Source organism: Lithobates pipiens, unplaced genomic scaffold, assembly GCF_037356315.1.
Source record: "Lithobates pipiens isolate NorthernLeopardFrog02 unplaced genomic scaffold, aLitPip1_a1.2 Scaffold_19, whole genome shotgun sequence".
Classification (NCBI taxonomy): Eukaryota; Metazoa; Chordata; class Amphibia; order Anura; family Ranidae; genus Lithobates; species Lithobates pipiens.
The window spans coordinates 248,945,196-250,042,139 of record NW_027507764.1 but is presented as its reverse complement, the minus strand read 5'-3'; the positions used below and the strand labels follow the sequence as shown (position 1 = coordinate 250,042,139).

The window sequence follows — 1,096,944 nt, the reverse complement described above, 5'->3', positions numbered from 1 at the left end:
ACTGCGTCTAAATTGACATGAATGGAACTGCAAGCAAACACAGTTCTCACATGGGTGACTGAGGAAGCATATGCAATCAATGGCATCTGAGTAAAGAATGCAAATATTCAACATTAATTGGTATTAATCCTGCATAATCCATGATGTTCATGTTAACCTTCAGAAATACTTTCATTTCATTAGAGCAGCTGGTTGTATATATTTATTGTGCTTTTTTTTTAACATAATCCCGTATGTAACATACCTAATATTAAAAAGGTGTTTGTTTTAACACAAACTTTCTTTTTGTACAGTATTATCTTAGATCATGGTATTTTATTTATTTTGTCAATCTCGGTCTAAATCATACTGTATACTGTACAATGTATTTCCAGCCTATTAATGAAAAGTGTGAAAACGAGGGCAGTATTGGAGATAGAAACATTCATTCCCATGCTATTAAGCCCTCTTGTGCAGAAAATATTTTTTATGAGTTTCTAATTTGTGTGGGTGTATAAAAGCTGGAGCCAGGCAGATAAAAATGTCTTAATGAATATTATGTTCTCAAGATCCAAAAAATGAAAAACAATACTTTTAGCCTTTGTTCCTATTTCTGAGTACAATATACTTTTGCCTCAGTGTTTGAATTTATCATTGTAATTTATGTTCATTTTCATATTACATATGTATGAGTGAAAGTACCAGGTATACCGTAGTTGGAATTGCTTTGCATGATGGAAAGTCTCGTTTATTTACTTTTTAAAAAGCAGGAAACCTTTCTTCATTCATCACTGTCTTCAGGAAATGTGTGACTGGGGTCTGAATCTTGTTACCTACAGTTCATGTTTATGCAAAATCAATTTAGAATTGAATAAAAAACACATTTTTAAGGCATGCAAGTGCTTTATTATTTAAATGTGATCATATTCAAAAAAGAAGTGTGAAATAGAGCCTTGATGGATGGGTGCCATTACAGTAGTTTTAAATAACCATAACATTTTCTAATGTTTACTACAGGTGATTTAAACCAAGAACAAAAACACACTTCCACATCCCCACAGCCATACATATAGAAGTACAATAAAAACAAACCTTTTGCATTCGGAAAACAACTTAAGTATACATTAAACAAATTATTAACAGCAGTATTATTATAAAAGTGTTCAAAACAATCCTTTTGGTAGCTTTAGACATATTGGGGTTGATTTACTAAAACTGGAGAGTGCAAAATTTGCAAAATCTGGTGCAGCTGTGCATAGAAACCCATATGAAATTTTTGTCCTTTTTTTCACACAAATAGAGCTTTCTTTTGGTGGTATTTAATCACTGCTGGGTTTTTTATTTTTTGCATTAGAAATCAAAAAAGACTTAAAATTCAGTAAAAAAAAAAATATATAAATATTTGTTTCTGTTAAAATATATTGCAGGGTATTGGCAAGTATTGGGCGAGTATTGGTGAGTATTGGAGAGTATTGGCAGAGTATTGGCAAGTATTGCAGATTATTGAAGAGTACTGCAAAGTATTGGCAGAGTACTGCAGATTATTGGCACTGAGCAGCATTGTGGGTACTACAGATCCTGCCCACAGCGCTGCTACAAACAATCTCTCCCCCTCTCCCCTCACACTGTACAGATCGGTACAGAGAGGGGAGGGAGGAACCAGCGTCATGGTATGACGCTTGTTTGTTTACAAGTGATTGCTCCATCATTTGACGGAGCAATGACGTGGTAAACGGCCGCTACCAGCTCCACCGTGATGCGCCGGGTCTTCTGGATATTTCCGGGAGTGCGCCCCAGGGGACGCACAAGAGCAACATTCTGGGAGGATGTCCATGGACGCCCTCCCAGAATAAGCCGACCACGCTATAGCCTTCTTTCGGCTATGGCCCGGTCAGCAAGTGGTTAACTGAACAAGCTGAAGTTAGAAACTGATTGGCTACCATACACAGCTGCACCATATTTTGCACTCAGTGCAAGTAAATCAACCCTATTACAATAACTCTAACTCTTCTGTAAAGCAATTTTGTGCAAACTTTCATCAAAGTGCCATAAAAGAGTTATTTTGGTAGCTTAGAACAATATAGCTCCCAGTTCTCTCCCTGCAGACATGAGCACTGCAGGTCACCTTCACTGACTGGCCATTCACAAATCCTGTTCCCAGATGTTGGGGATTAATTAAATGACTAAAGCATTTGCTTTGTGCTCCCAATGAAGAAATATTGGCAAAGCTCTTTTTCCCATATTTCTCCTTTGGGGTCACAGGGGTGCATTTAATTCTGCACTCCTGTGTAGTAATGAGCTCAGGCGTGTTCGCATGGTCCATGTGCTGAGCCCGCCAGGAAATCGGTGCAGCAAATCACAGGCAGTGAGACATTGCCCAATCTATGCAACCGCACATCGGAGCAATGTCTCACTGCCTGTGATTAGCGCAGCGCTGTGCCGACTTCCTGGCAGGCACGCGGACCATGCACGTGGACCATGTGAACACGCCTGAGCTCATTCCTACACAGGAGTGCAGAATTAAATGCACCCCTGTGACCCCTGTGACTTATCCTTACTCCTGTGACCCAGACTTAGCTGACAGCGGAATCCACACAGATTCCTGACCGGCAGCTGGCTCAGCCTCTCAGCTTGCCTTTGAGAGACTGAGCCAGCCTCTCCTTCACCCTCCACAGTTAGGTACTCTAGTGAGCACTGGAGGGGCAGAGCAGAGAGCAGTTATTGATAGTCACCATTCTCTGCTTAGAGCAGACCTGAGAACTGACTGATAAGCTGTCTTTAATCTCTCAGTTCTCAGTGTAGAGCCAGCGGGAGACACCTGCAGCTTGGATCGATGCTGCAGAGATCTAGGTGAGTATGTACAGTATGTTTTTTTTTTTAGGATCCCACACTTAAAGTGGTTGTAAACCTCAGACATAAAATATGAACAAAGCATATCGGGCTCCAGTCACAGAATGTCAATTCACTACAGCTTTGTGGTATTTACCGCATGAAGCAAAAACGCTTGGTAAATATTGCATATAACAAGAGTGAATTCACTTCACAAAAATGCATGCAGTAAATAAGTAGTGGTCCTGGTATGCCATATTTAAGGAACCAGCAGCTGCTGGCATCCTTAACAACCAGTAAACGGGCAGCCACTGCTGGTTCCCCGCTGACAGCTGAAAGTAAAAAAACAAACAATTGCAGGCAATTTTTTAAAAATCGTAAAAAAATCTTGTGGAGTCCTCCCACCAAATCCATACCTGGCCCTTCAGGTCAGGTTTTTTTTTTACAAAAAAAAAGTTGTCTGCCAGGGGCATGCTGGGTCAATAGCATCACAAAGGGTCAGGCATCATGATTGATGATAGATGTACATAGGGGGAATTTTTTTTTTATTTGTATCTTTTAAATAAAGGACTTGTCAAAAATTTGTGTTGTGTTTTTATTTACTTATACACTTTTTTGGTAAATGTGTAGGGGTACTATGTACCCCATTCTAGTACCCCATACTCATTCACATAAGGGGTTGGTTCTGGGGGCCTTCTTGTTAATAAGGGCTTCTAGATTCCAATAAGCCCCCACCCGCTGTCCCCCAAACCAACGCCCAGGGTTGTGTGGTAGAGGCCCTTGTCCCCCATCAACATGGGAACAAGGTGCTTTGGGGGAGCAGAGCCCCCCTGCCCCAAAGCACCCCCCATATTGAGGGCATGTGGCCTAGTATAGTTTGGGGGGTGGGACGCTTGCTCCTCCCCTCCCTTTCTTGACCTTCCAGGCTGTATGCTTGGATAAGGGATTTTGGGAGGATCCAACACCCTTTTTTAGAAAATATTCAAAAAGGGTCTAGTATGGATTGGGGGGGACCCCACGCTGTTTTTTTTTCACATTTTTAAATTGCCGGCAAATGTTTTTCTTACTTTCAGCTCTCAGCGGGGCCGTCCACTCCTTAGAAAACGTGTAGTTTAGTGGTTATTAGGGAGGCGGCTACAGTCTCCTTGACAAAGCCTATTTTTTATGTTAATGAATACACCGGCTACTGCCAGGCATTCGATTACCGCATATGTTCACTACTAAAATACTGCATGACTTCATAAAATAACGCATGCAGTATTTTAGTTATTTTAGTAGCGTTTTTTAGTGAATACTAAAAACATTTAAAAAATCGCTATGTGGTATCTTACCGCATACTCGGATGCGGTAAGATATCACTTTATGAATGGAGCCCATCCTTCTATAGTGTGTACTTATCTCTAGTAAATGTAATTTCTGCCAGCTGCTTTGTTCCTCTGCTATCAGCATGAATCACTTTTGACAAGTTTTCCTGAGACCAAGGAAAAAAAGATGACAGGGAAAAGAACTCCAGCAGATTGACAGTCTCAGGTCTTTTTCTGTGTGCTGTGTGAAGAGGGGTGAGTCCCTTCTCTCCAATCAGCTGTCAGAGCTCTCCTCACTGAGCTCTGCATAGTGTATTTTCAGCTCTGCATCTCCTTTTTTTCTGACATATCAGACAAGCTTTATAAATTCTGGACTCTGAATGGATGTAGATAAGAGAAAGCAACAGATAAACTGGTACAACTTATGTAGGAGGATTTGTTTTGTCTCTGTGTATCTCCTGAGGCAAGTCACTTCGCTGGATACACTTAAGGGTTTACAACCACTTCAAAGAGCGCATTTCAATACAGAGCCTAGTGTAGGGGCATGGGCGTCCGCAGGTAGGGGCAAGGGGGGTAAAGTGCCCTCCCCTGGAATCAGGGATCAGATCTTAAATTCAGCACAGTTGCATTGCTACTGGGGTGCGGGCAGGCCGCACCCGGGTGCCACCCACCAGTGGAGTAACACCATCAAGGTGCTGTCAAGCCCCCCCATCAGTGTAGTGTGTCCGCGGGCTCTTTTTCATGCTCAGGCCAGCAGAGAACTCGGCGTTGCTGTGACAGGAGAAAGGCGAGCTGTGGGCTATCAGAGGTTTCCCTCGCTCACCCCCCCCTTCTCCTGTCAGGGACAAGAGACAGCGGGTCTCACCAGGTTCCCCACCCAGCTTCCTGCTCACTCCATTCCTTCCAAATTGACCATAACTGATGGCCAATCAAAGGAGACCAGGAGAGGAGAGCATCATGGGACATGTAGTCCCAAAGATTGGTGGCCCCATTTTTCACAGGGAGGAGGCTACAGCTCGATCAAGAGAGAGATTGAGAGACTGCAGCCTGGAAAAAAGCTGGGGGAGAAAGCGCTACAGGACAAAGAATGAGGAGTATGCAGGGCGGAAGCCAGAGAGAGAGAACCACGCTGCCCGGGACCACCAGAGAGACAGAGACGCTGCCCAGCACCACCAGAGAGAGAGACACGCTGCCCATCGCCACCAGAGAGAGCCACACTGCCCAGCGCCACCAGAGAGAGAAGAACTGAGCCACTACCAGGGTACAGACATGCTACACGACTGACCAGAGTTGCCCCGGGGAACCCAGAGTGAGCGATTGTCCAGCCGGAGGGATCACTGCTGTAGTTTCGCTGAGTCTGGTAAGAGGGCCTGTTGGCCATTATCAATTACTTATCCTAGGGACTGGACTACGTCTGCAGACTCTGACCATGATAATGTGATCATGACATTGTTGAAAAGGGGCGGTGCATGGGTGACCCTAAAATGATGCCCCCCCTTGAAAAAAGTTCTGTGGACGCCCATGTGTAGGGGCCCTAATAGCTAGAAAAATGATACCCCTTTTGTAAAATCTTTTTCAAAGACATGTCTGAATAAAATTGGTAGATTGTTCTTTTTTTAAAATATTCACCTTTTACTCTAAAGAGTAAGATGTAACAAAAAACATCCCTTGGCTGACAGGTTTAGTATATCTCCTACTACCATGTAGGGGAACAGATGACTCACCCAAAAGGGAGTCACGTGAGCATGGGAACGGAGTTCCTGTACTTTTTCCACAATAGGAACTCAGTTCCCATTAGCAGCCGCGTCCTGCAAGACATGAAAGTATGCGAGCTGTGTGACAGGTGCTACACCAGCAGCTGCAGACACAGCTCGCAATAGTAAGTGCAGCACACCTGACCATTCAGGCATTGCCAGTAGGGGGCCCCATGACAGCTTCTGCTTTGATCTACCTGTCAATCACAGCTAGATGATGGGTAGATCAGGTCTAGGTCTAGCTGACAGGTAGATCAGCTATTCTGCTCACAGGACATGCAGGGAGAGAGGTGAGCTGAGGGAGGAACATCAGTTTGGGGTGGTAAGCTGAGCACAATACCTGGCAAAGTTTAATACCAGGAGGGAAGTTTATGTGGAAATATGTGAAGGGTTGGAATAGCAGCTAGTGTGTGTTGGAGCCCTGCAGAGTTTGCAGCCCCCCAAGCTAACATACATCTCCTAAGCAGTAATACATCACTATCTCCCCAAGCATTCTGTCCAGATAATGTGCAGTTAATTTATGATCTTTCCGTTTAACCCTATGTTATCCAAATTCTGTTCAATGAAAAGTATAAACTCACCACATAAGCACTCTATATACAAAATAAAATTGCCCAATAAAGATCAGAACATGATGTTCACATTTGCATGGAAGCACAATTGAATGAATGCTGATTATTCAGAGAATTACCGTATTTATGTTTATTGAAGATTGTTTTTTATATGTACTAACAGTTAAGCTTCATACACACAATACGAAAATTGGATGAAAAATATCACTTTTGAAGCATTCGTGCATATGAGCCTATCTTTTTTTTTTTTTGGTCGGGGAGTGGATCTTGGGTGGGAGTTCCCACACTTTTTTCCCCAGGACTTGACCCCTCCACGTGAGCGACGAAGTGCAATCTGTAAGCCTCTAGAAATCAAGGCTTCTGGATACTGACATTCCTTTAATCTATTAGTAATGATGGTACACTCTGCCATAAATGTCTGATTAAAATAATGGTTGTGCCTGGCTCTCAAAAGATTTCCAAGAGGTATTGCTTTTAGTGTATGATAGGGGTGACAGCTAATTGCTAAAAGAATGGAATTACCCAAACATCCCTTATGAAATGTCTTCATGCTGACAATACCTGTTTCACAATTACCCTCCAGAATAACATCCAAAAAATTGGTCCCCTTTTTTTTATTAACCACCTCAAGTCCAGACACTTTTGCCCCCCTTCCAGCCCAGGCCAATTTTCGGCTTTCAGAACAGTCTCACTTTGAATGGCAATTACTCAGACATGCAACGCTGTACCCAATTAAATTTGTATTATTATTATACAGATAGAGCTTTCTTTTGGTTGTATTTAATCACCACAGTTTTTTTGTTATGTAGCAAGATATCCAGCCTCCTTCAGTCCAATGAGGACCTCCAGGACCAGAGATAGCCGACATCCTTCTGTATATGGTGGGTTGTGAGGCATAGTGGGTACAAGGTGGAAGTTATTGGGTGCCAGACACTTCTTGAATGCAAAAGAGATGTTTATTTCTCTTACAAACTTTTATGGGGGAAAGAGGGTTAGGGCCAGGACACCCTTACATAGGTGCAAGTTCAATTAGCAGACTCTGAGACTTCAATAGAAAGAAAGCAGTGCAGGGAAAGGCCTCCAGCAAGACGCTACATCTGCCAAGTGCAGGGATGCTGTTTCCTATGGCAAAAGTCTTTAACAGTTCCTAACACAAAATGCAACAGTTCCTTCACTTCCACTACAACTTCTCCTGGTAGTTCTTCAGCACACTGAGCTCCCGGTCTCTCACTAGACCCACTGATTCACTGCCACTGAATCCCTTGAGCTCCTTCAATCTTCACGGTGGTATCTTCCTCAAGCATCATGCCCACCTCTCTGCTGGGTCCCTAGCTTGGCACTCCAGATACTTCTCAAGCTTGACACACATGGCTCCTCTGCAAGCGTCACCTCTGTTGGCTGGGTCCCTGACTTAATCACCATCTGAAGTTTCCCAATTCTCCACCGTGCCCGTTCTGTGAGAATACTGCTTCAATTACTCACAGTGGTCCCTGGTAATAAAGCGGATGGTCCCTTAGTGATGACAGCTTTCCCTCTACGTCCGACCATGCCAGGCTCTCCGGCCGATAGAATAGTCAATTCTGGTTGAACTGCAAGCCACTGCTCTCTTGCTTCTGGATAGGCCCTCAGGCAGCCTAGCAGCCAGATGGGCCCAATCTCCGGCCTAGCAGCCCGTGGCAATATGACAAACGTCCACCCAGACAGCCGTCCAGGTGCCACAGAACACAGATTACCGGATTCCACCCAAATATATAGGCTCTCCATGCAGGCCAAGGGATTCAAGAAAACCCTAACCCATTGGCTGAGATACCCCATATACCCATAACTTGACCTTGGGTTGCCCTTCTCATATCTAGTAAAACCAAGTACCCATCCATATAGCGGTAGAAGAGAAAAGTGCAACAAGGCAAAACTTAGAGAGAAATCCATAGATCTCTAACAACCAACCAACTAGGACAACTACTCCTGGCAAGTAAATTTGTGAGGAGCAACCCCGCCTAAACTCCAGGGTACTTCAGTTTTAGAAATTAAAAAAGACCAACGATTTTGGAAAAAAAAGTTTTATTTTAGTTTCTGCTATAACATTTTTGAAACAAATAATCATTTATTTCATAAATTTAGGCCAAAATGTATTCTGCTACATTTCTTTGGCAAAAATAACCCAAATCAGTGTATATTATTTAGTCTGCGTCTGCCACAGAACACAGATTACCGGATTCCACCCAAATATATAGGCTCTCCATGCAGGCCAAGGGATTCAAGAAAACCCTAACCCATTGGCTGAGATACCCCATATACCCATAACTTGACCTTGGGTTGCCCTTCTCATATCTAGTAAAACCAAGTACCCATCCATATAGCGGTAGAAGAGAAAAGTGCAACAAGGCAAAACTTAGAGAGAAATCCATAGATCTATAACAACCAACCAACTAGGACAACTACTCCTGGCAAGTAAATTTGTGAGGAGCAACCCCGCCTAAACTCCAGGGTACTTCAGTTTTAGAAATTAAAAAAGACCAACGATTTTGGAAAAAAAAGTTTTATTTTAGTTTCTGCTATAACATTTTTGAAACAAATAATCATTTATTTCATAAATTTAGGCCAAAATGTATTCTGCTACATTTCTTTGGCAAAAATAACCCAAATCAGTGTATATTATTTAGTCTGCGTGAAAGTTTACCAACAATGGTATATGGAAAACTGGTTGGTCCTGATCTACTGACTCCCCTGTTCATTTCTTGAGGCCCTAAAATGTAAGGATATTACAGATACCCCCCAGATTACCCGTTTTTGAAAAGCAGCTAATTCAAGGTATTTAGTAAAAGGCATGTTTTTTTTTTGGTTTTTTTTACATAGTTGTCATATTAACAAGTTATTTCTCCCACACAGCTTGTGTGTGGCCATGATCAGGGACACTGTGACTGGTGCAGTGGTGATTAGGATCACTGACTGGTGACAGTTTTTTTTTATATTTATTTATTTTTATTATATATACAGGTGCATCTCATAAAATTTGAATATCATCAAAAAGTGCATTTATTTTACCAATTCAATAAAAAAAAGTGAAACTCCTATATTATACATAAATGTGCTACACACAGCGTGATATACTTCATGCATTTCTTTCTTTTAATTTTGAGGATTATGGCTTACAGCTAGTGAAAACCCAAAAATCTGTATCTCATAAAATTTGAATATTACAGAAGACCAATAAAAAAAGTATTTTTAATACAGAAATGTTGGCTTGCTGAAAAGTATGTCTATGTACAGTACATTATGCATTCATTACTTGGTCAGGGCTCCTTTTGCATGAATTACTGCATCAATGTGACATGTCATGGAGGCGATCAGCCAGTGGCACTACTGAGGTGTTACGGAAGCTCAGGTTGCTTTGATAGCAGCCTTCAGCTCGTCTGCATTGTTGGGTCTGTTGTCTCATCTTCCTCTTGACAATACCCCACAGATTTTCTATAGGGTTCAGGTCAGGCGAGTTTGCTGACCAATCAAGCACAGTGAGCCCATGATCATTAAACCAGATATTGGTACTTTTGGCAGTGTGGGCAGGTGCCAAGTCCTGCTGGAAAATGAAATCAGCATCTCCATAAAGCTGGTCAGCAGAGGGAAGCATAAAATGCTCTAGAATTTCCTGGTAGAGGGCTGTTTTGACTTTGGACTTGATAAAACGCAGTGGACCAATACCAACTGATGATATGGCTTCTCAAATTATCACAGACTGTGGAAAATGTTGCATTTAATTTGGAAATCAAGGTCCCAAAGTCTGGAGGAAGAGTAGAGAGGCAATGAATTTAAGTTGCATGAAGCCCAGTGAGAAGTTTCCACAGTCAGCCAGTCAGTCTGAACTGGATAAAAATATCTATCACCTGATTTGAAAGGGAACATTAGTGCCGCAAAAGCCTTGGTGGATAAAGTCTGCAACTGTTCTAAAGTAAGTTTAGCACAAAGATCCTGAAACATAAAAGACTGAACAGAATAATCATCATCCAGCTCATACATACCATCATCTGATTCTAGAACATCATTGTCAACATTTTTCATAAGAAGGACATCTCTAATAAAAGTGATTCACATCTAAAACAATACTAAACAAATCAAAGTGTTTTGTGGGGGAGAATGAGAGACCCCTAGAGAGGAGAATTCATTCCTTCTATGCAGCGCTTTTTTTTGGCAGGAACTAGGGGGAACTCAGTTCTACCATCTTTGGCTCAGGTCTTCTGCTTCCTGCTCATCACTATCATTTGGTAGTGCTTGGTAGAAGCAGCTAAGAGACCTGCGTCTATGTGAATGAAGCTAAGAGACCTGCTTCTATGTGAGTTCCACAACTGAAATATTAAAGTGTTATTAAACCCACCACAGTAAAATCTGTCTGTATATGCAGAATGGCATGCTTGTTATACTCACTGTGGAACTTAAGGGGTTAATCCTCTGCATTGTGTAAAAAGGCTCTTTGATCCTATATGCACAGATCCTCCCCCTCCTGCAAGGTCTTTCTTCAATGCCAGATGAGACACAGTGAGGGTGGTAAAGCTGCACATGCTCAGTTTGGTCTCTATTACTGGAGAGAACAATTCTTTGTTGAGCTGAACTTTTCAAGTCACGATATTGACATCACACATTTGGGTTTGTATACAGCTCCTAAATGACAGCCTCCTCCTCCATGCTCAGTAACTAAAAAAGAACACAGTGGGTGGGATGTCACATCTTGATTCATGAATGATCTGCCTCCCATAATAGCATGAGAACACAGGCTATAGTGGAAATCTCCTCCTACCTGAACACTCAGCACGTGGGCAAACCCTGCAGTGTATCACGTGACCGTGGTATACAGATCAGCCAAAAAGGTATATAGTGGCAGTATTTTAATGTAAAAAGAAGATTTACGAGCTGGTCATTTGGCTCCCGGCCGGAGTGTTCTGATGGGGGACCGTCTCCCTGACAGAACACAATAGCACAGCAGGGAAGATAGCTGTACTAACATCATATTGAGTTGGTGTTTATGAGGCTTTATTCAGGTCAGAGGTTCCCTCGCTTTCAGGGCTTTCACATTGGAGAGACAGCAGTGGTTCTTTCAGGGCACTTTGCAGGTGCTATTTTTAGCGCTGTAGCACCTGCAAAGTGCCCCAGTGTGAAAGGGGTCTTAAGGGTAACTCCACTTTTGTGGGGGGAATAGCAAATAAAGAAAAAATAATATAGCACATATAATTGGGACACTAATCATATTGTGATTGAATGTTATTAAAAATGACCCTTCCTTTTCAATCTGCAGCCACTGTAATTTTCTATCAATGCAATGCAATGTGGCTACCTAGACTTGTTCTCTACACTGTGTACAGAAACATAATTTCCTGCTTGTGTGATTGGCTCACCAATTTTCCCAGAAGTCTGCCTAAGATACAAGTCAGATTTCAGGCATCCCCAGCAAAAGAAATGTCATTTTTGGAGAGATACTTTCAATAGGAGCACATCTAAAGGAATGCAGGCCCAGCAGATTTCCTCATTAGTGCAGCTGCACACCTGACAGTTAATTATGAAACCACTCCCATTAGACCCACTCAGTACAGAGGCATAGACAAACACACATGGATTTCTTCAGAATAACAAAAGGTAGGAATCCGCAACAAATGTTGTTATAATCCTTGCAATGTACATAGATCACAGAGAGGAGAATGTTTTTTTCTCAACAAAAGTGGAGTTACTCTTTAACCGCTTCCCGCTCGCCCTATAGCCGAATGACGGCTATAGAGCAGGCGCTTTCGTCCGGGAGGCCGCCCCTGGACGTCCTCGTGTGTACTTCCGCAATGCGCGCCGCCGCGGGCACTCATTGGGGAAGTTTTTTGTTTGCTGTGTCCCCCGGAGACAGGCAAACACAGATCGCTGTAAACGGCCAATCAAATCGGTCGTTTACAGCGCGATCGTAGCTGCCAATGGGAGATGATCTCAAATGTAAACATATGAGATCATCTCCCATTGCCCTGTCTCTCTCTCCTCACACAGAGACAGCGTGTGAGGAGAGAGAGGATCTGTGAGTTATACAGTGATGCAGTGTATAAAATCTGTCATCCCCAGTGCCATCTGTCAGCCCCAGTGCCATCTGCCAGTGCCATCTGCCAGTGCATCTGCCAGTGCCATCTGCCAGAGCCAGTGCCATCTGCCAGCCCCAGTGCCATCTGCCAGCCCCATCTGCCAGAGCAATTAGCCAGAGCAAATAGCCAGCGCCATCTACCAGTGCCATCTGCCAGTGCCATCTTCCAGTGCCATCTGTCAGCGCCATCTGCCAGCGCCATCTGCCAGTGCCAGTGCCAGTGCCATCTGCCAGTGCCATCTGCCAGCCCCAGTGCCATCTGCCAGTGCCATCTGTCAGCGACATCTGCCAGCGCCATCTGTCAGCGCCATCTGTCAGCACCATCTGTCAGAGCAATCTGCCAGTGCCATCTGCCAGTGCAACCTGCCAGCACCATCTGCTTCCAGTGCCATCTGCCAGTGCCACGTGTCGTCAGTGCCATGTGTCGTCAGTGCCATGTGTCGTCAGTGCCACCTGCCATGTCAGTGCCACCTGCCACGTCAGTGTCACCTGTGATCAGTGCTGTTAGTGTCACCTGCTAGTGTCACTTGCCACATCAGCGTCACCTGTCTGTGTCATCTGCCACATCAGCGTGACCTGTTAGTGTCATCTGCCACATCAGTGTCACCTGTCAGTGCCATTTGTGATCAATAAAAATGTCACAAAGGTTATATTCAGCCGAGGAGGCATACGATATTCTTGTAGCCGACAAGAGCAACGGGGAGCTCTCCACTTCGGATTCCTCCTCATATTCAGATTCTGAGTCTGACGTGGACTACGAGCCTGTCCTCAGCAGCGGTACAATGACAGCCTCAGAGGAGGAAGATGATAGTCCGCCCGTCAGACGAAGGCGTACTGGTGAGGAGGCAGTACCATCCACCAGCACCGCAGAGCCATCCACCGGCAATGCAGTGCCATCCACCAGCACCACAGTACCTCGGCAAAGGCCAAGTACCAGTGTGTCAACTCAGCCCCAAAGGGTTAGGTCCCATGCCAGCCTTCCATATTCCCTTCAGAACCCCTTGTGGCTTCCTCCTAACTCAGGAGAAGCTAACGTTCCCCCTTTCACTGCCAACCCAGGAGTCCAGGTGGACACACACAATTTTTCCCTGATGGACTTTTTCCACTTAATTTTTACCGAGGACATGCTTGAATCGATTGTGGTCCAGTCCAACCTATATGCCCAAAAATTTATTGAAAGCAACCCAACGTCCTCTTATGCCCATCCCTATGAGTGGAGAGCCCTAACAGTGGAGGAGTTGAAAAAATTTTTGGGCCTCACATTTTGTATGGGACTAAACAATAAAAAAGAAATACGTGCATATTGGTCATCCCGCCCCATCGATCACATGCTCATCTTTTCCTCAATAATGCCCCGGACCAGATATCTCATGATAATGAGATTCCTACACTTTAACGACAATTCCCAGTGCCTTCCCTGAAATGACCCAAATTTTGATAAACTTTACAAAATTTGGCCGCTAATAAATTATTTTTCTGAGATCTTCCCCCAGTTGTTTACCCCAGACCAACACATATGTGTGGATGAGTCCCTGATGAAATTTTCTGGCAGGCTGGGCCTAAAACAATTTATTCCCTCCAAAAGGGCCCGCTATGGGGTGAAAATGTATAAATTGTGTGACCGAGCCACAGGGTATACATATTCCTTCATGGTATACGAAGGGAAGGACACCCAGCTACATCCCCCTAATTGCCCCGAATACATCGGATCGAGTGGGAAAGTTGTTTGGGAACTCATAAACCCACTCCTGGAGAAAGGCTACCATCTCTATGTGGATAATTTTTACACAAGTTTACCCCTGTTCCGCAACCTCCATAGAAAGAAAACTCCAGCATGTGGCACCGTAAGGACTAACCGGAAGGGCTTTCCTCAAAGCCTCGTCAACAAAAAGTTAAGAAAAGGCGAAGCGGCGAGTTTACGGAACTAGGACATTTTGGCTGTGAAGTGGAGGGACAGAAGGGATGTGTACATGCTTTCTTCGATCCACAACAATACATTCGTTGAGATCACCAGGAGGAATGGAACAATACAAAAATCCAACTTGTATCCATGAGTACAACATCTTCATGGGGGGTGTTGACTTGAACGACCAGATGCTCGAACCCTACCTTGCCATAAGAAGAACATACAAGTGGTATAAAAAAATTTCAATTTATTTCTTTAATTTGGCCATATACAACACATATGTAATCTATCGAAAATCCACAGAAAGACCCATACCCTTCCTTGGCTACCAGGAGGAAATCGTCACTGCCCTTATATACCCCAACGGCCCACCAGAAAACATTTCGATCCAATGTAATTAGCAGACTCTCTGAACGCCACTTTCCTGATAAAATCCCTCCCAGACCAACGGGCCGAAGACATCAGAAAAAATGTCGGGTGTGCAGCAAACGAGGATTGAGAAGAGACACCACTTATCATTGTGCCCAATGCCCTTCCCAACCAGGCCTCTGCATAGGTGATTGTTTCCGCCGTTACCATACTTCAGTGAATTATTAGTGAAGTATGGTAACCATAACCCTCACTTTCTGCCATTTACCTTCACACCCCTTATGCCTCTGCTTGCTCTGTAACTGACCCTGGCTTGTTATTCGACCACGCTTCTGCCTACTGATTTTGTTTATGTCTCTGCCTGATCTGGAACTGACCCTGAACTGTTATTCGACCATGCTTCTGCCTACCAATTCTGCACATACCTCTGCCTGATCTGGAACTGACCCTGGACTGTTTGACCATGCCTCTTGCCTGCCTCTTGGACTGATCTTGTACCCTCTCAGTGGACTAGTGGGATTCATAACAGGGGTATCACATATGTGAGGGGCTCCAGAATGACAATCTCTGCCTGCACTGACCTTGGACTGTATATGGACAGTATCCCTGCCTGCTGCCTATATTGACTATGGACAGTATACCTGCCTGTTGCCTGGAAAATTGTGTTCACTTTTGCTGACCAAGTCCCTGCCTGCTGCCTGGACCAGTGCTATCATCCTGTGGACAACTGAGCTGCTAAAACCACAGGTAATCTTTTGTTTACTCTTTGCTCAGCAGAATGTATTTTGGGTTGTAATTCTTGGTATGTGCATGCTATGTGTCCCTGGAACACCTAATGGTGTTCCTTGCATGTTGGGCCTCTGTCTGTGGCCAAGTTGTGTAAAAGTCTCACACATTTGTTATTGCCATACTCAGGAGGAGTAGCAGAATGTATTTTGGGGTATCATTTTTGCTATGTACATGCTATGTGTTGGAAATATCTTATAAATGAACAACTTTGCGTAAAAAAAAATGCGTTTTAATTTTTTTCCACATTTTCCCAAAACGTCTGGAAAAAAAATAACCATTCAAAAGACTCATTATGCCTCATAGATTATACGTTGGGGTGTTAGCTTTCCAAAATGGGGTCACTTTGTGGGCGTTTCCATTGTCCTGGTTCTCCAGGGCCTTCAAAAATGTAATAGGTGGTTGAGAAATGAGATGTGTAATTTATGCTCCTAGAACGCCTGATGGTGCTATTTCAATATTGGGCCTCTGTATGTAGCCAGGCTGTGTAAATGTCTCACACATTTGGTATTGCCATACTCAGGAGGAGTAGCAGAACGTATTTTGGGGTATCATTTTTGCTATGTACATGCTATGTGCTGGAAATATCTTATAAATGGACAACTTTGCGTAAAAAAAAATGCGTTTTCATTTTTTTTCCACATTTTCCCAAAACTTCTGGAAAAAAAATGAACCATTCATAAGACTCATTATGCCTCATAGATTATACGTTGGGGTGTTAGCTTTCCAAAATGGGGTCACTTTGTGGGCATTTCCATTGTCCTGGTGCTCCAGGGTCTTCAAAAGTGTAATAGGTGGTTGAGAAATGAGATGTGTAATTTATGCTCCTAGAACGCCTGATGGTGCTATTTCAATATTGGGCCTCTGTATGTGGCCAGGCTGTGTAAAAGTCTCACACATTTGGTATTGCCATACTCAGGAGGAGTAGCAAAACGTATTTTGGGGTGTCATTTGTGGTATACACATGCCATGTGAGAGAAATAACCTATTACATTTAAAATTTTGTGAGAAAAAAAAAATCTTCATTTTGCAAAGAATTGTGGGAAAAAGATGACAACATCAAAAACCTCACCATGCATCTTAGTAAATACCTTGGAATGTCTACTTTCAAAAAAGGGGTCATTTGGGGGGTATTTGTACTTTCCTGGCTTGTTCTGGTCGCAAGAAATTAGATAGGCCACCAGTACATCAGGTGTGATCAATTTTTTATGATTCGCACCACAGCTTGTGAACTCTCTAACTTTCACAAAGACCAAATAATATCCACTAATTTGGGTTATTTTTACCAAAGATATGTAGCAGTATAAATTGTGGCCAAAATTTATGAAAAAAAAATAATAATTTGCAAAATTTTATCACATAAACTAAGAAAAATGCGTTTATTTTCCAAATTTTCGGTCTTTTTTAATTTATAGCGCAAAAAATAAAAAACTCAGAGGTGGTCAAATACCACCAAAAGAAAGCTCTATTTGTGGGAAAAAAAAGACACAAAATTAATTTGGGTACAGTGTTACATGACTGAGTAATTGTCATTCAAAGTGTGAGAGCACCGAAAGCTGAAAATTGGTCTGGGCAGGAAGGGTGGTTAAGTGCCCAGTAAGCAAATGGTTAATGTATGTTGTTGTTCCTCATAACCAATGTCTTCCAGTCCCCTTATGAGCTTAACTGCCCTTCTGTGCACTCTCTCCAGTTCCAGCATATCTCTCCTGAAGAGGGGTATGTGGAGACCAGAACTGGATGGCATACTCAAGATGTGGCTTAACCAGAGTTTTTTTTTATAGAGGTATAATTATATTCTTATCTCTTCAGTAAATACACTTTTTAATGCATGCTAACAGTCTGCTAACTTTGCTTGCTGCTGCTTATCATTGCATGCTATTGCTAAGCTTGTGGTCTACAAGGACCCCCAGGTCCTTTTCCATCCTGGATTCCCCCAGAGGTTCTTCCCCTTGTGCATAATTACATTTATTTTTTAGTAACCAAGTGCATTCCTTTACATTTATCAGTATTAAACCTCATTTGCCATGCTGTTGCCCACCCCTTTATTTTATCATGGTCTTCTTGTAAAGTTGCTATATTCCGTTGTAAGATTAATACCCTGTCTAGTTCTGTATTGTCTGCAAACACTGAGATTGAACCATTTATTCCAATTTCTATATAATTCATGTACACAGTAAACAGAATAGGTCCCAGGATAGAGCCCTGGAGCACCCCGCTCACAACTCTAGACCATTCAGAAGATGCTATTTTTCACCAACCTTGGGCATGCTCCTGTAATCAGTTTTCTACTCAGGTACTGTACATACACTATTGTCAATGCCAATAGACCTCTATTTGTAAATTACGAGAGAAGTATGGATCTTTTTTTTCAGAATCATACTTACCTAGGTGGAGGCAGCATCTTTCCTGCACCGTCTCCTAGACTGAGAACCAAGCAAAAACTGCTAATCACTCGGTTCGCAGGGCTCCCTGAGCAGAAAGCTGGTGGCTGTCAGTCACCGATGTCCGCTCTGTCCATCTGCTCTGTCCACCCCCTCACTTACTGGAGCGCTGGGCTGTGGAGGGGAAGGGAGAGGCCGGCTCAGGCTCTGAGTGGCTCCCTAAGAAACTGAGCCGAATGCCGGTCCAGGCATGTGTGATCTTGCCTGAGCCTGGACTGGCTCTGTGACATCAGCCAACAGCAGGCTCTAGCCTGCTGTTTCCTGAAGACAGGTCACACGAGTGCAGAATGATCCACAGGAGAAGTACAGCCAATGGAGATTTTATGGAGCACTGTGTCAAATGCTTTGGCGAAGTCCAGATATACCATGTCCACAGGGATTCATCCATTCAGATTATAGCCTATCTACCCATAGAGTGTTAAAAGGTTAGTCTGGCAAGATTAATCCTTCATAAATCCATGCTAGTTACTACTAACGATACCATTTTTATTATCAAATTCAGTCCCCCATCATCCCCTTGAATTGTTTATTTACTATTGATGTTGGGCTGACTGGTCTATAGTCTCCAGGTATGTACAGTATCTCACAAAAGTGAGTTCACCCCTCACTTTTTTTAAATATTTTATTATATCTTTTCATGTGACATCACTGAAGAAATGATACTTTGCTACAATGTAAAGTAGTGAGTGTACAGCTTGCATAATGCCCCATACACACGGTCAGACATTGCGATGGAAAATGTGCGATCGGAGCTTGTTGTCAGAAATTCCGACCATATGTAGGCTCCATCAGACTTTTTCCCTTCAGAATTTCCGACACACAAAGTTTGAGAACTGGATCTAAAATTTTCTGGCAACAAAATCCGATTGCGTAAATTCCGATGCACAAAGTGCCACGCATGCTCAGAATAAATTACGAGACGGAAGCGCTCGGTCTGGTAAAACTAGCGTTCATAATGGATATAGCACATTCTTCAAACTGCAATGTTAAAAATTGTTTAATGCAGCGCATTCTCTTTTTCTTTATAATGCTAGAAAAATAAAGTTGTTTTGCTGTTTTCACAAACTTCTTTCTTTATTATTTCTCGTGATTTCATGAATCTAATATTTATATTCATCAGATCTCCTAAATAATTTCTATGTTTTAATATTTTTTAAAATTTTGTGGTTGTTTTTTTAATCAAGATTTTCTGTTTTTTTATTTTGGTGATCTCCGTCATTTTTTTTTGTGTGTTTTGTATGTCAAGTTTCCACAACACCATTATTATCTTTTTTTAATTATTTTTATTTTTTTTTAAATCTCGAGGAGGTTGTTTGGTGTTGGTGTCCCTTGTTAATTTGACTTTGTATTTTTAAAATGTGCCTGCCTACTCACATATAAACTGTCCTTTTTGAAGTAAAACACATAGTCAAGTATTTCTTTAACAAAAAAAACCTTTATTAGGGGTCATAACCAAATAAAGAGGAAGGCAACGCTGGAGAAAAAGCTGAAATTGGCGAAACCTTTGGCCCCCAGGACACACATCAACTCTTTTAAGGCAAAATTGGTGGCTTGAGGAGTCCATATATAAGGGAGTACAATCTGGTCCAGAAGTCCAAGAGATCAGGAACAGCAGCTGATGACATAAATGTCCCCAGACTGTGGTCATGCAAGAGCCTGCATCTTTTGTCAGACCAGACTGAACCCAGGCCATCACTCTCTGTTCTTCCTTCCACGCTCCCTTCCTGGCTGTGGTTGTGGTGTTGGAGGTGTGGCAGAAGGAGCAGGAGAAGGAGGAGGGTGGTCCAACTCACACAGGTGTTTTTTTGGTGATTTCACCTCTCAACCCCTTATTTAGTGTGAGATAAATGATTTCCTCACACAGGAGGCGTTGCCCCTCCTCAATTTCCTGCAGTTTGCATGCAGCCATGGAGGCAAAGGCCTCTTGAAGAGTGGGGGTGGTTTTGAGGGCAGCAGAAGCCCCCCCAATCAGCCTGAGCACTTACTCCTCCACATTCCTCCTCTTCCTGGGCCTTTTGGTTGGAAGGTGGAGGGGAGTGGAGGGGAGGGACCTGGGATTCTGTGAGGCTCCTAGGCCTGCCCAAATCCTGGCTGCCACTAAACCCTGTCTCCTCCTGGCTGTCACATTCCACATCCACCTCCTCGCTGCCACATTCCACGCCCTCCTCCTGGCTGAGGTCTTCCTTTGCATGGAAAAGGGACATAATTTTAGTTTTTGGTTCATCAATCACACACAATTTTCAGCTCATGGCTGTTGCCTGTGGCTCACCACTAGGTACGTGACAGTATCAAGCAGCCATGTCTGAGCCCGGGCAGGGAGCCTCTCTGTTAGATGAACTATGTTTGCATTTGGCGGGCCTGACACAGGCAGTTAAGAATCTCCAAGAAAGCTACTCCCATCTGGAGGAACGTGTTCAAGCTCTCTCTCCGCCGGCTACTACCCAGGGGTCACCACCCACTTCTGCCAACATGCCTGCTCCACCAGCAGTAGTGATGTTACCCCCCGAACCTCGAGCGCCTACTCCTGAGAGATTCTCTGGTGAAAGCAGCAAATTCAGGGCCTTTCGCAACTCCTGTGAGCTCTACTTTGCCCTTCAGCCACGAACATTTTCTTTGGAAGCCTCCAAAATGGGCTTTGTAATCTCCTTGCTTCAGAACGAGCCACAGCTCTGGACGCATCGCCTTCTTGAACAAAAAGCTGATGAATTTTCCAACCTGACCACATTCTTTGATGCTATGGCCCGAATCTATGAGGACCCTCGGCTCTCAGCAACAGCAGAAGCTGCTCTCCATGCATTACAACATGGCCACAGGGCCACAGAGGACTATGTTGCAAAGTTCAAGCATTGGAGTGCAGACACCAACAGGAATGATACTGCCCTCCACTACCAGTTCCGGTTAGGTCTGTCTGACCCCCTTAAAGATGAACTTACCCGAGTAGGGGTTCCTCAGACCTTGGATGGACTTATTAACCTAGCCATACAGATCGATAGACACCTACGTGAACGCAGGTCGGAGAGAACCACAGGTCCGACACGTCCAACCTGGATGTTGCCAAGAGTGCCCAGCTACTCCAATACTACGCCACCAGCTCAGCCTGCTCCTACTTCAGATGTGCCTAAGCCTATGCAGCTAGGTATGCAACGCCCTACACTTACACCTGAAGAACGCCAACTTCGCCGCATGAATGATCTGTGCTTGTATTGTGGAGAACCTGGGCATTACGTGAGATCCTACCTTGCCAAGATCCGTAAGTGTCATCCTCTTTCTGATGATCAAATCCTCACAGTCACCAATGCTTCCCCTCACCTTGCTCTTTCCATTTTGTTGCAGCTCCCCAGAAAGAACATCCAGGTTCCTGCTATCGTTGATTCGGGAGCGTGCAGCTGCTTTATGGACTCCACTTTCGCAGCAAAACACTGCATTCCTTTATGTTCCAAGACCCAAGGACTACTTATACATCTTGCCGATGGATCTGCCATTCGGTCTGGTCCAGTCACCCAGGAAACCATTCCTATTTCTGATAGTATATGCAATCTTCACCAGAAAATGTTATGCCTCAATATCATCTCTTCGCCCTTGTTTCCAGTTATCCTGGGTATGCCCTGGCTCCAGGCCCACAACCCCTGCATTGACTGGACTACCAGAAACGTTACCTTCCCTTCTCCATACGGTTTCCAACATTGCCTTCCAAAGACTTCCAACCAGCCCGCAGCTTTGATGTGCATGGATTAGTGATGGACGAACTTCCGACGGGACGTTTTGCGGCCGATAGTTCGCGAACCGGAACGTTCGCGGCGGGCCCCATTGACTTCAATGGGAGGTGAACTTCGCAAACCTACAGGTCAAATTTGCAGCCACAAAATAATTAATAGCTGTGCAAACATAGTCGCACCACATGGCCAATGACATAACACATGTATGAGGTGAATCTGGGATCGACAACTACAAGCATTCTTTTTTTATATGGGAAATTGTTGTGACAATTCAGGACTGTGGAGCGCATGAAGGCAATGGAGGAGAGGGAAGGTCAGGGATCAGGGTAGGCAAAGAAGAGGGTGCAGGAGATGATCACCAGCAGTGTGACATACAGCAATGACACCTGCACCGTGATAGAGTCATCTAACAACAGCACCGTGATAGAGAGCACTGACATCAGCAGAGTGACATAAAGCACTAACACCAGCACTGTGATAGAGAGCACTGACAGCAGCACCGTGATAGAGAGCACTGACATCAGCAGCGTGACATAAAGCACTAACACCAGCACCGTGATATACAGCACTGACAGCAGCACTGTGATAGAGAGTACTGACATCAGCACCATGATATACAGCACTGACACCTGCACCATAAGCAGCCCCAGGAGGAAGTCAGCATAGCACAGGGATGGTGGGAGCCCCTCATAATGAGCATAGCACAGGGATGGTGGGAGCCCCTCATAATGAGCATAGCACAGGGATGGTGGGAGCCCCTCATAATGAGCATAGCACAGGGATGGTGGGAGCCCCTCATAATAAGCAGCCCCAGGAAGATGTCAGCATAGCACAGGGATGGTGGGAGCCCCTCATAATAAGCAGCCCCAGGAGGATGTCAGCATAGCACAGGGATGGTGGGAGCCCCTCATAATAAGCAGCCCCAGGAGGAAGTCAGCACAGCACAGGGATGGTGGGAGCCCCTCATAATAAGCAGCCCCAGGAGGAAGTCAGCACAGCACAGGGATGGTGGGAGCCCCTCATAATGAGCATAGCACAGGGATGGTGGGAGCACCTCAAAATATGCACAGCAGAGGTACAGCCCCAGGAGGAAGTCAGCACAGCACAGGGATGGTGGGAGCCCCTCATAATATGCACAGCAGAGGTACAGCCCCAGGAGGATGTCAGAGGTCAGCAGTAGTGCACCTCAACCCTATGTATTGTGGACCTATACCAGTCCTTATAAAATAGCAGACTGTAACTCACTCAACCCTATGTACTGTAGTACCCTATACCTTACCAGTCCTTATAAGGACCTTTGTGCAACAAGTAGGTTGTGTGTGAGTGATTAGCAGACTGTACGTCAGTCCCTATACCGATGAAGGACTGATGCAGTATAGGGCAGCGGTCAGCAGTAGTGCACCTCAACCCTATGTATTGTGGACCTATACCAGTCCTTATAGAATGGCAGACTGTACCTCACTCAACCCTATGTACTGTAGTACCCTATACCTTACCAGTCCTTTTAAGGACCTTTGTGGAACAAGTAGGTTGTGTGTGAGTGATTAGCAGACTGTACGTCAGTCCCTATACCGATGAAGGACTGATGCAGTATAGGGCAGCGGTCAGCAGTAGTGCACCTCAACCCTATGTATTGTGGACCTATACCAGTCCTTATAGAATGGCAGACTGTACCTCACTCAACCCTATGTACTGTAGTACCCTATACCTTACCAGTCCTTTTAAGGACCTTTGTGGAACAAGTAGGTTGTGTGTGAGTGATTAGCAGACTGTACGTCAGTCCCTATACCGATGAAGGACTGATGCAGTATAGGGCAGCGGTCAGCAGTAGTGCACCTCAACCCTATGTATTGTGGACCTATACCAGTCCTTATAGAATGGCAGACTGTACCTCACTCAACCCTATGTACTCTAGTACCCTATACCTTACCAGTCCTTTTAAGGACCTTTGTGGAACAAGTAGGTTGTGTGTGAGTGATTAGCAGACTGTACGTCAGTCCCTATACCGATGAAGGACTGATGCAGTATAGGGCAGCGGTCAGCAGTAGTGCACCTCAACCCTATGTATTGTGGACCTATACCAGTCCTTATAGAATGGCAGACTGTACCTCACTCAACCCTATGTACTATAGCACCCTACACCAGGTTATTACCAGTCCTTATAAGGAGCTTTGTGGAACAAGTAGGTTGTGAATGATTAGCAGACTGCAGCAGAAGGGCAGCAGTCAAGTATAATATTCTTTCTATATTTGGAAGAAAGAATATTATACGTGTACAAGCCTATTACCATACCACTGATACCAGTCCTGAAAAGAACCTTTGTGGACCTAATATAGTAACAGCTACTGATTAAACTGACTCTCACTGCCTTACACACTGCTTCCTGCCTGTCCCTATATAAACTGACAAAACAGAGGCTACTGGAACAATAACTGGAATAGCACTTTTGTGGACCTGATAGTAACAGCTAAACTGACTGTCCCTACAGCAGACACACCATCCTGTCCCTTTCTCTAAACTGACAAAAGACACTCAGGCTGCTGCAACAATCACTAGCACAGCAAACCTATATCCTGAACTGTGAACTACACCTAACACCTATACCAGTCCTGAAAAGAACTTTTGTGTACCAAATAGCTAGCGATTTGGGTCACTACAATCTCTCCCTGCTCCACACAGCAACCTCTCCCTATAGTGACAGAAGAAAGAATGTAAAATGGCCGCCGGATCGGGTCTATTTATAAGTTAGGGGGAATGTCCAAGTGTCCATGTGCTGTAATGTCTCAATTGGCTGTCCTGTACCCCATGATGGATGTGTCATCATAGGTCAAAGTTCTTTTACACAGTAAACACGGAAGTCCGCCGGGCGAACGGCACCAATAGTCCGCCGAACGGGCGGACCGCGAACAGCCGAAATTCGCCACGAAACGATCGCCGGGCGAACCGTTCGGCCATCACTAGCCTGGATACCGAAGCTCGCCAATTAGTCCCAGTGGCATACCACGACTTCATGGATGTCTTTAGTAAGAAAGGTGCAGAGACTCTTCCCCCCTCACCGGGTCTATGACTCCCCTATCGAGCTCCTTCCTGGGGCGAAGTACCTTTTGGAAGGATTTTTCCTTTAACTGAACTGGAGCTGGCAGCACTTAAAGACTATATTGATGATAACCTTAGGAAAGGATTTATCCGCTCATCTACATCCCCAGCAGGAGCTGGCATTTTCTTCATGGAAAAGAAGGACCTTACCCTTCGGCCGTGTGACGATTATCGGGAGCTAAACAAGAAGACTATTAAAAACCGTTACCCTCTCCCTTTGGTACCCAAACTTTTCCAGAGACTGGGGGCGGCAGTCCTCTTTAATAAATTAGACCTTCGGGGGCCTATAACCTGGTTCCCATTAGGAAAGGTGTATGAATGTAAGACAGCTTTTCGCACCCGATTCAGACATTTCGAATATCTTGTGATGCCATTTGAGCTTTACAATGCCCCTGCCACCTTCCAGCATTTTATAAATGACATTTTCAGAGACTACCTGGACTTATTCGTTATCATCTACCTAGATGGCACCTTGATCTTTTCCTCCTCCATTAATAGCCATCGCCAACACGTCAGGTGTGTGTTAGAGCGGCTCTGACAACATGGCCTTTATGCAAAGCCTGAGAAATGCGAATTTGAACAACAAATCATACAGTTTTTGGGACTAATCATTTCAGTTGAAGGCATCAAAATGGACCCCCAGAAAATTTCCGCTATCCTTGAGTGGCCTGTTCCTATGGATAAAAAGGGATTTCAGCTGTTTATGGGCTTTTCAAACTTTTATTGGAAATTTATTAAAGGATTTTCAGACATCATCTCCCCTATTACCCAGCAAACCAAGCAGGGAGTTCGTTTCCATTGGACTCCCAAAGCCCAAAGTGCTTTTGACACCCTCAAGAGACTTTTTACTTCTGCTTCTGTGCTGAAACACTCTGACCCGGCTCTCCCGTTTGTCTTGGAGGTCGATGCATCCAAAGTCGCTGTTGGGGCAGTACTCTCACAGTGACAAGGTCCCAAGGCTCTCCTGTTTCCCGTTGGCTTCTTTTCATGCAAGCTAACTGCTCCTGAAAGAAATTAAGATGTGGGGGACCGAGAACAATTAGCAATAAAAGCGGATTTTGAGGAATGGCGGTACCTTCTGGAAGTAGCAGCTCACCCAATTCTGATCTATAAGGACCATAAAAACCTGGAATACATTAAATCTGCAAGAAGGTTGAAGCCTCGTCAAGCCAGGTGGGAGCTGTTCTTTTCCAGGTTTGCCTTCCATGTCACCTACAGACCAGGGTCTAAAAACACCAAACTGGACGCTTTGTCCCGCATGTTTAATGACCCCAAAGTGCCTACCTCTCTGGACACTATTCTGTCAGCAGAAAACGTTCTCCTACTACAAGAAGATCTTTTAATTCGGATTAAGCAAGCTTCCAGTGAAATCCCCCTTCTGCAGAAGCAGGGCTGCTAGCGAAAGACGGTCTGTTCTGGCTTGATGACAAAATATTCATTCCAGAAAATCTCCGGGTCACCATGCTCGAGCTCTGCCATGATCATGTACTAGCCGGGCACTTCGGTGTTTCCAAAACCTCTGATCTAGTGCAACGCACATTCTGGTGGCCGCAAGTTGCAAAGGACTGCAAAAGATATGTGGAGTCATGTACCATCTGTACTCGCAACAAAGGTAATAAGGCCAGAGCTTGGGGCTTGCTCAAACCTTTACCTGCTCTAGAGAGGCCTTGGAAATTAATTTCCATGGGCTTTATTGTTGAGCTTCCCCCTTCAGAAGGCCATACTGCCATCTTTGTGGTAGTGGATCGGCTGTCCAAAATGGCACACTTCATCCCCTTGAAAGGAACACCCTTGGCACCAGAAACTGCACAAGTTTTTATCAGGGAAGTCGTCAGACTTCATGAAGTACCAGCCAACATAATTTCGGATAGGGGAGTTCAATTTACCTCTTGGTTCTGGAAAGCACTATGTTGTTCCCTTGGTATCGAGTTATCTTTTTCTTCAGCATACCACCCTCAGACGAATGGACAAACAGAGAAAACTAACCACTGACTCTTGAGCAGTACCTTCGCTGTTTTTCTGCCTCTTCTCAGGACGACTGGTTCTCTCTGTTGCCATTGGCCGAGTTTGCGTATAACAATTCTACCCACTCCATCAAGCAGACCCGTTTTTTTTGCCAATTATGGTTATCACCCATCATTTCTGCCTAACTCTGTTCCCAAATGTTCCGTACCAGCTGTTCTCAAGACTGTGGATTTTTTCATGTCAGGAAAGGCTGGCTGGTCACAGTGGTCAACCACCTGTCTGTGAGCGCCTGTGGGCACCTAGGCCCATGCGCATGCGTAAGAGCGCACGGCAGCGTGTGCAGGTGCGCGCGCACACACTGTTATCGGCGCCAGGCGGGCTAACTATACCCAGTTTTCCCTTCAGATCTTGCTGCTTGATCTACAGCGTTCCTGAGTTTATCTTCTGACCCAATGTGATCTTGTGTTGACCCGGCCTGACCTGTGACCTTCCCTGCTTTCTGCCTGTGTCTGACCTCCAGCTTGTCTACGACTCTGCATCTGCCTCATCCCCTGGTCCATCCATGCTCATCTGTTACCGACCCGGACTGCTCCACGATCCCATCTCTGCCTTCTGCATCTGTTCCTGCACTGACCGTCTGGTTTGACCCGGCTTGCCTGACTCTTCTCTGTGCCTGCTCCAGAGGGACCTATCTGTTCCTGTGTGTTCAGTGCTGTCTGCTGGTTCCTGTCCGCTGCCTTTAAGGTCTGCTTATCCAGCTACAATTTCCTGAAGACTGCCTGATCCATCCTTCGGCTGTTGATCCTGCCAGGGCACTTGTGCTACCTTAGACTCCCGTGCCTCCTGTCTCCACTATCAGTGGCTGCAAGACGGAGACGCAAGAGAGGTCTCTTTCTGCATTCCGGGCACACTGCTAGGTACATGACAACACGTTTTGTCGGTGCAACCGCTTCCTCGCTACTAAAATGGCTGAAATGAAGGGGTTGCATTCCCAAAACACGTCCATTGATCCCCCATGATGGGAGAGAGCACATGTTGACATTAGGCATGGGATCAGGGGGGAAATGCCCAGTTTAAATCCCAATTTGTGTGCATCTTCAAAATTTGGCTTTTACAGGGGTGACATCACCCAATCTGATGAAGGCAATATCAACACAGTTTTGACATACTAATGTTTGATATTGCCTTCACTTTTCAAAGTTGAACTTTGTAAGTCCTGAGTTGTATATGTTATGCTTTGAAACATTCTTCTTTTAACAAAAAAGGCTAGTTATATTAACCCTTTCCCGCAGATCTGTGTACTCGGCTTCCGGGGGGTATACCGGGATGATGCCCACACCTGCAGGCATCATCCCGGTACCGTTTTGTTCAGCTGGCGATTGGCTATCCAGGCATAACAACCGATGCGGCTAAAAGCCGCTCGGCTGTTATGCCGGAGGAGCGGGAGGGGACGTCCCCCCCTCCCGCCGCCTCCCGCCGCTGTTACCGGTGCTCCTGCTCGATCGGGAGCACTGAATTAAATTCTGCTGCCTTCGGCTGCTGGGCAGGGACTGGAATGAAGCCGTAATCGGCTTCGTTCCAGTCTCCTCATCGTAAACACGGAAGCGACGTCATGACATCACTTCCCGTTTACTCGGCTGCCAATGGCGCCGGTTTAAAAAAAATATCCAGTATTCAGAATCGCCGTTTTCGGCGATCTGAATACATTGAAGTGTAAAGGAGGGGTGGGGGGTCTTTTAGACCCCCGATCCCTCCATAGAGAGTACCTGTCACCACCTATTACTGTCACAAGGGATGTTTACATTCCTTGTGACAGCAATAAAAGTGATCAATTTTTTTTTTTTTTTAAACAATTTAGTCATTTAAAAAAAAAAAAAATGTTTAAAGCGCCCGCCGTCCCCGCGAGCTCGCGAAGCAAAGAAAACGCATACGGAAGTCGCGCCCACGTATGTAAACAGTGTTCAAATCACACATGTGAGGTATCGCCACGATCGTCAGAGCGAGAGCAATAATTCTAGCACTAGACCTCCTCTGTAACGGTAACCTGGTAACCGTAATTTTTTTTTTAAAGCGTCGCCTATTGAGATTTTTAGGTACCGTACTTTGTCGTCAATCCACAAGTGCGCGCAATTATAAAGTGTGACATGTTTGGTATCTATTTACTCGGCGTAACATTATCTTTCACATTAAGCATAAAATTGGGCTAATTTTACTGTTTTTTTTATTTATTCATGAAAGTGTCCCTTTTCCCAAAAAGTTGCGTTTAAAACACCGCTGCGCAAATACCGTGTGACATAAAATATTGCAACAATCGCCGTTTTATTCTCTAGAGTCTGTGCTAAAAATATATATATAATGTTTGGGGGTTCCAAGTAATTTTTTAGCAAAAAATATGGATTTTAACTTGTAAACACCAAATTCCAAAAATAGGCTTAGTCATGAAAGGGTTAATGTTACAAAAAATAATACACCAAAGATGTTGGTTTGTTGAAAAACCCTTTTATAAACGCACATGTGAATATGCTTTGAGTAAAAAGTTTTATTATCATCAACAATGTGTGGCTTCTTCTTTAAATGCTCAAAAGCAGTTTTTGTAGTAGTTGGTGTTTTCAGTGACAATGGGGGTTATTTACTAAAGGCAAATCCACTTTGCACTACAAGTGCAGTTTCAAGTGCACTTGTAGTGCAAAGTAGATTTGCCTTTAGTAAATAACACCCACAGTGCTTTTTAATTTTCCCCAATCATGCCATTTTCATGACTCCCCAAATTTCTGCCATGGTGCTGAAAATGATGAATATTTTTGTCAGTAATGCACTACATACATTAACAACAAAAACAAGGTAGGTATGTGTGTAGCAGACCCACAACATAATAATAATAACATAATAATAGTTGAAGAAAAGATTGTCGACCTCATGTCTCAAAGAAATTTGGTTTGTACTGTTGAAGAAAAAGGCCCCAAAATAAAACAAAAAAAGATAACCTAGGAGACAGCTAAATGAAACCCAAAAAAATGTATTTAAAAAATGTCTCAGACATTGTCTGGCATATCAATGGCCCACCTACCTGTAAAGTACTCCATGTATCTTCTTCTGACCTCGCGGGGCTTTGGGGGGGGGGGGGGGCAAGCCAGGACAGCCAGCTTCAAGTGCCGTCTGGGGTTGTAGCATCTGCAAAGTTGGCCTCAGGCCCAACTGAGGCCAGATAGTTTGTGGAACTTTTTCTTAGAAAATTATGCAGAATACAGCAGGCAACCGCAATATGATTCAGTTTATATTCCGCCATGTCTATCGGTGTCAAAAATAGGCAGAACCGGCTGGCCATTATCCCGAAAGCATTCTCCACCACTCTTCTGGCTCTGGCCATCTGGTAATTAAAAACCTTCTGGTCCAGGGGAAGGGTCCTCATAGGGAAAGGCCGCAAAGGTCCGCCAGTGCAAAGGCTTCATCTGTGACAAAGACGAAGGGGAGTCCTTCGACATTGTCTTCTGGAGGTGGCTGTCAGAAACCATTAACCAGACCGAGGCAGAAGTACAATTAAATCACACTTGTTTATTAATAAAAAATAAAAAGGTAAGTAGAGTAAGCGTAGTCAAGGCATAGCCAGAGTCCAGTAACCATATCGAGTAGTCAGCCAGTCCAGTGTTCAATAACCAGATCAGGTAATCAGCCAGGCCAGAAGTCAGGGATCCAAGTGGAGCAACAGCAAGCAGGATAAAGAGCCAGAAGGGATGTCAGCAAGCCAGTCTTTAAACAGAACCGCAGGAGATGGTTTCTTGTGATGTGACCAAGGCGAAGGCAAAGATGAAGTGGGCTGGACAGATTTAAGTAGGCAGGTCAGACAAGCAGGATCAGGAACAGCTGGTAACTGTGGAGAGAGATGAGATCTGGCAATTAGCCAACAGCTGAGTAGCCAGCCCAGAGAAGGAAGGGCTAAGCCAGCCCTGACAGTACCCCCTCCTCAATGACCCCTCTCCCTCGCAGGGCCACCGGGCTTGAGGAGAAACCATCTATGGAACTCACGGAGGAGAACAGGGGCATGTACGTCAGAGGATGAAACCCAGGAGTGTTCCTCTGGACCGTACCCCTTCCAATGCACCAGGTACTGTATGCGCCCACGGAACCTACGAGAGTCAACAATGGATTGTACCTCATACTCCTCATGGTTCTCAACCAGAATAGGGTGAGGACGTGGCACCGAGGTGGTAAATCTGTTACAGACCAACGGTTTCAATAAGGAGACATGAAACACATTAGAGATGCGCATACTAGGAGGAAGGTCCAACGCATAAGCCACCGGGTTAATCCTGCAAAGGATACGGAAAGGCCCACTAAACCGAGGTGCAAACTTCAGTGAGGGAACACAAAGTTGGAGGTTGCGAGATGACAGCCAGATCCTGTCCCCAACCTGGTATGAAGGCACAGGCAGGCGTCTGCGGTCAGCATGGAGTTTGTACCTATCATTAGCATGACGTAAAGCCTCCTGGACTTGTACCCAAGTGGAACGAAGACCACGGAGATGCTCCTCTAACGCGGGAATACTCTGCGGAACAAACGAGTCAGGCAGCATGGAAGGTTGGAAACCATAATTCGGCATAAATGGAGACAATCAGGAGGTAGAATTCAAGGCACTGTTGTGAGCAAACTCTGCCCATGTTAATAGGCATGACCAGGTGTTATGGTGGTCAGAAATATAGCAACGTAGGAATTGTTCCAAGGACTGACTGGCTCGCTCTGCGGCCCCATTAGATTGCCTGTGATACGCAGAATAGAAAGCAAGCTGGATTCCCAACTGTGAACAAAAGGCTCGCCAGAACCGGGAGACAAACTGACTGCCCCTGTCCGAGACAATAACCTTTGGTAGCCCATGTAAGCAAAAGATCTCCCAAGTAAAAATGGAAGCCAGTTCCTTGGAAGTAGGCAACTTCTTAAGTGGAATACAATGACATATCTTTGAGAACCGGTCAACCACCATAAGGCTAACAGTGTTGCCTTGGGAGTTGGGCAACTCCACAATGAAATCCATTGACAGGGCCTTTCTCCATTGGGTATGGGTTGTAGGAGGCCCCCGTGGAGTCTTACTCTGAGCACACACGGAACAGGCAACTACGAAGGCAGTAACATTGGCCCGTAGACTAGGCCACCAGAATTGTTGGGAAATGGCCCAAATTAGTTGATTCTTCCCAGGATGGCCAGCTGCCTTGGGAGAATGGTAAGTCTGGAGCATGGCAGTACGGAGACTCTCTGGGACAAAGCAGCGGTCACAAGGTTTCTCAGGAGGCGCGTGGACTTGAGCAGCAAGAATTATGTCACCCAAAGGAGAAGTAAGACTGGTGCGAACAGTAGCCAAGATACGATCAGGAGGAATCACAGGAACCGGAACCGACTCCAACTTCAAGTGGAGGAAAATTGTCGTGACAAGGCATCAGCCCTTACATTCTTAGTACCGGGTAAGAATGAGACAATGTAATTAAAACTCAACAAGAAAAGAGCCAATCACGCCCCTTCTGGGAGAGAGGCACTTAGCATTAGACAAGAATGTAAGATTCTTATAGTCAGTAAGAATAAGAACCGGCACAGTGGTACCTTCAAGGAGATGTCTCCATTCTTTCAGGGCTAAAATGAACAAGAGCTCTCTGTCACCAATCTCATAATTGCACTCAGCAGGTGACAATTTCTAGGAAAAGTAGCCACGCGGATGCATAGCGCTCTTAGATATAGGACATTGAGACAGAAGGGCGCCAACTCCAGTCTCAGAAGCATCAACTTCTAGGATAAAAGGCAATGTAGGATCAGGATGTGCCAACACAGGAGCAGAAACAAAGGCAGCATTGAGGGTCTCAACGGCTTTAATGGACTCCGGAAACCAACTCTGTGGATTACCGTCCTTTCTGATCATATCAGTCCAAAAAATAAAAAGGTAAATAGAGTAAGCGTAGTCAAAGCATAGCCAGAGCCCAGTAACCATATCGAGTAGTCAGCTAGTCCAGAGTTCAATAACCTGATCGGGTAATCAGCCAGGCCAGAAGTCAGGGATCCAAGTGAACCAACAGCAAGCAGGATAAGGATAAATATTTACAAAAATGTGAGGGGTGTACTCACTTTTGTGAGATACTGTATATCTTCTCCAGCCATGCACTAGTGACATAAACCTCCTACTCGATTGGCAGAAGAAAATATAAAATCTCATAACGTCCGAGGATGAAACCCAAGAGCGTTCCTCCGGACCGTACCCTTTCCAATGCACCAGGTACTGTATGCGCCCATGGAACCTACAGGAGTCAACAATGAATTGTACCTCTTGTAGACTTGTTTGTAAAATCTCATACTATGACCAAAGATACCAGTGGCATCTTCTATTGACAGTGAAAATCGCAAGCCAGCTTAAGCTTAGGAAAAAAAAAACAGGTGAATACTATACAATCAGTCTGAGCTAATTGCAGCTCTGCCAAAAACAAAACAGACAAAGTAGCCTCTGTATAAGACAAAGGGGCTACACGTATATGATGAAATCCTTAAGTAGATAAAACATCCGCAGGTACAGTAAAGAAGGCCCAGCAAGAGCACACAGCTGTCAAACACCATAAACTAGAAAAAGCAAAACATATTTTTTCCAAAAACAGCTTATAACTAGCGGCCTCATTCAAACCTGCAGGTGAGGTGCCACACAATTTCAAAAATCCACCGCACCTCATTGAATTAACCGTCAGTTCCAGTCACCACCATGGTGGTTCTTTATGGACCCTCTTAAGTGCAATAAACAACATGTGAGGTATATGATAGTTGTGTTGAAAAGCAATGTGTCTGCTGATTACACAGCTCAAACTACCCGCCCACATAGCATACATGTGATCTTGTGTACGCATCCAAATCTTCCTTATTTTTTTGCCAATGTAAAAAGACATTCACACCGAAATAAGCAAATGACTCCCGTGGTCTTACAGTTCTGGTCTGGAGCACTAATTTCTTTTAGACTAGTTTATAATACATGCTGTTGATAATGGCTCTGAACTTTTTCAGTGGGATCCAAAATTATGCATTCTGAAAGATGTAAAGAAACTGTGGAACTTTAATAGGACTGTGCAGTCTCTTGGCAGTATGATCCAATGCAGAAACATTGGTAATTAATAATTTGTTACTAAGACCATGCTTATTTTGGAGAGTTAAATGTGGGACTCTGGAAAACAGAAACATTGTCTAATATTGTGAACATGTCCCAATAGATCAGTCTAAGATATCTCCTCAAAAAAAGAGAAAAGAAAAATATTTTTAGTATAACTTGGTGTATTACTAAGGAACAGTGGTGTACCTGGAGAGAAAGGGAGCTAGGGGACTGCAAACAGAACTGTGTTAGCTGAAGCTCTTCAGTAATAACCCCAGCAGCCAAGTAATGTCTCATGTGATGCATCAACTCAACATAATGGAGCAGATTTCTAAATGGCATTCTGTGTAATGGAACACATTTAAAACAAGATCAATGATTTAATGACCTTGATTTCATTTAGAGATGTGCTTTACTGTTCTAGGTTCCCTTTGGTCTCTGTGTTTGAAACATGCTCATACATTTTATAGATTTAAAAGACATCTCTCAACATGTATTTGTGTAAAAATACAGCCCAATGCAGGGAACAAAATTATATTAATATGATCCTCTACTAAACAGTTGTGACTTCATAATACACATGCCTAGCTTGACATTACATGGGCCCCAAATGGGCAATTGTACACAATATACACAGGAAACTGTAAACTGTTACAATATGCAGGCAGCAAATAGACGATTATTACAATATGTGGTCATAAACAGCCAAATGTGACAATATGAAAGTAACAAAAGTACAACGTAGCAACATGATAATATACTTATGACAAATGGGCAATTGTAAGTATATGGGGGCAAAAAAACTGGCAATTGTAACATTATGCAAACAACAACCATCAATTGTTACAATATAAAGCAATAAAGACAATATATGGACAACAAATAGACAACTATGACACTATATTGCAAAAAAAATATGTTACTCCCCTACTGTCAGTCATAACAATAAGTTGGAATGCTAGGAAAAGAGGGCATTTGAAAATCCTGTTCTGGTGATGCTGAGACTAGTGTGGTGGCAATCAGGAACACTGTTCCTGGCTTACACTGGTTGGGTGACACTGCGACTGATGTGGCAGGCAGCAATCAGAAACACTGTTGCTGACTTAAACTGGTCTGGGGACACTGAGACTGGTATGGCAGCAATCAGAAACACTGTCGCTGGCTTACACTGGTCTGGTGACACTGGGATTGGCGTGGTAGAGATCAGGAACACTGTTGATGGCCTACACTGGTCTACTGGTCCTGGTGTGATGTGGCGGTGATCAAGAACATAGTTTATTGCTTACGCCTATCTGATGACACTGGGACTGGTGTGGCAGTGATCAAGAACATGGTCGACATCTTATACATATCTGGTGAGACTGGGACTGGTGTGGTGGTGATCAGGGACACTGGGGCTGGCTGCACTGGTATGGTGACATTGTACTGTATGGCAAGTGATCATTAACACTGGCTGCCTGAACTGGCAAACAGTGTCATCAGAGCAGCCAGACAGTGCCCCTGATCACTAGCCATCCCTTTACAGTGTCACTATAATAATACTGTACTGCTCTAGTGATTTTTTTTTAACATACTGAATTATTCCTATAGTTCCAACTCTAAGCCCTGTAGAAAACACTCTGTTTGCTCTTACAGCTGATCCCTGTGTAAAGAAACAAAAATCTGCAACATGCAGCCTTTGTTTACAAGTGTGATGCTGTGATTGGTCACATGGAACAAGCCACAGTGACCACAATGTGTTCTAGGGGCATAAATCACGCATTTGATTTCCTGACTAACTCTCACATTTGTGGAGGCCCTGGAGCACTAGGACTACAGAATCACTCACAAAATGACCACATTTTTTAAAGCAAACACACCCAGGCATGGTGAGTCTTTTGAAGACTTCATTTTTTTTTCACGTTTTTGGAAAATGTGGAATGAAAATATAAATGTATTTTTGTACACAAAGTTGTCAAATAATACGATATTTCTAATGTACAACATAGGCATACTTAGGATTAGACCCCAGAACACATTCTGCTTTTCTTTCCGAGTATGGGGATACCACATGAGTGAGACTTTTTCACAGCCTAGTCACATAGAGAGGCCCAAAAATCTAAAGTACACCTTTAGGAATATATGGGCATAAATTACGAAACAAATTTCCTGACTACCCATCATATTTATGGACACTATGACTAGCTGAACTCTTATACTGCACACAGACGATCGGAATTTCCGTCAACAAATATTCAATGCAAGCTTGTTGTCAGAAGGTCAGACCGTGTGTAGGTTCAATCGGACATTTCGTCGAACAGATGTTTGAGAGCTGGATCTCAAATTTTCCGACAAAAAAATCCATTGTCGTAACTTATGAGCGTGTGTAGACAATTCTGACGCACAAAATTCCACACATGCTCTGAATCAAGTACGAGACGGAAGCGTCCGGAAGGGAGATAGCACATTCATCACGCTGCAAATGTTTTAATCTTTTAATACAGCGTATTCTCTTCTTCTTTATAATGCAAGAATAATGACGTTGTTTTGCTGCTGATATTCACACAGAGTTCTGACAAACTGATTTCTTTATTATTTCTCATGATCTCCTGAAAAATCTTTATATATTTTTTTCACCAGTTCTCCAGAATAATGTTTAGCATTATATAGTGATCTACTTTTTTTTTAACCAAGATCTCCAAATTTTTTTTTCTACTGATCTCCATAATTTCTTTGTCTTTTTGTGTGTCAAATTACCACAACACCATTATTATCTTATATCTTTTAACCTCAAAGAGATTGGTTGGTGTTGGTGTCCCTTGGTCATTTTAATTTGACCTTGTATTTTTGAAATGTACCCGCCTACTCACAAACAAACTGTCCTTTTTGAAGTAAAACGCATAGCCAAGTATTTGTGAAAAAAATTGACATTTATTAGTCATTACAAAATAAAGAAGAAAGCAACGCTGTATAAGCTGTTGAAATTGGCAAAGGCTTTGTACGCCAAGGCAGACATCAGTCATTTTACAGGCAAAATTGATAGCCTGAGGAGTCCATTTAATAGGGAGTACAATCCGGTCCAGGACTCTGACAGATCGGGAGCAGCAGCAGATGACAGATCTGAGGCTGTGGTCTTACAACAGCTTGCGTCTTTTTCCAGACCAGACCAAACCCAGGCCATCACTCTCAAGACTTCTTTGCACGCCTCCTTCCAGACTGTGGCTGTAGTTGTGGCAGGAGGTGGAGGAGGAGTATGGTCCAACTCACATATGTGACTTTTTTGTGAGTTTGCCCATCACCCCCTTATTTAGGACCTGATAGATGACTTCCCTTTACAAATGAGGCGTTGGCCCACCTCCATTTCCTGCATTTTGCTGGCTGCCATGAAGGCATAGGCCTCTTGAAGATTGGAGGTGGTTCTGAGGGCCACAGTAGCCTGCCGAATCAAAGAAAGTGCTGACTCCTCCACGTTACGCCCCTTCCTAGGCCGTTTTGTTGGAAGGCGAAGGGGAGGAACCTGTGATTCCGTCAGGCTACTGGACACAGCCACCTCCTGGCTGACACTTTCCATGGCCATTTTCCTCCGCCTCCTCCTGGCTGATACTTTCCATGGCCTCCTCCTGGCTCAGAATTTCCTGTGTATGAAAATGGGACATCGTTTTAGTTTTTTGGTCATCAATCAGACACAATTTTGAGCTCATGACTGCTGCAAATAGAAAAGACTATCATTCTGAGCCCAGCATTTTTCATTCTTGTCCTAATCATTTTTGGCTACTATAGTTCTATTGATATGTAAATCACTTTGTTAAATTAGAAATTAGTGATCAATAATAGCATCTAGTTAACATCACGAATTTTGTGACGAGCAATATGTTGAACAATGCTATGCCTGATTCAAGCTGGTTGTATGTCGGAAGCCTCATCTGATATGAAAGGAAGAGTAGAAGGAAGAGTGGAAGGAAGGTTTGACATTGATGGTCTGATTTCAGTCTGGTCTAACAAAAAATGCAGTCTGTCATAGTACCAGAGCCTGGGGACATAATCGTCATCTGCTGCTGCTTCTGATCTCATGAAATCATGGACCTTTTTGCGCTCCCTATTATATGTGCTCCTCAGGCCACCAATTTTGCACTTCAAATAGGGGATGGTTGCTGTGAGAATCACCGGCTTCACTAATTCTAGCAATTGATCCAGCGATGCCTTCCTCTTTATTTTTTTATTTTTTTAAAAGGGTGTTTCACTTGTCATAGACAGGGCAGCTCTCTGTTTTTATCAATGAAGTTGGGGAGAAAGTCATGATCATTGAATCTATCCATTTTATCTGCAAGACACAACACAAGACAAACCCTAATATCAGACTAAACTCTCCTAATCTTGTCCCAATATATGCCTCAATCTATAAGCAGTATAGGCCACTGATGCCCCAAGTTAAAATTGTACCTTCGTTAGCTCGATTGTTGCTTACGCTACTCCGTCCTCCGTTCATAGATCGTATGTACGACGCACTCGTGTTATGCTTTATATACACTGCGTATGTGTGAAACTCTGCCTGCCCCTGACCTTCTTTCAGTGCAGTGGTAGAGCACATGGCGGAGATAGAGCAGGTGCATGCAGAGGAGAGCAGCAACGATGAGGAAAGCCCAGAGCCACAAAAGTCCTGATCCAGAATATTTAAGGCCTCAAATATGTCTTTTGTAGAGATGGCGGGGATGGTGGACATCTTGAAGAGGTCCGCCTATGACAGGACAGGAAACTCTACAGAAACCCAAATGTGTGAAAGGCCAAAATCATGAGTAAAGTTGTGAAAAGTCTGCAGAAGAATTTTGGGGTACGGCGATCCAAGGATCAACTGAGGAAATGATGGTCAGACCTCAAATTGAGGGAGCAGGATCAGTACGGAAGAATCAAAAGATTGCTGCAAAAAAGTAAGTATTTGTTGTCTGTTCCTATTATTATTATTATTATTATGTACATGCTGCTCCATGTGCTTTTCCTTACTGTTGTACAGTTTAAAATGACATTTAAAATGGCAAGTTTCAGTTTCGTGGGCACAGTAATCATTCATAGTAAACATCGTTTGTTTGCCCACTAAACAATGTTTTTGGCAGATGCAGATTAACTACATTTGTTCATGCCTATTTGTATTAAAAGAAGTTTGTTGTCTAGATGGGTTTGTAACTAGAATGAAATGCAAACTTGATTCAGTGTAAGGAGAGGACACTCAGCAGTTGTTTACACCTCTGGAGGCAGGAGCACTAGTATGGGACACCAGAACACCCTTTTTAGAATGTCCCACACAGGTGCTCCAGTGAATACTAGCGGTCTCCCTATGTGTGATACTTTACCAAAAAAGGTAAGTATTCCACATTTAAGAAAGGGAAGAAAGCATGCCTTCAGCTTGGAATTCTGCTAAAACAGACAATTGTACAACACTTCCAAGCAATGTTTCATATTCCTATTTCTTGCCTCAAATATCTGTGTGCTAAGTATACCTTTTTTGTATTCACATAGGGGAGAAAAGACATCAGAGAACACCAGGGGCCCCCAATCTCCTAAAGAAGGGGAAATCCTCACACCAAAACCTGAGGATGCGGAGGGAGGAGAGGTTCATGACGTGGTTGAAATAGTGACTACAACAGGTGAGTGTCTGAGAACACAGCCTCAGGTAATAGATGTATGCCTGCATATTTATAATACATGGTGTGTTTTATTCTTTTTAGGTAATGTGGATGTTGTGGAAGAAGAAACTAATTTCACCAGTGCAAGTGCACACGTCCTCATTGGTGAAATCATGGTGTGCAATTGTGATTTAGAAGGAAAACATCTATGATGTTCAACAAAAAAATGAAGAACCTCATTGATGTTTTAGGCAGAATCTAAAACACACAAAAATTGTACTGTTTTGTTGAGGACTTTTTTATTTTACATCAAGTTTTAAAGTATTTTAAAAGCCGTCCATTGATCCCCCATGATAGGAGCTAGCACATGTTGAAATTAGGCATGGAATCAGGAGGGAAATCCACAGTTGACTCCCAATTTGTGTGCATCTTCAAAATTTGTCTTTTACAGGGGTGACATCACCCCATCCGATGAAGGCAAGATCAATACAGTTTGGACATACTAATGTCTGATTTTGCCTTCACTTTTTCAAAATTGAACATTGTAAGTACCTGAGTTGTGTATGTTATAGTTTTAAACATGCATGTTTAACCAAAAAAGGATATTTATAATGTCAAACAAAAAATGTTATACACCAAAGATGTTACCCGCAAAGTACTCCAGATATTTTTGTCTGACTTTGCAGGACGGCCAGCTTCAAGTGGCGTCAGGGTTGATTAATCAGGAAATCTGGCCTCAGTCCCAACTGAGGCCACATAGTTCGTAAAATTGTGCATAGTGCAGCAGGCAAGCACAATATGGTTGAGTTTATATTCCGCCATGTGGATTGTTGTTAGAAATAGGCAGAACTGGCTAGCCATTATGCTGAAAGCATTCTCCACCACTCTTCTGGCCTTGGCCAGACAGTAATTAAAAACCCTCTGGTCCGGGGTGAGGTTCCTCATGGGGAATGGCCGCATCAGATGTTCTCCTAGCCTAAAGGCTTCATCAGCAACGAACACAAACAGAAGACCAGCCACATTTTCTTCCGCAGGTGGCAAGCCCAAGCCACCATTCTGGAGCCGTCTGTAGAACACCATCTGGGTGATGACTCCACCATCCGACATCTGGTCATTCTTCCCCACATCCACATTCAAAAACTTGCATGTCACCGACACCAACACCAACATCACTATACCATTAAACCCCTTGTAATTATAATAATATAAGCCCGTGTTGGGGGTGGGATGATGTGGATGTGTTTCCCATTGATTGCCCCTCTGCAGTTAGGAAAGTCTCACCGCTGGGCAAAGTGGGATGCCACAGTCTGCAATTCCTGTGGAGTTGAAGGAAATTGTGGAGTAAACAAGAAAAACAAAAATGTGTACTTTTGCACATAACATTGCAAGTAGATTAGACACAAACATTCTTGGCCAACATCAGTATAACATTTATTTTAAGGAGTATTTAAAGACAAAAGTATAAGGTCCTCTTATCAGATTTCTCACCCCTTCTGATGGCTCTTTGTAAAAAAAATTGGGGGGAGATGTTTTGGACAGGTAACCCTCTCCACTTCATTGAGAGCTGAATGCATAAATAACGTGTGCTACTTTTACCAGCCCCTCCTTACTTACACCATTGATAGCCCACTGGACAGGTAGGAAGTGTCATAATACAAAAATATGAATACACACTGTACAAATTGAAGCACATTTTACATTCTGTAATTACCTATCAAGATAATAGGAGAACAAAACTTTAAACAGTACCATTTGAAAGTATTCAGGCAGGCCTTTTCACTACATGCTTTGGTGAATTCATCCATAAATATGAACACAAATGAGGTAGGTATAGTGTGTATGGATTTGGCAAAGTCAGCAGATTATTGGTATTGGCTGACTTAGCGGTTGAGGGGGAGGGAGGGTTACAAATGAGTTTGGGCCCCCCAAAAAAAGCCTCTTGCACTCTACCTGAATTTAAGGGCACAAATAACATGTGTAAAGATTTTAGGGGGTGTTTAGGGTAAAACACTACTATGGAGCTGACAAAATACATTGTTATGTGACTAGGCTAGGTGTGTATGGGCCCAGGATAGCATGCTGGGGAGGTTAGTGGAGGTAAATATGCATGAAGGACAAAAAATGAGCATTAAAAGCTTCCAGCATGCATGAGGACAAAGAGGACATTCACAGCATATTACAATCATGGTAATTAGGGAATGATGAAATAAATACAATAGATTAGCAAACATTAAATACATAGAATGTGATGTTAAAGGATAAAACTTACCTTAATAAAGTCTTTCTTCAGGACCTGTATGACGGAAGAACAGGTCTCTGGAATAATGATTCCCAGAGCCTGGGATTAGATGCCTGTTGAGAACTTGATGTCCTGCAGACTTTTCCCCATCGCCAAGTAGTGCAAGTTGGTGACGAGCCTTTATTCCGGAGTGATGGCTTGCCGCATGCAGGTGTCCTGCTTGGTAACATAAGGGGACAGCAAAGCCAACAGACGGTGAAAAACTAATAGATAATTCCTGAAATCATCAGAAATATTCTCCTGGATCTCCCGCAACAAAGGCATATGAGAGAATTGCACTCTTACTATACATTTGTTAATATGCAATGTATTTTTGTCTGTTTACTATTTGAAAACATTTTTCTGTACGTTATGCAACAAATCGCATATACCCCTGATGAAGAGAAAGTGGCTTTTGTAAATCTTAAAACGCGTCGGGTACTTCTGCTGTGCTTACCCTCAGCTCAACAGATCCTGTGCGAATATTGTCTGTACATTGTTACTGTATCTGTGTGTTTACCAGCCTCCAGATGATCATCACATGATGTTTCTGTATATTATGTACGTGCTATATATTTTAAATATTTTTCATCAAAAAATGTATATTTTTTATACTTCTTCTACATTTCATTAGCTATCTGTTCTACGCCAAAGTCCCCCTCAGAGAGGAAACTTGTTGTTCAATTGTTTATTTTTAGGAATGTAGGGCAGATTAGCATTGCTTTGTGACAATCAGCACAATTCTTAAATTTTCTTATAATTCACAGATAGTAGATATCCATTCCTCGCTTCGTGCTTTACTTGTCACTGTTTTGACACTCGTTAAACTTAAATATATTAAAACAAAAAGGGGAAAAAAGGGGGGATAATTAGGGCGGGGGGACTTTATATGAAATGCACCACTCAGGGTAGGCTGAGATATAAGTTATAGTACATGTAATGTTCTGGAGTGGCAAAAATGGGCATAGGGCAGTATTTAATAAAGAAAATTTAATTAAATGGATAATATGGTACATAGTAGATAAAAACATGATACATGCAATATATTAATTAGATCAATGGTACAAAAATATAAAATTAAATAAAATACATAATTAATACATTGTCTCATGATCAACAGATATCATACAATATTTCATAGTCAGAATTAATACCATGATGGAAAAATATCTCATATAATAAAAGTAAAAAATAAAAATAATCACTGTCAGCGGTATGCCCATAATAGACACACACATAATGAACATAATAAAAAAAAATAATAATAAATAAATAAATAAATAAGAAATCAATATCTCAGCCTTTTAATAGAACCCATGGTATAATATATGGATAATGTGACATAGCAGCAAATATGACAGCTCGACGCGTTTCGTGGATTTTTATCCACTCATCAGGAGCAGCTGGTTGGGAATATCTGTAATGGGTTATATACAGGTAATTAGTAAAAAAACAATTCATATAGGGAGAGAGGGAACAACGTCTGTATTCCTAACACTCTTACCTAAAAATTGTATGATATACTGGTAGAATCAGGTACAAATGAAAAACAAATGAATCTTTTGATCAGGTATATCGTGGGGTAATAGACCAGGCGTCCACCCGGGAGCTGAGGTTCCGACGAAAAAGGCAGCAGGATAAGCCAACGGGAGAAAAAGAATAGGAGAAGTACTCAACCAAGATGTCCCTTCCAGCAATGTGATATGCGATGTTGTATCATAAAGGTGTACTGTAACAAAGATATATATATATATATATATATATATATATATAGTGTAAGCACGTGAATATTATAAGTGAGAACTGAAAGAGGGTGAGATGAAACATAGGAACAAGAAAAGAAAAAGAGAAAGAAAGAAAAAAGAAAAGTGAAATTACATAGGTGATAAGGTGCATGTAAAACGTAAAATAAAATCCACAAAACGCGTTGAGATGTCATATTTGCTGCTATGTCACATTATCCATATATTATACCATGGGTTCTATTAAAAGGCTGAGATATTGATTTCTTATCTATTTTTTTTTTTTTTATTATGTTCATTATGTGTGTGTCTATTATGGGCATACTGCTGACAGTTATTATTTATATTTATTACTTTTATTATATGAGATATTTTTCCATCATGGTATTAATTCTGACTATGAAATATTGTATGATATCTGTTGATCATGAGACAATGTATTAATTATGTATTTTATTTCATTTTATATTTTTGTACCATTGATCTAATTAATATGTTGCATGTATCATGTTTTTATCTACTATGTACCATATTATCCATTTAATTAAATTTGCTTTATTAAATACTGCCCTATGCCCATTTTTGCCACTCCAGAACATTACATGTACTATAACTTATATCTCAGCCTACCCTGATTGGTGCATTTCATATAAAGTTCCCCCCGCCCTTATTATCCCCCCTTTTTTCCCCTTTTTGTTTTAACTTACTAGGGATGGAGACCCAGGTACATTAGGTTCAAGGTCTCATACAAAGTCCCAAACAATTCGCTTTTTTCAAACTTAAATATATATTTGATTTTTTTTATACTCTGTTGTTTAGTTAATTATGACGAACTATGCAGGCTCTAATTGGGACAATGCCATGCTGGCCCATTACAGGAATTTCGTGTCCAAGGAACAAAAAGATGCTGAGTTAATTTTTCCATTTTTCCTGATCTAAGGAGATTATTGGAGAAAAAGTCTGCGAATCACTGGCACATACAATCGTTTAATAACTATTTAAAAAATAAAATTAACCCTCTTGGATTACGGGTCCAGATTTTCCCCACCATGGAGAATGTGGGAACGGCATTCAAGGAATGGGAGAACGTCCTATGAACATGCTCAAATGAAATGATGTCTTTGCTTATTGAAAAGTACCAGAGAACCATTACAGAACTCGATAAAGAACTTGAAATAATATGCACGCAGTTAACAGCCTTTAACAAGCACCCTTTGAATGCTAAGTATGATAATGAGCTTAACCAGCACCTTGAACAGTTTAATACGTTTCTGAGAGATCAGAGGGCATTCCATGAACAGAAAGCATACACATGGAAAAACCCGCAGGTGAAAACTAGGGCAGATTTTAGATCTAAAATAAAAAGTCTCCAGAGACCTTCAGGCAGACCCATTGTATTAGGAAATGGCTCAATCTCAGAGAAACTCAGTGAGTACGTGGATCGATATCTTCACCCATATGTGGAGCTCCCATACAATAGACAAACCAGATATTTGGGGGGCACACCCTAAAAAAATGCATAACGATGGTGCTGCCATAAGACCATACAACAGAACAAAAATATTACAGCGCACACACTAACACTAACATTTACCTCCAGCAAGGCTTTTTAAAAACACCTAGGCATTTTGAAAAAACATTATCAAAAAATATGGGGATTTGGTCACACCATATTGCTATACGGTGCTTGTACACCGTATAGCAATATGGTGTGACCAAATCTCCATATTTTTTGATAATGTTTTTTGAAAATGTCTAGGTGTTTTTAAAAAGCCTTGCTGGAGGTAAATATTAGTTTTGCATGTGTGCGCTGTAATATTTTTGTTCTAGTTTCATACAAGACACCATAAAATTACTTCAACACATCGATGGGATTTGCATCCCACCAACGGCCATGTTGGTGGCGATTGAGGTGGAAGCATGATAGAGGGCTTTCCACATGATAGAGGGCTTTCATGCATCAAGCATATTCTATTACATGATAACAGCTTGGATCTTTCAACCATTAATTTCATTCTGGGTGCCCTGGAATATATTCTTCACCATAATCACTTTGTCTTTAATGGGTTCCACTTCCTCCAGGTGCAGGGTGTTGCGATGGGGATGTCCTGTGCCCTATCGTATGCCAATCTGTACCTGGGGGAGGGGGAACATGTGATTAATGGAGATGACAACCTGATCCCTTTCATGAAACATGCATTGATGTGGATGCGCTACATCGATGACGTGTTCTTGGTTTGGGATGGGTCTGTCGAATTATTAGACAAATTCATGATCAAGTGTAACCACAATGAGTTTAACCTCAAATTCACTATGGCACATGACAGCTCGAGCATTACCTTCCTGGATATAACTATACATAAAGATGAGAATGGCCTACTAAGCAGCAGCCTCTATAGAAAACCATCGGCTGGAAACTCAATTTTACATACGAATAGTTTCCATCCACATGCGCTTATAGCTTCCATCCCTTACAGCCAATATTTAAGGATTAGAAGGAACTGCTCGGACAGTGATGTATTCGAGAAAGAGACAGACCTTTTGAGGACAAGATTGCTCACGCGTGGTTATTCCAAGACCTGTTTGAAGAAGGAGTACAACCGGGCATGTATTAGTAATGATTTACTGTACAACCCTTCGTCGAAAAACCAGAAAGGACAATCCAATATCCATTATTACGGGATTTTCGAACCAACATAAGAAAATTCAGTCAATTGTGCAGAAGTATTGACACATTCTTACAATGGACACAACGATAGGCACGTATGTACCTAAAACACAGATGTTTACCTTTACACGGGCCAGGTCGCTTTGTCACCAGCTCGTGTCAAGTGAATTCAGGAAGGGTGGCCACAGGGACCCCTGTAAACATTTTGGCACATTTCCCTGCGGGGGGTGTAACTACTGTCGGTACATCAATACTTCAAATAACCTAGCATTACCCAATGGGGAAAAATATTCCCCATGTCATTTTGCGACTTGTAGCACACCTGGAGTGGTCTATCTTCTTTTATGCAACTGCGGATGCTTCTACGTAGGCAAAACGGCCCAAGAAGTTTGGAGACGAGCCTAGCGTCATCTTGCAGCTATGCAGCTAATCCCAACCTCCCTCTTGGGAAACATGTGACCAATGTTCACGATGGAGTTTTCCCTAGAGTCTCGTGTATTATCCTTGACCCCATTCATCCTGGAATACCAGGGGGGATTGGAACAGGACTCTGCTCCAGTGTGAACAACGATGGATATTCAGTTTAAGTGCCACTTCACCTGGGTTAAATGGGTCAATATCATTCAGGCCGTTTCTAGAGTATTTCACCTCTGGAGGGTCTGAATAGGAACCACCTGACCCCACCAAATAAATACAGCACTAGATTGTTATGTGTGTTGCTATACACATGGCTGCGTAAATAAGTTTCATAATCAGACTTTTTCTATAGATTGAGGTGCTAAACTCTATTGAAAAATGTATATACTATGTTTTTTGTTGCTTGTGTGTCCTCATGTGTGCTATTTGCCCCAGTTTTTAGTCGTTTGGCTCTCTCTGCCCCACGCTCACTGGCACATATGAGGCTCCTTGCGGTGTTTTCGTTTGTTTTCGTTTGCCACCTGGTTTCCTCACTTGGTGCACAGGGGCCGTCTGTGCTCTATCGTCCCTTTGTTTACACTGTGTCATGTGGCCTGAAGTTTTTTAGGGTCACGTGACCTCTGTTCTTTGCGTCGCGGGAGGATGACACGTGGCGGTGCAGCCCATACACAGATCCTGGCAGCGCCAGTCGGGATTAAGGGCGTGATGTCACAGCACAGTTCCTCTGAGGCGGGACGCCATTCTTACCATCTCCCTGTTGTTGTGGGAGGCGTCGCCTGCACGTCACTGTCCCGGAGGACACACCGTGAGTCCCCGCCCCTCCTAATGGTGTGTGCAGTTTTATTGGCTCACACACATATAAACCCCTTGCTTACCTCCCGTTTTGTGCTATTGGCGTGGTAGAAGCAGCAGGGATCTGTGTATAATTTGCGTTGGTATTGTTCAGTTAAATGGAATACTATTACCTGATTTGTGTAGCTGGGGCTGAACTATAAATGTTTTTGGCATATATACTTCATTCATGCCTTTCTTTTCTTCGACCCCTTTTTTTGAGCTAGTAATTAGGTTGTTTAATTTTTTGCCTACTATTTTACACTTCAGGTTCCTTGGTCGACCTCCTTCTGATCTCCCAGGCTTCCTGGTCTTTACTCTATCATATGGTTTATACTGGCAACACCTTGGACTGCTAACTACTGCTCAACCATACTCTGGGTCCCCCCTCTTTGATAAGGTAGCTTTATATGGCCCTTTCTTTGTGTTTTGTGTATATATCTAAACACCCATGTGAGGTTACCCTATGCCCTATACATATTGGGCTATTTAAGTTAAATTTAATATTATGCAAAAAAATCTTTTTTTTCACCCTGCTGCAGTGGAGTTACCCGTCAGAGGGTGCTATTGGGGTGTCCTCTGTGATGAAACACTTCCCGTGGTTTGTTATGCAACTCTATCGCACTCTGCATGAGGCCATTTGGGCTGAGAGCCACAGCATTTTTCAAATCTGGATACAGGAGAATACACACAGTTTATACAGATTGTACGGTCAGTTTTTAAAGTAATTATCTTCATGTTAAGCTGTGTTGATTTATGTAATCTGTAAGCTGCACTCTTATGCCGTGTACACACGATCAGACTATCCGGTGGACTTTGCAGTGGAGGTCCGCCGGACTTTCCAAACGAGCGGAATGCACACACGCCCACACATGACCGGACTTTTCCGGCGGACTAGGTCCGGCGGACAATCCGTCAGACTATGGGGGGGTCCGCCATACTTTTGAAATGAACGGACTTGCCCACACACAGAGTAAAGTCCATTAATTTTGAACGTGGCTCCAGGTAGACGGAACATCAGCGAGATTGACACCTCGCTAGCCCCGTCACCTGGTATGGATTTAAAGGGGAACCCCTATGCCAAAAAAATAGCGTGGGGTCCCCCCAAAGTCCATAGCAGACCCTTATCTGAGCATGCAGCCTGGCCGGTCAGGAAAGGGGGTGGGGATGAGCGAGCGCCCCCCCCTCCTGAGCCTTACCAGGCCACTTGCCCTCAACATGGGAGGTGCTTTGGGGAAGGGGGGCCCTGCAGCCCCCCCACCCCAAAGCACCTTGTCCCCATGTTGATGAGCACAAGGGCCTCTTCCCGACAACCCTGGCCGTTGGTTGTCAGGGTCTGCGGGCGGGGGGCTTATCAGAATCCAGGAGCCCCCTTTAATAAGGGGGCCCCCAGTTTCCGGCCCCCTACCCTATCTGAATTAGTATGGGGTACGATGTACCCCTACCCATTCTCCTGGGGAAAAAAAGTGCACATAAAAAAACACAACACCAGTTTTTAAAGTACTTTATTAGACAGCTCCGGGGTCTTCTTCCGTCTTCATGGGGTCTTCTCGCCGGGCTCCTCTGCTATCTTCTGCTCTTTTGCTAGCTCTTTTACTAGCGGAGGAGCCCGACTTTCTCCTTCGTCGCCGCTGCCGTCCGGGGGTCTTCTTCTGACTTCGGGGGCCTTATCCCGCTCTTTGGTTCTTCTTGCCGGGCCTCCTCTTTCTTCTTCCAGCTCTTTAACTAGCATTGGCCCAGTCTTGTCGCTGTTGCCACCTTCTTCTTCTTCTTGCTTTACGATGTTGACACGATGCTCTCTCCAGCCGTAATGGCAGGGACGCGTTGTGCGACTTATATAGGGATAAGGGGCGGGGTTACCGGGTGATGTCACATGGTGACCCCGCCCTTATAATGTCACAGTCCCGGAGACCGCACAACGCATCCCTGCCATTAAGGCTGGAGATAGCGTTGTGTCAACATTGCAAGGGAGAACAAGAAGAACAAGGCGACAGCGACAAGACCGGGCCAACACTAGTTAAAGAGCTGGAAGAAGAAAACGGAGGCCCGGCAAGAAGAACCGAAGAGCGGGACAAGACCCTCAAAGTCAGAAGAAGACCCCCGGACGGCGGCGGCCCCGAAGGAGAAAGTCGAGCTCCTCCGCTAGTAAAAGAGCTAGCAAAAGAGCAGAAGATAGCGGAGGAGCTCGCGAGAAGACCCCATGAAGACGGAAGAAGACCCCCGGAGCTGTCTAATAAAGTACTTTAAAAACTGGTGTGTTTTTTTTATGTACACTTTTTTCCCCAGGTGAATGGGTAATGGTACATCATACCCCATACTCATTCACATAGGGTAGGGGGCTGGAATCTGGGGACCGCCTTATTAAAGGGGGTTCCTGGATTCTGATAAGCCCCCCACCCGCAGACCCCGACAACAAACGGCCAGGGTTGTCGGGAAGAGGCCCTTGTCCTCATCAACATGGGGACAAGGTGCTTTGGGGTGGGGGAGCCGCAGGGCACCCCCCATGTTGAGGGCACACAGCCTGGTACGGCTCAGGAGGGGGGTGCTCACTCATCCCCACCCCCTTTCCTGATCGGCCAGGCTGCGTGCTCAGATAAGGGTCTGCTATGGACTTTGGGGGGACCCCCACTTCGTTTTTTCAGCGTAGGGGTTCCCCTTAATCCATACCAGGAGACGGGGCTAGCGAGGTGTCAATCTCGCCGATGGAGGCAGTGACATTGACTTCCTTCGCTAGTTCCGTCTACCTGGAGCCACATTCAAAATGAACAGACTTTACTTCATGTGTGGGCAAGTCCGTTCATTTCAAAAGTCCGGCAGACTAGCACACAGACGGGCGGATTGTCTGCCGGACTGCCGAGTCTGGCGGACAATTTTGAGTAAAGACTTCTTTCAAAGTCCGCCAGACTTTTGGGTCCGCTGGAGCCCACACACGGGCGAATTGTCCACCTGGACTCTGGTCCGCCGGACCAAGTCTGCCGGATAGTCCGATCGTGTGTACGCGCCATTACTGTACATTTGTTAATATGCAATATATTTTTGTCTGTTTACTATTTGCAGATGTTTTTCTGTATATTCTGCGGCAAATCGCATATACCCCTGGTGAAAAGAAAGTAGCTTTTGTAATTCTTGAAAAGCATCGGATACTTCTGCTGTGCTTACCCTCAGCTCAACAGATCCTGTGCGATTATTTTCTGTACATTGTTACTATATTTGTGTGTTTACCAGCCTCCAGATGATCATCACATGATGTTTCTGTGTATCATGTACGTGCTGTATATTTTAGATACTTTTCATTAAAAGATTAATATTTTTTATACTTCTACATTTCATTAGCTATCTGTTCTAAGCCAAAGAGGAAACTTGTTGTTCAACTGTCTATGAGACTATTGGTCACGCTGGAGCAACCAATTCTTGGGCCATGAACTCATCCTCCCCCTGTTCATGGACTGGACTTGGGTCAAAGCAAGGACCCCAAAACCAAGCCCCTGCATAGCACGAACTCTATGACGAGTACGTAACTGCAACATGGCTTCAAAATGGTTGACTGGTTAGAACAGAACGCACTGAAAGTCAGAAAGGCCTGAGAAGAGCGAGCTGAAAATCAGAAACGAGCGGACAAGAACACACAGAAAAACAGATACGAACTGACTACATGCACTAAAAAACAGATACGAACCCACAACCACAAACTGAAGAGCAGTAACAAACTGAAAAGTTTGAGGCTGAAAAGCACGAATCATCTCTCACCAAACTTCTACTAACATGAGATTAGCAGAAGGAGCTCAAAGCGTGGTGCATTTGTTATTGATCTTCCTTTTTATAGTCCCGTCATATGTGTTGTACGTCAGTGCGTTCTTGGCGATTGGAATTTCCGACAAAATTTCTGCGACCATGTATATGCAAGACAAGTTTGAGCCAACATCCGTCGGAAATAAATCCACGGTTTTGTTGTTGGAAATCCCAATCATCTGAACACGTAGGGCTTGTTCACACATGAGGTTGGGTTGCGGTAAAACTTTGTGTTTGAGCTGCAATTTTACTGCCCCTAACTTCTATCCCCTTTAGCCTCAGAGGCAGCAGCTGGGGGTCTACACATGCTGTGGCTGTGATGCTTTGCTTCGCAGATGTTACAGAGATGCTATCCTTGTCACATTTGGTGGGCATACGACCCGCCAATCATAAAGGAGGGAGGTTGTGTGGGGTTCAAAGGGTTAAAATAGAGGGTGACAAGTCAATAGAACACCTTCTCACTGTATGTCAAATGCTCTCTGAAGAGCGATCTGAGCATGGATTGCTGTTCAAAGAGCACCGCACATATTGTATGAGGCCTCATGGTGACACGGTGACTGGTGTGGTGGTGATTGGGGACACTGTGACTGGATGCACTGGTATAGGGACATTATACTGCTGTGATGGTGATCATGTACAATAGCTGGCTGCTTTGATGACACTGTATGTCAGTGTAGCCAGCTATTGTCTCTGATCACCGCCATTGGAGTACAAGGTCAACATATTATAAATAAATATATATATATATATATATATATATACCGTATATACTCGAGTATAGGCCGACCCGAATATAAGCCGAGGTCCCCAATTTACCCCCAAAAAACTGGAAAAAATTATTGACTCGTGTATAAGCCGAGGGTGAGACATGCCTGTCCATCCCTGTGTGTCGTCCATCCCTGTGTGTGTCCATGCATCCGTGTGTGTGTGTGTCCATGCATCCGTGTGTGTGTGTGTGTGTCCATGCATCCGTGTGTGTGTGTGTGTGTCCATGCATCCGTGTGTGTGTGTGTCCATCCATCCCTGTGTGTGTGCATGCATCCGTGTGTGTGTGTGTGTGTGTGTGTGTGTGTGTCCATGCATCCGTGTGTGTCCATCCATCCCTGTGTGTGCATGCATCCGTGTGTGTGTGTGTGTGTGTGTGTGTGTGTGTGTGTGTGTGTGTGTGTGTGTGTGTGTGTCCGTGCAGCCTACCTGTGTCCAGCCTGCCTGTGTCCGTCCAGCCTGTGTCCGTCCCGGCCTGCGTCCCGTCCCGGCCTGCGTCCCGTCCCGGCCTGCGTCCCGTCCCGGCCTGCGTCCCGTCCCGGCCTGCGTCCCGGCCTGCGTCCCGTCCCGGCCTGCGTCCCGGCCCGTCCCGCAGCTCTTCGTCGGTGGCCATTCTAGGATTCAAAAGCCGCGCCTCCGTCGGTGATAGGCGGAACACTCAATTTCCCACTGACTGCTGGGAAATTGAGTGTTCCGCCTATCGGATGTCCGTGATAGGCGGAACACTCAATTTCCCAGCAGTCAGTGGTCCGCCTATCATGGACGTCCGCTCATCCTCATACTACGGACGAGGATGAGAGGACGTCCGTGATAGGCGGAACACAGACTGCTGGGAAATTCAGTGTTCCGCCTATCACAGGCGAAGGCGGAGACGGAGGCGCGGCCTTTGAATCCTAGAATGGCCGCTGTCTGTCTGCTCGACACGCTGATCGGGCAGACAGACAGCGATGACTCGAGTATAAGCCGAGGGGGGCACTTTCAGCCTCAAAAAAGAGGCTGAAAATCTCGGCTTATACTCGAGTATATACGGTATATATATATATATACACACACACACACAGTATCTCACAAAAGTGAGTACACCCCTCACATTTTTGTAAATATTTTATTTTATCTTTTTATGTGACAACACCGAAGAAATTACACTTTGCTACAATGTAGTAGAAGTAGTGAGTGTACAGCTTGTATAACAGTGTAAATTTGCTGTCCCCTCAAAATAACTCAACACACAGCCATTAATTTCTAAACCATTGAAGACAAAAGTGAGTACACCCCTAAGTAAAAATGTCCAAATTAGGTTCAATTAGACATTTTCCTTTCCCGGTGTCATGTGACTCATTAGTGATACAAGATCTCAAGTGGGAATGGAGAGCAGGTGTGTTATATTTGGTGTTATCGCTCTCACTCTCTCATACTGGTCACTGGAAGTTCGACATGAAACCCTGAAACTGAACTGCAGACCATACAGCAGTTTAACAGTACAGGTTCCACTCAGAACAGGCCTCGCCATGGTCGACCAAAGAAGTTGAGTGCACGTGCTCAGCATCATATCCAGAGGTTGTCTTTGGGAAATAGACGTATGAGTGCTGCCAGCATTGCTGCAGAGGTTGAAGGGGTAGGGGATCAGCCTGTCAGTGCTCAGATCATACGCTGCATACTGCATGGCTGTCATGCTAGAAGGAAGCCTATTCTAAAGATGATGCACAAGAAACAGTTTGCTGAAGACAAGCAGACTAAAGACATGGATTACTGGAACCATGTCCTGTGGTTTGATGAGACCAATATAAACTTATTTGGTTTAGATGATGTCAAGCGTGTGTGGCAGCTACCAGGGGAGGAGTACAAAGACAAGTGGGTCTTGCCTACAGTCAAGCATGGTGGTGAGAGTGTCATGGTCTGGGGCTGCTTGAGTGCTGCCGGAATTGGGGAGCTACAGTTCATTGAGGGAACCATAAATGCCAACATGTACTGTCACATACTGAAGCAGAGCATGATCCCCCCCTTCGGAGACTGGGCCGCAGAGCAGTATTCCAACATGATAACGACCCCAAATACGGCTCCAAGACCACCACTGTCTGGCTAAAGAAGCTGAGGGTAAAGGTCATGGACTGGCCAAGCATGTCTCCAGACCTAAACTCTATTGAGCATCTGTGGGGCATCCTCAAATGGAAGGTGGAGGAGCACAAGGTCTCTAACATCCACCAGCTCCGTGATGTCATTATGGAGGAGTGGAAGAGGACTTCAGTGGTAACCTGGGAAGCTCTGGTGAACTCCATGCCCGAGTGCCAGAAAATAATGGTGGCCACAAAATATTGACACTTATATTAACACTTTGGTCCCAATTTGGACATTTTCACTTAGGGGGTATACTCACTTTTGTTGCCAGCGGTTTAGACATTAGTGACTGTGTGTTGAGGTATTTTGAGGGAGCAGCAAATGTACACTGTTATACAAGCTGTACACTCACTACTTTACATTGTAGCAAAGTGTCATTTCTTCAGTGTTGTCACATGAAAATATAGAATAAAATATTTACAAAAATGTGAGAGATGTACTCACTTTTGTGAGATACTGTATATATATATATCATACTGTCGCCAGAGCAGCACAGTGTCACCATTGAGAATGGAGACCATGGATGACTACATGATCAGAGACAATGCCTGCTGCACTGGCATACAGTTTCACCAGTGTAGCAGCCAATGTCTTTGATCACTAGGTTTGATCACTAGAAAGAGCAGCACAGGGTCTCCGGTGACATTGTACTGTTTTAGAGATGGGGGTTTAAAGACCGCAGGAATGTTTACACATGTGATGGCTGTGATTCATCACAGCAAAAATACAGTACAGGACCATCATTGACTGGCATTGCTGCTGCTCCTGTCTGGCATTTTATGTACATGGTTAAACAACGAGGGGGTGGGGTAGAAGCACTTGTCTTTTTTTCTGTTGAATGAGTTTCAATATATTTGGTGGAACAGGTGAGTGATCTGCATTTTAATAGGGGCAGGGAAAGAATCACATTCTATATCAACTAGGGTTGCCACCTTTTCTTCAAGTCAAACCCGAACACATTAGCAGCGCACAGCAATTCTTTTATTTATAGTATAAATGTATAAACTATACATATATTTAGCAATTAAATAACATGTCTAATCATATGAAGTTAATCATGTGTTCCTCTTTTACTTCTGAATCCACAGAGTTCCCCTTTTTACATCTGAACTCGAATAGTTCCCTTCCACAGTAAGGGGAGACTCTGCAGTCTCTGATGTCATCTAATGTCTCTGATGTAAGGAAGAACTCTGTGGACTCTAACATAAGGGATGCTCTGGGAACCCTAATTTAAGGGGGAACACTGAGAAATCTGATGTAAGAGGGAACACTGTGGGTTCTGGTGTAAAGGGGAACTCTGAAGTAAGGGGTGCTCTGAGAACCCCGATTTACCTTAGTTTACTCACTCAGAGGTAAGAGGGAGAAGGATGGTGAGCTCACTCATCCTTTGGCAGTCAGCGCCTCTCATCCAGATGTATCTGAGGTTGCTGGACTTCAAATTTCCGGCCCCAACTTTCCTTTTTTGAGGCACAGTGCTGAGGATTAGAGTGTGGGCAGACACAGAGGGGTAGGGGTGGGGTGGAGAGGAGGATATCGAGCTCTCTCTCCTCTCCTGTTTGTGTGTGTGGGGAGGGGGGGCGAATTGTTAGTTCTGGCTTTGGGCGGTGTGAAAGTGAGTGTAACAGACATTCTCAGCTTAGATAACTGCAGCCAGCAACCCTGCTGGGAAGCAATGGTCCAGTCTGAATAATGTGTCCGGGTTTCAGGTAGTTTGAAACCCGGACACATGATTCCAAACCCGACCTGTCTGGGTGAATCCTGGACAGGTGGTAACCCTAATATCAACATAAGTGTGTCTTTTCTTTTATTGCTGGCTGACCCTTTATAGATCACCTTTCTGCCTGCTGCCAGGACCAATCATTTGCCTATTTATTGACCTTGTTTTTGCCTGGCACATATTCGATAGCCATCTGCATGTCCCATGCCATCCCCGTGAACAACTGCACTCCTTTTTTTTTTTTTATCAAAACATTTTTTATTGAAACAAGCTCATATAGAAAGTACACAAACTTTTCAAAGTACAGTCTTGTGAACAGAATTATGTTTCTTACAGGTTCAGCATTACTTATGCGTATATCACATAAAACCTCCTACCAACCCCTTCCACTCAGTTTCAGTGATTTTACTATGATTTCCCCCTCCCATGGTGCTTCCTCCCCCATTCCACATTACTCTGCTGTTGTGTTTAACTGAGGAGGATGTCTATTATAAGGTCTACTGGGGCCAAGCCAGGTGTATTCAGCCAAGGGGACCATACCAGATCAAATTTTCCCGGGGATCCTCTGTGTTGGAAAATGTATTTTTCTAAATGTAGTGTCATTTGGGTCACCAATTCATTTAGTGTGGGAGTCTCTATCGCTATCCAGTGCCTAAGAATTAGTTTGCAGGCTTGGAATAGAGCCCTCCTAATAGCCTGTTTGGGGTTTTCTTCTGAGATGTGTTCATCCAATATGCCTAGAATGCATTGTTTGGGGTCTAAGGGTACCTTTACATGAAATACTTGGTTAAGTGTCATTATAACACCCCTCCAGCAGAGGTGTAATTTTGGGCATCGCCACAGTAGGTGTATCAAATCCCCATGGTTCCCAGTGCAGCGGGGACAATCTGCATTTTCCCTTCGTCCCATTCTATATAGTCTAGCAGGCGTAAAATGCACTCACATGATGATAAAGAGCTGGGATAAACGTTGCGCCATGTTGAGAGAGCAGATCTGTGTTTAGCGCCTCCTCCCATTGGTTCTCTCCAAACGTGCCCACATCTCCCTCCCATTGGGTCACAATTTTAGTTGGGAAATTACCTTGTTGTAGGGCCATAAGCATGGAGTAAGAGCTAGAGATAAAGCCCTTAAAATGAGACACTTCTACCATGTAGTGGAAGACAGGGGCTGGGGACCGTGTCCACGGCTCACCGCCTGCCTGTGTTCTCACCACATGATATAACTGTAAGTAGGGAAAATACATGGACTGGGGCAGCCCAAATTTAGCCTGAAGTTCTGAGAAGGAACTCAGTTTTCCATATGCTATTATATGTACCAGGTGATTCACAGTCTGCTCAGAGACTATCACTTGATGGACTTTAAGGAGGAAGAGGAGGTCTGAAGATGTCCCCTCCCCCCCCCACCCTCCCCCCACCACGATGTATCCTTTGGCACTTCAATAAAGCTTCAGGTCTGTGAACTCTTTTTCCCCTCCCTACCCCACCTTCTCCACCCCCCCCCCCCCCCCAATCACACCTGTTGCTTATTGAAATGCCATTTGACTTTGACTATGACAGTATGACTTGATTTTTATGACATGTTTTCTGTAATGCTTTCAGGGTAATGCGGCGTCATGCATGATGTGATGTTTCGGGGTATTATTACTCTGCACAACACATCAGGCATCATACCGCAGGATGAATGTAATTTATTTGTATGCTTGGAACTGTATTGTTATGTAGTGTATTTATGCGCTGCGTCGCAGTACAGAGTGGAATGTACCCTGTTCAAAGTATTTGTTTTTTGTATATTTTCTTGCAAAATAAAGTATACATTTTCAATCAAAAAAAGGTGTGTGACTCCAAAGGACTTCCACCGTGCGGCGCACGGTAAGGACTGTAACACCTCATAATATCTGTTATCCCAAATCGGGCTATATCCAGTGAAACCACTGATCCCCTGAAGCTGCCTGACCTTGTTCCAAATCTTTTGCATTAATACATACGTGGGATACAGCTTATTGGATTTGATAAATGTTAGTGCCTCCATTCCTTTAGCAACATTCTGTGTTCTCGTGAACTGCATGAGCAGGGCCATCGTTGGATCTCCTCTATTCTCCTCCCCATTGCTCTCCTTTGGGATTGCCCTGGCTATGTGTTGGAGCTGGGATGCTATGTAGTATAGCCAAAGGTTAGGTAATGCAAGCCCCCCATTCTCCTTGGGCTTTTGGAGGTGTTCCAATTTAATCCTTGGGGGTTTATCAAGCCAAAGAAATGATCTGAACATGGAATTAATGATACAGAATATTCTAAAGCCGCGTACACACAACCAGACTTTCCGGCAGACTAGGTCCGACGGTCTTCCCGACTGACTTTTGGCGGAGTTCCGACGGACTTTCCAAATGAACGGACTTGGCCACACACGAACAGACTAAGTCCGCTGGAAAGTCCGTTCATTTTGAACATGAAAACGTAAGAAGGGACTAAAAAAGGAAGTTCAATAGCCAGTAGCCAATAGCTTCCCTTGCACCGTATTTGGTCCGTCGGACCAGCATACAGACGAACAGTTTTCCCGATAGGAATTGAGTCCGTCAGACAGATTTGAAACATGTTCTATTTCTAGGTCCGTCTGATTTTTTTAATTAAAAACTATCAGATTAGCCCACACATGTTCAGATTGTCCAACGGACTGATTCCGTCGGACCTAGTCTTCCAGAAAGTCCGGTCTCGTGTACGCGACATAAGGGTTTCTACCATGGGTGTATTATGCAGCATGTATAAAAGATGTGGCATAAAACATTTTTTGTTAAATTTACTCTGCCTACCATGGACATTTTTAGTTTGGACCGTACTTTAATCTTTTCTTTGATACGGCTCAATAATGGGTTTACATTAAGTGAGACGTAGTCTCTTGGCTGCGGGGTAACATATACACCTAAATATTTAAATTTAGGGGTAGTGGGGATATCCTGACTTGTGGGACTCAGACTGTCCGGGGCAAAGTCTAATAGCATGATTGATGATTTTGACCAATTAATTACTAGGCCTGAAAACTCTCCAAATTTTCTTATAATTGTCATAGCTTCCTTCAGGGAGCCATCTGTGTCTCCCAGTAGCAGCATAGTGTCGTCCTCGTAAATCATAATTTTTCTTGGAGCTGACCATATTTAAATCCAGTAATTAAAGAATTAGAGAGAATCAGAGCTGCCAGGGGCTCTATGGCTATGACAAACAATACAGGAGACCGAGGGCATCCCTATTGGGTATCCCTACGTAGGGGAAAGGTGGATGACACATAACCTGCCTCTCTAATCTCCGCTTTAGGGGAGAAGTAAAGTAGCTGCACCCATGACAGAAACCCTGGCTCGAATCCAAATCTTTGCATCATCGCCCACAAATACTGCCATTCAATGCTATCAAATGCCTTATGGGCATCTAAAGATAGCAATGCCCTGTCTCCCATGTTATCTGCCTGGGACTGTATGTTCACAAATAGCCTGTGTAGATTAATGGCTGTGGACCACTCTGGTATAAAGCCCGACTGGTCAGGGTGGATAAGGGGTGCTATTTCCTTATTTAACCGCAATGCCAGTACTTTAGTTAATATTTTTATGTCCGTTTGTAACAATGAGATAAGTCTGTTGGAGCCCGGGTCTAAAGGGTCCTTGTCAGATTTAAGCAGGAGGACTATGTTGGCTGAGTCATTGAATCAGGTAGGGTCTGTTTGTCTCTAGCTGTGTTCAGTGTTTTCAGCAGGTGTGGTAGTATGGTGTCACTATATTGTTTATAGGCCTCCACCGGGATACCATCATCCCCCGGTGCCTTTAAGTTAGGGAAGGAGTTAACTTCCATCTGAATTTCTTCTATGGTAATTGGTTCCTCTAGTCTGTCTCTGTATGTCGGTCAAGCTGGGCAGGTCAATCTCCAGTAGGTATTCCTGTACTTCCCCCTCTGTGAATAGCTCTGTTTGGAACTGTAGAGATCAGACTAGAATCCCACCAATTCCCTCATTATATCAGTCAGGGTGTTCACCAGTTTTCCCTCTTTGTTGGGCAGGGGCCCTATGGACGGAACAGTCTGGTTTGATTTGACTATTTTCACCAGCAGCCTCCCGTCTGCTCCCTTTCCTCATAAAAGGCGAATTTGTTGAAGCAATACTTCTTATCAGCAGATGACCTATCTGTGTGGTTCACTGCATCTTGGGCTGCTAACCAGGCCTCCCTAGTGCCCTGTGATGAGTCAGCTATATACTCCGCTTCCAGTTTTTTAACCAGCCAAGCTGCCTGGTCCCTTTGAGCATTAGTATTTTTTTTAATGGCATTAACCTAGGTGACAAATATACCCCTCAAAAAGGCTTGAAAAGCATCCCAGACACTATTAGCATTCGGGTGATCAGCATGTCTCCTCCAGTACTCAGAAATTTCATTAGAGATTTTGTCATTGGAGGTAAACAGGTTCAGCCAAAAAGCATTTAATTTCCAAGGGGTCCTAGGTCAGTGATGGCGAACCTTGGCACTCCAGATGTTTTGGAACTACATTTCCCATGATGCTCACACACTCTGCAGTAGTTGAGGTAATGTGTTGGCCGGTTTGGAATTCAAGTGCATCAGAATGGGGGAGTGGTCTTAGATACTCCTAGTCAGATATTGAACATTTGTGATGACTGGGGAGGTCCACGGCTTACATAGACACAGGTCAATTCGGGAGAGGGATAAATGTTTTCTTGGGTTGCGGAGGCGCCAGGGATCCAGCCATTCCACCTCCTTAATGAAGGTTTTTAATGTGGACCTTGGATGTCCCTGTTCCCCAGGAGGGGGGTGTTTGTCTATCATAGGGTCCAATACGCCGTTGAGATCACCCACCACCAGTAAGGGGGTATCAGGACTGCGTAGCTGGTACATTACTAAGTCCCGTAATGCCTCAGAGTTAAACGGAGGAGGAATATACACTATTGCTAGTATACAGGTCCACTGAAAAATTCTACACCACAAAAAAAACACCCTTAAGGGTAAATTTTTTATCTATTATCTGGAAGTCCAATGAGCGGTGTATTAGCACACTCACCCCCCCCTTGAGTAAGAGGTGTGCATTGAGTGGTATGCCCACCCCACCCGCGCAAAATTTAAACAGGTCAGAGTCTCCGGTGTCAGGTGAGTTTCCTGCAAGGCACATACCACTGGTGAGATGCTTTCTAAGCGCTGTAGATACCATTGTGCATTTCACAGGATCATTCATGCCTCTGATGTTCCAGGACACAACATTTACAGTGGTCAACATGGGGCTTTGTATGAAAAATGGTGCCCCAGTGTGTTGGCCTGGAGGCAGCACCTCCTGAGGTGGGACAGTTCCATGTCAGACATGGATGGGTGTGTGAGGGGCCCAGAGAGCCCAGTTATACAAGGCATTCAGTGAAACATATAAAGTGGCCTATTGAAAATAGAACATGGGAAGAGGTAACCAACCTCACGGGACTTTTACCGGTATCGTGAATTACATAATATAAAGGGAATAAGGATCACACACAATAAACTATAAATAAAAAATCGTAGAAATTGATTACAGAAAAAAGAGATTAACAGATTTTGCTAAAAAAACACCATCGCATATACAAATCCATCCATCCATGATGATTTTGAAGAATCGTTTTAGAACTCAGTCACTATAATATGATGCTCGACATGTTTCACTCATAGATGAGTTTCTTCAGGAGCTTTAAATATCAATGACATATGTGTACTGTATGGATAAATACATAAAAAATGTATTAGATATAAGGTGCGTATTTAGTGTTACAATTAATTGTTTCCAAAATGGAAAAACATATGGAAAAACATAAGCGTAATTAGGTACAAAAAAACGAAACAAATAATATACAATAACAGGGACATCTGGGTCGTTAGGGATCAGAAGGCTGGAAGATCCAACACTCACCCACTGAGAGTACAAGGAATAATTCAATCAATGATAGCCAAATGGGGTAACAAACTAATTAAAAGCCTCAAGGATGAATGAATGGGGAGCATCCGGACATTTGACAGAGAAGGCTAGTGAACTCGTGGACGATTTCCTTCGCCCTCATGTTGAGCGATTGTCCCCTATCTACAAGACACGCTCGATCTACTAAAAGCCTTGGATGTCATTTCAGTTCCTGAGGGTGCTTGGCTTGTTGCCCTCGATGTTGAAGCCCTCTACAACTCTATACCCCATGAGTTGGGGATGCGAGTTGTGGAGGGCTTAATTTCCGAGGGCGGCAACTGCACTCATGAATATTCTAATTTTGTTTTAAACCTCCTCAGATTTATCCTGGCAAACAACATCTTTATGTTTGGTGGCTCCCACTACCTCCAGGTGCAGGGGGTTGCGATGGGGACTAAATGTGCCCCATCGTATGCCAAGCTGTACCTGGGGGGTGGGAGCGACACATTTTAGCGCAGGAGAACCTACAAGATGCCTTTGATCAGGTCCCGATTTGGAGGCGCTACATAGATGTTTTTTTTGTGTGGACGTGATCTGAGGGGGACCTTCTGGCCTTCTTTGAGAATTTAAAAGTTAACGAGTTTAATCTAAAATTCATTTTAGAGAAGAGCCAGACTTCTCTTACTTTTTTGGATCTTCAAATTTTTGTCAATGCTGACGGCAGTTTGGGATCCACTCTCTTTCGCAAGCCCTTAGCGGCAAATACAGTACTACATGCCACTAGCTCCCATCCCCCTTCCTTGATTTCCAGTATACCCTACAGTCAGTACCTCCGTTTGAGGAGGAACTGTAGTGAGGAGGCCCTCTGAAAGGGAAGCAAAGTTATTACAGGAACGTTTGCGACAACGTGGCTACAGCCACAGGTGCCTCAAGCGTTCCTATCTTCGAGCTAAAAAGCAGGACAGACTAACTCTGATTCATGGTAATAAGGTTACCAAAAAGGATCCAGGTATCAGAGTGATTACTCGCTTCTCGGGGCAGCACCAACAGATACGTGGGATTTTGAAAAAGTATTGGTATCTCTTACTTGCTGATCCCAAAATATCGAAGTTTGTAGGTGACTGCCCATCAATCACGTATAGACGGTCTCAATCTCTCCGTGATAGACTGGTACGTAGCCACTATGCTCCGGGAGTTAAAACTAAGACTAAAGAAACCCGCAGTAAACCCTGCCATAGGTGCAATTTTTGCCGCTTTCTTCTTGCATCTAGGCACATTTTATTACCAAATGGACAGACGTATAGACCCAAAATCTTGGCAACATTCCAGTCTATTGGAATAGTCTACTTAATGATATGTGACTGTGGGGCTTATTATGTAGGGAAGACAAAGCGTCCCTTTTTTTATCGCATCAGGGATCATGTATCCCTGGTGTGAGCTAAAAAGATGGAGACACCTATAAGCAGACACATGGGCCTCTTTCATTCTTTTGATGAGACCTGTATGCATTTTTTTGCCTTGGAATCGAATCCTCCTGGTGAGAGAGGTGGGAATTATGATCGCATACTTTTACAGAAAGAGGCACGCTGGATTTATACTTTAAGAGCTACATGTGCCCCAGGGTTAAATGATGCGATGAGTTACAAACCTTTTCTTTGATGGTTCTATCTTTGTGTTTTATTTTTTATTTTTATGTTCAATAAATATGTACTGTCTCAATTCTTTTTTTTTTAAATCAAATAAGTTTTTATTGTAAAACACTTATGGTACAAACCAAACATAGGAGTAAAGTACAGTCTTACAGTAGCATTGGTTTTTACATCCAAAAATATACAGGAAATATAAAAATACAAATAGGTTCGGTTTGAAGACTGTTGAGACATGGAAAATAACAATAAAACCAAAAAATAAAGAAAAAAGGAGGTAAGAAAAAGGAACCAAAAGTAAAAACAAAAGTAACGTTCTCTCATAGACCACTCCGCATCAGGAAACAGCCACATAGGTACCTTAAATATATACTGCGGCCCACAGCCCATCACGCAGTCCCACTGGAGTCTCCCTACACCCCGTACAATTACCGGATAAGGGAGAGACATAGAATTAGACCCACCCTGGAAACATGACCATTTATGTACCTCCATGTACCGGTCCTAGGACCTTCAGTCAACCCTGTAAAAGTCTGTCCTGTATAAGTTGGTGGGGAGCTAGTCCCGGGACCTCAAGCCAACCCCCCCACATGGCATTAAATTTGTGTGGTGCGTTTCTGTGTTGGTATGTTATCTTTTCTCTGATCAGCATCTGGTTCACCTGTTCTATCCATTGCTGCCTGGTGGGAACCCTGTGGGTCATCCACAATCTCGCTATCAATTTTCTAGCTACATATAGTAACCTGATAATGGCTGTATGGGCCGAGGGCGTCAATGATTCCTCATCCAGGGCCCCCAACAGGCAGACCAACGGACACCGCGGAATACTAACAGAGAACACTGAGGATATAGTGTCAAAAATTCCCGCCCAATATCGTTTTAGTTTCGGGCACCTCCAGAACATGTGCATAAGATCCCCATGGTCCCGCATACATTTAGGGCAAAGGGGAGACCCTCTAACACCCCAACTGTGCAGTTTAACTGGAGTTCTATAGGTCCTATGTAGTAAATATAGGTGGGAGAGCCGATACCGACACCAACGGAGCGGAGGACAAGCAAAGGTTCCAGGTCTCCGCGTCCACGGGCCCCAGGTCCGCCTCCCATCTCTGCCGACATGGAAGACGTGCCGGGTCCTGCACCGCGTCAAGAAGCATAGCATACCCCCTAGAGATCATGCCTTTACGGTCAATCTGCATGAATATCCCCTGCACCACAGGATGGTCTGTTAGGGAGAGCTGCACACTCCGTGCCTGTGTCTGCAGCGCATGACGTAACTGTAAATATTTAAAAAAATCCCTACGTGGGATGTCAAACTCAGCTTGTATTTCCATGAAGGACTTCAGTACCCGTCCACTATACAGTTGCGAGAGATACTGAAGACCACTCCTACTCCAATTACCAAATCCCTTGAGCTTAAAAAGTTCACCATAATTAGCATTCCGCCAAATAGGGGTGAGGGCAAGGAAGCCACGTATTCGTAGCAGTTTTTTAACATGAGACCACAGGGTATTCAGCAGTGTAATAGTCGGGGAACCCCTGTCCATATGAGGGAAGCCTGCCTCCAATCTAGACAATGCTGTGTCCGAGGCGACCGTGTCAGCCAGTATCCTTCGGATCGGGTCCAATGGGTCATCCAACCCCCACCCACCCAGGTGCTGGAGCTGCGAAGCCAAAAAATACATCCTAGCGTGTGGAAGTGCCAACCCCCCTTCGTCCTTATTATATTGCAAGGTAAGTAAACTAAGTCTGGCCGTCTTTCTACACCATATTAATTCCCTAAACTGAGAGTCAATTTTATCGAACCAACGTTTCGGGATCCAGGTCGGGGAGTTATGACAAATATAGAGCAACTGCGGGGCCCACACCATTTTAATGAGGTTTACCCTGCCCACCACCGATAACGGTAGTTTGCACCAGATCTTACATTTATCCCTGAACTTAAGTAACAATGGCATAAGATTCAGTTTGGCATATTCCGTCACCTCGGGGGATATCTGCACCCCCAGATACTTAAAGGATGTAACCGTCTGGATCATGCTTGCACAAGGGGGTAAGGGAGCCGTTAGAGGGGACAAGGGCATCAGCACAGATTTGTCCCAGTTAATCTTAAAACCTGACAATGTACCAAATAGGGTAATCAGGTTCATGGTGGCCGTAAGGGAGCCCTGTGTGTCCCCCAGGTATATAAGCGTGTCATCAGCGTATAGCGATACCACATCCATTCCAGTGGGCCTGCAGAAACCCACAATATCCGGAGCCGATCTCATTCTGGCTGCTAGTGGTTCAAGCGCCATGGCAAAGAGCAGGGGCGACAGAGGGCACCCCTGTCTCGTGCCTCTATACAGCACGAATGGGTCGGAGAGCTCCGCATTAGCTCTGATTCTAGCCGTAGGCTTGGCATATAACAGTCGGACCCAACTAATAAATGTACTGCCCAGCCCCATCCGCTCCATCACTTTCCACAGATAAGGCCACTCAACACTATCAAAGGCCTTAGCCGCGTCCAGCAAGAGGATGGCCTGATTACCGGGGTTATCCACAGGGACCTGTAGGTTTAAGAATAAACGGCGAATATTTAGGGCAGTGGAACGTGAGGGAATAAATCCTGATTGATCCCTATGGATCAGTTTGTGTATTACCAGAGATAATCTCGTTGCCAAGACCCGAGCCAATAGTTTAACGTCTGTCGTGAGCAAGGAGATGGGCCTATATGCGTCCGGTGATGTTGCTACCTTGCCCGGTTTCAAAAGTACAATTATAATTGCTTCATTCATAGAAGCAGGTAGGACCCCCGTCTCTAAGGCGTTGTTAAACACTTTCAAAAGGGTTGGCAAAAGAACACCGGCATAACGCTTGTATACCTCGGATGGGAGACCATCCGCCCCCGGAGCTTTGTTATTATGAGAGTGTTCCAGTGCAGAAGCCAATTCCTCCTCCGTTAAGGGGGCGTTCAACAGCTCTCCATCCGACGCAGACAGGCATGGAATATCACAACCATTTAAAAAGTCCACAATCTCCCCATCACCGGTCTGCATAAAAGGATCGAAATACCCGCAAGATCCCAGGGGTGTCCGAGTGGGTCACTCCCTGCGAATCGCACAGTGAGTGAGTCATAGGCGCGGAACCCTGGGCCCTCGCCAGCAGAGCCAGCATATGGCCTGTCGATTCCCCCTCCTCAAAGTGTGTTTGTTGTAGAAAAAACCTTTTATTTTCTGCCAGTTGTAAAGTTACCTGTCTAGACATAGATTGCGCCCCCAACCAAGCCCTCTTAGTGTCCTCCGAGGGGTTGTCAACATAGGCCTGCTCCGACTCTCTAAGTGCTCTACCGACCTCCATTTCCCAAGCTTTAGTGTTCCGTTTTATATCAGTTATAGTAGTGATAAATTGCCCCCTAAGGAAGGCCTTAGCTGCATCCCAGACTACATCTATAGATGCCGAGCCTAAATTTTCCTGCAGAAAAAGTTTAAGGGCACTTGCAATGAGGTCAGGCTGTGGGAACAGTGCAAGCCAAAAGGGGTTAAGCTTCCAACTCCTAGGTGCGAGGTCAGTAGACAGGGACATCTCAATCCACAAAGAGGAGTGGTCGGATACATGTCTAACCCCATAACCAGAATCTCTAATTAGGGGGAGGAGGGCGGAGTTTCCCAGTCCCAGGTCTATTCTGGACAAGCTCCCAAACGCTGGAGAGCAACAGGAATATAAACGGGAGTGGGGGTGGGCTCTCCGCCAGACATCAACCAACCCAAGTTCAGCTAACAGAGCTGCAAAAGGAGTATCACCATTAGGGCGTGAGGGGACTACAGGAGGAGTTGGAATCTTATCCCACAGGCCGTTGACATAGTTGTTAAAATCACCCATCGCCAACAGGGGTATGCCAGGGAACTGTGCCATGAACCCAGCTAGGCGCCTAAGAATCTCTGCCGAATACGGCGGCGGGATATAAACATTGGCAATAATGCATTGTATAGTAGCAAGCTTACACAGCAAAAAAATGTACCTCCCCCCCGGATCAATAACCTGTTGGGAGCAAGAGAAACGTGCATGCTGTCTAATTAGGATACTCACTCCTCTTGCGTAGGCAGAGTATGTGGAATGGTATTGGTGGATATACAGTCTAGAACCCAGGCTAGGAGTACCCGCAGGAGCAAAATGTGTCTCCTGCAGACACACAATGTCAGCTTTCATATCTTTAAGGTGCCTAAGCACCGCCAGCCTCTTCACCGGACTGCCCAGCCCCCTAACATTCCAAGAAAGAAATCTAATCTTAGCCATCAGGAATACAAAACATAAGTGCAAGTAGGAGTAACCATAATAACAGTCGTAAACCACCAGGGAGGAAAAAGGCAATTAACACACATTTATCAGCGACTAGCGACTGGGAAGTCGCATCACCTGAGATTTCCCAAAACTGGAGACAAAAAAGTCCGACAGGAGCTGTCGCAGCTAGGAAGAGGCGCCCAGAGGGGTGCAGACAGGCCGGAAAATAGTCCTTGTCCGTTGCGATCCTGAGAGAGAAAAAATGAACCAAAAAGAAAAAGAAAAGAAAAACAGTTAAACAGCAAAAAACCGTAGCATCTTCTGTATTAAAGCCCATGGGGCTGACACACGGGAAAGATAGCAGAATAATAGGCCCCATCCGAAACTTGGGGGCTGGGGGAAGGCCATGGAAACACCCAGAGAGGACTCTCCCAGATGACAAGCGGGGTTTCACATATGTAGGCATGTTGCAGTTCTAGTAGGGTTACAGTGGAACCACAAACCTCAGCCTTCTGCCGGTCTTGTAAAAGTGGAAGTCCAGTCAGCCTGTCTGAAAGTGCCGTTAGCGTGTAGGAGATCTTTGAAGTTTGGCGGCTTTGAGTGCGTTGTACTCCTGGTCAAGCCACTGTGCTGCTGCCGCGGGGCGATCAAAAAAGTGCGTTGAACCCAGGGCCGTAACTCTGAGCCTGGCTGGATATAGCATTCCATATTGAACGTTAAGGTCCCGAAGGCGTCTCTTAACTTCAAGAAATGTTGCACGCTTTTTCTGGAGCTCTGCTGAAAAATCCGGAAATAGTGAAATCCTGGAATTCTCAATCTCCATCTTGTCCGACAACCCCCGCGCTTTAGAAAGAATGGTGTCTCTGTCTCTATAGTTGAGGAGTTTAAACAAGAAGGGCCTGGGACGATTGCCCGGAGGTAGGGGGCGAGACGGTACCCGGTGGGCACGTTCCACTGCAAAAAGCGGTGACAAGGATTCTTTACCAAAGGTGGCAAGCAACCAATTTTCAATAAAGTCTACCGGGTTTTTACCCTCAACACGTTCCGGAATCCCCAAAGCGCGAATATTATTGCGTCTCATGCGATTTTCCATCTCATCAAGTCGCATAGCGTGCTGTTCAGTAAGATGGCAATTATATTTTAGATCCCTTTGCATGGGGGCCAGGTCATCCTCTACTGTGCTCAGTCTGCCTTCCAATGCAGCCGTTCTCTCCCTGAGCTTTTGCATGTCATGGCGGACAAACGTTATTTCAGCTTTAACCCCTTTAATGTCCTCAGAGAGGGCTGCAATAGAGTGATTACAGGAGGTGACAGCAGTGAATATGTCCCTTAGTGTAGGCTCATTTTCCAGCGCTGGGGAGGGGATGGTCTGTGTTTCAGGCCTAACACTATCCCTGGGTGTACTCACTGTTTGCCATGCTGCAGACAATCCATCCTCATCCTCCAAGGGGACTGTGTCATCTGCCTCAGGAGAGCCTCCAGGGGTAGCTTGAGGAGAGGGCTGGCCCGCCAGGGCATCCTTGTATGATTTACCGCCATAGAGGAGCTTCTGTGCTGCTTCCTTGTATTGGTCTTTGGCTGCACGCCGCGCTTCGGCGCCATCTTGGCCTGGGGGGTCCGTCAGCCCCTTCCCTCCGGTATGGCGTCTGGACATCACAGCGGGGGTCCCGGGGTGTACCGCGGTGGTCCGGGATGCTTCACCTAGCGTGGCAGGAGGTAGGGGCCCCGAAAACGGCGTTTCAGGGCAGACTGGAAGGATGGAATCACGGATGGCCGGCGGAGCTCAAGGTAAGCACGTCTTCCTACATCAGCCGCTAAGCCACGCCCCCTACTGTCTCAATTCTTGATATATTATATCATAGATTGGTCAAGTTATCAATTGGCTGAAATATTCACAATACCCACAAAACCTGGTTTGTTTAGGTTACAATTATTTACTATATATTTTTTTCTTTGACCCGGTTTTGAATAGCCTCCTTAAAATATGCAAGGAAAAAAGCCTGTTTTCCTTTTTTTCTCAATTATATATTATTTATCATCACTATGGGGTACCTCTGGACTTAGCTTGCACGGGCGTATGGGGCTTTAATACAATTTAGGCATTATCAATCAATTTGTGCGTTTCTGTATTCATGTAAGTCCCTTCCTTTTCCTTACATTCAATTGTCTTTTTTTGCCATTTAACTTAGATTTTTTCTCCTTCACCTCGGAGCGCTGGATACGCTCTTTGGTGAAAGCAGACTCGATCCTCTTTTGGATGCTGTTGTGGGTTGAGGGTCTTTTGTTTCAGGCTGGTATTTTATTCACTCCATCTCCTCTGTTTGGTTTTCCCTCTAAGGTTAGTGTAGTGGTATTCCCGGCCTGCTCCCTCCCCCTCTTCTCTACTCTAGCCCTTGCATAGTACAATGTGGCCCATCCAATAGTTATTCTGGCTTTCCTGCCTGGTTGATGCAATGCTATTGCCATCCAACGCAGGTGCAGGAGCGGTTTGTATGGACTCTCCTTTCTGCCATCACTGTGGATGGCCGGAGGACTTTCCAAAATGGCCACCGTGCACGTTCGACGATGGTCTACGTCATTACGCGCATGCGTGGAACGCTCCTCGGGTTCCTCCGAGATCGAATGTCGGGGCACTTCCGCCCGCCATTCGACGGCAACGTCAGACGCCACCGTGATGGGGGAGACCCTTTATAAGGCAGTGCATTTCTGCCTTTCACTCTCTCTGAGGAGGATGTTCTTTTTGACTGTCTTTTGACCTGTGAAGTAAGGTAGGTAGATAATTGTCTCCGCTGTACATTTTGGCTAACTAATTCAATGGATTTATTCATTAAGGCATACCATAGCTAATATGTGCTTTCGGTTTGTGCTTTGTTTTTCTTTATTCATTTTCTTATTAGATTTGACCTTTCTTGTGCACTTCAAAGTGAAACTCTCTCTCTGGGTCTGAGTGGCTGGGGATTATATCTCCCTATTGAGCCACAGATCGGCCACGGTTGCCTTCCCGTTTTGGTTTATTTTTTACCTAATTGATTCTACCAGGTAATTTCTTTCTGATTATTTATTCTATATAAACTCTGTGAAATCTCTATATTTGCGATTTTTAATAGGTATACTCTTTTTATTAGATTTTTTTATTTTATTTATTACTGAATCTAGACCTATACTTTGAAGAGTCTCCCTGCAAGCAATAAATGTCCGGACGCTCCCCATTCATTCATCCTTGAGGCTTTTAATTAGTTTGTTACCCCATTTGGCTATCATTGATTGAATTATTCCTTGTACTCTCAGCGGGTGAGTGTTGGATCTTTCAGCCTTCTGATCCCTAATGACCCAGATGTCCCTGTTATTGTATATTATTTAGGGAGGGGGGGGGGAATAGGATTGGCGCTATACCCTTTAAAAAATTGGAGACTTAGGTATACACTTATGGTCTTTAAAGGATACAATAATTGTTGGTTGACACTAACTGACACATACACAGTTATTCATATCTATTTTATTTTATTATCCAGCCTGCTGGAAATTTCTTGCTAATTGTATACCTAAGTCTCCAATTTTTTAAAGGGTATAGCGCCAATCCTATTCCCCCCCCCCTCCCTATTTCCTTTTATTCCTTCCCTTACTGGGTAGGAATTTAAATAGGGGCTGCTCTTACCCAAACCACAATCCATAGCGCGACCTAAAACCCCCTTACTTTTATTGTATATTATTTGTTTCGTTTTTTTGTACCTAATTACGCTTATGTTTTTCCATTTTGGAAACAATTAATTGTAACACTAAATACGCACCTTATATTTAATACATTTTTTATGTGTTTATCCATACAGTACTACATATGTCATTTATATTTAAAGCTCCTGAAGAAACTCGTCTATGAGTGAAACATGTCGAGCATCATATTATAGTGACTGAGTTCTAAAACGATTCTTCAAAATCATCATGTGCTGGATGGATTTGTATATGGGATGGTGTTTTTTAGCAAAATCTGTTAATCTTTTTTGTCTGTAATAAATTTCTAAGATTTTTTATTTATAGTTTATTGTGTGTGATCCTTATACGGTTCCCTTTATATTATGTAATTCACGATACCGGTAAAAGTCCCATGAGGTTCGTTACCTCTTCCCATGTTCTATTTTCAATATCAAATATTTGGGATGAGGTATCATTTTGTTTTGGTAGCTTCACTTCGTTATTTCAATTATATAAAGTGGCCTGACAAGTGACACGTTAGGATGGCTAATAATAAAATAATTTTTGCTGCGGTGAGTGTGTGAGGGCATCCCTCTTATCAACTCCGTCTGATCATCATGTTCAAGAAACAAGTGGTAACCCTTATAGCCATACACAGTGACTTCCCGTTCCTGAGAGGGTGTAACGCAATGTGATAAATGACAGTATAACCAGTATGGATATAAACTGAGATAACTCAAACTTGTGGGCCCAATGGGGCATTCCGCCTGGCCCCTGCGCAACCAGGCAGCTAGGGGCTGGAAACTTAGCAAATATATTGTAATCCAATGTCCCATAGTCACATTAAATTACTTGCTCTTGACTCCTTTAGGATGTACATCTCCGGGTTACATCTTTAAATTTGTGCCTGAACTGCACACTATTTTCTGCCTATTTCAGCCAACAGGGCCTATTTGTTATAGTAACTTTATGTTATTTATTGTATCAGTCAGCTTCCTCTGCATGGCGACCCTCCTGTCGAAGCAAATATTCGTTGACATCCAGCCAGTTGGAGGCTTCAGCAGCTGAATCAAAAAATTGGGCCTGGCCTCTAACCCCCACCCTGAGCCTGGCAGTGTATAGCATGGTGTAGTTGGCCTGATGGCGTTGAAGCCTTTTCTTAACTTCCACAAATTTGGCCCTGCTGTGCTGGATTTCTGCCGAGAAGTCGGGGTAAAAGGAGATTCTACATCCATTGTACTGGATGTTGCACTGTTCTCTGGCAATCCTTAGGATTCTCTCCTTGTCTTTATAATTAAAGAGTTTGACTAGAAGGGTACAGGGAGGATGCCCGGGTGGTAGTGGTCTGGGTGGGACTCTGTGTGCTCACTTGACAGAATAGAAGGGGATAAATGCCTCCTTACCAAATACCTCAATCAGTCATTTTCCACAAAGTATGTGGGATCTCTGCCTTCTGTTTTCTCTGGGAGACCCACTGTGCAGACATTGCTCCTCTTAAGGCGGTTCTCGATGTCCTCTCCTTTAAGTTCACTTGCTCAGGCTATGCAATTAGTAATTTGGACTTCTCTGATAAATGGCGCCAGTTTGTCCTCCACGTCACTGACGTGGCCCTCCACCGCTATGGTGCGCTCTCTGATCTTTTGAAGATCATGGCGGATCGAACCCCCCATCTCTTTCAGACCCCCAAATTGTTCTTGCAGCATATTCACAGATGCTGTGCATTTATGAACAGCCCTATATCAGCCAGCGTGGGTTGCTCAGTGTCAACATCCCCCTCATCCTCCTTCTGCTCTGGGGATGGCTGGTCTGGGCTATGTGTAAAGCTCTGCCTAGAGGCCGTCCCTTCCCCTGCAGCATTAAAGATAGCTGGGGTAGCTTCTAGGTCCTCCTCAGGAGACTGCTGCAGTGCCCCATTCAGCTTCTGGGTGTAATATACCATGTCCCTGGGGTCCTCTTTACCTTGATGTTTAGGGCTTTTAGGGTGAGTCTTACCAGCTTCTTTTGTCTTGTCCCCTCGTGCTTTCTGTGAGGCCGCAGTGCTATTTTGGACTTCAGGGTGCATGTTGTCCTCTTTAAGTTGTTTCCTGGTAAGCATGCCATTTTGCAGAGGTTCGTCTGGGTGCCCACAGGTTACGGTACTTTCCTTGTGTGGCCTGGTGTCGGTTCTGGCCTGAATTGTGCCCGGAAAAAGGATCGGTACAGGATTTTGTCAGGGAGCTCTGTGAGACATGTCTGCTCACATGTCACTCTTGGCCACGCCTTGTAAATGCTGAACAACTGCACTCCTGAAACCACTGGAACTCTTTTGTTTACACTTTATTCAGCACCCTGTACCTCCTGCCCAGTAAACATGACATTCCTGGGACAGGCACAGGCTAGACATGCTTAGCTAATAGGAAAAGGGACAGCTACAGGTGATGCTACACTATGCTATATTCCTTGACCACTCATACAGAGATGAACATTATACTCTACAGTACACTCTTTTTGATATTTTGGTTGATTTTTGTGATACACAAGATACAAGGTCTGGTACATAATCCATCCAAACATGTGTCTTACGCATGTGGTATCCCCATACTTGGGAGAAATAGCAGAATGTGCTTTTGTGGGGTAAAAATCTTTGTATGTCCATGCTGTGTGTGAAAAATATCTTAATAAATTAACACGTTTGTGTAAAAAATGTTTCTTCATTTTCTTTCTGCATCTTACAAAAATGTATGGCAAAAAAAATGGAATCTTCAAAAAACTCACCATGCCTCTTAAAAATACCTTTGTGTTTAGTTTCTAAAATGTGCTAATTTTCAGGGAGTTTCTACTGTCCTGGTGCTCCAATGCCTCAAAAATAGTGGTAGGTAGTCAGGAAATTAGATGCTTAATTTACGCCCTTGAAGATGCCCCTTGGGCCCCTCTATGTGATTAGGATGAGAAAGACTCACATATATTGGTATCTCCATACTTGTGAGTAGTAACAGAATGTGTTTTGAAGTGTAGTTCTAAGTCAGCCTTTTTCAACCAGGGTGCCTTTAGGGGTGCCTTGGCAAAATGCCAAAAAATTGCCAAAAAATTGTATACAAGTCAGCGGGTGGATCAAGCCTGCCGTTTAGTTACACAAACGACAGGCTTTCATTGTGCACCATTGCAACCTCCTAGCTGCCTACATCCTAACAAACAATTACGTAATCGATTGATAAGGAACAACATTCGTGTTTCCTCCTTCCCTGCCCTCTCCATAAGCACTGAGGTCACATTAGAAGAGGGAGGGAGAGAAATTGAGGGAGAATAGAAACCCTGTAATACTAATCAATACCAGTGTGCAAAGGTGCATATTCTTTGGAAGAATAAATCACCTCTAACGTTGGGTGTCCTACATGTGTGGATGTTGCTGCGTAATGTAAAATATTTTTTTTCATTTTATACATTTTAGAATGGGGTGCCTCATTATTGTGCATAATTTTAAAGGGCACCTTGACTAAAAAAAAAGTTGAGAAACACTGTTCTAAGTATACCCACACTTATACTGCGTGTTAGGAATATCTTGAATTAGTAACTTTGTGTAAAAAAAAAAACAGTATGCAGGCCTCGGCTTTAAGGGGTTATACCGGGATGATGCCTGCAGTTGCAGGCATCATACCTGTACCTTTTTTTAGATGTGGCGGTCAGCTCTTTAGAGATAGCAACCGATGTGGCTAAAAGCCGGTTGGCTGTTATCCCGAAGGAACGAGAGGGCACGTTCCCCCCTGCCCCTGCCTTCCGTCGCTCTTCCTAGGCCTCTCTTCCCACAGGGAGATCCAATCCACGATCCGGCACTTTCGCTGGCTATAGCGAGACTGGAAAGAAGCCGGAAATGGCTTCCTTTCAGTCTCCTATGTGTAAAAATGGAACCGACGTAATAATGTAACTTCTGGTTTACTCAGCTGCCAATGGCGGCGATTAAAAAAAAAAAAGACAGTATTCAGAATCACAGTTTTTGACGATCTGAATACTTTGAAGTGCCAAGGAGAGATTTGGAGTCTTTTAGACCCTGATCCCCCCCATAAAGAGTACCATCCTTGTGACAGCAATAAAAGTGATCTTTTTTTTTGCAGCAAAGAAATCGCAAACGCAAGTCACGCCCACATATGTAAATGGTATTCAAATCACACATGTGAGGTATTGTTGCGATTATCAGAGCAGAGCAAAAGCAATAATTCTAGCACTAGACCTCCTATGTAACACTAACCTGGTAACTGTTAATTTTTAGTTTTTTGTATTTTTTAGGTACCAAAATTTTTTCCATTGCACGAGTGGGCACAGTTTCAAAGTATGACTTGCTAGGTATCTATTTACTTGCAACATTATATTTCATATTATACAAAAAAATTGAGCTAACTTTACGGTTTAATTTTTTTTTTTAATTCATGAAAGTGTCCTTTTCCCCTAAAAATTACGTTTGAAAGACCGCTGCACAAATACAGCGTGACATAAAATTTTGCCATGATGCATGCTAGAGGCCCACATTACGGTTATACCGAAAGAAGGAAAGGACAACACACAAGTACAGAATTACAGACCCATTTCCCTCTTGAACGTAGATATCAAAATTTATGCCAAAATTCTAGCGAATAGACTATCCCCACTTTTACCCAATCTTATCTCTTTGGATCAAGTGGGCTTTGTCCCTGGAAGGGAGGCTAAGGACAACACTATCAGAGCACTAAACCTTCATCACTGGCTTTCAACATCCAACACTCAGGGTTTCTTCCTGTCTCTAGACGCTGAGAAGGCGTTCGATAGAGTGGCCTGGGATTACATGCACGAGACCCTGAAGGCAGTGGGCCTCCAATCTCGCATGCTGGCTCATATCTCAGTGCTATACTCTTCTCCGAGTGCGAGTGTGAGAGTTAATGGCCACCTATCGGACGCCTTCTCCATAGGTAACGGAACACGCCAGGGCTGCCCCCTGTCCCCGTTAATCTTTGTCCTGATATTAAAACCCTTCCTCAATAAATTAAGAGATAATCCCGATATAAAAGGCCTCTGGATACAGGATAGGGAATACAAAGTAGCTGCCTTTGCAGATGATATTCTGCTGTCCCTCACCTCCCCCCTTATCTCTATTCCCAACCTGCTGAAAGATATAGAACATTTCGGAACCCTGTCACACCTAAAGATTAATTATGCGAAATCCCATGCCTTAAATGTCTCCCTACCCGTAACAGAAGTAGCACGCTGTCAGGAATCCTTTCCCTTCCTGTGGAATCAGAAAGCCATTACATATCTAGGCATTCAAATCACAACAAAATTGACTAACCTATACAACGAAAATTTTCTGACAGCCCTGAAAAAAGCCCAACAAGACTTGAAAGACTGGGGGAACCTTAATGTCTCATGGTTCAGGAGGTCAGCCCTCTTGAAAATGATAGTGTTACCACAACTCCTATATCTCATCCAATGCATCCCCATCAGCCTCCCAGTATCCTTCTTTGCAACATACAAGTTAGCATCTTCATTGTTTATATGGAGAAATTCCCCGCCACGCATTAAATATACACGTTTAACACGCCCCAAACCCAGAGGTGGTATTGGGCTACCAGACCTCTATAACTATTACTTGGCGAGCCACCTTACTCGACTTGTCGATTGGTGCATTCATGAGGCTGGTAAGATCTGGGTGACACTGGAGAAATCTTTTATGCATCTCCCTCTTAGGTCCTTGCCCTGGGTTCCCTCCCGACTTTGGCCTGTAGAGGTCGGGTTCACAGCCAATCATCTAGCCTTCTTTAGAAGCCTTTAGAAAGGCAACAAAATTGGCTGCGCTTTCCTCTGTGCCCGGTCCCCTGACACCCTTAAGGGGGAACCCCGGCTTTACACCGGGTATCTCATCCTTATTTCTTAGACAGGAGTGGCCACAGGAGGAAATCCTAGCTTATCAATTCTTTGCCCAAGGAGCCCCTCGCTCCTATGAGGATTTAGTAACAACGTCCCCTTCCAATTCTATTCCATTCTGGATATATAGACAGATCTGACATTTTCTCTCCACTCAGGCGACGACAGAGACTTGGACAAGACACCTGACTCCATTTGAGTCGATCTGCACGCGCCTCCCCCCACAAAGACACCTGATCTCCGGTATCTATGAGATACTTATGGATGAAGTCCCTAGTTATCCGGACCCAGCTCGCGTAGCTTGGGAACGTGACCTTCAGGCACCTCTCACAGACAATAATTGGGCCCTTATCAATGAATACGTCCACAAGGGATCTCTCAGTGTTGCCATCCAGGAAAACTGTTATAAAATTGAAACGCGTTGGTATAGGACTCCTTCACTTCTACATAAGTTTTCCTCATCCATTCCAGATACATGCTGGAGGTGTAAGAAGGCGAAAGGAACCATGCTCCACATATGGTGGGAATGTGAATGCCTCCAGCCATTCTGGAAGGAGGTGCATGAGCTTATTGCCCACATCACGACTTACACTTTAGATTACTCTCCAGCACAGTACCTCTTACACCACACCCACCTGACCAAAACTGAATACTATAAGTCCCTCGCCATGCACATGGTAAACGCGGCGAGATTATGCATCCCGGTACATTGGCGAACTACACACACTCCAACAATAGGCAAATGGTTTTTGAGGATTTCCAGGATAGAGGAAATGGAAGAACTAGTACATATTTCTCAGGAACGTATTCAAAAATTTACAACAACATGGGCCTGCTGGACCAACTTTAAATCTATGCAACGCTTTCAGATTTATGGCACTTGAGCATTAGTTGCTCCTGGAATATACCGAGGTGGTTAGCCCGCTCTGGACCGTATTGCCTATGGGCATATGACCTTGATAGCAACTGTACTTTACACCCCCCCCTCCCCTTACCCTTTTCCATCCCCAGTTCCTTTTCTTGCTCCCCATTCTCCCCACCCCTCTTTTTCCTCTTCCTTCGATATTCTTCCCCCCCTCTTTAAAATCTATCCTCCCTTCCTACTCGTGCATCCCCCCCCTTTTTTTTCTCTCTTTCTTTCTCTTTTTTCTTCTTCATTTCTCACTTACTTTTCTATCTTTTCTCCTACCAAGTATGACAGCGTGAACCCCCTTCTGGTTCTGAACTGTTAAGAGGGATTCCCAACGGGCTTAATATCCACATTATTACCATACTTCATGCCGATGCCCTGGAATCTCTGCAGATAATGTTTTTTGTTTTCTGTTCTGAACGTATAAGCTGTTATGTGCAAAATCTAATAAAAATGTCTTTGTGGAAAAAAAAATAATAATAATTTTTTTGCCATGATCGCCCATGTTTGTTTTCTAAAATTTACTTTTGTGGATGTTTCTATGGTCTTGGTGATGACTATGATAAGAAGTCAGGAAATTAGATGCAATGGTGCTCTTTAGATTTCAGGCTACTCGCTCTACAACTAGGCTTCAAAAAAGTTTAACACATGGTATCTCCATACTCAAGAGGAGCAACATAATGTGTTTTGGGATGTAATTCTAAGAATGTCCTTTCTGTGTGGTAGAAGTATTTTAAAAATGTACAAATTTGTGTAAAAAAAATAATTCTCATTTTCTTTTTGCATTTTCCAGAAGCTTGTGGAAGAAACATGAAATCTTAAAAAAGCCTGAACAAGTTTCTTAAAAACTAACTTGTCGGTTTACTCACCAAAATTTACAAATTTTGTGGGGGTTTCTGCTGTCCTGGCACTTCAGGGCGTCCAAACATGTGATAAATAGTTGGGAAATCAAATGCATCATTGATGCCGCTTGAAAGCCTAAAGGTGCTCATTGGAATTTGCCCCCCCCCCCCATGTGTCTAGGTAGCAAAAAAGTATTACACATGACATTACCCCCTTATTAGGGCAGAGTACAAGAATGTGTTTTGAGGTGTAATTATAAGTATGCTCATGCTGTGTTTGTTATGACAACTTTGTGAAGTAAAATCTAATTTCATTTACTTTCTACATTTTCCAAAAAACTGTGGCAAAAGATTACAATTTCAAAAAAATCACAATGCCTCTTACTAAATTTACTTCCAAAAATTGGTAATTTTGGGGGTGTTTCAACTGACTTGCTGTTGGAATCAAACAGGAATTAATATTATACATCTACACAGCTGTTTGTACAGCCGAACTCGGCCATACTGATGCCATGCAGTCTCACATGTTTAAAAGCAAGGAATGTGACACCAAGACACAATTTGAATAGCAGAATGAGTTCTATTCAGCCCACCTGGAATGTACTAAACTTCAAAGACATTGATGACGAAGACGGCCCAGGGCACATCAAATGCAATACTGGCCACAGAAGCCAAGTATGGCAGGACAGTCAGTAATTTTAGGAGGGCTGTCATGTGAACACTGATTGGTCCAAGCAAATGGGACTGGCAGTAGGGTGTGGTATGGCTGAGGTATGTTTAACAAAAAGGGTTGCAACAATGAGGTCTCTCTCTCTCTCTCACTTCCATCATGAGGCTTAGCTGCGAAGGTCTGATAAGTATGGCTTATATTGTACTTTGATTGTATGCTATGTATTATTGTAACTTCTATCAATACCTTATGCACGCTTTATTATTTCCTTGGGAAATAAATGAGATTTGATTGATCTTAGACCGTGTATTGATTTCATAGCCAAGGGTGGTAGTATTGTGATATTAACAATAACATGTGCCTGGCGTATTTGAGGCTTAGCTGAACTATAGGGACTAGACAAAGGAATACATAACTGATGATAATAATAATTGATTAAATTGATCAGGTACTTCATTTGGCACCCCAGAAGGCATGTAAAACGTATTTTTACACAGAATCCACAAAAATCAAATGTATTTTTGTTCCTGAGTCCCTGTAAGTCACGAGGACCCTCAAAGACACCCAGAACCGAAAGTCATCTCTAGTGTGGACAAGATTGGCGCTGGCTCGCGAATTCTGAAACCACGCTTGGATGAGCAGGAGGATTCTGTGAGATATTTCACTGGTAAAACGCACGCGTAAAACCTGGTGAGAACTGTGACTGATATATATATATATGTACGTATTGTTGTGTTTGCTGCAAACTTGTAACCAGAGGGCAAATTGGCGCACTGGCGAGAGAGGGACTGATCATCCCTGGTTATGTGATATAACCGCAGATTGACAGGATAAACCATAAAATTTTGAGGGAAAAGTGGAAATATCCACGTGATTGTGAAAAAGCTTTCTGTCCCAATAGAAATTCCCTATGACCTGCTATCGGATAGGAGGGCATTGAATAAGAGTGTGTTCTCCTAAAGAAATTTGTGGGTAAACGGATTTGTATTTGTTTTTTTTGTTTTTTTTTGTAAAAAAAAAAAAAAAAGTGGGGGAAATATAGGTTTTATTTCTACCCACGTGAGAGTGAAATAGCTCTGTTAAAATAACCTGCAGCCTAAGGCATTAAGAGTGTGCCTTGTGTCTTGTATGCTGTAGAACCACAAGTCACTGGAAATTTAAACGGTTCGTATCTATTTATTTTTATTTTTTTTGTTGGTAGGACTAGAAGGTAGACTACTTTTTAAACAGCTCTGTCTTTGTGGGGGTTATCTAGTTGTTTGTCTGGTTTCTATTGTCTAAGCAACTGGTGGAGCAACCGTAGTGTGGATAGGCTAATTAGCATATCAATGGAAGCCATTGAAGGTTTCATTAGCAAGCATGGTGGGATTAGATTTCAACTTACTCACGAGACTAGGCTAATGTATCAATTCAATGATCTTTTGAGACAATGTAATACACATAACAGTCTCATAAGTAATAAATCAAAAAAAGGCAGGAAACAGAGAATGGCCAATGCCTTATGCATGTTAATGAGAATGAAAGAAATTGCGGAACAAAAAGAATTAGAATGGTTTGCTGATAGAGAAAAAGTGATGGAACAGGTAAGTGATATAGCAATGAGGATTGAAAAGGCTGATGCAGATGCTCATAGTCGGATTAAACAGTTAGTGACTGAGAAATGTGTATTGCAACAGAGATTAGATGAATTAGAACAAACGTGCAAATTAAGAGAAAGTTGCATTGCCTCTTTGAATCAAAGGGAGGCTGAGAATTTGCAGGTTATCACAATGCTTAAGGCACAAGCAGCCATAATGGAGTTATCCTCCAAGTGTGCAATAGTGGAGGTAACCTCCGCACATGCTCAGTGTACAGAAAAGCTAGAAGTGAAACATGAAGAAAACCCGTATGCTATTATCACTGCAAATGATAGTACTGTGATGGGAATCGATGTGGAAGAAGCAAATAAAGGTGGGATAACTGCACTTGAAATTGACTCAGGAGTTGAAACTTCTGATGACTCCTCAGACAACGAAAGTGTAAAGTCTGTGCAGTCCAATCGCAGTAATAGTATCCAGCAATGTGGGTTTCCAGCGCCATATGCTAAAAAAATGGCCTATGCAGGGAAACCAGAACTAAAATGTTTTTTGTGTAAAAGGGGGGGTCACATTTCAAAATATTGTCGGGTGGCGAATAATGATATCGAAAGGAAATTATACCCGAAAACGACCCCAAGGCTTCAGGTGTGTTATTCAGCAAGGTGGGGTAGCCATCCAAAGCATGGAACCCATAGTAATCAAACCCATTTCCCGTGTAAAACGCAAATGCGGGGTCTACAAACTAAAAAGCAATATGTAGGACAGTTGCGTAGAGTCAAAATGGAGATAGACGCATGGTTACTCAAATATAGCACTGGGGGAAACAATGTTAGCAGAACTTAGTGAGCTGCAGGTATGGTAAGAATATTCTGGTCAATGTTTCCCGGCTATGAAAAAGGGTTGATGTAAGTTTCAGGTTCAGAATATGATAGAGGACCTTGATATAGATATTCATTTTTTGGTTTGTACTTTCAGGGATAAACCTCTGAATTGGTATTATGTTTTTTTGTGGGGTTAAAAGATGTTTCAGTTATGAGTATTGTCTTTTCTTGTGTTTCTTTACTCTTCTCTTATTGTCAGTCTTTGTAAACTTTTCCTGAGTAAGATCCAATACTGCTGATTAACATAAGAATTGTGTTTTCCAGAGACCAGGAAGAAGTTAAACTGGTTCGTATACGGACATTTGCATTTGTTTGCAGGTCTCTCAAAGTGAGAACAGTGGGTAAAATATAGCAGAACATGGGTTAGGTTATTGTAAATGCATAATCGATTATCACATGGTACCATGAGCTCATTAGTTAGTAATTGTTTGCAAACAATGAAAAATAAATAGTACTAAAAAGAGTTACAAATGAAGCTAAAATGTTGTGATGATACATATGCTTTGTTTTGTTTTTGTTTTTCGTTTTCCCCATTAACTAATTGTATTTCAGATTGGAATAAGCACTCTTTGCAGGAGAAAAGTCCATGGATATTAACTAAAAGTTGAGTGTTTGTCATTGTTGTATGATGGTTGTCTTGTCGTATGATGGTTGTCTTGTCATGTTGTTTGTGTGATCATGGCCAGATTTTTAATTTTTTTACATTTTTTTTTTTCTTCTAAAAATTTTGTTTAGTCCTCTATTTTAGTTATATTTTTATTCAGGTGGAAAAGTAGTAGGTCTAATCCACCTGAAAGGGAGGGAATTGACAATGCCCTCAGTTAGAACCAGTCACCTGAAAGGGGGTAGTGCATACATCGTAAAGATACAGATAGATGCATTGTTTTTGTAGCTTGTAGAATTTGAAGTTTTTGAGAAGCAACATTGACGTTCAGTTTTAAACATTTTTTGATCATACCACGGGGATCCATTTTACAGTGGGTTCAGCCTAAAGAGGTCATGGTTGTTTGGATAGTTTGGTCAGAGTTGCAGAAGCCAGGAATACTGAGGTCCTGGGCTCCAAGGAGGGAACTATAAGTAAACATGGTAAGTGGGCAGATATTGTGGATAAGAATTTGATACTGCTCTTGTTTTTCACTTCCAGAATCCTAGTGGAGCGAGAATTGGAGAGGCTTCTGGAACATGGATGACAGATGATCATCTGGTTGGCAGTTTGTCTGTGCCACACCATACCACAAATTAGTTCCGATAAACATCAGGAGAGAAGGAAAACTGAAAGATTCAGATTAATACCTGTTTTTTCGTATGGACAATTTCGTGCTAATGCTGAATCTGAAAGACTGTGCCTAGCAAGAGAACTTGTGAAATATTTTTGCTGAAGTCTCTCCTGATGAATGCAAACATGTTATTTATACATGTGCAATGGGTTGGAGGTTGGGGAAGAATTATGACACATCCAATCCGTCAAAACATGAAAATGTAAAATATGTGTTTTTTGCTGGAAGGAGGAATTGAAAGAAGAAATATTTTAGTGTATTACATGTATTGATGTAACGGAGGTAATATGGTGTAGGTACCCAGGAGGCAGGCTGGCGCTTATGCATAATAAGGTAGCTGTGGGTCAGACTAAAGGGTGCCAGGTGACACATCAATGGGGGAAAACTTCCTCGTAGGGGTGGTGTCTCAATCCTAGCGGTCCTAGAGAGAAGCTTTCGGTTACTGGACATGCGGGACACCAGAACTAGACATGGGGAAGATATGCCTGGTTGATGTCTTACCTGAGAGGTTGAGACCCTGCACAGATAATGCCAGTGAATACACACAGGAGCATGCTCCGTTAAAATAAAAGGAACAAACGCTGACTACCAGGGTACCGTAGGACTTCACCACAATAGTGCTGCAACATCTCACGGTGGTTGACAAAAACCTACCACCCTATATATACACTGAATCAAGTGCGGTCATTGTACCAGTGACTTACTCCCAGAGAATGAGGTCCATGCAGGATGCTTATTGCTGAGGAGTAACCTGAAAGAGGAGGGATGTATTCAGCACTATATTGGGGGGGGGGGAACCATAGCTGGGATGGGTGGTGTTAATGGAGGGGACATCAGCCTCCTGAGGAACAAACTCACAGCCATAGCTTCAGAGAAGGAGCGTGACTTTGTTACCCCGGGAGATTGGTGGCATCCTTGATAACATTCAATGAAGTCACAGAAACACTCAGGTTAGAATGGCTCCGGATTTTGTCAACCATGTTGAGAGGTTGGTAGGGAGGACAGAAACCTGTCATTGGCTCTGTGGCAGGTGGAAATATCAGCCAACATCAAGCTGATTGTACCGTCTCTGTATGAAGGGGCAGTGGCCTGATGAGTTAGCAAAAGTAAGATTTTGCCAAAACACGTTGCTTACACTAATCCAAAGTAGTGGTCGAATGCCTGTATGGGCTGTAAGTTGGATTGTGAAAGGTGTTATGCTGTATGTTCTCATATACAGAAGTACAGACTCGGTCTGTATATTTGGGTGGCATCAATGGGCTTACTGACTGGGGATTCTATCTTGTTGCATTTGAGACTATATCACACATGTGATCAGAGAAGATGAATGCTGGAGGCAGGTGGATATTTCCCTTTGTCGGAAACATGACCATGATGTCCTTTGTATGCCAGGTCAATACGTGGGGATGAACAAGTAATGTTGGGAAGTTATTTCTCTCTGTGTTCTGGATGGAGAGATCATTGCTGGGAAGAAGGCACCCAGGTATTATTTAGGACATAGGCGAGTTTATTTCGTTGTCCTAAAGAATACCGGTGTAGTGTTAGTCATGGAACTAGAGGGTTCCTTGAACCTAGCCGTAGGTAGAGGTGCATGGTATACAATGGGCATGATCTCTGAAATCCAGGCACAGGGGTGGAATTGTGTGGGTTTGGTAATTGTTGTAAACTTATATGTGTAGTTAAGCGATATTTATCTAGAAGGGTCTCCCATTTGTCTATGCAAGTTGAGGGACGATTTGACAGTAAGCTCTCTGTGTACAAATTGGAGACGTTGCTGCCAAGTCAGAGCCCTGCAACGCCGCTGCGAGCAAGCCTGCCTAATCCCGACCCGTATTTACAGTAAAAGGTTATAGGAGGTTGGGAGCGGGGTGCGTAATACATATATATGTATATATATTATGGTAATAAGTTGATTTATGTTTGTGGTAGAGAGTGACCTATGGGTATATTAGGCTAGTAGTATGGGCAAGAAAGGCCCTCCTCAAGACTCTGGGTCTGAAAGCTGGGTGATATGTTGCTCTGAATGGGTGCTGGTGAATGGTGAATGAATGGGCACCCCTTGCCTGTACTGCCGTCCTGAAGATACCCAAGATGCAGAATGGTGACATGGAAGCTGTCGCTGAAGAATGGTGGAGATGTGTCACTCAGTGGCAAAGCAGCACGTGTTGGGAAACATCACATGGTAAAACAATTATGGACTGCTTCATAGGACCTGTTTCTGCACACGTTGAAAACCCAGCGTGGTAAGACAATTGTGTACTGTTCCTGGAGCGCTCGTTGAAAACAACCACGCGTTACACAAGCTAAGGACTGTGCCACAGGTACTGGTTCAGAAGCACATGTTGGGGAACTACACACGTTAAGACAGTTATGGACTGTTCAATAGGAGCCGTGTCTAAAGAAGGGTGGTGTGCGCCTTTTAGGCGCAAAGCGGATATGTTGGAATCAAACAGGAATTAATATTATACATCTACACAGCTGTTTGTACAGCCGAACTCGGCCATATTGATGCCATGCAGTCTCACATGTTTAAAAGCAAGGAATGTGACACCAAGACACAATTTGAATAGCAGAATGAGTTCTATTCAGCCCACCTGGAATGTACTGAACTTCAAAGACATTGATGAAGAAGACGGCCCAGGGCACATCAAATGCAATACTGGCCACAGAAGCCAAGTATGGCAGGACAGTCAGTAATTTTAGGAGGGCTGTCATGTGAACACTGATTGGTCCAAGCAAATGGGACTGGCAGTAGGGTGTGGTATGGCTGAGGTATGTTTAACAAAAAGGGTTGCAACAATGAGGTCTCTCTCTCTCTCACTTCCATCATGAGGCTTAGCTGCGAAGGTCTGATAAGTATGGCTTATATTGTACTTTGATTGTATGCTATGTATTATTGTAACTTCTATCGATACCTTATGCACGCTTTATTATTTCCTTGGGAAATAAATGAGATTTGATTGATCTTAGACCGTGTATTGATTTCATAGCCAAGGGTGGTAGTATTGTGATATTAACAATAACATGTGCCTGGCGTATTTGAGGCTTAGCTGAACTATAGGGACTAGACAAAGGAATACATAACTGATGATAATAATAATTGATTAAATTGATCGGTTACTTCACTTGCCGTTTTAGGGCCTCAGAAAATTAGAGAGGCAGTCAGAACATCAGGGTTGATAAATAAATATACACCATAGTTTATAGACTATATAACTTTCACAGTCGAAATAATATATACTAAACTGTTTTTTTTAAGAAATGTTGCAGAATATATTTTGGCCTACATGTATGAAGAAATATTATTTATTTGCAAACTTTTATAGCAGAAACTAAGTAAAACAGTTTTTTTTCAAACATTACATTTTTTTTTTCATATAGTAAGATTTAAAAAACTCAGTGGTGCCTGCAGAAACCTCTCCTTGATCCAGGTGGACATCATATGACATCCTCCCGGATAGCAGGGCTGTGTGAGGACGCAAACTCTCACTGGCCTGCTTCCGGTAACATGTGACCGCTGTAACCAATCACAGCAGGTCACATGACATTTTTGCTCATTCTTCTTTGAAAAATAGCTGAAGCTCTGTCAGATTGGATGGAGAGTGTCTGTGAACAGTAATTTCATGTCTTGCCACAGATTCTCAATTGGATTTAGCTCTGGACTTTGACTGGTCCATTCTAACACATGAATATGCTTTGATCTAAACCAATCCATTGTAGCTCTGGCTGTATGTTTAGGATCATTGTCCTCCTGAAAGGTGAACCTCCACCCCAGTCTCAAGTCTTTTGCAGGCTCTAGCAGGTTTTCTTCTAAGATTTCCCTGTATTTGGCTCCATCCATCTTCAAATCAACTCTGCTTGCAGCTTCCCTTTCCCTGTTGAAGAAAAGCATGGCAGTGACATGATGCTGCCACCACCATGTTTTGTGGTGGGGATGGTATGTTCAGGGTGATGTGCAGTGTTAGTTTACTGCCACATATAACCTTTTGCTTTTAGGCCAAAAAGTAAAATTTTGGTCTCATCTGACCAGAGCACCTTCTTCCACATGATGTTTTTTGTGTCCCCCACATGGCTTCTCGCAAACTGCAAACAGGACTTCTTATGGCTTTCTTTCAACAAAGGCTTTCTTCTAGCCACTCTTCCATAAAGGCCAGCTTTGTGGAGTGTATAACTTATAGTTGTACTATGGGCAGATTCTCCCACCTGAGCTGTGGATCTCTGCAGCTCCTCGAGAGTTACTATGGGCCTCTTGGCTGCTTCTCTGATTAATGCTCTCCTTGCCCAGACTGTCAGTTTAGGTGGACAGCCATGTCTTGGTAGGTTTGCAGTTGTGCCATACTCTTTCCATTTTCAGATGATGGATTGAACAGTGCTCCGTGAGATGTTGGAAATTGGATGCTTGTAAATTTTTTATAACCTAAGCCTGCTTTAAGCTTCTCCACAAACATTATCCCTGACCTGTCTGGTGTGTTCATTGGCCTTCGTGATGCTGTTTGTTCACTAAGGCTCTCTAATAAACCTTGGAGGGCTTCACAGAACAGCTGTATTTATACTGAGATTAAATTACACACATGTGGACACTATTTACTAATTAGGTGACTTCTGAAGGCAAACCCAGTGTTGGTTAAATACCACCAAAAGAAAGCTCTATTTGTGTGAACAAAATGCAAGAAATTTAGTTTGGGTACTGTGTTGCATGACTGGCCATGCAATTGTCATTCAAAGTGTGACAGCACCGAAAGCTGAAAATTGGCCTGAGCAGGAAGGGGGTAAAAGTGCCCAGTATTGAAGTGGTTAAATAAAACCAAAATAAATCTACCGTATATCTCCAAACAATTATAGAAATTACATTTGGGTACAGTGTTGCCTGTCTAAGCAATTGTTAACCAAAGTATCACAGTGCTGAAAAAGGAAAAATGGCCTGGATAGGAAGGGGGTCTGCAAGTAGTTTAAAATATTTACATCCATTTTCTAGGTTAATAGGCAAAGCATTGTCAAACAAATAGCACAGACTGGACAATGCCATGGGTAACATGTACCAAGACAAACAAAAGAATATTTTGTTTGGCTGGGAGCTGTGATTTTAGTAATGCTTGAAGTGAAATATCAAAAATGCTAACTTTCAAACTTCAAAAATAACAATAAACTATATACAGATACAGTTAGTGCTTGCTTCCAGTCACTGCTTACTGCCAGATGCTTGGCAGTGCTTTCTCTGTGTTAGATAAGTCACGTTTGCTTTAAGTGAGTTAGCAGTTGAGACCCTAACAACAGCCTGAAGGTGGGCATCAATTAGCCTAGACCTGGTTCTAAATTTATTAAAGCTGATAGTGGAGAATAATTTTTCACACAGGTATGTACTTCCAAAGGTACTACCAAATAAACACATGACACTTTTAAATAGTTTGGACAGCTCTGGAAACGTATCTGGTAACCCTCTCAAAAAACTGAGCTATAATTTCTGTGTTTCCCTGTGCATCTCTGAATTTGGCTTTGAGGTCAGTGCTACATTGCAGATCTATATGTTCCATTTGCAGCACATTTGGAGCACTGTTCACATCAAAGGAAAATGGGTCTGCAAACATCTGGCAAGTTGTGTTGTGGATAGTGAAGTCAGAAAACTGCTGATGAAAGTCATGTTGAAGGTTCTCCATGGCAGCGACATATTTATCGATGCAAAGCACAGAAAGATCTTCACTCTTTTCTTCAAATACAGACTTGAATGTTGGAAAATGGCTGAGGTTTTTTTTTTTTGATGATCTGTGTTTTCCATAATTACAGCTTTAAGGTGAATGCTTTCACATTGTCATAAGCCACAGTGACAAATTGGTTTGGGCCCTGCAGATTCAGATTCAGTTTGTTCAGCACCTATGTCATATCAACCAAAAATGCTAAGTCCATGATCCACTTGGGATCATCAAGTTCAGGAACATCCAGTCTTTCATCCATCAGAAATGTCTTGATTTCCTGCCTTAGTTCAAAAAAACACCTTCAAGACATTGCCTCTGCTCAACCAGCGTACCTCTGTAAAGTACAGGACATCCCTATAAGCTGCTTCAATTTCCTCCAAAAAAACATGAAATTGGCGGTGCTGTAAGCCCCTTGACCTGATGTAATTAATACATTTTACCACAACTGGCATTTGCTGCAAAGTGCCTGTTGATGAATAATGCAGTGCAAAGCAATAGCGGGATCTGCATTCTCTTCTTCCAGTTTTCTTTGTATCAGCGCCACTCGGCCAATTCTTTTATCTGTGGTTATTCCAACCCAATTTATCCCATGGCAGTGCAGAACGATCAATTACATCACAGAGATGCTAAAATATGTTGCTGCCTGTAGTCTGCCCATACATTGCAATTAAACTGAGCAACTCTGCAATCACTTCAAACTGGTCATTAATTCCTCTGACAAATACAGCAAGCTGAGCAGTGTCACTTATGTCAGTGCTTTCATCAAGAGGTAGTGAATAGAAACATAATGTTGTACCTTTATCGCACAATTGATCATATATGTTATCTGACAACTCACTGATCCTCTCTGCCACTGTATTTGCTGATAGGCTGATGTTTTTGAACAGACTTGCCTTCTCATGCCGCGTACACACAATCAGACTATCCGGTGGACTTAGCCTGGCGGACAAACCTCCATAAAGTCCGCCGGACTGTCCAAACGAGCGGACCTGCCCACACACGTGACTTTTCCAGCTGACTATCCGCCGTACTTTTGAAATGGACGGACTTGCTCACACATTTTGAGTGCGGCTCCAGGTAGCCGGGACCAACGAATGATGCGTCGCTGGCCCCGTGACCTGGTATGGACTTAAAGGGGAAGCCCTACGTCGAAAAAACAGCATGGGGCCCCCCTAGGTCCATATCAGACCCTTATGCGAGGACGCAACCCAGCCGGTCAGGAAAGGGGGTGGGGATAAGACCCCCAAAGTCGGAAGAAGAGGGCAGCGACGAAGAAGAAAGCCGGGCTCCTCCACTAGTAAAACAGCTAGCAAAAGAGCAGAAGATAGCGGAGGAGTCCGGCGAGAAGACCCCCAAAGGCGGAAGAAGACCCCCGGTGCTGTGCAGCTATTTTTAACCCTTGTATGTTGTGTTTTTTTTTTTTTTTTCACAGGTGAATGGGTAGGGGTACATTGTACCCCATACTCATTCACATGGGGGGGGCGGGATCCAGGGGCCCCCTTATTAAAGGGGCTCACAGATTCCGATAAGCCCCCCTGACCGCAGACCCTTGTCCTCATCAACATGGGGACAAGGTGCTTTGGGGTGGGGGGCCGCACGGCCCCCCTTTCCCCAAAGCACCCCCCATGTTGAGGGCACGCGGCCTGGTACGGCTCAGGAGGGGGGGCGCTCGCTCGCCCCCACCCCCTTTCCTGACCGGCCGGGTTGCGTGCTCGGATAAGGGTCTGATATGGACCTACGGGGGGACCCCACACAGTTTTTTCAGTGTAGGGCTTCCCCTTTAAGTCCATACCAGGTGACGGGGCCAGCGACGCACCATTCGCTGGTCCCGGCTACCTGGAGCCACGCTCAAAATGAACAGACTTTTCTCCGTGCGGGAAAAGTCCATTCATTTCAAAAGTACGGCGGACTAGCACATACACGGCCGTTTTGGGTAAAAAAAGTCAGCCGAGCCCAGACACGGAGGGGATTGTCCGGCGGACTCGAGTCCACCGGACTTTTCCACCAGATTGTTTGATCATGTGTACGTGGCATCAGGACAAAGGATATCGGCAACCTTTACCATGCAAGCTTTAAGAAACTGCCCTTCAGTAAATGGCTTTCCAGCTTTTGCAACTTGCTCACACACCACATAGCTAGCTTCAACTGCTGCATCACATTCCTTTTTTGCATGCTTAACTAGATGCTGACAGCCGACCATCAAATGACGGCCAGGCGGCGCACCAATTGTGGTGGGAGGCCATCATATGACGGCCTCACGTTTAAACAGGAAATGCGCGCGATCGTGCGTGCGCATCCCTGTTTCTTCGGTGGCGGCGTGTCACGGAGACACCGCTCGCCACCGAAGGGTGTGAACAGCCATTGGTAATGGCTATTTACCACGTGATCGGCCGTGATGAAGTCACGGCCGATCACAGATGGTCACACCCCGGCTGTGCACGGCGCATGCGCGCGATCGCAAGCGTGCACGTCGGTGGCGGCGTGTTCCACGGGAACACTGCTCGTCACCGACGCTGGTAAACAGCCATTGGCCGGCTGTTTACCCACGTGATCGGCCGTGATCGGCTGTGATCACTAAAATGTAAACAAACCGCGGTAACGTGATGTTACCGGGTTGTTCTCCTCCTCACACACCGATCGTGTGTGAGGAGGAGATTGCGGTAACATCTCGTTACCGCCTAGTGTACACCAATCACACTGATTGCCACCCCCCCAATAAAGAGGACCTGTCACCACCCCTCATAGTACCTGTCAATCACAGTCCATCAGAGTACCTGTCACAGTCCATCAGAGTATTTGAGTAACTGTCCCAGTCCATCAGAGTACCCAAGTACCTGTCACAGCACATCAGAGTACCCGAGTACCTGTCACAGCCCATCAGAGTACCCGAGTACCTGTCACGGCCCATCAGAGTACCCGAGTACCTGTCACGGCCCATCAGAGTACCCAAGTACCTGTCACGGCACATCAGGGTACCCGAGTACCTGTCACGGTCCATCAGAGTACCTGAGTACCTGTCACAGTCCATCAGAGTATCCGAGTACCTGTCACGGCACATCAAAGTACCCGAGTACCTGTCACGGCACATCAGGGTACCCGAGTACCTGTCACGGTCCATTAGAGTACCTGAGTACCTGTCACAGTCCATCAGAGTACTCGAGTACCTGTCACAGTCCATTAGGGTACCCGAGTACCTGTCACGGCACATCAGGGTACCCAAGTACCTGTCACGGTCCATCAAGGTACCCGAGTACCTGTCACAGTCCATCAGGGTACCCGAGTACCTGTCACAGTCCATAAGGGTACCCGAGTACCTGTCACGGCCCATCAGAGTACCCGAGTACCTGTCACAGTCCATCATGGTACCCAAGTATCTGTCACGGTTCAACAGTGTAGCCGAGTACCTGTCACAGCCCATCAAAGTACCCGAGTACCTGTCACAGCCCATCAAAGTACCGAGTAGCTGTCACAGCCCATCAGAGTACCCGAGTACCTGTCACAGCCCATCAGAGTACCCGAGTACCTGTCACAGTTCATCTGAGTACCCGAGTACCTGTCACAGTTCATCTGAGTACCTGTCACAGTTCATCTCAGTACCCGAGTACCTGTCACAGTCCATATGAGTACCTGTCACTGCCCTTCAGAGTACCCAAATACCAGTCACCAAGCCAACAGAGTACCTGTCACCAGGCCATCAGAGTACCCGAGTACCTGTCACCAGGCCATCAGAGTACCCCGAGTACCTGTCACCAGGCCATCAGAGTACCCAAGTACCTGTCACCAGGCCATCAGAGTACCCGAGTACCTGTCACCAGGCCATCAGAGTACCCGAGTACCTGTCACCAGGCCATCAGAGTACCCGAGTACCTGTCACCAGGCCATCAGAGTACCCGAGTACCTGTCACCAAGCCATCAGAGTACCTGTCACCAGGCCATCAGAGTACCAGAGTACCTGTCACCAGGCCATCAGAGTGCCCGAGTACCTGTCACCAGGCCATCAGAGTACCCGAGTACCTGTCACCAGGCCATCAGAGTACCCGAGGACCTTTCACCAGGCCATCAGAGTACCCGAGTACCTGTCACCAGGCCATCAGAGTACCTGAGTACCTGTCACCAAGCCATCAGAGTACCAGAGTACCTGTCACCAGGCCATCAGAGTACCAGAGTACCTGTCACCAGGCCATCAGAGTACCCGAGTACCTGTCACCAGGCCATCAGAGTACCCGAGTACCTGTCACCAGGCCATCAGAGTACCCGAGTACCTGTCACCAGGCCATCAGAGTACCCGAGTACCTGTCACCAGGCCATCAGAGTACCAGAATACCTATCTCCAGCCCATCAGAGTACCCGAGTACCTATTTGCAGCCCATGTCTCATAGAATATACGTTGGGATGTTTGCTTTCCAAAATGGGGTCATTTTGTGGGTAATTTCACTGTCCTGGTGGTCCAGGACCTTCAAAAGTGTGATGGGTAGGAATGAAATGAGATGTGTCATTTATGCTCCTAGAACGCCTGAACGTACTACTTCAATGTTCGGCCTCTCTATGTGGCCAGGCTGTGTAAAAGTCCTACACATGTGGTATCACCATACTCAGGAGGAGTAGCAGAATGTGTTGTGGGTTGTAATTTTTGCTATATACATGCTATGTGTTAGAAATATCTCATAAATTGACAATTTTGTGTAAAAAAAAATGCGTTTTAATTTTTTTCCACATATTCCAAAAACTTCTGGAAAAAAATTAACCATTCAAAAGACTCATTATGCCTCACAGATTATACGTTGGGGTGTTTGCTTTCCAAAATGGGGTAATTTTATTGGAAATTCCATTGTCCTGGTGCTCCAGGGCCTTCAAAAATGTAATAGGTGGTTGAGAAATGAGATGCGTCATTTTTGCTCGTAAAACGTCTGAAGGTACTACATCAATGTTGGTGCTCTGTATGTGGCCAGGCTGTATAAAAGTCTCACACATGTGGTATCGCCGTGCTCGGGAAGAGTAGCAGAATGTATTTTGAGGTGTAATTTGTTGTATGCATATGCTGTGTGTGAGAAATAACCTGATAATATGACAATTTTGTAAAAAAATAATAATAATAAAAAAAAAATCTTCATTTTGCAAAGAATTGTGGGAATAAATGACAACTTAAAAAAACTCATCATGCTACTTACTTAATACCTTGGAATGTCTACTTTGTAAAAAGGGGTCATTTGGGGGGTATTTGTACTTTCCTGACTTGTTAGTGTCTCAAGAAATGAGGTACACCTGATGTACTGAAGGCCTGATCAGAAGTGATCAATTTTCAGTGATTGGCACCATAGTTTGTAGACTTTATAACTTTCACAAAGACCAAATAATATATACTAATGTGGGTTATTTTTACCAAAGATATGTAGCAGTATAAATTTTGGCCAAAATGTATGAAGAAAAATTATTAATAGCAACAATTTATGACAAAAACAAAGAAAAGAGCATTTTTTTCACAAAATGTACGTTTTATTTTATTTATAGCACAAAAAATGAAAAACTCACTAGTGATTAAATACCACAAAAAAAAAGCTCTATTTGTGTGGGAAAAAAGGACGCAAGTTTCATATGGGTACAGTGTTGCATGACTGAGTAATTGTCATTCAAACTGTGAGAGCGCTGAAAGCTGAAAATTGGTCTGGTCAGGAAGGGGGTGTAACTGCACTCTATTGAGGTGGTTAAAGAAGAGATTTCGCTGCATGGACAGTGCTTTCTGAAGTTGGCCAATTTGTCTCTCCTTTTCTTTTCCCTCATACTTTGCATAGTGATCAGCATGTTTAGTATTATAATGCTGCTTAAGGTTATAATCTTTAAGAACAGCAACCTTTTCATTGCAGATCAGACAAGTAACCATCTTATTAAATTCCACAATAAAATAATCATTTGTCCATCGCTCTTGAAGTTTCCTCTGTTCAGCTCAGCTTTTCTTTTAGATTTAACGAACATTATGGCACATTACAAGGTCAGAGAAGACTGTCCACTTCCAGATTCAATTTGCACTTTGTGCAATACAAGCTAAGGATATAATTAAAAAGAAAAAAAATCACTGTGGGGGTTATTTACTAAAGGAAGATCCACTTTGCACTGCATTAACCCCTAGCATTTGATCAGCAAACAAATTATTAACCCCTAGCACTGGTGTCAGCAGACACATTTTTAAACCCAGCACTGGTGTCAGCAAACACATTATCCACTTCAGCCCCAGACCATTTTGCTGGTCAAAGACCAGCCCACCTTCTGCGATTCGGCACTGCGTCGCTTTAACTGACAATTGCATGGTCGTGCGACATGGCTCCCAAACAAAATTGACGTCCTTTTTTTCCCACAAATAGAGCTTTCTTTTGGTGGTATTTGATCACCTCAGCGATTTTTATTTTTTGCGCTATAAACAAAAATAGAGCGTCGATTTTGAAAAAAACGCATTATTTTTTACTTTTTGTTATAATAAATATCCCTCAAAAAAAATATATAAAATTTTTTTTTTTCCCTCAGTTTAGGCCGATACGTATTCTTCTACATATTTTTGGCAATAAGCGATTATTGATTGGTTTGCGCAAAAATTATAGCGTTTACAAAATATGGGATAGTTTTATGGCATTTTTATAAAAAATTTTTTTACTAGTAATGGCGGCGATCAGCGATTTTTATTGTGACTGCGACATTGTGGCGGACACATCGGACATTTTTGACACATTTTTGGGACCATTGTCATTTATACAGCAATCACTGCTATATAAATGCAGTGATTCCTGTGTAAATGACACTGGCAGTGAAGGGGTTAACCAGTGGGTGGCAGTGTAGGGGTTAAGTGTTCCTAGGGGTGTCTTACTAACTGTTGGGGGCTGGGCTTTAATTTAGTGAACACTGATCTCTGCTCCAATCACATGGAGCAAAGACCAGCGTCACTAGTTGCTAGGCAGAACAGGGAAATGCTGTTTACATCAGCATTTCCTCGTTCAGCCACCCCGTGAGACGATCACGGGTATGCCCGTGGCGATTGAGTCCGCGGGACCCGCGACTGAACTCACGGGGGTCCCGACCAGCACGCGAGTGCGCCGCTGCCGGCGCTTTTGCGATGGCAGGGTGGTATTAAAGATTGGACTACCTGTTCTGCCGACGTACATCAGCGTGCGCTGGTTGGGAACCGGTTATTAAACCCAGCACTGATATCAGCAAACGCATTATTAAACCCAGCACTAATGTCAGCAAACGCATTAATAATCTCTTGATGTCCACGCTATAGCCAAATGATGGCTACAGTGTGGACCTGAATTTCTGGGAGGCCATCATATGATGTCCACCCCTTTGCACGCCCCCTGCAGGGCACGCGCGGTGCACACTGTGATCACCGAGTCACCGAGACTCGGGTGATCACAGATCCGAATAAGGGGCCGGTCCAGGCCCCGTACCACGTGATCAGCTGTCAGCCAATGACAGCTGATCACGTGTGTAAACAAAAGCTCGGTAATCTTTTTTTTTCTCCTCACGCTGTCAGTGATCACTGGCTTATGTGCAAGGGACATTGGTCCCGAAGAGGTTGCCAATAAGTACCCTCATCTGTACCAATCATCTGTGCCAATCAGTACTCCCTGTCATTGCCACCTGCCAGTGCCCACCAGTGCCACCTATCAATGCCCACCAGCGGTGTCAATCAGTGCTTCATCAGTGCCACCTAGTAGTGTTGTCTATCATTGTAACCTACAAGTGCCGATCAGTGCCCATTATTGCCACCCATCAGTGCCCATCACTGCCACCTATCAGTGCCCAATACTGCCAGCTATCAGTGCCACCTATTAGTGCCATTTCTCAGTGACCACCAGTGCCACCTATCAATGCCCTTCAGTGCCACTCTTCAGTGCCACCTCTCAGTGTCACCTCTCAGTGCACACCAGTGCTGCCTATCAGTGCCCACCAGTGCCACCTATCAGTGCCCACCAGTGTCGCCTTATCAGTGCACATCAGTGCAGCCCATTGTTGCCCATCAGTGCAGCCCATCTGTGTCCATCAGCGCAGCCTATCGGTACCCATCAGTGCAGCCTCATCAGCATACATAAATGAAGGAGAAAAATCACCTGTTTGCTAAATTTTATAACAAAATATATTATATTATATATATATATATATATATATATTGAATACCACCCAAAAAAAGATCTATTTGTGGGGAAAAAATTTATTTGGGTACAGTGTTGCATGACCGCGCAATTGTCATTCAAAGTGCAACAGCTCTGAAAGCTTAAAATTGGTCTGGACAAGATGGGGGTTTAAGTGCCCAGTAAACAAGTGGTTAAACCCAACACTGATGTCAACAAACACATTATTAAACCCAGCACTGGTGTCAGCGGACGCATTATTAACCCCCAGCATTACCCCCTACATTGCAAAAATAGCCCCCACACTCCATAAATAGCCCCCACACTGCGCAAATACCCCCCACACTGCAAAAATAGCCCTCACACTCCCTAAATACCCCCCACACTGCACAAATATCCCCCACTGCAAAAATACCCCCACATCCAATAAATACCCCCACACTCCACAAATAGCCCTCACACTTCATAAATAGCCCCACACTGCACAAATACCCCCACACTGCACAAATAGCCCCCTTCACTCCATAAATACCCCTCACATTGCACAAATAGCCCTCACACTCCATAAACACCCCCACATTACACAAATAGCCCCCACACACAAATAGCCCCACACACTCCATAAACACCCCCCACACTGAACAATTAGCCCTCAGACTCCCTAAATACCCCTCACACTGCACAAATACCCCCCACACTGCACAAATACCCCCATACACAAATTTCTACCCCAGTCACCCCATTATGGACTTTGCTCAGCCTCAGTGTGATGGCTCACTCACCTCTCCTCCTGGCAGTCAGCTGGTGGCCTGATCTTCTGCCTCCCAAGTCCTCTCCTCCTGTCAGATCCTGGCTTCAACACAGGCCTAGTGACAGGGCACCCAGAGAACAACACAATATCCCGCCCTGAGTTGACAGCAGGACTCTGAACCAGGGGCTCTGGTCGATCATCAGTGCCTAGGTGGGCGGGGCGATGGACAGATCCTTCCTCCGCTTTGTTCTCTTTCTTTGCTGTGTCTGTTTCCAGCTGGGCTGCAGCAGTGAGCAGTGAAGAGGACACAGGAGAAGGAGAGATAAAACTCTTTAGCGCCTTCCCCTTTGCAGTTCCTGGGCGCAGTGCACACCCGCCCAGGATCGTGCCTGCCTACGGGCCATTTGTAACTGGTCAGCAGGATGCAAATGGCCCACAGGCCGGTACTTTGAGACCCCTGTCCTAGGCACTAGGTAACCAATAGGATTACCTGTCGTTTTGGTCTATCGGGAAACAGGTCTCACGACCCACTTGCTGATTGGCGGGGAGGAGATTTAGTGTGAAAATAGAGAATATTAATTAGCTATTGTCACACAACTGGGTGGGATCAGGGCGCAATGCTGTGTGTCCCGAGCCCATCCTTTTTTGAAGCATATTAGAGCCTCTGGCTCTAATCACATGCTTCAAAAAAACACCCCTCCATTGGAATCCATAGTCCAGCACCCTGTATGTAGATCAGGGGGCTGGATGCATGGATGGGGGGGTGGTGCAACCCTAATGGACGGGCCACCACTGCTCCTCTGGGCTATGTCCTCCCTTTCTCTCGTTTCCTTCCATCTGCTTTTCACCTGCTCTTTCACCCACTCTCCCATATACCCCCACCCCATACTCTTCTGCTTTCTATCCCTTCCTTTCCACCCCTCCCTTTTTCTAAATCCCCCTCCCCCAAACAAACACACTTTTTTTTTGCACCTAGACCTACATGATGTTCAGTGGGATGGGATGTCTGTTGGCCCCTATATGCAGTTAACCAGCTAAAATATTTGCTGAACTGACATTACTGTAACATAGTGTATTTGGTAAATGTCTATACATCTGTACTCTCTACTGTGCTGAACTGACATCACTGTAACATATTTGGTAAATGTCTATCCATCTGTATATGCTACTCTGCTGAACTGACATTACTGTAACATATTTGGTTAATGTCTTCTTCTGTCATATCTTTCAACTTCCATGTTTAATGCTAGCTATATAACAACCACACTACAATAGCAACATTACTGGTGAAATGCATGCCTGCTCAGTCTCCCTATAAATTTAAAGCAGCCTATGGGGTGGCGCAGGCAGTGACAAGGCGCAGACATCATGGCTCTTTCCTGAGTGGCTCTGTCATGAGTGATGCGCAGTTTCACTGCCGCAGTTTAACGAAAGCAGGATAACTAAAGCTGGATGAAGATACAACTAGAACTCTGCTCTACTCTGCAAGACGGCAAGCAAACCAGCATTTGACATTTATTTTCTATCAAGTTGGATTCCCACTCTATCCACTAACATGCTCCTGATTTTCTTCCTTCTCACATCAGTGTCTTCTATCCTCAAATTATCCCTACTCTACCCCTCCTCTCTACTCTGCAGCATGCACATATCACCCTCACTCCTACCCTCTCCCTACTACTGCACCCATCATCTCCTGCATTTGCTGCACCCACATGCTGACATAAACACCAGGGCCACTAGACATGTGCGCTCGTGCACATCCCACTCCTACTCTGACTTCCTTGCCCTCCTCCTTCTCCTAGTCTCAGGTGACATTTCTCCTAATCCTAGTCCACCATTTTCCAACTGCAAGCCACATATCCAATACTCCCCTCCTCTGGCAACTACCGCAATACACTCAGTTTAATTTCTATCCCCTGCTTCCTCAAAGCAGCCTACCTATCTCATGCGCCCTTTGGAACGCCCGCAACATGACCTCTTCATCTCTCATGGCTTTAACATTCTCACCATAACAGAAACCTGGCTTAAAAATTTGAAATCAGTTTCTCCTGTTGTCCTCTCCCATGGTGGCCTCCATTGGACTCGCTTCCCCAGACCCAGCAGACAGAAAGGAGGTGGAGTTTTCCCCTATTTCTCTGAGGATTGCAGCAATTTATTGGACTCCTGGACTGGTAACGCTCTTTCATGATGACTTTGCTGCCTGGCTAACCTACTTTCTCTTCTCTGAAATACCCATGATCATTCTTGGTGACTTCAACATTCCTGTCAATGTTAACAGCCCAACTACAGCTTAACTTCTTGACTTAACCTCATCTTTTGACCTAACACAATGGACACATACTTCCACACAAGGTAATACCTTTGAACTTGTATTCTACCATCTCTGCAATCCTGAAACCTCACAAACACCCCTTTTCCTCTCTCTGATCACAACCTCATTAGTTTCACTGTATCCTTGCCTCCAACCACCCATTCCCCCAAGCAGCAAACAATTAATTGTAGGAGCCTTCGCCACCTTAACCCTTCTCTTCTCTATTCTGCTACTGACCACCTATATGACATAATCTCTCCCCTGTCCTGTCCAGACCTGGCCATCTCTGTCTACAACAGTTTACTCTCATCATCACTAGAGACTTGCTCATCTAATCACATGCAGAATCAGGCCCCAACCCTTACAACCCTGGCAAGCTGACAATACTAGAAATCTCAAGAGACATTGTTGTGCTCTTGAACGACTGCCCTTCTAAAATACAATTCCTGCCTCTATGCTGCCAAACAAGCCTACTTTGTTTCTCTTATTAATACTTTGTCATCCAGTTCCCATCGTCTCTTCTCAACCTTTAACTCTGCTTCTTCCCCTACCCTTCCCCCCCACCCACTAACTCACTCACTGCCCAAGAGATTGGCAATCACTTTGAAGACAAGATTGATGCAATTCGTGAGGACACCTCCACTGTGCGTACATCTTCCCCACCCAATATACCTTGCCTAACAGCACATTCAACACTCTCCTCTTTTGAAATGGCTACTACTGAAGTGGTTACAAAACTTTTCTCAGATGCCCACCTAACCAATTGTTCCTTGGATCCTGTTCCCTCACAACTACTACTGTCACCCTCTTCTTTTATCCTATGCTCCCTCACTCACATCTTCAATCTATCCCTCTCTAGTGGCACCTCCTCCCCCCCCCCTCTAAAATATGCACAGATCACTCCCATACTTAAAAAGCCCTCACTGGACCCCACCAATCAAGACAATTTAAGACCCATCTCATTTCTCCCATTCACCTCTAAACTTCTAGAAAGCTTAGTGTACAACCATCTTAGCTCCTACCTCAGTGAAAATAACCTTCTTGACCCATTACAGTCTGGTTTTCACTCGCAGCACTCCATGGAAACTGCCTTATTAAAACTTACTAATGATTTACTAACTGCTAAAACCAACAGCCAATACTCCATACTCCTACTACTTGAAATCTCTGCAGCCTTTGATACTGTTGACCTTCTCAGTAAACTACATTCCCTTGGCCTCCAAGATTCTGCTCTATCCTGGTTCTCTGCCTATCTATCACAGCGCTCCTTCAGAGTCACCTACAACTCTGTCTCCTCCTCTCCATTGCCCCTTTCTGTGCGGGTCCCCCAAGGCTCTGTTCTTGGGCCACTTCTCTTCTCTATCTACACCTCCTCCCTTGGTCACTTGATAATCGCCTAAGGCTTTCAATACCACTTATACGCCGATGACCCCCAAATCTATCTGTCTACTCCTCACCTCACTCCTTCAGTCTCCTCTTGCATTACTAACTTACTAACTGACATATCAGCATGGATGTCACACCACTTCCTTAAACTAAATCTCTCTAAAACTGAGCTATTAATATTCCCCCCTGCATATGCCCCCTTTCATGACTTTTCCATCAAAATCAACAATGCAACTATCAATCCCTCCCCTCACGCCAGGGTACTAGGTATAATTCTAGACTCTGACTTGTAATTTCAGCCCCAGCCCCAAGTCCAATCGTTGTCAAATTTTTGTAGAATTCACCACCGTAACATCTCTAAAATTTGCCTCTTTTTAACAAATGAAACCACCATTCTCCTCTTTCACTCTCTTGTTATCTCTTGCCTTGACTATTGCAATTCCCTTCTCATTGGCCTGCCTCTCCATAGGCTATCCCCTCTTCAGTCTATCATGAATGCTGCTGCCACACTTATCCACCTTACCAACCACTCAGTGTCTGCCAACCCTTTTCTCCAATCCCTACACTGGCTCCCAATCACCCAGGGAATTAAATTCAAAATACTAACCACAACAAAGCCATTCACAACTCTGCCCCGAGCTACATCACCAATCTTGTCTCCAAATATCACCCAAATCTTCCTATCTGCTCTACTCAATACCTCCTACTCTCAAGCGCTCTCCTCCTCCCAGGCTTTCTCCAGAGCCTCTCCCATCATCTAGAACTAGCTACCTCCACTGGTCCAGCTATCCCCTACTCTTGCTACCTTCAGGCGATCCCTGAAAACTCATCTGTTAAGGAAGTCTCCAAATAATCTCCTATCCCTTCCATCAGCTCATTCCCCACAGTTACAACCTTTTGTGCCACCTGCCCCACCCTATTAGATTGTAAACTCTTCTGAGCAGGGATCTCTTAATCCTCAGTTTTTTTTGTATTGTAACTGTTTTGTCTCCTTTTATATTGTAAAGCACTGCTGTTGGCGCTATATAAATCCTGTATAATGATAATAATAACCATACGACCCTCATTTTTATATTGTACTGTGTCTATGCCAACAGTGTCTGGTCCTGTGCTGCCCCCACTCTCTGATCTGTAACACCTGTTTTTCCACTTTTGAGGTATAGTACCAATTTTTGTTATGCAGTACATGTTTATATATACATTTATTTTTGGATTACTTTTCTACTACATTTGCACTGTTATTCAAAAACTTTTCAATAAAATTAGATTGAACATAAAAATTAAAAACATTAAATAACATGTCCTAATACTTCCTGTGAAGTAGTGCACCTCTGTGATGTACACCAGGGGTCATCAACCCCTGGGCCGCGGCCCACTGCCGGGCCGTGGCCTGCTTGCAGCCAGGCCGTGAAGGCTGCACTGTCTCTGATGAGCGGCGGCGGAGCAGGCAGAGAGATGACATCATCTCTCACCGCTCGCCCGCATCACCGCTGTTCCGTGCTCACAGTGGGGCCGCTATACGGAGGTGAGCGAGCAGAGAGATGAGATCATCTCCAACCGCCCGCCTGCATTGCCGCTCTTCCACGCTCACAGCGGGGATGCTATAATGCTGGAGGTGAGGCGGGGAACAGAGAGATGAGATAATCTCTCACTGCCCACCCACTTTACTGCTCCTCTGCCGACACAGCGCGGCAGAACACTGATACACTGTCATCGATCATCTCACCGCCCCCCCTCCCCCCTCCCATTACCGCTGTTCTTCCTTACTACCCACTAGTCCAGGCTTGCCTCTGAACTAATGTGCACACATGTGCTGCCACCACTGCAGTGACAACCGTGGTGGCAGACGACAAGCTGCATCTGATGGCAGGGGACGTGGCAAATGACAAGCTGCATCTGATGGCAGGGGACGTGACAAGTGATAATCCAAATCTGGTGGCAGGTGACGTGGCAAGAGACAAGCTGCATATGAAGGCAGGCGACATGGCAAGTGACAATCCGTATCTGGTGGTAGGTGACGTGGCAAGGGACAAATTGCATCTGGTGGCAGGTGACAATCTGCATCTGGTGGCAGGCGACACGGCAAGGGACAAAATGCTTCTGGTGGCACTGGCAAGTGACGTGGCAAGTGACAAGCTGCATCTGAAGGCAGGCGACATGGAAAGGGACAATCTGCATCCGGTGACAGGTGACGTGGCAAGTGACACTCTGGCACATTCTGCGTTATGGTGAGTTGAACTATTTAATTATATATTACAATGTAATATGAGAAATAATGCGCTTCAATCATCCTAACATCATATCAATGATGGTGCCGGGATGATTGAAGCGCCAACGCCAGCCATTGCCCCAATCAATTGCGAAAAGCCGCATACCTCCCCCTGGGCCTTGGCACAATTTTCTTCAACTACGCCGGTCCCCGGTGCCAAAAAGGTTGGGGACCACTGATGTACACTACCTATTACAGCAGCATTGACACTTAAAGAGAAAAAAGTGTGTTTGAATTGATGGCAAAATGATAGCTCCATAGAGCTGTATACAGGGCCTTGAAAAAGTATTCATGCCCCTTGAAATTTTCCACATTTTGTCATGTTACAACCAAAAATGTAAATGTATTTTATTGGGGTTTTATGTGATAGACCAACACAAAGTGTCACATAATTTTGAAGTGGAAGGGAAATTTTAAATGGTTTTAAACATTTTTTACAAATAAATATGTGAAAAGTAGGGTTGCATCGATAGCACTTTTTTAAGAACGAGAACAAGTATCGATACTTTTTTCAAGTACTCACCGGTACCAATTACTGATACTTTTTTTTTAATGTCATGTGACAGTGGCACTAATATGCAGCACTGATGATGCGTGGACTGTATCAGTAGTTTTTACTTATTTTTTTTTTTTTTTTTTTTTACAATTACATTTTTTACAATTTTTTTTTCTCTTTTTTTTTTTTTTTTACAATGCTTTTTTTTGGGGGGGGGGGGGGGGGAGAGAGTGGACAGTGTCAGTGTGTTTTTTAATTAAAATTTTTATTATTTTTACAATTTAACCTTTTCAATATTTATTTATTAAGAATAAGCATGGAGAGGGACTGGAGCATGGAGGGGGACCGAGGAGCTCTGAGGGGGACTGCAGCATGGAGGAGTGCACCTCTGATGTGCTGGGTGAATCAAGTTTCTCCACCTCAAACTCGCTCATCCATGTATTTATGGACCTTGCTTTCTTCACTGGTCCAAATCATTTGGTGGAGGTGTGATTATGGTGTGAATTGTGTTTTAGGGGTTGGACTTGGCCCCTTAGATCCAGTGAAGGGAATTCTTAAGGCATGAGCATAACAAGACATTTTGGACAATTTCATGCTCTCAACTTTGTGGGAACAGTTTGGGGATGGTCCCTTCCTTTTACAAGATGACTGCGCCCCAGTGCCCAAACAAGGGGGCCGCTATACGGAGGTGAGCGAGCAGAGAGATGAGATCATCTCCAACCGCCCGCCTGCATTGCCGCTCTTCCACGCTCACAGCGGGGATGCTATAATGCTGGAGGTGAGGCGGGGAACAGAGAGATGAGATAATCTCTCACTGCCCACCCACTTTACTGCTCCTCTGCCGACACAGCGCGGCAGAACACTGATACACTGTCATCGATCATCTCACCGCCCCCCCTCCCCCCTCCCATTACCGCTGTTCTTCCTTACTACCCACTAGTCCAGGCTTGCCTCTGAACTAATGTGCACACCTGTGCTGCCACCACTGCAGTGACAACCGTGGTGGCAGACGACAAGCTGCATCTGATGGCAGGGGACGTGGCAAATGACAAGCTGCATCTGATGGCAGGGGACGTGACAAGTGATAATCCAAATCTGGTGGCAGGTGACGTGGCAAGAGACAAGCTGCATATGAAGGCAGGCGACATGGCAAGTGACAATCCGTATCTGGTGGTAGGTGACGTGGCAAGGGACAAATTGCATCTGGTGGCAGGTGACAATCTGCATCTGGTGGCAGGCGACACGGCAAGGGACAAAATGCTTCTGGTGGCACTGGCAAGTGACGTGGCAAGTGACAAGCTGCATCTGAAGGCAGGCGACATGGAAAGGGACAATCTGCATCCGGTGACAGGTGACGTGGCAAGTGACACTCTGGCACATTCTGCGTTATGGTGAGTTGAACTATTTAATTATATATTACAATGTAATATGAGAAATAATGCGCTTCAATCATCCTAACATCATATCAATGATGGTGCCGGGATGATTGAAGCGCCAACGCCAGCCATTGCCCCAATCAATTGCGAAAAGCCGCATACCTCCCCCTGGGCCTTGGCACAATTTTCTTCAACTACGCCGGTCCCCGGTGCCAAAAAGGTTGGGGACCACTGATGTACACTACCTATTACAGCAGCATTGACACTTAAAGAGAAAAAAGTGTGTTTGAATTGATGGCAAAATGATAGCTCCATAGAGCTGTATACAGGGCCTTGAAAAAGTATTCATGCCCCTTGAAATTTTCCACATTTTGTCATGTTACAACCAAAAATGTAAATGTATTTTATTGGGGTTTTATGTGATAGACCAACACAAAGTGTCACATAATTTTGAAGTGGAAGGGAAATTTTAAATGGTTTTAAACATTTTTTACAAATAAATATGTGAAAAGTAGGGTTGCATCGATAGCACTTTTTTAAGAACGAGAACAAGTATCGATACTTTTTTCAAGTACTCACCGGTACCAATTACTGATACTTTTTTTTTAATGTCATGTGACAGTGGCACTAATATGCAGCACTGATGATGCGTGGACTGTATCAGTAGTTTTTACTTATTTTTTTTTTTTTTTTTTTTTACAATTACATTTTTTACAATTTTTTTTTCTCTTTTTTTTTTTTTTTTACAATGCTTTTTTTTGGGGGGGGGGGGGGAGAGAGTGGACAGTGTCAGTGTGTTTTTTAATTAAAATTTTTATTATTTTTACAATTTAACCTTTTCAATATTTATTTATTAAGAATAAGCATGGAGAGGGACTGGAGCATGGAGGGGGACCGAGGAGCTCTGAGGGGGACTGCAGCATGGAGGAGTGCACCTCTGATGTGCTGGGTGAATCAAGTTTCTCCACCTCAAACTCGCTCATCCATGTATTTATGGACCTTGCTTTCTTCACTGGTCCAAATCATTTGGTGGAGGTGTGATTATGGTGTGAATTGTGTTTTAGGGGTTGGACTTGGCCCCTTAGATCCAGTGAAGGGAATTCTTAAGGCATGAGCATAACAAGACATTTTGGACAATTTCATGCTCTCAACTTTGTGGGAACAGTTTGGGGATGGTCCCTTCCTTTTACAAGATGACTGCGCCCCAGTGCCCAAACAAGGTCCTTAAAGACGTGGATGGGTGAGTTTGGAGTCGAGGAACTTGACTGGCCTGCACATTTGTGAGGTCATGCATTAATGTGGATGAGAAGGCCTGGTTTGCAGTCCCCTCACTAATTTATCCCAAAGGTGTTTTATTTGGTTGAGGTCACGACTCTGTGCAGGCCAGTCAAGTTGCTTTTTATAAGAATAGAAAAAAAGTTCCCGTGTATGAATCTAACTGAAATAGCACCTAAAGAGTCCTAGTATGCTCATTCTCATACGTGTTGCCTAACTTCAGTTTGTAGTTTCACGGGGGGGGGGGGATTTAAAGCGAGACACGCATACAGGTAGAATTTAACCTCCTTTGTTCATATAATAACATTCACTATAATCCTTCATCTATATTCTATATATATAAATACAAATCACATTTCTAGTCAACACTTCCAAATTCCAAATGTGGACTTGTTTTCCCAGCTCAATGTTGTTGTTTTTTTTTTTAAATCACTTATGGCTGGAACTATAGAAAAGATGAGCATTCACAGTTGCATTCTTTGTCAAACATCATACATTTTTAAATAACAGTAGTGCATGACTGATATCGGGGAACTGGAGAAAGTGCAGAGAAGGGCAACCAAACTGATAAGAGGCATGGAGGAACTCAGCTATGAGGAGAGATTAGAGGAACTAAATTTATTCACTCTTGAGAAGAGGAGATTAAGGGGGGATATGATCAACATGTTCAAATACATTAGGGGTCCATATAGTGAACTTGGTGTTGAGTTGTTCTCTGTACGGTCAACCCAGAGGACACGGGGGCACTCTTCACGTCTAGAGGAAAAGAGATTTCATCTTCAAGTACGGAAAGGTTTCTTCACAGTTAGAGCTGTGAAAATGTGGAATAGACTCCCGCCAGAGGTGGTTCTGGCCAGTTCAGTAGATTGCTTTAAGAAAGGCTTGGATACTTTCCTGATGGTACATAATATAACTAGGTACTAACATAGGTAAAGTTGATCCAGGGAAAATCCGATCGCCTATTGGGGGATCAGGAAGGAATTTTTTTCCCCTGCTGTAGCAAATTGGAGCATGCTCTGCTGGGTTTTTTTTTCGCCTTCCTCTGGATCAATTGTGGGCATAAAATTGGGTATCTGGATTGTACGATTATTTTTTATTTTATTTATTTGTTTTTAGGGTTGAACTGGATGGACTTGTGTCTTTTTTCAACCTGACTAACTATGTAACTATGTAACTATGACATAGGTACATAGGAAGACTGCAACTTTGATTAAAGTGCTGCTTCATTCTACAAAAATAAAGGACAATAGAAATTATAATTTGATATGTAAGACTGCAATCCTTTTTGTATTACATAAATTCTCAGTATCTTATTCTGGGATCCTTTCTAAGATTATAATTTACATTAGCTCAAATAAAAAAATAAAAACTCAGATAAAACCAATTTAAGCAGTGCACTTTGCGTTGTTCATGTTGCTTATACGGCAAATGAGTTCAGATACTATATGGAAAAAATGCTGTAAAATATTTTTGGAAAGAACAAGATTGCCATCTGGTGGTATTCCATACACATTAAAAGAATTGCTACCAACAAGAAAGTGAAATATAAAGGTAACTGGAAAAGGACATTTGAAAAATAAATATTCATTTAGGTCAAAGCTCTTAAAGATGTTCTTATACTTCCTGATGTAGATGGGCTGTTAAGAAAATGATCTCTCTCAGCTCACTATTTCCACAGGTGAGTTGAGGGCTATATGAAGGGTCAGCCTTTATCTGGTATCCGTTACCAACCCTATACTGTTCACTATGTGTTGGGCTGGAGGGTTTAGGGGGTCCTTGAGAATTTTAGAAAGTGTGTATATCGTTGGTATCTGACTACTATTAGGAACTAGATATTTCCTCTTTGTTTCAGTTAGCACAGTCATACGGTAACCAAATTCCACAAGGCTGGTTAATTCTCTTCTATACTGGTCAGTAGGATCCCTGTCTAATTTTACAAAAGTGTTCTCATCAGATAAAATCTCAGCTGTCCATGATAATTACTCTCTTTAGACAAAATAACTACCCCCCCCCCCCTTATCAGCTGGACAAATAATTATGTTTTTCCATTTTTTCCAACTGTTTGATACCTTTCTAGAGATACCTGGGATTAGTATTCTTATTTGGGACAATCTTCTCCAAATCTCTCAATACCTGACCTTTAAAGAGCTCTAGATGGTGGTGTGCAGAGCTTTGATGGTTAAAGCGGTTCTCCACCCTAAAGGGGAAGTTCCGCTAATCTGATCCCTCCCCCCCTCCGATGCCACAATCGGCACCTTTCAGGGGGGAGGGGGGTGCAGTAACCTGGATAATCCAGGTATCTGCACCCACTTCCGGGACAGACCGCCGCAGACCCCCGCAGACGCCCCCCCCCCCATTGTGTTCTGGGAAACACACAGTTCCCAGGACACAGCGAGGACCAGAAGAGACGTGCAGCGCAACTCGCGCATGCGCAGTAGGGAACCGGGCAGTGAAGCCGCAACGCTTCACTTCCCGATTCCCTGAGAAAGGATGGCGGCGGGGGCAGCAGAGAGATGAGCAAGCACTCGTCATCTGCCGCCGACATCGCTGGACCCTGGGACAAGTAAGTGTGATTTTATTAAAAGTCAGCAGCTGCAATATTAGTAGCTGCTGGCTTTTAATATTTTTTTTTAGGTGCAGAACCACTTTAAACAAAGTTTTTTTTACACAATTTACTCTCAATCCCTATTGTTGTCTTCTTATTCAAAATTTCTGGGGTTGATGTCATACTCAAAAAATATTTTTTCATATTGCGTTTCCTCATATACAGTATTTATGTACGTTCACATACACATCAAACTTACTAATCAGCTGTTTAATTCCAAATTTTAGACCTAGGTGTAAAATATTGGGTTCCTTATGTGTCAACTCAACTCTACTTAAATTATATATACCACTTATAACCTGTTTCTTTTTTTTGCTGCTGAACTCTTCATCCTGCACTACAACCTCTGCTCCTTCTCTCCTTAGTCCTTCCTGAGGTGCTGTGGTTCTATATCTACTGTATATCTGATCAGTGGATTAAGCTATGATGTTGATGTGAAAATGTGATTATAACATTGTTGTTTGTAAGTGCATTTTTTTTAAAATAAATGTTTACTTGAAAGGGATTACGTTATCTTTCTTGTAATAAGATCAGTGATTCCTGGAGCATTCCCAGTACGAGTGACACCAATCCCTTGTGAGTATTGGACAACATTATCAATAAAGGCGTGTAGATTATGGATTTCTGGTGAGTTTAAACTCTTATGGGAGTGGGACTCATATGGTGACAGTATGGTGATTGGAGGATGGAATACATGGATTTGAGGACTTTGTATACATGCACTGGGTATTCTTATGAACTTGTGTGGATAACACATGAATATCAGTCAATTCTAGAGATTGACGGAGCTACACTATTGTTGTTTTATAGTTTATAAAGCAATTTGTTTTGTGCATAATGTACTTTATAGTGGCAGTTATTTTAATGACAGATAGAAGTATTTATCCATTGTCTACTGCATATTGGCGCTGAGTTGAGTACCATAGATACTTCATACACAAGTTTAAAGGTTTATAATCAATTAATTATCTTAGCAGCCATGGATGTAGATTTTTAAGTAACAGACAGGTCAATTTGGATAATCTGTTTGTGGTTAATGAATACACTGACAACCGAGAGGATTGTAGTGGCATTTTTACAGCTTTGGGTAGTGCTAATTTAATCAGAGGAATACACTCCAACCACCTCAAAGTAGAGGAGAGAAGAATTCAAGGAGAGGGGGTAGATGTTGAGGGGGTCTTCAACCATTATATAATCCCTCACCACATAATAATGTCTATTCAGTCCCTACTAAATAGATTTGAGCCCTTATGGGACTTTTGCAAAAAGGTATGGACCACAGTTACCACATATGTTTTTATGTAGGGGAAGGGGGGGGGGGGGTGAGATGAGAGGGCCAGGGAACCCTTTCTTTGTACTCCTAATCTGGTTACCGCCACACATGCTTGACACCATCTGAACCAAACACGTTTATCATGGTCTCATTAGACCACAGAATATGGTTCCAGTAATCCATGTCCTTAGGCTGCTTGTCTTCAGCAAACTGTTTGCGGGCTTTCTTGTGCATCATCTTTAGAAGAAGCTTCCTTCTGGGACGACTGCCATGCAGACCAATTTGATGCAGTGTGTGGCGTATGGTCTAAGCATTGACAGGCTGACCCCCCCCCACCCCTTGAACCTCTGCAGCAATGCTGGCAGCACTCATACATCTATTTCCCAAAGACAACCTCTGGATATGACGTTGAACATGTGCACTCAACTTCTTTGGTAGACCATGGCGAGCCCTGTTCTGAGTGAAACCTGTCCTGTTAAATCACTGTATGCTCTTGGCCACCGTGCTGCAGCTAAGTTTCAGGGTCTTGGCAATATTGTTATAGCCTAGGTCATTTTATGTAGAGCAACAATTCTTTTTTTCAGATCCTCAGAGAGTTCTTTGCCATTAGGTGTCATGTTGAACTTCGAGTGACCAGTATGAAAGAATGAAAGCGATAACACCAAATTTAACACACTTGCTCCCCATTTACACCTGAGACTTTGTAACACTAATGAGTCACATGACACTGGGGAGGGAAAATGGCTAATTGGGTAATTTTTGGACATTTTTACTTAGGGGTGTACTCACTTTTGTTGCCAGCCGTTTAGACATTAATGGCTGTCTGTTGAGTTATTTTGAAGAGACAGCAAATGTACACTATTATACAAGCTGTACACTCACTATTTTACATTGTAGCAAAGTGTCATTTCTTCAGTGTTGTCACATGAAAAGATATAATAAAATATTTACAAAAATGTGAGGGGTGTACTCACTTTTGTGAAATACTGTAAATATATGAGGAAACTCAATATGAAAAACATATTTTTGAGTAAGGCACCAAACCCAGAAATTAGCAATAAGAAGACAATAGAGATTGATAGTGGATTGCATAATAAATCTTTGTTTAACCCTCAAAACTCTGCACACCACCATCTAGAGGTCTTTAAAGGCCTGGTATTGAGTGATTTGGAGCCGATTGTTCCAAATACGAACACTAGTCCCAGGTATATCTAGGAAGGTATTGAACAGTTAGAAAAAAGAAAGAACATAATTATTTGTCCAGCTGATAAGGGAGGGGGTTAGTTATTTTGTCTAAAGCATATTATCATAGACAGCTGACAGAGATGTTACCTGATGAGAACATTTATGTAAAATTAGACAGGGATCCTACGGGCCAGTATACAAGAGAATTAACCAAACTTGTATGATATACGCACGTGATATATATGCACTTCCTAAAATTCACAAGGACCCCCTAAACAATCCAGCCTGAACTATAGTAAACAGTATAGAGTCAGTAACGGCACATTTGGGACAATACCTTGATACATTTTTACAAAAGTCTTGAGGACCAAGTCATATCTTAAAGACACAAATCATTTTTTACAACTGTTTTATAACTGTTGCGGGAAGTGGATTTTTCATAAACATTAGAAGTATATTTAGTGACGGCAGATGTATCATCACTGTATACAATTATACAGCATGATGATGCTTAATTGGCTCTCAACTGGGCCTTAAAGTGGAGTTCCAACCAAAAGTAGAACTTGTACTTTAAGGACTCCTGACCCCCTGACATGCCACATCTGGCATCTAATTTTTTCTTGGGGGGGGCGCCAGTACCTAGTTTTGACATGTACCCAATTCCCACTTCCGATCAGGCTGTCTAGGCGACTCAAGCGGAAGTTCTCCTCTCCCCCTCCCTCCCTGCAATCTTCTGGGACGTGTCACAGGTCCCAGAGGATTGCTCGGTACAGTGCACACCTGGCTGTGAAGCCGTAAGCTGTCACAGCCGGGTGCCCACACTTGTGATGCTGGCACAGAGGAGAGGCGGGGGAGAGAACCGAGGCTTCGGGCAGCCGTATTGCTGGACAGTGAGACAGGTGAGGGAGTGTTTATTAAAAGTCAGCAGCTACACTTTATGCAGCTGCTGACTTTTAATAAACACAAAAACAGCTGGAACTCCACTTTAAGCCAGAAAGGACATCCCACATGCCCAAAAGATTGCTTTACCAGAAAGTTTTAGACTTTTGTCTTTCCCACAATTATTTTTGGTACAACAAAGACTTTTCCTCCCAAAAGAGAGGAGTTGTGATGGGCGCAAAATTTGTGCCAAGCCTCACAAATCTTTTCATGGGAGAATGGAAGGATAATATACCATTCCCAGAAAAATATACAGGTTTCTATTCAACAGTTTGTGATTTGCAAAGGATGGTGGTTGGTATCCAATTACAGATCCGAAGATGTTGAACTGTTTTATCCTCTTATGCCGCGTACACACAACCGGACTTTCCATCAGAATAAACTCTGGAGGTCTTTCCGACCTAGTTCCCACTGAGTTCCACTGAAACGGACTTGCCTACACATGATCACACCAAAGTCCATTAGTTTAGAACACAATGACGTACGACGGGACTAGAAAAAGGAAGTTCAATAGCCAGTAGCCAATAGCTGCCCTTGTGTAGTTTTTGGCCCGTCAGAATAGCATACAGACGAACGTTTTCCCGATAAGAATTGATTCAGTCGGAAAGATTTAAAACATGATCTATTTCTAGGTCTGTCAACATTTTTGAAAAAAAGTCAGATGAAGCCCACACATGATTGCAATATCTGATGAATTGATTCCGTCGGACCTTTTCTACCGGAAAGTTTGGTCGTCTGTACGCGGCATTAGAGTCAATTCAAACAGTGTAGCTAGATGGCTAGATGCTATTATTACTGGACCTTCCAGAGAAAACGGGGACAGTCAGGATAGGAATTCTGAGGACAGTAGCCTCCACCTTTTTGACAGCTTCTCAGTGTCTCAATCTTTTGGGCACAATGTTGTCATCCCTTGGGCGAACTGGCACCAGTACTAGTTTCAGCTGGGATTAGCTCAATGGAGGATACAGAATCTAGAACAGTTACTAACAGTGTCACTCAGTATGAGTAGGAGTCTGCAGTGGTGGTGGTTAGACTAGATCACTGTTATGAATCATGTTGTCAGCAAGACAGCCTGGAAAGCGCACTGCTAGGAACTGTCAGTCAAGGCAAGTAGAGATTCCCAACTAAGGGGGATGGTCTCGAATGCACTGGAAGTTTAAGCAGACTTTTTAGCACTTTTCAACCTTGCTACACAGAATCAAGGGAAGACCATTCCCTGTACAGTTGGTCAGCAGGGCAGTGGTTACTTATATTCAACACTAGAGAGGAACTTGTAGCAAAATGCTATTGAGAGAAGTGAAACCCACAACGTCCGGGACAGAAAATAACCTACAAATTCCAAGAACAGTTTACCTCCTAGGCAATCTGAACATGCAGACTGACTTTCATGCAAGCTTCCTAGATCACGAGTGGGCCCTATGCCCCAGGTCTTCTTTGAATTGATCCACAGGTGGGGCTTACCACAGGCAGACTTCTTCACTTCCCACAGCAATCACAAACTTGGGAAATGTCTGACCCAGTTTTTGCCCCCCCGGCAGATATGGCAGATGCTCTGGTCTCTCCTTGAACTGCAATCTAGCCTATATATTTCCCCCAACATCTCTCACAATGAGATTCCTTTTGAGGCTGTCAAGAGAGAATATGGTAGTCATAGTCATTCCTCCATATTGGCCACAGAGGCCTTGGTTTTCCCTGGACATTCACTTCAGGATACAGAAGCCAATTCCCCACCGCACATATGCAGACTGGAGCTGAAAGTATGGTGGCTGAAAGGGGAGGCTGGAGAACTTGGTTGTTTCCAGAGTGGTCTATTCTATTGTGCCTCTGGTGGCAGCTATTCTGGATTGCCTCTAGGCCGGATTAGACATGGGCCTTAACCCATACTCATTTAGGTTGCAGGTGTTGGTTGTATCGACAATAACAACGTTTAAAGGGGCCAATGATCCTTTAGTTGCACAGTTTTTGAAGGCAGACATGAGAATTTAACCACCAAGAAGGAGAATCTTTCCCAAGTGAGACCCAAGTGATTTCCTGTCAGTTCAACCAGTTGCTCCAACAGAGCAGCGTCTAGTTTGGGACATTACTACAAAGCTGTATCTATCGCAGTATCTTCAGGCAGAAGGATGTCCAAGATGCAAGCTCTTGGAGCTCCAGAAAAACATATTGTTTTCTTTCCAGATAAAGGAGAGTTGCATCCTGTAGGCCATCTTGTACCAAAGGTAGCAACGGCCCTCTATTTAACAGACATCTGTGCACTACCTAACTTTCCAGAAGATCACACAGTGCACAGATGTCTGTTAAATAGAGGACCGTCACTACCTTTGGTACAAGATGACCTACAGGATACAACTCTCCTTTATCTGGAAAGAAAACAATGTGTTTTCTTTCCAAACTTTAAAGAAGTATCTGTTCACTAGGGATGAGCCGAACACCCCCCCGGTTCGGTTGCGGCCCGCAAGTTCATTCAAACATTCGAACACCGTTAAAGTCTATTGGACCCGAACGTGAAAAATCAAAAGTGCAAATTTTAAAGGCTAATATGCAAGTTATTGTCCTAAAGAGTGTTTGGGGACCCGGGCCCTGTCCCAAGGGACATGTATCAATGCAAAATTGTTTTTAAAAACTGCAGTTTTTTTGGGGAGCAGTGATTTTAATAATGCTTAAAGTGAAAAAATAAAAGTGAAATATTATTTTAAATATCCTACCTGGGGGGTGACTATAGTATGCTGTAACGTGGTGCATGTTTCCCATGTTTAGAACAGTCCCTGCACAAAATGACATTTCTAAAGAAATAAAAGTAATTTAAAACTGCTTGTGGCTGTAATGTAATGTCAGATCCTGGCAATATGGATGGAAATTATTGAGAAAAACTGCATGGGTAACCCCCCAAGCCCATTACCAGGCCCTTTGGGTCTTGTATGGATATTAAGGGGAACCCCACAACCAAATAAAAAAGTAAAAGACATGGGGCCCCCAGGCTTTCAACAGCAGTATACAGGCGGTCCAAACAAGACAGGGACTGTAGGTTTGTTCTTAAGTATAATCTGTTTGTAATTTGGAACATGTACATTTTGTAAGTGTAGCTTCAGCCAAAAAAATCTATTTTTACGCCTTTTGGATAACAAAGGAAGCATTATCACCCTTGTAACATTTGTTTTGCTGTCTGTGCCCCTGTTCAGAAGATTTCACCTCACTTTCTGTCCCAATGACAATTGGATTTTGAACATTTTGAGATATTAGGGAAACAAGGATTGGTGATAAAACATCAGTGGAGACACCTTTTTCCCATATTAACTCTTACAAGAGAGAATTTCCCTTCCTAGGGGTAGATTTCCTCTCACTTCCTGCTGTCTCCCTCCGTTTGTAAGTAGGAGTTATTTGTAAGTCGGATGTTTGAAAGTAGGGGACCGCCTGTATATACTATACAACCTGCCCTATATACTCAGTAGAAAATCGGGCCTTAGGTGTTGGTGGTACCAGAACACTGTAAGCCGCCAGAGTTACTCTTGGTGGGCGCAGGAACAGGCCCTGCTGTGAAATATTACAGCAAAAATTGTAATTACATGCCCCTGTTAAACAGGGGCAGAAAAATTGGACCTTTGGCACTGGTGGTGGTGCCACAACACTGCAACCCCTCACCGATACTCTAGTTGAGCGCAGGAACGAGCCCTGCTGTGAAATATTACAGCAAAAATTGTAATGACATGCCCCTGTTAAACAGGGGCAGAAAAATTGGGCCTTGGGCACTGGTAGTGGTGCCCTGAAACAAAAATGTTCTTAGAAGCTATCAACATGAACATTGAGGAGGAATAGAATAGTCACTTAGCATAACAGGTTAGTCACTCAGCATAGGCAGCCTTCAAGGGATCTCACATTCATAGAAAAATGAATCAGTTACATTAGCATCAGGTGCTTGGTAGCTGGTGATCTAAGACTATTTCATTTTTATGAAGGTAAGCCGATCAACTGAGTCTGTGGACAGGTGCACTCTGTGATCAGTTACAAAGCCTCCAGCAGCACTGAATGTGCGTTCAGAAAGAACGCTGGATGCAGGACAAGCGAGTAGTTAAATTGCATATTGCACAAGCTCTGGCCAGTGATCCATCCTCAACACCCAGTAACCCAGTGGATTTTCGGTTTAAAGGACTCCAAGTCTGATCTTGCCCCTACGTATTCTTGCACCATGTAAATCAGACGCTGGCGATGGTTGCTGGAACCGATCAGACCTTGGGGCTGTGGACTAAAGAATTGTCTGAACACATCGGTCAGATGGCCACCTTCTCCACTGACTGAAGCCTCAGCAACAGGAGGACCAGGAAATTGTAACCTCCCAGGCTCTGGAAATGCATTGCACAAACCTTTCTGTGAAGCCTCCTGAAGATCTTTTAACCTCTGCTCCCTCTGCGAAGGCTGGATAAGTTCCGCAACCTTACCCTTGTAACGTAGATCAAGAAGGGTTGCCAGTCAGTAATGATCCCTCTCCTTGATACTACAAATCCAAGGGTCCTTTCGCAGGTTTTGCAGGATCAGGGAGGCCATGCAGCAAAGCTTTGCTGAGGAATTTGATCCGGAGTCCTGTGTGCAGCCACTGCAGCATGGCAAATGTTGAGTTCCACCTGGTGGGCATGTCACAAATGAGGCGGTTCTTGGACAGGTTGCATTCCTTTTGAAGGTCAGCCAGGCGAGCATTGGCATTATATGACTGGCGGAAATGCCCACAGACTTTCCTGGCCTGCCTTAGGAGAGCCTGTAAGCCTGGGTACCCACACAAGAACTGCTGTACCACCAGATTAAGGATGTGAGCCAAACAGGGAACATGGGTCAAGTGTCCCTGTCGGAGGGCGGAGAGGAGGTTGGTGCCATTGTTGCAAACCACCATTCCTGGCTTAAGCTGGCGTGGCATCAACCACCTCTCGGCCTGCCCCTGCAGAGCTGACAAAACATCCGCCCCAGTGTGGCTCCTGTCCCCCAAACAAACTAGCGCAAGCACGGCATGGCATCGTTTTGCCTGCGTACTTGCGTAGCCCCTGGAACGCCTACGGAGCACCGCTGGTTCTGAGGACAGAGCACTGGAAGAGGCCATGGAGGAAGAAGAAGAGGAGGAGGTGGAGGAGAGAGGTGTGTCACAACCAATAGTAGCATTTTGGAGGTGTGGTGGCTGAAGCTGGCGTGGCATCAATCACCTCTGAGTCTGCCCCTGCAGAGCTGACAGAATCTCTGCCCCAGTGCTGCTCCTGTCCCCTAAGCAGACCAACCCAAGCACCGCATGGCATCTTTTTGCCTGAGTGCTTGCGTAGCCCCTTGAACTCCTACGGAGCACCGCTGGTTTTGAGGACAAATCTGCAAAGGAAGAGGCCATAGAGGAAGTAGAAGAGGAGGGGGTGGAGGAGAGAGGTGTTGCATAATCACCACTACTAGCATTTTGGAGGTGTGGTGACTAAACATGCACCAACAATACTGCACCCTGTCCTGCATACTTCCCAGCCACCAGCAGAGTTACCCAGTGTGCCACCAAAGAAAGGCAACGTCCCTGTACATACCTGCAGGCCCATGAGTCAGCGGTAATATGCACCTTACCATTGACCGCCCTCTCCAACGAGGCCAAGACATTGCCTTCCACATGCCAGTAGAGAGCCGGAATGGCCTTCCGTGAAAAGAAATGGCGTTTGGGAACCTGCCACTGAGATACCGCACATTCCACAAATTCAGGGGGGCAGAGTCTACCAGCTGAAAAGGCAGCAGTTGGAGTCCTAGCAATTTAGCCAAGCTAGCATGTAGCCGCTGAGCATGTGGATATCTGGGACCGAATTTCTTTCTTTGGTGTGGGTCATTTAAGTACTGTTGCCAACGGACTGCATGGGAGGTCGACATATGTCTGGTCAAGCCTGTGGTGTCCAAATGACTGTTTTTTTGGCCACGCTTGGCCACGCTTCATACGCTTCAGAAATATGTTGCAAACGGTGCAATCTGCTGCACACGTATCAAAAAAGGCCCACACCAAAGAACTTTTCAAAATATGTGGGGAGTCAGCAGCACCCTGCACATGCGGAGCTTTGCAGTGTGATGCAGTCAGGTGGCTGCCCTTAAGCTGGTCCCTGGAGGGCATCCTGCCTCGTTGGAGATGTACCTCCTCCTCCCTTGTATCAGGCACTCATGTAGATCATCATCCCCTCCCTCCTCTTCACTGGAGCAAACCTGGCAGTATGCTGCAGCTGGGGGAGCATGACTGCCAGTTTCTTGTCCTTTTTGGGCGCCCCCTCTCTCTAGGGTCGAACAGTTTGGGGGACTCCTCCGTGCATGATGGTGGGGCTAGGGAACAGCTGATGACATTGAACCGATGGAATAGGCCACTCTGGCAGATGCATTGGCAGGCAAACTACTCTGAGTCTGGGTAACAGAGGATGAGGAGGATGAGGACGGCTTAGTTATCCACTCTGCCATCTCTTCTGCATGTTGTGGATCAACATGGCCAGCTGTGGAAAAAAAGGACAAGTGTGCCCCACGGCCACGTGCTGAGGATGCACCATGTCCATGACCAACACTGTTGGCTGTAGACACAGAGCCTGCTTGCCCTCTTTTAGTGGCCTGTTTGTTTTTTGATGAATGGGTGAACAGCCAATGTTCGAGTTGAACGCATGTTCGACCCAAACAGAAAGCTCATCCCTAGTAGCTAACAATGTGTTTACAAGACCAGAGAATGTGCAATAGGTTTCCAAGTGTCAGGTTCTTTTAAATGCATATCTCTGAATGTTTTAAAAACATAATCATTACCTATGATGTAGAAATTACAAAATGCACTAGAAAATGCAAACTGCTTTTGTGTTTTTAGAAGTAGTATTCTGTGAGTATTATAGCAAAAAGTATGTTTCTATCTTTGTAGGATTCATTATTAGTTGTTTTCTGGTGCCACAAAACCAAACTTATACTTTAGGTGGTGACTATTGTAATAGATGAAGTCTCATTCACAATATGCTTTGTGTATACAATCACCATTTGATTACTATACATTACTTTATAGCAATTTTTATTTCTCATATTTAATAATATTAAAAGAGAATGAATATACTGGAATCTACCAGGTAAGCCACTATGTCCAAATGAGTGGTAGACTTAATTGGCTGTTGATTAGTGGTACTACACCCAAAACAATGTGTAGCAGTTAATCAAAAAGAAAGAGTGAGCTGGCCAATGAAAAAGTGAGTGTAATATGGATCAGAAAGGAAGGCTGGATAGGCTGAGAAAGGATCACATGATGCTCTGGAACTATAAGCAGGTGTGTTACATGGTTAAAAACTTTCTTCTTCAACAAAATTGGATGCACAGCCCTTGCATATCGATGTGCGTTCTCCATAACTCTAAAGCTTTCCTCGTGTGCCAGGATACTTCTTTGTGCCATTTACAATGACTTTCTCATGCTTAGTGTTCTCTGCCATCACTGTTTATGGTGCTCTTAACATTTCTTGGGATTTTCCAACCTATAGCAACTGTAATATCAGTTATATTTTCTAAAACGCAAATTGTGGAGTTCTTGGTTTATTAAAATATCACTGGTGCCAAAGCAGGTGGTCCATGAAACATGAGATGCATGTGCAACCCTACCCTAATTATGAGCCTTGTGGTGTGTCAGTGCTCCTTTTTTAAACACTCTTAATACACCCAGAAATGCTGAATCAGTAAAGTGAAATCAAACACAAAAATAAGCTGAGCTGTTAGACTTGTGAAGTGTGAAACAGGAAAATGACTGTAAGATTAACATATAGACCTAACAGACCAACTGCAGGAGATTGGGGAAGCAGATCATGAAAACTTCTAGTGGTAGGGATTTTAAAAACATTCTTACCCTTGCTATCAAGCATGATGAAGATTGAATACAGAGTAGTAACCCACTGTATTCAAGTAATGTAAAATAAAATGAAAAAGGACAGGCAGATATTAAAGGTACTGTATATTCCAGTCTAATTGGAAAAATATAGGGTATTGAATGTTTTTATTATCATATGTAAGATGTGATACAGAAATTGAGAAAAGTGAACTTCCTTAACAGGTTGCTACAGGATAACACTCCGAAAGAATAGGTGTGACATTCATAACACCATAGAAATTTGTCCAAATTATAAATTGATATAAAGTGCCACATTTAACATAAACAAATTGCTTTACCATACAGTTCATAAAAATAAAATAAATGATAAACAATATATTTAGTCCTTTAAATCATCAATCTTTAACAATTATTCCTTGCTTCACATGAAAAACTTCAATAATTCACCAATCTGCGCTGCTTCTATTTTTAGTGCCACCAGCACCAGATGTGCTCTCCTCTGGAGCCCATGACCTTACATATTGTGCAGGGTCATAAAGCACTTGTGTTCCTCTTATGTGGACTATTTTCTGTTAAATATGGTCTTTCCAGTTGGTGGGTCTTTAAAGTCTCCAATCTTTCATACCATATTCCTTCCTTTTGTCAACAGTACTCTCTTTTTGTCACTCCCCAACTCTCCAAAATTTCCATAATAGTCTTTTATCCTTAAAACTATTTATTTCATCATACAATTGCAGAAACACACTTACATTTAAAATGTGCTAAATTGCACCAGATATTGCCAGCATAAAATATCTGAATGTAGTAATAAATACAGCAGCGTTTTCCGATTTATTTACCACACTTCCGCATATTCCGAGCTTCATGACATCATGAAGCAATCCCTTCCCCTACACGTTACATCACAAGGACACTTTACTTCATCAAAGGAGGGGGTGGGAAATTTATGTTAAGCATGGCACTTTATATTCTTTTATGATTTGGTCACTTATACATATATATGAACGTGTGAAGGGTGAAATAGAAGTGTAATTTCCCATTGTAAGATTAGATTGTAACATAGCAGCTGTCAGGTCACCTGAGACCAGGTGACAGATGCACTCCATAGGGATCGGAAGTGCACCACTAAGATAGTGGACCCCAGGACTGACTGCTGTGGATTGTACCCAGGGAGGTTCAGGAAGCAGGTCTACTGGATCATAAATACAGATCCCAGTTGGAGCTAGAGCATAGATTCTCCAGGGCGCAGAGTCTAAGAGCCAGCAGGTGTTCTCCAGAGTATCTAGTGGTGAGGATGGACTGCTCTGCAGTTTGGCTCCAGGTCGTGGCCCCTAGGGTCTCACAGCTCATGCCCACGATTGACTACAGGAGAAGGAAACAGCAGGCTGGAACAACAATGATAGTAAAGGGATAAGGCAGAGGTCAGGGCAACTAGCAGACAAGAACAACAGAGTACACGCCAAAGGTTCAGGGTCACAGGCAGACAGGGATAGTCGGGACATGCCAATAGGTCAGGGTCATGAGCAGACAGGAATAGTCGAGAACACGCCAAGGTCGGTGACAGAGACAAATGTAGAGCACACGGCAAGCAAGAAACAGGAAGCCAAACACAGTGAATACACAATGGTTGATCATCACCGCTGGCTTGCAGTGCACAGGTTAATATAGGGTTCCCCAATAGGGCCTGGGGTAGAGCCATGCTTAGAGGAGAGGTTATAAAAACCACCAGGTGGAAGTGGCTGGCCTCTTAGTCTGAACACACGAGGAGAGGTAAGTAGACAGAGGAAGATTACTGCATAACCATAACAGCAGCTCACAAAGTAATAACGTAAACCATAGAAATTTGTATTAAGAAATGTACTTGTTAATTTGTGATTTCTACAGTATACAGTATCTACTTCAATAAATCACACAAAATACAGTATATCAAGTTTATTACCTTTATTTAGGAATGTATAGCAAATATTTTACCGGATTTATTCACAGACACAGTCAAGATCTTATCTATGTTTCATTTACGTTATTTTACATTCCCCTCTTTTTAGTGGTATTTTTGCCAGAAGTCTTGACAAGCCAGAATCTCTTCATACTAATATGTTACAGTCTAAAATACGAATATATTCCCTTGCACCATAAATTAAACATGAGTACACACTGTTTGCAAAATCCACGGCTCTTTACATCATTTTAAATTCAGAAGAGAATAAATAATATCAGGTAGATAATGCCAAACACAGGAAATCCATGGAATCAAATATTAAAGGACTTCCATATTTCTGCTGTAAAAGAAACAGAAATAGAAAGGATAGAAAAAACATGCAAACAGTGGTAAATATGCCATCACTTTTTAAAGGGTCAGTCCATCAAAACTGTTATTTCAGTTTTTTTGCAGATGCTACAAAGGTAAATCACCTTTCAATGTGATGCCCATTGTGAGAGCTTTTGTTACATTTCCTGCAGACTTTTTTTTACTTTTGATCCTGGACAACGCAGCATGGGGAGCACCTAAAGCCGCGTACACACGGGCGGACTGTATGGCCTACTTAGTCCGTCATACAATCCGACGGACAGTCCGTCTAACTTTTGAATGAACGGACTTGACCACACACGGATGCACAAACAGTCCGTCGAAAGCTTGCGCGATGATGTGTACAGCACGTACGACGGGACTAGAAATAGGAAGTCCAATACACAGCAATGCACCCTTCCGCCGTGTAAATCCTTTCTGAGCATGCGCCATTCTTAGTCCGTCGAACTAGCCTACTGACGAGCGGATTGCTTGCTGAAACCAAAGTATGACGGACAGAATTTTGAAAAATCCGAAATACTTAGTACGCCAGACTGCACGCTGAAAAAGTCAGCTGAAGCCCACACACGAGCGGACTGTCCGCTGAAATGTGTTTCGACGGACTAAGTAGGCCATACAGTCCGCCTGTGTGTACGCGGCATAAGACTTCCAGGTTGACAGAAACAGATTAAGAAGTGCAGTTAAATGGTTATGTTACCTCCAGGATGTCTTTCTTTAACAAAATTAACATTTACGGTTTTTACAATCTTTCATTATAAGATTTTTCTTTAATCTCCTATTACTTAGTTGGCTGTTTTTCAGTCCTTTCCAAAATTCCTATATATTTTTTTTCACCATTTTAAATTTGCAGTTGATCCTCGCATGTTGCAATTTTGTTAAGACCCTTTTGTAATATGTTTCTATCCTATTGGATTTTAATAAGTCATCTCCAAAATTACAATAACTATTCTTTGCCCAACATCAAGATTGTTCAGTGTTATGTAGTATTTTGACTTATTTTGAAATACTTTGAAAACACAATTTAGGCTTGCATTTCTATAAATATCCAGTTCTATTTTTGTATATTTCCTAAAAATGTAAAGGCCACATATTTTTGTTTTTTGAACACGGTAGGGAATAGTTTCTTTTTGTAGTATATTTTTATGGCAAGAAGATCTTGCTGTTTAAACAGAATCTTCACTCAAGCACTGTGGTGTCCTGAAGCTCCCCTGCTGGCTGCAGACATCTTCAGTCTGTTTGCTGGTACTGGTTTTAAACTATCCATGTCCCCTGCTGATATCGCTGCTTGTGGAAGAGAATTCCACATTCTTACTGCTCTGACAGTAAAGAACCCTCTATGCAGTTTAAGGTTAAACCGCTTCTTGGCTTTTCTCCAATCAGCTGGTACCATTCCAGTTGGTAAACTGTCAATAAAAATTAGGAACAATGGTCTAGCTATCACCTGGCTGAGTTATTTAAGGACCCTCCGGTGTAAGCCATCTGGTCCTGGTGGCTTATTCAAGTTTTTCCAGTCTTTTTCTGATACTGTCTTCTGTTAGCCATGAGGGTTCATTCTATGACATTGTATTAACATTACAGTCTTGGTTACTATACCCCCCCCCCATTTCCTTTGTGAAAACTGAGGAGAAGTATACATTTAACACCTTTACCTTCTCTATATCTTTTGTAACCATACTCCCTTCATCATCCTTTATGGGGCTAATATGTTCTGGCCCACTTTCTTACTGTTTGCATATTTAAAGAATTGCTTTTTTTTTTTTTTTTTTACACTCCTCTGCCATGTGCCTTTTGTGGTCTATTTTAGCTGCCCTGATTGTGCTCCACCATTTCATATTGCATTCTTTGCATAGTTGGAATGCTGACAATGACCCCTCAGGCTTCAGCTGCTTTCAGCTGCAGAGTAGAGACACAGTGGGGTTGATTTACTAAAACTAGAGAGTGCAAAATCTCGTGCATCTCTGCATAGAAACCAATCAGCTTCCATTTTTTTTTGTCAAAGCTTAATTGAACAAGCTGAAGTTACAATGCACAGCTGCATCAGATTTTGCACTCTCCCGTTTTAGTAAATCAACTCCAGTACGTCTCTGCATTAAAAATCCTGCCTATTCCACATTTTCTTAATTTCTACTTTAAAGTGGTTGTAAACCTCAGTGATGAAATCTAAGGAAAGCACATACTGTATATCTGTAGTGGTTACTCATTTCTCTCCAAGGCTCCAAGTGTTGTTTCTCTCAGGTGCTTCAAACCTCTGTTATCAGCATGAGTCACTTCTGAGAAGTTTACTTGACACATGAGATAAAATTTGTGTCGGGAGGGAGCTCAGCATACAGCTTGTCTATTCACAACCCAGTTCTTCTGCTGTGTGAAGGGGAGGTATATGCCTTCCCTCCAATCAGTGCTCACACACTGTAACTGCAGCCTCTCTGCCCTCTCGAAGGGATGTAGGGAAGAAAGGGCTGTAGACACATACAGTCCCTTGCAAAAGTATTCACCCCCTTGGCATTTTTCATGTTTTGTTGCCTCACAACCTGGAATTAACATGGATTGTTTGAGGATTTGCATCATTTCATTTATAGAACATGCTCACAACTTTAAAGAGTTTTTTTTAATTGCAAACAACAAATAGGACAAAATAACAGAAAAAGTCAATGTGCATAACTATTCACCCCCCTAAAGTTAATACTTTGTAGAGCCACCTTTTGCGGCAATCACAGCTCCAAGTCACTTTTGATAAGTCTCTATGAGCTTGCCACATACGACTGGGATTTTTGCCCATTCCTCCTTGCAAAACTGTTCCAGCTCCTTCAAGTTGGATGGTTTGCTCTTGTGAACAGCAATCTTTAAGACCCCTTTCACACTGGGGCACTTTGCAGGCACTACAGTTCTAAAAATAGCGCCTACAAGTGCGCATGCGCGGGATCTCGGACGCAGACGTGCTCTGAGAGAGCTCCGCACGATCCGGCCCAAATTTAGCTAAAATCAGCGCAGCCAGCGGGACAGCAGTGGCGAAAACGGCGGAGGGAAGTTCCGGAGAGGGTGATGAACAGGCGGGCTCGGGGCCAGCCGAAAAAAGGACAGCGTAAAGCCCTTATATTCACCGGGGGTCCGGGTCCTCTCCGGAGCGCAGGCCGCAATCCAAGATGGCGCCGGGACGCCGAGACACGCGAGGCCCGGCCGGAGCTGCAGCCTTCCTGAGGGATGGAGCCAGCAGAACACCTCTGAAGATCCCCAGGGATCCGTTCTCCTCGCAATCTTCCGGGGACATGGAGGAAGAACAGCAGGGTGAGTCCCGCTCACATCCCCCTTCCCCAGCCATAGATGAAGATGCACAGGAACTGGTGGGCTCCCCTGAATCCTCTATGGATAAGAATATGGCTGAGCTGGCAGAGGCCATGTCTAGCCAACTTAGCTCTGCTTCTATAGCACCCCAGCCAGCTTACTATTCCGGGGACACAGTGTTACTAGCTCGGTTCTCCACAATGCTACAACAGGAGCTTTCTAAGGCCTGCACTCTGCTTACCACGGATCTAAAGAAGGACATCCACAGTATTGGTGAGAGATTTGACATTGTTGAAGCTAAAGTTGAAGGAACTGTTAAAAGGGTTAATCAGAATACCCATATGCTCACAGACCTCCAGGAGAGGCTGGAGGATGCCCTCGCTAAAATAGAGGACTTGGAAAATCGCTCTCGTAGATACAATGTGCGTATCCGTGGCCTGCCTGAAACGCATACCGATTTGGAAGGGGCAATGCAGGAGTTAATGAAGGACTTAGTCCCAGACATAGCACCGCATCACATGGAAATTGACTGCATTCATAGGGCCCTTACTGCCCCTAGACCTGATGGCCTGCCTCGTGATGTTATTGTTAAACCACACTACTACCAAATTAAGGAGAAGTTGATGTTTGCTGCCCGCAGCCGACAGGACTTGACTCTAAGGGGGTCGTCCATTCAGCTGTTTACCGACCTTGCCCCTTCAACGGTACAAAAGCGCAGAAATTTGAAACCCCTGCTGCAACATCTCATCAACCAACAGATTAGATATCGGTGGGCCTTCCCCTTTAGACTGTCTTTCACCTATAAGGGGAAATCCTATTCATTTTCCACGTTGCCGGAGGGAGAAGAATTGCTACTTAGTTTGGGCATCATCTCAAGGGACTCATCTGCCTCCTCTCCTCCGACTCAAGCACACCGCTCACTCTCCCCACTTTGGACGGAGCGTAAGCGGAACCCACCTAGAGGAGCCCCCCGGAAGACCAGGAATCCCGAGAATACACTTTTATGCCCTCCTTGAAATTCTGGACTGGCCGCTTGCGGCTGAAGGGATACTACTATTTTTTTTTTTTTTGCTTGAGGGACACTCCTGAGTCCGTCTGTACCTACGTGACTGCGTAGTCACCCTGTTAGCACAACCATAGTGCAGTTTCCTATTTTTTGGATTTACTCCACCCGAAACGGTTCTTCCATGACTGACTTAAAGTTAATGTGCTTTATCTTTATTGGTTTTATTTTTATAATTACTCTATATTTTTGGACATGTTCTACAGCGTCCTCATAGTTTGAGGTTTACACTTTGTTTCTATATAACATGGGGAAATGGGGTCTGTCCTATGGAGAGGCCCATGGGCCTCCCCCGGGGGAGGGGTGCTGGGGCGGGAGGGAACCATTAGGTGCCTGCTTGCACTGGGGCCGTTGCCCTCGAGGTGGGATGACTCGCGAAGCTAGTGTAACTCATTGTCCGACAGCATGCGAAACCTAAATCCACGCCGCTGGCATGCTATGGAGCTAGGGCCCTTTGGGCCGGATCGGGAATCCATGCTGCTCCTTTGCAAGACTACCTTCTCTCTCTGGAGAAGAGGTACCCTTGCCACTACCGGAAAGGACACTCTATCCGTCAGGGATTATTTCCCACATTGTTCTACAGTTTACACGAGTTTACTGGCATAAGTTTCTGGGCCTACGGCCCTTGTCCTGTATGTTCACTAATTCTCTGTTTTTTCTCATTTTTCTCTTTTTCCTCTCTCTTTCTACCTTCTATCTTCCCCGAGCTGTAGTCCTGAATCTAACCTACGTGCGCTGGTATTGGAAGCCTGCGGAAGGTGATTCCCATGTATTGAAGGCTATGCCCGATCTTCCGATGCAACAAGGTAAGAGTGCTCTGCCCTACCACGATGGCTAAGTCGTATTCGTCCGACTTTTCAGTGATCACACATAATGTCCATGGCTTTAATTCCCCTACTAAAAGGACTAAAGCCTTCCAATTTTATCACAAGCAGAAAATAGATATTCTATTACTGCAAGAAACGCATTTTTCTAAGACGTCAGCTCCGCGTTACCTTAGTGTTAAATACCTGCAGTTTTACCTGGCAAATGGACCCGATAAAAAGGAGGGGGTGGCTGTGGCTTTTTCTAGACGTACCCCTTTTACGCCCATAACCATAATTAAGGATAAAGGCGGCAGATACATCATGGCCGTGGGACGTATACATGACCAACTGGTATCCTTTATATCTTATTATGCTCCAAACTCAGGACAGGTGGAATTTTTTAACAAAATGTTGAGGACATTGATGCCCAAAGTCCAGGGGCAGGTGATTTTGGGGGGAGATAGTAATGTCCCGCTGGACAGAATTATGGATAAATCCAACCCTGACAGACCCACTCTCAAGAGACCACCGACTGGGAGCAATAGGGTGGCTAGGCTCTTACATCTCTACGATTTAATTGACGCTTGGAGGGAGTCCAATCCCACGACTAGAGATTATACGCATTATTCGCAGGTACATCATACATATTCCAGGATAGACCATATCCTGGTCCGCACGCCCCTACTCCCATATCTAACGTCGGTATCAATACTGTCCACCCCCTGGTCGGATCATTCTCCGATCAGGATGTCATTGACTGGGTTATGGTCCAAGGCTTCCCCGGCCCCGTGGCGTCTGAATGCTAGTCTGTTAAAAGACCCCGTTTTGTTCGCTGAGATAGACAAAGCATTACAGCAGTTTTTTGCGGGTAATAAATCCTCAGACACATCACCCGCGATTAATTGGGCAGCTCACAAGGCCACGATTAGGGGCATTATGATACAATTAGGCTCTAGACAAAAACGAGCACGTGACCATGCGATTCGGCAATTAGAAACCAAATTGGACCAGCTACTCCGGGAACAACATGCTCACCCGCACTGCGACATTAGACATACGATTGATGATGTTAGACTGGAACTGAACTTAGCTCTGACGACTCAGGCTGAAAAACATATTGGCTGGACTAAGCATAGATACTATACAATGGGTGACAAACCGAATACTATGCTGGCCAGGAAACTGGTTCCCCGACCACATACACCTACGTTGCCAAAACTGAGGCTTTCTACGGGTCGCTCTACGCAAAACCCTGAACTTATTTTACAGGAATTTTATAAGTTCTATTCCAAGCTTTATGGCTCACAGACTGCGTACGATTCTCGTAAAGCTGATCTCTTTTTCCGTGATGTTCCGCTGCCTCAATTGACACGAGCACACGCGGATCTAATGGAGGCGGAATTCACGGAATTAGAGATTAAAATGGCGATTAAGTCACTCCACCCCTCGAAGGCACCGGGACCAGATGGATTTCCAGGCCAATATTATAGGAAATTTCAGGATGTTCTGATTCCTCACCTGTGCTCTTATTTTAATGAGCTCCGGAGGGGAAGCAAGATACCCTTACATGAAAATGTGGCTTATCTTAGTGTCATTCCTAAACCGGGCAAGGATCACGGGGACTGTGCGAACTATCGACCGATCTCCCTGATCAACACTGACCTAAAGATTTTAACGAAAGTCTTAGCATTTAGACTTAACACTTTTCTGCCAAACTATATTCACCCTGACCAGGCCGGTTTTGTCCCGCTTAGACAGGCATCGGATCAGACCCGCAGGCTAATTAATCTTATATCAGCAGTACAGTCGGACTGGGATGGTGGAGGCACTAGACGGGGAATGCTGCTATCGTTGGATATTAAGAAAGCGTTCGATTCCCTTTCTTGGGAATATTTATTTGCGGTCCTCAGTAGGTATGGTTTTGGTGAGCGCTTTCTGACTCTCCTTGGTGCGCTTTATGACACACCATCGGCATCGTTGATGCTGCGGGGATATTCCTCTGAGCCTCTACCGATTAGACGGGGCACGAGACAGGGCTGTCCACTGTCCCCGCTCCTGTTTGTTCTTGCAATAGAGCCACTGGCCATTAGGATCAGGGAATGTCAGGATGTTCAGGGGATTAGGTGCGGAAATAGAGATCATAAATGCCTACTGTTTGCTGACGATCTCATGCTCACGCTGACGTCACCAATTACTTCCCTCCCAAACCTATATGCGATTCTTCAACCCTTCTCCGAAATCTCAGGGTTAAGAGTTAATCAGTCCAAATCTAAAGCGCTCAATCTTTCCCTGTCAGAGGCCACACAGAAAGCTATAGAGAGCACATACCAGTTTAAGTGGGAGTCGGAGGCCCTGCCTTATCTTGGTGTTAATCTGACCTCGACTATCCAGCAGTTATACAGGCAGAATTACCCCCCACTCTACAAGACACTGGCAATGGACCTAGCTAAATGGCAGCTACACCCTCCATCGTGGTTCAGCAGATTACACTCTATTAAAATGAATGTGTTACCTAGAATACTGTATCTGTTCCGTACCCTACCAGTGGCTATTCTGCGGAGGGATCTACAACTGTTGCAAAATGATATTCTTAGGTTTATTTGGGGACACAAGAGGCCCAGGGTGAACAGGAGTACAATGTTCACCCAAAGGAAGCAGGGGGGTCTGGGCCTGCCGGACTTGCAGAAATACTATCATGCGGCTCAGCTGGCCCATCTTACTAGATACCACTCTAGCCACGCACATGCTATCTGGATGGACATGGAATCTTATTCCTGTCGCCCCTCACAGGTTTCACAGTTACTATGGCTTCCAATGAAGGATAGACCGCTGATATTGTGTCCTACCCTGTCACTGGCTCTGGCTATATGGGACAGGCTGTCCAAATTATACAAATTCAGATCGCCCCACAACCCGCTGGCGCCACTACTAAATAACAATGAGTTCACCCCGGGCCTCTCTCCTCAACTGTTCAGTTGGTGGACAAATAAAGGGCTATTGCGCATTGCAGACCTATGTGACCGTAGGGGTATACTTTCTGAACAAGCTCTAACTGAAAAATTTGATATGCCGTGTTCGGAGAGGTTTCGATGTGCCCAATTAAGGCATTTTGTGCAGAGTATGGTCCGTAGAGGAGACCTGGGTTCCCTGACTCCCATGGAACAGTTGAGTATGCAATATGACAAAATAAGAGGCCATTTATCTGCCATCTATGCATTACTTAGGGGGCCAAGGAAGAAGTTGAGTTATATGCTTCAGTGGGAGCAGGACATTCAGGAATCCTTTGATTTAGATGACTGGTGTACACTCTCCGAGACGGCATATCGCTCTCTCGCCAACACATCGGTGATAGAGGCCAATTACAAGGTATTGTTGCGGTGGTACATGGTCCCAGCCAGGTTGGCCGCTTTTGTTCCGGGAGCACTGTCCCATTGTTTTAGGGGATGCGGCCAGGTGGGGACCACCTACCATACCTGGTGGTCATGCCCGAAGGTCAGAAGGTTTTGGATTAGAGTCTTTAATTTTGTCTATACTATCACAGGATTGAACCTGAGGAAATCACCTAAGCTGGCCCTCCTGGGGGGCAAGGCGACAGAGGCTTCCAGGCCTCAGCAGCGGCTCCTTACCTTTATATTTATTTCAGCGAAGATCACTATAGCTCGTAACTGGAGATCAGCCGCACTACCGATAGCCCAGCTTAAACATAAAATGTCATGGCTAATGCTAAACGAACGGTTATCCGCATTGTCACAAGACAGGATGAAAATGTTTCATAAAATTTGGGATCCATGGATTGTCTATCTAACTAATGGTTCCGGGACACATGCTGTTTAAAATTGTCATGGTAGCATGAGTTTGTGGATCCAGGACTACGGCTCCCCCCCCCCCCCCACTCAGTTCTTCCCCTTTCCTTCTTTTTTCTATCTTTTTCCATTCGCTACTCTTTTCTCTTTCCCTGCTATAGGGTCCTTCTTCTTTTCTTTACTGTTCTATGTTGAATTCTTCACATCTCTCATTCAGCGGTGTTAGCAAAATAATTGGGTATTTCCATAACTCAAGAGGCATCAGCTCCGGCGGCTGGGATCCTATGTGATCCGGGGTTACTGGATATGGCACCTAATTCGAAGCCGCCAACATGTTTACGGAGCGGACTGGTGTGTTAGCCCATTTTACATTATGCTTAATGTACTAAGTTGCCGCATTAATGAGACTATTGCTTGTATTGTACTGAAAACCTTTAATAAAAATTATTGAAACATAAAAATAGCGCCTACAAAGAGCCCTGAAACAGCCGCTGCTGTGTCTCCAGTGTGAAAGCCCCGAGGCTTTCACACTGGAGCGATGCTCTAGCAGCATCTTTGGAGTGGGGAAGGAGCAGTGTATACACCGCTCCTTCACCTCTCCTGCCCATTGAAATCAATGGGGCATCACAGCTATACTGCTGGCAAAACGCTGCTGCAGTAGCGTTTTGTGGTGGGTTTAACCCTTTCTTGGCCGCTAGCAGGGGGCTAAAATCACCCCGCTAGTGGCCGAATACCACCACTAAAACTACGGTAAAGCGCTGCTAAAAATAGCGCTGTTTTACCGCCGATGCCGCTCCTGCCCCAGTGTGAAAGGGGCCTAAGTCTGACCACAGATTTTCTATTGGATTGACATCTGGGCTTTGACTAGGCCATTCCAACACATTTACATGTTTCCCCTTAAACCACTCAAGTGTTGCTTTAGCAGTGTGTTTGGTGTCATTGTCCTGCTGGAAGGTGAACCTCCGTCCTAGCCTCAAATCACACACAGACTGGTACAGGTTTTGCTCAAGAATATCCCTGTATTTAGCATCATCCATTTTTTCCTCAACTCTGACCAGTTTCCCAGTTCCGACTTCTGAAAAACATGGCGTTCTTTGGGTGATGTGATGTGTTGGGTTTGTGCCAGACATAGCATTTTTGTGATGGCCAAAAAGTTAACTTTTAGTCTCATCAGACCTTCCTCCATACATTTTGGGAGTCTCCCACATGTCTGTTCGCAAACTCAAACGTGCCATTTTGTTTTTTTGCAGAAAGTAATGGCTTTCTTCTGGCCATTCTGCTATAAAGCCCAACTCTATGGAGAGTACGACTTATTGTCGTCCTATGTACAGATACTCCAGTCTCTTTTGTGGAACTCTGCAGCTCTTCCAGGGTTACCTTAGGTCTCTGTGCTGCCTATCTGATTAATGCCCTCCTTGAGTTTTGGTGTGTGGCTGTCTCTTGGCAGGTTTTCTGTTTGCTGACATACTGTATGCACATGCCAATTATCAGTTTTTAATTTCTGAAAAATAGTTTTATGTATATATTTTTCTAATTTTACTTCACCAACTTAGACTATTGTGTTCTGATCCATCACATATAATTCAGATTACAAAAAAACATTGAACTAAAGGCTGTAATGTAACAAAATGGGTAAAAAGCCAAGGGGGGTGAATACTTTAGCAAGGAACTGTATGTAGGAGGATTTGTTTCATCTCTGTGTATCATCGGAGGTTGTTGACTTCACTAGGTATATGAGAGGGTTTATAATCACTTTATGTATTCAAGACAAATAAGATGCCAGGGGCTGACTCAGCCCATCAAGGTTTACCTAGAACTGAAATATTACTTGTTTGGTGATCTGACCCTTAAAGTACAACATAATAAATAATATTCAAAATAAATATGGATTATACTCAAAATAAAATTTTGCAAATTAACAAAATCAAAAAGCACCATATTCAACAGGATTAGCAAAACCCAGTTACTTTTAAAAATGTACAACCCCTTTTGTGTAAAAAGCAAAATAAATATAAAAGACATGTTGTAATTTTTCTTATTTCTATGACACATGAGTATCAGTGATACACCCTCAATGTATCTCATTCTTGTGCTGGTAAGTTAAGGGAATATGTGGAAGATTTCTCTTCACTTTATGCCCAAGAGGCATAAGACAAAGTAAAATGAGATATTTAAAAGGAAGAGGATATCTCTCCTTAGACAGTTGTCACCAGAAAAGGTTTCCTCATTAGATGATTTCCCTCACTTTGTCTATGACAAGTATTTTGAATTCTCCATTATTTTCTGTATTGGGGACAATGGTCATAGGACAAATAGAGCAGTTGAGTTTCCTCAAAGGGGATGGAGACGGAAATAAAAACCTTAAGAAGTCCTTACCCTTCCAGATTCTATCCAAAACCTAAAAAAATAAATAAAAAAAGGTTCTGGCCTTCAATATACTACAATTGCACCTCAGACTTATGTTTGATGTATACACCAGAACAAAAGCTGTCACCAAACTGAAGACAGAAATAACAACACAAGCTCATGCCACTGTCTGTACTGGCTCCTAATACCCACATATGTGTAATACATAGACTTTAAATATAGACCTCTCTTGCTAGCTTATAGTAAACTTTTTTAATAGTTTCTACAGACTGTCTGTGATTTTAAGGACAGTTTCCATCCTTTTGTTAAAATGTTTGAGCTGGACAAAAAATTTTAGGCTCAATTGTGCAAAGAAAGCTTTCATTGTTTTGCAAGGTGCAAACTAAAATAACAGTTAGCAAATATAGTGGAGAGGTTGGAGATGGGCATATAATTTTCCAGGCTACAAGTTTTGGGATGCAGATTAGCTGTTCCCCCATTGAAAGAGCGTAAAATATTATAGCTCATATTTTTGAGTGAACCTTTTTTTTTACCTTTAGGCGTTCACCTTTAGGATTGCAGGCACAATTACCAGAATGGTGTTCTTCAACTAAGGCCAGTTTTGAGATTACTCGAATAAACAGATATTAAGGGAATGCATAGAAAACTCACAGCCCAGTGAAAAAAAGTGGCTCAGCTATGCTATGTCTAAGGAGAACTAGATCCTCCTATCCTTTCATTAGCCAAACACAGTGCCATCTTGGTCTCTATTTAGATTTGGATGTAGCATACTTATAAAACCATTAAATCTGTGGGTTTAGTTCTGCTTTAAGAACAGGGTGAAATCAAAACCTCCCCTGTCCTTCAAATATTGAGAAATCTGTTTTGAATGGAGCTAATCTTTAAATATTGTTATACCCTTTACATGATATACATTAGTCAGTCCATCCTTATCTTATTGTATATTACATGTGTATAATATGATAAGTGGTCAGACAGGCTAGGCAGTGAGCGCCTTATGAAGATACCACATACAACAATAGGAAATGTAGATATGACCAGAACAGAAATCTAACTTTGTTTAGGGCCCATTTCTACTGATGAGGTTTAAAAACACATATTCTGCTTCCAGTTTTCCATGCAGGGACATTGTAAACAAATGAGAGTGTATTTTTTTAAAAACAGATAAATTGCTGCAGTTTACATTTTGCCACACCACAACAGAAAAACATAGAAGGAAAATGAACCATTAAATACAGTGGTAGCGACCCTTTCTTGCTGCTTTAGTGCAATATACAGGCAAACTGCCACAGTGGAAATGGTCCTTCGAATTCAAACTCCATCCAAAACAGTTTTGTTACACTTGGAATACAGTTACATCATATCAGGTTTTATTGAGGTCTATGTCCTCATTGAGGAGATGTTCTCTCCCTTGGGTGGTCAATAGGACAGGGAGTAAGGGGAATATCTTCAATGGGGAAATAAAAATCTGAGAGATGATAATTTTCTTCCTCACTGCATACTAAATAAAAACATAACGTCGAAATTGGATTTCTATTTTAAAAATATATTTGTTACCTTTTAAGCTAAGAATGATTCATTATACATACAGTACATTGAACATTTTTTTTTTCTCAAACCGTATATTACATTCTTGTATTCTGCACATATTTAAATATAACTTCCAAAAATGTATTTAAATACAATTATTTTATTTTTATCAGTTTATATTTTACTGTAATAAAATATTTTCATATGATCAATGATGCCAGTCATTGGCTGATTTTTTTTTTTAAATGTTCTCATTTTGAGATCAGTATATAGAGTCAATAATGTTTACCCATTTGGCGGGAGCCAAATGTCATGTATTATAGCAGTATTGTTACCTCTATTATATATTACAGCTTCCCCCTGTCTATTGTTTTAATGGACGCAGGCAGACAAAGGCATTGCCAAGTCCTTCACAACCAGTGTCATCACTGCCCCTATTTACTTACATGGCTGGGAATCATGGTCCTGACCACATGTATGGTCAATTACATCATTGGGAGATCCTGCCTACTTGTATATAACAGCTGTCATCCACTGGACTTTCCATTCAGTGGGTGACACACAAATAAGCAGGTTGTGCCTCAGTGGCCGCATTTTTTTTTCTTTTGGCATGTTGTTGGCCAGTGGGGCATTGTGACTGACATGAATCTGCCTCACTGGACAAAATTATTATTGAATATGGATTTACAACAAGGGACTCATTTGGGGGATTTATATTTCTCTTAATGAAGGAATTTTCCATCATTTGGGTGTCTCTATTTCTAGACTACAACTTATTTGGTAACTGAGTAGGGGTAACCCATACACATTCACCTAGGGGGACTGGCAGTATTGGTTATTGCTATTGTTAAATTAAGCTTCCAGATTCAGATAAGCCCCCTCCCCTGCCTGCAGACTCCCACAATTACAGGGCAAGGGAAGAAGACTTTGTCCTCATCATCATGGGTACAAAGTGCTCTGCCAGGGATTCCTATATGGCACATGGTCATCTACACAGTTCCTGGCCAGCCAGGCTGTATGCTTGGATTAAGGGTTTGGTAAGGGTTTTTAAAGGGACCATGTGAATTTTTTTTTTGTGTGGTGTCCCCTTTAAAATCTGTATGAGACCTAAATGGTCTGGTGTGTGAGGTACCTCCTTAGAAATCATACACTCAAAGAGTCTGGCATGTAATTTTTTAGATCCTTGTTGTAGGTTGTGGTAACATTAGCAAAGAAAAAAACACAGACCAAATGTTTCCCAAAATACATGGCAGACCCCTCCTAGCTGCTTGAAAAGCATGTGATAAAAAAAAACTCCCCACTAACCATGTGTTTTTATCAACACCCCCCCCCCCCCCGACCGCAAATCTAAACAAGTGCGGACATAAACAAACTAAAAAAAGAAGAGACACACCAAAGCACACAGGCCTTGTGAAACATGTGAGACAAGCATAACAAAGGCACTTATCAACTTGTCAATAGTATTTTTATGCTTCACACTTCCCAAGACCTCTGAACTTTAGCGTGTGTTACGCACATTTTTACACTTTGTTTTAACCCAACCCAAGACTTACCATAGCACATGTTCCAACTCATCCAACTTATCTGGTAACTTTTTGCTACATGTGTCTCATTTGGGAAGATTTTCCTTTAAAGTTCCGTAGGCAGAATATGAGAGGAAATCTCCCAAATTGAACAGAAGTCCTGTCCCCACTGCAGAATATTCCCTTACCTCATTTTTTTGTGATAACTAAATGATGTCCCCTCACTCTCCCTATCAGTCTCAGTGGTAACCAGGACCAGTACTGGGAAGTTGGATATTAAACTTTCCCAGCTCTATCCAAAGCAAAAAAATAAAAAATGCCACTTTAACACTTAACCCCTAATATAATCCTAAAACAAACTTCTTATGTTTCAAGACTTATTTGACCCAAACCTTAGCCTTAAACGTACTATTAAAATACCTAACACTTAATCATTCTTTTAGAACTAAAATCTATCTTTCAAGCCTAAAATTTAACCTTTAACCTAAACCTACCCCAATCCTCCACCCTACCTAACCATGAGCTTATACTGGGAACGTATCTCAACTACATTGCTGAGACAAGATGATCAATTTTGCAGGCCTATACCAAGTATTCCCAAATATTTCAAGCATCAGTTAGTTTCTCACTTATTGCATTAATATACTCTTCTAGGGTCAAAATTGAAAGGCTCCCTGTTTGTGAAGGTGTTTTGAAAATTGTATGTACTAAATGTGAATATGACAACTTAAAGTGAAAAATTGCATATAGACCGTCAATTTCTAGAAGTGAAGTTGAATGTAAATCAGATTTACTGCATCACTCCAGAATTCATCCGTAGCAACAGGCAAGGAGCCACTATTTACAGTGAAAGCTGCCCCTGCCCCAGCATCAGCAGTAAACAAAACCTGGTAGACATAATGATATGTTTGGAACAGTAATGTAGAATGCTGTTATAAGCAAAATATGGCACAAATAAAGACATTTGCATAAGGATTGCACTGATTCCATTGCTGACTTAGAATAGTCTTTGACCTTTACCCTTACATTATTTTTGTGCACCTTTTCTTGTGATGATTGAATAGAGCTACATTTTCTGCTGTTTTGGTTTCCTTTTGGTTTCTTTGGAACATTATTTCTCCAGAGATTCCTTGTTGCTGTGTACATTTTGTTGAGTCTCTTTTTGTATAAATGACACTTCTGTGCCAACTCTCAGCAAAGATGGGTAAGATGAACATGGTGAATTCAGCAGGTACATTCCGAACGTTGTCTGCAAAATAGTAAAAAGAATAAAGCAGGTTATAGGAATGTAAAACAGCTCTACAACAATAAGGCCTAGGTGACACTCAGGGTGAATTCTGGGTCATGCACTCCCATGGATTTCACATTGGGAGCAGTGGCTGTGTCTGGACAGTCCCCATGTGTCTCAAGTCAGCAGACAGTTATGGAACTGCTGGCATGGGGGATGTACATAATACCTGTGCATGCCTGTTCCGGTAAACACTGCCCTGCACATGGCATGGATATACACATGTGTATGAGGGCTAATAAATAGGAACCCTTTTATTTTAAAATTTTAACTTGTAAAGTTGCTTTAACTGATGCCATTTCCGGATCAAAGGTCAACACTTTGATCTGCTATCAATAAATCAAAGTATGTACAATGTAGCAAAATAACATTGCTACATTGTAGTCCACTATGATTTGCTGTTAAATGTGGCCAGGGAGCTGCAGTGCAGGAGGAGGAGCTGGGTGTACCACACACACAAAGTATTTACATAATGTTTTTTGGGTGTGTGTGGCAGCTTAGTCCAGGACTGATTAACCCATTGTTATAAAGGACTGTCAAACCTCAGTGCTCACTTAAGGATGGTATTTTTAGTGATGCTGCTCTCCTTGAGAAACACTAGAAACATAAAAAAAGGAGCAAACCCCTAGTGCATTACCTTTGACACCTTCAATTTTTTTTAATGAATTACCTAACCATTAGTTATTCCTAATCAACTCTTTCCTTTCCTTCTCCCCAAAGCTATTATTTTGCAGCTGATTTCTTTTTATTTATTTTTTATAATTATTTTTAAATGTTTTATTCATTTATTGACTTACATTTTTGTGGCACATTTAAAAAAAAATTTGATTTAATTTGTAAATAATATGATGGCTACAGGGCGGTTGCTTGACTCTGGGAGCACATACTATGACGTCCTCCCAGAATTCCACTCTTGCGCGCCCCCTGAGGCACGCACTCAAGAACATCCATGACGGAGCGATCACTTGTAAACAAACCGGCATCATGTCATGATGCCGGTTCCTCCCTCCCCTCTCTGTATCGATTAGTACAGTGGAGGGGAGAGATCGGTGGCAGCAGCGCTGTGGGCTGGATCTGTAGTGCCCACAGCGCTGCTCACTGACAATTAACCCTGCAATTCCCTGCCAATACTCTGCAATACCCAGCAATACACTGCCAATACTCTACAATAGCCAGCAATTCCCTGCCAATACTCTGCAATAGCCAGCAATTCCCTGCCAATACTCTGCAATACCCAGCAATGCTCTGCCAATACACTGCAATACCCTGTCAATACTCTGCAATACCCAGCAATACCCTGCCAATACTCTGCAATACCCTGCCAATACTCTGCAATACCCAGCAATGCCCTGCCAATACTTTGCAATACCCAGCAATACCCTGCCAATACTCTGCAATACCCAGCAACGCCCCGCAATTACCCAGCAATAACCTGCCAATACTCTGCAATACCCAGCAATACCATGCCAATACTCTGCAATACCCAGCAATTCCCTGCCAATACTCTGCAATACCCAGCAATGCCCTGCCAATACTCTGCAATACCCTGAAATACTCTGCCAATACTCTGCCATACCCTGAAATAATCTGCCATACCCTGAAATACCCTGCCAATACTTTACAATACCCAGCAATACTCTGGAATACCCTGCCAATACTCTACAATACCCAGCAATACTCTGGAATACCCTGCCAATATTCTGCAATACCCTGCCAATACTCTGCAATACCCAAGAATACTCTGCAATACCCAGGAATACTCTGCAATACCCAGGAATACTCTGCAATACCCTGCCATACCCAGCAATACCCAGACATACTCTGCAAAACCCAGACATACTCGGTGATACCCTGCAATACCCAGCCATACTATGCAATAACCAGCCATACTCTGCAATACCCAGACATACTCAGTAATACCCTGCAATACCCAGCCATACTCGATGACACCCTGCAATACCCAGCCATACTCGGTGATACCCTGCAATACCCAGCCATACTCTGCAATACCCAGCCATACTTTGCAATACCCAGCCATACTCGGTGATACCCTGCAATACCCAATCATACTCGATGATACCCTGCAATACTCTGTGATACCCAGCCATGCTCAGTCATACCCAGCCATACTCAGCCATGCTCAGCCATACTCAGGAATGCTCAGCCATGCTCGGCTGTACTCGGCCTCTGTATGTGGCCAGGCTGTGTAAGTCTCACACATGTGGTTTTGCCGTACTCAGGAGGAGTAGAAGAATCTATTTTGGGGTGTCATTTTTGGTATGTGCATGCTATGTGTTAGAAATATTGTATAAATGGACAACTTTGTGTTAAAAAAAAATGCATTTTAACCACTTCCCGCCCGCCGGCCGTCATATGACGTCTTTGATTTTGTGCGGGGATATCTGAATGATGCCTGCAGCTTTTTCAGCCGGCGATTCCCTACACCATAAGAGGGATCATAGCAGCTGTTCTGTTGCTTGATTGTTCTTATGGGAGGCGAGAGGGGACATCCCCCCCTCCCTCCGCCCTCCGGTGCTTCTACCGACTCATCGCTACGATCAAAGCCATAATCGTTTTTTTTTTGTTTTTTGTTTTTCAGGCTTCCCAGTCTAGAGGTGAGATGTGGGATCTTATTGACCCTACATCTAACTGTAAAGAGGACCTGTCATGCCATATTCCTATTACAATGGATGTTTACATTCCTTGTAATAAGAATAAAAGTGATCAAAAAATGTATTTTTGGGGAAAAAAGTGTCAAACTAAAATAAATAAAGTAAAATGAACAATAAATTATTATTATTATTTTTTTTAAGCACCCCTGTGCTCGAATGCAGAAACGAACGCATACCTAAGTCCCGCCTACATATGAAAATGGTGTTCAAAGCACACACGTGAGGTATTGCTGCAAACATTAGAGCGAGAGCAATAATTGTGGCCCTAGACCTCCTCTGTAACTGAAAACATGTAACCAGTAAAACCAATTAAATGTCGCCTATGGGGATTTTTAAGTAGCGAAGGTTGGCGCCATTCCACGAGTGTTCTATGTAATTTTCTAGCAAATAAATTATGATTTTTACATGTAGGAGTGAAATGTCAGAATTGGCCTGGGTGCTCCAAGAATGCCTGATGGTGCTCCCTGCATGTTGGGCCTCTGTATGTGGCCACACAGTGTAAAAGTCTTACACATGTGGTATCGCCATACTCGGGAGTAATAGCAGAATGTGTTTTGGGGTGTCATTTGTGGTATGCATATGCTGTGTGTGAGAAATAACCTGATAATATGACAATTTTGTGAAAAAAAAAAAGGAAAAAAGAATCTTGATATTTCAAAGAATTGTCGGAAGAAAAAAAAAACGTCAAAAAACGAACCATGTCTCTTACTAAATACCTTTGAATGTCTTCTTTCCAAAAAGGGGTCATTTGGGGGGTATTTGTACTTTTCTGGCATGTTAGGGTCTCAAGAAATGAGATGAGGCTGTCAGTACATCAGGTGTGATCAACTTTTAGATTTTGGCACCATAGCTTGTGGACTCTATAACTTTCACAAAGAGCAAATAATATACATCAATTTGTACTTATTTTTACCAAAGATATGTAGTAGTATAAATTTTGTCCAAAATTTATAAATTTTATAACAGAAACAAAGAAAAAATCTTTTTTTTTACAGAATTTTCGGTCCTTTTTCTTTTATAGCACGAAAAATAAAAAACCCAGCTGTGATTAAATACCACCAAAAGAAAGCTCTGTGTGAAAAAAAGGACAAAATGTCATATAGGTACAGTGTTGCATGACTGAGTAATTGTCATTCAAATTGTGAGAACACCAAAATCTGTAAATTGGTCTGGTTATTAAGGGGGTTTAAGTGCCCAGTGGTCAAGAGGTTAATAGAAATGTCATGTTAGTGTTGTTATAATGGGACAAATTGTAGAATAAAATATGCATATTTATTAAAAGTAAAAAAACAAATATGTTAATTTTGGTGAAGGAGTAGCAGCACAAAAAATCAATTAATCATATTAGTAGGAGTCACAGAGATAAGCTCATCGTGGTCCAACTTCTGCTTTTACTGTCCCCACACAGGTAAGGAGTGGAAAGTGCAAGTGAAACTGCACCAGAGAAATATCAGGTCACCTTCCCTGACAGATAGGGGGACTGTGCTGTGTGGCAGAGAAGTGTAAATCTTGTAAAGACTGGATTAAAAAATTTATTGGCTAGGAAATAGATCTCATGTTTATATTTAATTTTTGCATTTAGCAGTTTGGCCTGAGTTCAGCTTTGAGTTCTTTTGTTACTGCAATGGAACATGAAAATATTAAGTATTTTTTTTATAGCTAAATCATCTTTTATTTGCTATATGTCTGTTGGGTTTACAGAAGTTGTCACTGAAAAACTGCACACTGGTGATCAGTGAAAGTAAAAAAAAAAAAAAGAACTTTCCATTTTCGGTCACTGGGAAGAAGACTGTCCCCTTACATTGGTGCTCAGTGGAGACATGCTTTTTTGCACTAGTGGCAAGCAAGAGTTTAAATGCAAATTTATGGTGGTCTGTGGGAAGAAGAGCATTACCTTACATTGCTGGTCAGTGGAAATAAAAATTCACCCTTTTATTGCTATTCACCAGGCAGAAAATTGCCTCCTTACATTGTTGATAAGCAGGAAAAAAAAGGATGCCACCTTAGGGTGGTGGTCAGTGGAAATAGGAATACCCCCCTACATTGGTAGTCAATAAGTGAAATTGACCCTTTACACTGGTAGTCAGCATAAATTGGTTGGTGAAATGATGTAAATTGATTGGTGAGCAGCTGGAAGAATAATGAACACTTATATCAGTAATGGTTAAAAAGAAGAGTGTCACCTTACATTGGTGGTCAGTAGAAATAAGAATGCTCCCTTACATTGGTGGTCAGTATGAAGAAACATGCCCTGTTACATTAATGGTCAGCGGGAGTAAAAATGTAACTTTACATTGGTGGTTAGTGGGAGAAAAACTTCTCCCAAACATTGGTCATGAGAAGGAGTATACACACACACACACACACACATAATCTAACCCATATATTACAAAATACACATTGAATACATTACAAAGGATTTCTGGTTATCTTTAACCACTTCAATACCAGATACTTTCCCCTCTTCCTGCCCAAGCCAATTTTCAGCTTTCAGAGCTGTCGCTGTTTGAATGACAACTGCACGGTCATGCTACACTGTACCCAAACAATTTTTTTTAATTTTGTTCCCACAAATAGAGCTTTCTTTTGGTGGTATTTGATCACCTCTGGGTTTTACATTTTTTGCTAAACAAATAAAAAAATAATATTTTTTTCTTCCTTTCTGTTATAAAAATTTGTAAATAAGTACCTTTTCTCACTAATGGGGTGGCACCGATGAGGTGAAACTGATGATGGGCACTGATATGCAACACTGATGGGCACTGATAGGTGGCATTGAGAGGTGGCAATGATATGCAGCACTGGTGGGCACTCATAGGCTGCACTGATGGACACTCATAGGTTGAGGGGCTCCACGATGCTTGTTTAATTTGGAGGAAACTGTTTTGGTAAAATTTGGTTAAGGACCTGGACCCTGAAGATTTCATAGTGATCTGGCTGGGATGAAATCTCCAGTCCTAGGAACAGGTTTTGGGAATAGCCGGCACATTGATTGTGCAGGTGTACATGGATCTTTTTGTAGAGTCATAACCAGGGTGGGATAAAAATCTCCAGGTGTGTGTGGGTCTTTTTGTAGAGACAACACAAGGGTTCTGGGCTCCATCCTTGCACAGTGTCCATGTGGGTGCAAGGGAGCAGCCTGAAGTGTGTGTTTCTGCACAGTGCAGGTGTCAGTAGTGCAGCAGGGAGCTGCAAGAAAGAGTGCTAACAGAGGTACAGCATTTGTGCGTGAACAATGGGACATTGTGTTACATGGTCATTGGGATTGAGGGACAAGGCCTAAGCAGTGGTGTTGCTAAAGAGACACAGGAGCCTGAATCTTATGTTAATTTGTGTAGATAGTGGAAACCCCTGCGTAGGCAACTGTTCTTTTTGTTGGACATTCCCTTTCTTTTTAATAAAAGTGGGGCAACAGGCACTTAAGACGGCATAAGTGACGTGGACTGCGCTAGTGAGCGCTACACTGAGCTAAACACCCCCCCAACTTTAATATATATATATATATATACACACACACACACACACACACACACTTTATTGGGATGCGTGCCTTTACACGCACATGAACTTTAATGGAATCCCAGTCTTAGTCCGTAGGGTTCAATATTGAGCTGGCCCACCCTTTGCAGCTATAACAGCTTCAATCCTTCTGGGAAGGCTGTCAGCAAGGTTTAAAAGTGTGTCTATAGGAATGTTTGACCATTATTCCAGAAATGCATTTGTGAGGTCAGACATTAATGTTGGACGAGAAGGCCTTGTTCGCAGTCTCCTCTCTAATTCATCCCAAAGGTGTTCTATTGGCTCTGTGCAGGCCAGTCAAGTTCCTCCACCCCAATGGAGAAGGGAGTTTGGGGTGGGGCAACTTGACTGGCCTGCACAGAGCCCGGACCTCAACCCGGTAGACTCATCTGGGATGAATTAGAGTAGAGACTGTGAGCCTTTCTCATCCAAATCAGTAAAAGTAAAATATGAAAAATATTGCTCTACCCTGTGAAAAAGAAAAGAGCAACTACACACAAATGTGACAAAAATTCATACTAGACAATAGGTGAAAATGTAGTGCTGATATAATCAAACAGTAAAAATTTTAAATTCAACTGTGAAAAAATATATAAATAAGTCCCAACTGGATAAATGTGAGGACAATGAATAAGTTCCCAATAGGTCAGTCCAACCAAAAGGAAGTTCCACCCAAACTGGAAATGGGGTAACGGTTGAAATGGTATAATATCCGTGGAGCAATAATATCCAAGATCCAATGGACCTGGGTACCAGGTCAGACAGGCATAGATAGCATGATCGACAGGTCAGCAGAGACAGTCCAGGGGGTCCTCTGAAGCCAGGAAATCTCTCGGTGGAGTCACATTGGCAGATACAACACATGGACCATGGATGACCAGATGAAACCGTAAAGCAGGGAGATGGAACATGAATATGCAAAGAAGAAAAGCACTTCGGATGGTGCAGGTCAAAAACAATGTTTTTTTTTATTTCCATAAAAACCAATTTACAAATAAAAATTGTGATCACAAATAAAAGAAAGTGGCAATATGAGGAGCGGAGAAACCCTCCCTGCACGTTTCGTCCTAGAGGGACTTCAACTGGGGCATCTAACAGCTCCCCCATATTGCACATATATTTATACATTTCTAAAAATTATTACAACCTATTAGGGCACAATCAAGACAGGGAGATAACAATCTCATGGATAGGAGGAACACAGGTCACATGTCAATCCCTGTTCAATCCCCCTTAGTATGAACCAATCACCGCTCATGTGTAACTGGCCCCAAACTACCTATGGAGTAACCCAGAAGTGAACATAAGACAAACGACTCAAACAACGTGTGTAAAAAGCCCACAAAAGCGGACCGGAAATGCCACATGGTAGCCGCCAACAAATCACAGTTGGTCCGGTGAGCGCAAAGGGGCACAAAGCGCACAAACACCAATCGGGATGTAGACCGGTCAATAACACTGGACAGAAGTCAGCATCAGCCTCATAACGAGGTTTGGATGAACATACTTCTGCCGGAAATGACATAATGAAACACGTCAGCGTCATGGCGTAAACATTACTAAAAACAACGAACATGGACAAAACGGAAGTGAACCTCCTCTATAGACCGGTCATTAGTCACCTGACCAGGACAACACACAGCGCCCATCAATAGTAAGGATGACACATTGTGAGTCCCGATCACATGACAAACAAAACTCGGAAATGCAGCGGAATACCTTGCCATACAGCCAGCACCATGATGGTCACTGGCACAAAAGGGCAGACAGAAGAATAACCTAAAGCCCCGTACACACTATCAGTTTTTCTGCAGAGTTTTTCCTTCAGGTTTACCAAAACCATGTAGTAGAAGGGTCTGCCTGATTGCATACAAGTTGAAACTCCTAAGGTTTGACCTCATATTATATGGTTTTGGTAAATCTGAAGGAACAACTCAGCAGAAAAACTGATAGTGTGTATGGGGCTTAAGTGTGCCTAAAATGCCAATGCATAATATGTTAAATATGATGCAGACAAAATTAATAATACCCAAGAAAAACAATGATATATGAGAAAATATATATAAAAAAAAAATTTATTTTTAAAATAATGTTTATATATATATATATATATACACACACACACACACACATTGTTTTTTATATATATTGTTTTATTATAAAAGCTTTTATTTTGTTGATTGATATTTATTGATTTTATAAATGGCAGTGACATATATTTTTATTTCTGGATGTATTAGCCTATGAGTTGACTGAGTGACTTTGTCATTGCAACCCATCGGATGGATGCTGGCAAATAGATGGTTGTACACCTTCATTTTTTTTATTATATATATTTTTATTTTCTTGTTTTAATAAAAGATTTTCTGAACTTTATTACTACTATACCATGGGAGCCATCTTTTATCTCTTTTGAAGACTCCATTCGAGTATACCTTTATATATATTTAAACATCAAAAAATGAAAAAGAAGGGGGGACCCTTTGGTAAAGAAAAAGATCTTGGAGGTGTGCGGAGTAGAGATAGCATCTGCAGGAGCCGAGCAGGTCCAGCTGGAATAATTGGAATTACATGCCCATTACCCCTGCCGGGGTGCGAGGATCCGGTGAGAGGGGACTCTTGAGGGGGAGCACTGAAGTCACTGAAAATTTCTCCTAAGCACTAAAGTCACCTTCGTTCATGATCTCTGGATTTTGCTGGACTCTTTCCTGCACATTAATTTGATTTAAGAATATACGGACATTTTATTTATTTAAGCACACAGGTTACATATAGTCACAATTTTGTTGTTTATGTCATTAAGGAGTCACAGACACTCAAACTTCTAATTTTTATTATTATTAATATTATCATTATATTTATTCACTCAGATATTTTGACATAGGGGTGTGATTCAACTATGTGGGCATTTAGGAACTTGTTTGCCTAAATACTCCGTTGCCCTATTTTTATTGTATTTTTTATTTTTTTGGTTTTATTCACTTAGTGCATCTTCATATATATATATATATATATATATATATATATATATATATATATATATTCCCTTTTTTTTGTAACGTACCTATATTGTTTGGTAACAATTACATATATGCACAGGGTAAGCATAATCTATATGTGACACAGTTTCTATATGCAAGGTGCACAAATTGAGTATAATAGTATATATTGGTATATAGTCAGTATATATATACGTTTCACTAGACCATAATTCCTGAGGAAGAGACCAGGCAGGTTTTAAATAAGATCTCAAAATTAGAGTGTATTATTTCACTGAAAAAATAACTGAAAAAATATGCAGGCAATGCACACTTTAGTAGACTGTAGTCCGAGAGAGAGACCAGACAAGTTTTATTGTGAGTGTCAGGAACAAGGTGCTAGGCATCAGGCTAAAATACTTTGTCTGGCTAATGTGTGTGCACATAGGCTTAGGCGTGCACATTTCTATGAGCATGGACGATGGACTGCATATTTATCATTGCCCACACAAATCAGTGTGTGCATGTCCACTGCTGCCAAGTGGCACCTATTTCCATTTGCCTCTCGGGGATCAGGAAGGAATTTTTCCCCCTGCTACAGCAAATTGGATCATGCTCTGCCGGGATTTTTGGTTGAACTAGATGGATGCGTGTCTTTTTTTTAACCTGACTAACTACAGTATGTAACTATGAACCCTGGACAATCTCTTGTCTGTATGGTCTTTAGCCTTTGTTTCTATGACCCAGTTTCCTCTCTTACCTTGCTCTTGGATTACCTTACTTTCTACTGTTTGCTGTCTGCCTCCGTTACTGATTCCTTCTTGGACTACTGACCATGCTTCTTCCTAGTGACTCTGTACCTTGCTGCCCGGTTGTAGCAAGTTCTGAGCTTTCAGAAACATCTTTACACTGCAACCACAAATGTTGGCAATATAATCCACCAAGGACCACACATTTGGGTTTCAGCAATAGTAGGAGTAGCATATCCCATCTTGAACACTACTAATTCCTTCATTATTGACATGGCTCAGCTTTAAGATGCCCCTATGCTCTGCAACTGCCGAATCCACATTTCATCACTTCATTCCCTTTATGCCCTTCAGCAAGGTTGAAAGGCTTTTTTCTTTTTCTCCCCTGGGTGGGGGGAGGGGGGGAGAGGGTAGGAAAGGGTTGTTTAATTGGAAAGTAATTTGTAAGAAGAGGCTGTGAAAGAAGACCTCTGAATAAATTGTATAAAATGCTTTTACAAACTGTATGTATAAAGAGGGAAAAAAGAAAAGAAAGAATATATAAAAAAAAGCAAGGTTGAAAAGGCCAGTTGAACATTTTACAGCAGAGCTCTGACATTGAGTGGAATTGATACTGCTTCCTGTTATCAGTACCATCTTGGGCTCTCTGATGAATTAAAAGATAAACTAGCCTGAATTGAAGCACCCAGCTCACTGGAGAAATTTATCAAGATCTGCATTCAAACTGACCATTGTTTGAGAAAGTGAAGATATGAGTGAGTTGGGTCAGTTCTGTTCCACCTGGATGCTACCCAGAGCCCCTCCTTCAACAGCTACGTCCATTCCATTATGTTCTCCTGCTTCACCTGAAATTAGCGAACCTTTTCAAGTGACAACACTGAAGAAATTACAGTTTGCTACAATGTAAAGTAGTGAGTGTACAGCTTATAAATTTTTTTTTTAATTTGCTGTCCCCTCAAAATAACTCAACACACAGCCATTAATGTATAAACTATTGGCAACAAAAGTGAGTACACCCCTAAGTGGAAATGTCCAAATTGGGCCCAATTTGCCATTTTCCCTCCCCGGTGTCATTTGACTCATTAGTGTTACAAGATCTCAGGTGTGAATGGAGAGCAGATGTGTTAAATTTGGTGTGACTGCTCTCACTCTCTAATATTGGCCACTGGAAGTTCAACATGGCACCTCATGGCAAAAAACTCTGAGAATCTGAAAAAAATAAGTGTTGGTCTACATAAGGATAGCCAAGGCTATAAGAATATTGCCAAGACCCTGAAACTGAGCTGCAGCACGGTGACCAAGACCATACAGCAGTTTAACAGGACAGGTTCCACTCAGAACAGGCCTTGCCATGGTCGACCAAAGAAGTTGAGTTCACATGCTCAGCGCCATATCCAGAGCTTGTCTTTGGGAAATAGACTTATAAGTGCTGCCAGCATTGCTGCAGAGGTTGAAGGGGTGGGGGGTCAGCCTGTCAGTGCTCAGACCATACGCTGCACACTGCATCAAATTGGTCTGCATGGCTGTCATCCCAAAAGCCTCTTCTAAAGACGATGCACATGAAAGCCTGCAGTTTGCTGAAGACAAGCAGACTAAAGGACGCAGATTACTGGAACCATGTCCTGTGGTTTGATGAGACCAATGTAAACTTATTTAGTTCAGATGGTGTTAAGCCTGTGTGGCAGCAACCAGGTGAGGAGTACAAAGACAAGTGTGTCTTGCCTACAGTCAATCATGGTGGTGGTTGTGTCATGGTCTGGGGCTGCATGAGTGCTGCTGGCAATGGGGAGCTACAGTTCATTGAGGGAACCATGAATGCCAACAATGTACTGTGACATACTGAATCAAAGCATGATCCCCTCTCTTCACACCTCCAAGCTGACCACTGCCTTGCTGAAGAAGCTGAGGGTAAAGGTGATGGACTGGCCAAGCATGCCTCCAGACCTAAACCCTATTGAGCATTTGTGGGGCACGGTCTCTAACATCCACTAGCTCTGTGATGTCACCATGGAGGAGTGGAAGAGAACTCCAGTGGCAACCTGTGAAGCTCTGCTGAACTCCATGCCCAAGAGGGTTAAGGCAGTGCTTGAAAATAATGGTGGCCTCACAAAATATTGACACTTTGGGCCCAATTTAGACATTTTCACTTAGAGGTGTACTCACTTTTGTTGCCAGCGGTTTAGACATGGCTGTTTGTTGAGTTATTTTGAAGGGACAACAAATTTACACTGTTATACAAGCTGCACACTCACTACTTTGCATTGTAGCAAAGTGTAATTTCTTCAGTGTTGTCATATAAAAAGGTAGAAAATATTTATAAAATGTGAGGGGTGTATTCACTTTTGTGAGATAATGTAGCTGCGTGAGTCTATCAGATAACTTTGGGGAGACAAGTTTACAAGATGCAAGGACATCTTCCCAGTCCTCATCCTACAGCTCCCCCACGTCCATCTTCCACTTTTAAGTTGAAGGGTCAACTCAGCTGCTGTGGGTTGCAGAAGGCAACTGTAAAATGCAGATATTAACTTTTAGGGATCAGTGCCCTGGGAGATCTGAAAATGGAGCTGTATCAGGGATAGAGTACCTGAACTGTCCATGAACTGGGTACGCAGTGTGTGGCAAAGCTGGAGGAATTGGAAGAATATAATTTTAGGCAAACTGAATGACGACTTGAGATCCTGAAATGACCTAACTCCACTACTATCAAATACTTGAAAGAGAAATACAACCCCACGGGCAATCCACAGTTCCGTATCAGGGATGGTAAGTAGTTCTGGGAGATTAGGGTTGTCCCATAGTGCTGTGTGGGCATGAGTGCTGGGAGCTTTTAGTTTACTTAACGTGATGTCCCATAACCCGCTGACCCCCCAAATATATTAGTTCTTGAGTATCTCTAAGTAAAATTTTAAAGGGGTGTATTGTTAGACCAGGGGCTTCTGCGCACACTAAGGCTAGATAACAGGCTTTGTTGTCCTCATCAAGATAAAAGAAATGGGAGAGCTGGGCAGCTATGTAGTAGGAGTGGAGATCGGAAGGAGAAGAACCTGTAGGGTTTTTATTGGCCCGCCAGAGTTTGTTTAGAGTGTCCCCAGATGAAAGAATTGAGGATAGAGTCCATTGATTTGAATATGCGAAGTGGTAAATAAAGGGGATAGTGACAAAATATGTAAAGAAGCCATCTAAGTAAAGAACCATCTTTGCCAGATTAATATGCCCCATATCCCCTAGGGGGAGTCGAGACCAGTTTTGAGTTTTCAATTTGAGCATTGTGTATAGGGGTTCCACATTAACTCACTAACTGACCTGAACACCCAGATATTTGATTTGACTTGCGCGTAGTAATGGTATATTGGCTTTGTGGGCAGTGGGGGGTCCAATGTCTAATGGGAGAATCTGAGATTTATAAAAGAACTGCCCGCATCCTCCAGATACAGCATCATGTCATCAGCGTACAAGCTGATTGTCTCTATCAGAGTTCCTGCTCGCAAACCTATAATGTCCTAGTGTGCTCTATTGGCTACCGCCAATGGTTCCACGACTAGGGCATAGAGAAACAGGGATAGCAGGCAGCCCTGCCGTGTGCCTCTACTTAGGGAGAAGGGATCAGAGATCTTACTGTTAACATGGATCCTAGCAATGGGAGATTGATATAGCAATTGTACCCATATGATAAATTTTGGGCCAAACCCATAGCTACGCAGTCATTCCTAAAAGTATTCTCACTCAACTGAATCGAATGCCTTACCAGCATTCAAACGTGCTATATTATGCAGCAGTGTAAGTAGTTGAAATTGTACAGTTTTAGAGACTATAAACATCACCCCGCGAGAGTGGGAGGTGAAGGGGGGCTGAAAAACCTTGCCTATCCATGGCTTCCTAAAGGGCAACCTGTGACTGACCCATGAGTTAAGTCTCCAGCAGAACCACAACATCAGAGATTTGAGATGGGAGAGGAGTGCATTTAGCCTTGCCCTCAGGCCCCTAACGTTTCATGTGAGAAATTTCAAGGGGGCCATGATAAAAGTTGGGGTACAGGTGAGTGCATGTGGACCCTCAGGGGCTGAGTCATAACATAATACATAAAGCAGTGCATTAGTAGGCTGTCTAAGGTTAACGATTGAAATCTGGGTCCATGTTTTGCATATCCATGAGAAACCCAGTGAACAAACTTTACACAGTAGAGCAAAAGAAAAGGCAATAGAGCTATCCTCGGAGCATTAGGAGTATACCTTAGTACCATCCTAAGAGCATTGTCTTGTATGTACATATAAACCATCAACCAAAACAACAAATAAACAAGAAAAAAAATAAGACGAAATGTGAACACTGGACCAGTGGCAGTTAACACAGCAATACAAGCTGGGCATTTACAGAAACTTGCAGGCTGGCCAGGGAAACCAATCTTGAACTGTGAGAAGGTACCATAGAGGAACACATAGTACCATCACAAAGTAGAAAAGAGATTGATTGCTAGGCCCTAGGGTGGCAATCAGGACACCCACAATAGAAAAGGTGCCACATCCTGATAAGGATTTGAAGGATAGAAAAAAGAAATGGACTTTAAAGGAATATATAAAAAATTATAACAAATTTTAATAGTTCACAATTATTGTATACACATATTGAATAATATCAATTAGACAATACAAAGAAAAGAGGACCCATTGATCAACCCCAAAGATGAATGTCGCAAATACACTTCCTGTGGGGTATTTGTAAGCAAGTCAAGGAAGCCTCCACTAGGGTATGGCATGCATTGATGGGGTGTTCATAGGTCCCGAAGATTTAAAAACACTGTGCTCAACATGTTTCGCGATTTTCAAAATATCGCTTCTTCAGGAGCTTCTGTATTTAGAATTTACAATTATACATGCAATATACATGCAGTAATCATGCATGAAGTATCAATGCGTAATCATATATGCATGCAGTGTGAACTCACCACACTTAATGTTCAACAAAATCTCGAACTTGCCTTGCCGACAGAATGCCACTGCTGCCCCACCAAAGAAGCCCCTCCTGATGGATAAGAGGAGACAACCCCAGGGGCCCACCAAAGCCCCCTAAGGGGACCAGCGTATCAGGAATTCAGGTTGTGGGGGTACATCAGGTAACTAAAAATATATATAAGGTATGCTTATTAGACTGGACTGTGTTGTAACAATCTGCTGTTGCCAGCCAATGCCAAAAGGTGGAGATAGGGGGTGGGGGTGATGAACTTAGCAAAGGGAAGTCCATAGAAGAAGTATCAGTAGGTAGATTAAACTTAGTTGCATCGAGCGGTGCAAGCTAAAGAGAGTCAAGGAAGTCGCTGGATTAGTAGGCAACGAAGGCATGTAGCAATGCTTGATGTAAAAGCACGAAGATATACACTTCAAGATGGTGCAGGTCTTGCAGTATCTCGCCTCTCCAACTACTTGAGAATAGCCTCAGGTTCCTCAAAAAAGTGGCTTGGCTTCTGTGAATTGGGTGTGACAACACTGTACCTCTGCTGTGACGTCTGGGTATATTGCTACCTTAAAGAGGCAGTCCACCCGAAAAAAAATATTAAAAGCCAGCAGCTACAAATACTGCAGCTGCTGACTTTTAACCACTTCCCAACCGGCGCACGCCGATGTACGTCGGCAGAATGGCACGGGTAGGCATATTGGCGTACAGGTACGTCCATTTCTATATGCCACCCTGCCATCATGTGTGCGCCTCCGGCGGCATGCTCGTGTGCCGGTCAGGACCCTCGTGAGTCCGGTCGCGGGTCCCGCGGAGTCTATCACCGCAGGGATACCCGCGATTGCCTCACGGGGCAGCTGAATGAGGAGATGCTGTTGTAAACAGCATCTCCCTGTTCTGCCTAGCAACAAGTGACACTGATCTCTGCTCCATGGTTGAGCAATTGCTTGGCTCTTGGCTGCTGCCGGCGCCATTCTCGGTGAGGGAATCAGGAAGTGAAGCATTGCAGCTTCACTTCCCAGTTCACTACTGCGCATTCGCGAGCCGCGCGGCGCAATGGGAATAGTCCGTGCTGTCTCTGGGGCCTGTGTGTGTCCCAGCAGACTGTGTGGTGGGACAGGAAGAGGTATAAACTCCCATGGGAGTCTATGCCCGGAAGTGGGTGCAAATACCTGTCTTGCAGTGGCGGAGGCTGTTCTCCATGTCATCCTGCTTCTGTATAAATGAATGTAGCTGGTGTTGGAGCTATTCTGTCAAGACCTGTAATGGATGAATCTTGTCCTCCACATGGTTAATCCTCCTCTCTGATTCTGTCACCCATTTCCGCAGTTTGTGAAAGTCTTGGCAGATAAGAGAGATATCTACCTTTTACTGCCTCGATTTTGGATGTTAGAGCGGCTGTATCACTGGTGGCTTTTCTCGGTCTTCCTTCTCAGCTCCATGCTCCTCATGTCAGAACTTGTCCGGCTTTACAGCGGCTCCTGACATTTGCTTTGGGGGATTGCGGGGCGATGTTGTAGAGGTGTATTTCCGCAGTCAGGTGGGAAAGTTAACAGGCATTGGAACCCCAGGATTCTTGTATGCAGGATAGATGAAGAGATCTCAGTCAAAGTTCCCTCCGCCATGCTGCTCCAGACCACGCCCCTCAACACTGGGACTTTTGCATCTTCTACTCCCTCTGTGTAGATGCTAAAAATTATTTCTGCCTGTACTGTGGAGGGGTCAGCCACAATGCAAACACCTAACAAGACCAAAAAGTCTTGTTCATCTCTACATGACACTCCTGTGACCACAGCAAGGTCAGCTCATATTGCTCTTCCTGTCTCCCTACAGCTTCCAGGAGGGCCACTTTAGATCCAGACTGTAACTGATTCTGGTACCTGCAGCTGCTTTATTGGTTCCACCTTTACACCGCAACACTATATCCCATGGAATGAGGATCACAAAGACTTTCTTTCCAATTACCCGATGGGTTGGTATCAAGTCAGGACTGGTTACAAATGAGAACAATTCTTTGTCTGCCACTGTCCAGAATCCCAAGTAACATAATTTCTGATCAAGTGGTCCAGTTCACCTCAAGATTCTGAAAGACACTATGTGGTGTTTTGGGTGTCAAATTTTCTCATCAGTATACCATCCACCAGCGCTCAGTATTTACAACTTGACATTTTTGCTCTTTCCTCACCTTTGCAGTCCCTGTCTTAACATCCAGGGGTGCATGGACAGTACTGTGCAAGAGGCCACCCTTGTCATCTTAGACTCTGCATATTGGTATGCGATGAAGCTATAAAGAAAATTATCTAAAAAATTTGATAGTGCTGCTGCAATCTGACAAATAATACATAAATTCAATAATATGCAATAAATACATGTGCTGAATATATATACAATCCAATAGTAAATGTTTAAAAAGTTGATTGAAACAAAAAATCCTCTTATACAAACAATGTACATTTTTTACTTGAGAAGCAACTTTTTTTTTCTCGCAGTGTAATTTATAATCTATATAAGATTTTTTGTTTCAATCTCCTTTTTTATACATTTTCTATTGGATTGTATATTTATTATTTGTCAGATTGCAGCAGCGCTATCACATATTTTAAATATTCATTCATTGTTGTTTTGTGATAAAATCCTGGTGATAGCAGAAGCTAGATTTACTGCACATGGTTTATGTCACACAGTTTCTGCATTTATTGGTATTTTTGTATTCACACACCACTAGTTGGCAGCGCACAACTACCATATATACACAATAAAAAAATAACAGTGCATTATTTCATAGACAACAGACATAATTATAGTACACACTGGAGGCCCAGTGTGCAAGCAGTTTTATTAGGCCATAACTTAAAAGGGAGAGATTAGGTAGGTCTTATCGTGAAATAATAGTTTGACTGTAGAATTATATCCAACACATTAGTAGGCAGAAGGTTTAGGGCTCATGTACACACACACACTAGGTTGTCTGCCAGCAATGGGAAAATGTACAACTTGTTTTGCATCCAGCGGTCAAAACATTCCTATCCTGTACACAATTCTTTCACATTCAAGAGAGTGAAGGTTGAGGGAGGTTGAAGCTCCCCTAACCGCAGCAGCTTCTAAGCAGCTCTTGTAAAAACCTATGCGTACATGGACACAAACTTTTATGAAGTTGAGTTTAGGAGGTTTGGCTAAAAACTCAAGTTTAGAAGCTGTAGTGTATATGAGCCCTTAGAGGGGAAGACCAGGTAGATTTTATCTTAAATTAAAATCTAGAGTGTATTGTTTCTGAGGCAACAGACAGAAATACTGTAAAAGGCAATTTTTTGTGGCTATGAGCTGAAAATTTGTCTGGTACAATTAATTATCTTTGCAAGTTAGTTATAAAGAAAAGGCCTTATTTCATTTTTGTAAAAAAAAAAAAGTGAATGAGCAAAACAAATAAAAAATGTAAATAAAGATTTTAAATAATAATGAAAAAAATTGAAATAATAAAAAATGGCAAACAAATAATAACTAATGGTGATTGGACTTAACCAAGGTTTTTAAAACTTTCAATAAAAACATGTTTTGTTTATTTATTTATTTTTAATTGGTTAGGTTGCTTTAACCACTTGACCTCTGGAAGATTTACCCTCCTTGATGACCAATTTTTTTAAAAAAATTTTTGGCACCACGTTATTTTTTCCACAAATAGAGCGTTCTTTTGCCATTATTCACCACTGTTTTTTTTGTTTTTTTCGCTATAAACAAAAAAGACAACATTTTTTGAAAAAACACACAATATTTTAACTTTCTGCTAAAAAACATCCAATAAAAATGTTTAAAAAAAAATCAAACTTCTTCATAAATTTAGGGCAATATGTATTAGGCTAAATATTTTGGTAGAAAAATCCCAATAAATGTATATTTATTGGTTTGCATGAAAGTTATAGTAAATCGGAAAACTGGAAATCGTATTTATTTTTTATACAGCGTTCAGTGACTTATAAGAGGACTGCAATTGTGCGACAGGCAATCTGACACTTTGTGGGAACCAGTGCCATTAATACAGTGATCACTCCTAAAAATATACACTGTCACTGTACTATGACAGTGACTGGGAAGGGCTAAAACATCTAGGGCAGGCATGTCCAAAGTCCGGCCCGCGGGCCAATCGCGGCCCGCGGTCCGGTTTTGAACGGCCCGCCTGGTGTGCTGCGGGATCAGGGCTGTCAAATGAGCCGATCCCCGTCACTGTGAGAAGCTCCGTCGGCTTCAAAAGTGAAAGTAAAGTGCAGAGGAGTGTGCTGTGCTCTCTGCTTCCCCCTACAGTGCAGTACCCGGCTGAATAAGGAAATGGAATGGAAAGGTACTGTACTACAAGCTAGATTCGTTTTAAAAAGGCTTTATTTATGTGTATGTGTGTGTGTGTGCATGTGTGTCTGTATGTATGTATGTATGTGTGTGCATGTGTGTCTGTATGTGTGCATGTGTGTCTGTATGTATATGTGTGCATGTCTGTCTGTATGTATGTGCATGTGTGTCTGTATGTATATGTGTGCATGTCTGTCTGTATGTATGTGCATGTGTGTCTGTATGTATGTGCATGTGTGTCTGTATGTGTATGTGTGCATGTGTGTCTGTATGTGTGTGTGTGCATGTGTGTCTGTATGTGTGTGTGTGTGTGTGTGCATGTCTGTCTGTATGTGTGTGTGTGCATGTCTGTATGTATGTATGTGTGTGCATGTCTGTCTGTATGCATGTGTGTGCATGTGTGTCTGTATGTATGTATGTGTGCATGTGTGTATGTGTGTGTGTGTGTGCATGTGTGTCTGTATGTATGTGTGTGTGTGCATGTGTGTCTGTATGTATGTGTGTCTGTATGTATGTGTGTCTGTGCATGTGTGTGCATGTCTGTATGTATGTGTGTGCATGTGTGTCTATATGTGTGTGTGTGTGCATGTCTGTCTGTATGTATGTGTGTGTGTGTGTATGTGTGTCTGTATGTGCATGTGTGTCTGTGTCTGTGCATGTATGATTGCATGTGTGTGTGTGTCCATGTATGTCTGTATGTATGCGTATGTGCATGTGTGTCTGTATGTATGTGTGTGTATGTCTGTCTGTATGTGTGTGCATGTATGTGTGTCTGTATGTGTGTGCAGCATGTGTGTCTGTATGTATCTGTGTGCATGTATGTGTGTGTGTGTGTGTGTATGTATGTCTGTATGTGCGTGTATGTATGTGCGTGTATGTATGTATGTATGTGCCTGTATGTATGTATGTATGTATGTGTGTGCATGTGTCTGTATGTATGTAAGTATATGCATGTGTCTGTATGTGTATGCATGTGTCTGTATGTGTGTATGTCTGTGTGTATGTGTATGCATGTGTGTTACTTTTAATCCAGACCCCCCCCCCCATTCTTGTACCATCAGAACTGCTTTTGTGGTGCTTGTGTGTGTGATAGCAGCCAGGATTGCTGCTCCTCTGAAAAGCAATCCATATACAGATCGCTTTTCAGAGGCATTTGAAAGGTGGTAAAGAGGCATTATGTTGCCTCCTCACCACCTGTTTTAAGCCCGTAAATGTAGCATCACTATACCGCAACTGTGCAGTCTACACAGTTGCGGGGTAGTTGCAGTGCAGGCCCATTCACCCTGAGCATACCTCCAGCTGCAGCCACAGCATGTGTACACCCCCAGCTGCTCCCTCTGCAGCTAGAGGGGGAGAAGTTGGGGGTGGTAAAAACAGCTTAACCATGTAGTTTTACTGCCCCTCCAATAAGCCCTTGGTTCACATCTGCATGGCTGCATGCTGTGAGTAGGGCAGCCCATGCATTTCAATGGGCTTCCATACCCACAAAAATGCAGGGAAAGAAGTCCCAGAGCTTTTTTTTTTTTTTTTATTGCGCTGCACCAAAAGCACCCCATTTTTCCAATGTGTGGGGTACCATTAAGACTTAACGGTACCCCTAAAGAACAGAGCATTCGTCTGTGTGTCGGGCAAACGAGCGCAACAAAGGCACGAGAATTTTTGTTGGGCCAGGTATGAGTGCTCGAATGACCGAATTTTAATGGTTCAAAGAATGTCAGGCAAAATGGTCGGCCCTCACACATGTTCACTTCATCGAATCTGGCCCTCTTTGAAAAAAGTTTGGACACCCCTGATCTAGGGCAATCAAAGGGTTAAATGTGTGCCTAAACCAGTATTTATGTGTGTACTGTGAGGTGCTTTCACTAAGGGAAGTGCTGGTTTTTGTTTCCCTGCTTTGCAAAATCCGACACATTCCGCTGACAGGACAGAGATCTGTATTGTTTACATTGACATAGTAATACAATAGTAAAGTTACATTGTATTTCTGCATTATATTTCTGATTAATGATTACAAACACAACATACCGCCTCACTTTACAGATGTAAGTCCAGAGACACAATTTATATATATATATATATATATATATATATATATATATATATATATATATATATATATATATATATATATAAAGATATTGTTTGAAAATTGTATGTTTGTATTGTACTCCACCAATTTATAGACACTGCACATTTTCCTTATAGCGTGTGGACATAGATCATTGATTGTGATTTGGTGGGGAAGCAATAATATATATATATATATATATATATATATATATATATATATATATATATACATACATATACATATACATAAATATATATATATATATATATATATATATATATATATATATATATATATATATATATATATACATACATACATATATACATACACACACACACATATACACACCTAGAGTTGGGCTTTTATATGAGATACTATGCTTTATGGATTTTTAAAGAGTGTGAACAGTAAATACATTTTTTAACAGTAACAAGTACCTGTTCCCATGGTTGTCTGAAACATTCATATGATGAAAAATATGAGCATTCAAATGCCACTAAAACCAGAGCTTTGTCAGGTTTGGATACAATGGAAAATGATTAGCAAACTAAGCCCTTACACATGGCCAGAGATTCCGACAACCAAATCTGTCGGATTTTGTCCGACGGATCTTGTCCGAAACTGTTGCATACACACGGTCAGACAAAGTTGTCGGAAAATCCGATCTTTCAGAACGTGATGACGTAATTTCGTTACGATGGGACTACGTTCAGGCTAGTAGCCAATAGGTTTGATGTAAGAATTTGATCTGAGCATGCGTGGTACTTTGTCCGATTGGAATTCTCTACACATGATCAGAGTATGTCCGATCGGAGCAGTTTGTCGAAAAATATTTCCAGCAAGTTGGAAAATTTGTTCCGACAGATATTCCAACGGAAACAGTCCGATGCAGACCACACACAGTCGGAATATCCGACAAACCGCTCCGATCGGACACATTCTGACGGAATCTCCGACCGTGTGTACAAGGGCTAATAGTGTGTGAATCCACTGAAGTGTGAATCAAGCATTTTGGGGACTTTCCTGGGACAGAAGGTGAATTATCCATATTAGAACGCAGATGACAAAAAAAAACCTCACAGATGACAAAAAATAACTTGCATGGGTTCTAACCATTTCTTACTCTCTCTAAACTTATAAAATATATAGCTTGTCCATAAATATTTACCTGTCCCTGCTAATTTTCTAAGCCAATTCTGGGACCTTAAAGAAGAACTAAAATATTTATAATCCCTTTTTTTTGTTAAAGTCACTACACAGTAGTACAAATATGCTGCCAATTTGCCTTTCAAAAATTCCACACAATTCTACATCATTTATCTTGTTAATATATACTATACCTACAATTTAAGGCTTTAGGATTAATGCCCCATACACACGATAGGACTTTCCGATGGAAATTGTGTGATAGGACCTTGTTGTCGGACATTTCGACCGTGTGTGGTCTCCATCACATATTTTCCATAGGAATTTCCGTCACACAAAATTTGAGATCTAGTTCTCAAATTTTCCGACAACAAAATCCGTTGTCGGAAATGTGTGTACACAATTCCGACGCACAAAGTGCTACGCATGCTCAGAATCAAGCAGAAGAGCAGCACTGGCTATTGAACTTCATTTTTCTCGGCTTGTCGTACGTGTTGTACTGCCTTCTTGACGTTCAGAATTTCCGACCAACTTTGTGCAACCGTGTGTATGCAAGACAAGTTTGAGTTAACATCCATCGGAAAAAATCCCATGGATTTTGTTGTCAGAAAATCCTATCCTGTGTATAGAGCATGAGACTTTTTTTTGCCCTCCAATGAGTTTAAAGTTTTTTTTTTTATAAATATGCTCACCTTTCCCTCTCTGCTAGATGATAAAGTCTGTAAAATTTCTCCCCTTTTCTCACCAGTTGACTGGTTAATGCAAATGATTTGGCATCTGGTACATTTGCCTGAAACCTAAGGAGAACAGAAACATGTAAGAACATTACCTTATAAGGTCTTTTTTTTATTTTACCCTTTCAAACATATTGATTAAATAAGCATCTCAAAATTTCAGAGATCATTTACAGAATTTGCAAACTATCCTTTCTCCATTATCCTTGCTTGTCCATTGTCCAACACCTGTGATTTCAATACAGCTATTATTGCTTCACCATTGTGAATTAAAGAAAAGCTACTGGGTGGGTTAGAATGTATGCCTACACCACCCATAGTTTCCCATTGTGATATATGATGTACTATAAGTCATGGCATATGAAGGTGGCGAGAAGGAACAATGAATGTCTACATGTTCAAGGTGACTAAGATTTTGCATTAGTTAGATTATATTTCAGTGTTTGACTGCCATCAAATGGTTAAATCCAGCATTTCAGACAAATACTGAAAGCCTTATATTCAAGAAACCTTCCTCTTTTGTGTACACATTTCCTGATTTTATTAAAGCAAAATGTTCAGTATGGCATGAATTTTACTATGACATTGTAGTAAATGTTGGTTTCTTGGTTTGAGAGTTAGCCCAGCAAGTTGTGTTCCCCCTCTTCCTGTACAAATTGTTATTTCCTTCTCCATGCTCTATCACTATCCCTAACTTTCTCCTCAGTCTATTGCCACTTGTCATCTTCAAACAAAACAGTCACCTCATTCTGCCTATTTTATATGAGTCCAGCCTGTTGTTAACATGGAAGTGCGTCACAAAGCAGACTGGGCTCATAGTATCACAGGACTGAGAGGTGCTCACATATTACATGATCAGCACTAAGTCCAGGTAGAATTACCATGACAGTAAGCAAGGGACCATTGAAAACCCTACAGGAGTTTTAATCCATACTCACTAAATCCAAAACATATTGAATAAACATTTCTCTAGACATACAAGTTGCTTTTCTTACCTCTCGAAAAACACAAAATTGTTGTGAGAAGGATACCTACTTGCTCTACTCAAATGTATAACCTATTCTTATTCATAAACATACCTTTATCAGAGAACTTATGACTATTACAGCAGAAGATATCTTATGACTCCTCTGTCAGAAGAGACTAGGAACCAAAAAATTCTCTTTTTGGCCAGAGTATACAGCCTTATTTACAGTCTTTTTATTATCATATGCAAGGATCTGTGGACTAGACTTGCTATATCTTCCTTTGGACAGTTTGATGAGACAACAACTCTAGTTCCAACTATGTTAGCAAAACAAGTGATTGCAAAGGCTTGGAAGAAAACAGCAGTCCTTTTTCATGAGGTCATGACAAGACTAAATGTAACCATGGTAAATGAAAAACTGACAAGCATCTTGAGAGACACCCATAATATATTTTTGTAGGTATGGAAACCCTGGATTATTTCTGCCCATCCTAAACTGTAAACCAGTTTAACAAACTTATAGATCCTGGTCTATTGTGACCTGGGGAGGGGACAGGCAACTCTTGATTCCTCTTCCCATACCCTTCTGTTCACCCTCACCCCCAATAACTCCTGCACTTGTTATCCCACTCACTTTCTCCTCTCCCATTTTTTTGCCCCTCCCTTTTTTCAACATCTTTTCTCCTCTCCTTATCTTACTCTCCTATTTAACCAAAATAGCACTTTCCGCTCCACCACCAAACCATTCTAATCATCCTGTCTTAAAACTAATCAGTTCTGACATCACTCCAATATTGCTCATCTGGTGGTTTCTGCTGCTGCCCATTTATATGAAAATAATTTCTTTGAAATTGGATGTACTGGGCTTTAACCATCTCAAGTCTGTAGCTAGCTTTAGATATACTGGTTCTAGATATATTTGAAGAGACAAAGGAGGCTATTTTAGGACCAGAATAAAAAATGGCAATCATAGTGCCATTAGTATAATAAAAGGATATTGTGTGTGTAGAGCACCTGGTAAGCGGTTTCCCAAGTCAACATATTGATAGAACATTTATCTAACATGGACCTTATGGTCTACCAGTCCTCCCAAGTTTTTGTAGTGGTCAAATTAAACTCACATTTTTATTGCATACTCATGGAGGGCTGTGAAGGTGTCAGGAACCATGAAACAGAGACAGAAAATTCTGTAAAAAATCACGCCTTTTAGTAAATTGGTAAAAATGGTACAACTAGTAAAGGTAATCAAAACATAGCCAGGGTTCGGTAGCAAAATTGGGTAGTCAGAACAAGCCAGGAAATCAGGAAGCCAGAGATCAGCATAGTCAGAGGCAGCAGACAGGATCAGGAACAAGAAGGGACGTCAGCCAGGCAAGTCTTCAACAGGAACACAGCAGAGAGTCTCTAGATATGTTGACCAAGGTAAAGGCAATTGATGAAATTAACCAGGCAGTTTAACTAGCCAGAAGGTGCTGGCTGTGGGCTTGACTGACGAGCAGGAGATGATCAACAGGTGAGTCACTGTGGAACGTTGAGTAGTGGCAATTAACCAACAGTTTAGTAACCTGAGCACAGGAAAGGAAGGGTTGAGAGCCCAGCCCTGACAGTACCCCTTCCTCAATGACCACTCCCCCTTCGAGGGCCATCAGGTTTGAGGGGAAAATTTATTTTGAAAGCACGGAGGAGGCCAGGAGCCTGTACGTCTGAGGATGAGACCCAATAGCTTTCCTCCTTACCGTACCCTTTTCAATGAACCAGGTACTGAATGCGCCCGCAGAACCTATGGGAGTCAATAATTGATTACATCTTACACTCCTCATGGTTCTCAACCTGCATCAGGCAAGGGCGTGGTACTGAAGTGGTAAAGCGGTTGCACACCAAAGGTTTTAATGAAGAGACAAGGAAAAACATTCAAAATACACATGTTAGAAGGAAGGTCTAATGCGTAAGCCACTGGATTGATCCTATGTAGAATACGGAAAGGCCCAATAAATTATGGTAACAGTTTCAGTGAGGGAGCACGGTGTCAGAGGTTTAAGAGATGACAGCCAGACCCTGTCTCCAATCTGGTAGGAAGGAGCAGGTAGGCATCGGTGGTCAGAATGGAGTCTGTACCTCTCATTGGCACATCGCAAGGACTCCTGGACCTGCACCCAAGTGGAACGAAGATTGTGGAGACGCTGCTCTAAGATCCCTTTCATACTGAGCCGCCACTGGCGCTATTTGGCCACTTGCAGGGCGGGTTTAACCCCCCACTACCGGCCAAAAATGGGTTAAATAGCATTTCAATGGGGAGCAGCGGTGGAGGAGCAATTAGTTCACCGCTCCTTCACCACTCCAAAGAAGCTGCTGGCAGGACTTTTTCTGATGCCCTACCAGTGCACCGCTCCAGTGCGAAACCCAGAGTGAATGGAGCAGCTGTTTTAGGGTGTTTTGCAGGCGCTATTTTTAACACTATAGCGCCTGCAAAATGCTCCAGTGTGAAAGGGGTCTTACACAGGAATTTTTGGAGGAACAAATGAGCCAGGCAACATGGTTGTTTGGAATCCATAATTTGCCATAAACTGAGACAATAAGGAAACAGTATTGGCAGCACTATTGTGAGAAAATTCCGCCCAAGGTAGGAGGTCTGACCAGTTGTTATGGTGGTCAGAAATATAGCAGTGTAGAAACTGCTCCAAGGCTTGGTTGGCTCGTTCTGCTGCCCCATTGGACTGCGGTTGTGTCAGAAACCATGAATCAGATCGAGACAGAAGTACATTTATATCACACTTGTTTATTAAATAAAAATAAAAAGGTAAATAGAAAAAGCGTAGTCAAAGCATAGCCAGAGTCCAGTAACCGGATAGAGTAGTCAGCCAGGCCAGAGTTCAATAACCAGATTGGGTAATCAGCCAGGCCAGAACTCAGGGATCCAAATAGAGCAACAGCAAGCAGGATAAGGAACCAGAAGGGATGTCAACAAGCCAGTCTTTAACCACTTGCCGCCCGCCCTATAGGGAATTGGCGGTGGCAAAGTGGTTGCATAATCCTGATCGGACGTCATATGACGTGATCAGGATTATGAGCCACTGCGTGCCCCCGGGGGCGCGCATCGCGGCGATCGTTGTTGCGGGGTGTCAGTCTGACACCCGGCAACTACAATCTCGGTAAAGAGTCTCAGACGGAGACTCTTTACCACGTGATCAGCCGTGTCCAATCACGGCTGATCACAGTGTAAATAGGAAGAGCCGGTGATCGGCTTTTCCTCACTGGCGTCTGTCAGACGTGAGTAGAGGAGAGCCGATCGGCTGCTCCTCTGACAGGGGGGTCTGTGCTGATCGATTACCAGCACAGCCTCCCCGAGGATGCCCACACTGGACCACCAGGGAAGCCACCAGACCACCAGGGATGCCCAACAAAAGGTAATCCTCCCTAGACCACCAGGGATGCCAGTCAGTGCCACAATGAATGCCAATCAGTACCCATAATGGATGCCAATCAGTGCCCACAATGGGCATCACTGATTGGCATGCATTATTGTTTGGCACTGATTGGCATCCATTAGTACAGTATAACAATACAATGCCGCCTATGAGCGCCCACCTGTGTCGCCTATCAGTGCCCACCTGTGACGCCTATCAGTGCCCACCTGTGACGCCTATCAGTGCCCATCCGTGCCGCCTATCAGTGCCCACACATGCCCATCTGTGCCGCCTATCCATGCCCATCTGTGCCGCCTATCCATGCCCATCTGTGCCGCCCATCCATGCCAATCCGTGCCAGCTATCAGTGCCAATTTGTGCCACCTATCAGTGCCCATCCGTGTCGCCCATCAGTGCTGCCTGTCAGTGCCCCCTATCAGTGCCACCTATCAGTGCCGATCAATGCCACCTCATCAGTGCCACTTCATTGGTGCCACATCATTGGTGCCCATCAGTGCCACCTTATCAGTGCCCATCAGTGTAGCCCCATCAGTGCCCATCAGTGAAGGAGAAAACGTACTTATTTACAAAGTTTTGAAACTGAAACAAAATTTTTTTTTTAATTTGGTATTTTTTTATTTGTAGCACAAAAAATAAAAACCGTAGAGGTGATCAAATACCACCAAAAGAAAGCTCTATTTGTGGGAAAAAAATGATAAAAATGTCATTTGGGTACCGTGTAGCATGACCGCGCAATTGTCATTCAAAGTGCGACAGCGCTGAAAGCTCAAAATTGGTCTGGGCAGGAAGGTGTTTAAGTGCCTGGTATTGAAGTGGTTAAACAGAACCGCAGGAGATGGTTTCTTGTGATGTGAGCAAGGCGAAGGCAGAGGTGAAGTGAGCTGGACAGCTTTAAGTAGGCAGGTCAGACGAGCATGATCAGGAACAGCTGGTAACTGTGGAGAGAGATGAGAGCTGGCAATTAGCCAACAGCTGAGCAGCCAGCCCAGAGAAGGAAGGGCTAAGCCAGCCCTGACAGTACCACCTCCTCAATGACCCCTCTCCCTCGGAGGGCCACCGGGCATTAGGCGAAACCATCTATGGAACTCACGGAGGAAGACAGGGGCATGTACGTCCAAGGATGAAACCCAGGAGCGTTCCCCCGGACCGTACCCCTTCCAATGCACCAGGTACTGTATGCTGCCACGGAACCTACGGGAGTCAACAAAGGATTGTACCTCATACTCATGGTTCTCAACCTGAATAGGGTGAGGGCATGGCACCGAGGTGGTAAATCAGTTACAAACCAACGGTTTCAATAAGGAGACCTGAAACACATTTGAGATGCACATACTAGGAGGATAGTCCAATAGTCCATAGTAAGCCACTGGGTTAATCCTGCCAATGATACAGAAAGGCCCAATAAACCGAGGTGCAAACTTCAGTGAGGGAACACGAAGCCGGAAGTTGCAGGATGATAGCCTGACCCTGTCCCCAACCTGGTAGGAAGGCGCAGGCAGGTGTCTGCGGTCAGCATGGAGTCTGTTAGCATGACGCAAAGCCTCCTGGACTTGTACCCAAGTGGAACGAAGACTACGGAGATGCTCCTCTAATGCAGGAATACTCTGCGGAACAAACGAGTCAGGCAACATGGAAGGATGGAAACCATAATTCTCCATAAATGGAGACAATCGGGAGGCAGAATTCAAGGCACTATTGTGAGCAAACTCTGCTGCCCATGGTAATAGGTCTGACCAGTTGTTATGGTGTTCAGAAATATAGCAACGTAGGAATTGCTCCAAGGACTGATTGGCTCGCTCTGCGGCCCCATTAGACTGCGCATGATACGCAGAAGAGAACGCAAGTTGGATTCCCAACTGTACACAAAAGGCTCGCCAGAACTGGGAGACAAACTGACTGCCCCTGTCTGAGACAATCACTTTGGGTAGCCCATGTAAGCAAAAGATCTCCCGAGCAAAAATGGAAGCCAGTTCCTTAGAGATAGGCAACTTCTTAAGTGGAATACAATGACACATCTTTGAGAACTGGTCAACCACCATAAGCAAGGCGAAGGCAGAGGTGAAGTGAGCTGGACAGCTTTAAGTAGGCAGGTCAGATGAGCATGATCAGGAACAGCTGGTAACTGTGGAGAGAGATGAGAGCTGGCAATTAGCCGACAGCTGAGCAGCCAGTCCAGAGAAGGAAGGGCTAAGCCAGCCCTGACAGGGTGATAAGCAGAGGTGAAGGAAATTCCTAACTGTGCAAAAAAGGCTCGCCAAAACCTGGAGACAAACTGGCTACCCCTGTCAGAGATGGTAACATGGGGTAGTTCATGTAATCAAAAGATCTCCTGAGCAAAAATGGATGGCAGTTCTATAGTGGAATACAACGTAACATCTTCGAGAACCGGTCAACCACCATAAGAATAAGTGTTGCCCTGGGAGTTGGGTAACTCCACAATAAATTCCATAGACAGGTGGGTCCAAGCCCTCTTTCCATTGGGCATGAGTTGTAGGAGGCCCACTGGAAGGTGATGTGGTGTCTTACTCTGTACACACATGGTACAAGCAGCTACAAAGGTGGTTACATCAGCGCAGAGACTAGGCCACCTGAATTGTTGAGAAATAGCCCAAACGAGTTGATTCTTCCATGGGTGGCCAGTCACCTTGTAAGTCTGGAGCAAAGCAGTGCACAGATTCTCAGGGACAAAGCAGCAGTTACCAGGTTTCTTGGGAGGGGACTGGATCTGAGCAGCACAAATTCTGCCAAAGGTAAGGTGAGACTGGTGCGTACAGAAGCCAGAATGCAATCGGGAGGTATTACAGGAATAGGCACCGACTCAATCTTGGAATGCGTTAGCCCTTACATTCTTAGTATCGGTTAAAGAATGAGATTATGTAATTGAAGCTTGACAAGAATGTGAGCTTCTTATGGTGAGTCAAAATGAGGACTGGCACAATGGTACCTTCGATGAGATGCCTCCATTCTTTAGGAGCTAAAATGATAGCTAATGATTCTCTGTCCCCGAATTTATAATTGCATTCTGCAGAAGACAATTTCTTAGAAAAAGTAGCCGTAAGGATGCATAGCGCTCTCAGAGGTAGGAATGTTGAGACAGAAGGGCGCCCACTCCAGTCTCAGATACATAGGATCAGGATGTGCCAACACAGGAGCTGAAACAAAGGCAGCCTTGAGACTCAAAAGCTTTAATGGAATCTGGAGACCAATTCTGTGGGTTACCATAATTTCTGGTCATATCAGTCAGAAGTTTGACCAGAGAAGAGAAGTTCAGAATAATTCTCTGATAATAATTTGTCAAAGCCAAGAAAATGTTGTAAAGGACATAGACCTATGGGTCGGGCCACTGTAGAAATGCAGATAATTTCTCTGGGTCCATCGAAAAACCGACAGTAGAAATGTCATAACCCAGAAATGTAACCAGTTCATGATGGAATGCGCACTTCTCCAACTTACAATACAGGTTATTAACTCTCAACCTCTGTAGCACACGGGAGACATTTGTGTGGTGGCTCGCTAGGGATTTAGAATATATAAGAATATCGTTGAGATAAACCATCACACATTGCTGCAACATATCTCAGAGGACATCATTGATGAACTCCTGAAAAACTGCAGTTTTTTAGTATGCCCCTCTCAGATTGAACTTTGTGAAAATGGTTGCTCCCTTGAGGCAGTCAAATAATTCCGTAATCAATGGAATCAGGTAGGTGCTCTTAATCGTGATGTGATTGAGACCTCTATAATCGATACAGGGTCTCATTTCACCATTCTTCTTTTTCATAAAGAAGAAGCCAGCACCAGCAGGAGACAAGGATTTGCAGATGAACCCTTGGGAAAGTGCGTCAGCAACATAGTCCTCCATAGCTTTATCCTCCGAGACAGAGAAAGGGTAAGCCCGGCCACAGGGAGGCATAGCACCAGGTGGAAGGTGAACTGCACAATCATACGACCATTGTGGAGGCAAACTACGGGCTTTATACTTGTCAAAGAAATTGCCAAATGTGCGGTACTTCTCTGGTAAGGAGGATAGGAAGAGGTGCACAAGACCTTAGCCACTTTCCAAAATCATGTCTTACAGCATTGTGGCAACCAGGAAAGAACCTCAGCACAAAGCCAATCAAAAAAATATGTGTATATACACCAGTTTTTTTGAGCTATGAGTAAGCAGCTGACCTTGGTATAAAACATGCAAGCTGATACCTGTAGTTCACCTTTGTATCTGGAACTTGAATAAAAAATTGCATAGGAGTGCTGCCGTCCAGATTTTCTTTCTTCTAAGTATCTGCATACAGGGCTCGCACCTTCCACGTGGGATAGAGGCTTTTTGGAGAAGCAGGCTATGATAAAATAGGCTTGTGCAATTCATTTCGTAACGAATCGAAATTCGGACGAATTTTGCATCTTTCGGACATTCGGATGCATCCGAATGTCTGAATAAAAAAATAACAAATTACAACGAATACGAAAGAAATATAATGAATGAATTCGAATGAATTCGACATGATTTGAAATTATTTCAACCGCATTCGAAATTATTTCAACATGATTCAACATTATTTCAACTGCATTCGAAATGATTTCAACATGATTCGACATTATTTCAACCGCATTCGAAAATATTTTGTGACCCGATTTTAGGGCCATGTATCTCGGGGTCACTTAGTGCTAGAAACTCCAAATTTGTATATGTTGTAGTGCTAGTACTATTGTGTTTGCATACCAAATTTGGGGTTTCTAGCTATAAGTGACCCCGAGATATGTGGCCCCAAAATCGGGTCGCAAAATGTTATTAGTTATTAGAGCAGAGAATGACATTTTGCGACCCGATTTTGGGGCCACATATCTCGGGGTCACTTATAGCTAGACACCTCAAATTTGGTATGCAAACACAATGGTACAAGGACTACAACATATCCAAATTTGAAGTGTCTAGCACCAAGTGACCCCGAGATACATGGCCCTAAAGTCGGGTCACAAAATATTTTCGAATGCGGTTGAAATAATGTTGAATCATGTTGAAATAATTTCGAATGCATTCAAAATGATTTCAACATGATTCGACATTATTTCAACTGCATTCGAAATGATTTCAACATGATTCAACATTATTTCAACCGCATTCGAAAATATTTTGTGACCCGACTTTAGGGCCATGTATCTCGGGGTCACTTAGTGCTAGAAACTCCAAATTTGTATATGTTGTAGTGCTAGTACTATTGTGTTTGCATACCAAATTTGGGGTTTCTAGCTATAAGTGACCCCGAGATATGTGGCCCCAAAATCGGGTCGCAAAATGTCATTCTCTGCTCTATTAACTAATAACATTTTGCGACCCGATTTTGGGGCCACATATCTCGGGGTCACTTATAGCTAGAAACCCTAAATTTGGTATGCAAACACAATAGTACTAGCACTACAATATATACAAATTTGGAGTTTCTAGCACCAAGTGACCCCGAGATACATGGCCCTAAAGTCGGGTCACAAAATATTTTCGAATGTGGTTGAAATAATGTCGAATCATGTTGAAATCATTTTGAATCCGGTAGAAATATTTTCGAATTTCGTTGAAATATTTTCGAATGTGGCCGATTTTTCGAATTCGGTAGAAAAATAAACAAAATCCGAAAACGAATTTAAGGAAGTTAACGAATATAACTAAACGAAATTAATGAATTAACGAATTAAAACGAAACGAAACTAAACTAATTTTTTCCTTTTGCACATGTCTATGATAAAATGCCTTAGAGCAATGTACATGTACCAATCAAAAGAGGGGTTGTGCCTCTGTAACTAAAGATAAACAATAACCACCAGATAATGAGGAGAGGAAATTATTTGAAATTGGATTATCTCATAGTGAACAGCCCCTACGGCCATGGTCAACTGAACAGTCTCATGAGTCACATGGGCAGGCTGTAGAGGTCTCCCATCAATAGCCTCAATGGCAAGTGGAGTGGCACGAAGCTGCAGTGGAATCGTGTGCTTAGACACAAAGGCACTGTCTATGAACAGGCCTGCAGCCCCAGAGTCGATTCAAACCTGTGTATCAATGGACGACTCAGACCACGAAAGGGTAACCGAAACTAGAAGCTTATCCTTCAAGGTAACTAGGGACGTAACACCACCTAAGGTCTGTCCCCTACAGGACCTTAGATGCAAGCCTTTCCCAGGATAGGACAAGACTTCAAGATGTGACCTGCCTGGTCACAAAAAAGGCATAATCTCTCCCGCATCCTAATCCACAGAAACGTGTAAAGCCCAACTACATGGGTTCTACTTCACTGGCCGACTCAGTAGAAGGAGGCATGGTAGGTGAGGGAGGCAAGGGTGGGACTGTAAAGTTTGGAGCCAAATGTACAGGAGGCTTCCGGAAGCACTCCTTAAAGGAGAGTCTCTTTCAGAGTCTGGAGTAAATGAGAATGGCAAACATGATCAACTTCTCCAGATCTGTAAGAATGTCTTGGACTGCTATCTCATCTTTATTGTTATCTGAGAGACCATGAGAAAAAGTAGCCACGAGGGCCTCACTGTTCCAAGCGACCTCTGCTGCCAGAGTATGGAATTCAATTGCGTTCTGGTACTTTGTTTGATGGACATGAGGCTCTTGGCAGCAGAAGTGGAGCATGCGGGAACCTCAAATACCCTTTACAGGAAGTCACAAACTGTGGGTAACTAAGGACAGGTTTTTGCTTGTCCCATAGAGGGTTTACCCAGGTCAGGGCTCTATCAGAAAGCAACGAAATGATAAAGCCTACTTTTCTTCTGTCCATGGGGAACGCCTGGGGCAGCATGCATCTCAAAGTATATCCCAACCTGGTTCAGAAACCCTCTCCATTGAACTGGATCACCCCCAAATCACTGGGGAAGTAGGGCGGAACCAGACATACCTCTTACAGAGGTAACATTTGAGGTGAGAGCAGCAGCAGGGACGGCCTGCAACACAGGTTGTACCAGAACAGCCACAGTGGGAGGATATAGATGAGCAGTGTGAATCAGGAGCCTCTGTAACTGTATGGCAAACTGATCTATGTGGTGATTCTGCTCATTCAACCGGGAAAAAATATTACCACTAGGTGGATTGCCTGCATCTTCTGAATTCATGGCCTTCGACTACTGTCAGGAACCATGCAACAGATGGAGACAGAAAATGCAGCAAAAAACACACCTTTTAATAAAACTGAAAAAATTGTACAACTGGTAAAACGTAGTCAAAACATAGCCAGGGTTTGGGTAGTCGGTAAAACCAGGAAATAAGGAAGCCAGAGATCAGCATAGTCAGAGGCAGCAGACAGGATCAGGAACCAGAAGGGACATCAGCCAGGCAAGTCTTCTACAGAAAAACAGCTGTTGATATGTTGATCAAGGCAAATGATTAAATGAACCAGGCAGTTTAAATAGCCAGAAGGGGCTGAGTGTGGGCTTAACTGAGGAGCAGGAGATGATCAGCAGGTGAGCCCCTGTGGAACAATGAGTACTGGAAATTAACCAACAGCACAGAGCAGGAAGGGCTGAGAGCCCAGCCCTGACAGGAGGCTAATGTTACGAATGCTCCATGTATTGCAGGTATGGTGCCCAGGTGCGCCAGAGCATTCTTATTAACAAAGATGTTCATAGGGAGAGGGGGGGGGGTAAATAAAGGCTTTAGTTTAAGAAGTTTGGAAATACAGTGACATAGCTGAGGGTACATGTTAGGGGTGCTGAAGCTGCATTGATACATCATGATTCGGGTGTCCCTTATGCGGCATCGATGCTTAAGACCCGGCAAATTGATTGCGGGTGACGTCATCCTGACTTGCCCCGCCCCTCCCGGGAAAGCGCTCTGAGCGTATTTTTAAAATTACTTTCTTTTAATAAATGCAGAGTTACATTGAATGATGTGCCCCGCTGTATGTGCTTTTTTTAAAAATATGTCGCTTCATACCAAATTTCACAGTAAATGCATCTCGATCATGTGACTGCTCTGCTCGGATCGGCCCGGCCCGCCTCTCTCCTCTCACGTTTCGCATCTCTCGAATCCAGACATCAGCGGGGAATTCTCAGAGGGTGGGGCTGAGAATTCCCCACTGAAGTCAGGACTTGAGAGATGTGTAACGTGAGAAGAGAGAGGAGAGAGGTGAGAGGCGGGCCGGGCTCGGCACATGATCGGGATGTATTTACTGTGAAATTCGGTATGAAGTGACATATTTTCTTAATAAGCACATACAGCGGGGCACATCATTTAGTGTAACTCGGCATTTATAAAAAGAAAGTAACAACATTAAGTAGAGTACAAATGGGTTTGTACCCTACTTACACCTCACGCTGGCTGCATTTGATGGGCACAGCTGGCTTTATTTAAGGGGCACAGGTGGCTGCATTTAATGGGCACAGGTGCCTGCATTTAAGGGGCACAGTTGGCTGCGTTTAAGGGGCACAGGTGGCTGCGTTTAAGGGGCACAGATGGCTGCGTTTAAGGGGCACAGGTAGCTGCGTTTGACAGACACAGGTGGCTGCGTTTGACGTGCACAGGTGGCTGTGTTTTACGGGCACAAGTGGCTGTGTTTGATGGGCACAAGTGGCTGCGTTTGACGGGGGAGGTTCAGTGTTTTTCAGTTTGTTTGCACCCCTCCATAAATTTTGAGCCTCAGCTGCCATTGGTCAGCATAGACACAGTACAGGGAACTTCACGGGGCTGTTTGTTAGCTGTGAATTGTAATCCCTCCTGACCTCCTAGCAGCAATGTGTGTGAATGCCTGTACCCTGTAGTGCACCAGATTTGTGCACTTTTTAAGGGAGTGAGGTTATTTTTAATTCAAAGCAGAGCTCCAGTCAATTTTTTTGTTTATTAAAAGTCAGCAGCTACAAAAAAAAGTGTATCTTCTGACTTTTAATAAAAAGACACTCACCTGTCCCACAATCCAGCGATGTGGCCACCCAAACCCTGCATTCTCTCCCCTACCTGTTCACAGCGCTGGCAATACTACTGTGGGCACTCGGCTGTGACAGCTTGCAGCTTCAAAGCTGGCTGCGCATGTCTACCTGTGCTGTCCTGCATAGCCAGGCATCTTTTGGGAACTGTGATGTGTCCCAGATGATTGCAGGGTGGAAGGGCCACCTAGGCGGCCCAAGCGGAAATGGAAGCTCCTCAGTAATTGTGATGCATCGTGATGCATCACGGAATTGATTAGAATCGTTGACCAGATAATTGTAATCAAATCGAATCATGAGACCAGTGAAGATGCGCACCCTTAGTACTTGTAATGTTCCATGCTGGCAATATGAAAGCTGTCTTTATAGTTTTGGAAGCTAAAGAAGCCCTTAGAAGAGAGGAGTTGGTATAGATTTTGTAATTTAGGAATCCACCAGGTAGACTAATGAAGACTGTGGGAATGCCCAGGTTTGGAGGCTATTGTTGCAAACCTTTGGCATGATACAGCGGTCAAGAAAGCTAATTTGCGCAAGAAGTTTACTCTGCCCCAAATATAGAGATAGTTTCATTAAAAAGCTTAGTCAAATAGGTCTATCTGATGGTAAAGTCCAAGGTAGGGAGTTAATAGGAATTAGGCGAGAATTCAGAATCACCAAAATATACTCATAAAGGCAAATCTGTGTGATTGTGGAATTGGATTAGTTGTGCTATTTTGACAGAGTAAAGCTGGCCATAAATGATTTTTTTTTTAGTCCAGCCAGCAGTTGGAACAAAGGGTTCTCACTGGTTATTAAGGAAGCAGCAGAAAATCTTGGGCATGGGCACACATTTTTGATCAAGGTCTTAGAATGTCAGCAAGGAAACATTTAGGTGTCTGGATCCTGATCAGGAATAGGGTATCAAAGATGAACAACTCATTTATACTGGATTGTAGTCAGACCATGGTGTGGAGAGGATTTCAGTGAAGGCTACATTAGACAGAATCAACTAAATATGGACATATCGAGAAATCTGGTCATGTGAAAAAAACAACCCATAGGGTTTAGTGGTTGGGTTACATTCTCTGCAAATACTGATTGTATAAAACATATCGAAGATATTCAGGTCACTGGAGGAGATGGCCCGGTAAGAGATAGTTTTGTTCTATCTATTGTTGGATTTAGCTACATTATGCAATCACCTGCTAGTAAGAGAATATTTTACTATATGAATGAATCATTCCTAGTAGAATTGCTAGAAATGTTGTTTGGTAGGAGTTAGGTGTATTGTGTTGTCACAGCAGCCAGCACGTTTACTTTTGTACATTTGGTACATTCCCCTGTTCTACCTCCTCTTTGTCTCTAGCTAGTACAGTCCATAGCAAAACAGCCCTGCCTCTCACTATACTGCTCAGTTTAGTATTTTTTTCAAATGAATGGGAAAACATTTTATTTAATATACTTTCTTTAAAGCTCCTTTAAAGTGACCATTGTCACTGGCACTGACAGTAAGGGAAAAAACAATTTCTTCTCAGTTTGTTTTGTTGGGACTAAAAGTGAAGGAAAATCTTCCCAAGGGGTGCAGATGTTAAAAAAAAAAACACAAAACAGATAGAGGTTTAACCATTCCCCAACTGATTTAAAGTGATTGTAAATCCTTACAACACACTTTGACCTACAGGTAAGCCTAGATTAAGGCTCACCTGTAGGTCCAAGAAATATCTCCTAAACCTACAAGGTTTAGGAGATATTTGCTGAAAGACAGGCACCTCTGTCTACGGCGCATGCGGCGTAGACAGCGGCGCACAGGCGCACTGAGCCCGCCGTGGTCAGCGGCGATATGCCGCGAGTGGCGGCTCCCGTGCGCATGCGTGGGAGTGATGTCATCGCGGCTTCGCCGAATGACAGCGGCGGAGCAGCGAGACCCACCGAGAAGATGGATGTGGCAGACTACAGGGGACAGTGGTGACTTCGCTGGCTCCTGTGTCAGGTAAGTGACACATAATGGGCTACTATGCGATGTATAGTAGTCCATTATGCTTTGCCTTTGCAGGGAATGAAAGAGGAAGTAGACTCATCAGGGTTTACTTCCTCTGTAAAGAGTATTCTAAGGATATCAGCTTACATAATAAAAACAGACAGCAACACCAAGGGATTTATACAGTATTTGTAAAGCAGCAAATGTGACATTTACCAATCATTCACTGAAAGTGAGTCTACTGGTGCATGTGCTTTAAATACCTGCGATTGATTTACCTGCAGTAAATGTCTGGTGAGTGTAATATTCATGCCTTTGTAAATATGCCCTTTTTTTATGGAGGGAAGATTCAAAATGGCACATACTATATCAGTAAACCACATTTCAAGCTTTCTCTAAATAATAAAATATTCTTTATTAAAACATATGTTTAACTTGAAAGCAAGTGCTGAAATGTCCTAGTTACATAACAATTAATCCAGTCAATTCCATCTGCACAGCTTAGTACAGTATACGGTATCCTGAGAAAATATTCCCTTACAGGTTTTAAATCTTCTCCAGTAAGCTGAGCATAGAACAGCTCACACTGCACATTTTTTGAACTGTGATATCCTATTCAGTCAGCACAGTTCTATATTCTGCGGGTGAAGTATCAGCAAAATACAGTACAAATAAAGCTGCTTAAAAATGTCTGAGAAGGATGTCCGCAAAACAATCACTGATGTGTAAGAAATCTTTTTTTCATTTTTTTTTTTCATTTTAAGTTGTATAATTTGTCCTGTATGCATAAGGTAGGCAAATAAATAACTTTATGTCAAAGTTTGGAAATCCAAAAGTTTAATTTCCCTCTTGACAAATCAAATACTTGCTTTCTCCCAACTCTTGTGTATTTCAAGAACTTAAATTGTTATCCACACTTTTTTTTATATGTTATATGCTGTGCATCTGTCAGCTAAAGGAAGAAGGGAAAACATAGCATTTTTTGTTCATATTTGTAGCAATGTGGACTACAATTGCAGAGCATAGCCATTTCCGTCATTTCTATGTACTGTATTGTCACTCTAGTGCCCAGTATCACTAACTGACCTCATATCTGTAAATTGATCCAAAGGGATTGTGGGATTAGTAATTCCTTGGAATGACAGAAGGAGAGCAGCCCATCTAAGTGCAGCATTAAGACATTTTATTTCATTCTGATGTACGTCACTTCTGGTTGGAGAGAGAGCGGGGAGGAACACGCGTTCAGAGCATGCTGATAGCCTGATGAAGAAGCACGCATGCCATGAACACGTGCTCCTCCCCGCTCTCTTTCCAACCGGAAGTGACATACACTGCTGTCTGTGAGCCATCCCAAGTGTCTGGAAGCACTGGGAACCACTGGTATCCCAGCTGCCTCTTCACCAGTGAGCAGATCGTCTTTCCCACAAGTGGATAAACCACATTATTAATCCCACATGCACTGATATCTCATACATCTTGTGAGTTACCAATTGCCTTTAATGGAATAAAATGTCTTAATAATGCTGCACTTAGATGCCACTGCTCTCCTTCTGTCTTTGCCTTCCACAGTCAGCTTATCTAAGAACACTTCAACTGTCCATGTGCCCAAATGTACCCCTCCACAGGAACTCGATGTGAAATTGCCCACTCTCACTTTATTCAGCTGATCGAGTGCACATGATCAAATGTACTTTCCCTCGGAATGACAATTACTCTGTATGACTGTACCCAGACTTATTATCCTAGGGCTCTTCACTATCATCAGGGGGAATGCTGGGAAGGGCATAAAAGAGACCAGAGACGCATGCTAGGCTCTCTTCCTCCTGGGCATGGTGTGTTGCGGACCTCTCCATTCCGAGAGGGTGAGGTCACAGCCTACCACACGGTGTAAGACATTCCAACCTGGCCGAGAAGGGCCCATCCCTGCTTGCTGATCATCAGGCATCTATCCAGCCTCACCCTGAAAGTCCAACAACCTGCGCTTTGTGCTGTTCATCGGATGATCTTCGCAAGTGGAACCACTACAAGGACACCTCTTCAGGAATCGGTGTTCAGAAGGCACTGAATCAAACTGGTCATTGGTGAAAGGGCCATTGCCCACCTTTAGAACATTTTCTTTGCTGCTTTACTGGGAAACTGTGCACAGACAGCTTTACTCTGAGGAAAAACTTTACTGCATCTCTATTTGAACATTGTACATATACAGTTGTTGCATCAACCCTTTTTCCAAGAAGTATCATTACCTTGTTGTTGCACCCTATTGGATATAGTTAAAGAGCTCCGACTGCTAGCGAAAAATAGAGTATGAGAACTGTTGCCAACTATGTCACTGAATTCTGTACTCTGGCAGCAGAGGTTGCGTGAAACAATGAGACCCTCATGGCTGCTTTTTTAATGATCTCTCGGATACTATCAAAGATGAGATAGCAGCCCAAGATATACCAACTGAGCTAGAGAAGTTGATCATCATCATTGACTCCAGACTTAGAGAAAGATTCTCTTTTAAGGAGCGCTTGCGCAAGCCTCCTGTATGTTTGTCTCCGAGCTTTGCAGTCCCACCCGTGCCTCCCTCACCTCCCATGTCTCCTAGTACCTAGTCGGGCAGTGAGGGTGGACCCATACACTTGGGTTTCACACGTCTCTCTCTGCAGATGAGAGAACCTTTATGCCCCATACACACTATCAGATTTTCTGCAGGTTTACCAAAACCATGTAGTGCAAGGGCCTGCCTGATTGCTTACAAAGTGAAACTCCTAAGGTTTGACCTCATATTATGTGGTTTTGGTAAATCTGAAAGAAAAACTCAGCAGAAAAACTGATATGTGTGTATGGGCTTCAGGAGGAGGGAGAGATTGTGCCTTTATTGTGGCCAGGCAGGTCGCTTTTTGAAGACTTGTCCTACCCGTCCAGGGAACACCCAAACCTTGAGGTCCTGTCACAGACAGTCCTTAGGTGGCATTGTTTCCCAAGTTATTCAGAAGGATAAGCCCCTGGTTTCAGTCACCATTACTTGGGCTGAGTTGCCCGTCAAGATACAGGTTCTAATCGACTCTGGGGCTGCAGGCCTGTTCATTGATGCTGCCTTTGTATCGAAGCACTCAATTCCACTGCAGCTGTGTGACACTTCATTTGCCATTGAGGCTCTTGACGGGAGACCTCCACAGCCTGCCCATGTAACTCATGAGACGGTTCCATTGTCCATGGCCGTAGGGCCTCTTCACCATGAGATAATTCAATTCCACTTATTTCCTCATCTAAGTTTCCGCTGGTTATTGGTTATCCTTGGTTACAGAGGCACAACCTCTCTTTTGATTGGCTCCATGCTGAGGTTCTCTCCTGGTCAGCACAATGCAGTGAGACATGCTTCCAGAAGGTAGCCATGGTCCTGTGCACCTCTTTACTCTTCTCCCTGTTGGAGGAGTACTGCGATTTTTGCAATGTCTTTGACAATGATCAAGATGGTAGTTTGCCTCCACACCAGCCATATGATTGCGCAATTGACCTTCAACCTGGTGCCATACCCCCTCGTGGCCGGGTTTACCCTTTGTTGGTCTTGGAGGATAAGGCCATGGAGGAGTATGTTGCAGACGCACTTTCTAGAGGTTTCATGCACAAATCCTCATCTCCTGCTGGTGCTGGCTTCTTCTTTGTGAAGAAGAAGAGTGGTGAACTGAGACCTTGTATTGATTATAGGTTTCTCAATTGTTTCACGATTAAGAATGCCTATCCGAATTAGGTGATTAAGGAGTTATTTGACTGCCTCAAGGAGGCAACACTTGATTTGAGAGGGGCATACAATCTCGTTAGGATTAAGGAGGGCAATGAGTGGAAAACTGCGTTTAATGCCAGACCAGGCCATTATGATTACCTTGCCATGCCTTTTGGCCTTTGTAATGCCCTGGCAGTTTTCCAGGAATTTATTAACGATGTCCTCCGAGATTTGTTGCAGGTATGTGTGGTAGTTTATCTCGATGATCTCCTCATATTTTCCAAGACCCTGGAGAGCCACCACACAGATGTCTGTCATGTGCTTCAGAAACTAATGCCCCGTACACACGAGCGGACTTTTCGACATCCAAACTCCGACGGACTGAGTCCGGCGGACTATCCGATCGTGTGTGGGCTGCAACGGACTTTAGCGAAGCTAAAGTCTGACGGACTTTAGAAATGAAGCATGCTTTAAATTTTCCCGACGGAACTCCGCCGGACCCGGTCCCCTTTGAAAAATCCGCTCGTGTGTGTGCTACTCCGACGGACTAAAACCGACGCTAGGGCAGCTATTGGCTACTGTCTAGGAACTTCCTACGTCGAATCCAGTCGTACGTCATCACGTTCGACTCCGTCGGAGTTTGGTGTGATGGTGTGTGGTCAAGTCCGTTCGGTCGAAAAGTCCGCCAGAACTCCGTCGGAACTCCGGCGGAACTCCGGCGGAACTCCTTTGGAGGTCTGTCAGACTTAATCCCTCTCGTGTGTACGGGGCATAAGAGAGAAAAATCTCTATTGTAAACTGGACAAGTGCGAGTTCCATCGTGAACAGGTTAATTTCCACTGCTGATTTTTCGATGGACCCAGAGAAACTTTTGGCAGTCCTACAGTGGCCCCGACCCGTGGATTTACGTCCTCTGCAGCATTTCCTGGGCTTTGCTATTATTGGCCCCTGACTGATATGACCAGAAAGGACGGTAACCCAGAGAGTTGGTCTCTGGAGTCCGTTAAGTCCTCTGAAAGTCTCAAGGCTCCTTTGTTTCTGCTCCTGTGTTGGCACATCCTGATCCTACATTTCCGTGTATCCTTGAGGTTGATACTTCTGAGATTGGAGTTGGCGCCCTTCTGTCTCAATGTCCTAACTCTGAGATTGCTATGCATCTGTGTGGCTACTTTTCCAAGAAATTGTCACCTGCTGAGTGCAATCATGAGATTGGTGACAGAGAGCTTTTGGCGATCATTTTAGCCCTGAAAGAATGGAGGCATCTCCTTGAAGGTACCACTGTGCCTGTTCTTATTTTTACTGACCATAAGACTCTTACATTCTTGTCTGAGGCTAACCGCCTCTCTCCCAGAAGGGTGCGATGGGCTCTTTTCTTGTCGAGCTTTAATTACATTGTCTCATTCTTACCCGGTACTAAGAATGTAAGGGCTGATGCCTTGTCACGACAATTTTCCTCCACTTGGAGTCGGTTCCGGTTCCTATGATTCCTCCTGATTGTATCTTGGCTACGGTTCACACCAGTCTTACTTCTCCTTTGGGTGACAAAATTCTTGCTGCTCAGGTCCATGCTCCTCTTGAGAAACCGTGTGACCGCTGCTTTGTCCCAGAGAGTGTCCGTACTGCTGTGCTCCAGACTTACCATTCTCCCAAGGCAGCTGGCCATCCTGGGAAGAATCAACTCATTTGGGCCATTTCCCAACAATTCTGGTGGCCTAGTCTATGGGCTGATGTTACTGCCTTCGTAGCTGCCTGTCCCGTGTGTGCTCAGAGTAAGACTGCACGACACCTTCCAGTGGGCCTCCTACAACCCATACCCAGTGGAGAGAGGCCCTGGACTCACCTGTCAATGGATTTCATTGTGGAGTTGCCCAACTCCCAAGGCAACACTGTTATCCTTATGGTGGTTGACCGGTTCTCAAAGATGTGTCATTGTATTCCACTTAAGAAGTTGTCTACCTCTAAGGAACTGGCTTCCATTTTTGCTTGGGAGATCATTCACTTACATGGGCTACCCAATGGGATTGTCTCAGACAGGGGCATTCAGTTTGTCTCCTGGGTCTGGCGAGCCTTTTGTACACAGTTGGGAATCCAGCTTGCGTTCTCTTCTGCGTATCACCCGCAGTCTAATGGGGCTGCAGAGCGAGCCAATGAGTCTTTGGAGCAATTCCTACGTTGCTATATTTCTGACCACCATAACAACTGGTCAGACCTATTACCATGGGCAGAGCTTGAATTCTGCCTCCCGATTGTCTCCATTCATGGAGAATTATGGTTTCCAACCTTCCATGTTGCCTGACTCGTTTGTTCCGCAGAGTATTCCTGTGATAGAGGAGCATCTCCGTGGTCTTCGTTCCACTTGGGTACAAGTCCAGGAGGCTTTGCGTCATGCTAATGATAGGTACAGGCTCCATGCTGACCGCAGACGCTTGCCTGCGCCTTTCTATCAGGTTGGAGACAGGGTCTGGCTGTCATCTTGCAACCTTCGGCTTCATGTTCCCTCACTGAAGTTTGCACCTCGGTTTATTGGGCCTTTCCGTATCCTTCGCAGGATTAACCCAGTGGCTTACGCGCATCTCAAATGTGTTTCATGTTTCCTTATTGAAACCGTTGGTCTTCACCTCGGTGCCACGTCCTCACCCTATTCAGGTTGAGAACCATGAGGAGTATGAGGTACAATCCATTGTTAACTCCCGTAGGTTCCGTGGGCGCATACAGTACCTGGTGCATTGGAAATGGTAAGGTCCGGAGGAACGCTCCTGGGTTTCATCCTCGGATGTACATGCCCCTGTCCTCCTCCACGAGTTACATAGACATTTTCCCCTCAAGCCCGGTGGCCCTCCGAGGGAGAGGGGTCATTGAGGAGGAGGTACTGTCAGGGCTGGCTTAGCCCTTCCTTCTCTGGGCTGGCTGCTCAGCTGTCAGCTAATTGTCAGCTCCCATCTCTCTCCACAGTTACCAGCTGTTCCTTATCCAGCTCATCTGACCTGCCTACTTAAAGAGGGATTCCACCTACAAAAAAATATTAAAAGCCAGCAGCTATAAATACTACAGCTGCTGACTTTTAATAAATGGACACTCGCCTGTCCCGGGGTCCAGCGATGCCGGCAGCCGAGGCCGATCGATCGCTCGGCTCTCGGCTGCTGCCGCCACCATTCTAGGTGAGGGATTCAGGAAGTGAAGTGAATCGGCTTCACTTCCCGGTTCCCTACTGTGCATGCGCGAGTCGTGCAGCGCAATAGGAATTGTCCGCGCTGTCTCTGAGACCCGTGTGTGTCCCAGCAGACAGTGCGGCAGGACAGGAAGAGGCATAGACTCCCATGGGAGTCTATGCCCAGAAGTGGGTGTAAATACCTGTCTTTGACAGGTATCTCCACCCCCCTCCCCCCTGAAAGGTGCCAATTGTGACACCAGAGGGGGGGAGGGTTCCGATTAGCGGATCCCCATGAAGAAGTCACATGACGTAACGCGTAGGGAGTGGCCATAGGACGAACCGGAAGTAGAGTAAGACGGGCAGGAAGTTGCCATTACACCCTCTTCCTGATTGTGTTTGTTTTTTGCAATTTAAATGTGAGAGTCTTTACTGCTTCTTAATAAATCTACCTGCCGTTTTTTAACTACTACACTATGGAAGTCTCCTGTTTCTCTCTCTCCCCCTCCTTTCTCTTATTTTGAGCCATACACTGTGGAATAGAAGTGAAGATCCATATTACCTATTCTATAAGCTGGGACTGGCCCTCTAGTGGCGGAATTGTATCATTACATCCCTCCTTTGGATTTCCTGATGGCTATTATTAATGAATGAAATAAGAGAATCCTGGAGTTTGTTTGATTTGTTTATTCATTTCGTTTGAAGGTGAGAGTTCTGGGAGCCTTGAGTAGCGGACATTCTATCAGTATTCTATCATTGATCCCTTCTCCATTTTTTATATTTTTACCCGTGCTGTTTTATGAACTATATATTTTTTTTCACGGCATTATATGTATGCACATATTTATATTCGTTTGAATTTGTGTATTTATTTGAGTGGCACGATTTGCGCAGGACCCACCCCTCTATATGGATTGCTGACATCCCTTCTGGCTCCTTATCCTGCTTGCTGTTGCTCTACTTGAATCCCTGACTTCTGGCCTGGCTGATTACCTGATCTGGTTATTGAACTCTGGACTGGCTGACTACTCGATCCGGTTACTGGACTCTGGCTATGCTTTGACTACTCTTTCTCTATTTACCTTTTTATTTTTATTTAATAAACAAGTGTGATTTAATTGTACTTCTGTCTCGGTCTGATTCATGGTTTCTGACAGGGCCCCACCCAACAGACAGGGAGTCTGTACATGGGAGTCTGATGGACTCCCATTCCTCTGCAGGAGTCAGAGGCTGCATGGGTACAGCCAAAGCATGCATGTCTGCAGGAGGCAGATGTACTTTGTGACAGAGCAGCAAGGCACTCATCAGGAGTAAGGAGAGCGCTTAACTAGGAAAACTCTTGTTCTAAGGAGCAGACCTAAGGCCACGCTGCAGGCCTGAAGCAGCTGTGTAGCAATAACGTATGCCAAGAGGCTGAAGCATTTGCAGTCTCTAAGATACAGTAATGGTGGAACCCCCTGCGTGGGCTACTGATGTCTTTGTGAACCTTTTTTTTCGTTCTTTTAAATAAAAGTGGGCTACCACGCCCTTAAAATACAGTTTTGGACTGGTATACTCACTGGAAACGCACCTACCGCTTGAGTCTGATCACCCCAATCTTACACTATATATAAGTATACTGCTATCTCCAGATTGTCTTAACTTGTAATATTGTGGAGCAATTCTTCTTCTGAACTAGGACTGTTATCCGAAGTTCATTTGATCTATTGTCTCTTTTGTGCAACAAAATCTTCCTTGAGTTATTCAATAAGTGTTAATAGAATATAAACTCATTGAGTGGTTTGATTTATTACTTTAAGGTGGTGCAAAGATGTCTCAACCCAGAGTGTCAGGTGGGTTGGAATGTTCTCAGGGTCATGATGGTGCAGATGAGTAGATAAATCTAAGCAGTCCTCAAGTGGGCAGTGCTACATATTCTTTGAATTTATATATATTTCATATGTTGTTCTTTCTTTAATATAGCTAATTCCGGTAGCTTGATACCATGCACTATTTAGACTTGGCAATTGTCAATTAGAATAAAGTGCATGTGTCAACGGGCTTTGGGCTTGTGTAGAGAGCATCGGATTGACATCAATTTGAGATGCTTGAGAGATAATTCATAATTCGTTGACAGGTGCATTTACCTGTAGTTGACCTTCTCCTAGACTAAGGAAATGCAAAACCTGCTTAAAGCAAACTAAAGCCAATCAACACAGGCCCTATATTAGTTATTAGTTATGAGTAAACAGATCATACAAAAACCCTGTTATACTAAATTTAAATCCCTGCATATGAGAGCATGGAGCTGTACAGTGCCAATTTGGGGCATATTTCCCTGCCCAGGAGCTGCTGGTACAGCCAACGCCATAGTAACGAATGGTTGTACCGTATTTTTCGGACGATAAGGTGCACCGGATTATAAGGCGCACTAGCAACGACCGGCTAATGTAATGGATATTTCCATATATAAGGCGCATCGGACTATAAGGCGCACTGGATTATAAGGCGCATTTAATGAAACACAACTCGGATGCGGTACTGTAAGTCAAATTTTATTCAACTCTTTAGCAATAACCATAAAATGGTCTATAACAATAACTCTTAACACTGTTCAATTAAATACAAAACCAGACAATTATTTTTTCACTTTATTCTTCAATAACTATTAACACTGTTCAGTTACCGGTGAATACCGTACAAAACCAGACACTCACTTTTTCACTTTATTCTTCTCCCGCAAATCCATCAAATTCTTCATCTTCAGTGTCTGAGTTTAACAATTGGGCGATTTCGGCATCAAGCACGCCCGTATCCCTCTCATCATTCTCATCAGTATCCGAGTCAGGCTCGTTGCTGTCATCGGTACCGGTACTTAGCTGTTCAGTGATAATTCCGGACTTCTTGAAAGCTCGGATTACACTGGTGACTGATACCTTCGCCCAGGCATCCACGATCCACTGGCAGATAGTGGCGTAACTCGCCCGGCGTTGCCTCCCTGTGTTGGTGAATGTGTGTTCGCCTTCTGTCATCCAATGCTCCCACGCAGCTCGCAGTTTAACTTTAAACGACCTGTTGACACCTATATCTAGTGGCTGCAGTTCTTTGGTTAATCCACCTGGAATGATGGCAAGCACCGAATTAGTTTTCTTCACTTGGGCTTTGACAGTATCTGTCAGATGGGCGCGCATGGAGTCACAGACCAATAGGGATGGAGATTCGTGGAAAAAGCCGCCCGGTCTCTTGACGTAAACCTCTCTCAGCCACTCACTCATCTTCTCCTCGTCCATCCAGCCCTTCGGGTTAGCCTTGATGATGATGCCAACCGGAAACTTTTCTTTTGGCAGAGTCTTCCTCTTGAAAATTACCATGGGTGGTAGTTTCTGGCCATTAGCCTGGCAACCGAGAACTACAGTGAAGGATGACTTTTCGTTTCCTGTAGTGCGTATAGATACCGTACTGGTCCCTGTTCTCTCGACAGTACGGTTTACAGGGATATCAAAGGTAAGGGGGACCTCGTCCATGTTGGTGATGTGCTCTGGTCGGATTTTCTGTTCATTGATCTTGTTCTTGCAGTAGGTATGGAAAATGGCCATCTTTTCTTCGTAATCCTTTGGCAGTTGCTGTGACATAGTGGTTCTTGTGCGGATAGAGAGATTCCGCCTTTTCATGAAACGGAAGCACCAAGAGGGACCTCCTCGAAAGTCGTTGATCTCCATGTCGCGTGCGATCGCTGTTGCTTTGAGTCGAATAGAGACAGTAGAGACGCTTCTACCTGCGGTTCTCTGTTCAATAACCCACTGTTCAATTTTGTCCTCCAACCGTGGCCATCTTGCTTTGTTTCCTCGGAAACTCAGTTTGGTCTTCTTTACCTGGCGCAGGGCATCTTCTTGCTTCCTCCACTTTCGTACCATTGATTCATTAATGTTGAATTCTCTCGCAGCTACTCTATTTCCATGCTCTACTGCATGACTGATAGCCTTCAGTTTGAAATCCGCTTCGTAAGCATGTCTCTTAACAGGAGCCATTTTTGGGGCAGCGGGTATACCGTAGAAAATGAACGAATGAATGCGCACACCTCCTGACTAAGATGGCCGTAATGCTCACGAAGCTGCACTGCTTGGATTGGGCATTACGGCCATCTTAGTCAGGAGGTGTGCGCATTCATTCGTTCATTTTCTACGGTATACCCGCTGCCCCAAAAATGGCTCCTGTTAAGAGACATGCTTACGAAGCGGATTTCAAACTCATCGCTATCAGTCACGCAGTAGAACAACCTAAGAGAGGTTTACGGTACGTCAGTTTACGGTAAGAGACCGGGTGGCTTTTTCCACGAAGGTCATATATAAGGCGCACCGGATTATAAGGCGCACGGTCGATTTTATGAGAAAATTTAGGCTTTTACGTGCGCCTTATAGTCCGAAAAATACGGTATGCTGCTGTACACAGAGCTAGGCTGGTATTTGCAAAAAACCTGCACATGTAAAGCCAAATGTCTCTGTATGCAGAAAATCTGTTTCCAAGGTAGTACACCCATACAGTATGCATAACTGGGTGTATACATGTACCAGAGTATACCCACAAACAGTCATTCATTACTATGGTTGGCTATACGCAGCAACTGTGTCCCCTAGGCCAGGGAATTCACCCGTAACTTACATGAGGAACATTTTGTGCATAGTAGCCCCCAGGAAACCCAGCTTCCTGCCCTCTGTCCATTATTCCTTGCCCCCTTACACTTGTTGCTACAAAGCCTGTGAAAAAAGTTGAGAGACTTGTTCACTCCCTTCTTCCACAATACATCATATTCTGTGAGCGGGTGGTGAAGCAGTTGAATGACAGGATTCCACAGTTCATTCAGAGAACATAATGCATTGTTGGAATGGGGTTTGGGTTACTTTGGAAACGTATTTTTGAGTACTTATTACTTGATACACTTTAGGGTTGAAAATTATGCAAATATATTGCATCTTATTTTTAGACTCTCCAGCATTAGAAAATGTTATGAATATTTAACCACTTCAGCCCCGGACCATTTTGCTGGCCAAAGACCAGACCACTTTTTGCGATTCGACACTGCGTCGCTTTAACTGACAATTGCACGGTCATGCAACGTGGCTCCCAAACAAAATTTACGTTCTTTTTTCCCCACAAATAGAGATTTCTTTTGGTGGTATTTGATCACCCCTGCGGTTTTTATTTTTTGCGCTATAAACAAAAATAGAGCGACAATTTTGAAAAAAAACACATTATTTTTTACTTTTTGTTATAATATCCACCAAAAATGTATAAAAAAAAATTTTTTCCCTCAGTTTAGGCCGATACCTATTCTTCTACATATTTTTGGTAAAAAAAAAAAAAAAAAAAATCGCAATAATCGATTAATAATTGGTTTGCGCAAAAGTTATAGTTATATTTATATATTTTTTTTTTTACTATTAATGGTGGCGATCAGCAATTTTTATTGTGACTGCGACATTATGGCGGACACATCGGACATTTTTGACACATTTTTGGGACCATTGTCATTTATACAGCAATCACTGCTATACAAAGTGATTCCTGTGTAAATGACACTGGCAGCGAAGGGGTTAACCAGTGGGTGGCAGTGTAGGGGTTAAGTGTTCCTAGGGGCGTGTTACTAACTGTTGGGGGCTGGGCTTTCTTTTAGTGAACACTGATCTCTGCTCCAATCACATGGAGCAGAGATCAGCGTCACTTGTTGCTAGGCAGAACGGGGAGATGCTGTTTACAATGGCAATTCCCAGTTCAGCCGCCCCGTGAGACGATCGCGGGTATGCCCGCGGCGATCGAGTCAGCGGGACCCGCGACCAGACTCACGGGGTCCCAACGATGGCAGGGCGGCATTTAAAATTGGACGTATCTGTACACCAATATGCCTGCCCGTGCCATTCTGCCGACGTACATCGGCGTGCGCTGGTCGGGAAGTGGTTAACTACTGTTTTCTAGTATAGATTAGTTTTGAGAGATGTAAGTTAGTCTACTTTGTAACATGTTTTTCTGAATTGCCAATTGCAGTGAGTGTGCTCTCAGCACAGAAACTTTGTTGCCCTGGGACGCATTAAAGCCCACCCTCTGCCATTTCACATATGCATTATGTGGACATCAAGAGGTTAACATAATTATCTAGTAGTAAATAACTCAGTATTTTTCTGCTGGCCATATAGGATTCATTTTTTTTTCAATAAAGCAGCTGGTTGAACTAAGAAAAATTAGCATATTTCCCCATACACACATGTAAAGTGGACCTGGGGATTAATTCCCACTGCGACTGCGGTATACTATTCTGACAGTGGGGGAACCTTCAGAATACACTGATCAGTGTTGCTGGCTATAGCCAGCGGCACTGATCATTTTGAAAAAACCTGGTAGGCTGGTAGTACAACCAGCCAGCCCATACATGGATTAAAATGAACATTTTTCATCCACGTATGGCTGGCTTTAGGCATAAATTGTTACATTGACATTGCCATACAGATCTGGGGACATGATATAGTTGTTCAGGAACAATTATAACAGTAGTTCTCAACCTGGGGTCACATGATGATTTGCCAGGGGTCACCGAATCCTGGGCTGTTCTTGAAACCCGCACCGCTCTCCCAGCCTTTTTGCAGCTGCCCAGGTGAGCTGTTCCTGGAGCCAGCGGCTGCCCACTCAGCCTCTTTGCACCACCCATTCAGTTCACGGCATGGTTGGGGGGCAGAAACTAGAGGTCAGCTGGCTGGTGAGGAATGCAAAATGGGAAGGGCTGGGGGAGACCCTATCTACTGATTTTGGTATAGGTGTCACTGCTACAAGACACCATAAAGTCGGAGACACAGTGAGTAACACTACCTGTGACTCCCCACTACTGTTCCGAGATCAGCAGATGACCTTGATCAAGAGCACCTAAGTTGGCCATTCAGAACCCTCTCCAGCACTGCCACTGATCCCACCCCCCACCAGCACTGCCACTCATCCCAACTCCCTGCCAGGACTGCCACTCATCCCAACTTCCTGCCAGCACTGCCACTCAACCCATTTCCCCCACCAAGGTGTAAGAGAAGGAATAAAAATAGAGAATACATGGAAGGGAGAGGAAAAGAGGGGGAGGAACAAAGAAAAAGGGAGAGAAAGAATAAGAAAGAGAACAAGAAAGTCGGCTAGAGAGAGGGATGGGGAAAAAAAAAAAAACAAGAAATTAGGATAGAGATAGATAAAAGGGAAAAAAAGGAGAACAAAGAGAAAGAGTGGTACATCCTAAAATGTACCATAAGGGGTTTTAACACTGTACGAGTGAAAGGGACTCAGGGAACGCTAAATGTCCATGGGTACTTGTCTTGCCTTGGGTGCTGACAACCCACGCTACAAAATAATTTTACTGTTAGGAGTCTCCACAACTTGGGAAATTTTATCAAGGGGTCATGGCACTAGAAGGTTGAATTATAACCATCAAATAATAGATTATTATGAAGCATTAGATGACCAACTAAACAATTGTCCTAATCTGTAAACTAATGCAGAAAAGTACCTGGAAATGTAAACTTCCAATGAAAACCTCTGCCCACTCCTCCTCCTGAAAAGGTATGTTGCTATCCATTACCAGGTTGGCTCGGAATCGTTGGGTCATCTGATCAATATGATTTTCTTCTGTGTGATCTGTCTGGTCACTAAGACAAAGACAAAGAAGACTATTTAGATATGTTACACTACATGTAAAGAACGTAGACACAAGCGGTATGTCGCCAATCAAATTAAAAGTTTCAAAGCTCCTACATGTAAAAATCATAATTTTCTTGCTAGAAAATTACTCTGAACCCACGCAGCCATACCTCACATGTGTGGTTTGAACGGCATTTTCATATGTGGGTGGGACTTGCGTGTGTGTCTGCTTCTGAGCACAAGCTACTGGGGACAGAGGCGTTTTAATATTTTTTTTTTTTACACTTTTTTTTTTAAGTGGGTCGGTCTAACAGCTCCTCCAGGGCATTCACGATTGTTCTGCTTTGGATGCATGCTACAGGAAGCTCTTTTCTCATCCTGTCATCGCCAGCTCTGTATGCTCCAAATCTATGGCACAGCAGCAGGCATCACCCACTGCTCCCCCTGCCCCAGAATAGGATTATTGGGAGATTGAGCCGTGCCCTCAGTGACACCATCCCGCTGTGCAACTCTGTCTCGGTATCAGCACATGGAGAGCATAGGACATCTCCCTCCCTGTGGGTGGTATTTAGATCCTCCTTGTCCACTTCATCAGCTGGATAGCTCTGCATTACTTTGACCTCCCTGACCAAGAGGTGACAGAGGGATCAATCCATCCAGGTCTGTCTTACTCCTTTCTCCACAGCTGACTGGTTGTCTTACCTTATATATTACCTTATTTACCTTTTATGGACTATTGGTTTTGTTTTTAGCAGTTTTTTTTATGCTTGTGCAATTTTGCCATGAAATAAACATTTGCTTGTAGACCACAAGATTTTCTTTACATCAGGTTCACACAAAAAATTTGGACTGAGCCATTCTCACACAGATGGTACTTTGGGCTTCCTATAGGGGCCATATTCTCTATGCCAATGGATTGATTGAGTGACATTTTACCATGTATGGGCCTGTGATTTTTATTGTTTCAAGGAATATTTTAATCTCACCCACACATAATTGGCCCTCACCAGGCCCTTAGAGATCATCAGGCATAGGTTCTTTTGAGCCGAAAGTTGTGTGTGTTGCTTATATCTTCTTCTCTAGACTGCCCAGTCTCTAGCCCCTCGACATCTGCTTGATTTCTCCAAGGCCTCTACCATCCTCTGGATCTCCTACTTCAAACTTTCTGTATATTTACTCTTTCCGCCTTTAGGCAATCCCTGAAAACTCACCTCTTTAGGAAATCCTATCATACTTCCACCTCCACAAGACTGTACTTTTATATTTTCCACAAGCTCATCCCCTCACAGTACTACTTTTTGTATCACTTTCACTTCTATTTTGATACAAAGAGTGCCATCCTAATCCCCTTATCTTGAATTATATTGTAAGAGCACTGTCTCACTTTATTCTGTAAAGCACTGTGTTTATATGATGATAATAATAATAATCATTATACAAAGGGGTGCTGGGTGAGCAAAGTAAAGGTAGGAATAGGCAGCTGAGGAGGGGCACATTAAAGTAGATATGTTGCTTTGCTACGCAAGGACAACACACAGATTAATTTAGGTCGATCGTGACAGATTCTCTTTAACTGTCCACGACTCCAGCATGGCATAAACACTAATGATTCATTATAGACCCCACTACTGTATAACTTACTCTTTATATCTTGTATATAGAGAGCAACAACAACCGATTTTTCAGTTCAAATGAGAACAATTATTTATTTTAACTTTAGACCATCTTACCTTAATGGGATTTGTTGACTTAGTTGAAAAATACTTGCTGTGTTAACAAGAAGGTATTGGGCTTCATTGACTAAAGATAGTGAGGGCAATGTTGCCTCCAACAGACCTGAAGAAATAATTTACTATTTAATATTTTACAGAAATGGCACTTGTAGTAGGGTTAACTTAATACTATACAAGTTCTAAACAGGATAATATTTATTGTGACTTTATTCTATAATTTTATTTTTTCACTGCTAAGCTTTAACAGTCACAATAGCCTTCTACCAAGTCTGTATTTCTAAAAATATAAAGATTTTTGCCTTTGATGAACAAATGATTATTGGCCTTAATCAAACAGTATTATACTCTGTCAATCAATAAATGTTCATGCCTTTATGCATGGTGGGAATCAATAGAGGAATCCAAGATTCATCTGCTGTGAACATACAGAGGCACCATGTCCAAACTATTCAAGCTAGATCAATGCTTAAAGTGTTTGTAAACCTAAAAACAACAAAAAAAGTTTCCTGTCTCTGTAAGCCTCAATAAACTGTATGGTGATCTTGCTATGTTATGTAGTATTCCATGTTGTACAATACCTGGTTGATCCTGCCTGTTCCTGAATTTCTGTCTGTAACCTGACCTGGCTCTCTGTGTACCATGTCTGTATCTCCCCCTCTCCCTCCTTGATATTTCAGTGATCTGTGTGAAGATGATCACCTTCCCATCTCTCCCTGTCTCCCCCTTTCTGGCTTGTGTGACTGAGCTTTCCCTGGCAGCTGCTCCTCCGCCTTTGTTTGACATTATCATACATATGTCAGTGAGCAATAACAGCCTCTCATACGGGACTTCCTGCTGCTCAGAATGAAAGCAAAGAAAACCATGTCAACTCAGAGCAGCAGTATTGGAAAAACTTATTTAGCAATATCATATAACAAAAAACAAAACAAAAAAATACTGTAACTACTGTAGCACAAAAAGAGAGAGGATATTAGGAGTTTCTGTGGAGACTTTACAACTACTTAAAATGTTGCGCTCAGTGTTACACCTTAAAATTTGGACTTCAGCTTTTTTTGGGAGGAATCCCGCAGAAAAACATTATCCACAATTTACAAGCCCCAGCAAATGACTGTGCATCATGGTTTGGACAATCTCAGCACCTTTTGGTTGGCAGAGCTGTCACATTTGGATGTGGAGGATTGGGAGGACATTTGTGACTCCCCTTTTCTTACCTCGTTTCCTACAGGGATCGTTTAATCCAGTTTAAAATACTGCACAAATACTACTATATGCCTTATAGATTGCACAAGATTTACCCAGAATGTATACCGCATTGTTGGTGTTGCCAGGCTGACTCAGCTGTTTTTTTGCATATTATTTGGCCCTGCACTACCATACAAGCCTATTGGTATGATCATAAACTTAATGACCCGCCTTACCACTATTCCCGTACACCAAAAGCTGGAAATCTGTATACTGGGCCTGGTAGATGCTTTAACCCCCTCAAGGGCAATTTGCACATAATTGGGGTTGCTCCTCTTTTATGCCCGGAAACTTATTGTACTTTCTACCTGCTCATTACCTGATTAAATGGTCCGGACATGACTTTGTTTTGTGCTTGTCAATGTTTTTCTATTTGTACGCGTATACCGTAAGTATGCATATCATAGCCATTTTTAAGTGGCGAGCTATGGGGTGTTTAGTTTAGTTAAGTTGTTTACTTTGTCTATGTTGTGTAACTATATGAGCCGGGGTATACCCAGAGGTTCTGCTTTCTACTATTATATATTTCTTTTACACAATCAAAAGAATTTGCAAAAAAAACATTTTGGACTTCAGATTGCTGTACCATATTTTAATAACTGCATAACATATCCAGATTTTTATATTCTCCCTATAGTGCCTATCTGTTTTTTTTATTTTTTCAGGTACACTTATCTCAATCTAATGTCAATGTTGGGGAAAATTAAAACCTGTTTCTTTTGCTATTATTTTGACCAAGAAAAAATAAATCCTAACCCCTCTCCATTGACAAAAAACTTGTAAGGTCAGCAGAGTCAATACTAAAGTTATATAGAGTCTCTGCACGGCCCATGACACAGCTCCTCTGAGAGAAATGGGATTGTGTGACGGCAGCAATGACACTTTCGTGTCTGTGGGCAGCTTTAGCCCCCTTGACAAACAGCTGTGAGATAAAACTTTAGACATAAAAAGAACGCACTGTTTTAAACCAATGTTCAGACTGGCAAACTTACAGAGAGAGGAGCAGTAAACCACAAACATTTCCTCCATTAATAGCAGGTAGAGGTTCTTGTAAATCCAGTCAACAAATATTGTGTATACTTTTATCATTTGTATTGATGACTCTGAGATGATTTTATAATATACCGTTTCAATTGTTCATGCTTGTTGTGCTATATTTACTGTAACTGCTTCCCCTCCGGCCTATAGACAAATTATGGCAGGCTCTCTCGTTCTTGGTGGACGTCAAATGACGTTCTCCCAGGATCGCACTGCAATGCGATCTGTCACCCGCTGTGTCCACCACACACAGAGGATGACAGATCAATGTACCATGTCACTGCCATTACCATGTGATCACATGACAATTGTACACAATGGATGTGCATAAACATTTGCATTATTAATGTACACAATGGATGGTTTTCATTCATTGTATACTATTCTGATGATCTCTGTGATTGGTCTCAGTGATCACATGGTAAAGACAGGCCAGTCACAGTCACAGTCACAGGATGTGTGAATGGATTTCATTCATAAAAAAAAATGGTAGTTTATGTGTGTGTGTGTGTGTGTGTGTGTAGTGTGTGTAAAAACAAAAAAACCCACAGTGTTACTATTTCTAATCACAGTATGTAAAAAAAAAAAAATATGACTTTAAAAAATAAAATAAAAATAAAATATTAAAAGAAAAAAAAAATGATTACATTTTTGTTTTACATACTGTCACCAGTCAGTATCCCTGATCACCGCCATACCAGTAATGCCCCATACACACGATCGGACTATCCGGCGGACAATCCGCCGGACTTCCCAGCGGAGGTCCGCCGGACTTTATAAACGAGCGAACTTGCCCCCACAAGACCACACACGAATGAGCTTTCTGATGTTGACACGATGCTCTCTCCTGCTGTAATGCTTGGGACACGTTGCGCAGTGACTTATATAGGCATAAGGGGCAGGGTCACTGGGCGATGTCACATGGTGACCCCACCCCTTATGATGTCCCAGCATCCCCCAGGACTGTGACATCATAAGGGGTTGGGTTACCTTGTGACATCGCCCAGTGACACCGCCCCTTATGCCTATATAGGTCATCGCGCAACGCGTTGCAGGCATTACAGCAGGAGAGAGCATCGTGTCAACATCAGAAGAAGAGAAGAAGGAAGAAGAAGAAGAAGACGGCGGCGGTGGCGTCAAACGAGAAGACCGGGCCAACGCTAGTAAAAGAGCTGGAAGAAGATAGCGAAGGAGCCCGGCAGAAGAACCGAAGAGCAGGAGGCTGGAAAGGGTGTAGAAGTCGGAAGAAGACCCTCGAAGTCGAAAGAAGACCCCCGCACGGCAATGACGCCAAAGGAGAAAGCCGGGCTCCTCCACTAGCAAAAGAGCGGTAAAAGAGCAGAAGACAGTGGAGGAGCCCGGCGAGAAGACCTCCGAAGTCCAAAGGAGACCCCCGGGCGGCAATGACGACAAAGGAGAAAGCCGGGCTCCTCCACTAGCAAAAGAGCAGAAGACAGTGGAGGAGCCCTGCGAGAAGACCCCCGAAGTCGGAAGAAGACCCCCGGAGCTGCCTAATAAACTACTTTAAAAACCTGTGTTGTGTGTTTTTTTATTGACACTTTTCCCCCCAGGTGAATGGGTAGGGGTATGATGTACCCCATACTCACTCACATAGGGTGGAGGGCTGGGATCTGGGGGCCCCCTTATTAAAGGGGGCTCCCAGATTCCGATAAGCCCCCCCGCTCACAGACCCCAACGGCCAGGGTTGTCGGGAAGAGGCCCTTGTCAACATGGGGACAAGGTGCTTTGAGGTTGGGGGGCGCAGGGCGCCCCTGTCCCAAAGCACCCACCCCCCCTGTTGAGGGCACGCAGCCTGCTACGGTTCAGGAGGGGGGGCGCTCACTCGTCCCCACCCCTTTCATGACTGGCTGGGCTGCGTGCTCAGATAAGGGTCTGGTATGGACTTTGGGGGACCCCCATGCCATTTTTCGGCATAGGGGTTACCCTTAAAAACACATACCAGGCGACGGGGCTCGCAAGGTGTCAATCTCACCGATAGAAGCGGCGACATTGACTTCCTTCGCTAGTCCCATCGTACCTGAATTCACGTTCAAAATGAACGGACTTTAGTCCATGTGTGGGCTAGTCCGTTCATTCGGAAAGTCCGGTGGACTAGCACACAGACGGGCTGATTGTCCACTGGAAAGCTGAGTCCGGCGGACATTTTTGAGCCAAGTCTTCTTTCAAAGTCTGCCAGACTTTTGGGAAGAAAAAGTCAGCTGGAGCCCACACATGGGCGAATTGTCCGGCAGGCTCTGGTCCGCTGGATAGTCCAATCGTGTGTGGGCGGCATTATATGATAATGCTGTATTGCACTGGTGAGAGTATGAGAAAAAAAAATTTTTTTTTATATTTCATTTTCCAAAAAAGTGACATACTTTACAACATCAAAAAATTTGCAATGCCTCTAACAAAATACCTTGGACTGAAAATATTTTGCACTGATTTGGCTTATTTTCAAAGAAGTGTAGCAGTTTACATTTTGGTCTAAATTTATGAAGACATTTATTTGCAAAATTTTATAACCAAAACAAAGGAAACCTTTTATTTTTTCATTTATTTTTTTGCGTTTTCTTAGTTTATTTAGCAAAAAAAAAACAACTATCACCAAAAGAAAGCTCAATTTGTGTGAAAAAAAACTAAAAGACTAAAAACTGTAAGGCCGCGTACACACGCGCGGACTGTTGGCCCAACTTTGTCCGTCCAACAGTTTGAGCGAACAGTCCGCTCAAACTTAGCATGGACGGACATGGCCACACACGACGGACGAACAGTTTGCTGAAACCGTGCGCGATGACGTGAACGGCACGTACGACGGGATGAAAAATACGACGTCCTATACACTGCAATGCAACCTTCCGACGTGGAAATCCTTTCTGAGCATGCGCGAGACTTAGTTGGCCGAACAAGCCTACACACGAGCGAACAGTCCGCTGAAACCTTGTTTCAGCGGACAGTTTTTCGGAATTTCCGTAAGACCTTGTTCGGCCAACTGTCCGCTGAAACTGTCCGCTGAAGCCCCACACACGAGCGGACTGTCCGCCCAAACACTGTTCAGCGGACAAGGTTGGGCGAACAGTCCGCGCGTGTGTACGCGGCCTAAGACTTTTATTTGGATACAATAGTGCATGACCGCACAATTAAATTAGAATTGTGACAGTGCTGAAAGGTGACAATTGGCCTGGGCAGGAAGGGGATGAAAGTGTCTGGTATTGAAGTGATTGAAGTGATTAAAGTTCATTATTGTAATGTTGACCTTCAATGTATTAATTTGTTTTGTCTGCATTAGGGATGAGCCGAACACCCCCTGGTTCGGTTTGCACCAGAACTTTCGAACGGACAGAAAATTTGTGCGAACTTTAGAACATTGAAGTCTATGGAACTCGAATGTTCGAAATCAAAAGTGCTAATTTTAATGGCTGATATGCAAGGTATTGTCCTAAAAAGGGTTTGGGGACCTGGCTCCTGCCCCAGGGGACATGGGTCAATGCCTAAAATGTTTTAAAAAACTGCCATTTTTCGGGAGCACTGATTTTAATGACGATTAAAGTGAAAAAAAAGTGAAATATTCCTTTAAATATCGTGCCTGGAGGGTGTCTATAGTAAGCCTGTGAAGTGGCACGTGTTTCCCGTGTTTAGAACAGTCCTTGCACAAAATGACATTTAACGGAAAAAAAGTAATTTAAAACTGCTTGCGGTTTTAATGTAATATCTGGTTCCGGCAATATGGATGAAAATCTTTGAGAAAAATGGCATAGGTAGCCCCCCTGCCCATTACCAGCCCCTTTGGGTCTTGTACGGATACTAAGGGGAACCCCGTACCCATATTAAAAAAAGGAAAGGCGTGGGGCCCCCAGGCCCTATATCAGTGATGGCGAACCTTGTCACCCCAGATGTTTTGGAACTAATTTCCCGTGATGCTCATGCACTCTGCAGTGTAGCTGAGCATCATGGGAAATGTAGTTCCAAAACATCTGGGGTGCCAAGGTTCACCATCACTGCCCTATATACTCAGGAGTACACAGGCGGTGCAAACAAGAAAGGGACTGTAGGTTTGTTGTGTTAAGTAGAATCTGTTTGTAATTTTGAACTGGTACATTTTTAAAGTGTAGCGCTAGTCAAAAAATCTATTTTTAAGCTTTTAGGAAAACATAGGGAAGGGTTATCACCCCTGTATAATTTTTTTTGCCATCCGTCTTTTTTCATCTCACTTCCTGTTGTCTCCTTCTGTTTGCAATTAGGAGACGTTTGTAAGTTGGATGTTTGAAAGTAGGGGCCTGCTCTGCAGAAATGGGGGCCTAAGGTGTTGGTGTTGCCACAACACTAAGCACTCAAAGTGATTCTTGGTGGGCGCTGGAGCGCCCTTGTCACGTACCTGGTGGTAGAGCCCGACTTGCAGGAGGAGACCTCTCTTGCAGCTCCGACTCGAGAGCCCTGGTAGTGTATACAGGTGACTCAGGAGTCAAGAGGAGCACGAGTGTCTGGCAGGATCAACAGCTGGGTAAGGAATGCTGGATCGGAGGGGAGCTGGAAAGCAGGCAGGTGCAGGAAGCTGAAGCAGGACAGCAGGCAGAGAGGTTGTAGCCGGACACAAGTGCAGGAGTTCTGGCAGAGGTAGGACTTCAGGCAGATGCTGGAACCAGTACAGGAGATGGGCAGCGGATGGCACCGGAACAGAAGGCTGGAAGCAGAGTCGTCAGGCAAGCCGGGTCAGAGGTCAGGCGGACAGCAGAAGTACCGAGGATCAGGCAGGTGGATGGTCGGACGAGCCGGGTCAGTAAGCAGACAGGCAGCAAGGTACCAAAGGGATAAACAGAAGGGAGGTCAGGCAGGCCGAGGTCAGATGCAGGCGGATAGCAGGAGCAGTAGGTAAACAAGCCGGGTCAACAGGTCACAGGAAGCAGGTTCTCAGGATCAGGGTACTAGCACGCTGTAGATCAGACAGCAAGAACTGGATGTGACCAACAGGACTAAATAGCCCGCCTGGCGCCAACGAGCGCACACACGCGCGCACCCGCGGACGAGCGCACCCGCGGACGCGCGCACCCGCGGACGCGCGCACCCGCGAACGCGCGGCGGAAGGTCCGGGCTGATCGCTGCTGGCAGGATCTTCGTGACAGCCCTGCTGTGAACGATTATATCAAGAATTGTAATTACATGCCATTGTTGAACAGTGGTAGAAAAATTGGGCCTTCGGTGGTTGTGGTGGTGGTGCTGGTGCCACAACACTATCACAGTTACTCTCGGTGGGCACAGGAACGGGTCCTGCTGTGAAATATTATATCAAGAATTCTAATTACATGCCTCTGTTAAACAGGGGCTGAAAAATTGGCATTAGGCACTGCTTGATGGTGCCACAACACTGCAATCTCTCCCAGATACTCTAGTTGGAGTGCAGGAATGAGCCCTGCTGCAAACCATTGCATCAAAAATTGTATTACATGCCCCTGTTAAACTGGGGCTGTAAAATTGGGCCTATACATTGTAACCTCTACCATATACTCTAGTTGGAGTGCAGGAATGAGCCCTGCTGCAAAGCATTGCATCAAAAATTGTAATTACATGCTCCTGTTAAACTGGGGCTGAAAAATTGGGCCTTAGGCACTGGTGCTGGTGCCACGACACTGCAACCTCTCCTATATACTCTATTTGTAGTGCAGGAATGAGCCCTGCTGCAAAGCATTGCATCAAAAATTGTAATTACATGCCCCTGTTAAACTGGGGCTGAAAAATTGGGCTGGTGGCATCACCCAGAACCAAAAATGTTTTTCCAAGATATCAGCGGAGGAGGAAGAGGATAGACAGTCAACATAACAGGACAGTAACTCAGCATCAGCATAGGCAGTCTTGAAGGGATGTGATATTTAAAAGAAAATTATTGAGTTACATCAGCTTCAGGTGCTTGGTAGCTGGTGGTGATCCAAGACTGATTCATCTTTATGAAGGTCAGTCGATCAACCGAGTCGGTGGACAGGCGCACCCTGTGATCAGTTACAAAGCTACCAGCAGCACTGAAGGTGCGTTCCGAAAGTACGCTGGATGCAGGACAGGCCAGTAGCTCAATTGCATACTGACCTTGCCCCTAGGTATTCCTGCACCATGTAAATCAGACGCTGGCGATGGTTGCTGGAACCGACCATACCTTGGGGCTGTGGACTAAAAAATTGTCTGAACGCATTGGTCAGGCAGCCACCTTCTCCACCGCTCCTTCTGACCGAAGCCTCAGCAGCAGTTCAGGGTTAAACACAGGATAGTCAGGAGAATAAGCCAAGGTCGGGGCAACTAGCAGACAGGGATGGTCAGGAAGGCACACCAAGGTCAGGGCAACTAGTAGACAGGAAGGATCAGAAGGCACGACAAGATTGGGGGAAAACTAGCAGAGAGGAATGATCAGAAGGACACAACAAGGTCGGTACATGGAAGTCAGAGATAAACATACAGCAGGATGCCACACAGAAGCCTAAACACAACTGTTGCTCAGGCAAGGCTGGCTTGCAGTGCGCAGGCTTAACCAGTGTTTCCTGTTAGACGCTGAGGTGGAACCATGCTGAGAGAGGATTACTTAAACACTTAGGTGTGAGGGCACAGTCCCTAAGCTGATACACACACCAGATAGGTAAGCAGACAAACCGGACATGAAACATTACTGCAGATCCATGACAACAATCTACTGAGCTGGCCAGAAACAGCTCTTGAGGGAGTCTATTCCACATTTTCACAGCTCTTACAGTGCAGAAGCCTTTCGGTATGTGACTGTTAAAATTCTTTAGGGGGAGAATCCCTAGGGGCTTCCAGGATGGGGAAGGATCTAGGGGTCCTAATAGAAGACAGACTGAGCAATAGCATGCAGTGTCCAGCTGTGGCTACCAAAGTCAGCAGAATATTAGCATGAATTAAAAAGGTTATTTACTCCAGGGATAAGAAATTATTCTGCTACTTTATAAAATGCTGGTTCGGCCGCATCTGGAGTATTCTATCTAGTTCTGGTCATCAATTCTCAGAAAGGATGTGCTGGAGCTGAAGAGAGTTCAGAGAAAGGAAACTAAATATGTGGACAGGACCTCAATTATAAAGAACGACTACAAATCGCTAAAATACCTATCCTGGAGAAGAGATTGTGATATACAAATATCTCAATGGTGATCCCGACCTAAGTATCAAACTTTTGCGTAGGTTTTTTTTTTTACTTTTCACAATGACGCATACACATGATCGGACTTTCCTGCAGACTTTCCTGCAGACTAGGTCCGATGGAATCAGTCCGTCGGACAATCCCATCGCGTGTGGGCTAATCCGATCATTATTCATAAAAAATAATCCAACAGACCTAGAAATAGAACATAGAAAAATGGGGTTCCCCCGTGCTATCAAAGTGAAAAATATCTGAATGTGGTATGTCGGTTAGATTGCTGCTTAACCTAAAGTGTATACCATGCACTTGAACAAAAATAAATAAAAAAGGTGATCAGTGAAAACTATATACCATATATTACTACAAAGATGGAATATCCTTGTTTGATATGTATTCTACCTCATAGATAAAGTACAATAAATCAATAATTATACCAATACTAATGGTGAGTCCTAGTGCAAATTGCTGCTGTGCATGCAATTATTTAGCTCCTATGCAAACTATGCAAATAAATTATTTTCTGTGCATGCAATTATTTAGCTGCTGTGCAAACTGCTACTGTGCAAATTACACAAATAAATTATTTTCAAAAAATGCGCAACACATTACCATAAATCCATAAAGTAAATAAAATAGTTGCTGCTGTGCAGATTATTAAAACAAACAATATAGTGCAAAATCGTGAAAATCATCAGGTGCTAAATATTAAATAATAATTGAACGCACACTAAATAATGCAAAATGGTGCAAGAGTATCATAAAGTGCCGAGGATCAAATGATCCTTTGTGTACACCTTTAAGTGTGTAGGTGTACCAATACAGTCCTATTTATATTGAGTAGTGATACCCATAAAAGTTCATCCATAAACAGTAAACATGAAAATTAGTGCAAAAAGTGCTGGTGTGCAGCAATGTGACAGGCAAACTGTTCAGGTGACATCCACTGTGTACTCATCGTGTGCTCCACTCAGTGCTCTCTATGCGCTTACCTCTAAATGGGTAAGAAATGCCACTCAGATATTTTTAATGATGAGCCTTCCTGAGTGTGGTAGCCAGGGATGATGTCCTTAATGCCGCGTACACACGTAGCGGACTATCCGGCGGACTGTCCGCCGGACTTTCCGAACGAGCTACTTGCCCACACACAGCACTTTTTCAGCGGACTAATGTGGCGACTAAGTTCACCGGACTATCCGCCGTACTTTTGAAATGAACAGACTAGCCCACACACGTGGAGGAAAGTCCGCTCATTTTGAGCGCATCTCCAGGTAGCCAGGGCCAGCGAAGGAGGCGTCGCTGGCCCCCTCATCTGGTATGGACTTAAAGGGGAACCCCAACACCGAAAAAAATCAGCGTGGGGGTCCCCCCTAGGTCCACATCAGACCCTTGTCTGAGCACGCTACCCAGCCGGTCAGGAAAGGGGGGGACGAGCGAGCGCCCCCCCCCCCCCCTCCTGGGCCGTACCAGGCTGCGTGCCCTCAACATCGGGGGGTGCCTTGGGGAAATATTATTTAATATTTAGCACCTGATTATGATTCTCATGATTTTGCACTATATCAATTGTTTGTTTTAATTATCTGCACAGCAGCAGCTATTTTATTTACTTCATTAATTTATGGTAATGTGTTGCACATTTTTTTTAAATAATTTATTTGCGTAGTTTGCACAGTAGCAGCTTGCACAGCAGCTAAATAATTGCATGCACAGCAGCAATTTGCACTAGGACTCACCATTAGTATTGGTATAATTATTTATTTATTGCACTTTATCTAGAATACATATCAAACAAGGATATTCCATCTTTGTAGTAATATATGGTATATAGTTTGCGCTGATCACCTTTTTTATTTAGAAATAGAACATGTTTCAAATCTGTCCGAGGGCCTCAATACTTATCGGGAAAACCGTTTGTCTGTATGCTGGTCTGATGGACCAAATACGACGCAAGGGAAGCTATTGGCTACTGGCTATTGAACTTCCTTTTTTAGTCCCATCTTACGTCATCACGTTCAAAACGAACGGACTTTCAAACGGACTTAGTCTGTTCGTGTGTGGCCAAGTCCGTTCCTTCGGAAGTCCATCGTAACTTCACCGAAAAGTCAGTCGGAAAGATAGTCAGACCTAGTCTGCCGGAAAGTCTGGTCATGTGTGCACGGCATAAGTATGTGGAACTCTCTTGCACAATCGGTGGTGCCAGCAGGAAGTATGGATAGTTTTAAAAGACCCTTGGATGTGCATCTTAACGAAAACAGTTTAATGGGGTATAGGAAATGATTTTTACACACACACACACACACGCACACACACACACACACACACACACACACACACACACACACACACACACACACACACACACACACACACACACACACACACACACACACACACACACACACACACACACACACACACACGCGTTAAACTGGATGGACTTTTGTCTTTATTCAACCTTACCAACTATGTAAAAATGGTGCATTGAGATAGGCTTGCAAGTTGGAGACATCCTGTAATGATGGTATTTCACGGAATAATTTACCGTCATCTGCAAACACTGATACTGTACTTTCCTGGACCTCCCCATGTCAGCCTACTATGGGTCAGCTCCACCCCCTCTTACCCCTCCAGGACCACCTTTTTCTTAGCCCATAAAGGGCACTGTCTGCCCACACCAGTGTTCTTTTTTCGTCCTCGCTCCAGATGCCTTTTAAAGTTTATTTTTATTTATTTATCTTTATTTATTTATTTTTCTTCTCCATCCACCCTGTTCGGGTTCAGCCTCTCCCGGATCAGAAGATCCCCCCATATAGGCTGTAAATCTCCTGAGGAGGTGGGTTCCCGTGGTGCTGGGATTATATGGTACAGTATAAATGACTGTGCATTACTGGCAGGAAAGCGGGTATGTGCATCTTGCTTCAAGGAAGCGGCTCGGGACAATGCTGCGAATGCACGCCAGGTTAAATCCTACATTAAGTACGCAGTCAAGGAAGGGTTAAACAGTGTTTCAAGGAATCCTGCTGATCCTGCTGTATCTTCAGCATCTGCAGATTCAGATCATGTGTTTTCAGTGCGTTTTAACTCTGATGTCAATAGCGATTCAGATCCATCTGAGGTGAGATGGTCTCAGAATCGCATATGTTTGATTTTTGCACTGGTTCCCCCTTGGTGGAGGCTGTTAAACATGCGATGAAGTGGCAGGAAGAATTGTCACCTCCAAAGAAACAGCAGAGATGCTACCCGTATATAAAGAAATCTTTACCTTCCTTCCCATTTATTTCTGAAATTAAAGAAGTATTTGACGATGAGTGGGTAGGGCCTGAGAAGAAGCTCAATGTGCATAATAGAGTATCGAAGCTGTAACTCTTGGGACACTACACCTAAGGTGGATGCTTCATTACCTAGATTCGCCTGCTACATTCCGCTTCCGCTGGAGGATTCGGTCTTTAGGGATCCTATGGATTGCAGAATAAATGCAGACCTAAAAGGTTGTATAGTTTGCCCGGAGCAGCCTGCAGGTCAGCGGTAGTGCTCACTTCTGTGACTGCAGCACTTGGGTTGGATTCGTACCTGTGCGGTTTTTGGTGCATTTTGCAGTTTTGTGCTACCGTTCATTTACCATGGTCTCCTATGGGACGTGTTCTGTGGTGCGGGTCTAGGGAGTGCTAGGAGTGCATGGGTGTGAATCTAGCCTTAGACTCTGGGTAGCGGAGCTGGTGGATGGATGTTCAGATGAAAGTCTGGGAAGTGGCAGTTCTTCTCTTTTGCAGTTTTCAAGACTGCTGTAGACTTTGTGGCTGAAGTGGCTGTTGACCAGGTCAGGGAGCCAGTTCAAAAGATGACAGCAAAGATAATGGCTCATTCCATCACAGCCCGCAGAGCCTTATGGTTGAAGCATTGGTTGGCTTTTAAGCACAGTCTATATTCGTTTCCATGCGACAGGAAGTTACTCTTCGGGAAGACTTAGAATCATCACTTCAGCGGGTTTCCGGCGGCAGATCTAGCCTAATAAAAAGACAACAACAGCCCTTTCGGTTTAACAAGAGATCCAAAGAAGGATTCAGAGAAGCCAGTACTTACAGACTGTTTTCCATGGAAGGGAGCCGGTTCAACCTTCCGGAAACCTTCCAAGCCCAGGGCCAACAAAGCTTCTAGGGCTTCAAATAAGTCCTTCTGAAGGTAACTCCACTTAATCCTCTCAAGTAGGAGCAAGACTAGCCCAATTCGGGGGGGTTGGGTGGACAAATTACAGGATGCCTGGATTGTAGTCGTCATTTGATCACATTATCGTCTCGAGTTCAGAACAAGGCCCCCTCAGACCTTGTTCTTAGAAACTGGGCTTCCTACAGATGTTTGAGAGGATATATAGGAGAGCTGTTGGCAGCAAAAGGCCATCCTTCCAGTTCAAAGGCACAAATTGGGTCAAAGAGTATGTTCCCCTCTGTTTTTGGTCCCAGAGGCTTCAGGGGGTTTCGGACCAGTTTTTGACCTCAAAGTCCTGAATTCTCACATGAAGGTTCCACCATCCAAAATGGAGTCATTGGAAAAGATCATTTCAGTTGTGGACTCAGGAGACTGGATGGTTTCCATTGATCTGGTGGATGCGTATCTTCTTGGTTCCATAGACGCATCTCACCATCGCTTTCTCAGGTTTTCTGTGGAAGGCTCTCATTTTCAATTTTAATGTCTCCCATTCGGTCTCTGCATGACTCTGAGAAAGTTCTCAAAGCTACTGTCTGCTGTCGTCGCGACTCTCAGGGTCGAGCGAGTGCAAATATTCCATTATCTAGACGACATGCTATTTATGGGTCCGTCAAATGAGCTCCTTCTACTGCATGTGAATTACACCTGCAAAACACTAGAGAGTTTTGGTTGGTTGTTCAACTTTCGGAAGAGCCAGATGCATCCGACCCAAATGTTGGAGTATTTAGGAGTACAATTCAACACGTATCAGGGTGGTGTTTATCTTCCTCTGAGGAAGGTCCAGGAGATCCAGTCTTAGACAAATACAGTGATAGCCAGGCCTTCTATGATGGTTAAGGAATGCATGCTGTATCTGGGGGTTCTATCAGCCACAGTTCCAGTAGTCCCGTGGGTCAGGTGGCGCAGAAGGAAGTTTCAATGCAACTTTCTTCCTCAGTGGGATTGTCACTCCTTGTTCCAGAAAATCTATCTGCCAATTCCGATAATCTGGTCCCTGGTTTGGTGGTCAGTAGCGTTCCCGCGGAGTTCCGTTGAAGGCCTCAGAACCAATAGTGGTGACAGCAAATGCCAGTCTGGCAGGCTGTGGGGCACACTGCCTGGAACAGCAGGTTCAAGGCCAATGGAACTTTTGTGGGGTGAAGAGTTTCAATTTGCTGGGATTGGATGCTGTCAGACGAGCTGTCAAGGTTCTTTGGACAACAACTACGGTGGCTTATATGTCTCATCAAGGGGGCACTAGAAGTCGCCCTCTTCTTCAGGTGGCATGTCAATAATTCTTATGTGCAGAAAAGAATCTCGGCTCTCTTACAGCATCTTATCTCCCAGGGCCTGGGAATGTTTTAGCAGATCACTTGAGTTAAGGCTTTGAGGATCACAGCGAATGGGGCCTGAATCAATAGATCTTATGGCATTGGAGGAGAATTGTCAACTGCCTTGCTTCTTCTCCCTGACCTGGCATCCACAGGCATTGGGTCAGGGTGATCTGTCCAGGTCTTGGAACTTCCCCTTGGTGTATGTGTTCCTGCTGCTTCCATTGGCTCTCAAAGTCCTGCTAAAGATTCAGCGAGAAAGGATCACAGCAATAATAGTCTTACCTTACTGGCTCAGGGAGCCGTGATTCCCTCTGGCTTGGAGGATAAAGTTGGGCTCGCCAATCCCACTGCCTCCTTTTAAAATCTCCTTCTGCGGAGTGGGGCCTGACACCCGAGGAAGATGAAGTTAATAACTTGGAATTGAGATGGAGGCTTTAACTGGCTTGGGTCTCTCAGCTGGTGTAGTGGAGACAATTATTACAGGCTCGTAAGAGGTCCACAGATGTAACCTATCACCAGATCTGGAATATTACAGAAAAGGGTTGGGACCTTGGATCTCCTTCAGTATCTAAACATTTTGGAGTTTCTGCAGAGTGGTCTCTAACGGTTTGCTTATAATTCCCTGAAGAGTCAAATCCCCGCTTTGTCGGCTATGTCCTGTACAAGATATGCTCTACATCCTTTGGTGATCAGATTTTTAGGGGCAGCCATACAAATCAGACCTCCATTGAAATCAAAAGAGGACTTAACACTTGTCCTGGGAACATTACTGGTTCCTCCATTTTGATCAAGCTTTCTCTTGTTCATTATTTCTTTTAACAGTTTTTTACTAGCCGTTGCCTTGGCCAGAAGAGTCTCCGAGTTGTGCGCCTTCTCATCTAAAGAACCATATTGTTTGGTTCTCCCAGACAAGATAGTCCTTAGGCTGATACCAAGCTTACTACCTAAGGTTGCCATATAATTTTATAAGGGTATGCAGGCAACATCCAGAGTTGTGTCTTCCTGATTTGTCAAAGACCATACATATTGCATACAAAAAACTGGGCCTTCCTCCTCCTTCAGAGATCAAAGCACATTCGATGGGGGGTATGGCAGCATCCTGGGCAGCATACGCAAAGGTCACCCCTGAGGTAGTTTGCAGAGCAGCAAGCTGGAACGCGCTTTTATTAAGCATTACAGGCTTAATTTGGCTTGTCCGCCTGAGGAAACATTTGGCTCTATGGTTATTATGGCGGCTGTTGCCCATTAAAAATTTGAGTAGCATTGCATTGAGGGTATGGCTTAATTTTTGTCTTCCCTCCCTTTTTAATATTGCTTGGTACATCCCATATTAGGCTGACATGGGGAGGTCCAGGAATAAGGAAAATTGTTATCCATACTTACCGTAATTTTTCTTTCCTGGATCCTCCCCATGTCAGCCGGAGGATTCCCACCCAGTTTATCCATCGCGAGGTGGGTATTTTTTGAACACTGGTATGGGCAGACAGCCGCCCCTTTATGGGCTAAGAAAAAGTTGTTCCTGGAGGGGTCAGAGGGGGCAGAACTGACCCATAGTAGGCTGACATGGGGAGGATCCAGGAAAGGAAAATTATGGTAAGTATGGATAACAATTTTCCTTATTTAATCCCAAGCCCTATATCATTTATAAATATGATAAAATGTAAGTGTCCCAACACTGAACCTTGGGGTACACCACTTAGCACCTTAGACCATTCAGACTATGATTAATTAATCACTACTCTCTGAATACGGTCTTTTAGCCATTTTTTTATTTATAAACTGAATTTTCTAAGCCTGTAGTCTTTAACTTACATATTAGGCTTCTGTGAGGAACTGTGTCAAATGTTTTTGCAAAAGTATAATATATCCACAGCCACTCCTTTGCCTACGTTTTTGCTTACATCCTCATAAAAAGAAATCAGATTTGTTTGACAACTTTGGTTTTTCACGAATCCATGCTGAATATTGCTTAACCACTTAAGGACCGCCGCATGTAATTATACGACGGCAGAATGGCATGTACAGGCACAATCACGTACCCGTATGTGCCTGCCTTCCAGCGGGTGGGGGGTCCTATCGGACCCCCTCCCGTTGGCTGCGGCGGTCCGTTTCGCTTCAGGATGAGGGGATGGCCGTTGGTTTCTGGCACTCCCCTCTCGATCGCTCCTGGCGAATGAGAAGCTTCCCCTGCCTGTGTTTACACTACACTAGTGATGTCACTCTCCTCTGGGCGGTCTTTTTGACCAGACTGCGAGGAGAGAAGACATAGTAAGTGTGCACCAACACTACACTGACATGTAGGTACACATAGGCACACTGTCACCCCCCGATACACCTCCCTTAGTGGTATATAATCTGAACAGATCAATATCTGATCTGATTAGATCTATACTAGCGTCCCCAGCAGTTTAGGGTTCCAAAAAACGCATTGTTAGCGGTATCAGCCCAGATACCTGCTAGCACCTGTGTTTTGCCCCTCTGCCCAGCCCACCCAAGTGCAGTATCGATCGATCACTGTCACTTACAAAACACTAAACACATAACTGCAGCGTTTGCAGAGTCAGGCCTGATCCCTGCGATTGCTAACAGTTTTTTTTTGGTAGCGTTTTATATTTAAATCCTGAAGGCGGTGCTTGGTTTTCGGGTCCCCAACGCTGCTAGGCTCCCAAAAAGTCCCCCACATGTGGTATACTCAGGAGAAGCAGCAGAATGTATTTTGGGGTATAATTTCACATATGCCCATAGCATGTATGAGCAATATATCATTTCGTGACAACTTTGTGCAAAAAAAAAAAAAAGTTTGTAATATTCCCGCAACTTGTGGCAAAATATAAAATAGTTCATGGACTCATCATGCCTCTCAGTAAATAGCTTGGGGTGTCTACTTTCCAAAATGGGGTCATTTGGGGGTTTTAGTGCTATTTTGGCATTTTATGGCCTTCGAAACTGTGATAGGTAGTGAGGAGTGAAATCAAAAATTTACACCCTTAGAAATCCTGAAGGCAGTGATTGGTTTTCAGGGTGCCGTACGCGGCTAGACTCTCAAAAAGTCCCCCACATGTGGTATCCCCATACTTAGGAGAAGCAGTAGAATTTATTTTGGGGTGTAATTTCCCTTATGCCCATAGCATGTGTGAGCAATATATAATTTAGTGACAACTTTTTGTAAACTTTTTTTTTTTTTTTTTGTCATTATTCAATCACTTGGGACAAAAAAAAGATTCAATGGGTTCAACATGCCCCTCAGAAATTTTCTTGGGATGTCTACTTTCCAAAATGGGGTCATTTGGGGGGGTTTTGTACTGTCCTGCCATTTTAGCACCTCAAGAAATTAGATAGGCAGTCATAAATTAAAAGCTGTGTAAATTCCAGAAAATGTACTCTAGTGTGTAGACGCTATAACTTTTGCGCAAACCAATAAATATACGCTTATTGACATTTTTTTTTACTAAAGACATGTGGCGGAATACATTTTGGCCTAAATGTATGACTAAAATGGAGTTTATTCGATTTTTCTTATAACAAAAAGTAGAAAATATCTTTTTTTTTCCAAATTTTAAGTCTTTCCTTTTATATCGTAAAAAATAAAAATCGCAGAGGCAATCAAATACCATCAAAAGAAAGCTCTATTAGTGGGAAGAAAAGGACGCAAATTTTGTTTGAGTACAAGATTGCATGACCGCGCAATTACCAGTTAAAGCAGTGCAGTGCAAAATTGTAAAAAGACCTCTGGTCCTTAGGCTGACAATTGGTCTGGGGCTTAAGTGGTTAAAATATTTTCTAGCAGAAACTATTCTATGCAGTCTTTTATTAAACTCTCAAGTATCTTTCCAACTACAGAAGTTAAACTAACTTGTGTAGTCTGTAGCTACTTGGTAAAGACTTTGATCCCTGTTTAAATGTAGGTACTACATTGGCCTTATGCCAATCCAGTGGTATCATGCCAGTCTTTGAACAGTCTCTGAAAATTGTGGGCAGCACAGTGGTGTAGTGGTTAGCACTCTCACCTAACAGTAAAAAGCGTCACTGGTTCGTAATCCCAACCACGACACTACCTGCCTGGAGTTTGCATGTTCTCCCTGTGCCTGTGTGGGTTTTCTCCGGGTACTCTGGTTTCCTCCCACACTCCAAAGACATGCAGGTAGGTTAATTGGCTTCTGTCCAAAAATTGGCCCTAGTATATGAATGGGGACCTTGGATTGTGGGCTCCTTGAGGGTAGGGACCAATGTGAGTGTGCATTGTACAGGGATAGGGTTAAACACTCACTCAGGTTGAACTAGATGGACTAGTGTCTTTATTCAACCTTACTAACTATGAACTATGAATTGGAAACAATGACTTAGATACAACACAGAGCTCAACTCTTTAACCACTTAAGCCCCGGACCATTTTGCAGCTAAAGGACCAAGCCCCTTTTTGCGATTCAGCACTGCATTGCTCTAACTGACAATTGCGCGGTCTTGCGACGTGGCTCCCAAACAAAATTGGTGTCCTTTTTCCCCACAAATAGAGCTTTCTTTTGGTGGTATTTGATCACCTCTGCGGTTTTTATTTGCAATATTTTTTACTTTTTGTTATAATATCCCCCAAAAATATATAAAAATACATTTATTTTCCTCAGTTTAGGCTGATACGTATTCTTCTACATATTTTTGGTCCAAAAAAAAAAAAAAATCGCAATAAACGTTTATTGATTGGTTTTTGAAAAGTTATAGCGTCTACAAAATAGGGGATAGTTTTATGGCATTTTTATCATTTTTTTTTTTTTTACTAGTAATGGCGACGATCATCGATTTTTATTATGACTGCGACATTATGGTGGACACGGACAATTTTGACACATTTTTGGGACCATTGGCATTAATACAGTGATCAGTGCGATTAAAAATGCACCGATTACTGTAAAAATGTCACTTGCAGTGAAATGGTTAACCACTAGGGGGAAGTGTAGGGGTTAAGTGTGTGCGTGTGTGCATTTTTTACTGTAGGGGGTGTGGCTTGGCGTGTGATGTCACTGATCGTCTTTCCCTATGACAGGGAACAGACGATCAGTGAGAAGCACGGGGAGAGGTTTATTTACACTTACCTCTTCCCATTCTTTAGCTCTGTGACCCGATCGTGGGACACCGGTCGGCGATCGGGTCCGCAGGTCCCACGGCCATGGTCACAGAGCTCAGGACCGGGTCATGAGTGCGCCGCCGTACCCACAGCTGGGCACTTAAAGGGCAGCGTACCTGTACGTGCTTGTGCCCAGCCATGCCATTCTGCTGATGTATATCAGCGTGAGGCAGTCCTTAAGTGGTAAATGACCCTTAGGCCGCGTACACACGGGCGGACTATCCGTCCAACTAAGTCCGTCAGACAATCCGACAGACAGTCCGTCCTACTTTTGAATGAACGGACTTGACCACACACGACGAACAGACAGTCCGCTGAAAGCTTGCGCGATGACGTGTACAGCACGTACGACGGGACTAGAAATACGACGTCCAATACACTGCAATGCAACCTTCGGCCGTGTAAATCCTTTCTGAGCATGCGCCATACTTAGTCCGTCCAACTTGCCTACTCACGAGCGGACTGTCCGCTGAAACCAAGTTTGGACGGACAATATTACGGAAATTCCGAAAGACTTAGTCCGCCAGACTGTCCGCTGAAAAAGTCCGCTGAAGCCCACACACGAGCGGACGTTTCAGCGGACCAAGTCCGTCAGACAGTCCGCCCGTGTGTACGCGGCCTTAGATGTAAGCCACCTGGTCCATAGAGGTGCTTTATTGACCTCTATTTTGTCTATATGTCTCTGGATCATGTCAATTTTGAGCCATTGTGGATTATTTTGGGGTATATCAATACTACCTCATTAAGGATTTGAGCTCCCCCCCCATGTTCCTTTGTATACACAGAGCTAAAGAAGGCACATGCATACATTGGTATAACATAGTGCATTGTATTATAAGTACAGTGGTCTCATATAACAATACAAAATCAACTCAATAAGAGCGCATTACCCTACAAAAGGGGTGTACAAACTTTTTTTAAAGAGGGCCAGATTTGATGAAGAGAACATGCGTGAGGGCCTACCATTTTGCTTGGCATTCTTTGAACCATTAGAATTTGGTCTTAAGCCCCATACACACTATCAGATTTTCTGCTGATTTTTTCCTTCAGATTTACCAAAACCATATAATATGAGGTCAAACCTTAGAAGTTTCAATTTGTATGCCATCAGGCAGGCCCTTGCACTACATGATTTTGGTAAATCTGAAGACAAAAATCAGCAGAAAATCTGATAGTGTGTATGGGGCTTTAGTGTGTTCGTCTGAGCACTAATAAACTGCCCAACAGGAAATCTCTTGAGCTTGGGCATGTTATTTGAATATATAGATTAAAAAATATATATATATATATATATATATATACAGTGGTGTGAAAAAGTGTTTGCCCCCTTCCTCATTTCCTGTTCCTTTGCATGTTTGTCACACTTAAGTGTTTCGGAACATCAAACCAATTTAAACAATAGTCAAGGACAACACAAGTAAACACAAAATGCAATTTGTAAATGAAGGTGTTTATTATTAAAGGTGAAAAAAAATACAAACCATCATGGCCTTTGTGAAAAATTGATTGCCCCCTAAACCTAATAACTGGTTGGGCCACCCTTAGCAGCAACAACTGCAACCAAGCGTTTGCGATAATGTGCAATGAGGCTTTTACAGCGTCCTGGAGGAATTTTGGCCCACTCATCTTTGCAGAATTGTCCTAATTCAGTTACATTAGAGGGTTTTCGAGCATGAACGGCCTTTTTAAGGTCATACCACAACATCTCAATAGGATTCAGGTCAGGACTTTGGCTAGGCCACTCCAAAGTCTTCATTTTGTTTTTCTTCAGCCATTCGGTGGTGGACTTGCTGGTGTGTTTAGGATCATTGTCCTGCTGCAGAACCCAAGTTCGTTTCAGCTTGAGTACACGAACAGATGGTCGGACATTCTCCTTCAGGATCTCTTGGTAGACAGCAGAATTCATAGTTCCTTTTATCACGGCAAGTCTTCCAGGTCCTGAAGCAGCAAAACAGCCCCAGACCATCACACTACCACCACCATATTTTACTGTTGGTATAATGTTCTTTTTATGAAATGCAGTGTTCCTTCTACGCCAGATATACTTGGACACACACCTTCCAAAGAGTTCCACTTTTGTCTCATCGGTCCACAGAATGTTGTCCCAAAAGTTTTGGGGATCATCAAGATGTGTTGTGGAGAAATTGAGACGAGCGTTGATGTTCTTTTTGCTCAGCAGTGGTTTTCTCCTTGGAACTCTGCCATGCAGGCCATTTTTGCCCAGTCTTTTCCTGATGGTGGAGGCATGAACGCTGACCTTAACTGAGGCAAGTGAGGCCTGCAGTTCCTTGGACATTGTTGTGGGGTCTTTTGTGACCTCTTGGATGAGTCGTCGCTGCGCTCTTGGGGTAATTTTGGGCGGCCGGCCACTCCTGGGAAGGTTCACCACTGTTCCATGTCTTCGCCATTTGTGGATAATGGCTCTCACTGTGGTTCGCTGGATTCCCAAAGCTTTGGAAATGGCTTTATAACCCTTTCCAGACTGATAGATCTCAATTACTTTCTTTCTCAATTGTTCCTGAATTTCTTTGGGTCTCGGCATGATGTGTAGCTTTTAAGGATCTTCTGGTGGACCTTACTGTGTCAAGCAGCTCCTATTTAAGTGATGCCTTGATTGTGAACAGGTGTGGCAATAATCAGGCCTGGGTGTGGCTAGAGAAATTGAACTCAGGTGTGGACAACCACAGTTATAGTATGTTTTAACAAGGGGGGCAATCACTTTTTCACACAGGGCCATGATGGTTTGTATTTTTTTTCACCTTTAATAATAAACACCTTCATTTACAAATTGCATTTTGTGTTTACTTGTGTTGTCCTTGACTATTGTTTAAATTGGTTTGATGTTCCGAAACACTTTAGTGTGACAAACATGCAAAGGAACAGGAAATGAGGAAGGGGGCAAACACTTTTTCACACCACTGTATATATATATATATATATATATATATATATATATATATATTATATTATACTATATTATATTATACTATACTATACTATACTATACTATACTATATTATATTATACTATATTATATTATATTATATTATATTATATTATATTATATTATATACTATACTATATTATATTATACTATATTATATTATATATATATTGTGAGGAGGTTCGCTCGGTAGCGGGTGTGTGTGACCCCCTGGATGGGTTCACAACACAAAGTCAGGCACAGCAGACAGCGGTGTAGGTGCAAAAAACAAAAGATCCGGTTTATTTAGGCTACATGCAGTGATACATATAACAGCCAAACAAAATAAAACAAGAAAATAAATCCTGGTCAGCTTGACCTCTAACTACACACGTAGACTCCCTGTCTAACAACTGGGTACAGCCTTGTGCTTTACCAGTCCCTGCCTTTGTTGTAAAGGTTTTGCCACACAGGCGTTAACTCACCGCACAGTACAGGTGACACACTCCCCAGTCTATACAACACAAAACTGGTTCCAGGATGGAGCATCTCCCTATGCATGCTGGGGTTTTTTGTAGAGGTCTTAATGAGCCCACTTACTACAGCTGGGCTCATTAACTCTTCCCCTCTAATTGTAAAAGTCTGCATAAAGCCTGAATCTAGGACACACATATTTCCCATCCTGAATACAACCAGGTGATTTTACCTGCGTGCTGCCACAATATATATATATTTGTATATACCGGATTTATCGGCATATAACACGCATCTTCACTTTAAGAGGGAAGTTTCAGGATTTTTTTTTTTTTTATTTTAAATCAATAACTGTGAAGCAAAATAAGGGGTCAGTGCCCATCTTCAGCCTCACCATTGCCACAAATGCAGCCTCACCATTGCCACAAATGCAGCCTCACCATTGCAATCGATGCAGCCTCACCATTGCAATTGATGCAGCCTCACCATTGCCATGAATGCAGCCTCACCATTGCCATGAATGCAGCCTCACCATTGCCATGAATGCAGCCTCACCATTGCCATGAATGCAGCCTCACCATTGCCATGAATGCAGCCTTACCATTGCCATGAATGCAGCCTTACCATTGCCATGAATGCAGCCTTACCATTGCCATGAATGCAGCCTTACCATTGCCATGAATGCAGCCTTACCATTGTCCTCAGTGCAGCCTTACCATTGTTCTCAGTGCAGCCTGATCGATGCCCATCTGCAGCCTCGGAGGGGACTGGGAGGGGGGCGAGACACGCGCCAACAGATTACATACAGGGGAATCTCCTGTTTACTTGGTGCCTCTTTAATACAAAGTCCCGCCTTCTATGATAGACAGAACAGTTGTCCAATGGCAGCCCAGGAGATGGGACTTTCTATTACAGTATTACAGATGCCGCATATTCTCCTGTATGTAATCTGATGCGCCCCCCCCCCCCCCAAGGCAGCATCAATAAATATGATATATACCATATTAAACAGGAACGTGGGCCGCAATTGGCACATGGGCTAGACTTTGGACATGCCTGCCCTACAATGTTATTTACAAAAGAAATCAACATGGCTTAAGGCCAGTATGGGTATCCTCTGATCTACATCTAGGGCCTAAAGACTACTCAATTAGGTGGAGAATAAGTACGTCACTAGATTGGCTGCATAAATTCATTATGACCTTCAAACTTTTTTTTTTATATGAGATTCCCAGTTGAGCATGCTTGCTACAACAGATTTCTCTTGTTTTAGCATGAGTACAGATTTGTAGATTTTCCCTCTTGTGGATGCCCGTACATACTAATGTGGGCTTTTCACCCTTGCTAAATGATAATTGAGAAGACAAATATCACCCACATGGTGTGTTTGTTATTGTAAATGAGTTAGATTTACATTAGGAGTAAACATACTGTACAAGAACAGTGCTTCACTATTAAGCAGGAAATATAGCTTCCATAGATAATAGGCAAGCAGGACTGTCTTTATGTGCAGATAACATTCTTATGCCTCCCTTACTAGTAAAACAGTTGGGTGAAATGATGCTAAAAAATATGGGCCATGTATGGGCCTCTCCTTCAGCATGCCATAGCTGGACAGGACTTAACTAGAAATTAAAGCTATGTTCCCATAATGTGAAAAAAAAATCCCCTATTTTAACCTGTGCTTAATCAGGATGTCTGTAAAAAAAAAAAACCCTGTTCTTCAGCCGTTCCTCTACTACCAGGAAAATAAGTAAAAGCATAAACTAACCAAATTTAGTCATTTAAACAGATCATCATTTTTACACAGTATCCAACATTTTCATTTGAAGTTCTTCCTAAACCATACCGATTACGGTACATCTTCAGCAGTTACATATTCAGCTTTAGGGCCTATTCACACCAGTGTGTTCACTATGCGTTTTGGCATGCACAGTAATGTGGATTTCATGCACTTTCCTTTTCTTTTTACATTTTCAGTGCATTTTTCCTAAGTGTGCATTTTCTTCCATCTTCATACTCCTTTGGGATTTTATGTGCACTGCACTGCCTTGCTGTGCATTTTAATGCATTTATGTGCATTTACAGTGCAGAAAAATGCAGCAGACTGTACTTATTTTTACTGCACTGTAATAGTGTGAATTATGCCCATAAGATAACCTGGATTTTGGACTGTATGCAGTTGGAATGCAGTCAAAAATGCATCCCCCTACATCTGGTGTGAATGGACCCTAAGGTTAGATCTGATTTTGGCTACTACAGTTGGAGCAATGAACTTTTCAGACTTTATTTTAAAAAAAAAATGAAGTGAACAGGAGAAGTTTTCATCGCAAGCAAGTATGCAATGTTGTGCAATAAACTCAATATTTAGAAACTTGCATGAACACAACTGGATGTTTGAAGTGAACACCATTCACTAATAGCATAATGTAGCAAATCAGGCCCTAAGGTTCTGCCCCTATGAAGGCTATAATTTTCCTGTAATTGTACCCAACCAACAGTTTTAACCAGGTAGGTATGCTATTTTGGTATTAAATATTAATGAAATGTGGAACACAGATATCAGCTTATCATTTAAATGAATACACACAAACCTTGAAAGTGTTGCTACGTGTGAAAGCTGCGGAATATTACTCTTAGTAACTTTTTTTTCATTATAATATTTTTATTTTAAGAAACATAAAATAACATTGACATACCTTTCTTTTTTGCACCTGCAATGCGACTAAAGACCGATGACTGTCTTATCAAACGACATTTGCGCCCAAGAACACTAGACAGCCAGTTTGCAGATTCATCCCCGCAGTCATATGTATGAACTCTACAAAGAATACAATTAGTACAGTGTATAGTGTAAAATATACGTTTATTGCGCAGTGTTTAACTTGAAAGAACTTTCAATGTGCCTCTCTCATATTTTTATGTGTTCGTTTTCTATATACTGTATTTTATTGTATTAAATGTGCAGACTTGTAGATTAGCCACTAGAGGGAGGGTAGTTTAGCCACTATATCTATTCCACCTTCCCTTCAAAGTAAATCTAAACCCAGTCTCTAAAATCCTATATAAGCTTTAACATGTGCAAGTTTCATTAAAATATCACCTATTGATGGTCCTTGTTCTGCCACTTCCTGGGTTGGGATTGCAATATCTCCCAATTGTACTCCTGCATTGTCACCCATGAATTTCAGACTGAGGCTAGGTAAAGCTAACTTGGCCTTTCCTTTGTTTTTTACAGTGTCTTGAAAAGGTATTCATACCCCTTGAAATTTTCCACATTTTGTCATTTTATAACCAAAAACGTATTTTATTGGAATTTTATGTGATAGACCAACACAAAGTGGCACATAATGTGAAGTGGAAGGGAAATGATAAATGTTTTTCATTTTTTTTTACAAATAAAAATGTTAAAAGTGTGGTGTGCATTTCTATTTAGCCCCCCTGAGTCCCCCAAGTGACTTTGTAGAACCGTTGTTCACTGCAATTACGGCTGCAAGTCTTTTTGGGGATGTCTCTACCAGCTTTGCACATCTAGAGAGTGACATTTTTGCCCATTCTTTGAAAAATAGCTCAAGCTCTGTCAAATTGGATGGAGAAACAGCAATTTTACAGACTTGTCACAGATTCTCACTTGGATTTACGTCTGGACTTGACTGGGCCATTCTAACACATGAATACGCTTTGATCTAAACCATTTCATTGTAGCTCTGGCTGTATGTTTAGGGTCATTGTTCTGCAGGAAGTTGAACCCCCAAAGTCTCAAGTCTTTTGCAGACTTTAACAGGTTTTCTTCTAAAATTGGCTCCAGCCATCTTCCTATCAACTCTGATCAGCTTCCCTGTCCCTGTTGAGGAAAAGCATCCCCACAACATTATGCTGCCATCACCATGTTTCACAATGGGGATGGTTTGTTCAGGGTGATGTGCAATGTTAGATTTCTTTCACACATAGCGTTTTGCTTTTAGGCCAAAAAGTTACATTTTGGTCTCATATTACCAGAGCACCTTCTTCTAAATTTGTTGTGCCCCCAAACTGCAAACGTGACTTCTTATGGCTTTCTTTCAATAATGGCTTTCTTCTTGTCACTTTTCAATAAAGGCCATATTTGTGGAGTGCATGACTAATACTTGTCCTGTGGACAGATTCTCCCATCTGTGCTGTGGGTCTCTGCAGCTTATCCAGAGTTACCATTGGCTGCTTCTCTGATTAATGCTCTCCTTGCCCGGCCTATCAGATTAGGTGGATGGCCATGTCTTGGTAGGTTTGCAGTTGTGCCATACTCTTTCCATTTTCGGATGATGGATTGAACAGTGCTCCGTGAGATGTTCAAAGCTTGGGATATTTTTTTTATAACTTAACCCAACTGTTATTATACTGAGACTAAAATACACACAGTTTTTTCCAAAAAAGCTGCGCTATAATGATCCAAGAATACTATGTGAAATAGATAAATAAATAAATCAAACAACAGTTTGACAAAATATAAACCAAAAATATATGTGTTCAAATATTAGTCCATATTCCCCATCAGCAAAGATTCTGATTGTAGTCTCCAATGTGTAACACACCACACCAGTAAAGGAAAAGTGTCATCAGAGTTGCAGAGACAGGCTTCCACCACCAACACTACTGCCGCTTACCAGCTAGACTGATCCCATCACAGAGACCAGATATCGCCAAAAGTAAAACACTCCCTCTGAACATGGACCGCCTGGAGGATGTATCACTATTAGGCACTCGGTTCAAGTAGTTGGAAAGATCCTACGGCCACACCGATCATTGCCCAGCACATATATAAACGAGAGGAATCGCCATAGTGTAATAAAATCTTAGGTTTAATAAATAAAAAAAGAATTGCACTTACATCAAGTTGAAAAAAGGTTCACTTTTTAAAAGACAAGTTTGCCGGCCGGCTTCGTAAACGCTGCCCGTCGCTTCCGGGTTCAGCGTGGATCGCGGTGACGTCAATACGCCACTCCTCCCTACGCCGTTTCGTTAAAAGTAACGTCTTCCAGGGGCATAGGCGGCGTATTGACTCACCGCATTAAATAACACTGCATACAATTAGTTCCGCCCCACTCTGAGCTTCTGATGGCCATATCAAGTAAGGGCGAATCTACTTGTTGTATGGGCGGATATTAGAACACTTTCGCCACATATAATCAACTATGTTGTAGACGATCGTATCCTCAATCTTACACTGCCTGCCCAAACGAAAAGGTAAAATACACACAGGTGTCATCTATTTACTAATTAGGTGACTTCTGAAGGGAATTGGTTCCACTACATTTTAGTTACGGGTATCAAAGTAAAGGGGGCTAAATACAAATGAACGCCACACTTTTCCAATTTGTTTTGTAAAAATTTTTGAAAACCATTTATCATTTTCTTCTACTTCACAATTATGTGTCACTTTGTGTTGGTCTATCACATATAATTCCAATAAAATACATTTACATTTGTTTGTAACATGACAAAATGTGGAAAATATCAAGAGGTATGAATACAGTGCCTTGCAAAAGTATTCAACCCTTGGCATTTTACCCATTTTGTTACATTACAGCCTTTAGTTCAATGTTTAGCTCATTCTCTGAATGATATCTGATGGATTAGAACACAATAGTCTAAGTTGGTGAAGTAAAATTAGAAAAATATATATATACATAAAACTATTTTTCATAAATAAAAAAAATGTATAATTGGCATGTGCGTATGTATTCACCCCCTTTGTTCTGAAGCCCATAAAAAGCTCTGGTGCAACCAATTACCTTCAGAAGTCACATAATTAGTGAAATTATGTCCACCTAAGTGTCGCATGATCTGTCATTACATATATACACCTTTTTGAAAGGCCCCAGCGGCTGCAACACCTAAACAAGAGGCACCACTAACCAAACACTGCCATGAAGACCAATAAACCCTCCAAACAAGTAAGTGACAAGTCAGAGTTTGGATATTTTTTATAACCTAACCTTTGATTATCCCTAGGAGCATCATCAAATCTATCATAACCAAATGGAAAGAACATGGCACAACAGCAAACCTGCCAAGAGACGGCCACACACCAAAACTCACGGACCGGGCAAGGAGGGCATTAATCAGAGAGGCAGCACAGAGAACTAAGGTAACCATAGAGGACCTGCAGAGACTAGAGTATCTGTACATAGGACGACAATAAGCCTTACATACCATAGAGTTGGGCTTTATGGAAGAGTGGCCAGAAGAAAGCCATTACTTTCAGCAAAAAAACTAAATGCCACATTTTGAGTTTGCGAAAAGGCATAAGGGAGACTCTCAAAATATATGGAGGAAGGTGCTCTGGTCTGATGAAACTAAAATTTTACTTTTTGGCCATCAAACACTATGTCTGGTGCAAACCCAACATATCAGATCATCCAAAGAACACCATCCCCACAGTGAAACACGGTGGCAGCATCATGCTGTGGGAATGTTTTTCAGCAGTCAGGACTGGGAAACTGGTCAGAATTGAGGGAAAGATGGATGGCCCTAAATACAGGGAGTTTCTTAAGCAAAACCTGTACAACTCTGTGTGTGATTTGAGGCTAGGACACAGGTTCACCATCCACCAGGACAATGACTCCAACACACACTGATAAAGCAACACTTGAGTGGTTTAAGGGGAAACATGTAAATGTGTTGGAATGGCCTAGTTAAAGCACAGACCTCAATCCAATAGAAAATCTGTGCTCAGACTTAAAGATTGCTGTTCACAAGAGTGAACCATCTAACTTGAAGGAGCTGGAACAGTTTTGCAAGGAGGAATGGGCAAAAATCCCAGTGGTAAGATGTTGCAAGCTCATAGAGACTTATCCAAAGTGACTTGGAGCTGTGATAGCCACAAAAGGTGGCTCTACAAAGTATTGACTTTAGGGAGGTGAATAGTTCCGCACATTGACTTTTTCTGTTATTTTGTCATATTTGTTGTTTGCTTCACAATAAAAAATAAAAAAAATCTTCAAAATCGTGGGCATGTTGCTATAAATAGATTAGCACAAAGCTAAACTAGTCACAGGCAAGCTCTGCATGTGTGGGGAGGGGGTGTGTGCCTTTCCTCCAATCAGCTGTCTCACAGTCTCTCAGAGTATATAGCAAGTATCTACACCTACAGGGGAGCCAGGTAGTGGAAATTCTAACAGGACGTGCACTTTCTAAACAGTGTATAAAGCTGACGACAGAACATGTAAAACTTATATAGAAAAATTTATTTCATCTCTGTGTATCATCCGACGGCTGTTCATTTCACTGGGTATATGCGAGGGCTTACATTCACTTTAAAGTAGTTTTCTTTTTTTAATGCAAGTGTAGCTACCCTCTCTTAAGTAGGAGTGACAATCCCTCTAAATGCATAATGTATAATGTATGTTTTTAAACACAGGCCATAAGTGACAGTAACAGAGTAAAAGTGACAACCCTGGCTGAAAATACATTTTGTTAATTTAATGTACTTTATTACCTTTAATATTTTCCCATATATTTACACTTTACAGATCACTTACCTATCTCCACAAACTTTGCTTTGGCATATTTGAACAGTCATTTTGCTTTCATCATTCAAAGGTACTTCTAGCGGTGACATGCCTACACACAGAAAACAAAATGTCTAGTATATACTGTACATACATATATAATAAAAATAAGGAAATGAATTACCGGTAACTACTCTCTTTGGTTCACTATAGAAATATAAATTTGCAATCCAGAAGGTGGCGATAAAAGCTCAATTCATACAGTACAAATGGATGACATTTGAAGTGGTATAATTTGCATCCATCTGTTTGATTTGTAACAGCAGAGAATGTGGTGAACATCCCAGAATATACAAAGGTAAAAAAGGAAACAAACAGAACATTTGATCACAATGGTTCCCTAAAAATATACAGTACAATTATAAATGTTATTTGGCAAACTGCTGGGAATTTTTCAAGCACTGAAAATAACACTTTTCATACATACAGTACATTCCCACAATTATCAAATGATTCTGAGGGAGAGCTACCTTCAGCAGTCTATGTTCCCCTCCAGCAAGTCATCAGCTTCTCCTTTTACACCAAGAAAGCAATAAGACAAAAATTGAATTGATCTTTTATTTTGATACTTTGATAAATAAGAGCCTGACACTTAGTTACAGAGCTTATTATACCTAAAACAAATCAGTCACCTAATTTAAGTTTTTAGTTACATGGGAAAAAAAGTGTTAGGCTTGGTTCACACAGGGGCGGCGCGACTTGCACACGATCAGCGGCGACTTGCAAAACTACTTCTGTATAGAAGTCAATGCAAGTCGCCTGAAGTTGCCCCAAAAATAATACAGGAACCTTTTTTCTAAGTCGGAGCGACTTGAGTCGCTCCTATTAGAACGGTTCCATAGTACAGAACGGAGCGCGACTTGTCAGGCGGCTAAGTCGCCTGGACAAGTCGCCCCTGTGTGAACCGAGCCTTAGGTGTTCATATACAAATTTAAAAACACAGGTAAGAAACTTTTATATGTTCTTAACAATGTTACCATTTTACGAATTAAATGGTACTATGTTACACAATAGCAGATTTCAGTGCCACTTGACTTTACGGTTAGGTTTTATCAATACTAGTTTAAAGAACTACAGTATATGTACAGCAACATTTTCAAAGCTTTTTGGCCAGTTTCAAGCATGTTTCTTGAACCCGTTAAAACATGCCCCCTTTTTAATTTAGGGGTTTAAAACTTATCTTAGTAGGAATGCTGGCTGTCACTTTACCAAGCTGTTAGCATGGATTCCAAAAAGGCTTCAAGGAAAGCTATCCTGATACAGCTACATATGCTGACATAATTGACCAAGTTCACCTGGATGTCATAAAAAAAGGATTTCAGGTGTTCCATCAGATTAGGCAACCCATCAGATTTCATAACGGAAGTGACTAGGGATGAGCTTTGAGTTTGAGTCGAACATAATTTTTTATTTTTTTTATTTTTTTTTCCCACCTCAGTGAGTTCATACAGGAGACTTAATTCACCTTAGAGCTCATCTTTATCTCCTCCCAGTTTGCACATCATCGTGGCTTATTTATTTAAATATTTTCCTTTTTTACTTTCCTCTCTTCTTTTCCTTTTTATTTAAAAGAGTTGATATACATCCGAAAACAGGTAAACAACCAAGATATCAGACCCCGCTACCTGTTGTTCTTTTTAACCTAACCACCATAGTTATTTACCTTATTCTACTCCTAGGTGTGTATATTCTTTTTTTATTCTACCCGCTTCACCCCTCTCCCACCCCCCCTCCTCTCAATCCCACCCCCACCCCCCAGCGCATAGGAAGACACACTAAACAAAAGAGTACATAACAAGAGTAACTAGGAGAAATCTACAGACCGAAAGGCACACGTTCTATCTCAACTACTTATAAGGAAATCCCCAATTTCACCAATCCGGAGCCCCATATCCTTTCGAACTTCTTACTATTACCCTGCTTAATAAAAAAAAAACCTTTCATTACTAATTATTTTCATTATATTAGCCAACCATATTTCAGGTAATGGGCTAGAATGTGACTGCCAATTTTGGGCAATTAACTTCCTTGCCTGGAAAAGGCATCTAGTAACTGGTGTAAATATATTTTTAGGGATTTTATATCCCTCCGGTATAGCCAACAAGCAAGTCCTCACTGTTGCTTCCAATGTCAAACTGAAAATTCCATTTATATGGCCTATAACCCGTGTCCAGTATCTAAAAAGTTTCGGGCACCTCCAAAACATATGGATGAAATCTCCAACCTGGCCACATCTAGGACACTGATCATTATCTCTCCACCCCATTTTAAACATTTTCCTGGGTGTATGATATACCCGTGAAAGAAGAAAAGTTGAGAGGCTTTCTGTGACGGAGAAATAGAAACCTTGGTTCCCTGTTCCATTATCCAATCCCAATCAGGTATGGACACTGGGCCCACGTCCCTCTCCCATTTCCTTTTACTTTTAATCATACCGTTTCGATCTAATAGTTTATCCCCCAGCCTAGTATATAAGAGTGAAATCAGGCCTTTAAGCGTGTCTCGGGACATAATTTGGGATAACACCGGGATCTGGATCAGCTGCACCTCTTGGAATCTAAATTGGGCCTGGATTGCATGTCTGATCTGGAGATATTTATAAAATGAACGGTTCGACAAGGAGAACTCAGACTTTAAATCCGCAAATGACTTAATATCTAAACCCTGAAACATTTGCACCAGTTTATGTATCCCTTGATTTACCCATTCCTTACATCTTTCAACTTTAAATAGCTCATCTAGATTCCTATTATCCCATAGGGGAGCCAGCACGGATACCTTCTGGTATACCAGTAGGACCTTGGCTGTTTTCCAGAGTTTAGCAATCTGAGTAATCGTTGGCCAATGCATTTTGAACGAGTTTGCCTCAAGCGCTTCCATAAGCGTATTATGTGGACATCCTAACATTAATAACTTATGACAGGGACTAGCTTCATTTATTGCTACTGCTCCAGCTAAATGTTGCAACTGAGCCGCTAGATAGTAGAGTCTGGGATATGGAATCGCCAACCCCCCCTCTTCCAGCGGCAGCTGCAGGGTCCACAAGCTAATCCTCGGTGGGCCCTTTTTCCATATAAATAGTCCAATAAGGATTCTATTTTCTTAAACCACCTTTCCCCAATCCATAATGGTGAATTGTGGAGAAAATACAAAATTTGAGGAAGCCATACCATCTTAACCAAATTGCAAAATCCCGCCATCGAAAGGGGGAGGCGACTCCAAATATCGGACTTTTGTTTTAACTTTACTAGGAGTGGGGATAAGTTATCTTCCAGATAGGAATTTACATCCCTGGTAATCCACACCCCCAGATATTTAAACTTCTCCACTTTCTTCAAATTCACGATATCCTGGGGAGCATAAATAAAGCCCCTTTCCAATGGGAGTAGAGCGGATTTATCCCAGTTAATAGTTAGTCCTGATATAAGACCAAATTCTCTAATCATCTTCATTGCCACTTTCAATGAGGTTTGAACATCCCCTAGGAAAAGCAAAACATCATCGGCGAACAATGTGATTTTTTCCTCCGACTGTCCTCTCCTAAATCCCTGTATGTCAGGGCTGACCCTAATGGCAATGGCCAACGGTTCCACTGCCAAAACAAACAGTAGGGGGGAGAGGGGGCACCCCTGTCTCGTGCCTCGTTCCAGCAGGAACATCTCAGAAAGCTCGTTGTTAATTTTTATTTTCGCTCTTGGGTCTGTGTAAAGCAGTTTTATCCATTTAATAAAGTTTGGTCCAAACCCAAATCTAATAAGAACTTTAAACAAATATACCCATTCGAGGCTGTCGAATGCCTTGGCTGCATCCAGGGCCAAAACTGCTCTGGAGCCTCCGTTGTCTACCAGAATCTGAGCATTCAAAAAAAGTCTACGGATGTTAGTACTGGTAGATCTATTCGGGATAAAGCCCGACTGGTCGGGATGGATAAGCTTATGGACACTTCTTTTTAAACGTGTTGCGAGCACTTTTGCTAAGATTTTTACGTCCGACCCCAAAAGCGAGATCGGACGATATGAGGCCGGGTCCATAGGGTCCTTATCCTCTTTAGGGATAACCACTATAGTGGCTTCCAACATCGAGGAGGGCAAGGTTCCACACTCCAAGGCCTGCCTCAATGTCTCCAACAATTGTGGCAACAGGACCTCCCCATATCTCTTATAGACCTCGATTGGTAATCCATCGGGTTCTGGTGCTTTTAAATTAGGCATCTCTGCCACCGCTCTTTGAAGTTCCTCAATAGTGATTGGGGCCTCCAATGCTGCTAAATCTTCTGCTGTTACAGTTGGCATATTTAAATTCCCCAGAAAAGCAGCCGTAGCTCCCCCTTCACTCCCCCCTTGGGATTTATATAGTAAACTATAATAGCGATAGAATGTATTGTTAATAATGGATGATTCAGAGGTGGTCTCTCCCTCTGGAGTCCTAATTGATAATATCGCTGGGGGGCCGTATTTACTTTAACCAGCAAAGACAATATTCGTCCCACTTTCTCTCCCTCCCCAAAATTTGCTTGTTTCTGCAATATGCGTCTATTATCAATCTTACGCCTAGTAATTATCTTATACTCTTGCTGTTTGTCTAGCCAAGCCTTCTGTGTAGTAGGATTCGGATTAGTAATATACTGTCTTTCTGTCGCTAGCACCGCCTTAATGACTTCCTCTTCCTGTTTTTTCATCTCAGCCTTATTTCTAGCAATTTGTTGGATAAAAAGACCTCTTAAAAAAGCCTTTAAAGAGTCCCAAACCACACTCGCTGATGCTGTACCCGTGTTAACGTAGATAAACTCTTTTAACTCAGTTGTCACTCGATCAGTATCCTTCATTAATTCCAACCATGAGGGGTCAATTTTCCATTGCCCAGAATATTGTTTCTTACCTACACAAAGTGTCAATATTAGGGGGGAGTGGTCCGAGACTCCTCTCGGACCATATTCTACCTCATCCACTCGTGGCAACGCACTACTATTCACCAAAGCCATATCGAGTCTCGATAAAGTGGAGAAAGATGCTGAGCAACAGGAATATTGTCGCTCCCTCGGATACCAGGTGCGCCATGCGTCGCATAAGCCAACTTCATGTAGGAAGCGAGCTAGCCTCGTTGCATCCCTCTCTATTGATGTATTTACAGTTGGGAATTTGTCCAAGATTTCGTTAAAGTCCCCTACTGCTATAACAGGGATACCGGGTTTATCTATTACGAAAGATAGTAACTCATATAGAATCTCCAATTTAAATGGGGGAGGGACATACATGTTGGCTATCACGTAGGGATTATTTTCAATTTGGCAATATAAAAAAATGTACCTACCCTTTGCGTCTATGCGACTATTATAGCAGGAGAACAAGACCGCCTTATCAATAAGGATGCTAACCCCTCTTGCATAAGTTGAAAATACGGAATGGAATTGGGTCTGGAATTTCCGACCTTGGAGACACCGAATCGTCTCACCCGTTAGATGCGTCTCCTGAAGACACAATAATCCGGGTCCTTTGCCCTCTAAAGCTGACAAACCCACATTTCTTTTGGTCGGGTCTCCCAGACCCCGCACATTCCACGATATTATCTTAATTCTTTTCGCCTGCATCCCTACTTAACGACCTATAAATTAGGCAGTTTTAACAAAGAAAGAAAAAAAAGTGAAAAAGTATAGTAATACAAAAAAGCCTTCCCCTTTTTCCCTTAACTTTACATGCGTGTATCCTATATAATACATAATATTTTCTCCCATCACCCTCTAGTGCATCTCTGAATTTGTGTATCCTTGTATTATTTTTATTGTTATTCCCTTACCACACCTTCCCATCCCATCTCTCCCACCCCCCCTCTTACCAAACTCCCACCCCCCCGCCCCATAGGGCTTCCCCCTAGGGGTACACTTGTGACCTTCTTACAATACCCCCACCACTCACCCATACCAATCCTACTGGGTGCTTTCACCCAAAGTCTACACCCACACATGGGGACCCTTTGTCCCCCACTACACATACCTACTTGTATTCCACACTCCCTTGCTGCTCAACCCCTACCCCACACCTACTTTGTGCACAGTACAAAATATAGAAATTTGCAACGAACTTGCCCCCTATTCCTACCCACCCCCCCAAAAATATGTACCCCCAAATCCCTTGAAATTCACCTAACTGCCCAGTAATGTGTATTTATAGGTCCTTTTTATTTTCGTCTAACCATTGGACTGCTTCCTCTGGCGTGTTGAAAAAAGAAGTCCTTCCTGATGCAATCACCCTTAGGCGAGCTGGATAGAGGAGCGTATACTCTAACTTGTATTTAACCATTTCTCGCTTGACTGGTATGAATTTGGCTCTTCTTTTCTGAAGGTCGGGGGAGAAATCAGGATATAAAGAGACCCTAGCCCCCTTAAACCTAATATCTCCCCTCATTCTGTCCTCCCGCAGTAGGGACACTTTATCCTGGTAATTAAGGATCTTAATCATTATAGGTCTAGGGCGCTCCCCCACATGGCGAGTTTTTACCGGGGTACGGTGTGACCGTTCTATTGCAAATATCGGGGTGAATGTTGTAGCCCCAAAAAGTTCTCGGAACCACCCATCAAGAAAACCAATCAAATTAGTCCCCTCGCAGTGTTCAGGGAGGCCTAGCACCCTGATGTTGTTTCTTCGATTCCTATTCTCCATCTCGTCGAGTTTATCCGCTTGTGTAGTGACTATTTTTTTGAGTGATTCAACTTCCTGCCTCACAGGCCTCAGCTCATCCTCTATCGCGCCCATGCGTTCATCAAGCTCGGTAGTCCTTAATATAGTCCTATTCAATTCCTGCCTCATAGACAGTAGTTCCTCCTTTATATATCTTAGCTGTTCATCAAAACTGGATATCGAATCTTTACATTCCTTAATTGCATTCAAAATGTCTCTTAATGTAGGCTCCTCATCCAGGTTGCCCGGCATCGGTAAATGGGAGCTGGTTAACGTTGCTGGTTTACCTCCCCCCCTCCCTTGTTGCCACCCAATTTAGCAACTGATGGAGTGGGGGGGTTGGCCAAAGACTGGCCTTGACTCCTATCGGCGGAAGAGTTTTTGGTGTCTTTATTGTGTAGATTTACCTGCTGAGAGCTTGACTTGCTGGGTGAGGCTGGGCCAGAATGAGCATAACGCTCCAATTTTGCCGCCGCCGCCGCTGAAGCCATTTGGTTAGTTTTGTCCTTAGCAGCGCGAGTGATTTGTTGACCCTCTGAGGGTATTTGCTCTTCAGGGGATCTTTTTCTTGACATAATTAGATTAGATACCCACGTAAAAAACCCGCCTTGCAAGTAATCAGTTTCCACTTACCAACTGATCGAGCAAGGAAGAAGTAGTATATCTCGCTCTATTGCATTAAATTGTATTTGATTTTAAAGCGCGGAGGAAGAAAAAAAAAAAGGGAGAAGGGGGGAGGCAGCAATATTATGGCGTCTCCCCTAGTGTAAGTAACACTCACTCGCTTATCGAAGGAAACAATACTGATTAACAACTGACCTCCAGCCTCAGCAAATGACCCTTCAGCAAAGGATTCGCTGCTATATAATAAAGTATTTATATTTGTATACACCTGCATATACTCAGAATAGGGCAAATCAGGTCAGGGGTTCACTTCAATGGTATTTAGAAGCAAGAAGAAAAAAGGGCACTTATCTCAGTTGCTAGTTCATAGCAGCGTAGTATTCCATAGATCCATAAGAAGAAAGTATACAGGGCATCCAAGTCTTCCTCTCACTTCCCCACAAGATATAGTACTGGTTAAGCAGGCAGCGCTGTCACTGTAGTTTCATTTCATTTCATCTCACGATCCACGCTGACAGATAGGCAGGGGGGGATAGAGAAGAACGAGTGAGAGGGGGAGAAAGGGGGAGAGGGACCTCTATACAGGAGTCAGCTCTCGCCTGCACAGCAAGCGTCAACTGACCAGAGCTTAGGACGCTAGACATGCCATCCGACCACACGTGTCAGCGCGCCAGGTTCGAACAGAGCGGAGGGAGGAGCGCAGCGGTGTTGCGGGAACACAGGAGCTGTTCGAGATCTCGCGAGATCCTCAGCGAGATTCTCAGCCCCTGCTCCACCAATAGCCCACCGGCAACAGCGGGCCCCGCGCTCCAGCAGCAGACACCGGAGCCCCAAAGGCAGCAAGCCACAGAAACTCAGGTAAGCGATATCTCCCTGAGCATGGAGGCCACGAAAGAGCGAGGTACAGAGAGGCCTTTAGGCAGTGCCGGATAGCCCGGGGAATGAAGGATCAGAACGAGGATCTCAAGCTAGGCAGGGTGAAAAGGGGGAGAGCCGCACCATGCTCTCACTCCTCACTCGTACTCACTCCCATTCACATCCGGCCACGCCCCCCCGAGTCGAACATAAGTTAGATTCGACCATCGGGTGTTCGCTTGTTTGTCGAACAGTAAATTTTATGGGGCGTTCGTGGCAAATTTGAGCTCCCCATAATGCACTGCAAGACCGCAAATGTCCTCAGAATTTCCAATCTCTTGCAAACCCGAGAACTGAGCTTGTCTGGCATTGTCAGCCATTGATCTATACACATTACAGATTCTCCTAACAGAATAATCTGGCTTCAACGTGGAAACCGCCGCACAGCAAAGTTCCCTGAGTGACCATGTTGTCACACTAACTGAGGTTGTTCAAGGCTTACAAGCACGAGTGCAATAGTTACAAGGAGAAGTAATTAAATTGCAAACACAACTTGCGCAGCAACGCCAACAACTACTAACAGTGATTCAAACCGCTTCCCTTTGCCTGATAAATTCAGTGGGGATCCTAAACTCTACAGAGGCTTCCTGAATCAATGTCGACTGCACTTTCAGCTGCTACCTTACCAATTTGCAACCCCACGCTCCAAGACAGGCTTTATTATATCTCTGTTCGTTGAGGAGGCCATGGCATGGGTTTCCCCATTCTTGGAGAAGCCCATGAGATTCTAGGAGATTTCAAGGGGTCTGTGACAACCATGAATTACATTTTTGATGATCCAAATCCCAGCGCAACTTGATAACTTTATTAAATATAGCATTAAGATCAATAGACGATTTATGGAGAGATGATTTGAGAAACAAAGATCTGTTGACTTTAGGTCCTCGTTCGATCGTCAACCAATGGCTAAATCGTTTGCCAGCTATGAACCTGAACCTATGCAGATTGGAGCCCTCGGGTTTGCTGAAAAGAGACGCAGGCGTGAACTGAACCTTTTGTCTCTATTGCGGTCAGTCAGATCACTATGCCCACAGGTGTCCAAATAAATCAAGACGAGCAAGACAAACTATTGCAGCAGCCGGTCAAAGAGAATTGCCCACTTCTAGGGAACATGTTGGATCCATTACACAACCCTTGTCTTCCGTAACACAAGGAGAAAATTAAATCGTCTGTCATCACCCACATTTTTCAGTAAGCGTCACTCTTTTTTTTTTATTTCAATACATTTTTATTAATTTATAAAGGATATACAAAGGCGAGTGGTACAGGACATGTTGACTTTTACAATTGTAATTAACAGTCAATGTAATAGAGGGAGGGAAGAGGGGAGAGGGAAAGAAAGGGTGAAAAAGAAACGGATAAGTAGGTGGTTACATAAACAATAATGCAAATACTGGTTACTACACAGGATATATCTTATCAGGGTTAAGATCTAGTTCACAGAATTCTTATATTTGTTGGTCCAAATTTTCCATTGCTTATCAAATAGATCGCACTTCAATGCATTTATGGCAAGAGCACGCTCTATAGTGTGGTGTTGGTTCACTCTTCTAATCAGGTCAGAGATGTTTACCGTCATGGCAGTTTTCCAATGTTGTAATATCATGGATCTAGCAGAAAGAAGGATGTTGGAAATAACAATCCGCATATCATGCGGAAATTGTTCAATACCCATATGTAAAATTCCTAGGGATGGATTGGGGCGAGTGACAATACCCGTGAGCGATGTTATAAGTTGGAAAACTTGATTCCAGTAACTAACCAAGTTGGGACACTCCCAAAACATGTGCAGTAGATGTCCTAGTTGTCCACAATTTCTCCAACATGTATTTTGGGCAGATGGAAAAAATGTTGCCAGTCTACACGGTGTGTATTGCCACCTGTTAATTATTCTAATAGTCATTGCCCAATGATTAATAGAGCGGGAGGCTTTTTGGATTTCTCGAAATGTGGTTGTCCACTGATCATCTGTAAATGATTTCCCTAAATCCGTCTCCCATTTAGCAATCGGTTTTGTTTTCACAAAAGATTGTTTAGCATGTAGAAGGGAGTAAAAAAGCGAAATGCCTTTCCTGGTGGGGCGTTCTCGAGTTAAGAAGTTCCACGCACTGGATGGCATTGTTATAGTAGGGGGAGGGTTACGTTTTAGAAAATGTGCCACTTGGATACATGTAAACAGGTACTTGTTGGGGAGATTATATTGAGACATAATCTGTGTGCTGGAAAGAGCTGTACCATTAGACAATAGGTCTTGAATGGTATGTATACCGTGGTTGGGGAACTGTTTTAGGGACAGCATAGGGATTTTATGCTCTAGCAGGCTAAGCGGAAATTTGTATTCCACAGCATTTTGAGAGTTATGGGTATGATGTATGAAGAACCTCCATGCTTGTAGGGAGGCTATAAGGGTGGGAGCCATGGAATGGAGAGCCCAGGGTTTCCAGACATCACTCGCGAGTAGTGCCACTAGATCTGGTATTGGGGCTATATGCCTTTCCAGCTCAACCCAAGGTGGTGAATCTATAGTTTTGAACCAGTGTTGGAGTTGGTCCAGTCTAGATGCCCATAAATAATCAGAAACATCAATCAGTCCTACTCCACCTACTCGGTTATGCGGAATCAGGTTGCTAGGAGAGCAGCGAGCTTTTTTACCATTCCATATGAATTTCCACAGAGTAGTAGACAAGGTTTTAAGGAAATGGGTTGGGATAGGTATAGGTATGGATCTGAACATATACAATATGAGAGGGAGAACTAACATCTTACATGCTGCCAATCTGCCCATCCAGGATAATTCGGTCTTGGCTATACATTTGAGCGTTTCATCTATCTTTAGAAGCAATGACTTAATATTGACGGAGACTAGAGTTTTCATGGAATTAGTAATTGTTATACCTAAGTAGGGTATGCCATCTTCTTTCCATACATATGGAAGAGTGGTTTGAAGTTGGAGTTTGATACGTTTGTCAATTCCTAAATCTAGAATCAATGATTTGGTGAAATTAACTTTATAGTACGAAATCTCACCAAAGTTTTTTAAAGTTTCATGGACTAAGGGGAGAGATCTGGTCGGGTTTGTCAGCATCAGTACAACGTCATCGGCAAACAGGTTAATAACGTGGTTACGAGATCCTAACACGTGTCCAGTAATATCGGCTTGGGATCTAATGGCCTCCGCCAGAGGCTCTATCATAAGGTTAAAAATGGTTGGAGATAATGGACACCCCTGACGAGTGCCATTAGAAATAGGGAAAGGTGTTGAAAGCATTCCAGCTGTTAAGACTTGGGCGGATGGATTGGAATATAAAGCCAACATTGCGTTAGAGATAAAACCTTGAAAGCCAAATTTTTGTAGAACTTCCTTCATGTAACACCACTCCACCCTATCAAACGCCTTCTCTGCGTCTATGGAGAGCAGCAGAGAAGGAGTTTTAGTTAAATTAGCATAATGAACAATGTCAATAATACGTCTTGTAGCATCAGAAGTTTGTCTCCCCCTGATGAAGCCCATCTGGTCACTTTTAATTAAAGAAGGCATAAACTCTGATAGTCTAAGGGCGATAAGTTTGGCGTAGATCTTTATATCTGTGTTCAGGAGAGAAATAGGTCTAAAATTACTAGGGGTAGTGGGATCTTTACCAGGTTTGGGTATAGTGGTCACGTATGCTTTTAACATTTCATTTGGAAAGGATGCTGAGTGTGCTGCCTGTGTGAACATCTTTTGGAGATATGTGGAAAGAATAGTGGAAAAGGTTTTAAAATATTCATTATTTAGTCCATCAGGACCTGGGGATTTCCCATGAGGGAGTGAAGTAATGACTGATGTTATTTCATGGTTTGTGAACGGTGAATTCAGCAATTCAAGCTGTGATTCGGAGAGTTTAGGGAGATCTAAATCTTTGAGAAAATGCTGTATTTTGGGAACAGTGGGTTGAGGAGTGTGGGGGTCGGTGTTAAGGTTGTAAAGCTCACTATAATATTGTGCAAATTGGTTTGCGATTTATTGAGGATTGATTACTTTATGAAGGGATGTAGGGTGTATCAGATGGGAAATCCTAGTTTTGGTGCGTATTGCTCTAATCCTATTGGCAAGGTATTTACCTGCTCTATTCGCACAGGCATAGGTACGTAACTTCAAGCGTCTAAGGTAGAAATCATAGTTTTGGGCCAAGTGATCTCTCAATTTTTCTCTAAGAGAGGTTATTTGGGTAGTCCGCTGGTGAGAGGGAGATGCTTTGTTGAGGGTTTCTAAATTGTGGATATCGGAAGTAATGGAGTCTATGGTTGCAGTATACTTTTTTTTAGCTCTAGCTCCTAGCTGGATAAGGACGCCTCTAATAAACGCTTTGTGGGCGTTCCAGAGTGTGAAGGGACTCTCTACTGAATGTTCATTTTGTTGGAAATATGTTGTAAGGTTTTGAGAAATCAGTTCTTTGGTATCGGGGTCCTGTAGTAATCTAACACTGCAGCGCCAGATGGGTGAAGAGGGAGAGACACCCTTCTCATGAATAGAAAGTGATATGGCAGAATGGTCAGACCACGTAATATCATGTATCTCAGAGGATGAAACATTTTGTAAGGTCCATTGATCCGACAAAAAAAAGTCTATTCTGGAAAAAGACCCATGTACATGGGAGAAGAAGGTAAAGTCTTTCTCGTTGCCATGTGTGCATCGCCAGACGTCGTACAGTTTTTCAGAGTGCAGGACCGTATTTAGGCAGGTGTTGTTGTTGCGTTTAGCATTAGAAGTGTCAAGTTGTGGGTCGACAATGAGGTTAAAATCGCCACAAAGAATGAGACTACCGTATTGGATAGGTTGTATTTTACGGAGTAGTCTATTTGAAAACCTAATCTGTCGGGTGTTTGGAGCATATAAAGATACAATGGTGTACGGTTTAGAATTAATATCACCCTGAAGAATAATATAGCGACCATTGTCGGCTGTGATGGATTTCTTGAGATGGAAGGAGACCGTGTCACGGATGGCAAGAAGGACACCTCCACTTTTTTTATTCGGGTTATTTGCCAGGAATATATGTGGGTAGTTTTTATGTGTACATTTGGGATGGTTGTCCTGTTGAAAATGAGTTTCCTGTACACATAAAATATCCGCTTTTAGTTTCTGAGCTTCTGTCCACAGCGAGTAGCGTTTCACAGGGTGGTTGAGGCCTTTGGCATTAATGGAAACAAAGGTAATAGTCATTTTTCAGGTAAGAAAAAAAGATGTGTAAGTGTACTCACAGAATCCTTCGAGAATTATTAGAGTCATCTGAGCTCCAGGAGATTGACAGAAGAGATGCCGCTATGGTATTTAGAGATGTAGTAGAACAGGGGATGAAGAGTCCATCACGTGTAGGTCCAGTGCTAATGGAACAAAGGGTGTAACCACAAAAATAAACAATAACATATAGAACAATAAAAATAGAATCATATAAGCGATCCATATGCAAACAAAGCTGCAAAAATGACAAATGTCAGGGGTAAGAACAAGGAAAGATGAAGAAATCCTTGTGCCCAGGGAGAGAACATATTTGTCAACGGTGTGTGATTATTTACTGCCATCAGTGACATTTTTGGGGGCTCTTCTGTGTGAAACTACTTGCCACTCATCCGGAATAGGGCGTAGTTGTGTTGCAGGTGGTTCCAGAGGGTTTTGTTGTGGAAGTATGCCCCATTGACGCAGGAGTGCGATACCTTCAGCTAAAGTAGTAACTGTGTGCGTGGTACCATCATGTGAGATGGACAATTTTTTTTTTGTTTAGGCGCAATTGCAGAGTATGTCTTCATAGGTCAGGGAGGAGGATCAATTCAGCATATTGAGATATGTTGTTGCCTCGAGTACGAAACGCAGTCATAATTTGTTCCTTGATATGATAGTAATGCATCTTGAGCAAAACATCCCGAGGGGTACCTTCAGGTAGAAATGCTGGCTTGGGGATTCTGTGAATCCTGTCAATGGTCAGTTCCTGAGGAGATAATGTGGGGATAATGGTGGAAAATAGCGTGTGTACATACTGCATTAATTGGTTTGGAGGTATGGCTTCAGGTATACCTCTGATTTTAATATTGCACCTCCTAGAGCGGTCCTCAAGGTCTGCTACTTTACTCTTTAGCCATGTTATTTCTTCATCATGGGATTTGTGGGCCTCTACTAAAGTATTGAAAGAAGTTGTGCATTCCCCTATGTTACGTTCCATTTGGTCCACTCTATTACCTAGTGCCAATACTTCTCTATGGCAGTTAGTGATTTCTACAGTGAGGTCAGCTTGTATGGAGGCTTTAAGTGACATAAGCATCTCCTTAAGGACCGTATCTGAGACCGGTCGATCGGATGTGGGGTAGGCCGCAATCAGGTCGGATGCCGGTGGATGTATAGCGTGGCCTATGGGAGCGGATCCGCTTACCTCCATGTCCGCTCGGTTTACCTCAGGAGAAGATATCCGTTGCCTTTGTTTGGCTGGGCTTCTAGTCGTGGGGCTATTCGTTCCTGAGGAGGAATCGCTGAGGGAAGTCGTTCGGAGGTGAGATTGTTGCGAGGCCTGCTCTTGAGTTTCAGTCACGCACGAACCGGCGCCATTTTGTGTTATTCCGTGCGCCTTGAAAAGGTTCGGAAGTTTCCGCGGCGGTTGCTGACTCTTTCTATTTTTTGGCATCTTCCGTAGAAGCGAAGGTGTCTACCCTGCATTATAGATAGGTTTATGTGGAAATATGTCACCAATGGAGTCGTTATAGAGTTGTTCTCTCCGGTGGTCGAACGGAGCTCTCAGCTCAAGCGTCCATCTTAGCGCTCGGTCGCCACGCCCCCCAGTAAGCGTCACTCTTAAAGAGAAAGACCAGTTATTCTCCACCTCAGCAATGCTGGATTCCTGGGCTGGTGGTAACTTTATGGATTTGAAGTTTGCTGAAAAAAAATTGCATCACCGAAATACCTAAACCTTCCCCAGTACATATGGAGACAGTGGATGGCTCTCTACTCACCTCTGGAGTAATCACTGAGACTGCTCCTCTGCAGTTAAAGTGATTGTAAAGCGTTGATTATTTAAAAACAAAAAATAACAAACATGTCATACTTACCTCTACTGTGCAGCTCAGATTGGCCCCGAACACTGTCTTCTGGGGGCCCTTGGCGGCTCTCGCGGCTCCTCCCCATCAGATAACCCCCTAGGAGAAGCGCTCTCCCTGGGAGTTACCTTGCAGACGAGCTCCAGAGTCCATCATTCGGCATCCATAGCCGCAGATTTTATGACTTGGCCCCGTTCCCCGTCACCCGCATCATTGGATTTGATTGAAAGGGAGCCAATGGTTGCGCTGCTGTCAATCTATCAAAGCAAGAGCCGAGAACCCAGGGAAGAGGGACAGCGCATCCCCACCAAATGAAGTTCCAGGGCTCATGTAAGTAAAATGGGGGGGCTGGGGGGCCAGTCACTGCCAAGTGTTTTTTTCATCTTCATGCATAGGATGCATTAAGGGGAAAAAAAGACAAGAGTTTACAACCCCTTTAAGTGTCGACCCTGGACATCAAGAGTTAATATTTTTCAACCTGATTTCTTCTCCTCAATTTCCTGTAATCCACCAAGAGATTTACACATGGACTTTCATGAGGGCCGCTGGACCTTTCAAAAAAGAATGTATGTCCCTGAAGAGGCACGACTTATAGTCCTTTAGCTGGTGCCAGTTTCAAAATCTGCTGGTCACCCTGGAATTAGGAAAATGGTAGACCTCCTTGCTCATACCTTTTAGTGGTCTTTTTATCAGCAAGATGCAAAGAAGTATGTGCACTCATGTGAGACTTGTGCCCGACACAAAGTACCATGCTCCCTACCTTCAGCTGAAGACACTGCTGAAATATTAGTACGAGAAATTTACAGACTGCATGGGCTCCCAGATTAAATATTATCTGATTGAGGAGTCCAATTCACATCACGATTATGGAAAACATTCTGTTTTACTCTAGGAATTAAAGTTAACCTATCATCCACAATCAAATGGGCAGACAGAGAATTAATCAAACTTTAGAGCAATGTCTTCATTGTTTCATCTGCCATCTTCAGGACGACTGGACTGAATATCTACAGTTAGCAGAATTTGCTTACAATAACTCTAGCCATAGTTCCATCTCTCAAAGCCCATTCTTCGCCAACTATGGATGTCCTCCATCTTTACCAACTGTTAATCCAAGGGTGTCTGCTTTACAAAACAACCAGGAATTACTGAAGAAGACCTTATGCGAAGTTCAAGAATCCTATAACGAAATTGCAGATAGAAACAGATGAACCTTTCCTCCCTATGTATTAGGTGATAAGGTCTGGCTATCCACTAAACACTTACAATTTAAACTTCCTTCTCAGAAACTTGGTCCTAAGTTCATTGGGCCCTTCAAAGTAATTGCAAAAATGAATACTGTGTACTACAAACTTAAACTACCACCTTCTATGAAGATCCATCCTTTGTTTCATACGGCTCTTTTAAAAACTTTCAGACGTAATTCTTTTTCTGGTCGTACACATCCCCCACCAGACCCTGTCCAGGTGCAAGAGGAAGAAGAATTCATATTGGATAAAAGTCTGGACTCCTGTATTCATCTTGGTAAACTACAATATCTATTAAGATGGAAAAGCTATGGACCACAAGAGGATTCTTGGGAGCCTGAGGAGCACGTTCATGCCCCCAGATTTATAATACAATGATATTCCCACGCTACCAAATGTGTGCGTTTTTTAACAATATGCTGCAACACTGAAGGAAATATCAAAACCAAGAGAATATATAAAGTGAAGGTAGTGCTGTGCTATGAACCTAAATACTGTGCGTAATAAAGTGCAAAGGTGCTCAATGAAAGATATGGTTGAAAGAGGCAATGTTCAAAGGTCAATATATATCCAGTTCTAGGCAGTATAAAAACATGTTGCATGCCCTGTATGTATATACTATACCTGCCCTATGCTCTTGGAAGCTGGAAATAACTGAAGTAGCAGTCTTTACTTCAGTTATTTCCACTGGCTGAGCAGCCAGCCTAATGCATTTAAATACAAAAGGTCAGCCATCCAGCACGGGCAGAATTCAGAAAATGCTTTACAATTTCTATACGAAGACAAAGCATTATCTGATGTAATGAGGTGGAGAACATTGCAGCTTTACTTCTCCACTTCATCCAATCTGATAATGTTTTGCATTCATTCAGAAAATGCAACTATGCTGAGTTGCTGACCTCCTGTATTTCACAATGCATCAGGCCGGCCACTCTGCACAAAGCCTAGAAGCAAGTGGATATCACTGAAGTAGAAGTGTCTACTCCTGTAAATTCCAGCTTCCCAGGGCATTGGCCAGGTATGGAATATGCTGTACCCACCCCCCTGCCACACTGCCATTCACTGGGAAGATCGGTGTACTGCTGTTTCTCTCCTTTTAGCTCTCTGTCAGTTTCTACAGCAAGGAGACCAGACGCATAGCTGCACATGGAAACTGAGACCAGAAGAACAACAAGGTATATATCCTAAAGTGGTATTTATTTACAGTGAAAAAACAGCAAACCATGAACACAGAAAACACAGCACACAGTAAACATGAACAACCCCAAACAGAAGCAAAAACCACGATAACAAGAGCTGTTGAACCTGAACAATTAAATATATATATATATATATATATATATATATATATATATATATATATACAGACCAAGCTAGGGACAAGCATACAAGGAATGCAAGGCTGCAAGGAAGGGGGATCACAGCTGGGTACAGAGCAGAGGGAGGCAGGAGCAAGGCAGAGGGGTGCAGACTAGACCAGGCAGCAAGGCAGGGGCCAAAATCACGATGCGCCGGGGGAAGGGAGGAGCATCCTTAAGTAGCCCCCTGGCAGCTGAACACTAATGTGACTGATTAGTAAGCCTGTTGGCTCCTGGGAGACATCTTCTGGTGGACGCTGGAGCTGCAGCAAACTGCCCAGAACAGCATAGTGCCACCAGCAAGTGAATTCCATCCTAACAGCACCCCCCTTCAGGAGCAGCCTCCGGACGCTCCATAAGGTTCCACCACTGGCGTCTGCATGTTGACTGGACACCCAACTACCAGTGTCCACAGGCTTGGCGATGACCATGCCGCCGGGTCCCAAAACTTGTTAGGTACCACGTAGGCCCGATTTCCTGAGACATACGACATGTGATCCCTCAAAACAGTAGGCATCCCAACGCTGGGGTACCATGGGTCATCCAAAAACTTGGGGCCCTGGGGTCATGTGATAACACTTGCCTGGTTTCCAGGAGTTGTTCCACACATCAATGGCCAACTAGGTTTCCCCAAGGCAATGGTTACCCAACCCAGGTTCCCTAATGCGCCTGGAGTTGTGGAACACTCAGTAGCAGCTGTGGTTGCTAAGGGTAACAGAGGAAGAGATTCTTGATTCTTAGCTCTAACTTTATGTGACTCATCTAGCACTGGGGATATGATCTCTGACCAAGCTTGTAGCAGAGGTTGAACTAAAGTCAGTTTGTCTCTCCCTTGCTCACATTGCTCAATTAACAAATGCACAGCAGCAATGCAATCCAACACCACCTGTTGTGAATAGGCTGAATATTGCTGAACAAAAGAACCTGCACAATGTTCCAGCAACCATCCCAAAAATCCAACCTGGTGCATAGTAAATGGGGAAGTGAAAACATCCTGGTCTTGAGAAATAACCATAAATATTAGCTCAGAACAGACCTGAATCAAAGGTTGTACTTTGCTAAGTGAGAACCTGCCCTCAACAGCTAAGAAATGTGCTGTCAGAATGCTCCCCAACAGTTCCTCCACAGTGAAATTCTGCCACATGAAGCGACAATAATCTTTATCTATTTCTACTGTGAGCTGTACATGACAGATTACCTTTGCTCCAAGCATCCTGACAAGGCAAAAAAAGTGGGTTAAATATTATTTTCATATTTTTTTTAAGGTCTTCACCTCTAACTTCTGGTACAAATCGGATTCTCGTGTTTTGTCTTCTGCTGCGATTTTCTTGGTCTTCTAATCTATATAATAATCTCCTCTGATTTTGCTGGGAGAGTTTGACCAGTTCCTTCAGTTTAGAGACCTCCTGGGCCTGGTTCTCTAATCTTTCCTCCGTCGCCTCTACTCTTGTTAACAGGTGCCCCAAATCTGCACGTAGCAAGTTGATGTCGGCTTTAATAGAATTTTCCAAACACATGAGCATTTCCATCACATCGCCTTTTGTTAGTAAATGGTCCTCTATTCTTTGTTCCTCCAATTATTGATTCCTCTCTGGACTGATCTGGGGTCTCTCCGGATTTTCCCTCTGTTCCTTTTTTCCTTGCTGTTTTGGGGTGTTGTTGTCTAATTCCTTCCTGATTTTTGGGACTTAAACCTTGAGTCATAAACTGTCTTACTGAACTATCGTTCACTCTGTCCTTTGGAATTTTCAGGGGCCCCCCTTTGTTTTGCTCGTAGATTTACTCATGATCGCTTCCTTTGCCCTTCTTATTCGTTTCCCCAGTTTCCCGGTTTCCCTTTTTATTTCTCTCCTAAAAAGGAGGGGTCCTTCCCCTTTTTCTTACTTGTCCCTTTTCTCCTACTTGTAGCCTTTCGGACCTAATTTCGCAGTGGGCGCAATGTCCCTCTCACTGGGGGTCTACCTTGACTCCTGATTATCAGGGGTCGTCCCAAAGAGATTACTGACCATATATCGCTTGTATCTCCTCGGTTTATTCCTGCTTCTGGATGTTCGAATTATTTTTTTTTTCCTTTTTTAACCAAGTGCTATCGCCGACCCCGTATAGATCCCCTGCCTATATTATTACGGCTATAAAGTTATGAATTTTTTGATTCAAGAGGTTCACTATTAGGAAAGTAATTTTTCCACCAATAGGGGTTCGCTTTTATGTCTTTTCCTTCCCTCCAAAGGAGAATGCGGATACCAGCGATTTATGGGGGTCTTTACTCAGTCTCTCACCCTTTCTTCCCTGGCCTATGCAGGGGGATTCCGGGCGGTGATATAACTAATATCCTTGCATCTTTTCTGTATAGGTAAGGAGGAAAAAAAACAAAGACATCCAGCTTGGCAGGTTCTACGTTCCCTGATTTAACGGGTTATCAGGGCCACACTCCCGGGCTCCCTTGTCCCCGCCCACTCCTCCATGGAACGACAGTTCAACAATACAATGTATGTTATAAATATTACCGTTCCTCCTGGGAGTATATTGAAACTTCTGAGATATCAATCCACTGATTTCCTAATCCCGCTCAGCCCCAAGACCTCTTTCTCATTTCGTATAGAAAAAAAAGAGAAAAGAACAGTATCCACGGCACTTTCCTTTTTGGGACAGGCTTAACTTAGTCCCCTTTTGCAGCTATTCAAATACCGGAATTCTTACAGTTTTTTTGCTGTGTTCAAGAAAAAAAAAAAAAGTCTCCTTCTTATACCAGGTATCTCAGACCTCATTCAACTCATATCATTTAGTTCAGTTCTTCACCATCCTAGTGCCTCCTGTCCATCCTGAATTTACTGCGTTTCTCCAGGGATCACTTATCTAGGTTATCTCCCAGGCAGTAATACAAACAACAAGCAGAGATTCAATATAATCAACGAGGCATAGTCCATAGAGACAGGCTGGGGGATAGGAGGGGGGGGGGTGAGCCGCCGTACACCTTACCACCTCGGATGCCCCTGCTGTTAAGATTTCCTTCGGTCTGCCGCCGCAGACCACAGCATACAACCGAGCGCTCCGGTGGTTCCGCCGCTCGTCGCCGGCTCGGGGTCTGTCAACATCCAGCCCGGAGCCTCTCACTCTCCGGCGCTGCCAGTTCCTCATAGCCCCGCTCGCTCTCCTGCAGACACATGCTGGCTCCTCCCTCCTGGTCAGAGGTCACGTCAGCACGTCATGACGCTCCGTGCAAAAAGGATCTTTAGGACTTCTGTCTCTTTCTGTTCTACACATTGTGATGACTTAAAAGTAGCTTCCAAATTCTTCTGCTATTGAAGGAGGGAGAAAGAGCGGTTTATCACCTGAGACCATTTTTGCATATAAGAACGGGATGTGTCAGTAATAGGGGTTGTGTTGTGTAGGAACCTGTAGATGTCAGTAATGAGATGAGTCTGGTATGGTCCTTGAGCACATAAGTGTTTAAACGGGGTAGGTTTATCAAGGCTTAAAGTAGGGGATTTAGAGGCAAAGTAGTGTCTAATTTGAAGGTAAGAGTAGAATAATTGTTTAGGGATCTGGTATTTCTTTTGCAATTCTTCAAAGGGTAAAAGCGTTCTGGTAAGGGGGTGCACAATGTTTCGCAGCTGGAATATACATGCCTGTGTCCATGGAAGCATTCGATCGTATGATAGACTGTCAGGAATATCAGGGTTGAACAGTATATTTAACAGTGGGGGGCATGGGGAAGCAAGAGGGAACTGAAGTGAGCATTTCTTCCATATGTCAAGGGAGAATAGTGTTGGGCCTAGACATATGCTTCTGATTTGGCACATGGAAGAGCTTAGATCTGTCCAGACCATAGCACATATATGTGCTGTTCTAGATACAGGAAGATTTACCACAATAAGGACACAACTAAGTGGTTAGCACTTCCACCTAGCAGCACTAGGGTCTCCGGTTCAAATCCCAACCATGATATTACCTGCCTGAAGTTTTCATGTTCTCCCTGTGCCTACGTTGGTTTACTCCATGTACATGATTAATTGTCTCCTGTCTCAATTAGACTTCGTATATGTGTGTTAAAGACCTTAGATTGTAAGCTCCTTGAGGGCAGGGACTGATGTGAATGTATGATATATATGTAAAGCACTGCACAAATTTACAGCGATATATACGTACCTGTAATAAATAAAAAAATAAAAATAAAACATAGCAAAGAAGATATTGTTCATTAGTGAAATGATGTATGCATTTGTTCAGCAAGCTACAACCCATAGTCCATAAAGTCTATTAAAAGTGCATAAACAGTTTACTCTTGCTTATGTACAGATGAGCTGGACTGAAAGAAAACAGATGGCATATTTGTATTAGGAAATTATATTTAGTTAAAAGAAAACCTAAAATGGCTCAGTATGGACACTTAAAATGGTATCAATTATATTGAAGCCAACAATCGAATACCGCCCAACTTTAGACTTACTGAACATAAATAGAGACAGCCTGGAGAAGGGGAAATGCAGTGCATAAAGGGCACCTTGGGTGAGCTTGGCTACACAGCATTGAATATTGGGCATGGTTTGAATGAGTATGGTTAGAGTCTACACACAGCACACACTGTGCCTCTTTGTCACAGTCCATTTATCACTGCTGGGCTACTTAGTAACCAGCAACTGTTCAAATCGCAAAAAAAATAAATTGCTTATAGATGTGTAATATATATCACAGCATAAAGATTGCAGAAGTTAAGATTATGTAACAGTGTCCCTTATGCCGCGTACACACGATCGGACTATCCAGCGGACTTAGTCCGGTGGACAACCCGCCGGACTTTGCAGCAGAGGTCCACCAGACTATCCGAACGAGCGGACCTGCCCACACACGACCGGACTTTTCCGGTGGACTAATCCACCAGACTATGGCGGGAGTCCGCCGGACTTTTGAAATGAATGGACTTGCCCACACACGGAGTAAAGTTCGTTCATTTTGAACGTGGCTCCAGGTAGACGGAACTAGTGAAAAAGGTCAATGTCACCGCCTCCATCGGTGAGATTGACACCTCGCTAGCCCCGTCACCTGGTATGGATTTAAAGGGGAAGCCCTACGCTGAAAAAACAGCGTGGGGGTCCCCCCTAAAGTCCATAGTAGACCCTTATCCGAGCACGCAGCCCGGCCGGTTAGGAAAAGGGGTGGGGAGGAGCGAGGGCCCCCCTCCTGAACCATACCAGGCCACGTGCCCTCAAGATGGGGGGGTGCTTTGGGGAAGGGGGGCCCCCCACCCCAAAGCACCTTGTCCCCATGTTGATGAGGACAAGAGCTTCTTCCCGACAATCCGGGCCGTTGGTTGTCGGTGTCTGCGGGCGGGGGGCTCCCAGATCCCAGCTCCCCATCCTATGTGAATGAGTATGGGGTACAATGTACCCCTACCCATTCACCTGAGGGAAAAAGTCTTAATAAAAAAAAACACAGGTTTTTAAAATACTTTATTAGACAGCTCCGGTGGTCTTCTTCCGTCTTGATGGAGTCTTCTTGCAGGACTCCTCTGCTATCTTCTGCTAGCTCTTTTACTAGCGGAGGAGCCCGGCTTTCTCCTTCCGACTTTGGGGGTCATGTCCCGCTCTTCGGGGGTCTTGTCCCGCCCTTCGGTTCTTCTTGCCGAGCCTCCGCTTTCTTCTTCCAGCTCTGTCGTGTTGCCATTGCCGCCTTTCCCTTTGATAGCGGCCTTCAGCTCATCTGCATTGTTGGGTCCGGTGTCTCTTATTTTCCTCTTGACAATACCCCACAGATTCTCTATGCAGTTTAGGTCAGGTGAGTTTGCTGGCCAATCAAGTACAATGATACCATGATCATTAAATCAGGTATTGGTACTTTTGGCAGTGTGGGCAGGTGCTAAGTCCTGCTGGCAAATTAAATCAGCATCTCCATAAAGCTGGTCAGAAGTGGGAAGCATGAAGTGCTCTAGAATTCCCTGGTAGAGGGCTGAGCTGACTTTGGACTTGATAAAACAGTGGACCAACAACAGCGAATGACATGGCTATCCAAATCATCACTGCCTGTGGAAACTTCACACTGGACCTCATGCAACTTGGATACTGTGCCTCTGCACTCTTCCTCCAGACTCTTGATTTCCTAATGAAATGTAAAATTTACTTTTATCCGTAAAGAGGACTTTGGACAACTGAGCAACTGTCTGGTCCTTTTTCTCCTTAGCCCAAGTAAGACTCTTTAAATTCGTGAATGGCCTTTGCTTCACAATCCTCTCAAGGCTGCAATTATCCCAGTCGCTTGTGCACCTTTTTCCACCCATTCAACTTTCCATTAATATGCTTGAATAATACGTGAACAGCCATTTTCTTTAGCAATAACCTTTTAAGTGGGAAAAGTTTTAAACCAAATGTGGTTTAAATCATATTCACTCTTTTAGAATAAAATGAGGGGATACCATTATGGGCCATGACTTCTGTCCAACCTCTAACTCCCCCTTCTTTTCAAGATATGGTGTCGGCATACTGGATTTAGGGTTTTCATAAGCTGAATCATAATCATCAAAATTAAAAGATAGAAATGCTTGAAATATATCACACTGTGTGTAATAAATCTATATAATATGAGTTTCGATTTTTTTTTGTATTGAACTACTGATATAAATGAACTTGTTGACGATATTCACATTTTTTGAGATTCACCTGTACTTTACATGCATCTTATTGTGCCTAACACACTTCAGAGTGGCTGGAGCAGCTTCACACTCCATCTACTATAGACAAACCCCCTAGCCTTGCTTGTATTTGTTGTTCCACACATACAGAAGAGATTCAGGTGGTGTTTATCCTGAACCCTTATACTATGTCATTTATTGCAGAATATGGCTGCTAGGGATTCATTTCCCACCACTACAAGCCACACACATCTGTTTACTTTTGCCCTGTTCCAACAAAGCAATTGTTAGTGCCCTGCATTAAAATCCTAACACATGAATCACTCAGGAAGGTAAATGCTCCACATGAAGCAGAGTAAAGTGCCATACTAGAGTCACAAACAGCTCTGGACTATGGGTCAATGACGGCTCATGGTGCATGGGGGTGGGGTCTACAACAGACAGGTGGGCCAGAGGTTTAACCCTGTCACTGCAATGAAATTAAGCCGGGTAATTCAGTTACTGCCATTGGGTGCTGGAGCAAGCATTCCAACACCCAGTGCTGGGGCATAGGGAGGGTCATGGGACCCCAAGTTTGGATTCAAATCCAGGGAAAGCAGAATGATTGAGAGGTATGCATCTTGATGAAAACAGCTTAGGAGCTTCTTCATGCTTTTATTCAGTGAAATAATGCATGGAAAGGGAATTGGAAGGAAACAAATATTATCATTGTTACTTCAACGTTTTCTACTAAAACCCTCCTGAATCTGAATCTGAGGAGCTTGTTTTTCATATAGACTTCAGCTTCTAGGTTGGTTCAATTGCAAGTGATTGACCCTTACCTCCACCTTCCCCAGAAATGCATGCCTCTGTTAAAGAATGCATTAGTGGTATTACAAGTTCCCTGTCTGCAACCTGAAAGTTGTCAAAGGCCACTGATCATGTGCAGCTCTTTCTGATTGTATTGTTTTATTATTATGGGTCGCCTGCCTCTACTGGAAACATTCTGTGGCTGGATGCACATCCCTGACACTGTCACTACACATTGCGCGTGTGCAGTTTTTTTCTCTCAATGCAGTTACGAACACCTGCTAAGGTCACATGACCCAGACATACCCTCTCCATGGCCACAGGGTATTTTACTCCTCTTCTCTAGACAGTGAGAAAACCTACAGCAGCTGTATCTCCCCTTATCTATTTGCAGGGAAGCAAACATGGGTTCCTATCAATGGCCCTCAGTGAGCCTCAGGCTGTGATCCCAGGATACAGCCTATGCAGAGAATTCCAGTTAAAAAGTGTGACTGGCCCAGGAAATCCGGGACAGTTAGCAAATATGCCCTGGAAGTGGACCCTCACATATTAACAGATCCTTACCACTGTGTGCCAATACAAAAGTGTGAAAGGGACAGTGCTACATTCTTGAATTTCTACTGTTAGAATGAACACACAGAACTACTGCCTTTTATAGCAAACATCTTTGGCATGTCACAATAAATGCTATGTATGTATATGTTCTTGTCACCTTGTTTCCACACAATGCTTCTAAACAAAGGGTAGTATAAATATTGTAAAAAACCTGCAAACACCACTAACAGCAAATTATCCCTGGTAATTATTTAAAATATGTATCATTTTGTAAGAGCCTATCCTTTAGAATAATGTTGTGTTGTAATTTAAGGCAGGGACCCAGAAGTATTATACAAACTACATATTCCATTGTGATAGCTCTTATAATCTGTAAGTAGCTTAGACAAAAAAAAAACTTCTTTTAAGTCAGTACTATTTCCTTTGAACTGGTAACACGAGCAATTAAACAGCTGCTGAAGAGCAGCGAATATGCTTTTATCACACAGCACTCTACCTTGTGGCAGGAAAAGGCTTCAAATAATCAATGGCGTTTTTTCCAATTGCTTTATGCTTTAGAAAATGTGTGGCAATTCCCAAATGTACAAGATATTATGAAGCATTTGGTGTTTAAGGGAATCACATACTTTCCTTTGACATGCATTGTGTTTATCAGCAGGATTTTAAATGTTAAGCTTAAAAAAAAATCCCTAGAAAGAGCTGAGCAACTTTCTTCCCACGCCCCCATGTGAATGAGTATGGGGTACATATTACCACTACCCATTCACCAAAAAAGTGTCACAAAGTAATAAAAACACACAAAGTTTTTGATAATACCTTTATTAAAAAATTAAATAACAGTGTTCCCTGAGGTAAATCCATTGTCAATCACTCCACCCACCGCGCCTGAACAAGAAAAAAAAACAAAAAACACTCCCGCCGTCAGTGAAGGCTGGCCGCCTAATACAGGCTCAGTCATTTGACATTTCCTATATAGGTATGGGGCGGGCCACCTGGCTACATCACCTGGTGGTCCCTCCCCTTGTGATGACACCGACCTGGCATGCGTGGTCCATGACATCAGCCAAGTGGCCCCGTCTCTTATATAAGAAATGTCAAACGGCGGAGCCTGCAATAGGTGGCCAGCCTTCATCGACGGTGGGAGCGTTTTTATTTACTTTACTTAAGCCACATATGAGGACCCTCGATCGGTCGTAGCCTCCCCATTTGGTCAGACAGCTCGCCGTACATGGAACTGATAAACAGTAGACCAGCGAGCTGCTGGAGGACTGAGCCCCCCCGTCAGATACCCTACACAGACTCCTCGGTGGATGGGTGGATGGATGGCTGAGCGGAGGAAAGGGAACTACACAGGCAGCAACCCGGAAGTCAGCTCATAGAGGTCCCAGGAAGGTGACAGATAGTTTAACACCCAGCACTGTTGTGGACGCAGAAGTGGTGAAGAACCAGAGCAAGGCAAGTGAGCACGAGGTGGATGAAGCCGACACAAAGGTACTGTTGTACTTGAACTGTGTTAGGCAAATGTTATAGTAAATACTAGACTGACTGTACCCGTGCTTATCAGCTTCTCTGCCAGCCGACTATTAGAACTCTCTGATTGTGGGATTAACTGTCTGCTTGCTCTCCTGCATTCCTGCATATCTGTCAGCTCATAGAACCGTGGGGTGACCCTCCCTGTAATGTCTGTGTGTTGGCCCGGGCAGATCAGCTGCTAACATTGCATTGCATCTTTTATCAGCTTATTCCCACTCCTATTGGTGTACACAATTACAGCTTGCTATATTGTCACTCTTCATAAGACTTCTTATGGGATCTATATGACTTAGTCTGCAATCTTTCCATCTGTACATTGGCTAAATCTGATACTAGCTGATACTATACAGTGGCCAGAGGTCATAGATACTGGACTATACACATCTCTGACTTATCAGCTAGCTCAGCAAGTTTTTTACCCGGCAAAACTGGTCTACTGGTATATTTTTAAGACTATACATCGGCTAGTATATATATTGGTTGCTTAACTTGTTGTCTTAAGAAAACAGCCGAAAGGGTTACAAGAGAAGGAAAAAGACACCGGGAAAAAGCAAGCAAGACCGCGGACCAATCCAGATATGAAATAAGTACAGAAAGCAAAATGGAAACAAGTAAAATGGATGAACGAAATACGGAAGATCAAATTCCGACTAAAATTGAGATGATCGAGATGTTTTCAAGAAAAATGCTGGAAAATGCTATAAAATTCAAAATCTCCACGTTACAAACCGATCATGGACAATTGCTGAAGCGAGTAGAGGAGACAGAAGAGCAAACGGACAAACAAGCTCAGGAATTAAGAAACGTAAATTAAACAGTTAAAAAAATGTAATTAGACCAAAGGAAAATCTTATATAAATTAGTGAAGAGAATCAACATCACAGACAAAACTTGAAAATCTGTGTGCTACCCGAAGAGAGAAGGGAAGATCTGAGAAAAATCATGAACATAATATTTAACCCTCTGCTGAATAAAGGGGTGGAAGATAGTCTCAAGATTGAGAGAGACCATCGGCTTAGAAAACCCAAAAATATTGCAGAAGATCGGCCGAAAGACATTATTGTCAGATTTCAACTGTATGACAACAAAGCAATAATTTGGGGGAAAATGGGGGGAAACCCACCCATAAAATATGCAGGGTCTGAGCTCCAAGTCTTTACAGACCTGGCCCCGAAAACTCTCACCAAGAGACGTCTCTTAAAATCCCTACTGGAGCAAATGCGGATACAGAATATCAAATACAATTGGGGATTTTCAGTGTGCCTAATAGGCCAAAAAGACAGCAGATCAAGTAGACTAAGGTTCCCAGAAGAATTACGAGAATTTTTTAACCGGCTTGACTTACAGGTTCCAGTTATTCCAGGATGGGAGGAGGAAGAAACTATATATCGGACAGAAGGGATTTACAGGAAATGATTGACTAATTAATTTTTAGAAAAAGTAAAGTTTGAATAAGGAGAGGAAAAACAACGAACTGTGCTGGGGTGGCGGGGAAGGGTGGGGTATGAGTGAGGGGGGTCTGGGATTGACACTCAAATGGTTCCCTTGAGCATGCATGGCCTACACCTGCTCCCCTGGATCAGGGGAGTGGGTGGCATGGTTGGAGCCACATCTCGGGGCTGGAGAATCAAGAGTGGGAATGGTCTGTAGTCTCACCTATGGTTCTGGGGTCAGTTTGTGGCCGGGGGGGGGGAGGAGGGGTAGGGAGGAGAGGGGATGGGGGAGAAGTACCTTGAAAGGAAGAATAGTAATAAGGAGAAGTATATTGCAAGGACAAACAGAATTCACCCACTGCAGACAGAATTTACATCAATGGGTTCAACATCCTCAGATTCGCAATATGGAACGGCGAAGGCCCCACAGATGCCTAATAGGAAAGGGATTCCTTCGGAGAGCACCAAAAGTAGTTGAAATCTAGATGGGCGGAGAGAAACAAGAAGGGGCAGGGAACACAGATGACTGAAACAAACTTTCAGACGTCTAATGTCCGAGGTTTAAATATCCCAACCAAGAGATATAAAATCTTAAAATAACTTAAGCAGTACAGAGCAGAAGTGGTATTTTTACAGGAGTCCCACCTTTCTCAAGAAACAAATGTTAAATTATATTCTAAAGATTTCCCAACCTGGTATTACGATGACTCAACAACTAAGAGGGCCAAGAGGGTAGCAATTGAGTTCGCGAAAAAAATGAGATTTACATTGGAAGATAGGATGACAGACCCCGAAGTTCGATATCTCTTTTTGAAGGGTAGACTGGGGGAGATTACATGTACTGTACATTGGCAAATATATACTGCCCCAATAGGAACCCAATAAAATTTCTGAAACAGGTCATGGGAAAGTTAACAGACTTCAAGACGGGGGATGTTATATTGAGTGAATATCTGAATTTCTGCATGGACCCGATTTTGGATAGTACGTCCCATGTGCAGGGGGACAAAAAATGATCTGCTAAAAATGATAAAGCAGAAAATGTCAATTGATGGATGTGTGGAGGGTCCTGCACCCGAAGACACAGGCTTACACATTTTACTCCCCTGTACACGGGACGTACTCGAGGCTCGATTATATAATGGTGGATCATAGGTTATTGGAGCGGGTAATTAAAAAAAAATAGAGAAATATCCACATTATCTGACCATTCCCCTGTGTCAATGAGGATGAGGATATTAGGAATCCAAAGACAGCCGTATTCATGGCGACCGAATGAAGATCTTTTACAAGATGAGGAAGTAGTAGAAGTGGTCAAAAAGAAATAACACAATATTTTCAAAACAATGATACAGGGGGGCCATGTCCAACTGCCGAGCTGAATGGAAGCCTGACTCCTCAGCTCCTGCACTAAACGGAGAAACATAGCTGAATACCGCTAACCTAACCAGCGAAAATGAACCACATAGATCCCCACATCCTGGGGAACCAGCACGGACTCCCGCAAACGAAAAGAATACCGTCACCCCAAGAAGCTAACGGACTTCTTCTCCTTCGGAGGCCGCTCTCAAGATGGCGCCCGCGATCACACACCGCGAGGCGAACGGGCCTACACTGACCTGCCTGATGTGGATGCCCTGAATATCCAGTCACAGGAGAACGGTACAGATCCCATATCCCCACTGGGACCACAGTCGGCCACCAGCAGTCTGGCTAAATCGTGGATGCGACTCAAGATCCGGAGGTAAGGCCTGCACTGGACAGTCTCCTCCCGCAGACACCAGCTTCCTCCCCTATTGTGGCCTTCCCCACTACCAACCAACCGGTGATAGATACCTTGTTAAAAGACATGCTGATATCACTACACAGCTCTTTATTTCATCACTATTCACAGCGTTCAAATCTGAAATGATTACCATGGGTAATAAAGTGGGACACATTGAAAGGCAAATGGGCACTATTACAGACACAGTTAATGACTTGGTTGACGCTCATGACCACACAAGAGAAGAACAACAATGGATCCGAGCCAAAATGGCGGACCTTGAAGACTGCTCGAGGCGCAACAACGTAAAAATAAGGAGGATACCTGAAACAATCTTACCCTCAGATTTACAATCTTATGCTAGAAAGATGATATCCTCAATCCTACCAGATTTGCCTCCAGTAGAAACGATCATTGATCGTATCCACCGATTACCAAAGCCTTCTCACCTATCTGTGGAAGTTCCACGAGATACCCTCATGAGAATTTATTTCTTCCACACTAAAGATATGCTTCTAGCCAAAACAAGACGTATGGAACATCTTCCTCCACCATATCAGAAGCTACAATTTTTTGCGGATATCTCCCAGTACACACGTCAACAACGGTGCCAACTACACACGATTACCAAGCCGCTAAATAATCACAAGATCCTGTATCAATGGGGTTACCCCACCAAGCTGTTGCTCAATAGAAATGGGAAGAAATACAGCATCCATACAGTGGAGGAAGGCATACAGCTGCTCAAAGAATGGGGCATCGTTCCAAACAACATAATGCCCACCCAGAAGCCACCTGCTGACAACCAGTACCCTGACTCCACAGACTTTGGGACCTACTCCAACAAATGATAGCGAGGTTAGTGGTATCACTGTTTTGAACTCCACTATAGCCTCCGTTACAGTACCTGCTCGTTGCAGATTGTCCACAAACTTTTACCCCCCGAATATTGCTCAGTAGTACAGTTATTATACTACTGACCTTTGCCTTATCTCCCCCTCCTCATCACCCCTCCTTCCCTGTTATTTTTTGCTCTTGTTTCAGCTTTGTTACATCAATTGTTCCTTTTGTCATCCCTTTACCCATCCCTTCCTTGGAGAGTGAAAACAGCAGAGAAGCACTTCTCGCCACACCTATGACAAGCGCCAGCCAGAGGATCCACCACCCCTGAAGATTCCTTACCAACAACACAAGATCGTACACGAACTGTGAGTACTAAAGCCCCCACTGCCCATACACTCTTCCATATACAATGCCCAAATTTTTATCACTAAACGTAAAAGGACTCAACCATCCAGCCAAGCAGTCATCTCTGTGGAAAACCACACTAACATCACACTGCGATGTTCTTTGCGTTCAAGAGACGCACTTTAAAACCGCAGCTGAACCCTTCTGCGCAAACAGGATCTTTCCCAATGTCTTTCGAGCCTCAGGACCTGACAAAAAGAATGGGGTTTTGATAGCGATAAAAAATACTCTATCTTTCTCACTTCACAACAGCCTAGTGGATACAAATGGCAGATACCTAGCAATAGACTGCTCTTTGAATAACACCCGATATAGCATCCTAACTTTATACGCCCCCAACAAGAAGCAAGTTCACTTCCTCTCCAAACTTATGAAGAAGATAAACAGATTCAAACAAGGGAAACTCATAATTTGTGGAGACTTCAACATAGTCCCTGACATCACCATTGATACATCCTCCCGCACTGCTAGGCCCGCCTCGCCAATGGGATCATTTATAAGAAACAATGATCTCTATGATGTCTGGCGCTGTCATCACACCACAGAAAGAGACTAGTCCTACTTCTCCCCACGCCATAACTCCTATACCCACGTAGACTACTTCCTAGTGGACAAGTGGACTTTACCCAAAATCTCTGCCTCAGAAATTTCCACCATTACATGGTCCGATCATGCACCAATTACGATACATGTGGAGGATTCCCTGTCTACCTCCAAAACGTGGATCTGGAGAGCTAACGCTTCGCTTATCCATTCTCCAACGTATTCAGCACACATCAAACAATCTCTAAAATAATTCTTCTCCCTCAATACGGGCTCTGTCAGTGACAACTCTACGCTATGGAACGCCCACAAAGCGTTCAATAGAGGAATATTTGTGCAACTGGGAGCTAGAAAGAGGAGGAGGAGATCACAGCGTCTAGACACACTTACATCAGAGATCAAAACCTTGGAAAGCCAAAATCAATACAACCCTGACCCCTCCAGCAAAGTTAAATTAGGCCTACTTAGACAAGACTTAAGAGCCCACTTACTTGAATCCTATCAAAAAGCACATACCTACTTTCGAGCTAAACATTATTCCACTGGCAACAAAACAGGGAAAGCCATGGCTGCCAGACTTAAAGGCCACTACTCCAAAACCAAAATCCCATACATATTTCACCCAGCCACGAATCAAAAACTGACAGATCCCTCTGCCATAGCTGACGCATTAAGTTACTATTACGAATCACTCTATAACTTGAAAAACGACCAGCTACCATACAACCCTCCCCACAAGACATAGCTTCCTTTCTCCAAGATATAAAACTCCCACAACTCTCAAGGGACCAACTTCAACCACTGAATGCCCCATTCACCTCTCAGGATTTTTTTAATACCATCTCTGCCTTTCCATCCAACAAATCTCACAGGTGAATATTATAAAAAATTTGGCTCAATCCTTACTCCTTACTTATCTAAAGTGTGCAACGATGCTGCCTCATCCTCCTCTCTCCCTCCAGAAATGTTATCTGCCTTGATTATTACGTTACCGAAGCCAGGGAAGGACCCCTCACACACGCAAAATTTTAGGCCCATCTCTCTTCTAAATATAGATACTAAGATCTACGCCAAACTTATAGCAAATAGACTAATGGTCCTGATGCCCCTTCTAATACATAGAGATCAGTCCAGTTTTACCAAGGGGAGACAAGCCTTTGACGCTACCCGCAGAATCATTAATATAGTACATAATGCTGGACTGACTGGAACGCCTTCTCTGCTTCTATCTTTGGATGCAGAGAAGGCATTCGATAGAGTCCATTGGGACTATATGAAGGCAACCCTACTTAAATTTTGCTTCCAGGGAATGATCCTATCTGCCATCATGGCTTTGTACTCATCCCCATCCGCTCGGGTATATACATCAGAAATGCTATCTAGACCTTTCCCAATTACTAATGGCACACGCCAAGGATGCCCCCTGTCTCCACTTATTTTTAACTTGATAATGGAACCCTTAGCCGAACACACTAGAACACATTGCACCATAAAAGGATTCACCATTGGCAAGATGGAACATAAAATTAATTTATTTGCAGACAACGTAATATTGATGATTTCAGACCCCTTACCTTCCCTGGCTTCGGTTCAACTACTATTGAAACGGTTTAGTGATGTATCTTATTATAAAGTAAATGAGCATAAATCCCTTATATTAGACATAGGCTTGGGCGCGATCACTAGCAACCTACTTAGAAACATGTTTCCTTACTCTTGGGCGGATTGCCGTACCTAGGCATCCATATCACTAGATCCACGAAAACACTCTTTGCACGTAATTATGCTGATGTCAAACAAATGCTACTCCGAGAAATGGAAAAGATCTCGAAACATGAATTTTCCTGGGCGGGTCGTTTGGCTGCCTTCAAAATGATGGCTCTACCTAAGCTGCTATATATATTTCATATACTCCCTATACCTATTCCGCACTCATACCTTAACTCTCTACAATCTGCACTGACACAATTCATTTGGCAAGGTAAGAAATCAAGGTGTAGTCATTCAAAGCTTACCAAACACAGATCAGTGGGTGGTATGGGGCATGTAGATGTTAAGGATTACTATCTTGCTACCATAATATCCCAAACGAAAGAATGGCTCAATACAAACACCACTACTTTATGGGGGGACATCGAGAACATAATGACACCAGGTTCTAACCTATCCAACTGGTTATTTAGCACAACCACCAAGTCTCCACAAATGTCCCTTTACTCTCCTACCATACAAGCCACAGTTAAAACCTGGAGAACGCTACATCACACTAAATGGACGAATCTTCCTTTGAGAGCCATACCTCTCGGGACACTGCAATTGCTTACTCCTGACCTGCACATCCCTACTTGGGTAACTGATCTAGCGACCCACACGTCTGAACTTCGCTCTTTAATTAAGACCGACTCACATCCACCCATCCAACAACAATTCGACGCCCACGCAAAGGATTACTTTACATATTATAGAATACAACATTGCCTCACAGCACACCCGTCTCTGGAAGGCTCGCTACCACTGAACATATGGAAGTTCCTCTTCCAAAACAACCACAACACTAAGGGGACCTCCATCATATACTCCACTCTACAGGAAAAACATACGTTTTACAAACCCAAATCCCTCACAGACTGGGAAATAGATCTACAGGCACAATTCTCAGATCAACAGTGGCAACAAGCAATTAAGTCTCTATACAATTACACTGCTTGCTCCGCACTATGGGAACTCACACAAAAACTTCTAATGAGGTGGTATATGACACCTCAAAGAATGACCAAATTTAACAAACATGCAACTCATACCTGCTGGAGAGAGTGCAGCCTACCTGGCACACTCATTCATATTTTCTGGTCCTGCCCACGCATAAAACAGCTCTGGTCCGAAGTAGAAACACTATTACATGACATACTGCACCTCCACATTCCACTTACTCCACAATTGGCGATTCTCAATCTCACCATTAATGAAATACCGCCCAACCTCTGTCTACTCACCACGCACATCCTTTTGGCCACAAAACTCCTGATAACAAGAAAATGGAGGACAACTGAAATCCCCAAACTAGAAGAAATTGTTATGGTAGTTCAAACTCACTTTACATATGGGACTATCCTCTCTAGGGGGAAATGTAACCACTTTCACCTAAAGAACCTCTGATATCCTTGAAAATTATGGTATGAACGTAGCCACAATGTTTGATTCAATCTTTGATTCATGATACTGTTGCAGCTCTCCTTTCTCTCTTCCTCTCCCCCTTTCCCGTCCTTTCCCCCCTCCCCATTCCCACTCCCCCACCCCATCCTTATTTACCTCCCTCCCTTCCCTACCGTCACTCCTGCTCGTATGCTGATGTTCTTAAGCTATATATACTCCATTCATCAATATATTGTACCTATTGTTTACTTGCATAATTGTACAGTTGCAAAAGTCAATAAAAACTATTTTGAAAAAAAAAAAAAACAATGATACAGGGAAAATTTCAGAAGCTGTTCGGTGGAAAGCCCATAGAGCCTATATCAGGGGTATCCTTATCTCTATAGGTGCGGGGGGGAAAGAGCGAGACTCAAAAAAATGAACACCCTAATAGAAGAGATCCACCGATTAGAACAAGAACATAAAAATATAAAGGCTAACATCAGGAGTTATTCCACCAATTAGTTAAAGGGATTGTAAAGAGAATTTTTTTTTTTTTAAATAACAAACATGTTATACTTACCTCCACTGTGCAGCTCGTTTTGCACAGAGTGGCCCCGAACCTGCTCTTCTGGGGTCCCTCGGCGACTGTCTCGGCTTCCTCCCTCAGATGCTTCTCACGTTCATGCGAGCTCCCTCGTATGGTGAGAAGCATCTGCGGGCGCGCTCCCGTGATACAGCCGGCGGCTATAGCCGCTCGCTGTATCACACGGCCCTGCCCCCGGCGCTCCGCGTCAGTGGATGTGATTGACAGCAGTGCAAGCCAATGGCTGCACTGCTTTCCATCCATCCACTCCAGCCAATCAGCGGCCAGGCTGAATGGTGGAAAGGACGTTGGGGGATGAGCGCTGGATTTTCGAGGCGTCAGGTAAGTAAAACGGGGGGGGGGGCTGGGGGCGCCGGCACTGTCAGATGTTTTTTCACCTTAATGCATAGAATGCATTAAGGTGAAAAAACATTTACCTTTACAACCCCTTTAAGAGAGATGAGCTTAAGGATATCATGGAACAGGAGTCAAAAAGGACATTTAACAGAATAGCAAAAGAAAGATATCAATGGGGAAACAAAGCGATCAATTAATTATATAGAAAAAAATCCAAAATAAGAATGGGAAAATGATATATTCAACCAATGAGATAGCGAAAGTGTTCAGGAGCTACTATGAGGTTCTTTATTCCGTAAACAGGAAATAGAGAATAGAGAAATGTTTTTTTTAAAGCACCAGATTGCCCCACCTATCAGAAAGTGACAGGGCTATACTAGATAAGCCGATAACTGTGGAGGAAATCCATAAAGCATTAAAAGAATCAGCCCTGGGCAAAAGCCCAGGACCAGATGGGTTCACAACCTGTTACCTCAAAAGTATCAAGAGATTCTAGTCCCGAAGTTAGGCCAATATATGAATGGGCTAGGAGTAAAATATGAGATGTGTGGGGAGGACTTGTCGGTGTCAATAACGGTCATCTTGAAGGAGGGGAAGGATGGCACGCTCTGTTCAAGCTATAGGCCAATAGCCTTATTGAATGTGTATACAAAACTATATGCTAAAGTATTAGCGACTAGGGTGAAGGAGTGAAGGAGTGGATGAACGACCTGGTCCATCCTGACCAGGTCGGGTTTATCCCAGGGAGAGAAGGGAGGGACAACGGTGTGAGAACGTAGCTCCTCCTCCAGTCCATAAAAATAAGCAAGTCCCCAGGTCTTTTCCTGTCGATTGATGCTGAAAAAGCATTTGACAAGGTAGGCTGGGGATTTATGATAAAAACATTGGAAGTTTTTGGCCTAGGCCCAAGAATGATCAACTGGATCAAAGTATTGTATAATCATCCATCTGCCTCTATAAAAGTGAATGGCGTGCCATCCTCTCCCTTCGTAATGGAAAATGAAACTAGACAGGGGTGTCCTTTGTCACCACTTCTGTTTGTGTTGACACTGGAGCCCCTTCTTGCCTCAATCCGTAATAACTTAGATATTAAAGAGATCAAGATTGGGGAAGAAGAGCATAAATTGTCAGCTTTTGCTGATGACGTGTTGTTTTACACTGCAAACCCCAGGATCAAAATGCCAAACTTATTAACCACTTAACAACCGGCCCATAGCCGAATAACAGCTACAGGCCGGTTGTTTAACTCTGAGAGGCCGTTAAATAACTGCCTCCCAGAATTCCGCTCTCGCGCGCCCCCTGGGGCAACTGTGACCACTCGAGAGCATCACGGATCATGGTAAACGGCCGCTCCTTGTGGCCCATAGCCCATGTTATGACACCGGTTCCTCCCTCCCCTCTCTGTACCGATTGGTACAGCAGAGGGGGAAGAGATCGGTGTCAGCAGCGATGTGGGCTGCATCTGCAGTGCCCACATCACTGCTCACTGAAATTTAACCCCTCAATTCCCTGCCAATACTCTGCAATACCCTGCCAATACTCTGAAATACCCAATACCCTGCCAATGCTCTGCAATACCCTGCAATACTCTGCAATGCCCAATACCCTGCCAATACTCTGCAATACCCAATACCCTGCCAATACTCTGCAATACCCTGCCAATACTCTGCAATACCCAATACCCTGCCAATACTCTGCAATACCCTGCCAATACTCTGCAATGCCAGCCAGTACTCTGCAATACCAGCCAATACTCTGCAATACCAGCCAATACTCTGCAATATCCTGCCAATACTCTGCAATATCCTGCCAATACTCTGCAATACCCACCAATACTCTGCAATACCCTGCCAATACTCTGCAATATCCTGCCAATACTCTGCAATACCCTGCCAATACTCTGCCAATACTCTGCCATACTCTGCCATACCCTGCCAATACTGTGCAATACTCTGCAATACCCTGCCAATACTCTGCAATACCCAATACCGTGCCAATACTCTGCCATACCCTGCTAATACTCTGCAATACTCTGCCATACCCTGCCAATACCCTGCCAATACTCTGCAATACCCTGCCAATACTCTGCAATACCCTGCTAATACCCTGCCAATACTCTGCAATACCCTGCTAATACCTTGCCAATACTCTGCAATACCCAATACCCTGCCAATACTCTGCAATACTCTGCCATACCCCGCCAATACCCTGCCAATACTCTGCAATACCCAATACCCTGCCAATACTCTGCAATACCCTGCCAATACTCTGCAATACCCTGCCATTTTTTTTATTTCAGGCTTCCCAGCCTAGAGGTGAGATACTCTGCAATACCCTGCCAATACTCTGCAATACCAGCCAGTACTCTGCAATACCAGCCAATACTCTGCAATACCAGCCAATACTCTGCAATATCCTGCCAATACTCTGCAATACCCACCAATACTCTGCAATACCCTGCCAATACTCTGCAATATCCTGCCAATACTCTGCAATACCCTGTCAATACTCTGCCAATACTCTGCCATACTCTGCCATACCCTGCCAATACTATGCAATACTCTGCAATACCCTGCCAATACTCTGCAATACCCTGCCAATACTCTGTAATACCCAATACCGTGCCAATACTCTGCCATACCCTGCTAATACTCTGCAATACTCTGCCATACCCTGCCAATACCCTGCCAATACTCTGCAATACCCTGCCAATACTCTGCAATACCCTGCTAATACCCTGCCAATACTCTGCAATACCCTGCTAATACCTTGCCAATACTCTGCAATACCCAATACCCTGCCAATACTCTGCAATACTCTGCCATACCCCGCCAATACCCTGCCAATACTCTGCAATACCCAATACCCTGCCAATACTCTGCAATACCCTGCCAATACTCTGCAATACCCTGCCATTTTTTTTATTTCAGGCTTCCCAGCCTAGAGGTGAGATACTCTGCAATACCCTGCCAATACTCTGCAATACCAGCCAGTACTCTGCAATACCAGCCAATACTCTGCAATACCAGCCAATACTCTGCAATATCCTGCCAATACTCTGCAATACCCACCAATACTCTGCAATACCCTGCCAATACTCTGCAATATCCTGCCAATACTCTGCAATACCCTGTCAATACTCTGCCAATACTCTGCCATACTCTGCCATACCCTGCCAATACTATGCAATACTCTGCAATACCCTGCCAATACTCTGCAATACCCTGCCAATACTCTGTAATACCCAATACCGTGCCAATACTCTGCCATACCCTGCTAATACTCTGCAATACTCTGCCATACCCTGCCAATACCCTGCCAATACTCTGCAATACCCTGCCAATACTCTGCAATACCCTGCTAATACCCTGCCAATACTCTGCAATACCCTGCTAATACCTTGCCAATACTCTGCAATACCCAATACCCTGCCAATACTCTGCAATACTCTGCCATACCCCGCCAATACCCTGCCAATACTCTGCAATACCCAATACCCTGCCAATACTCTGCAATACCCTGCCAATACTCTGCAATACCCTGCCATTTTTTTTATTTCAGGCTTCCCAGCCTAGAGGTGAGATACTCTGCAATACCCTGCCAATACTCTGCAATACCAGCCAGTACTCTGCAATACCAGCCAATACTCTGCAATACCAGCCAATACTCTGCAATATCCTGCCAATACTCTGCAATACCCACCAATACTCTGCAATACCCTGCCAATACTCTGCAATATCCTGCCAATACTCTGCAATACCCTGCCAATACTCTGCCAATACTCTGCCATACTCTGCCATACCCTGCCAATACTATGCAATACTCTGCAATACCCTGCCAATACTCTGCAATACCCTGCCAATACTCTGCAATACCCAATACCGTGCCAATACTCTGTCATACCCTGCAATACTCTGCCATACCCTGCCAATACCCTGCCAATACTCTGCAATACCCTGCCAATACTCTGCAATACCCTGCTAATACCCTGCCAATACTCTGCAATACCCTGCTAATACCTTGCCAATACTCTGCAATACCCAATACCCTGCCAATACTCTGCAATACTCTGCCATACCCCGCCAATACCCTGCCAATACTCTGCAATACCCAATACCCTGCCAATACTCTGCAATACCCTGCCAATACTCTGCAATACCCTGCCATTTTTTTTATTTCAGGCTTCCCAGCCTAGAGGTGAGATGTGGGGTTTTATTGACCCCATATCTCACTGTAAAGAGGACCTGTCATGCCATATTCCTATTACAAGGGATGTTTACATTCCTTGTAATAGGAATAAAAGTGGTCAAAAAATGTATTTTTGGGGAAAAAAATGTCAAACTAAAATAAAGTAAAATGAACAATAAAAAAGAAAAAAAATGTAAAGCGCCCCTGTCCCCATGTGCTTACATGCACATATGAAAACGGTGTTCAAACCACACATGTGAGGTATCGCTGCGAACGTTAGAGCGAGAGCAATAATTTTGGCCCTAGACCTCCTCTGTAACTCAAAACATGTAACCAGTAAAAACATGTAAAGCGCCGCCTATGGGGATTTTTAAGTAGAGACGTTTGGCGCCATTCTACGAGCATGTGCAATTTTGAAGGGTGACATGTTAGGTATCTATTTACTCAGCGTAACTTCATCTTTCACATTATGCAAAAACATTGGGCTAACTTTACTGTTTTGCTTTGTTTTTAAGCACAAAACAGTTTTTTTTTCCCAAAAAACAGGGAACAGACCATCAGTGACAGCATCAGTAGGAAGCCCGAGGAGAGGTTTGTTTACACTTACCTCTCATCGTTCTTCAGCTCTGTGACCCGATCGCTGGACACCGGTGGCGATCGGGCCCATGGCCACGGTTACGGAGCTCAGGACTGGGTCGCGAGTGCACTGCCGGCGGCACGCTCGTGACCCACGGTTGGGCACTTAAAGGGCAATGTACCTGTACGTGCTTGTGCCCAGCCATGCCATTCTGCTGACGTACATCGGCATGACGCGGTCCTTAAGTGGTTAATGAGGCTTGGTTGGGGACCAAGCTCCCAACCTCTTTATCTCTAAATTTCTTGATGATGGTAAAATTTTCTACACACTCTTTATCACCATTACTGTTACAGAAGAGTTAGAAGAGTGGGTTAGAAGAGTTAGAAGAGTGGGTGATGTGTGGCATAAGCTTCTAATGTTGTGCATAAAATACCAGGACAGTTCAAGACCCCCCGTACTCAGGAGAAGCAGCAGAATGTATTTAAGGGTGTAATTTCACATTTGCCCATGGCATGTTTGAGCAATATATCATTTAGTGACAACTTTGTGGAAAAAAATGTACTGTCATTTTCGCGAAACTTGTGGCAAAATATAAAATATTCCATGGACTCAACATGCTTCTCAGAAAATTCCTTGGGGTGTCTACTTTCCAAAATGGGGTCATTTGGGGGGGAGGGGGTTGTACTGCCCTGCCATTTTAGCACCTCAAGAAATGAGATAGGCAGTCATAAACTAAAAGCTGTGCAAATTCCAGAATATGTACCCTAGTCTCAGACGCTATAACTTTTGCGCAAACCAATATAAGGTTATTGAATTTTATTTTACCAGAGACATGTGGCTGAATGCTTTTTTGGTCTAAATGTATGACTAAAATTGAGTTTATTGTATTTTTTTATAGTAAATAAATAAGAAAATATCTTTTTTTTTTCAAAATTGTAGGTTCTTTTTTAATTTCTATTGCAAAAAAAAACAAAAACGCAAAGATGATCAAATACCACCAAAAGAAAGCTCTATTTGTGGGAAAAAATTATGCAAATTATGTTTGGGTACAGCATAGCATGACCATGCAATTACCAGTTAAATCAGAGCAGTGCCAAATTGTAAAAAGTGCTCTGGTCAGGAAGGGGGTAAAACCTTCCGGGGCTGAAGTGATTAAAAGCCCCTTTATGCTGATGTGACAAAAATAATAATATTAATAATAGTTGTATAAGGTATAGAATACTACTGAGACTTCAAGGCTGGTAAGATTTCTGGATCAAAGAAAAGGAGGGGGAGGGGAAGAGAGAAGGAGGAGAACACATGTAAGGGACAGAAGGTTTAGATGATCATGCTGACTTCTAACTCTTCGTTCAAGCCTTCGAGTGAGAGACTGTTGAGTTTGAAGATCCAATAGGTCTGTCACGTACCTTGCGGCGGAGTCCAAAATGACGAGGGCGGCCTCTTGCACGGTCCTGGTCCTAGCACCCCTGGAAGTTGAGAAAGGAACTTCTAGGGCAGTGGAGGGGTGCAGGTGGCTGGGGGGGGGGGGGGGTGTATGTTTTAAGTTTGGGGTCATTGCATTGAATCGCTCAGTGTTTAGCAAGAGTCTTCTTGATGGCCCAATGTCTATTATTATATTTGGTAATGAACTTGGGATCTTTGTGGATGGAAGGTGAAGTTACTTTGTTGTTTTCCATTCCAGCTTTATCCTCAGGGTGGAACTCCGTAGAATATTTATTAAGGTATTTTTGAAAGGCAAGGTTGATATCTTCTTCAAGGTGGACTTTCTCTAAGTTTTTTTATTAAAAATAACCTGAATCGATGCTTTGTAGGTCTCAATGGAACTACAGTTGCGTTTCAATAAGCAGAATTGGCTGTATGGAATGTTGCAAATCCATTTTTTTATGTAAATAGGAATTACCAGCTGTGGGTTTAAAATGAGTCCAGGAACATATTTTAGAATCTTGATCATGATATAAATTCTAGGTCAAGGAATATGAGCTCATTGAGATCTGTAATTGATATAAAAAATGGATCCCAAAATCATTATTATGGGAGAACATTTTGAATTAAGTGGGTATCTCCTTGTCAGATGACGATAACCTCATCACTGTATCTACCGCAGTAGACCAAATAGCGTGAGAAGGGGTTCCCGTCCCAGATTTTAATGTCCTCCCAGTATGCCATAAAGAGATTGGCTGGCGTCCTCCCAAGTTCCCTCGAGGCTGCAGTTCCCGCTGCTAGATGGTGCCTGTGGATCAATCATAATCCATCCTAGGGAAGTGTGTCATCTTGCTGGACAAGGAAAGCTTCCACCTACTGAGCACTATGTAAGTGCATTTTACACTGGAATAACCCTTTTTCTTTTTTACACTAAATGCTTCTCTCCTTTTTTTTCTCCTTTTACTATGCATACAGTTCTCAGGTCCTCAGCCTGTGCCTGAAGCAGCCTTGCCACCATTTACATCATTTCTTCACATAATATCTATCTAGGGGCTCACACTCCCCCACAACAATCTTCTAGAACATTGACTGATTTAAAATATTGACTGTCAGGGTTGGGCTCAGCCCTTCCTTCTCAAAGCTGGCCACTGAGCTGTCGGCTAATTGCCAGCTCCTATCTCTCCACAGTGACTCACCTGTTGATGGTATCCTGCTTGTCAGTCTTGCCTACTTAAGCCGTCCAGTCCAGATGATCTCTGCCTTCGCTTTGGTCTCATCTCCAGAGATGCTCTCCTGTGTTCCTGTTAAAGACTTTCTTGGCTGACATTCCTTATGGCTCCAGATCCTGCTTGCTGTTCTACTACGCTCATCTCTGATTCCCTGATGTTTTGGCTTGTCTGACTGTCTTTTCCGGTTCCTGAACTCTGGCTATGTTTTGACCATGTTTACTCTGTTTACCTTTTTTTATTATTATTAAACAAGTGTGATTTAATTGTACTTCTGATTCATGGTTTCTGACAGTAGGCGAAGGCCATGAATTCAGAAGATGCAGTCAATCCACTTGTTGGTAATATTTTTTCCAGATTGGATGAGCAGTATCACCGCATGGATCAGTTTGCCATGGCATTACAAACGCTCCTGAGTCGCACGGCTCACCTGGAATCTCCCACTGTGTCTGCTCCAATACAACCTGTGCTGCAGGCCATCCCTGCTGTTGCTCCAGTCTCTGAGCATGCACCTGCCTTGAGTATTACCTGTATAAGAGGTTTGTCTGGTTCCGCTCCTCTTCCCCAGCGATTTGGGAGCGATGCAGTCCAATGCAGAGGGTTTCTCAACCAGGTTGAGATATACTGTGAGATGCTAGCCCAGGTGTTTCCCACGGACAGAAGCATAGTAGGTTTTATGATATCTTTGCTTTCTGAGAGCACCTTGGCCTGGGCAAACCCTCTATGGGAGATGCAAAAACCTGTTGTCTTGAGTTACCCTGAGTTTGTAACTTCTTTTAAAATGATATTTGATGTTCCCACATGCTCTGCTTCTGCTGCCAAGTGCCTCATGCCCATCAGAGTACAAGAACTGTTTCTGATTACACCGTTGAATTCTGTACTGTGGCAGCAGAGCTTGCTTGGAACAATAAGGCCCTCGTGGCTGCTTTTTCTCATGGTCTCTTGGACACCATCAAGGATGAGATAGCAGCCTGAGATATACCCACTGAGCTGGAGACGTTGATCACGTTTGCCATCCTCATCTACTCCAGACTCAGAGACAGACTCCCTTTTAAGGAACGCATGTCTCTGTGGATGAGAGAACCTTAGGAGGGAGAGATTGTGACTTTATTTTGGCCAGGCAGGTTACTTTTTGAAGTCTTGTCCTACTCGTCCAGGGAATGCCCGAACCTTGAGGTCCTGTCACAGACAGACCTTAGGTGGTGTTGTTTCATCCCTAGTTATCCAGAAGGTTAAGCCCCTGGTTTCAGTTACCCTTTCTTGGGCTCAGTCGTCCATCGAGATACAGGCTCTAATTGACTCTGGGGCTGCAGGCCTGTTCATTGATGCTGCCTTTGTATCGATGCACTTGATTCCGCTGCAGCTGCGTGACACTCCACTTGCCATTGAGGCTCCTGAAGGAAGACTTCTACAGCCTGCCTATGTGACTCATGAGACTGTTCCACTGTCCATGGCCATAGGGTCTCTTCACCATATGATAATCCAATTCAATGTTATTTCTTCCCCCAAGTTTCTGCTGGGTATTGGTTATACTTGAATACAGAGGCACAACCCCTCTTTTGATTGGCTCCGTGCTGAGGTTATCTCCTGGTTGCCACAATGCAGTAAGACATGCTTCCAGAAGGTAGCCAAGGTCCTGTGCACCTCTTTACTCTCCTCCCTGCTGCAGGAGTACCGTGATTTTAGCAATGTCTTTGACAAAGGTCAAGAAGGTAGTTTGCCTCCACACTGGTCCTATGATTGCACAATTGACCTACAACCTGGTGCCATACCCCCTTGTGGCTGGGTTTACCCTTTATCAGTCTTGGAGGATAAGACCATGGTGGAGTATGTTGCAGACACACTTTCTCAAGGTTTCATCCGCAAATCCTCATCTCCTGCTGGTGCTGGTTTCTTCTTTGTGAAGAAGAAGAGTGGTGAACTGAGATCTTGTATTGATTATAGGGGTCTCAATTGTTTCACAATTAAGAATACCAATCCGATTCCATTGATTACAGAGTTACTTTACCGCCTCAATCGAGCAACGGTTTTCACGAAGCTTGATTTGAGAGGGGCATACAATCTTGTGATGAATAAGGAGGGCGAGGAGTGAAAAACTGCATTTAATACCAGAACAGGCCATTATGAGTACTTTGTAATGCCTTTTGGCCTTTGCAACGCCCCCGCAGTTTTCCAGGAATTTATTAACGATGTCCTCCGAGATTTGTTACAGTTATGTGTGGTGGTTTATCTCGACGATATCCTCATATTTTCCAAGTCCCTGGAGAGCCACCACACAGATGTCTGTTGTGTGCTTCAGAAACTAAGAGAGAACAATCTCTAGTGTAAATTGGAGAAGTGCGAATTCCATTGTGAACAGTGTTAAATTCCTGGGTTATGTCATTTGAACTGTTGGTTTTTCGATGGACCCAGAGAAACTTTCAGCAGTCCCACAGTGGCTCCGACCCATGGGTTTACGTCCTCTGCAGAGTTTTCTTGGCTTTGCCAACTATTATCAGAAGTTTATTTGTAACTTCTCGTCTCTGGTTATGCCCCTGACTGATATGACCAGAAAGGATGGTAACCCACAGAGTTGATCTCCGGAGTCCATTAAGGCCTTTGAGAGTCTCAAGGCTGCCTTTGTTTCTGCTCCTGTGTTGGCACACCCTGATCCTACGTTATCCTTGAGGTTGATGCTTCTGAGACTGGAGTTGGCACCCTTCTGTCTCAATGTCCTACCTCTGAGAGCGCTATGCATCCTTGTGGCTACCTTTCCAAGAAATTGTCACCTGCGGAGTGCAATTATGAGATTGGTGACAGAGAGCTGTTAGCGTTCATTTTAGCCCTGAAAGAATGGAGACTCGAAGGTACCACTGTGCCGGTTCTCATTCTTACTGGCCATAAGAATCTCACATTCTTTTCTGAGGCTAAACACCTCTCTCCCACAAGGGTGCAATGGGCTTTTTTATTGTCTAGTTTCAATTACATTGTCTCATTCTTATCCGGTACTAAGAATGTAATTGTCATGGTCGTCCCCAGAATCCAGTGGCATATGGGAGGCCTACCCGCGGAATCCCCACGTTGAGAACTAATCAGTACCCATGGGTGCGCGTTGGCGCGAACGGACGCACACGGGTGCGTGTTGGTACGAACGGGTGCACGCGGGTGCGCGATGGTACGAACGGGCGCACGCGGGTGCGCGGGGTCACGAACGGGCGCACGGTTACATGCGGGCGCGCGCAGACACACCGTGCGACCGTTCTTGGCGCCCAAAGGGCTACTTAAGGAACCTGTTACTGTGCCTCCTTGCTGTCCAGTCTACAGCGTGTCCCGTTATTCTCCTCTCTGCTACCTGATTGTCTCTGATTCCTGTTACCTGGCTTTGTTCCTGATGACATTTGCTTGCTGCCAGCCACCGACCTTCGGCCTGTCTGACTACGCTTCTGCTTCTTCCTGTGTACTGTTGTTGCCCGCCTGTTACCGACCCGGCTTGTACTTTGACCTTGCTTCTGCCACCTGCTGTTCCAGCCTGACCACCTGTGCCTGCTGCTGTCTGCCACCTGCTGTTCCAGCCTGACCGCCTGTGCCTGCTGCTGTCTGCTGTCTGCCACCTGCTGTTCCAGCCTGACCGCCTGTGCCTGCTTCCGTCTGCTGTTCCGACCTGTCTGCCGGGTGTCTACATTCCAACGCTCCTGTGGATCCTCCGCTCCTCAAGGTCCGGACCAGTCCTGCACCAGTTTGGCACTTGCGCCCTCTGAACTCCAGAATTCCTGTTCCCACTCCCAGGGATTCTCGAGCCAGAGGCTTACGAGAGGCCGCTCCCTGCATTCTGGGCTCCTATACCAGGTACGTGACAGTAATGGCTGACACTTTGTCACAACAATTTTCCTCCACTTCCAAGATGGAGTTGGTTTACGGTTCCTGTGATTCCTCCTGATCTCACTTATCCTTTGGGTGACAAAATTCATGCTGCTCAGGTCCATGCTCCTCCTGAGAAACCCTGTGACCGCTGCTTTGTCCCAGAGAGTCTTCATACTGCTGTGCTCCAGACTTACCATTCTCCCAAGGCTGCTGGCCACCCTGAGATGAATAAACTCTTTTGGGTATTTCCCAACATTGATGGGAGCCTAGTCTACGTGCTGATGTAACCTCCTTCATAGCTGCCTGTTCCATGTATGCTTAAAGTAAGACTCCACAACATATTTTGGTGAGCCTCCTACAACCCATACCCAATGGAGAGAGGTCCTGGACCCACCTGTCTATGGATTTCACTGCAGAGTTACCCAAATCCCAGGGCAAAACAGTTATCCTTATGGTGGTTGACCGGTTCTTGAAATGTCCCATTGTATTCCACTTAAGAAGTTTCCCACATCTAAGGTCCTTCTTCTGTTCTTCCGATGTTGACACAACGCTCTCTGCTGCTGTAATGCCGTGGACACGGTGCGCGGCAACTTATATAGGCATAATGGACTGTGACGTCATAGGAGGCGGGGTCACCGGCCCATTATGCCTATATATGTCGCCACGCACTGTGTCCACGGCAATTCAGCGGGAGAGAGGGTCGTGTCAACATTGGAAGAATAGAAGAAGGAAGCAGAAGAAGAAGGTGGTGGCGTCGACGGTGATGAAGGAGAAAGCCAGGCCACCGCTAGCAAAAGAGCAGAAGATAGCGGAGGAGCCTGGCGAGAAGAATCGGAAAGCACGGAGAAGTCAGAAGAAGACTCCCGAAGTCAGAAGAAGACCCCTGGAGCTGCCTAATAAACTACTTTAAAAACCTGTGTAGTGTGTTTTTTTATTGACACTTTTTCCCCCAGGTGAATGGGTAGGGGTGCGATGTACCCCATACTCATTCACATAGGGTGAAGGGCCCCTTATTCCGATATTCTGGATTCCGATAAGCCCCCCGTCTGCAGATCCTGACATCCAACGGCCCGGGTTGTCGGGAAGAGGCCCATGTCCTCATCAACATGGGGACATGGTGCTTTGGGGTGGGGGGGCACAGTGTGTTTTTGGTTGCCAAAATTAATATAAGACCCAGGCTTATTTTTGGGGAAGCACGATAAAGTCTCCTTTACTTAAACTACTCAAAACTAAAAAAAGTGCCACTTGCAGGTTTATTAATACTTAGGGTTTGCAGGTCATAATGCATACTAGTATGAGTGACTTATCTAAAAACAAAGCCCTTCAGCCCTGGACTGTCATGGCTTCTATTGGTCCCCGGCGCTTTCATGTTAAACCGGTCTTCCCACTGGGTTTCACATTTTCGGTCGCTTAAATGTTCGGGCTGCGATGACATCAATCTCGCTCATATGTATGGGAGTCACTTTACCGTGGCAACCAGAGCAGGCCGTGAATATGGTCTGAGCTTCGCATGCATGGCTCAGGCCACATTACCCACTTACAGGCAGGGGGATATTTATGACTGAAGAGACTTCTAGGATCTCTTCTGTTCTAAAAACCCTACCTGCCAGTGGGTTTTTACAAAACAGAGTTTGCTACCACTTTAAGAACATTGATAAGTTTCCTGAATCTTGTTTATGCTTTGACTGGTAAGTGACTGAAATGGTACCAATTGTAAGCCAATTATGTGCAGGCTTGCTGTACAGTAAACTTTGCCTAGTTAGAGGAAAGTAAACGTTTAAGAAATAAGCCGCATTTTCTAATATAGTGATATACTGCATACTGTTTATCCTTAGGCATATGAATGATATGGATAATAATACACTATCTTGGCAAATGGACATTAATAAAATCATAATATAATGCAATAATAAAATAACAAAGTTTTAACGACCATTACCAAGAACTTTGAAACCATTGTTTTGAAATACCATTGCTATATAACTTTATTGCAATATCAGCATTATACTTTTGGTATTTAAGGTACATTGCCTTGTGATTTTCTAGCTTTTAAGAAATTGAAAAAGAAAATAATTTTTTTTGATTTGATATCTATATCTATATATATATATATATATATATATATATATATATATATATATATATATATATATATATATTTCTAGGGAAGATGTGCTTTTTTTTGACAGAGTGGTGAACGTTTAGACCCTCTGTTAGAATATTATTGCTGTTCAGGGCTCTACAGGGTTCTCAGAATGAATAAACTACAAGTTCAGTTTTTCACCATGGCAAAAAGACAAATTTTAATGGACTGTGAGTGTGCTCATAGTTCATTCACACTTCTTACAGCTCTGAAACTGACAGCCTGTACATAGGTATGGCACAGAGCTGTAAAAATAGTGTGCAGGAGCCTGACATTGCACCTGCAAGCCCCTGTGAAAAAATAATAAATGCACATTTTTTTCCAGTAAACATATCTTTTAGGCTGGGTTCACACTGCTGCGGGGGGAGATGCGGATGTGATTCGCACCGCAAATCACATCCGATCTCCGTAGCGATGCGAGTACAGCCATACAGATAGTATGGCTGAATTCGCATCGCTCCCGCAGCAAACTCGCACGGGACCCTTTTTTTGGTCCGCAACAGAATCGGATCGCATGGGGGTTCACACCATGCGATCCGATTCCTGTGCGAGTCGGCAGATCGCACTGCGATATGCGGACGGATCTGGGGGTGTCATTAACATATCATTGACACTCCCAGCCGTCCGCATAGGGCAGTGTGAACTGCCGGCGGGAGTAATGCGATGCGGGAAAACGCCGCGGATTCGCGGCGTTCCCGCATCGCAGCGGTGTGAACCCAGCCTTAGACAAACATGCTATAAACGAGTTACAGAACAGTGGCAGAATTCCTGATCACTATATTTCTTCCAGGTCAAAGACTCAAGGCTTTGAAGCCAAAGTATTAGCATGGCAGCCAGGTAATTTACAATCTCTCAAAGTCAGCAATGGCAGCTCCAATACCTTTCTCACGTATGAAACATGACAAAGTCAGATTACAGGTGCATATCAGCATAACGTCAGTGGACTGGATTGTCTTATTTGGTAACTAGGGAATATGCATTATGTTCAAATGAAAGTGTGGGTGGAAAAATGCAGTTTGATTTTACCGTATGCATGAATTATCATGATGTTCTGAATCAGATCAATTGAAGGACGGATAAGACACAATTTTGTCTCTTGCTTTTGACTGAGACATACTCCATTTTCATTTACAACCATCCATGTCCGATCAAATAGTAGACCCTGTTCTACCACAGGCCACTGGGAAACCTGATAAAAAGAAAAGAAATAGGATACAATTATGTTAATTAAAAAAATTATCAATAACTATCTCTACATGCAACAATTATGTTGAAAATGGCTTAACCACTTGCAGACCGGACCATTTTGCTGGTCAAAGACCAGACCACTTTTTGCGATTCGGCACTGCGTCGCTTTAACTGACAATTGCGCGGTCGTGCGACGTGGCTCCCAAACAAAATTGACGTCCTTTTTTTCCCACAAATAGAGCTTTCTTTTGGTGGTATTTGATCACCCCTGCGATTTTATTTTTTGCGCTATAAACAAAAATAGAGCGACAATTTTGAAAAAAACGCATTATTTTTTACTTTTTGTTATATTAAATATCCCCCAAAAATATATAAAAAAACATTTTTTTCCCTCAGTTTAGGCCAATACGTATTCTTCTACATATTTTTGGTAAAAAAAAAAATCGCAATAAGCGATTATTGATTGGTTTGCGCAAAAGTTATAGTGTTTACAAAATAGGGATAGTTTTATAGCATTTTTATTAATAATTTTTTATTATTTATTTTTTTACTAGTAATGGCGGCGATCAGCGATTTGTATTGTGACTGCGACATTGTGGGGGACCTATCGGACATTTTTGGGACCATTGTTATTTATACAGTAATCACTGCTATATAAATGCAGTGATTCCTGTGTAAATGACACTGGCAGTGAAAGGGTTAACCAGTGGGTGGCAGTGTAGGGGTTAAGTGTTCCTAGGGGTGTGTTACTAACTGTGGGGGGGTTGGGCTTTCATTTAGTGAACACTGATCTATGCTCCAATCACATGGAGCAGAGATCAACATCACTAGTTGCTAGGCAGAATGGAGAAATGTTGTTAACACAGCATTTCCTCCATTCGGCCGCTCTGTGAGACGATCGCGGGGATGCCCGCGGCGATCGAGTCCGCGGGTCCCGCAACCGGACTCACGGGGGTCCCGACCAGCGCGCTCCCGATGGCAGGGCGGCATTGAATATTGGACGTACCTGTACGCCAATATGCCTGCCCGTGCCATTCTGTCGACGTACATCGTCGTGCGCTGGTCGGGAAGTGGTTAAACAAAAAACTTTCGGTCCATTGGCACTCAGTGATCCTATTGCTGGCAACAGGACCACTCAAAGACTGCTTACCTGATTCTACTGAGTCTCTATATTGCTGTCCCCTTTATTACAAACAAAAACAGGAAAAACTGAGCCAAAGTGCTCTAATATTGAAACAGCTGCACGCACTACTGCCTAACCACAAACAATTAAACATTTATGAACCAAAATCGTGTTGCTCTGTCTCTATATCACAGTAGGGTTGATTTACTAAAGGCAAATAGTCTGTGCACTGCAAATGCACGTGCAAGTGTACTGCAACTGCAGTTGCGCTAGATCTGAGGAGAACATGCAAGGAAAATAAATAAATAAATAAAATAAACTTTTGCTTGCACATGATTGGATCATAGAAATCAGCATAGCTCTGTGATATAGTTCCAAGATACATCCCTGGGAATTACAGATCAATTACAGATCATTGAAGCCGAACTTCATTTTATGCAAGCTCTTGGAGGGGATGATGAGGGACTATATACAAGATTTTAGTAATGAAAACGGTATCATTAGCAGTAATCAGCATGGATTCATGAAGAATCGCTCTCACCAAACCAATCTATTAACCTTATATGAGGAGGTGAGTTGCCATCTAGATAAAGGAAAGCCATTAGACGTGGTGTATCTGGACTTTGCAAATGCATTTGACACAGTTTCCTATAAACATTTACTGTACAAAGTAAGGTTTGTCAGCATGGACCATAGGGTGAGTACATGGATTGAAAACTGGCTACAGGGATGAGTTCAGAGGGTAGTGATAAATGGGGAGTACTTGGAATGGTCCGGGTGGAAAGTGGGGTCCCCCAGGGTTCTGTCCTGGGACCAATCCTATTTAATTTATTAATAAATGACCTGGAGGATGAGATAGCAGCTCAATCTCTGTATTTGCGGATGATACTAAGCTAAGTAGGGCAATAACTTCTCCGATGAGGTAGGAACCTTGCAAGAAGATCTGAACAAATGAATGGGGTGGGCAACTACATTGCAAATGAGGTTTAATGTAGAAATATTTAAAATAATTAATTTGGGTGACAAAAATATGAATGCAATCTAGGGGAGAACCTCTGGGGGAATCTAGGATGGAATTAGATGATGGGCTCAGCAATGGCATGCAATGCCAAGCTGCTGCAAGCAAAGCAAACCGAATATAGGCATGCATTTAACCACTTAAGGACCACCGCATGGCAATGTATGTCGGTGCAATGGCACCGACAGGCACAAGCACGTACATGTACGTGCTCGCCTTCCAGCGGGTGGGGGGTCCGATCGGACCCCCTCCCGCTGGATGCGGCAGTCCGTTTCGCTGCAGGAGCAATCCGGGATGAGGGGATGGCCGTTGGTTTCTGGCCATCCCCCCTCGATCGCTCCTAGCGAATGAGAAGCTTCCCCCGCTGTGCATAGTAAACACAGGCAGGGAGGAAGTGATGTCATTCTCCTCGGGGCGGTCTTTTTGACCGGACTACGAGGAGAACAGTGAAAGTAAGTGTGCACCAACACTACACTGACATGTAGGCACACATAGGCACACAACCCCCCCCGCCCCCCCGATCACCCCCCCCGATATTTTTTTAGGTTCACGCCAGGTTTTTATAGCGCTAGGTACCCCCATATACTACCCAATAATGGTTTTAACCCCCTGATTGCCCCTAGTTAACACTTTCACCCCCTTTTGCCAGTGTCACCAAGTGATCATTTTTCTGATCGCTGCATTAGTGTCACTGGTGTAGCTGGTTATTTTTTTAGGTTCACCGCCAGATTTTTATAGCGCTAGGTACCCCAAATACTACACAATAATGGTTTTAACCCCCTGATTGCCCCCTAGTTAACCCTTTCACTAGCAATCACTGTATAAGTGTCACTGGTGACGCTGGTTAGCCAGTTAGTTATTTAGGTTCTCCGTCAGGTTTTTATATAGCGCCAGGGACCCCCATATACTACCTAATAAAGATTTTAACCCCCTGATTGCCCCTAGTTAACCCTTTCACCAGTGATCACCGTATAAGTGTTACGGTGACTCTGGTTAGTTAGTTTGCTTTTTATAGCATCAGGGCACCCACCATTTATTACCCAATAAAGGTTCAACCCCCTGATCACCCGGCGGGTAATATCAATTAGGTTTTAGTCTGCATCGCCCCAGGCAGCGCTAGGTTAGTGCCAGTACCGCTAACACCCACGCGCAAAGCATAAACCTCCCGTAGTGGTATAGAATCTGAACAGATCAATAACTGACTGATCAGATCTATACTAGCGCCCCCCGCAGTTTAGGGTTCCAAAAAAATGCATTGTTAGCGGGATCAGCCCAGATACCTGCTAGCACCTGCGTTTTGCCCCTCCGCCCAGCCCACCCAAGTGCAGTATCGATCGATCACTGTCACTTACAAAACACTAAACACATAACTGCAGCGTTCGCAGAGTCAGGCCTGATCCCTGCAATCGCTAACAGTTTTTTTTGGTAGCGTTTTATATTTAAATCCTGAAGGCAGTGCTTGGTTTTCGGGGGTCCCGTACGTGGCTAGGCTCCCAAAAAGTGGTATCCCCGTACTCGGGAGAAGCAGCAGAATTTATTTTGGGGTGTAATTTCACTTATGCCCTTAGCATGTGTGCGCAATATATCATTTAGTGACAACTTTGTGCAAAAAAAATAAAAATTGTAATATTCCTGCAACTTGTGGAAAAATATAAAATATTTCATGGACTCAACATGCCTCTCAGTAAATAGCTTGGGGTGTCTACTTTCCAAAATGGGGTCATTTGGGGGGGGTTTGTGCTATTTTGGCATTTTATGGCCTTCGAAACTGTGATAGGTAGTGAGGAGTGAAATCAAAAATTTGCATCCTTAGAAATCCTGAAGGCAGTGATTGGTTTTCGGGGTGCCGTACATGGCTAGACTCCCAAAAAGTCCCACATATGTGGTATCCCCGTACTCAGGAGAAGCAGCAAAATATATTTTGGGGTGTAATTCCACATATAACTATGGCATGTGTGAGAAATATATCATTTAGTGACAACTTTTTGTAAACTTTTTTTTTGTGTCATTATTCAATCACTTGGGACAAAAAAATAAAAATTCAATGGGCTCAACATGCCCCTCAGCAATTTTCTTGGGGTGTCTACTTTCCAAAATGGGGTCATTTGGGGGGGGGGGGGGGGGTTTGTACTGCCCTGCCATTTTAGCACCTCAAGAAATGAGATAGGCAGTCATAGATTAAAAGCTGTGTAAATTCCAGAAAATGTACTCTAGTTTGTAGACGCTATAACTTTTGCGCTAACCAATAAATATACGCTTATTGACATTTTTTTTACTAAAGACATGTGGCTGAATACATTTTGCCCTAAATGTATGACTAAAATTTAGTTTATTCGATTTTTCTTATAACAAAAAGTAGAAAATATCATCTTTTTAATCAAAATTTTCGGTCTTTTTCCATTTATATCGCAAAAAATAAAAATCGCAGAGGCAATCAAATACCATCAAAAGAAAGCTCTATTTGTGAGAAGAAAAGGACGCAAATTTAGTTTGGGTACAACATTGCATGACCGCGCAATTACCAGTTAAAGCAGTGCAGTGTGAAATTTAAAAAGACCTCTGGTCCTTAGGTTGACAATTGGTCTGGGGCTGAAGTGGTTAAAAGGGGATTAACACCAGAAATAAAATTATAATTCTCCCACTCTACAAGACTCTGGTCCGGCCACACCTGGAGTATGCTATCCAGTTCTGGGCATCTTCTCAGGAAGGATGTACTGGAACTGGAGAGGGAGAAGGACAAGAAAACAAATAAAGGGACTGGAGGACCTAAGCTATGAGGAAAGGTTGTGAGCACTGAACTTATTCTCTGGAGAAGAGATGCTTGAGAGGGGATATGATTTCAATGTACAAATACCATACTGGTGACACCACAGTAGGGATAAAGCTTTTCCCCTGAAACTGAATTGAATAAGACATGCAGCCATTCACTAAAATTAGAAGAAAAGCAGTTTAACCTTAAACTGCATAGAGGGTTCTTTACTGTAAGCCCTTGTACACACGGTCGGAGATTCCGACGGAATGTGTCCTATCGGACCATTTTGTCGGATAATCCGACTTTGTGTGGTCTCTATCGGACTGTTTCCATCAGAGTATCCAACGGACTAAGTTTTCCAACTTGTCCGTAAAATTTTCAGACAAAATGCTCCGATCGGACATACTCCAATCATGTGTAGCCTACTCTGACGGACAAAGTGCCACGCATGCTCAGATCAAATTCCTAGACCAAAGCTACTAGCCTGAATGTAGTCCCGTCGTAACGAAATAACGTCATCACGTTATGTACAATCGGATTTTCCAACAACAAACGGATTTGGTTGTCAGAATGTCCGACCGTGTGTACAAGGGCTTAGAGTGGTTAGGATTTGGAATTCTCTTCCACAGGCAGTGGTTTCAGCATCGATAATTTAAAAATTAGATAGGCACCTGAATGACCACAACATACAGGGATATAAATGTAATACTGACATAAAATCACACATATACTTTGGACTTGATGGTCTTATGTCTTTTTTCAACTTCGCTTACTATGTAACTATGTAAAATAATGCCACAATTAATAATAAGTGTTGTTATCAAACTACTGCACACTCTTCTTATAGTGAATTAGTGTTTAACAACAGCGATAATAATAAAAAGTTCATCCATGTGATTAAAACAATCGTGTATCTGTAAACTTCATGCAAAAGCATCTGCAAAGTTGTAGGCGAAGCACAGGCAGTTCCATTATTTCAGACTCTAGTAGGTAGTCTAGTAGTAAGAAAACCAAAATTAAAATTTGTCGATGAGCACAACTGAAAGAATAGTAAAATTGGGATGGCTTTTTATATTTCTATAATCATAACTGTATAGAGCAGGGGTGTCAAACTCAATTTCATCATGGGCCGCATCAGCATTATATTTGCACTCAAAGGGCCGACTGTATTTGTAGGACTATATCAATTTACCCAGGCCTGGCATTTTTGTCTCAAAGAAAATGTGCAGGAACTCAACCCCTGATGAATGGCATTGAGTGGTGGGTGTGGCCAAATTGCAGTGGGAGGCTCTTAAAGGGGCAATAAATAAAGTGCATTATGTGTGGCGTTCAGGGGTGCCCTTTAGGGGTGTGCTATGCATAATGCGCATGGTTCAGCTCTCTTGGCTGTCCACATCTCACTGTCACCCCTATCCCCTACCTTTGTACACATCCCCCCTTCCACTAAAAGTTTCCTTGCATTTCCCCTACCTGGCCTTGCTCTAGTACCTCCTGCCAGTGTAAGCGGGTACATCCCTCTCTCACTTGCAGGAAGATCATTGGTTGAAATCTGTGCAACCGGGCACAGATTGTGATCACAGTGCAACTTACCACGTGATGCCCCATCCCACACTGCACCTGCCATCTGAATATTCCTTGTCCCTGCCATAAGTGCATGGCAGGCAGAGATCTGTGAGCGTTTCCACCAAAAAGACCCGGGTGCAAGGGCCACATGAAATTGCCTGGAGGGCCAGATTCGGCCCACGGGCCTTGTGTTTGACACGTGGTATAGACTGTTGGCACTTGACATTTTATGTTATGTAACTTTGCTGAAGCATACTAATATATTTGTCGATGAACCATTGAAATTTAACGCACATTTCTAACTGTATATAAATATATAGAGACAAATTGCATGAGGAAAAATTAGGCAAAACATCAATGTGCGACCCCAGCAAAATGTATAATCAACTATCAGGCTATGAAAATAGCTAATATTTGACACCAATGACATACAAAATGCAATAAGGAAGAATGCTAAGGAAAGAGCTATATACACTCTTTATAATGTTCCTAATGGAAAAACCTAAATCTTCTTTAGATATCTAGTCCTGCTTTTTTTTTCTAAAAGCAGTTTAGGTGATTTGATTAATAGCTCAGGACAGATAAGATCCCTTGGTGTGTTGTGTGTCCAATATGTCAGAGTGAATCTGCTCACTAAATGCATACTCATATTGCATATGCATATCATATTACCATGATCATTTTCTTTAACCCTTTCGCTGCCACACTAAACACTCTAAAACCATTATTAGCAGCTAAAAATAAATTTTACAAAATTCCTAATAAATATAAAATCTTAACCTGTATTGAGTTAATAAATAACAAATATTTGTAACTTTTAAATTGCGCCTTTTTGCGAAATGGTGAAAATTGAACAGATGCAAAAGTGTAAATATCCAAAGTTCTCCAAAAATCTGAAGGTTTTAATTTTTCCCTTACAACTTTCAGAATTTGTGAAAGATCCCCAAAACCATATCTCTTCTGAAAGCATATGACCTCTAGAATAAAAAGATGGTGCTACTGATTTTTTAGACCCCGCAGTATTTGCGCAAATGTTTATTAAACCAATATATTTGCAAAAAATACACTAAAACCATTAGCATATAAAAACACAGCTAATTTTACAACATTTCTGCTAAATCCCTACTAAATATGAAAGCTTAACCTATATGGAGTTAACAAATAACAAATATTTGTAAATGTTAAATCACGCCTTTTTGCAAAATGGTGAAAATCGAACGTACCCAAAAATTTCTCTAAAAATCAGGAGGTTTTCATTTTTCACTTACAGCTTTCAGAATTTCCATCTGACCGTCCCATAGAGAATAGCGAGCTGTGTTTGCTCTGCATCAGTGGAGAAGACGTGGACCTGACAGATCCCCCACTGAGCAGGCAGAACTGCTTGACAGAGTCCGCTCCATGTGAAAGGAGTCTTACCAGGAGCAGAGTTTTTTTTTTTTCAAGCCACATGATTAAAACCTAATTGGCTTGAAAAACGTTGCTCCCTGAGAGCAGAGCATTGCACCCCGAACCCACCCACTTGTGACAATAGCGAATTAATATTCACTATCGTCTTCCGGCTTCTCCACTTGGCCAATCAGGACAGATCGGGTTGGCCGGGAGGAGAAGCTGAGGTACTGACACCAAGGAGGGGTGAGTGTGGGCGGACCTGGGGGGTCTTACTGTGTTTTTTTTTTTTTTTACTTTTTTAGCTTTGGGGGGGGGGGGGGGGGGGGGGTTGGTGAGATATCAGAGGTCTAAACAGACCCCCCATATCTCCTTTTTTGAGAAAGAGAAAGGGACTGAAGATAGTCCATTTTCTCTGTATCACTTTTTCTTGAATGAATGAAAAATCAGTATAGAGGTTTCCCTACCTTCACCCCCACCCGCACCGTTCCCCCCCTCCCCACGATCTCCAGCCTGACAGATCCCAGAGATCTGTACAGGGAGAAGCTGCAGGCAGATGGGAAGGAGAGATGCAGCGGCCTTGGATCGGGGGTGCGGGGGAATTTGGGGGGGCACATCTGGACCCTGAAGCTGGCGGGAGAGGAAAGGGAGGGATGCTGGCTAATGATGGTGACTGCAGGGAGTGGGTTTGCAGGGGGGTCGGATTGGGTGGAGGGGGGGTAATTAGTACTGGGGGAGAAGGGAGGTAAAGGGGATAGGACAGGAGAGCGGGGGCCGGTTTTAGATGAAAGGGTGCAGCGGGGGTGGAGAGGCAGGGGACAGGAAAGTAGTGGCATGGGTGGGGTGGGGGGTGGTCACATTAGGGGTTAATAACTCTGATCAGTGGGTTGTAATCTGCTGATCAGAGTCTGCTGAACAATTCTGATATAAGCTTATGGTCATTGACGTGACCATAAGCTTATAGAAGAGGGAGAAAGGAGGTCAATACGTCGAACTGACCTGGCCACCTGCAGGCACTTCTGTATACGGACTTGGCAGTGAAAGGGTTAATGTTGAATTTCTATTACAGTAGGTCAGAATAAAGAATCTTCTGACTAATGGTTGAATGGGGCTGGGGATGAAACTTCTGTTGCTATCAAGCTGTTGGCTGCTAGGGATGAGCCGAACCCCCCGGTGCGGTTCGCACCAGAACCTTCGAACGAACCAAAAATTCGTACGAACTTTAGAACCCCATTAAAGTCTATGGGACTCGAACGTTCAAAATCAAATTTTAAATTTTAAAAGGCTAATAAGCAAGTTATTGTCCTAAAAAGGGTTTGGGGACCCGGCTCCTGCCCCAGGGCACATGGATCAATGCAAATTTTTTTTTTTAAATGGCAGTTTTTTCGGGAGCACTGATTTTAATGATGCTTTAAGTGAAAAAAATGTGAAATATTCCTTTAAATATCATGCCTGGGGGGGGGGGTGTCTATAGTATGCCTGTGAAGGGGCACCTATTTCCTGTGTTTAGAACAGCCCCTGCACAAAATTACATTTAACTGAAAAAAGTAATTTAAAAGTGCTTGCGGTTTTAATGTAATGCCTGGTTCCTGGCAATATGGATGAAAATCAGTGAGAAAAATGGCATGGGTAGCCCCCCCTGCCCATTACCAGCCCCTTTGGGTCTTGTACGGATATTAAGGGGAACCCCGTACCCAAATTTAAAAAAAGGAAAGGCCCCCAGGCCCTATATACTCAGAACAGCAGTATACAGGTGGTGCAAACAAGACAGGGACTCTGTAGGTTTGTTGTGGTAAGTAGAATCTGTTTGTAATTTTGAAGTGGTACATTTTTAAAGTGTCGCTCCAGTCAAAAAAAAAATTTTTAAGCTTTTTGGAAAACATAGGAAAGGGTTATCATCCCTGTATAATTATTTTGGTCGTCCGTCTTTTTTCATCTCACTTCCTGTTGTTTCCTTCCGTTTGCAAGTAGGAGACGTTTGTAAGTTGGATGTTTGAAAGTAGGGACCTGCCCTATATGCTCTGCAGAAATTTGGCCCTAAGGTGTTGGTGTTGCCACAAGTTAACACCGTAAGCCCTCAAAGTGACTCTTGGTGGGCGCTGGAGCACCCTGCTGTGAACTATTATATCAAGAATTGTAATTACATGCCATTGTTGAACAGTGGTAGAAAAATTGGGCCTTTGGTGGTTGTTTTGGTGGTGCTGGTGCCACAACACTGTAGGTCCTCACATTTACTCTCGGTGGGCACTGGAATGGGCCCTGCTGTGAAATATTATATCAAGAATTGTAATTTAATAAAATAATAAAAAATTGGGCCTTAGGCACTGGTGCGACAACACTGCAACACCTCCCAGAAATTCTAGTTGGAGAGCAGGAATGAGCCCTGTTGCAAAGTATTGCATCAAAAATTGTAATTACACCCACCTGTTAAACAGGGGCAGAAAAATTGAGACTTAGGCACTGGTGCTGGTGCCACAACACTGCCACCTCTCCCAGATACTCTAGTTGGAGCGCAGGAATGAGCCCTGCTGCAAAGTATCGCATCAAAAATTGTAATTACATGCCCCTGTTAAACAGGGGCTGAAAAATTGGGCCTTAGCCACTGGTTGTCGGCGCCCAGAACCAAAAATGTTCTTCCAAGCTATCAGCAGGATCATTGAGGAGGAAGAGGATAGTCATTCAACATAACAGGATAGTCACTCAGAATCAGCATAGGCAGTCTTGAAGGGATGTGACATTTCCCAAAAAATTATTCCGTTACATCATCTTCAGGTGCTTGGTAGCTGGTGGTGATCCAAGACTGATTCATCTTTATGAAGGTCAGTCGATTAACCAAGTCGGTGGACAGGTGCACCCTGTGATCGGTTACAAAGCCTCCAGCAGCACTGAATGTGCATTCCGAAAGAACGCTGGATGCAGGACAGGCCAGTAGCTCAATTGCATACTGTGCAATCTCTGGCCATTGATCCAACCTCAAGACCCAGTAACCCAGAGGATTTTCGGTGGGAAAGGTGTCCAAGTCTGACCTTGCCCCTAGGTATTCCTGCACCATGTAAATTAGGCACTGGCGATGGTTGCTGGAACCGATCATACCTTGGGGCTGCGGACTAAAAAATTATCTGAATGCATCGGTCAGACACCCACCTTCTCCACCGCTCCTTCTGTGACTGACCAAAGCCTCAGCAGCACGTTGTCCAGGACCAGGAGTTTGTAACCTCCCAGTCTCTGGGAACGCATTGCACAGACCTTTCTGCAAGGCCTCCTGGAGATGTCTCCCTCTGAGACGGCAGGATAAGGTCCGCAACCTTACCCTTGCATCGTGGATCAAGGAGAGTTGCCAGCCAGTAATGATCCCTCTCCTTGATCCGAAGAATACGAGGCATTCGGTCCGGAGTCCTCTGGGTCACTAAGGATGACATGATCCGCAGCCACCTCATCCCAGCCACGTACAAATCCAAATCCCAAATCTTGGGACTGTAATCATCCCTAGAAGACTGCTGCTGCTGATGCTGAGTGCCAGGCTCCACCTCCATGCTGACACAATCCTCCTCCTCCTCCTTGTCCTCTTCCTGTGTGATTGGCGGGACAGCAGGAACACTGTCTGGATAAAGGGGGCCTTGAGAGGCAAGGAAGTCCTCCTCTTCCTGCCTCTATTCTGCCTCAAGTACCCTGTCCATTAATCCACGCAGCGTATGCTCTAACAAGTGGACAAGAGGTACAGGACAGTGTATGCATCCCTGATCATGCCCCACTGGCGTTGGGAAAAAAAAACAAGCTACCCTGACCCTGTCCTGGTGCCGTAGTTGCACAGGTATTCATTGATGGCCCTTTGCTGCATGTGCAGCCGCTGCAGTATCGGCAACGTTGAGTTCCACCTGGTGGGCATGTCACAGATAAGGCAGTTCTTGGGCAGGTTCAACTCCTTTTGGAGCTCAGCCAGCCAAGCACTGGCATTATATGATTGGCGGAAATGTACACAGACTTTCCTGGCCTGCCTCAGGACATCCTGTAAGACCGGGTACCTGCCCAAGAACCGCTGCACCACCAAGTTAAGCATGTGAGCCACACAGGGCACATGGGTCAATTGTCCTTGCCAGATGGAAAGGAGGTTGGTGCCGTTGTTGCAAACTACCATTCCTGGCTTAAGTTGGCATGGTGTCAACCACCTCTCAGCCTGCCCTGCAGAGCTGACAAAATATCTGCCCCAGTGTGCCTCCTGTCCCCCAAGCACACCAGTGCAAGTACGGCATGGCATCCATTTGCCTGTGTACTTGCATAGCCCCTTGAACGCCTACGGAGCAGCTCTGGTTCCGAGGACAAAGCACAGGAAGAGGCCATGGAGGAAGAAGAAGAGAAGGGGGTGTAGGAGAGAGGTGTGTCACAACCAGTAGTAGCATTTTGGGGATGTGGTGGTGGAAAAACCTCCAACACTACTGCACCTTGTCCTGCATCCTTTCCAGCTGCCAGAAGAGTGACCCAATGGGCCGTGAAAGATAGGCAACGTCCCTGTCCATGCCTGCTGGACCATGAGTCAGCAGTTATATGGACCTTACCACTGACCACCCCCTGTCCAGCGAGGCATGGACATTGCCTTCCACATGCCATGAGAAAAAGTGGCATTTGGAAACCTGCCACTGAGGAATTGCACAAACTCACGGAAGGGGGCCGAGTCTACCAACTGAAAAGGCAGCAGTTGAAGTGCTAGCAATTTAGCCACGCTAGCATTCAACCACTGGGCATATGGATGGCTGGGAGTGAACTTCTTTCGACGGCCAGCAGCTGGGGCAGGGAAATGTGCCTGCTACAATCAGACGCCGGTGTACTGCTAGCAGAGTGCCCGCAAGTACTTGGCTGTGACACACCTAATTCTACACCTTCATGCCTCTCAGTGCAGGTTTCAGAGAGGACTGAACGTATAGTGGGGTTTGAGATCCCAGCTGATGAGGAGCAAGGAGAGGTCCACTTTGTTCTTTGGTGTGGGTCTTTAAGGTACGCTTGCCAATGACCTGTCTGGTAAAGCATGTGGTGCCCAAGCGACTGATGTTTTGGCCACGCGAGATACGCTTGAGACATATGTTGCAAATAGCAGCGGTGCAATCTGATGCACTCGTCTCAAAAAAGGCCCACACCAAAGAACTTTTGGAATAACGCGCAGGCGGAGCTCTGCAGTGTGGTTCAGTCAGTGTGCTGCCCTTAAGCTGGCCCCCGGAGGGCATCCTGCTTCATTGGAGATGTGCCTCCTCCTCCTCCTCTCTCCTATCAGGCATCCACATGGAGTCAGTGACCTCATCATTCTCTCCCTCTTCTCCACTGGAGCAAACCTGGCAGTATGGTGCAGCTGGTGGAACATGACTGCCAGATTGCTGTCCTTATTGAGCATCCCCCCTCTCCGGGCTCACGCTACTGCCTTCCTCTATCTGGGTATCATCATCAGAGCCTTCAAAACGCTGGGCATCCTCCTGGAGCATGTACCCAACACTGTGCTCAAACAGTTCGGGGGACTCCTCAGGAGGACATGGTGGGTCTAGGGAAGGAGTGACTGATGACATTGAGACGAGGGAATAGGACACGTTGGCAGCTGCTTTGCCAGTATCCTGAGCCTGGGTGAGAGAGGATGAGGAGGGCTTGGTCATCCGCTCTACCAAGTCTTCGGCATGTTGTAGCTCAACACATCTAGCTGCAGAAAATAAGGACAATGGCCGTGTGCTGATGAGGATGCACCGCGTCCACGACCAGCACTGTTGCCTCTAGACACAGAGCCTGCTTGCCCTCTTTTATTGGCTCGTGACTGTCTGTCTCTCCTTGTTGGCCTTCCAGACATACTAATGGCCTGCAGGGAGATGAGAAAACCAGCAATTGGGGTAGCTTTAGGTGCACACTGAGCAGATGACACAGTACACCGACTGTAATTACTGCAGCTGCCTGCCTGTGGTATAGGATCTGAAGAACACAAGCAATTGGGGTAGCTTGGGGTAGGCATCCTGTCTGTGGCCAATTATGGCTCTCCTTGCTGCCGGCGCTGTGATTGGCCAAGCATGCAGGTCACAGTGCATGCTTGGCCAATCATCAGCCAGCAATGCACTACGATGGCGCAGTGCATTGTGGGCCATGCACTTGACTCAAACACCCAGCTCATCCCTATTGGCTGCACAGCTGACTAATGTCTTAGCTAGCAATGGCTTGAAAATGCACTGAGAATGGAGTGTCTGCAGTAAGGACACTCTTACCTCAGTGATGTCCCCTCCAGGTGAGAGATTTATATACCTGCTTCCTGCAGCAACAGTTGTCATGTGGAGGAGAGATGGAATTCTTTGGTGTCTAGTACACCCTTTATGAGTTCCCCCAGTGCCTTTCTAATTAATAAGTACAGTGCCTTGCAAAATATTCATCCCTTTGGTTTTTTACCTATTTTGTTATATTACAGTCTTTAGTTCAATGCTTTTTTTAATCTGAATTATATGTGATGGATCAGAACATAATAGTCTAAGTTGGTGAAGTAAAATTAGAAAAATATATACATAAAACTATTTTTCAGAAATAAAAAAAACAATAATTGTCATGTGCGTAGGTATTCACCCACTTTGTTATGAAGCCCATAAAAAGCTCTGGTGCAACCAATTACCTTCAGAGGTCACATAATTTGTGAAATGATGTCCACCTGTGTGAAATCTAAGAGTCATGTGAACTGTCATTGCATATACACACCTTTTTTGAAAGGCCCCAGAGGCTGCAACACCTAAGCAAGAGGCACCACTAACCAAACACTACTACGAAGACCAAGGAACTCTCCAAACAAGTAAGGGACAATGTTGTTGAGAAGTCAGGGTTAGGTTTAAAAAAAATATCCAAATCTTTGATGATCCCTAGGAGCACCATCAAATCTATCATAACCAAATGGAAAGAACATGGCACAACAGCAAACCTGCCAAGAGACGGCCACACACCAAAACTCATGGACCAGGCAAGGAGAGTATTAATCAGAGAGGCAGCATAGAGACCTAAGGTAACCCTGGAGGAGCTGCAGAGTTCCACAGCAGAGACTGGAGGATCTGTACATAGGACGACAATAAGCCATAGAGTTGGACTTTATGACAGAGTGGCCAGAAGAAAGCCATTACTTTTAGAAAAAAACAAAATGGCACGTTTTGAGTTTGCGAAAAAGGCATGTGGGAGACTCCCAAAATGTATGGAGGAAAGTTCTATGTTCGGATGAGACTAAAATTGATCTTTTTGGCCATCAAAGAAAATGCTATGTCTGGCGCAAACCCAACACATCACATCACTCAAAGAACACAAACAGTGAAACATGGTGGTGGCAGCATCATGCTGTGGGGATGTTTTTCATCAGCCATGACTGGGAAACTGCTCAGAGTTGAGGGAAAGACAGATGGTGCTAAATACAGGGATATTCTTGAGCAAAACCTGTACCACTCTGTGTGTGATTTGAGGCTAGTACGGAGGTTCACCTTCCAGCAGGACAATGACCCCAAACACACTGCTAAAGCAACACTTTAAGAAATATGTAAATGTGTTGGAATGGTCTAGTCAAAGGCCAGACCTCAATCCAATATAAAATCTGTGGTCAGACTTAAAGATTGCTGTTAACAAGCGCAAACCATCCAGCAAGATGGCGCAAACCATCCAGCAAGATGTGGCAAACTTATAGAGGATTATCTAAAGCGACTTGGAGCTGTGATAGCCGCAAAAGGTGGCTCTACAAAGTATTCAATTTAGGGGGGTGAATAGTTATGCACAGTGACTTTTTCTGTCATTTTGTCCTATTTGTTGTTTGCTTCACAATAATAAAAAAAAAAACACGTTCAGTAAATTAAATGACACAAATCCTCAAACAATCCATTAATTAATTCTAGGTTGTGATGCAATAAAACGAAAAATGCCAAGGGGGGTGAATACTTTTGCAAGGCACTGTAAATTTAAATTTCGACTAAGAATAGAAGCATACCGTGTAAGGGTTGTATGCTGTACATCCATGTGTTTTTAGCTCTTTCTTGGTTAAGTGAATTTTTTTTGCATTTCAGGCCGCGTACACACGGGCGGACTGTCTGCCTAACTAGGTTCGTCAAACAGTTTGACAAACAGTCCGTTCAAAATTTGCATGAGCGGACTTGACCACACACGACGAACGAACAGTCCGCTGAAAACTTGCGCGATGACGTGAACGGCACGTACGACGGGACGAGAAATTCGGCGTCCGATACACTGCAATGCAACCTTCGCCGTGTAAATCCTTTCTGAGCATGTGCGGAACTTAGTTTGACGAACAAGCCTACACATGAGCGGACTGTCCGCTCAAACCAAGTTTCAGCGGACAGTCTTTCGGAAATTCCGAAAAACTTTGTTCGTCAGACTGTCCGCTGAAACTGTCCGCTGAAGCCCACACACGAGCGGACTGTCCGCTGAAACACTGTTCAGCGGACAAAGTTGGACGAACAGTCCGCCCGTGTGTACGCGGCCTCAGTGTTTTACATGCTAGTCCTAAAAACAAGAACATAATTTCAAGAAATATTTCCTTCTTTAACAGCTAGCTTTATGAAAATACTTGTCTGTCTCTCTTGTTTGGTGACACAGATATTTTGCATTTGTATAATTAGGCATAATTCTCAGTGGGTTGTAGAGCTGAAATCACTTGGGAATCATCCTTTGCATCTCATACTGTAGATGCTGCTGTCAGAATGTTTTTTTTTCTCATTTTCGCAAAGCTGCCAAATCTTGTAGGTTATTACTAAACCTTTCTTAATGTAGCATCGTTGTTCATAAAGAAGAATGGAAAATTAAGCCATCGTCTTCCAATTGTAACTCTCATAAGGGATATTCAATTTAAGATTACGGCTGCTTGCTAAATTGACAGAAAAGCAACATCAGTTGAAGTAAAAGCATTTTTAGCTACAGGGTTATGTTAATTTCAATGGAAAGCCTATGTACGTACTGTATGTGTGTGTATATATATATATATATATATATATATATATATATATATATTGTACAGTTTAGGGGTTGTTCAGCTCAGTGTAGAGCTCACCAGTGTGTATGGTCCATGCAAATCATGCTGTTTAAAACCACTTCAATACCAGGCATTGCCCTCTCCCTGCCCAAGCCAATTTTCAGCTTTCAGGGCTGTCGCTTTTTAAATAACAATTGCATGGTCATGCTACACTGTACCCATACAAAATTGTTATCATTTTGTTCCCACAAATAGAGCTTTCTTTTGGTGGTGTTAGAGCACCTCTAGGGTTTTTATTTGTTGCTAAACAAATAAAAAAGTTTTTCTTTGTTTCTGTTATAGCATTTTGTAACAGTTTCTCTTTCACTGATGGACACTGATTAGGCTGCACTGACGGGCACTGATAAGGCAGCACTGATGGGCACTGATGAGGTGGCACTAATAGGTGGCACTGATATGCAGCACTGATGGGCACCCATGGGTGTAACTGATGGGCATTAATAGGCGACACTGATGGGCACTGAAAGGCTGCACTGATAGGTACTTATGGGTGGCACTGATGGGCACTAATAGGTGGCACTGATGGGCACTAATAGGTGGCACTGATTGGCATAGATGGGCACTTATAGGTGGCACTGATAGGTGGCCCTGATGGACACTGATGGGCATTACTGATAAGGAGGCACTGACAGGCATTACTGATAGGCACTGATTGACATCATTTGTGGGCACAGATTGGCATCCCTGGTGCATATGGGTGGCATACCTGGTAGTCATCAGTGGTGGGCATCCCTGCTGGTCCTGGTGGCATCCCTGGTGGTCCTATGTGGGCATCCTTGGGGGGTTCCACTGATAATCAATCAACGCAGACCTGTCAGGATAGCAGCGATTAGCTCTCCTCTAGTTGCGTCTGCCAGACGCAATAGCGGAAAAGCCGATACACGTCTTTTCCTGTTTACACTGTGATCAGCTGTGATTGGACACAGCTGATCACATGGTAAAGAGCCTCCGTCAGAGGCGCTTTATGGGTGTGCTAGAGAGCCAAAACCTGGGGGCTGCCTCCCAGTGCAACATCCACAGGATAGGAACATCCCCTTAGGAAGTTTCAGTGTTACAGTGGCTAAATAAACTATAGATAAGTCTTATGCCGTGTACACATGATCAAACAATCCGGTGGAAAAGTCCGGCGGATGAGTCCGCCGGATAAAACCCCTGTGTGTGGGCTCCGGCGGACTTTTTTTACCCAAAAGTCCGGCGGACTAAGAAAGTAGTTTTGCACCAAAATATGGCCGTGTGTGTGCTAGTCCGCCGTACTTTTGAAATGAACAGACTTTTCCCGCACGGAGAAAAGTCAGTTCATTTTGAGCACGGCTCCAGGTAGCCGGGACCAGCGAAGGAAGCGTCGTATAGAGTTAAAGGGGAAGCCCTATGCCAAAAAACGGCGTGGGGGTCCCCCCTAGGTCCATATCAGACCCTTATCCGAGCATGAAACCCGGACAGTCAGGAAAGGGGGTGGGGACGAGCGAGCCCCTCCTCCTGAGCCGTACCAGGCCCCCCACCCCAAAGCACCTTGTCCCCATGTTGATGAGGACAAGGGCCTCTTCCCGACAACCCTGGCCGTTGGTTGCCGGGGTCTGTAGGCAGGGTGTTTATTGGAATCCGTGATGCCCCCTTTAATAAGGGGGCCCCCGGATCCCGGCCCCCCATCCTATGTGAACGAGTATGGGGTACAATGTACCCCTACCCATTCCCATGTGAAAAAAATGTAAAAAAAACACAACACACAAGGGTTAAAAATAGTTTATTGCACAGCTCCGGGGGTCTTCTTCCATCTTCGGGGGTCTTCTCGCCGGACTCCTCCGCTATTTTCTGCTAGCTTTTTTACTAGCGGAGGAGCCCGGCTTTCTTCTTCGTCGCTGCCCTCTTCTTCCGACTTCGGGGGTCTTGTCCCCCATTTTGGTTCTTCTTCGGGCCTCCACGCCTTCTTCTAGCTCTTTTACAAGCAGTGGCCCGGTCTTCTGTCGCTGCTGTCTTCTGGGCTTCTGTTCTTCTCTTCTCGTCTTCTCTTCTTGAGCTGTTGACTCGTTGCTGTCTCTGGACACAATGACAGGCACGCGGCGTGCGGTGACTTATATAGGGACATCGCCGGGTGATGTCCCAGCCCATTATGATGTTTAAACAAAAAACACTGTGCAATACAAAAAATATATGAAAAAAATAAAGCTGCCAACACGCTAAAACTAGGATTTCTTTAGCTAGAGAAAATGTCAAAATGTGAAGTGTAAGCGCTAAACTTGTGCTGATATAATATTCAGAGAAGTTTTAAAGCATAACATATACAAAAGTGAACACTATACGTGCCCGAAACAACAAATATATATATATATATATATATATATATATAAATGACACAAAAAGTGTCAATGTGACTGTGAGTTATATTATAAACCCATATATAAAGATAACATCTTAAAGCAACAATAAAAGAATTTGTTTATAAGCAATCAAGTCCATATATTAGTGATCATAGATGTACGGATATCTCAACAGTAGTGGTGAAAACAGCAAATCCAAATTTGAAGTAACCATAAAACAATTCCACCGTCGTGCCAATCCCACCACCTTACGGAGTACAGGCTTACCGGAAAAAAATGACCCAAATAGACTTATGTCTAGAGAGTCAACAATAGCTTTGCAGTCCCAGCTGCTGAGGCATTGGGTTCAACATTCCATATTTGCGTGGATCACAGGATGAATGGTCTTTGCGGTGTAAAGGACTGTATATGGTCACCGTTTTTTAGAGAGACAACTCCGGCATCAACTCGAACATGGAGGACGGAAAGATAAGGCCAAGATAGTGTGATATCGTTTAAAAATTTTTTTTTTTTTAATAAAGAATAAAATATCAAACTCACATTTCCATGGATAAAATAGACCAAAAAAATGGGCAGTGGTAGAGTCTTCCCGACGCGTTTCGACCTATGGGTCATCATCTGGGGTTGACCACTACCACTGTTACACTGCCTTTTATAGATAACATACCTTAATGCAATAAAATAAAATCAGGCTCCCCCCTGTGTGTCACTGATGTTCACTTCCGGTATTAACACAATGGCGGCCCGGCGTGCGTTCCACGCCTCTATTCCGTTGCGTTCCACCTCTATTTGTTTGCGTTCCACGCAGTAAACTACACGATTTTACCCAGTAAGTGGAGCGCCATATGTTATGGGCAGATGGCCTATCTATAAAAGATGATGATGATGAATAGAGGTCAGGCCGCCTTAGAAAAAACCCGTTTTGTTTTGCCAATTGTGTATCCTTAACATCTATATTTGCTATATTTGTTATTACGGATGGACCCGAAACCGGAAGTGTATACCTATTACTTCCGGGCAACCGCGCATTGATTGGCGCAGCGTCGCCACCCATGGAGTGCCCAGGGGAAAGGTCACACCTACGTCAGCGCGACAGGAAGTACAGCGCCGGAAGTAAACCGTTACTTCCGGCACTTCCGGTACAAAACCAAAACGAGGCTTGGATAACACCAAGTCACATAATATCTCGCTTGGTAACAGAGGTATGGAGTTTTGCTGTCTACACCCCTCTAGTGTCAAAAGAGGGAACAACTGGCAAAGGAGCCTAAAAAAAGGGAATAATGGAATAAGAAAAGAAAATATATAAAAAGAGTGAACGATCTATAAAATGTTATTAAAGAAGCCTGGGAATAAGTGTATACTCAGGACCGGTGTTTCACATATGTGACTGGAAGAGAATCTAATGATTTCTCTCCTGTCAATGGTCTACAAGGAACACAAAAGGAATTAGTAGGCCACCAGCGGTGGTCAACTCCATATAAAAGCCCCACCGAATTCTATCCAAAAATGACCAAGGCAAAGAATATCACTACCTGGTCAGCTTTTTAGCTAAAAAATATAGCCCATTATGATGTCACAGTCCCAGAGGATGCTAGGACTGTGCACCACATAATGGGCTGTGCATCTAGCATCAACTTCTAGGATAAAAGGCAATGTAGGATCAGGATGTGCCAACACAGGAGTAGAAACAAAGGCAGCCTTGAGAGTCTCAAAGGCCTTAATGGACTCCGCAGACCAACTCTGTGGGTTACCGTCCTTTCTGGTCATATCAGTCAGAGGCTTGACCAGAGACGAGAAGTTACGAATAAACTTCCGATAGTAGTTGGCAAAGCCCAGGAAACACTGCAGAGGACATAAACCCATGAAGCCCAGAAATGTAACCTATTCACGATGGAACTCGCACTTCTCCAGTTTACAATAGAGATTGTTCTCTTTTAGTTTCTGAAGTACACGGCAGACATCTGTGTGGCGGCTCTCCAGGGACTTGGAAAATATGAGGATATCAGCGAGATAAACCACCACACACAATTGCAACAAATCTCGGAGGACATTGTTAATAAATTCCTGGAAAACTGCTGGGGCGTTACAAAGTCCAAAAGGCATTACCAGGTATTCATAATGGTCTGTTCTGGTATTAAACACAGTCTTCTACTCGTCGCCCTCCTTAATGCACACGAGATTGTGTGCCCCTCTCAGGTCAAGCTTCGTGAAAACCTTTACTCCCTTGAGGTGGTCAAATAACTCAGTAATCAATGGAATCGGGTAGGCATTCTTAATCGTGACACGATTGAGACCCCTATAATCTATACAGGGTCTCAGTTCACCGCTCTTCTTTTTCACAAAGAAGAAACCAGCACCAGCAGGAGACGAGGATTTGCGGATGAAACCTAAAGAAAGTGCGTCAGCAACATACTCCTCCATGGCCTTATCCTCCAAGACCGACAAAGGGTAAATCCGGCCACGAGGAGGTATGGCAACAGGTTGAAGGTCAATTGCGCAATCATAAGGCCGGTGTGGAGGAAAACTACCGGCTTGACCTTTATCAAAGACATTGCCAAAATCACGGTACTCCTCCGGCAGGGAGGGGAGTGAAGCGGTGCACAGGACCTTGGATACCTTCAGGAAGCATGTCTCACTGCATTGTGGTGACCAGGAGAAAAGCTCAGCACAGAGCCAATCAAAAGAGGGGTTGTGCCTCTGTAACCAAGGATAACTAATAACCAGCGGAAATCTGGGCGAGGAAATAACTTGGAATTGGATTATCTCATGGTGAAGAGCCCCTACGGCCATGGACAACGGAACCGTCTCATGAGTCACATGGGCAGGCTGTAAAGGTCTCCTGTCAAGAGCCTCAATGGCAAGTGGAGTGTCACGCAGCTGCAGCGGAATCGAGTGCTGCGAAACAAATGCAGCATCAATGAACAGGCCTGCAGCCCCAGAGTTGATTAGAGCCTGTATCTCGATGAACGACTCAGCCCAAGAAAGGGTGACCAAAACCAGGGGTTTATCCTTCTGGATAACTGGGGACAAAACAACGCCACCTAAGGTCTGTCCATGACAGGACCTCAAGGTTCAGGCGTTCCCTGGATGGGTAGGACAAGACTTCAAAAAGTGACCTGCCTTGCCACAATAAAGGCACAATCTCTCCCTCCTCCTAAAGGCTCTCTCATCCGCAGAGAGACACGTGAAACCCAGGTGCATGGGTTCATCTTTACTGACCAACTCGGTACCAGGAGGCATGGGAGGTGAGGGAGGCATGGGTGGGACTACAAAGCTTGGAGGCAAATGTACAGGAGGCTTCCGCAAGCGCTCCTTAAGAGAAAGTCTTTCTCTGAGTCTGGAGTCAATGAGGATGGCAAACAAGATCAGGCTCTCCAGCTCAGTGGGTATATCTCGGGCTACTATCTCATCCTTGATGGAATCCGAGAGACCATGAGAAAAATCAGCCACGAGGGCCTAATTTTTCCAAGCAACCTCTGCTGCCAGAGTACGGAATTCAATGGCGTAGTCAACAACCGTTCTTGTACTCTGTTTGATGGACATGAGGCACTTGACAGCAAAAGCGGAGCGTGCAGGAACGTCCAAAACCCTTTTAAAGGAGGCCACAAACTGAGGGTAACTCAAGACAACAGGTTTTGCGTCTCCCATAGAGGGTTAGCCCAGGCCAAGGCTCTCTCAGAAAGCAAAGATATCACGAAACCTACTTTGCTTCTGTCCGTGGGAAACGCCTGGGGCAGCATTTCGAAATATATCTCAACCTGATTGAGAAACCCTCTGCAGTGAACTGGATTGCCCCCAAATCGCTTTGGAAGTGGAGCAGAACCAGACATACCTCTTATAGAGGTAATACTTGTGTCGGGTGCCTGAACAGAGACTGACGCAGCAGCAGGGACGGCCTGCAACTCAGGTTGTACCGGAGCAGCCACCGTGGGGGATTCCAGGTGAGCTGTGTGATTCAGGAGCATTTGTAATGCCAGGGCAAACTGATCCATGCGGTGATCTTGCTCATCCAATCTGGAAAAAATATTACCAACAAGTGGATTGACTGTATCTTCTGAATTCATGGCCTTCACGTACTGTCAGGAACCATGAATCAGACTGAGAAAGAAGTACAATCAAATCACACTTGTTTATTAATAAAAATAAAAAGGTAAAAAGAAAAGGCGTAGTTAAGCATAGCCAGAGTCCAGTAGCCAGATCGGGTAGTCAGCCAGTCCAAAGTTCATTAACCAGATCGGGTAATCAGCCAAGCCTGAAGTCAGGGATCCAAGGAGAGCAACTGCAAGCAGGGAAAGAAGCCAGGAAGGATGTCAGCAAGCCAGTCTTGAAACAAACAGCAGGAGATGGTTCCTTGTGATGTGACCAACGTGAAGGCAATGGAGAAATTAGCTGGAAGGCTTTAAATAGGCAGGTCAGAAGAGCATCATCGGGAACAGCTGGTAACTTTGGAAAGAGAAGAGAGCTGGCAATTAGCTGACAGCTGAGTGGCCAGCCCAGAGGAGGAAGGGCTAAGCCAGCCCTGATAGCTTTATAGTAAGTTTCATAGTTTAGGGAAGTTGACTCTTTTGAAATTCAGTTTTTGTATTCCCCTTAAGTTTCCTATTTGTGTGATTTATACTGAAGCCAATTGACCTGTGATCACGGTTTCCTAAATTGCCCTGTATTTTCACATCCGTGATCAAGTCTGCATTGTTGGTAATCAGCAGATCTAGTAATGCTTTATTTTAGGGCTGTTACTGATTAAAATTTTCGTGCTCGATGAATTGATTTACATTACAACTCTGCATTAGTCAGTGGTAAATGTGGTATACACTATATACAATCACCCGACACTAGTTAGTTTCCACAATCCATGACTTAACTTCACAGTTCACACAAATACTTTTTAAATTCAAACTGTAGCACTGATGTAAGTAATTTTTTTTTTCACAGTAGCGTGACAATCCCTCCGCCTCCGGTCTAACTAATCACTCTCACCTTATGGCATGGACCCCTGTGCAGGTGGTCATTCAAGTGGGTATCAAAAGGGTTAACATGGACCATAAATTTCTCTCACGTCTCCTTAGATCTCAACAAGGATACCAGGTCACGGGTAGAAAGAAAAGATCTAAGTGCTCACTGCTTAAGTATAATATTTAATTTTTGTGTTCAAACACAAACTACTCACATAAAGATGATAAAAACACAGCACGTAAAGCCGACAATTATGTTAGTTCCATAGGGCAGCAGCGGGTGATGTCATGTGTAGCTCCTCCCCCGTACACGTTACGTTCAATCAGAACTTCGTCACCGGACTTCTCCCCCTTCCCTTCATTAGCAGATGGAGGCACTTGGGGAGGGGGGGGGGCCCAGTGACATCGATGTCTGTGATGTCACCGGATCTCCGACGGAACTCCCTGAATGCCCGGAAGCCGGTGGAGAGGTGAGTACTGATAAAAATAATTTTGATCGATCCAAAAAATTAATTGATTAATCGAGGAATGAATCTTTAATTTCCACTTTATTTCTACTTTAAAGTATTGCATGAGTTCTGAAAGTGGGTACATTTGTTCACATATCCTAAATAATGCATCTGAGATGTCATACCTATCATATCTAAATTCATACTATCAATAAAGCTCAATATTTGAAATGTTGATTACCTTGGTAACATAAATACATCTTATTACCAGAAAAAAGCAAGAAATTTTGTTTAGTCACAGGTTTTCATTGGTTTTGTCTAGGCAACTTCACTGTGCATCCTGGGAAAGCAGGGGATCCTAAATCTGGAAGCCCCCTTTTACACCAAGGGGGCACCCAGATACCACCCACCATATAAACAGAATTTGGCAAGTCCATTAATAAAAGAAAAACTGTAGATCCATATCAATCAAGATAAATGATGCCCACCAAATCACCGAGTTTAACATCTAAGATTTCAATACTTTGGGAGAAATCTTCCCTCAGCAGGGTGCTTTCACCTAATTCCATTTCTCACCACTTGCCATCTGAATCACAAGTGCTTCAGAGTGGAGTACATGTTACACTGCCAGCCGGCCAGCTGGGCATTTTGTGCTATTATCCTCAATGGGACAAAGTAATTGTCTTGTTCTCCATCTAAGTAGATGCATCTCAGCTTAAAAGAAAACTCTATGTGGGTAGACATTAAAGGGATGTTTACCCCTGGTCTTTTTTGGCTGAGCCATACTGTATGTGTCTACAGACACACACAGCATGGCTCAGGAGTGCATGGCTTGCTATAGGGGCACAGATAGGAGTTGAGGACAGTGCTGGCAGGGGATTCCAGAAGAGGAGGAAAGGGACCACTCTGTGTAAAAAAAAAAAAAAAAAAGTGCCTTTACAATCACTTTAAAGGAGAAGTACAGCCAAAGCTTGTTTGCAGTTCACTCTGGAACTCCTGTGACCAGTTTTGAGCAGACGGTGGTCGAGGTAGGGACAATGAAGTCAGGATCCGCCCACATGTCTGGACCGGCATCTGGCTCAGCCTCTCTGCGAGCAGCTGAGAGCCTAAGCAGGTTGATCCCACCCCCTCCACAGCCTAGTACTCCAGTGAGGGGGGGGAGGGAGCAGAGAGCAGTGACTGGCAGTTATCAGCTCTCTGCTCAGAAAGCTCTTAGAACTGAGGGATTGGTGCTGTTTGATCCCTCGATTCTCAGTCTATGACAACTTCATATAGTAAGTCAATCAACAAATTGAAAAAAATGAATGTCCTGTTTATGTACTTCTAACTACTGTGGGAGATCACCAAGTAGAAAGTAATCCAAGGGAGAAAGGAGGACCAGAACAGTCCTAGCACACTTTTAACATACATTGAGGACAAGAACACACTGAAACTAGAACATGAATATGTCAAATTCAGGGGTCTATTTATAAAACATTAGCTTTTTGAATGTTGTTGCCTAACAAAACTTACAAATAATATCCATAATGTTTGAATCAAAAACAGCCTAATAATATTGGCTAAGAACATTCACACAAAAAGGGAAATAATATGAGGGGGACCTCAGCACTGTGTACACATTCTATAGATTTTTCTGGGCAAATGGACAAATGGATGAGTGTTCAGCCAAACAAACTTTTAGGTTTTTAGGGAGCTGGCACCCACCAGCATCCTAACCAAGAGTGACTCATCCCTGCTCAGCACATGCAGTTGTCCAGAGGCAAAGTCCTCCCTCTAAAATTCATAATATGCCCTTTAGATCTGGTATGGATTGGGGACCCCATACAAAAAAATGGCATGGGGTCCCCCCATATTCTATATTAGACCTTTATCCAAGAATACAGTCTGGCATGAAGAGGAGAAAAAGGGGAAAAGAGTGTGTTCCCCCAATCACCCCTAAACCATGTCAGGCAACATACCCTTAACACAGGGGGTTACTTGCCAGGAGGGACCCACCTGGCAAAGCACCTTGTCCCAAGGTTACTAAGGACAAGGGTTCCTTCCCCACAACCCTGGCCTAGTGGTTGTGGAGGTCTGCAAGTAGGGGCATACCAGAATCTGGAAGCCACATTTACCATAAAGTGCCCTCAGATAATGTGAGAATGAGTATGGGATACATTGCACTCCTACTTATTCACCAAACAAATGTAAACAATATGTTGTTGACAAGACCTTTAATTGAAAAAAACACCAAAGATAAACAGCCTGCCACCCATATATGGTCAGTGGTGTCACCCAGGAAGTACCACCTCTGAGTTTACTTTAACAGCATGGATTAAACTATGTAATTTGGCAGGTGTCAAGCAACAGGCTTGGATATATCATATTGGTGGGTTTTGTTTTTCTTCCTTTTTTGTGAATGGGGTATATATTATCCCTACTCATGCTAATTCACATTGGGTGCCATATTTGGGTGCCACTTTATTACTAAAAAGCCTTCCAGGTCCAGATAAGCCCTCTTGCTCACACAAGCTCACAACCACTGGGCCAGGGTTGTGGAAAAGAGGCATTCACAACAATATGAGGATAAGGTGTTTTGTTAAGAGTATGTTAAGAGTAAGGGATAGGCCAAACGACCCCCTGTTTGATTTGCGCCAGAACTTTTGAACATCGCAAAAGTTCGTAGCTGAACAAAAAAAAACATTAAAGTCTATGGGCCCGGCAAAAAATCTAAAGTACCCATTTTGAAGGAATATTTGCAAGTTATTGAGTATACAAAGGGTATGGGGGTCTGGGTATTGGCCTGGGGGACATGTATCAATGCAAAAAAAAAAGGTTTTTAAAAAAGACCATTTTTAAATAAGCATTAATTTGCTTACTTGATGCTTAGATGCTTAACCATTCCCCTTCCTGCCCAGAGATTTTCAGCTTTCAGCGCTGTCGCGTTTTGAATGACAATTGTGCAGTCATGCAATAAAAAAAAAAGCTTTTCTTTGTTTTTGTTATAAAATGTTGTAAATAAGTAATTTTTCTCCTTTACTGATGAGCACTGATGAGGATGCACTGACAGGCACTGATAAGGTGACATTGATGGGCACAGATGATGAGGCACTAATATGCAATACTGATGGGCAGTGATAGGTGGCACTAATGGACAATGATAGGCGACACTGATGGACAATGATAGGCGACACTGATGGACACAGACAGGTGTCACTTGGCACTGATAGGTGGCACTGATGAACATTGATAGATGGCTCTGATGGGCAGCACTGATGAGGAGGCACTGGCATGCTTTAATGCTGGGCACTGATTGGCATCTACAATGGGCACTGATTGGCACTGATCTAATGTTCATACCTGGAGGCCATGGGTGGCATCCCTAGTGGTCCTGGGTGGGCATCATTGGGAGGGCTGCGCTGATAATCAATGAGCGCAGACCCCCCCCCCCCCCCCCCTGTCAGGAGAGCAGCCGATCTGCTGTCCTCTACTTGGGTCTGTCAGACGTGATAGAGGAAAATCTGATACATAGCTTTTTATGTTTACACCGTGATCAGCTGTGATTGGACACCGCTAATAACTTGGTAAAGAGCCCCTGTCAGAGGCACAAAGCATTAGAACACCCACAAAGCAAGGCAGTCTAGACAGTCTTGCAGAGATTACACTTAATTGGCAACATCAGCATCAGGGGCTTGATAGCTACTGCTAATCCAGGAATGAATAATTTTGATAAATATCAGCTGGTCAATGGAGCCTGTGGACAGACACACACTTTTATCTGTCACAAAACCTCCGGCAGCACTGAATGCGCATTCGGAAAGCACGCTGGATGCAGGGCAGCTCAGCAGCTCAATTGCATACTGGGCAAGTTCTGGCCAGTGGTCTATTCTCATGACCCAACAACCCAGTGGATCCATGACTGGAAAGCTCCCAATGTCTGTTTTCCCCCATAAATTATCTCCCACCATATGATGCAGATGCTGCCCATGGGATGTGGAAGCTAATAGCCCTGGGCGCTGAGGACTAAAACATTTCTGAAATGCATCACTGAGGCGGCCCCCTTCTCCACAGCTCCTCCTTTGACCAACCATGATACTGTAACCTACCAGAGTCTGGAAAGACATTACAGAAACTCCTCTTTAAGGTGTCCGCAAGAAATGTTATCCCTTTGCTCTCTCTGTGGGGACCAGATGAGTTCTGAGACTTTCCCCTTGTAACATTGGACAGTACAGTGCATGCATCCTTTATCATCAGCCATTGACTTGGGGAAAATAAGAAGAGCCTCCCTGAGCCTTTTGTTGTGCCATACTCACAGGTACTTGTTGATGGCCCTCTGCTGCATGTGCAGCCACTGCAGCATTGCCAAAGTTGAGTTCCATCTGGTGGGCATGTGACAAATCAGGCTGTTTACGGCAGGTGGAATTCTCATTGAATTTTAGCCAACCAAACATTGGCTGTGGATGACCACCTGAAATGGCTACAGACTCTTCTGGCCTGCTTCAGAAGATTGTACCTATTTAAGAAATGCTGCACAAAATTGAGGACATGTGCCAGGCATGGCACCTGTCAACTTTCCCTGTTGAAGGGCAGACAGGAGGTTAGTGCCATTATCCCACACCACCATTCCTGGCTCCAGCTGGCATGGCATGAACCACCTCTGGGCCTTTCACTGAAAATCTGAAAGAATCTCTTCTCCGGTGTCCCATAAACAGACCAGCTGAATCACCGCATTACATTTTTAGTCTGACTCATTGAAAAGTCCCATAAAAACTTAAGATGTACTGGTGGTTCATAGTGCAATTCAGCATGAAGGAGGAGGTGGAGCTAACAAATCTTACATCATCACCACTAGCTGTATAGAGATGTGGTGGCAAAACAAAGCTCCAGCACTAAGCCCCCTGCATCCTTCCTAGTTGCAAGCAGAGTTATAAAGTGTGCTGTGAACGAAATATAGCATCCCTGATCATGCTTTCTGGACCAAGAGTAAGCAGTAAAGTGGACCTTGCGGCTGACTGCTTTGCCCAACGATGCCACAACATTGCCTTCCAAGTGATGGTGCATAGCTGGAATGGCCTTACGTGCAAAGAAATAGCAACTGGGAACCTGCCACTGTGGTAAAGCACATGCAAATTCACAGAAGGGGCATCATTTACCAGATGGAAAGGCAGGAGTTGCAAAGCTAGTAGGTTGGATAAGCTGGAATTTAGATGCTGGGTATATGGTAGCACTACTGTATTTTTGTTTCTCGCTGCAGCAGCTGGGGCAGAGAAATTTGCCTGCTATACCCTACAGCTGGTGGTGTGCTGCTGGCAGACATGCTGCAAGGACCTGTGACACCCTTTGCTATACCATCATCCCTGTCAGTGGAGGCTGCTGAGAGGTCATGAGATATAGCAGGGTTGACCTGAAAGATAAGGAGTGAGGAGGAGAAGAATTACGTTCCTTTTGTGTGGCTTTCAGGGGCTCTTGCCAATGGGCTGAGTGTTGGGAGGTTAAATGCCTTGTCAAACGTGTGGTACTCAAATGGCTGATGTTTTTGACATGCTTGATCTCCTTGAGGTAAAGTTTGCAAATTGCAACAGTGTAATCGGCTGCACATGTGCTAAAAAATGTGCTAAAAAAGGCCCAGACAGCTAAGCTGTGGGAAGTGGGCCGAGAAATAACAGCTCCACAATCTGATAGAATAAGGTGACTGCTCTCTACTTTTCCATGATGACTGCCTCTGGAGGATATCCTGCCTTGTTGGAGTTGTACCTCAGCCAAACCTTCCTCCTCTGCTCTATTCAGCACCTTGGCAATACACTGTGGCTGCGGGAACGTGACTGCCAATTTGTTCTTTATGAGTGTCCTCCCCTCTCTGGATGCCAGAGATATACTGAGAGACCCCCTATTATGGGATATACTGACATACTGACAGAGAGGCCCCCCACCCCATATGGGATATACTGAGAGAAACGCTAAGGGGAGAAAAAAAAGAAAGAAAGAAAGAAAGAACTTACTTTTAGTCTGTGCAGTCTATTCAAAGTGTGGCAGTCAATAGACTAAAGGCTTTTGTAGGTGTTAAAACTCTTATGCCTCATACACACACGGTCAGACATTCCGATAGAGCCCACACATGATCGGATTTTCTGACAACCTAATCCGATATGACTTTTTCTGTCAAAATTTCCAACCGTGTGTATGGGGCATTAGGCTACTTTCACACTGTTTTGCAGGTGCTTTGTGACTGCTAGCGGGGTGCTTTTAACCCCAGCTAGTGGCCAAAGAAAGGGTTAAAAGCGCCCATGTTGTGGCATTGTCGAAGTGCTTTGCAGGCATGTTTTTGCCAAGTTCATTCTGAATGTGAGGAGTGCGGAAACCAATATCATACAAACAGATATATATTGAAACACCAAGGATAACTATCACTCTGCTGGTCATTTATGTTGATTGGACATTTTGTGGAAAACTTAGCATAAACCAGCGACTGTGAAGAAACTATACAGCTATATGTGTGACTAATGACGAATTATGAGAATTACCTGCAGTTTGTGGGAATTATTCCATATCAGTATAAATAAGGAATTAGTGTTATGGTCTCACACGACAATAGAAGTACTTGTTACGGTACATAGAGTTATTAAAATAGTCCTTGGAATATCTGAAAACTCCTTCCTTTCTGAAGTTATATAATATAATATCGCTCCTTCTGGGTGAGCCTCGATCCTGGGCACACCATCTGTTGTACTTTTTCCATCTAACCATAGAAAATCTGCAGATAATCTATAGGTGTATGGCCAGAGAACATTCCCTTGCAAAGTGCACAGCTTATTTACTTTCAGTAATCAGTAAAATGAGCAGGGCTTTTTCACAAACCACTGTCTGATCTCTGAAAAATCCCTGCTTTGTGTTCAGCTCTGATTGTACAGCACTGCACAATCATTCAAAAACAAATGTTGGGTGACTGCAGCAAAACATGATTGCCAATTAGATCACGCAGAGAATGTCAAGAAAAAAAAAAAAGAGCGTGATTAACACATCTGTGTTTGAAACAGCTGAAATTAGACAATAGTAGATGACCCCTTCCTCTGAACTATGGGTTACCTGGTGTTTTTATGAGTGAAATCAATCTCAAATTACCAAATGCTCACCTACAGGTCTTTGTCTGGAAAATATATAATGGTACCAATTCGTTTTACTGTCATTTGTTAAAGCCACTAGCAAGGAAAGAGTGAAATTGTACAAATATTTTAAAGATGCACTTGTGTCCATGGCCATTCATCATGTATTATTGCTATTCAGTTTCACAGTGTTTGTTTTAGAATATGATCTGTTATTTGGAAAACTATCTTTTATATTTGCGTGATTTGTCACCACCCCGGTATTGCCCTCAATTTCCAATTTACTGGAAGAGTGTGACCTGAACTAGTAGGTTATATGGAGAATGCTCCACGGTTATTGACATTCATTTATTCAATCCACACAGCTGTGCTGGGTACTATTTGATGCCAGGTCAGTGTGCGGGCCGTACACCTATTTCGTCATGCATTATTCAGCTAAGTCACTGCTAAGGTGCGCATATTATTAACTTGGCAAAAAAAAAAAGCAATTAATATCTTCAAAGAAAAGCATTTCAAATAGTTCAACAGTATTTAAATGTCATATTTCTGCTGCAAATATATTTTTAATGATAACATTTCTTTGTAATGTAAATCTGACTCCTCTTCTCAATTATAACATGTTAATCAAGTTATTGCTCAATTACTGAATGGACATCAGTAGTTTTAGAGTGGAATATCGCTGTTATGTTGGTTTATTATTCATTAAATATATTGAATAATTGGTACTGCAAAGAAAATTAGTACAGCTGTGGAGATAATTCACCCTGACAGCAAATGATTGATATAACCACATTTATACAAAACTGGTCATTTAATGTAGGTAGCAAGAAGTAACATCTTTTTTTATCCTCTAACAATGTTGTATTTAACACTTCCTTTAACAGTCAGATGATTTAGGATGATTCAGATGATATTATTGCTTTTTTAAGTGATCTGCTTCATGAGTATGTACATAATAATGTGAATTCACCCTGTTTAAACAGTAGTTTGTTTGTAAGATATGCTAGGGTCAATTAAAGCTGAACTTCAGCCTTACATTTAGTCTTGCACAATTGTACAGCTGCCTCTCCTGTACTTAAATTGCTTACTCTGAATCTAATGCACTCTATGAGCTTCTTACAGTATGCATTAGGAGACATCCAGCATCATCTAGCTTTTTCCTCTCTAGCCTTACTGTTCCTTTCCAGCTCCTTTCATTTATTCGATTTCAGCTCTTCCCATCTTAGAGCATCAACATCACCTGTGGGTGTTGACTAAGAATGCCCATTCCTACAGATTGATATCTACCCATCATAACTCCTCCGACAAGGTGGCTTACTGCTTGCTTTAGGGTTGAAGGCTCTTGAAATGAGTACGGAGACAGGATACGGTTATGTTTTTAGGAACCAATGTACATATCCTTACGAGCTCCTCCCAACAGTCATGGTCTGCTTGCAATACATAAAGAAGCACTGAGACCAAGTGATTATAGTACTAGGTCTAAAATAAGGTATGTATTGAAAACAAGTTTTATTTATTTTATTATTATTTTTATAAAAAAAAAGATTGCTGATGAGGAACCAGAGAAGCCAAAATATATGCATAATAAACTTTGGCTTCATTAAAGAGTAATGTCACTTGTTGAGAAAAAAATATTCCGCTCTGGGTGATCTATGTATATTGCATGGATTTCAACAAATGGCTGTAATGGGAGTGATTTCATAATTATCAGCACCTGCAGGGCTCCAATTAGGAAAGTGGTAAGGTCTGCATCCCTTTAGTCATGATTTCCCTTTGGGAGTATCTCGCCAAAAATGCAATTTTTGTTGCAGGGGATGCTTAAAATCTGATTTACATCTTAGTGCAGACTTCTGGGAAAATCCATAAGCCAATCACGCAAGCAGGAAATGACATGCTGGATGGTGTTCTTTACACCATCGGTGTACAGAACACCTCCAGGTTGCCATATTGCATTTTACAGAAAATTTCAGAGCTGCAGATTCAAAAGGAAGGTAATTTTTAATAAAATTTAATTACAATATGACTTGGGTCACAATTGTATACGTAATTTTTTTAATTTGCTAAATATACTACAGCAGGGTGGCCTGGCTGTGCAAAATCACGTACCTGTACGCGATTTTGTGCACGCTGTGAAGGGGCGTGCGAGTGCCGACAGAGTGCTGCTCCCGGGTTCGGTGCCCGCAATGGCCGCTGCAACTCACCAATCATTCAGCGGAGATACGGCGCATCGCTGTGCCTATGTAAACAAGGCAAATCTGATCTGATCTGTCAGCGGACAAAAGAGATCTTTGTTTCATCTTGAGCTGAAACACAGATCTCTCTTTTTCTCCAGTGTATCCATCCCTCACACAGTAAGCACCTCCCAGGGACACACTTAACCCCTTGATCACCCCTGATGTTAACCCCTTCCCTGCCAGTGTCATTTATACTGTGACAGTGCATTTTATTTAGCATTGATCACTGTATTGGTGTCACTGGTCCCCAAAAAGTGTTGCATGACTCATGACTTAGCAATTGCCAGTTAAAGCAATGCAGTGCAGCATCGCAAAAAATGGCCTGGTCAGAAACTGGGTAAAACCTTCCGGAGCAAAATGCTGTGATCTAGAACAACCAATCATAATTTTTTTTCTCTAGTCAGACATCAATAAACTGAAAAGTGATTGCTGTGGGTTATAGCAATCTTTACATCATTTTTACATCTTTTGAAATATTTTAGTGTTTTTTTTTATTATTCATTTTTGATGTTTAAAGACACAAACTAAACTACCACTCCTGGCAATCCGCAGCACACTAACAAGCTGTGGTTTTATATTACTTGGACTAAATGATGGCATAGTGTGTATTTCTTTAAATCCCTTTAATCCTCGGTAAAAGGCACATTTGATACAGACAGAAGCCCATCCTGAACACCAAATTACATGTATACCCTTAGGGAGACTGAATGCAAAGATAAAACATTTCTTACCTGTACAGCTTACCTGTAAAATCCTTTTCTTTAAAGTACATTACGGGACACAGAGCCATAGTAATTACTATGTGGGTTATAGGCCACCTTCAGGTGATGGACACTGGCACACCCTAAGACAGGAAATCCACATCCTATATAACCCCTCCCACTACTGGGAGCACCTCAGTTTTTGTAGCAAAGCAATACACGTGTAAGAAAAGGATTTTACAGGTAAGCTGTTATAAAAATCCTATTTTCTTAATCATACATCACGAGACACAGAGCCATAGTAATTACTATGTGGGATGTCCCAGAACAATACCAACTGAGGGGAGGGAGACACAACAAACGTAGGGCACCACAAGACCAGAGGACTTATACTGCTGCCTGCAGCACACTACGCCCAAAGGCAATATCCTCAAGCTTTTTTACATCCACCTGATAGAATCTGGTAAATGTATAGACTGAAGACCAAGTTGCAGCCTTGCAGATTTGAGCCATGGAGGCTTGGTGATGCACTGCCCATGAAACACTAACAGCCCTTGTGGAGTGCGCTTTTATTTGAAAAGCTGGAATCTTTCTCTTTAAACCATAACCTTGAGCAATTACTTGTCGAATCCATTTAGAAATAGTAGATTTTGATGCTGCCTGTCCTCTTTTAGGACTTTCAGGCAATACAAATAAAACTTCAGTTTTTCTAATCTGAGCAGTCGCCTTCAAGTAGACCTTGAGTGCTCTCACCACATTAGGAGAATGTAGTGACTTTTCTTCCGTAGAACCAGGTTCTGGAAAAAAATGAAGGTAGAACAATATCCTGGTTTAAATGCAAACTTGACACTACCTCCGGTAGAAAGTTAGGATGAGGATGCAATACTACCTTATCCTTGTGAATGATTAAATATGGCTCTTTGCAAGAAAGAGCAGCCAACTCTCATACCCTTCTTGCAGAAGATATGGCTACCAGAAAAACGAGTTTCCTTGTCAAAAGGACCAAGGGAATATGCTGTATCGGCTCAAAAGGCTGTTTCTGTAATGCTGGCAGAACTAAATCCAAGTCCCACGGGTTCAGGGGTGACCTAACCGGAGGATTAAGCCACGTTACCCCCTGAATAAAGCTAAGAACCAAAGAATGCGAAGCAAGTGGTCACTGAAATAATACCGATAAGGCCGAGACCTGGCCTTTGATAATACTCAAGGCCAGCTTTATTTCTAACCCCATTTGCAGAAAGTCAAGGATTCTACCTATGACACACTTCCTGGGGTGCCAACCTCTGGATTCACACCAGGAGACATATGACTTCCAGACTCTATAATATATAATTCTGGAGGCTAGCTTCCTTGCATTAACCAAGGTAGATACCACTGAACTTGAAAGCCCATGCTTCTTTAGAATGTGGGTCTCAATAGCCAAACCATTAAATTTAGCGTTTGCAAGGTAGGATGGAATAACAGACCTTGCGAGAGAAGATCTGGATGTGGTGGTAGGGTCCTTGGGTCCCTTACCACCATCTTCATGATCTCTGCATACCAAGATCTCCTGGGCCAGAAGAATCACTGACTTCCCTTCCTGTTTGATCCTGCAAAGAAGTTGTGGTAGCGGCAGAACAGGAGGGAATGCATAAATCAATGAAAACTGATTCAATGGGAATACCTAGGCATCTGTTCCGCAAGCTAGCGGATCTTTTGTCCTTGACACAAAGTTGTCAATCTTTTTGTTAAACCTGGACGCAAACAGATCTACGTCTGGAATCCCCCATCTTTGACATATTGTCAGAAAGATATCGGGTTGAAGAGACCATTCTCCTGGGAACAACTGCTAGTAACTTAAGTAGTCCACCTGCCAATTCTCTATTCCCGGAAAGAAGAATGCTGATAGGCAAGGTACATTGTTTTCTGCCCAAGTTAGGATCTGATTCACCTCTCTCTGGGACGCATGACTTCTCGTGCCCCCTTGATGATTGATATAGGCCACTGCTGTGGCATTATCGGATTGGATCATGACAGAAAAACTCTGTAACCTAAACGTCCAGGCCCTCAGGGCCAAGCGTGCTGCCTGAATCTCTAGAATATTGATGGGCAAGGTCATTTCTGATCTGGACCATGTCCCTTGGACAGTCGCCTCTTCCAGGACTGCCCCCCCCCCCCCAACCTGAAAGGCTGGCATCTGTTACCACTTTCCAGGTAACTGATTTTGTCCTCTGCAGATTCTTGCTTATAAACCAACAACTAGGCTCTGGTGTACCTTTGGAGACAAACACACTGGGAAATATAGAGCTTGAACCTTCTTGTTCCAAGCTGATAAGATACTGTTTTGCAGCAGTCTCTAATGAAACTGAGCATAAGGAACGGCCTCGAAATGAAGCCACCATCTTTCCCAACAACCTCATGCAAAGTCGAATAGAAGGATTCTTCTTTGCCTTGACTATCTGAATCAGCTCCTTTATGTCACTGATCTTCGCCTAGGGTAAGAATACCAAGAATACCCTGTTCTGAGTTATATCTATGATCAGACCAAAGTATTCCAATCTCCTTGATGGTTTTAAGGAAGATTTCTCTAGGTTGAGAATCCAACCTAGGTATTCCAGGTAGTTGACTGTGGTGACCATACTTTGGTCTAAGCGGGCTACCGACTGGTCTATCAAGAGTAGATCATCTAGGTATGCTATAATCGTTATACCTTGGGCCCTTAATCTGGCTAGAGGAGGAGCTAGGACCTTTATAAACACTTGAGGTGCAGTAGCTAGACCAAAAGGCAGAGCTACAAACTAAAAATTACGATTTTCTACCTCAAAGCATAGATATTTCTGGTGAGTGGGAAAAATCGGCACATGGAGGTATGCATCCTTCATGTCGATTGATGGCAGAAGTTCTCCTCCTTGTAGGATGGAGACTACTGATCAGATTGACTCCATGCGAAAAGAGCGGATATTCAAAAATCGGTTTAGATCTTTGAGATATAGAATGGATCTGATATCTCCATTTGGTTTTGGTACTGTGAAAAGGTTTGAATAAAACAGCAATCCCTGCTCTTCCATGGGGACTACCAATATCACCTTTTGAGACAAAGATGGTTCAATGCTTGAAAGAGAGACTCCTTTTTCTCTGAATCCCTGGGAACGTTTGATCTGAGAAAACGAGGAGATGGGGACTCTCGGAACGCTAGTTTGTTCCCTAGAGTTATTGAAGAAGCGAACCATTTTACACTCTTCTTGCCAGATCCTTGAACCGCAGACGTCTTCCCCCCACTCGAGCGAGCGGGGGCACCCCTTGATAAGGACACAACAAGTTAAGGTGCAAACATCACATAATAATATGCTCAAAGAAGAGGCTGTCTGTATAAAATTATATGAAACGATAGTACATATGAGACCCGAACGCTCAGGAAACGCGTCGCCCGCCGTGACGTCACAATTCCGCGACCCGCGTGTTACAGCAAACCAAGCCTCGCTTTGGAAGAACATCCCCTGCGTCCACCGAGCCGGCTTTTTTTGAACAACAAACCAGTGGTAACGCCAGGAGAGGACAACAGGACACTTGCGGACCGGAATAGAAGTGACGAACTAAATCAGATGACCCCTCTTATTCTACATGCCTGCTTATTTTATGGAAAATGTGAGTGCAAAATCTCTCTGTTTTAGAATGACTTGTGAATAAATAGCTTTTTTTAAAAATCTACACCCAGAGGCGCCCCCTTCTTCTTTTGTGCCCCTTCATAAGGAGGCTTTAGTATTTTGTTTTGTAGGTTTCCTTCTCCAGGACTTCTTTTGTCCATGGGATTGACCCTGAGGTTTACCTCTTGAATTTGATGGTAGAGGCCATTGTGGTTGCCTGGAGGCTGATGCTCCTGGCACTGGAGAAGAGGCTCAATTGAATGAAATATGCTTACTCCTTTTTCCTTACTGGCAAAAGGGTACTTTTCTCATTAGAAATTCTTTGGATGTACTTACCCAGATCATCCCCAAATAGCCGTTCACCGTTAAAAGGAAAACTAGCCAGGAGCTTTTTGCATGGCGCTTTGGCTGACCAATTTTTCAACCATAGTATTCTACGCATATGCACCAGCCCAAGAGTAAGGCATGAAGCCTAGAGAATAGAATCTGCCATAGCGTCTATTGCAAAACACTCCTGGTAGCACAGCCAAATCTTGGACCTACTGATCAGGAATTGGATCTCTAAGAATTTGAGCATTGTCTAACGGACAAGTCAAACTTTTATTCATAGAGGATATAGCAGCGTCAATTGCTGGTATCTCCCATTTTTTAATAAACTTTTCTTCCATAGGATAAAGTGTTGAAAACTTTTTAGCAGGATAAAAATGCTTATCTGGGTGATCCCACTCAGAATACATAGGTTTTTCCAGCAATTGATAGGAAAGGCATGCACAGCTTGGGGAGGCTTTAGCAAACCCAAACAAGAAGTAGGTTTATCAACTCAGTTAAGGGTAGCATAAGTGTGGAGCTGACCAATTCAGTTAGAGATTGTACCATCAATCTTTCAGATTGTGAACCTGAGCCTTCTGCATTTGACCCCTCAGAAGAGCAGTCATCAGCCTCTTCACAGTTCCCTGAGAAAAATTCATCATCTCCTGGGTAACGGAAGGGGACCTATCGTGCTTAGTCCCACTCTGGGATGCGCTTAAAGCTGCTAAGCTCTGCTTCAATCCTAATATGGTTGAGGAAAAAAAGTCTTCAGTAACATAGACAGGGGCTACAGTGTTGGAAACAGTTGTAACACCTGATGGCCCTGATTGGCTCACTCTGACCAGCCACTTCAGTTTTCTCAGGGAAGGATGCCATTGTAGAGATGAGTTTAGGCTTTTTTAAACTCGAAGGAGTCCCCCTTGAGCCATTTTTGGGGTGTTTCTACCCCCTTCTGACCATAGCCGATGCACAAATGTAGAGGTACTACCAGAAGAAATTGCATCCACTGCTTGAGCAATAGTCCAGCAACTGCTGCTGCTATTAACACTCAGCCTGATGCTTTTAGTAAATGTGACAAGGGAATGCCCGAGCCACCAAACCTCTTACATGCCCCTTTTTGCTCTTGTGTCCCTCAGACAGCTGCAGCCAGCAAAAATTGAGCTTTTAAAACATACTCCCGCGCTGGATGTTGCCGCATACCAACACTGCTCTAAGCCCCGCCCCCTTCGTCACATCGCACCCTCCCTCTTTTCAAAAGAGCGTCTTTCCCACACAGGCACCACCCCCGATCCGATGGGATCTGCATGTGTATGTGGGGAGGGTGGCGAGGAGGAGACCTTTTTAACCGTGCAGGGGCGGTGAAAAACAGATGGCATCGCCGATTGTTTTGGCTTCCCCTTATCCAAGGAGAGGGGGAGAGCTTTGTCCAGGTGGGGGAGGAGCGTGTTTTTTTGGAAGAAAATCCCCTCCAATCTTACTGGGGGCCTGGGATGCTAGCTGGAGGGAATCTGCAGCTTCTTCTGACACAGCGTGATCTTTGAGGAAAGCATGACAAGTTGCATGCTCTATACAACCCCCAGTGGTGACTTTTAGGCATGACAACATTTGCTTTTTAAAGGAGACAATTCATAAGAAACCTAAAAATTCCTTAGAATCTCCACTTATCTTTCCCACCGCAGGGATTTCTGTGGTAAAACCAACAGACCCAATCTTCACCCCTCACAGTAGGCTCAGTTTTTGAAAACCTTCAGGAACTGAGGCCCCTTTTTATCAGGGGATCCACACTCCTGGACCCATAAAAGACCCCGCCAGAAAAACCTTATGGGTGAAAAAAACAAAAGTACTGGATCCCAGGGTCCAGCTCTCTGAAAAAGGAGTAGTGTTACGGACTAAACCTTGTTTCTTCCACCATGAGGCCCAGGTACCATTCAATTCAGCCCAAAAGACACTTTGAATGGCCCCCACAAGGATTGCTCCAGTGGAGCTCAGCACAGCACATCTTTATTCGTGACCAACACCTAAGACACTGGCGAAAAAACTGAGGTGCTCCCAGTAGTGGGAGGGTTTAAATAGGGAGTGGACTTCCTGTCTTAAGGTGTGCTAGTGGCCTATAAGCCACATAGTAATTACTATGGCTCTGTTTTCCATGATGTACGATTAAGAAATACAGACTTAAACAGTGTAAGTAACAGGACTGAAAGGGGGCAGCTGAGTATCTACCTAAGGGTAAGTCCATTTAAGGCTGGGGGGTCCTGGGGTGTGTGTGTGTGGGGGGGGGGGGCTCTACAAGGCGACGAGGTAACCCAAATGCTGAAATGGTAGCAGAAGTGCAGGATGTGGGCAGTGGCATTCAGGGTTGGAGAACTGATGACCTGCAACAGGGGAGGATGATGGGTATTGCAGGATGACAAGGTGTCCATACTGACAGAAATTATCCTATGATAGATTAAAATTGAACAGTCAGGTAAAATGTCTTGGGTTATCTTTAGTTCAAGATATGAAGATATGAAGGATGAAGGCTGTTTATCTGTAGCAATTTCTTCTGTAGATCTTCTAAAAAACACAGCTCAAAGGATTTTTTTCAGCTCTAGCAGCAGGAGGCAAATACCTATTGTCACACACACTGCAAAGATAGAGTACCGTATTTTTCGGACTATAAGGCGCACGTAAAAGCCTAAATTTTCTCCCAAAAACGACCGTGCGCCTTATAGTCCGGTGCGCCTTATATATGACCTGTTGACATCGCTGGAGTTCTTTGTTAACAGTATCTGTCATCTTGACGTAAACCTTCGGACTATAAGGCGCACGTAAAAGCCTAAATTTTCTCCCAAAATCGACCGTGCGCCTTATAGTCCGATGCGCTTTATATATATGGAAATATCCATTTTATCAGCCGGTCGTTGCTAGTGCGCCTTATAATCCGGTGCGCCTTATAGTCCGATGCGCCTTATATATGGAAATATCCATTTTATCAGCCGGTCGTTGCTAGTGCGCCTTATAATCCGGTGCGCCTTATAGTCCGAAAAATACGGTACAGAGATCTCTGATATCTGGCAGCTGATTGGAGGAAAGGGACACCCCCTTCTACACAATCTTACATGCTCATAGAAAAATACACTGAGATAAGGCTATGAGTCACCTGCTGTGTGCTGGAGGGGAATGGGTCATCTCCCTCTAGGCTGTTGTGCCAGGAAAAACTGTTAGCCTTTGTACACATGGTCGGACATTCTGATCACCAAATCCGTCGGATAATTTCTGACGGATTTAGTCTGGAACTGGTGTTGCATACACACAGTCAGACAAAGTTGTCGGAATTTCCGACCGACAAGAACAATGTGACATAAACTGCATACGACAGGACTAGAAAAGGGAAGTTCAGCACCACGTGCGGCACCCTTTGGGCTCCTTCTGCTGATCTCGCGTTTATCGCGTGTTAGTAGAAGTTTGGTTAGAGATGATTCGCGCTTTTCAGATTTGTGCTTCAGATCATTACTGCTCTTCAGTTTGTGCTTGTGGGTGCGTATCTGCTTATCAGTGTGTGTAGTCAGTTCGCATTTGTTGGTCATTGCGGACTATATCTTGGTATAGTACGCTTTGATTTTGAGTGCTTATTGTCCGCTCGTTTCTGGTTTTCAGTTCGTTCTTTCAGGCTTTGCTGTTTATCGGTGCTTTCTGTTGTCCATTCTGACCAACCAACTGTTTTGAAGCCATGTTTCCTGTACGTACTCGTCGTAGAGTTCATGCTGTGCAGGGGCTTGTTGTTGGGCTTTTAGCTTTGACACAAGCCCAGTCCATGAACAGGGCAAGGAGGAGTTCATGGAGCAAGAATTGGTTGCTCCAGTGTGACCAATTCTCGCACATGCCTTTGCTTTGTGAGATCAGAGGGAATAATCCTGATGATTTCAGGAATTATCTCCAGATGACGGACCCCGTTTTCCACTGTCTGCTGACTTTGCTGTCCCCTTATATTAGCAGGCAGGATACCTGCATGCGGCAAGCCATTACTCTGGAGCAGAGGCTAGTTGTCATGTTGCGGTACTTGGAGACAGGGAGAAGTCTTCAGGACCTGAAGTTCGACAGGCATCTCCCCCCAGGCTCTGGGAATCATTATTCCAGAGACCTGTTCTGCCATCATACAGGTCCTGCAGAAGGACTATATTAAGGTAAGTTTTCTCCTTTAACATCACATTCTATGTATTTAATGTTTGCTAATGTATTGTATTTCTTTCATCGTTCCATAAATACCATGATTGGAATATGCTGTGCCCCTTTGTCCGCATGCATGCTGGAAGCTTTTAAATTTAAACTTTTTTTTTTGTTCTTCGTGCTTATTTGCCTTCACTAACCTTCCCAGCATACTGTTCTGGGCCCATACACCTCTAGCCTAGTCACTTAGCAATGTATTTTGTCAGCTCCATAGTATTGCTTTCCCCTAACCACTTGACCACTGGGCACTTAAACACCCTTAATAACCAGACCAATTTTCAGCTTTTGATGCTCTCACATTTTGAATGACAATTACTCAGTCATGCAACACTGTACCCATATGAAATTTTTGTCCTTTTTTTCACACAAATAGAGCTTTCTTTTGGTGGTATTTAATCACCTCTCGGTTTTTTATTTTTTGTGCTATAAAAGAAAAAAGACCGAAAATTCTGTAAAAAAATGAATTTTCCTTCGTTTCTGTTATAACATTTAGCAGATTAGTAATTTTTCTTCATAAATTTTGGCCAAAATTTATACCACTACATATCTTTGGTAAAAATAAGTACAAATTGGTGAATATTATTTTGTGTTTGTGAAAGTTATAGAGTCCACAAGCTATGGTGCCAATATCTGAAAATTGATCACACCTGAAGTACTGACGGCCTATTTCAATTCTTGAGACCCTAACATGCTATAAAATTACAAATACCCCCTAAATGACCCCTTTTTGGAAAGAAGACATTCCAAGGTATTTAGTAAGAGGCATGATGAGTTTTTTGAAGTTGTCTTTCGAACGCGTTTTTTTTGGGGAAAAAACTGTTTTGTGCTTAAAAAAAACAAACAGTAAAGTTAGCCCAATTTTTGCATAAAGTGAAAGATAAAGTTATGCTGAGTAAATAGATATCGAATATGTCACTCTTCAAAATTGCACATGCCCGTGGAATGGCGCCAAACGTCGCTACTTAAAAATCCCCATAGGCGACGCTTTAAATCTTTTTTTACTGGTTACATGTTTTGACTTACAGAGGAGGTCTAGGGCTAGAATTATTGCTCTCACTCTAACGTTCACGGCGATACCTCAAATAGGTGGTTTTAACACCATTTTCATATGTGGGCGGGGCTTACGTATGCGTTCGCTTCTGCATGCGAGCACATGGGGACAGGGGCGCTTTAAAATTTTTATTTATTTTTTTTATTGTTCATTTTACTTTATTTATTTTAGTTTGATTTTTGATCATTTTTATTCCTATTACAAGGAATGTAAACATCCCTTGTAATAGGAATACGGGATGACAGGTCCTCTTTACAGTGAGATCTGGGGGTCAATAAGACCCCACATCTCACCTCTAGGCTGGGAAGCTTGAAATAAAAAAAAAAAAAAAAAAAAAAGATTCTGGCTTTGATCATATTGGCGAGTTGGTAGAAGCACCGGAGGGCGGTGAGGGGATGGGCGTCTACGGCTGGGTATTGCAGGGTATCACCGAATATGGCTGGGTATCTCCGAGTATGGCTGGGTATCTCCGTGTATGGCTGGGTATTGCAATTTATGGCAGGGTATTGCAGAGTATTGGCAGGGTATTGCAGAGTATTGGTGGGTATTGGAGAGTATTGGCGGGTATTGGAGAGTATTGGGGGGTATTGCAGAGTATTGGGGGGTATTGCAGAGTATTTGTGGGTATTACAGAGTATTGCCAGGGTATGGAGGGGTTAAATTCGGTGAGCAGCGATGTGGGCACTGCAGATCCAGCCCACAGCGCTGCTGACACCGATCTCTTTCCCCTCCGCTGTACCGATCCGTCATTTGATGGAGCGATCACGTGGTAAACGGCCGCGATAAGCCGTGATCCGTGATGCGCCGGGTCCACTGGACCCGGCGGTCACGGATGCTCTCGTGTGTGCGCCCCAGGGGGCGCATGAGAGCAGAATTCTGGGAGGCCGTTAATTAACGGCCTCTCAGAGTTAAACAACCGCCCTGAAGCCGTTAATCGGCTATGGGCGGTTGTTAAGTGGCTAAACACCCCCTAAAATGTGTACAAATGTTATGTGTGTGCTTAAATTTGTGCAGAGTGCCAGAGGTTTTTTTTTGGTGGGCCAAACTCATTAGGAACCCCCCTCCCCCCAACTGCTAGGTCAGCTGATAGCAATCCTCTATCTGCTGACTTTGCCAAGCCCAATACACACTATACCTACCTCTTTTGTGGTCAGATTTATGGATGAATTCACCAAAGCATTTAGTGCAAGGCCCTGCCTCAATACTTTCAAATGCTACTGTTTAAAGTTTTTTTTTCTCCTATTATTATCTTGATAGGTAATAGCAGAATGTAAAAATGTTCTTCCATTTGTTCATTATTTTTATTTTATTTTTGTATTATGACACTTCTTACCTGTCAGGTGGGCTGCCAATAGTGTAAGTAAGGAGGGTCTGGCCAACGTATCACACATTATTTATGCATTCAGCTCTCAATGAAGTGGAGAGGGTTACCTGTCCAAAATACCCCCCCCCTAATTTTTTGCAATGCACCATCAGATGGGGGGGATGGGGGGTGAGAGATCTGATAAGGGGACCTTATAGTTTTGGCTTTAAATACTCATTTCCAAAAAAGTTATACTGATCTTGGCCAAAAATGTTTGTGTCTAATCTGCTTGCAATGTTGATGTGCAAAATGACAATTTTTTTTTCTTGTTTGACTCCACAGTTTCCTTCAACGCCACAGGAATGGCAGACTGTGGCCTCCCACTATGCCACCCGTTGGGACTTTCCCAATTGTGGAGGTGCAATTGATGGGAAACACGTCCGCATCGTCCCACCCCCAACTCGGGGTCCTACTATTATAATTACAAGGGGTATAATAGTATCGTGATGTTGGCGGTGGTGTCAGCTACCTACGAGTTCCTGTATGTGGACGTGGGGAAAAATGGTCGGATGTCGGATGGTGGAGTGATCGCGCAGACGGAGTTCTACTGGTGTCTCCAGAGTGGCAGTCTGGGCTTGCCACCTCCAGAGGAGAATGTGGAAGGACTCCCTTTTGTCTTCATCGCGGATGAAGCGTTTGCTCTGGGAAACCATCTGATGCGGCCTTTCCCGATGAGGACCCTCACCCCAGACCAGAGGGTAATTAATTTCTGGCTGGCCAGAGCCAGAAGAGTAGTGGAGAACACTTTTAGGATAATATCCAGCAGGTTCCACCTATTTTTGACTCCAATCCACATGGCGGAATATAAACTCAATCATATTGTGCTTTCGTGCTGCAATCTGCACAATTTTTTGAAGAACCACTCACCGAACTATGTGGCCTCAGTTGGGCCTGATGCAGACTTACCAGAAAATGCCAACCTGACAGCCCTGAAGCTGGCCGTCCTGGCTTGCCCCCCCAAAGTGCCCGTGAAGTCAGAGTTCTTTCAAACTCCAATAATCTTTGTTTTCATTTACTGCTTGGCTTTGTTTTAGGTTTTTTTTTTGGGGGGGGGGGGTTTGGGCCTTTTTTTACAACAGTGCAAACCCAATTTCTGTGCGAGATGAGGTGACAGTCTCTTCTTCAGATAATATTATTATGTTGTGGGTCTGCTACACACACACACCTTGTTTTTGTTGTTAATGTATGTAGTACATTACTGACAAAAATATTGCTCATGTTCAGCACTATGGCAGAAATGTGTGGGGTCATGAAAATGGCATGATTGGGGAAATGTAAAAAGCATTGTGGGTGTTATTTACTAAAGGCAACTCCACTATGCACTACAAGTGCACTGCAAAAGTGAACCTGAAACTGCACTTGGAGTGCAAAGTGGATTTACCTTTAGTAAATAACACCCATTGCCACAGAAAACAACAACTTTACTACAAATACTGCTTTTGCGTATTGAAAAAGGAAGCCACACATTGTTGATAATTAACATTTTTACTCAAAGCACATTCACATGTGCGTTTATAAAAGTGTTTTACAACAAACCAACATATTTGGTGTATATAGAACATTATTTTTGGTAACATTTATATAACTTGGCGTTTTTGTTTAAAGGGGTATGTATCAAAGCATAACATACAGAACACAGGAACTTAAAAAGTTCAACTTTGAAAAGTGAAGACAATATCAGACATAGTATGTACAAACTGTGTTGATATTGCCTTCATCACATGGGGTGTCACCTCTGTAAAAGCCAAATTTGTAAGATGCACACAAATTGTGAATCAGAAAGTGGCCATTTTCCTCCTGATTCCACACCTAATGTCAACATGTGCCCCATCATGAGGTATCAATGTACGTGTTTTGGGGGTGCAACCCCTTCATCTCAGCCACTTTAGTAGCAAGGACGGGGTTGCACCAACAAAATGCGTACATTGATCCCCCATGATGGGAGATAGCACAGCTTGACATTGTGTGAATCTTCCAAATTTGGCTTTTGTAAAAATATAAAAGTGTTTTGGAAAAATGAAAATGGATGCTAGCTAGTTTTGGGTCTTTCAGATTCTCCCTAAAACTTCAATGATGTTCTTCATTTTTTGTTGAACATCATTGATGTTTTGCTTGAGATTATCTAAATCGCGATTGCACCCCATTATCTCCCCAATGAGGATCTGGGCACTTTCACTGGTAAAATGCGATTCTTCTTCCACAACATCCACATCACCTAAAAAAAACAAAAAAAAAACACTGTGTATCATAAATATGCAGGCATACATTGATTAGCTTACCTGAAGCTGTGGTCTCAGACACTCCTTACCTGTTGTGGTGCCAATTTCGCCAATCTCTACAATCTCTCCTTCCTCCTCTGCTTCTGGTGTTGGTATTTCCCCTTCTTTGGGAGGTGTGGGGTCCCTGATGTCCTCAGACGTCCCGAGTCTTCTACTTAGCACACAGATATTTGAGGACAGAAATAGGAATATGAAACATTGCTTGGAAGTGTCATACAATTGTCTTTTTTGGCAGAGTTCAAAGGTGAAAAAATTATTTTTCACACTTTTTAAAGCTGTAATATTTACCTGTTGTGAGAACAAATGTAGTCAAGTGCAACTTGCCAAAACATCATCTTTTGAGTGGGCTAACGAACGATGTTTATTATGAATGATTGAACCCATGAACATGAAAGTGGGCATTTTAAACTGTACAACATTAAATAAAAGCACATGGAGCAGTATGCAAGCAATAATAATACGAACACACGAAAACTACTTACTTTTTTGAAGAATTTGCGTGATCCTTCTGTACTGATCGTTCTCCCTCAGTTTCAGGTCTGACCAATGTTTTCTCAGTTGATCCTTGGATCGTCGTACCCCAAAATTCTTCTGAAGACTCTTCACAACTTTAGTCATGATCTTGGCCTTTCTGAAATTTGGGTTTGGGTAAGGTCCATACTTCCCATCATAGTTGTTCCTCTTCAATATATCCACCATCTCCAACATCTCTCCAAAAGACATATTTGAGGCCTTAAATCTCCTCCTCCTGGATTAGGACGTTTCTGGCTCTGGCCTTTCCTCGTCCTCCTCCTCGTTAGTGGAATTATCATGCCCCTGCTGTGTCTCCCCACTGCGCCGAAAGAGAAGAGGGCGGGGAATAGACTACAAAAAACATCACGCAGAGTTTCATGCATGCACACTATATATAAAAACGCAACACGCGTGTGTCGTGCGTACGATCTGTGAGTGGAGGAAGGAGCTGAAGCACCGATCATTAGAACGAAGGTACAATTTTAACTTGGTACATCACTAGCCTATACTGCTTCTAGATTGAGGCTTATATTGGGACAAGATTAGGAGAGTTTAGCCTGACATTATTAGGGTTTGTCTTCTGTTGTGTCTTGCAGAGAAGATGGATCCCTTCAAGGAACCACATTTTCTGGAGCTAATCATTGATATGCTCAGGGAGCTGCCCTGCCTGTGGCAGATGAACAACCCCCTTTCTAAAGACCTAAGAAAGAGGAAGGCAGCGCTGGAGAAACTGCTTGGTTTGGTGAAGATCATGCTCCCCACGGCAGACATGACCTATGTGATGGCCCAAATTGGTGCCCTGAGGAGTACATATCTGAGGGAGCGAGAGAAGTTCCAGGATTCCCTGAGATCAGGAGATCCAGATGACATTTATGTCCCCAGGATGTTGTACTATGAGAGGCTGCATTTTCTGGCAGACCAGAGGGAACCCAGGCCAGCACTCTACAGTCTTCCTTCAAGGCTTCCTTCACCCACAGCTGAGGCTTTCAATGTCCAACCTGGGCCTTCCAGGCAGCAACATGTGGGGGGGCCCAGCTTGAGACAGGTATAGCATTGTTGAACATATTTATTGTCGTACATTTAATGATGTTAACTAGATGTTATTATTGATTAGTAAGTTGTGATTTAACAAAGTGGTTTACATATCAATAGACCGTAGTGACCAAAAATGATTGGGATAAGAATGAAAAATGCTGGGCTCAGAATGATAGTCTGTTCTATTTGGTAACATTTAATTTGCAACAGTCATGAGCACAAAATTGTGTGATTGATGACCAAAAAACTAAAACTATGTCCCATTTTCATACACAGAAAGACCTCAGCCGGGAGGAGGCTGTGGCAAGTGGCAGCCGGGAGGTCGACCATCGCCCTCCTCCTCCTCCACCTCCTGCCACAACTACAAGAGCAGAGCCACAGCCTGGAAGGAAGCCTGGAGGGAAGTGCCTAAGGAAGACCAGAGAGTGATGGCCTGGGTTCAGTCTGGTCTGATAGAAGATGCAGGCTCTTGTATGACCACAGCCTGGGGATATAGATGTCATCTGCTCTTCCTGATTTCTTGGACTTCTGGACCAGACTGTTCTCCCTTTACATATGTACTCCTCAGGCCACCAATTTTGCATTTAAAAAAGAATTGTTGTCTGCCCTGGGGGCCAAATACTTCGTCAAATTGACCAGTTTCTCCAGCGTTGCCTTCCTCTTCATTTGTTTATGACACCTAAATAAAGTTTTTTTTTTGGTTCAAGAAATACTATGTGTTTTACTTCAAAAAGGACAGTTTATTTGTGAGTAGGCAGGTACATTTCAAAAATACAAAGTCAAATTAATAACAAGGGGCAATAACACCAAATAACCTCCTAGAGATTAAAAAAGAAAACAATAAAATAAAAAGATAATAATGGAGTTGTGTTAAGCTGACGCACAAAGCACACCAACATTACGAAGATGACCAAAATGTTATAAAAGGAGATCTTGATCAAAAAACCAACCACAAAATTTACAGAAAAAAAAATCAAAAATGATTGGGAAGATCTGACGAATTAAAATATTGTATTCATGAAATCAGGAAAAAGAATAAAGAAATACGTTTTGGAGAAGTGGGTGTGAATATGAGCAGCAAAACAACTTCATTCTTGTAGCATTATAAAGAAAAAGAGAATGTGCTGCATTAAACAATTTTTAACATTGCAGCGTGACGAATGTGCTATATCAATTACGAACAGTAGTTTTACCTGACCGAGCGTCTCAGAATTTATTCTGAGCCTGCATGGTACTTTGTTCGTTGTTCTAGGCTATACATGATCGGAATTGACGCGCATCGGATCATGTTGTTGGAAAATTTTAAAGAAAAAGTCAGATGGAGCCCACACACGGTCGGATTATCCGACAATACGGTCCAATTGGACATTTGTACAAGGGCTTAGAAGTGACTCATGCAGAGAGCAGAGAGATAAAAAAGGATCCACACTTGGTGCTTTGGATTCAGGTTAGTGTACACTATACTGGGATTTGATCTATTCATTTTTCATGTCTGATGTTTACAACCAATTTAAATAAAATGGCTACATATTGATATAGCAACAGGAGGGGGGGGGGGGGCAAAAAGACCATAGAGCTGTATATAATCCAAGTGAAAATAATGTGTGTAATGATGTAATTGAACATCTGTGCAAATTCAATGAAATGTTTATGTGCAGCCAAGAATCTACAGGTACCTATATCAGTTTCTCTTTATAAATATTAGCATATATTCTTACTTGAAAATACCTTTTTATTTGGGTCTTTCTATTGGTGCTTTATATTTATTTCAATTATTACTTATATACTGTATATGTATTTTCTTAAGCAGTTACCCAAATGTTATTTTATTTATACTAGGGTTGCATCAAAACCATTTTTTTAAACACTGAGTATAAGTACCAATCCTTTTTTTTTAAAGTACTAGTTGATACAAATTACCAATACCTATCACCTAGAAAGAGTAGGTAGAGTGGTGGTTTTGGAGGTGGGGGGGGGGGTTGTTAGGGAGTTGGGTGAGGGCAGGGGGATTAGAGGGGTAAGTGAGGGCAGGGTAGTTGAGGGTGGGGTAAATAGGGATTGTGGGGGGGAGTTGGAATGGAAAAGGCTATGATCACTGGGGGGATAAGGATGGGGATGGGAGGGTCATTGGGAGACATGGGGGCAGAAGTGACTGGTGGAGGGAAGGAGGAGGCAACAGGCAGCAGTGACATCAGACATGGTACAGGAGACAGACTGTGGACATGATACAAGAGATGCTCAGAGACTGCAGACATGATCAGAGACTGCAGACATGGTGCAGGAGATGATCAGAGGCTGCGGACATGTTCAGAGTCTGCCGACATGGTACGGGAGTCAGTCAGCGAATGCAGACATGACTCTCCGTGGTCATCATAGGGAATAGAAAAGTATCCAGACATTCATTCACTGTAATCACAGTGGGGAACAGCTTAAGTTCAAAAACATGAACATTTCTGTAACTTCTGACCTGTATTTTTCTGTAGCATGATCATCGTCTTTCTTCTAATACATTTGCACTGCAGGTTACCAGCTGAGACCGCCTTCCCCCTCCCCGAGCACAGCCAAGCCAAACCCACCCCCTCCATGCACAGTCAAGCCGAGCCCGCCCCAGCACAGCTGAGCCAAGATCGCCCCCCACCCAAACACGTCTGAGTCCACCCACGCTGGCCCACAGTGGAGACCGCCCCCCGGCCGAGCACAACCAAGGTGAGTTGAGACTGCCCCCTCGTCGCTGTGCCAGAGCACCATTGAGCCAAGGTGAGCTGAGACCGCCTCCCTGCTCGAGACCAGCCTGCCCCTGACAGTTACTTTAGGCTGCCTTATGGGGGTGCCAGTCCCTCCCCCTCCAGGCCAATTACACCCCATAATTTACCACCAGGGACTGTATGTGTGCGGGAGGCAGGAACAAAGACAAAGCGCTGGGAGGAGGAGGCGGGGATGGCAGAGGAGACTACTTCCAAGTTGCCACTTCCTGCATTGGCTTCAGGTATCAGAGCATTTTTGTGAGTACCGATACATGCGAACATGTTTAGGATTGGCACTGATACCCATACTGGTATTGGTGAAACCCTAATTTATATTTTCAATATTTTTATATATATTGTATTTACATTTTTAAATTCTACTTAAACCATTGGGTGTCATGGGGGTTGTTCCATAGGCTAAGAATACTTGCTCTGGCAGCATTTACTTAGTGAATCAATAGTGAGCTCTTGTGTTTTTTTTGAGGGGATAGCTCGATTAAATAAAGAAAATCTAGAGGGGAAAGTAATACTGGGAGTATGCTATAGGCCCCCTAACTAGAGGGAGGAGGGGGGGGGCGGACCTACTATCACAGTTTGAATTTGTGGCAAGGATGGGAAGTGTCATTATAATGTGGATTTTTTTTTCAAAAGTTTTTATTGGGAATCAAAAGACAATCGTACAGATAATTGACAGTCAATTTTGATAATGATCTATTGAACAAAACAGTAAATTACATAAGTCAGAAACAAAGCAAATGGCTAGTATTAATGCTGAAAGACTATCCTTACGTGGTTGTAGAAAAGCTTTATAAAGCAGGAAATCTCACTTGGTGAGGTTATGAGAGACCATCATAAGTAAACACAGGCCTAAAGCAAAGACACTGGATGGATCTGTCTACGAGCCCCTGCTATTAAAAGTGAAAAACAAGAAAGGGGTATAACCGGGGTAGCAAAGGAGGGAGAGAAGGAAAGGGGGGGATGTGGATGGCGGACAGCGAGTCTTAGTGGTGGTGGTTCACGTAGGTGCTCAACCATTGTGTGACTAGAGAGAAGCATAGTGAATGGAGAATGGAACTTCCTTTCTTTAGTCCTTTGAGGATGGCTCGTCATAAGAGAACGTGAATTGCTCGAATGTGGCTTGGTCAGCCAGGGGGAGGGCCGAAAGAATGAAGGTTTGCCATCTGTAGAAGAAACAAGCTTTAGGTTTAGGTTCTTTGAAGTCTGTGAGAAGTCGTTCTCTAAATAAGAGGGTGAGGAGGTCTTTTTTGAGTTGGTTAATAGAAGGGCCTTGGGGTGAAATCCAGTGTTTAAGGATGCGCCTCCAGGCGATGAGCAGACATAACAAGGTCCAGTCTTTGGAAGAGCAGTGCTTGGAAGTCGCACCGAAGGAGGAGTCTTTGGAAGTCAGGGACCAAGGTAGCAGCAGAGGGTCCCAGTATCCAATCAGGAGTAAAGGGTCTTTGGGTAACTTCAGCAGAGTGACTTTGAAGATAAATGAAATGATCTTGATCCCAAACTGTAGAGATAGAGGGGCAGAATCGGTGTGAGAGAGGTGGTTTGGATACCTGACATAGAGGGCATGAGGCCCCCGTCTCGGTTGGTTTTGAAAGAGAGAAAAGGGATATGAGCCCGGTGGGCAATCTTGAGCAGGGTTCCTCTCCATATTTCGTTGGGGGTTAGTCTGAGTACTTTCTGTAGTCCAGTCAAAATTTTTTCCACTAGGTTGGGGTCCAGGAAGTCTACACCCCAGTTGGCATTGGATGAAGAGGATAGGGGCAGAGATAATTCCCACAAGAGAGGTTTGTATATATCTGAAATTTTGTATTGGCCACACTGCAGCAAATGATCTGTATAAACTTGGTTTAAATCTCCGAGATTCTTCTTTGCAGGTGCTAGAAAGGAAGCTGATGCAATGGTTATAGTAGAAGGCATGGGAAGGAGGTAGAGAAAAAGAAGCTGCCAAGGTTTGAAAGGGCATTGATTTCCCAGTATCCAGGTTGCACATGGAGGTCCCATTTTGGCCATTCCGAGAAGGATATGTAGTGAGGAACGGGTAGAAAATTGGCTGTCTTGAATAGGTAGGTGGAAGATGAATGGGGAAAATTTGAGGATTTTCCTGGTTTCTCTCCAGGCTATGGCCGTGTCCTGTAAAAGAAGGTTGTGTTGCTATGAAGGGGGAACAGATTTCCATCTGCAGTGCAGGAGAGCCACCAGAGAATAGGGGTGAGCCATTTCAGATTCCAGGCTATAGTTGGAGTACCGGGATGATTGGGCTATCCAGTCAAGACTGGTCCTTAACAAACATGCTAGGTTGTACAATCTTATGTTTGGTAGACTGTTGCCACCGTTGTTCCTAGGAAGGTGTAATTTTTTAAAAGCTATAGGAGGTCTCTTGCCATGCCAGAGAAATTTCGAAATTATGGAGTTAAGGGATTTCTTGTGCTTTAAGAGTAGCGGGATAGTTTGCATAGGATACAACAATCTGGCAAAGCTTATCATTTTTACAAGGTGGCACCTTCCCAGGAGCGAGAGGGGGAAATCCATCCAGTTAGACAATTCCTGAGAAAGTTTATCAAAGAGGGGTGGGTAATTAAGATGGCACAGAGAAGAGGGTAGTTTCTTGATCTTTATTCCCAAATAGGTAATGTAAGAGGAGGCTACTGTGTATGTGGAGCGTTGAGCCCAGTGAGGTGTGGTATGTTTACCAATGGGGAGAATTTCACTTTTAGAGTTGTTAATACAAAGACCCGAGCAGAGCTTGAAATCGTCAAAGATGTTTTTAATGGTTATGATATCTTTGGAGGGATTGTCCATAAAAATAAGGACGTCATCAGCAAAGAGTGAGGTGCATAGTTCTGCATTGCCGATCTTGATACCCTGCAGGGGAGCTGTGTGGGATAAGTATCTGAAGAGGAGTTCCAAGGCAATGTTAAACAGAAGGGGAGATGGGGGCAGCCCTGTCTGGTCCCCTTGTGGAGGTGGAATCCTTCTGAAAGGAGACCAGCTGCAACCAGTCTAGCTTTGGGTGATGTATACTTGGAGTCAATGAGGTGGCAGAAAGGGCCTGTAAACCCAATTTTAGAATGAGATAGTGATAGCCAGTCAAAACTTACATTATCAAAGGATTTTTCTGCGTCTAGGGTAATGATGGCGTAGTCACCTTTAGGGTCTTGTTTGGCTTGTTCAAGGGCCAGTAAAACTTTGCGAATATTCAAAGTGGCTGTGCGCCCTTTCATAAAGCCAGACTGGGCAGGATGTATGAGATCAGGGAGGATGACAGCAAGTCTGGAGGCCACTATCTTCGACAGGATTTTAACATCCAGATTGAGCAAGGAAAGGTGCCTATAAGACCCCGGCTCCAGTGGATCTTTGCCCTTCTTAGAAAGGAGCTTGTTGACAGCTTGGTTACCTGTTACCTGTCAGAAGATAGGGGCCACCTGCCCAGATGTTCGAGTATACCGAGTGGAGGGTAGGGGCTGTGATGTTAAGGATGGTTTTGTGAATCCGTCCCGGCCGTGAGCTTTAGAGGTATGAAGGTCGTGGATGGTGAGTTCTATTTCATTGAGTGAAATAGGCGCATTTAGGGTCTCTAATTGGGTGGGTGAAATAGTCGGCAGTTTCATTCTCTAGGAAGGATTGGTCTTGATTTTCGTCTATTGGGTCGAGGGCATACAAGGCCGTGTAGTATTGTAGCATGGTTTTGTTTATGGCCAGAGGAGTGGAGTGGGTAGTCCCAGTGTGATCACATAAGGAGGTGATATGAGTCGGTCGGGCCATGCCCTTGCAAAGCCTGGAGAGGAGCTTACCGGCCTCATTTCCAAACTTATGGAGAGTGGCATCCAAGTGTGCTTTTTTGGTGAGTTCAAGCGTGTCTGTCCATGTATTGATGGTGGATTTGGCAGCTAACCATTTGTCTCTGTCAGCAGGGGAGTCTGAGGTAGCGAGGGTTCGTTGTGCATGAAGCAATCTATCACTAGCTAATTTAAATTTTGTCAGGGCGTTCCTTTTGAAGGAGGTGGCATAACATATGATCCGACCCCTAAATTATGCTTTACCAGCATCCCAAAGGAGATTCGGATCCTCAGCGTGAGGGGCATTGGCAGTGGAGAATTCTGACCATGATTGTTCCATGTATTTACGGAAATCAGCATTATTTTGAAGGAAGGAGGGAAAGTGCCAAAGATTGGGGTGGGGGGGGGGAGATCTAACTTGTCCAGCATGAGAGATATCGGGGCATGGTCCGAAATGGCTATGTCCCCAATCTCTGAGTCAGAGACTAGAGGGATAAGGTTATCGAAGCCAAAAAAATTGGCGATTCTAGTAAGGATCTTGTGGGGGTTAGAGTAAAAAGTGAAGTCCCTGTCTGCCGGATGTGTTAAGCGCCATAGGTCTGTAAGATGTAAGGAATCCATAGTGGAAGCAAACAGAGTGGGAGTGGATGGAACATGTCCCGGTGTGGGATGTTTGAGGGAGGATCTATCCTCTGATGGATGCATAGTATCATTAAAGTCTCCCCCGACTAGGTGGGGAAGATGAGGGGTGGTAAGAAGCCATGAGGAGAGTTTGCAATAAAAGGTTTTATTGGGATTGTTGGGGGCGTATATGTTGGAAATTACCAGTTCTTTGAAGCTTATTTTAACCCGGATGAAACAAAGCGCCCTTAGTCATCTGTGTGTGTGGAGAGGATTGTGCAGGGGGAGGTTCTTGTGGATCAGGAGGAGGACACCAGCTTTCCGTCCAACTGATTCTGCTCCTAGGACCGTTCTTACCCAAAGTTTCTGCATGCGGTCAGAAGTCAGATTTTGGAATATGGGTTTCCTGTAGTAGGGCTATATTAGTTTGCCTTTTAAGGTGGCAAAGAATCTTCATTCTCTTGTTAGGAGATCGAAGACCCTTCACGTTCCAAGGGACTACCTTAAGAATATAAAAAATAGCGGGAATACATACAAAGAACTTGTAACTTTAACAGTACATGATAGACAGGAGAAGTATAGCTTCATCAAGGGAAGAAAAGGAATGTATGTCCATCAAGCCCTTAAGTGGAGGGTAGTTAGAGATGCATAGATGAGGACTAGGGAGAAGGGAGGGAAGGAGGGGAAGACACGGCAGAATAAGCCAACTAAATAAATCACACATTCGAGTGAACTTCTCTTTTTTTCACATGAGTTCACTGTGCAATGCGGCTCCTCATATAGGACACTGCATGGAAAAAAAGAAAAGATGCCTGAGCGCCCTAAGGAGGCCAAAGAAGCCTGGGAGAGTCCTGGAGTGCACAGGGAATGAGGAGCCAGGGATATTACACAGTGAGACCATGGAGGAAGACCGTAAAAACAAGAAATAACATGACAGGGATGTAAGGCTGTTTAACTAGAAGCAGCGAACTTGAATACAACATTTGAAGAACAAGTAAAAATGAAGGAAAAACCCTGAAGTCAGGGATCAGTGGCCAGAAGAGAACAGGGGGTCACCGTAGAAAAGATCATAAGCTGTGGGTAGAGTACCAAAATCAATGAATGCAAAACAAGTCATATGACCTGAGAAAGTTGTGTAGATGAACCATGGTGGTAGAGAGGATTTCAGTGTAGGGAGCTGTGGTTGTGGTGGTCCGGAGCTGAGGGCCAGAAGCGTTTGGGGGAGTCTTTTCGTGGGCTTCTCTGTTCCAGAGATCGGAGGCTGGAAGCCAACTTGGATGGCGTGTGAGGATGTGCATCTGGCATCTTTTTAGAGACTTCGATTGAGTAGTCAGCAAAGATTAGAATTTTAATGCCGTCGATTTGGAGATTGATGGAAATTCTGGAGAATGAGGGCCTTGTCAGCATAGTTGAGATACTTGGCAATGATGGGACGGGGAGATTTGTGTTCAGCATTGAACAAATCCATGAGGTGTGCATGTTCCACTGTGAAAAGGCCTGAAAGACCCATGGCCTCCGGAATGCATTTTGAGCAAAATTCAGAGAGAGCTGCCGCAGGTAGCGACTCAGGGATGCCAACAAATCGCAAATTGCTCCTTCTGGATCTATTTTCTAAATCATCCAGTTTTTGGATAATGTATTGATTTGTTTTGTCCTGCGACTGTTCCGTGGCTTGTGCTTGATATAATTCATCTTCTACCTCTGATAAGCGGTGTTCCACATCATTTAATCTAGAAGTATGTTTGCTTAGTTGGGTTTTGATCTGCTTCATACCTGTATTAACAGCCTTTTCCACCGAGGCTGCAATCATGGGGGTGGGGAGGGCTGCCACCGCATGTGCAATACGGTCCGTGTGCCCATCGTCTCCGGCAGGGGTAGAGACACAGTCTCCTGGCATGTTTAGGGGAGTAGGTAGAGGAGCTGACCCCATGGAGGAGCGGGTGGAGGAAGCGGTGTTGAGCTGTGAGGAACCTCCGCTTACCTCCATGCCCACCGTCTGCATGTCCGCCGCATTTCGTGGGTAGGCCGAAGCCGGGGGCTCGATTTGTGGCCTGCCCGGAGGGGCCGCCGCGGCCGCGCAAGATCAGCCCCCCGTTTTTTTCTAAAAAGTGGTCCATCTGGTGCGGGGAAATGAAGGGGACACCCGGTTGTGGCAGGGAGGCATGGGGGGCCACTCAGGCCAAATTTACAGGCCAGTTAGGAGTCCTGCTGCGGGAGCTGTGCAGAACCGGAAGTGGCGATAATGGGGATTTTAATTATCCATACATATACCTAGGCGGAAGGAACTGCAAATTAATCTAAAGCTTGCCATTTCCTAAATGTCTTGCAGGACACTTTCATGGGTCAGATGGTAAATGCACCAACAAGAAACAAAACGTTACTAGACCTACTGATTACCAACAATACAGACCTGATCACAGATGTGGAAATAGAGGGCAATTTAGGAAACCGCGGTCACAGGTCAATTTCAGTATAAAACACACAAATAGGAAACATAAGGGGAATACAAGGACACTGAATTTTCAAAAGAGCCAACTGCCCTAAACTACGATCCTTGCTAGAAGATACTAAACGGGATAAAATCTTAGGAACAAATGATACAGAGGAAAAATGGATATGCTTTAAGAACATATTAAATAAGGATATTAGCCAGTGCATCCTAATCAGAAATAAATTTAAAAGAGCTAATAAAAGTCCTGGGTGGCTTAACGTAAAAATGCATATAAAAGCAAATGAGAAGGCCTTTAAAAAATACAAGGCTGAGGGTTCATCATCAACATTCCAAAGAATGAAATGTCTCAAATTATTGTTATATACCCGGATCTACCATATCCTTCTTACCAACACTAAATATTCAAAATAATCGATACCTAATGTATTTTTTACCAGAGAGAGAGAGAGAGAGACCCCTGATGGGAAGGGGAAATTATTAATTAACAAGGAAAGGTTATTTCTTCCTGTGTTTGTTTAGTATTTAGGAATATATTGTGAGTGCTTTAATTCTATAAGTGCCAGATAATAAGTCCTTCCCCGATCCAGGTACATATATTGACTAGATAGGTGAGTGATGAGGGAGAAAAAAAATTGATAAACATTTTTGATAAAATTAAGAATCCACAACCCCAAACCACAAAATGTCTCAAATAAAATGTAAACGTATCTCATACCATCTAATTCCCCCCAAAAAACGATTTTCCCTAAATCTGGTCATTCTTGAATATTAATGTACTATGGTGATTTTTAATCTATTTGTGTGCATTGTGTCTTGTGCGTATATGCATCTGCCTGCCATTCCCACCCTCTTCCACCCCCACTATTTCACTATTCCCAAATGTGTTATTGGGTGAATAGATCCTATTATGTATAGCTTGTGTATCCTGATTTAATTCATTGCTCTGTTTAAGTGCTCAACCCAGTGAGGAAAAAACAAAAAAGCAAAAGGGGGGAGGGACCCCCTCCTCTCCCAACCCTAGTGATTCTTAGTAGGGCCTTAGTGTTATAGTACCTTTTTACCCCTAATCCCATTTATGTGTGTTGTTCAAATATGCTTCTTCATTCCCTTCCCTTTCCCACCCTCTTCCCCTATTATTCTGACTAAGTTGCTGTTTTAGAGCGTGTATTCCCTATTGATAGGGTTGTGTATCCTACCATAGTGTCAATAAAAGAGAAGAGAAAAAAAAAGTAAGGGGGTATTCAACCCCAACCCCCTACCACCCATTATATACCCTTCTATCCCTCTCCTCCCCTCTTTCTCATCCACCAACTAGCCATCTCCTAACCTCCCATCTCAAAAAATAAAAAAATGTAATAATTCTCTCCACTTTAAATATTTTTCCCTATATTGTTCTCAGTCTATAGGATGGTATCCCCTCCCCTCGATCTTCTTCCCCCTATCAATTCAATCTACTCCTGTTTTCCTCTTCTCCCACAATTTCTCCCATCTACTCTATCCCCTATTATTCCTCTTACTAAATATAAGGTGGTAATTACTTCCCATCTAATTTCCCTTATCTGTTTAACTCCCTTCTATTTTTACCACCACTTTAATAGGGAATGTTTTTAGGGAGGGTACTTAAGGGAGAGAGAACTTAAGGAAACAATAGGGTATCTAATCCAACAAACAATATATCCATATCATATCATAATCCTAATCAATCACCTTCAAATTGTCGAGAGATTCCATATAGCAGTTACAGACATCCCATTGCCCCCCCCCCCCAACTTTAGTAGTTCAAGACTTAATAACCCCAGTCCTTGATTCTCTCCCACCCCTCGGTTCATACATCATATATAATAAATCAATTCATTGTAGTAGTCTGAAAATATTAATAGAACTATGTGTTCGTCAGCAGTCCGATATCTCATGATCTGTGTAATCTAAAGTCCCTAAAATCGAAGTCCCTAAAATTCTCTTCCGCAGGCAGTGGTTTCAGCAGGGCACATCGATAAAATGAAAAAACTATTAGATAGGCACCTGAACGACCACAACATACAGGGATATACAATGTAATACTGACATAAAAGCACACACACAGGTTTGACTTGATGGACTTGTGTCTTTTTTAAACCTCACCAACTATGTAATGTAACTATGTAAAGCGGCATTAATTAGCAGTGTACCCCTTTGCATTATACAGTGACAGAAGGGCTTTGGGGGTATATTCTGGTTAGTAGATCAGGGGTTCTAGACCATCTCATAAGCAGTTTATTGCCCACTTTCTGAACTTTTTTAATAGATGGTAACTTTGTGTGCTAAAACAAAAAAAAATTATATTTGGCTTTGTGTAGTCCCAGACTTGAATTGTAGGGAGAGTCCATGGATAGTTGAGTAGGCCAGGGAGAGAGAGTGTGTCTGTTTAGGGATGAACCTAAATATGTCTTCTTGGAGGCAGTAGTAGGACACAGAAAAACTAAATTGAGGAATTTATTGAAAAATTGGTAACATCTGGTTGTATGCTACCCTTCAGGTCTGGTGTGGATTGGTCTGGAACTGTATTGCCAGCAATTTAAATATCATATAATTTCATATATATATATATATATATATATATATATATATATATATATATATATATTCATGTGCGGGGTGGGAGGGATTTAAACAATGCTTTGGGTTCTTGAATTGCTTTTATTGAATTTAAATGACTGATTATCTTTAAGGCTACGGTTTACAGGCAGACTAAGGAGAACCCCTGGCAATATGTTTAAAGGATTTTTTCATTTTCATTGTTGCACTTTAATCATCATTAAAATCAGTTCTCCTGTAAAAAAAAAAGTAAAAAACAAAACAAAAACGAATTTGCATTGATATATGTCCCCCAGTGCAGTACCCAGACCCCCATACCCTTTATGGTCATTTACTTGCATAATGTATAAGCCTTTAAAATGGGGACTCTTGATTTTTTTTTTTTAAGTAGGGTCCCATAGACTTTAATAGGGTTTGCCATTCGGGTCGGAAGTTTTTCTCCATTCAGGAGTTCTGGTGCGAACTGAGCAGGGGGGTGTTCAGCCCATCTCTAGTCAAAAATTATTTGCCTGCTTTTTTGTCCATTAGAGGTTCATCTCTCTTAGTTGGAGTCAAGTGCTTGCTTTATCTGCTTCATTATCCAATATTTCTTTATCGTACATCACAGGACACAGAGTCATAGCCATAACTATATTGGTTAGGTGATGGACACTGGCACACCCCAGACAGGAAGTTTACTCCCTATATACCCCCTGCCCTTACTGGGAGTACCTCAGTTTTTTCACCAATGTCTAAGATGTTGGTCAGGAGTAAAGATGTGCTGTGCTAAACTCCACTGGAGTAATCTTTACTGGGGCAAGCTATGCAGCCAGATTTATTCAAAGTGTCTTTTTAGCCAAAATGAATGGTACCCGGGCCTCGTGGTGGAAGAAACAAGGTTTAGTCTGTAACGCTTCTCTTTTTCGAGAGCTGGACCCCGGGATCCAGTGCTTTGGTTTTTTCAGCCATAAAGCTTCCTGGCAGGGTGCTATACTGGTCCAATGGAGTGGAATCCCAGATAAAAAGGGGCCCGATCCTTGAAGGATTTATAACGGAGCCTGCCTTGAGGGGTGAAGATTGGGTCTGTTTGGTTTACCACAGAACCCTGCAGCAGGATAAGGTAAGTGGGATTTTTAAGTTCTTATGGGTTTTCTCCTTTAAGTAAATGATGCCATGCCTAAAGTCCCCACCGAGGGCTGTCAAGAGCACATCCCCCACCTGGGCTCCCCTCTCCAGAAGGCAGAGGGAGTCCAGAGCAATCTAAGGTATGTTGCTACACTTCCTTTTACACTGCTGTAGACGGTGGTTCTCCTTTTCTGTCCTCCTCTCAGGTAGCATCGGCTCTCCTCCTCTCCACCATCCTCCCACATGTGGAACCGGTCAGATTGGAGGCCGCACGTGTGGGAAACAATCCCTTTTGAAAAGACTGGGGGGTGCGGTAGGAAGATGGAGGAGGATAGGGGTGTGGATTAGCACAGCGTCGATGTGCTTTAACATCTACACGCAGGACTATGAAGGCTTTAAGTTCAATATTTGCAGGCTGCATTTAGCTGACGGAGGGACACAGAGCAGACGGGGGCATGTGAGTGTGGTGACACAGGCATTCCTCAGGCACGTCTACTGTGAATCAGGCTGAGCGTTAATAGCAGCGGCAGTTGCTGGACTATTTGCTCAGCAGTGGGTGCGCTTTTTTTTGTCAGTACCTCTGCATTTGTGCTTGGCACTATGGTTGGCAGAAGGGGAGGTGCAAACTCCCAAAAAAAAGGCCCAAAGGTGTTACCCTCAGGCTCTGAGGACCCTGGTCTTGTCTCTGCAACACAATCCTCCCCTGAAGGAACTGGGGGGGGGGGGCTGCTCAGAGTGAGCCATCGGGTTCAGCAAGTGTTGCTATTGGTTCCAACATTTCAGCCTGTCTATATTACTGAGGATGTTTTCTCCTCAGCCTTGGTGGGATTGGAAGAAAGGTTAACGGCTTTAATCACATCTTCCCAGAGTGGGAGAAAATGCGATAGGTCCCATTCTACCACCCAGAACCCTTAAACAGAGGAACAGTGGGAGTGAGAAGATTAATTCCTTTCGGGGGATTATGAAGAGGCTGATGACTCCTTTTCCCAGGGGTCAAGTGTGGATGAACCTCCTTCAGCTTCACAATCTGAGAAATTGCTGGTGAAATCTCTTACTGAAATGGTCCGCTTCTTGTTTGGGTTCACTAAAGCCTCCTCAAGCTTTGTGCGTGCTTTTCTGGTCCATTCATTGCTGGACCAACTTATGTATTCTGAGTGGGATCACCCAGATGAGCATTTTTCCTCCCAAAAAGTTTTCAACACTTTTTCTTATGGAGGAAAAATGTACTAAAAATTGGGGTACACCAGCAATTGATGCTGCTATTTGCTCTGGGAGTAAAAGTTTGACTTGTGCGGTTGACAACGCTAAAATGCTTAGGGATCCAACTGATAAGAAGTTGGAATTCCTGTTAAACATTTTTTCTTTGGCAGGTTCAGTGGCTCAATCTGCAGTTACAGCAATTGGGGTATGTAAATCCTTGAGGGACCAGTTGAAACAGGTGCTCAAGGCTATCCCTGATCAGCAGGCCCAGGATTTAGCCGAGTTGCCAGGGGCTTTGTGTTTTGCAATTGACACAATGAGAGATTCTATTCTTCAGACCTCTCGCCTTATGCTTGGGTTGGTGCATATGCCTAGAATCTTATGGTTGAAAAGTTGGTTAGCCGAAGCACCATGCATATAGCTCCTGGCTGGTTTTCCTTTCTGCGGTGAAAGGCTGTTTGGGGATGATTTAGACAAATATATCCAAAAATATCAATTGGAAAAATTACCCTTTTGCCAGTTAAGGAAAGGAGTAAACGTCCCTCATTTAAACGGGCACTTTCTCCAGGGCCAGGGGCATTAGCCTCCAGGCAGTCGCGATGGCCTCCTCTGTGAGGTTCAAGAGGTAAACCACAGAATAAACTGCAGGGACAAAAGGAAGTCCTGGGGCAGGAAGCCTACAAGACAGACTTCTGTTGTTCGCAAGGGTCTGGCAAGAAGAGTTTCGAGACAGATGGGTGGTCTCCACAATAGCTCTAGGATACAGAGCTTCATTCGTAGCTATTCCCTATGCTCAGTTTCATTTAAGACTACTGCAAAACTATATCCTGCTTGGACGAGGAGGTCCCAGCACTTTTTCTAATGCGTCTGTCGCCAAAGGTGCGCCAGAACCTCTGTTGGTGGAGGATATCCAAGAATCTGCAGAAGGGGAAATACTTCATGCCAGTTACCTGGAAGGTGGAAACATATGCCAGCCTTTCAGGTTGTGGAGCAGTCCTGGAAGAAGCGACTGTCCAAGGAAAATGGGTCCAGGACTGAAAGGACCTTGCCCATAAGCATTCTAGAGATTCGGACAGCATACCCCATAAGTTATTACCTGAAGTCTTGGAGGCTAATTCATTCGCCCATAGATGCCCCACCAACGTTTTAATGAGGAAGGTATGGCAGAAAGCAAAGCAAAAGTTGGGTTATGTGGGAGTAACCGATTACACTCCCTTATGGCATAACCGCCATCTGAGTGAAGTAAACAAGATAGATAGATCTCTAGAATGGGACAGACAGGGGATTAACAGACTGGTGCACTTATATGAAGGGAATGTAATGAAATCTTTTGAAGATATTAGACAGGAATTTAATATTTCAAATAGGACGTTTTATAAATATCTACAGTTGAGACATGGAATTCAAGCCCAATATGGGTCACTCGCTATTGAGCGGACTGAAATCCCCTTGCTTCAGGGACTTATGGCCCGAAGGCAAGTAAAAGGCCAGATCTCGCGGTTATATACGAAGATCAGAGGAAGGATCTTGAAAGGTGAGGGCCCAGCTAAGAGCAGACAGGGCTGGATAGGGAACGTAGGCCCGATAACCCAAGAACAATGGGATGAGACGCTGGAGCAGGGGAACGTGGTCTCTATATCTCCATCCCAGCGAGTGTCCCATTTGTTCCTTATATATAGGGTATATTATACCCCCTATAAGCTGTGGAAAATGGGTAGGAAACCTAGAGACGAATGCCCCAGATGTGGGGCATCGGGAGATCTCTTCCATATGGTATGGAAATGTCCAAAATTGTATAGCTACTGGTTAGAAATATCTCCATCCCAGCGAGTGTCCCATTTGTTCCTTATATATAGGGTATATTATACCCCCTATAAGCTGTGGAAAATGGGTAGGAAACCTAGAGACGAATGCCCCAGATGTGGGGCATCGGGAGATCTCTTCCATATGGTATGGAAATGTCCAAAATTGTATAGCTACTGGTTAGAAATAGTTCTCAAAATAAACAGGGTTTTTAAGACCACCCTGAAACCTGAGGCCAGGATTTGTCTATTGGGGATATTTGAGGAGGATAGAATTTCCCCTCTAACTAAACAGTCCGTTCTGAGGTGTTTGTACCAGGCCAGACGGCTGATAGCAATAAATTGGCAAGCCAAAAATCCCCCGGTATTTAGACAATGGGTCAACACAATCAATTCTACAGTATGGTGTGAAAGAGCAATGTTTATAAAACAAAACAACATAAAAAAAATTGGGATATTATGGAACCCCTGGCTGACCAGCATGGGCTACCCCCTGTATAGGTCTACTGAGAAGGCGGACTAGCTCCTGCTTGGTGGGCAGGAGGTGGGGGGTCCCCTTCCCCCTCCCTCCGAATGGGCTCTCTTGGGGGGAGCCCTTGGGAGGGGTGGGAGGCCTCTTTGCCTGTTTCTTCTCTTTACCTTTTTTTTCCCCTCCATGTTGTTTGGTGCCCATCACTATCCAGTTGAGACCGGTATGATAGGTGCCAGCAGTGTGTGCTCGAAGTGAGGTGGGGGGGAGGGTGGTTGGGACGGGGGGGGGGGTTGAAAAGGAGCATGGCGCGCTTATGGTAACGGGTGTGTTGGACGCAGCTTCGCCACTGAATTGCCTTGTATGAAACAAAGATCTTTTTGTATTGTATATAATATTGTTACAACGTTACTTTGTATTTGAAAAATCTTTAATAAAGTAGTATCAAGTGAAAAAAAAAAAAAAAGAGAGATTCGGACAGCATGCTTAGCCCTAAGGGCCTGGACATTCAGGTTGCGGGATTGTGCAGTCAAGATTCAATCCGACAATGCCACAGCAGTGTCTTATATCAATCACCAAGGGGGCACCAGAAGCCAAGCAGCCCAGGGAGAAGTAAACCATATCCTAGCCTGGGCGGAAAAACATGTGCCATGCATATCGGCAATCTTAATTCCAGGGATAGACAATTGGCAGGCGGACTACTTGAGTCGCCAGCAGTTGTTTTCTGGGGAATGGTCCCATCACAGTGACATCTTCCTGATCATATGCCAAAGATGGGGGGGGTCCCGGATGTAGATCTGTTTGCATCCAGGTTCAACAACTAAGTCGACAACTTGGTGTCAAGAACAAGGGATCCGTTCACGTGCAGAAAGGATGCCTTAGTGACCCCGTGGGATTGGTTCTCACTGATTTATGCATTCCCTCGTATTTTTCGCAGGATCAAGCAGGAAAGGAAGTCGGTGGTTCTTATGGCCCCAGCGTGGCCCAGAAGGTGTTGGTATGCAGAGATTGTAAGGATGGAAGTAGGGTGCCCATGGACCCTACTGCCATGTCCAGCCCTGCTCTCGCAGGGACCAGTATTCCATCCTACCTATCTACAAATGCTAAATTTGATGGTTTGGCTATTGAATCCCAAATTCTGAAGAGTTGTGGGCTTTCAGGGTTTGTGGTATCTACCTTGATTAATGCAAGCCAGCTTCCAGAGTCATTTATTATAGAGTCTGGAGGGCATATGTTTCCTGGTGTGAATCTTGGGGTTGGCATCCTAGAAAATATGCTATAGGTAGAATCCTTGCCTTTCTGCAAATAGGATTCAAGATAAAGCTGGCCTTGAGTACCATCAAAGGCCAGGTCTCTGCCTTATCGGTATTGTTCCAATGACCACTTGCTTCACATTCTCTGGTCCGTAGTTTCATACGGGGGGTAAAACGGCTTAATCCTCCGGTTAGGTCACCCTTGAAACCTTGGGACCTGAATTTAGTTTTGTCGGCTTTACAAAAACAGCCTTTGGAGCCGTTACGGAATATTGATCCTTATGACAAGGAAGTTTGTTTTTCTGGTTGCCATATCTTCTGCAAGAAGTTTATCAGTGTTGGCTGCTCTTTCTTGTAAAGAGTCATATTTATTATTTGCAAGGATAAAGTGGTATTGCATCCTCAACCTAGCTTTCTGCCAAAGGTGGTGTCAGGTTTTCATCTAAACCAGGATATTGTTCTATGTTCATTTTTCCCAGAACCCTGTTCTAAGGAAGAAAAATCACTACATGCTCTTGATGTAGTGATAGCAGTCAAGGTCTATTTGAAAATGACTGCTCAGATTCCAAAATTGGATGTTTTGTTTGTGTTGCCCGAAGGTCCCAGGAAAAGACAGGCAGCGTTGAAATCTAATATTTCTAAGTAGATTCGGCAAGTAATTGTTCAAGCTTATGGTTTGAAGAAGAAGGTTCCACCTTTTCAAATAAAAGCGCACTCCACCGGGGGTGTTAGTGCTTCATGGGCAGTGAATCACCAAGCCTCCATGGCTCAAATCTGCAAGGTCTTCAGTCCATACATTCACCAGATTCTATCAGGTGGATGTAAAAAGACAGAAGGATATCGCCTTTGGGCGCAGTGTGCTGCAGGCAGCAATATAGGTCCTCAGATCTGACGGCACCCTATTTTTTGTGTCTCCCTCCCCTCATTGCTCTGGGACATCCCATATAGTTATGACTATGGCTCTGTGTCCTATGATGTATGATAAAGAAAATAGTATTTTTATAACAGCTTACCTGTGAAATCCTTTTCTTGGAGTACATCACGGGACACAGGGGCCCCACCCCCCTTTCTGGTATACACGTGTATTGCTTTGCTACAAAACTGAGGTACTCCCGGTAAGGAGAGGGGTTATATAGGGAGAAAACTTCCTGTCTAGGGTGTGACAGTGGCCATCACCCAAAGGTGGCCTATATAAACCATATAATTATGACTATGGCTCTGTGTCCCGTGATGTACTCCAGGATTTTACTGGTAAGCTGTTATAAAAATCCTATTTTTTATCCCAAGGCAGTTATTTTTTTATAATACTGGAACCGCCATTTTCTTCTTTAATATAATAAAAGCCTGAAAAAGCCTATTAAACCCTGAGTAGATTGGTGAGAGATGTAGGTGCCGTACGCAACTGAATATACTAATATACAGTGTAGGTGTATGTCAGCCAAAAAGATCGGTATGATTCAACGGTATGATTTTTTCTTTTACAAATAATCAGAAATAGTTGGACACAGGTTAAACTGCCTTTTAAAAATTCTAATTAATTTATTGGATCAAGCCATTGGGAGAAGTATACCCATTATTATATTAATGTATAAGTAAATGTTACTAATACCAATACATACAGTATCTTACCTGGAATGCTGCACAAGATTTGATTGGATAAAGGTAGATATGACTGAGTGTGATTGGCTTGTCATTTTTAGATACATTTCCTCTTCCTTTACAAGCACAAATATTCTCTGCTTCAGAAAATCTGGAAAAAGTAGGATTTGTGGGGGCAATCACATCTTCTGAGATTTTGCCATTGATGCTGCTGATTTGTTCTGAATTGCTTTCTTTTTGAGACTGGTTGATTCTGGCAATCTTTTCAACATCATAAATTTTGGCAGTACAATATGATGATCTTTTAATGAATGTGTTTACTATAAACTTTAAAAATACTTGAGCATCTTCAAATGTAGACATAAAACCAAATGATATTCTGATTGAGCCTGTTGGCCGGCCATTAACGATATCCATGTTATCACCACATATATGTCCAGCCTTTGTGGAAAAAAAAATAGCAAAATATTATTCAATTTATATAGCTTATATATATATAAGTATTCTTTTTAAACAATTTCAATAACCAAACTAGTCATCAGTGATTAAATTAAAACTAGGGATAATTGTGTCCTAAATAAACATGTTGTGGTCTATTTTTATCTGGAAATGCAGTGATGAAATCAATAAGCCATCTTCTACCTATAGCCATTAGGTTAAGAACTTGAGGGTGGTTAAACTTGATGTCTATATGAAGACAGAAACTCCCAGCCACGACGCAACACTAAAGTTAAATTATGTATATAGGCTACCAAGAACTAGTACACAATTTTTTTCAATCACGAGAGTCTGTAATATATTTAAACTAGAAAATCTGCTAGCTGACAAAACTGCTAGTTGACAAAATATTTTGAAATATGGTGACAATCCATTACAAAAAAATTTTCAGCTTAAAGCCCCCTCGTTCAGGTCCGTCTGCCAGTCTTTTAGGCGGACCTGAACGGACGATCCATGCAGGTCTATGGATCGACGGATGTCAGCGGTGACATGTCGGCTGACATTAGATCTGCTCTGATCTGCTGAATCCAGATGGATGGGAACCCTATTTTCCATCCGTCTGGTGGATCAGATCAGATGAAAATAGACAGGTGGTCTGTTTTCATCAGATCCCCCATAGAGGAGTGAGGAGCTCTGACAGGTCCATCTATGCACAGTGAGCAGAGACAGACCTGTCATCCGCCGGCTCAGTGCGGATCAACAGAGCAATCCCTGCAGAGCAAGTGGAGCCCGTCAAATTGGACAGCACCATGTGAAAGGGGCCTAAAAGAGAAATGTGGGATTTAAAAAAACAAAACACTCATACTCACCTAGGTGGATGCAGTCCCCCCCACCCCCCCTTACATTGTCATTCACTGGCTTTCTGCTCTGCCCCTTCAGTGCTCACTGGAGCACTGAGTTGTGGAGGCAGTGGAAGTGGCTGGCTTAGGCTCTCTGAGAGCCTTAGCCAGCTGCTATTTAGCAATCTGGATGGATCCCGGCTTTAAAGTCAGAATCTCTCCAGTGCCTGGACCAGCTGACTGATGTCAGCCGACAGCGGATTTTAGCACGCTGTCAGTTAAATACGGGCCACAGGGGAAGTAGAGCCAAAAGAGCTTTGGCCATACTTCTTCTTTAAAAAGAGAAGTATATATTTTTTTGGATTCATACTTATCTATGTGAATGCAGCATCAGGCCAATGCTGTATCTGCCCCCCCCCCCCCCAGTGTTTCTGCACTGAGAATCGAGCCACCGATCATCACTGATGGCTCGGTTTTCACAGATCCCCGGGAGGAGAGCTGCTGACTGTCAGTCAGCATCTCTCCTTTCTGCTTCTCCACGCTCAATGGAGTGCTGAGCTGTGGTGGGATGGGCAGCGGCCATCTCAGTGGCTAGCTGAGATGCTGAGATTGCCATCAATCAAGGCAGCTGGCAGATCCAGAGTTCCGAAGTTGGAATGATGTGCTGCCTTGACTGATGGCAGTGACGTCAGCAGAGAGGGGACTTCAGACCGCTCTCCGCTGAAAACAGGTCACAGGAGTGCAAAACTGATTGCACTCCTGTGACCCAGAGGAGAAGCCCAGCCTAAAAAGCTCAGGCTAGACTTATCCTTTAAGCTGACAGTCTGGGATTTATAAAGGTGAAAATGACCATTCTGTTTAATGTATTTCTTAACAGAATAAAAACCTAAAAGAAGCTAAACAAAGCTGAACTCTAAGCAGATATAAAATATGCAGCTCTGCAATCATTAAATATATATTTTTTGTTGCAAGCAATGTAAGATTTGATCTGGTACTGTATTAAGCTCTTGCTGTCCCTGTACAGCAGGGCTGGAGTTTGAGAGGAATAAGCAGTACAATGAGACAATCTGTTCATGTGCTGACAAAAGCATGCTAGTAGGAAAAGCAAGCAGAGTAACAGAGATTAGCTCATCACTGATGCTTCTTTTTTTTTTTTTTTTTTTTTTTTTTGTGATGCAGGTCCAGGATAACCAGAGCTTGGGTTCAGTTATGCTGGCCATCACTATGAAGCCTTTGTAGTGCCAGAAAAAAATTATGTGGGGGAAATCTTGAATGAATTTCCCTATTCTCTTGACTTGGCTGTGTATGGCTGGAGGTGCAGGTCTCAAAGGAGCATCCCCTAATGGCGGTGGTGTGTTATTATTACCCTGCATTAGTAACTGTTTATGATAGTATGCAATGTCAATAATGTCAAATGCAAGGGCACGTTCACTTTTAGCATAGATGTCAATTTTCAGCACTCTTGAACAAAAGTCTGTACTTAAGAAAAACATTACCAACTGCTTCACTAATTTTAGGGAAAGGACCCTAGAGGTGGGCAGAAGAGCACCTTAAATTTCATATATTAGTACTCATAAAAAAAAATATATATATACACATACACAGTTGTGCTCATAAGTTTACATATGCTAGCAGAATTCATGATTTCCTGGCCATTTTTCAAAGAATATGAATAACCATGTATGAAAGACAGTTTTTGGCTGAATCCATTTATTACCAATCAACTGTGTTTACTCTTTTTAAATAATAATGGCAACAGAAATGATCCAAATTACCCTGATCAAAAGTTTACATACCCTGGTGATTTTGGCTTGATAATATGCACACAAGTTGACACAAAGGGGTTTGAATGACTATGAGGCTGGGATATTGGTCTGGTCAGTTAAGTAGCAGAGAGGGTTGTTAATCATTTTCAGCTGCTTTGGTGTTAATGGGTTCAGATCAGGTGACATACAGTACTTAGCCACTGAATCACTTTCACCCTGTTCTTCAGAAATGCAAATGTGTTAGATGTGTGTTTTGGATCATTGTCATGTTGGAAAAGTGCATAGCGACCAAGGGCATAGAGTGATGGTAGCATCTTCTATTTCATTATAGAGCAGTACATCTGTAAATTCATGATACCATCAATGAAATGCAGCTCCCTGACACCACCAGCACTAATGCAGCCCCACAGAAGGACATTGTCACCACCATGTTCCACTGTAGGTATGATGCATTTTTCTTTGTACTCTTCACCTTTGCAATGGCATACAATTTTGAAGTAATCAGTTCTAAAAACATTTATTTTGGTCTCATCACTCCAAAGTACAGAGTCCCACTAGTCTTCTTCTTTTTCAGAATGGGCCCTGGCAAATTCTAGGTGGGTTTTTTTGTGCATGGGCTTTAGGAGAGGCTTCCTTCATGCACGACACATGCCATTCCTCTGCAGTGTACACCATATTGTGTCATGGGAAACAATCACCCTAGTTTGGCTTTCTACTTTAGCTAACTGCAGTAAACTTGCATGGTGATTTTCTTCGACCCTTCTCATCAGAAGACACTGAGGTGTTAATTTTGATGGTTATAGTACAGTATTCTGACTGATAAGTAAATCTTTGCTAAGCTTCTTGTAGCCTTCACCCTTCTTGTGTAAAGAAATTATTTTCTTTCTCAGGCCTCAGGCCTTGTGAAATTTCTCAGGCCTTGTGAAATTTCTCTTCCATGTGGTGCCATTGATGACAGCATGAAATGAGAAGGGGTTTTCTTTAAGTAACGCCCTTTTATAATCAACTGTCTTCTGGACACCTGTTTAATAATTACTCATCTGTAGTTGAATTCTTGTTAATTAGGATTTTTGGGTCTAAAATTTAGCTTTGCTCCTAATACCGCGTACACACGACCGGACTTTCCGGCAGACTAGGTCCAAGGGTCTTCCCGACGGACTTTCGGCGGAGTTGGACTTAACGAATGGACTTGGCCATACACAATTACACCAAAGTCCGACGCATTTGAACGTGATGACGTATGACCGGACTAGAATAAGGAAGTTCATAGCCAGTAGTCAATAGCTGCCCTAGCGTCGGTTTTCGTCTGTCGGGCTAGCATACAGACAAATGGATTTCTCGACCGGACTGGAGTCTGTCAGAAAGATTTGAAACATGTTTTAAATCTAAAGTCCATCTGATTTTTAGACAGCAAAGATCTAATCTAAGATCTTTAGACCACACACAATCGAATTGTCCGGTGGATTCATTCCATTGGATCTTTGCCGTCAAAGTCCGGTCATGTGTATGTGGCATAAGACTTTCATTGTGGTGTGTTCATTTTTGCAACATGGTCTTGAATAAATTTGTTAGGAAACTTTTTTTTTGTGTGCAAATCAACAAACCTTGGTGGCAATCAATGACTCGTATTTGTGGGAGTATTTTGTAGTATAGTGTGCCATAGAAAATGTTGATTCTGAAAGGTAAAGGTTTTCTGACAAATCTGTTAGCTCTTGTACACACGGACAGAAATTCCGACAACCAAATCCGTCGGATTTTGTCTTTCGGATTTTGTCTGACGGATTTTGTCCGAAGCTGTTGCATACACACAGTTGGACAAAGTTGTCGGAAAATCCAACGTGATGTCGTTATTTCGTTACGACGGGACTACGTTCACGCTAGTAGCCAATAGCTTTGGTCTAGGTATTTGATCTGAGCATGCGTGGCACTTTGTCCGATCGGAATTCTCTACACATGATCGGAGTATGTCCGATCGGAGCATTTTGTCAGAAAATTTTACCAACAAGTTGGAAAACTTGGTCCGTCAGATACTCCGATGGAAAAGTTCCAATGTAGACCACACACAGTCGGAATATCGGACAAAACGGTCCGATCTGACACATTCCGTCGGAATCTCCGACCATGTGTACAAGGGCTAAGGGTGTACTCATATATGCTGAGCACTGTATACAGTGTGTGTGTGGGTGTATATATACATTTTTTTATACACACGGTGCCTTGAAAAAGTATTCATACCCCTTGACATTTTCCACATTTTGTCGTGTTACAACCAAAAACGTAAATGTATTTTCTTCTAATTTTATGTGATAGACCAACACAAAGTGGCACATAATTGTGACGTGAAAGGAAAATGATAAATGGTTTTCAAGTGTTTTTACAAATAAATATGTGAAAAGTGTGGCGTGCATTTATATTTAGCCCCCTTTACTCTGATACCCCTAACTACACTCTAGTGGAACCATTTGCCTTCAGAAGTCACCTAATTAGTAAATAGAGTCCACCTGTGTGTCATTTAATCTCAGTATAAATACAGCTGTTCTGTGAAGCCCTCAGAGGTTTTTTAGAAGACTTGTTCTATCATCAATCCATCAATCATGTTCAATCCATCTTCCGAAAATGGAAAGAGTATTGCACAACTGCAAACCTACCAAGACATGGCTGTCCACCTAAACTGACAGGCCAGGCAAGGAGAGCTTTAATGAGAGCAGCAGCCAAGAGGCTTATGGTAACTCTGGAGGAGCTGCAGAGATTCACAGCTCAGGTGGCAGAATCTGTCCACAGGACAACTATTAGATGTGCATTCCACAAATCTGGCCTTTATAGAAGCGTGGCAAGGAGAAAGTCATTGTTAAAAAAGCCATAAGAACTCCCGTTTGCAGTTTGTGAGAAGCCATGTGGGGGACATAGCAAACATGTGGAAGGAGGTGCTCCGGTCAGATGAGATCCTCCTCTTCTATACTAACACTTGAGAAAGGAGCGCACGTATCTCGTACGGACTTCGTGCATGCTCAGAAATGCGTTGTATCCCCTGCTGACGTCACACGCTGTCTCCACGAGTCTCTTCGCATTTTGCCGAGCGCAAGACACAGCTGAGCTCCCTCCCAGCGTCTTGTGGAACTCCTTACAGCTTCTTGGACTTTTGGATACTCGTTTGTGATAGCAGCCGCTCGCTTATGTGTAACCCTGTGATTTTAACCTCCCTGGCAGTATGATTATTTCAGATCTTAGGTTCTGAAAGAGGTACAATTATTTTGCATGAAAATTTGGTGTTTTATATTGTAGTCCTGTAATTCTTAGGAATAACTCACTTAAATCTGTCCAAACCAGAGTCTAGTAGACATTCCGGGTATGATAAAGTTTGAAAAATGAAATCATAAATTATAATATAATAATAACTATAAATAATGATACCAAATAATAATATAACAATAATAAAAAAATATTCAATAATGTAATCAAATCAAAAACACAGAAATTTGCTCAGTTGCAGAATTGTCACTGTCATTACTTTTCAGTATTTGATGACGGATCTCCCCACAAATCACTATCGCTCAATTCTGCGAGTGATTACAATTTATTATCGCTGTTTTCTAGCTGGTCTAAAACCATTTTTGATGTAAAGGGACAATTTTGGTTGCTATGGACAATCTCCAGTTTCCAGGTATGAAGAACAGTTTTTATATTATAAAACTGCATGCAGGGCACTGGGCAGAACATTAGGGACAAAAGGGATGTGAAATACTTACATACAGCAATGTAATCTGTAAGATTACACTATACTGTATGTAATGTGTGTCTTTTACTTTTTGAATTTGGCATCGTTCTCCGTCCCCGTGCGTCGCAACGCTCGCAGGCAACGGAGCCCAGCGATGTGAGAGTTCGAGCGGAGGACGGGTCGCTCGTACAGCAGGGGGACATCGATGGATCCAGGGGACAAGGTAAGTAAACTCATCCTGGATTCAGCGATGCGGTCCCGAGTCTGGCTCGGGGTTACCGCTAATGGTACTAAATTTTCACCCAGAGCCAGACTCGGAAATACCGCCAGGGGGGTTAATATGTAAGTGATATTATACGTTTTTACAAACAAATTAAAAGCATTTTTACTGAGTGGCGCTCTTATATCTTTTATGTTTTCTCTGTCAAATGAGATCAAGATTGTGGCCGCTCGCCCTGTTTGACACCTGCATGACACAGTTTGTAATCCTTAGGGGACTATTTCCTCTCTAAGGTGTGTTTTTCATTGATGGCATTGTCCATACCGGGACAAAACAGCTTTTTCTTCTATCAAATTGCATACTAGTTGTTGAAGTATTCCTCTCCTCATTAGTGACAGGATTATTTGTTGAACTTCCCTTCATCTTTGACCATATGCTTGAACAGGGTTCACTTAACCGGTTCCCGACCGGCGTACGCCGATGTACGTCGGCAGAATGGCACGGGCAGGCATATTGGCGTACAGGTACGTCCAATCTTTAATTCCGCCCTGCCATCGCGAGTGTGCCGCCGGCAGCGCACTCGCATGCCGGTCAGGACCTCCGTGAGTCCGGTGGCGGGTCCTGCGGACTCGATCGCCACAGGGACATACCCGCGATCATCTCACGGGGCGGCTGAACGGAGAAATGCCGTTGTAAACAGCATTTCCCCGTTCTGCCTAGCAACTAGTGACGCTGATCTCTGCTCCATGTTATTGGAGCAGAGATCAGTGTTCACTAAATGAAAGCCCAGCTCCCCACAGTTAGTAACACACCCCTAGGAACACCTAACCCCTACACTGCCACCCACTGGTTAACCCCTTCATTGCCAGTGTAATTTACACAGGAATTACTGCATTTATATAGCAGTGATTGCTGTATAAATGACAATGGTCCCAAAAATGTGTCAAAAATGTCCGATGTGTCCTCCATAATGTTGCAGTCACAATAAAAATCGCTGATCGCCACCATTACTAGTAAAAAAAAAATATATTAATAAAAATGCCATAAAACTATCCCCTATTTTGTAAATGCTATAACTTTTGCGCAAACCAATCAATAACCGCTTATTGCGATTTTTTTTACCAAAAATATGTAGAAGAATACGTATCGGCCTAAACCGAGGGAAAACATTTTTTTTTATATATATTTTTGGGGGATATTTATTATAACAAAAAGTAAAAAATAATGTTTTTTTTTCAAAATTGTCGCTCTATTTTTGTTTATAGCGCAAAAAATAAAAACCGCAGGGGTGATCAAATACCACCAAAAGAAAGCTCTATTCGTGGGAAAAAAAGGAGGCCAATTTTGTTTGGGAGCCACGTCGCACGACTGCGCAATTTTCAGTTAAAGCGACACAGTGCCGAATCGCAAAAAGTGGTCTGGTCTTTGACCAGCAAAATGGTCCGGGGCTGAAGTGGTTAAGGGGTTTACCCTCTCTATGACACACTAATACTTTGCTGGGTTGCCTGGGGGTCTTACTAGTCTTCTGGAGCTGTGCTTACATCTGGGTGATACTGTACCTAAAGTCTTGCAAAATGTCACATCACTCTATCCCCACTGTAAAATATGGTGGTGGCAGCAGTTTAGAGTAAAGCATATTCCTGTGTTAGAATGGCCCAGTCAAAGTCTCTACCTAAATCCAATTGAGAATCTGGCCAGACTTGAAAATTACTATTCACTATTCACAGACAATTTGAAAGAGCTTGAGTTATTTTGCAAAGATGAATATGCAAAAATGTCACACTCTAGATGTGCAAAGCTGGTAGAGAGGTTAGAGTAGCTGGGATGCATTACACCAACATGTTTGTCACAAGACAGTCTTAACCGTGACCTTAACTGGCTTGTTTTTAGCTGCATAAAATTAACATAACCCGTGCTTCTTATGGCAACTCTAGAGTCCTCAGCATTAAAGATACTAGCTTTCAGCTGTATAATGTATAGAAAGCAAATAAAAGTCCAAATACATAGCAGAATTAGTAGTAGCAGCAGTCATCTCATCCAGCCATGCAGGGAATTATCTTCTTCCTGTCCACATTAAACTCAGGGAAGCCAACATAAAGCTAAGACTGCCTCATCTTCTTCCCATTTCCTTTTCCACTTCCTCAGTCAATAACCCTGCATTGTCTCTTAATGGGCCCACTTCCAAAAATGACAGAATATATACCTGTTACCAAGGATATATCCAAGGATATATCCCTTCTGACTGGTAGAATAAAAATTATATATTTATAGTAAGGGGAACATGCTCAACTGGTATTGGCAGTGGTAAACCATGTGCAAGACAGGGACACCCGGGAACAGTCTAAGCAGTTTTAAACTGCACTTTTAATCAGCACAGCAGCAAACAAAAAGTGTTTAGTCCAGTATAGTTTTTTTTTTTTTTTTTACAAGTCTAGAGCATAGAAAACAAAACATTGGCTTGTCTGAGCCACTAACTATACACTCAACTCAGCTCCTGACTAACAGGGTGCCCTCCAATGGGTTAGTCAAAACAAACAGGCAACACCTGTACCTTTAACCACTTCCCACCCGGCTAATGCACATATACGGCCGGGTGGGAGCCGTCTACTTCTGATAGGATGTTCAGGAACGTCCTTCAGAAGGAGCAGGATCGCGCGCGCGTGCCCGCGCAGCGGCACGATCCCTATGTGCTCGTGTCACCCGGATACGGCGCATCTCAGATCAGCAGGAGGGCTCTGTGATTGGCCCTCCTGATCACACGACGGCCGTGTCCAATCACGGCCGTCATGTGATGTAAACAAACAACCGGTTGCTAGGCAATCTGCTCCTCCTCTCCTCACACAGAAGTCATCGCTGAGGAGAGGAGAGCAGATCGCTGCAGCAGGCTGATGATCAGTGAGTATGAGCTGTTTTTTACAGCTTTTTACTCACTGATCACCAGTCTAGTGTAAACACACAACACACCACACAGTGTAAACACAATGTCCCCACATATGTCCCCAAAACACACATGTCCCCAAAACACACATGTCCGCAAATAATAAAAACACATGTCCCTAATAATAAAAACATGTCCCCCACATATGTCCCACTAAAATCACATGTCCCAATGATTATCTGCACACATATGTACGTGATCACCTGCACACATATGTACATGATCATTTGCGTACATATGTCCGTGATCACACAAACCAATTATTTGTTTACAAACGATTTTTATTTGGTACATAGAGGAAGTACAGAGAGTAAGCATAGATATAACATAATACATGCAATGTATGTCCAGTTAAACATAGAAAATCACCATAGATACAAAATTTGTACAAAATTCAGTGCATATATATTGCAATAGTTTGTGATTTAATTTGGCATAGTGATAGGCTAGAGCCGCAATAGTGCAGTAAATCGTAGACAGTCATGTATAGGAGACCCAATTTCAGGGAGTATTAAAAAAGGAGGTAGAATGGTTAAACCAGGGATCCCATTTCTTACTGTATAAATGTGTGGTATTCTGTATAATATGGAATATCTTTTCCATCAGATTAATGTTGTTAATTCTGTTTTTAAGGTGATCCAAGGGGACAGAATGCGATTTCCAATGGAAAGCAATTAGCCAATGAATTGCGACGCATATTGTATGAATCAATCTCATATTGTAGGTGGAAAGAGAGGGGATAGGGGCATATAGGAGACAATTCTGTAAGGTTAGTTTTATGTTATTATTTGAGATCACTGAGGCAAAATTCTCTAACTGTTTCCATATATATGTGATTTTGGAACAGTCCCAGAAGATGTGTGAGAATGAGCCTGGGGAATTACAGCCTCTGAAGCATGTACGAGGTGATGTGGGGTATATTGAATGTAATTTTACTGGGGTATAGTACCATCTGGTAAATAATTTTAGTGCGGTCTCTTTGACTGTGATTGATCTCGTGCATTTGTGTAGATTGCTAATACAAATGTCCCAGTCGTGAGATGAGAGCAAGAGATTTGTTTCCTGTTCCCATTTGATCATGTATGGGAGTTTGGTTATTTCAGTGTGATTGAGAAGGTTAAGATATATTTTTGAGATGAGTCCGGGTTTTCTTGGTGCTTTAAGACAGATATTTTCAAAAAACGAGGGGGGAGGGGGATTTGTTGTTGGAAATATGTATTAAAGAAATGTCTAATCTGTAAATATCCACAAAATTCTGTATTTGGGATCTGATGTTTTAATTTAAGAGATGCAAATGTGGAGAAATTGTTGTTTTCTATAAAATTCGTAAGGGAGGTCAGATTATGGTTGATCCACCATGACAAGTCAACCATATCATTGTTGTTCTGTGGGGATCTTGGATCTCCTACAAAGGAGGCGTGGGGTGCAGATCTAAAAATAAGATTGAATTTTTTATTGTGTAAATTCCATAATTGATATGAGTGTGAGACTATTTGGTTGAGAGCATCAATAGTGTTTATTGGGATTTTGTTGCCCCAGAGAATACCAGAGATAGATAGTGGTTTGATAGATTCTTGTTCAAATCTGACCCATGGTATCTTAGAGTTGTAAATATGCCATTGGGCCATTTGCGCCCATCTCGCAGACAGATAGTATAACCAAAAGTCCGGGAGGCCTAATCCTCCATTTCTCTGTGGTTTGTATAATACCAGTCTGGGTAGGCGTGGGTGGGAGTCAAGCCATACATATTTATTAATAATTGTCTGGAATCTTGAGATCATTATTTTATTTAGTCTGATTGGTAGTGCTCTAAATAGATATACATTTTTTGGTAGAATGGTCATTTTAACTGCTGTGATTCTGCCTAAGAATGAAATTTTAAATGATTTCCACATTTTGAGGGTTGATCTTATTTTATTAATTAAAGGTATATAATTTTTGGAATATAAATCATTGATGTTGGGGGTAAGGGAGATGCCCAGATAGGGGAGTGATTCTAGTGACCAGGAAAAATCAAATGTAGAGCGTAGGGTATCTAATTGAGATGGTGGGATATTAATCGGCATACCTACAGACTTGGAAACATTTACTGTCAGCCCTGATAGAGACGCAAAGGTGTTAAGTGTTTGTAACAGGTTCAGTAGGGCAATATTTGGTTGTGTAAGGAAGAGGATCATGTCGTCTGCGTACATACTTAATTTATATGTGTTGTTGTTTGTAGTATAGCCTTTAATGTCAGGGTTTAGTAGAATAGCTGTTGCTAAGGGTTCTATCGCTAAAGCGAAAAGTAATGGGGAAAGGGGGCAGCCTTGTCGAGTGCCTCTCCCTACATTGAAAAAATCTGAATTACAACCTGGTAGTCTTATTCTGGTAGATGGGTTATGGTATAGTGCATGGAATGCATGTGTAAATTCCCCTTTAAAAACATATTTATCTAAAATTATATCTAGAAAGTTCCATGATACGTTGTCGAAAGCTTTGTTAATGTCCAAACTAAATAGGAGAACTGATTTGGAGTTAATATTGGCATCTTGAATAACATTTGTAACTAATCTTATATTGTCTGTGATTTGTCTGCCTGGGATGAAGCCTGATTGATAGGGAGAAATTAAGGAGGGGATTATTGATGCTAATCTATTTGACAAGATTCAACTGAATATTTTAAGATCATTGTTTATTACTGAGATTGGTCTGTAGTTCTGTGGTAATGTATGGTCTTTATTTGGTTTTGAGATGAGTGACATATTTGCATGTAACATCTCCTCTGGGAAGTGGTTCCCTTTTAGGACATTATTATATAGTTTTATTAAATTTGGTATTAATATTTGGTGAAATTGTTTGTAATAAAAGGAGGAGACTCCATCTGGACCTGGGGCGGAGTTTTTTTTGAGGGATTTGATTATTGTAAGTAGTTCCTCTTCTGTGCATGGGGCATTTAAATTATCTAATCGTGTTTGCGTACGTTTGGGGAAGGGAAGGTTGTCCAACCAAGAGAGTGATGTGGGGGGGATTGGTGAGGATGGGGTTAAAAGTAAATTTGAGTAAAAATTCTTGAAAATGGAGAGTACTTCTTGTGGGTGAGTGATTATTTGATTGGAGTTATTTTTGAGTTTATAAACATGTGTAGGCTTGATGGATTGGTTAAGCTTTCGTGCGAACATTGTGGAGTAATTGTTGCTAGATAAGAAAAATTTAGCCTTCGACCATCTAAGTGCTTTTTCAGCTTTAAACATTTATAAGGAATCCAGTTCATTACGTTTTTGGGATATCATATTAAAGATATCAGGGTCGTGAGGGTTTGTATGGACTTTGTATAATTTGTTAAGGTCTTTAGTGAGAGCATGGATTTTATCCCATTTCAGTCTGTTACTTTGGGCAGCACGTTTGATAAGGTGACCTCTTAGAACTGCTTTGTGTGCCATCCAAAGTGTAGATGGGGAAATATCTGGTGTTGAGTTTAATGAAAAATATTCTTTTATTTCCGTTTCAATTTCATGTTGGTGGGTTGGATCTGTTAGTAGAGATTCATTGAGTCTCCATGAGTAGGGGGTAGAGGTTAGGCCAATAAAATGCGTACTAAATGTGACAATATGATGTTCTGACCAGGAGCAGGGAAGTATAGTGGCGTCTTTTGCATTAGCTAGGATTATTGGGGTACATAATATGTGGTCAATCCGGGAATAAGAGTCATGTGGGTGAGAGTAGAAGGTGTACTCTCGTGCACCTATATTCAGTGCTCTCCAAGAGTCAATCAGTTGTAAGTCATTGATGTGTGAGGTGGTTGTTTTGGAGAAAGATTTAGAATTAGGGTTTTGTTTGCTGCGATCGAGACTGGGTTGGGGGACCGAGTTAAAGTCGCCTCCTAAAATAATATGTGGTGAGTGGAAATGTTGAAGTGTATTAAAAAATTGTAAGAAAAAAGTGGATTGGGCGTCGCTAGGGGCGTATATATTAGCAATTGTGATGTCTCTACCTGAGAGGGAACCTTTAATGATTATAAACCTACTGTCTTGATCCTTGTAAACCTGTTGAACTTCTAGTGGAAAGGAATGGTGTAAAAAAATAGCAACTCCTTTGGTCTTGGAGGAGGAGGTTGTGTAAAAAGATTGAGTGAATGTTTTATGGAAAAAGGTAGGGTGATTGTCCTTCATGAAATGAGTTTCTTGTAGCATTATTATTTTTGCATTGAGTTTTTTATATTGTACGAAGGCTTTTTTCCTTTTGTTCGGGGAGTTGAAGCCCTGAACGTTATGTGATACTATTGTTATAGTCATTGTAATTTTTTATGAGTCTTGGAATTAGCTGAAAGTAAGGGTAATGCAAAGTATTCAGTGAACTCATGCCACAAATGATGAAGTGTGGTTGGGTGTATTAGTGTGTATGATGAATTAACCAATATTATTTTTCTTCTTAAACTATGCATATCTAAGCTTAATAGAAAAGGTGTACCATATATATAGTTATACAAAAACATTAGAAATGATTCAGTAGATTTTTGGTTCTGCCAAAAATGATCATGTAATAATAACCAGCGTAATAACAATGAAAGTAATGATAATAAAAAAAAAAGTTGTAAGGGGTTGAGAAAAAAACGGTTCCTCAACCGACAGAGAAATTTGTTTAGACCAACCGGTCTAAAACTCAGTGTAAGAAAATTACAAAAAAGTACCAAAAACAGTATAATATATCTGATTGTATAAACTTTGGAATCAAAATAGGGTAATAATTGAGAAGTCCCTATATATAGGGAGAACATAGTAACTGCGTGGGGGTAAATCATGACAGCATAGGGCGGAGCAGCCACATTGGTTAAAAGTAATATATAATTTTGTGCTGCCTGTAAGAGACGAGAGTAAATAGTAAAAATGAGAAAAAAGAGATAAAAGAGAGAAAAAAAATATGTATATATATGCTAAGAGTAAGCCTGAGTGCAAAAAAGCTTAAATAAAATTAAAAAGGTGGGGGGGAAAAAAAAGAAGGGGGTAAGTGGGAAGGTAATAAGAATAAGAAAATCTTTGAGACATAAGACAATGTCTCTGGGGGGTTTGTCAGGAGGAGGTTTAGCCCTCAGAGCGTGGTGAATTCGGTCACATTTAAAGGAGATAGGGTCTTGGTCAGGAAGTAGAGATTGGAATAGTTTAGTGGAATAGGCGATCAAATCTGTGATCGATTCTGGAGCGCCTCTGATTCTAAGATTGTTTCTTCTGTTACGATTGTCCAAATCTTCCACGTGCGCTTGTAACTGTATAAATGCAGAAGAAAGTGTTTCATGTTCCCGTGAGAGATCATTAAAAGCAATTGCAAGCTCATCATGTTTGTTCTCTAATAGGTCTGTGCATGTTCCTATGGCTGCTATCTCCTGAGACAGTGTGTTTGTAGATTTTTGTATCTCAGCTTGAAAGTTGGAATTTAGTTTAGTATATAACGCCTCTAAGCTAGCATCCAGTTCAGCTTTTGAAAGCGTCCTCTGCGACCCATGCGGCAAGATCCTGGCGGGGTCCGGGGTGCATGAAGGCTCCTGGTGGCTGCCTAAGTCCCGCGGGGGCCCCCGAGTTGGTCACAGCTCCACACTGTCTCCCGTACTACTCCCGGAGAGGCATCCGCGTCTAGTAGGCCGAAAGATGGCGGCGGCAGGCCTCGATGTAGGTCCGGACCGCGCGATCAAGGCAAAATGCCAAAAATTTGCTTGCGGACACCTCCCGCAGCGGCTCAGCTACCCCCGGTACCTGCGGTGGTTGAATTAAGCCGTTTGTGGCTGTGGATTGGGTACGGTGGTGAGGAGCTCTGTATCCACACGTCTGCTCAGTTGCACGTCCGGCCACGCCCCCCACACAAACCAATTATTATACACTTAACGGAATATTTTTTACCAAAAACATGTAGCAGAATACATTTTGGCTTAAATTTATGACAAAATTTGATTTTATTGGATTTCTTTTAAAATAGAAAAAAGAAAATATAGTTTTTTTTCCAAATTTCCGCTTTTTTTGCGCTTATATCGCAAAAAATTAAAAAACGGAGTCGTGAATAAATAACACCAAAATAAAGCTCTATTTGTGCGAACAAAATGATAAAAATTTCATTTGGGTACAGTGTAGCATAACCACGCAATTGTCACTAAAAGGGCTAGAGCGATGAAAGCTGAAAATTGGGCTGGGAAGGAAGGGGGCGAAAGTGCCCTGTATTGAAGTGGTTAAAGTAGTTGTAAACCCTTACAAACCACTTTGACCTACAGGTAAGCTTAGATTAAGGCTTACCTGTAGGTCCAAGAAATATCTCCTAAACGTATACGGTTTAGGAGATATTTACCCGAAGACAGCCACCGCTGTCTACGGCGCATGCGCCGTAGACAGCGGCGCGCAGGTGCACTGGGCAGGCCGCAGATCACGGCGATATGCCGCAAGTGTCGGCTCCCGAGTGCAAGCGCGGGAGTGACGTCATCGTGGCTCTGGCGAATCACAGCGCCGGAGCAGCGAGACCCAGAAGTCGCTCCGGGATCCATGGCCCTGGCGAAGAGGAAGACGGAGGACCGCTTCGGGGGCTTCGTTCTAAGGTAAGTTATTCATAATGAGCTAGTATGCTATGCATACTAGCTCATTATGCCTTTGTCTTGCAGGGTAAATAAAACAATTATAATGAATAAAACAATTTAAGTCAAACTCTCATTTAGACTCATAGGCACTGCCACCATAGTTTCATATATGATAGTTCCACCATAGTTCCAGTATGATTCTCGATGACTGAGTTGTCGGATAAAATTACCCCCCCCTCCAATGTTTCTTAACTCTCTCAACACCCCAAAATTTTAGGTGTTTGGGGTCACAATTATGAAACAATTTAAAATGCTTATAAGCATTATGGGTTATGAGTCCTTTCTTAATGTTATTAACATTCACTAATTCTAACAAGTAACGATCTAGAGGTTCTAAATACATATTGCAAGCCACACTCACATTCCAACATATATACAACTCCTGTAGTTGCACAAGTAATCAACTCTTTGATTTTATAGGTCTTATTGGTGGCGGCTGCCACAAAATCCTTTTCTTCATATTGCCTCTGGGCCTGTCTACAGGCTGGGCATCTCCCGCATGCATAGAAGTCAGTCATAAAAGAAAAGAGCCTATTCTCTACTTGAGTAGGGGGGTTAATTACCCCTTGCACTAGTCTATCCCTGAGCGTGGGTTCCTTCCTGCAGATAAACTGAGGCCTTTTGGAGAGGACTGAACCCAAAATCCTGTCCTGTTTTAAAATTGGCCAATGTCTCCGGATAATTTTTTGAAACTTTTTATATTGGATGTTGTAGTCCAGAACAATCTTCACATTAGTATAGGTATTTTCATTGTTATGTGATACGTTGGAAACCAAAATCTTTCTATCCATTTTTCTTAGCATTTCCATCTCCTTCTCAAGGCCTAATCTATCATACCCTTTCTCCTGGAATTAGGTTGACAGAACCTGAAACTGGACAATGAAATCTTCCTCTGAGGTGCAGCTTCATCATAGAGGAATAAACTACCCTCTGGGTATGTTACACAGCCATTTGGTATGATGACAACTCTCTATTGGAATGAAAGAATTCCAATCTGTTGGCTTAAAATGATTGATCATCTTAAAAGTATCACCTTCTTTCATCTTTAAAAATTTCTAAATCGAGGAAGACTATCCGCTCAGTACTAATGTTCCAAGATAAAATAATAATTTTATTGTTGGCATTTAATTTATTCATAAATACCTCTAAACCAGATCTTTCACCCACCCAAATCATAATTACAGGCGGTCCTCTAGTTACAAACATCTGACTTACAAATGACTCCTACTTACAAACGGAGGGAGACAACAGGAAGTGAGAGGAAATCTACCCCTAGGAACGGAAATCCACTCCTTTAAGAGTTATTATAGGAAAATTGTACCTCCACTGATGCTTTATCTTGAAGGCTTGTTTCCACAACAACCCACAATTTTCAAAATCCAATTGCCATTGAGACAGAAAGTGAGATGAAATCTTCAGAACAGGGGCACAGACAGCAAAATAGATATTTTTTTTGGCTGGAGCTATACTTAAAATATATACCTGTTCTGACTTACAAACAGATTCAGCTTAAGAACAAACCTACAGACCCCATCTTGTTTGTAACCCGGGGACTGCCTGAATCATTGATATAACTGTGGTAGCATACTAGCTCAGGGGGTTGGTTTTTAAACACACATTCTTCCTCCAAGTGGGCCATAAATAAACTGGCCACACTGGGAGCAAACCGAGCCCCCATGACAACTCCCCTTGTCTGGAAGAAGAACTGCTTATTGTACCAAAAGTAATTTCTCGACAAACAAAAACTTAAGACAACTGAAAATAAATTTCTTATAATTCCTCGGGAGCAAACAACTCCCCTTATCTGTAAGAAGAACTGCCTATTGTACCAAAAGTAATTTCTTGACAAACAAAAACTCAAGACAACTCAAATTAAATTTCTCATGTTTCCTTGGGAGGTCGGATGACAAAAAAGCCCATCTGATCGAAGATAAAGCGTCTTCCTGACTAATAATAGTATACAGCGAACTCACATCCGCTGTGATTAAGAAAATGTGATTAAGAAACTTGCTGGGGAGGGTTTAAGGCTCTCTAGAATCTGAATAATGTGTTTTGTATGTTTTAGGAATACCTCAGTGTTAATCACCATGGATTAGAGAAAAGTGTCAATGTACAGACCCAGTCTAGATAATACAGAGTCAATGGCATCAGTATTAGTAAATAAACCCAACTGAGGAATCAATATCAATATCTTACTGACCTGCAAATTACGCTTTACTTCATCACTGCTAATCCCCAACATTTTCTGGCAGGCACCAGAATTGCAGAAACAGCCTGTGCGAAAATGGATATTATATAAACTGGCCATCTTGTCAACCTGCAATTACAAAGAAAAATATTTAAATAATGGAGAAAAAAAGCATTAATTGAGCAAACAATAATTAATATATTTGAATTGTTCTGAACAGTCACATATAGAGTACCATGATCATTATTGTCTTATCCTACAATGGACTTGCAAGAATATGCAATAATCACTCTTTAAATAAATAAACAATTTTTTCTTTTTTTTTGCATAAAATGATAAAGGTAGGCAGAGATAGCTTTCCATCTGTCGATCAAGTGATAGCTACTCAAGGACCCTTAAAGTGGTTGTCCTGGAAAAAAAAAAACACCCTGCACGATAAAGGCATAATGAGCTAGCATTAGGAATTACTTAGCCTAGAACGAAGCCCCTGCAGCCGTCCTCATCTCCCCCTCCGACCATCGACATCTATCCCAGAGGTTACTTCAGGGTATCGTGGCTCCATGGCTGTGATTGACCAGAGATGACGTCACTCCTGTGCATGTGCGGCATGTGCGTGAATGACACAGTACAACTGAAGCAACGGCACGTACGTGCCGTTGTTTCAGTTGGCTTAAGTGCGCATGTGCCACCTGATGTCGGCACATGCAAATATGGGGATATCTCCTAAACCGTGTAGGCTTAGGAGATATCCAGTGTAGCTACAGGTAAGCCTAATTATAGGCTTGCCTGTAGTTTAAAGTGGTTCTAAGGGGTTTACAACCACTTTAAAAATTGTCATTAAGCTAAACCTTCTAAACTGCTATTAAAAAATAATAAATGCAGGCACCTAGAGGTCCTTATTGTAATGCAACTTTTTTTCTGAAAACCTGGGGACCCCCAAAACTTAAGGCATACAGTTTCTGAAGTTGGAACTCTGACTTGTTCCCTTCTTACCAATCCGTAAATCCTTTCCAACACCTGTCCCCTTCAAACAACCAGTATAATATAATGCCGCATACACAAGACCGGACTTTCCGGCAGACTAGGTCCGACGGTCTTCCCGGTGGACTTTCGGCGGAGTTCCGATGGACTTTCCCAACAAACGGACTTGGCCACACACGAACAGACTAAGTCTGTTTGAAAGTCCCTTCGTTTTGAATGTGATGAGGTAAGACGGGAATAAAAAAGGTAGTTCAATAGCCAATAGCTTCCGTTGTGTCATATTTGGTCTGTCGGACCAGCATACAGACGAACGGTTTTCCCGATAGGAATTGAGTCCGTCGGACAGATTTGAAACATGTTCTATTTCTAGTTCCGTCCGATTTTTTTAATGAAAAACGATCGGATTAGCCCACACACAATCAGATTGTCTGACAGACTGATTCCGTCGGAACTAGTCTGCTGAAAAGTCCGGTCGTGTGTGCGCGGCATAAAACATTTTCTTTCCAGAAAAAAATTGGCATATACAGAAACTAGGAAACAGTTTGTTTATGCAGTATTCCACATAGGGGCTACCACGGAACCTTTTCCCACACTCCCCTTGAGTGCATCCGTCAGTATACAGCCTCCGCCAGTCTGAACATCAGAGATCAGATATTATAGCCAAACATACAACACTTGCTGGCACTAGCTTGCAGGAACATGGAATATTTTATTGGACAAGGATACAGGATTTTTATACACTTGAAAAGTATGTCAGCCCCCCCACATACACAATAACCCAAATATTTACCCAAAGCATCACACAATGGTTTAGCCAACAAGGTAGGGCTGACTCATGGCTACTCCCCCCTCCTCTAGCAACTTCTAGATGACAATGATAACATTTACATTCTAATTAACGCAGCTCTTAAACTAGGCAAGGGGAACAGACTGCCCGGCAACAATGGTAAAGCAGAGGACATTATACATTATCCTAAGTATAAACATAGAACATCTTATTAAACAGACAATAGCAGGAGACCCCAGTAGCAGACTGTTCATCTCCTACTTACAATAGTCTGAGGCAAAGCTCATACAATGTTCCATCATTCTGATACAGTGGAATTAATGTATCAGATTTCTGGAGGGATATTGCTGATAAATATTACTTTCCCATCTGCAATAATCCAAAAGCACGTTCTCAGTGTCCATTAAGTAGTTGTCCATCATTAGAGAATGATCTGCTCTCTGCCATAGCCCATAGTCTGTAGTCAAGAGGCTAGCATTTAGTCCCCTCCAAAAGCTTCTGTTCCGGGTGAGTCTGTCACAGGGGCCAAATGATTTACTACTTGTTATCAGATTATCTGTAGCATGAACATATTTTGATTTCAACACATTATCAAGAACTGTATTTATTTAGGCACCTTATCAAGCTTTAGCTTCTCGGCATACAGATGATTAGAAAAACATTTCTTTAATCATATATACACATACAGTATCTCACAAAAGTGAGATACATGGGAGGAAGAGACAAGGGAGCTTGAGAGCAAGAGGGCTTGAGAGGAGCAGAGAGGACGGACATAATTTACTGTCCAATATAGGAATTTGCCACACAACTCTCTCCTCTCAGTCCAGGGATTCTCCAACCCTCCCCCAGTCCAGGGATTGTCCACACATTTCCCCCTCCTAGTCCAGGGATTCTCTACACAACTCCCTCCTTTCTTAGTCCAGAAAATCTTCACACTCCTCTCCCAGTTCAGGGACTGCAGGAAGGCTCTCCCCTGTGAGATATACAGAGTTGAGAACCTTCCCTGCCTCACTCCTATCAGACAAGGTGTCAGGGCACAGCAGAATGATGCTGTGTGGGTTTGGCCTATTCAGGAGGAGGGCAAAGTTGCACCAGTGCTGAATCACTCCTTTCTCTCTGCCTGCTGTCCTGGCACCATTCTGTTGTGCCTGTTTGGCCAAAATCTATATAGAGGGATGATGACTCCACTTTACTCCTCCTATCCTATCACAGAAAAACTTTCCTGTGCAACACTGCTGGAATCTCCTTTTACCCAGACAGTCTGCTCCTGTGACTGTAGTCTAGTGTAGCCAAGCCTCTACATGCACTAGCAAAACTTACATTTGAGTTGACTGTGAAACCCTTAGAATTGTGGTAATCTTTATGGGATGCACCGCAAGCACCCTAGGTGCACTACTGCCTGACGCTACGACTGTGGATGCTAGCTCAGACATTTGATCAGCTGACAGGGAGCAGACCAACAACGCCCTTTTCCCAAAGTTGACTATTTATTTTAGCCAACACTTCCATCAGGTCTCCATAAACCCTTTTATACCTAGCAGTTCCTTCCTCGCCTTTTGTTGCAGAAAGTCAACCAGGTAGCAAGTGGAAAAAAAGCCTTTGAAAACAAAACCAATAGTATTCATTGTGAGTCACCATGCATTATCACCCATTTATTCTATGTTTATTTCAGTCCTGTTTATGAATACATCCCCTTTAACCACTTGCTTACTGGGCACTTAAACACCCTTCCTGCCCAGACCAATTTTCAGCTTTCGGTGCTCTCACACTTTGAATGACAATTACTCAGTCATGCAACACTGTACCCAAATGAATTTTTTGTCCTTTTTTTCCCACAAATAGAGCTTTCTTTTGGTGGTATTTGATCACCTCTGGGGTTTTTATTTTTTGCGCTATAAATGAAAAAAGACCAAAAATTTTGAAAAAAAAACGCATATTTCTTTGTTTCTGTGACAGAATTATGCAAGTTATTATTTTTTCTTCATAAATTTTTGCCACAATTTATACTGCTACATATCTTTGGTAAAAATAACCCAAATTAGTGGATATTATTTGGTCTTTGTGAAAGTTAGAGAGTCTACAAGCTGTGGTGCGAATCGCACAAAATTGATCACATCTGATGTACTGGTGGCCTATCTCGCTTCTTGTGACCCGAACAAGCCAGGAAAGTACAAATACCCCCCAAATGACCCCTTTTTGGAAAGTAGACATTCCAAGGTATTTAGTAAGGGGCATAGTGAGCTTTTTGATGTTGTCATTTTTTTCCCACAATTCTTTGCAAAATTAAGATTTTTCATTTTTTCTCCACAAAATTGTCATTGTAATAGGTTATTTCTCTCACATGGCATGTGTATACCACAAATGACACCCCCCAAAAAATTCTGCTACTCCTCCTGAGTATTACAATACCACATGTGTGGGACTTTTTCACAGCCTGGCCACATAGAGAGGCCCAACATGCAGGTAGCGCCATCATGTGTTCTAGGAACATAAATTACACATCTAACTTGTTGACTATTTATTACACTTTTGAAGCACCAGGACAATGACACGTGACACTAATGACAGATGGCACTGATACGTGGCAATGATGACACTTATACGTGGCACTGATGACACGTGGCACTGATGACAGATGGCACTAATATGTGGCACTGATGACAGATGGCACTAATATGTGGCACTGATGACACGTGGCACTTATACATGGCACTGATGACACGTGGCACTAATACGTGGCACTGAAGACACGTGGCACTAATACGTGGCACTGATGACAGATGGCACTAATACGTGGCACTAATACGTGCCACCGATGACAGATGGCACTAATACATGGCACCGATGACGCGTGACACTGATGACAGATGGCACTGATAAGTGGCATTGATGACACGTGACACTGACAACAGATGGCACGTGACACTGACAGGTGGCACTGATGACAAATGGCACTGATACGTGGCACTGATGACAGATGGCACTAATACATGGCACTGATGACAGATGGCACTATGTGGCACTGATGACACGTGGCACTGATGACAGATGGCACTTATACGTGGCACTGATGACAGATGGCACTGGGGGCAAACGGCACTGACAACAGGTGGCACTGGGGGCAGGTGGCACTGGGGGCAGGTAGCACTGGGGGCAGGTAGCACTGGGGGTGGATGGCACTGGGGTGGATGGCACTGGGGGCGGATGGCACTGGGGTGGATGGCACTGGGGTGGATGGCACTGGGGCGGATGGCACTGTTGGGGGAGGATGGCACTGCTGGGGGAGGATGGCACTTTTTTTTTACTTTTTTTTTATCAAATCAAAGCAGAACGGCTGTCGCTGCAGCCATTTATCTCTCCCCTCTCACACTCTGTCTGTGTGAGGAGGGAGAGCGGCGCTGAGAGATGATCTCATATGTTTACATATGAGATCATCTCCCATTGGACACGCCGATCGCGCTGTAAACGGCCGATGTGATTGGCCGTTTACAGCGATCTGTGTTTGCCTGTCCCCGGGGGACACGGCGAACACAGAACTTCCGCGATGCACCCCCCGCGGCGGCGCGCATTGCGGAAGTAAACATTAGGACGTCCAGGGACGGCCTCCCGGACGAAAGCGCCTGCTCTACGGCCGTCATTCGGCTATAGGGCGGGCGCGAGGTGGTTAAGAATAACAGTAAAATGTAGAGTTAAAACCACATTGGAGGTCACTAATGCCTGCCTACTAAAGTGGTGCTTGCCACACTCTTTGGGGTTGATTTACTAAATAAAAATAGGCTGTTCGCTTTGCAAGGAAATGTCCCCTTAGCTTAGTGAATGAAGTGAAGCTTTGTTGTCGTCCATCATACAAACATGATTGGGTAATTTTTACTAAGTGAATTTTTCCACAGTCATTAATCTAAAGAAAAATTCCCTTGCAAAATGGACTGCTTATTTGCCTTTAGTAAATCTATCCCTCAACGTCCAAAGCATTTACATTGTCATACCACATTCCTATAGTATTGAATGTGTATGAAAGTCCTTGAACAAACATGGTTTAGAGCAACTCTGTCACTAGGCAAAGCAAACTGCAACAGCAGCACCCTGTACAAAGTTCCTGCACTACATATTACTCTTTAGGATCTATAGCGATGGGAACTAAAGATGCAGCAAAATGGTTGGACAACAGGTTTTCGCAGGGAAACATGAAGTATATTTTGAAGTTATAGATGACTGAGTTAGGGGAAGAAAAAGCAAAAGCGGGCTTAGAGACCAGGTGGTCCTCAAGGCCAAAGATCCCATACTGGACAGGAAGCTTTCAGTCACAGAATTTACATTGGCCTTTGGCATGTTGAGGGATGTCATCTGCTCAGCCTCCCCCAGCAGGAGGGAGGAGCTGGATCGGTACTTCCACACTGTCGTAGACCTTGGCTACAAATATGGGGGTTTTGGTTTCTACAACTACCACCGCTCCTTCTCTGCTAAAGCGGCCGCCAGGCTCCTGCAGTTCCAGACGCCTACTGACTGGAGCGTCATGGACACCGAGCTGTTCTGCCACCACTTTGCGGGCCTACGTTCTCCCCTCTGCACAATTTGCCAGTCGGCCACCCACACCGCCACCTGGTGCGCTAACTCGATAGCAGCTCGCCCCTCAGAAAACCCTTCTACCTTGGGTACAGCTCAGGGCCAACAGGCCCCCCGCATGCCTGCCTCAGCTAGATAAATTTGGGCGCCCGGTCAAGACCATAGGAGGAGCAGCAATCTGCAATAATTATAACTATGGCTCATGTAACTTTAGCCAATGCCGGCTGCTCCATATTTGCACCCGTGCCAAAGGGCTCACCCCAGGCTCATGTGCGAGGTTAAACAGCTCAAGAAGTCGTGACTAAGCCGGGTCGACGTCTCATGGCTCAGCTTCTACCTTGCTTCACACCCCACTCCCTCGCTGTCCATCTACCTCGTTCAAGGCTTCACCCAAGGCTTCCACACAGGTCTCATCTCTCTCCCTCATGTCACATATGAGTGCTGGAACCTACGGTCAGCAGCCATCGACGAACAGGCCATAGATCAGCGCCTGCAAGCTGAGTTAGATCGGGAGTTTATGATAGGCCCTTTCACTCAGCCCCCCTTCACGGGCACCTGGCTCTCTAAAAACGATATCTCGGATGCCTTCAAGCTCCTTCCCATCCACTCGTCTCTTTGGTGCTGGCATGGCATCAAGTGGAGGGAGCTGTATTATTTTGCTACCAAGCTGACCTTCGGGTCTAAAAGCAGCCCCTGGCTCTTTGACACGTTTGCACAGTCGCTTACGTGGATCATTCTACACAAAGTCCAATGTCAAGAGGTCATACACTACCTGGATGACTTCCTGTTGATTGAACCACCCGGCTCACCTCCAGGGGACCTGGATAAGTTGAGGGTGGTATTCAGGAACCTCAATGTCCCTATTGCGGAACACAAGGTGGATGGTCCTGCTCAGTCCATCACCTTTCTCGGGGTTAACTTGGACACCAACATCATACAGGCCAGCCTCCCCCCGGATAAACTGGCCCGGATCAGGGCGGTCCTGAGGGACTTCACCCACTCCAGAGTGTGCACCAAGAAACAGCTGCAATCCCTTCTCTGCATGCTGAACTTTGCCATGCGTATCGTCCCCCAGGGTCGCTCCTTTGTGTCCCGCCTACTGGTGTTACTGTCCCACACGCAGGATCCTGAGCAGGTCCTCAGCCTCGATTCCGCGGCGATAGCGGACCTCTCTCTGTGGGAGGAATTTCTGTTATCCTGGAATGGCGTATCCCTGTTCATGCCCTCGGTATATTCCCTTTCACCCCAGGTGGTGACCGACGCTGCTGCCTCCACAGGCTTCGTGGCAATTTTTGGCCACCTCTGGTTCGCAGCTCCCTGGCCTCCCCAGATACTGGTAATACCCGGCTTTTCCGAAACGTCCTCCCTCTTTGAGTTGTACCCCATTGTAGCAGCAGCACACATCTGGGGTCACAGCTGGTCGGGCCAAACCGCCTTTTCGACAGATAACTTGGCCACTGCAGAAATCATTAATAAAGGCAGGTCCAAGTCTCTAGTGGTGATGTCCTTCCTGCGTCGGCTGGTTCAGCTCTCGTTACTATTTCAGTTTAATGTCTACTGCTCATTTATCCCTGGTAAATGCAATCTGGCAGCAGATACCCTCTCTCGCTTTAATTTTATCTCGTTTTTGGAACAGGTGCCCAAAGCCGAACCAATGTCAGCAGCTATCCCGGCCTGGTCTCACCTGACCCTGGACTAGCCCCACACCTTCTAGCAGCAACTCAGCTCAACAACCTTTCCCTCTCACGCAACACCCTCAAGGCCTACCAAACGGCCTGGAGGGCCTTCAACCGTTTCATGACACGCCACGGTACTGAGACATCCCATGTCAAACAAGTCCTGGCCTTTCTCTCCTACTGCCACTCGGAACTCACATTATCCCACAATACAATCCGGCTGTATCTAGCCTGCGTCCAACATTTCATGTCCCTCCAGGACCCTACTGAACCCTCGTTGATTTCTTACCATGCTGTACGGGCTGTCTTGCGTGGTGTCCAGAGGCGCCAGCCAGTGATCAGCACCAAACGCCTGCCCATTACAGGAGATATCTTCAGGAGCATGTCAGATATCCTGACCACGTCACCCTTCGGTCTTCATCCTAGTGTGGTCTTACAAGCAGCCATACATCTGTCCTTCTACGGCTTCTTACGGCCAGGAGAGTTCACCTGTAACAACCCCGCAGAACGTATGCTTTGCAAACGCCACCTGGTCCGTTAAGAAGACCATTTCATCTTACATCTAGCAGTCTCCAAAACACAACAGGTTGGCTCTGGTACGGACATCCATTATTATAAGACCAACAACAGCTGGTGTTCAGTCTCCACTCTCACCCGCCTGTTGTCCCTTCTGGCCGATCAACCAGACGCTAGTCCACTCCTGCCGTTCCATACCAAGCCCCTAAACGCTGCTCGTTTCATGGAACATATTAGGATACTTCTACGTATCCTTCAGCTCAACCCTGCTCAGTACTCCGGACACTCGTTCCGTATCGGGGCAGCCTCAACAGCCTCCCGCCAAGGGGTCCCGGACCACGTAATCAGGAAACTGGGCAGATGGAAGTCCACCTGCTTTGCCCGCTATATTCCCAATCCACAAGTAGAGATGGCCCAGGCCTTCGTCAAACTCACTCAGTAACTAGATTAAGTCAATAAAGCACAATCCCTACCTGAATGTTTTTGCCCCCTTATTTTGGTATACTGTACGTCAGACCAGGCACACTTTCAGGTCCATTTCAAGTGATAAGTTTGTGTTAACCCTGTTTGTCATCCTTATCCGTACCGGCCATAGGGCTCTGAACCATACATAAGAAGGCCAGTATGGTGGCATGAATTTATGGGTGGAGCCCGGAGGGGTATTTAATCAGCCCCTTCGGCTGTGTTCCTTGTTGGTTCCTGTGCGTGATACCCACCCTCCCATCCCCTTTTTAGGGCATTTCTCAAGGCATCATACTCCTCACAAGAGTACTCATTTCACTTCATCTTATGTTCATTTCATTATATATATATATATATATATATATATATATATATATATACACTATATTACCCAAAGTATTGGGATGCCTGCCTTTACACACACATGAACTTTAATGGCATCCCAGTCTTAGTCTGTAGGATTCAATATTGAGTTGGCCCACCCTTTGCAGCTATAACAGCGCTAACTCTTCTAGGAATGCTGTCAACAAGGTTTAGGAGTGTGTCTATGGGAATGTTTGACCATTCTTCCAGAAGTGTATTTGTGAGATCAGGCCCTAATGTGAATAAGAAGGCCTGGGATGCAGTCTCCACCCTAATTTATCCCTGTTAATTGTTGGCGTCAGCAATTGACTGAACGATTATTTTGAGTAATTTTTACCAAAGCAGAAATCTTTAAAAGACACAAATCGATCAATATGAATGCAGACTAAATATGGAATAATATTAATATGTATTCACTAGACATGTATTCACAATAGTTACATTTATGGATGGACTTGGACAACAATTTTACATAAAAATAATAAGATAGTATAGTATTCAACACTCGCTAAGGTATATTGCTACATATAGGAATACAATGAAAGGATCAATTTCTACCTGTGGACAAAGTAACCATATATATTGATCACTAAATATCTCTAGAGAGCTCCAGGACATCCGCAAGCAAGTGTACACAGTCAAAGAGGGGGTGACAGATCTAGAGGAAGCCTCTACCTCCACAGACACATGCTTCACTGCTTTGGAGGCTGATCAGCAGTCACTCCGCCACCAATTTATAGATGTTTAGCTGTGGCTGGACAATGGCAAAAACAGTAACCAGCAGAACAATCTACGCCTGAGGGGGGGTTCCTGAAGCCACCATGGGCCAAGACCTGCTCACTACAGTGATGGCACTTCTTAACCAACTACTGGGGAAATGGGTGCAAGTCCCTCTTACACCTCCATCATACCAGGAGACCTCTGACTCCATTATTCACCCATGTGATGTCCTTTGCAGGGCCCATTTTTTCACAGGATAAAAAGGAGGTGATCCTACACAAAACCTGAGCCAGAGGCCCCATTGACTTTGACGGGGTCCTTGTTTGAGTTTACCCAGATCTATACAGGCAAACCCAGGCCATCAGGAGATGCTTCATCCTTTTCTCAAAGTCATACGTGAGGCAGATGTGACTTATTGCTGGGGCCATCCTTTCCATCTCATCGTGCGGAAACAGGGGACTGAGTTTTACCTGTGTTCTCATGACCAACTGCCTGCTTTATTCAGCTTTCTGGACAAACCTGTTGTCGCAGTACCCAATTGGTTTGAATTTCTGCTGTGCCCAGAGGCCTTCAACTGGTTTGTGATCGTTCTTGAGCCTCCAGTCGGGAGCCACGTGGATCCAAACCGGCTACTCCGGAAGACTGATCTAACATATTTCTCTCCTATAAACTTGCCATGCCCGGCCAGGTTTCATAATCATTTATTTTGCAGTTGTCTTTGACCTGTTGGCCTTATTTTTGATAATGGTGCTTTTAAATGACTTTGACATTGTATGTCACTTCTTTCAGTCTCGCCTGCTGCTGCCTGCGACACCCGTGGGCTCTATATAGATTTTGATCCCCCACCTCAGCCATTGTACCTATCGAGGCCTGGTTGGCCTTTGTCCTCCCTCACACATGGTCATGGAATTTTGATGGCATATCTCTTGTTGACAGCTTCATATGCTAGATGCCTGGGGATGCCATGGCTGGCTTAGATCTTGGGATATCTGCTTGCACGTTTCCATTCTTTTTGAGTGAAACTGGTGACCAAGCAAGATTATAACTGTTTGGCTGTGGACTACCCCCTATATTTGTATGCCTGCTAAGCTGACAGTGTTTATGGGTCGGCATCTAAAGTGCCATGGGAACTTTTGAAATTCTGGTTGTAGTTTCCTATATTTTTGTTCTCCATGTCTGGGATGTAGGCCTTCCTAGTGGGGTTATGGGATCTGTCTTGTAGACTTGTTTATATATTGGGCCTAACCATATAGCTCTAGAAAGGTCTATTTGCTCTGCAATCTGCTGATCTGTGCTGGGCTGATGGTCTCTTTTTCTTGGTGCTGTCGGGCTGGATTCTGTGGGCAGTTGCTTGTCCTTCACCCTGTTCACAGTGTGGACTCTTTTTTTTTTATTTATTTTTTTATAAATTATTTTTATTTGTTTTAAAAGAGAAGATTACAGAACAGAGCCTTGGGGCATTCCCCGGCTCGAACAATACCACACAACAGGTAAGGCATAACACCTAAAAACCATCAGCCTAACCCAAAGAACATACAACAACCAAACCCCATAGCTTGCTGCTAAAATTGACAGGAGTAATGTAATTCCCAGTAATCAACTTAAGCTTAGTGATGCACTACAGGCAGTCTACAAACAAAAGTCTACAAGTGGGCGTCAACCGGACACTTGGGCAGCACAAACGCTACCCCAGACAGAGCTTACTAGAGGAGTTGTCTACTAGATTGGGTTGACAATCCAACAGGGCTGTCTTGCTCCACAACCGTTGTCTCAGACTCCAACAGTGTGGACTCTTAAAGGCTGCATCTGGCCATGGACTACCCCCCAAGGCACCAACATTATCTTACCCCTGCTCATAGGTGTGCGAAACCTATTGCATTAGGGTGTGCACCCCAAAGCTCAAACACACATGAACGCCACCAGCTGTCACAAGGAAGAGGCTCTGATGGTGGGAGACAGTTGAATGGGAGCCTATTACCTTACATCCTAAGTATAGGTGTAATGTGTTCCTACAGTTGAACCTAGCCTTTAATACAATGGGGGCATTTACACTGGCCATCAGCACTCCGACCACCCACTTGGTGCCACCCCTGGATAATGCTAATGCACATGGGGTGATTAGGGTGTGCCCAGGCACACCCTGTGCACACGCCTATGCCCCTGCTGTAATTGTTACTCTACATTTTTTGGCTTAATTATGTTTGGATTATTATGTTCTCTTAGTCCTTGTACACACGGTCGGACATTCTGACAACCAAATCCGTTGGATTTTGTCCGACGGATTTTGTCTGATGGATTTTGTCCGAAACTGTTGCATACACACGGTCGGACAATTCGATTGTACATAACGTGATGACGTTATTTCGTTACGACGGGACTATGTTCAGGCTACTAGCCAATAGCTTTGGTCTAGGAATTTGATCTGAGCATGCGTGGCACTTTGTCCGTCGGAGTAGGCTACACATGATCGGAGTATGTCCGATCGGAGCATTTTGTTGGAAAATTTTACCGGCAGGTTGGAAAAGTTGGTCCGTCGGATATTCAGACGGAAACAGTCTGATGGAGACCACACACAGTCGGAATATCCAACAAAGCGGTCCCATAGAACACATTCCGTCGGAATCTCCGACCGTGTGTACAAGGGCTTAGGATTTCAGATCCGTGCATCTCTATCTTCAACTTCCTTGCTTTCTAGCCATCTCCCAAAAGGGCGGCTCCCTGACTGGATACTTGGTGTGCTCACCTAGGGACCCGAGTGTTATGTGCTTTGTAGACTTCTCCCATTCTCCCCTCCTCCTTGCTCTCCCCTACACCTTCCTCTCTATCTCCTTGTTTTCCCTCTCTTCTCTCATTTAATTGTCTGATCTCTGTTTCTCTCACCTAGAGCCACCTTGTGCAGTTCTTTTTTGTCTAGCCTACTGTACTATTGATCTCACTGGTTTGCCATAAATCGTCTCAAAGTCACCTCTGTTAATGTGTTAATATCCCAGAGAAACGCTCTTGGCTGCTAGCTAATCTATGGAAGAGTAAAACTCAAGTTGCCTTTCTACAAAAAACGCACTTCAGGAGTGATAATGTCCCTAGGTTGACCAACAGAGACTTCCCATTGGCGTACCACAGTCCCTCGCCTGTTACAAAATCCAAGTCAGCATTCTGGACACAAAGTCGGTGCCATGGTCCTTTGGTGAGGTGCGGTCGCATGCCCAGGGCCGCTTTCTCTTACTCAAGGGAAAGATTCTGGAAGTGCAGGTCACTTCTGCCAACATTTCTTCAATGCGGATCAATTTCAGTTTCTGCTGGACCTCATTCTGGTGCTCCAGGCATTAACAGAGGGGCTCCTGGTCTTCAGAGGGGATCTTAATTTTGCAATGGACCTTTTGCGTGATGTGTCATGTGGTTCCTCTCATCTCTCTTATTCTTGTCTGAAACAATTAAAGGCAGACCTGCAGCTTCTGCATTTGGTTGGAGGGTACTGTATCCCCAAGAGTGGGACTATTCCGATCTTTTGCCAATCCATCATACTTACTCGTGTCTTGACTACCTTCTGGTCACACACAAAGATTTGCCCAGAGTCGAGTCTGCACATATTGATGTAAATTGGCTTTCTGATCATGTTTCGTTCCATTTGACACGCCAAGTGGGTCCAGTTACACTGAGTTCCCCTTCTTGGGGGCTGAATGAGGCATTGTTACAATCAGAGGATGCAAGAGCTGAGCTACAGACTGCCTTGACAGAGTATTTTTCCCTCAATCGTGATTAGGTTGACAATCCCCTGGTACTCAGGGAGGTGTATAAACCAGTTGTCTGGGGTGTCTTGATGAGGATTGGGTCCCGCCTCAAAATGATTCATTGTTTGAGCATCTACAAATGTAATACTAAAAAATAGAAAACTGTATTTATCCAACAACAGATTTATCTCCACATTAAGGAGTTAAAAATCTTGGTTTGTGACAAAGTCAACAAGAATACCATACTACACTGTTTCTGAAATTCATTTGTTTGAGGGACACAAACATATTGAAGTATGAAACCTATTTTTAAAGACTTGTCAAGATGAAGATGTATTTAACAAGCTTGTCATAAAAGTAAAACAAATGGGATGTGACATAGCAAAGAATTGCCAGTGCCTCGCCTTGTCAAGAAAAAAACAACATCCAGAATTTACCATTATATTCTGCACAGTAATATCACAGTGCTCCTGTTCTCATCTGGTTATGAAATCTGAGCTATGAATTTTAAATGAAAGTTTTGGAAATCGCAAAAAAAAATGTACTTGAGATGTATTGTTTGCCACGTAAGTTTTAGTAAACACTACATTTCAGTAAAGAACATAATGAAGCTCTGTCATTTCTCAAATGGTATGATTTTGCCCAATGTTTATCAGTAAAGTAAGTGCAATTAAAAACAAAAAAAAAAATTATAGTTCAATATACTGTTTCTTTATATACGTACCTATTACAATGCTATTGATAAGTGTATTGAAAATGTACTAAAGCTCATATAAGAATATCCATTGAATTACCAATTTTAGCACGTATCAAACACAGTTCTAGTGACCAAAATGGTTTAATTTTAACCACTTCAGCCCTGGAAGATTAGGCTGCTCAATGACCAGAGCACTTTTTACAATTTGGCACTGCGCTGCTTTAATCTCCCTAGCGGTGATCCCGAGTCTGGCTCGGGTTGGGATTTTAGCAACATAAGCGGTAACCTCGAGCCAGACTCGGGATCACATCGCTAGATACAGGGAGGACACAGGGAGAAGTTACTTACCTTGTCCCCTGGATCCAGCAATGTCCTCCGCGCTGTGTGATCGAGCTGTCCTCCGCTCGATTCACACATTGCCCGCGTGCCGCCGAGCTCCGTTCCCTGCGACGTTACGGTACATGGGAGCGGAGATTGGCGCCAAATTCAAAAAAGTAAACACACAAAACACACACAGTACTGTATAAAAAAATGACACATCCCCTTTGTCGCCAGGGGTCTGTGCAGTGCCCTGCATGCACTTTTATATTATAAATATAGTTTTTTCTGCCTGGAATTTGGAGATTGTCCATAGCAACCAAAAAGTGTCCCTTTATGTCAAAAGTGATTTTAGACCAACTAGAAAACAGCGATAAGAAATTATAATCACTTGCAGAATTGAGCGATAGCGATTTGTGGGGGAATTCGTCATCAAACACTAAATCTAATGACAGCAACAATTCTGCAAATGAGCAAATTTCAGTGTTTTTGGATTTGATTACATTATTGAATAATTTTTATTATTATTTATTATATTATAAACTTTATCATACCCAGGATGTCTGCTAGACTCTGGTTTGAACAGATTTAAGAGAGTTATTCCTATGAATTACAGGACTACAATATAAAACGCCAAATTTCCACGCAAAATAATTGTACCGCTTTCAGCACCTAAAACCAGAACTAATCATACCGCCAGGGAGGTTAACCACTTAACAACCGGCCCATAGCCGATTAACAGCTTCAGGGCGCTTGTCTAACTCTGAGAGGCCGTTAATTAACGGCCTCCCAGAATGCGCGCACTCGAGAGCATCTGTGACCACGCGACATCGCGGGTGTTTACCACGTGATCGCTCCGTCACTTGTAAACAAACCGGCGTCATGTTATGACGCCGGTTTCTCCCTCCCCCTCTCTGTACCGATCGGTACAGCGGAGGGGGAAGACATCGGTGTCAGCAGCGCTGTGGGCTGTATCTGCAGTGCCCACATCGCTGCTCACCGAAATTTAATCCCTTAATTCCCTGTCAATACTCTGCAATACCCTGCCAATACTCTGCCATACCCTGCCAATCCCTGCCAATACTCTGCCATACCCTGCCAATACTCTGCCATAACCTGCCAATACTCTGCCATACCCTGACAATACTCTGCCATACCCTGACAATACTCTGCCATACCCTGACAATACTCTGCCATACCCTGACAATACTCTGCATTACCCAATACTCTGCAATACCCTGCCAATACTCTGCCATACCCTGCCAATACTCTGCATTACCCAATACTCTGCAATACCCTGCCAATACTCTGCAATACACGCCAATACTCTGCAATACCCAATACCCTGCCAATACCCTGCAATACCCTGCCAATGCTCTGCAATATCCTGCCAATGCTCTGCAATACACGCCAATACTCTGCAATACCCAATACCCTGCCAATACTCTGCAATACCTGCCAATACTCTGCAATACACGCCAATACCCTGCCAATACTCTGCAATACTCTGCCATACCCTGCCAATACCCTGCCAATACTCTGCAATACCCTGCCAATACTCTGCAATACCCTGCCAATACTCTGCAATACCCTGCCAATACTCTGCAATACTCTGCCATACCCTGCCAATACTCTGCAATAAACTGCCAATACTCTGCCATACCCTGACAATACTCTGCCATACCCTGCCAATACTCTGCCATACCCAATACCCTGCCAATACTCTGCAATACCCTGCCAATACTCTGCCATACCCTGCCAATACCCTGCCAATAATCTGCCATACCCAATACCCTGCCAATACTCTGCAATACCCTGCCAATACTCTACCATACCCTGCCAATACCCTGACAATATTCTGCCATACCCTGCCAATACTCTGCCATACCCAATACCCTGCCAATACTCTGCAATAGCCTGCCAATACTCTGCAATAGCCTGCCAATACTCTGCAATACCCTGCCAATACCCTGACATTTGTTTTTTTTATTCCAGACTTCCCAGCCTAGAGGTGAGATGTGGGGTCTTATTGACCCCATATCTCACTGTAAAGAGGACCTGTCATGCCTATTACTATTACAAGGGATGTTTACATTCCTTGTAATAGGAATAAAAGTGATCAAAACATTTATTTTTGGGGGAAAAAAAAGTAAAATGAACAATAAAAAAAGAAAAAAAAACATTTAAAGCGCCCCTGTCCCCATGTGCTCACATGCAGAAGCAAACACATACGTAAGTCCCGCCCACATATGAAAACGACGTTCAAACCACACATGTGAGGTATCGCTGCGAACGTTAGAGCGAGAGCAATCATTTTGTCAATCATTTGCTCCAGAACGCCTGATGGCGCTCCCTGCATGTTGGGCCTCTGTATGTGGCCACACTGTGTAAAAGTCTCACACATGTGGTATCGCCATATTTGGGAGTAATAGCAAAATGTGTTTGGGGTTTAATTTGTGGTATGCATATGCTGTGTGTGAGAAATAACCTGATAATATGACAATTTTGTGAAAAAAAAAAAGGAAAAAAAATCTTGATTTTGCAAAGAATTGTAGGAAAAAATTAAAACCTCAAAAACCTCTCCATGCCTCTTATTAAATACCTTGGAATGTTTTCTTTCCAAAAAGGGGTCATTTGGGGGGTATTTGTACTTTTCTGGCATGTTAAGGTCTCAAGAATTGAGATAGGACGTCAGTCCTTCGGGTGTGATCAATTTTCAGATATTGGCACCATAGCTTGTGGACTCTATAACTTTCACAAAAACCAAATAATATCCACCAATTTGTACTTATTTTTACCAAAGATATGCAGTAGTTTTTTTTTGGGGGGGGGAGTTTGTGCTATCTGGACATTTTATGGCCTTTGAAACTGTGATAGGTAGTGAGGAGTTTACACCCTTAGAAATCCTGAAGGCGGTGCTTGGTTTTCGGGGTCCTGTACATGGATAGGCTCCCAAAAAGTCTCACACAGGTGGTATCCCCATACTCAGAAGCAGCAGAATGTATTTTGGGGTGTAATTGAACATATGCCTATGGAATGTTTGAGCAATATATCATTTAGTGACAACTTTGTGTAATTTTTATATTTTTGTCATTTTTCAATCACTTGTGACAAAAAATAAAATATTCAATGGACTTAACAAGCCTCTCAGAAATTTCCTTGGGGTGTCTACTTTCCAAAATGTGGTCATTGGGGGGGGGGGGGGTTGTACTGCCCTGCCATTTTAGCACCTCAAGATATGAGATAGGCAGTCATAAACAAAAATATACCATAGTTTGTAGACGCTATAACTTTTGTGCAAACCAATAAATATACCTCATAAATGACCCCATTTTGTAGATACCCCAAGCTATTTGCTGAAAGGCATGTTGAGTCCATGGAATACTTTATATTTTGCCACAAGTTGCGGGAAAATTAAAAATGTATTTTTTTTTGCACAAAGTTGTCACTAAATGATATATTGCTCAAACATTTCAAGGGCATTTGTGGAATTACACCCCAAAATATATTCTGCTGCTTCTCCTGATTACGGGGATACCACATGTGTGAGACTTTTTGGGAGCCTAGCCATGTACAGGACCCCAAAAACCAATCACCGCCTTTAGGCTTTCTAAGGGCGTAAAATGGTGATTTTACTCCTCACTACCTATCACAGTTTTGGAGGCCCTGAAATGTCCCAATAGCACAAAACCCCCCCAAACCCATTTTGGAAAGAATACACCCCAAGGTATTTGATTAGAAAGCATTGGATGTCTACTTTCTGGGATTTAAACAACATTTAGAAACTTATGTACAAGGTTAGGCTCCTGAAAAGTCTCACACATTTGGTATCCCCATACTTGGGAGAAAGCAGCAGAATGTATTTTGAGGTGTAATTTCACATATGCCCATGGCACGTTTGAGCAATATATAATTTAGTGACAAAATTGTAATTTTCCTGCAACTTGTGGCAAAATCTAAAATATTCTGAGGACTCAACATGCCTATCAGCAAATAGCTTGGGATGTCTACTCTTTCCAAAAAGGGGTCATTTGGAGGGGGAGTTGAACTGTCCTGGGATTTTATGCACAACATTTAGAAGCTTACGTTACACATTACCCACTCTTCTAACCACTTGAAGACAGCCCTTTCTGACACTTTTTGTTTACATAGTTACATAGTAGGTGAGGTTGAAAAGAGATACAAATCCATCAAGTCCAACCTATGTGTGTGATTATATGTCAGTATTACCTTGTATATCCCTGTATGTTGTGGTCGTTCAGGTGCGTATCTAATAGTTTATTGAAACTATAGATGCTCCCCGCTGAGACACCCATGCCGCTCTTACAGTAAAGAACCCTCTACGCAGTTTAAGGTTAAACTTCTTTTCTTCTAATTTTATTGAGTGGCCACGAGTCTTGTTAAACTCCCTTCAGCGAAAAAGTTTTATCCCTATTGTGGGGTCACTAGTACGGTATTTGTATATTTAAATCATATCCCCTCTCAAGCGTCTCTTCTCCAGAGAGAAAATAAATTCAGTGCTCACAACCTTTCCTCAACTAATATCCTCCAGATATTAGCTTTGTTGCCTTTCTTTGTACTCGCTCCATTTCCAGTACATCCTTCCTGAGGACTGGTGCCCAGAACTGGACAGCATACTCTAGGTGCGGCCGGACCAGAGTCTTGTAAAGTGGGAGAATTATCGTTTTATGTCTGGAATTAATCCCCATTTTTTTTTTTTTTTTTTTTAAAGTATTTATTGAGAAATGAAACAGACATAATAGTACATATGCAACAAAAGTAAGTGCAGTACAGTAGGACCATCATCGCAGATGAGGTGCGCGAAGAGAAGGAGAACAGAGTAAAGCTGCAACATATTAATCGTACATCACATACTGTAATAAAGGAACCAAATAGCAAGTAATAACTCAAGTAAAACAGAGCAGCAAAACTAACAATAACTGGATGGATCCTGAGGCAAAATGTTGTTGCGATAGCAATATAGAGTTAACCAAGAAAATGACATTTCCCAAGATTTAGTAAAGATAAAAAGGGGGGGGGGGAAGGGAGGAAGGGACACAAACAGGAAAGGGCAAACGGGGGGGGGGTGAAGGAGGGGGATGGGGCAAGGAGCCATGGGTTCTCGTGTCTAGTTCCAGAGGCGGGGGGGTTCCGTAGGGTGGATCCTGGGGGGTAGTGGGTTGTTAAGAGCAGATTAGCCATTAGGGGGGGGGGGGGGCTGACCCCCAGAGCAGATGGAGAAGCGCCATAGTAGAAAAAAGTGTAGTGATCCAAGTTGGTAATGTCCACCGGGGAGAGAGTGAATGATATGAAGGGAAGCCATAGCGCGTAGAAGCGAGACTTTGCTTTTTCGTCCCGAAAATTTGCGTTGCATCGGTCCTTGTAGAGGAGTGAAAGGAGGTCTTTCTGCGTCTGATCAACGGAGGGGGGAAGAGAAGAAGTCCAGTTTTTCAGAATAGATTTCCTGGCTAGTAGCAAGCAGAGGAGAGCCCAGTCTTTGTGGGAAGGTTTGCAAGGCGTGCCGTTAGGGGGCACGAGGCCACCAGTGGGAGACCACGGAAGCAAGAGGGGGTCCCAATAACCAAAAATGAGGAGGAGGGGGTCCTTTGGTAGTTTCAATAAGGTAACTTTGAAGATGTAGGCGAGTATCCGATCCCACAATGATGAGATGTAGGAGCAGGACCAGAAGCGGTGAGCCAGCGAGGGCCTGTTAAGAAGACAGTGGGGACACTTGGTGGTGTCCTGGTCAGTGGCAGATGGAAGGAAGGGAAGGTATGCCCGGTGGGCAATTTTCAGTTGCGATTCTCTCCAAAGTTCGTTGGGAGTCAGACGATATACTTTGTTGAGACCTTGCAGAATTTTGTTTACTAGATCCGGGTCAGGAAAGTCTTTCTTCCAATTGGCGACAGATGAAGATGTCAGGGGGGAGGAACATCGCTGGAGCAAAGGTTTGTAGACGTCTGATATTTTGTAGGTATCATCTCTGAGCAGACGGTCCAAGAAAGTTAGGGTGAAGCGTTTATGTTCCTCTCTGCAGATGCCGTTTAAGAAGCTGGTACATTGCCTATAATGAAAGGCATGGGCTGGAGGGAGGGAAAACTTTACTGCTAGGAGAGCAAATGACAGAGGGCGGCCAGAGTCCAGGTCACAAAGTGTAGCAAAGCTTGTGATGCCCTTCTCTTTCCAGAGGTGGAATGTCTTGTGGAGAAGGCCAGGGGAGAAAGTAGGGTTCCCCTGTATCGGGAGGTGCCTGGAAACAAAAGGGGGGAGCTTGAGGCACTTCCTGGTTTCTCTCCAGGCTATGGCAGTGTCCCGGAGTAGGAGATTGTGTTGGAGCAGAGGTGGTACCGATTTCCACCGGCAGTGGAGGAGAGCTGTCAACGATAGTGGAGAGACCATGGCGGCTTCCATAGAGTAGTTGGAGTATTTGGAGGATTGGGATATCCAATCCAAGCCAGTGCGTAACAAACATGACAAATTATACAATCGTAAGTTAGGCAAGCCAATACCCCCCTCGTGTCTGGGAAGATGCAACTTTTTTAGGGCTATACGTGGGCGTTTGCCCTGCCACAGAAAGGAAGAAAAAGCTGACTCTAGAGTCTTGATATCCTTGTGGAGAAGGAGCAGAGGGATGGTTTGGAGTGGGTACAGTAGCCTGGCAAAACTAACCATTTTTAGAAGGTGGCATCTTCCCAGAAGCGAGAGAGGCAGATCCATCCAGTTAACCATTTCCTGAGAAATTTTTGTGATCAGAGGGGGGTAGTTAAGGTGGTAAAGGGAGGAGGGCAATTTACCAATTTTAATACCAAGGTAGGTGATGTGGGAGCTAGCGGTTGTGAAGATGGAGTGTTGCGTCCAGGGGGGTGTACGATGGGAGCCTATCGGGAGGATTTCGCTTTTGCCGTAATTTATTCGAAGCCCTGAGCAGGATCTGAATACATCAAAGACCTCTTTAATGGTGATCATGTCGGAGGCAGGGTCCGACGAAAAAATGAGCACATCATCTGCAAAGAGGGAGGTGCGCAGATCATGTTGGCCTATGCGGATACCGTGAAGGGGAGCCTTGTGTGTTAGATATCTGGACAGGGGTTCTAGGGCGATGTTAAAGAGGAGCGGGGAAAGTGGGCACCCCTGACGAGTGCCCTTGTGCAGGTGAAATTCATCTGAGAGAACACCAGCCGCTACTAATTTAGCTACAGGAGAAGAATACATGGCTTTGATAAGGTGGCAGAAGTGGCCCTTGAAGCCCATTTCGGATAGGGACATAGAGAGCCAATCAAAACTGACATTGTCGAAGGCCTTTTCCGCATCTAATGTTATAATGGCAAAGTCCCCATCAGGGTTGTTTTTTGCATGTTCCAAGGCGAGCATAACCTTACGAATGTTCAAGGTGGCAGTTCTGCCCTTCACAAAGCCAGATTGGGCAGGATGGATTAGGGAGGGAATAATGGCAGCTAGTCTAGTGGCTATTATTTTGGACAGTATCTTGACATCCAGGTTGAGGAGGGAAATCGGCCTATACGAGCCTGGTTCGAGAGGGTCCTTCCCCTTTTTGTAGAGGAGTTTAATAACAGCCTGGTTCCCAGAGGGGAGATATGGACCACCGGACCAGATGCCATTATATACCTTGTGTAGTGTGGGCTCTGTGATGGAGGAGAGGGTTTTATAGAATTCACTGGTGTAACCATCGGGACCGGGAGCTTTGGATGGGGTTAGTGTGCGGATCGTGGAGGAGATTTCGGCGAGCGAGATGGGGGCATTAAGGGCTTCTAATTGTTCAGAAGTGACTTTTGTTAGGGGCACACTATCTAGGAAAGAGCGGGCAGAGGCATTATCTATAGGGTCTGGAGCATAAAGGGCCGTGTAGTAGTTTAGCATCACCTTGTTAATTGCTTGCGGGGTGGAGTGAAGGACACCCTTTGAATCTTTAAGAGAGGTGATGTGCGTCGGGTGAAAGGGGCCTTTGCATAGCCTCGCTAGGAGTTTACCCGCCTTATTACCAAACTTGTGGAGCGTTGCGTCAAGTTGAGATCTTTTCGCGCGTTCGAGTGTGTCCGCCCAAGTGTCAAAATCTTGCTTGGCTGCCTGCCATTCGGCTCTATTGTTGGGGGAGTCAGTAGTGGAGAGGGATCTTTGGGCTAGATGTAGTCTCGCGCTGGCCCGTTTATAATGGGACAGGGCGTTTCTTTTGAAGGAAGATGCATAGGAGATGATTCGGCCCCTGAGAAACGCTTTACCAGCGTCCCAGAAGAGGTTGGGGGAATCAGAGTGGGGGGAATTCGCTTCCGAGTATTCACGCCAGGATACCGCCATAAAGTGTTGGAAGTCAGGATTATTGTGGAGATAGGAGGGGAAGCGCCACAGTCTAGGGTGTGGTGGAAGATCTAAGTTGTCAAGTCGAGTTAAGATCGGGGCATGATCAGAAATAGCAATGTCGAGAATTTCTGCTTCAGACAGATTGGGGATGAGGTCGTCGGATCCGAAAAAATAGTCGATTCTCGAGAACATGTTATGGGGGTGGGAGTAAAAGGTATATTCCCTGTCTGCCGGGTGAGACAGGCGCCACAAATCACGAAGATGTAGGGACTCCATGGTGGAGGCAAAAACGGAGGCGTCAGAGGGAGCACTTTTTAATCTATGTCGTGGGGGAGGGGATCTGTCGTCTGCGGGGTGAAAGATGTCATTGAAGTCACCGCCGACCAAATGGGGTGTTTGGGTGAAACGAAGGAGCCAGGAGGTCAGACTGCTGTAAAAGGATTTACCGGGGCTATTGGGAGTGTATACGTTAGTGATCACTAGGTCTTTGGTTCCCAGGCGAATATGCACTGAGAGGAGCCTGCCCTGAGAATCTGAGTGTGTGGACAATACTTCGCAGGGGAGGTTTTTATGTATCAGCAGGAGAACACCCGCCTTACGGTTAACGGCATCGGAGCCTAGGACCTTTCCAACCCAGAGTTTCTGCATGCGATGAAAGTCTGGAGCGGATAGGTGGGTTTCCTGTAAGAGGGCAATGTCTGTTTTCAATCTTTTTAGGTGCCGTAGGATCTTCATTCTCTTATTGGGCGATCTTAGGCCTTTCACATTCCAGGATATTATGTTCATGTCAGGGGGGGCGAGAAGGGGAAATGGGCCGATGTTGTATATTTAACGCTAGCCGGTGGACCGAGTAGGCTAGATTGTGGATTGGATAGAAAGAATCCAGTGTAGCAGTGGAACCCGTAGAGTGTGACGTAGAGAGGGGGGACGTAGTCTCCAATAGAAAGATAGGGGGGGGCAGGGGGGATGGGGAATAAACTGAAACACATACATAAACAAAAACATTGGAGCGAACTTCGCTTTTTTCCGCATGGAGTCACTGTGTAGGCCAGCCCCCAATGCACGACCCAAGGCATGGAGCAAAAGCACTCGGGTGGGAGTATGAGCACGGTAAAAAGTGTTAGGGGAGAGCCAAAAAAAAAAACAAAAAAAAAGAATACGTGCCATGGTACGGCGCTAGTCTTGCACAGTGAGTCCAGAGGGAACACAATATCGTCATAAGTCATGTAAGTCATGTAAGGAGGGAGCTTCATATAGGTATGAAGCTTAAGCATTTTAGGAAAAAGACCCAAAAAAGAAAACAGGGTAGTTTACGGGGGGAGCATATATATAGAAGAAAAAGAAAATGTGGACCGTAGAAATATACGTATCAAAAGAGCATATAAAAAACAAAGAAACATACAAAGATACTAGTGTAACCAAAAATTACAACATATATAATGGCCGCAATAGCGGCAGGGCCACGTCTAAGCGAGGACAAAGAGTCAGTCGATATAGAGGTGGCCAGGAAGACAGAACAACGGTGGTTAGATTGCTACATAAGAGCATAACTTGGCACGGGGCCTTAAAATAATAGAAACCGGGTATGCATCAGGCAGAGCAAACATCCTTGCCTGGTCGGATGAATGAAAACCTAACAAGGCAACTTACAAGTCTGATGGACCCGGCAAAAGGGTCGCCGGAAAGGCGAGCAGAGGAGGAATCCGGGAGACTGCCATGTCCTCACCGAGGGGTATCACGGGGATGGCGGTCCGGGGCAGAGGGCCTGAACCGTTTGGGCGAGTCTTTCCGCGGGCTCCGTTGGTCCAGGGAGCGGTTGAGCGATGATGGCTTGGATGGGGTGTGGGGGTGCGAATCCGAGTGAAGAGAGCGTAGAAATGCCTCTGCTTCGGAGGGATCTTGAAAAGTTAGCTGGTCGCCGTTTGGAGCTTTGAGGCGCAGGACAGCCGGAAAGGCCAGGGAGAACTTGAGTTGCATTTTGAAAAGTTCCGAGCACACCTGCTGGAATGCTTTCCTCTTCTTGGAGACCTCGATGGAATAATCGGCGAAAATCAGGACCTTGATTCCATCCAATTGAAGAGAACGGGTTTGTCTGAACTTCTGTAGGATCAGGGCCTTGTCAGAGTAATTGAGGTACTTTGCAATTATGGGTCTGGGGGATTTGCGTTCAGGTGCGGCGGGACCCATACGGTGGGCCCTCTCTACCGTGCAGGGGCCCGGGAGGCCCAGGGCCTCTGGGATGCGGATCGCACAAAAGTCAGATAATTCGGAGGTCTGAAGCGACTCAGGGATGCCAACGAATCGCAGGTTACTCCGTCTGGCCCTATTCTCCAAGTCATCGAGCTTCTGTAAGATGTATTGGTTCGTCCTGTCCTGGGAGCGTTCAGTGGCTTGGGCCTGGTACAATTCCTCCTCCATGTCTGACACGCGGTGTTCCAGGTCATTTAGTCTGGTGTGGTGTTCGCCTATTTGGGCCTTTAACTGTTGCATGCCTGCATTTACGGCCTTTTCCACCGATGCAGAGATCATGGGGGATAGTAGAGCAGCCACGGCCTGGGCAATGCGCTCCATAGTTGAATCACCAGCAGGGGTTGTGGGGAGAGTGCCCTGGGATGGAGGAGCTGGAGAGGTCAGTGGGGATTGTGCAGGGCGAGGGGAGGATGGGTCACTGCTCACCTCCATGTCTGTAGAGCGCTGTGAGGAGAAGGTAGCCGAGTAGGCCGAAGCCGGGGCCTCAATTTGCGGCCGCGCCGCGGTCGCGGGCGGCGCCGCGTTCGTTCGCGCGCCGGACTTCTCCAGGTACTTGTCCATGGCTCAGAAGGCTATGAGAAGGGTGGATTGGTGGTTTCCCAACCGCTCGGCCGATTTTATAAGCCGATTACAGGGTCGCGCTGCGGGAGCTGAGTGAAGGAGCAGTCACTCCATGCGGCGCCGGAACCGGAAGTCTTAATCCCCATTTTAATGCATGTCAATATTCTGTTTACTTTGTTAGCAGCAGCTTGGCATTGCAAACCATTGCTTGAGCCTATCATCTACTTGGACCCCCAGGTCCTTTTCCATCCTAGATTGCCCCAGAGGTTCTCGCCCCAGTGTATAGACTGCATTCATATTTTTGCCACCCAAATGCATTATTTTACATTTTTCTACATTGAACCTCATTTGCCATGTAGTTAATTAATTTGTTCAGATCTATGTGCAAGGTTTCCATATCCTGCGGAGAAGTTCTTGCCCTGCTTAGCTTAGTATCGTCTGCAAATACAGAGATTGTACTGTTTACCTCATCCTCCAGGTTGTTTATGAATGACTTAAACAGGATTGGTCCCAGAACAGAACCCTGGGGGACCCCACTACCCACCCCTGACCATTCCGAGTATTCCCCATTTATCACCACCCTCTGTACTCACTCTTGTAGCCAGTTTTCAATCCATGTACTCACCCTATGGTCCATGCCAACAGACCTTATTTTGTACAGTAAAGGTTTATGGGGAACTGTGTCAAATGCTTGCAAAAAAACACATTGAGGTTTCTCCATGGGGTTTTTTAGCAGCAAAAGTAAGTAAAAAAAATAGATTTTTTCATAAAGATTGCTGAAAAATAGTGATGCGCTAAACTCAATATTCCACCACAAATTTAAAGTGCCAAGTGCAATAAGACAAGTGCCTCAAAAAAAAAACCCATACCACACAATCTATAAAGGAAAATGTACCAAACTACCCTTACCAATGAATAGGTAAGAATGGATAGACCGCAATGTTACAACTACAATAACATCAAAAATAAATGAATTCTGTGACTACAAGGAACAATAAGTGATTAAAGTGCAAATAACTAACTGAGCCTATAAGGAACAATACACCTAAGGGGAGAATGAAAGAAACCCCCACAAATCCCTACTGCTGTTCATCTTGTTGGTAATTCAATTTTCCAACAGAATATTCCAAAAAAATAGATATATAATGCTGTATAAATAAACATGACTAGATGTGAATATTAGAACCAGTGATAGACTAACTAGTCAAAATTTATATCCAGTAAAAAAATTCATTAATAGGCAATAAAAATTGTGTGCAAACTAAACACGATAATATTAGGGTGATAAATCACTCGCAAAATTGGTGCTTAATAAATACCAGTATTCAATAAATAAAATAAATACACAATAAAATGAATAATACCGATGTGCAAAATAAGCAATAAATGATATCAGTATTAAGGTGAATCACCTACAAAAACAATGACAATAGGGCTTGCTAGTCACAGTGCAAAAGCAGCCAGTTCCAAGGATTTATACAGTAAGGCTGGGTTCACACTGCAGAGATGCGGGAGCGCTGCGGGTTCCCGCATCGCATGCCTCCCGGCGGCAGTTCACACTGCCCAATGTGAACTGCTGGGAGTGTCAGTGAAACGTTAATGACACCCCCAGATCAGTTCGCATATCGCAATGTGATCTGCAAACTCGGACAGGAATCGGATCGCATGGTGTGAACACCCATGCGATCCGATTCTGCTGCGGACCAAAAAAAGGGTCCTGTGCGAGTTTGGGCCGGATGCAATGCGAATTCAGCCATGCTATATGTATGGCTGAACTCGCATCGCACAGAGATCGGATGTGATTTGCACTGCAGTGCGGTGCGAATCACATCCGATCTCATAAACCGCAGCAGTGTGAACCCAGCCTAATTAGTGTATTAGTGTATTAGTGTATTAGTTAATCCCTCCACTTCACTGCTAACAAATGATTACACTTCAAGCAGGCTCTCTCCCCCTGTCTAAGTTGGGATTCTACAAGCCATTGGGAGAAGCCCGATGATTAAATCGCACGGTGCCACATGCACCAATTCCATAATCAAAAGGTGACTAAAAAGTGGCTTGCTCATGTGATAATTGTTCACGTACAAGTTTCTGAATAAGGGGGACACCAAGTCCCACACAATCTTACCAGTGCTCTCTATGTTGTCTGGGCAGTTCTCCAGCTCTACGTGACTGTCTTTTCCCTCGTAAACCATAAAACTATATGCATAGCCTGTTGGCCTGTCACAGAGTTTATACATCTTGACCCCATATCTGGCACGCTTGCTGGGAAGATACTGTTTACTAGACAAGCGGCCAGAAAACTTAATCAGGGACTCATAAACACAGACAACTTGATCGGGAGTAAACAAGGCTGCAAACTGTTGGTTGCAGCGGTTTACGAGGGGCCGAATTTTGTAGAGCCGATCAAATCCAGGGTCATCCTGAGGACGACAGAGTTCATTATCATTAAAGTGCATGAACCACAAGATCTGCTCGTATCATGTGCTGGTCATGGAGGCAGAGAACATGGGCATATGGTGAATTGGGTCAGTGGACCAATTTGACTGCGACTCACTCTTTTTAGTCCATGAGGAGGGATAGGCCCAGGAAGGTCTTAAATTCGGAGACCGTAATAGGTCTCCAATCTTTGGCAAGGATCAACTGGGGATTAGTGGTGATGAATTGACCAGCATACAAATTGCTTTGGTCCATAATAGATCTATAGAGAGCTTCCATGAAAAACAGTGAATAAAAATCAAGTGATGTAAAATCAACTGTTTCCACCTGAATTCCGGGTTGGCCAGTGAATGGGGGAAGTGCGGGTGTTGCAGAAGTGATGGGCTCCCAATTAGGATTTGCAAATGCAGCAGGAAGGGCACTATGGGCTTGACAGGCCTGTGTTTGTCTTCTTCTTGGTGGCTGCGGTACACTACTCCTGCTAGCCACCTCACCAGCTTGAACTGCACTTATGGGACTCGCCACATCAACAAGTGTTACTGCAGTGCTGGATGTATGACCAGGATGTACTGCCCAGTATAACTGCGGCAGTTGGTCCGGAACTGGTTCAAATACATACTTTTAAAAAGAAGAAGAAAAAAACATGAAGTGAAGCATTTTTATTAAATTGTTATGTTAAATATCCATTGCTGTCAAAAAAAAATGTCTGATGAAATATTAGGGATATGAGATGTATTCAAATGCACGTAAATATCTAATTAATACAATATAATTAAACTAAAGTAATACGTTTATGATGTATTAGAAGTGATTATGGGATATCATGCTTATTTTTGGGAACTTAATGAAAATTGCAGCTGACAACACTTGAAAATAGAACTCAGCTTTCTCCATGCAAGATTTATCCAGTTGTCAGGTTTTCTAGTATAATTGTTCTGCATCTCTGAAAGCTGTCTTTGTTAATTCATTATACATATGCATCACACACATTGGGTTTGTCAAACAAAATGATTTTTTTGCCATAACAAATTTTCACTAGTTCATGCTTCTACCATGAACAATCCTTAACACCTCTTACTAATGACAGGTTCTAGCCCAGATCGTTGCACTGTACAGATAGATAAATGCACGAAAATTGGACAACTGCACTCTGAAGAAAATCATTTGCTTTATTGTTCTAATGACATCTTCAATAGTAAAAGGAAGAAATTCTGTGGGCTGAAGGAAAAGCCCACTCTCCTTTAGCCCACAAAGTATCATGCTTTTACTATTGAAAAGGTCATTACAACAATAAAGCAGATGATTTTCTTGAGAGTGCAAGTGCAAGCTTCCTGTATTTACTGTATTTACTTTCTTTTCCTCGTCTAAGTCATTCCTCAAACATATAATATATGGAGAATATATTTTGTATCCAAAAAGAAAATGTTATGCAGTAAAAGGCCAATGGGGTTGATTTACTAAAACTGGAGAGTGCAAAATCTGTTGCAGCTCCGCATTGAAACCAATCAGCATCCAGGCCATCTAGGCCATTCACCCTGTTACCAGTGAGGCTCCATAACCTGTTTAAAATCAATCCCTTGGGATACATTGAATACAACTTTTTTTGATCTTCCCTGGTTAAAAAGGTGTCATATTGACACTGAGCTAAGGAACAGTGGCAAATTGAAAGGGGGGGGGGGGGGGGTGCTGAGATGGCACAAAGTACCTTGAAGTTTGCATTTGGGAAAGGATATGAATATTGATCGATCGATCTGCAAAACTTCTTGAGACAATAGGTGTGACTATAGGGCAATCGTTCTCCCCTCATTTTTTGTGGCACAGATATACCCCATTGAACCTCCTGGTGGGTCTTGGGGATCCATTTGGAACCATGATCACTTTGAAAGGTGGTAATGTATTAATAACAAGGTCCTACAAAAGCTCCAGAAGAAGCCACGTTTGTGGCAAAACATGTAGAGGCAATCACACTTTTGTACTTTGAGCACTGGGTTGTTTTTTGCCAAATTTTATAAATAGTTTAAATTATCTGTGTAATAAAAATTCTATATTTTTTGTAAATTTGACTTTGATTGATTTTCTTGCACCTTAAAACAACATTTTTTGCTCTCTAGGTATATACTTTTCAATCAGCATCCATTTTTTTTTCTTTATGAAAGCTTAAATTGAACATGATGAAGTTAGAAGCTGATTGACTACCATGCGCAGCTGCACTAGATGTTGCACTCTCCTGGTTTAGTAAATCAACCCCAATGCATTTGGTAGTTCTGACGATCCAACTTTATCAAGACTGAGAAATGCTGAACAAAATGTGTTCTGGACTAATGTAACAGGAATGATTCTGAGGAGTAAATTAGAAATCAGTGCTTGATCCATTCTATTGGCGACAATAAAAGGTGACAGAGGTTCAAACCCTTCTTCATTCTATCCAAAATCAAATATTTTGCTTTTACCTAAACTTAAAGCTGCCTACACATAAAGAATACTACATGCTATACTCTCTTGAGTACCTTGAAGAGCCACTCATCCTGCATTACTGCTACAACTCAGACCATAACTCACAACTCAACACAACTCTATATTCAAATGCTAGATTCAATTAGTTAAAAGGGTTGTAAAGGTAAATATTTTTTCACCTTAATGCATTCTATGCATTAAGGTGAAAAAGAATCTGACAGTACTAGCCTTCCGTTTTACTTACCTGACCCCTCGAAAGTCCTGCGCTTGCCCTCAACGTCCTCTTCGCCGCTCAGCCTGGCCACTGATTGGCTAGAGTGGATGGATTGAAAGCAGCGCAGCCATTGGCTCGCGCTGCTGTCAATCACATCCAGTGATGCGGCGCGCCGGGGGCGGGGCTGAGTGATACAGTGAGCAGCTATAGCCGCCAGCTGTATCATGGGAGCGCACCCGCAAATGCTTCTCACCATGCGAGGGAGCTTGCATGACCGTGAGAAGTACTTGGGGGGGGGAGCCGAGATAGCCTCCAAGGGACCCCAGAAGACCAGGTTTGGGGCCACTCTGTGCAAAACGAGCTGCACAGTGGAGGTAAGTATAACATGGTTGTTATTTAAAAAAAAAAAAAATTAACTTTACAACCACTTTAAGTTATAACTCATTGTTTGCCACACTAATCATTATTTTGCACTAATGTGATTGTTATGTTCAGATCTTATTAGCTCTCATTGCTAAAAAATAATTATTGTGGCAAATAAATATTGTTGAAACTTAGTGAATTGAGCATTTATGTTAAACAAATCAGCATGTGCCTGTTACTCAAGAAAATACTGTAAACATAAATGGACACTTTTTTCGGTAGAAGAAATAAGGAATCCCAGCATTTGCTACATATTAGAACCGTAGTATGCAAATATCTTGTATATTTTGTTTTATTTGTTTAAGTCCTTCTCACCCACAATCTGTAAATAAATGTCCCCCAGTATGATACTTTGTGCTGTGGATATGTTTTAAAATTCCTCCCATTGAGAGCAAGCAATGTTTTTTTTACAGCTGCTGGCTCTCAATCCCAGCTGTTATCAAAAGCTTAGGTATTCACTGATGATAAGAAACCAATCGGAGTGATTATCAATCTTGTGATCACCATGTCAGCTTGATTATCATATGAAGGCTTCACTGAAGTAATCAAATCCTTCAGGCTGCGACATAGCGTGTTGCAAGTGCGGATACTGAACTGTCACCTACAGCCTTAGGTGTTGTACTAATGATCAGGAACCAGGAAGGCCAGCTCTCGTTTCCATGATAGCTTTGGCTTTTACAGTGAACAGTAATTGTAGAGCCCACTCCTATACTCATTTACCTCTTGAAAAGAGTAAAAAATACATTGAGAAAAATGTAAACCAAAAAGGTTGTGCATAAATAATTAGATAAATAGACAAAATATCTAGATTAGGCCCCCCCCAGTAGAATCTGTCAAGAAGATCTGTCTGCTCAGCAGGGGATCTCTCAGCTAATCCCCGCTGAGCAGGCGGATGACAGGTTCATGTCCATTCTGATATGCAGAGCAGACACAGACACAGCCCACTGTTATCTATGGGCAGGTCGGATGAAAACAGACTGCCTGTTAATTTCCACCCAACTGTCTTCCAATCCGATCCGCTGTTTTTAGTAGACCGGATTGGATGCCGGTAAGTCTCAGAGGATACATGTCTGCTGACATTTGTCACTCCATAGAGCACAATGGGTGGTCTGACCGGGTCTGCCTGAAAAATGGCCCAAAAAACTGCACTTTAAAGGGAAGGCAGGCATTTCATTCCCATCTTCAAATCATATAGCGCTTTTCATTGCGGCAAACTATAATACAGTCTCTATGAATGGAGGAGAGGGGCAAAAACTTGAGGAATAGCCAGCACTCTTGGTGAGAGCCTATGACAGGTCCAGCATCTTTTATTGACCCCCACAGCATCAGAAGATTACCACTGTAGGGGTATTGGGAGGGAGGGGGCAAAAGATTTCAAGTAAGACACAGTTGCCACAAACCCAAAGGATACTTCTCATTCAATGCAAGTACAATCCTTTGCAGATTGAAAAAAACAAAAAACAAAACAAAAAACTAAATCTTTAAGATTTGTTTGGAACTTTGTCTTTAAGGCCAATTCCTCTGGGTTTTTATTGGGATGTTTTCTAAAATTGGTTTATATGCTGAGCTGTTTAAAGCCCCTCTTAATTAGTGTTGGGCAAATGGTTCGGCCCGAAAATTGGCTGTTTGCCCCATTTGGGGAACACCCGAATTTGCAGGGTGTTCAGCATGTGCCTGCCCCACCGAAAGCCCTGCAATGCACTGCGCGCTGCATAGTGCATTCTGCACCCTGACTGGGCAAAGCTTTGGGTCTGGTATGGACTCGAGGGGAACCCCATGCTGCTTCATTTTCTTGTTTTTAAATACCGGCAATTGCAACCACAAGTAAATTTAAATGTGACTTGACTTTTTTCTTTAGAAATGCTATTTTTGCTGCAGCATTTCTATACTTGCTACATATGCGCCACTTTACAGGCAGATTAAGGGGACCCACCCCCCAGACACTATATTTAAAGGAATTTTACATTTTTATTGTTGCACTTTAAGCATCATTAAAATCATTGCTCCTTTAAAAACATAAAAAAACAACAACATTTGCATTGATACATGCCCTTCAGGGCAATACCCGGACCCCCATACTGTTCAGGTCAGAACTTTCCCCTGTTCTGGAGTTCTGCTGCCAACCGACAGGGGGGTGTTCGGCCCATCTCTACTCTTAATAAATATAGATATTTTTGTAAATATTTTATTATATCTTTTCATGTGACAACACTGAAGGAATGAAACTTTGCTACAATGTAAAGTAGTGAGTGTACAACTTGTATAACAGTGTAAGTTTGCTGTCCCCTCAAAATAATTCAACACACAGCCATTAACGTCTAAACCACTGGCAACAAAAGTGAGCACACCCCAAGTGATAATATCCAAATTGGTCCCAAAGTGTCAATATTTTGTGTGGAAACCATTATTTTCCAGTATGGCCTTAACCCTCTTGGGCATGGAGTTCACCCGAGCTTCATAGGTTGCCACTTGAGTCCTCTTTCACTCCTCCATGATGACATCACATAGCTGGTGGATGTTAGAGACCTTGAGCTCCTCCACCTTTCATTTGAGGATGCCCCACAGATGCTCAATAGGGGTAAGGTCTGGAGACCAGTCCATCAACTTTATGCTTAGCTCCTTTAGCAAGGCAGTGGTCATCTTGGAAGTATGTTTGGGGTCGTCATCATGTTGGAATATTGCCCTTTGGCCCAGACTCTGAAGGGAGGCAATCATGCTCTGCTTCACTATGTCACAGTACATATTGGCATTCATGATTCCCTCAATGACCTGTATCTCCCCAGTGCTTGCAGAGCTCATGCAGCCCCAGACCATGACACTCCAACCACCATGCTTGACTGTAGGCAAGATGCACTTGTCTTTGTACACCTCACCTGGTTGCCACCACACAAGCTTGACTCCATCTGAACCAAATACGTTTATCTTGTCCTCATCAGACCAAAGGACATGGTTCCAGTAATCCATGCCCTTAGTCTGCTTGTCTTCAACAAACTGTTTGCGGTCTTTCTTGTGCATCATCTTTGGAAGAGGTTTCTTTCTGGGACTACAGCCATGCAGACCAATTTGATCCAGTGTGCAGCGTATGTTCTGAGCACTGACAGGCTGGCCCCCTCACCCCTTTAACCTCTGCAGCAATGCTGGCAACACTCATATGTTTATTTCCCAAAGAGAACCTCTGGATATGATGCTGAGCACATGCACTCAATTTCTTTGGTCGACCACGGCAAGGCCTGTTTTGAGTGGAACCTGTCCTGTTAAATGGCTGTATAGTCTTGGCCACCGTGCTACAGCTCAGTTTCAGGGTCTTCTTATAGCCTAGGCCAGTGTTGATGAACCTTGGCACCCCAGATGTTTTGGAATTACATTTCCCATGATGCTCAACTACACTGCAAAGTGTAGTGCCAAGGTTCGCCATCACTGGCCTAGGCCATCTTCATGTAGAGCAGCAAATCTTTTTTCAGATCCTCAGAGAGTTCTTTGCCATGTTGAACTTCCAGTGACCAGTATGAGAGAGTCAGAGCAATAACACCAAATTAAGCACACCTGCTCCCCATTCACACCTGAGATCTTGTAACACTAACAAGTCACATGACACCAGGGAGGGAAAATGGCTAATTCGGCCCAATTTGGACCTTTTCACTTAGGAGTGTACTCACTTTTGTTGCCAGCATTATAGACTTTAATGGCTGTGTGTTGAGTTATTTTGAGGGGACAGCAAATTTACACTGTTAGGCCTCTTTCACACGGGTGGCTGCTCTGCCGATGTTAAAAGCATGTTTTGTTATTTTTAAATTCCAAAACTCCAGACACAGCGATCACTTGCAGTTGCAAATTGATATTAACAGTGTTTACGTGCGATTAAGTGCGATTACATGTGGCTGTCTTTAGCTGTGGTGGAACATTCTTGTCATTTCTGATGTGCTTCCTGTTATACTGCGATTACCTGTGGTTAAGTGTAGATAACTGCGCTAAATTGGTCCTGGATGCAGTCAAATGTATTTTTTCGAACCGCACAAAACCCCATGTAACAAAACCGTTGCTAAACACAGTGTGTGAATGAGGCCATAGGAAAGCATTGTGTGAGCTTAGGAGCAAGGACTTCATCTATCTGCAGCTAAAAGCTGAATTTGATCCACCTGTGTGAAAAGGGCCTTATACAAGCTGTACACTCACTACTTTACATTGTGGCAAAGTGTCTTTTCTTCAGAGTTGACTACAGGCAGCACAGTGGTGTAGTGGTTAGCACTCTCACCTAGCAGTAAAAAGGGTCACTGGTTCAGATCCCAACCCCAACACTACCTGCCTGGAGTTTGCATGTTCTCCCTGTGCCTGCATGGGTTTCCTCCGGGTATTTCAGTTTTCTCCCACACTCCAAAGACATGCAGGTAGGTTAATTGGCTTTGGTCCAAAAATTGGCCTTAGTATATGAATGGGGACCTTAGATTGTGGGCTCCTTGAGTATAGGGACCAATTTGAGTGTGCAATGTACAGGGATAGGGGTAGACACTCACTCAGGATGGACTGGTGTCTTTATTCAACCTTACCAACTCTGAAAAGATATAATAAAATGTTTTAGAAAATTTGAGGCGTGTACTCACTTTTGTGGGATACTGTAAAATATATATATATATATATATATATATATATATATATATATAGAGAGAGAGAGAGAGAGAGAGAGAGAGATACAGTATCTCACAAAAGTGGGTACACCCCTCACATTTTTGTAAATATTTTATTATATCTTTTCATGTGGCAACACTGAAGAAATGACACTTTACTACAATGTAACGTAGTGAGTGTACAGCTTGTATAACAGTGTAAATTTGCTGACTCCTCAAAATAACTCAACACACAGCAATTAATGTCTCAACTACTGGCAACAGAAGTAAGTACACCCCTAAGTGAAAATTTACAAATTGGGCCCAAAGTGTCAATATTTTGTGTGGCCACCATTATTTTCCAGTATGGCCATATACAGGCAGCACAGTGGTGTAGTGGGTAGCGCTCTCGCCTAGCAGTAAGAAGGGTCGCTGGTTCAAATCCCAGCACTCATACATCTATTTCCCAAAGACAACCTCTGGATATGACTCTGAGTATGTGCACTCAACTTCTTTAGTCGACAATGTTGAGGCCTGTTCTGAGTGAAATCTGTCCTGTTAAACCGCTGTATGGTCTTGGCCACGTTGCTGCAGCTCAGTTTCAGGGTCTTGGCAATCTTCTTATAGCCTAGGCCAGTGATGGCGAACCTTGGCACCCCAGATGTTTCGGAACTACATTTCCCATGATGCTCATGCACTCTGCAGTGTAATTGAGCATCATGGGAAATGTAGTTCCAAAACATCTGGGGTGCCAAGGTTCACCATCACTGGCCTAGGCCATCTTTATGTAGAGCAACAATTCTTTTTTTCAGATCCTCAGAGAGTTTTGACGTATTTCTGGTGGCACTAACATCATCTCCTGCTCCTTGGAATGCACTTCCTGGTTTCTGGAACGCACACCGTGAGCAGCGTCCGAATCCATCTCTAATCTCTTTACATGCCTGTTTTTATCAACTATTTTGCAAGTGTCCATTTGTATATGAAATAAATCACTTTTCAAACGGTACTTTTCACTATCAGTTCCATTTTTAATCCTTTGTTGGTGCCTGGTGATTCTGCTGAGAAATTCCAACAAGAAATCCTTTTAGCTGATGTGCACAACACCACTCCTGAGCTTCTCTGGATACCATTACATAAGCCTGAAGTGACCCCCAGACTGCAAAGCTGGGGGTAATCGACATTTGGTGAGTGGGGACAAATGTGGCAGTGCCGTGTCTGCACCTGAAAAGTCCTGAGCGTATGCGGTCCATTGCACTTCAAACGCTTTTTTCCCGTTGTGGGACAGAGCATTCAGCACATTTATTTGGACTTTATTTAGGTTTTATTTTTTTTTTGCTTTGTTTGATAATATTTGCGAGTGTCACATTTCCATAATTTTTCAGAGAGTTCTTTGCCATGAGGTGACATATTGAACTTCCAGTGACCAGCATGCGAGAGTGAGAGCGAGAACACCAAATTTAACACACCTGCTCCCCATTCACACCTGAGACCTTGTAACTCTAATGAGTCACATGACACCAGGAAGGGAAAATGGCTAGCACTCTCGCCTAGCAGTAAGAAGGGTTGCTGGTTCAAATCCCAGCAACCCTTCTTACGAGTCACATGACACCAGGAAGGGAAAATGGCTAATTGGGACTTAGGGTGTACTCAGTTTTGTTGCCAGCAGTTTAGGCATTAATAGCTGTGTGTTGAGTTATTTTGAGGGGACAGGAAATTTACACTTTTATACAAGCTGTACACTCACTACTTTACATTGTAGCAATGTGTCATTTATTCAGTGTTGTCACATGAAGAATAATAAAATATACCAAAATGTGAGGGGTGTACTCACTTTTGTGAGATAATATATATAAATATATATATATATATATATATATATATATATATATATATATATATATATATATATATATATATATATAAATATATATATATATATATATATATATATATATATATATATATATTATGTATAATACATGCTCAAAATGTACTGGAAGTGCACCCCTCTAAACTGAAGTAAATTTTTTCCCCAAAATATTGCAGTTCTCTGTCCCTAAAATGAAATCAATCCTCGTTTTTCTTTCAAATAACCAGGATATGATTTATAATGCACTTGTTAAACTGTATTTGCAGCTATTGAACACAAAATGCAGAATGATATGTATACTATATATTTCTCTCTCTTGACAGTCCTCAGGATGAAACCAGTTAAAGGGGTTGCAAACCCTCAGTTTATTTTTAAATAGCAAGCATATCATACATACCTCCACTGTGCAGTTCATTTTGCACAGAGTGGCCCCGATTATCGTCTTCTGGGGTCCCTCAATGGCGCTCGCGGCTCGTCCCTGCATTGGTAAACTCCCTAGGAGAAGTGCTTTTGCATCCATAGACACCAAATGCCAGACTCGGCCCCACCCCCTTGGTGCCCGTGACATTGGATTTGATTGACAGCAGCGGGAGCTAATGGCTGCTCTGCTATCAATCTATCCAATCAAGAGCCATGATCCCTGGCCAGAGAGGTAGAGCACATCTCTGGCGGGGGAACAAACGGGTTCAGTTGAGTAAAATGGGGGGCTGCTCAGTGATAGAAGTTTTTTCACTTTAATGCATAGGATGCATTAAAGTGAAAAAAACATGAGGGTTTATAACCCCTTTAAAAGAAGGTTATGTACACAAACATTTAAACCACCCATACTACTGTAGTAGACTGGAGTGTGGGGAACAGGGAGCATGGGGTGTGGGGAACATGACTTTTGTGGCTTGCATGCCTGACAGTAGTGATAATCCCTGGGAAATAAGAAAACTTTTATTGAAAATCTTTTATATGTTTATGTGTCACATGAAATGTTAATGTATAACAAAGTATTTGAGTTAACTTGTACAAATTGTGCTCAAAATGTGTGGTATGGGTTTGTATTAAAACACTGTACCAAATAAATGTATATGTTCTTATGTGCACCATTTAGGAGATGTTTACATTTGTAGCAGCCCATGATGTCACCGACATATGAACACTGTGCTCTGAATGAATGACACACTCAAATGTGACGTCTATTTAGAGCACTGTTCCACGATCGTAACTTCTGTGCGCATCCGTAGGAGTGATGTCATTGTGGCCCGCCCAATCAAACAGCCAGAGCGCGTGAACCCAGGAGGAAGACCAGGTGAAGATGGAAGCCATGTCATTTGTGAAAGCCAGGGTTGTCTTTATAGCATCATGGACAAAGTAATGCTCTGGGGCCCCTACAATGGAGACAGCGCAGGTAAAGAGACAAAAAGTAGGTAGGAGGCAGACAAGCGGAGTTTCACCTTTTGGGTGGAGCTCCGCATTAATCTGTACAGCCAAAGAAACTGTGGGAAATACTACATACATAAAGTAACAAAGCTGTCCTATACATGTAATATATCTGCTAGATTGATTCCTCCCCAGCACTATGGCCCCTCTACACCCTAGATATCCCCCCCAGCACTGAGACCTTGCTACACACCAGATATCCCCCAGTACTCAGACCCCTCTACATCCCAGATATTCCCCCAGCACTCTGGCCCCTCTACACCCCAGATATCGCTCCAGCACTCTGACCCCTCTACACCCTAGCTATCCCCCCAACACTATGACCCCTCTACACCCCAGATATGCCCCCCCACACTCTGACCCCTCTACACCCCAGATATCCCCCCAGCCCTCTGACCTCTCTACACGCCAGATATCCGCCCAGCACTCTGACCCCTCTACACCCCTAGATATCCCCCCAGCACTGTTACCATATATCATAAGATACCCCTTGTATTGTGACCCCACTACATCCCTGATACCTCCTACACTGTGGCTTCTCTACATCCCTGATACCTCTAGCACTATAGCCCGCCAAGCTACTCCAAGCATCGCTTCCCCCCTATACATCCCTGATCCCTCCTCAGCATTGTTTTCCCCCATACACCCTTGATATCCCCCAGCATCATTATTCCATTATTCCAGTGGAGATACAGTGCATGTAAACTTTTGGCTATGTGCGTACCTCCAGCACTGGACTCACCTATACCAATCAAACAGGCAGAAGGAGGGACGGAGGAGGGAGCATCCCTACGGGCATTCCAAGCCCTTCGGTGCAAACAGTGCTGGACAGCTGGGCTCACCATGACACCATCCACAATGCTACTTCCACAGGTGAGCTCTCAGGGCTGCCGACTCAGCAGCTCCCACTCCAGCTCCTACCCCACAGCCTTCGAGTTCCGAGCATTCAAGCTGCATGGGGTGGGTCAGAGCATCACTGGCACTCTGGCCCTGCCCCTCCCTGCTGGCTGTGAAATAACAGGTATCGTTCTGCACAGCACAGCACACCGCTGCCAGCCTGCCGTTCCTGTGTATCCAACACTCTCAAGGCCATCATGGGGCCCCCAATTTTTCGGGCAGCATGGGCTCAAGAACAAGCTGCTTTAGGGAAAGTGCCGGGGTACCATTTTAAGGAATGCATAATATTCATATAGATACTGTTGAGTTAGCTGATACTGCTGAATTTGGCCTTGGCATCTAGGCATCAATGCCCTCTAGTCATTAAAGGGTAATGAAAATATGACTAATGTCTTAAATACCATATACCAAGTACAGCATTTCAGTCTTGCATATACTTGTGTTTCATCAACATAATTTTCTAAAGTTTTCTAAAATGAAAGCTTGCAAACAGCTGAATCCAATTAATAATCTGAGTAGAGTTTGTAACTGATTGTAGTTTCTAACTTTTTATTGCATTTATGAGAAATGCCATCTGTTCTCTGCATTTTATAAGCATTTCATTGGAGCAAACATAAAAGTACAGTTTAGGAAATAGAAACCTAGCGATATTTTGAGAAACAAAATGGTGTGTGCATATATACACTATATTACCAAAAGTATTGTGACACTTGCCTTTACACGCACATGAACTTTAATGGCATCCCAGTCTAAGTCCATAGGGTTCAATACTGAGTTGGCCCGCCTGGGCCTCTGGGAAGGCTGCCCACGAGGTTTAGAAAGGTCTCATGACACTTCATGACACTTCATGACAGCTCATGAAAACCCCAAATCCACAATCTCAGAAAATTAAAATATTGTGAAAAGGTGCAATATTCTAGACTCAAAGTGTCCCACTCTAATCAGCTAATTTAGCCATAACACCTGCAAAGGGTTCCTGAGCCTTTAAATGGTCTCTCAGTCGGGTTTAGTACGAATCACAATCATGGGGAAGACTGCTGACCTGACAGTTGTGCAGAAAACCATCGCTGACACCTTCCATAAGGAGGGAAAGCCTCAAATGGTCATTTTAAAAGAAGTTGGGTGTTCCCAAAGTGCTGTATCAGAGCACATTAATAGAAAGTTATGTGGAAGGGAAAAGTGTGGAAGAAAAAGGTGCACAAGCAGCAGGGATGACCGCAGCCTGGAGAGGATTGTCAGGAAAAGGCCATTCAAAAGTGTTGGGGAGTTTCACAAGGAGTGGACTAAGGCTGGAGTCAGTGCATCAAGAGCCACCACACACAGACAGATCCTGGACTTGGGCTTCAAATGTCGTATTCTTCTTGTCAAGCCACTCTTGAACAACAAACAACGTCAGAAGCATCTTACCTGGGCTAAAGAAAAACAGACCTGGTCTATTGCTCAGTGGTCCAAAGTCCTCTTTTCTGATGAGGCAAATTTTGCATCTCATTTGGAAACCAATGACAGAGTATGGAGGAAGAATGGAAAGGCCCAAACTGCAAGATGCTTGAAGTCCAGTGTGAAGTTTCCACAGACTGTGTTGATTTGGGGAGCCATGTCATCTACTGGTGTTGGTCTTCATTAAGTTTAAGGTCAACACAGCTGTCTACCAGGAGATTTTGGAACACTTCCCCAGATGAGTTCTATGGGGATGCTGACTTCATTTTCCAGCAGGACTTGACACCTGCCCACACTACCAAAAGCACCAAAAACCTGGTTCAATGACCGTGGGATTACTGTGCTTGATTGGCCAGCAAACTCGCCTGACCTGAACCCCATACAGAATCTATAGGGCATTGCAAAGAGAAAGATGAGAGACATGAGACCAAACAATGCAGAAGAGCTGAAGACGCTATTGAAGCGTCCTTGTCTTCCATAACACCTCAGCAGTGCCACAGGCTGATAGCTTCCATGCCACGCCACATTGAGGCAGTAATAGCAGCAAAAGGTGCCCAAACCAAGTACTGAGTACATATGCATGTTTATACTTTTCAGTGATCCAATATTGTTCTATGTACAATCCTTGTTTTATTAATTGCATGCAATATTCAAATTTTCTGAGATTGTGGATTTGGGGTTTTCATGAGCTATAAGCCATAATCATCACAATTATGACAAATTGCGGCCTGAACTATCTTGCTTTGCATTTAATAAGTATATCTCATATATTAGTTTCACCTTTTAAGTTGCATTAGTGAAATAAATTAACTTTTGCAAGATATTCTAATTTTTCAAGTATCACCTGTATAAATACTGTACATATATCAAACAGTATCAAGTTAGCATTTCCCTTAGCACCCCTATTGAGACTTGTTTTATTCTAAATCATTTTTTCAAACAAAATGCAGAACTATTATATGTATTTTAATTGTGCATAGTATTTTTTTATTTACCATAAGTTAAATAAAATAAAACACTAACTTTGTATTTGGGGAAAAAATGTAAGGGGCACCAATAATGGGGTTGATCTACTAAAACTGGAGAGTACAAAGCTGGTGCATTTTTGTATGGTAGCCAATCAGCTTCTGACTTCAGCTTGTTCAATTAAGCTTTGAAAAAAACAAAACTGAAAGCTGATTGGTTTCCATGCAGAGCTGCACTTTACAGCCTTAGTAAATCAACCCCAAAGTCTCAATAGTGGTGTTAACAAATATGTTATTTGGAAAGGTAGCACACAAACACAATTTCATGCAGGAGGGCTTTGCATGCATAACTCAGCAATAAACAAACAAAACATCTACTCATCCATGCCATAAACTAAACTATCCCCGACTAACAAAGTGCCCCCTAAAGGGTTCCCAAAAACAAACAGGCAGACATCTACCTTTTTAGTGTTCTGTTGGCACTTTGCCTTTTCAACCAGCAGCAACCTCCCACAACAGAGACAGTGGGCAAGAGAGATCACATTAGTCAGCTCACTTATATAGAGACCTGTGGGAAACTGAAACTAATAATGAGGCCTGACTACCAAGTAAGTGGAAAAATTGAAGCTTTATCCCAAAACTCTGCAAAGGCTCTGGGTCCCATCAGCCACAGCAGAACCCACTAGAATTCTGAGAAAACAAAAGGTCTGTTTTCTCCACATCCGTCATAAACCCTGGAGCACTTCAACAATCCTGAGTTACACATACACAGCATCCACAATCCTGTCTTACCCTCCATTGTGTAAGTGAGAAACCTAGGTGAGACATACACTGAATTCATAAACTTTTCAACTAATGCCTTCGATACCCTCTCCCACTCCTCAGACCAGTGGGAAGAAGCACAACATGCTATCATACACAATAGTTTATCAGCCTTGCCTTGCTGGTTCCCTGGTTTGTGTTCCATAAAAGATGCAAAGTTTTTCAGAGATAGAAACTATCTTCTAACCCTTGCATTAGTCTCTTTGTTCTAAAACATTCCCAGGCCAAAATCAGAGGGGTCAATTTGAACTTCTTGACTAAAGTTGAGAGGTGGCTAACACTGCCCCCTCATCAATATTACCTTCAGCTCTTGAAAATATCTCTTAACCTCTTCATTACTTTTCACAATGGTGGATTTGGCCCATTTGGTGAGATTCATAAGGGAAGCTACTATAGTAGCAAAATTAGGCATACACCTCCGGTAGTGCCCTACAAAGGCTTCAATTTGTTTTTTGACACTGACAAGTCAAATTGTATTTGCTTTAATCTTATTCAGAGGCTTTTGGCAGGTCTATTGCGCATTTTTTTGGACTACTAATTTGGCCTTACAAATTGAATCTAAAGCTGTCTGGACCTTCTATAGGTATGAATTCCAGTCAAGACTGAAATGAGAATACATTATCTTCTAGACATGCCAAAGCATATGGTTTGTGGGGCTTATGAAAGCAGGGGTCCCCAAGTAAGCCAAAAGGGTGGACCATGTACTGGTACAGCTTAGCTAGTGTCACAAAAACTGTATTTTGCTTTGTTCTGGCTTTTATCGAAACCTGACAATACTCCTTGGTAAGATGTAGGGGTAGTAAGGGTAGTAATGTACCGGGGGGTCCAACATTCTGACCAATTAATACACTCAAAGCACGGAATACACATCACATTTGGATATTGCATTTAGTTTACTGAAGTCAGAGAAACTGCAGGCTGACATCTTACTTAAAGATGAACACTATCTGACTTCACCACCTGCGGTTAGCATTTCCTATAACCCCAAGAGCTAACATTTACTGTATCTTTTCTGAAATGGATTTTCTCTGAGCTTCAAGTACTTGATAAGTTCCTACATTTAGTTTGAAGTAAAGGTTATGTCGCATTGAAGTTAGTTGATCAAGTAATTATAAATGCACTTCTTAATTTTTCTGCAAAAACTTTTTATCTTCTGAAACTGAGTAGCAACTAGGGCCTCTAACATTCTAAACTTTGGTATTCCTTTTGTTGGTGATACTTTAGGATTGTTTTCAGGTGAGAGAGCCACCAGATACTTTCTGTTTTATTTTTTATTTTTTTTGTACAATAGTTTTGATTGGATTTCAAACAATACAAATGGATAAATGTGTCAGTTAACATAGTGGATGCAACCTCCAACAATTATACTGTATATTGCACCTAGAAAGTACCAAGGCTATTCAAGTGTAAGCAGAAATAACTGGTAGATACAAAGAGAAGCACAAGATCACAAGGAGAGAAGCACAAGAACTCTGAATGAGCACACCTCTTGATTGGACTCATTAAAGTGCCATGTGAGCCACTGAATAACTTATGGGCACAAGCCTGGATAAAGCTAGTGGCATGACAGGAATAAATTAGCTACAAAAGCAGTAATGACAATTAAACAGAAGTAAAAGAGTCCCAGTCAACCCAAGGTTTCCAAGATATTTCAAAGGAGAGGAAGGAATCAGATTTCAAAGCCAATAGTCTTTCATGCAAGTAGTTTTGGTGGATAATATTCACAGTTTCGAATGGATTAGGGGCCAGGTCAAGCTTTCAATGTCTTGTGATCATGAATTTGGCAGTTAGCAGGATATTGGTGATACTGTACATTTCTGAAGGCCTGTAGAAAAGGAATCTATGCCCAGGCTTAGAATAGCTAACACTAGGTTTAAAGGGGTTAATATATTCATGAGAGAGGAAATTATCTAAAAAATTCTCTGCCAGAAGCTGCGAATATTGTAGCATGACCACAAAATGTGTAGGAGAGTACCTGTGGAACCACAGCTACGTCAGCAGAGGGATGTGGAAGTATGAAACATTTTCGCTAGCCTATATGGAATGAAATACAACCTCATAAGTATTTTAACGGCCAGTTCCTAATGATTAGCGCAACGCGTGGCTAATTGATGAGATCTGGTCACTTTGAGCCATTGGGAGTTGGAGAAGGAAGTTTTCAGCTCCGTTTCCCATTTGAGCATAGTGCTGTTTTTTTCAAGCGTATATTTGTGGTGAAATATATATATATATATATATATATATATATATATATATATATATATATATATATATATATATATATATATACATATACAAGTGAAATTTCCTTAGTGGCTTTCGCCAGATTGGAAAGGAATTGTCAGATTTTTAGGTGTAGTTTAATGGGGGCATCGGAGATGGCAATAAAAAAATTACGAATTTGCAGAAGGTGAAATAGAAGTGTTGGGGAAGGTTGTATTTGCACATAAGGAACTCTGTTGAGCAGGGCACTCCCTGAAACAAAAGGTCATCTATCCAGGGTATGTCAAAACGGTCCCAGCCTGTTAACAATAAGTGTGGGATTAGTTGTGTCAGTATAGTTAGGGGGAATTTATTGTCAGATCTAACTATCAAGTCATCGGAAAAGTTGAACATAATTATCCATGCTAAAACTGCTAAAACTGAAGCTCTAGTGTTAATCAGCAGTGAAAGTAAGTCATGAGGACTCCACAGATCAGCATAAAGCAGGTCGCACAGGTTATCAGATTTGCTCAACCAGCAACCAACCATAGCAGTACGACAGGAGCAATAAACCACTACTTTATCTGGTCTAGATGGGAAGCCGTGTAGTAGTCATGTAGGTCAACCATACCACCAACAGATGAAGTTTCACCAGATATGAAGCGGGGCATCTAGTCCTTTTCCCCTGCCAGATAAATTGATCAAGTAGACGTGAGAGGGCCTTCAGGTAATGTTTTGACATGATATGAGGAATATGTAAAAGCTGGGGAAGAATTTGCATTGTGCAGGCAGCCAGTCTTCCTATCCATGATAGTTCCACCTGGGACAACTGGTTAAGTTCTCCTTACAGTTTGGTTATAAGCAGTTTTTACAACTCCCAAGGTATACTCCTGTCCACCCAAATGTATAGAAGCTTATTTTTTAAGGATGAGATCTGTTCCAGGAGGGATGCCTAGGTTCAGAAACAGGGATTTAGTGAAGTTTACCTTGTAGCAGGACAAAATGCTGAATTCTGACAGGATTGTGTGAGCATGGGACAACAAAACCAAAGGGTTAGTTAGCATAGGAATGACATCATCTGCAAAAAGATTGATGGCGTGGGATCTGTCTTTAAACTTGAAGCCAGTGATTCATGGGTGTGAATGAATGCTCTCAGCCAATGGATCGATCATCAAGTTAAAGATTGTTGGGGACAAGGGGCATCCTCATTGAGTGCCTAGATATTAAAAAAGGCTTTGAATAAGAGGGTAGCCGTATACACTTGGGTGCAGGGTGTAAAATATAAAAATAAGACCAATGATAGTATCAGACCCTTAAAACCAAATTTGGTTAACACCTGGGTCATATAGCCCCAGTGTACTCTGCCAAGCGCTATTTCCATGTCGATAGAGAGAAGAAGGGAAGACTTTCAACTTACGGCTGCATGGTGGACAACATTCTATATCCTATTGTAATCACAGCACTGTCCTGCAATCCTGTCTAGCATTACTTAAAACATTGTTTAATGTGACCTACAGTGCATAGTATGAGATAGTATGAGACACTAAAACCTGCTTCATCAATCCAAAAAAAACTAAACTGAAAAAAATATACAGTATATGCAATAATCCTTATACATCAAATAAGTTCATCCAAGATTGTATGGTAAAATTCTGTGACAAATTGTCCTTCTTGTAGTGCTGCTTATTCAAAGTGCTCCAGTGCATATACAAGAAAAGTGCTTCAGTGCTGTAAACTCTGTGTGTCCTCCACCACTCTGTCTGTTATAACACTCATCAGATTCTTTTGGCTTTGTGCCTCTTAGCTACAAATTCTCCATGGGCATGTGGAAATAACCCTCCAGTGTCTTTAAAAAGCTCAGGAAACTCCTCCTCTCCTTCAGTTTAAACCACAGGGAATACACTTTTTTTCATAAATGAAATCACTTTGAGACCAGGAAGCGCCACCGCAGCATGTGTCCCACTGGCCGCAAATTATGTCACTGGATAGTCCCCCCCAACGTGTTTCACCAGCCAATCAGGCGTCTTCAGAGGCATCTGACCAATCGATTTAATTTTGCGCCAGAAAGCCATGAGGATCTTCTACTTTATTTGATAAAAATGCATTCTCAGCAGAACGTCTCTTGGGATCTCTCAAAAAAGGAAGATTTGGGGACTCTGTGGATCCTGTCTATGGTGAGGTCCACAGATGACAAAGAGGGTACTACAGCAAGGAAGAGTTCACACACACAGTGTGGGAGTTAAGATGATGGAATCAATTCAGAGATCCCTCTAATTTTGAGGTTGCTGCTCTCTGAGAGGTGTCCTCTAAATCCGCTACCTTTGATTTCAACCAGGCAATCTCCTCACTCTGAGTTGCAAGAGTGTCCATCACTGCATTATAAGATGTGGCGTAGGTGTCCATGGTATCTTCCAGGTGGTTAACCCTTTTGCCTAAGTATTGTACTTCTGCAAAGTGTTTCTTAAAGCATGTTAATATATCAGCTTGTAGTGAGGAGCATAGGGAGAAGAGCATGTCTTTCAACATGGTGTCAGAGATCGGTCTGTCTGCAGTAGGGATGAGCCGAACACCCCCCGGTTCGGTTCGCACCAGAACTTGCGAACGACCCCCGCGTTCGTTACGAACGTTCGAACCCCATTGAAGTCTATGGGACTCGAACGTTCGAAATGGAAAGTGCTAATTTTAACGGCTAATATGCAAGATAGTGTCCTAAAAAGGGTTTGGGGACCTGCCTCCTGCCTCAGGGGACATGGGTCACTGCAAAAAAAAGTTTTAAAAACTGCCGTTTTGGCGGGAGCACTGATTTTAATGACGATTAAAGTGAAAAAAAAAAGGTGAAATATTCCTTTAAATATGGTGCCTGGGGGGTGTCTGTAGTATGCCTGTGAAGTGCCACGTGTTTCCCGTGTTTAGAACAGTCCCTGCACAAAATGACATTAAACGGAAATAACACCATTTAAAACTGCTTGCGGTTTTAATGTTATATCTGGTTCCTGCAATATGGTTGAAAATCATTCAGAAAAATGGCATGGGTAGCCCTCCCTGCCCATTACCAGCCTATTTGGGTCTTGTACGCATATTAAGGGGAACCCCATACCCATATTAAAAAAAGGAAATGCGTGTGGCCCCCAGGCCCTATATACTCAGAACAGCGGTATACAGGCAGTGCAAACAAGACAGGGACTGTATAGGTTTGTTGTGTTAAGTTGAATCTGTTTGTAATTTTCAACCGGTACATTTTTAAAGTGTAGCTCCAGTCAAAAAAACTATTTTTAAGCTTTTTGGAAAACATAGGGAAGGGTTATCACCCCTGTATAATTTGTTTTGTCGTCCATCTTTTTTCATCTCACTTGCTGCTGTCTCCTTGCGTTTGCAAGTAGGAGATGTTTGTAAGTTGGATGTTTGAAAGTAGGGGCCTGCCCTATATTATAGCGGTATGTACTGGGTACAGAGCACGCAGACAGCACGCACTATCTCCTAACACTACTGACTGCAAGCTCTATTATTAACCACTTGGCCACTGGGCACTTAAACACCCTTAATAACCAGACCAATTTTCAGCTTTCGGTGCCCTCACATTTTGAATGACAATTACTCAGTCATGCAACACTGGACCTATAGGAAATGTTTGTCCTTTTTTTCACACAAATAGAGCTTTCTTTTGGTGGTATTTAATCACCTCTCAGTTTTTTATTTTTTGTGCTATAAAAGAAAAAAGACCGAAAATTCTGCGAAAAAATGAATTTTTCTTCGTTTCTGTTATAAAATTTAGCAGATTAGTAATTTTTTCTTCATAAATTTTGGCCAAAATTCATACTACTACATATCTTTGGTAAAAATAAGTACAAATTGGTGGATATTATTTGGTCTTTGTGAAAGTTATAGAGTCCACAAGCTATGGTGCCAATATCTGAAAATTGATCACACCTGAAGTACTGACGGCCTATTTCCTTATTTTTTTTTTTTTTCCACAAAATTGTCATATTATCAGGTTATTTCACACACACAGCATATGCATACCAAAAGACCCTGGAGAATACAATGGTGGTCGTTGCAAATTTTTATTTCACACGGTATTTGCACAGCAATTTTTCAAACGCGTTTTTTGGGGGGAAAAAACAGTTTTGTGCTTAAAAAACAAACAAAAAAAACAGTAAAGTTAGCCCAATGTTTGCATAAAGTGAAAGATGAAGTTATGCTGAGTAAATAGATATCAAACATGTCACTCTTCAAAATTGCACATGCCCGTGGAATGGCGCCAAACGTCGCTACTTAAAAACTCCCCATAGGCGACGCTTAAAATTTTTTTTACTGGTTACATGTTTTGAGTTGCAGAGGAGGTCTAGGACTAGAATTATTGCTCTCGCTCTAACGTTCTCGGCGATACCTCACATGTGTGGTTTGAACACCGTTTTCATATGTGGGCGGGGCTTACGCATGCGTTCGCTTCTGCATGCGAGCACATGGGGACATGGGCGCTTTAATTTTTTTTTTTTTTTTATTGTTCATTTTACTTTATTTATTTTAGTTTGAAATTTTTTTCCACAAAAATATATTTTTGATCACTTTTATTCCTATTACAAGGAATGTAAACATCCCTTGTAATAGGAATATGGGGTGACGGGTCCTCTTTACAGTGAAATCTGGGGGTCAATATGACCCCACATCTCACCTCTAGGCTGGGAAGCCTGAAATAAAAAATAAAAAAAAAGATTCTGGCTTTGATCGTACTGGCGAGTTGGTAGAAGCACCTGAGGGCGGTGAGGGGTGGGGGGCGTCTATGGCTGGGTATTTCAGGGTATCACCGAGTATGGCTGGGTATGGCAATTTATGGCAGGGTATTGCAGAGTATTGGCGGGGTATTGGCGGGGTACTACAGAGTAATAGTAGGGTACTGCAGAGTATTGGGGGGTACTCCAGAGTAATGGCAGGGTACTGCAGAGTAATGGGGGTTACTGCAGAGTAATGGGGGGTACTGCAGAGTAATGGCAGAGTACTGCAGAGTAATGGCAGGGTACTGCACTGCAGAGTAATGGCGGGGTACTGCAGAGTAATGGCGGGTACTGCAGAGAATTGGGGGGTACTGCAGAGTATTGGGGGGTACTGCAGAGTAATGGGGGGTACTGCAGAGTAATGGCAGGGTACTGCAGAGTAATGGGGGGTACTGCAGAGTAATGGCAGGGTACTGCAGAGTAATGGCGGGGTACTGCAGAGTAATGGCGGGGTACTGCAGAGTAATGGGGGGTACTGCAGAGTAATGGCAGGGTACTGCAGAGTAATGGCGGGGTACTGCAGAGTAATGGCAGGGTACTGCAGAGTATGCACTGGTATTGCAGAGTATTGGCAGGGAATTGAGGGGTTAAATTCGGTGAGCAGCGATGTGGGCACTGCAGATGCAGCCCACATCGCTGCTGACACTGATCTCTTTCCCCTCCGCTGTACCGATCGGTACAGAGAGGGGAGGGAGGAACCGGCGTCATAACATGACGCCGGTTTGTTTACAAGTGATCACTCCGTCATTTGATGGAGCGATCACGTGGTAAACGGCCGCGATGAGCGGCCGTTTACCGTGATCCGTGATGCGCCGGGTCCTGTGGACCCGGCGGTCACGGATGCTCTCGAGTGCGCGCCCCAGGGGGCGCGCGAGAGCAGAATTCTGGGAGGCCGTTAATTAACGGCCTCTCAGAGTTAAACAACCGCCCTGAAGCCGTTAATCGGCAATGGGCAGTTGTTAAGTGGTTAAAGCTAGATCACTAGCTATATAGGTGAGGTGAATATAGTGGTGTATACCGCGGTCAGGGCACAGACAACAACCACTACACAGCAGCAAGATAGGAAATCAGCCAAAAACGATTGGTGTGTACTGTGTTGAAGGTACACAGAACACCCACTGCTTCAGATGCTAACACACTACACGAGGCCGCCTCAAAGGCGGCCTTATATAGTGTGGGGCGTGCACTACACAGCCTGAGCTATGATTGGCCACAGGCAGGATGCCTGTGGCCAATCATGGCTCTCCTCGCTGCTGGCGCTACGATTGGCCAAGCATGCGGGGTCACAGTGCATGCTTGGCCAATCATGAGCCAGCAATGCACTGCGCCACCGCTGTGCATTGTGGTCTGCGCGCGCCACTCAAATTTTGACGCGAACGGCCCAAACGTTCGGAATTCGCCGAACGGCCGAACAGCCAATGTTCGAGTCGAACATACGTTCGACTCGAACACGAAGCTCATCCCTAGTCTGCAGTAGGAAAGGAGGTAATGGGGTATATGTGCTGGAGGCAGGGCTTTTTTTCAATGGGAACGCGGGGGAATGCCGTTCTGGCACCTCCACCACTGAATGTATGTAATGGCAAGGGGTGCTGGGTTGTGCTACAGTGTCTATTGATGTTGGCTACTGATGGATCTATTGTTGCTGGAGGGGATCTATTTCTGCAGAAGGGTTGATTGCTGCTGGGGAGGTCGATTGTTGCTGGTGGGGGATCTATTGTTGCTGGGGTGGGTCTTATGTTGCTGGGGTGTCAGTTGTCGCTGGGAGGGATTTACTGTTGATGGAGCAGTCTATTATAGTTGGCTGCTAGAGGGTCTATTGTTGCTTGATGGTATTTTGTTGTAGGTGGTCCATTGCTGCGGGTGATCTATTGTTGCTGGTGGGTCTATTGTTGTTGGCTGTGGGGGGTCTATTTTATTGCTTTTTTTGTTATCAATAACAAATTCCATACAAATTACTTAGTACCACAAATGTTACTTGGTTCTGTATTCTCTAAAAGGGGCAGTGCTGGGAGGTGGGTAGGGGAAGGAAGCAAGGACTGGTGCTCAGAGGTAGGTAGGAGCAAAGACAATGGTTAACTCCCAAAAGGGGGAGTTCCTGCACCTATTCTCTGAGAAAAAAGCCCTGGCTGGAGGTCAAATGTTGTGTGGGTATTTGTGCCACATACCTCCATGCATGGTTGTTAATTTGGATCATGAGACTGAGTACCTCCTGGAGAAAGATTTGGCTGGGCTTCTCATGGTGTGGGAGAGGGGTGGAGTGTCACAGCCCACCTCCATGTATTCTGCAGCTTCAGGGTCCACAGCTCTGCTTTGTGAGGGGGCTGTCTGTCAGGGAAATAGGCGTTACCTCGGAAGATACGATCGTGTTAACGAGCGTCAGCGCTCACGAAGACGCAATGTGATTCCCAGACGAACGCCTGATGTAGCTTCTGTTCAAGTGCGAGTACGCGGGGTAGGACGAACGCATAACGTTACACGTCGTAGGCGTACGAACGCGATGGCGCGCTCACGACGTAACCCAAGCGCCGTGCCTATTTAAACGTTCACCTGACAGTGCCGCATTGCTGGTTTATCGTCAGCTTCTCCTGAGTACCTGTGCCTGTTATCCCTGCTGTCTGATCTCCTGTTTACCGACCCGGCTTGTTTGACCTGCTTCTGCTACTCTCCTGGCTCCGACTTCTGGCTTGTCCCTGATACTCCTTGTCTGCTCCCGGCACCCGACCTCGGCTTGGCTTGGCTTCCGTTTCCTGGTCTCCAGCCCAGGATCCATTGCTCTCACCTCCGGATTGATCTCCCGTGTTTGACCTTCGGCTTGACCCTGACCCTGCCTTGGACTTCCTTGCACAGTTGCCTCCAGAGACTGTCTACTCAGCTTTCCACCTGCTGCTGCTACCCGGCAACCTGTGCTACTGTGGGCACTGCATCCCTGTGTCACCTTCAGGGTTGTACTGCACTCGGCCGCAAGGGGAGCCCTCTCAGCATCTCGGCCTCCTTACCTCGATATAGACAGTATAAACCAGCCATATGTCAGAGGCCGACAGAGGTAACTCCCCGATAGAGGCCATCCTACGGGAAGTCATGGCCCTTACCCCAGCGATTCAGGGACTCCAAGAGAAATATCTCCGGCTGGAGGAACGTCTGCAGCACCCTCCTGAGTCACCTATCCTCTCTGGCCAAGGTTCTACCACTATAATCTCAACCTCTCCAGAGCCACGAGTCCCTGCACCAGAGTATTTTCATGGGAACCGAAGAAAATTTAGGTCCTTCAGGAACTCATGCTATTTGTACTTCTCCCTGCAGCCTCAGACTTTTTCTTCTGAAGTGACCAAGGTGGGTTTTACCATCTCACTACTAAGGGACGATCCCCAGACATGGGCTCACGGCCTACTGGAGCAACGCAGCTCCTTCATTAGTACTCTGGATCAGTTTTTTCAAGCCATGGCTCGCTTATATGATGATCCCTTTCGGACAGCTACAGCCGAAGCAACCTTGTACTCCCTTCGCCAGGGTGAGCGGCCTGCAGAGGACTATACAGTAGAGTTCCGTACTTGGTCTACAGATGCTGGCTGGAATGAGGCAGCTCTAAAATATCAATACCGGATGGGGTTGTCCGAAGCCCTCAAGGATGAGCTAGCCAGATTGGAGGTTCCCTCAACACTTGAGGAACTTATCCAACTTACCATTCAGCTTGATAGGCGCCTACGTGAACGCCAGTCTGAACGCACTTGGACTCTTAATCCTATCCAGGCTCCATCCCCGGTCTGCCCGGTGGCAACCTCTGTTCCGAATGGCCTGTTCCGCTCCCCCTTGACCATTGAGGAAAGGCTTCACCGCCGTCAGGCACACCTCTGCTTCTATTGTGGGGAGTCAGGACATCGTATTAACAACTGTCCCACAAGACCAAGTAAACCGACCCTCTGTGCTCCATTTCACCTCCAAGTAACGAAGCCCGCTTCAGCCCACATCACCCTTCCTGTCACACTGATGGTGGCAGGTCAGGAGGTCCACTTACAGGCAATACTTGACTCTGGGGCCTGCAGCTGCTTTTTGGATTTATCCTTGGCTGAAAGTCTTGCTCTCCCGCTTCTCTTAAAGAAACAAAGACTGACTGTCCGTCTGGCCGATGGCTCCCTACCTAGCTCTGGCCATGTCACCAGGGAGACAAGACCCATTCTAACGACCACAGATTCAGGGCATCGGGAGTTTCTTAAATTTGACGTCCTGTGTTCTCCCATGTTTCCTGTCATCCTAGGAATCCCGTGGCTTCAGGCACACAACCCTCGGATTGATTGGTTCAAGAAAGAAATAACCTTCACTTCTGCCTACTGCCAACAATACTGCCTGGATCCCGAATCAAGAAACTTGTCCAGCTGTTTGACCGTTCAACCCGTACCCAGTCCTGCTCCCAACATACCAGCAGCTTACCAGGAATTCAGAGATGTGTTCGACAAGAAAAAGGCGGATATCTTACCCCCGCATCGTCCCTATGACTGCCCCATCGAATTATTGCCAGGAGCTCCCATTCCCTTTGGCCGGATTTTCCCTCTTTCTGAGACTGAACTTGGGGCCTTGAGACAGTATATAGACGAGAATCTGGCAAAGGGATTCATCCGTCCTTCCTCCTCCCCTGCTGGTGCAGGCATCTTTTTCGTAGAAAAAAAAGACAAGACTTTAAGACCATGTGTGGACTACAGGGAATTAAATAATATCACCCTCAAGAACCGCTACCCACTTCCGCTCATCCCAGAACTTTTCCAAAGGTTCCACACTTCCCGCGTTTTTACCAAACTTGATCTACGTGGAGCCTACAACCTTGTCCGTATTTGGGAGGGGGACGAGTGGAAGACGGCATTCAGAACAAGATTTGGGCATTTCGAATATTTAGTCATGCCCTTCGGATTGTGCAATGCCCCAGCAACTTTCCAGCACTTTATTAATGACATTTTCCGGGAGTACTTGGACCACTTCGTCGTCGCCTACTTGGACGACATTCTTATCTTCTCGACCACTCTGGAACTCCATAGAATACATGTTAAGAAAGTGCTAGGTATTCTCAGGACCCATGGACTATTCGTTAAAGCTGAGAAGTGTGACTTTGAAAAAGAATCCATTCAATTCCTGGGACTCATCATCACCACAGGTGGAATCGCCATGGACCCCCAGAAAGTGAAATCCATCCTAGACTGGCCCGCTCCTTCTGACAAGAAGGGCGTTCAGAGGTTTATCGGGTTTGCAAACTTCTACCGAAGATTCATAAGGAACTTCTCCACCATCGTAGCACCCATCACGCAGACCACTCGTCAGCATACCAAGTTCCTCTGGTCCCCAGCAGCACAGTCCGCCTTTGACCAGCTCAAAACCCTCTTCACTACCGCACCTATCCTGCAGCATCCAGATCCTGCCTTACCCTACGTACTGGAGGTTGATGCCTCAGAGGTGGCCACAGGGGCAATTCTATCCCAGCGTCAAGGTCCCAAGGCATTATTGCACCCCGTAGCTTTCTTTTCACGGAAGATGAGCTCCCCAGAAAGGAACTACGATGTAGGTGACCGGGAGCTTCTGGCGATCAAGACCGCCCTTGAAGAGTGGAGGTACCTCTTGGAAGGTGCCGCTCACCCCATTCTGGTTTTCACTGATCATAAAAACTTAGAATATCTCCACACGGCCAAACGTCTAAGACCCCGACAAGCCCGATGGGCCTTATTCTTCTCGAGGTTCAATTTCCATGTGACCTATCGTCCAGGATCAAAAAATGGCAAGGCAGATGCCTTGTCCCGGATGTTCCCAGATTCCTCAGAAAAAATTACACCCAGTACTATCCTGTCTCCTCAGAATTTCCTACTAATCCAACCGGATCTAAGGGCTTCGTTAGTACAGGCCTCTAGCCAGTGTACAGAAATAGAAGCTTCTTCCCTGAGAAGCCAAGAAGGGCTTCTATGGCATCAGAATAAAATTTTTGTTCCTCAGCAAGCCAGGTTACTCGTATTAAGGACCTTCCACGACCATCAACTAGCCGGCCACTTCGGAGTTCGGAAGACGATTGACCTTGTGCAGCGGTCCTTATGGTGGCCTACCCTAAGATCTGACTGTAAAAAGTACGTTAACTCCTGTACAACCTGCCAACGAAACAAGGGGTCTAACGCTAGATCCTGGGGCCTGCTAAGGCCGCTACCAGTCCCAGAACAACCTTGGAAGGAAATCTCTTTGGACTTCATTGTGGAGTTGCCCCCTTCTGAAGAGTACACTACCATCTTGGTGGTGGTGGACCGTTTATCTAAGATGGCGCACTTTTTGCCGATGAAAGGGACCCCCTCCGCCTTCGATACCGCAAAAATCTTCATTAGGGAAATTGTCCGATTACATGGTGTACCTGACAGCATTGTATCAGATAGAGGGGTACAATTTACCTCCAGGTTCTGGAAGGAGCTCTGTAAGTTGTTGTCAATTAGAATATGTCTATCCTCGGCCTATCATCCACAGAGTAATGGACAAATGGAAAGGACCAATCAGACGCTTGAACAATATCTACGATGCTTCTGTTCCTTTTCCCAGGATGATTGGGTTTCCTTGCTTCCCTGTGCGGAATTCGCGTACAACAACTCAGTACACGCCTCTACCAACCAATCACCCTTTTGGGCAAATTACGGGTTCCACCCTTCATTTTTACCCAATACCATTCCTGAATCCACGGTCCCAGCAGTTCAGGACAGAGTAAACCTTATCCAAGCTAACTATCAGATGCTCCAGGATACTATGAAGAAGGCTCAGGAGGAATACAAGAAACATTATGATAAGAGGAAGAGAATTAACCCTGCCTTTAAGATAGGGGACAAAGTGTGGCTCTCTGCAGTGAATCTAAAATTGTCATGTCCATCTCGGAAGTTGGGACCCAAGTTCCTGGGCCCTTTTGAGATCAGACGTGAAATTAACCCTGTAGCATTTGAACTTGCTTTACCTAAATCTTTCAGAATTCATCCCGTTTTCCATGTCTCTCTTCTCAAACGTGTCATCTCCAGTCCTTTTTCAGGAAGAGAAGAAGTGCCCCCGCCTCCGGTTCAGGTTGGTGACGAAACCGAATTTGAAGTCGAATCTATCCTTGACTGTCGTCGGAGAGGTAGGACAATCCAATTTCTAATTAAATGGAAGGGGTATTCTGCTGAAGAGAATTCTTGGGAACCTGCAAGTTTTGTACATGCACCTAGGCTCATACACAGGTTTCGTAGTCTTCATCCCGAAAAATGGGCTCGTTTAGGCATCCGGAGGCTGCCCCTTGGGGAGGGGGGGCACTGTCAGGGAAATAGGCGTTACCTCGGAAGATACGATCGTGTTAACGCGCGTCAGCGCTCACGAAGACGCAATGTGATTCCCAGACGAACGCCTGATGTAGCTTCTGTTCAAGTGCGAGTACGCGGGGTAGGACGAACGCATAACGTTACACGTCGTAGGCGTACAAACGCGTAGGCGCGCTCACGACGTAACCCAAGCGCCGTGCCTATTTAAACGTTCACCTGACAGTGCCGCATTGCTGGTTTATCGTCAGCTTCTCCTGAGTACCTGTGCCTGTTATCCCTGCTGTCTGATCTCCTGTTTACCAACCCGGCTTGTTTGACCTGCTTCTGCTACTCTCCTGGCTCCGACTTCTGGCTTGTCCCTGATACTCCTTGTCTGCTCCCGGCACCCGACCTCGGCTTGGCTTGGCTTCCGTTTCCTGGTCTCCAGCTCAGGATCCATTGCTCTCACCTCCGGATTGATCTCCCGTGTTTGACCTTCGGCTTGACCCTGACCCTGCCTTGGACTTCCTTGCACAGTTGCCTCCAGAGACTGTCTACTCAGCTTTCCACCTGCTGCTGCTACCCGGCAACCTGTGCTACTGTGGGCACTGCATCCCTGTGTCACCTTCAGGGTTGTACTGCACTCGGCCGCAAGGGGAGCCCTCTCAGCATCTCGGCCTCCTTACCTCGATATTGACACTGTCACTAGAGGACCGCCACCATTTTGTTGAGGCTCATGCTGCATAATCGGGACGAAGGCCAATCATTTCTGCAGCTGTATGTCTTCTCTCCATCTCCAGGACATCACAGCAGGTATAGGCATGACTTAGTAGGTGGGGGGGAGCTGTGTGTGGCGTGGATGTGGTGTTCCTTGGTTTGTCAGACAGAGCTCAGGGCTTATGCTGCCATTTTGGACTAGCGGCCACTACACCCCTTCTTCTAACAGGGTTTTATTAGGGTAACGTTGTATGTTTGGAGGGGCTTTCTCTTTCCAGGTTGATTTACCTAATAGTTGACATTACTGATCTCTCTAATTTCATAGGGTTCTTGTCACTTTACCAGAAATGTACTTTCTAAAGTGGGCACCAAAACTAGGATTCTGTCTCAGTGGTTAAAAACTCTGGCCGGTACCTCTTGGGGTTGCTGCATATGCTCCAAAAAAAATATGGGCATGCCTGCTGCTATCCTATTCTGCATTGTGTTTGATTACATTTTGTAAGGTGTGTCCTGAGCTACTTTTTAAACAGGGAAAACCCTGTAGATGACTATGACATTTCCCTTACTGAAAATCTCAAATCTCTCAATCTTTATACTTCTTTATCAAACATTATTGTAATCACAACATTAAGAATTCTATTGAACCATTCTACCTGCCCATCAATTTAGGGCAGTGCACTGCAGTGCATAAGTGAGTATTTTTCAACAGTTTGCACAGTTCTCTTGTTGCTTTTGAGGAGTTCCTTGGTCTGGACAATTATTTTTAAGGAATACTAGGGTAACAGCTTTTTCATTATAATCTTTAGATGATGTGTTTCTGGCACTGGGTGCCATAGACAAGGACTACCAATATGTGCTGGTGTCCCATCAGTCTTCGGCAGGGGCCACACCAGATCCATAGCAACCCTCTCAAAATGGACCTCAGTTGAAAATGTGGTTGGCTGTATAAATGACACCCAAGAAAAGATTTACTCCTTAACTGTTTTGGAAATATTGGACCAGAACAACTCCATTCTTTGTTTTGTTTTTTCTACCCCTAAATGACCACCCAATGCACGAGAATATGCCAGGTCCAATACCATCCTTGTGTGAGACTGGGAAACTTCCATTTACACTTCTGGTTCCTGAGATCCTATTTGTCACTTTTACATGTTAAAACTTAAAACTGCAGGACTGTTTCCTAAGCACTTATGATCCATCACACTGCAAGGTATAGAAAACATTAAACACCAAGTAACAGTGCTTACAAACCAGATGATTGAGGCAACATGTAGTGTCCCCATCAGCACCCCCTTACATCAAAGTGCCCCCCCTCTCCTCCCCCTCCCATGTGTACACAGTTCTGAAGGCAGCTTCTCGTTCCTCTCTCCAGTCATGTGATAAGTGACAAGTGATAAGGGAAGAGAGGAAGGAAAGTTTTCCGGCTATCTGCCCCTGCAGACTGGAGGGAGCAGAAAGCTTAATCCTCACTCCAGCAAGTGTCGGAAGCTGCTCCTTGGTGACAGGAGTGAAATCACAATCACTCGGTCAGTGAGGAGCGGCTCCAGATCTGTGCCTGTCTGGCCCACTGAGCCATCGGCCCACCGGGAAACTCCCAGTAGTCCCGATGGCCAGTACATGCCTGTTTATAGCTCTTAGTGGAAGAATTGAAAAAGTCCTGAAAGGCTGATTTCCGGGATCAGGATGAGGTCAAGTAGGACCGCAGACATTACTGCTCCAGGCAGTATTACAGATCTTTCACTGGCTGTGGATGCATTCCTAGTGGGATCTGTTCCTCCCCACAGTATCCAGATACAAATAGACTGCAAGTCCACTGATTTTTTTCCTTGATATCTTACAATCATTATTGCAAATACTGCAAGCTCACAAAGCCAGACTGTGGCACATTGCTTACCACCAGATCAACTCTTTGATGCATTTATCCCAAACAAGGGCTTGAATAAAATAATAATATAAAATAATAATAAATAGAGGTCTCTATTTATGACTAGGATCCATGCAGTGACACAGAACTTCATTCCTCAGTGTTTTAACCTTTTCCGTGCAGACCAAAGACATTTAGCAGCTCCTGTTGCTGAGTCCACACAGCCGACTCATAAATGTGTCTTCAGAGACTGGGTCACTCAAGAGGCTGTGCCAAGTCTCTAGAGCTGGAAAAGTCAACGCACTTAACTAACTCATTACAAAGGGTAAAATGCTACAAGTAGGAACCCAGTACCCCATGCCACATTCCAGGCTGGCCCTGCAAATATCCAGTCCAGTGGAGTCTTCAGTCCTGCTGCTTAGGATGCATCGATCCAGACATCTGTATAGGTTACAAGCTTAAATTGTAATTCCAATCAAAGCCTAAGCTAAAATCTATTCCCAACCTCATGTTAAGCCTATTGTAACTACCCTGTAAAAGGAAAGATGTCTATACTTACCTATTCTGAAGTCACTCAGGTTTGGTCACATTATTTCTCCAGCAATGGCTGCAGTGTAGAGGAGAAAGCAGTGACAAGGGCTACAAAGCCTGGGCAATGATATCACCCATAGGCTTACTATGGGGCATATGTTTGCAGCTGTCCCTCCTCTAAGTTGAAGCCAACACTAGAAACTGATCATGTAACTGAACTGGAGCAACTTCAGAATAGGTAACTATAATTATCTTTCCTTTAAAGGGTAGATAGAATAGGGTTAGAATGGGGATGGTAATGGGGTCTTGTTACAAGTATGAAGAAACCTATGCCAGGGTCTCATTAGTAAGCAGGGTATTATAAAGCCTGTCTTGGAGTGTTGTGTAATAAACTGGGCAAGTTACAGTTAGATATGAAGTCTAAATAAGTTTATGAAGCCTCTGTAATGTTTAGGATTGCCATTAAATTTAACAGGCAATGGAAGGCAGCTCTGCAGGATCACTGGCTATAGTTTTTTACTGTTGTAAAAATTGTGATTGCAAAGCAATTACTTGGCTTTGTAATTCTTGCAATTGGTGACTGTAAACCTTGAATCACTTGGTCTTTGTTTTGCCTTTTCTGGCCCAGATTATTCTTTTAGGACTGTACTCGTAGAGAGTGGAGACCAGTGGCCAAAAGCTTCAAGACATGCAATCAGTATTGGGGTCACAATCCAAGGTCAGTTCGGGTGACTAAGAATCAGCACTGGAGTCAAAAGCCAAGGTTGGTGCAGATGCAAAAAATCATCACTTGTGTCACAAGTCAAGGTCTGTTACATGTAGCAGTAGACGTATCACAAAGAAGAAAGCAGGATTATGTATGGAGCCCAATGATCTGGCAAGGAAATAGGAACCATGGTGTATTTAAAGAGGAAGTAAACCCTTCCAAACAACTTGGACCTACAGGTAAGCCTAGATTAAGGCTTACCTGTAGGTCCAAGTAATATCTCCTAAACCTATATGGTTTAGGAGATATTTGCCCGAAAATGGGCACCGCTGTCTACGGCGCATGCACCGTAGACAGCGACGCGCAGGCGCACTAAATGCGGCAAGTCCAAGAATGGATTTGCCTAATTTGTCGACTCCCGTGCGCATGCGCGGGAGTGACGTCATCGCGGCTTCGCCGAATGGAAGCGGCGGAGCTGCGAGACGCGACTCCCGTGCGCATGCGTGGGAGTGACGTCATCGCGGCTGCGCCGCTGTGATTCGTCGGAGCTGCGAGACGCCACCAGCAAGATGGATGCGGCGGACTACAGGGGACAGCGGCGACTTCGCTGGCTCCTGTGTCAGGTAAGTGACACATAATGAGCTACTATGCGATGCATAGTAGTCCATTATGCTTTACCTTTGCAGGGAAAAAAAGAGGAAGTAAACCCATCAGGGTTTACTTCCTCTTTAAATAACTGGCCAATCACCCTACATGGCCACATGATCAGATACAGGTGAGACTCATTATAGCTGCAATTCAGTTCTGCAGAACTATGACCTTTCTATTAATTAAAGCAAAGGCTACAGTGGCAGAACACTTAAGTCATGCTCCAGTTTGTGTTACACCTGAGTTCAAGACCAAGCAGACTAAGCTCCTGACATACATCCTTCTAAGACACCAGCAAAACACTGAGGCATGCAGGGTGCGGGAGGGTTTTTCCCAGGCTGGTCACTGTTTCTTTGTCTCCCAGTGTCCAAATCCACCTGTAGGTGACAGTATAACCCAAATATCATTGAACTGTGTGTGCCTCAAGAAATGAAAAATAAATAATTTTTAAAACACAAGCATACGTGAAACAACTATTTACATTTAGCTGATTTTTTCACATCTATAGCTAAATAATTAAAAAACAAATAAAAAGGCGATAGGACCTCTTAAAGGAATGTGGGTGTGTGGGCAGATCTACGTGTCATTTTTGAAAAGCATTTGCAAATTGATTCACATGTTGACTTTAAAAAAGCAGATTAGTGGATTTTATTGGTATACACCTGGTTTTGCCCACTTTTCTACCCTGCACCACATTTTCGCTGGGGTGTAGTCATGATAGTTGGAACAGTATAACTTAAAAACTATATAAAAAACACAGTATTTTGTGGTACCTTCCCCCCAATTTACTTTATTTAAACATTAATCTGACTAAATTTACCTTTTTTAATATTTCTATATAATAGGCTAAACATAAAAACACACATCATCATGGTGCCAGGGCATGTAAAGCCTACTGGTATAATGTAAAGTAAAAAAATATTTAATTTCTTCATATGTAACTATAGTAAATCATAAGGGTAGAAAAGATTCTCACTCTACAATTCTAAAAACCAACCAGCACACCACTCTGGGCTTAGCCCATTAGAGCGAATTTAGAATATAACATTTTCAGTAAACAACATACGGTTAAAACAGACAGCCACCAAAAGGATTTCCTGAATGGGTGAAAAGATGGAAATCTGTTTACAGATTGTTTATGATGAATTTGTAGATAGTTAAGGTTTTTTAAGGCACCGAACATGTTGATTCATTTCACTGCTGACTTCAAATTAGCCCGAGATAAGTTTTCTTAAAGTAGTTTAGTAGCAAAAAAATGTTGCCATAGATTCATATGTGACCTAATCTAAATTTCATTTCATGCATGACTTGGAGAAGAGAACAATGATAATAGCTGGTTATGCTTTTGTAAGAAAAAAAGTGTACATCACTTTGTTTTCAAACACGACTCCTTTCTGTTATGCATTACTTTCTGGGAATCTAAAAATCATACACGCATATTTTATTAATACAATAAGTTATGTATAAAATAATATATTATTGATTCCGCTTAAATGTGAAGAGTGTCAGCTGAGGCTGCAGACCATGAAAAATTTGTTGCATGTTTATTAGTAAGCAACAGTATAATTGCCTTTATTCTTTGTTGGTATCAAATGTTTTTTGGTCAATTTTAAAGTGTATGTAAAGGCAAACGTTTTCTTTTTAGATTTGGAAAAGAGTGAGGAAGGTTATGAGCTGACAAAATGGCATTTTAGGACAAAATGTTTTCATTATAAGGATATTAATCTGAGCTTGTTCCTTTACTTTATATGCACACTGGCATATTGCAAAAATAATTCTAATGACTACCCGAAACTTATTATTTATGTTTGAAGAACCAGTGGCAAAGCAAATTCCTGGAAAACCCATCTGGCTGGCTATTTTTTGAATGAAACCCAAAGCCACAAGAAATAAACATCCTTTAACCACTTGCTTACAGGGCACTTAAACACCTTCCTGCCCAGACCAATTTTCAGCTTTCGGTGCTCTCACAATTTGAATGACAATTACTCAGTCATGCAACACTGTACCCAAATGAATTTTTTGTCCTTTTTTTCCCACAAATAGAGCTTTCTTTTGGTGGTATTTGATCACCTCTGGGGTTTTTATTTTTTGCGCTATAAATGAAAAAAGACCGAAAATTTTGAAAAAAAACGCATATTTCTTTGTTTCTGTGACAGAATTATGCAAATTATTAATTTTTCTTCATAAATTTTGGTCACAATTTATACTGCTACATGTCTTTGGTAAAAATAACCCAAATTAGTGGATATTATTTGGTCTTTGTGAAAGTTAGAGAGTCTACAAGCTGTGGTGCGAATCGCACAAAATTGATCACATCTGATGTACTGGTGGCCTATCTCGCTTCTTGTGACCCGAACAAGTCAGGAAAGTACAAATACCCCCCAAATGACCCCTTTTTGGAAAGTAGACATTCCAAGGTGTTTAGTAAGAGGTATAGTGAGCTTTTTGATGTTGTCATTTTTTTCCCACAATTCTTTGCAAAATTAAGATTTTTCATTTTTTTTTTTTCTCCACAAAATTGTCATTGTAATAGGTTATTTCTCTCACGTGGCATGTGTATACCACAAATGACACCCCCCAAAAAATTCTGCTACTCCTCCTGAGTATTACAATACCACATGTGTGGGACTTTTTCACAGCCTGGCCACATAGAGAGGCCCAACATGCAGGTAGCGCCATCATGTGTTCTAGGAACATAAGTTACACATCTAACTTGTTGACTATTTATTACACTTTTGAAGCACCAGGACAATGACACGTGACACTGATGACAGATGGCACTGATACGTGGCAATGATGACAGGTGGCACTGATGACAGATGGCACTAATATGTGGCACTGATGACAGATGGCACTAATATGTGGCACTGATGACGCGTGGCACTTATACGTGGCACTGATGACACGTGGCACTAATACGTGGCACTGATGACACGTGGCACTGAAACGTGGCACCGATGACAGATGGCACTAATACGTGGCACTAATATGTGCCACCGATGACAGATGGCACTAATACATGGCACCGATGACGCGTGACACTGATGACAGATGGCACTGATAAGTGGCATTGATGACACGTGACACTGACAACAGATGGCACGTGACACTGACAGGTGGCACTGATGACAAATGGCACTGATACGTGGCACTGATGACAGATGGCACTATGTGGCACTGATGACACGTGGCACTGACGGCAGGTGGCACTGACGGCAGGTGGCACTGACGGCAGGTGGCACTGGGGGCAGGTGGCACTGGGGGCAGGTGGCACTGACGGCAGGTGGCACTGGGGTGGATGGCACTGGGGGCAGGTAGCACTGGGGTGGATGGCACTGGGGGCAGGTAGCACTGGGGTGGATGGCACTGGGGGCAGGTAGCACTGGGGTGGATGGCACTGGGGGCAGGTAGCACTGGGGTGGATGGCACTAGGGGCAGGTAGCACTGGGGTGGATGGCACTAGGGGCAGGTAGCACTGGGGTGGATGGCACTGGGGGCAGGTAGCACTGGGGTGGATGGCACTGGGGGCAGGTAGCACTGGGGTGGATGGCACTGGGGCAGATAGCACTGCTGGGGGCGGATGGCACTGCTGGGGGCGGATGGCACTGCTGGGGGCGGATGGCACTTTTTATTTCATTTTTTTAATTTTTTTTTTTTCCAGAATCAGAACGGCTGCCGCTGCAGCCGTTCATCTCTCCCCTCTCGCACTGTCTGTGCGAGGAAGGAGAGCGGCGCTGCGAGATGATCTCATATGTTTACATATGAGATCATCTCCCATTGGACACGCCGATCACGCTGTAAACGGCCGCTGTGATTGGCCGTTTACAGCGATCTGTGTTTGCCTGTCCCCGGGGGACACGGCGAACACAGAACTTCCGCGATGCGCGCCCGCGGCGGCGCGCATTGCGGAAGTAAACATCAGGCCGTCCAGGGACGACCGCCCGAACGAACGCGCCTGCTCTACGGCCGTAATTCGGCTATAGGGCGGGCGCGAGGAGGTTAATGATGACTTTTTGATGAACCGTGATCACAAGGCAATTACCTCAATGCTTGCTATAAACCTATTAATCTTTGATTGGTCAATTTTATATCTTGCCACAACCTACATTACATACGTCAATCTGATTATTTAATCTGAAGCGCCAAAAATTAACGCAGATCAACTAATTCAAACTTCTTGACTCTGTCTGGTCTCCATGTAGCTACATATTTCTTATTGAATTAGGTATCACTGACTAACAGGGATCAGGTAGCTGTACCTGAATTGAAAGATCCCATGTCAGTTATATACTCTGTCAAGTTGTTATTGCTTTCCATGTCCCCATTTGGATGATTCAACCTCTGTTTATTCTGGTTAGCTTTATCCCTAGGGTAGAACGTAAGGGCAAATCAAACATGGTGTGGATAAATTACTGAATAGGGATAGTTGTTTGGGTAAAAACTGTCTAAACAAGGGAATTTCTGTCTCTTTAGATAACTCTCCTCTTATTTCAATGTGCTTCCCCAAGACAAGAAGTAAAGAGAAATCTCTCTAGCAAGACAGAGACAGCAAAAGATAACTTAATAGGGGTTTTAAACCTTCTTTCACTAGCCAGAAAAAAAAAAAAAAATAATAATATTTCCTATAGGTACATTTTAATCTTGTTTAAAAATTTCAGTTTTTATAAGCTGATGTATAATGCTTCATGACGTTTGCAGAGGATGCTTGTCTAAAAATGTGGTGTTGCGTTGTGATATGGCTAAAGATGACAGGGCTCTGATGCTGTTGAGCCTTTTTATTTATTTTTTGTTTTTCTGGGTGTTTTTTTATTGCAACAGGTAGCAACATATACAACAAATCTGTCCATGACACAAAACTCTAAATTCGACCTACCTAATAGCACAACATGTATGCCCTGTATTTAGAGTAGCCGTATACTAAAGAATTGGATTTCTCTTTGGAATGCATTATCATTCAGGAAAATGCATGTGTTTTACTACAAGAGAAAGTGAGTTTAAAACATAGCAAAGCATTGCACTTGCAACGTGAAGTGACCTAGTCAGTAACCGAAGATTTAGTAGGTGCATTATCAGTGGATTTAAAATGAATTGACTTGTCTTAATGCAATGCAAAACAATGAATCTCAATGTGTGTGTGGTCACACTGGCAATATGTAAAGGGGAGGGGGGGTGGAGGGGGCTTTGGGGGGCTTAGAATTTTTATTTTTCATTAGATGATTAGAAATGACCATCAAGGCATGTTGAGATTTTAGGGTTTTTTGCAGTTTGTTGTAACATGCATTTTTGACATGACATTTTATATGTTTTTTTGTAAATTTTTGTTTATTCAATATGCAAAATGAGGGAGAAACATATAGAACAAGACTTGCCATGATGCAGATTAATTTTGTGCTTTACCATTATTTTTAGTGATCGAATGGACCTCTTTAATGCGTCTAAATGCACAATTATTTTCATGTGCTGTTTTAACTAGCCATATAAAAAAGAATGGGCTTTCACCTTGTAATGTATTTTTATGCAGAAAAATGTATCTGTTTACTACAAAAGCTAGAACATGTATGAACACAATCTGAGGTAGTGAACTCTGAAGTTTACAACACAGCAAAGCATTCAATGTGCAAAGTGACCAAGTCAGGAACCTATGGCCTGTCAGGTGTCTCCATGTCTGCCTTTAATCTTTGGGAAAATATATAATCTAGATATATAAACTCGCACTGATGGTGTAAAAAAAAAAAAAGGGTGATAAAAAAATGAACGAAGCTGCTATACACAAAGTGCTAGACACCTGGACATAGTAATAAAATATAAATACACCGCTCACAAACAAAAATCCATAATAAGTGATGGCAAAAACATAAAGTCCATATAAAACTGTGAATGTGCTTCACAAATAAAGCATGCAGGGAATGCTTCACATCTGGTGTGCATAAAGTGCAGAGAAAATGTTGCAGAATTTTTTTCAGGTGTACCCAGACACCCCCACATGTGTCCCCACTCCCCAAATCACAATGACACCCAGCTTTGCAGTCCGGGAGTCAAAATAGGCTTATAGCAATATAGAAGATGCTGTAGGATGGCAGGTTCACTGATGAGATGATAAATGATCCTTTAATATTAATACTCAGCCATACAAAAACAGGTACCCAAAAAGGAAGAAAAAAAGGGGGGCCAATAGTGAAGTATGTTCAGACTGGAAATTTATTGCGCATAAAAGGTTATACTTATAAAAAAAATATATAATAATAATAAGTTAAAATCAGGCATTGAAATGATCAGAGGATGCAGCAAACAACCTTCATTAGCGTTTCCCACGAGACAGGAAATTACGTCAGTACCGGAAGTGTGTCATGTCAATACATTTCGCCTCCCACAGGGCTTCATCAAAGGATTATTACTATTGCCTTTAACCTTTGTTTTAGTTTCATTCATGTACACATTGTAACAATATTGTTACAGCACTACAGGAAGGAACAAAAGTAGCACTGAAATGCAGTAGAGTCAGGAGCATCATGGTGTGCTCTGGAATGGAGGAGTGGGCACACCTGAAAAGGGAAGGGAGGCATAGAGGGAGGTTTATGGCAGCCACATGGTGCCCTGTGTTTGGAACTGTCAGTGGTGGCCACGTTCCCAGACTCCTAACCTGGATGTAGCAAGTGGGCTCTGTTCCTGCCTCTTTCTTTCTTTTAGGGATAATTTTGCACCAGTTTGTTTTCCATTATTAATGGCGCATTTCTTCAAAATAAGAACAAATATCTTTAGAGTTGTGCTAGATGTCTATTGAGTGTACCATCAGGGGACAGATGTGTTGTGCATATCCTGTTGATACTACCTTTTGTAAGTATTGTGGCAGCACGCAGGTAAAATCACCTGGTTGTATTCAGGATGGGAAATATGTGTGTCCTAGATTCAGGCTTTATGCAGACTTTTACAATTAGAGGGGAAGAGTTAATGAGCCCAGCTGTAGTAAGTGGGCTCATTAAGACCTCTACAAAAAACCCCAGCATGCATAGGGAGATGCTCCATCCTGGAACCAGTTTTGTGTGTATAGACTGGGGAGTCTGAGATCTGTTCTGTTCTGTGCGGTGAGTTAACGCCTGTGTGGCAAACCCCTACAATAGAGACAGGAACTGGGGCAGCACAAGGCTGCACCCAGTTGTTAGACAGGGAGTCTACGTGTGTAGTTAGAGGTCAAGCTGACGAGGATTTATTTTCTTGTTTTATTTTGTTTGGCTGTTATATGTATCATTGCATGTAGCCTAAATAAACCGGATCTTTTGTTTTTTTGCACCTACACCGCTGTCTGCTGTGCCTGACTTTGTGTTGTGAACCCATCCAGGGGGTCACACACACCCGCTACCGAGCGAACCCCCTCACAGTTGGTGGAGAATGCGGGCAGTTTTTTTTTCAATTTTTTTTTAAAGGGCCAGCATGGAGGAGATACTGAGACAGCTGGCTCTAGCAAATGCAAATCAGCACCAAGCAAATGCAAATCAGCAGCAAACAAATGCGGCTTTACAAAAGAGCCTTGCAGCTCAACAACAAGCCCAGCAGCAGGCAAATGCAAATCAGCAGCAGACAAATGCAACTTTGCAGCAGAGTTTGGAAGCTCAGCAACAAGCCCAGCAGCAGACAAATGCAACTTTGCAGCAGAGTTTGGAAGCTCAGCAACAAGCCCAGCAGCGATCTGAAGCCCGCTTCATAGACCTGTTGAATTTTCAACAGCAAATAGAGACATTGATACAGCAATGTCCGCAGACCAATGAAGCAAGTGGGTACAATAATACCGCATCCTTTGGTGTGAGCCGTTTACTGACAAAAATGACTGGAGAGGATGATCCGGAGGTGTTTTTGACCACATTTGAAAGGACTGCTGAAAGGGAAAAGTGGCTTAAGGAGCAATGGGCTGGACTGGTGGCCCCTCTGTTAACTGGGGAATCGCAGAAAGCTTATTATGACCTAGAGCCTGACCAAGCAAAAGACTATGTGGTGCTAAAAGCAGAAATATTGGCACGGCTGGGTGTCACCCTGGCAGTCCGGGCTCAGCGTGTGCATAACTGGACTTTTCAGGTTGGAAAACCTCCCAGGTCTCAAATGTATGATCTCATTCACCTGAGCAGGAAGTGGCTGCAGCCAGAGATTTTGACCGCACCAAACATTGTGGAACGTGTGGTTATGGATCGTTTCCTGAGAGCTCTTCCTACTGCCATCCAAAAATGGGTAAGCCATGGAGACCCAGAAAATGCAGATAAACTTGTGGATCTGGTTGAGAGGTACTTGGCTACAGAGAACTTGACCACCTCTTCCAGGGACTCACGGACTTTCCCCCCTAAGACCAGATCATCCCCAGTGGCGGGTAAGATGACTCCAAGGGGTGAGGGTGGAGAGAGTGAGAGGGTGGGAGTTCTACCTAAGGTCTGGCGGGAGCAGCCCAGGAAGCCCATGCTGCAAGAGGCAGCGAAAAAAATTATTTGCTACCGCTGCCGGCAAGAGGGACATATTGCAGCCAATTGCCCAGTTGTGGATGAGCCTATGCAATGTGACTTTATAAGGGAGAGACGTCAGTCGCTGTTTGCGACAGTTGCATGCACGGCCATTCGGGGACCTGAGAAACATTTATGTAAAATGTGTATTAATGGTAGACATGTTGATGTGTTGCTAGATTCAGGTAGCCTGGTAACATTGATAAAAGCTGAATTAGTTACTACAGAGGTCTCTGGGAAGAACAAGGTGGCTGTTATTTGTGTGCATGGGGACACCCGAGAGTATCCTGTAACTTCAGTGTTTTTTGAGACCCCCAAAGGTAACCTCTCTCATCAGGTGGGGTTAGTGTCTCAGTTACCACATGATGCTATTGTGGGAAGGGATTTTCCAAAATTCTGGGAACTCTGGGATTGTCCTGAGGCCCCCATTGGTGCCCCTATAAACCAGGAAGATGACCAGAATTCCTCTGGGAGTGGTGAGGACTCTCCTGAATTTCCCTTGTCGGTATTGGCGGGGGAAACTCGAGAAACTGGGGAGGAGCCAACATCCTCAGATGAAAACATGCCGTCTGTGGAGTTTTCGGATCTTGAGGTTCACAGGGAAAATTTTGCCACAGAACAGTTAAAAGACCCCACCCTAATAAAGGCACGGCAAAATGTGGTGAAAGTAGATGGCGAGTTAGTGAACCCAGATAAGACTTGCCCTTATCCTTACTTCACTATGGAAAGGGACCTGCTATATCGAGTGGCTCAAAGGGCAGAAGAAACCATTGAGCAACTTGTAGTACCCAAACCTTACAGGAAGTTGGTGTTAGAATTGGCTCATGGACACATTCTGGGAGGTCATCTGGGGACAGAGAAAACCAGAGAGAGGGTATTGCAGAGATTCTATTGGCCTGGGGTCATGAAGGAAATAGAAAAGTATTGTTCCTCCTGCCCTGAGTGTCAGAAGTCGGCACCTATGCCACATTTCCGTAACCCACTGGTACCTCTTCCTATCATTGAGGTCCCCTTTGAGAGGATCGCAATGGATTTGGTAGGTCCGATAATGAAGTCTGCTAGGGGGCATCAGTACATTTTGGTTATATTGGACTATGCCACCCGTTATCCGGAAGCAATTCCTCTCCGAAATACCTCGGCCAAAACCATAGCCAAAGAGATATCCCTTGTTTTTAGCCGCGTGGGTATTTGTAAGGAACTGCTTACGGACCAAGGTACACCCTTTATGTCCCGGGTTATGAAAGAATTATGCAAGTTGTACAAAGTGAAGCAATTGCGTACATCTGTGTATCACCCCCAAACAGATGGGTTGGTTGAAAGATTCAACAAAACCCTAAAACAAATGTTAAAGAAGGTGGTGGAAAGAGATGGAAAGAATTGGGATTGTCTAATACCCTATCTGATGTTTGCCATTAGGGAGGTACCCCAATCCTCTACGGGTTTCTCACCCTTCGAGTTGCTCTATGGGAGACACCCAAGAGGGCTGCTGGATATCGCCAAGGAAACTTGGGAAAATGAGAGTTCTCCTCACAGGAGTGTGATTGAGCACGTCGCCCTGATGCAAGATAGAATTGCACAGGTAATGCCAATCGTAAAGGAACATTTGACCCAAGCGCAGTTAGCACAGCAGAGAGTGTACAACCGTGGGGCCAAGACCCGTACTTTTTCCCCGGGGGATAGGGTCTTGGTGCTAGTCCCTACGGTTGAAAGCAAATTTCTGGCCAAATGGCAAGGTCCATATGAAGTAATTGAAAAAATTAGTGAGGTGAACTACAGGGTTAGACAGCCAGGAAGGCGAAAGCCGGAGCAGATCTATCACGTCAATCTGCTGAAAGCCTGGAGGGATAGGGAATCCCTAGTCGCAGAGACTTTGTCACAAGTACAACCTGATTGCTTAGTTCCTGAGGTTGGAATAGCAGACACCTTATCGAAACCCCAACAACAGGAGGTTAAAGAGTTTGTACTTCGTAACAAAGAGATTTTCTCTGAGCTTCCGGGACAAACATCTGGCGTAGAGCATGACATTATCACCCCGCCAGGAGAAAGGGTAAAACTAAAACCTTATAGAATACCAGAGGCAATACGTGGGGAGGTTCAAAGGATGCTGGAATTGGGTGTGATAGAGGAGTCCCAGAGTGACTGGTCCAGTCCTATTGTACTAGTGCCCAAACCTGATGGGAGCTGGCGGTTTTGTAACGATTTTAGACAATTAAATAAAGTTACAAAATTTGACACCTACCCCATGCCACATATAGATGAGTTGATTGACCGGCTGGGAACAGCCCGATATATGACAACTCTTGATCTCACCAAAGGGTATTGGCAAATTCCCCTGGCCGAGTCGGCCAAGGAGAAAACTGCGTTTGTAACCCCAGATGGGGCATTCCAATATAAGAGAATGCCGTTTGGGTTACAGAATGCACCGGCAACATTCCAGCGGAAAATGGATAAGATTCTGAGGCCCCATCAGAAATATGCTGCAGCTTACCTGGATGATGTGATTATCCATAGCACAGACTGGGTCTCACATTTGCCAAAAGTACAAGCAGTCCTAGACTCTATCCGGGAAGCTGGGTTTACGGCCAATCCAAAGAAGTGTACCATTGGACAGGAGGAGGCCAAATATCTTGGGTACACTATTGGGAGGGGGGTAATAAAACCCCAAGTCAATAAAGTCGAGGCCATACAGAGTTGGCTACGTCCCAACAGCAAGAAACAGGTACGAGCCTTTCTGGGAATCGCTGGCTATTATCGACGATTCATTCCCCATTTTGCTTCTCAGGCTGTGCCCCTCACCAACCTGACAAAAGGGAAAGAGTCGGTTATGGTTAAATGGTCCCCAGAGGCTGAGGAAGCATTTCAGTCCTTAAAAACAGCCTTATGTAGCCAGCCAGTGTTGTACTCACCAGACTTCTCTAAGGACTTCGTGGTACAAACTGATGCATCAGACGTTGGGTTAGGAGCAGTGTTATCCCAGGTCTGGAACGGGGAAGAGCACCCAGTCATTTACCTCAGCAGGAAGTTGAAGTCCCATGAGGTAAATTACTCCACGATTGAGAAGGAATGTTTAGCAGTGAAGTGGGCTCTAGATTCCCTTCGGTACTATCTGCTAGGTAGGCACTTTGACCTGGTGACTGATCACGCTCCTTTAAAGTGGATGGCTCAAAACTAGGAGACCAATAGAAGGGTAAATAGGTGGTTCCTGGCCCTACAGGAATTTAACTTTACAGTTAAGCATCGCCCTGGTGTTAAAATGGGGAATGTGGATGCTTTGTCTCGGATACATGCGTGTCTGGCTGCTTGTGTTACAACCCCAAGGTTGAAACAAGAGGGGGGGGGGTATGTGGCAGCACGCAGGTAAAATCACCTGGTTGTATTCAGGATGGGAAATATGTGTGTCCTAGATTCAGGCTTTATGCAGACTTTTACAATTAGAGGGGAAGAGTTAATGAGCCCAGCTGTAGTAAGTGGGCTCATTAAGACTTCTACAAAAAAACCCAGCATGCATAGGGAGATGCTCCATCCTGGAACCAGTTTTGTGTGTATAGACTGGGGAGTCTGAGATCTGTTCTGTTCTGTGCGGTGAGTTAACGCCTGTGTGGCAAACCCCTACAATAGAGACAGAAACTGGGGCAGCACAAGGCTGCACCCAGTTGTTAGACAGGGAGTCTACGTGTGTAGTTAGAGGTCAAGCTGACCAGGATTTATTTTCTTGTTTTATTTTGTTTGGCTGTTATATGTATCATTGCATGTAGCCTAAATAAACCGGATCCTTTGTTTTTTTGCACCTACAACGCTGTCTGCTGTGCCTGACTTTGTGTTGTGAACCCATCCAGGGGGTCACACACACCCGCTACCGAGCGAACCCCCTCACAGTATGAAGGCACATATTTGGTACTTGGGCTAAAATGTTACTATATATTTAGGAATATAATGTTAACATTATAATAAAATAGTTATACGCTAATATAAGACCTTTTCTAAAACAGTTTGAAAAATGCCAACATATGTAAAAATGTGTATGTGAGCCTTGGAGCAATTAAAAAGACTGGGCCCTGAAAAAGTGGCATGAAATGCATAGATTTGATTCATCCCAGGAGAAGATGATGCCATGATATGTTATCTGGTTGGTAATAGTATCATCTATATCAGGGGTCTCAAATCCAGCTGTTGCGGAACTACAAGTCCCAACATGCCTCTGCCTGTGGGAGTCATGCTTGTAACTGTCAGCCTTGCAATGCCTCATGGGACTTGTAGTTTTGTAACAGTTGGAGGGCCACCAGTTTGAGACCCCTGATCTATATACATGCTATGTGCTTTTATTCATTTTGAGGGATGATCAAATGTAACACCTGCTCTGTGCATTTTTATCTGGAACAATTCAAACATGCTTTTTATTATACTGTGGGTGTACAAAATATATATAGTACCATCTTTCAACAAAACGGTTCCTACAAAATTGTTACAGTGTCTTCAAGTTCGGGCATATGTGCAAATCACTTGCCCTTCAATCTACACATAGGGGGTCTATTCATAAAAAATAAAAAAAATGGCTGAATGCTTCAAGCATTTAAACAGCTATCACACATAGTCCCTGAAATTTTACATGGTCGTCAGCACTATCTAGTGGTCATAATGAGGTATTTTCCGAATTTAAGTAATTCAAGGTAATACTAGCTGCTAGGTAAATGATTATAGTAAATAAACATATTAGGAAATTCATGGTGATAATTTGTGACAGCTGTGTAATTGCTTGAGATATTTGCACAGCAGATTTGTTATAAGTAGACCCTATGATGTCCCTTCCAGCAAACTTACAATTGTTAAAAATGTTTTTTAAAACATTTTTCCTTTTTAAATACAAAGTGGTCCTCATTATACTCATTAAATATTAACTATCTCTCAAGAAGTCTATTTTACTTTTTACTGTCCTTGCTGCAACAGCTATTTTTTTATTTTTTTTAAAATGTTTTTTCACCCACATCCAAACTTTGTTTCTCGTTTTGTTTGTTCATTTTGGAGTGCCACACTAAAAAAAAGGCAAAAATATATAATAAAATAATCAAAAATTGTATATAGCCATATAATATAGATTTAAAAAAATAGTTTTGGAAGAAAAAATACTTTTGCAATTTAAAAAGAAAACAGAATATAACTTTCAGTTTTGCAAAAAAAAAGACTGAGAAGTTATAACCTTTCTCCCCCGGAAAAAGAAAATAACTTGGTTTTTATACTGTATCCATTTCTCGACCCCCTGCTGAAAATGAATGTAATTTCCCTTCTGGCAAGTTCCCTGGCAAGGATTTTGTAGCTGGAGACCCAGACTGATTGATCTGTAATAACTTTGAGTGGAGGCAAATTATGTGATCACCATGATTAGCGAATCATGGTGATCAAAGGAAAGTTTTTGCACGGTGAAAAACCTGCTGTCTCTTACATTGTGTAACTACTTTCTGCTCACATCAAATTTAGCCATAAGGAAAGAGGGGGAGCTCCATGATGGGCAGCATACAGGGTGAAATAAAATTGAAAAAAAAATCAACTTTTTTCTAAACCATCAGTGAATTATTGAACTTTGAGCACAATACTGGAAAAAAAAACTATGCTAAAACTTAAACATATCAGGGGCCCATGTACTCAGGATAAATATCACAAACATTTAGGCAAAATTTAGCAAATTATATCAATTATACAACAATGTTATGCATCAAACATACAAAAAGGGCATTAACTGGACAGGTATGTCAAATAACAGAGTATTCTAAAGCCCCGTACACATGATCAGATTTTCCGCTGACAAAACCTCAGACTTTTGTCCGAAGGCATGTGCCTGGATTTTGTCTTGCACAAGTAACGGCAAGAAATTTGTCATCCAACAAACACGAAAGTAGTGACGTACTACGTGCTTTTTCAGCTCTTTAGCACCACCCTTTGGGCTCCTTCTGTTAATTTTGTGTTAGTAGAAGTGTGGTGAGTGTTGATTCGCACTTATCATTTTGCGCTTTTCATTTAGCAATTTTCAGTTTGTGCTTTTCAGGTTGTTTCCGAACAGCCGTTCGTCAACCAGACATGTTGAGGAATCGGAAGAGATAACGTGTTATTTATTATTGTTCTTGGAGTTATTGCTTTGACCCAAGTCCAGTCCAGGAACAGGAGGAAGAGGAGTTCTTGGACTAAAAATTGGTTGCTTTATTAATCGTGACCATTATGTGTCATATGCCTTTGCTGCAGGAGCTCCAGGAGAATAATCCAGATGATTTACTCTGGATGATGGACCCCTGCTTTCATCAACTCTTGGCATTGTTGACCCCCTATATTAACCACTTCAATACAGGACATTTATACATCCTTCCTTCCCAGACCAATGTTTAGCTTTCAGTGCTCTCACACTTTGAATGCCAATTACTCAGTCATGCAACACTGTACCCAAACACATTTTTTATGTTTTTTTTTCATACAAATAGAGCTTTCTTTTGGCAGTATTTAATCACCACTGGGTTTTTTATTTTTTGCGACATAAGTAAAAAAAGAGCGAACATTTTGGAAAAAAAAACTTATTTTTAGCTTCTAACTATAACATTTTGAAAATAAGTCATTTTTGTTCATACATTTGAGTCAAAATTTATACTGCTACATCTCTTTGGTAAAAAATAACCCAAATTAGTGGATATTATTTGGTCTCTGTGAAAGTCAGAGAGTCTAAAAGCTATGGTGTGAATCACTGAAAACTGATCACACCTGATGCACTGATCTCATTTCTTGAGGCCCTGAAATGTCAGGAAAGTACAAATACCCCCCAAATGACCCCTTTTTGAAAAGTAGACAGTCAAAGGTATTTAGTATGAGGTATGGTGAGTTTTTTGAAGTTGTAATTTTTTTTCACACAATACTTGGGAAAATTAAGATTCTTTTTCTTCCCACAAAATTGTCATAATAATAAGTTATTTCTCACGCACAGCATATGTATACTTTCAATTACACCCCAAAACACATTCTTCCACTCCTCCCGAGTATGGCGATACCACATGTGTGTGACTTTTACACAGCCTGGTCCAACATGCAGGGAGCCCCATCAGGGGTTCTAGGACCATAAATGACACCTCTAATTTCCTAATGACCTATTACATTTGTGAAGGCCCTGGAGCACCAAGACAGTGGAATTACCCACAAAATGACCCCATTTTGGAAAGTAGACAGTCAAAGGTATTTAGTATGAGGTATGGTGAGTTTTTTGAAGTTGTAATTTTTTTTCACACAATTCTTGGGAAAATTAAGATTCTTTTTCTTCCCACAAAATTGTCATAATAATAAGTTATTTCTCACGCACAGCATATGTATACTTTAAATTACACCCCAAAACACATTCTTCTACTCCTCCCGAGTATGGCAATACCACGTGTGTGACTTTTACACAGCCTGGTCCAACATGCAGGGAGCACCATCAGGGGTTCTAGGACCATAAATGACACCTCTAATTAGGTATTCGGGTACTCTGATGGGCTGCAGATAGGTACTCGGGTACTCTGATGGGCTGGTGGCAGGTCCTTGGGTACGCTGATGGGCTGGTGACAGGTACTCGGGTGCTCTGATGGGCTGGAGATAGAGGCTTGTTTACTCTGATGTCCTGGTGACAGGTACTCGGGTACTCTGATGGCCTGGTGACAGGTACTCGGGTACTCTGATGGCCTGGTGACAGGTACTCGGGTACTCTGATGGCCTGGTGACAGGTACTCGAGTACTCAGATAGGCTGTGACAGGTACTCGGGTACTCAGATGGACTGTGACAGGTACATTGATGGATGGTGACATGTACTCTGATGGCAGATGATGGTTACTCTGATGGGTTGTGACAGGTACTTTGATGTTTCTTGACAGGTACTCTGATGGGTGATGACAGGTCCTCTTTATTGGGGGGGCAGTCAGTGTGATTGGTGTGTACTGTAAGTGGTAGCGAGATGTTACCACAATCTCCTTCTCGCACATGATCAGTGTGTGAGGTGGAGAACCCGGTAATACCTCTACCCTTTATTTCCACCCATTAGGTCGAATAAAACGTGTAAAGGAAAAAAAGGGTATACGTGGCGCTATCCCCTAATACATCCAAATGAGGAATATGCTGTCCAAATTCTTCTGCCAAAATATATCTTTCTTAACCACTTGCTTACTGGGCACTTAAACCCCCCTCCTGCCCAGACCAATTTTCAGCTTTCAGCGCTGATGCACTTTGAATGACAATTGCGCGGCCATACAACACTGTACCCAAATTAAATTTTTATCATTTTTTTCCCACAAATAGAGCTTTCTTTTGGTGGTATTTAATTACAGCTGGGAGTTTTATTTTTTGCTAAACAAACAAAAAAAAAAAAATCATGTTTAATAGTTTGTTATAAAATTTTGCAAACAGGTCATTTTTCTCCTTCATTGAAATGCGCTGATGAGGCGGCACTGGTGGGCACTGATAGGCTGCACTGGTGGGCACTGATAGGCACGGTTAAGGTGGCACCAATAGGCACAGATAAGGCACTTAAGACGAGGCTCAATGAACACATTGGCAACATTAGGAGGGGCTTTGATAAACATCCTGTGTCACGCCATTTTGACCAAGTACATAACAGGGACCCCTCCAACACGCTATATGTGGGCATTGACAAATACAGACCCCATTGGAGGGGTGGGTCACTCGTTAGGGAGATTTCTAAACAAGAAATGGCCTGGATATACAAACTCAAAACTTTTGTTCCGTTTGGTTTGAATGTAGACACGGATGTGAATGCCTTCACTAATAATTCGTGAGGGCATCCACATCCCTACCACATCTTTCCAATTGTGTGTCCATTTTGTGAACACCCTCTGTAAAAAGAGGGAGCTGTATCTTTATTAGCGACTGCAGCCGATATGCTGTGGGAACTATTTTTTTGGTTCTCAGTCTATTTTGGATATTTTTTTATTGTATGGTCGTTTCTGTTTTCCAATAGAGATAATCTTTATAAATGGCAAACATAGTCACATATGGTCACCTATATTTTTAAGTTTATGATATCAGTTATTTTGAAGTGTTGCATTATTACGTCTAATTGATGATATTTTGAGCTCCCCCTACTTGATCTACACTCTGGGCCGGCGGCTTCATGGCGTATGTCCATAGGGGATATCTATGGGGGTCTCCAGGGCCACAGCTATGGGGAATTTTTGATATACCTCGTTTCTGGGGTCTCAATATGGTTCGGCGTATGCTGAGGCGTTATAGGAATTGGTTAATAGTGTTTTGTCCATTATTGAACAATTTTTTAGTGATTACTGAATGGCAGAAATTCGGTAATTATTGAATATTTTTGTACATTATCGGTATCTTACATAGGATACTAACGATGGCTTTTTCATGGCCATTGTTATGGGGGTTTTTGATGGCTTTATTCAATTATAGGGTGAGCCCCCATATATTGGATACAATACAAATTCACAAATTCCTCTTACCTATTATTATCCATTAGTCCTTTCCATCTATGGTAATACATCTTTCACTTTCATTTCATTTTTAATTTTTTATCTCTTTTTTCTCATAATTTTTTAAAAAAATTTTTTTTTCACAATTTTTTATTTTTTATTTTTCCGATTTTAATTCATTTTATCTGTATATTCTTTCTCACATGCTTCCTTAGCCTTAAGAATATGTAGACTGCTCTTTAAAATAGCCTGGAGCAGATACTTGGGTTGGTGTGTGCGATAACTGCCTCCGAATTTTAGACTGTTAGTGCAATGTTTGACCTATGCGGAATGTATGCCATTCCGTGATGTGGTTGTTGCCTATGTTGGGGACATCGAATCGTTCGTCCGTGCGGGCGGTCATTGGACGGCGGACGGGTTATACCGGTGACCATAGGCTGTTGGAAGCGAGGCTTGGGTTTTGTTACAGGAAGCCGCGCATCGGATGTGACATGCTGACATGGGAGTGAGGCTTGGTCTCACAACCCCATGCTGGATATGACCTATTGCAGCGGTGGGGAGGTGTGGCTGGTTGGGCCATAATCATTGAATGGTGGTGCCAGACCGGAAGTTGGCAGAATCTGAAAACGAGGCTTGACTGTGGAGGATGGTCGTGAACCGGAAGTGGGGCGGGTTAAACACGATTACGGTGTTCTATGTCTTTCTTTTTTCTTCTGGTGTTTTGGTCCTATCAGTTTTGGATACATACCAACACGGATGGGCATGTAACACAATAAATACAGTGGAACATGAAACACCAGGAGTTTATACACCATATCATGCTGGACCGGAAGCCGCCTGTGCTTGACAACGAGGCTTGGTCAAACCGGATGTCTACAAACCGGAAGTGGGGTGGGATGTTTGTTACAACATGGTGTCTCATGCTCCTCTCTCCCCTTATGCTAATAATTGGAGGTATGTATTGGTGTGGAGGATCATGAGACATAGCAGTCACAGTTGGGTTAACAGACAATAGCAGTTTGTACATCCAATCACTGGCTCCACCACAGTCTGGATAAGTACTAGGAACCAATCGGGTCGGTTGCTCGTATGGGGGTGGGCTTTTGACCCGGGCTTAGATTTTGACTGGTTGATGGGGTAAATACCTGACGAATCAGGTGTGGATATCACAGAGAGGCTTGGTTTTGGCGGGAACAGCCAGGTGCCCAGAGTGAGGTTTGGAAGGTAGAGACAGTATAAATGGAGGTGACGCAGCGTGCCGCTCGTGCCCCTGGATGACGCAATTTTGTTGCAAAACGCGTAGGGCTGAGTGGTACGCTATACATCACCTCGTGTTTGTGACAGCTTCCAGGAGAACGGGTCTGTCTGTGTGCGTCCGGCCGGAACCGCAGACTTAAGGCTTTTTTTCTTCTACACATTTGTAAGTGTATTTTTACTTTTTTTATCGTGAGCAATAAAGGGTTTTACACTACTTGGAGTCTTTTTCCCTTTATGGTTCCTATATTCCTGTATTTGAACCCGCCTGTGGACCTGTGAGGAGGACGCCCGGAAACAGGTCCCCTTCCCTACCCCTATTGGAGTGGCAGAACTAGGAGGACACGGAGGATCCCCCTTTCTTGTGGCCAGGAGTGACATCTATCCTTACAAGTCTCGTGTGACCCTCTGTAGTGGGGGGTCATGTCGTTCTGGTAAGCGGCAAATTTTATCGTATGGTGGATCGAATATCCCTTTCTGTTTTCTGTTGAACCGAGAGGTGGATACCTATGAATACTGTGGTCTAATTTTGGAGGACTTTATTTTCAGTTATTTCATAACCAGTTTTCATGCACATGGACTCACTATTTAAACACTGGGTGTTTTTGTTTTATCTTGTTTGCTGATAAGAGCCTTATACTTTGGGAACTTATATTGCAAGACTTAAGTTTTATATTTTGGTCATTTCTATGTGTGTTGTATATCATAGATGTTGTAAGTAACACTATTCATATATGGCTGTTATATTTATAATTTTTTAATTTACGTATAATCACTTGTCTATATAGGTTAAGCACAGCTTAGTATTTTTTCACAGATAAGGCGGTACTGATAGGCACAGATAAGGCAGCACTGATGGGCACAGATAAGGCGGCACTGATGGGCAAAGATGGGCACAGATAAGATGGCACGGATGGGTGGCACGGATGGGTAGCACGGATGGGTGGCACGGATAGGTACCACTGATAGATGGGACTGATGGGCACTGATAGGTGGCACTGATAGGTGGCTCTGATAGGTGGCACTGCTGGGTACTGATGGGCGGCACTGATGGGCACTGGTAGATGACACTGATGGGCATGGATATGTGGCATATGAGGTGCATCACTGTTGTTGTGGCACTGTGGGCACTGATAGGTGGCACTATGGGCACTGATGGGTGGCACTATGGGCACTAATGGGTGGCACTATGGGCACTAAGGGGTGGTACTGATGGGTGGCACTTTTACTATAAGTAGGTTGCACTGGTGGGGGGCAGGTGGGCACTGATGATTTGGCCGTGATCGGGACTGAAGTCCCTCTCACGGCCGCCGGTGATCGGCTTTTTTTTTTCTCCTCGCGCTGTCAGCGCAAGGAGGAAAAATAGCCGATTACCGGCTCTGTTGTGATCACATGTCATTGGCTGACAGCTGATCACGTGGTAAGGGGTCGGAATCGACCCCTTGCTCTGATCTGTGATCAGGCGAGTCTCATAGACTCGCTGATCACAGAGCGCGCTGTACACGCCCCTCAGGGGGCACGCAGGCCGCCCGTGCACGGGACGACGTCAATAGACGTCGTCCCAGCAAAGCAGGTCCGCGCTGTAGCCATCATTCGGCTATACCGCGGATCTCAAGCGGTTAAGTTACAAAGAAAAGTAAATTGAGAAACTTTTTGTTGATAGTGTTAGACCCCCTGGTGGGTTTTGAATTACCCCAAAGTTTGGAAAAAAATCCTTTTTCCCTTAAAAGACCCTTTCCAGACAAACTCCCCAGGTCTTTTGTATAAAAAAGAACCTGTGCAGTAATTATAAGTGACCAAAAATTGTTGCTACCAAGGAAAATCAACAAATAAGTAAATAAAGGTGAACAGAAAGCGGGTTAATGTTCTATATTTAAATGTGGGGTCCTAAGCCTAAATCATAAAAATAGCGAATTTATAGATAATAAAAATTGAATTATAAAATGCAAAATGGAAAACCAAGTCCTGTGTTTAACCCTCTGTCTAGTGTTGGAAATTTGTGGCTGCTACCTATATGAATATGATTATTATTACAAGCCTACGTGCCTAATCAATACCTTATTGTGATATCCAAACCATGTATTAAGGAACATATATTAAAAAGTTGTGTGAGGTGTTAGACCCCCCCCCCCCCAAAAAAAAAAAAGTTTGATTTGTTCTATGGCTCTAAATGGAAGAGTTGACCTACCATTTGAGGTATCTAGAATGGGGTTAAGTGGTACATTGAAGTCTCCTTCTAGAACGAGGATGCCATCACTCAGGTGTCCGTCACTCCACCAGCTGTAGCAACAGATAGAGTCTCACACCAATTGCAAATCAACCACATAAAGGTCTACTTAGAGATGAGGGACTTAAAAAATCATCTGCCCGTCCGTCTGGCATTCCACGAGCAGGGTGACCGAAAACCAGGGGCTTATCCTTCTGGATAACTGTGGACAAAACAACGCCACCTAAGGTCTGTCCATGACAGGACCTCAAGGTTCGGGCGTTCCCTGGACGGGTAGGACAAGACTTCAAAAAGTGACCTGCCTGGCCACAATAGAGGCACAATCTTTCCCTCCTCCTAAAGGCTCTCTCATCCGCAGAGAGATGTGTGAAGCATGGGTTCATCTTCACTGACCGAATCAGTACCAGGAGGCACGGGAGGTGAGGGAGGCATGGGTGGGACTGCAAAGCTCAGAGGCAAATGTACAGGATGCTTCCGCAAGCGTTCCTTAAAAGAAAGTCTTTCTCTGAGTCTGGAGTCAATGAGGATGGCAAACGAGATCAAGCTCTCCAGCAGAGTGGTTATATCTCAGGCTGCTATCTCATCCTTGATGGAATCTGAGAGACCATGAGAAAAACCAGCCATGAAGGCCTCATTGTTCCAAGCAACCTCTGCTGCCAGAGTACAGAACTCAATAGCGTAGTCGGCAATAGTTCTCGTACTCTGTTTGATGGACATGAAGCACTTAGCAGCAGAAGCGGAGCATGCGGGAACATCAAATACCCTTTTAAAGGAGGCCACAAAGTCAGGGTAACTCAAGACAACGGGTTTTTACGTTTCCCATAGAGGGTTTGCCCAGGCCAAGGCTCTCTCAGAAAGCAAAGATATCACAAAACCTACTTTGCTTCTGTCCATGGGAAACGCCTGGGGCAGTATCTCAAAGTAAATCTCAACCTGGTTGAGAAACCTTCTGCATTGAACTGGATTGCCCCAAATCGCTAGGGAAGCAGGGAGGAACCAGACATGCCTCTTATAGAGGTAATACTCAAGGCGGGTGCCTGCACAGAGACTGGTGGAGCAGCAGTGACGGCCTGCAACCCAGGTTGCACCGGAGCAGCCACAATGGGGGATTCCAGGTGAGCCGTGCAACTCAGGAGTGTTTGCAACGCCATGGCAAACTGATCCCCGTGGTGATCTTGCTCATCCAATCTGGAAAAAATATTACCAACAAGTGGATTTACTGTATCTTCTGAATTCATGGCCTTCGCCTACTGTCAGAAACCATGAACCAGACTGAGACAGAAGTACAGTAAAATCACACTTCCCGATTGGATTATGTTTTTTTGACGCAGGCGGACCTGCCATGCCTACGGGAAGCCACTATTGAAAATATGGTTCTATCCGACCATCATCCCATTACAATGTCCCTAGTATTCCCTGAAACTGTGACCTCTTCCAAGCTTTGGAGACTGGAATGCATCCACGTTGACTGATCCCGGGGACTTAGCAGACTTGCAATTAGGCCTACGGGAGTTTTTCACGCTCAACGATACCCCTGATGTCTCGGCAATGACCCAATGGGAAGCACATAAATGTGTAGTGAGAGGCCAACTATTAGCGATCTCCGCGAGGAAGAAGAGAGAGAGTCAAGCCCTGATCCTAGATCTTACTACCAGACTGCGCAAATTAGAGACTGTTCACAAGCGCACTTTGGCGGTAGAGACTGCGCAGGAACTGGTGGAAACTCGGTCACGATTGTGGGAGGAAATTCATAAACGGGCACGGCGACGCAATATTCTCGCACATAAATTGTTCTATGAACAGGGCAACAAGCCAGGCCGCTTATTAGCAAGAGCCACTCAGCAACGTAAGACCGCATATACTATTCATCATTTAGTGGATTCTGGCGGTACGTCTCATTCCAAAAACGACGATATAGCGAAACAATTTCGGACATTTTATGATAAGCTCTATAACTTGCACCCGGAACACCTGGAACCGGGAGTAGCAGCCAAGCGAGCGAATTTGATTGGAGAGTTCCCTAAGGCCGCGTACACACGCGGGGACTGTTCGCTCAACTTTGTCCGCTGAACAGTGTTTCAGCGGACAGTCCGCTCATGTGTGGGCTTCAGCGGACAGTTTCAGCGGACAGTTTGAAATCCCGAAAAACTGTCCGCTGAAACTTGGTTTGAGCGGACAGTCCCCGCGTGTGTAGGCTTGTTCGTCAAACTAAGTTCCGCGCATGCTCAGAAAGAATTTATACGCCGAAGGTTGCATTGCAGTGTATAGGACGTCCTTTTCTAGTCCCGTCGTACGTGCCGTTCATGTCATCGCGCAGGGTTTCAGCGGACTGTTCGTTCGTCGTGTGTGGGCAAGTCCGTCCATGCTAATTTTGAGCGGACTGTCTGCTGAAACTGTTTGACGAACAAAGTTGAGCGAACAGTCCCCGCGTGTGTACGCGGCCTAAGGCGCATAGTCCCAAAGCCCTCTCGGCAGTCGACACCCAAGCTTTAGAAGCACCATTATCCCATGAGGAGTTTTTGGCTGCACTGAAAGCTACAAAACCGGGTAAGAGTCCGGGCCCGGAAGGATTCACGGCACTGTATTACAAGACGTTCGCAGAGATCTTGTCCCCTAGATTCCTCCGAGCGTTCAACTCCCTTTCCACTAGTTCCTGCGCATCGGGAAGACTACTGGAAGCTTATGTGGCGGTCATCCCCAAAGAGGGGAAGGATCACACTAATGTAGCAAGCTATCGCCCAATTTCACTTTTAAATGCGGACGTAAAAATATACGCTAACATTTTGGCATCTCGCCTAGCTCGCCATGTACCTGCATGGATAGGCTTGGATCAGGTGGGCTTTGTCCCTGGCCGCGAGGCCAGGGACAACACCATTAAAGCGCTGAATCTACACCACTGGCTCTCCTCTTCTTCCTCGCAGGAAGGCTTCTTTCTATCATTGGATGCGGAGAAGGCGTTCGACAGGCTGGCCTGGGATTACATGGACGCGGTCTTGGGCACAATAGGCCTGAGACCTGGTATGAGGACCCGAATTATGTCCCTGTATGCTAATCCCAGTGCTCGGGTCAAGGCTAACGGCTGCCTGTCGGACGCCTTCTCTATCCACAATGGCACCAGACAGGGTTGCCCATTGTCCCCTCTCCTTTATATTCTCTCGCTGGAGCCCCTCTTGCGTTGTATACGAGCCAACCCAGACATCAGGGGTATTCGGGTGCATGACCATGAATATAAAATAGCCGCTTTTGCGGACGATATCCTCTTCTTTCTCTCCTCACCCTTGACTTCCTTGCCCAACCTTTTGAAGGTCCTTGATCAATTTAGCTCTCTTTCAAATTTGAAAATTAACTATACTAAATCCTTTGCACTCAATATCTCCCTTCCAGTGGAGCTGATGACGCAATGCCAGCATACCTTCCCCTTTCAGTGGAAGCAGGTTGCGATTCCGTATCTAGACATTCAACTCCCGGCTGATCTGTCACAATTATATAACAGAAACTTTCTGACTGAAATCCAACACATGAGACAAAATTTACAAAAATGGGACAAGTCCAGTATCTCATGGTTCGGAAGAGCGTCTATCCTTAAAATGTCCATTCTCCCACGCTTTTTGTATAAAATACAGACCTTACCCATACACTTGCCGGATTCTTTCTTTGGCTTGTACAAATCAACATGTAGGGCCTTCTTGTGGCATGGCAGGCCCGCACGTATCAGTTGGGATAAAATGACTCTAACTAAAGATAAAGGGGGCATAGGCTTACCTGACCTACAACGCTACTATTGGGCGGCGCATCTTGCGCGCATTGTTGACTGGAATATACACGCGAGATGTAAAGCTTGGGTAGATCTAGAGAGACAGATGGTTCACCCGGAACTACATTATCTACCGTGGTTGGCCAAGGAGCACATACCGACCAAGGCATGGGCTCATCCTCTTACGGGACCGACCTTGACCACCTTTGACAGGACCTGCAACAAATTTGACATTTCGGCGAAGGTCTGCCCTATCACTCCAGTTCGCTACAACCCAGACTTTCCGCCGGGCTTATCAGAGTCTTTTCTAGGAGCGGAATGGCCTCACGGCCAAATGTTGGCCAAGCATTTTTTTTATAGGGGCCGATTCCTTACGCAATCGGCTCTAGCGAACCTTTCCCGCACAGGCTCCTTTCCGTTCTGGCCCTTCATCCAATTAAGACATCTCCTGGACCACCCCACCCGTAGAAGAGGGTTTGGCAGGAATCCAACAGTGCTGGAATCTCTCTGTACAAACGCCTCCCCCCAGAAACACCTTATTTCCATTCTGTACGGGACCCTCCAAGGGAAAATGCCGGCGAGTCTGGTGGCGGAGCGCGCATATTGGGAGAAAGCTCTTGGGACCGAAATAGGAGATGGGGACTGGGACAGGATCAACTTTTTTTTACACAAGGGATCCTTGAACGTCTCGGTACAAGAGAATGGGTACAAGGTGAGAACACGCTGGTACAGAACACCAGAGGTGCTCCATAGATTTGCTCCGGATGTACCGAAAGAGTACTGGCGTTGTGGTGCGGAGACGGGCACGTTCTTCCATATATGATGGGACTGCCCCTCTCTGTCACCATTATGGCAGGGTGTTCATGAGGTGGTGACGAAGGTTTCTACCTTTCCTTTAAATTTTTCTCCCGCGCAATATCTCCTACACCTGTCTGAAATTCCCCGTAAACAATATCACAGATCACTTGCACTACATATGATCAATGCGGCTAGAATGTGCGTACCGATCCACTGGCGAGCGGCTTCTGTGCCGACCTTAACTGAATGGTGTCATCGCATTAACAGAGTAGCGGAAATGAAGGAGCTGATTCATACTTCACTGGATAAAACTGCTTTGTACGCTGCAACTTGGGGTGACTGGTTGTCCTTTAGGGCCTCCCAGATGTATCAAACTATCATGGAATTGCCCACCTCTAGCAGTAGGTTGACCCCGTAAAGAGTCTTCCTGGACGAAAGTGATCCCCAGTTGGCCGTTGTACATTGGAACTGTTGTCAACTGTGAGCCTAGGGCAGGGCAGCTGGTGAAGTTCTCCCCCCCTCCCCCCCTCTGTCTTCTTTCCTCCCTTCTCTACAAATCTCATCCCGGAGGTCATCTCCCCCATGTTCCTCTACGCGTCATAACGCACCCTTCCCCCCCTCCCCACCCCCCTCTCTTTCCTATGTCTACCCCTTTCTCTTTAACTACCCCAGTACATGAAGTGGTTAGTGTTTACTTCTACATTTGACTTGGATTGGTTCATTAGGGGTCCTCGGGCCTGAGGCTCAGATATTCGTAACTGAATTCACAGTATCTCTCTCTTTAGATGTATATTATATATGTTTTACTTTTTGTTGATGTATACATGAGTCTTAGGCGCGATCTAGCATAACTGCCTGTTTGTTTATATGTAAAAACCACTGGCTGTGTTTACTTGCTCCTTATGTGTATGTCTCCTTACTTTCAATAAAATGTTTATGGGAAAAAAAAAAAAAAAAATCACACTTGCTTATTAATAAAAATAAAAATGTAAATAGAGTAAGCATAATCAAAGCATAGCCAGAGTCCAGTAACCAGATTGGGTAGTCAGCCAAGCCAGAGTTCAGTAACCAGATCGGGTAATCAGCCAGGCCAGAAGTCAGGGATCCAAGTAGAGGAACAGCAAGCAGGATAAGGAGTCAGAAGGGATGTCAGCAAAGCCAGTCTTTAAATAGCAATGCAGGAAATGGTTTCTTGTGATGTGACCAAGGAGAAGGCAGGAATGAAGTCAGCTGGAGAACTTTAAGTAGGCAAGACTGACGAGTAGATCCACAACAGCTGGTTAACTGTGGAGAGAGATGAGAGCTGGAAATTAGCTGACAGCTGAGCAGCCATTTTAGAGAAGGAAGGTCTGAGCCAGCCCTGACAAGCAGAAAAGGTGAGCGCTACCATCTGTGTCATGCCAACAGTAAAGCATCCTGAGACCATTCATATGTTGGTTTGCTCTCGGCCAAGGGAGTGGGCTCACTCACAATTTTGCCTAAGAACACAGCCACGAATAAAGAATGGTACAAAATCATCCTCCGAGAGCAACTTCTCCCAACCATTCAAGAGCAGTTTGGTGATGAACAATGTCTTATCCAGCATGATGGAACACCTTGCTATAAGGCAAAAGTGATAACCAAGTGGCTTGGGAAACAAAACATCAAAATATTGGGTCTGTGGCCAGGAGACTTCCCAGATCTTAATCCCATTGAGCATTTGTGGTCAATACTCAAGAGGTGGGTAAACAAAAAAAAAAAACACAAATTCTGACAAACTCCAAGCATTGATTATGCAACAATGGGCTGCCATAAGTCAGGATGTGGCTCAGAAGTTGATTTATAGCATGCCAGGACCAATTGCAGAGATCTTAGAAAAGAATGCTCAACACTGTATATAGTGACTCTTTGCATAAACTTAATGTAATTGTCAATAAAAGCCTGATGCCAAAATGCTTGTGATTATACTTCAGTATACCATTAGTAACATCTGACAAAAAGATTTAACAACCCTGAATCAGCAGACTTTGTAAAAATGAATATGTGTGCCATTCTCCAAACTTTTGGCCAGGATGTGAAGAAATGGTAAAAAATCCATTCTGGTTTACAAAGTAGTTAAAACGTTTTTGCTGTGTAAACCAGGGCATACAAAAATTAAAACAAAAAGTCTGGTCATGAAGATTTTCTCTTCCTTTACTCCTGGACTACAAAAGGTTAAAGAAACTCTGTTTAGTCATAATGAACATAATAAAACAGAATAAGTCAGCTTACAAAGCTGAATTTCAGATATCTAGCTACCCTTGAAATTGCAAATCCCTCTTCCTACGTTCTGTTAAAGAGGAAGTAAACCCTGATGAGTTTACTTCCTCTTTCATTCACTGCAAAGGTAAAGCTTAATGGACTACTATGCATCGCATAGTAGCCCATTATGTGTCACTTACCTGACACAGGAGCCAGCGAAGTCACCTCTGTCCCCTGTAGTCCGGCACATCCATCTTATCGGTGGGTCTCGCTGCTCCGCCGCTGTCATTCTGCAAAGTCACGATGACGTCACTCCCACGCATGCGCACGGGAGCCGCCACTCGCGGCATATCGTCGTTGACTGTCTACGGCGCATGCGCCGTAGACAGCGGTGCCTGTCTTTCAGCAAATATCTCCTAAACCATGTAGGTTTAGGAGATATTTCTTGGACCTACAGGTAAGCCTTAATCTAGGCTTACCTGTAGGTCAAAGTGTGTTGTAAGGGTTTACCCTTACTATTCTTGCAATCCAAAATGTTCAGCACCAGTGGTGTCAAGATATCCCTTGGAAAAAGGGTGCTCCTTCCTGGTACCATGAGAACCTTCTATATTACTGCTGTCACATCCATGTGGGGAAAATGGACTATGTTATTCAAATTATTCATTATTATGCAAATGCATAAAAAAGTGTCAGGCAGCATGTGCAATTAGCCTGAGGGGGAGCGTAGGGTGGAGTTGGTGCTGTACCCCAGGCACGCTAAACACAAGCCATTCACACAGATATTCACAGTGGGAAGCTCACACTGGGAGTCTCAAACTACTAAGTCTGCCAACTGCAGCGACTGGGGATGTAATTAAAGAATTACAGTGGGGCAGAGGCAAGACCCATGGCCAGGGGGATATCCAGCATAGCGGCCACTGATCTTACAACATGAATGTAACACGAATGTCACAGCCCTGATTCAAAAAATTCACACTGGATTTCTCACAAATTACACAATGGGGAAATAAACACATTAAGGTAACAAAGCACCAATACTGTCAGGGGATAAATTCTCTGCCCGTAGTTCAGCTTTAACCATGCCTAGAGAGTCAGGCCTACATGAACCCTATATAAACTATCTAAATGTTTTTTTTTTTTTGCTGTTTAGCACTCTGCTATTTTAACTGGTAATTGCACAAATAATGCGATGCTGTACCCAAACACAATTTATATATATTTTGTTCACAGAAATAGAACTTTCCTTTGGTGGTACTTGCGATATAAACAAAAAAAGACCTAAAAGAAAACAAAAAAAACAAAACAATATTTACATTCCCTTACGATAGACCTCGACAGACTTTACCACCAACATGGCCAATCCCCTACTTAAGATTTTCTGCATCAAATCAATCAAAAGAGAAGTGCTCTGGATACCCTGCTCTCGGAGCAGACAGAAAATTCCCTCCACTGGTCCAGGGCTCGCTTCCTTTTGCATAGCAATTCAGCCTCGGCTATGTTTGTGAAAAAGTTAAAGTAATCAATTCAACCTACACACTCGTATAAACTCTGTGGTGCCAATGTTAATATCACCTCTCACCCTAAAGAGGTTTTAAAGCTGTTCTCCTATTATTAAACACTGCTGGTAGACCCACAGGCCTCAGCTGCTTCCACTCCTCAGCTGGATACCCTCTCACTACCTAAGATCACTGACGAACAATTACAATCCCTGAATGTACCCTGCACAGAAGAGGAGATAGCCTTGATTATTTCCTCTTTGAAACCTTCCAAAGCCCTGGGCCCTGGCGGCTTCACGACCTTATATTACAAAGAATTTGAGGGACTGCTAACCCCCAAAATGACAAAACTATTTAATCGTATCATTAAAGGTATTCCCAACAGATATGCTCATGGCAAATAATTCACTGGTCCCAAAACCAGGCAAGGACCACACCCTCCCTCAAAACTACTGCCCCATATCTTATATTAATAAAGACCTGATGTTAGGATTAAGTTCGCCTGCTGGTGGCACTATCCTGCTCTGGGCTGTTTGCTGCAGTTCCTGTGTCCACCAGCAGGTGTCAACCAGGAACCAGCAGGCTGGTGTAATCAGGCTAATTAATGTTCAGCTGCCTGGGGGCTACTGAAGGCTTCTCCTCCCTTCCCCCGGTGCTTCACAATTCTGGTACCTTCCTTGCTGGCTGTGTCTAGCTTGATCCAGTCTGTACTTCTCTGCCTTGTTCCTGCATTGCTTCTATTTGAGTACTCTGTTGAGATCCCCCTTCCTTGCAACCTTGCATTCCCTTATCCGTGTCCTTTAGATGGTTTTTGTATATAGTTAGTAGTTAGGTTCCTTTGTTATTTGTCTTTTGGGGTTTGTTTATGTTCACATTTACTGTGTGCTGTGTTTGCTGTGTTAATGGTTTGCTGTGTTTCACTATAAAAAAAATGTTACTTTAATATATATATATATCCTTTGTTTGGTCTCAGTTCCCTTGTGTAGCTACGTGTCTGGTCTCCCTAGCCGCTGATCCTGACACCTGAAGATTTTTGGTCGTGTCCTAGCAGACCGCCTAGCATCAGTTATCACAACATTAATTTCCCCAGATCAAACTGGCTTTATATCAACCAGACAAATTACAGATAGCAGGACTTTGAACATTATTCAAGACACAGATATTAACTAAAGGTCTTGTTTTTGAGCCTGGACATAAGCAAAGCCTTCAATAGCGTCCTTTGTCCTTATCTTGACACTATTGTATCCAAATTTGGATTTTCTGGAGAGTTTATTAATGGTTTTTGAGCTCTGTATTGTCAACCTCGTACCTATATTAAGCTCCCTGGTTGCACTTCAGACTATTTTTCCCTGGGTTGAGGCACAAGATAGAGATGTCCCCTAGCCTCCCTCCTATTTGCCCTCACAATAGAACCTTTGGCACCCTCTATCACCTGCAACTCCAATATTAGAGGATATGTTAAGAATAACCATGAATTTAAGTTGAGCCTATATGCAGACTATGTCCTTTTCCTAACTGACCTATTAATCTCCATACCCAATTTAGTCACCACCTTAGACACCTTCCATAACCTATTGGACTTAGGAGGAAACCCTTCTAAATGCATTGCCATGCTAGTTAATATTTCGTACTCTTTGCTGACTTCCCTTGAGGACAGGTTTAAATTCTCCTGGAGCTCGGGTTCCCTACAATATTTGGGAATTCATTTGGCCCCATCTCTACAATGGATGTACACTCACAATTACCCTCAGGCCTTCTCCACCATCAAACGTTTGCTTGACTAATGGACATTATACCGAACTGCACTTTTTCAAAATATCCTCACTCAAGACAGACACTCAAGACAGAGATGAAGCCAGAACACCCTATGAAAATTTATGTCATGAGGGGTCTAGAGATAGGGGGACAATTTTTACCCTTTATCAATACCTTAACGACCACCATACCACTGCAAAATCCTCGGCAATGCTGGGTTGGGAGGCTGAAACTGACCCAGGAACATCCTGCAGAGGATTGGCTTGATATGGTCGCCAATATGCATATGTACCCACTGGGTTGCCGTTAAAGAGACTGTGGTCAAACTTAACAGATGGGGATGTGGTGAAAGAGGTACACTCCACCATACCTTCTGGAGCTGTAAGGCTCCACGATCTCTATGGCAACATACCTCTAAGACGGTGCTCCAGATAACTGGCACACCTATCAATTTGACCTACCAGATGTGGATTCTGTTTGTAGATCTCCCAGGGGTCCCCCAGATGAAAAACTGGCTCACACTATTTAGCACTATTCACTGAGTTATAGCTCTGAACTGGTGATCCAACAGTTCCTTGGACCCTGGTGCGTCTCCGAATGGATTCTATTAAATTAATGGAAAGAATACACCATACTCTCATAGACTCCATGCAAAATTTCGACCGCAAATGGGACTCATGGCCAGCTCATTAGATAACCAATATGGACAAGGTTCCTCCTATTTTGCTCGGCCAAACCTACTGGATAGGCCAAAGGAACTCGGGCCTCGGGTTCGTACTTTTACCCCTAGATAAGTTCTGACACCACAGCTTATGATGGCACACCAAACTATCAAGTATATGCAGATGTATTCTTGTTTTGCTCTATACACGCATGATTATTTATGACTTCTTTTCGGTTAATGTTATGATTTTATCGTTTATACTGTTGCTTGGAGAGTGACACTTAACTACCATGATTTCTTTTTCTTACCTTATGTATGTATGTTCTGTATATACAGCACTCTAAAAGCATGTTGTATTTTCTTGTAACTACCTTAATGAAAACGTTTGTAAACAAAAAAAAAAAGAACAATGTCCTGCAATTTTCCACACTGGAACACACTGCAAATACCATGTAAATGCAAGAAAACACTGTAAATGCATGTAAACACACCACAAACACACAAAAACACACATAAACACAATGTTAGAAAACATAATGATTATAATATATTTATGAAATTTAACCTACCACGAACCCCCCAAAAAAATGCACCATAAATGTATTGAAAATGCATTGCAAATACATGCAAATGCACAATGGACATGAGGTATGTGGTGAAAATGAGCCCTTAACCACTTCCCTCCCAAGGTACGTCCAGGGACGTCCTTGACTTTACGGGGTATATCTGAATGATGCCTGCAACTACAGACAGAATTCTGATATCATCTTTTAGTGCTGGTGATTCCCTACACCATAAGAATGATCATAGTGAGTGTTTCACTGCTTTATCTTTCTTACGGGTGGCGAGAGGGGACTCTCCCCTCCCGCTGCCCTCCGATGCTTCTACCGACTCAGCGCTTCAGTTTGTCAGAGACAGGATCCACCGGCCCTGGATGGTGATCATAGAGATTTCTGGTGGACCAGATGGTCGCCTGAGTCTCTATGATTGTTCGGAGGCCAGGCACGATGTTATGACATCAAGCCCGGCCTCTGCATTCAAACGAATGGCGGCGCCTTGGCTGGGAAGCCATGATCATTCATTTTTTTTTTTATTTCAGGCTTCCCAGCCTGGAGGTGAGATGTGGGGTCTTATTGATCATGCCATATTCCTATTACAGGGGATGCTTATATTCCTTGTAATAGGAATAAAAGTGATAATTTTTTTTAAAGTGTCAAATAAAAAATAAAAATAAAATAAACAATAATAAAAAAATAAAAATAAAGCAACCCTATCCCCATGTGCTTGCACGCAGAAGCAAAGGCATACGTATACGTAAGTCCCGCCCACATATGAAAACGATGTTCAAACCACACATGTGATGTATCGCTGTGAACGTTAGAGCGAGAGCAATAAATCTAGCATTAGACCTCCTCTGTAACTCAAAACATGTAACCAGTAAAAAAAAATTAAAGCATCGCCTATGGGAGTTTCTATGACCCGAAGCGTGTGGGCTAACTTTAATATTTTGTTTTTTTTAAAGCATCAAACATTGCTGCGCAAATAATGTGCGAGATAAAAAGTTGCAAGTTGGGGTGGTACAGTGGTGTAGTGAATAGCACTCTCATCTAGCAGTAAAAAGGGTCACTGGTTCAAATCTCAACCATGACACTACATGACACTACCTGCCTGGAGTTTGCATGTTCTCCCTGTGCCTACGTGGGTTTCCTCCGAGTACTCCGGTTTCCTCCCATACTCCAAAGATATGCTGGTAGGCTAATTGGCTTCTGTCCAAAATTGGCCCTAGTATATGAATGGGGACCTTGGATTGTGGGCTCCTTGGGGGTAGGGACTGATGTGAGTGTGCAATGTACAGGGATAGGGATAATTGTAGACACTCACTCAGGTTGAACTGGATGGATTAGTGTCTTTATTCAACCTTAGTAACTAACTATGTAATATGCAACGACTGCCATTGTATTCTCTAGGGTCTTTGCTAAATAAATAAATAAATATATATATATATATATATATATATATATATATATATATATATATATATATATATATAATGTTTGGGGGTTCTATTTAATTTTCTAGCAAAAAAATTATAAATTTTACACGTAGGAGAGAAATGTCAGAATTGGCCTGGATGGGAAGTGGTTAAATACGTTATTTTATTTTTTTTCTAGTTTTTAAAAGATTTATTGAAAATTTCAGACAATACAGTAAGTGTCAAACAATACAGTGTTGAGTACAACATAGAGCCACCTAGTTCTAAGACAGGAGAATTAAAGCAGTAACAATTATATCAACAAGTAAAAACTGTTTCTGATCATGTAAGTCTCGGTAGAAATTGCTTAAAGTGTGGCTTTAGTAAGTAGGCAACCCTGGTTCCTGTGGTTGTATCAAAGAGAATCCTGTCTACCCAAAAAAGCCGGCATTCAGGGCTAATCATACTGAAACCTGGAGGTAAACAGAGTTAAAGGTCGGTATTTACTCTGTCAGTTGTTCCCCCTGGGAAGCTTCAGGCACCCCACCCCTTTGGGAACTCTATATGGTGGTGCCTAGGTCCCCCTGGGTCCCATGCCTCCCCCCTCCCTAGTTCAGCCCCCTGTCCTTAGGGAAGGGCGACTAGTGTATCATTGGTTGTGGGTTTACTCTGGCCCCAAGTACCCCCCGATTACAGTTAACAGGGAGGACTTCGTTCAGGATGCCAGCCACATAAAAGTTCTTCTGTATACTTTGGGACTGCAAGAAGCCTTTAGGTAACAGAAGTGAAGATACAGAGTGTCCCAGACAGAGAAGAGGAGAAAACGTGTGTAGGAGAAAGGAAAGAAAAGATAGTGTTGGAAAGTGGGTTCATGGTTTTCCAGAATCTGCCAACACTCTAGGTGGGATGCCTGGCAGATTGAGATATTGCCATAGGATGCCCAGGGTTCCCAGATTTCCCTACCATATTGTGAAGTTCCGCTACTATATTTTCTTGGGCCATTATCCAAGAAACTTTCCGCTTGAACCCCTGGGAGGATACCGTGGGGGTTTTTCCAGGCTTTGGCTAGCGTAAATTTTAGCACCTAGTAAAGCGTAGAAAGTCAGTGCCTGCTGATGTTTTGGTAGCCATAGTATGAAGTGGTATAGCAGTGCTATGTTGGGGTTTGGAGTGACCATGATATTTGTTAGGACCCTAATGGTGTGGAATAGCTTTCTCCAGAAGGATCTGATGCAGGGACTTGTCCACTATAGGTGGAACATTGGACCCTCTATCTCACAAACCCTAAAGCACAAGGGAGAGGTCCCTGGGTATATCCTTGCCAATCTGGAGGGCACATAATACCACCTCGTCAGTACTTTGAGGCTGGCTTCTATGAGAGAAATGTTGAGGATACCTTTAAATGAGCGCTGAAACCAGTCCAAGGTAGTCCAGGAGCAGCCGGTGTCCTCCTCCGAGGCCCGAGCATATGACGGAGTGTCTTCTTTTTTTTTTTCAGGGCTCAATAGATCAGCGAGATGCCTCCTCTCTGATCCACACTGTTTGAGCACCAGTGTTTACCTGGGGTGATTGTGGGGGGATCTTTTTTATTGGGCCAAATGCAGTGTAGGGAATTAGATATTTGGGAGAATCAAAATAGTTCAGAATTGGACATTTCTAACTTCTTCCTGTAGTGAGTTAAGGTAAGATGGCCAGCCTGGGAGAAAAAACGTCCTATTCCGTAAAGGCCTTTGTCTGTCCACCATTGGAAGGATTTAATATTTAGGCCTGGTGGGAATCTTGTGTTATAGAACATGTGCGATAATGGCTTCAAGGGCAAGATCAGCGAGTTTTGTGAGTAGAGTGTGGAGCACAGGGCAACAGAATGGGAGAGGGCAGGTGACAGGATTGCAGGTCTGGATTTCAGTTCACACCGAAGGAGGTAATTTATGGTATTTAAGGGAATGGCTTTTCTTTCCATGGATACCCAATCAGGCTTCGGACCCCCAGAAAAAAACTGTGGCTATTTGGGACAGTTAGGCGGCTTGGTAACACCACCATAGGTTTGGCAAGCCCACCACGACCTGAGATTTTTGTCTAATTAGAATACTTGTCTGTAGCCTTTGTTACCCCAGACAAAGCGCACTAAGGAGGACTGGAATTTAGTAAGGAATATTTTCTTAATCGGGATTGGGAGAGAGTGAAATAAGTACAGTAAGCAGGGGAGCAGAGTCATGTTAACTGCATGAATTCTGCCCAGCCAGGACAGACCACACTTGGACCACCTCTCCAGGTCCCCCATACATTTATGTATAATTCGCTTGCAAGGGATCATAGATATCAGGGGTAAGTTTGACACCTAGATACGTTATTATGGTGGGAGCCCAGGGGAAGGCAAAGTTGTGTGTAAGCTGTTTAAGCAGGTCCGAGGGAACTAATATACTTTATTTAGAGCTATCGATTTAGGCAGCACTAGGGTTATAATAACATACAAAAGACTGGTGTATGTGAAAAAAAGTGAAACGTATCAAAAAGGTATAACAGTGACTACAAAGTCCCAAGAAATGAATATAAGTGTCCCAAAAAATTAAATATAAGTGTCCACTGATATCTGTTCAAATCCTGAAGGTCAAATGTTCCAATATCCAAAGCCACAGGGAATCTTGCAACGGGCTACTAAAACGTATCAAATACAGGTGGGTACTTTTACCATGTGCGTTGGACATGGGGAGCAGAAATATGTAAGCAAAAATCATGTGATGTATAATAGAAAAGAAATGTGGGAAGCAGAAATATGCAAGCATATTTCTGCTTGCAGCATTACTTTTCTTTTATACCTCATGTGATTTTTTATGTATTTTCAGTTGTTTGGTGCTTTTATATGCATTTTTATAATAAACCTTCGTTGGTTGAACTACGCGATGAGGAGCGCCTGTATGTGCTTTTCTTTTTTATGTTGGGCCCTTGCTGAATCATCTCAGACCAAGTTTTGAAAAGCTTGAACCTTGGGTTGCTGATCCATCCCTCGAGTGGGCACTGTGTACCTCTAACGGAAGTGAACAGGGACCAAATCCATTTGGAGGAGAGGCATCATCTGGCTGGATGTCCAGTGGCCTTGGCTATCATAGCCACTCTGTGCTCTTATGACACATTGCTGTAGGGTAGATGTGTCCAAAGCCCATGGTAAGAGTACCCACCTGTATTTGATACGTTTTAGTTGCCCATTGCAAGATTCACTGTGGCTTTGGATATTGGAACATTTGACCTTCAGGATTTGAACAGATATCAGTGGACACTTATATTAAATTTTTTGGGACACATTCATTTCTTGGGATTTTATAGTCACTGTTATACCTTTTTGATATGTTTCAGTTTTTTTTCACATACACCAGTCTTTTGTATGTTATTATAACCCTAGCTCTGCATTTTATATTTATGTTAACCTGCAATCCTGAGATCTTGCTAAAGTTTTGCAGTATTTTATAGACTGTGGGCATAGATGTCAGTGGTGAGGTCAGAAAAAAAGAGTAGGTCATCCGCATACAATGTGCACTTACGTTCCTGGTTTCCACAGAGTACCCCCTTGATGTCAGGACTCTATCTGATTGCTATGGCCAAAGATTCTATGGCTATTGTGTAGAGTAGGGGGGGAGCGGGCATCCCTGTCTGGTACCCCGTCTAATAGGGAAGGGTTCAGAGTATCTGCTCATTAGGCGTACTTGGGCGAGCGGGGTTGAATAAAGTGAGTGTATTATGTTCAGGAAGTATGGGCCAAAGCCCCATCGACTCAGTATCCCAGACATGTAGGCCCAGTTTACTGAATCAAAGGCTTTATGAAGGCCTATTGAGAGTAAAAAACCCTTTTGGGGGGGCCCTCCGTTCCACTGTGATTGGAGTAATGATATGATATCTATTGTTCTCTGGATTTGATCCGGTCCCTGTCTCCCAGGGATGAAGCCCACCTGATCTCTGAGAATGTAGGAAGATATAAAACTAGCTACTCTATTTGCAAGAATTTTGGTCATAATCTTTATGCCATTGTTGATAAGCGAGATTGGATGGAAGTTTCTGACCTCACTTGGGACTTTCCCGGTTTTGGGATGATCGATATATATAGGCAGATTTGAGATCAGTTCCAAGAGGGGCTCCATCCCCGAGAGAATTAAAGAACCGTCAAATTTTTTTGTAATATGCGGTGGAGAATCCATCCGGTCCAGGTGAGGATTGTCATTTAAGGGACTTAATGATGTCTGATACCTCCTCGGGAGGAAACAAGCTCTCCAATAGTTCTCTATGGTCCCAGGCCAGTGACAGCAAAGGGAGGTTATCCAAGAAAGTATCCTGAAGGGGTTGGAAGGGAGTTGGCATAGTTTTGTACAGATCAGAGTAGAATTGTAGAAATGTGTCCATTATTTTTGTCGGATTTTGTGTTAAGGCGCCCGAAGCCGAACTAATTTTGGGAAACGCTAGTGTGCGATGTTTAGGGCTCAGCTTGACCTCAAGTCTGGAGCCAATCCTGTCTTTTTGGGAATACTATTTAGCCCCAGACCATCTGAGGTGTTTCTCTGCTGCAGTCGTAAGGGACAGATTGAGAAGTGCGTGAGCTGTGTCTAATTTCAATTACAATGATTCCTGTGAAGGCTTGTTTTTGTCTGCCTTCACTAGATGACAGAATTCCTCCGTCCGTTTCTGGGTATCGGCCCTGTGTTCTCTTCTAAGTTTCAATGCAAGCTGAATGAATTTCCCCCTGAGTACCGACTTTTGTGCCGCCCACACAGTTGACAGAGAGACCTCATTATTATCATTATCCAGAAAGTATTCTTTAATAGCCTGCTCAATTAAGGAGCATTGTATCAGGTCACTCAGGAGGGCCTCATTCAGACACCAAGGATATGGTCCCCTGAATCCCAACAGTCTCTGCAAAACCAGGGTTACTATCGAGTGATCTGACAGGGGGGAATCTACAATCGATGATCCTCTGATTAATGGGATCATTGTGGAGTGTGTGAACATGTGGTCTATCCTGGCGAATGAGCAGTGGGGAGCTGAGAAGTGGGTGAAATCTTTCATATGGGGATTACATTCCCTCCAGACATCCACTAGCCCCACCAAGTGTAGCAAGTGGGCAATTTTCACGCTTTGTTTAGAGGGGCACTTGGGTTTTGGTTTCCCACCTGCAGATTTGTCTAGGGAGAAATCAAAAGCAGTGTTAGAGTCTCCGCCAATGAAAACTACACCCTTAAAGTGCTTCTGTAGTTTAAAAAGCAGAGTTTAAAAAAAATGTTTTTGGCCCTTATTGGGGGTGTAATAGGTAACAAAACTATATGTCTCCCCATCAATAGAGCCAGACACCAGAAGGTAGCGGCCTGATGCAAAGCAGATAGCCACCTCCTTCATTTTGTTGTCTGCAGAGGCTATAGAAAATTGGGGGTATCTCTGATGTAGGAATGTAGGTTTATATGTATCTGGGAAATAGGTCTCTTGTAAAAAGACAACATCCACGTGCATGGACTGGTACAGTTGGAAGAATTTCCTGTGTTTGATGGGGGAGTTGAGTCCCTGGGTGTTATGGGTGATAATTTTGAGAGTTTGGGGTGTAAGATTTGTGTTAGTCAAGAATCAGAGGTGAGGGACCCGTGGGAAATATATGTATCCTACCTTCTCCTGGAGAGACATAGACAAGCAAAAGCCAAGTTGACCATTGGGTCAATGCCCGGGAACCCATAGAGATAGGCCAGAGGTGGTTGGTGATACTGGAGTAACTTGTACAAGGGAAGACGAAGCAGAGAAAGAGAGGGGTGTAAAGAGAGAAAGGTTCAACAAGAATAATCATGTGTCAAACTGCTAAAGTAAGCAACATAACTGAAGTAAGACAGTACTCGGGGGTCCCCTGACCCCCACCCCGGGGAAGGGATGTATGCACCATCCCTTACCCCTTAACCTGAGAGGACCGGAACGCCCCGACTACAGGGATTCTAGGGAAGTCTCCTGGGACACAAAAGTTGTCCACGGAGACTAACGTAGGTGCACTGGGTCCACCACAGCCCCGCCACCTATAAAAATAAGCTTGAATTAAACACTCATAATATAAACTGTACAGAGCGCCCTATATCAGGAGCTAATAATAAAAGAAAAAAAGGAACAAGGACACCGGTTCGAGGGAATTATTAACTCTTTTAGCCTGTGTCGAGGTAGCTCCTCATTAGTATAGCTGGTACGGGCTCTTGTACCACTGGAGAAGCAATCATTAAGGCCAAGTTGGAGGCGGGGGTAATGTTATATGGAAAATATTAACCATGAAATAACTGTTCCCCCTAATGGTAAGTAAAGGCCAAGAACTCCCTCTAAAGGGGCAAGAACACACAATAAACTAACAAAAACAGAAAAAAAACTCAATATGCAACAAGATACTATGTTAGTGTGGAATGCCGTCCAGTAAAGGCAGTCAGCAGTCAAAAGGTGCCCACTCAGGGGCTCAAGGGGTAAACTCCTTATCCCTTAGTAAAAACCAGTACTGGAGTTCCCTGTGGCTCTATTAGAACAAAATCTGTAGGGGAGAAGGGCGGGAATTCCTGCTGGGTCAACGGGTAGGAGAAGTCAATCCTGGAGGGGAGTCATCGAGGTGTAGCCCCGGGGTCGTACCCCAATCATGTGAGGAGATAAAGTCGCAGACCATAACCCTGGTCTAATTGGGGTTGCTTGCTTGCTCATCATGTTGTCAAGTTTTCTTTGGATCTCTTTGAGTGTTGTTTCTGCCAAGTGGGTTGCAGTGGGCTTGCTGGGGATAGCCTCTTAGTGGAAGAGAGGGGGTCCCTTGTTGGTGTGGATGGGGGGGGGATTTCTTGAGAGATCGGGCCAAGGTGTAGCAGTATGCGCTCTCCCTCTGCAAAAGTGGAGAAACTGTAGCCTTTGTTCCTATAGGAGAAGTTCAGGGGGAGCGCGAATGACCATCTGTAAGTGACTTCCTTGTTGAAAAGGATCTGAAGTAGGGGTTTAAGCAAACGTCTTTTCTGCACTGTGTAAGGAGAAAGATCTGCAAATATCTGGATTTTGTGTACGTGTAAAGTGAGGGAGTCAAAGCTTCTGGATTTCCTCATCACTTCCTCTTTTATTGAGTAAAAATGGGGCTTTACAATGATGTCTCTGGGGAGGCCGCCAGTGCTGGGGGGTTGCAGGGCCCTGTGCGCCCTGTCCAATTGCAGATGGTGCTTTGCAATATCTGAGATGAGACCTTTAATGAGTGATTTGACTGCTGACTGCACCTCCTTTTCAGATTCAAGGAGCCCCCTTTTTAGCGTCTTGATCTGTTCTCGAGGTCATCGATCTTTGCGAACACAGTTTCTAATTGATCTTGCACATCCTGGAGTCTGGCAGAGCTTTGGTTAATTCTTGCTACAGATTGATCAGCTTTTTCTTTATCACATCAATCCTCATTCCTATTTGCTGCAAATTGGCATGAATAGATGAGGTGACTTGGGCTGCATTTAAAGCTAGGCTCTTTGAAAGCATGTGTGAAAAAAACCTTCATCATAGAGGGAAAGTTAGTGGGGGAAGGAGCAGATTCCTCATTTTCACAGGCAGCCAGGAGCAGGCCTGTGTGTGGGTCCATCATGGGGGTGCAGGGGATCCCTGAGTTCAGTCTGCCCAGCAGGGATTCAGTGGATAAGAGGGAAAAGTATCTGGGTGTAGGGGAGGCTGACTGGTACCTGGAGATAGTGGAGGGATTAAGTTCTGATCCGCAATGGAGTCCTCCTCCTCTGTGTCCCCCTCATGGAGCGGTGGCCACTTTAGCATAGCTGGAAGGGCCAGCCGCGGCCGTCATCTGGCGATTAATGCTTCTCCTGACTTGCGCTCGGATGCCCCGGTGTGTTGTGTGGATGGGCACTCAGAGCTCTGGCGGCTGCTACGGGGCCGTGGTGGAGTGGAGCTCTAGATGGTCACAGCCATCTTAGGAGCTGCTGCAGTTGCGCCTGCTTAAATGCGTTTTTGTTGTATACATTCGCAAATAGTTGTGAAGCTACATTGCCGAATCAAGGCTTCTCTGTAAAGTGTGGTCCTTAGCTCTAAACTAATTTAAGCTCCCAAAAAATAAAACAAAATACAGTGTATTAGATAGCACAGGTAAACACCTTTTAATAAATTACAAAATTAAATTGCCCTTACAAAATGAAGTCGTGATCAGGGCATATAACCAAAAAGGGCCTCTCCCAAGGGTCCTACTGAGGAAGCCTTGGAGGTGTATAGGAATGGAGTCAGCACATTTGATCCCACCACTGGGCAGGGTGAAGACCCTGCAATGATATGGCGGTTTACTTTTATACTATAGCACTGAGAGTCCATTTGTGAGTGTCCAGTTTTATATTTAATTAGATTAAATTAAATTGTTTTAAAACATATGGAGAGGACTATTCGTTTTATTCCTTTTGTATGAATGCATTATAAATGGAGAGGAGGAGGTTGAACAGAAGCTCCAGTCCATGTCTGTCAGTGCCTGTGCTTGTTACTGGGAGCCAGGAGCCAGTTAGGGTATAACCCTAAAGGGGCAAAAGTGTGCTTGACCATAACTATTGATAAGGTCCAGCCCAGGGGGTGAGCGCATATGGTTCACTGGGTGTTATGCATGTGACACGTGGGTGATCCGTTAAGACTGATATCTGGAATTCACTGGTGGTTTGCCACACATACATATTTGAGGACTTTTTTTGTTTCATCATTTGGGACTAATTTATTTAAGAGACACTGTTTCAGGTGTGCTGCATCATTATTTGTATCATATCTAAGCCCCTGTACACACGGTCGGAGATTTCCACAACCAAATCCGTCGGATTTTGCCCGTCGGATCTTTCAGAACATGATGACGTAATTTCGTTACGATGGGACTACATTCAGGCTAGTAGCCAATAGCTTTGATGTAGGAATTTGATCTGAGCATGCATGGCACTTGGTCCGATCAAAATTCTCTACACATGATCGGAGTATGTCCGACCCGCCCAGTTGGTCGGGAAATATTTCCAACATGTTGGAAAATTGGGTCCGATGGATATTCCAACGGAATCAATCTGATGCATACCACACGAAGTCGGATTATCCGACGACACGGTCCGATAGGACACATTCCGACGGATTCTCCGACCGTGTGTACAAGGGCTTAGAGGGGTGGAGTGAAAACGCCTTATGGTGCTGGGCAGCAACTAATAATTCACAGATTTGTGAGCACGTTGATTTATTTGTGATTTATGTACATTAGGTTTGTACAGTATATCACAGATAGTTTATGGTATTTTGTATTAATAGTGACTGTGCCGATTGCCTTTAATTTTCCACATACTGTATCTGCATTTGTTGATTCATCTGTCACTCGGTAGCCAGCAAAGGGAGACATAAAATCAGGGTGGGAAACCGGTCAGTGAATTGCAGGTTAAGTATAAGACTAGGTGATGGAGCAGAGGGTGGGGTTACCCTGTTATAACTCTTTGTTGCTTCTATATCATTAAAAATATTTGCTTTAACTTTAGTTCCTGGAAACAAAAGAGGAAATTAACAATGTTAGGGAAATTCCACTCTTATGCATTTGTCTTTGGTATAGGTGTCCCCTCTGTTGACAACTCAAACATTTTTATTTTTCCATCACTTTCTGTAGCATTGCTAGGAGAAATTGAGAGGGTGACTCTAACTGACACTATTGAGAGGGACACAGACCATGAAAAAAAAAACAAAAAAAAAAAAAAAAAACATCTAATGCTTTACCCAAAATTAAAAAAATGCTTTGGCTACACATACATTTTAAGAGCTATTGAAAAAATGTAAAACATTGAATTTCATCATGAAAATATATATTTTTGAAGCTGATAAACAATGATTTAAAGACAGGTCTTAAGTAACAATTTAATTTATGAATATGAAGATTTTTACTCATGTTTAATAGGTTTACCACACTGCAAAGAACATTACATGGCATACATCCAAACTTTGAGCAAAACAGAAGAAGATGATGTAAATAATAAATCAGTAAACTAAGGCACAGCTTTTTTATTCCCTTGCATAGAATGTAATAGAGGAGATTTAGACAATTTCTCATCATGAAGTTGTTCTTGATATTATGTTTGCATTCCATGCTGCATGTTCACGACCTGACCCAAGTTTCCTGAATTCTAACTACTAAATCAATATATTAAATCAATAGCATGCAATCGCCTCAGTAATTTTAGGTAACTGTTGGGAATCTGGCCAGAGCTTCCATTAACTATGCTATTATTAATTTTCTTCCTCTGAGTCATCACATTTAATGCAATAAATGGATATTCTCCTCTGAACATTAGTGAAATGCATTCAGGTTCCTATAGCTGTTTCAGTAGAAGACAGGTCGATTTCAACAATATTTTTTCTCCTAACGGTCTCAGTAAAAGCTTTATGGAATCATGTTTTTGCTCTCAAGGCTAAAGGAAATTAAAATTTAGTGGTCAAGTGACATATTTTGAGGGCATGGCCAGTTAAACTTCAGGTTTATATTTTCCATACATTAGTAATATTTTGTTGGAAAATGAAAGACTGATAATAAACCATTTGCGGAATAAATAAAGCCTATCACAAGACATCTATGTTAAACCCATACAAAAAGTGTGCATATGTGTAAGGCGCAAAATATTGATGTTTAGTGAGACCACAATCACAAAAGACAATTCTAGACACCTTTGAAACATTAATAAAGGACAGTTTCGCTCAGGCTTTTTTTGGAAGATGGATAGGATGATTTCTTTCCAGGTAGTCTATTCAGTGCAGTTATCATGACTTTTTCTTTCCCTTTAAATAGATATTGCAACTAGCTTACACCCCTTTTGCAATATCAGTGTAGGGTTGGGAGTGAGTAAAACGGAAATGACAGGAAAAGGGATCAACGATTTACTTCCTATAATTAATTATATAAATTACTCCATGGGTCTAATTTGAGTACAATAAATGACGATCACAACTATTGCTGCTTGAACTAAACAGTGTTCACACTTCCACCTGTGCAGTAAATAAAAAGTAATAAAAACTGTGCATGTGCAACATAAGTTACTAATCTGTATCTGCAATCCTTAAACTGTGCAAATCCGGGACTGTGACATCATAAGGGGCGGTGGACAATTTTGAGTCAAAACTTCTTTCTAAGTCCACCGGACTTTTGGGAAGAAAAAGTCCGGTGGAGCCCACACATGGGCGGATTGTGCACCAGATAATCCGATTGTGTGCACGCAGCATTACTCTCATCTAACAACAATATTTACCCAAACTGACACAGGTGTCTTTACAAACCACAAATAATACCATTGCTGATGTAAATTTAAAATGAGTCACAATTTTTTGTGCTTTTTATTATTTCCAAATAATCATAATATGAGCCCAAACAATTTGATATGTGTACCAACATCAGAAATCAAAATGTAATTCCCAAAAATTTGAGGGTAATACCACTGTTCTACACTCACCTCACAAATGCACTTGAAAGAATGGTCAAACATTCCATAGACACACTCCTAAACCTTGTGGACAGCCTTCCCAGAAGAGTTGAAGGTGTTATAGCTGCAAAGGGTGGGCCAAATTAATTTTGAACCCTACGGACTAAGACAGGGATGCCATTACAGTTCATGTGGGTTTAAAGGCAGGCGTCCCAATACTTAGGCCAGCATATTGTATATTGCTTGTGACACTGAGCATGGCTATGGACTTAGGGTTGGTTCACACCACAGGGATGCAGAGAACATGTGTTCAGCTCCCTGCTGGCTAAGTGGGTAGCAATTCTGTGCAGCAGCACTAGGGTTGCTCATTTCCCCAATATCCTAATGCTTGTGTCAAAGTTGATATGCTCTCCCTATGTGGGTTTCTCACTACAATCCAAAGACATACAGGCATTTTATTTGTCTCCTGTCAAAATAGTCTATAATGCAAGAAAGTTAGTTTTGGACTCTAGAGTGGAAGCTCATTGCAGCCAGGAACTGATGTTAATGTTTGTTAGCACTAATCATGCGCAGGGATTTGAACATTTAAAATTGTAGGGTTTACACTGCACAGGTGCATATGCTTAGAAAAACAGTTGCTTTATTTATGTGCATGCAAATGGACTTCCATCTTTGACCTGTAGTTGGAGATTTGATGCACATAGCCAAGGGCTAACACAGTTGCAAATAGTATTATGTGTACCTGCCCATCAGGTGCAATCACTTTAGACATACATGAACAGATAGATTGAAAGAAACTGGTGGGCGCATACTTCTATTGGGCATGTGTCAGTGTGCTAACAATACAACCTACCTTATATAAAGGGCTGCAGTAGGGGGTTCATTTGGCCTGAGAAGGCCAGGTTTTTTGCTGTGATTTGTGGGGGAGAAGGAATGATATTGTGCCTATTGACAAATGCCTAACTAGAGCTTTTTGTTTGCTGAAATTCTTGTGCATTTTTTCAATCAAAAGTGGGTTTATGTGGCCATGCTGTCAATGTTGTGTGTGTATTGTTCCTGTGTGATCATGCAAACATGGTTTGGGAGCATGTGCTGACCTTCTACTCTTTGATCTCATTGCTTAATCAGAACACAGATCAGATCAGTACACAGAAATGTAGCTTCCAGCAGAACATGGTCACCAATGTATGTGTGTGAATTTGTGGGGTGGTGGCAGGTGTTATATTTTGAACATATGGCTTTTTTAATATTATGTTGGAATGCTTTGTAAGAATAACAACTGTTAAGTATGTTTCTATAGTCTTGCAAATAAAAATGTGAATGTAAAGCTGTGTACACTCTAAGGATTAGACAAATTTTAGATTGTAAGCTCCCTTAGGGCCCTTAAAACCCAATTGCTAACTGTTTTGCTAAATGTAGCATCATATATCCTGTAGAAATGTTTTTGAAGCTAGTTAATGAATGTGCATAATTCTGTTTATGCTGCTAAAAGTACAGTATTGAGCTTGTTTGTTGTGTGTTTTTTTTTCTCTTTTCTTTCTTCTTTTTAATTAGTTTTGGGGGTGGTGGTTTTGAGGAAGTGCAAGATCTTTTATATCTTAGACTGCTTTCATACTGGAGGCGCTTTACAGGCGCTATAGCCCAGGAATTGAACCTGTTCACGATGGAATTCACACTTCTCCAATTTACAATAGAGATTGTTCTGTCTTAGTTTCTGAAGCACACGACAGACATTTGTGTGGTGGCTCTCCTGGGACTTGGAAAATATGAGGATAACGTCGAGATAAACCACCACACATAACTGCAGCAAATCTCGGAGGACGTCGCTAATAAATTCCTGGAAAACTGCCGGGGCGTTACAAAGGCCAAAAGGCATTAAGAGGACCTCATAATGGCCTGTTCTGATATTAAATGCAGTTTTCCACTCGTCGCCCTCCTTAAACCTCACGAGATTATATGCCCCTCTCAAATCAAGCTTCATGAAAACCGTTGCTCCCTTGAGGTGGTCAAATAGCTGCGTAATCAACAGAATTGGATAGGCATTCTTTATCGTGAAACGATTGAGACCTCTATAATCAATACAAGTCTCAGTTTATCACTCTTTTTCTTCACAAAGAAGAAACCAGCACCAGTAGGAGATGAGGATTTGCAGATGAAACCTTGAGAAAGTGCATCTGCGACATACTCTTCCATGGCCTTATCCTCCAAGACCAACAGGGTAAACCCGGCCATGAGGGGGTATGGCACCAGGTTTAAGGTCAATTGCATAATCATACAACTGGTGTGGAGGCAAACTACCGGCTTGACCTTTGTCAAAGACATCACTAAAATCGGGGTACTCCTCCAGCAGGGAGGAGAGTGAAGAGGTGCACAGAACCTCGGCTGCCTTCTGGAAGCATGTCTTACTGCATTGTGGCGACCAGGAGAGAAACTCAGCATGGAGCCAATCAAAAGAGGGGTTGTGCCTCTGTAACCAAGGATAACCAGTAACCAGCGGAAACTTAGGTGAGGAAATAACTGTAAATTGGATCATCTTATGGTGAAGAGCCCCTATGGCCATGGACAAGGGAACAGTCTGATGAGTCACATGGGCAGGCTGTACAGGTCTCCCGTCAAGAGCCTCAATGGCAGGTGGAGTTTCATGCAGTTGCAGCGTAATCGAGTGCTTCGATACAAAGGCAGCATCAATGAACAGGCCTGCAGCCACAGAGCTGATTAGAGCCTGTATCTCGACGGACGACTCAGCCCAAGAAAGGGTAACCAAAACCAGTGGCTTAGGCTTTTCCTTCAGAATAACTGGGGATGAATCAATGCCACCTAAGGTCTGTCCATGACAGGACCTCAAGGTTCGGGCGTTCCCTGGGTGGGTAGACTTCAAAAAGTGACCTGCCTGGCCACAATAAAGGCACAATCTCTCCCTCCTAAGATGCGTGAAGCCCAAGTGCATGGATTCATCTTCACTGACTGACTCGGTACCAGAAGGCATGGGAGGTGAGGGAGGCAGCTTTGTCTGCAAAGCTTGGAGAAAAATGTACAGGAGGCTTTTGCCTTAAAAGAGAGTCTTTCTCTGAGTCTAGAGTCAATGAGGATGAAAACGTGATCAACTTCTCCAGCTCAGTGGGTATATATCGGGCTGCTATCTCATCGTTGATGGTATCCAAGAGACCATGAGAAAAAGCAGCCACGAGGGCCTCATTGTTCCACGCAACTTCCGCTGCCAGAGTATGGAATTCAATGGTGCAATCGGCAACAGTTCTTGTACTCTGATGGACATGAAGCACTTGGCAGCAGAAACGGAGCATGCATTAACGTCAAATACCCTTTTAAAAGAAGCCACAAACTCAGGGTAATTAAAAACAACAGGTTTTTGTGTTTCCCATAGAGGGTTTGCCCAGGCCAGAAAGCAAAGATATAATGAAACATACTTTGCTTCTATCTGTGGTAAACACCTGGGGCAACATCTCAAAGTATATCTCAACCTGGTTCAGAAGGACGGATTCGCCCCCAAATCGTTGGGGAAGCGGAGCGGAACCAGACATACCTCTTATAGAAGTAATATTTGAGGCGTGGAGCAGCAGCAGGGAAGGCCTACAACACAGGTTGTGCTGGAGTAGCCACAATGGGAGATTCCAGGTGAGCCGTGCGACTCAGCAGTGTTTGTAATGCCATGGCAAACTGATCCATGCAGTGTTCCTGCTCATCCAATCTGGAAAAAAATATTACTAACAAGTGGATTGACTGCCTCTTCTAAATTCATGGCCTTTGCCTACTGTCAGAACCCATGAATCAGACTGAGACAGAAGTACAGTTAAATCTCACTTGTTTAATAATAATAAAAAAGGTAAACAGAGTAAACATAGACAAAACATAGCCAACATTCAGGAACCGGAATGGATAGCCAAAACGTCAGGGAGCCAGAGATGAACGTAGTAGAACAGGAAGCAGGATGTGGAGCCAGAAGGAATGTCAGCCAAGCAAGTCTTTAACAGAGATGTGACCAAGGTGAAGGCCAAGATCATCTGGGCTGAGGCTGGGTTCACACTGCAGCGGTGATGAGATCGGATGTGATTCGCACCGCACTGCAGTGCAAATCACATCCGATTTCTGTGCGATGCGAGTTCAGCCATACAGATAGTATGGCTGAATTCGCATCGCATCTGGCCCAAACTCGCACAGGACCCTTTTTTTGGTCCGCAGCAGAATCGTATCGCATGGGTGTTCACACCATGCGATCCAATTCCTGTCCGAGTTTTCAGATTGCACTGCGATATGCGAACTAATCTGGGGGTCATTAACGTTTCAATGACACTCCCAGCAGTTCGCATAGGGCATTGTGAACTGCCGCCAGGAGGCATGCGATGAGGGAACCCGCAGCTGATTCGCAGCGTTCCCGCATCGCTGCAGTGTGAACCCAGCCTGAAAGGCTTAAGTAGGCAGGGCTGACGAGCCGGATATCATTAACAGGTGAGTCACTGTGGAGAGATAAGAGCTGTCAATTAGCCGACAGCTGAGCGACCAGCTCAGAGAAGGAAGGGCTGAGCCCAGACCTGACAAGGCCACAAAGAATGCAGAGAATCTAGAATGTTATACTGATACTCAGCACTCACAACATGAATTTTTTGTTTATATTGGAGTCTCAAAAATAACTATTGCTTGCATTGCTATTACAATGCTGATGTTATAAAATATTTTTTTACAACTTATGATCTTCAGAGCGCCAGTTCATAAAAGATAATACAGGGAGATACAATAATTAATCAGATTGCCCTCAGGTCGTGAAGGAATGCTTTCCTCACATGTAGCAAAACTGGCAACAGATTGATTCCGTGAGAGTTTTGTATTTTCTTCCTTTGGTCTAAAATGGGGGGAGTGAACCTAATTAACTATGCCCACATATGCCAAGGTTTGCAGCAAATAGTCTATAATGAGCAGTATATTTTTCTAGTATTTACTTTGTTTTTTGTATTTTTGTTTTTAATACGCATATGCAGTTGCAGCATTTAGAATTAAAATCTGTATTGCCAAAATAGAATAACGTTCCTGTAGTATCTGCAATGCCCCGTACACACGAGCGGACTTTTCGACATCCAAACTCCGACGGACTGAGTCCGGCGGACTATCCGCTCGTGTGTGGGCTGCAACGGACTTTAGCTTCGCAAAAGTCTGACGGACTTTAGAAATGAAGCATGCTTCAAATTTTCCCGACGGAACTCCGCCGGACCCAGGTCCGATGTAGAAGTCCGCTCGTCTGTATGCTGTTCCGACAGTCCTAAAACGACGCATGCTCTGAAGCAAGTACGAGACGGAAGTGCTCGGTCTTGTAAAACTCCAGTTCGTATTGGAAGTAGCACATTCGTCATGCTGCAAATTCTGTGCTCGTTTAAATGTATAGCGCATCTTCTTTATAATGCTAGAAGAACGAAGCCTTTTGATTTATAATGCTAGAAGAACGAAGTTGCTTTGCTGCTCATATTCACTCACAGAGTTCTCACCAAACACATTTCTGTTTTATTTCTCCTCATCTCATGAATGATCTTGTTTTTATTTTAAAGCCCCATCTGAATTTTTTTTTTTTTTTTTTTTTTTTTTTACTAATTTTTTTTACTCCATATTTTTGGTACAATTCTTTACCATGTTTTTCTTGTGATCTCCATATTTAATTATTCTGTCAATTAAAACCCCCCCAAAAAAAAAAGTTGTTAACTTGACCGAATAATTAAATATGGAGATCACAAGAATAAAAATGTTAATGATTTCACCCAAAAATATTGATCAAAAAATTACTCCAAAAAAAAATAAAAAAAAATGAAAAAATGTTGGTGACTAATTTTTGGCCTACATATTTTTGGTACAATTCTTGACCATTTATTTTTTATTGTGATCTCCATATTTAATTGTTCCGTCAAGTTAAAACCAAAAACGTTATTTTTTTTTTTTTTTTTTCATTACCACAATAACCTTTTTATTTTTATTCTGGTGACAAGTTACCACAATAACATTTTTATTTTGTTTATAACCTCAAGGAGGTTAGTGTCCCTTGTTAATTTCACATTGTCTTTTATAGAAAGGTATTTGACCAAAAAACACATAGGCAATTATATTTTCAAACAAAAATATCCATTTATTCTGGTTCTACAAACAAAAAAATGAAGGCAACACTGGAGAAAATTGTGACATTTCTGTAGCCTTTTGGCCCCAGGGCAAACGTGAAACTATGTGGACAAGAAAATTCAAATTTTACAAAATCAAATATGGTCCCAGAATCCCAGACATCAAGAGCAGCATCAGATGGTATATATGTCCCCAGGCTGTGGTTGGTCGGACCAGAGTGAAGCCAGGTCATCACCTTCTTCTCTTCGCTCCACCCTTCACTGCACCCTTCCCTGCAGACTTCCCTGTAGCCTTCCTGGGAGGCTGTGTCTCCGATGGTGGACTCGTGGCAGGAGGAGGAGGAGGAGGAGGAACAGGAGGAATTTGCTCCACAATAGTACTGTTGGCTGATAAATCTCCACTGAACCCCTTCTGTAAGGACAGGAAAATCAGCCTTTCGCAGTGGAGACGTTGGCCCATCTCTAGTTGCTGGAGCCGGCTGGCAATGTAGCAGCCGTAGGCCTCTTCTGCGTCAGGGGGGCTGTTTAAAACATTAGTCGCCTCTCTAATGAGTCGCAGGGATTCCTCCTGTGCCTGTGTATTTTTTTTGGCCCTTTTGGATGGAAGACGGAGGGGAGGCACTTGAGAAGTCGTCATCCTTCTACTAGGCCCGGCCACCTCCTGCCTGACAGAGGGCATGGACTCCTCCTGGCTGAGAGTGGGCATAGCCTCCTCCTGCCTGCCACTTTCCTCACCTTCCTCCTGGCTGAGCTCCTCCTGTGTATAAAAAAGGGACATTGTTTTAGTTTTTTGTTCATCAATCCTAAACATTTTTCAGCTCCTGACTTCAAAATTCGGTTAATACATATAAAAGAGTATCATTATGACACCACTATTTCTTGTTTCTGCTGGTGACAAACATTTGTGGCCACTACTGTAAATTGATATGTCCAAATTTTAACTATTTTTTAACATCAATAATAGCGTACAAATTCGAATAACATCTAGTTAACATCATTAATATTCTGAATCTCACTATTTTTGATAAAAAAATACCTGGCTCCAGCTGGGTGCATCCGCTTCCTCCAGGATGGAAGGCTCATCAGCCTCTGCTGAGGTGGAGGGAATGCTGCAGGGAAGGGTGGAGGGAAGGGTGGAGGGAAGAGTAGAAAGCGACTCCCTGGGTTTATATCGGTCGTCCAGGAACCGTAGCTTTTCAAAGTACCACAGCCTGGGAACATACACATCACCTGGTGCTGCTCCTGATGTTTTGGATTGTTGTATTTTCCTCTTTTCCTTTCGGAACATATTTTGCAATATTTGAATTTTCTTATCCACAAAGTCCACGTCTGCCTCTGGGATCCAAGGCTGCACAAATGTCACAAATCTCTCCAGTGTTGCCCTCCTTACTTGTTTATTAAAATAATCCTTGTTCTTGGTATGCCACAGATTAGACATTTCTTTATACTTGTCTATAAAGAGACTTAAAAATTCTGGATCCCGGAATTTTTGATTCATTTTTCTGCAAGACAATACACAAGCCAAAAAACATAATGTTAGCTCAGACTCTCCTAATCTTAGCCCAAGATAGACTCCAGGATCTGCCACTTATTTGGGGAAATGGTTTAAACTTACCTTCGTTTTTCTTGCTCCCAACTTCTGTTCCTATTTTCGCAAACGAACATACGACATGTGATTTTTGTCGTTATATACAGTGCGTCCGCGTAGAACTACGCCTGCGTTGCCCGCCCCTGACGTTCTTTTAGTCAAGTTCATGGTTTCCCGCCCTTTCTGCGCACTTAACGTCCGTACGACATGTGCATTTTGGCGTAAGACCCAGTGCGTCCGCGTAGAACTACGCCTGCGTTGCCCGCCCCTGACGTTCTTTTAGTCAAGTTCATGGTTTCCCGCCCTTTCTGCGCACTTAACGTCCGTACGACATGTGCATTTTGGCGTAAGACCCAGTGCGTCCGCGTAGAACTACGCCTGCGTTGCCCGCCCCTGACGTTCTTTTAGTCAAGTTCATGGTTTCCCGCCCTTTCTGCGCACTTATTAACGTACGTACGACGTGTGATTTTGGCGTAAGACCCAGTGCGTCCGCGTAGAACTACGCCTGCGTTGCCCGCCCATGACGTTCTTTTACAAGAATATTTCCCGCCCCCTTTTCTCAACGGTGCGCAGTAGGAGAAACATGGCGGAAACACAACAGGTGCTTCATATGAACGACTCCAGTAGTCTGGAATCCCCGGAGCCACAAACGTCCCGATCCGGAAAGAGGAGATTTAAGGCCTCAAATATGGCATTTCAAGAAATGGTGGAGATGGTGGGAATCTTGCGAAGTAGGGATTATGATGGCAAGCATGGACCATACACCCATCCGAACTTGCGCAAGGCCAGAATCATGGCCAAAGTAGTAAAGACCCTGCATAAACGTTTTGGGGTACGACGGTCAAAAGACCAATTGAGGAAACGGTGGTCCGACCTGAAATTAAGGGAGCCGGATCAATACAGAAGGATCAAGAAAGTTCTGAAAAAAAGTAAGTACTTGTCGTGTGTTCCTATTTTATGATTATTGCATACAGATCCATATGCTTTACCTTTGTACAATGTAAAAAATTGCTGCTTTCATGTTGGTTACAGTAAAGAATCGTATCGTTTTAACAAACCCTCGTAAATTGTTCGTGGCAAACCTCGTTTATGATACAGGGTTTGAACAGCATTTTTTGGGTGTGTAATTTTTAGGACACAACAAATGATTAGGACATTGTGGTTTAGATGTGTTTCAAAATACAATGACTAGAAAAGAACATTCAGTGTAATTGAAGGAGAGGACACTTGGCAGCTGGGTAAAAACACATCTGCACTCATGAGCAAAGGTGTGGGACACCAGAGAACATTTATTAGGGTAAACCACACGCCACACAGGGTTCCCTGGTATACTTGGGGGGGGTTGGGCATGTGTGAACCTTGGCACAAAAACCTACTTATTAGCTTTTTTGGCAAAGTGAATTGATTTCTCATGTCTTCACATTTTGCATCTCTTCATAAACCGACAATTGTACAACACTTCTAATCAAGGTTTCATCTTCCTAGTTCTGGCCTTAAATATCTGTGTGCTAAAGTATACCTTTTGGTTTGTTAATTTCTCATAGGGGAGAAAAGCCTCACAAAGCAAGATCCCAGGGACCGCCATCCTTGCCAGGAGGAATGTGAGGTTAGCCCCATCCCCCCCGTGGATGTGCATGTGGAGGAAGGAGAGGTGGAAGAAGGAGAGGAGATGGGCACCCCACCAGGTGAGTGTCTGACACCACAGCTTCAGGTAATCGATGTATACCTGCATATTTCCAAACACATGTTTTTACATCTATTTTAGGTGATGTTGTGGTTGTGGAAAGCGACACATTTCCAAGCACCAGTGCCCCCCCCGAGGATGTCGAGGAAGGAGAGGTTGAGGAAGGAGAGGTGGAGGAAGTAGGGGAGCTGGGCACCCCACCAGGTGAGTGTCTGACACCCCAGCTTGTTGAAATCCATGTATGACTGCCTAATTTTTGACCCAATTTTTCACATCTATTGTAGGTGATGTTCTGTTTGTGGAAAGGGCCCCATTTTCCAGTGACAGCGCACAAAGGCTGATTGGCCAGATAATGGGCTGGAATGGGGAACTAGATGACATGCGAACTAGCCTGGATCTCATGAAGACTCAGATTGACAATATGCAGCTGGAAATGAAGAACATGATCGATATTTTGGGGAGAATATAATCCGTTTCTCCAGAATATCGATCATGTTCTTCATTTCCCTTGTTTTAAAGCAAAGATTGTTTTACTTCACCAATTTTTACGATTGTGGCTGATTGTTGTTTTATACATTTTTCATATTTTTACTAGAAAAATAAAAACCACCAAAAAAATAAAAAAAATATTTAAAAAATTGAAAAAAAAGGAAACCAAAAAATGTTTGGCAAAGAAAGTTAAATAAACCCCCCAAAAATTTTACATCACTAAATATTCAATGGCACATGTGAATGTGGCCAAATTAAAATTTTGAAGAATCAAGAATGTGTGGCGTATTCTTTCAATGCTTAATACCAGTTTGGGAAAAGGGATTTTGTGTATACAGTGACAATGGGCCTTATTGAATTTAATGAAAATACACTTGGCACTACAAGTACACTAGGATAACATAGGAGACAGCACAAACCAAAAGCAAGCAAGAAAACACATTTCAGATTTGAGGTTATTTTATTATTTTCCTCTTTTTTAAAATTAAATATTGGGGGGCATTGCAATGGCCCCCCTACCATTAAAATAAGTGACATATCTCTCACGCACTTCCCGTGCACTTTGGGGGGCCAAGCCAGTACGGCCAGTATCCAGGCCTGTCATAGATTCTGGCCCAACTCCAGCCTCCGGCATTATTCCTGAGAAATATGTCGTTGAATTTTTGTGCAAAAAGTTGTGCAAAATGCAGCACGTAAGGATGACATGGTTCAGTTTGTATTCCGCTAGGTTGATATCCGTCAGAAATACACGGAACCGGCTGGCCATTATGCCAAAAGCATTTTCCACCACTCTTCTTGCTCTGGCCAGCCGGTAGTTGTAAACCCTCCTCTCCGGGGTGAGGGCTCTTTGGGGGAATGGCCGCATTATGTGGTTGTGCAGAGCAAAAGCCTCATCCGCAATGAATACAAAGGGTAGTTCCTCCACATTCTCCGAATCAGGTGGCAAGCCCAGGCCACCTGTCTGTAGACGGCGGTAGAACTCCGTCTCGGCGAAGACTCCTCCATCCGACATGCGGCCATTCTTCCCCACGTCCACATAGAGAAATTCATACTGTGCCGACACCACCGCCATTAACACAATACTGTGAAACCCCTTGTAATTAAAAAAGTATGACCCCGAATGGGGTGGTGGCACAATGTGGACGTGCTTCCCATCTATGGCACCACCGCAGTTAGGAAAGTCCCACCGGGTGGCAAAATGGGATGCCACAGTCTGCCATTCCTGTGGCGATGAAGGAAACTGGGGAGGCAAAAAGCAGAAAAAAAACAAAATAAGTACTTTGGCACATTAAACATTGTACATTACAACACAAACTTTATTTCACGCTTCTGCCTAGTCACATGACACCGATCGTCTGCTCCCTGTCATTGGGAGCAGTGATCAGGGTCATGTCACTGCTAGCCCATCCCCCAGACAGTTAAGAAAAACACTCACCCAGAACACACTTTAAACCATTCCTTGGCCCCCTTGTGCTTAATAAAACACCTTCACTGCATGTGACATTTTTACAGTAATCAAGACAATTTTTGACAGCATTGATCACTGTATTAATGACAATGGTCACAAAAATGTATGGAAATTGGCCAATGTGTCCGCCATAATGTGGCAGTCACCAGAAAAAAAAAAAAAAACCAACAAAAAAAAAAAACGTTATCAACGCCATTACTATTTTCAAAAATGGCAACATTTTAAAAATGCCAGCAAAATAGACCATATTTACTAAACGATAGAACTTGAAAAAAAAAAAAAACAAGAAACACTTAAATTGAGTTTCATTTTAACACATTTTTGTGTACTAAAAGACTACGTATCAGCATCAAATGAGGTCCCCAAAAATCATGGTGAGATATTTTAGTGACTATCTTTCTTTAGAGCGAAAAGAGAGAAAAAAAAGCATATTTAGAAAAATGCATTTTGTGTTTGTTGGTGGTTAATCACCAAAACTAAAAAAGCAGAGGTGATCAAAGACAACCAAATACAAAATCGCTTTGTGCTAATAAAATGAAGATAATTTACTAGGAGGAGCCATGTTACAAGGACGCACAATTGTCAATTCAAACAACGCACTGCCAAATCACCCAAAAAAGTGATGAAGGTCAGGAAGGGGGGGAAAATCATTCCAGGGTTGAAGTGTGTTAAAAATACAAGATATAATTCAACATTAATTTAAGGACACACAGACTCGTTGGAATTATATTAAGTGTGTGTGTGGGGGGGATCCAGTTAAAGGACACACAGACCATTTGGGATACTATTAAATTAAGGGGGGGGGGGGGGATTCAGTTAAGGGGACACAGACCATTTGGAATAAGCTTTAAAATGTTTGGTTTTAGGATAAAGCAATAGAATGGAGCTGACAAAAGACATTTTAAGTGACTAGACTAGGTGGATATGGGCCTACCATAGCATGTTGGTGAGGTTTAATGAAGGCAAATATGCATGAAAAAGAAAAAAGGAGCATTAAAAGATTGCAGCATGCATGAGGACAAAGGGGACATTCACAGCATATTGCAATCATGGTAATTAGAGATTGAGGAAAGAAATACAAGGCATTAGCAAACATTAAAGACAATAAAATGTGATGTTAACTGCGAAATCTTACCTTAATATAGTCCTCCTGCAGGACCTGTATAATGGCAGAACAGGTCTCTGGGATAATGATCCCCAGAGCCTGGGGGGAGATGCCTGTCGAGAACTTCAAGTCCTGAAGGCTTCTCCCTGTCGCCAAGTAGCGCAACGTGGCGACGAGCCTCTGCTCCGGAGTGATGGCTTGCCGCATGCAGGTATCCTGCCTGCTGATATAAGGGGTCAGCAAAGCCAGCAGACGGTGAAAAACGGGGTCCGTCATCCGGAGATAATTCCTGAAATCATCAGGATTATTCTCCCGGATCTCACGAAGCAAAGGCATGTGCGAGAACTGGTCACGCTGGAGCAACCAATTCTTCGTCCATGAACTCCTCAACACCCCGTCCAAGGACTGCTCTTGGGTTGCAGAATGAACTACAACACCAAGCGCAAGCAAAGCACGAACTCGACGACGAGTACGTACACGCAACATGGCTTCAAAACGGTCGGATTGTCAGAGCGAACTTAACAGACGTCACTGAAGAACAGCAAGGCCTGTGAAGAGCGACCTGAAAGTCAGCGAGCGCAGTTAGATCGCACTGCAAAATACAGACACGAACTGACTACACGCACTAAAAAACAGATACAAACCTCACAAGCACAAACTGAAAAGCAGTGAAAAACGTTCTGGAAAATACGAGTCTGAAAACCGCGAATCGTCTCTCACCAAACTTCTACTAACACGAGATAAACACGAAATTAGCAGAAGGAGCCCAAAGGGTGGCGCACTTGCTATTGAACTTCCGTTTTATAGTCTCGTCGGACCTGGTGTACGTCACAGCGGACCAGACGGGCGGACTTTAGTGTGATCGTGTGTAGGCAAGTCCGTTGCGTCGGAACTCTGTCGGAACTCCGGCGGAACTCCGGCGGAACTCCGTTGGGAACTCCTTCGGAATTAAGTCCGCTCGTGTGTACGGGGCACTAGAGCTATGCAATTTTCTATTGATATAATGATTCAAACACAAGAATAAATGAGGGCTCTTATGATGAACTTTGCTATTTGAACCTTTTTTTTCTTCACACGACTAGCCTTTAATCATTGACCACAAGCCTTACAAATGTGTATTTTATGGTTTGTCATAGTGAAGAATAATTTTAAAAAGAGCTGAAAAGTATAAGTGAAATTAAAAGACACTGTTATAAACTCATTTTAAAGCTTTTAAAAAATAGACCTTTGTAATTCATCAGTGTTCCAAAAAAACTTTCAAACTGACATTTCTCTATCTATGTTATTGGTTTGAATCTGAAAGAATTGCATTCACATTTTTGTAAATATTTTATATTATCTTTTCATGTGACAACACTAAAGAAATTACACTTTGCTACAATGTAAAGAAGTGAGTATACAGCTTGTATAACTGTAAATTTGTTGTCCCCTCAAAATAACAACACACAGCCATTAATGTCTAAAGCGCTGGCAACGAAAGTGAGTACACCTCTAAGTGAAAATGTCCAAATTGGGCCCAAAGTTTCAATATTTTTGTGTGGCCACCATTATTTCCCAGCACTGCCTTAACCCTCTTGGGCATGACGTTCACCAGAGCTTCACAGGTTGTCACTGGAATCCTCTTTCACGCCTCCATGATCTCATCAGATCACAAGACATGGTTCCAGTAATCCATGTCCTTAGTCTGCTTGTCTTCAGCAAACTGTTTGCTGGCTTTCTTGTGCATCATCTTTAGAAGGGTCTTCCTTCTGTGACAACAGCCATACAGACTAATTTGATGCAGTGTGCGCCATATGGTCTGAGCACTGACAGGCTGATCCCCCACCCCTTCAACCTCTGCAACAATGCTGGAAGCATTCATGAGCTATTTCCCAAAGACAACCTCTGGATATGACGCTGAGCACGTGCACTCAACTACTTTGGTTGACCATGGCAAGGCCTGTTCTGAGTGGAACCTGTCCTGTTAAATGGCTGTATGGTCTTGGCCACCGTGCTGCAGCTCCGTTTTAGGGTCTTTGCAATCTTCTTATAGCTTAGGCCATTTTTATGTAGAGCAACAATTCTTTTTTTCAGATCCTCAGAGAGTTATTTGCAGTGAGGTGAGGTGCCGTGTTGAACTTCCAGTGCCCAGTATGAGACAGTGAGAGCGATAACACCAAATTTAACACACCTGATCCCCATTCACACCTGAGACCTTGTAACACTAATGAGTCACATGACACTGGGGAGGAAAAATGGCTAATTGGGTCCAGTTTGGAAATTTTCAATTAGGGGTGTACTCACTTTTGTTGCCAGCAGTATAGACACTCACTAATTTCTTCATTTCTTCAGTGTTGTCACATAAAGAGATATAATAAAATATTTACAAAAATGTTGTCTTCTATTCCTTACATACATGCTCTCTGGCTTAGGCTTCCTGTGTTAAAGAATGCACTTGTCGTTAATTAGTGGTAAGGAACCTAGTGGAACAGACAAGCAAGTGACACTAAAAGCCAAAAGCAGCTCCAGCAAAAAACGACCTTTCAATTTAAATTGAAGTAACCCTAATTTTTTTTTTACGTTTTGGATAGAGTGGTCAAAGGTCAGAACATAATTAGCTTTTTAAACTTTGTCTATGATGCCAGAAAGAAGATGCACTCTTTTATTTGTCATGGTGACCATTACTCCAAAAACAGTAAAAAGTAAAAATTGAGCTGGTCATTGGTTCAGCGATAAAGAGCTCTTTTAGTGGGACCCCCTAATTCAGTGAAAACTGTCTAAGAGGCAATTTCCCTCACTTTGGTGAGATTCACTTACATTTCCTGATTAAAGCTGAGCTTGGGCATCCTTCAAACATATCTCCAGCTGAACTTTGAACCCAATTTTACTCCAATTTGCTATGGGTCAGCTCATTCCCACCCTGCAGCTCACATAAACAACCTGACCTGTAGCTCATTGGAATAATAAAAAAAAAGGATTTGGCTAGAGATGAGTTTGGAATATGACCGGTGTCGACAGGACAGTAAGCCAATGGAATTCTTCCCAATGGGAAATAAAACCTTGCAAGAATTTTAACCATTTCCAATTTTATTCAAAATAAAGAAAAAAAAAGGTTTTGGTTTTGCATATATATGCTTTAAACCTTTTACTGCGAGAACCGGCACTCCACTTTTAACCTCAGACCATTTTTGAAATGTTTTCATCTTTTCCTTACAGCTTACAGAGTTTGTAAATGACACTTTAACCATACAGTTTCCAAAAGCACACAAATTATAGAATAAAAAAATGGTGCTACTGATTTTGTAGTTGTGCAATTGTTTATTAAACCACATTTTGGATAAAAACACACTCAAATTTTTATTAGTGCACGCAAACACAACAGAACTTGCTAAATTCCTACTTAATGTAAAAGATAAAACTGCTTTGTGATAATAAATTACACATATTTGCAAATTTTGCCTTTTTGCAAAACTGTAAATAAGTAACTTGTGCTGCACGTCGTGAGGTTACCATTTTCCTCTTTCAGGATTTTATAGTAGACCCCCAACTATACTTTTTCCAAAAGCATGGGACAAATAATATAAAAAAGATGGTGTAACTGACGTTGTAAGTCCTGTTATAATTGCGCAAATGTTTATCAAAACATTATTTCAATAAAAATACACTAAAACCATCACTAGGACACACAAACACAACAAACCTTACAAAATTCCTACTAAATATAAATTATAAAACTGTGTTTGATTAATAAATAATAATTGTACATATTAAAACTGCTTTTTTGCAAAATGGTAAATACTGAAGATACAAAAACTGTAAATAAGCAACTGCATAATCTAGAGATTGGTGTCACACCTACAGTGCCTTGCAAAAGTATTCACCCCCTTGGCATTTTTTGTGTTTTGTTGCCTCACAACCTGGAATTAACATGGAATGTTTGAGGATGTGCATCATTTAATTTACAGAACATACTCACAACTTTGAAGATTTTTTTTTTTATTGTGAAGCAAACAACAAATAAGAAAAAAATAACAGAAAAATTCAATGTGCATAACTATTCACCCCCCTAAAGTCAATACTTTGTAGAGCCACCTTTTGAGGCTATCACAGCGCCAAGTCACTTTGGATAAGTCTCTATAAGCTTGCCACATCTTACCACTGGGATCTTTGCCCATTCCTCCTTGCAAAACTGCTCCAGCTCCTTCAAGTTGGATGGTTTGCACTTGTGAACAGCAGTCTTTAAGTCTGACTACAGTATTTCTATTGGATTGAGGTCTGGGCTTTGACTAGGCCATTCCCACACATTTACATGTTTCCCGTTAAAACCACTCAAGTGTTGCTTTAGCAGTGTGTTTGGGGTCATTGTCCTGCTGGAAGGTGAATCTATGTCCTAGCCTCAGATAAAACACAGAGTGGTACAGGTTTTGCTCAAGAATATCTCTGTATTTAGCAACATCCATCTTTCCCTCAGCTCTGACCAGTTTCCCAGTCCCGACTGCTGAAAAACATCCCCACAGCATGATTGTGTTCTTTGGGTGATGTGATGTGTTGGGTTTGCGCTAGACATAGCATTTTCTTTGATGGCCAAAAAATAAAATTTTAGTCTCATCAGACCAGAGCACCTTCCTCCATACATTTTGGGAGTCTCCCACATGCCTTTTCTCAAACTCAAAACATGCCATTTTGATTTTTGCTGAAAGTAATAGCTTTCTTCTGGCCACTCTGCCATAAAGCCCAACTCTATGGAGTGTACGGCTTATTGTTGTCCTATGTACAGATACTCCAGTCTCTGCTGTGGAACTCAGTAGCTTTTCCAGGGTTACCTTAGGTCTCTGTGCTGCCTCTCTGATTAATGCCCTCCTTGCCCGGTCCGTGAGTTTTTGTGTGCCGCCGTCTCTTGGCAGTTTTTTTTTTTAAATCTTTTTATTGGGTATAAGACATACAAACAGACAATTAACAGGTAACAGTAAACCTGCCACAGCTTCGGGACTAGACCCACGCAGGGGTCAGTGCCAACTGGCAATTGGGCTGCTTCCATCATTATTGACATACAGCTGTAGCATGTCCACAAAAAAGAACAAACAAACAGCTTAGTGCTGGATTGGCTACTGCTCAATTCAAATATCTGAGTGTCAAATCATGCAGTCGGGACCCAAGGAACAATAATAGAAATCAAATAAACCTGTATCAGATATTATAATACAAAAAAAAAGAAGAAGAATAAAAAAAAAATACAAATCACCCACTGCAGCAAATCGCATCCACCTGCGTGTTTTCCATAGCAATATTGACGGCGGGCATGTTTTTTCCAGCAGAGAGTGATCATTTTCCTGGCATAGTCCTATCAGAGTCCTGAGTCCTCTCCTCTATCCTGGGGGCTAATTCTTCTACTAAGCCTAGAAGGCATATATGTGGGGTTGGGGCTATATCTATTTCCACCACATTATTGTGGGATACCAGGTGATTGAAGGGGTGTATGGCAGTGCTGGTGGTGAGGTCAGATATGAGTTTAATACCACATTTGGCCCATATTTTGGGGTCTAGTAGTGAGTAGAGACGGGGTAAGGTAGGGTTGTTCCATAGGGGGGCATGTGGGGAGATTGCATTCTGTGGGAACTTCTCAAGTCCCAGTCCCACCCTCCAGGCCCTCAGAGTCGTATGCATGGAGGTGGTCAAGTCATATGGAGCTTTGGGACCCCAAAGGAGTAAATGTGTTAGGGCCTCCACAGAACGGACCGCAGCAGCCTCCAGAACTTCCACAGGGTTGGACGCGTCCGGCACTAGCCACCAAACTGCCGTGACCAGCTGAGCTGGCAGAAAGTATTTCTGGCAGTCCGGAAACGCCAAACTACCCCGTGACACCGGACGCATCAGTGTGGACATTTTAAATCTAGGGGGGTTTGAGCCCCAGAGGAAGGAGGAGAACATGCGGTTCAGTTTCGTAAACAATGAGGAAGGTATTCATTGTGGGGAATTACGGAATAGGTAGGTAAATTTAGGTATGATTTTCATTTTAATTAAGTTAATTCGGTTTAATAAGGATAGAGGAAGGTTCTCCCAGGCTTTTAGTTTGGCCTTGACTCCTTGGACCACTGGTTCTAGGTTAAGGGGGATAAAGCTGGATGAGTCTCTCGAGACATGCACCCCCAGGTACACCATTTTGTCTACCCATTGCAGTTGGAGATCTGGCGGGGCTAGTCTTTTTGCCTTAGGGTCAATAGCTAATAACTGGGATTTTGTCCAGTTCACCCGTAATTCTGTTATTTTGGAGAATTCAGTCAATACTTGCAGCGCTCCTCTAAGGGAGGAGTCTGCGTCGTACATAAAGAGTAGGAGGTCATCTGCGTACAGAGCTACCCTCTCCTCCAGCCACGCTATTTTTAGTCCTTTTATGTGGGGCGAGACTCGCAATGCCTCTGCCACCGGTTCCATAGCTATTGCAAACAATGCTGGAGAGAGAGGACAGCCCTGCCTGGTACCCCTGGACAGTGGGAAGGGAGGAGAGACGTCACCCCCCAGTCTGATGGCCGCCTTTGGGGATTTGTATAAGGTTTGCAGCCACGCAATAAAAACCAACGGAAATCCCATCCTCCGCAGAGTTTCCCAGAGAAATGGCCATTCGATCGAATCGAATGCCTTTTCGATATCGAATGAGGCAACCATTCTAGTGCCCACAATTGTCATGTATGGCATGCAGGTTGGTGAATGGTCTGCGGAGGTTGATATCTGTCGATTTCTGGGCCATGAACCCAGTCTGGTCTGTGTCTATAATGGAGGGCAGAAGTGGGTTGAGTCTAACAGTAATTCATTTAGATAAAATTTTGAAATCAATGTTGAGAATTGATCTTTATTGGGGTTAAGGATTAGAATAATATGTGCGTCTGCCATGGAGGGTGGGAGCACTCCCTCCTGCAGACACTGAGTATACAGGTCTGCCAACAGGGGGGCCAGGAGATCCGCGCGAGACCGGTAGAATTTAACGGGTCCTCCCAGTTGCCAATGAGTTAATATTAGCATGTACTTCCTCTGCAGTGATAGGCCTGACCAGATGGGACCTCTCCTCGTCTGAGAGCCACCCCAAGGCCAGGGGGTCCAGGAGAGGCGCCATTCTGCCAGGAGTCATATTCCGAGGGAGAGTGGTACTGTATAGAGTCTGATAGAAGGTCTGAAACTCCCCCAGGGTACCCTCCTGGGATGTGATAGATTCCCCAGTAGGAGAAACCAATTCGGGGATCAGAGTCATATGGGTGTTGTGATTAGACATCATTGCTAGTAGTCCACCATTACTATCACCCTGCTCAAAGAATCTTTGTTTGGTGTGGAATAACTCTAAACCTGTGACCTTAGTGAGGTGGAGTTGGAGATCACTTTTAGTGGACTGTACTGTAGCCGCTCGAAGTTGGAGACCGAGGGGTCAGACTCAGAACCGTACGTGGCTGACACCTCCTCAATCTCCCCCTCCAACCGCGTTGTATTGGCTTGTTGATTTACCTTCACTGCCTTAATTGCTGACATATAGTGTCCTCTAGTGAACGCCTTGAAGGCGTCCCAGACTGTGGGAGGAGAGGATGACCCCACGTTATATTCCCAATATTTACGCAATATTTGTGGGGTCTGCCCCGCTATCTCGTCATGGGAGATCTAATGGGCCCCGAGGCACCACATGGAGCCACTGTGTTTTTCTTGGGTCCGCATAGTGATCTTGAGGGGGGAGTGATCAGAAAGCCCACTAGGTAGGTATGTTGCCTCCACTATGTCAGTTAACATAGGTTGATTTGCAAATGCATAATCAATTCTGAAGGAGGTTTTTTATGAGGTAGAAAAACATGAGTAAGCTTTAGTCTGTGGATGTAACCACCTCCACACCTCAGTAACCCCTGCCAAGTGTGTCCACCCCAGCAGGTCCCCCTTAGAGGGCTTTGATGGTGTGGGCCTGTCAAGATCAGGGGAGAGGGTGTTGTTGAAGTCTTCTAGGATTAACAATTTAGTTGGACAGTATGGGGTAATCCTCTCCAAAATAGTGTACAACACTTCCAGTTTGAAAGGTGGTGGGATGTAAACTCCTACTATAATATACCTTTGTTGCCAGGCCGTCAATACCACAATTACAAATTTGCCACGGGGGTCTGTATGGACAGCCTCAACTGTACACAGATAGGATTTATTTATCAGTATTGAGACCCCCCCCCCCGGCATATGAGGAATACATGGCATGAAAAGTTTTCTGAACCCAGGGTTTTTTCAAAGCCATCAGCTTGCCACCCATCAATCTCCTGTAGGATCAGTATCTGCGGGTTGTGCGTCTTGACATACTGGAACATCAGTGCCCTTTTAAACTTAGAGTTGAGGCCTCTGACATTCCAGGATATCACTGACATTGTTCCCTGATCACGTGACGCCATGATCCCAGGGGAGAATTGCTAACTTCAGGGTGAATGAGTCCCATCTGTGTCCCACCTGCTGAGTGTTTTTAGAGCAAGGCCAACCGCACATAACATATAGGAACCATAGAAAACAATACAACTTCCCAAGCACTGGGTGGTTTTCCTACCGGTACCCCCCAAAAACACTGGGGATGGGTCGGGAACCGGTCTATAGCCAAAACTGAACACAACGTTGTGAAGCGGTAACCTAAGAACTAGGCCACACTACAGTCCTCCGCAGAGCTGCGGCTCGACCTTAATTTTTTTTTACTCTGCAACAGGTCAATGCTGTGCGTGAGAACTAATGGAAGTTCTCCGGGAGGGCATGCAGGGGCAAGTTAGTAACAACCCTCCTTGATATACCGAGTTTCTCTGAGGTGAGTTTAGATTGAGGGGGACTTGAATCCACTCACGGCAAGAAGACCTGATGATATTTCCTCTAGGTAGATGGAGAGCACCAGGTCGCTGACTTTTGTGAACCAACCCAATCATGGGGGTTCAATGTGGTTCACTTGTCTAGGTACTTTTGAGGTGGCTCTGGTACTTACAGGAAGTTTTAGCGGATATAACAGGCAAGGATGGGGGAAATCCATGCATCAGATATCTTTATGGGGATAGGTCATCAATGCAAGGTGGTCAGCCAGTCGTCAGCATCCGTTGGGTTATCAAAGAACCAGATTGCTCCAGCATGTTGGACACGCAGACGGCTGGGGTAAAGCATGCCATATTTTATGTTCTTATCCCTGAGTCGTCTACAAACATCGTTGAAGGTTTTTCTCTTCTGCTGCTACTCGGCTGAAAAGTCAGAGAAAAGATGAATGGAGGTGTTACCATAATTGAGAGTGGGATTGTGGGCTTCAGAGAGAATCTTGTCCCTGTCCCATAATTAAGGAAGTGGACCAGAAAAGGTCTGGGGAGGTTCCCCAGGATGGCGCGGCCGGAGGGCACCCGATGGGCCCTTTCAACCACGTAGGTAGGAGGGACCTCAGTAAGGCCCAGGAGATTTTTAAAGAACTCCTCCGCGAATTCAGCCGGGTGGTCTCCTTCCTCTTTCTCAGGAAGCCCCAGGACTCTGACGTTGCTCCTAAGTCGGTTTTTTGGTGTCATCTGATTTTGCGAAAGGGACTGTACCGTGCGCTGCAACTCAGCAATGGAGGAGGCATGTGTGGCGGTAAGATCTTCAGTGGCGGATACTCTGGTCTCAGTTTCAGTCATTCTCCCTCTTATATTGTCGAGGTCATTCCTGATAAAGTTGCACTCCTCAGCAAGATGGTCAAAGCACACAAGCAGTGAGGTCCTACTCTGCTCGATCACGGCGAGGATCTTGGCTGTGCTATCTTGCAACAGTGTGGCTAACCCCTCTGTCACTGGAGCCTCCCGGGACCCATCTCCAATTCGGATAATAAGGTCCGGAGTCAATCAGTATGGGGTCTGACTGACTGGGGTCTGAAGAGAGTTGTGGCTGCCGGGGTGATGAGCCAATCCCAGTGGCCCTGGAGTTCCTCTTCCCCTTTTTGGAAGAGGTGGACACCTGAAGAGTCACCAAAGGGGGGGACCCCGACAGAAGAGCAACCTGTGCCGACAGCAATGACCAGCAGGCAGCCATGGTTAGCCCAGGGGAGCAGCGGGTATTTAGCTAGGGAGAGCACAGTCCAGGCAGACAGACAGCGATCACCCACAGCGGCCCTACCCACAGCAATCCCCCAAGCAGTGGCAGTTCAATAAGGATGGATATCTGGGAGTTTGATCAGGGAAGGCAAAAAGCAGGGAGGGACCCAGGCAGAATGATGGCAGAGACACCAGGCTCCTGTGCACCTACACTGCCCCATACAGCAGTCTCCACTGGTCAGCACACTAGGCTACTGCAGGGAGAAGGATGGATGATGAGGCAGGTAGGGGCCACCAGATCCTCGCTCTTAATTTGGGGCCTGCCGCGACGCACTTCAGCGAGGCAGCTGCTCAGGAAACAGCGGCGTCTGGCAAGCTCCACTGGGCCGCACTAGGCCGAGGCCGCTGCAAGCGTTCCCAGCGGCCCCGGAGGTTATCAGACCACGGCAGGCAGGCGGAGGGGTAGGCAGGAGGGAGGATGGAGCACAATTCCTTGGGAGGATGGCAGTCGCTGGGATCAGCTCGCTCCGGCCGGGCACAAGTCCACAAGATGATGGCGGCTGCAGGTCTGAGCAATGCACGGCTTCCCACGGCAGAATCTCTGCTCAATATCCACTTAGGGCTCGGGAGGGGACAGAGAGGAGCAGAATAGCAGGTTGGCTGTGTTGTTTTGGGTTGATAGACTTGTGGATGGCAAAGGATTGTGTGTAGGATACCTGGAGCTCCTCTCAGACATGTCTGCTGCCACTCACATCCGGACACGCCCCGTCTCTTGGCAGGTTTGCTGTTGTGCCATGTTCTTTCCATTTGGTTTTGATAGATTTGATGGTGCTCCTAGGGATCATCAAAGATTTGGATTTTTTTTTTATAACCTAACCCTAATTTGTAATTCTCAACAACATTGTCCCTTACTTGTTTGGAGAGTTCCTTGGTCTTCATTGCAGTGTTTGGTTAGTGGTGTCTCTTGCTTAGGTGTTGCAGCCTCTGGGCCCTTTAAAATGGGGTGTATATGTGATGAAAGATCATGTGACACTTAGGTTGCACACAGGTGGACATCATTTCACAAATTATGTGACTTCTGAAGGTAATTGGTTGCACCGGAGCTTTTTATGGGCTTCATAACAAAGGGGGTGAATACTTGCACATGCCAATCAGTTTTTTATTTCTGAAAAATTGTTGTATGTATATATTTTTCTAACTTTACTTCACCAATTTGTATTCTGATTCATCACATATAATTCAGATAAAAAAAAAAAAAAACACTGAACTAAAAGCTGTAATGTAACAAAATAGGTAAAAAGCCAAGGGGGGGTGAATACTTTTGCAAGGCACCGTATGCATTGTGGTAATGCTCAATCTGTATTGCCATGTGTGCTCCATGTTAGTGTGTATTATTTGTATGTAGTGTGTATTATTGGAACGCAGGTGCGTTCCATCAATAGTATATTTTTTCCACAACTGTTCATCTTATGCGTTGGGGTTGAGGACTGTTGTGTTTTGGTTCCCTGCACGCATTGAAGCTGGTGTGTGTTTTGTGTGTGATGTCCATAGTGGGAAGTCCGCACTGCTGAGGGTCTGGTGTGTTAGATGTTCCAGACCTTCCCCTCTTGTTTGTGTTGTCTCCGGGGGGGGGGAGGGATCTGGGGATTGTCTATTGATGGATTGGTTGGTTTGGGGCTTGCATTTTGCCCTGCATTGGAGGTCCATGACCGACCGGAAGTTCTCGGCTGGTGGTCTGGACAGAAGTTCCGGTCGTTGGAACGCAGGACTAGACCGGAAGGCCCACACAAGGGGAACATACGTCACTTCCGTGGAGACTGTACAGCTATTTCGGGCGGATGTCTCAGTATTAAAGCTTTTTTGAGTGGAACACTTATTTAGAGATAGTGTCTATATTCTGGTGGATGATTTGTAGGTATTGGAATATCAGGGGGATGTAAAATCTATTGCTCTCCGTGTTTTAAGTTGCTTCCGGCCGCTGGAACGCATGGCGAACCGGAAGTTCCGGGTATTGGAACGCATGGCGGACCGGACGTTTTGCATTTGGTTTGTTTTATTTTTTATGTGTTGGAACGCACGCTAATCATGGCGGGCATACACACTTTGAAATGGCGGTCTCCTTCACAGCTTGATGACTACACCTGTAAAAGGTTAACCTTTTTTATTGATTACTTTCTTCTAAGATTCTTATATATAGCTCTCACTCTATTGTCACGGTCATGCCCCTAAAGACGCACGTTTGTGACGAAACGTCGGGCGAATGAGAGACTTGTGACACTAGAAGGAGCACGGGAGTGGTTTCTATCCTCATTGTTGAATGCTGCTAAATACTATTTGATGCTGTTTTTACCTCATCTGAAATGTGAGTTTAAAATTTTATTTATTAAAGAGTTATTGACTTATCATGAAGTCTGCGCAATGAGACCATTCTTTTTATATTTTTTATGTGGCCATTGGGAGAATTATTTTTCTAAGAACGCTTTTTGAGGAACTCTTGGGAGTTTTAGGTGAGGAGGAAAAGGATTTTCCCTTATGGCCTTTGGACGGTTCCCTTTAAGTGGATCAATCACGTGGTAATAAGGAGAAGTCGGGAGATATGATCTTCTTTAATTCAATCTTACATGCGTTTGATTTGCAGACTGACGGTAAGAGTCAGTAATTTCGGGTGTTGGTGGTGGTTCCCTTTGTTCCTCATATGAATTTAAAGACAACCATTTCGACCAGATCACTTTCCTGGAATCCGTACATTAATAATTTGAACTTTATATTTATTATCATTTAAAGCGCTATATCATAATTTATATTTGTTTTTATATTGTTTCCAGCAATATTTGTGTTAGCTGCTATATTTTCTTTGTTTATTACTTTTTTATGCTTTTAGCGCAACAAAACTTATTTTTATTATTTTAAAATGATGCATTTAGCAATACAATGCAGTGCATGCTCGTTATGCGAACCATAATGTGTGCCCATTTGTGGGACTAGACCCTTATTTGACAAATAGACTGTGCACTTTGCCCTTAGAGATAAGGCTTTACTCTGTAAAGAGTACCCAATCACGTGCAATGAAAAAAGAAATGCATTTTTTCTTGCACTTGATTGGATGATGGAAGTCAGCAGAGCTTCTCCTCATTTACTAAAACTCTGGAGCAACTGCACTTTGCAAAGTGCACAGTCTTTTTGTCTTTGGTAAATCAACCCCTTAAGCCAAGTACACATGGTCGAAATGTTGGGAGACATCGGCTGGTTAAAAAAAAAACGTCCGACATTCGGATCATGTGTTTGTCGGTTTGTCGGACATGCATGCTGGAAAACCAGCACCCTACCAACAACCGATCAGCGCTCTCAGCCAATGGCAGAAAGTGCTGATTGGAGTGTTCTGGCGGGGGGTCCCCTTGTCAGAACACAACAGCTCATTTGTACCTGGTTTTAGTGTGTTGGACAGCAACACACAAAACGTGTCACTATAATATGTGCATAAGTTATGTGTGTGTAATTTGTGTGTGCCAAGGGGGGTGGTGTTTTAAGCCTCATTCACACAGTCTCAAAGGCCATACAGCACCAGGATGCAGAATACTGTATCTCTGTGCCTGGGAAACACAGGACTTTGTATATGCCATGAGCATCAGTCTGTACAAACCAATGTCAGGATGACAGTCCTTCTGCCCACACAGGACACTTTGTAATCATTTCTGATTATTCTGTATAGGGATCATGTGATCATTCTGACCACTTAGAGACTCACCCATTTAACTGGATGGATCATTAATAGCTTGGGTTATGTACAATAAAATTTAATATGATTATTTGAACTGTGTAACGAGTGGCTTGGATACATATGTGAATTTAGCGCTTTTCTTGCCATAAGTATATATGAGTTACATGAGCTTTAAAAAAAAAGAAAAAGAAACCTGTTGGCAGATCAAAACTTTTTATTTAGATGTTTTTCCAACAATAGGTCATTCTGAATGTGCTTCAGCTACTTGCTAGAGGTATGATTTTAAAAAAAAGTGTTTTAATCTTTTGACCCTTATGACTCCAGGGACAGGCACTCTGCAGTTGCCAGGACACAGGATGAAAAAAAAACCTTTATTTTATTCATACTATAAGCAATCAGCAAGTGTGCTTGGCTCTGTATTATCAGTGTGTGGCTTTGCAGGGACTTGAGTCCACTACTTCAAGATACTTCAAGATAACTCCCAAGTCTCTCTTCTTTCACACAGCACTAGCAAGAATCCCTGCAGAGTTGGACACTGATAATAACAATGCAGAGGCTAAAAGTAGGAGTCCCTCACTTAAAGCGTCAATGAATGAACGCGTTTTGTCATCCTGTGGTCCTGACCATGCTGTAGAAGCTTTTCAAAAGCTATCAGGGCCACAGAAAAAAAAAAAAAGTACTTTCATTCATATATATTATCAGCAAGAGGCTTAAACACTGACAGTATGAGCTGTGACAGCTGCAGGGGAACCTGAAATATAGTAAAAACCAACACTCCTGATAGTGTCCGATTCCTATTAGTTCTGAAGAGCTTATAAATAATAGAAAAAAAACATAAATTAAAAAAAAATGTTACACATGTATATATTATGCATCATGCTTCATAAAACATTTGAAATAATTAAAAAAAAAAAAAAAAAAACTTCTACCAGTGACAGTTACTCCTTAAGGCATATTTTGTAAGTACAAAGATTGTGGCATATGTGTGCAATGTCTTAGGTCCTTTAAATCCCTCCCACTGCCAGCACAATGTGGCCATGCCCACTACACATATTACATCAAGATTCCAATTGAAGTGCCCAGCGGTGCCCCAGAACTTTTACTATTCTAGCAAGCTCCTAGTTTACTGTATGCAACATCATGCTGTTTGATCAATGCAGTGGGTTATATTAAACAGTGACAGTTAGCAGTATGGTTTAACCACTTAAGGACCAGAAGAATTTGCCCTCTTAATGACCAGGCCATCTTTTGCGATAAGGCACTGCTGCGTTTTAACTGACAATTGGTCGTGTGACGCTGTACCCAAACAAAATTGATGTCCTTTTTTTCCACACAAAAAGAGCTTTCTTTGGTGGTATTTGATCATCTCTGCGTTTTTTTTTTTTTTGTGCTATAAACATATAAAGACCATCAATTTTGAAACAAAAACAATATTTTTTACATTTTGCTATAAAAAAATAATAAAAAAAATGTTAAAAAACAAATGTATTCATCAGTTTTGGCATATATATGTATTGTACTACATATTTAAAAAACAAAACAAAACCAAACAAAAAAATGCAATAAGTTTGTATTGATTGTTTTGTGCAAAAGTTATAGCGTCTACAGCGGCGGCTGGTTGGCAAGTTGTTAATGTAGCCTTCCCCAAGTTCTGCAAATATTTTTTTTACTGTGGAGTAGCTTTTGCTTTGTGTGCCACTTTCTGTAATTCACTGCCTCTAAAGATCAGTATACAGATGTGATCTCTATTTTTTTGTCATATTTTTAACGTGAACCTAATATAAGAGACGTATGCATTCTCTGAATTGAATTAAAAAACCTTTCAAATGTTGCTCCCACAGCCCTCCCAAATACCTGAGCCTGATCCAGCACTTTGCCCTGTCACTCTCTCCTCACTGGACATGGAGGCAATAGCGGGAGCCATTGTCTCCTGCTGCTGTCAATAAAATCCAGTGGGGGGGCATGCTATGTATGTCTATAGATACACACAAGTGCCTTGCTACGGGGGCTCCCCATCCAGGCCAATTGAGAAGTTTCTGGATGACAGGTGTAGAGCTATGCAGATGGCAGCATGAATACTGATACAGAGAGGCAGGCTCTGAAGGCATGCACTGGGAGACTGTATTTATTCTGGGAACACACAGAGCCCTGGGTCTTGTCCCAGAGTGGAGGAGTCCAGCCTGAGGGGGGCTTGCTGAGGGGGGAGGAATGCTGAGATCCAGGTGATTGGAAGAAGCTGACTGAGCAGCGCTGTTTGCTAAAGATCTATATAGATCTATCTGGTATCACTGGAGGGCATTGCTTGGAAGATTGGAAGGAGGCATCTATCTGTCATTGGGCCTTGTGAGTACAGACATTGAAAGATCTTGAGGACCTTGTACTATAGCTACCACTCTGGCGCCTAGTTATAGTTAGCTGTGGGTCTATTAAAGGGGACACTGACTGGTGTCCTGAAGAGCTCTGTCATATGTTTGCCCACTTAAAAAAAACTCTAGTGGCTCTACTACTACATAAGCTGAAGTCTACTCTTTATTAAGAGCCTGGACTTCACTAAAGCTTGCTCAGAAAAAAAAACAACAAGTCCTCAGTTGTACACTGTTCTCATCTATGGAGCAGCTCATCACCTTCCTTATCCTTATCCAAGTTCTCCAAAAATAAAAACAACAAAAACAACATCCCCTAGACTGGTCTTTGGAGTAAGAGTGAATTAGCCTGTTGTGTGCCTGGCATTGGCAAGACCTGGACAAGTAACTCACGCGGCTCCTACTGAAGTAGCGCTACACAATTAAACTAATTTAGCTTTAGTATTCACTTTAGTATCACAACTGCGGTTATTGATGTCTGTCAGTTCATACATACACATATAGTTTGCATGCTAGAGCCAAGATTTTCGATTAACTGCAGGTCAGTTCTTAAAAAGCACTTCACTGTTCAGTATACAGGCAAAATCCCCCCAAATCTAGTAAAGTGCTTGCTACTGTTATAGACCCTACAATTACAATCACATTACATATAATGTGAATATATTGTACAATATAGTGGGATTGAAACACCTATATAGAAGATGGTAATTTATAAATTATTCTCAGTATCTCTTTATTCAATGTTACAGTTGAAAGACATGATTTTAGGCCTGGATGAAAATGTATTATTTTCTAATGGAACGAGGCAGGGTTGCCCTTTATACCCTCTCATTTATGTCCTCACATTAGAACCATTGTTAAGATGCATCAGAGAAAACTCAGATATTGAAGGTATTGACATACAGAACCACAACTATAAAATAGCTGCTTTTGCGGACGACATCCTACTGTTCTTAACAAATACATTAATTTACGATCCCAAATCTCCTCAAAACTCTTGACCATTTTAAACTTTTATCTAATCTTCAAATAAACCTTACTAAATCTACCGCTTTAATCATATCTCTTACCAATAATAAATTTTTACAATGCCAAAGGAACTTCCCTTTTAAATGGAACACCCAAGCTATAACTTATCTTGGTATACAATTAACCACCTTGATCACTGACTTCTACTTAGCAAACTGCCATTCCCTCCTTCAATCCACCTCAAATGACTTAAAAAAGTGGTTGGGGGGCCTCTTCTCATGGTTTGGCAAAGCAGCCATAATCAAAATGAATGTACTACCCAGATTGTTATATCTCTTCCCAACAGTCCCGATCAAACTCCCTCTAATTTTTTTTCTGTCTACCGTAAAACATGTACTAAATTTATTTGGGGTACATCATGCCCACGAATAAATTATGACAAACTTACAATACCAAAATTAAAAGGAGGAATAGGACTTCCTGACATTAAAAATACCAACAAGCATGTCACCTGACAAGAATTGTTGATTGGAATATACACTCACAAACCAAAGATTGGGTCAAATTAAAAAATTCCTTAGATCTCATTCCACTAGCCCAAACCCCTTGGATGCAGGAAAAACATATTCCGACTAAATCAAAACTCATCCACTTATAGGCCCAACAATTGCTACCTATAAGTATGCATGTTCAATATGTAGACTTTCATCGAACAAAGGTCCATTGCCTCCTCTAAAAATGAACCTGGAATTTTCACAAGGAATGGATCCATCTTTTCTAGAGGACATATGACCGTATACAAACATTCAAGCCACTCATTTCTTCAATAATCATACACTCATTACGTATTCTGAATTGAAAAATGTTCTAAAACCAAAGACATCATATTGGACATATCGACTAATTAGACGATTTCTTGACAAAGTAATAGAACATTCCGATTTGTGTCGCACTCTTACCCCATTTGAAGAAACATGCCAGAAAAAAGAACCACAAAAACATCTTATTTCCCTCATGTATACACTCCTTTGCTCAAGCCAAAACTCCATACACGACTGGACCAAATCTCAATGGAACAAAGACCTATCCTTAAATATCCCATATAAAGATTGGGAATCGATATAAATGATTGCACATAAGGGCTCCTTAAATGTTAATGCACAAGAAAACACTTACAAAATAGTATCAAGATGGTACAAAACTCCTCTTAAATTGAATCTATTATTTCCATCCATTTTCCCGCTTTATTGGAGATGCGGAATGGAACCATGATCTTTTTTTACACATATGGTGGTCTTGTCCCGAAATCCAATTGTTTTGGAAAGAAGTACACAAATATATACACCATATCACTACTCTACAAATGGATTTTAAACCAGCACTATTTCCTCTCCATTATCCGACACGGCTGCCGAATAAATATGTACGATCCCTACCTATGCATATGATTTCAGCTGCCAACATGTGTATCCCTCCCAAGTGACGTTCTCCAGACCCGCCATGTATTAAAGATTGGTTCATTCAAATACAGAAAATTGCATAAATGGAAGACTTAATACACCAAGCCAGAGACCCTCCTTCCAAATTTATCCATTCATGGTCCTGTTGGTTACATTTCCTTAAAACTGATACTTATCTCAAAATCATTAAGTAACACTATTCCATTTTCTTTGTCACCGTACTTATTGAATTCATGCATTACACTCACCGATACCTCTCCTATATAATCATATTTTTGCTATGCTCCCTCCTTAACACTCGTTAATATGAAGTTCTTTTAGAAATTATAATCTATTGCTCACTAAGTAATAGTTAAGATATTAAGAATAAACATGGTTTTATTAAAAAATGAGTAAAATATGTTTATTCGTTTTAGAACAAACTTGTCAACAAATTAATTTGTTCATATTTTTGTTTTTGTTGATTCTTTTGCAGATTCTAAACAGGATTATTCTTGATTACAATTAGGCTCATATAGTCGAGATTATAAACTACACACCCTTTTCAAATAGCCATGTATATATCCTCTAACCGAAAACAGATAGTTCCCATTTGGGGTGGTTGGGAAGAGGAGAAGAGATTACTTTAACGCACCATACTATTTGCAGGAGCCTTTCAATTATTTATTGGCACACTAAATTTATCTCTTGAGGATATGAAACATATAGTATTGTGCTTCTTATCCTTATGCAATAAAATATATAATCACAGCTTAATCCTGAAAAGATAAATGATGACACCAACAATGTGTCTTAGCATATCATAAGAATTTACTTATTACATGTTTTATAAATAACCTATGAAGCAATAGGTATTCAAACAGTTGTACTTTATTTTTGTTCTCACTTTAAAAAATGACAGATGACTACTTTTATCTTTTTGCAATTGTTATTATTCACTTGAAATAAGTATTCATAATATATATCACCCTAGTACGTACACAGACTATTTAGCAGTACAATGTTTACCGCTGTATACTATTGTTTCTATGCAATACCTTTGTATTTTTCTTTTGGAAAACTTCAATAAAAACTACTTGAATGAAAATATATTATATATAACTTAATATTTTTGCAAGGCCACATTTATTTCATATGTGTGAATTAATCTTTGTTATAACTATAATGAAAAAAAAAAAGCAGGACATTATAAATAGAACTGATGACCATGAAAATGAAAATCTATTTATATTAATGTAAAACAAAGTGTCAGTGACAGCAATACTGTAATTGCTTCACATATCAATTTATATATCCGATAATGTAAAAAAAAAAAAGCTTGAATGATTGCTTTAATTTCAGCATACCATATTTCTGATTAAGAGTTACATGCTAATCATTATGGTTACTGAAATGTAAATGTTTCTATGTGTAGTTTTTTTTTTAAATTAAATGAATTGTTATGTATTATTATAAGTGAAATGTAATTGATCATTATGGCAATTATACTTAAGGTTTATGTTAGCTCTAGCAATAAATGTCTCTTATTGGCACCTTATTTATACCTGAGCGTATCGTTTTCAGGTAGACAAATTTGCAATTGCAGATTTTGCAGCGGTTTTTTACCGAGATTTCGCTGTGTTTTTTACGGCGTTTTGCCGTGATTTTGTGCAGAGCAGGGCAAAGGGTCACCAATATAAAAAGAAGAAAAACACCCAAATCTGCCTAAAAAAAGTTCCAGAACTTGTTTGAGCTTCAGGGGTTTTTGAGCTTCTAGCTTCAAGCGTTTTGGAATGGAGATGTAAACCATCTCCATAGAGAATAATTGATTTTTTCCCCTCTAGCATTTTGTAGCTTCAGGCTTCAAGCTACAAAACGCTCAGGTGTGAATGGGGCCTTATGATCTGTTAAATATACCATTGAAAGCATTTTATTATATTTAATAAATGAAAATAAAAACCTGTTTATCCAGCTTCAAATCTTTTGAGCGGACAACTTCCTGTGTTCTCTTCCTCTGAGGACAGTTATCAGTTAGCATTGTTACCAGATATCTCAGTTGATTGCCAAAAACCTTCCCCCTATGTATTGGAGATAGGGAGGTGATATATAGTCCAGACACTCCCTGTTAATAAGATGACAACCCCTCTCCCCCTAGATATACTACTGTTGTCACCCTAGGATAGGATGTGTGCTCCTGGCAGGACTACCATGTGAAAATAAAGATGAAAGGGTGTAAAAAAAGAAAAATAATTCAGCCATTGCATCTAATAAAAGGTAATCTGCATACCATTTAATTTTTGTTCTCGTGTCTATATACACTTGCAATAAATATTTTTATTTTATTTTTATCTAGCAAGACTTTTTTTTTTTTTAAAGAGACATATCAAAATGCAATTTTGGGTTCAGAAATAACTTTTTTTCAAATTAGCTTGGGTTTTTACTACCATATATTTTTTATGACTAGGCTGGACACAATGAAAATACACAGTATAGTGTATTTTTTATGAATATACCTGTTGTGTAAATATTGCAGCATTTTGTGCTGGCTTTCCATTTCATTTATTGGATTTTTTTAATTTTATAAATGCTCCCTCTAGTGGTCATCTGTTTATCAGAGAATGTCTCAGATAGCCTTATCAAAGTGTGCTGTTCTTGATTAAGTAAACGTTGGCATACAAACCTGCACTGAGACAGTGGCAGTGAAGGCAAAAACAAGCCAGACTTGCACTGAAATAAAGAGTAAAGAAAACACGCTGGGCAATACTCGTGAGCTGAAAGCGGAGTCTGAATATGGTAATAAGCATATACACTTTTCCTCATGTATATACATAGTAAATCTTTTCACTCCTGCAACCTGTATATTAACATTCCCTTGCATGATGCCCCATACAGATGATATGTTAATATACATTCTATGAATGCAGCTGCAGTACCCCCTGAAGATCACCCTATGCCAATGAAGCTACTGTTTTAATACATTACATTAACAGATAAATGTGCAGCGCTAATAGGAACGGTCACTGAAAATATGCATTAATTACTTACACTTATAATGACACATGTGTAAACACATAAATAAATAATAAACTTAATGAAGTCCACAACGTGATAAAAATAAAAACACAAATTCCACAGATGAAAACTGGAATATTGGTATAAATACAGGTAAGTGGACGACCTTCTTAGGACATTAGTAAGAGGACAAGTGTGAATAGTAGATAATGGGAGATAGCCACCACTAACATTAATAAGGCTTACTGGAACTATCAGACTCAAAAGGACATATGCCTGATGAGTCATCAAGGCTTGTGGTGAACACACACCAGTAGATAGGAACATCCACGTCTGAAGCCACTGGTATGAAAAAATGGTGACCCCACTGTCATTCAGATGGTTCCCGGTGGATAAAAGATCTCAGAGGGAGGTTGACCGAATCTTTCCCAATCTTTCCCGAATTGCTCACAAGAAGCTCACAAGATGCAACCAAAAATGAAACAAAGTTCCACATAGTGGGACTCCATATAACAAATAATGTACAAAGAACAAAGAAAAATTGGGAACACTCACATGTGGGCAGATAAAAAAAGCACAAAAATTACTGAAGTATAATGTAATGGCATCAGCAAGGCTCATTCAAACACGTTTCAGACCACCCCAGATGATGTCTCCTTGGACGAAACGCATCAAAACGAGCCTTGCTGATGTCATTGTGTTACTCTTTAGTCATTTTTACAAGCGCTTTTTTATCTGCTCAAATGTGAGTGTTCCCAATTTTTCTTTGTTCTTTGTACATTGTTTGTTATATGGAGTCCCACTATGTGGAACTTTGTTTCATATTTGGTTGCATCTTGTGAGCTTCTTGTGAGCAATTCGGGAAAGATTGGGAAAGATTCAGCCAACCTCCCTCTGAGATATTTTATCCACCAGGAACCATCCAAATGACAGTGGGATCACCATTCATTTGTGCCAGTGGGAGCAGACGTGGATGTTCTTATCTACTGGTGTGTTTTCACCACAAGCTTTGATGACTCATCAGGCATATGTGCTTTTGAGTCCGATAGTTCCAGTAAGCCTTCTTAATGTTGGTGGTGGCTACCTCCCATTATCTACTCTTCACAATTGTCCTCCTACTGATGTCCTAAAAAGGTCATCCACTTGCCTGGATTTATATCAATGTCTCAGTTTTCATCTGTGGACTTTGTGCTTTTATTTTTTTTATTTTTATCACGTTGTGGACTTCATTGAGTTTATTATTTATTTATGTGTTTACACATGTGTCATTATAAGTGTATGTAAAGAATGCATATTTTCAGTTTTCATATCACTGTATATGGTCTCACTATTCAGTGAATGTTCCTATTAGCGCTGCACATTTATCTGTTATTTCTCACTTGCAATTGTCTCTTGCTGTGCTGGCTGCTGTTTTATGTTTTAAGTGACAGCACAATATTTTTCACTTAATACATTACATTGATGATGACTAACATGTCTGAAACAACGTTATGCAGTTTAGAATAAATGACTCTGTAATATTAGTCTGTATATATGCTAAAGAAGAGCAGTTTTGGTTGTACATTTAGCCAATGGAGTGGAAAGGAATGGTTTTCAAGGTTCCATCTACTATCTTAACATGAGGAGAAATCATCCTATTTTTGGGATATGTGATGGAATGAGACGTGAATACCTTTTGTTCTTAGAAGGCTCTAATGTGCTATCTTTAAGCCCTTTTCTAGTGTTAAAGGCCCCTAACCCACCCATTAATTTTCCAGTTATCTTAAAGCAAAACTATAACTTTTGTTTATAGGTTTTTGTTAATATCTTTTTTTTAACAATTCATATTAAATCTTTGTTTTAGAAAGAAACATTTATTATGGAATGTTTGCAACAAAATGAACTGCACTCCTGTGATCCACAGGAGAAGTACAGCCAAATGAGCTTAGGCTTGACTTCTCCTTTAACCACCTCAATACAGTGCACTTACACCCCCTTCCTGACCAGACTAATTTTCAGCTTTCAGCGCTCTCACAGTTTGAATGACAATTACTCAGTCATGCAACACTGTACCAATATGAAACTTGCATCCTTTTTTCCACACAAATAGAGCTTTCTTTTAGTGGTATTTAATCACTAGTGGGTTTTTTATTTTTTGTGCTATAAATAAAATAAATTAAATTAAATTTTGTGAAAAAATACCTTTTTCTTTGTTTCTGTCATAAAATTTTGCTAATTAGTAATTTTTCTTCATAAATTTTGGCCAAAATTTATACTGCTACATATCTTTGGTAAAAATAACCCACATTAGTGTATATTATTTGGTCTTTGTGAAAGTTATAGAGTCTACAAACTATGGTGCCAATCACTGAAAATTTATCAAATCTGATCAGGCCTTCAGTACATCCGGTGTATCTCATTTCTTGAGACACTAACAAGTCTAGAAAGTACAAATCCCCCCCCCATGACCCCTTTTTAGAAAGTAGACATTCCAAGGTGTTAAGTAAGTAGCATGGTGAGTTTTTTTAAGTTGTAATTTGCTCCCACAATTCTTTTTTATTTTATTTTTTATTTTTACAAAATTGTCATATTATCAGGTTATTTCTCACACACAGCATATGCATACAACAAATTATACCCCAAAATACATTCTGCTACTCTTCCTGAGTATGGCGATACCACATGTGTGAGACTTTTACACAGCATGGCCACATACAGAGCACCAACATTGAAGTGGCACTTTCAGACGTTCTACGAGCAAAAATGACGCATCTCATTTCGCAGCCACCTATTACAATTTTGAAGGCCCTGGAGTACCAGGACAATGGAATTACCCATAAAAATGACCCCATTTTGGAAAGCTAACACCCCAACGTATAATCTGTAAGGCATAATGAGTCTTTTAAACAGTTAACTTTTTTCCAGAAGTTTTTGGAAAATCTGTAAAAAAATAATTTTTTTACACAAAGTTTCATAGTTTCATAGTTAGTTTCATAGTTTGATAGTTTGTTAGGTTGAATAAAGACACCAGTCCATCCAGTTCAACCTGAGTGAGTGTCCACAATGGTCCCTTTCCCTGTACATTGCTACACCCACATCAGTCCCTATCCTCAAGGAGTCCACACAATCCAAGGACCCCATTCATATACTAGGGCCAATTCTGGACAGAAGCCAATTAACCTACCTGCATGTCTTTGGGTTGTGGGAGGAAACCGGAGTACCCGGAGGAAACCCACGCAGGCACAGGGAGAACATGCAAACTCCAGGCAGGTAGTGTCATGGTTGGGATTTGAACCAGTGACCTTCTTACTGCTAGGTGAGAGTGCTAACCACTACACCACTGTGCCGCCCTAAAGTTGTCAATTTATAAAATATTTCTAACACATAGCTTGTATATAGCAAAAATTACACCCTAAAACACATTCTGCTACTCCTCCTGAGTATGGCGATACCACATGTGTAGGACTTTTACACAGCCTGGCCACATACAGAGGCCGAACATTGAAGTAGTACCTTCAGGCGTTCTAGGAGCATAAACGACACATCTCATTTCATTCCCACCCATCACACTTTTGAAGGTCCTGGAGCACCAGGACAGTGAAATTACCCACAAAATGACCCCATTTTAGAAATCAAACACCCCAACGTATATTCTATGAGGCATGGGCTGCAAAAAGGTACTTGGGTACTCTGATGGGCTGCAGATAAGTACTCTGGTACTCATGGGCTGGTGACAAGTATTTGAGTACTCTGATGACCTGGTGACAGGTACTCGGGTACTCTGATGGCTTGGTGACAGGTACTCTGGTACTCTGATGGCCTGGTAACAGGTACTCTGATGGGCTGGTGACAGGTACTTGAGTACTCTGATGGCCTGGTGACAGGTACTCGGGTACTCTGATGGCCTGATGACTGGTATTTGGGTACTCTGAAGGGCAAGGATAGGTACTCAGGTACTCATATGGACTGTGACAGGTACTCGGGTACTCAGATGAACTGTGACAGGTATTCAGGTACTCAGATGAACTGGGATAGGTACTCATGTACTCAGATGAACTGTGACAGGTACTCGGGTACTCTGATGGGCTGTGACAGGTACTCGGGTACTCTGATGGGCTGTGACAGGTACTCGGGTACTCTGATGGGCTGTGACAGGTACTCGGGTACTCTTATGGGCTGTGACAGGTACTTGGGTACTCTGATGGGCTGTGACAGTTACTCGGGTACTCTGATGGGCTGTGACAGGTACTCGGGTACTTTGATGGGCTGTGACAGGTATTCGGGTACTCGGATGGACTATGACAGGTACTCGGGTACTCTGATGGGCTGTGACAGGTAATCGGGTACTTTGATGGGCTGTGACAGGTACTTGGGTACTCGGATGGACTGTGAGTGACAAGTACTATGATGGACTGTGAGTGACAGGTACTATGATGAGTGGTGACAGGTCCTCTTTATTGGGGGGGGGCAATCAGTGTGACTTGAGTGTACTGTAAGCGTTAACGAGATGTTACCGCAATCTCCTCCTCACACACGATCGGTGTGTGAGGAGGAGAACCTGATAACATCTTGTTACCGTGGTTTGTTTACATTTAGTGATCGGCTGTGAAAGGATCACAGCCGACCACGTGGGTAAACAGCCAGCCAATGGCTGTTTACCAGTGTCGGTGACGAGCAGTGTTCCCGGGAACACGCCGTGACCGACGTGCACGCGCAGCGAGCTCGCAATCGCGCGCACGCGCCATGCACAGTGGGGGTGTAACCATCTGTGATGAAGTCACGGCCGATCACGTGGTAAACAGCCATGCCCAATGGCTGTTCACCCCCCTCAGTGGCGAGCGGTGTCTCCGTGACACGCTGCCACCGAAGGAACAGGGATGCATGCACATGATCGCGCACATTCCCTATTTAAACGGGAGGACTTCATATGACGCTCTCCCACCACAAGAGATGTGCTGCCTGGCTGTCATTTGATGGCCGGTGGTCAGCAACTAGTTAATTACTGTTGTAATAGATATAATGTATATACATACATACCCTGTTTCCCTGAAAACAAGACCCAGTGTGATTGTCAGTGATGGCTGCAATATAAGCCCTACCCCCCAAATAAGCCCTAGTTAAAGTCCTTTTAGGTCTTATTTTCAGGGTAGGGCTTATTTGGGGGTTAGGGCTTATATTGCAGTCATCACCGATAATCATGCTAAGTCCTATTTTCAGGGAAACAGGGTACATTCGAGTTGGCTTCTACACCTATATCTAAACCTGGGCTAATTTTACAATATTTCAAAAAGCTTGTTAGATGAGATTGTCAAGTTAGATCTAGTGATCTAATTTTGAACTGAAATTATTATGGGAACATAATAAACCATTTTATAAGCAATTTAGAAGTCTCCACATAATTCTAACATATTATTATTATTATTATCATTGTCAATGTGCCATTTCTCATGTTGCTATACAATTCAAATTATACAAAGGTGAGTAACAGCAGCTCTAAGGTCCCATTCACACCTGAGCATAGCATTTCAGGCAGAAAGTTGCACAATTTTGCTGCAATTTTTGTCACGTTTTTGTAAGTCAAAATGTCACCAATGTAAAAAACAGAAAAAGGCCCAAATCTGCCTAAAAAAAAAAAGTTCCAGAACTTGTTTGAGCTTGAGGCATTCTGGAGCTTCTGGCTTCAGGCATTTTGGAGTGGAGATGTGAACCATCTCCATAGAAAATAAAAGATTTTCTTCCCCTCAAGCGTTTTGTAGCTTCGAGCTTCAAGCTACAAAACGCCCAGGTGTGAATTTTAAAAAAATGTGTTTAAACAATTTAATAGAGAAACATAAATAATACATTTAAATTACCAAAAAGACCAGTAAATGCAATAGCTTATTAAAACATGTTGAGCAAGATTAGTATACTACAGTAGAAAGCGCCTTGCCTCTATTAGTTTACAATCTAGGGGCATTTTGGACATAAATATCAATAAAATTAAAATCTAGGACAGTGAGCAAAGACGACAAACATGACCTATTTTTTAATAATGATTACAGATTATGCATAAGCACCCGACAACTCCACACAGCTAAATTAGTAAGACTGGAGGAGTTGAATAATCAGGGGCTTACTTTTTTAGTCTCACTGCCATGTAAATTATGCAAATTTTTGAGACAAACTGTTAGCTTTTTAGATCTTATTAATTCTAATGCCTTATGACAGTTACACTGTTAATGCGCTATTTTACTTTCATTTCCATTAAATTTGTATCAGGATTTTTTTATTATGTGTCTAAAATACTTAGAAGAAAGACACTTGAATTCAATAGGTCAATGGAATATGGAAACTTAGAAGCTTCTAAAACTTCAGGCACATTTAGCGTGTAGTATTATTTTATATCATTAATATAAAACATAGTGCATCCTATACTTATTGTAAATGAAGAATACAGAAAGTAAAATTGAGTTAAAAAATAATAATGTAGAAGGTTCAATTGTTCAGGAGGAAGGGAGTGATAAATAGTGGTATTATATTCTAAATAAAATGTTTACTCTAAAAGTAAAAGAAATAAAGAATAAACTTGAATGCTGGACTTCTAGAAAATGATTGTTGCATTGGAAGGATTCCATAGTAATATTGGTAGTTCCAATATCAGGGTAGTATAAGGATAAGCAACAATGGGGCCAATATCTGGTGTATGCGCTGCAGTGGCAGGGTAATAACAGTGTCACTGACACATATGCTTAGTGTCATCCATGGTTAAATGTAGACTAGCACCATCCACATCAGTCATCCACAGTGGGAAGCACATCCCCACTACTTCACATTACCCCCCACCCTCACTACCTTTGCTGAACAATATCCTCCTTTTCCTGCACCACACCAGAATATCAACCCTGCTGTAAAGTGGTTGCCTTTAAGGCACAACATAAAGCATAGTGCTTTTGCCATGTCAATTGTCCCTTTCTATGTTGTTCAATATCTGGTTGATCTTGCCTGTTCCTGTGTTCCCCTATGTGTACGGATCACTCCTATCATATTTGCTGATCCCAGATAGTGTGGTCAGATTATGTGCCTTCCTCATCCTGCTGTGTATTCAACATCTCTGCATCTCCCCTCTGCCCCTCCCTCTCTCCCTTTCATTTCTGTAGTCTGTGTGTGAACTGTGAAGCCAACCTCCTCCTTGCCCCTCCCCTCTCCTCCTGCCTGATTGAGTATTCTGCTGAGGTTGCTCCTTCCCTTTGGTAAAGTTACATCTATTATATACTTTTATACTCTCTATGTCAGGAACAAATCAAGTGTGTTTTTTTTATTTTATTTGTAAAGCTAAATACCTTCTTTGCCCTGCTGTGTAGTCACATGTCCTCCCTCTGCTCCCCTTTTGATGGAATACAGTGGGAGGGGCTGGCATTCCTCTGATATATGCAAACTAGCAGAGGGAGGACATGTGACGACACAACATAGCTGGGCAAAGGAGGCATTTAGCTTTATAATAAAAAAATACACACACTGTATCTAATATGTTTTAAAAACAGAGAGGATATAATAATCAAATAGATGTGACTTTACAACCACTTAAAGCACTGCTGCTGACCCCTATCCTTCCCACTTGCCCTCACTTTACTCATCCCTGCACAAAGGCCCACCTCTGTGCTTGCTGCCATTATACTGATGCATGCCTCAGCACTTGCCACCACTGTACCAATGAGCATTTTACTGTTTTTTTTTTTTCCAAGAAAAGTTTTATTGTAAATGTTGCATAAAACTTACAATTCAGCACATCAGAACAATACAGCACAGTGATGTTCAAGTCGATTAATAACCAAGGAACAATGAATGAAACAAATCACATGTCTACAAGTTAAGGCAAATACCTTTAGAGGAGACGAGGATCATGAACAAACTGACCCGTTTACCTAAAAGCTCCTCTAGGTCAAAAACAGACACAAGGAAAATTTGAGCAATGCGTACTAATAGAACAAAACAGGAAAAGTACATGCCAAGGCATGCGTAACGTACTCAACAGTGGGCCATCTTGTGTCGAGCATTAAGGTAACTGGAGACTTTAATGCCCAGGAGCTTGGGGATTTAATTGGTAGCAAGTATGCCTTATTACCATGCCGGGAGAGGTGTGGGGGTGTGGTCACGGACCACTAGCGACCCCCCTGTGAATGCTACCCGAGAATACACATATATCCAAACACCAGAAAAGCAAAGAAAAAACAAACAAACAACAAAACAGGGGAGGTGGAGGGGAGTGGGAAGAGAAGGGACATGGAGGGGACCATGAGTGACGCATGCAAAGGGGGCACCCAGACTAGGATGTAAGTGCCCGACTTACACATGTACACGTCGAATATGTTATCACTTCCAGAGGATGACAGCTGCCCTCAGAACCAGCCTGAGGGTGGTAGGGGGGGCTATGCCGCGTTTACCCTAAGCTTTCGAAAGCTAGGGATGCATCCTCTCATTGGGAAAGTAGAAGTTTATATTCATCAGATAACTTAAAGTGGTTCCAGCAGGACCATATCTTCATGAATTTAGACGCTGTGTCTTTGGCTTGGTGGATGAGATCTTCCATTTCCGCAATTCTAGAAATGCGATTAAACCAATCTGCAGTTGTTGGCACTTTCGTGGAGTTCCAAAATGTGGGAATACACATCTTGGCCGCATTGATTAGGTGGAGAGCTAATGAACGATGATAATGGTTAAAGGGGATCGAAGAGTGATGTAATAACATTTGCCCTGGAGTGTAATCTAAATGGTAAGTCGTGATCTTGGAAGTCAGTCGGTGTACAGTTTGCCAGAAGGGTTGGAGTCTAGGGCAGGACCACCATATGTGTAGCATGGAGCCTGTATCCTGCGAGCAACGCCAGCATTTGGAAGAGATAGTCGGGGAGATCTTGTTCAATTTAGTCTGAGTTTTATACCATTTTGAGAAGATCTTAAAGCCATTCTCTTGGGTCGACACGTTAATAGAACCTTTATGAATCAGTGTGTAGAAATTTTCCCACTCGTCTGGGGAAAGATTAAGGGCAAGATCTCTTTCCCAGCTTCGAACGGCCACATTGGATTTAGGATCATGGGTCGAAAACAGCATCGGGTAAATATTGGAAATTAAGTGTCTTTGTTGTTCTGTTTGCAAGCACAAATTTTCAAACAGGGTGGGTTGTCTAGAGAAGTCACTGCGCTTATGGGGATCAGTTAAGAAGTGTCTTAATTGGAAATAAGTCCACATAGGGCAAGCGAGATCAACATTCCGTGAGGGGATATCAGCCCGGTCCAAAAACGACCCCGCAGAAAAGAAGTGTCTTGCCTGCATCACATCATGGGGCCAAAATTCCGACAAAAAGGAGGTTGACATGCCCACAGGGAATTCTGGATTCTGTCTAATTGGGGTCAGGGGACCATTTAAAGAGGAAATATGGTGTACCTTACAGGCCTTCTGGAACAATTGAAGGGTGCTACCGATTAGCGGATGTTGTTTACACGTACTAGGTGTGTGTTTTGAGGCCAACCACGGCAATGAACTTATCGGCAGTCTAGTAAATTTTTGTTCTATATTAATCCAAGCTTTCGCGTGAATATGGACATTCCAATCAATAATACGAGTCAACTGGCACGCCCAGTGGTATTTAGACACGTCTGGTAAGCCTATACCGCCTGCTATTTTGGGTAGGGCCAGCCTGTCAAGACTAAGTCTGGGACGTTGAGAGCCCCATATGAATCGACGTATGGCCGCTCTATTTGAGGCAAAAAAAGTCTGGGGTACCTTAATGGGGACAGTCTGAAAAATGTATAGCAGACGCGGGAGGATATTCATTTTAAGTACTGCAGCCCTTCCAAACCAAGAAAACAGACCTGACGACCAGTCTTTAAGATCTTTTTGGATGTTTCGAATGATAGGGATATAATTAAACGCGTATAGGTTAGATAGGTGAGATGGGAGCTTGATTCCTAAATAAGTGATGGCGTATTTAACCCATCTAAAGGGGGAATTGGCCTTGCATATTGTGAGCGTCTCAGGGTCTAAAGATACATTCAGGGCTTCTGATTTGGATAAATTAATTTGAAGATTAGATAGGGTGTTGAAAGTAGCGAAATCCGCGAGTACATTAGGTAGGGATATATGAGGATCTGTCAAAAATAGGAGAATGTCGTCCGCAAAAGCGGCTAACTTGTAGATAGAATCAGATATTGTAACTCCTTTGATGTCTGGGTTAGCTCGTAGCCGATTGAGCAATGGTTCCAGGGTTAGCACAAATATCAAGGGGGAGAGGGGGCACCCCTGGCGAGTTCCATTCGATACGGAGAAGGCGCCCGACAGGTGGCCATTAACTCGGACTCTAGCTGTTGGGGACGAGTACAGGGCTAAGATAAAATGAAGCATGCGTTCCCGTAATCCTATCCGTTTGAGAACTGCTGACATATAGTCCCAGGCCACCCTGTCAAACGCCTTCTCCGCATCAAGGGAAAGGAAAAAACCTTGTTGACGGGAGGACGATAACCAGTGGTGAATGTTGATAGCTTTGATCGTATTGTCTCTTGCCTCTCTGCCCGGTACAAAACCAACCTGGTCTAAAGAAACCAGGTTGGGCAGGAGAGGCAAGAGACGGTTGGCTAATATCTTTGCGAAGATCTTAAGATCAACGTTTAGGAGGGAAATTGGCCTATAATTCATCACAAGTGATGTGTCCTTATTTGGTTTAGGAATCACGGCTATGTGAGCAGTTAGCAGGTCTCTAGGAGGGTTATCGCCAGACGCTAAGGAATTAAAGGCGGTCAGAAAATGCGGCTTGAGAGGATCAATGAACGTCTTATAGTATCCCGACGTTAACCCGTCTGGGCCCGGGCTTTTCCCAGGTTTCATTTGTTTAAGTACCATATCCAGTTCTGAGGGTGACAAGGGTCTTTCCAAGTCGGCTGCATCTAATTCCAACAAAGGGTCGGGGCTGTAAATGGAAAGAAAGTCATTGATCATCTGAAGCCAGGAACCGTCACTCGTGGGAGGATCAGCGGGACGTAGGTTATATAACTGGGAGTAATACGTCACAAATTGTTGCGCTATGTGGTCACTAGCCGTCAATTTACGTCCTTGGGGATCAGTGATCGAATGTATGGTCATAGCGGCTTTCTTCCGTTTGAGGGCTCTTGCCAGAAGTTTTCCAGCCTTATTTCCGTATTCATAAAAGGTTTTTTGCGCGAGGGAATAGTTTCGACGTATTTGTTTATTTAGGGCCTCTAAGAGCTCTTTCCGGGCTTGGAGTAAAGCTGGGAGTGTCGCTAAAGCCTGAGAGTGTTTGTGAGCTCTTTCTAAGAGCTGTATGCGTTGGGACAATTTGGAAATGAGTGCGATCCTTTCCTTTTTCCGTCTGGCCGAGATTGCAATCAGATCTCCTCGTATCGTGCACTTATGGGCTTCCCAAAGCATCAAGGGGGACATGTCTGGAGAAGTGTTTTCTAGAAAAAATAAAGTTAATCGGTTAGATATAGTGGCCGTAATAGTTTCATCTGTGAGCAAAGACGGGTCAAGCCTCCAAATAGAGGATCTGGTGGGGGCCTGTGCGATATCTATGGTCAGAGATACTGGGTTGTGATCAGATAAATACATGGGGTGAATGGAAGCGGAATGTAGAGATGGAAGATCATCTTGTGAAATGAAGATATGGTCCAATCTAGAATACTTATTACATGGGGTTGAATAGTACGTATAGTCCTTAACATTCGGATTCAACGTTCTCCAGGAATCATGTAACGCTAGATCTTGTAATCGGTCCTTGATTGTCCTAAGTGCTCTATATGGTATGGAGGATGTACCATTCGAAGTGTCAAGAGAAGGATTTAGGGGGACATTAAAGTCCCCTCCGAGAATTAGCATACCCTCCTGAAATGTGATAAGTTCCCTGAGAGCCGCATTAAAAAACGGGACCTGGCTATGGTTAGGGGCATAGATATTGGCTAGGGTGATAGGTTTGCCGTAGAGCGTGCCTTTAACAAAAAGGTAGCGAGCATCTTCATCTACACAAGTATCCTGTATTTGGAACGGGCAATGTTTTGCAATTAAAATGGAGACTCCCTTGGTCTTGGCAGAGTGATTAGTGGCATGCAAAGAGGTAGGGAAGCGGAAGTTTGAGAATTTCGGAGCGGAACCCGTTTTAAAATGCGTCTCCTGGAGGAAAGCAATATCAGCTTTGTATCTATATAATTCAAGTAAGACTTGAGACCGTTTTTCTGGTATGTTGAGACCTCTAACATTTAGGGATACTAAAGTTATAAGCCCATTAGTGGGCCGACTATGGGGCTTTGACATGGTATGTCTGAGCTTGAGTCAGTTGGTACACTGGAGTAAGGGCTAATGGAAAGAGAAGGAAGCGAGCTGAGCGGCCTTCAGGCCCAGGGCCTATGAGTAGTCACCCGCGAGAGCGGAGAGAGTAATAAGGTATAACTTATAAGGTATAACTCTGGGGTAGGGGAAGGGGGTGGCAAGGGAGGGTAAGGTAGGGTGGGAATCGGATGGTAATGAACAAAAAGAGGAGTAAGATAACCCAACTTGTGCTGATGCGTAGGTTAGATCTGGGGTGGGAAATTGGAAATTAGCAAGAACCAGCTTGCTAATCTGAGGAGACCGAGAAACTGATTCCAAAAAATAAAACAAGAAATGTATATATACCAAAAGCGATGCAGTGGAGGTATAAGAACAGAACAGCTGTAAGAAGGTAAAAACTATCGGGCCACTGCGTGGGGGTTGGTTTGAGACAGTGGAGATATGCTAGAATTTAGAACAATAACAATAACAGTAACAGGTCTAAGCTGGCCGACTGGAGAGAAAGTACATTAGAAAAAAAAAAAACACATATGTTATAAGGGAGGAGGCCAAAAATGGGAATAGGTAACCGAGGCAGATGAAGGAAAAAAAAAAGTGGGAGCCAGGGCCTATTACAAGTGGCCCTCTTCAAACCGTTCGTTAGATGGTGCGGACCGGTCGAGCCAATGGAGTGACCAGATAAGAGTAACAAATATACTAGAGGAAAGAAAACAGCAAGCAACGACAAAAAAAAAAAAAAAAAAAAAGGGGACACCAGAAAAAGATACGAAAGTTAGAGGTTACAATCAAGGTCCAATCGACATCCGAAGGGATCTGAAAACAGCAACCTGACCCGCTACTTAACTGTCTGCTTGGTTGGTTCGAAGCAGATCCTCTCCTGGACTGCGGTGCTTTCGTCGGGCTGGGTCCGTGCGTTAGACCCGAAGCCATGGGTTGAGCTCGTGGGTCCGAGGGGGAGCGTCTCCTCCGAAAGCGGGAATCCTGAGTGTCCATGGTGTCATCGCGTGGAGCGGCTTTTCTGAGTATGGTCGGTCTGAAGTCCGCATACCAATCGGGCACCGCCGTCAACGGTATCTCCAAGGTTTCACAGAAGTGACGAAGATCCTCCAGGACACGAAGGAGAGCAGACCGACCGTGTGCCGAAGCGGATAATCCGAAGGGAAACTTCCAACGATAGGGTATTCCCTTGGCCCGTAGAACTTCCAGAATTGGGCGCAGTTCTCTACGCCGTTGCAGCGTAATGTTCGACAGGTCCTGGAAGGGGTGAATGTTTGCACCATTGTACAACAGGGGTTCCGCCTCCCGGGCTTTTCTCAGGATAGCTTCTTTCAACTGGTAATCAATTACACAGCATATGACATCCCGTGGCGGGTCTGTTTCTTTCCCCCTGGGGCGTAGAGCGCAGTGAATCCGCTCCATGCCTATCGGGGTGGCGACAGGTCTGTCTAATAAATTGTTGAATAGGGTCGTTACCTCTAATAGCAGGTGTTCCGCTTCGATGGATTCGGGCAAACCGCGGATGCGGAGGTTGTGACGCCTTCCGCGGTTATCCAAGTCCTCGATGTGGCGATTAAGATCTCTCAATTGCAGGGTATGCGTATCGATGGTCTGACAGGAACGCCGGATCACTGTAGAATGGGTCTCCAATATGTTTTCAACTTCCTGCACTCTGCCCGAGATAGCTTGGATATCTACTCGTAGGTCCGAGATTGCCGCTGTGAGGGCCGCAGTAAGGGTTTCTTTGATATCGGTGGCCACCGATCGGAGGTCTTGTAGGCTAGGTTGTCGCTGAGGAGTGAGAACAATGCCATCTTCGGCCGGGGGGGTCCGCCGGCGAGCGTTGTGTGACAGGCCCGTAGCTTGTACCGCGCCTCGTGGCGCCGCCATATTGCCAGCTTGGCTCCGGAACATATCGGGTATGTTTTGGCTCAGGCGCCCGGTATTCTCCCTTGGAGACCTCGAGCGGGAGGCCGAAGAGCTTCGGGATGAAGTTCCCATGATTTGCGCGATGGAACAAGGGTAGAAATCCTCCGTTAAAGGCTGATGGTTCTCTCAGTCGGCAGGAGCTGAGGAGTTATGCTGCCATCTTCCACCGAGGTCAAGCCACGCCCCAAATATTTTACTGTTTTATGTCACTGCAGTGATGTGCTTTTCTGTAATAATCCCATTCAATGAACGGGCACGCTTTTGCTTGTATATTTTATACTTCCTTTTATATTAATAGACATGTTTAATATTTTTGCCATCAAAATCTAATCCATTAGGGATACACAGTACAACACACAAAAATATATAACACAAAAATGAAAAAAAAGAAATAAGAACCAAAAGGAGGTTAACCTGCTGCAGAGACCACTCTGGATGTGCCACTATGTATTTAGACTAGCAAGACACTGACATATACACTGGCCAAAAAAGCCCTCCACATTGCATAGAGATTTCCTCCCCAGGCAAAAAAACACCAAAAAGATTGTCAGTTCCTGTTACAAACAACCAGAAAGATAAGGACTCCAGTCAGAAAGCAATACCTTTTTTGCCTGGGGAAAAAACTCTATTTACAGTAGTTTGAAGGTTTTTTTGGACTGTTCATACATAAGTGTCCTGCTGATCTACATAATATCACAGTTTCATTGGGTTGTACTTTTGTATCCTTCCTCCCTTCTCTTTATCATATTAGCAGTTTTAGATGATTTTTTTCACTCCCTGGTTTTTGGTACTCTATATGGTCATTTGCCTTAGGTCCCTAGATCAGTAATCCATTATTCATGGATATTCTATGGTGTGGGTCTTGAAGAAGTGCACAGTCACAAAACACTTTGATCTTTAGTGCCATACGTGACTTCATGTACTCTATGAAATTGTGACCATCTCACAGATATAAAGTCAGGCAAAGTATATCTAATTGCTTTTAAGGTCTTTTAATATAGTTCTATGTGCTGTGGATGTGTTGTTCCCATGTGGTACAATAAAAGTCCTATTGTTATCCTCCTTCTCCTTTTCTCTATAGTTTAGGAGGTTTGGAGGTCGTTTCATTCTTTGTTGTCTGTTTTTACAGGATGATATCCATGGAGATGAATGTACATGCAACATGAGTTACCCTTTCACTGATCTATAACAACATTATGGTAATCTAATGTAAAGCATTTTTAGTAGGTGATCATCAAATTTAGTTTTTCCAGTAGTAGTAGTGGAAGGGAGGTAGACAATTCCTTCATTTTGCCACTGCTAAAATCCTTAATGTATTTTTAAATTATTGAATGTAAAGTGTGCTATGTACTACTGTTTGACTGCTTGTTGTGAATAAAAACTGGCTGTACTCTAGGACCATTAAGATAGGCAGTGCACACAGCAACTAATTTGACACAAGTGACATGCACAACTTGACCATTTCCCATGTTGCAGAAGGGATTCTTTAAGGCACTAGTCACACTCATGTGTTGCAGCAATATGCTGTAAAATGTGTTGATTACTATGACACATGGCAACATAAGCATAGTACATTACAGTGCCATTGATTGTGAAAGGTATCTTAATACCCTATGCAGTATAGCACCATGCACAAGGCACCACAATGCACAACACACATATCATGTATTGTGGGGCACTGCAATGCTAAAAAAGGGTTATGCACATTTTTGATCTAAAGCATTGCATTGAAAGCCCATTTGTAATGAAAAGGCTACCTTAGCACACAAACACTAAGCCCTTGTACACACGGTCGGACATTCCGACTGAAAATGTCCGATCGGACCGTGTTGTCGGATAATCCGACTGTGTGTGGGCTCCATTGGACTGTTTCCGTCGGAATATCCGACGGACAAAGTTTTAGAGCTGGGCTATAAAACTTTCCGACAACATTATACGATGGGACTCTGTCCGATTGTGTGTAGAGAATTCCAAACGGACAAAGTGCCACGCATGCTTAGATCAAATTCTTAGACCAAAGCTATTGGCTACTAGCCTAAACGTAGTCCCGCCTAACTAAATAACGTTATCATGTTACGTACGATCGGATTTTCCGTCAACTTTGTCCGACCGTGTGTATGCAACACAAGTTTCGGACAAAATCCGTTGGACAAAATCTGACGGATTTTGTTGTCGGAATGTCCGGCCGTGTGTACAAGGGCTAATATATGTAATTTTTATAATGCAAATGATAAGAATTATAAATAATGATTTGATGATTTTACTAATATGCATTATGGAAATAAAATTAAAACTATTGACGTTTTCATTTTTTTTATCTAAAACTATAGCCTATAATCATTTTGCAACCTACTATGGGTTGCTGGGAATAATACATTTTTAGGAGGATTCGATTGTACCTAAAGTCAATGATCCATAGTACCATAAGTGGTCAAACAGTGTTGCAAAAAAGTATTAGATTGTACAAAACAAATAAATGACTTGCAATGATATATACACAAACACTAAATCATAAGCACTTCCTGGAACATGAAAGTCATAAGGCTTTATGTGTATGTTTGACTAACTCGGAAAATTAGGGGAAGGGTCTTCCAAAGTGTATCTTGAAGGCCTACATACCATGTAATTAGGCAATTACAGGGAATCCAATTTCTCAAATATTTCACTCTACATTGCATGCTTTTTTTGCACCAACTACTAGATTTCTGATATGTTGTAAAGCCACCCATTGAACTGAGCATTATTTTTTTCAGATCTTAAAGTGTTACTAAACCAGGAACCTGCATTCACTATATCTGGTCTCCTACAGTGCACAGAAGATATAAAGCAATTATTTTAGTAAATATATAAATGGCTAAATACCTTTTCTCATCAGCAATTAGAACAGTCTTGTGACTTCTATCAGTGTCCAGCAAAGCATTGGTTAAAGCTTGTAGGAGGAGTTTTCTGACTGCCCTATGAGACTGTAGGACCCCTGACTCTCTATCTGGATAGTGCTGATCGGCCCTGTGCTGATCACATGCACTCTCCAAAAAAAAAAACAACAACTCTCTAGCAATACACACTAAACTGAGCATGTGCAGCCTGACTCCATAGACTCTGTTTTCAGAAAATTATTAGGTGATAGTGGTAGGAAGGGAGGATCAGAGTCAAACAGCCTTTTTACACAATGTAGAGGATGAACCCATTAGGTTCCGAGGTGAGTATAACAATCATCCTTTAATGCTTATACAGATTGATTTTACTGTTGTGGGTTTAGTAACAATTTAAGCCATTTTAAGCAGACATCAAAGTGCAACAACAGCAAATGCTTTTAGTATGAGTAAAATTAGAAAAAGTTAGAAAAGCTGTCAGTTTGTTTGCGGTTATTGACCAATTAGGGACAATTTCCTTACTTCCTCTCCTGGTATAGGGGGTCATAACAACAGGACAGGCTATTACATCTCAGACAACAAGCCTTTTTTGTAGAGTGATAGGCAGGATCTAATTTATATGAGAGTTTAATTGCTGTCTATAATTTCCTGTCCCAATGATCCTTGTTTAACTCTTATTCAGTCTTGGTGTTAGGGATAGAAAGTGAGAGTCTCCTCAAATGGAGTCATGTACAACAATAACACAAAATGTTTTAACTTATTTTCTTTTTGCTAAAAAAAAAGTACCGTATTTGCCGGCGTATAAGGCGACTGGGCGTATAAGACGACCCCCTATTTTTCAAGTGAAAACATAGGTTTTGGGCAATACTCGCGGTATAAGACTACCCCCCTTCTGAGGCAACACCATTTAAAAAAAACATTAGAACCATTAAAAAACACAAAGCAAGAATGCCAACTACTCATCCACCATGCTGTGTTATGTCATAAAGTAAATCAAACAATAATAACACAAACAGAGATCTATTGAATGCCACAACTCTGGAAAGTAGAATTTTTCACTAACCAAACCTATACCACTTTTGGGTCACATTCTATGGGAATTGTCCACCAAAATGCATTTAATAACCCCCCTGTCATATGTCCCAGATTTACCTGTCCCTCTTGGGTGCCTGGGACCTCAAAGGCAAATAGCAGGATGTATAGTAGTAGGAGATCAGTGAATGGATTTACCCAGGGAAGTATGGTGAGCGGTGTATTATTTTAATGAATACAATGCCTGCTTGGATTGGCAGAGGCTGTAGCATCATCAGCCCTTGCCTCTCTCTCTCTCTCTCAAAGCCAATCCGAGCAGGCTACTCTATGTAGCCTGCTCGGATTGGCAGAGGTTGTTACTCCAATCCAAGCAGGCTCTGTATTCATTAATAGAATACATCGCTCACCGGGATTGGCTCAACGGCGTATACTGTTTGTAGCTGAAGCCACATACAGTATTAGCAGACATTTGGGGGCTGACATCCATCGGGCAGAATTGTATACCTGTATACCCGGCGTATAAGACGACCCCCGATTTTTGGGCATTTTTTTTAAGTGTAAAAGGTAGTCTTATACGCCAGCAAATACAGTATTTGTCTGGAGTTGTATTGTAACTGGAACAACTGTATGTGCATTTAGATACCCATATTTTGTGAAGGGATCTGCTGCCCTGTACTGTCTGTATTTGTAAATACCTTTTGCTTAATATTTATTACAGAGTTAGTTGGTTACAGACAGATATGTCATGTGCCTGTAGACACAGAGAACTGAGACACATAATCTTATTTACACAGAAAATAATGTTGTATTTCACCCAGGCCAGAAGCAGAGACTATTAGACAAGATATTTCTATGCTCTGTTATATTGACTGTAGCAGTTCAAATCATTGTGTATCTGAGTCATTGTAACATACAGTATCTTACAAAAGTGAGTACACCCCTCACATTTTTGTAATTTTTTTATGTCTTTTCATGTGACAACACTGAAGAAATGACACATTGCTACAATGTAGTGTGTGTAAATTGTATAACAGTGTAAATTTGCTGTCACCTCAAAATAACTCAACACACAGCCATTAATGCCCAAACCGCTGTAAACAAAAGTTAGTACACCCCCAAGTGAAAATTTCCAAATTGGACCCAAAATGTCAATATTTTGTGTGGCCACCATTATTTTCCAGCACTGCCTTAACCCTCTTGGGCATGGAGTTCACCAGAGCTTCACAGGTTGCCACTGGAATCCTCTTCCACTCATCCATGAAAACATCACAGAACTGGTGGATGTTAGAGACCTTGCGCTCTTCCACCTTCCGTTTGAGGATGCACCACAGATGCTCAATAGGATTTAGGTCTGGAGACATGCTTGGCCAGTCCATTACCTTTACCTTCTGCTTCTTTAGCAAGGCAGTGGTCATCTTGGAGGTGTGTATGGGGTTGTTATCATGTTGGAATTCTGCCCTGCGGCTCACTCCTCGAAGAGAGGGGATCATGCTCTGCTTCAGTGTGTCACAGTACATGTTGGCATTCATGGTTCCCTCAATGAACTGTAGCTCCCCAGTGCTGGCAGCACTCGTGCAACCCCACACCATGACGCTCCCACCACCATGCTTGACTGCAGGCAAGACACACTTGTCTTTGTACTCCTCAGCTGGTTGCCGCCACACACGCTTAACCCCATCTGAACAAAATAAGTTTATCTTGGTCTCATCAGACCACAGGGCATGGTTCCAGTAATCCATGTCCTTAGTCTGCTTGTCTTCAGAAAACTGTTTGCGGGCTTTCTTGTGCATTATCCTTATCCTTCTGGGATGACAGCCATGCAGACCAATTTGATGCAGTGTGCAGCGTATGGTCTGAGCACTGACATGCTGACCCCCCCTGTTCCGAGTGGAACCTGTCCTGTTAAACTGCTATGGTCTTGGCCACGGCTCAGTTTCAGGGCCTTGGCAATCTTCTTATAGCCTAGGCCATCTTTATGCGTAGCAACAATTCTTTTTTACAGATCCTTAGAGAGTTCTTTGCCTTGAGGTGCCATGTTGAACTTCCAGTGACCAGTATGAGAGAGCGAGAGCAATAACACCAAATTTAACACACCTGCTTCCCATTCACACCTGAGACATTGTAACACTAATGAGTCACATGTATATTGACACTTTGGGCCTAATTTGGACATTTTCACTTAGGGTTGTACTCACTTTTGTTGCCAGCGGTTTAGACATTAATGGCTGTGTGTTGATATATTTTGATGGGGCAGCAAATTTACACTGTTATACTAGCTGTACACTTACCACTTTACATTGTAGCAACGTTAATTTTCTCCAGTGTTGTCACATGAAAAGATATAATCAAATATTTACAAAAATGTGAGGGGTGTACTCACTTTTGTGTGATGCTGTATATATCTTAAATGCACAGTGCCAGATAGCTATTTCTGTGCTACTGTATGTGTGTAGTGGTCACCTTCAAGTATATTAGTAGGTGAACCTGTTTATTGCAATAGAATTCAAATGCACCTCCTGTTATTTTATTTAACCATGTCCCCTCTGGTCTGGTATTCTGTAGCTAACTTTAGTTCAGGACTCCATAACCAGCATAGGCTAACGCCAAGTTAGGCATCCAATGGCTACTTCTTTTAGTTTGAGGTCTGGTTGCATGACTAATTAGAAACTATTTGAGAAATTAGGAGAGAAATGTCAGAATTGGCCTGAGTGGGAAGTGGATATATACCCGGGTATATGTGTACAATTCCACAATGACTCTTTTTGGGCTCTTTACTGATAATACTTTATACCTGTTTGTACATTGGATGTATATACGATTAGTCATCTCTCTTATATAAAGCTTGTATTTTTTCATACTGGCGTGCCTCTACCTGTGGTCAATGTTATATGCTGGTTGCAGTAGTTTCTCTGCTCCCAATAACTTTGATTCGATTACTGGTAAATTTCCCATGAAGGAACCCCCCCCCCCCCCATTCACAGAGGCCCTGTCCTAAATGGAGTCAATGCTAACTTTATCAAACCCACTCTTCCAGTTAGTGAAGGTTCTGGTTGTCTTATTTACCTACAGGTTTAGTGCACTATCCTGTTTGGGGAGGGTCATTTCTCATAGCCCCCTAAAGGAGGACTACATTTTTTTTGCCAAGCTGGCCTAAATAAACTATTTCCAATATTGAGATATTTGCCTGCTGTGAGCACTGTATCATACTGCCATAGCATCAACTGCATATAGTATGCAGCAGTACAGGCAACATCCCATCCCATCGAGTCAGGCTAAGCACTTCCTAGTAATTTAGAGGATGCCTTGCATTTTTATGAATGAATCCAAAGCTTTCTCTGTCTGACTGCAATGTAATCTGCCTGCTTAACCACATTGACCATTCAGAGGAAACAACTCTGTACAGTATATATTGATACAAATGCAAGGTTTCCTTTGAATGGGTGGGAAACACTCAGTTCAACTAATTTTTTTTCTGGCAGGAAGTCACACGTACTGCTGTAGAACATAGCGCTGCCTACTGTATGTAGCTGATGTTACTGCAGTATGATACAGTGTTCAAAGCGACTAAATAACCTAGTAATGGAAATAATTAATTTTGGCCAGCTTGGTTGAAAAAAATTAAAGTGACAGGAAACCCTAAAAAAAAAAAAAGAAGCTCCTGTCCCTTTAAGGCATGATATATAGCATAGTACTTCTGCAGTGTCAAGCAGGCATTTCCATGTTGTACATAACCTGGTTGATCCTGCCTGTTCCTGTGTTGCCCTGTGTGTACTGACTATGCTGATCATGGCTTCTGATCTGTGATAGCATGGTCAGATTACGTGCCTCCCTCATCCTGCTCCCTCCTCAGCATCTGCATCTCACCCGCCCCTCCTCCTTTTCTGCCTGTCATTACCGTAGAATGTGTGTGAACTGTGAAGTTGATCTCCTCTCCTCCCTTCTCCTCCTGCCTTGAGTAATACTATTCTTTGCAGCTGCCACTGTAGTCTCTTAAACAGGGCCGCTGATAGAAATCATGGGGCCCCATACAGCCTACCTGACGGGGCCCCATTCAGCTCCACCCTGGCCCCGCCCCTGGTCCCTCCTTTAGCCCCACCCCTGCCCCACCCATTGCCCCTCCCCAGACCCCGCCTTGAAACAAAGTGTAGGTTTGTCTACAAGTGATATTTGTTTTCTCCAGTCAGTTATAGGTTTGATTATCCAAAAGAAATACTGTTTTCAGATGAGAACATACCTCTTTAATATCTATATGTAATACAAACCATTAATGAATAAATAAAATGGTATTTTGGAGAGTATTGGTAGGGTATTTATTGCAGAGTATTGGCGGGGTAAGTATTGCAGAGTATTGCCAGGGTATTGCCAGGGTATTGGCAGGGCATTGGCGGGGTATTGGCGGGGTAAGTATTGCAGAGTATTGGCAGAGTAAGTATTGCAGTGTATTGGCAGGGTATTGGCAGAGTAAGTATTGCAGAGCATTGGCAGAGTATTGGCAGGGTAAGTATTGCAGAGTATTGGCAGGGTAAGTATAAAGTATTGCAGAGTATTGGCAGAGTATGTATTGCAGAGTATTGTCAGGGTATGTATTGGCAGGGTATGTATTGGCAGGGTATGTATTGCAGAGTAGGTATTGCAGAGTATTGCAGAGTATGTATTGCAGAGTAGGTATTGCAGAGTATTGCAGAGTATGTATTGCAGAGTAGGTATTGCAGAGTATTGCAGAGTATGTATTGCAGAGTATTGCATTGCAGAGTATGTATTGCAGAGTATGTATTGCAGAGTAGGTATTGCAGAGTATTGCAGAGTAGGTATTGCAGAGTAGGTATTGCAGAGTATTGCAGAGTAGGTATTGCAGAGTATGTATTGCAGAGTAGGTATTGCAGAGTATGTATTGCAGAGTATGTATTGCAGAGTATGTATTGCAGAGTAGGTATTGCAGAGTAGGTATTGCAGAGTATGTATTGCAGAGTATGTATTGCAGAGTAGGTATTGCAGAGTAGGTATTGCAGAGTAGGTATTGCAGAGTATGTATTGCAGAGTAGGTATTGCAGAGTATTGCAGAGTAGGTATTGCAGAGTAGGTATTGCAGAGTAGGTACTGCAGAGTATGTATTGCAGAGTAGGTATTGCAGAGTAGGTATTGCAGAGTATGTATTGCAGAGTATTGCATTGCAGAGTATTGCATTGCAGAGTATGTATTGCAGAGTATGTATTGCAGAGTAGGTATTGCAGAGTATTGCAGAGTAGGTATTGCAGAGTAGGTATTGCAGAGTAGGTATTGCAGAGTATTGCAGAGTATGTATTGCAGAGTATGTCTTGCAGAGTAGGTATTGCAGAGTAGGTATTGCAGAGTATGTATTGCAGAGTAGGTATTGCAGAGTAGGTATTGCAGAGTAGGTATTGCAGAGTATTGCAGAGTAGGTATTGCAGAGTAGGTATTGCAGAGTATGTATTGCAGAGTATGTATTGCAGAGTAGGTATTGCAGAGTAGGTATTGCAGAGTATGTATTGCAGAGTAGGTATTGCAGAGTATGTATTGCAGAGTATGTATTGCAGAGTAGGTATTGCAGAGTAGGTATTGCAGAGTAGGTATTGCAGAGTAGGTATTGCAGAGTATGTATTGCAGAGTAGGTATTGCAGAGTATGTATTGCAGAGTATTTGCAGAGTAGTAGTAGATGTTGAACTTCAAGCATACACCTCACCTGTGTAATTGTTAGCTCTAGCAGGGCAGCAGAGATCACTTCCTCCCTCTTCTTCAGTGTCCACAATAGCTTGATCGCCCGGCCCCTGCACTCTCTGCTCCTCTCACTCTGCTACTTCTTCTCACGCGGAGAGAGAGAGAGGAATATCACTCCGCAACACCATAGGGTATGCTGGCCGGGACTTGTGCGATGTGCGGAGCAGGAGGAGCGGTCGCAGAAGGCGTATTCTTCCGCGCCCGAAATACAACAAATAGTCCCTCCCCTGCAGCCTCATACAGCACAGACTAATCACATCTAATAGCAAAAAAAAACCTTACCGAACGGAGGTGGGGTTGTGCGGACGATGATCGGTGGAGGAGAATCTTTTTTTTTTTTTTTTTTATATATGAATTTTGCAGTTCAGGTTGCTCGGGCCCCCCCTGCTGGTCAGGCCCGGTACAGCAGGGCCAGTTGTACTGGCCTATCAGCGGCCCTGCTCTTAAATCAGGAAGGGAAGCAGAGAGAGGGCACATGACTGCACAGCAGCACTGTGCAAAAGTATAATGCCTATTTAGCATTATAATTTTAAGAAAACACACACACACTGTACTAAACACGGACCTAAAACAGAGCGGATCAATGTAATTAATAGATGTGACTTTACAACCTCTTTAAGTATTCATGGTATGCTATAAATACTATTTAGGCTGAAGGCAATCACCCCATAAACATAATCTTGTTCCAGAAAAAAACATTAAACCCAACTAGGTCACTTCTACAAATACTTTTCTTTCTGGATAATTTGCTGTATATTTGTGAAAATTCAATAAAACGATTTTGCAAAAAAAAAAAAAAAAAAACACAGCAACGCAGCATGTCAAACGAAAAAATACACTGACATTATTTTAAATAAAGGATGACTGCAAGCAAGAACATTTAACTGTTAATCCAATATGTGCAGACTGCATAGGTAGTTCTATTGGACTAACAAACTCAATAAAAAAGAAATTTATATTACTTCATGACTAAAAGTAAAGGAAGAATGTTTCTTTTGTAGGTGTACGTTTATAGTCAACATTGTATTTAAACTTGAAAAATAAAATACAGGATAAATGAATAATGTACTGCAATCAATAATAGAGAAACAATTTCACAGATGGTGGCTAATGCATGAAGTGAACCTTGAAAAATATGTACCTGAGAGTAGCCGATTATGTCTCCATTTTCATCCAGCACATTAAAATTAATGATAGGACCCTGCACATCGTAAGTCCTAACCTCTGTATCAGTGTAGACTTGTATTACAGGTTGTCCATTAGCATAACGTAGAGCCGACAGCACAGAGTAGGTGTACCTTGCCAAAGCATGGGTATGATTTCTAATCTTCTCCATTCCTCCTACAAAATAAATGTATATTCATTTAATTTCTCTTTTTACATTGAGAACATTGGATTTATTAATGTTTGTCACACAGAGTAAAGTTAGCTCCTGAAGAAAGCATACTAACAAAATAAAGCAGGGTTAAAAGAAAAAAAAAAAGTTTGAGGTTCACTTACTTCACATATATAGTACATTAAAAATTCTGAATATATCAGACATCTCTGCAATGCAATTAAAAATTTGATGTGCAGCTCGAGATCTGAAATACCATATTTGGGATAATGAAAGTTCATAAATAGAACAATACTTGGATGTAAAAAGATGGGGAGAATGGATGTCTTTCATGGTCAGTGCAGGTTAGATGAATTATCCCTTCCTTTTTTTTTTTATCATCAAAGGTAAAATCAGAAAAATTCTAAGATGCAAAAAAAAAAGATAAATTCTAATATGTACAGTAGATAAAGGTCTGCTTAATTGCAAATCTTCTTGGGTTCTTTGCCTAGATAGTGGTATCGACTTTTGTAAAAAGGGTTACATAGTTACATAGTAGGTGAGGTTGAAAAAAGACACAAGTCCATCAAGTCCAACTTATGTGTGTGTATTAGTGTATTACATGGTATATCCCTGTAATGTTGCGGTAGTTCAGGTCTATCTAATAGTTCTTTGAAACTATCAATGCCCCCCACCCCCCGAGACCACCACCTGAGGAAGGCAATTCCACATCCTTGTCTTACAGTAAAGAACCCTCTACGAAGTTTAAGGTTAAACCTTTTTTCTTCTAATTTTAATGAGTGGCTACGTGTCTTGTTAAACTCCCTTCTGCGAAAAGGTTTTATCCCTATTATGGGGTCACTAGTATGGTATTTGTAAATTGAGATCATATCCCTTCTCAATAAGTTCAGTGCTCACAATCTTTCTTCATAACTAATGTCTTCCAGACCTTTTATTAGCTTCGTTGCCCTTCTTTGTACTCGCTCCATTTCCAGTGCATCCTTCCTGAGGACTGGTGCTCAGAACTGGACAGCATACTCCAGGTGCGGCCGGACCAGAGTTTAGTAGAGTGGGAGAATTATTGCTTTATCCCTGGAGACAATCCCTTTTTTAATGCATGCCAGTATTGTGTTTGCTTTGTTAGCAGCAGCTTGGCATTGCATGCCATTGTTGAGCTTATGATCTACTAGGACCACCAGGTCCTTTTCCATCCTAGATTCCCCCAGAGGTTCCCCCCCAGTGTATAGCTTGCATTCATATTTTTGATGATTGTGTGTCCCTAACTACATGTCAAGAAATGGATACTGTAAGTACAAATTTCCTGTTTTCCTTTAACAATGGGTCTGGATAAATACAGAAAAAATCAGCTCAGTACAACCCCTTTACGAAAAGCTGCTGAACAACAAGGATCAATTACCAAATCCCAAAATACAATATATCAAACAGATGGTACAGCGCTCTAACTAAAATAAAATTATTACTAAAATATTAAAATTAATTAAAAGTCCAAAATAGCTTTTGTATCAAAAAGTCCACGTGAGGAATCTTCAATGGTATACAGTCAGTTCATGCATAAAGTGACTTAGTGCCAAGGGGGGGGGGACCACCACCAATGGTAAAATTGGCTGCTCACCTCATTGTATGGACCCTTTAAATTACAGAGGGTCGTATGCACTTAAATATCAACGAATGCTTATCACCTCGTCCAATCGCTGTACTCCTCTCAGACAATATCCGACCGGTTCACAAACGAAAACACAGCTTTCTCCCATTCAGAGTCAAATGAACTGACACGTTCGTGGAATACTCACACTGGATCGGTATATAGCCATGCCGGAGCCTTCGTGCACGGCGGAGAGGAAGGGATTCCTGCGGGCACTCGACTCGTGGCAGCACCGACTCATCCACTGTATAGGTCTGAGGAAATGTGAATACGGCTATTTACCGATCCAGTGTGGGTATTCCACGAACGTGTCAGTTCATTTGACTCTGAATGGGAGAAAGCTGTGTTTTTGTTTGTGAACCGGTCGCATATTGTCTGAGAGGAGTACAGAGATTGGACGAGTTGATAAGCATTCGTTGATATTTAAGTGCGTGCGACCCTCTGTAATTTAAAGGGTCCATACGATGAGGTGAGCAGCCAATTTTACCATTGGTGGTGGTCCCCCCCTTGGCACTAAGTCACTTTATTCACGTGGACTTTTTGACACAAAAGCTATTTTGGACTTTTAATTAATTTTAATATGTTAGTAATCATTTTATTTTAGTTAGAGCGCTGTACCATCTGTTTGATAGATTGGAATAAGGATAAGCTAAGGTTTCAGGCTGACCCCAGGGGAACATGTAACATGACAGCAGGTTGCTGTTCCAATTCGCTTTTTGTCACCCAAATGCATTATTTTACATTTTTCTACATTAAACCTCACTTGCCATGTAGTTGCCCACCCCATTCATTTGTTCAGATCTTCTTGTAAGGTTTCCCCATCCTGCGGAGAAGCTATTGCCCTGCTTAGCTTAGTTTTGTCTGCAAATGCAGAGATTGAACTGTTTACCCCATCCTCCAGGTTGTTTATGAACAAATTAAATAGCATTGGTCCCAGCACAGAACCCTGTGGGATCCCACTTCCCACCCCCAACCATTCCGAGTATTGGCCATTTATCACCACCCTCTGAACTCGCCCTTGAAGCCAGTTTTCAATCCATTTACTCATCCTATGGTCCATGCCAGCGAACCTTATTTTGTACAGTAAACATTTATAGGGAACGGTGTCAAATGCTTGTGCAAAACCCAGATACGCCACATCTACGGACCTTCTTTTATCTAGATAGAAACTCACCTCTTCATAGAAGGTTAATAGATCTGACCTTCTAAAGTGGACTACCCCACCAGTGTTGGACCCTCCTCTTTCCAGGTTGAATAAAAGTGGACTACCCCACCAGTGTTGGACCCTCCTCTTTCCAGGTTGAATAAAGCAACCATGATCCCAGTAGAGAAATTCCCTTCCTTTAAGGACCTGGCTGACAGGAAAGCAGAGGCTGTGGCACGCAGTATGTTTACTATGGCTGGTTTGGCATTGCGTCAAGTCTTGGCCTTGGCCCTGGTGTCACAGACCCTAACTGAATGGGCCAAGGTCTGTGTAATGAGCAGGTTCCTGCTGCTTATGTTGATTTAGCAGACCAGTTGGTCCATGGGCTGCAGTATATTTGTGATGCATCCTTAGATGCAGCTCCTGTGCTGTCAAAGCTTTCTATTTCAGCAATGGTTATTAGACGTGTGTTGTGGCTTAAGAATTGGTTGGCAGACCAAGCTTCTAAGAAAGCTCTTATTGATCTGCCCTTTCAAGGTGACCGCCTGTTTGGGACTACCCTGGATGACATAATTAAAGGTGTCACAGGAGGGAAGAGTATCTTCCCGTCTCAATGTAGGAAAGGGAAGGAGCCTCGTCGCAGATGGGGGCCTTCCTTCTCAGCCCATAAGAAATTTTTTCCGGGCTCCCGGGACTGCAGACAAAGGAAACAGATCTCTCAAGTCTTCCCTGGGAAGTTCCAAGCAATCTTGAACTGGCATGCCTAGAGCAGGCTTCACCGAATACACTGACAAGACTCCTTCAGCATGGAGGTCTGCCTTCACCCATTGCTGGGGTGGGGGGACATCTTTGTTGGTTTCCAGATTCATGGACCTCCTTCGTGAGCTTCAAGGAGATGCACTAATTGAACCTTTTGGGAGTACCAAAGAAGGGGGACAAAGTTTGTCCACTTCAGGGGGCCCCGTGTCTCCTTGTGCAGATATAATTCCTGTAAAGGTTCAGGGGACGTCTGAACTACCCAAGGTCCCCTCTAGCCCCATCCAGGAAATTGGGTTTCCGGAGTCTGACTCTGGATTGAATGCTGACAAGGATAGTAGTTTTTCTTCTCGAACATCGGCCCCTTCAGCAGGTTCATTTCAACAGAAAGTAACAGAGACTCGTGGCAATTTTGAGGGTTCCTCTGTTAGACGCCGCAGTTGTCCTAGTGCCACTGCAAGGCCAACACCTTCCTCTTCTGCGGTGCCTGCGAAGGACAGAGTGGGAAGGTCCATTGGAAACAGCCTCTCAAAGAGGACCAGTTGTACCAAGGACTGAGCTTCCATCCTCCCTTAGACTAACTGGTTTTAATAGCCTAGCCTGTCGGGATCAGTAAATCCCTACTATGGTGAAGGCGAGGAAGTCGGCTCCCAGTAAGATATACCATTGTACGTGGAAAGCGTACATTTCTTGGAGTGAGTTAATTGGCATTCATCCTCGATCCTTTTCTGTGGCTTGGATCTTAGCTTTTTTCAGTGGGGCATTCATCAGAAGTTGGCCTTGAGTACCATCAAGGGCCAGGTGTCTGCTTTAGCAGTCTTCTTTTAGTGACACCTAGCCACTCACTCTTTAGTTTGTACCTTCATTCAAGGCAAGGAGTCCGGCATGTGGCTCCGCCTGTACAGTCTCTTTTGCCGCCATGGGATTTAAACTTAGTACTATCAGTATTGAAACCTCCATTTGAGAATAGTCGGGAGATTCCCTTACCTATGTTTGTCCCAGAAGGTATCATTCTTGGTAGCTATTACCTCGGCCCGCTGGGTTCGGCATTATTCGGCATTAACCTGTCATAGTCCCTATTTAGTACTCCATAGGGATAAAGTGGTTCTTCATCCCTGTTCGTCATTTCTGCCCAAGGTTGTCTCTGACTTCCATTTGAATGAGGACATTTTGTTGCCGTCCTTGTGTCCCAAGCCGGCTCATCCCAAGTAATTTGCTTTGTATACCTTGGATGTGGTTAGTGCGATTTGGGTGTATCCGGCAGCCACTTTCCGGAGGTCAGACTCACTTTTTTTGGTTACACAGGGACCAAGAAAAAGGCTGGCCGCTTCCTTGGCTACCATCCCCAGATGGATCAGACAGACTTGACTCAGCCCTATTATATTAAGGGTCGGGGTTCCTTCTTTCCCTGTCACAGCGCATTCTACTCGGGCGCTTAGTACTTCTTTGGCCGTCCACCATCAAGAGTCAATATCACAGGTTTGCAAGGTGGCGGCTTGGTCATCATTGCATACCTTCACTAAATTCTACAAAGGAGATATTTTGACATTTGCAAATGCTTCTTTTGGCCGCAAGGTTTTGCAGTCTCCCGTTTAAAGAGGGGTCTCCCTTTTCAGGGGTGTTTTTTATTCAAATTTATATTTTTCAGATGGGGCTTCTGTGACCCAGTTAAGGTTCCTGTGTCCTGGTTAGGGCTCTTGTGGTTAGCCTTGGATTATTTTGCCTACCACTCATTTTTTTTGGGCACTGCTCTTGGATGTCCCAATGGTCAATATTAAGGAGGCACTGTGTCAATTGATGAATGAAATAGAAAATGGGATTTTTGTACTCACCGTAAAATCTATTTCTCTGAGTCCATTGACGGACACAGCACCAACCCCTCTATAGAATTTTTGATACTTCTATTATTGCTTGCTACTAAACTGAATACCTAGAGCAGAGAGGGTGTTATATACTGACTGAGGACAGCCCATGGGCATAGCCAGGTGGTTTTTGTTATAAACAGTAAAAAAGAGAGGACAGACCATATTGGCCCCATAAAGAATGAGGAAGGGCATCTGGTTACAAAGGATGGGGAGATGGTGAAGGTAATGAATTTTATTCTTCTCCTCAGTCTTCACCAGGGAATCAGGGGGGCTTCAGTAACCAAAACTGCAGTGTTCATCCTCATGACACATCACAGGAAGCACCTCCATGGCTAACAAAGGACAGAATTAGAATTAGGCTTGGGAAACTTAACATTAATAAATCACCGGGACTGGATGGCTTGCACCCGAGGGTGCTTAGGGAACTCAGTCAAGTAATTGCCAGACCATTGACTAGTGATCACCTAATTTTTACTGACAGTCTACTGACTGCACTGGTACCAGCGAATTGGAGAAAAGCCAATGTAGCACCAATATTTAAAAATATGCCAAAATACATCCCTGGGAATTACAGACCAGTTAGCCGAACATCAATAGTATGCAAGCTCTTGGAGGGGATGATAAGGGACTATATACAAGATTTTAGTAATGAAAATTGTATCATTATCAGTAATCAGCATGGATTCATATAGAATCATTCTTACCAAACCAAACTATTAACCTTCTATGAGGAGGTGAGTTGTCATCTAGATAAAGGAAGGCCCATAGATGTGGTGTATCTGCATTTTGCACAAGCATTTGACACAGTTCCCTATAAATGTTTATTGTACAAAATAGGGTCCATTGGCATGGACCATAGGATGAGTAAATGGATTGAAAACTGGCTACAAGGGCGAGTTCAGAGGGTGGTGATAAATGGGAAATACTTGGAATGGTCGGGGTGGGTAGTGGGGTCCCAAAGGCTTCTGTGCTCGGATCAATCCTATTTAATTTGTTCATAAATGACCTGGAGGATGGGGTAAACAGTTCAATCTCTGTATTTGCGGACAATGTTAAGCTAAGCAAGGGAATTATTTCTCCACAGGATGTGGAAACTTTGAAAGAAGATCTGAACAGATTTATGGGGTGGGCAACTATATGGAAAATGAGGTTTAACCACTTAGGCCCCAGACCATTTTGCAGCTAAAGGACCAGGCCCCTTTTTTGCGATTCGGTACTCCGTCGCTTTAACTGACAATTGCGCGGACGTGACTCCCAAACAAAAATAGAGCGACAATTTTGAAAAAAATGCAATATTTTTTTACTTTTTGCTAAAATAAATATCCCCCAAAAATATATAAAAAAACATTTTTTTCCTCAGTTTAGGTTGATACGTATTCTTCTACATATTTTTGGTAAAAAAAATCGCAATAAGCATTTATTGATTGGTTTGCACACAAGTTATAGCGTCTACAAAATAGGGGATAGTTTTATGGCATTTTTATTTAAAAAAATGTTTTACTAGTAATGGCGATTTTTATTGTGACTGCGACATTATGGCAATTTTGACACATTTTTGGGACCATTGGCATTAATACAGCGATCAGTGCGATTAAAAATGCATTGATTAGTGTAAAAATGTCACTGGCAGTGAAGGGGTTAACAGTAGGGGACAGTGTAGGGGTTAAGTGTGACCTAATTTATGTTTCTTACTGTAGGGGGGCGTAGCTTGGCATGTGACATCACTGATCGCCGTTCCCTATGACAGGGAACAGACAGTCAGTGACAAGCTCACTAGGAAGCACGGGTAGAGGCTTGATTACACTTACCTCCCCCCGTTCTTCAGTTCTGTGACCCGATCGCGGGACACCGGTGGCGATCGGGTCCCGCGGCCATGGTCACGGAGCTCAGGACCGGGTCGCGAGCACGCCGCCAGCAGCGCGCACGAACCCGGCTGGGCTCTTGAAGGGCAATGTACCTGTACGTGCTTGTGCCCAGCCATGCCATTCTGCCGACGTATATCGGCATGAGGAGGTCCTTAAGTGGTTAATGTAAAAAAAAAGTAAAATAATGCATTTGGGTGGAAAAAGCAAATTGGAACAGCAACCTGCTGTCCTGAGAAAACAAAGAAGATACCAAATAGATATCAACAGGTCGGACTTTTAAGGCATGGAAGCAAATAGGAAAGTAGAAAAAAATATTTATTTTATTGAAAAATAGAGTATCATAACAGTGTTTAAAACAATATAAAAATCATGTAAAATTATATCATTTGAACATTGAGCCCTTGTGCGCCGTATCTACGCATTTCATGTAGACGCATTTGTGCACAGCATTGGGCTGTCTCCCAGGGATATGCTTTCATTGTCTCCACAAAAATGCTTTTTACCTTTAGTTTTTATATGCTGTTTGGCCATACTATGTGTCACCAGCATCTACTAAGCTTCATGTGGATGGGATTATGTCCTCTATTGGCCGTTCCCATTGATGGTAATATACTGACTGAGACTTCTTTCCTGCCCCTGCTATAAGCAACTATCAATTTTTGTTTGTACTCATCAGAATGTGCCCCTTGCTGTCCACTCTGTCACAGCATGGTTGACCGCTCCATATGTTTGGATCCGTTGTTATCACATTTGTACTTGAGGCGCAGTTCATTTTAAGATAGTGAGATTTATTGTTGCTCTTTCTTGCTACGATTTGAACCATTTTCCGGGTCCTGAGGAAGTCTTTACGACGAAACGCGTAGATGCGACACATAATAGCTCAATGTACAAATTATATCCTTTTATATGACTTTTATATTGTGAACACTGTTATGATATTGTATTTTTTTATGATATTGTATTTTTCAATAAAATAAATATTTTTTTCTACTTTCCTATTTGCTTCCATGCCCTAAAAGTCCGACCTGTTGATATCTATTTGGTATCTTCTTTGTTTTCCCTTGATACATTACGGATGTGGCATTGTGGGTGCTCCCTCCTTCCTATTTCTTAACCTGCTGTCATGTTACATGTTCCCATGGGTTCAGCCCGAACCTTAGGATTTTTGTACTAACAGTATCCATTTCTTGACAAGTAGTAAGGGACACACAATCGGTAATAATTCATACACAAACGGGTTATAATGCCAGCTTCAGGAGGAATTGGGCACTGGCAAACACTAAAAGCCATTGGCCAGGCAGGTAAAACCCCACAAAATTGTCTATAAACTACAATAGATCCTGTGGATGTTACGGTAAGCACAACATTTCTGTTTGTTCAATAAGGGACTGTAAGAGACCAGCAAGGATGACCAGATCAGTGAGCTGTATCTTAAGAAATTAGGAACCAGGCTAACTGAGATTAAACAAAGTTTATTTAAACAAATAAAAAACTTCCAAAACCAACGCCAGTAAATCAGAAACAATGTAAAATGACAAAATAAATATAACAGTACAGAAGCTCAAACGATAACCTAACTATGAACGAGTGGAGGGAGCACGCATAAGCAGTACAAAAGAATATGGAGAGAAACCACCAATAAGTGTAACACTGGAAACCTTTGCCACATCCCAATTTCAGAAGAAATTGCAGAGAGGTGCCCCAGGGATTGTACCTGCAAAGGAGGTAAACCAGAATTTAAAGAAGAAACATTGTGTAAAAAAGTACAAAATGTATTGGGTACAAATGATAATAAGTTTGATACAGGGGTATGAACACCTAAAAACAATTAAATCAGATTTGATTAATAAGCAGCAGCTAGATTCTGAAACACACAGGTGATCTCAAAACGAGATCAGATGGAGTGTGTAATCACAATAATCCCAACATGTTTCGGAATTATAGGTGTAAATACTTAATTCCTTCTTCAGGGGCTGAATTGTCTGCAGCATGCAATTCAAAGAGCTGAAGTGCTTTTCTTTCTATTTGTAGTGCAACATACATCAATATACTGGAACACCAAGTAATTTGCCTGTCCTTGCAAAGATGGAAACCTCCACTGCATGTGCAGAAGCACCTATACAAATGACCATGCTGACCATGGTTTGAAGAGTGTTTTGTGACTAATCAATGCAGCCATAAGGGAATGGGAAGTGCCAAAAGCAGGGCCTGAATGGCACAGTCCCTGTTATTTTCGCCCCAACCTTGGCGTCGTGCAGACACATATTTGCGTGCAATAGCGCCAATAGGATTGTGCCGAGAGAGCATGCCCTGTGCACTCCCAGTACAGTTAACGGAAAGCTCAGGTTCGCTGCATGCGATCAGGAGCTTTCAGATCGTGTGACCATTGTGACAGCCAATAACGGCAATCACATGATCATAAGCCCCACCTCTCTGCATTCTAAAGCCCTTAAAGGGCAGGCAGGTGTCGGCTGTAAGGGGTTAAAGTGGTATTAAGCCCAAAAACATTTTTTTTACCAAATTACTTTTTATTAAAAGTTTTTTAGTGGTACAAAAAACGAAAAACAAAAAAAAAAAAAAAACGAAAAAACAATGACCAAACTTTTGTATATTCCATCAATACAGGCACAGGTAGGAAAAAGCCAGGATATCAGTAACACCCATTAATCAAAAGGAATACACCAGTAACCAAAGAGCATACTTCATGGTACTCAGGTCCCTCTATGCACACCATCCATGGGCCCCATAGCTCACTAAACTTATGAGGGGTGCCCTGTTGAAACAGAATGTGTCTTACTTAAAGTAATGTGGAATCAACCTGCTTTCACCAATCCTCAAATCCAGGGGGAGAGAAAAAAGCCATTTTAACATAATGCATTTGCGGGCCAGAAAAAAACTATCTAGAATTAGAAGTTTGGGCTTGAGGTATATATGCTTGCTTATCCAAGAATCCCAGTGCACATGTCAAAGGATTATTGTGCAAAAGAATCTGGAATACAAGATTAATAGTAGCAATAACACATTGCCAAAGGCGTACTGTTTGAGGGGCACTCCAATGATGCAGCTTATGTAGTGTTCTATACAACCTATATACAGTATACAGAGTTGGGACAGTCTTTGTTTTGTTAAAAGGGACACTAGTAAAACCTTTTCCAAGACTACTTACCATATCTCCCCATTCAAAGTAGGAATATCCTTAGCCCACCCGTTCCTGCCCGGGAGCTGTAGATTACCATGGAAGTCATCTAACAATGATCTATAAGGGGAAAAATGTAGAACTTTCTTGTCTACAGTAGTAGCTAACTGATCCATAATTGGGGTGTTAATCGTTTTAAGAGTAATCTGTTTAGCTTGGGCAGATAGGGTATTCCAGAGCTAGAGGTACTGGAAAACTTGCGGGATGGAATACCAAATTCCTGCTGTACATCTTGAAAGGATTTTAATTGGCCATTTGCATATAGCTGATAAAGGACCCAGATCTCCCTGGATTAACAACCATCAAAGCCTTGCAATTTACTGAATTCCACCATACACTGTCCCACCAAGATGGGTACATACTGAGAGGCCCCATGGTGCCACATAATCCGCTCCATTTCATCCTAAACTTTGGACATAAGAGTTACAGTGGAATATTAAGAACCTTCCCAAAGTTTGCCTGCCTCTGATTGAGCCAGCAAGTGGTATTTACATGGTTGAGACAAAAGAACAGCCTGATAGGGATCTTTGTTATTCATGGAACCCCAACAAGCAATGTACTGTAATTGAACAGCCAGGAAATACAGTTATGCAGAAGAGACAGCTAACCCCCCTCCATCTTTGGGTAAAATGGGCAAACATTTTTACCCTTCCAGATTAAAATGCTGAACAAAGAGTCTATCTTTTTAAACCATTGGAAACTAATCCATATCAGCAAATTATGCATAATATGTAACAGCTGTGGTGCCCAAATCATTTTAACCTCTTGAGATCCGTGCTATAGCCGAATGACGGCTACAGCGCGGACCTCCTTTGCCGGGACACGTCTATTGACGTCGTCCCGTGCACGAGCGGCCTGCGCGCCCCCTGAGGGGCGTGCGCGGCGCGCTCTGTGATCGGCGAGTCAATGAGACTCGCCTGATCACCGATCCGAGCAAGGGGTCGATCCCGACCCCTTACCACGTGATCAGCTGTCAGCCAATGACAGCTGATCATGTGCCAAAACAGAGCCGGTAATTGGCTATTTTTTCAGCGCGAGGAGAGAAAAAAAAAGCCAATCACCGGCGGCCGTGATCGGGACATCAGTCCCGATCACGGCCAGTGTATCAGGACCCACCTGCCCCCTGCCAGTAACCCCCAGAGCCTTAATAAAGTGCCACTCAGCAGTGCCCCCCATCAGTGCCCATAATGCCACCCAGCAGTGCCATACATCAGTGCCCACAGTGCCATAATCAGTGCCCGCAGTGCCATACATCAGTACCCACAGTGCCATACATCAGTACCCACAGTGCCACCTATCAGTGCCCACAATCTGCCTCAACAACATTGCTGCACCTCAGTGCCACATATCCGTGCCCATCAGTGTCATCTACCAGTGCCCATCAGTGCCCATCAGTGCCGCCCATCAGTGCCCAGCAGAGCCACCTATCAGAGCAACCTATCAGTGCCACCTATCAGTGCCCATCAGTCCCATCTATCAGTGGTACCTATCAGTGCCCCTTAGTGTCACCCATCCGTGCCACCCATCCGTGCCACCTATCAGTGCCCATCAGTGCCACCTTATCTGTGCCCATCAGTACTGCCTTATCTGTGCCTATCGGTGCCACCTTATCTGTGCCTATTAGTGTCGCCTTAACTGTGCCTATTAGTACCCACCAGTGCCGCCCAACAGTGCCCACCAGTGCCGCCCATCAGTGCCCACCAGTGCCGCCTCATCAGCGCATTTCAATGAAGGAGAAAAATGACTTGTTTGCAAAATTTTATAACAAACTATTAAACATGATTTTTTATTTTTTTTTATTTTGCATCTTTTTTTGTTTGTTTAGCAAAAAATAAAACTCCCAGCTGTAATTAAATACCACCAAAAGAAAGCTCTATTTGTGGGAAAAAATGATAAAAATTTCATTTGGGTGCAGTGTTGTATGGCCGCGTAATTGTCATTCAAAATGCATCAGCGCTGAAAGCTGAAAATTGGTCTGGGACTGAGGGGGGTTTAAGTGCCCAGTAAGCAAGTGGTTAATGTGATTCATCCATTTTATGACAAACAATGGTAATTTACACCAAGCCTTACTCTTAAGATTATCCAGCAAGGACTGTAAATTATACTGCAAATAATCCTCTACCTTGGGATCAACCCAAACTCCCAAGTATTTGAAAGAAGACAATATTTTCATCTGTCGTGCACAGTAGGGAAGCCTCCCTAATTAAGAGTCCAGGGGAAGGAGGACAGATTTGTCCCAATTTATCACAAATCCAGAAAAGGATCTGAGCATTGAGATAGTGGACATGAGAGAGGAGAGTGACCCATCTGTCTCACCTAGAAACAACAATACTTCATCAGCGTAGAGTGCTAGTTTATCCTCCCTCTCTCCCTTCCAATAGAATCCAATTGACGAATAGCCACTGCAAGCGGCTCAATCACAAATGCAAAGAAGAAAGAGAATAGTGGACATCCTTGAAACATTCCCCTGTGGAGAGGGAATGGGACAAAAACAAAGATGTTATATATTCCAGCTTACCAGTCATTAAATGTTGTGGCTGCATTTGTTTTATAATTTATGTTTTTTTTGTGATCCGACCAGTAACACACTTCTTGACTTCCCGGGAGTTTCTACTTTCTGGATAGAGGAGCAATTGTGCCACATTTGGACAACATTTTTGTGAATCTGGGGATAGGGTAGTGTTAGATGGACTAGCAGATTTAGATTGAGTTGACTAATAAAATAAAGCCAAACTCTAGCTAATACTTTTTAAGCAGTTACAGCACCAGATTTTTATTTTTCCTTTTAGGATAACGCTTTTAAATAAATGAATAAAACTTGCCAATTGTAAGCACCACTGTTAATGAGAAATTGTTTATTTAAAAATAAGAGACATACTGGCAGGATCAACCAGTAACAATAAAGGAAAAGAAACCCCAGAGGAGAAATCAAATGGAGCCCCCGCACTTAAGAACTGGTAGGCTGCATTATAATAATTTCTAATAAAAGTTTTCCTTTTACCTGCCCAGCTTAAATGAGTTGTAAAGGCAGAAGGTTTTTTTTTTTTTATCTTAATGCATTCTCCTGATTGGATGAGACACAGCAGCAGTGCCATTAGCTCCCATGGCTGTCAAAGTTAGTCATCCAATCAGGAGAGAGAGGGGGCGAACCGAATGGCAGATCTGTGTCTAAATGGACACACAAAGCTGTAGCTCAATTTGGGTGCCCCCATAGCAAGCTGTTTGCTGTGGGGGGCAGTCAACAGGGAGGGAGGGGCCAGCAGCAGCAAAGAGGGATACGAGAAGAGGAGGATCCAAGCTGCCCTATGAAAACCCACTGCACAGAGGGGGTATGTATACAATGTTTGTTATGTTTTTATTTATTTTTTAAAGATGAGACTTTATAATCACTTTAACCTAATTAAATGAACGTTTCCCCAATCCATAACAACTTTGTCAGGATTAGTCTGATAAAGTTATTGTTTTTTCACAGAAATTCTACCTACTAGAAAGCCTGCCTTTTTTCCCCTAAAACATTTTTGTGAATTGAATGTTCAGAAATAGGAAAATAAATGTTCAAAGACAGTAAGATAACAGATTGTATAGCAATCCATCACAAATGCTAGCCTTAATCTACAAAATATGGTACTCTGTAATTATGCCCACCACTCCAAATTTTAACTATCTGGAAAATGTATCTTTAATCACTGGATTGGTCTTAAATCTTAACCCATATTTAAATTTGGTTGCTATGTTACATATGTATAAGGAATTACTACCATAGCATATCACAAAATACATTAGTTCTTTTAACATGGCTTATTTGGCATAGGTTAGGAAAATTATTCCAACACATTCGACAATCCGACAATTTCTATCTATACCTACCCCCCATATTAAGTAAAAAGGCATTGTGCAACAACATGTTTTTCTGCTTATTATCTGCCTCAGAAATCCCACAATCTTTGCTCCACTGACCTGCACCACAAGTTTTTGGAATGGGCTCTAGTATAATAATTTTGGAGGCAAGTTACTTAATTATCAAAAATAGTGTAAAATACAACATTTCCAGTACAGGTTTACTTTAATAAGGAAACATAAAGCACCCATTGAATAGCTATGATCAATGGCAGAGTCTAGGGCAGTAAGGGCAGACCTTGGCACTCCAGATGTTTTGGAATTATATTTCCCATGATGCTCAACTACACTGCAGCGTGCAGGAGCATCATGGGAAATGTAGTTAAAAACATCTGGGGTGCCAAGGTTCACCATCACTGGTCTAGGGGACCCTTCTACAATAAGTTCATGGGCAGAAGGTCATTGACTGGTTTATGGAGTGGTGGTACCTCTATAGAGAAATTTGAAAAACCACATAGATTTGCAAGAGGATTGCATGAGTAAGTTCCTTGGATCAGCCCCCCCCCCCCACCCCCAAACCAATACATAAAAGTGAGCTTAATATGCACATATGTATCCAAATCAAATCACCCTTGAGGGCAGACAGGTTTGCCTTTTCTGATGATTTAGCAGAAATTCCTGTGGATGAGCAGACATACAAACCAGTTAAATTAATGCAGGTAAAGAACATCTGTTATGAAAAAATGGCTTCCTACAATGCATCTGCCTCTGTAGCTATTACTGATGCCTCAGCTAAAGAAAGGATGCAGAGTAAAGAACTGCTTGCATGTCCAGGGAAAGAGGTTTATATGGATGACCTGAAAGTGAATGGTTTCTGCAGGAAAGATCCCTGGCATTTGTATCTTTGAATATATACAGTGGTGTGAAAAAGTGTTTGCCCCCTTCCTCATTTCCTGTTCCTTTGCATGTTTGTCACACTTAAGTGTTTCGGAACATCAAACCAATTTAAACAATAGTCAAGGACAACACAAGTAAACACAAAATGCAATTTGTAAATGAAGGTGTTTATTATTAAAGGTGAAAAAAAATTCAAACCATCATGGCCCTGTGTGAAAAAGTGATTGCCCCCTAAACCTAATAACTGGTTGGGCCACCCTTAGCAGCAACAACTGCAACCAAGCGTTTGCGATAACGTGCAATGAGGCTTTTACAGCGTCCTGGAGGAATTTTGGCCCACTCATCTTTGCAGAATTGTCCTAATTCAGTTACATTAGAGGGTTTTCGAGCATGAACGGCCTTTTTAAGGTCATACCACAACATCTCAATAGGATTCAGGTCAGGACTTTGGCTAGGCCACTCCAAAGTCTTCATTTTGTTTTTCTTCAGCCATTCGGTGGTGGACTTGCTGGTGTGTTTAGGATCATTGTCCTCCTGCAGAACCCAAGTTCGTTTCAGCTTGAGTACACGAACAGATGGTCGGACATTCTCCTTCAGGATCTCTTGGTAGACAGCAGAATTCATAGTTCCTTTTATCACGGCAAGTCTTCCAGGTCCTGAAGCAGCAAAACAGCCCCAGACCATCACACTACCACCACCATATTTTACTGTTGGTATAATGTTCTTTTTATGAAATGCAGTGTTCCTTCTACGCCAGATATACTTGGACACACACCTTCCAAAGAGTTCCACTTTTGTCTCATCGGTCCACAGAATGTTGTCCCAAAAGTCTTGGGGATCATCAAGATGTGTTGTGGAGAAATTGAGACGAGCTTTGATGTTCTTTTTGCTCAGCAGTGGTTTTCTCCTTGGAACTCTGCCATGCAGGCCATTTTTGCCCTGCAGTCTTTTCTTGATGGTGGAGGCATGAACGTTGACCTTAACTGAGGCAAGTGAGGCCTGCAGTTCCTTGGACATTGTTGTGGGGTCTTTTGTGACCAGTTGGATGAGTCGTCGCTGCGCTCTTGGGGTAATTTTGGGCGGCCGGCCACTCCTGGGAAGGTTCACCACTGTTCCATGTCTTCGCCATTTGTGGATAATGGCTCTCACTGTGGTTCGCTGGATTCCCAAAGCTTTGGAAATGGCTTTATAACCCTTTCCAGACTGATAGATCTCAATTACTTTCTTTCTCAATTGTTCCTGAATTTCTTTGGGTCTCGGCATGATGTGTAGCTTTTAAGGATCTTCTGGTGGACCTTACTGTGTCAAGCAGCTCCTATTTAAGTGATGCCTTGATTGTGAACAGGTGTGGCAATAATCAGGCCTGGGTGTGGCTAGAGAAATTGAACTCAGGTGTGGACAACCACAGTTATAGTATGTTTTAACAAGGGGGGCGATCACTTTTTCACACAGGGCCATGATGGTTTGGATTTTTTTTCACCTTTAATAATAAACACCTTCATTTACAAATTGCATTTTGTGTTTACTTGTGTTGTCCTTGACTATTGTTTAAATTGGTTTGATGTTCCGAAACACTTAAGTGTGACAAACATGCAAAGGAACAGGAAATGAGGAAGGGGGCAAACACTTTTTCACACCACTGTATGATAGGAAAAACAGATTTGCCTTGCAACGAAATGCCCCTATTGGTTATGTTTCTATGCCTGCTGTTTCTACTATGAATGTCCAGTAAAAATGTACCCCTATACATGTTACTATTTCTGTAAGACCTGGAGCATCAGGGAGTGTGAGTGATGTCAGGGACACAGGGGGCTATCAGGGAAACTGAGGGGGCAGGTCTCCACTGGAAACTGTATGTTTAGTGGCTGCAGGAGAAGGAGGAGTTACTGCTGTTTTTTTACCCTGGTCTAATAGATAAACACTGAAGTGATGAAGGGCAGGAAGAAAGGAGGATGTTTGAGACTGTAACTTCTGTAAGTACAGTAGAAAGAGGAAGTTGTTGCAGGTACTGCTTTAACCATGTGTGTTCCAGCTGCAGTAATGATTAAATAATCACAGTTCTCATAAGAGACTTGTACCAGTACCTCTCAAAGAAGCATATGATGTTTCCAAAAATGCTGCTTTGTCTTCTATAAGGAGGGGTGGTTTGACATAATACAGTGATACTTTGGATTGCTAGTAACGCGGTTTACGAGCGTTTCGCAATACAAGCTATTTAAAAAAAAATCCTGACTCGATTTGCGAGCATTGTCTCGCAAGACAAGCAGGATTCAAACCTCTGGGGTGTGCAGTACCGCATGTGGCTGGAGATATGGGGGCGCTGGTGACGCTCATAGACCACTCGGAGACGCTCGGTTCCCGAGTGTCTCTGAGTGGTCTTCGATCATCTCAGAGTGTTTCCAAGTTTCTCTGGCACCCCGCACCTCTGGTCACATGCGGTACTGCATACACCAGTACTGCCACTGGAACACATTATCTGAGGTTCCATTGATTCTATGGGGAAACTCCCTTTGATATACAAGTGCTTTGGATTTCAAGCATGCTTCTGGAACAAATTATGCTTGTAATCCAAGGTACTACTGTAGTTAAGGTTTTTGGTGGTGGGCCTGCAGATGGAATTAGGAGGAGGAAGTTAGGAGGGGAGTTGGGGTGGGAGGAAACTAACAGGGAGAGTAGTTTAACTAATTCTGGGAAAAGGTTTAGTTCTGTAGATGTTTTTGATTTATTCTTCTCTGTAGGTTGATATATTTTTTTTTTTTTTTTTTAAACAACGAGTTTATTGGTATACAAGCCAGTAGACAGAGAAAAAAATTTAACATCATTGGTACAACCAACAAAATAGGGCAACAATCAGCAAAATCAGTGCACTGAAGTATAGAAATACAGGTCAGATCCAGTAGAACGGCAGCAGAATAAAAGAGCACTTACACTGTATGGCGTATGGTATCGATAAAACAGTAACTCAGAAGAACACATCCAGAGTATCCACCCATCCCTGGTGCAAATCGTGAGACAGACCGCACAGAGTCAGTCCGCTCAATACCAATAGGTTAATAGGCTCTCCCATTGTCCCATCTTGGCCATACCCAATATCTACTGTGACGTCGATGAGCAACTCATCCAATCCCCTGAACCAGGCCAAAAGAACACACCTCTCCCCGCACCACCCTACCCAGGGGGGCTAGTCCACACAAGTGTCTGGGTTAGTAAGCCATCGATCCCATATCTTATTAAATTTGTTTGGGCACCCCCTATGTGCGTAGATGACTTTTTTCATAGGCAACGTTGAATTTACCTCAGCTACCCAAGCCCCAAACGTCGGGGCATCGGACCGCATCCAGCGCCTGGCAATTACCTTTCTAGCGCTAAATAGCGTTTCCTGTACAAAAACAGCATGTGAAGGGTCGGTCAGAGGGACTAGCATCAAGCCAAGGATGCAGGTTTTAGGGTCTACCTGTAGCGGGGAACCCATACGGTCATGAAGGAATTGAATAATTTGCTGCCAGAAAGTCTGAACATGTGGGCACGACCACAGCAAGTGATAGAAGGAACATGGGACACTCCTACACCGCGGGCACCCCAGATCTTGAGTAGGTTTATATCTGCAAATACGCGCAGGGGGAAAGATAGGATTTGTGCACAATGTACAACTGAGTCAGCCTGTCAGATATCTTGGGAGAAGTCAGTTTAACATTGTCCAACACCTCCTCCCATTCCTCAGTCTCAAGCGGGCCCAGTTCCTCTTCCCACCTGTGTTTAGCTACCTCAGCAAGCCTGGACTCAGAGCGGCGTTGAAGCGAACCATATAAAGTGGAGATCAGTTTGGAGGACTCCTCACTAATAATAATGCCCACCAGTGATAGTTCCTGAGGAGCAGGGAATCCCTCCCCGAATTGGGCCCCGAGGGCGTAAGACAACTGCGCATATCGAAATACCATATGCGAAGGGATCCCAAACTCCCCTTGCAATGCCTGAAAGCTGCGCACCCCCAACGGGGTGACGACCTGGTAAAGGTACACCACCCCCCTGGCGGCCCAGAGACCCGCCCCCGGCAATTCCCGAAGCTCCCCCAGGCAGGGATTGCGCCACAAGGGCGTGTGTGAATGTACCCAATCCGCCCCCACCATCCTAAGGGCAATCCCCCACACCCGCCTGTGCTGGAGAAGCAGTGGGGCGCCACCCCCCACACGCCTATTAGTCTCTTTACCCCGAAACAGAACCTGCAGGGGGGAGTGAGCTTGGCTATGTGGCACTCTGCAAATCAGAGCGCTATATCTGGGAGCATCTGTTTTATGAAGGTGAAAGAAATGGGAAAGTTGGGCCGCAATGTAGTATGCATGAAAGTCAGGTAGTGCGGCTCCCCCCAGGTTAGTTGGGTTTTTCAACGTATTCCAGGCTAATTTGTGTCGTCCAGAGCCCCAGACGAAGGAATTAAGGATAGTATCCAAGGTTTTAAAATACTTAAGAGGGATTAAAACGGAGGAATGCCAGAATTTATATAAAAATTTGGGTAGCAGAATCATTTTAATTAGGTTAATCCTACCCATCACCCCAAGGGGGAGCCTTGCCCAGGATTGGGTTTTACTCTTCAAATATGAAATCAGGGGTTCGATATTATGAGCTATATAGTCGGAGGGCTCCCTCGTGATCTGGATTCCCAGGTACTGAATAGAGGATACTCTGCTCAGCGGGAGGGAGGCCGCATCACGCACCGGTGGAGACGTATCAATAGGGAGGATCTGCAACTTAGCACAGTTGATAGTAAGGCCTGAGTGTTTGCCAAATTCCTCGATGGTACAAAGTGCTGCCCTCAGCGATGACCCCTCATCCTCAAGGTACAGGAGCATGTCATCAGCGTATAAGCTAACTGTTTCCACTAACGTCCCCATCCTAAGGCCCCTGATTTGGACATTGGTTCTAAGGGATATAGCCAGCGGCTCCACCGCCAGGGCATAGAGGAGCGGGGACAGCGGGCATCCCTGCCTTGTCCCCCGCCTCAAAGGAAGGGGACCCGACAGCCACCCATTGACCGCCACCCGCGCCTCCGGGGAAAAGTATAAAATTTTAACCCACTTCAAAAAATTGGGTCCAAACCCGAAGCGTCGAAGGCACTCCCACAAATATTCCCACTCTACCGAGTCAAATGCCCGAGCCGCATCCAACGCCACCACAGCCCTAGTGCCCACATGCTCATGGGAAGCCTGCAGATTCATATGAAGCCTGCGGATATTCATCACCGTGTTCTTGCCAGGCATGAATCCCGTCTGGTCCGGATGGATAAGGGACAAAATATGCGAGTTCAATCGGGTTGCTAATATCTTGGCTAAAATTTTGACATCCGCCTGAAGCAGTGAGATCGGGCGGTACGACTCAGGGCGGTGTGGGTCTTTACCCGGTTTCGGAATAACCACTATCGTAGCTTGGCGTAGAGTGTCCGGGAGAATGTCCGAGTCAAAAAGGTAAGTATACAAATTTAGCAGTTCGGGGGCCAGCACCTCGGAGTATGTGTGGTAAAAATCTAGGGGTAGACCATCTTGTCCCGGGGCCTTGGACGCGGCTAGGGAGGAGAGCGCCAGCACAACTTCTTCAAGTGTTCAAGGTCTTCAAGGCAGCAATCTGTGACACAGAAAGTTGCGGGAAGAGGACCTCTTGTAAGAACGTCTGGGTCTCCTGTGGGGTGGCCTCCACCCGGGAAGCATAAATGTCCTCATAGTAGGACCTAAACATTTCAGCTACCTTCGCCGGGTTTGAAATAAGTGCCCCACTCTTGTCCATTAAGGACACCACCACCGGTGGCCTCGCGTCCTGATGGGCGAGGAACGCCAACAGTTTACCCGCCCTCTCACCCTGCTCAAATATGCGTTGCTGCGAGAAAAAATGTTTGCGTCTGGCCTGTTCGAAGCGCAAATGGTCTAGGACCCTAGTCTGGAGCCTGAGAGCCGAGGCAGCTTCTGCCGTGGGGTCTGCCACAAACCGATGGGTAGCAGCATCCAGCTGTTCCACCGCCTGCTCAGCTAGCAATTTGGAAGAGCCTTTTAATTTATTGATCCGCTGAATCAAAATGGAGCGCGCGTATATCTTAAAGGTCTCCCACACATTACCACCCGACGCTGTCCCTTTGTTCAAAGCAAAAAAGCGACGCCATTCATCCGCTAAATCATCCTGCTCCCCCAGTGCCTTGAGCCAAAAAGGGTTGAGGCGCCAGGCACGAGGTTCCACCTGCTGGGTCACTGAGAATGTAGCCCAGCATGGAGCATGATCTGATAGAGATCTTGCATGAAACCCCGCATCCTCCAGCTGGGGAAGGAGAATGTCCGACGCAAGGACGTAGTCGATGCGGGACATAGTGGAATGTGTGGCCGAGAAACATGTAAAGGCCCGGGTCGTGGGGTACCTATGTCGCCACACGTCAGTCAGCGAGAAGTCCCCAAGGGTGCGGCTCAGTCTAGATCCCAGTAGGGCCGCAGGGGCAGAACCGCCATGCAGCCTGTCTATACTCGGGTCAAGGGCAAGGTTAAAGTCCCCAAGCCAAATGGCAGGGGTGCCCGGATATTGGGCCATAAAAGATAATCCCTCAGACACCAGACCAGCAGAGTATGGAGGTGGTATATACAGGGCTAGGATAAGGTAGCGTCTACCATGCACAGTACAGTGCAAAAAAATAAATCTCCCCTGAGGATCAGTATGCAGATCAATCAGGTGAAATTGCAATGTTTTGGCAATTAGCAGAGATACACCCCGGGAGTAAGGAGTATGGGTTGCGTGATACGCCCATCCAACCCAGGGTCGCCTAAGAGCCAACTGAAGCTGGCCTGTAACATGTGTTTCTATCAGTGCTATTATGTCGGCCCTATATGTCTTGAGACAAGCAAAAACTGCCGTGCACTTAAGCTTATCCCGGAGTCCCCTGACGTTCCATGTCAAAAATTTAACTGGAGCCATACAGCTACAAGGTACAGTCTATTCTCCTGGAAGGACATGCTAAGCACCAAAAGCGGTCCTACCCCATGCCCCCCCCCCATAATAAGTGCGATCTTATCAGTGCATGTAGTGACATTATTTGTTGTACCATAAACTCAGAAACCAAAAGCCTACAACAAAACACAAACTCAAATTCCCCCCCAAACCTCCCGCCCCCCGCCCAGCTCTCAGCACCCCCAACTATGCCGGAGCATTCACCCCCAACTAGCCATGCAGATGTCCGCACCCCCTGTATCAACAGAGTCCAGTGCAGCCTCCCTCCGCCGCCTGAATCAGCTATCTCTTCAGGAGGGCAAACATGGCATGGCACTATACACAGGGCGATCACTCGCTGTATCAGGCCCCAGGAGCAGCCGCGAAAACCAGAGTCGCGGTCCCCGCCCCCGGTTCCGGGAAAACAGGCAAACAAAGCATCAGCAAACAGCAATTTAAACAGCAGTAATAAAAATGGGAAAATACAAGAAAAAAGGAAAAATTAAAAGAAGGCAGAAGCACCCGTCCCAGTAAAGTTCACCACAGTAAAGGGAGATCAGCGTGCAAGAGGGCTGGAGTCCGCCATCACAGGGGCGGAAGGCTAACAGGGACAAAACCTTATATGCCAGGATGGGCCCAGCCTGGGCCAACAAGCAAAATGGGGGCAGACATGGTCAATACCGTGACACCTGGCACACAAGGACAAATTGGACGGTACCAGCCCCCCGGAAAGTATCTTCAGGAGAAGTCAGGCAGGGTTCTAGGGACCAACAGTTTGCAACAGACCCAGCCACTGCAGTGAGTAACAGTCAGGGCAAAAAAGAACACATGTCCCGGGCATTAGGCAAACAGCCAGTAGATAGCGGTCCCAGCAGACACAGTAATCCGGCGTATCACCGCATAGAGCACACCCCAGTCCGCACACTAGGCCCGACGATTCCTGTCAGCCTCTCGCCGGTCCAGCCACTCCACCACCTGCGCCGGGTCATCAAAAAAATGAGCGCGGTCCTCTCCCAAAACACGCAGCTTCGCTGGATACATCATGGCATACTTCAGGTGATTAACCCTCAGCCTCCGCTTGACCTCGATGAAGCGAGCCCGTTGTTTCTGGACCTCCGCGGAGAAGGCCATAACGTGTCCCGCACGGTAGGGGATATTACCCTTGTCCGCTGCTCAGGCGCAAGACGGCATCACGATCTCTAAAATTCAACAATTTGGCAATAAGTGTCCGGGGCAGTGCACCCTCTGGCGGGCGTTTTGCCGGCATACGATGTGCCCTTTCCACGACAAAGGTAGTAGAGAAAGCTTCCCTACCGTAAGTCTGGGCCAGGAGGTTCTCGAGAAAGGCAGGTGGATCAGAGCCCTCCGCTCCCTCCGGGAGGCCTATAAAATGCCTGCGGGATCGATTCTCGAGATCGTCATGCTTCTGAGAGAGAAGATGGAGTTGGCGCCTCAACTCTTCATGGGAGTGTTGCAGCGGGTGGAGCACGTCCTCCGCCTGGCTAATCCTGTCCTCCGTCTCCTTCACATGATCCTTAAGCTTGGACATGTCCTGTCTGATGAGGGATACGTCCACCCGAATCTCCTCGATTTTAGTAGTAAGAGAGGACTGGCAGGCCGAGATAGCCTCCAGTACCTTCTCAGTGTCGTTCGTCGCCGGTGGAGAAGGTGCCGAGGAGGCGCCATCTTGAGTCGCCTTCCGATCCTGTCTGCGGTATTTGTCCAGGGAAGACATTGCCGCGCTGTTCTTCTTGGTAGGAGACATGGCAGGCTGAATGCTGGGGTATGAATCCAGCGATTCCCGTCGGTATTTAGCTGTCGCCGATGCACAGGATAGGTATGCAGGATAAACCGAGAGCGGAGCACAACTCACGTGCGACCTACTCCATCACCGTCCAGGCCACGCCCCCAGGTTGATATATTTGATATATTATATTATTCATTAAACCTGAAAATGTAGATCTCTTCTGGGAGAGATATGGGAAATGTAAGGGTCTTTCACAGTGCAGTGATTTGGTGTCCAAATTAAGCTCAAGGCCATCCTTAATAAAAACAGGGTAATGAGCCATTTCTGGAGGATGATTTGGTAGTATGATTGTGATAAAGTCCTAACCCCAATGTGGAAAATTCTTAATGAGCATGGGATATAGGGCCCTGGCGAGTGTAGCTGAAATTTAGGGTGCATGGCAAATATAGTTCAGCATTGCCATTTGGAGTGGGATAAGGTGACCATTTTCAGTCAGGATCAGCCTAAAATTTGTTAAAAGTTGGATAAAGACCTCTTTGGAAAATCTGTGGAAAGAGCTGAAAACTGCTGTTCACAAACGCTCTCCATCCAACCTCACTGAGCTCGAGCTGTTTTGCAAGGAAGAATGGGCAAGAATTTCAGTCTCTTGATGTGCAAAACTGATAGAGACATACCCCAAGCGACTTGCAGCTGTAATTGCAGCAAAAGGTGGCTCTACAAAGTATTAACGCAAGGGGGCCGAATAATTTTGCACGCCCCACTTTTCATTTTTTTATTAGTTAAAAAAGTTTCAAAAATCCAATAGATTTCGTTACACTTCACAATTGTGTCCCACTTGTTGGTGATTCTTCACAAAAAATAAAAATTTTATATCTTTATGTTTGAAGCCTGAATGTGGCAAAAGGTTGAAAAGTTCAAGGGGGCCGAATACTTTCGCAAGGCACTGTATATATGTATATTTATTTATTATGTTTCTTTTATTCAATTAAGATTGAGGATTTTTTGGTTGATGTGTGGACCCGCACCACTCTTATGACTATATATATTTTTTTATTGTCTCCTGCAATAATTAGAGTAGCAGCTGTCCATTATAGCACATATCTGTGGGCTGTTATTTTTTATATATAGTTCTTCCCCCTAAGCCTGCTCCTCTTCTAGATTTAAGAGAAGTGACCTGCTGCAGTACCAAGTAGCAATGGCATGCTTCCATCCCGGGTAAATTGTATAAAAAGAAAAGGGGGACAAGTGGGACTTTAAATGAAGCATGTCAATTGAAAATAACAATGTATGAATACATGTGAATAAAATAATTTAGATTTAATTTATAATCAATGACCCCTAGGGGTTGTCCATGATCTGAATGCATACAATGGTAGTACAGTAATATAAATATAGATATACACTCAATATATTTTCATAATAGTAATCAGGGAATCTGGAGTATAGACAAATCAATGGACATACATGAATGCAGTTCATAACAGAAATACATAAATTACTAATCAAAAATCATAAAATCACATGAATGAGTACAAACTCTATAGGACAAAAGTTGATATTATCAAGGATTAAAATAAGCTTAAGTAGGCATCCTTAGTTTGAGAACCCGACGCGTTTCTTGGCTTCTTGCCAGTCATCAGGGGTGGGATGCATGTTTTTACTAGAAAAGCAAATAAATATGACAAATATTAATATAGGTGGAACCTCAGTTAAATAGAGAGAGTATCAAATTGGTCCACTTAATTGATAAAGTGACTTACAAAATAGCCCAAGAATTGGGCAGAACTTCCAGCAATGGGAACTGTTAGAGCTGAGATATATGAGCTGGGACAGACAGACAGTTCACTCCTCCACTGTGCTCCACTAGGAAGAGATCACTCCTTAACACTACATATGGGTAATAGTTTTATTCATGTTCTTTTTTTTTGTTTCGTCTTTCTTCTCTCCTTTTTGCACATACATTGTTTCATTCAGAGCACTGCACATATTTTTTTACACATTTGAATTGGATGATTTTGTAGTCAACCTAGCCCCTAACCTTAGCAATAAATGTTGATTTAACCCCTATTCTCAAATCTTCTCCTTGTAAAATGACCCATTCAGTTTAAAATAGAAACGAAAGGCAAAACTTTGGTGCAAAGATATATATATATAAGGATAAAAATTATAAATACCTTTTTTACAGGGGACATAGAAAGAGAGAGAGAGAGACAGCAGAGATTAGAGAAAGAGAGAGAAAGATTCCGTGATCATTCTCTCCTGGATTTACAGTAATGCTGCGTATACACGAGCGGAATGTCTGACAGAAAAAGTCCAGACTTTTTATGTTGAAAATTCTGACATACCTATAAATGGAACGTGTTCTAAATATTTCCGACGGAACCAATTCCTATCGGGAAAACCGCTAGTCTGTATGCTGTTCCGACGGACCAAAAACGACGCATGCTCTGAAGCAAGTACGAGACGGAAGCTATTGGCTATTGAACTTCCTTTTTCTAGTCCCGTTATATGTGCTGTACGTCACCGCATTCTTGACGATCTGACTTTGGTGTGATCGTGTGTACACAAGATAGTTTCAGCGGAAATCCATCAGAACTCCATCGTAAAAACCTTCAGAGTTTATTCCGACTGGAAAACCGGTCGTGTGTACAGGGCATAAGTGTTCCACATTGCAATTTCTGCTGCAAATTACCAGGTTTAGACCCATTGCAATGCAGGTGTTTAACAGATTTGAAGCTCATTTAGATGGGTTCTGAGATCCATCCTCTGGGCTGAGCCTGTATGCATCTGCAGTAGCTGCACAGACACAGTTGCCTGTCAAATTTTAACATGCAACTGTGCCTGTGCAGCCACTGCATCTACATACACTACTATGGGCTGCCTGCTCCAAGGTGGCGACATCAAATGGTGGGTGTGACCAAACTGCAGTAACAGTAGGAGGGTCTTAAAGGGGTATTATTTAACACCAGGATAGTTTTCACATGTTCCAGACACAAGCAGTAAAAATGTATGTCATGCTTGCAGTGCCATTATTTGTTAATGGAACACCCAATTGCATGACAAATGTGGCAAAACATAAAAAAACTTGCAAGCTGCAATAAGTCAAAATGCTCCATGAGCTACTTTACCATGTTTTTTTTCACACATTGAAATCAATGGACTACCCTATGTTTGTTGTGGGGAAAATGTGCCAAAAAACGTGTGCTTCCACTATGCTGAAAGTGAAATTGGTGTGTTTACACCCTCCCCCCTGGAGCTGGATTACAAGAAGAATGAAAGCAGAGTGTCTCTGTCCGCTCCCTACCATATACTTGTATAAAAGAGGAAATAGGAAAGTTGTCGGAACTAAAAAAAAGATGTGGTACAGTAATGAGGGAGGCATAGTATACGAAAGTAAAACACACCCCCGGGGTAATTTGCTGCCTGCTGACATCAAGTCACAGCCTTTGGGTTTGTCCCATCTAGGGGAAGCAGGGACACATGGCTATGATGCTGAGACAGGAGACCTAACCTGGATCAAATCAGGGGTCATGAGAGCAGGCAGACAGTCCATGTAGGCAGTAAGTAGGTGGTAAATTCGGATGTTCAGTCAGCGGTCTTGCAAGTGGAGTCATGAGAATGAGCTTAATGCACTTACACTAGCAAACGTATATAATTTATAGTGATATTTAGCTAGGGCATTTCATACATGCAATTTTCAATAATTATACCGTGCCTTGAAAAAGTATTCATACCTTTTGAAATGTTCTACATTTTGATACGTTACAACCAAAAACGTAAATGGATTTTATTGGGATTTTATATGATGGTCCAACACAAAGTGTCACATAATTGTGAAGTGAAAGGAAAATGATAAATGGTTTCCAATTTTTTTTACAAATAAATATGTGAAAAATGTGGCGTGCATTTGTATTCAGCCCCCGAGTCAATACTTTGTAGAACCCCCTTTCTCTGCAATTACAGCTACAAGTCTTTTTGGGTATGTCTGTACCAACTTTGCACATCTAGAGAGTGACATTTTTGCCCATTATTCTTTGCAAAATTCTCAAGCTCTGTCAGATCGGATGGAAAGCATCTGTGAACAGCAATTTTCAAGTCTTGCCACAGATTCTCAATTGGATTTAGGTCTGGACTTTGACTGGGCCATTCTAACACATAAATATGCTTTGATTTAAACCATTCCATTGTAGCTCTGGCTGAATGTTTAGGGTCATTATTCTGCTGGAAGTTGAACCTCCACCCCAGTCTCACGTCTTTTGCAGACTCTAACAGGTTATCTTCTAAGATTGCCCTGTATTTGGCTCCATCGATCTTCCCATCAACTCTGACCAGCTTTCCTGTCCCTGCTGAAAAAAAACATCCCCACAACATAATGCTACCACTACCATGTTTCATGCTGGGGATGGTGTGTTCAGGGTGATGTGCAGTGTTCATTTTCCGCCACACATTTTGATTTTAGGCCGAAAATTTCAGTTTTGGTTTCATCTGACTAGAGCACCTCCTTCCACATGTTTGCTGTGTCCCCCACATGGCTTCTCCCAAAATGCAAACAGGACTTCTTATGGCTTTCTTTCAACAATGGCTGTCTTCTAGCCACTCTTCCTAAAAGGCCAGATTTGTGGAGGGCACGACTAATAGTTGTCCTGTAGACAGATTGTCCCATCTGAGCTGTGGATCTCTGCAGCTCCTCCAGAGTTACAATGGGCCTCTTGGCTGCTTCTCTTGCCAGTTCTTTTATAATGGAGGGCAGGGCCACCCGGTGACTCTGGCCCCTCTGACGCACGGTTCCAATGCTCAGAGGGGGCGGAGTGACCGGGTGGCCCTGCCCTCCGTTATAAAAGAACCGTCAGAAGAAGAGAAGCGTCACAAAGCGGGAGCCTCCCATTGCGTGGAGCAGCCCGAGAACCAAGAAGAGACGCCGTGGAGGAAGATGCCAGACAAGAACACCAGAGCAAGAAGAAGCGGATCGAAGGAAGACGAGTATCGGAGGAAGAAGAAGATGGAGGAAGAAATGGAAGGATGAAGAAAGGAAGAAGGAAGAAGACCAGAAGAAAGAAGATGAAAGAAGACTTTAATAAAGGAATTGTCAAAGACCGTCTCCTGTCATTTTTAACACTTTTTTGTCACTTTTCTGGTGAAATGGTAGGGGTACTTTTGTACCCCCTTACCATTTCACACAGGGGGAGGCCGGGATCTGGGGGTACCCTTGTTAAAGGGGGCTTCCAGATTCTCATAAGTCCCCTGCCCGCAGACCCCCACAACCACCGGCCAGGGTTGTTGGGATGTTGGGATGAGGCCCTTGTTCTCATCAACATGGGGATAAGGTGCTTTGAGGGGCTACCTCAAAGCACCCTCCCAATGTTGAGGGCATGTGGCCTGGTACGGTTCAGGAGGGGGGGCGCTCTCTCGTCCCCCCTCTTTTCCTGCAGCCTGCCAGGTTGTGTGCTCGGATAAGGGTCTGGTATTGATTTTGAGGGGGACACCCACACCATTTAATTTGGCGCGGGGTTCCCCTTAAAATTCATGCCAGACCTGAAGGGCCTGGTATGTATTTTGAGGGGAACCCCCACACCATTTTTTTTGGCATGGGGTTCCCCTTAATATCCATACTAGACCCGAAGGGCCTAGTATTGTATTTCAGGGGACCCCACGCATTTTTTTTTCTTAATTTTTTTTTTTCGTAATGCTAATGCTAATGACCTGTGTTCAATGCAAATAGCCTTAAAAAAACCCATAGAAGACATACAACATTAGAATCCTACTATAGCTTGTAGTCAAAATATTCCAGCGGGAATGTATGATTGTAGCATCATAAGTGAGTTTCGCTGCTCCGTCGAATCTTCTTTAAACATTCGACAGACACCATAAGCCTTCAATGACAGATTCGACCTTAATTCATTTGGTTTTTTTGACTAATGCAATTTTTTAACGAAAAACAAAATAAATAAAAAAGAATTTCGGGGGTAACTAAATACATTTATTTTTCGGACGAAAACAAAATTCCGAAACAAAATATTTCAGTCTGCACATGTCTATTGAACGGTGCACCATGAAATGTTCAAAGCTTGGGATATTTTTTTTTAATAACCTAACCCTGTCTTAAACTTCGCCACAACTTCACCCCTGACCTGTCTGGTGTGCTCCTTGGCCTTCATGATGCTGTTTGTTTACTAAGGTTCTCTAACGAAACTCTGAGGGCTTCACAGAACAGCTGCATTTATACTGAGATTCAATTACAGATTAAATTAAGTGGATTCTATTTACTAATTAGGTGACTTCTGAAGGCAATTGGTTCCACTCAATTTTATTTAGGGGTATCTGAGTAAAGGGGGCTGAATACAAATGCATGCCACATGTTTCAGATATTTATTTGTCTACAAAAAATTGAAACCCATTGATAATTTCACACTTTACAATTATTTGCCATTTTGTGTTGGTCTATCATCAACATAAAGTGTTGGGTTATAAATACTTTTTCAGTGCACTGTAACTTATCAGTATTATATTTTATAGCTGTTGACTTCAACCTCTTCATGCCAGCCGAATGCACATACGGAGCCTCTGGGCATGTGGGCCTTCATGCTGAATGGCCTCTCCCTGCATGCTCCCAGCATGGTAGGAGGCGCTTACCGGAAAGCTTCCATTGCATACTAGCGATCGGGAGCTTTCTGCTGTGACACCCAATCACAGTCACATGAACCAAATGTCCGTCTCCACCTCCGACATTTAGAACCCTTAGAGGGCAGGGGGGGCGGTTGGCACAAAGGGGTTAAGAAGCCGTTGCGATAGTAGGAGAATGGTATGGACTTTTATAGCCCTTCTTAGCGTGACTACATGATTTACTGTGTTCATGGGTTGTGGATGTCAGTTTTGATTTTGTATTTCAATTACAATATTGTTTTCTGGTATACCACTTTTTGGCCTGTGTGTGATGCTCTTACGAACACATCTGTGGTTAACAATGTTTTCATAATGGACTAGGGCATTTAATAAGGCAAGAAAAAAAGGTACTGAAACCTATATCAACCTGTGAGAAATCACCATTACTAAGCTAACTTTACCAAACCTGAAAGTTTTTTTTTTTTAAATATGGATCTACTCGTGTTTGCATTATTATCATATTTTATGTGCCTTTATACATTGCTCAAAAATTTAAAAGAAACACTTTAAAAACACATGAGATCTCAATGGGGAAAATATCATGCTGGGTATCAATACTTATATGGACTGGGTAATGTGTTAGGAACAAAAGGATGCCACATTGTTTGATTGAAATGAAAAGTATCAACCTACAGAGGGCTGAATTCAAAGGCACCCCAAAAATCTAAGTGTTTTTTAATTGTTTTGCATTTGGTTAGGGTCACCCTATAAAGGATACACAGGCAGTCCAACTCCTCCAGGATGGCACATCAATACGTGCCATTGCCAGAAGATTTGCTGTGTCCAGGAGACAGGCAGTTAAGCCCCATACACACTATCAGATTTTCTGCTGATTTTTGTCTTCAGATTTACCAAAACCATGTAGTGCAAGGGCATGCCTGATTGCACACAAATTGAAACTCCTAAGGTTTGACCTCATATTATATGGTTTTGGTAAATCTGAAGGAAAAAAAATCAGCAGAAAATCTGATAGTGTGTATGGGGCTTTACTCTAGGAGCGATGGATAGGACCATAGAAGGTCCTTAACCCACCAGCAGGACCGGCATCTGCTTCTTTGTGCAAGTAGGAATATGAGCATTGCCAGAGCCCTACAAAATTACCTACAGCAGGCCACTGGTATGAATGTCTCTCATTAAACAATCAAAAACAGACTTCATGAGGGTGGCTTGAGGGCTCTACGTCCTCTAGTGGGCCCTGTGCTTACTGCCCAGCACTGTGGAGCTCAATTGGCATTTGCCATTGAGCACCAGTATTGGCAGGTCTGCCACTGGCCCCCTGTGCTTTTCACAAATGAAAGCAAGTTCACCCTGAGCACATGTGACAGATGTGAAAGGGTCTGGAAAAGCTGTGGAGAATGTTATGCTGCCTGTAACATTATTCAGCATGACCGGTTTGGTGGTGGGTCATTAATGGTCTGGGCAGGCATTTCCATAGAAGGACGTACAGACCTCTACAGGCTAGACAATGGCACCCTGATTGCCAGGGTGCCATTGTCAGACCCTATGCTGGTGCAATGAGTCTGGGGTTCCTCCTGTGCACGACAATGCCCAGCTTTATGTGGCAAGAGTATACAGCCAATTCCTAGAGGATGAAGGAATTGATACCATTGAATGGTCCCCACACTCACCTGACCTAAATCCAATAGAATGCCTCTGGGGCATTATGTTTCGGTCCATCCGATGCTGCCAGGTTGCACCTCAGTCTATTCAGGAGCTCAGTGATGCCCTGATCCAGATCTGGGAGGAAATATCTAAGGACACCATACATCATCTCATTAGGAGCATGCCCCAACATTGTCAGGCATGCATACATGAACATGGGGGCCATACAAACTACTGAGTATCATTTTGAGTTGCTGCAATGTCATTTCAGCAAAATGGACTAGCCTGCTGCATCATTTGTTCAATTAGACTTTCAGGGTGTCTTTGAATTCAGCCCTCAGTAGGTTGATCATTTTAATTTCCACCAAACTATGTGTCATCCTTTCATTTCTAACACATATCCGTATAGATATCCAGCATTACATGTTTCCCCATTGAGATGTGATGTGTTTTCAAAGTGTTCCTTTATTTTTTTTTTTAGCAGTGTATATAAACTAATGACAACATTCAGTTTCACTCTTTTACTGAGTGTCTTGTTTTGTCTGTGGAATGTGTTCATCATTCTATTTGTACAAAGTGAGCAGCATAAATAAATCATGAGGTAACATGCTGCCTCAGTATGTCACCAATGATATTCATCTCTAAGTTGTACTGTTTTGACTGCCTTTGGTACAATAAAACCAGAGGCATATCATATGCTCTGTCACAATAATCCTTATTCAAATGCCATATTGAGCTTCACACGTTTTCATTTCTAAAGAACATCATTCTTCCCTTAATTCATTTTGATTTGTTAACTTTTATATGCAGAATATCCATGACACAGTTGCTTATTGTTATTTGAAGGCTTGAGAGCAGATGTAGCATAGCACAAATTAGCATTTCAAAGTCAGTTAATAAAAGCAAAGAAAAAAGGTGTGTAAATCAGTACCTATTCACTCTTCAAAAATATCCTTATTTAATCGCTTGACAATTAATAAGGTCCCTTTTACGTTTCGCTTATTGCAAAATGGTTTATTTTATCATCAAACAATGACACATTCACATAAGAATAAATAACATTTGGAATGTGAAAATATAAGACATTTGTACTAACAAATTAAATGTTTTTCCTGGGTCATCCTCTGACATTAGGAAAAAAAGGTTGTTTTGTTTTAACTTTAAAAACTATAATGAGCAATTATGGTTTACAGAAGTTTAGAATATATTATACAGTCTTGTACAGGCAGTCCCTGAGTTACAAACATCTGACTTACATGTGATACTTACAATTACAAATAGAGGGAGAAACAGGAAGTGAGAGGAAATCTACCCCTAGGGAGGAAAATTGACTCCTGTATGAGTAAGCATGGGAAAAAGGTGTCTCCACTAAAGCTTTATCACCAATCCTTGTTTCCACAACAACCCAACATTTTCAAAATCCAATTGTTACAGGGACAGGTAGTGAGGTGGAATCTTCTGAACAGGAGCACAGGTAGCAAAACAAACCTAACCTTGCTATGCTATTTTTTTTTTTCTTAAATGTGCCTGTTCCAACTTTCACTTCATACAAATTCAACTTAAGAACAAACCTACAGAATCTTGTTTGTAACCCGGTAACTGCCTGTACTGTTAAGATCATCCAAAACTTGCTACTGTATTGAGAGGCAATTCATTGGGAGTAGGCTCTTCTGAGCAGGGCCCTCTTAATCCTCTTGTATTTTATTGTATTGTAACTATTGTCTCCTTTTTATATTGTAAAGCGCTGCATACATTGTTGGCGCTATATAAATCCTGTATAATAATAATAGAAGGTGAACTCACTAACAAACAAAAATATTCTTGCGTATTTTGGGTACTACTCATGGCATACTACCAATTATATAAAAACACACAAAAATAATGTACTATACTGTGCATTGTGTATATATTTTCTTTACCAATTGATGTGCAGTACTTAAACTTTTATTTTTTGTTTATTTACAAATAATTTTAGTCAGACAAACATGGAACGGTGCACATTAATTGTAGCTCTACCCCTGTAGGAGTCATTGGATAGAATTTTTGCCTTAACCTTCTTTCTGCACTCACCAGATTGAGTGTAAAAACATACAATTATCACAGGAAATCACTAAAAGGGGAATATGGCACAACAATTGTGTATAAAACAATGTCTATGCAGAACAGCAAAAAGTTCATAGAGTCTAACTTTCTGCTGATCTCAATGCACCAGATGTAGCACCTCTGAAGAGACTGAAGTATCTCTAGGCAAGCAGATAAGAAGAACAGCAAGGTACAATCTGAGTGTAGTATATTAACAGATTTATTTATAAAAAAAGGAAGCTTTACTATTACTTTAACTGAAAACGATCCGGGTGGGATGAAATCCCCAGTCATGGGTCCAGGTTTTGAGATCCACCAGCATACTGACTGGTCAGGTGTGTGCTGGGCTATTTATAGACACCTGACCATGGTTCTGGGCTCCACCCTCCCGAGGAGTCCAGGCAAGCAAGGGAGAAGTGTGCATGTCTGCACAGGTCGGTCTGTCAGAGCAGACAGAGGGTCCAAGCTTGTGGGCTGAAAAAGGAAGCTGGAAAAGATTGCTGAGGTACTGGGTGTTCAGGAACTCTGTTATAGAGCCAAGAGTGCTGAAGCATAAGTCTTGGCAGCAGTGCTGCTAAAGAGAGCCTGGTGGCTTGGTATTTTTGGTTTTACTTACATTGCTGCTGTGGAAAGCTGAAACCCCTATGTGGGCTACTCTTCTGTTATTGGACATTTTCTTTCTTTAATAAAAGGGAGCCTACAAGCCCTTAAAATGGCATATCTGGCGTGGGCTCAGCTCACTGGTAAACTCTACCCTTAAGCTAAAACAACCCCTGATGTTACTATATATATATATATATATATATATATATATATATATATATATATATAATATCTTTTTTTTTGTGCCTAATTAGTCAATTCCTATGCTCCCGATACCTTAGAACAGTATAATTCTTCTGAGGATTAGTTGTTCCAGTGTTTTTAATTCTGAATTAGTTATCCTTGGTTTTTATCTTTTCAGATAGGTGACTATATTACCATTGTGTGGCATGCCCAGTCCACACAATGGAAACTCCCCAGAGCATCTGCAACTGAACAGCTCTAGTCTGCAGTGTTCAGGCAATCTACCACTGGAAATAGCAACCCCTTATGATGTTTACCAGGAGGGGGGGTAACGGAGGTCGACATATTGGCCGATACAATGGGACCTGCCTAACCGGACTACCTAATGTTTTCCTTGGAACATGCACAATTCCAGTATGGAACTAATTCTGGTTACCTACCTCTCATACTGATAGTGTCCTTTCCCATGCCGTTAATCACATACCCCCACCCAATAATCATCTTATGACCTCCCACTTTTCAGCCCCCTCAACCTTATCACTATGGGTCCCCATAGTTACCCAAACAGGTTAAGTGTTCATTAGGCTGTTGATTTTGGTTACAATGGTTGTGTTGTTGGTATACGTTGTAATAATTATATTCTATTCTCCATTATATGTTGTAATACAAGGGCCCTGCAGCCAGAGCAGCTCATTTGTGCCTCCACCTGACCAGGAGACATGGTTCACCCCTCTCCCCCGTAAAGGAGTGCTTCTTTTCTGGCACAACAAGACTCTACTAAAGTGTCAGAGGGATTTTTGGGACACAGTCCCCTTTCCCCTCTAGAGCTAGCTATAGCTTGTTTCCATTGATTTTTGATGACTCTTTCCCTTGCTCACACTTTCTTTCGTCTAGATGTCTTATCAGAAGCACTCACATCTTCACCCTACCTAACCTGAAACTCAGGCACCTGGGTACTACATTTGACTCTCTTTCACAAGGTCGGAAGGTGACTGTATGTAGATTGTGTTCTCCCTCTATTTGTTCCATGGCTGATGATGATAGACCACCACCACCCCCACCCCTACGAATAGTATCCCACAACACACAAGGCCTGAATTCTCAGATAAAAAGATGTAAAATCTTTCAATACTACCATAACCAAAAAGATTGATGTGATTCTGCTTTAGGAAACCCAAAAATCATTCATAAGAGACTCTGTGTGGTCAGACCACTCTTTAGTGTTCCTTCTCTTACAAAGCCCTCAAGGCCCTAAAGGAAACAGTCATTGGAGACTTAATGAATCAATCCTTAGTGACCCAGTGAGACCTATTAAAATTAAGAGAGCCATGAATGACTATTTCCTCCTAAATTACATAGAAGGTATAATTCCATAAACTTTATGGGCAGCTCATAAAGCCACCATCAGAGGAAAACTCATTCAGATCTCATCTCAAATCTGCCGAGCTCATAGGATTGACATAGATAGAGTAGAAAAATAATTCCTACCTATTAGCAAGCAACATAAGAAAGATCCTAAATCCATACCAACGACCAAATTAGATGAGGCCAGATTAGCGTTAAATCTCACTGTCACCTCAATGGCAGAAAAGAGTTTAAGATGAAGTAGGGCCCAGTTTTATAAAATGAAGGATAAGATGGACTTGATGCTAGCAGCGTCTGACTCCAAAACCTCATTCTCATACGTTACCAAAAATATGCCTCCCAAATGGCTCTAGGAAGTATTTTGAAAAACATACAATATTTTGTACTTTTTGCTATAATAAATATCCCCCCCAAAAAATGTCTTCCTCAGTTTAGGCCGATACGTATTCTTCTACATAATTTTGGTTAAAAAAAAAAACGCAATACGTGTATATTGATTGATTTGCACAAAAGTTATAACCTCCACAAAATAGGGGATAGATTTATGTAATTTTTATATTTTTATTATTATTATTTTTTGTTACTAGTAATGGCAGCGATCTGCAATTTTTATTGGGACTGTGAAATTGCAGCAGACAGATTGGACACTTTTGGGACCATTGAAATTTATACAGCGATCAGAGCTAAAAATAGCCACTGATTACTGTATAAATGTCACTGGCAGGGAAGGGGTTAACACTAAGGGCGATCAAGGGATTAAATGTGTTCCCTCACTGTGTGTTCTAACTGTGGGGGGATGAAAGTGACTAGACGAGGAGGCATATCATTGTTCCTACTTAGTAGAAACATGATCTGTCTCCACGCCCCTGACAGAACCGGGATTAGTGTGCTTACACACACACACATCGAAAAGAAAAATGTAACATCGCTCTCGGCAAGGACAACCCAATCCATACACCAGGTTCACTCACAGGTGCCGAGGCTCTATGTATCCCAACACACTTCAATGCAACAATAGTAAGAAGAGCGGGCAAGAATTTAATCCTTGAATTGTAATTTATTGGTACATCATAGTGAAAACAAAACAATACTGATTGCTGAAATGCATCCGTTTATTGTTTTATTGTCACTCTGATGTACCAATAAATGACACTTCAAGGATTACAGTCTTGCCGGCTCTTCTTACTATTGTTACACACACATATCCCCATTCTCGTTTTGTCACGAGTGATCGCGGGTGCCAGAGGGACATCGCGCCCAGCTCCACGGACATGCTGCGGGCGCGCGTGACTGTAATAGCATCTTAAAGAGCTGACCTACAACTACGGCGATTTGCACAGCCGTGCCAACCTGCTGCAGTATAACTGTGGTGGCTGGTCGACTAGAGGTTAAAAGGTAATAAACTGAATCACAATCCCCCTGAGGAAGACACGTGACTAATCCCTGTATCTAACACGTGTGGGGGAAGGAACAAGATGGTGCAGTAGGCAGCAGGTTTGAACGCTGCGAATGGACAAGCTAACTTTTATCTGCTATAGAGTGGTGCACTTTAGCACCTGGAAGATGTGAGTACCCAGATTGACGTTTTATAAATACGTTTTTAAACAATAAAACACCATTTAGACTTTATTTTTATATATGGACGGAGCAATTTACTGCTGGACATCTCCGGAACCCAAACATCATTCACATCAACCCCAGGCGTGGTTCACAGGCCTTTTTTTGACCAAATTTAGGATTGCGGTCAAACATTCTAAGGTAAGCAGATTCACACAGGGGGAGCACAAGTTTGTTGTCACCTTGTCAACTTTGGAGCACCATAACAGGATTATGCTTTGCCAGCACAATGGACATTTTTTTATTTTATTTTTTAACCACATGCTGACCGCTGCACGCCGATATACGTCGGCACAATGGTAGCGGTGGGCAAATGGGTGTACCAGGGATAGCAGGTGCGCCAAATACAGCGTGACCGCGCCAGTGGGACTGGCGGACTTGATGTCCGGTGGTCTCCCGGCGATCGTGTCGCAGAGCCTCAGAACGGGGAAGTGCCTATGTAAATAAGTGCCTATGTCATCAAGAGCAGTGATTGCTGTCATTTGACTAGTAGCTCACCCCCCCCCCCCACAGTTATAATCACTCCCTAGGACACGCTTAACCCCTTCATTGCCCCCTAGTGGTTAACTCCTTCACTGTCAGTGTCATTTACACAGTAATTTTATAGCACTGGTCGCTGTATAAATGATAATGGTCCCAAAATAGTGTCAAAAGTGTCTGATGTGTCCGCCATAAAGTCGCAGTCACGATAAAAATCGCAGATCGCCGCCATTATTAATAAAAAAAAAAATAATAAAAATGCCATAAAACTATCCCCTATTTTGTAGACTCAATAACTTTTGTGCAAACCAATCAATATACGCTTATTGCAATTTTTTTTTACCAAAAATATGTAGAAGAATACATATTGGTCTAAACTGAGGAAAAAACATTTTTTTATATATTTTTGAAGGATATTTTTTATATCAAAAAGTAAAAAATATAGCTTTTTTTTTCAAAATTGTCACTCTTTGTTTGTTTATAGTGCAAAAAAAAAAACTCCACAGAGGTGATCAAATATTACCAAAATAAAGCTCTATTTGTGGGAAAAAAAAGGACATATTTTTTGTTTGGGTGCAATTGTCAGTTAAAGCGACGCAGTGCCGAATAGCAAAAGTGCTCTGGTCAGGAAGGGGGTAAAATCTTCCGGAGCTGAAGCAGTTAATATGTTTGATATTATCGTTTTGCACTAAGTCATTCTTGCACTTTATTTATATGTGTCATATCACATGGTTACTTCAATATAGTGCAGCACTTTTCATCTGTTATTGTTTTAATTTGCCAGCAAAATGGACATTTTATATAATATATGTTATTAATATCATGGACCATTTGCACTAAGATATTCATGCATTTTATATGTGTCATATCACATTGGTAATCTTAATATAGCACAGCATTGTATTTGTTTTTATATTGGTAATTAAAAACCTGAAATTAGGTTCTGCCCCTGGACCAGACTATTTGTCGAACCCTTACTACAAAACTTTTGCATCCATTCTATCCCCATACTTTGCATGCTTCTTTAATGCCTTGAGGAAGGCGTGGAGCCTTCAATCAACAGCCTTTATTACAGTAATCCCAAAACCAGGCGAAACCTTGGGAGAGGTTAGCAACTATAGACCCATATCACTGAATAATAATGACCTATAGATTCTAACCAAAGTTTTGGCAGACTGGGTTTCCTCCTTCATAAGCTTATATGTTCATAAAGATCAGGTAGGGCAGGGCAGGCAAGGTCAGATTAGATGGGCAATAGGCATTATTTCACTGTTGAGATTGGGTTGGAATGGTGGGCAACCACAAGAAGGACTTCTTTTACCTATAAACTTACAAAAAACCTTTGACTCTGTTTCTTGGCTTTATCTATTCAATATTTTACAGCGTGGGGATTCAGCCAGAACTTCACTAACATTTGAAGAGCTTTAAACTCATCTCCCAACGCCTGAGTACGACTTCAGGGATATTATTCAGAGCCTTTTTTGATCTCCAAAGGCACAAGACGGGGATGCACACTTTCCCCCCCTGATCTTCGCAATAGCAATTGAAACTTTAGCAATAGCAGGCTCCCGGATATCCATGGTATTTTTTACATACATACATATATGCTCTGCAACCATTCACTGGTAACCTTCCTTTTTGTATTGTTGTTATTGTAGATCTTGAAATTTCAATAAAAATAGATTGAAAGAAAAATAAAAATAACTCACAGCAGAGAACACTTGGCCTGGGCTGAAAGGCCATTTGCAACCCACTTTAGCCTCCACCAACCATAAGAGACAGGAAGACTACAGCCGCCTATTCTGTGTGCAGCACCACCACACCCTGTCTTTCAGCCTTATCCAGAGCCTTTACATAGCTGACTACATCTGCATGCTGGTAGAATATCTAGCTCCCATCCACTACTGCTCTAGGCTCCTCCCATCCTGAGATACATATATATATATATATATATATATGGACTCCAACCCTTACATCACTATAGGAAAGTTTTGTTTAAAAGTCCCAGTTACATTATTCCCTAGTACCACACACTATTTTGGGTTAGAGTCACCTAGTGGCAAACTGGCTAACTGCATCTGCTTAGATGCATTACTTATGTTCTTGCAAAAATAAACCTGGGTGGTTGATTAATTTACTATATTTATTATCATTTATAACTAAAAAACTGGATGACTGATTTACTTAGCATTCTTTTACTTTATAGTAGATGTGCTTAGTTGTCTCTATTGTTTTAGTTTGTATTTTTTTTTTTCAAATGTAGCAATGCAATGTGTTATAAAATAAACAATGATGTCAAGTGGGCACTTCTACAAGAATTACAAAAAAGCTACATGAAGCCAAATGCTTGCAGTATTTTAACTTGCGTGTGACTAAGCTCTACTGTACGGTGTAAGAAAATAAAGCTTTAACCATGTATTTAGAATCTGTTTACCTTATAACATAACTGAGCTACAGGGAACTAAAGAATACAAGAAAATACTTACTATATGCCTGACAAACAAGTACCGCATATCTAAGAAATAAGCACGGTCTAATAAATACTGTAAATACAATGCATTGCTGAAAGCCACAACTCCTTAAATCAGCTTCAAAGCCACAAAATGCATATCACTTTTAGATTTTGTTCTATAGCCTCTGCTAATTCTGATTCTCCAGCAGCCAAATTCTTTTATGAAAGTGCCTGTCAACTTTGATTATCTGCATGACAAGCAAGAAAAATGTATTTCTTTGTCTGTGGCAGAGACAATACTCCCAGCTGAATGAAAAGATACTTAGTGGTTCACATTGCATGTTCTATAAAAATAAAATACTTAGGATTAGTAAACTTTTTCTGACTATTTTATAAGCTTATTTTTTGCTTATTATACACACTTGGATAGTACCCCCATTTTAATCCTTTTGTCTGTTAATAGCTTAGTGATTTGCAGGAAAACCCCTGAAGGGGGTTGGAAAGCTAGTTAAAAAATTTTTTTTCAGTTTCTGATATTTTTCACACACTGCACATTTCCATGTATTTAAAACATGAAAGCATTTTCCTTTAAAAGTTTTTATCATACGGCGCTGTCAAAAATTTGCAATGAACATACAGTCTGGTCTGATGTATCAAAAGAAAGAAAATTGTACAAAGAAGAATTGGTGAGCCACACTCCACTAGACACAAAGTGCAAATCAAATAACAATAATTAGTGTAGTGCTCAAATGTATATAAATGGTGAAAATGGTGATCAATATGGTAGTATGAACAAAGGTAAATGGTAAAAATAACATCCTAATTAGTACATCTTAAATAGACAATACATAATGAAAAAAAGGAAGTCTATAAATTGTGAATCTGGCGCGTTTCTTCCCATTGGACATCATCTTGGGTGTGCAAGATGATGTCCAATGGAACGAAACGTGTTGGGTAAGGCTTGTGACAATCGTTTTAATACCTTTTTAAGAAACAAGGTTGATGTACCAGATTTCTTGTAAGTGCAAACCCCTCCTTTGTTTAATAAATAGACCCTACAGAATTACACTATGTGGATCTATTTACCTTTCATGTCCAATGTTATGGACATAATACAACATCTGAGACAAATCTGCTGTTCACTTTGGATTCTGTCTGCTTGATGTTGGATCACCTGCCTAATTACTGGAACCTATTTTCCATTCATCACTTTCCATATGGAAGATTCCATTGAGGTCCATTGAGGTTATTCCCTCACCAATGCCTTTTTGACCCACGTGCTATATGGTACGTGTGTCCACCTCATCTGGTAAGCGTGCCAACCTTACTCCTAGTTGATTGCACTTCATGATCAAGATTGTTTCACTTAAAGATTTATCACTGCACCTTGCTTCACGATTTATGCACTTCCTTTTTTTCATTATGTATTGTCTATTTAAGATGGACTAATTGTGTTTTTTTTTTTTACCATTTACCTTTGTTCATGCTATCGGATTGATCATCATTTAAATACATTTGAGCGCTACACTAAGTGTTGTTATTTGGTCTGATGTAGCAACATGTTTTAACTATATTGTAAAATCATTTTCCTACAGCCACAAATGAAATGTAATCGTTCAGGGCTGACTTTAACCACTACAATACAGGGCACTTTCACCCCCTTCCTTCCCAGCCCAATTTTCAGCTTTCAGCGCTCTCGCTCTTTCAGTGACAATTGCGCGGTCATGCTACACTGTACCCAAATGAAATTGTTATCATTTTTTTCGCACAAATAGAGCTTTATTTTGGTGTTATTTATTCACGACTCCGTTTTTTTTTTTTTGCGATATAAGCGCAAAAATAGCGGAAATTTGGAAAAAAAATAATATTTTCTTTTTTCTATTTGAAAAGAAATCCAATAAAATCAAATTTTGTCATAAATTTAAGCCAAAATGTATTCTGCTACATGTTTTTGGTAAAAAAAATTCCGTTAAGTGTATAATAATTGGTTTGTGTGATCACGGACATATGTACGCAAATGATCATGTACATATGTGTGCAGGTGATCACGTACATATGTGTGCAGATAATCATTGGGACATGTGATTTTAGTGGGACATATGTGGGGGACATGTTTTTATTATTAGGGACATGTGTTTTTATTATTTGGGGACATGTATGTTTTGGGGACATGTGTGTTTTGGGGACATATGTGGGGACTGTGTTTGTACTGTGTGGTGTGTTGTGTGTGTACACTACACTGATGATCAGTGAGTAAAAAGCTGTAAAAAGCAGCCCATACTCACTGATCATCAGCCGGCTGCAGCGTTCTGCTCTCCTCTCCTCAGCGGTGACTTCCGTGTGAGGGGAGGAGAGCCGATTGCCTAGCAACCGGCTGTTTGTTTACATCACATGACGGCCGTGATTGGACACGGCCGTCATGTGATCAGGAGGGCCAATCACAGAGCCCTCCTGCCGATCTGAGATGTGCCGTGTCCGGGTGACACGAGCACATCGGGATCGCGCCGCTGCGCGGGCGCGCGCGCGCGTGATCCCGCTACTCCTGAATGACGTTCCCGAACGTCCTATCAGGAGTAGACGGCTCCCACCCGGCCGTATATATGCATTGGCCGGGTGGGAAGTGGTTAATCTGACCGGAGGTAAATTACACCTGCTTTATGTAAGTTCAGGCTAATGAGTCAAATATTAACAGCTATTGATAGGACACAAACTTTCAGGCTCTCTCTCCCATCTACTGTATGAACAGTATGTAACTGGTCTCCAGAGAATTTAAAGATTTACAGGATTCATGAACAACCAATGTAGTGGCAGTTAAATCCATAACGTTAAAGCAATTGTAAAGGAAACGTTTTTATATAAAAAAAAAAAAGTAACAAACATATCAACATGTCATACTTACCTGTTCTGTGCAGTGGTTTTGCACAGAGCAGCCCTGATCCTCCTTTTCTCCGTTCCTCCCGCAGGCGCTCTGGACCCCTCCCACTTGCCAAGTTACCTCATAGCAAGCCGATTGCTGCTGGGGCACTCGTGCATGCTCACTCCTGAGCCAGCTCTCTGCATTCATTAGACACGGAAAGTGCAGCTCAGCCGTGCCCCCTGCCTCTCTGACTGTGACTGACAGCAGCATGAGCCAATGACTCCCACAGCTGCATCTCAGCTAATCAGGAGGGAGAGACCTGGGAGAGCCTTGGGTTTCGTGCACATCATTGGATCAATATCCAGCTTAGGTAAGTATTGGGAGGGGCTGTGGGGGAAACTCCACACTGAAGGTTTTTTACCTTCATGCATAGAATGCATGAAGGTAAAAAAACCTTCAGAATCTACAAACACTTTAAGTTCTGTCTATTTTTTTAAATGTTTGCTAGCAAAACACACCGACTCACTTGTAAGCTTAAACATTTTCTTCAGCTGTGGTAGGTCCACTGAGACCCATGTTCAGCATCTGAGCTAGAATCACCTCAACAACTGAAAAGTGTGGCATGCATTTGCATTCAGCCCCCCATACTTTGTAGAACCATTTTTCACTGCAATTACAGTTGCAAGTCTTTTTGGGTATGACTATACCAGCTTTGCACATCTAGAGAGTGATATTTCTGCCCATTCTTTTGCTGTTGTAACACTGATCCTCCTTCCGGCCAATCAGGAAGTGGGTTTTGACACCACTCATCCAATTGGCTGAAAGGACAGGTAATCCTATTGGACGCCTAGGAGGAGAAGGAGGTAGAAGCCACGTGGCGGAAGCAGCCACGATGCAGAGAGGACACAGGAGCCACTGCACACTGCCCATAGGAGCCCGCAATCCACTGCCCATAGGAGCCTGCAACCCGGCCGCTGTCTGCTGCCCATAGGAGCCTGCCTGTAACTGATGGGGTAAGTGCCTGGGTGGGGGGGTGCCACCGACTGACTAACATGGGGGATTGTTTGCCACCATTTTGGTTTTGTAACATGAAATAGATTTGAATTGTAACCTCACAACCATTCTTTTAGGGGACTTGGTACAACCACTATTTGTGTCTGAAGTTGGTTCAAGGTGGTCCTTAAATCTGCCTTTTGGTCTGAAGCTGGCATATTGGAGGGCAAAAAGTGAGGAAGCCAGAGACAGAAACTGGAAACTTTTTTTTGTACCCATGTTAAATGACAGATAGGACCCACAGGCATGTCTTGCATGTCTCACATCCAGTCTAGCGCAAATGCCAATATATGTTCTCCCAGATGTCCCTCATCTAAGCCCCTGTACACACGGTCGGAGATTCCGCCAACCAAATCCGTCGGATTTTGTCCATCGGATTTAGTCCAACGGATTGTGTCCGAAACTCTTGCATACACACGGTTTAATTACGATGGGACTACATTCAGGCTAGTAGCCAATAGCTTTGATGTAGGAATTTGATCTGAGCATGCGTGGCACTTGGTCCGATCAAAATTCGCTACACATGATCGGATTAGGTCCGATCGAACCAGTTGGTCGGGAAATATTTCCAACATGTTGGAAAATTGGGTCCGACGGATATTCGGACGGAATCAGTCCGATGCATACCACACAGTCGGATTATCCGACGACACGGTCCGATAGGACACATTCCGACGGATTCTCCGACCATGTGTACAAGGGCTAAGACTGGGGGTCGTCTGCCATTGTTAAGAGGACATATGGGTAGGCTTGCTGAAATTGGGAGTACAGGGCTTGTGACAAAAGGAGGTGCTAAGCCTTGGTTTAAAAGTTGACACATGGGAGAACAAAGCTCTTTAGCTGAGAAATAGTATGCATAGGAGTAGGAAATATAGGTATTTTTCTTGTGAAAAAGGAATACCCTTTCCCACAGTGACTTCCATGATTCATTTATCCAGGATTAGCCAAATAAGCATTCACAATCAAAAGGCATGGATAGAAAACACTTTTTTAAAAGCAAGTTCAGCAGACCAAGCTTTTAGCTACATAATCAAGGATGTTCTAGAAACATTTTATAGAGCATCAACACAAAATATCAAGGCTGTGGGCATCAGCTGTAATTGTTCTAATATAGCAGGGTGGTCAAAGACAAGTTCTTAGTCTCTTTTCATTTGTTTTGTCCAGATACCAATAGTCCGACAGACAGACATGGCAGCAATAGCTGGCTGCCAGGGCAGGACCTGCAAGAGTAAAGAATGCGTTAAGAGGGCTTCCAGATGTCTGTCAACAGAATCTCTAAAGGAGGGAACTTCCTCAATAGGAACTGTGAGGTGTCTGTTGAGAACTGACATGTGGGATTCATCACTGGAACGGCCAATTTCTTCTTAAGTTCCTTTTCTTTAGGATACATTGCAGCAAAAAGATTAGGAATGAAAATCCTTTTCAGATTAAAATTTTAAGGAACAAGATAAAATCCTGCATTTAACTAGAGAAAAAGGTAATATACCAGTGGGCAATGGCCATGTAGCGGTATTCCCTGACTTTTCTAATGAAGTACAACTAAAGAGATCTCAGATCTGAGTTGATTTAGATGGCATCGGACCAGCAGGACAGGTACTTGTTTCTACACGCGGTGATAGGAGGATCCCTCTGCTAATATTAGCTTGCTACATCCCTCTTCCATACAGGTCGGACGTCATTACAGAAGGCTTAGCATACATTGCTCAGAGCCCGACGACCCCTGCTGTATGGTTGGGAGATTTGGTGGAGACTGAAGTCCAAGCCAATATACCACTGCAGACTCGACTGTGTCACACATTGACCGAGTTTGCATTGGTAGATATAGGGAGATATCAAAACCCAACCGCCAGAGATGATACATGCCACTCTGCTAGCCATAATACAATTTCTAGAATAGACTTTATACTAATCTCTAAAATGCTTCTACCTAAGATCACAGGCTCGGGCTTTGCACCCAGAGCCCTGTCAGATCACTCCCTGTGCTGGATGACAGCATGAATGCCAATCTCATCCCCTACGCAAATATGGATGCTTAACCCCTACTGGCTATCAGGTCTCCCTGGCTACAACTCAGTAGCAAGGGAAATGCAATTCTTCTTTGCTGAGATCCAGGACCCATCCATGCTTAGCTCAAATTGGGATAAATTTAAAGTACACACACGTAGGACCCTATCCACGAGAATAAACAGACTCAAACAGTCATCTAAACTTGTAATACAGCTATCATCAAATAAACTACAGGAATTAGAAGAGACATATAACGAGCACCCCTCTCCTGAAAGCCTACATAAAGTTAAACTTCAGGCCCGCACGGTTACACAACTATACACAGAGAAAGCGAGGAAATGTATATTTTTTTGTAGGCAGCGGGTCTTTGAGCATGGAGAGAGAGTCAGGAAGCTACTGGTCTACCTAGCTCATCTAGATGATAAGCCACCAGTGGTTGTTTCTTTAACTGATTCAGAAGGGCTGAGTGTTACTGACCCCACCCCTGACTTAGACACACTTTCCTCCTCTATGCAAGAAGCTCCAATTATAGTACTTTCCAAGCCAGGCAAAGACCCCCACTACCTTGAATCATAACACTCTATATCCCTACTACCAGTGGGTGAAAAATTATTAAAAATACTTGCCTGGTTAAACAGGGTTATACTTTCCTTAATTCACCAAGATCAAACCGGATTTATGCCAGGGAAAACACTACTATGAACATCAGATGACGATACATGAATATCCAGTCTCCATGTGACAATTCTGGGACCAGGGTTGTGGTGGCCTTAGATTCAGTCAAATGGTTGTATCTCTGGGAATGCCTCCATAGCTTTGGATTCAGACCACACTTTGTAAAGTGGATACAGCTTTTATACCAGACACCCAAAGCAGGAATATTTGTGAATGGATGGCTGTCAGACAAATTCCCCTTTGAAAGGGCACACGTCAAGGTTGCCCCCTCTCCCCCCTACTGTATGCCCTAGCAGCTGAATCACTAGCATTAGACATTAGGGCAGACCCCAATATTGTCGGGGGCCCCACATTGGAAAAAAATAGGCCTATATGCAGATGATACCATGCTCTATCTTATAGACCAGGAACCTTCGCTTCAAACCGCGCTGGCAATTATTGAGACGATGGGACGATTCTCAGAGCTGCACATAAATTGGGACAAATCCCAGATCCTCCCTATAGATCTATTCCCCCCACCCCCTGTGTTTCCCAAACTACCTTTAACCAGAGTGTCAAAGATTAAATATTTAGTAGTCGAGGTCACAAGGGATCTCAGGGATTACATCCCACTTAATATAGAACCTATATTTATGATGCTCAAAACCAAAACCCAAGCCTGGTCTAGACTACCATTAGGAGTAATGGGGTGAATAAATATAATGAAAGTGATAATACTACCTAAAATCCTATAAATGATGTGGCATGCCCCCTTACATATCCCCGGAAAATTTTCAAACAGATGGAGGCCATCCTTAATTCTTTTGTGTGGGATCATAGTAGGCACAAATTAGCTTGGTATATTCTGAAAAATCCCACATCCATGGGAGGAAGCTCCATACTAGACCTACAGGACTATTATTTAGCCTCTCAGCTCTCTCACCTGTATCATTTTAATACAATCGAAACACAGCGTTATAGATCCCTGGTCTGAGATAGTCCCAGACATCCGGCATATACTCCGATCCAAACTATCCTCCGTGGGAGACAAACAAGTAGAAAATCCTCCTGTTATAATGCGGGGATGCTACCGCATCACCAGAGAGTATGGGAAGTCACCCTAAAAAAAAAAAACATGGGGCAGATACACTCCCACACTCCATTATGGCGCAACAGCCATATGCCTGAACTATATACCATTGCAGACCTGGCCATCTGGGCCTAATATGGGATAATCTACCTACATCAAGTGCTGATGACCTCTGGGCCTAAAACGTTGCAAATACTTAAAGAATTCTCGCTTCCAAACCACCTATTATTTAGATACCTACAGCTTTGTTAAACCTTTATTACACTCTTATGCCCTGTACACATGGTCGGAAATTCCAATGGAAAAGGTCCGATCGGATTATGTTGTCAGAAAATCCGATCGTGTGTGGGCTCTATCAGACTTTTTCCGTCGGAAATTCTGACGGAAAAAGTTTGAGAGCTGGATCTAAAATTTTCCGACGACAAAATCCGATCTGACTTTTTCCGATCGTTTGTAGAGAATTCCGATGGACAAAGTACCATGCATGCTCAGATTAAATTACGAGACCAAAGCTATTGGCTACTAGCCTCTATGTAGTCCCATCGTACGCAACGAATCTCACCTCGTTCCGAACGATCGGATTTTCCAACAACTTTGTCCAAGTGTGTGTGTGCAACACAAGTTTTGGCCAAAATCCATCAGAAAAATCGGACGGAATTTGTGGAATGTCCAACCATGTGTACAGGGCATTAGACTTCAAAGGATGATAGCAGTCACTCAGACAGCTAAAAGTGCATGGAAACAAGATCAGTGATTGCAGACTGGGATGAAATACTTGAGGGAGTTAAAGAGGAAGTAAACCCTGATGGGTTTACTTCCTCTTTTTTTCCCTGCAAAGGTAAAGCATAATGGACTACTATGCATCGCATAGTAGCTCATTATGTGTCACTTACCTGACACAGGAGCCAGCGAAGTCGCCGCTGATCCCTGTAGTCCGCCGCATCCATCTTGCTGGTGGCGTCTCGCAGCTCCGACCAATGACAGCGGCGAAGCCGCGATGACGTCACTCCTGCGCATGCGCACGGGAGTCGCGTCTCGCAGCTCCGCCGCTGCCATTCGGCGAAGCCGCAATGACGTCACTCCCGCGCATGCGCACGGGAGTCGACAAATTAGGCAAATCCATTCTTGGACTTGCCGCATTTAGTGCGCCTGCGCGCCGCTGTCTACGGCGCATGCGCCGTAGACAGCGGTGCCCATTTTCGGGCAAATATCTCCTAAATCATATAGGTTTAGGAGATATTGCTTGGACCTACAGGTAAGCCTTAATCTAGGCTTACCTGTAGGTCAAAGTGGTTTGAAGGGGTTTACTTCCTCTTTAAGACAGTATCCCCTAAAATATCAGATAGGTTGAAACAACTATACATCATACATAGAATTTACTTAACATCACTAAGACTAGCCAAATTTCAACCTACACACAACCCATAATGTCCCCTATGCACTATAGCCCCTGGTAAATTATACTATCTGATATGGAGCTGCCCCAATATACAGTCTTACTGGCTAAAGGTAGTTTGCTTCCTTCATGACAACATGGGATCCCCTGTAGTCCTGGACCCTAAACTGTGCCTGCTGCGCCTACTGCCTGATGCAGAAGTAGACAAATATCAAGCCACATTTATGGCTGAAACTCTTCTTGGCACAAAAAGTTGTGGCCAGGCTCTAGATGCAGGAATCACTTCCCACGATCCAGAATTGGAAAAAAAAGACATCAAAGATACCCTCTCATTTAAAAAATTGATATATAGAGGGTGTGCACACATGCACTCCAGAGTATAGGATAGATGGTTGGAGGATGGTGAGACGTGTACTTAACAGGGTCATCATTTATGGGAACTAAGCCATACCCTAGGATTGTAACTCTCCTTTATATCACTACTATTTGTTCTCCGTTATTAATCCCATGGGAACCAGGGAGAGAGGCACCACTAATAATATTGCTGTTATTCTTGTCACATGTATTGTATGGACCACCGAGACGAATGTACCGTAACATACCTTCTACGATTACTGTACTTAAATGCAATATACTAAGTGCTTTTCATAACAATAACGTTGTTTTTTTCCAACCAAATATATATATAAAATCAAACTGTGCATGTGTTGGAAAAGTCTTTCTGGATTTAGACAGTTTTTAGTGCCTAAAGAGAATTGTTAAAGCTGGGAGAGCGACACTAGTTTTGCATTTGGCTGGGGTCAGTGTCACTACTGGTAGCATGAGGTGATACTTGGACATCCAATAGAGGTTGCAGAGGCAGTCTAACTCCTCCAGGATGGCACATCAATACGTGCAATTGTCAGAAGGTTTGCTGTGTCTCCCAGCACAGTCACAAGAACATGGATGACATTCCAGCAAACAGTTACTCTAGGAGAGCTGGACAGGGCCATAGAAGGTCCTTACCCCATCAGTAGGGATGAGCTTCGTGTTCGAGTCGAACATACGTTCGACTCGAACATCGGCTGTTCGCCCGTTCGGCGAATTCCGAACGTTATGGGCCGTTCGCGCCAAATTCGTGTGGCGCTCACGGCCCACAATGCACTGCGATGGCGCAGTGCATTGCTGGCTCATGATTGGCCAAGCATGCACTGTGACCCCACATGCTTGGCCAATCACAGCGCCGGCAGCGAAGAGAGCCATGATTGTGGTCAATCATAGCTCAGGCTGTGTAGTACACGCCCCACACTATATAAGGCCGCCAGCGCGGTGGCCTTGTGTAGTGTGTTGGCGTCTGTAGCAGTTAGTGGGTGTTCTGTGTACCTTCAACACAGTATACACCGATCGTTATCGGCCGATTTTTCGTTCTTGCTCTTCTGTAGTGGTTGTTGTCTGCGTGCCCTGACCGCAGTATACACCGCTATATTCACCTATATAGCTAGCGATATATCTATCTTTTATAATAGAGCTTTCAGTCAGTGTTAGGAGATTATGCGTGCTGTCTGCGTGCTGTGAACGCAGTATACACCGCTATATCCACCTATATAGCTAACTATCTTGCTCGTTTTAAATAGAGCTTTCAGTCAGTGTTAGGAGATTATGCGTGCTGTCTGCGTGCTCTGAACGCAGTATACACCGCTATATCCACCTATATAGCTAACTATCTTGCTCGTTTTAAATAGAGCTTTCAGTCAGTGTTAGGAGATTATGCGTGCTGTCTGCATGCTGTGAACGCAGTATACACCGCTATATCCACCTATATAGCTAACTATCTTGCTCGTTTTAAATAGAGCTTTCAGTCAGTGTTAGGAGATTATGCGTGCTGTCTGCGTGCTCTGAACGCAGTATACACCACTATATCCACCTATATAGCTAACTATCTTGCTCGTTTTAAATAGAGCTTTCAGTCAGTGTTAGGAGATTATGTGTGCTGTCTGCATGCTGTGAACGCAGTATACACCGCTATATCCACCTATATAGCTAACTATCTTGCTCGTTTTAAATAGAGCTTTCAGTCAGTGTTAGGAGATTATGCGTGCTGTCTGCGTGCTCTGAACGCAGTATACACTGCTATATCCACCTATATAGCTAACTATCTTGCTCGTTTTAAATAGAGCTTTCAGTCAGTGTTAGGAGATTATGCGTGCTGTCTGCGTGCTCTGAACGCAGTATACACTGCTATATCCACCTATATAGCTAACTATCTTGCTTGTTTTAAATAGAGCTTGCAGTCAGTTGTAGGAGATTGAGCTACACTTTAAAAATGTACCAGTTGAAAATTACAAACAGATTCAACTTAACACAACAAATCTAAACAGTCCCTGTCTTGTTTGCACCGCCTGTATACTGCTGTTCTGAGTATATAGGGCCTGGGGGCCACACACATTTCCTTTTTTTAATATGGGTATGGGGTTTCCCTTAATATGCGTACAAGACCCAAAGGGGCTGGTAATGGGCAGGGAGGGCTACCCATGCCATTTTTCTCAATGATTTTCAACCATATTACAGGAACCAGATATAACATTAAAACTGCAAGCAGTTTTAAATGACGTTATTTCCGTTAAATGTCATTTTGTGCAGGGACTGTTCTAAACACGGGAAACACGTGGCACTTCACAGGCATACCACAGACACCTCCCAGGCACGATATTTAGGGGAATATTTCACTTTTTGTTTTTCACTTTAATCGTCATTAAAATCAGTGCTCCCGCCAAAACAGCCATTTTTTTTACTTTTTTTTGCATTGACCCATGTCCCCTGGGGTAAAAAACCCTTTTTAGGACAGTATCTTGCATATTAGCCGTTAAAATTAGCACTTTTAATTTCGAACGTTCGAGTCCCATAGACTTCAATGGGGTTCTAACGTTCGTATGAATTTGGGGTCCGTTCGAAAGTTCTGGTGCGAACCGAACCGGGGGGGTGTTCGGCTCATCCCTACCCATCAGCAAGACCGGTATATGCTCCTTTGTGCAAGGAGGTACAGGATGAGCACTTCCAGAGCCCTACAAAATGACCATGAGCAGGCCACTGGCGTGAATGTCCTTGACTAAACAATCAGAAACAGACTTCATGAGGGTAGCCCGAGGGCCCGATGTCCTCTAGTGGGCCCTGTGCTCGCTGCCCAACACTGTGGAGCTCAATTGGCATTTGCCATTGAGCACCAGAATTGGAAGGTGCATCACTGGCACCCTGTGCTTTTCACGGATGAGCGCAGGTTCACCCTGAGCACATCTGACAGACATGAAAGGGTCTGGAGAAGCCGTGGAGAACGTTATGCTGTCTGTAACATCATTCAGCATGACTGGTTTGGTGGTGGGTTAGTGATGGTCTAGGGAGGTATATCCATGGAAGGATGCACAGACCTCTACAAGCTAGACAATGGCATCCTGACTGCCATTAGGTATTAGGACAAAATCCTTGAACCCCTTGTCGGTCCCTACACTTGTGCAGTGGCCCTGGGTTCCTCCTGATGCACGACAATGCCCAGCCTCATGTGGCAAGAGTATTGAATGGCCCCCAAGCTTGCCTGACCTAAATCCAATAGAATACCTCTGGGACATTATGTTTCGGTCTGACGCCACCAGGTTGCACCTCAGTCTGTTCAGGAGCTCAGTTACATAGTTAAATAGTAGGTGAGGTTGTTCAGGTGCTCATCTTATAGTTTTTTTGAAACTATCGATCCCTCCCACTGAGACCACCGCCTGTGGAAGGGAATTCCACATCCTTGCCGCTCTTATGCCCCATACACACGATCAGAAATTCTGCCAGCAAAAGTTGGATGTGAGCTTTTGGTCAGAAATTGCAACTGTGTGTATGGTCCATCAGACTTTTGCTGGCAGAATTCCAGCCAGCAAAATATTGAGAGCAGTTTCTCTATTTTTCGGGCGAAAAAAGTTCCTATCTGAAAATTAGTTAGTCTGTATGCAATTCGGACGCACAAAAAAATCACGCATGCTCGGAAACAATTCAACGCATGTTTGGAAGTATTGAACTTCATTTTCTCAGCTCATCTTAGTGTTGTACGTCACTGCATTCTTGAAGGTTGAAAGTTCAGAGAACTTTTGTGTCACTGTGTGTATGCAAGGCAAGCTTGAGTGGAATTCTATCGGAAAAAACATCCAGGTTTTTTCTGACGGAATTTCTGATCGTGTGTATGGGGCATTACAGTAAAGAAGCCTCTACGCAGTTTAAGGTTAAACATTTTTTCTTCCAATTTTTTATGAGTGGCCACGTGTCTTGTTAAACTCCCTTCTGTAAGTATTATCCTTATTGTGGGGTCACCAGTATGGTATTTGTAAATTAAAATAATATCCCCTCTCAAGTGTCTCTTCTCCAGAGAGAATAAGTTCTGTGGTCGCTACCTTTCTTCATAACTAATGTCTTCCAGACCCTTTATTAGCTTTGTTGCCCTTCTTTGCACTCACTCGATTTGCAGCACACCCTTCCTGTGGATTGGTGCCCAGAACTGCACAGCACACTCCAGGTGTGGCCGGACCAGAGTCTTGTAGAGTGGGAGAATTTTCGCTTTATCCCTGGAGTTAATCCCTTTTTTAATGCATGCAATATTCTGTTTTCTTTGTTAGCAGCAGCTTGGCAGTGCATGCCATTGCTGAGCCTATCGTCTACTAGGACCCCCAGGTCCTTTTCCATCCTAGATTACCCCAGAGGTTCTCTCCCTAGTGTATAGCTTGCATTCATATTTTTGCCACCCAAATGCATGATTTTACAATTTTCTACATTAAACCTCATTTGCCATTTAGTTACCCACCCCATTAATTTGTTCAGATCTTCTTGCAAGTTTTCCACATCTTGCGGAGACGTTATTGCCCTGCTTAGCTTAGTATCATCAGCAAATACAGAGATTGAACTGTTTACCCCATCCTCTAGGTTGTTTATGAACAAATGAAATAGGATTGGTCCCAGCACAGAACCCTGTGGGACCCCACTACCAACCCCTGACCATTCAGAGTATTCCCCATTTATCACCACCCTCTGAACTAGCCCTTGTAGACAGTTTTCAATCCATGTATTCGCTCTGGTTCATGCCAAAGGACCTTACTTTGTACAGTAAACATTTATGGGGAACTATGTCAAATGCTTTTGCAAAATTCAGATACACCACATCTACAGGCCTTCCCTTATCTAGATGGCAACTCGCCTCCTCATAGAAGGTTAATAGATTGGTTTGGCAACAATGATTCTTCATGAATCCATGCTGATTACTGCTAATGATACCATTTTCATTACTAAAATCTTGTATATAGTCCCCCATCATCCCCTCCAAGAGCTTGCATAATATTGATGTTAGGCTAACTGGTCTGTAATTCCCAGGGATGTATTTTGGGCCCTTTTTAAATATTGGTGCTACATTGGCTTTTCTCCAATCTGCTGGTACCATTCCAGTCAGTTGACTGTCAGTAAAAATTAGGAACAATGTTCTGGCAATTACTTGACTTCGTTTTCTAAGCACCCTTGGGTGCAAGCCACCCGGTCCCGGTGATTTATTAATGTTAAGCTTCCCAAGTCTAATTCAAATTCTGTCCTCTGTTAGCCATGAGGGTGCTTCCTGTTATGTGTCATGAGGATAAACACTGTAGTTTGCCCTGGTGATGCCCTGGTCCAGAGCTGGGAGGAATTACCCCAGGGCACCATCCATCGTCTCATTAGGAGAATGCCCTAACGTTGTCAGGTATGCATGTGAGGGCCATACAAACTACCGAGTACCATTTTGAGTTGATACAATGAACTTTCAGCAAAATGGACTAGCCTGCTGCATCATTTTTTCACTTTGATTTTCAGGGTGTCTTTGAATTCAGGTTGCATAGTTATAGTTACATAGTTACAGCATATTAGGTTGATAATTTTAATTTCCTTTTGTTTCCATCACATTACCCAGTCCATATCAATGTAGATAGCCAGCATGATATTTTTCCCCACTGAGATCTAATGTGTTTTCAAAGTATTCCTTACATTTTTTTGAGCAGTGTGTATATATATATATATATATATATATATATATATATATATATATATATATATATATATATATTTTGTAAAAACAGCATATTAGGGTCAACATCAAAACCTATATACAAATTGATACTTTTTTTATTTTATCAAAGATCCGAAAGATCTAGATAAAATCTAGAAACTATTGGAGTAAATATTTCATGTATTTTTTGTTTTTTAAAATAATGTGTGAAAATATGTATCTTGCTGAATTAGTATTTTGCTGCTTTAAATACAAATACATATTCACAAAGGTGAACAAGGCATCTTTTATTAATTTTCATTTTTTTCCAAGTAGCCTTTTTTTTTTAAATCACTGTCCATTGACTTTGCATATGAGTTCTAAAACAAGTGCCTATTTCAAACTAAAATATGCAATAGCTTTTACAATACTATCCATCATAATCAGCATATGAAAGACATACAATTCTTTTTGGAGCCCTAATATATTCAGAATTAATAGATTCTTTCCTGCCTTCAGATTTTAGTGGTTTTTTTTTTTCTTGTATTTTTTTTTCTTTTAAATTTCTCAGTGCTATCTTCCCTGACCGAAATGAGATTAACATTTTTAACTTGATTCCTTGGCTTCAATTACAACCATATCTGTGGGAGAAAGATCATTTATACATATATTTATATATCTGCAACCTGCAGTATATGTACAGTGTAGAAAAAATGTAACTAAGACTTTTTTTTTTTCTGAGAGCCAGGGTACTACTATTGTGGAAAATATTGTTTTCTGATAAATACTTTCTTTTTTACAATGTGACATGATTTTTGTATGAACATATGGGTTTACTGGGTCGGTGGATAGTTTACAGCTTTTTATTAATATCACTTCTAATAATTGCCATTATCTATATGCTGGTGGGGGTTTCCGTGTATACGGATATCCACCTTTTTTTATATTGTTTTTGCTACGTAAATTAACCACTTAAGGACTGCCTCCTGCACATATACTTCGGCATAATGGCGCGGCTGGGCACAAGCACGTACCCGTACGTTGTTCTTTAAGTGCCCAACCATGGTCAGGAGCGCGCTGTCGCCTGCGCGCTCCCAACCCGGTCCTGAGCTCCGTGACTGTGGCCGCGGGACCAGCGGACCCGATCGCCGCTGGTGTCCTGCGATCGGGTCACAGAGCTGAAGAACGAGGAGAGGTCTGTGTAAACAAACCTCTCCCCATGCTTCCTACTGAGCCTGTCACTGATCGTCTTTCCCTATAACAGGGAATAGACAATCAGTGAGGCCAGACGCCAAGCCACGCCCCCTACAGTTAAAAAAAACACACACACACACTTAACCCCTCCCCGCCCCCTAGTGGTTAACTCCTTCATTGCCAGTATCATTTACACAGGAATCAGTGCATTTAAATAGCCCCAAAAATGTGTCAAAAATGTCCGATGTGTCCGCCATAATGTTGCAGTCACAATAAAAATCGCTGATCGCCGCCATTACTAGTAAAAATAAAAAATATTAATAAAAATGCTATAAAACTATCTCCTATTTTGTAAATGCTATAACTTTTGCGCAAACCAATCAATAATCACTAATTGCGAATACGTATCGGCCTAAACTGAGGACAAAAAAAAAATTTTATATATTTTTTTAGGATATTTATTATAGCAAAAAGTAAAAAATATATTTTCAAAATTGTCACTCTATTTTTGTTTATGGCGCAAAAAATAAAAAACACAGAGTTGATCAAATACCACCAAAAGAACGCTCTATTTGTGGGAAAAAAAGGACGCCAATTTTGTTTGGGAGCCATGTCGCACGCAATTGTCAGTTAAAGCATTGCAGTGCCGAATCACAAAAAGGGGCCTGGTCCTTTGGCTGCAAATTGGTGGCTTAAGTGGTTAATAAGGATTAATAGTGATAGTGATTCATTATAAAGCTATTTTAGGAACCCAGGTCCTGTCATAGAGGGCATTTTTAAATCCACTCATCCTTTGCGTTTTGTGAGGTCCCTTGCTAAGGATTTCGAAAATATATATTTTTTACTGGTTTCGATGTATATTACTTTTCATATACATATTTTTCTATATAAATATCATCTATGAATGATATTTAATGAATTATATTTATATAAAAAAGCTCTTTTCTGTAGGCCAGTAAAAAATGGACGTACATCACACTCTGGCTATAAAGATGAAGTCTAGTTTTAATTATATAAATATGAGAAAGTACATGTTTAAATGAAAAATGAAAATGAAAAAATGTAAAAAATCACATGAAAGTCAAAACTGTTGTAGGTATAGAAGGTTCACAATGTGGGCTCCAAAGTTGAGATAGTGTCTAACCAGTAGAATGAATGATTGACAGCACCTTGTGGCCTCTGCACACTGTTCCTGGGGTTCAAGTAACACCAATAGCTCCTGCTCATATTGTAAGACTCCACATGCACAGAAGGCACTTATAATGGCTTCAAAAGAACATAAATGATAATATCAAAAAACGCATATTTCATTGTTTCTGTGACAGAATTATTCAAATTATAAATTTTTCTTCATAAATTGTGGCCACAATTTATACTGCTACATGTCTTTGGTAAAAATAACCCAAATTAGTGGATATTATTTGGTCTTTGTGAAAGTTAGAGAGTCTACAAGCTGTGGTGCGAATCACACAAAATTGATCACATCTGATGTACTGGTGGCCGATCTCATTTCTTGTGACCCGAACAAGTCAGGAAAGTACAAATACCCCCCAAATGACCCCTTTTTGGAAAGTAGACATTCCAAGGTATTTAGTAAGAGGCATGGTGAGCTTTTTAATGATGTTATTTTTTTCCCACAATTCTTTGCAAAATTAAGATTTTTCATTTTTTTTTCCACAAAATTGTCATTGTAATAGGTTATTTCTCTCACATGGCACGTGTATACCACAAATAACACCCCCAAAAAAATTCTGCTACTCCTCCTGAGTATTACAATACCACATGTGTGGGACTTTTTCACAGCCTGGCCACATAGAGAGGCCCAACATGCAGGGAGCGCCATCACGTGTTCTAGGAGCATAAATTACACATCTAACTTGTTGACTACTTATTACACTTTTGAAGGCCCTGGAGCACCAGGACAATGACATGTGACACTGATGACAGATGGCACTGATACGTGGCAATGATGACACTTATATGTGGCACTGATGACAGATAGCACTAATATGTGGCACTGATGACAGATGACACTTATACGTGGCACTGATGACACGTGGCACTGATGACAGATGGCACTAATATGTGGCACTGATGACAGATGGCACTTATACGTGGCACTGATGACACGTGGCACTAATACATGGCACTGATGACAGATGGCACTAATACGTGGCACTGATGACAGATGGCACTAATACGTGGCACTAATACGTGGCACCTATGACAGATGGCATTAATACGTGGCACCGATGACGCGTGACACTGATGACAGATGGCACTGATAAGTGGCATTGGTGACATGTGACACTGACAACAGATGGCACATGACACTGACAGGTGGCACTGATGACAAATGGCACTGATACGTGGCACTGATGACAGATGGCACTATGTGGCACTGATGACACGTGGTACTGATGACAGATGGCACTAATATGTGGCACTGATGACAGATGGCACTATGTGGCACTGATGACACGTGGTACTGATGACAGATGGCACTTATACATGGCACTGATGACAGATGGCACTGACAACAGGTGGCACTGGGGACAGATAGCACTAACAGGTGGCACTGGGAGCAGGTAGCACTGGGGTGGATGGCACTGGGGTGGATGGCACTGGGGCAGGATGGCACTGGGGCAGGATGGCACTGGGGAGGATGGCACTTTTTTTAACTTTTTTTTGTACACTTACGGCCGCTGCAGCCGTTCATCTCTCCCCTCTCACACGCTGTCTGTGTGAGGAGAGAGAGCGGCGCTGAGAGATGATCTCATATGTTTACATATGAGATCATCTCCCATTGGACACGCCGATCGCGCTGTAAATGGCCGCTGTGATTGGCCGTTTACAGCGATCTGTGTTTGCCTGTCTCCGGGGGACACTGCAAACACAGAACTTCCCCGATGCGTGCCCGCGGCGGCGCGCATTGCGGAAGTAAACACGAGGACGTCCAGGGACGGCCTCCCGGATGAAACCGCCTGCTCTACGACCATCATTCGGCTATAGGGCGGGCGCAAGGAGGTTAATTAAAAAAAGAAAAATAGGTTTACAACCACCCAAATACATTAGGCACACTAAGACTTCATGTACACTAGCAGCTCCCAAACTTGAGTTTAGGGGCTTTTGTCATTTTTTTGCCAAAGCTCCTAAACATAACTCCATAAAAGTCTCTGTGTTAATGTACACATAGGTTTTTACCAGAGTTTAGGAGCGTCTATGGTGATGAATTGCATTTAGGATGGAAACATTTTGACCGCCGGTTGTAAAATGCAGCAACATTGCGGTAAAATCGTGGCACAATTTTGCCGCATTCTGCATTTTCCCGGTACTGGCGGTCAAAGTAGGCTATGTGTACATAGAGCCTAAGGGCTTGCATGTTGAGTATTGCCATCACACAGAATCACTTCACAATTTTATTCAATCAGGTGTTACTATTCTCTTCTTTACAACATATACTTTAATTTGTTTGATGTTTAGTACATACCAGTGCATGACAAAGATCAATAGCTTATAAAAAGTTATTTAAAAAGGCACTAAGCTTTAGTGGTGAACATACAAAATCATATCAAATGAGTTAATAATTTATTTAGGCTTTTAAGGCTCCCAATGTCTCTTTTTAATTTTGCAAAAAAACATGACTTTTGGTCCTTGTTCTTGAAAAATCCCTGAGGATCACAGCAGTTACAATACATTATATAATAAGTAGCAAGCAAATTCTAAGTTGTCAGCTGCTATTTTGAACTATATATGATACACCATGCCCATTTGTTACTATTTGAATAAAAAATAATTGATCAGATCACTGTGGATAGAAAGCTGGATGTCACAGTAGTCCATAGATGTATAGTTACAACTTTGTTAAATTGGTAGTAAAATGCAAAAAAATCTTCTCCCTGCAACGCATACTAGTACATTATGAAAGACCTACCTGAAAACAAAGCCCTCCAGGGCATGCAGTCACCACTTACAGGTCTTCCAGGTTTGTGGACAGCCGCTGTTTGATTGGCCAAGGTGCGACGACGCCACAACTGCGGTACGGCTCTCTCTATGGACAGCATGCCCTCCATTGAGAGCGCATGCGCTGGTGACATCACCGGCGCTGCTAAAGTAAATATCTGCTAAACGGTGCAGGCTTACCTGTAGGTATAAGTTACAAAAAAAAAGCTTTTACGACCACTTCAACCAGTTTCCGACCAGCTCTCGTCTATTTACAGGGGCAGAATAGCATCCCTGCGCGAAACCCCCGTACCTATATGGGGTTTCCTTTAAGAGCCACCAGAGGGTGCACGGCGGGGTACCCGATGCGCATGGCTGGAAGTCGCCACCGGCCAGATGCAATCGCATGCATGAGTGGCAGCACAGGAATTTGTGCTGTCAGAGGAGAGGAGACATGTCGTTTGTTCCTAGTAGGCATGGGCGAACGGTTCGGCCTGAGCATAAGTTTAAGCCAAACTTTCTTAGTTCGGTTAACAGCCGAACAAACGGGTCGTTCAACCGTTATAACAATGCAAAACACCAACCATTTGGATACCACATGCCTAACGTCCAACCACTCAGGGATGATGGTATAGCACAGGGTATCCCAGGTCTTAGCAGTGCATCTGCCAGCAGTACACCACCAGCTGTAGACTGTAGCCAGCAAATTTATCTGCCCCATCTGCTGCAGCGAGAAAAAAAAATACAGTCTCTGACACCCACATGCTCAGGGTCTGAATGCAAGCATATCAAACCTGTTGGCTCTCCAACTTGTGGCTTTCAGCCTGGTGGATTCTGCCCCCTTCTGTGAATTTGCACAATGCGCTGTACCACAATGGTAGGTTCCTAGTCGCCACTAATTTTCACGTAAGGCCGTTCAATCTCTCCACCATCACGTGGAAGGGAATGTTCTGGCATCGTTGGGCAAGACAGCCAGATGTAAAATCCACCTTACTGCTGACACATGGTCCAGTAAGCATGGGCTGGGACGATATATTTCATTCACAGCATACTGGGTAGCGCTGCTTGCAACTCCAAAGGATGCAGGACAGGGCTCAGTGCTGTAGCTTGTTATGCCCCTGCATCTCCATACAGCTGGTGGTGATGATGCCAGACCTGTGAGATCTACCCCCTCCTCCTCCGCCACCTCCATGCCCTCCTCTGCAGAATTGTCCTGTGAACATCAGGTACCCCCTAAGCATTCAAAGGAGCCAGGCTAAAAGGTGCAATGCAGTACTTCAGCTGGTGTGTTTAGGGGACAGGAACCACACCGGAGCAGGGATTCTTACAGCTCTGCAGGGACAAGCCCAGAGGTGGTTCACACAATGCCAGCTGGAGCCAGGAATGGTGGTGTCCGATAATGACTCAAACTTCCTGTCTGTCCTTAGACAGGGAAGGTTGACACATGTGCCATGCCTGGCACATGTCTTCAATTTGGTGGTGCAGCTTTTCTGAAGTACGTATCCAGGGTTGCAAGATGTACTAAAACAGGCCAGAAGAGTCTGTAGCCATTTCAGGCGGTCATACACAGCCAGCGCTCGGTTGTCTATGGTCAGGTGGAATTCCCACTGAACTTCAAACTGCCTGATTTGTCACATGCCCACCAGCGGCTATACATGCAGCAGAGGGCCGTCAAGGAGTATCTGTGCCAGTATGGCATGACGACAGGCTCAGGCCGCCTCAGCTTTTTTTTGCCACACCAATGGCTGATCATTAAGGATGCATGCACTGTATTGTCACCATTTGAGGAGGCCACAAGGATAGTGAGCAGTGACAGTGCATGCATCAGTGACACAATTGTTGTTGTGTTCCTGCTGGAGCAGACTCTGTGTGGCATTATGGATGGGGGACTGGAGGCAGAGCAGCAGGAGGAAGAGGAGGACTTCCTTTCCTCTCAAGGTCCACTTTATCCAGACACCATCATTCCTATGTCACAGAACACATAGGAGGATAGGAGGATGAGGAGGATTCTGGCACTTTCATATGCTTCGAAGAAGAGGAAGACATGCGTCTATCTGTAAGCGATGGCTTTCCAACCCCAGGACCCTTGGGAGTAGTATGTGGCTGGGAGGAGGAAGTTCCAGATGCTGTCATCCCGAGTGACCCCAAGGAGTCTGCTTCTCAAGCCTCTGCAAATTTGAGGCGCATGGGCATCCTCATGCTTCAAAGCCTGCAAAAGGACCCAACAGTATGTGGCATAAAGGAGAAGGATGATTACTGGTTGGCAACCCACCTTGACCACCGTTATAAGAGTAAGGTCTCAGAACTCATTCCGTCCCCACAGAGAGTGCAGAAGATAAAATCTCTTGAGGACACGTTAAAGAGGATTTTATTGAACATTTTTCCTGACTCCAGTAGGTTACAGTGTGGTGAAAAATGTAAATTTGAGTCTTCTGTTGGTCAAGAGAGGAGCCTTGGAGAAGGTGTCTGCCTAAGTGAGGCATTTTGGGATTTTTTTAGTCCTCGACGACCAGGGTTGTCAGCTTCCACATCGCATCGGCAGCATCTGCATCACATGGTAGACAATTACCAAGGGGGCCAAAACAGATGGAGAGCTTTCCAGATAACGATCCACTGACTTACTGGGCCATGAGAATATACCACTGGCCAGAACTTGCCCAGTATGCTATTGAGTCGTTGGGCTGCCCTGCATCCAGCATGCTTTTAGAACGGGCATTCAGTGCTGCAGGAGGTTTCGTTACTGATCATAGAATGCGTCTGTCCACAGACTCCACGGGCCGTTTAACTTATAAAAATTAAAAATGAATCAGTCCTGGATTACCAGCTATTAAGCCCTTGATGATGATAACACTGATTGTCTTTTTAGGCAGGACTTCGAGGCTGCCTAGCTTTGAGGGTGTTCAATCATTTCATCTGGAAGAATGTTTTCGGTATAGGTTTCATGGGCACCATTAACACCCAAAGACCAATTTTTCAGCACTTGTTTGACAGATGCATATCATTGCAATTTTTTTACAGCAAGGCCAATTATTGCTTTAATCAAAATTACCTCTATAGGGTTACATTGGGAAGGTGCCACCGACACCCAAAGACCAATTTTTACGCACCCATTACTCCTAGCCTAAGTCAAAGTGACACCAGAATGCATCCAAAAAATTTCTAATCTTGTTCCCAATGCACTACATTGTGCATTGGGCTCCCCAGCTGTTGCTGAGCAAGATAAAGGCAGCTTGCAGGGAAAATGTCATTGTTTTGGCTTTATAAATGCAATTATTGCTGCAGCAGATTCTAGATATGGTACAGATCTGCCACTTTACATGTAGACTAAGGGGACCCCCCCCCCCCCCCCGACACTATATTGGAAGGGATTTTTCATTTTAATGCTTTTACTTTAAAAATCTAAAAATTACTGCTGATTTAAAAATTAAATTTTTCACAAACTTATTTTTTTATTATTGATACATGTCCCCCAGGGCAGAACCTGGACCCCTATAACCATTGTATGCCCAATTACTTGCATATAAGCCTTCAAAATGGGCACTTAATTTTTAACGTTCGAGTCCCATTGACTTTAATGGGGTTCGCTATTTGGGTCCGAACTTTTGCTGTGTTCGAAAGTTCTGGTGCGAAACAGGGGTCCATTTGGCCCATCCTTAGATCCTAGTAAGTAGTAACAGCAAAATGTCTCCTATCCCCATACAGTTAGAACACACTGAGGGAACACACATTTAACCCCTTGATCACCCCCTAGTATTAACACCCCGTCCCTGCCAGTGACATTTATACAGTAATCAGTGCATTTTTATAGCACTGATCTCTGTATAAATGTCAATGGTCCCAAAAAATATGTCAAGAGTGACCAATCTGTCCGTTGCAATGTCACAATACCGCTAAAAATCGCAGATCAATAATGAGCAATCTGCCAGGTTTCAATTGCTGAGGGGGACGAGACAGGGGTGCCCTTTGTCCCCCCTTCTCCTCACCCTTGCGATCGAGCCCTTGGCTGTGTCTCTTAGATCTTCCCTAGGGATAAAAGGATACAAACGAGGAGAGGAAGAAGACAAAGTAATATTATTTGCGGATGATCTCCTCTTATTGCTTAGAGCCACACAGGATTCACTAAGGGAGACTATGTGCAAAATTAGAAACTTTGGCCATCTCTCAGGATTGAGGATTAATTGGGAAAAATCAACTTTATTACCAATCGACCCAATAGATAGACCCCTGCCCAGAAAGGCGTAACGGTTACAAATAGTGAACCAAATAAAATATCTTGGTATAAATATTACGAGAGATCCCAAGCAGTTTATAGCAAACAACGTAGTGCCATTATTAAACAAATTTAAAGATAAAATTAAAATCTGGAAAAAACTCCCACTCTCTGCGGCAGGTCGCTGCAACTTAATTAATATGATATTCCTGCCACAGATTTTATATGTCCTGCACAATTCCCCTGTATGGATCTATAAAAAATTGTTCCATAAGATCGACATTTTATTTCGAGAATTAGTTTGGAAAGGGTGCATATCACAAATTAACCTTAATACCCTACAACTCCCAAATAAAGAGGGAGGAGTTGCCCTCCCACATCCTTACAGTTATTTTCTGGCGGCGCAGCTCCAACATATGGGTGGTTGTGAAGCTGAGGGAGAAGGTCGAGAGAGGAAGACTCTTTGCACAATTCACTGGTAGAAGCACTGGAGGTTAGGACCTTCTTGTGGGGGCTGCCCACTCTTGACTTGATGGCAAGAGTGTGGGATGTGGCAAAAAAAAACTATGTGATACAGAGGATTTACAGAATATTCCCCTCTATGGGAAAATAGGAAGTTGGATGAGGTGCAGAAAATGGGGACAATTAGAGAATGGGAAAGAAGAGGCTTAAAGCTAATTTCCCAGATCTACCATGATGGAAAGTTAAAATCCTTTCAGGAATTAAGAGATGCAATCCCCAATAAATCTTTCTTCAGATATCTGCAGGTAAGACATGCTTTGACAGAACAGTTTAAAGGGAGGTCAAAAGAATGGTGCAGCATTCCGGTTCTACAGAATATTATCAAGGCCAATTCACAAAAAGGCTTAGTATCCAAAATATACCCAAGCATACATAAAGGGAGTCGTGAAGGGCTGCAAGTAAGAACCTATAGGAAGAAATGGGAAAAAGACGTGGGATCTATATTGGAACCACAATGGGAAAGGATTCTGGAACTCGCCCCATGGGTATCGCTCTCCCCACCCCAGAAGATGTCACATTTATTCCTACTATGCAAGGCTTATTACACACCACAAAAAGCTTTTCTGGTTTGGTTGAAGACAGGATGATACTTGCCCTAGATGCGGCAGGACAGGGGGGAACCTTATCCATATGTTTTGGAGATGTCCTAAACTCTTTCACTATTGGAGGGAGGTGGTGGTCTATATTGCCCAGGTGTTTGAAGTGCACATTGACATTGACCCGATTCTATGTGTCCTGGGGTGGATAGAGGGAGAAGGTAAACCGAAATATACCCAACTAGCAATCCTGAGATGCCTTTTCCAGGCAAGGAAACTTATTGCCCAGAGGTGGCAATCCCCCACCCCTCCATCTAGTAGAGAATGAAAACATAGTATGGAAGTGGTGATTCTCAAGGAAAGGACGTCATACATTAAACAAGGAGCTTTTAAGAAATTTGATAAAATCTGGAAGATGTGGAATGAGAAATAGCTAATGTAAAATTTGAAAAGGAAACAATAAAGATATAAAGTTAAAAAAAAAAATTTCAGTTCACTGCCATTACTAGTAAAAAAATTATAAAAACATACCACAAAAATGCCATAAATCTTTCCCATAGTTTGTAGTTGCTATAACTTTTGCACAAACCAATCAATATATGCTTATTGTGATTTTTTTTTTACCAAAAATATGTAGAAGAATATTTATATATATTGGTCTAAATTGATGAAGAAATTTGTTTTTTGAAAACATTTTTGGGGATATTTATCATAGCAAAAAGTAACAAAGTACTGTTTTTTTTTCTCAAAATTTTTGCAGTTTTTTTGTTAATAGTGCAAAAAATAAAAACCACAGAGGTGATCAAATAGCACCAAAATAAAGCTCTATTTGTTGGAAAAGGGGACACAAATTTTGTTTGGGTACAGCATTGCATGACCGCGCAATTACTACTTAAAGCGATGCAGTGCCAAATTGTAAAAAGTGCTCTGGTCAGGAAGGGGGTAAAACCTCCGGAGCTGAAGTAGTTCATTTTAGATTAAATTCCACAAATTCTGTCTACAATTGACCAGACGGATGAATGAAAGGGTCTGCCTCCTCCATTCATAAAATATTTTCTTTGCAGGAACTGACAGTATGGCTTCACTGAATGCAGAAGGTGTGAATGCAGAATGTGCAGGAAAGACATGCATAGACAGAACTTTTAAGTCGTACCTGAGACAGGTTAAACCCCTCTTTTTTAACCCCCTTCTTTAAAATTGAATACATACGAATAACACAGGTTCTGTGACTGATTAAGGTGGCAATTAAACTCACTCGGTGCCTTATCTGCCTTTAATTATCCTTAGATCCTGTATAATTCATTCACTGTAAGATCACAGCTGCAAAGAATCCAGGGAGCAGAGGATGAACGATTTCAAGAAACAGACCAGCACATCAGTTCATCATTCATGTAAATATCATTTCTGATGTGGATTTACATTTTTTTTTTAAAAATCACTAAAAATCACCTTTAATCATTGGCTCAATATTAAGTCAAGCTGATATTTTATCTGTTTTAAGGATAAATACAGCTTATGGTTTGTTTACATGTATAATCAACGTCCATCATGAATAAGTAATATCAAAATGTGTTGATGTGTACAAACTGCTATAGTGCAGTTATTAAATTGTTAAAGTAATACGTCGTCAGCAAATTTCCAAACATTGGTTATGTGGCCCGGTGGAAATAACATTTCAACTAATGTTGACATATAGTCACCAGAAGAGAAATCCAAGGGATAGAATAGGTAGAAGCTTGACAGATGTTGTAGTAATACAAGGCATAGCAAGTCAGATGGAGCTAATTTACAAAGCAAAGGAAAGTGAGACAGGTGTTCCATTGAATTTTCCATGTTACCAAATAAGCATGTAATGAGAAGGTCAGTGCAAGTATCTTGACAAAAGATTGTAAAATAAGTAGAAAGTGCCCAATCTGCATGCCTTCACTTGGGAATGACAGTAGAAGGCAAGCAAAGTGTTATCCAGTCATTATCTGAAGAGTTAGGTACTGTTATTGTGTTTCGGATCTCTTTAGCACTTTAGCAAGAGCTAACAGATGGTGTGGGATGACAAAAACAAGCTGTTTAAAAACACAATTTTCCTTCTCCCAGATTGCAGGTAAAAAAAAAAAAAGCAATGAACACAGGGCATATGCAGAGCAAAAAAGTATAAACTGTACAACAAGTTCTAAAAAACGTAAGCATGCACTTTTTTTTTCTTTATTCATTACTTAAGGGAATACAGTAGAAGGATAATACAATACAACATCTTAGTCTAGTCTAATATCATGTGTGCTATACAGGCCAAATATCTAATAGTCCCTAGTGCCAGCTCCTGAGAACTGAAAAAAGGGGTAAAATACATTCTTGATATTTTTAGGTAGGACCATATAAGTGAAAAGATATGACTCACAATGGTGTGCTTTGATTCAGAAAGCTTCAAAACTCATCAGAGGTCAATGAAATTGAAGATGAAGTAGTATAAAGTAAAAAAAAAACAAAAAAACAAAAAAAAACAGAGCAGTGCTAACCACCTTTACCTCTATTAATACCTTCAAGTAGCTAGGCTACATTATCCCTCTGATTAATCATAAATCATATACATAAATACCTATAATCCCAACATACATATAAAAAAACAAACAGCAATAAACTATAAAACTATATAACTATATAAACCGTGCAAAAATCTTACTCAAAAGTGTTCCTGAAATTTGTGTTAACACAGTGCATGAGTACTGTGGCAATCAATATATATATATCTATATATATATATATATATATATATATATATATATATATAGACACATATTCTTCAAAGTTTGGCACAGAGCCAGGAGCATTTGTGGTTGCAATTTTTGCTGCAATTGCAGCACATTTTGTAGCTCGACAATCGTTGCAAATTTGCACCATGTTTGGGATGCCTTTAAGAAATAAACAATTTCTTAAATAATGATGCCCATGATTCAAATCGCTCAGGTGTGAATAGAATATTAAAGTATTAATTGAACCATTTCTCCTTCTCAGGCATTTATTTTTCATTATTTTGCACAAATGTAAAGATTTGCATTTTTGGTTTTAAAATTACTTAAAACCCCCAAAAACATTATATATATTTTCTGAAAGCAAAGACCTTGTAAAGTACAAATATAGTAGCTGAAATTTTTATGTTGCATGATATTTGCGCAACTGTTTATCAAATATATATTTTCAGGATAAAATAAATTTTATTGTACACAATTTAATCACTAATTCTTGTACAAAATAAAAGTTAAGGTAGTGCTGTGTAATTTGATACCAAATGTGTCAAGCCTAAAAAAATTGGGAAAAATTGCCTCCTTTGAAAAAAGAATTAGACTTTGTACAGCAAATCGGTATATTTTTTTTGGTTATGTGTCAGAAAAAATAATTCTAGTTTGTGGCCGAAATATGACTTCCTTCTGTTTCTTTAATAAAACCCTATTTAAAAGGATGCATCAAATTGTTCAATTTTTATACAGTCTCTCCAAAAATACAGTGCATTTGCATTCTTCTGACTGCCTACTCTCTGCTTTTGAAATGGTCTTCTATTAGAAAAAGATGAGATTCTGTGCAGCAAAACAGGACAACATTACCAGACTCATAAATTTTTTTTTTGGCTGAAATATGATTTTGTTCTGCTTCTGAAATGTCTTCTATTTAAAAAAAAGGCACAATTATTTCAATTAAATCTGTTAAAAAATGTTATTTTATTTTTAAATTTAAAGTGTTACTAGACCAAGGGCTCTACATTCACTATATCTGGTCTCCCAGAACATGGAAATGCAATAGTTTTAGTAAAAAAACTGCTAAATACCTTTTTTCATCAGCAGGTAGAGCTGTCTTGTGACTTGTATCAGTGTTTGGTTAAAGCTTGTAGGAGGAGTTAATTTACCCTATTGTCCAAAAAAGGATGTAGGAGCCCTGACCCTCTGTTTGGACATTGCTGATTTGCCTTGTGCTGATCACATGCCTAGACACTACTGAGGATAAACACACACCTACCCTGGAAGATGTGGAACCCATGGAGATTGGGGCCATCCGGTCTAAAAGGTGAAAGAGCAGAGGAGAGACTATGGTCTTTGGTTCTACTGTGGAGAAAGAGGGGACTTTATCTCTCTGTGCCAAACTCGCCCACCTCGGCCAAAGGTTCTTCAAGTGGGTACTATTAGGATCCTTCCTGCTACCCCTGAATCTATGCCTGCTTTCCAGCCTGAAGTTCCGGTGCCGGTGTCCCCACCTGAAGTTCCCGTGCCGGTGTTCCAAATACTACACAACAAAGTGCAGTGCACATGGGAGTTCCTTACTTAAATACTCATTACTAAGAACAACTCCACATATACGGAGCCCTTGGTGGAGGAGGGCATGCGTCTAGTGCAGAAATGGGTCTTTTTACCTTCTACTGCTGAACCAAGTAAGTAAAGGTCCCCACAGGGACGCATCTCCCAATCATGAGAGACTGTGGCAGGCTAGCCTGGTTATGCTATGTTAAGGCTGGACTTACAGTTTCTCTTGCAGCACCATTAAGTGATTTCCCCCAAACAACTTGAAGCAGCAATGCTGTTCCATTAAGGAATTAGTTTTTTTTCTTTTTACATGTTCTTTGTTCTGTTTGTAGTTAATGATTTTTTTTTCTTTATGCACCAAATTGCTGTTTAAAACTCAATCATACTGACTATGAGCTCTGAATTATTCTCAATTTCTCCATATCTGATGCCACTAGTGACTGAACTTATGCACCTGGTAGCAGATCTGCAAAGTAATGGATTTCCTTTTCTACCTTTAAGCCCACGTTCACATTGGGCCATTTTGACATGCCAAATCGCATGTCAAATCACCGGCTATTGCCGGCAATGGCACCGTCCGAATTTGTTGCGACCCCGACTTTGTAAAGCAGCACCAATTCCCAAAAGTAGTTCCTGTACTACTTTTGGCAACTTCGGGGGTGATTTGAATAGACATCTGTGCATAATCCCGCACAGATGTCTAAAAAAATCACCCTTGAAGTCAGACTGCATTGCCGGTTTGAAACCGTGTGAGTTCAGCTGAACTTACACGATTTCAAACCTGCCCTCAATGTGAATCACAACTTGAACAATGGTGATTAACCACTTGACTCTGGAAGGTTTTACTCCCTTCATGACCAGGGCCTTTTTTGCTATTCAGCACTGTACTATTTAACTGGCAACTACGCGGTCGTGCAACACTGTACACAAATTACATTTATATAATTTTTTTCACACAAATACAGCTTTCTTTTAGTGGTAATTGATCACCACTGGGGTTTTTTTATTATATAAATGTAAAAAGAGCGTAAATTGTGGGGGAAAAAAAACAATATTGCATAGGGCGCAAACCCGGAAGACCAGTACGTTGTCCGGCCTGCTTGTGCACTTCATCCACACTAAAACTACTATGGGTGGACAGCAAGTTGTTAAAATTGTGCCTCCTAATGTACATGATCTCAACAGCCCCTATAAGAGAAAGGCAAGAGACCAGGCAACTACAGAGAGATGTATCTTGAATCCAGGAGTAGGGATGAGCTTTATGTTCGGGTTGAACATGAGTTCAACTCAAACATTGGCTGTTCGCCCGCTCCTCGAAAGCCGAACATTATGGGGTGTTCTTGCCAAATTTGAGCGCCCCATAATGCACTGCGGGAGCACAGTTCATTGCTGTATGATGATAGGCCAAAGCATGCACAATGACCTACATGCTTTGGCCAATCCCACAGCCCTCAGCTAAGAGAGCCATAGCATTAAGCGTTATTACACTTATGTTGGTGTACACAGTAGCGTGCACCCATAGTGCAGTTGCTACTACTTTTCTGGTGGTGTACACAGTACACAATACAGTGTAGTGTGGTTTTGCTAAACAAAATTTACAGCATGTCCGGAAGGCCACCAAGGAGAGGCAGATGCTCACAGGGCAAGCAGGCTCTGTGTCTACAGACGACATTGCTGGTCATGGACACGGTGCATCCTCAGCACGTGGCCATGGGGCACGCTTGCCCTTTTTTTCTGCAGCTGGCCATATTATTGAGCCACAACAAGCAGAAGAGTTGGTGGAATGGATAACAAAGCCATCCTCGTCCTCTTCATCCTCTGTCACCCAGGCTCAGAGTAGTTTGCCTGCTAATGCAGCTGCCAAAGCGGCCTATTCCATCGGCTCCATGTCAACAGTCACTCCTTCCCTAGCCCCACCATCATGCACGGAGGAGTCCCCCAAACTTTTCGACCACAGTGTTGGGTACATGCTGCAGGAGGATGCGCAGTGATTTGAAGGCTTCAATGATGGTACCCAGGTTGAGGAAGGGAGTAACATGAGCTTAAATAGAAGGGGTGCTGAAGAAGGTCAAGAAACTGGCAGTCGTGTTCTCCCAGCTGCAGCATACTGCTAAGTTTGCTCCAATGATGAGGAGGGAGGGGTTGATGAGGTCACTGCCTGATATAAGAGAGAAGGAGGCACATCTCCAACGAGGCAGGATGCCCTCCAGGGGGCAGCTTAAGGGCAGTCACCCTATTGCATCACACCGCAGAGCTAAGCAGGTGCAGGGCGCTGCTGTCTCCCCACCCCCCCGCATATTTTGAAAAGTTCTTTGGTGTGAGCCTTCTTTGACAGGTGTGCAGCAGATTGCACCATTGCTGTTTGCACCATATGTCTGAAGCGTATAAAGTGTGGCCAAAACAGCAGCTGCTTGGGCACCACATGCTTGACCAGACATATGACTACCTCACATGCAGTGCGTTGGAAACATCACTTAAAAGACCCACATCAAAGAACAAGGTGGACCTCTCCTTGCTCCTCATCAGCTGGGATCTCCAACCCCTCTATACCTCCAGTCCCCTCAGAAACCTGCACCCAGAGGAATGAACGTATAGAAATAGGCGTCCCAAGTACTGGCGGCCAATCTGCTAGTGGTACACCAACATCCGATTTTAGCAGGCAAATTTCCCTTCCCCAGTTGCTAAACCGTCGAACGAAATTCGATCCCAGCCATCCATATGCTCAGTGTCTGAATGCTATCTTAGCCAAATTAATAGCACTGCAACTGCTGCCTTTTCAGCTGGTAGTCTCTGCCCCTTTCATAAATTTGTGGAATGTGCGGTACCTCAGTGGCAGGTTCCAAAACGCCATTTCTTTTCATGGTAGGCCATTCCGGCTCTCTACCAGCATGTGGAAGGCAATGTCTTGGCCTCATTGGACAGGGCGTTCAGCAGTAAGGTGCATATTACCGCTGACTCATGGTCCAGCAGGCATGGACAGGGACGTTACCTTTCTTTCACGGTGCACTGGGTAACTCTCCTGGCAGCTGGGAAGGATGCAGGATAGAGTTCAATATTATTGGCGCTTGTTCCACCACCACGCCTCCAAAATGCTAGTGGTGATTCTGCCACAGCTCTCTCCTCCACTCCCTTTTCTTCTTCCTCTATGGCCTCTTCCTCTACAGATTTGTCCTCTGAACCAGCGGTGCTCCATAGGCGTTCAAGGGGCTACACAAGCACTCAGGCAAAAAGATGCCATGCAGTGCTTGAGTTGGTCTACTTAGGGGACAGGAGCCACTCTGGGGCAGAGATTTTGGCAGCTCTGCAGGTGCAGGCTCAGAGGTGGTTGATGCCATGCCAGCTTCAGCCAGGAATGGTTGTAAGTGACCATGGCACCAACCTCCTCTCTGTCCTCCGCCAGGGACACTTGACCCATGTTCCCTGTTTGGCTCATGTCCTGAATTTGGTGGTGCAGCGGTTCTTGAGCAGGTACCCGGGGTTACAGGATCTCCTGAGGCAGGCCAGGAATGTCTGTGGTCATATGCCAGTGCTTGGCTGGCTGACATTCAAACAGAAGGTAACCTGCCTAAGAACTGCCTCATTTGTGACATGCCCACCAGGTGGAACTCAACGTTGGCAATGCTGCAGTGGCTGCACACATAGCAGAGGGCCATCAATGAGTACCTGTGTGAGTATGGCACCAGGACAGGGTCAGGGGAGCTTGGCTTTTTTTCTCCACACCAGTGGCTACTGATCAAGGATGCATGCACTGTCCTGTCACCATTTAAGGAGCCCACGAGGATGGTGAGCATTGACAGTGCATGCATCAGTGATACTGTCCCTCTTGTCTACCTGTTGGAGCACACGCTTTGTGGAATATTTGACCGGGCACTTGAGGCAGAACAGCGGGAGGAAGAGGAGGACTTCCTTAACCTCTCAAAGCCCCCTTTATCCAGATAGTATTCCTACAGGCCCGCCGATCACACAGGAAGAAGAAGGTTGTAACTGTAAGTGCAGATACAAGTGCAATTAGTCCATAGTATTACATATAGCAGTTCAAGGGTTAAGCGGATAGCTGGCAGTTCAGGGGTTAAACAGGTAGGTATTGTGGCTGGTGAGGAAGGTGGCTGCTGTCCTCAGAGCTGACTCTGTAGTATGCAAGAGAAGGTAGAGAAAGGAAGCTCCACCTAAGTGCAGTATTAAAGGGTATTTTTAATGACACAATAAAAACACAACTGCACTTAGGTGGTGCTTCCTTTCTCTACCTTCTCTCACACAGGAAGAAGAGGAGGAGGATTGTGTCAGCATGGAGGTTGAGGATAACACTCAGCATCAGCAGCAGTCATCAAGGGATCATTTCAGTCCCCAGAAACCCATGGAGTTGTATGTGGCTGGGAGGAGGTGGTTGAGAATCATGTGATCCTTAGTGACCCAGAGGACTCAGGATCAAATGCCTCTGCAAACTTACGTTGCTTGGCCTCCCTGATCCTGTGAAAGGACCCTAGGATTTGTGGTATCAAGGAGAGGGATTATTACTGGCTGGCGACCCTTCTTGATCCATGTTACAAGGGTAAGGTTGCAGAACTTATCCAGCCTTCGCAGAGGGAGCAGAAGATGAAACATCTTCAGGAGGCCTTGCAGAAAGGTTTGTGCAATGCGTTCCCAGAGCCTGGGAGGTTACAATTTCCTGGGGCTGGACAACATGTTGCTGAGGCTTTGTTCAGTCACAGAAAGAGCGGTGGAGAAGGTGGCCGGCTGACCAATGCCTTCAAACAATTCTTCAGTCCTCAGTACCAAGGTCTGATCAGTTCCAGCAACCATCCCCAGCATCTGAATTACATGGTGCAGGAATGTCTAGGGGCACGATCAGACTTGAAGACCTTTCCAACAGAACATCCACTGGATTACTGGGTCTTGAGGATGGACCATTGGCCAGAGCTTGCTTAATATGCAATTGAGCTACTGGCCTGTTCTGCATTCAGCGCTCTTTCTGAATGCACATTCAGTGCTGCTGGAGGCTTTGTAACCAATCAGAGTGTGCCTGTCCACAGACTCTGTTGATCGGCTCACATTCATAAAAATTAATCCATCTTGGATCACCAGCTACCAAGCCCCTGATGCTAAGGTAACTGATTGATTTTTCTATAGATGCAGGATCCCTTGAAGACTGCATATGTCGAGTGACTATCCTATTATGCTGAGTGAATATCCTATTATGCTGAGTGACTATCCTAGTCCTCCTCATTCTTCATGATAGCTTCTAAGAATATTTTTGGTTCAGGGCACCACCACCACTGCCTAAGGCCCAATTTTTCTGTCCCTGTTTAACAGGGGCATGTAATTAAAATTTTTGATCAAATATTTCACAGCAGGGCCCGTTCCAGTGCCCACAAAGTGTAACTGTGAGGGCTTACAGTGTTGTGGCACCACCAACACCTAAGGCACAATTTTCCGTACAGTATATACATGCGGTCCCCTATTTTCAAACATTGACTTACAAATAACTCCTACTTACAAATGGAGGGAGACAACAGGAAGTGAGAGGAAACCCCTAGGAAGGGGAATTCTCTTCTGTTATGCCACGTACACACGATCAGAATTCCGGCCAGAAAAAGACCAATGAGAGGTTTTCATTGGAAAATGCGACCGTGTGCATGCTCCATCGGAATTTAGCTGTCCGAATTTCCACCAGCCAAAAATTGATAGCATGTTCTCAATTTTCCCAACGGAAAAACTTTCTATCGGTAATTCTGATCGTGTGTATGCAATTCCGACACACCAAAAATCACGCATGCTCAGATTTAACTACGAGACAGAAGCTATTGGCTACTGGCTATTTAACTTCCTTTTTCTAGTCCTGTTGTACGTTTTGTACGTCACTGTGTTATAAACGATCGGAATTTGATGTGACCGTGTGTAGGCAAGACAGCTTGAGCTGAATTCCATCGGGAAAACCATCAGAGCTTTTTCCGACGAGAATTCCGATCGCGTGTATGCGGCATAAGATTTAATATGGGAAAAGGGTGTCTCCACTGATGCTTTATCACCGATCCTTGTCCCCATGGTAGATATATCCTCCTGGACTGCGAATATCTCTCACGCTCTCTTACTGTGATTAATGTGTATGCTCCTAACTCGGGCCAAATCCAGTTTCTTTCTGACTTATTGGACAGCTTAGGTAAATACGCTCAACCCTTCATGATCATGGGGGGGGATTTCAACATGGTCATGTCTCCTAGGAGAGACAGACAGATGCTTTTTCCTTCCACTACCTCCTCTAAAGTGGAACGTCAGTCCACCACATTTCGTAAATTGATTAGATCCCATAATTTGTTAGACATATGGAGAATCAAACACCCCACTAGCAGACAATTTTCATTTTTCTCCCCCCCACATAAGATGTACTCCAGACTGGACCACCTTTTTATATCAACACCTTTATTGACATCGGCGGTGGCGTCGGAGCTGAACCCCATAACGTGGTCAGACCATGCCTCGGTTCAGCTTGACTTGGCTCTTGCCTGTTCCATGCCGAGAACCTGTCATTGGAGACTCAATGACTTTCTCCTCCGCAACCCCATTGTCGAGGCTCAACTGTCCCAAAATTTATCAGAATTTTTTCAACTAAATGAGGGCTCGGTGGCGGAGGTGTCCACCCTATGGGAAGCTCACAAGGCATTTTTTAGGGGTGCGTGCATTTCTGCCGGCGCCCGCTTAAAGCGGGACTCGGCGGCCCAGAGGCACGACATCCTCTTACAGCTTCATAAAGCTGAAGATCTGCTTCTGGCTTCCCCTACGGTGACCCGTCTGCGCGCAGTCACAACCCTCCGGGAGCGTTTGAAATCGCTAGATATGCAAAAATGTTCTAAGGCCCTAATTTGGGCAAAGCAGAAATTTTATGAGTTCGCTAACAAACCCCACAGGATGCTAGTAAACAAGCTTAAACCACGCCCTTTTCAATCTTACCCTGAACTCCTCCTTCAGGCTGACGGCTCCCCGACCCATTGTCCTTTGACGATGTCCAAGGTTTTTGGCTCGTTTTATGACAAATTGTACAACTGTTTAGCTTCTGACCCCAAACATTTATTCACTCAAGAGGCTTTTGATTCTTTTTGCTCCCCTTTAAAGTTGCCTAAATTGTCACCGTCACAAGTAGCCACCCTCAATGCAGATATCTCGACAGAAGAGTTGGCAGCAGTAGTGAAGGAACTGCCCTTACATAAGTCCCCTGGGCCTGACGGCCTACCATATCAATATTACAAGACTTTTCTTCCCATCCTCGGCCCCCACTTATTAAAACTCTACTCCTCCTTCCAAAAAGGGGTCACTCCACATTCGCAATTCTTACACGCCCATATTACAGTCCTTCCGAAACCGGGCAAACCCCCATCCCTGCCAGATAATTACAGGCCCATTGCCCTACTGAACTCGGATTATAAAATCTTTACAAAAATTCTAGCCAACAGACTTTCTCTCATAATCCCCTCTCTTGTTCATAACGATCAAGTGGGTTTCGTTTTAGGTAGACGGGCGGGGGATAACACCAGACATACCATTGATCTAATTGACATGCTCGATAAAACCTCCCGCTCTGCTCTTATTCTCAGCCTGGATGCCCAAAAGGCTTTTGATAGGCTTGGGTGGCCCTACATGTTTGCCACACTCGCACGCTACGGTTTTTCGGGCTCCTTTGTATCGGCTCTTCAAACCCTTTATTCCCATCCCACCTCACAAGTTCAATTGGCATCCTTCAAATCCCCAACGTTTACACATAGCAATGGTACTAGACAGGGCTGCCCCCTTTCCCCCTTGTTATTTATATTGTGCCTCGAACCCCTGGCAGCACGCATTCGGGAAGATTCGGACATTAGGGGAGTCTCTTTAAGACGGAAAGAATATAAGCTGTCCTTGTTTGCTGACGACATATTGCTTACTCTAACTGAACCTCACACCTCGCTCCCCAACCTCCATGCCCTCCTAGAAACGTTCGGTAATATATCAGGATACAAAGTTAATGCAGCTAAAACCGAAGCGCTCCCCATTCACATCCCTCCTTCACTCCTCACCGCTTTACGCAGCACCTTTCCCTACCAGTGGCGTTCAGACTCACTCAAGTATTTAGGCATTCATTTAACAGCATCCTATAACACACTATACCAGGCTAACTTTCTCTCTTTAATTTCAGAAACGCACAGTCTACTCCGTCAATGGGTGGAATGTCCCCTATCCCTTTTAGGTAGGATAAATGTCCTCAAAATGGCGATACTCCCTAAATTTTTGTATCTTTTCGAAACTTTGCCTGTTGCCCTTCCCATGCTCCAACTTCGCAATATCCAGAGGGCCTTTACTAAATTTATATGGGGAGACAAAGCACATAGAATTGCCCATACAGTCGTCTTCGCACCGCGCTCACACGGAGGCCTGGGAGCGCCCGATATTATACGATATTATTACGCGACTCACCTATCTACGACGGTCTCCTGGTCCTCCTTCTCTGCGACGAGTCGATGGGCGGAGATAGAAATGAGCATCACTGACCCAGTCCATCCTTGTTCTATGCTATGGTCCGACTTACCCTCTTCTATATCACAACTCAGACGTATTTGCCTAGCCCCTATGCTATTTACTCTGGATATTTGGAAAAAATGCCACAAGAAATTCTCTCTCTCCTCCCCCTGTCCACCCCTTTTAAATGTTACCCACAACCCGGACATACCTAACAGTCTGTCCACAGTGGCAATGACCCCATGGACTCAAGCAGGCATTTTCCAACTCCGCCACTTGGTCCACCCAGTGTCCCGCAAACTTTTATCTTTCCCAGACTTACAGGACAAATTCGACATTCCACAACGGTTCATTTTCACTTACCTTCAATTTAAACACTACTTTTGCTCCGTGTCTCCTGCCATGAGCCTAGAGAAACCGAACGCCTTTGAAATTCTGTGCACCCAGGGCTCACACCAGAAGGGTCTCATATCCGCTATTTACAGGATTCTTCATGACTCATTGCCTCCCACTTTGGATTCCCACCTTTATATGCGGAAGTGGGCCAAAATCCTGTCCGCTACCATTTCTCTCCCTCAATGGCAGGAGATATGGACTTCCATCTTCAAAGTTTCGAGATGTGTCGAACAGAAAGAAACTGCTTACAAAGTACTAATGTTCTGGTATAGAACCCCCGAAGTTTTACATAAGTATGATCCCTCACTGTCTCGTTTATGCTGGAGGTGCTTACAGGATGTCGGTACACACCTTCACATTTTTTGGGATTGTCCACGTATCACGCTCCTTTTGGTCTATGGTCCAATCCATTCTCCAATCAATACTGAAAAGGGATATCCCACTAACCCCGACGCATTACCTTTTGGGCCTTCCGATCCTAGATCTCCCTAAATATGCTAAAAAACTGATGGCTTTTATACTCCTAGCTGCCAAGAGAGTAATACCAGCTCATTGGCTGTCCCCCATACCTCCCACGCAAGCACATGTGGTCTCGTCCATCGCGCACATGCGTAGGATGGAACATTTGACGGCAATAGCTCATGACTCCTTGCCTAAATTTTTTAAGATATGGGACCCATGGGATACCTCCATGTTCAACCCAGAATCCTTTGTTGCCCCTAGTGTCAACTCTTCCTTAAGTAACCCTAGGGAGATTTAGTATCTTGTTTACTGCACTATATTGTATTAGGCCGAAGACACCCATATTTGCCCATACGTCTGATTTTTCATGTTTTGACCCGTTCTATTTTCCTTTTTCAGTCATGTTATCACCATTGTATACAGCTTCATGGTGTATCCTGTCACTTGATCCACGTGTAACCTACAATATGGTGCCCCTACCGTGTCTACCCAATGTTATTGAATGTTGTACCATATGTATGACGTTTTTGTACTGTTTACAAAAATTCTTCAATAAATATACATTTAAAAATTATCACCGATCCTTGTTTCCCTAATAGGAAGATTTTATCTCACTTTCTGTCATGGTTAACGGGGCACAGACAGCAAAACTAATGTTACAGGGGTGATAACCCTTCCCTATGTTATCCAAAAAGCTACAATTAAAAGTACCTTTTCCAAATTACAAACAGATTCAACTCAAGAACTTCTTGTTTGTAACCCGGGGACTGCCTGTATACTGCTGTTCAGAGTATATAGGGCCTAGGGGCCCCACGCTTTTTTTTTTTTTTGTAATTTGGGTGCATGGTTTCCCTTAATATCCATACCAGACCCAAACCTCTAGCGAGATTATCCCTTATGCCTTTTCTACATGCGGTATAACTATACGCTATGTCCACCCTTCTGAAAGGGACCACACCTTCTTTTTTTATTTCATTGCATAACATGCGTTTAAGAATGGATCTGTTTCTCCCAGATTTTCATCTACTACATATGTCTCCCAGACATACATAAATTATCTCTTTATCGTTAACTAATCCCGCGTACACACGATCAGACTAAGGCGGACTTAGTCTGGCGGACAAACCGCCGGAAAGTCCGCTGGACTTTCCGAACGTGCTGACCTGCCCACACACAACCGGACGTTTCCGGCGGGAGTCCGCCGTACTTTTGAAATGAAACGGACTTGCCCACTCACGGAGGAAAGTCCGCTCATTTTGTACGCGACTCCAGGTAGACGGGACTATCAAAGGAAGTCAATGTTGCCGCGGTCGGCGGCGAGATTGACACGGCGCTGGCCCCGTCACCTGGTATGGACTTAAAGGAGAAGCCCTACACTGAAAAACAGAGGAAGAGGCCCTTGTCCTCATCAACATGGGGACAAGGTGCTTTGGGATGGGGGGCCGCAGGCCCCAAAGCACCCCCCCCATGTTGAGGGCACGTGGCCTGGTACGGCTCAGGAGGGGGCGCTCGTTTGTCCCCACCCCTTTTCTGACTGGCCGGGCTGCGTGCTCGGATAAGCGTCGGATATGGACTTTGGGCGGGACCCCCATGCTGTTTTTTCGGCATAGGGCTTATGGACTTAAAGGGGTTAAGTCCATACCACATGACGGTGCCAGCGACGTGTCAATCTCGCCACTGGAAGCGGCAACATTGACTTCCTTCGCTAGTCCCATCTACCTGGAGCCACGTTCAAAATAAACAGAATTTTCTGTGTGCGGGAAAGTCTGTTCATTTCAAAAGTCCAGCGGACTAGCACACAGAAAGCCGGATTGTCCGGTGGACAATTTTTGAGTCAAAACTATTTTCTAAGTCCGCTGGACTTTTGGGAAAAAAAAGTCAGCCGGAGCCCACACACGGGCAGATTGTCCAGTGGACTCTGGTCCGCCGGATAGTCTGATTGTGTGTATGGGGCATCAGAAGTACACTGCTAAACCATCTTATGTGCAACAACACTTACCTTCTCTCTAAGCAAATAGAAAGAAAGTGCTGTGTCACATACTTTTCCAGTTGCATTCTACCCTGGGATCCAATATATTTTTTTTCTGTTTGGTGTTCTCATAAACCATATTGTAGAAGAATTTTAATCTGAATGACTGCTAGGGAGAAAAAGCAGAGAATGCAGGTTATAAACGCAATATTGTTTAAAATTAAAGGCTTAGAGGCCCAAAAAGAAAAAAAAAAGCTATTACCCCTTCTATCACAGAACTAATGTAATGTAGAAATGCACTTAGACTTTTACTGATATCAGATTATCCAAAATGTTTTAAAATGGTCGCCCTTTATAATTGATCTGAAATCTAAATCCAACATGTTCCACCCTAAAGACATAGCTAATGTGTTTAAAGAATATCATAAGCATGTGTACAACCTCTATGAGGAGTCACATAATTGTGAAATGAAAGGAAAATGATAAATGGTTTTCAAAATTTTTCACAAATAAATATCTAAAAAGTGTGGTGTGCATTTTTATTCAGCCCCCTTTACTTTGAGAACCCTAAATAAAATCTATTGGGACCAATTGCCTTCAGAAGACACCTAATTAGTAAATAGAGTCCATCTGTGTGTAATTTAATCTCAGTATAAATACAGCTGTTCTGTGAAGCTCTCAGAAATTTGATAGAGAACCTTAGTGAACAAACAGCATTATTATGAAGGCCAAGGAACACACCAGACAGGTCAGGAATAAGGATGAGCCAAACACCCCCGGTTCAGTTTGCACCAGAACCCGCGAACAGACCTAAACTTCGTGTGAACTTTAGAACCCTATTAAAGTCTGTGGGACTCGAACGTTCAAAATTAAAAGTACTAATTTTAAAGGCTAATATGCAAGTTATTGTCCTAAAAAGTGTTTGGGGACCTGGGTCCTGCCCCAGGCGACATGTATCAATGCAAAAATTTTTTTTTTTAAACGCAAGTTTTTTCGGGAGCAGTGATTTTAATAATGCTTAAAGTGAAACAATAAAAGTGTAATATTCCTTTAAATGTTTCCCCTGCTTAGAACTGTCCCTGCACAAAGTGTCATTACTGCAGGAAAAAAAGTCATTTAAAAGCACTCACGGCTATAATGAATTGCCGGCTCATTGTAATACAGAGAACAGTCATTGAAAGTCATTGATAAAAAAAAAAAAGCATGGGGTTCCCCCAAATTCAATTACCAGGCCCTTCAGGTCTGGTATGGATTTTAAGGGGAACTCCACGCCAAATAAAAAAAAATGGCGTGGAGTTCCCCCCAAAAATCCATACCAGAACATTTATCCAAGCACACAACCTGGCAGGCCCCAGGAAAAGAGGGGGGGGGGGACGAGAGAGAGCCCCCCCTCCTGAACCATACCAGGCCACATGCCCTCAACATTGGGATACTTTTGGGGTCTGTGACCCCTCAAAGCACCATGTCCCCATGTTGATGGGGACAAGGGCCTCATCCCCACAACACTGGCCGGTGGTTGTGGGGGTCTGCGGACGGGGGGCTTATCAGAATCTGGAAGGGGACCCCCAGATCCCAGCCCCCCCTGTTTGAAATGGTAAGGGGGTACAAAAGTACCCCTACCATTTCACAAAGAAAGTGTAAAAAATTGTTAAAAAACAAAAAAAAATGTAAAAAGATTCCAGCGGTGGTAATCCACTCTTGCTATTGAGCGATGGATGATCATCTCTCCGGGGTCCAGAGATGGGTGATTTGATCCAGCGATGGGTGATCTCTCCCTCCAGTGCAGCGCATCCATCCTGTCTCCACTGGAGACACTTCGGGAATCCCGGCAGCCTGACACGTCTTAGCTGAGTAAGACGGGGCCACCCGTCACCCTCTGACGCAAGGGGAAACTTAGGCTTCCCCACTGATGTACTGGTGACCCCGCCCCCCTCTGATGTAACGCAGGTTTCTGTTACATCAGAGGGGACAGGGTCATCCACATGTCACTGGGGAAGCCCACGCAACTGCTACCTACATTTGGGGTGCCATTAGGAATTAGCCCAATGCGTGTTTTTGGCACATGTTCTTGGAAAGCAAAGGTGTGAATGGATCCTGAGAGTTTATGTAAATTTTAAGTCGAACATTTTGAAGTGAAAATTATTATGAAATTAAATAGCAAAGACTTGTAAGATTTTAAAAGACAGTTGTGAGATGATGCTTTTCAACATTCACTTTTGGTTCTGTGAAAAGATTGCTTGTAAGGCCGCGTACACACGCGCGGACTGTTCGCCCAACTTTGTCCGTCAAACAGTTTCGGCAAACAGTCCGCTCAAAATTAGCATGGACGGACATGGCCACACACGACGGACGAACAGTTTGCTGAAACCGTGCGCGATGAAGTGAACGGCACGTACGACGGGACGAAAAATACGACGTCCTATACACTGCATTATAACTTTCGGCGTGTAAATCCTTTCTGAGCATGCGTGGAACTTAGTTTGACGAACAAGCCTACACACGAGCGGACTGTTCGCTGAAACAAGGTTTCAGCGGACAATTTTTCGGAAATTCCGTAAAACCTTGTTCGTCAAACTGTCCGCTGAAACTGTCCGCTGAAAGCCCACACACGAGCGGACTGTCCGCCCAAACACTGTTCAGCGGACAAAGTTGGGCGAACAGTCCGCCCGTGTGTACGCGGCCTTAGTGTTTACTGAGGACAAATGTTCCACTTGTATGAAGATATCTGTCCAAAAAAAAACAAGCCTATGATTTAATTTCCATACTATCTTCCTGTATTTGAAAGAAATTATACAGTCTATTTTAAATATGTTTTGTTCAAGAGTAAAAGGTCAGACATATTTTCATAAAATCACACTTGATGGAAAGCGTCAAAGCATTTGAAATAACCATCAGTGAATTCAGGGCTATACAAATATACACACATTTACTTTGTCTTAAATGTCTAAAAGTAGAAAGACTAACAATTCACTATAAAAAGAAAAAAAAATCACAGAAAAATTTCTAACATTTTCACTCCACACATGGAATTATAATAAGACAGTTTAAAACAAACTCTTTTCCATTAAGAGGGAAGGATGTTATCCATGTGAAGACCAGGCCTTTTTCTGACAGTTCTTACATACATGTAAAAATCAATATATATTGCTAGAAAATTACTTATAACCCTCAAACATTATACATATTATTTTTTTTTATTTTTTTTTAAATCCGAGGCCCTAGACAATAAGGTTGCATTTGCATTACAGCGTAATGAATCACAGGCAGATTTGCTGTGGATCTGCCCATGAGATTTGACAGCGCTGAGATTTGTGAATGACAAAACATGGGACTTGCATTCAAGATGCCATTCATTTGAATGATGCCTCAAATCGCGGCGCGGGTCTGCCACGATTGTCGCATGATAAAACGCGCTGCAATCGTGGCAACCCGCATCGCGGGGTGCATGTTGCCCAATAATAGTTCAGAAGCTACTTTTGGGTGACATGCCACGATTGCAGTACATTTTATCACGTGACAATCGCGGCAGACCCACACCGCGATTGAAGGCGTCATTCAAATGAATGGCATCTCAAATGAGAGTCCCATGTTTTGTCATTCACATCTCACCGCTGTCAAATTGCAGGCAGATCCGCAGCAAATCTAACCGTGATTTAAAACGCTGTAGTGTGAATGCAGCCTAAAAGGGTGCGTGTTGCAACTTTTTATGTCACATGGTATTTGCACAGCGGCTTTTCAAACGCAATTTTTTGGGGAAAAAATACACTTGGATGAATCTGAATCTGCAGAAACACATTATAATGCTCAATACTTTGGTAAAATATAAAATACAATGTTACCCTGAGTAAATAGCTACCAAACATGTCAAGCTTTAAAATTGCACATGCTTGTGGAACAACAGCAAACTATGTAAATTCAGAAGTTACAAACGTCCCTTTATGGACGGCACTTCACTGTGATCACGGATCACAATCCCTTGAGCTGGCTAAAACGTGTTTCTGGGGAGAATGGCAAACTACTTTGGTGGAGCTTAATTCTGCAGCAATACGATTTCACCATCCAGCATAAGAAAGGCAGCACCCATGGCAATGCTGATGGGCTGTCGAGCACGCAGGAGTCTATTGCATCAGGAGGGAAATTGTAGTTCCCTCCCATGCAACCACCTAAGGGGGGAGGTGTAACGATATCATGTACTGGACATGAAATTCTGTAGCTGGTCGCCATGGTGTTTGGAACCTTAGGCCGCGTACACACGGGCGGACTGTTCGCCCAACTTTGTCCGTCCAACAGTTTCGGCGGACAGTCCGCTCAAACTTAGCATGGACGGACATGCCCACACACGACGAACGAACAGTTTGCTGAAACCGTGCGCGATGACGTTTCGACACGTACGACGGATCGAAAATTTCGACGTCCAATACACTGCAATGCAACCTTCCGACGTGGAAATCCTTTCTGAGCATGCGCGAGACTTAGTTGGCCGAACAAGCCTACACACGAGCGAACAGTCCGCTGAAACCTTGTTTCAGCGGACAGTTTTTCGGAATTTCCGTAAGACCTTGTTCGTCCAACTGTCCGCTGAAACTGTCCGCTGAACGCCCACACACGAGCGGACTGTCCGCTGAAACACTGTTCAGCGGACAAAGTTGGGCGAACAGTCCGCCCGTGTGTACGCGGCCTTAGGGTAACCATGACATCTTGGCAAACTGTGTAACATTACAGAAAAATCTGTACTCTCTCCCGCCTCCCTTGTGGTCGTACATACCTGAATGCACATAAAGCTTAAAACAGTGGAATAAGTATGAAATTTCAGCATGTTTCATAACTTCCAAAGTAATAATAGCACAGCCTTAATGTGGACATATTTCGTTTTCTCAGATAATTTGTAACATTTCAAGTCCAGATAACCCTATGTCAGGTCATATGGGAAACCACTGGAACCCCTTATTCCTCCTAAGTAGACTAAACACTAGAGATATGACATGTTTATATTTGTTTTGAAGCTAATCTCACGCTGAACAATATGGATATTTGGAGTCTGTAAACACTATAGATGCAGAGATATGAATATGTATCAGAAAGTGTACCTGGGCCATGGTCATGAGTGTAGACACCTTCCAGCAACCAACCCCTAAACAAGATGACCAGACGATTGGTCACTGGTCGCTGTCAACACCCCCTTTGATTTGACAAAAAAGAGGAGAAGCAAAGACAATGGTCAGTTCTCCTTTTACCATCCAAGCAGGAACATCTGCCAAGTTTAAAAACCGATTACCCAGCTCATTGTTCGAACTCTGATCAACCTTCAGACATTAATTGCAAGTATTCTTCCTCCCCAATTCTACCTTATTTTTTGTGGCTGTATATTGTCTTTATCCTTTTGAAACATCTTTTTTCTGTAAATGTTTTATTTGTACCAACTTGACCTTTTCATAATAAACCCTTATGTTGAAAAGTATTAACCTTATCTTTAAAGCTCTTAATGCAAGCTACAAACGAACCTGCCTCTTAAAAGAAGCGCTACTGTTTTAGTGTAAGGCCTCTGAGAAGACCTGTCTGTGGTGGCATTGTGTGTTGCAGACGCTTATTCTGAATACATAATTGGTATTGCTAAAATGACAAGTCTCCCCCGGCTCAGTCTTTTAAAATGGGGGTGGTGGCAGTTAAAGGGTTAATTGCATAATTAGCCCAGTGCTAATCACTCTCAGGCTGCTCGCACCTAGATTGTGGAGAAGCTGGAAAACCTTTGTGCTGGGCACAGCTGAGAGTGGCATTGTTGCATAAGTGACAGCGTGGTGTGAGGTTAGCCGGTCCTTTGTCACAAGTTAGCGAGGGGGGCAGGGATCTGACACCGGCGGTCCTCACATACAGGGGGCTACACATGCAGAGGGTTCTTCCAAAGAAGTGGGGTTCTTTAAATAAGTGTCACTTTCGCTCTTGCACCATCCATCTGAACATTTTCTTCTCTCTTCTCAGGTAAATTGTGCTCCCTGGAACGCCCGATCTGTCTGCAACAAACTCACCGTTGTTCATGACCTCTTTGTCACTGATTCCTCTAATCTATTTGCTGTCACCGAAACCTGGCTCCACAAATCTGACACCCCTTCTCCTGCTTTCCTCTCCCAGGGTGGCCTTCATGTGACTCACTCCCCTAGGCCTAATGGACGCAAGGGAGGTGGAGTGTGATTCCTCCTATCCCCCAAAGCACCTTCCAGGTTATTCCCTCTCCTCCCTCTTTCCCTCTTATCATTTGAAGCTCACTGTATACGTCTATTCTCTCCAACTTCCCTAAGAATTGCTGTGATCTACCGGCCCCCTGGATCAGTATCAACTTTCCTTGATGAGTTTTCTGCCTGGCTACCCTACTTTCTCTCTTGGGAAATTCCCACAGTCCTCCTCCATCCCTGCTAAAACAAACACTCCTGCTACTTCTAAACTTCTTAGTCTAACCTTAGTCTAACCTCCTCTGATGGCAACACCCTTGGCCTTGTATTCTTCTACCTATGCACTCCATGCAACTTCTCAAACAATCCTTTTCCTCTCTCCAAACATCACCTTATTCGTTTCTCTCTCTCCTTGTCTTCCACCACCTTTTCCCTCCAATCGCCTAACCATCACCCGTAGAAACTTTTGCAACTTCGACGCTTCTCCTCTATTCTGCTACTGACCACCTCTATGACAAAATCTCTCCCCTGTCCTGCCCTAACCAAACCACTTCCATCTACAATAAATCCCTGTCAACCACCCTGGACAAGCTCACTCCCTTCACTACACGCAGGCTTCAATCCCTACAACCCTGGCAAACAGATGACACTAAAATTCTCAAAAAACATAGTCGCGGTCTTGAGCGTCTGTGGCACAAGACTAAGTCTCTCAAAGACTTCAACCAATACAAATCTGCCCTCCAAAAATACTATTCTTCCCTCCACACTGCCAAGCAGACCTATTTTACAACTCTTATTAACACCTTCTCATCCAGTCCCTGTAAACTTTTCTCTGCCTTCAACTCTCTACTTCGTCCTCCACTCACTGACTCACTCACTGCCCAGGAGATTGCTAATCACTTCACAAACAAGATTGATACAATCCGTGATGAAATCTCCACTCTACAGGTATCTCCCCCAGTTAAGACCTCATGTCAACAGGTACAGTTGACACTCCCCTTATTCAAATCTGCTACTAGAGATGAAGTTGCTAAATTCCTTTCTAACGCCCACCTAACCACCTGCCCCCTGGGCCCTATTCCCTCTCAAATACTACTGTCGCCTTCTGACTCTTTCCTACACTCTCTAACCCACATCTTCAATCTCTCCCTCCCCCACGTGCCTCTTCCCCTGACTTATCTGTCAAAAGAAATGGCACAACCATCCACCCATCCCCACAGGTCAGTGTGCTAGGTGTTATCCTGGACTCTGAACTCTGTTTTCGGCCCCACATCCAATCACTTTCCAAAGCTTGCCTCCTCAACTTCTGCAACATCTCTAAACTATGTCCCTTTCTAACCAATGAAACCACAAAGCTCCTGATTCACTCCCTGGTTATCTCTTGCCTTGACTACTGCAGCTCACTTCTCATTGGCTTACCTTTAAATAGACTATTCCCCCTTCAGTTCATCATAAATGCTGCTGCCAGACTCATCCACCTTACAAACCACACAGTGTCTGCTACCCCATTACCTGCCACTTGCCCAATGAATTAAATTAAAAATACAAACAATAAGTTACAAAGCCATCCACAACTCCTCCCCCAGCTACATCACTAGCCTAGTCTCAAAATACCAACCTAATCACCCTCTTCGTTCCTCCCAAGACCTCCTGCTCTCTAGCTCCCTTATCACCTCCTCCCATATCTGCCTCTAGGACTTCTCCCGAGCCTCGCCCATCCTCTGGAATTCGCTACCCCAATCTGTCAGACTGTCTCCAAATTTATCCACACGATCCCTGAAAACTTTCCTCTTTAGAGCAGCCCATCCTGCCTCCATCTAACAACTGCACTATTTTCTCTATTAGCTTATCCCCCATAGCTATTACCCTTTTGTATAACTCCCTCCTAGTTTGACCCTCCCTCCTAGATTGTAAGCTCTAACGAGCAAGGTTCTCTGATTCCCTCCTGTATTGAATTGTAATTGTACTGTCTGCCCTAATGTTGTAAAGCGCTGCGTTAACTGTCAGTGCTATATAAATTTGGTATATTATTTATTATAATAATAATTATTATTATTATTATTATTATTATTATTATTAATAAATTATATTCATAGGTGACGCTTTAAAAGCCTTTACAGGTTACTGCTTCAGATTGACACAGGAGGTCTGGTGATAGAAATATTAATTTCAATCTAATGTTCGCGGTGATACCTCAGATGTGTGTTGAGATCTCTGTTTGCATATGATGCGTGCATTTGCCTTTATGCACGAGCACAGGGGGAGGGTGCTTTGATTTTTTTTCCTTACTTCTGCAATGTTTTGCACTGTGATGTAGAGGGGGAAGCAGGGGTGGACTGACAACTCATGGGGCCCCCGGGCAATAGGAGATTATGGGGCCCCCAGGCAATCCGAGATTATGGGCCCACACAGTATACACACACACACACACAGTATACAATCACACAGTATACACAGACATGTTTCTATTGGCTGAGAAGGTACCGGAGAGGTGAGGCAGCTATAATCTTGGGATTTTTAGACCAAAAGGATGATGATAAGGGACATTTCAGAGACAGATGTAAAAAAAAAAACGCAGATTTTTACATACTGTCTCTGGTTTTAGTGAGGCTGGCAACCCTGATGGGGACCCCTAGTGGGTCGGGGCCCTCGGACAGTGCCTCCTTTCATCAGGTGCCCCCAGCATAGTCCCTCCTTACATCCGGCGCCCCCAGCATAGACCCTCCTTACATCAAGTGTCCCCAGCAGAGTCCCTCCTTACATCAAGCGCCCCCAGCAGAGTCCCTCCTGCATGATTTGATCTCTGCTGCCATTACAAAAGACCAGCTCTCGTGGAGGCTCGAGCATGACTCACTGAGGGGAACAAACAAGAGGTGGGGCCTGGATGGCTGCCAATAAAAATGGAGCTACCACCAACCCCCCCGCCCCTTGGACTTTCCCACAACAGGTTGCAGACCGGCAGCAGGCCCCGGGGTGGGAGGTTGACGGCAGCTCCATTTCTATTAAAAAGTCTTTCCATGAGTGTTCAGTGGAGGGGGGAGGGGCCTCCGTTCCATGCAGCTAACCAGTTTCAGTGTACAAGTGAATTGGCTACTTGTACACTGAAGAGAGAAGCCAGTTAGCTGCACGGATTGGAAGCCCCTCAGCTCTCCACTGAACACACAGGGAAAGACCTGCTAACCAGATGGAGATCTCACGGCCATTTTCATAGCCAGAAGCTGTGGTGGCTGGTGCCAAAAAAAAGTGCTAATGCCTGGGACAAAAGCAAAAAATAAAAAAAATCTGGATTTTTATCGAGACATGCTCAGATCGGGAAGAGGGTCCAATTTTTGGGATTGTCCCAGGAAAATAGGGACTGTTGGCAAGTATGTAATATGAGTGACCATATGGGAAGGAGAAATCGTGACAATATTTGGGAAATCACGACAACAAGGGGGCAACAAGCAAGCAGTCATAATAATATACAAACAACAAAATGTGCAATCTTGAAAACATGCAGGTAAAAAAAATGCCCTAATGTTAGTAAACTTTCCCTTTATATTTCTGTCAGTGGGTTGCCTGATGTCCCTTAACCATTTCCGGACTGCCGCATGCCAATGTACGTCCCTACTTTGGGGAAGGATATTGTTGTTATGGCAGCAGCTAGCAGCCATAACCCCGGTATTCCCGTGTTCGGCCAGCGGTCCGGTACAAGATAAAAGTGGTCTCTGAGGCGGGTTCGCTGCAAAATCACTTTACTCTATGGCGGGAGAGAGCCCCCCCTCCCTCCGCGATCCAGTGCCCTTCGCCGCTTACCGGAGCCATCGGCAGCAGTGGAGACGATCGCGTCTGTCCCCTGGGCTGACATGGAGATGAGTGAGGGGAAGATGCCCCCCACCCGTCTCCATGACACTGCAGGGGGAAACAACGTCAAAACATCACTTCCATCCATAGCTCTTAAAGGGGCATTTTATTTTCTTAATTTTTTTAAATGACAATTGTTTTTTTTTTTTTTTTTTTTTTGCATTTTAGTGTAAACATGAGATCTGAGCTCTTTTTGACCCCGAGCTCATAATTTAGAGGTCCTGTCATGCTTTTTTTTTTCTATTTCAAGGGATGTTTACATTCCTTTTAACAGGAATAAAAGTGACAGATTTTTATTTTTAAAACAGTGTAAAACTAAAACGTAAAAGGTAAAATAAATAAGAAAAAAAATGTAAACACGTCCCGTCCCTTCGAGCTCGCGCACAGAAGCAAACGCATACGTGAGTAGTGCCTGCATATGAAAGCGGTGTTCAAACCACACATGTAAGGTATCATCATGATTGGTAGAGCGAGAGCAATAAGCCCCAGACCTCCTCTGTAGTGCACAACATGCAACCGGTAGAATTTTTTTAAATGTCGCCTGGAGATTTTTAAGGGTAAAATTTTGTCGCCATTCCACGAGCGGGCACAATTTTGAAGCATGACATGTTGGGTATCAATTTACTCAGCGTAACATTATCTTTCACAATATAAAAAAAATTGGGCTAACTTTACTGTTGTCTTATTTTTTAATTAAAAATGTGTACTTGTAAAACCGATGCGCAAAAACAGTGGGACAGAAAGTATTGCAACGACCGCCATTTTATTCTCTATGATGTTAGAATTTTTTTTATAATTTTTGGGGGTTCTAAGTAATTTTCTATCAAAAATGTTTTAACTTGTAAACACCATATCCAAAAAAGAGGCTCAGTCTAAAAGTGGTTATATTGGTGTCAGTGAGTACCAAACTGTCCCTTATATTGATGTCAGTTGGGGGTATTATGTCTCGTATATGACGGCCTCCCAGAAATTCAGGTCCGCGCTGTGGCTGTCATTTGGCTATAGCGCGGATGGCAAGAGGTTAATTAATGAAGATATAAAAATGTATGCAAGGATATTGGCTGAAAGTTTGAAGCCTTTCATGCCAAAATGGATAGAGAAAGATCAAGCGAGCTTTGTTCCCAGAAGGGAAGTGAGAGATAATATAAATAAGAACTATCTTCTTAATGCACGGAGCTAGAAAGGGAAAGAAACCAGTACTTTTTCAGTTGATGCCGAAAAGGCTTTTGATAGATTGGATTGGGAGTACATTCTTTTGATAGAGAAATACTTTGACATAGGTCCATGCATGTTTAGGTTGCTAGAAGCAATATATTCCAGTCCAATGGCTTAAGCTTGGGTAAACGGGACCTTGTCAGCACCTTTTTTTTCTTTATAATGGTACCGCCAGGGATGCCCACTATCCCCTTTATGTACTTTCTTTAGAACCTTTGTAGGCAACTATATGAGCAAATCAAGAAATGGAGGGTATAGAGGTAGCAGGGCAAGAACATAAGGCATCTGCATTTGTGGATGACATTATGTTATTTGTATTAAATCCTACACAAACACTTACAAATATCTTAGTAGCATTGAGTATGACGATATCTCAAATTTTACCATCAATGTAGAGAAAACAGAAATATTAAATATCTCTGTTCCCCTAGAACAGTGTAGGGATCTCAGACCTCTTTACCCCTATGTGTGGAAGCAAAAGGGTCTAAAATATCTGGGTATATTTTTATCCGTATCAGTATTAGATTTGTATCAAGATAATTATTTGCCAGGATTCCTTGGTTTGGCAGGATAAATGTAATTAAAATGGTGACTCTCCCGAAAGCCCTGTATATTTTTTCAAAGCCTCCCAATTAACATCCTGGGAGCTTATTCTAAAATCCTTAGAGATTCATATGGAAACATAGTGGCCCTTGTATCGCTTATAGGATACTGATTAGACCAAAAGCATCTGGGAGTTTATGTCTTACAGATTTTGAGAAGTATTATGAGGCAGCAGTGCTATGGAGAATAATAGACTGGGTTCATGGTACTTCCCATAAAAATTGTGTGTCATTGGAGCAAAATATAAGCAAATCATCCTTGGGCCAGATAATCTAAGATCTTGGGATAACCTACTTAAAAGTATGTCTTGGCAATATAATAGTCCTTTAATGCCTCCCTCAAGTACAAACTTCTTCCCGCCAGGGAAAGAGAATAAGATGTATTTCAAATGGACCTTTTCAGACTGCCTGTGATTAAAGGACGTTCTGAATGAGACTACCCTTTGCTCATTATTAGAACTACAAGAAAGATATGACTCTTCACCATGGGATGTCTGGAGATATAGACAACTCCAACATTTCGTGGATGCCCTCCCAAAACCCCTCCGCTTGGTTAGTGAGCTCAGAAAGACTTGTGGACCAGGGGGGAATAAATAGATATGAGATATCTAGTATATATAAGATGTTGATTTCTCCCCCTGACCTTGGCTTTTCGCATCTTTTGGAGAGTTGAGAATCTGAACCGAATCAGCTTCTACCAGAAAAATTGAAATGTAAAGTCTTTGATTATGTACATTCCACTTCAATGGACACAAAGTCGAAATAAATGAATTCCAAACTGCTAACTAAATGGTATGATCTTCCTTCAAAACTACATAAGATCAATTCTGATGCTTCTCCTCTGTGTTGGAGGGAATGTGGGGTGAGGGAACACACGCCCATATATGGTGGCATTGCCCTCTGATTCAGCCTTATTGGAAGGCAGTATTGTATTTAATTAAGAAGATTAGAAATGTTGAAATCAGGCAAGATCCTTGGCAGTGTTTGTTCCATGCAACAGATGAATCAAGGAAAAATTATAGAGTAGCCATCACCCCATTTTTGTTAAATACGGCGAAAGCATTAATCCACAAACAGCCACATAAACACTGGAAAGCAAAGAAAATACAGACAATAAAATATTGGTTCAGGGAAGTCGATAGAACTAGGTTAATGGAAGAATTAATATACAGTAGCTTACAAAAGTGAGCACACCACTCACATTTTTGTAAATATTTTATTATATCTTTTCATGTGACAACACTGAAGAAATTAAACTTTGCTACAATATAAAGTAGTGAGTGTACAGCTTGTATAACAGTGTACATTTGCTGTCCTGTCAAAAAACACACAGCCATTAATGTCTAAACTGCTGGCAACAAAAGTGAGTACACCCCTAAGTGAAAATGTCCAAATTGGGCCCAAAGTGTCAATATTTTGTGTGGTCACCATTATTTTCCAGCACTGGCTTAACCCTCTTTGCCATGGAGTTCACCAGAGCTTCACAGGTTGCCACTGGAGTCCTCCATGACCTTCCACTCCATGACCTTCCCTAATAAATACAATGTATAAAAATGATATACATAATGGAACCAGATGTATCTTGGCATCTAATAGCACTCAACGTGTTTCATGGCATTACAGCCATTCATCAGGAGTTTAACACGACAATATACTGTAAAAATTGATAAATATCAATTATTAATAGTGCCCTCTAAAAAAAGGAAGAAGAGTTATTTTGTGACTACCAATTCATTTGAGTCTGGTATGAATTTTAGATTGCAGCAATAAACAATTTACATACCTATTCTGTTCTTAATATGTTATATAATATGTTATTTAAAGTCTCAATAGCCTCTCCTTTCTTGTAACCTACAATAGGGATGCAGGTCTGCCATTTGGCTGTGCCAGGTCACACCTACTTCAATTGTCCTACGAATTGGGTGGAAGACACCTGCTTTAGTGACCTGTCACACCTAATACCTTTCAATCATTGAGTATTTCTATATACTCATACACTCTAGTCCCATGCCTTAGCCCCCTTCCATGTCCAGTAGATCATATTGGGTTTGATTCCACTGCCTTTCTTTAACATACATTTATTCCTATTTGGCCGGCCCAGCCCAGGGTTGATGACGATCAGATTATGTTTTACTTCTGGGGTTGCGATGTGCGGCAGGAGTATAACAAACTTTGTTGCAGATTCTTACCTCTTGTTATTCTGAAGAAATCCATGTGTGTGTGTCTATGCCTCTGTTCTGAGTGGGTCTAGCGGGAGTGGTTTCATAATTAACTGTCAGGTGTGGCAATAATAAGGAAATTTGCTGGGCCTGCATCCCTTTAGACAGGTTCCTATTGAAAGTATCTTTCCAAAAATGACATTTTTGTTGCATGGGATACCTTAAATCTGACTAGTATCTTAGTGCAGATTTCTGGGAAAATTGGTGCGCCAACCACACTAACAGGAAATTATGTTTCTGGGAGTGGTCAGTACACACACAACCCCAGGTAGCCATATTGCATTGCATTTTCAGAAAATTACAGAGTTGCAGATTGAAAGGGAAAGGTAATTTTTAATAACATTCAATTACAATATGATTAGTTTCGCAATTATATGCGCTATATTTTTCTTTATTTGCTATTTTTTTCCACACGAAAGTGGAGTTACCCTTTAAGGTTTTATAGAACTTGGAAAAGTTGGTTGGAGTTTAAACAATCCTCAACCTATATGAGTTGTATGGGCAGTGAGAATACCATCTAAGAGGTGAGGGGTGGATGGAATGGGGAAATTTGTCAAATAAGATATAGAGAAGATGGAGAACTGTGAGGCTAAGTTTAGCCTGAGTTTGTCTCTACCCCCTGCCCCCCCCCCCTCCCCCATATATATAAATGCATTTAAATTTTTTCCTTTCTTCTAATTTAAATTTTTTTCCCCCACTAGTATAGAGTAGTGGATTTGGGGTCTTGACATATAGATAGGGGTGATGGGTAAGCGAATCACAGCAACTAGGGTGGAACTAGGGCAGAAGCTATATGTAGCTATCTTAACCCTAGACCCACCCCTTAATCTAAAAAAATAAGTCACAATTTTTTTCATTTTTGACATACAGTATATGGTATTTTACGGTCAGCAAGGGGGAGTGTGGTGGGGCTATAAAGTGGAGGGATAGGATTGATGGGTAAGGGCACACGGTAATTTGAAAGGAACTAGGGAGCAGCTGTATGCGGATGTTCCCAGATCCACCCCTAAATTAAATAAAAAATTCACAACACACAAATTTTTTGATAATTTTGGTTTTTCACGGTTTGTATTGGGGAATGTTTGATTTTGTAGTGAGTTTGTTGGTTGGAGATTTTGGGGGAAAGGAGGGGTATTGATGGACAGAGCCTGAGGGATTTCCATAAAAGGGATCCCCGACTCTCTCTTCTTAATTAGTAACATTTGTCCCCCCCCTTTTTTTTTTTTAAATGAGGAGGGAAACTGAGAGAATCTGTCTTTACACGCACGTTAACTTTATTGTCATCCCACGCTTAGTCCATAGGGTTCAATATTGAGTCAGTCCACCCTTTGCAGCTATAACAACTTCAACTCTTCTGGGAAGGCTGTCCACAAGGTTTAGGAGTGTGTGTATGGGAATGTTTGACCATTCTCCCAGAAGCGTATTTGTGAGGCAAGTCACTGATGTGGACGAGAAGGTCTGACTCGCAGTCTCCGTTCTAATTCATCCCAAAGATGTTCTATTGGGTTGAGGTCGGGATTCCGTGCAGGTCAATCAGGTTCCTCTACCCCAAACTCCCTCATCCATATCTTAATGGACCTTGCTTTGTGCACTGGTCCAAATCATTTGGTGGAAGGGGGATTATGGTGAGGGGTTGTTTTTCAGGGGTTGGGCTTGGCCCCTTTGTTCCAGTGAAGGTAACTCTTAAGGCGTCAGCAAACCAAGACATTTTGGACAATTTCATGCTTCCTTTTTTTTTTACTTTAATCTTTATTAAATTTTCAGACTATACAAAACACCTTTTTCAAATAAAATTGCCAACAGTTCATTACATATTCCTTCCAACCAGGAGTCTGGGTTTTAAAGTGCCAGGAAGAAGGGGGCAATAAGTATACATCCATACAACGAGTATAATTTAATAAGAAGAACAGAAAAAAAGGAAAATGAAAACATTATCTAGACAGTACTATAACCCCCTTTACCCCTCCTTGACTCTTTTTACTCTTCCAACATTTTTCCTATTAATATACCCCCCTCCCTCCTTCCCTCCCTTTATATCTTTACAACCCCCCCTCCCCCTCTCAAGTGTATATATTTGTGCTTTTAACCTTCAATGTAACATACTTGTGTTGTAATGTGTTGTAGTAATTCTAATACCTTTATTAGCCTCTACCCTACCCGCACCCAGTTCCCATCCCCCCCCCCCTTCTCTACTCCCTTTTCCTAATGTGTTTTAGACTGGGGTATGCATCTCTACTAACCAATCTCGCCAGTTTCTGTTAAACTCTTTTAGGTTATTTCGTTTTGCATATACCGCTCTCTCCTTACATAGATATTCGTTTACAGCGCTCACCCAATCCTCTATTGTAGGAGCTAGATTTGATTGCCATCTTCTAGCAATCATTCTTCTAGCTTGAAATAGGCATCTTAGAATTACGATAGTTACTCCCTTTCTCTCTGCTTTCTCGTCTCTATATCCCAGGATACACACTATGGGGTTTGATTCTATTACCGTCCTAAAGACTCTGCTTAGTGTTTCTACCACTCCTTCCCAATATCTAAATAATTTAGGACATTTCCAGAGCATATGTATTAAATTTCCTGTCCCCCCACACCTAGGACAGCAATCGTCTGCTCTCTTACCAAATCTAAATAATCTCTGGGGGGTATAATAAGCTCTATTAATTACCATCAAGTGAGATATCTTATGGGGGGGAGAGACTGAGACTTTTGGACATGCCTCTAGAATATTTTTCCACTGCGCTCGTGTTATATTACCTATGTCTTGCTCCCATTTCCCTTTCTCAACCCTCCCTTTCTTCTCACAATTAATCTGTGCACCCAACTGGGCATAAAATTTAGATATTAATCCTTTAGTGGGTCCTACTTGTGCTACTAGATGTAACAGGGACAGTTCTTCCCATGTTGATACTACGTTTCCAAGCTGGGTCTTTAAAGCGTGCCTTACTTGTATATAAGCATAAAACGACTTTTGTGGTAACTTAAATTCTTTTTGTAATTGCTCAAAAGATTTAAAACCCCTACCTCCATATAGCTGACTCAACCTTACAATACCACATTTTTCCCATTCTACAATTTTTCCAACCCGCCATATTTCTTGTAGCTTCTTATTATTCCAAAGGGGTGTAAACTTTGTTATTTTACTGTATCCCATTTTTTTTTTAACTATATCCCATAGTTTTATCATCATTTTTACTGTGGGGCATCTATACTGGAATGAATCCGCTTCCAGGGTCTCAATCAACGTTCTATGCGGGGAGCCTATTAATACTAATATCCCGTTTGGGGTTCCACCATTCACCTCTTCTATTCCCCCTAACTGTTGTAATTGGGATGACCAAAAATAGCACTCCGGGTGGGGGACTGCGAAACCACCTTCCTCTCCCGGTAGCTGGAGCATCCGCAACCTCAATCTAGCCTGTCCTCCCTTCCATATTAATTCCCTAAACAGCATCTCGATCTTATTAAACCAACATCTATTAGTCCATATAGGGGAATTATGCAATATGTATAAAAGTTGGGGCATCCATATCATTTTTATCAGGTTGCATCTACCGGCCACCGAGAGAGGCATTCTCTTCCATATAGCAATTTTTTGTTTAAACTTAACCACTAATGGGACTAGATTATAATTTATATACTGGTTAGGATCCCTTGTCAGGGTTACTCCCAGATATTTCAGCTTATCTACTGTTGCCATTTGGGGGATTCCCAGGGCTGTTTGTTGACCAGTTGGGTCTAACGGAAGACATTCCGACTTTTCCCAATTAATCTCCAGTCCTGTGAAGCCTCCAAACCCTTGCACCAATCCTATTGCCTTTGGCAGTGAGTGCCTCATATCCCCCAGAAATAACAGGATATCATCTGCATAGAGAGAGATTTTTTCCTCCCCCGTTTTTCTCAAAAATCCAACTATTTCCCGGTTTGCTCTGATTGCACATGCCAAAGGCTCTATAGCCAACACAAAGAGCAGGGGCGACAATGGGCACCCCTGCCTCGTCCCTCTCCCCAGCTCTATTTTATCAGAGAACTCGTTATTAATTTTTAATCTAGCGCTAGGTTTATCGTATAGCATCCTAATCCATCCTATAAAAAAAGGACCCAGGCCAAATTTCTCCAAGACTTTCCATATATATCCCCATTCTACACTATCGAATGCTTTCATTACGTCCAATGCCACAACTGCCCCCGGGGTATCATTATCCGTTGGGATCTGAAGATTCAAGAACGCTCTTCTAATATTTATACTAGTTGACCTATTGGCAATGAACCCTGTTTGGTCCGTATGGACTAATCTTGCTATAACTCGATTAAGCCTAATCGCTAGAACCTTGGCCAGTATCTTTGTATCAGTGCACAAGAGAGAGATTGGTCTATATGCTGCTACATCTAGTGAGTCCTTTCCTTCTTTGTACAGCAAGATTATAACTGCCTCCATCATTGATGGTGGCAGTTTACCCTCCCCATATGCTCCTCTTAACATCTCCAGAAGCTCAGGAAGCAGTATCTCGCCATAGTTTTTATAAACTTCAATCGGTAGCCCATCTGGCCCAGGCGATTTCTGATTTGGCATACTCGCAACTGCTTCCTGAAGTTCCTTCAGAGTTATAGGGGCTTCCAGTTCTTCTCTTTCTTCTTGTGTCAGACATGGTACCTCTAGGTGGCCTAAAAATGTTTCCATCTGCTCATCCATCCCCACTTTTTGTGCAGTATAAAGTTTTTTATAATATCCTCCAAATACTTGACATATATTCCCAGTTTCCGTTATAACTTCTCCCTCAGTTGTCCTAATCGCCGGGATTGAAGAGGGGCCCATGTTGTTCTTCACCAGTTGTGCTAACATTTTTCCCATACTTTCCCCTTCAGCAAAGGAGACTTGCCGATGTAACTGATGTTGTATCTCCACTTTCTTCAGGGTTATTAACCTAAATTCTTCTTGTTTGTCTAACCAGATTTTTTTCTTACCCTGGATGGGGTCACTAATAAAATCTCTTTCAGCCTCCAGCACTTCTCTACCTATTCTTACCTCCTGCTCCTTGGATTTTCTATTTATTTTTGCTATTGATTGGATCAGCAGACCCCTCAGGTAAGCTTTCAGAGTATCCCATAGGATCCCTGACCTTACTGTACCCCGATTATTTTTTAGAAATTCTTTTAGCTCCCACTGGATTCTCTCAGGGCGTTCTTCCGTCTCTTTTTTTATTAGTTCCAACCAAAGCGGGTTCAATTTCCACGCCCTCTGTACCCTTCGTTCTCTCATTTTCAATGCTACTATCACTGGAGAATGATCTGAAATCCCCCTGGGCTGGTATTCAATCTTTTCCACCATTTGTAGGGCAAGGTCATTCCCCAGTATCATATCAATCCTGGATAGTGTAGAATGCGCTACCGAGTGACAACTATACTGCCGGACTCCTGGATTCCCGGTTCTCCATAAGTCCAGCAGTCCTACCTCTTCCAGGTACTGACCCATTCTCCCCTGCCCAACCGATTCCACCAGTTTTTTTTCTGGGAATCTATCAACTTTAATATCTAAAACCGTATTGAAATCCCCTACTATTATTATAGGAACACCATCTATCCCAACTAGGAAGTCCTGTAATTTAAAAAGCACTTCCATTTTGAATGGTGGGGGAATATAAATATTTGCCAGCATGCATTCTCTATTTTCAATTAAACAGTGTAAGAAAATGTATCTACCCTTTTCATCCAGGCTAACCCGCTTACATACAAAATTCACCCCTGTTCTTACCAGGACACTCACCCCTCTACTATATGTCGAGTAAACAGAATGGTATTGAGATTGGTATTTTCTACTCTGCAACCGGTATATTGTATCTCTATTTAAATGAGTCTCCTGCAGACATAACAACCCTGCTCCATATCCCTCCAACCTTGAAAGCACCGCTTTTTGTTTCACCTGCGTCCCCAGGCCCCTCACATTCCAGGAGCCTACCTTAATTTTTCCATCCTGCATTAACACCAATAGATGAAAAAGGGAAGTGAAACAGGATGGAGAGAGGATACGATGAACAGTCTTATGAAAACACTGCTAGGATCCACTCCCACCCTTTTAATTAAATTATACCAACCTCCCCTATTATTAAACCACAGTATAACAATAAATTTCCCAAACATCATCATTATTTCATATATTATGTGTCTCTTAACGTGAATTATACTATATAATTGTTTATTACCATTTTTCCCCGTGAAACCAACAGATTTTCCTTGTTTTTTACCACCCCATATTTTACCACCCCTAACTTTGTATCCTTTCTTTATTTGGATTATCTCCTGAACTTCTTCTAGTGCAAACATATATTTTTTTCCCACCCTCAACCTCCCCCCTTTTCTTCCCTCCCCTCCCATTCTACCCCCTCCCCCACCTTCCCAGGTGTTACCCAAGGGGCTATTAGTGACCATATACCACTCTCTTCACAACCTATTCACCACCCACACCTGTTACCCTCGCTGTGTGTTGCCTCCCTCCCACCCCCCCCCTTTCACACAAAAAAAAAAAAAAAAAAAAAAAAAGAACCATGCATACTATACCCCCCCAACTCTTCCTATCTTCCCAGCACCCTCCTAGCCACGGTCCCCAGGGGCTAAAATTTTTCTTTATTTTCCTCTATCCATTTTTCCACTTCCATTGGGGAGCAGAAAACCTGAGTATGTCCTAGAGCATTAATCCGTAACTTTGCCGGATAAAGAAGAGCATATGACACACTAAGCTTCGGTAGCTTGCGTTTCACCTGAAAGAACTCTGCCCTTTTTCTCTGTAGTTCTGGGGAAAAATCAGAGTATAATGAAATTCTAACACCCCTATACAATACATTCCCCATTTCCCTTGCTTTCCGTAATAACACCACTTTATCTTTATAATTGAGTAATTTCATCAGTAATGGCCTAGGGCGCCCCCCCTCAGGTGGGGCTCTAAAGGGTACCCTATGTGCCCTCTCTATAGAAAATGTTGTCGAAAAAGCCTCCCTTCCGAACAGATCAACCAAAAGATGCTCCATAAATTCAGCAGGGTTTACACCCTCGCTTTTTTCAGGAAGTCCCACTATTCGCACATTGTCCCTCCGGAGCCTGTTTTCCATTTCTTCCATTCTTGTACTATAACTACTAAACTGCTCCTTCAAGCCTTCTACTTCTTTAATTAAGAAGGTTGTATCATCTTCTAGTCTACTAGTCCTCGTCTCGAGTTCGGTCGTTCTTTCCACCACTTTCTGTAGGTCTTGCCTTACCACTAGTAGATCCTCCTTCACTCCCTTCATTTGTTTACAAAGTTCTTTCAGAGAGATGTTACATGCATTTACGGCCAATAGCACGTCCTTTATAGTTGGCTCTTTTTCTATCAAGGGGGAGTCGCCTGTTATAGTTTCTGTATGCTGTTCCCCTGCATCCGCATTTTTATTTACTGAGGATTTTGCCCCTGCTCCAGCCTGCGTATTAATATTAATGTTTGACTGTCCCATACTTTTCCTTTCGGTCATTACACCTTGCTGCACCTTTGACTGTCCTTTTTTTGCAGGAGTCTGAGAAGACTGTGCAGGGTTATGAGCATATTGTTCTAATTTGGCTGCTGTGGCGGACTGTTGCGAACTTTTTTCCCCCCTTTCTTTTGCTGAGCGCAGGTGCTGCATATTACTTTCCCTTTCTCGCCGCTTCCTTCAGAACAATCCTGGGTATAGCACAGTTTAAAAGGATTTTAACCCTGCCGCCCACCAAACAATAAACTTTAAATGCGGTGAAAGCCGTTTCCCAGTGTACATTTCAGGTATCACAGACTCTTCCTGTTTTCTTGATTTTTCTAGGCTTCAAAACACCACACACATTTATTTTGCTCACATCAGCTCGTGTACCGTTCAGCCCGTTAATACCCAGACACCGTCCTTCAATTAATACATATAGTTCAGTTGTTACATTAGCGCAGTACTGAGCTGGACTCACAGTCAGTCCACAGACCACAGGTTCCCAAAGTCTGATTTTCCTGAACACTGCATACAAAATGTTCGGGGGTTTGTTTCCCCTTTTTTTTTTCTCCTATAACAGCCTCACACACAGGGCGGTAGAGTCCGGGCATCCAAACATCCAGAGGGAGAGGAGGAAAAAAAAAAAAGAAAACTAACAGGGGGATACAGGACTTTCTTACCCCCTTCGGTGCCTATTTAACTGTTACCGGCCCACGAGCTTCACTGTATCCCTACTTGCTCCACCAAGCCTCTGCTTGCAATGCCCCTCAGTCAGCCGGTTTCTTCCTCCCCCACAATCCCGCCGCTTACCTCCTTCCTCCTGTCGCGGCTTACCGGGGAGCGGGGGAGCGTTCGGAACTACTCGATACTGTGAGCGGCGTCTCTCGGTCCGAGGGGTTCGGCGTTGGTCGGGAGTATTCGTGGGCTCGTCCTTCTCTGCGGCCGTCAGGATACGGAACCCGGAAATCAGCGGAATTCAGCAGGGGTCAGCGAGCATCTCCGAGATCTCCACACACCAAGGTGATGCAAAGCCGTCGCTCCTCCTCCCGTCCAGCGTCCTGCTATGCTGCCAAGCTGCTCAGCTCCGACCCTTCTCTTGCTGTACCCGGCCGTAATTTTTAAGCACACCACGCTTTCGCCATGGGGGCCAGGGAGGGAGACACACACAGCGTCTTCACGCACTCACTCACTCCACTCTGCACATCCTGTCACGCCCCTCAGGCAATTTCATGCTTCCTACCTTGTGGGAACAGTTTGGGGATGGTCCCTTCCTGTTCCAACATGACTGTGCACCAGTGCACAAAGCAAGGTTCATAAAGATATGGAGGAGAGAGTTTGGGGTAGAGGAACTTGACTGGCCTGCACAGAGTTCTAACTTCAACCCAATAGAATACCTTTGCGACGAATTAGAGCAGAGACTGCGAGCCAGGCCTTCTCATCCACACCAGTGCCTGACTTCACAAATGCGCTTCTGAAAGAATGATCAAATATTCTCATAGACACACCCCTAAACCTTGTGGACAGCCATCCCAGAAGAGTTGAAGCTGTTATAGCTGCAAAGGGTGGGCCAACTCAATATTGAACCCTACGAACTAAGACTGGGATGCCATTAAAGTTAATGTGCATGTGAAGGCAGGTGTCTCAATACTTTTGGTAATATAGTGTAGGTAGATGCATTATCCTAAAGATGTCAGCTCTTTACATATGCTCATAATATTTGTGGGTTAACTGGAAACGAAATAAGCATAATAGGGCTAGTCTTAGTCTTCTGACTAAAATTACATTTTAGTTTTAGTTCCATTTTATTAATCTGCAATTGTTTTAGTCATATTTAGTCGACTAAAATCTCCAGTACATTTTAGTCGACAGACTCATTTTAGTTGTCTAAAATCGAATATGTTTAACCACTTCCCATCTGCTATAGCTGAAAGATTAATTTACCGGGAGGGCGTCCATGGACATCCTCCCGTGCTCGAGCGGCCTGCGCGCCCCCTGCAGGGCACGCTCTGTGATCAGCGAGTCTGAGACTCAGCTGATCCCAGATCAGAGTAAGGGGTCGACCCCCAACCCCTTACCACGTGATTAGCTGTCAGCCAATGACAGCTGATCATGTGGTGTAAACAGAACCGGTAATCGGCTATTTTTTCTCCTCATGCTAGTAGCATGAGGAGAAAAAAAAAAAGCAGATCACCGGCGGCTGTGAGAGGGACATTGGTCCTGATTGTGGAGAGCTTCTGTGCTAAACTTCATGTTAATGCGGACTGCATGGTGGCACTGGCATCATCACGCATGGATTTTTTGGGGTTTTTAGAACACAGCAAAACATTTCAACAGCTACAAGCACGCAGCACAGGCACTGTAACAACATAATAAACCAATACTGGAGGGTAATGCTTCTTTCAACAATAGGAATCGGTTTACTTTCAGTTTATTATTTCAACAGTTCTAATTCTCAGATACAGGTACATTCAAAGAAAAAGTGCATAGTCTACAATAATACCATTATTAGAGTGTGGTTTATAACAGTCACCATTTTTTATCAACTCCTCTCTCTCAGCATTTGCAATGATAATAAAGGTAAATATCACACTATAAAGACTACTTGGGGTAGGATCTGGGCATAAGTCTGCCCTTTTTGACAGTTAATGATCTATTTTTTCTTTTGCATTTGTGTGATATTTACCTCTATTGTCAAATTTGCCAATGCTAAGAGAGAGAGCGAGGAGTTGATAAAAAGTGGTGGTTGTTATAGTTCCACATACTTACATACATTTTTCCTATGAATTTAAATTGACAATAAAAACTGTTAAAAATATTCATTCTTCCTATCGCAATAAGCACAACCCACAAGTATTAGGTATGCTTCTTATGTTAGAAATAGAAATACCTGGAGAATAAAAAGCTTCTATTTGTTTTGATAAATTTTGAGGAAAGCACTTTGTGCCAACATGACCCTTGTGCTATTCCACCGACCTCTAGAGACCTGTGACACTGAATACCCTCTCTGTTCCCTCTCTGTGTGTGGGGCAATGTGGATTTTTTTATGGCATACTCCATTGCCTTTTTTGTAAGCAGTTCCTGAATATTCTCATCTGCCACATCAACAAGGGTTTCACAGACAGAAGGTTTGACAAAACAAGCTGCTGCTGCTGCTGCTGCAAGTGGCGAGAACACATCAGATCTAAGAATAAAGCAAAACGCGGGTTTACATGTTTTTTGCAATTGTGGCAAGGTCTTGGTAGCTAGTGTTCTGTTTTAACCACTTGCCGATTGGGCCATAGCAAAAAAATAACTACAACGCAGACACAGGAATGTCTGTGAGCATCAGATCTTCCAGACCCGGCGTGTCACGGATCTGGGTAAAGGGCCAATAAGGCTGGATTCACACCTATGCAGTTTTAGTACTTTTTGCATTTTGCAGATTTGCACTACAGTCCATTTAACATTGTTTCCTATGGAACACGATCTGAAATGCAAATCTGCAAAATGCAAAATGCACTAAAACTGCATAGGTGTGAATCCAGCCTAACAGTGGACATTGGATGGAGCGATCAGATGTCAACAAACCGGAGCTAGTCCGGTTCAGCTCCTCTCTTCGCACCGATTGGTACAGTGTGCAAGGAGGAGGGAGGCGGTGCAGCAGCGATTTGGGCTGGATTGTAAGTGCCTACATAGCTGATTTGTGCCAATACAGGTCTCATCCATCCATCCATGGCTCATTCATCCCCATCCATGGCTCATCTGTGCCACATCAGTGATCATCCATGCCACATCCATGATCATCCGTGCCACATCAGTGATCATCCGTGCTACATCCATGCCACATCAGTACTCATCCGTGATAATCTGTGCCACATCAGTGGTCATCCGTGTCACATTCATGCCACATCAGTAATCATATGTGCCACATCCATGCCTCTTCCGTACCACATCAGTGCTCATGTGTGCCACATCAATGCCTCATCCGTGCCTCATCCATGCCACATCAGTGCTCATCTGTTTCACATCCATGCCACATCAGTGTTCATCTGTGCCACATCCATGCCTCATATGTTTTCATCCATGCCACTTTCTATGCCTCATCTGTGCTCATCCATGCCACATTAGTGATCATCTGTTCCACATCCATGCCACATCAGTACTCATCCGTGCCACATCCATGCTCATCTGTGCCACATCAGTGCTCATCCATGCCACATCAGTGTTACATCTGTGCCATATCAGTGCTCATCCGTGCCACATCCATGCCTCATCAGTACCACATCAGTGCTTATCTGTGACACATCCATGCCACATCAGTGCTCATCCATGCCTCATCTGTGCCACATCCATGCCACATCAGTACTCATCTGTGCCGCATCCATGCCACATCAGTACTCATCCCTGCCACATCAGCACCCATCAGTGCCACTACAGTGTCTCACAAAAGTGTAATAGAAAGTCAAATTGGATTTGAAATTTATGTCCCTAGAACACCTGACGGTGCTCCCTGCATGTTGGGCCTCTGGATGTGGCCAGGCTGTGTAAAATAACATGCAGAGCTAGATGTAATAACCTGGTGAAAAACATATAATCACCAGGTTACTGCATCTAGCGCTACACATTTTGTGCACATTACTTTAAACTTTGAGGGTTAGCTGTTTTTTTATATATATTAGCTTCACTTTGTTTAGCGTAGTATTTCCCCTTCCCTTTTTCAGGCTGTGTAAAAGTCTCACAAAGTCTCACATATGAGCACTGGAAGAGTAGCAGAATGTATTTTGGGGTGTAATTTGTGGTATGTACATGCTAGGTGTTATATCTTATAATATAATATCTTATAAATTGAAAACTTTGTGTGTAAAAAAAATTGGTTTTCATTTTCTTTCCATATTTTACAAAGACTTGAGGGAAAAAAAAATGACATGTTCAAAAGACTCATTATGCCTCATAGAATATATGTTGGTGTTTGCTTTTCAAAATTGGGTCATTTGTGGGGCATTTCCACTGTTGCTCCAGGGCCTTCAAAAGTGTAATGCCCCATACACGCGGTCAGAAATTCCAACGGGAAAGGTCCGATCGGATTATACTGTTGGAAAATCCGATCTTGTGTGGGCTCTATTGGACTTTTTCCATCGGAGATTCCGACAGGATCTCAAATTTTTCAACAAAAAAAATCCGATCAGACTTTATCTGATAGTTTGTAGAGAATTCCGATCAGACAAAGTGCCACGCATGCTCAGATCAAATTACGAGACCAAAGCTATTGGCTAGTAGCCTCAACGTAGTCCCATCCTAACGAACGAACGCCATCACGTTCCGAACGATCGGATTTTCCGACAACTTTGTCTGACCGTGTGTATGCAACACCAGTTTCGGCCAAAATCCGTCTGATTTTTTTTCGATGGATGTTGTGGTCGGAATGTCCGACCATGTGTACGGGAGCTAAGAGGTAGTCAAGAAATGACATGTGTAATTTCTGCTTCTAGAACGCCTGACAGTGCTCCCTGCATGTTGGGCCTCTGTATGTGGCCAGGCTGTGAAAAAGTCTTACACATGTGGTATTGCCATACTCAGGAGGAGTAGCAGAATTTATTCTGTGGTGTACTTGCAAGTATGCATATGCTGTGTGTGTGAAAAATAATGTGTTTTGTGAAAAAAATTTTTAATTTTTCTAAGAATTTTGAGAAAAAAATGCCAACTTCAAAAGTCTCACCATGCTTCTTACTAAATAACTTGGAATGTCTACTTTCCAAAAAGGGGTAATTTGGGGGGTGTTTGTACTTTCCTGACATTTCAGTGCCTCAAGAAATGAGGCTGCAAGTACATCAGGTGTGATCAATTTTAAGGTATTTCCAAGATAGCTTGTGGACTCTATAAGTTTCACAAAGACCAAATAATATACACTGATTTGGGTTATTTTAACCAAAGATATGTAGCAGTATAAATTCTGGCCAAAATTTATGACGAAAAATTACTAATTTGCTAAATTTTATAACCGAAACAAAGAAAATAGATTTTTTTTTTACAAAATTTTCGGTCTTTTTTTTTCATTGACAGCGCAAAAAAAAAAAAAAAAAAACAGTGGTGATTAAATGCCACCAAAAGAAAGCTATATTTGTGTAAAAAAAAGGACAAACATTTTGTATGAATACAGTGTTGCATGTAAAAGCCTGTAATGCTGCACAGTGCTCTGGAAGGTGGCTGCAATACTGAACACTGTGCTCTGGATGGTGGTCTGAGCTGAGGAGGCCTGTAATGCTGCACAGTGGTCTCAGGAGGCCTGTAATACTCCACAGTGCTCTGGACGGTAGTCTGCTTAGGCCTGTAATGCTGCACAGTGCTCTGGATGGTGGTCTGAGGAGGCTTGTAATGGTGCACAGTGCTGGATGGTGGTCTCAGGTCTGAGGGATAGTCTATAATGCACAGTGCCCTGGATGCCAGTGGTCAGAGGAGGCAGTGCTCTGGATGAATAGTGGTCTGAGGGGAGGCCTCAGGCCTGTAATTGTAATGTATACACTCACAGTGAGTGCTCTCTGCTCTGAACGGTCATCGTCGTAACTTGTGAGTCGGGAGTGGGACTCTTGTTGGGACTCGGAAGACCTGTAATGCACAGTGCTGCTCTAGTCTTAGGACAGTTGCCTGAGTAGAGAACTCAGAGGCCTGTAATGCCGGCTGCACACAGTCATTTACTTGCTGGGAGTGGAAGCAGGTGGAGCTCCATGGAAACTGGGAAGTTAGTTCACGAGGGTAAACGTCCCTGCCTCACATTTTCATTTTTTTTGTCAACGAAAACAGAATTGAGTTTCATCAGTGGATGGTTTCCACAGAGCTTTGCCTGCCTCCACTCCCAGCAAGTAATATTTGCTGGGAGCAGAAACAGGCAGCGGTCCATGAAAAACGGGAAGTTAGTTCACGAAGGAAAACTTTCCTGCCTCAAATTTTCATTCCATTTTCACTCATTAACGAAGTGGATGAAACTGTGGTGTACTTTTCGTTTCTTTTTCGTCACTGTAAAAATGACGCTGACGAGAACATTTTCATTGACGAAATTAACACTGTCTGGCTGTGCCTTTGCTTAAGACAGGGTCCGTGGTCATTGGATTGAGGTAATTATGCATCTGTGGAGGAGAAGTGTGGGTTGGTTAGGTAAGAGCAATGGGGCAAAAAGGATGTGGGTTTTTTCCCGCATCCAACTCGCATGATAGTACAGTGTAACTGGCTTTCAAAAGAGCCACTTCACACACCTCCGGGCGGCTGTGGAGCACACTGCAGAAGGGTCCTGTGCATTTTTGTGCATTTTTGGCTCCGTTTCAGGTCCGAATTCAGGCAAACATTCAGACCTGATTCACCCTGAAATGGAGAACATGGACACACTGGACCCCCTGCTGTGAGCCAGTCAGTAAAAAGGGTGAACCTAGTCTAGTTTTTCTCAGTTTGGCCCCTACTTGACAGCTTGCATTCCTTGTAGAGCACCTTCAGAGCCCCAAATCACAGGACATTCTAATATGCAAACCCATCTAGGTGCCTGATTTACTGTACATGTTAGTATGAACTATATATAGATATATAGATATATATATATATATATATATATATATATATATATATATATATATATATATACACGCTGGTATTTAACATCTGGTTCATACTGTATAGGAAGTTTGCACTTTGTAAAATGTGAAAAACAAAAAACAAATTTAACTTGTGCCTCTATCCTCATTTAAAAAATGAAAATCATTAGCATTCTCTCTATTGTTCATAATGCTAAAAATTGATGCAACTTTTTCAAAGAAATCTTTTACATTTATGCAAAAGTGAAGAATTTCAGCTCTGCTATTTGGATAATTTTTTTTTTTTTACTTCTTTCAAGTTGATGAATCTGTGACTTCATATCCCCGTGAATGGAAGAGAATTTTCATAATTCGTTCTCTTTTCATTCTGTCAGTCATCTTAATCTTGTGGCTTCAAAAGAAAAATGTTGATTACATCTTGTTAAGCATCTGAGTGTTTTGTTAAAAGTGCCTAACAGAAAATAGATTGCAAAGAATGTAACAATTTTGCCCTGGCGATATACCATAAGCAACTGATAATGGGTAGAATGAGAGAAAGAAACAATTCTGTAAATAAGTGTATAATGATATGAAAGCCATATTTTAGCATATAATTATGCCACTATACTACCACAAGAAAATTGAGGTTCAATTATTTTATATTACAGTATGTGATGCTGTATTGCGTTTGATAAATATATACAGTATATAGATATTTTTTTTTAATCAGACATAACTGTACATGGGACAACCTGTATAGTAGTTTGTCAAAGAAACCAAAATCAGGTTACTTTTGAGTGGACTTCTCAAAAAAAATGCTATTGGATACAATGGGAACGATGAACTATTGTTCCCATTTTAGTTGACAGTTCAAAGTTTTTATTGTTTCTGTACCTATGGTAAACAAGTCTGTAACCTGGGAAAATAGCTTGGCCTTTCTGACATACTGTACATAACCTATGGCATGTATGATAGCAGAGTGCCATCTTAAGCTAGAATTTGAGAATGCTTCTCTAATTGAAACACACGTATTGGGACAGGGGCCACACCCATGTGGGGACGAACAGTTGGAGAATCTTCCTGATGACGTGTTGCTCACGAAATGCATTGAGGTTGCGTGTCTGCCCTTATCAATGTCACATCCAGTTTCTTGGTTTCCATCTCCTGTGCTTTGGTACGCATGTCGCTCCAGCACTCCTAAATGTGAGTGTGCATTGTTTTACCTACCTGTCTTTATATACCTCTAAGCCCTTGTACACACGGTCGGGGATTCCGACGGAATGTGTCCTATCGGACCGTTTTGTCGGATATTCCGACTGTGTGTGGTCTGCATCGGACTGTTTCCGTCGGAATATCTGACGGACCAACTTTTCCAACTTGCCGGTAAAATTTTCCGACAAAATGCTCCGATCGGACATACTCCGATCATGTGTAGCCTACTCCGACGGACAAAGTCCCACGCATGCTTATATCAAATTCCTAGACCAAAGCTATTGGCTACTAGCCTGAATGTAGTCCCGTCGTAACGAAATAACGTCATCACATTATGTACAATCGGATTTTCCGACAACTTAGTCCGACCGTGTGTATGCAACATCACTTCCAGGCCTCTTCCGGAATTAATCTGTCGGAATTACTCCGACGGATTTGGTTGTCGGAATCTCCAACCGTGTGTACAAGGGCTAATAAACATATTGCGCCATGATTCTCATAATGTTTTCCCCAAGCCTTAATGTTTATTGCCAAGGAGAAACCTTGTGGTTAAGTGCCGGTTCATACTACAGAGACTTGGGATCCAACTTGCCAGACCTCAAGTTGCCCCAAGTCAGTGGACATAAGAAATTACATTGAAGTGAATGAGAGCCATCTTAATGTACACTACTGAAGTTGCTCCAACTTCAGAAAAGGTTCCTGTACTACTTCAAAGTGACTTCTAGGCAACTTGTACCCATAGATTTCAATGGAAGTTGCCTCCAAGTCTGATCACCATCTATATTGAAGCGACTTTACAGGAAAAAGAAAATAATTTACACAGTTACTTCCCACATTTGCCCAGGCAACCCCCATCCTCCCACAGAGCTGATTATTCTGTGATTGGCCACAGCCAAAGTCGCCTGTCCTGGAGGCAACTCTAAGTCACGTTGGAAGTTGCGTAAAGTTGCACTGAAGTTGTGCAAAGTCACCTCCAAATCACCTTGCAAAGTTACGCTGTAGGGCGGGTTGCCCCTGTGTGAACCGAGCCTTAGAGTCATTGCCTCAATACGCGTTGGTGGTTGAAAGTTTTTAATATTGCTACAAGGAGTAATTATTATAAAGTTCTGGTGAGTTTGTTTTTCTCACATGTGGTTTGTGGTGGAGCACTATTTGAAGGATTAATTTGTCCCTGCACTTTTCTTTGAATCATACTAAATGGACTATTCTGTGAATATTTTTTTAGATTTTTTTGGATTATTGCTTATTTTTATGAACTTTATCAATATGGAATTTTTATGTGAATTGTATCACCTATGTTAATGATAAAGTTGTTTATATTGATTCTATTTATCACAAGAGTTAGCACCACACCTTTTCTTATTACTATGTATTCAGAGTGGTTTATTCCACTTTAAAAGGGGAAGCTTCACTCATATTATTCACAAATAATCTTTGGCACCATCACCTGTCACCTTATATACATTTACATCTGTCTGTTCTGAAACTATAGTAAACAAGTTTGTAACGGTAGTCGACAAAACCTTGACAACCTGAAACCTCCCAGCAACTGTTTTTTTTTTTTCATTTTGGATAAAGTAAAGGAGTGTTATGCCCCGTACACACGAGAGGACTTATGTCCGACAGACTTCCAAAGGAGTTCCACGGGAGTTCCGACGGAGTTCTGACAGACTTTTCGGCCGAACGGACTTGGCCACACACGATCACACTAAACTCCGACGGATTCGAACATGATGACGTACGACCCGACTCGAATAAGGAAGTTCATAGCCAGTAGCCAATAGCTGCCCTAGCGTCGGTTTTAGTCCGTCGGAGTAGCATACACACGAGCGGATTTTTCAAAGGGGACCGGGTCCGGCGGAGTTCCGTCGGGAAAATTTGAAGCATGATTCATTTCTAAAGTCCGTCAGACTTTTGCGAAGCTAAAGTCCGTTGCAGCCCACACACGATCGGATAGTCTGACGGACTCGGTCTGACGGACTTTGGATGTTGAAAAGTCCGCTCGTGTGTACGGGGCATTAGAACCCCTGTCTCTATTGGAAGATGTCCTCTATTACTTTTCTGGGAACATCCCCAAATTTTAGATTTTCTTTTCATTTCACTTTCAATGATAATGATAAACAGAACAAAGAGAGGGTGATGGGGCACAGACAGCAATAAAAACGAAATAGGTGTTCTAATAACTCTCCACTCTACCCAAAACAAACAAAAAAAGTTTTTCCTTTATTTATACTTTACTGTAAGTAAATACAAAATATATTTCCAAATGTCAAATATTTGAAGAAAATAGTATAAAAAAAACACACACACAAATACTGTGTATATATATATATATATATATATATATATATATATATATATATACTCTTATTCCACCAATAAATAACACAACATTGTAGAATAAGGATATTTATATATGTGTGCGATTTTTTTTTTTATGCTATTTTCTTGACATTTTGAAAGATATTTTGTATTTAACCACTTAAAAACCAGGCCTCTTTTTCAGACTCGATGTTAAAAACTATTTTTATGCTAGAAAATTACTTAGAACCCCCCAAACATTATACATTTCTTTTTCTAACACCCTAGAGAATAAAATAGCGGTCATTGCAATACTTTTTGTCACAACGTATTTGTGCAGCGGTTTTACAGGCGCACTTTCTTTGGAAAAAAATCACTTTTTTGAATAAAAAAATAATACAGCAGTAAAATTAGCCCAATTTTTTTTTTTATATTGTGAAAGATAATGTTACACCGAGTAAATTGATACCCAACATATCACACTTCGCCCGCTCGTGGAATGGCGTCAAACTTTTACCCTTAAAAATATCCATAGGCGACATTTAAATTTTTTTACATGTTGCATGTTTTGAGTTACAGAGGAGGTCTGGAGCTAGAATTATTGCTCTCGCTGTAATGATTGCCGCGACACTCCGCATGTGTGGTTTGACCACCCTTTTTTTATATGTTGGTGCTACTCAAGTATGCGTTTGCTTCTGTGCGCAAGCTCATCAGGACATGACGCTTTTAAAAAAAAAAATCATATTTATTTTACATGATATTATTTATTTTTTTACAGTTTTTTTTTTTTTTAATTGGGTCACTTTTATTCCTATTACAAGAGATGTAAACATCCCTTGTAATAGAAAAAAGCATGACAGGCCATCTTAAATATGAGATCTGGGGTCAAAAAGTCCTCAGTTCGCGTTGTGCGCTATACAAATATTTCATTCATTCATTCATTCAGAAACTGCAGTTTATCATGTAACCGTGGGATACAGATCATCCAAAAAGGTATATAGTGGCAGTATTTTAATGTAATTTTGTAATTTTAGATTTATAAGCTGTGGGCACTGTGGGGGGGGGGGGGGGGCTGATGAACTACGGTATTTTTATATTACTGGGTTTGTTTAAACTTCAATAATAAGTCAGGTATTTTGTCACAGTTTTTTTTTGTTCACTTTTCATGTTTGCGGTATGCTGTGTTGGAAGGATTTTGTTTCACTGTAAATAAATCTCACTTAAAGCATACACAGTCTGGTCCCAGTTTCCTGAGTGTAGCCACGCAGATCTGGCCATCTCTGCTGCAGATTCCTTACAAGCTGGTTAATAATGAAAAAGTAATTCCAATTTATATTGACTCTGCACACAACAACCCAAATGATAATGAGTGCGATTGCTTGTGAGCATTTTATTTATAGTAGATCAGATTAGGAAAGGTATGAAGGGAAAACAAGAAGTGACCTGGGGTGTGCCTTAGTCAGTATGCCTAAAAGGGGGCAAAAATAAAGACAGTAGGATGAGCTAGAAAAACAGATTTATTAAAAGTCACTGCATGCAGCATAAATCAGTCAAATGCATGAAATGCCCGTGACATTTCCACATGTGGAATTGGGATATATATGGATAAGCATGTTAAATTCCACCTACCTAACTTCTTAACTATGGGAACATAGACCCTTAACGTCAGAAATTCTAACGCCAGTACCGGCTACTGTCTGCTGCGTCTTGCAAGCGTCCAGATGCAACCGGAAATGATCGATGTACCTAACTGATAGATCAAGAGTATGCGGGATCTCATCCAGTACAGCTACTCTTCTAAATCTCCTTGAAAATGGCCTAGATGGGTGTGGTCTAGCAGTGGATGTAACAGGCAGCTTCTGCTCTCGGCTCTACCATTACTCCGCTTATTTATCCTGTGGACACCCATCTGTCTAGTGGCTGGAGCCGACTGCGGACCTCCCTTTTTTCTGTGCCCATGCCATGTCTAGGAGAGGAGCGGTCGCTGCGCCAGACCAAGCTGGCCAAGATGGCGGCGAGAGGTCTCGTGCTGCCAAGTAGTATAAGGAGGCGGCCAAGAGACTCTTCGATAAAACTGCACCTAAAGAGTCTCCTTTGTTGCCTGCTATACAGGGCGATTCAGCTGATGTCTGTGCAGGAGCAGATAACACTGTCCCACTGGAGGATCCAGACCCGGAAGAGATAGGGGGCAAGGATTGGGAACTTTGCCTACAATACATGCCCATCATCTCAGTCTCCTCATCATACCGAATCTCTCAGTTGTTCATCTTACATAAAACCTACCGCACTCAGGTGTTGCTTCGCAGATGGGGTAGGAGGGATACACCTCTGTGCCCCAAATGTGAGGGAGGTAACGGAGACCTAGTACATTTGCTGTGGTGCTGTCTAAAACTTTTTAGATATTGGAAAAATGTGACTGATATTATATTGTCTGTTTATCAAACCACTATTCAGTTGCATCATGTGACTTGCTTGCTGGGCGTGGTAAATGAGGAATTGTTTGCTCCTCCAACTAATGTAGCAGTACTTAGATTGCTGTATATTGCACACAGATTGCTCGTCTGTGGTTATCACCGCGTATTCCAACAACGACAGTGGATTGAACAGGTAAATACCATTCTCATTAAGGAAAAGTTAACGTATCAACATAGAAAAGCTCTTAACAAATCTTATAGAATATGGCAGCCATAGCTAGACACTCTAGCGTCACCCCAACTGGTGCTGGGACACCTGCTCTAGATGTAATCTCTCCATGCCTCTAGCTCTATGGCGACAGTCATTCTTGCAGTCTGCAACTAAGGGCCTTCTGGATTGGTCACGGCCGCATGTACGGTCGTTTGTCCGTTCATCTCACTGGACAGCTAATAAAAATGCCTTTTAAAGACCTATGGATCATTGTTATGGTAATACACACTTCTCTTTCTTTTGTTAGGTTGTTTGCCTTTCCATTGGAAGGTAATTAGTTGACATACATTGTTTGTGCATCGATATCTGTTTTTTGTGTCAATCATTCAAAGGGTCCGTTCACCATGTGTAAGCAGGATAATACAATTTATATTAAAGATACAGTATTATTACTATGCTCCATGGTATATGGAATTGTTATACCTTAGCTCTTCGTGCCTTGTACATCCTTTGTACACTGTATTGACCTCACTGTATATGCAAAAGGTTTCCTTCTGAATGTGAGCTTTGTTTATTGTACAACTGCATCTGTGACACAATAAAATCTATTTTTCTGATAAAAAAAAAATGGCCTAGATGGGATGTGCTGCAAAAATGGATGGCCTATTAGGGTCCCACAAGGGCAACAATGCTGGACACCTACCAGATATGTCTTTATAGTACTGTAAGATAGCTTGAGCTATGAGTGGCAGAAAGCAAAAAACACAAGTAGATATAGATTGTTGTGGCAATCACACCTAGGATACCTAGACTAGAAAACCTGGAAGGTATTCCAGGCCGTGTCATAAGCCTGTATGGCGTTAACTGACAATGACTTGTTGATCAAAACTGCTGCACCGGGTCAGTTGGAATCTAGTCCATTGTTAGCAGTGAGAAAAGTGAGAACAATATGACACAGGTGTCTGAGTCTGGGACCTGTCGGAAAATAGAGGGTAGTTCAAACGAGACAGAGCATCCGCTGCTGTATGCTCTACACCACAGATGAACCTACAGTGTATGTGGAAATGGAAGTGAAGGAACAGCCAAATCAGCTTACGTATGAAAGACTTGGATCTGCCTTTTAAAACAACTGCCAGTGAGTGCCAAAAAATAACTGCATAGCCTTTAGTGGCTGCTGCATCACTCATAACCTTGAGTAGAAAGACAGATTTTGTAAGAATGAACATGGCGAACCCGTTCCAGTGTTGAAGGAACTCGTCCCACATACGCAAGTCAGATAGAGCCACAGAATCTAACTTGACCCGAGAGTCTGAGTCAGGGCCAGATAAAACTCTGAGATGGAAAGATTATGGTTGAGCCTGTGGCCCCTGGTCTTTACAACCACAGAAACATCATTGCAAGCGTAAGAAGGATGCCAAATTAATGTGTTTCCTGTCTGAAATATATATATATATATATATATATATATATATATATATATATATATATATATATATATATATATATATCGTTTTTTTTTTTTTATATTCCCAGGTATGACGTGAGACGGGGAATGGAGAGAGCACTTGCACTTTTACCTAAAGCTAAAGGCTTTGGGTAAAAGCGCAAGGGTACCAAGGGGGTCCTGGAACCTGCTGATGTGCCTGGAATGGCAGGATCCACTAGGGCCAGACTTGGATGGCTCTCCAAAGCCTCAACCCTGGCCCATAACTCCTGACAGCAGGTTGCCAGTAAGCTCAGGGTGGCGTGAATCTGTGAAAAGGACAAGGTGACAGTCCATTGGGGTAACCAGCTTAGCATGAGAGCCTGAAGTACAGGGGAATAATAATCTTAAAAGTTCCGCTTTGCGAGCTGAAACCGGATACCAACTACCCCTGCGTCACAGTTCCACCATGAGCCTCAGGACGGTCCAGGTTCTTTAAGAAGGGCATGCTACCCTGTTCCAAATCCCTGGACGGTGAAGGAGGGATGGAGGCAAAGTCTTCAATAACTGCTGCCTGTGACATGACCTATGCAACCGAGAACAAACTGCCATAAGCAAGAGTTATAACCTAATGTACCACAACTTATAAGACTAAGAAAGTATTCACCATATGATTTACAGTGGTTGAGTAACCTGAGGTGAAGCAGGCCAATTTAAAAAATGTAAACTCTAAACTATGGAATCTGAAGGCATGCCAGGTCAAATGTGCAACGACAACAACATATGAAAACAGTCTAACGTTTACTGTATGAGAAACAGGTGAGGAGACTTGCCACCGCACAAGCCAATTAGAAACAATCACCTCAAGCCGCTGTTACCTATAAATGTGATAGGTAATACTGCAGTGGGGAAAGCTGTGACCTAAACTATGAAGTCAAAACATGTCCCAAGTATGGAAATGGCAACGAGACACCGGTAAGCGGTGAGCCAAAAGTACCGATATCTGAATAGTACATCAAAAGCAACCATAACTTATCTTTGATCTAGATTTCCTCTCTTATTCTTTAAGGCCTGCACCTGGTGACTGAGGCCAACCCTGAAATACAACATATGAGAAGGACTGAAAACATGTCAATCCCCTGAAATACAGAGGCCGAGCAACCTGAAGCATGGCAGGCAAATTAAAACGTAGCTCAGGCCTAAGGAAAACCTGAAGACATGTCAGGCAACTATACGAGTGGTGAAATGTTATAATGCATGAATACGTAACGTGAACTGTATGAGAAACGGATGAGGAGACTTGCCACCGCACAAGCAAATTAAAAATGAACATCTCATTCCGTTAGCACCCATAAACATGATGGGTGACCCCTGCAGTTGTAGAACTCCACAAGGCCTAAAACATGAAGAAATGATCACGTGATATGTATGAGCTTAGCAACCAGCATAAGGTGAAACAAACAACACCTACCAGAGCTGAACAAAGCTCGAACGATGCATGGATTGTCAGAATCAGGTCTGAACACAAAGTCATCATCGTAACGAACCATCGCATGACTAATGGACTAGTGGACACAGTAAGTGACCTCTGAGTGGAGGAGGTCCGGATAAGACGTGCACTATGTGACCCCTGTCAACCAACCTGTGAGATACCTAGGTACAACTGGCAGGTGCTCTTACTAGCTACTCCCCAGTGACATAGCGGGATGCAAGCTGTGCCAACAGTAGGAACAAGGTGGTAGGACATGCTGCCCCAAAATCCCACATCCTAAACTGAGGCTTAATCAACGGACCAATAACTGCAGCAACAAGCCTTTGCGCCGAGGACCTGATAAGTATAAATCCATGCTGCAATGACACCCATGTCATGTGGACCTAGACACTGTGACCCAATAAAGCTCTATCAACACAACCCCACAACAAACTCCAATGACCCATACCAAACCACGCCAGTGTCCTGCCTCCACCTAACACCCATGCGACCATCACCATGGGGAAGCATGTGCTCTAACGCGAACACATAAGAAATGTGGATCTGTGAAACCCGAACTGTGTAAGACTGAATACATGACACTCACTGAGCTCGCTAAACTGAACACTGATTGTCTAATCACAACCAGAAACCTGAAAAATAAACAGATATGTGTGAGATGCAGCCTTATAAGATGCTTAGATACCACTCAGAGCCGTGAACTGTGGTAAGAGTACATGAAACAGGGGGATATAGACTTATGACTCCCCAACTAACACCTTAAACAACCTACCTACAGTGTGAGGATATGATTTTTATAATTTTTTTTGAAACCACAGATGATGGCATGAGCTTGGATGGGGATGATCCGGATGCTGTACATGCACATCTGACCCCCTGAACCATGCTCGGTGTATGGGTTGCCTAGTACTGGGAGGTACCCTAGCTTACCCACCCCCATGTACCCCGTGGCCGGATGTGGGGTGCTCCTGAGTCATGCCCCAATAGCAGTGCTCGTCCTGGTACAAGTAAAAACAAGGTGGTAACACAGAGCTGCCCCGATGACTTAACTGATGCCCAGTAGAAATAAACTCCCAACATAAACCAAGTAAATGTGTAAGAACTGGTCACCTCTCACTGGAAAAAAGCCACTAGACCCGATACAACCCTTCTCCCCCAGATGCCCACTAATGCGCATCAGCCGCCTCTGAGCCCAAAAACCTGCCGAGGTGCCAGGATCCAGCAGAGACCCCCACACCAGCAACATGGCCATTGTACCAGGGACCACCGATGGCCAGTGTAACAGAGGAGGGGACACCACAACCACCCGCGGCCAAGAATGACACAACCTCCAACTGACCAACTTCACATAAATACCATGTGTCCTCTCCCTATCTGCCTGTGACAGTCACAGTGGGGGAAGCGTGCGTCAGATGACACCATCCCTCGTGGAAACAAGGTGTGTGACATTCCGATTCCACAAACCATCCACCGACAGAGGAATCCCCAAGAGTACCCACTCCTCCCCCTGATGCCATGTGGAGCAGACGTTGCTCTGCCCCCCGCCCCCCCATGGCACACCAAGATACTACGACCCCTTACCTGGCCGTAGTCCCCCCACCCATTACCTGTAACCCTGAGCGAGAAAGCAAGGTGCACCAAAGCCTGCAGCAGCCACATGACCTCCATGTTTATCTGAAAACCTAGAAGTGACGTCAGCGAGCCGCCTGAAAATGACGACCGTCCACAAAAGAAACGTTGACAGGAAATAGAGGATAGAGAGCGGCCTAAAATACAACCCGATTCCTCCTACAAATTCAGGCTTACCTGCGGTCAGCCTTCCCACTTATAGCCTTGCCATCCCTGCCCATTGTTCTTGCCTGACCAGGGCAGGCGCAGCCTTACAAAAAAAATTTAAAATGAAAAATACGAATATTGGAATAATGTTCCAAATAAATAACATGAAAACGACTGTTTAAAGGAGGGAAAATAATGGGTATGGACCAGGGTTTGGCCTTCAGCGCTATCAAAGTTCATCTTTCTGCCCCTTCTTGCTCATTGAATAAGACACTTTTTTTTTTTTAAAAAGCCAGCGTGCAAAGGGCCGTTTTGCCTGTGTCAGGAACAAATGGTACAACCAAAGCCAACTTGCCTATGCCCTTTGGTTTTCTACTGCAGCCATGCCTCCAATGCAGTGGAATAAAGCCACCAATTTAAAGGAATATAATTTCAGCTTTTACAAATGATAGTATGGGAAGAAATGTGCAGTGGCGTGCTGCACCCAATAGGCAACTTTGTTTTATTTCAGGAACAAGTGTGAATCCTAGGCTATTCTTGGAACTGTAGCCAGTCTTCTGTTGTCTCATTTTAGGGATGCAACTTGCGTTGCTGCTGCATTTTTTCCAGGCAAACGTTTGCTGGGCATGAGCACAAAAACTGCTGCAGGATATCCTGGAAGCAAAGGTACCTTACCAGGAAATGCTGCACCACCAGGTTCAGCACATATGCCAGGAAACATATGTGCGTGCACTGCCTGCTAAAGAGAAACCAGCAGGCTGGTGCCAATGTCACACATGACCTTGCCTGGCATAAGCTGGCGGAGGGGATCAGACACCTCTCAGCCTGTCTGTCAAGAGAACAGCTGAAATCTCCTGTCACATGTGGCTCCTGTTCCCAAAGGATACCAGCTGCAAAACAACATGGTGCACTATATGGTTTGGTACCACCAGTTCTAGCAGTGTGACCCATCCTGCATTGTTTCCAAGCACCAAAATATATGCCCAGTAGCCTATGAAGGAGATCTAATATCCCTGCTCTTATTTGTTGTGTCTAAAGTAATGAGGTCTCAGCTGCTACCTATTTGATCTAGGCACATAAAGACATTACCTTTGAAAAGATGTTGGAGAGCAGGGATAGCCAAAATAATGGCAGCTGGGTACCTGTTACTGTGATTCAGCACAGGCCATAAACAAACAGAAGGAGGTCTACTCAATCAGCTAGATCAGAGCATTTTTAACTAACTGTCATTAAAATGCTGGGCATTTTTTAATTTCACTGCATCAGATACCTGCCTGGTCAGTGATTCTGCTGGAGTTGGAGGGTGGTGTTAGGGGACCTAGGCTGAAGCCTGAGCCTAAACTTGGCCCTAATTAGTGTGGCCCCATGCTGGCCCTTTTCCCTGCATGATGCTGCAGTAAGAAAAGGCTCTCAACCCCCTCATCAGACTTTCCTCACTATTAATTCAGGCTGTAGGTGATGCAGCCAATGTAGATGATAAATGTTGTGGAGGAGAATGTAAAGTAAGGCATGAGAATTATAGTGAGGGCAGGGCAGGGCTGGGCCAAGGGGTAGGTAGAAGATGTAGATACCATTAATAGGAGGGGATTGCAAAAAAGGCAGAACTTGCAACCTATCCTGTTGAACTAGTTCACAGCTTATTGGGGGAGACATTTTCACCTGTGTGCTCAAGGAACTTGTACTGACACTGAGTGCAGGCCATTTGCTAAAACATGGTGCCATTGAGGTGCTGCTCCTACCGAGCTGTTTGATGCTGTTTTGTTTTTGGTGTAAACCTTGGATGAGAGCTCCAACAGTTTGGTGCAAAACTAGGATGAGCGCCCCAACATTCTGGTGCAAATCTTGGACAAAAGTTTTTAATTGAAAATTAATGCAAAGTTCCATTTTTTGTTTAAAGTCACTAGCCTCTGACTGGAGAAAAACAGAACGTCCTTTTGCCTTTTAAAAATGGGGTACAAATCAGGTAGAAATAAACTTTAATTTAATTGATGAAAAATAAATATTAAATATCCATTTAATTAAAACGTACTGATTTTGCACTTTATTTCACACAATAGTTACCTTTTGATAATATATAATATCATCTATTATAATAAGTTTATAGGTTAAGTTTAGTAGATTTTTATATGGTGTAAATCAGTTTATATGATTTCAATCATTTTTCTTCCATTTGCATCACATCTGTGTTTTATGTTTCATGTCTTTCAGACTTACCAGTTAGTGTATGCAGAGTGTCAAAACAATGTTTCACTGCTATTATATCCAGAAATGAGACAGTGCCATCTTCAAATCTGAAAGACAACATACAAATAATTCACATTTTAAGCAACATGGTCATGAGGTGGCTCGATATAAATAAGTATTCATAATATAAATGAATATATAGTCTATTTTATGTGTGGAAAAAGCATTGCTTTTCCCCTGCTATATTCTGTAAATCATAAGGCGTGTTACTGTACGTATTGGAAAAATGCTTTAAAACTTTCTTTTGACTATTTAATGTACCAACATCTATTAATGTAGTACAATGGTCATTCTCTACGTTCTTTCTCTGCTGGGTCCAGCCTCCCATTTTTGCCACTATTTTTCCATTACAGCTCTGAAAGGTAGCAAAAGATCTGAAAGTACAGGGATTGCAGAAACAAAAGATGGTGTTACTGATTTTTTTCCGTTCTATTATAGTTGAGAAAATGTTTATCAAATCTATATATATATAAAAAAAAAACCTTTAAAATCATTATTAGTGCACAAACACTGTACCCTGTTGCCACATACACAAATGTGCAGACACAGTGGTAAGCTCCATGTGAATCGCCAACTTCATGGTATTGTGTTGGAAACCCACCCCCAGCACTATGATCAAGCTGTCACCCTTAGCTTCATCATTATTTACATTGGATGTCAGTTGAATGGGATCCGAATCTTGTGACCACTGTGACAGCCAATCATACTGGTCACATGATTGAGAAGGTCAGGTAACGCTAAACCCCTTAAAGAGCCAGTGAGAGCAGGCGGTAAGGGATTAAGCTAAAAAAAACTTTTTGATAGCTTCATACCTATGCATTGTGAAAATTCTAAATCTACATTGAGTTGAGTTACTGTGCCATTCATTTTGAATGGCACCCCATAACGTAGGCAATGTGCTTACGCTGTCATGCACCACAATGTGTAGTAGTTCTTTGGAGTAAAAAATACATTTTTAATTAAGTATAGAGTGATTGCCGATGATGTTTAAATATTCCCATTATGCATGGGATCTCCATCCCCATGATTAAGCTTGGGGGGCGGAGAAAAATGTGTTGGACGTCGCTTGGTTGGAGTTCTGGCTGAGGTTGTCACTCTTGGCACCATCACAGCACTGCATGGATGTATGGCATCAGGGATTTCCTCCTTTTTCCTTGAGCTATAACGAAGAGTCAGGATGGGCTCTGTCCCTTTCCGGCACTCCCTGCGGCGGAGGAGTCTACACATACCCCGTATTTGCAATCCTGAGCGGCACACAAAGCAACTACCAGGGGTCAAATTTTTAAGTATGTTAGGGGTTCAGCTATCCTTTAACTTTAAGGGCTACTTTAAGTAGAACTCAATCAAAATATTAATGCAGAGTTAAAATATACAGTGTCTTGAAAAAGTATTCATACCCCTTGACATTTTCCACAATTTGTCAAGTTACAACCAAAAAAGTAACATGTGATAGACCAACACAAAGTAGCACATAATTGTGAAGTGGAAGGGAAATGATAAATGGTTTTCAAAATGTTTTACAAATAAATATCTGAAAAGTGTGGCGTGCATTTGTGTCTGGAACTGGTGTGACCAGAAATGTGTGAACTGCCACAGAGAATACCAAGCACAGGTAAGTGTAAAATAATATACTTTATTAAAAGATAAGTTAATAACACAAAGGAAACGCACCTCCAATATAGCAAACAGTGTAACACAACCAGCAATGAGATAAACAGATTGTAATCATAACAGAGCCAGGGTCATATACAGGAGATCAAGTAGAGGGAGCTGGGAATAAGACAGAACAGGGAGAGGGTACCAGGAGGCGGAGTAAGCAGGTAGGAAGGGATCAGGTTGCAAGGTCAGGATCAGGGTCCAGGAACAGGAAACAAGGTGCAGGATGCAGGAACACAGGTCAGGGGCACATGGAGAAAATACAGAGACAGTAATGCCCCATACACACGATGAGATTATCAGACGAATGATCGTCCGTTTTTTATTGCATGCTAATCTCAGATCGAATCTGATGAGTTTACTAAAGTCACAAAAATTCCCGCACGACAGAAAAAAAATTTGGAAGTGATGCATTTTCAAACGATAGCTGTACTGATTAAATGAAAATCGTATGATCTGGCATCGTACGAAAAAAAATTTCCGTGCATGTCCGATAGAAAAATATCGGGCGAACTGTTCTAATCGGCTCTCGAAAGCTCTGTACTAACGATCCGATTATCGTACGATCGCTTCGAAAGCGGTATTTTCCGTACGATTTTCTGATCGTGTGTACGGGGTATAAGCAATATAATGCACAAGGATTGTATAAATTTCCTGCAATCAGCATCAGGTGACTAATTGCAGGAGATGATGTCAGCTTCTGACTGCTGAGAGACACTGGCTAGTGGACACTGGAACTGCAGGCTTTAGATCTGGGAGCCACAAGCAGGTGTAGCTTTCCTGACAATTTTTATTCAGGCCCCCTGAGTCAATACTTTCTAGAACCTTTGTAGTCAATACGTTCGCTGCAATTACAGCTGCAAGTCTTTTTGGGCATTATCTCTACCAGCTTTGCACATCTAGAGAGTGAAATGTTTGCCCATTCTTCTTTGCAAAATAGCTCAAGCTCTGTCAGATTGCATGTCGAGTGTCTGTGAACAGTAATTTACAAGTCTTGCCACAGATTCTCAATTGGATTTAGTTCTTGACTCACTTGGGGCCATTCTAACACATGAATATGCTTTGACCTAAACCATTCCATTGCAGCTTTGGCTCTATGTGTAGGGTTATTGTCCTGCTGGAAGGTGAACCTCCAACCCAATCTCAAGTCTTTTGCAGACTTGCAGCTGAAGAAAAGCATCCCCACAGGATGATGCTGCCACCACCCTTTTTTACCATGTGGTGTGTTCAGGGTGATGTGCAGCGTTAGTTTTTTTGCCACGCCTAGCATTTTGCTTTTAGGCCAAAAAGTTAAATTTTGGTTTCATCTGACCAGAGAACCTTCATCCACATGTTTACTGTGTCTCCCACATAGCTTCTCGCAAACTGTAAAGGGGATTTGTTATTGCTTTTTTTCAACAATGGCTTTCTTCTTGCCACTCTTTCGTAAAGGCCAGATTTGTGAAGTGCATGACTAGTAGTTGTCCTATGGACAGATTCTCCCACCCGAGCTGTGGATCTCTGCAGCTCCTCCAGAGTTACTACGGGCCTCTTGGCGGCTTCTCTGATTAATGGTCTCCTTGCCCGGCCTGTTAGTTTAGGTGGACGGCTATGTCTTGGTAGGTTTGCAGTTGTGCCATACTCTTTCCATTTTCGGATGATGGATTGAACAGTGCTCCATGAGATGTTCAAAGCTTGGGATTTTTTTTATAACCTAACCCTTCTTTAAAACGCTCCACAACTTTCTCCCTGGCCTTTCTGGTGTGTTCCTTGGCCTTTATGATGCAGGTTGTTTAGTAAGGTTCTCTAACAAACCTCTGAGGGCTTCACGGAAAAGCTGTATATATACTGGGATTAAATTACACACAGGTGGACTCTATTTACTAATTAGGTGGCCTCTAAAGCCAATTGGTTCCACTAGATTTTAGTTAGGGGTATCAGAGTAAAAGGGTTTGAATACAAATGCACGCCACACTTTTAAGATATTTATTTGTAAAAAATTTGGAAAATTAATTACCATTTTCCTTCCACTTCACAATTATTTGCCACTTTGTGTTGGTCTATCACATAAAATCCCAATACAATACATTTATGTTTTTGGTTGTAACATGATAAAATGTGGAAAATTTCAAGGAACATGAATGCATTTTCAAGGCACCGTATACTGTGCATGCTGTTGTATCTTGTAAAATAATTATTTTTACCCTTATTTGTGATCTCCTAATTCATTGAAAAACATACCGTACAACTAGGATTGTTACATCAGTATTGAATGCTGTGCTTTTGCAGCTGCCTTTGTAAGCTGTTCCTTATTGTACTATGAAAACACAATAGGCTGTCGATACCCACCTCCCATTCTCTCTTCTGTCCTTTTTAACTTATTTACGGTCAGCTGTGTTAGAATTCAGTCCTACCAGGTATTGTGTGAATGGGCCCCTAAAGGCACTGTAAACCTTCAGACCTGCACAATTTGTTTTTCACCTGCATAAGATGTACTCTGATCATTTTGTTTCACGGTGTCATTTGTTGGCCTGTCTGTAATCAAGAAAATCTTCACATTCTGGTGTCTGCAGTTTTTTTTTTTTTCAAACATGAGGCATGTGGCATGGCACTAAACAGGATAATGCATGACCTCTGTCTTTAGTGTGAGAACTGCATTTTCCTGTGAAGAAACTACATCTCCCCTGAACCCTGGGTCTCCCAGTCTAGCACTGGTCCTGGTGGGAGCTTCACAGAAATTGGATCTAACACTAACAGGCAAATCACTCACAGACACACAGATAGCTTGCTGGGGCAGATGAAAGGGGTTGCTTTCTTATTGCATTAACACTCCCATATTTGTGATGTGACACAGAACGAATGACAATACATGCATTGGACCCTGTGTGACCGAGAATAGGATGATGAAAGTAAGGTATCACTCCAAGTCAATAGTCCATGAAAGGTGCACGTCCTGTCACTGCAGCAGTGGTCAGGATAAACATAAATTTGCATGGCTAAACTTCCAAAGATGCAAAAAATTTACTTTATTGGCAAAAGATTAAAAGCATAATAAAAACAGGCACGTAGGCAGAAGAGGAAAGGAGGTTGATGCTTTTCACATGTTAACCACTTGACAACTGGGCACTTAAACACCCTTCGTGACCAGACCAATTTTCAGCTTTGAATGACAATTACTCAGTCATGTAACACTGTACCCAAATGAATTTTTTGTCCTTTTTTTCCCACAAATTAGAGATTTCTTTTGGTGGTATTTGATCACCTCCGGGTTTTTTTTTTATTTTTTGCGCTATAAATGAAAAAAGACTAACTTTTGGGAAAAAAACACATTTTTCTTTGTTTCTGTGATAAAATTTAGCAAATTATTATTTTTTTCATGAATTTTGGCCACAATTTATACTGCTACATATCTTTGGTAAAAAATAACCCAAATTAGTGTATATTATTTGGTCTTTGAGAAAGTTAGAGAGTCTACAAGCTGTGGTGCAAATCATACAAAATTGATCACACTTGATGTACTGGTGGCCTATCTCATTTCTTGCGACCCAAACAAGTCAGGAAAGTACAAATACCCCCCAAATGACCCTTTTTGAAAGTAGACATTCCAAGGTATTTAGTATGGGGCATGGTGAGCTTTTTGGTGTTGTAATTTTTCCCACAATTCTTTGCAAAATTAAGATTTATTTTTTATTTTAATTTTTTTCACAAAATTGTCATTGTAATAGGTTTTTTCTCTTACTTGGCATGTGTATACCACAGATGACGCCCCAAAATAAATTCTGGTACTCCTCCTGAGTATTACGATACCACATATGTGGGACTTTTTCACAGCCTAGCCACTTAGAGAGGCCCAACATGCAGGGAGCATCATTACATGTTCTAGGAGCATAAATTACACATCTAACTTGTTGACTAACTATTACACTTTTGAAGGCCCTGGAGCATCAGGACAGTGACACTGACATGGCACTGATGACGAATGGCATTGATACGTGGCGCTGATGACATGTGACACTGATGTGGCACTGATGACACGTGACACTGATGAAAGATGGCACTAATATGTGGCACTGATGACAGATGGCACTGATACGTGGCATTGATGACATGTGACTCTGATAACAGATGGCACGTGACACTGACAGGTGGCACCGATGACAGATGGCACTGATACGTGGCACTGATGACAGATGGCACTAATATGTGGCACTGATGACATGTGACACTGATATGGCACTGATGGCAGATGGCACTATGTGGCACTGATGTGGCACTGATGACAGATGGCATTATACGTGGCACTGATGACAGATGGCACTTATACGTGGCACTGGGGACAGATGGCACTGACAGGTGGCACTGGGGGAAAATGTCACTGGCAGCTGGCACTGGGGACAGGTGGCACTGGGGACAGATGGCACTGACAGGTGGCACTGGGGACAGATGGCACTGACAGATGGCACTGACAGGTGGCACACTGGGGACAGGTGGCCCACTGGGGACAGGTGGCACACTGGGGACAGATTGCAGTGACATTGTGGGACCTTTTATTTTTTTAACTACTTACGGCTGCTGAAGCCATTCATCTCTCCCTCCTCACACGCTGTCTGTGTGAGGAGTGAAATCTGGCGATGAGAGATGATCTCATATGTTTACATATGAGATCATCTCTCATTGGGCACGCCGATCGCGCTGTAAACGGCCACTGTGATTGGCCGTTTACAGCGATCTGTGATTGGCTATGTCCAGGGGACACGGTCAGCACAGAACTTCCCCCAAGCGTGCTTGCGGGAGCACGCAACACGGAAGTAAACAGGAGGACGTCCAGGGACGGGCTCCAGGGAATTGGCATCCACACTGCAGCCGTCTTTCGGCTATAGCACGGACGCCTAGTGGTTAAACATTCTTTATCAAAACCATATGGGATACAAACAATGTACTCACTAATACAGTTGTGCTCATAAGTTTACATACCCTGGCAGAATTTATGATTTCTTGCCCATTTTTCAGAGAATATGAATGATAACACAAAAACTTTTTCTTTCACTCAAATGGCTTTAGCCCAACACTAACCCTATCAAGCAACTGTGTTTACTCTTTTTAAATCATAATCACAACAGAAACTACCCAAATGAAACTGATCAAAAGTTTACATACCCTGGTGATTTTGGCCTGATAACATGCACATAAGTTGACACAAAGGGTTTTGAATGGCTATTAAGAGGTAACCATCCTCACCTGTGATCGGTTTGCTTGTAATTATTGTGTGTGTATAAAAGGTCAATGAGTTTCTGGATGTAAAATATATAATGGTGCAGCGCTAATATCACTTGAAAATGAATCAAATGAAAATATAGGTGATCTAAATAAACCAAAAACCTATAATAATAACCATATAAAGACACAGTAATATTGACATAATATACAAGTGAAAATTATTTAGTCTCCATATAAGACAAATATGAAGCTATATTAAATGTGCAGATGCAGTAAAGCAAAATATGTTAGAAAGTCCAAACATCTATAATAAAGTAAAATAAACAAGAAAGTACGCTGTGTGACAAATAAATGTTGGTAGATAAATATATCTCAAAGTGCATGTATAAATCTTGATGATCAAATCGTTGATCATTACGCCATCAAATAAGGTGCATGAAAAGTGAAAGACAGAGCACCACCACCAATATAACTGAGGCTTACCGAAGTGTATAGATTCTATAGGGCATACGCCCCAAGAATCATTCGGGCTATGCTGGTGATATAATCACCAATGATCAAAGCACCTCAGCATATAAGAGTCTATCCCACACTCCATCACTAAAACCACCATCAACAAGGCAGGGGAGGCTCCAATAGTATATAAAGTGAAATGGACTCGTGCATATATGGCCGATAAAGAATAAAAAGAGCACATAGCGTAAAGCCACATAAATAGAGGTTTAATAGTATTTTAAAAATGAAAGATTATACTCACATTTTAAAAGGTATAACAAGTGCTTGTCTATCCAGTATGGTAATGCAATGAGAACAGTAGGCTCATACCAACGCATTTCATCTGCAAAGATATCGTCTGAGGTGCTTCGATCATTGGTGATTATATCACAGACAAAGCCCGAATGATTCTTGGGGTGTATGCCCTAAAAAATCCATACACTCCGGTAAGCCTCAGTTATATCGTGGTGGTGCTCTGTCTTTCACTTTCCATGCACATTATTTGATGGTTTAATAATCAACGATTTGATCATCAAGATTTATACATGCACTTTGAGATATATTCATCTACCAACATTTATTTGTCACAAAGTGAACTTTCTTATTTATTTTACTTTATCATAGATGTTTGGACTTTCTAATATATTTTGCTTTACTGCATTTGCACATTTAATATAGCTTCATATTTGTCTTATATGGAGCCTAACTAATTTTCAATTGTATATTGTTATTTCAATATTACTGTGTCTTTATATGGTTATTTATTTATTTTTTTTATGGAAAAAAAATTATATGGTTGTTATTATAGGTTTTTGGTTTATTCAGATCACTTATATTTTCATTTGATTAATTTTCAAGTGATATTAGCGCTGCACCATTATATATTTTACATACATTTTTTGCAATTGTCACTTGCGGTGCTAGAAGCTGCCCTTTGGATAGTGCAGTACTGTTTATACAATAAGTTTCTGGACTCCTGACAGATCCTTGCATCTTTCATCCAGTACTGCATTGACGTTTCTGGATTCTGAGTCATGGGGAAAGCAAAAAATTGCCAAAAGATCTGCAGGAAAAAGTAGTTGAACTGTATAAAACAGGAAAGGGATAAAAAATATATCCAAGGAATTGAGAATGACAATCAGCAGTGTTCAAGCTCTATTCAAGCAGTGGAAAATGAGGGCTTCTGTTGAAACCAGACCACAGTCAGGTAAACCAACTAAAATTTCAGCCACGACTGGCAGGAAAATTGTTTGGGATGCAAAGAAAAACCCACAAATAAGTTCAGGTGAAATAAAGGACTCTCTGAAAACATGTGGTGTGGCTGTTTCAAGATGCACAATAAGGAAACACTTGAAGAAAATGGGCTGCATGGTCGAGTCGCCAGAAGAAAGCCATTACTACGCAAATGCCACAAAGTATCCCACTTAGCCCTTGTACACACGGTCAGAGATTCTGTCGGAATGTGTCCGAACGGAGCGGTTTGTCGGATAATCCAACTGTGTGTGGTATGCATCGGACTGTTTCCGTCGGAATATCCGTCGGACCAAATTTTCCAACTTGCTGGAAATACTTTCCGACAAACTGCTCCGATCGGACATACTCCGATCATGTGTAGAGAATTCCGATCGGACAAAGTGCCACGCATGCTCAAATCAAATTCCTACATCAAAGCTATTGGCTACTAAACATGTGCAGAGTGAAATATTTTGTTTCGTTATTTCGTTTTCGTCCGAAAACTAAATTTATTTAGTTACTCCCGAAATTCATTTTTATTTATTTCGTTTTTCGTTCAAAAATTGCATTTGTCCGAAAATCCACATGAATTAGTCGAATCTGTCTTTGAAGGCTTATGGTGTCTGTCGAATGGATAAAGAAGATTCGATGGAGCTGCTAAACTCTATATAGCCTATAGGCGGAGCATTTGATTCCTGAAATGTACGATTACAGTGTCGTATAGTTGCGACGATCCCGCCGAATATTATTGTAAACGTGTATGTTTTAAGTTGCTTTGTCGAATCTGTGTCGTTCATGTCGAATCGGCGTCATTCATTTCGAATGAATTCTCTACGTGCATCTCCGCCCCAGCGTCTAGGTGGTCAGTGTCGAATTGACAGACTGAGGACGGATGGCTACTAGCCTGAACGTAGTCCCATCATAACTAAATTAGGTCATCACGTTCTGAAAGATCTGATTTTCCGACAACTTTGTCTGACCGTGTGTATGCAACAGTTTCGGACGGATTTGGTTGTCGGAATCTCCGACCGTGTGTACAAGGGCTAAGAATACGCCAAACAGCACAGAGACAAACTTCAAACCTTCTGACACAAAGTAATTTGGAGTGATGAGACCAAAATTGAGCTTTTTGGCCCCTTTCACACATGCTGATGGTATGTCCGTATTTCATCCATCCGTTTGCGGATGAAATACGGACATCCATTCATCCCTATGGGATAGCGGGTGTCTGCGGATGAGCATCCGCAGACACCCGCTATTGTCCGCCTCCGCAAATGTCCGATTCTGCAGACGGAGGAAAATCCTATTTTTCTGTCCGTCTGCAGAGCGGATCGGATGAACACGGACACACGGTCCGTGCTCGTCCGATCCCCATAGAGGAGAGCGGAGAGCTGACAGGGCGGTCCCCGCACAGTGTGCGGAGACCGCCCTGTCCGCAGCCGGCTCAGCGGGGACAACGGAGCGATCCCCGCTGAGCGAGCGGATCATCACGGGGCGGATCTTTACTGATCCGCCCCGTGTGAAAGGGGCCTTTGGCCACAACCATAAATGCTTCATTTGGAGAGGAGTCAACAAGACCTACAATGAAAGGTACATAATTTCTACTGTGAAACATGGAGGTGGATCACTGATGTTTTGGGGATGTGTAAGCTACAAAGGCACAGGACATTTGGTTAAAATTGATGGTAAGATGAATGCAGTATGTTATCAACAAACACTGGAGGGGGGCGTGGCTACCGCGCTGCTATATGGACGGCTGATCTCTTAGCTCCGCTCCAGCGTCGGAAACCGAGCCATTTCAAGGCGCTCTGAAATGGCCCCAGCGACACCAGCAACCCGCTAAAGGTCCACACTACCCCCGGGATGACACAGAAGTGGCAAAACTCGACGCAACCGAAGAAATTGAACGATTTCTTCCCTCCTAAGAGCCACGGTCATGCTCAAGATGGTGCCGGCGGATGTTCTCTGGCCTCATCAAACGGCTCCCATGCTGCATCGCCGAGCCTAAGCCCCAGGATGGGATCCCAGCACCAGTCTCCTGACGCCTCCACACCACTAATGTGCAGCCCAGCCAAATCAAAACCTTGCATGTCAGATGAACACCACAACCATAAGGTTAGTGCTGATCAGGGCTCACTAGAGGACACAAGGGAGCTAGCTGACAATATTAACTCTTTCCCCACTGCTAACCAGCCCATATCAGACACAACCTTAAAAGACATGCTGGTCTCCCTGCGTAGCTCTCTACATTCCGACATGATGGAGCGCATGAGAAATTTTAAAGCTGAAGTGACTGAGCTAGGTAGCAGGGTTGACCATGTGGAAAAGAAAATGGGTGAATAGGCTACATCGCATAACACGCTAGTAGATGCCCATAATGGCCAATCAGACGAAGTGACCTGGTTGAAGGCAAAGGTCGCCGACCTTGAAGATAGGTCACATAGAAACAATGTAAAATTGAGAGGTGTCCCTGAAACCATCCAACCGTCACAATTACATCAGTACGCTCAAGAGCTTATGTTGGCCTTTCTACCATCCTTGATCCCATCAGACCTGGTGATCGACAGGATACACCGCCTTCCCAAGCCAACCCATCTCCCAAATAGCATTCCCAGAGACGTTCTGATGCGGGTTCACTATTTTCACGTGAAGAACAATTTATGCAAATTCTCAACCCCCTGAGAATTGCTCCAATATCCAGATTTTTGCAGACCTATCACAGTACACTATGCAAAAGCGCATGTCATTAATGACTGTGACCAAGGCACTGCGTAATCACAATATTGCATACCGATGGAGTTATCCAACAAAACTCACAATCACCTATGAGGGCAAATCCTTTGTGATTACAAATCTAGAAGAAGGCCTCTCCTTACTGCGTGCTTGGGACATCCTCCCTGAACACACCCTCAAGGAGACCTCCGCCGCTTCCAAGGTGAACACGCAAGATGAATGGCAGGTTGTATCACACAAAAAGAAAGTAAACAAATCTAACACCAAGTCCCCTCAATTGTAACTACCTACTTAAAACTACTAGTTTCCTAGTATAACTTGGAGCTCACTAACCACGAAGCTCCCCTCTGTAAACTATGTGCAATATTTCTGCCACCAGATCCCAGAAGGAATCTACTTTCTTAACAAACCAGTTTTTCTGTTTATTTGTTGACTATTTTCTTCTTACTTTTCCCACCGTTACACCATTCCCTTCCCCGTCCTCGATGGATCAAGCACAAGCTGCTGACCTACTCTCTTCCAGTGAATGCAAGCGGCCGACTAGGAATCCTGGAGATACTCCCTGGACACCTAAGGTACTGTACTCTTCACGTCTTACACCTTAAATAACAATCAAAGTAACTTCCTTTAACGCACATGGCCTAAATCATCCGGCCAAGAGGGCATCAACATGGAAAGAAGCCCTCAAACTACACTCAGACATTTTGTGTCTGCAGGAATCACACTGGTCATCCTCAGCTACCCTTCCCTTCTATCATAAGAAATTCCCTCACATATTTCACGCCTCATCTCCCAAAAAGCAAAAAGGTATGGTGATAGCCATCAGGGACTCTGTGGCCTTCTCCTTACAGGAGTCCCACGCAGACCTTGAGGGTCGCTACCTGATACTAATCGGACAGTTCAACAATTATCTTTATACGTTAATAAATCTCTACGCACCTAACAAACACCAGCTCTGTTTCATTAAAAAACTTCTCGGCAAAATTTACTCACTCAAAAAAGGTGCGGTCATAATGTGCGGTGATTTCAATCTTACAATGGCCTATAAAATGGACACCACCTCCAAAGCACAGCGCCCTCCACCATCACTTGTTGTTTGATGTCTGGAGGTGTCAGCATTCCAACGAACGGGACTTTACCTTCCATTCTTCCAGACACAATTCTTATGCCGCGTACACACGACCAGACTTTTCAACATCAAAAGTCTGACGGAATGATTCCGGCAGACTATTCGATCGTGTGTGGGCTGCAGCGGACTTTTGATTTGCAAAAGTCTGACAGACTTTAGAAATGGAACATGTTTCAAATTTTTCCACCAGAACTCCGCCGGACCCAGTTCCTACCGAGAAATCCGCTCGTGTGTGTGCTAGTCCGACGGACAAAAACCGATGCGAGGGCAGCTATTTGCTACTGGCTATGAACTTCCTTATTCTAGTCTGGTCGTACGTCATCACATTCGAATCCGTCGGACTTTGGTGTGATTGTGTGTGGCCAAGTCCGTTCATTCGGAAAGTCCGTCAGAACTCTGTCAGAACTCTGTCAGAACTCCGTCAGAACTCCGTCAAAAGTCTGGCGGACCTAAGTCTGGTCGTGTGTATGCGGCATTACTCTCGTATAGATCTAATTTTGGTTGATAGATATCTGCTGCAAAAAGTCTCTTCCTCTGCCATACACGATATAACATGGTCGGATCACGCCCCAGTTTCTGTTATGGTAGAGGAGGGACACTCATCTGCTCCAGCCTACATTTGGCGAGCTAAACCATATTTGTTTCAGCAACCTACACAAGTGGCTCTTATAAATAAGCATCTAACCGAATACTTTGCTCTCAATACCCATTCGGTAACCAGACCCTCGACTATGTGGTGCGTCCACAAGGCACATATTAGAGGCATTCTTTACACATATGTTCACGGGTGAAGATACAGAGGACACAAAAATTAGACGCCCTAATATCACAAATCCGACTCTTAGAGTCACAAAACAAAAATCTAGCAGATCCCCTCACGGCAAATTAACTGAGTTGCGTTCGGATCTTAGACTTTTGCTCCTAGAACAATATGACAAGCATATTCTACATCTCAAATTAAACCATTACTCATCTGGCAATTGGGCTGGTAAATTCTTAGCTCAAAGACTAAAAGACCGCAAAATGCACTCCGATTCCCTTCTTAATCTGTTCCTCAGACAACAGCAAAACACACAACCCAAAAGAAATAGCCGACACTTTTGCTGACTACTGTTCTTCTCTTTATAATCTAAAAGACGACCCTTGCACTCTTCAACCTTCAGATGAAGCAATTCACAATTTTCTAGCAGATCTTTCACTCCCCTCCCTTTCCCAAACACAACTTGAAATGTTGAATTCACCTATCACTGAGTCTGAGATCCGAAGAGCAATTTTAACGCTTCTTAATGGCAAGTCCCCAGGCCCAGATGGTTTGCCAAATGGATATTACAAAACCTACCATGAAACTCTTTTATTCCCATTGAAGGAATTATACTTTGAAGCGATGTCCTCTGCCTCGTTCCCCGCAGAAATGCTAAATGCGTATGTTGTTACTATACCGAAAACCAGGTAAAGATCCCAACACTCCAGCTAACTTCAGGCCTATCTCTCTATTAAATACAGATGTTAAATTGTATGCAAAAATTTTATCCTGCAGACTCCTATCAGTATTGTCGACCCTGATTGGGCCTGACCAAGCAAGTTTTACTAAGGGCAGGCAAGCAGCAGATGCCACAAGAAGAGTCATAAATAGCATTCAACATGCTGGATCCTGTCGGGTGCCTTCTCTGCTACTTTTTTTGGATGAGGAGAAGGCATTCGACAGGGTCCACTGGGGTTACATGACTCATACACTAAGAAGATTTGGATTTTCTGTCCCCATCCTATCTGCTATCTTAGCTTTGTACTCTTCCCCCTGTGCACAGGTTTACACATCCAACATGCTATCCCGCCCCTTCTCCATCACTAATGGCACTAGGCAGGGATGCCCCCTTTCCCCCTCAATATTTGATCTTGTTATAGAATCACTGGCCGAAAAAATTAGATCCCACCCAAGAACCCCATGTTTTTCCCTATTACGTAAATCCCACAACATCAACCTCTTTGCAGATGATATTATCCTCCTTCTCACTAGGGATGGCCGAACAGTTCACCCGGCGGTCGTTTCGCGGCAAATTTCGGCTGTTCGCCATCCGCCCGATCGGCGGACTATTGTGTTTATTGTGTAAAAGAACTTTGACCTATGATGACACATCTATCATGGGGTACAGGACAGCCAATTGAGACATTACAGCACATGGACACTTGGACATTCCCCCTAACTTATAAATAGACCCGATCCGGCGGCCATTTTACATGCTTTCTTCTGTCACTATAGGGAGAGGTTGCTGTGTGGAGCAGGGAGAGACTGCAGTGACCCAAATCGCTAGCTATTTGGTCCACAAAAGTTCTTTTCAGGACTGGTATAGGTGTTAGGTGTAGTTCAGGATATAGGTTTGGGGCACTGCTGTGCTACTGATTTTTGCAGCAGCCTTTCTTTTGTCAGTGTAGAGAGAGGGACAGGACGCTGTGTGCTGCAGGGACAGTCAGTTTAATCATTAGCTGTTACTATTAGGTCCACAAAAGTGCTATTCAAGTTATTGCTCCAGCAGCCTCTGTTTTGTCAGTTTAAATAGGGACAGGCAGGAAGCTGTGTGTGAGGCAGTGAGGGACAGTCAGTTTAATCAGTAGCTGTTACTATTAGGTCTGGACTGGTATGGTAATAGGCTTGTACACGTATAATATTCTTTCTTCCAAATATAGAAAGAATATTATACTTGACTGCTGCCCTTCTGCTGCAGTAGTCCTTTATCAGTATAGGGACTGAGGTACAGTCTGCTAATCATTCACAACCTACTTGTTCCACAAAGGTCCTTATAAGGACTGGTAAGGTATAGGGTACTACAGTACATAGGGTTGAGTGAGGTACAGTCTGCTATTCCGTAAGGACTGGTATAGGTCCACAATACATAGGGTTGAGCTGCACTACTGCTGACTGCTGCCCTTCTGCTGCAGTAGTCCTTTATCAGTATAGGGACTGAGGTACAGTCTGCTAATCATTCACAACCTACTTGTTCTACAAAGGTCCTTATAAGGACTGGTAAGGTATAGGGTACTACAGTACATAGGGTTGGGTGAGGTACAGTCTGCTATTCCTTAAGGACTGGTATAGGTCCACAATACATAGGGTTGAGGTGCACTACTGCTGACTGCTGCAGTAGTCCTTTATCAGTATAGGGACTGAGGTACAGTCTGCTAATCATTCACAACCTACTTGTTCCACAAAGGTCCTTATAAGGACTGGTAAGGTATAGGGTACTACAGTACATAGGGTTGAGTGAGGTACAGTCTGCTATTCCGTAAGGACTGGTATAGGTCCACAATACATAGGGTTGAGCTGCACTACTGCTGACTGCTGCCCTTCTGCTGCAGTAGTCCTTTATCAGTATAGGGACTGAGGTACAGTCTGCTAATCATTCACAACCTACTTGTTCTACAAAGGTCCTTATAAGGACTGGTAAGGTATAGGGTACTACAGTACATAGGGTTGGGTGAGGTACAGTCTGCTATTCCTTAAGGACTGGTATAGGTCCACAATACATAGGGTTGAGGTGCACTACTGCTGACTGCTGCAGTAGTCCTTTATCAGTATAGGGACTGAGGTACAGTCTGCTAATCATTCACAACCTACTTGTTCCACAAAGGTCCTTATAAGGACTGGTAAGGTATAGGGTACTACAGTACAGAGGGTTGAGTGAGGTACAGTCTGCTATTCCGTAAGGACTGGTATAGGTCCACAATACATAGGGTTGAGGTGCACTACTGCTGACTGCTGCCCTTCTGCTGCAGTAGTCCTTTATCAGTATAGGAACTGAGGTACAGTCTGCTAATCATTCATAACCTACTTGTTCCACAAAGGTCCTTATAAGGACTGGTAAGGTATAGGGTACTACAGTACATAGGGTTGGGTGAGGTACAGTCTGCTATTCCTTAAGGACTGGTATAGGTCCACAATACATAGGGTTGAGGTGCACTACTGCTGACTGCTGCCCTTTTGCTGCAGTAGTCCTTTATCAGTATAGGGACTGAGGTACAGTCTGCTAATCATTCACAACCTACTTGTTCCACAAAGGTCCTTATAAGAACTGGTAAGGTATAGGGTACTACAGTACATAGGGTTGAGTGAAGTACAGTCTGCTATTCCGTAAGGACTGGTATAGGTCCACAATACATAGGATTGAGGTGCACTACTGCTGACTGCTGCCCTTCTGCTGCAGTAGTCCTTTATCAGTATAGGGACTGAGGTACAGTCTGCTAATCATTCACAACCTACTAGTTCCACAAAGGTCCTTATAAGGACTGGTAAGGTATAGGGTACTACAGTACATAGGGTTGGGTGAGGTACAGTCTGCTATTCCTTAAGGACTGGTATATGTCCACAATACATAGGGTTGAGGTGCACTACTGCTGACTGCTGCCCTTCTGCTGCAGTAGTCCTTTGTCAGTATAGGGACTGAGGTACAGTCTGCTAATCATTCACAACCTACTTGTTCCACAAAGGTCCTTAAAAGGACTGGTAAGGTATAGGGTAATACAGTACAGAGGGTTGAGTGAGGTACGTACAGTCTGCTATTCCGTAAGGACTGATATAGGTCCACAATACATAGGGTTGAGGTGCACTACTGCTGACTGCTACCCTTCTGCTGCAGTAGTCCTTTATCAGTATAGGGACTGAGGTACAGACTGCTAATCATTCACAACCTACTTGTTCCACAAAGGTCCTTATAAGGACTGGTAAGGTATAGGGTACTACAGTACATAGGGTTGGGTGAGGTACAGTCTGCTATTCCTTAAGGACTGGTATAGGTCCACAATACATAGGGTTGAGGTGCACTACTGCTGACTGCTGCCCTATTCTGCAGCAGTCCTTTATCAGTATAGGGACTGAGAGTTTTGTCACAGGGTCATTTAAAAAATGACAGGCAGAGGAAGAGGCAGGCCCTTCCGCAGGGGTGGTAGGGGTAGGGCAGGAGCAACAGGCTTGAGCCAAAGTGGGAAGTTGCAGAAGGTGCGTTCAATTACTTTAAAGGACGCACCAGACTTGGTTGAGTGGCTCACTCAGCCTTACTCTTCTGCACCCTCCTCATCCTCTCGATCTGCACCCTCTTCTTCACTCTCTGCTTTACCCCCAAAGACACTACCACCAACAACACCACCACCACCACATACCTTCCGCTTGAGACACAGGAATTATTTTCCGATCCATATCAAGACATTTCTGATGCGCAGCCACTCTTGGTATTGGATCAGGAAGAGGAGGTAGCAACAACCGCCACTCAGCAGTCTGACGACAGTACCCAGATCAGCCCAAGGAGGAGGTTGGTCCCCGGTGTTGCTGCCTACTCCGAGATCTCTACTTATAGCGGTGGGGAAGGTCATGCCGATGATGACGTGTCTAGTGATGTCACGTGGGTGCCCACAAGAGAGGAAGAGGAGGGGAGTTCAGAGGGAGATATGGACCAGCAGATAGGGAGGAGAAGCAGGAATAACTTACATTGCACAGGAGGGACAAAGCAGACTGCAAATGTATCAGGAGCGAGTCATCGACCATGTACGGTCACATCTGGCACTCCCAGGACACCGGCACATGGCTCCGCAGTGTGGGCTTTTTTTAACGTGTCCGCTGCTGACAAAAGCGTTGCCATCTGCAATCTTTGCAGTCAACGCATTAGTCGCGGTAAGCTCAACACTCACCTAGGGACGACCTCCTTAAGAAGGCACATGAGCAGCCATCACCGAGCCCAGTGGGAGCAACGGAACACACAAAGCCACACTCCAGGCTCTCACCGTCCAGCCTCGTCTTCTACTTCTCCTTCTCCTCTCTCCTCACAATTGTCCTCCACTCCACCTTCTATCATGCCAAGCTCACGTTTTTCTGCAAAAAGGCAGGCTTCCGTGGGCCTAATGTTCGAGCGTAAAAAAATGATGACGCTGGATAACCATCTTGCCCAACGGTTGACGGCTGGCTTGTCAGAACTCATTGCCCGCCAACTACTGCCATATAAACTGGTGGACTCGGAGGCCTTTCACAAATTTGTGGCCATTGGAACACCACAATGGAAGGTCCCAGGAAGGAAGTATTTCTCACAGAAGGGCATCCCAGAGCTATATGGCCATGTTCAGTGGCAAGTGAATGTATCTCTGGCACACAGTGTCGGTGCCAAGATACATCTGACCACAGACACGTGGTCTAGCAAACACGGGCAGGGAAGGTATATCACTTTTACTGCCCACTGGGTGAACCTTCTGACGGCCGTCAAGCATGTAACCTGTGGCACCCGTGTAGATTTGGTTTTACCGCCACGGATTGCATGCAGGCCTGGCTCTTCTTCTCTTCCTCCTCCTACTCCATCCTCCTCCCTCTCCTCCTCGGCTGAGTCCTCCTTTTCCGCTGCTAGCATCTCTTCCGCTGCACCGCCCATGCTCCCCAGAACCTATTCGACATGCCAGGTGAGACGTTGCCATGCCGTGCTGCGTCTGTTGTGCCTGGAAGCCAAAAGCCACACAAGACATTCAGCGGCGACACAATCTGCCGGTCAGACGTCTTATTTGCGATTGCCCGATGCGATGGAACTCAACTTTCTATATGCTTGATAGGCTGCTCCAGCAGAAACGTGCAGTTAACGTCTACCTGTATGAACTCTGCGGCAGAACAGGTTCTGGGGAGCTGGGGTTTTTTCACTGCGCCAGTGGCTTCTCATGCGCGACACATGCAGACTTCTGCGGCCATTTGAGGAGATCACCAAACTGGTCAGTCGCAGCCATGGCGCCATCAGTGACATGGTACCTTATTCCTTCTTTATGGAGCGTGCATTGCATCATGTCATTGATCAAGCTGTGGAGGAGCAGGAGCGGGAAGATGAGGAAGTCGCAATGCTGGATGAATTCCCAGGGGGGGCTACTCTATCTGAGAAAAGTCAACAACAGGAGTCTGAAGAGGAGTCAGAGGAGGATGGTGCCGGGGCAGATGAGGAGGAGCAAGAAGAGTATGCTTTAAACCTTTCTGGGATCCCTGTTGTTGTGCGTGGATGGGGAGAGGAGAATGAAGAGGACGACATTATCCTGGATGATGAGCAGGAGCCAGGCCACCACACCGCTTCCAGTTTAGTGCAAATGGGGGCCTTCATGCTCCAGTGTTTTAACAGGGACCCCCGTATAAAAAGCATAAAGGTCAAGGACCAGTACTGGGTGGCAACGTACTTAGACCCCCGGTACAAACACAAAATGGCGGAAATGTTACCACCGTTACAGAGGGCTGTGAGAATGGAGCACTTCCAGGCCTTGCTTCGCGAAATGCTGCATTCTGCTTTTGCGTGCGCTGGCAGAGGAGCAATTCCCACTCCCAGAGAAGGAGTTGTGGGTACCAATCCAACAGCACCTGCAAGAAGAGGCCGGTTTGAAGATGTGTTGGAGACTTCTGATATGAGGTCATTCTTTCAGCCGACCCATCGACAGGTGTCATCCGGATCCAGCATCAGGGAACACCTAGACCGTCAGGTGTCCGACTACATCGGGTTAACGGCCGATGTGGACGCTCTGAGGAGTGATGAACCCCTGGACTACTGGGTGGGCAGGCTTGACCTCTGGCCAGAGCTTGCCCAATTTGCAATCGTTGGCTTGCCCCTCGTCCAGTGACCTGTCAGAAAGGACGTTCAGCGCAGCAGGGGGGATCGTGGCCGATAAGCGTACTCGCCTAGCTCACAACAGTGTTAACTACCTCACATTTCTAAAAATGAATGAGGCATGGATCTCGGAGGAATTCAACACATGTGACCAGTAGACCATGTATATGTCTATAAACAATTTTTTTTAAATCGAGCACACAGACCTTCTTTCTTCATTTGGCTCACTTCCTTGTCCAAAAAAAGCACACCGTACTATATGCACGTATGACGTATGACGTATGACTTCCTCCTGGGGCTGTAGCTCTGCTGTGCATATTATGAGGGCTCCCACCATCCCTGTGCTATGCTCATTATGAGTGGCTCCCACCATCCCTGTGCTATGCTGACATCCTCCTGTGGCTGCTTATTATGAGGGGCTCCCACCATCCCTGTGCTGTGCTGACTTCCTCCTGGGGCTGCTTATTATGAGGGGCTCCCACCATCCCTGTGCTGTGCTGACTTCCTCCTGGGGCTGTACCTCTGCTGTGCATATTATGAGGGGCTCCCACCATCCCTGTGCTATGCTCATTATGAGGTGCTCCCACCATCCCTGTGCTATGCTGACTTCCTCCTGGGGCTGCTTACGGTGCATGTGTCAGTGCTGTATATCACGCTGCTGGTGTCAGTGCTGTATATCACGGTGCTGGTGTGAGTGCTTTATGTCACGCTTCTGATGTCAGTACTCTCTATCACGGTGCTGGTGTCAGTGCTGTATATCATGGTGCTGGTGTCAGTGCTTTATGTCACGCTGCTGATTTCAGTGCTCTCTATCACGGTGCAGGTGTCATTGATGTATGTCACGCTACTGATGCCAGTGCTCTCTATCACGGTGCAGGTGTCATTGCTGTATGTCACGCTGCTGATGTCAGTGCTCTCTATCACGGTGCTGGTGTCAGATGACTCTATCACGGTGCAGCTGTCATTGCTGTATGTCACGCAGCTGGTGATCATCTCCTGCACCCTCTTCTTTGCCTACCCTGACCTTCCCTCTCCTCCATTGCCTTCATGCGTTCCACAGTCCTGAATTGTCACAACAATTTCACATATAAAAAAAGAATGCTTGTAGTTGTCGATCCCAGATTCACCTCATACATGTGTTATGTCATTGGCCATGTTGTGGGACTATGTTTGCACAGCTAGTAATTATTTTGTGGCTGTAAATTTGACCTGTAGGTTTGCAAAGTTCGCCTCCCATTGAAGTCAATGGGGCCCGCCGCAAACGTTACGGTTCGCGAACTATCGGCCGCAATATCAATGATAGCTAATAAGGATGAAAGAAGACTTCTCCTTGATAAGCATTGGAACATATGGTCAGTTTGGTTTACGCAATAGTTTGACTACAGATTTGTTATATGAATATCTACATAAGTAATGATGATGTAAACTCGTTGTTATCCATCTACCACCCTAACCTGTCCACCCTTCCCCTTTCCCCCCTTCCCAATCCATTTTTACTCTTCTATAAGAATGCACTGAACTACTTTGGAGGGGGTGGAAATACCACCTCACCATCCATTGATGTGTAATATGTACGGCGGACCTAGTAACCCAAATGCTGTACCTTTTTAACATTTATCACCTTAATGTGTACTCTTATACTTCTTTACTTAATTTTTATGCTTTTGTACTATGTTTTGTACTTTGGAAAACTTTTCAATAAAAAAACTATTGAATAAAAAAAAAAAAAAAAACACTGAAGGAACATTTGCATTCATCAGCCAGGAAGCTGAGCATGGGACATACTTGCACATTACAACATGACAATGATCCAAAACACAAGGCCAAGTCCACTTGTCATTGGCTACAGCAGAATAAAGTAAAGGTTCTGGAGTGGCCATCTCAGTCTCCTGACCTCAATATTATTGTGCCACTCTGGGGAGATCTCAAACATGCAGTTCATGCAAGACAGCCCAAGAATTTACAGGAACTGGAGGCTTTTTGCCAAGAGTAATGGGCAGCTTTACCATCTGAGAAGATAAAGAGCCTCATCCACAAATACCACAAAAGACTTCAAGCTGTCACTGATGATAAAAGGGGCAATACACGGTATTAAGAACTGGGGTATGTAAACTGTTAAACAGGGTCATTTGGGTAGTTGCTCTTGCCATTATGATTTAAAAAGAGTAAACACAGTTGATTGATAATAAATGGCTTCAGCCAAACACTAACTATGACTGAAAGAAAAGTTGTTGTGTTATCATTCATAGTCTTTGAAAAATGGGCAAGAAATCATAAATTCTGCCAGGGTATGTAAACTTATGAGCACAACTGTATATAGAGTCACATGATCACAAGAGTGTGTTCTCTTAAAGAGGAAGTAAAGGCTATTTAAAAAAAAAATGCCACCTGCAAGGCAAAGGCATAATGAGCTAGTATGCATAGCATTCTAGCTCATTATGAATAACTTACCTGAGAACGAAGCCCCCGAAGCGGTCCTCCTTCTTCATCTTCGCCGCTGCCATGTATCCCGGAGTGACTTCCAGGTGTCGCTGCTCCGGCGCTGTGATTCGCCGGAGCCGCGATGACGTCACTCCCGCGCATGCGTACGGGAGCTGACACGAGCGAGCGTGATCTGCGGCCTGCCCATTGCGCCTGCGCGCCGCTGTCTACGGCGCATGCGCCACAGACAGCGGTGGCTGTCTTTTTGTAAATATCTCCTAAACCGTATAGGTTTAGGAGATATTTCTTGGACCTACAGGTAAGCCTTAATCTAGGCTTACCTGTAAGTCAAAGTGGTTTGTAAGGGTTTACAACCACTTTAAGTGATTGAATCCAACATTTGTAAACCATTCACAATTCAGTTGAAACAGACAAATGAGAAAAGGGGGGATATAGAGCTAAATAATTAACTAAATAACTGGAGGATATCATCTCAAATATTCAAACAATAAAATAATAATAATAATAAGCGTTAATAAAAAAACAAAACAAAAATGGAAAAAATAAAAAGTTTGTAAAGGCACAGCTACTTACTCCCAAAACAAAGATACACAAAAATACATGTACAAATATAAGAGGCAACACACATATAAGACAATAGTTGATCGGTAGGCTAGAACCCATAACTCATCAAATAATCAGTATTGTATCATTGTTCTTAGGATGATACAGTGTCCGCCATGGAAGGCCATCTATAGAGCACATGTAACTATGTTATCTCCCATATATAGCTTCCAAAGCATGCACCAAACATTTTTAATCTTTTTTCCCTTTTTGTTTAGTTTGTATCCCATATGGCTTTGATAAAGATTGGTTAAGGTGTGAAATGTGTCAACCTCCTTTCCTCCCCTGCTTACATCTCTAAAAACATCTAGGCTGTGTAAGAAAACTACCTTAGGGTGTTTAAGAGCAGAATAGTGAAAAAGAAGGACACTATCCTCATCAAGGTGGATGGGAGAGACCACATTGGGGAGAAAGGAAGGTCTGGGTCTCAAGACCACATTGTGCCTGTGTAATACTAAAAAAGGTGCCTTACAAGAAAGGGCTGCTAGCTCAGAAACATGCCTAACTGTATTGGCCACAAGAAAGGCAGCCTTACCTATGCCAAAGGGATATCTCTAATTGGCTCAAAGGAGGGTCTCTGAAGAACCAAAAGAATATGGTTCAGATTCCAGGGTGACACAGAAGATCAAGTTGGGGGATGTACATGAGCAATTCCCTGAAGAAGAGTCTTGAATAGTGATTTTGATGCAAGTGGTTACTGGAAAATAATAGCAAAGGCAGAAATCTGTCCCTCAAGAGTACTCAGGGTCAAATGCTATTCAAGATCACATCAAAGAAAGACCAGGATACAAACAATTGTTCCATGTGCAATGGTAGACTTTGTGAGAGTTAGGTGGGCATCACCATATCAGATATACCGCTATCCTTCGGGACCTTGGTTTCAACAGACATGCCAATACAGCCAAAGACTGCGAAGCAGGGTGGAATGTGGGACCTTGTTCCAGTAAATCTGGCCTGTTTGGAAGAGGCAATGGCCCATCCATCAGATATGTCTGTGTACCATGTCCTTCTGAGCCAATTTGGTAAAATGAGGATACTTGGAACCCTTTCTAACTCTATATTGTGCAGCAATATAAGGAGAATGTTTATCGGCAGGAAGGCATAGATCAGCTTGAATTAGATTCAAAGAATCGCTAGGGGATCTACTGCAAAGGCTCAGGATCCCTGGCCCTGGCTACAAATCTGTTCAGTTTGTTGAATCAGGATCTCCACATTTGGTGTCCCCCACCATTCACAAAGCATTTGGAAGATTTCAGGGTGTAGCCATCCTGGTCTACACATTGGTGGATTAGAAAGTCTGCCTGCCAAGTTGTCCATACTAGGGATGTGGATGACAGAGAGAGCAAGAGTGTACATTTCCAGCCAGTAGAGATTCAAATTTGTTTTTCTCAGGGCAGCTCAACTTCTGGTGCCCCTTGATGGTTTATGTCATGAGTGCTCAACCTGTGGCCATTACTTTCAAGGAACAAGAATTCAAATAGCATACAGAGAAATTTAACAAGGACTTGACTGCTAAAAAAAAGATACAAAGTATCAAAGAGAAAGATTGGTGTTTTGTGGCAAATATTTATTTGATGGAATGCCAATCACAGCCATGTTTTCTACGCAGAAGGATGTGGTTAATCAGTCAACTAAGTTTTGTAATGATGAAGTGGAATTTGAATCCACTTTATTCTTTTTTTTCACAGATATCACACAAACAGCAAAGACAGATGGATTATTCTGCATGCATAACACACAAATGCATACAAGATTATAACAAATGGATTGCCTCTTCAAAGTACACAAATGATCAAGGCCCATCTACCTTTTTACATAAAATTGAAATAGGGTTTCTGTCATCTTTGCTGTGCACATAGCTCAAACAGCATAGTGCTCAATATTGAATACTGAATATTGAGCACGGTGTTCTGGCTGCTAATGATAATTTGGTAATGGGTAGTCCTCTAGCTCGCACTTCTGTCAACAACACAAAAGCAGGGTCCTCCAATAGAGTCAGGCAGTAAGATTGCACCACTAGCCTCTTAATATTTTTTAGACCAGACTACTGCCATGGAGAGGAAGATAATAGAAAGTTGGGTTAAGGCTTAGTCCAAAACACAAGTTTGGACGAAACCTTGCCTGTTCACACATTTGTGCAAGTGTCTTCCTGGATTTCAGTATCTGCCTGCCTTTATCGGAGGTGTGGGAAGACAGCTATACTAAGTCTGCATGAGTCTTACCTTGGGGACAAGGTGCTTTGGGCTGGGGGGCACAGGGCCCGTGCCATTTTTTTTTTCCATTTTGGCGAGGGTTCCCGTTCAAGATCCTCAGTGCACAAGCTGACTTGTAGTGCGACTTCTATTCAAATCAATGGACTCTCATAGGGAACCACTGATTTAGAATAGAGGCAGAGAAATGCTGCTAAAATCTAGTGTTGCTAAAAATGTATTAACACCAATGAAAAAAGATACTAAAAGCACATTTTTACAGCTGATTTTTCCTGGCGTTGGTAGTGGCTTTGCAGCTCCTTTTTTCTAATGCCCTGTGTGCATGAGGCCTAATGTCGCGTACACACGACTGGACTTTTTGAGGGACTAGGTCCAACAGTCTTTCCGACTAACTTTTGGCTGAGTTCCGACGGACTTTCCGAATCACACCAAAGTCCGATGGATTCGAACGTGATGACGTACGACCGGACTAGAATAAGGCAGTTCATAGCCAGTAGCCAATAGCTGCCCTCGCGTCGGTTTTTGTCCGTCGGACTAGCATACACATGAATGGATTTCTCGGTACGGTGGAGTTCCGGTGGAAAAATTTAAAACATGTTCTATTTCTAAAGTTCGCCGGATTTTTGGCAAGCAAAGGTCCGATGGAACTCACACACGATCGAATTGTTTGCTTTCAAAAAGTCCGGTCGTGTGTACGTGGCATTAGAGTTCACCTGATAATGCCTTGGTATTTGAAGACCTTGCTGCACCTTTCAGTTAAATTACATCTGGTCTTTAGACCAAAGAATTGTGAACTCAAACTTATACTGCTTTTTTAGAGGTAAGTATGAGCCAGATTTCAGGAAATTTCTGAAGAGGTAAGCAGAAATGTTGTGGGTGGGTGGGAGAGGTGGCATATGTTAGTTGGAGAAAGTGTATCCTGAAACAAAGACGTGTCCTTTTGGAATGGGGCAAAAAATCACAAACTAGTGAAAAACCCTAATATTAAGTGCTTTGTTGCCATTACATAATTAAAAAGTTGCCCAGAATGTAACAATGTTTGAAGCAAGGGGGGCAAAGGCCTAAAACTGCAGAAGGTTTGTTCTATTGATGATCAGAGATTATTATACATTAAAGACTCTATATCAGGGTGCATTGTAATGTCTGCAATTAGGTATAGTCAGAGAATGTATTAGAACAAATAAACAGTATTTTGGCTAGCAATTCTCATTGTAACTATTAAAAGACGTGTCATATTCCTCAGTGGTATACAATATATAGGACTGTTTATCCTGCAAGTTAGCTGAAATCAGCTACTGGACAAAATATTTAAACCTAGCTGATTATGTCTATAGTGAATTTTAAAATTTGGGATAGCTCTGATATTGACTCTTTAACAGCTCAATTGAAAGTCATTATTACTATAAAATCTGTCTAAGTCTGCTTTACATACCATTTATGGCAGAAGGAAAACAGATTCTCAGTTCTAACAAAATAGCTACTGGGAATCAATTTACAAGCGTATTATCAGAGTATAGATTCGCTTGATTATGTTGCATATCCCAAAGCAGACACATCATAATGGTAGCCTTTGGGTTAACAGATAAAAAGTCCCATATTGCTCTCTGCTCTACTGGCAGGAGAAAATGACTCCTCCTTTAATCAAGCCTACTATTTTAGATACTTTATACCTAAAAAAAAAACATTTATCTTTGGACATGGATCAAATTATCTATATAAGCCTTTCATTTCAGCAGTATGCAAAATTCTTACAGTATGTTCATTTTACAGTTCTTAAAAAAGATTGACTTTATGTCATACTGAATTTATCCAGAACAGGATAAATTTCAGCACAAATTAAAATTTCTACTGCGGCAGCTTGATTTCTTACTGGGTTACCTTAATCTTCAATCCCAATAAGTGTATAATAAATGCCACATTGCTCAGAGATAATATTTTCAATTTTAAAACTCTTCAAATATACCCATCTACTTTCATGTCAACACATCATCTTTCAAATTTGTTTGATGTTCTTTTCTCCGTCTTCATTTGCAAAGGTAAAGGAGCCATTTAATTTAAAGGCATGTGGATTTATGTTCTGATACGGATAGTAGTTTATGGCCAGTACCAGATAAATTTCTGAATCTAACAGACTTAACTTCTTAATGAAAGGATAAAAATTAAATAAAATAAAAATAAAAGGAACCAGTAAGGCCAAACTTAGTTGGCCGATTAACTCATGAGTGAGAGTAGGCACCAATAAGTAAATATTTACAGCAATTATCTGTCTCTGCAGCATTACATTGTGAACAATTATCTGCGAACATGCATGTACTGTACTGTATATACATGCACAAACATGTGGTCCAAGTATGTATTGTATGTTTATGGCAAATAAAGAGCTTTCAGTAGTCAGTCTGTGCTTAAACATCTGACTTCCTCTGCTATCTATAAACAGTTTTACACTCCTTACTAACATAACCAGGGATTAACTTCCATACTATAGAAAATAAATGTAGCTAATAAGAGCTGCAAAGGAAAACTCTGGTGTTGTTACAAAAACTCCAGGAACCTTGGAAAAAAGGCTAGCACATTAACACCCAGTATAGCATTTCTAAACCCATACTGGTGCAGAACAAGGAGGAAATACAACATGGATTACTGGATGATTGTTCACAGTAGAATATACTGCGTACAGGTATCAAGAATCCAAAAATCTGACAAGTTTTTAACTTTACATACTGTTATTAAATATAAATATACACACAGTATAATACATATAGTATATATTCAGTATAGAGTATATATTCGGGATTGTTTTTCTTTAAGTATTGATATTTTAAATGATACCGTATATCTTTAGTATTAGTGATGTTGATATTATAGCAAAGAATTACTTCCTTAAAAAATGAAAGAGAAAGCACGTTCAGTCATGTGTGAATGTTTTTTGGTTATAATTTTTTATGTTAATTGATGTGCAGTGTCCTTGTTTTCTGTGATATCTTCTTTTTAGGTTTTTAAAATACCAGGACCGCCATTCTATTTAAATTAACGTATGATCATTGCTTGAAATAGTCTGATCACACTGTGCAATCAGGTAGGACTGTTGGAGTTGCCAGAGTACTGCCTCTTTCTCTCCCAGTCTTGCTGAGCAGGAGATTAGCGGAAGCTAAAAAAGTCGCACTGGGGACTATTTACTAAAGCTAGAGAGGGCAATATTAGTCACAAATCTGCACAGAAACCAATCAGCTTCCAGGTTTTATTACTAAAGTTAAATTACACAAGCTGAGATTTGAAGCTGAAGCTCCCTCTCTAGTTTTAGTAAATAAACCCTCAGTGAGACACTGAGGTACAAAATTTTCTTAAAACTCAAAATGGGATTAAGAATGGGTCTTTTACCCTAAATCTATACAAATCTTTTGTCTACAAGAATTTCACTTTATATATATAAAGAAAATAAAACTAGATTCCAGAACTGTGGTGGCTAGTTAAACTGAACTCATAAACCTAAAGGGTAGCTACACTTCAGTGGGGAAAAAATAGCAAAATTATTATTATTATTATTATTACTATTATTATTATTATTATACACGATTTATATAGCACCAACAGTTTACGCAGCGCTTTACAATGTATAGGGGGACAACACAATTACAGTACAATACAATAGGTACAGGAGGGCCCTGCTCATAGAGCTTACATTCTAAAGGGAGGGGGTGGTGGTACAAAAGGTAATAGATGCAGGGAATGATTTGATGGGGGTGGCTCCGGGACAGTCGTTAGGTGGGTGTGAGATAGACTTCCCTGAATAAGTGAGTTTTCAGGGATCTCCTAAAGGTGGACAGGTTAGGGGCTGATTGGATATACCGGGGCAGGGAGTTCCAGAGGATGGGAGAGGGCCTGGGGAAGTCCTGAAGGCGAGCATGGGAGGAGGTAAAAAGGGAGCTAGAGAGCAGGAGGTCCTGGGAGGAGCGGAGGGGACGATTAGGGCGATATCTGCAGATGAGGTTGGTGATGTAGCTGGGGGTGATGTTGTGGATGGCCTGGTATGTTATGGTTAGTATTTTTAATTTTACACGGTGGGGTAGGGGAAGCCAGTGAAGGGATTGGCAGAGAGGGGCAGCAGCCACGGATCGGTTAGTGAGGTGTATAAGTCTAGCAGCAGAATTCATAATAGACTGAAGGGGGATAGCCTTCTTAAGGGTGGGCCATTAAGGAGAGAGTTGCAGTAGTCAAGGCGGGAAATAAGGAGTGAATGAGTTGCTTTGTGGTGTCATTATTCAGGAAGGGTGGAATTCTGGAGCTGTTGCGGAGGTTAAGACGGCAGGATTTAGCCAGTGATTGGATATGGGGGCTGAAGGAGAGGTCCGAGTCCAGGATTACAGGACCCTGGCATGTGTAGAGGGACCAATGGTTGTGTTGATATTAATGGTGAAAAAAAACAATCATATAGCATATAAAATTGCTACACAAGCCATGTTGTGATTAAATGTTAAAAATTCCCTTTCCTTTTCAATCTGCAGCCACTGTAATTTTCTGTAAAATTCAATGCAAGATAACAACCTGGAGGTGACACTGTTGGCATTTGGTACACCCACAAACATGTAATTTTTCTGCTTGTGTGATTGACTTACTGATTTTCTCCAAAGCTTGCACTAAAATACAAGTATAGATTATAATCATCCTCTGATTTTGATTTTGCTGAAAAAACTCCCAAGGGGTTAATCCCATGTAAAGGGATCCAGACACTGCAATTTTCTTCATTGGAACACTTACGGGCGCACCCCTGCCTGGAGCTCCGTGACTGTGAGCGCGGGTCCCGATATCCATGGGGATACCCACGATCATCTCACGGTGAGGAAGAACGGGGAGATGCTAATATAAACAAGCATTTCCCCATTCTGCCTAGTGACACTGTCACTGATCAGTGCTCCCTGTAATCGGGAGCGCTGATCAGTGAAGTGTCACACACAGCCCCCCCTACAGTTAAAATCACTCCCTAGGACACACTTAACCCCTACAGCGTCACCTAGTTGTTAACTCACTCACTGCCAGTGACATTTTTACAGTAATCAATGCAATTTTTTGATCGCTGTATTAATGCCAATGGTCCCAAAAATGTGTCAAAATTGTGTGATGTGTCCACCATAATGTCGTAGTCATGATAAAAATCGCTGATCGTCATCATTACTAGTAAAAAAAAAAATATATCAATAAAAATGCCATCAAACTATTCCCTATTTTGTAAACGCTATAAATTTTGTGTAAACCAATCAATAATCGCTTATTGCGATTTTTTACCAAAAATATGTAGAAGAATACGTATCGGCCTAAACTGAGGAAAAAAAAAATTCTAAATATTTTTTAGGGATATTTATTATAGCAAAAAGTAAAAAATAAATGTGCTTTTTTTTCAAAATTTATGCTATTTTTTTGTTACTAGCGCAGAGGTGATCAAATACCAACAAAAGAAAGCTCTATTTGTGGGAAAAAAAGGTTGTCAATTTTGTTTGGGAGCCACGTGGCACGATCGTGCAATTGTCAGTTAAACTATGCAGTGCTGAATCGCAAAAGGTGCTCTGGTTAGGAAGGGGGTAAATTCTTCCAGGGCTGAAATGGTTAAGCTTCTGTTAGTGCTGCTATTGGTCTAGGGTTCCTGAAAGGGGCTGGGTCCACTACATAATTTCCTATGTGCCTATTATTTCAATAAGTTTTGTATGCTGACTGGAAAATTATTGATAAACTGTTTACAACTTTCAAACATTTTGCAGTCCAATACCCATTTGATAAGGCCTTTATTAAGTGGGGAGCTGTTCCCACAGTTGATCCAGCAGTGTCTCACCTTCACGATCCCTGTAGAGGATGCACCAGTAAATAATAATCCAATAGATAGCTGGCTGGAGTCACTGGTAAACTCTGCATCGCAACCTGCCATGGCTCTGATATTGTCCATCAAACATTAGGGGGATGGAAAAAAGTCATGGCAGTGGATCAAGATTTATTCCACACTAATTCTTTATTAGTGGAGTGATTGTCATGGTTCCATGTACATTGATACAGTGCTGGGTTTTACCCCCTGTCCGAGCTGCTCGGGTTCCTGCCAATCCGCCCTGAACCTAGGCATTAAGCATTTGCATCTGTGGTTTAGTGTCCGAGCAATGTGTCTCCAAGCTGAAGCTGGACCTCCCTGTTCCTCTGGCATTTGCTGTTCCTTTAGTACACTTGTATTATATGTGTTTGTTAGGTCTTGTCATTCTCAGTGTTCTCCCTCTTGCTGTGCTCTTGTATTTCCTTTGGTTTCAGTCTGTGTATCTTTTGTTTCTGTTGCAGTGAGTGCTCTTCACAGCATTATTTCTTGTCATTTGTCCTTTGTCCCTCATTCCTGCTTGCTGTATCCATCTCTCTCTGTGCTATTGCCCAGCTTCCCCTGCTCTCCTGAGCTTCGCGCTTGTTCCATGTCCTCCTTGTGGTGTTTTTTCCTGCTGGCTGCCGTAGTCTTTTCTTAAGTCCTTGTATCCTGTATGTACCCAGAGTACATCCGGTGTGCTATTGCTTTGGACAAACTAATCAAGGATATTACTTGAGTATTCATCTACCCCAGCAAAAGAGGCCTAGGTCTCAAACTGAGAAGAATCATCCTTTCTTTGAGGCAAAACTAAGGAAAAATGTAAGCCAGGAGCCCAAGTTCACCACAAACTCAGGGTCCCTAAATCCACAAAACTGCAGACAAGTCTTCTTAGGCATGATAGGGTGCTTCCACTTTGCAAGGTGGGTGATGTCTGTTAGTTTTTTAACTTGGACAGACAGTATCTCAAATGCTTGGGTTTGGGAGGTGGTTTCTATAAGCTAGGGTTCCACTCCCAACCACCTCATTACCTAATGTCTTCCAACCTTTCAACGTCACTGCTCAGATTAGTAGACTTCCATGCAGCCTTGTCAGCTCTTCTGGAACAGACAGTTAGCACCTCAGTTCCAGCTTCAAAAAGGTTTCAGGGATTTTATTTCAACCTTTTCAGAGTTACAAAACTAAAATTAGTCCTAAGCTTAATTTTGGAACTTAAGGCTCTGAATGTCTTTTAATTAGTCATTAAAAAATTGTGAAAAACAAATCAGTGCTATCATACCACAATAATGAATGAATATCGTCTTCAGAATTTTATGATACTCATCAACATGAGGACAAGGTGTTTTGAGGGGACCCCACCCATGTTGAGGGCAAGCAGACTGGTATGCCAAACTGCTTTCTCGGATAAGTGTCTGGTATGTATTTTGAGGGGGACCCTAAGTCTTTTTTTTTTTTTTTTACATTTTGGCATGGAGTTCCCCTTAAAACCTATACCACATTCAAAAGGCCTGGTAGGGATTTTGTGCTGGACCCCATGCCATTTCTTTTCTTAATTCTGTCATAGGGTTCCCATTAACCACTTCAATACACTGTATTATATACTGTAAATCACCAAGAAACCTATGCATGTTGAGGGAATGTGGCCTGGTATGATTATGGGGGGTGGGAGGGGTTGCTCGCTTGCCCCCCCTATTCTGACCTCCAGGCTGCATGCTCGGATAAGGATCTGGTATGGATTTTGGGGGGACCCCAGGCCAATTTTTCTTTAAATTTTGGCATGGAATTCCCCTTAAAATTCATACCAAACCTGAAGGACCTGGTATGGACTGGGGGAGGGGTTTGGGAACCGCACGTTTTTTTCCTTGATTTTTTTATTTATATTGCCAGGACTCGGCAATACATTACAGCCATCAACAAGTTTAAATTACATTTTTTTGCTGTGGCACTGTTCTACACATCACACAGATGTGCCACTTTACAGGCAGACTAAAGGGACCTCCCAGGCAGGATACTTAAAGGAATCTATAATTTGTATTGTTTCACTTTAAGCATTATTAAAATCACTGTTCCTGAAAAAACGGTTGTTTTAAAAACTTTGTTTTGCATTGACACATGTCTCCTAGGGCAGTACTTGGGTCCCCATACACTTTTTATGGCAATAACTTACACATAAGCCTTTAAAATTAGCACTGTAGATTTTTTTATGTTCATGTCCCATAGACTTTAATAGGGTTTGCATGTTCATAAGAACTTTTTGCCTGTTCACGTGTTCTGGTGCAAACTGATCTGGCGGGTGTTTGGACCATCCTTACTTACAGGTAAGCCTATAATAAGGCTTACCTGTAGGTACTGTAAATATCTCCTAAACCTGCACGGTTTAGGAGATATTTACCATATATGCTTGACCTAGATCTTTGGCCCATGTGCACTGAAGAAACGGCTCGATCATGTCGTTTCTAAAGGGCCTGTGCTATCACCAGCGGCATATGCGGGAGGGACGTCTTTGCGGCTCTGGCCAATCACATCGCTAGAGCTCGCAAACCCAGAAATAACTCCGGGAGACATGTAAGGAAAGTATATCATAATGAGCTAGTATGCAATGTGACTAGCTTATTATGCCTTTGTTTTGCAGGTTTTTCTTTTTTTAAATATGGGTTTACAACCACTTTAAGGGCAATAATAAACGAGCGTAGCTTGGTGATGTTATCACATTGCAACTTGGAAGTGCAGTGAGAGCTGCTGGCTTCACTGACGGAGACAGAGGCAGGCTCTGGATGAGTTTTTATCTAAGTGCATAGGTGTTGATGTGAGTGTATCTTTAATATTTTTATCTTTAACCACTTACCAGCTGCATACTGTGTATATATGGTGGCAAGACCACTCTCCTGCGCAGATTCACATACCTAGTAGGTGATCCTGCACTTCCGGGTCTGGGGCACATACGTGAGCCACAAGCGACCCGCTTCCACTGCAATTGAACACACAGTGGGAGACAATCAGCGGGTCTGATGGACTCGATGTTCACCAGGCCCCGCCGATCGTTCAGGACAGAAGCAAGGCAGACTGCTGTTCTGTCAGTAGGGAAGGTAGTGATCCTATGTCAAAATAGGAACACGGATCTCTGCCTTCCCATAGTACAAGCACCCCCCACACAGTAACCAAGCACATTGTAGGCACACATTTATCCCTTTGATCGCCCCTGATGTTAGCCTTTTCCCAGCCAGTGTCATTAGTACAGCAACGTATTTTTAGCACTCATCACTGTATTAGTGTCACTGGTTCTCAAAAAAGTGTCACTTAGTGTCTGATTTGTCAGCCCCACTATCACAGTCCCGCTATAAGTCACTGATTGCCTCCATTACTAGTAAATAAATAAATAAATAAAAAATTGCATACATATATCCCATAGTTTGTAGATGCTATAACTTTTGCGCAACCCAATCAATTTACACTTATTGTTTTGTTTTTTTTTATACCAAAAACATGCAGCAAAAAACATATTGGCCTTAATTTATGAAGAAAGTAGATTTTTTTATTGGAAATGTTTTATAGCAGACATTTTTTTTTTTTTTTTTCAAAATTGTCGGCCTTTTTTTGTTTATAGCGCAAAAAATAAAAACCGCAGAGGTGATCAAATACCACCATAACAAAGCTATATTTGTGAGAAAAAATGGACATACATTTTATTTGGGTACATCGTCGCACGACCGCACAATTGTCAGTTAAAGTAATCGTAAAGTGCCATATTGCAAAACCTTCCAGAGCTGAAGTTGTTAACATTTTAAAATGGAGAGCACTATTCTTTTTACATTTCGTTTATGGAGAAAACATATTTCTTCTTATTATTTGTTTATTGGTTTATTGAGTATATATTAGATTTTAAACACTAATCAACACTGCACTTAAATGGTATTTAGCTGACTTACATGTGTTAGGATAGCACAGAAAGTGTTGGCACAACTCACACTTAATGGGTTCATATATTTTGGCTTTCTAGACCAGGAGAGTATTTTTTTAATATCATTTTTGGACATGTACTTGGGTGTCCCTATTTTTTCAGCATATCAGTGATTTCATCGCTTTGCTGTGTATCCTCAGCACTTTCAGTCCATGACTCTGCTTTTGGGTCTGTCTTTCACACCCCATGCGTAGAGCTCACCCCTGAAAGGACCGATGATTTGTCCCAGGTTCTTTTCCCAGATTAGTGCAATAGCAGCCAGGCACACAGCAACAGTCAACAGTTAAGGGGGTTGCCTTTTAAAATTTTAGACACTCTTCACTGTAATGTTACTTCTCAAGACAGCCCCTCCAACAATGTCCAGAGAATGAACAACCCTGAGACCCCTTCAACAATGTCCCAGGCAAGGCACGCACTAGAACTGATATGCTAGAGATATCAGCAGCAACAGTCACTGGGATCCTCCCTTTAAGTCTGTACTCAAAATGTCCCTGGATACTTGGATGCCTCCCTCCAATATCAGACAACTCCTCCGTGAGTCTCTCAGACCGGATCCCCAGTGAAATCCCTCTCTTAGCTTCAAAGATTTTGGCAGAACAGACTCTAAGCTCTACCACAACTGGGACTTCGATGAACACAAGTAGAATTTTAAGCTTGACTGCCCAGATAGGCAGCAGCCCTTCAGGCTGGGAAATTCTACTCATGGACAAGAACCAAGCTCCATCAAGCCCCAGACAATGTACAGTTGCAACAAAATGATGTGAACCCTTTTGGAATTATATGGATTTCTGAACAAATTGGTCATAAAATGTGATCTGATCTTCATCTAAGTCACAACAATAGACAATCAGAGTCTGCTTAAACTAATAACACAAAATGCATTATAATTTAATGTAATAACTGGTTGAACCTCCAGCAATAGCAGCAATAACTTCAAGCAATGGTCAGGAGTAATTCTTGACCACTCCTCTTTACAGAACTGTTTCAGTTCAGCAATATTCTTGGGATGTCTGGTGTGACTCGCTTTCTTGAGGTCATGCCACAGCATCTCAATCGGGTTGAGGTCAGGACTCTGACTGGGCCACTCCAGAAGGCGTATTTTCTTCTGTTTAAGCCATTCTGTTGTTGATTTACATTAGGGATCTGCAATTAGCGGACCTCCAGCTGTTGCAAAACTACAAGTCCCATCATGTGCCTCTGCCTTTGGGTGTCATGCTTGCGGCTGTCAGAGTCTTGCTATGCCTCATAGGATTTGTAGTTCTGCAACAGCTGGAAGTCCGCTAATTGCATATCCCTGATTTACATCTATACTTTGGGTCATTGTCCTGTTGCAACACCCATCTTCTGTTGAGCTTCAGCTGGCGGACAGATGGCCTTAAGTTCTCCTGCAAAATGTATTGATAAACTTGTGAATTCATTTTTCCTTTGATGATAGAAATCTGTCCAGGCCCTGACGCAGAAAAGCAGCCCCAACCCATGATGCCCCCACCATCATACTTCACAGTTGGGATGAAATTTTGATGTTGGTGTGCTGTGCCTCTTTTTCTCCACACATAGTGTTGTGTGTTTCTTCCAAACAACTCAACTTTGGTTTTATCTGTCCACAGAATATTTTGCCATTACTGCTGTGGAACATCTAGGTGCTCTGGTGCAAACTGTAAAGTGCATACATTTTTTTTTGGACAGCAGTGGCTTCCTCTGTGGTACCCCCCCATGAAATCCATTCTTGTTTAGTGTTTTACATATCATAGATTCACTAGCAGAGATGTTAGCATAAGCCAGAGACTTTTTAAAGTCTTTAGCTGACACTCTAGGATTTTTCTTCACCTCATTGAGCAGTCTGCGCTGTGCTCTCGCAGTCATCTTTACAGGACGCCCACTCCTAGGGAGAGTAGCAGCATTGCTGAACTTTCTCCATTTATAGACAATTTGTCTTACAGTGGACTGATGAACAGCACTGGAGATACTTTTATAACCCTTTCCAGCTTTATGCAAGTCAACAATTCTTAATTGTAGGTCTTCTGAAAGCGAGGCATCATTGACATCAGGCAATGCTTCTTGTGAAAAGCTAACCCAGAACTGGTGTGTGTGTTTTTTATAGGGCAGGGCAGCAGTAACCAACACCTCCAATCTCATCTCATTGATTGGACTCCAGTTGACTGACACCTCACTCCAATTAGTTCTTGGAGATCCCATTAGTCTAGGGGTTCACATACTTTTTCCACCTGCATTGTGAATGTTTACATGGTGTGTTCAATAAAAACATGATAACATTACATTTTTTGTGTGTTATTAGTTTAAGCAGACTGTGGTTGTCTATTGTTGTGACTTAGATGAAGATCAGATCACATTTTATGACCAATTTGTGCAGAAATCCATACCATTCCAAAAGGGTTCACATACTTTTTTGCAACTGTATGTACTCCGCAGCCACCTACTGGGCACCCTCCCCCAGGGATTGGCTGGGGCCACATAAATATTCAGACTACTTATTTGCATCTTCCCAACACCCTACATTCTACCCAATCAACATTCCCAATTAACATTCTGGAGCTTTGAGCAATTCAGTTGTCTCTACAATGCTGGACATCTTGATTGTTGGGCCTCTTGATCGGAAATGAGAATGAACCCTTGTAGTCTTGCACAAGGAAAACCCAATGTTAAGGCCTAAATAAAGCCTTCTTCTTTCCAAGGCGGTCTCAGCCTTTCACCTTAACCATTGTATTATGCTCATTTCTCTATCTATCCAGCCCCAGTACATCAGAAGGAGGTTTCTCTTTGCTGCTTGCATGTGGCGTGAGCTGTACATGCCTACCTTGCAGCCATTGCCTTATTAGGAAAAGTTACTACCTCTTTCATCCCAGGATTTTTGGACTCACTATAAAAAATGTTCCTTCAGCTACATTGAGGGATATAGGCACTTGCTACAAACTGAGGCATGCTAGGAGTGGGGAAGGTAATACCAGACAGGTCACTGGTAAATCCTGTGTTCATCAATGAACTTGAAGAAAATTATTTGATGGGGAGTAGAAAAATCCTGTTATTTTTGCAAAACGGTTTTCATGGAGTGGTTATAGCAAATGCAGCAAGAGAGATAAGAGATAAGATTATCCTCTACAGAGCATTGACTGTCTTTTCTGTGTCAAGTATTGAAACAGATCAACTCCTAAGCTTTCTTTGAAGTGTTAGAGATGTTTATTACATACTATAGCAGATAAAGAACTTTTTTTTTTTAAAACAATGTAGACAAGAAAGGCTCTTTTTTAAAGGAATGTATAGTGTTTTTCCTAGTTTAGATAAATATGTAAAATAATGCAAGCATCATGTAAATACAATTATTAGTGTGTGATAGCCTTTACAAAAATTATTTTTATGTATGGTTAATACTTATATATATATACATAGGGGACAGTCAAAGGCCCCATACTCACTATTAGATTTTCTGCAGATATTTGTCTTCAGATTTAACCATGTAGTGCAAGGGCCTGCCTGATTGCATACAAATTGAAACTCTTAAGGTTTGACCTCATATTATAAAATTTTAGTAAATCTAAAGACAAAAATCGCCAGAAAATCTAATAGTGTGTATGGGGTCATATATGCAGGCTCTACTTCCTACACAACTGTTTTTTTTACTGCTCTTGCACAAACCAAACTCACTGAAAACTATTTCCAAATGAAATACCATTAATTGAGCATTTAGTTTACCTATATTAGTTATTGACGTGACTGACATGCGTACTTAAAGGGGCGCGTTACGGCCAATCCTTTTTTTTTTTTTTAAAGTCAGACCTGTCCACAGTCCGCCGGACTGTCCGAACAAGTGGACCTGCCCACACACGACTATCCGCCGTACTTTTGAAATGAATAGACTTGCCCACACACACGGAGGAAAGTCCGTTCATTTTGAGCGCGGCTTCAGGTAGCCGGGACTATCGAAGTAAGTCAATGCCGCCGCCTCCTCTGGGACTGTGACATAATAATGAGCAGGGACATCACCCGGCGATATCCCTATATAAGTCACCGCGCGCCGCATCCCTGTCATTGTGGCCAGAGACAGCGACAAGGCAACATCTCAAGAAGAGAAGAACAGAAGGTGGCGAAGACAGTGGCGACAGCGGCGATAGAAGACCGGGCCACCGCTTGTAAAAGAGCTAGAAGAAGGTGCAGAGGCCTGACTAGAAGAATCGAAGAGGGGGACAAGACCCCCGAAGTCGGAAGAAGACCCCCTGGTGGCGGTAAAGAAGAAAGCCGGGCTCCTCCGCTAGTAAAAGAGCTAGCAGAGGATAGCAGAGGAGTCTGGCGAGAAGACCCCCCTTCGCCAAAGCACCCCCCCATGTTGAGGGCACATGGCCTGGAGCGGCTCGGGGGGGGGCACTCGCTCGTCCCCACCGGCCAGGTAGTGTGCTCAGATAAGGGTCTGATATGGACCTGGGGGGCCCCATGCTGTTTTTTCGGGGTAGGGCTTCCCCTTTAAGTCCATACCAGGTGACGGGGCCAGCGATGCTTCCTTCGCTAGTCCCGGCTACCTGGAGGCGCGCTCAAAATGAACTGACTTTTCTCCGTGCGGAAAAAGTCCGTTCATTTCAAAAGTACGGTGGACTAGCACACACACGGCCATATTGTCTGCCGGACTGCGAGTCCGGCGGACAAATTTTGGTGCAAAACTACTTTCTATGTCCGCCGGACTTTTGGGTAAGCCCACACACGGGTGGATTGTTGAGTCCGCTGGACTTTTCCACGCATTGCTTGATCGTGTGTACGCGGTATAACTTCAACTTGTTCAATTAAGCTTTGACAAAAAAAAACAAAAAAAACTGGAGACTGGTTTCTATACAGAACTGCGCTAGATTTTGCACTCATTTTGCACTCATTTGGTTTTAGTAAATCAACCCCATAGATAATAACCTATTGGTAAAACTCAAAATATGTTTTGGGATCCGCAGTCTGCAGTTATCTGTGTTTTTCAGCCAGTTATCATTAAAGTAAATTGAACTTTCTAAAATAGGTCTAGTATTGTTTGATACCATTAGATTTGTCTTCTTCCTACATACTGGCTGAATGCTAAGTTAGTTTTAGTTTTAACTGTGTCTGAAGTTAACAATACCTATAACCTCAAACAATTATCCTTCAGATTCACCTAGCAAAATTCAAAAAAACAAAAACAAAAAAACAACTTACATAAGAAGCATGAAGCAGCACACAATCAATCCACCCAGTAATAGAAGTAGATAGACTGCTGTATATTTTTTTTATTCAATGGTATCCTTGATTCTGGGAGCTGTTGGGATGGCGTAGAGGAATTGCTTTTAATTTGGATATAACAAGCGCACATGACCATTTACAATATAATGGTCCCACAGATCTGGTAAGAGGCAACTTTTATCTTGTCACTTGGTGGTGGACCCTTTTGTACAGTGGAGGAGAAATATTTCATGCACACTTTCATGTTGGACTTTTCCAATTGGTGATCCTTCAAGAATTGTTAAATTGTTTTCTTTGGTTGTTCTCCTTCAATGGACATTTTTTAGACTTCTTTATCATTTCTTGTTTCACATTTACATTATATTTTGCATTAGCTAGCTATTTCACCTAATTGATTGTTATCACTTATCACTAGTTGAATATTATACTATAATTAGTGCTGCCTTTTATGTTGTCAAGCCATTTTCTGCAGAGGTTCTCCTTCTACAGATACTTTCTATTTATTGATTTATGTATTTATTTATAGTCTTTTGTTTTACATGTTTATATATATATATATATATATATATTTAAATATATATATATATTTAAAGCCCCATACACACTATTCGATTTTTTGCAGATTTTTGTCTTAAAACTTACCAAAACCATATAATATGAGGTCAAATCCTAGGAGTTTCAATTTGTATGCAATCAGGCAGGCCCTTGCACTACATGGTTTTGGTAAATCTGAAGACAAAAATCTGCAGAAAATCTAATAGTGTGTATGGGGCCTTAGTCTTCAGAACCACTTTAAAGTCCAACTTCTTTTTTATTTGGGTGTAGAAGGTCAGGACAGGAAGTAGTGGGAAATGTATTTAACGAAAACACATTTTTGGAAAAATGAGGAATAATTAGAATTGATAACCCATTTTTTTTATTGTTCTGGTCACAGAAAAAAATAAAAACCTGACAGAATAGAAATTTTAGGTTCTTTCATATCTAATCTATCTAAAAAAAATAAAAAAATAACAAAAACAAAAAGAGTAGTTAATGAGTTTATTTTTCTCAACATTTTTAGGAAATAAATCATTAAACCTAACCCTAACAGTAATTTATTGTAGACACATATCTTTGTGTTTTGCTGTTAATATGTAAACAAGTCTTACAAATTGATATTCTGCAGCAGACTTAACCAACAGCATCATCAATTCTTAACCTAAAAACTAAACTGTATAATCACTGTGCAACTTGGAAGAAGCTGATATTTAAACAGACATTGAAACTACTTAAATGTTTAAAAGATATACCTTTTAAAGAAGAAGTAAACTCTGGTGGGTTTTACTTCCTCTTTATTTCCCTGCAAAGGTAAAGAATAATGGGCTACTATGTATTGCGCCCACGCTGTCACCGTTGTCCCCACAAGCAGGGAGCTTCCATCTTCCCCCTTCTTCCTTTCCGGGCCTGCAAACTCCGGGTCTCTGACTGGCTGGAGTTGTGTGACGTCACTTCCATGCAAGCGCACGGGAGCCGCCAGTCGCGGCATGACCCCTATTAGAAACGGCACGATGTGCCCTTTCTAAAGGTGCATGCGCTGTAGTCATCGCCAATCGTCTTTTTAGTAAATATCTCCTAAACCGTGGAGGTTTAGGAGATATTACCAGCACCTACAGGTAAGCCCTAATATACAGGGTGAACAACCACTTTAAGAAATAATGCTTGTCTAGCAGAATTACATTTTCAGAATGGCTACAGTTCAGTTTAAAGAGTATGTAAACCCAACTTCTCCTGCTCCTGTTAAGTGGCAGTTCCCACCAGTGTGTAGTGCGAGACTGCATGCGATTTGCACAGCACTGCAGTGCAAATCACATGCGATGTCCATGCAATGTGATTTCAGACATACAGATAGTGTGGCTGATATCGCATTACATTCGGACCAAACTTGCACAGGACCCTTTTTTTGGTCCACACCAGAGTCTGGCAGTTCACAGTGCGATATGCGAGCTGAAATGGGGATGTCATTAACCGCTTGCCAACTGCCTGCCACCTGACTGCGGCAGAATGGCTCCACTGCGCGAATTGCAGTAGCTGTAATGATGGCCGCTTTAAGAGGTATAGGGGGCACGCTTCTGCTGCAGGACTGACAGGCCGATGCGTGTTCCCGGCGGCCGCAATGTCCCCTGGCCACATGTGATCACTCCTGACAGAGCCAGAATGAGGATCTGTGTGTGTAAACACACAGATCCACGTCCTGTCAGGGGAGAGGAGACAGATCATGTGTTCCTGGTATATAGGAACACAGATCAGTCTCCCACCCTAGGCAGAACACACTGAGGGAACACAGTTAACCCCTTGATCACCCCCTAGTGTTAATCCCTTCCCTGCCAGTGACATTTATACAGCAATCAGTGGCTATTTTTAGCTCTAATCGCTGTATAAATGTCAATGGTCTCAAAAAATGTCAAAATTGTCAGATTTGTCTGCCACAATATCGCAGTCCCAATAAAAATTGCAGATTTTTTTTTTTGGGGGGATATTTATTATAGCAAAAAGTAAAAAATATAGTTTTTTTCAAAATTGTCGATCTTTTTTGCTTACAGTGCTAAAAAAAAGGTGATCAAATTCCACCAAAAGAAAACTCTATTTGTGGGGTAAAAAGGACTTACATTTTGTTTGGGTACAACACGGCTGCGCAATTGTCAGTTAAAGAGGCACAGTGCCGTCTCACAAAAAATGGCCCAGTCAGGAAGGGGGTAAATCCTTCCGGGAGTAAAGTGTATAACAATGCATTGACACTCCCAGCAGTTCGCATATGGCAGTGTGAACTGCTGGGCCAGTTGGGTGCCTTACCTTATCGCACAAGTGTGGACCGTCACTAAAGCCCAACTCAGGGAAACTTGAAAATGATCCCTTACAGTGGGACTGCACATGCACTGCAGGGATTAATTGCTAGCTTTGGTCTAAGGAACTTGTAATGCCCTGTACACACGGTCGGAAATTCCGACGGAAAAGGTCCGATCGGATTATGTTGTCGGAAAATCCAATCGTGTGGGGGCTCTAACAGACTTTTTCCGTCTGAAATTCTGGTGGAAAAAGTTTGAGAGCTGGATCTCAAATTTTCCGACAACAAAATCCGATCTGACATTTTACGATCGTTTGTAGAGAATTCTGACGGCCAAAGTGCCATGCATGCTCAGATTAAATTACGAGACCAAAGCTATTGGCTGCTACCTTCTACGTAGTCCCGTCGTAAGCAACGAACGTCACTTCGTTCCAAACAATCAGATTTTCCGACAACTTTGTCCGACCGTGTGCATGCAACACAATTTTCGGCCAAAATCCACGGAAAAAATCAGACGGATTTTGTGGTTGGAATGTCTGACCGTGTGTACAGGGCATTAGAGTAGATTTACTCCTCCAATCCTCCACTCCCTTGTGCTGCAAGACCAGTCTCTGCAGCACCTTTTCCCCTCCAGCAATCTAAGGTTTTGAAGGCATAAAGGCCAATTCAAGCTCTGTAGCCCTGCACTGGACATGGTGATGCCAAGAGACAGGCATATGAGAGCACCGCCTGCTGAGGAGCAGATGATTAGGTAAGTAAAATAACTTCTCTTCTCCTGTAGAAAAAAAAGCTGTTCATCCTTTCGGTGTGGGCTGTGCAAGATTAAGATTGTGTTGATGTCCCAATATTTATGGACCTGACTGTATAACCATTGAAAGTGTTTTGTTAGATCTGTTCAATACATGCCAAAAAACATGATCCAAAAATGTTGTTAGCTGTAAATGTCCTGAACTCTCTTCTTGTGTTGCATCATTATTTCTAATTATCTCCATGCACCACCTTGTGTTATGGGAAGGAGGAGGAGAAGGAAAAGTATGCAAAAAATAAATGCAGCTATCGCAGTCTGAGGACTGGTAAGATGCCATACAACACATATTTGTTCTTGGGTTTGGATATTGTGTTTTACTGTGCCTTTGTAAAATAAATTGTATAGTATATTACAACTGATTAACATTGAATGTATGGGATGTTACCTGCTGCTAATTGATTCCTTAGGAACGTAGAAATCTTCCTTTGAAAGATAGGCTGCTGCTGTACCGCCTCCAAAATAATTTTTCCTCAGAAGGTGTGCAATTTCATTGGATACAATTAAGGCCCCTAAACCGGTTGGAAAACCAAAGATCTTGTAAAATGAAATGGTGACAAAGTCTGGTTGGTAGATTGACAAATCTAACGGTGAAGTACTGACAAACGAGGCGGCATCTAGTAAAACAACCCAATTGCCTGGCACTGAGATGGGCTTTATTTTTCCCGATTTGACTTTTCCTATCCAAGAGAGAGGATACTTGGTGCCGGAATGGTTGCTTACTGCAGGATAACAGAAAAGATGTGAAGTACTGTCATGCTGATTTTCAGTTGTTTTTGTTTCAAGCTCTGACAATAGCAGGTCTTCAGGAGTAACTGGAGTAGATGGTATATTTAATATTTTCATAGCTCCTCTCATTCCAACGACTGATGTGTGATTATCAGTAAGGTAACAGAAATGGCTTCCTGCATTATCTGGACTATCAGGTGTCCATGGAAAAATATCTGCCACAAGTTTCAGTGCCGCAGTGCTTCCAGATGTAAAGATAACTGTGTAATCGTCAGCAGATGTGTTAAAGTGTTGCAATATCCTGTGCAAAAGAGTTAAAGGATATATTAGTATGTTTTACCCAGCATTAAAACAATAAGAAGGACAAAATATCTATAACAAAAAGGCAGCAAACACCCCACCAGCAATACAGTTCAATGTTTCTTTGTATTTATATCCATAAAAGTACGGCAAATTTAGACATATCTGACACTGAAGTATTTTCCATATTTATAGATAATTTCACTTCTTGTTTCATTTCAACATTTTTAATTTGGGTTCATAAAGAGTGTGCAATAACATAGTACACGTAAAGCAAACAATACCACAATCTAGAATACAGTGCCTCGAATGCTGTGTAAAATGCCTGAATATTATTATATAAGCGGCCAATAATGTAGTGACTTACCAATATACACAAGAGAGTTCAATGCAAAAAAAATAAAAATAAATAACTAAGAGATCATACCTCATTTAAATGATGTGTCACAATAAAAAAATTATATTATAAATTCCCATTCTGCAAAATCAAGATCACTTATATTCAAAACGATATAAATAAACAAAATAGTGCAGCACTCTCCCACTACTCAACAAATATAAAAGGTGATGTGTTATTAACTTAGCACTTTATAAACGAATTTACAAAAAAATCTACAAATCAATGTGCAAAGAATCTACATATAAAATATCTATACACTATTTAATGTGAATACATATAAAATTTATAAGGCAAGAGAAAGTACGTTCTAATATGTGTACTCAATCAGCTGACTAAAGTGCAAGTGGGTAAATAGTACTCTTTCAGGGCCAGTTCACACCATAGAAACACAGTCTGGATGCGTTCCAGATGCTTTTCTGCATGTGCATTCCAGATGCATTCCAGCGCGTTTTTGATGCAGTCCAGTGCATTTTTTCCCCCTCTTTTTTTCTTAACCTTAAATAAGGACGTGTGTTCCAGTGAATTTTTGGTATGTTTTATGTGTGCTCCTGTGCATTCCAGTGCATTTTTAATGTGTTTTACAGCATTCCAGTATAGTCCAGTGCAGGAAAAATGCAGCATGTTCTACTTTTTTTTTTATGGAACTGGAACGCACTAGAACTGCAAGCACTGGTGTGAACTATGCCATTGAAAACCATATAACCTACTTTCCAATGCATTTTTATGCACACTGGACTGCATGTGGTGTGACATTGAGTTCATGTAGAGAGGTACATTTGTGGCACAGTTGAAGTGTTCTTAGATAAGCTGACTGTGGATGGCTGGCAGCTTGTGATAGGCTAGAAGTAACTCTGTGGAAGGCAAAGACTGAAGGAGAGCAGCGCCATCTAAGTGCAGCATTTTTAAGACATTTTATTCTATAAAAGACAATAGGTAACGCACAAAATGTATGAGATGTCAGTGCATGTGGGATTAATAATGTGGTTAATCTGCTCTTGGGGAAGGTGATCTTCTTACTGGTGAAGAGGCAGCTCATGGGTCCAGGGATGCCAGTGGTTCCCAGCACTTTAAGACACTCGGGACGGCTCACAGACATCGGCATATGTCACTTCCAGTTGGAGAGAGAGCGGGGATGAGCTCACGTTCGAAGCATGCATGCTTCTGCATCAGGCTATATGATTTTATATATATATATATATATATATATATATATACACACACACACACACACACACACACACACACACACACACATACATCAATTGCCTTTTATGGAATAAAATGTCTTAATAATGCTGCTCTTAGATGGCACTGTTCTGCTTCTGTCTATATAAAATTATAAGGGCTGTTTTCTGCACAGCGTTAACAATGCACATGCCTTTCTGATCTGCTGTGGGTGCCAACAAATTGTTACTGGCACCCCAAACAATCATATGCCTGCACTTGGTTGCATTTTATCACAGTACCATGCAAATTGGTGCAGTACTTTTTTCTGTGATCCAGTGTGATTTCAGCCCATTCAAATGAATGGACTGCAAAATCGCACCTTACTGGCTTCAGCACTTAATTAAAAGTGCATCCGCATGTACATTTTTTCCCCTGAATTTAGAGCAGAGTCTGTGACTACAGTGGGATGAAAGAAATGTTGCAGAGGGCATACCTATCAGATCATCACTGCTGATTTACAAGCCTATAGTTTGCCAATCAGCACTTAGCTACACCTAGTCCCATGTATTGCTTTGTAGATTAGCAACAGAGACAGTGCTGCAAAAGACTGTCTCACTGGGAGCTGTAGTGTCAGAGGAGGGGCATGTGAGACATAAATGAAGGAGAATTTTGGCAGTCAGGAAAGGTAAAAAGTTTTTTGTTTACTTGAGGCTTGTGCATAACATAGACATTGCATTTAGTACTTGTCACGCAGGAGCCTTTGGTTGCACTTGAAGCACACAAATCCTCAAACTTGGAATACGTTGATTTCTAAAGAATTCACCCAGACCTGTCCAATGTCTCTACCATCTCTGGTTAAGCAAATAATGGACAAAATGGACTGGAAACAGAATTGTTTACTCACTGCCCTGGATGTAGTTAACTGTGCGAGAGAAGTACCTGCTGAGTGTGTAATAGGCCTGGACAGACAGTGAAAGTTGATTCTGAAGGATCTACTGTAAAGTGATTCTTTCTTCAAACTACCAGATCCATGGTTAAAATATAGTATAGGTGGACCCTGTTATGGTCTTTGGCTGCTTCTTCTTTTATAACAACAAAGAAAGTGCTCATCAGATGGTAAATTGTTGGATGTGTACTGAGACGTGCCTGTTGCAAAAGTTCATCTAAATTGAAGGACTTTTTGGAATGTTTATTAGTATCAAATACAACCAACATGCTTTAGCGGGCTCTTCTTCAGGACTTCAGCAGTCAATGTTAATTAACCACTTGCTTACTGGGCACTTAAACCCCCCTCCTGCCCAGACCAATTTTCAGCTTTCAGCGCTGATGCACTTTGAATGACAATTGCGCGGGCATACAACACTGTACCCAAATGAAATTTTTATAATTTTTTTCAATTTTTTTGATGTCCCGATCATGGCCGACGGTGATCGGGATGATTACCGGCTCCGTTGTATCACATGATCAGCTGTCATTGGCTGACAGCTGATCACGTGATAAGGGGTCGGGATCGACCCCTTCCTCGGATCAGTGATCAGGCGAGTCTCATAGACTCGCCGATCACAGAGCGCGCCGCGCACGCCCCTCAGGGGGCGCGCAGGCCGCTCGTGCACGGGACGACATCAATAGACGTCGTCCCGGCAAAGGAGGTCCGCGCTGTAGCCGTCATTCGGCTATAGCGCGGGTCTCAAGTGGTTAAAATCACAATGCTCTAAGGCAGGGGTAGGCAACCTACGGCCCGCCGCCGCTATATGTCAGGCTTGTCAGTGCATGTGACCCACATGCACCCAGCCCGCTGACATTTTAACACCGCTTTCCTAGCATGACAACTGATGTGGCTCTTCTCCCAAGCAGCGGGAGGGGACGTCCCCCTTTCCCGCCGCCTTTTGCGGCTAGCCTGGGCTCTCCCATCCAATTCATTGTGAAAATTTGTCATGGATGCACATACGGATAATATGTAAAGTGTAATGTACATGCAATTTTGTTTTCTTTCAATAAAAATCTTTTGTGGAAAAAAATATCAAATTTTAGAAGAGGACTCTGAAAACAGCAAGAGGGGGGCTTGAACACCCACTGGTCTTGTACTGCAGACACCATGGGGCCTGTGCTCCCAGATGGGCAGTGTAGGCCTAAAAAAACACACAAAAGCCTTCTGGGTCTGAGTTAAAATCTAACACAGGGGATCCTGAGATGCAGAGTCCTCGAAATAGGAATCTTCCACTTTCCTAAGATATTCAGTAGTTTGTTTCTGCATCATCCTCTGCTACCTCATCTGTTAATAAGGAGCAGAGAATGCAATCTTGCAACCTCGATGGACCTTGCAGCATCCCTGCCAACGTTACTCAGGCGACTGCAGCAAGTTGATCTGTCAGTCAGGTGCCCCAAAAGTAGCAACTACTTGATAAGTAGAACTCAGATTCAAAAAAGACATATTGACCTCCAGTGATAATGTTGCATATGGGACCATGTTTTAGGATCCATTCCACCTGATGGAGGTATCTGTGACCACTCCCTCCTCAACATCCCCTCCTTCCGGCCTTCCTAAAGACATGTTGACCCAAATAAGGGAACCTGTGCTGAACACAAAGTCAGCTGAGGGGGCAATGTGCCAAACAAACTAGTGCACTAGTTACCTTAGGAAACTGTCCACCCTATTACCAGCACCTACCACTACCTACCCGTGACCCCAATTAGGAAAGGAGTGTTTATATGCTTATAAGCTTGTGTCTCTGTGCTCACACGTGTAAACGTATGCATGGTTCAGGGAACTTGCAGTGTCTCACAAAAGTGAGTACAACCCTCACATTTTTGTAAATATTTTATTATTTCTTTTCATGTGGCAACACTAAAGAAATTAAACTTTGCTACAATGTAAAATAGTTAGTGTATAGCTTGTATAACAGTGTAAATTTGCTGTCCCCTCAAAACAGCTCACACATCCATTAATGTCTAAACCGCTGTCAAAAAAAGTGAATACATCCCGGTGAAAATGTCCAAATTGTGCCCAATTAGCCATTTTCCCTCCCCGGAGTCATATGACTCGTTAGTGTTACAAGGTCTCAGGTGTGAACTCTCTGAGAATCCGAAAAAAATAATTGTTACTCTACATAAAGATGGCCTAGGCTATAAGATGATTGCCAAGACCCTGAAAATGAGTTGCAGCACAGTGTCCAAGACCATACAGAGGTTTAACAGGACAGTTTTCACTCAGAACAGGCCTCGCCATGGTCAACCAAAGAAATTGAGTGCACGTGCTTAGTGTCATATCCAGAGGTTGTCTTTGGGAAATAGACATATGAGCGCTGCCAGCATTGCTGCAGAGGATGAAAGGGGTTGGGGGTCAGCTTGACAGTGCTCAGACTATACGCCGCACACTGATTCAAATTGGTCTGCATGGTTGTTGTCCCAGAAGGAAGCCTCTTCTAAAGATGATGCACAAGAAAGCCCGCAAACAGTTTGCTGAAGACAAGCAGACTAAAAACATGGATTACTGGAGATATATCCTATGGTCTGATGAGACCAAGATAAACTAATTTGGTTCAGATGGTATCAAGCACATGTAGCCACAACCAGGTGAGAAGTACAAAGACAAGTGTGTCTTGCCTACAGTCAAGCATGGTGGTGGGAGTGTCATGGTCTGGAGCTTTATGAGTGCTGCCGACACATTTTATTGAGGGAACTACGAATGCCAACATGTACTGTGACATACTGAAGCCAAGCATGAGCCCCTCCCTTCGGACATTGAGTTGCATGGCAGCATTTCAACATGATAACAACCCCAAACACACCTCTAAGATGACCACTGCTTTGCTAAAGAAGCTGAGGGTAAAGGTGATGGACTGGCAAAGCATGTCTCTAGACTTAAACCCTATTGAGCATCTGTGGGGCATCCTCAAACAGAAGATGGAGGAGCGCAAGGTCTCTAACATCCACCAGCTCCATTAGTAGCTGTAAAATATTGTAATTATGAATATATTTCATTTAGCTTGTATCTATGGAGGGCGTGCAACATAGCTTCACAGGAGTGTCTGTTAGACACACAATTTGGTGCCTAAGCTTGTGAACACAAACAATGGGACCCAAACATCATTGTTCTACACATACTAACTTAAAGGATTCCATGTTTAGATATGAAATGAGGGTCAATTATGATCAATACTTAACTGAAGGTCGTGTACCTACAAGTTAAGTCTCCCACTCAAAATAGTCAGTGCCAAAGATTTGCATTAAGGGGGCTGACTTATGCAAAGTATAGGAAGTATAATGAAGCATCAGCCTTTAATTATATACACAGACTAGATGGGAGGGAAACACACTCTATGGCAGAGCTGTCACGTGAATGGAATCTCTATGGGATGGTAAATATGGGAAATCTACTTGTATCTAAATATGTTGGTCTTATGTATTTTATGTCCTACTGTTTGTAGTATAATGTTTTAAGGAATATACTTGGTAAGCCATGATTCTTACCTTTTTCCTGTACAATTAGATAGATACTTTATACCAAGGGTCTCAAACTGGTGGCCCTCCAGCTGTTGCAAAACTACAAGTCCCATGAGGCATTGCAAGGCTGACAGTTACAAGCATGACTCCCACATGCAGAGGCATGATGGGACTTGTAGTTTTGCAACAGCTGTAGGGCCACCAGTTTGAGACCCCTGCTTTATACCAATACATTTTTGTTATTGTGCTAACATTTTCACTCATGGTCAAAGAACTCTCGCTTAACCCAAATCATACCTGAGAGAAATTAAATCTCAAATATAGTAAACGGGTAACAGAGGAGTGGAAGAGGACTCCACTGGCAACCCGTGAAGCTCTGGTGAACTCCATGACCAAGAGGGTTAAGGCAGTGCTGGAAAATAATAGTGGTCACACAAGATATTGACAATTTGGCCCCAGTTTGGACATTTTTACTTAGGGGTGTACTCACTTTTATTGCCAGCAGTTTAGACATCAATGGTGTGTGTTGAGTTATTTTGAGGGCACAGCAAATTTACACTGTTATATAAGCTGTATGTTCACTACTTTTCATTGTAGCAAAGTGTATTCCCCCTTTTTTCAATTCTTTCAATTTTTCTTTATAGATTATAAATATCTGTCCCCGTCAGACCTCAATTTAAACTGCACCAAACACCACTTTTCATTTAAAGTGCATCCAATCACACATTTCCCAGTTTCTATTAAATCTACAAGGGGAAAGTCTCGGAACTCATCCTGCCTTCACAGAGGGAGCACAGGATAAAATATCTTGAGGATGCCTTAAATAGGAGTTTATGCATGCCTTTCCAACCTCTGGTAGGTTACAGTCTCATGGAAAGGCTAGTTTTGAGACTTCTGTTGGTCAAAAGAGGAGTAGTGGAGAAGGGGGCCGCCTCAGTGATTACTTTCCATATTTTTTTTTTGTCCTCGGCACACAGGGTTGTCAGCTTCAAGATCCATTTAAAAGCATCTGCATTGCATGGTGGAAGATTATCTAGGGGTGAAAACAGGCATGGACAGCTTTCCAGTAGACGATCCACTGGGTTTCTGAGTCATGAGAATAGATCACTGCCCAGTATGCAATTGAGCTGTTGGGCTGCCCTACATCCTGCGTGCTTTCTGAACAGGCATTCGGTGCTGTTGGGGGTTTTGTGACAGATAACAGAGCACATCTGTCCACAGACTGCATTGGCCAGCTGTCATTTCAAAATTCAAAACCAATCAGTGCTGGATTGGCAGCAGCTATCAAGCCCCTGATGCCAATGTCACTGATTAAGTGTTATTGGGATCTGGAATCTCTGTTAGACGGTCTAGGCTGCCTAGCTTTGTGGGTGTTGATTTTATCCCAAAGTAATTTTTTGGTGTAGGTTTCATGGGCACAACTAACACCCAAGGACCAATTTTTCCACAGCCATTTGACCAGGGAATCAAATTTAAATTTTTACAGCAAGGCTAATTCTTGCTTTCATCAAGAGTACCTCTAGAAGGTTACAGAGTGAAGCCACCACCGACACTCAAATACCAACTTTCCGCAACTATTTAACAGGGGCTTCAAAATTACATTTTTTACAGCAAGGTCAATTCTTGCTTTCATCAAGAGTACCTCTATAGGGTTACAATGTGAAGGCACCACCAACACTCAAAGCCCGATTTTTCTGTTACTTCTATCCAAAGGATGCAAAAGAGATGCCAAACTATCTAGAAAATAATTGTGCATCTTGGTCTGAGTGTACTATAATTTGGCTTCTTCACATAAGGCTTGCTCACTGTGATGAAAAAGGTTATTTCCATCCAATGTCTGCCAAAGAGACACTAGAATTTATCCAAAAATCCTCTAATCTTGTTCCGAGCGCACTAAAATGTGGCCCCATCATACAGGCTGGCTTCCCAAGTCGTTGTTTACTAAAAAAAGAAAGCTTGCTGGGAAAATCTATTTAAATGTCAATTATTTTTCTTTATAAATGTCAGTTTTGTAGCAGAAGGTTCTATACACTGTACAAGTGCACCACTTTACAGGCAGACTAAGGGAACCCCCCAGGTCATTATATTTAAAAGGATTTTTTCACTTTTATTCTTTGACTTTAACTACTTCCCACTCGGCCAATGTACATATACGGCCGGGTGGGAGCTCTCTACTTCTGAGTGGACGTTCCTGAATGTCCATCAGAAGTAGGGGGATCGCGCGCGCACATGCCCGCATAGTGGCGCGATCCCGATGCGCCCGTGTCACCCGGACACGGTGCATCTCGGATCGGCAGGAGGGCTCTGTGATTAGCCTTCCTGATCACATGATGGCCGTGTCCAATCACGGCCATCATGTGATGTAAAAAAACAGCCGGTTGCTAGGCAATCGGCTCCTCCTCTCCTCACACGGAAGTCATCGCTGAGGAGAGGAGAGCAGATCGCTGCAGCCAGCTGATGATCAGTGAGTATGAGCTGTTTTTTACAGCTTTTTACTCACTGATCACCAGTCTAGTGTAAAACACACAACACACCACACAGTATAAACACAATGTCCCCACATATGTCCCCAAAACACACATGTCCCCAAATAATAAAAACACATGATCCTAATAATAAAAACATGACCCCCCACATATGTCCCACTAAAATCACATGTCCCAATGATTATCTGTACACATATGTCCGTGATCACCTGCACACATATGTACATGATCATTTGCGTACATATGTCCATGATCACACAAACCAATTATTATACACTCAACCAAATTTTTTTTTACCAAAGACATGTAGCAGAATACATTTTGGCTTAAATTTATGACAAAATAAAATTTTATTGGATTTCTTTTAAAATAGAAAGAAGAAAATATTGTTTTTTTTTCCAAATTTCCGCTCTTTTTTCGCTTATATATCACAAAAAATAAAAAACTGAGTCGTTAATAAATAACACCAAAATAAAGCTCTATTTGTGCAAACAAAATGATAACAATTTAAACTGGGTACAGCTTAGCATGACCACGCAATTGTCATTGAAATTGCTAGAACACTGAAATCTGAAAATTGGGCTGGGAAGGAAGGGGGCGAAAGTGCCCTGTATTGTAGTGGTTAAGCATCAATAAAATCCCTGCTCCTTTAAAAACATTATTTTAAAAAAATTTTGCATTGGTACACATACCCCAGGACAGTACCCGGGCCCCATACCCTTTTTATGGCCATTAACTTGCATATAGGCCTTCAAAATGGGCACTTTTGATTTTTCAAATTTGGGTCCCATAGATTTGAGGTTCGGGTCCGAACTTTTGCAATGTTCGAGAGTTCTGGTGCAAACCGAACCAGGAGGTGTTTGGCCTATCTCTATATACAGAACGCATCAGTGACATAAGCCTCTGAGGATGCAACCAGAGCACCGCTAACAATTCCAGAAGTGTCTATTGTTGAAGACACTGACAGAGGCTGCAGCTTTGAAACAGAGGGAAGATAGAAGACATTGGGTGCCAGAGAGGTGATTATAAGAGCTCTTTATTAAAGTCATTTTTAAACTGTATTTTGTGTTTATCTGACAGGATTGCTTTAAATAAAAGTCCACTACATTATGGGCCCATATATACAAAATTTGGCTTGACAAGTGGATTTTCCACCAAGACATTGCTCTTGCACAAACTTGTTGTTTACAGTCCATTCTGTGACAGCTTGTATAACTTATTTTGTCCCCATGGTGGCCAAAATTATAGTATTCAATATACTACAATGAAATATCAAAGAACAAGGCAGTTAAAATTGTAAAATGTAAAGGTTTTTATCTTGAAAGCTTACTATAGGGATGCACATTGGAGCAGAAACTAACCTCTTTCACAACCTTAAAGAGGAACTGCAGTCTGGTCACATAATTTGTAATAAAAACATCTTTACTATTTTGAAGCTTCCCTCAAGCCACTTTGCATATTTTATATATACTGTGATTCTGTACTTGCCAAATATGCTGCAGAAATCTCCCTCCACTGAGCCTGGATGCATCCATTTTAGTTGTGGCCTGCTGAAGCTTCTGCCTGTTCACTTCCTGGGTTTAAAAAGACAGACAGAGGCACATCTCCAGCTCTGCAGCTCTCATTGGCCCTCTTATGAGTCACCCCCTCCCTTCCTGGCATACTCTCACGAGAGTGGGAGGGAGAGCTGTGCACAATGTCATAAGCCTAGGCTTTTTAGAAGACACGAAACAGGAAGTGGGCTGCATAGGGTATTTACTGGCAGAAAAAAATGTTTTACTATTCAAAGTTAAAATAACAAAGGCAGCTAGATGGTATAGAACTCCCAACTTACTGCATAAATTCTACCCCCAGGTCTCGGACAGATGCTGGAGATGTAACAATGAGGAAGGCTCGATGATACACATATGGTGTTTTTTCCCTCTAATCCAAAATTTTTGGAAAACGGTTCATGAAACCACTATTTTAGTAACTTCAGAAAACGTAAAATTCGAACCAGCACAATATCTGTTAGGCCGCGTACACACGGGCGGACTGTTCGCCCAACCTTGTCCGCTGAACAGTGTTTGGGCGGACAGTCCGCTCGTGTGTGGGCTTTCAGCGGACAGTTTCAGCGGACAGTTGGACGGACAAAGTCTTTCGGAAATTCCGAAAAACTGTCCGCTGAAACTGTGTTTGAGCGAACAGTCCGCCCGTGTGTGGGCCTGTCCGCTGTACTTTCGAAATGAGCGGACTGTTCCCGCTCGGAAAGTCCGCCCATTTCGAGCGCGTGTACAGGTAGGCGGGGCCCGCGAAGGAGACGTCGCGGGCTCCGCCGCCTGGAATGGGCTTAAAGGGGAACCCCAACGCCGAAAAAAATCGGCGTGGGGGTTCCCCCCAAGTCCACACCAGACCCTTGTCCGAGCACGCTACCCGGCCGGCCAGGAAAGGGGGGCGAGCGAGCGCGCCCCCCCTCCTGAGCCGTACCAGGCCGCGTGCCCTCAACATGGGGGGTGCCTTGGGGAAGGGGGGGGCCGCGCGGCCCCCCCACCCCAAAGCACCTTGTCCCCATGTTGATGAGGACAAGGGCCTCTTCCCGACAACCCTGGCCGTTGGTTGTCGGGGTCTGCGGGCGGGGGGCTTATCGGAATCCGGGAGCCCCCTTTAAGAAGGGGGCCCCCGGATACCGGCCCCCCACCCTATGTGAATGAGTATGGGGTACAATGTACCCCTACCCATTCACCTGTGAAATAAAGTACAAATAAAAACACAACACAGGGGGAAAAAATATTTTATTGCACAGCCGGGGGTCTTCCGTCTTCGGGGGTCTTCTCGCCGGACTCCTCCGCTATGTGTGTGTAGCTCTTTTGCCAGCGGAGGAGTCCGGCTTTCTTCCTCCCCGCCGCCGGCCTCTTCTCCCGACTTCGGGGGTCTTGTCCCCCTCTTCGGTTCTTCTGCCGGGCCACCGCGCCTGGTCCGGTGGCCCGGTCTTCTGTCGCCGTCTTCCGTTCTTCTGTCGCCGCCTTCGGTTCTTCTGCCGGGCCACCGCGCCTTCTTGTAGCTCTTTTACAGGCGGTGGCCCGGTCTTCTGTCGCCGTCGCCGCCTTCCGTTCTTGTTCTTCTTCTTGTTCTTCTTGTTCTTCTCCAGGCGATGTTGACTCGACGAGCTCTCCGGCCGGAATGCCGGGGACGCGCTGTGCGGTCACTTATATAGTGACAATGGGGCGGGGTCACATGGTATATGTCACATGGGTTGGTCACATGGGTTGATGTCACATGGGGACTATGACATCGTAAGGGGGCGGGGTCACCATGTGACATCAACCCATGTGACATATACCATGTGACCCCGCCCCATTGTCACTATATAAGTCACAGCGCAGGGCGGCTCTGGCATTCCGGCCGGAGGGAGCGACGTGTCAACATCGCCTGGAGAAGAACAAGAAGAACAAGAAGAAGAACACGAACGGAAGGCGGCGACGGCGACAGAAGACCGGGCCACCGCCTGTAAAAGAGCTACAAGAAGGCGCGGTGGCCCGGCAGAAGAACCGAAGGCGGCGACAGAAGAACGGAAGACGGCGACAGAAGACCGGGCCACCGGACCAGGCGCGGTGGCCCGGCAGAAGAACCGAAGAGGGGGACAAGACCCCCGAAGTCGGGAGAAGAGGCCGGCGGCGGGGAGGAAGAAAGCCGGACTCCTCCGCTGGCAAAAGAGCTACACACACATAGCGGAGGAGTCCGGCGAGAAGACCCCCGAAGACGGAAGACCCCCGGCTGTGCAATAAAATATTTTTTCCCCCTGTGTTGTGTTTTTATTTGTACTTTATTTCACAGGTGAATGGGTAGGGGTACATTGTACCCCATACTCATTCACATAGGGTGGGGGGCCGGTATCCGGGGGCCCCCTTCTTAAAGGGGGCTCCCGGATTCCGATAAGCCCCCCGCCCGCAGACCCCGACAACCAACGGCCAGGGTTGTCGGGAAGAGGCCCTTGTCCTCATCAACATGGGGACAAGGTGCTTTGGGGTGGGGGGGCCGCGCGGCCCCCCCTTCCCCAAGGCACCCCCCCATGTTGAGGGCACGCGGCCTGGTACGGCTCAGGAGGGGGGGGCGCGCTCGCTCGCCCCCCTTTCCTGGCCGGCCGGGTAGCGTGCTCGGACAAGGGTCTGGTGTGGACTTGGGGGGAACCCCCACGCCGATTTTTTTCGGCGTTGGGGTTCCCCTTTAAGCCCATTCCAGGCGGCGGAGCCCGCGACGTCTCCTTCGCGGGCCCCGCCTACCTGTACACGCGCTCGAAATGGGCGGATTTGCCTCCTCCTTACGTGGGCGAGTCCGTTCATTTCAAAAGTTGAGCGAACTGTTTGCCCAACCTTGTTCGTCAAACAGTCCGCTCGTGTGTGGGCAAGTCCGCTCATGCAAATTTTGAGCGGACTGTTTGACAAACTGTTTGCCGAACAAGGTTGGGCGAACAGTCCGCGCGTGTGTACGCGGCCTTACACTACAATACAATTCCCAAAAAATAATACCTAAAATCATTAGCGATGTTTATGATAAATGCTGCAAGGCATTGTATCCCATGTCATTGGCGCTCTAATACAATCCCAATAAAAAAAGAATGTTTCCAGAGGATAAACACTCTAGAATCCATAGAAGAACTCATAAGTATCTCACGGGAAAAAATAACAAACTATACCTCAACGTGGTCTAATTGGCTAGAATATAAAGGCACTCAGCTTATAAAGCATCCATCGCTTAATAATTTAAATCTCTCTTGGTCCATAACCCTTACGAGAAGGTTCAGGAGGAGAAGGAAAGAATGTAAGAAAAAAAACCACCCCCCCCCTTTTTTGTTCTTTTCTTTCTCCTCCCCCCTTCCATCCCTTCTCTTTGTAATACATTTGAAGTTAATATTTGTCTTTTTCGTACAAAATTGCTTTGATATCAACTGAATATATACCATAATGTAAAACTTTGGTAATGTATACACCCATCCTTATACCAGGCTTTTGATGTATTTTGTAACCTATACAAACGTCATATGTACCGTGTATAAGCAATTTTAATACCACATTGTTTTGCTATTTTGTTCGATTAATAAAAACCCTTTGTGAAAAAAAAAATAACAAAGGCAGAGGATTTAATAGATGCAAAAATGAAAAAATGACTGAAGTTCCACTTTAAATAACCGATGCACGGTTGTATATCCATAGAAAATAGCTACATGTATAACAAAACAAAAAACAAAAAAACAACACAAGTTATATAAAAAGCCTAAAATGCAAGTGTAAATTTAGTAGCGTTTCATTTTATTCACTTTCTTGATGTTTACTGTTCTGTATGCTTCAACTCCACACTGAATCTGATGGATTGTTTACTGAACATAAATAAACTCTGGAGAATAAATTGCATGCTTGTAAAATATATTATTAGCCTATTTCTGCAGGATCTCCCACAATTTAAAAGCTTGTGTTTAGTGCATACAATAAACATAGTACAAATAAAAATCCATGTATACAATTCCTACTAATTTACTCTATATTAACAAAGCAGGACTTTTTTTTGCCTATAACACTATATAAAATATATAAAATACAAGGGTATAATTTTTTTTTCTTTTTAAATAAAACAAAGAATTCTAGATACAAATGCGTATCCCTTTTTAACCTTACAAACATGAAGCCCAATTAAGCACTCAAAAAAAGAATGATGGTAATTGTGAAAATTAGAGACTTACCCAAAATGTTTCTGTTCCTTGTGTTTATGTGGCATAGACATTTTTGCAAAAACTAGAACAAAAGTAAACTAGTTGTCCATAGCAGACAATAAGAATTCTCTATTATTGTTCTATAAAACTAGAACACTTTTCTTATGGTTTTCAGAAAGGCGCAGAGTTCTTTACAAACTACATTGTTCACGATAGTCACTGCATTGCTGAAGCCTAAAGTACAATGTTTGTATGCAGGGCGGACACAGACACAGCCTGCTTCCCTCTATGGGGGTCAGATGTAAACAGACTGCCTGTCCATTAACACCCGACTGCCATCCAATCCACCAGATGGAGGAGGATCTGATCCCCCATCCATCTGTTTTTAGTGGATGGGTTTGAATCTCGTCTGCCACTCCACAACAGAGACTGGAGGGTGCGATCGGGTGTGCCTGAAAAAAATGATCGGCCCGCTAGTGTGAAGGGGCCTAACACAGTTCCACAACTCTCAAACATATTCCAGGTTTCTTCAGAAAAGTAGTGTTGGGAGTAACAGAAGAACAGTAAACACCCAAGAGAACTTACTAAAACTCAGGCAGTGTGTAAATAGAAAATGGACTTAAAGCGGATGTAAACCGCACCAATATTTCTTTCTTTTTTTTAAAAAGGCCCCTGCAAAGTAAAAGCATAATGTGCTAGTATGCATTGCATACTAGCACATTATGCAATATTTACATTAGAACAAAGCCCTGCCCCACTGCGGTGTAAGCTCTGACAGATGCTTCCATCTTCACCCGGTCTTTCTTACGGGTTTGCGTCTTCCAGCCATCTGATTGGGCTTGCTACAATGATGTCAATCCCGCACATTCAGGCGGGATTCATGAACCGCGGCACAGAACTCTGAGGGGATGGCACGGGTATACCGCCCCTTCAGGGTGCATGCCCTGGTGAAATCACTGACTGCATGAGATGTGAATATCTCCTACACCGTGAAGGCTTAGGAGATATTCATAGTACCCACGGGTAAGCCTTAATATAAGCTTACTGTACCTGTTGGTACAAGCCTACAGAATGGGTTTACATCCACTTTAAGCTGGATTCACACTGTTGCAAAATACCACCTATTAACATGAGTTGCATAAGGGCAGGCCAAAAAAAGGTGCATGTTGTATTGCAGTGCATCACAATGCAAGGTAGAGCATTAACATGTGTTAAAGTATGCTGTAACACAGGTATGTTAGGATGCCTTTTAAAATGAATGGCACTGCATTGCACCATCGCATATAGCATGTTTTCCAAATATATGGGCAGCACAGTGGATAATTGGTTAGCACTTCCCCCTGGCAACACTAGGGTTGTCGGTTTGAATCCCAACCACAGCACTACCTGCCTAGAGTTTGCATGTTCACATGCACACCAAAGACATGCTGGTAGGCTACTTGGCTCCTGTCTAAATTGGCCCTAGTACTATATGTGTGAATATGTGAATTAGGGATCTTCGATTGGAAGCTCTTTGAGGGCAGGGACTGATGTGAATATGCAATATATACTGTATGTAAAGCACTGCATACATTCATGGTGCTATACAAGTATTTTTGCAGGCTCTGGAGCATGAGGGAGCCCATTCACTGCAAATTACTTGAGGCAGAGGAACCTAAGTCCTCATGGCTGTAGAGGATGACATTATCTTGAGCTACCTCCTCCAGCCATGTACTACTCCCAGGGTGTGGGAGGCATGAAAAACCCAGCCCTGGAAGACTGTCCTACAGTGGTGTGAAAAAGTGTTTGCCCCCTTCCTCATTTCCTGTTCCTTTGCATGTTTGTCACACCTAAGTGTTTCGGAACATCAAACCAATTTAAACAATAGTCAAGGACAACACAAGTAAACACAAAATGCAATTTGTAAATGAAGGTGTTTATTATTAAAGGTGAAAAAAAATCCAAACCATCATGGCCCTGTGTGAAAAAGTGATTGCCCCCCTTGTTAAAACATACTATAACTGTGGTTGTCCACACCTGAGTTCAATTTCTCTAGCCACACCCAGGCCTGATTATTGCCACACCTGTTCACAATCAAGGCATCACTTAAATAGGAGCTGCTTGACACAGTAAGGTCCACCAGAAGATCCTTAAAAGCTACACATCATGCCGAGACCCAAAGAAATTCAGGAACAATTGAGAAAGAAAGTAATTGAGATCTATCAGTCTGGAAAGGGTTATAAAGCCATTTCCAAAGCTTTGGGAATCCAGCGAACCACAGTGAGAGCCATTATCCACAAATGGGGAAGACATGGAACAGTGGTGAACCTTCCCAGGAGTGGCCGGCCGCCCAAAATTACCCCAAGAGCACAGCGACGACTCATCCAAGAGGTCACAAAAGACCCCACAACAACGTCCAAGGAACTGCAGGCCTCACTTGCCTCAGTTAAGGTCAGCGTTCATGCCTCCACCATCAGGAAAAGACTGGGCAAAAATGGCCTGCATGGCAGAGTTCCAAGGAGAAAACCACTGCTGAGCAAAAAGAACATCAAAGCTCGTCTCAATTTCTCCACAACACATCTTGATGATCCCCAAGACTTTTGGGACAACATTCTGTGGACCGATGAGACAAAAGTGGAACTCTTTGGAAGGTGTGTGTCCAAGTATATCTGGCGTAGAAGGAACACTGCATTTCATAAAAAGAACATTATACCAACAGTAAAATATGGTGGTGGTAGTGTGATGGTCTGGGGCTGTTTTGCTGCTTCAGGACCTGGAAGACTTGCCGTGATAAAAGGAACTATGAATTCTGCTGTCTACCAAGAGATCCTGAAGGAGAATGTCCGACCATCTTTTCGTGTACTCAAGCTGAAACGAACTTGGGTTCTGCAGCAGGACAATGATCCTAAACACACCAGCAAGTCCACCACCGAATGGCTGAAGAAAAACAAAATGAAGACTTTGGAGTGGCCTAGCCAAAGTCCTGACCTGAATCCTATTGAGATGTTGTGGTATGACCTTAAAAAGGCCGTTCATGCTCGAAAACCCTCTAATGTAACTGAATTAGGACAATTCTGCAAAGATGAGTGGGCCAAAATTCCTCCAGGACGCTGTAAAAGCCTCATTGCACGTTATCGCAAACGCTTGGTTGCAGTTGTTGCTGCTAAGGGTGGCCCAACCAGTTATTAGGTTTAGGGGGCAATCACTTTTTCACACAGGGCCATGATGGTTTGTATTTTTTTTCACCTTTAATAATAAACACCTTCATTTACAAATTGCATTTTGTGTTTACTTGTGTTGTCCTTGACTATTGTTTAAATTGGTTTGATGTTCCGAAACACTTAAGTGTGACAAACATGCAAAGGAACAGGAAATGAGGAAGGGGGCAAACACTTTTTCACACCACTGTACATCATCTTCAGTCTCAATGTCCTCATGGCAATAATATCCCTCCTTGTGTGCCTGCTGTGGTCCTTTTCCTCCTTCTGCTGCTCAATTTCCCTGTCCATGATGCCACACAGTGTGTACTCCAGTAGGAACACAACTTTTACAGTATCACTGAAGCACATCTGCATGGATTATCATTCTTTTCGCCTCCATAAATGGTGACTAAACAGTGCATGCATCCGGTGTCAGCAGCCAATGGCACGGGAGAAAAAAAGCTCAGCTCCCTCGGGTCTGTTGTAATATCATACTCACACAGGTGCTCTTTGAATGGCCCTTTACTGCATGTAAAGCCACTTCAACATGGTCAAAGTTGAGTTCAACTTGGTGGGCATGTCACAGATCAGATGGTTTGTGAGCAGATGGTATTCCTGTTGAATTTCATCCAGCTAAACACTGGTTTGATAGGACTGTCAGAAGTGGTTACAAACTCTTCTGGCGTGCCTCTGAAAAGCTTGTAACCCTGGGAACCCAGGAACCACTGCACCACCAGATTGAGGACCTATGCCAGGCAAAACAACTTTCCCTGCTGGAGGGCAGACAGCAGGTTTGTGCACCATTCTTGGCACAAACTGTTGCGAAATTAACCAATTCTGGGGCTGTCCTGCAGAGCTGTAAGTCTCTGCCCCAGTATGGCTCTTGTTTCCTAGGCATACCAGCTGTAGCGCTGCATAGCATCCTTTGGCCGAAGAATAGCCTCTTGAACACTTACAGGGGACTGGTGGATCAAAGGATGACTCAGCAGAAGAGGGCATTGAGGAGGAGGAGTAGGAAGAGGTGGAGGGCACATCCCTGGCACTGTCACAGCAGCTCTAAGGATATAGAGCGGCTGAAGTTACAGCTCTGTGCCCTGTCTTGAATCTTTCCCAGCAGCAGAGTCACTCAGTGGTCCATGAATAATATATAGTGCCCCTGTCCATACTTTCAGGACCATGTGTCTGTGGTTACATGAACCTTGCTGCTGACCATGCGGTCTTTGCCTTTCATGTGATGGGAATGAGCAGGGATGGCCTTATGGGCAAAGAAATGGCAGCTGGGAACCTGCCCCTGTGATACAATACAGGTCACAAATTCCAGAAAGAGGGTAGAATCCAACAGCTGGAAAGGCAGGTGTTGTAGAGCCAGCAATGTGTCCAGTCTGGTCAATGGTGGTGGCTGGAGACTTTTTTTTTTTGCACTCTAGCTGCTGGCGCAGCAAAACTAGTTCAATGCTACAGCTGGTAGGGTGAAATTGGCAAAATCAAAAAAGCCTATGCGTGCTCCTACTCTGCGTAGCCTCATGCAGACCTTCTCCACTGAAGGAGCCATAGGGTAGACCTCTGACACCCCTTGACATAACGGAACCATGTTTAGGGGAGATGGAAGTGTAAAGGGGAGCTGGAATGAGGAGAAATGCGACCCTTTTCCTGATTAATGGTTCTGAAGCCTAAAGGTTTTTTACCTTAATGAATTCAATGCATTAAGGTAAAAAAAAAACTTCTCTGCTGCGGGCTCTCCCCAGCCCCCCTTATTCTTACCAGAGCCCAATCTGATCCAGCAACGTTCACGAGAGCAGTGGCTCTATCTGAAAAGTGTGGCGTGCATTTGTATTCAGTCTCTTCTGATACCTCTAACTAAAATCTAGTGGAACCAATTGCCTTCAGAATTCCCCTAATTAGAAAATGGAGTCCACCTGTGTGTAATTTAATCTCAGTATAAATGCACCTGTTCTGTGAAGCCCTCAGAGATTTGTTAGAGAACCTTAGTGAACAAATATAATTAGGAAGGCAAAGGAACACACGAGACAGGTCAGGGATAAAGTTGTGGAGAAATGTAAAGCGTGGGCATCCACCTAAACTGACAGGCTGGGCAAGGAGAATATTAATCAGAGAAGCAGCCAAGAGGCCCATGATAACTCTGGAGGAGCTGCAGAGATCCACATCTCAGGTGAGAGAGGTGTCCACAGGACAACTATTAGTCATGCATGCCACAAATCTGGCCTTGTACAATAAAGTCATTGTTGAAAGAAAGCCAAAAGAAGTCCCGTTTGCAATTTGTGGAAAGCCATGTGGGGGGACACACAAACATTTGGAAGAAGGTTCTCTAGTCAGATGAGACCAATATTTAAAGTTTTTGCCTAAAAGCAAAACACTGTGTGGCAGAAAACTGACACTGCACATCACCTTGAACACACCATCCCCACTGTGAAACATGGTGGTGGCAGCATCATGTTGTGAGGATGCTTTTCTTAACCACCTCAATACAGTGTACTTACACCCCCTTCCTGACCAGACCAATTTTCAGCTTTCAGCGCTCTCACAGTTTGAATGACAATTACTTAGTCATGCAATACTGTACCCATATGAAACTTGCGTCCTTTTTACCACACAAATAGAGCTTTCTTTTGGTGGTATTTAATCACTAGTGAGTTTTTTATTTTTTGTGCTATAAATAACAAAAAACGCAAATTCTGTGAACAAAATGCATTTTTCTTTGTTTCTGTCATAAAATGTTGCTAATTGGAAATTTTTCTTCAGAAATTTTGGACAAAATTTATACAGCTACATATCTTTGGTAAAAATAATCCACATTAGTGTATATTATTTTGTCTTTGTGAAAGTTATAGAGTCTACAAACTATGGTGCCAATCACTGAAAATTGATCACATCTGATCAGGCCTTCAGTACATCCGGTGTATCTCATTTCTTGAGACACTAACAAGTCAGGAAAGTACAAATACCCCCCAAATTACCCCTTTTTAGAAAGTAGACATTCCAAGGTTTTAAGTAAGTAGCATGGTGAGTTTTTTTAAGTTGTCATTTTTTCCCACAATTCTTTGCAAAATGAAGAATTTTTTTTTATTATTTTTTTTTACAAAATTGTCATATTATCAGGTTATTTCTCACACACAGCATATGCATACCACATGTGTAGGACTTTTACACAGCCTGGTCACATAGAGAGGCCGAACATTGAAGTAGTACCTTCAGGCGTTCTAGGAGCATAAATGACACATCTCATTTCATTCCTACCTATCACACTTTTGAAGGTCCTGGAGCACCAGGACAATGGAATTACCCCCAAAATGACCCCATTTTGGAAAGCAAACACCCCAACGTATATTCTATGAGGCACGGGCTGTAAATAGGTTCTCGGGTAATCTGATGGGCTGCAGATAGGTACTCTGGTACTCTGATGGGCTGGTGACAGGTACTTGAGTACTCTGATGGCCTGGTGACAAGTACTTGAGTACTCTGATGGGCTGCAGATAGGTACACTGGTACTCTGATGGGCTGGTGACAGGTACTTGAGTACTCTGATGGCCTGGTGACAAGTACTTGAGTACTCTGATGGCCTGGTGACAGGTACTCGGGTACTCTGATGGCCTGGTGACAGGTACTCGGGTACCCTGATTGCCTGGTGACAGGTACTCGGGTACTCTGATGGCCTGGTGACAGGTACTCGGGTACTCTGATGACCTAGTGACAGGTACTCGGGTACTCTGATGGCCTGGTGACAGGTACTTGGGTACTCTGATGGCCTGATGACATGTTCTCTGATGGCCTGGTGACTAGTATTTGGGTACTTTGAAGGGCGGTGATAGGCACTCAGGTACTTATATGGACTGTGACAGGTACTCGGGTGCTCAGATGAACTGTGACAGGTACTCAGGTGAACTGTGACAGGTATTCAGGTACTCAGATGGACTGGGACAGGTACTCGGGTACTCAGATGGACTGGGACAGGTACTAGGGTACTCTGATGGACTGGGACAGGTACTTGGCTACTCTGATGGGCTGTGACAGGTACTCGGTTACTTTAATGGGCTGTGACGGGTACTTGGATGGACTGTGACAGGTACTCGGGTACTTTGATGGACTGTGACAGGTACTCAGGTACTTTGATGGACTGTGACAGGTACTCGGGTACTCAGATGGACTGGGACAGGTACTCGGGTACTCTGATGGACTGGGACAGGTACTCGGGTACTCAGATGGACTGGGACAGGTACTCGGGTACTCTGATGGACTGGGACAGGTACTCGGGTACTCAGATGGACTGGGACAGGTACTCGGGTACTCTGATGGGCTGTGACAGGTACTCCGGTACTCTGATGGGCTGTGACAGGTACTCGGGTACTCTGATAGACTGTGACAGGTACTCCGGTACTCTGATGGGCTGTGACAGGGACTCGGGTACTCTGATGGGATGTGACAGGTACTCGGGTACTTTGATGGGCTGTGACGGGTACTTGGATGGACTGTGACAGGTACTCAGGTACTTTGATGGACTGTGACTTGTACTCAGGTACTTTGATGGACTGTGACAGGTACTCGGGTACTGGGCTGTGACAGGTACTCGGGTACTCTGATAGGCTGTGACAAGTACTCTGGTACTCTGATGGGCTGTGACAGGTACTCGGGTACTTTGATGGACTGTGACAGGTACCCGGGTACTCGGATGGACTGTGACAGGTACTCGGGTACTCTGATGGGCTGTGGCAGGTACTCGGGTACTCTGATGGGCTGTGACAGGTACTCTGGTACTCTGATGGGCTGTGACAGGTACTCGGGTACTTTGATGGACTGTGACAGGTACTCAGGTACTTTGATGGACTGTGACAGGTACTCGGGTACTCTGATGGGCTGTGACAGGTACCCGGGTACTCGGGTGGACTGTGACAGGTACTCAGGTACTTTGATGGACTGTGACAGGTACTCGTGTACTTTGATGGACTGTGACAGGTACCCGGGTACTCGGATGGACTGTGACAGGTACTCGGTTACTCTGATGGGCTGTGGCAGGTACTCGGGTACTCTGATGGGCTGTGGCAGGTACTCAGGTACTTTGATGGACTGTGACTTGTACTCAGGTACTTTGATGGACTGTGACAGGTACTCGGGTACTGGGCTGTGACATGTACTCGGGTACTCTGATGGGCTGTGACAAGTACTCTGGTACTCTGATGGGCTGTGACAGGTACTTGGGTACTCGGGTGGACTGTGACAGGTACTCAGGTACTTTGATGGACTGTGACAGGTACTCGTGTACTTTGATGGACTGGGACAGGTACTTGGCTACTCTGATGGGCTGTGACAGGTACTCGGGTACTTTAATGGGCTGTGACGGGTACTTGGATGGACTGTGACAGGTACTCGGGTACTTTGATGGACTGTGACAGGTACTCAGGTACTTTGATGGACTGTGACAGGTACTCGGGTACTCAGATGGACTGGGACAGGTACTCGGGTACTCTGATGGACTGGGACAGGTACTCGGGTACTCAGATGGACTGGGACAGGTACTCGGGTACTCTGATGGACTGGGACAGGTACTCGGGTACTCTGATGGACTGGGACAGGTACTCGGGTACTCTGATGGGCTGTGACAGGTACTCCGGTACTCTGATGGGCTGTGACAGGTACTCGGGTACTCTGATAGACTGTGACAGGTACTCCGGTACTCTGATGGGCTGTGACAGGGACTCGGGTACTCTGATGGGATGTGACAGGTACTCGGGTACTTTGATGGGCTGTGACGGGTACTTGGATGGACTGTGGCAGGTACTCAGGTACTTTGATGGACTGTGACTTGTACTCAGGTACTTTGATGGACTTTGACAGGTACTCGGGTACTGGGCTGTGACAGGTACTCGGGTACTCTGATGGGCTGTGACAAGTACTCTGGTACTCTGATGGGCTGTGACAGGTACTCGGGTACTCGGGTGGACTGTGACAGGTACTCAGGTACTTTGATGGACTGTGACAGGTACTCGTGTACTTTGATGGACTGTGACAGGTACCCGGGTACTCGGATGGACTGTGACAGGTACTCGGTTACTCTGATGGGCTGTGGCAGGTACTCGGGTACTCTGATGGGCTGTGGCAGGTACTCAGGTACTTTGATGGACTGTGACTTGTACTCAGGTACTTTGATGGACTGTGACAGGTACTCGGGTACTGGGCTGTGACAGGTACTCGGGTACTCTGATGGGCTGTGACAAGTACTCTGGTACTCTGATGGGCTGTGACAGGTACTCGGGTACTCGGGTGGACTGTGACAGGTACTCAGGTACTTTGATGGACTGTGACAGGTACTCGTGTACTTTGATGGACTGTGACAGGTACCCGGGTACTCGGATGGACTGTAAAAGGTACTCGGTTACTCTGATGGGCTGTGGCAGGTACTCGGGTACTCTGATGGGCTGTGACAGGTACTCTGATGGGCTGTGACAGGTACTCGGGTACTCTGATGGGCTGTGACAGGTACTCGGGTACTCGGATGGACTGTGACAGGTACTCGGGTGCTCAGATGAACTGTGACAGGTGCTCAGGTACTCAGGTGAACTGTGACAGGTATTCAGGTACTCAGATGGACTTGGACAGGTACTCAGGTACTCTGATGGACTGGGACAGGTACTCAGGTACTCTGATGGGCTGTGACAGGTACTCGGGTACTTTGATGGGCTGTGATGGGTACTTGGATGGACTGTGACAGGTACTTGGGTACTTTGATGGACTGTGACAGGTACTCAGGTACTTTGATGGACTGTGACAGGTACTCTGGTACTCTGATGGGCTGTGACAGGTACTCGGGTACTCTGATGGGCTGTGACAAGTACACGGGTACTCTAATGGGCTGTGACAGGTACTCGGGTACTCTAATGGGCTGTGACAGGTACTCGGGTACTCTGATGGGCTCTGACAGGTATTCGGTACTCGGATGGACTGTGACAGGTACTCTGGTACTCTGATGGGCTGTGAAAGGTACTCGGGTACTCTGATGGACTGTGACAGGTACTCGGGTACTTTGATGGACTGTGACAGGTACTCAGGTACTTTGATGGACTGTGACTTGTACTCAGGTACTTTGATGGACTGTGACAGGTACTCGGGTACTGGGCTGTGACAGGTACTCGGGTACTCTGATGGGCTGTGACAAGTACTCTGGTACTCTGATGGGCTGTGACAGGTACTCGGGTACTCTGATGGGCTGTGACAGGTACTCGGGTACTCTGATGGACTGTGACAGGTACTCGGGTGCTCAGATGCACTGTGACAGGTACTCAGGTACTCAGGTGAACTATGACAGGTATTCAGGTACTCAGATGGACTTGGACAGGTACTCGGGTACTCTGATGGACTGGGACAGGTACTCGGGTACTCTGATGGGCTGTGACAGGTACTCGGGTACTCTGATGGGCTGTGACAGGTACTCGGGTACTTTGATGGGCTGTGACGGGTACTTGGATGGACTGTGACAGGTACTTGGGTACTTTGATGGACTGTGACAGGTACTCAGGTACTTTGATGGACTGTGACAGGTACTCGGGTACTCTGATGGGCTGTGATAGGTACTTGGGTACTCTGATGGGATGTGACAAGTACTCGGGTACTCTAATGGGCTGTGATAGGTACTCGGGTACTCTAATGAGCTGTGACAGGTACTCTGGTACTCTGATGGGCTGTGACAGGTACTCGGGTACTCTGATGGACTGTGACAGGTACTCGGGTACTTTGATGGACTGTGACAGATACTCGCGTACTTTGATGGACTGTGACAGGTACCCGGGTACTCGGATGGACTGTGACAGGTACTCGGGTACTCTGATGGGCTGTGGCAGGTACTCGGGTACTCTGATGGGCTGTGACAGGTACTCTGGTACTCTGATGGGCTGTGACAGGTACTCGGGTACTTTGATGGACTGTGACAGGTACTCAGGTACTTTGATGGACTGTGACAGGTACTCGGGTACTCTGATGGGCTGTGACAGGTACTCGGGTACTCTGATGGGCTGTGACAAGTACACGGGTACTCTAATGGGCTGTGATAGGTACTCGGGTACTCTAATGGGCTGTGACTGGTACTCGGGTACTCTGATGGGCTCTGACAGGTATTCGGTACTCGGATGGACTGTGACAGGTACTCTGGTATTCTGATGGGCTGTGACAGGTACTCGGTACTCTGATGGACTGTGACAGGTACTCGGGTACTCTGATGGGCTCTGACAGGTATTCGGTACTCGGATGGACTGTGACAGGTACTCTGGTACTCTGATGGGCTGTGAAAGGTACTCGGGTACTCTGATGGACTGTGACAGGTACTCGGGTACTTTGATGGACTGTGACAGGTACTCAGGTACTTTGATGGACTGTGACTTGTACTCAGGTACTTTGATGGACTGTGACAGGTACTCGGGTACTGGGCTGTGACAGGTACTCGGGTACTCTGATGGGCTGTGACAAGTACTCTGGTACTCTGATGGGCTGTGACAGGTACTCGGGTACTCTGATGGGCTGTGACAGGTACTCGGGTACTCTGATGGACTGTGACAGGTACTCGGGTGCTCAGATGCACTGTGACAGGTACTCAGGTACTCAGGTGAACTATGACAGGTATTCAGGTACTCAGATGGACTTGGACAGGTACTCGGGTACTCTGATGGACTGGGACAGGTACTCGGGTACTCTGATGGGCTGTGACAGGTACTCGGGTACTCTGATGGGCTGTGACAGGTACTCGGGGTACTTTGATGGGCTGTGACGGGTACTTGGATGGACTGTGACAGGTACTTGGGTACTTTGATGGACTGTGACAGGTACTCAGGTACTTTGATGGACTGTGACAGGTACTCGGGTACTCTGATGGGCTGTGATAGGTACTCGGGTACTCTGATGGGATGTGACAAGTACTCGGGTACTCTAATGGGCTGTGATAGGTACTCGGGTACTCTAATGGGCTGTGACAGGTACTCTGGTACTCTGATGGGCTGTGACAGGTACTCGGGTACTCTGATGGACTGTGACAGGTACTCGGGTACTTTGATGGACTGTGACAGATACTCACGTACTTTGATGGACTGTGACAGGTACCCGGGTACTCGGATGGACTGTGACAGGTACTCGGGTACTCTGATGGGCTGTGGCAGGTACTCGGGTACTCTGATGGGCTGTGACAGGTACTCTGGTACTCTGATGGGCTGTGACAGGTACTCGGGTACTTTGATGGACTGTGACAGGTACTCAGGTACTTTGATGGACTGTGACAGGTACTCGGGTACTCTGATGGGCTGTGACAGGTACTCGGGTACTCTGATGGGCTGTGACAGGTACTCTGGTACTCTGATGGGCTGTGACAGGTACTCGGGTACTTTGATGGACTGTGACAGGTACTCAGGTACTTTGATGGACTGTGACAGGTACTCGGGTACTCTGATGGGCTGTGACAGGTACTCGGGTACTCTGATGGGCTGTGACAAGTACACGGGTACTCTAATGGGCTGTGATAGGTACTCGGGTACTCTAATGGGCTGTGACTGGTACTCGGGTACTCTGATGGGCTCTGACAGGTATTCGGTACTCGGATGGACTGTGACAGGTACTCTGGTATTCTGATGGGCTGTGACAGGTACTCGGTACTCTGATGGACTGTGACAGGTACTCGGGTACTTTGATGGACTGTGACAGATACTCGTGTACTTTGATGGACTGTGACAGGTACCCGGGTACTCGGATGGACTGTGACAGGTACTCGGGTACTCTGATGGGCTGTGGCAGGTACTCGGGTACTCTGATGGACTGTGACAGGTACTCGGGTGCTCAGATGAACTGTGACAGGTACTCAGGTACTCAGGTGAACTGTGACAGGTATTCAGGTACTCTGATGGACTGGGACAGGTACTCGGGTACTCTGATGGGCTGTGACAGGTACTCGGGTACTCTGATGGGCTGTGACAGGTACTCGGGTACTTTGATGGGCTGTGACGGGTACTTGGATGGACTGTGACAGGTACTCGGGTACTTTGATGGACTGTGACAGGTACTCAGGTACTTTGATGGACTGTGACAGGTACTCGGGTACTCTGATGGGCTGTGATAGGTACTCGGGTACTCTGATGGGCTGTGACAAGTACTCGGGTACTCTAATGGGCTGTGATAGGTACTCTGGTACTCTAATGGGCTGTGACAGGTACTCTGGTACTCTGATGGGCTGTGACAGGTACTCGGGTACTCTGATGGACTGTGACAGGTACTTGGGTACTCGGATGGACTGTGACAGGTACTCGGATACTCTGATGGGCTGTGACAGGTACTCAGGTACTCTGATGGACTGTGACAGGTACTTGAGTACTTTGATGGGCTGTGACGGGTACTTGGATGGACTGTGACAGGTACTCGGGTACTTTGATGGACTGTGACAGGTACTCGGGTACTTTGATGGACTGTGACAGGTACCTGGGTACTCAGATGGACTGTGACAGGTACTCTGATGGAATGTGAGTGACAGGTACTATGAGGGGTGGTAACAGGTCCTTATTGGGGGGGGCAATCAGTGTGATTTGTGTACACTGTAGGCGGTAACGAGATGTTACTGCAATCTCCTCCTCACACACGATCAGTGTGAGGAGAAGAACCCGGTAACATCTTCTTACCGCAGTTTGTTTACATTTAGTGATCAGCTGTGAAACTATCACAGCCGATCACGTTGGTAAACAGCCGGCCAATGGCTCTTTACCAGAGTCGGTGACGAGCAGTGTTCCCAGGAACACGTCGCCACCGACATGCACTCGTGATCGCGCGCACGCGCCGTGCACAGTGGGGGTGCAGCCATCTGTGATCGGCTGTGACTTCATCACGGTCGATTACGTGGTAAACAGCCATACCTAATGGCTGTTCCCCCCCCTCGGTGGCGAGTGGTGTCTCCGTGACACGCCGCCACCGAAGGAACAAGGATGCACGCACATGATCGCACGCATTCCCTTTTTAAATGGGAGGACGTCATATGACGCCCTCCCGCCACAATAGGTTCGCCGCCTGGCCGTCATTTCACGGCTGGCGGTCGGCAAGTGGTTAAGCAGAGACAAGGAATCTAGTCAGAGTTGATGGGAAGATGAATGGAGATAAATACAGGACAATCTTAAAAGAAAACCTGTTAGAGTCTGCAAAAGACTTGAGACTGGGGCTGAGGTTCACCTTCCAACATACAGCTAGAGCTATAATGGAATGGTTTGGATCAAAACAAATTCACATGTTAGAATGGCCCAGTCAAAGTCCAGACCTAAATCCAATTGAGAATCTGAGGCAAGACTTGAAAATTGCCGTTCGCAGACACTCGCCATCCAATCTGACAGAGATGGAGCTATTTTGCAAAGAAGAATGACCAAAAATGTCATTCTAGATGGACAAAGCTGGTAGAGACATCCCCACAAAAGACTTGCAGCTGTAATTGCAGCAAAAGGTGGTTCTACAAAGTATTGACTCACGTACTCAAGTATTACAAATGCACGCCACACTTTTCAGATAATTATTTGTAAAAAAAAAATGAAAACCATTTAATTTCTTTCCACAATTATGTGCCACTTTGTGTTGGTCTGTCATATAAAATCCCAATAAAATACATTTAAGTTTTTGGTTAAAACATGACGTGGAAAATTTCAAGGGGTATGAATACTTTTTCAAGGCACTGTATTTCTTCATACCCATGGTACCCAAGTGACCAATGGTTTTGCCATGCTTGGTACGCTGGAGGCAGGCTAGAACAGGGTGACTTCCTCCTCCACTTCCATGCAAGCTCACCCTGAAAGACATCCTGTCTTGCTGGGGTTGTGCCTCTCCCTAACTTTCCTCCTCTGCTTTATGAGGCAACCAGGTATGGTCATCATCCCTTCCCTTCTAATCACTGGAGTCAACATGCAGTAGGCTTTGAGTGTGGGAATGTCACACTGGTTCTTCCTGCCTGGTGTCCTCTCCCTCTAGGCTCCCATTACTATCCTCCTCAACCTCAAAGCCCATTATTTGCTACACATCCTCTTGCAGAAAGTGGCTTATGCTGCGCTTAAATAATTCAGCAGACTTCTCCATGGCAATTCGTGGGGCAACAGCCAAAAGTGGCTGTGGATAAGGAGGTAGAATAGGGAGTTTTGGCAGCTGTGGTGGACTGCCAGCATGTCTGCACCGGGATGACAAAGGTGGACAATGAAGGCTTTGTTAGCCGCGCCACCACCTCCTCCATGTGCTCTACCTGTATAGCAAGCACAGCACCCGACAAAATGGCCCTGCCTGCAGATAATGCAACATGTGCATGACCACTACTTTGGCCTGTGGACACAGAGACCGCTCACCCTCTCATAGTTCAACAGGAACTTCTGCCTCTCCCTGTTGGCCTGCCAGACATGATAATGATAAGATGGATCTTACTCTCTCCTTTTTTTGCAGCTATTAGAATTACTTGATTGGGGGTGGGGCGGGGGCAAAGAGCACCTATTCTGGTGACTCAAGCTGTTGTTGCTGTTGCTGACCTCATAAAAAATGATTGAATTAAAAAAAGACCCAAAATAAAACCCAAATAAAGTAAGACTCAAACATAAAGAAAACAAAAATAAATAAATAAATGACCCTAAACACTCAAACATGATTATTACAAGCACAATAATACTTTTTTATTTTTTATTATTTACTTTTATTGCCACTAAAGGTAAAAACATGTTTGACTTAAAAAAAAAGAGGTTATACGTATCTGCTATCTGCAATGATATTCCAGAGTGCAATCCCCTACCTCCTCTTTGGTGATCTCCAACTGGCTTCAAGTGCCCCCTTAACAATCCAGGTGCTATGGGGGCACTCCTGTGCATGCGCTCCCGATCACCCCATATATAGACACACACAGCACCATTAAGCCCTCTCCCTCCTCACATGAATTTGACTGACAGCAGCCTATGGGTACTGCTGTCCTCTGTGTCTCTTATGAGACCAGGAAGACAAGAGGGTGGTGCTGCAGCCAGGAAAGCACTGAATCAGTGAGAGGAAACAGGTAAGTGTTTAAAGATAGGGAGAGTAGTTAGTGGGGAGTTTTATTTACCTTAATGCAGATAATGAATTAAGGTAAGAAAATTTATTTGACGTTATATTTTAATATTCTTATTGAAAAGATCTGGTAACAACAGAAATCATATCAAGACACAGGTAAATAATGTATGAACAGCAAAAATAAGCAAAATTCAGCATTAGAAAAAAGGCATACATTAGGCAAAAAATGGTCTCAGGTTAATATACAAAAGTTAAATGTACTATCCATCATTGTCAAGAAATAAAACAAATAGACATGATCCTGAGCAATAATGGATCTGATAGTAAACATTTCCTATCGGCAACCAGTGTATGATGGAGGACAGGAACAAAGGAGGGGGGCAAGGGAACCGGTGGGGGGAAAAAATGGGTAAGGAGTAGCGGGGAGACTCCGACACTAATCCCTGAGCCTATCATTGGCCACACAACTGTATAAGGCCCTAAAGACAACCGTATATATATTAACCGGTTCCCGACCGCCTCGAGTACATAAACGGGGCGGGGGCGTGGCCTAACCGGGGACAGAGATGGACGCCTGAGCCCTTTCCTCCGGCGTACAGGGAGCTAAAACGCATCTTTCTGGGCCAATCCGCCGCCATCCGACCATGGGGAAGGGGGATCGGAACACTCCTGGATCCAAGGAGACTGTTGATGCAGGTCAGTCTCCTCATACCAGCATACCGGCGATGTTTCGCCCGGCGCACGGGGAAGGCCTCAAAGCCGCGGCCTCGCCTAAGCAATCCTCCCCGCTCGGCACCTCCGGAGGTGCGACGGGCGGCGCGAACGGTCCGATGGGCCTGAATAAAGACAGTTTCCCCCCACTAACCCAGGCTGTATCCCCCCAAGCTGCCCCAGTCACACAGGCCCTAAGCCTTGCAGATCTTCAGGCTGTAGCTCTAGATATTAAAGCTACACTGTCAGCAGCCATTACAGATCTGAAATCTGACATCCAGCACATGGCAGCAAGAATTGGAGCAGCTGAACAAACCACAGCACGTCATTCTGATGCCCTGCAGCAAATACAAAGATCCTCTGACAACCACCTTTGTCACCTTATAGAGATGCAACGCCACATTGAAGACCTCGACAATAGAGGAAGGCGTCACAACATCAGAATCCGTGGGGTCCCCGAGACAACAGACCAAACCCCTGTAATGCAAACGGCAACGTCCATTTTTAATGACCTGCTGGAGAGACCCCCTGACTCCCCAATTGACTTTGAAAGAATTCACCGTGCTCTCAGACCGAGAGGAAGAGACACTGACCCACCAAGAGACATTGTCTGTTGCTTGGTAAATTTCCCGCTAAAGGAAGCTATCCTTAAAAAAGCCAGAGAAAAAAACAGGGTGCTCTTCAACGGTCACGAAATCAAATTGTACCAAGACCTCTCTAACATTACCCTACAGCAACGCAGGGCCCTTCGCCCACTGCTGGACCAACTTCGGACCAGAGGCATTCCCTATAGATGGAAGTTTCCATTCTGCTTGTCCGCAACATGGAGAGGTCACACAGCGCTTCTACGCACTCCTGACGACTTGCATTCATTCTGTGAATCGCTCAACCTCCCTGTAACAGAGGTACCGGACTGGTACAACTCCTTCCAGATTCACAATACATGGATCGAGGTAACAAATAACTCGACTCCCAGAGCGCAGAGAAACAGAGACCGCAGACGAAGGTCCCCATCAGCGCCGCACCATGGAAGGGGAGCAGAACACGGAAGCCCATGCATCTCCCCGCCTAGAAGACGAGACCGAATTGACAGGCCAGATCTCATGGATACCTAAATCGCAGCCCATCGTATCCTGCACGCTGTAACTACCTGAAGCATTTACCTTGTAGAAGCCCCAAGACCCCCCCTTTTTTTTGTTCCTCCTCTCCGCAGACTCTCTGATGTTCCAACTGTCCCACCATCATCTTTTCCAATGATCTCACTCAGCCAGCTTACACCTTGTTTGCAGCTTGAAACTACACCCAGAAAACGCTCGTTACCCTCATCCAAGTATGGGTAAAACAAGTTTGCCCCTAAAGGTATGCCCCCCCAGGGGGTTCTTTAAGGCCCTTATTCAGGTTTTTCTGGTTTCCGAGCAAAATGTAGACTATATCGCTTAGATGGAACCAGGTTAGCGTCTGGGCCTGCACTCACATTGTCTTACAGTTGCCCACTCACAACATGCTTATTTCTCCTGCTTTTTTTGCTCTTCTTTTTTTTCTTTTTTTTTGTTTTCTGGGGAAAAGACTGAACTGAGAATGTTATAATAAAGTCTTCTTTTACAGCTGGACTCACAACCAGATGGCGAACACTATTTCTATACCCACCTTGCAATGGGATATTTATGAATACACTAGGGGGTCAGTCTAACCTTGAGTATGTTTCTTTTATCTAGGTTGCTCACTGTCTACTATGCGGATGTTACCTAGTTTTTTTTTTGTCTCTTTTTTTTTCCTCATGATAACATACAAGAGCCCCAAGGCTCTAATTACCTTAGGTTTGTCTCTCTCATGTCTCTAGGGTCTGGGTTATCCCAATACTTGCCATATTTGAAGGTCTCTTTTAGTCTGGCTTGACCCCCATTCCACTAAGGTCATTGAGGTAAACTGTATTTTTTGTTCTTCCTTCTTCTCTACCATTATATACATAAAGTTTAAGCTGTATGCTTGATTTCAAATTTTGTTTGTTACCAGTCAGAAGCTTCTGTAAGGGGTATTACCCCTTCTCTCTTTTACAACAGCTTCTGTTAACTGGGTGAGTGGAGAACCCCGCTAGTGCATATCCCCCATGGATCTGAGTAAGACCTATCCTAACTATCCTGCTCGATGTATAGACACATCCCTTCTGCTAACTGGGATCAGCACTACTCTCCAAATCCACTGACACAATTATTTGTTGTTAATTCTGGGCTTCGAGCTCGGTGATGTCTGGCGGGATTCTCGGTTCGCCCTACTCCTTCTTTGTGCAAGGTTAAAGGTATTGTTATTATTATTATTGTTATTGTTATTAAGATTGTTGTTTAGAAGATTCCTTTACTACACACTATTACCAAGCAACTTATTTACTCATGCCCTCCAGAGGGTGAAAGGGTCTCATCCCCCTGACGCTTAGCCTCATAACACATACACAGGGTCCTCACTTAACTTGTTTTGATGGTCATTATAGAGAGATATGCATTTCCACGGTCCAAGGTTGATCACTTACTCACACTTCTTCTCATTGCAACATAGGCTTGGCTGGCTCTGATCACATTACGCGATGCTGCCGCGCTACCCCCCTTCCACCTCCTTGCATCACAACCCTGTCCAGTTTTAAATTTCCATGCGCATTTGAGCTCCCTGGGCGCCGGTCCCTCTTACCTTATCTCAAACATCTTACTTTGTGTTACAACATCTGACGCTTGCTTGTCCCCCCTTTTGGTCATTGAACCCACACAAGGAGCGATCTCCTATATCGCTCCTTGACCCTACCGGCATATACATATAGGTTGGCTTAGCTGGTCTAATCCTTCCTCCGGTATCTGTTCTACCTACCTGTTTTAGGTAATCCCCTCATCCCCCCCCCCTTTTTATTTATTTTTTTTACCCCTCCCCCCCTAATTTTATCTATTCTTTCTTCTTTTACTTTTCCATCTCTTTTTTCTTTCCCAACACCGTTGGCAGGTATATTCAGTTATGCCGTCTCAGGGATCGCATACCTCAACCCTTTCCCTCAAACTACTATCCATTAACGCCAAAGGGCTCAATATCCCAACTAAAAGAACCAAGTTCCTTTCTGAGTTTCACAAATACAGAGCCAACATAGTATGTATCCAAGAGACTCATTTCAAATCTAACATTGTTCCAAAACTCTCGGATGGACTTTTCCCCACTGTTTTTCACTCCACTAATCCCGAGGGGAAGACAAAAGGAGTATCCATCCTCATCTCGAAACACACTCCACTGCAGTTACATGATACAATGGTTGACCCGGGGGGAAGATACATCTTCCTTAAGGGAGAGGTGTCATCACGCCCGGTCACGATTGCCAACATTTACGCCCCCAATACGAAACAGGTAGCTTTTTTTCGTAAGGTCAAAGACCTTCTAACAAATTTTGCTTCCGGTATTCTAATACTGGGAGGGGACTTCAATGTTCCCCTCAACCCCATTGACGACACTTCGAATGGCTCTTCGAGCATTCCCTTCAGGGCTCTTAAACAAATTAAATTACAGCTGCAGTTGCTAACGCTACACGACACGTGGAGAACTCTCAACCCTCAATCTAGGGATTATACTTACTTTTCAACAATCCATCAAAAATATTCCAGAATCGACTACTTCTACATCACACAATCAGACCTACCACTCCTGACGAATACAACTATTGAGCCAATGACTTTATCTGACCACCACCCAATTACACTAACTTTGACTTTCCCGGAAAGAATCACTAAAACCAAAACTTGGAGAATGAACACCACTGTACTTAAAGACCCTATAGATATTCTCCGCTTCAGAGACATACTCACCGAATATTTTACTCGTAACGACACTGACGATACCTCCAACGTCATTCAATGGGAAGCCCACAAAAGTGTCACCAGAGGCGAATTTATTAGGAAACTGACCCAAATCAAAAAAGAAAAACAAGCTAGAATCAAATCCCTAGTAGATCACATACACAAACTAGAACTTCTACATAAAAAAACTATGGCTGTCTCCGCGTTTGAGAAATTGACTAAAGCTAGAGACTCGCTTGCCGACGAACTGAATCTAAAGGCCAAAAGGCAATATATATTACGTCATAAAATATACTACGAACAAGGCAATAAAAGTGGCAAACTTCTTGCAAGAGCGGTTCAGAGTAAGAAAGCCGCTTCCACCATACACCAAATAAAAGACAACAAAGGAAAGTCGTATTCCTCGAATGAGGAGATAGCCAACCAATTTGAGCAGTACTACCAATCACTTTATAATATCCCTCCCAATCCCAAGTTTCCCCCAAACTCAGAGGCTAGAACTAAACTCATTCAAGAGTATTTAGACAAACACAGTCCCCCAAAAATAGCACACAATATCGCTCTGGAACTCGAATCTCCCATTAATGGAGAAGAATTTGATAGAGCTTTAAAAGACATGAAAACTGGCAAAGCCCCGGGTCCAGATGGTCTCCCACTTCAATATTACAAAACTTTTCTCGACATTCTTAAACCCAGGTTCTTGAAAACTTTCCATTCACTCCATTCCGAACGAAACCCCCCCAAACAGGTCCTGGAAGCGCACATAGCAGTCATTCCCAAAGAAGGAAAAGACCCAACCCTCGTCACGAATTACCGCCCAATTTCTTTAATAAACGTAGATATTAAAATGTATGCCAAAATCCTCGCCAATAGAATATTACCCTTACTTCCATCACTAATCTCCCTTGACCAAGTGGGATTCATCCCGGGTAGGGAGGGCCGGGACAATACCATTAAGGCCCTGAACATAAACAACTGGCTGACTTCCAAAAAGAAACAGGGATTCTTCCTCTCTCTCGACGCCGAGAAGGCGTTCGACAGAGTGGCCTGGGACTTTATCGATGCAGTCCTTAAAAACATCGGCTTATTGCCTAAGATGAGAGCATACATCTCTGCACTCTACTCTAATCCTACAGCTCGCGTTCGCACCAACGGCCACCTGTCGAACACCTTCACCCTTAAAAATGGGACGCGTCAAGGTTGTCCCTTGTCCCCGCTTCTATTCGTTCTCACCCTTGAACCGCTTCTCAATAAAATCAGAGCCAACCCGGTCATAAAAGGAATAGAAATAAAAGACCATTCCTATAAAATCGCTGCTTTCGCAGATGACATGCTACTCTTCCTATCGCAACCCCTTATTTCACTGCCTAATATAATTCAAGAACTTGAGGCGTTCCAATCAATATCCAATTTAAAAATTAACCACTCCAAATCGGTAGCACTAAACATATCCTTACCCTCCAATGATGTTGAACTATGTAAGAAAAATTTCCCATTCACGTGGTCCCCTAAACATATTACCTATCTTGGGATAGAAATACCCTCAAATCTAACTGACCTTTTCAAACTCAATTTTTTACCCTTACTAAAAGACTCACAAGAGGACCTTATAAGATGGAATTCCCTCAATATTTCGTGGTTTGGTAGGGCTTCTTTGATAAAAATGACTATTCTTCCCAGATTTCTTTACGCTATGCAAACGATCCCTATCAGATTACCTTCTTCCTTCTTTGCCGCCTTTCGCAAAGCGTGTACCACCTTTATTTGGAGGAGTAAACCTCCTAGAATCAAATACACAAGATTAACTCTCCCAAAAAATAAAGGTGGAATAGCCCTCCCGGACCTGAAAAAGTACCACCAAGCAGCTATACTTACACGTATAGTGGACTGGAATTTACACCAGCCTATCAAGGATTGGGTATCACTAGAACAAGCCCAATTCGCCTTCCCACTCAGTCATCTTCCATGGATAAACCCCAAATACCACTCAAAAGAGATTAGATCTCATCCTATTATCGGTCCCACGTTAGCAATATTCCATGACACGTATAAAAAAAGTGACCCCACCCCTTGGATCAGTTCCCTAACGCCTCTCAGAGACAATCCCGACTTTCCCCCAGGAAACAAACAAAAATCTTTCTTAGAAAACTGGCCCCACAAAAATGTTCTGATCAAACATTTCTTACACAATGAGAAGCTTCTTCCCCTCGAGGAAATTAATAAAGACAACGACCCGAGACTAATCTCCCACTGGACGTACCTCCAAATAAGACATTTTCTTTCCACGGTAGTACTGACAACTCTGGGTTCCAAACCCCCCAAGACCATTGAAACTCTATGCTCAGGTATGCACCCTCAAAGACACAATATTTCAATTATTTACAACTCATTATTTGACGAGGGTCTAGAATTCTCTTTCCCACCCTGTCTAGCCTGGGAAAACGACCTCAACCTTTCATTCACTAATAAAAATTGGGAAACTATTTTCATGTACGCTCACAAAGGCTCACTCAATGTCGCTACTCAGGAGTGCGGGTTTAAGATTCTAACCAGATGGTATAGAACACCCAGCACCATACAGAAATTCAACCCCCAGTTCTCCAACAAGTGCTGGAGGTGCAGTGGTGAAGTGGGAACATTATTCCACATATGGTGGACTTGCACTCATATCCAACCATTTTGGAAAATGGTTCATGAAACCATTACATCTATAACCTCAGAACCGTTAGATTTCGAACCAGCCCACTTTCTACTGCACCACAACACAATCCCCTCAAAAAGATATTTGAAATCCCTAGTGATGATAATGACAAACGCTGCTAGACACTGCATCCCCTCCCATTGGAGGTCAACTTCAATCCCAACGAAAAAAGAATGGTTCAGAAGGATCACCTCTATTGAAACTATTGAAGAGCTTATCAGTATCTCACAAGAAAGAATGTTACAATTCACCTCAACCTGGTCAAAATGGCTAGCTTTTAAAGATACTCAGGAATACAAATTGTCTATTTAAATATTATTTGCTGCCGATTTTCTGTCAGCGATCTATGTTTTTGTACTTGTGATGTTCATACAGCGCAGGCCGCTGTCCACCCTTCCTCACTGCCTAATCTTCCCTCCTGCCACTACGCCTAAATATAAACTCCCCCCCTTTTTTTTTCTTTTTTATCCTTTTTTCTCCCTTCCCCCCCCCTTTCCCCTTCCTCCTCAAGGATATTGTTATTTTATCTTTATGTACGCTTTGATTCTCTTTTTGCCTTATCTGTCAAATACAATTCTTCATTTTTGTCTAAAACATCCTATATTGTAACTGTTCAATCCTTGTGAATTTGGCAATCTCTTATATATCTTTGCTTACATTTAAGATATCGTGTTGAAATGTAAACGTCAATGTGCGACTCAATTTTGATTGTAATGTTCTGTTACTTTTCAATAAAATTTGTGTAAAAAAAATAAAAAAATAAACGGGGCCAGAAGCACAAATCCCTGTGCTATCAGAAAAGAGGAGACATGACGTTTGTTCCTAGTAAGTAGGAACAGCGAAATGTCTCCTCTCCTACTCAGTCCTATCCCCATACAGTTAGAACTCCCTGATGGAACACACATTTAACCCCTTGATCGCCCCTACTGTTAACCCCTTCCCTACCAGTGTCATTTACACAGTAATCAGTGCATTTTTATAGCACTTATCACTGTATAAATGTCAGTGGTCCCAAAAATGTGTCAAAAGTGTCTGATCTGTCCACCGCAATTTCACAAAATGGCATAAATCTTTCCCATAGTTTGTAGACGCTAAAACTTTTCCACAAACGAATCAATATACTCTTATTGTGATTTTTTTTTTACCAAAAATATGTAGAAGAATATATATTGGCCTAAACTGATGAAGAAATTTGTTTTTTAAAAACATTTTTTGAGGATATTTATTATAGCAAAAAGTAAACAATATAGTTTTTTTCAAAATTGACGCAATTTTTTTGTGTACAGCGCAATAGAAAAAAGGCAGAAGTTATCAAATAGCACCAAAAGGAAGCTCTATTTGTGGGAAAAAAGGGACGCAAATTTTTTTGGGTACAGCGTTGCATGACCACGAAACTAAAGTGGTTAAAGGAGTTGTAAAGGTAAAAGGTCTTTTTATCTTAATGCATTCTATGCATATTTGTATATGTCTGTCTATCAGTCATACATGTACACATACTTTTATTATTATTATTATTATTATTATTATACACAATTTAGAAAAACGCCAACAGTTTACGCAATGTATAGGGGGGACAACACAATTACAGTTCAGTTCAATACAAAAGGTACAGGAAGGTCCTGCTCATAGAGCTTACATTCTAAAGGGAGGGGGTGGTACAAAAGGTAATAGCTGCAGAAAATTATAATGCATAGATAATGCATAATGCATAAACATAGTAAAATACTTTTTTTTTTTTTAATGTTTGTGTTGGTGGGTGATGGGGAAATCCTTTGCCCTGTATAAGCTCTGACCAAGATTGCTCAAAAGCTTACACAGGGCTTCGGTGGGAGAATGGTGTAGTGGGGGAGCACATGGAGGTATTCGTGGGGCGATCAAAACAAAACTTTTTTTTTTTTTTAAATGATTATGTACAAACCAATGTTTTATTCATGCTCATTGGTATTTAATGAAAACAAAATAATATATGATTAATTTTGCCATGGTTGTTTTCTAAAACTCTACCACAATAGCAATTTCACTGTAAGTTTATTATTAATTTATCTAAAGCTGCATGACTTAAACACTTGGGCATCTGTCTGTCTTTCTGAGAAAATACAGGAGCTATTCTGACTGCTACAGTATAATGAAATAAAAGAAACCGGAGAAGCAGCTGGCAATGTTAAACAAATCAATTAACTGGCGACTCCATGCTGACATTTTAGCAATTGTCTCCAGGCTAATGATAAAGTTCTAAAATCACATCTTCAGAAAAAGCTGCATCAATGAAGGAACTGTGAATAATCCTGACAGAAAAAAAAATCTTATGATTGATCCCCTGCTAAGAATTATGTTGAACTGTTTTCAATTTTTGTCCAGAAAAGAGAGATGAACTGTGCTATACAAAATGTAATCAGTGACACGAACAATATCTCTCTTTTCAAAAGTGCTATACAATAATATTTAATATGATAAATATAGATTCAGAGCTTCACGGCTGTCCCTGTACAGATGTAAACACGTCCATGTGTGGGAAGATTTGCAGCTCTCATCGATTTTGACAGACCGGCCGCACAAGACTCCTGTCATTCCTTGGGTGCATAAACCTGACTCTCTGTACAAATATCTATGACCGTGTGCATACAGCCTAAAGCCCCATACACACTATCAGATTTTCTGCTGATATTTTTCCTTCAGATTTACCAAAATCATATAATATGAGGTCAAACCTTAGGAGTTTAAATTTGTATGCAATCAGGCACGCCCTTGCACTATATGGTTTTGGTAATTCTGAAGGAAAAAAATCATCAGAAAATCTAATAGTGTGTATGGGGCTTTAGTGTACAACTACATATCATGAATATAGGAAAACAAATATATTATTTGATATCATTTATTGTACTGTACTTAATTACAGAAAAAAGTGTGTTTTTTTTCTGTAATTTTTTTTTTTATATACTGTAAGGCCAAAGCTGGGTTTACATGTTATGAAATTCAGCAGGAACTGGACAGATTTTGATCTGTATGCACCCCCACCTACACAACATTCGACTGACTTCTGTGGAAAGGTCCTGCTGGAAAACCATCATTCGATCAGCCACTGAAGCCAATGGCTGCCGTGCTGATTGATCAGAGTATTCTAAATGGGGGAGAGTCCCCATTGTCAAAATACAATAGCACAGTGGGGGAGATGCCAGCATAAACCTCACTCGTGTAGATGTGGGAATCAGTTTTTTTTTTTTTTTTTTTATTAAACCCACTGCACAAAAAAAAAACTCAAAAGTGTATACCCAGCTTAACCACTTCAGGATTTACCCCGTAATGACCAGGTCCTTTTTTGTGATATGGCACTGCGTTGCTTTTTTTTTAACTTTATATCTTTATTCATTTCTTTTCAAATTTTACAAAACACAGATAAACCTCTTACATTTAAAATTATAAAAGGGAAAATATAGAAGAAGGGTCTGGTCTCCCCCTGCATAACAACTGCATTTGTATGTATTATTCTTTTCCCTTGATCACACCTACTCCACCAGTCTCTCATACCACTCTTCCTTGCTTCTGATACCTCTAACATTCACCACTCCATTTATCACTCAGCGGGTTTCTTATCCTTATTCCCTCCATCTAATATATCAGACCTTTCCCTTACATATATTTATACCTCCACATTGCTATTTCTCATTCCACATCTTCCAAATTTCATCAAATTTCTTAAAAGCTCCTTGTTTAATGTATGACGTCCTTTCCTTGAGAATCACCACTTCCATTCTATGTTCCCATTCCCTACTAGATGGAGGGGTGGGAGATTGTCACCTCTGGGCAATAAGTTTCCGTGCCTGGAAAAGGCATCTCAGGATTGCTAATTGGCTATATTTCGGTCTACCTTCTCCCTCTATCCACCCCAGGACACACAGAATAGGGTCCATTTGAAAAACCTGGACAATATAGTCCACCACCTCCCTCCAGTATCGAAAGAGTTTTGGACATCTCCAAAACATATGGATAAGCCCCCCCCCCCCCCCGTCCTGTCGCATCTAGGGTAGGTATCGTCCTGTCTTCGACCAAACCAGAAAAGCTTTTGTGGCCTATAGTAAGCCCTGTATAGTTGGAATAGATGTGACATCTTCTGGGGTGGGGAGAGCGATACCCATGGGGCAAGTTCTAGAATCCTTTCCCATTGTGGTTCCGATATAGATCCCACGTCTTTTTCCCATTTCTTCCTATAGGGCCTTGCTTGCAGCTCTTCACGACTCCCTTTATGTATGCTTGGGTATATTTTGGATATTAAGCCTTTCCGTGAATTGGCCTTGATAACATTCTGTAGAACTGGAATACTGCACCATTCTATTGACCTCCCTTTAAACTGTTCTGTCAAAGAGTGTTTTTACCTGCAGATATCAGAGGAAATATTTATGGCTGATTGCAAATTGATCTCTTAATTCCTGAAAGGATTTTAACTTTCCATTGTGGTAGATCTGGGAAATGAGCTTTAAACCTTAAAACATCTTTCCCATTCTCTAATTGTCCCCATTTACTGCACCTCGCCCAGCTTCCTGTTTTCCCATAGAGGGGAATATTCTGTAAATCCTCTATATCCCATAGTTTTTTTTGCCACATCCCACACTCTTGCCATCAAGTCAAGAGTGGCAATCCCGCAAGAAGATCCCTGCCTCCTGCGTTGCTTTAACTGACAATTGCACAGCCATGCAATGCTGTACCCAAACAAAATTGATGCCCTTTTTTTCCCACAAATAGAGCTTTCTTTTGGTGGTATTTTATCACCTGTGGTTTTTATTTTTTGCACTATAAACAAAAAGACTCACAATTTAGAGAAAAAAACAATAAGTTTTACTTTCTGCTATAATACATACCCCCCAAAAAAATGATTTATTCATCAGTTTAGGCCAACATGTATTCTGTTACATATATTTGGTAGAAAAAAAAGTTGCAATAAGAGCATATTTATTGGTATGCACAAAAGTTATAGTGTCTACAACATAGGGGATAGATTTAGGTACTTTACATTTTTTTAAATGTTTTTACTGGTAATGGCATTGATCTGCGACTTTTAATGGGACTGTAACATTGTGGTGGACAGATCTGACCCCCCAAGTGACAGTTTTTGGAAACCAGTGACATTACAGTGATCAGCGCTAAAAAAATGCACTGATCAATGTATAAATGACACTGGCAGGGAAGGGGTTAACACTAGAGGGCGATCAAGGGGTTAACCGTGTTCACTGGGTGTCTTCTAACTGTATGGGGGATGGGATTCCTGGAACAACACAGAGTTTGCTGTTCCTGATCACTAGGAACAGCAGATTTCCGTATTGTCCCCTGTCACAACTGGTATCCACCTTGTTTACCTAGGCAGATCCCTATTCTGCCTCTCTATACCGTGATCCAGTGGTGCATCCACAATACCACATGCATGGATCGACGTACACGTACATCGGTTTGCGCAGCCAAGCTGCCTTGCTGCGGTATATATGCGGAAGGCAGCCAGCAAGTGGTTAAAGTAGAACTATAGGCAAAACTTTTTTTTTTTTATGATTTTGAAAAGTGTAAGGGAGGGTTATAACCCCTGTCAGTTTATTGTTTGCCATCTGTGTCCCATTTGGGAGATTTACCCTCTCTTCCTGTCCCATAGCCAAAACAGGGAGTCAGAAAATCTCAGCAAATTAATGGTCTAACCCCCCCGCCCCGCCCCTGATCACCAGAACTAGTGTCCCCATTTACCCGCTATTACTTTTCTGGGGACAACCAGTAAAAAAGTTACTTTAACTGTTGATGATGGTGGTAAACAGGACAAATAGAGAAGAGATAAAGAGCAACATGTGTAACAAAGGAGGGGAAATTAGGTGGGTGGAGAGAGGGATAGAGGAGCACTAAATGTAGAAGATATAATAAAACAGGGCTGAAAATGTCATTCAAAAACAAACATTTTAGGGAACAGCATGTTCATTATAATGTCCAGCACCCAGCAGGACTAGCATGAAAACAATTCATTCCATATGACTGTTCTTAGACTGCAGACTATGCATGTTGCAAAAGACAAGAAAAATGGGAAAAAGAAAAAAAAAAGGGGGGGGGGGGCAGACAGATAGGGAACCACAGAGGGAATGGTATTCCAGCAGATAGGGACCACAGAGGGAGTGGTATTGTTTTACCTTTGTTCATCTTGAGGACCACAGTGTTGGCCTAGCATGAGTTATAAGAAAAGGAATTGAGGATCATTTATCAAAAGGGACCAAGAGCAAAAAAAAAAAAAAACACTCTTTTTATTAGAGTTGAGAATGTCTAGTACCTCTGCCAGATTTTCATTGCGGAGTAAGGTCTTGATAGATACTCCTCATCTTTACTGTCACCATAATAAAAAAAAAGTGGATGTTTGTCAGCAATAAAATACCTAATTGGGGTTTTAACCCTATTCAAAACAAAAAAGTTGGGGGTTACATTTTCAAACCCAACTCTAGTTGTTATTTTTTATGAATATAGAGAGTAGAGAAAGGGTTACATTTGTATCTGTGACTCCACTAAAGGAATGTACTTTTGTGAAATGCCCTTGGGATGCTAGGATAAGAAATGAGGGAAAGAGTGGTCAAAGTGAGGCGAAGGCGCCAGCCAAAAAAGAGTTTAGGCAATGGAACATGTCTATGTTATTCATATTAAATCAAATGATTTCATTTTATCACCCATACATGGAATGTTGTAGGCAAATTTGCAAAGGGTGGGCCAACTCACTATTGAACCCCACGGACTAAGACTGGGATGGCATTAAAGTTCATGTGTGTGTAAAGACGGTTGTCCCAATACTTTTGACAATAAAGTGCATATGCTGTAGTTGCCAACTGTACATCTAAAACAGCTTTATAGTATAAACAAAGCCTAAGATATACAGCTCTTTATACAAGTGCTTGAAAAACAACTGTACCTTTATAGGGCACTCCTCTAATTCAGCCCTGTGCCTACACTAATAACCTCTATTTTGGCTTCTTACCTACCTCTGTAGCAGAGCCATGTCTCACTGAACTTTTTAAATTGGGTAGATATCCTTTTACTACTGGTTGGCGGTTGCACCTGTGCAATAAGTCCTCACAGACCTGTATGGTGAAGTACCCTAAGCATCTGTTGCATTGGAGTATGGCCCCATGCAAGTCTATGAGGGCTTGTGTTGACATGACCACAATTTTACAAATTACTAAGTGGCTAAAGTAAACACCATGGCCAGAATAATGGCATTCCTGACTCAGCACAGGAGTAGTCCAGGGCTTTTGTATACATGGTTGCATAGTTTATTATAGTTAGGTTGAAGAAAGACACAAAAGTCCAGCAAGTTCAACAAAAAAATAAAAAATAAATATAATCCCATATACACAAACCTACAGTTGATCCAGAGGAAGGCAAAAAAGACAGAAAAGCATGCTCCAATTTGCAACAGCAGGGGAAAAAAATCCTTTCTGATCCCCGAGAGGCAATTGGATTTTTCCTGGATCAACTTTACCTATAAAAGTTAGTACCCACTTATATTATGTACATTTAGGAAAGAATCCCAGCCTTTTTTAAAGCAATTAATTGAGTTGGCCAAAAACACCTCTGGAGGGAGTCTATTCCACATTTTCACAGCTCTTACTGTGAAGAAACCTTTCCGTATTTGGAGATTAAATATTTTTTCCTCTAGACATAAAGAGTGTCCCCTTGTCCTCTGTGATGATCTTAAAGTGAATAACTCGACACCAAGTTCATGATATGGACCACTTATGTATTTGAACATGTTGATCATATCCCCCCTCTTCTCCAGAGGGAATAGATTCCATTCCTCTAATCTTTCCTCATAGCTGAGCTCCTCCATAACTCTTATCAGTTTGGTTGCCCTTCTCTGCACTTTCTCCAGTTCCCCAATATCCCTTTTGAGAATTGGTGCCCAAAACTGAACTGCATATTCCAGATGAGGTCTTACCAATGATTTGTACAGGTGTAAAATTATATCTCTCTCTCTGTGGAGTCCATACCTCTCTTAATACAAGAAAGGACTTTTCTTGCCTTGGAAACCGCAGCTTTTGGAAACTGTGGAGAACCCCCAGGTCCTTCTCCACCATTGATTCCCCCAGTTGTACCTCCCCAGTATGTATGATGCATGCATATTCTTAGCCCCAAGTGCATGACTTTACATTTATCAACATTAAATGTCATTTGCCACTTAGTTGGCAGTTTGTAGATCTTTGGGGGTTGTCAGGTTGCCATACCTACAGGACCAGGCAGTTTTTTTCTGTTAGATTATCCTGAGGCTGGCTCCAGTGAATGTCACCAGCACAGTTTTTGTAAGCAGTCATTAACAACTACCTCTCAATGCTATGGGTATTTTTCAAATTGTGAATTGGCATTTGTTCAAATATGGTGGTGAGTTTTAGAATTGCAACGTATTTACCAGAGCAAACATTTTCATGAGTAATTGGCCTATTGTCTCAACCTTACCTTTCAATGAATTATAAGAGATAATTTTGTTTCCATTGTGAAAATATCAACATCTTTGTTATTATTAGAATTATGTTACCATTTCATTTGTATATAATATCATATTATCTTGTGTTGTATTTTACTAAATATCTAATCTAAAATGTTTTATTAAATATCTTTCCATTGTTTTTGGTGTGACCTTCTTTAAAAACCATCAACGTTTAATTCCAAAAAAGATGATATCCATCTCACCTGTAAGATTAATGTATTAATATTACCATCACTGCAAACCTCAGGTATAAATCATAGTTTGCATATATTATCGGTAGATGTAGGAGAATACCAGAGTTCTCTGAGGCATTATAATCTATGTCTCAGGAGGTCAAATTAATCTTGTATAGAAGAATTAAGCACGGGTTAACAATTTCTTCACTGTGAATCCAAAGGTAACCAAAATAAGTGGAATACATGATTAAATACAATTATATGTGATAAAACACTGGAAAAAGGCAGAAGAGGAATGTAATGGACGGGACTGCAAGGAAACATGCCAATCAACAGTTTTCAAGAAAATAAATACATATAGACATTTTTTTTTACAAAACGTCTAAGCTACTAAACAAATTTATATATAAACTTTGATTTAGAGCCACCTTTCAGTGAGTTAATATTGTTAAGTTTTCAGTTTTTTTCTAGTACATTAAAGTTTCATTGTAACTTTTAATTTTACATTTGCTTAGAAACACATGGATGCTGTACTTATTTCTCTGGCCACATTGTAGCAGCAAACTGCATTATAGTGTAATCATTTGTTTAATTATTAAAAGCATGTAAGCTCCCACCAAACTGGACTACTTGCATTTGGCAGTTTGGTATATCTGCTGATACCTTGGATGCGGTACAGGGGAATGGGTCAGTCAAACATTAAAATATACACCATCTTGACCTAACAGTGTACTTTCCCTGATAGTGCTATGGATGCTTGTCATTTTCTGATCAGCAGCTGAGAAATGTGTTAAAATGGTGACAGCAAGATACTGAAAGCCACAGCATAAACACAACTGGTAAAGAGGAGTGCTATAAACAAATCATGGGAATAGTTATAAAGGTATACTGTTTACGGTTTTGGAAAAAAAGACAATTGTCCATCAGATTTATCTAGATTTAAAGGAAGGCAACATAACCCACCCTTGCTGGGGAGTTACTATTTAGACTCTTGCACCAAATTAAAACACTATTCTTAGTAAATCTGACTGTCAATATTATACATTTTTTTTATTGGATTCTGCCATTGCATCACAGAAAGTGTGGATATTCCAGAGCTTTACCAATTTTTGGGCCATGTCACCAATATAATGTTTTAGCAGTGAATTATAACTGCAAAAGAATCACTCTTCTTAGTATTTTGTTGCTTTCTGCAAGTATCATATGCTCTTGAAACAAATATACTTGTTTCCACAAAGTTTCAATGAGTTTTATATAATATAAGCAAACAGAAGCCACCTCTAAATACAGAAATACAAGACTTTTAATGCCAAAGGATTAAAAACACTTACTAGCGTTAAAAATGAATCAGGCCCATCATTGGAATATGTCCACAAGTCAAGCGGTAGTAGTCCTATTTGCACGCTGGTTCCGGGTGCTCTTCTGCTGAGTCCCAACTGACCAGCAGAGGGAGGACGCAGAAGAGGGGACCAGGAAGGACTGCCACACTGTAATGCCCTGTACACACGGTCAGACATTCCAACCACAAAATCCGTCAGATTTTTTTCCGACGGATTTTGCCTGAAACTGGTGTTGCATGCACATGGTCGGACAAAGTTGTCGGAAAATCCGACGGAAAAAGTCTGATAGAGCCCACACACGATTGGATTTTCCGACAATATAGTCTGATCGGACCTTTTCCATCAGAATATCCGACCGTGTGTTCAGGGCATAAGACCTGGATGTGACGTCAACGGAAGAGCACCTGGAACCAGCGGGCAAAAAGGACCACCCCTGGGACAACTACTGTTGGATTTGTGGACATATTCTTATGATGAGCCCGATTAATTTTTAATGCTAGTGTTTTTAATACTTTGGCATTAAAAGTCCTGTGTTTCTGCACTTAAGGACCGCCGCATGCCATTGTACGTCATCACAATGGCATGTACAGGCACAAGCACGTACATGTACGTGCTTGCCTTCCAGCGGGTGGGGGGTCCGATCGGACCCCCTCCCGCTGGATGCGGCGGTCCGGTTCGCTTCAGGAGCGATCCGGGATGAGGGGATGGCCGTTGGTTTCTGGCCATCCCCTCTCGATCGCTCCTGGCGAATGAGAAGCTTCCTCCCACTGTGTATTGTATACACAGGCAGGGAGGAAGTGATGTCATTCTCCTCGGGGCGGTCTTTTTGACCGGACTACGAGGAGAAGACTAAAAGTAAGTGCACCAAACACTACACTGACACTAACTAACACACAGGCACACATATATATAGCGCCAGGGACCCCCATATACTACCTAATAAAAATTTGAACCCCCTGATTGCCCCTAGTTAACCCTTTCACCAGTGATCACCGTATAAGTGTTACGGGTGACTCTGGTTAGTTAGTTTGCTTTTTATAGCATCAGGGCACCCACCATTTATTACCCAATAAAGGTTTAACCCCCTGATCACTCGGCGGGTGATCAATTAGGTTTTAGGGTCAGGGTCTGAGTCGCCCCTGGCAGTGCTAGTCTAGTGCCAGTACCGCTAACACCCACGCGCAAAGCATACACCTCCCGTAGTGGTATAGAATCTGAACAGATCAATATCTGATCTGATTAGATCTATACTAGCGTCCCCAGCAGTTTAGGGTTCCAAAAAAACGCATTGTTAGCGGGATCAGCCCAGATACCTGCTAGCACCTGCGTTTTGCCCCTCCGCCCAGCCCACCCAAGTGCAGTATCGATCGATCGCTGTCACTTACAAAACACTAAACACATAACTGCAGCGTTCGCAGAGTCAGGCCTGATCCCTGTGATCGCTAACAGGTTTTTTTTGGTAGCGTTTTATATTTAAATCCGGAAGGCAGTACTTGGTTTTCGGGGTCCCGTACGTGGCTAGGCTCCCAAAAAGTCCCCCACATGTGGTATCCTCATACTCGAGAGAAGCAGCAGAATTTATTTTGGGGTGTAATTTGACTTATGCCCATAGCATGTGTGAGCAATATATCATTTAGTGACAACTTTGTGCAAAAAAAAAAAAATTGTAATATTCCTGCAACTTGTGGCAAAATATAAAATATTTCATGGACTCAACATGCCTCTCAGCAATTTCCTTGGGGTGTCTACTTTCCAAAATGGGGTCATTTGGGGGGGGGGGGGGGGGGGGGGGTTTGTGTTATTTTGGCATTTTATGGCCTTTGAAACTGTGATAGGTAGTGAGGAGTGAAATAAAAAATTTGCACCCTTAGAAACCCTGAAGGCAGTGATTGGATTTCAGGGTGCCGTACGCAGCTAGACTCCCAAAAAGTCCCACATATGTGGTATCCCCGTACTCAGGAGAAGCAGCAGAATATATTTTGGGGTGCAATTCCACATATAACTATGGCATGTGTGAGCAATATATCATTTAGTGACAACTTTTTGTAAACTTTTTTTTTTTTGTGTCATTATTCAATCATTTGGGACAAAAAAAAAATATTCAGTGGGCTCAACATGCCCCTCAGCAATTTCCTTGGGGTGTCTACTTTCCAAAATGGGGTCATTTGGGGGGGGTTGTACTGCCCTGCCATTTTAGCACCTCAAGAAATGAGATAGGCAGTCATAAATTAGAAGCTGTGTAAATTCCAGAAAATGTACTCTAGTTTGTAGACGCTATAACTTTTGCGCAAACCAATAAATATACGCTTATTGACATTTTTTTTTACTAAAGACATGTGGCTGAATACATTTTGCCCTAAATGTATGACTAAAATTGAGTTTATTCAATTTTTCTTATAACAAAAAGTAGAAAATATATTTTTTCTCAAAATTTTCGGTCTTTTTCCATTTATATCGCAAAAAATAAAAATCGCAGAGGCAATCAAATACCATCAAAAGAAAGCTCTATTTGTGGGAAGAAAAGGACGCAAATTTCGTTTGGGTACAACATTGCATGACCGCACAATTACCAGTTAAAGCAGTGCAGTGCAAAATTGGAAAAAGACCTCTGGTCCTTAGGCTGAAAATTGGTCCGGGGCTAAAGTGGTTAAAAGGTGTCTTCTGTTTGCTTTTTTGTTTTACCAGAGTACTGCTTCTCTCTTGAAGTGCTGCCAAAGTGCTATTTGAGACATCTGTTTACCTGCACTGTGCCCACCTTCACTGGCCAGATTATTTTTTCCAGAAGCACCCTTCATTCACTCACCTTTTTTATAAAATATAGCTAAAGGAGAGCATTGTAGAGGCAGAGGGACTTACAAAGCAAGTCCAGATAACATTTTTAGAGAAACACAAATTAGAAGCTGAATGCAAGCAAAACCCTTTAAAAAATTGTTGTCTAATTTGCTGTAACAAGAAAAAATAATATTTTTTTTCCCCAAAGGCAATTTGATACTCCCTGGATCAAAATTTTACCATTAATACCTATTAATAGTAAAATTTTTAGCCTTAGCACAAAGCGCTATTTCAGACTGAAAGTCAATGCTGATCATCACATTTAGAATATCATCTTAGTAAAACCTGCTGGCAGTAGCATCAAGCTGCAGAGGCCTGACCTTCTTCACTGGCAGAAACTGATCAGGATTGTAGACATAATGGAGGGAGACAGATACATATCAATTTACATATCAATTCTAGACGAAAAGCTGCTTTAGACATCTGAGACTAGGATTTGAATGTATTGAAATGTTCCAGTCAGAACCCAGACCTAAATGCATTTGAAAGATCTATATTTGCAAAGCTGGTACAGACTTGAATAAAAAAGACTCACAGTTCTAATTGCAGCTAACGTTGGTTTCACCAAGCAACTCTGCAGCTTTTGCAAGATGTTTCAAGGCTGCAGTGGTCAGGAGGATCTACCAAAAGTGGTCCAGGAAAGAAAACCTGGCAAACCGGAGGGGGGAGGGGGGGGGGGGGTCACAGGTGGCCAAAACTTACTGATGCATGTAGGAAGTGAAAGCTGGCCTATGTAGTCCGATTTAATAGAACTACTGTAGTTTAGAGTGCTAAAAAAGTTAATGCTGAATCCAATAGAAGGGTGTCACAGTTTGTTGTGTATTGGGCTCCATAGCCACAGACTGGTCAGGGTCTCCATGAACACCTGTGTTCACAGCCAAAACTGCCTACAATGGGCATGTGAGCATCAGAACTGGACCATGGAACAATGGAAGAAGGTAGCCTGGTCTGATAAATCACATTTTCTTCTATATTATGTGGATGGTCAGCATGTGTATCGCTTACCTGGAGAAGAGATGGTACCAGGATGCGGTATGGCATAAAAGCAAGCCTGCAGAGGCAATATAACGCTTTGGGCAATGTTCTGCTGGGAAACCTTGGGTCCTGCCAGTCATGTGGAGGTTACTTTTACATGTACCAACTACTGAAACATTGTTGCTGATCAAGTACATTCTTTCGTGGAAATCATATTCCCTGATGGTCTCTTTCAGCAGGATACCAAGCCTTGCCACACTGCAAAAATGTTTCAAGAATTGTTTGAGGAACACAACAAGTTTGAGTTGTTGTCTTGGCCTCAGAAATTCTCCAGGTCTCAATCCAACCAAGAGTCTGCATATAGCCACAATATGTTAAGCCTTGAATCTAGAGCAGCTGTGCATGACAACCAATCAGCTTCACTTTTTCAATTTCCAAAGCTTACCTGAAAAAGCAGAAGATAGAAGCTGGCTGGTCACTATGCACAGCTGCCAGCTGCTCCACATTCTGTCTGCTTCAGTTTTAGTAAATCCCCTTATCCCGGAGAAATAATTGTTTTTACCTGTGCATTAATACCTATATAGTAAAACGTATATTGTGGTCTATATTAAGTGGACAACAAAAATATAATAAAAATGTGGGATCAGGTATTTTTCAGTGTTCGTTTATACAGAGGACAAGCAGAAAACTGGTCATGCTTTTTGCTCAGTACCTCGACTACTTGCTCTTGTTTAATAATAATAAAAAAAAAAAAAAAACAATATCAAGGATGCAGAATACCTCCTGCTTAGAAGCAAAATTGTGTATGTTAATGCTTTTATTATGCTACATACAGTATATTGTACTGCATTTCAATTTCTTTTTCATTAAACATAAGGAGTATAGTCACTTTAAGAGATCTCTTTTACATCTGTTGTATCCTTAGTATGCTTATTTATTTTACCGGAATATTGAATTGATGGTGGTATTTAACCAATACTCCTACAGACCTTACCATTCTCTATGCCTAAGCACATAGATGTGAAGCATGTCAGAGAGGGGTGGTCTCCTGGCAGAGCTTAACTGCGTTGCTTTTATAGATTAATAAAAACTGACTGAGCCAAGTGATGGCGTCAGTGTGTGGCTTCTCTCTTTCTGTACCTGCAGCTTGTTTGTTTGACAGTGGCGGCTGGTTCTCAAGAATATCAAATGCAGCCACGGTGCCCCTCATATGCAGCCAACTGTGCCCACTGTGCCCATTATATGCAGGCAACTGTGCCCATCATATGCAGTTAACTGTGCCCATCAAATGCAGCCAAATGAGCCCAGCAAATGCAGCCAACTGTGTCCAGCAAATACAGCCAACGGTGCCTAGAAAATGCAGCCACTGTGACACCACCTGCCCATTTGCTGTCTGACCGGCACTTACCCCATCATGGTGGTGGGTCAGGCAGCGGGTGATGGTGGCAAGCTGTGGGATGTGTAGCACAGGTCAGACAATGGCTCCTGTGCCCTCCATGCATCTCTTCTTGCCTTCTGCTAGGTGTCCTATGGGACTGCCTGTGCCTTCAGCCAATCAGGTGACGGTTATTAGACCTGCACCTCCTGATTGGAGCAGAGGCAGTTCAGTGTTATAAAAGCAAATATTAATTTGCTTTTCTAACGGACCTGGGTGGACTGCAAGTGCAATGCTCTGCACTCCAAGTCCACCTTTTTTTAAACTTATTAGAGCCTGAGGCTCTAATCAGATGCTTCTAAAAACACCCCTGCCACTGTAATTCAGGCCGAAAAGGGGTCAGATGCCTGAATAGGGGGTGGCTACAGCGGCCATGGATAGATTCCTGCTATGCAGGAATCTATCCATTCTACATAGAGGGGGGTGGCGTGAGAGAGGTGCCCTCTGCCATGCCCCCTTAAAAGGAGAACTATACAAACAAAAAATTTATTAAACCTACAAGTACTTTTTTTTTACCACTACTATTCCTTTATACTGGCTTTTGACATTTACAAATGCAACAATTTAAAAATTGGATGAAAGTTTTAGCCCCGGGAAACACTTTTTGAAAGATAAAAAGTGCATTTTATATACAACTATATAGATCAGACCAAAATGGGGGACTAGGAAAGAGGGACAGTCCCTCAAAATCAGGGACAGTTGGGAGCTATGCATGCCCTGTAACAGCACTTAAAGAGGAAGTAAACTCTACTACTGAATTTTACCTCTAGGTAAGCCTATACTAAGGCTTACCTATAGGTAGTATAAATATCTCCTAAACATATGCTGTTTAGGAGATGTTTACTGTACATGCAGCCAGTGAAATCACTGGCAGATGCGCTCTGAAGGAACGGACAGTCGTGCCGTTTCTTCAAAGCCCTGTGCCATGCACGGGAGTGACGTCATAACGGCTCCAGCCACTCACAGTGCCGGAGCCCACGAACCTAGAAGAAATGCTGGGGAAGATGTTCTCAGCGGGGTGTGGGCACCACTAGAGGGCTTCATTCTAAGGTAAGTATTTCATAATGAGCTAGTATGCTATGCATACTAGCTCATTATGCCTTTGTCTTACAGGTTTTTTTTTCCAAGAGTTTACAACTTCTTTAAAGATTAACAGCTGTTATTGTAACTAAACCCCCCCCAGTGCCATGCTGAAAATTTGGTGAATGTTAGTAGAGATTCAAAAGTGAAACAATTACTTGGAGTGAAGATTTGAAAGTATTCTTTTGAAAAGAATGCAGAATTTATATATAGTCTGGCACCTACTTCTTGGGTGATGCAAAATAAGGTGTTAATTTAGTCTTGTCTAATCTTAACTATGTTGATTACAGAGTAAACAAGTAGCACCAAGCAATTTATATATATATATTTGAGGATGAGTAGTTAGAATTACTATGTTGCACTGTTATATATAAGAAAGACAAGATTAACCACTTAAGCCCCGGACCATTTGACTGGCCAAAGACCAGATAGTTTTTTGCGATTCGGCATTGCGTCACTTTAACTGACAATTGCGGTCGTGTGACATGGCTCCCAAACAAAACTGATGTCCTTTTTTTCCCCACAAATAGTTTTCTTTTGGTGGTATTTGATCACCTCTGTGGTTTTTATTTTTTGCGCTATAAACAAAAAAAAAGAGCGACAATGTTGAAAGAAAACTCATTATTTTTTACTTTTTTCTATAATAAATATCCCCAAAAAATATATAGAAACATTTTTTTGTTCCTTAATTTAGGCCAATACATATTCTTCTATATATTTTTGGTAAAAAAAAAAAACGCAAAACCGCTGGTGATTAGTTTGTGCAAAAATTATAGCGTCTACAAAATAGGGGATAGTTTTATGGCATTTTTATTAATCATTTTTTTTTATTAGTAATGGCAGCAATCTCCGATTTTTATCGTGACTGCCACATTGTGGCGGACAGATCAGACACTTTTGGCGCTATTTTGAAACATTCACATTTATACAGCGATCAGTGAAATTAAAAATGCATTGATAAATGTGACTGGCAGTGAAGGGGTTAACCAGGAGGGGGCGCTGCAGGGGTTAAGTGTGTCCTAGGGAGTGACACTAACTGTTGTGGGAGGGGCTACATGTGACACAACACTGATCACCGCTCCCCATCACAGGGAGCTGTGATCAGTGTCAGTGTCACTTGTTCACATTAGCATTTCCCCGTTCTTCCTCTCAGTGAGACGATTGTGGGTATCCCCACAAACATCGGATCCGCTGGACCCGCGATCACACTCACTGCGCTCGCAACAGGGTCCTGCATGCGACACCAGCAGCACGTGACCACGCGGCGGCAAATTTAAAGGGAAGTACCTGTATGCCCATTGGCCTGTCCGTGCCATTCTGCCGATGTATATGTACATGCGACGGTCGGCAATCGGTTACAATTTTTAGAATCCTCTTGAACATAATGGGGTTGGTTTACTAATGTAGTAAAGGATGTTTTTTTGCAAAGTGAATTTGTTTTAACCACTTCAATATAGGGCACTTCCGCACCTTCCTGCCCAGGCAAATTTTCAGCTTTGAGTGCTGTAACTTTTTAAATGACAATTGCATGGTCATGCTATACTGTACCCAAACTACATTTTTATCATTTTGTTCACACAAATAGAGATTTATTTTGGTGGTATTTGATCAACTCTGCGTTTTTAATTTTTTTGCCAAACGAATAAAAAAAGACCGAAAATGTTGAAAAAAAAGTTTCTTTGTTTTTGTTATAACATTTCTAAATAAGTATGTTTTCTCCTTCACTGATGGGCACTGATAAGCTGCACTGATGGGCACTGATATGGGGGCGCCAATGAGATGGCACAGATGAGGTGGGCATGGGTGGGCACTGAAGATGGGCACTGATAGGTGCCACTGGTGGGCACTGATAGGAGACACTGATGGGCACTGAAAGACTGCACTGAAAGGCAGCACTGATGGGCATTGATGGGTACTGATGGCTTGCACTGTCACTGGATTTCACTGATAGGCATCACTGGCACTGGCAGGCATTTTTCAATGGCACTGATTGGCAACTGCCTGGGCACCGTGCCTGGGCACTGATTAACATTTCCCTGGTGGTCTAGGGTGGCATACCTGGTGGTCCAGTGTAGTGGCCATCCCTGGTGATCCTGGTGGCATCCTGGTGGTCCTGGGTGGGCATCCGAGGGGGGGGGCTGCGCTGATAAACAATCAGAACAGACCCCCCCTGTCAGGAGAGCAGTTGATCGTCTCTCCTCTATTCGCGTCTGTCACACGCGAGTAAGGAAAAGACAATCAATGGCTCTTCCTGTTTACATCGTGATCAGCTGTGATTGGACATGGCTGATCACATGGTAAAGAGTCTCTGTCGGAGACTCTTTACCTAGATCTGAGTTGCGGTGTGTCAGACTGACACACCGCACCAATGATCGCTGTGGCGCACGCTCTCGGGGGGCGCGCAGTGGCTGATGTCCTGGCAGCGTCATATGGCGTCTGGTCAGGATATCGCAACCACTTTGCCGATGTCATATTGCTATATGGCAGGCGGTAAGTGGTTAACAAAGCTCCATAAACGTGGGAAAAAAATTATAATATAGCATATACAACTTTGACAAAAGTTATATTGTATTTGAGTGTTATTAGAATTACTTTTCCTTTTCAATTTGCAGCGTTGTAACTTTCTATAAAATGTAATGCAATATGGATAACTGGAGGAGTTATGTACACAGATGGTGAATGAAGTTACTCTAAGTTAAGTGAAAATAATTCTCTTTGCAAAGTATATGTAACAATGTGCAAGGAAAGGTCATCATTTGCTAGGACCCAGGTGGCTAGCTCTCACAGATCACTTGGTTGTTAGGATGCAGGCAGCCACCAGCATCCTAGCAACCAATGAACGGGAAGTTATTCGTTTTGTAGTGGTAGTGATATCATCACTAAATTAATGACTTCAGGCTGAAGCAGTTGAAGGTTCATTGTGGGCAAACTAATACATAAACAGAAATGCAGGCGTTGTCATAGCATTTAACCAATTTAGCTCTCACACTTGTATACTTCTTATGGACCAGTGCAATTTTTGTGTTTCATCTACAGACCATAGCTGTTCATTACTCCGGATATCAAAATAATACTTTTTTTTCAGTACAAAAAAGATGTTCTCTTGACAAAATTGCCTTCAAAAAATATATTTTATTTTTATGCAAGCTGTAACAAAACCAAAATGCACTTTTTTCCCCAATATAACCAGGGTTAATATTAACCACTTCCTGCCCACGCTATACCTGAAAGACGGCTACAGGGTGAGCTTAATTTGCCGGGAGGGCAATTTTCCTGTGATTGCGCTGCCCGCACGCCCCCTGCAGACTCAGCTGATCACAGATTGGGATAAAGGGCTAATCACAGCAGCTCTTCGCCACATGATCAGCTGTGCCCAATGACAGCTGATCATGGAAGTAAACAAGTCGGCTGACAGCGTGAGGAGAGAAAAGGAGAGAGGATGACTGGTGTTAAAGGGACATCGACACTGATGACCAGGGCACTGATTATTATTTACACATCTCTAGCCTGCCTAAAACACTTGTTGACAGCATAATGCCATGCCTGGCATGCCTACTAAGAAGTGACTGTGGTACAGGTTACCTACTAGAGCCTTTGCAGAGAAAATAAAAATAAAGCAGGTAAAATAATCATATGTTGTACATTTAAAAGGTATTTTAAGTAAGAGTAAAGATTTTAACTATATGTACCAGATAATTTCATGTTTTTATTTTGGATCAATGAGGTTTACTGTAAGAAAATAACACCAAAATACCTTTGCGCTTCTCTGCTTGGTATTACCAAACTCCAAAGGTAAAAACTACCAAAATACTGGATTATGAAAGTTTTAGAGTAAAAGGTCTGCCACAAGAATATATTTTTTTTATTTTAATTTATATCATCATTTTCCAGAAATTAAAACCACAAGGCATTTCTGCTAATATAAGGTCACCTTTCTAATTGTACAGGTTTGTCTTCCAGGACTGTAACATTCACAAGGACTATACTTCCTATTGTTTTTTGCTAAGTTACTGTGCAAACATTTCCCAGATGCAGCCATGTGAACATGTCAATAACCTTGCATTATTTAGCAGATAATGACATTTAGCTAAGGAGGCCACTTGCTTCCTGAAATTTTCAAGGGTGATTAATTTTTCAAAAGGGATTATGCACTTGGTGGAAAAAAAATATATCAGCAGATAATTTCAATGTGTCTTCAAGTACATAGTTACTAAATTTAAAGCTTAATGCATTGTCTGATCTGTAAGAACACATTCTATTCTATCATTATATACATTTAAAGGGGGTTTTATAGTATAAAATACAAAGAATTATAGACAATAATTTTCTTACTAATGTAAAAACAAAAATCACATAATTTGCAATTCATATAAGATGAACTGCCTACTATTACCACATTTAATGGCAAAAGGGTAAATATACAAAACACCAAAACAGCTTATAGAGCTTTTTAATTGACTATTGTTTGACCAAATTGCTGGAAAAAGAATTATCCATACTTCTAAAAAGTCTACTTGGCAAATATTAAAGTAATTATGTTCTATGACTGGTTAATCTCCTTGGTGCAAAAAGTTCAAGTGACATATATTTTGCTCTTTGAGAGAGGATTCTAATATACAAAACATAAGAACCCTAAACTTGTCTGTACCATAATCAAATAATTTGTTATTATGTATTGGAGGGGAATCATTACTACTAATGACTAAGCATTTTCTATTACCAAACATGCATAGGTAGACTTTTTGTTTATTTCCACTAGCTGACTGTAAAAACATTCAAAGAATCTAAAGGACAACTGCCAAAATAATTCTCACACGTGGCGTTCTACATGTATAGAAAACTCCTGATCTTAAAGTCCATGTTGCATCATACAGTAATAGATAACCTTACTAGATCATTTTTAACCACTTGCAGACAGGACCATTTTGCTGGTCAAAGACCAGACCACTTTTTGCGATTCGGCACTGCGTCGCTTTAACTGACAATTGCGCGGTCGAGCGACGTGGCTCCCAAACAAAATTGACGTCCTTTTTTTCCCACAAATAGAGCTTTCTTTTGGTGGTATTTGATCACCCCTGCGGTTTTTATTTTTTGCGCTATAAACAAAAATAGAGCGACAATTTTGAAAAAAACGCATTATTTTTTACTTTTTGTTATAATAAATATCCCCCAAAAATATATAAAAAAATTTTTTTTCCCTCAGTTTAGGCCGATACGTATTCTTCTACATATTTTTGGTAAAAAAAATCGCAATAAGCGATTATTGATTGGTTTGCGCAAAAGTTATAGCGTTTACAAAATAGGGATAGTTTTATAGCATTTTTATTAATAATTTTTTATTATTTTTTTTTTTACTAGTAATGGCGGCGATCTGCGATTTTTATTGTGACTGCGACATTGTGGGGGACCCATCGGACATTTTTGACACATTTTTGGGACCATTGTCATTTATACAGTAATCACTGCTATATAAATGCAGTGATTCCTGTGTAAATGGCACTGGCAGTGAAAGGGTTAACCAGTGGGTGGCAGTGTAGGGGTTAAGTGTTCCTAGGGGTGTGTTACTAACTGTGGGGGGGTTGGGCTTTCATTTAGTGTACACTGATCTCTGCTCCAATCACATGGAGCAGAGATCAGCGTCACTAGTTGCTAGGCAGAATGGAGAAATGTTGTTTATACAGCATTTCCTCCATTCGGCCGCTCCGTGAGACGATCGCGGGGATGCCCGCGGCGATCGAGTCCGCGGGTCCCGCGACCGGACTCACGGGGGTCCCGACCAACGTGGGAGCGCGCCGCTGGCGGCGCGCTCCCAATGGCAGGGCAGCATCGAATATTGGACGTACCTGTACGCCAATATGCCTGCCCGTGCCATTCTGTTGACGTACATCGTCGTGCGCTGGTCGGGAAGTGGTTAAATAGCAAAAACAACAGAAGTCTAATGAATAGAAAAGAATTCCAGGTACAACTGCCAAAAAGACTCCTGGATAGTATTGGTGGGTGGCCACAACAAACATATACCAAATAGAGTCTGGTACTGCATTCAGTATTTACCAAGCCATGAGCTTTTAAGACACCTTGAGTAACAAGCTGCAAAGAAAACTATTGAACGTTCCAATAATGAAGCAGAGAGTGTCCACAAAATGTTTCAGCATCCAATTCGTCCATGGTGGTGTAACCCACTTAAAAAATATTTATGTTTTGGGTATATTTGTTTTAAGCCTTGTGGAAATATTCAGACTATTTTATCCCTTATAGACTGCAATCTGTTAGTCTAGCTTGGATTTAATTCAAACTGAAAATGAACACAGAGAATGGAAAAGGGGGCACAATATGAGCCCACTTACTTGAGCTACTTGGCCACCATATTCATAATAATATAAATACTAATAATATTAATGGTATTTCCTGTGTTAAAAACAGGTATTAAAAGTGCACTGCTGCTTTAAATCCAGGAACAGCAGCTAGCCAATGGGATGTTGCGAAATGTGGTGGACTCTGGGAAGCTTTTATAGGGAACTGCTGGGCTGGGAATTTTCCCCTTTTCCTGCAAGGAGCTCCGGCTGAAAAGCTCTGTCCCTCTCACTGAAGCTATGGAGTCCCTCTTTAACCACTTGACGACTGGGCACTTAAACCCCCTTAATAACCAAACCAATTTTCAGCTTTCAGTGCTCTCACATTTTGAATGACAATTACTCAGTCATACAACACTTTACCCATATGAAATTTGTGTCCTTTGTTTCACACAAATAGAGATTTCTTTTGGTGGTATTTAATCACCATTGGGATTTTTATTTTTTTGTACTATAAAAGAAAAAAGACTGAAAATTCTGTAAAAAAAAGTTTTTTTCTTTGTTTTAGCAAATTTCTTTAATTTAGCAAATTAGTCATTTTTCTTGATATATTTTGGCCAAAATTTATACTGATACATATCTTTGGTAAAAATAAGTACAAATTGGTGGATATTATTTGGTCTTTGTGAAAGTTATAGAGTTCACAAGCTATGGTGCCAATATCTGAAAACTGATCACACCTAAAGTACTGGCGGCCTATCTCTTTTCTTGAGACCCTAACATGCCAGGAAAGTACAAATACCCCCCCCCCCCAAAATACCCCTTTTTGGAAAGAAAACACTCCAATGTATTTAGAAAGAGGCATAGTGAGTTTTTTGAACTTGTCATTTTTTTCCCACAATTCTTTGCAAAATCAAGATTTTTTTTTTTTTTTTTTTTTTTAAACAAAATTGTCATATTAGCAGGTTATTTCTCACACACAGCATATGCATACCACATATTACACCCCAAAACACATTCTGCTATTACTCCCCGAGTATGGTGATACCACATGTGTGATACTTTTATACAGCGTGGCCACATACAGAGGCCCAACATGCAGGGAGCACCTTCAGGCATTCTGGAGCACCCAGGACAATTCTGACATTTCTCTCCTACATGTAAATCATAATTTATTTGCTAGAAAATTACATAGAACCCCAAAACATTATATATGTTTTATTATCAAAGACCCTAGAGAATATAATGGTGGCCGTTGCAACTTTTTATCTTGCATGGTACTTTCGCAGAAATTTTTCTAACGCTTTTCTTGTGGAAAAAAACGGAAAATTTACTTACCGTAATTTTCCTTTCCTGATGGACTCCATGGCAGCCTACGTGTGGGTTTAGTCCCGCCTCCATTACCCTATAGGACGACACTCCCATAAATCTTTGCTCCCTGCCACAGGCCGTGTTCGGTAACTATCCTACTCCAGCCATTTGGGAGGGAACTCCTGCTGCCATGGAGTCCATCAGGAAAGGAAAATTACGGTAAGTATTTGACATACATTTTCCGTTTTCCTGACAGACTCCATGGCAGCCTACGTGTGGGAAATAACTCGCCAAGACACACCCGGGTGGGCAAGAAATGCTGCTTAACAAAGATTTATTTGGCACCGTCAACTGACAAAACTTTAACTCCAAAATCAACTGAGGATAAAGCCGCTGGCTCAACACAATAATGAGACATAAAGGTGTGAATGGAAGACCATGAGGCTGCCCTGCATATCACGTCAGGAGCCACATGGCGAGAAGCTGCCCACGAGGTAGAAAGACTTCTGGTCGAATGTGCCGTCACCGCCTGAGGAGGAGCCAAGCCCTTTTCTCTGTATGCCCACTGGATCGCTTGAACTATCCATGCTGCAATTGCCCTGACTGATGCTCTAGTGCCCTTGTTCTTTCCACAGAACAGAACGAACAGGAAGTCCGACTGTCGGAACGGAGCTGTAGCTTCCAAGTAGAGCTTTAAAGAGCGTCCAACGTCAAGAGGATGAATATCTGAGGAATCCGAGGATCTGAATAAGGGTAGAGAGATTTCCTGATTATCGTGAAAAACCGAAGTGACCTTAGGGGTTGACCCCAACATTGGAACTAGGACCACTCTGTCCGGAAAAAAGGTTAGGAAAGGCTCCTTGACTCCCAGAGCTTGAATTTCCGAAACTCGTTTCGCTGAGGTGACCGCCACCAGGAACGCGGTTTTCAAGGTAAGTTCTCGGATGGAGAGATCCTTACTGAGCAGAGAAAAGAAGTCCAAGACTAGGGGTAGATCCCATTTAGGGAACCTGGGTTTCCTTTGGGGTCTCAATCTTACAGCACCCTTAAAAAACTGCTGAATAAGAGCGTGGCTGGCCCACTGAACCCCTGTAAAAGCAGAAATAGCTGAAACTTGAACCCGAAGGGAGCTAACTGATAACGGTAAGTCTAGACCTGATTGCAGGAACCCCAACACATCTTGAACTGTGGGTGAAACATAGGAACTGGTTCTGGAGGACAAATAATAAACGAACTTGGCCCAGATTCGTTCATACACTTTATTAGTGCTTCTTCTCCTTGCACTTAGGAGAGTGGGGATGGCTTCCTTAGGACACCCTAGAGCTTCCAGCCTTCCCCTCTCAAGAACCAGACCTTCAACCGGAGCTGAGCCGGACATGGATGAAGAAACCGACCCTTGGGAGAGAAGGTCCCGCCTGGACGGAAGAGGAACCGGGTCCCGAAAGCTGAGCAGGGACAGGAGAGGAAACCAGGGCCTGTTGGGCCAGTACGGAATTATTGCCAATACTTCTACTCCTTCCCATCTGAGTCTCTTCAGAAATTGGAAGATGATTGGTGTTGGAGGGAAGGCATATGCCTTGTGGAATCGCCAATGTTCTGTTAGGGCATCTATCCCGTAGGCCTGCGGATCCTTGAACCTTGAATAGAACCTTGTTAGCTTCTTGTAACGAGAGGCGAATAGATCCACTTCTGGAGACATTCCCAGGGATAGAACCCACTGGAACACTTCTTCGTGAAGGGTCCACTCGTTGTTGTCCAAGTGGACTCGTGAAAGAAAGTCCGCCTGGACATTGAGGACTCCAGGTACATAGGCTGCTGTTAGGTTGGACAGATTCCTCTGGGCCCAACGTATTATTGGATCCACTTCCTTCAGCAAAGACCGACTTCTGGTGCCCCCTTGCTTCCTCACATATGCGACCGCAGTCGTATTGTCCAGCCTGAGGACTACGGATGCACCCACTATCAGATGCGGAAATGCCAACAGCGCTAGGAAGGCTGCTCGTAGTTCCAACACATTCGACACTATTCCCCGAGAGGGAAAGTCCCAAATGCCCTGGGCCACTTCCGACAGACAATGTGCCCCCCAGCCTTTGTTGCTGGCATCTGATGTCACTGAGATCCACTTGATTGGCAGAAGAGAATGACAATTCAGTAGATTCTCCCGACGAAGCCACCAAAGGAGGGAACCTCTCATGGTCTGAGTAACTTCGATGGACTGGGCCTTCTCTCCCGACCATTGACGGAGAAACCCCACCTGAAAGGGGCGCATCCTCCATTGTGCCCACTTCACCATTGGTATAGTAGACACCATGGTGCCAATGATCTTTAGGCAATGAAGAGCACTGAGACGAGATGAGGAGAGAGCTAGGTGGATCCTGTCTCGTATTACTGCAATCTTCTCCTCGGGTAGAGAGATGGTACCTCTTGCCGTGTTGAACAGAGCGCAGAGGAACATGAGAGACTGTGTAGGAACCAACTGGATCTTCTCTAAATTTAGGAGCCAACCGAATTCTTTGAGGGTTGTAATGACTTGATCCCTGTGGCTCAAGAGACAATCCTTGTCCTGAGCGAGAAGAAGCAGATCGTCTAGATAATGATGAATCCGGATCTTTCTGATTCTCAACAAGGCTACAACTGCCAGAAGGACTTTCGAGAAAGTGCGAGGGGAGGTTGACAGTCCGAAAGGAAGGCAAGTAAACTGTAGATGGAACTGGCCAATGGAAAAACGAAGGAACTGTTGGAACTCTGTGGCCACTGGGACGTGAAAATAGGCGTCTTTGAGGTCTATTGAGACAAGCCAGTCCCCTGGCTGAACTGAATGTTGAATTGTGGAAAGTGTTTCCATCTTGAACTTTTCCTTTTTTATGTAGCGATTTAGATGCGTCAGGTCTATTACGGGTCTCCATGTACCGTTCTTCTTCTGGACCAGGAAAAGAGGTGAATACATTCCCCTGCCGCGCTGGACATCTGGAACAGGAAAAGCGGCGCCTTGATCCAATAAAGATTTTATGTAAGCTAAAAGAATTTGTCTTTTTTCTTCCGATTTTGGAATGGATGTGGGAACACATTTGAGTTTGGGTACACTGCTGAACGTCCACGTGTGTCTGGAGGAAACCGTCTTGACGGTCCATAAATCCTGGATCAAGGCCGCCCAAACGTGCCGAAAGTGGAACAAACGTGCTCCTACCCGGACCGCCTGGACGGGCTTGATCTCAAAAGGACTTAGTCAGCTCCTTCTCCCCCATTGAACTGCTTTTCGCAGACTTCTTGAGAGATGTCTGCCTGGACCTCCAAGATCTGGAAAATTCTTGTCCAGGCCTGTAAGTGCGTGCCTCCCTAGCACGATCTTGAACCTGCTTCCTAGGGAACGATCTTCTTTGACTCTGCAGGCATCTATCCTGGGGAAGAAACCCCGACTTTCCCCCAGTGGCTCGAGTTATGGCACTATCCAGCTTATTGCCAAAAAGGGAAGAACCGTCAAAAGGAATACGACACCAAACCTGCTTAGAGGCAGGATCGGCCAACCAAGGACGGAGCCAAAGGGCACGCTTGGCAGTTACAGATGAGAGCATAACTCGAGCCACCAGACGGATAATGTCGATCGAGGCTTCTCCCAGGAAAGCTGAAGCCAATCTCATCTCCTGAATGGGAGAACTCCTGGCCAGATCTTCAGAAACATTCCTGAGTGAATCATCAACATTATTGGACCAAACCTCCATTGCTCTAGACAGAGCCGCTAAGGCCAAAGCCGGCTTACAGGCCATGCCAGCCGTAAGGTAGATCCGCTTTAGGTCGGAATCAATTCTCCTGTCCAGAGCGTCCTTAAAGGAGACTGTGTCTTCCAGGGGAAGGGTCACATGCCTGCCCAATCGCATTACCGCTGCGTCCACTAGAGGGGGAGACTCCAAATTCTTGACCTCTTCTTCCTTGAAAGGATAAAGTCTCTGAATTTTAGAAAGAAGAGAATTCTTTTTCTCTACCTTACTCCATTCGTCTGAAATCACTTCTCCCAGTTCTGAGAGGAAGGGGAAGCTAATACGCTCTTTCCTCAATTGTTTGAAAAATTTTCTTTGTTTTGCTGGGGCCACTACCGGCTCTTCCCAGTTCAGTGTTTCCTTAATGGCTTTGACCAAGGGAGGGAGCAGGGCAAAGTCAAAACCTGAACCAGACTCTTCCTCCTCAGATTCACTTTCTGAAAGGACAGCAGATGGATGGCTAGGCAACGAGGAATCCCAAGTGTCCTGGGCCTGAGCCTCCCTCCCCGGAGACCTTGGAGACTCTATGGGAGACAACTGGGGGGCTTCAAACTTCTTAAGACTGTCCTTAACCAATCTTTCCACCATAGACCTTAGCTGTTGGTCAGAGTCGCTCCTTTCACCTGTCGCTTTGATATAACAGTCATCACAAAGGGACTTGTCAGCAGGAACCTGCGTCTTGCACCCCCAGCATACACCTTCAGCTCAGAGACTTGGGCGAGCTGTTGAAGGGCGGGAAGATTCCCGGCTACGGAGACTGGTTCTCGCAGGAGAATCATGTCGTCTGGACCTGGAAGAGGAATGCCGGCGGTGGGATTTAGACGAATCACTTCCTCGGTGAGAACCTCGTCGTTGAGTAGACCTAGAAGGGCTGTAGAACAAACCAGCAGTGTTAGTGGAACATTCCCTAATGTTCCACTGCTTCCCCCCCCCGGCAGGTAACCCCAAAAAGAAGTACCTTCTCCGAGGGGGCTGGCCACTAGCAGGCGGTGAGGCATCCACAGGATCCATCAGGGCTGGAGAAAAAACAGCCTAATTTAAATACAGAAAAACAGCAAGGAGGCAGAGAACAAACTGATCCCATAAAGACACATACCTTGAAACAGAAGAATCAAAGCACAGGGATGATGCTGCAGGCTTCACAAACATCCCAGGGATACTACCAGCTGTTTTCCGTTTTTAAATTCGCCGCCATAATGACGTAACGATTTTCGTCACTAAAACGCTAGTGCTAGTGCGAACGCACGGAAACCAGCCGCCCAAACAAGCCAGATACAACGCATGGCGCTGTATGGGGAAAGAAAAAACGAAGGGACACTGCACACAAAAAGAAAGCAAACGAAACAAATACAGGCTGCCATGGAAAGAAAACGGCTCACCACTCCAGTAGACGGACACCAGCCGAGGTAGGTCCCCACACATGCCGGACTTCTGAGAGGAGGAGGAGGGGAAGATGGGGCAAACAGTCACCTGCTAGTAGCAAGGTTCACGACTTCAAACGCGGTTTCACCTGTCAGTGACTAGGCATACACCTCTTCAGCGTCTCTTCCATATGCCCCTTTTCCATACTCCGCTAGTAGCTAGAGCTTATTGGAAATTTGCGACTTCCAAGTCGCACGGCCGGTCCGTAATGCAGAAAAAAGTAAGTCTTCAGGGTAAAAAGACACATGTTAAGTCCTATGGAGGAGGACAAAAAAAGAACACGGCCTGTGGCAGGGAGCAAAGATTTATGGGAGTGTCGTCCTATAGGGTAATGGAGGCGGGACTAAACCCACACGTAGGCTGCCATGGAGTCTGTCAGGAAAAACAGTTTTGTGCTTTACAAAAAACAAAACAGTAAAGTTAGCCCAATGTTTTTTGCATAATGTGAAAGACAAAGTTACGCTGAGTAAATAGATACTTAACATGTCACCCTCCAAACTGTACACAAATGTGGAATGGCGCCAAACTTCGCTACTTAAAAAACCCCATAGGAGACGCTTAAATTTTTTTTACTGGTTACATGTTTTAAGTTACAGAGGAGGTCTAGGGCCAAAATTATTGTGCTCACTCTAACGTTGTCAGCGATACCTCACATGTGTGGTTTGAACACCGTTTTCATATGTGGGCGGGACTTACATATGTGTTTGCTTCTGCATGCAAGCACAGGGGGACAAGGGCGCTTTAATTATTTATTTATTTTTATTGTTCATTTTACTTTATTTATTTTAGTTTGACACTTTTTCCACAAAAATAATTTTTTTGATGACTTTGATTCCTATTACAAGGAATGTAAACATCACTTGTAATAGGAATATGGCATGACAGGTCTTCTTTACAGTGAGATATGGGGTCAATAAGACCCCACATCTCACCACTAGGCTGGAAAGCCTGAAATAAAAAAATAATAAAAAAGATCCTGGCTTTTACCGTAGCGGTGAGTCGGTAGACGCACCGGGGGGGCAACGGGAGGGGGGATGTCCCCTCTCACCTGCTGTAAGAATGATCAAGCAGCGGAAAAGTCGTTATGATCATTCTTATGGTGTAGGGAATCGCCGGCTGAAAAAGCTGATATCTGAATGATGTATGTAACTGCAGGCATCATTCAGATATCCCCGTACAAAGTCAATGACGTCATATGAAAGCCGGTAGGCGGGAAGTGGTTACAACGTTTTTTTTTTTTTTTAAACACAAAGTTGTCCATTTATACAATATTTCTAACACATAGCATGTACATACCAAAAATGACAACCCAAAATAGATTCTCCTACTCCTCATGAGTACGGCTATACCACATGTGCGAGACGTCCACAGCCTGGCCACATACAGAGGCCGAGTACAGCCGAGTATGGTTAAGCATGGCCGAGAATGGCTGGGTATGGCTGGGTATCACCAAGTATGGCTGGGTATCGCAGAATATGGCTGGGTATCGCAGAGTATGGCTGGGTATTGCAGAGTATGGCTGGGTACGGCTGGGTATCGCCGAGTATGGCTGGGTATTGCTGAGTATGGCTGGGTATGGAAGAGTATTGCAGAGTATGGCTGGGTATGGCCGGGTATTGCAGATTTTGGCACGGTATGACAGGGTATGGCAGGGTATGGCAGGGTATTGCAGGGTATGGCAGGGTATAGCAGGGTATTGCAGGGTATTGCAGGGTATGGCAGGGTATGGCAAAGTATTGCGGGGTATTGCAGAGTATTGCAGGGTAAGGCTGAGCATGGAGGGATACCTAAACATGGATAGATGGATGGCTAGATGTGACTGCAATTGTCACAGAGCAGCGCTGTGGGCACTACAGATGCAGCCATCAGTGCTGCTGCCATCCGCTTGTCCCCCCTCTCCTCTCACAATGTACCGATCAGTACACAGAGAGGACATGCCGCCGGTTTGTTTACAAGTGAAATGCTCTTCATTTGATGGAGCGATCACGTGGTAAATGGCTGTGATTTGTGATGTCATGGATGCTCTTGGGTGTGTGCTCCAGGGGACGCACGAGAGTGGAATCCTGGGAGGACGTCATAGTACGTCCTCCCAGAGTTAAGCAACCGGCCTGTAGCCATCATTCAGCTACGGGCCGGTTGCTAAGTGGTTAAGCAACTCCTGGAGAAAGCTGTCAGCAAGGGAGGAGAAGCATGGCTGTGGCACTGCCTGGCACTAGGCAAAGCTGTGAATGGAGTACAGCAGGACAGGGACATTGTGGACAGTATGGCTGGGATTCCGCGGGTGCAGCATGCTGACATGGAGAGTGGGGCATCAGTTCAGGAGCAGCAAGGGAGCATGCAGCGGAGCAGACTAGCTGAGGAGGAGTTTGAGGCGGAGCAAGGGCGGCGCGGTGCAGCCACTGAAGATGCCAGTGGAGAGCCTGGGGGTGTGTTCCTTACCTCTAAGAAGAGGAGGACATGTTCCAGGTCACCAGGTAGAAGAAGCAGCAGGTGGGGCAAGGCTGGGCAGCCCGCTGCGGGAGGGCGTGCACCCTCCCCACAAGCAGAGTACAGGAGCTAGCAAGAACAGCGCAGGACAGCTGCTGCATGATTGAAGAGCCACAAGCACTGCTACACAGACCCGTTCACGGTTTGCTGTTCGGGGAAGCTGTTCAGCAAGAAGCTGCACAACCTACAGCAGTGGGTGAGTGTGCTCAATTTCATACTTGTTATACTATATTCATACTATGTTTTAGTTGATTTCCTGTCATCTTTAGTGAAAACGCTATCACCTATGATTCCTGCGGCTGTTTCTTCTGGCAACTCAGCCCAGAACTCTGTGCCGCTGCTATTCTCAGCCTTCTCCTGTCTCTGTGTCTCATTCTGCTAGCTTGTTATCCCAACACAGCCATGTTGCCATAGTTACTGAGGGTATGTCTGGGGATGTGAATGTTCCTATGGCTAGGGTTAATGTTCCGGAATCATGCATGAAGGAAGTCATCCTATGTGAAATGTCTCCCCTGGGTTACCATTTGAGGGAAAAAATATGGAGGGGGGATTTTATAGATATCCTGTCCCTGTTACCCTCGCATAAAGATTTCATGGGGAAGATAGAGAAGAGAGGGGATGAAAAGCAGGAGCATGAGAGGTGTAGACCTATCCCTAGGTCATTCAATAACTGGTTGCAAGCTTATTGCGAGTAATGGAGTAATGGCGGAAAAGCACCCAGAACAGTGCAGGGGTTTGTTTCAGCATTTAGGCCACATTCTGGAGGCATAGAAAAGTTTTGGGGGACTTGGCTGTTACTATTATGACGAGTCATTCAGACAGACGTTGTCAGTTCACCCCTCGTTGAGTTGGGGAATGAAGGACGTAAGTCTATGGCTCAATCTGCTTGCCCCCTAGAGACAAATTGCACCTGTCAGTTGCAGTTGACCCTTCAAGCACTACGTACAGAAAAGGCTGCTGCTTCGCTTTTAATGCCAGCTAGTGTCGCTAGAATGCGGCTTGTAAGTATAGGCGAATGTGCCTATTGTGCTGGGGCACACCCTGTGGTTAAGTGCTATAAAAAGAATGCGAGCGCTGGGGCTAATCAAAGTCCTTGAAATTCTTTAGGGTTTTATTTTGAAGAGGCCTATTTTTTTACAGATGTCTCCCTCATGGGATGTTCAGTGTCGTGCTCTTATTTCAAAGCATTTTCTTCTTTTCTCCACTGGACAGTATGTTTTCATTCAGGAAGAGATAGCGTGGTCCACTACCTGGATGATTTTTTATTTGTGGGACCTCCAGGGTCAATAATTTGTAATAATTTGTTGCAGGCATTCGAGGAAATTGCTCAGCACTTTGGAGTTCCATTGGTAGAGGAGAAGATGTGTGTACCCGCCACGTTTGGAATTCTTGGGAATTCTTGGGAATTCACATACCTGTAGGATGGAATTCTGTTTGCCAGAGACTAAATAATTGAAATTCAAATATTCACTGGGGTTATTTCTTGTAAAGAAGAAAGTGCTTCTAAAAGACATGCAATCTCTTTTGGGCAGCTTGACTTTTGCATGCAGGATTATGCCAGTGGGTCATATTTTTCCATGACGTCTTTATCTTGCTATATCTGGCGTGCAGTCGCCGTTCACCCACATCAGATTGCCAAGTTCGATTAATTAGGATCTGTTTGTTTAGGACAGGTTCCTTGAAATCTACAATGCCCAGTCCTTTTTTCAGAAGGATTTTATTTTTGCACCAGATTTTAGATTGTTCACAGATGAGGCAGGTTTGAAGGTATTTGCTGCAATTTGGGAAATGCATTGGTGTTGTGGAGATTGGCCTGAATCATGGGTTGGTCGAGAGGTAACTAAAAACGTAGTTCTGATGGAGCTGTTCCCAATTTTGGTGGTGATGGAGCTTTGGAGATCTGGATTTGCAAACAGGAGGATTTTGGTATAGACGGACAATAAAGGGGTCTACTTTGCAATAAATTGCCTCTCATTCAGATTGCTGTTGGTAGTTAAGGTGTTAAGGCAGATTGTTTTTTTGTGTTTAAAGTTTAATGTATAGCTCAAAGCTAAATACACTCCGGGAGCTCAAAATAACATAGCAGATTCCTTATCTCGGTTTCAGATGGACCATTTTCGCCAGCTTTTAGGCAGGCTTTGTGAAGTAACGTCAGCAGCGTGTTTCTCGGAATTTGAATCCCTGTTGTTTAAAACGGTGTTCGTTATCACGGGGCTTTTCGCATTTCAGAGCTGCTTCCAGGATCTAAAACGATCGGTTCTGGTGCTTTTTACAAGCAAGTGGCAGTAGATCATTTGGGAGTTCACATCTGGATCGGGCGCTCCAAAACTGATATTTTAGGGAGGGGTGTTGGAATTATTTTAAAGACCCAGGACAATAAGTTGGTATGTCCGGTGGAAGTCAATCTGCAATTCTTGAGGGCTAGGCCCTCAGGTAAAGGGCATTTTTTGGTACATCAAAATGCAAGGCCCCTCCCCAAATATCAGTTTGATTCTGTCCTACATAAATGCCTTAAGAGTTTGGGTTTACATAAATTTAAGTTCTCTTCCCATTCCTTTAGAATAGGAGCAGCATCAGAGGCGGCCAGGAAAGGTTTGGGAGAGTTGGCTTTTAAGGAAATGGTGGAAATCCAATTGCTTTAAACTATACGTTAGGCCGAATTTGTTTGTTTAAATCCCTCAGGTCCGCCCCGTACAGTATGGATTCTGGAACATTAATTTATTTATTAGGCGTGTAAAAGAGCATCTCTACGTAGTTATTCCACAAATTTGTCTCTGCATCCGGAACCTTCAGGTGTACTGGAAGGGAGTGAGAGGCCTACAGTGGCATCAACTTTATATTCAGTTATCCAGGTTATGTCAGTTTTGGCCTATGCCAGATGTTTTGATGTTATATTTGGGAGGGAATGATTTGGGCAATATCAGAATGTTGGAATTGCTTTTTAGGATTGAGAGGGATCTCCATCGTTTCACTCTTACTTCTCCGGGTACGATCATAGTATTGTTTGAAATGATCCCTCACCTTTCCTGGCTGTCCTCTGTGCAGAGGAAAGTAATGGAAAAAATGAGAAAACAAATAGATATATGGAAAAGTTCATGCTTAAAATTGGTGTGTTGTTGTACCGACACGTAGATTTGGGGTGGGGCCGGGCATGATGTTCAAGCCCATGCTGTTTTGATGGTCAATAAAGAAAAATATATGGCTATTTTCTTTTCTTTTTTCCATGAAAATTTTTATTGAAAGTAACAAGAATACAGCTTACTTGACAGTGTTATAGAAGCGGTTGTTATTATACAAAAAAAAGAGAAGGTGAGCATAACATTTATCCAGAACAAAACATCAAAACATCAAGTCATCCATTTGATCACTCTGTGGTTTGAGGCAAGAGGTCCGTGGGGATATATTTCAAGATGGTTAGCTAACAGTATAAAGCCTTTGGGAACGTGTTAGTACTGCACAAGCTACGCCTCGTTTGTGGTAGGTTCCTTGACTCATTCATTTGTAGGCCTTTTAAATGTGAGGGTGTTCCCGTGGCGAGAGGTTAATTGTCATTCTCACCTCAATTGTCTTAAGGAGTAAAACCTATACCTAGCCTATATGAGTCTGGATAAGGTGTTCAGCTTCTAATTGGGCTTAGTGGTCTTCAGGAAGATCACAAGGGGGGTTAGTAAAAGGGGGGGTGAAGTGGGTGTGGGAAAGGATAGAGAGGCATAGAGGGGTAAGGGGAGCAGAACGGGTGGTGTGGAATGGGTCTCATCTCTCTCTCCCTCCGTAGGGGTAGGTGTAAGGGTGGCAGAACCAGTTCTGCAGCTCTTCCGTGGTTTGAAAATTCTACACTTTGGGCATGTGTCAAAGGGGTTGTTCGGTGTAGAATTGGGTCCTCCAATTTAGGGTTCGGTGTCTTCCGAGGGGCTTGCTTGCCTTGTACTAAGGGTGGTCAAGTTGTGATATTCTGTTGTTGTTAGGAAGTGGGTCCAGCAGGCCCATTTTGCAGAGAATTTTGTGGGAGTGTCATTCCCCATGGAGATAAATCCATTTCTGCTATTCTGGCAATCCTAGTGAGCCATTCTTTGATAGACGGCGGGTGCGTCGATCCCCAATGAGTAGGGATGCATTGTTTGGCGGCATTCACCATGTGCATGGCGAGTAACTTTAGGTAGTGTGTTGTACGAGCGCAAATTGGGTACTGCAGGAGGAACTGGGCCAATGAAAATTCCAGGGTGAGTGTGGTGACCATGGTGGTGATACAGTGGACTTCGGACCAGAACGGTTGTATTATGGGGCAGCCCCAGAAGATGTGTCGCATGGTTCTTTTCTCCGTCTGACATCTCCAGCATGTATCTGGGTGGTCTAGGTTATATTTGTGAACCAGTATAGGGGTACGGTACCAACGCGTCCGGATTTTATATCCGTTTTCTTGTGTTGTGATGTTAACGGAACCTTTGTGTATGGTCTGGTAGATTTGTTCCCAGTCTTCTGGGGCGAGTGACAAGTCAAGGTCTCTCTCCCAAGTTGAACATGCCTTGCCAGCATTTGGCATGACACTTGAGAATAGCAGGGAGTGCGTTACCGAGAGAAGGTGACGTTGCGGGGTGTCAGCTTGGCATAGGTATTCAAATGGAGATATGGGTCTAGAGACCTTAAATTTCCTGTCCATCTCATTGAGGTAGTGGGTCAGCAGTAAGTAGTTCCAGGGGGAGATGGGGGGGTTTTCGCTGTCGGAATGTAGTTTATCGTAGGGTATAAGTTGCCTTGAGCGAAGAAGTGTCATATTAAGGCATTTTTGTGTGGCCAGGACTCGTTCAGGAAGTTTCTGTGTAGTCCACGTGGGAAGTCTGGGTTTAGGTGAACTGGAGTAAGAGGACCAGGTATCGAGGAGAGGGAAAATAACTTTGCAGGACTCTCGGAAGCTTTTCAACGTTGGACCAATCAGGGGGTGTGAGAGGGTATCGCTTGCAATGTGTTTATGAGGTATCCATGGTAAAGTGTGTAGTGGTAGTGGGGTAAAGGAGGCTTCAAGATGGATTCAGTCCTTAATGCCATTGTGGATATTCCAATCTACTATCCTAGTGAGCTGACAGGCCCTATAGTAGTTTCTTATGTCGGGGAGACCTATCCCCCCTTTAAGCTTGGGTAATGATAGGTGCCGATAGCTGATTCTGGGTTTTCGGTCCCCCCAGAGGAAGCGTGTACAGAGACTCCTGTAACTCTTGAAGAAGGTGGTGGGTATGTGGATAGGTGCCGCTTGTAGAATGTATAATAGGCGGGGTAAGGCGTTCATTTTTAATATGGCCGCTCTACCAAACCAGGAAAAGATGGGTTTGTTCCATTGTTTAAAGTCATTAGTGAGGTTTTGTAGTATATGGAGATGGTTTCTACTGTATAGGTCCTTTAGGCATTGTGTGAGCTGGATTCCTAGGTATGTTATATGGTCCTCCTTCCACTGGAAGGGGAAGTTGCTTTTGCATTGGGCTTCTACACTACTGGGGAGCGATACATTTAGGGCGTGGGATTTGGAGAAGTTGATCTTGAGATTTGAAATGAGTTGAAATTGGTGGAATTTTTTTAGAAGGTTGGGTAGAGAGATATGTGGGTCAGTGAGGAAAAGGAGAATATCATTGGCATAGGCCGCCAGTTTGTATTCTTTGGTGGTGGTTTGTACACCTCTAATGTCTGGGTTAGATCTTAGGCTTCTTAGAAAGGGTTCAAGGGTGAGGATGAAGAGGACTGGGGAAAGGGGACAGCCCTGCCTCGTACCATTACAGATGGAGAAGGCATCTGACAGGGCGCCATTGACTCGGACTTGTGCTATTGGGTTGGAGTACAAGGCCATTATGTAGCTTAATAAGCAGTGTCCTGCACCCATAGTTTGGAGGACTGCTTCCATATAGTCCCAGGCAACCCTGTCAAATGACTTCTCCGCGTCCAATGATAGAAAGAAACCCACTGTACTGATAGAGGTGAGGAAGTGATGGAGATTAATGGCTTTTATAGTGTTATCCCTGGCTTCTCTGCAAGGGATAAAGCCTACCTGGTCCTGATCAATAATACTTGGAAGGAGGGGGAGCAGACGATTTGCTATGATTTTGGCGAAGATTTTCATATCGAAATTTAAAAGGGAAATCGGTCTATAGTTTGCAGTTTGTGTGGGGTCTTTTCCTTCCTTTGGTATTACAGTGATATGGGCTTCCAGCATGGAGGGTGGGAGCAGGAATTCTGGGGAAAGCGAGTTAAATGCCTTAAGGTATGGAGTGTGTAGTACTTCTGCAAATGTTTTATAATAAACTGTCGAGAGGCCGTCCGGGCCTGGACTTTTCCCGGGTTTCAGGATTTTCAGGGCTGTTTCCCATTCAAGTTTTGATATGGGTAGGTCTAGTTGGGTGAAGGTTTCTGGTAACAGTGCTTTGGGGCAGTGAGCTTGTAAGAAACTGTCAATGAGATCTTTCCTGGCTGGTAATCCTATCTGAGTGGGTTCTGAGGCTTTTAGATCATATAAACGTGCGTAAAATTGCTCGAAGGCATGCGCAATATCTGGGCTGCTCTGTACTGTGTTTCCGTTTGATGTTTTAAGCTGGTGGACAATTGTTTTAGCTCTTTTAGTGCGTAGTGCCTGAGCCAGTAGGTGTCCACTTTTGTTGCTATGCTCATAAAAGAGCTTCTGAGATAGTATATGTTTCCTTTTGATTTTTTGATCTAGCATCTCTAGGAGGTTTCTCTGTGTTTCAGAGTTCCTCTAGGGTGCGTTGGGCTAGGTCCCGTTTGTGTTTTCTTTCCAGTGTTTGTATTTTCGTGAGTAGCTCGTTCATTTGTTTCTGTCGGTCACGCTTTATAGACGAGGCAATGGAAATGAGATGTCCCCGTATCACGCACTTGTGTGCTTCCCATTGGGTTAATGGTGTAGTGTCAGGGGTGTCATTGTCTACAAAATAGTTGGAGATAGTTGTTGCCACCTTATTTACCCTGTCCTTATCTGTGAGTAAGTTGGGGTCGAGTCTCCATATTTTAGTGCTGTGGGTGGTGAGGGGAAACGTTATTCGTAGAGTGATTGGATTGTGGTCCGAGATGGTCATAGGTTCAATCGAAGAAGCGGAGAGGAGAGGTATATCTTGCTGATTGATGAAGAGGTAATCTAGGCGTGAGTATTTGTTGTGGGGGGCAGAGAAGAAAGTGTAGTCTTTGGTGTTAGGGTGCATTGTTCTCCATGTGTCGTGGAGAGCGAGTTCTTGTAAAGATAGCCTGATTTGTCTTAGTGCTCGAAATGGGAGCTGGGATGTACCTGTGGAGGAGTCGAGGAGGGGGTTTAAAGGAATGTTGAAATCCCCCCCTAGGATTAAGAGTCCCGTCTGAAATGTAGTCAGTAGTCGGGTGACCATTCTAAAGAAGGGGACTTGTGAGGTGTTCGGGCTGTAAATATTGGCTAATGTAATGGGTGTATTCCATATCGTGCCTTTTAGGAAGATGTATCGCCCTTGTTCATCTTTAAGGGTGTCTGTTTTTTGAAAGGGGAGGTCTTTGGCTAATAGGATAGAAGTCCCTTTTATTTTTGAATTTGGGTCTGTCGCGTGGAAGGCTAGTGGGTAGCGATAGTTTTCGAGTTTGAGGATGGACCCTGTCTTGAAGTGGGTTTCCTGTAAAAAAAAACAATGTCCGCCTTCATGTTATGCATCATGGTAAGGACTTGCAACCTTTTTTCTGGTTTGTTGAGACCCTTTATGTTTAGAGAGATGAGTTTGAGCGAACGGGGTGAAGATAAGAGATGCGGGAAGGACATGGTGGGAGCCATGTGGGGTGTGGAGGGAAATTGGGCTTCCCAGAACTGGGAGGAGCTCAATTAGGAGGGAGAGAGAGATGAGCAGTCTGGTTGCGGGGGGGGGGGGTGATTGGTAGTAGCGGAGTGGAGGTGTGCGTGGAGATCTAGAGGGGGTTGGAGTAGGAGATATAGGGCAGGGGGGTCAGAGGATCAAGTGGTGTGTGTGGGTGGGTTTGGGGAGTTGGATAAGGGGAATAAGATCTGGTATCCGAGGGTAAGTGTTTAGACCAGCTGACTTACCCTTGAGGGGGAGGGGGTCCGGAAAAGGTCAGCAGGGACTACCTGAGTTTGCTGGATGTGGGTGTGGTAGTTACGGGTCTCAGAGTGGTCGAACTCTCAGCTACTCCGGAGGTCTGTCAAATACATATGTGGGCTCTGTATTGATGGTTGTTTTCGATGAGATGAGATGTAAGGGATGTGCGGCCTCTTGGAGAGTTGGGGAAGGTGCTAACCGAGAAGAAAGAAAGTCAGGAGATCAGCTTCAAGCATGAGGTGACATGGGCATGTTCGCTGGGTCTGAATTCAGTTTTAATAAAGGGGTGAGTAAAATGTTGAGGTTGTTCGGGTGTTTATTCGGAGTGGAGTGTTTGAGCGGGACATGCTTAGAAAAGCAGGACGTGTCTCGTCAGATAAGAAGCAATACCGAAGGTACCTAAGGAAGAGGCTAGTAGGATTTTGCTTCATGGGGTTCGCTTCTAAATGGAAAGGTACAGTAGGTCAATAATTAGCTACTACAGTTTCATCTGTCTGAGAGCAGTGCTATGCCATAAAAGTGCAAGTGCTAGGATCGTGTTTTAATAACCCAAACCGGTAAATTTGTTCCATATACATGTATAAACAAAGGCAAACTTAACCAGGTCTACAGTATTTGTGTGTAGGCAACAATAACCTTAGGTTCATGAAGAGTACCTTTGGATGAGCCTGCAGGTGTCTCAGCTCCAATTTTCAAATTTTTAATCTGGGTGTACCCCGTTGGATGGGATACTATACTAGGACCTTTGACCCGGCTTCTGCGGTCATGATGGCTCTTACAAGTGAATTTAGGGGAGCCCGGTTAACCTGCAAGCCTCCATCCTCAAGTTTCATCATAAATTCAAAAGTGGGTATTTCAAACAACGTAGGTATAACCTGTAAAAATAGAATAATAACAAAAAAAAAAAAAAAAGAACAAAGGTAAAACAGGGAGGGAGTCTGCATCAAACGTGCTGAGGGATTAGCACTAACAACACAAAACCGATCAATCTGTGGAACAGGGTCTTTGGTTGATCCTTTATCTGGGGTCTGCTGCGTCACTGACCGCAAAATTGCTGTAAGCGGCTATAATACCCCGCCTCGCTCTAGCGAGAAAGGGCACGGGTAATAGTGTGATTGGGGGCAGAGTGGTGGTAAGTGGGGGGAGAGTAGGGCAGTTGCGGGAGATGGGTAGTCTATCCCTGGGCGAAAGTATGTGGCTCCATGTCGGGTCTCTTTCAGAGTTCTATTGCAGTCCGGTAAGGTGATTATGGGGTAAGTTATGGAGATTTAGTGCTGCTGGGCCTCCGTTGCTTTTCCTGTTGTTTTCCAGGTTAGGGTAGTGCTTCCTGTCTTAACTCTGATCATGGGATGGTGGTGGGCCCGCCCGGAGTGAGACTGGGGTCTACACGGGGTCAGCTCTGTACAATGGATCCTGGTTAGTCGGAATGGGTCTTTTAGTTGAGTCATATCGGGGGTCTTGGCTGACCTGTTGTCGATCTATTTTATTTTCATATGTTAAACCAATAAAGTGCCGCGGCCATTATTTGCCAAACTTTTGGTTGGGTATGTTTATTTGGTTGTATCTTGAGTGAGTGATGGTGTGAATAGGTGTGGCCTACAATCTCATGGAAAAGGGGGCACAATATGAGCCCATTTACTTGAGATTGTGGACACCCTATTCATAATAGTATAAATACTGGTAATATTAATGGTATTTCCTGTGTTAAAAGCAGGTATAAAAAGTGTACTGCCACTTTAAATCCAGGAACAACAGCTAGCCAATGGAATGCTGCGGAATGTGCTGGAATTTGGGAAGCCTTTATAAGGAACTGCTGTGCTGGGAATTTTCCCCTTTTCCTGCAAGGAGCACCGGCTGAAGTGCTCCCTCCCTCCCCAGTCACGAGCACTATTATGTGATTTGGTCACCCTGGATTTCTAGGGGGGGCATTTTATTTACATGAGGTAATGCTGCCTGAGTTCTGAAAACTAAGCAGTTACACGTTTTGATTTCATTAAAGTTATGCTGTTTTGATGGTCAATAAAGAAAAATAATCTATGGTTCTTTTATTTTCATATGTTAAATCAATAAAGTGCAGCGGCCATTTTTTGCCAAACTTTTGGTTGGGTATGTTTATTTGGTTGTATCTGGAGGGTGTGATGGTGTGAATGGGTGTGACCTACAATCTCATGTGACATTTATCAAAATATTTACTACAGATGAATCCTCCGCATATATGTGTTTTAAAGTACAGGGAATAATTAACCACTTGTGAATGCATGGTAAATAGAACACTGCATTAGAAAAGAAGCACTAAGCATACAAAAGCATATTGCCTCCTTTTTAACCATGTCCCTCACCCACGCCTATCAGTATAGAGAAATTCTGTATATTACATGTCTATTATTTCATGCATTCCCATATCAGAGTCTAATGATACAGAAGATTAGGTATTATGGACTGTTTATACATTTTAATTATATGTGATGTTAATAAAGTGAATTGGTTTTACTACAAGAACTGTGCAGGGTACCTTGAAATGAATCTGTTCCTCTAATGATATTCTCTATACTCTAATTGGGATGTGGTACCTAGTATTGAATCAGCCCAGTTACTTATTACAAAGTATCACAAATGTTAGTTAAAGGTCAAATTTGCTGCTTTATAACATGTCTCTTAAAGTGCAGCTAAACCCCACTGATTTAAAGCGGTGTTCCAGACGAAATTTACGTTTTTAGATAAAAATACTCCTATAATACACATGCTTAGTGTATTCTAGTAAATGTATGCTGTAAACTAAGGTCCATTTAGTATATTTACAGCATTATTTTCCAACTGTAGTAAGTTCCAGCACACCGCAGCCATCTCCTGTGTGGGCATCTGAAGCCAGAGTGTATCTCTTCCTGTAATTCCATGCATGCTGGCTACCCAGCATGCACCTGCTGATCTTGCACATGCGCAATGCGGTGTGAGCGGTATAATAGCTTGTAGGTCGAGTTTCTATAGCAACGGCAGTGTCGGAGTTACCACCCCTTTGCTATGCCTACTGCCTCCTGGGATTGATGACACACATCTCCCAGGAAACAATGCAAAGCCGGAAATTACATGCTGGGCTGCGGCCACTAAGGAGGAAGTAAAAAAAGAAAAATGCTGAAAGAAAGCAAGTAATCCCCCCCAAAAAAATGCCAATTTGTTTTTAGGGTACACATTAGTCCTGGATGGTGAGGAGTGTAAAATGTGGGTGGAACTCCGCTTTAACAGTTTCCCAAAAAAGTTACTGTATATTCAAGGCATGGTTTCCATGACAGCTGTTACTAGACTCTCAACTGAACTGTCAAGCTGGACTCATGTGCATGGCAACTGTAGAATAAAACAAGGCTAAGAGGGCAGCGTCCTTGGCTGTAAAGGCTACAACGTTTTAGCTCTACTTTAAGGCTGGGTTTACACTAGAACATGGAGTGGGTTACAGCAGGGATCCAGTGCATCTCCTTTCCCCGGTTCAGGTCCCATTTCAGTCAGAATTTTGGGCTGAATTTGGACCTCAAAAAGATCAAAAGACACACAGGACTCCTGTGCAGTTCGCACCAGAGCCGCTATGGAAATGTGTGAACCAGCTCAATAGAATGCCGGTCACAATCTCCTGCAATGCAAATTGGATGCGGGGAAACCCACATCCAATTCGCAATAGTGCGAACCCATCCTGAGAGTTTCAATAAGAGTGCCCACTTCAAAGAGCATTAAGACCCCTTTCACACTGAGATATTTTTCAGGTGCTAAAGGGCTAAAAATAGTGCCTGAAAAACACCTCCCCTGCAGCCCCAGTGTGAGAGGCCGAGTGCTTTCACACTGGGACGGTGCGCTTGCAGGAGGTTAGAAAAAGTCCTGCAAGCGTCATTTTTGGAGCAGTTTAGGAGCAGATACACCCATTGAAATGCGCTTTGGCAGCAGTGCTTTTCTTGCACATTTAACCCTTTCTTTGGCCGCTAGCGGGGATTAAAAGCACCCCACTAGTGCCCAAAACGTGCCACTAAAATGAAGGTAAAGCGCCACTAAAACTAGCGGAGCGGTGCCAGTGTGAAAGGGGTCTAATAGTCCAGTCATCCCCAAAATCTTGTTCATGTATATTATGTTCTTATGTGGGTAAAGAAGGTTTTTAACATTATTTTTGTATTTCTATTTTAAAATGTCACTTCATATTTTTACGTATTTAAATAATATTGCATTATATTCTGGTATAGCAACACTCTCATCTAATTTATATGTTCAATGTGGACATTATGTTTCTCTTTATCAGTAAAAAACGTCCACTTGCTTTTACTAATTCTGAGTAACTGAGAGGCAGGAGAAAGTGAAATAATAAAAAGCATAAGAAAAGCATTTTAGCAGATTTTATTGCAGAATTCAGCCTTCTTTTTCGGAGATGTTAAAAAAAAAAATTACATTTCTTGGGAGCTATATATGTCTTTTTATAAATTTCTACTTTTTACCAAAAGAGATGTCAGAGAGAGAAACTACTGGTGTATATCATCTAATAAACATTAAATCAAAGATACAATGATTTGCATTGTCGGTTTTGAAAATCTTGACAGCTTCTATCTCACATAGTAAAACAGTATTGACAATACAAAGGAGGTTTTAAGGGCTACCATAGAAAATGCTCTTTTTGAATAGCAGATGAAAAATAGGACTTATACTGTGGTTACACCTGGTCTTCTATTCACCTGACACCAATCCAAGGAGATATCGCTGTACAGATCACACAGCTGCCTATTAAAATGTTTCAAGTGAGGCCTGCACACATGCACTGCACTCTCTATTTCTATGTAGCTACAGGGCATGCCAAATGATGGTGAGGTTATCCCAGTTTAAAAAAATTATTACATTTTATACATTTTTTGATACCGCTTCTAGGATCCCTACACAAACCGGAGATTACAGAATTCAGAAAACAATTAAAAAAGAAATGAAAATATACCCTGTGTTTTAATTTTAGGTTTACTAATGATAAAAAATAAAATAAAAAATAAAAACACACACTTTGTTTATTCGTTCTCAAATGGAAATCCCCATTTCTAGGCAAAAGTAAAAAATTTGTGTACATTTGCATAACTCTTCTCTACATTTGTGAAAATATAATGTACTAAAACTTTTTAATATCTGCTAAGATTTGTTAAAGTCTTGACTGGGAAAATATTTGCCCTTGGCAAGGCCAACAACTGCAATTATTTAAAAACCAAAACAAACTGAGTTGGATGCCCAAAAATTACATACATTATGTAGTGAATAGCAGCTTTCACAATACCCTATGACAAGGCATACATACAAATAAACACAAAAGTGCAGTGCTTAATAAAACACATGCGTATGATATAAGTGTCCTACAGTGCTAGCATAAAAAATATTTGTGCTGAAAATACAAACTGTATCATGCGTGAACACAAAATTGTGTATAAAGTCCCATACAGAAACGAGGAGCTATCAAAAGTGACTGGTGATCTAAACAACACAATGTGAAGGGGTGTCCCAAAAAGACACACTTCAAAATTCCAGTGGTTAATGCTATTAAGTGAATCACCCCAGTTGATACAAGGTGGGGGGCTTACCAGATTGAGGTGACCCTCATAAGTCAAAAAGGTGTTTGTAAATATATAATGGCTCCACAAGACATCTGATCCACCTACTAAGGTCACGGCACGGCAGTACATCAAGTATTGTGTGTCACAGCATTTCTCAACATACACTGGGCACTGGGGCTCCATGCGCAGGTGTTACCATAAAAGGAAAAGAGCACTCTCCATAGTGTAAATAGATTAAAAGTTGCAACGTTTAATAAAGAGTGCACTTTTAATTATGCTGCATCACAATGAATGTAAGACGCATATGAGTCTATTAGACTGAAAAAGAAAAAAAACATACATTTTGGAGACACATTGCTTTTGGCAGAATTGTAGCCAGTTACAGTTTGGAAGTAAAGTAGTTCATAAGTAAGCCATGGATAGAAGTAAAACCTTTTTTAAGTAAAAAAGGCTTTTTTGGCATCCCCGTACTGTCTAGTTGTGGTACACAATTTTCAAGTCTATGGAAAGCGTAGCAGAGTGATAGGCTCAAAAAAAGCATTGACCACGCCTAGAGAGAAAATCTCCATAGTGAGGGAAAATCTCCTTGGCATGTCATGGAGCAGGGCACAGGGATGGAAGAACTAACTGTCAGACGTCTGTGGAGTGCAGCTGCTGGCGCATACCTGTGGGCAGGCGTCAACCAAAAATGACCAGAACAGCCACAGACATCTCTGTAGACACGCATGCGCACGAGAATGGGCGCCGGTCGGCCTATTTAAACAGAGCTTCAACGCTGAACTGGTTGCTGCTTGGTCTACAGCATTTATCTGAATCCTGCTTCCTGTGTGTGTGACTTCTGTTACTGACACGGCTTGTTCCCAACTACTCCTGCCTGCTTCCTGCCCTGACCCCTGGCTTCCCACGGACTGATCTCTGTCTCCAATTCCTGTTACTCAGCATCTGTTGCCAAACCTGCCTGTGACCCGACTACGCTCCTGCCTGCTGTTTTTGCCTGATCTGCCTGTCCATTGCCAAACCCGGCCTGTGACCTGACTATGCTTCTGCCTGCTGCCTTTGCTTGATCTGCCTGTCTGCTGTCTACCCGGCTCATCTGACCCTGTTCCTGGCCATCCAGCCTGCTACTAGCTCCTGCATTCTGTGGTGCACCTCTGCCTATCTGCTGCCAAGTCTGCCAGCCATCTGCCTTCTCACCTGCCTGCTATCCACTGTGATCCGGCTTCCTGTTGCGAGTACCCGGCTTCTACTGGTACACACTTCTAGACTGATCATAGGCACTCTTACCCCACCGTGCTTCTGAGCCTGCTGTCTCACTATCAGTGGCTCACGAGCCGGAGCTGTACGAGAGGCCTTCCTCTACACATCAGGCTCACCCACCAGGTATGTGACAAGAACAATGTTCTGATTAAGTAAGACATGAGAAACCACCTTGGGAAGAAAAGAGACCTTAGGCTTCAAGAAAACCTTGCCTGTATATCACAAGAAACAATTACTTACAGGTTGAGAAACCAATAGAGCAAACCACCTCACAGAGCTGATGGCAAAGAGAAAGTGAAAGGGGACAAGGAATATCCCTTATAGGTCTCTGTAGAAATAAAAAGAACCAAGTTGAGATCTTTTGGAGTCATTGTACTGGTGATGAGAATTACTAGAATGCCCTCCATTTTGATCCTGTGGAGCAGGTGGGAAAGGAGTCTCAGAGGAGAAAAAGCATATATCATGTTGAATGGATCCCATTAAGGTACCAGAGCATCAATTGTGAAGGATATACAGTACCTGGACATTATGGACATTGATTGACAGAGGCTGTGCCAGCTGTTCCCTCAGTAGGAGGCCATACATACATACATCCCACTATGGGAATGCCCCAAGAGAGAATAGCCAGTACAGGGACCATAACCTTGGTGAAAACCTGAGATGCAGTGGATATACCAAAAGGAAAGGCAAAACAATCGTACTGTGTCCATTGCAAAATGCAGAAAGTGACATGCTGGGAAGATGAGGAGATACAAGTAGGTATCTTTGATGTCCACAGAGGTCAGAAAGTCCCATACATGTAGGGAAGCAATGACTGAGCTAGTAGATTACATTAGAATTGTTTTATTTTTTTAGGAAGGTGTTAAGAACTTTTAGGTATAGAATGGGCAAATGCCCCTTTTTGCTCTGGGAACAGTGAAAAACCCTGGAACCTTTCCTTTGACAGAACAAAGGAGCTGCTCCAGAACAGGGTGGGGATTTGCTAGTCTTTGCAGGGACCCAAACGCTTAACTCTGACAGGTGCTCTCTCATTGCGAGGGGGACTTACTTGCAGTTTTGCATACATTGTGAGTCTAATGCCGCGTACACACACTTTTGAATTGTCCCGCAGAATTGGTCCGGCAAGCAATCCGCCGGACTTTATAACGAACGGACACACACAGACACTCCGAAAGTCTGCCGATTTCTAACGCAATGACGTACAGCACTTACGAGGGGACTAGAAAAAGGAAGTTCAATAGCCAGTAGCCAATAGCTTCCTTCTCGTACTTGCTTCAGAGCATGCGTCATTCTTAGTCCGCCGGACTAGCACACCGACGAACGGATTGTCCGCTGAAAGCCAAGTCCAGCGGACAAATTTTGAGTCAAAACTACTTTCTAATTCCGCCGGACTTTACGATGAAAAAGTCCACTCGAGCCCACACACGATCGAATTGTCCGGCGTACTGTGGTAGAGTTTTCCAGACTGATGCTTAGTCTGATTTTGCTGAGGCAAAAATGTACATTCTCCCCAATGATGTCCTTGGTCTAGTTGTTCAGAGATTCGCCTAAGCAGTGTTCCCCTCAGAGGGCAAACACAGCAGTCATGTCTTGCGCTGGTGTTCCTCAGTCAACATTTGAGCACTAGGTTCTTTTGCATGTGTGCTAAAAGGAGATTTGGAAAATTAGGTGAATAATATCTGTTAACACATCAAAATGTGTGTAGTGTAAAGCCAGTTGTTGGTGGACAGAGGGATTTGTAATAATAGATCCAAAATACACCAGGATGTTCTCAACAAGGACATTCAAAGTCTTGTTAAGACATGAAAATGCCAGATCAACTACACAGACAGACCACTTTTAAAGGAACACCTCATTATGATATTGTTGGGCAAAGCACTTTCAAAAATGAAAGATTTCTGTATTAGGCAAGTAACTATATAAAACAGTTTGCAATAGTTAGTTTACAGGAAAGTTTTTAACAGGCTGGGGGCTTTAAAGAGAACCCAGGCTGTTAACCTTAGGTATGGCCCACACAGGTTTTTCTGGGTCTAGGCACATGCACACATCATCAACAAAGATTGAAATAATATCCCTACAATATCTCAAAAAAGTGAGTACACCCCTCACATTTTTGTGACAACACTGAAGAAATGACACTTTGCTACAATGTAAAGTAGTGAGTGTACAGCTTGAACAGCTTTAACAGTGTGAATTTGCTGTCCCCTCAAAATAACTCAACACACAGCCATTAATGTCTAAACCACTGGCAACAAAAGCGAGTACACCCCTAAGTGAAAATGTCCAAATTGGGCTCAATTAGCCATTTTCCCTCCCCGCTGTCATATGACTCGTTAAGCCCCGTACACACGAGCGGACTTTTCGACATCCAAACTCCGACGGACTGAGTCCGTCAGACTATCCGATCGTGTGTGGGCTGCAACGGACTTTAGCTTCGCAAAAGTCTGACGGACTTTAGAAATGAAGCATGCTTCAAATTTTCCCGACGGAACTCCGCCGGACCCGGTCCCCTTCGAAAAATTCGCTCGTGTGTGTGCTACTCCGACGGACTAAAACCGACGCTAGGGCAGCTATTGGCTACTGTCTATGAACTTCCTACGTCGAATCCAGTCGTACGTCATCACGTTCGACTCCGTCGGAGTTTGGTGTGATGGTGTGTGGTCAAGTCCGTTCGGTCGAAAAGTCCGCTAGAACTCCGTCGGAACTCCGTCTGAACTCCGGCGGAACTCCTTTGGAGGTCTGTCAGACTTAATCCCTCTCGTGTGTACGGGGCTTTAGTGTTACAAAGTCTCAGGTGTGAATGGGAAGCAGGTGTGTTAAATTTGGTATTATCGCTCTCACTCTCTCACACTGGTCACTGGAAGTTCAACATGGCACCTCATGGCAAAGAACTCTCTGAGGATCTTAAAAAAAAGATATGTTGTTCTACATAAAGATTGCCTAGGCCAGTGATGGCGAACCTTGGCACCCCAAATGTAGTTCCAAAACATCTGGGGTGCCAAGGTTCGCCATCTCTGGCCTAGGCTATAATAAGATTGTCAAGACTCTGAAACTGAGCTGCAGCATGGTGGCCAAGACCATACTGCGATTTAACAGGACAGGTTACATTCAGAACAGGCCTCGCCATGGTCGACCAAAGTAGTTGAGTGCAAGTGCTCAGCGCCATATCCAGAGGTTGTTTTTGGGAAATAGATGAGTGCTGCCAAAATTGCTGCAGAGGTTGAAGGGGTGGGGGGGTCAGCCTGTCAGTGCTCAGACCATACGCTGCACACTGCATCAAATTGATCTGCTTGACTGTTGTACCAGAAGGAAGTCTTCTAAAGATGATGCACAAAAAAGCCCACAAACAGTTTGCTGAAGAAAGGCAGACTAAGGACATGGATTACTGGAACTAAATCCTGTGGTCTGATGAGAAAAAGATACACCTATTTGGTTCAGATGCTGTCAAGTGTGTGTGGCAGCAACCAGGTGAGGAGTACAAAGACAAGTGTGTCTTGCCTACAGTCAAGTATGGTGGTGGGAATGTCATTGTCTGGGGCTGCATGAGTGCTGCTGGCACTGGGGAGCTACAGTTTATTGAGAGAACCATGAATGCCAACATGTACTGTGACTACTGAAGCAGAGCATGATCCCCTCCATTCGGAGACTGGGCTGCAAGGCAGTATTGCAACATGATAACGACCCCAAACACACATCCAAGATGACCACTGCCTTGCTAAAGAATCTGAGAGAAAGGGTGATGGACAGGCCAAGCATGTCTCCAGACCTAAACCCTATTGAGCATCTGTGGGAAATCCCGAAACAGAAGGTGGAGGAGCACAAGGTCTCTAACATCCACCAGCTCCGTGATGTCACCAAGGAGGAGTGAAAGAGGACTTCAATGGCAACATGTGAAGCTTTGGTGAACTCCATGCTCAAGCCATGCTCCATGACATTAATGGTTGTGTGTTGAGTTATTTTGAGGGGACAGCAAATTTACACTTTAATAAAAACTGTACACACACTACTTTAAATTGTAGCAATGTGTAATTTCTTCAATGTTGTCACATAAAAAGATACAATAAAATATTTACAAAAATGTGAGGGGTGTACTCACTTTTGTGAGATACTTTATATTTTTAAGTTACATCAACAGGATGATACTATGTACCAATTCATTAAACATGGATAGGGTGCATGCCTCTCCATTCTCAGCTGACTGTGCAGAAGCAGATGTAGCATATAGGGAAATCAGGGATGGAGGAGAATGCATGGGTGACAACTTCTTGCCCCTGGGTTCTGAGTCACTTAACATGACTGAAATTTTCTCCATAAACTCAGACATAGTGACAAAAAATTCCTTCCTGGATAATACAGAGAAGGGAGTCACTCTAAGAAGAGTTGCAATTCAGGCAGGGGACAATGGTTTGGTCCTTTTGTTTGCCAGTATTCAATCTCCTGAAGGCAGCACTATAACCCTATGTACCTGGGTTACTTATGGGTTTCTCAAAGTTTCCATTCCTCACATATAAATAGAGACAACAAAAAAATTTATATAAATAGATGTAGCAGACAATTGCATAGTCAGATGTGTCACATATGCAAAAAGTACAATCACTACACTAAAATGTGTTGCTCCAAAAGATATGCAAAGTATAATTGCAGCATTTAGGTTGATGACACACAGGTGATTTTCTCACTGTGATTACCCCCTCCCTATTTTGTCATAATGATTTTCTAAGGGATTGCTAGCAGTGACATTTTTTAAAGTAATTTCTTACTCTGTCACTTGAGATTCATCAGTGTTCAGACACAGCAGCAGAATTGCTAGCAACAATCTCTTCTAATGCTTTTCTATGAAAGGCTGCAGCAGTCACTATGCTTAGCTACAAATTGCTGAAGGAGAATGGCTGAAGGAGGCTGCAGCAGAGCATAGAGCAGAGCTGTAGCAAATAGCCAGTGATTCTAGTGATTACATTTCTAGCTATGAATTGCTATTAACACTGGAATTATGGAATTAGTGATCTGTAGAAGCAATTAATCTTTGCAAAAAAAATAAAAAAATCAACTGTATGCCATTAGACCTACACTAAAGGCAAACTTTTTATCTAGTTTTAGATGGGTGAGAAAAGTTGGAATGCCTAAAAACCAACATACATTTTTCCCAGCACACTTACCAGATAGCCTAAAAAAACACTGTCCAACAATTTGCATTAAAAAAACTGAGGTTTTCGTTCCACAATATTTGCAAAAATATGTGGAAGCCGCACTGCCTCATCAAAGCCCCTCTGTAAAGTGTAGTCCTATTTGAGAGTCTTCATATTAAAGCATATTGTATATAGCAATAGATATATTAAGGGCAGGTATGCCTGAAGGCAGCCCATTACACCTTAAAGGTGCAGGGACACACTAAATGCCCATAGGGTGTTGGAATACATTACACATTCGATGCCTTCAGCTGCCATTGTACTTTCCTGAACTTCTAGGGTATCCCTGCAAATTTAAGGAGGAATGGGCTGCCTCCAAGCATACCTGCCCTTACTTTATCTACTGCTATACTATATATGCTTCAATACAGAGACTCTTAAATATTAGAGCTAGGAATGCACTTTACAGGGGGGGCCTTGAAGAGGCAGTGTGGCTTCCACATATGTTTGTAACCCTCTTTTTTTAATAAAAACTGTTGGGCAGTGTAATTTTTCTTTTGCAAGCTAGTTGATAAGTGTAATGGGATTTTTTTTTCTTAAGCTGGCCATACACCATACAATTTTCTTATTCAATTTCCTTTAGATTTACCTTCAACTGTGTAGTACAAGGGCCTGCCCGATTGCACACAAACTGAAAGTGTTTAGATTTGACCTCATATTATATGGTTTTGGTAAATCTAAAGGAACTCTATAGAAGAAAATGGTATAATGTATGGCCAGCCTTAGTTTGTGTTGTGCAAAGCTTTTGCAAGTGCACCTTATTTGTAAAAGCCATTTATAAATTGTTTTTTTTGTATAGCTTGCTTGCAGGTTAAAACCCCTGTCCTATTTTGTTGCTGTCTGTGTTGCCCTCTATATTTGTCCTATTTACTGTTATCACTGACAGTGAACATGCAAAATAGTGTCAAAATCTTCCAACGGTGACACTAGTTCTGGTGAACCTTGTGGTAACCAGCGATTGCCTCAATTTAGAGGATTTTCCTCTCACTTTCAGTTTGACCACGGGACAGGAAGTGAAAGGAAATATTCCCAATGGGACAGAGATGACAAAAAAGGGATTATAGCTCTATTTTAGGATGAATTCACACTACAAGTGAGACCTCCTGGAGTGTTTCACCGCTCTGATAGCTCTCAACTGCCGGCTGCAGTAGGGAGCAGTGTGGTGCACTATACAGCGCATCACACATCTCCTTTCTATTTTTTTTACAAACTTTATTTGAACTGTACAAAACATACAATTTATTCATGGCAATGTACTGCAACATGATGCGCTGTCGTACATTACCATGTGATTCGGCACAGTGTGCTTGCGAAAATATGCAGCATGTCTGCATTTTATCACAGCACGCTGCAGCACAGCCACATGTTGCAGTGTGAAAGGAACACATAGGAAACAACTGTTTCCTGTGTGTCCCTGCAGTGACAGATATTTTACAATGCAGTAAAACATCTGTCACCACACATAAGGGGTTATTTACGAAAGGCAAATCCACTTTGCACTGCAAGTGCATTTGAAAGTGTAGTTGCTCTAAATCTAAGGGGTAGATCTGAAATGAGGGGAAGCTCTGCTGATTTTATCATCCAATCATGTGCAAGCTAAAATGCTGTTTTTTTATTCTCCTGGCATGTCTCGCTCGGATCTACAGTGACTTTAATTCCAAGTGCACTTGCAGTGCAAAGTGGATTTTCCTTTAGTAAATAACCCCCATAGTGTGAATTCACCCTAAATGTTGATTCAGGTGACTTATTAACTGAACTGGTCGCAACAACTAGTAATAATTTGACTGCGTAAATACATAAATAAATAGATCTGTAGATAACAGATACATGAAACTGATGTAGAAAAATTTGAAAATATCTAATTTAATCTGCATCCAGTGAATAAGAAGAAGGTTATACCCCAGGCTGTCTCTTCTCTTCATTTGGATCAGTTATATGCCCCACCTGTTAACCGTCACCTAGTACTAGAGATGATTATAAATATAAATGGATCGGAGTGGATGTCTCACTATCAAGAACAAGAAACCTTGTCAGAGCTGTCAATTTTCTGCAATAAATTACGGTAAAGGACTGTATATTGTTATTGTTTGATTTACATGATCATGCATCTCACCTTTAGTATTACATTTTTTTGTGCAAGGATATGTAAACTATTTTCTGCCTATATTACAGCAGTTATTTTACATAGAGACTTTAACCACTTGCTTACTGGGCACTTAAACCCCCCTCAGTCCCAGACCAATTTTCAGCTTTCAGCGCTGATGCACTTTGAGTGACAATTACGCGGTCATACAACACTGTACCCAAATGAAATTTTTATCATTTTTTTCCCACAAATAGAGCTTTCTTTTGGTGGTATTTAGTTACAGCTCGGAGTTTTGTTTTTTGCTAAACAAACAAAAAAAGATGCAAAAAAAAAAAAATCATGTTTTAATAGTTTGTTATAAAATTTTGCAAACGGGTCATTTTTCTCCTTCATTGAAGTGCGCTGATTAGGCGGCACTGATAGGCTGCATTGGTGGGCACTGATGGGCTGCATTGGTGGGCACTGATGGGCTGCATTGGTGGGCACTGATAGGCTGCACCGGTGGGCACTGATAGGCATAGTTAAGGCGGCACTAATAGGCACAGATAAGGCGGCACCGATGGGCACAGATAAGGCGGCACTGATGGGCAAAGATGGGCACAGATAAGATGGCACGGATGGGTGGCACGGATAAGTGGCACGGATGGGTGGCACGGATGGGCACTGATAGGTACCACAGATAGATGGGACTGATGGGCACTGATAGGTGGCACTGATAGGTGGCTCTGATAGGTGGCACTGCTGGGCACTGATGGGCGGCACTGCTGGGCACTGATGGGCGGCACTGCTGGGCACTGATGGGCGGCACTGGGGTGCAGCACCTTTGAGGCAGATTGGGTGGCACTGTGGGTGGCACTGTGGGGTGGCACTGTGGGTGGCACTGTGGGTGGCACTGTGGGTGGCACTGTGGGCACTATGGGCACTGACGGGGGGCACTGACGGGGGGCACTTACTTTTGCTTTTATTTTACTTCAGGATGGCACTGCGGGAGGCAGGTGGGCACAGGCAGGTGGCAGGTGGTCCCTTGTATTGATGGCCGTGATCGGGACTGATGTCCCGATCACGGCCGCCGGTGATCGGCTTTTTTTTTCTCTCCTCGCGCTGTCAGCGCGAGGAGGAATAATAGCCGATTACCGGCTCCGTTCTATCACATGATCAGCTGTCATTGGCTGACAGCTGATCACGTGATAAGGGGTCGGGATCGACCCCTTACACGGATCGGTGATCAGGCGAGTCTCAAGGACTCGCCGATCACAGAGCGCGCCGCGCGCGCCCCTCAGGGGGCGCGCAGGCCGCTCGTAACCGGGACGACGTCAATAGACGTAGTCCCGGAAATGTAGGTCCGCGCTAATGCCGTCATTTGGCAATAGCGCGGATCTGAAGTGGTTAAAGGTACCTTGATGTCCACTGTCATTAAGAAACAGCTTTTTTTATTGGAATTCTATAAATAGTAATATAATACTATAAAGTAAAACTATATACTATATAGTAAAATATAATAGTGGTATTCCAGAAGAGTTTTTAAAATACAATATCCCTAGTTTTGCTTTAGCAGAATTTGAAATGTTTAATAAAGTCCTTGATTTTTATGCTAACCAGCAGAAAAAAAAATGGACAAATTCTCTCTATGACCAACCCCCAGATGCACAGACAGCTGCTTTTGCACATTACTTTAAGTCCCTATGCCCAGAGGGGCAAATGCAGCACAGGACCTTGGGGCTGGGTTCACATTGAAGCGTCTGTGGGTAACAGCGGGGGGTCCGGTGCGTCCCTGTTCACCAATTCAGGTGCAAATCAGGTCCGAATTTTTACCTGAATTTGCACCTAAAACAGAGCCAAATACGCACAGGACCCTTTTCCAAAGCGGACCACTGGCGCCCTGGAGCTGTGTCAACCTGCTCCATTGAGAGCCGGTCACAATCTCTTGTAATGTGAATTGATGCAGGGGAACCCGCATCCTATTCGCATCAGTGTGAGCCTAGCCTGAGACACAAGAAAGTTCTTCTGGTGTCCCAAGGTACTACTGTGGCTCTCCCACAGGCCCCTGCCTCTTTGGTTGTGGCACAATAGACAACCTTTCTTTCTCATGCTCTGCAAGGGGCAGTAGATGAAGCAGTAAAGCAAGCTCCACAGCAGAGTCTTCTCTTCAAAGAAGACCCTCTTCTGCTAGCCCTGCCCAATCTAAACCTAGGGGGTCTTTGAGCAGAAACAGGCACAATGAAAAGAAACATTTAAAAGGAGGTGGGTAGAAAGCAACAACAGCTCTCAGTACAGCTTACATTTTAAGACTCAATTCCCTGTCTCAGACCAACTACTATATGAAACAGCTCATAAAAGGTATGCTAATTTGCAGAGAGATACCCTTTGAGATATGCAATCTATACTATAACAGTTTCTGTAAAATATGCATGATAACTAGAAAACAAGGATCTATTTATAAAAAAAAGTCACATTCAATTTTTACAAGTTTAACCCAGAGTTCACACGCTTTTCTCAAAAAACTAACAAGAAAAGCTTTTCTAGCAATATCTACCAGGGTAAGCAATTTTGCAAGGGATCTACAAAAAATTATTTGCTTAAAATAGAATTATGAATTCCCATTTTCTGTAGGTACCTGTGCAAAGTACCACAAATACCTGTTGAGAATGCCACTGAAGTTCAATAATGTAGCTTCTTGTGAGGATGTTATAAAGATCTCCTGCACTAAATTCAGAACCATTGCTACTCTTACGTAGGCTGTGCCTGCTTGCTTTACAATTCATGAAAAGATGGAGTAGAAGGGCATGTCTATCAGCACTGTCGCTGCTCATTTACAAGCCAATAGCTTGTCAATCAGCACCAATCAACACCTAGACCTGTCAATTGTTTTCTACTTTGAAAGAATTGCCTCTGTTGCTAAAACCCTCTCATAGTAAGCTGCAATGTCTGGGAGGAGGATGATGTGAGGCACAAATGAAGAAGGATTTGACTTAAGCCATATTCACATCACTGTAATCCTGCCTGTAATTTCAAATCACACTGCAATAGTGGCAAAAATACACCACGCGTCTGAGTATTATTCATTTTTAAGAACATCTAAACTCGGTGCTGTTTTGCTGCAAATGTCATGCTATAAATTGTGTGGCAATCGCGGCAAACCCCATTGCACAAGGCTGGTCGCCCAAAAGAAGTCCCTGATCCTTTTTGGGTGACAACATTTACACAATGCAGTTTGCCATGATTACCATGTGATTTATCGCCCGACAATCATGGCACATACTCCAACACTTTTAAGGCCCATTAAACCCATGGTGTATTTTGCCACTGTAGCAGTGTGATTTGGAATTACTGGTAGAATTGCAGTGATTCTGCCTGAGAGACAAAACCACCAGAGACCTTCAGGTTAGTTCACACCACAATCCCTGCTTTTGGTTTGTGTTTCCACATGCGTTAGTACACGCAATGGTAATGCTTTTGTAATGCATTTGTAGTAAGTTACAGTATTATTTATTCCCTTTTTTAACTTGAAAAACATGTACACCCATTCTGGCGCAAAAAAAATGAGTGCTACTTTCCTTCTTTTTTTTTAAACAGTGGTGTGAACTAAGGTTAGAAAACATTGGTTTAGCAGTGCGTTCATTAATACTGAGTTTAAAAAAAATGCACTTGAAAGCATCTGATGTGAACAAGCCCTCAGTCAGGAAGTGTAAATGAAGTTGCTTGTTTATGAGGCTGTGCATCACATAGTAACGCTATTTGGAACTTTTAGCTTTAGGGGCCTTTAGTTGTACCACTTTTTTACCAGTTACATTTATAAACGGCAGCCAGTGAACAGGAATTTAAATTTGTTCAACCAACTGTGGCTTTTCAGCTGGAAGCTTTACAGCTGCTGATCACATTTACACCCCAGTGAAGGAACCCCCCCCCCCCCCTGCATGACTGCCCCATGTATTTTGGAATCTGCTGTCCCACCACTGAGCCCAGAACTAGCATGATGGGAAGGAGAAAGATCAGGAAACATTATGAATGAACACAGAAGCTACGTGTATTACATCACTTCTGTGTTCAGAGCTTTCCTTACTTTGCTGCTGCGGCCAAGGAAGAAGCTAATGGAGCACAATCTGAGTGCTCAACCTCTTTTATGTTGCATAGAGGCACCCACCAAGACTGCCCCCCTTCTCCAGAGCTGTTTACTATAGCTATGGACCATATGGCCTGCACGTCTCTGTGGGCATCTGGGGCCTACATGTCGGTTGGCTGGAAGAAAAAGTTGCCCTATTTGCAGATGACCTTCTGTTATTCCTGAACGATTCCAGACCCACAAAGCACCTATCAGTCCTCTAAAATTTTACATGGGTCTCTGGCTTAAGGACTACAGCTCCCTTCTATTTTTAAGGATTAACACTGTTCCTATCCTGGCACCCAGGAATTGCCTCTGCAGTGGGTCCCCTCAAAATGACAAAAAAATGACAAAATGTTTATGGACCTGTTTGGTTCCTGTACTCAACAAGGTTCAAAGCAGGCTGAAGGCGTGGGCAAATCTGCCCTTATCCTTAACTGGTCCTATCAAATTGATAAAAATTAAGATCTTCCCCACATTTACATACCTTTTCTGCAATTCTCCCACTTGAAATCCTTGAAATCCTTCTTCATGCAACTCACCAAAATTTTACTCTTCTACCTATGGGACCCTACCCGCCATGCTATAAACATGCCACCCTTACCAGACTCACTTCACAGAGTGGCCTAGCTATGCCAGATTTCTATAAGTATTTTGTCGCCACACAGCTTGTAACAGAATGCTAGTGTGGTTGGGGCCCAATCTGAATAACGTATCTGTCATATTGGATGTTGCTAATTTAAACTCTGTGTGGGTTTTACAAAACCTCATACTTTGAAGACTACAATTAAGAAGGCTTGGTCAAAATTGGAGTCAGAGTCGTCTCCTACCTTTTCCTTATTCACTTCACTTCAGAATAACCCCTCCCTAGCTCAGTTCTACATGCTCCCTGACCACTGTGCATCCTGCAAAGTTTAAGAACAAACTTGTTTTTTTTTTATCAATGATTATCTTTAGAAATCTGGCCCATTTGCCGTATGGATTTTCTCTTGAATATCACACATCCTCCAACAAGCCGAGTATGGGGACTTGGTGACAATTCCATTATTACCCCTAATAACACATGGTTGGTCAGTTGCATACTCATACATGACATGTGGGTCTTGTGTTGTGCTCTGGCGGTGTTTTCTGTTTTGTTTTTGTGATTGCCTGCACTACCAGTTATGATATAGACAGTTTATTATTACCTGCATTCCCAGTTTTATTATGGACAGTTTATCATTATGTAGTATGTGGAAACCTGGATTGTGTTTTTTTAAGATGGATCAATGCTTTTTAAATTCTGTTGGCACAAGCAAACTTTGTTCAAATATCCTGATGAAGTGAACACTCCACAAAATGTGTATATCTACAGAGCCGATTTATGTCCACTATACTCTCCCTATAAGTTCAGTTTCAGCATTTTGTTTGTTGTATATGTAGTTTTTTTTCCCCTTTCTCAGAAACCTCATAGATGTTTATTAAATTAAGATTCCTTTTTTATGTATGGTACTGTCTCCTGTCAGGTATGGAGATGAGTGAGGGGAAGATGGCCCCCACCCGTCTCCATACAATTGCTGGGTGGAAGCACCATCAAAACATCACTTCTGCCCACAGCTCTTAAAGGGCCATTTTATTTAAATACATTTTTAAATTACAATTTTTTTTATTGCATTTTAGTCTAAAAATGAGATCTGAGGATTTTTTGATCGCAGATCTCATATTTAAGCCCTTGTACACACAGTCGGACATTCCAACAACCAAATCCATCGGAATTTAGTCCAGACGTGGTCCGGAAGTGGTGTTGCATACACACGATCGGACTAAGTTATCGGAATTTCCAGTTGCCAAGAACGCGATAACATAAGCCACGTACGACGGGACTAGAAAAGGGAAGTTCAGCACCATGTCCGGCACCCTTTGGGCTCCTTCTGCTGATCTCGTGTTAGTAGAAGTTTGGTTAGAGACGATTCACACTTTTCAGATTTGTGCTTCAGATCATTACTGCTCTTCAGTTTGTGCTTGTCGGTGTGTATCTGCTTATATCAGTGCGTGTAGTCAGTTAGCATTTGTTGGTCATTGTGGACTATATCTTGGTATATGGTACACTTTGATTTTCATTGCTTATTGTCTGCTCGTTTCTGGTTTTCAGTTCATTCTTTCAGGCCTTGCTGTTTATCGGTGCTTTCTGTTGTCCATTCTGACCAGCCGAATGTTTTCAAGTCATGTTTCGTGTACGTACTCGTCGTAGTTTGTGCTGTGCAGGGGCTTGGTGTTGGGCTTTTAGCTTTGACACAAGCCCGGTCCATGAATAGGGCGAGGAGGAGTTTGTGGACCAAGAATTGGTTGCTCCAGCGTAAACAGTTCTCGCACATGCCTTTGCTTTGTGAGATCTGGGAGAATAATCCTGATGATTTCAGGAATTATCCCCGGACGACAGACCCCGTTTTTCACCGTCTGCTGGCTTTGCTGTCCCCTTAGGATACCTGCATGCAGCAAGCCATCACTCCAGAGCAGAGGCTCATCACCACGTTGCGCTACTTGGCGACAGGGAGAAGTCTTCAGGAACTCAAGTTCTCGACAGGCATCTCCCCCCAGGCTTGGGAATATTATTCCAGAGACCTGTTCTGCCATAATTCAGGTCCTGCAGAAGGACTATATGAAGGTAAGTTTTCTCCTTTAACATCACATTCTATGTATTTAATCTTTGCTAATGTGCTGTATTTATTTCCTCATTCCCTAATTACCATGATTGCAATATGCTCTAATTGATATGCTGTGCCCCTTTGTCCTCATGCATGCTGGAAGCTTTTCAAGTTCCTTTTTTTTCCTTCATGCATATTTGCCTTCACTAACTTCCCCAGCATGCTCTTCTGGGGCCATAAACCTATAGCCTAGTCACTTAGCAATGTATTTTTTCAGCTCCATTGTATTGCTATCCCCTAAACACCCCTTAAAATGTGTACACATGTTATGTGTGTGCTTAAATTCATGCAGAGTGCCAGAATTTTTTTCTGGTTGGGCCAAACTCATTAGAAACCCCCCTCCCCCCAATTGCTAGGTCAGCTGATAGCAATCCTCTATCTGCTGACTTTGCCAAACCCAATACACACTATACCTACCTTTTTTCTGGTCAGATTTATGGATGAATTCACCAAAGCATGTAGTGCAAGGGCCTGCCTCAATACTTTAAAATGCTACAGTTTAAAAAAAAAATTTCTCCTATTATTATCTTGATAGGTAATAGCAGAATGCTTCCATTTGTTCCTTTTTTTTGTATTATGACACTTCTTACCTGTCCGGTGGGCTGCCAATAGTGTAAGTAAGGAGGGACTGGCCAAAGTATCACACATTATTTCTGGATTCAGCTCTCAATGAAGTAGAGAGGGTTACCTGTTCAAAACATCCCCCATCAATTTTTGCAATGGGCCATCAGATGGGAGGGGGGGGGGGGTGAGGAATCTGATAAGGGGACCTTATACTTTAGGCTTTAAATACTCATTTCCAAAAATGTTATACTGATATTGGCCAAAATGTTTGTGTCTAATCTGCTTGCAATGTTGATGTGCAAAATTACTATTTTTTTTTCTTGTTTCACGCCACAGTTTCTTTCAATGCCACAGGAATGGCAGACTGTGGCCTCCCACTTTGCCAGCCGTTAGGACTTTCCCAATTGTGGAGGTACAATTGATGGGAAACATGTCCGCATGGTCCCACCCCCCAACTCGGGGTCCTACTATTATAATTACAAGGGGTATAATAGTATTGTGATGTTGGCGGTGGTGTCAGTGACATATGACTTCCTGTATGTGGACGTGGGGAAAAATGGCCATATGTGGGATGGTGGAGTGTTCGCACGGAGGGAATTCTACTGGCGTCTCCAGAGTGGCAGTCTGGGCTTGCCACCTCCAGAGGAGAATGTAGAAGGACTCCCGTTCGTTTTCGGCGTGGATGAGGCGTTTTCTCTGGCAAACCACCTGATGCGGCCTTTCCAGATGAGGACTCTCACCCCGGATCAGAGGATCTTAAATGTGCGGCTGGCCAGAGCCAGAAGAGTAGTGGAGAACACTTTCGGGATAATGGCCAGCCAGTTCCGCCTATTTTTGACGCCAATACACATGGCGGAATATAAACTAAATCATATTGTGCTTGCCTGCTGCGTTCTGCACAATTTTTTGAAAAAACATTCCGTAAGCTATGTGGCCTCAGTTGGCCCTGATGCAGAATTGATGGAAAATGTGAACCTCACAGCCCTTGAAGCTGCTCGTCCTGGCTTGCCCCCCCCCAAAGCGCCCGCGAGGTCAGAAACCAATACATGGAGTACTTTGTGGGTAGGGGGGCCATTGATATGCCAGACAATGTCTGAGAGGCATTTTTTTTATAAATTTTTCTTTGAAACTCCAATAATCTTTTTTTTTCATTTACTGCTTGGCTTTGTTTTAGGTGTCTGCTGGGTTTTTTTGCTGTTTTTTTGGGCCTTTTTCTACAACAGTGCAAACCCAAGTTCAGAGCAAGTTGAGGTGACAATCTCTACTTCAGATAATCTTATTATGTTGTGGGTCTGATACACACACACCTTGTTTTTGTTGATAATGTATGTAGTGCATTACTGACAAAAATATTGCTAATTTTCAGCACCATGGCAGAAATATGTGGTCATGAAAATGGCGCGATTGGGGAAATTTAAACATCACTGTGGGTGTTATTTACTAAAGGCAAATCCACTATGCACTACAAGTACACTGCAAATGTGCACCTGAAACTGCACTTGGAGTGCAAAGTGGATTTGCCTTTAGTAAAAAACACCCATTGCCACAGAAAACAACAACTTTACTACAAATACTGCTTTTGCACATTGAAAAAGGAAGCCACACATTGTTGATAATTTAACTTTTTACTCAAAGCACATTCACATGTGTGTTTAGAAAAGGGTTTTACAACAAACCAACATATTTGGTGTATAGAAAACATTATTTTGTGTAAAATTTTTCAAACTTGGCATTTTTGTGCAAACAGGCATATATCAAAGCATAACATACAGAACACAGGAACTTACAAAGTTCAAATGAAAGATAATATCAGACATGAGTATGTACAAACTGTGCTGATATTGCCTTCATCGGGTGGGGTGTCACCCCTGGAAAAGCCAAATTAGGAAGATGTACACAAATTGAGAATCAAAAAGTGGCCAGTTTCCTCCTGATCCCATGCCTAATGTCAACATGTGCTATCTCCCATCATGGGGTATCAATGTATGTATTTTCAAGGTGCAACCCCTTCATCTCAGACACTTTAGTAGCAAGGAAGTGGTTGCACCTACAAAACACGCACATTGATCCCCCATGATGGGAGATAGCACATGTTGACACACTGTGTGCATCTTCCAAATTTGGCTTTTCTAAAAATATAAAAGTGTTTTTGAAAATTTTAAATCGATGCTAGCTAGTTTGGGGTGTTTCAGACTCTCCCCAAAACATCGATGATGTTCTTCATTTTTTGTTGAACATCATTGATGTTTTTCTGTATATTCTCTAAATCGCGATTGAACCCATTATCTCCCCAATGAGGATCTGGGCACTTTCACTGGTAAAATGCGATTCTTCTTCCACAACATCCACAGCACCTAAAAAAACAAAAAAACCCACCATGTATTATAAATATGCAGACATACATTGATTAGCTTACCTGAAGCTGTGGTCTCCGACACTCACCTGTTGTGGTGCCAATTTTGCCAATTTCAACAATCTCTCCTTCCTCCTCCTCCTCTGCTTCTGGTGTTGGTATTTCCCCTTCTTTGGGAGGTGTGGGGTCCCTGGTGTCCTCAGACGTCCTGAGTCTTCTCTCCCCAATGAGAATGTAAAAAAGGAATACTTAGCATACAGAGGGCAGAAATAGGAATATGAAACATTGCTTGGAAGTGTCGCACAATTGTGTTTTTTGGCAGAGTTCAAAGGTGAAAACATTATTTTTGACACTTTCTCTAGGGTGTTAGAAAAAAAAACAATATATAATGTTTGGGGGTTCTAAGTAATTTTCTGGCAAAAAAAAATGTTTTAAACATGTAAACACCAAAATCTCAAAACAAGGCTGGTCCTTAAGTGGTTAATCTCAGTATAAATACAGCTCTTCTATTAAGTCCTCAGAGGTTTGTTAGAGAACCTTAGTGAACAAACAGCATCATAAAGGCCAAGGAACATACCAGACAGGTCAGGGATAAAGTTGTGAAGAAGTTGTAAAGAAGTTTAAAGCAGGGTTAGATTATAAAAAAATATCCCAAGCTTTGAACATCTCATGGAGCACTGTTCAAACCATCATCTGAAAATAGAAACAGTATGGCACAACTGCAAACCTACCAAGACATGGCAGTCCACCTAAACTGACAGGCCGGGCAAGGAGAGCATTAATCAGAGAAGCAGCCAAGAGGCCCATGGTAACTCTGGAGGAACTGCAGAGAGATCCACAGCTCAGGTGGGAGAATCTGCACACAGGACAAAAAATAGTCGTGCACTCCACAAATCTGGCCTTTATGGAAGAGTAGCCATAAAGCCATTGTTGAAAGAAAGCCAAAAGAAGTCCCGTTTGCAGTTTGTGAAAAGCCATGTGGGGACACACACACAAACATGTGGAAGAAGGTGCTCTAGTCAGATGAGCCCAAAATTTAACTTTTTGGCCTAAAAACCAAACGCTATGTGTGGCAGAAACCTAACACTGCACATAACCCTGAACACACTATTCCCACCGTGAAACATGGTGGTGGCAGCATCATATTGTGGGACTGCTTTTCTTCAGTAGGGACAGGGAAGCTGTTCAGAGTTGATAGGAAGATGGATGGAGCCAAATACAGGCCAATCTTAGAAGAAAACCTGTTATACCGCGTACACACGATCAGACTGTCCGGCGGACTCAGTCCGGAGGGCAATCCGCTGGACTTTCCAGCGGAGGTCTGCCGGACTTTCAGAACGAGCGGACTTGCCCACACACGACCGTACTTTTCCAGTAGACAATCCGCTGGACTTTTCAAGTGAATGGACTTGCCCACACACGGACTAAAGTCTGCTCATTTTGACTCCAGGTATGACGGGACTAGCGAAGGAAGTCAATGTCGCCGATTCCATTGGCGAGATTGACACTTTGCCAGCCCCGTCGCCTGGTATGGGTTTTAAGGGTAACCCCCACACCGAAAAACAGCGTGGGGGTCCCCCGAAAGTCCATACCAGACCCTCATCCGAGCACGTAGCCCGGTCGGTCAGGAAAGGGGGTGGGGACGAACGAGCGCCCCCTCCTGAACCATACCAGGCCGCGTGCCCTCAACATGGGGGGGTGAGTGTTTTGGGGAAGGCAGACTAGCACACAGATGAGCGGATTGTCCGCCGGACAATCTTGTTTCAAGTCTTCTTTCAAAGTCCGCCCGACGGTCAAATTGTCTCCGCCGGACAGTCCGATCATGGGTACGCGGCATTAGAGTCTGCAAAAGACTTGAGACTGGGGCATAGGTTCATCTTCCAGCAGGACAGTGACCCTAAACATACAGCCAGAGTTACAATGGAATGGTTTAGATCAAAGGATGTTCATGTGTTAGAATGACCCAGTCAAAGTCCACACCTAAAGGCAATTGAAAATCTGTGGCAAGAATTGAAAATTGCTGTTTCGATGTTCTCTATACCAGTTGCCCCCAACCTTTTTCACGGGCAATGGCTGGTGTTAGTGATTCAATCATCACAGCACCATGCTTGATATGGTGTCGGGGTGATAGAAGCACATTATTTCTATTATTACACTGCACTAATAAATGAAATAGTTCAACTCGTCATACTGTAGAATCAGTGGGAGCCCTGAGTGTGTCACTTACCACTGTCGCCTGCTGCTAGATGTGCCTAGTCACTTGCCATGCTGCCCGTCACCAGAAGCGGAATGTCACTTGCCACATCACCTGCCACACTGCCTGCCACAAGATGTGGATTGCCACCTGCCACGTTGCCTGTCACCAGATGCGGAGTGAGTGGATCGCCCCTTGTGGTGTGTCAGGCAGACAGCTGAGGGGGTGAACTACAAGTCCCAGCACACCTCACCTGTACTCCCACACACAGCTCACCTGTCACTGATGACGTCACATCTCTGTGGGATCGCCCCTCTGGATGTTGCAGGGTGTCTCTCTCCTCATGCTGCAACTAGTCTCATCAGGCAGAGGGAGGGTCCGGGACTCCTTCGGCTCTCAGTCTCTGGCTCCACCCTTCTGTCATCCCTGATTAGCTGTCTGGGGGGCAGACAATTTGCTGAACAAGGAATCCTGTTTTCACACATCGAGGAGCCAGGGGAGAGCGGCGATGCGGGGCAGGCAGTATGAGATGATGTCATCTCTCTGCTCCCCGCTGCACCTCCGACAGACTGGCTTTGAGGGCGGAAGAGCGGTGATGCAGAGGGGGGTGGAGAGAGATGATATCATCTCTACTTGCCTGCCCGCTCGCTTCTTCCATCCACGCAGCGCTCTCATGCCGGTAGCCCAGCATGTGTCTTGCGGCTGCCCGCACCCGCGGCCCACCTGCAGAAAGGGCCACAGCCCGGTAGTGGGCCGGGGACCGGGGGTTGATGACCCCTGCTCTATACAATCTGACAGCATTTGAGCTATTTTGCAAAGAAGAATGGGCAAAAATGTCAATCTCTAGATGTGCAAAGCTGGTAAAGACCTACCCAAAAAGATTAGCAGCTGTAATTGCAGTGAAAGGTTGTTCTACAAATTATTGACTCAGGGGGGCTGATACAACTACACGCCACACTTTTCACATATGGATTTGTAAAAAAAAATTGAAAACTATTTATCATTTTCCTTCCACTTCACAATTATGGGCACTTTGTGTTGGTCTATCACGTAAAATTCCAATAAAATACATTTTAATTTCTGGTTGTAACATGAAAATATGTGGAAAATTTCAAGGGGTGTGAATACTTTTTAAGGCACTGTATGCCCCCACGACTAAGGAATTATGTAACCCTAAGAATGATGACCTGATTCAATAACAGACATTTTTTAATTGTAGCTCCAAAGGAGTTATCTATGCTGCTCAATGCCCACGTTCTCGCATATATATTGGCAAGACAATTCGCCAATTTAGATGACGCGTCTTGGAGCATATAAGTGACATAACTCTAAAAAGAGAAAGAACTGCCACAAAATATGTGAGAAAGACATAGTGATCAATTATTTAATGTAACATTTTGGATCATTGAACAGATCAAACAGGGTCCTCGGAAAAGGGGATCTGGATAAAAGACTGTTAATAGCAGAGGCAAGATGGATCTTTCAATTAAATTCAAGAGCACCTCATGGGTTAAACGAGGGTTCTACTTTTTTACCCTTTGTACATAACTAATATTAAAAATTAAACAGGTTACGCAGCTGATACCTGGATACCTTGTAAATAAAATATATATGTATATAAAGACAATAGATATCTATATGTGTGAATAATTAAGAATCTCTTAAATCAAGATAATGGCCTTGAAATATAAAAAATAAAAATACTATTTAAACATTTTTCTTTTTTTTTTATATCTTTGAGTTCGTGTATAATATCCATACAACGTATACATTATTATTATAGAACTTAGAGTGCTTTCTCCTATTTCTCCGCAAGATGGCATATAACAGTGTCGCTAATGCGTGAATGCGATTGTGCATATAGATTCACAATTACGCCAATACACAAACTACGTCACACATAGCAGCCATCTTTGAGGTATTGTCTATAAATAGGAGAGCAAACAAACAAATCAACCATTTTTTGATTTGCCGTGTGGGGATAACTTTTCAACTCCCACATTACTTTTGAGCACTATGTACTCCCTTTCTTTTATTTTTTGCACTTTAACCCTGACATAGCTTTCTTTTAAACAAAAACGTGTAGGTTATTTGTTGTAGGATATAGACAGATTGTTTGGAGTAGAGCTGTCATATTGATAGAAGAAACTAAGCAGATACTTCAGATCTAATGATATAATTATCCGAGCTGAGCTGTAGAACTGTTGAAAGATATACATTTTTCAGGCTGCAGTTTATAGGCATCTGTCAGGTTATCTATCTTATTGACAGGTAGGGTATTAAAGTAGCTTCCTGCAAATAGACAGTTTGCCGCAAAGCCAGCAGATCTTGTAAGATCTACTATACAGCCAGAGAGTACCTGTTCACACTAGGAGTAGGGAAGATATTTATAGTATTAAGACCCCAGGTTAGACTGTGACCACTGTGGTAATCGCTCACCTTTCATTTTTTGAGATGACCCTCTAATCTCCCTGGTGGTGATCCCGAGTCTATCTCGGGCTGGGATTTCAGTACCATAAGTGGTAACCCCGAGCCAGGATCCCTGAGTCGGGATCGCATCGCTGGATACAGGGAGAGGTTACTTACCTTGTCCCCTGGATCCAGCGATGTCCTCCGCGCTGTGTGAGCGAGCTGTCCTCCGCTCGATTCACACAGTGCCCGAGTGCCGCCGAGCTCCGTTCTCTGTGAGGTTACGACGCACGGGAGCGGAGATCGGCACCAAATTCAAAAAAGTAAAAACACACAAAACACACACAGTACTGTAATCTTACAGATTACAGTACTGTATAAAAAAATTACACACCCCCTTTGTCCCTAATGGTCTGTCCAGTGCCCTGCGTGCACTTTTATATTATAAAAAATGTTTTTTCAGCCTGGAATTTGGAGATTGCCCATAGCAACCAAAAACTGTCCCTTTATGTCAAAAGTGATTTTAGACCAACTAGAAAACAGCGATAATATATTATAATCACTTGCAGAATTGAGCGATAGCGATTTGTGGGGAAATTCGTCATCAAACACTAAATCTAATGACAGCGACAATTCTGCAAATTAGCAAATTTCAGTGTTTTTGGATTTGATTACATTATTGAATAATTTGTGTTATTATTTATCATCATTATTTATTATATTATACATTTTATCATACCTGGGATGTCTGCTAGACTCTGGTTTGAACAGATTTAAGAGAGTTATTCCTAAGAATTGCAGGCCTACAATATAAAACGCCAAATTTCCATGCAAAATAATTGTACCGCTTTCAGCACCTAAAATCAGAACTAATCATACTGCCAGAGAGGTTAAGTAAAAACAAGACACATTCTTTAACACACTTTTTCAATATTTTATTTGTGAGTCAATAAAAGTTAGGTTTTAAGATCAGTTGGGTTATGTGGGATAAGCACCCTTGTGTTGTAGCTAATTTATTAAATATCAGCTGCTGACTTTTAATAAACAAACATATGACTGGAACTCCCCTTTAAGTATTTTTAAAAAATCCTTTTTTTCTAAAGGTGAGTTGGAATTATTAGTGCAAGGCACTTTAGCAATATTGCATATGTAGCGCTACCTCTTTTTTTTTTTTTAAAGGTGTTTATTTTAAAAAATTTTGAACATACATACAGCATACAAAGCAAACAGTACACAAGTCAAAGAGTCTCCCTCCAGAGGTGAATACAGAGACATCGATAAAGATACCCCGCTGGAGTAAACCAAACTGTTACCATTATATGCAAAAACACAGAAAAACCCCAACAAAACAAAGACACAACAACAGACATGCCAACAGTCCCGCACACACACCCATCACACTCACACCTGTCACCGTCCCACTATGCAGTATCATTTTAACATAAATAGCTGCCACATTAGGTCATACAGTAGCAGATTACCACCCTGTTTCGTTCCACCCCCCATACCCGGAACCACCATCTACAGAGCCCGAGCCTCCGGCCCTACCCCCGCGGCCCCCCCAGGGGGTCCTGCGAGGATAGGACCATCCCCCAGAATGAACCAGAGACATCCAACCATGGTTGCCACACCTTATGAAACTTTTTCAAGCAAGCTCTGTGTTTATACACTATTTTAAATTTAGGGAGTTCACCATTAATAATACCATACAGTGATTGAATTTTGGGAGGAACATTTTCTTTCCAGTGCAATAAGATTAATTTACGTGCATAAAATAAAATGGTACGCAGAGGAGTCCGAGCTGATGCCCTGTGGACAAAGTCATTCAATATACCCAGCAGCCCCACCTCAGGGGTTTGAGGCACCGGGAGAGCAAGATGATCATCAAAGAATGTGAACAGGTCCGTCCAATACACATCCAGTCCAGGACAACTCTAAAACATATGAAATAGATCAGCATTATCGTGAGTACATCTAGGACACAAGGCCTCAGTTCTCAAACCCATTCTAGCCAGTCTAGCCAGAGTATAATGCAGCTGATGAATAAACTTAAACTGAACATATTGGTCGGAAGTGCTGATAATATCTTGGAAGCAGGTTTCAGTAGTTTCCTCCCACCCCTCCTCTACCAGGGCAGGTATCAAACGCTTCCACTTCACATATGAATTGCAAAATGGGTCTGCTCCTACCCTGGAGAGGTGATCATAAAAAGTTGTAACCTGTTTAGTAAGATCCGGGTAAGACATCAGGTCCTCCATAGGGGACTCCTGAAGCTCTATGTGCAAGGAACCAAACTGCGCCCGAATGGCATGTCTAAGAAGTAGATACTTATAGAAAAATGTATGATCTATTGAGAAGGTACCCCGTAAGTTTTCAAAGGATTCAAGCTCATTTCCCTTGATGATATGGGACAGGCGCAGAACATGCAGCCTAGACCACCATTGGGAGTCTGGATGCCCCTGTAGTTCAGGTATACTGGGATTGTCCCATAACGGTGTTTGTGGTGACCTGCCCGGGGTAGAAATAGAAAGGAGTTTCTCTCCCTCTCTCCAGGCCAGTAGACCCACCTCCATAGGGGAAAATCTAGAGCATTTAGAATTTAGAGCCCTGTGCAGTACGTCATTAACTGAGTCAAACGGGGCATGGAGGATTGACATGAGAGTGGCGGAGGGGGGCTGGGGGTTGGAATGCAGCCAATCATATATATATGTCAGTTGGGAGGCAAGGAAATACTTGCCTAAGTTCGGGTGGGCCAGGCCTCCTTTCGATTTAGAGGATTGCAAAGATGTCTTGGCAAATCGCGGATGGGAGTTTTGCCAGATAAAGGAGGACACACTGGATTCTATTTTCATAAATACCTTTTTTGGGAGATAGACCGGGGCAGCTCGAAAACAATATAGAAATTTTGTGAGGAATATCATTTTAAAGATGTTAATACGACCTATTAAGTTGAGAGGGAGAGTTGTCCATGCTTGAAGTCTGTCAACCATCTGTTTTGTGATTGGGGTAATATTCAAGGCTTCATATTTGGGGAGCTCGTTATGTATCTGAATGCCCAGATACTTGAATGACTGGGACGTCTGAAGTTTAGAAGTGTTCAAGTAATCGTAGGAGCAGCGAGGGCCAATGGGAAAAGCTATCGACTTATCCCAACCTACCCTCAGACCAGACACATCCCAAAACTCCTCAACCACCCGCATGAGACCATGGAAGGAGCCTTCCTTACCATCTAAATAAATCAAGGCATCATCTGCATACAAAGATATCTTTTCCTCCAGTAATCCTACTCGGGTGCCCCCTATCCCCGAAGCCTGCCGCACCGCCAGGGCCAAGGGCTCTATTGCGATGGCGAACAGGAGCGGGGACAGGGGACACCCTTGCCTAGTCCCCCTAAACAACCGAAATGGTGACGAGACATCTCTATTAGTTCTCGCACTCAGCTTAGCGTATAGCAAGCGGACCCATTTTGTAAATAGTGGGCCAAAGCCCATGTTAACCATTGTCTCCCACAAAAATGACCAACGCACCGTATCAAATGCCTTTAACACATCTAAGGACAATACCATGCTACTATGTTTATCCCTACATATGTAGCGCTACCTCTGAAGGAGCTGCGTTTGTTTGTTCAGTCCATTACTCTGCCTCTCAACCCTAATAACAGCCTCAGCTCAATCTGGCACACCTGGCAATAGTGTAAATGCAATGACCAATGAGAACCACGCATTATAATAAAGCACAGAAATTGTCTTTGCGCTAATACTTTCTGTGGAAGAATAACAAACAGTAACAGTATATAGTCAAGTAATCAACTAGAGATCATTAACTGAGATTTAAGAGAAAAAGAGCTCTCAATCCTATATTCAAGCTGCTTTCAGGGGATTCCAAACCAGAGAATGTCCCCAAGAGCAGAGGCACACTTTAATGGTAAATACAATTCAAATTGGATTGCTTACCTCTACTCAGATTGGCCAGGCACGAGGAGAGCAGAAGAATTACTCCTTTTGTGTCAGGCCTCTCTACTGTCCCCTGACACCACAGGCCCAACTTTACACACCCATTCAAGTCAGCAAGTAATGGCTTAACTTTATAGATAAACTGTCCCACACACCAATACATATGTAAAGCCCTAAATATATGTGTGGGATCCGTATGGCCCTAACAGCTTCAGTCCTTTTTGAAGCAAAGATAAGCTTTGGTGTCTTCAGCTAGCCACTTTCGTTGGTGCACTTTAACTCCTGGATAGCTGGGTAAACAATATAACTGGCCCAGATCAAGTGAAACAGACAGAATTTTGTTCAACAAGGTGAGAGGACAATGGTGTCTATATACAATGTCCCAGAAATGGATAGCCTTATGCTTTATCCCTGTAGTACTACAAGTGTCTACAAGATGACTAACGGCAATGATGTTTGTATACAGTGTTCAAATAACTCTTTCTGTAGCGCAGTGTCTCTGTTCCCTGCAGGTGGGCAGAAATACCCTCTCGCCAAATCCTGCAATCAGGGCCCAAGCGAATGTCCTGGAACAGGCAGGCTTTCATGGCGACCCGACCGGTCCCCTCACACTGCAACCGTTCAAAGTTGGTGGAGATGCGCCTCAATATTCACCTGGGATCCCTCATTCTGAGGCTGGATGTCCCAATTCGTGGTGGAGGCCTGAATCGCACGGGGAGATCATCTGAGAGACATCACCTCTCCCTCAGGTCTGGTCTCTTGGCTGACTGAACTTTACCTCAGGAAACAAAATGGAGTCTTTTACTTTCCTGTCAGCAAAGCCTGCTGGGATTTGTATTTCTCACTGTATACCAGTATATGGGGCCATTTTTTGTGGGAACTGCATGTCCCAGAATCCATTGCTGCTCTTCCTGCAGTTCAGTACAATCTCTTCCATTAGCTGTTGTAACTGTGCCCTTAATTGGTTTTCCTCTTCCGGCCAATAGGGACACAAGAGAGGCTACTAAATGCAGAGCTCTGTGTGTGTCAGCTCACATTATATTAACTCAGTCAGTGAAAAAAGGAAGAAGGAGGGGGTGAAAAATCCCCCTTACAAATGCTAGCAGGCAGCTCTTCCTAACTCAAGCCAGAAAGCCTGTGTACATCATTCAGGCCAGCTTGGCGGGATTGCATGTTATAGAGTGAGACACCCACTACACAAATTTATAACGTACTATAAAATTCAGCTTGAGGCTTGAGATACTACATACTACATACTGTTCACTCCTTGCCCCACCACTATGTATTGCTCACTGAATGTCCCGCATATACATACTACCCCGTGACTACCCTGCTATTATGTAATGCTCACTGACTGCCCTGCTAATATGTACTGATCACTCTTCTGACACTATGTACTGCTCACTCTACTGTTCACTGACTGCTCCACCACTACCTACTGCTCCCCGACTGCCACACTACTACATACTGCTCCCTGACTGCCCTAACACTACATACTGCTCCCTGACTGTCTCTACATATTTCTTACTGACTGCTATGTGTATTCTGGGGGTTAACAAATTCACATTCTCTGTGCCATGCTATGTAATTTATATGCAATGTTGGAGGATCTTAAATTCACCATATTAAATCAGGTAAATAGCAGTTACCTAAACTAGACAGAAAAAATCCAATAAAACTAAAAAAATATATAAATAAAAATTTTAATGAAAATTAAACTGCACCAATATATAAATTATAAAAGAATGTGAAGTGAAACTACTTACAATAAAAAATGTCCATGCAGAAAGTCCAAATAAAAGTCCAATTTAAATAATCTCCAAATTTGTGCTTCTGAAAATATATTTTATTATATCATGCAATCTTCACACCACACTTCCTGTTTGATGTGCCACCCCTTCCCCATGAGGTGTGCACTCACCAAATTGATTTGGCTCACATGCTCATGTTTGAAAAATGTGCTTTTTAACTTAAGTATATTAGTTATATTGACATAGCAGTTTATTTTTTGAATAGAGTAGACATTTGGGAGTTTATATTATATTTGTGTGCACAAATTTATGTATTCTTTACTGAAAATCTAATTTTGATAAACACAAAAGAATTTGGACTAATATAATTCTATTGTAAAGGTCTTCTATTAAAAAAAAAAAAGGATATAGACATCCTTAGTTAATTTTCCTTAATGTACATTTTAGCATGCGGGAAGGTAGAACACTGACCTCACATAGAAAGGGTTGTAAACCCTTTCAGCAACAAATCTCCCCATAATAAACTGTTCACAGTAAGACCCCTTTCACACCACACCGCACCTTGCGTCGGCGGTAAAACGCCGCTATTTTTAGCGGCGTTTTACCGCTGGATTTGCGGCGCATTTCGGCCGCTAGCGGGGCGCTTTTACCCCCCGCTAGCGGCCGCGAAAGGGTTAAAGCCGCCGGCAATACGCCGCAATAGCGGTGTTTTGCCAGCGGCATTACAGCGCTGCCCCATTGATTTCAATGGGCAGCAGCAGTGGAGGAGCGGTAAACACACCGCTCCTTCACCACTCCAAAGAAGCTGCTGGCAGGACTTTTTTCTGACGTCCTGCCAGCGCACCGCTGTAGTGTGAAAGCCCCTACACACTACACACAATGGTGCAGCTTCTTTAGGACATTTTTCAGGCGCTATTTATAACGCTATAGCGCCTGCAAAACGCCCTGGTGTGAAAGGGGTCTAAGGCTGACGTTAGACGAAGCAATAATATTTCCTGCAACCACGGGTTACAGTAAATAAAATTGCTTGATTCCCACATCAACACAGTGTTGACAGGGGAATCCCTCCTCTGGAGCCATTGTGTTCTCTCTGGAGCCAAGAGAATACAGTGATTATTGCTAGAGGCTATAACAGCTATAATAATGCAATAATCACATGTAAAATCCAGCAGGCTGGTTGTACCCAAGTTGATCAATCAACTTGGGTACATTTAGCCTGCCCATACATGGTTCGAATCTCAGACAGTTCCTGCTCAACTGGCTGAGATTAAAACCGTCTATGCCCAGCTTAAAGCGTTACTAAACCCACAACAGTAAAATCAGTCTGTATAAGCAGTAAAGCATGCTTGTTATACTTACTGCGGAACCTAAGGGGTTAATGCCCTGCACTGTGTAAAACGGCTGTTTGATCGTGTATGCACAGATCCCCTTCTTCTTCCAAGAACTCTAGAACAGGAATCTGGATAGTAGTCAGGCCTTTGGAGTCAGGCTGCACATGCTCAGTTTGGTGTCTATTACTAGAGAGTTTTTTTCCCTTGGGAGAGTGCATGTGATCAGCACAGGGCCAATCAGCACTGTCTAGACAGAAGGTCAGGAGTCCTGGATCCTGACAGGACAGCTCAGTGCAGTATGAAAACCCCTCCTACAAGCTATAACCAGGAACTGATAGAAGACACAAGATACTGCTAATGAGAAAAGGTATTTAGCAGTTTCTATTCACCAAAATATTGCATTTCCATGTTCTATGCATTGTGAGAGACCAGATATAGTGAATGCAGGGTAATGAGTTTAATAACACTTTAAGTTGGTTTTTCCATTTTCGGAAAGATAATACGCTTAAAAAAATCTGTTTCCATAATTGCTAGACAGTGTGGGACAAATGTTGCCATTTACGCAAGTGTGAAAATTTCTTTAGATCAGCAATTGCTGCCATCTTTGCCTAAAAACTCTCAGAGTACCAAATTATGTAACCTACGATGGCATTTTAAAACTGTGGAAGAATGCACATCTGCTTTTGGATTCTATTCCTCTGCAATGAATCTGCAAATGTATATCTTGGCAAATGAGCGACCAAGCTTCATTCATTCAAGACACACAGGTTTGAACAATAAAAAGAGGTTAGGTACAATTGAATCTGTGTCTATTTCTATGTTACACTTTGTTGTGAAGTATTATGAAATTTGCTTAAATAATTAAACTTTTATTTTAAAAATATGTATGTCTAATTGCACAGTCATTTTTCAATTTGTATTCAGAAACAACCGAGAAACAAAGCCAAAAATGTACGGTCTTCTTAAAGGCTAAAAACAAATTAATATTCCAGCTATAGGTGCATAATGGTAGTTGAATAACCCACTGACTGGGGACTTTGCACCAGAGACTTTGAGAACTTTCCAAATATTTCCTAGCTCTGACTCATTTTACTATATGGAGAGCCAAGACTTTGATATTTCCTGTAGTGGTTAATCAAAAAAAAATAAAAATAAAATCACAAAAGAAAGTGTAAGTTCAAGGAAACTGGCAGAGCCTTGGAAAAAAGATGAGCCAGTACTGGTACTGAAATACCAGTATTGTGTTAACAATACCACGGGTTAGTCAACCTGCAAACATCTACTTAAAACCAAATAAGTTATAACTTTTAGATAAACGGTCCCTTTATTAGTCCTCACCATGAGTTACGTGAACTACTTTTCCAAAATGATGTTTTTTTCTTTTCCACATGATAGTTAAAAATTAACCCTCTTGATATTCTTCTTGAAGGTTATAAAAATTGTGTTGTGTAACTGCAAGTTACTGTAATATTGCAGTAAAGAAATGCAGCCAAACCACAAAGTACAGTTTTTATACTGTTAATTACAGTTCTAGCCATATTGGACATTTTCTGAGCAGATCTGAAAACCAAAAATGTTCTTTTTAAAAAAAAGATTTTATTAATGTTTGCTCAGAGCCAAAAATTTGGTAGTTACAATGCAGAATATTCGTGTACGAAACAAGAAAGGAGTACATAAACGAGTTCAACGCCTCGCAATATTTAGAACTATAAAAAGGAAAATTATTGGTGAAGAAAATTAAGATTCATGCTATAGCATAGGAATTTAAGTTACAGGAGCATCCGAACCCACGGCTAGGTGCACATAGACAGAAACCATGGAATGTTGAGCTGAGGCCTTGCTCTATAAACAGAGGCAAAAGAAAGAAAAAATACATGCATCATACCCATCAAGACCAAAAGTTTTCTCTAAAGGATCTTACCTGTAACGAACATGTTCAATTGTATCATGGGTAAGTCTACTGCTTAAATTGTTGCTATGAGGATTGCCTTAAAACAGAGAAAAATAAAAATCAGTAGAAGAAAGGGTATATAAATGCATTATACATTTAAAAATGTTGCAACTGTAGGTGGAAAAAATAATTTTTACTCTTACAGTGTTCACCCAATAGTGTTAAATAGAGATGTGCCTAACACCCTGCCCCCCGGTTGGTTTGCAGCATAACTCTGAAATAGGGGAAAAGTTTTGTCCTGAACAGTGAACTCGATTGAAGTCTATGGGAGCCGAACATGAGAAATCCAAAGTGCCAATTTTCAAGGCATATATGCAAGTAATTGGCCATAAAAGGGATATGAGGGTCCGGGTACTGCAATGAGGGAGATGTATCAATGCAAAAACATTTTTTAAAAGCAATAGTTTTTTTCAGGAGCAGTGATTTTAATTATACTTAAAGTGCAACAATTAAAATGAGAAAATGCTTGAGATATAGTGCCCGGGGGGGCCCCCTAGTCTGCCTGTAAAGTGGTACATCTGTAGCATGTACAGAACACGCTGCAGGAAATCACATGTAAATTAACTCGCATAAAAAATAAAAGAATAAAGAAAAAACAGCATGGGGTCCCCTCCAGTCAATACCAGACCTGAAGTCTGGTATAGATTTTAACCACTTCAGCCCGAACCATTTTGCTGGCTTAAGACCAGACCACTTTTTGTGATTCAGCACTGCGTTGATTTAACTGACAATTGCACGGTCGTGCGACGTGGTTCCCAAACAAAATTGACGTCCTTTTTTTCCCACAAATAGAGCTTTCTTTTGGTGGTATTTGATCACCCCTGCGTTTTTAATTTTTTGTGCTATAAACAAAAATAGAGCGACAATTTTGAAAAAAACACATTATTTTTAACTTTTTGTTATAATAAATACCCCCCAAAAATATATAAAAAACATTATTTTCCCTCAGTTTAGGCCGATACGGATTCTTCTACATCGTTTTGGTAAAAAAAAATACAATAAACGATTATTGATTGGTTTGCGCAAAAGTTATAGCGTTTACAAAATAGGGGATAGTTTTATGGCATTTTTATTAATACATTTTTTTTTACTAGTAATGGCGGCGATCAGCGATTTTTATTGTGACTGCGACATTATGGCGGACATGTTGGACATTTTTGACACATTTTTGGGACCATTGTCATTTATACTAGACATGTGCATTTCATTTTTTTCCGAATCGAAATTCGGGCAAATTTTCATTATTCGGACATTCGGATGCATCCGAATTGCAATGCTAACGAATTCAAACGAAATTCGAATCAAATTTGAAAAATGACATTTTGCGACCCGACTTTGGGGCCATGTATCTCGGGGCCACTTATAGCTAGGAACACCAAATTTGGTATGCAAACACAGTAGAACAAGCACTACAACATATCCAAATTTGGGGTTTGGGGTTGCTAGCTATAAGTGGCCCCGAGATACGTGGCCCAAAAAGTCGGGTCGCAAAATGTCATTTTTCGAATTTGATTAGAATTTCGTTTGAATTCGTTAGCATTGCAATTCGGTAATTCGGATGCACCCGAATGTCTGAATAATAAAAATTCATCCGAATTTCGATTCAGAACGAAACGAAATGCACATGTCTAGTATAAATGACATGTCGCAAAATGTCATTCTCTTCTGCAGAAAAGTAATATAAATGAAATAAGATGTGTGTGTTTTTTTGCACTGGTACACTGCAAGTATGAGAAGTTGATGTGACAGATGTATATAGATGTATATAAGTAAGTAACCATCTTCCAAAATTTCTAATTCAAATAGAAAAGATTAGAAAAAAATATAATTTAAAAAATAAAAATAGAAAGAGTGTACAACCATCTTCTGAAATTCAAATTTCAAGGAGAGGAGAGCCAACAAAACACAGCAAATATATGCGACCAGCTCAAATTTCATGAATCGGGTTTACATCCACTTTAACATCTACATAAGTGACATAGCTTTCTCCTGCTCCATTCTCCTGTTATCAGCCTAATAACTCTTGGCAAGTTCTCTGTCACATATGATAAAAGCAGCCGGAGTTTTGTGTTAGGGAGGATGCTATAAATAGATTAGCAGAGTGCTGAACGATTCAAGGGACAGAGCTGAAAGTCACTACCTATGAGGAGAGGGGGTGTGTGCCTTTCCTCCAATCAGCTGCCTTGGCTGTATGCCCAGACTTTACTGCAGTGCTAACCAGGAAGAGAAAATCTTCTAACATGATGTGCACTTTCTAAAGAATAAATAAATCTGAAGATAGCATATATCCATGTAAAACATATGTAGGGAGATTTGTTTAATCCCTGTGTATCATCTGAGGCTGTTCACTTGACTGTGAGGGTTTACATCTACTTTAGGTTCCAGTGGTTTTGGCCCATTGATGAAGAGTAATGGCTTTGATAGTGTTGTTCTGAGGCTCTCTCCCAGGGATAAATCCTGTTTGGTATGGAGAAATAATCTGCAAGATGGATAGCAGTAGGCGATTTGCCAGTATTGTTGTGTGAAGCTTTACATCAACATTCAGCAGGGAGAAAGGTCAGAAATGTATGCAGTAACCAGGCTCCTTGCTATCTTTAAAAATGACAGTGGGGTGAGGAGGGTATCAAGAGTTCTTTTAAGCCAAACGCAATGAAATGGAGAATGAGGATATGGGAGAGGCGCTATAGTGGTGTGGTGTAAGTCCAATGGGGCCTGGATTTTATCTGGTTTGTGTTGGGAAACCACTTTTTGGACATAGGCTGGTAGAATCGAGAGAGTCAAGTGTTTTTGTTGCTGTGCTTACAGAAAAGGGTGTTCCAAAGGCAAAGGCTCATTTCATTTTCTCATGAATGAGATGCAGGATTTCCTGTCGCAGCCCAATCAGTTCTTATGGATAACAGTCATTAGTGATTGTGTAGGTTTTAAGAGATCCAATGTGAAGAGTATGAGCAATAATTTGTTTCTGTGCAGCAGTCTTCAGTTGTGCTTGAGGTTTAAACAATTTCACTTCTGATCACACATTTTTTTACTTTTCAGATTGTTATTTAGAGGGGGGAGGGGTGTCTAGAATTGCAATTAGGCATGTTTCCATATTCTGGTGTGGTGGTGCAGATAAGATTTTCAGGATCAGATATAAAAGGATAGTAGGTTTTAGAGGGTTTAATATTGGCATTACCAAGTTTGGAAGGATCACACTGGATCAGAAAGAAAAACGACTAATCTGGCTTATCTGGTATGATGATTAGAGTACGATTAGAGTAGAATGTGTAGTGTTTAGTTTCAGGGTGGAGGAAGTGATCTGTGTCAGGAAGAAACAGGAAGAAGATTTGCTTCTATATAGGCTTCATAGGCTGTGGTAGCCCCAAACAAAAGAATACAACAGGTGTATGGATTACTTTCTTTGTTACCCAATAGAGATGGAGCCAGTGAATGAATTGAATTAGTGTACTTCCAGCCCTAATAATCATATGCTTGAAGTCCCAGTGTCCCTTGGATAAATTCCAACATGTGATGCCTTATGATTGTATTCATACCTCTATTCTGGCATGGTTTGTCAAGCACTTATCTGGGAGTCCATGATTTGCATACTGGGTGGATGCTGGACATGTATGGATATATATGTTTTTTTGTATATATATCCATTTTTTGCAGTTCAGATTTTAGTAAGGGGCATGCATGAAAGGGTATTTTATATCCTGTTTCTCTTTCTTACGTTTTCCCCTTCCTCTCCTTCCTTTATTTATGCTTACATTTTTTGAGGTATATTTTTTAGCTCAGTTATTATTTTGTACTATTTTTTCTAATGTCAGTCTGGTTTTTAAAATGTATCTTATATCTGGTTGTTATTTTGTTGATTGTGAAATTTGTCTCTGGACCTTTTGGCGTGACGGTGTTGCACAGGGAGGCTTTTAAATAATTATCGCAAAAGGTGCAGCAGTGTTGCAGATTACCTACATTCATGGCTGTGCCCAAAAGAAAGAGGAGTTTACAAGAAACAGGTCAGCTATGAGTAAGGCTTCGGCTTAAACATATTAGTATCTTATTGGTTTTATGGATACTCAGGACTGCTTACTATTATAAAAAATAAAAGTTTATACAGGATTACCTACAGTCTCTAGATTTTGCACCAGTGTTTTTGCACCCATTTTAGTCACAAGTCAGACCACCCCCCACAATTTATATTGTGTTTCTTCATTATGTTCAGGAATAAAAATACAGTTTACATGTTTCTTCAGGTTATTAGGTATCACCGCAAAGGTCAGATCGAGAGCAGTAATTTTTGTAGAAGACCTCCTCTGTAAATATAAAATGGTAACCTGTAAAGACTTTTAAAGGCTTTTAAAAATGTATGTAGTTTATCTCCGATGCACATTTGTGCACAATTTTAAAGAATGTCATGTTTGGTATCCATGTACTCGGTATAAGATCATCTTTTTTATTTCATCACATTTGGGCAATATAGTGTGTTTTAGTGCAATAAAATGTAAAAAATTGCGTGTTAAAATCACTGCGCAAATACTGTGTGAAAAAAAAAATTGCAACACCCACCATTTTAATCTGTAGGCCCTTTGCTGTTTGTTTGGGGGTTCAAAGTAATTTTCCTGCAAATTTTTTTTTTTTTTCATGTAAACAAAAAGAAAGGGCTTTGTCTTCAAGTGGTTAGAAGAGTAGGTGATGTGTGACATAAGCTTCTAAATGTTGTGCATAAAATGCCAGAGCAGTTCATTCCCCCTCCCCCCCACCTTTTGGAAAGTAGACAAGATATTTGCTGAGAGGTATGTTGCGTCTATGGAATATTTTATATTTTGCCACCAGTTTCAGGAAAATTATTATTATTTTCTTTTTTTTTTTACAGAAAGTTGTCACTAAATGATGTTGCTAAAACATGCCATTGGCATATGTGAAATTACACCCCAAAATACATTCTATTGCTTCTCCTGAGTACGGGGATACCACATGTGTGAGACTTTTTGGGAGCCTAACAGGACACTGAAAACCAATCACTGCGTTCAGGCTTTCTAAGGGCATAAATTACCCTATTTTGGAAAGTAGACACCCCAAGCTAGAGGCATGTTGAGTATTTTGCAGGCCTGAAGCAAAAAAATATATATATTTTTATTTTCTTTCTTCATTTCAAAAACAAATGAGAGCTGCAAAATACTCACCATGCCTCTTAGAAAATACCTTGGGGTGTCTACTTTCCAAAATGGGGTCATTTGGGGGGGGGGGGGGGGTGCTATTTGGACAATTCAGGGCCTCTGTAACTGTGATAGGTAGTGAGGAGTAAAATCACCATTTTACTCCCTTAGAAAGCCTGAAGGTGGTGATTGGTTTTCAGGGTCCTGTACATGGCTAGGCTCCCATAAAAGTCTCATACATGTGGTATCCCCGTGCTCAGGAGAAGCAGCAGAATGTATTCTGGGGTGTAATTCCACATATAACCATGGCATGTTTGAGCAATATATCATTTAGTGACAACTTTTTGTAATTTTCCCACAACTTGTGGCAAAATATAAAATATTCCATGGACTCAGCATGCCTCTCAGAAAATAGCTTGGGGTGTCTACTTTTCCAAAATGGGGTCATTTGGGGGGGTTTGTGCTATCTGGGCATTTTATGGCCTTCAAAACTGTGATAGGTAGTGAAGAGTAAAATCAAAAATGTATGCCCTTAGAAATCCTGAAGGCAGTGCTTGGTTTTCGGGGTCCTGTACGTGGCTAGGCTCCCAAATAGTCTCACCCAGGTGGTATCCCCATACTAAGGAGAAGCAGCAGAACATATTTTGGGGCATAATTCCACATATAACCATGGCATGTGTGAGCAATATATTTAGTGGCAACTTGGTTAAATTTTTTATTTTTGTCATTTTTCATTCACTTGTGACAAAAAAATAAAATATTCAATGGGCTCAACAAGCCTGTCTGCAATTTTCTTGGGGTGTCTACTTTCCAAAATGGGGTCATAGGGAGGGGGGGTTGACCTGACCTGCCATTTTAGCACCTCAAGAAATGAGATAGGCAGTCATAAATCAAAAGCTACGTAAATTCCAGAAAATGTAGCATAGTTTGTAGACGCTATAAAACTTTTGCGCAAACCAATAAAAAAAAAATATATAAATATATATATATATGCTTATTGACATATTTTTTTTACCAAAGACATGTCTGAATACATTTTGGCCTAAATGTATGACTAAAATTGAGTTTATTGGGTATTTTTTTCATCAGTTCCTGGCTTTTTCGGTTTATATCGCAAAAAAAAAAAAAAATTGCAGAGGCAATCAAATACCATCAGAAGAAAGCTCTATTTGTGGGAAAAATAGGACACAAATGTCATTTGGCTACAACATTGCATGACCACGCAATAACCAGTTAAAGCAGCGCAGTTCCAAATTGTAAAGTGCTCTGGTCATTGAGCAGCCTAATCTTCCGGGCTGAAGTTGTTAAATAGGAACTGCAGTATGCTAACATAATTTGTACTAAAAACATCTTTGCCATTCTGAAGCTTTCCTCCAACCACGTTGCATATTATTTTATATACACTGCAATTCTGTACTTGCCAAATATGCTGCATAAATCTCCCTCCACTGAGTCTGGCTGCATTCATTTTAACTGTTTGTAGCTAAAGCTACTGCATGTTCACGTCCTAGATTTATAGATTCCAGTTCTGCAGCTCTCATTGGTCTTTTTATGACTCATCCCCTCTTCCTTTTCTGGCAAGCTCTCAGGAGAGTTATGCCGCGTACACATGATCAAACAATCCGGCGGAAAAGTCTTTTTACCCAAAAGTCCAGCGGACTAAGATTGGAGTTTTGCACATCAATCTGTCCGCCGGACTCGCATTTCAGCAGACAGTACAGCCGTGTGTGTGCCAGTCCGCCGTACTTTTGAAATGAATGGACTTTTCCCACCGGAGAAAAGTCTGCTCATTTTGAGCGCGGCTCCAGGTAGCCGGGACCAGCGAAGGAGGCGTCGCTGGCCCCGTCACCTGGTATGGACTTAAAGGGGAATCCCTAGGCTGAAAAAACAGCATGGGGGTCCCCCCAGGACCATATCAGACCCTTATCCAAGCACGCTACCCGGCCGGCCAGGAAATGGTGTGGGGAGCCCCCCCTCCTGAGCCGTACCAGACCGCGTGCCCTCAACATGGGGGGTGTCTTGGGGAAGGGGGGGCCGCAATAGTTTATTTGCTCTCTTTTTACAAAATGCTGCATGAGAGCCCTGTTGTGGGAAAATCCTGTAGGAAATACTTATATTAAAATAAAACTTTTCTGTAAATAGAAAAAAACATATCAGTCTAAAGAGCATTAACTAGAAATAAATTAAATAATATTGACCCAAAACAATTATGTTTCCCTTCAAAGTATAAGTTCACGTAAACCTGTCCAGAGCCTACTCATTACTTGCAAAATTGCCAAATTCCTAGCCTAAGCTGCCTGGCTTGGCTGGGAAAGTAGGTAGTGTGAAGCTATTGTTTCCTATAGGTGGCTAACTGTGCATCCAGATCTTCATTTTTATAGAACAACCGCATACAGAGTCATTTATTCCAGCAACTGTATTTAGTATAAATTTTGGAGCAAGAAACACGACAACATAACCAATTGCACTAAATCAAGATCTTTAAAAGATTTTTTAATTTCCCAGAATGTTTACAATCACAGTTATCTATGCATATTTATGCAATTTTGCTTTATGAAAATACCTTTTTATAAACAGACAACAAAACCAAGTAATAACATACAGAATTTTCATAAAATATCATATTTTGTAAAACTGCAAAAAAAAAAGCATTGATTTATATCACTGCAATATTTATACATTCTAAAATGATTGGCACATGATACAAAAATGTCCTTCCAGCTCAGTGTAATGGGTACATATCAAAAACCGCTGACTTTGACTTAAGGTTTATTAAATATGGTATTTAGTGTGTGTTGAATACACTTACCAATATTTGACATATTATAAAAGGGATATATTCACATTTTAAAGGACACTTCTTACAACTACTTAGAGGTTACAAGCCTGCATAACTTGGTATTCACAGTGTAAAATCTTTTTCAATTAAAAGGCAGATGTTCTAAAATGTAACCATATAACTCCACACACTAATGTCAAAAAAGCCATTATAGCTCAGCAGCAAGTTACACTTACATTAATCACTGCTCATTAAAGGAAATACTACAGAAAAACCGCAGTTATAGTCCCATTTCTTCACACTACTAAAAAAGTTTTTCTAGACAAATGTTCACATATCTGTACTATTAGAGAAAAAGTACTTATACTAACCATAAACATTTTCTGACAAATCAGCCATAAATCTTTGAAGAAGGCTTTCGGGAAAAAGTGCTGTGCCAACATTATCAAGGTAAACCACATCTGAAAAAAAAAAAAAAGGAAGTGTTTGTTAAAATTTTGCTTTTAGCAAGTACCTAGATTCAGATAAAACATTAATTCATTAATTCAGTATAATAAGTTGTGCCATTAGTTAAAGCCATACATTCCCTGAATAGCTGGTGTTTAACCAGTTTAGCCCTTACAAATGTATACATATAGACCAGAGTGACTCTTATATTTCTGCTATAAGCCTATATATTCTGCAATATTGTTTTTTCATTATTTAAGTTAAGTAATACATATAGTCATATAAAAATGTTAGGACATTCCATGGGCTTTGTTGACTTTTTCAAAATATATAAAACAGGCAAAAATTAGCTCTTCATTCAAACAGTTCCTACAGATGAAGGCAATATATTTGAATAAATTACACATACAATTGGTATTTATTTTCATAATATACAGTACATTTAAAAAATGCTGACTTTTCCCATGGAAATTTAAGTGCAACCTTACATTCATTACCAAATCAAATCTATAAAATCAGAACTAGGTGTTCCAGATTACTTGGAACAGGTACATCTGGGCTACTAACTCCTGTGCAATGCCTAGTGAGCCTCAATAACACAGCACTTTGCCTGTGAAGTCTCTGTAAACCTCCATGTAGTCTGTGCAAAAAAGGAGAAACGCTCGACCTCAACCAGAAAGGCTTGTGCCATGGAAGTCAGCTAAAACATTGTTTTATTATTGCATGTGAACAACAGTCAAAAAGAAAGCCAACGTGTTTCGGCCGTCAGGCCTTAGTCATGAATAAGGCCTGACGGCTGAGAAATGTTGGCTTTCTGTTTGACTGTTGTTCACATGTAATAATAAAACAATGTTTTAGGTGACTTTCATGGCACCAGCCTTTCTCCTTTTTTGCATGTCCCAGATTAAGTGGCGATGTCTAGAACCTCTTTAGAAAATATATAGGTTGAACTTGTCTTCTAAATCTCAGACTTCTGGGGCTTTGTGTTTTCTTGGCTGTTGATAAGTGTGGCGTCATCGTGCCAAAATCAAATGAGTTTTCTGTGGTCCTCAGAAAGAGGGTATAGGATGATCATGAATCTAGCAGGAGATGTAAACAGATTGCCAAATTATCTGAAGTCTAATATTTCACTTTAAGTTAAAATTATTTTAAATGATTGCTAATTTGTCCAAGACTGGTTGGCCAAGTAAATTCATCCACAGAGCTGACTGTTTAATGTTAAAAGAAGCCGACAAAGACTCCAACATTTCACTGTGAAATCTGCAGGTAACTCTTGCAACAGTTTGTGTCAAGATGCATCTACAATTGGAAAGAGATTACACCAATGTATTCTGCATTGGATATCTGCCAGAAAAAAAAACTTTGCTGTCTAAAAAAACAAAAAAAAAAACAAAAAAAAAAAAACACATATTACAGCAAAACTACAGTTTTATATTGAATATAGAGGTTATCATGTTACGCATGCATTGTCTGTTTGTCTTTAACTGCTTGCTGCCTGCCCCTCCATCAAATGACGGCAGCTCTTGTTCTGGAACGCCGTCATATGACGGCTCCCCAGAAAGGGCACGCAGCGTGACGATCATGACCGCACCGTGTTACTAGGACATGGCACAACCCCGATCTGTGTAACGAAACACCTCCGCGGCCTTTTAACCATGTGATCGGCTGTGTCCAATCACAGCCAGTCACATGTAAACATGGAGATGCCAGTAATTGGCTCTCCTCACCTCACACTGACAGAGTGTGAGCAGAGGAGAGCCGATCAGGGAAACATGTAGGAATGTAATCAGGGCCCTGATCATCAGTGCCCCGATTACAATAAAGAAATATAGATGGTTATTTATGAAAGGCAAATCCACTTTGCACTGCAAGTGAACTTGAAAGTGCACTGAAAGTGCACTTGGAAGTGCAGCCGCTCTAAATCGAAGGGGTAGATCTGAAATGATGGAAGCTCTGCTGACTTTATCATCCAATCATGTGCAAGATAAAATGCTGTTTTTTATTTTCCTTGCATATCCCCTTCGGATCTACAGTGACTTAACTTCCAAGTGCCCTTTCAGTGCACTTTCAAGTGCACTTGCAGTGCAAAGTGGATTTGTCTTTAGTAAATAACCCCCATAGTGTCACAATACAGTGCCCACCATTGCACACCAATGCCAGCATACAGTGCCAACCAGTGGCAGAAAGCAGTGCCACCACTGCCCACAAGTGCCACCAATCAGTGACCATTAGCCATGCCAGTCAGTGCTGCCCATCACTGCTTTCTATCAATGGCCATAAGTGTCGCCCATCAGTGCCACCCATCAATGCCCACCAGTGCCCATATGTACTGCCTATCCGTGCCCACCAGTGCCACCTAAAAGTGCCGCCACTGCCGCCTATCATTGCTCACCAGTGCTGCCTATTAGTGCCCATCAGTGCCACCTATCAGTGCCCATAAGTGTGGCATATTAGTGCCACCTCATCAGTGCCCATAAGTGCCACCTCATCAGTGCCCATAAGTGCCACCTCATCAATGCCCACCAGTTACGTCTATCATCGCCCATCAGTGCCACCTCCTCAGCGCACATCAGTGAAGGCAAAAAATTACTTAGTGACAAAATTTACTGACAGAAAAAAGTTTAAAAAAAAAATCAAAAATTGTTGGTCTTTTTTTTGTAAAAAATAAAAAACCCAGCAGTGATTAAATACCACCAAAAGAAAGCTCTATTTCTGAAAAAAGGCTTTGGCAGGAAGGGGGTGTTAGTGCCTGGTAGTCAATTGGAAATAATGTTATCCCTACCTCACCCAGTAGCTAGGGAATGCTCTATGTAATTAGTTCCATCCTTTTTTCCCTTACTTTAGCCTCCATTCACCACATGATTTTTTTTTGATGTTCAGCTGTTATGAACTGCACAAGTTTTGAATCAAAACTTCTTATGATCTGCAAGATGCCATTTGAATTGAATCACTGTCTGTTAAGCTACTAAGACTAAGTTAAATAGGAGCGCTGAAAGCTTAAAATTGTTCTGGGCAGGAAGGAGGTATAAGTGCCCTGTATTGAAGTGGTTAAAGTAACCATTTTATTTAGTGAACGGTGTTTTGATTGGCATTCAGAGTGCTTTATAAAGTGTGTTAAAGGGCATGTTTTGAAGCAAGTATAAACAAGCCCTTAGCACTTTGCTTTTATAAAAAGTAGTTGGGAATGCATAGAAAATGCACAGTACACACACATACATGCCCATAGGCTTATTCCACCAAAGCAATCAAATGCCACATGCAATATTCATGTTCTTTCAAGGAAAAAAAAGTCTTACATTGGAGGACAGTCTGAAATCCTTTTGATACAAACTTCAGATGTTTTGATATTGACTTATATGGAGAAATAAAAGCAAAGAAACATTATGCATGGCAAAGAGTGATTAGGCATAACCCTTTATGGCAGGGATGAATAATAATGAGCCACTTGACAGGTTTATTGTTAGGCCTCATGTAGACTGCTGCTGGTAAAAGGACATTTAGGAGCAGCTGGGAGTTTTTTTCAACTGTACATGGATTGTATCAATCCATGTACACAGGGTTGTTTACAGTAGTTTCTAGGCAGCTGAGTTTAGAGGCATTTTCTGGATGCAAAAAAATGCATTCAGAAGCTGAATGTACAGGAATTTCAAGCGCCAATCACTTCTAAACGTCGTAACTCGCATTTAGCCACATTTCATTTACAGGCGTTTAAAAAAAAAAACGGAGGCAAAACGCTGCTAAACGTGGGAAAATGTACATTTAAACATGGGTTACTATCTGTCAAGTTAAACCGTCCAGGAGAGCTTGTAAAAACGTCCCGTGTACATGAAGCCTTAGTTGTTTGGTTAATATTTTAAGATGTGATGCAAGATCAAATATAGGATCTCTGCAATGTGTGTGTCTTTTTATGGCTTTATAATTAACATTATCAAAATACTGAACACAAAAAACATGGAAAATACAATAGTGGACATGTTGCATTAACTAGATGCCGACCGCCGGCTGTCAAATGACGGGCAGGCGGCGCACCTATTGTGGCGGGAGGCCGTCATAAGATGGCCTCCCGTTTAAACAGGGAATGCGCTCGATCGTGCGCGCACATCCCTGTTTCTTCGGTGGCAGCGTGTCACGGAGACACCGCTCGCCACCGAAGGGGGTGAACAGCCATTCATTATGGCTGTTTACCACGTGATCGGCCGTGAATGAAGTCACGGCCGATCACAGATGGTCACACCCCGACTGTGCACGGCGCATGCGCGCGATCGTGAGCGCGCTGCGCGTGCACGTCGGTGGCCGGCTGTTTACCCACGTGATCGGCTGTGATCCTTTCACAGCCGATCACTAAAATGTAAACAAACCGCGGTAACGAGATGTTACCGGGTTGTTCTCCTCCTCACACACCGATCGTGTGTGAGGAGGAGATTACGGTAACATCTCGTTACGGCCTAGTGTACACCAATCACACTGATTGCCTGCCTGCCCCCCCCCCCCCAATAAAGAGGACCTGTCACCAACCCTCATAGTACCTGTCAATCACAGTCCATCAGAGTACCTGTCACAGTCCATCAGAGTATTTGAGTACCTGTCACAGTCCATCAGAGTATTTGAGTACCTGTCCCAGCCCATCAGAGTACCCGAGTACCTGTCCCAGCCCATCAGAGTACCCAAGCACCTGTTCCAGCCCATCAGAGTACCCGAGTACCTGTCCCAGCCCATCAGAGTACCTGAGTACCTGTCACGGCACATCAGAGTACCTGAGTACCTGTCACGGCACATCAGAGTACCCGAGTACCTGTTCCAGCCCATCAGAGTACCCGAGTACCTGTCCCAGCCCATTAGAGTACCCGAGTACCTGTCACGGCACATCAGAGTACCCGAGTACCTGTCACGGCATATCAGAGTACCCGAGTACCTGTCACGGCACATCAGAGTACCCGAGTACCTGTCACGGCACACCAGAGTACCCGAGTACCTGTCATGGCACACCCGAGTACCCGAGTACTTGTCACGGCACACCCGAGTACCCGAGTACCTGTCACGGCACACCCGAGTACCTGTCACGGCCCATCAGGGTACCCGAGTAATGGTCACGGCCCATCAGGGTACCCGAGTACCTGTCACGGCCCATCAGGGTACCCGAGTACCTGTCACGGCCCATCAGGGTACCCGAGTACCTGTCACGGTCCATCAGGGTACCCGAGTACCTGTCACAGTCCATCAGGGTACCCGAGTACCTGTCACAGTCCATTAGAGTACCGAGTACCTGTCACAGTCCATTAGAGTACCGAGTACCTGTCAAAGTCCATCAGGGTACCCGAGTGTCTGTCACAGCCCATCTGAGTACCCGAGTAGCTGTCACAGTCCATCAGGGTACCCGAGTACCTGTCACAGTCCATTAGAGTACCGAGTACCTGTCACAGTCCATCAGGGTACCCGAGTACCTGTCACAGCCCATCAGAGTACCCGAGTACCTGTCACCAGGCCATCAGAGTACCCGAGTACCTATCTCCAGCCCATAAGAGTACCCGAGTACCTATTTGCAGCCCATGTCTCATAGAATATACGTTGGGGTGTTTGCTTTCCAAAATGGAGTCATTTTGTGGGTAATTTCACTGTCCTGGTGGTCCAGGACCTTCAAAAGTGTGATGGGTAGGAATGAAATGAGATGTGCAATTTATGCTCCTAGAACGCCTGAACGTACTACTTCAATGTTCGGCCTCTCTATGTGACCAGGCTGTGTAAAAGTCCTACACATGTAGCCGAGTACCTGTCCCAGCCCATCAGAGTACCCAAGTACCTGTTCCAGCCCATCAGCGTACCCGAGTACCTGTCCCAGCCCATCAGAGTACCCGAGTACCTGTCATGGCACATCAGAGTACCCGAGTACCTGTCACGGCACACCAGAATACCCGAGTACCTGTCACGGCACACCCGAGTACCCGAGTACCTGTCACGGCACACCCGAGTACCCGAGTACCTGTCACGGCACACCCGAGTACCTGTTACGGCACACCCGAGTACTTGTCACGGCCCATCAGGGTACCCGAGTACCTGTCACGGCCCATCAGGGTACCCGAGTACCTGTCACGGTCCATCAGGGTACCCGAGTACCTGTCACAGTCCATCAGGGTACCCGAGTACCTGTCACAGTCCATTAGAGTACTGAGTACCTGTCACAGTCCATTAGAGTACCGAGTACCTGTCACAGTCCATCAGGGTACCCGAGTACCTGTCACAGCCCATCTGAGTACCCGAGTACCTGTCACAGTCCATCAGGGTACCCGAGTACCTGTCACAGTCCATTAGAGTACCGAGTACCTGTCACAGTCCATTAGAGTACCGAGTACTTGTCACAGTCCATTAGGGTACCCGACTACCTGTCACAGTCCATTAGAGTACCGAGTACCTGTCACAGTCCATTAGAGTACCGAGTACCTGTCACAGTCCATTAGAGTACAGAGTACCTGTCACAGTCCATTAGAGTACCGAGTACCTGTCACAGTCCATCAGGGTACCCGAGTACCTGTCACATTCCATCAGGGTACCCGAGTACCTGTCACAGCCCATCTGAGTACCCGAGTACCTGTCACAGCCCATCTGAGTACCCGAGTACCTGTCACAGTCCATCTGTGTACCCGAGTACCTGTCACAGTTCATCTGAGTACCCTAGTACCTGTCACAGTCCATATGAGTACCTGTCACCGCCCTTCAGAGTACCCAAATACCAGTCACCAAACCATCAGAGTACCTGTCACCAGGCCATCAGAGTACCTGAGTACCTGTCACCAGGCCATCAGAGTACCTGAGTACCTGTCACCAGGCCATTAGAGTACCCGAGTACCTGTCACCAGGCCATCAGAGTACCCGAGTACCTGTCACCAGGCCATCAGAGTACCCGAGTACCTATCTCCAGCCCATAAGAGTACCCGAGTACCTATTTGCAGCCCATGTCTCATAGAATATATGTTGGGGTGTTTGCTTTCCAAAATGGGGTCATTTTGTGGGTAATTTCACTGTCCTGGTGGTCCAGGACCTTCAAAAGTGTGATGGGTAGGAATGAAATGAGATGTGTCATTTATGCTCCTAGAACGCCTGAACGTACTACTTCAATGTTCGGCCTCTCTATGTGACCAGGCTGTGTAAAAGTCCTACACATGTAGTATCGCCATACTCGGGAGGAGTAGCAGAATGTATTTTGGGGTGTAATTTTTGCTATATACATGCTATGTGTTAGAAATATCTTATAAATTGACAATTATGTGTAAAAAAAAAATGCGTTTTAATTTTTTTCCACATATTCCAAAAACTTCTGGAAAAAAATTAACCATTCAAAAGACTCATTATGCCTCACAGATTATACGTTGGGGTGTTTGCTTTCCAAAATGGGGTCATTTTATGGGAAATTCCATTGTCCTGGTACTCCAGGGCCTTCAAAAGTGTAATAGGTGGTTGAGAAATGAGATGCGTCATTTTTGCTCATAGAACGTCTGAAGGTACTACATCAATGTTGGTGCTCTGTATGTGGCCAGGCTGTGTAAAAGTCTCACACATGTGGTATCGCCGTACTTGGGAAGAGTAGCAGAATGTATTTTGGGGTGTAATTTGTTGTATGCATATGTTGTGTGTGAGAAATAACCTGATAATATGACAATTTAGTAAAAATAAATAAAAAAAATAAAAAAATCTTCATTTTGCAAAGAATTGTGGGAAAAAATGACAACTTAAAAAAACTCACCATGCTACTTACTTAATACCTTTGGATGTCTACTTTGTAAAAAGGGGTCATTTGGGGGGTATTTGTACTTTCCTGACTTGTTAGTGTCTCAAGAAATGAGGTACACCTGATGTACTGAAGGCCTGATCAGAAGTGATCAATTTTCAGTGATTGGCACCATAGTTTGTAGACTCTATAACTTTCACAAAGACCAAATAATATATACTAATGTGGGTTATTTTTACCAAAGATATGTAGCAGTATAAATTTTGGCCAAAATGTATGAAGAAACAAAGAAAAAGTCATTTTTTTCACAAAATTTAAGTTTTATTTTATTTATAGCACAAAAAAAAAAAAAACACTAGTGATTAAATACCACTAAAAGAAAGCTCTAATTGTGTGGAAAAAAGGACGCAAGTTTCATATGGATACAGTGTTGGGTGACTGAGTAATTGTCATTCAAACTGTGAGAGCGCTGAAAGCTGAAAATTGGTCTGGTCAGGAAGGGGGTGTAACTGCACTGTATTGAGGTGGTTAAAGTCTATTCAAAGTCAAAACTGTTTCTGCTATGGACAGGGTGGTAAGCTTTTAGAAATCCTGTCAGGTTGTTCTTACTGTCTGTGTTTGTGCTAGAGAGATACAGCCTATCTATTTTTTATGGTGACCATTGTCACTAGGACTGGAATTGAGAAAAAGAGTCAACATTTCAAGTTGTCCCCAGAACAAAACATTAGGAAATCTTTCAATATGGGAACTAATGCAGCGTACACATGATTGGAATGCTCGTCGGAAAAAGCTCTGATGGTTTTCCCGTCGGAATTCAGACAGAATTCCACTCAAACTGTCTTGCCTACACACAGTCACACCAAATTCCGACCGCCAGGAATGTGGTGACATACAACATGTACGACGGGACTAGAAAAAGGAAGTTCAATGCCTAGTAGCTAATAGCTTCCATCTCATAGTTGAATCTGAGCATGCGTGAGTTTTTGAGTGTCGGAATTGCATACACACGATCGTAACTTCAAATAGAAAGTTTTTCCATTGTGAAAATTGAGAACATGCTATCAAATTTTTACTGGCGTGAATTCAGCGAGCTAAATTCCGATGGAGCATACACACGGTCGCATTTTCCTATGAAAAAAGCTCTCATCGGTCTTTTGCTGGCCGAAATTTCGATCATGTGTACACGGCATTAGAGAAGATTTCCCTCAATATGGAAGGGTTTACTCCCATGTTCTGTTGTGCTCTGTTGTGTCCAGAAGTCAGAACATTTAAGGAAAATATAGGATGAAGATAGCAAAAACCTAACAGGAATCTTATATTTAACATTAGATATCTGTTGTATTTATACCAATATGTTCCCGTGTATTTTAAATAGTGTGTCATTCTTGAAATTTCATAGGTGACCTTAGAGTTGTAAAGATTTGATTACATTTCCATAATTCATTCAACATATCAGTTGCAGATGTGGCAAAGTCACCTTGAGCACCTCTAAGTAGTGTAGGCTATTGTGCCTTTATAATTGTAGCCAACAGCTGTGTTTCTTGCATTTCTTCTGCAAAGTACTGCTGTTCAGTTAGGAAATGCTGTTTTTTGGTTTGTCTCTGGAAAGAATGTTAACCCTGTCTAGAGTTTCAACTCAGACATTATATATTTGATAACTATGTGTCAAGAAGATTTTTGATTTATGTGCTGCTGCAATCATCAGGCCAGCAGGCCAGTATCATTAAAAAAATGTAATGGAACTACTCTAATTTTAAAGCCCATTTCTGTGCAAAACCAGTGACAGTGTTATGGCGCGTACACACGGTCGGAGAATCCGTCAGGAATGCATCTTATCGGACCGTGTCGTCAGATAATCTGACTGTGTGTGGTATGCATCGGACTGATTCCGTCCGAATCTCCGTCGGACCCAATTTTCCAACATGTTGGAAATATTTCCCGACCAACTGGGCCGGTCGGACGTAATCCGATCATGTGTAGAGAATTTTGATCCGACCAAGTGCCACGCATGCTCAGATCAAATTCCTACATCAAAGCTATTGGCTACTAGCCTGAATCTAGTCCCATCGTAACGAAATTACGTCATCACGTTCTGAAAGATCGGATTTTTCGACAACTTAGTCCGACCGTGTGTATGCAACAGTTTCGGACACAATCCGTCAGACTAAATCTGACAGACAAAATCCGACGGATTTGGTTGTGGAAATCTCCGACCGTGTGTACAGGGGCTTAGACGGGGTGGAAGGTATGTGAGGTTCATAAAAACATTTCTACAAATTCTTTAAAGCCAAACCTTCCAGTTCTGAAAACTGAAAATGATGTGGATATTAAAGAGGAAGTAAACCCTGATGAGTTTACTTCCTCTTTCATTCCCTGCAAAGGCAAAGCATAATGGACTACTATGCATCGCATAGTAGCCCATTATGTGTCACTTACCTGACACAGGAGCCAGCGAAGTCACCGCTGTCCCCTGTAGTCCAGCGCATCCATCTTCTCGGTGGGTCTCGCAGCTCCGCCGCTGTCATTCGGTGAAGCCGTGATGACGTCACTCCCGCGCATGTGCACGGGAGCTGAGACGCGCGGCATTGAGCGGCAATTGCGTTATCGAGGATGCCACGCTCAGTGCGCCTGCGCTCCGCTGTCTACGGCGCATGCGCTGTAGACAGCGGTGCCCGTCTTCGGGCAAATATCTCCTAAATCTTATAGGTTTGGGATAGTGATGCGCCGAAACATATCGGCCGAAAATGCCCTTTTCGGCATTTTGCCGAAAGAGAAAAACGGCCGATAATGGAGCCGAAAATGGGGCGTGGCCTGGGTGGGGACGGGGCTCCGCCACCGCCCCCTGGTGACGCCCATCATGGGGGGTGCATAGGACGTCACACACAGCCCCTCCCCCTTGTCCGGACACTTAGATAGACAGATCATCCGCAGGATTGGACGGATGATCTGTCTATCAAAGTGCCCGGACAAGGGGGAGGGGCTGTGTGTGACGGCGCGCGGCCGGGAACACACAGCTATTGAAATGAAAGCTGTGATGTTCCCGGCGCTGTGATCAAACAGGCGACGGAGGCGGCTCTCTTCCCTGCACAGGCTGGCTGCAATGGGACACACACTTGGCTGCAATACACACTTGGCTGTCTGGCTGCAATGGGACACACACTTGGCTGCAATACACACTTGGCTGTCTGGCTGCAATGGGACACACACTTGGCTGCAATACACACTTGGCTGTCTGGCTGCAATGGGACACACACTTGGCTGCAATACACACTTGACTGTCTGGCTGCAATGGGACACACACTTGGCTGCAATACACACTTGGCTGTCTGGCTGCAATGGGACACACACTTGGCTGCAATACACACTTGGCTGTCTGGCTGCAATGGGACACACACTTGGCTGCAATACACACTTGGCTGTCTGGCTGCAATGGGACACACACTTGGCTGCAATACACACTTGACTGTCTGGCTGCAATGGGACACACACTTGGCTGCAATACACACTTGGCTGTCTGGCTGCAATGGGACACACACTTGGCTGCAATACACACTTGACTGTCTGGCTGCAATGGGACACACACTTGGCTGCAATACACACTTGGCTGTCTGGCTGCAATGGGACACACACTTGGCTGCAATACACACTTGGCTGTCTGGCTGCAACGGGGGACACACTGGCTGCAACGGGGGACACACTGGCTGCAACGGGGGACACACTGGCTGCAACGGGGGACACACTGGCTGCAACGGGACACTGGCTGCAACGGGGCACTGGCACACTGGCTGCAACGGGGCACTGGCACACTGGCTGCAATGGGGCACTGGCACACTGGCTGCAATGGGGCACAGGCACACTGGCTGCAATGGGGGACACTGGCCTGCAAAGGGGGATGCCTCCTGTACCACGTTCTCTGACCATCTCCTGTACCGTGTCCCCAGTCTCTGACCATCTCCTGTACCGTGTCCCCAGTCTCTGACCATCTCCTGTACCGTGTCCCCAGTCTCTGACCATCTCCTGTACCGTGTCCCCAGTCTCTGACCATCTCCTGTACCGTGTCCCCAGTCTCTGACCATCTCCTGTACCGTGTCCCCAGTCTCTGACCACCTCCTGAACCGTGTCCCCAGTCTCTGACCACCTCCTGAACCATGTCCCCAGTCTCTGACCACCTCCTGAACCGTGTCCCCAGTCTCTGACCACCTCCTGAACCGTGTCCCCAGTCTCTGACCACCTCCTGAACCGTGTCCCCAGTCTCTGACCACCTCCTGAACCGTGTCCCCAGTCTCTGACCACCTCCTGAACCGTGTCCCCAGTCTCTGACCACCTCCTGAACCGTGTCCCCAGTCTCTGACCACCTCCTGTACCATGTCCCCAGTCTCTGACCACCTCCTGTACCATGCATGCAGTCTCTGACCACCTCCTGTACCATGCATGCAGTCTCTGACCACCTCCTGTACCATGTCCCCAGTCTCTGACCACCTCCTGTACCATGTCCCCAGTCTCTGACCACCTCCTGTACCATGTCCCCAGTCTCTGACCACCTCCTGTACCATGTCCCCAGTCTCTGACCACCTCCTGTACCATGTCCCCAGTCTCTGACCACCTCCTGTATAAAAATATTTTTTAAAAACAGTCATTTTCGGTATCGGTGCTGTTTCGGTATCGGTTTCGGTTTTCGGCCTAGTGTATTTTTCATTTTCGGTATCGGTTTCGGCACCAAAAAACCCATTCGGTGCATCCCTAGTTTGGGAGATATTTCTTGGACCTACAGGTAAGCCTTAATCTAGGCTTACCTGTAGGTCAAAGTGGTTTGTAAGGGTTTACAACCACTTTAAGATTACTAAAGATAACTTATCCTGTTGGGTTCATTGAGAGAAGAACCCAGAGATTTAAAGAATGCCAGGTTGGGTATGTGCATACCATCACTAACATAATAGGTTTGAGTTGAAGACAGATTTTGAGAATGGTCGGATATCTGGTCAGCGACCAAAGGGTCTTCACCTAACGAGTTTGCGGCAGAAACTAATTACAAGGTGCTTACCCGATGGTACCTTGTCCCATTGAGGATTGCTATGTTTACACCCAACTATTCAGCCGACTGCTTCCATGGCTGTCTGGTAATGGTTCCATGTGTGCACATATGGTGGACCTGCCCAGTGGTCCAAGACTTTTGGAAGGCTATATTTACACTAGCTTCAAATATTTTGCACTTGCAAATATTCCTGGATTCCTCAATGACCCTCCACAACCTAAAGCCTGACACCCTGACACATAAACAATTCAAACTTATGATCCAGTACCCCACAGCTGCAAAGCAAACTATAGCAGTGGCTTGGTAATCCCCATCCTTGACTGTTGCAGAGACAAAGCAAAGTGTAAATCGCACAATAATTCACCCAAAAATTGAAGCTATAGAAAAACCAGATCCCTGAATTTGACAAGTCTGGCAACCCTGAATTAAACACCACTTGCCACAGGACTTTGAAGAGTCGGTCCTTATGCCAATGGTAGTGTACTGCTTTGTCCTCCATCTCTGATCTCATTTTCGTGGTCAGGTCACAGCGAGGGTCTTTTCCTTGCACCCCCCCTTCCTCCTTCTACCCTCTCCTTCTTTCTACCTTTTCTTTTACCCCCCAAGTCCAAGGCTCGGCTAAAGCCTAACCTATTCCCTACAGAACGATATTCTGTCTCTGTTGGTGACTTCTCCACAACCTAGCCCCGATTCTCCCTTGTTGATCCAAGGCGCTAGCTTCAATTCCTAGTCTCCATTAGTTTCCTATCACAATGCGCCTCAGTTCCTCTATAGGTGCCCCTGCTCCAATACCGAACAAACCACAAATACACCACTGGTCAAGCCACCGGATCACTTATACTGTATTGTTTAGACTCCTTTGTTCTTACAGTCAAAACCCTTATTTGATACTTTGCCTATCCTGACGCCTTGATTTTAACTTGTAATTTATGTACCGCCAATGGTTTAATTCAATTTGGCTTTCACTAGCACTTTTATGATACTGTTGATATAACTGTATAGTATACTATGTATCTGTTCTCAATGTATGTTTTTATATCCTGTTCTTTAAAATCCAATAAAAACTTTGAACAAGAAGACAGATATTGACAGTAAGCTTGACCTACCTGGCTACATATTTCTGAACAGGTAAATATGCCTCACAAATTCAGAAATTTTAAATTATCCAACGGGTAATAGGGTTTTTAAATTTGTTAGACCCCTTTCACACTGAGGCATTTTTCAGGCGCTTTTGGACTAAAAAACGGCTCCCCTGCAGTCTCAGTGTGAAAGCCCAAGGGCTTTCACACTGAGGCGATGCGCTGGCAGGACGTTAAAAAAACTCCTGCAAGCAACATCTTTGGAGCGGTGGAGGAGTGGTGTATACACCGCTCTTGGCTATTGAAATGAATGGGCAGTGCTGCCGAACCGTCGGCTGCAGCGGCGCTTTTCAGGTCATTTTAACCCTTTTTCGGCTCCTAGCAGGGGTCAAAAGCGCTCAGCTAGTGACCGAAAACCTCCACAAAAATGACAGTAAAGCTCCGCAAAAAATAGTGGCGCTTTACCGCTGACGCCCCAGTGTGAAAGCAATTTAAATGTATGACGTACTCACAACATATGGCAAAATTATTTACAATTATGTATTTAGACTAATCCATCAATCACAGAGAATTGGAGACATTGGTTGAGCTTCCAAGTAAAGCTTACAGTCTATTTGCCTGTCTGTATATGTTACCTATCTGCCATTTGCTATACTTCACATAGTTGCCAGCCAATATTTTTTGACATTTTTATATTTAATCAAAGCCTTCTTTACATCTGTAGATTTTCTTTAAACAACCCTAAGATTTAAGAAAACTCAAACAGCTACAAAGTACTTATTGCCTCTGAGACGCTTCTGTTTCTTAATGCGACTGCCTGAAGCAGCAAATTAAGCAAAGCTCCCCTCTTAATTAGAGATCCCCAATGTTATTTGAATACAAGTCACCCTGTGGTCACACTATATAGATTAATGGTATGCTATTCAATTTATTCTAGCTATTACAAATAGCAGTATGCTAATGTGGATGCATACAACCAGATCTATTACTAAACATTATAGTCCTGACACTTTCCCTTTTGGGGGGTTCAAATAATTGTATTTAATTACTCCAAAATCGAATGATATTTTTCGCTTTTCAAATCTCAGAATAAAAAAAGAGAAAAGAAGAGGAAAAATTACTTGATCATAGTGAATGCACTTTAATGTACATATTATTTTCACATACTACACTGCGTACTATAAAAGCAATAATGAACAAACACACACATAAATATATACACATTATATATATATATATATATAATATATATTCTAGCATTCATAGAACAATTAACCACTTCGAAACTGGGACAACTGGCATTTCTCAGACATATTGAAAGACCTGAATTTTTTTCTAGAAAACTGCTTATAACTCCCCCAAACAATATATATTTTCTGAAAGCAAAGGTTCTAGAGAGAACAATGGTCCTTGTTGCAATTGTTTTTTAATCACACATTATTTGTGCAGCGGTTTATCAAATGCAAATTTTCAGGACAAAATAAAGCTTAATAAATTTAAGTGCACACAAGCATAATATAATAACCAACTTTTATTAAAATATAAAAGGACATTACGCAGAGTAAATGGATACCTCACACTTTTGAATTGCGCACACGCCAGGAATGGCAACACACTATGGTACATTAACCACTTCAGCCCCGGAAGAATTTATCTCCTTCCTGACCAGAGCACTTTTTGCGACTCAGCACTGTGTCGCGGTCGTGCGACGTGGCTCTCAGACAAAATTGACGTCCTTTTTTTCCCACAAATAGAGCTTTCCTTTGGTGGTATTTGATCACCTCTGCGGTTTTTATTTTTTGCGCTATAACTAAAAAAAAGAGCCACAATTTTGAAAAAAAGCATTATTTTTTACTTTTTGCTATAATAAATATCCCCCAAAATATATTTAAAAAAAAATTTCCTCAGTTTAGGCCGATATGTATTCTTCTACATATTTGTGGTAAAAGAAATTGCAATAAGCGATTATTGATTGGTTTGCGCAAAAGTTATAGCGTTTACAAAATAGGGGATAGTTTTATGGCATTCTTATTAATAATTTTTCTTTTTTTTTAAATGGCGGCAATCAGCAATTTTTATCATGACTGCGACATTATTGCGGACACATCAGACATTTTTGAAATTTTTTTGAGGCCATTGTCATTTATACAGTTATCAGTGCTATACAAATGCACTGATTCCTGTGTAAATGACACTGGCAGTGAAGGGGTTAACCCCTAGGTGGCAGAGTAGGTGTTAAGTGTGTCCTAGGGGCGTGTTTCTAACTGTGGGAGAGAGTGGCTGTGTGTGACACATCACTGATCTCTGCTCTGAACACAGGGAGATATGATCAGTGACATTGTCACTAGGCAGAACGGGGAGAGCGAGTATCCCTCTTAAAGGGCAACATCTGCCCGCCTCTTAAAGGGCAACGCACAGGTATGTGATTCTGCCTGTATGAGCCCTTCTGCCAAGGTATATCGGCGTAAGGCGGCTGGCAAGCGGGTAAATAACTCATAAGCAATGCTTCAAAAGCCTTTAAAGGTTACCAGTTTAGAGTTAAAGTGGTTGTAAACTCTTACCTATACCCAGTGAAGTGACTGGCCTCAGGTGATATACAGAGAAGAAGCAAAACCTCCTACATAAGTTGTACTAATTTATTTGCAACCTTTTGTCCTGTGCATTCTTGTAAAACTGAGGGATGAAAAGGATTTCTTGAAAAGCAGGGGTGAGGAACTGCAATTACGAGCAAAGAGCAGTAAAGAGTCCTGAGAGCTGATTGGAGGGAAGGGATGAATCATTGTATTTTTTTTTTAGTTACTTTTTTTACATGGTCTCTTTATTTTTATTTGGGTCTGGTATAGATTTTAAGGCCCCCCCCCCCAAATCCATACCAGACCCTTATCCAAGCAAGCGGTCTGGCAGGCCAAGATAGGGGAAGGGGGGATGAACGAGCACCCCCCCGAACCATACCAGGCCGCCAGCCCTCCATATGAGAAGGATGCTTTGCGGTCTCCCACAAAGCACCTTGTCCCCATGTTAATGGAGACAAGGGCCTTTACCCCACAACCCTGGCCCAGTGGTTGTGGGGGTCTGTGGGCAGGGGGCTTATCGGAATCTAGAAGCCCCCTTTAAAAAGGGGCCCCCAGATCCAGCCCCCCTAAGTGAATGGGTATGGGATTCATTGTACCATTCAGTATCAAAAAGTAAAAACCACAATACACAGTTTTTGACACAGTTTATAAAAAACAAAAAAGGTGCCCCGCAATGTCCATCTATCTTCAATTACGGCACTGATGGACCAAAATAATTGAAAAAACTAAAACTAAAATACTCCTTCTCCACGGGAGGTGCCCCGCCGACTGCTGTCTTTTCGCGGTGATTCCTGTTATATAGGCAAGGGTGGGGCCACCCGCTGATGTAACCTTGTGCCCCTGCCCCTTCTGATGTCATGTGCCGTCAGAGGGGGCGGGGTCATTCGGTGACGTCAGCGGGTGGCCCCACCCTTGCCTATATAACAGGTGTCACTGCAAAAAGACAGCAGTCGGATGGAGGCGGAGTATTTTCATTTTCTTTTTTATATTTTTCGGGTCCGAAGGTGGATGGAAAACGCAGGATTTTTTTTTTTTAAAGGAATTTTCAAAAACTGTGTATTGTGGTTTTTACTTTTTGACACTTTTTTTGGTGAATGGGTATGAGTACAATGTACCCCATACCCATTCACATGGAGGGGTGGGAAGTATTCCCCACTGGCGTAGGGCCAGTGGGGAATACACTTTAGGCCCCCTTGTTAAAGAGGGCTTCAGATTCCAATAAGCCCCCAGACAGCAGACCCCCACAACCAATGGCCAGGGTTGTGGGGACGAGGCCCTTGTCCCCATCAACATAGGGACAAGGTGCTTTGGGGGGCAAGCTCGCTGTTATTGTTCAGGAGGGGGGGCGCTCGCTCGTTCCCCCCCTCTGGGCCTGTCAGGCTGCTTGGACCCCATGCCATTTTGTTTTATTTTGGCGTGAGTTCCCCTTAAAAGAGTTCCCCTTAAAATCTGGACTGGGGGGAAACCCACGCTAATTTTTCCCTCAATATTTTAATCTATATTGCAGTAATACATTACAGCCACAATTTTAAATTAATTTTTTTCCTTTAGAAATGTCATCTTACTGTGCCACAGGCAGACTAAGCGGACCCCCATGCATGATATTTAAAGCAATATTTATTTTTTATTGTTTCACTTTAAGCATTATTAACCACTTAAGGACCGCCTCACGCCGATGTACGTCGGCAGAATGGCATGGCTGGGCACAAGCACAAGCACGTACCTGTAGGTTGCTCTTTAAGTGCCCAGCCATGGGTCGGGAGTGCGCCGCTGGCGACACACTTACAACCGGGTCCTGAGCTCCATGATCGTGGCCGCAGGACCAGTGGACCCGATCGCTGCTGGTGTCCTGCGATCAGGTCACAGAGCTGAAGAACGAGGAGAGGTCTGTGTAAACAAACCTCTCCCTGTACTTCCTACTGTGGCTGTCACCGATCGTTTCTTCCCTTTTATAGGGAAAGACAATCAGTGACATCACATGCCAGGCCACGCCCCCTACAATAAAAAAACACATAACGTCATACATAACACCTACACTGCCCCCTAGTGGTTAACTCCTTCACTGCCAGTGTCATTTACACAGGAATAAGTGCATTTAAATAGCATACTTGCTGTATGTGTCCACCATAATGTCGCAGTCACAATAAAAATCGCTGATCGCCGCCATTACTAGTAAAAAAAAAAAATATTAATAAAAATGCTATAAAACTATCCTCTATTTTGTAAACATTATAACTTTTGTGCAAACCAATCAATAATCGCTAATTGCGATTTTTTTTTAACTAAAAATATGTCGAAGAATACGTATCGGCCTAAACTGAGGAAAAAAAATGTTTTTTTATATATTTTTGGGGGATATTTATTATAGCAAAAAGTAAAAAATATTGAATTTTTTTCAAAATTGTCGCTCTATTTTTGTTTAAAGCGCAAAAAATTAAAACCGCAGAGGTGATCAAATACCACCAAAAGAAAGCTCTATTTGTGGTAAAAAAAAGTACGCCAATTTTGTTTGGGAGCCACGTCGCACAACCGCGCAATTGTCAGTTAAAGTGACGCAAGGCCAAATCGCAAAAAGGTCCTTTGGCTGCAAATTGGTCTGGGGCTTAAGTGGTTAAAGAAGGGAAAAAGTATGAAGAAGGAAATACAAACTTTTTTCCAGCAGGTCTGAGCAAAAGTGCATCCTGCCACCTAGGACACTAGCAAAAACCAGTGACATGACAGTTGGAGGTGGGTTATACAGAAAGCTGGCATTAAGTTTTATGCTTGTCAATGTCCCAACATCCTATAGGCAGCAGTATAACTAAATTGTAAGATGATCTACTGAAAAGTAAAAAAAAACATTTTAGGTGTGTTTGTACACAGTATGCAAATAATTGTTTTTGGGGGGTTGTGGCGACCGAGCTCCAACATGGACGCATGTGCTGAGAGCTCCGCTTGGCCGCCGGAGAGAATTGGCATCCATTCATCCAGCGCACATGAAAAAAATGGAGCATAAGGCCACAGTGCACTCCAACGGCAAACCGGAGCACTCCACACTAGCCAGCAAGCTTGCATTGCACAGCGGATCCTCTTCTGGGACCTCTAATCCCACAACCAGAAGCCCGGCCAAACAAAAGAAGAGGATTACTACACCAAAAAGGGCACTGGTGGATCCTGCTATGGAGGTAAGTGGGCCCTCTGATAAGGACAGCGCCACAGTGCAGCCCCAGGAGGATCCTATAGTATCCTTCCCCACAGCAGACAGGCCAGTCTCTGACACAGTTTTGAAAGAGATGCTCCTGTCATTAAAAGCATCTTTGAAAACTGACATGACAGTTGAAATAAAAAAATGCCAGAGGGAAGTACAAGCCATAGGTGGAACTGTTGATCACATAGAGCAAAATCTGGATGACTACTCAGCGTCTTTCAACACCTTGGTAGATGCACATAACACCCAAAATAGGAGATAGCATCGCTCAAAAACAAAGTGGCAGATTTAGAAGATAGATCCAGAAGAAACAACCTCAAAATAAGAGGGGTACCTGAAGATATACCTGCCACCCAGCTACTACAGTATTCCCAAACGCTATTCTCCACTCTGATGCCCGCCCTTTCGCCACAGGACCTCATAGTGGACTAAATACACAGGGTCCCCAAGCCCTTTTTCCTTCCAGATCATACCCCCAGAGAGGTTCTTCTCAGGGTGCACTATTATCATGTGAAAGAACAGCTCTTATTGGCCTCCTGTAAAGCCGAAAACAAACACCCACAATATGCAGGTCTTCAGTTGCTCTCAGATCTGTCCACACCTTGCAATTACGCCGTAACTTGGCGACAATTACTAAGGCATTACAGAATCAAAAGATACTTCACAAATGGAAGTACCCCGCAACGTTGTATGTCACCCACAATGGGGTCTCCATCCTTATTCCCACTCTGGAGGAGGTCATTGCGGCCCTACGGCAGTGGGGAATACTACCCGAACAAACGATGCACAATTCGCCTTAGCCACAACAACTTTCACTTCAGGAAGATGGTGGTCTCAAGGAAGAGATCCTCCAAAAAAATACCGGTGGCAACTCGTGAACAAAATGCTTAACTAGTTACATACATCTCTCCGGACACAGGGGTTCAGAGTTATATCCCTGTTTTATCCCTCAAGTTATTTTGCAGCAGTTATGCCTGCAAATGGATCGGTTTAAAGATCTTGTTCTTAAAGTTCTACTTACACCTTCTTCTTTAACTCTGTTTACTTTTTATTATTGTTCTCTATGCACCATGATTGAAGCACACCACCTTAAAGACACCACAATTTATGCTATAGCTGCGAGTACACACTTTACCTTGGCTCTACTCAACGAACTGCTATGGCCACAGTGAGTACACACACCACACACCAGCTCATAACATACAGTGCCTTGCGAAAGTATCCGGCCCCCTTGAACTTTTCAACCTTTTGCCACATTTCAGGCTTCAAACATAAAGATATAAAATTTTAATTTTTTGTGAAGAATCACCAACAAGTGGGACACAATTGTGAAGTGGAACGAAATCTATTGGATAATTTAAACTTTTTTAGCAAATAAAAAACGGAAAAGTGGTGCGTGCAAAATTATTCGGCCCCTTTACTTTCAGTGCAGCAAACTCACTCCAGAAGTTCAGCGAGGATCTCTGAATGATCCAATGTTGTCCTAAATGACTGATGGTGATAAATAGAATCCACCTGTGTGTAATCAAGTCTCTGTATAAATGCGCCTGCTCTGTGATAGTCTCAGGGTCCTGTTGAAAGCGCAGAGAGCATCATGAAGACCAAGGAACACACCAGGCAGGTCTGTAATACTGTTGTGGAGAATTTTAAAGCCGGATTTGGATACAAAAAGATTTCCCAAGCTTTAAACATCCCAAGGAGCACTGTGCAAGCGATCATTTTGAAATGGAAGGAGTATCAGACCACTGCAAATCTACCAAGACCTGGCCGTCCCTCTAAACTTTCAGCTCAGACAAGGAGAAGACTGATCAGAGATGCAGCCAAGAGGCCCATGATCACTCTGGATGAACTGCAGAGAACTACAGCTGAGGTGGGAGAGTCTGTCCATAGGACAACAATCAGTCGTACACTGCATGTGGAAGAAGGTGCTCTGGTCAGATGAAACCAAAATCGAACTTTTTGCCCACAATGCAAAACAATATGTTTGGCGTAAAAGCAACACAGCTCATCACCCTCAACACACCATCCCCACTGTCAAACATGGTGGTGGCAGCATCATGGTTTGGGCATGCTTTTCTTCAGCAGGGACAGGGAAGATGGTTAAAATTGAGGGGAAGATGGATGCAGCCAAATACAGGACCATTGTGGATGAAAACTTGTTGGAGTCTGCAAAAGACCTGAAACTGGGACGGAGATTTATCTTCCAACAAGACAACGATCCCAAACATACAGCAAAATCTACAAAGGAATGGTTCACAAATAAATGTATCCAGGTGTTAGAATGTCCAAGTCAAAGTCCAGACCTGAATCCAATCGAGAATCTGTGGAAAGAGCTGAAAACTGCTGTTCACAAACGCTCTCCATCCAACCTCACTGAGCTCAAGCTGTTTTGCAAGGAAGAATGGGCAAGAATTTCAGTCTCTCGATGTGCAAAACTGATAGAGACATACCCCAAGCGACTTGTAGCTGTAATCACAGCAAAAGGTGGCTCTACAGAGTATTAACGTAAGGGGGCCGAATAATTTTGCACGCCCCACTTTTCATTTTTTTATTAGTTAAAAAAGTTTCAAAAATCCAATAGATTTCGTTTCACTTCACAATTGTGTCCCACTCGTTGGTGTTTCTTCACAAAAAATAAAAATTTTATATCTTTATGTTTGAAGCCTGAAATGTGGCAAAAGGCTGAAAAGTTCAAGGGGGCCGAATACTTTCGCAAGGCACTGTATCAACCCCACTCCATGGTCTTTAACTGCTTATCTATTAATGCCAGGGGTCTGAACCATCCAACAAAAAGGTTCTCAATGTGGGCTGAAGCAAAAAAACACAGAGCAGACATTGTATGTGTTCAAGAGACTCACTCCAACTGTCAAAGACACCTAAATGTGCACACAGAGACTTCCCTCGTGTGTTCCTAGTCTGTACACCTGGCCAGAAAAAAGGTGGAGTGTTACTGGCAATCAGAAGTACTTTGTCTTTCCAACTTAAGGAAACCACTGTGGATGATAACAGTCGTTACACCATAGTCAAAGGAGATATCAATTCTAAACCCTACACACTGGTGACGCTATATACTCCTAACTCATATCAAACACGTTTCTTAAACAGACTGCTCAAGAAAGTTCAAACTCAAATGTATTGTAACCTCATTATCTGTGGAGACTTTAATCTCACTGTGGATCCACAATTGGACTCCTCGGCTCATAAAGGGAACCATAATAAATGTTTGAGTACCGTACTACAAAAAGCAGACCTATTTGATGTATGGAGGTGTCACCATGCAAACGAAAGGGATTATACATTTTTCTCCCACAGGCATTGCTCATATTCACACATTGATTTGTTTTTAACTGACAAGTGGTGATTGCAAAAAGCTGTGCTCACTCAGATCCATGACATTACATGGTCAGACCATGCTGCTATCACATTGTCAATTAGCAATCAGGCTGTCTGCTTTTCACCACCCATTTGGCGTAGCAATACTAGAATAATGCAAGAACCCTTAATATCTACTGAAATTTCACAACACCTCCAAAACTTATTTCAGGATAATGCACACTCAGTAGAGGACCCATTCAGTCTATGGAATGCTTACTAGGCATACATGAGAGGCATACTAATCCAATTAGGTGCAAGGGAAAGGAAACAACATACCTCCAAACTTAACAATATTCTAACTGACATACATACCCTAGAGACATACAACAAATCTTCCCCCAACCTAACCCGCGCTCAGGCTCGGTTCACACGGGGGCGAACCGTCAGGCGACTTAGCCGCCTGACAAGTTGCGCCCTGCTCTATGCAATGGAACCGTTCTAATCGGAGCCACTCCGACTTAGAAAAAGGTTCCTGTATGACTTTTGGGGCGACTTGCATTGACTTCTATACAGAAGTCATTTCACAAGCCGCCGCTAAAGTCGGATCCCGGTCGCCTGAGGCAGTCGCACTGCAAGTCGTGCTGCCTCAGTGTGAACGGGCTCTTTGTCTCTCTCTCAGCGATGAGAAAAACTGGGAGAGATATTGTCACAGAAATATGACACACATCTTAGGAGGCTAAAACTAAATTCATACGCCAATGCTAATAGAGCAGGCAAATATCTAGCTAACAGAATCAAAGCTGTTTCTTCCAAAACAAGAATAGCACATTTAATCCACCCTACTCTCAAACACAAAATTACCAACCCACAAGACATCGCAAATCAGTTTGCCAATGATTATATGCTACCTTACCCAACGGCAAATTCTCAAACAAATATTTCAAACTATTTAGCAACATATTAGCACCACATATGCATCCAGTCTTTACTAAGACCGCAACTACAGCGACATTTCCCCCAGAAATGTTGAAAGCATATATAGTCACGCTACCTAAACATGGAAAAGAACCCAACACACCTTTCAATTTCCATCTTATATCCCTTTTAATAATGGATATTAAAATTTACGCCAAATTATTAGCCAAACGATTAGTAGATTTTATGCAATCCCTTAATAAACATGATCAAATGGGCTTTGTGAAGGGGAGACAGACCTCGGATGCCACCCATAGAATTATTAATATTTTACACTTTGTTGAAAAACCAAAACCCCTTCTGTGATGCTCTCTATAGACGCAGAGAAGGCGTTTGATGGAGTCCATTGGAAATATATGTCAATGACACTTTCAAAGTTTGGTCTTGGTTGACACATTCTGAACACAGTTCTAGCCCTGTACTCAAGTCCTTGATTCCTTTCTGTCCACCCCTTTCTACATAACCAATGGCACTCGCCAGGGGTGTCCATTATCCCCAACAATCTTCAACTTAATGATTGAACCTCTGGTGGAGGCCATCAGAACTCATCCCTTAATATTAGGTTTCACATTTGGGAAAGACTCCCATGTTGTTAATATGTTCGCTGACGATGTCATATTACTCTTAACAAAACCAAATACCTCACTACCTATAATACACAAACTACTGCAAAAATTTGGAGAGATCTCGTACTACAAGGTAAACTTCCCTAAATCCCTTATTTTAAACCTTGGAATGCCCAGAAAAGTTAGCGACTCTTTACAGCGCTCATTCCCATACAGCTGGAGTAAAATGGGGATACCATATTTAGGCATCACTCTGACCAACTCCACGAAAAAATTGCGGAATCTAACTTTAAAGAGAAAGTAAACCCTGTTTTGTTTTTTTTAAACATTATTATTTTACTATATGTGTACATGCCTTGCACCTTTAAACATGATTAAAATCTGCTTTGCAATAACCCTTTTTTACTTTCATAAAATATCTATTCTTCCGGGAATCGGTAGCTCCATTTTTACTGTTGATCTATGTCTTTTGTGTGGATGTTATTTCCGGCTTTCCTTTGTCACCCTGCCTAAAGCTCGTGCATGCGCGATCACGATCGCGATCGCGTCTAAAATCTTACATTACTTTCTTAGAAAAACATTGCTTTACTCTTCCTAAGTAACTTTTACTACTGTGGCTTGACTATGGCTCTTAGAATAGCTGCAGCTGCAGCTGCTTGCTCTGTTTGCTCTGCAGCTGACCTGGTTCCCTCCCCCTGTGCGACGTCTAGTACAGTCACAAGGGGAGAACCAGGGATAGAAGGGCACATATCAAAATCCTTCAGTGCTGTGCCGTTTACAGGGGAAAGAAATACAGGATACAGAAACGGCACACATAGCATGCTGTGAAAGAACAGATGGACTGGGCAAGTGCAGCTGATGTCACTAAAAAATGCAGGTGGTTTCTACGGCAACAGAAACAGTGAGTGAACTTTTACAGGCAGCAATCAGCTACCTGTTCTATAGAGATTAGATTGAGCTAAAGTCAAAGTGGAGGGTTTACAACCACTTTAAACCCCTGCTAGCCAAACTGAACACTCAAACCAAAAACATAGCGAAAGAAGAACTGTCCTGACTAGGGAGATTAGCAGCATTTAAAATGTCAATATTACCACAAATCTTATATATTCTGAGAGTACTTCCAATAAGCATCCCAACCTATTACCTTAAATCCCTATCCAACCTCCTATAGAAATTTCTCTGGGGGGCTAAGAAGGCTAGATGCTCGCGGAACAAACTAATCCCACATAAGCATGCAGGAGGGGCGGGTTTAGTTGATGTATAGACTATATGTGGGCAACTAGACTAGATTAACTCAAAAATTGGTTCGCTAAATTGGATACACTGCACTGGGTAGAAATTGAACAACATCTAGCCCCGACACCTGACCTCACGGCACTCCTCTTGGGAGATGCTTGGGTTCCATGGGACAGTTTCATAACTTTCCTTCAACTGTACAAGTTTCGCTAAAAGCTTGGAGATTCCTTCTCAACCAACACCACAGGGATAGTCGAATAATAAACTACTCCTTCCCTCTGACCATACTAGAAGCTCAAATCCCACTACTATCCCTGAAACACCTTCTAACTCACTTTCTTTGTTCACACCCCATTCCCAACATTCAAGTCCAGCTCACCTCACCCTTCAAAAAAAACAGCTGTAAAGGCAAAACAAACTAAGGTTTAGAAAAACAGAGGCACTTACAGTAAGAAATGGGAGGTGGATCTAGGTACCAAGTTTACAGACGACCAATGAAAATGTGCAATCCAGACTATCCACAAATCGACACACTGTGTAGGACATTGGGAAATGATGATCAAAATATCCAATAGATGGCAATACACCCCATGAAGACTAGCAAAAATGTTCCCAAGCACCTCTCCCCTCTGTTGGTGCAATTGTGTACACAAAGGCCCCCTCATGCATGTGTTCTGGGAATGCCAAAACCTAACTAGCTTCTGGAACCAGGTATTCCGCTTAATATTCTCAATCACAGGCATACACACCCATTCCAACCCGGCGTTGGCATTACTACATGTGGGAATAGACGATTTCCCTCACACAATGAGACCGGTCATACCCACATTCTCCTTGCAGCTAGATTATTGGTACTCCGATCCTGGAAAAATGCACCCACCACAAATATCTCTGATGTAATAAACATACTTCAACAACACTACATATTTGAACGTATATTAGCAATGAACTCTCTCAAAAGCACAACCTTTGATAAAGAGGTAATTTGGACATCCAAATATAAAAGCTTATAATACCTAATAGCAAAGTTTATTACTGCATAGCTTCTATCATATAAACAACCTTCGCAGTGCCAAGAGTATACTCACCATCTAACAAGCATGTGTGCATATTCATATGATTTTGTATTTTGATTCTTCTACTTTCTTATTATTTTAACATTTTCTTTATTACATCTCTTTGTATTATTATTTGTCTTGAAGAAAATTGAATAAACATTTAATGGTAAAAAAAAAAAAAAAAAAATATTTTTTTAATCAAACGTTGTTTACTGTCCCTGCAAGTCAAGGAAGCTAGAGCTGATGGAGAAGCGGGGTAACTGGGAGCTAATGGTGGGAGCCAAGGGCTGATCCTGCCCAAAGGAATAGGAACTGTTGGTTAAGGGTTGCAGCAGACAGGACTCGATGATGCTGGGATGACTTGTGGAAAGATCAAAGGAAGAGAGCAGATAAATGGGATGAAGAATGGAGATAATGATGCCTTTCTGATGGTGAGTGTCAGTGGGATTGGCTCTTTTAATGAGCAGTAACAGCAGCAACACCATGTGCACCATGTGAATGCTTCTCCAGAGGGGAAAAAGAGAAGATAGCATGTTCCAGTCAGAAAAAAAGCTTGAACAAGCTGAAGTTAGAAGCTAATTGGCTACCATGTACAGCTGTACCACATGTTGCATGCTCCAGTTTTAGTAATTCAACCCCATATATATATATATATATATATATAGACACAAATGGCAAAACCTGACAGGAGCTATAACCTGTACTCTATCCAAAATTAACAAAAAGTTTTGCTTTTAGTAAGTAATTTTCCCTCTGGTCTACACAACCTCAGATCCATGCATCCCACATGCATTCATGTTCTACTGCCACTTTAAACCTTTTCCTGAATAATTATGCTGAATAAATACTGCTAAAGAAGACGGATATCGTCCCTACTTTAGACTACTGGAAAACTACTGGAAGAAATTCTCCAAGATTAGGGATTTATGGTTGGACTCCACAGCTATCGTTACTTAATGGATTTTCTTGAGGTGTACCTCACCCCCTTTCACTGAGGTTGCCTGACTAGTTGTTTTACTGTGGTGAGGACTCTGGCCTCTCTATTGACCAGCCAGGTGATATGTATTTTAACAGTCTGAGCTCTATTAGTGTGTTTCCCATATGTTCTTGTGATTGCACATGTTTACTCTTATGCCTTGCTCCTCTTGTTGAACTTTGTGGACTCTGAGTATATACTGACACACCTTGGGTGGATTCCCACCCGTCTGTTTTTAATTCTTGTACTGATGTTCATACTTTGAGATGGGGTATGCTCCGAAGGCTTTGTAATATGATTTATTACAAACCAATAAAAATAATTAAAAAACATAATTATGCCAAAGCTGGCCACTGTTCATTCAGCCTACATTCCCTTAATCATGCGCACTGTTGCTGATATACATAAAACAAATCATAGTCGACCAAAGCCAGGATTTTAGAACATTTTGATCAAGAAGAACGTCTGATTTTAGTACCTTGTATTACACTAACAGAAGGCATTATCCGAAACAACTACTGTATATAGACAGATAACTAGAGGGTCAGGTGTTTCAACTAAACAGAGGACGACTGTTTAGTTGAAACGCGTCGGGTGGATCCCCTTACAGACATCGCTACTTTCTGATAATGTTATTACGATTGAACCAAATGTGAGTGTAATTTTATTATTATTTTTTAATAAATTGGATATTAAAATGGTATCACGCTATGCTAGTTTTCTACTTCCATGGTCTTTGATACCTGAGCCCCCTATTTTCGTGGGATGAGCACTATAGGAGGATCGCTACGGATGATTTCACGACCTGAAGACTTGCTGGAGATTACACACTAGATGTATGATTGTCTGGTTTGTTAACCTACAGGCCCATATGACTCGAGAGGCGTAAGCCTTCCCCTGAGTCCACGTCATTTGGTAAGCCTCCTCTCCCCTTCCTTATCACGGTGGTGGTAGTATTATTCTGCACATCAGAAGTTGAATTTCACCTTTTTTTACGTCACCTCAAGTTTGGAATTGTGATTGATATTACACATTTCAAGGACTGTTAGATGTTCACTTGATGGACTGTATATGTATAATTAATTTTATTTACTTTAACCTTTTGTGTGCCTGAGGTTCATGCACTCTATCACTTGGGAGTAAGATCTCTTGATATACAACAGAATTTACACATATTCATGTTTTGAAGTGTATGTAACTTTCTTCGCTTGAATTAGTGTCTTACTGGTTCATGTGGTTTGTTGCCACCTAAGCGCCACACTTTTTTGTTTTAATTATTGGACTTAAAGTGGTTCTAAAGGCTGAAGGATTTTTACCTGCAAGCACAGGATGCATGAAGATAAAAAAAAAACTTCTGTGCGTAGCTCCACACTGCCTCCCAGCCTCCACCAAATACTAACCGGGGCCTGATCCAACGTCCACTTGTTCACCACTACCATGGACTCACGGTGACTGTGTGACATCACGGGCTCAGCTCTTCTCCTTTATATGCGTGGCACCCTCTGATTGGGCTTCATCAGTAGATGGGCGGGCCGACCTCCTGTAATCATTTATATATGCTAATGTTGCCATAGCAACCCTTCAGGCTTCATTACTGCTGTGTCTACAGACACTCCCACCTCACCTAGACCACGGAACATAAATTCAATTAAACTAGGAAGCGTGTGACGCGGGATTAAAGCTGACCTCCGCAGTGAACACCTGGCACAGGCTAAACAGGAAAAAATGATTTTATACATGCCTCTATTAAATTTATTATGCTAAGAGTATAAGTTATCTATCATATATCTTACACTAAAATAACATATCCCACTAACCAACATTATTAAAAAGGCTTATATTATGTTTATTAAAATTTATGAAAATGATATAAAAAAAATATTTAAAAAAAAATAAAAATAAAATACTGATTTATTACCCTGTCTTTTAAAATACATCTACATATGCACCTATTTTAACCATTAAAAAGGAAACAATTTTAGTCAAACTCTATGTTGAGCCCCTAGGCTCTAAAACCTGGCTCTCATATATCCAGGCTGACTCTCATTGAGTGAGATATCTTATGTAGTTGCCCTCCCCACCCCCCCCCCCCCAATGGTGTCCCACCTTCTCAACTCCCCAGAATTTTAAACCTTCTGGGTTTTTATTGTGGATTTCTCTAAAATGCTTACCTAAATTATGTTCCTTCCTACCTATTACTCCTACTTTTTTATATTATTAATATGTTCACCTACCCTAACTAGCAGAGGTCTGGAGGTCCAACCTACATACTGTTATTTGCATGGGTATCCCAACATATAAACTACACCTTCAAACGTTAAAAATTATTTAATTTTATGGACCCTTCCTGTAGCCAAGGTTTATGATGACAGCTGTCGATTGCTATATATCCATTTTTATCAGTAGGCTTGCAATAATTTTTGGTGTGAATATCCCCCTTATGGACATACATCTCAACATCCAGAAACACCATACTCTGCTTATCATGCTTCCATGTTAGTGTTATATGTTTTTCGTTTAGATTTAACCCATTCATGAATGAGAGGAGACTGGCTTCATCTCCTCTCCATATCATGAACAAGTCATCTATAAATCTATGGTAGCTAATTAGCTCTTTGGGTCTGTGTGCAAAGACCATCTTTGAATCCAAGTGTGCCAAAAAATAAATTGGCTACACTGGGAGCAAAATGGAGCCCCCATAGCTACACCAGTCCTCTGTAGATAGTATTCCCCATCGTACCAAAAGTAATTTTGCATTAATCCATATTCTAGACATTGCAAGAGATATCTAGGTTGTTTCTTTTCTATAGGGGAATTTGTTAATGTCCATTTAACTGCTTTTTTAGCATCTGCATGTTCAATTATGGTGCACAAAGAACAAACATCAGCCATTAACAGAAACACCGGAGAATTATCTATTTTTATGTTCTTCAAGATCTGAAATAAGTGTTTAGTATCTTTTAAATAAGCAGGGGTTGATATCACCAAAGGTTGTAAGAAAATGTGGGGTATACGCCAAGTCTAGATGAAAGGGAATGAACCCCATTAACAATAGGCCTCCCTGGTGGATTTTGGTTATCCTTATGTATTTCTGGAAGAAAATATATTACTGCAGTCCAACATGAGGAAGGATTTAAATATTCTGCTTCTTTTTACATAAAATATTTTTCTTTACTCCTTTCGCTACTAATTTTGAAAGACTCTTTATATTGCTTAACTGGATAGGACATCAATAATGTATAACTATTAGTGTCACTTAATAATCTCTCCATCTCTCCCTTATAATATGAACATGACATCAATACCACCCACTCCCACCTTTATCTGCTGGTCTATTGACCACCTCTTTCTTTTCTTCCAAAGAACGTATTCCTTTCCTAATATATTTGGGATCATATCCCTTCTTAATCTTTAATTTTTCGAAATCATTCGGAACCATATTTTGAAACACTTCTGTAAACTTGTTATCTAAAGAAGGGGAATTTAATTTTGATCTGTTACGCAAACCTGTGTCTACTGAATTATTCTGGATAACTTTGTTTGTGGGAGGTGCTTAGCATGTAAAACTACTAAAGGATGTAATGTCAAAAAGAATAATGAATTCACAGCAATGGCTACAGGAAGGGTCCATAAAATTAAAGAATTTATGATGTGTTCTTCTGAAGGGGTAGTTTATTTGTTGGAATGCCTGCGCAAATTACAGTAAGTAGGTCGGACCACCAGACCTCTGCTAGTTAGGTTGCGTAATTAATAATATAAAAAAAGTGGGGGTAATAGGTAGGAAGGAACATAATTTAGCTAAGCATTTTAGAGAGGCCCACAATCGAAACCAGAAGGTATAAAATTCTGAGTTGAGAAGGTGAGACACCATTGGAGGGGGGGGGGAAACTACATAAGATATCTCAGTCAACGGGAGTCAGCCGGATATATGAGACGTAGGTTTTAGAACCTAGTGGGCTCAACATAGATTTTGACCTAAATTGTTCCATTTTTAATGCTTAAAATACGTGCATATGTAGATGTATTTTAAAAGACAGGGTGATAAATCGGTAATTTTTTTAAAAATGTAAAAAATATATTTTTTTTTATATAATTTTCATAAATTTTAATAAAAATATTATTAGACTTTTAATAATATTGGTTAATGGGATGTTATTCGAGTGTAAGATATACAATATATAATTTATTTATACTTTTACTCTTAGCATAATATTCTAGATTGTAAGCTCTAACGAGCAGAACCCTCTGATCCCTCCTGTATTGATTTGTATTGTAAGTGTACTGTCTGCCCTCACGTTGTAAAGTGTGCGCAAACGGTATACTATAAATCCTGTATAATAATATAATAATAAATTTAATGGCATGTATAAAATCATTTTTTCCTGTTTAGCTTGTGCCAGGTGTTCACTGCGGAGGTCAGCTTTAATCCCATGTGAGGACGTTGTGCATTTTGCCTAAAAGGTGCACCCTCACACAGTGATAAGCTTCCTAGTTCCATTGAATTTATGTTCCGTGGTCTAGGTGAGGAGGGAGTGTCTATAGACACAGCTGTCAGCCATAATGATGCCTGAAGGGTTACTATGGCAACATTAGTGTATATAAATGATTAGGGGAGGTCAGCCTGTCCATCTACTGATGAAGCCCAATCAGAGGGTGCCACGCATATAGAGGACAAGAGCCGGTCCGTGATGTTACACAGTCACCATGAGTCCATGGTAGTGGTGAACAAGTGGATGTTTATTCTTATGCTGTTTTTAGCCTTGGATCCTGTAAGTGTGCCTAATTGTAGGGGCTATTTTTAATAAAGTAATAAGTAAAAAGCACTATGGAGATTGTGTTTATTATTACATGTGAATGATCAATTTGAGAGAGAAGCTGAGCGGTTAGTTATGATTACATAACTAAGCAAAAGGTGTGTGGAAGGCCTACAACACCAACTCAGCGCCAGTTCCAACCTCAAACAACTCAGCAGTAGGAATAAATAACTTTAAAAATATAATAAAATATTTAACAAGAGTAAAGAACAGCAGCTGTTTAAAATCGCATAAAATATCACAAATGTTAGTAAAAATTATTCACAGTCCAATCACTGAAAACAGTAATACTAAAACAGCGCTATAAAACTGATATTAGTCCAATATCAATCATGTGTAGTCTTTCCTACACACTGTAGTTGAAATTTGATGCATAGAAAAATAAAGCACAGTTCAAACGGGGAATTGGTTCTAGACGTAAACTTCAGAGTAAAGCCAGAAAGTGCACCTGTCCCCAAAATACAGTCCACTGCGTGTTGCACACTCCCCCTGGGGGGCACACTCACCAGTTTCCTCTGGATAAATAGGCATTCAATCAAACCAATTGTTCTAAAGCCTCGTCCTATTTCCTCATCATCATCAAAAATCTTTAAAAGTGCAGGGGTTCCACAGTGTTGTCATGGAATGCAAACAAATCTGCATATAGTGTAAAACCATTTATTATAGACAAACCTCCCTTGCACTTTTGAACTAGGGGCAGCACAGTGGTGTAGTGGTTAGCACTCTCCCCTAGCAGAGAGAAGGGTCGCTGGCTCGTAATCCCAACCACGACACTACCTGCCTGGAGTTTGCATGTTCTCCCTGTGCCTGCATGGGTTTCCTCCGGGTACTCCAGTTTCCTCTCACAATCCAAAGACATGAAGGTAGGTTAATTGGCTTCTGTCCAAAATTGGCCCTAGTATATGAATCTTGGAATGTGGGCTCCTTGAGGATAGGGAACAATGTGAGTGTGCAATGTACAGGGATAGGGACAATTGTAGACACTTACTCAGGATGGACTGGTGTCTTTATTCAACCTTACTAACTATGAAACTATGAAACTTTTGGAGATTTTTGATGATGAGGAAATAGGACGAGGCATTAGAACAATTGGTTTGATTGAATGCCTATTTACCCAGAGGAATCTGGTGAGTGTGCCTCCCAGTGGGAGTGTGCAACACGCGGTGGACTTTATTTTGGTGACATGAGTTATGATTACATGTTAATGATCAATTGCAGAGAGAATCAGAGCTGAGGAAAGGAGAAATTGCCTTGATTTAATCTCTGTGAAGCTGTCAGCGTGAGCATACCACTTGGAGAGAGTAGGAGGATCAGCTGTTGTAGCGTGGAGGAGAGAGATCATGGAGGAGAGGAAAGGAGTGACCATTATATTCGTTTTTTTACTCATCTGTGAGGTGAGCAGGCAATTTGGCTGGTGAAGTATACACAAGTATTGATCTCAGGATGGATAAGCAAAGCGGTGGATTGTTTAATACACTGTGATAAATGAACTATTATTTCACTAATAGATGTTATACACATATGGACTGGTTTCACTGGGATATCAATCATACTTTTTTGAATATATAAAAGTTGATTATTAATTAATACATTTTTTTATTTTCGTTTTTAATATACATATGTAACTGCTATACAGTGCTTCACTATAAGGAAAAAAAATTGTTTCATTAGTGTGGTGAATCACTGAAGACCCATACACACCAGATTTTTTCCTTCCGATTTACCAAAACCATATAATATGAGGTCAAACCTTAGGAGTTTCAATGTGTATGCAATCAGGCACTCCCTTGCACTACATGGATTTGGTAAATGTGAAGGGAAAAAATCAGCAGAAAATCTGATAGTGTGTATGGGGCTTTAGTGTTATAGCAGCTGTAGGTTTTTTTTTCATATGTATTTTTTCATACTAATTTTGATATCTATATAATTTTATGCACATTGCACTTCAGTTTTTTGGCACTGATTGTCACTATGCACTTAGTACATGTATACATAGCTCTCAACTGTCCCTGATTTCAAGGGACTGTCCCTGATTTTGAACAAAGTCTCTCTGTCCCATCTTATTTATCGCTCATTTTGGTCTTATCTATATAGCTGTATATAAAATGCACTTTTTACCTTTCAAAAAGTGTTTCCTAGTGCTAAACCTGTCATCAAAACTCTAAATGGCTGCATTTGTACATTTCAAAAGCCAGTATAAAGGTGGAGTAGTGGTAAAAAAAAGCACTTGTGGGTATAACGAATACTTTCTTCTTATATAATTCTCCTTTAAGGGTGGGTGTCCTATGCCTACATTATTTTGCTAATAGGTGTTCCTCGTTCCCATCCCAAAAACCTAGGAGGTATGTGTATGGACTAAGTATAGGCAAAATGCCCTAGAGCAGTTCCCAGCACTGCTGGCCAAATACAGTGGGGTGAATTTATCAAAACTGGAGCAAAGTGAATCTGAAGCATCTGTACATAGTAACCAATCCACTTCAATCTTCAGCTTGTCCAATTAAGCTTTGAAAATAATAATGGTAGATAGAAACTGAGTGGTGGTCAATCAAAGCTGCCCCAGATAAATCCTTTCAATGAACCCGGTTATGTAAACACTACTGAAAGTGTTTGGCCCCTTTTACACAGGCTGTCCAATTACACAGGAGCCGATGCATGTGATCACCTTCAGGCACCCGCGATCGCTAGGGGCACACTGAGAACAGGAATCTGTGTGTGCAAACACACAGTTTCCGGTTCTCCGAGGGGAGAACAGATCGTCTGTTCATACAGAGTATGAACAGACGATCTGTCATCTCCCCTGTACAGTCCCCTCCCCCTTTCAGTTAGAACACATACTAGGACACACTTAACCCCTTCACTGCCCCATAGTGATTAACCCCTTCACTGCCAGTGACATTTTCACAGTAATCAATGCAATTTTATAGCACTGATCGCTGCAAAAATGCCAGTGGTTCCAAAAATGTGTCAAAATTGTCCGACGTGACCGCCATAATGTCGCTGTCCCGATAAAAATCACAGATCACTGCCATTACTAGTAAAAAAAAAATTATAATAAAAAAGCGATAAAACGATCCCCTATTTTGTAGACGCTATATCTTTTGCTCAAACCAATCAATATATGCTTATTGCGATTTTTTTTTTACCAAAAATATGTAGAAGAATACGTATCGGCCAAAACTGAGGAAAAAAAATGCTTTTTTATATATTTTTTGGGGATATTATAGCAAAAAGTAAAAAATATTGCGTTTTTTACCAAATTTTAGCTTTTTTTAGCTTTTTTGTTTATAGCATTACATTGACATTACATTTTACCCCATACTCATTCACATAGGGTGGGGGGCCGGGAATGCGGGGGCCCCCTTATTAAAGGGGCTCCCGGATTCCGATAAGCCCCTCGCCCGCAGACCCCGACAACCAACGGCCAGGGTTATCGGGAAGAGGCCCTTGTCCTCAACAACATGGGGTCAAGGTGCTTTGGGGTGGGGGGACCCCCCTTCCCCAAGGCACCCCCCATGTTGAGGGCACGCGGCCTGGTGCGGCTCAGGGGGGGGGGCACGCTCGCTCGTCCCCCCCTTTCCTGGCCGGCCGGGTAGCGTGCTTGGACAAGGGTCTGATGTGGACCTGGTCCATACCAGGTGGCGGGGCCAGCGACGTCTCCTTCGCGGGCCCCGCCTACCTGGAAACGCGCTCGAAATGAGCGGACTTTCCTCTGCGTGTGTGGGCGAGACCGTTCATTTCAAAAGTAGGGCGGATAGTATGGCGGACTTAGTACACCGTATTAGTCCGCTGAAAAAGTGCCGTGTGTGGGCAAGTAGCCCGTTCGGAAAGTCAGACGGACAGTCTGGCGGGAAGTCCGCCAGACTAAGTCCGTCAGATAGTTGGCTACGTGTGTACGCGGCATTAGTAGATGTCGGAATTGCCCAACAATGGTTTTCTTGGATATTTGCCAAGTACAAGGAGACAGCAAACCAGGTTCCTTCACACCTTTCTATGTTGTTGAATGTGGTGCATCATAACGTACAGTACAGTGCCTTGAAAAAGTGTTCATACCATTGGAATTTTCCACATTTTGTCATGTTACAACCAAAAACATAAATGTATTTTGTTGGGAATTTATGTGATAGACCAACACAAAGTGGTACATGATTGTGAAGTGGAAGGAAAATGATAAATAGTTTCAAAATGTTTTACAAATAAATATCTGAAAAGTGTGGCATGCATTTATATTCCACTCCACCAAGTTAATACTTTGTAGAATGACCTTTCATGGAAATTACAGCTGCAAGTCTTTTTGGTCATGTCTCTACCAGCTTTGTACATCTAGAGAGGAAAATGTTTGCCCATTCTGTTTTGCAAGATAGCTCAAGCTTTCTTCTAAGATTGCCCTGTATTTAGCCTCATCCATCTTCCCATCAACTCTGACCAGCTTCCCTGTCCCTGCTGATGAAAAGTATCCCCACAACATGATGCTGCCACCACCATGTTTCATTGTGGAGATGGTGTGTTCATGATGATTCCGCCACACATAGAGTTTTGCTCTTAGGCTAAAAAGTTCAATTTTGGTCTCATCTGACCAGAGTACCTTCTTCCATATGTTTGCTGTGTCCCCCACATGGCTTCTCACACACTGCAAATGGGACTTCTTATGGCTTTCTTTCAACAATGGCTTTATTTTTGCCACTCTTCCATAAAGGGCAGATTTGTGGCGTGTGCGTTACGAATAGTTGTCCTGTGGACAGATTCTCCCACCTGAGCTGTGGATCTCTATAGCTCCTTCAGAGTTACCATGAGCCTCTTGGCTGCTTCTCTGATCAATGCTCTCCTTGCCCAGCCTGTCAGTTTAGGTGGACGGCCATGTCTTGGTAGGTTTGCAGTTGTGTCATACTCTTTCCATTTTCAGATGATGGATTGAACAGTGCTCCATGAGATGTTCAAAGCTTGGGATATTTTTTTTTATAACCTAACCCTGCTTTAAACTTATCCACAACTTTATCCCGGACCTGTCTGGTGTGTTTCTTAGCTTTCATGATGCTGTTTGTTCACTAAGGTTCTCTAAGAAACTTCTGAGGGCTTCACAGAACAGCTGTATTTATACTGAGATTAAATTACACACAGGTGGACTCTATTTACTAATTAGGTGACCTCTGAAGGAAATTGTTTCCACTAGAGTTTAGTAAGGGGTATCAGAGTAAAGGGGGCTGAATACAAAATGCATGCCATACTTTTCACATATTTTTTGAAAACCATTTATCGTTTACCTTCCATTTCACAATTATGTGCCACTTTGTGTTGGTCTAGCACATAAAATCCCAATAAAATAAATGTATCTTTTTGGTTGTAACATGACAAAATGTGGAAAATGTAAAGGGGTAGGAATAATTATTAAAGGCATTGTATGTTAATGTATAATGCATTAAGGCAGCTCATTCATTTGAATGGGGGTTAACGCACCAGAATGCACTTTTTTTCTGATGCAGCACACCACAGAGCACTTTACTGCAATACCATGCATTGTGGTGTGTTGCAAAGCATGTACGTTACCTTAGTGTGGTGAGGTGTCATTGATTGGCACTGCAACGCTCTAAAGCCTTTATCACATGGGTGGGCGGTAACAGGTGGCTGAGCTGCTGTTTTACCACCCACCAGCCCCGTACCTCAAGTATAAAATACAGCTGAAGGAGGCACATCTCACCAAATATAAAATGGCTTGTTGAGTTGACAGGCAGCATCCAGTGTCTTGGCCATTCAAAGTAATGGGGTCCCACTGCAACAGTGAACTGACCACTTGGCATTAGACCCATTTTAAATTGGTGCAAATAAAAAAATAAAAAACAGGCATTCAGGAAGATTACCTGCAGAATGTTGCTTAGCTAACTCTGAAAGGTGATCCACCAAACATCGCTTTTCAAAACATATGCTAGTGTGAACCTAGCTTTCCGAATTTCGCTCCATCTATGGCCAGCTTTCCTTTAGCCCACAGAAGTCTTTTGCTACCATAATAGGGCTAGATGGTTCTCTTTGCCTACCAAGGCAAACATGCCCAGTCCTCCTCTGCTTAATACCTATATATTTCTAAAGCTTGAAGTATATTTGAATTATTTAGGCCAAGGGTGTGGTTACTTTTTCCACAATACAACATTACTTCAATTCATCATTTCGGTAAATTAATGATTGAAAATGTAGGTGTTCCTTATTATAGTGTTTCATTTTAATATATCACCTTTTTCTGTAGGGTCTGTTTTAGAGCTGCACGATTTTGGCTAAAATGAGAATCAGAACTTTTTTAGAACTTAGAATAAAGATCACGATTCTCTTGTGATTCTCACGGTGTAACATCATCTATCACATTATACAAAAACAATAGGTTAACTTTACTGTTCAGTTTTTTTTTTATTATTATTATTTTTTATTCATTAAAGTGTATATTTCCAAAAGAAATTGCGTTTGCAAGACTGCTGTGCAAATACGGTGTGACATAAAATATTGCAACAACCACCATTGTATTCTCTAGGGTCTCTGCTAAAAAAAAAAATATATATATATATATATATATATATATATATATATATATATATCATGTTTGGGTGTTCCAAGTACTTTTCTTGCAGAAAATAATGATTTTTACTTGCAAGCAACAAATGTCAGAAAAGATTTGGTATTCAAATGGTTAAACCTCCCATTTACATACATTTACTCGAGTTCTTTCCTTTAATGAAAGAACGAAATAATACGTTGTTTCTACTTATTCGCATGCTGTGATAAAGCTTGGCAGGCTACCTGGATTTTTTTTTCCAGCTGTGAGAACTCTCTGCACTTGTTAGAAAGGATCGTGACATACTGTTATGAAGATCAGGAAGGGAAAAAGATTGCAGTTTCGATTCTTCGTGATTAATCTTGCAGCTCTAGTCTGTTTGAATGAAACCCCGTTGGCCTTTTAAAGTTAATTGAAAAGGTCAACAACTTACTGTTTCACATGACTGTACTTACTAACCATATGGTATCTAAATTTTCTTATGAGACCTGGGCATTAACAGCAGTGACAGTTAACAAACACATCATTTTAAACTATATTTACCAATATTATATTCTGTAGGAACAAGTAAACTGTCCTGTTAGTAATACTGCCCCTAGCAATTTTCCACCGGCGACAGGATTGCTAGTGGGATATGACTTCACCCACAAAACAAATACTCTGAGCTACTTATGGATGGAAACAAACTGTAGGAGGTATTCCTGAATGTGCCGGGGTATTTAACAAGTAAATAAAATTCAGTCTATAAGGCAATATGTGCCAAACTGCTTGAAAGTAGTGCCATACATGTGTTTATGAATATAATTGACCTCTGTGGTGGCAGGCTGGCAATTTGAATGTACAGTATATGGATATTCTGCTTGTTTTCTCAAAAAAAAATTCATAAGAAAAGACTCAAACGCAGAAAAGGACAACATATAAACCTTTGTAGGTGTAGTGCTGGCTCCTGACGAGCATACGCTATATGTTTTTGAAAATTAATATTCCTAAAACCACAGTTGGGTTTTGGGTCTAATTTTGCTAAATTATGGCTTTGGTACCAGTAGCTGGATTGCACTGAGTTCTCCTTGGCTGCAGGTGTCGCTGTCACCGCCAGCAAGTGGTAGAATGCAGTCTAGTTGGGCGTATTGAGTGCCACGTTTTCTCAGAACCAGCCCAGTGGGAGTGTTCTCCTGCTGTGCACTCTGGGAGGTGGTATTTAAGGTACTGCAATCACGTGCTTCAGGGTTCCGGTCCAGAAGATATTTTCTGTCTGCTTGGTCCTGGTCCTCCTGACCAGCCCTCATGGCCCTCCTGGCATGGGGTGCGGACCCATACAATTCCGAGCCTCTGGGCTGGATAACTCGAGGCGAAGCAACTGCAGGCACAGGCCTGAATGGATTTGAGGGCCTAATGATCCAAGGGTGGTCTGGTGCCATCTCATCTGAGGAGAGGCCCAGCAACTGGAGAAGTATCCAGGGGGGGACTCTTCGGGAGAAGGCCATGCGTAAGGGTGGTTTCTCTGAAGGAGTCTGGAGGCTCAGTTGAAGGACACTTTATAGATCCACATTCATACGGTATCGCCGGACCGGCTGAGAGATACTGGTACTTTATGATAGTTGTCTAAATTTTTGTCTACATCCCTCAGTTATATCCAAGTCTTTTTGGATATTTTCCTCAAGTGTTCTTTATCCAAGTCTGTGGCAGAGACTTTTCCTCACGTGTTCTATATCCAAGTCTGTGGCAGAGACTTTGCTTTACTTAACACCCCACCGGCTGCTAGGCCTAGTGAGAGGAGGTCTATCCGGAGGTTGTGAGAATCCAGCTGTGAAACGGTAATTCTCTGGATTTCTTCTATAAGAGACTTTCTATTTTTGTAGTCCAAAAGTACCTGAACTTTCCTCTTAACCCTCTACCCTCCATATAAGAGACTGTGTTATCTTCTAAATAAATAACCCAAAAGAAGATTCAGTGTCAGTTTCTGCATTTCTTTGGGCTATCTACCACGGGAACCCCTAGACAGAGGCGAGTTCAGGAAGGTAACGGTAAGCCCAATAAAACCAGCAGCTCCTACGGGGGTCAGTGCTACATAGGTATGAATGTTGTTTGCTTTGTTAAGGACAGTTCCAACAACTAAGATACTAATTGACCTATTTTAGATCAGTGACTCAAAGTATTAAAGCCCATAAGTCTGAATATTTATGGTGCTTAATTTGCTAGCTAATCATAAAAGCAATTAATTAAAAGCCCTATTGTTTTTTCCTAGAGCCCAGAATTTATTACCAACAGTTCAGACTTTTGTTGCTATATATACCAGGATCATTATTCTCTTGTCACATCTGCTTTCCTGCACACCTCACATACAGCACAAGTGAAGCTGACACGCTTTCTTCTTGCAATAATAGTAGCATGGGTGGAGGTATGTTCATATAGCATTGTAATAAACAGCCAGTAGCCTTTGTCCTTACAGTAACCTAAGCATCCCAGCCAAAATAAAACAAATACATACAGTACATAGGGAAATAAAAAGCAATTGCAGCAGGCATAGCTGAGTATGTTTTGGAAAATTAACATGCAAAGAGAATTAAGTCCAATAGCCATAGGTATATTTGTTGATCTAATAGACTACTGGGGTGCAAGCTTGGCATTTCAAATGTACATAGCTAAAAGACAATATAAACAGTCTACGTTTTGTCAGTACACAGTCTTAAGCTAATACTATGGATAGATTAAGCTGTCCTCCAACCTTTCTTAACTACATCTTAGAAAACAATCCCCATGATTAGGGTCCATTTTCAGGTACTTCGGTCTTCACTGCGATGAATAATCCAATTGGGTAGGTCTGTATGGCCTTATTCATATGGGGCAAACTAAAGCGTATGTCCTTGCAGGGCCATGTTTATACACACAGCCATGCACAGGTGTTCTGTACATCCTCATGCAGGCTGTCCAATTCATGTCAATTGGGACACTGCGGCTACATGGACACAGACACTGCTCCCAATCTGACATCTGTGCAGGTGCATGGCTCCGAACACAGACAGCAGTCATCCAGGGCCATGCACCCTTGATTGAATCCTTCCCCGGTTGAGTGAGTTAGAAAAGTATATATGTCAGAACTTTTGAAATGGTTTTGCATGCTATGAGTGGCCGGCTTTATACATTATGGACTTATGCTTTGGGAGATGAATGCCCCAGACTGAGCACCAGTCTTCAGTTTCTGAATCTTGAATACCGCAGTTGTGCTGGGGTAAGGTTGGTCATACAACTGCACAGGTGTCAGATTGGAAGCAGCGCCTGTGTCCATGCAGCTGCTGCATCCCAATTGACATCATGGGACATGGTAGACATGGGAATACCTGCATGAGGATGCAGGGACACCTATGCATCGCTGTGTGGGTAAATACAACCCTGCATGGATGTACACTTTAGTACGCTCCATGTGGATGAGGCCTAAGCGCTAGTGCAGAACACACCGTAATGGTCAAATTGCACTCAACACATTATAGAAGAGGGTTTCACAAAGAGCTTGGAAAAGTCCTGATTGGGATTTACATATACCCCAGGCTTCCTTCTTATACCTTTCAATACCTCTCATCTACTCGTTTTGCACAGCTCCCTGTCAGGAAATTTAGACTCACCTGGGGAACACAGTCAGAGCCCTGCAGCCTGGAATGCAGAAAGGTCATATCTGTTGGTGGAAACTGCAACACTATATGTGGAGGCTAACAAACCATAGGCTTGGGCAGCCTGTTAATTAGGATTACTAATGCGTAGCAAGAGTCGAGACATGGCTAAGTTTTGTTAAAAATGTAATTTATTTTCTTTAGAAGCACCCACAGCACTTGTAAATAGCATAAATAAACTCACCACTGTTTGCCAAGACATTACTGGACTGGTTATCTGTGCTTACAAAGGTTGCACATCCAAGGGAGTTTAAACCCACTATCTAGCCCTAGAGCACAACACAAAAAGTGAAAGTGTTCTAATTTGGTTTATCTAGAGGAATTAATAAACCTACCTGCTTAAGAATGCCCAGTATGTGCAAAGAAATGCAAATAACCCAGTATAAACATCTGGTCACTAGTATACACTTACTGATATTTGTGGCATAGGTTAACCTATGTCAAACTTAAACGAGAAGTATGAGATTTTTATTTTTATTTTAGATTAATACTTATCTATGTGGATGGAGCATGAGACCGATGCTGTATCTGTCTCCCGCCGTCTCTGCACTGAGAACTGAGCTACTGAACATCACCGATGGCTCGGTTTTCACAGATCCCCGAGAGGAGAGCTGCTGACTGTCAGTCAGCATCTCTCCTCTCTGCTTCTCCACGCTCATTGGAGCAATGAGCTGTGGAGGGATGGGGAGCGGCCATCTCAGCGTCTCAGTGGCTCACCCTGAAGACCCTGAAACTGAGCTGCAGCCAAGACCATACAGCGGTTTAACAGGACAGGTTCCATTCAGAATAGGCTTAGTCGTGGTCGACCAAAGAAGTTGAGTGCACATGCTCAGCGTCATATACAGAGGTGTTTGGGAAATAGATGTTTGAGTGCTGCCAGCATTTCTGCAGAGGTTGAAGGGGTGGGGGGTCAGCCTGCCGGTGCTCAGACCATATGCCGTGCTGCATCAAATTGGTCTGCGTGGCTGTCATCCCAGAAGGAAGCCTTTTCTAAAGATGATGCACAAGAACGCCTGCAAAAAGTTTGCTAAAGACAAGCAGGCTAAGGACATGGATTACTAGAACCATGTCCTGTGGTGTGAGGTGACCAAGAAAAACGTATTTGGTTTGGTGTCAAGCATATGGCGGCAACCAGATGAGGAGTACAAAGACAAATGTGTCTTGCCTACACTCAAGCATGGTGGTGGGAGGGTCATGGTCTGGGGCTGCATGAGTACTGCTGGCACTGGGGAGCTACAGTTCATCGAAGGAACCATGAATGCCAACATGTACTGTGACATACTGAAGCAGAATATTTTTATCCCCTCCCTTCGGAGACTGGAACGCAGGGCAGTATTCCAAATGTTAACGGCCCCAAACACACCTCCAAGATGACCACTGCCTTGCTAAAGAAGCTGAGGGTAAAGGCGATGAACTGGCCAAGCATGTCTCCAGTCCTTAACCCTATTGAGCACCTGTGGGGCATCCTCAAATGGAGGACCGCAAGGTCTCTAACAACCACCAGCTCCATGATGTCGTCATGGAGGAGTGGAAGAGGACTCCAGTGGCAACCTGTGAAGCTCTGGTGAACTCCATGCCCAAGAGGGTTAAGGCAGTGCTGGAAAATAATGCTATAGTATATAATAATAGTGCTCACTTTTGTTGCCAGTGGTTTAGACATTAATGGCTGTGTGTTATTTTGAGGGGACAGCAGATTTACACTGTTATACAAGCTGTACACTCACTACTTTACATTGTAACAAAGTGTAATTTTTTCAGTGTTGTCACTTGAAAAGATATAATAAAACATTTACAAAAATGTGAAGGGTGTTCTATACACACACACACACACACACATAATGCTGCAAACAGGAAACTACCATTAAATAGTCAAACTCAAGCTACCACTGTAAGTAATTTATAATCAAATTAATGAGGTTACTAAAATACAAAGGGACCTCTGTGGCTAGAACAGCTGATTGACCCTACTCCACATTTGCAACCCATTGGTGCGAAAACTGATGCAGAGAAAACCCACGGACACCATCATTCACGGGAGATTTAAGTTGTGTTTCTATTGTGAGAGAACGAACTGCACACCATCTCTACACCTGTCAGAGACTATAATGCCACTTACACACAATCAGATTATCCAGCGGACTTCTGGTCCGCCGGACAATCTGCCTGTATGTGGGCCCCGGTGGACTTTTTCTTCCCAAAAGTCCGGCGGACTTAGAAAGAAGTCTTGACTCAAAATTGTCCGCCGAACTTGGTAGTCCGGCAGACAATCTGCCCATCTGTGTGCTAGTCCGCCAAACTTTTGAAATGAACGGACCCACACACAGAGAAAAGTCCGTTCATTTTGAACGTGGCTCCAGGTAGACGGAAATAGCGAAGGAAATCAATGTCGCTGCCTCCATCAGCGAGATTGACACGTTGCTAGCCCCGTCACCTAGTATGGATTTAAAGCGGAACCCCTATGCCAAAAAAACTGTGTGGGGGTCCCCCAAAGTCCATAGCAGACCCTTATGCGAGCACGCAGCCCGGCTGGTCAGGAAAGGGGGTGGGGACGAGCGAGCACCACCCCCCCAAGCCGTACCAGGCCGCGTGCCTTCAACATGGGGGGTGCTTTGGGAAAGGGGATGCCCTGCATCCCCCACCCCAAACCACCTTGTCCCCATGAGGGATGAGGACAAGGGCCACTTCCCGACAACCCTGGCCATTGGTTGTCGGGGTCTGCAGGTGGGGGGCTGCTCTTTTGCTAGCTCTTTTACTAGTGGAGGAGCCCGGCTTTCTCCTTCGTCGCCGCCACCGTCCAGGGGTCTTCTTCCAACTTTGGGGGTCTTGTCCCGCTCTTTGGGGGTCTTGTCCCGCTCATCGGTTCTTCTTGCCAGGCCTCCGCTTTCTTCTTTCAGCTCTTTAACTAGCGTTGGCCCGCCTTCTTTGAAGCGGACGCCGCCGCCTTCTTCTTTTTCTCTTTTGTGTTGTGTTTTTTTATGTACAATTTTTTCCCCCAGGTGAATGGGTAGGGGTACATAGTACCCCATACTCATTCACATAGGGTAGGGGGCCGGAATCTGGGGGCCCCCTTATTAAAGGGGACTCCCTGATTCTGATAATCCCCCCGCCCGCAGACCCCGACAACTAATGGCCAGGGTTGTCGGGAAGAGGCCCTTATCCTCATCAACATGGGGACAAGGTGGTTGCGCATCTATTTTCTATTTATACTATACAAATATATGACTAAAATGTAACAATGCATAATAGTTGTATGCAATTATCACATTGATCTGTACTCTATTTTTTTATTTTAATAGATTTGTTTTTACTATTATCAATAGCCTGCTCTATTGCACTATACCTGAAGAAGCGGCCCAGCCGCGAAAAGCGTTAACCCTTCCTAAGGATTAGTGCACCTATTGTTGTAATTTATGCAGCTATGTTGGTGCTGCATCTTTTACATTGTATAAAAAAACAAAAACTATGTTCTTTTAGAAAAGCTTTTGGTTTAATATTCTCCTTTTTGAGTGTACATAGAGGTGTATTTAAAGTCCCAAACACATCCTCTACTCTCCCCATATCTATTATATCAGAATGACACCATTGTTTATTCACATAAGCTCCTTTCCACTAACACTTTGCTCTATCATGTCTATCAGTCAAACACACCTTTTCTGAGAACTCTTTCAGGAAACACTGTGCAGTATTGTGCATTAAAAAGACAACTTCTCCTGCACTCTGGTGTCCATTTGTATTGATTATGCCTTTTATCAGTACTCGTTTGTGAGTAGCCATTTTGCTATTTTTTTCTGTTTTCAATAAAGCTCTATTTATGGTAATGCACTAGATCAGTGCGCCTTCCTTTTTTTGTTTTGTTTTTCTCCAGTATTGTGCATTCTCATGTTCTTATGTAAGCTGGTTAGTGCAGTGCATGATGTACTATAGGAGAGCTAGACCATTTCAGACCATTTTTATCATTATTATACAGAATCTATATAGCGCCAACAGTTTGTGGAGCTCTTTAAATTATAAAAGAGAGCCAGTACAGTTAGACCCCTTTCACACTGCAGAGCCTTGCTGTTAGCGCTAAAACGCCACTTGTTTTTGCGGCGCTTTAGCTGTGTTTTAGCAGCACTTTTCGGTCGCAAGCGGGGCAGTTTTTACCTAGGAAAAAAAGTCCAGTTTTGCAGTGCTTTCAAATCTCCTATAAGGTGCTGTGAAAGCACTGCCCATTCAGTGCAATGGGCAGGGGCGTTTTGGGAGTGCTAAATACAGTGCTCCTAAGCTGCCCCAAAGATGCTGCTTGAAGGACTTTTTCTAAGGTCCCACAAGCGCACTGCCCCAGTGTGAAAGCACACACTGCACCGAATAAGAGGCAGTCTTCATGCGCTTTTTAGAGGCTATTTCTAGCAGTAAAATGCCTGAAGACTGCCTCAGTGTGAAAGGGGCCTAACAATACAATAAAATACAAAAGGGTTTGGGAGAGCCTGCACCTGAGAGCTTACAATCTGCAGCAGATAAAGTAGAGAAGGATTAAAACTGTTAACTAAGGGCCCATTCACACCACGTATGTTGGGCTGCATTGCTAAGCCAAATTCTATTGTTTCCAACTGGCCCAGTTATTATTATTATAATACAGGATTTATAAAATCTATTGTTTCCAATAGGCCCAGTTATTATTATTATTGTTATTATTATTATTATTATTATTATTATAATACAGGATTTATAAAATCTATTGTTTCCAATGGGCCCAGTTATTATTATTATTATTATACAGGATTTAGAAAATCTAGTGTTTCCAATGGGCCCAGTTATTATTATTATTATTATTATTATTATTATTATTATTATTATAATACAGAATTTATCAAATCTATTGTTTCCAATGGGCCCAGTTCACACCAATGTATTGTATTGGTATCCACTGAATGACAGTGATGCATGCTTCATTTGAATGCACGTTAGAGAAAGAAAAATAATGTATTTTGGTTCCTGCGTGAACATACATATCAATAGAACAAATGAGCAGCAACATGTTATAAAAAATGGAAGTCATTGCACATCAAGTGCATTTAGAATGTACTTATTGGAAGTTATCTTTTTAGCCTCACACTAATTGAAGTGTACTACAAATAATGCCAACTGTCAACAAGGTGATTACATTTTTTAGTAGCAAAGAGATGTAATTGCTCATGTAGCCCTAGCCTAATGCTGACCATACACTAGTAGATTTTCAGACAAGAAAATTTGTACGAAAATTCTTTGTACATTTGCTGAATGGACGAATGTTGGTCAAGCATTTCAAATTTTCAAACTAAAATCTATACGTGTATGCATTAATGTACTGGTTTGGTCACAATGGCAAATCACCTATTCACGTATGTTGTAATGTGTCAGTATGTGTTAAACACACCAGTACAATAAAGCTGGGGCTAAGGGGCAAAAAAGAAGTAAATGAACCACCGCAGTACCATAGACATCACTTTATTATTAAAATCCATTAAGATGCTCATAAAAGAAAAATGATTACAGGTACAGGCTAATTCCAAATGCATGGTCTCTTCACACCTCCACGATCTGGAATACAAACACCTCTTCAGTAGGCTACAGTAAGGGCAAGTCTTAGGGCGCAGTTTAAAAACACTAGCCCTCTTCTCCGGAACCCTCTTCCTCCCAAAAACCATTGTTTTCCACTTCTATAAGGTTGGAGTGCAGATCAAATCGTTTTCACAAGCTAGCAACAAGGCGGGACAAGGGGACTGCTAAATGAGAATTTTTCAGCCAGCCTTCTACAGGGGCTAAAATGGCCTACAAATATGACAATAAAAGTAATAAACATTTTATAAAGCTGGACAGTATTTTTTTTTGTTTTTTTATATCTACTTTGACTGCAAAGGCTGTTTTCTAGAAAGGTGAACTTAGCCTCTAAAGTGATTGCAAGCCCATATTATTATTATTATTATTATTATTTTTTTTTTTTTTAAAAACAATACTCGTCATACTTATCTGCTCTATGTAATGGTTTTGCACAGAGCAGCCCCAAAAGACCCCTGATGTCTCACTTGCCTTTCACTGAAGCTAGTGGCAGTCAGATAACACTCCATTAACTTATTCTCCAACCACAGCAGCTGGGGAAAGTGACAGCTGGATCAAGAAGTGACATTTTACAAGGGACTTCTGGGATCTTACTAGGTAGAGAGATCAGCAAATGGAAGTTCCCTGGTTTCCTTCCCCACTACCCAGCAGAAACTGCCATGTTGGTCCGGGGACTGCTGATGGCAGCACAGAGCCTGGCAAAAATGACAAAGTTGCACACAGGTAAGGGGAACTTTCCCAGGGTATGTGGAAGAAAATGCTTCCATCTGTCAGCCAGCTTCTCAGAGTTACTCATTCCTGGCTGCTGTAACATATGTTGGTGACAGCGTAAGGGTTAAGGCACAGATGTCAAACTGGTGGCCCTCCAGATGTTACAGGACTACAAGTCCCATGAGGTAATGCAAGGCTGACCGTTACAAGCATGACTCCCACATGCAGAGGCATGATGGGACTTGTAGTTCCGCAACAGCTGCAGGGCCACCAGTTTGACACCCCTGGGTTAAGGCATCACTTCTGTTCAATTGTGGGTACTGTGTTTTTTTTAAATATGTTTACTGTTTATTTGATTCAATGTTATTTTTTTAACTTTTAACAAATGATTATGTATTATATTGTGTTTGTGCACCCTAAAATTCAAAAAGTGTATTTTTTTAACCAAAAATATAGATTTGAGAAAAAGCAATGCAATTATCATGTCAAATAAATATTTAAAGCTACCACCATTTTATTCCACAAGCCTAGAACATTTTGGGTTAAGTAATTTGGTGCATTTTAACATGCAAACATTTTTTGAATAATTGAAGCAATGAAAGGGTTAAATCCGTTTTTTTTTTTTTTATTCCAAGATTTGCTTAAATTCTCAATCTCTTGCCGACAGTGTAAACACACATATATTTATATATATATATATATATATATATATATATATATATATATATGTGTGTATATGTGGCTGCAGGTAGAGGTGGACCTCATCAAGCATCCACAGCGGCCTGAGGTTGTGTTCTTAGAGCGCACTTACAGTATCTCACAAAAGTGAGTACACCCCTCACATTTTTGTAAATATTTTATTAAATCTTTTCATGTGACAACACTGAAGAAATTGCACTTTGCTACAATGTAAAGTAGTGAGTCTACAGCTTGTATAACAGTGTAAATTTGCTGTCTCCTCAAAATAACGCAACACACCATTAATGTCTAAACCACTGGCCACAAAAGTGAGTACACCTCTAAGTGAAAATGTCCACATTGGGCCCAATTAGCCATTTTCCCTCCCCGGTGTCATGTGACTTGTTAGTGTTACAAGGTCTCAGATGTGAATTGGGAGTAGGTGTGTTAAATTTGGTGTTATCGCTCTCACTCTCTCATACTGGTAACTGGAAGTTCAACATGGCAGCTCATGGCAAAGACTCTCTGAGGATCTGAAAAAATAATTGTTGCTCTACTTAAAGATGGCCTAGACTATAAGAAAATTGCAAAGACCCTGAAACTGAGCTGCAGCACGGTGGCCAAGACCATACAGCAGTTTAACAGGACAGGTTCCACTCAGAACAGGCCTCGCCATGGTTGACCAAACAAGTTGAGTGCTTGTGTTCAACGTCATACCCAGAGGTTGTCTTTGGGAAATAGACATATGAGTGCTGTCAGAATTGCTGCAGAGGTTGAAGGGGTTGGGGGGTCAGCCTGTCAGTGCTTAGAACATAAGCAGCACACTGCATCAAATTGGTCTGCATGCCTGTAGTCCCAGAAGGAAGCCTCTTCTAAAGATGATGTGCACAAGAAAGCCCGCAAACACTTTGCTGAAGACAAGCAGACTAAGGACATGGCTTACTGGAACCATGTCCTGTGGTCTGATGAGACCAAGATAAACTGTTTTGGTTAAGATCGTGTCAAGTATGTGTGGCAGCAACCAGGTGAGGAGTACAAAGACTGCCTACAGTCAAGCATGGTGGTGGGAGTGTCATGGTCTGGGGCTGCATGATTGCTGCCGACACTGGGGAGATACAGTTCATTAAAGTGGTTGTAAACCCTTACAACCAACTTTGACCTACAGGTAAGCCTAGATTAAGGCTTACCTGTAGGTCCAAGAAATATCTCCTAAACCTACACGGTTTAGGAGATATTTGCTGAAAGACAGGCACCAATGTCTACGGCGCAGGCGCACTGAGCGCGCCGCGCTCAACTGCGATATGCCGCGAGTGGCGGCTCCCGTGCGCATCATTGAGGTTTTGCCGAATGACAGCGGCGGAGCAGCAAGACCCACCGAGAAGATGGATGCGCCAGACTATAGGGGACAGTGGTGACTTCGCTGGCTCCTGTGTCAGGTAAGTGACACATAATGGACTACTATGTGATGCATAGTAGTCCATTATGCTTTACCTTTGCAGGGAATGAAAGAGGAAGTAAACTCATCAGGGTTTACTTCCTCTTTAAGGGAACCATGAAAGCCAACATGTACTGTGACATCCTGAAGTAGATCAGGATCCCCCCTCCCTTCAGAGACTGGGCCGCAGGACAGTATTCACACATGATAAGCACCCCAAACACACCTCCAAGATGACCACTGCCTTGCTAAAGAAACTGAGGGTAAAGGTGATGGACTGGCCAAGCATGTCTCCAGCCCTAAAACCTATTGAGCATCTGTGGGGCACCCTCGAATGGAAGATGGATGAGCGCAAGATCGCTAACATCCACCAGCTCGGTGATGTCGTCATGGAGGAGTGGAAGAGGACTCCAGTGGCAACCTGTAAATCTCTGATTAACTCCATGCCCAAGAGGGTTAAGGCAGTGCTAGAAAATAATGGTGGCCACAAAATCTTTTTGACACTTTGGGATTAGACATTTTCACTTAGGTGTACTGACTTTTGTTGCCAGTTGTTTAGACATGAACAGATGTGTGTTGAGTTATTTTGAGGGAACAGCATTGTAGCAAAGTATAATTTCTTCAGTGCTGTCACATGAAAAGATATAATAAAATATTTACAAAAATGTGAGGGGTGTACTCACTTTTGTAAGATAATGTAGATGTCACATACAACTCTCGTTCTTGGCTTCTGAACAGGAGCCCATCATGTTATACAGAAGCCATTTAAAGGGCAGCTGGAAGGTGGCGTGAAGGGGCTAATTGCCCGTCTGTGTACATGTATTTCAAAATAGCCATACAGGATTCGGATTTTTCTATCAATTCAATGTGTGTTTAACATTTATTGAATCTGCAAACAATCAAATAGCCTTAAATTCCTATGCAATCATTTTAGACTGAATTTTGATCATAATAAAGCCAACGGAATTGATCGGCCAGAATGGAATAGTATTGATTATTTTGCATCAGTTAGCAATGAGGTACTTGTTCATGAAAAAGATCGTATTATGAGATTACATGCTGAAAACAAAGATGTGATGATATTTTATAAATGTAAGTTATGACCATATCTTAATTCAGGATGCAATTTTAATTCGGGAGCCCACACAGATGTCTCTGAAATCACCCTGAAGTCGGAACTGACAAGCAGGAATGAAACTGTGCGAGTTCAGCCCAGTGTGAACCCAGCCGAAAGGTGCATAAATGCACCTCACCACAATGCACCTCTCACCCACAACAATAGAGGAAACATGCCTTAATAGAAAAAAAAACTATGCAGAAAAATACATAGAAACACACAGATGTCTATTGAAATCGCGCCCCGAAATTGGCAAATGTAGTGCAGGAACTGCTTTTAAGAATAGGTGTGGCGCCACAAATTTGGCATCAGACCGATTTGAATGGTTGCTGTTGCCGGTAATAGGCTGCGATTTGACATGTCAAATCGGCCCAATGTCAACGGGGGGCTAAGGCTAACTAACCTTCCTACTCGGTACTCAGGAACTTGGATCATTTCCTTGCCTTACATGTTTTGAAAGTGACATCATTGTGAAAGGTTCTACCTTTATCAATTATGACAACACTAAGCAATTTATTATCTGACACGTCAATCAACATTTTTTATATATTTGATTGAATGCTTGTGTGGCCACAAAAATATTTTACATTGGATAACAATGTAATTAGAAATTTTTTGAAAACAAGATATGTTCCTACACAATTGAAATTTTAAAGTGAATCGTGACATCCCTAAACCTCATCGAGATGGAGATCTCATGCTTGAAAAAAAAAAAAAAAAAAAAGAAAAGAATGAGATTTCTTTATATATACCTATAATGAAGTGGGTGTAATGAATTATTTATTTTCATTGGAATTGTCTCTTTTGTGTGATTGTAGTGTTTTTGATTTTGGTTACAAACGCTATAAAATGTTTTGCAGTTAAAACCCATGTTTAGTTGAACTTTTTTTTTTTTCCCAAATAAGCATCCCTAATATGTAAACGCACATAAATGCACGTGACTGCAGGCGAAGGAGGTGTTTTTATTGCTGAATATGTGCATTATAGTGTGAACAGGCCCTTAAAACAATTGGCCTGTCCACTTGTAAAACAATGCAGCGAGCCTGCAAATACTATATATTATATACAGTATATATATATATATATATATATATATATATATATATATATATATATATATATATGTGTGTGTGTGTGTGTGTGTGTGTGTGTGTGTGTATAGAGATATCTATCTATCCATATATATATATATATATATATATATATATATATATATGTATGTATATATATATATATATATATATATATATATATATATATATATATATATATATATATATATATATATATATATGTGTATATATATGTGTGTGTGTGTGTGTATATATATATATATATATATATATATATATATATATATATGTGTGTGTGTGTGTGTATATACACACTCAAAAGTCCTTTGGACAGATCAATGATCAATGCTTTCTACATATGCCGCATGTCAGAACACTTGTTAGCAGTATAATCTGACTAGTTGGGTGAGTTTTTGAGCTTCTCTGATTACCTTTTGTAAGAGAAATCTTACCTCCAATCCTGCTGAACTCCTTCTTTCTCATGTCATTGATGGTGCCCCCATAGCCATAGTCCTCTGCATAGAGTTCCTGGAAGTTAGAGAAGGAGAGGAGATCTTCCAGTGTCATGGTGTCACTGTTGTTTGTCACTTTGCTCTCCATGTGAAAGTATCACGAAGTGTGTAAATAAGAAACTTGTGGGTTAATGTATGTGCCTGGGAAGCAGGAAGGGAATAACACTGAGTGGGCGGGGTTACAGTGACAGGAGCATGGCACAACTTACACAACTACACGGATTCTATAGGGAGAGGGAGTAGGAGTGGGCTGTATCGGGGCGGGGTTAAGATGGGGTTTGGGGCGGGGTTGATAGACGTTATGAAATGAAGTGGAAGTTGCTGTGACTTTGTAATCAGTTCAGTTCGGTGGTGTATCATGTGAGACTTGTTATACTAGAATCTTCCATCTAGTATGCGGGAATTGTACAGTCCCTCCATTCAAGAGGCATGTACACTTCAGTATTAACAGGAAATGGTGCTTAGTACTTTTATCATTTGAAATAGAGAGCTGTACCTCACATGGAAAGACTGCTAATGTGTTTGTGATACATAGGATGTAATATCGAGCAATGTGGACACCAAAATTCCCGAGCATGATATAATATAATATCTATATACATGTAATTTAAGGAAATAACTCAATCTAGTTAATGAAAAAGCTGGGGATGGGTACCATTGTCCATTATGGTTTGATATTGAGATGAAATACCTTGGGCTGCCCCCAAACATGCCCCTGGTAGAATGGAGGGAATAGGACTATCTTGGTTCCCAAGGATTAGGCAGGAATTATAATAAAAATAACATTGTATTAAGAGAAAAACATGATTAAAACAATTTACAAAAAAGACTATATACAATCAAGAGTTACAATCGTACATTGTTCTTACAAGAAGTCGATGAACCCCAAAGATCATAAGGGGCACCAAAATGTAGATTTTGATGAGGACTGCGTCAAGATCTACATTTTGGTGCCCCTTATGATCTCCTGGGTTCATGGACCTCTTGAAACCTTTTCTATGAACAATGTACAGCTATAACTCTTGATTGTATATAGTATTTTTTGTAAATTGTTTTAATCATGTTTTTCTATTCATAATTTTTTTTTTATATATATAAGTCCTATTTCCTCCATTCTACCAGAGGCATGTTTGAGGCAGCCCCAGGTATTTTGACTCAAAATATACTTGTATAATGCCTCCCAGATCACTATTTCCTGCATTTAGATGCCCCTACCTTAGGCTAGCGATAGATTTTTTTTTTTTTATTAGATCGCTGGTTGAACAGATTCCCCCATTCACACAAGCAAGGTAGATGGGGGAATCCTCCCCGCTGTGTCATTGTATTCTGACAATTGGGACTCCTTCACTGTCAGAATTCACTGTAGCCACTGATCAAATTACATTTTACAACGATCGACTTCTGTTCAGCAGGAATGACCATAGATGAATCGAAATTTGGCTGGTCCCTAATCAACCAGTCACATTTCTATCTATCTATGGCCAGTGATAGTAAAGCCTTGTTTTTTTTTTTCTTTAAATAACAAACATGTTATACCTGCCCTGCCGTACCTGCCCTGTGCAGTGGTTTTGCACAGAGCAGCCTAGATACCCCTCTTCTCAGGCCCCATGCCAACGCTCCTGGCCCCTCCCTCCTGCCGGATGCCCCCACAGCAAGCATCATAGCAGGTGCGCTCCTGACATGCAGCTTGGTGTGTCCATTCAGCTCCATCCCCTGATTGGCTCGCTGGATGTGATTGATAGCTGCGAGAGGTAATGGCTCCCACTGCTGCCAAAATCCATTCAGGAGTGTGAGTCCCTAAAGAGGCAAGGCTCTCGTGGACATCGCTGAATCGAGAGGGGTCTCAGGTAAGTATTCGGGGGAACTGGGGGGCTGCTGCACACAGAAGCATGAAAGTAAAAAATCTTGTGCCTTTACAATCAATTTAAAGCTGTCAGGGCTGGCTTAGCCCTTCCTTCTCTGGGCTGGCCGCTCAGCTGTCAGCTAATTGCCAGCTCTCTTCTCTCTCCACAGTTACCAGCTGTTCCTGATGATGCTCGTCTGACCTGCCTACTTAAAGCCTTCCAGCTCACTATACCTCTGCCTTCACCTTGGTCACATCACTAGAAACCATCTCCTGCTGTTTGTTTAAAGACTGGCTTGCTGACATCCCTTCTGGCTCCTTATACTGCTTGCTGTTGCTCTATTTGGATCCCTGACTTGTGGACTGGCTGACTACCCGATCTGGTTACTGGACTCTGGCTATGCTTGACTACACTTTTTCTATTTACCTTTTTATTTTTATTAATAAACAAGTGTGATTTAATTGTACTTCTGTCTCAGTCTGATTCATGGTTTTTGACCAAAGCCTAGTACAGACAATGTCGCACAGCATAGACCGTTCAATAGAAACCAACCGACATTCAGCCTGTGTGTACTGGAGTCGGTCTGACAGAATGGCCAGATTCTGTTGAAGGGGCATGACTGAAAAAGATCTGCCGATTGGCTCCCAAGCAGCTGAGAGCGCTAACCAGAGTGTTCTGATGGGGTGCTGTTCCCCTGTCAGAACACAGATCAGCAGGGGAGATCTCTGTACTGATGTCAGATAGTTTGTAAAGCAGCTCCACCTGAGCTGTCAGTTTTTTTTTGTTCAGCCCTGCTGGGTTAAGCAAAAAAAAACTACTGGTGTAAACAACGCATAAGGCTGGCCATACACTATAAAATTTTCTTGTTCAACTTACCTTTAGATATACTAAAACCATATAATATAAGGTCAAACCTAAACCCTTTCAATTTGTATGCAATCAAGCAGGCCATTGCACTACATAGTTGAAGGTAATTCTAAAGTACAGTAGATATGGGCCGAATAGACCCATGTTTGGTTTGCACCAGAACTTTCGAATACCGCAAAAGATTGAACCCAAATAATTTTCCCTGCAAGCTGCCTTTATTTTGCTCAGCGACAGCTGGGGAGCCAGTGTGTATGATGAGGCCACAATGAAGTGCACTGGGAACAAAATTAGATATTTTTTGGATACATTCTGGTGTCACTGACTTTGACTAGAAGTAACGGGTGCATAAAGATTGGTCTTTGGGTGTCGGTGGCGCCTTCCCACCGAAACAGTATAGAGGTAATCTTAATGAAAGCAAGAATTGGCCTTGCTGTAAAACATTACAATGATATGCACCTGTCAAACAGGTGCAGAAAAATTGGTCTTTGGGTGTCAGGGATGCCTTCCCACCGTAACCCTATAGAGGCAAGAATTGGCCTTGCTTTAAAAAATTGCAATGATATGCACCTGTTAATGCACCTGATGTATGATCAGTAACGAAACCTCCTGCAGCACTGAATGCCCGTTCTGAAGTTCTGAAATCACGCCGGATGCAGGGCAGCCCAACCACTCAATAGCATACTGGGCAAGTTTTGGCCAGTGGTCTACTCTCATGACTCAGTAAGTCAGTGGATCGTCAGCTGGAAAGCTCACCATCTCTGTTTTGGCCCCGAGGTTATCGTCTACCATGTGATGCAGATGCTGCTGATGTGGAAGCTGACAGCCCTGGGCGGTGAAGACTAAAACAATTCCGAAATGCCTCACTTAGGCGGACACCTTCTCCATCGTTCCTATCTTGACCAAGAGAAGACTCAAAACAATGCTTTCCATGACACTGTAACCTACTGGAGTCAGGAGAAACGTTCAATAGAATCCTCTTTAATGTGCCCTCTATAGATTTTATCTTCTGCACTCTATGTGGGGACTGGATGAGTTCTGAGACCTTCCCCTTATAGCAGCAGTTGCCAACCAGTAATAAATCTCTGAGTCCTTTATGCCACGGATTCTTGGGTCCTTTCTCAGGCTTTGAAGCATGAGGTTACCCATGCGCCTAAAATTTGCTGAGGCTTGAGAAGCAGACTCCTCGGGGGCACTCAGGATGGCAGCATCTGGAACTTCCTCCTCCCAGCCACGTACTACTCCCAAGGGTCCTGGGGTTGGAAAGCCATCGCTTACAGATTAACGCATGTCTTCCTCTTCTTCGAAGCCTATGAAAGTGCCAGAATCTTCCTCCTCATCCACCTCCCCGCTCTCCTCCTGTGTGTTCTGTGACATAGGAATGATGGTGTCTGGATAAAGTGGGCCTTGAGAGGAAAAGAAGTCCTCCTCTTCCTCCTGCTGCTCTGTCCCAGTGCCACTCTGCTCAAGTGCTCTGTCCATAATGCCACGCAGAGTCTGCTCCAGCAGGAACAAAACAGGGATGTTATCACTGATGCATGCACTGTCACTGCTCACTATCTTTGTGGCCTCCTCAAACGGTGACAATACAGTGCATGCATCCTTAATGATCAGCCATTGGCGTGGGGAAAAAAGCAGAGGTGCCGTACTGGCGCAGGTACTCGTTGACAGCCTTCTGCTGCATGTATAGCCGCTGCAGGATTCCCAAAATTGAGTTCCACCCGGTGGGCATATCACAAATTAGGCGGTTTACAGGCAGGTGGATTTCCCGCTCAATTTCAGCCAACCGAGCACTGGCTGTGTATGACCGCCTCAAATGGCTACAGACTCTTCTGGCCTGCTTTAGTACACCTTGCAACCCTGGGTATGTATTTAGGAAGCGCTGCACCACCAAATTGAGTACATGTGCCAGGCATGGCACATGTGTCAACTTTCCCTGTCTAAGGGTGGACAGGTGGTTTGAGCCATTATTGGACACTACCATTCCTGGTTTCAGCTGGCGTGGTGTGAACCACCTCTGGGTCTGTCCCTGCAGGGGAATCTCTGCTCCAGTGTGGTTCTTGCACCCTAAACACACCAGCTGAAGCACTGCAGGGTACCTTTTAGCCTGACTCTGGGAATAGCCCTTTGAATGCTTAGGGGGTACCTGATGTTCATAGGACAATTCTGCAGAGGAGCGCATGGAGGTGGAGGAAGAGGGGGGGGGATAGGGCTCACAGGTCTGGCATCATCACCACCAGCTGTATGGAGACGTGGGGGCACAACAAGCTGCAGCACTGAGCCATGTCCTGCATTCTTTCGAGTTGCAAACAGCGTTACCCAGTGTGCTGTGAATGAAATATGTCAACCCTGCCCATGCTTGCTGGACCATGTGTCAGCAGTAAGGTGGACAGGAACAGAATCCACCAGGCTGAAAGGCAGAAGTTGGAGAACCAAGCTTGCATTCAGACACTGGGCATGTGGGTAGCAGGAACTGTATTTTTTTTTCCGCTGCAGCATATAGGGCAGATAAATTTGCCGGCTACAGTTTACAGCTGGTGGTGTACTGCTGGCAGATGTGCTGCTAAGACCTGGGACACCCTGTGCTATACCATCATCCCTGTCAGTGGAGGCTGCTGAGAGATAATGACTTGGTATCACAGGGGAAAACTGAAGTGGGTAAGGAGGAGGAGGAGGAACAGATTTGTGCCCCTTTTGTGTGGCTTTTAGGTGCTCTTGCCAACGGGCTGAGTGGCTGGACGTTAAATGCCTTGTTAAGCATGTGGAACCCAAGTGGTTGGTGTTTTTGCCACGTTTGATGTGCCTGAGACACAATTTGCAAATAGCAACAGTGCTATCTGCTGCAGATGTGCTGAAAAAGGCCCAGACAGGTACACTTTGGGGAGTGGGCCCGGAGATAACAGCTGCAGAATGTGATGGAATAGGATGGCTGCTCTCTACTCTTTCTTGATGTTGGCTTCCTTGGGGTCGTGCCGCCTCACCTTCAGTTTCCTCGTCTACTATATCTGGCACCCAAGTCTCATTAGTGACCTCATTATTATCATCATCATCTCAATCTCCTCCATCTTCATCATTACCACCAGAGAAAACTTGGCAATACGCTGTGGCTTGGGGAACATTAATGCCAATTCGTCCACCAGAGTTCCTCCCTCTCTCTCATGTTCCCGTCACCCTCAACCTTAGAACCAACATCTGAATCCAGTAATGGCTGGGCTTCATCAAGGAGCAAGTGCCTGACGTGTGGTTAAATAACTCAGCTGACTCCTCAATGGCTGATGTTGGGGCTATTGCAGCAATAGATGTGGACAAGGAGGCAGGTTAATCCACTCTGGTAACTGCAAGGGACTGCATACTTATTTATGCTTGTGTGACAGAGGATGAGGAGGATGAGGAAGGTTTAGTAAGCCAGTCCACCACCTCCTCTGCATGCTGTGGCTGAATAGCACAGGCAAACTCACTAAACATAGAAAAGTATGCCCTGCCTGAGGACTGACCACCACAGCCACCTTTGCCTATGGATACATTTGTTCCTGGCTCCCTTTCAGTGCCAAGGAAACTTCTGCCTCTCCTTGTTGTCCTCCCAGACATTATTGGGAGGGAGGGGGCGGTGCTTATAAGCAAATGTAAAGAAGAAGTTGAAATCTGTACGTAGATGCATTTTAATCAATGTAAAGTGGTGTTTGGTGCACTTTAATTTGAGTACTCACACTACACAGACACACTCCATGGATACACTATAATATACTGCAGTATAATGCGCCAAATGTACAGTGACACACAGAACTATATGTCGATAAACTGGCAGGAGCGCACACAAAACTATATGGCATCAAACTGGCAGTAATGCACACAGAACTATATGGCGTGGAACTGGTAGTAACGCACGCAAAATTATATGACGCATAGGAGGGATTTCATCAACTCTCCAGGAAGACCTGGAGATTTAACTCTGTATTCAGGCCCACTGGCACAAGGGACTTTAACCTGTATATCCACCATTTTTCTCTTTTGGAGGCATATATGGTCAAAGTCACCTCTCCTAGTGTTTAATTTAACCACTTCCCGACCAGCGCACGACGATGTACGTCGACAGAATGGCACGGGCAGGCATATTGGCGTACAGGTACGTCCAATATTCAATGTCGCCCTGCCATCGGGAGCGCACCGCCGGCGGCGCGCTCCCGCACTGGTCGGGACCCCCGTGAGTCCGGTCGCGGGACCCGTGGACTCGATCACCGCGGGCATCCCCGCGATCGTCTCACGGAGCGGCCGAATGGAGGAAATGCTGTGTAAACAACATTTCTCCATTCTGCCTAGCAACTAGTGACGCTGATCTCTGCTCCATGTGATTGGAGCAGAGATCAGTGTTCACTAAATGAAAGCCCAACCCCCCCACAGTTAGTAACACACCCCTAGGAACACTTAACCCCTACACTGCCACCCACTGGTTAACCCTTTCACTGCCAGTGTCATTTACACAGGAATCACTGCAAAAATGTGTCAAAAATGTCCGATGGGTCCCCCACAATGTCACAGTCACAATAAAAATCGCTGATCGCCGCCATTACTAGTAAAAAAAAAATAATAAAAAATTATTAATAAAAATGCTATAAGACTATCCCTATTTGTAAACGCTCTAACTTTTGCGCAAACCAATCAATAATCGCTTATTGCAATTTTATTTACCAAAAATATGTAGAAGAATACGTATCGGCCTAAACTGAGGGAAAAAAATGTTTTTTTATATATTTTTGGGGGATATTTATTATAACAAAAAGTAAAAAATAATGCGTTTTTTTCAAAATTGTCGCTCTATTTTTGGTTATAGCCCAAAAAATAAAAACCGCAGGGGTGATCAAATACCACCAAAAGAAAGCTCTATTTGTGGGAAAAAAAGGACGTTAATTTTGTTTGGGAGCCACGTCGCATGACCGCGCAATTATCAGTTAAAGCGACACAGTGCCGAATCGCAAAAAGTGGTCTGCTCTTTGACCAGCAAAATGGTCCGGTCTGCAAGTGGTTAAAGGTATAGATCCCCTTAACCTTCATGCCTACTGTACATCCTCCGTGGCATGACGAAAAATGTTTAGCTAGGGGGCTCTCAGGGTCTTTTTCATTAAACTCTCTCAAGTGTTTGCCTATTCTGACTTGTAATGATCTTTTGGTTTTCTCTATGTAGATTTTTGAGTAGGGGCAGGTATTTGAAAGAAATCACTGTTATAAGGGAGTGATGGTTACTGACCTATCACGTGCAGATGAGGCTACACTACTCCACCTAGCAAAACACACAGCATTGCGTGATGCCACCCGCACAAGCCCCGATGTCATCTAGACATGGGCGCTGTCAATAAATTTGTTTCATTCTGTTCCGTTACGGTTCGTATTAAAATTAATTCGTACTTCGTATTTCGTGTCCGAAATTCCGTTTAGTTTCGTACGAAATACGAATTGTCGTTAGGTTCGTTAATTTGTATGAACGTTTGTTACGATGAATTTAAAGGCAAAAATATACCTCAATATGACAGTCGATGCTGATGGAAGTTTGGTTTTTATCTGAAATACGAAATTCCGTTGAAGAATTTCCTATCGGAAATACGAATTTTCATTAGATGAGAAAGAGATAAGCGGATTGTCTGCCATGCACCGCTGGTCCAGTTTTCGCCTGCTCCTCGTGGGGCTGCTTATTATGAGGGGCTCCCACCATCCCTGTGCTATGCTGACTTCCTCCTAGGGCTGTACCTCTGCTGTGCATATTATGAGGGGCTCCCGCCATCCCTGTGCTGTGCTGACTTCCTCCTGGGGCTGCTTATTATGAGGGGCTCCCCCATCCCTGTGCTGTGCTGACTTCCTCCTGGGGCTGTACCTCTGCTGTGCATATTATGAGGGGCTCCCACCATCCCTGTGCTATCCTGACTTCCTCCTGGGGCTGCTTATTATGAGGGGCTCCCACCATCCCTGTGCTGTGCTGACTTCCTCCTGGGGCGGTACCTCTGCTGTGCACATTTTGAGGGGCTCCCACCATCCCTGTGCTGTGCTGACTTCCTCCTGGTGCTGCTTATTATAAAGGGGGCTCCCACCATCCCTGTGCTGTGCTGACTTCCTCCTGGGGCTGTACCACTGCTGTGCATATTATGAGGGGCTCCCACCATCCCTGTGCTATGCTGACTTCCTCCTGGGGCTGCTTATTATGAGGGGCTCCCACCATCTCTGTGCTGTGCTGACTTCCTCCTGGGGCTGTACCTCTGCTGTGCATATTATGAGGGGCTCCCACCATCTCTGTGCTATGCTGACTTCCTCCTGGGGCTGTACCTCTGCTGTGCTCATTATGAGGGGTTTCCACCATTCCTGTGCTGTACGGAAGTCAGCACAGCACAGGGATGGTGGGAGCCCCTCATAATAAGCAGCCCCAGGAGGAAGTCAGCATAGCACAGGGATGGTGGGAGCCCCTCATAGTAAGCAGCCCCAGGAGGAAGTCAGCATAGCACAGGGATGGTGGGAGCCCCTCATAATAAGCAGCCCCAGGAGGAAGTCAGCATAGCACAGGGATGGTGGGAGCCCCTCATAATATGCACAGCAGAGGTACAGCCCCAGGAGGAAGTCAGCACAGCACAGGGATGGTGGGAGCCCCTCATAATAAGCAGCCCCAGGAGGATGTCAGCATAGCACAGGGATGGTGGGAGCCCCTCATAATAAGCAGCCCCAGGAGGAAGTTAGCACAGCACAGGGATGGTGGGAGCCCCTCATAATGAGCATAGCACAGGGATGGCGGGAGCCCCTCATAATATGCACAGCAGAGGTACATCCCCAGGAGGAAGTCAGCACAGCACAGGGATGGTGGGAGCCCCTCATAATAAGCAGCCCCAGGAGGAAGTCAGCATAGCACAGGGATGGTGGGAGCCCCTCATTATGAGCACAGCAGAGGTACAGCCCCAGGAGAAAGTCAGCATAGCACAGGGATGGTGGGAGCCCCTCATAGTAAGCAGCCCCAGGAGGAAGTCAGCATAGCACAGGGATGGTGGGAGCCCCTCATAATAAGCAGCCCAAAGAGGAAGTCAGCACAGCACAGGGATGGTGGGAGCCTCTCATAATATGCACAGCAGAGGTACAGCCCCAGGAGGAAGTCAGCATAGCACAGGGATGGTGGGAGCCCCTCATAATAAGCAGCCCCAGGAGGAAGTCAGCATAGCACAGGGATGGTGGGAGCCCCTCATAATGAGCACAGCAGAGGTACAGCCCCAGGAGAAAGTCAGCATAGCACAGGGATGGTGGGAGCCCCTCACAATAAGCATAATGACTGAGTCGTCGATGCGACGACAACTGATCCGAAATTTGTAAGCAAAAGTTCGTATTGCGTACAGAATTCGGACGCATGGCAATTCGTATTTCGGATCCTTCCGAACGTACGAATTTTGGGAAATTCGTACGAATTTGAGATTCGTACGAAATGAATCGCACATGTCTAATGTCATCGGGAAAGCCAGCTGAGTGAGGGGGATGGGAATGGGAGGCACTGTACAGCTCCCTGGAGATGGTGATTTGGCTCACATTTCTACCGATGATTTTTCAGTGACATCGCCAAGCGATACTCCTGCATCAGGAGACAGAGAGACCACTATCAGCATGCGTCTGCAGTACGAGAATGGTAAAGTACACCCCCTACTAATACATCCATGATCATTAGTGATTGGACGCTTCCTGCATGGGTTTGGTTTCATCTGAACACACAAAACTTATAACGCATGTACTTTCACCGGCCTGTATTAGATCACAGGGGCCCTTGTTCATTCAGGACATATACCCCGGCTTAACTAGCAGGTCTGTTTTTTCCCAAAGGAACTGTATCTTCAGCCATTAAGTACAGCACACAGCATACCATCTCTGAGCAACCGGATCTGGATTAATAGACTTCATACTCCCAGACTTCTCAGCAACAGTGCTGATACTATGGGGTTGTCATATTATATGTACTTACTTGCCTTTCAGAACTGAAAGACACGTTGGTTTTCCATTTTGTAATGTACCTCCCTCACATCACCGTCTCTATCTCAGCCAATCCTTGCTATTGCTAGTAGCAATATCAGCTGGTTTCCCTCTCTGGGGCCACACTCAGACAGGATATCTTCTTTTACAGGGATTTCCCACTCTTATTTCTGTAACTAGACGATTATTTTGCCAGACATCCTGCCTGTGCGTTGCTACATGGCGCCCAGATGTTTCTTTTTCATGTGTGTGCCCATCTTTTAATGTTTTGTGTTTGTGCTTTTTTGGTGTCTACGCCCTACACACTCATCATAGTATCACCAGGAAAAAGTCCCCGCCAGCTTGCACTACACTGTTAGTGTAGCGCCAGTCTTATGGGGTGGACTGGACTGAGAGGTAAATTAGTCTAGCGCCCCCATAAAGCAACCGCACTGCTTACGGTATGCGGGCGGCCGGCTTTCCGCAACTGGGGGGGGGGGGGGGGCACAGCTTCTAATTTTGACTGTACTATCATCCTGGACCAAAAACCTTCCTTACTGTGCTATGTTTTCTGCTGCACCATTGGCATGGTTATATTTTCTTAGTCCTCTCCATAAAATTATCAGAAATGTGTGCTTAAAGTAGAAATAGGGAACACTTTTTTTTTAATCATTTTGGATAGAGTAGGGAGGGTTATAGCCCCAGTCAGTTTATTTTTTATCATCCCTGTCCCATTGTAGATATTTCCCTTCACTTCCTGCCCCATAGCCAAACAGGAAGTGAGAGGAAATCTATGCAAATTAAGGGAATCCATTGACCCCCCCGCAGGCCCTCAGAACTGTGTCCCCACTCAAAAAATTTCAGAGCGGGTCTTAAACAGCAAGAGGTGTGGCCTTGACAGGAAGGGGTGTGTCATATTTAAATTAGGGGGTGCATGAGTTTAGTCAGGCCTAGGGCAGCACAAAACCTAAATACACTACTGCCAATGTCTCGTCAACAATAAAATAAACCTGCCTTTCTGCTTGCAGTCTTGTTTAGAACATACACCAAAGTTGCGCAAATGCAGCTTAGTTTAGATTTCAGCACTGTGCCTCATGGCTCAGCCCCGTCCCACCCTCTCCTGATTAGCTGACTGGCTGTGATTGACACCCGCTGCTGCCTCAGCTAATGAGGAGTTAGAGTCCCCAAAAAGCCAAGGCCCTCGTGCACATCGCTGGATCGCGATGGGGCTTAGGTAACTTTTAGGGGGTCTGGGGAGGCTGCTACACACAGAAGGTTTTTTACCTTCATGCATGAAGGTAAAAAACCTCGAGCCTTTAGAACCACTTTAACACTTGAATGCAGTTTTGAAACTTTGGCAATGTGTTGGTAAAATCTGGCAATGTGTTGGTAAACTGTACATATGATCGCAACTGATCTCACTTCCTGTTAGAGGTTGGCCACGTTCATTCTTTGTGGTTCTACTGAATTTAAGAACTTAACCACCCTTTTTTGTTCACTTTTGAGTTGGAGTATGGACTGAGATTTGTACTGTACATGGAGTAGTGCACATGACTGTAACATGCACTGCTCGTTCCAAACAAATTAAAGTGAGAGAGAAAAGGGGAGAATTGGGAGCTCATCGAGGACATTACAAGGAGGCAGAAAAACAGAGTAAGAAACAGTTTCATGAAAAACAGATTACAAGGTTATTAGGTGAATGTATATGGATTAATAAGGAGAATACAGATTTCGTAGTGTCATGTTAACCATTCTTTCTTTGCAGGTTAGAGGATGGGTATCGTGGGATCTGCAATCCCATGGAAGTACTGTTATCAGGCAGCCCTGACAGCTAGAACTTTTCTTTGGATGTGCCAGGGCTGCATGACAAAACTTTGAATGCACCATGTTCAGTATCTGCAAATTTAAGGTTTAAAAAGGACTGCAAAGGCTTTTTTTTTTTTCAAGTTATATTTACCTGTGCCTTTTCTCTCTGACTTTCATTTGATTGCACAGAGCAGTCCCTTGCCTCCATTTTTTAAGTCCCTTGCCGATTCTCTCTGCTCCTCAGCAAGCTGGTTGCCAAGGGGGCACCCGTGCATGCACATTTCTGAGCTGGGCTATGTGCATCCATAGACACACACAGCTTATGGCTCCCACTGCTGTCAGTGCCTCCTGTGAGACCAGGAAGTAGGATCAGCAGAGATGCAGGTGGGACAGCACTGGATTGATGGATGAGTCAGGTAAATGTTTAGGGAGTGGGGGGGGGGGGGGCTTAATACATTTCCCAAGTAGTGGAAAATGTATTAAGGTAAAAAAAAATTTGGACTTTAGAACCACTTTAAGCCCTTTCACACCTAACACAGTTGAATGCAGTTGGATGCATTTTCAACTGCACTCCAACTGCATAGACAGCCCAAAATCAAGGTAAACCTATGGGCATAGTTCACATAATTGCAGTGCAGTTAAGCACAGTTAACTACTTCAGCCCCGGAAAATTTGGCTGCTCAATAACAGGCCATTTTTTGTGATACGGCACTGTGTCGCTTTAACTGACAATTGCGTGGTCGTGCGACGCTGTTCCCAAACAAAGTTTACATCCTTTTTTTCACACAAATAAAGCTCTCTTTTGCTGGTATTTGATCACCTCTGTGATTTTATTTTTTTGTGCTATGAACAAAAGAAGAGCCACAATTTTGAAAAAAACACAGTATCTTTTACTTTTTGCTATAATAAATATCCCACAATTTTTTTCTTCAAAAAAACGAATTTTTTCATCAGTTTAAGCTGATATGTATTCTTCTACATATTTTTGGTTAGTTAGGTTTTACTAGTAATTGCGGAAATATGCGATTTTTATCGGGACTGCGATATTGCGGCCGACAAATCGGACACTTTTGACACATTTTTGGGACCACTGACAATTATACAGCAATCAGTGCTATAAAAATGCACTGATTACTGTATAAATATCACTGGCAGGGAAGGAGTTAACACTAGGGGGTGATCAAGGGGTTAACTGTGTTCCCTCACTGTGTTTTAACTGTAGGGGGGATGGGACTGTCTATGGGACATAGTATGAACACACAATCTGTCACCTCTCCGCTGAGAGAACCAGGATCTGTGCGTTTACACACACAGAATACGGTTCTCGTTCTGTCACGAGCCATCGCAGGTGCCCGGCTGTCATTGCGCCCGCCAGGCACTTGCATTGGCTCCGGGTACACGCTGCCAGCCCATGCTCCTAGTGGGGAAAAGGCGAAGCAACGTAAGGTAACAGTGTTTCGCCCAGCCGTGCCATTCTGCTGCAGTAAAACTGCGGTAGCTGGTCGGCGACCAGTAAAAAAAGTATTTAAAATTTTTAATTTTTGCACACTGCAAACGCAGGTAATGTGCTACAAATGTGCTTCAAATGCATTGCTCCATGTATCTTTAAGCCAAGAAAGCCAAGACCAAAAACGTATTGAAACATGCACTGCAAACGCAGAACAAAACGCATGCAAGGCAGGCATCAAGCGCATGTCAATCGCACGTCAAACATGCTTCAAATGCATGTAAACATGCAGGCAAAAATTAGCAGTTATGTGCAGTTTCTGATAAGAATGGGCCCTTATATTTAGAAATGTAACCCAGCGACAGTATCTCTTTGACAAGCCAACATGTAGATGTGACTGTAACTGGCTAATCTGTGAATCAAATCCAATTAGTTTTAGGGGGGATCACATGAAGTGTGCACATATCCTTAACTGCAACAGTACCAGAAAGGTCTAACATGTGCCCATTGTGTGATCAGCATTTAGAGAGAGTGGCGGAAGGAGAATAATTTACAAGGGCATTCCTAAATGTGTTATTTAATTCAAATTGTTTTTATATTTGTTCAATTTATATATTTCATATATTTTATTATGTAACTGTAGGCTATCCCCGTGAGGGCCGCTTAAAGATACTGTACCCCAATGGTTGCCTTGACCTCCTATATGCAAAATAATTCAAATGCACACACACAGACCTAGTCCACTAGTTAAATTTGTTTACTGGCAAATCAATGTCAATATATTCAGCTACAAGAGTTTGAAACATACAGTAGGTAAGACACGGTTGATAAGCTGGTGGCAAACTAAGGAACCAGCAACCAGAAAACTTCAAGAACAAACGATTGCCAGAATTTAAACCTGGACAGAGTCTATGGCTACAGGCAAAAGGGTAGAGGAGTGACTTGGCTTCTGTAAAACCTCTCCCTTTTAACCCCCTGCCACCACAGTTCCAGCAATGATTAATTCTGATATCAAACTAAACAAACACTCTACAGTTCTTTCACCTTTTTCTCTAACAAATACTAGAGCCCCTGGTTTAAATATATATATATAGTGTGTATGTATATATATATATATATATATATATATATATACATATTTATGGTCCAGAGCCCTCTGACCGATACGGATAAGGATGACAAACAAGGTTAACATAAACTCGCTTACTTGAAATGGACCTGAAAGTGTGCCCTGGTCTGACGTACGGTATACCAAAATAAGGGGGCATACCTTAGATAGAGAAGTGGGTGATAAATGAAATGAATATGAATGGAGTGAAATGAGTACTCTCATGAGGAGTATAATGCTTGAGAAATGCCCTGAAAAAGGGGATGGGTGGGTGGGTATCGCGCACCGGAACCGACGAGGAGGATAGGCGAACGGGCTGGTTATATACTCCACCGGGCTCCTCCCATAATTTCAGGCCACCATACTGGCCTTTCTATTTATGGTCCAGAGCCCTCTGACCGATACGGATAAGGATGACAAACAAGGTTAACATAAACTCGCTTACTTGAAATGGACCTGAAAGTGTGCCCTGGTCTGACGTACGGTATACCAAAATAAGGGGGCAAAAACATTCAGGTAGGGGTTGCATTTTATTGATTCAAGTTTGTTACTGGGTGAGCTCGACAAAGGCCTGGGCCATCTCCACTAGCGGATTGGGTATGTAGCGGGCGAAACAGGTGGACCTCCATCTGCCCAACCTCTCGATAACGTGGTCCGGGACCCCCTGGCGGGATGCCGCCGAAGCTGCTCCGATACGGAATGAATGTCCGGAGTAGTGAGTAGGATAGAGGTGAAGGATACCCAGGAGTATCCTGAGATGTTCCATAAAGCGGGCAGCGTTCAGAGGCTTAGTGTGAAATGGCAGAAGCGGACTAGTTCCTGGTTGATCAGCCAAAAGGGTCAACAAGCGGGTGAGAATGGCGACCGGGTACCAGCGGTTGTAGGACTTATAGAAGTGTATGTCCGTACCCGAGCCAAGCTGCTGTGTCTTGGAGACTGCTAAGTGTGAGACGAAATGGTCTTTGTATCGGACCAGATGGAGCTTGCACAGCATGCGTGCTGTGAGGCTACTACAAGTAAACTCGCTTGGCCGTAAGAAGCCGAAGAAGGCCGGGTGTATGGCTGCTTGTAAATGACACTAATGTGGAGACCGAAAAGGTGAAGTGGCCAGGATATCTGACATATTTCTAAAACGTCTCCTGTGGTAGGCAGTCGTTTGGTGCCGGCCATCGGCTGGCGCTTCTGGATACCGCGCATAACAGCCTGAACGGCGTGGTAAAATAAGGAGGGTACGGTAGGGTCCTGGAGGGAGGTGAAATGTTATCCACCGGTCAGGTATAGCTGGATCGTATTAAAGGATAACGCCAACTGCGAGTGGCAGTAGGAAAAGAAGGCTATGACTTGCTTGACACGGGACGTCTCTGTGCTGTGATACGTGATGAAGCGGTTAAAGGCCCTCCAGGCTGATTGATAGGCCTTGAGGGTATTGCGGGAAAAGGGAGTGATCAATGAGTTGGGTAACCGCTAGGAGGTGAGGGGCTAATCCAGGGTCAGTTGAGACCAGTCCGGGATAGCTGCTGATGTGGGTCCGGCTCCGGGTACCTGATTGGAAAACGAGACGAGGTTAAAGCGGGAGAGGGCGTCCGCTGCCTGATTGAATTTACCGGGGATAAAGGAACAACGGATGTTGAACTGAAACAACAACAAGAGCTGGACCAGTCGACGTAGGAAGGACATAAACAACAGAGAGGATGCCTTGGCGCAGCCAGGAATTGCCAGTAACTGGGGAGGCCAGGGAGCTGCGAGCCAGAGGTGGCCAAAAACAGCCGCAAGCCCGTGGAGGCCGCTGCGTCGGTCATCACCTGGGGAGAAAGGGAAGACACGGAGGGAATGAACAGGGAGACACCATTCCCAGACGATAGGAATTCCTCCCGCACAGCAAGGACTGCTATTGCCGCGGGATCCAGGCTGAGGACTTGCTCTGGATCCTGTGAGAGGGACAGTAAGACCAATAGGCGTGACACAAAGGCGCGCCCCTGAGGGATGATGCGCATAGCGAAACTCGACATGCCGTGTAGGGACTGTAGGTGTCTTTTGGATGACTAGACTGGGGAATATGCGAGGATATTATATGCCCCTAAAGATGGTAGTTGTGATGGGCGAGCGTTTGCCGTTGGCTATGGGCTGATGCCTCTGGATGCCTCGTAGTGGGGATCTTGCTGTATGGGCCGAATGACAGATGGCTCTCCGTGCACTGTAAGGATAAGAAATGCTGAACGCTGGCTAGAAATAGCCTGGGCGTGCTACAGGAAGAAGCCAGTTGCGTGTGTCAACATGATCCTGGTGCGGGACGGAAGTTGAACTCAACTGTCCTAAGGAAGAGACGGGTAGGCAGACAACAGTGAGTGGTTTGTAAGAAAAGCCACAGGAGACGAGTGGCCAATTAAGTGCTGCTGAAAATGACGTGTAGCCAGTTTGTGTGCCACTGAGAACGTGCTTGCCAACGAATGATTGCAAGAAGTTATGCTAAGTCGCGAGCCTTGGCATGACCAAAAGTGTGTTAAACGTGTGCTTGCGACAATTGCCCGGGAATTTGTCACTGGAGATGTGTACGTAGTGACTGTGAGCCATACGTGTTACCGCATGTGCACTGCGAAGACTGCAGGAGTTGTGCTTGAATGTATGTTTGGACGCGTGCTTGCGATGATTGCAAGATGTTACCCAGGATGCGTGCTAGCTATGATTGCAAGATGTTATGCTAGGATGCGTGCCTGCAACTAATGCGAGGAGTTATGTCAGGACTCGTGCTTGCAACGATTGCAAGGAATTATGGTAGGTCACATGGGTAGCCAGGCCGGAAAGACAGAAGTCCATCCAGTCCCACCACAAATCAAAATAAATAAGGTATCACACAACCCGACACACCCAATTCTACGCCCACAGCTGATCCAGAGGAAGGCAAAAAACCCCCAACAGAGCATAGCCCAATTTGCTACAGCAGGGGAAAAAATTCCTTCCTGACCCCTTGAGAGGCAATCGGATTTTTCCCTGGATCAACTATACCTATAAATATAAGTACCCCGTAATACAACGTACCTTTAGGAAGGTATCCAGGCTTTCCCCAAAGCAATCTATCGAGCAGCCAGAAGTGCCTGCCAACAATGATTGCCATAAGTTGTGCCTGGACATCTGCTTGCAACGATTGCAAGAGGTCTATGCTCGAATGCGTGCTTGCCATGATTGCAAGAGGTCTATGCTCGAGTGCGTGCTTGTAATGAGTGCAAGAGGTCTATGCTCAAACGCGTGCTTGCGATGATCGCAAGAGGTCTATGCTCGAATGCGTGCTTACAATGATTGCAAGAGGTCTATGCTCGAATGCATGCTTGCAATGAGTGCCAGAGGTCTATGCTCGAATGTGTGCTTGCAATGATTGCGAGAAGTCTATGTCTGGATGCGTGCTTGCCATGATTGCAAGAAGTCTACGCTTGGATGTGTGTTTGCAACGATTGCAAGAAGTCTACGCTTGTATGTGGAGAAAACAGCGAGACCCGCCTAAACGAAGCTGTGTTTCCCTTCCGAGGCAACTAATAATGAAATGAGGCCGAGGAGCAAGGCCCCCGGTAGGCGTCCAAACATTGAAGAATCAACTGGACCCAAACCGGGAAGCGGTATGTGACAGTGAAATCAGAGAACCTGCCATGACAGAGATCCAGATCGCCATGCCACAACTTGCGACCGAGCACGAAACGGATTCTGGAGCATGTACTGAAATGAGGCCATTCCTGGGGCACGCCGAGACGAATTTGGTACACAGATGTGACTATTCGTACCGGAACATGATAGGTGAAATGAAATGAACCCATGACAAAGACAAGAATCAGAGGACGAGCCCATGAACCAAACAGATGAATCCTGTCTTTGGAGCATGTACTGAAATGAGGCGTAGCAGCTGGGCACACCAGAACGAATCAGTGCATAAAAACAAAATGCGACAGGATTCGAATTGGAGCGTAATAAGTGACAGAAATGATATGCCATGACAGAGACAAGATTCAACGACTGGACTGATGGTTACAACAAAGAATCCGTCTCTGGAGCATGTACTGAAATGAGGCGTAGCAGCTGGGCACACCAGAACGAATCGGTGCATAAAAGAATGCGACAGGATTCGAATTGGAGCGTAATAAGTGACAGAAATGATATGCCATGACAGAGACAAGATTCAACGACTGGACTGATGGTTACAACAAAGAATCCGTCTCTGGAGCATGTACTGAAATGAGGCGTAGCAGCTGGGCACACCAGAACGAATCAGTGCATAAAAACAAAATGCGACAGGATTCGAATTGGAGCGTAATAAGTGACAGAAATGATATGCCATGACAGAGACAAGATTCAACGACTGGACTGATGGTTACAACAAAGAATCCGTCTCTGGAGCATGTACTGAAATGAGGCGTAGCAGCTGGGCACACCAGAACGGATCAGTGCATAAAGAATGCGACATGATTCGAATTGGAGCGTAATAAGTGACAGAAATGATATGCCATGACAGAGACAAGATTCAACGACTGGGCTGATGGTTACAACAAAGAATCCGTCTCTGGAGCATGTACTGAAATGAGGCGTAACAGCTGGGCACACCAGAACGAATCGGTGCATAAAAGAATGCGACAGGATTCGAATTGGAGCGTAATAAGTGACAGAAATGGTATGCCATGACAAAGACTAGAGTCAGGGACCGTGCCTGATCCTGCGAGTGACTCAGTCTCTGGAGCATGTACAGAAATGAGGCCGAACCCTGGGGCACTTCGAAGCGAATCGGTGCATCGGAGATGCGACAAGATTCGCACCGGAGCGCGGTAAGTGACAGAAATGATGAAATGATTATTCGAATTGGAACGGTCCGACCGGTTTACGGCTTGAAAACAACGTGAAATTGCCATTGTCCGGACTGCTTGATTTAACGTAATGAGCAGTCGGCTGTGATTTCGAAACGATTCGATCGATTCGGATATAGAGAAATGATCGGGGAGTCGTTCGGCTTAGAAATGACGTGCCTACGAAACGAAGTGCCTGATGTGGCACGATCGACATGTCCCGAAAAGGTGATAACGACTTCTTCCGAAAGAAAGGGGGTAGTGACATGAGGTAACGAGTACGAGTGCCACAGTTTAACACGTTCGTGAAAATGAAAGTGAGAGGTTCGTGAGTCCAGGGAATCTCGTTTGCGTGACATTGTAACACGTGAACTGAAAAGGGTGCCGAAGCCCTACCTGCGACAGCCGGCCCAGACGTGTTGTACGACAACAGAAAATTTCGTTGAGTATAGCGACACTCGGACGGCAAACACACGGACGCTGACGAATGACAAGACGACTTGTCAAATGCGAAGGCGAACGGACAACGCGGGAACTACGTTTTGGTCTCGAGGATAGTCGGCCCTTGATCTCTGACGTATCAGATATCGCGCACCGGAACCGACGAGGAGGATAGGCGAACGGGCTGGTTATATACTCCACCGGGCTCCTCCCATAATTTCAGGCCACCATACTGGCCTTTCTATATATAGTTCTTTGAAGAAGAAGGCTTGAGTCTTCAGCAAGCTCTTTGAACAGTGCACAATGTGTCCTGACAAACAAGTTGTTTGTTCACTAGATTCTTTCTCTGTGTAGGTTAAAGTGCAACAAGGGTCCCCTTGCAAGCTTGGTGGAATGACAAAAGCAGTGGTGTCTGCATGCAGTGTCCTTTGGTGTACAAAGAATGGGCAAGTGCATGCTCACCAATCCAAGTGACCTTCAGTATTGAAGTAGCGTGTGGGCTTCACAGCAGGCCTCTGAAGAATCTGTCTCAACGGACAGTGCTCGGCCCAGCGTCGCGCTGCAGTACCGCCCAGCTGAATCTGGTGTGAATGTGATGAAAGCAGCCTCTAAGCTGCCACTGAATGACCAGAACTTTCTGGCAGTGAATGCTTCCGCACCCGCCCGTGATGACGCTCTCTCCTTGTAGCACAGGTACACAACTTGGCCCTACTATGGGTCCCACTGGATCCATTGGACCCGGGTGGAAATTTGAGAGGGATGGCAAAGCAGGGCCGGTGCTACCTACGCGATGAGCACTGACTGCATACTTGGTGAGAATGGTGTGGGCTGCCTGATAAAGCTCTGTCCCTAACAGCCACGTCACTCTCACTGAGTCTGCTCCCGATGCTTCAGTAACAGCTGGAGATCAGTGTGAGAGCAAGTCTCCTCCCTTGCTCCTCCCATATGATGGAGCCAGGAGGAAATTTCTCACAGGAGCTCTTGATGAACAGGGGTGGTCAGGGAGAAGTGTAGAGAGTCAGCATACTGATCAGCCGATCACAGAGCTCCCACCCCCTCGATCCAGCACAGAGATCCCCTGATCTTCCACTGTCACCCTATCACTGAGCAGAGTGATCCAGAGGGGTCACAGGGACAGCCTGGACTGGAGGAGGGAGGAGATGCTCCTGATGCTCATGGCGGGACATGTATATAGACTAATCTTATGTTGATTGGTGTATGCTGATGTATATTTTTGTTTAAGGTTTCCCCCTTTTATGTTATATATACGGTTTATATCTGCTGTCTGGTAGTTGTGAGGATGGATCTCGCGAGAGTGGGATTCTTCCAATCAACATTCATTCCGACCATGTGTCCATATCGAGGCCTGGTTGAGCAGTGCGATGTAGTCTGGTCCGCGTCATTCGTGAGAGGATGGAGGATCTCACGAGAGCGAGATTCCAGAAGCAACTCCCGCTCTAAGAGTAAATTTAAAACGAGGCCTGGTTTAGTGACGCATTGAGGTGTGGCCAGCTAGTTACGGTGGATCTCGCGAGATGTCCACGTCCGCCACACGGATTCTGAATGAGGCTTGGCCAAACGGCAAAATGAGGCTTGGGCATGAAATAACAATATAAATAGGAGGTGCCGCCCGTGCCCCGAGACGACGTAAGTTATTACGAAACGCGTAGGCAGGAGCATCGCACTGACGTCACCTCCTGGTTTGTCTTCACGATCTGGGGAGGACGGGTTTGTGATGGTATGCGCTACCCACTTAAGGCCTGATGTTTCTTCATGTTTGTAAGTGTGTATTTTATTTTTATTTTAACCTTTATTAAACTGGGATTTTACACTATTGGAGCCATTCTGTTTTTTATGTTTGGATGCCCACTCATAAGATACAGTTAATGGGAGAGCTCTTCGAAAAGCCTGCTGCAGTGGATGCATATATAGGAAGTCATTTGTAACAGTGGAGGAATGCGATGGTTGGAGTAGCTACCATAATCCCTATAAGCCATTTGTGACTCCTTGAGGTCTGAACCGTCTGGTAAGGAGCCAATTCTTTTATAGGTGGTGGTGGACTCTGCACGGCTCACAGCAATAGAAGATTTTTTGGATAAACTTTTATTATTATTATTGATTTATGGGTCACTTTTTTTGTCACAAGCGGTGTATCTATTGCCATTTGGACTGCATACCAAAGGACATTTAACATTTGGTGACAGTTATATAATATAACTTTTTATTCACAGGTTCTGTCTGAGTGTATAGGCTTATTTTCACCTTATGGTGGTGAGATATAAATTTTGAGACATTTTGACTAATGTCCACTATTTCACTTTGTACACAGTTGTGATTGTTCACTGTTGTTCGTTTAGGACAATTTTGAGTAGGGGGGTGGGGTTTCTTAACAAGACCCTGGAAGGGCTGAAGTAACCGAGAGAATCCGGTTTTGTGGATATCACCAAGCAGGCTGAAAGATCCAGGTATCCTACAAGTGCTTCAAGTTTCGTTTCCCTACATGATCTGCAACAACGTCTGTGGCAAAGACTTTGTTCCTGAGTAAGCACCAAGTTGGCTGCTAGGCCTTGTGAGAGAGGGACTGTCCAACTTGAGTGATCATCCAGCTGCGAATGGCTATTCTCTGGATGCAGTCAAAGTAAGCAAGTTCTTTAACGTTTTTGGACTTTGACACTAAGAGTACCTACACTTTCCTTTTTCCAACCCTCTGATCCCAAGTTGAAAGACTGTTCAATTGTCTGAGTTTTGCAAATAAAATCCATTCAAGTGGATCTATTGTCAGTCTCAAGTCACTGGGCCATCTACCACGGGACATCCCCTAGACGTGCAACAAGGAGAACGGAGGGTAACGGTAAGCCCAGAAATAAACAGCAGCTCCTTCGGGGGTTAGTGCTACACTACCCTAGCCTGACTATATACTACCCTAGCCTGTCCGTATACTACCCTAGCTTGTCCATATACTACCCTAGCCTGTCTATATACTACCCTAGCCTGTCCATATACTACCCTAGCCTGTTCGTATACTACCCTAGCCTGTCTATATACTACCTAGTCTGTCCATATACTATCCTAGCCTGTCTGTATACTACCCTAGTCTGTCTGTATACTACCATATGTCCATATACTACACTAGTCTGTCTGTATACTACCCTAGCCTCTCTATATACTACATTAGCCTGTCTGTATAGGACCCTAGCCTGTCCATATACTACCCTAGCCTATCCATATACTACCCTAGCCTGTCTATATACTACCCTAGCCTGTCTATATACTACCCTAGCCTAGAGCAAGCCAGATAGTGATAGCCCTGGTCAGACTGTCTTCAGGTCACAGGTGAGTCCCGGTCCAGACACCCTGTCCTCTCCTCCTTCCCAGGGGGAGACTGCATGTGGTCATGGAGATCGCTATGGGGGATTGATTGTAAATTGTAAAGTCGACTGTAAATGTCATGCTTATGTCATGTGTGGGGGTCTATTATACCTGGTTGATTGAGGGCCGGTTCATACAAGGCACACAGTTGGTGTGGCTGTGTGCGCGTTACCCACGCAGCAGGTGAACACAATATTGTTAGTGACTCCCCAGCCAGGTAGACAGCCCATTCAAATTACTTAACTGTCAAAATTCTCCCCGCGGGAAAGTGTGTGTTTTTTTGGGGAGGGGGAGGGGAGAATTTCATTCTTGGATTCAGGCAGCACAATGTCTTAGGCCAGCCCTGACTCGAATTGCAGCAATGCTGCAGAGTGTTTCCTGGTAATGCAGGCAATATTAGCCAGCTTCTGGCTACATCACATTAAATTATATAGTGGTGGAGCAGCAGAGGTTTGCATGTTTGTATGCTTGGTAACCAAACATTATATGCAAAGTGTCAGCAGGCCCCACAAGAGTCACGCAAAACTAATTTTAGCCACTCTGGACAGCAGTTAGGGTGGGATGTAGCTTGTGGAAGAAATCACACTGTGGCATTTGCTGTAGCTGTAGTGACAGGAGAATAGTCCGGGGCTCCTATCAGACAGTGTTGGAGGATCTTAAGATGGCCACAAGCTATACAGTCTGATTGTGTAACCTCTATTTGGTTTAGATCTACCAAAACTATGTATTAGTTACCAAAGCTAAAAAATCTATTCAGTTACAGTTCAGTCAGGTAGGCTTTCATTCTACATAATTCTGAGTGATCTAAAGGAGGTTGTACAATCAGACTGTAAGATGTGTGGCCTATTTTAAACCAGATATAAGGAAGCTATAGGAAAAAAGTAAGAGCAGAGCTTGAATGCTTTGGAGTTTCTCACTCACAGAATCTGTGGTCTTCACCAGTTAGAGTAGAACGTCAGAAAAAAATATTTTTGGACATTTGCTTTATAACAGTAAGTTACCTCTAATGATTGATCTAATGATTCAGAGGGGGATAATTACCAATGTTGCCCTAAAAGCAATGTTAAACAGGAGCCATGTGATGCATCATGAGACCAATTTATTACAAAGTTTCAGCCGGAGTCAAAAATTCACTCTGGCTGCTCTAATATCTACACTTGAAACTGCATTAAACATGAACCCATTACCTTCTTAATTATGCATCTGTTTACAGTGAAACCCCATCTTATCTTCAGTAATAAATCTGTCTTTGAAAAGTGTCATACTTGGTGCCAGGTCTATGTGTTAGCGAGCCAACCTGGGGTTCCCCAGGGTGCAGAGGCTAAGCCCCAGCCTGCTTCTTCTCCAGGGCTACTGATGGTGGGGATGGACTTGCAGCAAGCTGGACCCAAGGTTGCGGCCCCAAGGTACTCCCACCTGACAATGCTGAGACCATTCGTGTATTCAAAGTACAGATGGCAGGAGACAGAAAAGGATCCAGGAAACAAAGGATGAAGCCAGGGTCAGTACACGGGAAGTCAGACAAAGACCCAGTTTGGCGCCCACTCCCCCCCCCCCCCCCACGAAAGAGGATGATTTCAGTAGTTTTTTATTTTTCTCATTTCATTTTTTAATTATTTATTTCAATTGTATTTTTTTTTTTTTTACAATATTATTATATTGCAATAGCCAACATTAGTTAGGGGATTCTGATGATAGGAGTGACTCTGATGTTAGAGGGGATTCTAAAGTAATGGGGGAAACTGATGTAAGGGGAGTCCCTCCTATCATCAGTATTCCCTTTTACATCAGAGTCCTGTCTTACATCAGTGCCCCCCCCCCATATCATTGCCCCACCTTACACTGGTATCCCCCTTTACTTTAACCACTTCAGATCTGCGCTATTGCCAAATGACGGCATTAGCGCGGACCTACATTTCCGGGACTACGTCTATTGACGTAGTCCTGGTTACGAGCGGCCTGCGCGCCCCCTGAGGGGCGCGCGCGGCGCGCTCTGTGATCGGCGAGTCCGTGAGACTCGCCTGATCACCGATCCGTGTAAGGGGTCGATCCCGACCCCTTATCACGTGATCAGCTGTCAGCCAATGACAGCTGATCATGTGATAGAACGGAGCCGGTAATCGGCTATTATTCCTCCTCGCGCTGACAGCGCGAGGAGAGAAAAAAAAAGCCGATCACCGGCGGCCGTGATCGGGACATCAGTCCCGATCACGGCCATCAATACAAGGGACCACCTGCCACCTGCCTGTGCCCACCTGCCTCCCGCAGTGCCATCCTGAAGTAAAATAAAAGAAAAAGTAAGTGCCCCCCGTCAGTGCCCCCTGTCAGTGCCCATAGTGCCCACAGTGCCACCCACAGTGCCACCCACAGTGCCACCCACAGTGCCACCCACAGTGCCACCCCACAGTGCCACCCACAGTGCCACCCAATCTGCCTCAAAGGTGCTGCACCCCAGTGCCGCCCATCAGTGCCCAGCAGTGCCGCCCATCAGTGCCCAGCAGTGCCGCCCATCAGTGCCCAGCAGTGCCACCTATCAGAGCCACCTATCAGTGCCACCTATCAGTGCCCATCAGTCCCATCTATCTGTGGTACCTATCAGTGCCCATCCGTGCCACCGATCCGTGCCACTTATCCGTGCCACCCATCCGTGCCATCTTATCTGTGCCCATCTTTGCCCATCAGTGCCGCCTTATCTGTGCCCATCGGTGCCGCCTTATCTGTGCCTATTAGTGCCGCCTTAACTATGCCTATCAGTGCCCACCAGTGCAGCCTATCAGTGCCCACCAATGCAGCCCATCAGTGCCCACCAATGCAGCCCATCAGTGCCCACCAATGCAGCCTATCAGTGCCGCCTAATCAGCGCACTTCAATGAAGGAGAAAAATGACCCGTTTGCAAAATTTTATAACAAACTATTAAAACATGATTTTTTTTTTTTTTTTTTTTTGCATCTTTTTTTGTTTGTTTAGCAAAAAATAAAACTCCGAGCTGTAACTAAATACCACCAAAAGAAAGCTCTATTTGTGGGAAAAAAATGATAAAAATTTCATTTGGGTACAGTGTTGTATGACCGCGCAATTGTCACTCAAAGTGCATCAGCGCTGAAAGCTGAAAATTGGTCTGGGACTGAGGGGGGTTTAAGTGCCCAGTAAGCAAGTGGTTAAAGCCCCTCCTTACATCAGTTCCCCCTTTATATCAATGTCCCCTCTTACATCAATTCCCTCTTACATCAGTGTCCCCCTTTACAATAGTGCCTCCCTTGTATCAGGATCACCCTTTAAATCAGAGTCCCCTTTACATAAGTGCCCCCTTTACATCAGAGTCCTTCCTTACCTCAGTGTGCCCCCTTCAGAATACTTTATTACTTTAGAGCCTCTTCCTTACATCAGTGTGCCCCCTTATTTCAGAGCCCGCTCTTACATTAGTTTGCCACTTTATGTCAATGTCCCCTTTTACATCAGTTTCCCTTTACAGTACATCATTGCCCCCCTTATAAGAGTGCCTTCCTTGCATCAGAGTCCCCCTTTACATCAGTGGCCCCTCTTACTTCCCAGCCCCCCTTACATCAATTTCCTCCCTTTATATCAGTGTCACCTCTTATATCAATTCCCCATATTACATCAGTGCCCCCCCCTTACATAATTTACCCCCTAAATATCATCGCTCCCCCTTACATCACTTTTTCTTAGTTGTGTCCTACAGCAAAAGCCATGGTCCACAGAGAGCTTCCAAAACATCAGAGGGATCTCATTGTTAAAAGGTATCAGTCAGGAGAATGGTACAAAATAATTTCCAAGGCATTAGATATACTGAACACGGTGAAGACAGTCATCAAGTGGAGCAAATATGCCACTCGTTTGGGGTCCCCAGGGACTGACCATGGTCACTGGCTGCCTGACTGTCTGCAGAGAACAGGTGGGTGGGGGGGGGGGGGGACGCACACATGTCCTCCCAAACACAGTATAGCTGGACACAAGCTGACTTCTCTCTCCTGCCTCAAGCTGTCACAGCCCTCTCCACAGTTAATTGGGACAGATCACTGCTTCTGTGTACAGCTGCTAGGGGAAGGGGGGTGTGCATGTTCTTAAACACGCCACACTGCCCAACCCCACTCTTCTACCGCTCCACGCTCCCTCACCAGCACTTGCCGATATACAGGCGCCCTGCACACCCACTGCTGTCCTCCCTCAGGCTCCCTTGGATCCCTGACGCATCGGGACATCCAACGGCCACCTACCAGGAGAGCAAAATACAGACATCCCAACCTGCAAAAACGAATTTCAGGGAGGTGGCAAACTCATTTCAGGGAGGTGATGACATACATAGGCATTCTGTGTCTCTTATTTTTCTTTTTTACTAGTAAGGCTGCTTTCACACTGAGGTGCTTTACGCTGAGATGCTACTGCATTAAAAATAGCGCCTGTAAAGAGCCTCTCCTGTGTGTTGGCAAAAAAAGTTTTTGCAGCGCTGTATGAGCAGTGTATACACCGCTTCTAAAGTGCACCTGCACATTGAAATCAATGGGCAGCGCCAGCAAGTGCCGCCAAACCACCAGCAAAACGTCGCTGCAGCAGTGCTTTGTGGGTGGTTTTAATACTTTTTTCGGCCCCTAGTGGGGATTAAAGGCACCCCATTAGTGGCTTAATAGAGCCGCTAAAATGACGGTAAAGCACCGCTAAAAATAGCGGTGATGCCCCCAACGCCTTAGTGTGAAAGCACACTAAACACTTTTTGAATGAGTACTGTCATCAGAGAGAAGAGAGAGGGCAAAACTGTAAGTGCTGGAACATTGAAACTTCAAGTTAAATTTACAATAAAATGTATAATGTCATATTATGGCAAGTTCATCTGCCATATCCCCAGCAATCAGCTCCTCACAGAGAAATCCACTAGGACTGCCATTGTAGCATCAAATATTATACAGACTTTTGGCATAATCTACTGAAAATTTCTATTTGCAATATACATTAGTAAACAGTAGTGATGGACGAACTTCCGACGGGATGTTTCGCGAACCGCAAACGTGGACAAAAGTTTGCGCACCGCAAAGTTTGCAGCGGACCCCTTTGATTTTAATGGCAGGCGAACCTTAAAAACCTCTAGGTCATATTTTCAGCCACAAAATACTTACTAGCTGGGCACACATAGTCCCACAACATGGACACTGACATAACAAAAGTATTAAGTGAATCTGGGATTGACAATGACAAGCATTCTTTTTTTATCTGTGAAATTTTGACAATTCAGGAGCGCATGAAGGCCATGGAGGAGAGGCAAGGTCAGGGAAGGCTATGAAGGGGATGCAGGAGATGATCAGTGCCACAGTCAGGGCAGCGCAGTCCTGTGGCAGTGTCCCAGTGTGCCAACCTGTGCTTGAGCCCCTCCCTCTGCCCAGCCCTTACCCCCACCTATGCAGGGCTCCACTGCGGTGGTCCGGAGGTGCCAGTCCGGTGCTGATCCTCAGCCATGGTGCTGGCACTGCCTGCTGATTCTCCGCTGCTATCTCCCTCACTGACACCAGCACTGAGATAGAACACTGACACCAGCACCGTGATAGAGACTTAGCACTGACACAAGCACCGTGATATAAAGCACTGACATCAGCACCGTGATAGAGATCACTGAGACCACACCAGCACCGAGATAGAGAGCACTGACACCAGCACCGAGATAGAGAGCACTGACACCACACCACACCAGCACCGTGATAGAGAGCACTGACACCAGCACCGTGATAGAGAGCACTGACACTAGCACCGTGATAGAGAGCACTGAGACCACACCAGCACCGAGATAGAGAGCACTGACACCAGCACTGTGATAGAGAGCACTGACACCAGCACTGTGATCGAGAGCACTGACACCAGCACCGAGTTAGAGAGAGAGCACTGACAACAGTACCGAGATAGAGAGCACTGATATCCACACTGAGATAGAGAGAGAGCACTGACACCAGAACCGAGATAGAGAGCACTGACACCAGCACCGAGTTAGAGAGAGAGCACTGACACCAGCACCGAGATAGAGAGCACTGACACTACACCAGCACCATTATAGAGAGCACTGAGACCACACCAGCACCGAGATAGAGATCACTGACACCAGCACCAAGATAGAGAGCACTGACACCACACCAGCACTGTGATAGAGAGCACTGACACCAGCACCGTGATAGAGAGCACTGACAGCAGCACCGTGATAGAGAGCACTGACACCACACCAGCACCGGGATAGAGAGCACTGACACCAGCACCTTGATAGAGAGCACGGACACCAGCACCGAGATAGAGAGCAGTGACACAAGCACCGTGATAGAGAGCACTGAGACCACACCAGCACCGAGAAAGAGAGCACTGACACCACACCAGCACCGAGATAGAGAGAGAGCACTGACACCAGCACTGAGATAGAGAGCACTGACACCACACCAGCACCGTGATAGAGAGCACTGAGACCACACCAGCACCGAGATAGAGAGCACTGGCACCACACCAGCACCGAGGTAGAGAGAGAACACCGACACCAGCACCAAGATAGAGAGAGAGCACTGACACCAGCACCGTGATAGAGAGCACTGAGACCACACCAGCACAGAGAAAGAGAGCACTGACACCAGCACCGATATAGAGAGCACTGACACCACACCAGCACCGTGATAGAGAGCACTGAGACCACACCAGCACAGAGATAGAGAGCACTGGCACCACACCAGCACCGAGGTAGAGAGAGAACACCGACACCAGCACCAAGATAGAGAGAGAGCACTGACACCAGCACCGTGATAGAGAGCACTGACACCAGCACCGTGATAGAGAGCACTGACACCAGCACAGAGATAGAGAGAGAGCACTGACACCAGCACCGAGATAGAGAGCACTGACAGCAGCACTGATACCAGCAACTCGCTGCGGGATAAAAATATAACACCGCTCAACCTCTTCAAACAGGAGGGTATGGGCATATAGTACGTGCGCTTTTTTTGTACAAGGAAGTGAGCCAAAGGTAGAAAAAAGGTCAGTGTGCTTGATTAAATAAATCATTTATAGAGTTATGCATATACATGGTCTACTGGTCACATGTGTTGAAGATCCATGCCTCATTCATTTTTATAAATGTGAGGTAGTCAACACTGTCGTGAGCTAGGCGAGTGCGCTTACCGGTGCAATGTAAGTTCCGCCTGCTTCTCCTCCCTATCTGCTGGTCCATATCTTACTCTGAACTTCCCTCCTTTTCCTTTCTTGTGGGCACCCACGTGACATCACTAGACGCGTCATTATCTACGTCGCCTTCCCCACCGCTATAATTAGAGATCTCGGAGTAGGCAGCAACCCCGAGGACCAACCTCCTCCTTGGGCTGATCTGGGTACTGTTGTCAGACTGCTGAGTGGCGGTTGTTGCTATCTGCTCTTCCTGTTCCAATGCCAAGAGTGGCTGTCTTTAGATGGATTGGAAAATAATTCCTGTGACTCAAGCGGAGGGTATATGGTGGTGGTGTTGGTGGTATTGTCTTTGGGGGTGCACACAGCAGAGAGTGAAGAAGAGGGTGCAGATCGAGAGTATGAGGAGGGTGCAGAAGAGTAAGGCTGAGTGAGCCACTCAACCAAGTCTGGTGCGTCCTTTGATGTAATCGCATGCACCTTCTGCAATTTGCCACTTTGGCTCAAGCCTGTTGCTCCTGCCCTACCCCTACCACCCCTGCGGAAGAGCCTGCCTCTTCCTCTGCCTGTCATTTTTAAAATGACCCTGTAACAAAAGTCTCTAGAGAAGTGCAGTATGTATGTTGAAGAAGAAGGTATATAACACCCTGCTTCAATCTGTCGTTTTGGGGGCCACTGGTCTATCACACCAGTTATAATACTTTTTTTTAATTGTGTTTGTCACTCTTTGTAGTATCGCTGCAGAACCGCTCAGCAGTCATAATGTTGCACAGTGGAAATGCACTATACGATGCTTTCTATATGTGCAAGTATTTTATACATGTATTACACCCCTATATACTGCACACCAAATAGTACACCTATACCAGTCCTTAAAAGGACCTTTGTGGACCTAATAGTAGCTAGCTAGTAGCTAGGGAATTGCAGACTGTCCCAGCTCCAAAAACCAAACTGTCCCTCCCTACACTGAGAAACGACAGCTGCAGAATCCGTCGGCAGCACTGCATGCAGTGCACTATAATATGCTTTCTATATTTGAAATAAAGTATATTATACGTATACAATCCTATATACACCTATACCAGTCCTTAAAAGGACCTTTGTGGACCTAGTAGCTAGTAGCTAGTTATTTGCAGACTGTCCCTGCTCCAAACATCAAACTGTCCCTCAGCCCCTACACTGATAAAAGACAGCTGCAGAATTGGTCAGCACTCAGCCGCACAGCAGTCAAGTATAATATGCTTTCTATATTTGAAAGAAAGTATATTATACGTGTACAACCCTATATCCACTTCACGTGTCCTTTTCTGCCCACAAATAGAGCTTTCTTTTGATGGTATTTGATTGCCTCTGCAATTTTTATTTTTTGCGATATAAATGGAAAAAGACCGAAAATTTTGAGAAAAAAATATATTTTCTACTTTTTGTTATAAGAAAAATCGAATAAATTCAATTTTAGTCATACATTTAGGGCCAAATGTATTCAGTCACATGTCTTTAGTAAAAAAAAAGTCAATAAGCGTATATTTATTGGTGTGCGCAAAAGTTATAGCGTCTACAGACTAGAGTACATTTTCTGGAATTTACACAGCTTTTAATTTATGACTGCCTATCTCATTTCTTGAGTTGCTAAAATGGCAGGGCAGTACAAACCCCCTCAAATGACCCCATTTTGGAAAGTAGACACCCCAAGGAAATTGCTGAGGGGCATGTTGAGCCCATTGAATATTTTTATTTTTTTGTCCCAAGTGATTGAATAATGACACAAAAAAAAAAAGTTTACAAAAAGTTGTCACTAAATGATATATTGCTCACACATGCCATAGTTATATGTGGAATTGCACCCCAAAATATATTCTGCTGCTTCTCCTGAGTACGGGGATACCACATATGTGGGACTTTTTGGGAGTCTAGCTGCGTACGGCACCCCGAAAACCAATCACTGCCTTCAGGGTTTCTAAGGGTGCAAATTTTTGATTTCACTCCTCACTACTGATCACAGTTTCGAAGGCCATAAAATGCCAAAATAGCACAAAACCCCCCAAATGACCCCATTTTGGAAAGTAGACACCCCAAGCTATTTACTGAGAGGCATGTTGAGTCGATGAAATATTTTATATTTTGCCACAAGTTGAAGGAATATTACATTTTTTTTTTTTTTTTGCACAAAGTTGTCACTAAATGATATATTGCTCACACATGCTATGGGCATAAATCAAATTACACCCCAAAATAAATTCTGCTGCTTCTCCCGAGTACAGGGATACCACATGTGGGGGACTTTTTGGGAACCTAGCCACGTACGGGACCCCAAAAATCAAGCACTGCCTTCCGGGTTTAAATATAAAACGCTACCAAAAAAACCTGTTAGCGATCGCAGGGATCAGGCCTGACTCTGCGAACGCTGCAGTTATGTGTTTAGTGTTTTTTAAGTGACAGTGATCGATCGATACTGCACTTGGGTGGGCTGGGCGGAGGGGCAAAATGCAGGTGCTAGCAGGTATCTGGGCTGATCCCGCTAACAATGCGTTTTTTTGGAACCCTAAACTGCTGGGGACGCTAGTATAGGTCTGATCAGTCAGATATTGATCTGTTCAGATTCTATACCACTACGGGAGGTGTATGCTTTGCGCGTGGGTGTTAGCAGTACTGGCACTAACCTAGCGCTGCCTGGGGCGACACAGACCCTGACCCTAAAACCTAATTGATATCACCCGCCGGGTGATCAGGGGGTTAAACCTTTATTGGGTAATAAATGGTGGGTGCCCTAATGCTATAAAAAGCAAACTAACTAACCAGAGTCACCCGTAACACTTATACAGTGATCACTGGTGAAAGGGTTAACTAGGGGCAATCAGGGGGTTAAAATTGTTATTAGGTAGTATATGGGGGGTCCCTGGCGCTAGATAAAAACCTGACGGGGAACCTAAATAACTAACTGGCTAACCAGCGTCACCAGTGTCACTTATACGGTGATTGCTGGTGAAAGGGTTAACTAGGGGCAATCAGGGGGTTAAAACCATTATTGGGGAGTATATGGGGTACCAAGCGCTATAAAAACCTGGCGGTGAACCTAAAAAAATAACTAGCTACCTAGCGACACTAGTGACACTAATGCAGCGATCAGAAAAATGATTGCTTAGTGACACTGGCAAAAGGGGGTGAAAGGGTTAACTAGGGGCAATCAGGGGGTTATAACCATTATTGGGTAGTATATTGGGGTACCTAGCGCTATAAAAACCTGGCGGTGAATCTAAAAAAATAACTAGCTACCTAGCGGCATCAGTGACACTAATGCAGCGATCAGAAAAACTATTGCTTAGTGATACTGGCAAAAGGGGATGAAAGGGTTAACTAGGGGCAATCAGGGGGTTAAAACTGTTATTGGGTAGTATATGGGGGTACCTAGCGCTATAAAAACCTGGTGGTGAACCTAAAAAAATAACTAGCTACCTAGCGACACTAGTGACACTAATGCAGCGATCAGAAAAATGATTGCTTAGTGACACTGGCAAAAGGGGGTGAGAGGGTTAACTAGGGGCAATCAGGGGGTTAAAACCATTATTGGGTAGTATATCGGGGTACCTAGCGCTATAAAAACCTGGCGGTGAACCTAAAAAGATTACTAGCTACTTAGCGGCACCAGTGACACTAATGCAGCGATCAGAAAAATGATCGCTTAGTGACACTGGCAAAAGGGGGTGAAAGGGTTAACTCTAGGGGCAATCAGGGGGTTAAACCTTTATTGGGGGGTGGTAGGGGGCTACCCTGGACCTAACACTAACTGCCCTGACACTTTTTACTGTCACAACTGACACTGAATGCAGTGATCAGTAAAAAAATGATCACTGCAATCAGTGACACTGACTGGGAGGGGGGGGGGGTGGGGGGGATTGGGGGCGATCGGGGGGGTGATCGGGGGGGGGTTTGTGTGCCTATGTGTACCTACATGTCAGTGTAGTGTTGGTGCACACTTACTTTCACTGTTCTCCTCGTAGTCCGGTCAATAAAACCGCCCGAGGAGAATGACATCACTTCCTCCCTGCCTGTGTTTACTATACACAGCGGGGGAAGCTTCTCATTCGCCAGGAGCGATCGAGAGGGGATGGCCAGAAACCAACGGCCATCTCCTCATCCCGGATCGCTCCTGAAGTGAAACGGACCACCGCATCCAGCGGGAGAGGGTCCGATCAGACCCCCCACCCGCTGGAAGGCAAGCACGTACATGTACGTGCTTGTGCCTGTTCATGCCATTCTGATGACGTACATTGGCATGCGGCGGTCCTTAAGTGGATATACTGTACACCTATACCAGTCCTTAAAAGGACCTTTGTGGACCTAGTAGCTAGTGATTTGCAGACTGTCCCTGCTTCAAACACCAAACTGTCCCTCAGTCCCTACACTGATAAAAGACAGCTGCAAAATCGGTCAGCAAGCACTCAGCAGCACATCAGTCAGCAGTGCACCATAATATACTTGAAAGAAAGTATATTCTAATTGTATTACAACCCTATATGCTGTGCACCTATACCAGTCCTTAAAAGGACTTTTGTGCACCTAATAGTAATAGCTAGTGATTAAACTGACTGTCCCTGCTCCACACAGCGTCCTGTCCCGACACTGACAAAAGACAGAATGTAAAATGGCCACCAAATCAGGTCTATTTATAAGGTAGGGGGTATGTTCAATTGTCCTTGTGCTGAAATGTCTCAATTGGCTGTCCTGTACCCCATGATGGATGTGTCATGGGTCAAAGTTATTCACAATGTAAACAAATCAAGAAGAGCCTTGAGAGTCAAGGAAGTCCTCCTCTTCCTGCCTCTGTTCTGCCTCAAGTGCCCTGTCCATTATTCCACGCAGCGTGTGCTCTAACAGGTGGACAAGAGGTACAGTGTCACTGACGCATGCACTGTCACTGCTCACCATCCTCGTGGCCTCCTCAAATGGTGACAGGACAGTGTATGCATCCCTGATCATGGCCCACTAGTGTGGGGAAAAAAAAAAGCTCCCCTGACCCTGTCCTGGTGCCGTAGTTGCACAGGTACTCATTGATGGCCCTCTGCTGTGTGTGCAGCCACTGCAGCATGGCCAACGCTGAGTTCCACCTGGTGGGCGTGTGACAGATAAGGCGGTTCTTGGGCAGGTTCAACTCCTTTTGGAGCTCAGCCAGCCGAGCACTGGCATTATATGACCAGCGGAAATGAACACAGACTTTTCTGGCCTGCCTTAGGACATCCTGTAAGCCCGGGTACCTGCCCAAGAACCGCTACACCACCAAGTTAAGCGTGTGTGCCACACAGGGCACATGGGTCAGTTGTCCCTGTCGGAGGGCGGAGAGGAGGTTGGTGCCATTGTCGCAAACCAGCATTCCTGGCTTAAGCTGGCGTGGCGTCAACCACCTCTCAGCCTGCCGCTGCAGAGCTGACAGAATATCTGCCCCAGTGTGGCTCCTGTCCCCCAAGCACACCAGCGCAAGCATGGCATGGCATCTTTTTGCCTACGTACTTGCGTAGCCCCTTGAACGCCTATGGAGCACCGCTGATTCCGAGGACAAAGCACAGGAAGAGGCCATGAAGGAAGAAGAAGAGGAGGGGGTGGAGGAGAGAGGTGTGTCACAACCAGTAGTAGCATTTTGGAGGCGTTATGGTGGAACAACCTCCAGCACTACTGCACCTTGTCCTGCATCCTTCCCAGCTGCCAGAAGAGTGACCCAATGCGTCGTGAAAGATAGGTAACGTCCCTGTCCATGCCTGCTGGACCATGAGTCAGTGGTAATATGCACCTTACTGCTGACCGCCCTCCCACATGCCAGTAAAGAGCTAGAATCGCCTTCCAAGTTTTCAAGAGAAAAAAGTGGCATTTGGGAACCTGCCACTGAGGAACTGCTGGGCATGTGGGTGGCTGGGAGTGAACTTCTTTTGACGGTCCAGCAGCTGGGGCAGGGAAATTTGCCTGGTACAATCGGACATCGGTGTACTGCTAGCCCGCAAGCACTTGGCTGTGACACACCTAATTCTACACCTTCATTCCTCTCAGTGCAGGATTCAGAGAGGACTGAAGGTCTAGTGGGGTTGGAGATCCCAGCTGATGAGGAGCAAGGAGAGGTCTGCTTTGTTCTTTGGTGTGGGTCTTTAAATTACGCTTGCCAATGAGCTGCATGGCAGGTCAACATATGTCTGGTCAAGCATGTGGTGCCCAAGCGGATGACGTTTTGGCCATGCGAGATGTTGCAAATAGCAGCGGTGCGATCTGATGCACTCGTCTCAAAAAAGGCCCACACCAAAGAACTTTTAGAATAACGCGCAGAGGCAGCGCCCTGCACAGGTGGAGCTCTGCGGTGTGATTCAGTCGGTGTGCTGCCCCTAAGCTGGCCCCCGGAGGGCATCCTGCCTCGTTGGACATGTGCCTCCTCCTCCTCCTCCTCTATCCTACCAGGCACCCACGTGGAGTCAGTGCCCTCATCATCCCCTCCCTCTTCATCGCTGTAGCAAACCTGGCAGTATGCTGCAGCTTGTGGAACATGACTGCCAGATTCACTCGTCTCAAAAAAGGCCCACACCAAAGAACTTTTGGAGTAATGCGCAGAGGCAGCACCCTGCACAGGCAGAGCTCTGCGGTGTGATTCAGTCACCGACTGTAATTATTGCAGCTGTCTGCCTGTAGTATAGGATCTGAACAACACCAACAATTGGGGGTAGCGTCAGGTTTATACTGTGCAGGAGGCACAATACACCAACTGTAAATGCTGCAGATGCCTGTGGTATAGGAGCACAACAACACCAGCAATTGGGGGTAGCTTCAGGTGTATACTGTGCAGGTGGCACAATACACCGACTGTAACTGCTGAAGCTGCCTGTGGTATAGGAACAGAACAACACCAGCAAATGGGGGTAGCTTCAGGTGTATACTGTGCAGGGGGCACAATACATCCACTGTAACTGCGCTAGGTTCAATCACAAGAAATCTAGACCCTGTCCCTGCCTATCCTTCTCTCTATGAACACCGCAACACACTACACAAGGCACCCACGCAGGCGGCCTTATATAGTGTGGGGTGTGTACTATACCCCCTGAGCTATAATTGGCCACAGGCAATTATGGCTCTCCTTTCTGCTGGTGCTGTAATTGGCCAAGAATGCGGGTCACAATGCATGCTTGGCCAATCATCAGCCAGCAATGCACTGCGATGGCGCAGTGCATTGTGGGCCGTGAGCGCCACACAAATATGGCGCGAACGGCCCACAAAGTTCTGGCTTCGCCGAACAGGTGAACACCCGGTGTTTGAGTAGAACATGCATTCGACTCGAACACCCAGCTCATCCCTAACCGGGATCATAAACGGTAGCCAGGCCAGGGTCATGCACAGAGGATCAGCAGATAAACAAAGAGCAGTTCCAGAATCAGAGATGCAAGTCAGGCCAAGATCATACATGGGGAGATCAGCAGATGGGGTAAGGAACACAGAACAGGGAGAGGGAGGATGGACGAGTCAGACTGCAGCACAGGGCTGACGGTAACAGATGGGACAGGATAGGGACCAGGACAGGGAAACAGGATCAGAAACAGGGGTCACAGGTTCAGGGCACAGGAGCAGGATCAGGATCAGATCACACAGCAGCATGTCAGGGCGCAAGTACAATACCAAGGCAAACACCTGATTGCAAGAGGTGCTGACTGCTCCACACTGCCAGGATCCATCCGCTGGTGGACGCCAGTACTGCGGCCCAAAGATGACATAATACTATCAACAAGAAAAAGCTCCCCTGGCAGTTACAGACAGTTCCAGACTGCCAGGAGACACCTGCTGGTGGACCACAGCAGTTCCAGACTGCCAGGAGACACCTTCTGGTGGACCACAGTACTGTACGCCAAATATCAGGCAGTGTCACCAACGGATGGAACCTTCCCTGACACACAGCGACCATCCGAACGAGTAAAGGTGGAGCAGTGCGACCATTTTATATAGCTGCAGACATATCTCCCACGCGTGTACCGAATGGCAAGTTTGGTGAATGATAGATATTATATACACAAGGGGGTGAGGTCTCCTGGATGGTCATGTTCATATGTGGTTAGCTATGTCATTGCCCAGTAACACCGGTATTATACCAGACAACAAACAGGTAATTGTTCGGGCATTTGGATAAACACCCAAACAGTCAACCCAGAACTGGTGTTCGGATTGAACTTTGAGCTTATCCCATTTCCTGTGAAGCTCAGTGTCACAATTTAGTCTGCAGTTCCCTGCCTGTGTATTCTTACTTCCTTCCTGCAGTGGTCCTGCTAAGCCTCTGATTCTTTTCACATGTGTTGTACAGGCTTCTGTGCTCACCTATGGGTGTCTCCTGCTATTTGGTGGGTTTTTATTTTCTTCCATTTTATCACTTCTTGGCCTGCCTCCTAGTTTACTTTCCTACATAAGACATGCTCAGTGCAGCTGGTGTTGCCTAAGCAACTTCCTAGTTCTCCGAGCTCCTTTTTGCCTAGTGTTTTATGCAGGGCCGAAACTAGGGGGCAGGGGGGATGTGCCCAAGGGAACCACATTAAGAGGGGCCCCGCAGTTGACAGGAGTAGTGAGAGCAACACATCACTACTCCTGTCAATCCAGCACTGGGTGCGAGTAGGAGAGAACTGGGCTGTGGGGGAGAGAACCAGACTGTGCTCTCCCCTGATCCTTCCTGTTGGTGCAGCATTCTGGATCACACAGGACGGGTCTTTACAGTTGTTCTCTCTCCTTGCCTGTTTCTTTTTTTTCCCCTTGCTTATTTTCAGACAATCTCAAGTCTCCCGCAAATCGCGGCAGAATCCTGCATTTGGATGCCGGCTCATGGACACCCATGAGCGCCGGGCGATCTCCAGGCTGAGCCTTTCACTCAGAAAGGCAGAGCAGCCAGAGCAGTGGAATGTTACTGAGCTGACACACTTCCGCTTCCTTTCCCAGTGTTATCAAATAGACAGCATGCCGGGCTTCCCTCTAGAGGTGCACTTCTCCCTTCCTGCCTCTGGATGCTGCTTGTATATGCAGGTGAATTGGAATTGGAATGTGATTTTAGAACATCCCCAGTTTGCTCTACCGGAGGCTGACTTTTTTTCATGTCCTACACCTAAGGTATGCCACTGTTTACTATAGATGGCCTTGCGGTTCGCCCGGCGGTCTGTTCGCGTCAAATTTTTCTCGTACGCAATTCGCCAAGCCGGCGGACTTGAGGCAGAACAGAGGCAGGAAGAGGAGGACTTCCTTGACTCTCAAGGCCCCCTTTATCCAGACAGTGTTCCTGCTGTGCCGCCGATCACACAGGAAGAGGACAAGGAGGAGGAGGGGGAGGTGGAGAAGCATTATGTCAGCATGGAGGTGGAGCCTGGCACTCAGCATCAGCAGCAGTCTTTTAGGGATGATTTACAGTTCCAAGAAACCAGTGGACTTTTACGTGGCTGGGAGGAGGTGGCTGCGGATCATGTTGTCCTTAGTGACCCAGAGGACTCCGGACGGAATTCCTCAGCTAACCTTCGCTGCATGGCCTCCCTGATCATGCAAAGCCTGCGGAAGGATCCTTGTATTCAGCGGATCAAGAAGAGGGATCATTACTGGCTGGCAACTCTCCTTGATCCACGGTACAAGGGTAAGGTTGTGGACCTTATCTTGCCGTCGCAGAGGGAGCAGAAGATGAGACATCTCCGGAAGGCCTTGCAGAAAGGTCTGTGCAATGCATTCCCAGAGACTTGGAGGTTACAAACTCCTGGTCCTGGACAATGTGTTGCTGAGGCTTTGGTCAGTCACAGAAGGAGCGGTAGAGAAGGTGGCTGTCTTACCGATGCATTCAGACAATTTTTTTAGTCCGCAGCCCCAAGGTATGATCGGTTCCAGAACCCATCACCAGCGTCTGATTTATATGGTGCAGGAATGTCTAGAGGCAAGGTCAGACTTGAACACATTTCCCACTGAAAATCAACTGGGTTACCCGGTCTTGAGGATCGATCACTGGCTAGAGCTTGCACAGTATGCAATTGCGCTACTGGCCGTCCTGCATCCAGTGTTCTTTCGGAATGCACATTCAGTGCTGCTCGAGGCTTTGTAACCGATCACAGGGTGTGCCTGTCCACCGACTGACCTTCATAAAGATGAATCAGTCTTGGATCTCCACCAGAAGCTGATGTAACCAAAATTTTTTTTTTTTTTAAATGTCACATCCCTTCAAGACTGCCTATGCTGATGCTGAGTGACTGTCCTGTTATGTTGACTGACTATCCTCTTCCTCCTCAATGATCCCGCTGATAGCTTGGAAGAACATTTTTGGTTCTGGGTGCCACCACCAGTGGCTAAGGCCCAATTTTTCAGCCCCTGTTTAACAGGGGCATGTAATTCCAATTTTTGGTGCAATACTTTGCAGCAGTGGTCATTCCTGCACTCCAACTAGAGTATCTGTGTTGCAGTGTTGTGGCACCAGCACCAGTGCCTAAGTCCCAATTTTTCAGCCCCTGTTTAACCACCTTCAGACCGGACCATTTTGCTGGTAAATGACCAGAGGTCTTTTTACAATTTGGCACTGCGCTGCTTTAACTGGTAATTGCGCGGTCATGCAATGTTGTACCCAAACAAAATTTACGTCCTTTTCTTCCCACAAATAGAGCTTTCTTTTGATGGTATTTGATTGCCTCTGCGATTTTTATTTTTTGCGATATAAACGTAAAAAGACCGCAAATTTTGAAAAAAAATGATATTTTCTACTTTTTGTTATTAGAAAAATCCAATAAACTCAATTTTAGTCATACATTTAGGCCAAAATGTATTCAGCCACATGTCTTTGGTAAAAAAAAGTCAATAATTGTATATTTATTGGTTTGCGCAAAAGTTGTCACATCTACAAACTAAGGTACGTTTTCTGGAATTTACGCAGCTTTTAGTTTACGACTGCCTATCTCATTTCTTGAGGTGCTAAAATGGCAGGGCAGTACAAAACCCCCCCAAATGACCCCATTTTGGAAAGTAGACACCCTAAGGAAATTGATAAGTGGCATGTTGAGCCCATTGAATATTTTATTTTTTTGCCTCAAGCGATTGAATAATGACAAAAAATAATTATTTTTTTTTTTTTACGCAAAGTTGTCACTAAATGATATATTGCTCACACATGCTATGGGCATATGTGAAATGACACCCCAAAATAAATTCTGCTACTTCTCCTGAGTACGGGGATACCACATATGTGGGACTTTTTGGGAGCCTAGCCGCGTACGGGGCCCCGAAAACCAAGCACCGCCTTCAGGCTTTCTAAGGGCGTAAATTTTTGATTTCACTTCTCACTACCTATTACAGTTTTGAAGGCCATAAAATGCCAAGATGGCACAAAACCCACACAAATGACCCCATTTTAGAAAGTAGACACCCCAAGCTATTTGCTGAGAGGCATTTTGAGTCCATGGAATATTTTATATTTTGCCACAAGTTGCGGGAAAATTACAAACTTTAATTTTTTTTTATTTTTTTTTCACAAAGTTGTCACTAAATTATATATTGCTCACACATGCTATGGGCATATGTGAAATGACACCCCAAAATAAATTCTGCTGCTTCTCCTGAGTACGGGGATACCACATATGTGGGACTTTTTGAGAGCCTAGCCACGTACGGGGCCCCGAAAACCAAGAACCGCCTTCAGGTTTTCTAAGGGCGTAAATATTTGACTTCACTCCTCACTACCTATTACAGTTTTGAAGGCCATAAAATGCCAAGATGGCACAAAACCCACACAAATGACCCCATTTTAGAAAGTAGACACCCCAAGCTATTTGCTGAGAGGCATGTTGAGTCCATGGAATATTTTATATTTTGCCACAAGTTGCGGGAAAATTACAAACTTTTTTTTTTTTCACAAAGTTGTCACTAAATGATATATTGCTCACGCATGCCATGGGCATATGTGAAATGACACCCCAAAATAAATTCTGCTGCTTCTCCTGAGTACGGGGATACCACATATGTGGGACTTTTTGGGAGCCTAGCCGCGTACGGGGCCCCGAAAACCAAGCACCGCCTTCAGGCTTTCTAAGGGCGTTACAGTTTTGAAGGCCATAAAATGCCAAGATCGCACAAACCCCCCCCAAATGACCCCATTTTGGAAAGTAGACACCCCTAAATTTAGGGGTACACTAGTGAGACTAGGTAATAAATGGCGGGTGCCCTGAAACTATAAAAAAAATAACTAACCAACCAGCGTCACCTGTAACAGTTATATGGTGATCACTGGTGAAAGGGTTAACTAGGGGGCAATCAGGGGGCTTTATGCGGTAGTATATGGGGGTCCCTGGCGCTATAAAAAGCTGCGGCGAACCTAAATACCTACCTGCCTAACTAGCGTCACCTGTGACACTAATACAGTGATCAGAAAAACGATCGCTTATTAGGCTGGGTTCACACTGGAGCGATGTGGGAACGCCACGAATGCGCGGCGGGTTCCCGCATCGCATGCCTCCCGGCGGCAGTTCACACTGCCCTATGCGAACTGCTGGGAGTGTCAGTGAAATGTTAATGACACCCCCAGATCAGTTCGCATATCGCAGTGCGATCTGCAAACTCGGATCGCATGGTGTGAACACCCATGCGATCCGATTCTGCTGCGGACCAAAAAAAGGGTCCCGTGCGAGTTTGCGGCGGGTGCGGCGGGTGCGACACGAATTCAGCCATACTATCTGTATGGCTGAACTCGAATCGCACAGAGATCGGATGTGATTTGCACTGCAGTGCGGTGCGAATCACATCCGTTCTCATAAACCGCTGCAATGTGAACCCAGCCTTAGTGACACTGGCGACGGGGGGTGATCACGGGGTTAAACCTTTATTGGGGGGGTTGGGGGGTACCTTAGAACTAAAGGGGGCTAACCCTAACTGCCCTAACAGTTATTACAGTCACAAATGACACCCGCCGGGTGATCAGGGGGTTAAACCTTTATTAGGTAATAAATGGCGGGTGCCCTGAAACTATAAAAAAATAACTAACCAACCAGCGTCACCTGTAACAGTTATATGGTGATCACTGGTGAAAGGGTTAACTAGGGGGAAATCAGGGGGCTTTATGCGGTAGTATATGGGGGTCCCTGGCGCTATAAAAAGCTGCGGCGAACCTAAATACCTACCTGCCTAACTAGCGTCACCTGTGACACTAATACAGCGATCAGAAAAATGATCGCTTATTAGGCTGGGTTCACACTGGAGCGATGCGGGAACGCCACGAATCCGCGGCGGGTTCCCGCATCGCATGCCTCCCGGCGGCAGTTCACACTGCCCTATGCGAACTGCTGGGAGTGTCAGTGAAATGTTAATGACACCCCCAGATCAGTTCGCATATCGCAGTGCGATCTGCAAACTCGGATCGCATGGTGTGAACACCCATGCGATCCGATTCTGCTGCGGGCCAAAAAAAGGGTCCCGTGCGAATTTGCGGCGGGTGCGGCGGGTGCGACACGAATTCAGCCATACTATCTGTATGGCTGAACTCGAATCGCACAGAGATCGGATGTGATTTGCACTGCAGTGCGGTGCGAATCACATTAGTTCTCATAAACCGCTGCAATGTGAACCCAGCCTTAGTGACACTGGCGAGGGGGGGTGATCACGGGGTTAAACCTTTATTGGGGGATTAGGGGGGCACATTAGAACTAAAGGGGGCTAACCCTAACTGCCCTAACAGTTATTACAGTCACAAATGACACCAATGCAAAAAAAAAAAAAAAAAGCAATTGGTGTCACTGTGAGTGGGGGGGCAGGGGTAATTGGGGGGTGATCGGGGGGTAAAGGGGGGGGTGTGAGTGTGCCTGGCATGTTCTACTGTGTAGTGTAGTGCTTGTGCAACTCACCGATGCTCTCTCCTCGGTGCCGGAACGAAAAATACCGACACAGAGGAGAGAATACATCACTTCCTCTCCTGTGTTTACATTACAGGAGAGGAAGTGATGTCACGGGACATTTTCATTCGTCGGGAGCGATCGCGAGGGGGTGGCCATGAATGAATGGCCGTCCCCTCGTCCGGGATCGCTCCCGAACGAATACCGACCGCCACAGGCACCGGGCGGGGGCCCGATCGGGCCCCCGACCCGCGGGCAGGCAAGGACGTACATGTAAGCCCTTATGCCTGCCCGTGCCATTCTGTCGACGTACATCGTCGTGCGGCGGTCGGCAAGTGGTTAACAGGGGCGCGTAATTAAAATTTTTGATGCAATGCTTTGTGGCAGGGCTCATTCCTGTACTCCAACTAGAGTATCTGGGAGAGGTTGCAGTGTCGTGGCACCAGCACCAGTTCCTGCAGGAGGGTTTGTTGCTGCGCTCAACTACAATATTTGTGAGTGATTGCAGTATGATGGTACCAGCACCAGTGCCTAAGGCCCAATTTTTCAACCCCTGTTTAATGCAATACTTTGCAGCAGGGCTCATTCCTACTCACTCCTGCTCTCCAACTAAAGTTTCTGTGAGGTCAGTAAAATGAGAGCCAAACTATTGATACCACATACCAAAGTATTGCAAAAACACAGGAGAGGAGCCTAAAGAGGTCACAGAAGTTTCTTTTAAATAATTTTTCTTGTAATAAAATATTGTTTTTAATATTGTGGTTATTTGTCTTATCACCAATATTTCAACGTATCACATATATCTGATACCGTTAAAGTCCCAAGGTCTGTGAGCTCTTTAAGCCCCCCTCCTGTGTTTTTGTAAAGTTTCTGTGAGGTGTTGCAGTGCTGTGGCACCAGTGCCTAAGGCCCGATTTTTCAGCCCCTGTTTAACAGGTGCATTTAATTACAATTCTTGATGTAATATTTCACAGCAGGGCCTGTTCCAGCGCGCACCGAGAGTAACTGTGGGGACTTACAGTGTTGTGGCACCAGCACCACCACCGCCACAACCACCAAAGGCCCAATTTTTCTACCACTGTTCAACAATGACATGTAATTACAATTCTTGATATAATAGTTCACAGCAGGGCATTCCAGCGCTCACCAAGAGTCACTTTGAGGGCTTACAGTGTTGTGGCAACTTTATGAAGAGCATATAGGGCAGGCCCCTACTTTCAAACATCCAACTTACAAACGTCTCCTACTTGCAAAAGGAAGGAGACAACAGGAAGGGAGATGAAAAAAGACAGACGGCAAAAAAAATTATACAGGGATGATAACCCTTCCCTATGTTTTCCAAAAAGTTAAAAATTTATTTTTTGACTGGAGCTACACTTTAAAAATGTACCACTTCAAAATTACAAACAGATTCTACTTAACACAACAAACCTACACAGTCCCTGTCTTGTTTGCACCGCCTGTATACTGCTGTTCTGAGTATATAGGGCCTGGGGGCCCCCACGCCTTTCCTTTTTTTAATTTGGGTACGGGGTTTCCCTTAATATCCATACAAGACCCAAAGGGGCTGGTAATGGGCAGGGGGGCTACCCATGCCATTTTTCTCAATGATTTTAATCCATATTGCCGGAACCAGACATTACATTAAAACAGCAAGCAGTTTTAAATTATAGGCACAATATTTAAAGGAATATTTAACTTTTTTTTTTCACTTTAAGCGCCATTAAAATCAGTGCTCCCAAAAAAACAGGCGTTTTTAAAACTTTTTTTTGCATTGATACATGTCCCCTGGGGCAGAAGCCAGGTCCCCAAACCCTTTTTAGGACAATAACTTGCATATTAGCCTTTCAGATTAGCACTTTTGATTTTGAACGTTCGAGTCCCATAGACTTTAATGGTGTTCTAAAGTTCGTACGAATTTTCGGTCCATTCGAAGGTTCTGGTGCGAACCGAAACGGGGGGATGTTCGGCTCATCCCTAGTGATCAACTGTCTGAAACCATTCGTTTAGCTCACACCTGGTTTGATCATGGCTGTATGCTGTTTGAGGATGTTCAGCCTTTAATTCAAATCTGCACAGACCTGGCCCTGCCCTCCATCCCAGAGGGCCATGATGATTTTTCTCCCCCCTTCAGTATTAATCAAGTCACATCACTGGTATGGCTTCTGGAAGATGATTCCCCTTACTTTTTTGAGCATTACATAGCCTGATCCCAACAGATGATAATAGAATGTGTTGATTCTGTACAATCCTTTGTCAGATGGGCAGTATGTAACCCGCAGTTTGTGCAACCACTACTTTTAGCATGGTCTGGTATTTTGCAATCAGCCACAGCCAGTCCACAACAAACCATCTCTAGACACCTGCCTGCCCAAGAGTCTTTTCCTGCATTACCCATGGCAACCTCGGTTTCAGCCCAATATATTCTACTTCCCACCAAATATCAATACCGTTTCTTCCTGCTGCACATACCCTGTCTTTAATCCACCTACCTATTTCCCGCTGCCTACAAACCCTCAAGAACTTCCCCCAGCTACTGTTACCTCTTCCCTGCCATATTCCAATCATCCTCTCCAGTCTGCTTTATCCCCTACCTACAGTTCTGCAGTTACCTACAGGACTTCAGTAGCTAAACCTAAAAAGAGACAGAAGTTCTTTCCTACCCATTTGATCCTGCCAGTAACACAACCTGTCTCCACACCAACCAACCTGCTCCAGTCTGCTTGCATGCCAGCTGAACCTGATAATCCACCGATTCTGCCAAACCTCTGCCTGTTATCCAGCCATTGTCTCCACCTGAAGTTCCTGTGCCCCAGTCTGATGTTCCTGTTGTGCCAGTGCCTGCTATCCAGTCTGACGCCCCAGTTCCTGTATGCCAGCCCGAGGTTCCTGTATGCCAGCCCAAAGTCCCAATGCCAGTGTTCCAGTCTGATGTGCCCACTTTCCAGTCTGATGTCCTGGTACCTGCCTTCCAACCTGATGTGCCCCTGTCTGATGCCCAGGCTGAAGTGCCCGTGCCTGCTGCCCAGCTTGAAGTGCCCGTGCCTGCTGCCCAGCTTGAAGTGCGGTCGCCTCCAAGTCGGATCTCTGTCTATACGGAGGCGACTTTAACAGAATTATTAGCTCTGAAGGGGGAACTCCACGCCAAATTTCTGAAAAAAATTTGGCATGGGTTCCCCCTCCAAGAGCATACCAGGCCCTTAGGTCTGGTATGGATTCCAAGGGGAACCCCCTATGCCGAAAAAAACTGCGTGGGGGTCCCCCCAGATCCACACCAGACCCTTATCCGAGCACGCTACCCGGCCGGCCAGGAAAGGGGGTGGGGACGAGCGGGCTCCCACCCTATGTGAATGAGTATGGGGTACAATGTACCCCTACCCATTCACCTGTAAAATAAAGTACAAAAAAACACAACACACAAGGGTTAAAATAGTTTATTGCACAGCTCCAGGGGTCTTCCGTCTTCGGGGGTCTTCTCGCCGGACTCCTCCGCTATCTTCTTGTAGCTCTTTTACTAGCGGAGGAGCCCGGCTTTCTTCCAACCCATGTGACATCAACCGATGACCCCGCCCCTTGTCCCTATATAAGTCGCCGCGCAGCGCACCCCTGGCATTGCGGCCGGAGAGAGCGTCGAGTCAACATCTCCAGGAGAAGAAGAAGAACGGAAGGCGGCGGCGATAGAAGACCGGGCCACCGCCTGTAAAAGAGCTATAAGAAGGCACGGTGGCCCGGCAGAAGAACCGAAGAGGGGGACAAGACCCCCGAAGTCAGAAGAAGAGGGCGGCGGTGAGGAAGAAAGCCGGGCTCCTCCGCTAGTAAAAGAGCTACAAGAAGATAGCGGAGGAGTCCGGCGAGAAGACCCCCGAAGACGGAAGACCCCCGGAGCTGTGCAATAAACTATTTTATCTTGTGTGTTGTGTTTTTTTTTGTACTTTATTTTACAGGTGAATGGGTAGGGGTACATTGTACCCCATACTCATTCACATAGGGTGGGGGGCTGTTATCCGGGGGCCCCCTTATTAAAGGGGGCTCCCGGATTCCGATAAGCCCCCCGCCCGCAGACCCCGACAACCAACGGCCAGGGTTGTCGGGAAGAGGCCCTTGTCCTCATCAACATGGGGACAAGGTGCTTTGGGGTGGGGGGCCGCACGCCCGCTCGTCCCCACCCCCTTTCCTGGCCGGCCGGGTAGCGTGCTCAGATAAGGGTCTGGTGTGGATCTGGGGGGGACCCCCACGCCGTTTTTTTTGGCGTAGGGGGTTCCCCTTGGAATCCATACCAGACCTAAGGGCCTGGTATGCTCTCGGAGGGGGAACCCACGCCAAATTTCTTTCAGAAATTTGGCGTGGAGTTCCCCCTTCAGAGCTAATAATTCTGTTAAAGTCGCCTCCGTATAGACAGAGATCCGACTTGAAGGCGACCTCCATTGAAATCAATGGGTACAAGTCGCCTACAAGTCGGATTCAAGTAGTACAGGAACTTCTTTTGAAGTCGGAGCGACTGTCAGTAGCGTGCATTAAGACGGCTCTCATTCACTTACATTGATTTTTAAATGTTGTCCGACCTGAGGCGACTAGGGGCGACCTGAAGTCGGATCGGAGTCGCCCCTGTGTGAACCCGAGCCTCATTCTCTTTTTCTTTCTTTACTTCTCTCTCCCTCCATCCCTCATTCTCTTTTTCTTTCTTTACTTCTCTCTCCCTCATCTCTTTTTCTTTCTTTACTTTTCTCTCCCTCCATCCCTCATTCTCTTTTTCTTACTTTATTTCTCTCTACCTCTGTCCCTCATAGGGATAAGGTGCTTTTCCATGGGACCCCCCAGGTAAGGTAACCCCCATGATGAAGACATACGGCCTAGTATATTTAGGGGGGAAGAGGGGCACACGCTCTCCTGGCCTGCCAGGCTGCATGCTTGGATTTAAGGTCTGGTATAGATCTTTGTGCTTTTTAAAAAAAATAGAAGCTGTCAGTGACATACCTTGATGGCCAATTCAACCACTTTTTTCTTTGTAAATGTCAGTAAAGCTGTAGCACTTCATCACAGAGATTAGGGCACCCCCAGGCATGTTATTTAAAAGAATTGGGAATTTATAAAGTTCCACTTTAAGCATTTAAAAAATAATTGCTCCTGGCTGGATATTCTTTTTTAAATATTTTTTGCATTGGTACATGTTCCTCAGGGCAGTGCCCACCCATTCTATTTTTTGACACCCCTTTTTCCAATAGGCCAGAAAATGGAAATTTTCAGTTTGACTCCTATTGATTTCAATGGTGTTAGGGTTCAGTATCAGAACTTCTTTGAAGTTTACCAATGGCATCAATTCACGTGATACAGACTGACTCATCGCTATCCAGGAATACAGATGTACATGTCTATAAATCTATAAATCTGTTGCAGAGACTTTGCTGAAGGGGATACAGTCTGATTTGTGTAACTAATTTGCTTGATAAATGTCCCTCCTAGTTTCATTCAGCTCCAATACTAAGACCCATTTTACACTGAGGTGGTTTTCAGGTGTTTTAGCGCTATAAATAGCCTCTAAATAGCGTCTGAAAACCGCCTCCCATTCATTTCAGTGTGTCTTTTCACACTGGGGTGGTGCACTTGCGGGACTTTAGGAAAAGTCCTGTGAGCAGCATCTTTGTGGCAGTTTGGGAGCGCTGTATATAGCGCTCCCAAAATGCCCTGCCAATTGAAATGAATGGGAAGGGCTTCCAAAGTGCCTGAAAAGTGATTCAGAAGCAATGCAACATGGGCGTTTTTAATCCCTTCTTTGGCCGAAAAGCACTGCTTAAACAGCAGGGTAAAACAGATAGCATTAAAAAACTTTTTTTGCTTATCCTTTTACCTACTGTACAAAAAAAAAATTGGTTAAATCTAGACTTTAACCACTTGAGCCTTGGAAGGATTTACCCTCTTCCTGACCAAGCCCTTTTTTGCGATATGGCACTGCGCCGCTTTAACTGACAATTGCATGGTCCTTTTTTTCCCACAAATAGAGCTTTCTTTTGGTGGAATTTGATCACCTCTGCAGTTTTTATTTTTTGCGCTATAAAAAAAAATCTATATTTTTAACTTTTTGCTATAATAAATATCCCCCCCCCCAAATATAAAAAAAAAAACACATTTCTTCTTCAGTTTAGCCGATATACATTCTTCTACATATTTTTGGTTAAAAAAAATATATATTTTGGGACCATTCGCATTTATACAGAGATCAGTGCTATAAAAATGCACTGATTACTGTGTAAATGTCTCTGGCAGGAAAGGGGTTAAACACTAGGGGTGATCAAGGGGTTAAGTGTGTTCCCTGGATGTGTTCTAACTGTATGGGGTGGGATCAGTAGAACATGACAGAGATCCCTGCTTCCGATCACTGGGAGCAGTGGATCCCTGTAATGTTGCTAGGCAGAACAGGGAAATGCCTTGTTTACATAGGAATCTCCCCATTCTGCCTCTTCGTGCCACGATCACAGGCCACCGGTGGACATTGAGTCCGCGAGACCTGCAGGCACGCTCCTGCGCTGCCCGCTAGCCACAGTTGATACATCGATGTACAGGTACGTGATTTTGCCCACCCGTGTCACTTTGCTGACATATATCGGCATGAGGTGTTTGGCAAGTGGTTACATAATCATGAGATGTAAAATACATACACAGTAATTAGTGAAAAATTTAGAGCTGTGCATCTGACATTGTGCCATTCATGGCTCTAGTCTTATATATTATATATAGAATTGTCCATGTTACTACTCTTGTATTTTACCCATTACTCCAGATTATCTGACATACACCTTTATGTTTACAATCAATACTTACCATCTTCCCCTGAAGAGCGAGCTGGGACTCGCAAAACATGTCGGGTACATCTGATGTTTGTATGTTATGTTATGTGATTGTTCATACACAATTGTACTACTACTACCAATTTTATTCAATCCAGTTATATGTACCTTGTACTAAGTGGCTTTCTTTGATGACAATAATGCTTGTAATATTTTTACTGAATAAAAACATATACTGTACTTACTCTTACATCTAAGGTGTCCCAGGGCGAAATTCTCTCTTTTTTTGTTAAACTGAAAGAGGATGGCAGTTATTCTTACTTTGTGTCTAATATAAGTTAAAATTTGATATTTTTTAGTTTAGGGGAAGGATGTAAAAGTGCCATGTGATCAGGAGCTAAAAGAAGGATTTTGGTTAGTCATTGTTATAAACATTATTATAGTGTTAAAATATTACGAGATATAAAATACACACCTATCTCTTATGCCGTGTACACATGACCAGACTTTATGGCAGACTAGGACCTAGAAATAGAACATGTTTCAAATCTGTCCGACGGACTATATTCTTATAGGGAAAACCGTTTGTCTGTATGCTGGTCCGAAAGGACCAAATATAAGGCAAGGGAAGCTATTGGCTACTGGCTATTGAACTTCCTTTTTTAGTCCCGTCTTACTTCATCACATTCAAAATGAACAGACTTTCGAACGGACTTAGTCCATTCGTGTGTGGGCAAGTACGTTCGTTCGGAAATCCGTCGGAACTCCGCCGAAAGTCCATCGGGCTCTCACATTGGCTGTAGGCAGTTAGCAAAGCCTGGACAGGATGTAAGGCTCCATCCCACCCAGTGCTCTTTGGAACCTTTAAGTTTCCAGCCCCAATCCAGAAGTACCAAATCCAGAAAAAAACTTAAGACAGTTTTCTCTGCTCACCAAACATCTGCTGCCACTTTTCAAACCGACTCTTTGACAGTCCTGTGTCCTGTGCAGATTGGTGCTCAATGTTTTTGTGTGGGGGGGGGGGGGGGGTATTTTGCTGACACATCATGCTTATACATCCGGGGGGGGGGGGGGGGTTTGGTGCACAGTTTGGCATGTTTGCCCTGGGCTCTAGATGGTCTTGTCCCAGTACTGGTGACTATCAGCATGAGGATTGTCATTTCCTTTCAGTGGATGTAGGCCATCATGATTTGACATGGACCTGCATCACTAGGTGATGAGATTTTACAATTCACTGCATATGTAGCTTTGCCTTTGAACAATGAGAAATCCTGGTTCTCAGTAGCAAAGGGAGCTACTGTAGATCCACTGTAACTTACAGTATTTAAATATAGACTGCATACTAGGGGGGTACAATGAGAATACAGGAACATTGGAGGCCAGAACAATGTACGAGGTATTGTTTTCCTTCACCCATTCTCAGAAATTGGCCACACACACACACACACACACACACACACACACACACACACACACACACACACAGTAATATCTAAAATGCTACCACCTACAAATTACTGGCTTGTGGGAGACCTGGCTCCTGACACCTCTAGTAAATACACACTGTGCTTAGGCACATTTCACACTAACTGTGCAGGTTAGCTAAGATAGGTAATATTAATTTTAATGTGAAAAACAGTGCAGCGCTTAATATGTATAGATATAACACGTGACTGAATATAGTGAAGCAATAGATCTGAGAAAAAGCTTTCAAAGGTAATGTTTCCAAAAAGTAAAACATCAATAGTAAAAAATATACATGTGCATATTGTGCAATAAACAAAGAAGCAATAAATTAAAATGGGTTATTGAACCAAAAAGATCAAAAAAAATCACTTTTAAAAAGGACAAATAGTTGTTTAAACTACAGCTTATTGCTATGAAGCACAAACTTATAATTAAGTGAAAAAATAAACAACAAGATTGAAAAACAAATCAAAACAAGTCCCATGCCTTGGATGAGTGAAGTGATTTACAAGGCCCCATATATGTGAAGATAAAAGTTCATTAAGTGAAACGTGAATGAATAAAACTTTAAAGTTGGTCCCAGGTGTCACTGGTGTAGGTGCTTGACCACGTAAATTCTTTCACTGTACAATTTAAGTAAGTAGTAAAGGCTTACCAGAGCAACCATTAGTGTGCGCAGATACGAACTCCCCAACGATTAGGATCGGACAAGATCGTTCCTCCGACACTCCTCGTGTGTGTAAATGGATGATTCGAATCACCTTTGGGGGTAGGAAGGTGAAAAATGACCCACACCTTCGGATGTTCCTCGTCCGTTCCGGTCAGTTCGAAAATTTCAAGTTGGCGTATCACCAAATGGATGAAAAAGGAAAAAAACGCCCAATCGTGTGATAAAGTCTAAAACACGTGAACTTTATTTTTCAACCAAATAGACGTTGAAAGCTACAAATGACTCAATCGAGTCGCATAAAATTGAACGAAGAAAATTGCTAGCAAAAATATAAAATCAAGCAGATAAAAATAGCACAGGATGTAGACGTATCTACCCGACGATCGTTTCGTCACAAATTGACGTCATCAGGGGTACCCACTCACAGTCATTGAGCACACACAGGCAGATAGAAATCTTGCATACAGTCTGATGCATTCTGTTATCTATGTGGTAGTCAAGGGATTTCTCCACACCTCTATCCACATCAGACACACAGATTCCTGTCTGACAATGAGATCTATCCTTGATTGTAATAACTTCCAAAAACTGGTACTAATTTGTGTAACGTCAGATTGTCTTATTCTCTTTTGCTGCGTACACATGACTGGACTTTTCGACGGACTAGGTCCGATGGAATGGATTCGTAGGATATTACGATCATGTATGGGCTCCCAAAAGTCTGACAGACCTAGAAATAAAACACGTTTCAAATCTTTCCAACGGACTCAAGTCCGGTCGAAAAATCCTTTCGTCTGTATGCTAGTCTGATGGACAAAAACTGACGCTAGGGCAGCTATTGGCTATTAGCTAAAAACTTCCTTATTCTAGTCCGCTCATACGTCATCATGTTCAAATACGTCGGACTTTAGTGTGTTTGTGTGTGGCGATGGGCATTAGGTCGGAAAGTCCATCGGAACTCCGCCGAAAGTCCATCTGGAAGACCGTCGGATCCAGTCCGTCGAAAAGTCCGGTTGTGCCGGATGTGCCATTAGTCAGCCAGGTGCTGCAATATAGGAGACACAAGAGCACAGCAACACAATGTAGTCTCACACAGACTAGCACAGCCTTACAGTGAAAATATAGGGCACTGATGATACACTATAACTACTCATGCAACAGTTGACATGTGCACACTGAAATATTTTGTTTCGGAATTTCGGTTTCATTCAAAAAATACATTTATTTAGTTACTCCCGAAATTCGTTTTTATTAATTTTGTTTCGTTAAAAAATGCGTTCGTTCAAAAATCCAAATTAATTAAGGTTGAATCTGTGAATTGAAGGTTTATGGTGTCTTTCAGATGTTCTAAGAAGATTCGACGAAGCAGCTAAACTGTATGACGCCATGATCGTACATTTCCAGTCAAATGCTCCGCCCACAAGCTATAGTAGAATTCTAATGTTGTTTGACTAGTAATAATTATAATTATTAATTATTATTACTAGTCAAACTACATTAGATTTCTTCTAGAGCCTATGTGCGGAGCATTTGACCGTAAATGTCCGCTCGCGGCGATCATATGTTTTTAGCTGCTTCGTCGATTCTTCATGTCTCTATAATGTTGAATCTTTTCTCTCTATATCGAATAATCTTGGACTAATAGAGCTAGGTTAGGCACATTCATCCACAGGTTCACTATTTCTCACCATTAGTGATGGACGAACTTCCGACGGGACGTTTCGCGAACGCGGACCGCGAACGTGGCCGATAGTTCGCGAACCGGAACGTTCGCGGCGGGCCCCATTGACATCAATGGGAGGCAAACTTTGCAAACCTACAGGTCAAATTTGCAGCCACAAAATAATTAATAGCTGTGCAAACATAGTCCCACCACATGGCCAATGACATAACACATGTATGAGGTGAATCTGGGATCGACAACTACAAGCATTCTTTTTTTATATGGGAAATTGTTGTGACAATTCAGGACTGTAGAGCGCATGAAGGCAATGGAGGAGAGGGAAGGTCAGGGACCAGGGTAGGCAAAGAAGAGGGTGCAGGAGATGATCACCAGCAGCGTGACATACAGCAATGACACCTGCACCATGATAGAGAGCACTGACATCAGCAGCATGACATAAAGCACTAACACCAGCACCATGATATACAGCACTGACAGCAGCACCATGATAGAGAGCACTGACATCAGCAGCGTGACATGAAGCACTAACACCAGCACCGTGATATACAGCACTGACAGCAGCACCGTGATAGAGAGCACTGACATCAGCAGCGTGACATACAGCAATGACACCTGCACCGTGATAGAGTGATCTGACAACAGCACCGTGATACAGAGCACTGACATCAGCAGCGTGACATAAAGCACTAACACCAGCACCGTGATATACAGCACTGACAGCAGCACCGTGATAGAGAGTACTGACATCAGCACCGTGATATACAGCACTGACACCTGCACCATAAGCAGCCCCAGGAGGAAGTCAGCATAGCACATGGATGGTGGGAGCCCCTTATAATGAGCATAGCACAGGGATGGTGGGAGCCCCACATAATGAGCATAGCACAGGGATGGTGGGAGCCCCTCATAATATGCAGCCCCAGGAGGATGTCAGCACAGCACAGGGATGGTGGGAGCCCCTCATAATAAGCAGCCCCAGGAGGATGTCAGCATAGCACAGGGATGGTGGGAGCCCCTCATCAATAGCAGCCCCAGGAGGAAGTCAGCAAAGCACAGGGATGGTGGGAGCCCCTCATAACAAGCAGCCCCAGGAGGAAGTCAGCATAGCACAGGGATGGTGGGAGCCCCTCATAATAAGCATAGCACAGGGATGGTGGGAGCCCCTCATAATAAGCAGCCCCAGGAGGAAGTCAGCACAGCACAGGGATGGTGGGAGCCCCTCATAATAAGCAGCCCCAGTAGAAATATGACACAGCTCAACCTCTTCAAAGAGGAGGGTACAGGCATATAGTACGGTGTGCTTTTTTTGGACAAGGAAGTGAGCCAAATGAAGAAAGAAGGTCTGTGTGCTCGATTAAAAAAATTGTTTATAGACATATACATGGTCTACTGGTCACATGTGTTTAATTCCTCCGAGATCCATGCCTCATTCATTTTTAGAAATGTGAGGTAGTTAACACTGTCATGAGCTAGGCGATTACGCTTATCGGTCACGATCCCCCCTGCTGCGCTGAACGTCCTTTCGGACAGGACACTGGACGAGGGGCAAGCCAACAGTTCGATTGCAAATTGGGCAAGCTCTGGCCAGAGGTCAAGCCTGCCCACCCAGTAGTCCAGGGGTTCATCACTCCTCAGAGTGTCCACATCGGCTGTTAACCCGATGTAGTCGAACACCTGACGGTCTAGGCGTTCTCTGATGCTGGATCTGGATGACACCTGTCTATGGGTCGGCTGAAAGAATGACCTCATATCCGAAGTCACCAACATATCTTCAAACCGGCCTCTTCTTGCATTGGTACCCGCAACTCCTTCTCTGGGAGTGGGAATTGCTCCTCTGCCAGTGCATGCAAAAGCAGAATGCAGCATTTCTCGAAACAAGGCCTGGAAGTGCTGCATTCTGACAGCCCTCTGTGACGGTGGTAGCATTTCCACCATTTTGTGTTTGTACCGGGGGTCTAAGTACGTTGCCACCCAGTACTGGTCCTTGACCCTTATGCTTTTTATACGGGGGTCCCTATTAAAACACTGGAGCATGAAGGCCCCCATTTGCACTAAACTGGAAGCGGTGTGGTGGCCTTACTCCTGCTCATCATCCAGGATAATGTCGTCCTCTTCATTCTCCTCTCCCCATCCACGCACAACAACAGGGGTCCCAGAAAGTTTTAAAGCATGCTCTTCTTGCTCCTCCTCATCCGCCCTGGCACCATCCTCCTCTGACTCCTCTTCAGACTCCTGTTGTTGACTTGTCTCAGATAGAGTAGCCCCCCTTGGGAATTCATCCAGCATTGCGACTTCCTCATCTTCCTGCTCCTGCTCCTCCACAGCTTGATCAATGACACAACGCAATGCACGCTCCATAAAGAAGGCATGAGGTACCATGTCACTGATGGCGCCATGGCTGCGACTGACCAGTTTGGTGATCTCCTCAAATGGCCGCAGAAGTCTGCATGCGTCGCGCATGAGCAGCCACTGGCGCAGTGAAAAAAAAACAGCTCCCCAGAACCTGTTCTGTTCTGCTGCAGAGTTCATACAGGTAGACGTTAACTGCACGTTTCTGCTGGAGCAGCCTATCAAGCATATAGAAGGTTGAGTTCCATCGCGTCGGGCAATCGCAAATAAGACGTCTGACCGGCAGATTGTGTCGCCGCTGAATGTCAGCAAGGCGAGCCATGGCCGTGTAAGATCTTCTGAAATGGGCCGAGATTTTCCTTGCCTGCCGCAAGATGTCCTGGACCCCAGGGTATTTGACAACGAATCGCTGCACGACCAAGTGTAAGACGTGTGCCATGCTTGGCACGTGCGTGATTTTGCCCTGTTTTAATGCGCTCAGCAGATTGGCACCGTTGTCACACACCACTTTACCAACTGTCAAATTGAGCAGTGTTAGCCACTGATCTGCCTGTGAACGCAAAGCTGAAAGGAGTGCCGGGCCAGTGTGGCTCATGGCTTCCAGGCACAACAGACGCAGCACGGCATGGCAACGTCTCACCTGGCATGTCGAATAGGTTCTGGGGAGCTTGGGCGGCGCAGTGGAAGAGACGCTAGCAGCAGAAAAGGAGGAGTCAGCCGAGGAGGAGAGGGAGGAGGATGGAGTAGGAGAAGGAGGAGGAGAAGAAGAGCCAGGCCTACATGCAATCCGTGGCGGTAAAACCAAATCTACACGGGTGCCACGGGTTACATGCTTGACGGCCGTCAGAAGGTTCACCCAGTGGGCAGTAAAAGTGATATACCTTCCCTGCCCGTGTTTGCTAGACCACGTGTCTGTGGTCAGATGTATCTTGGCACCGACACTGTGTGCCAGAGATACATTCACTTGCCGCTGAACATGGCCATATAGCTCTGGGATGCCCTTCTGTGAGAAATACTTCCTTCCTGGGACCTTCCATTGTGGTGTTCCAATGGCCACAAATTTACAAAAGGCCTCCGAGTCCACCAGTTTATATGGCAGTAGTTGGCGGGCTATGAGTTCTGACAAGCCAGGCGTCAACCGTTGGGCAAGAGGGTTATCCGGCGTCATCATTTTTTTACGCTCGAACATTAGGCCCACGGAAGCCTGCCTTTTTGCAGAAAAACGTGAGCTTGGCGTGATGGAAGGTGGAGTGGAGGACAATTGTGAGGAGAGAGGAGAAGGAGAAGTAGAAGACGAGGCTGGATGGTGAGAGCCTGGAGTGTGGCTTTGTGTGTTCCGTTGCTCTCACTGGGCTCGGTGATGGCTGCTCATGTGCCTTCTTAAGGCGGTCATCCCTAGGTGAGTGTTGGGCTTACCGCGACTAATGCGTTGACTGCAAAGATTGCAGATGGCAACGCTATTGTCAGCAGCGGACACGTTAAAAAAAGCCCACACTGCGGAGCCATGTGCCGGTGTCTTGGGAGCGCCAGATGTGACCGTACATGGTCTATGAATCGCTCCAGATACATTTGCAGTCTGCTTTGTCCCTCCTGTGCAATGTAAGTTATTCCTGCTTCTCCTCCCTATCTTCTGGTCCATATCTCCCTCTGAACTCCCCTCCTCTTCCTCTCTTGTGGGCACCCATGTGACATCACTAGACACGTCATCATCGACGTCACCTTCCCCACCGCTATAAGTAGAGATCTCGGAGTAGGCAGCAACACCGGGGACCAACCTCCTCCTTGGGCTGATCTGGGTACTGTCGTCAGACTGCTGAGTAGCGGTTGTTGCTACCTCCTCTTCCTGATCCAATACCAAGAGTGGCTGCGCATCAGAAATGTCTTGATATGGATCGGAAAATAATTCCTGTGACTGAAGCGGAAGGTATGTGGTGGTGGTGGTGGTGGTGGTGTTGTTGGTGGTAGTGTCTTTGGGGGTGCACATAGCAGAGAGTGAAGAAGAGGGTGCAGATCGAGAGGATGAGGAGGGTGCAGAAGAGTAAGGCTGAGTGAGCCACTAAACCAAGTCTGATGCGTCCTTTAAAGTAATTGAACGCACCTTCTGCAACTTCCCACTTTGGCTCAAGCCTGTTGCTCCTGCCCTACCCCTACCACCCCTGCGGAAGGGCCTGCCTCTTCCTCTGACTGTCATTTTTTAAATGACCCTGTGACAAAACTCTCAGTCCCTATACCGATGAAGGACTGCTGCAGTATAGGGCAGCGGTCAGCAGTAGTGCACCTCAACCCTATGTATTGTGGACCTATACCAGTCCTTAAGGAATAGCAGACTGTACCTCACTCAACCCTATGTACTGTAGTACCCTATACCTTACCAATCCTTATAAGGACCTTTCTGGAACAAGTAGGTTGTGTGTGACTGATTAGCAGACTGTACGTCAGTCCCTATACTGATAAAGGACTGCTGCAGTATAGGGCAGCGGTCAGCAGTAGTGCACCTCAACCCTATGTATTGTGGACCTATACCAGTCCTTATAGAATAGCAGACTGTACCTCACTCAACCCTATGTACTGTAGTACCCTATACCTTACCAGTCCTTATAAGGACCTTTGTGGAACAAGTAGGTTGTGTGTGACTGATTAGCAGACTGTCCGTCAGTCCCTATACTGATAAAGGACTGCTACAGTATAGGGCAGCGGTCAGCAGTAGTGCACCTCAACCCTATGTATTGTGGACCTATACCAGTCCTTATAGAATAGCAGACTGTACCTCACTCAACCCTATGTACTGTAGTACCCTATACCTTACCAGTCCTTATAAGGACCTTTGTGGAACAAGTAGGTTGTGTGTGACTGATTAGCAGACTGTACGTCAGTCCCTATACTGATAAAGGACTGCTGCAGAATAGGGCAGTGGTCAGCAGTAGTGCACCTCAACCCTATGTATTGTGGACCTATACCAGTCCTTATAGAATAGCGGACTGTACCTCACTCAACCCTATGTACTGTAACACCCTAGACCAGGTTACCAGTCCTTATAATGACCTTTGTGGAACAAGTAGGTTGTGTGTGACTGATTAGCAGACTGTACGTCAGTCCCTATACTGATGAAGAACTGCTGCAGTACAGGGCAGCGGTCAGCAGTAGTGCACCTCAACCCTATGTATTGTGGACCTATACCAGTCCTTACAGAATAGCAGACTGTACCTCACTCAACCCTATGTACTGTAGTACCCTATACCTTACCAGTCCTTATAAGGACCTTTGTGGAACAAGTAGGTTGTGTGTGACTGATTAGCAGACTGTACGTCAGTCCCTATACTGATGAAGGACTGCTGCAGTACAGGGCAGCGGTCAGCAGTAGTGCACCTCAACCCTATGTATTGTGGACCTATACCAGTCCTTACAGAATAGCAGACTGTACCTCACTCAACCCTATGTACTGTAGTACCCTATACCTTACCAGTCCTTATAAGGACCTTTGTGGAACAAGTAGGTTGTGTGTGACTGATTAGCAGACTGTACGCCAGTCCCTATACTGATGAAGGACTGCTGCAGTATAGGGCAGCGGTCAGCAGTAGTGCACCTCAACCCTATGTATTGTGGACCTATATCAGTCCTTATAGAATAGCAGACTGTACCTCACTCAACCCTATGTACTGTAGTACCCTATACGTTACCAGTCCTTATAAAGACCTTTGTGGAACAAGTAGGTTGTGTGTGACTGATTAGCAGACTGTACGTCAGTCCCTATACTGATAAAGGACTGCTGCAGTATAGGGCAGTGGTCAGCAGTAGTGCACCTCAACCCTATGTATTGTGGACCTATACCAGTCCTTATAGAATAGCAGACTGTACCTCACTCAACCCTATGTACTGTAGTACCCTATACCTTACCAGTCCTTATAAGGAGCTTTGTGGAACAAGTAGGTTGTGACTGATTAGCAGACTGTACGTCAGTCCCTATACTGATAAAGGACTGCTGCAGTATAGGGCAGCGGTCAGCAGCAGTGCACCTCAACCCTATGTATTGTGGACCTATACCAGTCCTTATAGAATAGCAGACTGTACCTCACTCAACCCTATGTACTGTAGCACCCTAGACCAGGTTACCAGTCCTTATAATGACCTTTGTGGAACAAGTAGGTTGTGTGTGACTGATTAGCAGACTCTACGTCAGTCCCTATACTGATGAAGGACTGCTGCAGTATAGGGCAGCGGTCAGCAGTAGGGCACCTCAACCCTATGTATTGTGGACCTATACCAGTCCTTACAGAATAGCAGACTGTACCTCACTCAACCCTATGTACTGTAGTACCCTATACCTTACCAGTCCTTATAAGGACCTTTGTGGAACAAGTAGGTTGTGTGTGACTGATTAGCAGACTGTACGTCAGTCCCTATACTGATGAAGGGCTGCTGCAGTATAGGGCAGCGGTCAGCAGTAGTGCACCTCAACCCTATGTATTGTGGACCTATACCAGTCCTTACAGAATAGCAGACTGTACCTCACTCAACCCTATGTACTGTAGTACCCTATACCTTACCAGTCCTTATAAAGACCTTTGTGGAACAAGTAGGTTGTGTGTGACTGATTAGCAGACTGTACGTCAGTCCCTATACTGATAAAGGACTGCTGCAGTATAGGGCAGTGGTCAGCAGTAGTGCACCTCAACCCTATGTATTGTGGACCTATACCAGTCCTTATAGAATAGCAGACTGTACCTCACTCAACCCTATGTACTGTAGTACCCTATACCTTACCAGTCCTTATAAGGACCTTTGTGGAACAAGTAGGTTGTGACTGATTAGCAGACTGTACGTCAGTCCCTATACTGATAAAGGACTGCTGCAGTATAGGGCAGCGGTCAGCAGTAGTGCACCTCAACCCTATGTATTGTGGACCTATACCAGTCCTTATAGAATAGCAGACTGTACCTCACTCAACCCTATGTACTGTAGCACCCTAGACCAGGTTACCAGTCCTTATAATGACCTTTGTGGAACAAGTAGGTCGTGTGTGACTGATTAGCAGACTGTACGTCAGTCCCTATACTGATGAAGGACTGCTGCAGTATAGGGCAGCGGTCAGCAGTAGTGCACCTCAACCCTATGTATTGTGGACCTATACCAGTCCTTACAGAATAGCAGACTGTACCTCACTCAACCCTATGTACTGTAGTACACTATACCTTACCAGTCCTTATAAGGACCTTTGTGGAACAAGTAGGTTGTGTGTGACTGATTAGCAGACTGTACGTCAGTCCCTATACTGATGAAGGGCTGCTGCAGTATAGGGCAGCGGTCAGCAGTAGTGCACCTCAACCCTATGTATTGTGGACCTATACCAGTCCTTACAGAATAGCAGACTGTACCTCACTCAACCCTATGTACTGTAGTACATTATACCTTACCAGTCCTTATAAGGACCTTTGTGGAACAAGTAGGTTGTGTGTGACTGATTAGCAGACTGTACGTCAGTCCCTATACTGATGAAGGACTGCTGCAGTATAGGGCAGCAGTCAGCAGTAGTGCACCTCAACCCTATGTATTGTGGACCTATACCAGTCCTTACAGAATAGCAGACTGTACCTCACTCAACCCTATGTACTGTAGTACATTATACCTTACCAGTCCTTATAAGGACCTTTGTGGAACAAGTAGGTTGTGACTGATTAGCAGACTGTACGTCAGTCCCTATACTGATAAAGGACTGCTGCAGTATAGGGCAGTGGTCAGCAGTAGTGCACCTCAACCCTATGTATTGTGGACATATACCAGTCCTTACAGAATAGCAGACTGTACCTCACTCAACCCTATGTACTGTAGCATGCTACACCAGGTTACCAGTCCTTATAAGGACCTTTGTGGAACAAGTAGGTTGTGTGTGACTGATTAGCAGACTGTACGTCAGTCCATATACTGATAAAGGTCTGCTGCAGTATAGGGCAGCGGTCAGCAGTAGTGCACCTCAACCCTATGTATTGTGGACCTATACCAGTCCTTATAGAATAGCAGACTGTACCTCACTCAACCCTATGTACTGTAGCATGCTACACCAGGTTACCAGTCCTTATAAGGACCTTTGTGGAACAAGTAGGTTGTGTGTGACTGATTAGCAGACTGTACGTCAGTCCCTATACTGATGAAGGACTGCTGCAGTATAGGGCAGCGGTCAGCAGTAGTGCACCTCAACCCTATGTATTGTGGACCTATACCAGTCCTTACAGAATAGCAGACTGTACCTCACTCAACCCTATGTACTGTAGTACCCTATACCTTACCAGTCCTTATAGGGACCTTTGTGGAATAAGTAGGTTGTGTGTGACTGATTAGCAGACTGTACGTCAGTCCCTATACTGATAAAGGACTGCTACAGTATAAGGCAGCAGTCAGCAGTAGTGCACCTCAACCCTATGTATTGTGGACCTATACCAGTCCTTACAGAATTGCAGACTATACCTCACTCAACCCTATGTACTGTAGTACCCTATACCTTACCAGTCCTTATAAGGACCTTTGTGGAACAAGTAGGTTGTGACTGATTAGCAGACTGTACGTCAGTCCCTATACTGATAAAGGACTGCTGCAGTATAGGGCAGTGGTCAGCAGTAGTGCACCTCAACCCTATGTATTGTGGACATAGACCAGTCCTTACAGAATAGCAGACTGTACCTCACTCAACCCTATGTACTGTAGTACCCTATACCTTACCAGTCCTTATAAGGACCTTTGTGGAACAAGTAGGTTGTGTGTGACTGATTAGCAGACTGTACGTCAGTCCCTATACTGATGAAGGACTGCTGCAGTATAGGGCAGCGGTCAGCAGTAGTTCACCTCAACCCTATGTATTGTGGACCTATACCAGTCCTTATAGAATAGCAGACTGTACCTCACTCAACCCTATGTACTGTAGCACCCTAGACCTTACCAGTCCTTATAAGGACCTTTGTGGAACAAGTAGGTTGTGACTGATTAGCAGACTGCAGCAGAAGGGCAGCAGTCAAGTATAATATTCTTTCTATATTTGGAAGAAAAAATATTATACGTGTACAAGCCTATTACCATACCACTGATACCAGTCCTGAAAAGAACCTTTGTGGACCTAATATAGTAACAGCTACTGATTAAACTGACCCTCACTGCCTCACACACAGCTTCCTGCCTGTCCCTATATAAACTGACAAAACAGAGGCTGCTGGAACAATAACTGGTTACTAGAATAGCACTTTTGTAACAGCTAATGACTAAACTGACTGTCCCTGCAGCACACACCGTCCTGTCCCTTTCTCTAAACTGACAAAAGACACTCAGGCTGGTGCAACAATCACTAGCACAGCACTGCCTCAAACCTATATCCTGAACTACACCTAACACCTATACCAGTCCCGAAAAGAACTTTTGTGTACCAAATAGCTAGCGATTTGAGTCACTGCAATCTCTCCCTGCTCCACACAGCAACCTCTCCCTATAGTGACAGAAGAAAGAATGTAAAATGGCCGCCGGATCGGGTGTATTTATAAGTTAGGGGGAATGTCCAAGTGTCCATGCGCTGTAATGTCTCAATTGACTGTCCTGTACCCCATGATGGATGCGTCATCATAGGTCAAAGTTCTTTTACACAGTAAACACGGAAGTTCGCCGGGCGAACGGCAGCAATAGTCCGCCGATCGGGTGAATCGTGAACAGCCGAAATTCGCTGCGAAACGACCGCCGGGCGAACCGTTCAGTCATCACTACTCGCCATCATGTTGAATCTTCTATCTATCTATATAGAACTGTTGTCGCAACGATACGGAAATATAATGGATATGAAAATAAAGCATTTTTTTATTTCAGGTCTTTCTGATTTCGCATTCTGCGCGTTAGTTATCGTTTGTTAAAATGAACGTGAAAATCCATGCATGAAAATGCATTCGGACAAAAAAACTAATGCACGTCTTTTCAGATTTATGTTCTTTAGGCCCCATTCACATCTGAGTGTAGCGTTCTCAGGCAGAAAATCGCAGTGTTTTTTACGGCATTTTTGCAACTTTTTTAAGCGTTTTGACAAAATTTTTGCCTCGATTTTGTGCAGGGCAAAAAGTCACCAATGTAAAAAGAAGAAAAACGCCCAAATCTGCCTAAAAAAAGGTTCCAGAACTTGTTTGAGCTTCAGGCGTTTTGTAGCTTCTGGCTTCAGGTGTTTTGGAGTGGAGATGTGAACCATCTCCATAGAGATTAATTAATTTTTTTCCTTCCAGCGTTTTGTAGCTTCAGGCTTCAAGCTACAAAATGGTCAGGTGTGAATGGGGCCTAAAAGCAATCAAAAACGAGCTTATTCATTTTTATCTTTAATATCCCTAAACTGGCAGGGCATAGACAAGGTAGAATTACAAAAAAGTTAAATAGTTACATCAAAAGGGGCAAAGCATTCAGGAAAAGGGTACCTTTCCTGCTTCCAGGGTTGGATAGAAAATACACTCAAAGATGACAGAGTTTATTTCAGATTTCCAAAGTTATACCTGGCAGATCTAAGGGAGTTGCCACCAACTAGGACAAGCCAACTGAATGAAAGGGGATGGCAGCATCTCATGAGCACAGGTAAGATTTTGGTAATATCAATTTTCAAAACCCCATAACTGTGTGCAGGTATGAGTTATGGAACAGAAAGAGAGCAATGGTTCCAACTGATGTGTAGAGTCCAAAAAACCGATTCCCTACACCTACATGAACGAATAGCCCTTTAAAACTATCAAAATATTCATGACTTCCCCATATCCTATCATAATGCCAGCGTGCTTGAGGGCAAACAACTTGTCTTTACGTTGCTATACTTTCACAGATAGTTTTATGATAGTGAGTGAGCTATGCTGGATGGAAGTTACAAGATACTACTTTTTTTTTTGATTTTAAACATTGAAATATGCACACCCTGTCTCAAAAAGACTAAGCAAGGGGTTTAAACCTCTTTGATAAGGTAGTATGTACACACATTGGCTGGTGTTCATGAAGAGCACATGGGTTCCAACTAAGCGATATAGTGATTGCACACCAACTAAATATTTGGCCTTCCTTTCACTCTGCATAGCTAAATGTTTTGGAAGATTGTAAATTGTATTGTTAAAATGTCTGAATAATCTTTTCTGTGGTTGAACTGTAAGCCCTTGTACACACGGTCGGACATTCCGATGGAAAATGTCCAATCGGACCTTGGTGTCGGATAATATGACCATGTGTGGGCTTCATCTGACTTTTTCCGTCGGAATGTCGGACCAACAAAGTTTGAGAGCTGGATATAAAAATTTTCCAACAACATGATCCGATCGGACTTTGTCCAATTGTTTGTAGAGAATTCCGATCGGACAAAGTGCCACGCATGCTCAAATCAAATTCCTAGACCAAAGCTATTGGCTATTAGCCTGAACGTAGTCCCGTCGTAACTAAATAACGTCATCACGTTCCGAACGATCGGATTTTGTTGTCGGAATGTCCGACCGTGTGTACAAGGGCTAACAGTAATAAAGGTGCAGAGCCTTACTATAGCAACAGCAAATTAAATATTCAAGTAAATAATAAATTAAAACATCCACAATAAATCTTGTGCATAAAAACGTTACAGTGAAAATGCATAAAAAAACTAAAAAGTTCTTCAACTCCAGAAATGTTCATATATTGCTTCCACAATCCAAAAAAGGGGACAGCTCCAGAGTAAAATTATACGATGATGTCACTGCTCCACTGACAGCCATTAAGTGCACTGCTGTATATGTATATGATTTGAATCTTCTGCGTCAGTAATAAATTACTACATTATACCTGGTCCATCTTGGTATTTGGCTTCTTGAACCAGTGATTCTTTTCCATCTAGTGGCATTGTGGGCTGCTGGTGTCCCCTTTTTTGGTTTCTGGAAGCAATATATGGACATTTCTGTAGTTAAAGGACTTTTTAGCTTATTTATGCTTTTTTTTTTTGTGTGTGGTTTTCACTTTCAGCCTTTTGTATGCTTACCTAGCAGCTAGCAGCCTTCTATTTATTATTATTGTTTTAGCGCTGAATTATTACATTTATCTTTGTGGTTGGATTATGATTTATTGTTAAAAATTATCAACAATAACAAAATAAATAAGAAATCAAATCAAATAAAATAATTAAAAATGATGACAAAATAATTAACTGCTTGCCAACCTGCCACAGTACATATACTGTGGCAGAGTAGTATATGTACATCATTGTGCCTGCTTCGGTTTAGGTATGCTTTTAGGAGCACTCCACTGGAGCGGATTGCAAATTCTGGTACTCGGGCTTGGTGCTCGTGTGATGGCTGTGCGATCACATGATCACAATGTCAACAAAGCTCTTATGAATGAATTCATTCATAACAGCTGTGTTTCCTATGCTGTGATTGACCCACAGCTATCACATGGTACCTGTGCCAGTCACAGCAGCCTGTACCGTGTGTACTATGTAAAAAAAAAAGTAAACAATTTAAAAAAAATTAAATGTTGAGGGGGCGTGGCGACCGTGCTCTGGAATGGACGCTTGAGAAACAAGCTCCGCTCAGCTGCCAGAGAGAGCATGGAAGCACACGAGATAATCCCACCACACAAAAACACCTCCACGGAGAAGCCTAACCCAGCGGCAATCACCAGACATGCCGAGGGGGAGGAAAGACGGCCCATGTCCGCAGAAGCTCCTGACCTTCTTCCAGCCGTGTGGACACTCACAAAATGGTGGCGGCTCCCACGTGCCACTAGTAGGAGACAAGCCAGCAGCCTTGGCACCAGCAAATAAAGGAGACCCGACACAGGCAAGCAACAGCCACAGCAGCTCATCCTCTGGAGCAGCCAGCCCAACCATAAGCAGCCCAGTTAAACAGAAGATGAGGACAGGCCACACCAGGACCCAGAAATGGAGGTAAGCGGGGCCACAGAATCTAACGGGGGAGCACCACATCAAGCCCCTGACCCCATAGTGGCCTACCCCCCTCCAACAGACCAGTATCGGATACAGTCCTCAAGGAAGTGTTAATGTCACTTAAAGTATCCCTCCAAGCAGACACCACGGCAGGCATCTGAACCTGCCAAAGAGAAGTACAGGCCTTAGGGGGTAGAGTAGACCACATGGAACAACAAATACTCCATATCTTATAACACACTGGTAGATGCGCATACATCGCATAATGAGGAAATACTCTGGCTGAAAAACAAGGTGGCAGACCTGGAAGACAGGTCCAGAAGACAAAACTTTAAAATGAGAGGAATACCTGAGACTATCCCAGCTACACAGCTGTTCCATTACGCACAAACATTCTTCTCTGCACTGATCCCTAACCTAATGTCACAAGACTTAATAAGTGACAGAATTCACAGAGTCCCTAAACCTTCGTTTCTGCCAGAAAACACCCCCAGAGATGTTCTCCTTAAAATGCACTACTACCACATCAAGGAGCAAATCCTGGCTGCTGCACGCAGAGAGGAAAACAAACAACCTCAGTTCGTGGACATAATTATCTTACCAGACCCGTCCAAGTACACTCTCCAACAACGCCGCAACTTAGCCACCATAACCACGGCACTGAGGAACCATAAAATACCTCACAAATGGAAGTACCCCGCAAAACTACTGATAACACACAATGGGGCTACAATAATGGTCTCCAACTTGGATGAGGGACTTGCAGCTCTGCGTCAGTGGGACATAATACCTCCCCAAGACCCACGAGAGGCAACACCACCAACACACAGACCAACTCACGACAACTGGCAGGTAGTCTCAAGAAAAAGGTCTAGCAAGAAAACCACCAGAATTCTCGGTAATAAGCACACAACATGACAAGCATCTCTCTCTGCACCCGGGGGGTACAATTCAACTCCCAGGTTTTCCCTCCACATCAAGTAGCAGCTACGACTGCACATGGATCGCAACAATGATCCCCTTCTAAATGTTTTTTCTTATTTTATCTTTAATGTTACCATGTTCCTATTATTTGTTAAGCACCGTGTTAACCAACAACTAGTGAAGATAACCTACAAGTACAACTTGGATAACACCATCTGGCACAGAATAACACCCACCAACAGAGGAGCATATCCGACAGACAAGAAACCTGGTCGCAGTGAGTACAACACCATACTATACACTCTAAAACATCACAATGACTATAAAAGGCCATGTGGATGGCTGGGAGTGAACTTCTTTCGACGGTCCAGCAGCTGGGGCAGGGAAATTTGCCTGGTACAATTGGACGCCTGTGTACTGCTAGCAGAGTGCCCGCAAGGACTTGGCTGTGACACACCTAATTCTACACCTTCATTCCTCTTGGAGATTCCAGCTGATGAGGAGCAAGGAGAGGTCCGCTTTGTTCTTTGGTGTGGGTCTTTAAGGTACGCTTGCCAACAAGTTGCATGGCAGGTCAACATATGTCTGGTCAAGCATGTGGTGCCCAAGCGACTGATGTTTTTGCCACGCGAGATACGCTTGAGACATATGTTGCAAATAGCAGCGGTGTGATCTGATGCACTCGTCTCAAAAAAGGCCCACACCAAAGAACTTTTGGAATAACGTGCAGAGGCAGCACCCTGCACAGGCAGAGCTCTACGATGTGATTCAGTCAGTGTGCTGCCCTTAAGCTGGCCCCGGGAGGGCATCCTGCCTCGTTGGAGATGTGCCTCCTCCTCCTCTCTCCTCTCAGGCACCCACGTGGAGTCAGTGATCTCATGATCCCCTCCATTTTCATCACTGGAGCAAACCTGGCAGTATGCTGCAGCTGGTGGAAAATGACTGCCAGATTGCTGTCCTTCTTGAGCATCCCCTCTCTCTGCGCTCACGCTACTGCCTTCCTTTAGCTGGGTATCATCATCAGAGCCTTCAAAACGCTGGGCATCCTCTTGGAGCATGTACCCAACACTGTGCTCAAACAGTTCGGGGGGACGCCTCAGGAGGACATGGTGGGTCTAGGGAAGGAGTGATTGATGACATTGAAACGAGGGAAGAGGATGCGTTGGCAGCTGCTTTGCCAGTACCCTGAGCCTCGGTGAGAGAGGATGAGGAGGATGAGGAGGGCTTTGTCATCCACTCGACCAATTTTTCGGCATGATGCGGCTCAACACGTCCAGCTGCCGAAAATAAGGACAAGTGTATCCCATGGCCACGTGCTGATGACAATGCACCGCGTCCACGACCAGCACTGTTGCCTCTAGACACAGAGCCTGCTTGCCCTCTTTTATTGGCTCGTGACTGTCTGCCTCTCCTTGTTGGCCTTCCAGACATACTAATGGCCTGCAGGGAGATGAGACAACCAGCAATTGCTTTAGGTGCACACTGAGCAGATGACACAGTACACAACTGTAATTACTGCGGCTGCCTGCCTGTGGTATAGGATCTGAAGAACACCAGCAATTGGGGTAGCTTCAGGTGTATACTGTGCAGGTGGCACAATACACCAACTCTAACTGCTGCAGCTGCCTGTGGTATAGAAACAGAACAACACCAGCAATCGGGGGTAGCTTCAGGTGTATACAGTGCAGGAGGCCTAATACACCCACTGTAATTGCTGCAGCTGCCTGTGGTATAGGAACAGAACAACACCAGCAATTGGGGGGTAGCTTCAGGTGTATACTGTGCAGGAGGCACAATACTCAGACTCTAACTGCTGCAGCTGCCTATGGTATAGAAACAGAACAACACTAGCAATTGGGGGTAGCTTCAGGTGTATACTGTGCAGGTGGCGCAATACAATGACTCTAACTGCTGCAGCTGCCTGTGGTATAGAAACAGAACAACACCAGCAATCGGGGTTACTTCAGGTGTATAGTGTGCAGGAGGCACAATACATCGACTCTAACTGCTGCAGCTGGCTGTGGTATAGGAACAGAACAACACTAGCAATTGGGGGTAGCTTCAGGTATATACTGTGCAGGAGGCACAATACACCAACTGTAACTGCTGTAGATGCCTGTGGTATAGGAACAGAACAACACCAGCAATTGGGGGTAGCTTCAGGTGTATACTGTTCAGGAGGCACAATACACCAACTGTAACTGCTGCAGCTGCCTTTGGTATAGGAACAGAACAACACTAGCAATTGGGGGTAGCTTCAGGTGTATATTGTGCAGGAGGCACAATATACCAACTGTAACTGCTGCAGATGCCTGTGGTATAGGAACAGAACAACACCAGCAAATGGGGGTAGCTTCAGGTGTATACTGTGCAGGAGGCACAATACACCAACTCTAACTGCTGCAGCTGCCTGTGGTATAGGAACAGAACGACACTAGCAATTGGGGTAGCTTCAGGTGTATACTGTGCAGGAGGCACAATACACCCACTGTAACATGCTGCAGATGCCTGTGGTATAGAAACAGAACAACACCAGCAATTGGGGTAGCTTCAGTTGTATACTGTGCAGGAGGCACAATACACCAACTGTAACTGCTGCAGCTGCCTTTGGTATAGGAACAGAACAACACTAGCAATTGGGGGTAGCTTCAGGTGTATATTGTGCAGGAGGCACAATATACCAACTGTAACTGCTGCAGATGCCTGTGGTATAGGAACAGAACAACACCAGCAAATGGGGGTAGCTTCAGGTGTATACTGTGCAGGAGGCACAATACACCAACTCTAACTGCTGCAGCTGCCTGTGGTATAGGAACAGAACGACACTAGCAATTGGGGTAGCTTCAGGTGTATACTGTGCAGGAGGCACAATACACCCACTGTAACATGCTGCAGATGCCTGTGGTATAGAAACAGAACAACACCAGCAATTGGGGTAGCTTCAGTTGTATACTGTGCAGGAGGCACAATACACCCACTGTAACTGCGCTAGGTTCACAAGAAAAGAAGACACTGTCCCTGTCTATCCTGCTCTCTCCCTAAACGCTGCAGCACACTACACAAGGCCGCCGTGCTGGCGGCCTTATATAGTGTGGGGCGTGTACTAAACACCCTGAGCTATAATTGGCCACAGACTCTCCTCGCTACCAGCGCTGTGATTGGCAAAGCATGCGGGGTCACAGTGCATGCTTGGCCAATCATCAGGCAGCAATGCACTGTGATGGCGCACTGAATTGTGGGCCGTGAGCACCACACGAACATGGCACGAATGGCCCACAAAGTTCTGGATTCGCCGAACGGGTGAACAGCCGGTGTTCGAGTCGAACATGCGTTTGACTCGAACACCGAGCTCATCCCTCCTACAGAATATCGACTCAACACAGATCCAGAATATTACATGGTCGGATCACGCTGCTGTATCCATGACCATAGCAGAAAAGGGTGTCTCCCCCTCCTCACTTATCTGGCGCAGTAATGTTAGGATACTACAGGATCCCAAAACCTCAAAAGAAATATCCCAGCACCTAATAGAATTCTTCCAAAACAACGAGCACTCTGTAAACAACCCATTCACAATCTGGAATGCCCACAAAGCCTATATGAGAGGCATACTGATAAAAATTGGAGCTAGGGAAAAGAAATGCCACACACTAGAATTGGATACTACAGTTGCCAACATCCGCACAGCACCAAACCCACAACTGACTCACAAACTTACACATTAAAGCCGCGTACACACGTAGCCATCTGTCCGACGTACTTAGTCTGGCGGACGTCCGCCAAACTGTCCATCGGAATTCTCGAACGGGCTACTTGCCCACACACGGCACTTTTTCAGCGGACTAATACGGCGTACTAAGGCCGCCGTACTAAGTCTGCCGTACTTTCGAAATGAACGGACTCGCCCACACACGCGGAGGAAAGTCCGCTCATTTCGAGCGCGTCTCCAGGTAGGCGGGGCCCACGAAGGAGACGTCGCTGGCCCCGCCGCCTGGTATGGACTTAAAGGGGAACCCCCAACGCCGAAAAAAAATCAGCGTGGGGGTCCCCCCAAGTCCACAACAGACCCTTGTCCGAGCACGCTACCCGGCCGGCCAGGAAAGGGGGGCGAGCGAGCCCCCCCTCCTGAGCCGTACCAGGCTGCGTGCCCTCAACATGGGGGGTGCCTTGGGGAAGGGGGGGCCGCGCGGCCCCCCCACCCCAAAGCACCTTGTCCCCATGTTGATGAGGACAAGGGCCTCTTCCCGACAACCCTGGCCGTTGGTTGTCGGGGTCTGCGGGCGGGGGGCTTATCGGAATCCGGGAGCCCCCTTTAATAAGGGGGCCCCCGGATACCGGCCGCCCACCCTATGTGAATGAGTATGGGGTACAATGTACCCCTACCCATTCACCTGTAAAATAAAAGTACAAAAAAAAACACAACACACGAGATAAAATACTTTATTGCACAGCTCTGGGGGTCTTCCGTCTTCGGGGGTCTTCTCGCCGGACTCCTCCGCTATCTTCTTGTAGCTCTTTTGCTAGCGGAGGAGTCCGGCTTTCTTCCTCGCCGCCGGCCTCTTCTCCCGACTTCGGGGGTCTTGTCCCCCTCTTCGGTTCTTCTGCCGGGCCACCGCGCCTTCTTATAGCTCTTTTACAGGCGGTGGCCTGGTCTTCTGTCGCCGCTGCCGCCTTCCGTTCTTCTTCTTCTTCTTCTCCTTCTTCTCCTGGAGATATTGACTCGACGCTCTCTCCGGCCACAATGCCAGGGACGCGCTGCGCGGCCACTTATATAGGGACAAGAGGCGATGTCACATGGCTTTATGTCACATGGGTTGGTGTCACATGGTGACCCCGCCCCCTTACGATGTCACGTCGAGTCAACATCTCCAGGAGAAGGAGAAGAAGAAGAAGAAGAAGAAGAAGAACGGAAGGCGGCAGCGGCGACAGAAGACCGGGCCACCGCCTGTAAAAGAGCTATAAGAAGGCGAGGTGGCCCGGCAGAAGAACCGAAGAGGGGGACAAGACCCCCGAAGTCGGGAGAAGAGGCCGGCGGTGAGGAAGAAAGCCGGACTCCTCCGCTAGCAAAAGAGCTACAAGAAGATAGCGGAGGAGTCCGGCGAGAAGACCCCCGAAGACGGAAGACCCCCAGAGCTGTGCAATAAAGTATTTTATCTTGTGTGTTGTGTTTTTTTTGTACTTTTATTTTACAGGTGAATGGGTAGGGGTACATTGTACCCCATACTCATTCACATAGGGTGGGGGGCCGGTATCTGGGGGCCCCCTTATTAAAGGGGGCTCCCGGATTCCGATAAGCCCCCCGCCCGCAGACCCCGACAACCAATGGCCAGGGTTGTCGGGAAGAGGCCCTTGTCCTCATCAACATGGGGACAAGGTGCTTTGGGGTGGGGGGGCCGCGCGGCCCCCCTTCCCCAAGGCACCCCCCATGTTGATGGCACGCGGCCTGGTACGGCTCGGGGGGGGGGGGGGGCGCTCGCTCGCCCCCCTTTCCTGGCCGGCCGGGTAGCGTGCTCGGACAAGGGTCTGTTGTGGACTTGGGGGGGACCCCCACGACGTCTCCTTCGTGGGCCCCGCCTACCTGGAGACCCGCTCGAAATGAGCGGACTTTTCTCCGGGCGGGAAAAGTCCGCTCATTTCAAAAGTACGGCGGACTGGCATACACACAGCCGGATTGTCCGCCGAAATGCGAGTACGGCGGGCAGATTGATGTGCAACACGAAATTCTAAGTCCGCCGTACTGTCGGGTCAAAAAAGTATGCCGGAGGCTACACACGGGGGGATTGTTTGGCGGACTTGAGTTTGCCGGACTTTTCCACCGGATTGTTTGATCGTGTGTACGCGGCATCAGGAGAAAGACTACTAGAACTTCTATCGAACCAATATGATGCATACATCAGTTGCCTACAACTAAACTCATATGCCAGCGCTAATAAAGTGGGCAAATATCTGGCCAACCGAATTAAAGCAGCAAAACTCAAAACAAGAATCGTACACCTGATACACCCCACTCACAAACACAAGGTCATCAACCCACAAGAAATTGCAGAACAATTTGCTACTTACTATAGTGACCTATACAACATACAAAAGGATTCAACAGTCACTCAACCTACAATCCCAAGCATATCCCAAGCATACAATCCCGGACACCTTCTCTGCTTCTTTCTATAGACGCAGAGAAGGCGTTTGATAGGATACATTGGAGAGACATGTCAGAAGTATTAATTGGATTTGGATTCCGCTGACATATTTTGAACGCAGTAATGGCATTTTACTCTCACCCATCTGCACAAGTGTACACAACAGTGTACAAGTGTACAATTCCTACAAGACATAAAATTACCATCTCTCTCAGACGAACAATTGAACATACTGAACTCACCTTTCACTATACCTGAAATTGAAAAAATAATAACCATCCTACCTAATGGTAAGTCACCAAGCCCGGACAGGTTTGCCAATGAATATATCAAAATTTACAAACATATCCTAGCCCCATATCTGCAAAAGACATGCCACAAAGCCGTTAACGAAGCATCGTTCCCCAAGAGATGCTTAAAGCATACATTGTCAGCATACCGAAACCCAGCAAAGACCCAACGACACCAAGTAGTTTCAGACACATATCTTTAATAAATTCAGATATAAAGGTGTATGCCAAACTCATAGCTAAAAGATTATCAGAATTCATCCCAGCCTTAATTCAACGCAACCAGATGGGCAACAATTTTTAACTTCATGATAGAGCCCCTGGCGGAGTCCATAAGGGCTTTGTGAGGGGTAGACAAACTTCATACGCCACCAGGCGTATCATAAATGTACTACACCATGCTGAGAAAACCCGGACACCTTCTCTGCTTCTTTCTATAGACGCAGAGAAGGCGTTTGATAGGATACATTGGAGAGACATGTCAGAAGTATTAATTGGATTTGGATTCCGCTGACATATTTTGAACGCAGTAATGGCATTTTACTCTCACCCATCTGCACAAGTGTACACAACAGGTTTGCTGTCTTCGCTGTTCAACATCTCCAATGGCACCCGCCAGGGCTGTCCACTATCCCCAACAATTTTCAACTTCATGATAGAGCCCCTGGCGGAGTCCATAAGGAACCACCCTGATATCTGTGGCTTTCAGTTTGCGTCTAAAAAAACATGTAATCAATCTATTCGCAGATGACATGATTTTGATGTTATTCAACCCACTCAAATCACTGCCATTAGCACACACAACACTACAAAGATTTGATGACATATCATACTATAAAGTGAACTTCACCAAATCCTTGATTTTAAATCTAGAAATGTTCCAGAAAACCAAAAACAAACTACAAAATTCTCTCCCCTACTGCTGGAGCAACAAAGGTGTACCGTACTTGGGTTGACAGCGTCCACAAAAAACTTAGCAGAAACCAATCTTAAACCCCTTCTGACCAAACTGGAGGCTCAGACTAGGGAGCTAGCAAGAAAGGAACTATCATGGATGGGAAGGCTTGCAGCATACAAAATGACTATCTTACCGCAAATTCTGTACATACTCAGAACACTCCCAATCCATATCCCATTTCACCATCTCAAACTCATTTTCTCTTCTATGTGAAAATACCTATGGAAAGCCAAAAAAGCTAGGTGTTCACCTAAAAATTTAATCCCACACAGGAAATCAGGAGGAGCAGGGCTAACAGACATCTACGATTACATGTGGGCAATCAGACTTGACCAAATAAAGCAATTGGTCACAGACTCCGACCCCCCACTATGGGTTGAAATTGAAAAAACAAATGCCACACATTCCAGTCTCCGGGAATTACTGATAGGGGACATCTGGATACCTTGGCAGAACAGCAAATTGCCACCTACTGTACTGGTGACACTACAGACATGGAGGATCTTCCTAAAATATCAGCATACAGATAATACTAGATTAGACTATCACCTCTTATTGGGTATACTGGAAGCTATAATACAAGCGATATTGCTTAAGAAATGTCTGCGCTATGGAATTAAAACATTGCAAGACCTATTCCTAGATAACATATTACTAACTAGTGACCTTCTAATGTCCACATATAAACTCCCAAAGCATATGTACTTTACATTCATTAGGATCATGCATTTCTTATGGGCTAACCCATTGCCAATGTTTGAGATACCGACCACAGCTTGGCAATACTATACACACATACAAACAAAAAGCAAAGGCATATCATTATTCTATAATTATCTACAAAACAAAACCACCTTACAGAAAAAAAGAGCAACTAACACGTGGGAAAAGGACATAGGCACGACTTTCACAAATAACCAGTGGCAAAAAGCATTTCAGGAATGCCAATCAGCATCACACTGCATAGCTCACTGGGAAATGATGGTCAGGATAACAAACAGATGGCAATACACCCCCCGTCGGATTTCAAAAATCTTTCCACAGACCTCACCATTATGTTGGCCAAACTGTGGCTGCCAAGGCCAATTCCTGCATATGTTTTGGGAATGCCCGCCGGTAACCAGCTTCTGGAACCAGGTTTTCCAACTGATATATTACACCAATGAATCCAGAGCTAGCAATACTATACATAGGTATAGAAGAATTCCCACGCAACATCCGACAAGTAGTAACCCACATACTGCTAACGGCCAGATCCTTAGTGCTACGCTTGTGGAAGGACACTTCGCATCTTAACATTATTGAAGTGACAAGACTAGTTCAACGACACTACACCCTAGAAAAAATACTAGCAATCAGTGTATTAAAATGTGCTGAATTTGACAAACAATGGATTATATGGACAGCAACACACAAAAGGCTATAAACCCACATCTAAAAAATTGTACGTTTATCTCAACTGTACTACTAAAGATTAGGTACGAACATGAGTGCTTCATGTGTTTATGTTTAATGTTTATGTGTTCATGCTCTTTGTTTATGATCTTTTACATCAACCAAGAACATTCCCAATGTTGAACTTTTTTCTCTTCAATGATGAAGTAAATGTATGAATGGGAGGGGTTCCACTCTTCGAGGTGCAGCATGATCCCTTTGGGGCACCCGAGGAGGGAACGAACTTCAAACCAGACCGTTCAATGCAAAAAGAATATGAGCTGTAACTCAATCTCCTAAGGACTACAACAATAGAGTCAACATACTACTATTGTAAAACTCTAATGTATGAACTATAGGTTGCTTGTAATGAAACCTCTTTCAATAAAAATTTAATGAAAAAAAAAAATTAAATGTTTAAGAACTTGAATAAAACATTATTTTATTTTTATTTTTTTAAATCAGAAAAGGTTTTATTTGAAATTACAATACTACAAGCCACAGACAATCAAGTGATGTTACAGTATAACAGAACAATTGGTATTCAACAAACATGTTACAGTGGTCTTGAAAAGACTATTGTCCATTAGGTATAAACATTACTAGTGGCCATGTAACATATATAACAGAGAAAGAACAATAAAAAAGGAACACATCAGAACATTCAGAACATATGTCTTAGGTGACGAAAAGTATAAGGACTACTCCCTAAGCTTCAAAATGCACAATGTATTAGCAGGAAACCTCGCTCATTGCTATCTGCATTATTATTCGATTGTAGTAAATCTATTTTTTTTATTTTTTTTGTGACCCAGTATTTTATTATAGCAGAAGCTTAACCCTGAAATAGTCTATCTGCAATTAGCTCGTGTGGTGCTAATCCCGAAATATCCAACCATTCCTGCCACAATGTGTAAAATTTACCAGGCGCCTTTCTGTGTTGGTAGGCCAGCTTTTCCTTTATTAACATCTTGTTCACTTGGTCTATCCATTTTTGTCTGGTGGGTACTCTGGGTGTAATCCATAATTGCGCTATTAACTTCCGGGCAACATAGAGTAGACGGATTATTGCCATGTGGGCAGCAGGGGTCAGCCCCTCCTCATCCAGAGCACCCAGCAAGCACACCACTGGTGTTTTTGGACTACATTATTTTATTTTTAACATACTGTCACCAGTCAGTATCACTGATCACTGCCACATTTGTCATATGATGAAGCTGTACTGGTGACAGTATGTAAAAAAATAGTGAAAAAACATTTTTGTTCATTGTTTTCATTTAAAAAAAAAAATTGTGCCAAAAAATTACAATTTCAAAAAACTTGCCATGGCTCTTACTAAATGCTTTAGACTGTCTACTTTAAAAAAAAAGGTAATTTGGGGGGAGTTTGTACTGCCCTTACATTTTAGGGCCTCAATAATTGAGTTTGTAGAGGCTATAACTTTCCCACAAACCAAATAATATGCACTTATTGTGATTTTTTAAATCAAAATTGTCAGTCTTTTTTAAATTAATATTGCAAAAAATAAAAAAAAACAATGGTGATCAAATACCACCAAATAAAAGCTTTATCTATGTGTATACAATGTTGCATGACCATGAAATTACCAATTAAATTAGTGCAGTGCTGCTGAATAGCATAAAATGCCCTGTCTATGAAGGGGGTAAAACCTCCCAGATCTGATGTTGTTAAATAATAAAAAAATTATGACAATAAGAAGAATTTATATCCAACCCTCTCTTCTGGTTGCATCATGATCCTTATTTTAATATTTACTGCTCAAAGATTGTTACCATTTATTTCCAGAGTGAGAGAACTGACAAATGTGCACCTGGCCTCTAAAAGAAACTCAATCGTTTTAATAAATATGTACCATTTGCTGCTGGGTATTTGTGAATACATGTGTATTGATTGGCAAAACTTCTTTGTTTAACTTTTGGGTAAAGTAAGAAAAAGTTATAATTTTTTGTTGTCTTTGTCTTTATTTAGTAAGTACAGTAAAAGGAAGTAAAATCTCCAATGAGGCTGTAGGCAGCAATAAAGAGCTAAGAGACGGTATAGCCTATGGCTCCAGGTTCCCTAAAGGTGGCACAAGCCAATTTTAATTTTTGATGGTAACCAAAAGTTATAGGGTCACAGGTGGTTCTGTCAGGGAAACCTCTGCCTATGTCTTTAGTCTGTGCAATCTCATATCTGCTGGTGACCTAACTATAACTTTAACTTGTCTCCAGCTCCCCTCTTTAGCATGCTGTGATGAGAGGGCTTGGAGCACGTTCTGTATGGGCTATGGCATAAAGAAAAGGGTTCAAATTAACATTTCTGGCCACTCCAAGCTTCTGTGTGGAAGTGATCTGTAGGTAAGGTTGCCACCTTGGCAGTATTTTACCCTCCTGGCCAGTAAACATGGAACTTGTTGACAGAGTTTTTAATAGGAAAAGGTCAGTATATTATCCCAGAAAAGTTGGAAAACATATCTGTGAGGTCAAGAGTGTGAAATAAATAAATAAATGTGTATCTCAAAATGGATTGTCAGAAACCCCTTATGTTGGATACAGTGAGCCCTTATGCTTGCTGCTTGTAGCCTTTATAGTGGATCTATTATAATATTACCCGATGTCTGCTGAGCCCAATCAAGTCACTCAACTATACATTTTTTTCAAGCATATCCATACCAACCCTTAGGTATACTGCAAATAGAAGTTCATCAAATATCACCCTAAAAGTAGTTCTCTAACGTTGTATAAGTAGTATTAAATGTAGTTAGTATCACAAACAAATGTAATTTTCTTTAGTTTTTCAAAAGTATGATATAAGATTATATTAAGTTACTATACTAAGCTCTCCCCATTCTGCATTTTTTCATTAATTTTAATTGCACTCAGCTTGCTTCAAACAAGCAGGGCACAATGTGCATTTGTAAAGCACATAAACTGTGCTTTATAAATGTGCTAAACTTTGTTTTCATTTTAAACAGCAGTAAAGCTATATCACTGCTTTATAAACTGACCCCAAAAGCTTCACTTGTTGGCTAAATACAAATCTTAAATATTAATATGATTCCATATTAATTTAATTTCATATTTACCTGACTAAATTTAGTTAGCCTGATTATAATAAGAAAATGTGTTAAAAACTATTTGAGTCAGTAAGACACATGCTTAGTGTCTGATGTTATGCTTTTTTTCATCAAGATTAAATATTGAGTGAACTTGACATAAAAAGAAATGTAGGACACAATGGCTGCCATTGCTGAACCCTTTTTGAAAGTGCTAGTTAAATGGCTATTGAGCTGATCCAGATGTTCAATTCATCCCAAGTCACTAGTATAGAAATTAAGGGGTTAAACTCAAGTTTGAGATCACAAGTTGCAGCCTTGTTCCTGGTCACCAACTCCAAAAGTAATAAGACCATATATAGCTAGGCAAGTAGTTTTTTTTAGGCGTCGTTCATGCTCCACATTTATGTTAAGGATGCACAGGTTTCACTTTAGACGTTTGCTCATCACTGTATATGGCATTCCTATAGTTTGTCGTATTTGCTTTGGTTCACATATAAACCACCAAGTACAACTTAACTAAGGTCACATACACATAAACTCTCTGCATGTTGCAGCCTTTAGTTACAGTGTCAATTTTTCACATTACAGCATACAAAGCTGAAAACAAATGAAAAAAATTAAAATAACTGACAAAAGGTAATTATTCCTGTACAGATTATGCTTACAGGGGTTTAACGTAACACCGAGGGAAGTAATGGAGCGTACTGCATAATTATACACACCTTACAATTTCATTTTTTTTTACTTGTTATGTAAGCTAAATGCCAATCCCAGTCACAATTAATTAATTCACAACACAATTTTCTTTTTGTTATTCAACATGCTCTTCGTTGACATAATTTAGAACTGCCTAATTAAAACCTCAAAATAAAAATGATATTTAAAAAAATTAACTGCTCTGCAATCTTAAAGACCAGGAATAACAACAAGGATAAGAAGAGTGAGTGTATTCCATTTATTCTTGAAGGAATCGTATCATTGTGATTCAACAAGTTAAATTATTCTACATCAGACCATTTTGTTTACAACAAGTGGAGTGCAAATTAAATGAAATTGTGATACCATTGAACTAACCTGCAATATTCCTCTCCCATGTGCAAGGCAATAAAATAAATCAGTATAGTAATGGGAAAAATTAGGGATAAATGGATTACAAATAACGCATGCCAGTAGGAGACAACGAAATCTCAAAGCAATCTAACTTTTGAGTTTCAAGCACTGTTTTCAAATATTCTTACTGTCATTGAAAGCACAGTACGTAAAAATGATTATAGTCATTTTGAGTCTATGCAAATCCAGTTTATAGGTCAAGTTAACCTGGTGTTGAAGCTCATTTTTTAATGTTACCTCTTCTATAAAATTACAGGCAAGTATTGAACAACATGAAATTCAATTTATTCTATTAAGTTGCAACACAACGGAATGCTAGGCAAGCAGTGTACTACCTGTAAATGTTTAAGCTCCAAGTAAAAAATGTAACGTAAAGCCATACGCAGCTTGAACATTAATACATCTTTACTTGTGCATCTCTTTATTGAGACAGGTAATGGGTGCCCTCAATGAGGCAGAGATTGGCAGCAACAAAAAGTGCATATGCTTGTGTAGGCTGCACTGCTGGAAAATGTTTTACATTGGTTGATAATTCTCATCTGTACATTTAGTCTACAGAAACTTTTAGTCCACAGAGCAAGACAAATATTGGCCTAGCACCTGGTTATGCATTTTTATGAGCTTTTTCAAATTTTCCATCAGGGAAGCATAAACAAGGGGACAAGTAACATAGTGCTACATGTGCCTGTTTCCAGACCCCAGTGGCAAAATGCCAGCAGAATACAGTGGTAGGCTTTGTAGTGTGGTATGTCCCTGTGGACACATTTGTTATGGACACCTGGCGCTACTGTGCCCTCCCCTATGTGTCTGCTGATATTCCAGTTGCTTTGGACACATTTGGGTGTTCCAAAATGGCTGCCATGTGCAGTGACATCATTTCCAGGCTGGCAATGATGTATCTTCTGTACATGTGTGGTGGGGGTCCAATAAAAGGCAGCAGTTTAGATGAAAACATACATGGAAACCTAAGTTGACACTCTGGTCTGTCTCCTGTGTACTTTGTGATTTTCTTAGATCCTCCTTCAGCAATTTTCTGTTTGTGCTACTGTATATATCAGGAAGTTTCTCAGAGGCACGGTTGCCTGCACCTTTCCTGGTGTTGTAGTTTTGCAGCCAGCCATGCTCTTTGATGGAGTTTGGGCAGTAGTTAAGGTTTGCTTTTTTATTTTTTGAATTTTTTGCATTTTTGGGTCCTTCCTATGGTCAGCATGTATATACAGTACATGAAAAAAAGTATTTGAGGTGTCACCAAAGGATGGCACTGTGGATACCGAAATGGCTTATGTATGTTCCACGTCCCTTTAATTGGAGTTAAGAGTAGAGAAATGGTGTGATGGGAGTCACTGAGCGGTGGGCCTGTGGAACCCAGAATCCCTTGGGGAGAATGGGAAATCCTTGTTTCAGCTCCCCATGCACCTCCTATGTTTAAGTCACCCTGTCTCTCTAATAGGGGCACAGGATGACCAAGAAATCCAGTCTGATCTGTACTAATCGGACTCACTGTACAGCCACACTGGAATGTTGTGTGTGCATATGTGTGTATATATATATATATATATATATATATATATATATATATATATATATATATATATATATAGTATATTGTCTCATACTGTTGCGTACTCTTTGCTGGATCCAGGGAATGCTGGGCAGTCAGTCCAGATCCCCAACACCGGACTTCCGTTCGAACACACAGGGACACCTGATGGAGGGGGGTGGAGCTGCTGATTAGGTGTGCTCCGTGAGGTCGGCAAGCAAGCATGCTGATACACACCTGAGAAGTGCTGAGATATGCTGGGATATGCTTTGCCACTGCTTTACTACTGATGAACAGGCTTACTATGCTGAACTGGAGCATGCTTAATGCTTAATGCTTTTCTTTCATCTACATACCGTGGAAGAGTTGAAGGAGGTGGCTGACCGTGCTGTATCTCACTGTGGAGTATGGTGATTACGCTGAAGTAATGGAGAGATAGCCGGAGGAGGAAGTGGGGAGTGAGTCCAAGCATCGGCCCGTCTCTGTCTAAGGAGACCGACTCGATAGGGGGAAACTCACTACCTCACTACGTTAACTCCGACAGCTCCTGACAGCGGCGGTGAGTGGAGAGAAGATAGGCGGTCTCGCGACTGAATGTGAGGAGCATTGGGGCCATTCGGATCCCTTCGATTTACTCCGAGAACGCTCGAGAGGGTTAGGTAACCCCCGGGAGGTTCCGGAAAGCGTTCGGAAGATAACGAGAGACGAGTGGGGTAGAACGCATCGGGACCCCTCGGGACACTTCGGATTTCTCTGAGATACGCTCGGAAGGCTCCGGAAATCTCCGGAAAGGGACGAGAACGAACGATAAGGCATGGAATAGAGAACAGGCTTACTGTGGTAAAGGACTGAAAGGAACTCCTGTGAAGGCACATATAACCTACAATCTACAATTAAACTAGAAAGCGCATTGGAGTAATAGAGGAACAGAAGATTCGTGAGTACAATTAAAACTAAAAACTGTCTATATCTGTACCTATGCCCAGATGCCCAGCATAAGAAAAATCCCTGCAGAAGTAAGGGTGAAGAAGTGACTTTGATTCTTGTCTTTTTTTTTTTTCTCCCCTTTTTTTCACTTACCCATGGAATTTATGTACATGCTTAACCACTTGCCGACCGCCGCACGACGATATACGTCGGCAGAATGGCACGGGCAGGCATATGGGCGTATATATAAGTCCCTGCCTGCCCGCGGGTGGGGGGCCCGATCGGGCCCCCCCCCGGTGCCCTCGGCATTCCTTCGAGAGCGATCCGGGATGAGGGGGCGGCCATTCATTCATGGCCACCCCCTCGCGATCGCTCCCGACGAATAGAAATCCCCCGTGACATCACTTCCTCTCCTGTAATGTAAACACAGGAGAGGAAGTGATGTATTCTCTCCTCCGTGTCGGTATTTTTCGTTCCGACACGGAGGAGAGCGGATCGGTGAGTTGCACCAACACTCTACACACACAGTAGAACATGCCAGGCACACTCACACCCCCCCTTTACCCCCCGATCACCCCCCCAATTACCCCTGCCCCCCAGTCACAGTGACACCAATGTCATTTTTTTTTTTTTTTTTTTGCATTGGTGTCATTTGTGACTGTAATAACTGTTAGGGCAGTTAGAGTTAGCCCCCTTTAGTTCTAATGTACCCCCCTAACCCCCCCAATAAAGGTTTAACCCTGTGATCACCCCCCGTCGCCAGTGTCACTAAGGCTGGGTTCACATTGCAGCGGTTTATGAGAACGAATGTGATTCGCACCGCACTGCAGTGCAAATCACATCCGATCTCTGTGCGATTCGAGTTCAGCCATTCGCCGCACCCGCCACACCCGCCGCACCCGCCGCAAATTCGCACGGGACCCTTTTTTTGGCCCGCAGCAGAATCGGATCGCATGGGTGTTCACACCATGCGATCCGAGTTTGCAGATCGCACTGCGATATGCGAACTGATCTGGGGGTGTCAGTAACATTTCACTGACACTCCCAGCAGTTCGCATAGGGCAGTGTGAACTGCCGCCGGGAGGCATGCGATGCGGGAACCCGCCGCGGATTCGCGGCGTTTCCGCATCGCTCCAGTGTGAACCCAGCCTAATAAGCGATCATTTTTCTGATCGCCGTATTAGTGTCACAGGTGACGCTAGTTAGGCAGGTAGGTATTTAGGTTCGCCGCAGCTTTTTATAGCGCCAGGGACCCCCATATACTACCGCATAAAGCCCCCTGATTGCCCCCTAGTTAACCCTTTCACCAGTGATCACCATATAACTGTTACAGGTGACGCTGGTTGGTTAGTTATTTTTTTATAGTTTCAGGGCACCCGCCATTTATTACCTAATAAAGGTTTAACCCCCTGATCACCCGGCGGGTGTCATTTGTGACTAATAACTGTTAGGGCAGTTAGGGTGAGCCCCCTTTAGTTCTAAGGTACCCCCCTAACCCCCCCAATAAAGGTTTAACCCCGTGATCACCCCCCGTCGCCAGTGTCACTAAGGCTGGGTTCACATTGCAGCGGTTTATGAGAACGGATGTGATTCGCAACGCACTGCAGTGCAAATCACATCCGATCTCTGTGCGATTCGAGTTCAGCCATTCGCCGCACCCACCGCACCCGCCACACCCGCCGCAAATTCGCACGGGACCCTTTTTTTGGCCCGCAGCAGAATCGGATCGCATGGGTGTTCACACCATGCGATCCGAGTTTGCAGATCGCACTGCGATATGCGAACTGATCTGGGGGTGTCAGTAACATTTCACTGACACTCCCAGCAGTTCGCATAGGGCAGTGTGAACTGCCGCCGGGAGGCATGCGATGCGGGAACCCGCCGCGCATTCGTGGCGTTCCCGCATCGCTCCAGTGTGAACCCAGCCTAATAAGCGATCGTTTTTCTGATCGCTGTATTAGTGTCACAGGTGACGCTAGTTAGGCAGGTAGGTATTTAGGTTCGCCGCAGCTTTTTATAGCGCCAGGGACCCCCATATACTACCGCATAAAGCCCCCTGATTGCCCCCTAGTTAACCCTTTCACCAGTGATCACCATATAACTGTTACAGGTGACGCTGGTTGGTTAGTTATTTTTTTATAGTTTCAGGGCACCCGCCATTTATTACCTAGTCTCACTAGTGTACCCCTAAATTTAGGGGTGTCTACTTTCCAAAATGGGGTCATTTGGGGGGGGTTTGTGCCATCTTGGCATTTTATGGCCTTCAAAACTGTAACGCCCTTAGAAAGCCTGAAGGCGGTGCTTGGTTTTCGGGGCCCCGTACGCGGCTAGGCTCCCAAAAAGTCCCACATATGTGGTATCCCCGTACTCAGGAGAAGCAGCAGAATTTATTTTGGGGTGTCATTTCACATATGCCCATGGCATGCGTGAGCAATATATCATTTAGTGACAACTTTGTGAAAAAAAAAAAAAAAAAAAAGTTTGTAATTTTCCCGCAACTTGTGGCAAAATATAAAATATTCCATGGACTCAACATGCCTCTCAGCAAATAGCTTGGGGTGTCTACTTTCTAAAATGGGGTCATTTGTGGGGGTTTTGTGCCATCTTGGCATTTTATGGCCTTCAAAACTGTAATAGGTAGTGAGAAGTGAACTCAAAAATGTACGCCCTTAGAAAGCCTGAAGGCGGTGCTTGGTTTTCGGGGCCCCGTACGCGGCTAGGCTCCCAAAAAGTCCCACATATGTGGTATCCCCGTACTCAGGAGAAGCAGCAGAATTTATTTTGGGGTGTCATTTCACATATGCCCATGGCATGCATGAGCAATATATCATTTAGTGACAACTTTGTGAAAAAAAAAAAAAAAAAAAAAAGTTTGTAATATTCCCGCAACTTGTGGCAAAATATAAAATATTCCATGAACTCAACATGCCTCTCAGCAAATAGCTTGGGGTGTCTACTTTCTAAAATGGGGTCATTTGTGGGGGTTTTGTGCCATCTTGGCATTTTATGGCCTTCAAAACTGTAATAGGTAGTGAGAAGTGAACTCAAAAATTTACGCCCTAAGAAAGCCTGAAGGCGGTGCTTGGTTTTCGGGGCCCCGTACGCGGCTAGGCTCCCAAAAAGTCCCACATATGTGGTATCCCCGTACTCAGGAGAAGCAACAGAATTTATTTTGGGGTGTCATTTCACATACGTCCATAGCATGTGTGAGCAATATATCATTTAGTGACAACTTTGTGTAAAAAAAAAAAAATATTTTTTTTTTTGTCATTATTCAATCGCTTGAGGCAAAAAAATAAAATATTCAATGGGCTCAACATGCCTCTTATCAATTTCCTTAGGGGGTCTACTTTCCAAAATGGGGTCATTTGGGGGGGTTTTGTACTGCCCTGCCATTTTAGCACCTCAAGAAATGAGATAGGCAGTCGTAAACTAAAAGCTGCGTAAATTCCAGAAAACGTACCTTAGTTTGTAGATGTGACAACTTTTGCGCAAACCAATAAATATACAATTATTGACTTTTTTTTTACCAAAGACATGTGGCTGAATACATTTTGGCCTAAATGTATGACTAAAATTGAGTTTATTGGATTTTTCTAATAACAAAAAGTAGAAAATATCATTTTTTTTCAAAATTTGCGGTCTTTTTACGTTTATATCGCAAAAAATAAAAATCGCAGAGGCAATCAAATACCATCAAAAGAAAGCTCTATTTGTGGGAAGAAAAGGACGCAAATTTTGTTTGGGTACAACATTGCATGACCGCGCAATTACCAGTTAAAGCAGCGCAGTGCCAAAGTGTAAAAAGACCTCTGGTCATTTACCAGCAAAATGGTCCGGTCTGAAAGTGGTTAAAAAGTGATCAGTGAATGGAAGGAAAGGAGAGAGAGGGGCATTAAAAAGTACTGAAAAGACTGTTATATATTACATCTCTCTTAAAGTGACTATAGTGTAATTAAAAAATGGCTGTGCTCAATTTTATATATTTACGAGAGGATCGGAAAAGCTAAGAAATATTGCATATGACTACGATTAAAGGATAAATAAAGGAAAGGGGAAAGAAAATAATTAAATAATAAAAAAAAAATATATATATATATATATATATATATATATATATATATATATATATATAATAAAAGAAAAATTATAAATATGGCGCCTAAAAAGGGAAATAAATTAGCTGGTTCTGGCGGGAACAAAAAGGAGAAAAAGGACAGCAAAAGCAAAACAAATTCTAACTCTGAGGCTCAAGTCCAAACTACTGATATTAAAGAATTTTTCCAGCAACTGCAACCTCAAATACAGATGCAAACATCGCAGATTATACATACAACACAGTCATCCCAGGAGGTAATGAACTCTGTAGAATCATCTTTGGTCTCAGGGGTTTCAGGAATGTCAGGAGAAGAAATGATAACACAGCCAAGAAATAGCTCCCCAATAGATATATTGGATATAGAAGTGGAAGAAAAAAAGGAGAAAGAGAAGGAAAGGTGGGATATTAAATCATATATAACCTCCCTACCCACAAGGACAGATATGGATCACTATATCCAAAGATTGGAGAATGTGTACAAAACAGAAATTCAAGAGATAAAGGCAATTACTTTAGAGACGAAAGAAAAATTAGAAAATGTGAATATAAAGATGGAAAGTTTGGAAAAGGATCTGATTCAAGTAAAGAAAAAAATGCAAGAACAGGAAACAGATTTAAAACATCTGGTTAACATTATGGACGAGCAAGAAAATAGGAGTAGAAGATGTAACATAAGAATAAGAGGACTAAAGGAAAGTGTGCCCTCAGAAAAACTCTTTGAAGTAGTTAAAAAAATTTTTATGGATATAATACAAGACCTATCAAAAACTGATATGATAATTGATAGGGTACACAGAATTATGGGCCCAAGAGGATCAGATGAAAATAAACCCAGGGATGTAATATGCAAACTCCATTATGTTCAAACGAAGGAGAGAATTATGGCGGCATTGCGAAAAAATAGTCATATAACATATAAAGGAACAAATCTGCTTTTCTTCCAAGATTTGTCTAAACTAACGCTAGATAAAAGAAGAGCTTTAAAGCCCCTCCTGGAACAATTAAGAAAAAAGAATATGCAATATAGATGGAGGTTTCCTTTTCAATTGCAGGTTCAGCATGGAGATCAGACTGTCATTTTTAGGGACCTGAGTGATTTGAATGACTTTCAGAAGACCCTGCATCTCTCGGAAATAGAGATACCGGACTGGCCCAGGGATCTGGGGAGGAGGAGATAGGGGAGGCTGAGATGGAGGGCGAAGGGGAATGAGAGGGGGATGGGGAGTGGTGGGAGGGGGAGGTAAGGTGGATGGTAATGGTTATGGTATTAAAAGAAGCACAGGATGAATAATATCACAAAATAGAATTGATGGTAATTTATAGTAGTTTAACAATATAAATGGAACAATAGGATGTGATGTATGATGTATGTATAAGTAATAACAGCACTATGTGCACTTTAAATATATACACAATGGGGATGATTTTGAGATAAGGGGGAAAAAAAACGGATGGTAATGGGTACGGCACTAAAAGAAGCACAGGATGAATAATATCACAAAATAGAAATGATGGTAACTTATAGTAATTTAATAACATAAATAGAATAATAGGATGTGATGTATGATGTATTTATAAATAATAACAGCATTATGTGCACTTTCAATATATACACAATGGGGATGATTTTGAGATGAGGGGAAAGGAAAGAAAAAAACGGAAAGAAATAGATATGTGTATGTATGTATGTATATATATATATATATATATATATATATATATATATATATATATGTAAGATAATCAAGAGTGTATAGATAGGGTAACTGTATATTAATTAACAATCACTTTTTATTTTCTGTTCTTTTTTTTTTGCACCAATTTTTATATATAAAAAACATAAATTCGATGGGGACTCCCCCCTCTTCCTTCCCCCCCCCCCCTTTTTTTTTTTTTTCCTCTCTCCTCTTTCTGTTCTCTTCTTCCCTATGATCCCTGATATTTTTCCAGTAATGATAGAAGTATTAAGAACTAGGGACAGCCAAGAAAGAAAATAAATAGAGGATCAGTGGAGAAATGGAGTGAGGAAAGAAGGGGAAGAGATTATAAGTAGCTTGCATAGACCAAATGGTAGTATATCTGGATCAGTAGTCTTAAATACCCCCTGAATAGGGACCTCACCTTTGGTGAGATAGACTAATATAGTCAATATATAGGGATTAAGAGGTGTCATAGGGGGTGGGAATTGAAGTGGGGGAGATAAGTGGGTGTGTATATGAGATAGGGATAGGGTGGGTGGGGTATGTAAGTTAAGGAATGAATGGGGGATAGGGGGTTTGTAATATCTAATATTTGTGTTGAAATAGATAGAGGTAGCTCTAAGTGAGATTATTGTTTGTTGGAAATTTATTTATTTTTTTATTTTTTTTATGGGTAGTGTCAAGCTCTGTTCTTTTAATGTAAGAGGTATTAATTCCCCTGCTAAAAGAAATCAAATTCTACATTTCCTACATAAGCAGAAAATAGACATTGTGCTATTTCAGGAAACACATTTTCGCTCAGATCATATACCTAAAATCAATAATAGAAATTATAGTACATGGTTACATGACACATTTCCATATTCCAAATCAAAAGGGGTATCAATTGCGTTCCATAGGGATTTGCCGGTCCAAATACTACAAAAATACGAAGGCAAAGATAGGAGATCTTTAATAATAAAGTTTATGTTATATGGAAAAAAATTCACTATAGTTAATTTGTATCTTCCTAATTATGGACAAATAGAGAATGGTACGAAAGCCCTATCGGACGCAATGAAGAAGGCGGAAGGAGTGGTAATAGTGGGTGGTGATATAAATTTTTTAATGGATGTAAAGAAAGATACTACAAATATTCAATTACAAAAAAAAAAAAAATCAACAATAACAATAGAATAAAGGAATTTAAGGATATACTGAAAAAATATCAATTAACAGATATATGGAGGGCTCAACACCAAAAGGAAAAAAAATACACATACTATTCAAATATACATAATTCATATCATAGATTGGATTATTTTTTTATAAATAAAGAGGGTTTAATGATGAAACCCGTAACAGAAATAGGAGGATTCCTTTGGTCAGACCATGCCCCAATATATATGGAAATTTCAGTGATTGAAACGAAGAAAAGGAATGGGACATGGAGATTGAATGATAATCTAATTAAAGATAGAAAATGCGAGGCAGAAATACTACAAGTTATAAAAGAATTTTTTATTTTATTTTTTCAATACATTTTTATTAGTTTATAAAGGATATACAAAGGTGAGTGGTACAGGACATGTTGACATTTACAATTGTAATTAACAGTCAATGTTATAGAGGGAGGGAAGAGGGGAGAGGGAAAGTAAGGGTGAAAAAGAAACGGGTAAGTAGGTGGTTACATAAACAATAATGCAAATACTGGTTGCTACACAGGATATATCTTATCAGGGTTAAGATCTAGTTCACAGAATTCTTATATTTGTTGGTCCAAATTTTCCATTGCTTATCAAATAGATCGCACTTCAATGCATTTATGGCAAGAACACGCTCTATAGTGTGGTGTTGGTTCACTCTTCTAATCAGGTCAGAGATGTTTACCGTCATGGCAGTTTTCCAATGTTGTAATATCATGGATCTAGCAGAAAGAAGGATGTTGGAAATAACAATCCGCATATCATGCGGAAAATGTTCAATACCCATATGTAAAATTCCTAGGGATGGATTGGGGCGAGTGACAATACCCGTGAGCGATGTTATAAGTTGGAAAACTTGATTCCAGTAACTAACCAAGTTGGGACACTCCCAAAACATGTGCAGTAGATGTCCTAGCTGTCCACAATTTCTCCAACATGTATTTTGGGCAGATGGAAAAAATGTTGCCAGTCTACACGGTGTGTATTGCCACCTGTTAATTATTCTAATAGTCATTGCCCAATGATTAATAGAACGGGAGGCTTTTTGGATTTCTCGAAATGTGGTTGTCCACTGATCATCTGTAAATGATTTCCCTAAATCCGTCTCCCATTTAGCAATCGGTTTTGTTTTCATAAAAGATTGTTTAGCATGTAGAAGGGAGTAAAAAAGCGAAATGCCTTTCCTGGTGGGGCGTTCTCGAGTTAAGAAGTTCCACGCACTGGATGGCATTGTTATAGTAGGGGGAGGGTTACGTTTTAGAAAATGTGCCACTTGTATACAAGTAAACTGGTACTTGTTGGGGAGATTGTATTGAGCCATAATCTGTGTGCTGGAAAGAGCTGTACCATTAGACAATAGGTCTTGGATGGTATGTATACCGTGGTTGGGGAACTGTTTTAGGGACAGCATAGGGATTTTATGCTCGAGCAGGCTAAGCGGAAATTTGTATTCCACAGCATTTTGGGAGTTATGGGTATGATGTATGAAGAACCTCCATGCTTGTAGGGAGGCTATAAGGGTGGGAGCCATGGAATGGAGAGCCCAGGGTTTCCAGACATCACTCGCGAGTAATGCCACTAGATCTGGTATTGGGGCTATATGCCTTTCCAGCTCAACCCAAGGTGGTGAATCTATAGTTTTGAACCAGTGTTGGAGTTGGTCCAGTCTAGATGCCCATAAATAATCAGAAACTTCAATCAGTCCTACTCCACCTACTCGGTTATGCGGAATCAGGTTGCTAGGAGAGCAGCGAGCTTTTTTACCATTCCATATGAATTTCCACAGAGTAGTAGACAAGGTTTTAAGGAAATGGGTTGGTATAGGTATAGGTATGGATCTGAACATATACAATATGAGAGGGAGAACTAACATCTTACATGCTGCCAATCTGCCCATCCAGGATAATTCGGTCTTGGCTATACATTTGAGCGTTTCATCTATCTTTAGAAGCAATGACTTAATATTGACGGAGACTAGAGTTTTCGTGGAATTAGTAATTGTTATACCTAAGTAGGGTATGCCATCTTCTTTCCATGCATATGGAAGAGTGGTTTGAAGTTGAAGTTTGATACTTTTGTCAATTCCTAAATCTAGAATCAATGATTTGGCAAAGTTAACTTTATAGTACGAAATCTCACCAAAGTTTTTTAAAGTTTCATGGACTAAGGGGAGAGATCTGGTCGGGTTTGTCAGCATCAGTACAACGTCATCGGCAAACAGGTTAATAACGTGGTTACAAGATCCTAACACGTGTCCAGCAATATCGGCCTGGGATCTAATGGCCTCCGCCAGAGGTTCTATCATAAGGTTAAAAATGGTTGGAGATAATGGACACCCCTGGCGAGTGCCATTAGAAATAGGGAAAGGTGTAGAAAGCATTCCAGCTGTTAAGACTTGGGCGGATGGATCGGAATATAAAGCCAAAATTGCGTTAGAGATGAAACCTTGAAAGCCAAATTTTTGTAGAACTTCCTTCATATAACACCACTCCACCCTATCAAACGCCTTCTCTGCGTCTATGGAGAGCAGCAGAGAATGAGTTTTAGTTAAATTAGCATAATGAACAATGTCAATAATACGTCTTGTAGCATCAGAAGTTTGTCTCCCCCTGATGAAGCCCATCTGGTCGCTTTTAATTAAAGAAGGCATAAACTCTGATAGTCTAAGGGCAATAAGTTTGGCGTAGATCTTTATATCTGTGTTCAGGAGAGAAATAGGTCTAAAATTACTAGGGGTAGTGGGATCTTTACCAGGTTTGGGTATAGTGGTCACGTATGCTTTTAACATTTCATTTGGAAAGGATGCTGAGTGTGCTGCCTGTGTGAACATCTTTTGGAGATATGTGGAAAGAATAGTGGAAAAGGTTTTAAAATATTCATTATTTAGTCCATCAGGTCCTGGGGATTTCCCATGAGGGAGTGAAGTAATGACTGATGTTATTTCATGGTTTGTGAACGGTGAATTCAGCAATTCAAGCTGTGATTCGGAGAGTTTAGGGAGATCTAAATCTTTGAGAAAATGCTGTATTTTGGGAACAGTGGGTTGAGGAGTGTGGGGGTCGGTGTTAAGGTTGTAAAGCTCACTATAATATTGTGCAAATTGGTTTGCGATTTCTTGAGGATTGATTACTTTATGAAGGGATGTAGGGTGTATCAGATGGGAAATCCTAGTTTTGGTGCGTATTGCTCTAATCCTATTGGCAAGGTATTTACCTGCTCTATTCGCACAGGCATAGGTACGTAACTTCAAGCGTCTAAGGTAGAAATCATAGTTTTGGGCCAAGTGATCTCTCAATTTTTCTCTAAGAGAGGTTATTTGGGTAGTCCGCTGGTGAGAGGGAGATGCTTTGTTGAGGGTTTCTAAATTGTGGATATCGGAAGTAATGGAGTCTATGGTTGCAGTATACTTTTTTTTAGCTCTAGCTCCTAGCTGGATAAGGACGCCTCTAATAAACGCTTTGTGGGCGTTCCAGAGTGTGAAGGGACTCTCTACTGAATGTTCATTGTGTTGGAAATATGTTTTAAGGTTTTGAGAAATCAGTTCTTTGGTATCGGGGTCCTGTAGTAATCTAACACTGCAGCGCCAGATGGGTGAAGAGGGAGAGACACCCTTCTCATGAATAGAAAGTGATATGGCAGAATGGTCAGACCACGTAATATCATGTATCTCAGAGGATGAAACATTTTGTAAGGTCCATTGATCGGACAAAAAAAAGTCTATTCTGGAATAAGACCCATGTACATGGGAAAAGAAGGTAAAGTCTTTCTCGTTGCCATGTGTGCATCGCCAGACGTCGTACAGTTTTTCAGAGTGCAGGATCGTATTTAGGCAGTTGTTGTTGCGTTTAGCATTAGAAGTGTCAAGTTGTGGGTCGACAATGAGGTTAAAATCGCCACAAAGAATGAGACTGCCGTATTGGATAGGTTGTATTTTACGGAGTAGTCTATTGAAAAACCTAATCTGTCGGGTGTTTGGAGCATATAAAGATACAATGGTGTACGGTTTAGAATTAATATCACCCTGAAGAATAATATAGCGACCATTGTCGGCTGTGATGGATTTCTTGAGATGGAAGGAGACCGTGTCACGGATGGCAAGAAGGACACCTCCGTTTTTTTTATTTGGGTTATTTGGCAGGAATATATGTGGGTAGTTTTTATGTGTACATTTAGGATGGTTGTCCTGTTGAAAATGAGTTTCCTGTACACATAAAATATCCGCTTTTAATTTCTGAGCTTCTGTCCACAGCGAGTAGCGTTTCACAGGGTGGTTGAGGCCTTTGGCATTAATGGAAACAAAGGTAATGGTCATTTTTCAGGTAAGAAAAAAAGATGTGTAAGTGTACTCACAGAATCCTTCGAGAATTATTAGAGTCATCTGAGCTCCAGGAGATTGACAGAAAAGATGCCGCTATGGTATTTAGAGATGTGGTAGAACAGGGGATGAAGAGTCCATCACGTGTAGGTCCAGTGCTAATGGAACAAAGGGTGTAACCACAAAAATAAACAATAACATATAGAACAATAAAAATAGAATCATATAAGCGATCCATATGCAAACAAAGCTGCAAAAATGACAAATATCAGGGGTAAGAACAAGGAAAGATGAAGAAATCCTTGTGCCCAGGGAGAGAACATATTTGTCAACGGTGTGTGATTATTTGCTGCCATCAGTAACATTTTTGGGGGCTCTTCTGTGTGAAACTACTTGCCACTCATCCGGAATAGGGCGTAGTTATGTTGTAGGTGGTTCCAGAGGGTTTTGTTGTGGAAGTATGCCCCATTGACGCAGGAGTGCGATACCTTCAGCTAAAGTAGTAACTGTGTGTGTGGTACCATCATGTGAGATGGACAATTTCGCTGGATAACGCCATTTATGTGGTATATTGTGGTTGCGTAAGGCCTTAGTGATGGTTGCTAAGTTTCGGCGCAATTGCAGAGTATGTCTTGATAGGTCAGGGAGGAGGATCAATTCAGCATATTGAGATATGTTGTTGCCTCGAGTACGAAACGCAGTCATAATTTGTTCCTTGATATGATAGTAATGCATCTTGAGCAAAACATCCCGAGGGGTACCTTCAGGTAGAAATGCTGGCTTGGGGATTCTGTGAATCCTGTCAATGGTCAGTTCCTGAGGAGATAATGTGGGGATAATGGTGGAAAATAGCGTGTGTACATACTGCAGTAATTGGTTTGGAGGTATGGCTTCAGGAATACCTCTGATTTTAATATTGCACCTCCTAGAGCGGTCCTCAAGGTCTGCTACTTTACTCTTTAGCCATGTTATTTCTTCATCATGGGATTTGTGGGCCTCTACTAAAGTATTGAAAGAAGTTGTGCATTTCCCTATGTTATGTTCCATTTGGTCCACTCTATTACCTAGTGCCAATACTTCTCTATGACAGTTAGTGATTTCTACAGTGAGGTCAGCTTGTATGGAGGCTTTGAGTGACATAAGCATCTCCTTAAGGACCGTATCTGAGACCGGTCGATCGGATGTGGGGTAGGCCGCAATCAGGTCGGATGCCGGTGGATGTATAGCATGGCCTATGGGAGCGGATCCGCTTACCTCCATGTCCGCTCGGTTTACCTCAGGAGAAGATATCCGTTGCCTTTGTTTGGCTGGGCTTCTAGTCGTGGGGCTATTCGTTCCTGAGGAGGAGTCGCTGAGGGAAGTCGTTCGGAGGTGAGATTGTTGCGAGGCCTGCTCTTGATTTTCAGTCACGCACGAACCGGCGTCATTTTGTGAGATTCCGTGCGCCTTGAAAAGGTTCTGAAGTTTCCGCGGCGGTTGCTGACTCTTTCTATTTTTTGGCATCTTCGGTAGAAGCGAAGGTGTCTACTCTACGTTATGGATAGGTTTATGTGGAAATATGTCACCAATGGAGTCGTTATAGAGTTGTTCTCTCCGGTGGTTGAATGGAGCTCTCAGCTCAAGCGTCCATCTTAGCGCTCGGTTGCCACGCCCCCCATAAAAGAATTTTTGATAACTCATGAAAGGGATGAAACCTCACCTCCAACGCAATGGGAAACATTAAAATGTGTTATGAGGGGAATATTCATCAAGCACAGAGCAAGAATAAAAAAAGAAAAAACACAAAAAATATGTCAATTGGAAAGTGAGATCAAAGAATTAGAAGAACTGCATAAAGTAAGTAGGAAACCGTGTGATGGAGCTAGATTAAAGGAAAAACAATTGGAATTACAATCAGTGCTTGATGAAGATTCCCTTCGAATAAGAGATAAGGATAGAACGCAGTGGTACAAATTTGGTAATAAACCTGGGAAAATATTAGCCAGAACACTAAAAAAGCAACAACCCCCAAGTTATATAGAGAAAATTGTAAAACCAAATGGGGAAATTACATATGACCCAGAGGAAATATCTGAAACCTTCCATACATATTATTCTAAATTATACAATATAAAAGATGGTCAGGAACATCAGGAAGGAGAAGACAAAGGGGAGAATATACAAAAATATGTAAAGGAAATGGCTATATTTAACTGTTTAAAAGAAAAGATGGAGGGGTTGGAGGGAGAAATTACAACAGAAGAAATTCAACAGACTATTAAAGAACTTGTTCTGGGAAAAAGTCCAGGCCCAGATGGGTATACAGCTAGATTCTATAAGTCATTCAAGGATCAAATAATACCCATACTTAAGGAAACATTTAACTCTATATCTTTAGATCAGCCATTTGCGATACAAGGTACAGAAGCTCATATAGTATTAATATTAAAACCGGAAAAAGATCAATCACTATGTAAAAATTATAGACCCATATCATTGACTAATTTAGATATAAGAATATTCTCAAAAATTTTATCCAAAAGAATAACGGCCATTATCTCAAATAATATAAGCTTGGAACAAACGGGGTTTATGAAAGGGAGGGAGACAAGAGATAACATCATTAAAACATGCACGCTGATTGAATACGCTCAGAGAACTGCCATCCCTACCTGCCTACTGGCTATAGACGCTGAAAAAGCATTCGATAGGGTGGGATGGCAGTTCTTAGAGGAAGTATTGAAGCAAACAGCGATGGGACCTAAGATGTTAGGAAGGATCATGGCCCTATATAAGAACTCAAGGGCTAAAGTGAGAACAAATGGGATATTATCAGAGTATATAAATATATCAAATGGAACCCGACAAGGGTGTCCTTTATCACCACTTTTATATATTATGATGATGGAACATCTCATGGAGGCTATAAGAATAAACAAAGATATTACGGGGATAAAGGTCAAAGGCAAAGAATATAAGATGGCTGCTTATGCAGATGATCTTCTATTATATATAACTAACCCTATAATTGCTATACCAAATTTAATAAAAGAACTTGAGAGATTTGGTGAAATTAGTAATTTTAAAGTAAATTACGATAAATCTGAATTAATGAATATTACATTAGAAGAGAAAGTTCAAACTGTTGTACAAAAGAATTTTCCATTTAAATGGAAGCAAGATGCGATAAAATATTTGGGAGTATATATTCCAAGAGATTTAAAACTCTTGCAAGATATGAATTACAACTTGGCAGTTCAGAAGGTAAAGAAACTTCTAGGCAAATATGATAAAATAACCCACTCATGGTTTGGGAGAATAAATATTGTAAAGATGGAGATTTTGCCAATTATGCTGTATATCTTTCAAACGGTACCCATTATACCATCAAAAAAAATTATGAAAGGTCTGAAAGAAATGGTAGAAGGCTTTGTATGGGCACATAAGACCCCTAGAGTAGGTAGGGAGGTATTAATTAGAACGAAAAATAATGGTGGATTAGCATTGCCTGACTTTTTTAAATACTCACAAGCAGCCTCTTTAATGAGAATAATCGATTGGCAGCATAATGAAAAAGACAAGCAATGGATAAAATTGGAGGAAGACATATTAGGGGCTAAAATAAAACATCAGCCATGGATAAAACCTAAGTCAAGACCAGAGAGGAAGGAAATGCCTATCTTTGTAAAAACAACTTTAAAAATTTGGGATGATATGATAAAGAAAAAACAACTATCATCTTCAATAGGCCCTATGACCCCTTTATTTGGTAATCCCGAATTTAGTCCAGCTGTAAAGGATAATACATTTTTGAAATGGAATATGGAAGAACATGAGCGGATAATACAAATCCTAAATGATGGAAATATTCCAATGTTTCAGGAATTGGGGCAAGAGTATAAAAATAAATGGTTTCAGTACTTACAGCTGAGGGCATTTATTGACCCAATAAAGATAATGATTAATAGACCACCAATCATATTTGAACAAATAGCAATGAATAAGGATAAAGCAAATAAGAAATTAGCTAAGATATATAACCTATTACTTCCTGGTGGGGATATTAAAAAAATAGCAGGAATAAAAAAATGGGAGGAAGAAATAGGGCAGGAGTTGACAGAGAAAGAGTGGGAAGAGGTATTTGAAGGAATATATAAAACACCCTTAGCTATTAAATATCAAGAAAAAAATTATAAAATTCTATTAAGATGGTATAGAAGCTCAGTGGTTATGAATAAAATAAATAAACGGAACTCTGAATTATGTTGGAGATGTAAGAAGGAGAAGGGTACTTTAGAACATATTTGGTACAGTTGCTGGAAGATAAAAATATTTTGGGGTAAGATAATAAAAATATATCAGGAACTGACAGGTATAAGAATAAATCTTGATATAAAGACAGTATTATTCTCCCATACATCTGGAAAACTAAAAGAAAAGAGATGGAATTTTTGTACCAAATAACTACAATAGCTAAAACCGTAATAGCACGGAAATGGAAAAAGGAAGTAGCTCCAACAATAGTAGAGTGGAATTATGTGATGAGCGAGGTGTGCTTCATGGAGAAACAGATTAGACAAGAGGGATATGTAGAAAAACCGATGTCGGACTATTGGAAGAAATGGGAGGAATTGAGTACCTCAGGAAAAGTGTGGGAATTTATGTAAGGGAGGGGGATTGAATGGAATAGTATTGATAAGTTGTGTGTTTTTTTTTTGTTTTTTTTTTGTGTATGGGGAATGTTTTATAATGATGTGAAAATTGAATGGAAAATTTTGAATGTATGTTTTATAATATAAATAAAGAGAAATTTGAAACGAAACAGATCCCCAACACCATGAGTCCAGCCACCCTGTTGTCTTTTCAGTGGCTGACAGGACTCCAGGGAGAAGGGCCAGTCCGCAAATCTCCCCAGCGGCAGGTATGTTCTCGGAGAGAGGCAGAGGTTGGCTGTGTGAGTAATGCTATGTTTGGGACAATTTATTTGGGGTACTATGTGGATACCGGCATTGGGAGCCTGGAACTACTGATTAACTTCGGAGTCAACCTGTCTGGGGTCTCCTCCTGTGTTAGTCTGCTGCTGAAAGGGGAGAGATGTGACGGGAGTCACTTTGGGCGGGGGGCTCATGGAACCCAGAATCCCTTGGGGGCTTTGGCAAATCCTTGTGTTAGCTCCCCATGCACCTACTATGTCTAATGCCACGTACACACGTAGCCGACTATTCCGGCGGACTTAGTCTGGCGGACTTCCCGCCGGACTGTCCGTCCGACTTTCCGAACGGGCTACTTGCCCACACACGGCACTTTTTCAGCGGACTAATACGGCGTACTAATACGGCGTCCGCCATACTATCCGCCGTACTTTTGAAATGAACGGACTCGCCCACACATGCGGAGGAAAGTCCGCTCATTTCGAGCAAGTCTCCAGATAGGCGGGGCCCGCGAAGGAGACATCGCTGGCCCCGCCACCTGGTATGGACTTAAAGGGGAACCCCAACGCCGAAAAAAATCAGCGTGGGGTTCCCCCCCAGGTCCACATCAGACCCTTGTCCGAGCACGCTACCCGGCCGGCCAGGAAAGGGGGGGATGAGCGAGCGTCCCCCCTCCTGAGCCGTACCAGGCAGCGTGCCCTCAACATGGGGGGCGCCTTGGGGAAGGGGGGGCATCCTCTGGGACTGTGACACCATAATGGGCGGGGACATCATCCGGTGATGTCCCTATATAAGTCGCTGCGCATCGCGTCAGAACCATTGTGAGTGGAGGATGCGACAAGGCAACATCTGAAGAGAAGAACAGAAGGCGGCGATGACAGCAACGACAGCGGCGACAGAAGACCGGGCCACCGCCTGTAAAAGAGCTATAAGAAGGCGCGGTGGCCCGGCAGAAGAACCGAAGAGGGGGACAAGACCCCCGAAGTCGGAAGAAGAGGGCCGCGGCGAGGAAGAAAGCCGGGCTCCTCTGCTAGTAAAAGAGCTAGAAGTAGATAGCGGAGGAGTCCGGCGAGAAGACCCCTGAAGACGGAAGACCCCCGGAGCTGTGCAATAAACTATTTGAACCCTTGTGTGTTGTGTTTTTTTGTACTTTATTTTACAGGTGAATGGGTAGGGGTACATTGTACCCCATACTCATTCACATAGGGTGGGGGACCGGTATGTGGGGGCCCCCTTATTAAAGGGGGCTCCCGGATTCCGATAAGCCCCCCGCCCGCAGACCCCGACAACCAACGGCCAAAGTTGTCGGGAAGAGGCCCTTGTCCTCATCAACATGGGGACAAGGTGCTTTGGGGTGGGGGGGCTGCGTGGCCCCCCCTTCCCCAAGGCACCCCCCATGTTGAGGGCACGCGGCCTGGTATGGCTCAGGAGGGGGGGGCGCTTGCTCCCCATGCTCGGACAAGGGTCTGATGTGGACCTGGGGGACCTACGCCGATTTTCTTCTGTGTTGGGGTTTCCATTTAAGTCCATACCAGGTGGCGGGGTCAGCGACGTCTCCTTCGCGGGCCCCGCCTACCTGGAGACCCGCTCAAAATGAGCGGACTTTTCTCCGGGCAGGAAAAGTCCATTCATTTCAAAAGAATGACGGACTGGCATACGCACAGCTGGATTGTGCGCCGAAATGCAAGTCCGGCGGGAAGATTGGAGTGCAAAACTACTTTCTAAGTCCACCGTACTTTCGGGTAAAAAAGTCTGCCGGAGGCTACACATGGGGGGATTGTCCGGCGGACTTGAGTTTGCCGGACTTTTCCACCCGATTGTTTGATCGTGTGTACGCGGCATAAGTCACTCTGAGTCTCTAATAGAGAAATACAGTCTGATCAATACTAATCTGACTCACTGTACAACCACACTGGAATGTTTTATATATCTGCCTTGAGTATTATGGGATGCATATGTAGATTAACTGTGAGAGGGGAGGGGGCACATTCCTCCAACAGCTCTCCCTGCTGATTGGACAGTCTACCCTGCCCGGAATGCAAAGGAGGATTGTCCCGAGTATTACCTGTATATCTGTGTTTCAATAAACAGTACTTCTTGGAAAGCAACCAAAACGAGTACTGCCTAGTTTGTGGTTGCAAGTGGTAGGGTGGATCTGATATCTATATTCAGACTGGAAGGAAGCGGTATATGACGAAAGCACTCAAGCGGAGTGTGGGACATTTCGTTACAATTGGTACTGGGCTTTATAGGCACTGAGGTACACAATGTTATAGATAAAAATGTTTTTAATATAAATTGATTAAAAACAAGAAACAATCAGACAAACAGTGGTTAAAAAACTTTGCAAAGTAAAGATTGCCTAGATACTAATTCCGCAAACAACTCATACACCAAGAAGTGAATCCTGAATAATCATGACAGTGTTCTTGTTAGGATAACAAATAGTTTTTCTATCAGGCTTGGTGAGAGTTGATCTGTTATATAGTAGCTCGGCTCACCAAGTAGCTCACGACAAAGCTAAATAAAATGTGGATGTAAAATTTTAACTAAATATAAAACCACATTATGTACTTTCTGTCCCAAAGCAAATGTGTAACATTTTCTTTATAATCTTTGCTTAATGGAGTCTCAATGATGAGGTTTTAATTTATAAGATAAGTCTTGTCTAGGCTTAACATTTTCCCCTGTAGTGAACTGTGGTTAAATTATAAGGAGATGGATCATTAGAGTGTAATAACACTTTCTGGGTAGTTAGTCTCCTGAGGCTTTGTTGGAAAAAAGTCGTACACATTTTCATGATTGGTTTATTATTCAAGCACTGGTCACAATATTCCTGTTTTTTTTAAATAATTGTTCACATTATGATAGATAGTAAAGAATGACTTAGACAATAATGCTGTTTAAAACAGTAAATTAATTAATAAGTAATGTGTCATTGGTACACACTGCAAAATTACAGAGTTCTTCAACCTGATCGCTTTGTTACATACCTTTAAAAAGAAAAAAAGACAATGTGGTGATAGCTATGTACAGTATTATAGACTTATGCTGCTTACACACGATCAGAGTTTTGGTCGGAAAAAGCTCTGATGGTTTTCCCAACGGAATTCCAATGGGATTTCACTCAAGCTGTCTTACATTCACACGGTCACACCAAATTCTGACTGTCAAGAACGCGGTGACGTACAACGCGTACGACGGGACTAGAAAAAGGAAGTTCAATAGCCAGTAGCCAATAGCTTACATTTCGTATTGGAATCTGAGCATGTGTGAGTTTTTATGCTTCAGAATTGCATACACACAAATGAAATTTCCGTTACAAACTTTTTTCGTTGGGAAAATTGAGTACCTGCTCTCAATCTTTTGCTGGCGGAAATTCGGGCAGCAAAATTCCGATGGAGCATACACACGGTGGCATTTTCCGACAAAAGGCTTGTTGGTCTTTTGCTGACTGAAATTCTGACCGTGTGTACGCAGCATTAGGATGTAAATGCTCTGAAAAAGAGGGAAATAAATGATGGGTTCTACAGTATTGAGTGTGCTGTTGGTGCTGTCTGCTGTTGGTGCACACTGCTGATGAGGGTTAACACGTTTGTAAAGGCAGTAGGGAAGCAAAACCTTCCCCTGCAGCCTCCCCCTATCACATACCTGAGCCTGATCTCGATCCTGCGATGTGCACAGGAGCTGAGACTCGCATGGGTCTCGCGCTCCTGATTGATGCAGATACAGCAGAGGCTCAGACTGCTGTCTATCAGAGCAAGTAATGTGGGAGGGGAGAGTTGGGCCAAGCCCCATTCTGTGGGTCTTTTGGACACTCAGAGCAGGGCACAGGAGCAAGCATGCATGAGTGCCCCCATAGCAAGTAGCTTGCTAAAAGGGTGTTGGAGGCGGAGCCAGGAGTGCTGACAGGGGACACCAGAAAAAGAGGATCGAGGCTGCTCTGTGCAAAACCATTGTACATAGCAGGTAAGTATAACATGTTTGTTATTTTAAGAAAAAAAAAAACAAGGCTTTACAATCACTTTAAGTGTAAAATTATTATATGTAATACTAGCATTATATAGTGCAAACCTGTGCCGCAAGCTCATTGTAGGGAAGAGGGTGGGCATCCAAAATGAGGCACGGCATACCAAGAAGCCTAAAATCAGCCATATGGGTTACAGCATGTAAACTGTTTAAGCTTTTACTATCAGCTGTACTTAAAGAATATGTTACCCAACATTTCATATATCTGATATGTTTGTGTTGTACATTTATGTAAAAAAGTATCCGTTCTCTTTGTATTTTTTTCTTTGTGTGAAATACCTGGTGTACCTGTCAGTCCCCCTGCTTTCCTATTTCAAAGTGACCACGGTAGGCATGGGAGCACATCCATCCCAGCATGGCCAGTTTTCTAGCTTTGCTGGAAGCACGGCCTTTCTGTCCTCCAATGGGCAAGACTTGTGATGACATGCCCCCTGCACAGCCATTCATTGGGAAGATCAACGCATTGCTGTTTCTCCACCCCCCAGCTCTCTAAGCCCCTTAGACAGCTGAACAGCGGTTATGTGATCGCTTAAAAGGGTATTTATTCATTTTTTTTATATATATATCTATGCACAAACATTTTGCTTTTGATTTTGCTTTTGAACTGAATTGGTTGTTTTACAAGGTAAGGGTATAAAGGGTATTCTTTAACTGTGAATAAGGAATACTTGGATATAAGGGCATATATATATATAAAACAAAAGTATTGGGATACCTGTCATTACACGCACATGAACTTTATTGGCATCCTAGTCTGTTGGGTTCCATATTGAGTTGGTCCACCCTTTGCAGCTATAACATCTTCAAGTCTTCTGGGAAGGCTACTCCACAAGGTGTGTGTTTATGGAAATGTTTGAGCATACTTTGAGAAGCGCATTTGTGAGGTCAGGCACTGATATTGGATGAAAAGGCCTGGCTCGTAGTCTCTGCTCTAATTCATCCCAAAGGTGTTCTACCGGGTTGAGGTCAGGACTCTGTGCACGCCAGACAAGTTCATCCTCCCCAAACTTGCTCCTCCATGTGTTTATGGACCTTGCTTTGTGCACGGGTACGCAGTCATGTTGGTGAAGAAAGGGGCCATCCCCAAACTGTTCCCACAAAGTTGGGAGCATGAAATTGTCCACAATATCTTGGTATGCTGATGCCTTAAGAGTTTCCTTCACTGGAACGAAGTGGCGAAGCCCAACCCCTGAAAAACCAGCTCCACACCATAATCCCCCTCTACTAAATTACTTAGACTAGTGCACAAAGCAAAGTCCATAAAGACATGGATGAGCAAGTTTTGTGGATGATACTAAGCTAGGCAGGGCAATAACTTATCCGCAGGATGTGGAAGCCTTGCAAAAAGATCGGAACAAATTAATGGAGTGGGCAACTACATGGCAAATGAGGTTCAATGTAGAAAAATGTAAAATAATGCATTTGGATGGCAAAAATATGAATGCAATCTATACACTGGGGGGAGATCCTCTGGGGGAATCTAGGATGGAAAAGGACCTGGGGGTCATAGTAGATGATAGGCTCAGCAATGGCATGCAATGCCAAGCTGCTGCTAACAAATAAAACAGGATATTGGCATGCATTAAAAAGGGGATCAACTCCAGAGATAAAACAATAATTCTCCCACTCTACAAGACTCTGGTTCGGCCGCACCTGGAGTATGCTGTCCAGTTCTAGGCACCAGTCCTCAGGAAGGATGTACTGGAAATGGAGCGAGTACAAAGAAGGCCAACAAAGCTAATAAAGGGTCTGGAGGATATTAATTATGAGGAAAGGTTGCGAGCACTAAACTTATTCTCTCTGGAGAAGAGACGCTTGAGAGGGGATATTATTTTAATATACAAATACCCTGCTGGTGACCCCACAATAGGGATAAAACTTTTTTGCAAAAGGGAGTTTAACAAGACTCGTGACCACTCATTAAAATTAGAAGAAAAGAGGTTTAACCTTAAACTAGTTGTACGAGCGGCAAGGATGTGGAATTCCCTTCCATAGGCGGTGGTCTCAGCAGGGAGGGGGGGGGGATTGATAGTTTCAAGATACTATTAGATAAGTACCTGAACGACCGCAACATACAGGGATATACAATGTAATACTGACATATAATCACACACATAGGTTGGACTAGATGGACTTGCGTCTTTTTCTTTTTCATGTAACTATGTAACTATGTATTATTTATGTATTTTTCATTATTACATTCTTTTTGGTAAGATTTTTTCAAAAAAAAAAAAAAAAAAAAATATATATATATATATATATATACACATATATATATATATATATATATATATATATAGACACACTAATACGGGTATGTATATGGGAGCCTTATGTTGGTGCCATACACACGCAATTATATATTGATATATTTTGTAACCCCCTCCCTCCCTTCTTTTTCACACACTTTTGGCAGGGGTGGGTTTTTAGGGGTCAAAACAAGCACCTCTCTACGGCCTATCAAACTCTCTATAAAGCGCAATCCACTGTGGAACAGTCTTCAGAGGGCTAATTCTTCTGTAAAGTAGCCCAAATACTGTTTTTAAAATCTAAAATTAAAAAAATAAGAGGAGTAAATTAGGGTAGCTTGTAGCTTTATTAAGAGACTGGACTAAAACACACATAAAAAAGTCAAAATAAACTCCAGGAAGTCAGCTAATGAAGAAGAATCACATACATCTGAATAATCACTTCAATTCTTACATGCCATTAAATATTTAATCCAGATTTTTTTTTCTAGGAAGAAACAAGTGCACATCAAACCTTCTGCTGCTTCTCCAATGGCTAATTTCCTAAACGGCATACAATTCTGGCAAGATAAAGCATCAGTAATTAAGTTATGTTTGATCATTCAGAGACAAACTCTTTGGGAATGTGAGCCAGTGAATGATTGTATAATTGCGGTGTCCCTTTTTTAGGCACCACCCCCAGAGGCAACAGACAAAAGGTAGTGGGAAAAGGGTCCTGCAATCTTCCCTTCACTCATGTCTTTGCTAAGATTACAGCAAACAGCTTTTGGTCACACATTTCAAATTGTCAATCTAAAAACAACTCTGACAAAAATAAAAGGGCATGTAAAAAACTATAATAAAAGCTTCAATAAGCATGTGCGTGTCAGTGCCAATGAGGAGAGAGGGAGCCAAAAGAACATCTATCGAGATTAAACATGCTAACAAGGGTGGCAACATTTTTTTTTTATGGATAGGGTTACATATGAACATATGTAGGAAAAGATCATAAAAGAATAGGGAATGGTATGAAAACATATTGAAAGGATCCCTAATATTCTGTATTATTGATTTCACAGTTGATAGAAAAATTGGTTGAAGATCAATACTCACTATTAGTTACCACAACACTGGGTGTTCAGTGTACCCGTGTGGTGTCCCAAAATTTGCAGGCTTGCCAATAATAGGTGTGGTCTCTGTGCCAAAATACTTTTCTCTCTGATTTCACAGTTGAGAAACAATTGACTGATAAACAGACTTCCTTTGTAAAAGTTATCAATCGTACTTTATTAATTTTATGCCCTGCCCATGGTTCACAAATCACTTATGAACCCACCACCAATTATTTTGAAATGTCATTCTTTGATCAAAAAAATCAGCCAATAAGTGGAATTCTTTATAAAATAACATATGATTATATTGCCTTAAGCAGTTATTACAGATTGTATATTATTTAGTTGTTCTTCTAGAGACTAATTTATTTTCTTTTGATGTTAATTGCTATACATGAGTATTCCTCACGAGAGGGACTAAACCAGGTGAGATATTTTTTGAGCAAAATAAATATTTTTCAGGAGGTACACAATACATTTTTGCTCACTCTCAATTTGGTTGGTTTTGACAAACCCACTACTTTCAGATACAAGGAACTTCAATGGGCACCACTTTGCTCCTTCCTATGCAAACCCGTATTTGGGCACTGGGTAGGAGATTTTTTCAGATGTGACTGTCTGTTACAGTATTTGTGCCATGTACCTTCTTTGCTCCAATATAGATGACATTTTTTTCTTCTGGACTGGTCCCCTGGATATGTTGAAAGAACTTATAGAGATTTGAAAACTCCAATTGACTACCATGGATCTAACTGACTTCCATGGTGCCACACTAATGGCACCTTTTGGTACTGCTCCTGTGCCATTCGCAAACACATTCTCAATAGCAACAAACTTAAAGCAGTATTAAACCCAACAACGAAAAATTTAATATGTTGCAGCTTACCAATCCACAGAGGTGGTGGCTGCATTAGTTTTATATTTTCTCTGGTGATTTGGCCAGTAACACACCCCCAGTATTAGAGTGCCTTAACTCTTAAGGAAAGGAAAACAGTGCCTTTGGACAGCAGTATTTTCAGTCTAGGGTGAGGGGAGTGTTAGATGCTGTAGCAGATTTAGATACACTAGCAAATTGAAGCCAAACTTCAGTTAGCACTGCAGTTACAGCAACAGTTTTTTTCTTTTGGCTTAAAGGGTTTACTTGAATACATAAAAGCTGATCATTGTAAGCACCCCTGGGATTTGTCTCAATGCTCTAAATTGCTACATTTGTAGGAGAGTTTGTTATGTTAAAAACACCATACTTACTGGCCAGATATAGCATACAAAATAGAACTGAGGCACTGAGGTCTTTCACGGTACAGTATAGACTCAAATGCAACAGTTTTATAAAAAATATATAAATATATATATATATAAATGTAAAATTACGTCAATTAGTATTAAAATTTCACCCCTAAATGGAAAAAAGGGGAGTATATATGTCCAAATATGGACAAACAGGCAATTCTAATAAAACATAAATTCCTCTGACAGGGATTGAAATTTTAGGGTGTCGTTGCAGTCAGAGAAAGACCTCAATTAACCACTTGCCGCCCGCCCTATAGGCAAATGATGGCTGAAAAGTGGTTTCAAAATCCTGACCGGACGTCCTAGGACTTTTTTGAGCATTTTGAGCATCGCGGCGATCGTTGTTGCAGTGTGTCAGTCTGACACCCCGCAACTACGATCTTAGTAAAAAGTCTCCGACAGAGACTCTTTACCATGTGATCAGCCATGTCCAATCATTGCTGATCACAGTGTAAATAGGAAGAGCTGGTGATCGGCTTTTCCTCACTCACGTCTGTCAGACGCAAGTAGAGGAGAGCCAATTGGCTGCTCCTCTGACAGGGGGGTCTGTGCTGATCGATTATCAGCGCAGCCCCCCCAAGGATGCCCACACTGGACCACCAAGGACGCCACCAGACCACCAGGGATGCCCAGCACCAGGTATGCCACCCTAGACCACTAGGGATGCCAGTCAGTGCCCACAATGGATGCCAATCAGTGCCCACAATGGATGCCAATCAGTACCCACAATGGGCATCACTGATTGGCATGCATTATTGTTTGGTACTGATTGGCATCCATCAGCACAAAACAATACAATACAATGTCGCCTATCAGTGCCCATCCATGCCACCTATCAGTACCCATCCATGCCCATCTGTGCCACCTATCCATGCCCATCTGTGCTGCCTATCCATGCCCATTCATGCCGCCTATCCATGCCAATCTGTGCCAGCTATCAGTGCCAATTTGTGCCACCTATCAGTGTCCATCCGTGTCGCCCATCAGTGCCACCTATCAGTGCCCATCAGTGCTGCCTATCAGTGCCACCTCATCAGTGCCCATCAGTGCCGCCTTATCAGTGCCCGTCGTGCAGCCCCATCAGTGCCCATCAGTGAAGGAGAAAACGTCCTATTTACAAAGTTTTGAAACTGAAACAAAACAATTTTCGGTCTTTTTTTTATTTGTTTCGCAAAAAATAAAAAAAAATAAAGCTCTATTTGTGGGAAAAAAATGCAAAAAATGTCATTTGGGTACAGTGTAGCATGACCGCGCAATTGTCATTCAATTTGCGACAGCGCTGAAAGCTCAAAATTGGTCTGGGCGGGAAGGTGTTTAAGTGCCTGGTATTGAGGTGGTTAACAAGCTCACACACTACATATTTCGCATGAAATCCACTTCTTCAAGAGTTTGGTTCAAGTGGAAAGTTAACCTGTAAAGAGATACAAATAACTAATACATAGAAAAAATGCAAAGAACAAGGTGTACAGTATACAAACACGACCACACATATGCACCATGTAACAGGTGCAGATGTGTGTAAATAGTTAACAATAGTTAACCATACTCACCGGAGTCCCCACATCAGTAACCCAGGACACCACAAAGCCACGGATAGCAATCTCCTGGGCGAGTTCAGGACTCAAGTAGAGGCATGTAAATGCAAGTACTGCCAAGAAAGGAGTGAATAATTCTAATAATGAAGATGACTCAATAACAGTAGAGATGGCCTTGCGGTTCGCCCTGCGGTCGGTTCGTAGCAAATTTTGTGTGTTTCCGATTCGCCAAACCGGCGGACTTCTGGCGCTGTTCGCCCGGTGGACATATGCGTTTACATTGTGAAAGAACTTTGACCCACGATGACACATCCATCATGGGGTACAGGACAGCCAATTGAGACATTCCAGCACATGGACAATTGGACATTCCCCCTACCTTATAAATAGACCTGATCTGGCTGCCATTTTACATTCTGTCTTATGTCAGTGTAGGGACAAGACGCTGTGTGGAGCAGGGAGAGACTGTAGTGACACAAATCACTAGCTATTAGGTCCACAAAAGTCCTTTTAAGGACTGGTATAGGTGTAGTACACTATATAGGGTTCGGTGCACTGCTGCTGACTGCTGTGATGGTGATTGCTGAGTGCACTGCTGACCGATTCTGCAGCTGTCTTTTGTCAGTGTACAGACAGGACGCTGTGTAGAGCAGGGACAGTCAGTTTAATCACTAGCTATTGCTATTAGGTCCACACAGTGTTGCCAACCGTCCATGTTTTTACGGGCAGTCCGTAAAAACGGGGCTATTTTTTCATGCCTATGAAAATCCGTGAATAAAAAATCTTGCCAGTAAAAAAATGTCGGTCCCTGCTCGGAACTGCGCATGGGCAGTTCCGAAGCATGCCGAGAGTCTCCGATGCATCCCGATGATCTTTCTGACACTGCTGCGCCTGCTACTAGTCTTGTCCCCTCCCCCCTTCCTTCCACAGCGCGCCTTATTCATTTTCTGCACAGGAGATGCAAGAAGGGGGAGGGGAGGAGTCAGCCTGCAGTGGAGCCGGACGGACTGTCTTCAGCCAAGCAGAGGAGGGTAAGCTAGTGATTAGTTATTTAAATGTCTCTCATTGCCTTGTCTTAGTGGGCAGGAGGAGGGGGCAGAGAATGGGCTGTGTAGCAGGCTTGTTGTGTACAGTCAGTACATCGTTTTTTTTTTGTGTCAGACCTGCATTACTATTTGCTTCTAAACTGACTAGGGAAGATTTTTTCTGAGATCTCCCCCAATCTCTAACTATTGCCTGCAGTTTTCACCAGTCCAGTCCAGGCACAGCCAGCCTGTCCTCTCCAGAGTTACCACCTCATGTGTCTGGGGCACTCCAAATCCCAGCAAGTCAGGAGAGGGGAGGCAGCAGCAATATAATTTGGCTGGTTTTCTGATGAAAAGTGCTGCTGTATGTTGTGTCTGTATAGTTTGTGTGTACTGTTTGCTCATAATATAATTGATTATGTATTGTGCACTGCTTGATGGTCTTGAGATATTTATTTATATATTTTTATCTGAATAAGTAGTAGTGAGCACATTTTGGTCTCCTGTATCATGTCTGCACTCTCATACCGTCTCCTGTAGCACATCTGCACTCTCCTACCGTCTCCTGTAGCACATCCGCACTCTCCTACCCTCTCCTGTAGCACATCTGCACTCTCCTACCCTCTCCTGTAGCACATCCGCACTCTCCTACCGTCTCCTGTAGCACATTTGCACTCTCCTACCGTCTTCTGTAGCACATCCGCACTCTCCTACCGTCTCCTGTAGCACATCTGCACTCTCCTACCCTCTCCTGTAGCATATCCGCACTCTCCTACCGTCTCCTGTAGCACATCTGCACTTTTCTACTGTCTCCTGTAGCACATCCGCACTCTCCTACCGTCTCCTGTAGCACATCTGCACTCTCCTACCATCTCCTGTAGCACATCCGCACTCTCCTACCGTCTACTGTAGCACATCCACACTTTTCTACCGTTTTCCTGTAGCACATCCGCACTCTCCTACCATCTCCTGTAGCACATCCACAACCTCTGACCGTCTCCTGTAGCACATCCGCAGCCTCCGACTGTCTCCTCTAGCACATCCGCACTCTCCTACCATCTCCTGTAGCACATCCGCAGCCTCTGACCATCTCCTGTAGCACATCCGCAGCCTCTGACCGTCTCCTAAAAAAAGGGGTCTGAGAGGTGGAGCTATGTTTAGAATTGTTATAAGCCAACTCCGCTGTAGGAAGATAGTCCACCCAGTCATCCTGAAGATAATTAACAAAACATCGAAGGTACTGCTCTAACGTTTGATTGGTCCGCTCGGTCTGACTGAGGATGAAAAGCAGAAGATATATTAATTGTTACTCCTAGAGCTGAGCAAAAGCTTTTCCAAAATTTTGAAGTGAATTGTACTCCTCTGTCAGAAACTACATCTTCTGGAATTCCATGTAGTCTAAAAAATTTTCGAACCATCAACTCCGCAGTTTGTTCTGCAGAGGGTACCCCCTTGACCGGTATAAAATGAGCCATCTTCGTGAAGCGGTCAATAACAACCAAGATGGTGGTCATTTCTTTAGAGGGGGGTAAATAGACTACAAAGTCCATAGAAATTGATCCCCACAGTCTTGATGGGACAGGGAGTGGCTGGAGCAACCCCAATGGAGAAGCTTGGGGGGTGTCTTATTACGATCACAGACCAGGCACGAGGCTACATAACCTTTGACATCTCTTTTGTATCCAGGCCACCAAAAGGAACAGGATAAAAGTTCCTCTGTCTTAGAAACTCCAAAATGTGCAGCAAGTTTGGAGTCATGAACCAACTTGAGGACTTCAACCCGAGCAACTTCAGGTACATAGAGGCGATGTGCTTGTACTCAAGGATGATGTCCATAGGAGGATTTTTGAAGAGTGGGTCATTCTCATACCCTTCCTTGAGGAGACTCAAGAGTGCTTTAGAACTTGTGGCACCTAGAAATTTCTTTTGAGGCAGGACTGTATTCAGAGTTGTTTTCCTGGAAAGGTCCAGACAACATTTGTGATAAGGCATCAGCCTTACCATTCCTTGACCCAGGTCGAGATAATAAAATTGAACCTGGAAAAGAACAATGACCAATGTGCTTGTCTAGAAGACAATCTCTTGGCAGAACGAATTAATTCCAGATTCTTATGATCTGTGAGAACAGTTACAGGAGGCTTAGCGCCTTCGAGCAAATGCCTCCATTCAGAAAATGCTTCCTTAATTGCCAGTAACTCCTTATTCCCAATATCATCATTTCTTTTGGCTGAACAAGTAAGCACAAGGATGAAGCTGCATCTTTTCACCACGTCGTTGAGAGAGGATAGCTCCCACAGCAGAGTCCGAAGCATCCACTTCCACTATAAAAGGTAATTCAGGATTGGGATGTACCAATACTGGTGAAGAAGTAAAAAGAGTTTTTAACTTTCCAAAAGCAGCCTGTGCCTCAGATGACCACACAAAGGGCACCCCTTTTTTTGTTAGTTGGGTAATTGGAGCTATCACCTTAGAGAAGTTCCTTATGAATTTTCTGTAAAAGTTGGCAAACCCGACAAATCGTTGGATTTCCTTAATGTTTCCAGGTGCAGGCCAATCTACCACTGCTTTAATCTTCTCGGGATCCATCCTCACTCCATCTGGAGAAATAATATATCCTAAGAACTGGATCTGGGCTTGTTCAAACTCACACTTCTCCAGTTTGATGTAAAGTCGATTCTGCCTTAATCTTTCAAAGAGAGTGCAAACATGCCTGCGGTGCTCTTCCAGGTTATCGGAAAAGATAAGGATGTCATCCAGATAAGCAATGACAAATTGGTCCAACAGATCTCGAAAAACATCATTTATGAAGTGTTGAAAGGTCGCAGGGGCATTGCAGAGACCAAAAGGCATGACCAATGACTCAAAATGTCCATATCTGGTTCTAAAGGCGATTTTCCATTCGTCTCCTGGACGAATACGGATCAGGTTATATGCCCCCCGTAGGTCAAGTTTTGTAAACACTTTAGCAGAATGAAGTCTGTCCAACATTTCCAGGATCAAGGGGAGTGGATAACGGTTTTTAATAGTGACCTTATTTATGTGCCTGTAATCAATGCATGGACGCAAGATGGAGTATTTATTTTCAACAAAGAATAGGGCTGCTCCTGCAGGAGATGTTGAGTGTCTAATAAAACCCTTCTCTAAATTTTCATCAAACCACTCCCTGAGCACTTTTAATTCAGGTTCTGACAGATTAAAAAGGCAGCTGAAAGGTATTTCAGCCCCTGGGAGCAGCTCAATGGGGCAATCGTATGGGCGGTGAGGAGGTAATTTATCTGCATTTTTCTTATCACAGACATCCCGGAACGCATGGTATTGTGGAGGCAAGTTGTGATATGACTGGGTAGTTACCACACCAACTTGCAATTCCTTGACCAGCGGAGAACTTGTTTGGTAAGATTCCCTACAGTATTCCTTGCAGTGGGAAGATGTGAAATATATGGTCCGTGTTCCCCAGTTGATAGAGGGATTGTGAGTGGAGAACCAAAGAATGCCCAAAATGACGGGAAATTTGGGTGATGTGATCAACTGAAAGCTGATGGTCTCATGATGGTCAGCCTCAAACTGGGTTACCAGAGGAACTGTTTTATGGGTAACAGGTCCTGAGAATAAGGGTGAACCATCAACCGTCTCCATCTCAATAGGAGCAGATGTATTTCTGGCTTGAATGTTATTGCGGTGGGCAAACTCTATGTCCATAAAGTTTCCTCCAGCCCCAGAGTCCAGCATAGCAGAGCAGGGGATTTCACGGCCCTCAAAAATAAGCTTAATAGGGATGACAAAATGACACAGTGAAGAATTTACTTTATTTTCTTTGAGAATCAATGGGGAGATAGACTGGGTAATAGAGTTGATTTGTTCAGGCAGGATCAAATCAGTCGCCGCAATTGTTCTTCTAACCTTGTTAGGACAGTTAACTGCGTAATGCCCAGAGTCTCCACAATATAGACAGAGGTTCTCCGAAACGTCTTATTTCTTTCTCCTGAAAAGAAATGGATCTCTTAATTGGATCAACCTGCATAGGTTCAGCTGTGTCAGAATCTGGAGAAACTCTTGGATCCTTCTGAACAAACTGACTAGCAGGAAAACGCATGCCACCATTACTTCCAAACATTCCCAGCCTCTCCTTCCTCCTTTCTGTAAGCCTCTGATCAACTCAGATACATAGTTGGATGAAGGCTTCAAGATCATTAGGAGTCTCTACTCTGGCAAGCTCATCTTTTACCTGTTCAGAAAGCCCTTGGCGGAACTGACTTTTTTGCGCTGCTGGGTTCCAAGTGGTATCTGCCATCCAGCGTCTGAATTCAGCTGTGTATTCAGCAACAGAGCGTTTACCCTGCTGTAAACTATGCAACTTTGCTTCAGCCGTAGCACAGCGGTTGGGATCATCAAAAACTTGATTCATTGCATCCTTGAAAGTCTGGAAATTATTCAGCATGGCACTGTCTTGTTCGATATAGGGGGAGACCCAGGCTAGAGCTTCCCCAGTCAGGAGGTTGATAACAAACATTACCTTCTGTCTTTCAGAAATGAATGCAGTGGGTCACATTTGGAAATAGATGCGACACTGGTTAAGAAAACCTCTGTAATGGTGGCGGTCGCCATTAAACTTGGGTGGGTGAGACATATGTGCGTTAGTATCATCTCGGAAACGTAGATCCAGCAATTGTTTTGTCAGAGCACGGATCTCTTCATGCTGCTCCTTCACCACACCTTCCAGTGCGGAGAATGTTTCTTGGTAAGTGACACTGAACTCCTGCAGCTCTGCAATTTGCTGCCTGAACAGAGCCACAGCATTTGCTATAGCGGCCTCCATGTTTTGGGCCAGAATATTCTGTTACGATCAGGGGTCAGGCTCGAAGACCAATTGCTACAGCAGTTGCAGGACTACCACTAACCAGCGGGATAGGAACACAGGCAGTCACCCTGGCAGATGACACAGGCTCACCTAAGGTGCCGAGTCTAAGTACTAACCGGTTTTCACCAGAGCTCCAGATGGTGGAGATGGATTTATCTGCATGTTAGTACCAGGTCGCGGTCCTCAGGATCACCCCACCAGGAGGTGAGCAAGCCGGGGTTCAGTAGCTGATAAGCAGGTAAGGATCAAACAGAAGCATGGTCAGTAAGCAAGCCAAAAGGTTGGTAACGAGTTGTCGCAGGTTGGGATCAGGCAGAAGTGTAGTCGTGGAACAAGCCAAGGGTCGATAACGAGCAGTAGCAAATATAAACGGCAGCAGGGAAGAGAGGAGCGAGATACAGGCTGGAGATAGCACAATATTTTGGCAAGGAGGCAGTGCAGAGACATGGCTTATATCAGGAAGTTCATGGGAGGAGCAAAGAGTTGAAGGTTCAGCAGAAATCAAGCTACAACGCAGGGTTGTCTAAAGGATCTGACAAGGCACTGTCCAGCATCTCAGATCGCTCAGAGAGAAGAGTCATTGCTAGACACAGCTGAGGTCCCAAGTTCAAGTCCAGGTCCTGACACCCTTTCTTATTATTGGCTCCTTCATCGGATCTGCTATCCTTGGATTCCTTTGCATGTTGGAGGGTTATAATAGGCTTATGGGCTGTTGTCGGCATCAATATAGTTGCATTTTACTAGTCTGTATTGTCTGTATTCTGTGACCAGAGCTCCAGATGGTGGAGATGGATTTATCTGCACGTTAGTACCAGGTCGCGGTCCTCAGGATCACCCCACCAGGAGGTGAGCAAGCCGGGGTTCAGTAGCGGATAAGCAGGTAAGGATCAAACAGAAGCATGGTCAGTAAGCAAGCCAAAAGGTCGGTAACGAGTTGTCGCAGGTTGGGATCAGGCAGAAGTGTAGTCGTGGAACAAGCCAAGGGTCGATAATGAGCAGTAGCAAATATAAACGGCAGCAGGGAAGAGAGGAGCGAGATACAGGCTGGAGATAGCACAATATTCTGGCAAGGAGGCAGTGCAGAGACATGGCTTATATCAGGAAGTTCATGGGAGGAGCAAAGAGTTGAAGGTTCAGCAGAAATCAAGCTACAACGCAGGGTTGTCTAAAGGATCTGACAAGGCACTGTCCAGCATCTCAGATCGCTCAGAGAGAAGAGTCATTGCTAGACACAGCTGAGGTCCCAAGTTCAAGTCCAGGTCCTGACACCCTTTCTTATTATTGGCTCCTTCATCGGATCTGCTATCCTTGAATTCCTTTGCATGTTGGAGGGTTATAATAGGCTTATGTGCTGTTGTCCGCATCAATATAGTTGCATTTTACTAGTCTGTATTGTCTGTATTCTGTGACATGTAAGTTTTTTGTTGTAATATTTTTTCCTTATCATAATGTGGAGTTACTATGTGTGATACATTGCATGTACTTGTATGTATTGTACATACGTGTATGTATTTATACATACGTGTATGTATTTATACATATATATGTATTATATATTATGTATTTATTTTTGTATTTTCATTTTATAGAAGTGGCAACATTTTCCCAGATGAAGATTACTGTTATTTACAATTATCGAAATGTGTTGGGTATTCACTCATGGATGTTTTTCATTTATGTAGTACATTTTTTTTAACCACATCTGTTATTTTTATGTATATACAATTGTGTCTGCTTCGATCAATTTTTAATATGTTATTAATAAATTTAATGTTTTTTTTCATTTCTAACATTATTTCTTTGTACTCTTTTAAATAACTGCCCTAAAAATCCCACATTTGAGTTGTTTTCCTTCAATCATACGTTTTAGGGATGATGGTAATTTACACATCAATTCCATGAGTCAAACTTCTTTCCAACATATAGTGATATGCACAACATCCCAGAAGCCCATCTTGATTTTCCTTGTTTTGTGAGATTTAAGTCAAGTGTGCCAGTCAAAGGTGTTTCATCTTATGCAGGCCTGGTTTGTCTGTTTACCTTGTGGTTAAACTTTCCACCCTGGTACCACCATCCATCTGACTTTCAGCTCTATCAGAGCATCAGCATTTATTAGGCCAGGTCTTTCAAGACTTTGCCAGTGTTTGATAAATCCCAGCAGGATCACATTATTTCATTATATTGTTCTAGTACAAATCCTATGTTTTCATGTTTTGTTTTTGTTGGAGAGGAACTCATGAGTAGCTTATTTTTGTTTTGGTTTTGTTTTTCAACGTTACTAATAATGTTGAATGCATTGATATTTTGAAATTACACCCTTCTGATCAGAAACTAAGTAAATATTGGTCTGGCATTCACTGCTGTGCATATGTAAATATGGACTCTAAAATTTGAACACATTTAATATTAATTGTAGGCCGTCCCTCCTAAGACTGCATGTATGCAACATGATGATGGACGTAATGACATCACCACACATGTGGAGGCTTAGTTATAGTAAGGGATAGCTCATGTAGTGCCCACCAATAGCCATGTGGCTTTCTTGACTTAGTGACATAATATTCAAATAATAAATGCAATATCACTCTGAGAAAAATTATGTATCAGACCGAGACAGAAGTGCAGTTAAAATCACACTTGGTTAATAATAACAAGAGAAACAGATAAACAGACCAACGTAGTCAAATCAGCTTAAGTAACCAGCAGGACTGACAAACAGGATATCATCATCAGGTGAGTGACTGTGGAAAAGATTGGAGCTGGCAATTAACCGACAGCTGAGCGGCCTGCTCTGAGAAGGAAGGACTGAGCCCAGCCCTGACACTCTCCTGATGAATCCTTGACTTAAGGTGAAACATGTTGGGTTATGGATTATCTTGGAGAATTTGCTGAGCACTAATTATTATTGTAACACAATGTGATTTATCTAATAAATCAAGCACTAACAGCTCTTCACTGCATATTCGAAATACTACTAATTTCCTATTGTTCTCAAAATGCAGTCCAAATCTGTTTGTTACACCACTCTTAATCTCAGTGATTGCCAACAACCAGTGTTCAAAACACTGGAAAATGAGTATAAACAAGTCCAGCATAAAACAGCTCAAAGTATTTCCAATCGATCTATATGAAGGGTACATGCAGGGTAGAAGAAATCCTCCTGCGTTGTAGATATTAGCAGAGTTTGTCCTACACCTTCACTGTTTGCACCGCAGTGTGGACCCCCTTAGATGGCAGCTTACCAGAAGCTTTTTGCTCTGAAGCCTGTCTGTTTAATCCCGCTGTGTAGGCGCCTCTTATCTCCTCCTGCCTCCTCCGTTTTATTTTGCTGTCCTCATTGGCAATAAGCGTGTAAAAAATGCAAGGGGTCCAATATCGTGTTATACCCTTTATTATAAATAACCCTCTCCCCCCCTTACAAATTGCGCTTACTTAAAATCAATATGTTAAAAGCATATACATAGGTTGCCAGTACTTCAGATCGAACGTCTCACTGTCAGGCTGATATCCTCTCACGTCACTGCCTGTCAGTAGAGTCCCGGGTGTTCGTCTGCTCCTGTTCAACCTCACTACTCGCGTGGCCACGCACTGACGCGTTTCGTGATTACGTCTTCAGAGGGCGTGGCCACGCAGTGTACGCTGTAGTTATTTATACTGGGATCATTGGAGGCAGAGCGACGTCATATCCTTTACGGCGTCACCCGTCTCCCCTCCCTCTTCTCCTCCCACCTGCCCGGGCCGCTGTCCGCAACTTATGTCTTTCCGTTTTTCTCACCTCCGGATTACGGATATGGTGTCCCCGGAAATCCGGAGGTGAGAAAACCGGACTGCCATCTAAGGGGGTCCACACTGCGGTGCAAACGGTGAAGGTGTAGGACAAACTCTGCTAATATCTACAACATGGGAGGATTTCTTCTACCCTGCATGTACCCTTCATATAGATTGATTGGAAATACTTTGAGCTGTTTTATGCTGGACTTGTTTATACTAATTTTCCACTGTTTTGAACACTGGTTGTTGGCAATCACTGAGATTAAGAGTGTTGTAACAAACAGATTTGGACTGCATTTTGAGAACAATAGGAAATTAGTAGTATTTTGAATATGCAGTAAAGCGCTGTTAGTGCTTGATTTATTAGATCAATCACATTGTGTTACATTGTTACTTTGATATATAACAGCTGCTAAAGATAAGAAGAGAGTGAATTTTTTCTAAAATTCAGTCATAACAGTTTACTGCTATACATGAGCGCTGAGGTCAGGTGTATGTACATAGAGTATATATTTCTGATATTTATTGAAAGTTTTTAGACACTAATTATTATTATTACTTTTTTGGGGAGCAAGAATTAACATTTTTTTATTCAGGAAAAAAAATATTTTTAAATCAGAGTGAGCATAGACCAATAGATTTTTTTATTTAATTTATACTAGAGATTTGCCTTGGGAAATGCAGTGAGGGTAGTTTCCTCTGAAGTACGTTTTGCTTGTTCTGTAGGTATTTAGCCACATGAGATATTGTAATAGTTTCTTCTTTTTTTTTTTACATTTTAGTAGAAATTTTTGAATAAAGTTATAGTTCTCTATACACACTAGACGCTCAAACAACACGTAAAAAATGCTGCATAAAAACAATAATATTTTATGATTTTTTTTTCAGAATTTTTGCAGTGTTCATAAGTGTTTTGGAGTAACATTTTTCTTAAGGTGTGAATGGGTGCTGGCGTCAACAACCAGGGAATAAGCAGGTTCCTTGCTGACATCTGAATGTAAACCAAACAAACCATACAAATGATGTGTTTGTATCAATTTTTGAACACTGACATGCAAGCTGTTTTTCACAAATTGTGAGTGTGGTTTTATCTAATAAAGTGTGAAAATTATACTACTACACCATTGGGCGCTGTTCTTTCCCCTCTTATTTTTGGCATGATATTTGAGCAATATAGCATGATAGCATGAGTTCAAAACAGCCTTAAAGGGACCAGCACCCCATTTTCAGAAAGAGTATCTAAGAGTATACACGGGTCTCCTAGCGGAAAAAGAGCTTTGGAGGCCCAACCGCTAGAGTACAAAGGGCATCCTGAGGATTAAGGAACACCTGTGGGGAACATCATATGTGCTGTCTGACCTCACATGCATTGTAGGTTACATTACCAAGGTGAGAGCACTGTGAGCATGGTGGTGACATGGGAATATGTTTATATTACATTACTGTACGCTGACTAGTTATGTGCAGGAAGGTGTACCAGTTTGTGTATTCACAAGACATATGAAGCACTGTCACTATTATGCAATATTCGATTGTATGAATTTTATGTAAGCACTTCATAAGGAGCACGTAAACACTACACTTGCTGTTCTATTTCCAGTATGCGTATCCATGTAAGTGTGGTTAGAATTGTTATACTTCAATGTACTATTTAGTTATGGCACTTTTCTATGATTATTAGTATTTTGTGAATGGTTTATTTTAACGCATAAGTAGTGCAGCACTAACCACTCTTTTTTTTTGTTGATTTCCCTGTATTGTTAATTTTTTTCTGACCTCGTAGCAAACTTTTTTCAGGTTGTGATTTGGAGTTCTAGAAGTAAGGGCCGGTTCCCACTGGTGCGATGTCTGAGATTGGATGTGATTCGCACCGCACTGCAGTGAAAATCACATGTGATCTCTGTGCAATGCGATTTCAGCCATAAAGATCATATGGCTGAATTTGCATCGAACTCGCACAGGACCCTTTTTTTGGTCCGCATCAGAATTGGACGCATGGGTGTTCACACCCATGCTATCCCCTTCCTGCACTGCGATATGCAACTGATTTGAGGGTGTTGTTAACCTTTAACTGACACTCCCAGCAGTTTGCATAGGGCAGTGTGAACTGCCGCCGAGAGACATGCAATGCGGGAACCCACAGTGGATTTGCAGGGTTCCCGTATCGCACCAGTGGGAACTCGCCCTTAAAAGTTTGACAGAAGTTTTAACCCTGGAAAAACTTTGAGCTTTTAATACATTTAAAAAGAGACTTAGTCACTTCACTCAGTTGTTGGCAAAGCATGTCAAAGTATTATAACAGTGTTGGGCTTTCTTTTCCAAGAGCCAGCGTGTTCTGCAAACTGAATTTTATAGCAGCACCTAATATATGTTAAATTAGGCATCTACGTTATACATTAATTATAAATTACACATACTAGTTTAATCCCATAAAAATAGAAGCACTTTGATGTAATAATCCTTTCTGAGTAGGTTAAGCATTTTAAAGCAACTTTTAAGCTCAATTCTTTAGTTTAACATGTGGAATACTCAACTTCAATGTATATTTATTTTAATTTAAAATATTTTTAAATTAATTATTTTTTCTTTCAGCATGTTAAATATTTAGCTTCTACTGTGCAGTATATTTATTTTACTTTAATTTACACATTTTGAATGCTGATGTTTATGGTACAATGTAATATTATTAATAAATGACAACAAAAACTTTTCCCATCGATTGTCCACTGCCCATTTCCCGACCAGCTCACGCAGATTTACTGAGGCACAATGACTCTCCTGGGTGAAATCCCATATATTTACGGGTTTCTCTCTATGAGTGTCCAAACCCTATGCGCTTTACAGGCGGGAACGGTCACCGGTGGCCATGCCCGATTGCGTGCACAAGCACCAGCTTGGGGAATTGTGTGTGTATACTCACAAATCCCTGTGCTTTCAGGAGAGGAGACATGTTGTTTGTTCCTACTAAGTAGGAACAATGATATGTCTACTCTCCTAGTAAGTCACATCCCCATACAGTTAGAACACGCTGAGTGAACACACACATTTAAACCTTTGATCGCCACCTAGTGTTAACCCCTGACATTAACATTTATACAGTAATCAGTGCATTTTTATAGCACTGATTGCTGTATAAATGTCAATAGTCCCAAAATGTGTAAAAAGTGTCCGATCTGTCCGCCACAATGTTGCAATACTGCTACAAATTGCAGATCCCCGCCATTACTAGTAAAAAAAATAATAATAATAATAAAAATGCCATTAAAATGCCATAAATCTTTCCCATAGTTTGTAGATGGTATAACTTTTGTGCAAACCAATCAATATACGCTCAATTCTATTTTTTTTACCAAAAATATCTAGAAGAATATATATCAGCCTAAACTGATGAAGAAATGTGTTTTTTTATTTTGGGGATATTTATTATAGCAAAAAGTAAAAAATATAGCTTTTTTTTCAAAATTGTTGCTCTTTTTTTTGTTTATAGTGCAAAAAATAAAAAACCACAGAGGTGATCCAATACCACTAAAAGAAAGATCTGTTTGTGGGAAAAAATTGACCAAATTTTGTTTGGGTACAGCATTGCATGACCGCACAATTGTCAGTTAAATCGACGCAGTGCCAAATTATAAAAAGTGCTCTGGTCAGGAAGGGGGTAAAATCTTCTGGGGCTAAAGTGGTAAAACATAGGTCCTTCACCAACACCTGATGTAAAAGCCAGTACAGAATATGTTCACACCATAAGATGCAGTGAACAGCTTTCATGGAACCCCACGGCTCTGAACTTGGATTCATGTTTTAGGACTACTTGAAGACTTATTTGAGAGGGGCTCTTAAGTCCACTATATTATTTATTAAACTTTCTTTCCAACAAGACAAGAAAGATCTAGCAAAAAAGTACCAAACAGCTGAAGTGACTTTTTTGACAGCCCCAGCTAACTTTAACCATATCCACTGGGAGTTTATGTCTCGTTTATATTCAGACCATATGTCTTCCGCTGCAAAAAGGAAATAATTCTATACCCAGCAGAAATATTTTGAATGTGGGAACCAGTCCAGTCAGTTACTAGCCTATATGGCTCGACAGCACTCAGGTAAGCTCTGTAGTGAATAAAATAACACCTGATGGTATGGAGCCTTGTTTGGCTGGAGATATACTTACTTGCTTTCATGACTTCTATACAATTATGCATGATTCTACCCTTACCTTTACCAGTCAAGACATTGAGGCATGCCTTTCCAATTTGATATTCCCTACATTAACTCAGGAACAGGGGGAGGACTTAGATGCATATATCACAGAAGATGAGGTCAAGGAGGCAGTAGCATCTATGGCTAAAGGAAAGGCCTCGGTTCCCGATGGTCTACCCTTGGAAATATATTGCAGATATCTGGACACTTTTGCCCTGGTTCTGGCACAGGTCAATTCTACAGCGTTTCGAGAGGAGAGACTTCTACCATCTATGTACTCTGCCATGGTGGTCCTTATTCTTAAACCTGAGAATGACCCTGCTGATTGTGCACGTATTGGCCAATTTCTTTATTGAATATTGACTATAAAATACTAACAAATATTCTACCCAAACGACTCAATGCAGTCGTTCTTAGTATGATTTATCCATACCAAACTTGATTTATGCCAGGAAAATCTACCTCCATTAACATACGTAGGACGCAACTAATAGCTCAGCTTAGAAAATTTCTGCCTGAGTCTTGTGCACTGGCTTCGCTAGACACCACAAAAGCCTTCAACTCAATAGAATGGCCCTTTCTTATGGCTGTGTTGCGCTCATTTGGCTTTGGCATTAAATTCTAACAATGGGTCACTATACTTTATAGGGATCCCATGTCTAAGCTTTTAGTCAATGGTCTCCTATCCTCATCTATACAGCTTCAAAGAGGTACCAGGCAGGGGTGCTCTCTGTTGTTTGTGGTGGCTGAGGTTTTGGCAGTCTCCTCTCTTTAACGGCATCAATATGGGTGAGAGAGTAAACACTATAGGACTATACACAGATGACATTATTTAATATATGCAGGATACCTCTGCCTCATTAGGAATAGCAATGCAAATCATAGACAAATTTGGCATGTATTCGGGCCTTAAAATTAACTGGCAGAAGTCAGCCCTGATGCCCTATTTCTCGCAGGCCCTTCCATGCAGTGATCCTCCATGGCCTCTTAAGGTAGTGACCTCATTTAAATATTTGGGAATCATTATTACCCTGTCTCCTTAAGAGACTTCCCAAGTCAATCTGGACCCTCTGGTTACCATGATTAAATCTGAACTTACTGTCTGAGCCAAACTTCCCCTGTCTGTGGCAACCAGGATTAATCTCATGATCCTTCTGCCCAAGTGTCTGTACATGATTTCTCACATCCTTACCTCAGTACCTAAATCATTTTTTAAAACCCTGGACTTATCACTTTTATTTGGGTCACCCATAGGCGGAAACTTAAATTCTCCACTCTGCAGTGCCCTAAGGCTGATGCTGGCATGGCATTGCCTAACTTTATTATTCGGCTGGCCAGCTACGCCAGGGTACTAATGAGGCGCTACCACTCTGGCACAATCCAGTGTTCCCCCATTTAAAGTAAATTGTGGACTCTGGATTTTGGGAGCTTAGGGGAACGGTTTCTCTGGACAACATCTATGATGGAAATGTATTGGCTTCTTTTGAAGGATTGCAAAGGAAATATGAATTGCCCCATCTACCTTTTATAGGTATTTACAACTTTGACATGTGCTATATACTCAGGTTTGTATTTGTGGCACTGACTTCTCTAAGTACTCACTGATAGGAGTGCTTTGATCTCAGGGCCCTAGGGGACTTATTTCAACCCTGCATCGACATTTACTCTATGCCATGATAGGGGCTCCAGTGGGGCTCCACTGGAGGTGTGCATAAAGTGGCAACAACGTGTCCCCGATTTGTCTGATGAGGATTGGGAGGAGACATGCTCCGCCCATCTATCTGTACCTCTTGCAGTAAACAATAAATTAATCTATCTTTATATGCTACATTAAACATACCTGACCCCGGTCAGACTGCATGACTACCTCTGCCTGCACTAGGTGCACCTGTCTGCATGTGGATTTTGCGCATGTTATGTGGCTCTGTCCAGTAGTGAGATACTGGCAACAGGCAACAGGTGACAAAAATATTGTCTAAAAATATTGTCTACGATTTTATCAATTCCTGTTCCATGTACTCCACTGGTGTGTCTGCTGGGGGTCCTCAACTAGGGGCAATGGCCAAGACATATTAGGTCCATGCTATTGGAGATATTATTTATGGACCGTAAAGCTGTAGTACTTAAGTGGATCCAGCCCACACCTCCATCCATACATACATGGCTTTGGTTATTGAATCAAGTATTACCCTATGAAAAACTCATATTTGAACACAGAGGTTGCCCAGCTAAGTATAATAAAGTGTGGGATGCTTGGTGTTCTTCTGCCCTTACTGCAACCAACACGAACTATATTACTAAAAGATTTGAGAAATAGCTATTGTACTTTAGTGTTTCTATAGTGTTTTCTATAACGTGTATCAGGATCAATATGCTGAGAAATGCAGTGTACTTGTAAAGACATTGTACTTGTAAAGACTTATAAAGTGTACAGGTAAAGACATTTTTTTGCACTGTAAGATGTACCACACTATTTTGTTCGTTCATGTTTCGCTCATTTGTTAATTGTCATTGTCATGTACCTCTTTCAATAAAAGGAGTTAAAAAAAAATAGTGCAGTGAAGGTACTTTTTGGTACACTACTTCACACTGATGCCCTACATTCCCTTTTGGTAATTAAATATACACTCACCCTTAGAAATGAGTGAGGTTATTAAACCAGTTCCCGACCGGTGCACGCCGATGTACGGTGGCAGAATGGCACGGGCAGGCATATTGGCGTACAGGTACATCCATTTCTATATGCCGCCCTGCCATCGTGTGCGCAGGTTCCGCGGACTTGATCGCCGCGAGGATAACCGTGATCATCTCACGGGGAGGCTGAATGGGGAGATGCCATTGTAAACAGCATCTCCCCGTTCTGCCTAGCAACAAGTGAAACTAATCTCTGCTCCCTGTGATTGGAGAAGAGATCAGTGTTCACTAACACAAAGCCCAGCCCCCCACAGTTAGTAACATGCCCCTAGGAACACTTAACCCCTACACTGCCACCCCCTGGTTAACCCATTCACTGCCAGTGCCATTTACACAGGAATCAGTGCATTTATATAGCACTGATTGCTATATACATGACAACGGTCCCAAAAATGTGTCAAAAATTTCCGATGTGTCCGCCATAATGTCACAGTCACAATAAAAATCCCTGATCGCCACCATTAATAGTAAAAAAAAATATTAATAAAAATGCCATAAAACTATCCCCTATTTTGTAAACACTATAACTTTTGCGCAAACCAATCAATAATTGCTTATTGCAATTTTTTTACCAAAAATATGTAGAAGAACACGTATCGTGCTAAACTGAGGAAATTTTTATTTTTTTTTTTATATATATTTTGAGGGATATTTATTATAACAAAAAGTAAAAAATAATTTTCAAATCTGTCGCAAAAAATAAAACCCGCAGGGGTGATCAAATACCACCAAAAAGAAGCTCTATTTGTGGGAAAAAAATGGGAAAAAAGTGGGAAAAAATACGCAAAAAGTGGTCTGGTCTTAAGCCAGCAAAATGGTCCGGTCTGAAAGTGGTTAAAGCAAATTTGTTAGAAATTATTAAAATAAAATAATATAATTAAAAGTAGTCTGGTGCATAGACATAGCCCTAATAATCCAGAAATACAAAAAAGAATTCCTACACAACAAAAATATATAAAACCTTTGAGTGTTATTATATATCAATTACAAAAAAATCATCCTTGTCAGTCAATTTTACATTTTACAACAATAGCTATATGAATTACAGATTTCTACAATTACTTCAGATCTTTATATTCTATAAACATTAAAGGACCAAAGAATGGATGGAAAAATTGGTCCTTGGGTGTTAATTGTGCCCATGAAACAAATACCAAAGAATTTCTTCCAGATAAAATCAACACCAACAAAGCTAGTCAGCCTAGACCAGTGATGGTGAACCTTGGCACCCCAGATGTTTTGGAACTACATTTCCCATGATGCTCAGCTACACTGCAGAGTGCATGAGCAGCATGGGAAATGTAGTTCCAAAACATCTGGGGTGCCAAGGTTCACCATCACTGGCCTAGACAGTCTTGTAGAGATTCCACATCCCAAAAATCTTAATTAATTAATTAATTAATCTGTGACTTTGACATCAGGGGCTTGATATCTAATCCAGGAATGATTAATTTTGATAAATGTCAGCTGGTCAACAGAGTCTGTGGACAGACACGCTCTTTTATCTGAGACAAAATCTCTGGCAGCACTGAATGCCCATTTGGAAAAAGCACGCTAGAGGTAGGGCAGGCCAGCAGCTTCATTGCATTCTGGGCAAGTGTTGGCCAGTGGTCTATTCTCATGATCCAATGGATCATCGACTGGAAAACTCTCCATATCTGTTTTGCCCCTAGATAATTACCCACAATATGATGCAGATTCTGCTTATGGGATGTGGAAGCTGATAGCTCTGGGCGCTGAGGACTAAATTTTTTTTGAAATGAATCACTGAGGTGCCCCCCTTCTCCACCGCTCCTCCTTAGACCAACAGAAGCCTCAAAACTAGCTTTTGCATGAGGCTGTAACCTACCGGAGTCTGGAAAGGCATTAGATAAAATTCTCTTTAAGGTATACACAAGATATTTCATCATCAGCTCCCTCTGTGGAGACGGGATGTGTTCCCCTTGCAATTGTAGTTAAGGAGGGTCGCCAATCAATAATGATCCATCTCCTTGATGCCACTAATTGTCGAGTCCTTCAGCAGGCTTTGAGGAATAAGGGAGCCCATGTCCCTCAAGTTTGTGGATGCATGAGAAGCAGGGTCCTTGTGGTCACAGAGGATTATAGTATCTGGAACTGCCTCCTCCCAGACACGTACCACTCCTGAGGGTCATGAGGAAGGAAAATAATCTCTTAAGGTTTGACGCATGTCTTCCTTTACTTTAATGCCTCCAAAACTGCCAGAATCCTCCTCCTCCTTTCTCTCCTCTTGTGTGTTCTGTGGTGTTGCAAGAACAGTGTTTGCATAAAGCAGGCTTTTAGAGGAAAGGAAGTCCTCCTCCTCCTGCTGCTCTGCCTATAGTGCCCTGTCCACAATGCTGCACAGAGTCGTCTCCAGCATAAACACAACAGGGATTGTGTCACTGATGCATGCATTGTCACGGCTCACCATCCTTGTCGCCTCCTGAAATGGTGACAGTACAGTGCATGCGTCCTTAATTAGCAGCCATTGGTATGGGGGAAAAAAGCTGAGCCACACTGAGCCCGTTATCGTGCTTTACTCACACAGATGCTCACTGATGGCCCTTTACTGCATGTGCAGCTGCAGTAGCATTGCCAAAGTTGAGTTCCATCTAGTGGGCATGTCACAAATCAGGCAGTTTGTGGGCAGGTGGAATACCCGCTGAATTTCAGCTAACACTGGCTGTGTATGACTGCCTGAAAAGGCTAAAGACTCTCCTGGCCTGCTTCAGATGATCTTGCAACCCTGGGTACTTGTTTAAAAAATGCTGCACTGCCAAATTGGGGACAGGGAACTCGACAGGGAATGCTAGGCATGGCACATGTGTCCACTTTCCCTGTCGAAGTGTGGACATGAGGTTAGTGCAATTAACACACACCACCATTCCTGTCTCAAGTGTGAACAACCTCTGGGCCTGCCCCTACAGAGCTGAAAGAATCTCTGCTCTGGTGTGACTCTTGTCCCCTAGACAGACCAGCTGAAGCACTGCATGGTATCTTTTAGCCTGACTCGTTAAATAGCCGTTGAACGCTTAGGGGGTGTTGGTGGTTCATAGGACAATTCATCAGCGGAGGGCATGGAGGATGAGGAGGAGGAGGGGGTGGAGCTGAAAATGATTGCATCATCACACTAACTGAATGGAGACGTGGCGGCAAAGCAAGCTCAAGCACTGAGCCCTGTCCTGCATCTTTCCTAGCTGCAAGCAGAGTTAGCACCCTGCCTTTGGTCAATTATGGCTCTCGCAGCAGAGCACTCTGTGATTGGCCAAAATCAAGCAGGTGAGGTGCATGCTTTAGCCAATCATCAGACGTCAATGCACTGCAATCTCTCAGTGCATTATGGGGCATTCCACGGCCTTCAAATTTGCAGAGAACGCCCCATATTGTTCACTATTCGGCGAATAGGCGAACACCCGATGTTTGAGTCAAACTTACGTTCAACACGAACATCCATTATCATCACTGTAATCAAATTGGCAATACATTGCGTCTGTAGGAACATTACTGCCAATTTGTTGTTTATCAGTGCTCTCCCCTCTCTGTGGGCTCATGTTCCTTCCTTCCTCAATCTCAGAGTCAGAACCAACGCACTTAAATATACTGCAGTAAAACTGCACTGACGCACTACGATATACTGCAGTAAAACTGCCCTGATGCACTTCAATATACTGCAGTAAAACTGCCCTGACCAGGGACCTATCATGAAATGAGCAGGCCTATGTGCAAGATAAAAAGTGGGCCCAGGCACCGTGTCAGTAGAATAGTGGATGGTGTCAATAGTTTTTTCATTTTTATGTATTTGTTTTTACAATTTCATTTGTTTTTCATTTTTTTCACAATGCTTTTTGAGGTGGTTAGGACTGTGGACAGTGTCAGGTGGGTGGGGTGGTGTTTGTAGTTTTTTATTTTATATTCTTTTTTACCCACTTTTATTTTTTTATCATTTTTTACAATTTATTTTTTAATATTTATTGGATTTTTTTTATATCAGTTGATGGGTTTTGGACCCCTGACATCTCCTCTTTGAGACAAAGAAAGAGGCAGAGGGCACAGATGAATGGGCAGAAGAGAGCCGCTCCTGTTCATTCATAAACTGAAGCAGAGTAACACACAGGTTACTCTGCTCAGTTATCACAGGAGAGAGTGTTTGGTAGTGATCGCTCTCTATGTCCAATTCAGAAAAGGAAGGAGCTGGTAAATTACATATTTACCAGCCCCTTCCTCCACTCTCCATCCTGACACATCCCTGCAGCTGCTGGGAGTGGAGGGAGCCAGCTGTGGGGAACGAGGGGGGCGGAGAAGGTGGACATGGGGCCAGAGAACACAGGGCTGGAGGAGGAGGACAGGGGGCCAGAAAACATGGGACTGGAGGAGAAGGACCCAGCGGACATTGGGGGGATAATCATGCTGCAGGGGGACAGTATGGCATTTCAATTGACAGCCGCGGGAGGGAGAGGAGGTGAAGCAGCTGTCTGAAAAGCTATGCAGGGAGATTGATCCCACCTCCCCACTGATCATCCCTGGCTTTCAAGGGACAATCATCCATGTGTGCAGCGTGAGTCACAGTGGGCCCCCCTCTCAGGGCTCGTGTGCAGTGAACACCCTGCACACATGGATGATACACCACTGGCCTGACACATTACACTGATGCACTTCAATATACTGCAGTAAAACTACATGGACGCACTACACAGACACTACAGTAAAACTTCTCTGTCCCACTATACTGACACTACAGTAAAAATGCATGGACGCATTAAACTGATGCTGCACTATTACTATATTCACACTACACTGACACTCTATACTCACAATAGAATCGCAATAGCACACTAACTCGCTAGTAGCAATGAATAGAGCCCTGTTCTATCTATCTCCACTCCAATATCACACTGCAAATGGCTCCTCTGTGAAGGAACCTTTTATAGTGTGGAGTAGGTCTATGAGCATTGAGATATGATTCTGCTAAGTCATCATGACTTTCTCCAATCAAGGCTCTGATGATGCTCTGTGCCCTGATTGAGCAAAGCCTTTATTACTTCATTCAATCAGGGCTTAGAATGCAGGGTGTGGCGTTTGACCATTTGTTCAGCCTGCCGAACTCCCCACAATGCACTGCACCATTGTGGGGAGTTCGGCAGGCTGAACAAATGGTCAAACGTCCTCCCAATTTGGGTGATCACAGAGCGTGTGTATAGCCAATGTTCAGGCCGAACTTTTGCTCGGCCTGAACAGTTCACCCAACACTACTGATTGGTTTTTATGCAGAGCCGCACCAGATTTTTCACTCTTCAGTTTTAGTAAATAACCCATATTGAGGTTATACGCGGGGTCTTCAAAAAGTTTCAGCTTTTTTCATATTTATTGGGAGTTAGAAAAGTGTGGAAACTTTTTGAAGAAAGTCATATATATTGATTCTGTGGTCTAGCTTTATTGATAAACATCTATTTTTGGTCTTTTGGTTGTAACAGTGAATAAGAAAGATTAAACTAACCTGGTTTCTTTGACTTATTTATTTTTCTATTTTGTTGACCTTTTAGGATATTGATAACTTCAACAAGGAGCACTGTGTGTTGGCAACCATCCGATTGGGATCTAAATTTCTTCTCCCAGGAGCTGCGATGCAACTGTTTTGGCTCCTCTGTCTTTTTCTATTTTTCTTTTGTAATGTATTTATTTTATGTATGTATTTATTTATTTGTTAGTTGTTTTATTCTTTGTTGGTTTTTGTGCTTTTGTTTTGTGTGGTGATTTTGTATTGGGTTGAATGTTTATTGTCATTTTTTGTTTATGTCCTGTTTTGGGGGGGGGGGGGTTGTGTTGGTTGATTTTCATTTTTTTTTCTTTTTGAGGTTTTGTTTGTTGGTGTCCTTGTGTTTTTGTTTGTTTTCTTTGTTTTTGGTCTTCTTTTGGTAGGGCAGATACTAGGTTCAATTCCACCATGGTTTTGGGTATTAGGATAGGTCATGTGTTCTCTGCGGGTGGTACGTGATGTCATAGCATTGTGCTGCTTCGCACATGCACTGTATATCATTAAGCTGCAAACCAAGGATATGTGTGTGAGCTGCTCAGGCTGTATGGGAATGAAGTCCTGTGCCCATCGCTGTGATTGCTGGCCAGGAAGGGAGCTCATTTATTCTCCAGGCAATGGTAGAGAGTGACTAGGTGTCCCAGGAGCCACACATGAAGTCAAGACCTGCTTTATGATACTGAATGGCAGTCCCAGCCTGGACCCTCGCCAGCTAATGGCTCTAGCACATTTCATTCCGCCCACCAGTGCTTCCTCATGGAGATCCCTATGAGTAAGCCCCCGGTGGGTGGAGTGAAATGTGTTGGGAGCGTGGCCTGGTGGGGTCCAGGCTGTGACTGCCATTTACTATTATACAGCAGGTCTTGACTCCCGTGACACTTAGAATATCATCAAGCTGCCATATTGGACATGGCCTGGTACCATTGCACATTTACATTTACATATTTTTATTTACCCATTTTTATTGCTCACATCCTAATACATGGGTATTACATGTGCTTTCTAGCTCCCATTTCACCTTCTCCCATGCTTGCATCCAGGACTTCTCCAGAGCCTCTCCCAGACTATGGAACTCCCTACCCTAATCCATTTGACTATCTCCTACATTGAGGCTCATGATGTAATCTATCTATTCCTTAATCCTAATGTTTATGGATTAAAATAGTCTGGAGTAAGTGTGGAAATCTATAACTCATATAATCATTGTAAATATGACTGACAGTTGTAATTTTTTGTTTTACATTTTATGTATGTGTTCTTAACAAGGGATAATTTAAGAAAAGCTGGATGGATCCTCTGTTCTTTACCATGACCTTCTCAAGAACCTCAGCCCCTCTGACACACCAGGTTGCATGTACAAACATACAACATCACAGAAATTCACTGAAAGCAATACTTAGTACCCAGTAGTAGTTCTATATCAAAGAAACCAAGCACTAAACCAGGTAGTAAAGGCAAGCTTAATATATTGTCACCCAGTTTGGTTGGGAACTAGGCAAGCATAAAATGGATTAACACAATTTAGCATAAAAATGTATTAACAGTAGGGTCTAGACATCATATGACATTTGGCATCCATATCAGCATAAAGAGTAGCAAGGTCAAGTGCTGGAAATATGCTGCTAGAGTACATTTATGACAGTGATGCTAATCCTAGATCGACTATATAAGAATAATTATTACAAAAGTGGTAGTCCTCAGATGTTTTTCTGACGGCTATCATTGGGACCCTTTAAGAGTGTTGGTGTATGCAGTATAGGTACAGTATAGTCTCAGCACAGGTGCAAGGTAGATGTGGTTCAGATGAGGTAAAGGTTTGGTATATTGTAGTATAGGGTACGGTATGGATTGGGTACACTTGGTGTCCTGCTCTCAGTAGCCCTCTCACCAGTCCTCAGGATGCTGCGACTTCTTGTTATAGAAGGGGGGGCCCAGATCTCTCCCTGAAAGCCTCAGGTGATTAGCGGTGGGAAACAGAGGGTGTTGTCTATCAAGTAGGTTGCCTCTGTCTGTCCAGCCAGGAGGGAGACGCGACAGACAGAGGCAACCTTCTTTCACTAATTATTAGTGTTTGGCTGAAGCCATTTATTATCAATCAACTGTGTTTACACTTTTTAAATCAGAATGAGAACAGAAACTACCCAAATCAAATTTTACATACCCCAGTTCTTAATACCGTGTATTGCCCCCTTTAACATCAATGACAGCTTGAAGTCTTTTGTCGTATTTGTGAATGAGGCTCTGTATCTTCTCAGATGGTAAAGCTGCCCATTCCTCTTGGCAAAAAGCCTCCAGTTCCAGTAAATTCTTGGGCTGTCTTGCATGAACTGCACGTTTGAGATCTCCCCAGAGTGGCTCAATGATAATGAGGTCAGGAGACTGAGATGGCCACTCTAGAACCTTCATTTTTTTTGTGCTGTAGCCAATGACAGGTGTTTTGGATCATTGTCATGTTGGAATGTCCAAGTACATCCCATGCGCATCTTCCTGGCTGATGAATGCAAATGTTCCTCCAGTATTTTTTGATAAAATGCTGAATTCATCAATTGCCATAAATATTGACCAAATTTCTTGTGCCATTGTAGCTCACACATCCCAAAACATCAGTGATCCACCTCCGTGTTTCACAGTAGGAATGGTGTACCTTTCATCATAGGCCTTGTGGACTCCTCTTCAAATGTAGCGTTTATGGTTGTGGCCAAAAAGCTAAATTTTGGTCTTATTACTCCAAATGGCTTTGTGCCAGGAGGTTTGAGGCTTGTCTCTGTTCTGTTTGGCGTTTTGAAAGCAGGATACTTTGTGGCATTTGCGTAGATGCAGCCCATCTTTCTTCAAGTGCCTCCTTATTTTGCATCTTGAAACACAGGTTTCAGAGAGTCTTGCATTTCCCCTGATGTTATTTGTGGGTTTTTCTTTGCATCCCAAACACTTTCCTGGCAGTTGTGGCTGAAATTTGAGTTGGTTTGAGAATATCTGGAAACAGGCCAATGGCATTAATCTCTGTAATGCTACCAGCATTCCACTTGTTACCTAAATATACTGTAGGTGATTAGCAAAAGAATGGTATCATTTTTACATTGACTAGAACCTCTTTTTCTACAGCTTTATGAAGCCTCTGCACTTTGTGGTATTAGAAGGGTGGACAGGACAGATATATCAGGCTGTATAATTTGCAGCTGTTAATCAGTATTTTGCTTTAAAATGTGTCAATTCATACACTGAATTATCATTTGTCCAAGTGGCCTTGCAAAAGGTACATTACTGTTAGGGTACATTACTGATGGTGATTTGAAAATGTTCTTTATTCAATTTTGCTTACCACAGAGACAGAACAGTGTTACAATTTAAAATATACAGGGACTTATTTATATATTATTTATATTCTTTATAAAGCAGTTAATGTGACATCCAGTAGTCATTCCCTGCAGGTGAATCAATCACTGTAATTTAAAACACATACACTAGGAAGATACAACTGCACTAAACATTTAATGCATATCATATACACTGCTTTAAAATTATAGCTCTTAAAATACTCTATAACTGAATTCAAATTATTTCTTTCAAAGTCTAGGCTGAGTATATATTATTTAACCACTTCCCGACCAGCGCACGACGATGTACGTCGACAGAATGGCACGGGCAGGCATATTGGCGTACAGGTACGTCCAATATTCAATGCCGCCCTGCCATCGGGAGCGCGCCGGCGGCGGCGCGCTCCCGCGCTGGTCGGGACCCCCGTGAGTCCGGTCGCGGGACCCGCGGACTCGAACGCCGCGGGCATCCCCGCGATCGTCTCACGGTGCGGCCGAATGGAGGAAATGCTGTGTAAACAACATTTCTCCATTCTGCCTAGCAACTAGTGATGCTGATCTCTGCTCCATGTGATTGGAGCAGAGATCAGTGTTCACTAAATGAAAGCCCAACCCCCCCACAGTTAGTAACACACCCCTAGGAACACTTAACCCCAACACTGCCACCCACTGGTTAACCCTTTCACTGCCAGTGTCATTTACACAGGAATCACTGCATTTATATAGCAGTGATTACTGTATAAATGACAATGGTCCCAAAAATGTGTCAAAAATGTCCGATGGGTCCCCCACAATGTCGCAGTCACAATAAAAATCGCTGATCGCCGCCATTACTAGTAAAAAAAAAAATAATAAAAAATTATTTATAAAAATGCTATACAACTATCCCTATTTTGTAAACGCTATAACTTTTGCGCAAACCAATCAATAATCGCTTATTGCGATTTTTTTAACCAAAAATATGTAGAAGAATACGTATCGGCCTAAACTGAGGGAAAAAAATGTTTTTTTATATATTTTTGGGGGATATTTATTATAACAAAAAGTAAAAAATAATGAGTTTTTTTCAAAATTGTCGCTCTATTTTTGTTTATAGCGCAAAAAATAAAAACCGCAGGGGTGATCAAATACCACCAAAAGAAAGCTCTATTTGTGGGAAAAAAAGGACGTCAATTTTGTTTGGGAGCCACGTCGCACGACCGCGCAATTGTCAGTTAAAGCGACGCAGTGCCGAATCGCAAAAAGTGGTCTGGTCTTTGACCAGCAAAATGGTCCGGTCTGCAAGTGGTTAAAATCTCTTTTATTATTCCCCATCTCTTTGTTCCAGTGACTATTGTCATTTAGTTGCCTTTATAACAAGTGTAAGCTGATTTACTAGTGAACCAGTGTTTTTGTCCTGGGACTGTATGGCACCATAAGTGAAAATAATTGCATAGGTTTTCCTTCTAAACAACTTTCTTCGATGTGTAATGTTTCAATTTTTGCCATCTTTATTTGCCATCCAACAATAAGCATGTATATTGATTAAGGCAAGTACAATAATATAATAATACAAAAGTACAAGTCTGACAAGCTGTAAACGACTATTAATATATAATGTTCAATTCTTTTTCATCCAGTACTCTGTTTAACAATGCCTATGCTCTACGAACAACACTGAAAACAATGCAGATATAATGTAAATGTCTGATTTAAGTATCCTTGTACTCTTAGCCCTTGTACACACGGTCGGAGATTCCGTCGGAATCTTTCCTATGGGACCGATTTGTTGGATATTCCGACTGTGTGTGGTCTGCATCAGACTGTTTCCGTCGGAATATCCGACGGACCAACTTTTCCAACTTGCCGGTAGAATTTTCCGTCAAAATGCTCCGATTGGATATACTCCGATCATGTGTAGCCTACTCGGACGGACAAGGTGCCACGCATGCTCAGATCAAATTCGGACACGGAAGCACTTGCTCAGGTAAAACTACAGCTCGTAATCGATATAGCACATTCGTCACGCTGCAATGTTAAAAATTCTTTAATGAAGCGCATTCTCTTGTTCTTTACAATGCTGCAAGAATGAACTTCTTTTGATGCTCATAGTCACACACACTTCTCCCAAATGTATTTCTTCAGTGTTTTTTTACTATTTTCAGCAATACAATATTTTAAATCGTCACATCTACACATTCATTTTTTTTGGGGGGGAATTTTGTGTTTGATTTTTTTCATAAACATCTATTTTTTTGACAGTTTGCTCATCTTTGCATTTTTTGGGGTGTGTTTTGTGTGTCACCTTACCACAACAACATTATTATCTTTTTTGTATTTTCTTTTTCTTTTTTAATCTACAGGAGGTTGTTTGGTGTTGGTGCCCCTTGTTATTCATTTCACTTTGTATTTTTGAAATGTACCTGACTGCTCACAAATAAACTGTCCTTTTTGAAGTAAAACACATACGCAAGTATTTCTTCAAACCAAAAAAACCTTTATTTAGGTGTCAGTAACAAATAAAGAGGGAGGCAGCGATGGAGAAACTGGGGAGATTAGCGAAGCCTTTGGCCCCCAGGGCACACATCAACTATTTAAATGCAAAAATCGGTGGCCTGAGGAGTACATGTCTGAGGGAGAGAAGTCTGGTCCTGAAGTCCAAGAAACCCGGAACAGCAGCAGATGACATCTATGTTCCCAGGCTGTGGTACTACAAGAGGCTGCATCTTCTGTCAGACCAGACTGAACCCAGGTAATTACACTGTGGTCTTCCTTCCACGTTTCCTTCCAGGCTGTGGCTGTGGTGCTGGAGGTGTGGCAGAAGGAGGAGGAGGAGGGGCATGGGCCAAATCACTTGTGTTATTTGGCCCAACAGACCCTTGTTGAGGGTGTGTATAATTATCTCCTCACACAAGAGCTTTTGCCCCTCCTCCATTTTCTCCAGTTTGCATGCAGCCAAGGCAGCAAAGGCCTCTTGATAGGTGGGGGTGGCTTGGAGGGCCGCTGAAGCCTCCCCGATCAGCCTCAGAGCTGACTCCTCCACATTTCCCCCCTTTCTTGCCCTTTTGCGGGGAAGGCGGAGGGGAGGGACCTGGCATTCTGTCAGGCTCCTCCGCCCGCCCACCGCCTGACTGCCGCTTACCTCTGCCTCCTCCTGGCTGCCACTTTCCACAGCCACCTCCTGGCTGCTGCATTCCACACCCTTCTCCTGGCTGATGTCTGCCTGTGTATGAAAAAGGGACATAGTTTTAGTTTTTGGTTCATCAAACACACACACAATTTTCACATCAAGACTGTTGCAAACTGTTAACCGATAGAAAAGACTATCATTCTGAGCCCAGCATTTTTCATTCTTGTCCCAAAGGTTTTGGCCACTACTGTCTATTGATATGTGAAATTCTTTCGAAAATCATAAATTAGTGAGCAAAAATCAAGTTAACATCATTCATTTTTACTCCCAAAATATGTACAACAATACTATACCTGGCTCAAGCTGGGCTCCCCCAGTTCTTCCAGAGTGGAAGGCCCAGGTTGGGCGTCGGAAGACTCAGCGGGTGTGGAATGTAGCATAGGACGCGTGGAAGGAAGGGTAGAGAGTGATTCTCTGACCTCAGCCTGGTCTGACAGAAAATGCATCCTGTTATAATACCACAGCCTGGGGACATAAGCCTCATCTGCTGCAGCTCCAGATTGCATGGACTTTAGCACCTTCTTCCTCTCTTTCAGATATGTACTCCTCAGGCCACCGATTTTCACTTATAAATAGTGGATGTCTGCCCTGGGGACCACCGGCTTCACAAACTCAACCAGTTTCTCCATCGCTGCCTGCCTCTTTAGTTTGTTACTGTAATGAGGGTGCGTCGATTGCCACAGGCAGGGCAGCTCCCTGTATTTATCAATGAACAGAGGGAGGAAACTGTGATCATTGAAACCGTCCATAATCTCTGCAAGACACAACACAAGACAAACAATGATGTCAGGCTAAACTCTACTAATGCAGGCCTCAATCTAGAAGCATTATAGGCTAGTGATGTACCAAGTTCAAAATTTTACCTTTGTTTGCACGATCGTCGCGTCAGCTTCTCCCTCTGTTCACAGATCGTACGTACGACACACACGTGTTGCGTTTTATATACAGTGCGCATGCGTGAAACTCCGCCTGCCCCTGACGTTCTTTCTAGGCTAGTCCCCGCCCCTTCGCTTTCTGCACAGTGGGGAGAGCACTTGGCGGAGAGAACGCAGGTGCGCAATCAGAGTTCCACTAACGAGGAGGAGGGTGAGGAAAGCCCGGAGCCTGAAACATCCCGATACAGGAAGAGAAAATTTAAGGCTTAAATATGTCTGTTGTAGAGATGTTGGAGATGGTCGACATATTGAAGAGGACCGACTATGATGGGAAGTATGGACTTTACCCAAAACCAAATATCAGAAAGGCCAAGATCATGACTAAAGTTGTGAAGAGTCTTCTGAAGAATTTTGGGGTACGCCGATCCAAGGATCAACTGAGAAAACGCTGGTCAGACCTGAAACTGAGGGAACACGATCAGTACAGAAGGATCAAGCGTGTTCTTCAAAAAAGTAAGTAGTTGTCGTGTGTTCATATGATTATTCTTGCTTGCATAAATGCTCCATGTGCTTTGATTTCATGTTGTGCAGTTTAAAATGGCCACTTTCAAGTTCATGGTTTCATTCGTTCGTAAGAAACATCATTCTGCAGGTAAGTATTCCAGCTTTAGAAAGTGTCCACAATAATGTTCTCACCTTTGAACTCGGCCAAAAACACAATTGTACAACACTTCCAAGCAATGTTTCATATTCCTATTTCTGCCCTCTGTGTGATAAGTATTCCTTTTTTACATTCTCATAGGGGAGAGAAGACTGGGGAAGTCTGAGGACACCAGGGATCCCACCCCTCCCAAAGAAGGCGAAATTCCAACACCAGAAGCAGAGGAGCAGGAGGAGGAAGGAGAGATCGTTGAAGTTGGACAAATTGTCACCACAACAGGTGAGTGTCGGAGACCACAGCTTCCGGTAAGCTTATCAATGTATGTTGGCATATATATATACATGGTGTGTTTTTTTGCTTTTTTTTGTAGGTGATGTGGAAGAAGAATCACATTTTACCAGTGAAAGTGCCCAGATCCTGATTGGGGAGATAATGGGGTGCAATCGGGATTTAGAAAATATACAGCAAAACATCAATGATGTTCAAAATAAAATGAAGAACATCATTGATGTTTTGGGGAGAGTGTGAAACACCACAAACTAGCTAGGGTTTTATTTTTTTGTTTTTAAACAACAACTTTTGTTTTTTACAAAAAGCCATATTTGGAAGATGCACAGAGTGTGTCAACATGCGCTATCTCCCATCATGGGGGATCAATGTACGTGTTTTGTGGAAAGTGGCTGAGTTGAAGGGGTTGCAACCCCAAAACATGTACATTGATCCCCCATGATGGGAGATAGCACATGTTGACACACTGTGTGCATCTTCCAATTGTGGCTTTTCCAGGGGTGACACCCCATGTGATGAAGGCAATATCCGCCCAGTTTGTACATACTCGTGTCTGATATTGTCTTCACTTTTCAAAGTTGAACTTTGTAAGTTCCTGTGCTCTGTATGTTATGCTTTGATACATGCCTGTTTACACAAAAACACCAAGTTACCCAAAAATGACCTTAAATAATGTTTTTGATAAACCCAATATGTTGGTTTGTTGTAAAACCCTTTTCTAAACGCACATGTGAATGTGCTTTGATTAAAAAGTGAAATTATCAACAATGTGTGGCTTCCTTTTTCAATGCGCAAAAGCAGAATTTGGAGTAAAATTGTTGTTTTCGGTGACAATAGGTGTTATTTACTAAAGGCAACTCCACTTTGCACTCCAAGTGCAGTTTCAGGTGTACTTTTGCAGTGCATTTGTAGTGCATAGTGGATGTTGTTAGGAACTTCCCTTGTGATCAGTAAAAACTCCAGATGTATTTGAGAAGCAAACAATTTATTTCTGATGTGGCCCACAACAGGGAGACATGCTTACAGGACAAGCTGCAGAAAAAAGTCCCAACAAAAGAATATCTCTCTCTCTCCTCATACCCTACAAGAATAACACCTCTATGCTTCTATTGACTGAGGGAACATAAATAACGTTGTCATGGCACAGGGTGGCACTTTATTTGCTATTCATGTTCCGTACATTCTTAGGCTATCATATTAAGTTAAATCTAATCATCCTACCTACTATGGAGTTAATTAAAACAAAACAATACAATGAGTTAATACAATAATGTGCTCAGAAGTAAGCTTTTTAACAAATCAGTCTCAGGACTATTGTTTTTCTAATAGTCACACAATAAACATTTAAAACTTTTCTAACAGATGTGCCTTTAGTAAATAACACCCACAGTGATGTGTTAATTTTCACAATCATGCCATTTTCCTGACCCCACATATTTCTGCCATGGTGCTGAAAATGAGCAAGATTTTGGTCAGTAATGCACTACATACATTAGTTAACAAAAACAAGGTGTGTGTGTAGACCCACAACATAATAAGATTATCTGAAGAAGAGACTGTCAACTCATCTCGCTCTGAACTTGGGTTTGCACTGTTGTAGAAAAAGGAACAGCAACAAAAAACAAAAATTTACCTAGGAGACACCTAAAACCAAGCCAAGCAGTAAATGAAAACAAAGATTATTGGAGTTTCAAAGAAAAATGTATTACAAAAATGCCGCTCAGACATTGTCTGGCATATCAATGGTCCTCCTACCCACAAAGTACTCCATGTATTGGGTTCGTACCTCACGGGCGCTTTGGGGGGGCAAGCCAGGACGAGCAGCTTCAAGGCCCGTGAGGTTCTCATTTTCAAGCAAGTCTGCATCTTGGCCAACTGATACTTTAAAAGTTGAAAGAAAGCCGCGCTTATGTGGTACAAAGTTGGTTGCAGCCCCCCCAACCAAGAAATGGGTTTTCACGAATAGTTGGAAATGTATTAGAATGGGGTATTTGGCGCTACCTGGTACTAAAAAAGGACCCTAATATTTCTAAGGGTCCAGGTATCCCATCAATTTATTAAATTTATTCGAGTGAAATGACCTCTCTCCTAGTATCTGTATCGGACCTATATTTTAACTACCATGTCCCTAGAAGGTAGAATCAGTAATATATTGTGATAAATGGGTACAAGCTACCTATAAAAAGTACTTGTGCAGGTAAAGTGCAAAGTAACAATGTAGTGCTCAGTACAGTTAATGTTTACATAGTTACATAGTTAGTCAGGTTGAAAAAAGACACAAGTCCATCCAGTTCAACCAAAAAAAATAAATAAAAAAATAATAACAATATATATATATATATATATATATATATACATATATATATATATATATACATATATATATATATATATATATATATATATATATATATATATACATATATATATATATATACATATATACATATATATATAATATATATATAATAAATATACCAGCCCATATACCCAATTCTATACCCACAGTTGATCCAGAGGAAGGCAAAAAACCCCAGCAGAGCATGATCCAATTTGCTAAAGCAGGGGAAAAAATCCCTTCCTGATCCCCCAAGAGGCAATCGGATTTTCCCCGGATCAACTTTACCTATAAATTTTAGTACCCAGTTATATTACGTACACAAATAATCCAGGCCTTTCTTAAAGCAATCCACTGAGCTGGCCATAACCACCTCTGCAGGGAGTCTATTCCACATTTTCACAGCTCTTAGGCCGCGTACACACGGGCGGACTGTTCGCCCAACTTTGTCCGTCAAACAGTTTCGGCAAACAGTCCGCTCAAAATTAGCATGGACGGACATGGCCACACACGACGAACGAACAGTTTGCTGAAACCGTGCGCGATGACGTGAATGGCACGTACGACGGGACGAAAAATACGACGTCCTATACACTGCATTATAACTTTCAGCGTGTAAATCCTTTCTGAGCATGCGCGGAACTTAGTTTGACGAACAAGCCTACACACGGGCGGACTGTTCGCTCAAACAAGGTTTCAGCGGACAGTTTTACGGAATTTCCGAAAAACCTTGTTCGTCAAACTGTCCGCTGAAACTGTCCGCTGAAAGCCCACACACGAGCGGACTGTCCGCCCAAACACTGTTCAGCGGACAAAGTTGGGTGAACAGTCCGCCCGTGTGTACACGGCCTTACTGTGAAGAAACCTTTCCGTATTTGGAGATGAAATCTCTTCTCCTCTAGACATAAAGAGTGCCCCCTTGTCCTCTTTGTTGACTTTAAAGTGAATAACTCGACACCAAGTTCCCTATATGGACCCCTTATATATTTGTACATGTTGCTCAAATCCCCCCTTAATCTCCTCTTATCAAGAGTGAATAAATTCAGTTCCTCTAATCTTTCCTCATAGCTGAGTTGCTCCATGCCTCTTATCAGTTTGGTTGCCCTTCTCTGCACTTTCTCCAGTTCCCCGATATCCTTTTTGAGAACTGGTGCCCAAAACTGAACGGCATATTCCAGATGAGGTCTTACTAATGATTTGAACAGGGGCAAAATGATATCTCTGTCTCTGGAGTACATACCTCTCTTAATACAGGAAAGGACTTTGCTCGCTTTGGAAACCGCAGCTTGGCATTGCATGCTATTATTGAGCTTATGATCTACCAAAACCCCCAGATCCTTCTCCACTATGGATTCCCCCAGTTGTACTCCCCCTACCGTGTATGATGCATGCATATTCTTAGCCCCCAAGTGCATAACCTTACATTTCTCAACATTAAACCTCATCTGCCACATAGTCGCCCAATTAGACAGAGCATTGAGGTCTGCTTGTAAATTGGTGACATTCTGTAAGGACGTTATTGCACCACATAGCTTGGTGTCATCTGCAAAGACGGAAATGTTACTCTTGATCCCAGACCCAATATCATTTATAAAGATATTAAAAAGTAAGGGTCCCAGCACTGAACCTTGGGAAATCATATAAGTAATGTATGTTTAAATCTTATCTAGATCACTTCTAATATTTGACTGCATAGAATAAACTTATTGGTATTGCAAAAAAGCAAACTGAAACAATCAAATGAAAGATCAAGAAAATAAAATAAAAAGGAAGGAGAAAAAAAATGTGCATAGAATATATATCAAAAAATCTCAAAAAATCTATATATCAAAAACCAGAAAAAAAAAAATTCTTGAAAAAATCAATCAATCAAAAAATCTAAAATTAATAATAAGTCTTTTTGTCCACGAAAAAAAAGAGAATCCACAATTGTGCAAATCCAGCAGAAAGATGTATTCATAAAGTGACTTTAGTGCTCAATATCTGTCCTTCAGGTGACTCGCGTGCTCCCCCACAAGGGTCCCCACTCACCATAAATCCACAACCTTACGGGGGTACCGTGCCTGTAAGTCAGATCACTGTTCTCAGCCACATGCAGTTCCAGCGCTCAGGCCCATGTAAGGTATATTTCTTCGCATCCAAGTATCTCCAGTAAGTTCCTCATGGGGAGTAATAAGAAATAACCTCCATAGTGTAGTATTTTCGTAACTTAAATGGGAACACTATTTGTTTTCGCAAAAAAAAAAATGTATTTATCAAAACTGTATATAACAAAAATATATATAAAACCATCAAATATTTCCACTATTTAAAATAAGTGGAGTAGCAAAAAAATTTTTTTATACATAAAAGCCAAAAAACTCCATAAAAAATAATAAAAAATAAAAAATATAGAGTTAAAAAGAAAAAGCTTTAAACACGTTTAACTCTTAATCCCAGGGAACACAGGACCAATCCTGCACTATTCACCATCCATCACAAATTGACGTTGATTCTTTATTAGGTCAGTCAGATTTTTATATGTAAAAATGGGGACCTGAATACTAATATATCTTGGCCAACTGAGACCGCATAGTTTGCTGAATGTCTTTTTAAGAAATGGTGCAGAACACAGCAGACAAGCACTATGTGATTGATTTTATATTCCGTCATGTGGATAGGTGTTAAAAAAAGGCGGAACCGGCTGGCCAGTATTCCAAAAGTGTTCTCAACCACTCTTCCGGCTCTGGCCAGCCGCAAATTAAAAATCCTCTGGTCCGGGGTGAGGGTCCTCATCGAGAAAGGCCGCATCAGATGGTTTGCCAGGGCAAACGTCTCATCCGCGAAGAAGACGAACAGGAGTCCTTCCTGATTCTCCTCTGGGGGTGGCAAGCCCAGACTGCCACTCTGGAGACGCCAGTAGAATTCTGTCCGTGCGAACACTCCACCATCCAACATCCGGCCATTTTGCCCCACGTCCACATACAAGAAGTCATAGGTCGCAGACACCACCTCCAACATCACAATACTATTAAACCCCTTGTAATTATAATAGTACGACCCCGAGTTGGGGGGTGGGACGATGCGGACATGTTTCCCATCAATTGCACCTCCACAATTGGGAAAGTCCCAACGACTGGCAAAGTGGAAGGCCACAGTCTGCCATTCCTGTGGCGTTGAAGGAAACTGTGGAGTGAAACAAGACAAAAAATTTGTAATTTTGCAAATCAACATTGCAAGCAGATCAGCCACCAACATTTTTGGCCAAGATCAGTATAACATTTTGGGAAATGAGTATTTAAAGCCTAAAGTATAAGGTCCCCTTATCAGAGTCATCACCCCCCATCCCTCCCCCACCCCTCATTCCCCCCCATCTGATGGGCCCTTGCTAAAAATGAGGGGGGGTGTTTTGGACAGGTAACCCTCTCCACTTGATTGAGAGCTGAATGCCTAAATAATGTGTGATACTTTGGGAAGCCCCTCCTTACTTACACTATTGGCAGCCCACCGGACAGGTAAGAAGTGTCATAATACCAAAAATTGTAAAAAATGGAAGCACATTTTGACATTCTGCTATTACATATCAAGATAATAATAGGGGAAGAAAAAGAATTATAGCATTTGAAAGTATTGAGGCAGGCCCTTTCACTAAATGCTTTGGTGAACTCGTCCATAAATGTGACCATCAAAAAGGTAGGTAGAATATATGTAATATAGCACCTACACTTCCACAGTCTCTCCAACAAAGTGAAGAGTGCGTAGAAAACATTCTTGCCAATTGGTGTGGTGTCCTATACCATTTGTGGAGAACCTTCTGGGTGAGCTCCCAGTGGTTGACGCAATGAGTGGCTGCATAATTATATCTGAGGGCCTTGCTCCATTGGCTTATATCGTACGTCTGATTCAGATCCCTCTCCCATGTGAGCATGGAGGAGGACTTCACCAGACATTGTTTATATTGCAAGGTGTTGTATATAAGTGAGATGCCTCGGGTTTTAGTGTTGGGAGATACAAAGTAGTGCCAAATTGGGCTATTAATTTCAATATTCGGTGGAGGAGATCTCTTTAGAAAGGATGACACCTGGTTATGTAGGTATTTGCTGGTTGGGGGGATATTATACGTGAGTCGTAAGGAGTCGAACGATTTTAAAGTCTCTTGGGTATATAATTCGTCTACCCACTCTATGCTATTCCCCTTCCATTTAGTGACATTACTATATGGTATCAATAGTTCCAAGGTCTGGATCGGGATCCTGACTGCTGTGTGGGGGTGTGTTAACTTTTGCTGTTGTAGTAGATGTCTCCATGCGGCAATAGTTGCTATAATCGTTGGGGAGAAATGTATTAAGGATCTAGGCTTCCAAGAGTCTGCCATGAGGAGGAGACTCATGTTGTGATTTTGTGCTATACACTCTTCTAGATTTACCCATAGGTGTTCAGGGTTTGGCGAGAACCATAATTTAGCTTGTGCCAGTATTACTGCCCAGTAGTAGTCTTTAATTTCCGGAAGACCCATGCCACCCGCCTTTTTATGCACGATAAGCTTATGTAGAGGATATCTCGCTCTTTTGCCCTGCCATACGTATTGTTTGAGGAGTTTAGTCAGCTCTAGGAAATGTGAAGATTTATAAGGGATCGGGAGGGTTCTAAATGTATATAAAATTTTTGGCAGTATCAGCATTTTAAATGCTGCAATTCTTCCTGCCCATGATAGTACGGTCTTGGAGATTTGGGATATGGTTTTTTGGATTTCTTGTAGAAGATGTTTAACGTTAACATCTGCGATGAGAGATAGGTTCTTTGTTAGCTGTATGCCTAGGTAAGGGATTTGTTTGGATGCCCAGATATACGGGAAGGTTTGCTTGATATGAGAACTCACTTGTCGGTTTAGCCCCAGGTCTAGTATAAGTGATTTTGTAAAATTTACTTTATAGTAAGATATCCTGCCAAACGCCTCTAGGATTTTGTGTGTGTAGGGCAGTGACACAACCGGGTTTGATAAGAAAAGTATTATGTCGTCAGCGAACAAATTGACTATATGGTCTTTTCGTTGGGCTTTGAGTCCTGAAATATGCGGATGAGATCTAATGGTCTCCGCCAGGGATTATATCATCAGATTAAATATTAGGGGTGACAAGGGACACCCCTGGCGAGTACAATTCGATATGGTGAACGTTTTGGATAGAAGCCCCATGGTAAACACTTGGGCGGAGGGCGTGGAATAAAGCTCCAGGATCGCCGACAGGGCCTCATGTTGAAAACCAAATTTCTTCAGCACTGCCTCCATGTATTCCCAATGGACCCTGTCGAACGCCTTCTCCGCATCTATTGAAAGAAGCAGAGAAGGCGTTCCACGAGTCCCAGCTTGGTGAATGAGGTTCAGTAGGCGTCGTGTGGCGTCTGATGCCTGTCTCCCCTTTATGAATCCAGTTTGGTCTGGATTTATTAAGTTTGGCATAATGTCGAAGATCCTATTTGCTATTACTTTAGCGTATAGTTTAATGTCTCCATTGAGGAGAGAGATGGGGTGGAAGTTGGCTGGTGTATCTGGAGATTTCCCGGGTTTGGGTAGGGTTACAACATAGGCTTTGAGCATTTCTGCTGGGAAAGAACCGTTTGTCCTAGCTACATTGAAAATGGACAGGAGATGTGGGGATAGAATATGGCTGAAAGTTTTATAGTACACATTAGAGAGCCCATCCGGGCCTGGAGATTTCCTGGAGGGTAGTGAGTGGATAGCTTTCTCTAACTCGACGGGGGTGAATGGAGTTCTTAATTCTTGAAGTTGGGCGTCCGATAGGGAAGGTAAACGGATTTTAGCTAGGAAAGATGCTATGTTCTCTCTTGTTGGTTTAATTGTGTTGGAATCTGCATGAAGATTATAAAGGGACGAGTAGTAGTCCGCGAATGCGTCTGCTATTTTTTGGGGGTGTTCCACCTTGGTTGCTGTTTTGGGGTGGAGCAGGTATGGGATTGCCGTTTTAGTGCGTTTGTCTTATAAGCGGTTGGCCAGGAATTTACCTGCTTTGTTGTTGTTTCCGTAATAATTAAGCCGGAGCCTTGTCATAGCACGGTGATGTAACATGCTATACCATTCTCTAATTTTGTATCTAATTTGGAATAGTTGCGTTGCGAGATCAGTAGACGGGTTTTGTTGGTTACGATGCTCTAGAGAGCAGAGTTCTTTTAGTAGATTGTTCAAATTAGTGGCGTGGGTCTTCTGGATTTTTGAGTTAATTTTTATTAGGGCCCCCCTAATGAAGGCTTTGTGGGCATTCCAGTTTGTGAAGGGACTAGTGCATTTGGGGTCGTTAATCTGAAAATATTCTACAAGTTGTTGGGAGATTTCTGCGTGGTATTTTGGGTCCTGCAATACAGTCTCGTTGTTCCGCCATATGCGGGACGAGGCATGTGTTCTACCTCCTTCAATATGGATCATGATGGGTGCATGATCTGACCATGTTATATCAAGGATAGAGGAACTGGTAGTTCTGCGAAGTAGATCTAAATCAGTGAGAAACATATCTAATCTGGAGTAGGAATTAAATCTAGGGAAATAATATGTATATGATCTTTCGTTCGCGTTCAGGCAACGCCAGGCGTCGAATAGACCTTCCTGGTGTAGGAGATCTCTAAATTTAGGGAGGTGATTCCTGACTCCAGAGGAGGTATCCAGTTCTCTATCCAGAATCATATTGAAGTCCCCACATAGAAGTATGCTGCCAACACGCACCCGTTCAATTTGTTTGAGAACTTTCCTCAAGAATTTCAATTGGTGCGAGTTAGGAGCATATATGCATGCAAAGGTAATGGGAATCATATTAATATTGCAAACCATAATGATGAACCTACCATCAGGATCTATAACAGAGTCTTTAAGTTCAAATTTCACTGAGTCTCTTACGGCAATCATAACCCCTCTTTTCTTCGCCGTGATGGAAGAGTGGATGATATGTGGGAATTTCTGGTGCGAGCACATAGGTGTAGCTAGTTTATGGAAGTGTGTTGCTTGCACAGCTAGTAAGTCCACGTTCTGTTTGATTGCCTCTTGCCACAGGGATCGTCTTTTGGCAGGATGATTGAGACCCCGTGCATTAAGGGAAAGGATTTTGATGCTCATTGGAGGTTAATGAAAGTCGATAGGAACCGTCGTTTGTAGAAATTAAATGGAGAGTCTCGGAGGGGTGCTAGACGACGTATGAAGAGTCCTATGGGCATACAGGTGTGTGTCTTCGTCATAGTGGTGCATATTCCGCATGTTTCAATTCTGGCAGTAGGGTTTGGAAGTTCGTTGAACTGTAGCCTTTTAAATTGGTGTGTGAGTACTGACACTGAGCACGTACATGTTGTGGTGTAGGGAAGCAGGTATAATAAGGATTCGTAGAGTGGACTCGCATATCCAAGATGTGAACTTCCAATGTTTCCTTTCGATGTGCTGCCATAGGCTAATTCCAGGTAGAATCCACAAATCATAAAGGCGAAAAAAACAAAAAAAGAGAAAAGGAAATAGAAAAAGAAAATTTGAACTGCAAAGTGCAAATAAGAAACAAGACCCATATGGGCCAGGCAACAAATGCCCAATACGAGGGGCTAACGGTACGCTGTCAGGTACCAAGGGCGCTCAGGGAATCTAAGTAGAACTTGCATGGAGGAAGCTCTTGTGTAGTAGGTTCAAGTGAGATGAGCTGTTGATCTCCGGTGTGGTTTCGTTTGCCAATCGTTGAGTATTTTGGCTGGTGTTTGTCTTGTCGGTTGGGGTGGAGCCGAAACTGGATCAGGAGGTAGAATTTGCCAATTTTTCAAGAGCTGCATCCCTTCCTCCAGGGAGTGGATGAGGTGGGTGGACCTGTTGTAGGATGCCTGTAGTTTAGCAGGGTATTTCCACTTATACATAATCTTGTGGTTTCTCATGGCTTTGGTTAAAGTTGCCATGTTGCGTCGGAGCTGCAAGGTATACTGTGACAAGTCTGGCAGGATTTGGAGTGCGGAGGCCACTTCTGGGATGTTCTCACCTCTACGTAGCGTATCAAGGATTTTTTCTTTGGCTTTAAAAAAATGCATTCTCAGTAGAACGTCTCGGGGTATTTCCTGGGGCAGGAACGCTGGTTTCGGAACCCTGTGGATTCTGTCGATCGTCAGGTCCAATGGTGACAATGACGGGGCCAGAGCTCGAAAAAGATCTTGAGCATAGGTTGGAAGTTGTTGTGCCGTCACTGTTTTTGGAACCCCCTGGATCTTTAGATTATTTCTACGGGAACGGTCTTCAAGGTCCGCCATTTTTAGTTGGATCATTCCGATAGCCTCGTGGTGCGCTGCATGAGAATCCACCAGCGCATTAAATGAGGAGGCGACATCACACATTCTAGTCTCTACCTGGTGCACTCTTTCCCCCAAATCACTGATTTCAGCTCTACATTGGTGTAAACATGTCATCATATCAGTTTGTAGAGATGTGCGCAATAGCATTAACAATTCTTTTAAAGTGGTGTCAGAAATGGGCTGACCTGTGGTTGGGAATTGTGCAATCAGATCCACTGGTTGCTGGGTGATCGATCCACCACCGCCCACCTCCATATCCAGTGTCGCCGTTCTGATTTGCGGTCTAGTGCCAGGCTCCAATCTGGGCCTGGACTTTGCAGGGCTCCTGGTCGATGGAGAGTTGTTTGGGGAGTCAGAATCAGAGGATTGTGTTCCTGTTTCCTCGTCCATCTCCGCTGTGCACTCCGCCCTAGTGAGCTTCTCAGCTGACGTTGCTGACGCTGGAGGCTGTGGGTGTTGTGCTGTGTGTCGTCCTCCTCCGCCATCTTTGTGTAGCCCGCGTTCTAAGGCCGGATAAAAGTCCGGCAATTTCATAGTGTGCGGCGGTTTCTGGGATCTCTTCCGCATGGTAGATCCGTCGGCGGGTGTCTTCGGGGTCGGTTGTGCTCGGTTCGCCGGCCGTGGAGATCGTGAAGCGGGCTTGAGAGAGTCTATTCCCTGAGCGCGGAGCAGAGCTCACTTAGAGTGCGACCATCTCGCTGCGCGGTCGCCACACCCCCATGGAATTAGTGTATCATGTTCTATTGTCTCTATCAGCCTAGTATCTTCTCTTCTATGCCATTTTAGAAAAGTCCCTACTGCCATTGCTGGTGGGAATTCTGGGTTACCAAAGAGGGGGGTCATTGGGCCCACATACTTTGACCCTTTCCCCTGTCTCAGCTGGCTATCCCAGTGTTGATGCTACCAAAAAAGGTATCTCGCGATCAGGAGAGCGTTTTGCTTTCTTTATCCATGGTAGTGATTTTAATTTAATGGCTGGGACCTCCTCTTCTAATTTTACCCACTGTTTACAATCCACATTTTGAAACGAATCCACAATCCTTGTTATAAACACCACTTTAAGGTACACCGATATATCTGGAAGGGCTAAGCCCCCATCTTTCTTTGGGGAGTTAGTGTAGCTCTACTTATTCTGGCAGGCTTTCCCGCCCAAACAAAGATCCCTATTGCCTTTCGTAATTGATTTAGAATATTTATTGAAAGAAATATTGGTGAGGTTTGGAATATATATACAAGATCTTAGGCAGTATATCCATTTTTATAATATTTATCCTACCCATCCATGAAAAAAATCCCCCTATCGTATCGTTGAAGTGTCTTTATTATTTTATGCATTATTGGAAGATAATTAAGTTCATAAAATGTATCCAGATCTCTAGGGATGTATGTTCCCAGATATTGTATTGCTTTAGCTTGCCATTTAAAGAAGAAATTGTTCTTCATAAGTTCCACCATATCACTAGGCAGAGTAACATTCAGTACCTCCGATTTATTATAATTTACTTTAAAATGACTTGCTTTAGCAAAACAATTAAATTTGTGTATTACATTTGGTAGCGTCACTAGTGGATTTGTGATGTATATCAACAAGTCATCTGCATATATAGATAGTTTATATTCCTTTTCCCCTACTTTTATTCCCTGTATATCTTTGTTATTCCGAATGGCTATTGCTAGATGTTCCATAACAAGCACATATAATAATGGGGACAGGGGACACCGGGACAGGGGACACCCTTGCCGGGTTCCATTGGTTATAGTTATTGGTTCAGATATTTCACCATTTGCTCGTATTTTGGCTATAGGCTTCTGATACAGAACCATTATTTTTTCCAGAAGCATTAGGCCCACTCCCCATAGTCCCAATGTCTCTTTAAGAAAACACCATCCCACCCTGTCAAACGCTTTCTCACCATCTACAGCCAAGAGACAGGATGGGATGGTGTGATTCTGGGCATATTCCATAAGTGTCAATGTCTTTAGAGTGTTATCTCTAGCCTCTCTTCCCTTTACAAATCCCACTTGATCTAAGTGTATATAGGCTGGAAGTATCAAAGTAATCCTATTGGCTATAACCTTTGAATAGACTTGAAGATCAATATTAGTCAAAGAAATTGGTCGATAATTTCCAAAGTTGGTATGATCCTTTTCAGGTTTTGGTATAAGAGAAATATATGCCTGCATTCCTTGTGGAACAAAAGGTTGAGAGGCGGATACTACATTAAATGTTTGTTTCATAAATGGGATTAATAGATCTTTAAATTTTGTATAGAACCGGGGAGTAAAGCCGTCCGGACCCGGACTTTTCCCTAACACTAGTGATTTAATTACCGTTTGTATTTCGGCCTCTGAAAATTCCTGCTCTAAATGCTCCGCATCTATCCTTGTTAGTGTCGGTATTGGAGTGTCCTTTATATATTGATGTACATTTTGTTGAAATGCTTCAGAATCTTTCTCTGCTAACATATTTGGTATGTTATACAACCTTGAATAAAAGGTATGAAATATTTTCAAAATCCCTTTTGGGTCATGTACAAAATCCCCTGTTTCAGTTTTTACCTTAGCAACCAATGTTAAATTTATTCGTTTGCATAATGTTCTGGCCCGTAATCTACTGGGTTTATTTTCTTGCTGGTAATATAAGGAACGGGTTTTATCTCTAATCCGCAAGGTTTGTTCATTTAATAGGGTTCTCAATTCTGTTTTCTTTGCTGTTACTTCTATTAATTTCTCCTGAGATGGATTATGTTTATGTTGTTTTTCCAATTCACTTATATCATTCAAAAGCTGCGTTATTTTATTCCCCTTTACCTTTTTTAGTCTCGCCCCATGTTTTATAAACAAGCCCCGTACAATGCACTTCAGAGTTTCCCATTGAATAGGAAGGGAGGTAGTATCCTCCAAATGGTCCCCCATAAAATTTGTTATTGCTAGCCCAATCTTTGTTGTACATACCTCATCAAATAATAAATTATCATTTAACTTTCAAGAGCCCCTTACCCTATTCTTGTTAGCAATGGCCATTGTCAGATATATCAGTGCATGATCAGACCATATCACGCTTCCAATTTGAGAAGAGGAGACCGTAGTCATTCCTAATTGGTCTATCAAAAAATAATTAAGTCTGTGATATGTTCCATGAACTTTCTAATAGAACGTATAGTCCCTCTTGAGCGGGTGAGCAACCCTCCATATATCGACTAAATGGTGTCTAGTCATCATCTCCTTAAACTTCCTCTTCTCATTATTTCTCCATTTTATTGAGAGTGCCGTAGTATCTATTTCCTAGTCAAGAACAAAATTAAAGTCACTGCCAATAATTGTAACCCCTTCCGCTTTTTCCATTAGATCCATTAAGAGTTGCATTCTGACTTTAATCTGCTCTTGATTGGGCAAATATATATTGATAAAGGTATATTTTTTTACCACAGATGGCTACTTTCAATAAAAGTGCTCTACCATCCCTATTCCTACAAGTTTCAATTACTTGATGGGGTATTGATATATGTATTGCTATGGAGACTCCTCTAGATTTTGAATAGGCAAAGGAATCATGATACCAGGTTGGATAATATACATTATGTATATTGGGTATATGATCTGAGCGAAAATGAGTCTCCTGAAAGAGGATAATATCAACATTTTGTCTATGAAGAGAGTGCAGGACCTGTGATCTTTTCGAGGCTGCATTTAGTCCTCTAATATTATAAGAACATATTTTTACCATATTGGTAAGACTTCAGAAGAGAGGGAAAAAGAAGAAAAAAAAGGGGGGAAAATTAAGAGCCAAAAATCAAATACTAACGTCCCAACACTCACCAGCTCCACAGTTCTCCCTCTTACTCTCAATCACACTCAAACTCACAACACCCACCCATATCAACCGCTCTCTACCTACTTGACTTCTTTAAGTCTACCCTTACTAGTAAGGTCCCTAACTTGGTGGTTTAAAGGTAACCTCCCTCCTAAAAGACGTGTCCGACCCAGGCATCTTTATTTATTATAACATCTTCCCCTTAGTAGAGCACGTATAGGCAAAAGCAGGAAAAAAGAAAAGGAAAAACATAAGGAGGCAAAGAGTCGGGGGGTGGGGGAGGGGGGAGAAGAAAAAAAAGAATTTCCTCATCTCCCTCCCAACCTCTACCATTTAATTAATAACCGCAGCACAGCATAACGCTTTTCCCTTATTATTATGTGTTATTATAAATATTTTGTGCATCTACATTTATAAACATATCCAACATGTGTAATAAACCATTTAAAAAAATAAAAAATAAAAATACAAATATCCCCCAACTGCCTCCCAACCTCTACCATTTAATTTCCAAAATCAGAGAGTTTTAAAATCTCCATGGTGTATTATATCATACCAAGTACCCTAAGTGATTTAATAGTGAGTTTAGTGTATTACTTATCTTACTAAAAAGACAGCATAGCGCTATGACATTATACAATATAAAAAACGGTGAAAAAAGAAAAAAAAGTGAATATTTCCATTTTATACTGTGTTAATATAGATATTTCATATATCTACATTTATAAACATAACCAACATGTGTAGTAAACCATTTCAAAAGAACCCCCCCCCCCCCACTCCCCTCTATCCCCACCCTAACCTGCCCCTCCCCCACTTCCTTCCTGTCTCCCTATCTCCTTCTATATAGTCCCCATGAAATATCAAAATATGACTGTGGCCATGCTGGTAAATCAATTGAGGGCAGATGAAGATTTTGAAGATTTTTCAAAAAATCTGGGAGATCTCTCAGATCTTGGAAAATATTATTTTGTCCATTTTGATGAACTATAAGCTGGAAGGGAAATCCCCATTTATATAGAATTTCCCTTTCTCTTAATGCATCCAATAATGGCTTCACCGCTTTCCTCTTGACCAAAGTATATTTAGCTAAATCCTGCAAAAAAATCAACGGGGAACCTTCAAACTCAAAGTCTTTTTGTTGCTGTGTGGCTGCCATGATACTTTCCTTAACATGAAAAAAATGTATCTCACAGATCACATCTCTTGATTTCAATGGGTCTTTATGTTTAAATCCCTGTACTCTGTGTGCTCGGCCGATTTCTATTTCGGTTATACCGGGTTGCTTTAATACCATATTAAATATTTCTGTAATACGCTTTTCAACCCTTCTGGTCCCTTTGTTTCTGGCAAACCTCTAACTCTTATATTATTTCGTCTGCTTCTGTTTTCCAAAAGAATGGCAGACTTCTGGCTAGGGATGAGCTGAACACCCCCCCAGTTCGGTTCACAACAGAACCTTCGAACAAACCGAAAATTTGTATGAATTTTAGAACCTCATTAAAGTCTATGGGACTCGAACGTTCGAAATCAAAAGTGCTAATTTTAAAGGCTAATATGCAAGTTATTGTCCTAAAAAGTGTTTGGGGACCCGGCTCCTGCCCCAGGGGACATGTATCAATGCAAAAAAAAGTTTTAAAAACGTCTGTTTTTTCGGGAGCACTGATTTTAACCACTTCAATACAGGGCACTTTCGCCCCCTTCCTTCCCAGCCCAATTTTCAGCTTTCATCGCTCTAGCGCTTTCAGTGACAATTGCGCGGTCATGCTACACTGTACCCAAATGAAATTTTTATCATTTTGTCCGCACAAATAGAGCTTTATTTTGGTGGTATTTATTCACGACTCTGTTTTTTTTTTTTTTTTTGCCTTTCAAAAGTTTTATTTGTTTCAAAGAAAAATAAAATCCATAGAATAGACAGCGACAACATGTCATCTTACCAATATATGAAGAACGTGGTGAACATGTCAAAAAGTACAGGCATACAGCATAAGCCGGAGAGGACACATTGCGAATTGTAAGGCATCTGTATAATTAAAAGCAAATGAAGATGACAGGGAGAGGAGCTCACTGTGTCTGGTATGGATTGACATGACAATTGGGAGTGATATAAAAAATATAGACGGTATGCTACCTAGCACCCTCGACACCCCAAATGGGATCACGCTGTGTCGGGGGCAATAGGCGCCCACAAATTATGAACATAAAAGGAGATATGTGGAAGGAAGTTGTCCATCACATACCAGAGAACTCCTGTTTTACCAGCCGGTCAGCCCATGGGCCGATCTGAGGCTCCCCTGTTGGGAGAAGTAAACCAGATCAAATCGCAACAGACTCTTTGTGTCAACCAACAAACATTGCCTGAGAGACATTTATAAAAACTTTTAAACCTATCCGGACTAGCTTTAGTCCATAGTATGGAAATCTAGAGAACATAAGCGAACAAGAGGAAAGAAAAAGGAAAGATAAAGAGAAATAAAGAGGAGGGAGATAGAGGGGGTAGGGATGGTGAGAGCGTCACTACTTACGTCAGGTTTAATAAGAGAAGTTCAAACATATGGGAAGTTGGTCAGGTCTATTACTCGGGCCCAGGGATCCCAGGTGGCTACGAACCTATCAGACGTGTCCTCCAGCATACTGACGAGCCTCTCCTGAGTCATGATCCAGGAAATCTTTTTCTTAACTAATGTAAAAGAAACCCCTGGTTCCTTCCAATTCCTGGCTATGGAGATTTTGGCTCCCAGCAGTACAAATTGGGTCAACCTGCTAGAGGGTTTAGAGAGATGGGGAATAGGGTCATTAAGGAGAGCCACCGTGGGAGACCTGGGAACCTTGGCACCAATCAATCTTTCAATTAGGTTAAAAACTTTCTTCCAGAAGGGGCGGATTCTTGGGCATTCCCACCAAATGTGTGACATCGTCCCCGTAAGCAAGCAGCCCCGGAAACAGAGCGGACTGGCTGTTGGGAACATGTGTGCAACTCTGACTGGCGTGTAATACCATCTGGTTAGTACTTTTGTCCCTGCTTCCATAAGGTTAGTGTTGAGCAGACCCCGAAATGATCTAGCCCCTATTGAGTGCCATTTATCCAATGACCAATGGAAAGAGAAGTCAGTTTCCCAGGCGACCATATAGGGCGCCTTTGTTTTGGGGGTGGTGAGAGACGTGTAGACTAAGGAGATCCCCCCCTTTTGGTCCATGGCTTGACCGCACCAAAGTTCTTATTCTGTGAAGAGCGGGGGGTTTGAGTTACCTTTGCAAAGGGAGTGTATAAAATGTTGAATCTGATGGAACCAAAAAATTTCGGTCTTAGGAAGGCTTAGTTTCTTGATACAAAATTGCAAGGTGATAGGTCCTGTGGCTGTGAAAAAGTGTCTTATCCTGTAGAGACCCTTATCAACCCACCATTTGAAGGCCAGTACATTGTACCCTGGAGGGAAGCGAGGATTATTGAAAATATGAGTTAAAGGTTTACTTGTTGAGACCAAGGAGGCAGAGTAGCGCAGGGAATCCCATAGTTTAAATGAGTGGGAGAGAGTTGGGGACAAGATAGCGAGCCTATTTTTCTGGGGGGTCCATAGTAAGAAGTCTAGGGTAAAAGTGGGGGCTGCCTGATTCTCAATATGGATCCAGTCCGGCTTCTCATATTTGGAGTAAATTACGGATAACTGTGCTAGCCTAGCTGCTTGGTAATAGCGGAATAAATGTGGGAGGCCTAAACCACCCCTCTTCCTATGAGCGAAGAGGGTATTGCGGGCTAGTCTATAACCTTTCTTACCCCAAATGAATTTTAGGATTTTGTTTTGGAAGGTTGAGAGGTGATCCTTTCGAATGGGGATTGGCAGGGATCTAAACAAATAAAGTAATCTGGGTAATAGAGTCATTTTGATAGCGTGTATCCTGCCTAGCCATGATATGGGAAGATGGGACCAATTCTGTAAATCCGCTTCCAGTTTACGATACATCGGGGGATAGTTATGACTGTATAAAGTCTCTATCGTAGCTGTGAGGTTTATACCTAGGTATCTGATGGAGGATTCGCTCCATTGGAAATTGAAGTTCTGCTTTAAAAGTTCGACAGTGGAGGGAGTTAGAGAGACGTTAAGAGCCTGGGATTTACTGTAGTTCACTTGGAGACCTGACATCTTGGAGAAGGAATCTAGCATGGCGTTCAGATTGGGCAAGGAAGTTATGGGAGAAGTGATGTAAAGCATGATATCGTCCGCAAAAAGGGCACACTTGTGAACACGAGATCCGCATACCACCCCTTTTATGTCTGGGTGTTGTCTAATAGCTATGGCAAGGGTCTCGATCGCCATCGCAAAAATTAAAGGGGACAATGGGCATCCTTGCCTAGTTCCTTGTCTTATGGCAATGGGTTTGGAGTAGAAGCCCTGGATTCGGATTCTCGCTGTAGGGGTTGAGTATAGGGCCTGTAGTAGGCCAGTAAAGCGTTGTCCAAAGCCCCATTTGCGGAGGATAGCAAAAATATAAGGCCAGGAGACCAAGTCAAAGGCCTTCTGTAGGTCAAGGGAGAGAAGCATACCCGATTGTTGGGGTCCTCCCACCCAGTTTGTTTGGAGAATGGACATGATATCTATGGTTCTCCTTATCTGATCTGGGCCTTGTCTACCAGGAATGAAACCCACCTGATCCTTGTGTACATATGTATTAATGAATTCTGCCAACCGGGTGGCGAGGATTTTGGTTAGTATTTTAATGTCACAGTTAAGTAAAGAGATTGGGCGGTAATTCTCAACCTCTTCTGGGTTTTTATCAGGTTTTGGGATGACAGTTATAAGTGCTACATTTAGTTGGGGATCAAGTGGGTTTCCTTTCGAGGCATAGTTGAAGAATTTAGAGAGGTAAGGTGCTAAAGTTTCGGCAAACTTTTTGTAATAAGGATTGGACAGACCGTCCGGACCGGGGGCCGAGCCCGGTTTTAAGGTTTTAATTGCTGCTAAAACTTCTGCCGTTGTAAAAGGGGCTTCTAGGCTGTCTCTATGGTTCGAGGAGAGTTGTGGGATAGAAAGGTCGTTTAGGAAAGCGTCTATAGAGTGATCAGCAGGGGCTGGGGATGGTGAGTAAAGTTTATTGTAAAATTCTGCAAATTCCCCCAGTATCTTTGTAGGGTTAGCTGTGGGGCCTTGTCCAGGGATTATAATCTTTGGTAGAGCCTGTGTTTTGAGTCTGGGAGACAATTTATTGGCCAACATAGAGTCCATCTTATCACCTTGTGTATAGAATCTATTTTGCGACCATCTCATTTGTTTTTCGGCTTTAGCTGTCAGAGCTAGGTTCAGTTCCAGCCTGATCCTGTCCAATTGAGGGAGTAAATTAAGGGTCGGGTCTTGTTTATGCCTGGTTTTTAGGGACACAAAGTCGTTCTCTAGTTTTTTAATTGCTGCCTCTCTTTCCTTTTTAATGGCTGATGATAATCTGATAAGTTCCCCCCTAATAAAGGCTTTATGAGCCGCCCAAAGTGTTTCCGCCGATACCTCATCTCCGTCGTTAAATCAAAAGTATTCCTTTAGGGAGTCAGAGAGCAAAGAGACTCGGACAGGATCTGATAGGATGGACTCGTTCAGCCTCCATTGCTTCTGGCCCGATCTATTGTGTTGCGAACGGATGGTCATGACAACTAATGAGTGATCCGAAAGGGAGGAGTCAATAATTTTTGATTGAAGTATGGCAGGGATAACTGAAGATTTCACTAACAGGTGGTCAATTCTGGCGTAAGAATTGTGGGGGTGTGAGAAGTGAGTATAGTCTCGTTTGGTAGGGTTTAGTTCTCTCCAGACATCTGCCAATCCCTGTTCGTGTATTAATTTCGCAAGTTTAAGGCTCTCATTAGAGGGGCAGGTAAGTTGAGAACCTAAGGGTCTAGTTTTGTCTAACCCCTGATCAAAGGCCGCATTGGAGTCTCCCCCGAGTATAACTGTTCCCTCTAGAAGGGGGGTGAGGTGAAGAATGAGTCTTCTGAAAAAGGCTGTTTGACCCTTGTTAGGGGAGTAGTAGGATATAAATGAGTAAAGGTGGCCATCTAAATTGCCTTTCACTAGCAGGTATCTGCCGTCAGGATCTTTGGTTTCGGATATTAATTGGAAATTACAGGATTTAGCAAACACTATTGCTACCCCCTTGGTCTTGTTAACTGCATTTGTTAGGTAGAATTTGTTGTAGTGGGAGTGTAAGAAAGAGGGGTTGTACGTACTAGGAAAGTGGGTTTCCTGAATCAAAAGAACGTCTAGTTTGGACGATTTATATGAGTTAAAGATTTTCTTGCGTTTAAGGGGAGAGTTTATACCTTGTACATTGTGTGAAGCTACCCTCCAGGTATGTTGTGTGTGATCAGCCATGAACCTCGTAATGGGGGGAGCTACCCATCAACACATCACTTACCCTCCCAAGGTGCCTAAAGGTGAGCTGTAGCCTGGCAGATTGAGTGCGTTCATGGAATGTGAGAACCTTTGTGATGCTGCCAAACTCCTTCCAGTCTGAAAAAGAAAAGTCAAGCGAGTGACGCTCTGAAGAAGGTGGGGGAAGAGAAATAGGAGTAGAGAAGAAGCAAGAAGAAAAGGAAAAGGAAAAGTCCCCCCCTGGTGTAAAGGAGACCAGGAGGGGAGGTAGGAGAACTACGAACATCTCACAGTTAATTATGAGATATGTAGAAAAAAGAAATAATGCCAACCCTGGGGTTGGTCTTCCGACCCCACCGACCACCGAGGTGGTCGAGAAGGTAGGATGAGGCGCATGTGGCTCACGCCGCGCCCCAGCACTTCTTAACCCGCTGGAAAAAATCAAGTGACAAAATAACCATGCTCTTGCCAGCAGGTGTATACAAAATAACACGTAGAGTGCCACCCAAGAGGCTTCAAGCCTCAATTACTATAGTCCGGTGTACCACAATAGCTTACAAAAAAAAGAAAAAGAAAAAAGGGGGGGTTTAAAGGGGAGGGGGGGGGATGATGGGGATGAAGGAGAGGGTGGGGTGGGGATCTATATTTGAAACAAGTCCCGATAGGGGAATGATTGGGTGTAGGGTAGAGTCGTGGCCCCATAGTTTATGGGGAGCAAAAATGTCATCAGTGCTCCCATTGAGGGAGGGCTGGGGGACCTTTCAGTCCTCAAGGTACAAGGAAAATTTTCTTCTAGGATTGGAATCCCGTCTGAGAAACAGCTTGGAGAGTCCTGGCTGGATCAGGGGGGACTGTGATTGGAAGATCTTCTGGATTTGGTTTTGCTCCAGAGTGGATTAGGGGATCCAGTAGGTGGAGGGCGTTTGTTGGAAGTGGAGGTTGGAGCAGCAGTCTCCATTTCCATTTCTTGGGCTATGACATTCAATTTCAGAAGTAATTTTTCTCCGGCGTCGAATGTGGAGAAGGAATATGACCGGTCCTTGAGTGAAAATCGCACCGCAAATGGGAAGGCCCATTTATATTTGATGTCCTTTTGGGCCATGGCTGTCAGGAGCGGCTTCAGGGCTCTTCTCTTTTGGATGGTAGCTGGGGAAATGTCCGCAAATATTTGCACATGGTGCCCTTGGCATGAGATCTGCGGTAGGGTTCTGGCTTGTTTCATCACCTCTTCCTTTACAGCATAGTATAGAGGTTTAGCAATGACGTCCCTGGGAGATCCGTCCTTCCTGGGGGGTCCCAAAGCTCTGTGGACTCTGTCTAGTTCCAGGCGGGATGCTGGGATATTGGGGACCAGGGCCCGGATCAAATCTTGTGTTGCCGTGGAAACATCTGTAATGGATTCTGGTAGGCCTCTAATTCTAAAGTTCAGTCTCCTTGACCTATTTTCCAGATCGTCAATGCGTGAGAATGCTGTATCCAATTGATCTTGCAGAGTTTGAATGAGCCCGGTGTTTTGATGGGAGATGGCTACTGTTTGTTCAATTTTGTCTTCCATAGCATCCATCCTGGATCCTATGTTCTGAAAATCAGCCCTGATTTTGCCCGTGATGGCTGCAGCATTAGCCGCTAGACCCCTATATAGGAGTGTTGAGAACTTGAGAAATAGTTCTTCCATGAATGACTGAGTCATATGTGTAACTGGGCCCTGAGGGCCGGGGGTGGGTAAAGCAGGGGGGACCGCCGGGGAGAGGGCCTGGTCTCCAAAAGCTTGATTGAGTAGTGATTCTGTAGAGGTGGGGGAGGGAGTCCCCATGCTGTGAGGTCCTGATGTGAAGTGGAGGATAGCCGGAGCTATGACTGATCTGTGGTCTGGAGTCAGCTCTAGATGTTGTGGTGAGGGCTGAGTGGCAATGGCCGCTGCGGTGGCCATCTTGTGACTCCCTGATAGAGTGGTGGACTTAAACTCCACGTGTAAGTTCCTCCTAGCCCCCGTTTTAAGCATACAAGGGGCACTTATTGTGGAAGGGATTGAAGTGTACCTAGATGCAGTTTTTGAGCCCTCCGGTGCGGTGAGAACTTCTCAGCACGAGCGCACGAGTGCTTAAAGTCCGGCGGCCATCTTGGTACACCCCGCGGGAATGGGATTCGGCCTCCGCGAGGCCTACGCTCGTTCCGGGTCGACGAGTTGGTCTCCGGGTGATCCCCAATGTATGTGGGGTCCGATGCACAGCGCGTAGAAACGGTAGCTTGGCTGGGTGGCCCGCTAGCAGTGCTGGAGAGACGGCGTGGCGCGGAGCTCCCGGCTTACGCGACCATCTTGGAACCCTCGCGCATGCGCACACCCCGTTTTTTTTTTTTGCGATATAAGTGCAAAAAAGAGGAAATTTGGAAAAAAAACAATATTTCCTTTTTTCTCTTTTAAAAGAAATCCAATAAAATCAAATTATGTCATAAATTTAAGCCAAAATGTATTCTGCTACATGTTTTTGGTAAAAAAAATTCCGTTAAGTGTATAATAATTGGTTTGTGTGATCACGGACATATGTACGCAAATGATCATGTACATATGTGTGCAGGTGATCACGTACATATTTGTGCAGATAATCATTGGGACATGTGATTTTAGTGGGACATATGTGGGGGACATGTTTTTATTATTAGGGACATGTGTTTCTATTATTTGGGGACATGTATGTTTTGGGGACATGTGTGTTTTGGGGACATATATGGGGACTGTGTTTATACTGTGTGGTGTGTTGTGTGTTTACACTAGACTGGCGATCAGTGAGTAAAAAGCTGTAAAAAACAGCTCATACTCACTGATCATCAGCCGGCTGCAGCGATCTGCTCTCCTCTCCTCAGCGATGACTTCTGTGTGAGGAGAGGAGGAGCCGATTGCCTAGCAACCGGCTGTTTGTTTACATCACATGACGGCCGTGATTGGACACGGCCGTCATGTGATCAGGAGGGCCAATCACAGAGCCCTCCTGCCGATCTGAGATGAGCCATGTCAGGGTGACACGAGCACGTCGGAATCGCGCCGCTGCGCGGGCACGCGCGTGCGCGATCCCGCTCCTTATGAAGGACGTTCCTGAACGTCCTATCAGAAGTAGACGGCTCCCACCCGGGCGTATATGTGCATTGGCCGGGTGGGAAGTGGTTAATAACGGTTAAAGTGAAAAAAAAAGGTGAAATATTCCTTTAAATATCATGCCTGGGGGGTGTCTATAGTATGCCTGTGAAGTGCCACATGTTTCCCATGTTTAGAACAGTCCCTGCACAAAATGACATTTAACGGGAAAAAAGTAATTTAAAACTGCTTGCAGTTTTAATGTGGTTCCGGCAATATGGATGAAAATCATTGAGAAAAATGGCATGGGTAGCCCCCCCCCGCCTATTACCAGCCCCTTTGGGTCTTGTATGGATATTAAAGGGAACCCCGTACCCAAATTTAAAAAAGGAAAGGCGTGGGGCCCCCAGGCCCTATATACTCAGAACAGCAGTATACAGGCGGTGCAAACAAGACAGGGACTGTGTAGGTTTGTTGTGTTAAGTAGAATCTGTTTGTAATTTTGAAGTGGTACATTTTTAAAGTGTAGCTCCAGTCAAAAAATCTATTTTTAAGCTTTTTGGAAAACATAGGGAAGGGTTATCACCCCTGTATAGATTTCTTTGCCATCCATCTTTTTTCATCTCCCTTCCTGTTGTCTCCTTCCGTGTGCAAGTAGGAGATGTTTGTAAGTTGGATGTTTGAAAGTAGGGGCCTGCCCTATATGCTCTGCAGATATTTGGGCCTAAGGTGTTGGTGTTGCCACAACACTGTAAGCCCTCAAAGTGACTCTTGGCGGGTGCTGGAGCGCCCTGCTGTGGACTATTACAGTGGTGTGAAAAAGTGTTTGCCCCCTTCCTCATTTCCTGTTCATTTGCATGTTTGTCACACTTAAGTGTTTCGGAACATCAAACCAATTTAAACAATAGTCAAGGACAACACAAGTAAACACAAAATGCAATTTGTAAATGAAGGTGTTTATTATTAAAGGTGAAAAAAAATCCAAACCATCATGGCCCTGTGTGAAAAAGTGATTGCCCCCCTTGTTAAAACATACTATAACTGTGGTTGTCCACACCTGAGTTCAATTTCTCTAGCCACACCCAGGCCTGATTATTGCCACACCTGTTCACAATCAAGGCATCACTTAAATAGGAGCTGCTTGACACAGTAAGGTCCACCAGAAGATCCTTAAAAGCTACACATAATGCAGAGACCCAAAGAAATTCAGGAACAATTGAGAAAGAAAGTAATTGAGATCTATCAGTCTGGAAAGGGTTATAAAGCCATTTCCAAAGCTTTGGGAATCCAGCGAACCACAGTGAGAGCCATTATCCACAAATGGCGATGACATGGAACAGTGGTGAACCTTCCCAGGAGTGGCCGGCCGCCCAAAATTACCCCAAGAGCACAGCGACGACTCATCCAAGAGGTCACAAAAGACCCCACAACAACGTCCAAGGAACCACCACCGAATGGCTGAAGAAAAACAAAATGAAGACTTTGGAGTGGCCTAGCCAAAGTCCTGACCTGAATCCTATTGAAATGTTGTGGTATGACCTTAAAAAGGCCGTTCATGCTCGAAAACCCTCTAATGTAACTGAATTAGGACAATTCTGCAAAGATGAGTGGGCCAAAATTCCTCCAGGACGCTGTAAAAGCCTCATTGCACGTTATCGCAAACGCTTGGTTCCAGTTGTTGCTGCTAAGGATGGCCCAACCAGTTATTAGGTTTAGGGGGCAATCACTTTTTCACACAGGGCCATGATGGTTTGGATTTTTTTTCACCTTTAATAATAAACACCTTCATTTACAAATTGCATTTTGTGTTTACTTGTGTTGTCCTTGACTATTGTTTAAATTGGTTTGATGTTCCGAAACACTTAAGTGTGACAAACATGCAAAGGAACAGGAAATGAGGAAGGGGGCAAACACTTTTTCACACCACTGTATATCAAGAATTGTAATTACATGCCATTGTTGAACAGTCAGAGAAAAATTGGACCTTTGGGGGTTGTGGTGGTGGTGGTGCTGGTGTCACAACACAGTAAGACCTCACAGTTACTCTCGGTGGGAGCTGGAATGGCCCTGCTGTGAAATATTATATATAGAATTGTAATTACATGCACCTGTTAAACAGGGGCTGAAAAATTGGGCCTTAGGCACTGGTGAAACAACACTGCAACACCTCAAAGAAACTCTAGTTGAAGAGCAGGAATGAGCCCTGCTGCAAAGTATTGCATCAAAAATTGTAATTGTGCATCCTTGTTAAACAGGGGCTGAAAAATTGGGCCTTAGGCACTGGTGCTGGTGCCACAACACTGCAGCCCCTCACAGATACTCTAGTTGGAGTGCAGGAATGACCCCTGCTGCAAAGCATTGCATCAAAAATTGTAATTACATGCCCCTGTTAAAAGGGGGCTGAAAAATTGGGCCTTAGCCACTGGTGGAGGCACCCATAACCAAAAATGTTCTTCCAAGCTATCAGTAAGATCATTGAGGTGGAAGAGGATAGTCAGTCAACATAACAGGACAGTCACTCAGCATCAGCATAGGCAGTCTTGAAGGGATGTGACATTTCAAAAGAAATTATTCGGTTACATCAGCTTCAGGTGTTTGGTAGCTGGAGGTGATCCAAGACTGATTCATCTTTATGAAGGTCAGTCGATAAACCGAGTCGGTGGACAGGCGTACCCTTTGATCGGTTACAAAGCCTCAAGCAGCACTGAATGTGTGTTCCGAAAGAACGCTGGATGCAGGACAGGCCAGTAGCTCAATTGCATACTGTGCAAGCTCTGGCCAGTGATACATCCTCAAGACCCAGTAACCCAGAGGTTTTTCGGTGGGAAAGGTGTCCAAGTCTGACCTTGCCCCTAGGTATTCCTGCACCATGTAAATCAGACGCTGGCGATGGTTGCTGTAACCAATCATACCTTGGGGCTGTGGACTAAAAAAATTGTCTGAATGCATCGGTCAGACGACCACCTTCTTTACCGCTCCTTCTGTGACTGACCGAAGCCTCAGCAACACGTTGTCCAGGACCTGGAGTTTATAACCTCCCAGTCTCTGGGAACGCCTTGCACAGACCTTTCGGCAATGCCTCACAGAGATGTCCCATTCTCTGCTCCCTCTGAGATGGCAAGATAAGGGCCGCAACCTTACAGTTGTACTGTGGATCAGGGAGAGTTGCCAGCCAGTAATTATCCCTCTCCTTGATCCACTGAATACGAGGATCCTTCTGCAGGCTTTGCAGGAACAAGAAGGCCATGCAGCATAGGTTAGCTGAGGCATTCAGTCCGGAGTCCTCTGGGTCCCTAATGATGACATGATCCGCAGCCACCTCCACCCAGCCCCGTACAAGTCGACGGGTTTCTTGGAACCGTAAATCATCCCTAAAAGACTGCTGCTGCTGATGCTGAGTGCAAGGCTCCACCTCCATGCTGACACAATCCTCCTTCTGGTGTAGCAGTTCTTGGGCAGGTACCCGGGCTTACAGGATGTCCTGAGGCAGGCCAGGAAATTCTGTGTTAATTTATGCCGGTCATATAATGCCAGTCCTCGGCTGGCTGAGCTCCAAAAGGAGTTGAACCTGCCCAAGAACCGCCTTATCTGTGACATGCCCACCAGGTGGAACTCAATGTTGGCCATGCTGCAGTGGCTGCACTTACAGCAGAGGGCCATCAATGAGTACCTGTGCGACTACAGCACCAGGACAGGGCCAGGGGAGCTCGGTTTTTTTTCCCCACGCCAGTGGGCCATGATCAGGGATGCATGCACTGTCCTGTCACCATTTGAGGAGGCCACGAGGATGGTGAGCAGTGACAGTGCATGCATCAGTGACACTGTACCTCTTGTCCACCTGTTGGAGCACATGCTGCGTGGAATAATGGACAGGGCACTTGAGGCAGAACAGAGGCAGGAAGAGGAGGACTTCCTTGCCTCTCAAGGCCCCCTTAATCCAGACAGTGTTCCTGCTGTCCCCCCAATCACACAGGAAGAGGATCCGGAGGATGAGGAGGGCTTGGTCATCCACTACCAAGTCTTTGGCATGTTGCGGCTCAACACATCCAGCTGCCAAAAATGAGGACAAGCGGGTCCAATGGCCACGTGCTGATGACAATATAACGCATCCACGACCAGTACTGTTGCCTCTAGACACAGAGCCTGCTTGCCATCTTGTATTGGCTCGTGACTGTCTGCTTCTCCTTGATTGCCAACCAGACATAGTAATGGCCTGCAGGGAGATGAGAACACAAGCAATTGGGGGTAGCTTCAGGTGTATACTGTGCATATGGCACAATACACCGACTGTAACTGCTGCAGCTGCCTGTGGTATAGGAACAGAACAATGCCAGCAATTGGGGGTAGCTTCAGGTGTATACTGTGCAGGGGCACAATACACCAACTGTAACTGCTGCAGCTGCCTGTGGTATAGGAACAGAACAATGCCAGCAATTGGGGGTAGCTTCAGGTTTATACTGTGCAGGGGGCACAATACACCCACTGTAACTGCTGCAGCTGCCTGTGGTATAGGAACAGAACAACACAAGCAATTGGGGGTAGCTTCAGGTGTATACTGTGCAAGGGGCACAATACACCCACTGTAACTGCGCTAGTTTCAATCACAAGAAATGTAGACACTGTCCTTACCTATCCTTTTCTCTATGAACGCTGCAACACACTACACAAGGCCACCGCGCAGACAGCCTTATATAGTGTGGGGTGTGTACTAAACTCCCTGAGCTATAATTGGCCACAGGCCAATTATGGCTCTCGCTGCCGGCGCTGTGATTGGCCAAGCATGCGAGTCACAGTGCATGCTTGGCCAAACATCAGCCACCAATGCACTGCAATGAATGAATGAATGAATGAATGAAATACTTATATAGCGCACAATGCAAACTGAATCGCCTCTAGGCCTCTATGGCGCAGTGCATTGTGGGCCGTGATCACCACACGAATATGTCATGTGTTCTTGTGTTCCTATGGGGATGGAAGAACTAGGAAAATAAATGACAGACATAGATTTACCTAGGTTGTCAGAGGAGGACAGTAATGCTTTGGAAACAGGTATCACTGTGGAGGAGGTGGAGAAGGCGATTGCCTCTTTAACCCCTAGAAAATCTCCTGGTTTAGATGGCCTCCCTTCGGAATGGTACAACACTTTTAGGTTTGATTTGGCCCCACAATTACTGAAAGTATTCAATGCAGCCAGGTCGGACGGTAGACTTTCCCCCTCAATGAGGAAATCTTGTCCTAATCCCTAAAGGGGGTAAAGACCCTTGAGAATGTGACTCCTATTGTCTGATCTTGCTGATGAATGTTGACACAAAAATTCTGGCAAAAATACTGTCAGGAAGGCTACAATCAGTCATCCCAAAATTAGTAGATGCTGATCCAACAGGTTTTATCCAAGGCAGATGTGCTCAGATGAACATTAGGAGACTCTTTGTAAACCTCCAGACTACTCATGACAACTCTGTGGCTTGAATACTGGCCTCCTTGGATACAAAAAAGGCCTTTGACTCTGTTGAGTGGCCATTTTGTCCCACCTTCTAGAGTCTTATGGATTTGGCCCTGTCTTTATCTCTTGAGTGCGGCTTCTGCATACAGATCCGTTAGTTAGACTGAGGGTTAATGGCATTGTTTCAGATACATTTCCTATATTTCTGGGAACCAGGCAGGGGTGCCCAATTTCACCCCTCCTGTTTGCCATGGCTATAGTTACATAGTTAGTAAGTTTGAATAAAGACACCAGTCCATCCAGTTCAAACTGAGTGAGTGTCTACAATTGTCCCTAACCCTGTACATTGCACACTCACATCAGTCCCTACCCTCAAGGAGCCCACAATCCAAGGTCCCCATTCATATACTAGGGCCAATTTTGGATAGAAGCCAATTAACCTACCTGCATGTCTTTGGAGTTTGGGAGGAAACCAGAGTACCCAGAGGAAACCCACGCAGGCACAGGGAGAATATGCAAACTCCAGGCAGGTAGTGTCGTGGTTGGGATTTGAACCAGCGACCCTATTTACTGCTAGGTGAGAGTGCTAACCACTACACCACTGTGTCCGCCCGTATAGAGCCTCTAGCGGTTAGGTTGAGGACTACTCTAGATCTGATGGAACTGCGACTTGGGAAATTTGAGGAGAGAGTGTCGTTATATGCAGTCGATATGCTTCTATACCTGCAGGGTATAGAAGGTGATTGATTCAGGAGTTTGGGGATTACTCAGGATTTCAAATTAATTGGACTAAATCCTCCCTCTTCCCTATTGATGAAGCTGTGGCGGTCTTGTCAGATTGCCCCCTTTCTTTGTCCCCCTCTTAGGGATTTGGTGGTTGAGGTACAGCTCCCCATATCTAAATTCCTTGAAATAAACATGGCACCTGTAACGGCAAACTTTAGAGAGAAGGCACAGAGGTGGCAGAATTTGCCGATTACCTTGATGGGATGGATAAATCTGTTTAAGATGATTTTTGTTCCTAAGTTCCTGTACATTCTCTCAAACTCGCCAGTCTTTGTAACCCTTAAAGTTTTTAAGCAACTTGACTCCATCATTGTGGGTTTTCTGTGGGGCTCCAGGGCACCCAGGGTATCATTGGCAGTCCTGAAGATGCCAGTTAGGATGGGTGGAATGGCCCTACCTGATTTGAGGTCCTAATTTATGGCCTCTCAGCTTATCTTTTTGCATTGGCGACTGTTTTCAACAACACCCAATGCTACTACCCTCTTGGAGGCGGCAGTTGCCACCTCACAGGAAACCCTGCAAAACGCGCTATATAGGAAGGGGATCCCAGGGAGCAAGATGGGTACGGTCATGGCACTTCCTGGGAAGGTGTTCCACATATGCTCTCAATGGAGGAACGATGACCCTTTGTGGTTGTCCCCTAATTGTCCCCTGTGGTATAATAAAACCCTAGAGGAATTCCCTAAACTACCTGATGGGCATAGCAGCTGGGCTAAATATGGTATAAAGTATCTGCACCAAATCTACCAAGACAACCATCTTTGTACCTTTGATCAATTAAGAGAACAATTTAAAGTGCCCAAGACCTGGGTCTTCCGCTATGCGCAACTGTGGCATGCAGCGACCACACAGTTTGGGAGGGGGATGTTTTGGTAGAGAATACTGAGCTGGAAAAGGTTCTAATTGATCTGGATCCAGCTAAGCGAATTTTCAGGTATTATGCGGCAGTGGGCCTGGGGATGACGGTTACAACTTCTAGACCCATGGAGAGGTGGGTGAAGATTGTCCCCAAGCTCTCGGGAGAAATGTGGCAGGAGGTACTTGACACATACTTGGGATCTGTTGTCTCCTCCACTGACAAAGTGATCCAGTTCCGCTACTTACATCAGCAATATTATACGCCAGCTAGACTTTATCGAATGCAGCAGAGGGACTCGGCTAACTGCCATAAATGCAAGGGGGCGGAGGGCGCTTTCCTACATGTGGTATGGGAATGTGAAAAAGTGAAGCCATTATGGTCCCAGGTGACTGAGTTTATTTCGGATCATTTTGATCTCCCCAACATTTGTTCTCCTCTGAGATGTCTCCTAGGAATCTTCAAGGAAGAAGAGATGAAGGCCCACACAAAACTATTTCTTAGGATCCAATTTTTTTGGTTGATATGTACAATGTTACTATTCTTAATGCATCTTGTTGTGTTTTTCTTTTTTCTCTCCATTGTTGTGGATGTAATCCATGTTGGATGTATTGTCTGTAAAATACTTAAGTGCACAATAAAAAAAAAAAAATCCCCCAGTCCAAAATCGCAAGCCCTTAACCAAATCTAAGATAAGCCTTTGGTTCTCGTTTGTTTACCTTACCAAGAGTTGAAAGCACCAAGTAGGAAACCAAGTTTTTTTAAAAATCTTTTTGTATGATATAGTAAAACTAAAGCCGACCATAGCTGGAACGATTTTCATTCCTGCAACCACTGGTTGCAGAAAAGAACATTGCACTGACTGTGTCGATGGAGGAATCCCTCCTGCAGAACCATTTTCTTCACCCCACAGGGGGGCAGGTGGAGCCGTCCCTTCTGGGAGAAAACATTGATTACTGCAAGTGACTATAATAGCCGCCAGCAATAATTGCATGTAAAAACCTACTGGCTGGTTGTACCCAAGTTGATCAGTTGATCAACTTGGGTACATTCAGCCTGCCCATACATGGTTTGAGTCTTGGCTCAAACAATCTTTGTCCTGCTTTAGCTGTCCAGTGGCATCTACACAATGAACAGAGCAGAACATAACAATTCTAAACCTTCCTTTTGAAGTGAATGTATGATTATTTGTACATAATGTATTTATTTGTATAATCAGGAGACAGCAATTACATTTTAAAATATTTTTTTTCTATTATGAAGGCAAATATGAAAAATTGCATAGTAATAATATGTAGTATCCAGTCAGCAGGTGGAGCTCTCACTATATATAAAATAATCAATAAACTTTATATTGTAAATTAACTAAAATACTTTTACTTTAAAGTGCAATTTCCTTAAAATTTAGGGTAGATTTGTGTACTGTGTTACCTGTCTTTGCATTATGTGAGGCACTGACTGGCAGGGTTGTGAACGATGTGTATGTGTTTTGTGTCTTTTACGGAGAAAACAAACTTTATTTTTCTTATATCGTATATTTCATATCTCAATAAGGTATGGGTCTTGGAGCCCAGAGGCTTTGTAGAGATTTGGGTAGGATAAAGCCATAATCCCTAGGTCCATAACTTACCTATTAGCCCAACCTTATTAAGTAGTCTTTTTTATGTGAACTGACTGAGGTTCAGAGTCTACCCCTATGTTGAGGATTCCAGAGGGCCATGATCTTGTGGCAGCTTGCAGCAATGAAAAAACAGAGACCACTAGATGTTCTGATCCTTCTCCCCCTACAGGAAATCTAATGAAGACCAGCTCTCACTAAGCTCTTGTACACACGGTCGGACATTTCGACAACCAAATCCGTCGGATTTTGTCCGACGGGTTTTGTCCGAAACTGTTGCATACACACAGTCAGACACAGTTGTCAGAAAATCCGATCGTACTTAACGTGATGACGTTATTTCGTTAGGACGGGACTACATTCAGGCTAGTAGCCAATAGCTTTGGTCTAGGAATTTGATCTGAGCATGCGTGGCACTTTGTCCGATCGGAATTCTCTGCACATGATCGGACAAAGTCCGATCGGATCATATTGTCGGAAAATTTTATAGCCCAGCTGGAAAACTTGGTCCGTCGGATACTCCGACGGAAACAGTCCGATGGAGCCCACACACTCTTGGATTATCCGACAACATGGTCCTATCGGACATTGTCCATTGGAATGTCCGACCGTGTGTACAAGGGCTCAGACTCGTGCCTTGGGTAGGTCTGTATCAGCTACCATGGGGCACCATAATTGATATCCATTTTAGCTTACAAGTTTTTACATTGTCTCCCCCTGCCAGAAGGTTTCATTGCCAACTGCTTTCGTGCATGCATTCCATTAGTCTGTATGCCCATCTATGCCCTTTCTCCTTTATATGGTCCCCCTTGTCATCTTTGTATTTCTTCCACTATAAGGTTAATTTATAGGCAAATAGACTGCTTCTATTGTCAGGGAATTTGCATGTAGCAACGGTACTCCTGAAGAGTTTTGTAAATTTAGTTTTTCCTAAGACTATAGTTTGGTCTTGTGGTCAATGTCACTAAATTGTGATTCTGGCATCAGTTTGGCTGGACTGTACTATGTCCTGCCTGGTCATAGGTGCATGTATCATCTTTGACAGGCATTGGAACACAGTCTGGTTGGACGCATTGGGTACCAGCCTCTTTAAACCTGAGCTTTCCTACCCCTACCCTCTATTCCCAACTGAGAGACTGTGTTTTGTTCAACGTTTTATGCGAATAAAAATTCCTCAAAAGGGATTTAAGTGTCGGTCTCTGCAGTTATTGTGCCATCAACCTCGGGAACCCCTAGACAAGAACAATGAGGTGGAGAAGGTAAATGGTAAGCCCAGCTGCTCCTTCGGGGGTCAGTGCTACACGTGTGGATCGCAGTCCGGGATTTACCGTTACCTCTCGCAACGGAGAGAACTGTACATGTGAGTTTATGAAATAGAGGGTGGAAGTTTTTTTGGACTGCGCCATTTTGAGAAAAGCAAAAGACATTCACTGTTGGTGCGTAAGCATGGGAGGAGCCCTGGAGAAAAACCTGCAAAGCTGCGCAATCAGAGCAACCAGTGGGAGGAGTCTGCGCCTGTTTTGTCTTCCTACACGAGACACCGCGTGAGTGTGTCATAGGAGGAGAGTGAAGCTAGTTGTGTTTCACTGTGCAAAGAGAGAAAAAGTTTTCAGAAGAAAAATGTTCCGTGTCCCGGGTGCATCTTCTGTTCCGGGACCCAGGATGCCATCGGTGAGGGGTCCCACGAGTGTGCAGATACCCGGTACTGTGTTGATCGACACGGGAATCCGCCGCAGGGGCGGTTTGTCCTCTACACTGCTGGGGACACTGAGGCCCTCGGCATGCTTCGTGGAGGATGTGAGGGATTGATTGCAAGTCCTCGGCCATTTGCTCGGTGTCGGAAATGCGGTGGAGGTGGAGTAGCCTACCGAATCACCTCGGGCCTACCATATGGATTGGGCCACAGGCGTGGCCACTAAAGAATCCATAATTTATGCTCCAGCTGTGAGGCCTACAGTTTCGGCCTTGTCTACTGTTGCCAGCACCCTGGAAAAGGACATTGTTTCCTCTCGGGTCAGAGAATCTACTCCTGAAGTCATGGACATGGCTTTGTCCACTACTATTGCTACTACCATGCCTGCTTGGAGAAATTGGAGTATGTAAAGACTTCCCATGACTGCAGGAAAGGACCACCCCCCAGTCCGGTTGAAGGCGATTGCCCTGGAAAAGCCAACACAATCCACCGGTGAGAAATCTGGGAAAACTGTGGGGAAAGGGACTGTAAAAAGTTATGTGTTAGCAGAAGAAGCACGGGACTCAAATTTAGACTCTTCTTCTTCTGAAATTGGGGATGTTGATGAGTTGTTTGACACAATGTCCCAAGAACTGTTATGGGCCTGTGGGGATGATGTGGCCGCTACTTGTGCTGACATTTCGGGCTGGTTAGCCCTTACTTCAGGGAGCGCAACATCACGGGCGGAAACTCCAGCCACTACTAATGTGACTTTGCCAGAACATGTAAACTTGCCAACGATTAAAAGAGATGCTACTGCTTTGGTGCACAAATCCCCAAATTCGTGTATACCCCCTGGGGACGGAACTGCCCGAAACTTGCCGAGACTCGCAAGGTCTCAGAGACTCTTAAACAAACGGGTGGCAACAGAGTATGGACTAGAGTTTCCGTATGTGCCCAAGGAGATAATGGACATTATTGAGGAAAATCGTGAGAAGCGGTATGCAGAAGACATGTGGGACTACCTTAAAGTTCCAAAACCACTTCGTAAGAAGGCATTTTGTCCGGAGATGTATGAACACTTTCTGGGGTGTCTACAACATTGGAGTTATGGCCGGTATACCTACGCTGATAAAGTTGTCATTTGCAGGCCAAACAAAGACAGTGCGGTGTACTTTATCACAACTGTGGATGAGAATGGAAGAGACTTGACTTTGCCAGATTCACGATTCTACAGGTGAACCGTTACTTGAACTGAGTTTTTGATACAAGTAGAGTTTTTTTCTCTTTTTCTGCCTTTTTTTCTTTAAATTACAAGGACTGTGGGTATAGATAGACAGGTTAGTTGCTAGAGATCTACGTGTCAAGACTATCGTATGGGTCGCAGTACTTACTTTCAGGGAAAGGACTTGCAGTTACAGTGACTCTGACCACTAGGTGCCATGGGTCAGCGCAAAACAAAGTGGTTTTCTTATTTTAGAGAGAGAGGAAAAAAAAAACAAGCAATTAGTAGTTTTAGAGTTCTGCCTTCTAAAAAAAAGTGTAATATATGTTTGTATCGCTGTTATGTGTTTTCTTTTCAGGATGCACCAAGATCATCTGTCAAGCTGCTGGAGAGTGGGTGGTGTAGATAGACAGGATTGGGTGGTATGTGTATAGTCTGTTAATGCAAACTGTTTTATGTGACAAATCTTAAATACGTTTGTTATTTCCTTCCCTTCTCCTTTTCCAAAACCCCAAACAGCTCAGGTACTTAAACATTTTTTTTTGTAGTGTTAAGAGTTTTTTTAGCATGTGGACATCGTCTAAATGACCTGGAGTGTGTAGCGCCGGTATTCCTGAAGAGTACGCGCTATGTTTGTAAATTTAGTTTTTCCTAAGACTATAGTTTGGTCTTGGGGTTAATTTCACCAAATTGTGATTCTGGCATCAGTTTGGCTGGACTGTACTATGTTCTGCCTGGTCATAGGTGCATGTATCATCTTTGACAGGCATTGGAACGCAGTCTGGTTGGACGCATTGGGTACCAATCTCTCTCTCGGAGCCAATCAGTGGGTGCGTTGTCTCACTGTGTATTCTGGGAGAGGGTACTTAAGGTGCTGAGCTCACGTGATTCTGGGTTCTGGTGCAGAAGTATGTTCTGACTCCATGGTCCTGGTCCTCCTGACCAGCCCCTAGGGGCCCTCATGGCCTGGGGTGCAGATCCATCTGTTTCCGAGTCTCGAGACTGGCTAGTCCGAGGCACAGTAACTGGAAGGAGGATTTCAAGTTGGTCCGGTGCAGTCTCGGGTTTGGAGGCCCAGCAACTCAAAACGCAACCAGGGGAGGACTCTTCAGAAGAGGGCCATGCACGAGGCTGGCTGCTCGGTAAGAGCCTGGAAGCTGAGCTGAAAGGACACCAAATAAATACGCATTCTTACGGTATCGCCGGACCGGCTGCAAGATTCTGGTACTGTAAGAAAGTTGCTAATTTCATCCTTCGGTTACAACTAAGTTCCTGTGAGAGACTTTTTGTGTTCATCTAAAGTTTTACAACCAAGTCTGCGGCAGAGACTTTGCTAAGTTTGAATCACTTGTCGGCTGCTAAATCCATAAACCAGGATTTATCCGACAGTAGAATTATCCAGTTGTGAGCGGCTATTCCCTGGATCATCTAGAGAGAGACATTTCAAGTGTCAGCAGTTTCCAAACAAGTACCTGAGCTTTCCTACCCCTACCCTCTATTCCCAAATGAGAGACTGTGTTTTGTTCAACATTTTATGCAAATAAAAATTCCTCAAAAGGGGTTTAAGTGTCGGTCTCTGGAACCCCTAGACAAGAACTAGGAGGTGGAGAAGGTAAACGGTAAGCCCAGCAAAACCAGCAGCTCCTTCGCGGGTCAGTGCTACATGCACTTTGCAAGGGAATTTGCCCTTAGCTGAGTGAATGTGGCAAAAATTCACATTGCAAATAATTCCCAATTGCATGCATGGAAAAAGAGATCAAGTTAAAGGAAAATGCATCTGCAAAGTGCAAATACCCCTGCAAAGTAAACAGCCTATTTGCCTTTAGTAAATCAACCTCTTTGTATTTGTGCAAGCATCTCTCATTTGCTGTTAAAACTCTGCTTGTTGCCTTAGTGGCTAGTAGGGTACAGGTGGTATGTAAATTAGCCAGCTGTCCAGCTTGCTGAAAACAGAGACTGTCATCCATTTTCAGGGAATGTGGGCAGGCAGAGTAATAGCACAAGTAGGCTCTGTCTTGGACGTACAAAGAGTATTTTTTGCCACTGTACTACTGACCAGAAGCTGTGCATTTGGTTATTAAAAAACATTTGGTATGCCACTACCAAGCATCATGCTCCTAGTGATGTGGCTGCACTGTTTTAAATAGGACCAGATACCCCTGTAATTTAAAGTAAACAGCCAGATCTCATACATTTCTAGAGGTACTTTGCTTCATTTGATGTTGACACTTTAATATTGTAGGAGTCTGTTGGCAACTATCTACGAACTATACAATTAACTATTTTTCTAACGATTATGTTTCTGTTCTGGGAGCTCCATCCCAAACCAAAAGCTTCAGGAAGCACATTTTATCCACTTAGAAAAACAGAATCTTGTGTCTCTGGCCACTAATGTAATCTCTTTTTACATGCAACATGATCGAGGTAAGTGGATTGCTGTCACAACATTACTGCAGGATTTACTTTTTCAGTTTAGCTCTCAGTTCTACGCTAAGCTTCAATGATAAACACAGAATGCCGTAACCACTTTTGTGCTGACGGAGGGAATACTATTATAGTAGAAGTGTACAGTATAGCTGTATACTGTAAGCAGAAACCTTGCTTTCCAGGTTTTCCAAGATCAGCACACACCTACTTTAACACATTCGTGGCCCTGATTCTTCTCAACTTCATTGATGCATGCTTCTTCCTATCACCTCTCAAACTTATGTTCTTACCATCTGATCATTGTTCTCATGTAATGGATGTGATCATGAGTGTTATAAGTGAAATGCCTATTTCTGGTACTCTTATAGGTATAAGTGCTTATCTTTCATTTTCAGTTATCAACCTTAATCATACACATTTAATCACAATTAAGATGTCTGCCAGCTTCTCCCTATATGTGAAAACTGCAAGAGTTAAAAGAAAGAGCGCAACGTCAAAGAGAAGAATCGCGCCTGTTCCCGGCCACCGTGACAGTACACCCAAGGAGAAACGGGGGCTGGGAACAAGACAAATTTAGCTACCGAAGCTTGCACTTCCCTATTTTGGACATAACCCAGCTAAAAAGCTTATACTCCGTAACAATAATGAATATGTATAATTTGTGGTTTGTACACGCTGTCTTTTATCTAGTTTTTGATTTGATAGTATAATATCCGGCTATAAGCATAATTAGTCGGAGCTCAGGAAATAAAAAAAGCAGAAGTATCTGAATACTGAACTGCGTGTGTGTCAGTGTTTGACTTCAAGTGTGCACACTTATGTTAAGGATTCATTTGGCCAGGGGGTCAGAAACAATCCCAAGCTTTCCCAGTTCGGATCCAAAACACTCATACTTTTATATTTCATAATTTATTTTGTTCACTGCTTTCCTTCTCCTAATTAATTTCCAGCCTTCTGCTTCCTTTTCTTTTACTATCTCTATCCTTCTCATAATAGATGCTCAACCTGCTTCTTTCCTCAGTGAACTCTAACACATTTCTGATATTTTAAAGACTGTCATAGATGATAGGTCAACTTTTCATTGTTGCCTACAATGGCTAATCCTGCTGCTGGGTTGCAAGCTTAGTATACCTGGATCATTAATAAAACCTTTTATTACCAATACAACTTACACTATCCCCACATCCCTTAGGACAACTTGCTCTGCCAGCAAAAATCCTTAGGTGTGTGCTGGAACACATTCCTGCACCAGTGATCGCTGCAACCCCAATACATCATGGGACTTACCCCAGCTAACATAGAAAGCAGATATGTTTTAACTACTTATATGTATATAATACAACTAAAAACAAACTGGCTTTCAAAATTCCTATAACGATACTACTAAACCTGCAATTCTCCACGTCATTGGGACATAAGAAGTCTCCCAGATCCAGGGCCGAACCCAAGTGTTGAAAATTATGTGCACCATACTTTAGCTTTAGACCACTGCTGTCTTAAGACAAGACTTGTGACAAGACTTTGCCATTCAGTCTTATCTGAAACCTTTCTGACTAACATACAGTTTATGTGTAGCAGTCTGGAAACAAAATGCTTGGCACACAATTTATCATATTAGTTGAATACAACAACATGGGACCTGATTTAGTATTTACTTTTCTTGGACAAATAACCAAAATTTACCTATATATTTAAAATGCAGTTGTTCTTTAAATTACATATATACTCTTTTTCACTTCAATATGCTGAATATTAAGCAGAGAATGAAAAGGCACATAATAAAGTGAGGTTGAAATGTCATACTGTTTGTTTAAGCTTTGACTTATAGGTTTTAACAGAACTAATACACTCTCCTCAGTCTTTTACGTTTGCAGGCTTAATTATGCAATTACTTTACTATTTGTAACAAGATTTTACAAGATTACATCCAAGAAAGAAATTAATAAAGAATTCCCTCTGAAAGATAAAATATAGGACAATCATTTATTCACAGTGAATATGCCCTTTTAATTTAAGGCATTTGTGAACATTTCTTTGCTATAAGAAATCATTTTTAGACAAAATCTTCCAAATAATTATTCACAAGAGGGGACCTAAAGCGAAGTGCTCTATAAAACCCACATTTTATTATCCATGAAGCAAAGTATTTGGCTCTGAAAATCCACAGAAAATTATTCTATTTTTTTTTTTTTTAAATCCAATGCAATGCATAAATCGTTGTCAGAAAGCCCTTCACATGAAGAATTAAGACTGCAAACGAGCCTTTGAAATGAAAATTAGGTATTATGAAGATTTTGTTTGATTGACATTTGAATTGATTAATAGCTTAGAAAATGGTTCTAATAAAGTATCAAGCACATTTTGTTTAGGTCAATGAAAGAAAAAATGATACAAAATGTCAGAGAGAGAAGATAAAATATCTTGTCTATGTAGAAAATAAAAATTCATGTGGAGAACATGTAATTGCTTCTCTTGCTCACATGGCCCCAGTATAAAGCTTTTTCTAATATACTTACACTATCCATAAACATTTCTGTAAAACTTCCTTTGCCCTTTTGTATTTAATGTTCTTATACTTTGCAAACAATTTAGCAGAATGCATCCATTATTGAAGACTGATGCCAGAACATTTCGAAATTGTTTCTTTTTCCAAGCTGGACAAAATGTGTAGTTCATATTGTATAATTAAGAAAAGAAAATAGCATGCTTAGCTAAAGATGACACTAGGAAATGGTGTGGTCTTTGAAATTGCCTTTTGGTTCATATTTCCAGCAAGCTAGAAAGCTGGAGCTGCACATATAGAAATGCAATATAATGCATTTGTCAAGGTTATAGGTAATTGAAAAACCCAGTTTACATATGTGAGTAGACAGGTAACACATAATGAACAAATTAAACCTTTTGACATGCATATTTTTTATATGGAATATGGAAATTGCCTAGTAGACAGCTTTTTTGGAAGACCATCATAATGTCTGGCTAGATTGCAGGCATTAAAAACTTTTGTGCGGCTCAGGCTATTAAAACCTGCCAAGCCAAAGGCCCACCTCATTCACCAACAAGAATATTCACCCGAAATGAGTTAGCACCATCATACTCGTAGAATGTGAAAAAAAATAATATAGGTTTCTTATTACTCCTCTGTTATGCTCAACACCAATATTTATAATAAGTTGATTTTAGAATACCACACTTTCTAAAATATATCTCAGAGTAGTCTCAGTTTCAGGTGCAGTAAATTAATTACATATTTCTTGAACTCTTATACCAGACACCCAAAAATATTTTGCACATATGCTCACCTTACTATGAGATCACTGATAGGAACAAGCTAATTAAATGCATAATGCATTACTGATATCTGTTTTGCAATGTCTACGAATCTGCTGTTTATCAAACAAGCCCATATTCTATTCAACGTTAGGTCAATTTAACCATTTTAATGCTACCCTTGTAAATACTAATGTCAGGGATACCAACTGTAGGCATCTAGCAGCAGGGATGGGCAGATCTGTGTTCTAAGGCAGTGATCTAATGCAGTTAGGAAACTGAGATCAGAGTATATATGATTTAAGATAAATCATCAATTACATATACTGCATAAAAGATAATAAACCAATCGAAGTGACAAATGAAAGTGTGGCAACAAATGTGTAGGATTTAAAAAAAACAACATCAATAAATTCAAAATATATAAAATAAATATGCTGCACATAAAATCAAATGTGCAGCGCTTAACCTCTGAGTATAAATGTGATGTTTTAAAAAACTTTATAATTTATAGTGAAAAACTCAATAGTAGGGAACTATATCTTGTGAATCTAAATGATGTGAAATCGTTTAGTGCAAAATACAATCAAGAATCAATCTTCAAAAACTTTCGAAAAATCAATCCTCAATTAAGAAACATTAATCTATAACTCAAATGTCCAAAAAATTGAAAAACCAAACATCATAAAGTCAAAAAAAATGTGTATAATGGTGCAACATAGTGTGAAATATCCAATGTGACTGTACACCAAAAATGTAGTCGATCTTGTTTTTTCAAACAAAAGTAGTGCTTGACCACGTGGACCCTTCAACTCTGTAAATCAAATAGTGAATGGAGGCTTACCAGATCACCGGTCGGTATGCGCGGATACGAACTCACAATCGTTCCGATGCAGAAAGCCGGAACCGGACCACCTCTTCGGATATGTCGTAATCCTCGAATTGAGTAGAATCCTCTCGTGAACCGATCTGCGCGGATACGAGCATGTAGGAGTTTCGGTGCAGGAAGCCGGAAGACGACCAACTATCTCGAGTGTTTCGTAATCACCAGATCAGCTCCGATCCTCTCGCAAGCCTCTGTGCAGCAGCCCCCCTCTCGATCCATCAATTTCCTCTAGTCTTGCCTCTCCGGGACTTGCACTCCTGATTGGCCATAGGGAACACTAGTCCCTGCCAGTGAAATTTATACAGTAATCAGTGACTATTTTTAGCTCTGATCACTGTATAAATGCCAGAAAAGTCTCAAAGTGTCCGATCTGCCTGAAGCAATATTGCAGCCCCACAAAAAATCGCTGATCACCACCATTACTAGTAAAAAAAATAATAATAATAAAAACACTGTAAATCTATCCCCTATTTTGTAGACGCTATCATTTTTGCGCAAACTAATCAATATACCCTTATTGCAATTTTTTTTACCAAAAATATATATATCTTATATATATATATATATATATATATATATATATATATATATATATATATATATATATATATATATATATATATATATATATATATATATATATATATAATATATATATATCTAATATATATATATATATATATATATATATATATATATATATATATAATATTATATTATATTATATATAATATCTGCCTAAACTGATGAGGGCATTTGTTTCTTTACATTTTTTGGGAATATTTATTATAGCAAAAAATATTTTTTTTTTTTTCAAAATTGTCTGTCTTTTTTTGTTTATAGTGCAAAAAAGAAAAATGCAGAGGTGATCAAATACCACCAATATTATATAAGTAATAGAAAGGCTAACTATCAAACTAAATACAATATATGCAAAATGGGGGACACCAAAAATTGGGTAATACAAGAGAAGCAAGGAAGGGGGTAACCAGGACTGGAATCAGGAACAAAGGGAGCAGGTTCAAGGCAGCAGCATATGCAGGGCAAGCGTAAGATCAGGAGCAGGATCAGGATAAAGAGCAAGCAGTATCTGGCTCCCTCCAGCTTAAGTTTTAAATACAGCCAGACAGTCATCCTTGGTGAGAACAATCTTTTAAATCCCCCTCCTCCCACCAATTTCACTTGTTCCCACCTATCTCTGTATTACACATGCTTGAGTTCTATTCATTCCCCTAAACTCCCTGACTTGAGAAAAGGGCGTGTCAGTCCCAAAACATGTAGCCACACCCCTGCCAACATAGTGACACCATCCCCAAAAAATCCTGAAGAGAGCCAAATGAATCTACAGGAACTTGCATTCCAGTTTGACAGATCACATCCTTCTCACTCCAGTGGCTTCAAGGCGTAGCACTGACAATACCAACACCCTGGCATACCAAGGCCAATCCACTGGAGGTTTCTACCTGGATTTGGTGACATGCTGATCCACTCCCAGTGCAGTGAGTGCATTTTATACATTCCTTTAGGCTCCATTCACATGGAGTGCGGAAGCCAGAAGCTCATGCTCCTTTTTAAGAGACAAGCGTAGCGCGTTGTGATTGCAGCCCAATTGACTGTGGCAAAATTGAGGTGATTCCACCTGCGATCAGGTGTAAATGGAGTCTTATGGTTTGAATAAATGGTTTACACTGGTGGTGGCGCCCTCTCCTGCTTGTGTTAACATTTATGCATTAGGGTACTCAAGACCTTATTGAGAGGAGCAGCAACCACAACAGTGTTTTTGTCCAACCCCTTAGATTGGATTGGGATTGGATTGGGACTGCAAGCAGCTAAAAAAATGTAAATAAGCTGTTGAAATAAATACATTTTGACTATATATATATATATATATATATATATATATATATATATATATACAGTGGTGTGAAAAAGTGTTTGCCCCCTTCCTCATTTCCTGTTCCTTTGCATGTTTGTCACACTTAAGTGTTTCGGAACATCAAACCAATTTAAACAATAGTCAAGGACAACACAAGTAAACACAAAATGCAATTTGTAAATTAAGGTGTTTATTATTAAAGGTGAAAAAAAATCCAAACCATCATGGCCCTGTGTGAAAAAGTGATTGCCCCCCTTGTTAAAACATACTATAACTGTGGTTGTCCACACCTGAGTTCAATTTCTCTAGCCACACCCAGGCCTGATTATTGCCACACCTGTTCACAATCAAGGCATCACTTAAATAGGAGCTGCTTGACACAGTAAGGTCCACCAGAAGATCCTTAAAAGCTACACATCATGCCGAGACCCAAAGAAATTCAGGAACAATTGAGAAAGAAAGTAATTGAGATCTATCAGTCTGGAAAGGGTTATAAAGCCATTTCCAAAGCTTTGGGAATCCAGCGAACCACAGTGAGAGCCATTATCCACAAATGGCGAAGACATGGAACAGTGGTGAACCTTCCCAGGAGTGGCCGGCCGCCCAAAATTACCCCAAGAGCGCAGCGATGACTCATCCAAGAGGTCACAAAAGACCCCACAACAACGTCCAAGGAACTGCAGGCCTCACTTGCCTCAGTTAAGGTCAGCCTTCATGCCTCCACCATCAGGAAAAGACTGGGCAAAAATGGCTTGCATGGCAGAGTTCCAAGGAGAAAACCACTGCTGAGCAAAAAGAACATCAAAGCTCGTCTCAATTTCTCCACAACACATCTTGATGATCCCCAAGACTTTTGGGACAACATTCTGTGGACCGATGAGACAAAAGTGGAACTCTTTGGAAGGTGTGTGTCCAAGTATATCTGGCATAGAAGGAACACTGCATTTCATAAAAAGAACATTATACCAACAGTAAAATATGGTGGTGGTAGTGTGATGGTCTGGGGCTGTTTTGCTGCTTCAGGACCTGGAAGACTTGCCGTGATAAAAGGAACTATGAATTCTGCTGTCTACTGTCAGGAAAGGTTCCCTCCGCTGGTAATATCAATCATTTGGCATGCAGTACTGCGATCCACCAGCAGGTGTCTCCTGCTGGAATCATGTCATCTTTGGTCCGCAGTACTGGTGTCCACCAGCGGAGGGATCCTGGCAGTATGGAGCAGGTATTGCCCTCTGCAGTCAGGCGTCACATGACTGACAGCAGCCATTATAAATACCCGGCAAGTTCACATACACTTCGCCTTGGTATTGTCCTTGAGCCCTGACCTGCAGCCTGTTTGATACCTGTTACCTGTTACCTGTTACCTGTTACCTGTTACCTGTTACCTGTTACCTGTTACCTGTTACCTGTTACCTGTTACCTGATCCCTGATCCCTGTTACCTGATCCCTGTTACCTGATCCCTGTTACCTGATCCCTGTTACCTGATCCCTGTTACCTGATCCCTGTTACCTGATCTCTGCATCCCTGATCCCTGCATCCTGCCTCCTGTACCTGTTCCCTTCTCCTTGTCCCCCCATCTGCTGACCTCCTATTTATGACCCCGGCCTGGCTTGACTATGATTCCGGTACTCCCTTTTGTTACATATACTGGTTTATTTACTTATCTTCACTGTTTGGTTGTTTGGTTTGTTCACTTAGTTCGTATTGGTGGTGTGTTCACATTTATATGCGTTTGCTTAATAAATTTACCTTCACTTATTTGTGTCTGGTTCACTTGTCGCAGTCACACAGTTCTGGTCACATCTGGTTCATGACAGAATACCAAGGCCATTCCTGACCAGAAGTGGTTGCACAGGGGAACCATTTGCTTCAGTTTGGTTGCAAACATGAATGCTGATGAGATCATTTATCTTTCTCTGCTGGCATCTGAGAGTGGTGATTATTGCCGCCAGGCTTTGAAAGGATGGTCTAGTGACCAGTTGTTTGCAGCTATGCGTTTGGCTCACTCCCTGGTTGATCAGGGTTATACATTGTTTGAGGAGGTGCAGCCTTTGATAAAGATCTGTACTGAGCTAGCCCTGCCCTGTATCCCAGATGGCCGTGATGATTTCACTCCTCCTTTTGATATGAATCAGGTTGTATCTTTAGTATGGCTTTTTGAAGATGATCCTTCTGATTTTTGTGAACACTACTCAGCCTGTTCCCCACAGGTGATTGCTGAGTGCATTGTATCTGCTCAGTCTTTTGTTAGACAGGGAGGCTTAAAACTTCAGTTTGTACAACCCTTACTTTCAGCATGGTCTGACATGGTGCAATCAGCCCCAGCCAAACAATCCACCTCTGCCATCAGATATGAGCCTACCCAAAAGTATGTTTCCCCATCAGCCATGTCAACCTCAGTTGCAGCCCAGTACACGCTGCTCCCAACCAAATACTCCTATCCAGTCTCTGCTCCCTGTACTTATCCTGTATTCAACTCACCTGCCTCCTCTCCGCTGTCTACAAACCCACAAGTTCTTTCCCCAGCTACTGGTACCTCTTCTCTGCCATATCACAATCCTCCTTTCCAGTCTGCTGCACCCCTTATTTACAGTCCTGCAGTCACCTACAGAGCTTCAGTAGCTAAGCCAAAGAAAAAGCGAAAGTTTTTCCCAACCAAAATGATCTTACCATTAACCCAACCTGCCTCCACACCTACCAATCTGTCCCAGCCCGGAGTGCCAGAGCCGGAGTTCCAGCCAGACGCCTTCCAGCCTGATGTCCCGGCCTTCCAGCCAGACGCCTTCCAGCCTGATGTCCCGGCCTTTCAGCCAGACGCCTTCCAGCCTGATGTCCCGGCCTTCCAGCCAGACGCCTTCCAGCCTGATGTCCCGGCCTTCCAGCCAGACGCCTTCCAGCCTGATGTCCCGGCCTTCCAGCCAGACGCCTTCCAGCCTGATGTCCCGGCCTTCCAGCCAGACGCCTTCCAGCCTGATGTCCCGGCCTTCCAGCCAGACGCCTTCCAGCCTGATGTCCCGGCCTTCCAGTCTGATGTCTTGCAGTCTGATGTTCCGACCTTGCAGTCTGATGCCTTCCAGCCTGATGTCCCGGCCTTCCAGCCAGACGCCTTCCAGCCTGATGTCCCGGCCTTCCAGCCAGACGCCCTCCAGCCTGATGTCTCGGCCTTCCAGTCTGATGTCTTGCAGTCTGATGTCCCGGCCTTTCAGTCTGATGTCTTGCAGTCTGATGTCCCGGCCTTTCAGTCTGATGTCTTGCAGTCTGATGTCCCGGCCTTTCAGTCTGATGTCTTGCAGTCTGATGTCCCAGCCTTCCAGTCTGATGCCTTCCAGTCTGATGCCCCGGCCTTCCAGTCTGATGCCTTCCAGTCTGATGCCCCGGCCTTCCAGTCTGATGCCTTCCAGTCTGATGCCCCGGCCTTCCAGTCTGATGCCTTCCAGTCTGATGCCCCGGCCTTCCAGTCTGATGCCTTCCAGTCTGATGCCCCGGCCTTCCAGTCTGATGCCTTCCAGTCTGATGCCCCGGCCTTCCAGTCTGATGCCTTCCAGTCTGATGCCGTCCAGTCTGATGCCCCGGCCTTCCAGTCTGATGCCTTCCAGTCTGATGCCCCGGCCTTCCAGTCTGATGCCTTCCAGTCTGATGCCTTCCAGTCTGATGCCCCGGCCTTCCAGTCTGATGCCTTCCAGTCTGATGCCCCGGCCTTCCAGTCTGATGCCTTCCAGTCTGATGCCTTCCAGTCTGATGCCTTCCAGTCTGATGCCCCGGCCTTCCAGTCTGATGCCTTCCAGTCTGATGCCCCGGCCTTCCAGTCTGATGCCTTCCAGTCTGATGCCGTCCAGTCTGATGCCCCGGCCTTCCAGTCTGATGCCTTCCAGTCCGATGCCCCAGCCTTCCAGTCTGATGCCTTCCAGTCCGATGCCCCGGCCTTCCAGTCTGATGCCTTCCAGTCCGATGCCCCGGCCCTCCAGTCTGATGTCCCGGCCTTCCAGTCTGATGCTTTCCAGTCTGATGTCCCGGCCTTGCAGTCTGATGCTTTCCAGTCTGATGTCCCGGCCTTGCAGTCTGATGCCTTCCAGTCTGATGTCCCGGCCTTGCAGTCTGATGCCTTCCAGTCTGATGTTCCGGCCTTGCAGTCTGATGCCTTCCAGTCTGATGTTCCGGCCTTGCAGTCTGATGCCTTCCAGTCTGATGTCCCGGCCTTGCAGTCTGATGCCTCGCAGTCTGATGTCCCGGCCTCGCAGTCTGATGTCCCGGCCTCGCAGTCTGATGTCCCGGCCTCGCAGTCTGATTCCTTCCAGTCTGATGTCCCGGCCTCGCAGTCTGATTCCTTCCAGTCTGATGTCCCGGCCTCGCAGTCTGATTCCTTCCAGTCTGATGTCCCGGCCTCGCAGTCTGATGTCCCGGCCTCGCAGTCTGATTCCTTCCAGTCTGATGTCCCGGCCTCGCAGTCCGATTCCTTCCAGTCTGATGTCCCGGCCTCGCAGTCCGATTCCTTCCAGTCTGATGTCCCGGCCTCGCAGTCTGATTCCCTCCAGTCTGATGTCCCGGCCTTGCAGTCCGATTCCTTCCAGTCTGATGTCCCGGCCTCGCGGTCCGACGCCTTCCAGTCTGATGTGCCTTCTGTCCAGCCTGACGTGCCGCTGCCCGCCTTCCAGCCAGACGTGCCGCTGCCCGCCTTCCAGCCTGACGTGCCGCTGCCCGCCTTCCAGCCAGACGCCTTCCAGCCTGATGTCCCGGCCTTCCAGCCAGACGCCTTCCAGCCTGATGTCCCGGCCTTCCAGCCAGACGCCTTCCAGCCTGATGTCCCGGCCTTCCAGTCTGATGTCTTGCAGTCTGATGTTCCGACCTTGCAGTCTGATGCCTTCCAGCCTGATGTCCCGGCCTTCCAGCCAGACGCCTTCCAGCCTGATGTCCCGGCCTTCCAGCCAGACGCCCTCCAGCCTGATGTCTCGGCCTTCCAGTCTGATGTCTTGCAGTCTGATGTCCCGGCCTTTCAGTCTGATGTCTTGCAGTCTGATGTCCCGGCCTTTCAGTCTGATGTCTTGCAGTCTGATGTCCCGGCCTTTCAGTCTGATGTCTTGCAGTCTGATGTCCCGGCCTTCCAGTCTGATGCCTTCCAGTCTGATGCCCCGGCCTTCCAGTCTGATGCCTTCCAGTCTGATGCCCCGGCCTTCCAGTCTGATGCCTTCCAGTCTGATGCCCCGGCCTTCCAGTCTGATGCCTTCCAGTCTGATGCCCCGGCCTTCCAGTCTGATGCCTTCCAGTCTGATGCCCCGGCCTTCCAGTCTGATGCCTTCCAGTCTGATGCCCCGGCCTTCCAGTCTGATGCCTTCCAGTCTGATGCCGTCCAGTCTGATGCCCCGGCCTTCCAGTCTGATGCCTTCCAGTCTGATGCCCCGGCCTTCCAGTCTGATGCCTTCCAGTCTGATGCCTTCCAGTCTGATGCCCCGGCCTTCCAGTCTGATGCCTTCCAGTCTGATCCCCCGGCCTTCCAGTCTGATGCCTTCCAGTCTGATGCCTTCCAGTCTGATGCCTTCCAGTCTGATGCCCCGGCCTTCCAGTCTGATGCCTTCCAGTCTGATGCCCCGGCCTTCCAGTCTGATGCCTTCCAGTCTGATGCCGTCCAGTCTGATGCCCCGGCCTTCCAGTCTGATGCCTTCCAGTCCGATGCCCCAGCCTTCCAGTCTGATGCCTTCCAGTCCGATGCCCCGGCCTTCCAGTCTGATGCCTTCCAGTCCGATGCCCCGGCCCTCCAGTCTGATGTCCCGGCCTTCCAGTCTGATGCTTTCCAGTCTGATGTCCCGGCCTTGCAGTCTGATGCTTTCCAGTCTGATGTCCCGGCCTTGCAGTCTGATGCCTTCCAGTCTGATGTCCCGGCCTTGCAGTCTGATGCCTTCCAGTCTGATGTTCCGGCCTTGCAGTCTGATGCCTTCCAGTCTGATGTTCCGGCCTTGCAGTCTGATGCCTTCCAGTCTGATGTCCCGGCCTTGCAGTCTGATGCCTCGCAGTCTGATGTCCCGGCCTCGCAGTCTGATGTCCCGGCCTCGCAGTCTGATGTCCCGGCCTCGCAGTCTGATTCCTTCCAGTCTGATGTCCCGGCCTCGCAGTCTGATTCCTTCCAGTCTGATGTCCCGGCCTCGCAGTCTGATTCCTTCCAGTCTGATGTCCCGGCCTCGCAGTCTGATGTCCCGGCCTCGCAGTCTGATTCCTTCCAGTCTGATGTCCCGGCCTCGCAGTCCGATTCCTTCCAGTCTGATGTCCCGGCCTCGCAGTCCGATTCCTTCCAGTCTGATGTCCCGGCCTCGCAGTCTGATTCCCTCCAGTCTGATGTCCCGGCCTTGCAGTCCGATTCCTTCCAGTCTGATGTCCCGGCCTCGCGGTCCGACGCCTTCCAGTCTGATGTGCCTTCTGTCCAGCCTGACGTGCCGCTGCCCGCCTTCCAGCCAGACGTGCCGCTGCCCGCCTTCCAGCCTGACGTGCCGCTGCCCGCCTTCCAGCCAGACGTGCCGCTGCCCGCCTTCCAGCCAGACGTGCCGCTGCCCGCCTTCCAGCCTGACGTGCCGCTGCCCGCCTTCCAGCCCGATGTGCCAGCTTCCCGGTCCGATGTGGTTCTGTCTGCTGCCCTGCTTGAAGTGTCCATTACCCAACCTAATGTGACTTTGCCCATAGCCCAGCTTGACGCAGTGGACTTTCCCCAGCAACTGCTAGTTGGAGCGTCCGGAGGTCGCTCCTTTGAGGGGGGTACTGTCAGGAAAGGTTCCCTCCGCTGGTAATATCAATCATTTGGCATGCAGTACTGCGATCCACCAGCAGGTGTCTCCTGCTGGAATCATGTCATCTTTGGTCCGCAGTACTGGTGTCCACCAGCGGAGGGATCCTGGTAGTATGGAGCAGGTATTGCCCTCTGCAGTCAGGCGTCACATGACTGACAGCAGCCATTATAAATACCCGGCAAGTTCACATACACTTCGCCTTGGTATTGTCCTTGAGCCCTGACCTGCAGCCTGTTTGATACCTGTTACCTGTTACCTGATCCCTGTTACCTGATCCCTGTTACCTGATCCCGGTTACCTGATCCCTGTTACCTGATCCCTGTTACCTGATCCCTGTTACCTGATCCCTGCATCCCTGATCCCTGCATCCTGCCTCCTGTACCTGTTCCCTTCTCCTTGTCCCCCCATCTGCTGACCTCCTATTTATGACCCTGGCCTGGCTTGACTACGATTCCGGTACTCCCTTTTGTTACATATACTGGTTTATTTACTTATCTTCACTGTTTGGTTGTTTGGTTTGTTCACTTAGTTCGTATTGGTGGTGTGTTCACATTTATATGCGTTTGCTTAATAAATTTACCTTCACTTATTTGTGTCTGGTTCACTTGTTGCAGTCACACAGTTCTGGTCACATCTGGTTCATGACATCTACCAAGAGATCCTGAAGGAGAATGTCCGACCATCTGTTCGTGTACTCAAACTGAAACGAACTTGGGTTCTGCAGCAGGACAATGATCCTAAACACACCAGCAAGTCCACCACCGAATGGCTGAAGAAAAACAAAATGAAGACTTTGGAGTGGCCTAGCCAAAGTCCTGACCTGAATCCTATTGAGATGTTGTGGTATGACCTTAAAAAGGCCGTTCATGCTCGAAAACCCTCTAATGTAACTGAATTAGGACAATTCTGCAAAGATGAGTGGGCCAAAATTCCTCCAGGACGCTGTAAAAGCCTCATTGCACGTTATCGCAAACGCTTGGTTGCAGTTGTTGCTGCTAAGGGTGGCCCAACCAGTTATTAGGTTTAGGGGGCAATCACTTTTTCACACAGGGTCATGATGGTTTGGATTTTTTTTCACCTTTAATAATAAACACCTTCATTTACAAATTGCATTTTGTGTTTACTTGTGTTGTCCTTGACTATTGTTTAAATTGGTTTGATGTTCCGAAACACTTAAGTGTGACAAACATGCAAAGGAACAGGAAATGAGGAAGGGGGCAAACACTTTTTCACACCACTGTATATATATATATATTTGGGATAATAAACTTTATTGCTTTATATTTAGTGGTTATACATGTTAAATATCAAATATCATTAACCACTTCAGCCCCGGACCAATTGACAGCCTAAGGACTAGAGGTCTTTTTACAATTTCACACTGCACTGCTTTAACTGGTAATTGTGCGGTCATGCAATGTTGTATCCAAATGAAATTTGCGTCCCTTTCTTCCCACAAATAGAGCTTTCTTTTGATGGTATTTGATTGCCTCTGCGATTTTTACTTTTTATGCGATATAAATGGAAAAAGACCGAAAATTTTGAGAAAAAAATATATTTTCTACTTTTTGTTATAAGAAAAATCTAATAAACTCAATTTTAGTCATACATTTAGGGCAAAATTTATTCAGCCACATGTCTTTAGTAAAAAAAATGTCAATAAGCGTATATTTATTATTATATTTATTTTGGAAAGTAGACACCCCAAGGAAATTTCTGAGGGGCATGTTGAGCCCATTGAATATTTTTTTTGTCCCAAGTGATTGAATAATGAAACAAAAAAAAAAAAAGTTTACAAAAAGTTGTCACTAAATGATATATTGCTCACACATGACATAGTTATATGTGGAATTGCACCCCAAAATATATTCTGCTGCTTCTCCTGAGTACGGGGATACCACATATGTGGGACTTTTTGGGAGTCTAACCGCGTACGCGTATTACAGTTTTGAAGGCCATAAAATGCCAAAATAGCACAAAACCTCCCAAATAACCCCATTTTGGAAAGTAGACACCCCAAGCTATTAACTGAGAGGCATGTTGAGTCCATTAAATATTTTATATTTTGCCACAAGTTGCAGGAATATACATTTTTAATTTTTTTTGCACAAAGTTGTCACTAAATGATATATTGCTCACACATGCTAAAGGCATAAGTGAAATTACACCCCAAAATAAATTCTGCTGCTTCTCCCGAGTACGGGGATACCACATGTGGGGGACTTTTTGGGAGTCTAGCCACGTACGGGACCCCGAAAACCAAGCACCGCCTTCAGGATTTAAATATAAAACGCTACAAAAAAAACTGTTAGCGATCGCAGGGATCAGGCCTGACTCTGCGAACGCTGCAGTTATGTGTTAAGTGTTTTGTAAGTGACAGTGATCGATCGATACTGCAGTTGGGTGGGCTGGGCGGAGGGGCAAAACGCAGGTGCCAGCAGGTATCTGGGCTGATCCCGCTAACAATGCGTTTTTTTGGAACCCTAAACTGCTGGGGACCCTAGTATAGATCTGATCAGATCAGATATTGATCTGTTCAGATTCTATACCACTACGGGAGGTGTATGCTTTGCGCGTAGGTGTTAGCGGTACTGGCACTAACCTAGTGCTGCCTGGGACGATGCAGACCCTGACCCTAAAACCTAATTGATATCACCCGTCGGGTGATCAGGGGGTTAAACCTTTATTGGGTAATAAATGGTGGGTGCCCTGATGCTATAAAAAGCAAACTAACCAGAGTCATCCGTAACACTTATACAGTGATCACTGGTGAAAGGGTTAACTAGGGGCAATCAGGGGGTTAAAATCTTTATTAGGTAGTGAATGGGGGTCCCTGGCGCTATATAAAAACCTGATGGGCAACCTAAATAACTAACTGGCTAACCAGCGTCACCAGTGGCACTTATACGGTGATCGTTGGTGTAAGAGTTAACTAGGGGCAATCGGGGAGTAAAAAGCATTATTGGGTAGTATATGGGGGTACCTAGCGCTATAAAAACCTGGCGGTGAACCTAAAAAAATAACTAGCTACCTAGCGGCACCAGTGACACTAATGCAGCGATCAGAAAAATGATTGCTTAGTGACACTGGCAAAAGGGGGTGAAAGGGTTAACTAGGGGCAATCAGGGGGTTAAAACCATTATTGGGTAGTATATAGGGGTACCTAGCGCTATAAAAACCTGGCGGTGAACCTAAAAAAATAACTAGCTACTTAGCGGCACCAGTGACACTAATGCAGCGATCAGAAAAATGATCGCTTAGTGACACTGGCAAAAGGGGGTGAAAGGGTTAACTAGGGGCAATCAGGGGGTTAAAACCGTTATTGGGTAGTATATCGGGGTACCTAACGCTATAAAAACCTGGCGGTGAACCTAAAAAAATAACTAGCTACTTAGCGGCACCAGTGACACTAATGCAGCGATCAGAAAAACTACTGCTTAGTGACACTGGCAAAAGGGGGTGAAAGGGTTAACTAGGGGCAATCAGGGGGTTAAAACCATTATTGGGTAGCATATCGGGGTACCTAGCGCTATAAAAACCTGGCGGTGAACCTAAAAAAATAACTAGCTACCTAGCAACACCAGTGACACTAATGCAGCGATCAGAAAAATGATTGCTTAGTGACACTGGCAAAAGGGGTGAAAGGGTTAACTCTAGGGGCAATCAGGGGGTTAAACCTTTATTGGGGGATGGTAGGGGGCTAGGGGGCTACCCTGGACCTAACACTAACTGCCCTGACAGTTTTTACTTTTACAACTGACAGTGATCAGAAAATAAATGATCACTGTAATCAGTGACACTGTGACTGGGAGGGGGTGGGGGGCGGGGGGGGGGATCGGGGGGTGATGGGGGGGGGGTTGTGTGCCTATGTGTGCCTACATGTCAGTGTAGTGTTGGTGCACACTTACTTTCTCCCTTCTCCTCGCAGTCCGGTCAAAAAGACCGCCCCGAGGAGAATGACATCACTTCCTCCCTGCCTGTGTTTACTATACACAGCGGGGGAAGCTTCTCATTCGCCAGGAGCGATCGAGAGGGGATGGCCAGAAACCAAAGGCCATCCCCTCATCCCGGATCGCTCCTGAAGCGAAACGGACCGCCGCATCCAGTGGGAGGGAGTCCGATCGGACCCCCCACCCGCTGGAAGGCAAGCACGTACATGTACGTGCTTGTGCCTGTACATGCCATTCTGATGACGTACATTGGCATGCGGTGGTCCTTAGGTGGTTAAACAACTCTATATTATTTCTTTAATCAAATCATCAATAACTTTTTTTCGCCCATTAATATAAATATTGAAATGAACAACTCAGCTTTTATAGCTCGAGTTGTATTATAACAAGCATATATTTAATAATAAATTGGCCCAAAAAAGGCAGGAGCCAAAACAATTCTCCTGCCTACCACCCCCAGCCCGTGGCCTGTTCAATGGCTGTTTAGAAAAAAATGTAAGTTCAAGATATAATCAGGCCTATATTTCCGAGAGATGAATGCTATCCCTCTGATATAAACATGGAAGTCCTCCTTCCAAATCTCTGTGTCTAAACAATGAGCCGTAGCCTATACTCATAAACCTTTTAATATGCCTATTAACAAGTGTCCTAATCTTTTCAAAAACTGAAAACACATCATATTTCAACCATACCAAGCAAGGAACTATTTCAGAGAATATAATGTCAGTCTTGGGAGATACACTTTTTAATTTTTGAATAGTGGCATGAATCTGAAACAGTAAATTTAAAGTTTTCAATTTACCTATATCGTTGTCTCCAAAATGTATTATCAGTATATCAGGTAGAGGCCATCCATAAAGCAATCTTCCCACTACTGACATCCACTCATTCCAAATCATTCCTCACTTACATACCAATAAATTTGAATTTTTTTTGGGTCCAAATCTAAATTTTCTCCATAAACTCTATCCAGTGCTCTCTTATGGGCCCAGAACACAAAGGAATGACCAACGATCCAAATAGTTTTTTGTGTTCCTGAAATTCAAAACTGTAAGTTAGGTCTGATATATGAAGTATAAGCATTTGATTTCCATCTACCGATTTTCTTGCTCTTATCCTTGTCTAGCCCTAATTTAGCAGTTTCTGTCGTTGCTTCAATCCTGAATGAATGACAGGACAGTGAAATTCTATCCAAGTTAAGCAATCTCAGACATTTCTCAAATACTTTAATGAATTGAAATTTAGTAAGTGGTAAATTATTCTCATGTATAAACAAAAAAATCCTTACCGTGAGGTCTGATACTAAGATATTCATTTAATAACCTAACCAGACAAATTGTTGGATTATTAAAAGGATATAAAGTAATCCATGCACCCTTGCCCAGTTGATCCGTTTTAGTACGGTGCAAGAAAATCTTAAAAAATTGACCATTAGCTTCTAATGCTTTAAAAAGAAGCCCGTCGGGAACTTTTCTTGTTGTGTGGTACTAGCTCCGAAATCCTCAATGCAGCAAAAAAACATATAGAGAAGGCTGTTTGAACAAGCGAGCCTCAAAAAAAGCAAAACATATACTTTCTGTTCCTAGACATAGTTTTTTTAATATCTTTGGAGTAATTGTACCTATCATTGTTTGCTGAATATAAAAAAAAAAGGAAAGCCATACAACAGAAAGGAAACTCCACATAATATTTTATTAATATAAGATCAAGAATATATTTTTTCAAATAAAGAATTAAGAAAAGAAAGTGCTATATTTTTGTTAAAAGATTAACAACTTATATGATTCATATTAAAGGAGGATATCCAGGCAAACCACACTGATGAGTATCTTAGTCACGTGTTAGGTGCCAATGAATTTTTTATATGTCCATATATTAAATTATTTCCCATAGATGATGAGGGCATACCATACCTATTTTGTCAGCTTCTGGGAGCAGTTCAAAAAAAGTGTCCTCTGTAACAATACAGAGCATCTGCTACTATGTTACCTTTCCCTGGAATGTATTTTGCTTTCAGCCAAATGTTCACCGTCAGACATTTTGATACTAAATACCTCCGTAATGTTGTAACTGGCAGTGATTTAGATGATAAGCAACTAATAGAAAACATTAAGCCTTTATTATCTATACTAATAAGCAGACTATGGTTACTAAGCTATTTTCCCCAAATTTCTATGACTACTATAATTGGAAACAATTCTAATAAGACACTATTTTTCAAAAAACCCAAACTTTTCCATCTAAAAGGTAATTTTTCAGTACACCAATGCTTCCTCCATATTGCAGCAAAGCCAATAGACCTGGCAGAATCAGTAAATAAACACAATTCTTTGTATGAAATAATTCATGCTGCAATACGGTTGATTGAAAAATAGAGTCTTCTTGAAAAAATTCTACCAACAGGTAGAATTAATGTTACAAATGCTAAGGATCCTAATAGCTTCTGCATTTCTTTCAATAACACTTTTTTCTTACAGATCAAACTTGTAATTAATTCTGAAATGTTCTCAAATTTTTCTTAGGGAATATGAAATTCCATAAAAAGTATCAATTGTAATCCCTAAAAATTCTAAACAGGTTGTAGGTAAAAAGTTTTTTTCAAGCGCTAATGGAATTCCAAAATTCTCACAAATGTTAAAAAAAATTATAAAATATTAATACAATCTTCTGATCCATAAGAACCAATAAATAAAAAATCATCTAAATAGTGTAATATATATGGGGACCCTGAAATATATTGTATTACCCACTCAATTAAAGTGGAAAATCCTTCAAAATACCAGCAAAAAAGTGAACACTCCATTGGTAAGCATTTATCAAAATACCTGTTTTGAAAATAAAATCCCAAAGAATTGAAACTATTCGGGGGAATAGGCAATATTCTAAATACAGATTTTACATCCGCCTTATTGTCTTATTAATTTGAATGCATTATCGAATGATGCATATTCCACTGAACAAATCTCATCAGGTATTTGATTGTTAAGTGACTTGAAATGACAAATGATGAATGACTCTGAATTTATTATGTTCTCTTTTGGTTAATATTCTTAACGGTGATGTTCTAAAATCTGAAAAAAGCTTTTTTTAAAAGGACCAGCTATAGGTGTGGCCTGGACAGCATGGAGTGAGGAGTGCTGAACGGAAGCTCCGCTTGCCTAATATCCGATAGTGACTATCCTGAAGCTAATTCTACTTTATTACATCCCTCACACGAGCATAACGCTATCCGAAGCCCACGGGACCATGTCACCCCCAAAAGCTGCAAAGAAAATGGCCGCAAAGCTTGGCAAATAGCGGCATGCGGAGAGGGAGGCCTTAGGGGAAATTTGTGCTGAATCTCCCTCCACTGGAGACTCAACGGCGGAGGATACTGCAAGAGTGCTGGAAGCTATCTCAGACTGCAAAAGCACGCTGACTTGCAAGATCAAAGAAGTTAAAATTGAAGTGTCTCTGATCCGTCAAGATCTACAAAAGCTTAGGGACCGGAAAATGGAGAATCGCATAAGTCGGGTAGAGGAAAAGATGCTGCCATTACAGACCACCACCGAATGGCTACAGCACCAACTCAACATGGTTTTAGTCAAACAAGATGACATGGAAAACTGTCTCCGAAAGTGCAACTTGCGATTTGTGGGTTTACCTGAGGGCGCCTAAAGAATCTTCTGGTAACAACATTTGGACGGGCTAAATTCTCCACATCCTTCATTGTGGAATGGACCCACAGGCTGGCTGCCAAGCCCCCTCCACAAGGTGCACCTCCCCGGACTTTTATAGCAAAAATGCTTAACTTCCACGACCGAGATGCGGTCCTTCATCTCACCAGAAAGAAAGGCTATATACCGTTCAAGAACGACGAGATTAAAGTTTTTCCGGATATCTCGGCCGAGGTCCAAAAGAAGAGAGCCCACTTCAATGAAGCCAAGCGACAATTGCGGATCCGTCACTACTCCTATGTCATGTTCTTCACGACCAGACTTTGAGTTGCCAGTGAAGACAGAGCACATTTTTTTTATACAGCGGAGGCTGTTTTTGCATGGCTGGAAAACAGAGCAGCTCCAGACCATGCACTATCCTAAAGGTACTAGCCGTCCAACACTGGAGCAGGCCAGCAAGAGGTGATCTGAACTACTATTAGTTACCCTGGAGACTCAGATTTACTCCGCATGAAAAGGTACTGTGTCCCATAACTCTTACCCTGAGACATCTGGGTCCCTCAGTCTGCTGCTGCTCTGATTTACTCTTCCCCCGCTACATCACTCCTGGCATTCCCCACTACTTCCTCCCCCTTGTTTTACTTTTCTCCCACAAGATTATTTTAATTCAATTTACTTACTTTCGTGAATGGCAGGTATTGACTTTAGCCCTATACACCTGACATATATGGCAGGCTGCCACCTGCCATGATGACCGGGACATGGACTCTACTTTTTATATCCTTTTGTTTCCCCCATATATGCTATCCTGATGTTCCAGAAACGGGAGTCTCACACCTCACACTATGGTCCAATCTGCAGCAGATAACCGTCCCCTTATTTAAGGGAACCCTCGTGGGCTCCATTATTCTCAATACCAACTGCAACGGTTGCTACATAGCACAAGCAATGTTTCCCCACCCTGGCTGGACATGCCCACACACGAGTTCACAGTTCGAGTATGTTTTATTGTTGGTTTAATGTTTTACTGTTACGTAATTCAAAGAAGAGTACTATATACTGGTATCTGCTCCACATATTGTCTTACAGATATGTCAGGGCCCTGCGTCCTGATATGGCACTGGGGCTTCGGTGGCTCAGGCCACACGACCCTGTCCTCGCTGTTCTGGGCCTCACGGGCGGAACCGTGGCCCCCCGCTTGCGGGGTGGGCCGCGGCGACTGCGCTTTGGCCCTGGATGTCGGGGACACGAATAGATTTTTGCCATTAATATGCCTAAACTGAAATGCATCACATGGAATGTACAGGGTATTAGAGCTAGACATGTGCAGAGTAAAATATTTCATTTTGGAATTTCGTTTTCGTCCGAAAAATTAATTTATTTAGTTACTCCCGAAATTCATTTTTATTTATTTAGTTTTTCGTTCAAAAATTGCATTCGTCTGAAAATCCACATGAATTACGGTCGAATCTGTCTTTGAAGGCTTATGGTGTCTGTCGAATGTATAAAGAAGATTCAACGGAGCTAGTATATAGCATACTTCATGTGAACTTTAGAACCCTATTAAAGTCTATGGGACTCCAACATTCAAAATCTCAAGTGCTAAATTTAAAGGCTAATATGCAAGTTACTGTCCTAAAAAATGTTTGGGGACCTGGGTTCTGCCCAGGGGACATGTATCAATGCAAAAAAGAGTTTTAAAAACTGCCATTTTTTCGGGAGCAGTGATTTTAATAATGATTAAAGTGAAACAATAAAAGTGTAATATTCCTTTAAATTTCGTACCTGGGGGGTGCCTATAGTATGCCTGTGAAGGGGCGCATGTTTCTGGTGCTTAGAACGGTCCCTGCACAAAGTGTCATTTATGCAGGAAAAAAAGTCCTTTAAAATCACTCGCAGCTATTATGAATTGTCGGCTCCGTCATACAGAGAACACTCATTGAAAGTCATTGATAAAAAATAAAAATAAATAAATAAATAAAAAAAGCGTGGGGGTCCCCCAAATTCAATTACCAGGCCCTTCAGGTCTTGTATGGATATTAAGGGGAACCCCGCGTCAAATTTAAAAAAAAATTGACGTGGGGGTCCCCCTAAAAATTCATACCAGACCCTTTAGCCGAGCACGCAACCTGGCAGGCCACAGGAAAAGAGGGAGGGACGAAAGAGAGCGCCCCCCCTCCCTCCTGAACCATACCAGGCCACATGCCCTCAACATTGGGAGGATGCTTTGGGGGTCTGTGACTCAAAGCACCTTGTTCCCATGTTGATGTGGAGAAGGGCCTCATCCCCACAACCCTGGCCGGTGGTTGTGGGGGTCTGCGGGCGGGGGGCTTATCAAAATCTGGAAGCCCCCTTTAACAAGGGGACCCCCAGATCCCCTCCCGTTTGAAATGGTAAAGGGGTACAAAAGTACCCCTACCATTTCACAAAGAAAGTGTAAAAAATTGTTAAATAAGACAAACACACTTTTGAAAAATTCCTTTATTAACCGCTTGAGATCCGCGCTATAGCCGAATGACGGCTACAGCGCGGACCTGCTTTGCCAGGACGACGTCTATTGACGTCATCCCATGCACGAGCGGCGCGCTCTGTGATCAGCGAATCTATGAGACTCGCCTGATCACGGATCGGAGCAAGGGGTCGATCCTGACCCCTTACCACGTGATCAGCTGTCAGCCAATGACAGCTGATCATGTGATCACAACAGAGCCGGTAATTGGCTATTTTTCCTCCTCACGCTGACAGCGCGAGGAGAAAAAAAAAAGCCGATCACCGGCGGCCATGAGAGAGACTTCAGTCCCAATCACGGCCAAGTCCTCAGTGCCCACCTGCCCCCTGCCAGTGCAACCTACTTATAGTAAAAGTGCCACCCATCAGTACCACCCCTTAGTGCCCATAGTGCCATCCATCAGTGCCCATAGTGCCACCCATCAGTACCCACAGTGCCACCTATTAGTACCCACAATCTGCCTCAACAAAAGTGCTGCACCTCATATGCCACATATCCGTGCCCATCAGTGTCATCTACCAGTGCCCATCAGTGCCCATCAGTGCCACCCATCAGTGCCCAGCAGTGCCACCTATCAGAGCCACCTATCAGCACCACCTATCAGTGCCAATCAGTCCCATCTATCAGTGGTACCTATCCGTGCCCATCCGTGCCACCCACCCGTGCCACCCATCCGTGCCTTCCCATCCGTGCCATCTTATCTGTGCCCATCTTTGCCCATCAGTGCCACCTTATCTGTGCCCATCAGTGCTGCCTTATCTGTGCCTATCAGTACCGCTTTATCTGTGCCTATCGGTGCCACCTTAACCGTGCCTATCAGTGCCCACCAGTGCAGCCTATCAGTGCTCACCAGTGCAGCCTATCAGTGCCCACCAGTGCCGCCTCATCAGCGCATTTCAATGAAGGAGAAAAATGACCTGTTTGCAAAATTTTGTAACAAACTATTAAACATGATTTTTTTTTTGCATCTTTTTTTGTTTGTTTAGCAAAAAATAAAACTCCCAGCTGTAATTAAATACCACCAAAAGAACGCGCTATTTGTGGGAAAAAAATTATAAAAATTTCATTTGGGTACGGTGTTGTATGACCGCGCAATTGTCATTCAAAGTGCATCAGCGCTGAAAGCTGAAAATTGGTCTGGGCAGGAGGGGGGTTTAAGTGCCCAGTAAGCAAGTGGTTAAAAAGAAAAAAAAGAAAAAAAAGATTCCAGCGGTGGTAATCCACTCTTGCTATCCAGCGATGGACAATCATCTCTCGGGGGTCCAGCGATGGCTGATCTGAATCAGCGCAGCAAATCCATCCACCTTCTGTCTCCACAGAGGAGTCACTGCGGGGATCCCGGCGGCCTGACGTTTGTTATATGCGGAGGGCGGGGCCACCCATCACCTGACCCCGCCCCCTCTTAAAAAAGGGGAAACCCGGGCTTCCCCGTGACATATGGGTGACCCCCGCCCCCTCTGATGTAACGGAAACCTGCCTGTGTTACATCAAAGGGGGGCGGGGTCACCCATACGTCACGGGGAAGCCCGGGTTTCCCCTTGAGTCAGAGGGGGTGGGGTCAGGTGACGGGTGGCCCCGCCCTCCGCATATAACAAACGTCAGGCCGCCGGGATCCCCGCAGTGTCTCCTCTGTGGAGACAGAAGATGGATGGATTTGCTGCGCTGATTCAGATCAGCCATCGCTGGACCCCGGAGAGATGATCGTCCATCGCTGGATAGCAAGAGTGGATTACCACCGCTGAAATCTTTTTTTTATTTTTAATAAAGGAATTTTTCAAAAGTGTGTTTGTCTTATTTAACTATTTTTTACACTTTCTTTGTGAAATGGTAGGGGTACTTTTGTACCTTACCATTTCAAACAGGGGGGGACGGGATCTGGGGGTCCCCTTGTTAAAGGGGACTTCCAGATTCTGATAAGCCCCCTGCCCGCAGACCCCCACAACCACCGGCCAGGGTTGTGGGGATGAGGCCCTTCTCCACATCAACATGGGGACAAGGTGCTTTGAGGGGTCACAGACCCCCAAAGCATCCTCCCAATGTTGAGGGCATGTGGCCTGGTACGGTTCAGGAGGGAGGGGGGCTGCTCTCTCGTCCCCCCCTCTTTTCCTGTGGGCTGCCAGGTTGCGTGCTCGGATAAAGGGTCTGGTATGGATTTTTAGGGGGACCCCACGTCAATTTTTTTTTAAATTTGATGCGGGGTTCCCCTTAATATCCATACCAGTCCTGAAGGGTCTGGTATGGATACTTAGGGGGAACCCCACATCAAATTTTTTTTACATTTGACGCAGGGTTCCCCTTAATATCCATACCAGACCTGAAGGGCCTGGTAATTGAATTTGGGGGACCCCCACACTTTTTTTATTTATTTATTTTTTTATCAATGACTTTCAATGAGTGTTCTCTGTATTACGGAGCCGACAATTCATAATAGCTGCGTGTGATTTTAAAGGACTTTTTTTCCTGCCTAAATGACACTTTGTGCAGGGACAGTTCTAAGCATCAGAAATATGCACCCCTTCACAGGCATACTATAGACACCCCCGGGTACGAAATTTAAAGGAATATTACACTTTTATTGTTTCACTTTAATCATTATTAAAATCACTGCTCCCGAAAAAACTGCAGTTTTTAAAACTTTTTTTGCATTGATACATGTCCCCTGGGGCAGGACCCGGGTCCCCAAACACTTTTTAGGACAGTAACTTGCAGAATCTTTTATCTTTGTCAAATCTTTCTTCTCTGTCGAATATTTTCTCTATATAATCTTGGACTAATAGAGGTAAGGTTAGGCACATTCGACCACAGGTTCTATAGACACAGATTGTTATTGTCAGAGTCACGTCAAATCTCCTATTCTATATCGAACTGTTGTAACAACGAAAACTAAAATAAAGCATTTATTTATGTCGGATCTTTCGTTTTTCGGATTTTGTGCTTTTGTTATCGTTTGTCAAAACAAAATTGAAAATAGCTGAAATTCGGACGAAAATGCATTCGGACGAAAACGAATGCACATGTCTAATTAGAGCCAAACCAAAGAGAAATGCAGTGTTAGCATATCTCAAGGCATAACGTGCAGAGATTGTGGTGCTGGATGAAACTCACCTCACGGGTAGTGATGGCCGAACGGTTCGCCCGGCGGTCGTTTCGCGGCGAATTTCCGACATTCGCGGTCCGCACGTTCGAACGCCTTTTTCCGTCGTTCGCCGCGGCGGACTTACGTGTTTAATGTATACAAGAACTTTAACCTTTGGTGACACGTTTATCATGTGATACAGGACAGCCAATTGAGACATGACAGCACATGGACACTTGTACATTCCCCCTAACCTATAAATACACCCGATCCGGTGGCCATTTTACATTCTTTCTTCTGTTACGATAGGGACAGGTTCCTGTGTGGAGTAGGGAGAGATAAACCACTAGCTATTTGGTACACAAAAGTTCTTTTCAGGACTGGTATAGGTGTTAGGTGTTGATAGGTTTGCTGTGCTGCTGATTCTTGCAGCAGCCTGAGTGTCTTTTGTTAGTTTAGAGAAAGGGAAAGGACGGTGTATGCTACAGGGACAGCCAGATTAGTCTTTCATCATCATCATCATCATCATCATCATTAGCTGTTACTATCAAGGTCCACAAAAGAGCTGTTCCAGTAACCACTAATCGTTCTCTTTTTTTGCCAATTTGTATAGGGACAGGAAGGAAGCAGTGTTGTCAGGCAGTGAGGGTAATTTTAAAGACTTGCTGTTATTATTAGTTCCACAAAGGTTCTTTTCAGGACTGGTATCAGTGGTACAGTAATAGGCTTGTACATGTATAATATTCTTTCTTCCAAATATAGAAAGGATATTATACTTGACTGCTGCCCTTCTGCTGCAGTCTGCTAAACATTCACAACTCACTTGTTCCACAAAAGTTCTTATAAGGACTGGTAACTTGGTATAGGGTGCTACGGTACATAGGCTTGAGTGCGGTACAGTCTGCTGTTCTGTAAGGACCGCTATCGGTCCACAATAGATAGGGTTGACGTGCACCACTGCTGACCGCTCACCTATACTGCAGCAGTCCTTCAGCGGTATAGGGACTGACGTACAGTCTGCTAATCACTAACACACAACCTGCTTGTTCCACAAAAGTTCTTATAAGGACTGGTAACTTGGTATAGGGTGCTACGGTACATAGGCTTGAGTGCGGTACAGTCTGCTGTTCTGTAAGGACCGCTATCGGTCCACAATAGATAGGGTTGACGTGCACCACTGCTGACCGCTGCCCTATACTGCAGCAGTCCTTCAGCGGTATAGGGACTGACGTACAGTCTGCTAAACACTAATACACAACCTGCTTGGTCCACAAAAGTTCTTATAAGGACTGGTAACTTGGTATAGGGTGCTACGGTACATAGGCTTGAGTGCGGTACAGTCTGCTGTTCTGTAAGGACCGCTATCGGTCCACAATAGATAGGGTTGACGTGCACCACTGCTGACCGCTGCCCTATACTGCAGCAGTCCTTCAGCGGTATAGGGACTGACGTACAGTCTGCTAATCACTAACACACAACCTGCTTGTTCCACAAAAGTTCTTATAAGGACTGGTAACTTGGTATAGGGTGCTACGGTACATAGGCTTGAGTGCGGTACAGTCTGCTGTTCTGTAAGGACCGCTATCGGTCCACAATAGATAGGGTTGACGTGCACCACTGCTGACCGCTGCCCTATACTGCAGCAGTCCTTCAGCGGTATAGGGACTGACGTACAGTCTGCTAAACACTAATACACAACCTGCTTGGTCCACAAAAGTTCTTATAAGGACTGGTAACTTGGTATAGGGTGCTACGGTACATAGGCTTGAGTGCGGTACAGTCTGCTGTTCTGTAAGGACCGCTATAGGTCCACAATAGATAGGGTTGACGTGCACCACTGCTGACCGCTCACCTATACTGCAGCAGTCCTTCAGCGGTATAGGGACTGACGTACAGTCTGCTAATCACTAACACACAACCTGCTTGTTCCACAAAAGTTCTTATAAGGACTGGTAACTTGGTATAGGGTGCTACGGTACATAGGCTTGAGTGCGGTACAGTCTGCTGTTCTGTAAGGACCGCTATCGGTCCACAATAGATAGGGTTGACGTGCACCACTGCTGACCGCTGCCCTATACTGCAGCAGTCCTTCAGCGGTATAGGGACTGACGTACAGTCTGCTAAACACTAATACACAACCTGCTTGGTCCACAAAAGTTCTTATAAGGACTGGTAACTTGGTATAGGGTGCTACGGTACATAGGCTTGAGTGCGGTACAGTCTGCTGTTCTGTAAGGACCGCTATAGGTCCACAATAGATAGGGTTGACGTGCACCACTGCTGACCGCTCACCTATACTGCAGCAGTCCTTCAGCGGTATAGGGACTGACGTACAGTCTGCTAATCACTAACACACAACCTGCTTGTTCCACAAAAGTTCTTATAAGGACTGGTAACTTGGTATAGGGTGCTACGGTACATAGGCTTGAGTGCGGTACAGTCTGCTGTTCTGTAAGGACCGCTATCGGTCCACAATAGATAGGGTTGACGTGCACCACTGCTGACCGCTGCCCTATACTGCAGCAGTCCTTCAGCGGTATAGGGACTGACGTACAGTCTGCTAAACACTAATACACAACCTGCTTGGTCCACAAAAGTTCTTATAAGGACTGGTAACTTGGTATAGGGTGCTACGGTACATAGGCTTGAGTGCGGTACAGTCTGCTGTTCTGTAAGGACCGCTATCGGTCCACAATAGATAGGGTTGACGTGCACCACTGCTGACCGCTGCCCTATACTGCAGCAGTCCTTCAGCGGTATAGGGACTGACGTACAGTCTGCTAATCACTAACACACAACCTGCTTGTTCCACAAAAGTTCTTATAAGGACTGGTAACTTGGTATAGGGTGCTACGGTACATAGGCTTGAGTGCGGTACAGTCTGCTGTTCTGTAAGGACCGCTATCGGTCCACAATAGATAGGGTTGACGTGCACCACTGCTGACCGCTCACCTATACTGCAGCAGTCCTTCAGCGGTATAGGGACTGACGTACAGTCTGCTAATCACTAACACACAACCTGCTTGTTCCACAAAAGTTCTTATAAGGACTGGTAACTTGGTATAGGGTGCTACGGTACATAGGCTTGAGTGCGGTACAGTCTGCTGTTCTGTAAGGACCGCTATAGGTCCACAATAGATAGGGTTGACGTGCACCACTGCTGACCGCTCACCTATACTGCAGCAGTCCTTCAGCGGTATAGGGACTGACGTACAGTCTGCTAATCACTAACACACAACCTGCTTGTTCCACAAAAGTTCTTATAAGGACTGGTAACTTGGTATAGGGTGCTACGGTACATAGGCTTGAGTGCGGTACAGTCTGCTGTTCTGTAAGGACCGCTATCGGTCCACAATAGATAGGGTTGACGTGCACCACTGCTGACCGCTGCCCTATACTGCAGCAGTCCTTCAGCGGTATAGGGACTGACGTACAGTCTGCTAAACACTAATACACAACCTGCTTGGTCCACAAAAGTTCTTATAAGGACTGGTAACTTGGTATAGGGTGCTACGGTACATAGGCTTGAGTGCGGTACAGTCTGCTGTTCTGTAAGGACCGCTATCGGTCCACAATAGATAGGGTTGACGTGCACCACTGCTGACCGCTGCCCTATACTGCAGCAGTCCTTCATCGGTATAGGGACTAAGAGTTTTGTCACAGGGTCATTTAAAAAATGACAGGCAGAGGAAGAGGCAGGCCCTTCCGCAGGGGTGGTAGGGGTAGGGCAGGAGCAACAGGCTTGAGCCAAAGTGGGAAGTTGCAGAAGGTGCGTTCAATTACTTTAAAGGATGCACCAGACTTGGTTGAGTGGCTCGCTCAGCCTTACTCTTCTGCACCCTCCTCATCCTCTCGATCTGCACCCTCTTCTTCACTCTCTGCTATGTGCACCCCCAAAGACACTACCACCAACAACACGACCACCACCACCACCACCACATACCTTCCGCTTGAGTCACTGGAATTATTTTCCGATCCATATCAAGAGGACATTTCTGATGCGCAGCCACTCTTGGTATTGGATCAGGAAGAGGAGGTAGCAACAAGCGCTACTCAGCAGTCTGACGCCAGTACCCAGATCAGCCCAAGGAGGAGGTTGGTCCCCGGTGTTGCTGCCTACTCCGAGATCTCTACTTATAGCGGTGGGGAAGGTGACGTTGATGATGACGTGTCTAGTGATGTCACGTGGGTGCCCACAAGAGAGGAAGAGGAGGGGAGTTCAGAGGGAGATATGGACCAGCAGATAGGGAGGAGAAGCAGCAATGACTTACATTGCACAGCAGGGACAAAGCAGACTGCAAATGTATCAGGAGCGAGTCATCGACCATGTACGGTCACATCTGGCGCTCCCAGGACACCGGCACATGGCTCCGCAGTGTGGGCTTTTTTTAACGTGTCCGCTGCTGACAATAGCGTTGCCATCTGCAATCTTTGCAGTCAACGCGTTAGTCGCGGTAAGCCCAATACTCACCTAGGGACGACCGCCTTAAGAAGGCACATGAGCAGCCATCACCGAGCCCAGTGGGAGCAACGGAACACACAAAGCCACACTGCAGGCTCTCACCGTCCAGCCTCGTCTTCTACTTCTCCTTCTCCTCTCTCCTCACAATTGTCCTCCACTCCACCTTCCATCACGCCAAGCTCACATTTTTCTGCAAAAAGGCAGGCTTCCGTGGGCCTAATGTTTGAGCGTAAAAAAATGATGACGCCGGATAACCCTCTTGCCCAACGGTTGGCGGCTGGCTTGTCAGAACTCATAGCCCGCCAACTACTGCCATATAAACTGGTGGACTCGGAGGCCTTTCGCAAATTTGTGGCCATTGGAACACCACAATGGAAGGTCCCAGGAAGGAAGTATTTCTCAGAGAAGGGCATCCCAGAGCTATATGGCCATGTTCAGCGGCAAGTGAATGTATCTCTGGCACACAGTGTCGGTGCCAAGATACATCTGACCACAGACACGTGGTCTAGCAAACACGGGCAGGGAAGGTATATCAGTTTTACTGCCCACTGGGTGAACCTTCTGACGGCCGTCAAGCATGTAACCCGTGGCACCCGTGTAGATTTGGTTTTACCGCCACGGATTGCATGCAGGCCTGACTCTTCTTCTCCTCCTCCTACTCCATCCTCCTCCCTCTCCTCCTCAGCTGCCTCCTCCTTTTCCGCTGCTAGCGTCTCTTCCACTGCACCGCCCAAGCTCCCCAGAACCTATTCCACATGCCAGGTGAGACGTTGCCATGCCGTGCTGCGTCTGTTGTGCCTGGAAGCAAAGAGCCACACTGGCCCGGCACTCCTTTCAGCTTTGCGTTCACAGGCAGATGAGTGGCTAACACCGCTCAATTTGACAGTTGGTAAAGTGGTGTGTGACAACGGTGCCAATCTGCTTAGCGCATTGAAACAGGGCAAAATCACGCACGTGCCGTGCATGGCACACGTCTTAAACTTGGTCGTGCAGCGATTCCTTGTCAAATACCCTGGGGTCCAGGACATCTTGCGGCAGGCAAGGAAAATCTCGGCCCATTTCAGAAGATCTTACACGGCCATGGCTCGCCTTGCTGACATTCAGCGGCGACACCATCTGCCGGTCAGACGTCTTATTTGCGATTGCCCGACGCGATGGAACTCAACCTTCTATATGCTTGATAGGCTGCTCCAGCAGAAACGTGCAGTTAACGTCTACCTGTATGAACTCTGCGAAAGAAACGGTTCTGGGGAGCTGGGTTTTTTTTCACCGCGCCAGTGGCTGCTCATGCGCGACACATGCAGACTTCTGCGGCCATTTGAGGAGATCACCAAACTGGTCAGTCGCAGCCATGGCGCCATCAGTGACATGGTACCTTATGCCTTCTTTCTGGAGCGTGCATTGCGTCGTGTCATTGATCAGGCTGTGGAGGAGCAGGAGCGGGAAGATGAGGAAGTCGCAATGCTGGATGAATTCCCAGGGGGGGCTACTCTATCTGAGACAAGTCAACAACAGGAGTCTGATGAGGAGTCAGAGGAGGATGGTGCCGGGGCGGATGAGCAGGAGCAAGAAGAGCATGCTTTAAACCTTTCTGGGATCCCTGTTGTGCGAGGATGGGGAGAGGAGAATGAAGAGGACGACATTATCCTGGATGATGAGCAGGAGCCAGGCCACCACACCGCTTCCACTTTAGTGCAAATGGGGGCCTTCATGCTCCAGTGTTTTAATAGGGACCCCCGTATAAAAAGCATGAGGGTCAAGGACCAGTACTGGGTGGCAACGTACTTAGACCCCCGGTACAAACACAAAATGGCGGAAATGTTACCGCCGTCGCAGAGGGCTGTCAGAATGCAGCACTTCCAGGCCTTGCTTCGAGAAATGCTGCATTCTGCTTTTGCGTGCGCTGGCAGAGGAGCAATTCCCACTCCCAGAGAAGGATTTGCGGGTACCAATCCAACAGCGCCTGCAAGAAGAGGCCGGTTTGAAGATGTGTTGGTGACTTCGGATATGAGGTCATTCTTTCAGCCGACCCATCGACAGGTGTCATCCGGATCCAGCATCAGGGAACGCCTAGACCGTCAGGTGTCCGACTACATTGGGTTAACGGCCGATGTGGACGCTCTGAGGAGTGATGAACCCCTAGACTACTGGGTGGGCAGGCTTGACCTCTGGCCAGAGCTTGCCCAATTTGCAATCGAACTGTTGGCTTGCCCCTCATCCAGTGTCCTGTCCGAAAGGACGTTCAGCGCAGCAGGGGGGATTGTGACCGATAAGCGTACTCGCCTAGCTCACCACAGTGTTAACTACCTCACATTTCTAAAAATGAATGAGGCATGGATCTCGGAGGAATTCAACACATGTGACCAGTAGACCATGTATATGTCTATAAACTATTTTTTTAATCAAGCACACAGACCTTCTTAATTCATTTGGCTCACTTCCTTGACCCAAAAAAGCACACCGTACTATATGCCCCTACCCTCCTCTTTGAAGAGGTTGAGCGGTGTCATATTTCTACTGGGGCTGCTTATGATATCCCTGTGCTGTGCTGACTTCCTCCTGGGGGTTCTTATTATGAAGGGATCACACTATCCCTGTGCTGTGCTGACTTCCTCCTGGGGGTTCTTATTATGAGGGGATCACACCATCCCTGTGCTGTGCTGACTTCCTCCTGGGGCTGCTTACGGTGCTGCTGTCAGTGCTGTATGTCACGGTGCTGCTGTCAGCGCTGTATGTCACGGTGCTGCTGTCAGCGCTGTATGTCACGGTGCTGCTGTCAGCGCTGTATGTCACGGTGCTGCTGTCAGCGCTGTATGTCACGGTGCTGCTGTCAGCGCTGTATGTCACGGTGCTGCTGTCAGCGCTGTATGTCACGGTGCTGCTGTCAGCGCTGTATGTCACGGTGCTGCTGTCAGCGCTGTATGTCACGGTGCTGCTGTCAGCGCTGTATGTCACGGTGCTGCTGTCAGTGCTCTGTATTACGGTGCTGCTGTCAGATGCCTCTATCACGGTGCATGTGTCATTCCGGTATGTCACGCTGCTGGTGATCATCTCCTGCACCCTCTTCTTTGCCTACCCTGGTCCCTGACCTTCCCTCTCCTCCATTGCCTTCATTAGCTCCATAGTCCTGAATTGTTAGAACAATTTCCCAAATAAAATAAAAATGCTTGTAGTTATCGATCCCAAATTCACCTCATACATGTATTATGTCATTGTCCAGATGGTGGGACTACGTTTTACCCCCTAATAATTACCACGTGGCCGCAAATTCGACATGAAGGTTTGCAAAGTTCGCCTCCCATTGAAGTCAATGGGGCCCGCGGCGAACGTTCGGTTTCGCGAACGTTTGGGTCCGTTCGCATTTCGCGTTCGCGAAACGTCCCGTCGGAAGTTCGTCCATCACTACTCACGGGCCAACTCATGCTAACACTCAAAAAACCCTGGGTGGGATGGATGTATCAGGCTCCCCATATTGCTAACTCCAGAGGAGTCGCAATATTGGTGGCCAAGACGGCACATTTCACATTGCTGACACTCAGGTCAGACCCTTAGGGCAGATTTTTATTCTTGCATGGCAGAATAAATGGGTTGGAACTCTTAATCCTTGTGATTTATATACCCTCCTTTCCAATACCTCATATTCATTTGTATTCTCTTAGATATTGATGTATTGAGTATTAAACAGTTGATAATTATTCTCTCGAATCAGTAACCGCTTTGTAGATTTTTTTCTCTAAATATTACATTTTCAATATTTTTCATACATAGTCTCCATTTATTGGCATAACAACATACAGGTGGGTAGGGTGAGCGCTAACTCTTATGCCCTGTACACACGGTCTGAAATTCCGACAACAAAATCCATCAGATTTTTTCCAACGGATTTTGTGCCAAACTTGTCTTGCATACATACGGTTGGACAATCCGATCGTTCGGAACGTGGTGACATTCGTTGCGTATGAAGGGACTACGTAGAGGCTAGTAGCCAATAGCTTTGGTCTCGTCATTTAATCTGAGCATGTGTGGCACTTTGTCAATCGGAATTCTCTACAAACGATTGGAAAAAGTCAGATCGGATTTTTTTAGTTGTAAAATTTTAGATTCAGCTCTCAAATTTTTTTTGTGGGAATTTCCAACGGAAAAAGTCCGATAGAGCCCACACACGATCGGATTTTCCGTCAGTATAATCCGATCGGACCTTTTCCTTTGGAATTTCCGACCGCGTGTACTTGGAAGTGCACTTGGAAATGCACTTGGAAGTGCAGTCGCTGTAGATCTGAGGGGTAGATCTAAAATGAGGGGAAGCTCTTCTGATTTTATCATCCAATCACGTGCAAGCTAAAATGCTATTTTTTATTTTTCTTGCATGTCCCCCTCGGATCTACAGTGACTTTACTTCCAAGTGCACTTTCAAGTGCACTTTGCACTTGTAGTTTGCACTTGTAGTGAAAAGTGTATTTTCCTTTAGTAAATAACCCCCTGTATATTTCACCATCTGATTGCTCATAAACAAGGGGGAAGGAAGAGGAGGGGGGACGGGAAAAAGGGAGGGGGGAAAGAGGGGGAAATGGCAAATTAAATAGCACATAAACAGTCACAAGAGGAATAATGACAAGAAAACAAGTCATAGCTTATAAAAGTCCATATCATGTAATTAAAAAATAAACAACTGTAGAAGGCAGCCACGTTTGAAGACTTAGCCCTTGTACACACGGGCGGAAAATCTGACGGAAAATGTCCGATCGGACCACGTTGTCGAATAATCCGATCGTGTGTGGGCTCCATCTGACTTTTTCCGTCGGAATGTCCAACCAACAAAGTTTGACAACATGATCTGATGCGTGTCAATTCCGATCGTGTGTAGCCTAGTCCGACGGACAAAGTGCCACGCATGCTCAGAATAAATTCTGGGACTGAAGCGCTCGGTCAGGTAAAACTACCATTCGTAAACGATATAGCACATTCGTCACGCTGCAATGTTAAAAATTGTTTAATGCAGCACATTCTCTTTTTCTTTATAATGCTACAAGAATGAAGATGTTTTGCTGCTCATATTCACACACACTTCTCCAAAACGTATTTCTTTATTCTTTTTGCTCATTTCATGAATACAATATTTTAATTCGTCACATCTCCCCAATCATTTTTGATTTTTTTTTCTGTACATTTTGTGCTTGGTTTTTTAATCAAGATCTCCTCCTTTTATGACATTTTGCTCATCTTCGTATTTTTTCTGGTGTGTTTTGTGTGTCAACTTACCACAACACTATTATTATCTTTTTATTTTATTGTTTTCTTTTTTAATCTCTAGGAGGTTGTTTGGTGTTGGTGCCCCTTGTTTTAATTTGACTTTGTATTTTTGAAATGTACCTGCCTACTCACAAATAAACTGTCCTTTTTGAAGTAAAACACATAGGCAAGTATTTCTTGAACCAAAAAACCCCTTTATATAGGTGTCATAAACAAATAAAGAGGGAGGCAGCGCTGGAGAAACTGGGGGAATTAGCGAAGCCTTTGGCCCCCAGGGCACACATCAATTATTTAAATGCAAAAATTGGTGGCCTGAGGAGTACATATCTGAGGGAGAACAGTCTGGTCCTGAAGTCCAAGAAACCTGGAACAGTAGCAGATGACATACAAGAGCCTGCATCTTCTGTCAGACCTGACTGAACCCAGGTTATCACTCTCTGGTCTTCCTTCCACGCTTCCTTCCAGGCTGTGGCTGTGGTGCTGGAAGTGTGGCAGAAGGAGGAGGAGGAGCATGGTCCAAGTCACACAAGTGTGTTGTTTGTGTGATTTGGCCCTTCAACCCGGTATTCAGTGTTTGGATAATTAGCTCCTCACACATGAGGTGTTGCCCCTCCTCCATTTGCTGCAGTTTGCATGCAGCCAAGACGGTAAAGGCCTCTTGATATGTGGGGGTGTCTTTGAGGGTCGCTGAAGCCTCACCAATTAGCTTGAGAGCCGACTCCTTCACATTCGCTTGGACTTGGGATTGAGTCAGGCTCCTAGGCCTGCCCACCTCTTGGCTGCCACTTACCCCTGCCTCCTCCTGGCTGCCACATTCCACAGCCACCTCCTGGCTGCTGCATTCCACAACCTCTTCCTGGCTGAGGTCTTCTTGTGTATGAAAAAGGGACATAGTTTTCGTTTTTGGTTCATCAAACACACACAATTTTCAGCTCTTGACTGTTGCAAATTGTTAACAAATAGAAAAGTCTATCATTCTGAGCCCAGCATTTTTCATTCTTGGCCCAAATATTTTGGCCACTGCTGTCATTGATATGTGAAATACTTTCTAAAATCAGCAATTAGTGAGCAAAAATCAAGTTAACATCATTAATTTTTACTCCAAAAATATGTAGAACAATACTATACCTGGCTCAAGCTGGGCTCCTCCAGTTCTTCCTGTCTGGAAGGCCCAGGTTGGGTGTCGGAAGCCTCAGCAGGGGTGGAATGAAGCATAGAAGAAAGCGTGGAAGGAAGAGTAGAGAGGGATTCCCTGACCTCAGCCTGGTTTAATTTGTTACTGTAGAGGGGATGTATAGCTTGCCACAGACAGGGCAGCTCCCTGTACTTGTCGATGAACAGGGGGAGAAAGTTGTGGTCGTTAAACCCATCCATATTATTATCTGCAAGATACAACACAAGACAAACCCTAATCTCAGGCTAAACTCTCCTAATCTTGTCCCAATATAGGCCTCAATCTAGAAGTAGTATAGGCTAGTGATGTACCAAGTTACAATTGTACCTTCGTTTGAAGGATGCGTGAGCTCCTCCCTCTGCTCACAGATTGTAGTAACGACACACGCGTGTTGCGTTTTATATACAGTGCGAATGCGTGAAACTCTGCCTGCCCCTGAGTTTCTTTCTAGTCTATTCCCCGCCCCTATTCCCTGATAATAATTCCACTAACGAGGAGGAGGACGAGGAAAGCCTGGAGCCAGATACGTCCCGATCCCAGAGGAGAAGATTTAAGGCCTCAAATATGTCTTTTGGAGAGATGTTGGAGATGGTGGACATATTGAAGAGGAACGACTATGATGGGAAGTATGGACCTTATCCAAACCCAAATGTCAGAAAGGCCAAGATCATAACTAAAGTTGTGAAGAGTCTATAGAAGAATTTTGGGGTACGACGATCCAAGGATCAACTGAGAAAACGCTGCTCAGACCTGAAACTGAGGCAGCGCGATCAGTGCAGAAGGATCAAGCGAGTTCTTCAAAAAAGTAAGTAGTTGTCGTGTGTTCATATTATTATTGTTATTGCTTGCATACTGCTCCATGTGCTTTGATTTAATGTTGTACAGTTTAAAATGGCCACTTTCATGTTCATGGGTTCAATTCGTTCGTAATAAACATTGTTCGTTAGCCCACTCCTAAGACGATGTTTTGCCAAGTTGCAATTGACTACATTTTTTCACACAACATGTAAGTATTCCAGCTTTAGAAAGTGTCATAAATAATGTTTTCACCTTTGAACTCAAATACTCAAATATCTGTGTGCTAAGTATTCCTTTTTTACACTCTCATAGGGGAGAGAAGACTCAGAACGTCTGAGGACACCAGGGACCCCAAACATAGGGAAATACCAAGACCAGAAGCAGAGGAGGAGGAGGAAGGAGAGATTGTAGAGATTGGCAAAATTGCCACCACAACAGGTGAGTGTCTGAGACCACAGCTTCTGGTAAGGTAATCAAAGTATGCCTGCATATTTATAATACACAGTGTTTTTTTTGTTTATTTTTAGGTGATGTGGCTGTTGTGGAAGAAGAATCGCATTTTACCAGTGAAAGTGCCCAGATCCTCATTGGGGAGATAATGTGGTGCAATCGTGATTTAGATAATATCAAGAAAAACATCAATGATGTTCAGCAAAAACATCATTGATGTTTTAGGAAGAATCTGAAACACCCAAAACTAGCTAGCATCCATTTTAACTTTTCCAAAACACTTTTATATTTTTCGAAAAGCCAAATTTGGAAGATGCACACAGTGTGTCAACATGTGCTATCTCCCATCATGTACGCGTTTTGTGGGTGCAACCCCTTCCTTGCTACTAAAGTGGCTGAGATGAAGGGGTTGTACCCCCAAAACACGTACATTGATCCCCCGTGATGGGAAATAGCACATGTTGACATTGGGCATGGGATCAGGAGGAAAATTGCCCCTTTTTGATTCACAATTTGTGTGCATCTTCCAAATTTGGCTTTTAAAGGGGTGACACCCCATGTGCTGAAGGCAATATCAACACAGTTTGTACATACTCATGTCTGATATTGTCTTCACTTTTCAAAGTTGAACTTTGTAAGTTCCTGTGTTCTGTATGTTATGCTTTGATACATGCCTGTTTACACAAAAACGCCAAGTTTTAGAAAAATGTTACCAAAAATAATGTTTTATATACACCAAATATGTTGGTTTGTTGTAAAACCCTTATCTAAATGCACATGTGAATGTGCTTTGAGTAAAAAGTTAAATTATCAACAATGTGCGCAAAAGCAGTATTTGTAGTACTGTTGTTGTTTTCTGTGATAATGGGTGTTATTTACTAAAGGCAAATTCACTTTGCACTCCAAGTACAGTTTCAGGTGCACTTTTGCAGTGCACTTGTAGTGCATAGTGGATTTGCCTTTAGTAAATAACACCCTCAGTACTTTTTACATTTCCCCAATCACACCATTTTCATGACCCCACATATTTCTGCCATGGTGCTGAAAATTAGCAATATTTTTGTCAGTAATGTACTACATACATTAACAACAAAAACAAGGTGTGTCTGTAGCAGACCCACAACATAATAAGATTATCTGAAGAAGAGACTGTCACCTCATCTCGCACAGAAATTGGGTTTGCACTGTTGTAGAAAAAGGGCCAAAAAATAACACAAAAAACCTAAGAGACACCTAAAACAAAGCCAAGCAGTAAATGAAAACAAAGATTATTGGAGTTTGAAATATATATATTTTTTAAATGCCTCTCAGACATTGTTTGGCATATGAATGTCCCCCTACCTACAAAGTACTCCACATATCTTGTTCTGACCTTGCGGGCACTTTGGGGGGCAGCTTCAAGGGACGTCAGGTTGGCATTTTCAGACAAGTCTGCATCAGGCCCAACTGAGGCCACATAGTTTGCTGAGTGTTTCTTCAAAAAATTGTGCAGAATGCAGCACGAAAGCACAATATGATTGAGTTTTTATATTCCGCCATGTGCATTGGAGTCAAAAATAGGCGGTACCGGCTGGCCATTATCCTGAAAGTGTTCTCCACTACTCTTCTGGCTCTGGCCAGCCGGAAATTAAAGACCCTCTGGTCCGGGGTGAGGGTCCTCATCGGGAAAGGTCGCATCAGATGGTTTGCCAGAGCAAATGCCTAATCCGCAACGAAAACAAAGGGGAGTCCTTCCTCATTCTCCTCTGGAGGTGGCAAGCCCAGGCTGCCACTCTGGAGATGCCAGTAGAACTCCGTCTGTGCGAACACTCCACCATCCGACATCCGAACATTTTTCCCCACGTCCACATACAGGAAGTCATATGTCACTGACACCACTGCCAACATCACGATACTATTAAACCCCTTGTAAGTATAATAGTAGGACCCTGAGTTGGGGGGTGGGATGATGCAGACGTGTTTCCCATCAATTGCACCTCCACAATTGGGAAAGTTCCAACGGGTGGCAAAGTGGGAGGCCCCAGTCTGCCATTCCTGTGGCGTTGAAGGAAACTGTGGAGTCAAACAAGAAAAAAAAGTTGTAATTTTGCACATCAACATTGCAAGCAGATTAGAAACAAACATTTTTGGCCAAGATCAGTATAACATTTTTGGAAATTAGTATTTAAAGCCAAAAGTATAAGGTCCCCTTATCAGATTCCTCACTCCCCCCATCTGATGGAAAAAAAAATTAGGGGGGGATGTTTTGGACAGGTAACCCTCTCCACTTCATTGAGAGCTGAATACATAAATAATGTGTGATACTTTGGCCAGCCCCTCCTTACTTACACTATTGGCAGCCCATCGGACAGGTAAGAAGTGTCATAATACAAAAAAAAGGAACAAATGGAAGCACATTTTTACATTCTGCTATTACCTATCAAGATAATAATAGGAGAAAAAAAAACTTTAAACAGTAACATTTGAAAGTATTGAGGCAGGCTCTTGCACTACATGCTTTGGTGAATTCATCCATAAATCTGACCACAAAAGAGGTAGGTATAGTGTGTATTGGGTTTGGCAAAGTCAGCAGACAGAGGATTGCTATCAGCTGACCTAGCAGTTGGGGGAGGGGGGTTTATAATGAGTTTGGCCCACCAAAAAAAAAAAACTATGGCACTCTGCATGAATTTAAGCATACACATAACATTTGTACACATTTTAGGGGGCTTTTAGGGGAAAGCAATACTATGGAGCTGACAAAATACATTGCTAAGTGACTAGGCTATAGGTTTATGGGCCCAGAAGAGCATGCTGGGGAAATTAGTGAAATATGCATGAAGGACAAAAAAGGAACTTTAAAAGCTTCCAGCATGCATGAGTACAAAGGGGCACAGCATATCAATTACAGCATATTGCAATCATGGTAATTAGGGAATGAGGAAAGAAATACAATACATTAGCAAACATTAAATACATAGAATGTGATGTTAAAGGAAAAAAACTTACCTTAATATAGTCCTTCTGCAGGACCTGTATGATGGCAGAACAGGTCTCTGGAATAATGATTCCCAGAGCCTGGGGGGAGATGCCTGTCAAGAACTTCAGGTCCTGAAGACTTCTCCCTGTTGCCAAGTACTGCAACGTGGCAATGAGCCCCTGCTCCAGAGTGATGGCTTGCCGCATGCAGGTATCCTGCCTGCTGATATAAGGAGACAGCAAAGCCAGCAGACGGTGAAAAACGGGGTCCGTCATCCGGAAATAATTCCTGAAATCATCAGGATTATTCTCCCGCTCCTCACGAAGCAAAGGCATGTGTGAGAATTGGTCACACTGGGGCAACCAATTATTTCTCCATGAACTCCTCCTCACTCTGTTCATGGACTGGGCTTGTGTCAATGCTAAAAGCCCAACACCAAGCCCCTGCACAGCACGAACTCTACGATGAGTATGTACACAAAAAAACCCGTCGGTTAGTCAGAACGGACAACAGAAAGCACAGATAAACAGCAAGACCTGAAAGAACGAACTGAAAACCAGAAACGAGCCGACAATAAGCACTGTACATCAAAGCGCACTATACCAAGATATAGTCCGCAATGACCAACAAATGCGAACTGACTACAAGCACTGATAAGCAGATATGCACCGACAAGCACAAACTGAAGAGCGGTAATGATCTGAAGCACAAATCTGAAAAGCATGAATCGTCTCTAACTAAACTTCTATTAACACGTGATAAACACGAGATCAGCAGAAGGAGT

The 1,096,944-nt window shown here is 43.4% G+C and overlaps 2 protein-coding genes across 2 annotated transcripts; both read right to left on the bottom strand.

Annotated features, from left to right (window-relative positions):
- Positions 1–122,771: 122,771 nt before the first annotated feature.
- MOCOS (molybdenum cofactor sulfurase) lies at positions 122,772–875,682 on the bottom strand. Its single transcript, XM_077491912.1, has 16 exons — positions 875,450–875,682; positions 821,603–821,692; positions 813,285–813,351; positions 698,027–698,668; positions 653,698–653,774; positions 529,392–529,591; positions 362,768–362,884; positions 344,090–344,500; positions 275,316–275,478; positions 224,418–224,499; positions 219,600–219,721; positions 193,457–193,562; positions 191,596–191,734; positions 161,928–162,032; positions 132,559–138,773; positions 122,772–126,037 (listed from the first exon to the last, which is right to left on the bottom strand). The coding sequence occupies exons 1-15, from the start codon at positions 875,595–875,597 to the stop codon at positions 138,636–138,638; spliced, it is 2,607 nt and encodes an 868-aa protein (XP_077348038.1). The 5' UTR covers positions 875,598–875,682; the 3' UTR covers positions 122,772–126,037; positions 132,559–138,635.
- Positions 476,481–478,293, bottom strand: LOC143998271 (uncharacterized). The gene is made up of 2 exons (XM_077493942.1): positions 477,585–478,293; positions 476,481–477,305 (listed from the first exon to the last, which is right to left on the bottom strand). The coding sequence occupies exons 1-2, from the start codon at positions 478,044–478,046 to the stop codon at positions 476,781–476,783; spliced, it is 987 nt and encodes a 328-aa protein (XP_077350068.1). The 5' UTR covers positions 478,047–478,293; the 3' UTR covers positions 476,481–476,780.
- Positions 875,683–1,096,944: the final 221,262 nt, after the last annotated feature.

Bases quoted from the DNA above. Each gene is read 5' to 3' on its own strand.
- LOC143998271 (XM_077493942.1), bottom strand. From the start codon at position 478,046: ATGAATCAAAAATTCCGGGATCCAGAATTTTTAAGTCTCTTTATAGAC. The intron at 477,306-477,584 runs GTATTTTTTTAT...TTTTATACACAG, and splicing joins ATGCACCCAGCTGGAGCCAG to GAGGAGCTCAGCCAGGAGGA.
- MOCOS (XM_077491912.1), bottom strand. From the start codon at position 875,597: ATGGAGAGCAAAGTGACAAACAACAGTGACACCATGACACTGGAAGAT. The intron at 362,885-529,391 runs GTACATATTTTT...TTGTAATTGCAG, and splicing joins ACATAATCGGCTACTCTCAG to GTTGACAAGATGGCCAGTTT. The intron at 191,735-193,456 runs GTAAGATGGTCT...TCTTTGTCTTAG, and splicing joins AGTCAACAAATCCCATTAAG to TGACCAGACAGATCACACAG.